Here is a 1015688-nt window from a genome sequence, read left to right as displayed (position 1 = left end):
TCACTGAGGAGGACCCTGGTTCAATCCCTGGTCAAGGAACTAAGATCCCACAAGGCATGCAGACAAAAGAGTGGGGGAAAAGGTAACATGGGAAACAGGGAGAGAGGGAGAAGCCCTGTTTGGAAGAAAGGGAATAGAAGGGTTTTGGTTTCTGAATCCCATGGAGAGAGGACCCTTGCAGGCTACAGTCCATGGGGTTGCAAAGTCAGATGCAGCTGAACATCTAACACTACACTACACCCCTCCCAGCCTCCTTTGTCTGCCTTCTGGTCCTCCTGGCCTTCCTGTCCCATCCCGAATCCCCCCTGTAATCTAAGTTATGACCTTACCCATCCTTGGCAACGCCCCCACCCCTGGGGCTCCCATCTCACTCCCTCCCTTCCTTGGGGTCACATTTCCCAGGAGTCGCTCTTGGAGATAACCCAGTACTGTAGGGTTGGGGGTGTGTGCTCGTGGATCCTGAGCCATTGGGACTGGCTTGGACAGTGGCCCTGCCTAATCTCACCTCCCCAGAGCCTGGGTATTGTCTGACGGGCAGCCAAGAGCCATTCATTGGCTTTATGGGCAGGCGGCTCTGACAGGCCCCTTGTCTCCATAGACAAAGCCCAGAGGCTGTGGGTGAGTGATAGCCATGGGGCCCTTGGGCTCATTGTCTGAGTAGATGGAGGGTGGTGAGGACAGCCAGGGTCCTCCTTCCGGGGCCTGGCCCTGGGCCAGTCCCTCAGCCAAACTGTTCCTGGTCCGGGGCTAAGAGTTTTAGAAGGAGCCCAGCAGCTGGAGTGTTTTTACTTTGGGGTTACAACAAGCCCCCCAGAATGGGAATTTGGCCATCAACCAACTTTTATGTGACCTGGGCAAGTATCTCTGCTTCGTGTCTTCTTGCACCAAAGGTGGAGAATCGCTCCTTCCTGTCAGGGACGTAGAAGGTGGCTGTGAGAAGAGCTATGTGAGTATTGGTGTTGGAGGAGCCCCACAACCTGGACCTATTGTCCAGGATGGGCTTCTGCTCTACAGACCGGCTCCCTTGCCGTTCCCACACCTCCACATACTCAGGGTCCTGAGAAACCCAGACAAGCCTGGAACCTGCCTCCCCTCTTACCTGCTCCAGTCCTTTCTCCCCTGGGCAGTCAGAGCAGTTTCTCTAAAGTTCCCATCCACTGCTTAAAACCCTTCTGTGGCTCCCTGGTGCTCCAGGAGAAAATCCAGCCCTGGGCACCTGGCTGACTTGACCCATCTCTGCCCTCCTTCCTCCCCACTGGGCCTCTTCCCCTTTACTCGGTAGCCCAGCCTGTGGTCAGGCTGAACAGCTCCCCTTTCTCACCCCTGGGCCTTTGCACATGCTAGTCCCTCTGCCCGGGACTAGGCAGGAGCACCCCACTTCCAAGTCCTTTCTGGCTTGTTTCTACTCATCCTTCAGGTGTCTGCTTAGACCTTCCAGGATGCTTTCCCTGCATCCTAAGCTGCTTCATGGGCTCCTGAATCTCTTCAAAAGCCAGGGAACTGTCTGCCTTCCCTCCACGTCCCCAGCCCCTGGCAAAAGCTTGACAGAGGCAGCACTTTGTTGAAGCACTAAAGAAACGATCCCACAGATCTCGACACACCTGGACACACACTTTGTGACTCTGAGGTTTGCGTGTGAGCCCATGCTCTGATTGGCATGAGTCACAGGGCAGTGGGAAGAGGACTCGGCTTAATGGGCTCCCAGGGCCTGCAATCGCACCACCAGCTGTGGCCGGTGCACAGACACTCCCATCCTTCCTCTCCCCCTACCTGTCCCCACCTGTCACTGGGGCAGCTCCAGAAGTGGGGAGCTGGAGGCTGCTGATGTAGTGGCCTTGAGCTGGAAGTCAGACCCCCTCCCTTCCCCCACCCCCACTCCAGGCCCCTCTGCCACCAGCCAGCCTAGAGACACAAAAGACTCCAAGTCTCCTCTCTGGGTCTCGGCTTCCCTGCTGTGTAAAATGGGGCCCTTCACCACACTTTAGAGAGAGTGATCAGGAACATCTGTGAGATGCCTAGAGCCTGGACACATCGGGTGCTCAGTAACTACCTGTTAGTATTAGGAGGGAACCAAGAACCAAAGGGAAGAGACGTGTGGTCACAGAGCAAGTTCCTGGCACCACCTGTCTGCTTCACTTTCCACTTTCCTCAATGGGAGCCTGTCCCTTCCATCTCTTTTCTCCAAGCTTAAACATGTTTTTACCTCCACCCGATGTGACAGTGAATAGGTGGTGGGTTCAGGGTTTCTCCTGGGAGCAATGACATGTTCTAAAATTGGTTATGGTGATGATTACACAATTCCCCGGTGGCTCAGATGGTAAAGTGTCTGCCTACAATGCCGGAGACCTGGGTTTGATCCCTGGGTCGGGAAGATCCCCTGGAGAAGGAAATGGCAACCCCCTCTAGTACTCTTGCCTGGAAAGTCCCATGAACGGAGGAGCCTGGTGGGCTGCAGTCCATGGGGTCGTGAAGAGTTGGACACAACTGAGCCACTTCACTTTCAATTTCACACAATTCCAATGAATGTACTAAAAACGAGTTGGGTGCTTTAAATGAATGAATGTATGCTATGTGAATTATATTTCGATAAAGCCGTTATTGTTATTTTTTTAAAAGAGCAATACTTGGGATTTCCCTGGCAGACCCGTGGTTAAGATTCTGAACTTCCAAAGCAGAGCATATGGATTCAGTCCCTGGTCAGGGCACTAAGGTCCCACGTGCTGCCCAGTGTGACAAAAAACAAAAATAAAGCAAAGCAACCCCCTTCCCCCAATTAAAAAAGCAATGCTGTACAAGAAAAGTGCTGGTTTAGAGATGGAGGCTCTGCCTGTTAGTAGAAGCACAAACTCCTTGAGCCCAGTTCCCTCATCTGTGATTTGGATCCTATTCCCTACCTTGCCTTCCTAGCAGGAACTTGCAGGATCTGGTGGGAAAGTTGAGTTGTAATATGACCAGTACCAGTATGGTTTTTATAAAACTAGTTTTCTTACTCCAGATGTTGACTGGAGAAAGAAATGAACAAATACTTCACCACAGAGGAAATACAAAGTGAAACATATAAGGGGAAAAATAGTCCTCAGTTTATTCCTTTTATTCAATAAAAACAGAAACAATATTAAGGTATCATTTTAGGATACCAATTTCATAAAAACCTTTAAAAAGTGATAATATACTCTGTATGGGCTCACAGAAGTAAAATCAATACATCCAGATATTGTGACATAATATAAAATAGCATAATCCTTTTGGAAATCAATAGAGTCTTAAGAGGAGAAATAAGGAGTAATATTTGTTATTGTTCAGTTGTTCAGTCATGTCCAGCTTTTTGCAGCCCCATGGACTGCAGCACACCAGGCTTCCCTGTCCTTCACTGTCTCCTGGAGTGAGATATGCTCAGACTCATGTCTGTTCAGTTGATGATGCCATCCAACCATCTCATCCTCTGTCACCCTCTTCTTCTCCCACCCTCAATCTATCCCAGCATCAGTGAAAGTGAAAGTGGCTCAGTCGTGTCTGACTCTTTGCAACCCCATGGACTATACAGTCATGAAATTCTCCAGGCCAGAATACTGGAGTGGGTAGCTGTTGCCTTCTCCAGGGGATCTTCCCAATCCACAGATGGAACCCAGGTCTTGTGCATTGCAGGCACATTCTTTACCAGGTGAGCCGCCAGGGAAGCCCATCTCAGCATCAGGATCTTAGTCAATTAGTGGGCTCTTCGCATCAGGTGGCCAAAGTATCAGGGCCAAAGGTGGCTTCAGCATCAGCCCTTCCAATGAGTATTCAGGGTTGATTTCCTTTAGGATTGCCTGGTTTGATCTCCTTGCTGTCCAAGAGACTAAAAAATTAACGTTTTTTATTCAAAAAATATTAACATCTTTGATTTAAGTAAGTCTACCGTGTGGGATTTATGTTTGGGAGGCACCCAACTAAATGAACATGAAAATGTTCCTCACAGCATTATATATAGTATTGAAAACATTGGAAGCTTCCTATGCCCAACAAGTACATTATGGCTTATCCCCTTGAAAAATACTATTAAACCGTTAAAAATGAGAATTATGGGACTGTCTTGGTGGTCCAGTGGTTAAGACTCCACCCTTCCACTGCAGGGGGCATGGGTAATATCCGTGGTTGGGGAACAAAGATTCTGCATGCCATGTGGCACAGCCAAAATGTAAAAAAGAGAGAGAGAGACAGAGAATTATAAAAACAACATAGTGATAAAGAAGCTGCAAATGACCTAACGGTAAAAGAAACAAAGCAGGAGGCAAAAAATAGATGTGATGTGGTAACTAAACACCACTCTGTGTAGACTGTGACAGATACTATGGTGACCAACACAGCATTTTCTTCCCACTGTCCTCCTCCTTTATTCTCAGAATATTTACTTTCTCAGCTTTCCTTGAGCTGTGACTAGCCATGTTACCAATAAGATATAAACCAAAGTCTCCTGGACGGATTCAGGGAAGTATCTTTCTTTACTGATAAATGGGATTGTCACAGCTTTCACCATCCCTCTCTTCTGTTCTCATTCTGCATTGAATTTAGACAAGATGCCTGGCACTGCAACAGCCTTCTTGTGGGCCATGAGGCAGCAAGCTTGTTAAAAGGCAACCTATCGAGGATGGTGGAGCATCAAGGTTGAAAGAGCCTGGGTCCATCACATCACTGTGCTGCAGGAACACACCTGCGGCCAGTCTTTTGGTATACAAGGAAAAGAAACCCCCATTTTATTGAAAGCATTGTTACTGTTAGCTGCTGCTGAGAGTGTTCTTAACTGATGAATGAGCAAAGACTCAAAAATATAGTGGATAGTGTACAAGATTTGAAGTTGGACAGACTGGGGTTCCAATCCTATTCCCCACACTATGTTATTGTGTGACTTCAGGCAAGCCTTTTCCCCCTATGGGCCTCAGTTTCCTCTGCTAATGACACCCACCTGTTGGGCTTTTCAAGGATGGAATGACATGACGGATTTGGAAGTGCTTAGTTAACAGGTCTGTGGGGTCGCTGGGAGTCGGACACAACTGAGCAACTTTCCTTTCACTTTTCACTTTCATGCATTGGAGAAGGAAATGGCAACCCACTCCAGTGTTCTTGCCTGGAGAATCCCAGGGATGGGGGAGCCTGGTGGGCTGCCGTCTCTGGGATCTCACAGAGTCGGACACGACTGAAGCGACTTAGCAGCAGCAGCAGCAAACAGGAAAGTGGTATTCAGGTTTAGTCTCAACAAACTGAAAGCTAGAGGTAAAACAAAAGGAAAGGAGCCAGCGTGGCTAGTGTGTTAGAGGAGGGGAACTGGTTATGAAATTTTTTCTCTTTCTTTTTTTTTTTTTTGTACTCGAGTATTCTTCAAGGCTGCTCTGGCTCTCGCTCCTCCGGGCTGTGACCCCAGCTTGGCATGGAAGGACCTGCACCCAAGGCAGAGGGCTGTTTCTTGGTCTTGTGTGGAGGCAACAGCAGATGGAGCTCGTGGCTCACGGCAGAGCAGGCCGGGGTGTGGGACTCCTCACCTGGCCCCGGCAGGCGGACGGGTGCCGGGGAGGCTGGGCATTAGCGGCTGTGACTCGCGGTAAAAATAATCAGGGAAGGACAGCTGCTTCCTTGTCAGCAACCAAGAGGGAAATAAAGCTCACGTCCCCTCCAGCGAAAACCTGCTCTCTGGGTCCCCTGGCTCCTGCCACCAACTGCTCGATGTCTGCGTGCCAATCCAATTTGAACGCCTGCGAGTCACCCCAGAGAGGGCTCATTTTAACTTCATCAAGTGCAGAGAAAAACACCAGGCTGGAGATGCGGGAGGGGAGGCCTCGCTGCCCGGGGGCCTGGTAGGGGATGGGATCCTGGGGCTGCTGCCCCTCTAGTGTGGGACTTGGGGCCCCTGGCTCCTAATATGGTTCAGCCAAGGCTCGCTGAGCGCCCAGTGTGGCTTCCCCGAAGTCGAGAGGATGCCCTTTAGCTCAGCTCAGGAAGTCCTTTCCGATGTCCTCAACCTCTCCTAGCCCCTCTCCTCTCCAAAACCCTCCTTTGGCTGTCCCAGGCTCTCCACGAAGGCCCAGACTCATGTCCTCAACGTCTCTCTGACTCTGCATTTACCCTGCCTTCTTTTTGTTTCTCGGCCTGGTGGATGTCTACAAATTCTAGAAAGTTCCTAGTCATGCTTTAAGACTCAGGGATGCTGGCTGCTTCCCCCCCACCCCCACCCCGCCCCAGGTGGAGTGAGATGCTCTCCCTGGTCCCTGCAGGATTTTGTATGTCCCTCTGTTTTCACAGGGGACTGTGTAGGGGGGTGTCCCTCCCTCCCTTCTCCTCCTATCCCTCTTTCCTTCTGTGTTTCCAACAAGTGCACTGAGCCCTCCTCTCCACCAGGGCCTGTGCGGGGTGCCCAAACAGGTGTGAACCCCAGCCAGTCTCTGTAGCACAAGGACAGGTGAGTCTCTGGCCACAGACTCAGCATAGCAACACAGCTGCCCAGAAACAGCCACCTACAGACGACAAAGTGAGGAATCACATTTGTGTATGTTTCTTTTTCTTTAAAAAACAATTTTTATTATTTTTCGCTGTGCTGCGTCTTTGAAGCTCTACAAGGGCTTTTTCAGTTGCAGTGTGTGGGCTTTCCATTGCGGTGGCTTCTCTTGTTGCAAAGCGCAGGATCTAGAGCCCAGGGTCAGTAGTTGGGGTGCACGGGCTTAGTTGCCCCAGAGCGTGTAGAATCCTCCCAGATCAGGGATTGAACCTGTGTCCCCTGTACCGGCAGGTGGACTCTTAACCACTGGACCACAAGGAAGTCCTATGTATCTTTCCTTTTTTCCTTTTTGGTTTCTTAATCAAGGACTGTTTCTGACACAAGAGACATTTCTGACCCCGACTCTGATTACGAGAGACTTACATTTATAGTTTATTCATTTATTCTTTTTATGAGCATGTAGTGCTTTAATAATCAAGGTGGAAAATAAATGTTTCAATAAAAATGGAATAATAATAACGATAATTTGAAAATGAATGTTGACCTTTTTGCGGGGCTTCGTCTCTAAGGCCTGCCTCCCCAGGAGGTCATTAGTTTGCCTGCACCCTTAGGAGACAGCACGGTGTCCTGGGCAACCAGAGCCAGGGACAAAGAACCAGGACTTTAGGACATTACCACCTGCTCATCCCCCACCAGGGAACTGGGGTGGTTGTTGTTGAGCCCCCAGCCCATCTGTGATGCCAACTTCTGTCCCTGGCTTTCAGGGGCAGGACTCTGGGATGGTGGTGGTTGTTTATTTTGCATGTTTGGTAATTTGGACAAATCCGACAGTTGAATTGTTCCTTAGGCCACAGTAGACTATCCTGGCATCAAGGAGGCTGTGCCAGCATGTCCGGGCTAAGGCTCTGGCTGGGTGTGCTGGGAGCTGTTGTGGTGGGCCTTTTGGAGGAAGGTGGGTGGATGAGGTGAGAGGAAGAAGATGGAAGTCTAGGTGTGTATAGGGCTGGGAAGGAGGGAGTGAAGACAGGCCTGGAGATGGAAACTGGGAAGTTACCATGAGGCTCAGAGAGGTGAAGGGACTCTCTGGAGGACACACAGCAGGAGTGGCTGAGGTGGGCTTTGACCTTGATTCTGACTAACAGTCACACTCGTCCCCCACAAGTAAGTGGCAGTGCTAACCTGAGACATGCTCTCCGGGTTGACCTTGGAGCGCTCTACACTTGTGTCTTCTCAACCCCACACACTGGCCTCTAGATGAACTTTCTTGAGAGAGGTCAGGCCAACCCCAGTGGGCTCCTGTACGGTCCTGTACCCGAGAGGACAGATAGGGAAGCCTCTTCTGTTAATTCTGAACTACTGAGAGTAGGGTGGAGAGTGTCCTGCTTGGGAGTCAGGCAGACTAGGGTTCACCATACACTAGCTGTGGTGGACACTTGTCACATCCTAGGGGTCCCGCACACCCACTTCTTTTGGGGAATGCCCCTCTGCCCACCATTCCTCTGATTCCACTCCAGCTGCCTCTCCTCAAAAGCAAATAAGCAACATAAGCACACCAAGAATGGGCCTGGGACATGGTTTGGCCATTCCTCTAGTCGTGTGTGGCCCTCGCTGTGCCATTCAGAGCTCACGAGGTGCCTGGTGAGTGAGAAGAGCAGGAGTCCTGACTCTGGAGTTTTGGAGTTGGAAAGATGTGAACCTGGAGCTGCTTGTGGTCACATATCATGGGTTTAAGTTTGGCTGCATATAAGAAAAAATTCCAAATAAAAGTGGCTTAAACATGCAATTATTTGGGATTTTTTGCATGTAAAAGAAGACTTATGGTGGTCAGTTCAGGGCTCATATGACAAGCACTGACATCCAGCCTCACCCCATGGCCCAAAATAGCTGCCAGAGCTCCAGCCATTACACCCATATTTTAGGCAACAGGAAGGCAGAAAGGGGAGAAGAGCAAAAGAGGTGCTTCTTCCAGCTGAGTCAGCTTGCCTTCCCTTAGGCAGCCTTTCCAGGATTACTATAGAATATTTCTATTTGTGTATCACTTGTTGCAAGGGAGTTTGAAAAAGCTCATTTATCACCTGGATGCTTTGCTGCTTCAAGTATTTAAAACTGGGCTTCTGTCTCTGTCACAGGCCACTTTTCTGTTCTATCCATATGAAGTGGGAGGAAATAAAGTCAGTTGAGAGCAAAGCACTCATGAGATAGGAGATAGAGTGAGGGAGAATGGGGTGGGGGGTGGAAGGAGAGAGAAAAAGAGTGGGAGACAGGAAGAGATGCAAGGACAGAGAGGCAGGGGGAGATGAGGACCTCACCAAATCCCCCAGGCAGAAGGGTGGCTGAAGCCAGCCTCATCCTTCAACCTCCCGGTTGCGTGGATCAGCAAGCACTTCCTTTTCTCCAGCCAGGATGAATTCGGTTTCTGTCACTTGTAACTGGAAGAGGGTGATGAACTTGGACATGGATTTGCCTTCTTTGAGCCTTGATTTTTCCTTCCAAGAAGTGAAGATCCTATTGCCCACCAGGTGGCGCTGTGACAAGGATTCATTGTGATGATACCTGCCCGGCTCCAGGTAGGGAGCTCAGCCCGGTGGCCTGAAAGCCCTGATCTTCATCCAGTTATTTCCACCTGTCCAGCTCCAGGGGTTGTGCTCCACGATTGCTGGGGGTTTACATGGAACCGACTCCACGTCTGACCCGGGAGGCTGGCTAGACTCAGGGCAGTTTTCCAAACACCTGAGTGTGTGTGTGTGTGTTAGTTGCTTAGTCATGTCACAACTCTTTGACACCATGGACTGTAGCCTGTCAGGCTCCTCTGTCCATGGAATTCTCCAGGAAAGAATCCTGGAATGGGTTGCCATTTCCTTCTCCAGAGGATCTTCCTGACCCAGGGATCGAACCTGGGTCTCCTGCATTACAGGCAGATTCTTTACCATCTGAGCTATAAAAGTCACCTGAGTAGTGGGATGGAAACTGAAGAAGCCCCCAAATGAAGAGATGAATGGAGGGAGGGCTGGAGAAATTCCTGGAACAGAAACAACAGCTGCCACCTTGTCATAAGGGGCTGTGTCCATGGGTACAAGCAGAGGAGCTTAGACCCCTGACCTAAGTGGGCCTGAAACCTGGGGTGGGAATTCCTTCTTGCTCTGGGGAGATCAGTCTTTTGTTCTATTAAAGTCTTCACCTGGTTGTATGAGATCCACCCATATGACAGAGGATAATTAGATTTTTTTTTCCCTCCTTCCCTTTTGGGTGGCATACAGGATCTTAGTTCCTCAACTGGGGATTGATCCTGTGCCCTCTGCAGTGGAAGGGTGAAGTCTTAATCAGTGGACCACCAGGGAAGTTCATGCCTTACTCAAAGTCCACCAATTTAAATGTTAATCTCATCCAAAAACATCTTTACACAGAATAATGTTTAACCAAACATCTGGGCACGGTGGCTCAGCCAAGGTGACACATAAAATCAATATCATATAGTGCTTAGGTTAGTATTTTGGTGAATAATCAAGAATGAAAATCAGGAGAGGGGACAGCTTTATAATTCTCCCTACCACACGTGGGCCTGTAGCCCAGGTTACCAGGATACCCCAGTCAGGGTATCCATGCTCCTGGCCAAGGCTAGTCACCCTAGGATGGGCACACGAGACAGGTGGCCCATTGGGTCTTCTACTAGAATTTCTGGGAAACTTTCCTGTGCTCGTCTAACTGGGAGAGCCAAACCAGAGGAGTGGTGGTCCTCTCTGCCACATTTTAGAGAAAAATCAAGCGAAAGCAAAGCCAGCCCAGAAGAGAGCAAATCCAAGATCAGGACAGAGTTCTGGAGACCATCTTTAGGGCATCTTTTATGTGGTGGCTCAGATAGTAGAGAAAAAAAAAAGTGCAAATGTTAGTCGCTCAGTCATGTCCGACTCTTTGCGACCCCATGGATGGTAGCCTGCCAGGCTCCTCTGTCCAAGGAATCTCCAGGAAGAATACTGGAATGGGTTGTCATTCCCTTCTCCAGGGCATCTTCATGTACTGGAATCCAGCCAGCCCTGAACAATTTTGCTAAAAACCAGTTCTCCAAAAGCCAGTTCCATTTAAAATTATTAAGTCTCTTAAAAAGTAAGCAATTTGCCAAATGAATCAAAGTATCTATTAAAAATTATTTCTTTTAACTAGGCAAGCCCATGACCTCTGTTGCCAAGAGCTACTCGCCCTTCGAAAATCAGCACCTGGTAACCTGTTGGACCCTAGAAGAGACTGATGACCATGCCACATCGAGTAGCCTGAGATTTAAGCTGTCCCTTGTGAACTGGTGTTTTCTGATCCTCCAAGTCATCAGGACAGTGGGCCCAGCAGCACTTCATCCTATGGTAAAAACACTACATTGGAGTTTGAGCCCAACGAGGCCTAGAGGACAGAATTTACGTGATTCTGCAGCCTCGATGTTATCGAGGTCCACTGCAGATGTCGCTCCCTCAACTCGCACCTCAGGCCTCAACTCTGAGCCTGATGAAAGCGAAAGTGAAAATGTTAGTCGCTCAGTCCTGTCCGACTCTTTGCGACCCCATGGACTCTAGTCCGCCAGGCTCTTCTGTCCATGGAGTTCTCCAGGCAAGAATACTGGAGTGGGTTGCCATTTTCTTCTCCAGGGGATCTTCCCAACCCAGGGATCAAGCCTGGGTTTCGCGCGTTGCGGGCAGATGCTTTACTGTGTGAGCCACCAGGGAAGCGTCTGAGCCTGCTGCCTCACTCTTATAAGGGCCCCTGTGATCACTCTGGGCCCCCCTGGATAATCCAGGATAATCTTCTCATTTCAAGATCCTTAATTTAAATGGTATCTGCAAAGTCCCTTTTACTATGTAAGGTAACATCTTCACAGGTTGCAGGGACTTGGCCATCAGCATGTTTGGGGGTGGGCATTATTCAGCCTACGGCACCTACCAGTGACGTGGACATTCACCCATTGATTCCTTTCCTCCATGCAATGACTTGATGATCGATCAGCTGGAACCTTGCTGGAGGTGATAAAAGCTCTGATCCTCCAGCTGTCCTCCCCCTCCCCCTAGACCCTCCAGCTGCACGTGACCCACTCCACATGATCTCCTGGTTTAGCCCCTGCCTTACTTAGGACGGGGGCAGACACATGTGGGTCACTCTGGGCTTATTTCTCTCTGGCTACAGAATGCAATAAATCAGTCTGCTTCTGAGCCAGCAGCACTGACAGAGAATAGCATTTGCCATGTGCCTGGCACTTCACCAGCTTTTTGCTGACACACAGGGTGGGCTTTTCTCTCCTTTATGGGTGTGGAAGGCTCAGAGAGGCCATGTGGCTTGCTCAAGGTCACATAGCGTGGAAGTGGCAGATTGGATCTGAGGTCCAGGGTACTCCAGATCCCGACCCTTACCCCCCAGTAAAGCCATAGACGGGCCTCACGGATGGCACCTTCTCCTCATGTCTGCATTCTTTTCCCTTGGCCCAAGTTCAGCAGGAGTCGGCCAGTGGCTCTTGGGAACAGAAGATATTAGGCTTCCTGTGCGGGGGGCCCCCGGCCCCCGAACTGCTGTCACCTTTTAATAGATTTCTTGGGGAACGAGTAATTTGTTGCTGGTTCAGGCTCGGTGTTCAACAGGAAGTCCCTGCAGGCCTGGAAGGTCAGTATGAAGCGACTCAAAGGCGACGCTGGAGGAGGATGCGGGTCAGTGCCGGCCGCCGAGCTCAGCCGCACTGCCAATTACCGCCTGGCCTGCTTCCTGCCGCAGACGCGCCCAGGGCCAGGGCTTTGAACCCTGGTAGGGAGGCCAGCTTCCAGTAAACAACCCAGGGCAGTGGGCAGATTGACAGCAGAAATGCAGGGGCCGGCTGGCCACTGGTGCTGCTTACCGCTCCTGCGGGCAGATGGACAGGACCGCAGTCCCCTGGGGGGTCCCCACAGTCGGGGGGCTGGGGGCCATCAGCATGTCTGAGCCTCACTCTGAGTACAGAGCCTTCTGCCACGTCCAGTGGGGTTTCTCAGCCATCATTTCTGGGCCATGGAAGATGCTTCTTTTCTGGGTGAGGGGATGAGCCTGGTCTGGGTCCCTTTCTCGGTCACCAGCCTGGGAGCAGGGGTTTGGGGAAAGAGCCCACAGAGGGTCACCAGTGTCCTGATTTTTTTCTCTCTCCGAAAGCCTTGGAAATATTTGGGGGCAATGGTAGCGCTGCCAGGCTTTCCACCACCATTTTATTTGGCAGTTAAAGGACATGTGCTCGGTGCATGATTTCATTTGTGTGAAGCTGTGGAATTTTGAGATATTAGTAAGTGATTGCCTTTATGAGGGACTGACTGGAGGAAGCATGAGGGATCTTTCTGGGGTTGGTGGGAATGTTGTGTATCTTGGTTGGGTGCTGATTACACGTTTGTCAAAACCCATCCAACTGTGTCTTTCAAAGCTGTCCATTTTACTGTATGCAAACTCTACCTCAACGAGAGAAGATAAAGGGTAAGAAAGGGGATGCAGAGGCCTGGAGAACTGGGGACAGATAGACAGACAGACAGACACACTTTTCCCTTCTTGGATTTGGGTAGAAATCATCAATGAGTGCCATTTCCATTGGGTCAAAGACCATTGGGAATAGGCTATGCACTCAGTCTTAAAGCATTACCCGCAAATTACTTTTTAATTATAAAGAGGAAAATTAGCCTTACACATGGAGAAACCTGGCGGACCCCACCTTACCCAATTGATTAAACTTACCGCCAATTTTGGGACAAGCCAATATCAATGCCCCCTAATGTAGTGCCCGGAGAAAAGACACATCACTTATGAGGACCTCCTGTCAAAAATGCTTACCTGCCAAAATCACTGGACAAGTCCACGTTGAAGAAAATTCTTTTGAACTAGCCTGGCCTTTTCATGAACAACAAAAAGCAAGCCTGGAGACTATTCCAGATTGAAGGTTAAAGAGTCACAGAGACTGAATTCAGTGCAGCTCCCTGATTGGATCCTGATCACAAAAATCATGATATCAGAGAAACTGCCTGTAGACAGGATATTAGGGTATAATCCTGAACACATACCGCATTTCTGGAATGTGACAATGGTGTCATGGTTTTGTAGGGAATGCCCTGCTTATTAGGAGGCTGGGCTGGGACAACTGATGGGATCCTGGATCATAAAAATCATAGAGGTTTTATTGGGATAACTGCGGGTGTTTGAAAGTGAACTGAATATTAGATAGTAATACTAAATCCTTATAGTGGTATTGTGTTTGTGTAGGAGAATGTCCTTGTTTTCAGTAGATGTGTCCTGTAGCATTTAGGATAGAGCATTGTGTGATTTTCAATTTGATTCAGCAGGGAGAGAAAGTTGAGAGAGAATGGTTCATTGTACTACTCTTGCAACTTTCTGAAGGCTTGAAAAACTTCAAAATAAAAAAGTTGAGAATAAGTAATGCATAGGGAGAGAGAAGTGGAGGGAAAAAAGGCAGAGGCTCAAAGAGGAAAATAAGAATGACTGGAGGACTTCCCTGGTGGTCCAGTGGTGAAGTTTCTGTGCTTCCACTGAAGGAGTCACGGGTTTGATCCCTAGTCAGGGAAGTTCTGTGTACTTCAGCCAAAGATAAATAAATAAGTAAAATAGTATTCTCTAAAAAAATAAAAAAAGAATGACCATCAGCAACGTATTATGACTGTTTATAATACAATTTTTTACAAACACAATGTACATCTATATACATTATAAAGTTGGAGCCGTATATATTCTGCCCCATTTCTCATTCTTTCCCCTGTGTCATTAAACATACATTGAAAACATAATTTTTAATGGCTTTGTATATTCCATCATAAATTATTTAGCCATTCACCTGTTGTTTGACATTAAAGTGGTTTCTAGATTTTTATTATGATAATCTATTATAATATCCAATGTATGTAATCCATTAGTCAACATATAGCCAATGTATATAATACATTATCCAATATAGATCTGATATATAATCCACTATAACATCCAATATGGACTATCATAAATAATGTCACAACGCACAGTTTCACACCCCTATCTTTGTCTGAGGAGAGAGTCATAGAGGGAAGTTCTGAGTTAAATGTTCCGAACTTTTTTAAGGATCTTGAGCTATTTTTTTTAAGGTAGACAGGATATTAGATAATAATCCTGAGCCCATATCACATTTCCGGAATGTGACAATGGTATTGTGGTTTTGTAGGAGAAAGCCCTGGTTATTAGGAGACTTTGCAGGAGTATTTATCTGACAACTGAATTCAGTGTGAGAACTTGATGGGATCCTGGATCATAAAAATCATTGAGGTTTTAGTGGGATAACTGGGGGAATTTTAAAGTGGATTGAATATTAAATAGAAATACTGAATCCTTAAGTAAAACTAAATCTGTGTAGTGGTATTGTGTTTATATAAAAGAATGTCCTTTGTTTTTGCGAGATTTGTCCTCTAGAATTTAGGGTGGAGTGTTGCATGATTTTTCAGTTGATTCAGTGGGGAGAGAGGGAGAGAGAAAGGGAACTATTTTATTGCAGTATAGTTGATATACAAAAAACTGCACTGCTTAGCATGAGAGCTGCCCTCTTAACAAAATTTGAAGGGCACAATAGGATGTTGCTAATTCAGGTACTTGTTGTATGGGATCTTGAATTATTTTGGCCAGTGGCTTTCCAGAAAGGTTGTACTCATGAGCAGATGGCAAAAGTGCTCATTTTGTCACATCATCGCTAACACTGAGGATTATTACCAGGAAAAATTCTTTGATCGATTTGATGACAGTAGCTTATTAATTGATGAGAATGTTCCCACAAATGCATTTTCATCCTTCTCTCACTGGACTGTTGGGACTTGGCCATTCTCCCTGTCTCCAGCCCCTTCCCCCGACTTGGTGGCTATGACGTCATTCTCCCTTGGGCCCTGCCTGCCTCCTTGCCTGCTTCTTCTCTCCACCCTTTGCCCGCTCCTCATCCTTACCTGCATGACAAGCAATACCATCCCTGGCCTCTGTCCTTGGCTCCCTTCTCTGCCTCTGCCCACTCTCTTGAAGCATCTCATTCACACTCAAGACTTGCATGGCCTTCTCCCTGCTGTCTTGCACCTCCCTCCCCAACCAGACCTCCAATGCAATATATCCCAAAGGGACCCACGTGACCTTCCTGCCACCACCCATCCTGCCACCCAAGTCAGACCCCTGGAGAACATCAACTCTTCCGTTTCTGCTGTTCCTCCCATCTCACTTCTGACCACCTCCCGTTTGACCTTCTGTAATATTTCTTGAGACTGTTCCCTTCTTACCATCATCACTGCTCCCACCCTTATTCAGATCATCTTCACCTCCTCCCTGGCCCATGAGTGTAGTTTCCTCCCGCATGGCCTATTTCCAGAGTCTCCCTGTCTACCCCACCCTTTGACCAGCTGCCAAGTTGATTTGCAGGATACACGGACATGAGGTCCTGCCTGCCTTGGTCCCTGCTGAGTTTCCGGCTTCTCACTCCCTTTCACTGAATGCCTTCCAACATGCCTCCAAGTGTCTGCTCAGACTCTCCACCTCCTAAAGCTCCCATTCTCTTTCCTGCAACCCCAGCTAGCTGACTCCTACTCATCTTTTCAGTTTTGTTTACAATCCCATGTTCTCTGTGATGCACTTACTGTTGCTTTTCCTCCTCCGGGGGAGCCGTCCTCTCTCTTTTGAACCTCTTTGTACCCTGTGAAATTTCTATCAGAACTTTCTGGCCCTCTAAGCTTCTTATATTGATTCTTGTATCCATTTCCCTTGAGGGCAGAGTCTTTGTGTTCCCGAGCCCAGCACAGTGCCAGACACAGAACTGGAGTTTGTTTAAGGGATGTCTAAATGAATGAATGAATGAGGTAGCATTTGCCTTGCTGTGGGAGGGCATGGCATGTCCAGACCATGGTGAAGATAGGGAACTAGATCGAGGCACACAGTCAGAGGCTTGGTTTGAGGAAGCAGCTGTCACTGTGGTCCAGCGACCTTCAGGATACCCTGTCTCTGGGTGACACTCTGCTCAAACTTTCTTCGTCAAGTGGGAATCCCATTCTTCCAAGAGAAGTTGCAGTGCTTCTCCGCTTGCACACCTCCCGTGGCTCCCCAGTGCCCTCGGGACAGGCCCAGCTTCTGAGTCAGCCGATGAAGCCCTTCAAAATGGGATGTATTCTCATGACTTCCTTGTGACTTGTGCAGACCCTTGATGGGAAGAAGGGAGGATACCCATTCCTGCTCACCATCAGCTGGGTGGGCAAACTCATGGCTCTTCTCATCTGCTGAGGCTAAGTAGTTAAATAAACTCTCATCTCAGGTCCCACTTGCAATGATTGGGATTGTCTTGGCGGGGCCCCAGAATCTGCTGAGCGCCCCAGTAGAGTCTGGAGAGGGTGGGGGGAATTCACACCCGAAGCTGCCCTGTGTTTGCCGTGTGCTCCCACTGGAGCTGTGTTTCTGTGGCCTTTGCAGCAAGGCTTGGCACTTGGATGCTGTGCCAGGACCCTGGAGCCGGGAGCAGCTGCTCTAATTCATGCAAAGGAAGGCGCCCAGGTTTGCCCTGTCTATTTATAGCTTATTTATAAAGAAGGAAAAACAAGGGCCCAGTTGCCTTAGCAACCGGGAGCATCATGGGCTGCTTTCCCTGCAATGGGAAGATGGCCAAGTCTCCTTGTGGGGGGCACCCCCGGATGTGTGTGTATCCTGATAGAGGATGGGGGTGAGCCTTCCAGGGCCCATCCCACGCTGGGCTCCTAGCAGCCTGCAGGCTGGCGGAGGGTGCTTGCCAGGCCCTTGGAAAATCTGGGCAGGCGCAGGGGCCGTACACAGCTGAACCCTCCTCTGGTCTCCTGGCCTCCATGCTTACTCCTGTCCTCTGGGTGCCCACCCTGCTGCCTCATGCCCTCTTGGGAGCCGTTTCCTGGCCATGCTCTGGCACTCAGGGTGCATAGCTCGGTGAACCAGAGGTGCAGTTCCCAGACCAGTGCCCTTTGAGGCTGTGATGTAGCACAGAGCCAGGCACTAAGGAAGGGTTTAACAAATAGTGAATGAATGACTGAATGAATGAATGAGGTGCTTTACAGTTCACACTCCATGTTCTTACTTGGTATGCACAAGGCAAGAGAAACATTGCAATGCGTTCTCATTTTATATACGTGAAAACAGATGAGCAATGAAGAGACCAGCCTCCAACCACGCAGCTGGGAATGAGCTGAGCTTGGCTTGCTTTTGTTCTAGCAAAGCCCTGAGGGACTCGGGAGCTTGGGTTCCAGCTGGACCGTAATTGCCAGGGTTGGGGAAGTGGTGTTATGCCTGGTCTGGGGCTGGGAGGCATGTGGTTCAAACTGTGGCTCTGTTACTTAGCTGTGTGCCACTTATCATCTTGAGCCCACGACTTCACTTCTCTGGGCCTCAGTTTGCTCACCTGTAAAGTGGGACGGTGATGCCTGACCCTTAGGGACTGCCAGCTCCCAGAAGGCAGGCACTGTGTCTGTCTCTGGATCATCTGTTTTCTGTGTTGGCGTATTCTAGGATGACCATGAGACCTGGTACACAAAGTGGTTAGAACAGGTTGTGGGGGGCACACAGGGAATGTTGGTTGTTACTATATTATTAGGAAACAGGCACAGAGAGCCTGATGGCTTCCCTGAGGTCACACAGCCAAATCCAGAGCAGAAGTGAGCTCTACTAGTCAGTCAGGTTTGGTGGCACTGCCAGGGATTAAGATGGGACTGTGTCCAGGCCCAGGTTCAGGACTGGGCTGTGTCCCAGGGCACAGCGGTCATGCTGGACAGGGAGGCTGAAGCAGGGTCTCTGGGTGCCAGGGACCTGTCTAGAGCTGCCCTCCCTACGGCTCTGCCCGAGGCAGAGTGGAGTTTTTCAGGGCCTTGGGCTGGCTGTCTCAGGGGCCGGTCCAGGCTGCCTGGAGGCTCTCTGTCGCCCTCTGCTGGGTTCTGGCTGCCTCTGCTGAGCCACCTCCAGAAGATGGAAGACAACGCCACCTCTTCAGCTTGTCTGGGTGTGAAGACCATACCAAAGAGACCCAGTTAGGAAGAGAAATGCCCCAGGACAAACTGAGATCACAGATCATTTCCACATCCTTCCCAGTTTCCTCCAGCTCCCGCCCAGACCCCAGGGCTGGACACAGATGCCCCACCACCATTCTCGCGGGAGGGGGTGGGAGGCGGGCTCTGCTTCTTTTTGCTGTAGTCGCATCCACCTCATCACTGTTTCCTGAAAACCAAGCGTGCCAGGGCATTTTGTTTGGTTTTGTGTGTCCCATACCCCAGACCTTTGCTCGTGTGTCTGTCCTTCCTGCCTTCCCACCCCACGAGCTCCCGCTCTGTCCTTCTGAGCCTCTTGGCTTCTGCAGCATCCATCCTCCACCCAACCCTTAGCACACCGGGCTGTGAGTCTTTCTGGCCCTTCTCTCCTCCCTCTGACAGTGAACTCATGAGGTGCGTTTGTTTCATAGGGCTGCTGTAACAGTGCCACTAACTGGATGGCTTAAATAACAGATAGAAAAGTATTGTCAGGAATTCCCCAGTGGTCCAGCAGTAAGGACCCAGACTCTCACTGCTGAGGACCGGGGTTCAAGCCCTGGTTGGGGAGCTAAGATCCTGCAAGCTGCAGGTGTAGCCGAAAAGAAAAGAAGAGAAACTTATCGTCTCACAGTTTTGAAGGCTAGAAGTCTGAGTCTGAAAGCAAGGTATTGGCAAGGTATGGTCCTTCTGAGGGCCATTCCAGACCTCTTACATAGCTTCCAGTGGTTTTCATGCTCACAGGGTGTTCTCCATGTTTGAAGGTCGGTCTCTAAATTTCCCCTTTGAAAAGGACCTCAGTCCTACTAGATTAAGATCTACTCCAATGACCTCATTTTTATTTGATTACCTCCTCTCTCCAAATAAGATCACATTCTGATGTACTGGGAATTTGAGACGTCAGTGTATCAATTTTGGGGAGAGGGAACAATTCAATCCATAACAAGAAGGAGAGGAACTCCACTGGATTCACCTTTGTGTTCATTCTCTCAGGGCTGAGCCCAGAGCAGGTGTGAGAGAGTGTGATGAATGTTGTGAAAGTGGTCTTAAATTCAATTACTATTTCTACTTACTGACCCTGTGGCATCTGGGGCATGTTGAATTATGACCTGTCCTATCCAGGTCTTACGGAGTTGAGCCTCTCTCATCAGGAGGGGGACATTTCTAGAACAAAGCCTGTCCTTTTACTTTTCACATTCAACAAAGCAGAAACTTGGTGAGCCAGGAGATACTCATGCTTTTTCATCAGTAGATTCCTGTGGAGGCAGGTGAGTGAGACTTCATTTTCCTTTGTTTTGTTTAGTCACTAAGTCGTGTTTGACTCTTTGTGACCCCATGGACTGTAGCACACACGCCAGGCTTCCCTGTCCTTCACTGTCTCCTGGAGTTTGCTCAAACTCCTGTCCACTGAGTCGGTGATGCCATCCAACCATCTCATCCTCTCTTGTCCCTTTCTCCTCCTGCCTTCAATCTTTCCCAGCATCAAGGTCTTTTTCACTGAGTTGGCTCTTTGCATCAGGGGGCCAAAGTATTGGAGCTTTAGCTTCAGCATCAGTACTTCCAGTGAATATTCAGGTTTGATTTCCTTTAGGATTGACTGGTTTGATCTCCTTGCAGTCCAAGAGACTCTTAAAAGTCTTCTCCAGCACCACAGTTTGAAAGCACTCAGCCTTCTTTATGGTCCACCTCTCATACCCATACATGACTACTGGAAAAACCACAACTTTGACTATACAGACCTTGTTGGCAAAGTGATGTCTGTGCTTTTCAATATGCTGTCTAGGTTTGTCATTTTCCTAATGTCACACAAAAGAGCCAGAGAAGTAATGAAAAGGAACTTAACCTTTGACAAATATTTATTGAACACATAGTTGTGATAGGCATGGTTCTGGGTGACTGAGATGCCATTCATTCATTTATTCATTCCTAGAAACAAGCTTGACACATAGTAGGTGCTGAGTGAATAACTTAATTATAGTTGAATCATTTAAATATTTGCTGAATGAACAACTTAATTCATCTCACAATTATTGGGGCTATGATCTATTTCTATGTAAATTTGAACAAGTTACTTTAATGAATCTTAATTTCCATCAATAGAATGAGTTGAATTATATAGCTACCTTTGAGGCTTGTTGGCAGGATGAAATGAGTGTATTAACAATAATAGCTATTTATGGAGAAGTTGCTACATGCCAAGATAAATGCTCTTTATGTACAGTTTTCAATTTTCACAGGAGCTTTTTAAAAACTGAAATAAAATCAATACAACAAAAGTGTCACCATTTAAAAATGTGCAGCACAGTGGCTTTCAGTACATTCACAATGTTGTGTGACCGTTACAAGTGTCTGATTTCAGAACATTGTCATCATCCCAAAAAGAGACTCAGTATCCATCAGACAGTCACTCCCCATTTTCTCCTCCTGCACCGTCTCCTTGTGCTCAGTTGTGTCCAACTCTGCGATCCCGTGGACCGCAGCCCGCCAGGCTCCTCTGTCCGTGGGGTTTTTCAGGCAAGAATACTGGAGTGGGTTGCCATTTCCTTCTCCAGGGGATCTCCTCCACCCAGGGACGGAACCTGAGTCTCCTGTGTCTCCTGAATAGGCAGATTCCTTACCACTGAGCCACCTGGGGAGCCCCGCCCCATCTCCCAGTGACCACTAATCTACTATCTGGCTGTATGAATTTGTCTAGTGAGGACATGTCATAACAATGGAACCATACTATATGTGCTTTTTGTGCCCGGCTTCTTTCATTTAGTACCATGTTTTCTAAGTTCATCTCGGTTGTAGCATGTGTCAATGCTTCATTTCTTTTAATGGATGAATAATATTCTGTAGCACTGATGTACCACATTTTGCTTATCCACTCATCAAGTTGATGGACATTTGGATTGTTTCCATTATTTGGCTATTATGAATAATGCTGCTATAAACATTTGTGTACAAGTTTTTGTGGACATCTGTTTCCAGTTCTTTTGGATATATACGTAAGAGACAATTGCTATGTCTATGTTTAATTCCGTGTGTGTGTTGCGGGGGGGAAACTGCCAAATTGTTTTCTGGACAACTGCACCAGGCACATACGAGGGTTCCAGTTTTCCCTCATCCCTGTCAACACTTGTTATTTTCTGTCTTTTTGATTATCAACATCTTAGTGGGTGTGCAATGGTATCGCACTGTGATTTCTAATGACTAATGATGTTAAGCAGTTTTTTTTTTTTCAGGCTTCTTTTTTATTTCACAGTAACCTTTTTAGGCAGCTGTTTTCCCCACCTGACAGCGGAGGAAACAAATTCAGATTTGCAAGGAAGCGGTGGGGCTGTGGAAATTTGTCTAGTGAGAAATTGGAAACTGGGTGTGCTTGTCTCTGAATCCCCATGATCGAATTTGCCGTAGACACCGCAGGATGCCGGGTCTGTGGCGTGTCCACCTTAGATAAAAAGTCCTTTCCCCCTACTCCGGGCGTCAGTTTCTCCTCCACTCTACTTGAGGCGCTCTACTCCAAACATCTTCAGGCTCCTCTAGGAGCCCGTACCTCTAAGATCAATCGCCCAAGCACAGAATTTGCTCCGCCCGTTCAGCCCTAGCTCGCCGGTGGCGCCGGAAGTGATTTGTTCATTTTGTTGGCTCCCGCCCCCGGCCTGGAAGTACTTCTTCGGGAAGATGGCGGCTGTGTCAGTGTATGAGCGACCAGTTGGAGGTTTCTCTTTCGATAACTGCCGAAGGTGTGGCCTTGCCCGGGGCCGGGTTCAGGGCGGGAGTAGGAGTGTGGTGTCGGGGTCGCAGTTGGGCTGCGGTCTGGGCCAGGAAGTCCGAACGAAGGGTGGACAGAAGGGGCCCGCGGCCCGCGGCCCCTGTGACTCAGGGGAATCTGGGCCTGAGCGTGGCTTTCTCCTGAGGCCGGGTCCGCTCGTCCACTTTCCCAGCGCACCGGGACACCCTCCATCTCCGTCTCCTTAGGCGTGGTGCAGGTCCTCTCAGACACTCTATTCGCAGTAAATCGGGACAGCCCTCTTTTGGGGTGGGGGGGTGGGGAACCAGTCAACATATGGGCGGGAAAGCAAATGCTAGTCGTTTTTCCTTCTCCTGAGTTCCCTATTAGATACTCTTCCTGCCGGTGCGGCACAATGTGGTCCTGGCCTTCAACGCTTTATTCTCTCATTTGCTCTTAGAAATGCTGTCTTGGAAGCCGATTTTGCAAAAAAAGGGTACAAGCTTCCAACGGCCCGGAAAACTGGGACGACCATCGCAGGTGTGGTCTATAAGGTAAGCCGGAGCTGGCTGAGAGCAGCAGGAACCAGGCCGCCTGGTCTCTCTTCTCTGGGCTGTGTGAGAAAGGGCACATCTTACAGCCTGCTACATCAGGAAGAGGTCTTTTAGGAGAGAGTGTCAGTTTTTTGTGCACTTATCGACAATTTATATTCTTATCTCGCTTTGCAGTTTTCGATAGGAAGCCAGTTTTCTGTCTTAACGTTACTATTTGAGGAAACAGAATGATGTAGTGGGAGAAACGAGATTTAACTGTTTAGCCTTTTTTTGTTGCTTCTAACTTTGTGCAGGTCACTTTCGTTCTCGCAACCACACTTTCCCGTCCAGGTGGACATAATAACTCCTGATCTAAATTGTTGTAAGGGTCAAAAGAGATAACTGGTTGTTGTTGTTAGAGATTAAGAGCGACCTCTTTAAAAAAGAAATGGACAGACCTGGCTAATTTAATGGAAGGATTTCTGCATCTTAATCCAGACTTTTCTCATATTGGCTCTGTGATTTGTAAGGAATTTACTGAATCTCTGAGCCTCATTTAAACACAGGAATGATAGTTCTACTGTCTACTGAGGGTTCAACCAGTAATGCTTATTAATAAGCCTTTTCTTGAATGCTGAAAGTATAGCACAATATTTCAGTGGGTGGGGGAGTGGTTCAGGGAGCAGGGTGTGGTCAGTATTGTTTTTCCTGAACTAGAGGACTGTTTGTATATGTGAAGTTGTTTAAAAGTATATATTTTTAAAAAACAGGATGGCATAGTTCTTGGAGCAGATACAAGGGCAACTGAAGGGATGGTTGTTGCAGACAAGAACTGTTCAAAAATACACTTCATATCTCCTAACATTTAGTAAGTATTGATTAGTTCGAATAACTCATTTGTAAACATATCAGGGGTAAAATTGCATTTACTGTTTCTTAATAAAACCTGTTGTTCAGTCTGTATTTTCTTTCTGTCTCCCTTAAATGGCATTTCCGTCGACATAAACTAGTTATCTTCTAGCTCTCTTTTTGCTTTAGTTCAGTTTTGACCCAGTTCTGCCTTTTGTGTGCATTTTGAATCCACTCCCTCCTATCCTTCTACTGAGGCCTTGGTTTGAATTCTTTTTTCTCAGCTGGACTATTGCAGTTGTCATTTAAATGGTCCCTCTGCTTTTGGTCTTTTCTCTATTGTTCACTTTTCTGCCATATTGGGTTTTGTAAAACACAGATCTCATAGATCTCCCTTTCCTCTTTAAAATTTTTTCAAGAGATTTTTCACATTTCACACCGCTTTCAGGATAAAATTGAAACTCTAGTATGATATTAAAAGTCATGTACGATTTCACAAAAAGATTATCTTTTCATCCTATTTAGCTGCTATCACCCTGTGTTCCAGTTATACCTGGACTGTCTCTATCTCCTTCGTGTCCCTGTTCTTCTCATGTTCAAGCTGTTTTACCCGTGCTTTTGGAGCCCCTCTGCTTAGACATACTCTTTCTTCTCTGCTTGTATAGTGTTTTTATTCTCTCCTTCCAAATCCAGCTCAAATGAAACCTCGAAGATCAGAATTGCTCTTTCCTCCAATTTCCTATGGCATTTTCTACCTGTGCTACTATATTGTAGTATATGTCTCTTATACTCAACTTTGAAATCAAGTGCTGTTACTGTGTCATATTTTCTTTATCCTCAACACTTTGGAATGACTGGTACCTAGTAGTAGATATTTGGTAGATGTAAACTGTAAGACTTTTAACATTCCTTACTCTTTTGTACAACTTGAGTGTTTTCTTAGATCCATAAAATGCACACTGTTAACATAGAAACTAATGATTTGAAAGGTTCCGTTGCGCTACAGAAAATATATTTACATGTAATTAGATGTGCACTTTTAATTTTATGTTTATTTAAGATTGGTTAGCGTAGTAACAGTGCATGTTTACTCAAAAACATCTGTCTATGTTCCTCACCTTTGTGGATGTTGTCCAAGAAGCTCCACTTCTAATTGAGCCCTTTGGTAATTAAATTTCAGCCACACTTCTTCTAATTGTATTTTTTAGTTGTTGTGGTGCTGGGACAGCAGCGGACACAGACATGACAACCCAGCTTATTTCTTCCAACTTGGAGCTCCATTCCCTTTCCACTGGCCGCCTTCCCAGAGTTGTGACGGCCAACCGGATGCTGAAGCAGATGCTTTTCAGGTAAGGTTTCAGGATGGGGATTTCTATAGCATATTTTTCTCATGTCTTAGATTTTCAGCCAAGGGAGCCCTGGAAGCTAGAGAAAAAGCATTCAGAAATACACATTTAATCCAGAAATCAGTTGTTACTGAAAAGCCACTTTAATTTCATAAGGCTTTTGATAATGTATTTGAATTTATGGGGTCTGGTTTTTTTTTTTTTTTTTGATAAATGAATCACATGTGACCAATGGAATAATTTCCTGAGGCTTAGGGTATTGCTGGATACAAAAACCTTTTTTGTTCTTAGAAAGGTAGAGCTGGAAGGAACCTTTAAGTTCCTCTTGTGAACATGCACAAATGATTATTTCCTCTCCCTCTTTTAGGGGCAAGGTAACAGTGAAATGAAAAGTGACAATTTGTAGTTAGCTGTGAGTGGGTATAATAGTGTGAATATCAACCAACATTTAGTTGTTTGTGCCAGGCTGTGTGCTAAGTGCTTTATGCATGAGCTCACTTTATCCTTTTAGCTCCGCGATTGGGCTGTTAACATCTCTAATTACAAGTGAACGAACTGAGACTTTAAAGAGGTGCAGTCATTTGCCTGCCCTTACCTTCCCTCCCTACTGACTCCCATAGAGAGTCCCTCTTAGTAGTTTTGTTTCTCTTTAGTCCTTAATAGTCACACCATCACTTTGTGTTTGTATAGGTCTAGACACTTTTCACATTTTAAGTCCATTTTTCATTTGCTCTCATAAAGAGAAGAGAGGCAGTGTGGTATGTAATAATGCTTAGGAAATAGCCGAGGCATTTAGTCCTGAGTTGTAACACTGGTTTCTCATTTTGTGCCTGCCTTACCTTTAACAAATTCTCTCCTCTTCCTTCTTCATAGAAGGGACACCTTGATGCCTTTTAAAAATTTTTTGAAAAGTTGATCAGAGGCCTTTATTCTGGCCCTCATCATTCATGAAGCAACCTACATAAGACTTTTTAAAGGGGGGCAGGAACAGAGAGCAGAGATTGTAAGCTGGCAGCTCACAGGCCATATTCAGCTTGTAGAGAAATTTCATTTGGGTCACATAGTGTATTTAAAAAGTAGTGGCAAATAATTATAAATTGGGAGCTTTGAATTTAAAATATGGATTTCCAGCTTTTTTTTTTTTTCCCTGATAAAATCTCACATAAAGTGGGCTGTAATCTGGGACTGATTGGCTATTGTTGCCTTTAGAAGTGAGAGCGTGTGTTCTGGTATGTCAGTCCTTGTGGTTCATTTCCCTGTTTCTTATCTGCCTGTGCCTTCCCGTGAATTTGCAGGTCTTCGTCTTCATGGCCCTGGGCCCTCAGTAAGTGGACATGAGGTTTAATGTAGCTGTGCAGCAAGGCCAGTGGAATAATTCCCGCTTTATGCAGTGGAAGACACCAGGGTTTATGAGTCATGGCAGGAAGCCTAGTCATACTTATCCAGTTCCTACCCTGACTGTACTGAGTCTTTATGTCAGCAATTTCCATTTGTTTATGTATGTAATCATCATCCTAATACTAGAGAATTATCACCTATCAGATTCTTCCAGGACAGTGTGAAAACTTGTTAAAGTACATCTGTTGTTAGGATAACTGGACGCTTGTGATTTTGATTTTAAATGCAAAGCTCCCTCTTGTGGTTTGTGTGGTGCATTACATTTAAAACAATTTTTAAGCTTGTAAAATTACAGTAAATAGCCTATTTCAAGATTGCTTGCAATGTCATTTAAAGCATTTAGCTAAATCTAGCTAGATGTTTCTGTTGATCTCTTTAGAGTGTTTCAGAAATTCTAAAATCTCTTGTTTCAGTGTTTGATCTTTTGGTTAACATACTGTGTAAAAGTTGAATTTTATCAGAGTTTTGAGAAGAAAACTTAAAAGTTTATGCCAGGATCATTATGGTTCTGTCTTTTGACATTTTTGCTAGTTACATACAGTGAGTCACTAGTACGGGGGGGAAAAGCATAGATTTTGACTTGAGAACGTCGCTTCAGATCTTGTTACAGTGCTTACATTGTGTGACATTAGCCTGTTCACTTCACTCTTCTTAGCCTCAGTTTCTACCTCAATAAAATGTGGATAATAGTTCTGTTTCTCTAACTTTGGGGGAGGAAATGAATAAAGAACCAAGCTTATGCAGTGCCTTGTACAGGGCCTGATACACAGATCCTCATTCAGAGGCTGAAATAGAGTACAGGGTGTACTCTTATTGCTATTTTTTTCCTCCTAAATAATCCATTTTCTTGTATGTGAATCAGTGAGAAAAGAGGGTTTGATAAACAGAAGTGAGCATCTTTTTCCTTACTTAAACAGTAGTTTTATTTTTCTTCGTTGACTAGATGTAGAAGATGTAAATGATACTTGTTCCTTCTGAATATGGAACCTTCTTATTGAGTCTATCAGAAATGTTTGATATACTAGTCTATATTCTGGAAACTATTTGAATATGCAGAGGCTTTAAAAACTTATTGTACTTTTTGCCCCCACTTAACAGAAGATATGTATATCCATTGTAGAAAATTTTGAAAATACTGAAAAGCCCAAAGAAAAAATTAAAACTTTGCCATTTAGGGAGAATCACATTTTGGCTTTGTATATACATTAATGCTTCTAATCTTTTTGTTTGTTTGTCCATTCATTTGATCATTCCTTCTGTCTTTCTTTCCGTAAGTGCATGTTCACAGTAAAAAAGCTAATATATGTTTAGATAGATAAGCAAAAAAAAAAAAAAAACAGAAATTATCTGAATTTCTACCACGCATAAGCAGTTGGTGCTAACAGGTTAATGTACACTCTTCAGGGTTTTTCCATGTTTAATAATACAAATTTTGTTCTACCAGAATGGGATCCCAGTTGTGCTTTCTGTCTGTAGGTTATGTTGGTAATATAACCTGATCTTTTCACCTACGAGTGCATCTTGAGTAATTTCCATGTTGGAATATTTCAAAAAGAAAATAATCTTTTTTTCATAAGTTATTATAAAAGTAATGTATGATCATTGTAAAAAATTCAGACACTGAACAAATGTGACAGGAAGGAAATAGATTTCAACTGACATTCTGCCACTGAAGCACATGTACTATGAAACTTTGAGATCTGCTTTTTGAGACCTTTTCAATAGCACCCACTCCAGTACTCTTGCCTGGAAGACCCCATGGATGGAGAAGTCTGGTGGGCTACAGTCCATGGGGTCGCTAAGAGTCGGACACGACTGAGCGACTTTCCCTTTCACTTTTCACTTTCATGCATTGGAGAAGGAAATGGCAATCCACTCCAGTGTTCTTGCCTGGAGAATCCCAGGGACGGGGGAGCCTGGTGGGCTGCCGTCTATGGGGTCGCACAGAGTCGGACACGACTGAAGCGACTTAGCAGCAGCAGTAGCAGCAGCATACTCTGCATATACACATGCTCATATATGTGTTTGCAAAAGTGGAATACTGCTCTGTGTTATTTTGTAACTGGCCTTGTTCACATAATAGTGTATTATGGTATTGTTCCCATCAGTAGATGAGCTAGCTCAGCATCTAGGGATTTTACTTTGAGCCTGTGGAGGAGTCTATAGACCTGTAACTCTCCTGAAAGAGTGAAAAACATCTGTGTACACTTGTTGTGGGTGAGGATTCCACAGTTTTAATCACTCTTTTAGAGGGGTCTATGCCCCATAAAAATTTAAGAGCCATTGAGCAACATCTTAATTTTTGTTGGATCACAGTAATCTATATTATTAACCAATTTTTAAAGAGTAACAATATTGCCTGTTTTAAGATGTTTAATTATAAGGTATTCTGTGGATCCTTTGGAGTGTAGAATCTTTAGGTGCTTGTGTTATTAATTCTTTAGGCTATATTCTAAAATAAATTCCTAGAAATGGAATTGCTGGGTCAAAGATAGGAACATTTAACATTTTAATGCATATTGCCAAAATTGTAGCCGAGAGATTGTTCTAAGTTATACTACCATCAGTTGTGTGTGAAAAACGGGTCCTGATTTTTAATGATTATGTAGTGTTCTGTTGTATAGCTAGCTGTATTAGTTTAGGTAGTTCTGACTGTTTCCACTTTTCTAGCATCATAAACAGTTACTGCAGTAAACATTCTTATGAATTCATTTCTGCATATTTGTCCTTTTATATCTTTAGAATTAGATTCCTGGAAATAGAATTTCTGGATCAATTTTTAAGGATTTCATTGACTTGCCAAAATAGCTTAGACTCTTTTAAAGGCATCAAGCAGATTATGTTTTAGCTTGGAAGGGAACTAGCTGGTTTTTATTGACTTTAACTAAACAGTCTGTTTGGCAGGATAGATATATATATATATATGTATAAATATATATATATATATATATGTATATGGATCAAGCACTGGGCTGGGGTGGGAGTGGTGGGTCTGGTGATTCTCTGACTTCTTATCCCAGAGTTCCGAGATCTACTCTTGAACCTGCTGCCAGCTCATGTGGCTTAGGACCAATTTCTTCCCCTGTCTGGGCCTGTCTTCCCTCTTGAGACTGCTTCTAAAATCCTTCCCTGCTTTTTATTTTTTCACTTATAAATGGAAGATTTGAAGTAATGTATTGGTAATCAAGGGACACAGGAAGTATTGGACTTGACCTAGAACACTTCCTGATGGGTAACTGTGTCTCAGACAATCTAAAATTAGGACTTTGGTTTTTGTGTTAATTTATTTGTATCAATTTTAATGATTGTATCATCAGGCAAATTCAGCATATTTTAGTTTCATTTTTCTTCCCAAAGAGCTAAAGGCTTAAACTGCTGCTGCTGCTGCTAAGTCGCTTCAGTCGTGTCCAACTTGGTGTGACCCCATAGAGAGCAGCCCACCAGGCTCCCCCATCCCTGGGATTCTCCTGGCAAGAACACTGGAGTGGGTTGCCATTTCCCTCTCCAATGCATGAAAGTGAAAAGTGAAAGTGAAGTCGCTCAGTCGTGTCCGACTCTTTGCAACCCCATGGACTGCAGCCTACCAGGCTCTTCCACCCATGGGATTTTCCAGGCAAGAGTGCTGGAGTGGGGTGCCATTGCCTTCTCCAAAAGGCTTACACTGGAGAACTTTAAATCCAGCATGTTTATCCAGTATAGCAGTTCTAATGGAAAAAAAATTGATCCATATATAGGGAAAGAAATCTATAGAAGTGTAAAACCAACCGAGTAGAGGGTCCAAAGGAGCAAATATGTGCAGAATTAAACAGATGGGGTCTGGTGGAAAATGTCTCTCCCATGTTCCTGAGAGAGATGACTTTAAACTGTGGACAGTAGCAATGGGTTTATAAACTGTCATGGAGTTATTTCATGGTTCACTTCCCTGCATAATGAAATACTTATTTCTTTTACTCAGTATGAGCTCTTATCTGCCATAATTTTGTGGATTTATTCAAGGGAAAGGTATTTTGACATAAGTGATTTTCCTTGTGGTGAGGTTGATAATTTGAACAGTTTTAGTTTAGCGACAATTCAGTATTGACTTGGAAGGGACCTTATTTGCGAATCACAGAGGTCTGATGGGAGGGGTGTTCGTGGTCTTCGGAGTAAGCCACGCTTGGCTCTGAGACTTCCTAATGTCTTTGGGTTGGTTTCTCCTTCTCTACAATAAGAACTATAGTGTCTTCTTTTGAAGGGGGTTGTGAGGCAGAGATGATGTACAGCACATGGGTGCTTCATACAATTTACAGTTTTTTTGACTGATAGATGTTCAGGTATGTTTGCTCCATTCCGTATTTTTTCCTCATCAGAACAGTAGCTATTTAATGAAGCAATAGTAGTGAAAGAAAAACTTTTTGTTGTCTGACTTCTCATGCAGCTTTTGAATAACTTATAGTGAAGCAATGTAAACTCATTTTTTTTTTTTTTTTTTTTCTTATGCATGCTCTGATCATCAGGTATCAAGGTTACATTGGTGCAGCCCTAGTTTTGGGGGGAGTAGATGTTACTGGACCTCACCTCTACAGCATCTATCCTCATGGATCAACTGATAAGTTGCCTTATGTCACCATGGGTGAGTGTAATGTTTCCCTGATGTTTCAGAATCCTCTTATTTACCAAAGTAGTTTCTAAAAGAGCTGGTTTATTTCCTGATAGAAGAGGCAGCACAATGTGCTTTGATTCCTTCTGCAAACATCTGTTGATTTCCTCCTGGGCATTAGGCCTGTTTCGTGTGCTTGAGATACAGCAGTGAACAAAATTTAGACTAAATGTCTTGTCTACAAGGAGTTTATATTTTAGTGGGTGTGGACAGACAGTAACAACAGCTTTATGTTAGACAGCAATAAATACTAGGAGAAAAAAACATAATATAAGTGATATTATATCATGGTTATGCGAGATACTACCTTTGGGGGAAACTGAGTTAACTGTGTACAAAAACTTGGTTTATTATTTCTTACATCTGCCTGTGAATTGACAGTTATCTCAAAACAGAAAGTTAAAAAAAAAATTAATGCAGTGTAAGGGGACTTGAGAATGTTGGGGTGGAAGCCAGATAATACTGTTAAACTGGAAGGTTACAGTAGGTTCGTGAAGAAGGTGAGGTTTGAGTGAAAGGGGCTCCCAGGCAGAAGGAAGGCTAGACTGGAGGCCTGCCTTGGGGGAACAGGCCTGGTACGTGCAGAGAGTTTTTAAGTGACAGAGTCTCTGTTTGCCATTTAATCTCTGAGGCATCCTGGACATTTAAGGTTCCTCTCTGAACCATGATTTCCTCACTCTGAAATGGTGTCAATAATACCCACCATGTGTACAGGTTACGATGATTAAAAATAATGTATGTAAACCATCTGGCCCAGTGCCTGTTCTACAAATAGTAGCTACACTTTTTAGGTCATTACACATTTTAGGTACATTTGTATTTTAGCTCTAAATGCTAGATGAGTATTTGTTTCTTAATAACTAAAAAAAAAAGTGATTAAAATTACATTAGAAGAGTTGGGATTTTTGAATGTAACTCTCATGCTCAATTTCTGAGTGAAATTGCATGTATCTAATTTGAACAGGCCATGTGTAACCGGCGCTTTTCTAGATGTTGTTAAACTCTCACATTTTTTGTCTTGGTATCTTGGCTCTGCAGAGCCGGGGATAACTGCTGCCTTGAATAGTCTGAAAATTGTTAGTGTGAGACTTTGCTATTTCATTGCGTTTAATACTTAAGCCTCTTATGAGGTTTGTATACAACAGATGTTCCCTGTTTGTGAGAAGAATGATTTGCCCCCAGATACCATATGGAATAGTTATTTTAAAATGAAGATACAGTAATTTTAGAATTGTTTTGAATTCTTTGTTCCATTTTATTTGTTATCCCCATCAAGACACTGTTTTTATTTCTCCCCATCTGGTGCCTTTAAATGGTAGTAAAGGTGGAATAGTCTTTTCTATTAAGTAGTTTCATTTCTTCTTTTTTTAATTAAAAGAATTTTCACACTTGCAAGAAGGTAACAAGAATGTACAGTGAATAGTCATATATACCCTTTACTCATTTTTGTCACCTAACATTTTACCACATTCTTGTTCGCTCTCTGGTGGATTTTTACTATTTTTGTGTGTGTGTGTGTGTAACCATTTGAGAATAAATTGTGGACAGTATAACCCTCTACCTCAAAATTCTTTAGAATGTTTCCTCACATCACCTTGATGACATCATCAAAATCAGAAAATTTAACATTGATACAAGGCCTTTTCATTTTTACGATGGGAAAATTGAGTTGGTTTCTGTTGCTTTTGAACTGTAGTAATTTGTCTTATGAGCATCATCCCAAACTTAGGAAAGGTTGTTGAAAGTGAGTAAAGCAGATTTGTGTCTGCTCATTTCATTCCTGCAAGTCCACTTAGTGCTCTGTCCTGGCCAACAGTGATCTTGCTTCCCTCCAAGTCCAGTGTGAGTCCACGGTGACGGCTCCACACTTCTGCTTAGAAATCATTACTCTCCATAGTCTGGCTTTGCTTTCATAGAAGATTAAGAAGAGCAAGATACCAGTAACATCCGATTTTAGAGACACAAGTAAGTTGTTACTTTTAAGGTTTAGTTTGTTTGTTCCCATCTGTTCATTTATTTATCAACTATTTCTTGAGTGCCTTCTGTGTAACAGCACTGTAGCAGGCTTCACAGAGCAGTGGATGTCTGGATCCTTGCCCTCAACATACTCGCAGTGTAAGGGGGGAGATAGATGTATAAACTGACAAGGGCAGTAGGTACAAAGGCCCGTGGAGGCCCAAGGGGGAAACTGGAAGAGAAAGCTTCACTTCACTTGAGCTGAATCTTAAAAGAAGGATAAGTTACTTTCACTCATTTATTAGAAATTTATTTAGCCTCTACTATGTGCTCGGGGGGCTTCCCAGGTGGCGAAGTGGTTGAGAATCTGTCCGCCCTTGCAGGAGATGCAGGAGACATGGGTTTGGTCCCTGGGTCAGAAAGATCCCCTGGAGAGGGAAATGGCAAGCCGCTCCAGTATTCTTCTTGGGAAATCTCCTGGGCAGAGGAGCCTGGTGGGCTACAATCCTTGGGGTCTCTGAGAGTTGGATACGATTGAGCCACTGAGCATGCATGTGCTAGGTACTGGGAAAGTAGTGGTCAGGACAGCACTTATCCTCAGGGCGTATAGTCTTGTGTGTGAGACAGGAATTAGACAGGAATCTAGTACACATTAATAAATACACATTAATCTGAAAGAATGCGCTGTGCTAAGTGCCCTGGAGGAAAAGAACAAATTATAAGGGAGAATTTCTAACAGGAAGGAGTATGTGGATAATGGGTATTTGGAAAATCCTTATTGGACAAGTGACAGGAAAACATTTTCAAATGAAAAGTACTTTATGAACATGACAAACATTCAAGTGCAGGAAAATATGTGAAAGATAAGTCCCTATTTCATAGTAACCAGTGTTAAGAGTTTACTGTGTTTTTTCTCAGGAGGCATTTTATGATCCACCTTTATAGATCCCTATTATCTGTTATCTGTGTATTCCTATTAAAAATACACTGCTGAAGTTATGCTGTAAATATTGTTCCATTCCTATTAACTTGTTTCAAAGAAAATTTTGTATCAGTGCCTATAGATCAATATCAAATCTATAATAACACTGTCCTAGAATTGTACTGTATGTCTGTACCAGGACTTAAGTGACCATTTGTCCTGTTGATGAGTGTGTGTCTTGGTGAGCTTGTATAAATACATCTGATAAATTCCTGGTAGTGGAGTTTCTGGATTAGGGTGGGCATGCATGTTGCTCAGAATTCTCTGTTGAAAGCATTAGAATCACTGGATGATTTAGGAAAGGAGGAATTTTTTTTTTAAGGATAGTAGATGACTCACAGAATAGCTGGGAGGGCAAGACCTGGGTGTGGGGCTGAGAACAGTATCAGAAAGCATGCTGCCGCATGGGCCCGTTGCAGGCAAAGGTAGAATCTGCAGACAGCACTGCTGGCCTGGCTGGCGTAGGCCTGCTCTCTCCTCACTCTGCTGCCCCGGCTGCCTCATCCAGAGCTGAGGCTTCCTGCCATCTCACTCACAGTCAGAGAGTTCCTTCAGGAAAGGGTGGGCGCTAGATTGCTGATGGTGGGTAAAGTTCAGTCATCTGTTCTTAGAGTGGTGGGGTTCCCCAGACACAGGAAATACAGCTTCTGGGCAGCCCCTAAAAGTGACAGGTGAGTGCATCTTACCTTTTGAGAGCTGTTGCCAAACTGCCCTCCAAAAAGATAGCACTAATTTATATTCCTGGAGAAGGCAATGGCACCCCACTCCAGTACTCTCGCCTGGAAAATCCCATGGACGGAGGGGCCTGGTAGGCTGCAGTCCATGGGGTCGAGAAGAGTCGGACACGACTGAGCGACTTCACTTTCACTTTTCACTTTCATACATTGGAGAAGGAAATGGCAGCCCTCTCCAGTGTTCTTGCCTTGAGAATCCCAGGGACCGGGGAGCCTGGTGGGCTGCTGTCTCTGGGGTCGCACAGAGTCGGACACGACTGAAGCAACTTAGCAGCAGCAGCAGTAATTTATATTCCACCAGGAGAATGTGATAATGCCTTTCTCTTATAAGTTCTCCTACTTTGGGTATTCTTGCCAGTCTGGTAGGTGAAAGATGGGAAAAAGTAGCTCTTAAACTGAGACCTGAATGGTAAGTAGGAATTAGCCAGGAATTTGCCACCCTGCTCCCTACCAGCCAGAGAAAGATTTTTCAGGCCCTGCGGTGCGTAAGGGACCAGGATGGTCAAAGGCCAGAGTTTAGCTGGATGGGTGAAGGGAGTGCTCCATGTGGGGGGCACAGCAGAAGCAAAGACAGGGAGGGATGAGGATGTCTGGGCTTTCAGGAGGGTGGAGGAGAGGCAAGGCTGGAGAGCAAGTCCGGAGAGTCCCATCGTACAGGCTGAGTTGTCTGTGTTGTGGACGTAGGAGATGATAGGATAAGATTCGTTGTTGGGGCAGGCTTAGGAAGGAGGATTGGCATGGGGAAGTCTGGAGGCTGAGTGAGGTAACATCTGGCCGGAAATGTTGAGAGTGTGGATGGGTCCAGGGGTGACCACGGTTGTCCTGGAGACCACTCAGAGACCGCTCAGAAACCAGCCACTTGGCCCCATTGCAGTCTCTGACCATCCTCTCCCGCGCTCCTCAGTGCCAGTTCCTTCCCAGCTCTCGACCTCAGTGCTCCTCTGCTGGCGTCACCTCCCTTCCAGCCTGGCTCTGGACCCTTTTTCCTGTTTCATTTCCTCTTCCTCCTCCCCTTGTACCTCAGGCATTTGTGGCAACAGGCCCCGCGCCCTCCTGTGAGCTGCTCCTCCCCACTGCTGCCGTGCTGCCTCCTTTCAGAAATGCCTTTTCTGAATGTTCATACTCCTCATCCAGGGCCTCACCCAGAAGCCTTTCCCTCGCGACTGCCTCAGGCTGTTAGCAAGTCCGTCTCCAGGCACTTGGTGTGAAACTTGATTCCAGGATTCAACCTTGTCCGTCCTCTGCTGTCCCAGCCCTTGTCCTTCCTGCCCCTGCAAGAGTCGGAGATCTCTGTCAGTAGAATCTGTCTTACTCCCAGAGTCTGTGATTCAGTGACTATAAGATGTTGAGTTAATGTTCTGATTCTCTAACGTGGTTGTGTATGTATGAATCCTAGTGTTAGAAGCCTTAACTGCTGTTTGTTGTTTGTGAACAGGTTATGGAGCCCCAGGGGAGGGTTGGTTTAGATTGTGTTCCGTTGGCGTGGCCCCAGTTGGGCCGTAAGAGAACAGTACAAAGCATTGCATATATGATAGGTCTTTTTTTTTTTTTTTTAGCTTTGTATTATTTTAATTTAAAGCTTATTTGGGGGTGTCCCTGTGCCAGTGTCTGCTGGTGCTGTCACATTATTTTCAGTTATAATTCCCTGCAAGGGATGCTGTCATTGTCTTCTTACTGATGAGAAACCTGAAACTTGGATTCACTGGCCTGCCCGTCACCACCCTGCCTGGGAGCAGCAAAGCTGAGATTTGAACCCTTGTCCTTCAGCCCAGGCAGCCTGAGCTTACCACAGCTGCTTTGATTTTTATCATCTTACAGATGTTACTTCATTAAGCTATTAAGCCTTGCTTCTGAATACTAAAAATATTTACACAAATTCCCAGGGGCATTTATTTGTTTGGCATATTTTTGACTGCCCTTTGTGAAGATTTTCTGTCCTGCATATTAAAAACAGTATTTACTGAAACAGCTTTATAGTATCAAAGGAAACTTTTCAAAATTATACACAATTCTACCATCCGAAGACAACATGAATTTTATATTTTGTTTCTCTCTAATCCAAGTCCATTGTGAAGAGCAGCCTTTTATCAGAGAATGTGAAATAAAATAACAGTTTTTGTGCTGTCCTGGTTTTGTCTTTGTCATTCTCTTCGTTTCTTTCAGCCATTGTTCACTTTTGAGCAGGGCTTGACGCCTCTTTCCCTGTGGTGGGAGCTGTGCTGGGCTGCCTTTCTTCCTGATGAAGGAGTTGTTCTGGCTTCCCGTGGAGGTGTTTGTTGTTTTTCTTTCTTCTCTTTTTTTTTTTTTTGAGGAGATAGGAAGTTCGATATTGAGAGAGAACCCCAGAAATGCCAAAATGTGGTGGTTTTTGTCTTAATTCATGTGACTTACTTTGGGTGAGCTACAAAGCAAACCTCCAGCCACAGATGAAATAGAAGGCCCTCCTAACTGAAATGTGCCCACTGAGTGTTAACATTCCCTGAGCGACTGAAGCTTTCCCTAAGCTTGCTGTAAGTGAGAAAATGAGTATTTCGTGTAAATTCTCATGTTTTAGTGAAAGTACCGAGTTTTTTATTATGAAAAATAAAAAGAGATGGATTTTTTTTTTTCCTGAGTTATTTGACAGTAAGAGCTGGAAGCTACAAATTACCCATAAGACAGGGGTGTCTAAATTTTGTCTACCCACGGGCCTGTATTGGTGACTAGCCAGGCGCCTGAAGGCTACTCTTAATTTACATGGAACAGAAGACACCTGTCTCGTCTTGCGCATCTCTTAACCTTCTGGCACAGCTCCTTGAGCATCGGGTCCAGGAGCCTCCTCGCTGAGGGCTCGCCTTCCTGAGGGTTTGCTTAAGAGAAGAAGACATCAAACGCCTCATGGTGTGGCCCTCGGACAGCTTCTGTCCTAAAACCTATCTTGTGAGGAGGATGCCGTCTGTAATGATAGCTGTGTTCATCCGGTAGCTTTCCCGCTTGCGGTGCCGGCAGCTGTGAGAGATCCTTTACTGATAGAGTCTTTGCACTGCTCTGAGGTGGTTGCCATCATCCTTGTCTTATGAATGAGGATACTGAGGCTCAGAGAGGTGTGCCGAGGTCACACAGCCTGGAGGTGCGTGGTCTGGCTTGGGAACCCCGGGTCTCTGTGGCTTTTCCCCCTTGGCTTGGTTGTTGCTGAGTGGTGTGTGGCAAGTGGTTCAGGCCAAATGTGATGTGATCCATTCTCAAAAAAATAAAAATGCACCCCTTAGGTTTCATTTAATTATTTTCTTCTTTAAGAACATAATTTGCGGGAGACTGCAGGTGATCGATGAGTGGAATTGTGGAAAACTGGGCAAGATTTTTTTACTTTTCTTTATTAAGAAAGGGAAAAGGGTTTTGGTGTTCTTTTTTTTAAATAGACAAAATGTGGGTTCTTTTAATTCTCAGATTAATTAGCTTATTCTTTTAACTTGCCAGCTTTTCTTTATTAAACAAACTGAAGTACTGTCAGGAGAAGCTTGGGGACCATCTTTTGCTATTAGTTTGGCAGTGCTCCTTGTAGCTGCATTGGCAGCGTATATAAAATTTTTATTTTGCCCACTTATTCACATAGAGAATTAATATGAATGAAATTTAAAGCACGACATTCCTGGAAATGAGGCCCTTGGACAATTTAAGAATACTAACTTAAGGAATAAACATTGATATGCACCATTAGGGAAGGCTTTGGGTCACTGCCAGGGCCGTCCAGGTAAAATTCTCTCTCCAGATGAACTGGCTATACAATTTCCTAATTACTGGAATGTACCTCTTAAGTCCCAGTTTACAGAGCCCCCTAGCAATTAAAAAGATTCGTGACAGAGTAAACATACCAGATGTCTCACCTTGTGGGCAAAGAAGAGTCTTAGAATTAAGTTGGAACTTAGGAACATCAGTAGGGAATTCAGACCTACCGTTTTTCTCCATATTTTTACTCTAAAGTGCAACCTTCGCGCAGGCATTTTATTACCTCCACATGACTCGATTTTAAAAAATTTCCTGTGCTATGTATATCAGACCAGTGCACTACAAGATGGCAAATATTTCTTCCACATTAATTTTCAACTCTGAAATCAGATGTGAACTCTGATTTAGCACTGTATTTAGTTCAGTGGCCTGTGTAAAAGCCTTCTCAGAGGGCACATACTTGACCAGAGCTAGTCATCTAACCTCTCTGAACTTCAAACCCCTCGTTTCTAAAAAGAAGCTGACTGACTTTTTTTTACTTGATATCACTGGATCATTGGGACGCTGCAGTATCACATGTGTGAACATGCTCTGTAAAGCACTACATGCTTTCCCCTGCACATGTGCTGTGGCATCATTTTTCATTTTTCAAGGTAGGGTGGGGTTGTGAAAAGAGCTGATCTTTGTAGTCAGACTGGGTTCAGATCCAAGTGCAACGTTGATTAGCTATTTGAGCATTGATTTCTCCTTCAGGAAAATGGAGGTTCTAAGGTCTGTTCATGGGAAATGTGAGGATTAAGCAAGGTACCACATGTAAAAATCTTTGTGTGTGAAACATCATTGGTGTTTGGTGCATGGTGTTTTGATAATTTTTGTGCTAACACATTCTCTGTGTGCAGTTCTGTGTACTAAGATTTTCCTGGCAGTTTTTCTTGCTTTGATTAAATAAGATGAATTTCAGAAGATTTAAAATGTGTGATGCATGGATTTTATGTCTTAAAGTTTATACCACTATGGGATGCCAGGAATTAAGTAACTGAGAACCAAAAGCCCATGAAAGTTGGATTATGCATCTTGATTTCCTGGTTGTTGCAAAGGTGGTACTAAGCCAATAGATGGTGCCGTTATGTTAGGAAATGAGAAAATATTTACTTCTACAATTCATCATGTTTCAGGGAGTGTAACAGAGCCAGTCCTTGCTGGTTCTTCATCTGTTCTGATTAGTGTGGACTTTGTTCTTGCTTCTGTGTAAAAAATATTAAATGTTCCTTTTTTTACGTCAAGTAGTGAGGTATTGAATTAATATTAGGGTGCTCTTCCTCTTGTTTTTTCTACTCTTGACATTTTACCATGAAATCTTTTGTAGTTTGAATTTAGTCCTTAGTTTACAGCCAAAAAAAAGCCCTTGCCAGGGGTACATTTCAGAAGTTAAATGCATTGCGCACAGTTTTGAGTCCTTTGCTTTAAACCCTATTTCAGAGAGACTGAGGTTAATTATTAATTAGTTCATCTTTACCTGCTCTTGTTTCAAAGTTGGCCCTACTACAAAATGTACTCTCTTATTCTTGCTAATATAACCTAGTGCTTGGTCATCTTTACTTCTTTATTGGACAGACCAAGAGGAAAGTCATTTTATATATCAGAAGACTTTTCATGTGGAGGTCATATAGTTAGGGATTTGCTGGCAACCAGATCTACCATTACTAGCTGTGTGGTTTTGGTTAGGTTCCTTTACCTCTGTGATCTTAATTTTTTGTTTGTTTTTCATCTATAAAATGGAGATAATACAGGTGAATAAAATGAAAAAATATGCAACAGTGCTTTTGCACATTTTCCCTAGTATATAGGCTTTATTATTCACCCGAGGCTCTGTGGACAAGATAAACCTTTACCTACACTTAAGATTAAGTGTGTTTTTATAAATTGTTAAACTCTGTGGTCCTTTGTCCTTGAGGGTTCTGAAGGACAGGGAAACTTGGGAAAAGCCTGCAAAGGGATTAACTTGCAATTTGGGAAGCTGTTTTGAAATGTGGACCGGCGTAAAGGTGCCTTTGAAGGCCTGTCAGCTCCGACTGCCTCAAGCTCCCGTAGCGGGAGAGGGAAGTGTGCGCCCTGCGGTCGGCGGTGCTGAGGGGCAGCTTGATTCCTGGCAGGGCCTGATGAGGGTGGGAGCCTGATTAGGAAAGGCAGTATAATTTTAAGGTAATTTTCATCCTCCGTCTTATCCTTTCAACATAGAGTTAGTTGACTACTCTGAGTTTTCTGGCCTTAACACATTGTGGTATTTCATTGAAATACATTAATAAAACACAACCTTCACTTTTTAGGCCTGAATGCCCCAAATGCTAGTCTTTTCTTAAGAATAAGTGTTTATAGCCTGTCAGGTCAGTGAGACGTTGGCAGTTACAGTTATAAGAAAAATCCCCGTTCCCTTTAAGTGGTGTTTAAAATGATTTACTTAGAATAAAATTTAACTCCTTTTTTACTACATTACATTTAGAAAAGGAACTGCATTTCTTGAGAAATTACTTTCTGAGTGAAAATGTTGTTGGATGCTTTAAAATCTCTTTCCTAGCATATTAAATGCAATATATATATTTTTTATTCATTGGGGATAAAAGATTGACTCTGACATTGAGGTACATTTGCTGATGAAAAGGAAGCATTCTTTCCCCTCACGAGGGGTTTAAATGTAATACTCAGTGCTTACTCAGGAGTGAAAACATCAAATTAAACTGTTTATGCTGACAAAGGACGATTATGGATTTCCGCAACCCATGCAAGATTGTCTGATTGCTTGGCCTGCCTCTCCACGAAGCTTTTGGCCAAGATAAGTCTTGAAATGGTTTAATTATAAGTAATGAAATGCATGCATACAATTAAACCATTTCAAGTCAGTGTCTGAGTTTTCCCAGGCGCTGAGAGGAGTCCCACTGCTCTCTAGTGGCTGAATGTGTTCCCCTAGCACCATCATTGTTTTATTTTCACAAGTCAGCTCTTCACACTTTGTCGGTGTTGGCCTGCAGAGCAGGCACCAACACCAGGAGACCAGGCCTTGTAGACCAGAACAGGGTGAAAAATGATCCCAGTCCATGGGTCTGTGAAAGCACCAAATTTTGTCCAGGATGAGCAGCCAGTTGACTAACAATGAGCAGGTGTGAGTAAGCGCTCTGTCAGGGAGAGCTGACACTGATGGATGAGAACGTTCTCTGCCTTGCTCCTTTATTGCTGCATACATCTTACACCCTGGCAGGCCACAGTGGCAAACAGGTCTTTGGGTGCTTAAAATGGACTGCTTCTTACCAAAAGGAGCAGCTTTCTTCCTGAAAAGATCTGGTTAAATTGATTTGGGGGGAAAGCAGTAGAAATCCATTTCCTGCTCCTCTCAGAACTTCATGGGAAGAAATTTTAAGGACCTTCATTTCTATTAAAGCTGCCAACCCTGAGACTTGTTGAGTATGATTGTCTAAAAGAGCCCCTAGAGAATAGGAACCTTGTCCTAGAGTATTTGTAATAGTTTGCTCTTACTGAGCTTTTTACTGTGTGCCAGGCATCCTATCCTGTCTTACACGTGCCATCTCGTTCAGATCTCAGCCAGCCTATGAGGAAGACATGTTCTGTCATCCTCCCCTTTGTGTTGGGGAGGCAGCCAGGGCAATAGGGCTGCTGTCTTGTCGTTTCTGGGGCATCATTCACCTTGTCTTGATGAGGTGGTGCCTCCTGGAGCAGTTTGGCAGCCCTGCAGGGCTTCGAGGGCCTCAGTGAGGTGCTGGGGGAAAGCAGGGAGGAAGCGCAGAGCTGTGCACGTCCTGTGCATCTGTGTGTCCCGGAGCCTGCCACCCAGTGGGCACCTGGGATGGTTGGTTTGAGACAATGAGTGGGGAGTTTCACCTTCTGAAAAGTGGATGGGCTAGAGCCACCAGTGAAAGTTGCTCAGTCGTGTCTGACTCTTTGCAACCCCATGGAATTCTCCAGGCCAGAATACTGGAGTGGGTAGCCTTTCCCTTCTCCAGGGGATCTTCCCAATCCAGGGGTCTAACCCAGATCTCCTTCATTGCAGGTGGATTCTTTACCAGGTGAGCCACAAGGGAGAGCCACCAGACCTAGGTTTGAATCTCGGCTACCCTTGCTGACTTTAAATTAGCTGAGCCTCACTTTCCTTGTCTGTAAAATGAGGAATTACCTGTACCACAGGAGTTTAGAGTCAGGGACAGAAAAACCCTTGGTAATTTTTTCCCCTTCCCCAATGTGAGAATTTATGAGCCTAGACATGATTAGAAAAAGCAGATTTCTACCTGATGACTTTTTGAGAGTTTGACTTGAGAGAGCAGCAGGTTTTAGAAAATTATTTGTCTTTTATAGTTTCTTCAGCATGTCTAATAAAATAGATTCTACAATTGCTGGGTTTAATTTCGTACTTTTAGTTAACCCTGACATGTTTAAAAGTATAATCTCATGTTTTGTGTTTTTTTTTTAATCCCACTGTCCTTAAGCCATATTAGTGTGGATGTTTTTTAAATATATAGAACAGGTAAAAGCAGTATCTCAGTAGAATTTTCTCGATGCATTTTGAGTTTTGTCCTGAGATGGATTGTTCTCTTAGAAACAGGTTCAAATTGAACTACTAAAGTAATGCTGATAAATTAAGATCAGAAACACCCTTAGAGGGTTTACAAAATGGAGAGTAACTTCACTGTTTTATTTAATTTTTTTGAATGGGGCTATTTAAAAATAAATACTTTGGTACTTGAGTAGTATTGGTAAATAGTGAATGGCATCTGTTTAATCATTTAAAACATTTAACTAAAATCCCAGTCTCATTTGAATTTCCAAGTAAAACACAAATTAACTGTATCCAGATGTGTGTTAATTGTTCTGCTGAAATCTAAGCAAAAAGTTAGAAAGCATGATTTTGGGGCTAAGGGAGTTAAGAAAACTAGAGCTGTTTTCATGCTTACTTGCTAATCTTAATTTCAGGCATTTGGGTTTGCAGTCTGAGAGACAGCATGATGAACAGAAGCCGTGTTGGACACTTTAGATTCAGACGATTGGGCTCATGTTCCCAGATTTGCTAATCGTCTGCTGTGTGATCTGGGCAAGTTCCTTGTCTCCAGGATTCAGTTTTCCTTTCTGTGAAACGGGGCTGCACTTACCTGCCATGTCTGAGGAGCATAAAAAACTCTTGTGACTGTGCTTTGAAGTTTAATAAACACCAGGTCCACTGTGTCTGTTGGGGTCTGTTTAGTAAGTTGGTTGTCACGTGGCAGACTTCTGGATAAGTGAGATCTGGCTTGGTGCTGGTATCCTCAGAGGACTTCATTGTTAAGATGATTTTACCTCTTTTTAAAAGATGTTGGTGCCTGTCCTGAGGAAGCCCTGCTAAGGACTGGTAGAGAGACATTGTGTATTTATCCATCTGTGACAGTTGATTGCTGTTGTTCATTGGGACTGTTGATTCCTGCATGGGTTGACCTGCAGGCCCCTCTCTGCAGATTTCAGGACCAAGCTGCCTGCTGCTGCTGCTACTACACAGCAGGACTGTGACAGCCGGCAAGGTCTTGGTCTTCTGGGATGTATTTTTTCATCCCTTCATGATGTCGAATTCTTCAAGTGTGTATCTTAAAAAATTGTAAGTGATACCTTGTCATTGAAGGAAAATAAGAAAACACAAGTAAGCAAAAAGAATACAGTGCAACTCAGAAATAAACATAATTTTAAAAACTTTTCTTCCACGTGTGTATAATATGTATTGTATAAGCATATCTGTTAATTTTGCTTCAGAACATGTTTTTCCCTCAGTAATATTGTATTATGGACATTGCCAAAAATTATTGTTGTGTTTAATCACCATGTATATGAATTTGTTTGTTTTCCCTATCTCATGATTGTTGGTGCTGGACCTTTACATTTACCTCCAGTCTCTGTTGTTATTTTTTTTGTTTTTTATCGTCTAAACTGTGATCAAAGTGTCATTTGGGTTGTTACTATTTATTTCTTTTGGATTTATCTCTAGCAGTAGAATTGCTGGTTTGGTGGGTACCTGTAGCTCTGTGCTTTCTGATTGATGCTTCTAAATTGTGGGTTAAAAAAGTTCTATTTGTGCTTCTACAAGAATATATTAGATTGCCCTTTCTACTACATCTTTGTCAGCACTGGGTATTATTCTTTCTAATGTTTGCTAATCTAGAAGTCAAAAAAAAAGACTATTTAGTTTCTATTTGTATTTATTTCTTTGATGACTAGTGAACTTGAGCAGTGTCTCTAAATGTGTATAGACCTCTTGTTTTCTTCTTTGTAAACTGCTGTGTCATTTGCTTTGTTGGTGTATGAGAGTATTATCTGTGAAGTCTTTAATTTTTAATGCCCTATGTGTCCCACATATCTCTGAGTTTCAGGACTCACATTTTACATTGTTTACAGATGCTAGTCTTTTTTAAAGCCAGTGGCCTAAATGTTATAAGACAGATACTTCATTTTGAAAGAATGGCTGGAGATGTGACCCTTGTGGCATTTGTGCCTGAGCCCCCTTTTCCTGGAGGTCTGCGTCTGGGTGCCCCATGGAGTCATCCTGAATGTCTGTGGGTGAGTCAGGCCTTGGCAGAGGTGGGGAGCAGACTGTGCTTTCCAGCGCGTCTCTTGAATCTTTCTGATGAACACCAAACCCGGACAGCCAGGTGGCCGCAGTGGATGTTGCAGTGCAGAGCCGTCTTGTCCCCCGTGGACGATAGGGTGGCGTTGTGTACCCTGACCTCCATCCCGGTCTCTCCCTACGGCTGGCTGCCGACTGGTTTGGGAGGTGGTGGTTGAGCAGGTGGGTGTGTGTGGATGACATGGAAGAGCTTGGGAAAGAACAGTGGATGCAGAGGTAAGTCGGTAACTAGGTGGCCATCTCAGCATTGTGCACACCCTCTCTAAATGCCAGTCCCTGACTTGTACCTGGTTTTTCTGATTTTTTAAAGAGCTCTGTTCTGGAAACAACACTGGCCACTCAGTAACTGTGGGTGGGCTGACAAAGGCAGACTTGGTGGAGGTTGCTAAGGAGCACCTACCTGGAAACTACTGAGGAGACAGAGCTCTGGTGGAAGAAGGCAGAAATCCAGGGAGGGCATTTCTCTCCTGAGAATATCACAGAGCTCAGACCTGACTGGGATGTATAATAGGACATGGTTTTGTGGGTTTAAAGCGTTTTTTTCCTTTTGAAAATTGACTTGCTTTAGATTTGATTTTGTCTTATATTCGTTTTAGTATGGTAAATTAGGTAACAAATGTTCCGTTTCACTTTATCAAGATATTTACAGCTGTAGTCACTCTTTCAGGGCCCACTATTTCCCCAGCTCCTCCATTTGAACAGTTGTACTGAAATCAGCCCAGTCTAATTCAGCAATTTTTTTTTTTAGTGCTGACTGTGTGCCAGGGACTGCTAGGTCTGGGGGATGCAGCTGTGAAGGGATGGACAAGTTGGCAGAGATGAAAGTGATCCACTCTCATCTCTTAAGATGTGGTGTGGTGCTTAACAAAGGCTTCTGGGAAAAAGTCATCTCTCAGCTGACGTTGGACGGGTGTCTCCGAGTTCTATGGCTTGTGAGGGGCAGAGGGAGGAGCATGTGTCAAACATAGACTTGAAGTGGTCTGGACATTTAAGAAATTATTGTCAGCTTAGTGTTGGTGGGGTGTCAAGTGTGTATGGATATTGGGGAGGTGGGGGTGGCCGAGGGAGCCAGAGACCTGATCATGGAAGGTCATGCGTGTCTGCTTTGAGCTGTATTGTGGCCTGTAGAACTTTCTGTTTGAGAGAATGACATGGGGTCACACCTGAGACAGAAATCCTGGCCTGTGCCTGTTAGTCCTGTAATCCTATACAGGAAGCTTTATCACTTCACTGGGTTGTTATGAGGATGACAAAATGATAACATCAGATGTGTGGCCCTTGGTGGGTGCTCACGCAGAGGCTCTTGTTTCCTGTCCTCGGCTGCCTCCTCTCTCCTGTTAGAGGAGTTGAGGGCAGGCCTCTCGTCCCTTGCTCCTAGACCCCTTCCTGCACTTGTGGGCAGCGTAGGCCCTCTGACATCGGTTTCCTTCACCTGACAGTGCCTGCTGTCTAAAGCAGCGCCCCTGTGCCTGGCCCACTGCCCCCTGACTTTTCTGTTTATTTATTCCTTGATGGGAAACCAGGCCGTTCTGACTAATTGTCTAAGGTGGCCTTGCTTTTGGAGTAAAAAAATGAGAGGGTTTTTCCTTCCGAGGAATTTTTGCCTTGATTTTGGGTATGAGAGTAAGAGGTTAGTAGGTTTGATGCTGAAATAATTGGAATGTCTACAGACGTTATAATGGTTTATAGGAAAAATGGGATAAAATATTTAAACATTTTGTGAGTCAGATGGCTGCCTTATTAACATGAAATTTGTCTTGATGGTTTATTGTATATAGTTTTAAGTGGCATTGAAATAAAATCTGGAAAACTTGAATGAAAATTATATTTAAAAAGACAAGTCTCACTGAGTTTACCATCTTTTTTCTTTTTAATGGCTAGCTGCTTCCAGTTCCTTCCCCTGGATGCATTGCCTTGAAATTATATGAGGATTTGCATGTTGTTCTCTTGCCATTTTGTGTGATTGCAGTCGTATTTGAAGTTCTGTCTTCTTTCTTCTGCATAGCAGACACACAGAGTTTCCTAGAAACCTGTTGACCACGTCAGTGCACTACATTTCCTGACATTTCTGTGTATTTCTGAAAAGGGGGCGCCAAAGTCCTCCTTTCCTAAAATGCTAGGAGCAGGAGCTAATTTGCAAGTGATTTAGAAATTGTTTTTAGTGTTGAATTTCCCTTTCTTTTCAGATATATTTGGAGTCTGCTTATCTTTGATCTCAGAGGAAACAGCATCAGGCAGTTTATCAAGCTCTTGTTTTCCTGAAAGCGTCTCAACTCTGTGCACACGTGTGTGACACCTGTGTGTGTGTGTGTGTTGGGGAGTGTGTGTGTTGGGAGTATGCTATAAGTGGAGAAGCAGAGGTACAGCGCAATAAGGGTCCCTGTGTCCCTTCTGTGTGTGCCTCTCCTACGCCTTCCAGCTCTGAACATCACGGTCAGATGAGAACGTGAGAAGTATCCCCTCCATTGATAGACTTTCTTTTCTGCGAGTTTAGGTTTAGCATGCACTTTCACTTAGAGAGAGTTTGTCTTCAGTACTGTTTCTCATGGAGAAAAAAAGCTTTTGATAAAGGAAGAATTACTATATTGGGAGGGAAATATTTTTCATGTCTTAAAATTTTAGATGAAGCTAAGCAGAAGGAAATATATGTGCTCAGGAAAAGTAAGAGTAAAATTAATTTACTGTGAAACTGTCAAAGAGAGGGTGGCCCAGGAGAAAATACAGAGCTTGTATCCTTTAGGGAAAGATGCCTTTAAGGTCAGTTGAGTTTTTCCTTTTACAGTAACTGATTACAGTTTTCCACAAATGTGTTAGTTCTTAGTAAATAGCCATCTTTCCCCTGTCTTTTTCCAGCGTGTATTTCTGGCCTCTGGTGCGTGTATCCTTGGGCTCTTTGCAGAGATATTCTTGGACCAGGCTGGGAAAGAAGTATTTTTTTCCCTGTGGTTTCCTTATTTGCAGTTTTCTTGTTTCTTCGTGATAGTTGTCCTTTGTTTTCCACACGAAACCAGCTTGTTTTTTACTGTGGAGTTCGAGATTGGTTCTCACTCATGCCTTAAAACAGAAACTTAGGTTACTTTTCCCCCCGATCCTTGAAACTCAGAGTAAATGTGTACGTCTTAAAGCGCTGGTGGACTTTGACTCTGTTTTCCAGGTTTTCCGGGACACATAGACTATGAAATTCCAAGGCTGGGTTTTGGTAAATTTGGGTAGATATATCTAGTTTTATTTGGGCACACTAGTTTTATATCTGTTTAATTTCTGTTTCCTTTCCAAAGGGCTTTTAATATCTCTTCAGGTTCCTTTTTTTTTTTCTTCTTTAAAAGAGGAGAAAAAAATTGTGAGAGGGGAAATGGGGTTGCCTTTTGCTCCCAAAGCCTAAATGAATAGTCATTGCCTGTAATGCCGTCTACACTCGTCGCTTCCCACTGCTTCAGATGTGATGTATCCGGTGCTGTGAAGGTAATGATCCTCAACCGCAGCAGTATTCCCTAACAGGAGCATCTGTCATATTCATCGGGATTACCATGTTCATTGATTTGTGTCTGTAAATCTGCTGTTTCTACCCTTTAAATTTGATCTATAATTGGACCTCCTTAAATGGTTCAGATAAGCTAGTCTGTATTTTCTCAATGCAGCAATGCTGTCAGCTTCTTCTTTTTCATTATACATTCAGCAGACTTGATAAAATCAGCAGGACACCTCATTTGAAACTGTTTAATCGCTGCCTTTTTCCTTTGCTAAACCATTGAGGTGGTCAAGCGGTGTACACAAATCATTTTAAATAGAAAATATGGTTTTCTCTGTGACCCAGCTAAATAGATAGTGTTATGCAAAACAAGTTAAAAAGTAATAAATGCCAAAAAAATCTTCTAATTGGAGTAAAAAATTGTGGGCAACTCTATCCTCTCTCCAAAAGTAGAGTATCCTGAAATATTGCCAGAACCCTGTAAAGACAAGATGATGGTTTTCTAAAGATTCTCTGGTTTCTGAACAAAGCAAGTTTAAATTTTCCACTGGTGCTGAGCTGCCTTTTGCATCCCTTCAAAGGGAGCCCATCCTTATTTGTAATGCCTTTACATCCTGCTTTTGTAGGGAGAAATTTGCTATCTGTTAATATCTATGCAGCATAACCTTTCAGCCATTTGCTATTGTGATAATAAATTTTTGTTTCTTTGTCTGTCATTTTGTCTACTCAGCTGTTACTCTTCAAAGTACAAACTAAAAATAATAGCTCTAAATAAATGCCACATAATAAAGTGTTTTACAGATGTAGCTGGAATAACCTGGTGGCTGCAACGTGCAGTCCTATTACCATTGCTGGTGCTGAGTTTCTTCCCCGTGTGTCAGGGCGACTCTACCAGGGCCAGCTCATTAAAACAATCTCTTCTTTCTAACTGGCCCGGTATTTAGCGCTATACCCAGCAGCCTGCCAAGGACAGTTGTGAAGCAGAGAGTCGCAGCACAGGATATATGAAATTAAGTGGCATTCACTTTTTTGAACAAATACAAATTATCCATAACTTCATTTTCTTGCTTCAGGACTTCACTGTGAATAATGTACAGTACTCCTGTGAGTAGGTTAGAAGTGGGGCCAGTTGCAGGTTCACCTGAGATAGTGGTGAGTGAGACCCCAGGCTTCTGAAGAGCAGTGTTTGCCTGAGTGTTGTGGCCCTGTCATATTACTGTTTATACTGTGCTTGACTGTGACATTGGGTGTGTGTTGCCATTTTCGCTGCCCCACAGTAAGCTTGAGAGGGAGAAGCTGAGAGTTGTAAATATGCTAAGTAAACACGCATCTTCTCTTCCCTATAGGTTCGGGCTCCTTGGCAGCGATGGCTGTGTTTGAAGATAAATTCAGGCCAGACATGGAGGTATGTAAGTCCCTACAGTTTTATTCTCTTTCAGATGATCTTTCTCGTATGTTGGACATTTGCGAATTGATCACTGATTCCTCCAAAGTTTGAAGAGTACTGCTGCTGTTAGTTGGAATGCTCTTTGGCACAGGTAGTGTGTTTGCTGGGAAGACTGGTTACTCGGGAAAGCTTCACTTTGGAGTGGCCCTGCCGGGCTCTCCCTCAGCCTTGGGGAGGCTGCACTGTTGACTTTTTCCCACTGGCCTTTGGGCTGTCTGGTCGTCGTCTTGACTGTAAATGTGTGACAGTGTAGGATGTTTTCTTATGCACTATCACAGTGTCTCAAAACAGCAGGTTTTCTCACTAAGAATAGAGTGTGTATGTCTGTACATCCTGTCCCACACACCTGGCCTGAAAATGAGGGCAGTTTGAAAAACCCCTTAGAGCGTTCTGCATCTGGCAGAGGATGGGGACAGTACCCTGTATGTAGGGTCTATTCTCAGAGTATGGTATGTCTCATGTCTCACATACAAAGAGATCCTTTTATTTTCTTGGGTAATGGGGAGGGTGGTATCTTCTGAATGACATTCCACCTGTGCCTGCTTTAATGGTAGATGTGCCCCCCACTCAGCAGACCCCCCAGATCTCCAGGAGCAAGGCGGCCTTTGACTGTCAGTTTTGAGGCGGTGTTGCACGTGCTCGGTTACTCTGTGGTCCCACATTACCCCTCTGCAGTGCTTTATCCTCGCTGCTGAACCAGCTCGCAGCCACGTTACGTTCTGAAGGCAACCCTCATTATCTGCCCTTGTTTTTTTGATAGCTGTTAAATTTTTTCATGGAGAGTATCAACTTGTTTTCAACAATTATTAGGCTGTTTTATGAGTGGTTTACCCTGTTTCTTAATGTGTAGGTTTCTGCTGTTCCTGCTTTTGTAGTAGTATTGTGTAGACACCAGAGGGTGTTTCTGGGAATTACTTTTTGATACTGCTTTTTGCCTAATCATCTTTGGAGAAGGTTGCATGTTTAAAAAGTTTTGTCCTTCTGTAGAGCTCATTGTCAGCAGTCTCGAGTGTCCTTGGAGCCCTCATCTCAGGTTTGGGCCACGTGCCAGGAGAGCGGAGGATGTAGGGCCATGGATGCTGCCCAGCCAGGACAGGGTCTCCTGCCAGAAGCCACTAAGCAAACCCTTGGTGTGTTGAGGAGAGCACACATAAGTGATGTGGTCACTGATGGCTGCTTTTCCTTCCTTCCTTGGATATCTGCAGGAATTAAAGCATGTGATTAAAGATAGAATTCAGCTAGGTATTTTGTTCTAGAAACAATAGTCTTGCTCCAATTAAGAATAGTAAAAAGGTCTAGGTATCAACTCTAAATGAGATTAGAATTCCTTTCTCATTTCTCAATGTGAACATTTATTCCCATATCAGCATTATTTTCTGTTTGGGTTCTTAAGTATAGAGGAAAAATAAGGTATACTCGGTCACTTAAAAAGAAAAAATGATCTCCTAGGCTTCAAACTAAAGGAGAGGAATTCCTGAGTCTCCACAAATCCGTTAGAATTAGCACAGGTACAGGGAGAAAGACTCTGATGATTTTCATTTAGAAAGTCACCTCAGTAATGTCAAGCCCTCCTTTAAACCACATTAATCTTTTCAAATGTTCTTGAAAGCTATGTCTTTTTCCAATTGATTGGGACTTCCATGTGTTAAAGAAAAATGAGAATTGCAGAAAAAGTTGAAAGCATGAAGTATATTAAAAGTGACTTTAACACTCTGCTAAAGTAATTTTATATAATTTATTTAGAGTTTGGAGTTGAAGTGATTCAAAGGCCATGAATATAATATTTCTGTGAAGGGAAATGTGAATCATCCCTTCAATAAAATTTCTGATATTATCAATCTGAAGAGTGTTTCTTAGATCAATTTTATCTGTAGTTCAGACCACTTCTGTATTAGCTGTGAGACTTTGAAACAGGTTGACCAAGTTCCCATTTCATATTGTTAATTAAATTTACTATTTCAAGTGAGTGGTTTTTATTCTGTGAAGTTGTTGGAACTTGACACAGACCAACAGTCAACAAAAACCACTTTTATTAAGGAGAAGTTAGTAATGCCTGCTTCTCCAGTGAAGTGAATTTAAAAGTAAATAGAAGGCAGAGACAGTAATGTACTTTACAAATCTAAAAGGATGTTAATAGAAACTGAAATTATTGTGAAGACCAAGCAACTAACTCTGGTCACTCTGCTTTCTTTTGGTGAAGATTAAGTGATGTGGTTTCATTGGAAGCGGAGAGTGCTTACAGAGGTTGAGAGGACCCTGTTTTAGTGACTTTGTTGTGAAAGAGAGCTCGGCCAGGGTGTCATTCCTGGCTCTGTACTTGCATAGAACTCGTGGAAACGTTTGGTTTCAAATTTCCAAACTTTTTATTTTCCTTCTTTCCAGGGAGGCTTTCTTTCTGTGGCAAGAAGCCCTCCATAACTTTTCTTTCTTGCCTATTTTGAGACTACAGGATTGGATGACTAAGTCTGCTTATTTCCCTTCAGTAGGGGAAAGGATTCTGGACGTGTCTCAAACAGAAACCCAGGAGAGTGTTTCTGCCTCTCAAGTCTTGCATGGATTGCCAGGACAGTAACTGCAGTTCACTTCATAGAGAATTGCATTGGGAGGGGTCAGTTTTAGGCTATCATAATAACCAGTTGTTTGCCAAACAGTGATTTTTAGGCCAGACTCATGAAACAAACTCTTGGCTTTATTGTTAAATTAGAAAAAGCCCATAGTCTTTTTTTTTTTTTTTTAATTTAAACTACAGACCTGTGCCTTAGACAGTGCTGGATCTAGACTATAATATTTATGGACTGGAAGTTCCTCTTTCCTTAACAACTTTTAATATTTTCTCATTGTCTTCAGCTGCACGGTCTGGTACGGTAGCCACCAACCACACGAGTCTGTTGAACACTTGAGGGTAGCTCGTCTGGACTAAGAGGTGCTGCAAGTAGAAAACACATCCTAGATTTCAGAGACTTGGAACAAAAAATTTTTAAATATATCTTGTTAGTAATATGGTTACATGTTGAAACCATACTATTTTAAGTATATTGGGTTAAGTAAAAATATCAATTTTTTTCACCTATTTTTACTTTTTAAAATGTAGCTACTAGAAAATTTTAAACTACATATATAATTCACATATTTTCATTGTACAGGGCTGGTCTTGAACTTGTCATTTGCACATTGCATTTAAGAGTTCTGCCATGTCTGGGTGCCACCTGTACTGTTAACTTCTCTTGAAAATTTTCTTTTTCATCAGCTCACTGTTCTATAAATTGAGTTATCATTTACACATAAGAAAACGCACAGAGATGAAGTATGCAGTACGATAGATGTTGGCGTTTGTAATTACCCAAGTAACCATCAGTCAGATCAAGACAGAGCATTTCCTTCGCTGCAGAAGTGCTCCTTTCCTGTCAGTTCCCTTTACTCACTTCCCTCCAGCCACTCTAGTTCACCTTTTTAATTTAAATTTATTTTTAAAATACAGTTTATATCCATGAAATCCTGGGTTTGATGTGCTGGTTATTTTTCCCCCTAAGACACATGAAAATGAGTGCATACTATTAATACAAATAAAAAATGTATTCACGTATCACCATCATGAGTAAGCCCAGGGGTATGAATATTAAACTTGAGGAAACATAGGTCTCCGTTCCTGCTCCGCTTCAGCCCTTCTCGCCTGCTTGCTCGGCTTTGAATACAGCGTGGACTTGCTTGCGGACGAATCCTCGCGGCTTGTCTGCCAGCCGTGCTCGCACCTGTTTCCTCATTTGTTTGTGTTCCTGGGCTGCATGGTACACACCCGTCCCATTGTTTTATGGCTGTTTTCAGGGCCATCTCCCCTACTCACTGACAAAGGGAGACCCTTGAGGGCAGGGTCATTAAATCATCTCTCTTCTTCAGCTCCTAATGTTCAGTACACGTTTGTAGAATCGAGACAGGATAACCTGGAGCTAAGGCAAAGTCTGAGTCATCAGAAACCACCTGGAAAATGGAGGGGACTTTTTCTTCTTCCCATCTGGAAAGTGCTGAACCTGTGTGTGTGTGTGTGTGTGTGTGTGTGTGTGTTTTGAGATAACAGAAGAAGATAACTAGTATATTTTTCAAGTAACACATAGTATTGAGGGCAGAGTCAACAAAGCAGACACCCTGTTAAGTACACAGGCGAGGTGAAGATGGGGCAAAGGGCAGATGCTCATTGGGAAATTCCAGGCCCAAAACCAGAACAGTGAAGCCCAGCTGAGATTCATAAATGCCTAGGATGGCCTCTGCTGTTTGAAGTAGTCTGAACCAATGACTTTTCGCAGGCAAAAGCCCTAACTCAAGGTTTTAGAGAAACTTCTGCTAACTGTGCATTTAAGGCCCACGAAAAACCTTTTAAGATTCTTGTCCAATTGTGGCCCTGACACTGCCTCTCCTGGTCTTGGGATGCTCGTCTTCTTAGTTTTCTCCTTGCTGTTAGCCTGGAAGCTCTCTGAGGGCAGGAGCTGTTCTTCCTGTTGGCTGTTTGCTCACGCTTAGTATGGTAACTGATGTGTAGTAGGTAGTCTGCCAGTATTTGTCGAATGAGTGGGTAAAAAGGCATCAGAAGCAACTTTACTTAGGTGGTCCCAGATTTACCTTCCTTTGAAGCAATTTGATAACTTCACCTTCAGTGTTACCAGACTGATAAAAATGAAGGCATTAAAAAATTATATTACTGCTGGTAAATCTCATGCTTTGTTTTTACCAGCAAAGGTGCTTATTCAGACATAGTACCTATGTATTAGCAGAGGAGTGGGTCGGTTGTATTATTTTTTTTTAGGTGATGATGCATTCCCTGGAGCCATTGCCATAGGATTTTTTTTTCCATATTGTTAAGGCTGGCATAAGAACTGAGCCCCTTATCCTGGTTATTATCCACAGGCTGGCTAGACAGGAAATTAGTGATAAACACTGGCCTTCTGAGTCCACTTGCCAGTTAAGTGTAAGGAATTTGATCACTGTACCTGGAAATATGAAATTGGCTTCTTGTGAATCTGTAACTTGAAAATTGCTGAAATAAAAAATTTTATTTTAGGGTGGGGAAAGAATTAAGGAAATGAATCTGATAACTTAGGTTCATTTTCCTTCCATCCTGTTTCTTTGTAAGAAGGGATGTTTTCATTTGGCCCAGTGAGAAATTTAAAATCTTGAAGATTATAATTCATTAAAATGGGTAGAAGATGAATATTTAGTCTGTCAAGATCAATACTGTCCCCTCTTTGCGCTAATTGTCAGAAAGCGAGCAAGGGCCGCTGAAGGGTAGTGGTGGTGCGGCAGGACCCTCACATCACAGGGAGATGATTCAAAGGCAAACTGTCCTGCACCCTCTGGTATCGACTTGCAAATTAGCATCTGGAATCTAATTAAACAAGCTTAATGAAAGTAGCAGCTGAATGCTGCTGGAAAAGACAATCAGCTTTTTTCCCCCTCTCTGATACATATTCTGTACTATTGAAGTTGGTCACCAAACACATCATGTGAGCACAGTTAAAAAAAATTAGCATTTATTTGAAGAATAGAAACTGTTTTTCATTCTGTTATGCATTTGGCATGCTCCGGCGTCCCGTGAGAGCCGTGCCACAGCAGATAGTGCACAATATTTATAAATCCGTGACAGGCAATAATAGCAACTTGAAAAATTCTTTTGCTAGAATCTCAAGTTGAGAGCTGCCAAAAGCTGAGAGGATCAGATCTGCAGTGGCAGCTGCTGTGCCCTACAGTTAGAATTCTAGACTTTGAAGATGCTCAACTTAAAGAAATGAAGACTGCAGGCTTAGCCAATTTTTGCAGGTTTCTAGAGCTCTGGCTCTCTGCCTTTTGAAGATGAGTTGCTGAAGCTTCTACCACTGCCTGAGGCGTGCTAACACCAGCAGGATCTTTTTTTTTTTCCTCCAGTCTTAGTGTGTCTTCAGTTTTAAGTAGCACATGCTTAGTCAGTGCCAACTGTGATGGTGCTTTCTCTGGTCGCAATACCGAGGGATAAGCTCTTACCCTGTACCCTTCAGAGGGAGGCTGCGAAGATAGATGGTGACGTATACAAGTGCCACTTCAGCCGTCTGATTTATGGAGTCATATTTCATCACTCAGCAAGCGCTGGCCTCTGGAGAAGCCCTTATAGATTGCTAAAGATGTGGGCTGCTATCGCCCTAAAGGCTTGTGGTTACCTCACAAACGTGATGCCAAACACCTAGCTATGGAGGAAACAGAATTAATCTGTCATTGCAGGCAGCTATAGATCCACTTTAATGAAAGAGTTGATACCAATATGGTATTCTGATAGCAAATTATAGAAGTAAATGCTTTTTTTGTGTGTTTAAGTCTAATAGTAGAAAGACACCGAAGTTTCGGATTTATTTGTATTTTGCAGATGGACAGTGATGTAAGAGAGCCACATTATTTTGATTAAAAAAAAATCTGTTCAGTTTGACACATAGACTGGTCCTGAAGGGAAACACAGAGCATGAGTTCAGTGTGGTCACATGGAAGGGGTCACGGGAGCTTAGGAGCTGGAGAGTTGGGCTGTGAGTGTTTCCACTGTACTCACTGCATGACTCTGGGCAAGCCACGGCCGGCACGCTTCATCTAGACGTTGGGGACCCAGAGACCTGTCTGTGGGTTGCTGTCAGGATTGGGTGTGGTCTGTAAAACACTTCAGATGATGGCTCACACAAAATTGGCTCTGAAATATGGCAGCTGCTTCTGTTTTTTCTTTTTTTTTTAGTAATTCAGTGGTAGGATACAAACATCACATAGCAACGACTAACATGATTATTTGTACTCGAGTCAGGCTTGATGATTTATAACATGGTGTAGATAGATCTGATTCTTCTTTTTCATCTGAAAGCTTAAAATCGGAGCCAGGCCTAGCTAGTGGTCATAATGGCAGTAGAAGAAGCCTCTTTAACACACAACACAGGCTGTGGAAGTGTTCACCTTTTTGCTATAGAGAGAAGGTATTGAAAACACAGCAGTCATAATAGCTGATGCTTTTTGAGTGCTTATGCTATGCCATGCTCTTTCTAACAGCTTTCTCTGCATTGTCTCATTTACTTTTCAGCAGTTGGGTGGGGTCTGTACTTTGTTATCCCTGTTTTGTTGAGAAGAAAAATAGGGTGTAGGGAGGTGAAATATCTCACCTGAAGTCCCACAGCCGGGCAGGTAGAATCACGGTTTGAACCCTGGTCAGTCTGGCCCCAATGCGATCGGTCACCGTGCTCTTCTGTGCTTTGTAGGCCTGTAATTCTTTGACAACAGAGTGGGGAAGACATCTTATTCTAGGTGAGCAGAGGTGTGGGCCACTTGGGCTATTCCTTTTCTCTGATGAGGTCTTGTGAAGATGGCAGGAAGCCAGATGAGTGTCAGAGGAGGTGTATTAACCTCTTTGGTGAGCCCAGCAAGTGGAAGGACCCCAGGGATAGAAAGAGACAAAGTTAGAAATATAGAGATACTATGAAATATAAGTAAGTCATTTGGCTGTGGAAGATTTTTTTCTCTTTGACTTTATCAAAATTTATTTTCACCTTTTAATTGTCCTCTCCTGGAAATATCCTGAGATTGTTTTTTTCCCCAAAGTTTTCAAGTATTTACAGAGGAGCTGTTTTTCTCTATATAGCTAATGTTCAGATGGCGTAGCCTTCTTCAGATTTAGTAATGAGACCAAAAAGCCTTTAAATATTGGTGAATGACATTTGTCCATTTGAGGCAAATCATGAGTAGCTTGAACCAAAAATATAAAAAATAAGCAAGACTATCATATTTGAATAATGAGGTGTTCTTTTTACCCCAACTGCCAAAACTTTTTAATCTTTGTCAACAATTGTTCTGTCCTCCGTCTTATTTAGGTTGCATCTGTGCGACTCTGAGCTCAGGAGCCCTGACAAGCGGCATATGAATTCTGTATTCATTAGTGATCTTGATCCAAATGCCTCTGTCCCTGCCACAGGGGCTCAGGTGTGGAAGCTGCTGGCTAATCCCACCAGCTGACAGTCAGAGGTTTAATGACTCCATAGGAAGGTGACCACTCGCTGGGAGGTTTGCTGGCGGAACCCACACAGCAGACAATGGAGATCAAGGAAAACGATCAGTGTTTAGCCGAAGCACCTTCCTGTGTGACTTGAACCCTGCTAGCATCAAACGGAGTTTTAAGTAAATGCAGAATTAAAAAAAAAATACACTGACCCTTGATAGCCATCATAAACAATGATTTGGGGGGGTGGTCTGTATTGATATTGATGGTGTTTAAGACTGTTTTGCTTTTAGCAGTTTAATAGATGTCAGCTCGATAAGCTGTACTTGACTCACTTTTCTAGGTTTTTAGATTTTAAGGTTTTGTTTGTCTGGGTACTACACTATCTGTTTAGGTGTCTTCTGTATCTGGGGGAAAAAAATACTTAAAGCCAGAATTCTTTCTTACAAGATGTTCCTAAGAATCTGTGCTGACATTTTTGTCTCTTGTGATCTCTGTAAAAAAAAAATTACTATCAGAATGTGAGTTCTTTGACTGATGGGTGACGTGTCATTAGAGTTTTGACTTTTTGTTTTTAGGTTCTCTAGTCTAAAAATGTTGGATGCCTTATTATTTTAATAACAGCTTAATTGAGATAATATTTACATGCATACAATTCACCTACCATAAGTGTACAGTTTAGTGGTGTTTATGTTCACAGAGTTGTACAGCTATCAGCATAATCAATTTTAGAACAATTTCATCACCCTCAAAAGAAATGCCATATTCATTAGCAGCCACTCCCTATTTCCCCTCAGCCTTCCCAGCCCTAGGTAACAGCTAACCTACTTTCTGTCTCTACAGACATGCATATTCTGGACATTTTCTATAATAGGAGTCATTCAGTATGTCTTGTGACTGGCTTCTTTAACTTAAAGTATTTTTGTAGTATTTCATCTTTGTAGCATGGATTCATACTTTATTCTTTTTTGTGGTTGAATAGTATTCCATTATATGGATATATCACATTTTATTTACCCATTCATTAATTAATGGATATTTGGATTGTTTTCACTTTCTGGCCATTAAGAACAGTGCTGGTATGAACATTTGTGTACAAGGTCTTATGTGGACATATATTGTCATTTCTCTTGGCTGTATGCCTAAGAGTAGCATTGCTGAGTCATGTGGTAACTCTCTGTGTTTAACCTTTTGAACCAGACTGATTTACAATGTGGCTGGGTTAGCAGTGTGTAGAGTTTCTGGACATCCTTGCCAACATTTATTATTTGGCTTTTTGATTACAGCCATCCATCCCGGTGGGTGTGAGTTGGTGTCTCATTGTTTTGATGGATTCGTTATTGGTTAACAACTAATGCAGCTATGGAAATGTTGAAATGTAACTATTGAAACACTTGATACACTTCTTTATGCACTGGATTTGGGCAGTAATTCGGATGTGTGTATATTTGTTTAACTATTGAAAGTTCCGTTTTAGAGGCTTTCTTTCCCTGAGACTGTTTCTGTCATTTGCTTTTGGTCATAATTCCTGCTTATTGGCTTTCCTTAAGACCTGAAGCATTAGACATAGTAAATTGTGTCTTTGTTGTTAGATCAAAAATATATTAATTTTCCCCAGTGGTTTTCTCATTGTATTTAATGTGAAAGAAAAAAAGTTTTAAGAGATGTTAGAACCTGAAGATACAGTCCCTGGGGCCCTTATAGAATTACTTGTAGTAGAGTTAAAGACTTAATTTTAGAAATTAATAAATTTAAAGTTGGCCTTACGGTTCAGTGAGTGATTTGGAGAATTACTGTTCAAACCTTTGGACTAAATAATGAGGAGGCACTGTTGATAGTTTAAGCTTCTCACCAGAATCAGGTGTTTTGAGTTGATCCCTTTCTAAAAAGTGAGTTTGTTTTCCTGAATTTGAGCCCACTGATGGGCCAGCTTTGGAGAGGCAAAAGAGGGCTTCTTGAGTTAAGGCTCCTCCTTTGACTCTTCTTGCTCATATTTTCATTGTATGGTGTTTTGCAAGGCACGTGGAACTTTTCTTTGGTCTTTCACATGATGACTCAAGAGCAGGGCTTTGCTCCTCACCATGCAAGAGTTTGGGGGAAGGGAATGGGAACCCACTGCAGTATTCTTGCCTGGAGAATTCCATGGACAGAGAAATCTGGCAGGCTACAGTCCATGGGGTCGCAAAAGAGTCGGACACTACTGAGCGACTTTCATACACACACAGACATGCAGAGTGTTGCTGGTGCATATGGCTTCTCTCCCTTTGATTCTCTAGGATTCCTAGTCTTCCTTGATTTAGAAATTGCCACTTGGCTATGAGTCCTGCTTAATAAAGCATCAGTAAAGTCTAAAATTCTTTCAGTCCTTTCAGTTTAATCTCTTTCTTAAAATAATATATAGGTTCATAAAATTCTTGAAATGAGAATAGGATGCAGTAAAACAGAAAATTAGAGAGAGAAATGGCCACGTGGGGCAAGGCCTCAGGAATTCAAGAATCAACAAGTCTCAGGGAAGTGACCCTGTGTAAAATTTGAAGGTCTCCATTTCTAATTCTTTGAAGAGTAATGAAAACACTGCATATGGTATACTTCCATAGTTATTGACTTTCAGAATTCATTGTTGATTTTTCCACCAAAAATATTTCTGTGTAAAAATTTTTCCATGTCTTCTGCTCTTCTGTATATGCACTGAATTTCATTTTCTTAAATAATCAATAATATGTAATCAATCAGCAGGTGCTAATTGGGTACCAGCTGAATGCATACATTTGGTGGTATAATCCAGAGGTTGTGTTGAAAGAGGCCGTTCTGTATGATAGTGGGAATTCTTGAAACAGCTATTGGCAAAGTAGATTGAAAACAAGGGATTTGTTTACTTGGTAGTAGATCAGTAATTATTTATGATGCATTTCTTTGGAGCAGGTGTTCCATTTGAGATGTTTTCACTTTACGTATTTCCTGTAACTGTGAAAGGTGGGGGAAGATATACTATATAGGAGAAATATTTCACAAAGTGTGTTGCTTGCTACACCTGTGGCAAAGATCCAGCAGACAGAATGTAATTTCTCTGTGACCAGTCTCTTGATTCAGAGAGGCAAGAACTAAGGGAATGTTGAACAGAAATTAATGTTTGGTGATTTTCAACTACACGGGTGGAATTAAAAGGAAGATGTTATTGCTTATATATTTGGTATCATGGTATCAAAGAGAAACTTGACTTCTTTATCCATCTCTTTATCAAATTGAATTGCCTTTGCTGACTTGGGTCTCAGGGATATAATTTACGGTACTAAAAATGCTCGCTTTATGTGGGTTGTCTCTTTCTGTTACTTAAGCCAAGCCAGGATTTGGAATGTCACAGCTCCTTGGGAAAAGACATAAAAGAAGCTCTTTTATTTCTTACTGATTTCATTCCATTCTGGAAATCTTACTTTGTAAAACTTTTGAATCATAAAGGAGAAAATGCGGACACACACCTTGCACTTCTCCTGGTTGTATTTCACTGTCAGAAGTGAAGCTCTGTGTCACAAATCTAAGAGGTCATCTGTGGTGGAGGCTTGCAAGCTCTTGAACAATGGATTTCTACTTTTCTTGTGTACAGGTTAGAGAAATATAAGAAATGAAATATAGGACTGAGTGTTACTAGATGGTAGCTTAGAATCTTATAAGTTTTGCCTTGGCAGGTAATTTGGCATAAATTGTTAATGTAAATCTGGGTTAGTGGTGAAGACGTTATTTTAGTAAAAAGATAAACTGCTGATTAATTCAGCATAGAACTCAATTACAAATTGAAAGTGTCTCTGCGGGACTCCTGGACCCTAAAGACAGCAGATGTTGAATTGATACTCCAGCATATTTCACGGTGGTATGAAATATTAACATGGTTTATTATACTTGTGTGGTGTGCGGTATCAGACAGGGGGAGGCGGTGGGCATGTGGGCGTGCAAAGCAGCCACACATTACATGTTCGTTAATGTACACTGAAGTGTGATTAAGAATTTGGGGGAAGTTTCATCTTCTTGTTTTTAAAAAATCAAATAGCTCTGTGGAAAAATTAAGTTTAAAATAACATTTGGAGCTAAATATTGAAATGTGGTACCGATGTGTGTTTACTTTGTACACATAAATGAACACAAAAATGGTATACTTACTGACTCAGGATATTTAAATGTTAAATGGGACCACTACCTACAAGAGTAAGGGAACTTGAGGGCTTGAGCTGTATTTTAAAGAGTTAATTGTAAGCTTTCTTGGGCTGGAAAGTTTTCATGGGCTGCTGTCCTGTTTTTACCTTCTGATCTAAAACATATGGTAATTTTAAAATGCCCCTATAATTTGCACAGGCAGAGTTTCGTTTCTAGCCAAAGAAGAAAAAAGCTTTATGGTTTTCGTATATCTGCATCAACTTAAGGGGGGAAAAGTCAGCAAATTTTATGTATCGGAAGATCTGAATAAATGGAACTGCCAATATTTGAAGGGATTGGCACTTCTTAAGAGGCATGAGAAAGTTGGCTTAGATGAGATATTTCAAAGCCATTACTATTCCTATGACAGTTATTTTTCTTGCATCACAGCCTAGATCAAGTCTAGATTTTGCTAGCTGAAGTAAAGACAGTTCCAAAAATAGCCAAATGATTACGCTAAGAACAATGTACCTTGGATACCTCTGCTATTTTGAAGGCTTTTTTTTTTTTTTTTTTTTTAAGTGCTTTCTCAAAAACTTCTCAGACACATAAAAGTTGGCAAAGGCAGAAGAGCAGTGGGCAAAGAAAGCAGAAGTTTCTTGGTACCTGCACCGCCAGCACATCTCTGTCCCCATTAGAGTTGCCATTAGGCTTCTGTAAACTCTTGAGGGTGATGGTCATTCTGAGATGTGAAGGGTGGACTTGAGTTGCATTCACCTGAGTCTTACTTCTCTCCAACCAGGCGCCAAGTTCTGTGCCTGCTTATGAGGCAGAGTCCCTTTCTTAGAGACATCTACAGCGTACTGGGGTGAACAGGCCCACAAACAGTACTGAAAGTACGAGAATGGTGCTTATAAGGGCAGAAGAGGAATTGGTGAGGTCTGTCTGGGGGCCTTTAAGGTGGCCTCAAAGAGCATGTGTTTCGTCACTTGAAATTGTTTTTGTCTTGGGGATTAGGGAAGGGGTGGGGTGGGGAGTCTGAAGAGGAGAAGAAGCTATTCTAGAAGGCCATCACGATGTACAGAGGTGTGCGGACTCCTGCTGTGACTTTCTCTCGGTGGTGTAACTCTGGAAGTTCAGGCAGCTGAACATGTTTGGAAACAGGAAAACAAAACTCCAGACAGTGTCTCAAGTTGTCTGAGCGGTCATTTCCCGAGTCAGTGTGGCCTTTTAATTAGCATCCGTTTTTCAGTGTGGGAGAGGGCCGAGCTTAAGCAGCCCTGTCCCTGCATGTGAATATTTAGTTGAGAAAGCTGCCACGTTCCATTAGGGATGGCTGTGTTTCGGCAGTGGGTGCAGGAGCTGTGTAGACTTTTCAAATGTCCTTTGAGATTTACGTTGCAGTGTAATTGGGAGATGCTGGTACTTAGTGTGTTGTGCATGGCAGAATGTGAGATTACCTGCTGTAATGAGACCCCAGCAGCATACCTCAGGAAGGTAGTTAAAGTTTTAACCTTAGCAGATAATGTTACTTGTGGGTTTCTGTGAGGTAATTTATACCACTCTCCCCTAACCCTGAAATTGTGCAGAAACAAAAAATTTTAAAAATACGAAATTGTGCTAAATAGATATTTTAAAATTCAACCTAGTAGTCCAGGTTTTTGAAAATATTTGCAATGAACATTGTGTCTGTAGACCACAGTCACACTCACAGTTGTTGTCACCCTGTCATAAATATTGGAATGTAGTTTTTTTCTAAATATCAGAACTGTGGTGATACTGGAATGCTGAAAAGACTTAAGGACTCGTTAACTTTGATTCCTTGACAAATAGGTTGGTGTCTCTTAATGAAGATAAATTCGATTGACAGGAGTAAGAATAGGGCATGATGGGAAGTGTATGCATGAACTTTGAATAGTTCTAGGTTTAAGATTGGTTTTTGCCTCTTCTGTAACCCCTGTGGCCCCAGTTTGTAAAAGATAAAACTCATTTGTAAAATGGGCTTAAGTCAGCACCGGAAGGGATTATTATTATTAGGAGGATCATATTTGTAAATTACAGTCAGGCTTAACAAAAGTTTGCTCTCATCCTCTGGCTACTTCATGTCCCAGAACGTTAAAAGAGAATTAAAGTGCCTTTTCTCAGTCTGTTTTAGTTAAGATTGAGGTATAATTGACATGCCTACTCTGTTTTTATTTTAAAGATTTTTTTTTTAAATGTGGACCATTTTAAAGTCTTTATTGAATTTGTTACAGTATTGCTTCTGTTTTATGTTTTTTTTGTTTTTGTTTTTTTTACCATGAGGCATGTGGGATCTTAGTTCCTTGACCAGGGATCAAACTTGCACCCCTGCATTGGAGGGTGAGGTCTTAACTACTAGACCACCAGGGAAGTCCCTGTTTTAATTAAGATTTACAATCAACAAATGGCCTGATGGGAAAATGAACTTAAATGGTTATCTTTTTTTATTGACGTACAAGGTGGTTTAAAGAGCAGTTTGACTCATTCTGTTTGCTGAGAAGTTTTTATACGTGTATTTTAGGGAGATATCAACCTTTAAATGAGGTGCTGGATTCAGTGAATTTGATAGGCTTTTGCTTTAGAATTTGATGAATGTATGAATTTTTTGGAAAAATTCATCAGGATGTTCTTAACAAGCCAGATGAATAATGGAATGATAGAGTAGCATTATTTAAGCAATATGTTTGCAACTTTGAAGAATTTCAGAGGTAAAGTACTTTAAAAAGATAAATCCACGAGTGAGTAATCAGTTATATCTAAGGACGAAACGAGTGTCATTGCTGTTTTTGGATGCTAATTGTTGGAGGTTCTACTGTCTTGAGTCAAAAATCCATGGGCTCTGAAGTTAGACAAAACTGTGTTGAATCTCAGACCTTCCAGTTGGCTGTGTGTTTTGGGGTTCATCATTTTCCCTCCCTGAGCCTTGGTTTCCTGGGTTTGTAAAATGGCAAAAGGGTAGTAGCTATCTTAAAGGGTTATTTGGAAGAATAAGTGGAAGAATGTACTTGGCACAGTGCCTGCAAACAGTGAATGTAAAGTTCTCTTTTCTCCTTTTAGAAGAGAATTTCTAGTGCCATGTAACAAGTGAAAATGTGTTGTTTAGTACACTTCTTATTGACATGGCAGTAAGTCTGTGGAAGATGTGCGTGTGAGCACAGTCTTAGGGTATCATTTTGATTTACATTTGCGGTATAATTGCTTCTTTCATAATTGATTTGCTTTGAACTAGAAGTTATAAAAGTACTAAGTTATTTTTGGTAATAAGTACTAAGTTATTTTCGGTTGCCCACTGCATTGGTAGTTCTGAAAGGGTTAGGGTTAATTTGATAACCGCATGTGTGTATTAAGAGAGAGGGGTAGAATCGAACCAGGTTAGCTATCATCATGGGTTTCCTGCATACCAGGCACCATGCTTGCAGCTTCTGTGCATGGAGTCTTTGAATCCTCACAGCCACCCTGCTGCTGGTGGTTTTAGGCCTTTTTACAGATGAGGAAATTGGGACTTAAAATGTTGAGTGACTTTACGTAGCTCGTAAGTAAGAAGACTAGATTCATAGCTGAATCTCCTGAATCTTCATTCTCAGATTCTTTGCCTCTGCCTCGTCCCTCCCCCTCCTCCCATCTCCCATCACCATGATCAATATAGCAGATATATGCAATGGCTCCAGAAGTTTCCTTATGCCCTTTAGGAAGGCTTTCCTACCCCAAGATGCTTAAGTAACTGCAGTGTATCTGCAGACTGTGTGTGCCTGGGGTCCCAGGAGAAGGTGATGGGCAGGGGCCTTGATCCAACTCACCTGCCCTGTCTGTTCTCTGCCTGTCCGTTTCTGCTTCTTTAGAGCTGCTCCTCGAACATAGCCAAACCCTTGTGACCATACATCTCCCTTAGAGCTTCGTTCTTTACAGTCTTTCTGCTCTTGCCCCCATTGTCAACCAATCCCTTCTACTCTTTCTACTACATTCCAGGGGCCAGACAGGAGTATTTTGGGAGCCCCTACCACCAAGATCCGCTGGAGAAGGAAATGGCAACCCACTCCAGTATTCATGCCTGGAAACTCCCATGGACTGAGGAGCCTTGTAGGCTACAGTCCATGGGGTCACAAAGAGTTGGACACTGAGCGACTTCACTTCACTACCACCAATGAAGTGGCATTTACAGGTTGGTTCCAGCCCAGGCCATTTTTTTCCAGAACAACCTCAGGATACTTTCACTGGCTCTGCCTTGTCCCTTTATGGTGACACCCTTTAGAATTCCTGCCACAGGATATGTATTAACTTGACCATTGTCTCCCATCAACCCATCAGAAAAATAGCTGCCAGGAAGTTACAGAGGCCTTTCTGTGAAGACCGAGTTTGTTTAGAGTTTGGTCAGTGTCCGTGACTGATGCTGAAAGTCCGAGTGGCACTCTCTGCTTCTCCCTCTCCTGTGCTCCTTCTTCCTCCCCCTCATCTGCCTCCCTCTCCTGCTGTTGATCCTCCCTGGTGTCTGCTTAGGCCCTCCAATCACTTGCTTTCCTGTTGCTTGCCTTTGGCCTCTCCTCCCCCACTGCTTCCAGGCTGCAGTTTCAAAAAGCACAAATCTAACTACATCATTTGCCAGTTTAAAATTTTCCTCGTCTCCCACTGGAATGAAGGATCAGCTCTCTCTGTGGCCCATGAGGCTCTCTGGGATTCAGCCATGTGGAATTAGCTACCTGCCTACACCTATGTCCTTCTCATTTTCATGGCTTTACCCCTGCCATCACTTCTACACCTTGGCTTGGCTGCCATTTACATGTGTGTCAAGCCTCAACCCAGTCTTTATCACCTGTGCCCTACGAGACCTCTCATAGTTCCATTGTCAGCCTTGTCTCTTAAAAACTCTTCATGTTGTACTTGTTTCCTCTCTGGACTCTGTAATCTTCGTGGGCAGGGTCTGATCTGTTCAGGCCTTATACCCAGTGTTTGGCACACTGTCCCTGGACTGTATTAGTATCAGAGCAGAGCATTAGTAAATGCGTGCTGAACTAAGCTAACTTGTACCTTTCTTTGAGGGGTTTTGCATCATTTGAAATCTGCTTCATTTGTGGTCATCTTTAAATGCCCTCAACAAGAGTGTCTGAGCTTGCTTGGACCTCCTTCTAGTCCCTCCTAATCCCTGTGAGGCTGTAGAAGCAGCATCTGGTAGTGTAACAGTGCCCATAGCCTTCCCACACACTTTACATTCTGCACTGGTTTCCCACCCTCCAGACTTTGGAGGTAGATAGGCTCGATGTGAGCATGGCTCCTTTGTACCTTTGTTGAGACCCAAGAAACAAACCCACTCCGTTCAGTGCCTCCCCTCTGTTCTGGTGATAGCCCTTGCAGTATCTGCAGGAATTTATTGGCAGAGTTATCACTGACCGCATTGTTTTATGGAGAGAGAGAGAGAGGTATTACTAAGATCTTATTACTACCTGGGGCAACTTGGTTTTCATTTGAAGGATTGTTGAACATATTTCTCACTTTTTCTTTAAACCTAGTCTTCCCCCAACTCCTCTGATTATATTTGATTCAGTGCAGCCTTGGAAATGTATATTTGTATACACATATGCTGTGAATGCTGATTTCCTCTCCTTGTGGAAAGCAGTATGTTCCCATCTCTCTTGGTCCTTTTCCCTCTGGAAGCCTAGGTGTTTTTCCTTCCATTCGCTTGTCTCAGAATCCAGCAGAGCCTCTTGCCCACCGTCTTTTTTCCTGTGGTGGGATAGGAAGACATAGGCTTTGGTGATGCCAGACACTTAAACTTGGCACGGATCCCTGAATCCCACTTATACAGAGCTGTGTGCCTTCAGTGGCCATCCAGGTGGCTCAGTAGTAAAGAATCTACCTGCAGTGCAGGAGATGCAGGAGACGTGGGTTTGATCCCTGGGTCAGGAAGATCCCCTAGAGAAGGAAATAGCAACCCACTCCAGCATTCTTGCCTGGAGAAATCCCATGGACAGAAGAGCCTAGTGGGCTGCAGTCCATGGGGCCTAAGAGAGTTGGACACAACTAAGCATGCATGTGTACTCTGAATGCACCAGCTACCCTTCCTTGTGCCTCCATTTCCTCTGCAGTACAGGCGGAAATGATGAGGATTAAATAAGGTAACATAAGTGTTTGGCTAAGACCCAGGGATGTGGTGGGTGCCCATGTTAGTTCTCTCACAGCCTCGTCTTTTTCCTTCTGCCCTTGAACTTGGCACCAATTCTGTTTATAAAGTCTGTTTGTTAGGGCATTCCCGTCCCTTTATTCCTCCCAGCAGCCCTTGGGCAGAGGCATTGTCCCTATTCTTCCGACTGGCCCTTGTGGCTCAGAGAGAGTTGAGCCCTGTCTTCATTAGTAACCCAGTTCTCCCAGGCTTCTCTCGTCTTCTTTTGGCCCACTGTAGTTGTGCAGCCTTGCACATCTCTCCTAGCCTGAGCCATGCTCAGACTTCTGCGCCATTCAGTGATCTGGGGCAGACCAAGTTGGCAGGGACTTGGTTGGCAGGTCCTTGAATATGAACTCCCCTTCCCATCTTGGGCAAAATCCTTTTAAATCACTCATGAATGCCCAGCAGGCTTGCCCTTCATTATTTGCATCACACAGTTCTTGGATGCCACAAGGAGAGAAATGGCAGCACCATCTAGGCCTTAAAGACACAGTCACTAAATCAGTCCCCACTCTGGGCACCCTCAGTACCAGCTGCAACTCAGTTACGCCAGACAGTTCAGATGTTTACACAGGCAGACCGTGTTTACCCAAACAGCTCAAGCTGAAAACAAAAACTCAGACACTTTTGCTTTTATCACACAGTCCAGTCTGAAAAAAATTAACCTTTTCCACTATAAAGTATGTGGCTATACAGGGGGATACATCAGGCCTATTACAGGTACAGGAAGCACACTGCTTTTGGGGGACCGGTTTTAAACACTTTTTTGAGCTCTTTAAATTTTATTCAACCGTCAGCCATGAATGACTCCTTCAGGCCACATCAGTGGCATAGTCAGAACCTCAGCTTCTCAGTAGGCCACTGCAGAATGTCCTGCCCAAACCTCTTCCTCTTGTTTGTTTGACTGTTTTTGAATGCTCTTGCTCCCTGGTCCCCAGTTTGGACTTATGAAGTTAGGAAATTCCCCCATTTTGTATTGATTTTTTTTTTTGATCTTTGTTTCATAATCAGTTTCATGTTTTAGTTTTGGCAGAGCTGTGAATGCATTTGAAATCAGTGTTTCATTTTTTCATTTGTTGATATTCACACCAAGCGTTGTGCTAGCTGCTGGGATTGAAACAGCATGCTTTTGGTCCTCTTTTTAGAGTCCAGAGTCTTGTCACACCCAGAGTTTTATCTGTTCTGCTGCGATCATCAGAGAAATAGCGTTTTTTACTGTTTCAAGTCAAAGCAACAAAAGATTATGCAGATTTTCCAAGATGGAGTTTGGACTGCTTCAGTTCTTACTGAGTAAAATCGTTACTTTTTAGTAAAGGAGCAAACTGTTATGAACTAAATGGTCCTTGTAGATTTAATAGCAAATAGGAAAATTGATGAAAATTGTGGGAGAGTTCAGCTGTGATGCCACCCACATCCTTGTTCCCCTCAGGCAAAGGCAGGAGAGCCACTGCCCCCGGCTTTTGGTGTGCCAGTGGCACAGAAAGCAAGGGGCACCTCTGAAATGCTCTGGAAAACAAGAGTGCCAGGGAGTGCCATTCGTTATGAAAAAGGCTGAGTGTTTCTCTTTTGTTCAACCTGCTTAACATTTGCACCTCAGCCACATAAATGGAATGTATTTTCCAGGAAATAACCAGTTTTATTTTAACTTGTTAAAAATATTTAGTTACAAATCTGTTGTTTCAAATGACTTGCCATATATGTGTGTTTTCAGATTCTGCAGCTGTATCTAAAATAGTAGGTTGGGTTTTCACTCAGGTGCATATTTAGTACTTTGCCTGCCCCCAACATAAGTAAAGCACTGTTCATACTGCACAACAGTAGCATGTCGAGGGTTTATTTAAAGAGTATTAATTTGATGCTGAACTGTCCAGGGTGCCCATTGGGCTAGATCCCCTACATTTCACTCTGGTGATATTCCCAATCTAAAAGTCACTTAAGTGAGAAGAGAGGTCTGACTGTTGCTGTAGACAAGAATGTGGATAAGTTTCTTTGCAGTACTATTTTGGACCTGTACCACTGTGGATGCCGAGGTAATCTATCAGTTTGTGAGTGTCTACAAAACGCAACTCTCTAGATAACAGGTTTAAAGTAAAGATTTAATACAGTCTCCATCTCCTCTGATGTTGCAGTGACAGTTTAAAACTCATTCTCTAAATCTCAGCAGACTTTATAGCTAGCAGTGGGCCAATATAAAGTTTAATAGCATTACAACCCATAAATCATCTTTTAAAGATGCTACTAGTAGCTCCAATATTAAATGCAGACAATCGCCTGTGTTATAAATAATTTATCAAACACCATTTCAGATTAGCCTTCCATGCTGAGTTATTTATTTTAGCCTTTTCTGTACGATTCCTAAGGCACTTTTCGAAAGATGCATTACTGGTCAGTTTAATGAACTTGGGGGTCTGTTTTGTCCCCTCAAGCACTCGGGTACAGCTGTGGTGACCATTACATGGCCGATGCGGACCTCTTTGTGCCTTTTACAAGTGCTGCCCATTTGTCATGTAGCGGTAAATGGAGCTGCACATTGGAGTCCAGGGACACATTGTGTGATGCAGTGATGGAGACAAACAGATAGCTCTATAAAGTGCTGCTTGTCACAGCTGACTCGTAGTACAGTACATCACTCTTATTGTAATCTCATTTAAGAAGCAGGGGTGGCCCGGGGGACTGATATTCCCAGTTAGTTTGGTCTTTGTAGCCATAAAGCAGGAAGTGCCCCTTTTATATTCTCTGAACTTTTAGGGAGTGTGCTTTTTGCTTGGATTAATTATTATAGGAACTTCTCCACTGCACTGTGTGAAGGGTTGCCAGCAGGTTTGTTTGGACCTCCTTCTCCTGGCCTGGTGTTTGGTACAGGCAGTCACTCCTTGGAGATAAATTATGTCCCTTGGAGCCCTCTGGCTTGCTGGATTAAATAAGTCACCAGTTTTTAAGCAATAGCCATGTGCCAGACCCATGATTGTTTCAGTAATCATGTGATAAATCTTAAGTTATCATCTATATTTCAGAGGAGGAGAGTGAACTCAGAGAGGTGAAATGACTTGCTCAAGGGTGCACAGCAATAAGTAAGTAGGAGGCTGGAGACTGAAACACATTCTGTCTGCCTCCAACCCCGCCTGATGACCTTGAACCTGGGTTGCTCAACTAACTTTTGAGCACTGGGATCATGATGGTGATCTTTTGGCTGAGCAGCTCAAAGTAAAAGGAAGCTGCCATTGGCCTGCAGAGCCTTTTTTGTGGGGGAGGGTTAGTGGGGGAAGGTAGCCTGGATGAGTCCGGCTGCTCTGCGAATACATTGAATCCAAGTTCCCCTGTGATTAGCGATGTAAATCCACAAGCAGCTGGCCAGGGGAGGCTGCTGGCCCGGCAGTGGGAGAGCGCCTCACACTGGGTCTTACCAGCTGGGGTCACATCCCATGTGTAGCAGCTGTCCCCAAGTGGATGCTCCCTAGAACTCTGGTCCCTTCACTGCTTCCAGAAAAGTGAGGTGGTTTCCTCATGAAGAATGAATCCTAAGGGAAGAAACAATGCTTCTGCACTTACTGTGATCCAGAGACAGATAAAAATGTGTTTTCCCTACCTCTTGCTTTTAGTCTGTGGTTTTTCTCAATAGCTTCCCTAAATATTTGGTAGCACGTGTTAAAGACAAGACTTGTTTAATTGTGAAAATCCACTATAAAGAAAACACAGTATGAATATGCCCAGTAGCATATTTGCATATGTGTCTAGAATTCTGGGTATGGAGATACTATGGTAAAGGACCATATTTGTCATAAGATACAGTTCCTGGAACATAGTAGGTGTCTGCAAATATTTGTTGAAGGCATTAACTATGTAAATAATGGGCAGACAGAAAAGCCTTGGTAATTTTCACCCTGTTTGTCTTTTGAGGGTTTTTGGTGGAGGTGAGGAATATATGAAATAAGACTTTGGATCTTAATGTTCATCTCTGCCGTATCACCTTGTAGAAATGTTTAGGTGGTGGTCTGTGGGCAGTGCTTTCCCCACCATGGAAGTGACCATCAGAGGGTCTGCGAGTTGGCTCAGTGAGAAATTGGCAACCACCATCTTTCTCTTGGGCTTCCCTGGTAGCTCAGCTGGTAAAGAATCCGCCAGCAATGCAGGAGACCCTGGTTTGATTCCTGGGTTGGGAAGATCCCCTGGAGAAGGGAACGGCTACCCACTCCAGTATTCTGGCCTAGAGAATTCCATGTATATAGTCCATGGGTTTGCGAAAAGTCGGACACAACTGAGCAACTTTTACTTTTCATCTTTCTCTTATACTTGCTCAGGTTCTGAAGATCTTTGCTGATGAGGAATGACACCCTGAATCAAGGGGCTGCTGTCCGTTCCCAACTCGCTCAGGAGCCACAGCTCACAGCTGAGACAGGTTACCTATGAGCTGGTGGTGGTATGGCCTTCTGGCACTAGAGCCCAGGGTCCTGTTTTAATTATTTGTGTGACCTTGGGCAGGTCATTGGCTCTCTCTCTGCCTTGGTTTCTGACAATACCAACCTCAGAAGATAGTTAAGGGTAGGGGTAGAAATGATGACGATCATCAAAGTCTACCTCAGTACTTGACACACTATAGTAGGTGCTTTAACATTTTCAGTCCTGTGTATATGAGAGGTGGGTAGGACTACAGAAAGGAAAAAAAATCAGAGACTTGAGGTATTTCCTTTTTTAATGAATTGTCTTTCCTAGAATTTGAAGGGGTGGTAGTGGGAGGAATTTAAAAGGTTTATTTCCCCAATTTTTAAAAGCAACTACTTTTATGAGTAACTCAGGTTGTATGTAATATATTTTGTATTAATTTTTAAGTTTTGTAAGTTCATGTGCTCACATTAAAGAATATTTGTAAACTAGAGGAAGTCACACCTGCAGTCTCAGCACTTTTGGCATCTTGGCATCAGTGGATTGTAATGGATTGATGTTAGCAGTACATGCCTCGGAGAAGGCGATGGCACTCCACTCCAGTACTCTTGCCTGGAAAATCCCATGGACAGAGAATCCTGGCAGGCTGCAATCCAGGGGGTCGCTTAGAGTCGGACACGACTGAGCGACGTCACTTTCACTTTTCACTTTCCTGCATTGGAGGAGGAAATGGCAACCCACTCCGGTGTTCTTGCCTAGAGAATCCCAGGGACGGGGGAGCCTGGTGGGCTGCTGTCTCTGGGGTCGCACAGAGTCGGACACGACTGAAGCGACTTAGCAGCAGCAGCAGTACATGTATATTTCAGGTTCTGTAAGTCTTCTCCATCCCCATCCTCGAGTATTAAATAATTTGGGAAATTTAAATCTGCAGGCCTGAGTGGTACCAGCAGTGTTTGTGACAACCATTGGGTACTGTTGGCTGGCTCAGGGCACCAGCATCAGTGATGAGAACAGCAGTGAAATGAAACAGCGGAGAGGAGAGGAGAGGAGGTGGTAGGTCAGGAGCAGAGGTATAAGCAAGGTGCTTTGATACACGGACCCCCCCCCCCCACCGGGTCCCCCAAAACAAGTTGGAATGGTTTTGCATTTGTTAACTTAGTGGTTGGTTTTTGCTGTTTCTATGGTAGCAGCTTGCTGGTTTTAGAAAAGGCAGAGGAACCAGAGATCAAATTGCCAACATCGCTGGATCATTGAAAAAGTAAGAGAGTTCCAGAAAAACATCTATTTCTGCTTTATTGACTATGCCAAAGCCTTTGACTGTGTGGATCACAATAAACTAGAAAATTCTGAAAGAGATGGGAATACCAGACCACCTGACCTGCCTCTTGAGAAACCTGTATGCAGGTCAGGAAGGAAGGGTTAGAACTGGACATGGAACAACAGACTGGTTCCAAATAGGAAAAGGAGTACGTCAAGGCTGTATATTGTCACCCTGTTTATTTAACTTCTATGCAGAGTACATCATGAGAAACGCTGGGCTGGAGGAAGCACAAGCTGGAATCAAGATTGCCGGGAGAAATATCAATCACCTCAGATAAGCAGATGACACCACCCTTATGGCAGAAAGTGAAGAGGAATTAAAAAGTCTCTTGATGAAAGTGAAAGAGGAGAGTGAAAAAGTTGGCTTAAAGCTCAACATTCAGAAAACAAAGATCATGGCATCCGGTCCCATCACTTCATGGCAAATAGATGGGGAAACAGTGTCAGACTTTATTTTTTGGGGCTCCAAAATCACTGCAGATGGTGATTGCAGCCATGAAATTAAAAGACGCTTACTCCTTGGAAGGAAAGTTATGACCAACGTAGATAGCATGTTCAAAAACAGAGACGTTACTTTGCCAACAAAGGTCCGTCTAGTCAAGGCTATGGTTTTCCCAGTGGCCATGTATGGATGTGAGAGTTGGACTGTGAAGTAGGCTGAGCGCCGAAGAATTGATGCTTTTGAGCTGTGGTTTTGGAGAAGACTCTTGAGAGTCCTTTGGACTGCAAGGAGATCCAACCAGTCCATCCTAAAGGAGATTAGTCCTGGGTGTTCATTGGAAGGACTGATGCTAAAGCTGAAACTCCAATACTTTGGCCACCTCATGCAAAGAGTTGACTCATTGGAAAAGACCCTGATGGTGGGAGGGATTGGGGGCAGGAGGAGAAGGGGATGACAGAGGATGAGATGGCTGGATGGCATCACCGACTCGATGGACTTGAGTTTGAGTAAACTCTAGGAGTTGGTGATGGACAGGGAGGCCTGGTGTGCTGCGGTTCATCGGGTCGCAAAGAGTCCGATACGACTGAGCGACTGAACTGAACTGAACTGAATGGTAGCAGCAGCCACCTCCCCCTCTAAGATGCTTTCTTTGCTCCCACCTTCACTGATTTCCAGTAAGGCTTTTGACCTCCATAGACTTGGGAATCCCAGGAGAGAACTTCTAATGAGAGGATCCTGTTTGAATGAATTCTGTGGGGCTGAATATGCACAAGAGAATAACTCATTTTACTGAGCCCACATAGGTGCCACTCAGGAAGTGGGAAACCTGGCGGAATAAAGATCAGAATAACGCCCAGCCCCTGCTGCTGGGTTGCTGAGGATCCCACTTGCAGCAGGGCCTTCTCTGAGTCTGTAGAGGGCGCTCATGTCACTGGAATCCTACTTACTGGCTTTGGGCAGGTTGAGCAGCAGAAGCCCTCTTCTCAGGACTTGAAGACAGTGAACTCGCTCTCTTTGATCTCAGGCTGGAATTTGGGCCAGGCATCCGAGTTTCTCCAAGGATGTTGCTTGGATGAGCTCTGTATTTCAGCTTGCCAGGTTGGACTCCATGCCCTCATGTATGGGGAAGGGGGCTGAAGCTCAGGTTGAAGTCTCTTCTCTGCAAGATTGGTTCATTTTTTGGTCCTTATGTAAAGTGATTGAATCTGGTGTTCCCCCGGTCCTGCCCTGCTGCCTGTGGCGCCTGCCTTCTGCTTTCTGAGTGCCTGGTGTGCAGGCCCTCCCTGAAGTTTTGCTGACCCGGCCAGTGTTCTCACAGCTCCTTCTCAGTTACCCGTTAGCCCTTAATATTCTGTGTTGTAGTGACTTCAATCTGGTGCTTCATGAATAAGAAATAAATTAATCTGCATTGTCTTACCAGTAATTGTTGGAGACTTAAGACTTGCTCTTAAAGGAAAAGTAACAGAGTGATTCCCAGAAAGGAATCACTTCAGCGAACATGCAGACTTACTAGTGGGAGGGGACAGGTTCTCTAGTGCAGGAGGTCTCCGCCTTGGCTCTGCTAGCATTTCCCCAGAATTGTGTTTTGGTGTTCATCTTTTTTACCATGATATTGACTTTACTATGTTACCAGGAGGCAGATTCCGACCATTTTTGACATTTTTGATCAGGGGTCTGCAGACTACAGCACGTGGGCCAAATCTGGCCCAGCACCCGTTTTTGTTTGATGAAGGTATAGTATTGGCACATAGCCACACCCACTTGTTTACATATTCTGTGGCTGTTTTATGCTACTGTGACTGAGTAGTTATGACGGAGACTCTATCCACAAACCCAGAATATTTACTACCTCGCCCTTTGTTAGAGAAGTTTACAGACCCCTGTTTTAGATGAAAAAGCTGCTGTCAGCCCACAGTCCTATTATATGGTGGGTGTCTGAAGTGAAAGTTTGTTGAAGAGGGCGTGTGTGCGTAAAGGATTTGAAAGGCCTGGTTCTCTTGCTTACCAGCTGCAGAACCTTGGGCAGATCATTGAAGTACTTTTGAGACCTTTTCTTCATTAATAAAATGGGCACTAAAAATAATGCCTGCCTCACAGGTTGGCCTTTTCCCCTCCCCTTTTCTCTTACTGTTTCTGACAGCACTCTGGACATCAGAGCAGGCCCTCCATTCGACTGGGAACACTCTTGTTGCTATTTTCTTTCTTAGGAGGAGGAAGCTAAGAAGCTAGTAAGTGAAGCCATAGCAGCCGGGATCTTCAACGACCTGGGGTCTGGAAGTAACATTGACCTGTGTGTCATCAGCAAGAGCAAGCTGGATTTTCTCCGTCCGTACTCTGTGCCCAATAAGAAGGGGACCAGGTAAGTGAAGGCTTCCCCTTGTGGCCACCCTGACTATATTCATGGCATCCGAACAGGACTTCCTTTTATGTGTACCCATGTGAAGCCAGTGTACCCAGGCCAGCTTTACTCAGCAGACCTTTGAATCCGTATTTATGACCGTGAACTGCTTTCAAGTGTAGGAAAGTGATGTAATCTGTAAAATGTTGATGGGAGTTGTTGAGTGGACAGATTCCTAGACTGCGGATTATGGGGAGAGGTTTGAATTCAGCACGTGCCAGCCTTTCTCTGCTTTCTTAAAGATGCCTCTGAATTCTGTATGAAGTTCTGTGAGAAGGTACATGTTCCAGGGCAGCCAGCCCATAGCTTTTTCTCAGAGTGGTCCAAGAGTCTGAAATGGTTATCAGCCATTGGTTAAATAGTCTCCAGAAGTTAGCCTTTGAGAGCTAACTGGTGCTTCTTCCGGTTGTGGAGGGAGCCGTGCCACTTCCTTAGCATGTGGCATGTGCTGAGCTGGCGCTGCAGCCCAGCTCAGAATGGGTGAGGGGGGCGAGGGGCGCATCGATTTGCTTATGTAACTGGAAAGTGGCCAGCCCTGGTGGCAGGTGAGCGGCTCAGCAGCAGTTTCGAACGGCTGTGCAGCTGCCTAACCTCTTCCTGGAGGCTGAGCCACTCAAAACGTGGCTCCTGAGCTCTGCTCCAGCGGCCTTCATCTGAATGTAGGCAGGAGCAGTTAGAAACTCAGCCCCAAGTTTGGCCAGAGGAGAGCAAGCACACCCCCTTCCTCAGTGCTGCTTCAACTCCCACCACATGTACTCAACTCCAAGTCAGGTAATTCACAAGGAAAGGAAAGAACATTGAGAAGTAGCAGGTATTCAGTGCAGTGTGTGCTCAGCATTGTGGACCTGCGGGGTGTTTGAGACGGGTGGGACAGCACAGCAGAGAAGAGCTCTGGCTTGGGGTGGGGACTCTGGGCACCTGTCTTGGATCACCTTGGGGCTGGACAGGGTGATCTCTGCTGAGCCTGTGGGATTCCTCAGGCCCTAGGTGGGAAGGGAAGCAACCTTTCGGGCCTGGGCTGTGTTGGACCTGGCCTTGCATGTTCGCACTGGCTCCTCTGTAGCTTGGTATTGCAGCCCACTGTTGGTTCAGGTAGACGTGCTCCTTTTGTGCTGCTGAAACCAGGTGCCATAACCCAGGGTGGGAAGAGGCTCTCCACTCCTCCCACAGACTTTGTGGTTCAGGAGTCCAGCACACAGGAGTCCCGGGGGCTCTGGCTCCAAGGCCACAAGCCGCCAAGGGTCCATCCAGTCGGGGGAAGGAGCACTATCTCCACACCAGAGCCGGGGGCGGGGCACACCTGAAGGAGGTGCCGCTGCCTGGGCCCTTCTAGAGCAGAGTGGGGACTGTGGGAAGGTTTCGTAGAACTAAAGGCCCACTGTACTTGGCTGCGCAAACTCCTGTTTTTGTTCAGAGCTCTGTTATATCACCCTTTTTTCTGTCTCCTGCCCTCTTTGAGCACAAGCTCCCAGGTGAGAGGATGCATTTTCAAGGAGCACATGGTCACGGCACAGCCAACAGCCTCCTCTTAGTCCACGTCAGGTGGACAGAAAGTGTCTCAGCTGCGGACAGGCGAGAGGAACAGTTGGACTTGCGCTGCTTCGACAGTGTCCCACTGTGAAATTAGCAATTCAGATTTTATCTTATAGGCTGCCATGCTCAGAGAAACCTTTCATTCACCTAAGCAGAGTGGTGTTGGGTGGGCGTTAGTGGTATCTACTGTGGCCCTCTGCTGCTGCTGCTGCTGCTAAGTCACTTCAGTCGTGTCCGACTCTGTGCATCCCCAGAGACAGCGCCCACCAGGCTCCCACGTCCCTGGGATTCTCCAGGCAAGAACACTCGAGTGGGTTGCCATTTCCTTCTCCAAATGTGTCCCTTCTACTGTGTCCCTTTAGGGACAGTTAGCTCTCCCTTCTTGAGTCTCGAGTGTGGTCAACAGTGACAAGCCCAGAGTCTGGCTGCGGGTCATTTTTGTACTGTTAATGCTTCCAGATATTTTTACCATGTTTAAGGTTACGGTTACGTCATCTGGGGCAGTGGCACCTTAATGAAAGGATTGGCTTCCTGCTGTTTACCGAAGGGTATTAATGCTTTAGGGAGGTTGAAGCTTGAAGGCAGAGGAACAAATGCATCTCCTGGGGATGGGGAGGTGGGGAAGGAAATCCGAGGGTCCACTTAGTGCCAGGTGCTCGATCTTACCTCTTTCCATGTGCATCCTGTCTTCCTGTAGCCCCATTTTGTAGCACTTGAGAGCCGAGGAAAGTGACCTTTGGGGGAGCCGAATCCCCCCGCTTCAAAGAACTGGCAATCAGGAAAGCCAGGACTCCAGTGTAGGCCGGCTTTCCCCCAAGTACTTGTCCCTCTCTCCAGCCCTCCGTCAGGCCCCTAGGGGATCCTAACTCTCTGCTTTTGTATTTCTCTCACTAGGTTTGGCCGGTACAGGTGTGAGAAAGGGACCACTGCCGTCCTCACTGAAAAAGTCACGACCCTGGAAATTGAGGTGCTGGAAGAAACAGTCCAAACAATGGACACGTCCTGAATGGGGTCGGTGGATGGCGGGCTACAGCTCTGGAGGACGGGCAGTGGAGGCTCCCCCTGTAAGACATTCGGCCAGTGCTTGCTGAATGAACCCAATAAAAAATGAAAACAAAATTAAGTGGCTGAAGTCGGAGCTAGTGGTTTCCCACCCCTTTGCTAACTTACTTTTCTCTTTGTTCAGGGTAGTCCCAGGCTTCTTCTTTTTCTTTGCTGCTTAGGATGAGTGCAGCACAGCCAAGTAGGAAAGAACCACTCATCAGTTCTGAGCACCAAGAACAAGCAGGTAGGTGGACAGTGTTGCTTTGCTCTAGCTGCGTGACCCTGGGTGGGCTCCACTTTGCCCAGTTTCACAGACAACCCAAGAATGCTTGGGACTTACTATCCATAAGTTAGGAAATGACTGTTTCCCCAATACTCAGGCCTGCTGAATGGTTGAAATTGTATACCTCCAGAGGGTCCTTGTACTAAGCAGAATTGTTCTCAAGGGGTCGAAAGTTGATGGCATGCAGAAAGCTAGTTCATCTGTGTCCAAAGCTGATACTGCCAAGGGAGACAGACACAGTAGGGATTCTGAGAGCCATAAGCAGAATATTTGCAAAAAGTCTGCCTGGAATCAGAAAAACTTTCAGTGCTAAGTGCCAGCCAGACAGAGTCTGACTGTCCCCCAGGGCATGCTCATCTGGGGGACACGAGAAGGAGGCCCAGTGCCATGGTCTCCCAGAGTGAACCCACTCTTGGGCAAGCTGCCCCGGTTAAACTGCCAGGAGTGGGGTGGGGAGAACAATGCAATTATTTAGGATAGCAACTTGGCTGATGATTTATCAAACTTATCTGGGGAGCTTAAAAAAATTCCCAGATTACTCAGTGTCTGGGGCCTGAGAAACTGTGTTTTTAAAAGCAGCTTTAGAGATTGTGCTGCAGTGTGAAGCTGTTTTAAAAGAACTCACGAATCATAACGCATTCACAGAAGGATCCCTCTTACCCATTTTATTTCAACCATGGAGGATGAGTACAAAGCAGAGGCTGCATCTGAAGAAAATCTCTCAAACGCGACAGTATTACAGTAGAACAGAGTTCACACAAGAAATCGGCACACTGGCCAGACCCAAATCCTTTGCCCCCATAGAGGCCTGACCAGGACACCAGTGGGGCGGACACATGCGCTGTCTTGTCTGGAGGGCTGAACTGTCACCAAGTTAGTGAGTGACGATTAGACCATTTGAGGATTAACTTGAGTGTAAAAACAAAATTCAAACTACTTCCTTCAGAGCTTCAGTTTCCCTTAAGTTCACATTTATAAATTAATCTTCACAGTTAATCCTATTTGGGAGTAAGAAATAAATGAACACACTTCTGGTTTTCTACAAATAATACAGTTGTACGTTTAACTCTTGACTTGCATGGTCCGTGGATTTCAGCTTTGTGAAGGGGTGAGTAGCTACCATTTTTGGATCATCTGCCATGAGCTAGATAAATTTACATATTTTATCTCAAATTCTGTCAGCAACCCTGAAGATAGATGCTATTAAGTCCATTTTGTAGATGAGGCAACAGTCTCAGAGAGGTTAAGAAGCTTGCCCAGGGTCATGCCAGGAAGGTGCAGAACCAGTGCAAAGCCCGTATATTTTTATTTCCTATGCTTCCTTCTCAGGGAGGAAAACACTTCACACTGATCATTAAACGAACCGCCAGCATTCAAGCCGGTGATGAGGGCCTGGTGCTGGCGGGTGTTCAGAAGAGGGCTGAGCCGACTGCACAGAGAACACTCATGGCTTTCAAATACTGTTTGCCTCTATGTCAGATGCTGGGTTCACCTCGTCGTCATTTATCAAGTTATAAACATAGAGAAAAATATTAGGAAAATCTCCACTCTACTTAAAAAAAAATATTTCCACTTTCTTCCCTTACAAGAGAGTAAATTAAGCACACAGCTTGATTGTTTGAAAAGATTCTAAGAGCTAAACTTGCCACTATCCATTTAAAAAGGCTCACTACAAATCAGAGTCTCCTGTATTCTCCTGTTATTACAAACCTTGACAGGTCACTGAAGGAATTATCCGAAAGATTCACATTACAGTCCAGATATAAGGGGTGTGTCAGTGGCTCACTGAACCATCCACCCCTGGCAACCCAGCTGAGAGTGTTCACAACAGTTTAAAGAAAGGAGTTTCAAATGTGACCACCAGTAACACATGACCAGTGCCCCTCCCCCCAGCAGCCCTGTATTCAGCATCTGCTATGAAGCCTGGGCCCCTCTTTGGGGAACGTGCTGAACCCTCTAGTCTTAGTTGGTCCCAGCTACCAGGTGGCCACTTTGGAGAAGACTCAGGTAAGGCAGGTAAGGTGTGGCTTCTGAGAAGGCACGCTGCATCCACGCTCAGGTGCTTGAAGTCCACACGTGCATCTGTTTGGCAATCTGGTGCACATAGGTGATGTCGGGTCTCTGGTTGGGGTCAGGGTGGATACACATGCTGACCAGTTCTCGTAACTGCAAAAGACAGATGATGCCTATTACTCCCAAGCAGCCTTGTTGAGGTTCTGCATTAACTCATTAACCCTCACGGTACCTACACGATGAGCAAAGACATTCAAGACGGGTGAGTGGTGGCCGAGCAGGGCCAGTGTTTGGCCTGTCTGGTCCCAAGGGCCAGGTCTTGGAGACCCTGAGAGTGTTGCCTCCAAAGAACTTTGAACTTCTGCTGTCTCCACTGCTGGGTAATGTGTGCGCTGTGTGTGTGTCTGCTGTCAGTCATGCAGACGCCCAAAGCAGAGGACAAAACTCAAGGCAAGGGCTTATTGATCATAATAAATGCATTAACATGCAGCGGAGCTGCAGTCTGCCCACCCCCTGGCCTCTTTATTGTGCTCATGAAAGACGGAGCTTTTAATTATACAGACACTGAAGGCTGCTCCTGCCTCCGGGTGGGGGAGGGGTACCTTGAGCCTCTGATCACCTCCATTCTTCTGATAGCCAGAGTGCCAATTATTTTAATGGTAATTAAAATAATGACCTTAGAAAGCCTACATCTTAACTTGCATCACTGGGCTCACTGCAGTTTTTTCTTTTTCATTTAAATACCTGCTGCTGGAAGGGCTGGCCAGGCACAGCAGGGAGAAGGGAGATCCTGACTTAGGGGGCTCACACAGACTCTGGGCTTGGCCCAGTGGGTCTGGTGGTGTGCATCCTGCTTCACTCCTGAGCTGTTCCAGGCTGAGGGATCTGGGGTTCCTCCCCCTGGGAGAGGTTTCAGCCTGTGTGCTGCCTTACTGGGAATTTCACTGCTTTATAAACACTGGGAAGCTCCTGGCCAGATGCAGCCAAGCCTGCAAGACCGAACTCCAGAACCTCAGTGTTTGGGGGCAGTGGCTGGGGCTGGCCTGTGACGTGTGAAAGTGCCCAGGAAAACCACATTAAGGTAGTCTGCGAGTAGACCACACAGTTGGGAACAAGTGTGTGCCTGAAAATTTTGAAGAGAAACAGTGTCTTATTCCTAAAAGGAGACAGAACTTCAAAAGTGAGGTGTGCAGAAGGGCTCCAGTGCTAAGATTTAACACCTCCAGGAGCTGCACACAGCTGGTGAAAGCCAGGTGCTCTGGGGTGGAAGCACTCTGGGTGGTGAAAGGACCGACTTGGGAGGGAAGAGGGCCAAAGGCTGTATGAGAATTCCTTCATTCCAGCTTCTAACCATGAGACAGAGCTGACAGTTCCCATTGACAAACTGGCAAACTGGCCCAGAGAAGTTGTCATGTGCTCCAGGTAGTATGACTCCAACCTTCTTAACAAATTCCAACCAAATTCCAAATTCAGGGCTTCCCTGGTGGCTCAAGGGAAAAGAATCTGCCTGGCAACACAGGAGACATGTTCGATCCCTGATCTAGGAAGATTCCCACATGCTGTAGAGCAGTTAAGCCCCTGCACCACAAGCACTGATCCTGTGCTCTGGAGCTGCGACTACTGAGCCTGCGTGTCCAGCATGCCCTAGAGCCTGCGCTCTGCACCAAGAGGAGCCACTGCAAGGGGAAGCCCGTGCGCCGCAACTGGAGAGCAGCCCCCGCTCACAACTAGAGGAAAGCCCTCTCAGTAACAAAGACCCAGCACAACCAAAAATACCTGTAGATAAAAAAAAGTCCAAACAAGGGGAAGAAAAACCAGTGCAACTGTTAAGTTGGTGAACAACTCAACTAGTTTCTCCATTCCTACCAACTTCCACCCCAGAGCATAAGTACTTCCTCCAAAGGTCGCAGGAGAACTCTGCAAGCCACTGAAGCAACAGCCACAAGAGAGAGTGCAGTGAGCAGCTCTAGGGTGTGCACTCCTGCCCGCCCTCTGGCTGCTGCGGGGAGTCCACAGAGCCAGCAGGCGTGGGAACAAAGGCTGCCAGAAGGGTGGCCGAGGCCCCTCTAGTCAGCCTGCTTGGATGCAGGGTTAGCACACTGGGACACCTGGTCGCTACGGCCTGGTGGGCAAGGACTGCTCCTTCCAGAACCTTCACAGTGGTGAAGTGAGCAGTCCAGACGCTGCCTCGCCTTGGCTGGATGACTGGCTATGGAAGAGGGCTACACCCTCAGGAAATAGGATGGCATGGCAGCTAGGTGCAGGGTCATCTGGGTCAAATGCTTTCATCACAAGCAAGTTACTTAACCCTTCTGAGTCATTTAACCTTCCTGGTAAACTGGCATTAGGGGCAGGGGGATTCATCAGTCCTAAATGTGAGCTGCTGTTATTGTGAGGTGATGGCCTGTGGTCCTGCAGGGTGAGCCCAGGGAGACTCACACTCTCTGTCACACCCCCTAGTACTGACCCTGAACACGACCTGTGGAACGTTTCCTTTGAACCAGGCTCTGCTACAGCCAGTGGCTACTCTGGCTGATGGTGGTGGTAGACGTTAGCCTGGTGCTGGACTGAGCACGTCCCCCTGCATAACCTCAATCCTCTGTGGGAGATTCCAGGGTTACCGCTATTTTACATGAGGAAACAGACTCAGTTCAGTGACTCACCCAAGAAGCGTGAGGGTGAGTATGTTACACTGTTAACCACTCTGGGCTGTAAACCTGTCCTCTCCTCTCCTCACCTTTTATCCATGAAGGCAAAACATCAGCCCTGCTTTTAAGAAGAGGGACCTGAGGCAGAAGACGCTCTCCCACAGCTTTAGCCATCACAGCCTGACTGCCAGACTTGTCAGAGTCTGTATCCAGAGCCCCTGTCCTCAGTGTAGAATGTTGAAAATAAGCCCACCAAAGGGTCTGACGCAGGTCTGCTTGCTGTGGTTTCCTCTCATGGGAGCGACGTGGCTGCCCATCATAGCGTGGGGCCAGCGAGGCCCTGCCGCCCCTTGTGTACCTCCTGTTGTCTGAGCCCGTCTCGGGGTCCCAGAGCAGCGAGCCTCACTCTAGCCCTGGGCTGGGAGCCAAATGGTCAGAAGGGGGCACGTGGGGCAGCTCCTGCTGGTTCCTATCCAGTGGGTGGGCTGCAGCCCTGCTGTCGGGGGCCACACCAAGTCCCCGAGATCTGCCTCTTAATCTGCCCCCCACCCTGAGTTCCTCACTCCAGGAAGTGGAGAAGTCACTTCCTTCTGCACCCTGTTAAGTGAACCCAAGCTCAGCCCCTCCTGGAGCCTTGCTGGTCGTCGGAGCTCACCAGGCCCAGCCCTGGCGGCTGCAGACCCACCTTCTCAGAGTAATGTTCCCCGGGGAGAGGCGGGTAGTCACACTGCTCGATCTTCTGGCAGAGGGAGAAGAGATTCATTTTGTCTCCATAGAAGGGGCTCTGAAGAGCTGCCATCTGCAAGGAGAGGGGTGAGAGAGGAGTTTTTGGCCCTGAGGTCCAGGGGAGAAGGGGCTGCTCCTCCGGGGCAGGGTGCTTCCAGGTCCTCACTGCAGCGGCTGTCCATTGAGGCTCCCCCCCATCCTGAGAAAGCTGGGGTGCAACAGCAAGAGGCCGTTTTAACACGATCCTTGTTACATAAGCACATTAAAAGGGACAAAGGTTTCAGTGACAAAACTAAGGGCAACGAAGAAGGTGCATCTGTGTCCTGAGGGCCAGGCGTGTGCAGGCGCCTGCCTGCCCACACCTCAGCTCCCAGGGGCTGATTTTGGTCGTAAGTACACAGGGCATGGGGAGACAGGCCCTGCTCAGGAGGAGCTGTGCTTGGGACTGGTGGGTTCCTCTTGTCACATGGTCTTATATTTCTAAAGAGCAATTCTGAAGACACTCATGGGAGGATGTCTATTTGAGAAATAAATTTAGGAAACTGCCTACCTAGATATGCAGGTAACACCACCCTTATGGCAGAAAGTAAAGAACTAAGAGCCTCTTGATGAAAGTGAAAGAGTGAAAAAGTTGGCTTAAAGCTCAACATTGAGAAAACTGAAGATCTGGTCCCATCACTTCATGGCAAATAGATGGGGAAACTGTGGAAACAGTGGCTGACTTTATTTTTTGGGGCTCTCCAAAATCACTGCAGATGGTGACTGCAGCCATGAAATTAAAAGGCGCTTACTCCTTGGAAGAAAAGTTATGACCAACCTAGACAGCATATTAAAAAGCAGAGACATTACTTTGTCAATAAAGGTCTGTCTAGTCAAGGCTGTGGTTTTTCCGGTAGTCATGTATGGATGTGAGAGTTGGACTATAAAGAAAGCTGAGTGCCGAAGAATTGATGCTTTTGAACGATGGTGTTGGAGAAGAGAGTCCCTTGGACTGCAAGATCCAACCAGTCCATCTTAAAGGAGATCAGTCCTGAATATTCATTGGAAGGACTGATGCTGAGGCTGAAACTCCAATACTTTGGCCACCTGATGCAAAGAGCTGACTCATTTGAAAAGACCCTGATGCTGGGAAAGATTGAGGGCAGAAGGGGACGACAGAGGATGAGATGGTTGAATGGCATCACCAACTCAATGGACATGAGTTTGGGTAAACTCTGGGAGTTGGTGATGGACAGGGAGGCCTGGCGTGTGGCGGTTCATGGGATTGCAAAGAGTCAGACATGACTGAGCAACTGAACTGAACCTAAGGGCTAACATTTGATGTGTGGGGTGGAGGGGGTGGGGAGGCATTTTTTGCTTTCATTCTGGCCGTGCTCCAGCCCATCACAGAGCTGCTGTGGAAGCCCAGGGTTCTGGGCAGTGGCTGCTGCTGCCTGAAAGCTGCACATCCAGACATTAGCAGAGGGCGCAGGGCTGTTTGGCTGCCCATGAATGCAGGGCCGGGGACCCTGGGCTTAACAGACATTGCAGACAGAAGCTTCGTGAATCCCACCCAGCTCCACACACACACACTGTGGGCCTGGCCCCCCATTTCCTCATCTGAGATTGACACAGTTCCCCCTGCAGGGTGGCGGTGAGCCTTGGCCAGCACAGGAGGAGGGTCCTAACCCGAGCTGTCATCCTCCGGCTCCACTCTGGAAGCAGGCCCTCTCCTAGGGGCTGTGGAGGCCCTGGCGGGTTCTTGCCCCATCAGGGAACTAGCTGAGTTTCCCACCTCACCACTCAGCACCCTTGGGGGTGTCTTCAAAGGGGACACAGGAACCGAGGAGTGGCCGTGTTAGGCGGCCCAGTGAGGTGCCCACTGGCCCCATCTGCTGATGAAGCTGTAATGGGATTGGCAGCCCAACTCCTCTTGCTACTCAAGCACCGTCAGGTACCTGTGCCCATCTGGCCGTTCGGCCCTGGTTCCCCTCGAGGAGCCGGTGCCAGGGCCACTCTGTATGTGGACCGCAGCCAGAGTCTCCGGGACACCTGAGGAATCCTTGCTCCCTGTCAGGCTCCGGAGGGTGGGCCGGTGAACCCCATCTCAGGGCAGAACGTGGTAGGTAGCCCGGAAGCTTTAGTTCCCTGGCCTGCCCCCGTGTTCTGTTCAGCCTGTGAATAGGTCAGCTGACCCTGAGAGCATAGCCTGCCTCCTTCAGGAGGCACAGGGGGCTTCAGACCCCACACAGTGTCCTTGGGCTTCCAAATGGCCTTTGGAGAGGCGGTGTGGACTGGAGACCTGGGGTTTCCTCTGACCCAGGTCAGGAGTCTCCCCAGAGCAGCACCTGTGGGCCCAGGGCCCTGGCTGAGTGATTTCAGAGGGGTGCTGAGCCTTACCGCTCTCTTCCGCCTGACCAGGGGCTTGGGCCCCTCTAAGGAGGGCTGCAGACCACCTGGACTGTGAAACCTCCCATGGGAAGGCTGCAGGGAGTGGCCATGGCACTTGGCAAAGCAGGAGGGGTGTGCAGAAATGGGGAACTGTCTTTTCCAACTAGCGTGCAAAATGGCATCGCTTGGGTGATTTATTTCCAATAATTAAAACGAGAACCTCAGGTGCAAAGGGTTAATTGGGCAGTTTCAAAGGGACATCTGTTGCCACGGCAGAGAGCAGCTGAGGCTCCAGGGCGGTCACTCAGGGTGATCTGGTGCCCTTCAAGTCAAGGCAGGTGGATTAAGGCGGATTTTCCTGGAAAGTGTTTCTGTCCAAAGTAGAAAGGATGTTTAAAGTTGGCCTCACTAACACGGGCTCTGGTTTTTCATGTGTCTGACCTGGGACAGGGACTGGGTGATCCTTTCAACCAGCCAGCCTGATCTGATTTGCACAAAAGGGCCCCAGAATGGCGAGGCCTGAGCCCTGTACATGCCGTTCCCTGCAGATAACCTCTCCATCCCCTCCAGCGCCTTCCCCAGTTTCAGAAACGCTTTCTGAACAGGGTCAGCAGTGAGCTCTGCCAGAGGAGCCCTCTCAGCCTCCCCGGCTCACAGTGGCTTCTACATCCATACACGCAGATTCTAGTGGAAGCAGCATCCCCCTGCTCCCCCTCCCCAGGCCGCTCCCCTTCCAGCTGCTGGCCACGGGCCTTCCACTCGGATCAGAGCATCATGCTGTGAAGGAACCTCTGGGGTTGCTGGGGACACTGGGATTAGAACGATTAGCCCGGATGTCGAGATCTTCTTGTACCGGCGACCACCCACCTCTGATTGGTCGAAGCAGAGGAGGAATGGCTGTTCGGGGCTGACACTGCTTGCCTCGTTAGGACTGCCAATGCTACGGCTCTCAGCACTGCTCCTCAGATGCAGAACTTTTCCTCCCTGGTGTCATTGGGATGACACATGGCCAGAGAGATGGGCGAGTATGGGCGCTTGCCCCCGCCGGGAGGGCTCAGGGAAACTGGTGTGTGATTTGAGATGTCAGAAGGAGAAGTGGTCTCTGACTCAGAGGGGACAGAAACTGCCTTTGACTCCGGCCCTGTCAGGGCCTCAGACATCCGTCTCATCACCAGTTTCTCCCAATCTTGTCCAAGAGTGAAGGCTGACCCCAGGGGCTAGCTGCCAAGCAGTCTGTTGCCCTGCTTCCCCAGCTTCTCCAGACCCTTCTCTGGCTCAAGCTAGAATAAAGCAGGATTCCACACAAGGCACAGCTCCACCCTAGTCTTCCCTCGCTCCCCCTCCGGCCCACTTTTCTGCTGGTCTCAGCCTTGAGGCTGCTGTGAGAAGGCCCCCCACTGAGGACCCTGATTCCTTCAGCTCCACGCTCAGAGCTGAGCTCCCATGTAAATAAGTAAATTCTGCAGAGCCCAGGCGGCCTGCTGAGCGCCTCCACAGGCGTGCCAGGTAATGAAAACAAAGCACCAGGCCTTCCAACAGGCCAAGCTCAGGCATCCCTGCTGGGAGCTCCTGGAGGGGCCACTGCAGTTGCTGGGGGCTCCTCACAACCAGTCCTTCCCCGAAAAAGGGGCTCTGAGCCGAGGCCCCGCATCTCTTTCTCCACTGTCATGCCTCCCCTGCTGGCTGGGGAGAAGGGATGAGGCCCTGGCTCCACAAGGACCACTTCCCCGGCTCCTGTTCACAGAAGGGTGGGTATCTATGCCTGGGTACCACTGCTCATGTAGGCCACTTCTTGCTGTGTGACCCTAGACAGTCTCTCCATGCCTCTCAGCCCGCTTCCTCCCTTACAGCAAAGCTGGGACTGGCCTGGTGTCATTCTTGGGATCCACTCCAATGTCCAGGGCAGTGCGGCGCCCAGCTGCTGAGCTGTTTGGCCTGTTTGTCCCATGCTGACCTCTTCAGGACAGATCCTACTTGGCACCCACCAGAGGGGTGCAGGCCAGGTGTATTGCTTTGTGGCGGCTCCTCACTAGCCATGGGGCGACATCAGCATCTTCAAGTGACCTCAGGAGGTTTTCAGTGGACATATGGATGCCCAGGTGGAAGGTGATGTGGTGGGCTGAATAAAGGTCCCCAAAGATGTTCACATCCTAATCCCAGGAGTCGGCAAATGTGTTGCCTATATGGCAAAATAAATTTGGCAGATGTTATGAAATTAAGGATCCCAGATAGGGGGAGAGTCCTACGTGATCCAGGTGGGCCCTACTACATGTAAACACAGTATCTTTATAAGAAGGAGCAGAGAGACTGGAGTACAGAAGAGGTCAGTTGACTTAAGTGATACGATGAAGAGATCACAAGCCAAGGAATGTAGGTGGCCTTTTCCTTTTCTTGCCTTGAGTCAGGGAAATTGTGGATTTCTGGCTTCCAAAGGGGAAGATAATAATTTTATGTTGTATCAGGCCAACTGGTAATCTGTCACGGGGACTCCTGATACTCCCAGTCCACTCTGGGGATCGGAGGGAAGGGTGAGCCTGTCTCTGTCGTGTGCAGGTTTCCTCTGGCTCTGTGCTGCCGCCTGCCGCCCTGGCCCAGGGGTGCTCCCTTGGGTCCGCTCAGAAGCCTTGGAAGTGATTTGCGGGTGGTGGGGGCCATGGGGGTGGGAGAGCCTGTTGCAGCTCTACAGGCTGGCGCCCTCAGGGTGCCCCACAGGCTGTGCAGTGGGGGCTCCAGCCGTGTCTGGGGGACGCTTCCTTCCAATTACCATGGCCCTGGGCTCAGGTGCGTCTCCCTCCCTGTCTGCTGGGAAAACATCCAGTTCTGTTTTCCCACAGGGCTTGGGGGTGGTAGCCTGGGGAAGAGCCCCCACTGCCTTCCGCCCTCAGAGGCGCCAGCACGCCAACCACACCAGCCCTCTTCTGTCGGAGATCCAGAGCCACTGGGTTTAGGTCAGCTGTCCCCTCGCACGCAGGACTCGTCTGATTTCATTGACTTCCCATGCCTGGCTGCGAGTCACACAGCTCCACACAGTGCCAGCAAATCAATACTGAAATAAACCAGCCCCTCCAGGCTGGGGAGCCACTATGGATGCTCCCTCTTTACACATGTGTTCAGGTGCCCATGGCAGGGACTCGAGGACAGTGTCTGCCTCTAGGGAGAGGGCACCAGTGTGGACGGCTTGGCACCAGCTCGGGAGCCCCGAGGACAGGAGCAGGGCCGTTATATCCCGGCCACCTGCGTGCCTGTTTGTTTCCATCTGGAGACTTGCGTGGTTCAGAGGCAGGAAGTGACTTACAGAAATCCCGAACACGGCACAGAGAAGTAGAGCACCACCTGGACTAGGTGAGTGTCATGAGGGCAGGAGGACAAAGCCACATCTCCGTGGGGATGGGTGACAGTTGGACTTTGGCTCCCCGCTGGCCGAAGCGAAAAGGGAAATATGGCCAGCTGCTCACATGCACTGGCTCAGGGGCTCAGGGGCAGCAAGAGGGGCAGGAAGAGCGATTCCTTGACCTGCCCCCCGACCGCCCAGGGCCTTCCGAGCCGGGTGCCGTCCTCACCTCATGAGCCAGGTGTGAGCCCGTTACACCTGCACCTGCAGCTCCTGGGCCCTCACGGGCGAAGACTGAGGTCAGGGCCCACACCAGGCCCTTCATCTCTCACCCAGTCACCACCACAGCTCCCCACACAGGAAGCAGTCCAGCTCAGCCCTCTTCATCCCTGGGGCGGGGGAAGCCCCTGAGCCCTGATGCCCTGCAGCTCCTGGGGGGCACCACCTCCATGGGCTACTCCTGTTTGGTGCTTACAAAAAATTCCACCTACAACAGATGCCCCTGTGAGGCCCAGGAAACACGGTCTGCTCCCCACCTCTGATCACCAGGGCCTGGCTCACCCACAGACCGTCAGGAGGACTCAGTGGGACACGCACACGGCACACCTCCAGAAGAAGGGGACTCAGGCTCAAACGCCACCAGGGCCACACTTCCACATGGCCTCATCTTCAACCACAAGGCTGCTCTTTAAAATGAAATGTGTGCTATTAACAGCAGGCCACTGGCTTAAAAAGAAAGACGCTGTGAAGTTTAAACCTTGTAAAGGGATCAGCGTTTGGATCTCATAGCCTTAATCTGTAATGCAGTGAGCAGGTATCTCAGCACCAAGAGACTCTGATGGATAGCCACCCCAGTCCTGGTGCTTCAGCAGTGGGCAGCTGACTCCTGAAGTCTATACCCACGGGCCACGAGGTCAATTCCCAGGGCCAGAACTCCCAAGGAAACAAAGAAGTCTCTGCAACTCCAAAACACTCCTGGTGGCCCCTTGATGCTACCCCAACATGTCGCTGCCCTGGGAGATTCTTCAGCGTATTGGTTCTAAGCCAGATTTCAGGGATGCTCAAATCCACCCCAGGAAAGCAGAAAAATAATCAAGGTTCCAACTCTAAACCCAAAGCATGTTTGGTGTCTCTCAGCCCTGGAGGGTCTTCAAAGCCCTTCAAAGCCTGAAATAAAATGAAATGTTATTTCATTTACCTGGCCTGTGACAATGCAGGATGCTACCACTGCCATTTTACAGACAGGAGACCTGCCCAGCAGGGGGTGGGCCATGGCAGCAGGAGGGTGTGACTGCCAACTTGGAGATACTAAAGTACTCCGCCGCCTCCAGCAGCTGCAAAAGCTCATGTTGTCTCATGTCTGAGCCTAATAAGACTCAGAAACATTCCTGTCCCTCCATCCAGGTTGGCCACCAGATCTGGAAATGGCCATCTGGTGGCTCCGTCTCACAGCTCAGGAGAGAGGCTGGTGGTCTCTAGGGTGACCCACGGTCTGAACCTAGAAGATCGTGGCCACCCCTTGGTGGGGAGCATTTCAGAGGCATAGGCCCGAGCTGACAGGGGCCCTGCGTGGGGTCTGGTCCACGGGTAAAGGACAGGCTGAACAGAATCACCCCGGTTACCAGGGAAACCAGGGCAACCAGATCCCCCTGCCTGTGCTCCTTCCATCAACAAGCAGACACTGGACACTCTGTCTGGTTCCAGTCTGTCTCCCTTCCCAGATCTGAGCAGCCCAGGGGCGAGATGGCACCCAGCCTGCCACTGGCCATCCCTCTAACCCCTTCCCGCCCGACAGTGCTAATCAGGCTGACGTTGGGCAGAGCGGACTGGTGAAGGACCAGACCCAGATGGTACCAATGCCACAGGCAGACGTGCATCCCGGATTTCCACCGAGCTGGTGAGGTGAGCCCTGCCCCAGCTGGGTGCCCATCACGCTCACCCTTCTAAATGCCACTGGGCCGCGGGCCGTACACTCACCTCGTACAGCAAACAGCCCAGAGACCAGATGTCAGACTTGAAGTTATAGCCGTTCTCATGGATCCTCTCTGGTGACATGTAGTACGGCGTCCCCACTGAAACACAGCAAAGGGACAGGCAGGTGCTCATGCTCTGAGCAGCGGGGAGGCGGGGGGGAGGGGGGGGTGTGGGGAGGGGCCTGACCTCAGCCTCACTGGGATCCTGGGCAGCCCCCTTGCCCTCTCTTCCTGCCCCCTTCTCTGACAAGTGAGAGGGCTGGGTCAGACTGCAGGGCCCCATGCTCGTGGGGCCCTAAAAGTTCCTGGAAACAGGGACCCACTCAGACCTGAGAATCCATCTTGGGGTTGGGTGGTGGAGGACTGCTGTTCTTTCTAATTGCCCAGGGTAGGGGGACACAGAGGCCAGGCTCTGGGAAGCAATTGACCAAGTATCCTCTAAAAGTGACTGCTTAAATCCCAAAAGAGTTCAGATAAGGTTCTCAGCAGTGAAAGCCACCATGGTGACTGCTGACCAACCATGGCATGGGAGCCCATTTAACAGATGGAGAAACTGAGGCTCAGAAAAATGACAGGAATGAGGTTCAAACCCAGATCTTCAGGCTCCAGAAACTGAACTCTTGGCCACCACCCTTGGCTACTAGCACCAATCAACATGTCCTGCCTGAGATTTCTTAACTAGGACAGAAAAGATACTAACCATAAAAGACTGATTAACTGGACTTCATTAAAATTAGGAACTTCAGCTCATGAAAGATCACTGAGAGTTAAAAGGCAAGCCACAGACAGGAAGAAAATTGTCCCAACGATGATCTCATAGACAGAATATAGTTTTAAACTTCTATAAATCAACATATAAAAGACAAACATCCACCCTCCCTCAAATTAGCAAAATATTTGAAGAGTCATTTCAAGAGGAGACTATCCAAGTCACCAATAAGCATGTGAAATGAAGCTATATTTCTCATTACTGATTAGGGCAATGCAAATTAAAAGTACAATGAGGTACCACCTACCCACCTGAATGGTTTAAGCTAAAAGCCTTAGATAACTAAGGTGGCGGTATGCAGAGCAACCGGAACCCTCACGCATTGCTGACGGGGCCATAAAAAGACACACTCACCCTGGGACACCATGTGGCAGTGTCTACTGTACTACAGTTGCACACTGCCGCCATTAAAACCCAGCAATTCTTCTCCTAGGTGTGTGCCCGAGAGAAGAGTACTCTGTCCATCAAGAGACATGATCAAGAATTCACAGAATGGCTTTATTTGTAATAGCCCCAAACTGGAAACAAGTGGTAATCAACAGTAGAAAGGATAGATTGATAATGTGGTCTATTCACACAAGGGAACGCTAAACAGCAATGAACAAGAGCAAATCTCAGGTACATACCACAAAAGGGACCGTTTTCACAGACACAATGTTGAGGGAAAGAAGCCAGGAACAAAAGAATACCACTATTTGATTTCATTTTTATCCAAAACAGGAAAAATTACTTTATGGGGGTAATGTTCAGGAAAGGGCTTGAGAGAGCTTTGCTGTGTGCATATCATGTCTCAGTTAAAAAGCAGAGGCGGCACATTTAAAGACGAGCCGGGCAAGCATGGAAGGAGTTCCTGGTGGGTAGTGAGCTCCTCATCACCAGAGGCATGCAAGTTGCAGCAGAGCAGCTGATTTGGCAGGGCTGAGCAGGGGGCGTAGGAACCTGGATTTGCAACCACAGATTTATGTAAGAATCTGAAATTCTTACATCAGTCCATCTGAAGGACAGCTGTTCAGGAGGCCAGATTTTAAAGACTGTTACACAGAGGACATTTACACTGGCCATAAGAATCTGACGGTGGCTGGGGCTGTTCTGGTCAGAGTCTATGAAGGCAGCCACAGTCCAGTGTGGCAGAGGCTGAGACTGAGATGTAGACTGATGACCCTAGGAAGGAGGGATGTGGGAACACAGGGGACCCTGGGGGGAGAAGAGGCCTGTTGATGAGCTGGACTGGGAAAGTGATGGCTGCCCCAAGGCAGGGGCCTAGACTTCAGGCTGTCATGGGCCAAAGGCGTTTCAAGACAACTTATTTTTACCAATAAAGGTGTTTACGTTTTCATTCCAATCCCAAAGAAAGGCAATGCCAAAGAATGCCCAAACTACCGAACAATTGCACTCATCTCACATGCTAGTAAAGTAATGCTCAAAATTCTCCAAGCCAGGCTTCAGCAATATGTGAACCGTGAACTTCCTGATGTTCAAGCTGGTTTTAGAAAAGGCAGAGGAACCAGAGATCAAATTGCCAACATCCGCTGGATCATAGAAAAAGCAAGAGAGTTCCAGAAAAACATCTATTTCTGCTTTATTGACTATGCCAAAGCCTTTGACTGTGTGAATCACAATAAACTGTGGAAAATTCTGAAAGAGATGGGAATACCAGACCACCTGATCTGCCTCTTGAGAAATTTGTATGCAGGTCAGGAAGCAACAGTTAGAACTGGACATGGAACAACAGACTGGTTCCAAATAGGAAAAGGAGTTCGTCAAGGCTGTATATTGTCACCCTGTTTATTTAACTTATATGCAGAGTACATCATGAGAAATGCTGGACTGGAAGAAACACAAGCTGGAATCAAGATTGCTGGGAGAAATATCAACAACCTCAGATATGCAGATGACACCACCCTTAGGCAGAAAGTGAAGAGGAACTCAAAAGCCTCTTGATGAAAGTGAAAGTGGAGAGTGAAAAAGTTGGCTTAAAGCTCAACATTCAGAAAACAAAGATCATGGCATCCGGTCCCACCACTTCATGGGAAATAGATGGGGAAACAGTGGAAACTGTGTCAGACTTTATTTTTCTGGGCTCCTTCCTTACTCCTTGGAAGGAAAGTTATGACCAACCTAGACAGCATATTCAAAAGCAGAGACATTACTTTGCCAACAAAGGTTCGTCTGGTCAAGGCTATTGTTTTTCCTGTGGTCATGTATGGATGTGAGAGTTGGACTGTGAAGAAGGCTGAGCGCCGAAGAATTGATGCTTTTGAACTGTGGTGTTGGAGAAGACTCTTGAGAGTCCCTTGGACTGCAAGGAGATCCAACCAGTCCATTCTGAAGGAGATCAGCCCTGGGATTTCTTTGGAAGGAATGATGCTAAAGCTGAAACTCCAGTACTCTGGCCACCTCATGCGAAGAGTTGATTCATTGGAAAAAACCCTGATGCTGGGAGGGATTGGGGGCAGGAGGAGAAGGGGACGACAGAGGATGAGATGGCTGGATGGCATCACTGACTCGATGGACATGAGTCTCAGTGAACTCCAGGAGTTGGTGATGGACAGGGAGGCCTGGCGTGCTACGATTCATGGGGTCGCAAAGAGTCGGACACGACTGAGAGACTGATCTGATCTGAAATACAAAATCCCAACTACCACTTCATGTCACTACTTCTCAGTTTAACACTGAAACAATGAGATCAAGGACAGTGTCTTACACTGAGAAAGTTTAGCTATTTGAAACTTATCGTCTTGCTTTTCCCCTCTCTTTGGAGATGGGTGAGAAATTCTATTGTGCCCGTCTTGTAGAGGCCATGAACAGTGTTGGAAACTCCTGCTCCCGGCCTGAGCACCCTGGGAGCAGGATCTCATTACCAAAGCGTCCCAGTGCCCTCCCTGGGACCAGGCCACAGCGGGTGCCCTCTAAGCATCTAGTCACCAAGTCAATGAATCCATCTGCATGGTATCAGATTGTATGTATCAGCATAAACACTTTTAAACGCAGCCTAATGCACTATTTACTTATGTCTGTCCAAGAGGGACTAGCTGATTATTGCTTTACTGGGTTACCAAGCACTGTTTGATGGCAATAATCTTTAAACCAGGACAGCAGCCATCACTTAAATAGTTTTAAGAACTGTGTCATCCTATATGCATACTTTATGGCTGAAATCAGGGGGCTAATTGCTACTTAGCAGAAAGAGCTGTCAGCAAATGAACCCATGTGGGATTCTATAAGCAAACTGCACTTCTAGTAGCAACCCCTTGTACATTTTGGTCACAAGGGAGCAAAATGAAAATGAATGGGCAAGTGTGAAACGGATGACTTGTCATATCCAAACCACAGGATGAAATCCAAACAGTTCTCACATAACAGTGGGAACCTCAGACCAAATGGCAAGCGATCCAGCACTCGGGGTGGGTGGACATGCTTACCAGGTGAGGACTGTCTCCCACACAGAACCACCACACAGGGCTGATGGGGTGCACACAGAGATGGCGCAGGTCACAGGCCCTGTCCTCAGTGAGGGACAGCAGGTCCACTGTCTGGCTGCACTGCACCAAGACCCCTGGCCAACCACCCCCCACCCCACTCCCTAGCCAGAAGTGTCGGCTGGCCCTGACACCTCTTCCCACCCTGTCTCACCCTTCGCTTATTCTCGATCCTCCTGGGTCCCCACAGGAGGGACTTGGGGGAGAGAAGACCTGCTGAGTGATCAGGCTTTGGCCTGGCAGGGCTGCCTTGCCAGGCCCATCTGAAAGTGAAGACTCTGAGTAGCTGGTCCCCCTGCTCGAGTTCCCCTGCTGGCCACCCCCGCCTGCCCTCCAGTTCAGCTGTGCCTCCGCTTCTGGGTGGGCTTCTCAAGGTCAGTCAAAGCGCCCCCTCCCCTGGCTAGGGAGGGCCAGCTGCTCAGTGGATCGGGGCCTTTCCTTTATGTCCCTGTCCCTCTGCTGAGGTTCCAGATGCCTGCCTCGGCCCTGCTTGGGGTGAAAGCCTGGAGGCACCGGGGAGAGAAAGCTGGGGGCATCATCTTCCCCTCTCCTCTCAACCTACCTTTTTATTGCTCCTTCAGCTTTTACTCATTTCCACCGGATATGAGGGGGAAAAGGCAAATATATCCTAATGAGATCTGTACTTTCTTCTAAAATGCCAGGGCTACATACTCCATCCATTCATCTCTCTGTCCATCCATCCATCCATCAGCATCCAATGTTAACTGAGCCCCAACGCTCTGCTGGACCCTCCCAGGTGTGGGTCTATCAGTAGGTAGTGAGTTGCCTGTCCCAGCAAGTGTCCAGGAGGAGGCAGCAGAACAAGGAAAGAGTTGACTGACCAATGGCTGTAACCAGATCACCTGAAAGAGGTTGTTAAAAATCTGGACCCCTGGCCCCTGCATCTCCCACAACCTCCTGGAGCATATCATACAACTGAGAGGAGCTCTGCAGCGTCCCACACTGGCCCTCCTTTCAGCTGCTCAGAAACGTTGTGGAGCCATGAATCCACCAAGTGCTAACCGAGGGAAGTGTGGCCTCTTCCCTGACCCAGGGGAGGGGCCTCTGCATCTTACAGTTGGGGTGCTCTGCCTCACTGGAGGGCTCTTCAAACTACAAAGCTGCAAGGGGTGAACACAGCACCTCTTCCTGTTGTGTCAGCTTTTCCAGGGAATGAAGTCTGTAAAACTCTACTTTTATGCCCACAGTAAGTGCCCAGACATTATGAAAGATAACATTAAAGATAAAATGAGAGACTTCAAAGAAGTTCCAAGCTTGCAGCAGGCCCTGGAGAAGTGACCCCGACTCCCAGGGGTGCTGGGGGAGAGAGGGAGAAGCTGGCAGGGGGAGGAGCCTCCGCAGACAGTGGCCCTAAACGCCAGGCAGGGACCTCCGTGGGCACGTCCAGCGGCAGAGCAGCGACAAAGCCTTCGCAGAGACGCTCAGATGCAGAAAGCGCACAGCCAGGGTCTCAAATCCCCTGCCAGCAATCTCCCCATCAGCCCCGCAGCCCCCAGCCCTGCCCCCACCCTCCCCTCCAGGGACGGAGCTCTGCATATGAAAGAGGAGCCCAACAAACCCTGACCTTCCCCGCGTCTTCACCTAGAACTCCCAGATTTCAAACCCGGCAGATATCAGAGGAGAACGTGGGACCTCAAAGCGGAGGCTGATTAAAGCGCCCCGCTTCCCGAGATGCGCCACTCCTGTCAAAACAAACTTTGCCGTGTTTTGAAATGCTCACAGTGTTTGAAACATGTTCATTAGATATGAAAAAGGCAAAGATATCACATGAAGGGGAGGCTGGCATCTGTGGGCTGCACTTCTTCCCCAGATGGTGGTTTTGAAAACGGCTGGGAAAGGGGGTGGGGGCGCGGACACGCACCCCCAGAGCAGCACCCCAGCCAGGCCTGGACCCGTTGCAGCAGAGAACCGGACCCTCTCTCTCTAACTCCAGTGGAACACGGGGTGAACTCAGTGGTCCGTGGGGGTCCTCCCTGCCACATTCTGGAGCCCTGGTATCTATCTCAGAAAAATGGGGATAGTCTGAACTCCTGGCACATGGATAGGAGGAAGCAACAGCTCTGGGAAGGCTCTGCTCCCTACAGACCCCAGGGGCTGGGCAATGGAGGGGGGTGGTCCTAGGAAAGGAGGGCTGGGGGTGCCCAAGAGGGCAGGGGAGCCGGTGAGGACCAGACTCCTCTGTGCTGCAGGAGGCCCTGACCCATGAAACTCCCTCCCTGCCCCCGACAACATCAGGCCTCACTTCCTGAGGGGGCTCCCCTCCTCCCTGGTCCCCTGGCCACTGTCCTAACTGCTGCACCTCACCTGGACAACGGTTTGGCTTAGCCCCCCTGCCCCACTGTCCTGCCCATTCTCACCGCCCCCGCCCCGCATCCTGCACCCCAAGGCAGGCGCCACGTCTCTGCCTTAGGCCGAGGGCTTCTCATCCCCCAAGAGAGAAAAGCCAAGTCCTCAGCTTCCGGGCCCTCTCCAGACTCTCCCCGCTCCGCCCAACACTGGGACCACAACACACGAACACCCTGTCCATGTGCCACCGTTTGTCACCAAGTCCTCCTAAGTTACCAGCCGACCCGAGGTCAGGCCACACAGCCCTCCCGAGAAGCAGCCATGTTGATGAAACACTGTACTTCTACCAGCGTCGACTTGATTCCAGATTGTTTACATCCCTATAAATATCTGCCTACTGGTAGTTCCCCCATGGAGGATCGCTAACAGATCTAAGAGTCAGGGAGCACGACTCTGCCAGGCTACACGGCACCCCACATTCCCAGGTTTCAGGGGCTCACCCCAAGATGGCGCAGGAAGCCTTGGATGGAAACTCTCGCGTGGCCGCACCTCACCCGCCACGTGGCACCACCCCGCCCACCACGTGGCCACGCCCCCGCCTGCCACGTGCACCACCCCGCCCACCACATGGCCACGCCCCCACCTGCCACGTGGCTCTGCTTGGAGCGCCACCTGCTAACGCGAAGGTGCTCGCCTCACTGCACCTGTGCTTCCTCCCCTATTAACGAGTTCTGAGGATTCCCACCTCCCTGGGCGGCTGGAGCACTAAGCAAGGTACCACCTGGGACATGAAGATGCTTTGGCTGGTGGTGAAGATGCTAAACACATTTTCCAGCCCCAAAAGGACTCTCCAGCCCCTGCTTGCCTGGGGACCACAGGGATATGGCAGTGCTGCTCTGTGCCCCCGTTTCCTCATCTGTCAAAAGATTTTAAGCCTCACTGGTCCACATTTTTAAGATGCAACATGTTTTTCAAACATCCTTTAAACCATGTCTTCTTTGTTAACACACCTCCTTGGTCAGTTTAGTGACTTCAGAAGATGAAAATAAAGCCCCTGGGAGGGGCCAAGGCAGCTCCAGGTCCCAGTGGACCCTTGCTCCTCGGGCACAGCTGAATCAGCCAGCCAGCACTGTGCCTTCACACAGTGGGCCCGCCGCATACCATTCTGCTTGCCCCCCCACACAGTGCCACCCTGGGTCTGTCTGGGAACCCCCTGAGAGCAGGGAAGGCTGTATCACCTCATGTTCCCGTAACCTCCCATCCTGCACCCAGCCCAGGACCAGGGCACTCGGCCTGCGGAAAGGCGAAGGAAGGATTTATGTATGCCCCACAGCCAGGCCAGGGGTCAGTGACATGGAAAACGGCCTTACCGTGGGTACCTGACAAGGGTTGCCCCCAACCGGACCTGTCTTCTCCAGCCCCCCTGAAAGAAGGGTGGGGAGCGGTAATGGCCTGAATGTGAGCCTGCCTCACCTCCCACCCCGATCCCAGCCCGAGGCCGTCGGGTCTCATGGCAGAGCGGGCAGAGCCTGCTCTCCCAGCCCCACAATTTGTCTTGCAGCTGCTGCCGTTGCTCGGAGCGAGACACTTGCTTGTAGCTTGTGAGCTGTGTGTAGGCAAATCTTTCATTTTTCTTTCATTATGCCGGCGTGTACTGTCACTTAATTTTTATGTATGCAATCCTTCCTGACAAATATGATCTGCTGCCTGGTAATTCGTCTGACGCTCATTCTGTTCCGCGCTCTAATTACGGCTCCTATTCCTGACACCGAGGCAGCCGCTCTGCCACCGCTGGGTACCGCACCTGTCAGCCCGGCCATGGCATGACTAATGCCCTTTCATGCCAGCCTCGTGTTAGCAAATATGGAGGCAGGGAGGGGGCTGGGGGAGGAGGCGGCAGGAGGAGATGGGATTTGCATAAGCCCTACCCTGGGTCAGCAGCCTCTGGAGACAAGGTGGTTGCTGGGGCAACGTGGCTGCCTCGGAACATCCCCCACGTAGTAGGTGCACAGAGAGGCAATGGATGCATAATTCACACCCACACATGGGGTGTGCGGGAGGCTCTGCCCCCCAAGTCCCTCCTGAGTCACGAGGCACCTGCAGTTCGTGCAGCCTGCTGCCCCGCCGAATGTGTGTATGGGACAGCTGTGTGTGGTGGAACCTCGCCACGGAAGGGGGTCTTTTCTCCTGGTCTCCGAGACTTCAGACCTGGGCTCTGGCTTGGCACTGTCGCCTTCGTGGGGCCTGGCCCCCGGTTCTGGCCACAGGGCCTTGCTGAGCCCGTGCGGGCCTCTCAGCTCGATGGGCACACGGCCCCAGGAGGGCTCCTTCCACCTACCATGAGGCCCGATAGCCACTCAGAGGCTGTGGGAAGAGCCTGGCTTACCCGGGCAGCCTTTTCTCAAGTTCCAATTCCTTCTCATTAATATAATAAGTGCACCAGTCCAAGTCGATAAACTCACACTGTTGGACGAGCCCGCATTTCTGCCCGCTCCTCACGATGTGATCTTAACCAGCTCTGACTTGTGCCAGTCTTTTCCCCGGCGGGACAGAGGAGGGTTGGGACCTGACTGACAGGGGACAGGAGGCAGTGGCTTTAACTCTGCTCTTTGACGGTTTCCCTTGAATTTCTGGCCTTTCTGAAGCCCTTGCACCAGAGAGGTAAACAGTCCCAAGCTGACAAGACACAATGATTTTCCCAAAGAGAAGGATATGGGGAAGCGAGAAAGAGACGGCTTCCTCCCAGGTACAGGAGTCAGTGGCCGAGCTCCGGAGGCAGATCCTTCCAGGGCCCCCAACCCTGGGCTCCTGGAAGAACCAGGTGCTGCACCGGGAGGGCCGTATCACGGCCCGGCTCTGCCATCACAGAACTCAGAAGAGTCCCTCAAGCTCCCTGGGTCTCAGATTCCTCATCAGCGCAGAGGAAGGAGCCTATGGACCCTGACATCTACTTGAGGCATGACCGAAGCATCGCCAACTCAAGGGTTGGCGGGTTCTTAAACATCCTTTCATTCTGACCTAACGGAAGAGCCACAGCACACCAGCTGCTAAGGAGGCCGGGCCAGAGGTCCTCTGAGGTCAGACAGGGATGACGATTTCAAAACAACCACATACACACACGCATTTACACAGTCACACACACTCACAGTCTCTCCGGTTCCCAGCTGGGAGCTGTTGATCTCTGAGTTAGCCTGTTTCTCCAGACTGTGTGCTATATCCTGAGAGCCTCGAGCCATCAGGACCTGTATGAACAGTGACAGTTTCCACCAGGAAAGCGTGTCTTCCAGAAGGCTGCTGTGTGTCTCTTGGCACGCCGCAGGCTCTCAGGGGTGTAGCGCACAGGAAGACCGGAGATGCACTGGCTGGGCCACGGAGTGCGGGGGATGCGAGTGGACAACAGAGCAGTGTTCGAGGGGCTTGGCCTGTGCACAGGACCAGCTCCCTCCTGTGGATGCGGCACCGAATGGGGGAGATGAGTCTCAGGCACCGTCCCCTGCAGACGCCACGGCCAAGAGCCAGGAACTGCTGGGGGTCGGGGAAATGCCCCTGCACCCTGCCCTGGCCTGAAATGTTCCCATGCAGCCCTGGTCACAGCACCCAGGGGACCCTACTTCTGTGTTCCACACACACTGGGGACTTCGCTGGTTTCTAATCAAGTGTAAAATTCTCCAGCCGTCCAAGTTTCGCATTTGCTCACATATCTGGAGAAGGAAATGGGAACCCACTCCATATGCTTGCCTGGAAAATGCCATGGACAGAGGAGCCTGGTAGGCTACAGTCCATGGGGTCGCAAAGAGTCAGACACGACTGAGTGACTTCACTTACTCGCTCACATATCTGGATTCTGAAGCTGGACAGTGCTTAACATGACCCGAAACACACATGTGACCTCCCAGTCTCCTCCGGCGTCTGGCCCTCAGTGCCCCCATGCTCCCGGGATGGTGTTCCCACTGAGCTCAGCCTCCTAGGCCCCGCCTGCCTTCCTTGCCACCCACGGGCCCTCGACCCTCCCCATGCCATCCTTTCCTCCGTACCTCGTGGGCTCCTGGTCACTTCCCACACTTCAGCTACAAAGTCACCTCCACCATGAAAGCACTGGGCTCCTACAGCTTTGAAACTGCCGGTTTAAAAGCCAAAAGCTGTAAACAGCCCAAACATCCCCAGCAGGAGGAACGGGCTGAATGTACATGAATGAATGAAGTGTCACGATCTCACGTGTTGGCAGGTCCTTGAACATCCTTTTGTTCTGACCTAACAGAAGAGTCACGGTGCACCAGCTGCTAGGGAGGCCGGGCCAGGGGTCCTCCAGGGTCAGATGGGGACGAGAGCTTCAAAACCACCACACCCACACACGATGGGACACCGTGCAGCAGCGAGAAAAATGGCATGGTGGTCTCTGCGACCATGGAGCCACACCTCCCTATCCCTAAAACATGAGCTCGTGAGGACACGGTGGTCGCGTCCTGGGCTCCTCCAGTCCTTGGTTTACTCCCCTCTGGCCACTGTTCTGAAGCAGAACATCGGAGGTTCTAACCAAAGGCACCCCAGGGACAGGGTTCGCACTCCCCACATCATCCAGGACCTTAGGGGTTGCTGGGGTGTGAACGGCCTGTCCTTACCTAGGGAGTGGGCCGCGGTGGTCTCTGAGCTGAAGAAGCGGCCCAGGCCGAGGTCGCCCAGCTTCACGATGCCCGTGGCCGTGATGAACACGTTGGCAGGCTTGATGTCTGCAGGGGAAGGAGACGGGGGTTGGTGTGGGGTCTGCAGTGAGGTTGCCTGGTGGCAAGGGGAAGGAGGAGGAGGCCTGGGGGTGGCCAGAGAGTGGGGCCCTTCAGGTGATGGGGGTTTAGTCCTCAGTCCTGCTCTCTCAGGGCAAGACCCTGGCCCTGTCTCTGCCCAGCTGTGGGACTTTGAGAAATGTAACCTCAGTTTCCTCATCTGTAAGATGGGTCTAACTTCACTACAGCTCAGGGCTGCTGTGAGGTCTAGGAGTGCAGGGATTTTTGTTCTCGTTTCTTCTTTTACAGCAGAGTGGGTACTCTATGCAGGTCTGTATAACAGATGAAGGAGGTGCTCAGGGAGGTAACCTGTGCTGTTCCCCAGTCACCAGGGCAGTGCCTCACACACAGCAGACACTGATAAATGCAGGCAAAATGAACAAATGGAGGAATCAGTAAAGTCATCTAGCTAAAGCACACAGCACTCTGCTGGGCACTCAACAGGCTCTTTGCTCACAGTTTAGGATGATGTCAGCTCTCAGAAACACTCATCTCCTCTGTCCAGCCAACTCCTACTAAGACTTCAAAGCCCAGATGAAAAGTTCCCTTTTCTGGGATGATTTCCCTGCCCTCCCAGGCAGAGCTGGCGGCAGTACCGGAACTAGCCATGACTTCCCTGCCAGTCTCTGCACCCACCCTACCCTCGCTGCAGCCCCCTCTTGCTGGCTCCGGGCTGGTTTCGGGGATTGGAGATTATGTGTTGAGCATGGCCCCTGTTCCTGAGGTCCCTGTGACTACATGGCACTTGGTGCTGTCACCTTGGGGAGGCCCCTGACAGGGGCACAAGGTCCAGGGTGCCGTCAAGCCTGAGGCCTCCCGCTCCCATTCTCTGACACTGTAAGGACAGGCAAGATGCTGGCCACCCACCGGCTGGGGATACAAGGCGGTTGCCCTCCTCAGGCTGTCCCGAGCAGCCGGGAGGAGCCGAGGGGAAGGCTGTGTCCCGCGGCCCCCGGCACGTACCGCGGTGCATGACCCGGCGGGAGTGCATGTGCTCCACGGCACTGCAGAGCTGCACGAAGTACTTCCACACGGTCCTCTCCGGGATGAGCCGCTTCTGCTTCTTGAAGTACTGCGGAGGGGTAGACAGACACACGGACAGGCTTGGGTGACGAGCCTGGGAGTGCCGCTGTAGGGTCCCGGCTCCAGGGGTCACGTGTCCACCCCCAGCACCAGCATGGGGCTCCCTGAAGGCGGGGCTGGCCTGGACACAGGGGATGTTCTGATGGCTTCGCTGAAGGGATGCTGGGACCACATCTTGAAGGCTGCTCTCTATGACCCTCTACCTGGAGTCTCCTGGACACACGTCCATCTCCTCCCACACTGCCCGACAGGGATTAGTTCCTTGCAGAAGTGACTGGGGTGGGCTCTCTGCCCTGGGCCTGGCCCAGCCCAGGATGGGGGCACCCAAGACCTGCTTGGTGCTTAAATCCCAGCTCCTTTCCTGGGAGCCAGCACATGTAACCATGAACAAGCATGGCAAGGACCTCCAGGAAGCGGGCCTGACAGTCTCAAATGGACCTTCCAGTTTCAACAGGCACAACCTACTTTGTTGCCTGGGAAATCATACTTAACACTGCAGAAAAAAAAAAGCAAAAAACAAAAGCCTAAAACTCAAAACCTACCCAGGCTGCACTGAGTGATCTGTAAGTAACCAAGGGTCCTGAAAGAGCTCAATCAACCAGGAACATGTCCTCGTCCACTGTTCAGATCAGCATCCCTCCAGGGAGATCTCCTGTGGGCCAGGCCCGTAGGGGTCGGGGACATAATTCACACACCCGTCATTTGGAACCTAGTTTCTGTTCACTTAGAGCAACCATCTTTTCCCAAAGCAGCCAGAGGTGAAGACTTGGCAGCCAGACCGGCACAGGGAAGACCCAGGACACTCGCAGCCTGAGGCAGGAGGTGGGACCCGAGCTAACCTCTGCTAAGCACCTGCCATGTGCAGCCTCTGTGCTGAGCCCCACAGTGATGGCTGCACCCATCTCACAGATGGGGAAACTGAGGGCCGCACGGGAGCAGTAAGGGGCAGAGTTACAACAGCTCAACCTGGGAAGCCCAAGCTCTTTACCCACTTCTAATGGTACCAGTAACCACCTGATGAAGGCCCAAGGTCAGAGAGGTTCAGGAACTTGCCCAGGGTCATCCAGCAGGGGCGGCAGAGCTGGAACCGGACGTGGACACCTCCAACCTTGGGACAGTCATAGTGGGAAGCCCCTGGACTGGCTCTAAAGCCCCATGAGGCTCTTCTAAGGCTCCATTCTGGGAGGGGACCTCATGAGTCAGCTGCCCCTGGCTCCCGGCACAGAGCTCCCCCAGGACCACCTCAGGCCTCCACAGTGGGCCGCACTGCGGTGTAATTTGTACCCTAATGTTAGCTAATCCTCATTATAGCATTTAAATGGGGACGTGCGCGGCTGTGCGTGGTGATTTTCTAAATGTCACGTCCTATTGGTACGGGTGACATTTAGCGGGAAGGCGCGGAGTCTCTGGTGGGTTCTGGGGTGGCAGCAGCTCCGGCTTCACCATCCATCGTAAATAACGCCGGCACGTGGCCCTTGGCGGTGCTGCTTGGGTCTGGAGGCTGGGGGCCTTTGGGACAGAGGGTCTGCTGGCCAGCCGCCTCCCTGTCAGGCCAGGACTCAGTGTGGCCCCAGGCTGAGCCCTGCCTAGGCCCCTGTTCCCTCCAAAAGCCAGAGGCAGCTAGAGAGAAGGAAAGGCCAGAGAAACAGCTGCTCCCAGGCCCTGAGCACTATGCTGGGTCCATTACAGATGGGAAACTGAGGTACAGGGAGCTGCTCAGGTCATCCCGCAGGTGTGTCTGACCCTGGGCCCAGGGTCTTCCTACTGCCCTGCCTTGCCTGTCTGAGCTGCTCTGCCTGCAGGGCCACAAACTCAGCAGGGGAAGGGGAGGGTGAGGGGCCCTTGACAGAGGGAGGGAGGTGCCAGGCCATGTGAGGAGGAGGGCTCCTGAGACAGAAGGGCCTGAAGCACCTGGAAGCTGGGCCACCGCCCCAGAAACCAAGGGTGTGAATAACCGACTTGAACCCTGAGTCAGGGTTGGCCCAGGGGAAGCCGGGATGAGGGGAGGCACCACCCCAGGCCAGGTACAAAGGATGCTGGATGCCACCATGCCTCCCTCCTGTCTCTTCTGGCTGGAAGGAGCTTGCATCCAGGCCCTGCAGCTCCCACGCAGCCCTCCCCGATGAGGCCCCCACAACAGCGGTGGAAACTGAGGTTCAGGAAGGGGAGGGATCTATAATTTCCCCAGCACCCCCAACTCCCCACTGTCTGACTCCAGCCCCCTCCATGAGCTGAGAGGCTGTGAGGGGGTCTGAGGGCCACAGGGGCTGACAGGGTGCAGCACCCTGACCAGACAAAAGTGCTTTGTGGACCCTGGGCTTCCATCCCTCTGGGCTCTGGCACAAGCTGCTCTGCCTCTAGGCTGCAGGTCTCCCCTCAGGTATCTGCTAACGTGCCACCTCCTCCAGGAAGCCTTCCCTGCTAACGTGTCACTTCCTCCAGGAAGCCTTCCCTGGCTCCCACAGACCCTGAACTTGGCTTGTTCACTGCTGCTCGTGACTGCTCGTTCACAGCTCTGCTCTCCCATCAGAAGGCGAGCTCCCTGAGGGCCGCGCCTAGGCCAGCAGCATGGGGGTGGGCACAGAGCAGGTCTGGATGCATGGTGTTCAGGGAAAGAATGACACAGGAAGGAGAAAAAGAGTGGGGGGAGTGGGGAAGAAGTGAGATGTGATACAGCACATCTGTTTCCACCAGGGATCTGCGTGGAGATTAACATCCCTGCAAACCCATTAATATGTCAATGAAAGTATAAAAGCAGGTGATAACAGCTCAAGTAATGCTGCTTCCCAGAGATGCCCCTATTCCTAGGAGCCAAATTTCAGAAGAGCAGGCACCGAGCAATCATTCAATCCCCAGTGCCTGGTGGGAAAGACAGAGCAGGGTGGGGGCTCGGGCATGGCCCAGCCCGGCTTAGGGACAGACTGGGCTCGGGGGAGGAGCGATGCAGGCCCACCAACATGGTCTGTGGATGAGGGTCCAGCCAGCCGGGGAGCGACGACCTTGAAGGAGGCGGGGTGAGTGGAGCTGAGCGCGCTGGCCCAGGGATCCCACTTAGAGACTGTGCTACCGCACGCAGGTGACAAAACCTCTCTGAGCCTCACTATTTAAGGGTAGTGTGGACTCAGTGAGTGAGGCATACACGCAGCACGGCTGTGGCCTGCAGTGGGTGCCCCATCAGTGGAGCTGTGAAGGTCCCCGTGTCCAGGCTCAGGCGGACCCAGTTCTGGGCTCAAGGCGGGGCAGGGGGGAGGTGAACGGGCAGTCTGGGGGCTGCCTGTGGGACTTGGCAGGTTGCTCAAAATCTCTGAGATCCCTGACCTCGGCCATTATATGGGAAGGAAGATGTCTCGCAAGGGCTAAGGGGCTCAGGAAGGTCCCCTGGGGATGATGCCACCGGAGGGCCACTGGAAGCAGAGACCTGGGTCACTGGCACGGGTCTGTGCCCATGCTGCTGGGGATCCTCAGGTAACTCTTCCAACCTCTCTGGGCTTAGTTTTCCCGTCTATAAAATGAGGCAGAAGACACTTTCCCAGATTCTGAGACCTGGGGTCTGACCTACAGGGGGTTATGCCCCATCCCTTCTGCGAGGCAAAAGTGGCCATGAGCCCATGGGTGGGCTGGGGTGGTGAGGGACCCCAGATGGGTCTTTTCTGCCCGTGGCTGACCCTCTCCCAGCAAGTGTGGATGGGACCATAACTGAGGCCTCTGGGCATCAGCAAGGGGGGACGGGGGGCGAGTGTCCTTGAGCAGCTGCCTCTACCTGAGACCAGAGCACTGGGGGATCTGGGCTGAGGTGGGGGGGCACCTGACCTGGGCAGCACCCCGAGACCCAGCTCTCCCGCCAGGCACCCTCACCTTGATCATCTGTGATAGGTCGCCCGCGTCCGCCAGCTCCAGCACAATGTTCAGTTCATTGTCCTCGATGAATGAATCCAAATACTTGATGATGTTTGGATGGTTCAGTTGCTGCCCAAACAGAGAAAAAGAGGGAGATGGAGCCAGTGAGAGATGATACAGTTGGAGAGGCGAGTATCTGGGGGGAATGGCCTGCAGACCTGGGTGACACGGGGAAAGCCATTTTGCATCCCTGAGCCTCAGTGTCCCCTCTGTAAAATGGGCATAATCTTTTGCAGAGAAGCTGTGAAAATTACACAGGCTGATACCCCTGAAATATCTACATGGTGACCACTCGCAGCTAAGACTCAACAGACACTGTGGAAATGACCCTTTTCTCCCTCCTCTTCATCATCACATCCACCCAGGCCCCTCCAGGGTAGGGCCAGACCCCCACCACTCCACCTCTGTACTCAGTGGTCCTGGAATACTTGGAAGTGTCCACCTCCTTCCTTCTTCCTTCCCACTTTCTCAGTTTCTGACCCACCCTTTGTGAAATCTTGAGAAAACATCATTCCTGGTGTGAGAGCTGCCCTGAGCACGGTGCTCAGTAATGAAGCCCTGATTCTGGCCTGATCACCGTGGCCTGTGTGATTGCTGGACAGGACCGCACGCCCACTGGCCGGAAGTCAGCCCCTGCTTGGCTGACAGGAGACCCTGGCATTCCTTATAACTGAAACTATACTGAAATGACTCCAGGATCTAGGGAAGGCAGAGGGACTCAAATATTCCGCCACAGTAAGGTCAGCCGGTCCAGCGGGGGTCCCACCCAGAGGCCACTTGAAAGCACATTTTCCCAAAGGCCCAGAAGGTGCGGCGTGAGGGGCACGTATCTATGCTGTGCGTCACTGTCCTGCCCCGCCTGGCAGCCTCTCACTGGTCCTGGCGCGAACAGCATGAACGATGCCGCGCAGTGGCCCCTCTGAGGACCGCGCTTCTTTCTGTATTGTAGGAAACATCCCGTGCCCTGGCACCTCCTGTTGACTTCCCACAGGCAGGCTGGAGAGGTGGGTCACGTTCTGCAAAGGGGCTGGCCTGGTGGCAGAGGTTATAACCATGGCAACGGGGGCTGCCTCTGACCAGATGCTACACTGAGTCCTTCCAATGCATCTTCTCACTAATTCCATGACAACACCTCTGAAGACAGCATTCTCGTCATCAACCCCTTAGACAGATGAGAAAACCAAGGCCCCAAGTGGTCAGCAGCTTACCCACGGCCCCAGAGCTAGTGAGCAAGGGATGTATCTGCCTGCGAAGCCCGCAGCTGACCACGCTCAGTGGCAATGCAGCCTGGGGGAGGGTCAGAGACCCCACACCAGGCAGGCCCAGGTCATGCCACCTGGGGCAGCCTCACCGAAGAGGCTGTGGTCACTCAGTTCTGAGCCCAAGAACCAAACAGGCTGGCTTGGTGTGCACACGTGTACAATCCCTTACTCATGTGAGCAGCACACATGTGTTCCTGGCCACGAGTAGGGCGACAGGGGTGTGTGATCCAGACAGCCACTCCCCAGGGCTGGGGAATCAGTTTCAGGGATCACAACTGGGTCCAAAGTTAATCATTTAGTAAAACTTTCAAAATGTTATCTGAAGAGTATTTTAGGACCTGTGATGGCTGGAGTTAAGGATACCTCCCTACAAGCCTCTAGCCTCCCCCTTGGGACCCATCACAGCCAAGGGCCACCCCTGCGAGCATCCACAACTCCCATATGGCCACGACACCTCGCGCTCAGCCACTGCTGAGCCCCCTTCTTGTCCCCACGTTCAAGTCTCACATCCTGAATGTGGCATTCAAGTCCACCATGATCTGCACGCCCATCCATGCTGTCAGGGCTCCTGCAGCAGGCTTGTCTCAGCCTTCCAGATTCTGAGACCAGGCCCTGGGCCCTGCACGATTTCCCCGGCGCCCTTGGGTCTGCCAGCATCACCTGAAGGTCACCATCTGCCGCCTGTCTGTTCTCCCTCCTGCCTGGGAATCCCTGGGCAGTGGGGTGGCGGGGGAGGGTGCCATGGTTGACTGTACCAGTAGCCCACTTTACAGGAAGCTGCCAAGCAAGCTCTCTCTCTATGTGGGGACAGAGGACACCAAGTCAGTGCTGACTGTGTGCTCTCCTGTGCCAGGCCCTCTTCAGACACTACTTTATTTTTAAAAATTTTTCATTGATTTATTTTTTGGCCATGCCACGCTGCTTGCAGGATCTCAGTTCCTTAACCAGAGACTGAATCCAGGCCATGGAAATGAAATCCTGGAATCCTAACCACTAGGCCAGCAGGGAACTCCCCCGATACTATTTTATTTAATTCTCTCTATCTGCCCATATCCTGTAAGGCCGGCATTCTCACCATTGGGCTGATGGGCAAACTGAGGCTCAGGGAGGTTAAGTCATACGCTTAAGGCCGCACAGCTTGTAAACGAAGACATCAGCATTTGAATCCAGGATCCCGGGCCTCCAAAGCCCATCCCTTTTTTTCTCCTCCATCACCTCCTAATTCTCAGGTGGAATCCTGAACCTGAGATTCAGGGGAGGAGGGCAGAGCCCAGGGAGAGCCACCCCTAGACCAGGGAAATAGGTCTAGTCCAGAAAGTTCTGTCATCTCTGACTCTCAGGAGACCAGAGGGGAATCCAGCAGGAAGGGGGAAAGGATGACCATAGACACCATCCACCACCACCACCCCTCGCCCTGGACGGGCCCTGCAGGTCTGTCCTTCCCACAACCCTGTGCAGCTCCGGTGGAACCAAGGACTTCTGCTCACAGAGGGGCAGGCACATCAGCTACTCCCGGGGGACCCATCCCCAGTTGTGCATCCTGCCTCCTCCCTGTTGGAGGCCTGGCTAGAGTCCAACAGGTGGACACCTCAGGGGCCCCGAGCTCCTCTAGCTCCCAGAACCCGGGGCCCCGTGCTCGGCTGTTAATTCTGCCCAGTGCCCCAGACTGGCTCGGCTCTGTCTCCCTGGCACAGAGCATCTCCTGGAGGGAGCACGAGAACGGGAGAGAAGAAGAGAACGCACCTGGCTGAATATTCAGACGTGCGTGCCACCGCATAAATACAAGGGCACGAGGCTGAGCGCAAAGATGGGATGAGACCGACAGGGAGACAGAGACAGACAAACCGCAGTCGGACCCAACACCCACCTCCGCTCCTTCCCCAACAGCCTGGTCCACGGCCGCCACATCCAGATCCGCAAGGGTCAAGGACAGCCAGTCTGGGGGCGCCGCGAGGACTGGGCAGAGGCGAGGCGGGTCCCCACTCAGCCACAGGAGGACAAACCAGCCGCTGCCCTCCTCCAAAGAACGTCGTTTCTGAATTTAAAGGGCTAAGGGGCTGTGATGGTCACGACATGGCCCAGCCTGGCCTAAGGAAGCGTGGGGCTCCTGCTCGGCCCAGGGCACTCACCTTCAGGAGGCCAATCTCCTTGACACAGTCCTGCCTGGCCTTGGCGTCCATCATCTCAAATATCTTGAGTGAGAGAAGACAGAGAAAGAGTGGTTAAAACAAGCACCCAGAGCCCCAGAGGGAGCACAAGGCCCGGGACCCCAGTCTGGGTTCTCACGCCTCCTTGCAGCGGGAACCCTGTAAGAACAATGGTTCAGATAACTGGGTGCCCATCACATGCCAGGCACTGTGCTGACCAATTCCCACTCAATCATCTCAGCAGCTCCTATGAGGTGGGGGTTAATGCTGGCCAACTTACAGAGGAGGAGACTGAGGTCCAGAGAAGTCCTGTGACTTGCTAAGTTCATGCACCAGTAAGGGGTAGGACAGGAAACACCCTTGGAGCCTGAGTCTTCGCGTCTATAAATGGGGCCAACAGCCTGACCTCACTGGGCAGTCATGTGGACCAAGTTTGAAGAAGGGGTATAGCATGCACCCCCTGATGCCCCCCAGGCCGTGTTCACTCCATGTGGGTCCTCCCAGCACATCCTAACTTATAGGAACAAACCGGAAGGCGACACTACAGCCGCCCGCCCGCAGAACCCATCCCAGCACTAAAAACCAACACAGAGAGAACCCATGTGAGCCCATCCCTGGCAGACAAAGCGCAGAACACGGGCCTTTTCTGAACCGAGGAGCCTGTGTCCCCTCCGACCATCCCAGGCCACGTGTGCAGCACCCAGATCCACAAGGACAGAATCACACTGTCCGGCTTCAGGCGGGGCTTCCTCGCCCATCTCTCCACCTCGTCACTGTGTCTGAACTGCCTTCCCTCTCCTGAGCGTCCTCTGCCCAGCCAGTTAATCTCATTCTTTAAGGTAAATGAGCAAGTCGAGGGGCTGTGGAAGCCCTGCTGGAGGACTCAAGGCCATTTCCTGCAGAAAAGAGCCATTCAGAGGGGCCCAAAGGCTCTCACGAGCAGCTTCCTCCTTGGGCTTTGCTGCATAGAACGCATCTGCCTGACCCCACTCCTTCGATTAGAAGGGACTCAGAGGTCGGGCAGTAGCCCAGAGCTACCAGAGAGGGTCAGTTGGCTGCAGATCTGAGCCTCAGCTCCCACTTAGCTTCCCCCACCAGCCCTGGTAAGTTATTCACGTGTCTGCAGTTTTCCTCCTCCGAAAAATGGGGTGATAAATCCCCAATCCACAGAGCTGCTGTCAAGATTCTGTGAGCTCCAGCATAACGCAGTATACAGCAGGCACTCAGCATGTGCTCATCCTTGTTTTCCTTTATGGTTCACAGAGAGTTTTCGCAAAGACAAGGCCGCCTGATTCTCCCACAGCCCCATGAGTGAGGAGAGTGCCAGTTTCCCGGGTTTTTTGCAGGGGAGAGGCAGGACTAGCCCAGGGCCACAGTGTTCAGACACCAGCCGGCTCCTGCCGTGTGGTTCTGACCCCACGGCGCTGTTGGCTCACCTGCACCTTCTTCAGAGCCACTGTCTTCCTGTCCAGCAAGCAGGTGGCCTTGTACACCTCACTGAACTGCCCTCGGCCAATCTTCTTCTCAATCTGGAAGTCGGCCAGTGAGCAGCGAAAAGACAGGGCGTTGGGGTGCCTCTGGAGGGGAAGGACAGAGGGCATCAGTGACCAGCCAGGCAGAGTGGACAGCTGAGACCTGGGGCGGGGTTTGGGGGTGGGTGCTACCCCTTCCCCAGCCCTGGCAACAGCCTTTCAGGGGGGAGGGACCCTGATCGCCCCCTTACTATCAAAGCGCCCTTCGCCCCTTGGCGCTCTCCACACCAGCTCCCTTTGATCCCGACGATGCCCCTCTGCAGATCTGGGCTCCTTCACACACTTGTCTCCATCCCTCAGTATCGGATCACTTGTTCTTTGTTCGTTTCTGTCTCCACTCTCGAGGACCAGGGCCTCATCTGCCTTGGTCACTCCTGAATGCTTTCTGTCCCTGCTGGAGCTGGCCAGCAGAGCAGGTGCAATAAACATCTAAGGCAGCAACTAGTAAAGCCACACCGCCAAGGGGAGGGAGGTTCTGCGGGGTCCTGTCGGCCCCAGGGCTCCAGGACACACCCCCAACCCTTACCCTTCAAGTCACCCCACGAAGCAGCAACCTCCCCTCCCGGGGTAGCTTTCCCACCACAGAGATGGGAACACGCAGGTTAAACCCGCAGCCTGACACTCGGAGCCCATTCTTTGGATAAACTGTCCCCTTTATGGCAACATGAAGAATCTGGGCACCGTGATGACCCTCCAGGGGTCAGTGCTGAAGGCAATGATTAAGCTGCAGGACCTGCCCAGGATGGAGCCAAACAGGTGAGGCACAGTGGCCAGGTCCGCCCTCTGCCCAAAACACACCTGCAAAGGTGGTCTCAGGAAGAGGAGAGGAGGGGGAGCCACTGCTGGGCCCTGGAAGCGGGCGGGGGGAAGGGCAGAGGAGGCCCCACGACAGCCTGGCAGGGTGGGCCCTCCCTCCTGCTACACCCCCACTCTCAGGTGGAGGATCACCCCCACTGAGGACCCTCCCCACTGGGTGGTGACATGAAGATGGGGTCTCTGTTGCTGCTGGATGAGTTGCACACAGTAGGTGTGCAGAAAGGTGTGCAGAGTTCCTTCAGGGGAACAGGGGTGGGGCAAGAAAGCCTGAGGGTCCACCCCCCACCCACAGCAGGGCAAGCCGCTGTATTTTCAGAAGTGGAAATGCCTCCTCCAGAGTTTGGCTAGAGCCTCTGAGAGGCCGAAGGTCAGGAGTTCCCCTGTGCTGTGTTCTGGAACTCTCCCCACCAGGAATGCCAAGAGCAGACCAGTCATTCCTGGAGGAGCCCTGGGAACCCCCGTGTGACTGGCTGTGGAGCCCATCAGCCTGGGTCACTGGTTGGTGACCTTGGTGGTTACACAAGCCACCCTGAGCCTCGGTTTCCTGTCCGTAGGGTAAAAGAAGTAGGGTGGCTACAAGAATTCGGCAAGATTGCTAAGCCATGCACACAGTAAGTGCTTAGCGGTTGCAGCCATGTTACGGACAGGCTTGGGCGGGGCAGGAATGAGGAGGTTGGGGTTGGAGCCTGAGCGGCTACTCCCCACCTCTGCACCTGCCATGGCCCAGCTCTGCACCAAGGAAACCCTAACGGGCATCTTGTTGCCAGGACTGAGAGATGGAACTCAGCTTTGCAGCTTGCAATCGGTGGGCCCACCCTGACTCAAGTCTCCAGGCATAATTACCTCCCCTGATGGGAGATTTTAAGACATTCTGCCTGGGGACCTGAGCAGGGGGGTAGGCTGGTGGAGGAGGAAGATGGTGCTCTCGCCCACCACCTGCTAGACTCTGCCAGGTAAGTTCTTTAGTCTCAGCAATGGACCTACCTGCACACCCAGTGTCCACCTAAGAGGAGCAGCATGCGTTTACTAAGCATGTACTATGTGCCAGGCACTGTGCGTGTAGCTTCCCGGGACCCTGTGAGCAGACGTCACTGCGACTCCATTCAGGAAACAGGCTCAGAGGGGAGGCTCCAGACCCTACCGCGAGTAACACCGGGGATTTGAACCAGGACAGGATACTCCCTTCACCCTGTACATGTTACCACCCAACTCTGCTTTCCTGTCAAGACCCTGTGACTAGTCAGGCCTCCCAGCTTCAGCCTCCTGAGCCCCACCTGTGCCCCCACCATGGGCCTCCACCTTAGTCCCCTCTGTGCCCCCTGAACTGGGGCTCTGACCTGCCAAGCAGGTGCCTGGGCATGTGTGTCAAAGGACACAACGAAATGCGCTCAAAACAGCTGGGAGCAGGAGGGACTCTGTGACCCAGCCACTGTCACTTCTGTGGGCACAGCTGAAACCACGCCCCCCAGAAGGCAACGCTCTGGGCCCCTGGAGGAACCACACGTGGTCAGGACAATAGCGCCACGCCATCTCGTGTGTTCGGCACCGACCATGCATCTGCTGGTGTCCTAGGTGATGAGACAGGTTTAACGACTGAAGTCCCCTAACAGCTTGTAAAACAAGGCTTATCGGTCCCACTTTATGATTAAGGACACTGAGGCACAGCCAGGCAATGGGAGCTGGGACTTGAACTCCCAGATGACGGAAAGCCAGGCACGCTGCCCGGCGACATGGGGCAGGGTCTCTCTGCCCCACCTGTTTCCCTAGGGACAGTGAGGGTCTGGAGGGCGTGCTCTCTAAGGGTCCTACTTCTACCAACGCAGAGTGATGAGTGGCCAGAGTCCCTGGCACTTTCTACCCACCTTAAGGACGTTCCCCAGAGGCCATGTGGTCCAGCTCCACGGCTGGAAGCTCCCGAAGGATAGGGACCTCCCAGCCAGCCTGGCTGACGGCCCTGCACTTCTGAATATGCGATGACCCAGATTTGCATTTCCTATCACAACCCATCCAACCTAATTAGAGGAAGGCTCCAGGAGGGGGCAGGTTACCCAGGGGGCAGTGCAGCATGAGGGGGCTTGGGGGCTGCTGCCACCCCCACTGGGGTCAGGACAGGGCCTTGTCCCTGAGGGGACCCCTGCTCAGGCAGGGGTCACTACGGGACGCAGGGCTTCTGGGGGTGCAGCTGCCTGAGTCAGCAGAGTCCTGACCCCAATTTAACTCAGGGACTCAGAGCAGAAAAGGAACAGCTGAACTGAGTTCTTGCCCCCAAAGGCCAGGCCTCTTCCTGCTGCCACCTACCTCCTGGGTGGGCCCCCGGCAAGTTCCTGCAGGGGAGAGAGGTGGGCCATGATGGGGATGTTAGAAACCCAGCCCCAGGACCTCCAGGAGAAGAGGGTCTGGGAGCTCTAAGCTGCTGGGCAAAGACAGGGCTGGCCCCAAACAGCCCACACGACGGCGGGGCCGACAGTCACCCCTCCTGACGGCCTTTCTGAAAATGGCTGATCTAATACTGTCCCATTACATCGGGGACCCCACTCTGCCTCCTAGGGAAAATACACACAACCCCAGGGCCCAGGGTAGCAGAGAGGTGACTGCCACTCTGGCCCAGTCCGCCGAAATGCTGACACTGGGGCCTGGAGGCCTGGGTTCAAGTCCTGGCTCTGCTACTTCCTAGCAAGCCCTCTGGGCCTCAGTTTCCTCATCTGTCCAGCTGGGATCTGTTGGACAACCATCATCTGTCCAACCGTCATCTAGTTCTTTGTCCTTGGCAAACAGCCCTGGGTGACTGATGGAAGGACAGTCAACTCAGAGGCTGCAGGTATGTCCACCTCACCCCTTTGCTGTAGCCAGAGGATGTCAGGTAAATGACCTCTCTGAGCCTCAGTTTCTTCATCTGTGAAATGGGGCTATCAAGACTTATTTAAGTGAGATGAGGGTTGTCCAACAACCCTCCGGAGGGCTGTTGGGGGTTAAATAATTAATGAGTGAACACTTAGAAGAGGGCCCGATACTAAGGAAATGCTGCATATTTGGTGTTATTATCATGTTTGTTGCTATTATTACTGTTGGTTTGGCACTGCAGAATGTCTGGAGGAATGCAGACTTCCCAGGGGCTGGGGAGAAACAAAGGCAGGGTGTGCACAGTGCCCAGCCAGGTGGGAGCCTGGCCCAGGGAATAAACAGGGAACTGTCAGCTGGCGTTATCAATACCACTTGCATTCCCATTCCACTGAGGGTCTGCGCTAAGCATATTCCTAGCTCCGGATTCTCTTGCTATAAAAAGTAAAATGTATTTTAAAATGCAAGACTAAGATCAATGACATCCTGTTTCCTTAGCACCCATGGTGCTGGGTGTTTAAAGTACACCATCTCACTTAAATAGGTCTTCATAGCCCCATTTCACATATGAGGAAACTGAGGCTCAGAGAGGTCATTTACCCGACATCCTCTGGCTACAGTAAAGGGGTGAGATGGATGTACCTGCAGCCTCTGACTTGACTGTCCTTCCATCAGTCACTCAGAGCTGTTTGCCAAGGACAAAGAACTAGATGACAGGCTTGCCCCCCTTTCTAGGCTGTGCTGTGGGCACCAGAGGCCATTTCTGACTATTCATCCCCCTTCCCCATGGTGGGAGCCCCTTAGTTCTCCCCCAAAGGTAGAAGAGATGGGGTGGAGGGACAGGGAGGTGGCAGTGGGCCTGAGAGGGGGCACTAATGATCTCAGAGAGGAGGAACCCCTGGGAACAACTCCTTGGGCAGCAGGAGGAATCTGGTGGGGTCACGAGTCAAGGACATGGCCAAGGTCCTGAGTCACTTCTAGCCCGGACCGCAGTCTCCCAAGAGATGGGAGGACAACATCAGACAAACAGCAGGGGGACCTGGTGTCTTGGGCCACTCCAGGATACCGCCACCCCAGAAAGCTTGGTAAAACCTAGCTCTCTTTCCCAAGTCAGATCAAATTAGGCCACAAACACCCTTCACTCTGTGTTAATTTGAGTTTAAAATGTTTGAACCACGGTAAGCCTCAGCCATCGACAAATCCTTTAAAAAAAAACAGGAGCATAAAATCACATATTAAAAGAATAAAAATGCATCCGCCCAATTAATTTTCTGAAATCTCATTAAAAAATTTAGCCTGACTAAGTCAGACTTCTGACCTGAATTTTAATCATCTTTACACTGGATGGGTCTTTTTTCCCTGATATTTGCAATGCATCATTAATTTTAAGGCAACCGCTTCTACGATTTTAAAAAGCACACTTCATCAGAATGACATTTCCTGTAAACGAACTTCACCTTTAAAGACATCTGACATTGTGTGCCGGGAACTTCTAATGGATTCAGTGTATGTGTATACAGCGATGTGTTTTAAATCTGCCTGGCACAAAAGAAGGGCGCGATTTACAGAGAGTCCATATTGTCAGACTCTTTATGAGGCCAGACCCACTCAGCTCTTCATGGTCTGGCTAATTTCGTACCTGAAGCCAGCCTCCCCTCCTGCAGCCCGAGTGGCGAGAAGGGCTCTGTGTGGCCACCAGACTTGGAGTCACTGCTGGCTTTCCCTTCGGTAGCAAGACGGACAACTTACCACACATCTCGATTTCCTCCCCTGCAGAGAGGAGTTTTAAATAAGATCTCCTCCTCTGGCTTGGTAGGAGGATGGAATGAGGTAAGTGCCAGGCATTGCAATGTAGGTACAAGCACCACCAAGACTGTCTCAACTTGGAAGTCTGTCTACACTCAGCTCTGTGCCATCGGCTCATGGGAACGGTGAGCAAGAAGCCTGAACATCTAGACGCCTGATGACAAAACCTAACATCATCTCGGCTGTGGCGGCGCCCCCAGGACGAGCCTCACAAACCAAACTCCGGGAAGGCTGAGCTTAAACACACGGATGAGAGAATTTGGAACCGGCTCCAACAACTAACAAGCAAAGACTTGAAGGGAAACAAACCATGAAAAGCATCAGCTCCCACGCCAGCAGGCTGGCCACGTCCTCGACCTCCTTCTCCCCCTCATCCCTTCAGTTACTGCTGGAAGTCTCTGGAATCTTCCCTCCTCGTGTCCAGCCCATTTAAGGTCAAAGCATCATGTGACCTCCTATTTTCACCTGACTCATGACCAGCTACCAGGGACCTAAAACCCCAACCCCTTAAAAAATAAAAAAAAATTAAAAAAACCCCAACCCCTTGTCAATTTAAATCCATAACAGGCTTCCTGTTTGCTGCAGGTACAGTGCCAAATGACAGCGTGGATTCCAGACCTTTCATAAGCATCTGCTGTGCTACTTTACCTAAGCACAGGTATTTAAATGCTTATCTAACCCGATTGATCCTGCACCTTCAGCTTGGGTTCTTTCTTCTTCCTGAACATGGCCTCTCCCTGTCATACCCCAAACTCCTGATCAACATCAGCCCACATGTCATCTCCTTTCTAGAGCTTTCCTTATCAACCCTGATCCCTGGGGCAAAACAAGCCACCCCATTCTCCAGGCTCCCTCTGCATCAGTTCATCCCTCCCTGGGAGCCTTTCCTCTACACGGTCTTTATCTACTTATGTGAAGGGCTCCCCAGCAGACCCAAGGCAGAAAGGAGACAAGCACTCGCTGAATTTATAACACTTGGCAAACACTTCTTGAATTTTAATGGCCATTAATATTTGATCATTAAATCTTATCTACCACTATTGCTTTAGGAAGATTTTCATGAAGATTGTGGTGCCATGCGGAACTAGTGACAGCTGTCCCCATCCCCTGAACATACGCACATTCCTCTCTCCGAACAGTGACGAATATAACTGAACTTGGCATGTCCCAAGCAGGTTTGCAAAGACTTTCCAGAATGGAAGACACATTAACTGAGGCTTTCTCAGACAAGAACACCTTTCTCCTTCTTGGAAATTCATATGGTTCTTAATGGGTCAGCTCAGCCTTGCATTTCTTTCCTGATGAAAATGCTCTGAAGCAAACAGGTAAAAATCATAAACCAAAGGGGCATTTTAAGCTGTTTCTCAACTCCATTCATTCATTCATTTGAAACCTCCATAAAAGCAAGCATGTTCAGCTTCTCCAAGTCTATATGAATTTCACATAAAATTCTACCCGGTTCAGCAAACTTATTTTCATAGGCTGACAGCACCCAGAGCTAGAAAGCTCCTTCAGATGAACAAACCACTAGCCTTGGACACAGAAGGTTAACAAAAGTCAGAGTTTGCATGCTAACTAAATTGTTTTTTCTACACTGGGGATATTTCCAGCCCTGGGCTGTTGAGCTGTGAAAACTAAAATGATTTTTAGAATATAAGAGTAAGATCAATCACATACCATTTCCTTAACACCCACAATGCTGAATACCATGTTGGGTGTTTAAAACATATCATCTCACTCTGTGGCCCCATTTTACAGAAGAAGAAACTGAGGCTCAGAGAGGTCATTTACCCAATGTCACCTGGCTAGTGAGGGAATAGAGTGAGGAACCACATCCTGCCTGGTCCAGAGCACAGCATTCTTGCCATCATGCAGTCTGGCTCTTTTCTCTAAGGTGACTTCAGGGAAACAGCAGTGCCTCCTGCCATAAAGGAAAATGCCTGTGCCATCAATTTGAGGTGTTTCTATGTCCTGAAACAGACAAGATTCAAGCCATGATCTCTCCCCAGACAGTGTTTAAAGACCAGTGCTCTATGAGATGAGGGGAGACAGAGTGCTTGACTTTTTTCATTCCAGCCCCACCCTGCAGCAGCCCCAGCATCAATGTGGCTGCGCCCCAGTTCCGCAGACCTGGCCAGATACTGGTGGACCGGGGGCACCTTTCCCGCCAGCCGCTTGCCAATGCTGAGTAATCATATCTAATTACACTTAACTACGTCATTACCCACTCCAACATGTGCAAAGAGACACCCGGACGGCGCTGCCACCGCAGCCCACCACCTCCTCGCCTTGTTCATGAAATAATTACAGGCCTCTCTGCTCTGCCAAATGAGGCTGTAATTAACCCTAATTGCTCAAAATGCAACTGGCTAATTCTGGGAGATTAATCAAGGGGGACTCAATTGTTAGTGAATGACTTAATGTGACAAATTGCTACATTACCCGAGGAGGCCCGCTGCCCCCAGCCATTGGGGAAGTGTCCTGGTGGACCCTGGACCAGCAGTGTCTATGGGCTTCCCAGCTTTCTGGGACCTGCCTCCTCACATTTCACTGAGAAAATGGGCCCCTACATCCCAGCCGGTGCCTGGGATGGGAGGATGAGCAGCACGGTTGCCTGTGGACCTCCTGTGTGCACACACATGCAGTTTGTACTTCACACGTCACCTCTGTGAATCTACAGAGGTGCACCTTTCCTTGGGCTGATTAGTCTCACACCAGGAAGCACAGCGGAATAAGAGCTCAGGTACAGGAGAAGGACTTCAGACTCACCTTGCTGCCTTGGCCAGGCACCTTTGGGCAGTGCAGAACCTGTACAACTGTACATGGCAACCCTGCCCAAGAAGGTCAAACACCAGTCCACCTGAAGTCTTCCAACAAAACTAGGCAGTTAGAAGCTGTGACAATCCTAACAAGACTCAGGAAGGTGGCTCTCTCTGAATCTCCTCCTGATTTAGGTCTCATAGGCCTGGGACAAAAGCCAACCCTCAACAATTACTTTTCATCACTCCAGGCTGCCCACAGCACCCAACAGCATCTGGCACTGGCCAGTCTGTCCAGCCAAGCTCTTTGTCCCCCTTTTAGGTCTCTGCAAGCCACTTCCTCCAGGAGGCCTCTCTGGTTCCCTAGTTTAGACCACATGCCTTGTTGGAGTTCCATGGCCCCCAGTTTCTTCTGCTTTCTTTCTTGTCTTTCTCTCCCGTGAGGCTGTGTGCTCCCTAAAAGCAGACCTGGCTCTGTTAGCACACGACCGTGTCCTGGGTGGATGCATGCAGCTCACGAACTTGGCAGGTGAAGCCCCACCCAGGAGATTCTGTCTACGAAGGGAGGCAGACCTGAGAGGCAGTGTTCCAGTACATGCGATCGTGGCCCTGACCCAGCGCCTGTGCACAGGTCTGGGCGCAGCACAGAGCAGGGAGGGGAACAGGAAGGCTCCTCAGGGGCAGCGGCATTTGGACTGAGGCCTGGAGGAGTCGAGGAGGGCACCCTAGGGAAAGGTGCAACGTGAAAGGTGTGGGGTGTGCGGGCAGCCCAGAATCCCAGAAGCCACTTTCTGAAAAGCTGCGAAAGGCTGCCTGGCTCTCCAAAGTTCTACACAGAGGGTAGGTGGGGCAGGTGGAAGGGAACCAGTGTCCCTGAAACTCTGCTGCCTCCAGACAAAGAGGCTCCCCTCCCCGTAGGGAGGGCCAGAGCACAGCTGAGACCAGAAAGGAGGAGCCCGGCTCAGTCAGGAAGCACATTCTGATCCCAGGTGTGCCCCGCCTGTTCCCCTGCGCCCCTCACTCTGCCCAGGCCTCCAGGACTCCCTCTACGTCTGTCCTTCTAACCAGCGTTGATCCCTCTGAAATAAAGCCCTTCCGTTCACATGGAAACCCCAGGGGCAGGTCCAATGCCAGGCGTCCCAGCCCAGAGGGCATCTGTGAGTGTGGCTGACAGGTGGAGGACCGAACAATCAGGCAGTGACTCTGCCTCCATAACGGGAAGCCTTCAAGGTGTCTGGGGGCTGCTGAGGGGCTTCCTCCTGCGGCCGGGATGAAGCAGCCTCAGGGATCAGTGATCCTCCCAGACTCTCCGATGCACTGCAAATGATGGAGAAGGGCTTACCTGTGGGTCAGGAGGGTGCGCGGGCCCCAGGGTGTGGCAGAGGTTGTTTGGGTTCCCTCCATGGGGCATGTGGCTGGGCTGTCCTGCCATCCTGCATGCCAGCCTCGCGAGGGCACGGGCTGCAACAGAAAATGAGGGCTTTCTTACACACAGGCCTGTGCACCTTCACTTGCCCCCTTTTACAGATGTGCAGGCTGAGGGGCCGAGCTGTCGGGTAACTTGCCCATGGTGATGTGGCTCGGAAGTGGCAGCGCTGGGGCGTGACAGCCTGCGTGACACACCTCCCTCCATTACGCTGTCCCGACCAGGCTGCTAGGATCAGCCCCGCTGGATAGAGGTGGAAGCAGGCTCTGAGCCGGGAAAAGCCCAAAGGTGGCCTGCCAGCCAGCAAGAGAGGCACCATATTCAACACCACATGGGCCAGACTCCATAGCCTGTTCTTTCCACATCACTGTCCCCCAGGCCTGACCTCCATCCTCACCCCATACAATCCCCGTTGGCAACTTAGTGGCCAAGAGAGACCGACCCTGAGTCAGACTGCAAGTCTCAAATCAAGAAGGACCGCCCGTCCCCATCCTTGCTGGGCCCTGGCACTCCAGACACCGGGAAGGCCGAGGGTCCCACTCACAGTCCTGTACAAACCTCCAGGCAGGGGCAGAGCCCTCGGCACAAGGGAGCAGCTCCCTCAACCTCCAGGGCTGGTGTAGCCACATCAGAGGCCCTCTCAGAGAGGAGAGGCAAGGATGCCAGCCACCAGTTGCCATAGTAACCGCAGTAGCTGTCCGTGATGAAGCACCTGTCATGTGCCCAGGCCTGAGCTGAAGGCCATCTCAGTATCACTCCCAGCAGACAGGCATGGCCTGGGTAGGACCCAGGCCCAGGCACACAGAAGAGGCTGTACAGCCCCTTTTCCTCCTCAGGAGGAAAGCCCTCCACGCAAGCACCAGCATTTCTGCAGCACCTAACACAGTGTCCAGGGCCAGGCCGGGGCTCCCACAGGACACCTGGAAGATGGGGTGCAGAGCAGGCAAGTGACGAGCACCCCCAACTAGGCTGCTGCTCCTTCCACCAGGCATGGCCCTGGCATTCCCACGGGCACCTCTCCCTTGACCCACTCCAAACAGAACCCAGAAGGACTGGCCAGGCTACTGGAGCAGCACTGTTTACACCCTCTAAAGTGCTGGAGTCCCCATCCCCAGGAATCAGTGGCCAAGGGGCGAGTGTGCAAGCCCCTGGTCAGGACAACTCTGAGCTGTAGACACCCAAGCGGGGTGAGCTGGTCTAAAATAACACCCCCTGCTTGTCTGCTCCCCTACTCCCTCATGATTTCGCCCACATGGCCTCGTCTCAGCATCCGCTTCTGGAGAACCCGAACCCGGACACCATCTTTCTCTCTGAACGGACCTTGCCTATCGCCACCTATGTGTAACTTGGTCATCCCTGGCCATCCCCACCAGCCGAAGTCCAAGCTGACAGGCTTCTGGCCCAGGGGGTCGGCAAGCCTGGCTGCACGTGTCTCCTGAGTGCACACATGCCCCACGTGAAGGGGGTGGTCTGGGCAGCGGGAAGGAACCCACACCGAACCCACCCCCCTCACAACTGGGGTTGGCACAGTCAGAGCCCTGCAGACCTGGTCACATGTTGCTCTTCCTTTCCCCCCACTGTAGTTTTTTCTGGCAGTCAACAGGCCAGCCCTCCCAGGTTCCGAGATGACTATGACACCTGTCAAAGTGTGGCCACCAAGCCCTGAATCACCCTCTGACCTTGACTCTTGGCCTCCCTGGCTCTGCCCTCCAAGAGCCTCCCTAGAATGTGCACAGTGCTGTCCAGTGCCCAACCTTCCTGTGTCCCCAGGACAGGCCCAGCTCCTCCCTCGCACCCCTCTCTTAGTAGATGGCAGGAAGCGAGGCCACGTGGGGCAGGGCACTGTCCATAGGTGGTGCCCACCTCAGCCAAGCAGCAAGTCTCGGGTGCTGAGACCCCCTGCCCAGTATGGCCTGGCCCGATGCTCTCCTCCTTGTGAAGTCACCAGTTTTGACCCCCACACATGGTAATTTGGGGCTTCCCTGGTGGCTCAGATGGTAAAGATTCTGCCTGCAATGAGGTAGACCTAGGCTTAATCTCTGGCTTGGGAAGATTCCCCTGGAGGAGGGAATGGCAACCCACTCCAGTATTCTTGCCTGGAGAATTCCAAGGACAGAGAAGCCTGGCGGGCTAGAGTCCATGGGGTCACAAAGAGTTGGACATGACTGAGCGACAAACATTATCAGTTTTCATTTTCATGGCATTTTATGATCTTCATCCTAATGTGTATGTGTAGACAAAGAGGTGGATCTCTCGATATCGCTCTCTGCTCATTTCTCTAATGAGAGTCCCTCAGAGGGTATTACAGGGTGTGCCTGTACTTCTGAAGTCTCTCCCACCCCATTCCCCCTGCCTCTGGCCCAGCCCAGGCTTCTCTCCGCCTGGACCTCTGGGTCTCCTCCTCCACAAGGGCCTCTGAGGAGGATTCCTGAAGTGCAGATGGGCCCCCAGCCTCTCAGCACCTCCCAACCATCTGTGTCTGGGCTTCTGCACTGGAGTGCACACCCCCCCACCCCCTTGCCCTGGGTGACACAGTGAGGACCTGGGTACGAAAAGCCCCGGGATAAACAGATAAACACGAGCAGCTTCCCCAGGCAGTGCTGTTACTCAGGAGGGAAATGAGTGCGACAATAAGCCGGATACAGAGGGAACAAAATGTAAAATGCGCATGAATTTTAAGATAAAACCGGAGACTCCTGCAGGCTCTGCAGCTGCTTCAGGCTGCACCCTTAGACCCCTCGGGGTGACATGTTCACCGTCCTCCGCCCTTAGGGAGACCTCCGAGGGGAGGCTGGAGGAGAACTGTCTTCAGCAAGAAGGTTCTGTCTTTATCTCGGAAGGCACCAGGTGCGGCCCACAGGCCAGGTCCGCGCGTGACTCGCTCACCTGCCTACCTGCTCAGAGACCACGTGGGTTAGAAACCACAACGCAGCCATCTCTAGTTCCCATGTCCTGCCCCACTCAGCCTCCTGGGGCCAGCGGGCCTAGGTTTATAGCTTGGCTCTGTCACTCCCCAGCTGGGACTTTGGGCAAGTCACATTGGGCAGAGACCTAGGAGGTATTTGTCAACGTCACCTCCCACGTCCCCATGTAGCGATCATCTAATACCTGTATCCAGAGGTGGTCTGCAGGCTCTCAGGAGTTCACCCCCTTTCTCACACAGGCCCCAAAAGTAAGGGGCCCTGGGCTCATCAGAAGTAACAGTAATAGGAATTCCCTGGTGGTCCAGTGGTTAAGAATCCGCCTGCCAGTGCAGGGGGCACGTGTTCGATCTCTGGTCCAGGAAGATTCCACATGCTGCGGGGCAACTAAGCCCACGTGCCACATCTACTGAGCCTGTGCCCCTGCTCCCACAACGAGAAGCCACTGCAATGAGAAGCTTGCTCACCACAGCTAGAGAGTAGCCCCCACGTGCCACAACTAGAGAAAGCCCATGTGCAGCAACAGGTAAAAATATAAACAAAAAGAGTAAAAATAAAGCTGAGCACCGAAGAATTGATGCTTTTGAACTGTGGTATTGGAGAAGACTCTTGAGAGTCCCTTGGACTGCAAGGAGATCCAACCAGTCAATCCTAAAGGAAATCAGTCCTGAATATTCATTAGAAGGACTGATGGTGAAACTGAAACTCCAATACTTCGGCCACCTGATGTGAAGAACCAACTCATTGGAAAAGACCCTGATGCTGGGAAAGACCGAAGGCAGGAAGAGAAGGTGGAGACAGAGGATGAGGTGGTTGGATGGCATCACTTACGCGATGGACATGAGTTTGAGTGAAGTCCGGGAGTTGGTGATGGACAGGGAAGCCTGGTGTGCTGCGGTCCATGGGATCGCAAAGAGTCAGACATGACCGAGCAACTGAACTGAACTGAGTGTCCTTATCACGCTGGGGCCCACATACCCTTCACCTCCATTAGCCCATCATCTCTTAACATCACCTCCACGAGACAGATTCTGTTACTGTTCCACTTAACAGACAAGGACACTGAGGCCCAGGGTGGTTAAGAGATTTGCCCAGATCACATGTAGCGGAGCCAGGGTGCAGACCTGTGACAGCATCTTTGCCCCAAACCCCTGGTTCTGCACCCCCAAGGCCTTTACCAGCAGAACATCATCTTCCTTTCCAGCAGTCCCCACAGAACAACTCCCGCCCCCCAATTCACAAACGGGGCGGTGCTGAGTGGGCAGGGGTGATCCCGGGGGTGGTGGGCCATGAGGGGCCATTCCCCCACACGGACCCCAGAGCTCTCTCTCTTCGGGATGGCACCGAGCGGATGCAGTACTGCCATCTGCATGCCTGGTCTGCCAACCCCCTGGGGTAACTTCCTGTTCCTAAGAATGGTTCTGCCCAGAACCTAATAGAACTGGCTGCAGCTCATGCCCCTGTGAGGAGGAAGGGCCTTTGTTCCAGGAAAGGAGTCTGCAAGTCACAGCACCCCCAAGTGCCAGAGAGAACCACACAGAGAGGACGGAGACAGAGGGGGAGGGATGGGGAGGAAGCAAGGAAGTGAAGGTTCTCTCCAAGGCATCCAGTGCCAGATCTCTTCCACTTAGCCTGGGCTGTCGAAAGACCCATTTTACAGGCGGAGACTCAGGCTCAGAGAGCGAACACAAAATATCATGTTGGGAATAAGCTACAGAAGAACGCTCTGAACCCTACTCTGCCTCCAAAGCGCCACCCAGGCTCAAGACAGCCTCTGCCTCTTAGGGTTTTCCAGGGTGATGGATTTCAGTGGATCTGCATCCTGTTTGGCTATATCTCAGGGCTTCCCTGGTGGCTCAGACAGTAAAGAGTCCGCCTGCAATGCAGGAGAGCGGGGTTCAATCCCTGGGTCGGGAAGATCCCCCGGAGAAGGGATGGAGGCCCACTCCAGTGTTCTTGTCTGGAGCATTCCATGGACAGAGAAGCCTGGCGGGCTACAGTCTATGGGGTCGCAGAGTTGGACACGACTGAGCGACTAACACTTTCACTTTTTTTCATACCCCTGGAAATTCCTGCCAGAAACCCCTTGTTAGGGGGTTCAGCTGCAGAAAGATCAAGGCAAAGGGATGAGACTCAAAGAGCAGGGTAAGGACTCTGCACACAGGGCACCTCCAGGAGCTGCCTGTCTCATGGCTCCTGCCAAGTCGCAGAACAATGGGGCCCAGGCTGCCAAGCCCAAGTCAGGGGCCAAAAATCTGTGGAATGTGAGACCCGGAGCCGCAGGCCACACTGAGCGCCACCTCACAGAGGGCCTTTCTTCTGCAGGGAGTGAGAGCCCTGCACTTCCAGGGCTCTCCAGCCTGGGTTCACACATATGCCTGTCCCCCAGGTGCCCGGGGACTGGATGGGGATGAGCTCTGTGGGGAAGGCCCAGGGCCTGTTTGGGAGCCCAACCGCCTTGGGTTCAAATCTTGGCTTGGCTGCCTTTAATCCTTCATTTGGAAAATGGGGCTAAGATCTACCTTTGAGGGTCACTGAGAATTAACTGCGCTAACAGACGTAAACGCCTCAGGACAGAGGAGGGTCCACTGAGGCTTCAGCTGCTACCAGCATCGTTTCCACTAACCACCTCCGGACAGTGGAGGAGGGCCTGACTCCATGCGACAGACATGGGAACTGGGGCTCAGAGAGGGGCAGGGACTTGCCCAGGGTCACACAGCCAGTAAAAGACAGAGCTGGGATGCTAGACCCCAGATCATGATCTCTTTACTCCACTGCATGGCTTCTTTGGGGTGACTCTGGAGCAAACACCCTCCTCAGCGTTTATAAGACCTGGAGCTGCTTTTGCAAATCCCCTGACAAGCTCTCCTGGCCCTGGCCTTTGGCAGGGCTCTTACTAATGTGGGGTGTGACCCTAAGGAGGTGGGTGAGTGGGTTTAGTCTGGGCACTTCCTGGAAGGGATTGGCTTCCAGGCTGGGCTCCTAGGCTCCCCAAGAGGACTTTCTGACCACCACTGTCGCCTGGCGCTTGTCTCCCAATTTCTAAAACTTCCTCTAGGGCAAAGTCATGTCCCTCCATCGCCTCCTGCCAAATACCACACTTTGTGGACGATGGTGGCTCACTGAGGCTTTATTCTCCCAGGAAAAACAACCCAGGACACCAGGAAGGCTCAGACCAAAGACCCAGCTTGGGCCAGGATTGGAGGCCTGAGTGTGCCAGGGTCGTGGGGGTGCCAGTATCTGTCTACACCTCATCATGCTCCTCAGCCCTGAAGTGGGAACAGCGAGTGTCCACTTGTCCTTCTCTGCACGTGTGCGTGCATGTGCACACGTGTATGCAATCAGGTCACAGGCTTTATGCAGAGCCACGTTCTTGGTGTGTCCACAGGGGCAGGGTCGTCACTACCCCAGGTTTGGGGGTGGAGCTGGTGAAGACCTGTGTGGCTCCCAGGCTGAGAGGCTGCCACACCCTTAGAAGAACCTCACTGACTACCCCAGAGGCCCGGTCTCAGCTGGACGCCATACCCTCTGCCCATTCTCTGGGGAAGGCCCCTCTCTATTCCTGCCAGCTGAGTGAAAAGCTTCACAAGTCATTTTTCCAAAGCAAGAAGCCAACCTGGTGACTCCCCACCCTCCTACATACACAGAAGGAGTGGCCTGACCCCAGAATGGGCACAAGGGGCTAGCTCTGCTGGTCCAGCAAGCTCCATGCTGGCCATGCAAGCTTAGGAAAGGTGCCCACTGCTGGGGTGGCAGAGGGAGGAGAGGCACCACAGGCCCGCATGGCCCAACACACCCCTACACAGACGGACTCTGAAGCCCAGCAGGAGGCCAAGCAGTTCACAGGCTGGCCACTGGGGAGGTCAAGGCCAGACCAGCTTCAGCGTCAGCCAGCACCCACAGCAATGCCTCCGCAGGCCACGTAATTTGACATCTTCCAGGAATCCCAAGTGGTGCCACCAGGTCCATTTTGCAGATGAGGAAACCAAGGCTCCAAGGGAAAACGTGATTTGCCAAAGCAAACACCCTCCTCAGTGTTTCCGAGAACTGGGGCTGCCTTTGCAAAGCCCCTGGACACATGCCTCCCGCCCTGGCCTTCAGCAGGGCTCTTACTAAAGTGGGGCGTGACCCTAAGGAGATGGGTGTTTGGATTTAGTCTGCCGTTTGTTCCTCAGACCAGGGAGGCTACGAGTAAAAGGGAAAGGGACACCACTGATGACCCGGTGTCCTCGCGTGAGGCCTGGGCAGTAAGGATCGCCCCCCACACAGGGACCGGTCCTAATGACAGCCCACGCTAGTGGAGCCCTCACTGTGTGCGCACCAGGGACATGCCAAGAGCTGTACACGCCTGGTTCCACCCCACAGCCACTCCGCGCGGGGGCTGCTACAACTCACGTAGGAGGAAACGAAAGTTCAGACTGGTTACGTGACGGGCCCAGGGTCACTCAGCAGGCAGCAGGCAGCACTGACATTTGAAACCAAAGTGTGCCTGCCTCCTCTGGTCCATACTTCCTTGGACAGTGAGGGAGGGAATGAATGAATTCCGGCTCAGGGGTGTGGTTCTGGCTGCTGCTTCCCCCATCCCAGTCCCCCTTCTCTTCTGGGGTTGAGATAAGGAGACGTTGCCCATTCATCACTTGACAGGAAGCAGCTCAATCTCAGGCCAGAGTTACAGGGGCCGGGGAGCTGCAGGGGAAGAGCCACAGACGGTGTCTGGCTTCCCGACTGGTCCTGGGTCCCCTCATCCCACCCCCAAAGTCACACTCACTACTCAGATTCCATGGCTCCACGACCAGCAGGAGGCTGGCTTCTGTGAGACCTGGGGCCACATGCAGCCCCTGGAAGGGCAGTGTGGCCTGTGCAGAGAGGTCCCTAAGCCCCCTCCTCAGGGGAGCGGGGTCTCCCCACAGGGTGGGCCTGCAGAACCTGGAGGCCAGTGGCTGAAGGGACAATGCAGTGCCCACCCAGCAATGGGGCCTTTCTGCCCACTCAGCTCACCTTCCTTCTGGCACCCCCACCCCGTCGTTCTCTTCTGGCTTGCATCTCCTCACCCACCACTCACCCCCATTTCTCTCCAGCCCAGGGCCTCTCTCCAGAGCTCCCAACCCCGACTACCAAAAGTCCCAGGCACTGAGGACTCACCTGCCCTTCCCTGGGTCCCCATGTCAGCAATGGGGTCTCCTGTCTGCCCAGGAAGCCAGTGGGAATGCAGGCTCATCCCAGGGATGCCTCGCCCTCTCTCACAACCCATACCTGGGCTTCATCTAGGCTGCTGGTCCTTTCCCCAGACAAGTCTGCACTCACCCAGAGACCCTGCCCTCTGCTGGCCTGGGCCCTTCTCAGTGGGGTCCCTGGAGTCGGCTCTGCCTGATGACCCAATCTCCCATCAAGAGAGGTTCCCTCCCTCAACATGACACAAATCGCAACCTGCTGCTCCCCACCCAAAAAAAAAAAAAACCAACTCCCCAGAAAGAGGCCCACACTCCTGAGCGAGGCATCCCAAACTCTGTCCAGCTGGCGCTGGCCTGCTGTCCTGCAAGTCTACCCCGCCCCAGGCCCCTGCACGTAAGGACCTTCCCATCCCAACCACACAGCAACCTGAACCTTCCACGTCCTTCCACACTGCAGCTTCTGCCTGGAACCTAGGACCTCCCATGAGGCAAAGGTCGTCTCCTGTATCAGGACTGGGTTCTGGGCCCTAATCAGGTTCAGACTTCTCGTGGGACCCTGGGAAAGCTCCACCCCCTCCCGCATCCATAAAGTGGACACAGTTGGATCCCTTGGGGTAGGCACCCAGGGGCAGTCAGCTGTACCAGGCCCCCCTCCCCATCTGACGGCTTTCACACAGGCTTCTCCCCTAAAGTCCAGTTGTTTGGGTACAAACTGCTCCCTCTGTCACTCTGCCCTCCTCCTCTGCTGGCCTTTCAAGGCAGGGACTGAGCTCAGCAGTCATCTCTAAACCGTCAAGGCCTCGCCCAGGACCAGGCACAAAACGGGTGTCCAGTGGGAGCTGATTGAGTAAAATTCTGACCAGTCAGTGGAGGCAGGGCTCCTTGCATCCTCCTGATGCCCCAAGCAAGAAACACCTGCCTCCATGCTCAGATTTCCCCGAGGTCTCAGATCAGGCAGAGGTCACCAGGCAATTGAAAACACACCATGCCTGCACTGCGGGGCTTTCCTGAGCCTTTTTAAAATCAAGGAGGCTCCCGATCACCTTTTACTTTTTCCTCCTTCGGTAATAAAACTCAATTCTGTGAGCAAAAGAAAATGTAGGAACCGTCAGCATCTCTCAGAGCAATGAGGCATTTGGTTTCTTCCCCGGGAAGGCCTTTGGCGCCAGGACGTGGTGAAGGAAGATCTGCCCAGCCGTGCTCTGCACCGGGGAGTGACTGGAGCACTCCAGCATGCTCCCCCATGAGTCTGCACCACCCTCCTACAGATGAGGAAACCGAGGAGTGGAAAAGCCAAGTGACCTGCCAAGCTGGTGATGCTGGGAAACAGCGTGCACCTGTGTCAGAAGGTGCTCCGACTCTCTCAAGTCTGGGTTTTAATCTCATTTGCCCAGTGCCATCCTTGGAGACCGTGGAGCTGGGGGTCTCCCTTGGGCAGGCCCACCATCCCAAGGACCCCAATCCGCCATGGAAACGAACTTGCTCTCTCCTCAAGGCCTTGGTAGGTTCTGCTTCCCCTGGCCTGGAATAAACTGCCTCCTGGCAAACCTGGATCCTCCTTCTGGGCACAAACTAGGGTACCTCCTCCAGGCAGCCTTCCTGGACTCCCTCAGACAGTGAGTGAGTGACTCCCAGTCTCCACTGGCCTGGTCTCTATGCCATCACTGCCTGTTCCCACGTTTTCCTCTCCCTCAAATGGAGAATTTCTTCAAAGGCAGAGACGAAATCACTCTCCTTGTGGCCCCAGCGGGGGGTGATCTAGTACATAAACACAGAGGTGGGGGGCAGGAGGGAGAAGCCTGGAAGAGCAGAAGTTCCTCTGGCCCTGTGTCCTGTCTCAGACCACGGATACTGCCCTGCCAACCAACAGCTGAGGGGGAAGCCCAACAGAGCCACCCTTGGGGAGATGGAGGCTCAGTGCTTGTAAAAAGCCCGCCCTGGGCCCCAGGAGGACATCCATAATCCCACAGGGGAAGTTCTTCAACCCCTGGCCTCCCCTAATTTTCTCTCCTGCTCTCATTTTAAGGTTTGAAAAGATGGCTATTCCCAGCAGAAGAAACTTCCATGGAGTCCTCACTGCTCAGACATCAGGAAGGGCCCAGGAAGCCAAAACCCACACCAGAGAGGGAAGAGTTATCAGTACTTTTTCCACTTCCCTCGTAACCTTGGGAGTTCTGGAAAGTCCGGAATCACCCAGTGTGAACCCCTCCAACCTGGGCAGTGACAGAGGCCATGCCAGGCTGATGGCCCTGGCCCACTGGCAGTCCCCACCAGGTGTGTGGTCAAGGGGACAGCGGTGGCAGAGAGGCAGCCAAGGTCAAGTGCTCTGTGAGCCCAGGCCCCAGAGGTCTCTAGGGCCTCCCTGTCACTCGCTAGGCACACCCTCAAGGGCAAAGAGAGCAGCCCCAGGGGGCTGGAGAGGGTGAGGGGCTCCCGACAGTGGGAGGCAGGGCAAAGGCCAGTACCTTGCAAAGTGGCTCCTGAGGAGCTCCGGGAAGGTGTCGGCTCGGGGTTGAAAGGTAGATGCTCACACGGTCCCAGGACCTCTGGAGATCTGGGTGGCTTCTCCGTGCCAGGGCTGGTGGAGGAAGAGGGGCCAGCCTGGTCTCTGCACGGGACTTCCCCTGCCCAAGACTCCCATCCCCAGCCACTGCCAAAAGGAAACTCCCCCACCACGAGCTGCTCCAAAAATAGCTCCGGCTGCCACCTCTGTGGTGAAAGGAACTTGTCACTGCCACCAGGGAGCCCGCTGCTCACCAGGGACAGGAATCTGACGGCAGCGGCTACCAGTCAGTCTTAAGAGAGAGCACCTGTGTACCCGAAGCTGAGGGACTTGGAATGCAACCAGAGTCCACTCTGGGATCGCTCGGTCCTATTCCCCCATTTTACTCTCCAGGAAATTGGGACCAGAGGGCAAGAGACTGGCCCAGGGCCACAGACACAGCTGTGGCAGCGCCTGGCCAGGACCTGCCTCCTAAACCCACTCCACACCCACACGGTCAGGCAGCAGAATCTGCCCTGCAGGCTCCACCACCCCCTCACTCCCAACCCAGAACCCAGAACCCAGAACCGGGACCGCAGACACAGAGATTACACCAGCCTCGGAGGGAAGAGGGGTCCTGCCCTCAGCTCCGGTGCTCCATCCTCACCCACTCCCACTGGGGCCCAGCAAACACGAAGAACCATAAATATTCTTGCTGTCTCTTTAAAAGTGTAACCCTTTCTAGAAGCTTCCCTGGTGGTTCAGTGGTTAAGACTCCACGCTCCCTAGGCAGGGGTCTGGGTGGATCCCTGGTCAGGGAACTAGACCCGTGTGTCATAACGAAGACCTGGCGCAGCCAAACAAATTAAAAAAATAAAAGCTGAACACTTTCTAATCTCTCTTTTGTGAGCTAAGCCAAAAAGACTTGTTGCCTAAGAGATGAGAGCCTTGGTAGGCAGCAGCACCAAGTTCAAGTCCTGGCTCTGGCCGCGCCCCAGCTGCGTGGGCCCCGGGCCCTCACGGGTAAAACGGGGACACGCCAAGAGTACACAGCGCCCCAGACTGTGGAGGGCTACATTACAGGACTCGGAAATGCTCAGCCCCGGGCCTGACACATGACAGAGCCCCAGTCAATGGAGTCAGTGTCATTACATCCTTACGTTCTGGCCCCACGTTCTCCCAAACCAGGCTGCGTGCGTCCAGAAACTGAGAGCTCAGAGTTCCCACCTTCCCTTCCTTCCACACGTCCTTCCAGCTGCCGTCTCTGCTCAGGGCCAGTGCTGACCACTGGTGACCCCAAGACCAGACAGATGGAAACCCCCTTGCTCTTATGGGATTGCAGGAGAGCACCCAGCAACCCGGGGACAGATAACCACAAGCCAGAACAGAGCAGTAAGACAGCCCCCAAGGAAAGGCCGGATAGACCCTCACTTTGTGAACCAGGCAAGGTCATGGCCAGCTCCTTAAGTGAGGTGGAGTCCGGGGGGGCCTGGAAGGATGACCAGGGTTGGCACCAGAGGGGAGGGGAGTTCCGGCAGAGAACACAGTGGGATCAAAGGCATGGAGGCTGGCGGACCTGCAGGCACGTGAGAGAAGGCAGGGACGCCTCCAGGCCCGCTCCAGCCCTCTGTCTCCGAAAAGAACTCCCGTGGCCGGCACCTGCCTCCTTCTCCAGAATGAGAGCCAGCTCCACCCTGGGCCCCATCTGCAGCTCCACCGCTGGGACTGACACGGGCATATGGCAGCTGAGGCCCCGGAGGACACAGGGAGCCGGATCCTGGCACCGGGGCTCGGCCACCTGCCAGCGCACCTTCCCCATCAGCTGGGTCCAACTGTCGGGCATATGCCAGGTGTCGGCCCCCTGGATGGCTGTGGCTGGGCCCTTGGCCAGCTGTCCACAGGTCTGCGGGTGTGCGGAGCCCCGGTACATGGGGCACCCCTTCGAGGACTGTCCTTCATGACCCGGCGAGCTGGGAGGCATCCGCCTGCACCCATTGTAGAGGCTCCAGACAGGCCAGTCAGGCCCTCGGGTTGGGCACTTTCTGCCTAACCATTGTTTCTCTTCTGCTTCTGGCCTGCTGTTTGCTGGAGAGGAATGCCCTCCAGGATGCTCATCTAGGACATACTAGCACCCTGGAGAAACACAGATTGTGGGAGTCTTTCTCTTCCTCCTGACTGGAGTAGCCAGAACCTTCCAGAAGTCCACCTTGGCTCTGATCAGTTTCCATGCCTGTGGGCACATATGCCCTGCCAGTCACCCCCCACCTGTCCACCTGGGACTCGTAAGAGGGGGCGGAGCTGTGCTGAGGGGCATAGTCCCAGTGGTCCCCAGACTCTCAGAGCCTCCCGGGTCACCATGAACCTCCAACATGACCTCCGTGTGGCTCAGTGTGGCTCAGTCTGTGGGCAACAGTGTCTCCTCCCTCTAGTCCTGCCACCCCTTGAGGAGTTCTGGGCCAGCACATAATCTCTGGTGTGGCCCTGGACCTTCCTGTGTCGCATTTCCACCCCCAGGACCCCAGCGGTCCCTGAGTTGGCCTGGGAAGTTAGGCGGCCATTTTTAACTCCTCGAGGGTGAATCCCACTCTGAGCCCCCGGGTGTGGTGTGGTGGCTCAGGACTCACTTGGGAATCTCAAAGGGCCACATGGCCTTGGGAAAGTCATGGCCTATCTCCTGGCCTCAGTTTCCCCACCTACAACATGGTGGGTCAGGCTCTGCAGTCTTAGGAGGGCTCTTCATGGGCCAACAATTTTTATGAGGCTGACGGAGGATTTGCGACTCACTGGCGCGGACTGTATCTGAGCTCTGGGAGCCTCTATCTAATCCCAGGCTCAGGTCTGGGAGGAAAACCAGACCATCTGGGTCTGGTATTGCCAAGGGACTCTCTCTCTGGCCTTGGACGGCTTTGTCAGCACCCCCAGGCCCTGCACACTGCCCTCCCCACAAGTCACGCTCCCTCGTGACAAGTCACAGCCATGTGGGGAGACGGCTCAGAGGCCTCCTGGCTCTCAGACACACAACCATGGAGGTGGAATGTGTACACGGGGCATCCACACACAGAGCACCTGTTAGATGAGAGATGCAGGCCAGATCCTTGAGGGGCGTTGGGTGCATGTGTGCTTACAAAGCCACCCTACAAGGCAGACAGTGCATCCATTTGACAGATGAGGAAACTGAGGCTAGTGAGGTCACATGACTCACCGGACACGTCCCAGTTGGAGAGAGACAGAGCCTGGATGGAAAGGTAGGCCTGAGTCCTTGTGGTCGTGGGGGAACCAGACCAAAGTGCTTAACTACACTGCAGAATCAAAGCAGGGGCCACTGATTCCAACTTGGGCCAATCAAGGGGGCTGCAGGGATCTGCAGGTGGCATTTGATCTGGGACCCGAGGGCCCAGAAGTGAGGTGAGACAGCCCAGCACAGACTCTGGATTCTGACAGCCCCAAGTTCAAATCCTGCACTTGCCTCTGTCCAGCCACAGGAATTTGGGCTACCTCTGTGCAGTTCCCTCCTCTGTAAACAGGGGCCGGGTAGGACCCATCTCATGGGGTTGTTATGAGGACAAAGTGGAGGATACGCAGGTGGAACACCAGCAGCTCAGGACTAGCAGGACAAGGCATACACAAGAGTTCAACAAATGTGGCTGTTACTACTATTATGATTACCGTTATCGCCATAAAGAACCAGCGCTCATTCAACAGCAATGTTCCCACAATTACTTCCGGCAACTCACTCTGTGAACCGACTGTCACAACAAGGCTGGTCCTCATTCCTCAGGGGTCCCTGATCTCATGACCTGTGAATGAGGCAGGAGGTGACCTCGCCTCTAGGGATTCTCCCCCCTTGGGGGAAAATGGGAGAGATCACACTGGCTCCTGCTGTATTCTCCAGGAAGCTGGAAATGATGGCAAAGCATTTTACAAAGTTACCAGGACGATGAACCTGAGCCGCCTCCCTCCCCGCACTGTCTCAATAAAATAAATCTTGGCCCATGGCTGGCGAGAGACCCTATATATTTACATGACGATCGTGCCTCATGATCACAGGGCTCGTGGTTGCAACAAGCAGCGTGTGGCAGGGATGACAGTGGTCCTAGGAGACTCACTATTTTCCAGCGACTTTTATTGTCCATTATATCCCAGCGTTTACAGGGCTCTGCTCCGGGCCTGGCAGGAATATTGCACACGGTGGGGCTGGCAGGCCTTAATATTCCAGTCTCGGTGCTACAGATCAGCTTTCGCATCTCATCCATCCCCCTCTCCCCAAGTCTTTGTGTGATACTGAGACCCCAGGGAGCTCTAGGGGTTCTAAAGGGAGAGGGTTGTGGGGAGGGGTCTAGGTATGCCCACCCAAGCCATCTGCTTGGTTCCAGTCTGTCGTCCCACAGAGGGGGCACTGCTAACACGGTGGCCTTCCTTGGACATGGGAGGGGCTGCAAAGTGGAGGGGTGCACGGGTACTGGAGCCATGACTACTGGCTTGTGGGGGGCTGCTTGCTATATTCTCAGGGGTTCTGTGAGACAGTTATCATGTTGGTTGCCTGCAATCAGGCATGGTAGGATATTTATTCCATGGAAATTGGCAAATGCTACAAATCAAGGCTTTGTGCAAATCCCTCTCCCTCCCACCCCACCACCCCTTGGCCTGGGGACCTATTTGTTAAACACCAGCATAGCCCAGGGAGAAGGTGACCTAGCAGGCCACTGTGAGCATCAGGAAGGACACACGGACTTCAGAGTCAGGTGTGAATCCTGACTTCCTCACACTCCACTTGTGCGTGACCTTAGATAAATGACTTTACTTTTTAAGCCTCAGCTTTCTTATCTGTAAAATGGGGACATACCTGCAATCCTAGGTTGTTGTGAGGATTACAGCACCTCACAGCAAGTTCCCTGGGTGATGCTTAGTATATAGCAGGTGCTTAATAAATGATACCTATTGTTCTTCATTGATTCAACACTTAACGAGCACCTACTCTGTACCAGGCACTGAGGGACAGGGATACAGAAAAGCCCCATGAGATGACAATTATCAAATTCTTCACATCTGGACAGTTCTTGATTGGTCTGCAGATGGATTTTTACCCACACCATCTTATGAAGCCTCAGGACAACTTTGAGAGGTGGGCCCAGCAGGATACATGCCTCTTTCTGAAATGAGGAAATAGGGGCTCAGGGCTGGACATGACTTGCCTGAGGGCCCTGCCAGGGCCTATCAAAATAGGGCTCAGTCCCAATTCCACTCCAGGCCCATGATGGCACCCATCTCTAAATTCCCAGGTTCAGCCAGGCTGGCCCCCGATGGTGCCAGGAGAGCCCAGGGCAAAGGGACTCCTGGTCTAGGATCCCGGGTTCTAGTCTAGGCTCCACGGCCTCCCTGCTCTGGGTCCTTCCCCGCCTGGGCCCGTGGTTCCCCACTGGAAGGCTGAGAGGGCTGCACTCAGGCTGCTGTTGGCCCTGATGGGTGAAGGTCTGCCTCCAGACTTCCTGGCCTGGCCGAATGTCCCTCTGTCCCCCACAGTCAGGGAGGACTCGGGCCTATAAACATCTCCAGTGCCCCAGCCGGAGCCCAGAAGAGCCAGGGCCTCTTAAGCAGAAGAGAAGAGAGCATGAGTGGGGTCTCCCGTCCACCTATTTGGGGCTTGCCAGCTCACCCTGCTGGTGGGGCTCACCCACCCATTTCGCAGATAAGGAGACTGAAGCTCAGAGAGGGGTGGCGTCACCAGCCTGGGAACTGGGATTCACCCCCTGGGCTGGCAGCCTCCAGAGCTTGTGGCTGGGGTGCCCGCCAAGCCCCTCGGTCCTGACGTCTGCAGATGGGACAGTCCTGGCCATCGGGCATCAGCCCAGAGGGGCCGAGGAGCATTTCACTGAAACAAGACAGCGAGAAAAGTACAGGCAACTCTGATGACTCAAATAACCTTTGCAACCAGGAGGTGGGCGGAAGTGGGCAGCATTTCTGGTGGGTTTCACCTCACTTCCTAGAAGGATGCGTCACCAGCTTTAGTTTAGTCAGCGCTCACCCGACCGTCAACGCGGATCCGCGCTCTGGGTGGCACGTCTCAGCTCACTTGTCCCCAGAGCAATTACCCGCTGGCAGGTGGGGGCCGTCCAGCCAAGGCGGGGGGTGGGGGGAGGGAACTCTTCTCATTTTACAGATGAGAAAACTGAGGCTCAGAAAGAGGGCAGGGGTTGGTTCAGAGACACAGAGCAGGTACCTAAGTTCAAATTCCTTTGCCAGAAGGTTAATTTTTCTCTTTGGGAAGATAGAAAAGGAAAGCTTCTGCAGCTTTCAAAAGAAAAAAAGGGAAGGAAAAAGAACTAGCAGCTGAATGGAATTGCAACAAGGCCCCTGGCCAGCCCGAAGAGGTTTCCGAAATTCTGTACAGTCTGAATTCTTGTGGGCTGAGGGGGTCACGCGATTTCCTCTGCAGAAGGCGAGTTGAAACAGTCTGACTGAGGGGGCAGAGGGAGGGGGGGGAGTGTCCACGAGATGAGGAATCATGAGTTTCTGCCTGGCTGCTCGATGACTTGCTGGATGACCACGGATGAACCCCTTGCTCTCTCAGGGCCTCAGTTTACTGATACTCATTGGCAAAGACTCTGATGCTGGGAAAGACTGAAGGAAGAAGGAGAAGAGGGCAACAGAGGATGAGATGGTTGCATGGCACCACCAATTCAATGGACATGAACTTGGGCAAACCCTGGGAGAAGGTGAGGGACAGGGAGGCCTGGCATGCTGCAGTCCATGGGCCACAAAGATTTGGACACGACTTGGTGACTGAACAACAGTTTACTACGCCCTGAGCCTTCTTCTAATGCACTTAAGTGAGGTTAATCTCCTGACCCCCTTATAGTACATAATTAGCTCCATTTTACACAAGGGGGAAACGGAGGCACAAAAAGTTAGGTGTGCTGTCCAGCATAAGTGGAAGAACTGGGGTATGAACTCAGGTACTGTGGCTCTAACCACTGAGCACAAAGCCCTCAGCCTGCAGGAGGCATATCACCAGAGTCCCTCCTGCCCTCAGGGGCTTTGCATCTGTGTCTTGGATGCCAGAAGGCAGATTTCTAGAGACCCCGAGCCATCCTTCTTAAATTGCCTGCTGCTCTCAGCTGCTACCTTGTCCACGAACTCTGATTCCTTCACTTTGCTCAGCAGCCTTTATAACCACACCCCGGGAGACCCTCAGGAAACTCCCAGGTCACAGCAGCCATTGACCCACCTCTTTGAGGCTCACTGGGGGCCCAGAGTCCGAGCAGGCATGGATGACCCTGCTCTGATGTCCATTTTGGAGTTTTACACTCAGGTCGGCCTCTGGGACCGCAGGAGGGAGACTGCCATTCAGACATCCAAGAAAGACAGAGAAAAACATCTATTCACAGCCAGACAGAACCTGCTCTTTGGAAATGATGCTACCGACGCGACAAGCAGCCCAGCTGGGCAAGAGATTCCCGAATAAGCCTGACCTGGGAACATCCACGTGGAAGGCTCAAAGGCTTGGGTGGTCACCAAGCTTATAAAATCTGTCTGGATGCTCAACCGTGAAATTCCTGAGGGAATAAGGTTCTGACCCAAAACCTGGGCTTGTCTTCCAAAACAGAATTCTTCAGACAACGGACATTTTTTGGCTTCGACAAACAGACTGCTGATCTCTGTGTCACTCGGATCTCTCCAGGAAGACGCACTCATGATGAGAACGTGCTCCCACTCCGAGCCACGTGCTGTGTCACGTGTTCGGGTCCGCCGGGTCATTCCCAGAGTGGCATTACTATCTCCATTTTGCAGATGGGGAGACTGAGGCTCACAGAGGTGCCGATTCCCACAGCTGGGAAAGGTGGAGGTTGAAATTCCTTGCCTGCCTGGGAGATGGGGATGAACCCGGCGGAGCCTGCCGTCCACATTATGAAGGGGAGCTCCAGCCAGACAAGGACGCACAGGGGGAGTTCTGCGGGGCGGGTGCATACGGAGTCTCAGGCATTGGACAGAGAATGTTTAGAGGAAGCACACACGCTTCCCTCTAAAAGTGGGGAGAACCCCTGCGGAGGGATAGGTGGAGAAGGTTGACGCAACGGCAGTCAGGACCATGCCGTCTAGGCTGCCGCAATCTAGGCTTTCCCAAGACACTGGAATCCACTAAGCGGGAATGTTGCACGGAGAATCCAGAACATCTCCCACACAGTGTTCTACCACTGCACCAACAGCAGGCAGTCATTCATCAAACACACTCACAGCCACTGCCAAGGCACTGCTCTATTCCTGGGAGCAGGAAAAACCCTGAATCCACTCATCTGAGGTCTCATGTCTCACCAGAGAACTAAGAATAACCCCCCAAAGAATCTACCAGCCCACTTCCTGTGCTTGAAAGCAGAAGGACAGGAAACTGAGGCTTGGAGCAGAGAAGTAACGGGCCCAAGGACCTTCAATCATTTGTTCAATCAACCAGCAGGTACTGGAACCAGTGTCCATCCTCAGTGGGGCTCCCCATTTAGAGAGAGAGAGAGGAGTCTCACAAGCCAACACAGCTACAAGCCAGTGTGACTGCTGCTTTGCACACCCAGAGTGTGGAAACACAAGGAAGCGTCTTGCAGTCTGCCCGAAGAATGGGGGGTTGTTTCTTCAGAAGAGGAAGCTGCTCTGAGCGGAGGAGCAGTGGGAGGGCACTCCAGGCAAGATGGCACAGCCTGTGCAAAGGCCTGGAAGCTGGATGGGCCCAGCATTAGGTGTGGGACAGAGGCCCTAACGACAGCCGTGGCCTCAGCTCTGCAAATGGGCGGGGAGGTGGGGGGAGCGACCCTGAGCGCAGAGAGCCGGTAAGGCGTGCAAAGCCAGCACCAGAACTCGGGTCTCCAGGCTCCTCTTCCAGGCTCTTTTGCACACTCTGTCACCCATGGTACCAAGTTGAGGTATGATTTTACTCAATGAGTTATGTGATGAATGAAAGCCCCCATCACAGTTCAGCAGCATCAAGCCTCCGTACGCTAACCTCCCCACCCCTGCCTTGGTCATCTCCGGTGACCGTCACAGACAGGAGGAAGGAAATGCCTACAGAATCTCCCTCTCGAGAGACCCTTCTGGGGCTGTAACTCAGGAGGGCCACGGAGTGTACATTCTGGGCTCCGAGACATGCTCTCCTATTTGCTGAGTATTCACTGAGCACCGACTGTGTGCCAGGCTCCGTGCTAGGAACCAGAAAGATTCACAAAAGATTGTTACAAACTCTCATGCAGTGTTCCCTAATTCAGAAACGGGCCCGGCTGGAAACTCTACTATTGCCCGGGAGAGGCCAAGAGAGATGAAGAGAGGCCCAGGACTTGCTTGCTCAAGATCACTTGGCCAGGAGGTGTCAGGCTGGGACGTGTCTCCGGAAACGACTGGTCACAGGGCTTTTGCCAAAAGAGATAAGAGTCCCTGGGGAAACAAAAGAGCCTGGGATCCCTCCTTCATGCCCTGCGGGCTGCCCTTTACCCACATAGCAGGCGGAGGCCACACTGGCATGCACCACCCAGAGTGGTGGGGCCCTGTCATACTGGGAGGGGCCCCTCTCCCTGACGGGGGAGCCCGGCCACGGCTGGCGGCTCGTGCAGGAAGAGGAGCGGCTCTTGGCTCTAAGCTACCTGGGCTGGTGCCACCGAAGGACTAAATGCTTGTGGGCAGCAAGTCCAGGATGCAGAGCACTGGGGTCAGCGAGCCCCTGCCCGGGTCACCTCCAGGGTTTCTCAGTCTTTACAGTTGGGGGTTATGACTCTCCTTCCTGAACTGGGGTCCTTGTGCACATCTGTCTCCTCCATGGGAATGCTGGCGGGACCCCTGGGTACCCTGGTTAACCCAATGCAAATGGCCACAGACAGTCCAGAGGACTATGGCTCAGCTATGCCCTACCCTCAGCCCTGTGCCAGGTCAGACAGCATCCCTACAAAACTCACACAGGGTCTTTGCAGACGCAACTGAATTAAGATGAGGTCACACAGGACTAGGGTGGCCCTAAATCCAATGGCTGGCATCTTTATAAGCAGAGGGAAACCTGAACTCAGAGACACACAGGGAAACGGCCACATGACGACAGAGTCAGAGATAGGAGAGGTGTGTGTATTCACCAGGGAACGCCAAGGACTGCTGGTAACCAGCAGAAGCCGGGAGCAAGGCACCCAGCAGACTCACCCTCAGAGCCTCGATAAGGAACCAACGCTGCCAACACCTTGATTTTGGACCTCTGGCCTCCAGGACTGTGAGAGAATCAGTTTTTATTGTTTCAGTCCACCCCACTGGCAGGGATTTGTCATAGCAGCTCAAGGAAACCAACACGCTCCCCGCCACCCCCACCGCCCCACAAGCACAGCTGGCCTTCCACTTGCAGCTGAGGTTCCCCGGCTTCTCCAGGCGTCGAAGACTCCTTCAGACTCTACTTCTGTTTCGGGTGCTTCAGAGGAAGTTAATTAGTGATGGGTTTCCCCCGTGGCTCAGCAGTAAAGATCTGCCCCAAGGCAGGAGATGCAGGAGACACAGGTTCCATCCTTGGGTCAGGAAGATTCCTCTGGAGGAGGAAATGGCAAACCACTCCAGTATTCTTGCCTGGGAAATCCCATGCACAGAGGAGTCTGGTGGGCTACAGAGTCATAAAGAGTCGGACACGACTGAGTGACTGAGCATGGGCCTAGGGCTTTCACAGGCCTGTAAAGATCCTCCCAAATTCTGAAGATGGACATAAGGTTGCCAGTGCTGTCTGACATCTAGAATATAATTTCTATCTGTCGTTACCATCCTGCATAAAAGGACACCCAACACAAGAAAGCAGCTGAGGCCAGGCCTGTCCTTAAGTTTCTCACGTCACCAAGGATCAGTGAGACAGCTGCACAGCCCCAGACCTGGCCTGGGTCTGGGGTTTGGGAACCAAATTCCAGCCGCTGTGCCCCTCCTGGGTGACTTTTTTAAATCCTCGCTGAGGAAAAGGGAGGCTGGCCTCCTCCACTCTCTGCTGAGTACAAAAAGGAGGTTTCTCCATCTCAGAGACTTGACAAGTATATTCCAGTTAACCTGTGGGTAATTCCAGTTAATCTCCTCTGAGGACTCGGTGATCTCCCAGCCAGAGGGCGGAGGCATTCCGGGCCAGTCAATGAGGGAGGATCAAGAGGGAAAGAAAATAAAAGAGGAAAAAGGAGGAGGGAGAAGGAGAGAGAAGCACTGACCCTTCTTGTGAAAAGAAAACCGAATTGTGAAATTATGCAACGAGCAGACATCACGGGCCGGATGACTCCAGCCTTCCTCAAAGACACCTCGTAAACCCGCGCCCAGCCTTGGAGGGAGAGGCCAGATGCCTGGCGCTGCGGGGAGTGGCTTTCGAAACATCTGGCCCCAGGGGGCGGCCCAATGACCCAGTGGAGGCCAGTCACCCTGAGCTCTGTGACCACTGCACCCACGACTACCGCGTGGTGACCAGTGAGGTGGCCAGCAGAGCCGCTGGGGATCACAAGCTGTCTGAGTTCAAGGAATGTTTCTTTTCCAGTAACTCGAGAGTGCTAATCTCATCTTAGAGATGCCCCCAACGCTGGGGAAACTTTCTGCCCCACCGTGCTGGGGTGGCCTTGCCTGGACAGTCTCAGGAGCTTTAGATGATAAGGCCAGACGTCCTCGCCTTTCCAGGGCTGGTGTCCATCTCTCCCTCCCTCCCCTTCTACACGCCCAGGCCAGGGGCAGGGTGGGCCCCAGCTCTCAGGAAGCCAGGAAACACACTCTTTTCTGGGCTAAATGCCCAGATTCCTTGAGCAGTCACAGGACACGCTTTTTCTGAGCCGATCCAAAGCCACAGGCGCAGTCTGAAAGTTTCTTTGGGCGGCGTGAACCTGCGGGCATCCAGGCACACCTGGAATTCCAGGCTGAAGGCTGGTCAGCAAGAGAGGCCCCAGCTGGCCCCCGATGGGCAGGGGGTCCACGTTGCCCCGGCGGGTGACCAAGGGCACAGAGTTGTGCTCTGCGGGCCAAGAAAACGAGGTTCCTTCATTCCGTCATCATTTGCCAGGCTTTTCTTGAGAAGCTCACAGAGCCAAGGGCTGTCTGAGGCACAAAGCAGAGAGCCTTGTCCCTCTAGAGGTGTGTGGTCAAGAGGTGGATCCAGACACAGCAGCAAACAGACGCGGCCATTTCAGACTCAATAAGTGCTATGAGGGAAACGCAGCTGAGAAGCGGGCTGGAGTGGAACAAATAAGGCTTCATGGGGTTGCTGGGACAATTAAATCAGATCGTGCAGCAAACTGCTTAGCAAATAATCAGTAGGGCAACTGAAGCCAGAAAGGGAAACGCTGGAGCAGGTGGTTGAGACTGGTGTGGTTTGGGGGCCTTACTGCCCCGGGAGCCCCCGGTCACCCTGCTTGACCCGAGCGGACTCCCTGCTCTTTCTTGGTGAGAAAGCCTCTGACGTCATCACGCCCCCAGGTTAGACCGCTGAAAAAGTCAAGCCTTCTAAATCACCACGCCCCTGGTCAGCCCACAAAAAACCACCCGTTCTCCACCAGCAGGTCTGTTTCAGCAGGCGATTGTCCTCCCTGAATCTAAAGCTGGGGTCCTTCACCTATCAGCTGGGAAATCTTGACCAAGTTTCATAGCCTCTCTGAGCTTCGCTTTTCATGATGTGAAAATGGGGAGGGAGCCCTCCTTAAGAAGCTCACTTGCCGTGTTTAATGAGACCGTGGAGGCAGTGTTCAGGGTGTGCGTGGCACATAGGAGGCCCACCTGCCCCGGCTACTGCCTTCCCCTGCGAAAACACAGCTCAGGGAAAGGAAGAGGGAGGAGGGAGCATGGACCTGGTCTGGGCAGCCAGGTCCAGCCCTTGGGGAGCTTGGCATCAAGAGGGTAAGGCTATGGGACTGCCCTGGTGGTCCGGTGGCTAAGACTGCACTCCCAGTGCAGGGGGCCTGGGTTCGATCCCTGGTCATGGAACTAGATCCCATGTGCCACAGCTAAGACTCGGCACAGCCCAAATAAATAATAAATAAATAGTTTTTAAAGAAAGAGGGACAGGCTAACAAGTAGAGGGGCTGGTGCTCTAACCAGAGTGGAGGGCCAGACACATCTCATGAACAGCAGGCCGAGGCTTCTCTGCTGGGTGTCTTAGGCACGATCCTCACCTCTCTGAATCTTAGTCTCCTCGGCTGAAAAATGGGTTCTGGTGATGATGAAATGAGACCCCACCCGGGCACATGAAGTCACCCAGACAGTAACTAACGCGTCAGTCCAGTCACCCTCATTCATCCCTTTAAGACAAAAATATTTAGATTGCATCCCAAGTGAGTGCTGGGCCCTGTGAGGGACCAGGGTGGGAGGGGTGCGCCCAGCCCCTTGGGACAGACTCATCTCCTCTGGAACCACCCTGGCATTACCTGGCTCTGAGAGGGGGCGTGCAAGGGCTCCTGGGCTAAGCTAGGCTCATGCTCTGTGGAAACGATGCCCAGACAGCTCCAGGGAGCAGCCAGCTCACCCTCCGGGCACCACCGACCCTTCAACGCAGCCTCACACCAAAACTGAGGCTGGCTCCTCGCTGCGTGCCACAGGGCACCTGCAAGCCAGGCCAATGACCGGGTGGGTCAGGGGGACCTCGCACCCCGGCCCACTCCCCCCACAACCCTACAACAACGTGCCACAGACAAACATTAAAGCTCAGAGCTGCTCATACGAACAGCTTTGCCTCCTCCAGACTAATCAATCAATCAATAAGGAGAGAGTCGGAATTCGATCACAGTGACGATACCACGGGCTCCCAGGAAGCGCATTAGAAAACTGGGTCTCTAGCAGATTAATGAGACCGCCTGAAAATCGGGGGAAATAAATGTATTCCCGGGCGGACACACTCCCATTAACTCCAGCTTCTCATGCCCGGAAAGGAAAAAAAAAATGCAGAAATCCGGATTTAGGGGAAATAACACATCCGTGGCACTTTTTCTCCCCTTCCCAAAGCAGCTGCTGTGAGCTTTACATATTTTATCATTTATTCGCACGTTGTCCCCAGCAAGTTGATAGGCGTCGGCCTTGTTTTTCACAAGAAAGCTGTGAAAGAGGCTGAGAGTGTGGAGATGAGGGGGCCTCCCACCCCGACACCCAGCAGAGGGGCTGGGGCGGTGGGTGGGAGAGAGCCAAAGGTTCTTTTTGGGAGGAATTTCAGCAGCAGGCAGGTGAGAGGCTCTGGGAGAGCCCACACGGACAACCACACCAGCCTCCCAGTCTCCTGGCCTGAACACCCTCCATAACACCAGACCACTTGCCACACACACCACCAGAAACACTGTCCTGACTGTATCTCCCTCCTTTATCAACCTTCAAAGCTTCCAGATCAAGTCTTCATTCCAGAGCGTAGCATCCAAGGCCTCCTGACCTCTGATCCTAATCCCAGCCGACACATCGACTCCATGGAGCCTCTTATCGTTTCCTGGCACCTGGAGGTTTCACACCTCCGGCCCCTGCATATCTGGTGTCCTCCATCTAGCTCTCCCATCCCCAAACTGGTTAACCCCTATGGATCCCCAGGTGCTTCCAGGGGAGATGATCTGGGTTCAGATCCTTGCTGGGTGACTTTGGCTAAGTCACTTTACCTCTCTGAGCCTTGAGTCCACTTATAAAATGAAGCCATTTACAAGGTGAGGACTGCAAGATGACAGCACGTGTAAAGCCCTGATGCACGCTCTGTTAAAAAGAAACAGTAGCAGTAGGGGGAGAAGTTGTTTTTTTTTTCCAAAAAGATAGCTGATAAATCTATGTAAATAATTCCACACCGTTAAGAGGAAAGAACTGGCATTTGCAGAGGAGGCACCAGGCACGTGGCATGCAGCCTCCACCTAAGCCAGGCCTTTCCCTCCCAACACGCCCCAGCCACACGCAGGGCCCCTGCTCACAGCGAAGCCACTGGGGCATCAAGAGCCCCTTCAGTCTCTGGCAGGAATTCACTACTGCTCCCTGATTCTCCTCCCTCACTCTTAAGTCTTACCCCCTACAGGCCCTGGTCTCCCCCCAGCCCCACCCCAAATCCAGGTATAGGGTCAAAGGGCAGCTCATTACCCCTTCTTCACTGAGGAGGACACTGAGGCCGGACCCATGAGGAATCACTCCCAAGACCTGGGAATCATTCCCAAGGCCCTGAAGCAGTTCAAGCCACGACAGACCATTCTTTTGAACCGGCATCCTTGGCTTTGTTGCCAAGACACAGGGGTCTCTGGGTAGGAGCCCAGAGTGCTGACACCAGGCCCCTCTTCACCTCGGCTCCAGGCTGCCCACCTCTCCCTTGCTCCCCAGGCCAGCCCCCATCCCCTCTCTGCAGCACCGTCCCACATGGGCTTCAGGGAGCCAGTCCCCAACTCAAGACCCTTCCAACACCCATGGCCCATAGGATCAAACTCTGGGTCATCACAGGACCACAGGGTCATCACCCACAGGATCAAACCCTTCTTTAAGGAATCACCTGTAGCAGGCCCACAGGGTGTAGGAGTCACAAAATTTCACCCCACAGGACAGGTTCCATCCCTCCAGCCAACCCATCTGCCCCCAACAGAGGCCTGGATTCTAGACGCAGTCTCCAAGTTTCAGCTGTCTCCATGGTAGCAGGGCCTGAGGAGCAAATTAAGGGTGTACCACTTCTTCCCCCTCTCTCTGTCACCCAGACCTTCGCTGGGCCGGGCCTTGGGTTGGGCACTGGGACCACAGAGGAAAGGGGACTTTCAGCTCTGGAGAGGCTTCGAGTCAAGGGACTGACCAGTCAGTGGGCCTGAAGGGGATAGGGGACATGCCTAGGAGGGAAGCACAGCGGGGCCTGGGGCCCAAAGCGAAACCCTAAGCAGTGTCCTGACGTCAGAGGAGCCTCCAGAAGGTGGTGAAGTTTGAGAAGCGAGAAGCAAGGCATTACAGGCCAAAAGAGCCTTGAGTTCAGCACAGCAGAGGGAGGGGGCCTGGCAAGCGGGGGGCGGCGGGGAGGGTGGGCAACTGGCATGGACAGTTCTGAACACCAATCCGCTCTGGGCTCCGTGACTGTTACCTCCTCGGCCACCCCTCACCACAGTCCCACGAGGGACTTGATTTCACAAAGATGAAGAGACAGGTTCAGCTTCATTGTGTAACAGCAAAGTCCCCCGAGATGCTGGCTCGGCCGTGTGGAATTGCGGGTGTTGGGGGGTGAAGCAGAGGCGTCTGGACTTGGAGTCCTCACTCTGCTACTTCGTCACCTTTTGAGGGGCGCTCCTGTTCTCCAGGGGGCGGCCCAGGAAAACGAACGAACCCAGGGCCACCACATGTGAAATAATCTGAAGCGAGTTCCTGGATTCTCTGAGCTTCTTCTGTTTCATCTGTATACGGAGCCAGTGACACCCGTTTCCCATGACGCGCCCAAAGCAGCCGGTGCAGGGTCAGGCATATGCAAAGACCCCCCAAATGCTGGGTCCCGCTCCTTCCCTTCCTCTGAACTCAAGGGGTGAGTTCAGGATGACCAGCCCTTCCTTATGTGTTGGGGACAGGGGCCATCCAGCTTGCCCACTTTCCTCCGGGTGGTGTCCCGGTGCAGCCTGTTGCCCCTTTCCACCTCAGCCCGGGCTCTCAGGACCCAAGGAACCATCAATCTGTGCAGAAGATTGGTTTTTTCTCTCTGTCTCTTTTTTTTCTTTCCTTTCCCCTCTAAGCAAAACTGCTTGGCGGCTGCTCCTGCCTCTGTCCCCAAGGCAGTTCCAAAGGGCCTATCTTGTCCCGCAGAAGTGATGGCGGTAATTCCGTTAATGGGAGGCAAGACGGATGGTACCCAGTGCCCAAAGTGTACAAAGAGAGCTGGAATCAGCCGCCCCCGGAGGGGAGGAAAGTGTTGCCGGAACACACCCTCCTTTGGGGCCTTATTAGGTCTTGAAAGAGCTGCCGCGCTCGCTAAAACCTGCTTTTGCCAGCAGAAGCCTCATTTTACAAATATACAACAACACAAAAACCCGTAAATGGGAAGAAAACCCTGAAGATTACGCTCCCCTGCTGCAAGAGAGGCGGCGAGCTGCCACTCAGAGCTGAAGTCTTTAGCCTCGTCGACTCTGGGTTTAAATAAATGGGCCTGAACGCCAGCTCAACCATTTTGTGAACACGGAACACAGCTCTTCCTTTGCCGTTTAAGGACTGCTTGCCTTCGGTGGGATGGGACAGCTTTGGGAACATTTTCTTTTAAAAGGCTTGATGTCCCAGATACCATAAAGCCCTATGGCCCTCGCATCAGTCCCCAGGGGAATTCACACCCATAGGCCATCATAACCACCATCAATCTCTCCCGGCTTTTCCTGCCCTGAGAATCAGTGGGATCTCAAATGCAACTTCACTGTGGACGGGGTGTCCATTTCCACAATGACCCAAACGGCTCACACTCTCCCTAGTTTGGGATCACACTGCTGAATTATCTTGGGGGCTTTGTAAATGCATACCAAGCACTTCAGTTGTGTCCACCCTATGGACCACAGCTCGCCAGGCCCCTCTGTCCATGGGATTCTCCAGGCAAGAAGACTGGAGCGGGTTGCCATGCCCTCCTCCAGGGGATCTCCCCGACCCAGGAATGCAACTGACATCTTTTATATCTCCTGCATTGGCAGGAAGTTTCTTTACCACTGGCACCACCTGGGAAGCCCAGGGGGCTTTAGTTTGTCCAAATGCAAAATGTGTATGTAGGTCAAAGCTGGGATGGACATAGCCAAGGTGAACGAGAGGCACAGCAAGTGATCTTGCAGTCAGGCTGCCTGGGGCTGAGTGACCTTGACAAGCCATGAACCTCTCTGGGCCCCCGCTTCCTCATCCCTAACACAAGGATCCCCGGCACCCACCCCACAGCCTGGGAGCCAGGAGTAAGTGCAAACCCAGCTCCCTGGGAAATGGTCACTTCTCAGTCCACTTAGAGCACTGATGCCCTTTCTAATCTCAGCACCGCTCAGACACATAGTAGGCCATTCCTACTAGAGCTGAGTGGTTTAGGGTGTGTGCTCTGTGAGTCAAAGGCCTGGGTTCAAATCCCAGCTCAGGCACAGACCTACTATGAAGCCCTTAGGCAAATGACTCAGTCTCCTTTTCCTCGTCTGTAAAATGGGACCAAAAGAACCTGCATCACGGGGTCACCAAGGGAGTCAGTGCGGTAATACCTAGTCAGGGCCTTCCTGGCGTGGCCCCAGGGACCAGTAGCCCTGAGAGGGAGCCGGTGAGAGTCCTGGGGGAGCCCGAGAGACGCTCCCACCTCCCAACTGGGAAAACCACATTCTCAAAGACACCTGAGGTAAAGTGACCCCAAGAGGCCAACCCAGGCCCCCTGGGAGAGCAAGGACATTGAACAACAAGCAGCATGTTAAATCCCCAGCAACTGCCTTCTCTGGGAGACTTCGGGGACCATCACTCCACCAGGCAGCCCAGGGACTCTGAGTCCCCAAGCCCACAGCCCCCGGTCATCTGTCTCCAACCCCTGGGCCAGTGACCTACTTCCCCCATTTCTTGTTTTCTGGTTGTTCTCCCCACAGAAGTGCCAGCTCCATCTTGTCTCTTGATCGTTATACATCTTAGGTCAGTGTCCAGATCTGTGGAATCGATGAATAACCAAGCAAAGCAAGAAAGGGATGAACTCCCTGGGGAGGGTGGCTCTGGGCTGAGGGACTTCCAAAGTGTCCCAACATGGAGAGGTGCTCCCAAGGGTCACAGGTGCCACCAAGATGCAGTCCTTGCCCCACAGTGCCATGAATTACCAATACAAAAACAGCCACCTACTGCTGAATGCCCATTTTGTATATGGGGTCACAAAAACCCCTCCAAGACAGGAACTAAAATTACCCCTTGATTTGCAGTGAGAAAACCGAGGCCCCCGTGGGAAGCGACAAGCCAAGGAGACACGGTGAGCAAGAGGCAGAGGTGTGACTTGCATCCCAGTGTGTTTAACCCACCTTCTCCCGCCTTCATCTCCGATCCTAAGAGTAGCCCCAGGGCTGGCTGGATCCTGGAGGAAAAGAGATGGAGCTGCAGCTTCAGGACGGCTCCCTGCCAAGAAGGGTGACTTCCCAGAGGCAGGAGCCTGCAGACAGCAGCCGCTGGGGTCCAGCTCCCTGCCCGTCCCATGCACACACAGCGGTGGGGGCAGTGTCCCAGCCAGGCAGTGACCCAGCCACCCAGCCGTGGCTGGGACTGTGTGCAGAGCAGTGGTTTGAGGGGTCATCTGGGCTTGGGTTCAAATCTATTTTCAAACCAAGTGGCTTACAGCTTTGTACTGATGGCTTCGTTCTCTGAATCTTTCAGTTATCCTCATCAGGAAAATCGGGGGAGCCTACAATTGTTGCAAAGGTTAACTAAGGCATCACAGATAAAGCAGGTGGTCAGATCACCAGTCCACAGTAGGTACTGAATACTAAGTATTAGTTAACTTTCCTGAGCCTCCCTCATTCATGTTTTTGGGAGTGGCCAGACAGACGTCCTGAAGCTGCATGCCCCCACCTCACCGTGATTCCAGGGCTGGGAACAGCGTGGGTGGCCAGTGGACTCGAGTGCCCAGCCCCCTCTGATCTCCGGGGCACCACCTGCTTGGCGTTGTTCCCGAGGAAGCAGGTCAGCAACCTTATCATTTGATTTCTGACCCTTGTCACTCAGGAAGTTAGAGGGGATGGGTCTGTCAATGCAGGAACATCCGGCAACGACAGAAGGGATTACAGCAGGGAGGGGGGCATTTCCGAGGGGGCCCATGATCACAAAGTGTCCTTCTTGAGAGGCCCAGGGTGAGGAGGGAGGCCAGCAGGCCACCGGACAGCAGTCACATCCGGGGCCAGCGGTCTGCAGAAGGTACCTGCAGCAGAACTTTCCCTTCCAGTAAGACTAGTCTCAGTCCTGGGCCGAGACCCGACACAGGGACCTTGTTCTTTCTGAAAGGTTACAGTCCTCCCATCAGCGCCAGATTCATGGGCAAGTGGCCACATCGTCGCATCTGGCCCTGTCCTCAGCAGGAAGCCCCTTGCTTGGGGTTTCATGCTCTGTGTTCACTCTCTTGAAAGCCCACTTTATCTTTGAACTTGCATTTTCTAAGTGAAGCCTGTGGAACAATGCTGCACGTGCTGGGGGTGTGGAGCTTCAGCTTGGAGAGTTGGAGTGGTCCTGCCTTGCCCAGGATCACAGCTGCCTGCTCCCATCCTCCCGCCCCCCAACTCCCAGTAACTTCTGACATTCTCCACTCTTGACAGGGGTCTGGGTGCAGGCATGGCAAGGGGTGCGGTCAGGTGCATCTGCCTGCCGAGCCATAGGGTAGGGCCAGTGGCATCTGCTAGGATCCATATTCGCCCTGTGAGGGTCCCTGTGCCAAGGTATCATGGCATTAAACAGCAAATTAAAAACATCACAGCAGGTGGGGAGAGAGACTGAAAAGGGAAGGAAAAAGCTTTCTTCCTGCTTTCTGAACAAGGAGACCTACATTTTCATTTTGTACGGGGCCCCCAAATTACATAGCTGGCCCTGCCTTCCATTTGCTTACTGCCTCTTGGGGACATCCCTGGGCCTTGGCAGAGCTAGAAGACACCGCTGCCAGGTCTAAGGCCATCACTGCCTAAGGAGCTTCTTAGAACAAGGTCCCCACCCCTTACCCACCCTGCCTCCCGGTCTTGTCCTTTGAAGTCCCATCCTTAGTCACTTATGGTTGTCTTGTGGACCAGGGTGGGGAGGTGACGATCAACTAGATCACAGGGCAGGACCGCTGGCAGCACCGTCAGGTGGGGAGGGCCAGTCCAGCAAAGGGGCAGGGAGGGTGTGGAGGGAAGAGCTGGCATAGGCAGGATGCCTCCCAAAGGCAGGGGCATGGGGTTGGCTCTGGGAGGTGGGCAGGGGCCCCTCCTCTGTAAGGCAAGGACCCCCTCACTCACCTCCTGGGGCTACTGGAGACTGAAGGGGCTCCCTTGCTGGAGGGGTGTCCTTGGCCAGTCGGTGAGGACAGTGCAGGGAGTGGGAACAGCAGAGGCAAAGACACTAAAGCAGGACAGTCAGCGGGGACCTCCCCAAATGACTGCAAAGCCAACAGAGAACAAAAACAAGGTGGAGGCCGTAGCCTGAGCCCCTAGCGCACGCCAGCTCCAGGCTGCAGGGGCCTCATCCTGGGGTAGATATTTACTCCTGGGGTTTCTATTCCCACTTGACCTCTTACAGACATCCCCTTCCTTTCTACAGTTTGTAAAGTCCAGTTGGTACCGAGCCTGGGGTCAACCAGGCTTTTCTGACACGACTCGTCACCGAGAGAGCGGAATTCACAGAAGCAAAGAGCTCAGACTACACCATTGAGGTACCCCCAGCTGTGTGCCCTGGGGCAGATCTGACCTACCCTGGGTCTCAGTTTCTCATTTGTAACTTGGGGTTAATAAAAGTCCCATCCTGGAGGGGGTTGCTGTGAGGGGTAAGTGAGGTGATGTGCGTGCAGGACGCAGCACACAGCCAGCACCATGGCCGTGAAACCCCAGATCACTCAATGAGAAATCTGAGCATCGCACACGCTTCTCGGGACCGGGCAAGTCTGCTCCCTCCTTCCTAGCATCTGCCACGACTCTGCTCCGAGACTGCTCTCTCCCCCCATTGTCATGTCACATCAGTCCATAAATATTTAAACAACATGTCATCAGATTATTATAACATATGATCTATAGCACTGATGTGCTGCAGTTCTGCGCATTTGGGCTTCATTTTCAGAATATCGAGACATAAAATATTTATGTATTTAGCCAACCACGAGATCTCACATTCTGTCTCAGAACGCTGGGTGGTGGCAAGACGTTGAACTGAGACGTCACGTGTGAAGGGGATGCCTTGTTCTCACGCTGGTTCCTGGGGCCTCTGGATTGTTTCTGGTTCATTCCGGGGATGTCACTGTGTGGCCTGTGAATGGTGGCTGGCCAGGTTTATCACAGCAAGCGGAGGGCCGGGACTGAAGAAAGGCCTCATGAGATGGGCCTAGAGTTCAAACCCCTTGAATGCTGTCATGTCCCTTTCTGGATCTTCACAGGTCTGCGCATAGTAGGTGCTCTACAAATGTCCACTGGGATGTAAGTTAATTCACCTGCTGCCCACAGAACCGCCCGATGGGCTGGCACCCAGCAGGGATTCAGTTATAACTGCTCCCCTGTTTCATTCCCCGCCCCCTGCAAGTGCCCAGCATCAGGCTCAGCCTGCAGTAGGATCCACTGAATGTTGCTGGATCAACAGCAATTGAAGGAATAAATGCGTAACCAGATAAATCACTTAATTAGCTAATAAATGAATGAGGGATAATGACTCCCTGTCTGCTGGTCCGAATTATACTGTGTAAGACCCACCTCCTGAGAAATAAAAGCTCTCCAGTAACACGTAGTGGGTAGGCAAAGGGGTTTTTCTGGGTAATTAAATATCTCGATTGCTAACATTAGCACATCACAGTGACCATATGTCCCGGAATTTTCAGCGCTGTGCAGTTTCAAAGATGCCACCCCCTAAGCCATGCTAGCATCCAGGAACTTCTCACACACCATCAACCAAACACCTTCTTCCAAACTGCCTCTTCTGTCCCCAAATGTCACTAAAATGCTTTCACAGACCACTGCCATCTTGGGTGTTTGGAAACAGTGGTCATGTGTCCAACCTATAGACGATTGACGCCTGATGTCCCAGGAGATCATAAAAATATTCGCAAATGAAAGTTGTTGGCTTAGAGTACAAGTATTTTCTTTGTGTGTTTTCCAAATGTCGTTCTGTCACCATCGAGAACGGGCAGGCCCCACCTTTGTCCCCAGCCTCTGGCACAAAAACCCAGTCCTCATTTCCTCTTGGGTTGGCTGAGGAGGTTGGCATTTAAAACAAACACAAAAGGCCACTAAAATTCCTGGGGGAGACGAACAAAGGAAATGCACACATACTGAGTCAGGCACTCCAAGTCCACGCTTGAGATCGTGGTGTAACTAAATCCAGCTAGACTTGGCTGGACCCGCCAAACACATGGGGTGGGCTTCCAGTCTGTCTGTCATGTGGTGCCCAGTGGTCCTGCCATCGGGGCACCCACCCTGGTGGCTCACCAAGGCCACACCAAGCTAGGGAACTGTCTCCTTTTTCAACCAAGGGTTCTTTGCTTTCTGGACGGGGGCAGAATCGGGGCTCCTGTTCATTCGCTGCATAGCAAATGTCTGTGCCCAAGGTGCTTGGGAGAGTTAATCTCTACCCCTTTCCCAAGAAGCCCCCAAAAGGTATGTCCTCTAAAAAAATAAGTGTGCCTGACAGAAAACACAGCTTTAAGACATGGTGCCCACCCAATCCTACCCAAAGCCCCTCCTCTACAGACTATCTGCAGAATTGGAGCCACCTCTGCAGAAAAGGGGCAGAGGAAGGAGAACAGGCCCCCCAGCAACTCTGGGCAGGAACCTCTGTGTTTAGCTTTCTCCTTCTTGGAATAATCCAAGGATGAGTCTTTCTGTAAGAAACCTCTGCACAGGGAGGCTCTGTCACACACAACTCAGCCCTTTGCTGCCCACTGGGAGGAATGAAGAGGGGTCCCTAAAGCCAGTCAACTTTGCCACCAGCTCGGTAACTCTATATAAACATTCTTTTTTTTTTTTTTTGGCTGTGTGGGCTCTTCCTTGTGGTACACAAGCTCTCAAGTTGTGGGCTCTCGAGTAGGGGTGTGGGGGCTTAGCTGCCCCATGGCATAAGATCCCACAGAGCCAGGGATTGAACCCACGCCCCCTGCATTGGAAGGCAGATTCTTAAGCTCTGCACCACCAGGGAAGTCCCTAAACATTCTTCAAGGATTCTGCCACTCACACACTTAAAACTCTCCATGCATTAACAAAAGTTAATTGAGCATCTGCTACTGCTAGGCGCAGTGCTGGATACTGAGGTGCAGCTGCGGCCCACAGACCAAGTCGTATCCACACGGAGTCACGGTCCATTCTGGGAGGCAGGTAACAAACACGGTGCCCGGGGCGGGTAGGGGCCTTGAAATAAAGCCAGTCCAGGGAATGGAGAGCCATGGACATGGGATTCATCCTGACAGGGTGGGGACGGTGGGTCTCCTTGGAGAAGTGACTTTTTCAGTGTCCTGCTGAAGACTAGGAGCAAGTCATGGGAATATTAGGAGGAAAAGGGTTTCATGAAGCCAGGACAGCAAGTGCAAAGGCCCTGAGGTAGGAGTTCGCTTGGCATGTTTGAGGAAGAGTAGGGAGGCTGTGTGGCTGGGGCAGAGTGAATGAGGGGGACATTGGTGAAGAGTAAGGCTGCAGAAGTAGCAGGGACCCCCCTGCTCTTGCATTGAAGACCAAACCTCACAGATGCCGGGGGACTTGGCTCCGGGGGACTTCCTCTCCTACTATTTGCCTCTTGGTTCATACTCTTCCTTCCTGCTGCCCAGAGGCCCTCTCCAATGCCCTGGGCCTAGCCACTAACTCACAGCCCAAACAACGGGCACTTCCAGACGGCAGCCTTCAGACCAGGCCACACATACACAGGCTTCTCACAACACGAAGGCTGATGGTGATTAGAACCACGTAGCCTGGATTCTGTTTCTTTGTCCATCAGATGGGCATAACGGTACCCGAGTCACAGAACCGCAGGAGGATGAAGTGAGTTAATCCACATAAAGGGTTACAGCAGAATGTAACATGTAGTGAGTGTCTGGGACAAAGGCTCTATTGAAGGACTCACAGGCTGAGGAAGTGGCAGGAAGTTCCTGGCTTTGCACAGCCTGGGGTCTGCCCACAAGCCTGGACCCCAGTCAGCTCCCAGCTCCCCGTCCCACGGCCCCACCCACCCACCCACCCTCAGTTTTACCCGCCCTTTATCTCAGCCTCCTCAGGCCTCCAGGCCTCGACATCCTGCTGGCAAACCTCATGTCTCCCTCAAGGCTGGGGAGCCCCTCCCTCCTGGAAGCTCCCCTCCGCCCATTTCCCCAGATAGTGAGTCCCAAAGGGTGCCTGCTGCAAACTGTTCACAAGCACCCACAGTGGGGTCATGACGCAACTTCTGTCCCTACCAGGTGGCGAGAAGCCCAGGGGCGGGGCCATTCGAGGGTCTCGATGCCAGCTCCCAGGGTTAACACTTGACCCAGAATGTCAGGACGTATTTCTTCAGTGAATGAGTGGACAGATGACCACACAGCAGCCAGCAAGGGCGTATCTGGTTAACAAAATGGAGTCCACTCAACCCACACAACAGTGAGCGGTCTGTTTCCATATCGAACTTTTCACCCTAGCCTGGGCCCAGGTGCGATGACCATAGCCGTGGCCTGAAAGCTTAGAGAGTGATCTGATTTCAGCCACAGAACCACCACAGCCTGTGTGGGAGACCTTAGGCTGGTCGTAGCCTCTCTCTGAGCCTCATTCTCCCCATCTGTAAAATGAGAGGCTTTTAAGCTTTTACTTTTAAGCATCAGAAACTTTCCTTATAAAAATGTTTTTCCACATAAAGTTAACCATTTGAAAATTAAAACTTAAGGGGCATTTAATACATTCCTAATGTTGTGTAACCACAATCTCTCCCTAACTCCAAAATACCTTCATCACCCCAAAAGGAAATCCGGTATCCATTAAGCAGTTTCTCCCCATTCTTCCTGGCCCCCCATACCACCAATCTGCTTTCTGTCTCTAAGGATTTATAGATTCTGAATATTTCATATAAGAACCTTCTCTTATTAAAATGATGCCTGAGCAAAACCTCCTTATATCAAACAGGTAAGACGAGTTGGGTTGCCCCCTCCCCCTTCAGGGAGGCGATGTCCCTCATCCTTAGTGGCCTCTCAGGGGAAGCTCTGATCCCAGGACCTTCCTTTTCAGAATTCTAATCCTAAACTTGGATTTCTAAGGCAAATCACCCCAAACAGTGCCCCAGAATCAAGAGCCTGGCTCCTGGTGTTACTGGCCTATTTGCCAGATGAGAAAGTAGAGGCTGGGCCCATGTGAAGCCCTAGCCTGAGGCGACTGCTGGGGAGGTATGGGATTCAGAGATCTCCAGAGCCCGCTGAGGCCCTTCCCTCACCACAAACACCATGGCAGGGTCTCGGATGTGAAGAGCTGGACAAAGGAACACAGAAGCCACCTCAGGAAGGTGGCCAGTCCCGAGGGACAAAATCTCTCCTCTCAGAGAAGACAATCCAGCTTGAGGGAACTCCAGGGGCTTAAATGAAGTGAAGTGAAAATCACTCAGTCATGTCGACTCTTTGTGACCCCATGGACTGTAGAGTCCATGGAATTCTCCAGGCCAGAATACTGGAGTGGGTAGCCTTTCCCTTCTCCAGGGGATCTTCCCAACCCAGGGTTCGAACCCAGGTCTCCTGCATTGCGGGCGGATTCTTTATCAGCTGAACCACAAGGGAAGCTTAAGAGAGGGCGCCAAACATGCAGACTCCCTCAGCCCTCGCTGCGCAGACCCTCTGTGAGGACCCTGCTGGCAGAGAGGGCCACCTGCTCACTTCCAACCGAGAACAACCTGTCCCGGCCCAGGTCTATGACAGCTGCTCTGTCCGCACAGACCTCTGACGGGGCTGACACTGTGTAAATAATTAACAAAACATATGCCTCGCTTAATAACACACCGAGGCTGACACAGCTCTCCGGGCCTCCCAAGACCCTCCAACTCCAAGAGGACACACCAAAAACTTATAAGGTTCACTTTCCTCGCCATGGTGGGACAGAGGAGGGGCGGTAGGTAGACAAGAAAGCCAAATACCGATTTCAAAACATTTCCCTGAGATGCCCAGGGCCACCCTGACATTTAAATCCTGTGTCTTTCCAAATTGTCACTGTCTCCCCCACAATCTATTTTGAGGGTCATGGTCAGAGAAAAGTGCTTCATCGGCACCTGGAGGGGCCCCCCTGACAACCTCCCTTTCAGCCTTGTTTCAAGTCTCAAGATATAGGGGCACTGAAAATGTTTCTGACAAAGAGATGACCTTCCCTCCCCTGTGACCCTGGGCAGGTCCTTGGTAATTAAACAGTTCCTAGTCTCTCATTAAACACTTACGAGATGTTACCCACATGCCGTGCATATTGTACACATTATTTTAGTTCTTCCCTCACATTTTATGAGGTCATAACACCATCCCTGTTTTCTGGATGAGGAAACTGAGGCCCCCCAGAGGTGACTGACTTCACAAGTGGCAGGTCTGAGCCTCCCACCTCACTCATTGGGTGCCAAAGCTCATATTTGTAATGTGATTGTGAGTGAGTGCCCTCCTCTCCCTGGGCCTCAGTTTCTGTTCTGTAAAATGGGCACACAGGTCTTCTCTGGATGGCAAGCCTACTGAATTCCTCATGTGCAGCCTAAACTGATCAGAGCCAAAGTTCGTTTATAAAGTAACAGTGTCCCCTGGCAGGGCTTCCCTTGTGGCTCAGCTGGTAAAGAATCTGCCTGCAATGCGGGAGACCTGGGTTCAATCCCTGGGTTGGGACGATCCCCTGGAGAAGGGAAAGGCTACCCACTCCAGTATTCTGGCCTGGAGAATTCCATGGACTCTACAGTCCATGGGGTCACAAAGAGTCAGACACAACTGAGGCAGGTCTCTTCCCGACAATCCCCAGTATCCAAGACTTTGAGGACAACCAGGAACCAGAGAGGGACTAAACACTAGTGGCCTCAACTTCAACTCAGGGGCCTCGAGAAGTTCTCCTTAAATAAGCACTGTCCCTTCCCCCAGCCCAGTTCTGAAGTGTGAGGGTTAAACAACTCCAAGGAAACACAGAGTCTGCAGGCTCTCAATGGCCGCCTCCCTCCCCCTTCCCTTGTCGAATTCCTTCACACTCTATGGAATTCCTACATAAAGCCCCTTTTTCTTTTCTGTGAGGTCACCATCACGCAGATGTCTAAGAAAGAGAAAGACCGGCTCCACGCGGATCAAGGCCGTTGGAACTGAATGCCTTTCAGATCCCAGCTGGCCACCTTTCAATTCGTCAGGCGCGTCACTCGCCCCCCACCGCACCCCCCACACAGAGCCAGCTACAGCGCCAAGTCGGTTTGGGGTGCAGTGATCCTGCAGTAGACGCCAAGAAGGCGTGGCTCGGAGACCTGGCCTTTGCCACCAGACCACCAGAGAAGCGGTCTGTGGAAAAATCCAGAACTGGAGACAACAGCAGAGGTTGTGTATGAGGGTCTGTTTCCACACAAGCAAGTCTTGTTAGAGGGACAGATGTCAAAACGCTAGATCACTCTGCAAGTCAAAGTTCCCAAACTGAACGTCACAGGAAATTACACCACCAACCGATTTGCCCCAGTGTCTGCTTCTGTCTGGATGTCAAGTCAGAGGAGGCCATCGGCTTAATTCAGTTTGGGCCAAAGGAAGGGATTGTATGGATGTCACCCAGATCAGGCAGGGATGGATGAAGCCATTGGCCTGATTTTTTCCTCTTTAAACTAACATTTTCCCAAAGACTATCTTGTCACTACCCAAGAGTCAGAAGTGAGAAAATGGCCAAGTACCAAAAAGCCACTGAGGGTCTTTGGCCAAGGTGGGCCATGAATCGCCCCACTCATTTCAAACCAATTTCACAAACACTCAGACAACTCCTCATTCCACGAGCACCCTCTCCCCAGAGCTCCAAGTTCTGACCACCATCCGAAGAGATGGCCAAGGCAAGGCCCGTGGCATGGGCAAAACCGCTTCCTAAGAATGACATCAGAAAAAAAAAAAAAGAGAGAGAGAGAGATAAAAATGTAGAAAGAAGGACTATTTTTACCTCCCTAAATCACAGGCCAGACGGGAGAGAAATCCACCATGCCAGAAATGTGGCTGGGCCTTCGCACAAGATCTATTATTTCACACCTTAAATTAACGCATCTCAAGGCAATTTGCAAATGTTCATCAATTTGCAGAACACACTCAGAAGGGAGAGAGATACCTTTTCTTTTCAATACCAAAGGACATGCACGGGGGCACCCTACACCCCAAACCACACAGATCTTCGCACACAGCATTCCATTCTAGTACAGTGTCATATAAACCGTGATGTAAATTGGAAATGAACTGGGAAAAGAGACAGGCATGGGACTGAAAGGGCAAGTGACAAGAAGCCTACGTAGAAATGATGCTGTTGTAGGATGTTCAGAATTGAGAGTCAGGCCCCACAGAGGTAACTCGCCATCACCAGGGGTCAGCATGCCAGGCTCTTCCTGAGGGCAGTGTCCTAGCTTGCTTCCTCCCCACACAAGACTGGAGGTGCCAACCCATATTTAATCTCGGATGACTCACCAGGGCCCTCCACTCTCCACCCTCCAGCTTGCTGGCTTGGTCCGACCCGAGAAGGGGAAGGGAATACTCTTCTCTTTTTGACAATTGTTTTGACACTTCCCTTCTGAAACCAATTTTTGGCACTTCCAGAGGAAAGAAGAAATGTGAACTGTGGCCCTTCCTATCTGATAGCACTGGCCCTGGGCGTTGGTCACCTGCACCAGAGGGGCCGGAGGGGAGGAGCAAGGATGGCAGTGGCCTCAGGAAGACCTCTCCCAGGAGTCTGGAGCCCAGCAAGCAACCACAGAAGGACAAAGGCAGACAGACCTGGTTTAAAGTTAAGAACCTCAACTCTGCAATCAGAGATGTGGGTTTGGATCCTGACTTTGCCATTTGCCAGTCGATGACTTTGCCCAAGTTACTTATCTTCCTCTCTGAAGGATCAGAATAACAACCCCAAACCTTTACACTGCGCCAGACACGTGGTACACAGCCACTGTGACTTTCTAGGTTCAGTGAGAAGATGAAGGGCTCTGCTCAGTCAAGCTTGGGTTCAAATTCAAGGTCAACAGCATATCAGCATGGAATCTTCTGTAAGCTGTTTAATCTCTCTGTGCCCTAGTGCCCTCATCTGTAAAACAAGCATCATTGATTGTTCCCATTTCATGGTGTTGGTGAGTGGACTGAATGAAATAAGGCACTTAAAGCTTTTAGGCCCATGCTCAGCACATAGAATACCCTTAATAAACGGTGGCCATTAGCCACGGTGCGTAACTTTCATAAAATTATGCACATCATTTCATCACTGAGCCTCAGTTTTCTCATCTGTAAAATGGAGATAATAACCCCTACCTCACAGTGAATACTAAGCGTATGTACGTTAAAGCACTCAGCACCTGGTCCAGTGGAAACAGGATGGGCTTGAAGTCAGGCAGGGGACAGGATTCTGCCTCTACCTCCTCTCTGTGGTCCCAGGACATGGCTTGAGCTCTCAGAGCCTTAATTTCCTTGTGCATTAAAGCCAGAATTGTGCTCCACAGCCTAATTTTTGGAAGGATTATGGTGCCCAGAACAGTGTCCAGCACACACTTCATAAATGTGACTCCCCTTCCCATGCTTTCTTGTTTGAAACGTCCAGAAGTGCCATTTGGCAAAGCCAGGAGGAGCTCCATTTCTTCAAACCTGAGCGGCCCTCTACCCATACCAACCTGGGCTGCTGCTTAAGTCTGAGACTTTATTTTGTGGAGGTAGAAACTACTTTTTAGTCATTTCCGAAGTAGACGGGACGGCAGAGGCTGACAAACCACAGGGACCATTTTAAATCCTGGGCCTTTCTTCTGGGAAGTTAGGCAAGAACCTTCCCAAATGTTTGCCCGTGGGGCTCTCTGCCAGCGAGTGACTCATCCACAGCTCCCCACAGGCATATTTTATTTGGGGGTGGGGGATCGGGGGAGGGCCTGGCCTTGCTGGGGGAAGGGGAGGCCGCTTTTCCAGCACACCCAGAGGTGGGTTTTGTTTTTCATTTTTTAGAACAAAAAAGAAAAAGAATGTGGGTCGTTTTTGTTTCCTTCCAGGTTTTGTTTGCTAAAAGAAGACGTCCAAAGTTCACTCGGTAAGCTGCAGCGTGGGGAACAGGCGCTTTCGGCAGGCTCTGCATCCCTTTCAATGAAATTCTTCTTCCATTAACGCCACGGCTTTTAAATGTGCCTCCAAGGTTCGCCTGCGCACACACTGAGCTCCTAAGACGACATGTTCCCCTCAGAAAGGCAAGCCGAATTTTGACACTCCAGAGGAACTAGGGAGCTCCAGTTTTTAAAGTTTGCCTTAAAGCAGTTAAGACTTTCGACTGCAGAGATTTTCAACATTTATAAAGCACACACAGAAAACCTGTCAATCAAAACTTCAAGGACAGACCTCAGAAGACTGTGTCCCAAGCCTGCTATGATCAATTTGTCACCATCTGAGGGGCTACCTCCTGGAGCCCAGGCTCCATACAAATAAATTAGATGAAGATCTATCTACTTAGCAAGGCAGGCAGAGAGAGACCCCCACATACACAGACAAGTATCCCGGGACCCCTGGTCTCCCCACTGGTCTCCCCAGGGTCAGCTGCACCCCAGGCCTGAGGAAAGGGTTAAAATGCACCAGGGCCAGAGAGGGGAGAGAAGCCAGGGGACCCAGAAGAGTATTTAGGAAAATTGAACACAAGTCCTCCAGTGCCAGGCCAAGAGGCTCCAGCTCCGTCTGGAGCCCCAGGGAAGGTCCTGCCAGTGGCCCTGCCCAGGCCGGGCTGGGCTGTGACATCTGACCCCTTCCTCTCATTCACCAGAGATGGCCCAGCACCCACTGGGTGCCCAGGCCAGGCATACTTCTCTCCATGCGTTCCCTGGCATGGGAGCCAGAGGCAGGCACATCAGGGCACTAGGCCTGGTGGGCGCAAAGGGGGCCCTCGGCCTCTACAGTAAACATACACACTCCTGTACACAAGTTACACCCTCACATCCACATATGTACGCTATTGTCCTCAAAGGCTCATAAACACGCACACAAATCACTTGCGAACACTCACACGTGTGCGCGCACGCACATACCCCCCAGAATCCACACATTCTCGGTCACAAAAATGAGATCTCACATGAAGCGCCTGGCACATAGTAAACACTCAATAAATGGGTTAAGTGGGAGCCGGGCCCACTTCCCACGCACTCACTCACACCAAACCCCACGACCCCGACGCTCCGTGGTGCACACGCACCAACTCGGCCACAGGCACGCGCACACTCCCGCGAGCACACCCAGAGTGGCACAGGGACACGCCGCCCACGCGCGCTCGGACGCACGGCCTGGGACACACTCAAGACTCGCACGCTCACGCTCGCCCCGACCTCCCGCGTGCACACCCGCTCGCTCTCCCCCGCGGAGCCTCGGGCGCGCGTGCGGGCACGCGCACCTCCCTCGGCCCGTGTGGGTGACGGCCCCGCGGCCCGGCCCCCGCCCCTTCCCCGGCCCGATCCGGCTGGGCCCCGGGCCCCAGGCCACTCACCGGCTCGCGGGCGGGCTCGGCTGCCGGCGGGAGGACCGGCGCGCGGACCGGCGGGCGGCCGGCGGGAGCGGTGGGTCCCACACGAGTTGGTAGCGCCGCGGCCGCACGCTCGTCCGTTGGGTTCCGCCGCCTCCTGCGCGGGCCCGCGCGCGCGCTCCCGCCCCTCCCCGCCGCGGGACCGCGCCACCCCCTGTGCTCGTGCGCGCTGCCGCCACGCAGGCTTGGGGGCGCGCCGGGCGGCGCCCTCTCCACGGCCGGGGTAGCCTAGGAACCCCTCCCCATTTCAAAGCTGGGGAAACTGAGGCCCAGACTCTCACTGTGAGTCGGGCCCAGCGTCTCCCCTTCTTCTCAGACTCTAGACACTTAGGGTTAGGGTTCGTAGTCAGTCAGCCCCGTGGACCCTCCCATGCATCTTTGGGTACCCACCACTTAACATTGCTCAGTCACAGCCCTGGTCCTATTGAAACTGGCTAATCAACAAGCACTTATTTCACGCCTGCTGAACGCGGGCACTAAAGGAGGCTCCAAGGGTGTCTCCATGTGGTGAAGATGCTGCTCTCTGCCCTCAGAGGGCCAAGGTCTCCTCATCTGTAGCTCCCCACTTCCATGGACCCCCCAAACCAGTAAAGGTCAGTGTGCAAAGTTTTCTGGAAGAAGTGAGATGCTATTAATGAATGCCTAACACCCACTCTGAGGAGACAGGAGTCCGCATGGGGGCCCAAGGGCAGCAGCTCAGTTCCCTGCTTCGCTTCCTTGGAGGACCCCACCCCACAAAGTTGGCCCGAACAGTTCCTGTTTCCACACTCTGGGCTTTTCCTCCACATGCAAAACTGTGCTGTGTCCCCCAGGAGGGCAGGAACCAAGGCCTGATACTGGCTGCCTGCCAGCTGCCCAGCTTGGTCGCTGTGCTGGGCACCAGAGGATGACCACTGGGCCTGTTTGCCCAGTGAGTGAGCAGGTTTCATCCGGCTGGAATCTCTGACAACAACTAAACACCCACTGTGCGCTGGACTGAGGGCTGCACACTTCGCCAGCCTGGTGCTGTTCAATCCCACAGCCATTATTTGAAGGAGGCTTGGTGCTGCTTTCGTGCCCATTTTACAGATGGGGTAAATGAGGCCTGGAACTGAAGTTTACGTGTGTGTCTAGTTGTGTCCGACTCTGTGACCCCATGGCCTGTAGCCCACCAGGCTCTTCTATCCATGGGATTCTCCAAGCAAGAATACTGGTGTGGGTTGCCTCTTCCTACCCTAGGAGATCTTCCTCACCCAGGGATCAAACCTATGCTTCTTGTGTCTTCTGCATTGGCTTCTCCGGCACTGAGCCACCTGGGAAATCAGAACTGAAGCTGAGAGAAGCAAATTCCCTTTTCCATAGTCACCCAGCTGATAAGTGGTTGAGCTGGAAACTGGACTGTAGACGGTCTGAGTCCAGTGTCTGCAGGCCCAATCTAGCAGCATACCTCGGTGCTGCTGATACTAGAAGGGACAGCAGTCAGTCGGTCCAGAGGAACCAGCCCTTCCACAAGCCGACAGCAATAAGTGGATCATTCTACAGATTGGTTAGCTGTTAGCTGGGGATCTGTCTACAGCCTTACCTCACATGATATACTTCACAGTAAGTGTCAGGTAGATTAAAGAGTTAAATATAAAAAATAAATGTTGCATAAAACAGTAGAAAGTATTAGAAGTTCTGAGACAATATGCTATGCTATGCTATGCTAAGTCACTTCAGTCGTGTCCGACTCTGTGTGACCCCATAGACGGTAGCCCATCAGGCTCCCCCATCCCTGGGATTCTCCAGGCAAGAACACTGGAGCGGGTCTGAGACAATATAGGGCAGTCTTACTAGTAGGTGGGTGATTTTGGCTATATTTGTGCAGCAAATATTCATTCATTCACAACACATATCGCCCAATGCCTTCTATGGGTCAGATGCTATTCTAGGCACTGGGATACTGTGATAAAGAAAATATAACCCAGACTGTCATGGGGCTTCAGTCTAGGGGTGAAGGGTAGGGAAGAAAGGAAAGTGTCTGGCATGGGAAGAAAAATAGGTTTGGTGGAAAAAATAAAGCAGGGAAGGGGGAGGAGAGCCCCCCAGGGGTGCTTTCTCATAGAGAGTACTGGGAGAAGGCCTCTTTGATGAGGTGACATTTGAATGGAGGTTTGCATGAGGGAGTGAGGAAAACGGTCCTCTGTGTAGGACAGGCCCCATGTTCCAAGGACCATGCTAGTCAGCTACAGAGCAAGACCCTGAAATTCCTCTTTGAAGGAAACTGAGAGTAGCACCAGACCTCTGAGAAAAGAAGCTCTGAGGGGACTTCCCTGGTGGTCCAGTGGTCAAGAATCCACCTTTCAATGCTGGGGACACAGATTTGATCTCTGGTCAGGGAACTGAGATCCTGCATGCAGCTGAGTCCAGGCACAGAAACTACGGAGCCTACACAACACAAGTGAGGATCCCACGGGCTGCAGCCAAGACCAGATGCAGCCAAAAAAAAAGTCTTATTAAAGAGAAAAAGAAGCACCCCACACATATATGTGTAAGAATCTACCATTTGTAAAGTCTGTTCCCATCCTCACAGAGCCCCTGTAACAGATACTCCCAATGTCCTCATTTGCCAGTTAGGAAGCTGAGGCTCAGAGAGGTAAAGACATGGGCTGTAGGTCACACAGCCAGCCGCCAGCAGCAGAGACAGGTCTGGCTGCAGCCAGCTGTTGGCTGCTGCTGAGTGTTAGGGGACTGAAGAAGTCCTTCACTGTCTTCCCTCCCTCTGGGCATATCTTTCAGGAAAAGGAGGGGCTGGGGCCTCGATGTAGGCTTCCAGAGATAGGAGGGTGCAGCAGCAGGACTTGGGGGCGTGGAGGGGAGTCATCTCCACCCGGTTTTCCTGGCCTTCCTCTTCCTCACCTCCTACTTCCTTCCCTCTGGCCTGGACCCAGCCCCTGGTGACATGCTGGGGGAAAATCAGGTTAAACTCTGCGCAGAGACCCTGCAAATGCCCTGCCTCAGCCTCACTACCCCAGACACAGCAGAGATTGGTAGAGAGAAAGGGTACAGTGCAACCGGAGCCCCACTCGACTTTTGTTTTTAACGCAAAGGATTTTTCTGCGAGTCCCCAGATGAGTCACCGTGAAGAGGTGCTTTGCAAAACGACTCCCAGAATTAGAATCAACGTCTCCCCACACACGGTGCCTGACACTTCCTCCCACAGCATTTGTGAATCCGGCTCTCTGTTCACCCTCAAGGGTTTCAGGATTAAGCCCGTGTCGTTTCATTATCTCTTGGCGTTAGGGGAATAGAAACTACTCTTGCTGGGCACCTTCTCCATCCTTCTCTGCATCCTCCCTGTATCCCTTGAGGCAAGCGGGGGTGGTGTGGCGGGGGTCAGGATTTGTGTTTTACAGATAAAGAAGCTGAAGCTCAGAGAAGAAAGTCTAAGGTGGTTTGGATCCAGCCCAGATGGATTCTGGGCTTATCCAAAGCTTATACTGTTGTCATTATTTTGGATGAGTGGTAGTCGGGGAAGAGGGAGCCATAATGTACTGGATCAGACCGCCTTCTTTGAAGGCCCTTTGTCCAAAATGTTCTGTTGCCAACTTCCCAGGGGTGGACATTTGTTGGGGATGGTCTGGGTTTACCCAGAAACTCTTTATACTTGTCGTCCTCTGAGATTGTGAGACCTTTTCACTTCAAAAGTGTCTTGGTTTAGATGATAAACTTCAGGGTCACCGTGGTTACTTGCAAAGGTCACCACATTGCGGGGGTTCAGACTGTACCTTATGAAATTGGGGCCGCTTCTCTGCCGGGTTTCTCCTCACCTCCTGACGTCTGTGTGTCTGACCAAGACGTTTCACAAGCGTTTACGGGGATTTTCAAGAGCAGCAAACCCAGCTAACTAGCTGGCGAGGCAGTCAGAACTGGACTCAAGGCTCCGTCCTACCCCAGCCCCGCCCTTCACTCCCTGTGTGACCCAATGTCAGTTTCTTGACTGGCCAAATGCGACCTTGACCTTCTAGGATTTCCCGTTGCTCAGCGCAAGCTGGGAAACCAATCGAACCTTTTGGTAAGGACCGGAATGCAGGAAGCATCACACCCCTCCATGACATTGTATGCCTCATTTTTGAAAATAGCAAACCTTTACAACAATGTTTTGTTGCACCAGTTTTATAAACGTTTACAGTGCAATACACGTTATTTTTCAGAGACAGAGGTTAATTTCTAAGGTTCTTGTTTGCTTTAGCAGCATTTGATGGGGGATCTTTTACATACATTTCTAATAGATGAAAAACAAACCAGATTGCAAGTCGTGTTTTCTTTCTTTCTTTTTTTTTTAAGCAAATCACGTACCAGGTTTTTGGTCTAAATTGTGTAGAATAAGTTAAACTTGAATTGCTTTTTATTAACTCATATTAGTGTATTCCTATAAGCATCACTTTCTGGAAAATAGATGGGGAAACAGGGGAAACAGTGTCAGACTTTATTTTTTTGGGCTCCAAAATCACTGCAGATGGTGACTGCAGCCATAAAATTAAAAGATGCTTACTCCTTGAAAGAAAAGTTATGACCAACCTAGATAGCATATTGAAAAGCAGAGACATTACTTTGCCAACAAAGGTCCGTCTAGTCAAGGCTATGGTTTTTCCTGTGTTCATGTATGGATGTGAGAGTTGGACTGTGAAGAACGCTGAGCGCCGAAGAACTGATGCATTTGAACTGTGGTGTTGGAGAAGACTCTTGAGAGTCCCTTGGACTGCAAGGAGATCCAACCAGTCCATTCTGAAGGAGATCAGCCCTGGGATTTCTTTGGAAGGAATGATGCTGAAGTTGAAACTCCTGGCCACCTCATGTGAAGAGTTGACTCATTGGAAAAGACTCTGATGCTGGCAGGGATTGGGGGCAGGAAGAAAAGGGGACAACAGAGGATGATATGGCTGGATGGCATCACCGACTCGATGGACGTGAGTTTGAGTGAACTCTGGGAGATGGTGATGGACAGGGACGCCTGGCGTGCTGCGATTCATGGGGTCACAAGAAGTCGGACATGACTGAGCGACTGAACTGAACTGAACTGATAAGCATAGTTATGTTGAAATAAAGTTTTAAAAAGCAAAAAAATAATGAAAAAACAAACTTTATTTTTAGATTGTTTAATTTTTAAATATTTATTTATTTAGTTTAATATGTAATACTTGCCCACAGTTCAAAGTTCAGAGGTACAGAAAAAAATGGTGGAAAGTCTGCAGCCTAGTCCCCAGTTATCTCCTTTTCCCTGGAGGGAACAAGTGTTGCCAAACACACTCTGTTCCCAGACGCTGTGTTTTGTGTGGGTGTGTATGTATACATGTGTGTCTGTATTTTTTTCTTCTCTTCGTTTTCACACAAGTGATGGCATCTGATCTACAGTGCTGTACCCCTTGTGTTTCCTTCAGTTTTTGGAGGCTAACTTCCTATCACTCCACAAAGAACTATTTCCTTTTTTATGACTGCGTAGTATTTTAAAATATTTTCATTTAATCCAAATTTAGCAAGCAGCTGCTCTGTGTACTGTTCTAAACACGGTGGGAGATGACAGACGTTTCAGCCATGGGCCCTGCCCTCATGAATTTACAGTCTGATTTGGGAACAAGAAAAACCGAAAACATCTGGAGGGACTTAGAAAGGCCATTTCTCCAGTGGACCCAAGTTCATTTGTGAGGCTTGGCTTTGGGGGCTAATTTTTTCCGTTGTTATTATTCTCAACTCCAGGGATATGTTGGGTCAATGAAAGAGCCCAGACATGGGTTCTTCTGAAAGTTAAAAACTCAGTTGTGCAAGTTCAGCCAATCCATGTCTTCATTCTAGGCCTCAGTTTGCTCATCTGTAAAATGGGGACAGTTAGCTTCTGTCACGGGATGACAGTGGTCACATGAAATTGTATTTCTGAAAATGCTTTTTGTAGAATTGAGTGCTGTTCCCCCTCAGCTGGAGGATCTTGGGAGGCTAAGATGAATTTCTAAGAAACCAAACAGTAAGTGTAGGGTGTCAGGGCTCTTCTGCCTTTTGCCGTCTTATAAGCTTTTCCTGCTTTGCTGATCCTGTGATAGGACCTGCTAAACGTTCTCTCCCCCAGCCTTTGACAGCCTTAGTCGCCAAGTTTGTGTCTGCTAGAGGCTTAACATGGTACACCCTACACTCAGGAGGCCCCGGGCTGTGGGAACAATACAAGTTAACTGTCATCCTTAAGATGGGTGGGGGTAGGGGGTGTCCTTTGGATAACCCTAACCCTGTCACTTCAACTCTCACTTTACAGATGGGACTGGTTCAAGGCCACGCAGCCAATAAGAGGCAGAGATGCACTCGATGATGTTACTACACCCCTGTACCTCCCTGCAGCTCCCGCCACCGACCTCCAGTGATTGGCATTTCAATGAACAGATTAAAATCCTGACGGAATGATCACCAAGAACTGTGCCTTTTGTGTGTGTTCTCTTAATTGACCTCGCCAACTACGCTTTGAGCTAGTGATGCCCATCTGCCCACTTTGCAGATAAGGAAACAGACTCAGAAACTGTTGATATTAATTTAACCAGGGAGTGGGTGTTCTGTCAGTCCCTGCCACTGAGCACCTATTTAAAAGGTTTGGCATTTATGGCTGCTTTAGAGGCATCAGACATGGAGATGGGGAACCATGGAAATGTCATTTTGGCCTCTGGAGGGCTTTCATAAACTCACAAAACACTGGGACTTCGCCTTCTGGTTGCCTGTTCCTCCTGATATTGAGCTGAGCGATTCTCTGGCTGTGACTTATTTTTTCTCTTCCCTGGGGGAGCGGTGGTGATGGATTTGCCTGCAGGTGCCCAGAGCCTGGCACAAGAAAGCCTTAAGGTTCGTGGTGTGACCGGAAGTCCCTGCATGCCCAGGATGGTTCTGGGCTCTGCCTACTATCCTGGCATCAATGGTAGTGTCCCCTTTCACTCTCAGAAGTGTCCCGGATTGGACAATAAATTATATGGTCACCCTGTTGTTCAGCTGAAATAAAACAATAACTTGCCAGGTAAATAAATAACTGATCATCTCAGTTGGGCACTGAGCCACACCCTTGAGTAGTTCAAGCATTGGCTCTGTGATATTGGTGTCGATGTCCCAGATGAGAAAATTAACATGGGGAGGTTAACCAATTTGTCTAAAACACAGTTTAAGGGGCCATCTAATGGGTCCAGAGTTCTGCTTTGAACTGAGTCAGCAGGGTCTCATGCTGGCTATATTTCTCCCTGAAGCATCCAAGTGTCCACTTGACTTTGGGGGCCAAGAGAGGGGCCTAGTTGCCCCTCTCTGAAACTCCTGGGATATGGGGCTAAGGTAAGTCTCCTCTGGGCCTGAGGGCTCCCCTGACCCACTCAGGACTGGTTGTTCTCAGAACAGATGGAAGCAAGGGCACCTCTGGATTTAGGGCTGATGACACCATCTATCCATTGACCCCAGATCCTCCCTGTGAGGGAAGCTTTGAGGGAGGACATGGGCATTTGGTTGCTGGGTTTCCCAGCCCTGCCCCTGGCTTGCTGGGAATGGGTGTAATTTTTCCAGGCATCGGGACCTGCCAGGATTGTCTCGGGGGGCATGGAGAGGAGGGACCAGATGAAGACTGGAGGCTGGCAGAACAGGAGTGGGAGTGAAGAGGCAGAGGGGAGGGGCGGGAATCAGAAAAGGCTGGTTTAAGTTTCTCTGGGGAGCGGCTTACACTGCCACTCCCTACCCCCAGCCCCAAAGCAGCCCTCTGAGCCAGGAGTCGGGGCAGAAAAGCTCTAACCCATCCTTAGGAAAGAAAATCCATTTTTCTTCATTCGGGGATTTTCTGAGGAACTTGGTCTGGGGTGGTCATTGCTCTTTTAGGGTGATTTCCCCCGTGCCAGGATGTATGGTTCGAGAGGTGCACCACAGATGAGGCAGTAAGTTCTGGGGGGCTCCAGAGTCCCTGAAGAAGGAGGCATGTTTGGGCTCTGCTCGGCTCAAAGCTGTGGACTTTGGGTTCTGAGCCAGAGTTGCTCAGGCCGACCTGAGCTAGGCAGCCATTTTGACCTCACACATTCTGCCTACAGCCAGTTGCCAAATACCACAACCCAACTGTGCAATCAGCCCCCCAGAACTGGGCTGGGGCCAAGACCCTTGGCAGAAACCCAGCCTTGGAGCCAATCAGACCAGGTTTCAGAGTCTAGTTTGCCGCCTCCAAGCAGCGCAGCCCTGAACAAGCCACCTCACCAACCAGAGCCTCAGTTTCCTCATTGAGAAAGTTTCTCACCAGCTTATGATGAGATGAAGAAACCAAGCCAGCTCCTGGCTGAAAAGAATATTAGTATCAGCTGTTTGTCACACTCAGAAACTAGCACTTTACCTTTTACAATTGTCATTTCTTTTACTAATTCCAACAAACCTGCAAGGTGGGTGCCAGGGTTACTTTTCTTTGAAAGTGAGTCGCTCAGTCGTATCCGACTCTTTGCGACCCCATGGACTATACAGTCCATGGAATTCTCCAGGCCAGAATACTGGAGTGGGTAACCTTTCCCTTCTCCAGGGGATCTTCCCAACCCGGTGATCGAACCCAGGTCTCCAGAATTGTAGGCGGATTCTTTACCAGCTCAGCCACAAGGGAAGCCCAAGAATACTGGAGTATGTTGCCTATCCCTTCTCCAGCAGATCTTCCCGACTCAGGAATCAAACTGGGGTCTCCTGCATTGCAGGTGGATTCTTTACCAACTAAGCTACCAGGGAAGCCCATATAAGCCAGTTATTTGCTTTGGTTTCTCTGTCTGACAAAACAGGCTCAGAGAGGTCATTGACTTGCTCAAGGTCACACAGTGGGGAAATAGTGAGACTGTAATTTATAAGTGATAGGCAGAAACATTTTGCTGGCACAGCTATTAATAGCTCCAGGGTCTCATCTGTAACATAAGCATAATGATACCATGAGTCACTTCCTACTTCCGGCAAATCCCATACTTATATGCTTTTACTAGGAAAAAAAAAAATCCGTAATGTTGCATTTGCCAATGTCAATGGTGTAAAGCACTCCCGGCACGGCTAATTTAAACCTATCAACAACTGCCCTGCAATTCCCAAATATTTAACAACCTGCTCTCATTTAACAGTTAGCTTTCACCAGCCTATGCAAACTGGCTCTCATACATCACTGGGTTCCATTGTCCTGCACTTAGGGCCCGTAACGGAGAAGGCAATGGCACCCCACTCCAGTACTTTTGCCTGGAGAATCCCATGGACGGAGGAGCCTGGTGGGCTGCAGTTCATGGGGTCGCTAGAGTTGGACACGACTGAGCAACTTCACTTTCACTTTTCACTTTCATGCATTGGAGAAGGAAATGGCACCCCACTCCAGTGTTCTTGCCTGGAGAATCCCAGGGATGGGAAGCCTGGCTGGCTGCCGCCTATGGGGTCACACAGAGTCGGACACAACTGAAGCGATGCAGCAGCAGCAGCAGCAGGGCCCGTAAGGGGTAGCCCTAGTCTCAGTGCTTTAAGGTTCCCTTTTGCTTCTCTGGGAAAGAAGGGCAGCCACTGGTCTGTACTGAGTGCCTACTGTGTGCCAGGAACTTTGCCACTGCGTCTGAACCTAGAACCCCCTTTAATCTTTACAACAACCTTTCAATGAAGGTATTATGATACCCACTTTATAGGTGAGAAAACTGAGGCTCAAAAAGGTAACATCCACTGGCCAAGGTCACCCAGAGAATAAACGGCAGAGTCAGGATTCAAAGTCAGTCTGCCTGACAAGACTCCACCTAAGCAGACTGTGTCTTGGGAGCTCTGGGTCTGGCATGAGCAAGTCCTGGCCCTTTCTGGGCCTCAGTTTCCCCATCTGTAAGAAGGAGTTGGACAAATCAATTTCTAACCATCCTTTCTGGACTGAGTCGTCATTTTGAGAGCCCAAGACTATAGTGGGATGGAGGTGGGAACTTACATCATTGGAATGAATAAATACCTAAAGGGAAGAGTTTTGCTGGTTGATGGGGGATGGTGTACAGGAAGGGCGTATTTCCAGCTGTGCCTGAAGCACGCGCACTTGGAGTCGCACTTGGAGTCGGGGCAGTGCTACAGAAGCAGCCTGGTTTTGAACTCCAGCACCTCCACTTCCTGGCTGTGTGACCACGGACTAGTAGCTCCACCTCTCTGGTTGGTCCCACAAGTAGTCTTCCCCGTTGTTCTGGAAGCCTAAGGGACAATGAAGGGTCCCTGATGCGGAAACCTTTGCACCAGGTAGATGTGGCAAAGTCCCTGTACCTTAACAAACTCTCACAACTTCCTTCCTTTTCTGGCCCTCATCTCCCGAAGTGGACTGAGCAAAAGCCAACCCTCTTTTCTCCCTGGCCTGGAAGCCCAGAGCAGCTGAAAGGGGATGGGAAGGCCTGAGGTTTCTCTTTGCAGTGAAGGCAGAAGCCAAGACCACCACCCCCGCCCCTCCACAACCCGTCTGGGCCCACCTCCCTCTGGCTTGCACCGGCTGGTTGCTCTTCTCAGATTTCTGAAAGCCTGTGCTCCCAGAGGAGGCATTAAGGATGGTGGAATGCAGACCCGGGTGTGCAGAGAAGCAGTCTGGGGGAGAGCCCCCCTCCCTCAACCCCGCCAGCTGCGTCCCAGCCCAGCCCCCAACAGAGAGGAAGAGAAAGGAAGCGGAAAGGACAGCAATCCAGCCGGCTCTCAGAGTTCAGGATTCTTGTGTGGGGAAAGGTGGGGGAGTCAGGAGGACTCAGACCGCTTGCAGGGCAGGCAGGCATGGGTGAGTCTGGGGGTTTGCAAAGACCGTGGCCAGGGTCCCAGTGCCAGGGCGCTGTTGCTGAAGAGGGAAGGAGAAGGATATGCTTTGAGCAATGAGTGTTTTCTGAGCACCGTAAAGCTCTTTACCTGCAGAGCCCAGCTGTAACCGGGCAACCCTAGAGCAAGCTCAGCAGGGAGTCATGTCCAAGAAGAAAACGAAGCAATCAACCAGCAAGCAAATGCATAAGATTAAAAAAAAAAAAACAAATCATCCAGCCCAAATCCACCAATTCCCAAACGGCTGCAAAGTGGAGCAGCTCTTTATTGAAGTTCTTCTAGAACACTGGCGAGGGGAGTTAAACATAGGCTAGTCAGCACAGCCTGCAGAAAAATGTCCTAAAGCCAGCTTGAGACCTCACTCCCTCTTCTCACAGTGCCTGTTCCCGCCTCGCCTCCCCTCCTCTCTGTAGCTAGCTCTTTCTTGATTTCTGTATCTCGTCTCACCGCCCGGGTCATAGATTCCCACTTCCTCTGGACAGACTTGGCTTATATCTATTTAGTACTAATAGTGCCCCCTTCCGTACTCAGACGTGTCCTGGGAGAACAGTGAACGGTGCAGCCCTCCTCTCCAGTCCCCAATGGCCTCCAGCCTCAGCAGACTTGTAAGCAAAGGATACCCATAGAAGTTGCGGGAGGGAGCAAGACTTTAACACTTTCACTATCCTGCCCAGCCATCCCAAGTGTTCTCATTTATTCTATACAATACTGACCTTGCCAATCAAGTCCACATTCTAGGGAGGAGGAAATGAAGACCCAGAGCTTAACACTTGCTCAAAATCAAAGATTCAGGACATCCCCAAATTGAGACCCACTCTTGGCTCTGCCTGAGTCTGAATCCCTTATGTTTCCCACCAGGCCAGGCAGTGTGGCTGGTTGGAGAGGATCAGCTTGGCACCCCCTTAATTTCCAAGGGAGAAATCAACAGGCTTCCTCATGCTGTCTATGGAGACCCCAAGGCCCAGAGAGGGTTTGTGCCTTACTCAAGATCACAGTACGTAAACAGCAGAGCTTATGCTAGAATGAGGCCCCTTATTCCCCAAGCATCCTTGCGTTTTTCCTGAGCAGATAGGGGGCCTTGTTGATACTCTGGGGCCCTTTGCTGAGCCTTTCTTCCCGGCCCACCCTTGTTGGGCCCTCTTCCAGGAGGATGGAGCCAGAAACCCAAGCAACTCCACTGCCTCAGGTAGATGCCATGGGCCTAGGATGCGAGGAGTGTCCAGACCCTGGAAACTCCCACTGCTGTTCCTGTTCATCAGGGTCACTGGGGTGGAATGCCACATCAGGAGTGTCCTAACTGTGCCGCCCAAACTTAGTGTGGTATTCAGGACACTCTCTTCTTCTTCCCATTCCCCATTTGCGTTTTATGCTGCAGCCATATGGTTCTAGATATTCCCTGCCTTTTCTGGTCACCAAGCCTTAGCACATGCTGTTTCCTCTGCCTGAAGTGCCCTTTTTCCTGTCTGAAGAACTCCTATTCATCCATCAGGACCCAAATCAAATACCCCTTCCCAGGGCATTCATAATCACACTGATGGGTCTTATGTGTTTACAGTCAGTGTCCTTTCTGACTGGTCAGTGACCATGACAAATGGGTTGTTAAATATTTAGACTCTCCCTCTGTGAAGTCTTCCCTGACCCCATACAGTCTCTCCTTCCCACCTCCTGGGCTGTCTTCTGCATCCCTCTGCCTCCTCCCTAGACCATGAGCTCCGGAAGGGCCGGGACTGTGACTGGGCCATCAGGGTATCTCCCTAGGGCCACAGCAGTACTCCGGCAGGCGTGCTAGCACTCTGGGCATAGGTTCGGCTCCTTGGTGGTGATGGCCAGGATCTGGAAGAGCACCAGGAAACCTCAAATGGCTCCCATTCCTTGATGGGAAGTGCTTATTCTACAGGCTCACAAACTGCACGTGCTCTCATGATGGCTCACCCCTTCCATCTGATCTTTACAGATGGAGAAACCAAGGCACAGAGAGGTGAGGAAACTTAGTCAATTTAGTGATGAAACTGGGATTTGAACCCAGGTCACAACCTATAGTCCCTGCTGTCTCCATGGAGTCTCTGAATCCCAGGCAGCCCTGTGTGGGGAAGGGCAGCCTTAGCGTGGGGACTCTGTCCTACCCTGCCAGACACCTGCTCGGGACAGTGAGGGGGTTGCTGACGAATATAGACTTACTCCACCCACCTGCGGGGCCCTGACGAGGACGGCCATGTGAGACGGACTGACTTTTGTCCTGGGCCTCCCTTGTCAGGCCTCCAAGGCAAGCCTGGTCTTTGGCTGCCCTTGACATCCATTCCAGATAAGGTTACTAGGAAGTAGTTCTGCAAAAGATGTGGGACTTTCCAGGACAAACCAAGAAGAGAAGACAGAAATGATCCTCCCACAGGGTCACATTAACCCTGCCCATGTAGGTCCTCTCTGCCCCAGATGTCACCCCATGTCCGACTCTTTGCAGCTCTCAAGGGGACTTGAAGGTGACTTGATGGAACCAGCCCCAAGCCTTGAGCCCTGAGATCTGGGTTCAAATCTTGGCTCCAGTGCTGAGCTTGGCAAGCCACTTGACCTTTTTGACCCTTGCTGGCTTTGTAAATGAAGGGATTATTGGAAAAATTAGATGGAGTAATAAGTACCGAATGCCTAGCATGGGGCTGACGTTCTCTTTCTATGTGGGGATTGAATTGGAGTCTAAAATATCCCTGTCCCTCCAGAGAAAGTCCTTTGTTTCCTTCCCTGCCAGTCTTGGTGATCTACAAATTCCCCAGGTAAGATCAGCTCTCCCCCTGCCTTAATATAATCTGGTTTGAGCTTCGTGCACCGGGGGTGGGGAAAGCACAGCACCCCCTTTCCTCTTCTGCCCAGAGCCCTCTCCTCTCAAGCTCACGTGGGAGGCCTGGGCCTCCTTTAGATGAGATTATTGCTCTGGAGAAAGTCCCTGTGCTCTGAAAACCATAGACATCCAAGTCCTTCCACCTCCACCTCTGTGTGGTTTGAACTAATTTTTCAGAATTTGGCTGAGCTCAAACCCAATATATGAAAATCCCAATTTGTTGAACACAAACGTCATGCCTGAGGATTCACTCTTGGGTTCCTTTGAGTTGTCAGCTCCCCCCTGTATGTTGTAAATGAGTCTCCCTTGATAGAATTTCAATCTACACATTTCTCAGGTGTTTCTGTGGAGCCAAATAAAGTAGGGTTTAACTGTTCCATGTTCTAGAAGTCACCTGGGCAGGCATTTTGAGTGGAAGCTTCTACCCTGTGCTGCACAGATCATGAAGGCAGCTCACATCCTGACTCTACCTGGAATCAACAGCAGAAGCTTACTGCGTCCATTTCCCAGTCTTCAAAACTGAGACCCAAGGAGTGGAAGGGGCTCACCTCAACTCCCGAATGGAGTTAGGGCAGATCAGTACTAGAATGACCTCCCTTGATGTTTCTGGAAGGTCTTGAATCTTAAGGCAGACTTTGTAGCCTTTCCTCCCCTGATGGCTTCTCTCCTCCTGGCTTCCTGCGGCCAACGATTTGAAGTCGCAGCTTCTGAGGGTGACAGCCTGGTGATCTGGCATCCGGTGACTTCTCCAGCCCCACTGCCATGTTCCATTTGTGTTCTAGCTTCACAGAACATCCTTCTGGCCTCTGCATGTGACTTAGATTTGTTGCCCATGTCAGTCCCTCTGACTCGTAACTGCTTTTGTGGACGGGGATGGTGGGGACAAGGGGATGAAAGTCATAAATGGGCAAGTGTGTAGGAGGGCTAGACTAGGTTGAAGCAAGCTGGATGCCCAAGGTACACAATGTAAGGAGGTGGTGATGATGGTTTAGTTACTAAGTTGTGTCCAACTCTTGTGACCCCATGGACTGTAGCCTGCCAGACTCCTCTCTCCATGGAATTCTCCAAGCAAGAATACTGGTGTGGGTTGCTATTTCCTTCTCTAAGAAATCTTCCCGACCCAGGGAACCCAGGTATCCTGAGCTGCTGGCGGATTCTTTACTGACTGAGCTACCAGGGAAACCCAATGTAAGGAGATGGTTCCTTAAAAAGTTAAACATAGATGAGCACTTGTGTGTGTGTGTACTCAATCACTCAGTCGTGTCCGACTCTTTGTACTCCTATGGACTGTAGCCCTCCAGGCTCCTCTGTCCATGGGACTTTCTCAGCAAGAGTGCTAGAGTAGGTTGTCATTTCCTCCTCCAGGGGATCTTCCTGACCCAGGGATCTTCTGCGTCTCCTGCATTGGCAGTCGGATTCTTTACCACTGAGGCACCTGGGAAGCCTTCGGCCCAGCAATTCCACTTCTAAACTTAAACCCGAAAGAACTGAAAACAGGGGTTCAAATAAAAACTTGCATGTGAATGTTTACAGCAGCATTATTCACAATAGCAAAAAGATGGAAACAAAATGTTCATCATCAGATGAGGGGGGAGGCAAAATGTGATCCATCCATGTAATGGAATACTATGTGGCTACTGAAAGGCATCGGGTCCCATCACTTCATGGCAAATAGATGGGGAAACAATGGAAATAGTGAGAGACTTTATTTTGGGAGGCTCCAAAATCACTGCAGATGGTGACTGCAGCCATGAAATTAAAAGATGCTTGCTCCTTGGAAGAAGAGCTATGACCAACTTGACAGCATATTAAAAAGCAAAGACATTACTCTGCCAAGGTCCATCCAGTCAAGGCTATGGTTTTTCCAGTGGTCATATATGGATGTGAGAGCTGGACCATAAAGAAAGCTGAGTGCTGAAGAATTGATTTTTTAAACTGTGGTGTTGGAGTAGACTCTTGAGAGCCCCTTGAGCTGCAAAGAGATCCAACCAGTCCATCCTAAAGGAGATCAGTCCTGAATATTCATTGGAAGGACTGATGCTGAAGCTGAAACTCCAATACTTTGGCCACCTGATGCAAAGAATTGACTCCTTGGGAAAGACCCTGATGCTGGGAAAGATTGAAGGCAGGAGGAGAAGGGGACACAAGAGGATGAGATGGTTGGATGGCATCACCGACTCGATGGACATGAGTTTGAGCAAGCTCCGGGAGTTGGTGATGGACAGGGAGGCCTGGCGTGCTGCAGTCCATGGGGTCGCAAAGAGTCGGACACGACTGAGTGACTGAACTGACTGCCTGACTGACTGAAATGAATGGAGTACTGGTGTATGCTACAGTGCGCTTGAACCTTGAAAACATTATGCTAAATAAGAGAAGCCAGGGGCCACATATTGTATGGCTCCATTTACGTAAAATGTCCAGAATAGGCAAATTCGTAGAGACAAAAAACAAATTAATGGTTGCCAGGGACTGCACAAGGGGAAAACGGGGAAGGAGTGCTAACGGATATGGGGCTCCCTTCTGGAGTGATGAGACTGTTCTGGAACTAGATAGTGGCGATGATTCTACAACACTGTGAAGGCACTGAAACCCCCTGGATTTATGCTTTAAAATGGTTTCAGTGGTAAATCGTATGTAAGGAAGCATCAGCGTCAAGTGCCAACCTGTACTTGCGTGCCTTGAGGGTGACTGTCTTCTCACGTATTGTGCCCTGGTTGCCTCACTCTAACCCTGGTCCTGGTGTCCACAGCCTCCCCGTGGATGAGAGAATTTTGTGTTTGCTTGTAACTTCTCCTCTGCCCACCACCTCCCAGTACCATCCTTTCTTTTGGCAGTTTAGTTCATGGGCTGATCGTAATAAGGACATTTGGTAAAAAAGAGGCAGAGATAGAGAATTAAGAACAAGAATTGCTTGGGAATAGTCCAGAAATATTACTGAAGAAAAAAAAAATAGAGAGAAAGGAAGTGGAGAGGGAAAACACACCAGGCTCAATTTTTTTTTCAATTTTTAAATTTAATTTAATCTCAAATTTATTGAGACATAATTCTCAGACCATACAACTCATCCATTCAAAGGGTACAAGCCAGTGGTTTTGAGTGTTCAAAGGGTACACACTTCCAGTTTTAAGATAAGTAAGTTCTGTGCAACTAAAGTACAGCATGGTGGCTATAGTTAATAATTGTTGTTGTTGAGTTGTGTCCAACTCTTTTGCAACCCCATGGACTGTAGCCCTTCAGGATCCTCTGTCCATGGGATTTCCCAGGCAAGGATTCTAGAGTGGATTGCCATTTGTCTTCTTCAGGAGATCTTCCTCACCCAGGGATACAACCAGAATCTCTTGCATTGGCAGACAAATTCTTTTCCACTGAGCCACCAGGGAAGCCCATAGTTAATAATACTGTGTTGCATACTTGAGGGTTATGATAGATCTTAAAAGTGTTCACCACAAACACACACAAATGGTAATGGGTGAGGTGGTGGATGTGTTAACTAACCTAATTATGGTAATCATTTCATGACATATACATACATCAAGTCATCTCTTTGTACTTTATACTTAAACGGTGTTATATAGTTCATAAGGTTTTTCCAATGGTCATGTATGGATGTAAGAGTGAGACTATAAAGAAAGCTGAGAGCCAAAGAATTGATGCTTTTGAACTGTGGTGTTGGATAAGACTCTTGAGAGTCCCTTGGACTGCAAGGAGATCCAACCAGTCCATCCTAAAGGAGATCAGTCCTGGGTGTTCGTTGGAAGGACTGATGTTGAAGCTGAAACTCCAATACTTTGGCCACCTAATGTAAAGAGCTGACTCATTTGAAAAGACCCTGATGCTGGGAAAGATTGAGGGCAGGAAGAGAAGGGGACCACAGAGGATGAGATGGTTGGATGGCATCACCAACTCAATGGACATGGGTTTGGGTGGACTCTGGGAGTTGGTGATGGACAGAGAGGCCTGGCATGCTGTGGTTCATGGGGTTGCAAAGAGTCGGACACGACTGAGCAACTGAACTGAACTGAAAGGAAATCAACCCTAATATTCATTGGAAGGACTGATACCGGAGCTGAAGCTCCAATACTTTGGCCACCTGATGTGAATGAGCCAACTCATTGGAAAAGACCCTGATGCTGGGAAAGATTGAAGGCAAACGAAGAAGGGGCAGCCAGAGATGAGATGGTTAGATAGCATCACCAACTCAATGGAAGCGAATTTGAGCAAAGTCTGGGAGATAGTGGATGACAGGGGAGCCAAAAGGACTGCAGTCTGTAGGGTCGCAAAGAGTCGGACACAGTTTGTCTACTGAACAACAAGTATGTCAATACTATTTCAGTAAAGCTGGAAAGGAAACACATTTAAAAATCTAGTTTTTAGTATAGTCACAGATATGTAATGATAAGCACAGTCAATTTTAGCACATTTTTATCACCAAAAGAGAAACCATGAAGCCTCAGTGTTTATGTCTACGGGGATGAAGAATCCCTGCAAGGAAGGGATGAGCCTAAACCACGATGAAGTATGGCAGCCAAAGGCCCTGTGCGGTCCCAGGTGGAGGGTTGTCTGGTTGGCTCGCTGAAGACAGCAACCTCACATTCCCTAGTAAAGGTAAAAATTCACATGTCTAATGACCCAGCAATTCCACTCCCGGTTTAAACCCTTGAGAGACTTTTGCATCTGTGCACAACAAATCTAAGTAAGGGAGGTGGCTACAGCAGTTTGTAATAGAGGAGAAAAGGACGTAACCTAAGTGTCCCTCAACAGGGAAAAGATTAACTACAGTGTGAAACACACACAGTGGGCTATCCTGTGACTGTGAAAATGATGACTACATGTATATGTATCAACACCAATACGTTTCAAAACCATAATGTGATATGAAAAAGATCAAGTTGTAAAAGCATGGATGTTGCCTAGTGCCATATATGCACATTTTTATCATGCAAAAACAATCATATATAACTTAAAATTTTAATTTACTTTGGTCTTTGCTGCAGCATGTGAATTCTTAGTTGCAGCATGTGGGATCTAGTGCCCTGACCAAGGATCGAACCCATGCACCCTGCACGGGGAGTGTGGAGTCTTAGCCACTGGACCGCCAGGGAAGTCTCAAAGATAATTTTTAATGTTTTATTTTGAAATAATTCCAGACTAGAGAGAATTGCAAAATGGAGCAAAGAATTTCTGTATACTTTCAGATTCCCCAAATGTTAGCATTTTACCACATCTGCTTTATCATTCTCTACCACATATAAATATATATATATGTATTTATATATAAGTATATATATTTATATGTATGTTTGCTTTATCATTCTTCCCCTCTAATCTCACTAAAACCAGATGTTCAAGCTGGTTTTAGAAAAGGCAGAGGAACCAGAGATCAAATTGCCAACATTTGCTGGATCATGGAAAAAGCAAGAGAGTTCCAGAAAAACATCTATTTCTGCTTTATTGACTATGCCAGAGCCTTTGACTGTGTGGATCACAATAAACTGTGGAAAATTCTGAAAGAGATGGAAATACCAGACCACCTGACCTGACTCTTGAGAAACTTGTATGAAGGTCAGGAAGCAACAGTTAGAACTGGACATGGAACAACAGACTGGTTCCAAATAGGAAAAGGAGTACGTCAAGGCTGCATATTGTCACCCTGCTTATTTAACTTCTATGCAGAGTTCATCAGGAGAAACGCTGGGCTGGAAGAAGCACAAGCTGGAATCAAGATTGCTGGGAGAAATCTCAATAACCTCAGATATGCAGATGACACCACCCTTATGGCAGAAAGTGAAGAAGAACTAAAGAGCTTCTTGATGAAATTGGAAGAGGAGAGTGAAAAAGTTGGCTTAAAGTTCAACATTCAGAAAACTAAGATCATGGCATCTGGTCCCATCACTTCATGGTAAATAGATGGGGAAACAGTGGAAACAGTGTCAGAATTTATTTTTTGGGGCTCCAAAATCACAGCTGATGGTGACTGCAGCCATGAAATTAAAAGGCACTTACTCCTTGGAAGGAAAGTTATGACCAACCTAGACAGCATATTAAAAAGCAGAGACATTGCTTTACCAACAAAGGTCCGTCTAGTCAAGGCTATGGTTTTTCCAGTGGTCATGTATGGATGTGAGAGTTGGACTGTGAAGAAGGCTGAGTGCCGAAGAATTGATGCTTTTGAACTGTGGTGTTGGAGAAGACTCTTGAGAGTCCCTTGGACTGCAAGGAGATCCAACCAGTCCATCCTAAAGGAGATCAGTCCTGGGTGTTCATTGGAAGGACTGATGTTGAAGCTGAAACTCCAGTACTTTGGCCACCTGATGCAAAGAGCTGACTTATCTGAAAAGACCCTGATGCTGGGAAAGATTGAGGGCAGAAGGAGAAGGGGACAACAGAGGATGAGATGGCTGGATGGCATCACCGACTCGATGGACATGAGTTTGGGTGAACTCCAGGAGTTGGTGATGGACAGGGAGGCCTGGAATGCTGCTGGGGTCACAAAGAGTCAGACAGGACTGAGCGACTGAACTGAACTGAGAAATTGAATACAGTCTTGTAGCCACCACTGCAATTGAGATATGGAACATTTCCAATACCCCAGAAGTTCTTCATGCTCCCTTGTAGTCAATCCTCACCCAAACTCCAAGTTACTGGAAACCACAGATCTGGTTTCAGTTCCTATAGTTTTGTGTTTTCCAGAATGTTATATAAATAGAACCATACAGTGTGAGACTTCAGTGTCTGACTTGTTTAATCATTACAATGCTTTTGAGATTTATCCATGTTGAGTCTGTTCCACGTTTCAGTAGTTTATTGTATTTAATTGCTGAGTACGACTGAAGTGACTTAGCAGCAGCAGTATTCCAATGTGGAAATGGCCTAATTTTGCTTATCTGTCCACCAGTTGTTGAGCATTTGGGTTCTTTCCAAGTTTTGACTATTGCAATTAAAGTTGCTATAAATATTCATTTACAAGTTCTTGTATGGGCATGTGTTTTTGTTGCCTGCATGCTAAAGTCACTTCAGTCATGTCCAGCTCTTTTCGACCCTTTGGACTGTAATCCACCAGGAACCTCTGTCCCTGGGATTCTCCAGGCAAGAATACTGGAGTGAGTCACCATGCCCTCCTCCAGCGGATCTTTCTGACCCAGGGATCAAACCTGCATTTCTTAAGTCTCTTGCATTGGCAGGCAATTTCTTTACCACTAGCGCTTCTCTTGAGTAATACCCAAGAGTAGGATTATTGAGTCATATAGCTAACTAAATAAGAAACCACAAAACTCTTTTCCAGAGTGACTGTACAATTTTGCATTCCTGCCAGCAGTGTATCTTTTTAGTTGCTCCACATCCTACCAGAAGTTGATGTTGTCAGGATTTAAAATTTTAGCCATTCTATATATGTGTAGTGCTGACTTACCGTGGCTTTAATTTGCATTGACTACTGAATAATGGCGTTGAGTATTTCATGCACTATTTGCCATCCATCCATGTGTCTTCTTTGAAGTGTCTCTTCAAAGCTGTTGCTCATTTTATTATTGGGTCATTTGTTAACTTAAATGAACTTGAAGGGAATTCTTTGGTGGTCCTTGGTTAGGACTCTGCACTCACTGCGCAGGGGCTGGGTTCAATCCCTGGTCAGGGAACTAAGATCCTACAAGCTAGGCTGTGCTGCCAAAAAGTATAAATAAATATATAACTTAAAAGATTTTAAATTCTGGATCTTAGTTCTTTATCAGACATTTTCTCGCAGTCTTTGGCTTTTCTCTTTGTTTTCTTAACAGTGACTTTCATAAAGCAGAAGTTTTTCATTTTGAGGAAGTGCGGTTTATCAATTTTTTTGTTTTTTACAGTTTATACTATTTGCCTCCTGACAAATCTTTTTCCAACAAGGTCACAGATATATTTTCCTATATTATTGTCTATAATTTTTGTAGGATTACATTTTACACTAAGTTTATGGTCCATTTTGAGTTAATTTTTACATATCGTGAAAGGCAAAGTTTTAAGTTCTTTTTAAAAAAATAAATATATGATTGTTTCAGCATCATTTCTTGAAAAACAAAAAGACTATTATTTCTCCATTTCATTACCTGGATCCCTTTGCCAGAAGTCAACTGACCACATGAGTAGGGGTCTATTTCAGGACTTTCTATTCTGTTGCACTAATCCATAGATCTAAACCTAGGCCACTACTACACTGTCATGCTTACTGTTACTTTACACGAAGTAGTGTGAATCCCCCAACTTCACCTTCTTTTTCAAAATTGTTTTGGCAACTCCAAGTCCTTTGTATTTCCATATGTAATTTAGAATCAATTTGTCAGCATGCACCAAAAAAAGCCCACTGGGATTTTGATTGGAATTGTGTTTATTCATAATTGTGGAACAACTGATATCTTAAAGTATTGAGTCTTCTGATCCATGAACATGGTATATTTATCCATTTATTTATGTCCCCTTTGATTTCTCTTGACAATGGTTTTCAGTGTACAAATTTCATTTCATTTGGTTTATCCCTTTGTTTTTTCATGTTTTTGGTGCCATTATTGTAAGTGATACTGATTTTTAATTTTCATTTCAAAAATTGCATAGAAATGCAATTGAATTTTGTATATCAGTCCTGTAGCCTGCAATCTTGCTAAATATTCTTATTATGTCTATTAGATTTTAAGTTAATTTGGGGGGGTTTCTACATGGGTGATCATGTTGTCAATGGATAGGTTGAGTTTTAGTTATTCTTTTCCAATCTGTTTGCTATTTATTTATTTTTTGCTCTTTTACTGGATGGGCTAAGATATACAATACAATGCTGAATAGAAGTGGTGGCAGTGGATACCCTTGCATTGTTCCCAGTCTCAGGAGGAACGCATTCAATCTTTCACCGTTAGGTATGGTGTTAGCTGTAGGTCTTAATAGATTGTGGAAGTTCCCTTCTGTTCCGAGTTTGCTGAGAATTTCTTTTTTCTATCATGAGTGTGTTTCAAATTTTGTCAAATGCCTTTCATGCATCTATTAAGATGATATATTTTTTTCTATCTAAATCTGTTGATATAGTGAATTACCTTGATTATTTAATGTTAAACCAACCTTACATTCCTGAGATAAACCCCACTTAGTTTTAATGCATTATTCTTTTTAGATATTGCTGGATTTTATTTTCTAATATTTTGTTAAAGATTTTTGTACCTAGGTTCACGAGGGATGTAAGTCTATAGTTATCTTTCTTATACTGTCTTTGTCATGTTTCGATATTAGTAATTCTGAACTCAGAGAATTAGTTGAGGAAGGAAATGGCAACCCACTCCAGTGTTCTTGCCTGGAGAATCCCTGGTAGGCTGCCGTCTCTGGGGTCGCACAGAGTCGGACACGACTGAAGCGACTTAGCAGCAGCAGCAGCAGCACCCTCCCTTTCTATTTTCTGAAAGAGTTTATGTATAATGACATTTTTAAAAGTGAATTTAACTTGGATAATTTACCAGTGAAGCCATCTGGCCCTGGAAATATTTTCATGGGAAACCTTTTATTAGCCATTAGTTCCTGCTCCTTCATAGATATACAATTCTTTGGGTTGTCTATTTTTTCCTGAGTGAGCTTTGATAGTTTGTGTCCTTCAATGAGTTCACCTGTTTCATTTTTTTTTTCTTTTTCTTTTATTGCCTCACTGCATAGTCTGTGGGATCTTAGTTCCTTTAAGTGTAAGTGAAAATTGCTCAGTCATGTCCAACTCTTTGCAACCCATGGACTATACAGTCCATGGAATTCTCCAGGCCAGAATACTGGAGTGGGTAGCCTTTCCCTTCTCCAGGGGATCTTTCCAACCTAGGGATTGAACTCAGGTCTCCCACATTGCAGGCGGACTCTTTATCAGCTGAGTCATGAGGGACGACCAAAAATACTGGAGTGGGTAGCCTATCCCTTCTCCAGGGAATTCTCCCAACCCAGGAATCAAACTGAGCTATCAGGGGAGCCCTTGACCACACCGAGGCCTAGCCAATGGATCAACAGGGAATTCCCTTGCTTGTTTCACTTAGGTTGTCAAATTTATGGTCATAAAGTTGGTCATAAACATTTTCTTACAGCTTTTTAAAGCTCCTAGGATCTGCAGGGATGTTCCTTTTTTGTGGGGGGCGGGGCACACCCTCTGGCGTGTGAAACTTCCCTAACCAGGGATTGAACCGGCACCGCTTGCAGTGGAAGTGTGGAATCTTAACCACTGGACCACCAGTGAACTCCCCTTTTCACTTTTGTATCTCTCTCTCTCTTTTTTTTTTTTTTCTGTTCAGTCTAGCTAGAGATTTATCAAGTTGATATTTCCAAAGAGCTAGCTTATGGTTTCATTTATTTTCTCTTTTGTTTTTCTGTCTTCTATTCACTGGTTTCTACTCTTATCTATATTATTTTCAAATTTCTGCTTGCTTTGGGTTTAATTTGCTCTCCTTTGTTTAGTTTCTTAAGCTAAAAGCTTAGATACTTGGTTTTGGTACATTCATCTTTTTTTAAGATATCCATTTAATGCTATAACTTTTCCTCTGTTATACTGTTTTAGCTGCATCACACAGACTTTGATATGTTTTCATTGTCATTCAGTTAAAACTATCTTCTAATTTTCTTTGTGATTTCTTCCCATGTATTATTTACTGATGAGGCTTCCCAGATGGCTCAAATGGTAAAGACTCCATCTGCCAGTGCAGGAGACAGGCAGGAGACAAGAGTTCGATCCCTGGGTTGGGAAGATCCCCTGGAGAAGGAAATGGCAGCCCCCTCCAGTATTCTTGCCTGGACAGAGGGGCCTGACTCGGTATAGTCCATGAGGTGGCAAAGAACTGGACATGACTAAGCGACTGAGCACACACACACATTGTTGACTGATACATACAGGTATATTAGGGCTTCTCAGGTGGCACTATGGTAAAGAACCTGACACGGCTTCCATCCCTGGGTCGGGAAGATTCCCTGGAGGAAGGCGTGGCAACCCACTCTGGTACACTTGCCTGGAGAATCCCATGGATGGAGGAATCTTGTGGGCTATTGAGTTGGACACAACTAAAGCAACTTAGTATGCATACACAGGTGTATCGGAAGTTAAACAAAAGCTCATAAATAAAAATTATACACAACAACTTCCAGATGGGGCTTATACTTGGGAATGAGGGATAGATGGAAATTGGATGGGGAAGGTGGTAGATATTAACAATGCTCACCAATGTGTCAGCTCTTGTCTTCTTCAAAGCACATAAGTGGATTATGTTTGACTGCTCTTTTGAAGTTGGGCATAGACACATGACTTGCTTTAGCCAGGGAAACATGAGCAGAAGCGACATATGCCCCTGCCAATTGTAAGCATTCACGGGCAAACGTGTGGGTCTTCATACTTCCTTTTCTACATAGTGAATCCTGAAGTCTTCTACTGATATCACAGCACCATAAAATGGAGACCATTCATCAGTCTGGGCTCCTGAATGAATACAGCTCTCTCCGGTCAACTATCTTTGGATACAGAGGATGAGACAGAAATAGATCTTTATTATTTAAAACTTCTGTGATTTTGGGGATTGTTTGTTATTACCACATACCTAGCTTTTCCTGACTAATATAGGGAGCTTTGATTGCCTTTGTAAGTTTGGTTTTGGTTTTTCACAAATCTAAAGTTTCATTTTTCAAACATGAGTAATTGTCATAAATTTTTCCATAATTTATGTATATTTAAAATATTTAATTTTCTGAAGAAAAGAAATATTAGAGGAAGAGGCCGAAGAGGAAGAGGCAGCGGCAGTGATGAGCTCCTTAGTTCTACCACCCACGTTTTTCTCCATGTATCCTTTGGGTTTGGCTGGGCAAACCAGGGGAGAGTGCCTTGACTGTTTCTCCAACCAAATCATCATCTATGAATATGTGCTCCTCACTCTCACCCTACTTCTGTATACCGCTTGTCACCATCTGGTACTTTACACGTTTATTTGTATGCTTATTGTCTCTTATTCCTTAGAAGTAAACCCCTTAAAATCAGGAACTTTACCTCACAACAACAGTACTTAGAACAATGCCTGACCCACAGAAGCAACTCAATACCTGTTTATTCGTGGGACATATGCAAAAGGTTGCTTCCACCAGGCACCTCTGCCCAGAGAGGACAAAACCCCATCTTCCTGTTCGACATTCCTTCTCACTTGGCCTTCCCCCAGAGCAAGCACCCAAGGCCGTTGATAAATGTGTAACCAGCTCTTTACCCAAAGGTTCAGATAAAAGTTGCAAAACCATGTTTTGATGTAGTGTGTGTGTGTGTGTGTGTGTGTGTGTATGTGCGTGTGAACCTGTATCTGTCTGGGGACAGGATGAGGGGACCTGGGGACTGTTCCCTTTGTGTAGCTCTCTCCTTCTACTCCATTGCCTGCCCAGGTGGGAGTCTGGATAAAAACATCCAGAGAGGCATGAAGGACAGCACCTTCCCACCAAGACCCTCCCCGTAGCTTCAGAAAGAAGGCTTTCTCCAGCAGACGCAGGAAACACGGGCCTTGCTCCCAGGGCTGTAGTAAGGACCTCTAGCAGCCCCTGCCCCAGTACTTGGCTACAGAAATTCCCTGGTCACCTGGGCACAGAGACGCTCTGGCTCCACCAGCCCACGCAGAAGCCTCAACTCATGTAATTAAACATAATGACACATGGTGTGAGCTCCCAGCATCTCATGCTCTAATGACACATCTGCCTCCCAGCCCATCTTGGGGGCCAGCAAGGCTCTAATTAGGTCTGGCGCCAGCAGGTGGGAGAGCCAGGGGCCAGGGAGCAAGAGAAGCCTGGCCTTAGAGTTCATGGACCAATATGACAAGTCCAGTTAAGCTACTTTTTGATTATGAGGCTTCAGGCAAGTCAATTCATTTCTCCAAGCTTTCCTTTTCTCATCTGTAAAATAGGGTTGTAAGTTTACACTACACAGAGTTGTAGTGTAGAAGAAGAAGGTTGTAGTGTAGAAGAGTATGCACCTTCTCCTCCAGGGAGACAGACTGCTGATGAGATTGGTGCTGGACCTGGGTGAGAATGGACTGGGTCTTGGGAAAGGTCTCTGGATGCAGGGTTACCCGCCAAACCTCTGAAGGCCAATCTGACCAATATTAGTTCTCCAAAGTCTCACTGAAGGACCACTAGCCCATATTACTAAATTGACTGATTTTCCAAAAACCTGTTTAAGTAATACTCTTTTTATGTTCAATGTACGTTTTTCTAACGGACATATTTCCTTCCTGGTAGCATTTCAAGGTCTATTCAATGTGGCCAAAGCTAAGGGTCATAAAATATTTACTCTTCTAGTTCATTTATTCTTCTTAAATAATCCCCTATGAATATTTTTTCCATAGTATCACATGGGAAATTTTCATTATTGACTGATTTTTTTTTTTAATCTCTTAAAAAGTAGCTTTATGTTTCATCAGCACTTTAGCATTTGGGGAATTCTTTTGCAGATTTTGCTAAACAGTCAGCTTCACCAGTTGTCCAAATTTACTGCTTTGCTCAAAATGTATTTCTTTTCATTATATTTTTCTATTTTGATTTCAACTTTTATTAAACTTATACATGTACTTTGTTCTGGATGCAGTCTCCTGTCTAATCTGTCTTTGCCCCCAATTCCCAGCCACCAGGGGCAACTGCTTTCAGCAAGACACACCAGTTTCTTTTTCCTTCCTTTATACTTCTAAATAGCAGACTCATATGGTTCTTATATAAATTTATTTTGACATTTTCTTCATTGAGTTATATATATATAAATACATATATATACACACACACAGAAGGAATTAATGCATAATATACACAATTATCATTAAACAAGGTACAAGTTATAAGAAAAAGTTCTTTTCTATCCCAAATATATTGTTATTTCTTGATTTTCAGCTTTAAATATAATCTATCATCTTCCTACTTTGGACGATAAGAATTTCCTTCTTGTAGAATCTCCTTCCCTGCTTCTCCTGGTCTATCTTTCTTATATCATAAGTTTTGGTTAGATAAAAATTCTGGGTTTATTTTGTGACAATGTAAATACAGTTGAGAGCCCAGCCATGTACAGTACTATGATTACAACTGTTTTCTTTTCTTTTTTTTGCTTCCCTGATATCTCAGTTGGTAAAGAATCTGCCTGCAATGCAGGAGATCTGGGTTCAATCCCTAGGTTGGGAAGATCCCCTGGAGAAGGGAAAGGCTACCCACTTCAGTATTCTGGCCTGGAGAATTCCATGGACTGTATAGTCTATGGGGTTGCAAAGAGTCGGACATGACTAAGTGTTTTCTTTTTTATAATGACTATTTTATTATTTTTCTTTCTGAAAAATATTTCTTTGACTGCATCAGGTCTTAGTGGTGACGTGCAGCTGGTCATTATATTACGTGGGATCTTTCCTTGCAGCACATGGACTCTCTAGTTGAGGCTTGTGGGCTCATTGTCTCCAAGGCATGTGGGATTTTAGTTCCCTGACCAGGGATCAAACCCACATCCCCCTGCATCAGAAGATAGATTCTTAACCACTGGACCACCAGGGAATCCCTACAACTATTTCTTGAAAGTCTTTCTCTTTCTCCCAGCATTGTTCATTTTCCTGTTTTCTGCTTGCCTGCTTTCTGGGTGCTCATTCCAGTTCATCCTAAATCCTCCCTTAGGAGATGAGGTCATCAGGCAACACTTCCACTTCCTCTTTTTCTTGGAGACATCCATCCAGGAGCCTCCTTTAACACTTTCATAAAGTTATGCTATATGGGATTAAAAATAATTTTAAGATATTTCACATTGTGGAAAACATGCAAGAATAGTACAAAGAATGGCATGTGCCTTTCACCCAGACACCTCATTCAAGCTTCACCAGTTGCCCCCGTGATGCCAGGGGTAGAGGGTGACCCAACCTAACATCCCGTCTATGTGCCTCCAGTCTCCCTCCATTCTTGCCTTGAGTTTCACACTCTTGGTGTTTAAAGATAACAAGGCAATTGTTTTGGAGAATGTTGCTCACTTTGTGTTTGTTTCCTCCTGATTACATGTTATGACTATCCCAGGAATAAGCTATGCTTTCTCATTGCCCCCTGTCAAGTGCTGCACAACCTTGATCTGTTGACACTGGTGATGTTAACTGATTAATTCATCATTTTATTCAGTTTCCCCATTGTAAAGATATTTTGTTACTTTTGTAAGTAATAAGTATCTAGCAAGATGTAAAAATCCCATTCTTCAGTCCATTTACTTCTATTGTTTTAGTAGTCTTTGATGTTTCTGACCTAAAATAACAATCATAATAGTTGCCAAAAGGTGAGTTTCCTTTTTCATTTATTGTTTGGCACTCTGCTATAGGGAAAAGCATTCTCTTCTGTCCGTGTACTCATTTATTTGTTTGTTTAGAAATGTGGATTCATGGATTTCTGTTTCATTCGATGGGCTGTGATCCAGCACTATCATTTATTTTGATGTTCAATTTACACCAGATTTGGCCAGAAAAAGCCCCTTCCATCTGGCTCTTGTATCTTTTTGACACATCCCCTTATTCTTTACCTTCTGACACAACAACATGTCCAGACTCAACTAGTACTTTCTCTAAATCAGTCTGGTAATCAACTCTTCCTCCAAAGAGCTGAATTCCTTTTTAGGGGAGAATGGTATTCTGAAAATACGATCTTGGTGGTAAGTGTGCTCATTGCTACTGAAACATTGCTACTCTCAGACCTTCTCCGTGAACAGAGCCAAGTAAACACAAGCACAAACACCTTAAAGCAGGTCTTTCACTGATAGCAGCAGCAGCTCACTGATAGTTCCAACTTCAATCCAACACCACGGGGTTCTTCAGGGTCCTCCTTTCCATATTTGTACCTCCCTCGTCCATGTCCTTGCCCCTTGGACTTCAAGGAGGTCAAACTAGTCAATCCTAAAGGAAATCAGTCCTGAATATTCATTGGAAGCACTGATATTGAAGCCGAAGCTCCAATACTTTGGCCACCTGATGCGAAGAACTGACTCATTGGAAAAGATTCTGATGCTGGGAAGGATTGAAGGCAGGAAGAGAAGGGGCCGACAGAGGATGAGATGGCTGGATGGCATCACAGACTCAATGACATGAGTTTGTGTAAGCTCCGGGAATTGGTGATGGACAGGGAAGCCTGGCACGCTGCAGTCCATGGGGTCATAAAGAGTCAGACATGACTGAGTGACTGAACTGAACTGTCCCTGAGAAAACTGGCTCCTTTAATCCATGGTGGATTGTTCATCTGCTCCATCCCCTATATAGACCTATGCTCTGACCCACTGGGCTGCTGCCCCACCCAACTTTAACTCTGCCCATAAGGGCTATCATACCAGCCTACTAGGACCTGCCTTGTGAGTTTCAACTAGATGAGATGAGAAAAATCAAAGGCAGAAGGAAAAATGGATAGAGGGAGTGGAAGTGGGAGGAAGGGAAGGAAGGAGAGAAAATAGGGCAGGCATGGGATGGTTTTGAATAGCTGTAAATTTCTGGGATTTTCAGATTGTTTCTCTCTAAGCCACCTCCATGTTGCTGAGGAAACTGGAAATAAAGACCGAGGGACAGGGGGTTGCACCCTAGCCTGAGCTGTAGCTCCCAGAGGTGAAGAGGGGTCTGGCTTTCCATGGCCCTTGAGGGCCTTCCTGATTCATCTCATATGCATTGTTAGAAACTTTACAAATCAAAAAGAGTATTTTAAAGTAGGGGTAAATTTGGTTAGCTCAATGAGTTGGTGATACAGCAAACTGATCTTCTGATGAACTAACTTAGCCATGGTGGGGATTGAGGGTGAAGGGTGGTTCCTACTCACAGACTCTGGGGTCCCCTCCATCTAAATCCAGATGCTCATCTGCACGAGAACTATTGAGCTTCTGCATGATCATTCTTAAACTTAGAGAGAAAATTGAGCCTGGGTGCAAGCCCTGTTGTGCCTCCAGCTTGCTGTGTCACCCTGGGCCAACCTCCTGCCTGTCCTACGTTTTAGCTCCCCAACTGGTAGAGGAGAGGTCAGGTTCTAAGTTCTGTGCATCTCCACCTCCAGTGAGCGGCATATATGGCTGAGGGCCAGTGGAGTGTCCTTTGGCCACTAGTTCCCAAGGCAGGGGAAAGAGGAGCCACCATCCCCATCCTCCCCAGAGAAACAGGTTGGCCGGCTGGGCCTGGGCCTGCGGCCAAGGGGAAGCTGGAGACAATGAGCTGGGTTGCCGGCCGCAGGGGCAGGTTGTGCAACTTCCGTCCTGTGCCTGCAAACAAGACTTTGGCCCCAGACTTTGAGCTGGGCAGGCCTCCCCGTCTCCCCCAGGACCCAGGCCACCCAGCTTAGGGTACAGAGCTGGGGAGGGAGCAGGGTGTTTTCTTAGTCCCAAGGGCAGCCAGATGGCTGCTGATTCCTTGAGAAGGGTTTACCAAGAAGGGTCCGTTCCATGAAGGCGGAGGAGGCTCTGTGTGGCCAGGTGTGTGCACACAGGCGGCATCACTGTACCTGCACCTGCGGTCATCCCCAGGGTCACCAGCATGGGAGCCATCCTGGAGGGGTGTCTATCTGCTCACGTGGGTGCACAAGCATAAGTTCACCAGCCTGCAGAGTGTGAAGTGTGTCCAGATGTTTGAGGGCACCTTGGCGAGCTAATGAGTGTGTGTGTGTGTGTGTGTGTGTGTGAGTTGTTTGCATGCGCTCATGTTATGGGATGTGTAGCAGATTGCATACATGTGATATTGTGCATGGGGGTGTGATTCCCTAGTGACATGTGTACATGAGTGTGGGCTGAGGAGTATGCATATAGATATAAACCCACGGATGGGTACACATCAGGGGTGCGTATGTCTACCCATTGGAGTGCACATGTTTGCTTGTGTTTATGCAAGTGTGAGCCCCTAAATTGCCGAGCCTGTGGTCTCTGTGGGCATATGATGGTTTGTAGATGTGTGTGTCCTCTGGTACTTGTGAGTGACGTGAAGTATGGGTGCTTGTCCAAATGCCGATGCGGGATGGGGTGTCCCTGGGGCCTTGGTCCAGTTCATCACCTGCTTCACCACCATGGCTCCCCACAACCTGCCAGTGACTGCAGGCTTCCAGCAGGTCTCTATTCTGAGCCCTCATTTCCCACTTACCACAGAGGGTAAGGCTGGACAGGAGCAGTTTTGGGGCTCCTCTTACCTTTGTGGGGGCCTTGCATGTGCCCCAAAGAATATGCAGATAGGGAGACTTTGAGAGCCCAGAAATCCTCGGATTTGCTTTGGTCCCTGGGTGAGGGGAACGAGGCTTCAAAGTGATGGATGAAGCCAGGAACCCCGAGCCTGAGATAGAAGACACCTGGAAGGATCTGAGAGACCCGCCAGAGTCTCCCAGCTGATTGGCTTCTGCTGTGGGCTAAAGTCAGAGGGCTGACTGAAGTGATCTTTACCCAGTGCTCTGGAAGGGAAGGGAAGGACCTCTGTGAGCAGCCCTCAATGGGAGCCCCAGAGGTACTGGCTGGGAGGCAGGACCACACCCTCAATTCACTCATTAGAGTCTGTGCCTTGGTCCTTTGCTCTTGGTGGAGTGGGCCCCTGGGGCAGCTACCCTGGCTTGAAGAAAACCTCCATTCCCCTTGTGCTAAGTTGCTTCAGTGTGTCTGACTCTTTGCGACCTCATAGACTGTAGCCTGCCAGGCTCCTTTGTCCATGGGATTCTCCAGGTAAGAATACTGGAGTGGGTTGCCATGCCCTCCTTCAGGGGATCTTCCTGACCCAGAGATCGAACGCACGTCTCTTAAGTCTCCTGCATTGGCAGGTAGGTTCTTTACCACTAGCGTCACCTGGGAAGCCTTCTCCATAGGGCTGGTTTTAAAATTCAAGGCTTTGGCTTGAGTCCCAGGGACGACTCTGAAGGGGGAAGACTCTGAAGGGGGAAGACAAGACAGGCTTGCTGAATACCTGCTCCATCCAAGTCCTCTGCTAGTGTGGCCCGATGTGGCATTCTTTGCCTCCTTCACTGTTTTCTCCTCTCCCCTGACTTGGTGCTGGAGAACCTCTGGGAAAAGACAGTAAGGAGACAGCCTCGCTCACATGACACACACCATTTATGCTGCAGGAGACAGCGTTAGTATCGGAAAGCTTTGTCCCCTCAGAGCAGGTTCACTGCAAAGAGCTAGAAGGAGCTAGAACCCTGTCCACTTCCCCGTCGCATGCCCTCAGGGATCTGACTCCAACCCTCCAGGATAAAGACTCCAGGCTTGGAGAAGTGGAGGATATTCTAGGGGACGGAAAATCCTAGATGCCTGCTGTGAGTCGAGCCAGACAGAAAGACAGATGCCAGTCTTGGTATTTCAAACAGAGGAAGTTTAATACAGGGAATTGATTACGTGGGAGAGGGAAGAGTCAAATAGTAAATGGTGAGGCAATCCAATTCGGGCAGGGGCAGAAGTGACAAGTGGAGAAAGTGATGATACTTTCTGTACTATACTTAGATGCTCGGTTATGTCCGACTCTTTGCAACCCCATGGACTGTAGCCCACCAGGTTCCTCTGTCCATGGGGATTCTCCAGGCAAGAATACTGGAGTGGGTTGCCATGCCGTCTTCCAGGGGATCTTCCCAACCCAGGGACTGAACTCAGGTCTCCCGCATTGCAGGCAGATTCTTCCCTGGTCTGAGCCACCAGGGAAGCCGAATGGTACTGCCTAGCAGTGGTTTGTATCACGGCAGGAACCAAAGGTTCTTTAGGAGATAAAGACACAAAAGACGGCAGCCAGTGCTGGAAAAACGACGAGCTCCACCACCCCTCCTCCATTTAAGCAGAGAACGCGGGGGTGGAGGCAGTGGGGTGGATATCCTGGCTTCTCCCACCCTCTAATCTCCTCCCAGAACTTCCCATTAGCTCAACCTGGCAAAGGAGCCCAGGAAAAGCAGTTTGCAGGAGATGAGCAGTTGCACTTGAAAGCAAACGAGCAATGCCTAACATGTTTTCCCATGATGCACCTGCAGAGGACTTGTTGGGAAAAGCAAAGAAATACTTGGCCTCGTCCCCAGGACTGCGGATATGATTAACTTCTGATAAGAGTTTGATGGACCGCACCTCCTTCCCGGTGCCCCAGGTGTCCTGAGCGTGGCTTCATGATGTCCCCACCACAGCCCAGCAAACTCAGGACAAAGCTCCCTGGGCCAGAGACAAGGAAACCAAGGCTTTTAGAAGGGAAGTGGCTTCTTCCAGGCTCCCTAGAGGGAAAATGGCAGAGCCAGGGCTCATACCCACATCAGTGGGACTCCAGGGGCCCAAGCCTGGGAGGAAAGTGATAAGTCAGATGTTGGGAGCAGATGCTGGTTATCAATCTGAGTTGGGGGTTGTGGTAAAATTCTGAGATGGAGAGAGGCATTGAGTCGGATGAGACCAGCTGGGAGGAGAGCCAGTGATGGTAAAATTGTGAACCGCGGCTAGTGGTTAAGAGTAGGACACAGACTGGGTCACATCTACTCTGCCACTTCCCAGCTGTGTGACGGGATTTCTCTGTGCCTCATTCCCTCATCTGTGAAATGGGTATAATAGTGATATTGATAGTTGTACCTGCTACTCAGGACTGTTGTGAGAACTGAAGTTCATATAAGTGGTTGGTACTATTACATGCTATTTTATTTCTGTTTTATCAGTGAGGAAATTAAGGCTCTGAGAAGTAAAATTAAGGCTCTGAATGAAGGTGGTACTACGAGGAAGTAGAACAGGACTGAAGTCTATCTGCATCTGTAGCACTCTCTTGTATCCCTTTGTTCTTGGCCTGTCCCGCCTCCAGATTCTTTCCTCACCCTCTTTGGCCCATAACCCTTCTCTGCTGTCGTGTCTGTTGTCTCTACTCGCTCATGCTCCACTTTGATAAGTCACCTCCTCCTGCTGGCCTCCAGGCTTCCTACCATCTCTGGTCTCTGGCGGCAGCGTCTCTCAGATAGTGTCTCGGCTCTTTGATGCTTGAGTCACCACCCCCTGTATTCAGTTCAGTTCAGTTCATTCGCTCAGTCATGTCCGACTCTTTGCGACCCCATGAATCATAGCATGCCAGGCCTCCCTGTCCATCACCAACTCCCGGAGTTCACTCAGACTCACGTCCATTGAGTCAGTGATGCCATCCAACCATCTCATCTTCTGTTATCCCCTTCTCCTCCTGCCCCCAATCCCTCCCAGCATCAGAGTCTTTTCCAATGAGTCAACTCTTTGCATGAGATGGCCAAAGTACTGGAGTTTCAGTTTCATCATCATTCCCTCCAAAGAAATCCCAGGGCTGATCTTCTTCAGAATGGACTGGTTGGATCTCCTTGCAGTCCAAGGGACTCTCAAGAGTCTTCTCCAACACCACAGTTCAAAAGCATCAATTCTTCGGCACTCAGCCTTCTTCACAATCCAACTCTCACGTCCATACATGACCACTGGAAAACCCATAGCCTTGACTAGACGGACCTTTGTTGGCAAAGTAATGTCTCTGCTTTTCAATATGCTATCTAGGTTGGTCATAACTTTTCTTCCAAGGAGTTAGCGTCTTTTAATTTCATGGCTGTAGTCACCATCTGCAGTGATCTTCCCTCTATTCAAAACTGAGAGTGTTTCAGTTTTCCTGAGGAGATTGTGCCTGATACAACTGTCGCTGTTGACTGTGAGTTTCCTTGGCCCTCTCTGTGCACTTTCCATGTGTTAATGTATTTAATCATGTCACTCTAGGTTAGGGACCATGACCCCACTGTACAGAGGACGAAGTTGAGGGTATGGAAAGAAGCTGTGTGGCTCATTGAGGGCAGAGCTGGGACTCCAGGTCGGGAGGTCCAAACCCGGAGCCCACGCCTTGACCACTGCCCAGTACCACCGCCAGGGTTGTCAGCCATTGTGTCTGCCGGGAGACTGCTTGGCACCAGAGTGTGGCCCTCGGGGTGGGAATGGCCTCTGTGACTTCCCTGTCTGGCCCCAAATGCCCCCCAACAGCTCTCAGACATGCAACGGGATGGTGTCTCCTGCACATTCTCTTTTCCAAGCTGAAGATCCTGGTGTCTGGTGGGGAGGGAGGCAGGGGGTGATTTCAGGCCCCTCCCCTTGGGGCACCCTCAAAGGTCTTCCTCCAGGGCCCTGGGAAGGCTTCCCATTCTGACGTCTCTTCCAGCCCAGCCTTTCCCTCCACGCTGACCCTGGGCCCTCCCAGGACCCCCCGATGACTCACCCGCACAGCACTTTCACTTCCTCCTTCTCTCAAGGAGGCTTCGGACCTGCTGCAGCCGCAGCAAGGAGGCCTTCTCTTTGGAGGCTGGAAAGGCCATGAGGGGCAGCCGTGGACCCGGGCCTGAGGGGCTAGAGTGCAGCCCTGGCTGACGGCAAGCTCGTGGAAGTCTTCCTGGACCTCCTGGCCAGACACTGACCTGAGCTGGACTCTGTCCAAATGGTCAGCCACCCCTGGCACCTATACAGGCTGGCATGCAGGGAGGTCAACCTAGCATTTTTAAGCTGGAATGATGCCATTCCTATTAATTGATGGCATTGGAGGGACCCATCTTCATTCACTCATTTATTCCCTCATTTAACAAGTCTGTCCTAGCCTCCTGGGTACCAAGCAACCTCCAGTGGACAAATAAACCAAGGCTTGGTCTCTGCCCACAAGGAGCTCACAGTTGACAGGGTGGTGGGTGGGGTTGAGGGGGGCAGATCTATCAACAGAAAACGCAACTCGACAGAGAAGCCTTGGACCTGTTTCTCAGATCTCTTCACAGTTTACCAGAAATGTTTATACCGAAATGCTTCCTGATTACAACCTGGCCTTCTCTCTCCCCTTAGAACAATGAGAGGTCCCAGCTACTCCAGGGAGCAGGCAAAGGCGGGGCTGAAACTTATGCTTTCTTAGTATTTCAGCCCAGACTCCCGCGTGCAGGTGTGTCGCACTACTCTGGGGGCAACCACTCACATCCTAGTCTAAGAGGACGGCGCCTGGTGAAATGACCGAGCTGTGGACTCAGACCTGGGTTACACTCTCGGCTCGGCCATCATCTGACTGTGTGGCCTCAAGGAAGTCGCTCATCTTCTCTGACCTTCACTTTACTCATCTGTAAAATGAAGCTATTGATAGAAACGTAGCATCATGTTTTTTGAGAATTCAGTAGATCATCCAGGCAGAGCACCTGGCGCTCAGTAAACATGAAGCGCTCAGTAAATGCCCGCTGTCACGGTGAATACACTATTTACAGTGAAGGTCTGTGGGTACCTGTTCCTGTGTGTGTGTCTATGGGGCAATCAGGGAAGGCTTCCTAAAAGAGGTGACATTCATGTTGGGTCTTACAGCAAAAGGTGAGGAAGAGCATTCCAGGTAGAGAAAAGGCCAGAGATGGTCAGGGATTGGGGAGGCTTTGGGGGAGGCCAAGATTCGCCCGAGGGCTTCTCTAGTCTGGGCTGTGTTAAGGCTGGGCCTGAGCTCCTCAGGCTCCAAGGCTGCAGCCTGGCCCAGGCCCCCTGTGGTATCTGGGTGGGTGGGGGCTGCCCTAGCTTGGTCGCTGAGGTGCTGGCAAGCAGCTTCAGGCCTCTCACCTCTCTGCCTCCTCCTGTTTCCGGGCCTCCACTTCCTTCCCCTGCACAGACCGCAGAGGCGTTTCAGAGGAAGCTGCTACTTATTTTAGCAGCCATCCCTGGACACCCCCACCCACAGCTGCCCCTGTGCCTGGGCCCCTACAGAGGCACCCAGTCACTCTCTGAGCCACAGCTCAGAGCACTCAGGGGTGAGGAACAGCCCACATGCTTCCCCCCAGCTGCACCAGCCTGATTCTGGAGCTGCGAGACAGGGGTTCAAGCCCAGCCTGGAGCCTTACTTACTGTACGATCTCCAGGTTCCTCCTCCAAGGCCACGTGCCCATTTGTGCTACAGGACCGACACTGGGCAGGAACTGACTTCTGGGGAGAATGGGGTGGGGTGGGGTGGGGTGGATGCACTGCCAGCCTTGCTGACATCCAGCTGGAAAGCCCTGAGAGAGTGTCTTGGGGAAGACAGGTTCAGGCTGGGGGCGTTGCTGAGGCTTGTCCTTTGAAAGTCCATCTTTAAGAACAAAAGAATCACAAATACAAATTTACCTATGAAAGTGAGTTTTTATGTAGAAAGAGCCTGTGCAACTGAGGAGCCATGAAGCTTCAGCTTTTCCAGCGTCGTGGCAAACTTGACCTTGGAGAGGGCCCCCAAAGTCCCCAAGAGATGATGGGGAAACTGAGGAAAAGGGAGGGGGCACCACCAGCACGACAGGGTCACACAGCTGGTGATCCCAGGTTTGCTAATGAATCAGTGCCCATGTTTTACTCACACCCCTCGACAGACCCTTGTAGCCCACTGGGATGAGGAGGACACTGGGGAGGAGGGAGAGACCAAGAGGATGAAAGACAGGGACACAAGGAGACAGGGCTCTCCAGGGTGAGGAGGACACGGGCTCGGCCTCTTTCTAGCTGTGCGGCTCTTCCTGAGCCTCGGTGTCCTCATCTGTATAATGGGGTGATGGAAGGCAGTTGTGAGCACTGGCCATTCTGTTTCCCCTTCCATTCAGGCCTTGTAAATTCATTCCAAAGCACATTGATGATAGCAACACTTACCTAGTGCTTACCTCATGCCAGGGACTGTTCTAAGCACAGCGTTTTAAAATTTCAGTCATCTAATCTTCACAATAATATGATCAGGTAAGTGTGATTATCACCCCATTATCACCATGATAATATCACCATTATCACCCTCAATTCCAGATGAGGCAACTGAGGCCCCGGAGGCCAGCCAGGCTCCGGGTTGGGTCCCAGGAATGCAGCTGTAACACATACATGGTTTTTGATCTTGAGGAGCCCAAAGCTGGTGGGGACAGGGGTGCCAGCAAGTACATTATTAGAACCCCAGAGGGATCCTGGTTTGGGGACCAAGGAAAGTCCTCAGAGAGCAGAGGGGAGGGAGGGCTTCTTTGGGCCAGATGGCTTAGTGCAGAAGATGGCATTTGAAGAGAGCCCTGATGGATTCCTAGAGGAATTTTCCAGGGTGACCACGGGAGAAAGGCATTCCAGGCAGAGGGAAGAGCATATGCGAAGTCAAGGAGGCAGAAGAGTGTTTGCGGGGAAGCGAAAGCAGCCAGGAGGTTGCAGATCTGGTGGGTGTGGCCAGGAATAGCACAGATGAGGCTGTAGAATTAGCTTTCTGATTCCTGCTTTTCTTCTTGGGTTCCAATCCTGAGCAGGGGCTTCAGTCCTGCAGGAGAAGTGTCTGTGAGGGGCAGGCCTGCTGTGTGACAGTCAAGAGTGGACCAGGAACATCTGCCAGAGGCAGTCTCTGACACCAGCCTCTTGGCTGCCTCCCCTCCTGAGTTTCTAGCTTTGACAATTTGGGAGCCTTCATCTGTCCTGGAGGGGAGGATGTGGGCCTCAAGGTCACCCCACCAACCAGCTTCTCTCCTCCTTGTTCAGAGAAAGCTTGCCAACCTTCACATGGGCATTCACGTCTGTCCACCCTCACATCCATCTGTGAGTCTGTACATGCAATGCTGACCCAGACCAGAAGCTCTGCATGCACTGCCTGTATCCCTCTGATCCATTTCTGAAGTCCCTGCCAAGCAGGGCCCATCCTAACCGCAGAAGGCATCTTCCCACCCCAGCTCCCACATCTCCACTTCCCCATCTGAAACTTTCTCTGGTACCACAGGAGCTGGATAGCTTTTCACAGGGCACCCAGAAGTGCCAGGGCTGGAAGTGTCCCCAGGAGAGCCCTTACCCAGGGAGGAATGGAAGACAAAGTGCCCCAGCTTGCCAGTCACCAGGTGGACAACTCCAGGCACATTTCATACAGCCACTTGGGTACTGAGTCCTAAGTTCCCGCTGAGTCATCAGTTCATTTGCACACTCCTACTTCCCAAGATCACTGCCTCCCAAATAAACTGCCTACACCCATCCCTCACCCAGTTCATCCATTCATGCGTTTGCCCACACAACACATGCTCACGGGGCCTGCTCCACTGGACTCTTCTTGAGATGAAATGGGCACAGCCTTGTCCTTTGGGACCCACAAGCTTATGGAGATAGGCACAGGCTCCCAAGGGACACTCCTGAGGCCCTACTCCTACCAGGCGAACTGGAGCAAGGGCTGAGCTAAGCCACTCCCTCATCAACTCTTGGTTTCCATCCTTGGCTTTCTTCTGGAGGTAACTTTCCAAGGATGGTTCCAGCAGCCTGTGCCATGGCCGTCAGGAAGAACGACAGTTACTGCTTGCGCTCCCTGCACATGAGCTGCTTGGCACATATTAGATGCATTCATCTTCCCAGCGGTCCTAGGAGGTAGGTACTCTTAATCCAAGCTCCATTTTACAGACGGGGCAAGTGAGGTACTGAGAGTTTCGCCCACAGTGCCGCAGTTAGTAAGGACCGTTTCAATCCAGGCAGTCTGACCTCAGAGCCCATGGCTTGGTGTCTGTGCTTTACAGTTTGAGGAAGGAGGGCAACTGATTTGATGCAGAAGAAATGATTCAAATGCACAAGAAGGTCTGGGAGGAGAAGGCAGGGCAGCTTAGAATAACACACCTGAACCCACACTTCCACACCAGCGTGCTGTGTATACACAAAGAAAAGTACACAAACGTGTGCGTTTAGCCAACGCAGACATGTCCACATAAGTGTGCCAATACACACATGGCTTATGCCCTCAGAGCTGTGTCTATACACTGGTATGTGCACCAGGGCACCCAGCTGCCGCCACACACACGTTTGCAGGTGTGAAAACAGGCATCAGCACATGTGCATATTCACAGACAGATGCACACGTATGCCCCACACACATTTATTTTCACCCATGCATGCCTCACTACCCATGGGCACACACCCAGGAACCCGCATCGGTGTGCCCCTCTGCACAAGGACACACACAAATACAAATGAGTGGGCAGTTTGAATTCTTTGCTTAAAGAAAAGTTGTGACTGTATTAAAAATGTAGGACACATCGGCCAAATAATTAAAGTGTGAAGCGAGGCAGTGGGACATCCCACCACTCTCCCGGGGCTACCCATGCTGGGCTGTGCTCAGCGTGGCTGCGTCCTATATATTTGAGGAAGAGGCACTTTATTACAGTAATTTATCACCCCCATAAATGTGGCTCCTCTGTAACGTGGAATAATTTGGAAAGAAATATGTTTTAAAAATTAAAAATGCAGTCGGCATGCGCCCCGTCAGGTCTGCAGGGAGACATGGAGGCAACTCCAGTAACTGCCCGTGTAGCTCTAATACCTACAACTTCCATTATTTAAAGTGTGATTATATTTTTCCTGCTTGGAGCTTTGTCAGCTATAAATAAAATATAAGGGTGAATTGTTGTGAGGCCTAGTAAGCACTTCCATTATTGGTACTTAAGGGGGCTTGGGGATGGCGTGAATAAGCAGGGTGTGGGGAAGAGAAGGAAGGCCACTTGGGGGTTACCGACCGGGCCCAGGGGCCGAGCTGTGGGTGTGGATTGGTACAGTCCTTTTGATGGTTGAGAATCCTTTGAATCCAGAGTGACATGACCCCATGAATTTCAGCTCTGTTGAGGAGTCCACCACTGACCATAGGGAAAACCACCCACAATAGTTGATGCCTGCAACATCTCCCTACAGGCCTGCCCCTCTTGGTCTTCCCAGGGAGTCCATAGTCACAGGACACCAAGGGGAGAAGAGATCTGTAAGAGAAAGGGATTCATCAACTTGAAGATGTTTTTGGTTCTAAGTGAGTCCAGAGCTGAGCTGGGCGAGGAAGGGGGATTTGCAGTGAAGTGTGTAGGTGGATGGGGATGTGGGTTGTTGGCTTTGAGTCAGCAAGCTATCCCCATGACAGAGTGACTGGGAAGGGAAGGACTCTCCTCCAAGAATGATTAGGTCAGAAAACAAATGTATTTGTTTCGTCAAAAAGAAAAAAGGAGCAAATCAGAGTGGGATGAAAACCTGGACATCATCTCTTTGCCCTCCCCCTGCATCTTGCGTGTTTCTCAAAACCTGAAAGCTTGGCTTGGTGTCCTGGCTCTGCCAGTTCACAGAGTCATGACCACAGCAAGGGTTCTTTTTTCACTTCATTGAGCCTCAGTTTGCTCATCTGTAAACTGGGGATAGGGCTTCCCCAGTGGCTCAGTGCTAAAGAACCTGCCTGCCAATACAGGAGATGCAAGGGACGTGGGTTCCATCCCTGGGTCAGGAAGATCCCCTGGAGAAGGAAAATGGCAATCCACTCCAGTATTCTGGCCTGGGAAATCCCATGGATGGAGGAGCCTGGCAGGCTACAGTCCATGGCATCACAAAAGAGTTGACATGATTTAACTACTAAACCCCAACAACAAATGGGGTGTGTGTGTGCTCAGTCGCTCAGTCGTGTGCAGCTCTTGGCACATGAACTGTAGCCTGCCAGGCTTCTCTGTCCATGGAATTCTCCCAGGCAAGAATACTGGAGCGGGTTGCCATTTCCTATCCCAGGGGATCTTCCTGACCCAGGGATCATACCTGTGTCTCTTGCGTCTCCTGAATTGGCAGGAAGATTCTATACCACTGTGCCACCTGGGAAATCCCCAATGCAAATGTGTACTGTCACTTTATTCATCATTGTCAAAACTTGGTAGCCATCAAGATGTCTTTCAATAAGTAAATGGATAAATAAACTGAAATGAACTAGGAACGGGGAGTTATTGTTTATGGCGAGTGGAATTTCAGTTTGGGAAAAGGAAAAAAGTTCTGGAGAGGGTTAGTTCTGGTGATGGCTATACATCATTATGAATGTACTAAAGGTCATGGAACTATACACTTGAAAGTGGTTAAAATGGAAAATTTTATGTTATGTATATTTTACTACCAAAAAAAAAAAGAGTTATTAAGCCATGACAAGACATGGAGGAACATTAAATGTATATTGCTAAATGAAAGAAGCCAGTCTGAAAAGGCTACATACTGTATTATTCCAACTGTATGACCTTCTATGACCTTCTGGAAAAGGCAAAACTATGGAGACAGTAACTGCAGCCATGAAATTAAAAGAGGCTTTCTCCTTGGAAAGAAAGCTATGACAACCCTAAACAGCATATTAAAAAGCAGACATCACTTTGCCGACAAAAGTCTGTATAGTCAAAGCTAGAAAGCTGAGTGCCGAAGAATAGATGCTTTTGAACTGTGGTGTTGGAGAAGACTCTTGAGAGTCCCTTGGGCTGCAAGGAGATCCAACCAGTCCATTCTTAAGATCAGCCCTGGGATTTCTTTGGAGGGAATGATGCTAAAGCTGAAACTCCAGTACTTTGGCCACCTGATGCAAAGAGTTGACTCATTGGAAAAGACTCTGATGCTAGGAGGGATTGGGGGCAGGAGGAGAAGGGGATGACAGAGGATGAGATGGCTGGATGGCATCACCGACTCGATGGACGTGAGTTTGAGTGAACTCCGGGAGACGGTGATGGACAGGGAGGCCTGGAGTGCTGCGATTCATGGGGTCGCAAAGAGTCGGACATGACTGAGCGACTGAACTGAACTGAACTGATGGTTTTTCCAGTAGTCATGTATAGATGCGAGAGTTGGACCATAAAGAAGGCTGAGTGCTGAAGAACTGATGCTTTCGAATTGTGGTACTGAAGAAGACTCTTAACCTTGGGCTGCAAGGAGATCAAACCAGTCAACCCTAAAGGAAATCAACCCTGAATATCTATTGGAGGGACTGGTGCTAAAGCTGAAGCTCCAATATGTTGGCCACTTGATGTGAAGAGCTGACTCACTGGAAGACTCTCGTGCTGGGAAAGACTGAAAGCAGGCGAAGAGGGCGACAGTGGGTGATAGGGTTATATTGCCTCACCAACTCAATGGACATGAGTTTGAGCAAATTCTAGGAGATGGTGAAGGACAGAGAAGCCTGGTGTGCTGTGGGGTTGGAAAGAATTGGACATGACTTAGTGACTGAAGAACACAAATGGAGACAGTAAACAGATCAGTGGGTGGGAGGAGGGATAAGTAGATAAAATACAGATGATTTTTAGGGCAGTGAAATTATTCCACGTGGTACTATAATGGTGGCTACGTGTCATATCATGTTTTCAGAGCCCACAGAATGCACAACACACAGAGTGAACCCTAATGTGAACTATGGACTTTAGTTGTTAATAATAACGAACTGATATTGGTTCATCAGTTGTAATAAACATACCATAGAAATACAAGATGTCAATAATAGGGACAGTGGGTGATTATATAAGAATTCTGTGTATTTTCCGTTTTGTTTTAAACCTAAAACTGCTCCAAAAATCAAAGGCTCTAAAAATAAGAAATTAAAACAAAATATTTAAAAAGAAAACAGCCTAGGCAGAAGTCAGTACTGGCCTTTTCCTTAGCACTTGATGCCATTAAGAGCAGAGCTAAAAAAGAGTGGATACATGTATGTGTATAACGCATTCCCTTTGCTGTACACCTGAATCTAACACAGCATTGTAAATCAACTATACTCCAATAAAAATTATTTTTTAAAAAAGAACAGTGCTGGAAGGCATCTTAAGCAATCGTTCCCCTGGTGGTTTCCAAATGCTTTTTTTTTTTTTTCAAGCAAAATTGTGTGGGGCCCCAATCCTCTTAAAAAGCTCACTATGACCAGAGCAAACTGGATGGGATCAGCAAACAGGTTTGGACTGGCTCAAGCTACATGCTGTGGGCTGGGGCTCCATGACCCTACCTGTCCACAGCTCCCTGGGTTGGCCTGTTTTAGCCCTGCTGGATCAGCAGAATTTTTCTGAGCTACAGAAACCGGTGCAGTTGATTTAAATCTTTTGGAATTGGTCCTAGCTGAATGCATTCATCTTGAACCAGCTCAAACCTCTCTGAACTGGCTGAAATTGGGCCCAGATCTAGAGTCGAGGGGTGTGTCCCTGAACGGAGCCCCAAATGGAAGAGAAGCTGAGATTCCATTTGGGTGATCAAACAGGGAGTTTCGGTGGCTCAAGCTGGATCAGACCAGGGCAGACAGATAAGCACATTGCCACAGAGGCTGGAGAGAGAGCGGTGGATGCAGGCTCCCCGCCTCCTGCCTCTCCCCCTGGAGCACGTCCCTGGAGGCCATTTGGGTTGGGTGACAGAGAGGATGATGGGAGGTGGGGGAGGAGGGGAGGAGGAGGAGACTCTCTTGAGAAGATGGGAGGAGGGAGGGATGGCACCTAGAGCACCATGGGATAGTCTCCTAGGGCATGACTAGGAGACTGTCATGGCTCCTGGCACCTGCTCTTTGAACTGATGTCTGGGGTGAGGTCATCTACTGAGAGCCAGAGGGGTGACCAGGGGCTGATAAGTGTGACAGAGAGAAGAAAGGGGAAAAGCCAGAAGCAGTCACTCCAAAGAAGAGAAACAGAGGGCTCCATGGGGCAACTTGAAGTGCCCATTTGAGGCCTGTGGTCATGAATTTAGAATGGAACCTGGTAATGTTGTTGTGTGGTTTTCTCCAGCCATATTCAGTGGTGTGAGATGGCATTAGTGTCCAGTGTCACCAGGCGAATATGATGATATGATGGCGGGGCTGATCAAGATGAGAAATGAAGCCAGGATGGGGTCATTGGAGGAGAGCAGTGAGAAGGCTAATGGAGTGTTAGGCTCCACGAGAATCCAGAAACTTCTGTAAGGATGGCTCTGGAGCAAGGGGCTGGATGGCTAGGAGGCAAGGGTTAGTGTGGGGTGTTTATAGAGTGGGAAACTGAGGCCACACAAGGAAGGAGACTTATCCAAAATCACACAGTTATCAGTAGCTGAGGAAGAAACTGCTAGTTCTTGATCTCTTCTTGAGTCATTCACTCATTTACTCAATAAGTTCCTGTCGAATGCCAGCTAGGGGCTGCTGCTGCTGCAGCTAAATCACTTCAGTCGTGTCCGACTCTGTGTGACCCCATAGACGGCAGCCCACCAGGCTCCCCCGTCCCTGGGATTCTTCAGGCAAGAACACTGGAGTGGGTTGCCATTTCCTTCTCCAATGCATGCAAGTGAAAAGTGAAAGTGAAGTCGTTCAGTCGTGTCTGACTCTTCGCGACCCCATGGACTGCAGCCTACCAGGCTCCTCCATCCATGTGATTTTCCAGGCAAGAGTACTGGAGTGGGGTGCCATTGCCTTCTCCCAGCTAGGGGCTAGGTACTCTGAATACTGAAGCCAAAAAATCTTATTCCTGCCCTCAGAGAATTTACTGCACACAGATATGAAATTAATTTATCATTCATGTAGTATATTAAGTATGTATTCATATGCATTATTAAAGAAAACCAGACACAGTTAGAGCCTGGGTGGAGCTTGAAGTACAGTAATCTACAGCTCTGCCATCTGGGGCCACTGGCTCAATATCTGTGTCTCGGTTCCTCATCTGTAAAATGGGGATCCTAATAACAGTCATTTAGCAGTGCTATTGAGATGAGTAACACCGTGCCCAGGGCTTAAGTATAGTACGCTGTCAGTAATTCAGCTCTTTGTATGCTGACTCTGGCAGTTGGTGATGGACAGGGAGGCCTGGCGTGCTGCGGTTCATGGGGTCGCAAAGAGTCGGACATGACTGAGAGACTGAACTGAACTGAACTGAATCATTTCAATGCCTGTGGTGTACATTGATTCTCAACGGATAGGTGTCAGCAGCCTTTGTGGGTGCCCCACCTGTATCCCTTCTGCACTTGCTGATGGTGTCAGATGCAGGCACCTGTGCTCATCCGCTCTGGTGCTTCCTCCTCACCTTGTTGCAGAGTTGGTTATCAGAGGCCAGAAGCACTGGGCTGTTAACACCCCCAGGGGCAACACTCAGCCATGGGTACACAGCAGCAGGAGGATACATACCCCAGCTTCCTTGTCCTTCGGGCAGGATAATCTAGGGCATGTTCTGCTTTGTCAGCGTCCCAGGGAGCCTGAGCCTCGGCTGCTCACAGCGGGAACCTGCTTTTTAATACACGTGTTATTGCCTTTCCTTCTATGGGAGGAACTGTAAAATAAACTAGCTGCTTATACTCCATCCTTGCCTCAGGATCTGCTTCTGGGGGCACCCAACCAAAGACAGTTGGTAATGCAAATGGTCGTAGGAATAGACTCTCAGGGTGGGCTTCTGGAATGGAATCCATCACTAGCCAGACGGCAGCCAGTACCACACTGCTGGTGTTGAGTGCAGTGGGATGAAACCTTTAGCAAGTACCTGGGATGCTGTAGCCTCATCTTTGCTGAGACTCTCATCTTACTGGATTAGAGGTGCAGGTGGAAGGGAAAGCACTGGTTTATCCAGTAGCTGTAGCCCTTGAGAGATGGGGCACAATGGTAACTTGAAGGATTGCAGACTTGTTTGGCTGAGGTCAACTGCCATGACAGCCCTGAAGGAAGAAAATGACAGGCTCAGGTCAGCCCACTATCATCGTAGGGTTCAGCTGGAAAGCCAGAAGGTTGCCAGGGCAGTGCTTTGATCACCCCTTAATTCCTGAAGCTGGAGGGGGCAGACTGTACTGAAAATCAGACCCAAGAGTTAACTGAAAGAGTAGTGGAGGAACAGGGGCTGAATTCACAGCCCCTGTGGATCTTCCAGGCTGATAGAAGAGCTGCCAGAGAAAGCTGGGGCCCTGAGAACTGGGATGGGAACATCTGTATGGATTTGCTTGATAAACCTGAGCCTCAAAGTCCCCTGAACCTCTGGAAAGTAGAAATGGTCTCTCTTTTTTGCTAGAGTCTCCTGATGGTGGGAGACAATGCAAAGGTCTGCCCTGGGGTGCCTGCCTCTCCGAATGATGTGGATTCCTCCATGGCATCCCCCACTTCTCCTACTGCTCTGCAGAAAATTTTAACTTTAGTTGCTAAGTCATGTCTGACTCTTTGTGACTGTAACTTGGCAGGCTCCTCTGTCTATAGGATTTCCCAGGCAAGAGTACTGGAGTGGGTTGCCATTTCCTTCTCCAGAGGATCTTCCTGACCCAGAGATAGAGCCTGCGTCTCCTGCATTGCAGGCAGATTCTTTACCACTGAGCCACCTGGGAAGCCCCTTGTTATGCAGACCAGTAACTAAAATCAGTTCTCAAAGTGGTCTGAGGGAGTTCACATTTCCTCTTTAATAGGAAGAAACAAATTATCTACTGAAAGAGCTGAAGGAGCCAGAACACCCCTGGGAGGAAGTCTTAAAGGTCTTCTATCGGGGCAGGGAGAATAGAGGGCTAGATTGACAAGGAGCACTGTCCAATGTCCAATCCTAAAGGAAATCAACCCTGAATATTCATTGGAAGGACTGATGCTGAAGCTCCAATACTTTGGCTACCCGATTCAAAGAGCTGATTCATGGAAAAGACCCTGATGCTGGGGAAGATTGAGGGCAGGAGGAGAAGGGGATGACAGAGGATGAGATGGTTGGATGGCATCACCAACTCAATGAACGCGAGTTTGAGCAAACTCCGGGAGATAGTGAAGGACAGGGAAGCCTGGTGTGCTGCAGCTCGTGGGGTCGCAAAAAGTAGGACATGACTGAGCGACTGAACAACTCTCCAATGACTCAGGAGCCCTGAGACACTCCGAACACTGCTGGGACATGTAGACATGAGGCACAGTTGGTCTACAGGGAGCTGGAGATAACAAAACTGCCTTGGCTGAGTGCAGAGAAGGGATCAAAAGGTTCAGAGGGTGAACATATGAGAATGGATGCATCATGTAAGACCAGAGAACCACCCGCGTGCCATCGTGGGGTGGACGGAGGCCACAGATGAGCGCTGGCTTTTGTCCATCTCGCAGTGGGTCTGTTGGGTCATAGACTCACCCATGGTCATCTCTCCAGTCCCTGCGTGTGTGACTGGGATGGATATACTTAATAGCTGGCAGAATTCTCATTGGTTCCCTGCCCTATGGTATAAAAGACTTTATAATAGGAGAGGAGGGCTCTAAATTGCACCTCCCTTTTCTAGACAAAATAGTAAACCAGAGGTAGGCCACATGCTGGGAGAAATGGCAGAGATAAGTACTACCCTCAAAGACGGGAAGGATACAGGAGTGGTGGCTTCTGTTATATCCCCATTCGGTTCAGCAGTGGAGCCCCTGTAAGAACCCAGTAGATCAGAGATGATGGGGAACCACCATAGACTCAAGTACGTGGTAGCCCCCATCACCAATACTGCATCAGAACGCCATAGATGCTGGCACCTAGTGTGACTATCGATCTGTAGAATGATCTTTTCCATCCTCCTCAGAAGAGTCAGAGCAGTTCACACTCACCTGGGCAGAGGGCCAGACACTTTCACTGATGTACCCCAGATGACCTCACTCTCCTGTTCTCTGTCACAGTGTCACCCCAAGGGATCTTGAGCATCTGGAGGGGGGTGGTTTTGCTTTGTGTCAACTTAACGAAACTATGTTTCCCAGAATTTCACTGTGTAATTCAGGGGTGGTATGTCCTTCTCAGGACTTGGAGAAGGAGATTTGGAAGGTGGAAGTGAACAGCAGCCATGGAAGGTGGGTGCGGGGGATGAGACGTGGTGGCAGCCCCTGAACATTGCTGCGGCTCCTCTGCCTCCCACCTCTCTTGGCGCCACTCCAGGTGCTGAGATGTGACAAGAAAGGCCAAGTTCCTGCTTCTGGTCGTGCCTGTGATTCTCTTGGAGGTTGGTGAGGGAGACAGAAAACGCTCCCCAAAGCAGGTCTTCATAGCATGCGCATATCCTCGCCGCTTCCTTGTCCAGTGTGATCCCATTGTTGTGGTTACAATGGTCAAGGCCACTCTAATCTTCTCATCTCTATTTCCATCTTTCCCTCTCTCCCTCTCCTGGCTTTGTATCTGCAAAGAGAAGAGTCCAGAAGAACACATTCTGAGCCATTAGCCTTGGTTATCTCTGAGAAGTAAAGCTGGGAAGGAGAGTCGTCCTGTTTATTTTACACACAACTGAGGCAGAGAAATGACAAACTGCATCTGAGGGCACACAGCTGGTGAGTGCAGTCTTGTGTCCCCTCCTGCTTACACATCCTATTTCCTCCCCAGCGAGGATGGTTCTCGGCCTCTCTCACCCCTTCCAGCATGGCCTGACCTCTAAATTTCCAACCCAGACTTTCCCCTGAAAGCCCCTTACACTGTCACCGCCTGCGTCCTGGCTCTGTGGTGAAGGGACAGAATTAGAGCTCGCCTCGTGGGGGAGGAGGTGGCGCTGGTAGCGGCAGAGGAGAAGTGACTTTCAACTTCTAGGAATCGACTTTGACAATCAGATAGAGCAAGGGACTGAGTCACCGGCAGGCCCCACCGGCTGGGTTTTAATCAGGTCAGATGGTGGCAGCGTGTGGGGGCGGGTGGAGGTGCAGAGGTTCCAGATCCACTTCCTCTCTAAGGGGCCCAAGCCCTTCAAGGCTGCTTCTGCCTCCTCGGCAGGGAGGACTCGCCTAGCACATGTCAATTCAGGCTAGCGGAGGTGGCCTCAATGTAGGTCCTGGGGCATCAGAGTATGAGAACCCAATATGTCATGGTGCAGATAAGGGTACAGAGACCAACAGAGGTTAAGAGGCTTGCTCGAGGACACACGGCAAGTCAAAGTCATAGCTGGAACTCGAACCCAGGCCTCCCGAAAGCCACCACTGGCTTCCAGAATGAATGTTCTTCCCAAACACGTCACTGCCAGCTTGGGGCATGGTCCTGAGGCCAGTTCCCTTTGGAGGGAGGGAATGGAGCCCTGCATAAAGGATTATGTCAGATTAAAGGTGCAAATGTATGCACAATTGCCTAGAACATGGTAACTACTCAATAAATGGGGCTTTTGTTTTTGCTATACAACGATTTCCTAACTGACTTAGGCAGAATCCTAGGTTCTCTGGCAATACCTCAGTGGTCCTGGGTGGGAGGGGCTGAAGAGGGAAGCCAAGCAAATGTGGGTCAGGTCTCCCTTCATCCTTCTCCCTGGCCCCTGTCACACACGCATATCGTCTACAAACCAGAGTGTTCTGTCCTTATCTGTCTTATGTTTTGGAGGTCTGCCTAATGTTTTATTTAACGGTTCTGCAAAAAATCTGGCAGTCCACCTCTGCCTAAGCAAATGGAGAGAGGACCTGCTGGAAACACAGAGAAATAAGGATCAGGGTGCTGTTTTAACACATGCATTTGTGCATTAGGTGTTTGACATATGCATTAAGAAATAGTACTCTTGATTGTCGGTTTCCTGGGGCCACAAGAGTCTGTGGCCGCATCTGTGGGTTCCCACTCACTTGCCGAGGCCCACTTCCTTCCTGGCTAATGGAACCCGCTCAGTCTGGTTGACCGCCAGGCATCACTATGATTTATGGAGTCCCTTGCCCCACCACAAGGTAAGAGGAGATGTTCCCTAACGTGACCCAATCTCGGTGAGACCATTTTTCTTGTCAGTGATGGATCAGAACACAGGTGACAGGCACTAGACATGAGTGTGTCTGCCCATTAGACAGAAGGAGATGTCGAGGGGGGAGGAGGCTTCTGGGGAATGTGTCCCTTTCGATGAAAACCAAGAGACACATGCAGAAAAGCTCCCTTCTCCTGCCTCTCCACGTGGCTGTCTGAGAACGTAACTGCTTGCCCTGCAGCAGCCATCTGAGACCTGTGGGGACAGGCCTGTAGGAAGTGACCCCCAACCCAGAGTGCCCGAGCTGTTGCTGGATAATGCCACAAGACAAACATCCCCAAAACTCAGCAAGTGACACCGGGCTTTCTTGAGAGTGCTTGAGGTCACAGGTCAGCAGGTTCACTGTGGTTCAGCTACTCCAGACAGGGCTGGGCACCACACTGCAGGCTGTGGGTTGGGTTCCGGTCTGTTCCACACGTATTTATTCTGGGGCCAGGGCTGAAGGAGCCGCAGTGAGTGGAAGAGAGCTCCTCTCCTGGGAGATCATGGGGGCTTGAAGACAGTCTAACTCACACAAGCACTTTAGGGACTTGGCTCACATTCCAAAGGCCAAAGAAAGCCCCACGGCCATGGCCAGCGTGGCAGGTTGGGATGTACACCCACCCCCCAGGGGAGGGGGTGGCCAGTGAATACCTGCTGAGCAACACACCCGACCCAGCACAGAGCTGTGGACCTGGGAGGAGCCCTGCTTCTCGGGTCCTCTGCCTCCTCTGTGAGACGGCATGTGGGGTTGGGGTTTCTGCTGCTTGCAGCTGAGGATGGCCAAAGGAAGCCAGGGCACAGGGAGAGGCTGCAGGGCCTTGAAGGGAGAATTAATCTTTAGAAAACATGGATTCTGGAGTATGCAACAGGGTCTGAGCAAAAAGGAGCATTCCAGATTTGAAGCCCCCCTACTGCTACTATCCCAGTGAGGTTGGTGCCACACCCAAGGGAGAGAGCTGTTGTGCGGTTTAAACTGAAAAAGCAGTTTCTAATGAAGCTGCATCACTGTGGGGCCCCTCTGCTGTAGGGGCCTCCTGACTAAGCATAAAGCGATTTGTCACAGACCCAGGAGCTGCCTGGACCTCGGGCATGGAAATCTTCAAGAGGGCTGAGGCTGGGCTGAGGCCAAGGCAGGGTCTGGGTGGAGCAGAGCCTGGTGCTACAGACTGAATGTCTCAAGGGCCAGCCTAAGTGCCCACAGGGCCAGAGAGGACCACGGCCCAGTGAGAGAGGCAGAGGAAACAGAGAGCAACACAACCCAGTCGGGTTCGTGGGCTCATGCAAGACTCCACTGGGGACAACCAGAACTATCTCATGGGGGTGGCAGATGGGGGGTTTGAGGTAGACTGGAGTTCTGGGGCAAGGAGCTGGGCTGGGGGACTGGGTATGTATCTGCAGGTGATTTTTTTTTTGCATCCATAGGCTGGTGAGACCTGGCCAGCCTTAGATCATGGGCTGAGGTTCCCAAGCTCAGCACCTGTTCGACTGCATCTCCGAGTCTGCAGTGACCAGCCCCCTACCCAAATGATGATGGGGAACATTTGCTCAATGGATGAGAAAATAATACCAACAACAAGAAACATAAAGCAATGGGCCCTCAGAGGCACCTGGAATGTTTGATGTCCTATAGACACTGGGGTTTCCTGCCTCCCTTATTCACCATCTGGTAGCCCCCACCTGATTTCAGGTAGGAGGGCTGGGTGGCAATGGCTGGTCTGCAAGGAGCCCAGCCAGGCTAGCCATGAGGCTCAGTTGACTGAAAAGATGATCGGAGCTTGTGGTTTCAATAGCTAAGTGAGGACACCCTGGTCTGTGTTCCAAATTAGTGATACATAATGTGGTGAGGAGGGTGGTGTGTCTCACCGACTGTGACCACAAGGCATCCGGGGACCACACTGGAAGTGGGGGAGCATGGTGATGGCAGGAGAGGAAGAAGGAGGAGGGGGTGGGCAGGTGAAGACCAGGGGAACTTCTGGGACTTTAGGGAACTTGAATGTGTCATGGTACCTTGACCAACAGGGCCCTGGGCACTCTGCCCACATGATGGCATGTAGGATCTTGCAACTGCCTTGCTGGGAGGGGCTGTTGTCACCATTTCATAGATGAGGAAGCTGAGGCTCCAAGACTAGAAGAAGCCTGTGCTGGAATGAAGACAGTGGGTACCCACCGGAAGTTCAGATAACAGTGGCCAAAGGGATGGGCAAGTCAAGCTTGATTCAAGTCAAAACTAATCACCAAGAGGGTCCACCTGGTCAGGCAGGTGTGGTGAGCATCCTTTGTGCTCCTCCAGCCCCCCACCTCCCTCCTTGGAGACCAGCCCCTCTCCCAGAGCAGAGTTCCACAGACCCTGTTAGTACCCCCATCTCTCTGCTCCCCTCATCACAGCTGGCTGGACCAGGGCTGGATGCTGACTCAAGTGGAGCCAATCAGCTCCTCTCTTGTGACTTTGGTATTGAGATTCAGAAATGCTGGGCTGCCTTTTTGGCTGCTTGTTTGAAACGAGTCATAAAACTGGGTCAGGGGGCCATATTTGGCTGCCTATTCATAAAGTAGCAGAAAAAAGACTGGATAGAGAGACTGAAATGTGCTTATGGGAGAGGCAAGAAAGATGAGAGAGAGAGACAGTCATACAGAAGGAGGGACAGTGAGACAAGGAAAGTGACAGAGGAGAGACAATGAGACAGAGACAGTGAGAGGAAGAGCAAGGCAGACAGAGATGTGTTTGTGAGGGAAAAGATGAGAAGCCAAAAATGTGGAAAACCAGAGGTGTGTGGTATGATAGAAGATGATGGGGGAGAGGGGTTTTCGAGACGGAATATCAGAGCTTCCCTGGTGGCTCAGAGTGGTGGAGAGTCTGCCTGCCGATGCAGAAGATATGGATTCGATCCCTGATTCAGGAAGATCCCATTCGGCATGAAGCAACTAAGCCCATGCACCACAGCTACTGAGCCAGCGCTCTAGAGCCCACACAGTGCGACTACTGAAGACTGTGCCCCTGGAACCCGGCTCCACAAGAAGCGAAGCCACCAGAAGAAGACGCCCGTGCCCTGCAATGAAGAGTGGTCCCCACTCACTGCAACTAGAGAAAAGCCCGCTCAGCAGTGAAGATCCAGCACGACCAAAAACGAATAAATTAATTAAATTAAAAATTTTAAAGATGGAACATCAGCCTTGAATGTTACCGAGAGGATGAAGGATGCAACCACTGGGCCAGAGGTGGGGCAGGGGGTGGGGAATGAGGTCCTTGGAGACAGCGCTTCTCAAATTTTGCAAGTGCAAAATCACCTAGGAGTCTTGTCAAACTTTGAATTCTGATTCTTCAGGTTCAAAGTGGTGCCTGAGATTCCACATTTCTAACAAGCTCCCAGGGGATGCTGATGCTGCTGGTCCTTGGACCACACTTTGAGTAGCAAGACCCTAGGGCAGTGGTTTTCATATTTGGCTGCATAGTAGCAACACCTGGGGGGCTTGACCAGCGTGGAGCACCCCTGGGACTAATAAAATCATAATCTCCAGGGATAAGGTCAAGGCACTGGGATGTTTTAAAGTTCGCAGGTGATTCGAATGTGTAGCTGGGGTCAAGGACTGTTACCAAAAAGTTCAGAGCAAAAGCCAATGGTTGTAGATAGCTCTTCCTGTTGAATTCTTACCTGTACATTATTATTATATTTATATTATTATATTTATTATTAGCATTATCATTTTTAATACTATTGTTCTTGGAGTTACTATTTATTGCAATGTATTGATTATCATCATTATTATTGTTATTTTTTAAATAGGAAATGCTAATGTTTACTGAAGGATTGCCCTGTACCACACTGTGCTGTATGGTTTGCACATGTTATCACAAATGAAGAGGTTCAGAGGTTAAGAATCTTTCCCATGATGACGCAGCTAATACGTGGTGGAGACAATTTGCAATCTCAGATCTCTCTGAATCAAAGTTTTTATCCATTATTCCATAAATCTATGTTTCTCAAATGTTCTTCATGATAAAGATGATCTGAGATACATTAAAATACATATTCCTAGGACCTTCCTCCAGAGAATTTGATTTAGTAGCTCTGAATTGGGACTCAGGTCTCTCTATTTTGATCCCAAGGAGATTTTTATTGCAAGGCAAACTTGAGAAACACTGCTATAATCACTAGTGATAGGATTGTGGCATATTATTTTATTGTTGACAATTATTCATTCCTTTCCTGTAGGAAGATTATAAACCCCGCCCTTGCCCTGCCTCCTGGTAAGTGGGTAGTGTTCTCAGCACAAGGGCCACGCTCAAATGAGTGAATTTCTCTGACCGTTGGAAAGTAAGTGACGTGACACCCAAATGTGTAGCACAAGCCTTGAACACAGGTGCATAGTTCAGCTTGCTCTCTTGCCCTTTGCCCTCTGCCATGAGAATGACATATCCCAGGGAGGGGCTGATCCTTCTGCCTGGGTTGCAGAACAAGAAGACACAAGGGGCAGGGCTAACCTGCAGTCCTTCTTTTGAGAGATAAAGATTTGTTGTTGTAAGCCTTTGAGATTGGAGGGGGGAGGTTGTTTGTTACTCAGCACGGCTGACTAATACAGTATTTATTTATAATGTTATATAATAGTAACATTTATTGAGTACTTTTTTCTGTGTGAAGCACTATATATATATATGATCTCTATTCCAGTCAAAAATAAACTGAAAGCTTAGGAATTATTATCTCCTTTTTAAATATGAGGAAACTGAAGCTCAAAGAGATAAGGTGGCTGCCTAAAGTCACAATGCCAGTAGCTTCGCCACTGTCTGATTCCAAACTCTTCTCCCCACAACTGAACTTTCTTGCCCCTTCTCATCCTCTCTCTTTCACATCTCTCCCCTCAGTTTTCTGCCAGCATTGGTTCCAAGTGCAACCTGTTGGTAGAAGCAGACATATGCAATATCTAATTCACTTTAATTAAAATATATTTTAGTGGATTTTTTTCTTGGGACATAACTCATTTTGATGGGAACCCATTGGATTTTAATGGGAAACGTATTAGAGGAACATATTGTGATCCTTAATGAAGCTGGGCTGTGTGGAGAAGCACCTACAGGTAATTAGACGCCCTCCAGGCCTTTGGGGAATAAGGTGAAATGAACTTCGGTTTGTTTAAGACAATTAGTGCAGACAATGATCTGGGAACGAATTAAATGGTCCTTGATTAGGAGCAGCTGTGCAGGTGGCGTCTTCAGGAAAATGGGACATGCAAGTGGGGCTTTTAAGAAAGAGTGATTATTAGTGCTTATCTGTTTATATTGGCAGCCGGCACTTCCGCCAGGCTGTCGGTTTGATCAAGTGGCTCCCTCTCCCCACCCTGCCTTTCCAGCTGCCCTCCCTTGCTGATACACACTCCTTCAGTGTCTGCCAGGTGCCTGCCTCCAGTGGCAGAGGAGTGTCTCCACATTGGCAGCTCTGGGAGCCTCTACACTCCCACCGGGAGATGCTTCCATACCGATGGGCACTTTTGCCCAGATAGGATTGGGAACCTCTGTGTTCTCAATAATCACTATTTCTATACTAGTTAGAATGTGTACTGCTACGCTTACACGCAGCCTTCTCAAGTGGCGCTAATGGTAAGAAGCCGGACTGCCGATGGAGGAGACATAAGAGACATGGGTTGGATCCCTGGGTTAGAAAGATCCCTGAGGGAGGGCAGGGCCACCCACTCCAGTATTCTTGCCTGGAGAATCCCATGGACAGAGGAGCCTGGCAGGCTATAGTCCATAGGGTTGCAAAGAGTTGGACATGACTAAAGTGACTTAGCACACATGCGTGCTTAATTTTATATTTGAAACTCTAAGACCACTGTACTCTTAAAAGGAGGATTTGACACTGATGAACCTATCTGCAGGAATAGAGACACAGACAGAGTGGACTTGTGGACACAGAGTGGAGAAGGAGAGGGTGGGATGAAGTGAGAGAACAGCATTGACATATATGCGCTGCTGCTGCTGCTGCATCGCTTCAGTCGTGTCCGACCCTGTGCGACCCCATAGATGGCAGCCCACCAGGCTCCCTCGTCCCTGGGATTCTCCAGGCAAGAACACTGGAGTGGGTTGCCATTTCCTTCTCCAATGCATGCAAGTGAAAAGTGAAAGTGAAGTCGCTCAGTCGTGTCTGACTCTTCGCCACCCCATGGACTGCAGCCTACCAGGCTCCTCCATCCATGGGATTTTCCAGGCAAGAATACTGCAGTGGGGTGCCATTGCCTTCTCCGCATATGTGTGCTATCATGTGTAAACCCGACAGCTAGTGGGGTGCTGCTGCATAGCACAGGAAGCTCAGTTTGGTGCTCTGTGATGACCTAGAGGACTGGGATGGCAGGGAGGCTCAAGAGAAAAGGGATATTGCATACAGATAGCTGATTCACATTGTTGTACAGCAGCAACTGACCCAACATTGTAAAGGAACTATGTGTGTCATGTCCAGCTCTTTGCAATCCTATGGACGGTAGCCCACCAGGCTCCTCTGTCCATGAGATTCTCCAGGCGAGAATACTGGAGTGGGTTGCCATGCCCTGTTTCAGGGGACCTTCCCAACCCAGGGATCCAACCCATGTCTCTTATGTCTCCTGGCATTGGCAGGCCAGTTCTTTACCACTAGCGCCACCTGTGAAGTCCAAAGCAACTACACTCCAATTTTGCAAATGATAGTGAAAAATAAATAAAAGGCATCATGCCTGAGTCTGGAATGGGCTCATCCCTGCTGGAACACTGGACTAAGTCACATTAGGAGGAATAATAAATAGTGCACTGACTGTGCCAGGAACTTCTACATTGTAGAAATGAGCATGTTTCTCCCTTGCCCTGACTGAGAGCTTCTGCACATGCAGGAAAGAATGAGAAGGCTGCCTGGAAGAAGAGACATGTAAATTGAGTTCTGGCAGGAGTCAGCAAGAGGGTGCTTCTGTATTGGCAAGGATAGCGTGCACAGCTGTGGATGTTTCTACACCGATCAGAACAGAAGCATCTGAAGTGGTTGAACTGGGAATGATTCTCATGAAAGAAAGAACGGGTGAGTCTATACTAGAGGGGAAGGGTGCGTCTCACAAGCAGAGAGATGTGCTTCTACACTGATATGAATAGGAATCCTTATGTTTGCTAGAATCGATGGGCATGTCTGTACCAGCAAGGATGGGCACTTCTAGGCTGGCAGGGGTACACTTCTAGAAAAGAAAAAACTTTTGCACTGAGAGGGAAGGGAATGTCTTCATTGGTGAGAATGAATGCTTCTTCAGTGGTAAGAACAAAATGTTAGGAAATGCTGACATTTCCTAACTCTTGACCAGTAAAACCAGAGTGATTCCACTGACTTCCTCAGTTCCAGACCATTCCCTGAGCTCACAGTGTCTCAGTTCACAGCACAGAGCTACTCTGCCCAGAGATGGAGGAGGTGACCACACTGTGGATGGCACAGGACAGGAGAGAAAGCAGGATCACGAGGTGTCTACCTGCCCAGGTGAGAACTAAGCCCAAGAAGAGCCCCCATCCTGGGAGACACTCAAAGTACATTCCAAGCAAACTTACTGATATTCAGTGTGAGTGAGATGGGAGAGAGTGGCAGCCAGGACCCCCCATCAACACTGAGCAGCCCCAAGCCCCTTCCCCAGTCCCCTCACAGCTCTAACTTCTGGCAGGGCCTGCGGTGAGATCCCCCATGCAACCCTGACACGGGGCTGTAGCTAAAACATTGGTCTGGCAGTTTTCCCTCTTTAAGTTGAAGTGTGATGTTGGCAGGCAGTGAGCTGTGGTGGCAGGCTGCCAGAGGGAGCATGTGTTGGAAATCCTTGTTCCACGTTGCAGCAATCTGGGGCTCCCCCACCCACAAACTGCTCCAGAGCCAGCCAGCCGTGGGGGCCAGAGCCTCCCACTGATGCAGACCAGCCACTGAGATTAGGGGATGGTGAGGCAGAAAGGCTTAGAAAAGCCAAGGAGAAAGATGTAAATAGAATCAGAACTGGAGTCAGAGAAAGACAAAGAAACGGAACCACTGCCAGAGACAGAGACACAAAGAGAGACAGAGAGACCCAAGGAGCAAGAGTTTCAAGGAAGACAGAGAAGGTGGAACTTAAAGAAAAGAAGCATGAGAGACTGGATTAAAATGACAGACTGTTACAATCTCTAGTTATAACAGAAAAAAAAAATGTATTAATGTAAATGTATTCTATTGTAACAGTTGTATAAATCAAGAAAGAAAGTCCTCAGTGGACCAGAAACTTTGTGGAATTCCCGAAAGATGGAAAGTAGGTAGGCTTGGATTGACAGAGGAGCCCATAGCCCAAAACACATAAGGAGAGCATCACTGTGCAAGGAGTCGGGGTGGCTCCAGGAATGCTCCCAACTCAGAGTCAACAGGATCAGGGGGTATCCAGAGCAGCACGGGGGACCTGGGGCAATCATGAGACTGAGCAATCGAGAAGCTGCGTTTAGAGCAGCCAGGCTGACCCATCTCTGCCCAGCTGCCCTCCACCACTCCCCTTGTGCTGAGGAGCTGACGTCAAGGGAATCTACACACAAACCAGCATAGGGAGTGAACACATTTGGGTCTGAGAGTGAGGAATGTGCTCTGAGGAATCCAGTGATACCCTAGGAAATAGGAAGAAGACCAACTTCTATCACACACCATTCATAGGCAGAACTCCTTCACAATGATGATCAGAGGCAAGATCTTGTGGTTGAAATCATCCTTCAGAAACAGGCAAAAAAAAAGGATTCTTAAAGCAAAGGTGAGCAGAAAACCAAGAACACTCAAGCATTTGAGGAAAATCAACACTGTGCAAGACAGACATAAAACTTAACAAAGAGAAGACATAAGACTAAAGAGAATACAACTTAAGAGAGACCGCACACAAAAAAGAAGTCTTTAAAGTAGTGTGATTACCATCCCTAGGGAGACTGGAGACGCTAACACATCCATAAATTGAGAACAGGCTGTTACTAAAATGAGTCACTAAGAGATCTTGAAATTTTTAAATAATTGTTCAAATTTAAAACTCAGTAGGTTGGCTGAACAGTAGAATGAATATAGCCAAAGAGAAATTTGAATAAATTTAAAGATATGCAGCTCCCATGCCACTTCTAGGTATGTGCTCAGAGAAACTCTTCTGTTTGTGTGTAAGGAAACATGTATAAGAGCGTTCATTGCGAAACTGTTTGTAATAGCAAAAAATTGGAAACAGCCTATAATCCAACAGATTGGATAAACACATTGTGCTTTGGTCACATTATAGAATCCTATACAACAGACAAAATGAATCATCTAGAGCTACACGTATCCAAAGGGATAAATTTCAAAAATATAATGCCGAGTGAAACAAAAAAAGGCTATGCAGAATGATAAATTGGTATAATGCCTACTATATATATTTAAAACATGAAAATAATAGATATACTTTTGATGCATTCACTGTAACATGGATGATTATACTCCAATAAAATTTACATGAAAAACATACATAAAAAGTGCATATTCAAAATATATAAAGAACTCTTGTGATGTGATAAACAACACAGAACAAATGGGCAAAAGATTTGAACAGAAATTCCATGAAAGCACATATATGAACAGAAATAGTTACATGAAAAAATGCTCAGCTTCACTAGTCATTAGAGAAATACAAATTAAAATAATTATGAGGTACCATTACATACTAAAGTTAAAAAGACTGGCAATACCAAGTGTTGGCAAGGATATAGAGCAACTGGAATTCTCATAGATTTCTGGCAGGAGTGCAAAATGGCAGAGTCACTTCGGAGAACAGTACGTTACGTTAGAATCATAAAGTTAAACACACACAACGCATAACACAGCAATTCAACTTCCAGTTATTTACTCGAAAGAAATTAAAGCATATGTCCACACAAAGATCTATACATAAATGTTCATAGTTTTATTACACAGAAGAGACTCAAACTGGAAGTAATCTAAATGTTTATCAACTGGGGAACAGATAAATGAATTGTTGTATAGCCACACTTGGAAATACTATCCAGCTATAAAAAGTACTAAACCATGAAGTAATGCATGCAAAAACATGACCGAATCTCAAAAATATTATGGTAAGTAAAATAGATCAAACTTAAAAGACCATACATGATACAATTACACTTATTTGAAGTTATTGAAAAGGCAGAGCTATGATGACAGAAAGCAATTGTCTAGGGCCAGGATCAGAGCAGAGGATCAACTGCAAAGGGGCACGAGGATACCTTTCTGAGTGATGGAATTATTTTATGTATTGATTGCGATGTGGTTACACAATTTTACACAAATGCTAAAATTTATGAAATAGTGCCCTTAAATGAACTATATAGTATAGAAACACTTTTGTAAAAGGTATTTTTAAGGTTATAAAGACCAAATTTGATATAACTGTTATCCCTGAAGTGAGAAGGAAGGGAATGGAATTGGTAAGAGAATAAAAAGAGCTTCAATTATATTGGTAATGTTTTATTTCTTAAAAATAAAAATATGAAGAAAATAAGGAAAATGGTAGTAGTTGACAAAATTTGGTGATGTGTGCCAGCATGTTTTTGTATTAATTCTTTATACTTTTGTGTATCATTGAAATATTTCAAAATTTATTTTGAAAGAACAAATTAGTGGGAATTTCCTGGTGGTCTAGTGGTTAGGATTCACATTTTTACTGCCAAGATCCAGGTTCAATCCTTTGTTGGGGAACTGAGATCCTGGAAAATGTGCAGTGTGGCCAAAAAAAAAGAATAGAGAAAGAAAGAACAAATTAGTGAGTTAAAAATAAGCTAAAGGATTATCTCAACTGTTGGGTAAAATGACTGAGATGAAGAGAATGGAAAAAAAAAAAAAAACAGTTAAATAACAAAGAGGCTAGATATGGAAGTTTCAACATTCATCTAGTGTTTAGTAGGTGTTCCAAAGCAGAAAGACAGAGGAAAGAAGATAATTAATCAGTGAGAACATTTCCATTGAAGAAAGGCAAGAGTCTTCAGATTCAAAGGATCAATCAAGTGCTAAACATATAAATGGAAGGAGGGAGATTCACCCCTTGGACACATAGTGGTAAAATATCAGGGAGAAAGGTCTTAAAAGATAAAGTTAGAGAAAGAGAGAGAGAGAGAACTGCTTATCCTCAGAGGAGTAAGAATCAGGTTGGCAAATAATTTCTCTTTGAAAGACAATGGAATTCTCCAGATTTCTGGAGAAAATTGTTTTGATCCCAAGATCCTATACCCAACCCAACTAGCCTTCAAGAGAGCAAAATGAAAACTTTGGGACAGACTCTCTGAAAAAATTATTATTCACAGACTCTCTGAAGAAACTACTCAAGAATTACTGTCATCAAAGAAAACAAAAATTAACACAAGGCTAAAAAAGACATGGGATACAGGAAACACTTATGAAAAAAATAGTAAAATGTTGTGGCTAAGTCTAACAGCAGTTGCAGCAATGACAACCACCACCCAGGAACTAAACCCCAGATGACCTCAATGTGGGATGTATTCAGAGGTGGGAAAGGGGAGTGAAAGTGTCCTTAACATGTTCAAAGAAAGAATATAGATGCTGAGAAATTCTAGACATATAAAGAAAAATGTAAGTTTAAATATGCCTTGAACATTTAAGGGAAGGAGAATTTTCTCTCTGAGTAGGATGTAGTAGGCTGTGGCAGGCCAGATTACATTAAATAGGAATAAAAGAGATAAATTGTAAAATCATATTATTAAAAATGTCACAGAGCTGTAGTAATGAGGTCTAGATGAAATAAAATGCAGAGGAGGAAGAGCCGTTCCCAGATGAATTGACAATCAGCCTTGAGAGCATTTTCCAATTCTAGGCTGAGTGTGAGGATCTTGCTTGGCTTAGGCTGAGGATCTATATCAAGAAGACAGCGAAGCTTTTGGTGACCTTGTAGAGCCAGTGAGGAGGTTGGAATCTATAGCCGTACACAATGCAATGTGCCCACAGAACATTTTTCGAGTTCTGGGTCTATGTGGTAGACTGAGTGGCTGGTCCAAAAACTTCCAAAAAGTGAAGTGAAATCTGCTTTAACAGTACTTTATCAAGCTAGAGGGAGGAGATTGCCACAAACATTGGTGCTCTCATCATCAAGAGGCTCAAAACTGCAAAGAGAAAAACTGAATTTCTCATAATTACTTAGAGCTGAGGAGTCAAAGACTTTCCAGTCTCTCAACCAAAAGCTTGGGGGTGGAGGGAAGGGAGAGCATGTCCGAAGAACAAGAACAAATCAGAAATAGGCTGAGACTTACTAAAAGTGCAAGTCAGCCCTGACCCAGCTCAGTCCCTCATTGTATTGAAGTGATCAGTTCCTTCATTCAATGTATGTAACAAAGAGTCAGAAAAAACCTTCATCTGCAGCTTCGGTAATTCTTTTGTATACAATGTGTGGCATATTTTTTTTTAATTACTAAACATGTATAAGGGCAGGCAAGTGTGACCAATAACCAATTTAAAAGTGGAAGCAAACAAGCAGATGAATGAAATACTAGAATTACCAGACAAGAACTTAATAGCTATGAGTAATATGTTAAATTGAATCACAGAAAAGATGGACAAGATGAATGAAAAGATAGAGAATTTCAAGTTATTTTAAATTTATAAAAACACAATCAAATAAGCATCCTAAAACAAAATCATGAAAACTAAAATTAAAATCCATTAAATTGGTTTAACAGCAGTTTAGACACAGCTTAAGAGGTAATTAGTGAAATAGAGGACACGACTAGGTGACTTCACTTTCACTTTTCCCTTCACGCATTGGAGAAGGACATGGCAACCCACTCCAGTGTTCTTGCCTGGAGAATCCCAGGGACGGGGGAGCCTGGTAGGCTACCGTCTATGGGGTCACACAGAGTCGGACACAACTGAAGTGACTTAGCATAGCACAGCATAGCGTAGTGAAGTAGAGTGAACTCCGGGAGATGGTGATGGACAGGGAGGCCTGGCATGCTGCAATTCATGGGGTCGCAAAAAGTTGGACACGACTGAGCGACTGAACTCAACTGAACTGAACTGAGTGAAGTAGAAAATATGTCAGAAGAAAATGTCCAGATAGGTCAGCAGCATAGAAAGAGGTAAAGACTGCAATATATAGAACAGAGACAAAGACATGTGAGATACAATGAAAATAAGGAGTCTTCCTCTCTTTATTAAAATTGTGTAATTGTAGTTCAAGAAGGGGAGAAGAGAGGAAATGGGGTAGTTCTGATATTTGGAGAGAAAATACCTGAGAATTTTTCAAAGTTAGAAGGGTAGTAACCCCAAAATACAAGGAGTTCAGCATACTGCAAGCAGATAGAACCAAAGAAAACCACATGAGACGGCTTTATAGGCAAAGTGCTAAAAACAAAAGACATCATCTTAAAAGGGAAAAGAGACATAGAAGAGGAAGAGACACATTACCACATTATCTTCAAAGAATTACAATAAAACTTACAGCTGACTTTTCAATGGAAACCATAGAAGCCAGAAGACAATGGAACGAAATCCATAAAGTGTAGAAAGAAAAAATGTGGCAAAACAGAATGCTAAAAATAGCCTTCAAAAATGAAAGTGAGATCATGACATTTCATATAAAAATAGGTTAAAAATTCATTGCCAGCACATTTGTGCTATAAGAAATACTAAAGAAAAAAATTTCAAACCACAGAAAGCCTTTTCAGATTAGGAAAATGAGCTGATTACATGGAACTGAAGAAAAGAAAGGAAAATGAAGAAAAATGGATAAATATAAGGATAAAAGCTGTTTATAACAGCAATAATGCAAATGTGTTATTGAGCTTACAAAATATGTTAAAGTAAAATATATGGCATCAATATTACAAAGGTCTAGAAGTGATATATGCATGCTAAGTAGCTTCAGTCTCATCTGACTCTTTGTGACCCTATGGATTTGTGACCCTATGGACTATAGCCCGCCAGGCTCCTCGGTCCGTAGGATTCTCCAGGCAAGAGTGCTGGAGTGGGTTGCTAGGTTCTCCTCCAGGGGATCTTCCCAACCCAGGGATTGAACCCACGTCTTTTCCATGTCCTGCATTGGCAGGTGGATCCTTTACCACTAGCATCACCTGGGAAGACCCTAGAAGTGACAAATAGGGTTAAAATTCTATAAGATGCTTGCATCTTTTAGAAAATGGTAAAAGGACTGATTTAAGACTTGCAGCTGTGGGACAATATCAAATGGCCTAATACACATGTAACTGGAATATTTCATGCAAGGACGGGCACAATTAAAGACAGAAACAATAAGGACCTAACAGAAGCAGAAGAAATTAAGAAGAGGTGGCAAAAATACACAGAAGAGCTGTACAAAAAAAATCTTAATGACCCATATAATCACGGGGGTGTGGTCACTCACCTAGAGCCAAACATTGTGGAGTCTGAAGTCAAGTGAGCCTTAGGAAGCATTACTACAAACAAAGCTTATGGGAGTGATGGAATTCCAGCTGAGCTATTTCAAATCCTAAAAGGTGATGCTGTTAAAGAGCTGCACTCAATATGTCAGCAAATTTGGAAAACTTAGCAATGACCACAGGACTGGAAAATGTCACTTTTCATTCCAATCCCAAAGAAGGGCAATGCCAAAGAATGTTCAAACTACCATACAACTATGCTCATTTTACATGTTACCCTCTTTCAACAACACAAGAGAAGACTCTATACATGGACATCACCAGATGGTCAACACCGAAATCAGATTGATTATATTCTTTGCAGCCAAAGATGGAGAAGCTCTATACAGTCAGCAAAAACAAGACCAGGAGCTGACTGTGGCTCAGACCATGAACTCCTTATTGCCAAATTCAGACTGAAATTGAAGAAAGTAGGGAAAACCACTAGACCATTCAGGTATGACCTAAATCAAATCCCTTATGATTATACAGTGGAAGTGAGAAATAGATTTAAGGGCCTAGATCTGATAGAGTGCCTGATGAACTATGGAATGAGGTTCATGACATTGTACAGGAGACAGGGATCAAGACCATCCCCATGGAAAAGAAATGCAAAAAAGCAAAATGGCTGTCTGGGGAGGCCTTACAAATAGCTGTGAAAAGAAGAGAAGTGAAAAGCAAAGGAGAAAAGGAAAGATATAAACATCTGAATGCAGAGTTCCAAAGAATAGCAAGAAGAGATAAGAAAGCCTTCTTCAGCGATCAATGCAAAGAAATAGAGGAAAACAACAGAATGGGAAAGACTAAAGATCTCTTCAAGAAAATCAGAGATACCAAAGGAACATTTCATGCAAAGATGAGCTCGATAAAGGACAGAAATGGTATGGACCTAACAGAAGCAGAAGATATTAAGAAGAGGTGGCAAGAATACACAGAAGAACTGTACAAAAAAGATCTTCATGACCCAGATAATCACGATGGTGTGATCACTGACCTAGAGCCAGACATCCTGGAATGTGAAGTCAAGTGGGCCTTAGAAAGCATCATTACGAACAAAGCTAGTGGAGGTAATGAAATTCCAGTTGAGCTATTCCAAATCCTGAAAGATGATGCTGTGAAAGTGCCGCACTCAACATGCCAGCAAATTTGGAAAACTCAGCAGTGGCCACAGGACTGGAAAAGGTCGGTTTTCATTCCAATCCCAAAGAAAGGCAATGCCAAAGAATGCTCAAACTACCACACAATTGCACTCATCTCACACGCTAGTAAAGTAATGCTCAAAATTCTCCAAGCCAGGCTTCAGCAATATGTGAACCATGAACTTCCTGATGTTCAAGCTGGTTTTAGAAAAGGCAGAGGTACCAGAGATCAAATTGCCAACATCTGCTGGATCATAGAAAAAGCAAGAGAGTTCCAGAAAAGCATCTATTTCTGTTTTATTGACTATGCCAAAGCCTTTGACTGTGTGGATCACAATAAACTGTGGAAAATTCTGAAAGAGATGGGAATACCAGACAACCTGATCTGCCTCATGAGAAAGCTATATGCAGGTCAGGAAGCAACAGTTAGAACTGGACATGGAACAACCGACTGGTTCCAAATAGGAAAAGGAGTTCATCAAGGCTGTATACTGTCACCCTGTTTATTTAACTTATATGCAGAGTACATCATGAGAAATGCTGGACTGGAAGAAACACAAGCTGGAATCAAGATTGCCGGGAGAAATATCAATAACCTCAGATATGCAGATGACACCACCCTTATGGCAGAAGTGAAGAGGAACTAAAAAGCCTCTTGATGAAAGTGAAAGCGGAGAGTGAAAAAGTTGGCTTAAAGCTCAACATTCAGAAAACGAAGATCATGGCATCCGGTCCCATCACTTCATGGGAAATAGATGGGGAAACAGTGGGAAGTGTCAGACTTTTTTTTCTGGGCTCCAAAATCACTGCAGATGGTGACTGCAGCCATGATATTAAAAGACGCTTACTCCTTGGAAGGAAAGTTATGACCAACCTAGATAGCATATTCAAAAGCAGAGACATTGCCAACAAAGGTTCGTCTAGTCAAGGCTATGGTTTTTCCTGTGTTCATGTATGGATGTGAGAGTTGGACTGTGAAGAAGGCTGAGCGCTGAAGAATTGATGCTTTTGAACTGTAGTGTTGGAGAAGACTCTTGAGAGTCCCTTGGACTGCAAGGAGATCCAACCAGTCCATTCTGAAGGAGATCAGCCCTGGGATTTCTTTGGAGGGAATGATGCTAAAGCTGAAACTCCAGTACTTTGGCCCCCTCATGCGAAGAGTTGACTCATTGGAAAAGACTCTGATGCTGGGAGGGATTGGGGGCAAGAGGAGAAGGGGATGACAGAGGATGAGATGGCTGGATGGCATCACTGACTCGATGGATGTGAGTCTCAGTGAACTCCGGGAGTTGGTAATGGACAGGGAGGCCTGGCATGCTGCAATTCATGGGGTCAAAAAGAGTTGGACATGACTGAGCGACTGATCTGATCTGATCTGATGGTTATGCTCAAAGTCCTTCAAGCTAGGCTTCAGCAGTATGTGAACCAAGAACTTCCAGATTTTAAAGCTAGATTTAGAAAAGGCAGAGGACCAGAGATCAAATTGCCAACATTTGCTGGATCATGGAGAAAGCAAGGGACTTCCAGAAAAACATCTGCTTCTGCTTCATTGACTGTGCTAAAGAATTTGACTGTGTGGATCACAACAAACTGTGGAAAATTCTTCAAGGGATGGGAATACCAGATCATCTTACCTGTCTATTGAGAAACTTGTATGCAGGACAAGAAGCAACAGTTAGAAGCAGACATGGAACATGGACTGGCTCAAAATTGGGAAAGGAGTACAACAAGGCTGTATATTGTAACCCTGCTTATTAAACTTATATTCAGAGTACATCATGCAAAATGCTGGGCTGGATGAATCAAAAGCTGGAATCAAGATGGCATGGAGAAATATCAACAACCTCAGATATGCAGATGACACCACTCTAATGGCAGAAAGTGAAGAGAAACTAGAGACTCTTGATGAGGGTAAGAGAGGAGAGTGGAAAAACAGGTTTCAAACTCAACATTCAAAAAAAAAACTAAGAGCATGGCATTGAGTCCCATCACTTCATGACAAATAGAAGGGGGAAAAGTGGAAGCAGTGATAGATTTTATTTTCTTGAGTTCCAAAATCACTGCTGATGGTGATTGCAGCCAGGAAGTTAAAAGACGCTTGCTCCTTGGAGGGAAAGCTATGATAAATCTAGACTATCTATTAAAAAGCAAAGATGTCATTTGCAGACAAAGGTCCATATAGTCAAAGCCTTGGTTTTTCCAGTAGTCATGTATGGATGTGAGAGTTGGACTGTAAACAATGCTTACCACCAAAAAATTGATGCTTTTTAATTGTGGTGCTGGAGAAGACTTTTGAGAGCCCCTTGGACTGTCAGGAGATCAAATCAGTCAATCCTGAAGGAAATCAACCCTGAATATTCATTGGAAGGACTGATGCTGAGTCTCTAATACTTTGGCCACCTGATGCAAAGAACCAACTCACTGGAAAAGACCCTGATGCTGGGAAAGATGGAAGGCAAAAGGAGACTAGAGCAGCAGAGGATGAAATGGTTAGATAGCATCACTGACTTAGTGGACACGAATCTGAGCCAAGTCTGGGAGATAGTAAAGGACAGGGAAGCCTGGTGTACTTTGGTCCATGGGGTTGCAAAGAGTTGGACATAATTTAGTGACTGAATAACAATAAAAACGTGTAACTGGAATTCCAAAAGTTGAAAAGAGGAAAAATCAGGTCAGAAGAAATATTTGAATAAACAACTACTGAGAATTTCCCGAAATTAATGAAAGACAACAAATCACAGATCCAATAAGCTCAGGGCACACCAAGGAGGATACTTAAAAAAAAAACAAAAAAAGAGTTACAACATACTCAAACAGCTAAAAATTAAAGAAAAAAATCTTAAATCTTATAGTTGCCAGAGACAAAAGACACAAGAAGAACCAAGATAGGAATTATAGCAGACTTGTCACAGAAACCACATAAGCAAAAGCCCTTATAGTAACATCATTAAGGTTTTAAAAGAAAAAAAAAAAAACAAAACATCAACTAAGAATAATCTACCTAATGAGAATACCCTTCAAAAATTTAGAAGAAAACTTTTTAGACAAATAAAAACTGAGAAAATTCATAATCAGCCAATCTACACTAAAAACATTAGAAGATTTTTTTAAGTAGAAGGAATAAAATACCAGACAACAACTTGGACCTACACTCATATATGAAAAAAAAAAAGAAAATAGCATAAATCAAATATAAAATTTAATGTATTTTATGTTTGTAACATATAAAAAGTAAAATGTATGACTAATACCACAATGGATGGGGGAGAAAAATTAGAAATATGCTGTTGTATGATCTTCTATGCATGAAGCAGTATAAATTCAAGAGAAAAAAAAGAATCATAAACAAGTATTGAATACTAATTAAAAATATGCATGCTAAAGTGCTTAAGGATGAGGTGTACTGATGCCTGAAACTTACCTTTAAAGGCATAAAATATAAGATATATTGATGATTTAGTATTAGTATTGAAAAACAAAGAGAAACTATCACTGTTTGAAGGGAATAGGTGCAGAAAATCCAAAAAGAAAATAATGAAAAGCTGTTATAAACTAGTAGGAGAATTTAGTAAAGAGTTTGGATATAAGAACAACATACAAAATTCAGTAGCTTTCTGAACCTTTGCTGCTGTGCTCAGTTGCTCAGTTGTGTCCGACGCTTTGCCACCCCATGGACTGTAGCCCGCCCAGCTCCTCTGTCCATGGGGATTCTCCAGGCAAGAATACTGGAGTGGGTTGCCATGCCCCCCTCCAGGGAATCCTCCCAACCCAGGGATCGAACCCAGATCTCCCACATTGTGGGCAGATTCTTTACCATCTGAACCACCAGGAAAGCCCAAGAATACTGGAGTAGGTAGCCTATCCCTTCTCCAGTGGATCTTCCTGACCCAGGAATTGAACCAAGGTCTCTTTCACTGAAGGTAGATTTTTTACCAGTTGAGCTACCAGGGAAGCCCTTCTAAATCACTAGTACTAACCAGTTATAACATTTTACATGGAAAATGCCACTCACAATAGTATCAAAAAGTGTAAAGTATTCAGGAATAGACTTAACAAGAAATGAATACAGCCTCTATAAAGAAAAGTACACAATATTTTTGATATATGTAAAGAAAGACTTAAAAAAAGATGTACAGTGTTCCTGAAGAAGATTTTAAATCACAAAAATTCTGTTCTCCTTAAATTAATTTATAAATTCAATGCAATCATAATTAAAATTCTAATGGAAAATTTCAAACTGATTCTAAAGTTCATTGAAGGAGACAATATACATAAGGATAGCCAAGAAACCTTAAAAAAGACATCTTAAAGAGATTTCCACTTCACTATAAGCTATCCAAATGCAAAGTTATAGTTATTAAAACTTTATGTTATAGATAAGGAAGATATGAGTGGACCAACAAAATGTATGAGATTTAAAATATAAATATGAAAACTTTAGAAAAAAATAAAAGAATATTTTTATAATCTCATGGCAAGAAAGGCTTCATTAAAAACAAACAAAAAACAGCACACAGTACCTAAAAGGAAAATATAGACAGATACAGCAAAACGTACATAAAATTTCTATATGTACCTTAAGAGCTAGACTAGATTTGGCAAACAAATAAGAAACAGTCCATGACTTACTAATTTTCCACCTGTGGCAGACATCATTAATCAATCTCAGAACAATTTCCTATTAAACGCAAACAAGGTTTTAAATTTCTCTCCAGTAGAGCACTTTGGGTAACCACTATCAGTCCATTATACTTAGCATAATAAGTGAAATGTTTTGTTACCCCAGGGACAAACAATTATTTCCAGTGGGTGTGACCTATAGGGGTATTCATGAGCTTCCTAGGATAAAAAGCTTTTGTCAGTATGAGATCATCCGGCTCCCTCAGAGCTCTCCTTGGTGCTGAAACGTGGTCTGCATTTTCCTACAGTGCATCCTGCCACTTCCCACACTGCTGCCACAGTTCATGAGGACCAAATTTCCTGAAGCTACCAGAGATGCATCTTATAAATAAACAGGACCCAGACTATGCTAAGAGGTGAGAAAAGGACTATTTGAGAGTAAACAATTCTGAAAGGGAAGTGTTAGAATTTGTTATTACGTAGGATCTAACAAGAGAGACAACTGCGGGAGTCAGATCAAAGAAGCTGTGGTCAAATCACGAATGAAAGTGTATATAGGGGATGAGAATCCAATGTTATCAAGCTAAAACACAGCTGGACAGAGTGCAGATGGGGCAGGTCTCAGAGACAGGAAATCAGACCCAAATTCAAGCAATGGGAAAAGGGAGTGAGATATAATTATATGGACACTGATTGAGTTCAAGTGAACAGACTCTTGCTGGCTAACTGATACTTATTTCTTCATGAATACTTGCTTTATCATGTTGCTCAAAGCCTTAACCCTCTAATCACACGGCCGTACTTTCTGATATGGTCATCTTCCATCCTGAGTCATCTCATTAGCATCAACTTTCTAAGAGCCTACCACAAGTCACCTTAAAAGCATAAACTATCCTATGTGGCCTGAGGAGCCCATCATGAATAACAAAGACACTCCTATCACTCAGGAAATACCAAGGATGTGGTGGTTACCTCCCAGGAACCAGAGACAAAAGCCCATTCCTTCATAAATTGTCCCTATAATTAGCTCTCCCCAGTTTAGCCAATTTGAGGATGCTGTCTCTTCCCTGCTAGAACACTGACTAGTACAACAGTTCAGTTCAGTTCATTTCAGTCGCTCAGTTGTGTCTGACTCTTTGTGACCCCAGGGAATGCAACATGCCAGGCCTCCCTGTCCACCACCAACACCCAAAGTTTACTCAAACTCATGTCCATTGAGCCGGTGATGCCATCCAGCCATCTCATCCTCTGTCGTTCCCTTCTCCTCCCGCCCCCAATCCCTCCCAGCATCAGAGTCTTTTCCAAGTTGACTTTTTCAGAGTCAACTCTTCACATGAGGTGGCCAAAGTACTGGAGTTTGAACTTTAGCATCATTCCTTCCAAAGAACACCCAGGACTGATCTCCTTTAGAATGGACTGGTTGGATCTCCTTGCAGTCCAAGGGACTCTCAAGAATCTTCTCCAACACCACAGCTCAAAAGCATCAATTCTTCGGTGCTCAGCTTTCTTCACAGTCCAACTCTCACATCCATACATGACTACTGGAAAAACCATAGCTTTGAGTAGACAGACCTTTGTTGGCAAAGTAATGTCTCTGCTTTTTAACATGCTGTCTAGGTTGGTCATAACTTTTCTTCCAAGGAGTAAGCGCCTTTTAATATCATGGCTGCAGTCACCATCTGCAGTGATTTTGGAGCCCAGAAAAATAAAATCTGCCACTGTTTCCACTGTTTCCCCATCTATTTGCCATTAAGTGATGGGACCAGATGTCATGATCTTAGTTTTCTGAATATTGAGCTTTAAGCCAACTTTTTCATTCTCCATTTTCACTTTTATCAAGAGGCTCTTTAGTTCTTCTTCGCTTTCTGCCATAAGGGTGGTGTCATCTGCATATCTGAGGTTATTGATATTTCTCCCAGCAATCTTGATTCCAGCTTGTGCTTCATCCAGCCCACTGTTTCTCATGATGTACTCTGCTTATAAGTTAAATAAGCAGGGTGACAATATACAGCCTTGACGTACTCCTTTTCCTATTTGGATCCAGTCTGTTGTTCCATGTCCAGTTCTAACTGTTGCTTCCTGACCTGCATACAGATTTCTCAAGAGGCAGGTCTAGTGGTCTGGTATTCCCATCTCTTTCAGAATTTCCCACAGTTTGTGGTGATCCACACAGTCAAAGGCCTTGGCATAGTCAACAAAGCAGAAATAGATGTTTTTCTGGAACTCTCTTGCTTTTTCTATGATGCAATGGATGTTGGCAATTTGATCTCTGGTTCCTCTGTCTTTTCTAAAACCAGCTTGAATATCTGGAAGTTCACATTTCACGTATTGCTGAAGCCTGGCTTGGAGAATTTTGAGCATTACTCTACTAGCCTGTGAGATAAGTGCAACTGTGTGGCAGTTTGAGCATTCTTTGGCATTGCCTTTCTTAGAGATTGGAATGAAAATTGACCTTTTTGTGTCCTGTGGCCACTTCTGCATTTTCCAAATTTGCTGGCATATTGAGTGCAGCACTTTCACAGCATCATCTTTTAGGATTTGAAATAGCTCAACTGGAATTCCACTACCTCCACTAACTTTGTTCATAGTGATGCTTCCTAAGGCTCACTTGACTTCACATTCCACAAGTGAAACTAAAATTAAAAACATCACTTATAGCACTTCTGTTGACAAGAATTTATTCACATGGTCATACGTAGCCGCAAAGGAGCCTGGGAATATAGTTTCTAGCTGGGTGTATTGCAGAAAAGAGGACTCTTTCCAGGGCCCAAAAGGGGGGCTTATCTAGCACTTGGAAATTAATTGTCCAAGGAGACACACATGCTCACAAAGCAAGAGACTTTATTGGGAAGGGGCACCAGGGCAGAGAGCAGGAAGGTAAGAGAACCCAGGAGGACTGCTCTGCCATGTGGCTTGCAGTCTTGAGTTTTATGGTGATGGGATTAGTTTCCAGGTTTTCACTGGCCAATCACTCTGACTCAGGGTCCTTCCTAGTGGTACACCCATTGCTCAGCCAAGGTGGATGCCAGAGAGAATAATTCTGGGAAGTGGTAGGACACGTACCTTTTCCGAACTCTTCCAGCTGGTGGTGGCTTATCAGTTCCATGTTCCTCACTAGGACCTCCTGCTGTAAAATAATTCATGCAAATGAGTGCCTGGCCAGGGTGGGCAGTTTCAGTTCATGTGTTTCGCCTAACAGGGGTTCATATGCCCACCTATGACTCGGCTGTAGTAGAAGAGAGGTTGTGTTTGGGGGAATAAATGGCAGCCTGTCACACTGTCTAGGCATTTTAAACATCTTAAAATCATTGCCAGCTTGATAGACAAAAGAGGGCATCTTGCCACTTTAATTTGCATTTATTTTGCTCACTAGAATAGATGGTCATGTTTTTACTTTTTACTGGCCATTTGTCTTTTTTGTGTGATTTATTTTTATTTTAGTGTGTCTTTGGCCTTCTTGTCCACTGACTTTTTAGAGAGTCTTATTGATCAAATGAGCTCTTCCAACTTTAAAAATAATAATTCTTTTTTGTCAAAGGGACTTAAAAAAACAATGAACCTAATTTAAAACTGAAATGAAGAAAGTAATCATAAAAACCACAAAATAGACAAACTTCACTGAACCTCATGGTGGTCATGTCTGGTCCCTTACTCCTGATGACTCACAAGCACTTCGCCTTTGTCTCTCTCCTCTAGTTCAGGTCTCCACATGGCAATTTTATGTGCCATTACTTGGAAACAGGCAAATGAAACATACTGCTATGCTCTCAGAGAAATGACAAGGGCTTTTTGCCATGAGGTTCAAATCTCCTATTCAGGCAGGCAGAAGGTGGGCACCTAGTTTGCAGCCTGTTTCTCAAGCACAGGAGACAGCATCACTGTAGAGATCAGTGAGTGTCAGCCCCCTTGGTGTGGATTCTCAAGCTGCCTACTTCTGGAGAACTCTGGTTAGCCCAGTCACCAGGCTATGATTCACAAAATACTACTCCAATGTCTTAACTAGAGTTCCCCTCAAAACAGAGCCTGAGACAAGGACTTGGGGGACTGAAAGTTTAATTGTGAGGTCATACCACGAGACTGAAGCAAGAAAAGGAGGAATGATACGGGGGAGGAGAGAACACCAGAAAAGGGTTCACATTGGAATGGGCAAGTGATGGTCGGTCTGCCATGGAATTCCTAAGAAAGGGTGTAGAATACATTTGAAAATTGTCTCTCTGAAGGACAGAAAACAGGGGCATTTGTTCACTGGCTCCCCAAACATATCCACTGATTGAAAGTTGACAACAAGGGCTTTTCTGGTGGTCTAGTGGTTAAGAATTCGCCTGCCAATGCAAGGGACACAGGTTCAATCCCTGATCCGGGAAGATCCCATATGCTGAAGAGCAACTAAACGCATGAGCCACAACTACAGAGCCTATGCTCTAGAGCCTGTGAGCCACAACTGCTGAAGCTTGCACACCTAGAGCCTGCGTTCCGCTACAAGAGAAGCCACCGCAATAAGAAGCTGGAGCACCGCAACGAAGAGTAGCCCCCGTTCACTGCAACTAGAGAAAGTCCGTGTGCAGCAACAAAGACCCGGTGCAGCCAAAAATAAATAAACAATCTTAAAACAAAAAGAAAGAAAGAAAACTGACAGAAAGACTGTCAGCTCCCCTAGATGACTTTCCAGCTGTCTTGGAAAAACCCTAAGTGGCCACCGCAGCTGCAGGTGATATTAGAGGTGGCCCCAGCGGATATGGTGTGGGCCACAAATAGCATAGGCTGGGGTGCATTTTTTTCAATATGTAAATACTTCAACCACATACAAAGGAAAAAAAAAAATACAAGCTGTATTTTGGGTGGGATCATTCCCAACGCTACTGGGACCTCAGAAATATGGGTTGTGGGGAAGGACTAGAGACTGGACCAAGTGGGAAGGGGTCTTTGAGTGGGAAAGTGAACCAAACTCAGATGGGGGGATGGGGTGGGGTGGGACCCAGAGTGTCATGGGGCTCTGGGAAGCAGCTTGATGGGCTGCAGCCCTGCCTGCAGGTGGGCTGAGGCTGCTGGTCAGGCTGACCCAAAGGTGAGACCACATTGTTCCCGACTGAGGGGAGGAGAGGGTGGCTAGAGGAGGGGAGGGTGACAGGCCCCAGCAGAACAAGGTAGCCACAAGTACACAAAGGTGCATAGATGAGCATGTTCATCTTAGTGGTGTTTGTTATAGCAATTCAAAAAAATGAGCTGGGCAATCCAAAGGCATTGGTTACAAATCATGGCAGGACCATTAAAAATGAGAGTTTGCAAGAAGTACAACGGATAGGCTTCCCTGGTGGCACAGTGGTAAAGAATTATCCTGCAATGCAGGAGACACAGAGATGTGGGTTCTATCCCTGGGTCAGGAAGATCCCCTGGAGAAGGAAATGGCAAGCCACTCCAGTAATCTTGCCTGGAGAATCCCATGGACAGAGGAGCCTAGTGGGCTATATAGTCCTTGGGTTTGCAAAAGAGTTGGACACGGCTGACTGACTAAACAACAGCAGCAGCAGACAGAGGACACAATGAATTGCCCTGGATAGAATTCAGACTGTGGAACTCCTACAGGCTAAATGGGCAGCTTTCCTCAAGATACAGATTTTAAGGAAAAGAACAGAATGAAGGGGGAATCTGTAGATTAAAAGAACTTAAAAGGCATATTGAATTTTTTTAAATGTCCAACTAAACTATAGTCTCTAAGTATATCCACTAGAGTGATGAAACTACAAAGAAATGCAAAAGAGTAACATACATAAAAACCAGGGTGCTGGTTCTTTTAGAGAGAAGGAAGCAATTGTGACTGGGCCAAGCATCAAGAGGCATTTGGGCAGCTGGCTGAATTCTCTTTCTTGAACCAGGTAGTGGTCACAAGAGTGTCTGTTTATTACAATTCATTAAGGTATATACTGTGTTTTGAGACTTCTATCTCTCTATTTTATAATAAAAAGTTTAAAAAAAAGAAGCCATATTTCCCTAAAATAGGGAATGGTATCATAGGAGAATGTTAAATAACATAGAAATGCTCACACATAACATGTAAAGACAGACTGAAAATCATCAAGAATATTATGACACCATTTTGTAGATAGATGGGTGATGGATGGATGGATAAATGATAGATGGATAGATAGGTAGGTTGGTAGATAAGACAGATAGATGCTAGATCAGTTCAGTCAGTTCAGTCGCTCAGTCGTGTCCGACTCTTTTCGACCCCATGAATCGCAGCACACCAGGCCTCCCTGTCCATTACCAACTCCCAGAGTTCACTCAAACTCACATCCATCAAGTTGGTGATGCCATCCAGCCATCTCATCCTCTGTCGTCCCCTTCTCCTCCTGCCCCCAGTCCCTCCCAGCATCAGAGTCTTTTCCAATGAGTCAACTCTTCACATGAGGTGGCCAAAGTAGTGGAATTTCAGCTTTAGCATCATTCCTTCCAAAGAACACCCAGGACCAATCTCCTTTAGATGGACTGGTTGGGTCTCCTTGCAGTCCAAGGGACTCTCAAGAGTCTTCTCCAACACCACAGTTCAAAAGCATCAATTCTTCGGCGCTCAGCTTTCTTCACAGTCCAACTCACATCCATACATGACCACTGGAAAAACCATATCCTTGACTAGATGGACCTTTGTTGGCAAAGTAATGTCTCTGCTTTTGAATATGCTATCTAGGTTGGTCATAACTTTCCTTCCAAGGAGTAAGCGTCTTTTAATTTCATGGCTGCAATCACCATCTGCAGTGATTTTGGAGCCCCCCAAAAATAAAGTCTGACACTGTTTCCAATGTTTCCCCATTTATTTCCCATGAAGTGATGGGACCAGATGCCATGATCTTCATTTTCTGAATGTTGAGCTAATGGATAAATAGATGGATGGCTGGATGGATAGATACAGTAAAAGAAATGATTATGGGGAAAAAAAGAAATGACTATGGGAGGAAAATAAACCAAATAATTTTATTAGTTAATGTTTGGACATGGACTTCTTCTGACTTTTGTTTTCTTTCACCTTTCTATACAGATCCAGTGAATCTGTTTCCAAGGGATCTTTAAATAAATACTGCGAGTGTGTGTGCTCAGTCACTTCATTTGCGTCTGACTCTTTTCGACTCTATGTAGCCCGCTAGGCTCCTGTGTCCATGGGACTCTCCAGGCAAGGATATTGGAGTGAATTGCCATGCCCTCCTCCAGTACCACTTTTATTTAAAGACAGTTTAAAGAAGAGAAGAAGCCACATACAGGTCACCAGGCCAGCCCCCTGCCACCTGGCCCCGGCCAGCCCTGTTGTCCTGCCCTTCCCTCTACTGACCTGTGGCTCCTGCAGGTGCATCCCACCCGCAGCATTTCACAGTGGCTCAGGTTCCTCAAACCCTCAGTCTGGCTCACCCTCTGGTGTTGGCTTCTTTACTCCTCTTGTCTACACTGTCAGGAGTGTCAAGGTATTGAGAGGTGGCATACCTGGAGAAGGAATGGAAACTCTGGGCCTATGCATCGCTTCCATTTAGCTGGTATGGAGTTACAGCCTTTATGATAAACCAGCAAATGCAAGTCTTCTCCCTTGAGTTCTGGGAGCTGTTCTAGCAAATTATTGAACTTGAAGTAGGGGTCCTGGGATCCCAATTTACAGTCAGTTGGTCAGATGCAACTGGCATCTGAGGTGGGGGCTATCTTGTCAGACCTGCAACTTGTGGGATACGATGCTAATTCTAGGTAGGTAGTGTCAGCATTGCTTTGAGTTATTGGATGCCAGTGGGTGTCTGGAGAACTGGCTGTTAGAGTCAGAAAATACTGCAGAAATTCCATGCCCATTTAGAAGATGAACAAACTGAGACCCCAACGGATGAAAATAACTTGTCTGCTGTTCAAGATGTGGAAGGACCGAAGAGGAATTCATACGTGGGGCTGTCTGAACTCAAAAGCAGTCCTTCATCCCTAATTTGGAGAAGGCAATGGCACCCCACTGCAGTACTCTTGCCTGGAAAATCTCATGGACGGAGGAGCCTGGTAGGCTGCAGTCCATGGGGTCGAGAAGAGTCGGACACGACTGAAGCAACTTAGCACCAGCAGCAGCATCCCTAATTTACACAGTCCTCCCACAGGGACTGCAGTTTGGTACATTTTGCCTTATTTTTTTCCTTTAATTTTTTTTAAATGGCATTTATAATAGAGGGCTCAGAAGAAAGAATATGTACGGCCAGTATTTTTCACAAATACATCCATTCTTTCTAAAACACTGAAAAGGCCTTGGCATCCTAAATAGTCCCCAAATGACATATTAGGAGAAAATCCTACATTTTTAAAGAAGCTTTTACTTTCCTGGCAGTGGTATCATGTTGACTCACACGAGAAAATCGCACAAGGAAAAGATCCCATTTCTCTCGGTACACCTGCCCTGCAGAGGCTCCAGGTCCGCTCAGCAGGGACTGCTGCCAGGAGTCCAGCAGGGGCCTGGGAGTGTCTCCAAGGCTGGATGGGGGTCCCAGATCTGGTGAGGAGACGGCCTCTGGCTGGCCTTGGTGAACCCTGGTCCATCCCTAGACTCTGCCAAGGTCATAAGGCTTCCCTGGGAGAGTCAGCTGAGCACAGGTCTTTGTCTGAGTGAGGGTCAGGGCTGAGAGGCAGCTCACAGTTCTTCTCCAGACTGCAGAGGCAGCTGGGGACTGGCTGATGCTCACAGAAGCTGGAGACACAGTATCCCTCAGTAACCCCATCCCCTGAACCTGCTCAGCCTCCAGTCCCCCAGAGAAGTGAAGAGCCCTGCCAACCCCCAGAGCCGCCCAGAACAGCCAGTGACTTTCCCAAGGTCACACAGCTTGCAAGCCAAACCGTCTGATGCCACAGTCCTCCGTCTCCAAGCCTGGGGTGAAGTACATAAGGTCTGGGTCCAGGCTGCCTGGGCTCGAGTCTTCACCTGAGGATCCTCCCTCCTTGTCCTCCCACCATATCCTTCCCATCCCACTCCTTACATCTTTCAAGTCCTCCCCCTTCTCCCAGCCCAGAGCTGCTTTCCCTGCATTTTCAGGCTGAATGGTTCATGGCTGTGGCTCCGTGATGGCAGCACGTGACAGCGGGCAATCACTGCCTGCCAGGTGGTGTGCACAGATCGACTCACTTGATTCTCGCGCCCCCATGAGGTGGATGCTCTTATTAACCCCACTGTACAGATGAGGAGACTGAGGCCCAGAGCCCTGTGTCAGTCACCAACACGATGTCAGAGTCACACGTTCCACTGAAGACTCGAACCCAGACCCCATGCACTTCACCCCAGACTCATGACTCAGAGACTGAGGGCTGTGGCATCAGATTGGTCCTGTTTGCAACCTTAGGAAATCCACTTCATCTCTCAAGTCCGTTTCTTCATCTGTAAAACCAGAATGCCGATCTTGCCTTGAGTTGTGGAAAAGATAAGATGAAATAACACACATAAAGCTCCGTGTGTTTGCCATTATTTCATACTGACTGCCTTCCTGCCTCCCCTCTCCTCTCCTGGGTCCCACCTGGCAGGCTGAGTAATCTCTCTCAAATGCCATTTCGATCCCGTCACTCCCTGATTAAAACCTTCCACATCTCTAAAGCTCCTCATTGCTTCAAGATACAATCCTCTCCCTTTACTCCGAAATTCAAGTGCTCCCTGACATGGTCTCTGAAGTTCCTTCCCCCATTCATCTCCTCCCCCTACCCCTCCTGCTCTGGATTCTCCCTCTCACGGCCCACGCCTCATCCTCCCGGTTTTTCCCTTACATACCAGGCTTCTCATAGCCTCCCTCTGCACAGGCTATTCCTGCCTCCCTGGAACACATTCCCTCCATGACCTCTTGGCTGTCTCTGGCTCAGACCTCAAGACTCAAGTTGAAGGTCACCACCTCCGTGGCTCCCTTTCTCTGCATGGGTGAACTGGCCAACACTTTCCCCTACGCTCTGCCTTGTAATGCCTTTATTGTTACTCTTGTCATGTCCTATGGAAATATGGTTTCTGTCTCTTCTTCTAGAATACAAGCTCTTTGGGGCAGAGAGTATATACAGATGATCCAGCCCTGGATGGAGGTTGGGAGTCCCAAGCTGCCCTAACCCCAGGACCCTGAGGTCCTCTCCAGCCTTTCCACCTTTTGCCTGGTTGGGACAGAGAAGCACCTGCCCGGGGAGGATGCTCTGGCACCAAGGATCAGAAGTGCCCTTCGTTGGAAGAGGCCTTTGGAGGGATCTGCCTAGCTCACCATCATCTCCTTCTCCCCAGACTGCTGTCCCACCCAGAGGCAGACCAGTTTCCTTAGACAAAGCTGATTAGTGAAAGTCGATCAGTCGTGTCAGACTCTTTGCAACCCCGTGGACTATACAGTCCCTGGAGTTCTCCAGGCCAGAATACTGGAGTGAGTGGCCTTTCCCTTTCTCCAGGGGATCTTCCCAACCCAGGGATTGAACCTGGGTGTCCTGCATTACATACAGATTCTTTACCAGCTGAGCCACCAGGGAAGCCAAAGAATACTGAAGTGGGTAGGCTAAACCATCTCCAGCGGATCTTCCCAACCCAGGAATTGAACCAGGGTCTCCTTCATTGCAGGTGGATTCTTTACCATCTGAGCTACCGGGGTAGCTGATTAGACTATAGACCATTTGGTGGTCCTAAATGGTCCAGTCTCAGCCCAGAATCACGTTTGAAGTCACAAGATACAGCCATCCAATAGGATATTAAGAATTTCAGCCTGTACATGGATTTCAAGAACATTAAAGGGATCCAGGTCAGAACTCACAGCTTCTCCCCAGCCCCTCTGTGCTCCCCAGTCTCACACCTGCACCTGCTCTACGGCCTTTCACACATCCAGTCCCCACGATCCCCTCTCTGTTTTCCTTTCCTTCTTCTCCTCCCTTCCTCCCAGTTCTTTATCATTTGCATCATCTCAGCCTCTCCTTCCATCTCTCTGTTCCTATCTCCTATATCCATTCTTCTGACTCTTTAGGACTCAAAATCAGGGAACAGGCTGGCAAACAGTGGATGGAGGGTGGGGGAGGGGTGGGAATGCACTGACATTGGCACATGGATAAATATTGTCCCCAGCATGCGCACTTCCCCCTATTAGGGCCTGACACTTCCTTCTATTGCTCTCTTATTCCCGCTACAATTCTCACACGTGATTTGCATAGTATTACTGTTTCTCCTCGGGACTCACCAAAAGCCATATTACCCATCTTTTCCCACCCCTTGTCAGCCTTTTACAGTTCACAGATCCCTTTTACATTCACTGTCTCCCTCGAACTTCATGATAACCCTATGAGGGTGTCGCTAGTATTGTCCCCGTTTTACAGAGGGAAAACTAAAATTCACAGGTGCCAAATCACCTGCCCAAGGTGCCACAGCAGGCTTTGAACTCAGATCTTCCTGAGTCCAGGGTAGAGCTCTTCAACACTGCTCTCCACTGTCTTTAAACTAAATTCTCTGATGGCTGCTGTTAAGGCCACTTTTATTTTGATACACATGTGCACAATCACATCCATCCCCATGGAAACACATCCAGGTTTACACACATATACTCCAACATGCAGAATGACCTGCAGATACCCATCAGTGGATATATACACAGCACCCCACCAGGGTGAGGACACACTCAGGTACACGTGCTCACATGCAGACGTATAGTCTCCAAAACACATGTGCCTGGTGGAGCTAGTGGTAAAGAACCTGCCTGCCAGTGCAGAAGGCATGAGACGCGGGTTCAATCCCTGGGTCGGGAAGATCCCCTGGAGAAGGAAATGGCAACCCACTCCAATATTCTCGCCTAGAGAATCCCATTGACAGAGGAACCTGGTGGGCTACAGTCCACAGGGTTGCAAAAAATAGGACATGACTGAAGTGTCTTTGCACACACACTTGCACTGCTAGAAAGCTTCATTAACATGGACAAGAGCGGGGCCAATCCCACAGCTCCTCCCGTGGTCCTGCACAGCCCTTGGTCACCCGCAGGCCCCCCAGTGCCACGGCCTTCTCTGCCTGAGTTCCTCTCCCCTCAGCTCCTCCTGCACATTCTTCGTGCCCCTTCCTGAACTCAGCTCTGCCACCAGGCTCTGCTGGGACCTTGTTATTTTTACAGCTGCAGGGAGCGAATTCTTTGAGAGAAGGGAAGGCTTTGCTAAGAGAGTGGGTGCCTAAGGCTCTGAGTCACTGCTGGTCCAGCCCCGGGGGGCAAAAGCCCCTCCCTCTGCCCACCCCCGGCTCAGCTAGAAGGTGTCTGTGGTCAGCCTGGGCCAGCTCCAGTGTCTTCCAGAGGGACCTTCCCTGGTGAGCTGGCTCAGTGCCACTACCAACTCTCCCCTCGGGGCGGGGGGGCACCCTGGATTGGCTCTGGGCCTGGAAAGGTCCCTAGACTAGCAGTCAGGGGAAGGGGACTCCGTGTTGGTAGGGATGGAACAGATCCCTGGGAGTCTTCCCCAATTCACTTCCCCTCGCAGGGCAGAGAGCTTTGGGGCTATGCCCATTGGTGTGCATCAAGGAAACTTCAGGATGGTTCTAGAACCAAGGGGCCGGCTCAGGACCCTGGAGAGGGGACAAGCTATTTCTGGGTGGGGATCTTTACAAGAGGGAAGGAGAGAGTGGGGGAGGAGAGGGAGAGATTTGGGGTTTGGGGACAGGAGAAGGAAAGTAGAGCATGTCTGATTACAGGGGAAGTCTCCTGCTAGATGCAGAGACCAAGGAAGACCATCTCCTGAAGACACTTGCATCTGGCACCTGCCTCCATGATTCCTCATCCATCCACCTGCCGAGACAGTGGGACTCTTTGGATTCCTATTGCTGAATTCCATTCCCCTCAGGGCAGTCGGTTCAGCCAAAGTGATATCCTTCCTGCCTGCCTGACATCTGGCTGCAAAGACCCTTCCAGGGTCCCTCCCTTGCTTCCCCACCTCTGAGACCCACACCCAGCCTCCTGGGCCCCAGGGCCTCTGCCAAGAGTTGTCTACAAAGTTGGGCACCTCTGAGTCCCTGGCTGTCAAGGAGCGGCTGCCAGGACAGCCCAGGGGCACCTTTTCTGGCCCAGGGCCTGGAGAGGTCTCTGAGGACTGCCCCAACATACTCACCCTCTTTCCGCTGAAGAGAAGGAATGTTGTTGATTTCAGTGTAAAGACCTCATTATTTCGCTTTCCAGACCAGAAAGCCCCACACGTGGAGTTAATTCCCCATTCTGACATAGGGCTAGTGCCAGCCAGAATTGGGAATTTTGCTGAATACCCACTGGGCACCACTGTTTCCATCACAGGGTTAATTAGTCCCCATGAGCGTCAGCCAAGGGAGGCTGCTTGGGCTGGGAGTCCAGAGCTCCAGATGCTGAATGTACATCTGCCAGTGACTATCTGGGTGAGCTTCGTTAGGCAAGCCCCTTTTCCTCTCTGGGCTTCAGTTTTCCCATCTGCAAAACGAGCAGGTAAACCTGGAACCCAGAGTCTTTTCCAACTGACTGGAACTTTCCATGACATTCTGTGATGCCGACATTCTGTAACAGCCTACAACGGTCTAGGAGATCTAGGATGACGTTCTAAGTCATTCCATGACATTTACAGCCATCTACAGCATTCTATGATGACATTGGAAGGTGGTCCTTGACATCCAATGACATTTACAACCATCTACAGCATTCTGTGACATCTTTTGACATTTACAACAATTTATGACATTTACAAGAATTCACGATATCCTGTGACATTCTTTGACATTCCAGAGCATTTTACGACATTCCTTGACATTCAACAGCACTCTATGGCATTCTTGCCACGATATTCTGTGGCATTATGTGACATCCTAAATTTATATCATGTAGGTTTGTCTCTCTTCCAAGGGGCCTCCCTGACATAGCCAGAGAGGCCACATCTTCCCTCAAGACCCCCCTCCAGTTCTCCTCCTGCCCAAGATGCAGGACCCCTCTGTGGTCAGAAGTTCATGAACTGGAGCCTCTAGAGCCAACAGCCATTTCAGGAATCTTATCTGTGCTTTGCGGGGCAGGGAAGAATCTCTCCCGCAATAGTCATCTCCTCAGGGTGTTTTACTCTTAAAGAAATCTTCCCCTCACTTTCCCACCCCTGCTGCCACCAGAATATTCCAATTAATGGCCCCTTCCTCTAGGATAAGACAGTCCCTTTGGCATAGTATTAAACTTAAGCATATAACACCAAGTATTTTAAAAACTTTGACCTCTGGGAATGGCAATTTTATACAGTTCAACCTAACGGAACAGAAAGTATGTGGATTTGGGAATCAGACAGCTCCAGGGACAAATATGATTGCTGCTATTTCTTAGCTGTGAAACTTCAGGCAACCCCACCAGACCTCACTTTCCGCATTCATAAGTGGAGATAACTCCTTATTCAAAGCGTTGGCAGAGGATTCAACCAAATAATGCAGGTACAGATCTAGGCAAAGATCTAGAACAGAATATAAGAAGTCCTTGAAAATGTTCTTTCCCCTTTTATCCTTCCCCTAGAACAACAGTGGGACTTCCCAGGTGGCTCGGTGGTAAAGAATCCACCTGCCAATGCAGGACACGAGGGTTTGATCCCTAGGTTGAGAAGATTCCCTGGAGAAGGAAATGGCAGCCCATTCCAGTATTCTTGTCTGGAAAATTCCATGGACAGAGGAGCCTGGCAGGTTATATAGTCCACAGAGTCATAAGAGAGTTGGACACGACTTAGCAATTAAAGAACAACAGAACAACAGTGAAACAGCTCATGCATGAGACAGCACAAGTTGAAAAAGAGAACCCAGGTTTGGGTCTCGGTCCAGTTACCTCCTCACTGTGTATTCCTGAGGTCTGTTCTATGGACCTTAGTTTTCCCGTCTGTAAAATGGGGCAGGAGACACTCAAATCAACTTGAGGACCTTCTGGCTCTGATGGTCTGGGCTTCTCTGGCTGTGGAGGGGAGGGTACAGAATAGGGAATCCTGAAGTCTGGTGGGGTAAGCCTGGGGCAGCAATGGGTCACCATAATCTGTGAGGGCAGGACATTGCAATGCGGGAGAAGCAGGTCAGACCTGAACAGTGCTTCTTTCTAACCATTGCAAGATGACAGTCTTGGTTGTAATGCTGCTCCTCCACAGCGTTTTAGGAGCATGGCCCCAAGATCTCTGGCTGAGTAGGTGGACAGATACCCGCTTCGGTGAGGGGTACCATCTCCAGCGCTCCAGGCTGAGTGGTGATGGGAAGGACTCAAGCTGGTGTGGAAACGTTAAGAGACTGCGCCCCCTGGTGGCCAGGCGCTGTCATTGCAATATAGGGCTCCCAGCCCCGGGAGGTGACACCGCTGACTGGGACTTGGTCTTAGAGGGCAAATTTCTTTCCAAGAGGAAGGACCCTGCGGGCAAGTCTTGGAAAGAGGGTGACCCAAGTTGGGGCAAGCCTGTAGGGCGGAAGGCTATTAAGGACCCTTCAGTAACCTCTTCAACAAAGTTTGCTGATCACCTACTGTGTGTCAGGTAGTGTCTTGGGCTCTCCAGCCGTGTTGTAGATGAGGCCCTTGCTCTGCGAGGAGCTCACAGCTCAGCCTGCTGAGGACCCACTTATGCGTCCTGGACTCCTCATAACACTCCTGGGAGGTGAGAATGATCGTTCCCATTTTACAGGTGAGGAAATTGAGGCCCAAATCCACACAGCTCTAAGGGTTCGGAGCGGGGATTCTTTCTTAGCTGGATGAGCCCAAAACTGCCCATCACATGACGTCTGTGTAGTAGCACGAGCCCAGGAGCTGTCAGGCACAAGACCCCCTCGTCCCAGGTAGCCTCCTCAGGGAAACGGGGCCTGTGAGGTGCCCCGTGCGTTCAACCAGGGAAGGAGCGCCCCCATGCCCACGCGCTGTGCCCAATGGGACCTCCTCGCACAAGTAGGGGGGTGCTCCCCGACAGGCAGGCACCCGGGAGCCCGGGCATTGTTCTCATTGTCTCGGGCCTCCCTTTGTCTCAGGAACATCCGGGGCTGGCTCCTCCCCTGGCGGAGATGGGGGCCAGCTGCCTGGAGAGTCGGCCCCGTACTGCTGCTGCCGCTCATTAGAGCCCTCACAAATGCCTCTCTCACGGGACTCCCCACCCCAGGGTCTGAGGGAGTTTGACACGAATCTAAAAATAGCTGCTGTTTTGTTCCTTTGTGGGAGGGGAGGGGCTGGCAGAGGGGCTCCAGCTCCCCTTAATGACCTGCCCACAAAGAACAAAGCCTTTTCTCTGCATTCGCTCTCGCTTCCGCAGCGGCCCGGGCCTCCTCAGCTCACTGAGATGGAGCCCCTGAATGGTGGTCCTGCTGGTAGAGGCAGGGCCTGGGTCCAGGCCTCCAAGCCCGGCGATCCAGGCCCCAGGCTGGCCGGCAGCCGCGCCCAGGGTGTAGTGAGTCCTGTGGGCGGGGCTCCGCGGGGGGCGGGGCCCGCCCGTGTCCTGTGACATTGTGTGTGATGTCATACCACATGGCGCAGTGGATGGAGTGTGGTAGTCGCTCGGTCCTGTCCGACTGTTGGCGACCTCGTGGACTGTGGCCCGCCAGGCTCCTCTGTCCATGGAATGCTCCAGCAAGAATGCTGGAGTGGGTTGCCATTCCCTTCTCCAGTGCATCTTCTCCATCCAGAGATTGAACCCAGGTCTCCCGCATTGCAGGCAGATTCTTAACCGCCTGAGCTACCAGGGAAGCCCCAATGGATGGAGTCTGGGACGGCAAATGGCTGTTTGTGGCTGATTGTGGGCAAGTGACTCTGGGCTTATGCGTCACTGAGCCTGGCTGTGCACAGATGACATCATAAATGAGTGAACCTCGCTACACACAGGTGACACACAGTTGGTGTGTGTTGGTTTGACATGGGGCGATGGGGCAGACTCTGCAGGTGACGCTGGAGGTGGGGCTAACTGTGCAGTGACATCATTAAGTGGCATTGGGAGAAAAACGGCCATCAGAGGTAACAGAGCACACTCCTGCTGTATCCAGGGGAGAGAGGGAAGAGTGGGACTTGGGGAGTGGTCAAGAGGGTCCCAGCTTCATCCTAATATTTGGGTCAGTTGCTCAAAGGGAGAACATATTTATATATTGCTGTCAAATTTTAAAAAGATTTCAAGCCCTGGTGGTCCAGTGGCTAAGACTCCAGAGTCCCATAGCAGGGGGTCTGGGTTCAATCCCTGGTCAGGGAATTAGATCCCACAGGCTAAAGATCCCACATGCCGCAACCAAGACCCGGCACAGCCAAATAAATAAATAAAAATTTTAAAAAAGATTTATCCAAATGCGACAAAAAGCTATTTGTTGTTAATCTAGGCTGTGTGATTATGAGTGATTATTGTACTACTCTTTGGGTTTTTCTGAATTTTTAACCTCAGAAAAATCATTAAAAGCAGTGCATGCTCGTGATGGAGTTTGTTATATGCCAAAGTTAACAGTAACTTCACGTCTCCATGTACACTGTGCTACATGCTTTACATGGATACCACAACCCTAGGAAGGGAGAACTCTCAGCATCCTCCCATTATACAGATGGGAAAAGTGAGGCTCAGAAGCCCTCAGGCAGGTCTGCAGTTCTCACCTCATCTTCCATACCACGTGGGATTTCAGGAAAACTCAAAATCTCCCTCTGCTGGATAACCCTGCCACTAAAAGGATGGAACCTGTGTCCCATGTATTAGTTACCTGTGCTGCGTTAAAACACCATCCCCAGATGCAATGACTTAAAATAACAGTCATCATTTAATATTTTCATTGATTTCTCTGAGTGAGGAATTTAGGGGTGGCTTTGATGGGGCAGTTCTGGCTGAATGACTCCTGAGATTCCAGTAAGATGCTGGAGGGCTGCAGAATGTTGACTGGGACTGAGGATCCACTTCCAGGTTGGCTTGGTCACATTTCTAACAAGCCAGTGAGGGCTGTGTTGTCTGCGTGGGCAGCTGGGGTTTCCTCAGCACATGGTGCCTGGGATCCAAGGGTGAGCTTCCCAGGAGAGCCAGGCAGAAGCTGTATCAGCTCCTGTGACCTGGTCTTGAAGTCCAGGCATCACACAGCATCACTTCCACAGTATTCTATTGGCCATGGGGGTCAGGTCTGATTCAGTGTCAGGGTGAATTGTCAGGGACTATGAGGGGCTGCCATTTTTACCCTACTTACAAGCTAAGAAGTTAGGCTTCTTAGATGCCCTCGCTTCTTGGATGCTAACAGAAGACATGTGGCTCCAGGGTCAGACACAGAGGACAGTTCACTACTCACAACCATAGCAACAGCCAGAGAATCAGCATTTTTTTTTTCACCCAGTGCCCAGTTCCCACAGATCAGCATAAAGAGAGCTAGAAGTCATCTGCTCACTCAGTGGGCTGTATTAGAGGAGAGAGCTCTGAGCTGAGGGAAACCACAGCTTCTATAATGGGCAGGAGCATGCCTGCCCTTCGCCACAGAGGGAGACATTTCTTTCTCTGTCTGTCTTCTGAGGGTTTGCCACACATACATCCTTGATGAGAGCCCAGAACAAACGACAGTCATGCCTTGCTCACAAGTCCTACCAAAATTCGAGAGCTCTGTCTTAGTCAGCTTGGACCGCCAGAACACAGTTCCATGGACTGAGAGGCTTGAACAACAGAAGTTTGGTTTTCACAGTTGCAGAAACCAGAGAGTCCACAGTCAAGATGCCGGCCAATTTGGTTCCTTGTGAGAGATCTCTTCTTGGTTTGTAGATGGCCGCTTCTTACTGTGTCCTCACATGGCAGAGAGACAGAGACTGAGAAACTCTCTTAGGAGAGAGCTCTATAATTCCACCCTGTGGGATTAGGATCCCACCCTTATGACTTTATTTAACCTTAATCACCTCCCCAAGGGCTTACCTGGTGGCTCAGAGGTAAAGAACCCTCCTACCAGTGCAGGAGACACGAGTTCAATCCCTGGCCTGGGAAGATCCCCTGGAGAAGGGAATGGCTACCCGCTCCAGTATTCCTGCCTGGGAAAATCCCATGGACAGAGTCTACAGTCCACAGGGTCACAAAGAGTTGGACATGACTTAGCTACTAAACAACAAAGACACCTCCAAAGTCCTGTCTCCAAATACAGTCACATTGAGGGTTAGGGTGCTAACATATGGATTTTGAAGACACACAATTCAGTCCATAGCAAACTCCAGCAGAACTGGTCCCAATAGGGACTAGCCGAGAAGGTGACCATGAGGGTCATCTAGGAAGCCGGGCACCACAGCCCAGGTTTTGCGGTGGTGTCCTCAGACGATCTCTTCCTAAGGTGAAAATGGAGAGTGGAGGCCATGGCCTCTTTGTCATTAATGATAACATCCCTTCACTATGGGCTTCCCTGGTGGCGCAGATGGTGAAGAATCCGCCTGCAATATGGGAGCCCTGGGTGCGATCCCTGGGTAGGGAAGATACTCTGGGGAAGGGAATGGCTACCCACTCCAGTATTCTAACCTGGAGAATTCCATGGGCAGAGGAGCCTAGTGGGTACCCACAGGGATGCAAATAGTTGGACATGACTGAGTAACTAACACTTTCCCTTTCCCTTCACTAACGCCCTTAACCAGCTGCCATCCCTAAGTCAAGGCTCAAAGGGTAGGAACTGGGGCCCTCCTGTCCCCCTCCCTCACTGCCTTCCCCGCCCTTCTCTCCCCACTCTGTCTTTGGGGTAGGCTTTCCCCAAGGTCACATCTTTCCTTCCAAGGCTAACCACATGGCCAAATTTTTAATTGATAAATAGGAACTCTACGAAGTTGACTGTTGTCGAGCTACAAAATCCTATTTTTGAATGTCTGAAGCTGAATTTGTTCTTCTCTTTTTCCTTCTTCTAGATGTTCCCAATTCCCCCCAGATTGATGGACGCTCCCTGACCAACTACTGCAAAGATCAAAAACTTTTTTAAAGCACATTAACAATTTTCACACTATTAAGTCTTTTTACACACCAAATTGTTCAGAAGCACAAGGTGAACTGTCTAACATGCATTGTTGTAAATTTTGCTTTTCATAATAAAAAACATATTCAAGGGACTTTCCTGGTACTCCAGTGGTTGCCAATGCAAGGGATTCGGGTTTGATCTGGGGTCAGGGAATTAAGATGCCACATGCCTTGGGGCAAGTAAGCCCATGTGCCACAACTACTGAGTCTGTGCTCTAGAGCCTACGCTCGGCAGCTAGAGAGAAGCCCACGTGCCGTAACAAAGAGCCTGCAAGCTACAACAAAAGACTCCATGTGCCACACAGCCAAACAAATGAATATTTTGAAAAAACATGTAGGAATAAACCAGTTTTTAAAAAATATTCGAGGACCTCCCTGGTGGTACAGTGGCTAAGAATCTCCTGCCTACGCTGGGGACACGGGTTCGATCCCTGGTCTGGAAAGATTCCACAAGTTTCAGGGCAGCTAAAGCCCATGAGCTGAAACTACTGAAGCCCATACACCTAGAGCCTGTGCTCTGCAACGAGAGCAACCACTGCAATAAGAGGCCCGTGCACCGCAATGAAGAGTTGTTCCCACTCACCACAGTAACAACAGAGCCAGCGCAGAGCAACGAAGACCCAGCACAACCAAAAATCAACAAAATGAAATTGTAAATACATAAATAAATATGCGAGATTCTGTCAGTAATATAGATATACTTCATTCTTTTTTGATCAGATCAGATCAGATCAGTCGCTCAGTCGTGTCCGACTCTTTGTGACCCCATGAATCGTAGCACGCCAGGCCTCCCTGTCCATCACCAACTCCCGGAGTTCACTCAGACTCACGTCCATCGAGTCAGTGATGCCATCCAGCCATCTCATCCTCTATCGTCCCCTTCTCCTCCTGCCCCCAATCCCTCCCAGCATCAGAGTCTTTTCCAATGAGTCAAGTCTTCGCATGAGGTGGCAAAGTACTGGAGTTTCAGCTTCAGCATCATTCCCTCCAAAGAACTCCCATAATGCTATAGTATTCCAGAGTCATAGATATACCACAATGTATTCAATCCTGACTCTCCTGAAGGACGTTTAAGTTGTCTCTAATATTTTTGCATTACTGGCAATGCTGCAGGGAGTAACCTTATTTTTGCATGCATATGCTAGTAATTTTGTAGGATAAATTTTTACAGGGGAATTGCTGGCACCTAGAATACACGCTTCCATCATTTCATGACAAAATAGGGGAAAAGTGGAAACAGTGACAGATTTTATTTTCTCAGGCTCCCAAATCACTGTGAATGGTGATTGCAGCCATGAAATTAAGAAACGCTTGCTCCTTGGGAGAAAATCTATGACAAACCTAGACAGAGACATCACTTTGCCAACAAAGATTTGTATAGTCAAAGCTATGTTTTTTCCAGTAGTCATGTATGGATATGAGAGTTGGACCATAAAGAAGGCTGAGCGCCAGACAATTGATACCTTTGAATTGTGGTACTGGAGTAGACTCTTGAGAATCCCTTGGGCAGCAAGGAGATCAAACCAGTCAATGTCAATCCTAAAGGAAATCAGTCTGGAATATTCACTGGAAGGGATGATGCTGAAGCTGAAGCTCCAGTACTTTGGCCACCTGATGTGAAGAGCTGACTCATTTGAAAAGACCCTGATGCTGGGAAAGATTGAAGGCAAAAGAAGAAGGGGGAAGCTGAGGATGAGATGGTTAGATAGCATCACTGACTCAATGGACATGAATCTGAGCAAACTCTGGGAGACAGTAAAGTATAGGGAAGCCTGGCATGCTGCAGTCCATGGAGTCACTGAGAATCAAATGTGACTTAGCAACAGAACAACAACAGAATACACATACTTTATTTTTTGATAAATATTACTAAATTTCTCCCTAAATTAATTAGAATTAATGGTGTGATCACTCACCTAGAACCAGACATCCTGGAACGTGAAGTCAAGTGGGCCTTAGGAAGCATCACTACAAACAAAGCTAGTGGAGGTGACGAAATTCCAGTTGAGCTATTTCAAGTCCTAAAAGATGATGCTATGAAAGTGCTGCACTCAATATGCCAGCAAATTTGGAAAACACAGCAGTGGCCACAGGACTGGAAAAGGTCAGTTTTCATTCCAATCCCAAAGAAAGGCAATGCCAAAGAATGCTCAAACTGCCACACAATTGCACTCACCTCACATGCTAGTAAAGTAATGCTCAAAATTCTCCAAGCCAGGCTTCAGCAATACGTGAACCATGAACTTCCAGATATTAAGGTGGTTTTAGAAAAGGCAGAGGAACAAGACTTCAAATTGCCAACATCTGTTGGATCATTGAAAAAGCAAGAGAGTTCCAGAAAAACATCTATTTCTGCTTTATTGACTATGCCAAAGCCTTTGACTGTGTGGATCACCACAAACTGTGGAAAATTCTGAAAGAGATGGGAATACCAGACCACTTGACCTGCCTCTTGAGAAATCTGTATGCAGGTCAGGAAGCAACAGTTAGAACTGGACATGGAACAACAGACTGGTTCCAAATAGGAAAAGGAGTACGTCAAGGCTGTATATTGTCACCCTGTTTATTTAACTTATATGAAGAGTACATCATGAGAAATGCTGGGCTGGATGAAGCACAAGCTGGAATCAAGATTGCCAGGAGAAATATCAATAACCTCAGATATGCAGATGACATCACTCTTATGGCAGAAAGCAAAGAACAAAAGAGCCTCTTGATGAAAGTGAGAGAGGAGAGTGAAAAAGTTGGCTTAAAGCTCAACATTCAGAAAACTAAGATCATGGCATCCGGTCCCATCACTTCATGGCAAATGGGGAAACAGTAGAAACAGTGGCAGACTATCTTTTTGGGCTCCAAAAATCACTGCAGATGGTGACTGCAGCCATGAAATTAAAAGACGCTTACTCTTTGGAAGAAAATTATGACCAACCTAGACAGCATATTAAAAAGCAGAGACATCACTTTGCCAACAAAGGTTCATCTAGTTAAGGCTATGGTCTTTCCAGTAGTCATGTATGGATGTGAGAGTTGGACTATAAAGAAAGCTGAGCACCAAAGAATTAATGCTTTTGAACTGTGGTGTTGGAGAAGACTCTTGGGAGTCCCTTGGATTGCAAGGAGATCCAACTAGTCCATCCTAAAGGAAATCAGTCCTGAATATTCATTGGAAGGACTGATGTTGAAGCTGAAACTCCAATACTTTGGCCACCTGATGCGAAGAGCTGATTCATTTGAAAAGACCCTGATGCTGGGAAAGATTGAAGGCAGGAGGAGAAGGGGATGACAGAGGATGAGATGGTTGGATGGCATCACCAACTCAATGGACATGAGTTTGAGTAAACTCTGGGAGTTGGTGATGGACAGGGAGGCCTGGCATGCTGCAGTCTATGGGGTTGTAAAGAGTTGGATACAACTGAGCAACTGAAGTGAACTGAATTATAAAATTAATTTATATTTTCTCTAACAGCATGGGGCTTCCCAGGTGGCACAGTGGTAAAGGATCTGCCTACCAATGCAGGAGACATGGGAGACATGGGTTTGATCCCTGGGCGGGGAAGATCCCCTGGAGAAGGAAACAACAACCCATTCCAGTATTCTTGCCTGGAAAACTCCATGGACAGAGGAGCCTGGTGGGCTACAGTCCATGGAGTCAGACATGACTGAGCACACACACACACTAACAGCATATGAGTGTGCTCATTTCCCCGTACCCACTTCATCATTGAATATCACCAATGTTTTAGTTTAGTAAGTCTGTTGGGCAAAAAGTGGTTTCCTCACATGTTTTAATTTTCATTGTTACTAATGAGCTCAAGTTTTCTTCATCTACTTACTAACCATTTGTAATATTTCTTTCTGAAATACTTCGCCTCATATCTAGCCCACTTTACTATTGGATAACTGTTATTTTCTTATTTGTTTGTGGGAACTCTTTATATATTGTAGATGTTACTCTTTTCCACAATATAAATTACAGATACTTATTCCCAGTTTGTCTTTTAAATTTCTTTGATTCTTTTTACTGCATAAAATGTTTTATTTTTGGGGAATTCTTTATAACTCCTGGGTTTCCTGTCTTTCTTGCATAAGCCTTTTATGGAGTAAAGATATTAACCCTAAAAAAAAAAAAAAAAAGATATTAACCCTTTCAGTAAGAATGGGTTTTGCTCTCTGAACATTGTCTGATGTTGCACCTGATTTGAGATCCTAAAACTGCCATTAAAGGAAGTTACCTTCCCCTAGCCTGGAACAGGGGAGGGGGCATCCCAGAGGGTAGTTAGAGAGGCAGTGAGGGTTCCCAGTGATCTTTGTTGAACAAAACAAGCTGAACTCCTGGGATCAGGTCCTTTTGGAAGGGCATGGCTTCTTAAGAGGCCCCAAGGGGGAGCCTGGGCGGAGCCACTCTGATCCTCAGCTGCCTGGGAGCCTGTAGGAGGAGACTGCGGCTGCCACTATCAGGCCTCCTTCCCATTGTGACTCTGCCAGCCCACATTCATAGCCACTCACAATCATCCTACTCCAAAACACCAAACACAGCTGACATACACACCCATGGACATACAGAAACACAATTTAAAAAAATGCACATGTGCATACCCACATAGGTATCTGTGCCATTTGCCCCAACTCACAAATGGTCACATGGGCACACAGAAGGATGCCCACGTGTACAAAGCCCATGCATATTTGTACATGTGCACAATACGCACTGGGGCTTCCCTGGTGGCTCAGAAAGTAAAGAATCTGCCTGCAGTGTGGGAGACCCGGGTTTGAACCCTGGGTCAGGATGATGCCCTGGAGAAGGAAATGGCAACCCACTCCAGTATTCTTGCCTGGAGAATTCCGTGGACGGAGGAGCCTGGTGGGCTACAGTCCACGGGGTTGCAAAGAGTCAGGCTGCTCTGCAGCCTCATTCATACCTCCTATTGTCAGTTTGTGTATTTCCTTCTTTCTCCTCTATTTCACTTGCCTTCCTTGCTCCCTCTCTCCCCTTTCCTTCCTTCCTTCCTTTTTTACCTCCCTTCTCTTTTTAAGCCATTTAATAGCTGCGTAGTGATAACGTTTGGTGCGTTGAATTTCCATTTCTGGTGTGCTGCAGTCCGTGGAGTCACAAAGAGTCAGACACAACTGAGCAACTGAGCAACAGCAGCAACAATATACACTGATGTGCATGCAGGTCTCTCCAGGCACAGCCCTGCCAAGAGAGGTACTATCCACACGTGGTCACTCACTCAACGTCTGCACCTGCTGTCTCAGTCAGGAGCCTAGCAAGAAACATGCAAACCAGGTGAGATAAATTTAACAAAGAGGCTATTTATAAGAGTGAGGAAAGGGTGAAGGGCAAATGAAAAGCCACAGTGGGGAACCAGGTCACCATCCCTGGGCCTGAAGGGTCAGGAAAGGGAGGGACTGCGGGAGTTGGCGAGAGCTGAAGCTTGTCAGGGGACCACCCAACAGAAACTGTGGTGGTCAAACGGGACCACAGCCACTGTCGATCCACAGCCTGATGGGGAAGGAGCCAACCTGTCCAGCCCCCTGCCCTTCTATCTGCTGGCTGGGCCTGCTGTTGGCCGAAAGTGAAAAATGAAAGTAAAAGTCATTTGGTGGTGTCCAAGTCTTTGCGACCCCATGGACTATACAGTCCACGGAATTCTCCAGGCCAGAATACTGGAGTGGGTAGCCTTTCCCCTTCTCCAGGGGATCTTCCCAACCCAGGGATTGAACCCAGGTCTGCACTGCAGGCGGTTTCTTCACCAGCTGAGCCACAGTTGGCTGAACTCAACTATTAATAGGAGCCCGCGGGAGTCTGGTTGATGTGTGCCTGGGTCGGGCCCCTTAGGGGACACAGAGCAGAGTGGAGAGAGGATCTGAAGGATCAGACAGCGAATATCACACAGAGCTCTAGATACACACACACAGATGCAAGACGCAGATATTCACGTGTGCACTTCTGCGCCTCCACACAGTGTAGGACTATGTGCACAGAGGCTCCAACACCCACAGACTCACAAGTGCCTGCGGAGAAGGCTAAAAGCCACACCTTCCTTCCGCCTTGCCTGGTCCTGAGGTGAGCCCCGCCCCTTCCCCCTCCCCCTCCTCCTGCACCAAGCCCAGAGCCAGCTCTTTGCTGAGTTCTTTGTTGCTCTTGGCAAAGACCGAATCCCAGTGGGATAATGGGCTGGCCAGGCCCTCGCAAATCACTCGCTCTCTGGGGGCCTTTCAGAGGCCTGGCCTGCTGAGTGACAGCTGAATTGGGTCCAGATTGGGCTGGGGAGGCGCTCCTGGAGGCAGTACTGGGAGGTCTCCAAGCCCCTGTCTGACTGCCACCCTCCACAAGCATCTGCCCATTGACGCCCCTGCAGGGGCACCTGGCCCAAGGGAGGGAAGTTGGGGGCCCCCCAACCCCCTTAAAGCCTTACTCCCCACTGACATCTAGCTCACCCCCATATCCAAATCACACTATGCCCCGCTGCTCCAACACCCTAGGTCTCCTTATCTTTGGCCTGGGAGCTGCCAGAGGAACTTTTTTGAAATGTAAATCAAATCATTTTCCTCTTCTGTTTAAGATCCTTCAATGGTTCTCCTCACCCACTCCAGATAAAGTCTCAATTCAGTCCTATCCTGCACCAGCTGGTCGCTGACCCCATTCTTAGTCCCAGGGCTCACCAGCTGCCCCTAACCCTCCCAGGCTCCCAGTTCTCTAGGTGTGCCAAGCCCTCTCCTTCCCCTGGGCCTTAGCACCTGCTATTCTCTCTGCTGAAAAGTCTTCACCTCAGTACTTCATCTATTGACCCCTTCCAAACTAGAGCTTCTCAAACTAACACTGGGATAGAATCAAGCCAGAGTTTTCCCCCACTTCCATCATGGAGAGATGTTTTTGTAAAAACACGATGAAATAAGCTACTAGAAAAAAAAATAAAAACAAAGAGAGGTATAACTATCTTGGAAAATAGTAGTTTCACATAAAGTTAAATATTCATTTACTGTATGACTCAGCAATCTCACTCCTGGGTATGTGCCCAAAAGAAGTGAAAACATTCATCCACGTAAAACCTATTTGAGAATGTTCACAGCATTTTTATTTATAATCATCCTAAACTGGAAATAACTTGATGGTGAATGGATAAACTTTGGTACATCTATGCACTGGAGTACTACTCAGCAATAGAAAGGAAAGAACTGTCAAGACCCACAGTATGGGGAATTTCAGATGCATTATGCTAAGTGACAGAAGCTAGACTCAAAAGACTGCATTCTGTATGATTCCATCCATATGACGTTAAAGAAAAGCAAAGCTACAGTGACAGAAAAGAGATCATTGTTTGCCACGGGCTAGGTTTGGGCTGGGAGTTGGGGGTCGCTGATGACAGAGGAACGTGAAGGAACATTTGAACGATGGAAATGTTCCATATATTGATTGTGGCACTGTTTGTCAAAATTTGTAGAACTACACATTCAAAAGGGTGAATTTTACTGTGTAAATTTTACCCCAATAAATCTGACTTTTAAAAATGTAAATACAAATTCCATTTTTTGTTGTGGTAAAATCTACATAATGTAAAATCTATCATCTGAACCCCATCACGTAGCATTGAGTATGTTCACATGTACAGCCATGTTGCACAACTGTCATCACCCTCTATCTCTAGAATGTTTGTTAATTTATTTTTAATTGAAGGATAATTGCTTTACAATATTGTGTTGGTTTCTGCTGTACTCTAGAACATTTTCCATCTTGCAAAACTGAAACTCTGTACCCATTAAACAACAACTCCCCCTTCCTCCTCCCTCCATTTCCCAGTGAGTACCATTCTACTACTTTCTATAAAGTGAAAGTTGTTCAGTCATGTTTGACTCTTTGCAACCCCATTGACTCTACAGTCCATGGAATTCTCCAGGCCAGAATACTGGAGTGGGTAGCCTTTCCCTTCTCCAGGGGATCTTCCCAACCCAGGGATGGAACCCAGGTCTCCTGCATTGCAGGTAGATTCTTTACTAGCTGAGCCACCAGAGAAGTCCAAGAATACTGGAGTGGGTAAGCCTATCTCTTCTCCAGGGGATCTTCCCAACCCAGGAATCAAACCAGGGTCTCCTGCATTGCAGGTGGATGCTTTACCAACTGAGCTATCAGGGAAGCCCAATTTTAATTATTCTAGGTACCTCACATAAGCAGAATCAGGCCATGTTGTCCTTTTGTGTCTGGTTTATTTCATTTAACATAACATCCTCAAGGTTCATTCATGTTGTAGCCTGTGTCAGAATTTCCTTCCTTGTAGGGCTGAATGATATTTCATGCCTGCAAAATGATCACATTTTGTTTACCCATTCATCCACTAATGGATGTTTGGGTGCTTTCCACCTTTTGGCTATTGTGAATAGTCAAAATGTTAAAAACAACAACAACTGGGGTATGAATATAACCTCCATTTTAGAATGTATTAGATTCAACAGACCTGAAATTACTCTGTACATTTGCTAAGCACTTACTCTCAATTTCATTATCCATTTCCCTAGTCTGCCTTTCAAGTAGCAAAGCTGCCTGGTCCCTGGACTGACTGGACACTACCTTCCATGAGCACCCAGTCATCCCCCACAATTCCTTGGGTGTGTCACACCTGCTGGGGTGGTCTGCTGGGGAACGGAACTTCCTGAGGAAAGACGAGGTCTGAGTCTCCTTAATCTGCAGCAACCACGGTTGGGGTTGGGTCCAGGCAAAGGGCTCAGAGAAATTGCAGCCAAGTGAATCCTCCTGTTTCTTGGGCCATTGTGGGAGCAGGGCTTGAACCCACATCTGACTTCAGATCTGTGCTCTTTGTTGTAAGGTACATGCGGTGACAATGGCCCTGAATTGGAGGCAGGGTTCAAGGCCCACCCTTCTCTAGCTGTCATGCTCAGGACTCTTTCTGCTTGCAAGAACTTCTGCTCCCTTCCAAGGTCAAGATGGAATCACTCTGTTAAGAAGCACTAGTTGTTGCCTGCTAGCTGTGTTGGCTCCTGAGCTGTGGATGGGGCTACACAGGTGAGCCACGGACAATCACGGACATTAATATGTATGTACGGGGCTTCCCTGGTGACTCAGTGGTAAAGAATCCTCCTGCCGGTGCAGGAGATGCAGGTTTGACCCCTGGGCTGGGAAGATCCCCTGGAGAAGGAAATGGCAACCCACTCCAGGATTCTTGCCTGGAGAATCCCATGAACAGAGGAGCCTGGCAGGCTGGAGGCCATGGGATCACAAAAGAGTCGGACACTACACAGCGACTAAACAACAACACAGTAATATGTATGTACACATGTGTGCATACATGTTACCTAGGTATGGGGGCTTGATATGTGTGTGAGTTCCAGAGAACTCAGATTTTTATTTTTTGAAATAACAATCATCTCTTTTCAAAGACTAAGGGTCAGGGAAGGAGGTTTTAAGATGTGTTAGGAACGTAAATCTCAGGACTTTCAAGGTGGCTCAGTGGTAAAGAACCTGCCTGCATTGCGGCAGACACAGAAGACGCAGGCTCGATCCCTAGGTTGGGAAGATCCCCTAGTGAAAAAAATGACAACCCACTCCAGTATTCTTGTTGGGAAAATCCCATGGACAGAGGAGCCTAGTGGGCTCCAATCCATAGGGTCACAAAGAGTCGGACACAACCGAATCGACAGAGAACACAGGCACAAGAGCATAAATCTCATTCCTAGTGACTGCCCTGGCACCTGAGCTTCCAGGGAATCATAGAAAGTTTTATTTAAAAGGTGAAATATAGGCACATACCCACACATACATATGTGTTTCAACATAAACACAGGATAATGTATGCCTAATCCCAGACTGACCCATAAACACATGCATAAATTCATAGACACATAAGAGATATACACATAAATTTATAGACAACCACATATAATACAAATGTTAATTGCCAATATTTATTAAGTGTTTCCAGTTAACAAAGCACTGTGCTAAGTAATTAACATATACTGCTTTACTGAATCCCTTTGCAAAAATCAGGATGCACGCGGTAATTTTCGCCCCCATTTTACAGATGAGGAAAACAAGGCTCAGAAAAGCGAAGTGACTTGCTTGAGGTCACAGAGCTCAGAAGTGGTTGAACTGGGATTTGAGTCTCAGTGGGTAAAAGTCCGAAGCCACGTGCCTGATCACTAGACTGTTTGCTAACACACAGCTGCATATGTCACATACCCATGAGTTCACACACAGACTACAGGTGTTGACACACTGGTGCACACCTCCAGGCACACATATGTGCATGGGCCCGCACATACAGCACGCTTGTGTACAAAGATACATACAGACACATAAACACATAGTCGGTTCCCAGCAGACTTACAGTCACACATTTTAATGTTGGCCATGTCCAGGGTCACACACCAAGTGTATTGACTTGAGTTTGTGCAGAGCTGAGTCTAGACTTAGATCTGGGTCCTGGCATAGACTTCCTCCCTGACTGCCCTGGCCCCTCTTGGCAGGTAAGAGCTTGGGGGTTGGGCATACTGCACCAAGTCCTGCCAGCTGGTGGCCTGGATCCTCTGAGGACCGGCTGCTACCTCCCACTCCAACCCGCCTAGTAAGCAGAGCCACCCTCGGGGCCAGCTTCACAAAGCGCCACACCTGGGCCCCTCCCAGGAGAGGCTGAGCTCAGGAAACCTTCCAGGTGGCTGCCACAGTGGTGTGCCGCAGCCCCAGCCCACACCTCCTGCTGCTTGCTGCTCCCTCTCCAGCAATAGGTGTCGATTATGGAGGCAGTGACCCTCGCCTCTCCTGCCTCATTTTCCATTCAGCCCCCAAGTCACCCCACAGCCCAGTGCACATGCACCCTGGGAACAGAGCAGTGATACCTGCCCAGGCAGGGAGTCAAGGAAAGCTCCCTCAGGGAAGCCGTGTCTAAGCTGAGGTCTTTACCTGAAGGTGTAGCAGGAACTAGCTGGTGAATCAGAGTGGAGGAGAGCTTCAGCCAGAGGGCGGTGTTGGCAATGTCCCAGAAGTGAGAGAAAATCACACCTTTGGGGACTTACAATTGATTCATCATGACTGAAGGGGAACAAAAAGGAATGCAGAGTGATCAAAAGCCTGGGTTAGGGGGTGCTTTGGGGGTGAGCTCAGAATTGCAAAGGCCTTGGACAGCTTCCAGAGTGGCCATTAACTTAAGCCTCCCTTCTGTGGCTGCCAGACCACTGATGCTCTCAGACCCAGAGTACAGGCTCACTGTCCTGGGATCACCTGGTGGCCCAGGGCTTGCCCAGGCAACCCAGTGACCATGTCTCATCCTCACAACTAGTGATACTTCTGTGTGGATATTACTATTCCCTCTTTACAAGTGAGGAAAACTTGTCTTGCAGAGGCATCTTTTTAGAATGAGAATGATCTGTCTAGAGGTGACCATGAGGAGAAGGATTCCTCTGGGTGTGGCCTGGGAGAACTGTGCTTGGATCTGGGAGGAAGGGGAGAGAATCTGTGGGGCTGGGAGGCCTGGGAACAGAGACTCAAAGATTGAGGCTGGATTGCCTCTGGTGGGAGTGGCTTTCTGGTCTTTGGAGTAACCTCTAAGGCACTCCTTTAGCATGAGCCACTCCTAGCTTCAGCCCCCTTCTTGACAGTCCAGAGACCACCACCCCCATGCCCATGTAGACAGCCCCAAATAAATCTTTCTTCCTAGAAAGTACCATTAATTTGTATGGTTCCCATGTAATCTCCCTATAAGATGGGTTAATGGTTGCAACAGTGGTGACTCCACCCCTAATGAGACAGATCCTTAAGCCCTCTCAGCCCCAGCCTCCATCTCAGGCCTTCCCCTGAGCCCTAGGTCCTTGGCCTTCAGGGGGCCAATGTTCCCTGGCCTCATAAGAGTGAGTGCAGAACTAGGAGATACACAGGCCAGAGTTTTCATCCTGATTCTGCCCCCAGAATCAGCTCTGTGACATCAGACAAGTCCCCCCGCCACCAGACCTCAGTTTCATCACCTGTAAAAATGGGATGATTGTAACTATCTCATGGTAGTCTATTACAAGATTGTGGTGGTGGTTTAGTCACCAAGTTGTGTCCAACTCTTGTGACCCCATGACTTTAGCCCACCAGGCTCCCCTTTCCATGGAATTCACCAGGCAGGAATACTGGAGTGGGTTGCCATTTCCTTCTCCAGGGGATCTTTCTGACTCAGGGATCAAATTCCCATCTCCTGCATTGCAGGCAGATTCTTTACTGACTGAGCCACCAAGGATATAAGATTGTAGTGAAGATTTTATGATAAAATGTATGGGAATGGCCAAGTACAATGCCCAGGTCTTCATATAGATTTTTTTTTTAATGGATGGTGATTTTTTGGGGGGCTCCATATTTTCTGTGTCAAAGAATCTAAATTCTGTAGCTCAGAATTCAAAGTTCTTCTAAATAGCTCAGCCCAGCCCTTCAGCCTTATCTTTCCCATGGAAAGCAGTAGGGCTCAGACTGGGGCTCAGGGAGCAGGAGGTGCTGGATGTCAGCTGGGCAGCACCCCCTGGGGAGAGGGGCTGAGACTGCTGATGCAGTGTTATAGCCTCTGCTAATCTGAAAGGGCTCTGAAATGGGAAACCTGAGCCTGTGGTGAAGATCTCTGTGCCTTCCTCTCAGGTGGCCTACATGACACCTTGTCCCCTTTATCAGCCAGGGCTGCCACTGTCTTCCCCTGATCAAAGTTTTGAGCATGGTTGAAAGACAGGTGGATGGCTAGGAGTGAATAAGACACTCCACTTCCCAGGGGTTCTGCTCCCAGTACCAAAAGACTCACAAATCAGGCCCTCCCTAGCCTGGGCCCAAGATCACTTGTTTTTGATGATTGCCCTAGAGAGATATGTGGTAGAGTCCCCACTCTGGTGAGAATGGGGGTTGGGGGTATTAAGGGTGGGAGATAGCAGGGAAGAGGGGCTAGATCAATAGCCAGATATTTATAGGTTCATATCCCAGCTCTATTATTTACTGTGAGTATGTGGACAAGATGCTCTCTTTCACTGATCTTCAATATTTGCATCTGTAAAATGGGAGAAATGACATCTACATTGAAGGCCCATTGGATATATTACATGAGATGCTATTTGTACAGCATTGGAATGGTGCCTGGCACATAGCCGACTTGATAAAGGCCCCCTCTCCCAGCTGTTAGCACTAGTACCCAGGACAGCTCCCCATCCTTGCCTGCTTGGCTGCTGTCCATGGTGCTGATAAAAGATTGCCGTCTCTTCCATTCTCTCCCCCTTGCTCCTCATTCGTTGACCTCTAACATTCTCACAGGTCTTCAAGATCAAAGGGAGTGTTTTCAGGACTTTCTCTCCAACCATTATCACCATGTTCAAAATACAGTTGTAGAATGAAAGCTATCTTTCCCACGGTGAGCAGATGTGTATGTTCTTCCTCCTGTACATTCCACTGAATGTCTGTTGGGTTGGTTCCAAGAGCTCCAGCTTAATAAGTGAAATAAAAACAAGAACAAAGCACAATAATGTTTGTTGACCACTGATTGTTAGCCAAGACTTCTCATTACTCCAATCTCTTAAACCACTGTCCAGAAATTCAAACATTTTCAAGAACACCTAATAATTCTTGCCTCCTCTTCTTCCTTTCCAATTCCAGTAATCTGTAGGGAAAAGTGACAAGACTCCAGAATCTCTGTTAATACCCATTTCTCCATTCAGGGATGTGGTCAAAGCCACCATGATTCTTAGCACATCTTCCAGCAAGACGAGTCAGGTACAGGCAATGAAAGAAAAGAGCATGGGATTTGGAGTAAGCCAGACCTGGGTTTGAATCCCAGCTCTGTTACTCACTAGCTCCCTGCTTTGGTAACTTCTCTGAGCCTGTTTTCTCACCTATAAAGCGAAGTTAGTAATTGCACCTCTTTTGTAGGATTATTGAGTGAATCAAAGGATATGTTGTTTCTAAAGGGTTTAGCAGTTTCTCCATAAATGCTCCATAGACTACAATTACTTCAGGTATCTGACTCTGAGACTCTCAGTGCAGAGACACAAATCACCATGTGTCCTTTCCAATGAAGTCAGCTTCAGATTCCTTAATGTTGGAGGTTGTCCCAGGGGCTTGGCTTTCCTCCTACTCCCATAGGCTGTTGTATCTCCCGAGCAACAGTTCCTCTCTCCTTCTTCCCCCATTCAGTGTAAACCCCTGAACACACATGCACACACTGTCTTGTCAGTTTTTATTTGGTTGAGTCCATCTGTTCTGAATTTCAGACAGAGTTTGGGTAATATCTATTGGAGATAGGCAAACCTGGGTTTGACTCTTGGCTCAGCACATGCTAACTATGGTACTTTAGACAAGTCACTTAGCCTCTTTAGCCTCAGTTTACTCATCTGTAAAATGGTGATGATAATATTCCCTTCCTCATGAGGTTCTCACAAGAAGCAGGGGAGAAATGCATTAAAATTCTTAGCACAGATGCATATGGCAAGTGCCCAATATCTTTTCACCATTATTGTTGTTCTTCTTAGTTTCCTGATTTTGGTTCTGACATTCTTTTCTAGGGATGCTCTGCTTTCTCCCTGACAAGCTGGAGAATAAAGAGTCCTACCTCATGCTTTTTGGAAGCAGAGTGAGCCCATCTTGTGTACTATCATCTCTGGAAGAAAGACATGCATGGAGTCCCCTGAGACCCTTTTTCTCTTACCCAGGATTGGGATCCTAAGTGGCATGCTCAACCTTTGTGATTGTCTTTGTTGTGTTGTGTGTGTACACATAAGATTGGGTGTGTGCATATCTGTGAGTGTAGGAATAGCTGTGTTATGTGATTGTGTGTGACTTTTATATAAGTGCACATGTAATTAGGTATGCAAGAACACACACAAATGAGAAATGGCTGTGTGTGTAAGGTCACGTGCATGTGTGTGATGGGGGTGTAGCTTTTGGATGTATTGCCAGCTCTTCAGCCATCTGCAGGCCTGAGGGGTCCTGGGCAATTCACAAGGTTGCTGGTTGCCAGCACCTGCCACTCTGAGCACCATCCCCAGCCTGTCATTTGGGGAATAGCCACGCTTCAGTGACTCACCATCCTGCTTACTCAGAATTTTTCACAATCTGACCTAAGTGGGGTATCATGAAAATATTTGCCAAGTACACCAAGGGTACTTGGAGGATGGTTAGCTTTCATAAGAAAAAGTTTCCCAGTGCTTTAAAAATTACTCAGTTTGCACCCTCTTATTTATAGTGAATGCTTAATTACCCATGATGCTTATCTGTTCATTAAAGGAATGCTCCCAAGGGATCATGTCTTGACAATAAAGGGTTAGTCATTAATTCGCATTAATTTGAAAGTAATAAAAATTTTGCAGTGTCCCATAATTCAGACATATCTCTAATTCACAAACACCCTCTCCCCCCAATTATTCCAAATCAGTAAAGTTCTATTATTTAACAGAAATACATACAATACTCAAGGGAAATAATTTCTATGTCACCATTTAGGATTCAATAACATAACATCTTCATCTGAACAAAGCTGAATTTTTTCAAAGCACTCAGCCTCCTATTGTTTTCTCTGATGCTCATAACAGGTCAGGGGTGGTGATGCCCATTTGTCAGAGGGAAACTGTTGCTCACAGTGGTTAAGTGAACTGCAAACCAAGCTCGCAGAGTCAACTAGTGAAAGCAGTCAGAATTAAATGCAAGGAGTCTCAGTGGCCTCAGTTTCTCAAAACACAGTGAGTTGACCCCAGAAAAAGTCAGAAGGAATTCTTACTCTTGACCGTGGGAGTAGGAAAGATGTTGTTCTTGTTGTTCAGTCACCAAGTCATGTCTGACTCTTTGCGACCCCATGAACTGCAGCTTCCCTGTCCTTCACTATCTCCCGGGGTTTGCTATAGTTCTTGGCAGTTTGTTATTTCGTCTGCTCCAGGGCATTGTTTCAGGAGATAGTAAGCAGCAAGACATTTTAACAACAGGAACCTGTCCATTCTGTGCCTCCTGCCATTTGTGTCTGCCTGTGCTCAGTCATCTCCAAAACACCTACTGTGTGTGTGCCTTGTGCTGAGGCCAAAAGCAGGCTCCCAAGTGAGTCTTTCAGATGGCCTCAAGGACTTCATAGTTGAATGAAGGGAGGAAAATACATAAAAAGCAGTTATTCCAATCTAGCATGCCCTGTGGAGGTAGGGCAGGCAGTTCAAGGGAGTGCAGAAAAAGAAAGAAGATGCCCCCTTTGGGGTGTGGAGTCAGAGAAGGGGAGGGCTAGGGAATCGAGTTAGCCCGGCCAGATGTTAGGGGCAGGAATTCATATTTAAGTCCTACCCCCAGCACCTCACAGTGTGACTGTATTTGGAGACAGGGCCTTTGAAGAGGTAATGAAGGTCGAATGAGGTTGTATGGAAGGACCCTAGTCCAATATGACTGGTGTCCTTATAGGAAGAAGAAATCAGGACACAGGTACGTACAGAGGGATGACAACGTGAAGCCACAGGGGAAGACAGCTGCTCACAGCCAAGGAGAGAGGCCTGGAGCAGATCCTCCCAAGCCCTCCCATACTCTACCCCGGACTTCTTGCTGCTGGAACCATGAGAAAACGCATCTCGATTGACTAAGTCACCCAGTCTGTGGCACTGTGTCATGGCAGCAAATGAACACACAGGACAGAATCTGGGGTGGATGGGAGCTGCAAGTGCTCAGCTGGCTGTGGGGCACCTCTGCCAGGCTCAGGAGGGCAGACTAGAGAAGGATGTCAGGATCAGGAGATGGGGAGGCTGTGTATGCCAGGCTCAGGATTTTAGATTTTTCCTAAAGGCCATGTGGTACCACGAAAAATTAAGCTAGAAGTGGGTCTCTAACTACGGTGCCCAAAATGGGGGAAAACCAACAAGACCACGACAGAACAAACAAATCTTAGGAGTGAGAAGTAGCTCCTGGGGGCTTTTAGCTCATAGAAATAACTCCAAAGAAGGCTGGGTGGCAGAGAGGAAAGCCTACAGGCTTTGAAGTCAAACAGACCTGGATCTGAATTTTAGTTCCACTATTTTGTCCGTGCATTCATTAATCTACTTGGCTCACAAATATTTTTATTGAGCACCTGCTATGTGTTCTAAGAGCTGGGAATACATCAGCGACCAAAACAGGAAGCCCTTGCTTTCAGAGAGCTTATATTCTGCCATTCACAATGAGCAAATTCATCAATAAATATGTAACAGGTCAAGTGATGATGAGAGCTGTGGGGAGAATAAAGCAGGGAAATGGACACAGAGGGGAAGACGGACACTTTTTTCAACCAGGTGGTCAGGGAAACAACACTGAAGCAGAAACCTGGAGGAAGTGAGGGATTGCATCACATAGAAATCTGGGGCAAGAGTATTCCAGGTGGGGGGAATGGCAGGAACAAAAGTTGCAACAGGTGTGGCAGAGAGACTCGTAGCTGCTGCCAACCCCTCCAGAACGCAGAGGCCAAAGAGCCAAAGACCACAGCACTTACACTGCAGGGACTTGACCAGAGCATCCTCAGGAGTGATAGGGATGAAGGCCAAACCAGGTAGGCTGAGGAGTGAATGGAAGAGGAAGGGGTGGAGATGGCAGCTCCAGATGCTCTTGCAAGACTTTTGCTCCAAAGGAGATCAGCCAGATGGGGCGGTGCCTGGAGGAGGATGTAGAGTCATGGGAAGCTTTTCTTCCAGGAGACATCACAATGTGCTTGTGTGATGATAGATGGATCGAATGCAGCAGGAAATGGCTGCCTCAGGAGGGAGAGGCAGTATTTGCAAGGGTCCAATCCTTGCTGGCGGAGAAGGCAATGGCAGCCCACTCCAGCACTCTTGCCTGGAAAATCCCATGGACAGAGGAGCCTGGTAGGCTGCAGTCCAAGGGGTCGCTGAGAGTCAGACACGACCAAGTGACTTCCTACTTTCACTTTTCACTTTCGTGCATTGGAGAAGGAAATGGCAACCCACTCCAGTGTTCTTGCCTGGAGAATCCCAGGGACGGGGGAGCCTGGTGGGCTGCCGTCTATGGGGTCGTACAGAGTCGGACACGACTGAAGCGACTTAGCAGCAGCAGCAATCCTTGCTGGGTGATAGGGGAGGGTTCTGGGGCATTCCCCTGCAGGCACCAGCCTCATGAAGAGGCAGGGGCAGTAGGGAGCACTTTGTGAGAGCAGGGAAAGTGGAAAAGGAGCAAATACACTGGTGCAAGAGGACCTGGGGCAGGTGGATTCAGCCTGGTAGCGCCCCTGGGGTTGGCTCAGAAGAACTGATGGTTAAATTTACAGGAACCTTTGGTGAATCGGTTAGTAAACCATTGGCAGCTTGAAATAGGCTACAGTGGGAAGATTTAAATCATGGAAATTGGCAAGTGCTACAGATCAATATCTTCTTTTTTAAACTTTTTTGTGGCCGCGTTGGGTCTTCGTTGCTGTGTGCGGGCTTTCTCTAGTTGCCACCAGCAGCGGCTACTCTCTAGTTGCGGACCATGGGCTTCTCATTGCAGTGGCTTCTCTTGTCGGGGCACACAGGCTTAGTTTCTCTGTGGAAAGTGGAATCTTCCTGGACCTGGGATCGAATCCGTGTCACCTACATTGGCAGGCAGATTCTTAACCCCTGGACCACCAGGGAAGACCAATGCCTTCTTAACCAGAGAACCAATATTTAATATTTCCCAACATCTCCAATCCAAAGAGATAGTTCTCTTCAGATTGCTTCACATCCTCAGGGAGACAGGAAGGCAAAGTGATGAACTGAGCATGAGGAGGCGGGAAGAGCATTAGAGAAATGAGGAGAAAGGCAAAGATATGTGACAGTCATCTTGGAGTCATGAAATTGTCCTCTTGACCAGAAACTCTCTTGCTTGCACAGCAGTGCTGGGCTTGCTCATTCTCCTGGGCAATTTTCTTGGCCACTTTGAGTCTCACTTTGCACATCTGTTAAACTGGAGTCCTGATTCCAAGGTTATCGGGAGCATGAAGTGAGGTCAGGCACGTAAAGAATCTAGTCAGAGAAGGGGGCAGCGGCTGCATGGGCTGTGCTCTGGATCTTGGGTTTGCAGAGGAAGGAAAAGCTGAAGACAAGTCTTGCTTTCAGGTGTTCAAGGAGAGTGCCTGGTGCCCCTTCCGTCCACTGACCTCCTCCATGGATTGGGATGGATGGAGTCCAGCTGCAGGCTCAGAATATATTGCCCCAACTCCCCCCGATCTACATATTTATCACAATATTGCAACTGCATAATTTAAAGTGGGTGTTAAAAAATATTCCAATGTGTTATGTGATTTTTGCATTCCTGGGTGAAGAAAAATTGCTGCAAGAAGGTGGTTAATTATTTCAAAAGATGAATTCCATGAAATAAAATAAAAATAGACTCCCTGTCCAGAGGGAAAGTGAGAAAAAAAGGGGGAGACATGAGGAATGGTCCCCTCTAAAAAGGATGTGGATGTTTCAAGTAGTGAGTGAGGACATGGGATGGAGGCAGACGCTGGGCACCTGTCACATGGCCAGGAGAGAAAAAGACAGCAGGTAGGGAGGGTGCCAGCAGGGAGGCCAGTGAGGGAGCTGTGATTGCTCGGGACACGGTGGCACCTTGGACAAGGGAGGAGGTTGGTAATCGAGTGACGTGATTGAGTCTGAAAGTGTCTAGTAAGCATTGCATTGACAAGCGTTAGTTCAACTTGAGGCATGGAGATGAGGGAAGAGGCAAGGTGGGATTTTTATTTAAGGGACAGCTGGACTGGGGTGCCTTTTGCTGAAGTTCTTGATGAAGTTCAATAAAGAACCACTTTCTTCCCCATCTGAGTTCTGATCAATTTAAGAAATAAGGCCAAGGCTGACGAAGGCCAGATGCCTCCTTGCTTCCTGATGAAAGCCAGGTGAGGGAGTATATTTATGGGTGAGAGTCAAACAGATCTGTAAGCCAAACCCCAGAAGAAGGTCCATGCGCCCCTGGGAAGTGCTGACATGGGCAGCTGGCCCAGGAAGCAGGGCAGAGAAGAGCATCAGAGAAGTCCTACTCTCTGTTGGCAGCTTGCTCACAGAGGATTAAAGGGCAGACTGAGCCCAGTTGATTCTTCCCCAAACTATCAGTCAGAAAAGTCACTCTGCCTCCTCTCGGGTAGGAGAGGGAAGGAAGGGAGGGAGCCAGGAGGTAGACTCACTAAAGCATGAGGAAGGCAGCATTTGGCATCACCCCAAAACACCTTGCACAGAAATATGGCAGCCAGGGCAACAAGCAGGCTTTGGGGAGGGCGACAGACTCAGTGTTGGCTGCGGGAGACCCAGGTGGGTGCAGAAGTTTGCTTTGCCATAGGATACCGGAGTGCCTGAATTGAAGCTTCCCTCTCACTTGCTTCTAAATGGTTTCTTGAGCAAAAGAGAAAGAAGCAGGACTTCTCTGATGGTCCAGTAGTTAGGACCTGGCACTTACACTGCAGGGGGCCCAGGTTTGACCGCTGGTCCAGGTACTAAGATCCTGCAGACCACACAGTGGGACCAAAAGGAGGAGGTGTGGGGAGGAAAGAGGGGGAGGGAGGGAGGGGGAGGAGAGGCTTTAGGAAAATTTTGTGGCAGGAACTTTGCATAAAGCCTCTTTGCTCATCTCTCTCCCTCACTGCACTGTGTTGCTAACTCACCATTTCCCTGCTTCTGATTCTTCTCTACCCTCTTCTTCCAGTCCAGAGGAGCCTCTGGGAGGTCTGCTGAATGAATCAATCACTGATGGAGAGGAGGAAGCTAGTCCTTCCCTTCTCAGCAGTGGGAATTACCCTCCGGAATTAGATGAGTCTCTCACTGAACACAGAGCTGCTTGCCCCACCACAGATAGGGGCGTGGGTTCACACCTCCATTTCTTCTCCAACTCAGGCATGGCCTCAGCCAGGGGAGTTAGATCAGCATTGTTGTGTGGCGGGTGGCAAGTCCTGTGTCCTGGTGTGGTGAAATGGTAGAAACTGTTTTCATGAAGGTGGCAGGAGCTGTGAGCCAGCTGGCCTGGGAGGGTGCAGGTGTCCTTCTTAGGGAACTCTGCTCCTTTGTTAAGGCAGCATCCTATGGGCCAGTTTGGTCAAGGAAGGCCTCTGGGCAGGGCCCTGGGGGAAGGAGGTCAGACAGTGAAGTGCCTCAGAAGGAATTCAGAATGGCTCAGGGGTGCTGATAAGGAGGGGCTAGAAGAGAAGAGTCTAGAGAGGGGTCCCCCTGTGATGGAGAAGATGGCATAGAACGGCGGGAGGGCCAGCAGGGACCACAACCAACTTTCATGAGAAACTGCTTCCTGTGCACTCAATGGCCTTGTGTGGGCCATTCTTCGGGGAATGAAGGAAGAAGGTTGGCAGTGCCAGGGCACGTTGCTGTGCCCAGCAGCCTGGGGAGCCGTGGCCTATGAGGGAGCTGGGCACGAAGACATGGAGCCATTGGAGAAACAGGCTGCAGTATGGGCTTGAGACAAGCCACATCGCCAAACAGAGTGAAAGAAAGTGACAAGGTGGCTGTGACCGGGCAGAGGCAGGAGGGGAACTCGGTCCTGCTCTTCATGGAGTGGGGGTGGTCGTTTTGTTTAGATATTAAAGTTAAAGCTGACCCCAGGGCCCTAAAGGCCTCAGAGGCCAACAGATGGCACTAATCATGAGTCACGTGCCTGACTGTTTAGGGTCATGGCTATGATGACATCATTTCCCCTCGCTGGCCTCCTTGACTTCTTGAGTGCGAGTGGAAGGGTGGGCATTTCAACCAGTGCCTGCAAGTGCCAGGGTAGGAGCGAGTGGCTCACGCAAATGTCACACATCATGTTTGTGACAGTGGAGAAAAGGTTGTGTCTCACTGGCGTGGACAATAGACAAGGAGCCAGGTTGGTGGTGAAGTGGGCAGGTTTGCCCGTCTCAGAGGCCCTGAGAGGCACCGCCTCCTCCAGTCCCTGCAGACGGGCAGTTGTGAGAACCCATGAGTTCACCAGCCCCACCGCAGGCCCACAAAGAAGCCATCCCAGCCCTGCCCTCAGGGAGTGGGTTGGGGGTTCAGCTCTGCAAGGAACGTGACTGGCCTGCGTTAACAATTGGAGGAGCCTGGGAGGAGTTCTGAGGCTGAGATCACGTTCAAGCATGCTTGAGGTCAGTGCGAGTGGCTGTTTAAGGGGGGAGGTGGTATATCTGCATCCGAGGGAGAAGACATGTAGGTGGTGAACACACCTGTGTGTGTGAGGGTCCGCATTTGCATGTGTGATCACATGTGTGTGCGTGTGACTGTCAGCTGAGAAGGCAGGCAAGTATTTGGATGTCTTCATCAAATGTGTGTGAGTATCAGTAAGTGTGAGCATGTGGGATGAAATTGGAGGGGGCAGGCGTGTGGACGTGTGTGTGTGTGTGTGTGTGTGCTTGTGTGCGGGTCAGTGCAGTGGTGACCATGCATTACTCATGAACCCGCTGTGCCTTAGTCTCCTGGTGGGTGAAATGGGATGGTGAGTAACCCCTCCCAGTTTGTTTCAAGGACCTAACGTATGTAGAGGTGTAGCAGAGGGCCTGGCACATGGTGGGGGCTCTACCAGCCCTCGCCACTGTCACTGCAAGTGTGGCTTGCATTCGCAGATGAGCATTTGTCTACGGGAGCGGGTGTGTGGATGCGAAGGGGCGGGGGTGCCCAGGTCTCAGGTGGTGGTTCCTGGCACAGGGAAACAGGAGACAGACGGATAGGAGCCCTGAGACCTGGGTGAGGCACCAGCGAGACCAAGGCTCAGCCCACGTCCCCAAAGCACTGAGCCCTTATCCACTGCCTCCTGGAGGACTGAGAGTCTGGCCAGACAAGGGTTCCAGGGGCCCTCTTGCCCTCCTGCTTCTGTATCTACCCAAAGATCTGACAGGAGATGGGGGCTGGGGACAGACCGTCCAAGGGACCTATCCCTCCCCTTGCAACCTGACAGCTGTGGCCCAATTAAAATCAACAGTTCACAGGTGTTCCTGGTAATGACTCATGCACGGAAAGCTCCACTCCCTTTAGGGCTCTTCTAAAAAATTTTAGAGCTCTTTAAATTTTATTCACCCCCAACATCAAACCCAGGGAGGAAGTAATAAAAAGAGTCTGGGGGGAGGAGGCACAGCACACATATGTGTGCATGCACACACTTGCTCACTCATAGACACATACATATACTAGCACACACACACATCCCTTTGCCACTCCCACACACAGACCCAAACATTCACACACCTAGATGCACACTCAAATACCACAAACACACATTCCAACACATGCCATCTGAATCCACACCCACTGTCACAAACGCCCGGAGTGGCCCACAGCTTGCACCACTCAGATACACACAACCATACTGGTGTTCTCTCCCTGTATAACAAATGCCCACACACACGGCCTAAAACTGCACATATTCATTATCTTGCAGTTTCTGTGGGTCAGGAGTCCGGCGTGCCTTAGCTGGGTCCTCTGCTCCAAACCTCCGAAGGCAGCAGAGAAGGTGGCCACTGGGCTGCATTCTCATCTGGAGGCTCAAGTGGGGGGAAGTCCTTCTCCGAACTCATTCAGGTTGTTGGCAGAATGTGTTTCTTTGCAGCCCATGACAGAGGGCCCTGGCTGTTTGCTGGACATTGGCTGAAGGCTGCTTGTAGCTCCTTGTCTCAAGGGACTTACTTCAACCCACGAGCATGGAGGATTTCTCTAGCTCATGCTAGCAAGATGGAGCTCTCTACACGTGTGTATGTGTGTGTGTGTGGTGTGTGTGTTGGTGTATGTACCTAATCACAGGAGTGACAGCCCATTGCCTTGGCCATGTTCTATTGGTTAGGAGAAAGTCAGAAGTCCCACCTCACCTGCTCAAACACTTACTCACCCTGGATGTACGCCCTCAGGGATCACATACCACATAAGACCATCCATCAGCCCCCTTACCAACCCCTGTGCACACTCGGCCATCTCCAGGCCACCCTGGAAGCTTCCACTTTGCCTGGTCAGACAGATGAACACTTGACACTAAAGCCACCCTAGTAGCCAAACACCCTCAGAAACTAGAAGCAAACCCACTGCCCAGCACCTGCTCCCCATGTTGCTGCCTCTTGTGGCCTTTTCTGGCTTCCTGGCTTCTGGTCCCACCTCTTCTCCGCCTTCTGTTTACACTCTCAGCATCCATACAGACCTGGTCCCTGAACTCCACCTCTGGGTAGATATTCATGACTCCTCCCCCCAGCCTTAGTCTTGCCACAACCTGAGTGACTGGCAACTCCTTTACAAGTAAAACCAAAGACACTTTTTAAAGTCCCAGCACTTGCACTATCCCTTCCGGCTTCACATAAGCACAGATCCATTTTGGGGGGCATCTTTGACAAGTCTTTTCAACTGTCTGAAAATGATGATTTAAATGCAGAGCCAGGGCTTCCCTAGTGGCCTAGTGGTTAATACTCCACACTTCCAAAGCAGGGGCACGGGTTTGATCCCTGGCTGGGGAACTAAGATCCCACATGCCATACAGCCAAAAACAAAAAACAGAAACACCCAAAAAACAAAAACAAACCACTCCCTCCCCCAAAACACAATGCAAGCCCTATAGCCCATCACCAGGGACCTCTCCAAAGGCTGATGCTTTGGGAGGAAATGGCAGAGATTTTAGACCCTAGGAACCTGGACATCTTAGGGAGAATCACTTCTCACTGAGCCTTAGCCCCCTTGTTTATAAAATGTGAATAAGAATTTTTCCTAATCAGTATCAGCTAAAACTAAATCTACATCTATTCCATGTCCAGAAACTCCACTTCTAAGTATATCCCACAGAAATGTGTGCATGTTTCCATCAAAGCATGATTACAGGCTGTCCACAGCAGAGCTATTCATAACAGTCCACACTGGAAAGCACACAAATGTCCATCAGAATAGAACGAGTTCCCTCTCTCTCCCCCTTTCCTCCTTCTCTTTCTCGACACACACACACACACTTTTCTGAACTAATATAAGGATACTATTTTTCATACCTTTTTCTTATGTAAAAAAACTCAATCCTGATTGAACGTGGACTGTAGAATAGAGGGAGATAAAGACTAGAATGGATACACACACCATGCTGCATTCATACGATATAGCAATGGAAAAGAACCATCTAGAACTGCAGGCACTGGTGTGTGTGAGTCTCATAATACCGAGTGAAAGAAGCCTAACACAAAAGTGAACATACTTTATAATTCCATTTACAGGAAGTTCAAAAAGGAGCAGAACCAATCTAGGGCATCAGAGGTCAGGGCAGTGACCACCCTTGGAGGAGACAGTGGCTGGACAGGAGATAGGGGGTGGGAGGTCACATGGGTGTGTTCAATTTGTGACAAGCTGCTGAGCGGTACACTTATTATTTGTGCAGTTTTCTGTATGGATGTGTTACAGCCACAAAAAAAACCCCTAAAATAACAATAGACTGAGGCTGGATGCCTGGTGCATAAGAGCCACTCCTGTTAGGACTAGCTCTTCCTTCTCCTTGAATACCATTCTCCTTCATGAGGGGCAGGAAGAAACCAAAATGTTCTGTCTCCCTTAGCATTGTATGAGCACTGAACAGTGTCTCTATCTCGACTCTCTCCCCCCAGACCACCCTAAGTACCTTTGGTTTTGTGTTAAACATTTTTCACAAGCTCAGACTCCCCCCAGCCCAACCTTCAAACCTGGAAACCCTCATTCTTACCCTGTCGAGCGCCTCCAGTTCCTTCTTAATTACCCTCCTCCTTCCATCCTGGCTGGGCTGGGGAGCGCACCCGGGGTGTTCGCACTGATGTCTCTGGCTGCCCCTCCCCGCCTCACCCGGCCCTCACAGTCGGATTGTCAGGATTTCCTCTCTGCTGTTTCATTCCACAGCTTCATAATCAGCCTCAGCCTTCCTGCAAATGCTTTGACATCCACTCTCCAGGGGAAGAGAAGGCCCAGGGAGCAGTCTGATCCAGGTGCTGCCAGGATGCTGGCACAGCTGGGGACACCCAGGCATTCTATTTGCGTAAGGACTCACCAGGCCTCCAGGGATACAACCTGGTAATGACTTCAGAACTGACAGGTAGGCCCTGGTAAACCAGGACTCACACTTTTGAATTAAAAACAGAGATTTTAATCTGTGCATCCCAGAGGCTGTCTGGGTCTTACTCTGCGGAAGAAGAGACTTGTGGTCCTTGGTCTCTGGAGCTGGGTGACAGTTGCAATGAGGGATAGCTGGGGCAACTGAGATGGAATAGGAGTCAGGCAACTTTCAATGTAACAGGCAGATAGTAAACATTTGGGGCTTTGCAGGCAAAATAACCTGTAAATCAATGAGTGGGGCTGTGTTCAAACAAAAGTGTATTTTCAAGACAAGTGTAGTTTGTTGACTCTTGATAAGGATGTTCAACCTTTGAGAAATTCCTTGAGCCTCCTAGCTGTGAAAATGCGAGGCCCATATTCCCATATTCCTATATTTGCAAGATTAACAAGATCATAGCAATCTCTTTCTCCTGGTATTGAGGATTAATCTCAGCTCTCCTCTCTTCAGCCACCCTGGGAAGGTATTCAGGTGGATTCCAAGCGTGAAATGTTGGCCTTCTCCAGGGTTCTGACCCATCACCCTCCACAGGAATGACTCCCAAATTACGATTGGGGCCCTAAGTCACCAAGACCACAGCTGGGATTCACCCTGACCCTTCCCTGTCACGTTCCCCTGTTGATTTCCTGCATCCCCACCCCTCTTCTGCCTGCTTTGTAACCCTTAATACATCCTCATCACTTCTGTCCTGGAAATAATAATAATAGCATCCTCGTCAGTTCTGTCCTAGAAAACTATAGTGACCTCCACTGGTCCCTGTCTATTCCTTCATCTTCTTCTACACACCTACTGGAATAATCTTTCCTCATTCAGATCGGCCTATGCCTCCAAAACCTCCCCTGGCTTCCCACAGCCTGTTTACAAAGCCCACATTCCTCAGCTTAGGCTAGTGGATGCTTATGATTTGGCTGCCCAGCCTCTTCTCATTTCTGGGACTTTTGTCCTATTTTGGAAACTACCTCTTAATCTCCGACTCCTAACACAAGCACATTTCTCCCGCAGCATTAGGGTACTGGCAACCTTACTGGGGGGAGAAGGCAACGGCACCCCACTCCAGTTCTCTTGCCTGGAAAATCCCATGGACGGAGGAGCCTGGGTGGGCTGCAGTCCATGGGGTCGCTAAGAGTCGGGCACGACTGAGCGATTTCACTTTCACTTTTCACTTTCATGCATTGGAGAAGGAAATGGCAACCCACTCCAGTGTTCTTGCCTGGAGAGTCCCAGGGACGGGGGGGAGCCTGGTGGGCTGCCGTCTACAGGGTTGCACGGAGTCGGAAGTGACTTAGCAACAGCAACCTTATTGGGAAGCATGACCCCGCCCCAAGCTGCAGTTGATTGGTCCAGCCTGGGCACGTGACTCAAGCTGGCTCAATCAGAGGCTGTCCCTGGATCAATCAGACCTGAAAACTGATGAGAGGTCAGGCTCTTTGGATGGCTAAACCGTAGGACACCTAAATTTAGGAGATCTTATTGGCCATGCCCTGCCTTGAGGACCCAGGAGAAGGAAGTCAGGTGCCAGAGAGGGAGAGGAGCAGACAGGCAGTGCAGAGAGAAACACGGCATGAGACAAATCTCGTTTCCTGGGCTAGATACTAAGGGTTTCACGCCCTGGTTTTGTCTGCATCCAACCCCTGCCTCAGGGAGCCGGCCTGGTCCTCCAGCTCACCTGCATTTGGACTTGAGTCTCCCAGAGGTGCCTTTGGTTCCTAGCAGCCAAAAGTGACATTCCAAATCCTTAACAACTGGACCATGTGGCCCTAACTATCAGTGACAGTAGCCCTGGAGCAGGGTCCCTAAGGTCACCTGGTAGTCAGGACATTAACTCTTCAGTTGCTTGAGGATGAAATGATCCAGCAGTTTGAGGGAGAGCCAGGATGGCCTGGCATCAGGGCTGGATGGCCTGGTATCAGGGGTGGCAGTGGTTGCTGTCCAGGGATTTGGGCCAGCAACTGTTTACCAACCAAGCAGAAGCGTTACAGTATCTGAAGAATTTGGCAGCAGAACCAATGGAATCAATGCAGCCAGACCCTTCACACTCAGACTGCACCAGTCTTAGTCAGCTTGGGGGCCCATAACAAAAGACCATAAATCATTTTCTCACTCCTCCGGAGGCTGGGAAGCCTAAGATCAAGGTGTCATTTGATTTGGGTCCTTGTGAAAATTCTCTCCTGGCTTACAGATGGCCTTCTCACTGTGCCCTTGCAGACCCAAGGGAGAGAGAGAGACATGGGAGGGTGGGGGTGGGTGGCGGGGAGAGGGACAGCGAGCCCTCTGGTGTCTCTTCTTATAAAGACACTAATCCCTTCATGAGAGCCCCACCCTCATGACCTGGTGTATGCATGCTGCTTGCTAAGTCGCTTTAGTAGTGGCCGACTATGCGACCTATGGACTGTAGCCTGCCACATTCCTCTGTCCATGGGGTTCTCCAGCAAGAATACTGGAGTGGGTTGCCATTTCCTTCTCCAGGGGATCTTCCCGACTCAGAGATCAAACCCACATCTTTTATGTCTCTTGCATTGGCAGGTGGGTTCTTTTGCCTCTAGCGCCACCTGGGAAACCCTCATGACCTCAACTAACTCCAATTGCCTCCCAAAAGCCCCATCTTCAAATACACTGGGGTCAGTATTTCAACATGTGAATATTGGGGAGACACAAATATTCAGTCCATAACCCCACACTACCTTCAATATTCACTCAACAAACATTTATTGAGTGCCAGGTGTTGGGAATCATTAGCTGGGCCCTGGCCCCTTACTCCTTATTGAGGCTCTGCTGGTCTGGTCAGCATGTCCCATGGCAGTCCCTCCAGAATGCCCTCTCCTTTCTTCCCTGACCTTGTATCAGCCTCCAAAAGTCCTCCTCCTCTCAGAAGCCTTCTCAGAACCCCTCTCTGCCCCTTTCATTCCCATCACACATCACACTCCTCTCCCCAGATCTACTGGACTCCATCTCCTATTCATGTTCTCTGGGTGTCTGTCTCCCGCCACCCCTCACTCCAAACACACACAGGTCAAGAACTTTTAGAGGATGGGGACAAGGTCAATGTTATCTCCACCTCGCCCAGCAGCAGCTAGCTCTGAGCTCTGAGCATGGTTGGGACTTGATTGACCTCCTCATTGATTGCTGGTATTGAATTTTATTCTGCAGAGATGCTTTGCTGATGGGGTTTGGTGAGAAGATGGAGCAAGAGGGATGACTGATAATTTTATCAGGCAAACCTGATTGCTCTCTCTCCACTGTAAGCTTTTCACTGCTTTCCCTACCCTTTCTTTTTGGATAAATGTCAGTCCCTTGAACCTTAAGGACCAGTAAGCTGCTTTGTAATCTAGGTCCTGCTTACAGATCCAGCTTCACTTGGAAACTCCAGTCACCCTGAACTCCTCGCCCTTGCTTCCCTCTCTTGCCTCTGACCCTTTGCACATGCTATTCCGTCTGCCAGCATCAGTCTCCCCAGCATCTCTCCTCTTTCTTCTGGCCAAAACTTAGCTTGCTCCAGGAAGTTATTGCTGACACCCTCCCACCACCGCTCCCAAAGCCTGATTTGATGGTACCCTATGCACTCCCGTAGGGCACTGTTCTTCTCTTGTTGTTAACCTTTATCATGGTCATCGCCTGTTTAATTGTAAGATCTTTGTAGGCAGTAACTACCTCTGCCCAGCCTAACTTGGTACCCATGGGAACCAACAGTGCCTAGAACCTTGCCTTTCAAGTTGGCAGCATCAACATCACCCATGCGCTCCTTGGAGAAGCAGCTCTCACTGGCCCTTCCCCAACCTCTAACCTACTCTACCACCATCTGTACTTTAACAAATCCTGGGGAACTTGTGTGCACATGAAAGTCTGGGAAGCACTTATCTAGGTCAGTGATTCTCAAACACTAGGGAATTTTAAGAGCTGATGCCTGGGTCTCCCTGGCCCTGAGAGTCTGACATACATGTTTGATCTGAGGGGAGGGCTTACATTTCTGCAGTGTTTAAAGCTTTTCACATGATCTAATATAGCACAGGGCTTAATAACCCTGGTCTACTCAGTAAATACCCCTCAAATGAATGAACTAACATCTATTCAGCATTTCATAGAATCGTCACAACAACTCTGTGGATAGGAGATTATACTGTCCCCATTTCATGGATGAGAAAGGTAAGGTCAGGCAGGGGGGAAGAACTGCCCCAAGTAGTGGCTGAATCTGAAGCCCATGATCTTTGCTTTGCTCCGAGCTGCCTCCCAGGACAAAGATGAGGACAGTCCTCAGGAAGGAGACTCAGCTCCATCCTGCCTTGTTCTCCCCATACAGGCAGCAGCCCCTGTAGGCACATGGGAAAACAAGCCCCTGGGGGCACCAGGAGGCAAAAACACACATAAATAAAACTTGAACCCCAGTGCCTGCCGTGAAGATTAGGCACATATTTATAAAAACCACCAGAGCCACTGTTCCTCGGTTTCGTGTTTCATTTACGGCGAACACAAATAGCTTCAGCACGAATATCTGGGATCAAAACAGAGCTGAGGTTCCGGAGCATCTGTGCTATAGGAGGTGCAGTATGCACTGAGATAATTTTAGCCGAATGTGTTATAAACAAGATCTGCAGAACCGCGCGGCGGGCTGAGTTTTGAAAACTTAGGATTCTAAATGTATAAATTGTTTGGAACATTTAACATCTAGTCATTAAGCAGTCACCCCCTTGCCCTTCGTTTTCAGCAAGAAGCTTGCAGCACGGCAGCCTCCAGCTGACACCGCCTTCCCAAGTATTAAATAGGGACCACTAGGCTGTGATACACACACACACACACACACACACACACACACACACACGCACATGCACATGCCAGCTGGTCCAGACCATTCCTTGGAAGGCAGAAACAGCACCAAGGCAAAACATCCGTTCACCGCTGTGCAGCAAAGACTGTTTCTTAGGGACTGAGGCCTTTTTTTTTTTTTTTCGATTGAATTTTTAAAACAGTCTTACACCTCAGGTTCCAAAAAGCCTCCCTAGGATGTCAGGGGGAAAGCAGGGAGCTGGGGAGGGAAGAAGAAGGGCACTGGGATGTTTATACATCATGATGTAGTCTATACTGCCTGACTAGGCAAGGATATTGTTCCCTTTTTACAGGAAAGAAAGCTGAGGCTGGGAGAAGTGTCATGCCCAAATCAAAGACCTGTCAGGAAGCAAAGCTGGGATTTAAACAGGAGGGGAAATTATTTAAATGGCAGCCAGATGGCAGACAGGGAGTCTTGTACCCACTTGAGTTGTTCCTTTTAGAATGCCTGGAACCCTTCTTTTTGTCTATTAAACAATCCCTTTTGAATCACAGTACTATGCCTACATAGTAACAAATGGTACAGAAGAGGTTGTGATAAAAAAACAAGTCTTCTACCCTTTTCCATCCCACCCGCAACCACCCGCCTCACCTGGGAAAAGCAACTTTCGGGGGGAAAAAAAAAAAGTTTGTCTTTCTGACTCTCTAGTGGGTAACTCAGTATCTCTAGCTAACTTGCTTTTTTCCCCCTATTTCTTGGTTTATCATCTTTATACCATGATCAACCCCATGATCTAAAAGATGGGAATTTAGCTGTCTTAGTCTGCCTCGTTTCTTCTTGTTCTTCCAGTGTTTGAAACTTAAGTAATTATTTTAAGTCTTCTAGTTGTTACCTTTGACACTTTCAATGGTATGTAAATAATTTACTTTAAACCATTTCTTGCTTACTGCTCTTAAACCAGATTTTAAATGAGTATTTCTTGACTCCCCACTTTGAAAGTGAGAACTTTGCACCCCTACTTTGTCCCTCCTTTCTGCCAGCTACACCCTTATTTTCACCTTGTCAAGGTTGCTAGTACTTATATTCTTCACATGTAGTACTTATATCCTTCAACCACAGCCTGCTGCTGCTGCTAAGTCACTTCAGTCGTGTCCAACTCTGTGTGACCCCATAGACGGCAGCCCACCAGGCTCCCCCGTCCCTGGGATTCTCCAGGCAAGAATACTGGAGTGGGTTGCCATTTCCTTCTCCAATGCATGAAAGTGAAAAGTGAAAGTGAAGTCTCTCAGTCGTGTCCGACTCTTAGCGACTCCATGGACTGTGGCCCACCAGGCTCCTCAGTCCATGGGATTTTCCAGGCAAGAGTGCTGGAGTGGGGTGCCATTGCCTTCTCCATCAACCACAGCCTATACCTCTGTATGTCATCCACAGTTTTACTCTAAATACTGAAATTCAAGAAAGAGCATTTATATTATTGTGAGTATGTAAACATTATTCACTGATGAGTCAAGTAATATCTTAGGATTCCACTTCTTGTCTTAAAACCCAGTGTCAGGACCCCAGGTCACTGGTAGGAGACTTGTCTTAATATCACAGTCAAACTGATTCTTTTTCCTAAGCTCTCTCAAACACTCAAAATACTGCCATATTTTAGTTTGCTTTGTATTTGGAACATGACTTTCTTACAAATATTTGCTTTTCCTGGAGTTTTTAATTGCTTTTCCCCCCTTTTTTATACTGTATTATATCTTCCTTTAAAAAAATTTTTTTTTTCTATTACTCTACCAGTCTATCAAATTCCCCATTTCCTCTTCCTGACCCAACCAATCTCCTCTCCCTTCTGTTCAAGTGTTTTCTAACCTTGCAACCTCATGGTCATCCTTCCACCTTGGGTTGGCCCACTGTTCCTGAACCCCATGTCTCTCTCTTCCTGGGTTTGTTTCCTTTTTATTGCTAGTGAAAGTTATAGTCAATCAGTCGTGTCTGACTCTTTGTGACCCCATGGACATGGGATTTCCCAGGCAAGAATACTGGAGTGGGTAGCCATTTCCTTCTCAAGAGGATCCTCCCAACCCAGAGATTGAACCCAGGTCTCCTGCATTGCAGGCAGATTCTTTACCATCTAAGCCACCAGGGAAGACTTTTATCTCTAGAATACTTCCCAAAAGGGGGTACATGGAACTATGAGTCATTGCTTGTCTAAAAAAATTCTCTCCCTCATGTTTGACTGATAATAAGGAGGGGTTTAGATCTAAAGTTGAAAATAATTTTCTTTCAGAATGTTAAAAGTATTTCTCCTTTGTCTTAGAACCCAGTGTTGCTGATGGAATGGCTAGTGGTAGTCTGATTCCATTCTTACATTGGTGGACTGCTTTTTCTCTCTGAAATTTTTTAGGATTTCTTCTTTACCTTAATAATTCACGAAGATGTGCATTAGATATGGGAATTTTCTCATTCACCATGCTGGGTACCTTTTAGGTCCTTTCATTGTAAAGATTCTCTCTGGGGAATTTTCTGCTATTTCTTATTTTATTTTAATTATCTTTTATTTGGGTACTAGTTGTGGCACACAGGCTTAATTGCCCTGTGGCACGTGGGATCTTAGTTCCCCAAACAAGGATCAAACTCACGTCCTCTGCGTTGGAAGGCAGATTCTGAACCACTGGACCACCCGGGAGGTTCCTCTGCTGCTATTTCCTTGGCTATTTCCTCTCCTCTGTTTTCTGTGGTCCATACAGCACTTGTATTTGTAATATATACATTAAACTCTGACTTTTTGCTCTATAGTCTGGAATGTGTCTTCAGCCTTACGTCCCAGGCTTTTTGATGAAGTTTTCTCTGCAATTGTAATTTTAATCCTTCAGTTATTTCTTGTCACCTGATTGCTCATTTTTTCACGACAACCTGACTTTGTTTTATGGCTATATTTTCTAACTGAATATATGAATTAAGGGATCTTGTAAAGTTCTCTCCATTCTCTGAATTAGTTTTGTTTCCTCCAGGTCAATTTCACTGTTCAGCTTCATCTTTCTCTTTCACAATGCTGGTTCTCTTCACATGCTTGCTGCTCCTTGGGTGTCTGTTCATATTTATAAATGGAATGGGTGGCTCGTGTGGGTTTCCTCTGCTATTTTGTAAAGAGATTAGTTTTCTCTGAGGCCTCTCACCAACGGAAGATTTTGACTGTGTGGTCTGGTGGGGAGAGGTGGGTTATGTGACTGGTGGGCTTGGTTTTAAGGCCAGTATGTTGAGAGCCAACTGGAGGCCCCCCCTGCAAATGTCAGAAAGGGGCGACGTTCACTGTAGGTCACCAAAATGCATAGGAGGAGCTTCAGCTTTCCCAGACAGTATGCTTACTCTCTTTAAAAAAGAGCTTTCTGCTTTTCAGCCTGGGGTAGATGCTGCAGACTGCTTTCTACAGAAGATAAAATGCAGGGCTGGAGAGGCCATCAGAAGTGATCCCACATGCAGACCCGCAGGTAAGGTGTTGCCTTCAGCCCCCTCTCCTGCCTTGACCCGAGGGCAGAATCTCTGCCTGGCCCTCCACTGCCACCTCCTCCGGGACCCTCTTGGAGTGTATTCTAGGCTGTGCCCATTCCATCCGTCGGCCCACTCCCATCTGTTTTCTACCTTTCACACATTTGTTGAAATTCCTGGTTTCCAGAGAAAGATGGTGAACCCTCCCCCTCTCAACAGTTGCTCTTGTGGACTTATTCTCTGTTTAACTTAACTTTTCTCCTTCTATTTTTATTTTGTCAGGAAAGAAGTTGGGAGACAAAGGCTTGGACCCAGTACATCTTGGACTGGAAGAGCTGAATGCCTGGATTCTACCAGGAGTGACTGATGAGTGCTACATTTTACAGGTTCTAAATAGTAATAACTTTATATTAAATAATTTTATATAGCAACTTTGTATAATTTAATATCATACAATTTAAGTAAATGACTCTCCCTCAAATGATGATGCCTTTAGGCATCTGAAGTAGATTTCAGGTAGATTCCAGTTGTAAGGGCTGTGGGAACTACATTTACCATGTGGCTTTTATTTCCTCACCACGTTGTTTGTCACAGTGACCCTGTGAAGCAGGCATCATGGCCCACTCTCTGCAGATGAGGGAACTGAAGCTCAGAGAGGTTACTTGCTCATGGTCACACAGTCAGCAAGCAGCATTCCCCAGGGAAGTTTCCAGGATTTAGCAAAGCTGAGATCAGATGGCCTCTGGAAGGAGAGACTCCAACTTAAGAGAGAATGAACTCACAAATGGGAGAAAATATTTGCAAATCATATATCGGATAAGGGATTTATATTCAGAAGATATAAAAAATGCTTACAACTCAATAATTAAAAAAGACAAAAAATTACAAACTGAGCATAGACTTTTCTTCAAAGAAGATATACAGTGACTGATATGTGAATGGTATCTCAATAGAGCTGTTTTTAAAAAGAGAAAAAACAGATGGGAAAAAAGAGGGAATGAAACCAGAATATCATCATTTCATTTGCGGTGCAGTGCCAGGACGGAGCAGGCAGGATCTCGGCCAGCTGAGGAGGAGGGGACAGCGGGACCTTATTATGAGTGGGGAGGTAAGTAGAACAGGAGGAAACTAGATAAACAGGTCAGGTCAGTGAATTCTTTTAACAGTTACTCCTGACCCTTTGGGTGGCTGCACCTGTTTTCAGGTGACAGTAATCCTGTGTTATAGGGTGTAGCCCCATCCTAGGAAAGCCCCCCTACCCACTCCCACCCTACCCCTCCTCTTATATTAACAGTTAACATTAGTGGCAGGCACTGAGACAAACTCTTTCAAAACCTTTTTATGATAGAAAATTTCAAGCATACACAAAAATAGAATGAACTCCCACATATTCATGTACTCACTTCAACAGCTATTGATGTTTTGCTATTCTCACTCCATTTAGGCACCTCTCCCCAGCATGTTCTAAACTCTATACTTACACATATAGTATTTACCCTGTTGAATTCTCACAACAAACCCATGAGGTAGGTATTCTGATCATCCCCATTTTTTAGATGAGGAAACTGAGGCTCAGAGAGGTGCCGTCACTTGCCTAGGGAAGTGGCAATGCTAGAATTTGAATCCAGGACCATCTGATTTCAGATGCTGTGTTTTACATTAGCCGCAGCTGTGTGTAAAATAAGGGTAGAGAAGGATGTCTCCATCCCCCAACAAGCAACTGCCAATCTCAATACTGCTTCCTGCCATCTTGCACCCATCTTGGAATGAGTGTTGACTCAGGGAAGCTAAGTGCTGTCAGTGCCAGGGTGGAAATAGCAGCGTCAAGAGCAGGAGATATGCTAAAACTGACTCTGTGACCTTGGGTAAGTCACTGTCCCTCTCTTGACCTCAAGTTTCTCATGTGTCAAATGGGAATAAGACTCCCTACTTCACAGAATTGTCAGATTTCAAAGACACAAATAATTAAAGTGCCCGGCACATAGCGGGTGTTCTACAGTTGGTAGCTGTTCAGTTTTTCTGTTTTTATTTATTTATTTTTTAGCAACAGGAAAGTCATATGGAAAGGAGGGTAGGCAATAGAATCGACAAGTTAATCTAATCCAGGGGCTGTGGTGTTGGTTAAGCAAAGGAAGCAGGGACAAAATCTGTGGGGAGCCCTTTATAGTTGGAGTGGAGCTTCTGTAGAAATCAAGGAGCTTTTTCTCTATGTTTTCTTCTTGGAGTTTGATGGTTTCAGGTCTTAAATGTATTTTGAGTTAATTTTGTGATTGGTGGAAGGTAGGGGTATAGTTTCTTTCTTTTAAAAAAAAATTTTTTTTTTAAATTTATTTGTGACTTTACTGAGTCTTTATGCTTCCCTGATAGCTCAGTTGTAAAGAATCCACCTGCAATGCGGGAGACCTGGGTTCAATCCCTGGGTTGGGAAGATCCTCTGGAGAAGAGAAAGGCTACCCACTCCAGTGTTCTGGCCTGGAGAATTGCATGGACTGTATAGTCCATGGGGTCGCAAAGAGTCAGACAAGACCGAGTGACTTTCACTTTCACTTTATTGGGTCTTTGGCTGCAGCAAGCAGGGGCTACTCTTCATTGCGGTGTGCAGACTTCTTGTTGCCGTGGCTCCCCTTGTTGTAGAGCATGGGCTCTAGGGTGCACAGGCTCAGTAGTCGCAGCACATGGGCCCTGGAGCATTCCGGCTTCAGCAGTTGCAGCTCATAGGCTTAGTTGCCCTGAGGCATGTGGAATCTCCCAGACCAGGGATCAAACCCATGGCCCCTGCATTTGCAGGTGAATTCTTAACCATTGGAACACCAGGGAAGTCCCTAGTTTCGATCTTTTGCATGTGAATATCCCCAACATCTTTTATGGAAGAGACTATCTTTTCCCCATTGAAAAGTATTATTCTTGGCTCCTTTGTCAAATATTAGCTGACCATATATGAGTGGGTGTGTTTCTGGGCTTTTGATTCTGTTACATTGGCCAATGTGCCTGTTTTTGTGTCAGTACCATACTGTTTTGATTATAGCTTTGTAATATAGTTTGAAATCAGGAAGAATAATGCCTCTAGCTTTGTTCTTCTTTCTCAGGATTGCTTTTGGCTATTTGGGATCTTTTATGGTTCCATACAAATTTTAAGATTTTTTTTTTCTATTTTTATGAAAAATACCATTGGAATCTTGATAGAGATTGCATTGCATCTCTAAATTGTCTTGGACAGTATGGACATTTTAACGATATTTATTCTTCCAGTTGATGAACATAGGCTATCTTTCCATTGGTGTTTTCCATTTCTTTCATCAACATCTTATAGCTTTTATTTTCACCTTCTTGGTTAAATTTATTCCTAAGTATTTTAAAGTATTTTATTGTTTTTAATGTTATTGTGACCGGGATTGTTTTCTTTATTTTTCTGATAGCTCATTGTTAGTGTGTTGATATTTTGATTTTGTATCCTGAAACTTTACTGAATTTGTTTATTCTATATTTTTGGTGGCATCTTTAGGGCTTTCTACACATCCTGATTATTTTAAACATCCCATTTTAATGATGTATAAGCTGAGGTTCAGAGTGATTAAAGATCATGCCCAGTGTCATAGTTAGAACTGATGTTGTTGTTGCTCAGTTGCTAACTCGTGTCCGACTCTTTGCAATCCCATGAACTGCAACACACCAGGCTTCACTGTCCTTCACTATCTTTTGGAGTTTGTGCAAACTCAAGTCTACTGAGTTGGTGATGCTATCTAATCATCTCATCCTCTGCCGCCCCCTTCTCCTTTTGCCTTCAATCTTTCCCATCATCAGGGTCTTTTCCAATGAGTCAGCTCTTCTCATCAGGTAGCTGAAGTACTAGAGCTTCAGCTTCAGCATCAGAACTCATGGTCCCAACTAAATTCAAAGTCTGCCTAACTCCAAAGTCTTCTTGGCACAAGATATTGCCTCTGCTGTTCAGTCCTTGAAATAGTATGAAGGACTAAATGGTACCCATTGTCGAGAAGCAACAGAGAAGCAAGTTCAGATTATACACTCTAGCACCTGTGGCTTCTTCTCCGTCCCAGCTGCCCTGCCCCTACCTGAATGTATGTGTGAGGAGTGGTTGTCTGCATCGAGATTGGGAATGACCATGTGCGTTTGTGTATGCTTCTGGGTGTGTGTGTATCCGTGAACACATGGTACATATGTGTGTGCTGCCACTGTGGCGTGTGTTGATATGTGTCTGGGTGATGTGTGAGGGGGAAGCGTGCGTGGTGGGTGTTTTTGTGTCGGGATGTGTGGCATGTATGGAGATGTGTTTGTGTGGGGTGGTGTGGGTCTGCAGGGCACGGGGTACAGTGCCTGTGCGAGGCAAGGCGGGGGTGGGGGGAGTGTAGTGCCGGGTGTGCTCCAGGAGAAGAGATCCAGTGACTGGTCTCGGGCATGTTTTCCATCCTCGAGCGTCCCGGCATCTTGCTGACACTGATCTGGGTCTGGGAACATCTTTCCTGAATAAACATGATGTCATTTCCATTCCATTCAGCCTGCGCTGGGACAGCTGCTGTCAGCATCACTGAGGGAAATGCCACCTCGGCCCTGACAGCTGCCACTTGGCACACTTTGTAGAGAGCTTCTCTGAGAAGAAAAAAAACCAGCCAGTCATGCAGATGCTATTTAAAGTATGTTGCATCTTGATGAGAAATGTAGAGAAAGCTAAAGTGTGCTGGAGGGATGGCTCAGGACCCTGGGCTGGGAGAAGGGGGAGACTTGGGTGTCCTTTGCCCTGGATCTGTGTATCTTGAGCTAAGTCTAGGCCTGCCTCCCATTTTACAGATGAGGAAATTGAGGCCTAGAAAGGGGAAAGGGCTTACCCAAGATCAGAGAGCAAGTCAGAGTCACAGAATGGAAGAGCTAGAAGTCATGGCCAGAATTCTCAAATCTAAGTCCCACATCAGACCATTGGGGAAACTTTGGCCCAGAAAGGAGAAGCAGTTTGCCCAAGTTCATTCAGCAAATCAATGGCAGAGCTGAGGTTGGAACCAAGCTCTCAGGCATGGGTATTTGACCTTAGGCTTGATGCTGATCAGGCTTCCCCAGTGGCTCAGACAGTAAAGAATCTGCTGCAATGTAGGACACTCGGATTCAATCCCTGGATTGGGAGGATCCCCTGGAGGAGGAAATGGCTACCCACACTAGTATTCTTGCCTGGAGAATTCCAGGGACAGAGGAGACTGGCAGGGTACAGTCCATGGGGTCGCAAAGAATCAGACACGACTGAATAACTAACACCCTTTTTTGATGCTGATCATCTCATACAGCATACATATGCATCTCATTGCATACAGTAGGAGTTAAAACAAATACATGTTAATGAGATTTACATTGCTTTCAATGGCTCAGAAATACACTGAATGATTCTTTTCTCATCCCTGCCTTTCACAGCCAGGAATATCGTATGCCTGCCTTATCTAGCTTCCTTGGAGCCTCTGACATCCTGGAATTAGTTTCTACTGCAGCAGGAAGTAGATAATATCCTCCTGGTCAGGCTGGGAACTTCTCAGTCCTCTAAGTTGGTGCTTGAGTGTTCAGCAAGCCCAGGCTTGAGTCTGACACTTCCCTGATTCTCCTCCCTGTCTAAACTCCTAACAGTGACTTTCAAGGTATTTCACGAACTGACCTGTTTCCACCTTCCCATGTTCATCGCCATCTCTTCCCACTAACCAGTGATACTGTAGTTTCTCATTCTCCCTGAGAAAGCCATGTTCTTTCACACCCCTGTATGTTTTTGCACATGCTTTTGTATAGAAAGACGTTTCTCCGCCCGTCAAACTTCTACTCATCCTTCGGGACCCTACTCTAATACCATGGAATAGGCGGAGTAGCTAATCTTGGACTCACTGCCTCTTGGAAATCCCTTGGTCATAAATCTTACCACAATGAGTTGAATGTGGTGGTCTGACTCCCCTACAAGATCAAGAGCAATCAAGGACAGGAACAGAGGCTGAGCAATGTCTAACACCAACATCCAACTCAGAGCCTGAAATTAAAAGTGTTCTGAGGAAACGTTTATTGAATGAATGCCCCACACAGTGACTTGCTGATGGGCCATGGCAGAAACCCTGGTCCAGAAGGCTAGGGAGAAGTAAAAGAATGGCACCATCATGGCATTGAATTCCAGGCCAGATGAAGAAGTTATCCATGAGCAGTTCATACAGTTCAGCCAAATGTATCTTTAAGATTTTACCTCTACCCTTTCTGGGCCACCCCTCCCACTGTCTGACAACTCCACTCACACCCAGTCCTGCTACCTCACTGATACCTGAAGTGTCCACCAGGCTTGCTCTTTCTTGGTGCCCCCAAGGTTCTTAAATAACTTATTTCTCCCTTAACCTCCAGAAAAATGCCATTATTCTCATTGGGATGGATTGTCTTGGATGCTGGGAAAGCAACCTGACTCATAATGATATGTGAAGAAGTAGGACTTTGTCCATCCTTCTTAGAAATCTTCTGCAAAGAAAAAGGAGTGAGAAATATTAGTAATAAAGGGATTTAACAATAAAACAGAATTGGAAGTGAACTCAGACAAGGAGGACTTTCCTGTTTATAAATGCTTTGAATGGCCAGAAATTTACACAATAGATTCTCTATAGTTCCTTTGCTCTTTCTATCATCTCATCTGACTGCTTTAAAATATCACTGACATTGGTATCTTTCTGACAGAAACCAGTCTCTTTGATATGTAAAGTTCATATAATCCTTGGAATCTTCAACAGTGCTTACTTTTAACTTATGGAAAACTTATTATCTTACTAATTTTTCTTTTAACTTATTGAGAGTATAGCATAGGCAATACCCTTGGACAAGATAGGAAAAGAAAGCTCTCCTCCTGCCTCTTTTGAGTTTTCTCTCTCTCCCTTTTTAATTTTCATTTTTAAAGCATGTGAAATCCCAATTCCTCAACCAGAGATCAAACCCACAACCCCTGAGAAATCTTAACCACTGGACCACCAGAGAATCTTAACCACTGGACCACCAGAGAAGTTCCTCCTTTTGCTTCTTTTGAAGTAGATTATCATGGTCATAAAAAGGCAGAATTGGGAGAAGACTAAAGAATATAAGACTGAGACTTACAAAATATTTGTCAAAGTATTAGGTTAGGACTCAGAATCAGGTTAGGACTCGGACATTGACCAGCTCCAATTACATGGATCACTATGTGATCGATGAATTCTCTGTATATCTGTGAGTCAAACAGTCTCAGACTTAGGTCTTCCCAGGTTTCCCTGGGTCTCACAAATGTGGGAGAGTGAATGACAGAGAGGACTGATCTCATTATTTCTAAGTAACAGAGTAAAGGAAAGCGTTGATGAACAGCCTTCTTAAAGAAGGGGTCATTGGGCCATAGCTGGAGAAGAAGAGGAAACAGTTTGAGTTGAGAACCTATATGATGCCATTTATATATATATATATATATATATATATATATATATTCACAGTTATTACAACATCTCACTAAATAGGGTCAGCAATTTTCAAGGTATGATTTGCAGATCCCAGACATCCCCAGGACTGTTTCAGAGATTTTGCAAGTCAAATATTTTAACAGCAGTACTTAGAAGTTATTTGCCTTTCTTTCCCACAGTTTGATGTTAGCACTGACATTGAACAAGCAAAGGTAAATCAAGGTCGTGTCAAAAACTGTACTAATGATCATTGTATTCTTTATTACCAAATACCACAGTTTAAAAAATGAACGTGATGAATCAGTAAAAGTTACTAATATTATTAAGTTTCAACCCTGGAGTTCAGTTCAGTTCAGTTCAGTCGCTCAGTCGTGTCCGACTCTTTGCGACCCCATGAATCGCAGCACGCCAGGCTTCCCTGTCCATCACCAACTCCCGGAGTTCACTCAGACTGACGTCCATCGAGTCAGTGATGCCATCCAGCCATCTCATCCTCTGTTGTCCCCTTCTACTCCTGCCCCCAATCCCTCCCAGCATCAGAGTCTAATATCTTTTTAATATGCTGTGTAGAAAATGGGATGGTCTTCCCTGGTGGCTCAGTCGGTAAAAAATCTTTGCCTGCAATGCAGGAGACCTGGGTTCGATCCCTTGGTTGGGAAGATCCCCTGGAGAAGGGCATGGCAACACACTCCAGTACTCTTGCCTAGAGAATCCCTATGGACAGAGAAGCCCGACGGGCTACAGTCTGTGGGGTCGCAAAGAGTCGGACACTACTGAGCGACTAAGCACTAAAAATGGGGAGTACACAGGAAACCCTTCTGCTACATGTTTCTTTTTTTTAATATTTATTTATTATGCCAGGTCTTAGTTGCAGCATGCAGGATCTTTTAGTCCAGCATACAAACTCTTAGTTGTGGCATGGGGGTGTCTAGTTCCCTGACCAGGGATTGAACCTGGGCCCCCTGCATTGGGAGTGTGGAGTTTTAGCCACTGGACCACCAGGGAATTCCCTCTGCTACATGCTTCAGTACAAGGAAAAGGAATGTATGACTCTTTGAGTTGCAAGCTCAACTACCCACTTTTTTCACAGAATACCATTTTCACTTGAAAGTTCTTTCACATGATATATAAATTTTAGTTAATCAGACTTGGGCATTTGACGGACATTTCTTCAAAAATGAAAGAAATGAGCCTGTCACTTCCAGGACAACAATTCTTGGCATTTGTCGCCAATGATAAAATTGAGCTTTCAACAGAAAACTGAGTTTGATAGCTTCCTTACAATTGTAGACTAATGAGGTGTTGTCAAGTATAACTTTTTGATATTGTATATTGAGCTATGTCACTATTTGGAAGATATGCCTAATACAGTCAACCAATATTTTCCAAGTGATGATGCATGATACTACAAAGTCACGTGTAGGTAATCAGATCAGATCAGATCAGTCGCTCAGTCGTGTCTGACTCTTTGCGAACCCATGAATTGCAGCACGCCAGGCCACCCTGTCCATCACCAACTCCCGGAGTTCACTCAGACTCACATCCATCGAGTCAGTGACGCCATCCAGCCATCTCATCCTCTGTCGTCCCCTTCTCCTCTTGCTCCCAAACCCTCCCAGCATCAGAGTCTTTTCCAATGAGTCAACTCTTTGCATGAGGGGGCCAAAGTACTGGAGTTTCAGCCTCAGTATCATTCCTTCCAAAGAAATCCCAGGGCTGATCTCCTTCAGAATGGACTGGTTGGATCTCCCTGCAGTCCAAGGGACTCTCAAGAGTCTTCTCCAACACCACAGTTCAAAAGCATTAATTCTTCAGCGCTCAGTCTTCTTCACAGTCCATAGATCCATTTAAAATGCAAGACCAGCCAACAGATTTTTATAAAACAGAATATAAAATGTTTATCAATATGATTCAGAGTTTACATTGCAACTAACCTTTTGAAAATGACTGCTTGTCAAGTTTTGGTGTAGTAACAAAGAAGAATATCCATAATTATCTGAAAAAGCTATTAAAATACTCCTCTCTTCAACTATGTATTTGCATGAGGTCAGATTTTTGTATATAATTCAACTAAAACAGCATATCACAACACATTGACTACCAAAGCAAATATGAATCTAGTTTTTTCCTATTAAGCCAAACATTAAAGTGATTTGCAAAATGTAAAAGAATGCCATATTTTCAACATATTTTTGTTTTGGAAAACATATTTTTCATCAAAATTATGCTATTTATGTTAATAGATAATGGATTTAGTGCTGTTCTTTTTCAATAAATCAATATTCTTAAATTTTTACTTTTAATGTTATTAATAATATAGTAAATATCAATACATATAACTAACATGGCTTCTCTGGTGGCTCAGCAGTAAAGAATGCACCCTGCAAAGTAGGAGAAATAAGTTCAGTCCCTGGCTTGGGAAGATGCCCTGGAGAAGGAAATGGCAACCCATTCTAGTGTTTTTCCACGGGAAATCCCATGGGCAGAGATGCCTGGCAGGCTACAGTCCATGGGGTCGAAAAAGAGTCAGACACGACTTAGAGACTGAACAGCAACAACAAATAACTAACATAAATTAAAACTCTTTTTGTTTGTGAAACAATAATTTTAATATAACAATAGAAGATGATCAATAAATATTTGTTAATTGAATGAAAGTGTTAGAAACAGTCAGCTGTGAAATTTCCAAATCTTGGGAAGAACAGTAATTTTTAAGAGTGTAAAGGAATCCAAAGACCAAAATGAGATCCACTGTATAGAGTTATTATCTCCACTTTACAGAAGAGGAAACTGAGGTTTAGGAAGGCAGAGGGACTTTTCATCAGTCATCCAACTACTCGGTGATAAACCAAGATTTCCACTCATCTGATTCAAAGCCCACATTCTTCACCGTTGCTCTCTACATTATTGTCTTCACATTCAACAAACATAGAACCCTCTTTTGTAGCTTTCAAAGAGTATTTACTGGGACTTCTCTGGCTGCCCAGTGATTAAGACCCTATGCTTCTACCGCAGGGGGCACAGATTCGAACCCTGGTTGGGAAACTTAAGATCCCACACGCTGTGCAGTGCAGCCAATTAGTTAATTAATTAAAAGACAGGCTAAAACACCATAACTATTTTTGTTCTCCAGAATAATGAGTTGATTCATAACTACTCAAATAAATTAGCTTTCCTACACTGAATGATTCATGTGCTGAAAGACAAAATTTTCATATCATTTGTCTTAGTTTGGATTCCTCAAGACAATGAGTTGGGCACAAATAGTTTATCTGGGACACGATCCCAGGAAAGATGGTGGGGGAGTAGGGAAGTGACATAGGGAAAATAAAAAGCTGATAAATTGTCTGTCAATGCAAGGGTGATCCGGAGAAGGCAATGGCACCCCACTCCAGTACTCTTGCCTGGAGAATCCCATGGACGGAAGAGCCTGGTAGGCTATACTCCATGGGGTCGCTAAGAGTCGGACACGACTGAGAGACTTCACTTCCACTTTTCACTTTCATGCATTGGAGAGGGAAATGGCAACCCACTCCACAGTGTTCTTGCCTGGAGAATCCCAGGGACAGAGGAGCCTGTTGGGCTGCCGTCTATGGGGTTGCACAGAGTTGGACAGGACTGACGCGACTTAGCAGCAGCAGCAGCAGGGGTGATGACTATGGGCAACTGGAGCTTAATCCCATTGAGGATCCTCAAGAGGATATGCCTTAAAAGTTTCCAGCTGATGGGGCTCTAGTTCCCTGCCCTCCTTGTTGAGGATTTCTGCTAGGGCACTTTTGACTGCCCACAGGTGGGCTGAGCATGACCAGAGGACACCCTCAGGTAGAGAGAGTAGGCCCTCAGCTTATAGGGAGTTGTCTGCAGGTGACCTTGGCTAAAGGGACATGGGTAAGGCACTGGCAACATGTGCCCAACAGCCACACCGTTCATTCCCTTATTCAACAAATCCTTATAGGAGCTTCCTCTGTGGCAGGTCCTGTCCTGCGCACCTGAGCTACAGAGATGAATGACTGACTCAAGCCCCAGCCTCGTGAAGTTACACTTGGGCAGGCTCTCATGACTGTACTTCACGTAGAAGAGTAGATCACTGGTTGAGTGAATGGATAACAAACACTTAGAAGCAGACTTTATTTAATCAATTCACTTATTTAAATGATACCTCTGTGAGCCTGTGCCTGGGTATTTTATTTAAAAGACACAGCTGTGAAAGATTAAAGGCTCAATTTACAAAAAAGAGCTCCAGGTAAAGGGTAGAAAGAATGCAATAGATGGATGTTTAGTGTGTCATGGTATATAAATGGCAGGTCTTTTTTTTTGGTGGTGTTGGTAGTCGGTGGTTTAGTTGCTAAGTCATGTCCGACTCCTCTGACCCCCATGGACTGTAGCCTGCCAGGCTCTTCTGTCAATGGGATTCTCTAGGCAAGAATGCTGGAGTGGGTTGCCATTTCCTTCTCCAGGGGATCTTCCCAACCTAGGAATGGAACCCGGGTCTCCAGTGTGATATTTTTATACATATAAGAGAAGCTGATGATGATCATATTGATAAAAGCAATGACTACCATTTTACTGTCCCTGTTATGGGATACTCTGCACACATTATGTCATTTAATTCACACAACCCTGATGGTTGGGAACTGTTAGCTCCATTTTACAGATGGGAAAACAGGCTCAGAAAGGTGCAATAACTCAATCAAAAATATAGCAGCTTAAAACCAAAGTTGATCTAGATTCCCAGTCCTGGCTCTTTTCCCCAGCCACGTGGTAGAAGGAAAGAGTGAAGAAGGGAGAATAAATGAGTGGGAGTTGGGGGGAGATGGAGGAGGGAGAAGAGCAAGAAGAAAGGAAGAGAAATAAGACAGAAGAGTGAGAACCACTGGGGAGACAGAGCCACCTGTTACCTAACAGTTGTCTTCATCTAAATGAGGAAAAGACACCCCTCTGAGCCATCACAGCCCTTCAAACTTGGCTGGGAGAAACACATTGTGTGTAAAGAAAATGCCTCTTCTTACTGATGGATGAAGCTCTTATCAAGGCATGCAACTTGGCAGGCAGAATGAAGGCTGGATTTCAGGCATTCCTTGCCCCTTGCTTGACGACTTTGAGGGAAGTGAATCAGAAGAGAAAAAAGGCCCAGGTGAATGGGTTCAGGAGAAATAAGAGAGCTCCCAAGGGGGCTTGTCTTTGGAGGTCTCTGGAGTAGAGTCATGAAAATGCTCAGTGTCTAGAAGTGACAGGAAAGCATTTGACAGAGAGAAATCCAACATCCTTCTCTCACCCACACTTCCATCTCCCGGTCGTGTAACTCATCTACCCACCATCCACACACTCACTCGTGCTTCCGTCTCCTTCCCATCATCCACACACCCATCCATTCATTGTTCAGTCACTCCCAAATCCCTGTGAATCTGCTCTGTGAACACGTCCCAGTTCTGGGAGCCCAGAGGTGGCTCAGTCAAGGTCCCTGCGCGCCCTACAGGAGCGGGAGACAGAGGTAGTCAAGAGTGCAAGACCTCAGGGCCTTCCAAGAGATGCAAACCACAGACATTAAGAGTCAAAGGAGGAAAACAGAGAGAAGGGATGGGGAGGAAGGGAGGGAGAAAAAGAGGGAGGGGCAGAGCGAGAGTGGAGATACAACAGTCCAGAGCTGTGTGGGGACAGGGAGGTGCGGGAAAAATGACACAGAGGAGGTGACATCGGGTCTAAACGCTGAAGAATGGGTAGGATATACTAGGGCAATGTATCTCAAAACCACAGTGAGGTGCCACCTCACACCTATTATGATAGCTACTACTAAAAAAAGCTTAAAATAACAAGTGCTGGAGGTGATGTGGAGAAATTGGAACTCCTGTGCATTGTTCGTGAAGATGTAAAATGGCACAGTTGCTGTGGAAAACAGTAGGAGGAACCTCAAAATATTAAAAATAGAGTTACCACATGATCCAGAAATTTCACGCACATTCATTGAAAGCAGGGTTTCAGAAAGATATTTTTTACACTCATGTTTATAGCAGAATTATTGACAAAAGCCAAAAGGTGGAAGCAACCCAAGTGTCCACTGATGGATGAATGAATTTTTAAAATACAACATATACATAAAATGAAATATTATTAAGGGCTTCCCTGACAGCTCAGTTGGTAAAGAATCCACCTGCAATGCAGGAGACCCTGGTTCAATTCCTGGGTCGAGAAGATCCTCTGGAGAAGGGATAGGCTACCCACTCCAGTATTCTTGGGCTTCCTTTGAGGCTCAGCTGGTAAAGAATCTGCCTGCGATGAGGGAGACCTGGATTAGATGCCTGGATTGGGACGACCCCCTGGAGAAGGGAAAGGCTACCCACTCCAGTATTCTGGCCTGGAGAATTCCATGGACTGTATAGTCCATGAGGTCACAAAGAAATATTATTTAGCCTTAGAAAGAAAGAAAATTCTGATGCATGCTACATGAGAGAATCTTAAAGACTAAGTGAAATAAGCCAGCTACTAAAGGGCAAATGCTGTATGATTTCACTTATCTGAAGTACCTAGAGCAGTTAAATTCTTAGAGACAGAAAGTAGAATGATGGTTGCCAGAGTCTGGGTGGGGGAGACGGGAACAGTGAGTTGTTGCTTAATGGGTGTAGAGTTTCAGATGTACAAGATGAAAAGAATTCTGGAAGTTGTTTGTATAGCAATGTGAATGCATGTAACACTATTGGGCTGTAGACTTTAAACAGTAAGGCGGTGAATTTTATGGAGAAGGAAATGGCAACCCGCTCCAGTGTTCTTGCCTGGAGAATCCCAGGGACGGGGGAGCCTGGTGCGCTGCCGTCTACGGGGTCGCACAGAGTCGGACACGACTGAAGCAACTTAGCAGCAGCAGCAGTGAATTTTACGTTATGAATATTTAACCACAGTGTGTAGGATTCAGACATATGGAGATGGGGGAAGAAGGAAATTCTAGGTGGAGGCAATGTTGATAAAGTCCTGAAGGTGCAAGATGTAACCTGAAGGCAGAGATACTCACTTTGGCCTTCAGCATAGACAAGAAGAAAGAGGCATGACGCAGACACAAGCTTCCTCCAGGACCTGGGCAGGTGGCAGGAAGAGGGCTTAGATGGAACTGACAAGGATGCGGGCGCAGGACCATATGTGGATAGAGAGGGCACAGGAACCATCGGTCCCCAGAGACCTCACGAGGCCTGGGAACCTTGACCAAGTCATCTCAGTTCTTTCCTGTAAGATGGGGGTGGGGACACCTGTTTCACGAGTCTGTTTGTGACTATCGATAAGACCAGGACTAGGAAAGGGTTTTTTATGCCAGAAATTCCAGAAGAAGAATAACTATTGCTATTATTATATAGCAGATAAGCCCAAGCCAGGAATGAGTCTGATTGGTTATGGAACTTCTAAACTAGCCATCCTTAGCATGGGTTGACATTATGGGAGTTTTAGTATTGTGGTTGTTGAATAAGAATAAATTATTTGGGGACTTCTTTGGTGGTGTCGTAGATGACAATCCCCCTGCCAATGCAGGGAACATAGGTTCTATCCCTGGTCCAGGAAAATTTCACATGTCAAGGAGCAACTTAGCCCGTGTGCCATAGCTACTAAGTCCGCAAACCACAACTACTGAAACCCTGCACCTAGAGCCTGTGCTCTGCAACAAGAGAAGCCGCTGCAGTGAGAGCCAGCGCACTGCAGTGAGAGTAGCCCCCGCTCTCTGCAACTGGAGAAAGCCCGAGTGCAGTAACAAAGACCCAGTGCAATATTTTATTTATAAATAAATAAATAAGAAGCAGTATGTACATGTCAAATTATTTTGGATGCAGAAGATCCTAGAAAAGAAAGTGGATGTTCTAAAGACCTTGTAGCAAAGGGTTGTTTTTCAGTCCTGTATTAGTTATTGTTATAAAGCTGCATAACAAACAGCCCCCAAACTAGAAAGTAACAATAAGCATTTACTTTTTACTCATGAGTCAGTGACTGTGCTAGCCCTGCTGGGCTCTCCTGATGTAGGCTGGGCTTAGCTGCAGGCTGTAGGTCAAGTTTAAGTCTGCTCTGTGTGTCTCTTATTCTGGGAGAAGCGGCCAGCTACCCAGGGTGTGCTCCTCTCATGATGGATGGCTAAGCCCGAACAACAGAGGTACTTTTAAAGCTCTGCTGGCATCATGACTGCTAACTCTTCATTGGCTGAAACCAATTGGTTTCCAGGAAGAAACCAAACTCATTGGTTACCAGGAGGCCCAACCTCACAGCAAGCTAGAATATGCACCACTTGCTCTCCTGGGAGGTACTGCAAAGTTGGGTGGCAAAGGATGTGCCTGGGTATTTCACAGAAACAGTGAAGAGCTAGGAACAGTAATCCAGTCTTCTCTAGGCCTTTGTGCCGAAAGGATCAGCCCAAGAGACTGAAGGAACTGGGTGTGGGATAGATCCAATGAGGCCCTGGCCAGGTAGTGCTGCTTCTGGGCCCAGCAGACAAAAAGTGACCCAGAGGTAGAGAAAGGGGAATCCTGCTCCCCTGCCCACAGCCCCATTTGTCCTCCATAACCAGAGTGCAACTTGGCTACCTTGAGGGGTCCTGGCAGCAGTGGACATCAGAACACATCTTGCTGCTGTGTCTGGCAAGTAAGGGATGATCCTCCCATCACTGGGGATGAACCAAACAGCTGGAGAGTCCAGTGGCATGGCTGAAGCCTTGCAGGCGACTAGGCAAAGACCAGGACCACTGGGACTTGGGGGCTAATGTCAGTGGGACAGCATGTTTATGTACAGGCCGGTGAAGTCTGGGATGGCCAGGCTGCCACTACAGTTCTCCTCCTAAAACAGCTACTTAAGTGAAAAAATGCATATGTTCTTTGACCCAGCAGTGCCACTTTTCAATTTAACCTACAGAAATACAACAAGGGAGAAGGAAGTGGCAACCCACTCCAGTATTCTTGCCAGGAAAATTCCATGGACAGAGGAGCCTGGCGGGCTATAGTCCATGGGGTCACAAAGAGTTGGACACAACTGAGCTTTGAGCTTTATTTTTAATACAACAAAGACTAAAAATATGTGTAAATAAGGATGTTCATTGCACTATGGCTTGTAACTTGATAAGGCTAGAGACAACTTAAACATCCCTCATCAGGAGGTTAAATTCATTCTGGGAATTTATCTAGTGACTTCGAAGGTCACAGTAAGGTCACAAACCCTAGGGACTGCTGTGGGGTACCCAGATGGAGTGTTTATCCCAACTGCTTCCTTTCTTCTGCTCAGGGCCTGGGACCATGGCTCCAAACAGGAGGTCAGCTGCAGGACCCTCCATGGGGCACACTCACAAGGGACCTGGAAACTGGTTGTTAAAGGCAGAGTCTTTTTCTGGTTTCTAGAAGGATGTTTGGCAACTGGCAGTGCTGCTGTGCCTGCAGTACTTAGGCGTGTGTATTCAGTGATTAAGAGCACAATATGATATGGTGTCTGGTCTGTGGAACCAGACACCATATCAAACCCTGGCACTGCGCTCTGAAGAGCCAGAGAAGGGGACCATGCCCTCAAGAAGCCTCACAGTGCAGGCAGTCAGACATGGACCCTCACAAGTCAGGGTGACAAGTGCTATGATGAGCTATAGAAGGGTAGCAGCCAGAGCCACAGGTCTGAGGGCCCCCGTGGGCTGGACCAGAGGCCTAAATTGTTTCTCATGCTCCCAACAGTCCTGACACGTGTTCCAGAGACGTTATCTTAACTGATCTGCATTTAACCAACATACCGGGTTATTGGCGGCCCTCCAGTCCCTGGTCAGAAGTCACTGATGCTCCCTACCAGTGCTGATGGCTCAGACTTCTACAGCATTCTTCACCCTACCCAAGCTCTGTTCCCACCAGCTGAATCAGGAGGGTTTGTTCCCCAAAGTTTGGGGTTATTTTGGGGGGGGTTTTTGGTGTGTGTATGGCATGTGGGATCTTAGATCCCCAACCAGGGATCAAACCCATGCTTCCTGAGGTGGAAGGGCAGAGTCTTAACCACTTGACAGCTAGGAAAGTGCCTGTTCCCCAAAAGTTTGGACCAATTTGTATTTATTGTTGTAATCATACAATTTATCTGAATAAAACAAAACTCATGAAATCTAATTGCAAGAAAGAGAAAGTAATGTTTTGAGAAAAACTAAGTCCAGTGCTTCGGAAATATGCAATAAAGATGAATTGCTAAAAATAAATCTGCTGATTTCCTTATGGCAGAAATTCTGAGTGGGAGGGGATAATAACAAGGTGGAATTCCAAGTTCAAATTGCTTCACAAGTGTCCTTGCATTCCACTTAAAAACAAGAAAAAACAGAACTGGAAATCTTCAGCAATGTTCTGTGTATACAGGCGAAACAAAGCAGAACTCCAGCCAGAGGACTTGAACTCAAAGCAGCAGCTTTGGCCCCGACTGACTTTTTTATGTTAGAACATATTTAAGGTATTTATGAATTCACTTTTAACAACTGCTTTTCTTAGCCAACCTTCTGATTACCTAAACAACTGCTTGAACCAATCAGGTTAGCCACGAGGTTTCTACTGGACTGTCGTGCCCATTTTACAGATGAGGAAAGTAAGCCTGGGAGAGGCAAGTGTCTTGTTCAAGGCCATACAACAAAGAGGTCCTAAGTGGCTGGTGAACCAGGATCCTCCCTCTTCACTCATGACCTCCAGTGGGTGGGTCTATTGAGTGTGAACTGGAGATTGTATGTGAGAGTATGAGTGGGACAATGAGTGTGTGTGTGTGTGTGTGTGTGTGTGTGTGTGCACATGCACATGTTTCTGACATGGGCTCAGTGCCAGCTTGGCCCACCCCCTCAAGTTTCCTCTAACAATGATGCTCAGACACCAGCTTCGGTCCCACCAGTATGGCTTCCATGCAGAGACAGGTCTAAATAACCTGGAGGAAGAGCCTAAGGAATCTGGGCTCCAAGAAGCAATCTTGTACATAAACCATCACGACACAGCCTAGAAAGGCCCTGGCTCCCGTGTCCTCCTGGCCCGAAGAGGGTGGTCAGCCCTGCTGAGTCCTACACCCTAAGGAGGGCCCAACCACAATGGCAATCCCAAACTCTGCCCCCTCCTCAGCCTCAATGAGGCTGCCCACAAAGGCCCACAGCACCTTCCCACGTGGCAGTCTCGCCCTTTCCTGAGGGCAGCGGCATACCTTCTGTATGGACTTCCTGCAGGCTCAAAGGTCCCCACTTTGGAGCCCCTACGCTCTGCTATTCTTCCTGAGAGCATGCAGGTCCCAGGGCAAACTAGGATGGTACAGGAAAAAAGCCAGACAAACAGGGTTAAACTCTCATCTGTCCACTCAGGGAGGCCTGGGCAACTTGGGCACTTGTCTTCTCCAAGGCTCAGTCTCCTCATCTGTTAAATGGTGGCAGCCCGCACCTTACAAATGGCAGGAAAACCTCACACTTGGGATTCCCCGGGTCCAAATTCTTGTTCTGACACTTGCCAGCTGGGTAAGCTTGGGCAGGTGACTCAACCAGCCTGTGCTGCAGTTTTTCTCATCTGTAAAGTAGGGATGATAACAGTACCCATTTACTGGGCAGCTGTGAACATGAATTAACTAATTATGTGAAATGAATTAATATGTGTAAAAAACTTAGAATAAGCAGACAAGACACATAAAGCTATATCTATTTGCTACTATCATCATTATAATAATTATGTTTAACCTTATGAGTAAGAAGGAAATGAAATGGATCCAATACAATGCCCACGTGAGCCCAGGACATCTTGGCTGCTCCTCACAGCCAAGGCAGAAGTGGGGAAGACGGTGACGATAGACCTGGGAACTAATTGCCTCCTCCTGAATCAGCCTCTACTGTACTTTCTACATGTCCTTCCCGTGCTCAGTGTAAATGTCCTTCCTGTGCTCGGTACTGTCTGCTGTGAGCTCATTCCATGTCTTCTCCAACAATCAGTCTAATAGCAGACCTCAGAGGGATTCTCGTCCCATTTTCCGGACTAGGTAACTGAGAAAGTTCCCAGGGTGTTTTACCGCCACCCAGAGGTTGGGATCTCAGAACATCTGAGTCAGAAAGACCCTGAAGGCTCGTCCACACCAAGGGTGGTTTCATCTCCCATGCAACTGGGGCAGACTGGTCTCAGAGGTTTGTTTGAGAAGAATTTGGAAGCTAGGTGGGACCTAAGACAGAAAATTTGCTGATTGATTACTGATGTCTTCCACAGATGCAGACATGTGACGTGGAGATGGCATCATTGGAAATCCTGTTCTCAACCATCCCCTTGACTTAGTGTCTGGCTGAGAGACGGAAGCCACTTTCCTGTGGTCTCAAGGAAGACAGTGCACAGAGGAGACAGACCCTGCCCAGCCAAGGCTCCATCCCGCATCTGGCGCTGGGTCATTTCTTCTTTCTTGGGGAGGCGTTCATTCAGTACTTCTATTGTCTGTGATTCTGGCTTCCAGGAATCAAGGCATTCAGAGTGGACTGAGGAGCCTGTGGGAGGCAGCCCCTGCCTCTGCCATTGCTCCTGCTAAGTCCAGAGGAATCGTATGCATCTCCGTGGGCTCCCACCCTGGAGGCGTTTGTTATCCAGAAGATTCAGGAGCTGCCTCCAGGAAGATGTATGAAGAAAGCAGGTTTCTGACACACCATCCAGCTGTACTCATCACTCAGGGTCACTGGGTGCCCCAACAGGGCTGCTCCTCCCATGTTACAGGCCAGAGTGAGCAGAAGATGCTGGCAAGGCAGCCAGAACAAGCAGGAACACGGGAAATACACATAAATGCACACACCCTTAAGTGAAGGCTTGAAATTCACTTATGTACACAGATACATATATAGTCACAGATGTACACTCAATATGCCAAAGCCTTTGACTGTGTGGATCACAATAAACTGTGGAAAATTCTGAAAGAGATGGGAATACCAGACCACCTGACCTGCCTCTTGAGAAACCTATATGGAGGTCAGGAGGCAACAGTTAGAACTGGACATGGAACAACAGACTGGTTCCAAATAGGAAAAGGAGTACGTCAAGGCTGTATATTGTCACTCTGCTTATTTAACTTATATGCAGAGACGGAAAATCCCATAGACAGAGGAGCCTGGTGGGCTGCAGTCCACGGGGTTGCTAGGAGTCGGACACGACTGAGCAACTTCACTTTCACTTTTCACTTTCCTGCATTGGAGAACGAAATGGCAACCCACTCCAGTGTTCTTGCCTGGAGAATCCCAGGGACAGGGGAGCCTGGTGGGCTGCTGCCTATGGGGTCGCACAGAGTCAGACATGACTGAAGCGACTTAACAGAGTACATCGTGAGAAACGCTGGGCTGGAAGAAGCACAAGCTGGAATCAAGATTGCCAGGAGAAATATTAATAACCTCAGATATGCAGATGACACCACCCTTATGGCAGAAAATGAAGAGGAACTGAAGAGCCTCTTGAAAGTGAAAGGGGAGAGTGAGAGAGTTGGCTTAAAGCTCAACATTCAGAAAACGAAGATCATGGCATCTGGTCCCATCACTTCATGGGAAATAGATGGGGAAACAGTGGAAACAGTGTCAGACTTTATTTTTGGGGGGCTCCAAAATCACTGCAGATGGTGACTGCAGTCATGAAATTAAAAGACGCGTACTCTTTGGAAGGAAAGTTATGACCAACCTAGATAGCATATTCAAAAGCAGAGATATTACTTTACCAACAAAGGTCCATCTAGTCAAGGCTATGGTTTTTCCCGTGGTCATGTATGGATGTGAGAGTTGGACTGTGAAGAAGGCTGAGCGCTGAAGAATTGATGCTTTTGAGCTGTGGTGTTGGAGAAGACTCTTGAGAGTCCCTTGGACTGCAAGGAGATCCAACCAGTCCATTCTGAAGGAGATCAGCCCTGGGATTTCTTTGGAAGGAATGATGCTAAAGCTGAAACTCCAGTACTTTGGCCACCTCATGCGAAGAATTGACTCATTGGAAAAGACTCTGATGCTGGGAGGGATTGGGGGCAGGAGGAGAAGGGGACAACAGAGGATGAGATGGCTGGATGGCATCACCAACTCGATGGACGTGAGTTTGAGTGAATCCGGGAGTTGGTGATGGACAGGGAGGCCTGGCGTGCTGTGATTCATGGGGTCTCAAACAGTCGGACACGACTGAGTGACTGAACTGAACTGACACACTGAATAACTAGAACCCAGTGAATATAAAGTAACAAATACCCACACACACCTCCCACCCTGAGTTAATAAATGTAGATGATTCATCATTTTTGCTTTAGACATTTTTAATAAAAGAACCAGTGTTAAAGATTTTCATATTGAAGTCCTTTTTTATACTCCTTCCCAGTACCATCCCCTTCCTTACACAGAAGCAAACTACCATCAGGAATTTGGTATGCACCCACCCAGTCCATTTTTTAAATCCCCCAATAATACATAATATTATTGTGCTTTAAATTTTATATAAATGATGTCATGTGTATTAGTAATTTATTAATTCATCTCATTTATTTGTCTGTATGGTGTGAGACAGGGTTTAATTTAATTTTTTTTTCCACTTGGAAAGCTTCTCCAAACCCTAATTTTGAATAGTCCCTCCGTTCCCTCAATGCTTTTTGATCATACACCAAGGTTCCATATAACTTGGGTCTGTTTCTGTGTTCTCTTCTCAGTTTCATAGATTTATTTGTCTACCACAGTGCTAGTAACCAGGATGTGTTCATTATCAAAGCTTCATAATAAATCAGGACTTTTAAAGATTGATCATTATTGAAGAAACATTGGTTTATAAATCAGGATTTTTAAAGACTTTTTTTTACTGAAGTAACATTGGTTTATAGTGTTTTATGTTTCATGTGTATAATGTCATTAATTTATTGCATATCTGTTTCTGTGGGCTTCCCAGGTGGCTCAGTGGTAAAGAATTTGCCTGCAGTGCAGGAGATCCAGGTTCGATCCCCAGGTCAGGAAGATCCCCTGAAGAAGGAAATGGCAACCCATTCCAGTACTCTTGCCTGGTAAATCCTATGGACAGAGGAGCCTGGTGGGCTATAGTTCACAGTGTCACAAAGAGCTGGACACAACTGAGTGACTGAGCACATATGCGTATCTGTTTCTATATATCCAAGACTGTGCTCACCCCCCAAAATTTAGTTTTCATCATCACAGTTGATCCCCTTTACTCATTTTATCCTCCCCCAACACCTCTTCCCCTCTAACAAGTACTACTCTGCTCTCTAAATCCCTATGTTTGTTTTTGTTTGGTTAGGCTTGTTCATTTATCTTTGGTTTTTGCTTCGTTGTTTTATTCCACATAAGAGTGAAATCATATGGTATTTGTCTTTCTCCAACTAACTTATTTCACTTAGTATAATACCCTAAAGGGCCATCCATTTTGTCACAAATGACAAGATATCATCCTTTTTATGACTGAGTAGTATTCCATTATATAGACATGCCACAACTACTTTCTCCATTCACCCATTGATGGAAACTTGGCTCGCTTCCATATCTTGACTATTGTAAATACTAGCATAGTGAAATATAGGGTGCATATATCTTTTCATATTAGTGTTTTCTTATTCTTTAGATAAATACCCAGCAGTAAGAAAGCTCAGTCATATGGTAGTTCTGCTGTTAATTTTTTGAGGCACACTCATACAATGTTCCATAGTGGCTGTACTAATTCACATTTCCACCAACAGTTTGTGAGGGTTCTCGTTTCTCCACATCCTTGGCAACTCTTCTTGCTTCTTGTCTTTTTTATAATAGCCATTCTGACAGGCATGAGGTGATGCCTCACTGTAGCTTTGACTTGCATTTCCTTAATAACTTGTGATGCTGAGCACATTTTCATGTGCCTATTGGCCATCTCTGTGTCTTTGGGAAAATGTCTATCCAGTTCCCTCTGCCTGTTTTTTAATTGGATTGTTAATTTGTTGTTGAGTTGTGTAAGTTCTTAATATATTTTGGATACTAACGCCTGGTCAAATATATCATTTGCAAATATTTTCTTTCATTCAGTAAGTTGTCTTTTCTTTACTGATAGATCCCTTTGCTGTGCAGAAGCTTTTTAGTTTATGTGAAGACTCATTTGTTTATTTTTGTTTTGGTTTCCTTTGCCTGAGGAGACATATCTAGAGAGATATTGATAAGACTGATGTCAAAGAGCATACTGTCTATGTTTTCTTCTAGGAGTCTTATGGTTTTAGGTCTTACATTCAAGTCTTTATCCATTTTGAGTTTATTTTTGTATGTGGAATGAGGTAGTGGTCAAGTTTCATTTTTTTGCATGTGGCTGTCCAGTTTTCCCTATACCACTCATTGAAGAGACTGTCCTTTCTTCACTGTGTGCTTTTTGCTCCTTTGTCATGAACTAATTGGCCATATATGCATGGGCTTGTCTCAGGGTTCTTGATTCTGTTCCACTGACCTATGTATCTGTTCTTCTGCCAATACCATGCTGTTTTGTCAGTTAGGATATTTGTTACTCTATCTCAGATTTGTCTTAGCTATCTGTGCACCTTTCTGTGTGAATTTTAGGATCAGTTTAACAAGTTTAATGAGAAATCTTATTAAAATTTTAATTGAAATTACATAGACCTTATCAATTCATTTGAAAATTAAAGTATTTATGATAGTGAGTCTTCCTTTTCATGAACATGATTGCTGTTCAGTTGCTCAGTCGTGTTCTACTCTTTGCAAGTCCATGGACTGCAGCACACCAGGCTTCCCTGTCTTTCACTATCTCCTGGAGTTTGCTCAAACTCATGTCCATTGAGTTGATGATGCCATCCAACTATCTCATCCTCTGTTGCCCCCTTCTCCTCCTGTCCTCAATCTTTCCCAGCATCAGGGTCTTTCCCAATGAGTCTTCTCATCAGGTGGCCAAAGTATTGGAGCTTCAGCTTTAGCATCAGTTCTTCCAATGAGTATCCAGAATTGATTTCCTTTAGGATTGACTGGCTTGCTCTTCTTGCTGTCCAAGGGACTCTCAAGCGTCTTCTCCAGCACCACAGTTCAAAAGGATCAGTTCTTTGGTGCTCAATCTTCTACATGGTCCAAATCTCACATCCATACACGACTACTGGAAAAACCATAGCTTTGACTAGGCTGATCTTTGTTAGCAAAGTGATGTCTCTGCTTTTTAATATGCTGTCTAGGTTTGTCATAGCTTTTCTTCCAAGGAGCAAGCATCTTTTAATTTCATGGCTGCAGTCACCATCCACAGTGATTTTGGATTCCAAGAAAATAAAGTCTGTCACTATTTCCATTTTTCCCCTCATCTATTTGCGATGAAGTGATGAGACTGGATATAATGATCTTAGTTTTCTGAATTATTCTTATGTGCATGTGTGTATTCTTCAATAATACTTTTTTATTTCTTCATTGAGAAACATCTTTAGTTGATTACTAGAGTTTATAGTTTAAAACCTATCCTTTTCCTGTTACATTTACATTTTCTAATTGGTTATTTCTGATAGATAGCACACTATGGATTTTCTATGTTGATCTCATATCCAGCAACATCAATTCCTTTGCAGTTCCAGCCAGAAAGACCAGGAGCTTTGGACTTGGTAAAATGCAGGTCCCAAGGCAGGATGCAGTATAGGCTCAGTTCAGTTCAGTTGCTCAGTCTTGTCTGACTCTATGACCCCAGGGACTGCAGCACACCAGGCTTCCCTGTCCATCACCAATTCCCAGAGCTTGCTCAAACTCATGTACATCAAGATGGTGATGACATCCAACCATCTCATCCTCTGTCATCCCCTTCTCCTCCTGCCTTCAATCTTTCCTAGCGTCAGGGCCTTTTCCAATGAGTCAGTGCTTCACATCAGGTGGCCAAAGTATCAGTTTCAGCTTCAGCATCAGTCCTTCAAATGAATATTCAGGACTGATTTCCTTTAAGATTGACCTGATAGCTCAGTTGGTAAAGAATACACCTGCAGTTCAGGAGATCCTTGTTTGATTCCTGGGTTAGGAAGATCCCCTGGAGAAGGGAAGTGCTACCCACTCCAGTATTCTGACCTGGAGAATTCCATGGACTAGATAGTCCTTGGAGTCACAAAGAGTCAGACAAGACTGAACAACTTTCACTTTCACTTTCATGGCAGTATAGGCTAGATGTTTAGAATATGGCCTTGGCCATCAGACAGGTGAACCTGGGTTTGAATCCTAGATCTGCCACTCACTACCTGGGTAAGTTATTTAATCTCTCTGGGCTAATGATCACATCCATTCCCTGAGTTATTTCAAGTAATAAGGCAGATAAAATGCATAAACGTACCTAGCACAGAGAAAGAACGGATACCAGTTCTTGTTATTATTATTAAGTGGCTTCTCCTGTGTAACCAGGGAGATAATTACCCACAGTAAAATAAATCAATTCCTGCTTCTACTAATCATGGAGAAGCTACACAGAGATGCCAGTGTTTGAAGCAACTTGATCACAAATTAACTCCCATGTTCAATGACTGATTTGGAGCTCATATTTGAAGCCCATTCCTTTTCTCTGTCTGTGCCATTTTAATACAAGGCCCCCCCAGCCAGACAGCAAATGGCCCACCATTGACCATCAGTCTGAGAAACTTGGAGGACACCTGCCCATCTTTCTGACCCTGCCCCATGCCCCTATACCCTGAGCCACTCTGAGTAATGTGGTGAACATCAAGTGCTATGGACTGAATGTGTTCCTCCCAAATCCATATGCTGAAATCCTAACCCCAATGTGATGGTATTCGGAAGTGGGACCTTTGGGAGGTGATTAGATCAAGAGGGGCTTCCATGATAGCTCAGTTGGTAAAGAATCTGCCTGCAATGCAGGAGACCCAGGTTCAGTTCTTGGGTCGGGAAGATCTGCTAGAGAAGGGATAGGCTACCCACTCCAATATTCTTGGGCTTCCTTTGTGGCTCAGCTGGTAAAGAATCCACCTGCAATGTGGGAGACCTGGGTGTGATCCCTGGGTTAGAAAGACCCCTGGAGAAGGAAATGGCTCCAGTATTCTGGCCTAGAGAATTCCATGGGCTGTATTGTCCGTGGGGTTGCAAAGAGTCGGACACAACTGAGTGACTTTCACTTCACTTCATTTCACTTCACTGGATCAAGAGGGCAAAGCCTTCATGAATGGGGTTAGTGCCCTTATAAAAGAGCTTTCCCGAGAGCACCTTACACTTCTGCCACGTGATGACAGATGGCTGTCTTTGACTCAGGAAGAGGTCTTCACCCAACACCAATCTTATAGATCTTTGATCTTGGACTTACAAACTGTGAGAAATAAATTTCTGCTGTTTATTAGCCTAGTATGTATTATTTTTGTTATGACAGCTTGAGCGAACTAACAGAACAAGTCTGACCGTCCTAAATATACCCTTCAAACGATTCATGTGGCTATTTCTTCATAATGCGGATACAAATATCCAGACATGCAATAATATCAATTGTATTGCTATTATTGTTTTGTTTTCTTTTTAGTTGCTAAATCGTGTCCGACTGTTTTGTAACCCCATGGACTGTAGCCCGCCAGACTCCTCTGTCCCTAGGCAAGAATACTGGAGTAGGTTGTCATTTCCTTCTCCAGAGAATCTTCCCAACCCAGGGACCAAATGGGTTTTTTACCACTGAGTCACCAGGGAAGCCCCTTTGTTATGATACTATTGTTATTATTAGTAGTATCAATACTACTCCTGATACACTCTAATCAGCTGTTTACACAGGGCTCAGGTCCAACAGTTCTGAAACCCAGTGCCCAGAAGAACTGGACAGTGGGTGTGGTTGACAAAGGAAAGCCCTGTGAGGCAGGACTTTGTAAACACATTCAAAGGAGAGCCGGAGAACATACCTAAAAAGGACTCTGAAGGGTCCCATATGCTTTCAAGCTGTAGATAACACTCACGTGCCTTGTGTATAGAAGCCCTCCCTGGTCAAAGCCCCGGCTCCCAGGACTGCCTCCCAAGGGCTACGTGATCCTACCGCAACAATACAATCTGGTGTATCACTGCTGATGGCACAGAGAGAAGCACTTTGTAGACATCATCTCATTTAATCCTCCCAGCAAACCACCAAGGGAGTGAATACCCCCACAGAAGAACCGTAGTTCAAGGAGGGGCAGGGAGAGGATGTTGATCCAGAGCCATTCTGAGATTTTTAGTTAAGTTTTCATTTTTTTTCCAAACGAGTGAATGCTACCATGGACTGCTAAGCATTATTCCCGGGTTAGTGTGTGTCTTCGGCTGGCACCTGTGGGTGGTGGTGCTGGGCTGTGGAGTCACTTGAATGCCCTGCTGACAGTTTTCACCAGACCAAAGAATATCTGATTGGGCTGGTGAGGACTTCTGTTCAGCCGCTAGGTATGGGGGCAAGTCCTGAGCTCATCTGGGGGTGATCTGATCGCCCAGATGTGGCCAGGGCCCTGCTTCTGGCATCTCCCTTGGGGTGCCCCCCTGGCAGAACAACAACTTCCCAGACTCTGCACAGCAGCTGTTCTGACTTCGTGGAAATAGCTGAGGCTGGCACGCCTCATCCCTTCTTCCCTTGGATACTCAGGGAGCCTGAGGCCTGTGTAGAGCGGGAGGAGGTCTCTGGGGCCCTGATCACAGAGTTCACCCTGGCAGAAGCTGTAGGGCTCAGAGACCTTCCCCTACCCCTTTAAAACCTGCCAGAGTCAATACTGCCTCAGACAGCAGCCTGGGGGCGCAGAGGAAAGGGGCTGAAAGAAAAAACTGTCAGGCAGATGCTCAAAGACCCCAAAGCCTCAGAAATGCACTGAGTCGACTCCCCAGCCCATTGCACAGGTGGGGAGACTAAGGCCCCAAAGCAGACTCTTTACAGGAACCTCATAGTTCTGCCCACTGCCCATAGTGTCAGCACACTGCCATAGAGACAGTGTGTTGGGCCACCTTGTCCTCTCCTCCCTGGGAGGGGCCTGAAAGCCGACACAGCTCTTGTCCTCCATGCCTCATCCTCCATGCCTGTCTTGACTTTCCCCTCTGGAATCCAACCACACAGCCTGGACACTAGAACTGAGGGGCCAGAGAGCTCTGAATTCACCTCCCATACAACACTCTCTACATACTCCTTTTAAAGCGACAACAAATCATTTGTCAATCTTTCCAAACCTGTTTTATAACAAAGGTAACATCAATATGTGCTTTTCCACTCCTGGGTGTATGCTCAAGACTTGAGTGCATACGTCGACCAGAATACCTGATATGTGTGTTCATAGCTGCTGGGTTCATAACGGACCCAGACCTGGAAAGGACTAAGTGCCATCAACAGGAAACTGGATCGCCGAGCTGTCGTGTATTTCTGTGACAGGGCACGACACGGCCATAAGGGAATGAACCGCCGGCAGCTGCAACGTGGATGAATCACATCTTTACTGTGTTGTACCGAGGAAGCCAGACGCAAGAGAGTCCTTACCGTATTACACCATGGATATGGAGTTCAAGAACAGACAAAACTATCTGAGATGATAGAAGGCAGTGGTTACATTTGTCACAGACTAAGTTCCCCTAGGCATTTGGCTACGATATCAGTTTCCCAAGGGCTGCTATAGCAAATTAGCACAAACTGGGTAACTTTAAGTAGCAGAAAGTTTTTCTCTCCAAGTTCTGGGGCCTAGAAGTCTGCAATCAAGATGTCAGCTGGGCCAGGCTCCCTCTGGTGACTCTGGTGGAACAAATCACCCAGTTAGCCTGTCGTACCTTCTGGTAGCTGCCTTGGCATTCCTAGGGTTATGGCAGCAGAATGCCAATTTCTGCCTTGGCCTACATGACCTCTCCTCCAAATTTCCCTCTTCTTATCAGGACACCAGCTACTGGGTTAAAACCTAATCCAAAATGACCCTAATTCAGTATGATCTCATTTTAACTTGATTACATCTGCAAAGACTCTATTTCCAATAAGATCATACTTTTGAGTCCTAGGGCTTAGGACTTGAACATATCTTTGGGGGAGATACAGTTTTACCCACTACAAATATGGTTTCACATTTCCTGTTCTGTTCTATTGATCCATCTGTCTAAAATGCACCAGTGGCAGATTGTTGAAAATATTGTAAGCTTGTTGTATTGTTTAGTTGCTCAGTCATGTCCATCTCTTTTGAGATCCCATGAACCGTAGCACACCAGGCCCCTCTGTCCATGGGGTTTCCCAGGCAAGAATAATGGAGTGGGTTGCCATTTCCTTCTCCAGGGGATCTTCCTGACTCAGGGATCAAACCCAGGACTCCTGCATTGGCAGGTGGATTCTTTACCACTGAGCCACCAGGGATGCCCATTGTAGATTTATGCCATGCTCTGATATCTGTCAAAACCAGTACCCTCCATTACTCTTCTTTTTCAGGTTCTCAGAATTCCCTTACTTATTTTGCCATAAGGACTTTAGAGTCAGCTTGCTTCTTTTAAAATTCCTATTGATATTTTGCCAAAATTCATACAGATATATGTAACATTACTCACCAATAACAAAAAGGTGAATTATTCAGTAAATAGCAGTGGGTCAGCAAAACAGACATCCGAAGAAACAGCTGAACCCCTACCTCACACTGCATACCAAAGCAAATTCTAGAATAAAACAGGGGAATAATTGCAAAAAGATTCTCAGAGTAAGGAAGGCCTTTAAAAGTATAATTAAAAAAATAAATAAATCTAGGGACTTCCCTGGTGGTTTAGTGGTGAAGACCCAGTGCTTCCACCACAGGGGGACACAGGATCAATCCCTGGTAGGGGAATTAAGATCCCATATGCCATGAAGTATGGCAAAAAAAAAGAAAAAAAGAACCCATAAATGAAAAGATTGATAAATTTGGCCACAAAAAATTATTTTAATTCTTCATGAAAAGTAACATAAACAAAGTCAAAAGGCATATATATTATAGACATATCAGATGTTATTGAGAAAGGGCTAATATTCGTGCTATTTTCAGAACTCTTACATATCAGGAAGGGAAAAAAACCAACCTAATTAAAAGATAGGCAAAGTATATAAACAAACAGTTCCCAGGAAAGGAAATGTAAATGATTCTTAGTCATATGAAAACACGGTCAACCTCCCTTGTAGCAGGAGAAATGAAATTACAGCTATGAGATATCATTTTATATCTAACAGATTGACAAAGATCAAAAAGTTTGATAACATGCTGTGTTGGCAAGGGTGTGGGAAACAGGCATTCTCATTCATTGCAAGTGGGACGGCAAATTGGTGCAACCTCCCTGAAGAAAGACTTGGCAATGTCTAAGCAAATTAAAAACCTACATACCCTTTAGCCCAGTCAGTCTATTTCTAGGAATCTGCCATACAAATACACTTGTACACATGCAACTTGATGTATAGATGTGGCTACTTGTTGCAGCTTTGCTTATAATAACAATAGATTAGAAACAGCCTAACTTGCCATCAGCAGAGCAACAGTGAAATGAATTGTGGAACATCTATTTGGTGTAATACTATGGACTGTTTTTTATGGGGGTTTTGTTGTTGTTTGCTTTTTTCTATGGCCGTACAGAGGCTTACAGGGTCTTAGTCCTCCAAACGGGGATTGAACCCAGGACCTGGCAGTGAAAGTACCAGGTCTTTACCACTGGACTGCCAGGGGATTGCCTGGACTGTTTTAAAAGAATGGAACAGTTTTATATTTACAGTGTGGAAAAATCTATGTAGCTAAGGGCAAGGAGGAAGCAAGGAGCAGAACAACATGAACAAAACACCACCATTTGTGGGGAAACTAGGCCATCAGTGCAGTTCAGTTCAGTTCAGCAGCTCAGTCGTGTCTGACTCTTTGCGACCCCATGAATCACAGCACACCAGGCCTCCCTGTCCATCACCATCTCCCGGAGTTCATTCAGACTCACGTCCATCGAGTTGGTGATGCCATCCAGCCATCTCATCCTCTGTCATCCCCTTCTCCTCCTGCCCCCAATCACTCCCAGCATCAGAGTCTTTTCCAATGAGTCAGCTCTTCTCATGAGGGGGCCAAAGTACTGGAGTTTCAGCCTCAGCATCATTCCCTCCAAAGAACACCCAGGGCTGATCTCCTTTAGGATGGACTGGTTGGATCTCCTTGCAGTCGAAGGGACTCTCAAGAGTCTTCTCCAACACCACAGCTCAAAAGCATCAATTCTTTGGCGCTCAGCCTTCTTCACAGTCCAACTCTCACATCCATACATGACCACTGGAAAAACCATAGCCTTGACTAGACGAACCTTTGTTGGCAAAGTAATGTCTCTGCTTTTCAATATGCTATCTAGGTTGGTCATAATTTTTCTTCCAAGGAGTGTCTTTTAATTTCATGACTGCAGTCACCATCTGCAGTGATTTTGGAGCCCAAAAAAATAAAGTCTGACACTGTTTCCACTGTTTCCCCATCTATTTCCCATGAAGTGATGGAACCAGATGCCATGATCTTCGTTTTCTGAATGTTGAGCTTTACACCAACTCTCTCACTCTCCTCTTTCACTTTCATCAAGAGGCTTTTGAGTTCCTCTTCACTTTCTGCCATAAGGGTGGTGTCATCTGCATATCTGAGGTTATTGATATTTCTCCCGGCAATCTTGATTCCAGCTTGTGCTTCTTCCAGCCCAGCATTTCTCATGATGTACTCTGCATAGAAGTTAAATAAGCAGGGTGACAATATACAGCCTTGACGTACTCCTTTTCCTATTTGGATCCAGTCTGTTGTTCCATGTCCAGTTTTAACTGTTGCTTCCTGACCTGCATACAGATTTCTCAAGAGGCAGGTCAGGTGGTCTGGTATTCCTATCTCTTTCAGAATTTTCCACAGTTTATTGTGATCCACACAGTCAAAGGCTTTGGCATAGTCAATAAAGCAGAAATAGATGTTTTTCTGGAACTCTCTTGTTTTTTCCATGATCCAGTGGATGTTGGCAATTTGGTTTCTGGTTCCTCTGCCTTTTCTAAAACCAGCTTGAACATCTGGAAGTTCACGGTTCACGTATTGCTGAAGCCTGGCTTGGAGAATTTTGAGCATTACTTTACTAGCGTGTGAGATGAGTGCAATCATGTGGTAGTTTGAGCATTCTTTGGCATTGCCTTTCTTTGGGATTGGAATGAAAACTGACCTTTTCCAGTCCTGTGGCCACTGTTGAGTTTTCCAAATTTGCTGGCATATTGAGTGAAGCACTTTCACAGCATCATCTTTCAGGATTTGAAATAGCTCAACTGGAATTCCATCACCTCCACTAGCTTTGTTCGTATTAGAGTATTTCTGAACAGATACACATGAAACTGGTAACAAACCCTGCCTTTAAGTAAGGAGCTAAGATACTAAAGTGAGGAGACAGCATACGTAATACCTTCCAATACTATGTGCAAGTGTGAATAACGCCAAAAAATCCAAAGTATTAAACACAAGAAAATCATAAAGAAGGAAAAATGGTGAAAGTTTGCATCTGAGATCTGCGTTTACATGTCAGCTCCACCACTTTCTTGGACAAGTTATTTCAGCTCTTAAACCTTAGTTTTCCCCATCTGTAAAGTGGGAATAATACATAATATCCATGTCAAGAATTGGAAGGGGAGAGTATGGAGAGCGAGACAGTGAAAGCAAAAGTGGCAAAAGGCTAACAATTGTGACTCTACAGGGAATTCCTCGGAGGTCCAGTGGTTAAGGCTTCAAGCTTCCGTGGCAGGGGCCACAAGTTCCACCCCTGGTCAGGGGACCCCACGTGCCACACAGTGTGGCCAAAAATAAATAAACAAACCAACAACTACACACACACAACAATTGGTAACTCTAAGAATGTTGTATGGGAATTTGCTGTATTAAAATTCCTACTTTTCCTGTAATTTTGAAGTGTTTTCTAACTAAAAAGTTTTTATTTTTTTTGTTGATAGCGTGTCCCACCCCAGACCTATTAAATCAGAAATCTCTAAAGGTAAGGCTTGTGAACCAACCTCTTCTCCCAAGCAAGCTGTATTCTGAGAACCACTGGGTCAGCACAAACCTGGGGTGACTGGGCAACCCTAACACCTCACTGCAGCCCACTTGCTTCCCTTCGTGGGGCATAGGTACAGCGGGTACTGTACCTGATGGGCATATGCAGGACTGGAAACATGGAACTGGAGTCTGGGGCAGAGATTGGCTCCCCCTGGTAATCTTGGGGGACAAACGGGCCCGGTGCCAAGCCCCGCCCCCCCACCCACTGTGGGGCTCTCTCCATGGGGCCTGTGCTGGGACACGCAGGGAACCCCGGCCCTGGCAGAGCCCCCATCAGATAAGGCCGCCTCCCCAGTGCTGGCAGCCTTCAGAGCCGGCGAGGAGTTTACGTAAGCCTGTTGTTGATGGAAAAACAAATGCACCAGCAGGCATTTCCTGGCCTGCTCAGAGCCGTGGGCCCCAGACGCTGGCTCACCCCGGAGAGGCTCTGTCCTGACAGCTCCCCTGGGGGCTCCAGCGAAACTCTGGGGCTCCCATGTGCTAGAAGCCCAGCTCTTCGGAGGCCACCCAGAGCCCCTACCCTCAAGCCCAAGCCACCCTGCACGTGAGCCCAGCATGCAGGAGGCATTTAATTAATGCTCATTCTTAACCACTCTCCCATGGCCCTAGCACCAGCCTGGGCCTCCAACTCTGGCCCTGTCCTCGCCCAAGCCTGGAGCCCAGGAGGGGCTGGTCCAGGCATCCATCAGCACCACTCCATTGAGTGCTTGGTGCATGCCTGGCCCTGCTCTGGGGCAACACGGTGATGGAGGTATGGGAACCAGGGAAGAACTGAAGATGGGCAGAAAGAAAGTGAAATCATTCAGTTGTGTCCGATTCTTTGCAGCCCCATGGACTATAGCCCACCAGACTCCTCCATCCATGGAATTTTCCAGGCAAGAGTACTGGAGTGGATTGCCATTTCCTTCTCCAGGGGATCTTCCTGACCCAGGGATTGAACCTGGGTCTCCCGCAATGCAGGCAGACGCTTTACCATCTGAGCCACCAGGGAAGCAGAGCTAGCAAGAAATTAGGGGGGAAACCTCATCTTCACATGGCACCTCCTTTCTTGCTTCTAAAACTAAGGAGCGCTAAGGCACCTTCACAGAGGTGTTGGATGGAAAGAAATGAGACAGCTGAGGGTTTTCTTACCCACTCCCTATCCCCTTTCCATCTTTGCCTGGAGGGAGGGAGACGACCAAGGTTGCAATTCCAGCTCCAGCAGCTCCAGAACCTCATCAGCTTATGCCCAAGTATCTTTATAAAATAGGGCTATTTTATTTTTTATTATTATTTTTTCTGGCCCCACTGCATGGCATGTAGGATCTTAGTCCCCCAACCAGGGATCAAACCCAGGTCCCCTGCATTGGAAGGGCAGAATCTTAACCACTGGATCACTAGGGAAGTCCCTAAGATAGGGCTAATTCTTGTAGCAACCTCAAGTACTGAGAATTAAATGAGACATTTTGAGGATTAAATGTGATAATGACTATAAAACTTTTTTTTTTTAATTGCACCATGCAGCTTGTAAGTATCTCAGTTCCCCGACCAGGGATTAAACCTGTGTCGCAACAGTGGAAGCCCAGAATCCTAACCACTAGGCCACCAGGGAACTCCCTAAAACTTTTAAATCACACTTATCATTGTTATGTCAGGCACACAGCATCACACAGAAACAAGTCACCACAGATGTAAATATATTATGCCTGCCTGCCCTTTCCATCTTGACACAAATATCTGCTTTTCGAGGTACCCTTTCCTGACCCCCAGGGAGGGCTAGGTAGGTGCCCCACTTACATTCCCTCCCAAGTCCCCCTTCATCCGCTCCTTCTAGCAGCCCTCTTCACCCATGTTACCACCCCAGACTATGCACTCCCTGCGGGCCAGGCTCCACGCTGGCCTTGGGCACCCAGAGATAAATCACATTCTGGCTCTGTCCTCTAAGGGGACCCAGCCTAGAGGATAGAGATAGAGGATTACAGAGAGCAAGGAATCACTAACCAACACAGCACTGTAATTATCCCCCAATTAAAAATAAATAAATTTTTAAAAAGAGAATATTATATGAATCACAAAAGCTAAAGTGGGCACACTGCTAACATGACACCTGGCACACAGTAGGAACACCCTGAAACCCTAATTACATAAAATGATGCTATTTAGGGCTTCCCTGGTGGCTCAGGTGGTAAAGAATCTGCCTGCACTGCAGAAGACCTGGGTTTGATCCCTGGGTCTGGAAGATCCCCTGGAGAAGGAATTGGCTACCTACTCCAGTACTCTTGCCTGGAGAATTCCATGGACAGAGGAGCCTGGCAGGTTACAGTCCATGGGGTTGCAAAGAGTCAGACATGACTGAGCGACTAACACATACTATGCTATTTAACAGTGGAAAGACCTGGAGTCAAGTGCTGGCTCTGCCACTCGCTTGCTGTGCAACCTTGGGCCAGGCACTTTCTGTGGACTGCAATTTCTCCATTCATCCGGGGAGATGCTAACATTAAATACCATCTTCAGGCTCTGGTAAGATTCTAACAAGCTGATGCACCTTCTGGACTCTCAGAGAACTGAGCTTATCAGCTACGGACTATCACGTCAAGGCCTGTGTGGGGAACACAGCCTCGGACACAGCCTTTGGTATCAGGCCTGCTCCCGGGACCCAGCCTGGATGCCCCCTTGTTTTGCAATGTATGGCTAATGGCTCAGCCTCAGTTTCCTCATCTGTAAAGTGAGGATAATAGTATGTACTTCCTAGGATGCCGTGAGGCACCAAGGAGATCACAGTGGTGAGAGGTAGTATTTGTTGCACACTTAGTCATTGCCAGACAGGATTCTTAAGTGATTTTTGTATGTTAACCCATCTCCGGTCACTTTACAGCTGGAAAAATTGAGGCAGGGAGATTGTAAGACCTTGCCCAAGGGAACTGTTGGCAAGGGAATCATCCTAGCAGTCTGGTTGGCGCCAGAACCCAAGGTCCTAACCACCCTGCACCACTGCCACCCTTGAACCTGTTTCAAACCTTAGACATGGCACATAGTGAGGCCTCGGCAAACAGTAGCCACTATTATGATTCTATTAATATATGTGTTGGTATCATCATGATCCTAATTACTCATCAATCCCTCCTCTAAGCAGGGCAAGCTGAAGCACTTTGGGCCTGAGTGGGTGCCAGCTGAGAGCTGGCACGATGAGCCCCGAATGTGGGCAAAGTGTTAGTTCCTGGTCACACCCAGTGAGAGTCAGCACACGGGGCGGTGGGGCAGGTGGGTCCAGCACTGGGGCCAGGTCCAGGTGAGCATGGATGTCACAGGTGGCCCTCTTCGCCCAGCCTGGCGCTGGACACCCACCCGGCTCCCGGAACAGGGCAGGGCCAGGCTGGAGAGGCCAGGGCAGACACTGGGCCTTTGTGCCCTACTCCCCACGCAGCCCAGCCCAGAAACCCATCTCCACCCCCGCCCCAGGCTGGGCGCAAGGTATGCAGTGCCCTCCTGGAGAAGAAAGAATTCAGGCTGGAGCTGGCAGTCTGGCCAGGACCCTGGCTCCACTGCCCTCTGGCTGAGAGTCCTGGGCCAGTCTCTCCCTGCTCGAGGCCTGGTTTCTTCATCTCCAAGATGAACATAGAGAGCTAGACTCAATATGGGTAGGGCTTAGGGAAGAGGGAGGAAAGGAAAGCACTGGTCCTGATGGGCTGCAGTGAGGGGACAGGGTAGGGGCCTGGCCACTCCTCTGTTGGGTACAAACATGGTTAGGGCTTTTCACCCCCTCCTCAGGCAGGCCCAGATCACCCTTAGCCCCATAACACAAACCCCCAAACTGCAGCATTCCTACCCCCCACCTGCAGTACACAGACACCCCCTTGAACACCTGTGTTCATCTGAACTCTTATCCCTGTGTGAACACACAGATTCAAACACACCCTTGAACAAAGACACACATGCCTAATCACAAACACACACACTCTGGATCACAGACACAGACACACACTCCTAGTCATAGACGCACATGGACAAACATCCCTGAACAAAGATGCACACACTTGATCACAGACACACACATCTCAACAAAGACATGTGTGCACGCATACATGGTCAGTCATGTCTGACTCTTTGCGATCCCACAGACTACTCCACCAGGTTCCTCTGTCAATGGAATTTTCCAGGTAAGAATACTGGAGTGGGCTATCACTTCCTACTCCAGGAGATATTCCCCACCCAAGGATCAAACCTGAGTGTCTTGCATCTCCTGCATTGGCTGGTGGGTTCTTTACCACTGCGCCTCCTGGGAAACTCCCAACAAAGACATGCTGCTGCTGCTGCTGCTAAGTCACTTCAGTCGTGTCCGACTCTGTGCGACCCCATAGACAGCAGCCCATCAGGCTCTCCCATCCCTGGGATTCTCCAGGCAAGAACACTGGAGAGGGTTGCCATTTCCTTCTCCAATGCATGAAAGTGAAAAGTGAAAGTGAAGTCGCTCAGTCGTGTCCGACTCTTAGCAACCCCGTGGACTGCAGCCTACCAGGCTCCTCCATCCATGGGATTTTCCAGGCAAGAGTACTGGAGTGGGGTGCCATTGCCTTTAGACACCCCCAAATTAACATACGCACCAACATGACACAAACAGAAACTGACATCAAAACACACCTCCCCCCAATCTATACCCAGCACACCCCACACCTGCCCACCCATCACACACCAGGCAGATGGGCTTCAGTCCTCATTCATGGAGGCCACTGGGAAGGGAGGTGCAGAGTGAGCCCCCAGAGGAGCCCAGGATGGGTGCCTGGAATTGGAATCGCACTTCCTCTTCCCTTTCCATACTTGGGGAACACCTCAGGCTTAAGCCCAACATCTCTGCCCAGAGGCTTGCAGGACTGAGCCTAAAGGAAAGGAGGACATTTGGTGGGACCTCCTGGGTGCCAATCCCTGAGCTGTGTGAGTCCATGCCGTCACAGCCCTGGACACTGCCTAATGCAGTACCTGGCACACCTTAGGGACTCCAAAGCAGAAGCGGAGGAAAGCGTCCAGAGCCCCAAATAGAATAGCTCTCAGGTCTCTCAGCTGAGGCTCCCCAGGTGGCTCAGTGGTACAGAAAATGCCTGCCAATGCAGGAGATGAGGGTTCAAGCCCTGAGTCGGGAGGATCCCTGGAAGAGGAAATGGCAACCCACTCCAGTATTCTTGCCTGGGAAATTCCATGGCCTGAGAAGCCTTGCGGGCTACAGTCTATGGGGTCGAAAGACTTAGCGACTAAAACAACAGATATCTGACCTCCCTGAAGGGTATTTCAACAGTGCGGACCCCACCAGAGCAATGCCGCGGTGCACCGCCAGGGGGAGCCCTTCGCCCGGTCGCTGCGGGGGCTCTGTTGCCCCACCCCTGGCGTCCCTCTTCCAGTCCCCACGGTGCCGGCGCGGCTCCCCCCGGAGCTTCGGTTAGGTCTCCGCGGGCGCCCCCGCAGGATGTCTCGACTCCTCACCCTGCCGGATCCGACCTCAGCTCCGGCTTCCGCCCCCTCCCCAGTCCCCAGAGGCCTCCCCGAGCAGCTCCAGGCTCCGCAGCCACCCCCTCTGCCCGGAACCGCCTCGAAGCTCACCCCCACCCCAGCCTCTGGCTGAGAAATTCTGAGGCCGTCCCACAGTGGAGCCCCCTCCCCTGCCTCTTCTGTTGGAGCAAAGACTCATAAAGGTGCCTGAAGTGAAAGACTGAATTGAATTCAATAAATAGCAACACTTCCCCCCGTCCCCCCACCCCCACCCCAGCAGAGCATCCTACTTGCCAGGCACTCTGAATTATATCCTTCAGTGTTCACGAAACTCTGTGAGGTAGGTGTTAAGCACTACCTCCGTTTTACAGATTTAAGATGCTAGAAGTTCAGAGAGGTTAAGTAATTCGCCCAGGATCTCAGAAGTAGGTAGCAGCACAGCGTCTAGGGCCAAAGGTGTAAGGGCCAGATTCTGATCCGCAGGAAGGCCATGCTGACACTTAATCTCTCCGGGATCTAGGAGGTGTTTTTTTTTAAGGACCCACCACCTGCCAGGCACCGGGCTGGGTGTGATATAAAGAACACAGGGACACTGAGTCATAGAGCTTACAGTGGTGAGAGAGTAAAATAGTCCTTAAGCATGCACCTACATATTCATCATGACTTTGCTCACTTGCTCTAGATATGTTACTAGGAACCCCCGTGTCCAGCGGTGTGCTGGCTGTGCTGACCTAGGCAGGAAGGGGCCAGCCCCAGGGAGCCTGTGGCAGGGTGTGAATGGGGACAGACACACATCACTGCTTGTGTGGTAAGTTAACTCTGAGGGCCCGAGTTACAGCAGGGTCAGGAGGGAAGAAGGCTAAGCAAGCAAGCGTCCATAAAGGAGGGAGCAACTGAGCAGGAGTTTTTGAAGGGAGAAGGGGGAAGGACCCCCAGGCAGAGGGCTCACCCAGCGTATAAAGCATGGGTGAATTTGGTGTGTACTTGGCTGGCTTTAAACCCAGAGATGGACAGGGCCCGAGTCCTGCACCAGAGAGGTGGGCAGAGGCCAGCTCGTGACTTAAGTCTCACACACCAGCTTAAGGACCCACTTGCTCAGGAGGGATGGGAAACTCAAAGAAGAGAAGCAATGTAAATGTCCCAAGTGCCTTTCACACCTCCCTCCCGCAACTCAGGGCCCCTTGATGGGAAGGACGGGTCAGCACTTCAATGTCTTAAAGGCATCATAAACTCCAAATCCCTGGTCATTTCCCCTGCCCCCCGACCTCTTCCCAACAGATTTTCCCATTGCCTCGAAAGGCACCACCATCCACCCAGTTGTGGCTCTGTCCCCTTTTTCCCTCCCATAGCCAGCCCATCTCCTCTGCCTCCATGCAGTCGGGTGCCCCATCATCTGACTGCACCTTTATCTTTGTTCCCAACTGCCCGGACATCTTTTCCAGTTTCCTGGTGCTCTTGGAATAAAGATACAGGCAAGTTGCCTGGAAAGCAAATGGCCATGTCTCCAGCCCCAAATTCCCACCACTCAGACTTACTCTGAAAGCTCCAGGCATTCTAGCTACCTCTGAGTGCCTCGGACCTGCTCGACTCAGGACCTTTGTACATGCTGCTACTCCTTTTTCTCCACCTTCCCCTCCCACTTGCTGAGTTAATTCCCACTCATGAATCTGGTCTCTGTGACACCTTCCTCCAGGAAGCTGCTCTTTCCCTCACCTGTGTGTATGGTCTCACATACACCTTGTCACAGACATCCATAGTCACTTTGAGGTTATTTGACATTGGTATCCTTCACAAGACTCTGAGTGCTACAAGGGCAGGGGCTGTCTTATCACTGGTATCCTCAGTGACCAGCACAGGACATGCCTGAAGAAACTATGACCAACCTAGACAGCGTATTAAAAAGCAGAGACATTACTTTGCCAACAAAGGTCCATCTAGTCAAAGCTATGGTTTTTCCAGTAGTCATGTATGGATGTGAGAGCTGGACAATAAAAAAGGGTGAGCACCGAAGAACTGATGCCTTCAAACTGTGGTGCTGGAGAAGACTCTTGAGAGTCCCTTGGACAACAAGGAGATGAAACCAGTCAATCCTAAAGGAAATCAACCCTGAATATTCATTGGAAGAACTGATGCTGAAGCTGAAACTCCAATACTTGGGCCACCTGATGCGAAGAGCTGACTCATTGGAAAAGACCCTGATGCTGGGAAAGATTGAAGGCAGGAAGAGAAGGGGATGACAGAGGATGAGATGGTTGGTTGGGGTCATCAACTCAATGGACATGAGTTTGAGCAAACTCCGGGAGACAGTGAAGGATGGGAAAGCCTGGTGTGCTGCAGTCCATGGGGTCTCAAACAGTAGGACACGACTGGGCAACTGAAAAACAACAACAAATGTCCTTTAGCAAGATGAACCTAGTTCTGATGCTCACTGGCTGGGTACCTTTAGGCTACAGTCCATCAGGTCATAGAGTCAGACATGACTGAGCCATTGGGCACTGCAGACCTCAATGCCCAGCACCGGGCCATGGAGAAGGGAGGAAGAGAGGAAGGGAAAGGTGGAAAGGATGGTACGAAGGACCTGCTGGCACTCCTAGAGTTTCCAGGGGCTGGAGGATCCAGGATAGCCCCTCCCTGGGGCTTCAGCTGGCAGATGAAGCCTGGAGGTGTCCACTCTTGCCAGCAGGACCCACCAGCCACAGTGGCCAACTCTTCCTCTCCAGGAAGCTGGTTCTGCCACGTGGGACTCCGACCTGAGTACAGGGTGGGGAAGGCGGTTTGCTCAGGAAAGAGCACGGCGATCAGAGGTATCTCCCCAAGCCCCCAGGGCCAAGCCCCAGCTGGTATCCAAGGTGTCTATGAGCTGAAGCTGACCCACCTCCCAGAGCACCCGCAGCCATCAAATTACTCCCCACTCCCGAGGGTGCTCTGAATCCCCTTGCCTGTACGGCTGTGTTCTCACCAGGAATGCTCACCTTCTCCCCTTCTCCACCAGGTCACTTTTGGTTTGTCCAAGATCCCAACTCACACAACACCTTCTTGGAGTCTCTCCCAACTTCTTCAAACAATTTCTCACCTCTCCCCTGTAGCTCCCTTAATATTTAGTCAGACCACGAATATAGCATTGTGTACACTCATTTATGGAATCCTAACAATACCTCTATATAAGGTGGATACTATTGGTCCCATTTTACAGATTAAGATACTGAGGTCTAGAGTGACTAAGTACCTTGCCAGAATTCTTGCAAGGCAAAGAAGACTGTGGAAGGTCTTTTCCATCTGCCCCCTATGTCCCTGCTCCAGGGGAAAGGAGACTTCATAGGATGGGACAGAACGGAGCACATTCATAGTCAAGACGTCAGCCCCTGCAAATTGCCTAATTTGCAGTTTGGAAATGGAAATGCCTGTTCCTGGGTGTAGGTCTCAGGAACCAGGAGGCTCTCTGTGTTCACAGCAGGTTGGAGCCCAAAAGGCTTTGGTGATGGTCCCTTGGTCCCCTCTGGAGGAGCATATAGGGAGGTGGGAACCTGCCTCAGAGTCTCATGTGGCAATGATGACAACATCTCCTCCCTCCCATCACCAGGGGACAGAGCTGGGCTGGCAGCCTGAGCCCAGACTCCGCCCCTGCCCCACCAAGTGCCTGCCCTCCAACCTGAGCCTCTATTTCTGCTGTCCTTCCGGTGCCACCTTCTCCATCTGTCACTTTTCACCAGCCTCAAAGCGACCATACCTGTTTACCTGGCTCTGTCTCAGTCTCTGTTGGCTCTCCCTTTATCTCTCAGGACCTCCCTTTATCTCTGATTCTTCTCAGCCTCCATCTCCTTTGTCTCCATCACGCCGTCCGTCCACCTGTGACTCTGTCTCTTAACCTGGGTCCCTGTCTGTGTCTCTCTGCCTCTTCACTACTCTGTGGCTGTTCCCTCTCTTTCCATCTCGCTCGCTACTCTGTGGCTGTTCTCTCTTTCCGTCTCCCTTTCCCTGTCTGTTAGGGATCTGTCCTTCTGCCTCTCTGCCCTTATCTTTGTCCCTATTGTCCTCTCCGTCTCTGCCTGTGTGTCTTCATCACCGTCCCTTTCTCTTTGTGTCCCACTCTTTGCCTCCCTCCCCACCTCCCGGTCCCTGTACTCTCTGAGTGTCGCACTCCGTGTATGTTATTCTCAGTCTGGACTCTGGGGAGAGCAGAGCCTCCTCTGCAGCGCCCCCTTCCCTGGCCCAACAGCGGGCGCTGCTACAGAAGTTGCTCCCAAGTAGGGGGCGGGGGACCCCCGGGCATCATTCCAGGGCCTGCTCTGTCTGGGTGGCAGTGCTGACAGAGATACGGATCAGACTCGGCTCTGTCCGGGCCTGAGCAGGGGGCACAGCCTGGCTCTGCGGGGGCGTCTGGGTGCCTGCAAATGTTTGCATATGTACACATCTGGGTTTGTGTGCGGGTCTCCCTGTGTGGGGTGGTCTGTGAGCGTCTGGGCCTGTTTATGTCTGTCTGCAAGATATGTGCGGCTGTCTGGGAGTGAGCATCTTAGCCTGTGGGTCTATCCATCCTTTTAATGCCTCAAGAGCATACGTGTGCATGTCTGTGGAGTCAGGGTATATATGTGTGGCTGTCCATGGGCCAGGTCCTCTGCTTGCATTCTCTTACCCAGTCATCAATGAGGTGTAGATTCTATTATTCTATTTGACAGGCAGAAAAGTTGAGGCTCTTAACCTCCATGCTTGGGTGTGTGAGTATGAATGTATCTGTTTGAGGTTGAGAGCTTGGCATCTGGAGACAGATCTGGTTCAAATCCTGGCTCCTCTACCACTAGCTGCCTGACCCCAGGCAAGTTGGTTAGTCTTGGGCAATCCTGAATTCATTCAACAAAAATGTATCGATCAAAACCAGATAAAACTAATCCCTGGTGCTACAAGTCAGAATAGGAGCCACCTTGGGAGGGGCTGACAGGGAGGGGGCCCAAGGGAGACTTCTGGGTGCTGTCAATGTCCTGTGTCTTGATCTGGGTGGTAGTTACATGGGTGTGTCCATTTGGAAACAGCAATCAAGCTGTTCATTTTCAGAAATGCACCCTTTATGCACATTATACATCAGTATAAAAGTTTTCAAAAAATTGATTGATCTCTATTTAACAGGCATTAAATAGCAACAATAGTGTTTTATGAGTGTGGGTGTGTTTAACATTTCAGAAAGTGAGGCACTTCAGGCTTTACATTTCTTCCCTATTCCCTTCTCCAGCCAGCTCCCCATCATGATGGCAGGAGGCGGAAGGGAGACAGATCACCGTCCTGGGCTGGACTGCTCCCCTGCCCAATCTTGCCTGGCTGTTGTCTCTTCAAAGCAGCCATGATTTTCCCTCCGGATTTTCAAGTTGGTGGGCCACTGCGGGGCTTTGTGCTAGAGGATGGCTGGCATTCGATCGAGCTGGTAACAAAAACAGTGCACTGTGGCACAGCTTGGGGCAAAACACGGTGGGATGTAAGATGCCCAGTGGACCGCTGCCACACCTGCTTGATCCATCTAGCAAGGCAATGCCTGGATACACACATTCCTGCTCTCCACCTGCAAGGTGGTCCTAAGATGTCACTTGTCATTCCATGAAATACACTGAGCTCCTGCGGATGCCAGGTCCTCTGCTGGGCCCTTCAACACATCTCCCTTCACCCCCACTACAGCTGTCACATAAGGGTCATGATTGACCCCTCGCTGAGGAAACTAGGACCAGGAGAGATGAAACGACTTCCTTCAGCTCACACTGCTCAACAGTAGAGTCCAGCGTCATTCGGCCTGCTCTCGTCGTCCGTCCTCTCTGGATGCATCTTTGCTCTGGATTTCTGTGATTACCTGACGCTTTGTTAGTAAAGGAACTGAATTCATTTGGTTTTGCCCCGGTGGAAGATTCTGAAATTCTGTGTCTTTCATTAGGAAAGCTTGAGCTTAAGCTGCCCTTTGGTGACGGCATTCATTCCGTATGCGAACAGGCCTCCCTCCTTGCGTGACATACCCTTCCAGCCCAGAGAAGAGCAGAAAAGGCAGGTGTGATGGCCTCTGACCTTTGTCACATGTATCCAGCATGGCACACTTATTTAATCTTTGAAAGACCAAATGCATACATAAATGAATGGCATTCTGCTTACACACTCCTCACTTGGTACATAACACACATGCTAAGATGATCTCTTGTCTGTCGCTGCCTCCACTCTAAATTCCTTAAGGGCAGGATTGTGTCTACTTCATCTCTGGATCCCAACAAGCAGCCCAAAGTCTGGCACAAAGAGGGACCCCACAAATATTATAAATAAATATTTATAAATCATTATAATTAAATATCATAGATAAAGAGGGGAAGACTTTGGAATTTATCTCTGGGTTTCGGTAAGACTTTTATAAGTCCTGTGAATTTCACACCTCACTCAACAGCAGCAGCACCAACTAGTTTCAATAAGTGGTTTTATTACTTGTTAGATTTTACAAATTCTGATATTCGAACAGACTTCCACCTTAAAATTCTAAAACAACAAAGCGACCGTTGGAGGGGGTTTGATTTTTTTCCTTTTTTTTTTTTTCTTTTCTGTTTAGGACTATTCAAAGTAACAAACTTTTTTTTTCCTTTTTTTTTTTTTACATTTTTGCTCTGGTCATAAATATACAGAGAAAAAGAGGGAGAGAAAAAATGAACAAGTCATCCAAAGTATGGAGATAAAACAGTATTCCTAAGGCACGTGGCAGTCTTTGAAAATACAGAAGCTCTAGCCAACTTAAATTATTTGTTGTTTTTCCTCGCTCAGTCCACAAAACTGTACAGTGACACAAATGTTGTGTTGCAGATAGATCTTCCAAGTAATTCCAGTCCACAGAGCTGTGTCAGCCGGGGGTGGGGGGGCGCAATTATTTTCTTCCTCAGTTTCCAGGCGAGATCCTAAAATGTGGTTAGTTAGTTGCTCAAAGCCTCTATTTTAAAATACACTTGGAATTCAACTAAAGATAATTTCTTTTTTAAAGAAATTGTGGGGCGGGGGCAGAGGTGGGGGTGGGGCCGAGAGTCATTAGAAAAGGTTGGTAAGAGTCGTTTGCGAGGGGCTGTGAGGCTCGTGGCCCTCCAGGTTGCCAGGCACAGAAGTTAAGACGGACGTCACAGTCGGCAGGGTGGGGCTAGTCAAGTCTGTGAGGGTGGTGGGCGTGCTGGAGGGGCTGAGCGAGGCGTTGGACAGCTCCGAGGCCGGCCCCGACGGAGTCCCTGTCTGCAGCGCCGCCTCCGTCGACTTGTCCACGCCCGTGTTTTCCTGCCGTAAGAGGTTGCGCCTGAACTTGGCCCGGGCGTTCTGAAACCAGACCTGCGTGGGGGAGAGGGAAGGGGTGATCAGAGGAAGGCGGGGCGGGCAGGAACAGGAGATGAGCAAAGATCGCTCCAACTGTTTAAGCCCAGAGATGCTAATGGGGGTTCTGCCCGAATGGGGGTGGGGGTAGGGATTTATTTAAAAGTCTGGCTAGGGACTTCCCTGGGGGTATCAGCCTTCCAATGCAGGGGACACATGTTTGATCCCTGGTTGGGGTGTCAGGGTCCCTTATACCTCGGGGCATTAATTGACCCCCAGTACTGCAATTAAGACACAACACAGCCAAATAAATTTTAAAAAAAAAAATTTTTTTTAAAAAAGGTCTGGCTGGCAATTCTTTGTTCTTAATACAATAAAAACATCCTTTCCTCAAACTGCCTGTAATGGGGGTCTCCCCTTGTTAGAAGATTCCAGAACTCAGCCCCAGTCTCTAATATCGTAGCCACTAGCCACATGTGGCTACCCAGCACTTGAAATGAGCCTAGCCCCTAAACAGCTGGTCTGTAGCTGAGAACCATATATCAGAATGGTAGAACCATATCAGAAGGAGGTAGAATATCTCAATGGTCACTTTTATTTTCATGAATATATTTTCTATTGGACAAATTGGGCCAAACAAGATATAGCCTTACAATTAATTTTACAAGTTTCTTTTTGTTTTAACGAAGGTACTGGGAAATTTTCCATGTAAAATTATGTATGTGGCTCAGGTTGCATTTCTCTTCTCTTCTAGAAGATTCGCACAAACCAAATTTCCATCATTTTTGACCATGGTTCACAGGTTTTTCTCAGCAGTCGACTTTAAACAGGCAAAGATCCCACAAGTCCTTGTTGGTACCAATTTTCAAGTTTTTCATGGTAAGTCTGGGAAATACCAGAATGGTGTAAAGAACACAGAGGACTCAAGTCGGTAAACGATACTGCTCCTAATCCCCGCCACCATCACTCAGAGAAGGCACCCTGGACCACTGGGTTTCAGGTCTCCAGGCAGAGTGGGAACAACTGCCCAATTAAAGATCCCCCTCTCCCAACCTGCCCTCGTCCCAGCGTCCTTCATGGGGGAGGAAAGGGCAGTTACTGAGCTTGGTATGAAAAGAATGCCCGAGAGAGAGAATATGGGTTTGCTTTCATTTTTCCCTTGGCGCAGACACAGGCACACATCCACGCCCACACCATTGCACACGAGCCTGTACACACAAAGCATCAAAACTTGTCCACACAGCAGCACCCCCCACCACTAGCAAACTGCATAGAGAGATCCCACTGTACCCTGAGGTCCTCAAAATACTTCGGGAGAAGCCTAGACAATCTAGGGGGGTGGGAGGTCCTAGTTTGCAAAGAAAAAAAGGCCAAAGGGCTGGGCGCCTTCACTTCCCTTTGCGTGAGGAAAACACCCGCCAGAAACCTCCCCATAAAAGAAAGGGGCTTAGGGAATTTTACAGATTCTGGGGTGTCCAGTTGCATATTTCCAGATGTGCCTGCATTTGCCTGTCTTCCCTGTGTCTCAGACAGGGATGGGAAGGACCAACTCCTGGCCCCACCCTACCCTGGGGACCACCCCAGAGAGGGGGGCTTGTGGCCTCCAACTTGTCTTTTTGGTGGCCTGATACCACTTGGGCTCAATTTAAAAGCACAGCCTCAAGAATCCTGGGGTAAGGAGAGAGATGGCCACTGTGAAGTTGGGAAACAAAGCTCTCTCCCATGCATGCTGGCTCCTTCCAGGAAGAAAGCACATTTTCCCCTGGCCTTCTGCCCAAAGCAAGCCCATCACCTCTTCTGGGGGCTCACAAATAAGGACAGTGCTTCTAAGACCAGCCTCCAGAGGCACTGGTTGGGGTCGGGGCTTCTTCCCTGCTCAACCCACAGAAATCTGCAGGGGTGAGACTGTGTGTCTGTCTGGGCCAGAGAATGACCGACAGAGAAAATGATGGAGGTGTCCCCAGACACCCTCAGAGAGAGAAGATGACTCCCCCAAAGTGTCATTGCAGACGGGGGAGACAAAGAAGGCTGGAGCCTTGATGCTCTTGCCACCATCCTATCCTAAGAGTGTGTGGCCCCGTGAATACCCTGTGAGTCTGACTCTCCGAGCAGGAGCAGGAAGCCTGGGGGTGGGGTGGGGGGGCAGTGCATCGCCCATTGGTCTGGGGCTCCAAGCCCTTGGGAAGGGCTGGAACCAGTTAGTTGCTGGCTGTTTGCTATTGCTCCGGCGTTGCCCCTAACAGTGGTTTGTAAACAATGACACCATCTTTCACAACGGCCTTCTCTGCTTTACTGGATCTGAGGCACTGGGAATCTGGTGGATGAAAGTCAACAACTCAAGCAAAAGCCAGTTGCCGTGGGGGTTTATGTGGAGTTTGTTTCTCACCCTAAGCCAGGCGTCACCAGAATTCTCCAGGGTATTTTTTTTTAAATCCCCTCCCAAGAGGATATTAGAACAGGGACCCTGTCTGAGCCATCTTCATGTCCCTGGGGATATCACACAGGGACTGGCAAAGATGAAGAGTCAAGTCACACACACTGAGTTAATAGCAATACTAACAGATAACATTTACAGAGCTCTTTGTGCCAGGCACCAGTCCCTCCTCTAACACGCACCATCACAACTTATCTCCATGACAGGCCAAGTAGGGGGGTACTGTCATTATCCCCATTTTATAGACTGAAAACCAGAGAGGAGGCTCAGAGAGGCAAAGTCACTTGCCCAAGGTCACACGAAGGCCAAGCGGAGGTTAGGATTCAGGACGATCTGCCGTTAAAAAGTCCATGCTCTCCCTGCCACATGATCCTGAGTGAGTCAGCAAGTGAATGAATAAATGAATGAATGCGTGAGTGAATAAACAGAAGCAACTGTAGTGTAGTGGAAAAAAGAGCGCAGGTTGTAACTTCATAACTCCAGTTGTGCTTCTGCCACTGCCCAAGTGACCTGTGCAAGTCTTCTACCTCGGGGTCTGCCTCAGTTTCCCTGTCTATACAGGAAGGGGACTGGCCCGCACCACACCATCTCTATGGCCTCTTGGGGGTGCTCACAGGCTGTGACTCCAGGGCAACCGCAGCAAGGAAGATGACCTGCTCTACCCACTCAGCCCTCCCTATTCATCTCCCAGGGCGGGGGCGTGGTGCCTCAGTTGGGGCTTAAGTCCCAGGTGAATGAGGTAGCCCACATGGCTGCATGCCCCCTCCTCAGATACCCACTGGCCCTGCAGGCTGCACCTTGCCTCACAAATCCCCTTCTTCAGGATTCTTTCATCAAGGAGGCCAGGAGGGCCAGTGGGAAACCCTTTTTGCCCACAAATCCCCTTCAAAACCACCGCTAAGGAAACCAGCAGGAAGACCAAAGCTTCAAGCCCCAAAATGTCCACTGGCATTTTTTCATGACATGAAAATTAATGGCTGCACCCAAAGCATCTGACCAAAGATGGGACAAGTGGAAGTCAGGACCCAGCCACGCCACGCAGTCGCAGAGCAAACGTCTTATAACGAATGTTGTGCTACGTGTGCTTAGTCGCTCGTCATGTCCGACTGCGACCCCATGGGCTGTAGCCTGCCAGGCTCCTCTGTCCATGGAATTCTCCAGGCAAGAATACTGGAGCGGGTAGCCATGCCCTCCTCCAGGGGATCTTCCCAAACCAGGGATTGAACCCAGGTCTCCTGTACTGCAGGCAGATTCTCTACCATCTGAGCCACCAGGGAAGCGATGAATGTTACGTGAGGGAAAAAAGAATAATGAATCATATCCTCTGGTATAACTTCATAAAGCAAGTAATAACGATCAGTATTATCCACTCTCAAGGCAACGGCCAAGCAATGTTCTAAGCATTTTACACATGTGAACTCCAGTTAGTGCCATATAAGGCTGACACTAATATTATGGTCAGGTGAGAAGAATGAGGCCTACAGTCCAGCCAAAGAGGTAGAGCTGAGAGGTGAGTCCCTGCAGGCTGGGCCCATACCCCCATCCACTACTTGACCTCCAAACTGTACACCTGGATTATTGGTTTCCTGTGTCCTCATAAGGGTAATTTTCCCCTCTATTTTTCTAACCTTCTGTATGGTGGGGCTATTTATAAACTTTAAAGAAAGTTTTCTTGAAAGAATAAAAAATGTGAGCAGTGGCCTGGACATCATGACCCCTTGATTCCAGCTCCAGGGCTACAACTACTTTGCTGTGGAGCCTTGGACAAGTTAGTCTACATCTATGGGTTGCAGTTTCCTTTCTTCTAAAATGGGAGATTTGGACCAAATCATCTATAAAATTCCCTCCAACTTCAGCTGTCCGTTTCCAGATCAAACAGTCTCTATAGTCCTGCACAAACGGCAGGAGAACAATGTTCATTGTCCCCATTTCACAGGTGGGGAAGCTGAGGCTCAGTGAACTGAAGGCCTAGTTTAAACCTCACCTTCTCAGTGAAGCCACCCCGACCACCACCCTCCCCAGGTCAGGGCCTCACGTTTCTGCTCTCGTTGCGCCCCTATATTTTTCCATCCTAGCACTTCTTCTATTTTATTTTTGTCAAGAGTTAAATAAGAGCTCTGTGGCCAAAAGCATTTGGGAAATGTTGGATTAGACAACACTGAATCTGCTCAAGAGTTCTCAATACCTGTGCTAGCCCCAGTGTACTCTGATCACCAAGAGAAGAACACGGTCAGTCTGTAGCCTACTGCAAACTTAAATGGTCCTGGAGTCACTTAAAAGATATTATAACTATGAGATATTTCAAATATACGGAAAAATATAGAGCTCAATCTTATAACCATTTTAATTATTTATACACTACCTTGCTGGACATTGTCTCCCCCTGGACCATACAGTTCCAGCCAGGCCTGTTCACTGCTGGGGTCACCACTGAATACTCAGTACTTCATGCCCCACCCAGAAGATGGCAGCTCCAGGTACGTGTTGAAGTGAGTGAACAGAGGAAAGCTCGTATCCTCGGGTCTTGAGCTCTCACATAGGTTAGTGATGACTAATGGCATCTGAAGAATGTTTTTAAACTGTTGATTGTTAAAATGTATTCTCCTTCAAAGTCACACCCAGAACCCCTAGGGAGACCTCCACCCATCCAAATCCATCAGCTCATCAGCCCCTTCCCCAAGTCTATGGCACCTTAATATTCTGTCTTCCTGACACCTCTCCAGGAGAAAAGAGAGGCAACACGGAGGTGCATGGATGTGCTGAGGAGTGGTCTCCAAGAATTGGTAAAGCTTAACGTCTTAATGGACCACTGTCCAAGGGGCCATTCTGTCTCCCAGTCACTTTGCTGACTGGTGACAAGTATTAAGGCTGTCCTGCTGTTGGTAGTGAAAGTTCTGAGCATGTTTTATGCCCCTAGGGCTTTACAACAGAATTCCCACTTGCATACCAAGACGTAGCATCTACGACTCACTCCTTCCCTAGTCTCCCTTCTGTACTGCTGCATTCAGGGCTTCCCTAATAGCTTAGACAGTAAAACATCTGCCTGCAATGCAGGAGATCCAGGTTCAATCCCTGGGTGCGGAAGATCCCCTGGAGGAGGAAATGGCAACCCGCTCCAGTATTCTTGCCTGGAGAATTCCATGGACAGAGGAGCCTGGCAGGCGACAGTCCACGGGGTCAAAAAAAGTTGGACACGACTGAGTGACTAACACATACACACTGCTGCATTCAGCAACCAGATCCAAGGGGAGGGGGCGCTGAGAATCTCAATCCCTATACTATGCTATACTGGAAAAGCTCCGGAATCAGACCAATCCTGGCTTGACTCCTCTCATTACTGATTAGCTGTGAGACTCAGTGCAAGGATTTTAGCCTCTCTGAACCTCAGTTTTCTCATCTGCAAAATGAAGATAATTAAACTTTTAAATGTGTGCAAAAGGGAATGGTAGACTGAACCGTGCTAGGTAAATGTGTATGAAATATAGTATGTATTGAGTCCCTAATATGTACTTTATAAATTACCCATCATGTCATCTTATTTACTCCCTGCAACCACCTAGGAAAGCATTATCATCCTCATTTTATAGCTGAAGCTCAGAGAGGTTAAGTCACTTGCTCATAACCATTCAGGGAGTCAGTGGGAGGACTGAGTCTGGACGTCATATCAGCTTCAAATTCCGGCAGGGATACTGCACCCCAGGCACGCCATGTTGATGGTGCTTATGTATCACAGATTTGGTAACAGCCCAGAACCCCTAGATACACACACACACACACACACACACACTTCTGGGAACACAGCCTCAACCTCAACCTGCCCCACCATGCAGACCACAACCTGCAGGGGGCACCCAAGGCCTAGCACCATTAAGCTGGTGTAGCCAGTGATGAGAAACCATTTCATGGGCACCTACTTTGTAGCGGCAGTATCATGCTTCCCATTCACTGTCTCAATCCTCAGGAATTCTCAGGGTGCGAACTATTATTATCTCCACTTCAAAGACAAGGATGTGGGCTCTGAGAGGAGACGTTGAAGTGTCCAAATCACATTGCTGGTATGTCAGAAAGGTGTTACCTTTCAAAGCCCCACCGGCTGCTTGGCCCCAAACTGCCCCCAGCTGGCCCATCAGTAGTCAGAACACCTGGGAGAGGGCCCCACCCTGCCAATACCGGTTCCTGTATCCTCAAGTAAATCACTTCATCTCACTAGTTCTTAAGCTGCTCATCTGCAAATGAGCAGGTAAATATTAAGGTAAGGGAGACAGATGACTGACTGGAAAGACAATGCTTCGCAAACTGCTGCATAATCATGACCCGTTGTGCCATTAGGGAATGTTAAGGATTTGTACAGGAGATTGGGAGAAAGGGGAGGAGGGAGAACAGTGGTCCAGTGTGCCTTTCAGGTACAACTGACCTCACCCCAGCGACGTTCAGGCTCTAAACGATACTCAGAGGCAGTCTCTGCTGGACTGGCTTAGGGAGAAGGAGCAATGCCCATTTATCAGATGGGCCTGGATTTGGATCCAGCTCTGCTACTTAACAGCAAAGTGTGACCTGGGGCAAGTGAAAATCATTTGGGCCTCAATGTTCTCATCTATACAGTCGAGGAGTATCACTATCATGATGCCTGATAGTGAGGACTTGATGAGTAAATGTATGTCATAAGCCTTTTAACACATAGTAGACACAGGAGACCACTCAAGCATATACTGATTAGTAGACATACCATAACTGTCAGTGGTTCTCTCTCTGTCAACTAGTCCTATGTCCTGGCTCTTACAAGTCCCCATGTGGAGAGGGCATGCAGGTGCTAAGAGCCCTGGCTCAGGATTCTAGGGGAGGAGGGGCAAGCCTAGACCCAGGTCACCGAGGTGAACCTTTCCTCATGCACAGGGTAGGTAACTGGTCTCTCCCCTGGTCTTCCACAGAATCCCTCCCCTCCCAATTGATCACACTATGGGGAAACTGATCGTGGGTCAGTCTTGACACCTAATAGTTGAAATTCTTCAGGGCCAGGGCTGTGGCTCATCCATCTCTGGGTCCCCAGGGCCTGATGTCAATAGGTACTTGGTTAGATGAAAGATAACTATGCTGGAAATGGCAAAGCACTCCTAAATCAAGCCACCTGCCTTACTAAGGCTGAAAGAGACTGGCTCCTCACTCCACATTCAGACCCAACTACAGGTGCTTACTCTTTATTTCATTTAATCTGGATTAAGTGTGGAGGTGTGTGTGCCATAATGGTGCCCATTTTACAGATAAGAGAGTTATGGCTCAGAGAGGGAGTAATTAGTTCATCCAAAACACACATCCAACTGAGTACAGGGACAGAAGGGAACCAGCTCTGCCTGACTTCAAGCCCCTGTTCCTGACCCTGCCTGCTCCAAGGGCTTGATTCACGTATCCTTTCCATGGAAAGGTGAGAATCACCAATTCACCATAAGGGCATCTTAGAAAGAAAGGACTACTAACCAGAGAGAAGTTGGCGGCTGCAGATCCAAATTCCCCCCAGGAATTCCCTACAGTCCAAATTCCCCAGGGCTGAGGAACAGAGGGGGCGCCAAGGAGGGTCCTCTGATCTAACCCCCAAAAGGACAAGTCCGAGGGAAATGGACCAGCGGGACCCGAGACCCCAACGGAGCGGGGACGCGGCAGGATCCCCGCCTCTTCTCGAGCCCCAGCCAGAGAAACCCTTGGGCAAGGCGGACCCAAACGCAACCGCGGGGCTAGCGGAGCTCTGCGGGGAGGGGGGAGAGGGGCGGGCCCAAGAGGCGCAACGGCGTCCCATTGGCGGGCCCTCAGTTCCCTCCGCTACGTCACCGAACCGGCAAGACCAAGCTGCCCCTGACCCCACTCCTGGTGCGCCGCACTGGGCATCCGGACTCCACGGTCTCCGGAGACCTGCGGATCCTCACCCGCGCCACAATCCCCTCTGCTACTTCTGTCACCCCCAAAATGTTTTTTTTTTTTAAGTCCTAACAGACTCGCGGGAAAACTTAGAGTGGCTTCACAGCCTTCAGGGTCATCATCACCCGTCACCTACCGGTGTTGCCAGCCACCCCCGGGCCCTCAGTCCTCAAAGACTTGGGGGCTGGAAGTTGGGACGGACTAGCCTGCACTCAAATCCCAGCACCACTCCTCCTATTATGAGACCACAGACAGATCACTACTTCTCTCGATTTTCTTACCTCAAAATGTGCGTTGTTATCCCTACAATCACATGGTCTGAGGAATAAACTGGTTAAACTGGCTATAAAGGGAGATATTCTCCCACCTTATTATACAGATGGGGAAACTGAAGTCCAGCCACCAGAATAATCGTTTATACTATTTAATATGTTAACTGATGAATCTAGTTAATGTTACTCTCACCCACCATCCACTGAGTGGTTAAGTGCCAGCTACCGTGATGGGGACTTACATTATCTCAATAGCTCCTGTAATGTAGATAATTTTTGTGCCCATTTCATATATAAGGAAACTGAGGCTCAGAGGGGTTAAGTGATTTAAGGCCACGGATCAAGGAAATGAGTAAGAGGAGGAGCTGAAGATTTAAAAATTGGTGATCCAGGACACTGTCGTGAATTTGGGTCACCCTGGACTCCCCAAAGGAGGTTCTTAACATCTTTGAGGGGATGGAGGGACCCTTAGGAAATCTGGTGAAAACGCTGGATCCTCTCTATCGAGAGAGCACACTCCATACAAGCGCAAGGCTGCTCAGTTTCAGAGGCACCCATCTACTTCCACCCAGGGGATCTGCCCTAACCCCTCTCCCTTACCAAACCTTGCTTCTGGGAGAGTCTAAGAAACAACAAAGAAACAGAAGGAAAATCCAGAGAGAGAGACAGAAAGAAAGAAACTAGAGAGAGCAAGCGAGGAGCAAGCAGCAGAAGGAGCAAAGGGCTAACAGCAGTTGCCTTGGACTGGCATTGTGGTATAAGGGGCCAGGGTGGAGGGGAGCTCTAGAGTTATCTGAAATGCTTGAACCTTTTACAACATGAACATATTTGTGTGTCACTTGAGTAATAAATAGCAACTAAGAATTGCTTACAAGAAAGAAAAGAAATTGTGTAGACAAAGAGGACAGAGGGACCCACAGACACAAAACAGAAACACCGAGGGACAAAAACTTGAGGAGAGAGAACACCTCAGAGTAAGGGCGGGGGTAGGGGTGGGGGACTTGAAATACAGCCAGAGATAGACTGAAAAGATGGAGAAAGAGAACAGGGAAAGATAAAGAGATAGGCGGACATAGAACAGGAGGTCCTTCCGCAGCCCACAGCCGCTGTGGGGTTCCACCTCACAGGTTCCTCAGGTCCTGACGCCACCGAGGCCCCCACCCGTAGCCCCGGCCCAGCTGACCTGTAGGACCCGCTTGGTGAGGCCTGTCTTTTGCGCGAGCTGCTTCAAGTCCTTGGCGTCGGGGTTGTGGTTAATGGCAAAATAAGACTTCATGGTCCGAAGCTGGTGGTGCTTGAAGGAGGTGCGCATGCGCTTCGTCTTCTGGCTGCTCGGGTACGGCTGGTCTCGGTCCAGGTGCTCCGCGTCGTTCTCGTTGCAGCTCAGGGCTGGGGAGGGAAGGCAGAGGCCGAAGGTGAACCTCCTGGCCCGGCTCCCCACCCCCTACACTGCCAAGTCCACACCCACCTCACGATCCGCCAAATGTTTCTAGCCTCAGGACCACACTGCGGGTGCCGCACCCCGCTGAGATGGAGATATTATCCCATTTTATAGATTTATAGGGGAATTTGAGGTTGAGCCATATACCCGGGGTCTCTCAACTTGGAAATGCTGGATTCAAATCCAGCTCTAGGAAATTCCAAAAAACATTCTGAGCCACCATGTTACAATAAAAATAGTAATGACAACTTGTCAATGACATTCAACTCCACAAGATGTGCTAATGGGCTTTACATGCACATTTTCATCCTCAAAACCTTTTGAGCCAAGCATTATTTCCCCCCTTTTTACAGATGTTGAAACTGAGGCTCCTAAAGGGAAATCACTTGACCTCGGACACAGCAGGCCCATTACCTTCCCGCTTCTCCCTGAACTCCTAAGGAGAAATGCAGTCTGCAGCCTTCCCTGCCCCTTGCTCCCACACAGGGTCAGGGGCAGGCACCTAGAAGTCATAGACTTCCACTCACGTTCCAAACCCTCCACCCACTTTCATCTCTCCGTTCCCACACCCAAAGTACTGCAGGACCCCTTAGCCCTGGGCCGGAAATGCTGGGCTGGAGGTTGGAAATTGTATTTTGTAGCTTCATCCTCACCACTCCTGTGAGGCAGCCGCTTTTCAGTTTTACAAACGAGATCAATGAGGCAGAGAGGTTAAGCGATCTTTGGAAATTTCGAGGAGTGGCACAGTACTTAGCCAGAAAGGGAAGGAAGTTGGAGGAAGAAATTAACATGTATTCCACATCCAGGGTATGCCTTTGGCCCTACATACAAGGGGGGGTGGGGCTAGGGAGGGCTTCACTACTGCTCCAATTGCTATTCACCCCATTTTAAAGATGAGGAAACTAACACGAAGGGAAATGAAGCCACACCATTGGTTAAGGCTGAGCCCAGATTCAACACTGCAGTTCTTGCCTCCTTGCTGTTTCTTTCCCCTACACCACAAAGGCTGGCAAAGATGAAGCATGACTCTTTGGGGAGCGTGTCCCTATCCAGAAGGGGCCCAGCTGGGGCTGCCAATGCCTGGAAGGCACTGGGGGTGGGGGACAGGGATGGAAAACTCGGGCTTCAGAAAGTTGCTTAGCAACCTGGTGGCTGATGGGGACATGCGGGACCCTTCTCCAAGATCCCCTCAATACATCCTGAGCCATCTTACTTTGGGGAGTGCCTCATAGGAGATTAATTCAGTCCCCCCTAAAGTGGGCAGCTGGGAATATATCTCCTGTTTCATCACATGCCCATAACAGAGCTGCAGATTTAGCAAATAAAAATACAGATTGTCTAGTTAAATTTGAATCGCACATAAACAATGAACAAGTTCTTAGAATGATATCTGAAATACTGCATGGGACATACCTATACTGAAAATTAATCTGTTGTTTGCCCAAAACTCAAATATTGCACTGTATACACTTATACTAAAAAAAAAATTATTCATTGAATTAAAATTCAAATGTTGTGTGGGATACACGTACACTAAAAAATTGTATTTTTCCTTTATTTAAAATTCAAATGTTGTAAGGGATACACTTACAGTAAAAAAAAAAAAATTGTCGCTTACCCAAAATTAAAATTTAACTGGGAGTCCTGCATTTTATCTGGCAATACTACCTCAGAAGCACTCCTGCTCCCCTGGTGGCCTACTCCTCCCCTGCCCAACTGAGGAGTAATCCCCTGCAGAAAAAGTGTGCAAGATGCAGGTCTTATCCCTAACCTTGAAGTTGTCAGCAAGTAGCTACACCTCCTAAAGTCCCCTTCCCACAGGCAACCAGGCACCCAAGTTCTCCAGCTGGGCTTTACTCTCACTGAGAGCACCCAGAGTAAAGAATGGGGATCCAGCAATTTAAAGGGGATCAGAGAATGACTCCAAATGTGATCCATGGAAACTGCCCTGCCCCCCTGCTGTGGGGAAAGACCCTCTTCTTGCCCCTAGTCCCCAGCTCCACAGGAGGTGGGGGGGGGGGTTGGGGAGTAGGGCAGGCCTCCCCACAGGGGATCTCTGGGCCCATTCCTCCGCCCAGCCCCCACCTGGGCCTTGCTGCTGTTAATGAGCTCCATGGGGACCCTGGCGCCCCACGCACCCAAGGGACGTGCCCTGAGCTCGGCCTATATTGGGGGGGGGCGCGGATGGTGGTTGGGGGAGGGAGAAGGAAAGGGCAGAGAAAGGAGAAAAAGAGACAGATGTAGAAAAAAGAGAGAATGGACAGAAAAGGAGAGGTGGGGGCAGGGGGATGGGGGAAGATGGACAGAGCCAGGAAAAAAGAGGAGAGGGAGAGAAAAAGAAAGCAGTGGATATGGAAGAACCAGAGAGAGACAGCTACAAAGACAGAAAAAAATCAGGAGACCCACAGAGAGCCAGAGGGGTCACCAAGGCCCAGAAATAGTAGGGATGCGGTGTGGTGAAGGGTCCAGGTTAAGGAACTAAATCCCGGTCTTGGGCAGGCCCGGTCCCTTTGGCGTGGCTTTTTCAAAGCCGTTACAGGCCGGGTAGGGAGGAAAAGGGGAAGGATGAAAAAGGAGGGGAGGGCAGAAAAGAATTCGGCCCAAGGTAGGGAGGCCCAGGAAGGCCAGCAGCAAGGGCAGGGGACCGCACTAGGGGCAAAGGAGCGGCTGTTGGGCCCAGATTCGGTTGCTGCCCCAGGTCCCCTCACTCTGGCCCCCAGCTTCCCAGCCGGGTGAGATTCCCCAGGATCGGATCCGGGGAGGAGCAAGGGGACGAGGGGAGGGGGAGAACCAAGCTTTCTCTCTCTCTTTTTTTTTTTTTCCTCTCAATTAGGCCGATTCAATGGAGCTAAAGAGCTCGTAAAATCATGAATAATTTACTCGTGATCTGTTATTAACCCATCGGGTTTCGAGCTCTTGTCGCTGGGACTGAACCTGTAATCAAATCTGACTTCGCCTCATTTTACTAAAGACGAGATTGTAGGTTCAATTGTCTAAATAATGGATTGGAATCAAATCAGTAATTACGCCGCCAGGCGCGCGCGCACACACGCACACACGCACACACACACACACACACACACACACAAAGCTGGGGCTGGGGGAACTGGGCATCCGGCCGGTCCGCGCGGGACTCCCGTGGCCGCGGCGCGAAAACTCGGACGCGAGGCGCAGAGCCCGGGCCCCTGACCGGCTCCGGCCGCCTTGCCGCGCCCGAGGCCGGGGTCGGGTAGGTTTCAGTTCTGCCTCCGGGACCTGAGCTAAGATCTCGGACCAGAGGGGCTTCCAGAGGAGGGCCAGCCGCGGCGGCCACCGCCCCGGAAGGACTTTCCGATCCTGCGGGCCCCGCCGCTCTAACTGTCCTTCCCTAAGCGAGGGCCGGGCGCACCGACGGCGCCACCTCCCCACTCTGCCCGAGCTCACTGCCCCGTAGTAAGGTGCCGCTGCTCCTCCACCGACTGTCCCCCACAGCGATGAGCTTTGCAGGGGGTTCGTGTGGCTGGGCCCCTGGGTGTGGGACATTCACACCAACAAGCTCGAGTCCTCACAATCGGAATCACGCGCGCACACACACACACACACACACTTGCCCGGACATAACCACCGAAATCGCACCCTCCACGGGGCCCTCTTTCCAGTCCCAACAGCCCGCGGCCCACACTGTGGCCCTTTCTCTTCAGCGGGAGCAGGCAGGGGAGAAGGAGGCCTGGTCGGGGAGGCGCCCCCATTTCTCAATCTAGTCCGGGAGCCCGGAGTAAGCAATCCGCACAGCCACGGGCAGCGCGCCTTGCTCGGGTTCCACCAGCTTAGAAAGCCCGGGCCAAGGCCAGAGACAGGAACACCGGAATGGAGAAAGAGACAGGAACTTAGAAACCTGGAGACACACGCAGAGAGAGAAACGGGGGCCTAGAGACCCAAAAGGAGAAAAAAAGAGAAAGGGACCAAAGAGAAAAGGAGGAGAAGGCATGCGTGGGGCAGACTTGTAGAGGTGCCAGCTTCTCTGAAACTCAGCCTCCAGCCACATCTTGCTCTGAGTGGCGCGGCCTCCTCAGGGAAGGTGGAGGAGCAGCAAAAAGCACAAATAAATCGCTGTACCGTCTACCTTTCCATTGCAAACCTGTCTGCCCAGGGAAAACATAGTCCCGCTCCCCACCCATCAGGAGCCCTGTGGCCCAGCCCGCCCGCTGCTTTCTACTGGAGGCCGACCGCACTTGATAAATAGACCCGCTTTGTTTTGGGGAACCGGATCTGGACTCAGGGTAGTCTGTTCAGGGTTGGGGGTGACCGAGGGATGCAAGTTTTGGAAAGCCACATCTCTTACAGAGCTTTCAACAAATCTTAAATCTGCCTTGCAGACCTCGCTGCAGCCACCTTACCATTTACCAGACTGGGGGCTGTATTTTCCTCCCAGCTCCACACACCAAGACATATGCCCCATGATCACCCAACAAACAACTTCGTTGGAGCGAACAGGGGACCCCCACCCACCTATCATTCTCCACCCCCTGCCCATGCCAGCTCAGATTTTTAAAGATGAAAATAATCCTGACTTCTTCCCCACCACAGCCCTCTCCGCACAGTTCAGGGGTTTGGTTTTGTTTTGTTTCCACTTGCGCATTAGACTAAGGGGAAAAGGAGGAAGAAAACAAAGTCTCTGAATCCGATTCTGCCCCAAACGAAAGAAAGAAAGTAATTGCAAATAAACTCTATCAAGTTCAGAAGCCCAGGGAGTCATAAACCTTCCCAGCCGTGCAGACTTCGGGCAGATGTTGACGGGCCTCAGAACCGCTGCAGCTGTCCTGAGCTAGGAGGGACGCAGGAGGGGGCAGAGCCTCTCCCAGAACAACACAGGGTTCAAAGACGCCGGAAATTCGAAACAAGCCCTCCACCCCAACCCCAGCGCAAAGCCAGGCCTTCTCAGTCTCATCCTGGGGCGCCGGCTTTGGAGGGTCGCAGCTCTCATCTCGGCGCCCCGCTGTCACCCAGAACTCGGAAGAAGAACCAGGGGGGGAACCCGAGACCTGGTGGAACAGGAGGATCGGGCAGGACACTACAACCCGCTTTTGCTCAAGAGGCTCCTGGGCCCAAGTTTCCCGAGCCTGCCGCCCACAGCACAACTTTACATGACCTGGCCGCAAGCCAGGCCAAACTCGGTGGCCCCGGGCCACCGCCAGTCCTTTCTCTTGGGACCCCCGCCGCTCGGCCTCGCTCAACCATCGCCCCAGATCCTCTCCCTCAGCCATGCCAGCCTACAGCCTGTGTGGTGTCGGCTCTGCCATGCTTTCTCGATACTTGCACTTTCTGCTCAGCCAAGTGGGTAAAAGGCCCAAGACAAAAACCCTCTAAAAGATTTCTCGGCTTCGAGGTACTGCACCGGGAGCATCAAGACCACTCCAGCCGAGGGCGCAAAGGCTGGAGCCCAGAGAGCTAATGGCGCTTTCTGCCAGGTCATCTGGTGGGCATGGGGAAGCCAAGAGTGACAGTAAACATGTACAGCACACTGAAATTCACTTTGCCCTCAGCCTCTGACTCTGTGCACCTTCCCTCAACCCGTCGGGGCCCGCTCGCGGCTCCTCGCACTCACCAGCGTTGTAGGCGGCCAGATCCGCCCCAGGCCCGGGGCTCTTGCGCTTCCTCGGCCGCCCCTTCTGCACTGTGCCCACGCCATTGTAGTAGGGAAGACCCAGAGGGTTGGCCCCAGCTGCACCCAGCCCGGCGCTCTTGGCCGCGGCGGCTGCCGCTGCTGCAGCCGCCACGTCGGCGTGGTTGAAGTGCGCGGGGTACTCGCCCTGCAGCAGCGCCTCGAAGTGCAAGCGGCAGTAGACCAGGCTGTCCTTCATGCCGAAGTGGTCACCCGTGGTCAGCATCTTGTTACACGTGGTGCACGTGAAGCAGTTGAGGTGATAAACCAAGTCCCGAGCTCGCATCACCATCTCCGAGGCCGAGATGCCCAGGTGGCAGCGGGCGCAGCGCTGCACAGAGAAGCGCCTGTAGGGACCATCGAGGGAGGGACTGTGGGGACACACGGTTGGGTACCCCCCGTATCCCTCCTCCAGGTACCGCTGCTACCACTGGTGGGAATCCACTCAAGACGGGCAACCGGGTCTTAACTTGGAGGATGGGGCAAGAGGGAACTAGATTTTGGCCCATATCTGGTCCAACCCTGAAACATAGTTTCCCTTAACCATTTTCGTGTCTACAAAGGCTTTACTTTACCCAGAGTCTGAGCAAGCCCTAGGAAAGCCTCGCTGGGGAGTAAGGGAAACTTCCCATTCATCCCTTCCTCAATCTCTACCCCTGCCCTCCACACCAGTGCCTGGGCATCCTACAGACCTTTGTAATTCCTAAGAAACAGAGACAGGGAGAGAGACAGAGGCAGGGGAAGGGGAGGTGCGGTTGAAATAAGCAGACCTAACCCTAAACCAGGAGAAGAGAACCAAGGAGCCTGGAGCCTGCCTGTTAGTGATTCCGGTTCTTCAATCCTGACCAGCTTTCACTCCCATCTCCAGGAAAGACCCGGAAATGCACCCAATCTGATCCCCGTCTCTGTCTCCAACTTTGTTCCACACCAGTCCAGACTGCCTGGGTCTGGGGGTGCCTGTTTCAGTTCCCCCCAGTTGACCCAAGAAACTTCAGAGGGAGAAGGGTGCCCAACTCAAGCTTATTTTTGGTCTAAGCTAAAAAGAGGGCAGCTTCTGCTTTTCTCTGGCTCTCCACCGACACTTCACAGATCTTTCCAAGAGTTCCCTCAGATTATTGCTTAAAAAGGATGTCAGTCAATTTGTACTGGCTTGGAGAAGGGGGGGGACTACATAGGGAACCCTCCCTTGGGACAAGACTGGATCTGAGACCAGGGGTCCTGGCTGCCCCGGGGGCGGTGGGTCCCGAGGTGGGGGCTACCTGTAGTAGTCTTCCTTGCAGTAGATGCTTCCATCCTTGCTGAAGCAGGTGAGCTCCGACTCCAGGTTGAGCTTGCACTCGCAGCACTTGAGGCAGCGCATGTGCCACTGCTTGTCCACCGCCAGCAGGTAGTAGCGGTCGGAGATCTTGCCCCCGCAGCCGGCGCACAGCGCAGCGCGGTCACTGCTGATGGACGGCATGGTCTGCGGAGGGAGGGAGGCGCGAGACCGCAGCGCCTGCGTCAGCCTGCGACCCCACCGCCGCCACGCCGCGGGGAAACAGGCACGCACCCGCAGCTCCCTCGGTGGCTCGAGCTAGCCCTAAACGCAGCGGGGTGGCTGCCAGGGTGTGTGGTACGCCTCCTCTACGCCAAAAGGCCCATATCCAAGGGGCTCAGAACCCAGGTCCGCCCATGCAGCCCAAGTCGGTCGCAGGCCCGGACCGGCTGCTGGCCTGGACAGACCTTCCTCCTTACTTTACCCCCTTCCTGTCCCCTCTGCTCTTTTCCCGAAGGGCTCATGCTTCGTTGGGGGACTGGGGGCAGTCGTGGCTACTTCAGCCAAGCCCTCCAAAAGCTGTCCCCAAACTGTTTCTTAAAGGAGCCACTCTGCTGGGCCCCAAGAAAAGGGATAAGATGACCATTATAAAAGTCACCCTCCACCCAGACTCCTCTCCAGAGACTCGGTCGAGTTCTTGGCCCCTAACCCCAGTGATCTCTGAATTCTTAAGCCGGAGGTTTAGGCCAGGGCAAATAGCGCGCGGCTACCACCTCTGCCACATTGGCTGGGGCCCTCTTAGGTCCTGAGAGAGGCTGAGTGTGGTGCATGGGCACCCTCAAAGTCTCCCAACGCAGGATAGGCCCAATCCAAATCCTCTCCTAACCTGACAGGCTGAGTGGGTACAACTCCGGAAGAAGAGCTTGGAAACAAGAGGCACTGGGGCTGCTGTTCTCGCTTTCCAAGCAGAGAAGCTTCGCTGCTGCTCCCCACCTCCTTGGCCTCTAAAGGGCACTGCGGGGCCTGGCTTGGGCAGTGTCTGTTTGTCTGGCCCCCAGGAAGGTCGGAGGCAAGGAACTGGCTATTTGGGGCTGGGCTGGTGGAGCCAGGTGTGGAGATCCGAATGGACTCTCCTTCCACAAGAACCAGGCCAGAGCCTGAACGGCCAGCCCTAACCGGGCCGAGTGAGGCCAGCCAGGAGGCCCGAGATGCGAACAACGAAGAGCGCTGGCCTGGAAGACTTCGACCTCTGAAACTGTGCTGGGACGGGAACCCCGATTGCCAGGAGGCGGAGAGTAGCTCCAGTCGGCTGGAGACCCCGGTGCTGCCGGGTTGGTTCGTCCTTCCCCGCGCCGAAGGCGGCCAGAGCCGAGGAGAGCGCGGGGTTGGCGACCAAAGAGCCCCTTGAAGTGAGAAGAGAGCCATCCGGCCGCGGGTAGGACTTCGCTCCCACTTCGGGAGAAATGCTCTCTTCCACCTTTAGGGTCTGAAATTTCGGTCTCAACCTTGTTTCCCTCCTCCGCCCCAGCAGCCGGGTTTCCCGTGAGCCGGGAGCTACGGGCCTTGCATCCTGTCCGCAGATCCCCAGCGTCCAGTCCCGCGCGGCACGAAGGACACTCCCCAAAGTGCCCCCAAACTTAGGAGAGCAAAGGCGCAGACCGATCCGGCCGCGTCCCAGCTTCTGGCCCGGACCCCGCAGCCGTGCGCCTACCGTCTCCGTGTCGCCGCGGTCGATGGCGGAGCTGATGGCGGGAGCCTCGCTCTTGGCCCTGCGGTCCATCTCGTCGATGACCCCGTGCACCTCGGGGCCCGACAGGCTGTGGAACAGCATCGCGGCGGGACCGGCGGGGCCGGGGGCGCGGCTCCTCCGCGGGAGGGCTTGCCCCCCGCCTCAGCTGCCTGGCGCTCCCCGCACTAACGGGCCCGGTGCATCGCCACCGCGGCCCCGGCCCCGCCCGAGCTCGGCTGTGCCCCCAGGCCGGGCTCTGGGCCCCGGGCGCCCGCGGGCCAGGACGCCTCCCGCCGAGGCGCGGGGGCAGCTACATCGCGGGGCGCCTGGGCGGCGGCGCCAAAGCCAGGGTCACAAGGGCACGGGGCGGGTGGGGGAGGAGGTGGGGTGCGGGAGGGGGCAGGAGACCAGGGCAGAGGTCGGCCCCCGCCGCGGGCGCTTTCACGCCGCGGGCATTGCCCGCCCGGCTTCGGCGCCCCGGGCGCAAAGCAGGAGCGCAAACTCTGCCCGAGGCGGCGACGGCTGCGGTCGGGGCTCACTAGGGAGCGACTAGGTGCCCGCGGCGGCCCAGCTGCCTGGACCTCTCCCCTCCCCGGGGTGTGCCCCCAGCCCAAGGCGACCCGCTTAGGCGCTGGGTCGGCTATGGGAGTAGGGGTTTCTCCGGAGCCAGCTAGCCGAGCGGAGACACCAGGAGAATTGAAGAGGAGGAGGAGGAAGAGGAGGAGGCGGAGGTGGAGGAGGAGGAGAAAAAGGAGGAGGAGCAGAGTGGGAGGAGGAGCCGCCGGCCGCGGGCCCCGCCGCGCGCAACGCTCTCCAAGAGCGCGCCGAGCCCAGCCCCGGCTCTGCAGTCCGCGCCAGCCAAGCGTCCGCGCCTTTTCTACAGCCGCGCCTGACATCACGTCCTGCCGCCGCGCCATTGGCCGCCCGGCACCCCGGGCCCCGGCAGCGCGTGCTCTGGGAAGGCGGGAGACCCGAGAGGGAGGGGAACCGCAAGAGGAGGAGAGGAGCGACGAGATGGTGGGAGCTGGTGGGCGAGGCTGGGGGGCGGGGGCGGGAGCCAGCGAGGGAGGAGGGGGAGCGCGGGGTTTGGAGTTTTAAGCTACAAACAGTTTGCTGCGATTTTCTTCGGGAAGGAAAACTAAACCTTCTCTCCCCGCCGTCTCCATCCTAAGAAGGCGCAGCCGCCAGAAGATGCTTGAGGAAGGGCTCCCTCGGGTAATCCCTCGGCCCGGAGCCGCCCCTCGGGCACCGGCTGGGGAAGCCTGGGAAGGCCGGCCTGAAGCAGAGCTCGGGGAGCCTTCGGCCGCTTCCCGCCGAGTCCTGTCTTCCGCCTGGGCTTCGCGCTGCGAGGCTGCGGGCTGCCGTGCAGGCCTCCTGCGGACCCGGCTGAGCCAGAGCGGCAGGAACCGGCGGGAGCTGTGGCTCCCGGGGAGGGCGGCCAGTCAGCTTACCCTGGCTCCAAGCGAGCTACGGCCCAATTAATGGCCCGGCGTGTAGTTCCCACTCTCTCTTCCCGGTCTCTCTCCAACCTGGAAGGGTGAGTGTGAGCGTGGCTTTACGAACGAGAAAGGCATGGGTTCGGATCCTAGTTCTGCCATTGACTTGCAGTGTAAACTTCGGCAAGTGACTTAACTTCCCTACGCCCGTTTCTGATCTTTTAAGTGAGGGACAAGAAAGCCCTCTCCACATGGATGTGATGAGCGAAAGAGATCACGAATGTAAAATGCCTGGAACATAGTAGGCACTAAGGAAATTCTTTCATCACTTCCTTTCCTCTCTTCTTCCCTTTAAAAACTTTCCCACTCCGAGCTACATTAGGTATCACTGAGGTTCTTAAAAACCACAGGCCCATTGCGCTGTCCGCTGGGTGCCTCATGCCACAGACCAGTTACTGAAGGGCATCCTTCCTGCAGCTTGGCTGCACCACTTCTCCAACAACCTGGCCTGCCGCATGAGTCCCAACTACCACCCCAACCCCCAGACTTCAAGCTCCACCAAGAGACTCTTGGGAGTGACGGGGTGGGTGATGAAGAGGGATTTAGGGAATAAAAAGTGATTGTGGAGAAAAACTGAATGAGCTAGTTACAGAACCTCAGTCTCCTGGCTCTGCCTTGGAGGCGGGTTCGTGTGCAGTGACTTGATTGCCAATAAGAGGTAAGGGGCTAGCCAGGATCTGTGTAGTTTACCTTACAGGGCATAGAACTGAGGCTGTACAAAACATACTTTTACACAAGTCTTACATGAATTTCAGACAACTACATGTGAGCTTGTAATGCCCAAGCACAGACATGCTTTGTGTGCAAATGCACATGTTCATCTTCATTGGCAAACACTTCGAGTGTAAGTATATAATGCCAGGCAGGAGGATGCATCTATACACTGGAAAATTGCAGTTATAGGTAAAGTTGCACTCTCAGACAACTCTATGGAGATGCCTGTGTAGGGTTCTCTGAGACCATGTTTTGCATATTTGCAAAACTTTCGAAGTTGCAAGAATGTGTGTACATGCTGCACACGCACAGATGCCCTCAAATGAGGAACGGACCATCAACCCAAAGACGCGCGTGCGCGAGTGTTCACACAGACGTGTGTGTGCTCTAGCGCCTGCACAAGGCCAGCGCCCAGGCACACTGACGCCCGCACGCGTACACATAAGCATGTTTTACTGACGCATCTGGGGCACTTTCTTTCAAAGAAAGGAGGGAATGAAGATCTAATCTGGGAGTCACCGGGGTTCATCGGGAGGTTGCCCAACGGGTAGGGAAAAAAAATGTAACAGCACTTGAGCGTTTGTCCGTGGTACATCTCTGTGCCCAAGCTGGAAGGATGCAATGCGTTTCCTAGAACTCGAGGGGCTGGCTCCCTTCGGAGCTGCGGGGCGGGGGAGGAGCACTCGGTTACTCTTTGCCGCGGGCTTCCCCAGAAAGGTGGAAACACACCCTGCGGCTCTTCACTTCCCCCATGTCTGTAAGCACACGCTTTCTTCGCCACCTCTCTGACCAACAGCCCACACCCACCGCCGACCGACCCCGAATTCCCTGACAGGATTGCCGCCGGGTGCGCCCGCGTATGTATCCCTCCGTGTCTGGCTGGGACGCGCTCGGGTCGGCAAAGGGCTCAAACTTCATTTCCCGCCACGGGATCTGGGCACCCCTCCCGCCCCCGACACCACACACACCCCAGCCCTGAGTTCAGAGGCCGGTAACTTTGCTAATCTCCCCCAGCGGCGAGGGGAACATCGCACAACCGCTGAGCCCTGTCCACGGAGACTAAACAAGGAGAGGAACAGGCTGTAAACACACATCTTGACACGTGAGTGACATTTACACGGTGCAAGAAGCCGCAGCCGCGAGGATGGCGGCGGGTGGGGGGAGCAGGCATCCGCAGGTAAATGGAACCTTCGGAAGCGCCGGAAACAGAGGCCCCTCGACGCCCCTCCCCCAGGTACGGGAAAGGACTCCCCAGGTCGCTTGAACCTGCCTTCTGTGGGAGGTGACAGGTGAACGGAATTCAGGTCTGGCTACTCTCGCCGCTGCCTACCTCCCCACCATCTGCTTCCTCGCAGACAGGCAGACCCGGCGCATAATGAGGTAGCAGCCTCCAGCCGGCCACCGTGACTAACTCAGAACAAAAGCTCTCCCTCCACGCCTCTTCCAACAAAGGGGCCACCAGCCCTGGCGCTCCCCGAAGGCTGCGGGGCTCCGGGCTGCCGGCTGCGGAGCTGCCGCTCGGAAACTTCCCGGGGCTGCCGGCGCCACGGAGCCGGGGCCGGGAGGGAGGAAGCACATGCCGCCCAGAGAAAGTGAGGCCGGGCCTGGCGGGGGAAGAGGGGGCGGGAGCCGGGTAGCCGCGGAAGGAGGGTGATTGATCAGTGCGCCGTTCCCGGCGCTCTGTCCCGTTATTAGAGGCGGCCAAAGCAGGGCCACGCAATAACCTCCGAATCGCCAACTAATTGACGCTGCAGGCAACTACTTCATTGTGCGCGCTGGTTTTATGTCTTCATAGCCGGTGATTGACAAGGTGTAATTAGTCATCTCACTCGGTGATAAACATGGGCACCCTCCTCCCGCGGCATCAGGCCGTGTGTACCAGCAGAGGAAGCGATAGTTGACGCTGATATACCATTAAATCAAAATGAAGACGTTCAGAAGTGTGTGTTTGCTGTGACGCTCTGATGGTTTATTTCTCAAATACGGCACCAACAGATTTACTTGATTTGCAAGTTAACTACAACATTAACTGGTTTTATTTATTTTGCCTCTTCTTTCCTTTTCCTAGGCAGGGATGTTGCTCTTGGAGAATGTGAAGACAGTTTGCTTCTTGACAAGCGAGCGAACGGGCGCCCAGATTTTTGCAGCCTCTCGAGTCTCTCCCGAGGGAAAGGCAGGCAGAGAAAACGCCTGATTTGGGAGCCACCAGGGAAGGATTCCGCGCAGGGGGAGCCGCCCTCTTTGGCCCCAGACCGGCCTGCCGGGGACCCCCTTTGGGCACAGCCAACGGATGACCTGAAACACTGAGGATGGTGCTGGGGGTTGGGGTGGGGAAAGCCTTTTGGATAATAACTGCAAAGAAGAAAGAGGTGAAGACAACTGTTTCTTCTCTGCCTTGCAGCAGGAGGAACTGTGTTCTTAGAGCTGTTGGCTGCAGTCACAGGGCCAGTTGCCTGCCTCGGTTCCCTGAGTAAAGTGTAATGTCTCCTGTTCTCAGGGTTGCACCCTTCAGCAAATTATATACCTTGCTCAGCTGTGAAGTAGGTCTTGCTTAGGGAAGTGTGTGTGTGTGCGTGCGTGTGTGTGTATGTGTGTGTTTATGGGGGTGTGTCTCTCTACAGTGAGGCTGCTACTAGAGGTGCTAGTTATTCATTTCAAAAATCTGGTGGTTAAAAACTTTAAAAAGGGGAGGGAGCATTGCTGGTTGGGCTCCCTGGGATTGCTGGGGTCTGTCTTGACTCTAATTCTGGTTAGAGAATGGCGAGGACTGAACAAAACTACCAACTGAAAGCCCACTTCCAGTGTATCACACAGCCCCCAGGAACCCCCCAGTGGGGAAAGCTCCCTGCACTTTCCCCTTCTCTCTAACCTCTGTCTTGAGTTTGTTTAGCAGAGGAATGGTGATTCCTTGCCACCATGCAGGAATGTGGGGTTGTGGACATCTCCAAGAAGAGATAGGGTGAAGCCGAGTCACAAGGATGACAGAAAAGTCTCATATTTTCAAAAATGACCCCCTTCTACCCAGGCCTGGGCAGGAGAGGCAAAGAGGGGAGTGTTTTATACTGATGTGAGAGGCTGTCAGTCAGCAGCAAATCAGCTCAGGCATGGCCACTTTATGAAATCAACTCTTTTTGCCTTGGTCAAACCTTACCGAAAATCTGCTGGTTACTCATACTGACAATATAAATTAGCTGCTTCTTAGGTTTTTTTGAGGAAGAATACCACGTCTGTTGATAGATAAATGGCTTGGCCCGACTCAGGCAGAGAAGAACCCAATTCCTCCTCCTCTTATCCCTGCAGCGATCTGAACAGTTCCGAAACCGCCTCCCAGGGCGTCAGCTGAGCAGGTTGGGGAACTAACCAGGGCCCTCTCTCTAGGGCCCTGTTAAATGCACTGAACTTAAAATGAAACACGAAGTGTGAATTTCAGGTTTGAACATGATGCATCAGGAAACGTGGAGGTTGGCAGCCCTTTTCTCCCTCCTGCCTTTCGGTAGCAGGTATTAATATTGTATTAAATGTTATGAGAAAGTAAAGGCTGCGGAGAGGAATGTGCTCAGATGCAATTTTGTCAAGGTTTTTATCTGTGATTATGATTCCAGATGTAGAAACTCCCGGAGGAGGGAAATGAGGGGCTGCTGGCGTGTGACATGTGTTTTAAGGTGTTTGGCAGTGTTTCTCAAAGTGGTGACAAAATGTTCAATTTTATTACAGGGAATCGGCAAAAAAAATATGAATATACTAGGCTGGAGAGTGTTCATCTCAGCAGAGGATTTACCATTATTGATTAGGGTGGGGAAAGTTTGTATCTGGGTCCGCTTAAATCACATTGTCAACAATGTAAATCTGTCAGATCAGATTATTCCGAAAGCACTATTGTAACAAATACACAAAGCTAATTGCATCTCTCTACCTTCTAATTTCCATGCAAGATGTAAACTGCCCTGGAAGCACACAAAAAAAGTAAATATTGCAACGTGTCATTTTTTAAAACTGGTGTACCTACCACTATTGCTTGAGAGTGATTTTTCTTAACCTAACCCAGAATACTACTCAGTCCTAGAAGGGACCCTAGTCCTAGAATTTTGCTCATTCTGTTAATCTGGTTACTTTTTAGGTAGGAGCACAACTAAAAGCAATGAATTTCCTCACACAGGGAACCACATTTTGCTAAAAGGAAAATCAGGAAGATTGTATGGGGAAAAAAAGTGGGGTTGGGGGAGGAGGCAGCTGAACTCTTGACTGACAACTCTTGTATCTACATGCGCTTGAATCTGGAAAAATTCCTACCACAGTCTTTTCTCCATTCAGAGACATCTCTGCCACCCCTCTCTAACAGCAGTATACCCCTAAACTCTATTTCCAACCAAAGGTTCCCTCATAAACCTTTTATAAGCTTCACATACACTAATCGACGCAGGTACGCAGCTAGCGCTGACTAGACTGGAGGAGGATTTGGTAAACATTTCCATAGAACAAAAAGAGGGGGTTTTGGCTAAAGATGCTGGACTTGGCTCTCCCACAAGTCCTCAACCAGAGACTCTCAGCACACACAGGACACATTACTGCATGTGGATTGCCCCACATCTAGCACACGCAGTCTGGTCCGTCAGCCCATTTCCTGAAGCTCACAAGTATTCAGCCCCAGCCCTTCCTTAATCCCGACTAAGGAATGTTGATTTTGGCTTCCCAGCCACTGGCACTATTTTACCATCACAAAACATACTGGTTCCTAGCACAAATCGCACCTTCCTGGGAAGGAAGAAGGTTCCTCTCCTGTGAAGTGGTTGGTACATTTCTGAGGGGAACAGTGAGGTTGCACGGAAGGGAAAATGCTCAGCGTGGTCACCGTCTCTCCCTGCGCTTTCAGCAGAGCCCTTTCTCTACCCCAGCCCAACTTTCCACTGGCTTGATTAGCAAACCTCTACTGCTGTTTGGGCAGCCGGCATTGTCTCCTTAGGTGAGGAACGAGTCATTTCCCACATAAGCTTCAACCGAAGCCCAACCTCTTGCCCCCTCCCCCATTTTTATTCTTCCATTAATTAAAACAACTAATGTTCCATCGATTATCTTTGCATGAATGAAAATCATTACGGGCCCTTGCAGGTATATGGGAAATTCTGTTTGCTCAAGTATTCACACTTTGATTTCCAATAGACTCATTTTCCCAGGCATAAAGAAATTCAAACAAAACAAAACAAAAACAAAAACAGAATCTCCTGACACTTTGCAGTAAAGCATGAAGACTGGTAGTAATGAGCTTGTGCCGATCTCTTGCAGGAAGGAATGCTCAGATGGCCCTGTTTTAGAGCTGAATTGTACTATCTGGTAAAGGCTTCTAGACAGTTAACGCAAATGTGGATAGGTCATCAGACCTAGATTTTGAATTTGTGCTTGTGTTGAAGCAGATGAGCTCATCCAAATTTACTTTTAAGCTACCATCAGTCCTCAAAAGTAAAAAGGCAAGGGACAATCATCTCTGGAATTTCCCGGGTAGTTGGCCATTTCAGCTTGCATCTCCATTTCTGGGGGCTGCCATAATTAGAGCGATCTATTTTGCATTTACTTCTCTTTCCAAGCACTACATTATTCACTCTTTCCTGTGCTTATTAAACAGTGCCACCTGCACCAAATTCAACAAAGCTCTTCCATCAGTCAGCCCAGTAAGGATCCCAGACCATATATTATCATTAATTGAAGCTCAATTGAATAGTTGACGATAGAGGCATGAGTAAAAGCAACACATTTCCTAGGACCTGCTTATAAGAATGTTTGAGGCAAAAAAAAAAAAAAAAAAATTCCCCAAATTGTCATTTTTTACAAACTCATTTCATTCTCTCTGTATAGTAATTCAAGCAGCAATTAGCAAGTCTTTTAATTAATGAACTACTCCCTGTATGTCACCAAGGTGCCTGCAGCACAAATGTCCTTCATAAGGCACTAGAAGATGCAGTCAATATTTTGTCACCCAAAGCCTTCGAAGCTGACCACCTCGATAGCCCTAATACTATCAAAAGCATCTGAAGAGGCAGGGACAAGGCTGGGAGGCAGAGGACAATCTTGAGAAAACTAGCCGTGGATAGCCTGAATCCAGAGAGAGGGAGTGGCAGGAAGAAGGGATCCAGAGACAGAAAAGAGAGGTAGAAAATGAGTGTAGATAGATACCAGCAGTTAAAGAAAAGCCTAGAAAGTTTCTAGCAAAGATGGGACCATCTCTGAGTCTCAGCTGTAACAAACTCCATCTAAATGCTGATGGTTTACAAATTTTTAAGAGCATCAAACCTCCCTGTGCCTTGTGCTTTAAAAAGCTCTCTGCTTTGTTCAAAATACTGCTTATCTTTGGCATTGTCAACAGCTCTGCATCTGGGAGAGATTAATTAAGTGATAGGTCAGGCACAATGAGGTGAAAGGGCATGTCCACCCAATCAGGACTGATTCATCCATTTCTAGGTGAATCAACTTTGTTGAGGGATGCCAATTTCAGTTCCATTTTCAGGGAGGATTTATCAATAGGAATGCCTGAGCTCCCCCAGTGAGGGGCTCTTAGATGGAAAAGCTATTTCCAGACAGAAAAATCTAAAATCCACACTCTCTGTCTTTTACAGATGTAAAACCAAAACGTAACTATAAATTGTCTGTATGCTTAAGTTTCACTGATCTAGGTGAAGGCTGATTTTCTTGAACATGACCTTTTACAAAACCACTAATTGGATGATTACAAATAAGACTGCCATGCAACACAATTTTAAAAAATAAAGACTTTGCTTTCTTTTCTCCCCTTCTCAACTGTTCCTCATTGCCTCTTCCTTTCAAAGTCCACTTTTAATTTCTAGAGGCAAAGTGAAAGAGACAGGAGGAAAGAGAGAGAGAGAATGTAAAAGAAATAGAGAGGTTGTCTAAGTGTTCGCTGAATTTTTCCAGACCAATTAGAGGTTATCTTTAAATCTTCACTCCTCCATGTCCCCCACACTTTTCTAAAAAATCTTTAGTGAGAAATCAGCTAATTGGAAAGGCCATGTGGCCAGTTCACCCTGTTCCTAACCAGAAGGGTTTTAAGGACCTTGGATCCTACTCCCCAAAATGACACTCTCCCCATCTCTTCAGCAGCACGTCAGTCTGGGTCAAAATTGAGGTTGCCTCTGTGTGTGTGTGTGTGGGGGGGTGGTGGATGGGTGGGTGAGAGAGAGACAGAGAGAGACAGAGAGGGAAGTAGACTCCCAGCCTGTGTAATGCTCAAGTAAAGTGACTGTTTTGAGTAGACCCCAAACAAAACACTTGGAATATTTTTACTCAGTTCGTGAATACCCCTGGCAAAAGAAGTTCTCCTTTTACAAGGTGTGGTGGGGGTGGGGTGGGGGGAGGAGTAAACAATGGTTTGTGTTTTTTGTAACTGACCAACCATTTCCCTTTCTCCAAAGAAATGTAGAATGCCAGTTTCTTAACTATCCAATTCTTTAAATCATTTGGGATCCATCTATATTTATAAAACTGAGCAGAAACACTTAACAGCCTGATCAATAGCCATTGACCATCAGTGCACCTCACACCCTAACATGCACAGCTTGATCATGTATATTTGATCATCGAAAAATTCAAAGCATCTTGCAGCAGTGTATCAAGCTTCCTATAAAACAGTCTATCTTTTTCTGTGGTCTTAAAAACAGTGTTGGTTTCTCTCTCTCCTGATTTCATCTATCTATGTACACACACACACACACACACACACACACACCCCCTTCCCTTCCTGGAGAGTTTATTGCTCATATATTTGATGAAGAACAAGGTAATTAACTGTGAGGCTGTACATCTGGGCGGTACTTCATATCCACTGTAATAATAAAACATTTTTTCCCCCATTTTAGCAGAAGAAAGGCTAGTCCTGCCCACAGATTCAGAGGACCCCAGAGTCTCCATCTGCAAAGCCTCCTTGTTATAAATCCTGCCTCCCTCTTAAGTGATGGCATGCACAATTGCACCAAGGGGCACTAAGTGTATCTGTAAAAAAAAAAAAAAAAGCATCATTGGAAAAGCTTGTCCCTTCTTTGAGATTCAGCATCAGATACTAGGGGTTTGGAACAGACACGGCTGGCTCCTCTGTCCCTAGTCTCTTTGGCAGGAAACGGGAACAAGAGTGCAAAGGGCTTGTTCTAGGAAGAGACACAAGTAGAAGGGGTGTATGTTGGGATCTCAAGGGCTGATCTCATGTCCTAAGCACATGCCACTAAGCTCCAATATCCCCAAAAAGGACTCAGCCCTGCAGACTTTTCTGATATTCCGAGGTCAAAATACCAGAAACTGGTTCTAAGTTTCTCCAATCTGTCGAAACCGCTCCAATCATTGGGTCAGAGGAATACCAGCTGGCAAGCCTGCTCCAAGTCTGCAGCACAGTCTTTCTAACCCCAACCCCAGAGACCACCTCCCACCCCCACCCCCAGCCAGCAAAACAAATTACCTGCAGAACCTCCCATTTCTGGAGTCCCCTGCTCTGTATTCCGAATCGTGCCCAGAACAAATTTCTCGGGGCCCTTCCTTCTAAAAGCAGCAGCATCTGGGCAGAGGCTCCCTCCTTTATATGCGGGGGTAGGGGGGCAGACTTCATATGATAATACATGTAATATGATATGGAATGACAGAATGCATGACAGTTGCCCATAATACGGAGAAGTCAGTCAAAGGACAGAGGGGACATTTGGATAATTACCATCCATTGGCTAGTCAATCACGCGAACAGAGAGAAACTGCACAAAACCCACAATGGAGTTGGGAAACAAAAGAGACCCGAGCCAGACTCAGGATTAACCGGTCTAAAGCGATCTAAATGCTTTTGTATCTGAAGAACTGAGGCTCCTAGGTTGCCCCCCCTTCCCACTCCCAGGGAACTAATTGCGGGGATCAGAGTTAAAGCCCTCTCCCTCCTTTACCCTTTCTCTTTGTAGACTGCTCACCACGCAGAAAAAAAAAAAAAAATGATTTCTCTCTCTGTGTTCATTAAACTATTTTAAAGTTAAAGGGGTGGGGGAGGGAGCCTCCATGTGGGCCCTCAGCCCAGAAGCTGGGGTTCTTCAGTCTTGGAAGAGGCTGGGACAGTCTCAGTTGGTCTCAATTCTTTGTTTCTGGGTGAAGTCTTCCCTCCTCGCCCCTGGAAACAGATGCCCCATTCACCTGGGCAGCTGCCCTTTGCCTGGAGGCTAATGGGGATGGCTGGTACCTGTTTTGGGTGAGGAGTGCCCATAACTGGCTCCTGCACCAGAAAGACAGAGAGGTCCATCCCCTCGTTGAAAACTCAAATGGAGTCAGCATCCTCAGAATTAAACGGTGTGAAAGGGTGACAGAGAAGGAACTCTAGCCTTCATAATGGGTAAGAGAGAAGACGACGGTGGTAAATTGTGAGAAGAGAAAATCTGCTTCTCAACTGGGGAGTGAAAAAGACGAAGAAAATCCTTCTCAATGAGGCAGGGAGAGACTATGCTTACTTGGGGAACGGGATGAGAAGAGATTCTTGCCTGAAAAAAGAGAGAGGCAAAGAGGTGATTCCTCAAAAGAGAGGAAAACGGTCCCATAAATTTTTAGAGACTCTGAGATGAAGGTGAGAGAGGAGGAGAATTCCTCAAAAGATAAAAGATACGGGCAGAGATCTCTGTCTGAGAGTGAGACCCCCGAGTTCCAGGGCGGAAAGACGGGCAACTGTCTCACCCATAAATTCCCACCGGGTCCTCCGATGCGATTCTAACTCGCCCAGCGCCCTCCCGGCCCGCGGAGCTCGCGTGTCCCCGCTCGGTGGCAGCGGCGTCTCCCAGTCCGGCACGCGGGTGCCCGCCGTGCCCCCGTCCGCAGCCCCCTGCCCCTCGGGGCGGCCGGGGAGCCCTCTTACCTTTCCGAGTCCTCCGCCGCGGGTGTGGCCGGCTCGGCGGGCGGCCCCGGGCCAGGGCCGAGGGGCGAGGGGCGGGGGCGCGGGGCTGGGGGGGGAGCAGCAGGGTGAGGGCTGGGGGTGCTGGCACGGTGCCCAGGGGGGGCGAGGGGGCAGCGGGCAGCCCCAGGGCCCGCGGGCGAACACGGCCGAGCCGGAGGAGGGGCGCGGAGAGCGGGGCCGAGGAGGGGCGCCGGGGCCCGGGGCGGGGGGCGGGGAGCTCCAGCCTGCGGGACCGGCCCGGGAGCCGGGCGAGGCGCGGAAGGGAGGCCTCGCGCTTGGGGAAGCCGAGGACCCGTCGCGCGGATCCCTTCGGCTGACAAATCAATCAGGGCCAGCCGAGCCGGGGCACTGCCGCCGTCGCTGCGGGGCTCGGGACTCCCCGGCCCGGCCCGCGCCGCCAGCTGCCGGCCGCCTCGGGTCCGCACGGGCCGGCGTCGCGGGCGGGGCGGCGGTCATCCGGCTGCGGGCGCGTGCGGCCCGGGCGGGGGCGGGGGCGGGGGCCCGCGCGGCGCCGCATCCTGGCCTCTCCTCCCCCGCCCGCCGCCCGCCCGCGCCCGCCGCGCGCTCCCCCCGCACTGTCACTAGCTCGGGCAGTTCCGTCGGTCCGTCTCTGCCCGCCTCCCCGTGTGTCTCTCCATCTCCCGGTCTCTGTCGCGTTTCTCTGTCTACCTTCCTCTCCCAGTCCCTCCCGCTGTCCCCAGCTCTCTTGCTCGCGGCGCCTGTTTTCTCTGCCTCCGTGGTGCTGATTCTCTTACCCTCTCTCCTCGGTCGTTCTCACCATTATCACCCACACTCTCTTCTTTCTTTCTGCCTCCCCTCACTCTCCACCCCTCCTTGCTCCCGATGCTCAGGAGGACTATGTATCTCTCCCGCCTTGAAGCAGCAGCCCCAGCCTCGGAATCAGAACTTAGTCCATTTCTCTACTCTGAGACCTCGGACCAGTCACTTCCTCCCTCCCAGCTGCAGTTTCCGTGTCTGAAAGGAGTTAATAAGTGGCTCGCTCTCGGTGATGTGGTTGGGAGGGGCGCCGCCGCGGGGAGGGCAGGCGGGAAGTGTTCCTGGACTCTGGTTGTCCCTCTTGGAGTTCGTACTTACCCAAGAGCAGCAGTCACTGTGGCAGCTGCCTGGCGGCTAGGGCTCACCAGGTGTCAAGTGTGCCCCGCAAAACCAGTCTCCCAGCCTCCTGGGCCAGACAGCCACCAAAAGGCCAGTTCAGCTGGGAAGGTCAAGCGTGGGGTCTCAAAAGCCAAAGGTGGGTTCTTCTGGGGTCTGGAAAGCCTCTAGCGAGAAACATCTGTGGTCCCCAGGGCAGATCTCAGAGATGGATTCAACATCTCATGCCCTGGCACTTGCTGGTTCCTCCTTCACTGACACCAAGCAGGAGGGCAACACTCTCTCCTGTCCTTAAACCCAAGCAGGAAAAAGCCCATTCCTCCCCGACTTAACACACACACACACACACACACACACATACACTGAATGACTTTTAAGCTTCAAAGATGTTTCCTGGATGGAATGTGGCTTCAGAGACAACCTGTCTTGTGAATAGCTGTATCCTCAGTGTAATCCTCATTATGAATTTTTTGAGTAAAAGCTAGACAGAATAAATAACCTTCTATAGACACATGAGGCATACCGTGAATGATCCCAACCACAATCCTAAAAGAGAGGTAGTTACCGTTCCCGTTTCACAGGTGACGAAACTGAAACTTAGAGGGATGTGACTTGCCCAAGATCACACACTAAGAGGCCTTGAACCCACATCTGTCTGTCTTCATGCAATTTGCAGGCTATCCCGAGAGAGAGACTCTGGATACCAGTTCCATGATTATTTCATGCCAGTTGTACAAGTGCCATGAAGGAGTAGAGAGTACAGTTGAAACCAAACATCCAGGGAAACTGACCTGGGCTGGGGGCTCAGGAAGGGTTTTCTCAAGGTGAGACCTGAAGTCAGCTGTGGGGCTTGCAATTTGTAGGAACTGGGAATGTGCTGTTAAAGAGAGAGTTCTTAAAAGAGTGATCAGCAAGTTCAGGGGTGGGGTGGGGGTGGGGGGTTGTTTGGAAAGGCAGAAGGGAATATCCCTAGAAAGGCCAGTGTAGCTGAAGCAGAAGGAATGAAAGGGATGAGGCTGGAGAGGTAGGCGGGACCAGGTAGAGAGAGGGAGGAGCTTATAGATGGAGGAGGAGCCTAGCCAGGCCTCATTGTTTCCCTATGAGCCCTGATTTCCCTTTTCTTGACTGGAAGCCAGGTGAAGCCAGATTCAGTCCCCATAAGTGTCCTCTGCCTGTGGTCTGTCTCAGGGAGTTGTCATCTCTTGTCCTTTCCTCTGCCATGTCCCAGCACTGTCCACCTGCTTGCCTTGGCATCTGTGCCGCCCCAGGAGCATGACCTCCCCCAGACCATGTATTGGAATGGTTCCTTCCTCTCTGTGCCCTTTACAGTCAGTTTCAAAGGAGTGTCCTCAGCTGGCATTTGTTGCTGGAACGGTCAGGAGCTGTTGAGAGCCTGCTGTGTGCCAAGTTCTGTGCTGGACATTGCCCTTGTCTTCCCAAAGTGCTCGTTTCATGGGGGAGACACGTTTTTTTCTTTGTTTGGCTGTGCCAAGTTTTCTTTGTGGCACGTGGGCTTCTCTGGTTGTGGTTCATGGGCTGGGTTGCCCTGTGGCATGTGGGATCTTAGTTCTCTAACCAGGGATCAAACCCTTGTCCCCTGCATTGGAAAGCGGATTCTCAACCACTGGACTACCAGGGAAGTCCCAGGGAAGACACTTGTGGACACACAGAACCATAATGACCATAATGAAGGGGCCCTGAGGCGTGGGACTGGAAGCTGTTTAAGGCCAGGCCTGTTCCGGTCTGCTCACCTTGTACAGTCTTCAGGATGTCACACAGGGCTTGGCACAAGGTGGGCACTCAGTAACATGCATTGAGAGGATGGATGAAAAGGAAAAGCGAAGTTTAAATGCAGAAGGACTAAGGATAAACAGGAGGTAAGTGAGGCAGGAGAAAGGATGAGGAGACTTGTCTGTGAAGGTCTAGCTAAGAGCAATACACACACAGGAGGAAACAGGAGGATCTGTACAGAGGGAGGGAGCTAATGCTTATTGAGCTCCTCCTCTGGGCCAGGCAGGACCTGCGCATTTTTGTGCAGTTATCTTGACTAACCTTCATAGCACCACTGTCTCAGAGGCAGCATTGCTCTCCCTTTTCTGAGTAAGCATTGGAGTCCAGAGAGGTTAAGTCACCAATCTGAGGTCACACAGCTAGTAAAAGCCTGCATCCAGATGTGAACCCAGGTCTGCCTGCTTCTCGCCACTAAAAAGTGGAAGCAAAAGAGGAGGCAAAGGAGGAGGAAGGAGATGACTGAGAACAAAAGAAGGGTGGTGGTAAAGGAGTGAGCTCTACGAGTAATTTTTCAGCTTAAAAACAATTCCCATTTCCCAGCCCTGCCGAGGCTGCTGCGGCGGATCTGAGACGCGCCGGCCCTCTGACTCGCAGGAGCCTGCCGAGGGGCCCCAGCGAGCTGCTTCAAAGCCGGCCTCTTCAGTACAGGCGCTTTTAAACTTCACACGGGAAACTTTCCAGGGCTGACTTTTTGCACTTTGTTTCCAAATCAAGAGATGGGGAAGTCCCTGTCAGTCCAGCAGGGAGGAGATCTCACTGAGAGACTGACTCTGGGTTTCTGGGCTTGGCATTAGGCTCTCCACCTCCCAAGGGAACCTGGAGGGTGGGGCAAGGGGCAACCTGTCCCCTGCCCTCAGTGGGTTCCCAGAGAGAATTCAGGGTGTGGGCTTGGCAGCCGATCCCTCCTGGGGATGAGGCTTCTTTCCCTGTGTTCTTCCGAGTCTGGTTTCTCACTGGGTTCCTGGTGGTGTTGGCTGACAAGGTGTGACCAGCTTACAAGGGTCATGTGTATGCCTTGCTCTTCTCTGCCCAGCAGCCTCCAAACCAAAACATGCCGTCTGTCATCTTCTGATCACTGTTGTGAGAAGCAGCGAGGGTCTTCTTAACCCTCAGCTCTCTCTGATTTTTGGAATTCAGACTTGGATTTTGGATGTACATCAAGAGGCTGGCTCCATGCATTTTAATTAAGCTGTCTTTTTTCATTTATTACTAATACACTCCTCTTAACTATGATTTATTTGTTAAACAAAGCACCATAAGCCGTCACTTATTCATCTTAATTTCAACAAAATTAAAGTAGTCGCTGTTAGATTGCACCTAATTGCACTTGCAATGAAGAAAACGGAGATGTTAATCAAAATAAATTGAAGATAAACAATAAAATCATTACATCTTTGTGGCGGTAAGTGTAACTAATCAGTTTTGACTCGAAGCGACCGAACAGGAATAATGAATGTGTCACTGAAGGCACGCTCATTAAGGAGAGCCACAGCAGCCTGGGTCCTCAGGGCAGCAAACAGCCACCCTGTCCAGGTGGCCCTGAGGGTTCCTGCCACCCTGGGCAGGGCAGAGAGGCCCTGCCGAGAAAGGGAGCCGGGAGGAGGCTCACAGAATAGGAGGGAGTCCTGGCTGAGAAGCCCAAAGGCTGCCCTGCCTTCGAGGGGTTCTCTCAGTCTGATGAAAAAGCTAGAGGTTCCAGGCACATTTCTGGACTTTGCAAATAACTAAGGATCGGGGAAGAGGCCAGGAAGGAAATAGACATCCAGGAGACATGGTCAGACACATGCCAGAGGACACAGGAGAAAGGAGTCCAGCAGAAAGAGATAAGGAGAAAGAGAGACAGGCAGATGGAAAGAGAACAGGACGAGAGACAAGGGCATAGAGGCATAGCCAGGCTAGGAATGGACAGTTGGATAGGATGACAGAGTAAAGAGCCTGGAGTTGTCAAGCAAATTGGAATTGAGGTGAGGCTGGAGACCAGAGATTGAGATCTTGACGTGTCTTGGCAGAACCAGTGAAGAGCATCCGAGTGGACATTTACTCTTCTTCACTGGTGTTTGCTTTTTGGGGGGAGTTTTTGTTGTTTGTTTTGTTTTGGCTTCTCAGCATTCATTTGCTATACTTGAGGTGGGACTTGTCTTTTGGGATTGCATCTTCCCCTTTATATCCCTTCTTCCCTCCCAGTCAGTCCATGTGGTTCTAATAGAGGCAACTCCACCTTGAGGCCAGAGGAAGGAACATGTGACCTAGACCTAAGCCAATCAGCACATTCTATTCCTGTGGCCACAGTGATTGGTTGAAGGATGGCTAAGCAGGCCCAATGAGAGCCAATCCAGTACTTGGGCCTGAGGACTTGACAGAGGTCTTTGAACCTTTCTGCTGGTCTCTAATTTAACAGGATGCAGGGTTTGGGGCTGCTGCCACCATCTCACTGCCATGCAGAGCTTGAAACCAAAGCCAACAGAGCAGAAGGCAGCATGACAGAGCAAAATGAGTCCCAGCGACATTGTTTGAGCCCCAAATCCAGCCAAGATGAAGCTAGCCCTAGCTCCTGGCCTTTTTTAGTTTCATAAGCCAATAAATTTCCTTTTTGTGTAAGCCAGTTTGGGTTGGGTTTTCTGTCACTTGGAACAGACAGTTCTAGCTGATAGGCTTCAAACAGGAATGCAATGCTGTGATGTATTTTAGTAACATCCCTCTGGCAGTCACAGTGCAGCAGAGGGACTGAAGGGAGTGAGCTTGGCGGCAAGGAGGCCAGAGGGGAGGCTGGAGTGGTCGTGCCAAAGAGGGCTTATGTTGAAGAGCAGGCCATGCTAGGGGGTCCTGTCACCACCAGTGCGTTAGGTTCTTACTGCTGCCATAACAAATCAATGCAAACTGGGTGACTTAACAGAAAATTCTTCTCTCACAGTTTTGGAGGTTAGAAGTCTCAAGTTAAGGTGTCAGCAGGGCCAAACTCCCTCTGAAGCCTGTAGGGGAGAATTCTTGCCTGCCTCTTGCAGCTGCTGCTGGCTCAAGGCATTCCACCTTCTCCTCCTCTGTGTCTTCTCGTCTTCTGCCTCTTTTAAGGACACTTACCATTGGGTTTAAGGTCCACCTGTGTTATTCAAGAGGACTTCAGCTCAAGATCTTTAACTTAATTACATCTGCAGACCCATTTCTTCCCCTCAAATAAGGTCATATTTATTGGTTCCTGGACGTGAACGTATCCTTTTGGAAGTCACCATTCAACCCATTATGTCATCCCATAATGGCAATCCATTAAAACCGAAAGAGCTATTTCCAACTCCAGTCCTCTGTGGGGCCCATTTCACACCTCAGAGCCTCAGTGTCACCATCTGTAAAGTGGGTCAAGGTGACCCACGCAGCATGTGACAGAATCATGTGAACACTAATGTCCTGTTCAAATACAGTGATTTAAAGAGAGATGAGGAGGCAACTTCCATATCGCTGCCTCCTGTACATGCCCATTTTGATGACATTTTTCTCATAAATGCCAATTTTCTCACAAAAATTCTTCTATTCAATCAAAGAATGATAAAGTTGTAAGGATGACACTTTTTCCATGAGACACAATAAGGCACAATAGTGATATTCCATAAATGCACACTCCCTTCCCCAACTTCAACTCATAATAAGGAAAGGGAATTTAAATTAAGATAGGCCCCTGGGGGCTTCGCTAGTGACTCTGTGGTAAAGAATCCACCTGCCAATGCAGAAGACACAGGTTGGATCCCTGGTCCGGGAAGATCCCACATGCCACGGAGCAACTAAGCCTGTGCACCACAACTATCGAGCCTGTGCTATAGAGTCTGGGAGCTGCAATTAGTGAGCCCACGTTCCCTAGAGACTGTGCTCTATAACAAGAGAAGCCACCGCAGGGAGAAGCCCACACACCACGAAGTAGCTACGAAGTAGCCCCCTACTCACCATAACGAAAGAAAAGCCTAAGCAGCAACGGAGACCCAGAACAGCCGAAAATAAAATTAAAAAAAGAGAAAGAAAAGATAGACCCATGGGGAGGAAAGGAGTTGGGCTTCACCAACCTGGAGTCTCCTCGCAAGTGTCCTCAGCTGGGACCTTGAGGCCCGCTCAGAGGTGCTTTGTCATCCCAACCCTGCCCCCTCCATCTGGAAGCTCTGCCTCCTTTGGTCTCCTGCCTGACCAGGTGAAGATTACGGCCATGACAGCTCCATTTACCGACCATTTGCTCTGTGCCAGGCAGAAGGCTCAGGGATTTCCATGCCTTAGCTCAATTTCCCTATTCACAGAGTCTATTACTGCCCCCATTTTATAGATGAGGAGATTGAGGCTCGGAAGGGAGAAGTGGCTTTCTCAAAGTCATAGAACCAGCAACTGCTAGAGTCAGGTCTCCAGCCCAGATCTGTCTGGTCCCAAAATTCATATCTGCGACCAGGGCATCAACCTGCTGAGGCGCAGACCCTGAAAGCCAGTGGCGCTGTGGAGACACCGATGCCCTGGGGTGGGGGTCCCCTGGGCTGTCAGCAGGAAGAGGTAATCCGCCTAATGGTGCTGAGCCAAGGCGGCAGTGCTTTAGCTTCATCTAGGGAGCTCTATCAAACAGGAGGGGGCCCCTAAATTCCTCTTTGAAGTGGAAGCCAGAGGCAAGAGCTGCCCTATAAGGGATGGCTGGATGCCATGTGTCAATGGAGGGCCAGAAACACACCAGTTTCTATACCCAGCACAATACAAGTCAGCATAACTCAGAGGAGGCTTGAGTTGGGCACCAAAGCCAGATGGTGGGCAGAGGGAGGAGGGGTGGAGAAGGAGCCCCTCTCTGGCCATGGTGCCTCCATTTAAGTTCAAGAAATGGAGGCCTTAAAACACACTCTATAAAAATTAAACATAGAATTACCATATAAATCTGGCAATTCCACTCCTAGGTACACATCCAAGAGAACTGAAAGCAGAGATTCAAACAGATACCTCTGTACACTCCTGTTCATAGCAGGATTTTCACAGTGGCCAAAACATAGAAGCAGCCCGTGTCCACCGACAGATGAATGGATAAGCAAAACACGGTATATACATAGAGTGGGATATTATTCCGTCTTTAAAAGGAAGGAAATTCTGACACGTGCTGCAACATGGGTGAATGCTGAGGACATTATGCTGAATGAAGTCTGTAAGCCACTGCCAGAGGGACAAATACTGTGTGGTTCCACTTGTATGAGGTACCTGGAGCAGGTGCCTAAAATGCCGCCTGGTACCCAGGACAGAAACTAGAACGGTGGCTGCCAGGGGCTGGGGGAGGCGGAATGGGAGTTACTGTTTAGTGAGTGCAGAGTTTCAGTTTGGGAAGATGAGAGAGTGGAGAAGGATGGCAGGGATGGTTGTGCGACAATATGGATGTATTTAATGCCATTGAATTGTACAGGTAAAACAGTTAAAATGATCACTTTTATATTACGCGTATTCAGCCCAGTGAAAACAACCAAAGCTGACATTTCCCTTACTTCTTTTTTATGTTATTTTATTTATGTATATTTTGGCTGAGCTGGGTCTTCATTGCTGTACGTTGCTTTCTGTAGTTGTGGCGCGCAGGGGGCTACTCTTTGTCGTGGTGGACACGCTTCACTGTGGTGGCTTCTCTTATTGCGGAGCACGGGCTCTAGGGCGCCCGGCTTTCAGCAGCTGTGGGTGGCAGGCACTGGAGTGCACGCTCAGTAGTTGGGACACACTGGCTTAGTTGCTCTGCGGCATGTGGGGTCTTCCTGGACCAGGGACTGAACTCCTGTCCCTTGCATTGGCAAGCAGATTCTTAACTGCTGGACCACCAGAGAAGTCCCTCCTTTACTTCTAATAAAAACCTTTCCTAGCTAAAAGGCAAAGGCAACCGCCCTCTGTTATTGAGTGCTGTGTGCCAGGCTTTAGGCAAATGTATTCCATTCATCATCTATTTTGTCCTTTGCAAAAATCACATTGGTAATTATTTCTCCCGTTTTCCACATAAGGAGGTGGAGTCTCACAAGAAACTTACCCCAGGCCTTACAGCTAGGAAGGAACTTGAACCCACCTCCTTAACCACTATTCTCAGAGAGGGAAATCCACTTACCCAGGAACACACAGCCGGAAAGTGGCAGCTCCAGGCTTGTCAGACTCTCCTTGGTCCAGGGGCAGAGTGAAAAGATGGGAAAAAACAGACTTTGGCTTATTTGACCTCTGGGCAGAGTGGAGAGGCAGCCCGGAGGCTAGCAGCGAAGGCCCATAAGAGGCTGGTAGGGAGCCCAGCCTTACAGTGGATGCCTTTCATCTTTGAGAGTCCCTGGGACAGCTTTTCCGCCCTGGGTTTTACTGCCTGCTGGGAGTTGCAAGGAATCAGAGCATGTCCAATAAATGTTTTATTCCATCCTGAGTTGGCCCTCTTGGGCAAAATAAGCGCCTTTCTCTAGGAGGAAATGAAGGGCTGAGCATTTCTAGGGCACCTACATAGGGAATGGTCTCTTTATTTCACATGGAATGACCAGCTCAGAGAGATAAAGCAGCTTGCCCAGGGCTACACAGCCAGTCAGCCCCCAGGGTTCCCAGCTTCTGGCCCTGGAGTCCACATTGCTCCACTCCACTCCAGAGCTGTCTGAGAGCTGGGCTGTCTCCCTCTCAGCCTCTGGGTCTCCCTTCTCTGTTCTAACAGAGGAACGCTCAGCAGGCTGTGGGCACTGAATTGCTAAGTCATCAAAAATCTCTGAAGGTGACTTTTCTTAGAAAGGCCCTCTGTGATGGGACTCCCTGCCTGCTTCTCCAGCCTCATCTCCCACCAGCCTCTGCCCTCCTCCTCCCCCAGTTCCTCTGAGCCACTGTATTCTTCCTCACTCCAGGCCTTGACCTCTGCTGCTCCCTCTCCTAGTGGCTCCCTGACCCCCCACCTTTGCCAACTTAACAGTGGTTCACTCTTAGATCTCAGCTTGCATGCCACTTCTTCTGGGAAGCCTTCCCTAATCCTCACCCTGGTCAGCACCTGCACCCTCTACCATGCGTGTGCATGTACACACGCGTACACACCCCTACACACTTGCACATACACACTCATTCTCACACACATAGACACTCACACACTCATACTCAAACACAAACACATCTTATCTAGTGTCCACTGTTGCGTCCCCAGTGCCTAAAACACCGCCTGCTACAGAGCAGAGCCTCAGTAAATTCTGACAGATTGAAAAAACATATGAAAAGAATGGCATCAGATTCAGTTAACAATCCTGGATTTGTCGCTAAGTAGATGAAGAAGCCTTGGGCAAGATGTTTAAACTCTTTGGGACTCAGTTTTCTCATGGGTGAAATGGGTATAAAAAAAGAACCTTCCTCACAAGGTGCGTGGAGTCAATAAGCGATTCTATGTAAAGTGCTTGGGGGTGTCCCCGGTGGCTCAGTAAAAAAAGAATCTGCTTGCCAAGGCAGGAGACCTCCTGATCCAGGAGGATTCCAATGCCGCAGACCAACTAAGCCTGTGTGCCACGAGTACTGAGCCTGTGCTCTGCAACAAGAGAAGCCACTGCAATGAGAAGCTCGTGAACTGCAACTAGAGTAGCCTCCACTAGATGCGACTAGAGAGAAGCCTGTGCAACAACAAAGACCCAATACAGCCCCCCCCCCAAAATTAATTAATTAAAAATAAATAAATAAACTGCTTGGCTGTGACCTAGGTCATAGCAGGGCTTTAGTGAACCTTTGGCATTGCTGTGCCTTGAGTCATAGCCCTCAAGTATCCTCTGTTGAGGAGGAAGATCACATGTGCAGAGATCAATATTCACTTCCAAAATCTGTGAGCTGCTGAATTGGAAGTCTGAGGCATACAAGCACCTTGGCTTTCAAGGACTTTGTGATTCAGTGGTGGAGAAAGACCCTAAATAGACAACAGTGCCTTAGCAGACTATGTAGAGGGAGTTCTCATAGGAGCCCCAAGGATGGTCTCTCAGATGATGTGAGGCTGGAGCTTTGCCGGGAAGGAAAAGTTAAGTTTTCCACGCAGAGATTTGGGTGCAGGGAAGTCCTGTGGGCAGAGGGAAGAACATGGGCAAAGGCCAGAGTTATTATTAGGAGCAGTGAATCGATCGAAGGACTGGTGCCTGCTGGGGGCTAGAAAAGACTCAGGGGAAGGTGAGGGACAGCCAGTAGGCCAAGGTGGGCCATGGCAAGGTTCCAAGCACATTGAGGGTGAGTATTAGAGGGTGAGATCCTCAGATTTACTGTCTAGAAAGAGTGTGAACAGGGCTTAGCCTGGCAGAAGAGATTCTTTAGAACATGTTCCCCCTAAGTTCATAGAAATTAAAGTCTTTGGTTTAGGGGATCAGGTATAGCTTGCTTCCTCTGGCTCTGCTCCTTAGAACTGGGTGGCAAGTGGCTTCTTGAGTCTGGAGACCCCATCTGTAAGTCAGATAAGAAGGGTGACTTGCAAGGGTGCTGAGAGGACTTGATGAGATTCTGAGTGTGCAAGTGCCCGCATGTAGCAGTCACGCCACAGAGGCTGGCTCCTTCCTCCTTGGGCCTAAGGAAAAATTTACCCCAATTATCCCAAGGACTCGGGTATGACCAAAGCTCCAGGTCTGTTTTGTACCCATTGTGTGTGTGTGTGCTAAATCATTCCAGTCATGTCTGACTCTTTAGCGACCCCATGGACTGTAGCATGCCAGGCTCCTTTTTCCATGGGATTCTCCAAACAAGAATACTGGAGGGGGTTGCCATGCCCTTCTCCTTTTTTTTTTTTTTTTTTGGTTTCTGCAAGATGAAAGCACAGTCACTGGTGTGCAAATATAGTGTGAGGTTAGACTGTATTTTTAGGAGCTGGTATGTGGTGGTGATTAAGTCGATAAGTCATTTTCAACTCTTGCAACCCCCATGGACTGTAGCCCACCAAGCTCCTCTGTCCATGGGATTTCCCAGGCAAGAATACTGGAATGGGTTGAAATTTCCTCCTCCAGGGGATCTTACCAACTCAGGGATCAAATCTGTGTCTCATGCACTGCAGGCAGATTCTTTACCAATTGAGCCACCAGGGAAGCCCTTTGTGCTTGTAACTTAACCAGGCTCATTTCAGAAGAAGCCTTTGGGATTTTCCAGTGCATACCACTTACTAAAGGCACCTTCCAAAGTGGGTGGGGCATCATCACGTGTGCAGACCTGGCCATCTCAGGCAGAGGCAGGTGGACCTTCGTAGCTGCACATCACAGCTGCCCATCCCTGGTCCCAGGGTTTAGAGACAGAGAAACACAGACCCCTGTGCTTAGGGAGACGTCCCTGGTACAAACCTTCCATCCACCTGGCTAGTCCACCCTCCAGGACACAGGTAGATCAGGGCCTTCAAGGAGATTCAAGGCATATTGGGTGCAAGCTATGAGTCCAAAGAGCTTACAGAGTAGCTGGAGATATGTAACGTTCCCTCCTTCTCAGTGCTGTACACACATTAAACACCACTCTTGTCCCCTACAAGGTAGTGCTTTGTTAATAATAATCACATTGATCATTTACTGAACCTTACTATGTGCCAGGTGCCTTGCTCAGTTCTATCCTTGGGCTGTTTCTCTTTCAACATTATCAAGTATATACACTTGTCAGTCCCATTTCACCAATGAAGAAACTGAGATTCACTTGCCAAATCATCCAGCTGGAAACTGGTGGACTGGGACTTGAATCCAGGTTGTGGGCATGAAAGCCTTCACTCGTAGCTGTTTGTTTAAAAAGTCCCTGTCTAGATAAGAAGATGGAGGAAACAACGCTATTGGCTGGGCAAAGGCTGGGCTTGGTTGGGATCTGGGAGGCAGGTAGGGGTTCTGCAGGAGGTTGCTAAGCAACAGGATGGAGACACTGGAAATACAGAGCAAGGACTAGTCCCACTGGGACTGCACTTCCAGAGAGCAAGGTGGGAAGGTGGGGACTGGGGGACCCCTGCCTGATACTTCTCACAGCCCAAACTCAGCTCTCACCAGACCCATCTTCTTTTGCCCAAAGACCTTAGCTGACTCTATTGATGTAAGGACAGAAGTCCACATCCCTTGGTGTGCCACTCAAAGCCCTTCACAAGCTCTCCACGCCTAAGCCTCTGGCTCCACCACTGCCATTCAGTCCATCTGAGAGCCTCACTTGTCTTTCATAACCCTATGCCTTTGCACATGTTGACTGTTCTGCCTCAGTTCCTCTTCCTGCCTTTTCCATTTGATGAACTCTGGCCCATTCTTCCATACCTTGCTCACACATCAGGGAAGCCAACTCAATCTCTCCTACTGGGGACATCTTTCTCTCTCTTCCTCTTTTTCTCTATCTCTACCTTTATCTCTGTCAGAGACTAGGTCACAGGAAAGGTTTGGGAAACAATCAATGAACCAATCGATGGACCAAGGCTACAGCTATGCTCATGCTATGCTATGCTAAATCACTTCAGTCGTGTCTGACTCTGTGCGACCCCATAGACGGCAGCCCACCAGGCTCCCCCGTCCCTGGGATTCTCCAGGCAAGAACACTGGAGTGGGTTGCCATTTCCTTCTCCAATGCATGAAAGTGAAAAGTGAAAGTGAAGTCACTCAGTCGTGTCTGACTCTTAGCGACCCCATGGACTGTAGCCCACCAGGCTCCTCTGTCCAGGGGATTTTCCAAGCAAGAGTACTGGAGGAAGCTCAAATGCTGTTCCTGGGAAAGAAGAGAACTGAAAGTCACTGGGAGAGGTCAGGGTGGCTGACAGGATAGTCTAGTTCCCTTTGACTGGCTAAATTAACAGACTTCACAGTTTTTGTCTCAAGAAATATTTTTAATGGGCTTCAGATGATTAATTCCTTGACAGCCTCTCCACACCCATAACTTCCAAAGGGGTCGCATACCCCTGCCTTAATTCAGAAATCTCCCTCAGCTCTGCTCACTCACTCATTCGTTCTGTGAATCAGGAGAGGTTCAGTTCTGCTGCAGTAACAACCCCACCCCACCCTACCCCCACCCCGTATCTCAGTGGTTTATCCTGTCTGCACGCTTCAGGTTGACTGGAGACAGGACCTTTGCTCTATCTATATTATTCCCCTCAAGGACCCGAGCTGCGCAAAGCTCTTTCTCCAGGCTTCTGTGATTGCTGAGGCAGGGAAAAGTGAGCACCACAAATCACTTGCCAGCTCTTAAAGCTTCTGTTCGGAGGTGATTCATGTCATTTCAGCTCATATTGTACTGGCCAAGACAAGTCAAATAACCACACCTAATTCTACATATGGCAGAGAGGTACAATTCCAGCATGTGCCTTGAAGTCAAGAGGCTGAAATATTCAGCAAGTTACATTAAATACCACCCCACCCATCACCTTTTACTGTGCGTCTACTATGTGGCATGCATGGCAGGAGTTCCTGAACTGGAGGGGGCAAGTGTTCTGCTCACTTCTTACCTGGGACATCACCTATGACCCCTTTCCACACTGTCTCATGTCGCCAAAACTCTGCACACGTACTTCTTTCTGCTTCAGATGCTCTTTTTCTTTTTAGCACTTGGAAAATTCTCATCCTTCTTCCTTCTCGTCCTCCCTCCCTTCCTTCTTTCCCTCCCCGCCTTCCTTCTTTCCCTTAATAAATATATATCGAGCACGGCAGTGGTTCATCGCAGTGCTTGGTGTTTCAAGATCCAGCTCAAATGTGTCGTGTGTTCTTGGAGGTCTTCCCCGATCCTCCCACTTCAGAAACAAGTGCTCTGGGGTCATAGCACCTTGAATATTCCTCTGCGTGTCCCTTTAGGTTGTAAGTATCTGCATCCACACTGTCTACTCACTAGGTTATGAGATTTGCAAGGTCAAGGGCTGTCTCTCATTCATCTGTCTCCCCAGTCTCTGTGCTTTGGCTCAGAGAAGGATTGTCAACTGACTGGCCAACTGGCTGATTGAATGAATGAGTGATGAATGAATGGATGTTCAACAGTAACTTGCATACAAAGTAGGAAATGACTTCCCACTGCATGCAAAACAAGATCCAAATGCTTTTCATGCCTACCAGGTCCTGCTTGACTTGACCTGGCCTACCATGTTCCAGTTCTGATCATCTTTCAGACCATCAAACACCAAGTTCGTTCTTGGATCAGGGCCCCTGCACTTTTCATGCCTTCCCCCAGGAACACTCTGTTTCCAGGTCATTACTGGGCTGGCTCCCTCTCCCAGCCCAAATGCTACCTCCTTGGAGTGCTACCTTCCACCACCGCAGTCTAAAAGTAGTCCCAACTGTTCTCTTGGGCACATCACCTGTGTTTTGATTTTGGCTGGACTGGGTCTTCATTGCCGTGCATGGGCTTTCTCTAATTGGGGCAAGTGGGAGCTACTCTCTAGTTGCGATGTGGGGGCTTCATATTACAGTGGCTACTCTTATTGCGGGGGGCTTCCCTGGCGACTCAGTGGTAAAGAATGCAGCTATGCAGGAGCCGCAGGAGATGTGGGTTCCTTCCCTGAGTTGGGAAGATCCTCTGGAGGAGGGCATGGCAACCCATTCAAGTGTTCTTGCCTGGAGAAGCCCATGAACAGAGGAGCCTGGCGGGCTATGGTCCATAGGATTGCAAAGAGTCGGACGTGACTGAGCAACTGAGCACAGATGCACTCTCGTTTGCAGAGCGGGCTGTAGGCACACTGGCTTCAGTAGTTGTGGCTCATGGGGCTTCGTTGCCCCGTGTCCTGTGGGATCTTCATGGACCAGGGATGGAGCCTACACCCCTTGCATTGGCAGGTGGATTCTTAACCACTGGACCACAAGGGAGGTCCCAACACCCATGCGCACATACAGCTGAAACCCCACATGGCGATCCCTTAGATGAGACAAAGTTCTTGGCCTGAGTCAGAGAGGTCCTGCAGGCTGTCCCTTTACTTCTCTAACTCCTGGCCCCAGGCTCTGCTGCTGCCCCCACTGCCTGAGGTCTCAGCCCCACGCAGCTGTGGCATAATCCCTGGTTTTAAAGTCAGATATTGGGTGTTGGTCCTGTTCTGACTTTGAGGAGAGGGCACGGGGTGGCCATACCAAAGCTGGCAGGGCAGACAGAGGCTTCAAAGGCTGCATCTTTAACTGCTGGTTGCCAGGTAGCAGGGAGACCAAGGGGCTGGAGGCCGGGTGGGGGGTAGCTAGAAGCAGGCAGTGCCCACACGTGCTGGGGTTGGGGAGGGGGCTGTCTCCCCTGCTGAGGCAAAGCAACTTCGTATTTCCTTTCTTCTCTGGGTAGCAGGCGACAGGTGAGAGCTCCTTAATGGCAGTCTGGGGAAGTGTCATCACTGGGTTCCCTGCAACCGACATGGGACATAATGGACTACAACTATACCCTCATGTTCTCCCAAAGCCTGTCTTCCTTGCAGTGTGGGGAAACCAGCCCTCTCCTAACCTCCTAACTTCATTAGTTCTTTTTTTTTCCCCCCAGAAGCAACTTTGCAGCCTGTAAACATGCTTCAAAGAAGCACACCCTGGGCCTGACATTTCTCCTTTTAGTGATGTGCCCTGCAGACACAAACGCAAGTATGCACAGATCCACTCAGTAATGTGTTCCTTTAGGTGTTCACACAAAATAATTTATTGACAGTCTACTGTGTACCAGACCCTGAACTAAGCACCACCGAGATAATCTCATGAACACACAGACAAGATCCCTTTAGGTTCGCTTAAAAACTCTCAGAGCTTAGTAAGGGAGAGAAATATTGAATAAGCCATTCACAGAAGTGCTCAGTTGAGATTATAAATACTTCAACTAAGGAGTGTAGGGCACAACAGGACAGAGTTCAAGAATCCTTCCAGCAAAGTTTTTTTGTAAATGATAAAAGGCAACAGGCAAAGTATGCATCGACAGGGGAGTGGTGAGAAAAATTATGGATCTGTACTTTGAATTATCATGCACCTACGTCTTTGTCAGTTTGGTTTGCTGTAACAAAAACACCATAGACTGTGTGACTTTAAAACAACAGCAGAAATTTGATGTTTTAAAGTCACAACTTGTCACACAGTTTTGGAAGCTGAGAAGTCCAAGATCAAGATGCTGGCAGATTTGGTGTCTTGTGAAGGCCCATTTTCTGGTTCACAGATGGACATCTTCTCACTATAACCTCACATGGCAGAAGGAAGGCAGGGGAGGGAGATCTCTGGAGTCTCTTTTATAAGGGCACTAATCCCATTCATTAGGGCTCCACCCTCATGACCTAATCACCTCCCAAAGGCCCACCTCCAAATACCCTCACAATGGAGATTATGTTTCAACATATTAATTTTAGGGGGACACATTCAGTCTAAAGCCACCTGTTAGAAAGAACGAGGCAGATTTTATGAATTGACAGTGAACGATGTTCTTAATATAGTGTTAAATTTTTGTAAAGGTGTGTGGTATGCTTTATTTCTGTAATGCTAACAATTATTATGATACTTGTGTGTGTTATTAATATTTGCATGGGGAAAGACTGGAAGAATATGTTCCATATTGTTAACAGCTGTTATTTCGGGGGAGGGGAATACCTGTGACTCACACATTGTAAATGTTCCTATGATGTTCAAATTGTTAAAAATAGGCATGAATTACCTTCATAACAAGAAAAAAGAAAGGTTTGGGGGGGAAAAACTGGTGCTATTCAACCAACCATAATCAAGGAATTCAGAATGGGATCTTCCTTCTTGAAGACAAACTTTCTTCACCGAGGACTTAATCTCAAAAAAGAATCACAGTAAATGGGGTATTGAGGGGGCCTTGTAGGTCAGCATCATGCAGAGAATGGAATGTGAACTTCAAAGTTGGGAAGAACTGAGTTCTAATCCTGGCTGTTCCATTCTTTAGCTGGTAGATCTGTGTAAATCACTGGGTCTCTTGGCTTCCTCTCCTACAGGAAGGATATAATAACTTCTTCACAGGGTTGTTTGTAGATTAAATGAAATGCTACATTAGAATTTTCTTGGAAAGCTAAGACTCGGTGATTCTAAATAGAGGGAATGTCTTTGCCAGACCTGGAAACATCATATGGAATTGTTGGAAGAGAAGAAATAATTTTACTCTTGGCTCTTCTTGCAGGGAATTGGAGTTTGCTTACATCATCCACCTAGGAAATTTCAGTAACATGTCTGCTCGTTGATAAGAAGCAGTGATTTCAGTGTGCTTCCCTCGGCATCCCTCTCTGGCACAGAGAAAGTATCAGAGTTTATTGACAATAAATGAATGACCTACTCCAACCTAGAAGTGACTTACAGCTCACCCAATGTGACACTCAGCTAAACAATTCACTGAACAAAACCCACACCTCACTCTCCAATTAGTCTTGGTAACATTGTCTGTGAAATGTCTCAGGCATCATTCCACCAGGCACATTTCCACAGTGAGTACTGTCTTGTATTATATGGAATCTGGGGGATACTTGGATGTAAGCTGCATCTTAGGGCTCTGTTCAAGGGGTCTGGCTTCTGTGAGTGTGTACTCAGTTGCTTCAGTCGTGTCCAACTCTTTGTGACCCTATGGACTGTAGCTCGCCAGGTTCCTCTGCGCATGAGATTTCCCAGGCAAGAATTGATGGAGCAGGTTGCCATTTCCTCCTCCAGGAGGCTTTCCTGACCCTGGGGTGGACCCTTTGTCTCCTGCATTGCAGGCAGATTCTATACCCACCCTGGCTTCAGTGGTATCTTCAAATCACAAGAAAAAAATAGACTTGTCATGAGAAACTCAGAGAAGATATTATTGCATGTTTACTACATACAAGGCATTGTTGTAGGCCCTTTTTCTGGATTAACTCACAATTCCCTACAGTATATACTGCTATTATTCCCATTTTACAGGTGAGAAAACAGAGTCCTGCTGAGAGTAAATTTCCCAAGGTCACATAATTAGTAAGGACTCCAACTAGAGCCATCAGACAACACAAAGGTGACAATCACTGTCCCATTCATTGAATGCCCACACGTGTCTGACTTTGGGTATAACGCTTCCAACCTATCTTGCAAATCTCCCAAGTCCCCAAGGGTAAAGAGCAGAATCTCACTTTGCAAGTGAGGAAAGTTGCCCAGAGGCTCAGTGGCTTGCCCAGGCACACAAAGCCAAAATGTGACAGCAGTACAGGACAGGACCCCAGGTCCTTCTGGCAGTCTGAGTCTAGATTTTGAGGTTTTCCTACCATGTGGACTCAGCCAGCAGGTAGGTGGTTAAAAACTGAAACTAGGGGGCACCTGGGCCTCAGAGCTTCGCTTAGACATGTGAGAACCAGGTGGGTAGTGGTCACACTGAGCCTGGGCCCTACCTGCCTGGGGCATTGGGCTTCTTTGTCCCTCCCTTCCCCTGAAGTCAGGGTAAGTCCAGAAGTCTGGCAGCCTGAGGCTATGGCTGGACCCAGGAAAGTCCGGCTTGGGGGTTGCCTGTCCTGGCCCAGCCCGGATGGCCTTCTTGGTGAAGTGAATGAAGCTACCCAGGAACAAGCCCAAAGTGGAGATAAAGGCTGATGGAAGGGGGGCTGTGGTCCCCACTGGAGGGGCAGAGGCATCACAGAGAGGCAGGGACTCCTCTTCAGTCCCCCTGTCTCTTGCCACCCTCTTCCCATTCCTCTTCTACCCTGAAGCCACGGGAATCTTACGGAAACACAAATGTAACTCTGTCACTCTCTGTTAATGGCCTTTGGAATAAGGTCCTAGCTCTTCAGCCAGGCTTTCAGGGTCCTCAGAGTATGACCTGGACTTCGCCTTCCTCTCTAGCTTCAATTTCTACATGTTGTTCACCCCCACTACACACACACATGACCATTCTGAACAGTGTCCTGGGTGTACCAGGCTCTCTTAAGTTTCTGTGTCTTTCTGCCTGTTGTTTCTTTTGTGTAGAATGTTCAGTCCTCCTTTCTTGCCTGGCTAGCACCCACCTGACCTTGATATTGACCTCCACAAGTCAGCTCCTCCAGTAGGCCCTCCTCCAGTAGGCCTCATTGACCCCAAAGCTGGGTTAGGTGCCCTCCTTGATGCTCCAGCATCCCCTCCTCCTCTGTCACTGTGTGTATTGGGCTAAATATGAACAGTTTTGCCATGTCTCTCCCTCCTTAGCTTATGAAATCCTCTTAGGCTGGTCCATGCTTCCCTAGTATCTCAGCTGGTAAAGAAATCTGCCTGCAAAGCAAGAGACCCAATAAAATTGGGCTTCCCTGATAGCTCAGTTGGTAAAGCATCCACCTGCAATGCAGGAGACCCCAGTTCGATTCCTGGGTCAAGAAGATCCAGTGGAGAAGGGATAAACTACCCACTCCAGGATTCTTGGGCTTCCTTGATGGCTCAGCTGGTAAAGAATCCTCCTGCAATGTGGGAGACCTGGGTCTGATCCCTGGGTTGGGAAGATCCCCTGGAAAACGGAATGGCAATCCACTCCAGTATTCTGGCCTGGAGAATTCCATGGACAGAGGAGCCTGGCAGGCTACATACAGTCCGTGGGGTCTCAAAGAGTCAGATATAACTGAGCGACTTTCACTTCCCTTCAGGCTGGACCAAGCCCGCTTGCTTTACCTCTACTTCCCCGGACCCCAGCCAGGCCCCACAGAGGGCAGTTTAGGGCTCGACCAATGGTTACTGGGTGAATGAATAAACAAACGAGGGAACTTCAAAGCTCTCTCATACTCTTTGCTTTTCTGTCTCTTCCTTCAAGACAGCAACCAGCCACAAGAGGGTTAAAGCATGGAGATGCTTCAACATATTAGCAGGGTGAGGACTGTGAAAACAAATGGTTACCAGGCTGCCACGCCACATCCGCCAAGCTCCTGCTTTTTCCTGGCACCACATATGGTTTGCATGCCTGCCTGGGAGAAGGGTTGAGCCCAGAGAAGTCTGGGGGCTGCAGGGCTCAAATTGTGTGTGTGTTTGGTAGGGGAAGAGAAAGAGGAGAAGTAGAGGGATAAATGAGGAGAGAAAGAAGGGAGGAAAAGAGAGAGTGATGCAGAATTAAAGAAACAGAGAAGGCAGAGAAAGTTAGATGGAGATGAGAATGGGGGAGGAGTTGAGTATGTATCATTTACCCAAAGGAGAAATGAAAATAAGGCTGTGACTTCTTATGAGCTTGAGAGCCAGTAGACCAAGAATTCAGCCAGACAATGGGACTTCCAGGAAACACAGGACCCAAAGAAGGAGAAGACAGGAAACCGGACTGTGAAGATTTGACCAGGGAAGATCGCCCAGGACCCCCAGACCACACTCTGGTATGACATAGCCAGATTATTCTTAGACCTTCTTCCACATCAGCTTCTCAGTGGATCCTCCTTCTTCAAGTGCCTTGGAATTTTCTAAGCCCCCTCTGGTGACTGGCACTGGCTGAGCTGGTTGTGCCATCTTAAGATTAACATCTCCCCTTAATCAGATGCTTGAAGAGCTTCAAGCCTTGTGCCCATGTGTACCAGACAGACTCCAGTTCTAAGAAGATGGTCCAGTGAGCAGATCTTTTATTCCTGGTGGTTCATGTGGAATTTTGCAGAAGCTTATGATACTGGGCCATCAGAATGGTGCTGACTTGCAGATTTTGAGTGACTCAAATGGTTTGCATAAACAAGAGCCCAGCAAAATATACTTTTCCAGCGCCCTACACACTCTAGGAAGAGCCCTGACTATGTTTTCAGATCAGCCAGGTTGGAGTGGAGAAGTGGTGTCTCTTTGAGGAAGAACAGCCTTCGTCCCTCTGCTGAGAAGTCCCCAGCTGGAAATGGACTGTGGATACAACCACAATGGTTGTCAGTCCAGCCAATATCTCCCCACTCCTCTCCCACCAACCTGAGTCTTCAGTTGCTTTGCTGGCTCTTAGAGGAGGCTGAGTCTTCTACCTCATTTGCCAGAACACGGTGAGGAGGGGAGGTGATGGGGTACACCGGAGGGGAAGAGTAGGGAGCCAGATACGGGGGTGTCATGAAATTCACAGGGGAAATTAGCTTTTAGTCAGATCCAAGTGTGAAAGATAAAACAATGAAGCTTTTAGAAGCAAACAAAGGAGACTATCTCTATGACCTTCAGTAAGCAAAGATTTCAGTACACAAAAACTTTTTTAAATAATTTTTTTTAATTTAAATTTTACATTGGACTGTAGTTAATTAACAATGTTGTGTTAGTTTCAGGTGTACAGAAAAATGATAGGGCACAAAAACTGTAACCAAACAAACTTCAACCAGTATTTAAAAATACCGATACATTGAGCGTCATCAAAATTAAGAACTGTTCATCAAAGAGATCATGAAGAGAGAAAAAAATTAGGAAGCCACAAACTGAGTGTATTTGCAGTGCATTTATCTATCAAAGGACTCATATCTGGTATGTACAAAGAATTCTACAAATCAATTTGAAAAAGACAGACAATCCAATAGAAAACTGAATTGAACCCTTGACTGGGTACTTGACGAAATCAGCAATCCAAATGGCCAATAAGCATATGACAAAGTACTCAGTGTCACTAGAAATCACAGAGATAGGGATCATAGTCTCGGTGAGAGACTGCCTCACCCCCCTCTGAATGGCTGAGATTTAAAAATCTGACCATACCAAGTCATGGTGAGAGTGTGGAGCAATGAAACTCTTGTATTCTGCTGGTAGGAGTGTGAATTTGTACACCCATGTTAGAAAATGGTTTGATGTTATTTTCAAAAGCTGATCATATGCTTACCTGATACAGTCATTATTATTTACCTAACAGAAATATGGGAATATATGCACCAACATACATATTCAAAAGTGTTCATAGTGTCACAGACGAAAAGTAGAAGAGTGGTTACTAAGGGGTGAGGGGTGAGAGAGGGCATTTCATTGAATGAGTACAGAGTTTCAGTTTGGGAAGATGAAAAACTCTGGAGATGAAGCGTGGTGACGGTTGCATAACAATGTGAATGCACTTAATGCCCGTGGACTGTGTGCTTAAAAATGGTCAAAATGGTAAATGTTATGTTACATACCTTTTACTACAATAAAAGCAAGTAATGTTCTTAACAACTTTTGTGTTTTGTTTTCTGCTTGATTTCTTGTACTTTGCAGCCTTGGACCTGAATGCTTATTGTTGTTTAGTCACTAAGTCCAATTCTTTTGCAACTCCATGGACTGTAGCCCGCCACAGGCTCCTCTGTCCATAGGATTTCCCAGACTAGAATACTGAAGTGGGTTGCATTTCCTTCTCCATTAACAACTTTTAAAGTATTTGCCCAACTGGAAATGAGACATATGTCTATTAACAATAGAATGAATCACTAACACATGATAAAGTTATATAATGGACTATTATACAGCAGCAAGAAAGAATAAATCATTGCCATAAGTGACAACATAAGTAAATCTTATGAACTCAAACATAATGTCGAGTGAAAGAAGCCAGATAAAAATGGTATTTGATTCCATTTATATAGAGTGCAAAACCAAGCAAAATGAATCTACAGGGCTAGAGGTCAGAAAAGTACTTGTTTTGGGGGATGAGGCAGTGAGCAGGGAGGGTTTGGTGGGTGGTAATGTCTGATTATCTTAATAGGGGTGATGGTTACACAGACATGCTCACTTTGAGAAAATTCATCAAGCTTATGATTCATGATTCATGCATTTTTCTGTACCTGTTATACTTCAACGAAAAGTTCAGTTAAAAAAGAAAAGAAAAGGGACTTCCCTGGCGGTCCAGTGGTTAAGATTCCATGCTTCCAGTGCAGGGGGCACAGGTTCAACCCCTAGTGGGGAACTAAGATCCCGCATGCCACACAGTGAAGCCCCCAAAAAGAAAAACCTAACCTCACTGCTTGAGGGAGAAGAGGGCATAACAACTCTTATGCCATCAGGAGTCTATTCTGTGCTTGACACGTTCTGTATTAGTCAGGGCTGTCCAGAGAAACAGAATCAATGGGAGATACATTTTTATTATAAGGAATGGGGTCACACAACTGTGGAGGCTGACAAGTTCCAAGATCTGCAGTTGGCAAGCTAGAGATCCAGGCGAGCTGATGGCGTTGGTCCAGTCTGAAGGCCGGCAGGCTCAAGACCCAGGAAGGGCCAAGATGTCAGTTCGGGTCTGAAGGCAGGAAAAGACCAAAGTTTCAGCTGAAAAGCAGTCAGGTACAGGAATTTCCTTTTGCTCAGTTTTATTGTTCTTTTCAGGCCTTCAGCTGATTTGATGTGGCCCACCCACATTGGGAGAGCAATCTGCTTTAGTCAGACTACTGATTCAAATTTAATATCATCCAGAAACACCCTCACAGACATGCCCAGAGCAGTGTTCAGCTGAATATCTGCCCCCCGCCCCGCCGTGGCTTAGTCAAGTTGACCTAAAATGAACCTTCTCTGCCTCAGTTTAGTTAGCCCTCCCAGCTGACCTGTGAGATAGGAATTTAGGCTTCAAGGTACCCTACATACTTCCTCAATTCCTACTGCCCCTTCCCTCATTTCTGTCACGTGAATAAGCTTAGCCTGGGCTTTTGGAGGAGAAGAAATCACACATGGAGAACTGCTGAGTAGTTCAGCCAAGGTCATCTGAGATCAACCAGCCCCAGTTCATCCACCAGCTGACCTCAGATACATGAGTGAGCCTAGCACAGGTCGGCTAAGGCAGGCTCAGATCAGTGGAACTGCCTAACTTACCCACAGACTCATGAGCTAAAGAAACAATTGCTTTAAGCCATTGAGTTTTGAGATGGTTTTTAAATTTTTATTATTTTTGGCTGCACTGGGTCTTTGTTGCTGCGAGCAAGCATTCTCTACTTGTGGTGCATGGGCTTCTCATTGCAGTGGCTTCTTTTGTTGCAAATCACCAGCTCTAGGCACTCAGGTTTCAGTAGTTGTAGCATGTGGGATCTTTGCAGGTCAGGGATCAAACCCATGTTCTCTGTATTGGCAGGTGGATTCTTAACCACTGGACCACTGGGGAAGTGCCGGGGATGGTTTTTAATGCAAAAAATAGCTAAGGGATATATCCACAAGGCCCTGTATGAACCTTAGGGGGATAGCCTCTCCTCCCTCAAGCTCCTAAGCGCTATGTAGACATCTGTCATATCCTGACTTCATGTTACAGTGGCAGGGAGATACATCCTGTCTCTCCTCCTAGACTGTGAACCTCTTGAGGGCAGGGAAGCTGACTTGATGTTTTTGCCTGACTCTGGGGCCCTTAGCAGGCAGATAGGCAACCATGTTGGTGTGTGAATATATGGGTGGCATCAATCCACTCATTAACATGTGACACAGCCAATCACGACAGTTTCATCAGGCTCACAACAATCACCGTCCTATGTATGTGGGTTTCATTCATTCATTAGTGGACAGGGATGGGGCAGCTCCAAGTCCCCACAGCAGAGCTGCTTGGGGCTAAAGTTAGAGAGATAAACTCATAGAGAATAAATTGCAGCAAAAGGAGATAAGTGCCATGATGTGTAAAGAGCAGCAAGGAACTGCACTAGGGGGTGGTGGCTGAGAGTGTGCTTTGGTGTTAGAAGAGCTGTACATTCAAGTCCCAACTCTGTCATTTACCTGGGCAAATTACTGAACTTCTTTGTACCTCATGGTGGCCTAAGGATGAGATTATTTATGTCAATTGTTTTGCATAATTCTTGGTGAATATTAAGTGCTTGTATTTGTCCTAAGGATTGTTGTTATGATGGTAGAACAAAAAATGGAATAATAATAATAATGATATAGGTCCACAATTTCAAAATCCTAGATGCTCTGAAAAACAATATCAACATTTTTTTTCAGAAGTTTAGTGACAAAATCTTGCCTGGCCTGACATGAAACTATTTACAATCCTCATTTAGTATGTGAATATTCATGCATTTCCTGCAGAAACAGTACGGGGTTTTAACAGTGGTCTGCTCCATATTCTGCTCAAGCTTTTTAAAATAAAATATGCTATATGAAATTCAGCTATTTTATAAAATCTGAAAAATCCTAAATTTTGAGGCACATCTAGCCCTAAGGCTTACTGTCCTCTGCAGTAAGAGGACAGTAAGTGTCCTCTTCACACAGAGTAAGTGAAGTAGTTGATATGTCAAGTGGTTCCTGATTGAGTGGAGCAGGAGAAGGGGAAAGGTCTGGGAAGTTCTGTGGGGAGGTAACATTTCAGTTGAGTCTCAAAACTGGATACAGATCAACCTTGGGAACAAGGCAGGAAAAGGCTCGCAGGGATAGGGGGAGGGGAAGCACCAGGATGGGAGTTTGGCAGAGATAAGATCACTCAAGTCCTCCTGCGTATATCCAAGGAGTTCCCAGCATATTGTTTCAACAGTGGAGGGGCCAGGTCAGATTTGCATTTTAAGAAGATCCAGGTGGGCAAAATATTCCTTCAAGTGCCTTACTGGAATTCAGAATCACTCTGAATCTACAGCCTCCCCCATCCACCAAGACCACGCATGGAAATGAAGCTGCTTTGGCATGGTTTGCCTGGCACCACTCAACTTTTAGAAAATGTTATCTGTAAGAATCGATCATGCCATGGCAGGAAACCAACATGGAAGCAGGCAAGTGTGGCTCTGGGAGGCAATATTCTGCGGGCAGTCCCCACACCTGCTTCCCCTGCTGCCCCACGGCTTCTGTGGCGTTGTGGCTGACCTGGCCCACGGGACAGGCCTGGTCCCAGAAGGGCTCACAGCTCTGCTGCTTCTGGTCTCTGCTCCATGACGGCTGTCACACACGCTCGACAGCACCCATTTGCAGCCCAAACAGACACTGTTCACTTCTCAAGTTGGTTTCAAATTTTGCTCTTTTTGTTCCTGTTTTTCATTTAGATTTTTTGGCTGGTTCGAATTCGACAGGCAATTTCGACACGGAGATTGAGGGGAGAGAATATAGCCTGGAAAAGAGCAGATGATGTGTGTGTCTTGTGATGTTATTAGTCTTAGAGGGGCCCTGGAAGGGCCTTTACATGAACTGAGTCTGTCAGCTGGGTCTCTTGATTTGTGGCACCCCACTCTTTTCATCTAGCATCACCCTCACCCCTGATTTTTCAGTCTTGCATGTGCACGCTGTGTGATCCCACGGACTTTAGCCTGCCGGGCTCCTCCATCCATGAGGTTTTTCAGGCAAGAATACTGGAGTGGGTTGGCATTGCCTCCTCCAGGGGATTTTCCTGAATCAGGGATCCGACCCACGTCTGCTGTGTCTCAGTCCCCTATCTTTAACTCATAACCCCCTTGAGACTTAAAGGTAGGGGGCTGAGACAAGGAGATATCCATGCTTGTGTATCTAATGTGGCCTTTCGGTCCATCCATGATTATGTATCTAATGTGGCCTGTCAATCCATCTTCTATACCTTTATTCACAAATATATAAATATATCACATTGCTTTGAGTATGCTTTGAATTTTTGTGGAAGTGATCTGTTATACATCTGTTTCTTACATTTTCCTTTTGACTTTATCTGTAAGTAGCTGGAAATCATTCCCTTTGACTGCTGTAGTATTTCATTTCATGGATTTCCCACATTTTATTTATCCATTTCCTAAACAGTGGACATACAGGTTGTTTCCAATTCTTTGCCATTTTCAGCACCACTGCCACGAACATCTTTGTACATGGCTGGAAGACAAGCTTCACAATCAGCCAAACCTGGATTGAGTTCTGCTTCCATCACCCCTTCGTTGTGTGACCCTAAGCCTCAGTTCCATCATCTGTTGAAAACAGGGGAGGAAGAATAATAATTCTCACACCAGGCCACATGTCCAATAAGAGCAGGCCCTTACCTGCCTTCTTTACTGCTCCATCCCCAGGCCTCTCAGAGCCTGGCATTAAGTAAGTGCTCAATAAATATGCCTTGAATGAAATTACACTTGACCTACTGCATATGAAGATACCTTAAAATGGTAAATACATCAACACAAATGTGAGTTATTGCTATTACTAGTTCTGTAAATAGAATTAACAATCCATGTATAATTCCAATAAAATGAAACATATTTAAACAACACCACATTTAATGGGTTTACATTCTGCAGGTGTTCCAAGTTCTTATGCTTCTTCTTCCTACCCAGCTTCCTTCACATCAGGAAACATTTTCTGAGGATTAATTGAATGGACCTGGTTTGGGATTGGGAAACCCTAGACTGGCTTGCCAGACTATCCAAAGGCCTCCCTTGGGCCACCTTGGCCTATAAAGCCCAGATAATGCCATGCACTCACCTCACTAAGGTGTTCTGAAGATTAATTATGGCTTGTAAAGGGCTTTGAAGATGAAACGTGCTTGTTATGGAAATAAATGGCTTCAGACGCAAAGCCTTCTTCAAGTCTTCCTTCGTGCCTTCTCTCTTGCTCTTCTTGCCTTTAAAGAGCCCCATTGAGTTCAGAGGTGAGGGTGACCTCCCCATGGCTCCCGTGGGAAGCCAACTTTGAGTACAGACTTCTCTGAACAACATAGAGATGTGACCCCTCGCTGCTAGTTTCAAAATTTCAACTCCTGCTCCATTTCGTAAGTAGTCGAACTAAGCTGGTTCAAAATACATTAAACAGATTCAGCAATGGAGTGGTGAAAAAAGCGTTTCTGATACTGAGCTTTTTGCTGCCAAATTTAATTATTCAAATTGGTTTTAAAAATGAGTTTCTTTTCCCCATGTCTTCCCAGATTTAAAGAAATTTGAAGTGGAAGAAATGGGAGCCAAATGTCTTCCAGTCAGGAAGTGGAGAAAGCATTGCTGTCAGTGTCAGACGGACCTGAGTTCAGGTCCAGCTTGCTATGGGCAACTTTTGTAACCGCTTAGTCTTTTTGTGTGTACGGCTCTGCTGGGTCTTCATCAGAGCACTGCTTTAGTTGTGGCCTGTGGGCCTGGTTGCCCTGAGGCATGTGGGATCTTAGTTCCTCAATCAGGGATTGAATTTGCATCCCCTGCATTGGAAGGCGAATTCTTAACCACTGGACCACCAGAGAAGTCCCAAGTTTTGTAACCTCTCTAAACTTCAGTTTCCTAATCTACTAAATGGAGATAGTAATAACCCGTATTAGGATTATTGTCAGTGTTGAGTGGACACAGGAAATGCACATAAAGTCCACTCAATAAATGTGAGTGAGAAAGGTGGTATAATCCCCACTTGATGGATACAGGATCCAAGTTCAGAGCGGGGCATGGGCCTCTCCATGATCTTGCAGAGGGAGAGTGGAGTACTGGGATTCAAACCTGGGTCTGCCTGACCCCAAAGCCCTGGTCATCCACCTGTGGCCTCAGCCCTGGATGTAAATTTGTTTGCTGAAACCGGAGCTGGCGGTATCTGCCAAACCACGCAGAGAAAGAAAGGGAGCCCAGTGGAGCCGCTGGAGCCTGGAGGGTGGCTGCTCCATGCCACTGAGTTGTTTAGTCCCAGCTTTCTGCATTAGAATGGCATTCCATATGTTCCCTCCTCATTTCTCACTATCCTGTTAACACTTGCTTGCCCAAGTGGGAGTGCTGGCTAGAAGAATGTTTTCTCACATGCCACGGAGGCTATAATGTGCTCATGGCTTTGATGGCTCCTGATGCTGAGGGTCCCCGGATGTCAAGCCTTCTAGTCAGTGTAGTCCCAGGGGCCTTCACTTAGATCAGATCAAGGTCAACTTGGCCAGATCCCTCATGGAAGCTCACATTCATTTGTGTCCATGCATTACTCTCTTCCTTCTTTTTTTCAACAGACATTTATAGAGCTCCTATATGAGTGTGCTTTGTCGTTTAATTGTGTCTGTCTCTTCACGACACCATGGACTGGAGCCTGCCAGGCTTCTCTGTCCGTGGAATTCCCAAGGCAAGAATACTGGCTGCTGAGTCACTTCAGTCGTGTCCGACTCTGCGCGACCCCATAGACGGCAGCCCACCAGGCTCCCCCCGTCCCTGGGACTCTCCAGGCAAGAACACTGGAGTGGGTTGCCATTTCCTTCTCCAGTGCATGAAAATGAAAAGTGAAACCGAAGTCGCTCAGTCATGTCTGACTCTTTAGCGATCCCATGGACTGCAGCCCACCAGGCTCCTCCATCCATGGGATTTTCCAGGCAAGAGTACTGGAGTGGCTCGCCATTGCCTTCTCCGAAGAATACTGGAGCGGTTGCCATTTCCTTCTCCAGGGGATCTTCCCGACCCAGGGATCTCCGCACTAGCAGGCAGATTCTTTACCACTGTGACACTTGGGAGCTCTAATGACGTTCCCAAACACCGCTCGGTCACCCTATTCAGTGTTTCCCACCTGTTTCTTAGGTGCACTGTTTAGGCATCATCTCTTTTCAACCTTACAACTGTGCTTTGAAGTAAATGTTAATATCATCACCATTTTGCAGTTGAAGAAAAAAAAAGCTTAAGGGCACAAGTGAGTGTCAGAATAAGGAATGGACTCCTGTCTGACTTCACTACGTGTGCTCTTAACCATGACAACATACTGCCTCCTTGAGGGCAAGCCCAGCGTCTCATTCATTTCTTATCTCTAGGCTCTCAGTGCCGTATAGAGTAGAAGCTCAATAAATGCTTACTGTTGAATATATAAGTTAAGTGCTGGGTGACCACCAACTCTTGTATGGTGCTCTACAGAGTTTGAAAACTGCTTTTCACAGGGAAGGAAGGTTTCATGAATCAACTTTATGGATGCAGTTCGCAGGGTAAGTAACTCATTCAGGTCCATGGAACGATAAGAGGCTGGAGCTTGGATAAGATTCTAAAATGAACTCACAGTAAAGGCACAGCATGCAATGGAGTTGCAGAGCAGGGAAGTATCTGTCTGGTTGAAAAATACAGAAATTACAAAGCACTAGAGCTTAGGCTGAAATCATATGCCCAGCACATGTTTTCTGAAAACATTTGCATCACTGACACGGTTGGTGTGAGGTTTCAGATATTAAAACTATGAAAGAGCAAAGCAAGATGTGAGAGGCAGAGATGGAAAGAGAACAAAGTAAAGTTCAACCTTGTCACCACCTCTGAGAAACCTCTCAGGGATCTGAGTTTTGGATCCAAACTCTTGAATGGCATAGCTTGTGGCTGGTAATCATACTATAAATAGGCAGATTTGGAAATTTGAAACCATGTTCAAGTCCGGACTCAGCTACTTTCCAGCTATGTGATCTTGGACAAGCATCCTTGACCTCTATGTCCACGTCTGTAAAATGGAGATAAATTATGGTTTGCTGGGATACTGAGTGTGCTTTGTAAATGAACATGGCATATATATGTGTGTGTGTGTTTTTATAAATGTATACTTTTTTATTATAAGTTATTTAATATAACTACTATATAGGTTAAACTACATTTTGCTACAATAGTAAGAAAACCTAAAACTTCAGTGGCTTAACACAATAAATGAGTATTTCTCATTCATGCTCCGTGTCCATCATGGGTCAAAATGAGGATGCTGTTCATCTGGTCACAAAGGGACTTACACCGATGAGCAGCCATCTTCTTGTTTATGATCATTGTCTCTAAGGGTAAAAGGGGATTTGGAGTTTCTCCCACGGACAATCAGGTGTCCTGGCCTGGAAATGATACATGTCACTTTTTTACTCAAAATTCATTGCCAAGGACATGTCACCCCCCCATCACAGGGGGTCAAGAGGTGCCACTCTATCGTGTGCCTATAAGGGGAGAGAATCAAATACTTGTTAAATGGTATCTACCATTCACTGAGCACTCATCTTGTGCCAGGCATTGTGCTGAGGGTTTTTCAGATACATCTCTTAATTCCCTCACTGATCCTCCAAAGCAGGGACATATATCGTCAGTTAATACTTGAGCAACCTGGCACTCAGAGACGTGAAGCAGCTTGTTCAAAGCTTCACAGTGAGTAACTGGCAGCATCAGAGTTGACAGCCAGGTAAGAATCCCTGCTCGATCCCCTGAGCGAGAGGCGGTTGTCCGACCAGGAGGTCAGACTTGTTGCTGGAGCAAGAATTAGTATTCATTGAGCTTCTGCTATGTATTAGTCCCTTTACTGTCATCTCAGATGCCTGAGAGTTCATTTATTTCCACGTTAATGACAAAGGACCTGAGGCTCAGAGAGGTTAAACAACTTGCCCTGGGTTCATAGCAGAGGTAGCTCTTGAACCCAATACTTTCTGGGTCTAAAATCTGGGCTTGTTTCACACCCATCTGCCTCACTCCTTATTACTTATCATAAGTAGTGATAATTACTTATTTATTATAGAAATGATCACTCTATGGAGCAGAGTGGGTAAGAGCGTGGATGGCAGAGCTAGACTGAACTTGTGTTCTGCCACTTCCTAGCTGTGTGACTTTGGGTAAGACTGTCACGTCTCTGGGTCTCAGTTTTCAAGTCTGTAACATGGGGCTGATAACTGCACCTATTTCATAGAGTTGCAAGGAATCAATGAGATTGTCGTCATGATGATGATAACTAACTTTTTTCAAGAATCTCCTGGATCTGGATACTGTGCCCAGTGCTTTATAGGCATTCCTTTTTAAGTTTTTATTTGGGAATAATTTTAGATTTACAGAAAAGTTGTAAAGATACTGCAAAGTGCTCCTGTATCCTTTCCATCCAGCTTTCTCCTAATGTTAACATCTTACATGACCAACGTACTTATCAGAGGTAAGAAACTAATATCCATATGACACTATTGGGCTTTCCAGGTGATGCTAGTGGTAAAAAACCTGCCTGCCAATGCAGGAGACATAAGAGGCATGGGTTTGATCCCTGGGTTGGGAAGATCCCCTGGAGGAGGGTATGGCAACCCACTCCAATATTTTTGCCTGGAAAATCCCATGGACAGAGGAGCCTAGAGGGCTACAGTCAATGGGTTCGAAAAGAGTTGGACACGACTGAAGCAACTTAGCGCATGACACTATTAACTAAACTGCAGGCTTTATTCAGATTTCATCAGTTGTCCCATTGTTGTCCTTTTTCTGTCTCATGATTCAGTCTGGCACACAACATTGCATTTAGTCATGTCTCCTCCATCTCTGCTGATCTTTACACTCATTCTTTCATCCTCATTATCTGTTGAGGAAACTGAGGCTCAGGTGATAAAGTCACTGGCCAAGGGCACGGAGCCCCTAGGTGGTGGGATTAGAGTTCAACCTCAGGCCTGTCTGATTCAAAGCCCAAGTCTTTACCATTCATAAAAAATTATCAGAAAGAAAGCCAATGTTCTGAGTCAGATCAGCACACAGAGAATACGAAGCTCAGAGAGAGAAAAAAAGACTAAAGCAGAAGAGAACTGGCTTTACAGCTTTAGAATACTAACTCAGCGTGATTTCCTCAAACCATGGCCAAAGTCCGGGCAATCTGTTCAGTGAGGAAGAGCCTCAGGCTGGTGAGTGTGCACCTTGGGAGTGATGCAAAGGAATCAAGCTAAGCTCTGGCTAAGCCACTAGCAGAGGGGGTTCCCCAAAGGGCCAGCCTGCCCACTCCCTGGCAGCAAAGCCTGCTGCAGAGCATCCTGAGAGAGGCAGGAAGTCAGCAGGATGGGGGCCAAAGAAGGACCATAGAATTCGTTTAACAGGTGTTACCTGGCAACTCTCACTGCCCAGAGCACGGGAAGGAGTGACTGCAACCAAACCAGTCACCACAAATTTGGCCTTATTAATACCTTCCATAAATCGTCTTTGCTTGCCTGGTATTTTATGTGTTTAAGTTGCAGCAAGGAAGAAACGAGAAGGGAGTCTTGGTCTTTTGTTTCTTTAGGGGAAAAGAAGGGATCCAGATGGAACAGTCAGTAAAACCAAGGGAGGGCCCCCTGATTGTCCCTGGACCTCCAAGTCCTGAGTGTCAGGCCCAGCTTTGGCTGCTCCAGCGCAGGGTTGGGCAAAGAGGAGGTGCCAGTGACTACATGTTGAGCATACGAGCAAGTGAATTAACTAATTTGCATGTACTCCAGTACCTGGTAAAAAAAAAAAAAAGGTCCCTCCTAGTAGGGACTACTACTATTTGGAGGGAATGATGCTAAAGCTGAAACTCCAGTACTTTGGCCACCTCATGCGAAGAATTGACTCATTGGAAAAGAGTCTGATGCTGGGAGGGATTGGGGGCAGGAGGAGAAGGGGACAACAGAGGATGAGATGGCTGGATAGCATCACTGACTTGATGGACGTGAGTCTCAGTGAACTCCGGGAGTTGGTGATGGACAGGGAGGCCTGGCGTGCTGTGATTCATGGGGTCGCAAAGAGTCGGACATGACTGAGCGACTGATGTGATCTGAGTAGGGACTTGTGGAAAAACAAAATGAAGCAATTGATTTAGGTCTGTGCCAATGTACAGGATTCTGACTGGCACTTGAAATCCTTTCAATGTTTGTTGATCCAAAGGATGGACCATGATTAGGGTCTCCAGGGATAGTGTCTATTGCAATCCATTAGCACAGAGATGCAGTGGGTCAGAGTGGCTGTGATTACAGAATCTGGGGCTAGGGTTCTTAGGTTTGAGTCCCATCTGCCACCTGCTGATTATCTGACCTTGGGCAGGTTACAACCTTATCTGTAAAATGGCAGATGAATATGTTGATAATATCGTCTACCTCAGAGAGCTGGTATGAGGATTAAATGAATCAAAATACACACACACATATACACACTCACACACACAAGTGTGTGTGTGTTTTAACCTGTTCATCTGAAACTTTGCTCAATTTTATAACTGTGACTGATGCATTGTCAGCACTTCATAGGGTTAGCTATGATAAAAAACCTTCCCTGCCTCCTCTCTCCCCAGCCCATTTCTGATTTAAACGCCCCTCTAAACCTGAGTCAGATGCACCCTGTGTGTAATCTATTACAGCATCTATTTAAGTTAGTTAATATTAATGATTGTGCAATGAATGTTTTTAACGCTCAATAAAACTGAAAATCTTAGAGTGCATCACACAGCAGGGAGAAGCCCTGTTTTGTGCTTCCGTTGTGACACATATGCACATGTGTGTTCAGGGTGGTGATGTAAAATGCATTTCTTCTCTTAGGTCACAGTAAAAAGTTAGAAAGCCATTGCCTCAGGGGGAAAATGCTAAACGGTCTTTCTCAGCAGAGAGGGCTGGCCGGCCCACAGATGAGCTTTGCTGGTTCACTTCCTCCTTCTGGCCTCTGTGGTCAAACAACCTCCAGGAAGACTTCTCTCCTCTTCACCCCTTTGTGCTTTCCCAGGGCTGTGCATGCAGGTCTACGGTTTAGGCTGCGCATGCAGGTCTACGGTTTAGGCTGCGCATGCAGGTCTACGGTTTAGGCTGTGCATGCAGGTCTACGGTTTAGGCTGTGCATGCAGGTCTACGGTTTAGGCTGTGCATGCAGGTCTACGGTTTAGGCTGTGCATGAAGTTCTATGGTTTAGGCTGTGCATGCAGGGCTATGGTTTAGGCTGCGTATGCAGGTCTACGGTTTAGGCTGTGTATGCAGGTATATGGTTTATACAGAGAACCACTGAGCAAAGCTCAGACCTGCCCTGCACTGGGTCTTTCACACATCTTTTAGCTCATGTAATCTGCCCCACTGGGCATGAAAGTGGCTCTCAAAGTGTGATCCCTCTCTGGCAGTTTGTTAGAAATGCAAATTTTCAGGCCCCTCCTCCCCAGATTGAGGCTTAGCAACCCGTGTTTAACAAAGACCTCCAGGTGAGTCCAGTGTAATCTAAAGTAGGCAAGTCATTGCCCAGTGAGGGAACTGTTTCACCTTTAGGGAAACTGAGGCTCAGAAAGAGGCAGTGATGCCCCCTGGATCACCCAGGGGGGAAACAACCAAATCAAACCAAGACTCCAACAGAGTCACCATAAGCTAGGACAACTGTTTATGTGTCCATCCAGGGACCAACATGGACGCATTTCTATTTTCCAGCCTTTACTTGCAAATAATCCTGATCTCCCAATAAAATTACACACATCCATTAAAAATCAGCCTAGATAGATGCTCTCATTGGGTTCAAATGGGCATAACCACCCCAGGCTGGAATAGGAGATACACACGGGGCCAGGGAGGACCCACTTCTTGACCAGCAAGCCTCGAGAGCCTCTCATGCAAGTTGTAGCCCGGAGCTGAGTCGTGCTCAACCTTGACTCCACTCTGGAAAGGTATCAGTTCCAAGAGGCGGTGTGTGTCAGGGGTGGAGTAGGGGTAGGAGCTAGGAAATGGTTAACAGTTTGATAAAGTAAAAAAAAAAAAAAATTCTCTACTGGTCGTGAGATTTTCCAATAATGAGAAGTCAACACAATTAGACAAGGCACTAAATTTGTGTGCGGAATGCCAGCTGTCACTCTTCTTGACTAGCTCAGATCAAAGAAATGTATTTTATCTCCTAAGTTATCAGACATGATAAGGCTATTAAGCGGAGATATTGTCACAAGAAATATAAGAACATAAGAAATATGTTGCTTGCTTTGAAAATAAACATCTCACCTTTGCTTCTTTTACTCTGTGAAAAGCTGAGAAAAATCAAACTATTAACTTGGGCCTTTCCACACGCTTGCATCCTGTCATCTTTTCCCCCAATCAGATCCCAGACTTTAGCTGCAGTCCTTCTCTGTCTCATTCCAGAATGTCTGTCTATGTTGGAACTACAGGGCTGAGAAGCCGGGAAGAGATGCCTGTAGCTGTAGTCCATCCCTGCTTCCACCAGTCATAACAAAACTCGCCACTGTTCCAAAGCTCTGTTTGCTTTGAAAGGAGCTCACCCTCAGATGTCTTTCCAAGTGCTTATCCTTAGCCTTTCTTCATCTCCAACTTGGATCTGGAAGAGCTCACCCCGTATTGCTATAAGAAACAAGGCTGCTTGTCTGGACTGACAAGGGGGCTTGAGTTGATGATGTTCTTTGCTTACACTCACTGATTGTGTAGGAGCTGAGAGGCTCCCCTGGGGGGGAAAGGCTTTCCTGGCATCACTCTGGGTCTGAGATGGAGATGGGGGGACATGTTCAAGAGGGGACACGTAAAAGGAGTTCAATAAAGAGATCTGCATGGGTGGGTAGGGCTACGGGATGGTGAAGCATCCCCGATTAGCAAGAATAGGGGAGTCATTACTGTCCTTGGTGTAAGAGGCTGGGCGAGGGGGAGCTTCCTGAATTTGATGTGTGTTGCAGCTGCAGACAGGTGTCACCAGTGTGGAGTCCGTGGCCAAGGAGAGAAGAAGCAGCCTCTACAAACTGCAGTGTAGTGGGAAGTAGGGCCCCATGGCCCTCCCCTCCTCCCTCCAGTCTTCTGCTGTTGTTTCCCACTGGCGGAACCCAACCGGGAGCCAGAGGGAAGGTGAACCTGGCTGATGCAGTCACGTCACTTGGAGTCTTGGGGCACAGAGCAGAGTGGTGGAGAGCAGAGAGTGGATCTGGGGAGCACACGGGAGTATCCAGCACACACTGAGCCCCACCCCCCACAGAGGTTTGGATTTACCCAGACAAGAGTTGGGGTGGCGGAGTTGGGGTGGTGGAGAGTTGGGGTGGTGGAGACCCTGCTACACTGGTGGCCCTGAGAGTACTTCCCATCAAGCTGTTGGGTATAACCAGAGAGACTTTAAAAGGAAGGTCAGCCCAGGAGCCAATGAAAGTCCTCCTGCTGTGTGCCCCAGGGAGCGAAGGACCACATCCTTGAATTGAAAGAATCGAAACACCTCTCTGAATTCTGTATCACTTGGGGCTCAAATAGGCTTGCTGTGGGGACCCACCCTCACTAACTGAGCACACAGCGGGAGTGTTCTCACTTCACAGAATGATGATGGTCCCTAGGTGGTGGCTTGAGCTGCAGGCCCAGAGGACCGGAAATGCCCTCTGTACAAGGGCAGGGCTCTGCCTGGTCCTGGTTTGTCCAGGTGAGACAGTGTGCGATGTCCAGGTCTGGGATGTGGACACTTGTTAAGATCCCCTGAGAACCTCAGACCTGCTTGGAACTGTGAAAGTCTGGTCTTCTAGAATCCAGAAAGAGAAGACTTTGTATTGATGCACTTGTTCTCACCGGCCTGTGAAGCTTGGGACCTTTTCCCATCCTTGTGTCTGAAATTCAAGGTAGGGATTCTGGCCCACTTTTAGAAATGAGGATTTGGTTCAGAGAGGGCAGCCCAGGCAGGCCATGGGCTGCCTCCTTCCAGACACTCCCTTGTTCCCTCTGCTTCCATCACACCAGCTTCCTTGCTGGACTACAACTAGCCAAGCTCAACTTTGCTCCAGCACCTCCCCTTCCCTCTGTTTGGAACATCCTTTCCCCACCCCCAACCCCCTCCACCAGATATCCACATCATTTACTCCTTCACTTCATTTGGCTCTTGTTCAATGTCACCTCTTCAGAGAGTCTTCCAGACCTGAAAAACCCCACTTCCCACACAGTTTTTCCTACCTCCATCCCCTGCTTTAGATTTAACACAACCTGTGATCATTCTTTTTGTTTTGTTTACTGATTTGTTGACCGCCTACCCCAAGCTCCATGGAGACAGGAATTTTGTCTCATTCCCAGAATAAGTATCTAATTCCCTAAAAATCACATAAGGATTATTTTTCAGGTGAAATTCACATAACATAAAATTAACCATTCAAAAATGTACCATTCAGTGGCATTTGGTTCACAATGTTGTGTAATCATTACCTTCATCTAATTCTAAAACATTTTCATTATCCCCAAAGTGTTCCCTGTACCCATTAAGCAGTTGCTCCTCATTTCTGCCTCTCTTCACTCCCTGTCAATCAACAATCTACTTTTTGTCTCCATGGATTTGCCTGTTCTGGACATTTCATATCAGTGGACTCACATGATACATGACATTTTGTGCCTGGCTTCTTTCTTTTCACATAATGCTTTCAAGGATCATCCATGTTGCAATGTGTATCACTGATTCATTCCCTTTTGTGGCTGAATAATATTCCATTGTATGAATATACCACATTTTATTCTTCCCTTTGTTGGTTGATGGACATTTGGGTTGTTTATACCTTTGTCTATTATGAATAATACTGCTAAGAACATTAAAGTACAAGTATTTGCATGAATACCTGTTTTCAGTTATTTTGGTTGAATATCTAGGATTAGAATTGCTAGGTCATATGGTAATTCTGTGTTCACATAGAAGGGTTTTAAACAAATATTTGTAGGAAGAAGCAGCAAGTGAGTGAATCAAAGAAAGAATGAATAAAATATCCAGGTCTTTCCAACTCCCAGGATCCCTCTATTCTGTCACATTACCTCCCTAGGGAATGAAGGGGACTTAATGGCCCTGGGTAATCTGAAGTCTAATCTACCATCAGACAGTGCCATATACTGCCTGGAACGTAAGAGACACTCAATTTAAAAAATAAACCATATGTAAGTAATGCTGTAGTGACCCTTTTATGCATTTATTCTGTCTCCATCGTTGATTATTGATGTCAGATTCTGAGAAAGGAAATGATTATATCAAAGTATGATTTTTTTTTTTTTTCAGTCACACTATGTGGCTTATGGTTTCTTAGTTCCCCAGCCAGGTATTGAACCTGAGCCTACCAGTAGTGGAAACAGAATCCTAATCACTGGATCACCTTGGAATTCCTCAAAAATCATGGACTTTTAAAAGTCTTTTGTCACATACACCAAATTGCTTTCTGAAAAGGCTCAGATTTTTTCATTACCAGTCTGGAAAGTCTTTGACCTCATTCAGGTTGTTCTAACTGGTGGCTGATTGCTTCCTGTTGGAGGAGACTTTCTTCTGGAACAGTCTCTACCATTATCTCTAGCTTGGTAAATGCTAGCTGGGATGATTATTAGGTTACTTTGTTTTTATCCCATCTCTGGGTGTCTGTTTCCCCACCTGCAGGATGCACGCCAGCCAGTGCATGCTGCTTGGTGCTGAAGGTCTTCTTGCTCTTGAGCAATGGCCCCCACTTGAGCCCAGGATATACCCCAGCCAGTTGAAACCTCTGTACTTAAAGGACTCAGGAATGCAGCCTGCTAGAAATGAAGCTAAATTAGTTCTTCCAAGGAAAATGCCCACTTGGAAAATGACTTCCCATGTTTGTGCAGCCATGGGCTTGCCTTTCTAGAGGGACATGTCAGAATGCGTTGTGCTTGGCGGTAAATGAAAGCTGAGTGGTTTATTACTGCTATTAGTGATTATTTGTATGAGGCCGTAGGTGTACACAGCACCTTACAATGCCCAGAGGAAACTGGAACAGAGGTCAACTCTTCTACCCTCAAGGAACATCTTGCCTTGGCTGATGGTGAGTATGGGCACCCATTGGGACTGGATGGACTCAGGCAAACCAAGACAGTTTGAATGACTGGGAAGAGAGAGTTGGGAGAAGGGAGCTAAGGAGGATTTCTCAAGTGCATCTGTGTTCCCAGTAGTTAATAGACACAATATCATTTAATCTGCTAAATCATTCTAGGATTTAGGGATTTTTATCTCCATTTTCAAGTGAGAAGATTGAAGTCTAGGCTGGATGCTCTTCCTCTCAACTGTGTCTGGTGTGATGGTGTCACTGTGGATACATTTCCTGGGTGAGGAATGCGGGAGACAGTATAATGCACTAGAATCCTGCTGGCTTGGAAGTTGAGTACATGCACTTTGGACTCAAACAGACCGGGATTTAAGATCTTCTCCAACCCAGGAATCTGGGATGAGTTACTTCTCTTTCTGAACTTCAGTTTTCTTCTCTGTAAAATGAGGGTTAAAAACCAATTCTACCTGGTGGTTCATGTAAGGATTAAATGAAACCATGTACACATGGTGTGTGGTGCATAGAAGGGATCAACAATTGTTGATCCACCACCAGAAAGAGTTGAAGAGGGATAAGGGATTGGGAAGTATGATGGGTGCTATTATCCACAACTCATTAACTTGATGCCTCAGTTTCCACATCTGTTAAATGGGAATGATCAAGAGTCTTCCTCATAGGGTGAGTAGAATTAAATCTGTTAATACAAGTAATGCACTTAGTTAGTGCCTGGTATGGGGGCAATCTCTCAACACGTCTCTGCTATTATTATCTCACTCCTTTTGACTTTGGGTTGGACCAGGAAGCCCTACAGAATAAATAATTTTTTAGAAGAGGGTGGGGAAAGTAAAAGCCACAATGAGGAATGTTTGATCCCCTAGCAAGGAGAGGAACGATGGTCTGGCTCTTTGGCCCCAGTGTTTTCTGTCCTACTTCTGGGCATGGGGGTCTTGTTGGATAATTGATATCACCTATTCTTGAGGTAAGAGCTGTTTTAAGAACAGAGTCTGTCAGGGTGAGGAGCGGGCATGAGCAAGTTGTGAGTTAACATCATGGAAGAGCAGAAGAACCCTGAATTGGGGATTTCCCTAACTGCGAGCTTGATGACTTAATCTCATTGAGATGCTATGAAGTTCAACTCTGATGATATAGAGAGAGTCACTGCAGATACAATAGTATTGTTTATTTATTTATTATTAACATTCATATGGGGGGCACATATTAAGACAGCTTTGCATATGCTGTCTCTTGTATGAAATTCCTAACTGCACTCTTTGCTATGTTCTTTTTCCATTAACAAATACGTGTGTATATGTACTACCTGCCAGACCATGGTCTTGGCTATGCCTTCTACAGCTCATCTCAAATAGTCAGGCAGGTACCATTTACTTCCCAGGTTTCATACAAGCCTTCCCTCAGACAGAGGAGGAACCCAAAGACTTTCTTTGGTGTCTTGATGAAATCTGAAACCAAACACATAGGCCCGTTGTTCCTTGCCACTCTTCAGTTAGATAACTTCTCTTAATTGGGGTTAGCTTCAATCTCACTTTTTTGAGAAGATGCCCCCGATGGCCCCTGCCAGAGGTCAAGTTCTCCTGTTACATGTTTCCGTAACATCCCGGACTTCTTTTATCCAACTCATCATGATTTGAAATTATCTGATACACAATTTAATATCACTCCCTCCACTAGACTACCAACTACAAAAAGGCAGGGCCATGTTTTTTTCTCACCTCCTTACCCCTCAGCAACAATTGTATGGTGATCGGTAAACCATCACGGCTCTGAGTGCCATCGTTTAAAATAAATGAACACACATTAAAAACCTTGTCTTTCTTCCTGCTTGAGCAACAGAGGTGAGAGAGCAGTGCTTTGGCAAACCAGGTTGAGCTCAGCCTTGTGGGGCTAAACCAAGAAGAGAGATAATTATTTCTTATTTTTCTCATCTGCTTCTTGTTGCCAGAGGTGCTGAAGACAGTTGAATGTAGGCTCTGCTGGGTCCATGAGGGAAGCCCTTCAGGGTCTCCCTGCTGGAGGCTGGGCCTCCCCCTGCCAGGTCTGTATCTCTGTCTGGAGTTTCATCTGCTCTTTCATGTCTGGCTCCTTTCCCCCACCCACCTCCTTCCTGCTTGAAAATCTTCTGTCTACCTTTGCTTTCTGGAAAGCGCCTCATCTCTCCCAGGAGGGCCCAGGGCCCTGTCTCCACTCAGGGTCTGGAGATTTTGGGTGGGACTAGACAGCAGGCCCTAGCCAGGCTCCCTGCCCCCCACCTCACACCCCTGCATGGACTGGATTTCTTTCCTCAGAAGCCACACTGGCTGGGCTGGGTGGAATCCGGCAACAGTTCCCACCAAACTCCCAAGCTGACTGCAGACATTTGTGCTGTCAACAGAATTGCAGAAAATGCAATTCGTGTTGTTAATGAGCAGCTTGTTTGGGTAAACAAACCAGGTGAGGTGAAAAAAGTGATGCTCTCCAGTAGGAAACACAAGTGAACATTAGCCAGATGGAGAGCCGCGCGCTTCCACACACTCCCTTTTCGGCAAGTCTCTTGGTGGCTGGAGAGGACTCTGCTTGCGCTGCACGGGAGCCCGGACTCTGCCGGGATGCCTCCTGCCTGGCCCAGATTTCCCCCCGGGGGGGAGGAGCAAGGCCCCCCTGCACCCGGCACGACCCTGAGCCTGGCGCTGGGCCTCCCGTCCTGCTCGGTCTTTACCTGCCTTGTCATTAGTTCTCATAGCACCGCGCCAGGAGGTGTTAGGAAACTCACTATACAGCTGAGGAAGCTGAGGTTTCGAGAAGAGGAAGAGGAGATGGTGATCTGAACTCAGGTCAATCTGACTCTTCAAGTCTGTGGTCTCCCTGCCCTTGCGCACAGTTCTCTTTGCCCTCATTCCTGCCTCCCTGACCCCTCTCAATCTGATGGAGGTGTCTGTGGCTGCCACTACCTCCCTCCTCTCTCAGACTGTGAGGAAGAGGAAAATGTTAACTTCCCACAGTGGGGGTTTCCTACCTGACTGGTCAGAATGGTGTGGCTTTTTGAAAGTCATCCAGGTGCATCTTTGACCAGCTTCTCCATAACAACAGTGTGCATCTGTGTGTGTGTGTGTGCGCGCATGCACATGAGTGTGTACATTTGCCCATTCATTCCAGAAAAACTGGTTTGTCTCTGGAAAAAAATCAATAATTTAGGAACATTCACATCCTCTCATCATAAACTGTGTCCTGCATCCAGGTCATTCAAGGAAACACACACATGGATATGATTATATTTTACAAACATGAATGATTTGGTTAATTGCAATGGCTAAATCTGTCCCCCACACAGACAGGGCCAGGAAGAGGGAGACTGAGATTGCTGGCTCAAGTCTACATGTGCTTCTGACTGTCTCTCTCCAATGCTCAAGAAGAAAAAAAATCCACTTTACATTCATATGTTATAATGCCATGAGTTATCTTTCCCTTAGCATTCAAGGGTAAAGAGTCCATTAAGCTGTCATCAGCCGCATTACCAGCAGGAGATTTCGGGGCAGACAGTTTGGCTTTAGCTGCCCGGAGCACACACACTCTGCCCCAGGATGAACACACTGTGGTGTCCATGTGTGCGCTGCCCTGGAAGCAGAAATCAATTACTCCCACTGCTATTAGAGAGATGATCTAGTTGGGGAGGCTTGCTGTGAATGCAGCCACTGTTCATTACTGAGCTCTTTATATAGATTATATCTCTTTTACTACAGGAAGACTGAGGCTTGGGGAGAGAGAGAAACTGTGTCACAGAACCAGAGCCTGGGACATGCTGGGGGTTTGAGCCATCATCCCCTTGGCTCCAGACCCTGAGCATTTCATCACTAGGCGATCCTGTTTCTCCTGCAGGTGTTGGATGTTTATTCTGCACAGGATGCCTGTGTCATAGAAGCTCCCAGATTTTGAGGGACTGCATACTGGATATTAGTCCCCACAGGGTAGCTCATTTGATCTTTACCATGACTCTTTAACGCAAGTGCTTCTAGAAGCCCCATTTAACAGCTGAGGATACTGACTCTTGGGAAGTGGGAAGGGACTTACCCAAAGTCACTCAGCTCCAGTGTGGCAGGAGTGCATGAATGGAAGGTTTGTTTCCCACTCTGCCTCCCTGCCATCCAGCTAGGGACACCAGTTTGGAAGCACAGAGGCTTCCACAGGGAGCTGACTTCTGGATTCAGATGAGTTTTCGCAGAGCAGCTCAGCTCCTTCCTTCATGTAGGTGGAAGCCTTCCCTTTGAATGAACCAATTATGTTCAGAAAGCAAAAAATAATGTATGCATATTAGCTAATGAGGATGCTGCTCAGGATATTTTTAGCTGAGCTGAGAGAGACAGAGAAGAGAATGAGAATTGGTAGAAGTTGTTTTGGAAGAAGAGGCAGCTTGGGGATCAGACAGCCCTTTAGCACAGTGCTCAGCTCTTAAACTGCTTTTGGCTGGGTGACTGTGGCAAATCACCTGTCCTCTCTTAAAGTGTGTCTGAGTACCCGCCTTTCAGGGGTGATGCAAAGATTGAAGATAATGGGAGTAAAGCATGTGGTCAGTGGTCACCAATTGTACCTATGATAATTCTTCATTTATCAAATACTTAACTATTGTTGAGTCCTCAGTGTCTATAGATATAATAACTTTTTTCTCATTATCTCCCCATGAAGCAAGTGCTAATAATATCTCCATTTTCCAGATGAGAAGACAAAGTTAAGGTTAAGCAATTTGCTCTAGGAGGGCCAGGATTCAACCCTAAGCGGCCTGTGCCCTAACCACCACACAATATTGCTTCTATTGTTCCTAAAGCAATTTGACTTTCACCACTGGAAGCAGAGGTCACTGAAGGTCTGGTCATTATTTTCAGGAGGCAGAGTCCCCTTTGAGGACCTCAGTAAGTTACCTATAAATTAAAAATACTCTGTCATTGAATTGAATCAGAGGATCTTCTCCCCAGTGTCATGGCTACTCTGACTGACCAGCAAAAACTCTGCCCAGGCCAAGAGGTCAGAGAACTGTGGTATTAATCTCCACTCAGATGCTAAGGCAAGTATGTCACTGTCACTCACTTTTTTTGCCTTGATTTGTGAAGTGGGAGATATACTAGGATTGAAACTTAAGAATTTTATCAATTATACTTTCTGCTCACAAGCAAAATACTAGTTATGTGAGGCTTAGGAAAAGTGGTAGTTAAAATAAGTAGGGAAAATATTGATAACTTACAATATACATGTTAATAATACATAAAATGCATGTGGGGAAAATTATAAAGTAAAGGAAAACTGGCAAGAGCGTCCAAGAGTACAATGGGGCAAAGTCCAACAAACTTTTCAGCTCACTTCCTAAAGGGTGGAGGTACATGGTGACCATCTTCAATGTGGAAGAGGAGAACAGGACCTCTGGAGTTTATGCCTGAGTCTTGCTCAAAATATTCATGTTGGGTGGAAGTGGGAGGAGCTCTAGGGCAGGGGGTCCTAGAAGCCCCAATAAGCAGAATGAACACACAAGGTGGTTTGGAGAAGAGCCAAGGTCAGGGCTGGGCAGACAGAGCATGTACAAAATTTAAAATAGAGGTAAAAATAGAGGTGTAGAGAGGAGGAATGTGGAAGAACAAATTGCAAGGTAATGAGCTGGAAAGCCGAGGGTTAGAAGCAAGTTCGGAAACACAGAGATCCTTTGACAGGGTGTCCACTCAGTATTGTATTCAATCCACAGACCCTCTAATCTATAGCAGTATCCCCGACAATAAGCATTAGCCACCAAGCACAGTAAGACCATGTTACACCAAGGGGCTGCGGAGAGGAATGAGCCTCAGCAGGAAGTAAAAAAGTTCTAAGCACAGGACCTGGCACATAGGAGGGATTCGGTACATGAGTGAATGGATTGCTGATGACACCTGCCTTGGGCCTCCAAGTACTAACAATGTTCCGCCAGATGCACTGACTGCTTTAGGAAGACAGAGTGGGGAATGCAGGACCCAGAGCTGGAAGCTAATGATATTTGGAAGAGGAGCAGGTGGCCTGTTGAGGCCCTGAAGGTACTAGTGGGAATTCAGTTCATGCTGGCATCTAGGTAAAGCTTAAATCAGTGGTTCCCTACCTAATTGTGGATCTGTATCCCCTGAAGAGCTTCTTTAGAAACAAGAGTTTCTGATCATGCTTCTGAATTAGAATATCCAGGATAAGAACTCTGGATTCCATAGCATGAACAAGCATCACAGGCACTGCTGATCAATACACATGGCTAATTTTGGGACCCAAGGTCTTAAATCATCAATTTTCACTGGCCTTTCTTAGAATTTGGCTTTTACTGGTTGTTTATTGTTAAGACAACTGTGTAATAGTTCACATTGAGCCATTACCAAATGCAAGGTCAATCTGTGTGCTTCGTGTGTATTAACACATTAAATTCTCATAATGGCCCTGCGGGAAAGGTACTATTATCCTCATTTGACAAATGCAGACACTGAATCTGAGAGAGGTTACTAACTTGCCCCTGGTTACACACACAGAGGGCATGCCTCTAGCTTCTGCAAGGAAAGACAAGTACATCATTTTCCATCCAAGTATGGCCAGGAGAGGACTACAAAGGAATTACATGTGCTATTTATTCTTGTTTTTTAATTTTTTAACAATATGAAGTTACTCCATCACAAAGAAAAATATTTGATGAATTAATGAATAAATCAGTGAAGGAAAATTGTACTAAAATAAACCATTATATCTCAGGAAACTAACAAACCCACAAAAGGAGTTAGGCCATCTGGGCTGAGTCCTGGCTCCAGTACTTTCTGGCTGTTTCATCTCAGGTAAGTCACTTACACCTGCTATGTATCAGCACCTTCACTTTTAAAGCAAGGATAATAGCACTCTCTGATTATTGAGCAGTTGGGAAAATACAAACCATTAAGTATTTGCAAGGTAGTATTGTTAACAATAATGGAATAATGAAGCATACAATTAGCAGGTGAGCACTCTGGCTGGATTATTAACCACATAAGAGGAAGGGATCAAGGCCTTTTAGCTTCTAAAAAAAAAAAAAAAAAGCCAAAGACCTTTCCCTTACACCCAATAGAAAAATTAACTCAAATTAGATCAAAGTCCTAGATGTAAGAGCTAAAATTATACAAATTCTTAGAAGAAAACATAAGGGAAAAGTTTTATGCTCAGTCATGTCTGACTCTTTGCGACCCTATGGACTATAGCCTACCAGGCTCCTCTGTCCATGGAATTTTCCTCTGAAGTGGGTTGCCATTCCCTTCTCTAAGAGATCTTCCCAACCCAGGGATCAAACCCAGCTCTCATGTCTTGCAGGTAGATTCTTTACCTTCTAAGCCACCAGGGAAGCCCCTTATGACATTAGATTTAGCAATGATTTCTTGGATATGAAATCAAATGCACAGATTACAAAAGAAAAAAAGATAAACTGGACTACATCAAAATTTTAAACTTTATGTTAAAGAACACTTCAACAGAGTGGAAAAGGAACCCATAGAATGGGGGAATGCATTTGGAAATTATTTAACTGATGAGGTTAATATCTAGCATACATAAAAAACTCCTACAAATCAACAACAACCTGATTAAAAAATGAGTAAAGGACTTTGAAAGTGAAAGAAAGAAAGTGAAGTCGCTCAGTCATGCCTCTTTGCAGCCCCATGGACTGTAGCCCACCAGACTCCTCCATCCATGGAATTTTCCAGGCAAGAGTACTGGAGTGGGTTGCCATTTCCTTCTCCAGGGGATCTTCCTGACCCAGGGATCAAATCCGGCTCTCCTGAATTGTAGGCATACACTTTACCATCTGAGCCACCAGGGAAGCCCACAAAGGACTTAGACATTTCTCCAAATAAGGTATCCAAATGGCCAATAAGCACATTAATTAGCATCACTAATTAGGGAAATACAAATTGCAACCACCTCACATCTATTAGGATGGCTAATATGGAAAAGACACACACACAATAACAGGTGTTGGTGAGGATATGGAGAAGTTGGAATCTTAATGCCTGCTGGTGGGAATGTATGGTAAGACAGTATGGTGGCTTCCCTCCCCACCCCAACCGCCAAAATAGAATTACCACATGATTCAGCAATTTCACTTCTGAGTATATACTCAAAAGAACTGAAAGCATGGACACAAACAGTTATCTGTATACCCATGTTCATAACAGCATTGTTCACAACAGCCAAAAGGTGGAAGCCACCCAGTGACATTTGAAAATATAAACAATAGAAATTTATTGATGAATTAATAAATTAATGACAGAGATTTCTGTCATATGTTTCAACATAAACTAACCTTGAAGACAGTACGCTAAGTGAGATAAACAATCACAAAAGGACAAATACTGTATGATCCCACTTACATGGGGCTTCCCAGGTGGCTCAGTGTTAGAGAATCCCCCTGGCAATGCAGGAGACACAGGAGATGCAGGTTTGATCCCTGGGTTGGGAAGATCCCTTGAAGCAGGAAATGGCAACCTGTTCCAGTATTCTTGCCTAGAAAATTCCATGGACAGAGAAGCCTGGAAGGCTATAGTCCATGGGGTCACAAAAGAGTCGGACACTACTGAGGGACTAAATAACAACATGCATCGACAACATTCCCCTCTTAGGTGATCCATAATGTACGTGGCTAACCTGAACGTTCACAAGAAATTCAGTAAAGAAACCCATTTAACTTGATGTGATTCTGGATATCTCAAATTTACCTTATTACTAACCTTCGCTTTTTGAGTGAGTGGAGCAGCACTCCTATTAATTAAGTAGTGGATCTTCCTGCAGAGTAGAACCACAAAACCCAAGAGAATTAGAAACATGCCCACACAAAAAATTATATACCAATGGTCACAGCAGTGTTATGCATAATAGCTAGAAAAGTGGAAACAACCCTAGTCTCCATCAATAACAATTGTGGAGAAACAAAATATGGCCTCTCCATACAATTGAATATTATTACACAATAGAAGATAATGAAGTACTGATAGATGGTACATGGACGAACTTTGAAAATATTATGTGAAATGCAAGAAGTCACACAGAAAGGTCAGTCGTATCATTAAATAATTGCACTTGTATGAATACACAAATCTATAGAGACAGAAAGTAGATTCCTGGTTGCCAGGGGCTCGGAGCAGGGCAGCAAAAGTGAGTGACTATTAATGGGTGTGGGGTTTCTTTCTGGAATGAAATGTTCTAGAATTAGACTGGTGATAGTTGTACAACTCTGTGACTATGCTAACAAACACTGAATTGTACATATTAAAACAGTGAATTTTATGGCATGTAAATTATATCTCTTGAGGGTCCCTTGGACAGCAAGGAGATTAAACCAGTCAATCCTAAAGGAAATAAACCCTGAATATTCATTGGAAGGACTGATGCTGAAGTTGAAGCTCCAATACTTTGGCCACCTGATGCAAAGAGCTGACTCACTGATAAAGACCCTGAGGCTGGGAGAGATTGAAGGCAGGAGGAGAGGGGACGACAGAGGATGAGATAGTTGGGTGGCATCACCGACTTGATGGACATGAGTTTGAGCAAACTCCAGGAGATGGTGAAGGAAGGGAAGCCTGGTGTGCTGCAGTTCATGGGGTCGCAAAGAGTTGAACACAACTGAGCGACTGAACGACAAAAACAAGTATGTATATAACCACAACAAAGTGTACTGGGAACAACAGATGACTGGCCCATCAGTCCTGCCATTTCATACTGTATTATTAGAGGGTATTAGTGCTCCTTGGGGTTGCTGTTCTTCCCTCAGTAGACATAGTCCTTTAAATTCTAAGCAGAAAAAACAAACACGTACAGAGGAGTGAGGGCCAACTTAGAAACTCAGGAGCATCAGCGTCTGCACGGGTGGTATCACACACACCGTTGGACTTCTTATCTGCTAGATATGTTCAGTTAGCCTATTTTGACAACAGTCCCGAAGGTAAAGTTCCTAAGCCACTTCTCATCACTGGAAGGCTTTAATTCCAACAGTTGATTATGTTATGCATCTGGCAGAGAGGTCTCCTTTTATTTGAATGACATCAGATTCACCTAGCTTTACACTATAAAACAATAAGCTACTGATTAGAGAACTTTAGAACTCAAAAGGACTTTGGAAAGAGGTCAGCTAGCCTGAATTTCTTACTCTGGATAGGGAAACTGAGGGCCAGAGAAAGTCAGGAGCTTGACCAGGGTCACATAGCCAAGCATGACTTGGCTGAGATTGCAATGTCTGACCTCTCCTTCTTCCCTGGAAATGTGCCCCTACCCTGGCTTCAGCTGTGCACACAGTTTCTTTCTCTCATTTCTTATATAAAGGTTATATTTCCTAGAGATGTGATTGTACAACTAAGTTCTGACCAGTGGAAGGTAAATGGAGAAGTAGGAGCAACTCCAGGAAAATGCACTTAAAGATTAGGACTTGGCGTGGGGCATGGCCTTCTTTTCTGTTGTCCTGGTTGCAGATTAGATGTCTGGATTGTTCAAGCAGTCATCTTGGACCATGTGGTGGAAGCTGCACCTAGAGGATAGGGAAGCAATAAGGTAGAATTGTGGGTCACCAGCCTCAAAGAGGTCACAGTCTGAGGCACAAAGACAAGTTTACAATCTAATGCAGAATAACCACCATCCCAAGACTAAATCAACTGTCCTGTCCTATCGCTATGCCTTCAAATGAGTATGATTTATGGGATTTTCATACCAGCTCTGGAATGCTTATCTCTAGACTTTAGGTGAAAGAGAAATAAACTTCTATTTTTTTCAACCACTGCTATTTCAGTCTTCTATCATTTACAGTTGAACTGACTTCTAATTGCCAACATCCATTGGATCATAGAAAAAGCAAGAGAGTTCTACTTCTGTTTTATTGATTACACCAAAGCCTTTGATTCTGTGGATCACAACAAACTGGGGGAAATTCTTCAACAGATTGGACCACCTCACCTGCCTCCTGAGAAAACTACCTGCAAGTCAAGAAGCAATAGCTAGAACCTGACATGGAACAATGGACCGGTTCCAAATTGGGAAAGGAGCACATCAAGGTTGTATATTGTCACCCTGCTTATTTAACTCATATGCAGAGTACATCATGTGAAATGTCGTGCTGAATGAAGCACAAGTTGGAATCAAGATTGCCGGGAGAAATATCAATAACCTCAGATATGCAGATGACACCACCCTTATGGCAGAAAGTAAAGAAGAACTAAAGAGTCTCTTGATGAAAGTAAAAGGGGAGAGTGAAAAAGCTGGCTTAAAACTCAACATTCACAAAAGGAAGATCACGGCATCCAATCCCATCACTTTGTGGCAAATAGATGGGGAAACAATGAAAACAGTGACAGATTTTCTTTTCTTGGGCTTCAAAATCACTGCAGATGGTGACTGCAGCCATGAGATTAAAAGATGTTTGCTCCTTGGAAGAAAAGCTATGACCAATCTAGACAGCATATTAAAAAGCAGAGACATTACATTGCCAACAAAGGTCCGTCTAGTCAAAGCTATAGTTTTTCCAGTAGTCATGTATGGATGTGAGAGTTGGACCATAATGCAAGCTGAGTGCTGAAGAATTGATGCTTTTGAACTGTGGTGTTGGAAAAGACTCTTGAGAGTCCTATGGACTGCAAGGAAATCAAACCAGTCAGTTGTATAGGAAATCAATCCTGAATAGTCATTGGAAGGACTGATGCTGAAGCTGAAGCTCCAATACTTTGGCCAACTGATGAAGAACTGACTCATTGGAAAAGACCCTGATTCTGGGAAAGATTGAAGGCAGGAAGGAGAAGGGGATGACAGAGGATGAGATGGTTGGATGGCATCACCAACTCGATGGACATGAGTTTGAGCAAGTTCTGGGAGTTGGTGATGGACAGGGAAGCCTGGCGTGCTGCAGTCAATGGGGTCGCAAAGAGTCAAACATGAGTGAGCAACTGACCTGAACTTACGTCTAATTGATTTAGAATGCAAACAATTACATCCTGGGCTGGGAACTCAGGTGTCCTGAATCCAAGTACAGGACTATTTATTATGAAGATTAATACTATTAATAATAACTTTTGAGTGCTTATTATATGCTAGTCACTGTTATGTACTTTATGAGCATCATTAACTCATTTAATTCCCATGCCACCTCAGTAAGATAGATCTATTACCATAATTTCCATTTTACAGACAGGGAACCTGAAGCACAGAGACAGGGAATACTGTACCCAAAGGCACAAATTTAGCAAGAGACAGAGCTGAGATTTGAACCCAGGCAATCTGGCTCCAGAGCCTGACCTCTTAATTCCTCCATCACACTCTCTCTTATGATGTGAGCTTTTCCTTGAGCTCTCTACCCACTCTACTGAGGAGGAAACTAAAGCAGACAATTGTCTAATCACTTGCTTAAAATCTCGCTTGTCACAGCAATGCAGCTAGCATTAGAAGCCAGACTTCTAACTCCCAGTTCAATGCTTTCTCCCCAGACCACCCTGCAGTCTCAGAGGCCACCTGGACAGATATGTAGCCCTTCCCTTCTAGTCTCCCTCCCTCCAACATACACACATCACTTCCACCATCACCGCTACCACCACCACCACCACCACCCAACAGGCACTCAGACATTTTTGTGGCCAGGATGGCTACAACCTCCTTTGAAAAGCAGCCAGCTTTGCCCTCCACCAAATAACTCTGTTTTATTTACAGTCTCCTGCTCAGAGCCTTTGAACTGGTCGCTCATTCCAGGGGAGATCTTGATAACAACTATTCCTTGGAGAAGGTTCATAGGAAACAAGGTGAATAAACACCACAGAGGCCCTCCCTGTCTAGCAGAGCTTTGGTCCTGAGGGTGTTTATAAGGCAGTGTTGGTGTCTGGATGGAAAAGACTTTGAATTCAAAAGGGCAGTTGGGACATTTTCAATTTTTGTGTTAATTCAAAAAAGTTCATCCTATGCCTTCCTTCAACCTTAGGGCACAGGCAAAAGACAGAGATTATCTTTATTCAGAATGTAATTCCAAATGGAGCTCTTCTTGTTTTCTTTCCTCCCTCCCTGGCTGGGGCTAGTTATTGTAGTGACTGAGGGCTGGGGAGACACTTAATGAATTTATGAGCTAAAATGGCAGAAGAGATGAATGGCATTTCAGAACAGAAAAGTGTAAAAAAAGAGAAGAAAAGCCTAATTCAGCAGTGAACCATGAACCTATAGTGTCTTCTGACTTGTGGCCAAAGGTGCGTAACTGTGTCACATGTCTGGAATTATTCAGTCTAGATGCTAATCTCCATTCCACCAGCTACTAGAAATGTAACGTTGAGCACATGCCGCAGTTTGCTCTGCGAAAAGAGGGGATAAACTCACAAGGTTACTGTCAGGGTTGGTGCAAACCATGTAGGGGAAATATGGTGCCTGCTTCAGACAGGGTACTTATTCACCCATGCATGAAACAGTAGCTAAAGGCAGTGATCATTATAGCTGTCTTTGTTATTCTTCCGGCTTCCCTTGTGGCTCAGCTAGTAAAGAATCCACCCCCTCCTCGCCCCTGCTCGCCCCCGCCCCCCCCCCATTTCCCCTGCAATGAGGGAGACCTAGGTTCGATCCCTGGGTTGGGACGATGCCCTGGAGAAGGGAAAGGCTACCCACTCCAGTATTCTGGCCTGGAGAATTCCATGGACTGTATAGTCCATGGGGTTGCAAAGAGACACGACTGAGCAATTTTCACTTAGGATTCTTCCAGGCCTAGAGGGGATGATATTGGGGTGTTCATGGAAGTGAGCCCTAAGGGGGCGGAGGTTGGTCATTTTGGCTCTCAGGTATCTTCATTTGCCTTGACTGAGTCTCTATCAGATACTGTTATGGTGTCATGAGATTTCTGTATTGGAGCCCGCCCCCCTCCCCCCAAAAAAGGGCTAATAAAGGGAGGCAGAGGTCCTCAAGAGTAGGGCAGAGCAGAGCCACTAAATGGGTCCCATGAAACCCCCAGGTGGCTTTCCTGTGGGGATGTGAGGTCTTCTTAAAGATCTAAGGGGAGAGGAAGGGCCTCCACCAAGAACCATGTTGGGGAAGTGGCTGGTGTGACAGAGGGTCTATGGCTCCCTTAAAGAACTTATTGGAAGGTGTGGGGTTTTCAAAGGAAAAACCTGTCTTTTCATGGAGGCCTGAGTGGGAGACAGTTTATCTCTAAGCCAGAGCCACTGGGTGGGAGGACTCCGCAAGACAGGAATGGTAGCTTGAGGGTCTTTATCTATGGGATAAACATCATTTTTGGGGGGGTTCAGGTGTTGGTTTCTACAGGAGAACAGTGGGAGGGAAGGTCTTTAGGGGCCATCACCCGGAAGACACCATGCACCGAGTTCCCGGAGTCCAACCTGCTGATGCGCGGTTCCCCTCCAACCCCTCCAATCCCTCCAACCCCTCCGCCCTCACGCGCCCCGCCTCCCATGAGCCAACTACAGTTCCCGGCAGCCCCCGCGGGCGGCGGCGGCGGCGGCGGCGGCGCGGGCGGGAGGGGGTGGCGGTGTGAGAGGCGGAGGGGGAGGCGCGCGCCGGGCACGCGCGCCGGCGACCATGGCGTTCGCCCGGCTGAAGCGAGTGCATTAACCCCGGGAGGCGGCGGCGGCGGCTGCGGCTGGGGAGCGAGACTCGAGCGGGCGGGCTCAGCCTGAGGGAAGGGAGGAAGGGGCGGGGAGAGCGCCGGAGGGAGGCCGGTCGGCCGGTCGGCCGCAGGCGGGCGGGCAGCGCAGCGCAGCGCCGAGCGGGGCCCGCGGGCCCATGAGGAGGCCGGGGGACCATGGGCTCCAGGATCAAGTGAGTGTGGTCGGCCTGGGCGGAGCCGGGCCGGGCGAGGGGCGGCGAGGCCGGGCAAGCGCTGCAGGCCTCGGGCCGCGCGGGGGACTTGTTGCCGGGACCCCAGGGGCGCCCCGCGTGCTGGCGTCATGCGGGGAGGGGGACTGTTGCCATGACGATCCAGGGAGGCGCGGGGGCGGGGTGCGCGCGGGGTGGAAGGGCGCCAGTGGTCAGGTGTCCCCTCCTCACCTGAGGGCGGGAACAGCTGATTATAAGGTGGCCTCCTCCCCGGGGTTACAGAGAGCCTCTGAAAATGGTCACACAACTGTTGGGGGTAGGGCGAGAAATCTCCAGAAGCAACTCCCCAAATGGGTGTTCGGAGCGCCCCTGAGAGTTGGGCAGTCCTGAGGTGGCAGCTTGGCTGCTTAAGGCCTATGGTGGGAGGGGGGGCCATAAAAGTCGTGAGAGGTTTTCAGAGGGAGGGGCCACTCAAGGACTTAAGGTCTGGATGTCCTGGGGAGGAAGAAGGCCCTTTTCTCTCTCCTCCTGTCTCCCCTTCCTATCTATGCAAGTCTCCCCACAGCAAGGCCAGAGGCTGTGAGGGAAGATACCCCTGTGCTGTAACCGAGCACCTGATCTTGATAATTGTTGGAAAGGTTTTGTAATCCAATCTGGCAAATTCCCTCACTCATTCATTCATCTGGAGTCCCTGGTGAGGGGTTAGATTTCTGGGGAAAATGTTGATACATCTGACTTCAGAACCCATTGAAACATTGTTGCCTTCTTTCTAGACGTAGAAGTTGACTTTGGAAAGTGCAACTTTTATGCAGTCTCTCTTGGGTGTGTTGCTACTGACTGTATCTCCGCTCCCAGCCAGGTCTTCTCGGCCTCTCCCTTCCTCAGTTCCAGAACACGAGATGCCTTATCTCTAATCACTAACAAATGTTCACTTTTTCTCTATGAGTAATAGAATTGTTTAAGGGCACTTAAAAACAAAGTTAACAGTGCAGGCTTTTCCTTAAAACAGTTTTCAAAGGATACTTTAAACTTGCTTAGAAGAAAGTCTGAAGAATGTGTTTACTTCAGCATTTTGAGAATTATGCTAGGGAAGTTTGAAAGGGGAAGGGCCTTATGGGCGAAATCTAGTAATTATTCAAGTATTGCATGTCTTGTTCAGTTGGTGTCCATGCAGTGTGACCTTTGGCCAGCCTTGTAGTCCTCTGACTCGCTTAGGTCTCCATTCACCAGACGCATCTAACAGGCTGCAGCAGCCCTGAGACTAGAAAAGTTTGCTTATTATGATAAAGAAAATGGAAGAGTTGGATGAGTACACTGTTAATTCTTGATTTTTGTGGAAATGAGGGGGGTGGGGGAGGGGGGAGAAGCATGCTCCAAATAGGCTTAAGAAGCTTGGGAGGTAAAAAGAAGTAGTGAAGCATTGGGATTGAAGAGGCACTCCAAGTTTAGCTCCTGCTTCCAAGCAAGAGTTGTAAACTTGGATTTCAATAGCACTTAGAAACACTTTACAAAAGCCACCTTAGAGTTGCAGGGTATCCTTGTGAGGATGCTTGCCCTTCTTGTTACAAAGTAGTTCAGAAACTTGCCAGATATGAGGCATGTCCATGTCAGACTCAGCATGAAAATCCAAGTGGAAGTTCAGATGACTGGGCATCAGATCTGTGTCTTGCTCTTGAACGTTGCAGGTTGACAAAAACATTTCTCCACAGTGTTTTGTGGAACCCATCTCTATTTATCTTGAGTGCTTGGGCAAGAGAATTTATGTGTGAAATTCTGTTAGGTGTGAAATTAGTATAAAGAATAACCTTGATCTTGAAACTAGATTGCTGCTGCTAAGTTGCTTCAGTTGTGTCCGACTCTGTGTAACCCCATAGATGGCAGCCCACCGGGCTCCCCCGTCCCTGGGATTCTCCAGGCAAGAACACTGGAGTGGGTTGCCATTTCCTTCTCCAATGCATGAAAGTGAAAAGTGAAAGTGAAGTCGCTCAGTCATGTCCGACCTGCAGCGACCCTGTGGACTGCAGCCTTCCGGGCTCCTCCATCCATGGGATTTTCCAGGCAAGAGTACTGGAGTGGGGTGCCATTGCCTTCTCTGTGATTGCTTGGTGGTAAAAACTTAGACATGGGAAATATGTTAGTTTCACCTGTGAGGTAGGCTGAAAGAGAATATGAAGAGAGAAATTATGAAAAGTAGTTGTGATTTACAGTGACTGTCGATTAGGAAGCTTTTGCCTACAGGTAAGGAACAAGGACGGACAAGTGGTGAGGAAATGGTTTTCTTAGGTGCCTCCCTGATTTTTGGAGGAAACAGGGCTTTGGTCACTATTGACCATCAGTTCCATCTGGACAGGAAATCACAGACTGAGCTCAAGATATTCAGCTGGCTGAGGTGAAGTCTGAGTGTGCAGGCTGCATTGTGTAGGACAGTCTTAGGGGTGGAGGAAGAGAGCTTGGGGGCCCCTCTAAGCAGGCTGCCTGTGCTTTTTCCTCATCTCTGATACTGTGTGGCTGATCTAGTCAGGCTAAAAATATGGAATCAGATTTGGATTTAGATTCCACTTTTGTCTGCTGACTATGAAACTTTGTACAGATAGTTACCCTGAGGGTAAAATGAGGAAGGCTATATATTGCAGGGTCATAATGAGCAATAAATACAGTATCAACATGACTGCTGGACCCATATTAAAAACTCGGTAATTGTTAGTTTCTTTTTATACTTTTTCTATCAAAAGACTAAGGAAATTGCTTTATTTTATTCCAGAAATGTCAGAGAACTGTGTGTTTCAGGTGATGGAGAAGAAGGTTTTGAAGATCTAGGAATTAGATTGTGAACATGCATAACAGGACTCAGCAGTCTCTCATTAAAATAAGAAAGTTGATTGAAAACAATACTGTGTGTAATTATGAAGCTGGTGTCTGTTATATGACTAGTAAAGCAGTTGAGTTGCTCGGCACGGGTGTTGAGGTTTAGTGCTTGATGAAACTTTCCTTTTAAGTTAAGGTGGTTGAATGTAATCTCTGTGTCAGGTATGGTAGTAATGCTCTCTGTGAATCATTTCATCACAACTGCCCAATGATGTAGGTACTATTAGCCATTTTTTAAATGAGAGAATTGGGGTTTGTAGGCCACAGATTGGATGCCAGCCCTGATGCCAGTTCTCTGCGCCTGCCTCTCTAGGCCAGGTGTCCTTCATCTGTGCACACTTTCCCCCACCTAGGCCAGCTGTCCTTCATCTGTTTCTATGACCCCCCCCTCCATATTTATCACTGTCATAGCACTAAATTTAGTTCTTTGTGTGTCTCCTATGCTAAGCCGAACATAAACTTCATTGAGAGCAGGGACGTTCTTACTTGTCTTTGAGTTCCTTGTGTCAGACCCAGTACCTAATACATCAGTTTGTTTAGGAAGAGTTTATGGAATGCATTTATGAAATATGTTGGGATCTGAATTGTAATGCTACCTAAAGGCTCCAAGATGAATGTATAGAGTTAAAAAGTAACAGTTAGCAATTTGAACTCTTGAGGAGGAAGGCTGTTTATAAGTTTTTAAGTTGAATTGCCCTGGTCTAGGCAGCAATTTCTTATTTTTTCTGAAGAATGTTTATAGTTCATCCTCGTTTTAGTAAAGGAACCTTGATTTGCCTCAGATATCTACTTGGGTGACAGGAAAGGTTACCGGTGTACAGGTAGCATTCTGAGAAGCTCCTAACCTTAAACCTGAGCAGATGTTTATTTATCTAGGGAGATAAAAGGAGCAACGGTAACTGGCAACCTTCGACAGGTATCTTTAAATCTTATTTAGTGTTTGAGTGATCCCAGTGGACTGGAATGTGGTTAATATGAAGCAATTTAACTGATAATGTAGACACACAGCAGGAAACTGTGGCAGTTTTAATATTGTTTGTGGTGACATCCTAGAAATTGTTTCCAGGCACCAAGGGCAGGAAGTGGATTGTAAGTAATAGAAGGAAGTACTCTAAGTGAGTTTGAAGAAGCCTGACATTTATGGGCTTGGAGAAAAGCATACTCAAAGATTTGAAGGCATAGGGACAGAACAGGACAGCCGATTTGGCTTTGTGGTGGTGTTTATTCTACATTAGCCTGTATGCCTGTCTTCTGTCCCTGTCAGACCATGACCTTTTTGAGGTTGGTAACCAAGAAATTTATCCATTCATTCATTTACTTACTATCTCACTAAGAAGAGTGTCACACACTTATTATATTCATCATTATTATCATAATTGATGGAAGTACTATGTTATGTGCCTGGTAGCAAACTCCAGGAGTTGGTGATGGACAGGGAAGCCTGGCGATTTGCAGTCCCTGGGGTCGCAAAGAGTCAGACATGAGCAGTTCAGAGCAACTGAACTGAGTGAGGGAGAGGGGTTTCTCCAGTGCCTCAGAGGTAAATAATCTGCCTATGTGCAGGAGATGCAGGAGCCATGGGTTCAATTCCCAGGTCAGGAAGATACCCTGGAGGAGGAAATGGTGACCCACTCCAGTATTCTTGCCTGGAGAATCCCATGGACAGAGGAGCCTGGCTTGCCACATTCCATAGGGTTGCAAAGAGTTGGACACGACTGAAGCACAGTGAGGGAGAGCTTACTGTGGAGATGACATTTCAGTTGAGACCTAAAGGATAAGTCATTAGTCATGTAGAGAGACTCACAAGACTTCATTCCAGGCAGAGTAGAGCATATACGCACCTTGAGGCAAGAAAACCTTAGGCACTATCAGGAGCTGACAGTGGGTTTACGTAGTGACTGGTTGTGGGGAGGCTGGGGTGAGACTGGGGCCCTGAGCAGGGCCTACTGCAGGCTGCGGTAATCTGCAAACAACTTTATTAACATATAGTTCATATACTATAAAGCTTACTCTTTTATAGTATATAATTAAATGGTTTTCAGTATACTTAAAAATACCACTATCCAAGTCCAGAACATTTGCATCACTCCAGAAAGAAACTCCATATACATTAGTGGTCACTACCCATTCCCCCCAAACCCTTTTAGCCCTAGGCAATTACTGATCTACTTACAGTTGCTATGGATTTGTCAATTTTAGGCATTACCATATAAATGGAATCATATATAATTCTTTGTCTTTATTAAACATAATGGTTCCCACATTTATCCATATGATAACATATATGAATATTCCATTACTTTTTGTTGTTGAATAATATTTCATTGTATGGATAAAGCACATTTTATTCACCCATTCATCAGTTGTTAGGTATTTGGATTGTTTCCACTTTTTCACTGTTATGAATAATGTTGCTGTGAACATTTTGTGTGGACATATGTTTTCATTTCTCTTGGGTATATACCTGGGAGTGGAATCGCTAGATCATATTGTAACTCTTTTTAAGGAACTGTTAAACTGTTTTCCAAAGCAGTTGCACCACTTTGTGTAAAGTAGTGTCTCATTGTGGTTATGATTTGGCCCTCAAGAATTGTATAGAAAACGAAAGATTAGAGTAGATCAAAATAGGTTTCTCAGAAGAGGGTGAAACTGGAACCAAAAGAAAAGTGAGATTTAGAGAAGGGAGGAAGGATTTCTGGAGGAAGAAGAGGGGAAGTTATATGACTGGAAAGTGGGGATAAGCCCATCATTGTTTTCTGATACAGAGAAGCAGCCTTGGCTTTTTAAGATTGCTCTGCTCTGGGGTTTATTTGGACAGCCTGTTAAAGGATTCCATTACCAAAATGCACCACAGACTGACTTCTTTGTGTAGCACAGCTGACATATCTTCCTTCTGTGGGATAAGAGTAGGAGTTGAAATGTGACTTCCTCTCCAGGGCCCTCTAATACTCTTCTCTTTCCTCTGCCCACCACGGTGCTCCCCTCTCAGTCTCCATAGGAGAGAGTACAAAGACTTGGGGTGGTGGAACAAAGGTCTTGCTAGAGGGACTTCCTTGGAGGTCCAGTGGTTAAGACGTTGCCTTCCAGTGCAGGGGGTACAGGTTCGATTCCTGGTTGGGGAGCTTTTCCACATGCCTTGTGGCCCAAAACCCCAAACATGAAATAGAAGCAGGATTGTAACAGGTGCAATAAGGACTTTAAAAAATGTTCCACATTAAAAAAAAAAAACACAAAACTTTAAAAAGTCTTGCTAGAGACTGAGTTTTCCATTATTAGCACCCAGAGATAGTCCCTTGAATTTTCATGACTTTTCTGGAAAATGTTTTGCTGCAACTCTATCATTCTAGTCTGAGCCATTGCCATCAACTTGGAGGGGTTTGCACAGCAGACAGGAAGGTTAAAACAGGCAAAGTATTGCTGTAGGAAAAAAAAAAAGTTTTTTTTCTAGACTGTTAAATTTGTGTGTAAGGTCCCAGCTGAATTTCCTTTTGTGGCCAAAAACCCCACAAAAGGGTTTTAAACATTTTTTTTTTACACTTTTTGTTTTGGGGTACAGCCAATTAACAATGTTGTGATACTTTCAGGTGAACAGTGAAGGGACTCAGCCATACATACACATGTATCCATTCTCCCCCAAACTCCCCTCCCATCCAGGCTACCGTGTAACTTTGAGCAGAGTTCCCTGTGCTATACAGTAGGTCCTTGTTGGTTACTCATTTTAAATATAGCAGAGTGTACATGTACGTCCCAAACTCCCTAACTATCCCTTTCCTCCGTCCCTCTCACTGGCAACCATAAGTTTGTTCTCTAAGTCTGTGAGTGTCTTTCTGTTTTGTAAGTTCATCTGTATCATTTCTTTTTCAGTTCAGTTCAGTCGCTCAGTCATGAAGGCAGGTCATATAGTACTTCTCCGGCTGGAATTCTTATTGTGAGTTGCAAAGTTTAGTGTTTTACCTGGCTCTAGCAGGAACTAATCTCTGGATTTGAAACATCCTTTTTGGTTAAAAGGATTTTGTTGAGAAATGGAAAGATAAACAATGAAGAAAAATAAACCAAAGGAAACAAAACAAAGTTGGTCCTACTTTAATTGGAATCCATATCCATTCTTTCCAAGTATTTTGGACTTGAAAAGGAACCAAATAAAGGAAGTAAGAAAACATATGTGTTCCTGTAGAAAAGATAGGTTATATCCCCAAAGTTCAATTGTAATTTGGTTACAGTATTTAGAATGTATTTTTCTCCTAGAGATACTGTTGTATACATTAAGCATAAGGACATTCCAGGTGAATTGTGTCTTTAAAAGACATAGGGAGTTACAGATGTAGCTGAAATGCAGAATATGTGCATAAAGATTATAGGCGATAAAGTTGAAAAAGCAGGTTTGTGCCACTGCAACCTGATGCTATTGAAGGATTGAGTTGGGAATGTAATATGATCAGATTTGGGTGTTTAGGAAGATTACTTTGGCAGCAGTAGTTTAGAACAGTGATATCTCAGGCTTGTGAAGCGTGATCCACTGTGGTGTGAAAAAAACATGTTAGAATCTCTATTTGTTTCTATATCAGCTTTCAAAGGGCTTCTCTGGTAGCTCTGTTGGTAAAGAATCCACCTGCAATGCAGGAGACCTGGGTTCGATTCCTTGGTCCAGAAGATCTGCTGGAGAAGGGATAGGCTATGCGCTCCTGTATTCTTGGGCTTCCCTTGTGGCTTAGCTGGTAAAGAATATGCTCGCAATGTGGGAGACCTGGTTTGATCCCTGGGTTGGGAAGATCCCCTGGAGAAGGGAAAGGTTACCCACTCCAGTATTCTGGCCTGGAGAATTCCACTGTACAGTCCATGGGGTCCCAAAGAGTTGGACACGACTGAGTGACTTTCACTTTCTTTGACTTTCATACCTTTCAAAATTTCTGTTTCTGTGTTTTCTAATAATATACTATAGATTTGTATAGTAAAGCATTCTTATAATTTATAAATAAAAATACATAGATGTATGCTCAAGTTTTTTTTACCCATAGGGAGGAATGCATGGAAAAAATTTGGAGACTGCTGTTTTATAGAACTATGTTTAGTTTATATGGCAGAAGATCAAGGCCTGAAGTGAGGTTTTGGTTTTCAAAAAAGGACAATTTGACAGAGATTTTAGGTAGAATTGACAAGACTTGGTGACAAATTACATGTAAGAGGCGAGAGAAGAATCAAAGATGACTTGCTAAGGTTAGCAAAGTTATAAATGGGTGTTTGGAAGGTGAGGACTGGTTATATAATATGTTTGCTTTTCTGAGGAAAAGTGAAAAGTTATAATTGGGAGAAGGCATTTTAGTCTGTGGTGAGAAAGAGAGAAATCTTTAAGGGCGCCAGAGTGAATGCGTGCGTTCGGTTTAGATGAATAATTCTTCAGGTGGGCTTGCCCGAGTTTCTGAGGGGAAATCTGTCCACCTTAGGTTTTAGGAAGAGAGAAAAAATAAACTTTTGAGTTTACTTTAGCCACAGGAAAGGTTTCAGGGATGTTGCATTGATCTCGCCTAGGCTGTATGAATAAAAAGGAGGAAGGAAACCAATCTTGGTAAAGATACTGTTTCACTCCAAGCAAATAGTTACTGTACTCCAGGGCGTGATAGGAGTGAGGGTGGTGTGGGCCTCGGAGACCCTCAGGTTTGAGTTCCCACAAGCACTCACAATCCCCATCTGAGTTCTAAGTTTTTGAGCCTCAGTTTTTTTAATTTATGAAAGGAAGCTAATAAATCTACCTTTAGAGTTGTTCTGAGGATTAGCTGCCCACTCCAGTATTCTTGCCTGGAGAATTCCCTGGACAGAGCCTGGTGGGCTACAGTCTCCCTGGGGTCACAATGAGTCAAACACGACTGGACAACTCACACTTTCAGCAGAAAAATAGCTGTTTAGTTAGCTGTTCAGTAAATGTTGTGTAGTCACTAAGTCATATCTGTTTCTTGCGACCCCATGGACTGTATGTAGCCCGCTAGACAGCTCTGTCCATGGGATTTCCCAGGTAAGAAAACTGCAGTGGGTTGTCATTTCCTTCTCCAGGGCATCTTCTTGACTGAGGGATTGAACCCGAGTCTCCTGCATTGGCAGGCAGATTCTTTATCACTGAGCCACCTGATGGCAGCTCTCATTAGTATTGTTTGGAGTAAATGGGACATACTTGTCTGAGCAATCTGAAGTTAAAAAAAAGTTCTCAAAAGAAAGCAGGTGTTCCTTTTTATAGCTTTTTTTTTTTTTTAAAGACTATGTATTTGCTTTTTCTTTATGAGTGTGTTAGGATGATGTGTTGTATATTTTACTGAATTTATTTGAAGGTTTGTGATCCTGGTATATGCAAAGTGCTAGTCCTCTTACTGGTTGGGAGAAAAACTTTTAAATTTACTCAGAGACAAGATGAGCATGCAAATAATTAAAATTATAATAACATTTAAGAATATTTTGTGCCTCCTCTCACCAGTAATTGAAAATTTTATTCAGTTTTAGAAAAGATTCTAAATCTTCCCTGGTGGCTCAGAGGTTAAAACATCTGCCTGGAATGCAGGAGACTCGGGTTCGATCCCAGGGTCAGGAAGATCCCCTGGAGAAGGAAATGGCAACCCACTCCAGGAGAATCCCATGGAGGGAGGAGCCTGGTAGGCTACAGCCCATGGGGTCGCAAAGAGTAGGACACGACTGAGTGACTTCACTCACTCACTCATGTTCATCTGTTTGGATGGTGTCACTGTTCACTTCTACTCTTTTTAAATATAGCTTCATTCCTTTTTTCTGAATACTTAAAATTATTTATCTTTTTTTTATTTTGGAAAAATTTAAACATTGTGAAAGCAGAGAGAATAGTGTAATGAGCCCCCAAATACCCATCACTCAGTTTCAGCACTTATTAATTTATGGCTTTCTTAGTTCCATTTATAGATAACTCTTCTCCGCCTTCTAGTCCTTGATTATTTTGAAGCAAATTATGTCTGGTTATCTCTTTTTTGATCCATTAATTTGTTAGAGGCTATAAAATGATTTTACTTCCATCATTTCTTCTTGATATTAACTAGAATACTTCTGTAAAGAAAAACTTCTGCATATCAACTATTTGGTCACCCTGAGGTGCAGTTCATATGGGAAAGGCATAATAAATATTTGATTCATTTTATTCATTTTTCAAACTGTTTTCTAGCATTTTCCCAGGGTGACTGATTTTTTTCTTTCTGATTATCACTTTAAACACATATTAATAGATTTAAACCTGTTTGCTGTATTTCACTTTACTGTAGTTATCCTCATGGATGTTAATTTGCCCTATTTTTGTCTAGTGGAAGCTTCTTCAGGTTAATGTCCAGAGTCCTTTTGACAGAATCCCAGTAGTTTTAATAGCTCCCTTGCCTTTTGGTGTGATGACCTAGATGTTCCAGGTTCATCTTGTATGTTTCCTGCTCCAGACCTGTTTTCTGCTACTTCTCTAAGGAGTCTTGCTTCTTTTTGGTGGGAGGTGGTGTTAGATATTTCAGTCTAGGTTTTAGAACTTTTTTTTTTTTCCTACTAGGTCAGTCATTATTTCTAGGCTCCTCCAGGGATCGAAACTAGGAAGTTGTGTGTGTATATGTGTGTATTTTTAAGGTAAACTATATCACATGTTCATATTGATATATACAATTCAGGACTATCACATTTTAATTTAGCCTCATTATTCTTACATCTGAATCTCTTATCATGCATGTCAAAAGTTCTGATTTCCAATAATGCCAACAGAAGTATTCTTTTTGCTTTATCCCACCATATCCATGGAACTCAGCCAGCATTACCAACAGTATGTAGTGAAGACAGGTGTGTTTTTTCAATTTGGTGATTCTTTTTGTCCTTAAGCGTATATGTGGACTAGGATTGTATAGTCAGTTTACTGTTGTGAAACCACTAGAAATGATTTCTTTCTCAGTGGTTGTGTCACCAACTCAATTCATAATTGTTTTTTTTTTTGCGATCTTTTCTGATTGCTTTTTAAAAATAATTTTGTTTTATAATTACATAAAATACTTCCATGGTTTCAGAGCCAAATCTGCAAAAAAGGTGTATTCAGAAAAGTCTAATGTCTATCCTTCACACATCACCCTGTTTCTTCCCTCTGTAGGTTGCTAGTTTAAAAAAATTTTTTTTACATTTTGTTAGAAAAAAGGTAAATACATCAACATATTCCCTCCCCTCAACAACTCTCAGACAAATTATAGTATTCTATGTACACTTTTTTCTACTTTACTTTTCTCATTTTATTCCCTATAAAGAGTTAACTTTTAATAGTATATAGAGGTCATTCTCATTTCTCGGTAGGGATAGCACAGTACTCTAGTGGATAGGTGGACATGGGTTTTTCAACCTGTCTCATGCTGATGCTCCTTAGGTTGCTCCCAGTGCTATTATAAATGGTGCTGTAATGAATAGTCTTGTGTATGTCCCTTTTTGTATTTCTACCATTATATCATTGGGATAGATTTTTAGAATTGGTATTGCTGGGTCAAGGAGTAAATTTATATGTAATGTTACTTTAGTAAAATTATTAAAAAGGACTTCTCTGGTGGTCGAGTAGCTGAGACTCTCTGCTGCCAGTGCAGGGGGCCTGGGTTTGATCCGTGGTCAAGGAACCAGATCCCACATGCCACAAACTAAGAGTTCACATGCTGCAACTAAAAAGATCCCACATTCTGCACCTAAGACCAAATGCTGCTAAGTCACTTCAGTCGTGTCTGACTCTGTGCGACCCCAGAGACTGCAGCCCACCAGGCTCCCCCGTCCCTGGGATTCTCCAGGCAAGAACACTGGAGTGGGTTGCCATTTCCTTCTCCAATGCATGAAAGTGAAAAGTGAAAGTGAAGTCGCTCATTTATGTCCGACTCCTGGTGATCCCATGGACTGCAGCCGACCAGGCTCCTCCGGAGTCCATGGGACTCTCCAGGCAAGAGTACTGAAGTGGGGTGCCATTGCCTTCTCCTAAGACCAAATAAATAAATATTTAAAAAATTATAAAGTAGTATAATAGACTTTAGTAAAAAGTGTCAAATTCTCCTCCACACAGATTGAGCCATTTCATATTCCCACATATGATAATGCTTTGTTGCCTTACAGCTTCACCAACAGAATGTGTTTGTCAAACTTTAAAAATTATTTTAATCAGAGCTCTTAATGCGTGTGATAACAAATCAAATCGTTTGTAAGAGCTCATGATGAAGAGTAATAATTCTCTACCCTACACTGTACTTCTTCAGAAACAGCCTCTATTAACTGATTTTTAGCTCTTCTATTGGTTAACCCATAACCCTTAGATAAATCTCTATCTCTTAATTAAATTAAGTTTAGATGGTATTTGTTGACACTCTGAAATGGAAGATGATGAGTACCTTTATAATATGTCTCTCTTCCTCTTCTGCTGTTTTATATGTATCTATATTTCTATTTTTTATAATGATTGTATTTTAATGTAATATAGTTTTTATTCCATTAACTTTCAATAGTGTCTTTTGACGCCCACTTTCTAAGGGAAAGATAGGTCATTTTTGTTCTGATCTGCCGGGGTCCTGCCCCGGCTGATCCAGGGTATTCGAAGCGGGGACGGCGTCGGCGACCTATTTATTTATTTAAATATTTTATCAAAGATATAAAGAGTAATAGGATGAGGATAGCTCAGTAGGAAAATTCAGTGGAGAAAAGAGGCTGAGTGGCTTGGTTTACGCGGGAGACCAATAAAACTTCAAGACAAGAAGTTTGCACCACTTACGTAGGCCGCAGGTGTCCTTCCGTTCTCCCAAAGGAGAGGAGACACTGAGGCCTCCCCGGTCGGATCTTAGAAGCCCAGGCATAATTAGTAAGCATGGTGGGTTCCGCGCTCCAGATGGAGACTCAACCAGAGTGAGAGAGAGAGCGACATGGGGAGACCAGTATTTCGAGAAACTGATCCCAATTCTTTATTTTCCAGAGTCTGTTTTTATACACTGAGATGTTATACAAAAGTCACGTGGGGACAGCAGTCCTGACTTTTATTAAAGTCAGGTGCTTCACACAAATGTATACAGAGGTCTTAGGGGTGTTGCATCATCTTCTGGCCAGGGGGGCCTGCTGACAATTTACGACCCTCTCCTTGTGACAGCGGTCAGTCAGTCAGGACACTTATTTCTCCAGGGCTGATTAGTCTCAAAACAGACGCCACCCAAATAAAGTTACATTCCTACAGGGTGAGGGTGTAGTGGGTTTTAGTTAAGGAAAGAATTTACTTAGCCTAAGGTCTAACGTGATTAATATCAAAGGTTAATACTTATTTCTTCTATATATTCATTAATGTGTGTAAGGGCAGGGGATGTGGAGACTTAGCAACAAACATTGGCTCAACAAATGAAAAACCCTTCACCAATACAATTTCTAATCAGCCCATTATACTTATACTAATAGTTTTCTAACTTCTCTAAAGAACCCGTTTTTAGAGGGTTTAAAGCATCTTGTGCCTCTCACGGTTGGGAGGCTGTGAGCAATCACATGTGGCTGGACGAGCCTGTCAGGCAGGCTAGAGAACCTTCAGAGGAGTTTGTAGGTTAAAACAGTCTTATCACGCCCAGGAATTATTATTAACTGGATCTCTAGGTTAACTCCTTCTCCGAAAGAGGTCGTGGGGGACATCCCCCCGTAAAGTCAGAGGTGTAGGTAAAAGCACAAAGTAGTAAAGTAGGCAGGCTCTGGTTATGGGGGTAGACGCTCGAGGATTTCCAGGGGCACTCCTGAGGCTCGATCCCGCCTTTGCGTATGTCGAGCCTCCTTCCTCATGACCTTTGTCACAGGTGGAGTACCTCACTCTGGCCCCCAACACTGATCCATGACCAGGACCAAGTTTTCCATTATTTATCTTTAGGTTAACTCTAAAAATTGTGTTATGAATATTTAAATATTGTTTAGCATAGGCCACGTAGGGTGCTAGAATAACATTTTCTTCTTTTTTGGAGTGTTGTCATGATCTCATTTGACGGAGAATGTTCTTAACATCAAGGTCATATAACCTTTTATAATCCACTCAGAATTTAAAGTTATGCTAAATTTGTTTTGTATCTGGCTATGTGTATATATTTTACATTTACATGTACAAAATAGCACAGAGACAACAGCCTTGTGTAAAGAGCAGCCCAAGACGTCACACGAGTAAGCTTCCATCCTCCTGTTGGCAAACTGAAACCTCTACTTGTAGCCTTTGTGAGGGCTAGGGCACCTCTGGGAGCCTGAGCCTTGGCTTTTGACTTTGACCTTGCGGTAGCCTCAGATCAGCAGAGCAGTGTCACTGCTAAAGCTTGTCTCCCAAGCTTCTAGGACTGATGCCTTTCAGGATCTTGGGCTTGATAAAGGCTTTGATGGCCTTTGTCTTATTGGTGTGCATCTTCTTTACAGCATTCTTGTGTTTCTTGAAAAAGTTCAAGATCCTTAGGAACTTAGGCTTCTCCTCCTTAAAAAAGCCATTGTGATTAGGGTTTATTGATGCCATTTTGGAACTGGTTATGTGTGGTGTGGTTCTTGGACTTGGCCATATGTGCTGCACTGCTGCTGGCAGCCCAGAAAGTAGGACTGGGAAAGAGCCATATTTGGATTTTGATTTAAAAAAATCCCTTTTTTCCCCTCTCTTGTGTTACTTTACCATATCGTTAATTTTTTCCAAACTTAGTTTTATTGGGGCTCTTTTTTTTTTCCCCTGATGGTTTCTTCCTAACTTCCTGTTGATTTGTATAAAGTCAGCTATGTTGTTGTAATCTTGGAATGTCCCTTCACCACTCCCCTACTTCATTATTTCCTGGCCCCTGTGTTATTTTGTTTTCTAGAGGACAGATTTAAGTTTTTATAGGAGGCAGTCACACAAGTGGACTTGCGAAAAGAATGCGTTTGAGTTCTCACAGGTCTTTTCATGTCTGAAAAATGTCTGCTTTTTTGCACTTGATTTATGGTTTGTATGGTCATAGAGTTCTAGGTTGGAAAATTTTCCTGCAGAGCTTTGAAGTTTATTTTCCCACTGTCTTTTAACTGGCTCGTTATGACACTGCCCTGGAAGGGGAAGATGGCACTCTGCCTTCATATTGTCAGATTGGGGTATATGACTAGATTTCATGTTCAGTCTTCATTGACACCTAGGGTGCAGAATTCCCTTTTCCTGCAGGGCTGAGGTGGGAGTTGTGGTTCCCAGGAGACCTCCACCAGTATCTCCCTGGCTGGGTGCAAGTGGTGCCTTGTTGCTGCTCCCTCTATGGCCTCAATTACTGCCATGTGAGTATGGAAGTCCAGGCTTTCCACAGTCTCCACTGAAACCTTGTTGTGAGAGTCCTTGTTACTGTGCAGTGGGTATAAGGAAAGCCCCGGTTCCCTACGTGACTTTCTCTAACACCACACTGGCAGGGGGTAGGTGGATGGGATACTTCGGCACAGCCTGGCAAAGGTAGAAATCTAAGTTGCTTCCCTGTGTTTCCTTTGCTGACTCAAGTGAGGGTGGGACCACACAGGTTTTTCTGTATTGTTTGGTAATTATTTCCTAAAAGTTTTCTGACTTGCTGCTGCTGCTGCTGCTAAGTCGCTTCAGTCATGTCTGACTCTCTGCGACCCCATAGATGGTAGCCCACCAGGCTCCCCCGTCCCTGGGATTCTCCAGGCAAGAACACTGGAGTGGGTTGCCATTTCCTTCTCCAATGCATGAAAGTGAGAAGTGAAAGTGAAGTCGCTCAGTTGTGTCTGACTCTTAGCTACCCCATGGACTGCAGCCTACCAGGCTCTTCCATCCAGGGGATTCTCCAGGCAAGAGTACTGGAGTGGGGTGCCATTGCCTTCTCCATCTGACTTGTTAGGTGGCCCCTTCTCAGGCCCTTCAGTTAGAGCTGACTTTTGTTGGAGGTTTTTTTTTTTTTTTGGTTTTGATCAGTTGGTGTTTTAGGTTGCCAGTTACTATCGTCATGAGTGGCTGTTCAGTTTTATCAAATGCATTTTCTGCATCTACTGAGATGATTTTTTGATCCCTTTCAACCCCCTTTTTTAATGAAGTGAACTACATTTATTTTCAAATGTGTAACTTTGTATTCATGGGATAAACCTGTTTGGTTGGTCTTGATATCCTTTTTATATATATTGCTGGATTCAGTTAACTAGTATTTTATTATTATTTTTTCATGATTTTGACTATAATTCTTCTTTTTTGTAATGTTCTTGTTAGATTTTGGTATCAAGATTATACTGGCTTTATGAGAAAGAGGACTACCTTAAAAAACTGTTGAAGAAATGGTATGATTTTTTTTTTTTAGTGTAAAAAGTTATCAGTGGTTACTGATGTTTGGATTAGCAAGGGAAGTCTCTATTGAATTTAAGAAAATTAAGTATTACTCATGCTGCTGCTGCTAAGTCGCTTCAGTCGTGTCCGACTCTGTGCGACCCCACTGATGGCAGCCCACCGGGCTCCCCTGACTCTCGGATTCTCCAGGCAAGAACACTGGAGTGGGTTGCCATTTCCTTCTCCAATGCATGAAAGTGAAAAGTGAAAGTGAAGACGCTCAGTCGTGTCCGACTCTTCGCAACCCCATGGACTGCAGCCCACCAGGCTCCTCCATCCATGGGATTTTCTAGGCAAGAGTACTGGAGTGGGGTACCATTGCCTTCTCCGAAGTATTACTCATAAGTAATGAGAAATGAGAACAGGAAAATGCTTATTTGTGTTTCCCTATAATATCAGGGGATAGATAATCCCTCCCTTCCACCTTCCACATTCAAACTCACTCCGCCTTCTCTGTTATATACACAGATATTATTTTATTTTATTTTTTTTGACTGACCAATTCAAGTTATGGTCATCATGATGTTTTATCTCTTAGTATTTTAGCCTATATCTCCTAAGAACGAGTATATTCTTTTATATAACCACAATTCTTTTATCACCATGAAAAGATTTTGCATTCACAAAATAATATATTTAACATAAAATTTAATTTAAATTCTCCCAGTTCCAATAATGTCTTTTGCAGCTTTTCGTTTTTGAGTCTGAGTCCAATTAGGGATCATATATTGTATTTAGCTGCCCTGTCTCTAGTGCCCTTTCATCTAAAACAGTTCTGCTTTCTCTTTTTCTTTTTGTCTCTGACATTGACTTTTTAAAGAATCCTGACCATTGTTTTTTTTTAAAGTCCTCCATTTAGGATTTGTTTTAATGTTAAAAGTTCATGTTTAAACATTTTGGCAGGAATACCACATACCATAGGTAATGTGTCTAATACCATGATCTTTTATTCTCCTTTGAGGTCACTCCTTTTCCTTCATCCTTATTTAAAAGGCTCTCATTTGTTGTCTTTTTATCTTCTTTTATTCTCCCTTGTTTCTGTTTTGTTGAAGTCATGTTTCTGCTCTATTTAAATATGCCACTTTCCTGAAATATGTTAATCTTTTTCAGAAGTATATTTGTTCTCCAAGAGATGATGTTCTCTTTCCATTTGTAATATTTATAATAGGTGTTCTATTTTCCATATGCCCTTGAGCAAGGTGGACTCTATCTAGTTTTGCTGTTTGCCCCAGGTGGGATGAATGTGGTACCATGAATACTGTTCTTTATGCCCACAGCTGACCCTGAGATCCCTTTCTCAGGTCTGTGGTTGAAGAAGTGGTTTATGTTCATTGTTCCCAGTTGAATTCCTAGAGACTAGCAGGTGTTTGCACTAGTGAGGTAGAATTTTATTCCCTTACTGCTTGATACTCTCATATTTTCAACTAATAACATGCAAAATAACTAATTCCCAGAGTGTACTCCATTAGAGTTATTTTTGTCTTTGTTCTCACTGTACTTTTTATGTGTAATTATTATAACCAATATAACTACTTTAAAAAGAAAGTCAAGTTATCAGGTAGCTCCCCCTGCCTATTACAGTGTGTTCATGTGTGTGTGTGAGTGATCCATGAGTGTAATAATCAGGATTGAAGGGTAAGGTGGCCGAAGGTGGGAAGAAAAATTAACCTGTTATATTAAAAGAGTGGTAATGAGGGCTGATACTAGGATGTTTCCTTTTATTTTGCATCACATATGCCTTTATTTTTAGTAGTTCAGGTATCAGTGAGAGTTGTCAAGGCATAGTGTCAGATTAGAAAGTCTTCATGACCAGATGGATTATGACTGCAGAATTTGTAGCCTGGGTAACTGAGAGAAAAAGGTGGCAGAGCCAGCATTAAAAATAAGGAAATTGAGATGTTTCTGGGGAAATGAATCATTGGTTTGATCTGAGTTATATTGAGTGAGGTTACTGTCCGTGGGGAGCTCTCCAAGGGCAGTTAAAATTTGGACCTGAAGGTCGTAAGAAACTATATCTTTAGGTATAGTTTGGGAGTCAGTTATAGAGTGACGAGTACTGAGAACTAAAGAAATGTCATGAATCTAGTGGGTGGATGGAGGGTAGGAGGGAAGGAAAGATCAGTAAGATGCTAGGGACATCTCATATTCTAAATCCAAACATCAGCTTGTTGATTCATGCACTCGTCTCTGCACTGCTATCCTCTCTTGATCCCGGTCACCGTTCTCTCTTACCGTAATGACTGTAACGTCTCTTGACCGATGCTTTCTACCACTCTTGTCTCTCTCCAGTTCAATCAGTATCCAAAGTAAGTCTTCCAAAGGGCAAATCTGATTATGTCAGTTCACTGGTTAAAATCCTTCAGTTGCTTCCTGTGTTTTCAGATTAAAATCCACATATCTCACATGACTTAAAAGACCCTTTGAGATCTTGACTCTGTCTATTAATATAAAAATAATGACCAACATTAACTGAATTCTTTTGAACATTAGTACTTACTCTAAGTACTTGACATTTGTTAACTCATTAAATCTTCACACTTAGTCTTTGAATTTATTAATACCTTCATTAACAACCTGGTGGAGTAAGTACTTCTGTGATCCCCATCTTGCAGATGAAAAAGACTTCCAATATCCGAAAGTCACAGAGTTAACAAGTGGGAAGCTAATAACTTTGCATTCAGTATATTATTTATTTTTCACTATAATCTTACCGGATAAGAATTGTTAGTATCCCCTTTTACTAATAAAGTGGGACTTCCTGGGTGGCTCAGACAGTAAAGAATCTGCCTGCAATACAGGAGACCTAGATTTGAACCCCAGGTTGGGAAGATTCTCTGGAGAAGGGAATGGTTACCCACTCCAGTATTCTTGCCTGGAGAACTCCATAGACGGAGGAGCCTGAAGGGCTACAGTCCATGGGGTCGCAAAGAGTTGGACACTGCTGAGTGACTAACACTTTCACTTTCAAAGTCAGAGATGTTGTTTGCCCAGGACACACGGGTTATGAGTGGTAGAGCTAGATTTGGAGTCTGCTGCTGCCGCTGAGTCGCTTCAGTTGTGTCCGACTCTGTGCGATCCCATAGACGGCAGCCCACCAGGCTCCCGCACCCCTGGGATTCTCCAGGCAAGAACACTGGAGTATGTTGCCATTTCCATCTCCAATGCATGAAAGTGAAAAGTCAAAAGTGAAGTCGCTTAGTTGTGTCTGACTCTTAGCGACCCTATGGAATGCAGCCCGCCAGGCTCCTCCGTTCATGGGATTTTCCAGGCAGGAGTACTGGAGGGGGTGCCATTGTCTTCTCCAGATTTGGAGCCTATATATATATATATGTGTGTATATATATATATATATAATGACTCTGAGTGTCCCCTTTCCAATCTTGTCTGACCCCAGCCTCATCCATAGCATTCCTCACTTCCTACCTCTGAGCACACATGCACATACCGTGGGTTAACTTTTAATCATTCTTCAGGTTTTAGCTCAAATAGAACTCTGGAAAAACCTCTGAGCATCCCCATTACTCTTCCTGCTACACTTGGAGGAACTCTGCCCATCAGCCTTGGCTGTGACTCTTCTTTGAATGTCTTCCTGTAGCCTGCAAACTTCATGAAGTCAAGTGCTGGGAGAGTCTTGCTCACTGTTACACCTTGAGTGACTTGTACCATGTGTGGCATATAGTTAATAAATACTAAATAATTAAAGTTTAACCTGACACAGAAGTTTGGTGTTGACTGTACTTCATTCACAAAATAGTAGTCTTTTTATATATTTAACTTTCAACTATTTATGTTTGTGATGGTTCCAAATAACTGATAATCCCTTAACCATGTGGCTTTGGCAAATCCCCTCGGGATTATAAATGTTTACATTTGTTTGTATTTTTCTTAGGCTAAGATTGTTATGCTTTATCCCTAGAGTAAATACTGATTATTACCAGAGAAAGACAATTCAGAATATGCTGATTTAACTGGAGGGTGCAACCTGGGGGGTCTCACTGGCTGTGACTAGTATATAATGTTAGACTTTCTGACACTGATGGATGAAAGTTGTTTCTACTCTGCCTATAAGCTGGTTATTCTCTTTGCTGCTAAGTCGCTTCAGTCGTGTCCGACTCTGTACGACCCCATAGATGGCAGCCCACCAGGCTCCCCCATTCCTGGGATTCTCTAGGCAAGAATACTGAAGTGGGTTGCCATTTCCTTCTCCGATGCATGAAAGTGAAAAGTGAAAGGGAAGTCGCTAAGTCGTGTCCGACTCTTAGCGATCCCGTGGACTGCAGCCTATCAGGCTCCTCCGTCCATGGGATTTTCCAGGCAAGAGTACTGGAGTGGGGTGCCATATTCTCTTTGGTGCTAGAGAATAGGCAGTCATAGGCTAGAATTAAGGAGGAAGAAATTTATAGAGTGTTCTGGTGGCCCATTTATTAATCTCTTCTCAGCCAAATTGGTCTGATGCTTCCCACCTTGTTTTGTCTTCCTCATAGGAAAAGTTCCATATTGCAAAGGAGAGAACAATTAGCGGGGATATGAGTTGCACGTTGTTAGTTCAGTGGTTCTCAAACACATTCAGATGATGGTGTACCTTAAAATCATGGTATTCTGAGGAATACTGTGAAATATTTATATATTAAATTTCAAACTACACTTTTCTTTCCTAAATTAGATACCACTTTATATTATTTTTTAGAATAGACAGGGAATAGGAGGTGAGAGAGGTTTAAGAAAAATATTTAGTAGAAAAACTTAAAATTATATTACTTTAGCTTTTTCATGCATATTGGGAAAAGGCCACATTTGGCACCTTAGTCTATGTTCCAAAACATCAGTGTTTCAGGTAACATAGTTGGAGAATTACTAATGAATTTGGGAAGAGATGATAAGCTAAAGTGAAAGATGGTAATATCAGTGTTTACCAGTTTGGGAGCGTCAACATACTGTAGAAAGGAACTGGTGAGTCAGGAGGGAGAACTGGCACTGAGTGATGAACTGAGTTGGGTGCAAACTACTGATAGGCCGAAGAGAAATATGTGGTAGGCATGCAGAAGCCAGGCTTAGTGCCTGTAACAGAGTAAGGCCCTTGATAAATGTTGGATGCCACTATTACCAAAAGAAAGAGGAGAGATTAGGAAATCATTGGCATGGATAAGAAAGGTGAAGCTATGAGAGTTGTTTTCAAACTGAATATATTAAAACAAGGTTCAAGGTTTGAACTTAGGGGAAAGAAGAGACATAGGTAAGCAATGTAGAATGCTGTTGGGAGGTCAGTGGAAAATAGGAGTCCAGCAAAGATGATTTGAATTAATGGTGGGTTATGAATGTCCTTTGAGAAGATACTCTCAATTTGGTGTTGCATTTATTTATTCATCCAAGGCAGAAATCTGGGAGTTTTTTCCATTCCTCACATATCACTTGTCCCTCCAATCTGTTGATAAAGTGCTGTCAAACTTCTGGAGTAGGACAGAAAAGCAAACTATATATGAATAATTGAGAAATTGGACTTTATCAAATTTAAAATCTTTCACTTATCAAAAGACACTCTTTAAGCAAATGAAAAGACAAGCCAGACTTCTCAAAAACTCACACATTTGATCAGTTCTTCCTATTTCCACTGCTGCCTTCATATAAAATATTTGTCTAACATATTTATATATAAACTCAATATATAGACTCTTACAACTCGGTATGACACAATCCAGTAGAGAAAAATGAGCAAAAGATTTGAACAGACATGTTCTCAAAGAAGGTTATCGAAGAAGATATACAGATGAATAAACTTATGAAAAATGCTTAGCATTAATCACTAGGAAAATGCAAATTAAAACAATATTGGGAAAGCCCCAAAACAGTCAATAGAATGGCTGACAGTATCAAGTGTTGATGGAAATTTGGGCCAATTGGAGCCCTCATACATTGTAGATGGACTCAGAGGTGAGTCTTGAAGTTCAAAGCCAACTTTATCCGTCTTTTTTCTGAGCTTTCCTCTCCTGTCTCTCCAGTTCTGTAGGGCTCCCTTTTTGTTCTGCTGGTCAAAAAGGTGGGGCTTTATTAACTCTGTTCTGCTGTGCTCTTCCTATAAATGCACCTGTAGTCTAGACCTCGTAGTGGGAGGACTGAGAGATTTAATTGCATTAATTGGGGTTAGTGAATGTGTGTCTGTCTATTGTCTGTTCTATTGTCTATTGTGTCAATTTTCAGCTATTTTCTGACCCAGTACTAAGCAAAGAGGAGAACCTGAGAAGGTAGAGTATTAAAACCAGTTTTCTAAAACCTGCTATTTGTTATAACCCATTCTTTTCCCCTCTTGAATACTGACTAGTTCTATATTTTCGGTGTTTATCTTCTGTGTCTTTTGCTTTCTTGTAAAGTATTTTTTCTCTGAATACTATTCTATATAATTTTGTATATTCACAAATTCTCTTTGGTTGTATCTTTTCTGCTTCTAAGCCGTCCATTGTGTTATTCTTTTATTTTGAGAATTTTTTTGTTCTTTTTCAATTTTGCTTGATCATGTCATAGTTTCTTACTGTTTATTAATTTCAGTCACTTTTATTTCTTTAAGCTTGTCATTTAAGCTTATCCAGACTTATCATTGGGAGAAGGCAATGGTAACCCACTCCAGTACTCTTGCCTGGAAAATCCCATGGATGGAGGAGCCTGGTAGGCTGCAGTACATGGGATTGCTAGGAGTTGGACACAACTGAGTAACTGCACTTTCAATTTACACTTTCATGCATTGGCGAAGGAAATGGCAACCCACTCCTGTATTCTTGCCTGGAGAATCCCGGTGACTGGGGAGCCTGGTGGGCTGCCATCTATGGGGTCGCACAGAGTCAGACACGACTGAAGCGACTTAGCAGCAGCAGCAGCAGCAGCAGCAGCAGCAGCAGCAGCAGACTTATCATTCAAGTATCTGAAGTCTCTGAACATCTGATTCTGCCGTCTTTTATTTCTGAAGTTCTTACGGGCTTGTTTTCCTGAGGGTTTTCTAATTTTTGCCCATGAGTTCATAATTCCTGGACCTTTTTGTGAAAATTATTTTGAGGCCAAGGTTGAAGTGAATTTTTCCAGAGAAGATTATGTAATTCTTTCTGTTAGTGTCCTGTGGCCACTTTTAGTTTGTGACCATTTTAACTTAAATTCCAGGGTTGAGGGTTTTTTGACCATTCCATAGCAATCCCTGTGAGAGCCAGCTTGTGGTTGAACTTGCAGAAAGATTTTCCTTTCTTTCTCAATGCCAAGTTTTGAGACTAGTGGTTTTCACTATAGTTCCTGAATGGGTACATGTATGGATGGGTATCTTATCTTGATCACCTTTGTAGTTCTACTTTAAATTATTAGGGAAGGGTATCTATTACACTTTCTGCCTTAGGTTAGATCTTAGTTTTGTATTGCATTCCTTGAGACCCGTTAGACTGGGAGAATGAAGCTTGCATTGGTCTATGTGAATGCCTTCAAGGAGGAAGCTAGATTATGTGTTTTGATTGCCTTCTTCGGTTTCAGTCTTCACTTGGTTTTTCATCTGAATCTTCCTTATTTTCTTGTAAGCTCATCACTGTGTTTATTTGAGAAGATGAAAAAAGTCCATTATTTATACTTGTTTTCAGTGGAAGTTCAGAAAGGTACTTATCTTGTCATATTGCCAGAAATGAAATTTGCAGCTGCAGTTTTCCCAAGTTTTAACCAGATTTAGTTGCTATTTTTCAAATTTTACATGAACATTCATACCTCTGTACTTTGTGTAGCCTCTTCCCCTTGATTAAAATCTCTTTCCTCCCCAACTAGCCAAATCCTATTCATTCTGCAGTGTTCACTTCAAATTCTACCTCTTTATCATGCTTCTCTTGAATGCTCTAACTCAGCAGTTCCCAAATATTTGAAATGTTTTTACCAATAAAAATTTAAAAACCAGTTTTGTGGAACTATGTAAAAATGATCCTCTCACCGTTATTTTTGAAAAGAAATTATATTTTTACATCAAGAAAGCAGGAAGAACATGACGTTAAATTAGGGACAGTTTTAAAAATTGAATTAAGTACCTTTCTATGGAAAATACATTGCACTGTCTTCCTGCCAACTGTCCACAGATAATTGGACCCACAGCCTTAGCCCAGAATGATGTCTTCAACTTGCAAACTTGTAAACGCATTTTGTTTTACCTTTTCTGTGACACCTAGTCATGTATTTCCTCATGGGAGCTCATATTTGACTGTTTACCTTTATATTAGATTTTGTCTCCTTGACTAGTTTGTAAGCTCCTTAGAGGAAGGAAATGGCAACCCACTCCAGTGTTCTTGCCTAGAGAATCTCAGGAACGGGGGAGCCTGGTGGGCTGCCGTCTATGGGGTCGCACAGAGTCGGCCACCACTGAAATGACTTAGCAGCAGCAGTAAGAGCCGTTATAGTATGTGTTTATGTTACTCATAAATACATGTTGGATAAGTTAAATTTAAATGCCTGAGATGCTAGTTGAAACCTGGAAATATTTATAGAGCACACATTTAAGTATATCATAGCTCTGAATGTTGTTTCCCGAGAAAAAAGAAGTTTTAATATGAATCATCAATCTCTTATTCATCTCTCTTTTCCTCCTCAGGGAAATTCATTCAGTTAACAAACTTAGTGCTTGTTAAAAGCGAAGCCTTTACTAGGGGGCTGAGAGTAGAGATGAAGTGAAACAAGGTTCCCAGTCTAGTGGATAATATGCACGTATAAGTAGAAAGTACAGACTACCTTCTGGGAATCCTTATGCCAGAGCTCTGAAGCAAGCCTTGTGACAGTGTGGAGAGAGCAACTGAGTTTTGTAAGGGAGTCAGAGGAGCCTCCAAAGAGGAGGCTTTCATTCATTAGCACATATCTCTTAAATGCCAACTACTTGCTAATCACTGTTCTAGATGCAGCTTGAATGAATTGCACGTTGTTTGGACATACAGAAAATTTAGGCAGGCAAACTGGCATCTAAAACATGTCCTCTGAAGTAAGAACAGACCTGGGTTTGAGTTCATATACTCAAGATATTTGTCCTTAGGGAAGCTATTTAATTTCTCTAAGATACTTTTGTGAAATTCAGAAATATTTCCTACCTCACAGTATTGTCATGTGGATAAAAATGAGGTGTGCTGTATAAAGAGCTTTTGTTCAGTGCCCAGCCCTTCTGAGATAGTTCAATAAATGGTAAGTATACATACATGGCATGCAGGGTGATTAAAGTTTGATAAGTGCAGTGTGACTGTAATACTGTGTGTGTGTGTGTGTGTGTGTGTGTGTGTGTGTGTGTGTTGGTGTGGAGGGTGGTGGCAGATGAAGCTGAAAGGTCTAGCCAAGACTGAATTGTAAACAGCCTTGCATGCATGCTAATGAGTATCTTTATTTCTGATTGCATTTGGGAGCCTTGGAGCTTATATTGTATTTTTTGTCTTTATTTTCTAAATTGTGTTGTGGCATTCTGGGCTGTAACTTAATAGTTAGGAGCATGGACTTGAGTGAAAATGTGTGGGTCCTAGTCCCAGCTTCCTCATTTCCTACATACCTGACCTCAGGCAAGTACTTTAACTTATTTGTACCATAGGCTCGTTACTGGTAAACTGGATAATAAACATTTTGTTGTTGTTCAGTCATGTCCAGCTCTTTGTGACCCCATGTACTGCAGTACGCCAGGCTTTCCTGTCCTTCGTCATCTCCCAGAGCTTGCTCAAACTCATGTCCATTGAGTCGGTGATGCCATCCAACCATTTCATCCTCTGTCGTCCTCTTCTTGTCCTGCTTTCAATCTTTCCCAGCTCAGGGTCCTTTCTAATGAGTCAGCTCTTCCTATGAGGTGGCCAAAGTATCGGAACTTCAGCTTCAGCATCAGTCCTTCCAATGAATATTCAGGACTGATTTCCTTTAGGATGGACTGGTTGGATCTCCTTGCAGTCCAAGGGACTCTCAAGAGTCTTCTCCAACACCACAGTTCAGAGGCATCAGTTCTTCAGTGGTCAGCCTTCTTTATAGTCCAACTCTCACATGACATACATGACAACCAGAAAAGCCATAGCTTTGACTAGACGGACCTGACCTTTGTCGGCAAAGTAACATCTCTACTTTTTAATACGCTGTCTAGCTTTGTCATGGCTTTTCTTCCAGGAGCAAGCGTCTTTTAATTTCATGGCTGCAGTCACTACTTTCAGTGATTTTGGAGCCCAAGAAAAGAAAGTCTGTCACTGTTCCCATCTTTATTCCCCATCTATTTGGCATGCAGTGATGGGATTAGATACCATGATCTTCCTTTTGTGAATGTTGAGTTTTAAGTCAACTTTTTCACTCTCCTTTTTGACTTTCATCAAGAGGCTCTTTAGTTCTTCTTCGCTTTCTGCCATAAGGGTGGTGTCATCTGCGTATCTGAGGTTATTGATATTTTTTCTGGCAATCTTGATTCCAGCTTGTGCTTCTTCCAGCCCAGAGTTTCTCATGATGTACTCTGCATATAAGTTAAATAAGCAGGGGGACAATATACAGCCTTGACGTACTCCTTTGCCAATTTTGAACCAGTCAATTGTTCCATGTCCAGTTCTAACTGTTGCTTCTTGACCTGCATACAGATTTCTCAGGAGGCAGGTGAGGTGGTCTGATATTCCCACCTCTTGGAGAATTTTCCACAGTTTGTTGTGATTCACACAGTCAAAGGCTTTAGCATAATCCGTGAAGCAGATTTTTTTTTTGGAATTCTCTTGCTTTCTCTATGATTCAATGGATGTTGACCATTTGATCTCTGGTTTCTCTGCCTTTTCTAAATCCAGCTTGAACATCTGGGAGTTCTCAGTTTACTTACTGTTGAAGCCCAGCTTGGAGACTTTTGAGCATTATTTTTCTAGTGTGTGAAATGAGTGTAATTGTGCAGTAGTTTAAACATTCTTTGGCATTGCCTTTCTTTGGGACTGGAAGGAAAACTGACCTTTCCAGTCCTGTGGTCACTGCTGAGTTTTCCAAATTTGCTGGCATATTGAGAGCGGCACTTTCACAGCATCATCTTTCAGGATTTGAAATAGCTTAGCTGGAATTCCATCACCTCTGTTAGCTTTGTACTGAGGTTTTCAAAGGCCCACTTGACTTCACACTCCAAGATATCTGGCTCTAGGTGAATGATCATACCATTGTGTTTATCTGATTCATGTAGATCTTTTTTGTATAGTTCTTCTGTGTATTCTTGCCACCTCTTCTTAATATCTTCTGCTTCTGTTAGGTCCATCCCGTTTTTGCCTTTATTGTGCCCATCTTTGCATGAAATGTTCCCTTGGTATCTCAGACTTTCTTGAAGATATCTCTAGTCTTTGCCATTCTGTTGTTTTCCTCTATTTCTTTGCATTGTTCACTTAGGAAGGCTTTCTTATCTTTCCTTGTTATTCTTTGGAACTCTGTATTCAGATGGGTATATCTTTCCTTTTTTCTTTAGCCTTTTGCTTCTCTTCTTTTCTCAGCTATTTGTAAGTCCTCCTTAGGCAACCATTTTGCCTTTTTGCATTTCTTTTTCTTGAGGATGGTTTTGATCACCTCCTGTACAGCATTACAAACCTCCATCTGTAGTTCTTCAGGCACTCTGTCTATCAGATCTAATCCCTAGAATTTGTCACTTCCACTGTATAATAGTAAGGGGTTTGATTTAAGTCATACCTGAATGACCTAGTTGTTTCCCCTACTTTCTTCAATTTAAGTCTGAATTTTGCAGTAAGGAGTTCATGATCTGAGCCACAGTCAGCTCCCAGTCTTGTTTTTGTTGACTGTATAGAGCTTCTCCATCTTTGGTTGCAAAGAATATAATCATTTGATTTCGGTATTGACCATCTGGTGATACCCACGTGTAATGTTGTCTCTTGTGTTGTTGGAAGAGGGTGTTTCCTATATGTTTGTTCCAGATGTTCAAGCTGGTTTTAGAAAAGGCAGAGGAACCAGAGATCAAATTGCCAACATCTACTGGATCATGGAAAAAGCAAGAGAGTTCCAGAAAAACATCTATTTCTGCTTTATTGACTATGCCGAAGCCTTTGACTGTGTGGATCACAATAAACTGTGGAAAATTCTGAAAGAGATGGGAATACCAGACTACCTGACCTGCCTCTTGAGAAACCTATATGCAGGTCAGGAAGCAACAGTTAGAACTGGAGATGGAACAATGGACTGGTTCCAAATAGGAAAAGAGTACGTCAAGGCTGTATATTGTCACCCTGCTTATTTAACTTCTATGCAGAGTACATCATGAGAAACGCTGGGCTGGAAGAAGCACAAGCTGGAATCAAGATTGCCAGGAGAAATATCAATAACCTCAGATATGCAGATGACACCACCCTTATGGCAGAAAGCAAAGAAGAACTAAAGAGCCTCTTGATGAAAGTGAAAGAGGAGAGTGAAAAAGTTGGCTTAAAACTCAACATTCAGAAAACTAAGATCATGGCATCTGGTCCCATCACTTCATGGAAAATGGATGGGGAAGCAATGGAAACAGTGTCAGACTTTATTTTTTTGGGCTCCAAAATCACTGCAGATGGTGACTGCAGCCATGAGATTAAAAGATGCTTACTCCGTGGAAGAAAAGCTATGACCAACTTACGCAGCGTATTAAAAAAGCAGAGACATTACTTTGCCAACAGAGGTCCATCTAGTCAAAGCTGTGGTTTTTCCAGTTGTCATGTGTAGATGTGAGAGTTGGACTATAAAGAAAGCTGAGCACTGAAGAATTGATGCTTTTGAACTGTGGTGTTGGAGAAGACTCTTGAGAGTCCCTTGGACTACAGGGAGATCCAACTAGTCCATCCTAAAGGAAATAAGTCCTGAATATTTGTTGGAAGGTCTGATGTTGAAGCTGAAACTCCAATGCTTTGGCCACGTGATGTGAAGAGCTCACTCATTTGAGAAGATCTGGATGCTGGGAAAGATTGAAGGCGGGAGGAGAAGGGGATGACAGAGGATGAGATGGCTGGATGGCATCATTGACTCAGTGGACATGAGTTGAGTAAATTCTGGGAGTTCGTGATGGACAAGGAGGCCTGGCCTGCTGCAGCCCATGGTGGCACCAAGATTTGGACACGGCTGAGTAACTGAACTGAACTAAACTTGCTCCAAAGGTGGTCTGTGGATTATTTTTTCTTCCAGTTGGTCTTGAAGTTTTCTGAAGGGCCTTGAACTTAGGCTCCTTAGGTATTCCAAGATGCCTTTCCTTATGTTGGTGACTTTATATCTGTGATTAAGTGCCATCTGTCAATAAATCTAGAGTAAATCTATAATAAACTGTGAAAGGTAAAGATGTTCTATTATAAATTAAAAATCATCATTTTATTATTTATCTGTGTGAGTGAGCATATCAACTGTAGCTGAAAATCTTATGGAAATTTAGTTTTCCTGTCTGTCAATGATATTTATATTAAGGGAATATCAAACACTTGAATAGGTGTCGGTGGTAGGTCACATGGAACTTGGTCCTAAACACTTGGAGCTGAGGTTTCCCAGTCAGTATCTCAGGTAATCCCACATTCTCCAGGTCCTTCTAGGGTCAAACAAACTCTGTAATTGAATTTTCTGTCTCCCTCCTCTCTATGGGCTCTTCCTACTTGTGGTCGATGTTGGTACTATTAATTAACTAAGTAGGCCGTAAACTTGACTGATTATGTAGTAGACTCACTTGGGGAACTTAACATTTTTTACTAGGACCCCACCCTGGATACTCTGAATTAGAATCTCTGGGACCTGGGAATCTGTGTCTTCAAAAAGATTCCTCAGGTGAGTTTTGTCAGTTAATAGACCTAAGTTCTAGAAAAAGTCATATAACTGATTGTAGCTCTGTGACTCAGTTCTGAATTCTTAGGGGAGAGAATTTGATTGACTCAACTTATTAGATATCAAGTTGAGGTCCCCCCACTTTTTTAAAAGGAGAGGTATGTGTGTATGTCTCATAGTGTTACAGCATGCATATATCTACTTCTTAGTGATGGATGAATAAGTAGCAATTTTGAAGGTTGTTATTAAAATTGAATGTGGCTGGATGTATTTCCCCAGGTCACAGAAAAAATAAATGTTACTTTTAAACAAAATTCAGTTTTAAGCAAAATTTTCCTATGTTGAAAAGAAATTCTTAATTTGATGTAATCAAATCTATCATATTTTCACATTATGGTTTGTGCTTTTGAAGTCTTAAATCTTTAGCTGTCCAAATCTATGATTTTTGCTTTGGACGCCATTAGAGAAGGATTACAAAGAGAAATTTTTAGAAGGAGGTCATCTGGAAATGGAAGAATTGTAGATAGGAAAGAGAAAATGAGTCTATCTCAATTTAAATTCCAGATTCTTTTCTATGTAGATAGTTGTGTTGTCTTCAAATGGAACAATTTTTTTTTTCCCTTCCATTTCTTATGATATTTCTTTTTCTTGCCTTATTGCCCTGCTTAGACTCTCTAGTGTGATAGAGAAGTGGTGAGGGTGGATATATTTGCCTTGTTCCCAATCCTATAGTCAGTCTTTCACCATTAAGTATTACATTAACTATAGGATTTTTGTTGAGTTCCTTTATTAGGTTGAGGAGGCTAATTTTCTGAGCTTTTTAAAAAAATTATGTTGAATTTTATTAAGTGCTTTTTCTGCATGAATTGATGTAATTATGATTTTTCTTCTTTAGCCTAGAGAAAGAAGATTTTTCTTCTTTAATATGATGTCGACTTCATTGATTTTTCCATATTGAGCCAGTCTTGGATCAGAGGAATAAACTCTACTTGGTCATATTGTATATTATTGAATTTACTAAAATTTTGTTAAGGATTTGTGTGTCTATATTTGAGAAGGGTATTGGTCTATAGTGTGTATGTGTAGAATTTATTTTTTTGGTACTATCTTTGTCTGGTTTTGTTATCAGAGTAGTACAGGCCTTGTAAAGTGAGTTGGAAAGTGTTTCTTCCTCTCGTTTTCTGGAAGATATTGTATAGAATTGGTATTAATTCTTTAAAAGCTTAGAATTCTCCAGTGAAATTGCATCTACTGAGATGATCATTTTCCTTTAGTTCATGTTGTTACCATTTCTGATGTTCTTTATTCCTTGGTATGGATTTATATTTCCATCTAGCATCATTTCTTTCTGCTTGAAGGACTTCTAACATTTATTACAGTGCAGGTTTGCTGGTGATGAATTCTTTCAGCGTTTGTAATGTCTGAAAAATCTTTATTTTGCCTTCACTTTTGAAATATTCTCTGGGAATAGAATTCTAGGTTGTCAGTTTTTTCTTTCAGTACTTAAAAGATGTTACTCTGCTTCTCTTTTGCCTTGCTTCTGACAAGAAATCTGCTGTCATTCTTTTCTTTGTTCCTGTGAATGAAACGTGTGTTTTGTTCTGCCTTTAAGATTTCTCTTTATTACTGGGTTTGAGCAACTTACTTATCATTTGTCTTAGATTTCTTCATGTTTCTTGTGCTTGGGTTTGTTGAACTTTTTGGATTTGTACATTTATAGTGTTCATCAGATTTAGAAAGTTTTGACCATTATTTTTTTCAAATATCTTTTCTGCCCCTCCCCGTTCTGGGAATTCCAATTCCTGATATTTGAGGCTGCTTTAAGTTGTCCCACAGGTCATGATCCTCTGTTTTGTTTTTGAGATCTTTTTTCTCTATTTGATCTTGGATAAGTTTTAAAATAATGTCTTCAAGTTTACTAATCTTCCACAGAGTTAACTCTGTTGTTAGGCCTATTTAGTGCATTTTTCACCTCCTATGTTGTAGCTTTTGTCTGTAGAAATTCATTTGATTCTTTTTATAATCTCCCATGTCTCTAACTTTTTGAATGCGCAGAGTACAGTTATAACAACTTGGAATGTCCCAACTGCTAATTCTAGTATTTATTTCAGTTCTAGGTTACTGTTTTGTCTTCGTTATTGGTTATTTTTTCTTGATTCTTTGCATGTCTGGTAATTTTTTATTGACTGCCGGGCATTGTGTATTGTACCTTGTAAGGTACTGGGTATATTTGTATTCTTGTAAGTATTCTTGGGCTTAGTTTAGTAGTGTGAGGCAATCATGGGCTCATCTCATTTGTTTTCCATATCTCAAGGGATTGCTGTGGTATGTTGCCTGATGTTTTGAAAACTGTTGTTTCATATATTTTTTCAGTTATTGACACTTTGAAAGAGTTTGATCCTTCTGGGTCATGCTTTTAAGGTTTGTTAGCTAAAACTGAAATAGTACTTGGTCTGGGGATAATTATTACCCATTGCTAAGGTAACACCCTACTGTGTTCTCTGCCTCATGCACTATGAGTCATGAGGGTTTGTTTGTTTCGTTTTGTTTTTTAACCTTGGTTGGTGGAAACAGGCATTATTTTTGTCCCTTTGTGAGTACCAGGCTATCTCTAAGATTTATTCCTCTAGCACAAGTAATTTACACACACACACACACACACACACACTAATCAATACTGAAGCTGTATACTCAAGGAGGGCCCTTTGCAGGTCTCTGGAGTTCTCTTTCTATGTAGCTCTCTTCTCTAGTACTCTGTGCTGAGAAAAAGCAGATCTAATAAATAAATAATAAATAAAAAGCAGTTTATAATTCCTGAATATCCTTGAACTTGGATAATCAGCTCTCAGGGAGGCCCAAACTGCCCATGGAATGCTCAGTACCATGAGCTCAGTGTTCTGAAGACATTTTCAGTTGCCCTTAGGTGTTAGCAGTGTGGCTAGATTGCTTTTTGAAGGGAGGACGGGGGAGTCTGGTGGGCTGCCATCTATGGGGTCGCACAGAGTTGGACACGACTGAAGCGACTTAGCAGCAGCAGAGGAGGAAAAGACAGAGAAATATTAAATAAATATTACTAAATGAAAGAAACCCATATGAAAAGACTATACTGTATAATTACAACTACATAAGAGTTTGGAAAAGGCAAAATTACGGAAACAATAGAAAAAAGAAAAATCAGTGCTTGCTAGGTGTTGGGGCATGGAGCATGGAGGGATGAATAGGTGGAGCACAGGATTTTTAGGGCAGTGAAAATTCTCTATGCTATAAAGCTGGATACATGTCATGATACATGTCTAAACACATAGAATACACAATACCTGAAGTGAACTGTAATGTAAACAATGAACTTTGGTTGACAATGATACATCAATGTAGGTTCATCAACTGTTATGAATGTACCACTCTGATGGGAGATGTTGATAATGGAAGATAAGGCATGTGTGAAGGCAGTATGTATGTAGGAAATTTTCTAATCTTCCTTTTAACTTTACTGTGAACCTAAAACTTCTCTTTTAAGAAAAGTCTTAAAAAAAACCAATGAAGTAGAAATTGTATAAATGTATTCAGTTGCAGAAGTCCTATAACTTTATAGTTGGGTGCATTTTTAGTGTGTATTTATTAAATATAGTTAAAATTGTGATTTCAGATCCTAGCTTTGTCTCTTACAAGCTGTTGATCTTGGGAAATTAAGCTTTTATTTTTATTTCAGTTTCTTCATCTGTAAAATAGGAATGATAATAGTAGCTCTTTCACAGGTTGTTGGGAAGATTAGATGAGGTAATACATAAAAACTGCTTAGAACAGTATATGACACATAGCTGCTGCTGCTGTTGCTAAGTTGCTTTAGTCATGTCTGACTCTGTGTGACCCCATATACGGCAGCCCACCAGGCTCCCCCGTCCCTGGGATTCTCCAGGCAAGAACGCTGGATTGGGTTGCCATTTCCTTCTCCAATGCATGAGAGTGAAAAGTGAAAGTGAAGTCTCTCAGTCGTGGTCAACTCTTGGTGACCCCATGGACTGCAGCCTACCTGGCTCCTTCGTCCATGGGATTTTCCAGGCAAGAGTACTGGATTGGGTTGCCATTGCCTTCTCCAAGTGGTGGTAAATATTAACAAAGTTTAGAAATTGTTTGCTCTTGTGCAGAGTATCTGCTCTTTTTAAATGGGGTAATTAACCTTCCTCTCATAGGCTTGTCTTGAGGATTAAATGAGAAAGAACATAAAAGCAAGTCATCAGTGAAATAAGCTATTTCCATGAGTAGCCTTATGAGCTGCTTGAAAATTACATGTTAAAAAAATTAAATTTAGTCTTTTTTTCCTGGGAAGGTAGTAAAGCTTTTCATGAGCAATAAAGCTTTTCATGAGCTTTTTGGGATGGTCTGTGCCTCCACTGTAGTCTAAGATTAAGAGTTGCTACTTTAGAAAACGGAATAGTTTTTGAACGGGCAGTAGTTTTTGAAAAGGTGGCATGGAAAAGTCATGGGCTTAGGAATCTGGCAATCAGGAATCAGCTGGAATGTCACCACTCCTAGCCTCGGATTTTTTTTTTTTTTTTTTCTGTTAATCAGGGAAAATAATACTGTCCCACAATCTTGGCAAGGTTTTGACAGTCAGGTGCAGAAACTTAGGTAGGAATTCCACTGTAGCTACAAAAGTGTACAAATAGTCACAGTATTTATTACCCATTGAGAGATAAAGTTGTATATCTGGAGACCCTTTTGATTTTCATACATTGCATTTGTTCAGTGTTTATTTTTTCCTGGAGTGGAGATTTTTTTTATTCTTCACTTTTTGTTAAATTTGAACTCCCATTCCTTGTTCTTAAAATTCATTTATTCCATAGGCTATTGCTACTATTTGGGTAGTTCCTAATTTTCTGGATTGCTTTTCGTAACAGTATTTGAAAGCATGAGTATCAGATCACGATACTGTCTGGATTACTCACAAAGCCTGTAATTTGTAAGGTGAAGCAATTCTATTTTTTTTATAATAAATAATACTCTTTACCTTGGTTTAGTATCTTTTAGTTCACAAAGCACTTTCTCGTTTTTCTTTCGTTTGATCCCTGAGATGGGCAGGGCAGATGTTATCTCTTGATGGGGGAGAAAGTTGATGTGTGAAAGGGTAAATGGTTTATTCTAATTCCACAGAGAGTAAAGGATTTAGCTGGGTTGGAACCCAGGCTCTCTGATATTTAGTCTGGGGCTCTTTCCATAGAACCACATATCATTTTTGTGAGAAAGTCTTGGTTAAAAAACAAAAAAACAGGCCAGGGAAATTACTATTAATGAATGGTTGTTTTTGTTTTACTAAAACATTTTTAAAAAACAACCATAATCTAACAGAAATGTCAGCAATATAGAAAACTTAAAAAAAACCCAGATACCCCATCACCCATGCATGCTTCAGTGTGCTTTTCCTACAAACAAGGGTATTCTCCTTTATAACCACAATACAACCATCAAAATCAGGAAATTAACATCGAATCATTACTATATCTAGTCGATAGACCTTGTTCATATTTCAGTCATTGTCTCAGTAACATTCTTTACACCAAAACGATCCAGTTCAGAGTCACACGTTGCCTTTATTTGTCCTGTCTCTTAAGTTTCCTTCAGTCTGGAAGAGATCTTCAGTCTTGCCTTGATTTTTCATGACCCTGACACTTTTGAAGATTACAGGTCAAATATTTTTCAGATGGTCCCTCAATTGGTTTGTCTGATGTCTCCTCAAGATTAGCTTCAGGTTACACATCTTGGACAGGAATATCATGGGTGTGTTAGTGTGCTCTTCTCTTTGCATTCTAGCCATTTGTCCATTCCTGATGGCGATCACTTTAATGACTTGATTAGGTAGTCTTTGCTGAAGTTCTACACTGAAAAGTTACTCTTTGTCATTGCAGTTAGTAAAGATTTTGTGGGAAGATACTTTAAAACTACGTAAATGCTCCATTTCTCATTAAATTGTCAATTTATTCATTTCCATCAATGGGGTGTTGTGGTTTCTGTTTATTTGATTGTTTAATAATCTGTCAATATCATTATTGATTTTGATGCTCACCTTACCCAGACTGGCAGTAGGAGCCTTACAAAGCTGTCTCTTGTCTCCTTTAGACATCTCCCCATCATTCTTTGAGTGCTTCTTTTTCTAGTACAATAAGATGTTGCAGTCTCATCTTGTACTTTCTCTGCCCCAGCCCTGGAATCCGATATTTCTCCAAGGACCCCTGGTTCCTTTTAGAGGATGGTTGTATTTAGAAGCCAAGGTCTGGTTACTGGATATGTTCATTGCTATTGGGTGTTGTTCCTGACAAGGGAACAAGGGCCAAGGCCCTTTCAGTAGACAGACCCTGGAAGTATGTGTGTATTAGTCAGGTTATATTTACGGTTCTCTACTATACATTTATTGAAAACCTTGAGTTCACACTAATATCTCCAATTCAAATCCAACTCCATAGAGTTCATTCTGGTTTTCTGGTAGTTGCATCTGTGAGAAACTTGGCCTATCTTACTGGTCATGGACTTGCATTGAGTGTGCATCTCCATCACCTTCTGTCCTATGTGGGTGCTCTCCTCATTCACCTTGCTTTCCTGGGGTCACAGTGCCTAGGTTGATGGTTTGGCATGACCCTGCTCTCCCACTGGGGTTTCCCTGGTGACTCAGAAAGTAAAGAATCTGGCTGTAATGCAGGAAACCCAGGTTCAGTCCCCCTAGGTTGGGAATATCCCCTGGAGAAGGAAATGGCAATCCACTCCAGTATTCTTGCCTGGAGAATCCCATGGACAAAGGAGCCTGGCATTGGGCTACAGTCCATGGGGTCACAAAGAGTCGGGAATGACTGAGCGACTAACACTTTCACTTTTGCTGTCCCACTGCCCTGTGGATGCCCCAAATGCCCTCTGAATCCCCAATATGCTGGGCAAGTCTTCTCTGACCCCACATAGTCAGTCTCCTCATCCCTGCTCTGGCTCACCACCTGTCTCTTAGGGTCCCTCTGCTTGGACATGCTCCTCACTCTCTTGGGCTCTGACCCTCATGCTGGACTGTCCCTCCATGGCGCACTGTTCACGCTCTACTTGTGTTTTAACATCCTGGTTGTTTCAGCCCTTGAGCACTGATGGTCTTTTCACTTCCACTCAGGTTCTGGCTTCTCATCCCAGGGTGCTTCTCCTTAGTAGATGCCTTCCTCATTCACTCTGATTTGACATTGTATTGGCCAGGCCACCTCCCAGTGTGGGCCTTGCTCATGATCTGATGTCACTTGTCTGGTCACCCCTCTGTAGAGACATTTTCCTCACCCTGCTCAGGCTTTAACATCTCATGCTGAGCCATTGCCAACACGGGCATCTGCCCTGCTCTGCCCACATGATAGTTTTAGGAGTAAATTGTTCAGAAAGAGCAGAAGAAAACTTAGGGGAGGCTTTTAAAAAAGTTAAGGGCAAAGGTACTTATTGGTAAGGAAATGGATGTCATCTTTGCTGATGCTATTAATATAATTGGAGAGTCTAGATTTTGCACTGTTGCTCAGCACAGGAAAGAACTTATTAAAAGTGCATGGAGTACTGTACATTGTGGAGGGGCACGTGGGCTCTATCTGCTTGGGATCCAGCTTCTTCGAGTTAACTTACTTTGCACATCGTGGCGTAAGAGTCTTTCCATAGGACTCAGTGGGTGAGGTAAAACTTTGTAACTCCTCTCACAGCAATATCTGTGTATCTTTATTAATCTGATCCTGAGAACATTATTAGAAATGAAAAGTTAAGTGCAAAATCTTGAAATGACATGTTTATATAATTACACAACTAAGTTAATCATTTTCTGACAAGTCTCGACAATGACAGCGTTCTTCCATGGAGGTGTTAACTTGTTATGGGTTAGAAAGCACCCTTTGATACAGCATTTTCAGCCTGGAAAAGCAGCTTTAATTTCAGAGGCTATTGAAACAAATGGAGACTTGTTGGAAATATTAACACTACCTTTTTGTGTGTTTGTCTAGCTTAAAGGAATCAATGTTTATTAGGTGATGTTTGCTAGCACATTCTGAAGTGTATACAGTTTCTTTTGACCGTGTTGTCAACTTTAAGACAGTTCAGTTGGTATGAATTTTGAAATGCCTCAGCCCCCTCAGCATATCAGTTTGTAACTAAGGAGACAGTGTGCTGAAGTTTTACCCTAGTCCATAGAGAATAGGCTGCTGTTTTGCTTTAGAATACTAACTGGTGTGAAGATCTGATAGCTGTGAAATAAGGGGTCCCAGTACCGTGTGTGTCTCATTTAGTACTTCTAAATAACACGTAAAGGTATGAGGGCCTAGCATTATGGCATGGTTATGTTACGCAGCAAAGATTCATCTTGTGAGGAGTTAGTGTTACATTTTTCTCCTAATCTCATAATACGTTGTAATCGAAGAAAAGTAGGTCCTAATTGAAAGCTGATGATCCAGCAGAGTGATCAATAACATGATGCTTTTTAAAGAAAAAAAATTAGCTTTCCTGCTGCCTGAATATTGTCAGAGTTTTTGTCTGTTTCATGACTTCAAGCTGAGTGTACTTAATCACGTTGATGACATGGCCCTGAGCACTGAGCATGGCCCTTCCAGGGCATCGCCGAGAGTGTTCAGAAGAGGGTGGTATTGAATAGAAATCTCTCTTGGCTTACTCTCAGTCTTCATTCTCCCAGAGGCAAGAACTGAGCAGACCTCCCTTCCTTCAAACACATTTTAACTGCTTGTGTGTCATTTTTTCGTATTTAAGAGCAGAGACTGTTGTCAGCAGGTGTGACTTATTGATACCTTTGACTCCAGAGGAAAACATCTTTAAAGAATAACAGTCAGGGATAAGCAGGGCATTTTCAGTAGCATACTTCTTGTTAGAGAAAGAGAAACAGTTATTGGGAACTAGAAACTCTGTGTCAGATGTCAGAGGAAAACTCATTCATCAGACTTTTATTGTGCCAGGTTTATGACTAGGAATATGAGAAGACAGTTGGTGCCCTCAAGGAGCTCCCAGTCTAGTAGGGAAGACAGATACTTAATTAGAGACCCAGGGGTGGTTCTCCTGGTTACACATTGGGATAAGTTGGGGAGGTTTAAAAAAAACAAACAATGCCTGGAGATTCTGATTTAATTGTTCTGGGGTGTGGTCTGAGCCTCAGGACTTTTAAAAGCTCCCCAGGTAATTGTAATTGCATCAGAGTCAAATGTGTTAGAGCTGCAAAAATGTGGAAGTGCAATAACATTTGCACAGAGATGGGAGCACAGTGGAGAGGCACTTAACTCAGTCTAGGATGTGAGGGTGAGGGGTTGAGAAGGCTTCCCAGAGAGGAGGAAATGCCTAAGTTAAGGCTTGATGAATGAATTTGTGAAGGGGAAAAGACTAGAAAGACAGTTCTTTGCACAAGAGCAGCTGAATAAGGTAGAATTGTAAAGTGGTTAGTGCTTTTGGGTGATCAATGCTTATTCTGTCATTTCCTTGCTTTGACTTTGGCTAGTTTATCTTCTGAGTTTCAGGGTCCTTATCTCTAAACTGGGGGTAATAACACTTATAGGGTTGTTGAAGGTTAACTGAGATAATGCATGTAAAGTGCTTAATCATGTAATCGTGCTTTGCACATACGAAACAGGTACAAGTAGTGGTATGGTTATGATATTGTCACTAGAGAATTGGAGCATGGTTTGTTCAGAGAGCTACAAGTAGTTCCCTATGGCTGGATCTTAGGGTGCAAGACCACTCAAGGAAAGGGTGGATGGCAAAAAAAAAAAAAAAAGCTTGGCTGATGGTTAGAATTCCAGATCATGGAGGTATAGGAGTGTGAGGCAATTGATGATGGGATATCATGGCAGAAGCAGGACATTTCCATGGTAATATGTTAAGATACGATGTGCTCTGGGAAATCTTGGGTCTGTATTGGAAAGTGGCTCAGAACATGGTATTCTTAGCATCATTCAGTTCAGTTCAGTCGCTCAGTGGTGTCCGACTCTTTGCGACCCCATGAATTGCAGCATGCCAGGCCTCCCTGTCTATCACCAATTCCAATTCAAACTCACGTCCATCGAGTCGGTGATGCCATCCAGCCATCTTATCCTCTTTCGTCCCCTTCTCCTCCTGCCCCCAATCCCTCCCAGCATTAGAGTCTTTTCCAATGAGTCAACTCTTCGCATGAGGTGGCCAAAGTACTGGAGTTTCAGCTTTAGCATCATTCCTTCCAAAGAACACCCAGCACCGATCTCCTTTAGAATGGACTGGTTGGATCTCCTTGCAGTCCAAGGGACTGTCAAGAGTCTTCTCCAACACCACAGTTCAAAAGCATCAATTCTTCGGCGCTCGGCTTTCTTCACAGTCCAACTCTCACATCCATACATGACCACTGGATCATTACATGTACTGAATTGGCAGGAGTGTTACTAGGACAGAAATTGGATTTTCAGTTACAAGTAGTTGAAAATATTAAGCATCTTAAAGAGTAATGGAGGAAGTAAGTAGTCTCAAGGTAGTTCCACAGAGTTTCTGGAAATTGTTGTTGTATTAATGGTTTAATGAAAATATGAAGTCACTTGGTCATTTGCATTTAGAGGAGAAACTTAAAAACTTATTTTTTGATTTGCAGAGAAGTAGAAAATGCTTCTATCTTCATTGACTTCAGTGGCCCTTATGTATATTGCTTGGTATGTTATTTAACTTGTCACAACATTAATCACTACTTCTTCTATAAGACAACATGTAAATGATCATGGATAAGTATGACAATAACATATATAGTCTGGTTTGTTTTTAGTGTGGTAGTCAGCATTTCCCCCCCTCCCCCTGAAGAAACTGTCATAATCTTTGGTTCCATGTAATAGAACTCTGGCAGCTATTTGAACTGAGTAAGAAAGTTAGGTAGGTTTATAATTGATTAGAATGAAACAATGACTATGTGTAACAGTAGAAGAGAAGTTAGCGTCATTGTTTCCACAAATACTTTTATCCTTTGAAATCTTTTATTGCAAAAGCACTGTTGATATGGATTATTGAGGTACACCTTATGTTTATTTTATATTGTATGTACTAATTATTTAGATGAAGAGTTCCATTTAACTAGATCAGTGGTTCTTAAACTGTGATCACTAGTTCAGTAGCATCACTATTATCTGGGTACTTATTGGAAATGTCAAGTCTTGGGTCCTGCCCCAGGTACCCTGGAGGTGGGGCTTGAAATCTCATCTTTTAATGTGCTGAAGTTTGAGTCACAGAAGTGTATAATCACTCCTATCATTTATTGAAATTTTTTAGACTCCGGGAAGGCTAGTCTGTACTTCCTTTATTCCTTTTCAATATTTGATTCTGGCTGTGTGCCAGGGACTGTTTAGGCACCTGGGAAACACTCGTGGGTGTGACAGACAAAAATGCCTGCTCTCCTGCAGTTTACATTTAGAGGAGAGAAACAAGATTGTGATTGCTGTGATGTGTAGAATTAAAATTCAGTGGTAGAGAGTGTGTTGGGGAAGACTTTTGGAGGAGGTCAGGTATAAGTTGTATTTTGAATGACAGGAAGAGCCATCTATATGATGATTAGTGTAAAAGGCCACAAGATAGAAATGAATTAGGTGTGTTGAGGGGCAGACAGAAGGCCAGTGTGGCTAGAATGCCGAGGGCAAGAGGAGAGAATTCTGAAATGCAATTGGAGAGATAGGCAGAGGCCAGATCATGTAGGACCTTGTAAGGACTTTTTTCCTCATTTTTTTTTTTTTAATTGTATTAAATTGCATATAACATAAAATTTACCAGACTGGAAAAGGTCAGTTTTCATTTCAATCCCAAAGAAAAGCAATGCCAAAGAATGCTCAAACTACTGCACAATTGCACTCATCTCATGCTAGTAAAGTAATGCTCAAAATTCTCCAAGCCAGGCTTCAGCAGTACGTGAACCGTGAACTTCCAGATGTTCAAGCTGGTTTTAGAAAAGGCAGAGGAACCAGACATCAAATTGCCCACATCCGCTGGATCATGGAAAAAGCAAGAGAGTTCCAGAAAAACATCTATTTCTGCTTTATTGACTATGCCAAAGCCTTTGACTGTGTGGATCACAATAAACTGTGGAAAATTCTAAAAGAGATGGGAATACCAGACCACCTGACCTGCCTCTTGATAAACCTATATGTAGGTCAGGAAGCAACAGTTAGAACTGGACATGGAACAACAGACTGGTTCCAAATAGGAAAAGGAGTACATCAAGGCTGTATATTGTCATCCTACTTATTTAACTTATATGCAGAGTACATCATGAGAAACGCTGGGCTGGAAGAAGCACAAGCTGGAATCAAGGTTGCTGGGAGAAATATCGATAACCTCAGATATGCAGATGACACCACCCTTATGGCAGAAAGTGAAGAGGAACTAAAAAGCCTCTTGATGAAAGTGAAAGAGGAGAGTGAAAAAGTTGGCTTAAAGCTCAACATTCAGAAAACGAAGATCATGGCATCCGGTCCCATCACTTCATGGCAAATAGATGGGGAAACAGTGTCAGACTTTATTTTTTTGGGCTCCAAAATCACTGCAGATGGTGATTGTAGCCATGAAATTAAAAGACGCTTACTCCTTGGTAAGAAAGTTATGACCAACCTAGATAGCATATTCAAAAGCAGAGACATTACTTTGCTAACAAAGGTCCATCTAGTCAAGGCTATGGTTTTTCCTGTGGTCGTGTATGGATGTGAGAGTTGGACTGTGAAGAAGGCTGAGCGCTGAAGAATTGATGTTTTTGAACTGTGGTGTTGGAGAAGACTCTTGAGAGTCCCTTGGACTGCCAGGAGATCCAACCAGTCCATTCTAAAGGAGATCAGTCTTGGGTGTTCGTTGGAAGGATTGGTGTTGAAGCTGAAACTCCAGTACTTTGGCCACCTCATGTGAAGTGTTGACTCACTGGAAAAGACCCTGATGCTGGGAGGGATTGGGGGCAGGAGGAGAAGGGGACGACAGAGGATGAGATGGCTGGATGGCATCACTGACTCGATGGACATGAGTCTGAGTGAACTCTGGGAGTTGGTGATGGACAGGGAGGCTTGGCATGCTGTGATTCATGGGGTCGCAAAGAGTCCCCATGAGGTGAAATGTTGATGATATATCAAGGACGGTTGGTTGGGGATGCTGAGAATCATTGAGATTCTGGATATATTTTGATGATTAAATCAACATAATTTGTTTGATTGATTTGGCATATAAAACAGGACTGAAGGGTGATACTAGATTTGGTGTCTTTTGTTTGTTGTTTTGTTTTTTTTTGCCTGCATAACTGGATATCAGGAAGTGCAGGTTTGAGGAAGAAAAGTGCCATTTGTTAAGTCAAAAATTCTTAAAGATCCAGATGGGGATGTTGAGGAGGCAGTTGGATGAGGGAATCTAGGATCAGGGAAGAAGTCGGGTTGGAGACAGGACTTTGGAGCTCATCAGGATTTGCCTGGTAATTAATACCATGAGACTGAATGAGATCATTTAGATAATGAGTGTAGGCAGGAAGAGGTCTAGCACTAAGTTCGAAGGTAGGAGAGTTTTGTCTGAGAAGGAATCAGCAAAGGAGCAGCCAGTAAGGCAGGAAGAATACCACTAGAGAGTGGTGTCCTGCAGGCACATGAAGAAAGTGTTTGGAGAAGGAGGGCAAATCGATCAGCTGTGTCAAATGCTGCTGAGAGGTTAAGACAAGCATTTGAGATTGACCATTTTGGCACATTTTAGCAATGGGGAGGACACTGGTGATCATGACAAGTTGTTTTGGTGGTGTGGTGAGTTCAGAAGCCTGGCCGAAGTGTTGAAGAGAAAGGGAGAAGAAGCAGAGATAGAGTTTAGACAGCATTAGAATGTTCTTCAGTTAGACAGCAGAGCTGTACAAAACGCCTTAAGTCAGTGGCACAAATTAATGCTCCACTGTTAAAAAAACAAATTTGGTATGTGACACCTTTGCATGCTCATGTTTGTTCCTTTCAGTTTTTTAAATAGAGAAAAATAAACTTAAAAGTGGACATTTGGGTTAAAAAAAAATGCATGGAATCTTTGAGGAATCTCCATGGAGTCCTAGGGTCCCACAGAACACACTTTGAAAGCCATTCTCTTAATCCAGAGGAATGAAATTCTGAGATGAAATTCAGCCAGTTGCAGAATAGGCTTAAATATATTTCTAGGTTTTAGAGGGAATCTTCTTGGTGCTCTTTAGATGAACTTAGAATATGCCTTTCTCTCAACAAACCCTCTACTTTTAGATCATTTGAATCAAGGGATGTTCCATATGGTGTTTTCCGCAAATGTTTTGGTGACCAGAGGATGCTGACCTTGTCAGTCTTTTTGTACCCTCTTGCAGGGGGAAAAAAAGTACAAAAGCATTTTGAAATAGCTTTCTTGAAACTTGAGTTTACTTTTAGTTAAGATACTCTGCTTTATTGTCTAATTTAAAAATTATATTTGACAAAGGTATATTTAAATCCCTTGAATTTTAGAGCAGGCAACTCTTTTCACTGTAGGTACTTATTTAAAGCACATTCGAAATTTCTCTTCAGTAAGGAAATGATGGTTCTTCACAAGGGAAATAGTAGATCCCTGACTTGCAACTACTCCTGAGAAATTGGAGTATTACAATATTGAGTCTAAGATGCCATTATTTATAAGATGCACTGTTATTATATGTACTACCAAGAAAGAAAAATTGCCATTTAGACTTGTAAGATGCAATAGACTGTAAAACATGGGAAAATGTGGGAGAAAATTTTCATCTTAGAATCAATGAAACCCAGAATTTGAGTGCCTGGAGGTCTAAGTTGCAGTTCTGGTTGTGTTTCTAACCAGTTGTGAGATTACTAAGTCATTTAGACTCTCTCTGCTTTAGATTCCTCACCTGTATGGTGAGGGTGATGTCTGATCACCTACCTCATAAGGTTATAATGAAGATGAAAAGAGGTAAATGAAATAGTTTTGGAAAGTGGAATCTGCTGGGCAAATTCAAGGTATTTAGTTGATTGCAATTCCCTTAGATCTGATTAGGCAACTCAAAGTTTCTTCTCTGAGCTTTGTTGTCAGGTTTAAAATAGAATTCAGTCATAGACATTTGAATGTGTAACATTTTCTTCTGCTAAATGATTTTCTTGCAATCTGGAAATAATCTTTTTATTGTAGTTTTAGAATCAAAGAGAAAAGAGAAAATACAAAGATAATATAACCCCGATGTTCTTGTCACTCAGAATGAACAACTGTTAACATTTTGTTAGTGCTGTGATCTTTTTAAAACTTAATATGAAATATTCATGACATAAAAAGGTAAAAGGATATAGTAATGAACATTCATATACTTGCCATTGCCAATGCAGGGGAAGCCTCCCCCCGCCCCCCACCTCTCCCCACCCCCTGCTGTGAGGAAACAGTATCTTAAATTTTAGATTAGCATCCTGTCTTCATAATAGCCTAATGAGATAGGATACTGTTTCTCTTGAGTCTTGAACACCTGTAAGTAAGCAAGTTAATGTCATCACCTGAATATTTTATCCTGGAGTATGAGGGAGCATGTTACATTGTGCTAGTGTTGCCTTGGTTTGAATTTCCTCAAAGTTTTTCTTTTGGTTTTGGAGATCCATCTGTATAAATGGGAAATATATCATCTGTAAAATCATAACAACGGCTAACCTGTTATGTGCTAGACATTGTATTTAGGCAATTTTTGTTGTTTTCTTTACATTTCACAATAATACTTCTGCTTAGGTATTTTCATTTTATAGATTAGGAAGGCTATGGCTCAGAGAAGTTGAGTAACTTGTCCAAAGTTCCACGGCCATTAAGTTGGAGAGCTAATGATTTTAATCAAGGTTTGCCCTGTTTCACAGCCTGCATATTCTGTTCATGCTGCCTTAGTCCTTGTCAGTAATCACGGTCTGTTTCTTTTGTAGGCAAAACCCAGAGACCACCTTTGAAGTGTATGTTGAAGTGGCCTGTCCTAGGACAGGTGGCACTCTTTCAGGTATGCATGTTTCATTATGATATGCCATGTTTGTTTATTGTATGACATAGCCATGCACATTGGATGATATGTGAATATTCTAAACTGTTATTTATCTTTAAGTGTGTTTAAGTGTCTTTCCCTTTTATCTGTGCACACATCATCCTAGGGAACAATTTAAGAGTCATTGCTTTAACAGCTTTGAATTATGGCTTTATTCATTGTAACCATTGGATTTTAGTTTGTATCTTTCAGAGATACCTGGAAGTCAACATTTTAGTATGAAATATTGTCACCTTGCTAATAAAGAGGGTTTAGAATTAGGTTATAAAATAATATAAAGGGAAATCTCTGCCACTAAACTGGGAGGAGATGTTTGAAATAGATTTAATTCAGTAAATTTTATGTCAGCTGGTTAAAAAAGAGGTTGAAAATTAGTTGAAGGAAACACCTCCTCTGGTTTAGCTTTTGGACTAATTTGGACATGTATTCCTGGACAACAGGGTCTTGGATAAGATTAGAGTATCTTGTTCAGGCTGAATAAATCACTTTTTGACCTAAAATCCTTCCTGGTTAATGAGCAAAAATCACCTTCTGGCCTAGTGTTCTTTTTCTTGGTGCCTAAGACAGTGATGTGTTTGCCAAAGATATATTAGGGAGCATCTCTTGGTCTACACAACAGCAGTTGTGTATATTTATTTGGTGTTTATGGAGAATGAATTTATTTGGATTAGAAACTTGGAGTAATCAGGATTCCAGTGGTAGTTACGCCTATCATTGGCTGTACAACCTTGGGCATATTTTCTACTTCATTATTTTACTTAGATTGTAGTGCTCATAACATAGTTACCTTTTTGTTGAGTATCTATTGTTCTGTTGTCCTACATGCTTGATGTACCTAGTAAGTTCTTACAGTACAACTCTTAAAGATAGTTGGATGGCATCTCCATTATGCCTATGAGAAAACAGCATCTGAGAGCTCAGATAACTTACCGAGATCTTATAGCTACTGTGTGGAATAGCAAGGGCTTTTGGTTCAAGTCCTCTTCACTCTAAGTTGCCTTCTTGAGGACAGTGACCATGTTATACACATCTCTCCATGGCATCTCCAGGGCTTTGTACAATGTCACTAGCATTTCTTAAATGCATTTCTCAATATCAAAAGTGAAAACTGTGTGAGCTTCACTTTCTGAATTAATGAGACATGTTATAAACTTATTAGGGCTTTCCTGATAGCTCAGCTTGTACAAACTCTGGCCGCAATGCAGGAGACCCCTGTTTGATTCCTGAGTCAGGAAGATCCCCTGGAGAAGGGATAGGCTACCCACTCCAGTATTCCTGGGTTTCTCTGGTGTCTCAGACAGTAAAGAATCCGCCTGCAGTGTGGGAGACCTGGGTTCGATCCCTGGGTGCTTCACTTTCTGAATTAATGGACATGTTATAAACTTATGGTCGTTCTGGAACTAGAATGTTAATATTCATCTTAAGTTGTGCCTCTAACTGTGCAAACTACTGGATTGAGAAGGGAGGTAGCTGATACTAGGGGTGTTCGAGCTGTGGTACCTCTGTGAGCCCACTTGACAGAGTAACTAGCTGGTGATAGCTGTGATTTGATAGATTTAGGGACAAAAATTTTTCTTATTTCTGCAGTTGCTAATGCTCCCCCTTTCAGTGCTATAGTTATTTCCTCCCAAAGTTAAAATGAATTTTTTTTTGGGAATATGAACAAAGTTTAAGTACAAATAAGATGGAAGAGTGTACAAAATGAGACGTCTTTACCGTATCCTCTTCTCTCAGTTATCTAATTCCTCTTCCTGTAGGCAACTCTTGTCTCATTTAACCCCTTTAGTTTACTTTTTAAAAACTTAAAAATTTGAAAATATTTTAAAAGATAAGTTATAGGAGTAGTTAAGTGTATACTCGCTTTCCTTAGAGTCATCAGTTGTTACTGTTTTGCCTTATTTGCTTGATCACTGTATTTTTTTGCTAAACATTTTGAGAATAAGTTGCAGACATTGTGACCCTTCACCCTTAAATACTTTAGGATATATCTCCTAAGAATAAGGGCATTTTCTTAAATAACTGTAGTCCAATTACTGAAGTAAGAAAGTTAATGTCTTTTGTCCAAATTTAATCAGTTGTCCCAATAATATCCTTTATAGCACTTCCCCCCTCTGATCCAGAATTCAGGATCATGTAATCCATTTAGTTTTCACAGCTGTTTAGTTTCTTTCAGTCTGGAATAGTTTTGCAATCCCTTCCTCCCTTTTTTAATCTTTATGTCATGTTTCTGAAGAACCTAAGTCTCTTGTTTTGTAGAAAGTCCCTAGGTTTGATTCTACCCTCATGATTAGATTCAGGTTATGGATTTTGGATAGGAGTATTTCAAATATCATATGTGTCCTTCTCAATATGTATCACATCAGCAGAGATGTGATGTTCATTCCATTATTTGTGGAAAAAAATACGTTAAACCTTTGTGTACAGTTTAATAGTTACAGAGTGAGTATCCTTGTTACTGTTACCCGGGTGAAGACATAATATTGCTTGGTTCTAAGGAAATTCTGGTCCTGGCAAGAGAACTCCTGCCCTTGCCCTATGCTTTGGCCCTCTTCTGAAGTGCCCTTTTCAGGCAAGTCCATAGGGTCTGTGGGGCATGCTTAGATCGTGAATCCTTCCATCCTAGACAAACTGTGAGTACCTCACATCTAAGAATTTCTTGACCCAGTGGCCCCAGAGTCTTATTTCCAGAGTCTGAGTCTTCCTTGGGGTCTGTCCTTCTGAGGGTCAACTGGCTGCTGGTATACACACCCCTAGACCCAAAGGGTGGCCTCAGGGTATCTGTTTGTGGGGAGTAGGGGATGGCATGGAGCTTGGACTTGGGAGTGTAGGTGATTGCATCCCTGTGTGTGAGGTTCCTGGCACTGTGGGATGGAAAAGGGAGAGATGGCCAATGGCCAATTTTCTGTGAACCATGTTCCTACATAGAACTCTCAGGAATTCAAGAATTCTCAGTGTGAATCTGGCCTTCCAAGTACTTGTGATAATGGAACATATTTAATAGTTTGTTAGCTTATTTCACATCTTTGAAATGTTTAGACATATGATTTGTGGACCTCAGTTTGTACTCTTGCCTAGGCCTAGGCCCTGTAAATATTATAGGTGGGGCTGGCCAGCGCCCCAGAAGTCCCTGCCTCCCTTTTTCCAGAGGTAACTACTATCCTGACTTTTATGATACTCATTTCTTTGTTTTTCTTTGTAGTTTTACCATATAAGTTTACCTCTTTGAAAAATTTAATTTAGTAATAATGCCTGTTTCTGAGTTTTATAGAATTATTCTGTATGTAGTTTTGCTGCTTTTTTACTCAAGTCTGTAAGGGTTTTCTGTGTTGCTGTGTGTATGGTGGTCATTTATTTTCATTGCAGTGTAGAACACTTTAAGATTATATCACAGTTTATCCTACTGTTGAAAGGACTTGAGGTTGTTTGCAATTTTTGGCTATTACAAGCAATGTGGTGGTGACCTTTATATCAATACCTAAATCCTGGTGCATGTAAACATATACATAGGATGTATACCATACTTGATCACTGGATCATGCTAGCCTGTTTTTCAAAGTGGATCTTGCTTATATACTCTACTTCCAGCGGTGTTTGGTCTTTGTTGTTCAACATCTTTACAGTCCTTAATACAATTAGATTTGGTGTTATCTTCCAACCTGATAGTTGTAGTATCTCCTCATTGTTGGTATTTGTATACTTGTCCGGTGACTAATGAGATTGAGCACCTTTTCATACACTATTGACCTCTCAAAATATCTTCTTTTTTAAAGTGCCTGTTCAAGGCTTAATCATTTTTAAATTTTTTCTATCTTTTCTGTGTTGTTTTATAAGAAACTGTGCATTATGTAGGTTATCTGATCAGGTGGGTTGTAGATATTGTCTCCTACTCTATAGTTTGTCTTTCACTGTCTGGTATCTTTGATCAAAACTTCTTGATTTTCATACCTACAGTTTATTGGTATTTTCCTACTCTACAGATATGAAGCTATTGTCCTATATTTTCTTCCAAGAAACTTGTAGTTTTGTCTTTCACATTCTTTAATATGTCAAGTATTTTAATTTTCTATTAAATGATTAATATCCAGAAAAGCTAAACTTAAATTTGATTCCTTATCCAAAATTTTTAAAAATTGGGAAACTAAATAAAGCCGAATTACTAAAATATGCTGTTCTTCTACATAAAACATGTTTTTATAAAATGGTCAGGTACTTCTAAGTAACACCTAAAAAATTATCTCACAATAAAAGGATGACAAATGTGAGAAAGACCAGTAAGAAATATTACTAGATGTTAAAGACAGTTCTTTTCCCCATTGATTATTTTTTGTGTATGAACTCGTGAAGATGTTAACTGTCATGTGTTCTGTGCTCTGAAGAGCGTTCCATAACATCCATGGAAGAGACATGTAATTTGTCCAATCTACTTAGATACTGCATTCAGACCTATGACACTGAGTGGTACCTTCTCCCAAAGTTTGTGCAAATAAAATTTGGGTACGCACACTGAACTCACGGTACCGCTTACTTTGTTTGGGAATTCGTAGGATTTCCCAGTTGCTAATACCAGTGAATAAGCTGTCAAATATTTGATTTTAGATAACTTTTGTCTACTTCTACAACCTTTCTTTTTTCTAATACAACTTATATTTGCCTTTTTCAGATACTATTTAATGCATTATTTTTGCCATTTAGATGACTGTAAAGAATCTGTCTTAAAATTAGTCTTTGTTTCTTGGATCTGCATCTCTGATCTTTGCCAAAATACCTGAATAAACTTAGGTATAAACCTTACGCTATGTACAGTACTAGTGTCTGGGCATAATCTTCTCTTTGAAGTTTGTTTGCATCCCCCAGAGGGATTAATTCCCTGCTGTGAGAAGGTGGGTTAGCGAGCACTGAAACTACTTTATGGGTCTTTAATTGGAGGAGTCAGTATAGGTTTTGTTCTATAAATTTCTGTGAGTTTCATTCTTATGATTTTTCTTGTACTGTGATATATTATGTTCTCATAGTAAAAAAAAAAAAATACACAAAATTTTCCACTTGAGTATGTATTAGCAGATTATCATAGTGTATATTTTTTCTATTTATCTGTAAAAGTTTAGTAGCTGGTTTTCATACTAGTTTTTGACCACGTGTAAATTTTTGAAAAATTATAAAGAAGAGAAAAATTATCACTCAGTAATAACTAATGTTTTGATTTATTTTCTTATAGCCTTGTGTGTGTGTAAATATATAAACTCCCCCCTAAACTTATGTTACATGTATGTGTTTTCCTTGTTCTCCCCTGAATCATTAAACTTTTCCTAAAATTATTAATATAGCTTTGTAAAAATCAATTTAGTTGCTACAAATTATGACATCATATCTATGTGCCATATTTACTGATAATTACATCTTTAGATTGGTTCCAGGGTTCTCCTGTTGTAAATAATGCCAGTGAATATCTTTTGTGTATAATCTTGTTATTTAGGTATGTGGTTTTACTGTTTAGAAAAAGAAGTTAGATCATTTTGAGTGGATCTTTGATCTATTTTGTTCTTATTTTTTTAGTGCCTTTTTCTGCCAGTTTCATTTTGTGTTCTCTAGTTTGTCTATTTGTTCAAGAACCCACCTTACATAGGGATCCCAGAATAGGAATACAGTCACCTCCGGTTGTGAAAATTCCCAGAGCTGAGTTCAGTCTATCTGACTGAAAGTCTAGAAAAAGGGTGCTCTTGCAAGAGAGATGAGCCTGCCCAGTCCCTTGATCAGATGGCACTGACCATGCTTACACTCTGGAATGCATTTCAGACACAAGTGTTTCGTTACAGCTGGCATCTCTGAACCTGCTGTAAGCACTCTTCTTGGGCAGTTGCTTCACACTGCGAGTGACAGCATGAGTTTCTCAAGGCTGTTCCCAGACCAGCCTCTCTCTGTTTGCTCTCCTCCCAGTGTTTAGGTCTTATTTTAATATCATTTAGTAACATTTATGGAGAAGGCAGTGGCACCCCACTCCAGTACTCTTGCCTGGAAAATCCCATGGACGGAGGAGCCTGGTAGGCTGCAGTCCTTGGTGTCGCTAAGAATCGGGGACGACGGAATGACTTCATTTTCACTTTTCACTTTCATGCATTGGAGAAGGAAGTGGCAACCCACTCCAGTATTCTTGCCTGGAGAATCCCAGGGACAGAGGAGCCTAGTGGGCTGCTGTCTATGGGGTCGCACAGAGTCGGACACGACTGAAGTGACTTAGCAGCAAAAAGACGTAGATAGTCAAGTTGAGAAACTGTTGAGAGAATTCTGTGAAAAGAAGGCTTAAGATGTGATGCTTTGGTTGACTGAGTTTTTCAGCTACCTTGGAGTTGAGCAGTAATCTTAAAAAACAAAACAAAACATCTGGCTTTCAAATCTCTAAGTATCTGTTCACATTTCTGTATTAGCAGTTTCATGAAGAAAACTGAGTGTTGGCTCACTTAAAATAATTGAGAACCAGATTTGTTCTTAAGCTTTCATTTATAGGACTCTGATTCTGGGATCTTCACCTGTGATCAGTGTATGATCATCATTAGCTATTTTTTAAAAAATTGACTTGAAAAATAAACAATTTATCCTGTCTCTTTAAAAGATGAAGAGGAGGAAAAAGCCTTTTTTGAGAGTTGTTTTCCCTCAGATTAAAATATTCTTAGAGGTATTAACAAAATTTATCATCTTCTTATTTTCAATAATAATTGGATAATAAATCACTGCAAACTTTTAAAGAATGGTGATAAAATAGCTAACATTCATTGAGTCCTTATTATATCCCAGTCATTTGTAGTATTCCTTTTTAAACCTTGAATAACCCTCTAAGATGAGTCTTACTTTTGAGGAAACTGAGGCTCGAAGAGTTTAATGTATTTGTCCAAGTTGGACAGCCACAAGTGGTAGAATCAGGACTTTAATTTCATTCCTGTGACATCTTCCCCAGAAAAGCTGTCTAATATGACCTGCACATGCAGTAAGGAATTCAGATATATAGGAAAAGAAAAATCAGGCTTATAGAGAAAATAAGGGGAGAGACAGTTTTCATTCATAAAAGTTGCAAATTTCTTCTTTTTTTTTTTTAATTGAAACTTAGTTGATTTATAATAATGTTATTTTTAGGGGTATAGCAAAGTGATTCAGTACACATATATACAACTGAATCACTTTGCTATACCCCTATATACATATATATATATACATATATACATGTATATATATGTATACATATATACACACATACATACAACTGAATCACTTTGCTATACCCCTAAAAATAACAATATTATAAATCAACTAAGTTTCAATTAAAAAAAAAGAAATTTGCAACTTTCATGAATGAAAACTGTCTCTCCCCTTATTTTCTCTATAAGCCTGATTTTCCTTTTCCTATATATCTGAATTCCTTACTGCATGTGCAGGTCATATTAGACAGCTATTCTGGGGAAGATGTCACAGGAATGAAGTTAAAGTCCTGATTCTACCACTTGTGGCTGTGTGTATGTGTTTTCAGATTATTTTCCATTATAGATTATTACAAGGTATTGAAAATAGGTCCTTGTGCCATATAGTAGATCTTTATTGTTTATCTGTTTTACATATAGTAGCTTGTATCTGTTAATTGCATATTCCTCATTTATCCCTCCCTTTTCCCCCTTTGTTAACCATAAGTTTGTTTTCTATATCCAAGTCTGTTTTTGTTTTGTGTATAGATTTCTTTGTTTTTAGATTCCATGTATAAGTGATATTGTATAATAATTGTCTTTTTTGAGTTACAGCACTTACTGTGATATTCTCTAGGTCTCTCCATGTTGTCGCAAATGGCAGTATTCTTTTTTAATAGCTGAGTAGTAGTCTACTGTGTATATACACCACGTCTTCTTAAACCAATTGTCTGTTGATGGGAACTTGGGTCATTTTCATATCTTGGCTATTGTAAGTAGTGCTGCTATGGACATTGGGATGCATGTATCTCTTTGACTTAGAGTTTTTGTTTTTTCCGATGTTTTTTGTTTTTGATTCAGCATAATTCAGTTCAGTTCAGTCGCTCAGTCATGTTTGACTCTTTGCGACACCATGAAGCCTGCCACATGCCAGGCTTTCTTGTCCATCACCAACTCCTGGAACTGGCTCAAACTCATGTCCATTGAGTTGGTGATGCCATCCAACCATCTTATCCTCTGTTATCCCCTTCTCCTCCTGCCTTTACTTTAGCTTTTATTTTGCTTTATTACTTTATTTTTAAATTAAAAAAATTTTTTGTTACTTTTATTACTTGATTACTTTAGCTTTTATTTTGCTTCTTCTGAATTTTCCAGTAAAATTAAATGCACTTTACAGAGTGTTAAGATATGGATCCTGATTTGTAGCAGTGTAATAGGGCCAAATTAAAAGACGCTTACTCCTTGGAAGGAAAGTTATGACCAACCTAGATAGCATATTCAAAAGCAGAGACATGACTTTGCCAACAAAGGTCCGTCTAGTCAAGGATATGGTTTTTCCAGTAGTCATGTATGGATGTGAGAGTTGGACTGTGAAGAAGGTTGAGTGCCGAAGAATTGATGCTTTTAAACTGTGGTGTTGGAGAAGACTCTTGACAGTCCCTTGGACTGCAAGGAGATCCAACCAGTCCATTCTAAAGGAAATCAGTCCTGGGTGTTCTTTGGAAGGACTGATGCTAAAGCTGAAACTCCAATACTTTGGCCACCTCATGCGAAGAGTTGACTCATTGGAAAAGACTCTAATGCTGGGAGGGATTGGGGGCAGGAGGAGAAGGGGATGACAGAGGATGAGATGGCTAGATGGCATCACCGACTTGATGGATGTGAGTTTGAGTGAACTCCGGGAGTTGGTGATGGACAGGGAGGCCTGGCGTGCTGCGATTAATGGGGTCACAAAGAGTCAGACACGACTGAGCGACTGAACTGAACTGAATAGGGCTAAGTTACTACTCACTCAAAAGACATGGATTACTTAATCTTTGTAATTTCTCTTAACTCTAAGTACCTGATACTCCGGTTAGAAAACATCTTGTTGGGATAGAGGCATGGAACCTTACCTCACTGTACTCTTCAAGCTGACTTTAAAAAATCAGGGATAGTTTTGAGAATTACAGTGTGTTTTGTATTTTAAGATTGTTACAATGATTGTTTCTTTAAACTAGAGGTGAGTCTGGTGAGACCTCAGTGCAGTTAAGCTTTTGCCCACCACCTAATGAAATAAGTATCATCTCAATTGCATAGATAAGAAAAGCAGGGTTCAGTAAAAGTGGAAATTGTTTCTTAAACTTGTTATTCTAACATCTAGAGTAGTGCTTTGCATATAGTAGTATGCCTTGCATACTTATCAATAAGTATTAAATGATTAAAGCTTACAGATAGGAAATGACTTGTTCAAAGTTCTGAGTTGGGATCTGAACTCTAGTGTGACTGTATTCTTTAAACAAGTTTATAAAAACTATGACACAACTTATATATATGTATGTATATGTGTAGTTTAAAGAATAAAGATAAATCCATGTGCCTAACACTCAAGAAATAGAACATTTAATTTCTCTGAAGCCCTCCTCTATGCCTTTTTCAAATTGCTTTTTTTCTCCATTGAAATCACATTTTTAATTTTACCTTAATTGTATATCCTTGCTTAAAGCCATGTTTTTTTATTACACAGTGTTGATGCTCTAAATTGGTATGTAGAATGACTTTGAATCGCTGTTCTTACAAAGTAACAGAAAGTGAGCAATGTATTTTCTTAATGTTTGGTTATTTGGAACTGATTCCAGATTTCTTCCTGTTTCTAAAGTGTGTGATTTAAGGGCCATATGGGTATAAATTACGAAATAGGGAAGTCTCACAATTTTTGATTTATTCACAGCAGTGTGTTTCTTCTTGCTGTTTCTGTGGTTCATTGTATTAGGCCTATGGCCTTCTAGGTGGACTAGGAATTCATTGATCCACTAAACAATAAAATCCACGTGAGCAGCGAGTTTGTTTATTTTTATTGTCACAAAATGCCAATCTCAGAGCCTCATTTTCTCAGCTATAAAATGGAGGTCCTAATAGTACCTACTTCATTCAGTTGAAAGGATTAAAGTAAAATGCTTAGTGCTTGGGATAAGAAAGTTCTCAAATAATAGGGGTTGTTATTGTTTTGAAAGGTTTAATTTTTTTAAAGAGAAGATTTAGGTTCACAGCAAAATTGAGAGGATGATACAGAAATTTCCTGGATATGCCTACCTCATACCTTCACAAGCTCTCCTATTATCAACATTTCCCATGAATGTGGTATGTTTGTTGCAATTGATGAACCTACATTAACTTGTCATAATCACCCACAGTCCATTGTTTATGTCATGGTTCACTCTTGGTGTTGTATATTCTGTGAATTTAGATAAATGTATAATGACATATATCCATCATTATAGTATACAGAGTATTTTCACTGCTCTAAAAATTTCGTGCTCTACCTGTTTAGCCCTCCCTGTTGTCCACTCGATGATCCCCACCACTGATCCTTTTACTCTTTCCACTTTTGCCTTTTCCAGATTGTCATATATTGATATTTGGAATCATATTGGTATGTAGCCTTTTCAGATGAGTTTCTTTCACTTAGTCATATTGTTTAATGTCTTTCCATGTCTTTCCATGGCTTGATGCCTCATTTCTTTTTAATGCTGAATAATATTCCATGGCCTGGATGTGTCATGGTTTATGTATCCATTGACTTACTAAAGGACATCTTGGTTGCTTCCAGGTATTGACAGTTATGAATAACATTTCTAATAAACATTCACATGTTGGTGTTCATGTGGAGATAAGTTTGCAGCTCCTTTGGGTGAATATCAAGGAGCCTGATTGCTGGATTTTATGGCAAGAGACTGTTTAGTTTTGTAAGAAATCACCAAGCTGTCTTCCAAGTTAGCTGGACCACTTTGCACTCCCACCACCCACGAATGAGAGCTCCTGCTGCTCCGTATCCTCACCAGCATTTGGTGGTGGTGGTGTTCTGAATTTTGGCCATTCTAAAGGTGTACAGCGGTGTGTGGTGTATCATTGTTTTAATTTGCATCTTCCTGATTACATATTATGTGGAGCATCTTTTCGTATGTTTATTTGCCATCTGTGTATCTTCTTTGGTGAGGTTTCTGTTAAGATCTTCTGCCCATTTGTTAAATTGGGTTGTTTGTTTTCTTATGTTTGAGCTTTAAGAATTCATTGTATATTTTGGATTACAGTCCTTTATTGAATGTGTATTTTGTAAACATTTTCTTCCAGTCTATAGCTTGTTTTTCTTGTTTTCCTGATATTGTCTTCGGCAGAGCATAAGTTTTTAATTTTGATGAAGTTTGGCTTATCAATTATTTCTTTCATAGGTCCTGTTTGTGGTCATCAAGATGCCCAAGATCATGATCTATAGTTTTGTATTTTACATTTAGGTCATAATCTATTTTGAGTTAATTTTTGTGAGCCCTGAAGGAAAGATTCAGTATGTGTCTAGATTCAGTATTTTGCGTGTGGATGTCCAGTTGTTCCAGCTCTGTTGGTTAAAAGAGACCATTTTTGCTCCATTGCATTGCCTTCGCTGCTTTAGCAAAGATCAGTTGACTAATTTTTGTGGGTCTGTTTCTGGGCTGTCTGTTGATTCATTGATCCATTTGTCTGTTCTTTCATCAATGTCATCCTTTGTTGGTTTCTATAACTTATGATCAGTCTTGAAGTCAGTTAATGTTAGTCTTCAGATTTTGTTTTTTTTCTTCATATTGTGTTGGCTATTCTGGGCCTTTTGCCTCTCTGTGTAAATGTTAGAATCAGTTTGTTGATATGCACAAAGTAACTTGCTGGTATGTTTTGTGTTATTGTGTTGAATCTTTAAATCAAGTTAGGAAGACCTGACATCCTGACAATATTGAGACTTCTGATTTGTGAACATGGAATATATCTTCATTTATTTAATTCTTTGATTTTGTTCATCAGAGTTTTGTAGTTCTCCTCATGTAGTTCTTGTATTTATTTTGGTTAGATTTATTCCAGAGTATGTTTAATTATTAATAAAATGATATTTTATTAATAATTTAATTAATATTTATTGGAGAAGGCAATGGCACCCCACTCCAGTACTCTTGCCTGGAAAATCCCATGGATGGAGGAGCCTGGTAGGCTGTAGTCCACGGGGTTGCTAAGAGTTGGGCACAACTGAGCGACTTCCCTTTCACTTTTCACTTTCATGCATTGGAGAAGGAAATGGCAACCCACTCCAGTGTTCTTGCCTGGAGAATCCCAGGGACGGGGGAGCCTGGTGGGCTTCCGTCTATGGGGTTGTACAGAGTCGGACACGACTGAAGTGACTTAGCAGCAATTTATTATACTGTTATTTTAAATTACTATGTTATTTTTATTTAACACAAGATTTCCTATCTGTGTAGAACTCTAATGTCCAACAGTTGTTATCAGTCTAATGCAGCTGAAAAATGGGAAGTACAACAAACTAGCCAAAGTAGATTTCTCAGAATCCATGCATTCAAACTTAAATATTTTATTCGTGGGAAAGCTCTTAGCTTATACCCTATGTGCTTTGGTTTGCCCTGAAGATTTTTCTGTATTATATTGATCAGCACAGTTGATTATGTTGATAACTTCAAATCATTGCATTAGATTCTTTTTGCCGAGAATGGCAGAAGCCCATTGAAATGTGGCTTGAGCAAAATAGGGAATTTATTGGTTCTCAGTATTGAGAATTGGCACTGGTAAAACTGGCTTTGGATTTTGCTGGATCTAGGTGTTCTGCATATAGTTTCATAGATTTGTCATATCTTTAGTTCTTGGTTTTCTGTCTTCTGTGTTCATTTCTGGGCAGGTGGTCCCTATATGATGGCAAAGATGGCTACTAGCAAATCCAAAATTTGTATCTACTAGTTTAGTCACCCAAGTGGAAAAAGAGTATCTTATATTATTTTGAGCCATTAACCCAAGGACCATTGTAATAGGCCTCGTTTGGGTCATAGACTGCTCTGTGAACCGATCATGGTGGTTTTGAGTGGGTGACCTTGAGATGCCGATTGAGGAGTGAAGGAGTGTGTATGTGGGAGGCCTGTTCAGTGCCGTATGGGTTCTGTAGCTGAGAATGGGGCAGGGTTGTTCCCCAGAGGAAAATCTGGTGCTATTACCAGTGGAAGGGAGAATGGATGGATGCTAGGCAGCCAAAATAAATGTTCACTGCAGTCATCAGAAAAATGTTTTATTAAAATATACTTTTCAAAAAAGCAGTGAGATATAATATAGTTTAGAATTACAACCAAAATGATGAAGTTTCAGTGCTGAAAAAAATGTGTATCTTCAGCTTTCTCAAAAACTGTCATATAAGTCTTATTTCCCCAGGAATCTACATGACTGAGTTCTTACACATTTAATTTTTGGTTACAGTTTTAATCACTTATTCTTTGAGCTCTTACTTTAGGTTCAGTGCTGTGCTAGACTCTAGAAAGTGGAATATGAGCTCTGTAAGACAGGAACTGGACCTCATGTTTTAACTGCTTAGGAAACTTTATTTAACCTTTAGGAAATTATATTCTAGCCTTGGAACTTATTTTGGTGTTATTTCACAACACATTTTGCATTTCCTTCTTTATGTTACATTGATAACATGCAATCTCCCTAAAGGCTTTTATTAGAAAAATAAATCTTCAGGAAAGCTATCACTGTAAGCTTGCTTTGCCCAGCAGGAAACTTTAAGAAATTGCTTGATTTAAGACTTTTTTTTTTAACCTTTAGTGTTTCTTAGGCATTAGAATTTTATGTTATCACAAAGCCTTATTTGAAGACAAAATAGATGCAGATGAATTACTGTCTAGGTTATAACAATGTCTATTGGGTTGGCCCAAAAATTCATTCAGGCTTTTCTGTAAGATGTTGCAGAAAAACCTGAGCAAACTTTTGGGCCAACTCATATCTTCATGAATAATTTGTAATAAAAGACAATGTAGTGGAGAGACTGTAGTCTTTGAAGTCAGATTTCTTGTGCCACCAACTAATTGTTTGACCATGGGAAAATTATTTAAACTGATTCTAGTTTGCTTATTGTTTAAAGGAACCTTATATCTATTTGTTGGTGAATTACAGACAGTATTGTCTACTTAAAAAAAAAAAAAGCACAATGTGAGAGTTGTGAGTTAAGTTTTATTTGGGTCAGTGAGGACTGCAGCCTGGGAGGCAGCACGTCAGATAGTTTTGAGAATCTGTTGCAAAGAGGTAAGGGGGGGACAGTATATATGTGATTTTGGTAAAGGGGAAGTACATGCAATCAAGCATGTTTATTTTTTATAAAGTTTATGCTGGTCTCATGAAGTTTTTGCAAGTCACGAGAAACCGTTGTCACCATGAAGTATTTTAGTATTTTTCTAGATATGAGGAGATACAAGAATCGGGCTCATAAAATCAGCTCCTGAGAACATCTGACTATCTGAAGATCTATCCTGCCGGTTTTCCTGGAGCACAGAGTGCCTCATTCCTGCTTTCTACCCTAAACTCCTTCAGCGGGCTGTTGGAGGTCAGCAGCTGTGGCAGCATGTGATTTAATCCCTGTAGAGGTAGATGGCAAGTGCCAGTTTCTGGTTGACATTATGTATTAAAATGCGTAACGCAGAAACAAGTACAAATTAGGCTTTCTTGTGATGACTTAATTCAACATCATCCTTAAAACAGAAACAAAAACCCAAACTTCAAACCACAATAAACTCCAAATAATGAAACCTCCTGCAATTGTGATTTTAAGAGGTTAAATCTCCCTTCTGATATAATTAAATTCCTTTTGAAAGGGTTCAAAATACTAGAACAATAGTGAAGATACTGAACTCGATGAAAAGGAAAACTATCTGGATGACCAGTTTTCTCTTTCAGAAAATGTGGGATTAATTCTGAGTTCTTTCCAGAAAAGTACACTTTGGACACATGGATAATTTCCAATGCGTAACCTATATATTTTTTTCCTACACTTATGTCACAGTTGTCCTCAACTACCAGAGGTTTTTGTTCTTTGGTCTGTCTAGTTGTGAGAAGAGACACATGCCAAGAAAGTAAATTGGTATCAGAGATTTATTAAAAGAGCTCATTTCTGGAATATGGTCAATAGTTAGTGTATATTTAGCTCAGTTTTCTGTCCTCAGTGGTAATCACCACTGATACTCAGAATGTTGAAATTGACTTGTAGAACATCACAGGAAGAGAGTGCCATTAGGTTTGTTAGGTTGTACTTGCTATGAATGGAAAATTATTGGGGAATTATTTGGGGAAGATTTTCTACAAAGGCTGAAATGAAAAATATTTTCATCATGACTCTCAATGAAATAGAAAATCAGCTCAGCATAACATTTAGTTTATTCCTCTTCCTGATAAATTTTTTAGTTAATAGAAGTTCTTATCTCTCTTCCCCGTAAAACTTCAAAAATTTTATTAGCAAAAATCTGGTTAAGAGCTTGGTTTCTAGGATTAGATCATCTGGGTTCAAATTCCAACTCCACTTATGACTTATTCTCTGTGTGATTTTGGGCAAATTACTTAGTCTCTATCCTTGTCTTAGTTTCTTTTCTAAATTGTAAAATGGGGATGAAATTGATAGTACTTGATAGTGTTATTGCAAAGGTTAAGTGATAAAATATTAAAGAATTAAGCACAGGATACTGCACAGAGCACCTCTCAGTCTGAACTGTGTTTTATAAGTTGGATTCATTTGTTTTGATCCTTTGAACTAGAAGTTGAGGGTCATTGCGGGTCTGAACTGAGGAAATGTCACCTCTACCTATTGAAGGCTCGTTCCTTCTATACTGTGATAACAGGGCATTGAGACCAGATCTAAGGCAGTTCTAGGCCCAGGGCATTTGGAAGGCTTGACTAGGTCCTTTCTTACGTCCAGCAATCTTAGCAAGTCCGGATTAGGTTTTGAAAAAGTTCTTAATCCTAGAGGTTGGACCCTGGAACAAGCCGACCTAATTTTTCTTGGGTTTGCTGAATGGAGATTGAATTTACTCAGGTTTTATTTGAGCTGCTCTGGGTCTGCTGTAGGATTAAAGTTCGGGCCTAGACCCAATGTAAGTTGAGATTTAGGGCTGTTCACTACTACATTTTCTCCATTTTGTTTAGAAAGATTTTTTTTTAATCATATTTTACCCATTCAGCAATTTTTATTAAAGTTTGCTGTGTGATAGGTGCTGGGGAAGGGTCCCAGGAGGCATTTCAGACAGAAGGCAAAGCATTTGCGGACCCATGGAGGAATAGTTTATTTCTTTTTACTAGTTAAAAAAATATGACTCTTAGGCAGATTCTGATTAGCCTGAGAGACCCTGTGCTACCACACTGTCAGTTCTGAAAGGGCAGAGGTCTTTGTTTATTCAGTTCATTGATGTGTGCCCAGCACCTAGACAGTGAGTGGGACATGGTAAGCATTCAGTACCTATTTGTTGGGCAAATGAATGAAATGACACAATTGCAGCTGTTTATAGCAAACCTTGATATTTTGATTAGTCTCTGCAGTTTTATTGTTGATAAATATCTCATTTCCAGTAGGTTGAATGGCTGCTCAATTCGCTGTATTCTGTTTTTTAATGGAAATCCTTAGGTCGAACTAGAGGGAGGGGATTTATATTAGAAGCAAGTTATATTGCAGTTTTCTCTCTAGTGGTTTTTCTGGAAGATGTTATTCTGCCTTTTCTATGAACAGAGATGCTCAGGATAAGTTTAGAGGAAGGCGCACTTACACTTGTCTCACTGGGTGAGGAATGCCTTTTCCTCTTCATTTAGTACGTGTCCATCAGACTTCCCAGAGTACAATGAAGCATTTACTTCAAGCCTCGGCAACAGCCCATACTTTTTGCATTTTAGGCTTTTTCTGCTGCCCCTGGGAAACTGCCTGGTGGTCTGGCATCATGAGAATTTGTCTCAGTAAAAGCTGCCCACTCTATCTTCTGGCTGGAGCAGTGGGCGTAGTGGAAGGAGCTGTGGAGCTGGGTCTGAATTATGGCTCCACAGCTAATAACCTTGGGGAAGTTTTTTTTGTTTGTTTTTTTACTTGCAAATATGTTTGTTAATGTTTATCTTTTAGAGTTGCTGTGAAGAGTAAATAAAATACTAACTATAAAATAACAGCATCTCATTTGTTTTCTTTAGTTCTGTCCAGTCATTGTTCTCTGCTCTTTCAGCCTCCTGACATGAAAGAACACCTATATTATTTTTCATAGCTTGGAGGACTGTGGAGTCTTTGAATTGCTTGATAATGATTTTCTGTATTTTTAAAATTTATTTTGATGAGCAATGTGGAGTTTTATTATCTCCTAAGACATGGAAAAGCTGTGTAACAAAAAGATGTACATACTTGATTTAAAAAAGAGAAAACTTCTGTGCATAATTTAAAAGTTTTCCAGATATGAACTTAAACTAAGAGTTTTCCAAAACAGTGCCTTTGCCTGTGGAGGGCATAGCATGTTTTTGTGTTTACATGTTAGTGAGTGTGAGAGACAAGAGAGTGGGGAGGAAGAGACAGAGAGGGAGCGAATGAGAATGAAAATATATGTGTGGTGAAAGAGATATTTTAGCCTGCTTTTGTAACTTTAGCTTTGCTATGCAATGTGCCAAAAGTTATTTCTCCCTAGAGAGTGTCTCTTTCAACAGTTTGTGCAGGCAGCATAAATTCTCACTTGGAGTTCAGGGAAGATGGTAATACAATTTAGTACAACCACAGTATTTTTTTTTTTTTTTTTAACTTGTTAGAAACCAAAATGTGATTGCAGTGGCAAAGTTGTCAGCGCACTCAAGTTTAACAAGTGTTCGAAGGATTAGTAAAGGAAATGTAGTTTACTCTACAGCTTTTATGACAAAGAATTTAAAAGGTTTTGCTCTAAGCCCCACCATGTGTTTCTTCCTTTTCTCCAAAACATACCTCTAAATTGAAAAGAGAGATGAATCTCTTAGGGAGAAACTATTAACTCTGAGGGAGTTTATCATTGTTAGAGAGGAAGCGGAGCATTTACATTTGAATCGACTCTGAGTGTAGTTTGTGCCTTAATCTTGTTCCTCCTAGAAGTTCGTGAGGAGTTTAAGTACTTCCTACTTGTGTTCTGGTCCTTGTAGTGCCATCCTTATTTTCTTGGGGATCGTAAATTTCCTAATTCAAAGTAAGCAAACTTCTAAGACTCTTGTGCTTTGGCTTTGCACGGAAGTACTTTCTGTGGTGGTCATAGTCATCTAAGTAGGACCATTGGCCAGAATTGTCTCATTTTCATAGCACTGATGATCAAACTAAAAGTACTATCAAAAAGACAAAATTTTATAGGAAGTTTAGAATAAAATCGCCTCTATTGCAATCCCACTCTCAGGTTTTGAATACTCCCGTTTGATAACCTTGCAGGTATGCATTTTTATTTTTTTTAATTTTTATTATTCTTTTTTGGTGTACATTTTTAATGAAAAAAAGTAAGACCTTAAGATGATTATCATAGGGACTTCCTGGCAGCCTAGTGGTTAAGACTCCATGCTTCCACTGTAGTAGGGTACGGGTTTGATCCCTGATTGGGGAGAACTAAGATCCCACATGCCCTGCGATGTAGACCTCCCAAAAAAGTTGGTTATCTTAAACATTTTGATTTTTGAAGGTTCCATCAGAGCCTTAGAGTTTGATTAACCAGTTCCCTGTTGTTATACATATATTAATAAATTCAGCCCCCTTTTAAAGAAGACAAATTCTATTACTCTCAAGTTATAAATTGTGGCTAAATTTTTGGTCATTGTTCAGTTGCTCAGCCGTGTCCGACTCTTTGCAACCCTCTGGACTGCAGCATGCCAGGCTTCCCTGTCCTTTGCCATCTCTTGGAGTTTGCTCAAACTCATGTTTATTGAATTGGTGATGCCATCCGACCATCTCATCCTCTGTTGGATGGATCACTGACTCAATGGATACAGCGGTGACTGGACATTTTTGGTATTGCCTTTTTTTTTTTTTTTGGCAGGAACGGCTTAGGGCAATGGAGAGGCAGATAGAGGAATAGAGGACTGAGAAGGGCTGTGTCAAAGAAAACTGTTACAGATGGAAATTGTTAACAATAAAGTATTATTTTAGTATTTTGCTCTGTGATGAATTAAAGTACCATTTGTTTAAAAAAATTAGTTATATTTTAGGGATTCTTAGGTATGCATTTAATGCTCGTTTCTACTAGTGTTTATTTCACTTTCTTATTTTACTTGAATGGTGTTCTGCTGGTGGTGGATTTAGGTCATTTTAGCCTAAAGAAAATAGAAATCATCTATCTGAAAGACATGTTGATGAGAGAAATTTTTTGTATTTGCTCTCATGTCTTGTTAGACAGCTGTGTCCTAGACTGGAGTTAGCTTTTGTAGCAGCTGTGAAGTCCTCACCTTACATAAAATGTTCCCAGTGAAAATTTGTTTCTGTGACTTGAGAACTGTCATTCAAACCCATCCCAAAGAAACAGGGTATGTATAATACTTCATGGGTGTCAGATGAGGAAATCTTATTGGAGCTATGGTTTAATTAAATCCAATGCCTTCTCCACCCCCTGCCCCCACCCCCCCTTCTTTTTTCAAAGGAGTTAGTAAGTTATAGGTTGGGGAAGTAGCCTATGTTTGTTCCTTAGAGATTGGGACAGGAATTTTGCCTTTGCTGAGAGAGCTTGTGTAGTAAGGGACTAGCTTAAAAATGATTTGCCTGGCATTTGCACTGGGCATATTTGGAAAGGAAAGCCTCTTTGCATTGTGCATTTAAAAGAGTGTCTGTAAGCGTGCTTAGAAAATGGCAGCTTTTTGCTGGTCTTGGCTGTCAATGTCTTGCTGCTACTGACTGTGTTTAACCAGAAAGGGAAACTCAGACTAGAAAAAGTCTCACTCCCAAGACTTTACAAGAAAACCCCTCTTTGTTGATTTATATATATATATTTTAAAGGAGCTTGACATCTTCATCAAGTTCACAGTGGGCTTGCTTTGTTTGCTTTCTCTTGAATGCTTGATAAGATTTTTCTTCTATTGTTTTGTGCAGCAAGAACAGATCTTTCCATGGCTGGGGTGGGTTTTTTGTAAATCCACAATATGGTCATTGTCTGGTGGTGAATAATTGTGGCTGCTTTTTGTACAACCAGAACTAAGGCTTTGGCTGTGAACAGATTCCTTCTTAGCGTGAAAAGGGACTAATCCATGTAAATACAGCCCCAAAATAAAGCTTTACAGAAAAAGGGGAAGGCCGCTAAGCAGGAGGGCACAGGTCAGCAATTTAACCTTTAACCTAACAAATAAGAAGCATGAAAGTTCCAGAATTGGTTTACAAAAGAAAGCTCCTGTGATCTGTCAGTTTTTCTTTTCAGGAGGGAACTGGGTGAGAGATCTGACTGACAGCTAGTGCCTTTTAACTGCAGACTGAAATTAACTGCCAAATTGAAACTTGAATATTTGAAGGAGAATTTTTCTAAATAAATTGAGATGTCAGAATAGGCTGTGTAAGCACTGGTCAGGATCTTACATGTGTTTTTTACCCTTGAAGTGGGGGCATAGGCATTGGACTAGACTACCTTTAAGATCCCTTCCAAGTTTAATAGTCTGTAGTCTGACTCTTACCAGTCAAATTAGACATGAACTTTGCAGTTTAATGGCCAGATGAAACTCTTTCTTTTTTCTAGTATTATCACTGATACCCTTTGTATACTTTTCATGGCTCCATAAATTAATTGCAGCCTTTACTAAAGATTTGTTAAGAACTTTTTGTACATATAATTAATGTTTTCCACAAAATAGCCGTCTTGAGATTCCATAATATGGACAACTTTTACGACCTGATGCACTGTTAGAAACTCTATTATGCCATGTGGAGCACTGTAAAGCAGAGGACACAGGCTTTCTTTCAGGGGCTGCTGTTTTGTTCAACATGCTTAGGCATTATTAGCAGATACAATTGAGGAAGTTAAAGCAGCGGAAAGTGAAGCATAGGTGTTTATTAGGCAATGCAGAGAGGAAGTGGGAAACTGAAAAATGAGAGATTGCTATTTCCTGCATGGACTTGAAGAGTTAAGAAAATAAGGTTTGTGGTTAGTGGTAAGCTTTACTTTTATGCTGTTATACTCATTTACAAACTTTGCAAACAGTTTGTATTTATTTAATCACAAGAGGTAATCTTGTTAATGAGTGTTAGTTTTTGCTTAAAGCATAATGCATCTGAAGTCAGCTCTTCTATTTTGCTATAGAGAATTCTGTAACTGATAAAAACTTTAATTACTGAGAATCATTCAGATTAAAAAGAAACAATGAACTAATGACTTTAAAGTAGGCTCCCTGTAGATTAATAAGAATAGTAATTATACTGTGTAACTCCATTGCAGAAACAAAGTCCCAGGGATGAGTCTGTTTTATTTTTTCAGTTGTCCATAGTATGACTTGCAGCTTGTTCAACACTTGTTCTTTCTAAGGGCCTATTGGCCTGTCTGTTTCCCTTAGGTCTTTAGAGACCAGAGACAACACAATGTTGCAGATTAAAATTAGCTTAAAGTTAAGCGGCTACCTTCAATTAGCTCAGGCGTGCACCCTCTTTTCCCAAGCTTATTAGTATAGCCTCCTAACTGTCCTTTATGTTTTCCTTCACATCCATATTTAATGTTGTCATCTGAGGGATCTTTCAAAAGCACAGCTGAGACCACATTACTCCCGTTCTTACACTTTTCTGTGTCTTCTTTTCACCATAAGCTACAGTCAAGCTCATTAGCAGAGCAAATGAGATCTTCCGTGATCTATCCCCTACCTATCCCAGCTTCATCCTAGCCCACTCCTCTACTTATGCATTTTCCAATATATTCCAACCCAATTTTATGCGTGTTTTCTATTTCCATATCATATTTAGTTTCCCCAAAATGTATGAAGGGCTGATATCTTTAAAGGATGATCTAATGATGATACTTTATCATTTTTTAGGCTTTACACTTTGTAAACAGCCCCATGTTCTTCTATTTGATCTTCGTAGCAACAGTACCTAATGGACAGTGTTCTTTGAGAGGTGTTCCATAAATAATTGGATGAATGAGTGAATGAACGTGTAAACCATGGAGTCAGAAAACTGGAATTATGGTCCAAATTCACCTACTTATTAGCCTTGTAATTTTGGATACATAATTTGACCTCTCTGAACGTATTTATTAACCTGCGAAATTAAGTCTGTGCCAGTCTTGATTGTTATTGTGGATGGTATGAGGACTGAGTGAAATAATGTACAGTAAATACAAATGCTTTTCAAACTGTAAGCCCCATGCAAATGTTTGTTACTGTTGTTAATTTTCTTAATTTATTCTATAAATGAAGAGAAAGCATTCATGGTTGTAGATAGATTTGTGTTTTAATGATTTTAAAAACATAAGAACTTTTATTATTTATACTGTGTTAAAATATAAGCTCATTTTGATAGCAAACAGAAAATGATATACCCGTGTTTTCTTTCAAAAGGAAAACGTCAGATTTATACTACTGGTCAGTGCTAACGAAGGAAGCTCAGACTGTATGGTAGACGGGCGTCCGTGCAGTGTTCACAGGCTCCTCTTTGCTGTATGTTCTCTGTGGCCCTCAGGAACCTTAGGGCTATATGCCTTCTAGCTCTGTGTGCTATATGCAGCTTTGTTAGTAAGCTAGTATCTTCATATGCATTTTTTATTATGCATTTTTACATAATATTGTTTCCCCTGACTTTATTCCCCCCCCTTTTAATCTTCCCTTTGTCTTTAGTCCCTCAGTTTACACATGTGTTTTTTATTTTTATTTATTTTTTGGCTGCACTGGGCTTTCTCTAGTTGCAGTAAGTGGGAGCTACTCTTTTGCTGTGTGGCATGGGCTTCTCATCACGGTGGCTTCTCTTGTTGTGAAGCACCAGGCACGTGGACTTCACTAGTTGCAGCTCGCAGGCTCAAGAGTGTGGGCTCAGTATTTGAGGCACACTGGCTTTGCTACTCCATGATGTGTGGAATCTTTCTGGACCCGGGATCAAAGCCATGTTCCCTGCATTGACAGGTAGATTCCTATCCACCAGGGAAATCCTTCATGTGTACTTTTTAAAATCATTTTAACTATATGTATGCTTTCAAAAGTCATCTCAGATTGTTTCTGGAATGTGAAGGAGTATAAACTCTCCTAGTGTGATCTCAGTCATACCTTGGTTTCTGCTATCACTTAGAGACCAACAGTTTCTCAGTCTATCTCTCTGGCCCAGACTCCTGGGTGCCAGACTTGGCTTCTCTGCCAGCGGCTGCTTCTCAATGTCCCAGAGGTTCTTTGAATTGAATTAGCACCCCTTTCGCCCAATCTTCTACCCCAACTCCTGGCCAGAGTGAAGTGGCCACACCTAGCAAAACAAAACTGAAGAGCCAATCCTAAAAGCTGTTAGTTCTTTCCTAAGGTTTTGTTGAATGGCATTGATACTCATTCATTTGCTTACACTTCCAGAAACCTGAAAGTCAAGATTCTCCCTACATTCACTTAAACCACAGTATCTTTCCCCATGTTTTTAAAAAGCTTTAAAAATATTTTAAGCAATTTCAAAGTTATAGAAAAGTTGTAATTACATTTCAAGCAAGTCTATGCCTCCCCCTAATCCAAACCACTTGAGAATAAGTTGCAGATCTTCCCCTCAAAAATTCAATATTTGATGGAAACAGGGCAATTCTCCTGTATATAACCACAATATACTCATGAAAACGAGGAAATTAACATTGATATAGTACTGCCATCTAATTCCCAGTTTTGCCAGTTCCCCCAGTTTTGGTTGTTCAGTCACTCAGTTGTGTCTGATTCTTTGTGATCCCATGGACTACCTCACGCCAGCCTTCCTTGTCCTTCATCATCTCCTTAAACTCATGTCCATTGAGTTGGTGATGGCTTCCAACCATCTCATCCTCTCACCTTCCCTTCTCCTCCTGCCTTCAATCTTTCCCAGCATCAGGATCTTTTGCAGTGAGTTGGCTGTTCGCGTCAGGTGGCCAAAGTATTGGAGCTTCAACTTAAGCATCAGTCCTTCCAGTGAATATTCAGGGTTAATTTCCTTTAGGATTGACCGGTTTGATCTCCTGGCAGTCCAAGGGACTCTAAAGAATCTTCTCCAACACCACAGTTCAAAGGCATCAATTCTTTGGCACTCAGCCTTCTTTATGGTCCAACTCTCACATCCATACATGACCACTGGAAAAAACATAGTTCTGACTAGACAGACGTTTGTTGGCAAAGTAATGTCTCTGCTTTTGAATATGCTATTAAGGTTCCATTAGGTTTTCTTCCAAGGAGCAAGCATCTTTTAATCTCATGGCTGCAGTCACCATCTGCAGTGATTTTGGAGCCCAAGAAAAGAAAGTCTGTCAGTGTTTTCATTGTTCCCCCATCTGTTTGCCAGGAAGTGATGGGATTGGATGCTATGATCTTCGTTTTGTGAATGTTGAGTTTTAAGCCAGCTTTTGCACTCTGCTCTTTGACCTTCCTCAATAGGCTCTTTAGTTTGTCTTTTCTTTCTGCTATAAGGGTGGTGTCATCCGCATATTTGAGGTTATTAATATTTCTCCCAGCATTCTTGATTCCAGCTTGTGAGTCATTCAGCCTGGCATTTCACTTGATGTAATCTGCGTATAAGTGAAATAAGCAGGGTGACAGTATACAGCCTTGATGTACTCCTTTCTCAATTTTGAACCAGGCTGTTGTTCCATGTCCGATTTTAACTGTTGCTTCTTGACCTGCATGCAGGTTTCTCAGGAGGCAGGTGAGGTGATCTGGTATTCCCATCTCAAAGAATTTTTCACAGTTTATTTTCCCAAAAATGGTCTTTAAAGCAATAGGATTCAATTTAGAATCACAAGCTGCATTTAGTTTTATGTCTCTTTAAGTCTTCCTTAGTTGACAACAGTTCTCAGTCTTGACTTGCATTATCTCGACATGTGAAGATTGCAGGCCTCAGTCAGTGTTTGTCTTATGTTTCCTTGTGGTTAGATTGAAGTTAAGTATTTAAGTGAAGGACAGGGAAGCCTGGCATGCTGCAGTCCATGGAGTTGCAGAGTCAGACACGAGTTAGCAACTGAACAACAACAACAATGAGCATCTTTGGCAGGAAAATCACAGAAGTGATACTTTGCTCTTCTCGTGTCAGATAGTGCATGATTTTGACTTGTCCCATTGCTAAGGATGATCACTTGATTAAGACAGTGATTAAGATAGTTTGCCAGGCGTCTCTATTGAAAAGTTTCTCTTTACATCTTTATAAATGTTTTGGGGGAAAGTACTTTGAAATGATATCAATATTCCTTTCCTCTTTACACTTTCAGATTATTTGTATGTTTGACTTCAGACTCAGAATTTCCTTTTTTATTCAAGGTTATTATTGAATTTCCTAGAGTATTTTTTTTTTTTTAATTTCCTAGACTATTTTAATGAATTGCATTATGCAGTTTGTTCCAACTTTGATCAGTAGGAACCAGCTTGAGAGGGCACTTTACTCTTTTGACACATCCTCACCACTCCTTGAGTACCTCTTTGCTTTCTGGCACAAGGTGTTCCATGCTCATCTTTTATTTATTTATTTTTTTCTTAGCTCTGAAATCTGCCATATTTCCAAGGAGCTTTGGTTCTTTTAGTGGAGAATGCTAACCCAGATAACTATAATAGTGTGGTCACTCACCTAGAGCCAGACATCCTGAATGCGAAGTCAAGTGGGCCTTAGGAAACATCACTATGAACAAAACTAGTGGAGGTGATGGAATTCCAGTTGAGCTATTTCAAATCCTAAAAGATGATGCTGTGAAAGTGCTGTACTCAATATGTCAGCAAATTTGAAAAACTCAGCAGGTCTGTTTTCATTCCAGTCCCAAAGAAAGGCAATGCCAAAGAATGCTCAAACTACTGCACAATTGCACTCATCTTGCTCAATAGCAAAGTAATGCTCAAAATTCTCCAAGCCAGGCTTCAACAATACATGAACTGTGAACATCCAGATGTTCAAGCTGGATTTAAAAAAGGCAGAGGAACCAGAGACCAAATGGCCAACATCTGTTAGATCTTCGAAAAAGCAAGAGAGTTCCATAAAAACATCTACTTCTGCTTTATTGACTATGCCAAAGCCTTTGACTGTGTGGATCACAACAAACTGCGGAAAATTCTCCAAGAGATGGGCATACCAGACTACCTGACCTGCCTCCTGAGAAATCTTATGCAGGTCAAGAAGCAACAGTTATTACTGGACATGGAACAATGGACTGGTTCCAAATCAGGAAAGGAGTATGTCAAGGCTGTATATTGTCACCCTGCTTATTTAACTTATACGCAGAGTACATCATATGAAATGCTGGGCTGGCTGAAGCGTAAGCTGGAATTGAGATTGTCAGGAGAAATATCAATAACTTCAGATATGCAGATGACACCACCCTTATGGCAGAAAGTGAAGAGGAACTAAAGAGCCTCTTGATGAAAGTGAAAGAGAAGAGTGAAAAAGTTAGCTTAAAACTCAACATTCACAAAAGGAAGATCATGATTCAGTCCCATCACTTCATGGCAAATAAATAGATGGGGAAACAATGGAAATAGCGAGAGACTTTATTTCCTTGGGCTCCAAAATCACTGCAGATGGTGACTGCAGCCATGAAATTAAAAGACACTTGCCCCTTGGAAGAAAACCTATGACAAACCTAGACCGTATATTAAAAAGCAGAGACATTACTTTGCCAGCAAAGGTCCATCTAGTCCAAGCTATGGTTTTTCCAGTAGTCATGTATGGATGTGAGAGTTAGACTATAAAGAAAAATGAGTGCTGAAGAATTGATGCTTTTGAACTGTGGTGTTGGAGAAGACTCTTGAGAGTCCCTTGGACTGCCAGGAGATCAAACCAGTCCATCCTAAAGGAAATCAGTCCTCCTGTATATTCATTGGAAGGACTGATGCTGAAGCTGAAACTCCAATACTTTGTCCACCTGATGTGAAGAACTGACTCATTTGAAAAGACCCTGATGCTGGGCAAGGTTGAAGGTGGAAGGAGAAGGGGATGAAGAGGATGAGATGGTTGGATGGCATCACTGACTCTATGGACATGAATTTGAGTAAACTCCGGGAGTTGGTGACGGACAGGGAAAATTGGTATGCTGCAGTCCCTGGGGTCACAAAGAGTTGGACATGACTCAGGGACTGAACTGAACTGAGTGGAGAATGCTATTAAAAAAGCAATATTTGGGGCTTCCCTTGGTGGTCCACTGGTTAAACTCTGTGCTTCCACTGCAGAGGACACAGGTTTGATTCATGGTTGGGGAACTAAGATTGCATATGCCTCGAGGTGCAGCCAAAAAGTTAAAAAAATAGCAAAAATCTGGGTGCTGGGTGTGTTCATTGCTATTGAGCTCTTGCTGCTCCTAGGCCTTCCTGGTGGATGGAACTAGAAGAGTATGTGATATATATGTGAACACACATTTACATCTAAGTGTATTTCTGTATCCATCTGTGTATATTGATGTATTTTCAGTACTTCCAATTTCAGTCTAACACCACAAGATTCATTCTGGCTTTCTCCCTTTCCCCTATTATTAACTTCTTTTTTTTGGCAGCAAGCACCCGGCTTCCCATTATCCTTAACACACTAACTTACTTTATCATTCTCTAGTACATGACCAGTCTCTCATCATGGCTACCACTACCTCCTTCCCAGCATGGATGCCCTCTTTACCCTACCAGGGTTTGACACCGTTTGCCACGCTGCCTCTGCCATACCTCATCCAGCTTGGGCTTTGATAATTCATGACAGGCTGGTTTCTTCATTGTGGATGCCTTATTCACTTTGGGTTTCGATACTCCATACCTGACTGCCACCTCCTTCTGTGTTGTTGCCCTCCTCCTCCTGCTTAGGATCTGATACCCTGTATTAGGCGCAGAAGTCCCTTTACCCTGTTTAAATGCACTGATCCTCCTCAGTTCCCCATTTGACATGGGCACTCTTCTCAAACTGTTTAGGCTCTGATAACCCATACCAGCCAGCTGCTCCCTGTGATTCCTTTTTCTCCCTGCCTGGGCTCTGACTTCTAGTGCTGGGCAACTCCCCTGTGTGTATGCCCTCATTATTTTTCTTGGATTCTGACACCTATACTAGATTGCCCCTTACAGCAGGGACACTCCTCATATTGCTTGGACTCTCTTTCCCTGTGTTGGGAGCTATGTAGACACTGCTCTGAACCACTGTGTTACCAAGTATGGATGTTTACCTTGGCTTTAGGATTGAATTGTTGATTAGGACAACAGGGAGAGAAAAAGGAAGTCTAATTTCTTGGTCTCTTTCCTGTCTCTCTTCTCATCATCCAGCTTTTCCTCTGTTGTAGTTCTGGCTCTCCTTATTCTTCTTGAATTATTGCCACTTAATTGGTTTCCTAACTGGAGTCTTCCCCTTTCCAGCCCATCTTCTGTCCTGCTGTCAGTAAGATGTGTAGATATAATCGTTGCCATCTCTTGAGTAAACTGTGTAATGCCTTCCCATTATCTATATGGTAATACTCAAATCCTTAGCATCATACAAAGTCCTTCATGACTTAGTACTCCTTCTTCCCTGTTACTTCATCAGCCCATCGTTGACCTTGTGCTGTAGCTATATCACTTAAATCTCTTCTGCTTCTTCCTTTTTCTTTACCATCTTCTTTCTCCTTTCTGCCTTGTTTACTTTCATTTAAGACTCAGATCAGGTGCCCCCTCTTCCAGATCTTTTTTAACCATCCCTTCTGTCTACCCTTACCTCCTCCTCTTCCCCAGCCCCATTCAGACTTGCTTAGATGATTTTCCTTTTGATACCCTGCATATTGTATTATAGTTCTTTTCTTTTATTCTTTAGGTCAAGAACAATGTTGCTTAAATTCTTTTCCAATGGATAACCCTATTTAGTAGGTAGCTACCTAAATGAAGAGATATTTAAAAATATTTGTTACGGAGAATTTCTCATTCTGTGGAATTTATTTTGTCCAAATAAGCAAGATAACATTAGTATCAGTAGTTTGTGAGGCTTTTGAAATGGCCCCATTTACTCTGAGCCAGACACTGTAATTGTGTTTTTTAGAGTGGGATTTTTACCTGCAGTTACATTTACTTCTAGAATATCTCCAGGGACTTAGCCTTGTTTTTCCTAGCAGGGTGGAAAAGAGATTTAGTGTGTATCAAAGATTGGTTCATTATCTTCTATTTCCCATCCACTGCATTTATTACCACTATGTATGCAGTAGGCTATGCAGTATCTGATACTATCTAGGTAACTGATAAAGATATGTTTGACCAAGAGACAGAAGAGGAGAGACTTCATTTGGATTGTTAATCATTTGCCTAAAGTGGTTAAATCACTCAGTTTATTTGGGTTCTGGATTGCTTTCTGGGTCAGTTTGAATTTTATTTTTTTGATCTGAGACAAAGTATTAAGCCTCAAGGGTCTCAGTAGTTCTTTAGGAAAGCTATAATTGGGGTCAAGCAACAGTCTCAGATTCCTGGGCAGAAGAGTTAGCTGGGAGCTGGAATGAATGTTCACTGATGGCCATTTGTTTAAGAGACCAGGAGGGTTGATTTGCCAGAAGAAAAGTACTAAGAATGATCAGGCTTAAAATAAGGTACTTTAACAAATTCAAAACTGATTTGTAAGTACTTTTGTCTGACTCAGTTATTGCTGCCCAATGTTTGTTTTACCCAAAGTTTCCCTTTTCTTGGAAATTACATGCTCAGACAATAGAGGTGACTTTTTAAAGATAAGGATATATACTTATTTTTTTCCAGGAAGATATCTTAGAAGTTGCTCTTTTGGGTATGTTGCAATAATTATCTAAAAGAGGTACTACTGTGTCTGAGAAACTTTCTAGCCCAGTTAAAACAACAGTAGTCTTATTGAGAAGCTGGCATCTCAAGAGGGAAAGATGTCTCTACGTGCTGCCCTGGAGTGATGCTGAATGGAGCCCTTATTGTGTCAAAAAAGAAATCTCCTAAAAACCCTCATGGAAGGATTTGTTCCCTAAAGCCCAAGTGTTAGCAGAGTAAACATGCTGGAGCTGATAATTTCCTTGTCTTCCATTCAGGGGCCTTTAAAGAAAATGTTTTAAGTGAAATATTTCCTTCCCCCTTCCCTCCTTCCTTTTTTCCCCTCCCTTCTCTTTTATGCAACAGCTGAGGAGTCCACTTTATTCTGCCCTGTTGATAACCTATCACTTATTATTTACAGTAAAGCTTAAAATGAAAAAAAAATCACCTTTGGAAGGTTTTTCTTTAGTTGTACTCTGATCAGATAATGTTTTTGAGCTATGTCACTCTAGTAAAATACATGTAGGGTGATGTTTTCAGGATGTTCTTGAGAATCAGTTCTAATTTTCAGTATTCCATACATTGCTAGGACAAACCTAGACAGCATGTTACAAAGCAGACACATCACTTTGCCAACATTGGTCCGTACAGTCAAAGCTATGGTTTTCCCGATAGTCATGTATAGACGTGAGCAGTGGACCATAAAGAAAGAAGACTGAGCACCAAGGAATTGATGCTTTTGAATTGTGGTGTTGGAGAAGATTCTTGAGTCTCTTGGACAGCAAGGAGATCAAGCCAGTCAATCATAAAGGAAATCAACCCTGAATATTCACTGGAAGGACTGATGCTGAAGCTGAAGTTCCAATACTTGGGCCACCTAATGGGAAGAACTGGCTCCTTAGAAAAGACCCTGATGCTGGGAAAGACTGAAGGCAAAAGGAGAAGGGGATGGCAGAGGATGAGATGGTCAGATAGCATCACCAATTCAATGGACGTGAGTTTGAGCCAACCCCAGGAAATAATGAAGGACTGGGAAGCCTGGTATTCTGTAGTCCACGGGATTGCAAAGAGTCGAACACGACTTAGTGACTGAACAGCAGCAACAACAATATACTGCTATGATCTATATAGTGATTATTCTTGTTTTTAATTGCTTAGTGTTCCTGACTGTTTCACTGAGGGCTGTCTCACAAGTGCCTTGGGAACCTGGCCTTGTCTCTGTCAGCATGAATTTGCATGACCTGGATCCTTGACATCCTGGGCTTGCTTCATATACTGATTCATACACTGGAACAAGTAGTTTAAGGGACTATTCAGTGCTTTGGGTATAAACAAACACTTTGTTTCTTAAGGAGTTTAAATCTGGTGAGGAAAATGAATTGTAAACCAGCAACTATAAATATTTGGTATAAATATATTAAAGATAGACACAAGGTGCTGTGGAAACTCAGACTAGCAGGGGCAACGTTGTACCCTATTGCTATGGAAATATATGTACATTCAGTCTCCTCCAAGGCCCCCTAAAAGTTTAATCCCATTATAGTGTCAGCTCATACCCCTCAATGTCCTGAACTATATCAGGCCTAGATGAGAATGAAGTGCCTTAGATATAATTCCTTAAGTACAACTTCTCAGACACAGGTCCTCTTAGTTTGTGAACTAAAGAGATAAGTTATTTGTCGCTATCACCCACCTGCCCTTCCTCCTCCATTCCTTCCCCAACATATAATGGTGGGACAGGCATAAGACAGTTACCAGAGACACTCATATTCTTAAAGGAGGCAGTGGGAGGTACATAGGAGCACACAGGCTGTGCTCCATAGCAGTCCTGAAGTATAGCTGGGCAAATGTTGAAGTTTCTTGATGGAGACTCAGTCCAGTCCTTGCCTGAAAATGATTCTCTGTGGTTCTTAGTTCTATCTTCTAGGCATCTGGGTTTTGAGTCGTCTTTCTTTTTCAAGAAAAGGGAACCTGTGCCAGCAACTCAGTAGTTTCCTCAGCCTGCTTCAGGCCTGTAGAGTTTGGTGATTCAGATGTCTTTTTCTTTTTTTTGTATTTTCTCTGTTCCTTTCAGTCCAAGCTGGTAGTTTTTCTCCCGGTACAGTTCTTTTTAAAAATCCTTAGTTCTCTTGCAAAACCATTGGAATTACTCCTAAGCATAATATTCATATCTACATATGAATTGTATCTACAAATGAGATGAACTGTTTCTGCTTTGGGTTTCTAAAAGACCACTGAGGAACCATAGTCTTAAATTTCCTAAAAGCCCTGTTGTTTGACTGAATGATTCTCTACTGTACCACATTGGATCTTTTGGAGGTCTTATAGAGAATTTTAAAATTATGCCCTCAGCATCATCTTGAGACAGGGTATCTTAAGAGGGCCATGGATTTGACCTTTACCCAGGAGTCATTTCTTAATTTTTAACATCATTTGCTGTTGGGACAAGCTGGGAATGGATAAACAAATTGAATTATATACATACAATAGAATCCCAGTAAAAGGATCAAGTTGTTGAGCAACTTGGATGAGTCTCAGCATGATTATGCTGAGCAAAAGAAGCCAGACTACAAAAGAGTACATACTTTCTGATTCCATTTATATAAAATACTAGAAAGTGAAAACCAATCTATAGTTTGTGACAGAAAGCATTTCTGCTTCCATTTCTGTAAAACCCTAGAAAGTGAGAACTAATCTATAGTTTATGACAGAAGGCCCATCAGGGATTTCCTAGAGATGGGTGGTGGTGTGTGGAGAGGGAGGAATAGATTTCAAAGAAGCAGGGGAAAACTTTTAGGGGTGACTGATAGTTTTCATAGTTTCATGTGTTAATGCATATGTCAAAAGTCATCAAATTATATATTTTCATTGTTTTATTTGCTTTTTCAGTTTTATTTTGAAGTATGTCTTGTAAGCAACATATAACTGGATCTTTTAAAGTGTAGTTTGATATCTCTGTCTTTCATTGGGAATGCTTTTAAAGTTTTCTTTTATTCCCCTTTTTGGGTTAATCAAGCATTTTTCTAATTCTTGTTTTCCCTCTTATAATTGGATTTTAGATGCTTTTTCTATACTTTTAATAGTTACACTAAAAATCATGGTGGCTGTGACCTACATAGAACTTAACTATTTAACCAGCTGTTGTTCTATATACTTTACCTGTAACTCATTTAATCCTCACAAAAACCCCAGGAGATACTTATTTTTGTCTCAATTTTACAGATGGAAAAACTGTGGCATGCAGACATTATATAATCTGCCCAAGGTCACATGACTACCAGGTAGTAGAGGCACTACTCGAATACTTCTCATGTTGTTCATGGGGTTCTCAAGGCAAGAATGCTGAAGTTGAACAGTTCTATGAAGACCTACAAGACCTTGTAGAGCTAACACCAAAAAGATGTCCTTTTCATCAAAGGGGACTGGAATGCAAAAATAGGAAGTCAAGAGATACCTGGAGTAACAGGCAAGTTTGGCCTTGGAGTACAAAATGAAGCAGGGAGTACAAGAGCAGGAGTACAGAAAAAGCAGACTTTTGCCAAGAGAATGACTGTTCATAGCAAACACCCTCTGCCAACAACAAAAGAGATGATTCTACACATGGACATCACCAGATGGTCAATACTGAAATCAGATTGATTATACTCTTTGCAGTCAAAGATGGAGAAATTCTATACAGTCAGCAAAAACAAGACTGGGAGCTGACTGTGGCACAGACCATGAAGTCCTTATAGCCAAATTCAGACTTAAATTGAAGAAAGTAGAGAAAGCTACTAGACCATTCAGGTATGACCTAAATCAAATCCCTTACGATTATACAATGAAAGTGACAAATAGATTCAAGGGATTAGATCTGATAGACAGAGTGCCTGAAGAACTATGGATGGAGGTTTGTAACACCGTACAGGAGGCAGTGATCAAGACCATCCCCAAGAAAAAGAAATGCAAAAAGGCAAAATGGTTGTCTGAGGAGGCCTTACGAATAGCTGAGAAAAAAAGAGAAGTGGAAGGCAAAAGAGAAAAGCAAAGATATACTCATCTGAATGCAGAGTTCCAGAGAATAACAGGGAGAGATTAGATAGCCTTTGTAAGTGATCAATGCAAAGAAATAGAGAAAAACAATAGAATGGCTAGACAAAAAAGATAAGGAAAGGAAAGGCTAGAGATCTCTTCAAGAAAATGAGAAGTACCAAGGGAACATATCATGCAAAGATGGGCACAATAAAGGACAGAAATGGTATGGACCTAATAGAGGCAGAAAATATTAAGAAGAGGTGGGAAGAATACACAGAAGAATTATACAAAAAAGATCTTAATGACCCAGAAAACCACAATGATGTGCTCACTCACCCAGAGCCAGACAACCTGGAATGCGAAGTCAAGTGGGCCTTCGGAAGCATCACTATGATCAAAGCTAGTGGAGGTGATGGGATTCCAGCTGAGCTATTTCAAATCCTAAAAGATGATGCTGTGAAAGTGCTGCACTCATTATGCCAGCACATTTGGAAAACTCAGCAGTGGCCACAGGTCTGGAAAAGTTCAGTTTTCTTTCCAATCCCAAAGAAAGGCCAATGCCAAAGAATGTTCAAACTACTGTACAATTACACTCATCTCACACGCTAGCAAAATAATGCTCAAAAGTCTCCAAGCTAGGCTTCAACAGTAATTGAACCGAGAACTCCCAGATGTGCAAGCTGGTTTTAGAAAAGGCAGAGGAACCAGAGATCAAATTGCCAACATCTGTTGGATCATCGAAAAAGCAAGAGAGTTCCAGAAAAACATTTACTTCTGCTTCATTGACTATGCTAAAACCTTTGACTGTGTGGATCATAGCAATGTGTGGAACATTCTTCAAGAGATAGAAATACCAGACCACCTTACCTGCCTCCTGAGAAATCTTATGCAGGTAAAGAAGCAACAGTTAGAACCAGACATGAAACAACAGACTGGTTCCAAATCAGGAAAGGAGTACATCAAGGCTGTATACTGTCACCCTGCTTATTTAACTTATATGTAGAGTATATCATGTGAAATGCCAGGCTGGATGACACACAGCTGGAATCAAGATTGCTGGGAGAAATATCAATAACCTCAGATACGCAGATGACATCACCCTTATGGCAGAGAGCAGAGACGAACTAAAGAGCCTCTTGATGAGGTTGAAAGAGGAGACTGCAAAACTGGCTTAAAGCTCAACATTCACAAAACGAAGATCATGGCATCCATTCCCATCACTTCATGGCAGTAGATGGGAAAACAAAGGAAACAGTGACAGACTTGATTTTCTTAGGCTCCAAGATCACTGCAGATGGTGACTGCAGCCATGAAATTAAAAGACGCTTGCTCCTTGGAAGAAAACCTATGACAAACCTAGACAGCATAAAAAGCAGAGACGTTACTTTGCCAACAAAGGTCCATCTAGTCAAGGCTATGGTTTTTCCAGTGGTCATGTATGGATGTGAGAGTTGGCGTATAAAGAAATTTGAACACCAAAGAACTGATTCTTTTGAACTGTGGTGTTGGGGAAGACTCTTGAGAGTCCCTTGGACTTCAAGGAGATCCAACCAGTCAATCCTAAAGGAAATCAGTCCTGAATATTCATTGGAAGGACTGATGCTGAAGCTGAAGCTCCAATACATTGGCCACCTGATGTGAAGAACTGACTCATTGGAAAAGGCCCTGATGCTGGGAAAGATTGAAGGCAGGAGGAGAAGGGGACGCCAGAGGATGAGATGGTTGGATAGCATCCCCGACTCAATGAACATGAGTTTGAGCAAGCTCCAGGAGTTGGTGATGGACAGGGAAGCCTGGTGTGTTGCAGTCCATGGGGTCACACAGAGTCAGACATGACTGTGCAACTGAACTGATGATTTATTATATTTATCTATTTTTGAATATTAGGCCTACCTTGCATCTTCGGAATAAATTTCAGTCACTCCAGTACTCTTGCTTAGAAAATCCCATGGATGGAGGAGCCTGGTAGGCTGCAGTCCATGGGGTCGCTAAGAGTCGGACATGACTGAGCGACTTCACTTTCACTTTTCACTTTCATGCATTGGAGAAGGAAATGGCAACCCACTCCAGTGTATCCCAGGGACGGGGGAGCCTGGTGGGCTGCCGTCTCTGGGGTCACACAGAGTCAGACACGACTGAAGTGACTTAGCAGTAGCATGGTGTATATCCTTTTTACTTTTAACTGAAATGTAATTGACATACAATATTATGTTTCAGTTTCACTACATAGTGATTTGATTTAGGGTTACCATGATAGGTCTAGTAACCATTTGTCTGGATACAAAGTTATTACAGTGTTATTAACCATATTCTTTATGCTGTATATTACATATCCACCTCTTGTTTATTTTATAACTGGAGGCTTGTACCTCTTAATTTCTTTCACTTATTCGGCTCACCCTGGGTATAATTCTTTTTTTTTTTTTAAATGAGCAGCTCGGCTCTGCCCACCCACCTTCCAGATCCAGTGGTCCTGCTGTATCACTAAGTCCACGGGCCCTGCACCAGAGGTGGAGCTGGAACTGCTCAACCCAACTTAATTCTTTTTTTATGTGTTACTTGATATGGTTTGCTGATGCCTTGTTGATGATTTTTGCATATGTGTACTTTTCTTGTGATGTATATTTTGGTTCTGCTATCAGTATTAATACTTCCTTCATAAAAGAGTTGGAAAGTTTTTCTTCTGTTGTATTTTTTGAAAGACTTTGTGAAGAATTGGTCTTCATTATTCTTAAAATGTATGGTAGCATTCACCAGTGCAGTCATGTGGATTTGCACTTTTGTTGTTTGGTGGACATTTTAAAATTAGTAATTTATTGTCTTTACTTGTTATAGGTCTGTTTTGATAATCGGCTTCTTCCAGAGTCAGTTTTGGTAGTTTGTGGTTTTCTAGGAGTTTGTCCATTTTATCTAAATTGTGTAATTTGTTCACATTGTTTGGAAGAAAGAACATAGGATTCTCTTATAAGCCTTTCTATTTCTGCAGATTTGGTCCTTATGCTCTTTTGCAGTTTTATTTCATTTTCGCCTGGGCTGGGTCTTCATTGCTGCACGTGGGCTTTTCTCTGGTTGTGGCACAAGGTGTCTACTCTCTAGCTGTTGTCTAGTTGTGTGCGTGGGCTTCTCGTTGCAGAGCATGGGCTCCAGGCACTTGGCTTTGGTAGTTGCAGCACGTGGGCTCATTAGTTGTGGCTCCTGGGCTCTAGAGCACAGGCTCAGAAGCTGTGGCACATGGGGTTAGTTGCTCTGTGGCACGTGGGATCTTCCTGGGCCAGGGATCGAACTCCTGTCTCCTGCATTGGCAGGTGGATTCTTTACCACTGAGCCACCAGGGACCCCTGGTCCTTTTGTTTTTTCCTTTTACTACTCATATTTGTACTTGCAGCTATTGCAAACTAATTACCATTTTCAGATGCTTTTCCTTTGTCTAAAATGCCTTTCCCTTTGTCCATTTAGGGATTGCTGTTTATCTTTAAAGAATTTTCTTCGTCTTGTCTTCCCTGATTGTCCAGGCAGTCTTTGTTTCTCCTTCCTTTGAACGTCAGTGCACTTCTGCACCTCTGTTACTGTGTTTGTTTATTTCAAAGAGCAGCTCAGCATCTTGTTCATCTCCTTTGAGCTTGGGGACTGACACATAATTGTTTCTTAGGAATTGCATGTTGAATAAATGAATGAGGTAGGAAATTCCTCCTCTAAGCTCCTAGTACATTTGGATGCCTCAGAGGCATCTGAAATTCAAAATATCGAAATCCTAACTCGATTTCCCCATTAACCTAGATGAAGATCTGTTCCCTTTTTAGTCAGCAAGACTTTAAAAAATTTTAATCCAGTTCTGAATGCTAGAAACCTACTGTATTTATCCTGGTCACCTACCATCCCACTCAGCCTATTCAGTGCATTATAAATACTTGATTGATTTACCCAAATGTCTTTTAGTCATTTCTTTCCATCTCAGCTACCAGTATCCTAAACCTTCCTTACCCCTCCTCTGCCCCTTTTTGTTAACTAGGTTAATTCCCATTCCTTCACTCTTGTCTCAGACATTGCTTCCTCAGGGAAACTTTTTGAGATCACCAAAGTAAACTTGTTCTGTAACAATACTGTATTCTCTTTTAGCTCTTGACATGGCTATTTGTTTGTTTGAGCTTCTCCACTGGACCTAAAACTCTGAGAGAATAGTTATTATCTGCTGTTTTCTTTATCACTGTATGACCAGTACTCAATACTAAGAAGATTTAATAAATACTTATGGAATGAATGAGTCAGTGACAATGAGATAATTTATGTGGAAATGCTTTTAAGATGAAATTTGCTTGGGAAACATTATTTTGATCTTTTAATGTTTAGAAAAACTGATTATTGAATTTACAATTTTTTTGTTTGGGTGTAGAGAATTTCTGGATTCTAGTGTTATATAGTGGTGGATCATCTTTAATAGATCCACTTATTGCTGATTGGGCTTTGTATACTGGGGTTATGAGACTGATAATAACAGTTATTCATACAAAGTATATGGTAAGCTGTCTTGAAATCACTATAATACTTCCTAAATGACACCTTCTTGGTAATTGTCACATTTGGTTTAAGATTTAAGCTTAAATTTTGTATTTCACTTAACACAAAATGGATTACAGAAAGCCAAATACTTGTATATATTTAAGTAAAGGTGATGACTTTCTTCACAATAGAGCGGAGATGAAATAGCTCCCACATTTGTTATTCTGAATGGAGCCTTGGGATAAAATTCCAAGCAACAGAATGCCACTTAACATTCTGCATGCTATTTTGCTGTTTAGTAGTATAATTGTAAAATGAGGCAATAAAACCGGAGAGGATATAATATTTATACCTGTGCAGGCACTTCACATGATGAAAGGTCACGTGGGACTGTTTACTCCACACTGGTTATTTGGATAATGCCCCACCTGCCTAGTGACAGGAGGTGCTGAGTCTTGCATAAATCTTGAAAAGAAGGTTAGGATTAATATAGCAGGAAAAGGGAATACATCATGTTAATATAACAGGAAAAAGGAATGCATCATGTGTGATAATAATAATGGCTGTCCTTTGAGCACTGCTTTTGTGCTAGCACTCTACTGGGCCTTTGGAGACCAGAGGGACAAAAGGGGAGAGAATTAGTATCAGTGAGTACCTTCCATGCATCAGTTACTGGGCTACACACTTTACTTACAATATCTCAAAACCTTGCAACAATTCTGCCAAGTAGGTGGTGTTATCCCGATCTTTACATGACTAACTCTTGTTTATCTCACACAAAAAAATTCTAATGACCTCATTGGAGTTCTGTTATAATTATTGTGTTTAAACTTTGGTATGCATGTGTATACATATAAAAATTTTTTTTTGGTTTAAATAGTCTTGTCTCTTTCTTTTTTTGAGACCAAAAAAACATTAATGAGAAGAGACAAAGAAACATCAAAGAGCTTTTTCCTCTGATTGCTGTGTTAGAACTTTTGCCTGAAAATAGGTTACATTCCGTCTGTTTTCAGCTGAATCCTCATTAACTTTACATTTTAATGATGTCCAGGGCAAATTACACCATTTATGGTCAGTGCCTTAAAGGAGTGCTTAAAGGGGACTTAGAAAAAAAAATTTTTTTGAATGGTGGTTGTATTTACCTCAGAAATATAAATTGATGCAGAATTCTTAAAAAAAAAAAATAGAAAAAATTCTTGAATTGTGAGATTCGTTTTCCATTTCAAACTATTATAGCAACTTAATTCAGAAGATATTATTTGCAGCTTAAAGTGAGTTAATCATTGAAAAGCGTGTTTATTCTATTTGGGAGCATATATACTGAATCAGTGTCTTACATTTACTTTCGAAATAGTTTCAGTTTCTCATTTATTTGAATTTAAATTCAATTTTACTGCCTAGCTTTAGAAATAATTCATAGATGGTATATGCTCAATAGGAATAAATGAAGACAGCTTCTCCCAGTTATGAAAAAAGCAAAGGTGATTGAAATGCTAATATGTTGATAGACAGATTGTATTTGCACAAGAATGAGGTAATGAGCTGAAAGGTGGGACTCTTCACAAGATTCCAAATTATTTAATTTAAAAGAAAATATGAATTGCAATATGAACTTCACTGTAAGCTTTGAATGCTTTTAATTATTATTGGATGATAAATTAGAATAAATTGTCATGTGTCAAATACTGTATTTCCTCAGCAATTTTTTGGTAAGTGGATTAAGGGAAGTTGGTCTGTCTGTCTGTATTTATGTTCGATGTCTGCCCATCGAACATCAGTTTCATAAGGTTTATACTCCTGTTTTAAAATGTCTAATTGAATCCTTTTTGTGTATCAGGCTTTGGGCTAATGTCCTTGTTAAGGCTTTTTTGAATGCAAGGAGTAGAATTTCACTAAAACTATCTCAAGAAGGCAGGGATGGAAGTGAAGGGATCTGTTGTACAGGGAAGAATAGGAAGTAAAATGTAGCTGTGCTTCATGAGGACAAGCTGTAGCTGAAAGTCACGGACTGGGGTGATTGTATCAGGTCCATCATGAGGTGGCTTATTCTCTTTTTTTTCCCTGTTGGCTTCCTTGGTTCCCTGCTTGCCTTGATTATGGTTCATGTTGGCATCGTCAGGCTATATGATCTTTCAAATTTGGCTTTCCAAGGCTATCAGACATTTTCTTTGTCTGTTCCCAGCAGAGAGTATGTGGCTCAACTGAAGGATGGTCCCTGTGGTCACCCAGGTGTGTTGTGCTACATTGCCTTTTTTGGGGGCCGTGGGTGAGCATGGGTGAATGTAGCTAGGTAAGACATGAGCCTTGCCCATGTGTGCCTTTGTGGAGATGATATACACATAAAGATAATTTCTACCTAATGTGCTGAGAACTTGCCTGTAAATAAGTATATGAACTCTCTCAGTCATCTGTAGTATTTGGAAACTGAGGAAATGTTTGGAGATTTTGGAGTTTACCATCGAGAGCAGGTGATGTGATTTTCTTTTGGAATTAGATTTCTAAAGTAGGACTCCCCGAGGGTCCAAATCTGTAGTTGGATTTTGCTTACCACTATGCAAGGAAATTGAATTTAGAAGGAAAAATTTTCTTAGTTGGGTTTTCTTTCCAGGTGCCACATTGAATGATTGGTAGAAATATCTGATGCAATTTAAGCAAGTTTTTGGGGTGTTTGGGTTTGGTTCATTGTGACTGATGACTCTTGATATGGCTATTTCTTTGAGTGAAAGTCACTCAGTCATGTCCAACACTTTGCAACCCCATGGACTATAGACCAGGCTCCTCTGTCCATGAAATTCTTCAGGCAAGAATATGAGAGAGGGTTGCCATTTTCTTCTTCAGTTTCTTGTCAGCATTTCAATTTTCTGGTGACCTGGGTAGTTTCTGCATTTGCTTTTTAAGAATCATCATTATCATTTTTCTTCTGAGTATTGAGATAAAGCAAACTCAAGAGGTAGATAATAGGGTGGATATGACAGCATTTGTTGCCCTTTTGTTTGTTTTACACACATACACACACACACGTGTGCATACATGCAACTTCCAGATGGCACTAGTGGTAAAGAATTCACCTGCCAATGCAGGAGACATAAGAGCTGTGGGTTTGATCCCTGGGTCAGGAACATTCCCTGGAGAAGGAAAGGGCAACCCACTCCAGTACTTGCCTGGAGAATCCCATGGACAGAGGAGCCTGGCAGGCTACAGTCCATAGGGTTGCACAGGGTCAGACACAACTGAAGCGACTTAGTGCACACACACACACGGGTGCACATATACATGTATATGTATACATGTGTGCATATTTTTTCTTATTCTTCTTGGAACCCATAAAATGTGAATGGTTGTTTTTATTTTTATAGTTGTTGCAAACCAAGACACAGAGAAATTAGCTTACAGTTAGTAAGTAGTAGATTGGTGATTTGATTCTAGGCCTGCATCTTTCCACTATACTGTGTTACTTCAAAAAGAATATGCCTATGTCTGTGATATCTCTGTTTAAGAAAATGTTTCAGGTGTGTTCTGGAGGGTTCAACTTCACTGTGGGAACAAGATTTTGCTTCATTTATGGTTCAGTTAAAAGCGTAAATTCTAGTTCAGTTGCTGCCATTTATAAGCTGTGTGATGATAGACTATATTAGTTAACTTTATTTTTTAATATGTAAAATGGAGTTATTAATGGGGCTCATCCTCGAGGCTTGCTGTGAGGAATGAAGGAGCTGGTACAGTTTTTTGTTATCAAATGTGTTTCTGTAATGCAGATTCACTCGTCAGCAGCTGATGAAGAGGAGTGTGTGAACGTCAGAATGATGTGGAATTTGCATTGGTTTGTCTTATGCCTTCAACTTACATTAGCTGAATTCAAAGTAGACTAACATTTTTCTTGGTTTTTACATTTGAGCACATTTTCCACTTTCTTAATTTTTGCCTAAGATTTGTTGGAACTCTTTAGGAAGAGAGGTTCTAACCTTGAGGTTTGGAGTGAGATTGGCAACACTAGGGTCAAGGACTCCTTAATTGTGCTTGCAACCTTTCCTTATAGAAATTGTATAGCTTTGGAAAATAATTTAAAAATAGTTTTTCAATTTTCAGAAGAGCTGTATACGTCTGAATGTTGTATTTGTATTTTTAACTCTGGATAAGGGAATCTGGTTGCTTCTGGGTTGTGCTAATGCAACAAGACTGTTTTAAAGTTGTGTTTTCTTCTTTAACTTGACCTGGTTTGTTGAAAGATGCTCAGTCCTTTTGGGAGCAGGCAGAGGGGGCTAATTGTGCAGAATCTTCGCTGAGTGATGAGACACTGGTGTCTGTGAAGGCAGTGTGATGGGGTATCCCTTTGAATATTTTAATTACAAAGAATGCAGGGATATGGGAACGCAACCTGCATAGTCTAAGATGCACGGGTTTTATGCTCAGTGTAGAGTTTAAATCCTGATCCTTCAATGATCAGTACGCTAATATGGGCAAGGCACTTAATCTTTCTGGATCTCAGTTTTCTCATCAGTGATGCAGAATTATTGCCATTTGCCTCCTAAGGTTGTTTTGAGAATTAAAGGATAAGACATTTAGTGATACAAGTTATTCAGAGTACCTCACTTACTGTAGGTATGCAATAAATGTTTAGTGAGGGAACTAAAGAAGATAACAGATATAGTTGTAGCCTGTTTTGTTCAATAAGTATCCCCTAATGTTTTTTGTTGTTAGTGTTTTATGTAAACTAGCCACTGCTAAATGAAACAGAACTTCTGTGAAGAAGTAGTGAATTTTGTAACGTGAATAAGCAACTAGTTTAAGACAGCATTAAATATTTTTAAAAAGCTACGTATACCTGTGTGGAAAATTATTATAATGCAATAGTTCTTTAGTATTTCCTCAGATTTGAATAGTGTATGATATTGTCACTTAAAAAATTTTCAATCATATGAAATATTAAAAAACTTAAACCCAAAGTGTAATACATTTTTGTCTACCCTTTTGGGCCACTTTTCTTTTGGAAATTTTATGATATATCCTCTCATTTTTTTTGGAAAACAGGCTTCCCTGATAGCTCAGTTGGTAAAGAATCTGCCTGCAATGCAGGAAACACTGGTTTGATTCTTGGGTCAGGAAGATCTGCTGGAGAAGGGATAGGCTACCCACTCCAGTATTCTTGGAATTCCCTTGTGGCTCAGCTAGTAAAGACTCTGACTGCAATGCGGGAGATCTGGGCTCAATCCCTGAGTTGGGAAGATCCCCTGGAGAAGGGAAAGGCTACTACCCACTCCAGTATTCTTACCTGGAGAATTCCATGGACTGTGTAGTCCATGGGGTCACAAAGAGTCGGACACGACTGAGCGACTTCCACTCACTCACTTGCTTCATTATAATTTTATTTGAAAAAAATTAATTTGTGTGTTTTTTTCTTTTACAAGCAGCCAAGCTTAGTGAATAAAACACCTGTAGTCAGGAAATTTATATGAGCTTGGCTGCCCTGTTTAACTCTCTGATTTCCTCTGTCTTGTTAGTTCATATGTAAACTCAGGGGTATTATTGCCCATTAGCTTTTCCTCAGTTATTTTGTGAAAGTGCACAATTGATGTGAGAGTGCTGTGAACTCTTTGAGGACATAGTGCCTTGGACATACTGGAATAAATTTTGTTCATGAGCAGCATATAGCAACCCACCATAATCTGCCAGAACCTTGTTTATGAAATTGTCAATAAAATTTCTCATTCAGCAAAGAATTCGTATTGTCCTTGAAGCTTTACATACCGTATACCAAGAAGTAATAGTAACTGGTGAACACCTACTTTGATCAGATACGCTACTTCATGGTGCAGATGTATCTTTTATCCTTGCAGTGCTCCAAGATGGAGCATATTCATCATTTAATTGATGGAGGCTAAGAAAACCGTCCTCAGCCATTACTGCTTTCACCAAGCTTTGTAGCTGAAGCTCTTCCCACTTTTGTACTTATGTCTGTTGAAACCTAAGGGTATATAAGAGAAATCTGAATGTATTTTGATAGAAAGTTAGTGATTTCTTTCTTATTTTTCCACCCACTGGAATAAATGAATAGTGTTGTAGTGAATTTTGAGTTTTTGCTGTAGAAAGGTACTTAGATTTTCCTCTAACCCTTTAGGAAAATTAAGAGATAGTCAAGATAGACTGAGGGAAATTAGTAGTTTGTGGCCAGATTCTAGATTAACCAGACTTTTGGAAGAACCCTTTGATTTTTGAGTTTATTATTTTGATTGGGCATTTGTGTGTGGTGGAGTTGGGGGAGGGGTTGCGATGTGTGTGCTTGGCCCTCATAAAACTAGATTTTTTTTTTCCCCTCCATGATTGTGTAGTTGAAAGCTTTCTTTTATCATTTTGCTGCCATATGTGTTTGTGAAAATCACTTGCGTTGTAAAAATTCTTACTTCCTGGAAACCAGAAACCCATTCAGTGAGTGTCCCTACCCTGACTTCCTCTTCATTATTTCTAAATGATAGTGCTGTTCTTGTAGCATTCCACGCGTTCATCTAGCTAGGATTCCTTTTTCACATTTACTCTTCCATGCATTTTCTCCTGTTTTATTTTGTTTCTTTGTCCTGATTAGGTCACCAAGTATAATAGAAGAGACATTTGCTTTTTTATTTTTTGCTCTAAAGCAAGTTATTTTAGAGGGAGAGTTTACCAGTGATAAGAGCTGTTTATATCCTAAGCGATTGATTTGTAATTAATGTTGCCTGGGCTCTCGCATGTTGGCAGAATTGGTAACAGCTTGCAGTATTTTTTAAATTCACTTTTCTTTTTGGTATTTTGACAATGTCATTCATATTTCATGAAAAAGTACCTCAGACAGGTTAAATGTGTTAAAACATGGAATGAAAAGGATGGAAGGAGACCCAGTGCTGCCTAGAAACCTTGATCTTTTGCCAAAGTATTTAAACAATTTAGTGTTTTGGTTTCCTAGCTCCAAGCTGCTTCTCAAATCCCTTGCTAATTAATCCAGTTAATGCTTTGTAGACTTACTATATGCAGTGCTTTGGCTTGTTCGTCTATCATTGAGAAGTCCGTTTTGTTTTTTAGAGCAAACCTAAGCTCTGTCAGGCGCAGTGCTGCACAGCGGACTTGCAGATGTGGATTGTTTTTTGTCTTTAAAACCCTTATGAGTATGTGTGTATGTATGTACATATCTGTGCACATTCCCTACTCTACATAATACTTAAGCTCAAAATTTCAAGATAAAAAAAGATACAAAATAGAAAATATAAATAGAAAACTGATTTTTTACACCAAACTGAAAAACTAATTAAATGTCCCCTGTGTTACTTATTGTGTGCAAATTATTTGCTTATATAAGCCTCTATATCCTCATCTATAAAATGGAAAAAAAATCCTGTCTTCCTCATAGTGGTGTTGCTGTGATAAAATAAATATCTTAAATGCTTAGCAAGTGCCTGGCACATAATAAAACTCAGTAAATGATACTGATTTTTGTTTTATCAGTATGCCACGATCCTTTTGTGTTGAATAAATTTTGGTGCTTGCTAAATTTTGGAGGAGGTAAATACCTTTCATCTATTTTTCTTTTGGCAAAGGAATTTCAAATATCTTAATTTGTGTCAAAGAATCATTCTTCTAACAGTAGTAATAATAAGAAACGAGCCACTGTATTCTGCTTAAACTGTGGTTTTGAGACCCACTGTTGTGTATTATAAATGCAGATTATCTTTTTAAAGTTTAAAAAGTGAATTACTCTCATTTTCCCACTTGGAAGCTTATGTGCAGAAAAATACATGGGTATTTTTCCTCCAGTTAAATCAAACACAGAGGCAAATTGAGAAACCTTCATTGCTTGTGAAGCTGAAGATGACGTTCTGCTATCCTATTTCTAAAATCCAAATATTACGCCTTTTAAGCTCAAAGTATATCCTGTTGATTCAGAATTAATAGGGGCTTCATTTAATCATTATAGAAAATTTCACCTCCCCCCACCCCCAAGGATTTTAGAGAAGAAAGAAAATTGGCTGACATTATGTTGCATGCTAACTTTTTTTTTAAGCTAATCATTTTTGTTTTTATGTTTAGAAAAAGTTTAAGTACACAGGAAGGTAAAGAAATTTTAAGTTAAAAACTTAATTAATTATAACAAAGTTAAGCCATGTAACTCCCACCCAGGTAAAGAAATAGAACATTTACCAGCATCTTGTAAGCCATCCTTATGTATACTTCCAAACATCGCCCCCTCCTTTTTCCCAAAAGAGAACCATTATCTCAACTTCTAACAACATTGATTGTTTTTGCCTGTTTTTGAACATATATAAGTGGAATCATATAACTAGTCATGAATGTGTTTATTTCTTCGTTTGGCTTCTTTCGCTCACCATCACATATATGAGATTATCCTTGTTATGTGACTATGGTTTGCTCATTTCATTCCTTGCCATGCAGTGTTCTGTTGTATGAATAGTCCATAATCGATCCATTTTGTTGTCTATAGACATTGACATTTCCCTTTTGTTTTTGGCTATTTCTAATAATGAAGCATATGTCATTATTTTGAATATATTTGGTGCTTATGTTCTCACATTTCTGTTCTGTTGATTTATACTTAGTGAAATTGCTAGGTCATAGAATATGTGCATGTTTAACTTTAGCATAAAATGCCAAGCAGTTCTCCCAATGTGATTAAACTAATTTGCTTCCCATTTAACTATGTGTGAGAGTTTCCATTGCTCCACATCTTTACCAACACTTAAATATAAAAACTCTTTTCAATTTTAGCCATACTAGGTGGTTGTATGTATTTCATTGTGGTTTAATTTGCATTTTCCTATTAGTAATGAAATTGTTCATCTTTTAATATATTTATTGGTTGTTTGGCTATTTTGTTTTTCTTTTAGTTTTAAAAATATGATTATAAGTCCTTTGGTTATATTTGTTACCCTTATCGTCTAGTCTATGGCTTATCTTTCCACTCTTTTTTTAAAACGAGGTAATATTGGTTTATAACTTTTACTTAGGTTTCACGTGTACAGCATTATATTTCTACCTCTGTATACCCTGCAGTGTGCTTACTATCAAAGATTTGTTTTCATTCATTAATGTAGTTGATCTCCTTTACCTATTTCATTCCCCCCAAATCTTCCCCTCTGGCAACCACTACTCTGTTCTTTATATGTACATGTTTTTGTTTGGTTTGGCTTGTTCATTAATTTCATTTCTTTTTAATATTCTGCATATGAGAGGAATCATATGGTTTTTTTAATCATTCATCTGGCTTATTTTACTTAGATTAATATCCTCAAAGTCCATCCATGTTGTCAAAAACAGCAAGATTTTATCTTTTTAAAAAATGACTGAATAGTATTCCATTGTATGTATCTACCACATCTTCTTTATCCATCTATTAATGGACACTGAGGTTTTTTCCATATCTTAGTTATTATAAATAATGCTGTGATGAAAATGGAAGTACATATATCTTTGAATTAGTGTGTTTATAGTCTTTGGATAAATACCCAGAAGTGGAATTGCTGGATTGTATGGTGAGTCTATTTATATTTTTTTTTGAGAAATCTCCATACTAATTTCCATAGGTGGCTACACTAATTTACATTTCTGTCAACAATGCATGAGGGATCCCTTTTCTCCATATCTTTGCCCACACTTGTTATTTCTTGCCTTTTTGATAACAGGCATTCTAGTAGGTATGAGATGATATTTCGTTGTGGTTTTGATTTTCATTTTTCTAATAGTGTTATTGAGCAACTTTTCAAACCTGTTGGCCATCTGTATGTCTTCTTTGAGAAAATGTCTATTCAGTTTCTCTGCTTATTTTTTAAATTGGGTTTTTGTTTTGTTTTTGAGTTATATGAGTTCTTTATATATTTTGTATATTAACCCTTTGTCAAGTATATCATTTGCAAATATCTTTTGCTATTTGGTAGGTTGTCTTTTTGTTTTGTTGATGGTTTCCTTTGCTGTGTAGAAGCTATTTTAGTTTGATGTAGTCCCATTTTTTTATTTTTGTTTTTGTTTCCCTTGCCTGAGGAGACATATTTAGAAAGACATTGCTAAGACTGATGTCAAAGAGCATATTGTCCATGTTTTCTTCTAGGAGTTTTATGGTTTCAGGTCTTACATTTAAGTTTTTAATATTTTTTGAGTTGATTTTTGTGTATAGTGTGAGATGGTCTAGTTTTGCCTTTTTTTTTTTTTTTTGCACATGGCCATCCAGTTTTCCCAGCACCATTTATTGAAGTGATTGCTCTTTCTTTATTGTTTATTTCTTGCTCATTTTTTGTAATTTAATTGTCCATATGTGTTTGGGTTTATTTCTGGGCTTTCACTTCTACTCATTGAGATACGTATCTTTTTTTTTTTTTTTTGCCAATACCATTCTGTTTTGTTTACTGTGGTTTTGTAATTCAGATCAAAATCAGGAAGTGTGATACCTCCAGCTTTGTTCTTTTTTCTCAGAATTGCTTTGACTGTTTGAGGTCTTTTGTGGTTTTATACAAACTTTAGAATTTTTTGTTCTATTTCTCTGAAAAATGTCCTTGGGATTTTGATAGGAATTGCATTGAATCTGAAGATGACTTTAGATAACATGGAAATTTTAACAACGTTAGTTGTTTCAGTCCAGGAGCCCCGAATACCTTTCTTGTTGTGTATCATCTTCAGGTTCTTTCAGTAATGTCTTATAGTTTTCAATGTACAGCTCTTTCATCTTTTTGGTTAAAGTTATTCCCTGGGTATTTTATTCTCTTGACATGATTATAAATGGAATTGTTTTCATAATTCTTTCTCTGCTGGCTCATTATTGGCATATAGAAATGTAAGTATAGATTTTTGTATGTTGATTTTGTGCCCTGCAACTTTACTACATTCATTTATTATTTCTAATATTTTTTGATGAAGACTTTAGGGTTTTCTTTATATAAGGTTATATCATCTGCAGATAGAACAATTTTACTTCTTCCTTTCCAATTTGGATGCCATTTATTTCTTCTTCTTGTCTAACTGCTCTGGCCAGGACTTCCAGTGTTATGTTGAATAAAAATGGCAAGAATGGGGCTGTCTTTCAATTCTTGATGGGGTCTTTTGCTGAGTAGAAATTTTTACTTTTCATATAGTCCATAATTTTTACTTTTCACATACATCCTATGTGCTTTTTGTGTCCTATTTTAAAACTCTTTCCCTATTCCAAGGATTTAAGAGAGTGTCTGCTGTATTTATCCTGGAAGTTTTAACATTTAATTTTGCCTTTCATATGTAGTCTGCAGTGTACCTGGAATTGATTGATTTTTTGTTTTTTCTTTTGGTGGGGGAGGGGAGCATGGTATGAGGCATAGGGCAGCTGTTTGGCTGCCTCTGCCACTTTCCCTCCTCTTCTCCCCTGTGCTAGGCTATGCTATGCTATGCTAAGTCACTTCAGTCGTGTCCAACTCTGTGTGGCCCCATAGACGGCAGCCCACCAGGCTTCCCCGTCCCTGGGATTCTCCAGGCAAGAACACTGGAGTGGGTTGCCATTTCCTTCTCCAATGCATGAAAGTGAAAAGAGAAGGTGAAGTCTCTCAGTCGTGTCCGACTCTCAGCGACCCCATGGACTGCAGCCTACCAGGCTCCTCCATCCATGGGATTTTCCAGGCAAGAGTACTGGAGTGGGGTGCCATTGCCTTCTCCGTCTTCTCCCCTACTTTTCATTAATCAAAAGTCCATATATGGGTGGGTCTCTTCCTGATGTAGTTATCTTTGCTTGTATGAGTATCAACTGAATGAATACTGAAGTTTTAAAATAAGTTGTATTATCTAGTAATGTAAATTCTTCCATTTTATTATTGTTAAACATTTTTTTCGATTATTGTTGGTCTTCGTAGTTTCATATAATTTTTGAATTGACTTGTTAATTTCTTTGAAACATCTTGGTAGAATTTTGATTAGGATTCTATTGAATTGGTAAATATTTGGAACAGGTTGATTATTTAATGGCAACCCACTCCAGTACTCTTGCCTGGAAAATCCCATGGACAGAACGGCCTAGTAGGTTATGGTCCATGGGGTCGCAAAGAGTGAGACACGACTGAGCAACTTCACTAGTCTTCACGTGGAGAATTATGTCATGAACATGACATATTTGTCCATTTAAGTCTTTTGTAATTTCTCGGTTATTACAACTTTCTGTGTAGGAGTTTTGTTCACCTTTCATTAGACCTGTTCCTGGATATTTGGTATTCTCTGCTATTCTAAATTATGTCTTTTAATTAGAATTTTTGACTTCATGGATCATACAATTCTATTATAACTGTTCACCTCTGCTGCTGTAAAAGGGAAGCAGCCATAGATAATATGTAAACAAAGGACAGGTCTGCGTTTCAATAAAACTTTATTTATAACAACAGGTGGTGGGTTGGATTTGATCCTGGAACTATAATTTGCTTATCCTGGCTTACATCATTGATTTTCAGCTTTTCTTACTTTCTGCTAAATCTTTTAAAAAATAAAGGTTACGTTTCCCCCTGTAATCATGATTTTGGTTGTATCACAAAGTTTATTAATGTTTTAATTTTAAAGTTCAGTGTATCTTCTAATTTTTATTTTGACTTTAACCTGAATGTTATTTAGAAGTGTACTTTTCAATTTCCAACCATCTAGAGATTTTTCAGGGCTTCCCAAGTCACACTAGTGGTAAAGAACTCTTCTGCTAATGCAGAAGACATAAGAAATGTGGGTTTGATCCCTGGGTCAGGAAGATCCCCTGGAGGAGGAAATGGCAGCCCGCTCCAATATTCTTGCCTGGAAAATTCCATGGACAGAAGAGCCTGGCAGGCTACAGTATGTGGGACCGCAAAGAGATACGACTGACGACTAAGCACATAGAGATTTTTCAAATTATTATTTATTTTTTGCTGGTGGTTTTTAGCTTAATTTCAATTTGGCCAGAATACATAGTCTTTTGGGGGTTTGCAAACTGTTGCCCAGGGGGTCAGACATCTGTTTTTATAAGTGACATTTTACTGGAACACAGCCATACTCATTTGTTTATGTATTATCTATGACTGCTTTCTTGCTACAACAGCAGAATGAATAGTTATGATATACGCCATTTAGTCCATGAGTTAAAATAATTAACTCTGTGGCCCTTTAAGAAAAATGTTACTGATCTCCTCTTCTTTATGATTTTAATCATGTGAAATTTATTGTGACTTGGTTTATGGCCCAGAATTTGGTCATTTTTTGGTAAATGTTCCATGTATCGTGCAGTTGTTGTTGCAGTGTTCTATGCCAGCTAGGTCAAGATTTTTTCAATTCATCTGTGCCCTTATTAACTTTTTGTTTTCTTGTTTTTTTAGTTGCAGAAGAAATGTGTATAAACCAGATCATAGAATATGATTTTGTTTTTTTCATTTATCCTTGTATGTAGTTCTGTCGGTTTTTGCTTTGTACATTTTAGGTGGTATTATTAGGGGTGCATACTAATTGAGAATTATTTCTTCCTCATAAATTAAACTTTTTATCATCATGAAAGGACCATTTTTATATCTAGTAACGATTTTTGCCTTAAAGTTTACTTCATCTGGTATTTTTAAAATGGAAGTTTTATTCACATACCATGAAATTCACCATTTAAAGCATACTACTGATTGAATTTTTGGGGGGAGGGAGGGTATTCACAAGGTTGTGCAATCATCACTACTGTCTAATTCTAGGACATTTTTATCACCCTTAAGAAGGAGCCGCATGCCCATTAGCAGTCATTCCCCTTTTTCCTCATCCTCTCTGTGTCAGTTGTACAGTCATGTCTGACTCTTTGCAACCCCATGGACTGTAGCCCACCAGACACCTCTGTCCCTCGGATTTTACAGGCAAGAATACTGGAGTGGGTTGCCATTTCCTTCTCCAGGGGATCTTCCCAACCCAAGGATTGAACCCGTGTCTCTTGCATCTTCTGCATTGCAGACAGACTCTTTACCGTGTGAGCCACTGGGGAAGCCTATTCCCCTGGCAACCATAAACTTACTTTTGTCTGAATCGATTTGCCTATTCTGAACATTTCATATAAGAAATCATACAGGATGTGGCTTTTTGTGTCTGGTTTCTTTTACTTAGCATACGGTTTTCAAGGTTCATCAATGTTATGGAACATATCACCACTGCATTCCTTTTTAATTGTTGAAATAATGTTCCACGTGGCCCATCTCAATCTTAACTGTCTCCTCCCTTAAAATAACTGTCCTAACTTTATAGTAATCACTTTCTTGTGTTTCTTCATAATTTTATCACTCAGGTATGCCTTCTTAGGCAGTATAGTTTAGTCTTATACATTAAAATGTTTAAATGGATCCCTTTAAATTACTAGAAAATTGAAAAGTGTTAGTCACTCAATTGTGTCCAGCTTTTTGTGACCTCATGGACTGTAGCCCACCAGGCTCCTCTGTCCATGAAATTCTCCAGGCAAGAATACTGGAGTGGGTAGCCATTCCCTTATCCAGAAAATCTTCCCAATCCAGGGATCCAATCCAAGTCTCCTGCCTTGCAGGCAGATTCTTTCTCATCTGAGCCACAAGGGAAGCTCATCTTATATCCCTTTATTTTTATTAAAATTTGTCTACTGAAGAACATCAGGCATGTGACCTATTAGTTTCCCATAGTCTGTATTTTGCTGATTGCATACTCATGGTGTGTTTTAACTTGTTCCTCTCTCCTTTGTGTTTTCTTCAAATTGGCTCCTGGGCCTGAAGGCTTGATTAGAATCATGTTCGATCTCTTTGTCAAGACATAGGTGTTGGTGATTTTTTTTTTTTTAATGTGGAGGTGCAGAATGTCCAGTTGTCTCCCTTTATGTTAATAGATGTTGTTACTCACTGCCTTGATCCATTAATTTAGTAGTAGGAATACTTGTACAGAGATATACTACTTTGTCATTGTGTTTCTGTTCATAATTAAAGGTAAGATAAATGGTGGCTTCTTAACAATTTTCAGGATAATGAATTACTTTGTATTTTCCTGCTTCTTTGTATACCTGGTAACCTTTGATTGGATGCCAAAGAAAGTGAATTTTACCTTGCTAGATGCTGCATATTTTTGTATTCCTGTGAACTCCAGTACTTTGGCTACCTCATGTGAAGAGTTGACTCATTGGAAAAGACTGACGCTGGGAGGGATTGGGGGAAGGAGGAGAAGGGGATGACAGAGGATGAGATGGCTGGATGGCGTCAACGACTCGATGGACATGAGTTTGAGTGAACTCCAGGAGTTGGTGATGGACAGGGAGGCCTGGCGTGCTGCGATTCATGGGGTCGCAAAGAGTTGGACACGACTGAGTGACTAGACTGAACTGAACTGAAGTATTCTTGAGCTAGTTTTCTGATGCATAGTTGATTTCACTTCAGTTCAGTCACTCAGTCATGTCTGACTCTTTGTGACCCCATGGGCTGCAGCATGCCCAGCTTCCCTGTCCATCACAAACTCTTGGAGCTTGCTCAAACTCATGTCCATTGAATCAGTGATGCCATCCAAGCATCTCATCCTCTGTCCTCCTCTTTTTCTCCTGCCTTCAATCTTTCCCAGCATCATAGTTGATTTACTTGGAAACAATTTGATACTTTGTAGTCTTGCTTTTAAGATTTGTTAGTGCCAAAAGCAACATTTAATCTGGGGCTAATTATTCCCCACTACTGAGGTAAGACCCTTTTTTGTACTCTAGGTAGTATCCAGTGAATCATGAGTGTTTTTTCTGTCTAGCTGGGAGGAACAGTCACTGTTTCTGGTCTTGTATAAGTATGGACATTCTTCCCTTTAAACCTCTAGGATGATTTTCCCCCATCCTTAGATAATTTCCTCACATGCATGTGTAGATCAGCACTATCCTGAATAGTTAAGAGGGGCCCTCTGAGAATTTCCAGAGTGCTCTGTGCATTTCTTCCCTCTTTGGTCCTCTACCCTGCTAACTTTGGCCACCTTGATTTTCCTCGACTTCCTCAGCTGTGTCTCTTCAACTGAAAGAGTCTGGTGGGATTCTCCTGGCTTCACCCTCCTGGAAAATTGACAGCAAGTTGGTACAACTATAGACTTACTTTATTTGTCTCTCATTCTCTGGGACTACTATCCTTTACTTCCTGATGTCTAGTGTCTTGATAACTGTTGTTTTTTTTGGTTTGTTTTTTGTTCTTGGTTCAGGCTTTAAGCAAATTCTGTCATTACATTTATTCCATCTTGGTCCAAAGCCGAGTAATTTTACTAGACTATGTCTTGGTGTTGGATGTTCTAGGTTAATAGTCTGAGATACTTGGTGTATTTATTCAACATATAATTTCAAAGCTTTTATTTTTTTACATTTTAACAAGTTTTCTTGAATTAAGTATTTTTTAGTGTATTTTCTCTTGCTTTTTTCTTTTTATCGTTAATTGTGTATCTGTTTGGGAGCTTCCCTGATGGCTCAGTTGGTAAAGAATCCACCTGCAATGCAGGAGACCCTGGTTCGATTCCTGGGTCATGAAGATGCTCTGGAGAAGGAATAGGCTATCCACTCCAGTATTCTTGGGCTTCTCTTGTGACTCAGCTAGTAAAGAATCTGCCTACAATGTGGGAGACTTGAGTTCGATCCCTGGGTTGGATAGATCCCCTGGAGAAGGGAAAGGCTACCCACTCCAGTATTCTTACCTGGAGAATTCCATGGACTGTATAGTCCATGGGGTCACAAAGAGTTGGACACTACTGAATGACTTCTACTTCATGTTATCTGTTTGATTTTCTTTGCGTCTCTCTTCAAAATTTGGTACTTTATTTTGAATCCTTTCTGTTTCTTCATTTCTTTTGGGCTCCCTCTGCCCCTGCCCTCACTACCCTCACTTATGTTTCTCTTCAGGCTCTATCTGTTATATGTGTTTGTTTTCATATTTCCTCTAATTAGTTTTCATATCTGAAATGATTTTTTTAATTCTGATTCTTTCCTGAGTTCATTGCTTCTTTTGTACACTTATAGTTTTGACTTCTGTTCTTTCATGTCTTGTACAATTTTCTTAATATATTTTAACTATTTTGAAATAGAATATTACAGTTTTGATTATTTTGTGGCTATGTTTTTCTGACATGCTTTTGTTGTCTGTAGGAATATAAGTCTGAATCTTATTCTGGTTTTTGTTGTTGTAACTTCCTATTGGATCTTACCTTAACAAGTTTTTGTTGCTCATTTATATGAAAATTTAATTTTACTTAACTTGTAGTTTTTTCATTCATTTTAATTTCAGCCACATTTCGCTTCCGTGTAGGGCCTTATCCTGGGAGAGGAACTTATTTAGATTATTTAGAGTTTCAAAACCCATGCTGCTGCCCCACCTTCTTCTTCCTAGATTATCACCTTCATCTTAGATATTTTAATTGGGTGTAAGAATCTAGTTTGGCAGTTATTTTTTCCCGGAATCTTAATGGTATTATCTCATTGTCTTCTGGGTTCCATTTCTTCTACTGGAAAGTCAGTTATAAATCTTATTGTTGTTCCTTTGGTAATGTTTCTTTTTTTCTGGCTGGTTTTAAGGTTTTCCTCTTCATCTTCTGTTTTCACCAGTTGTACTGTGTTGTATTTGTCCTGCTTGAAGTTTAGAGTGTTTAGTTTGGGGCAATAACAATCTCCAGTTCTTTCACCCCATCCTTCTTCTCTGCCAGTCAGAGATTTAGATCATTTGAAGATGGGCTTCAGTCTTTGAGGAATCATTATTTCCTTTTCATTTTTATCATTAGTTTTCTGTGATTGTGGTTTTCATTCTGTCTGCCCTCTGATGGATAAGGATAAGAGGCTTATGGAAGATTCCTGATAGGAGAGACTGACTGAGGGGGAAATGGGTCTTGTTCTGATGGGCGGGGCCATGTTCAATTAGTCAGTTCAGTCGCTCATTTGTGTCTGACTCTGTAACCACATGGACTGCAGTACGTCAGGCCTCCCTGTCCATCACCAACTCCTGGAGTTTGCTCAAACTCATGTCCATTGAGTCAGTGATGCCATCCATCCATCTCATCCTCTGTTGTTCCCTTCTCCTACCACCTTCAATCTTTCCCAGCATTAGGGTCTTTTCAAATGAATCAATTCTTTGCATTAGGTGGCCAAAGTATTGGAGTTTCAGCTTCAGCATCAGTCCTTCTAATGAATATTCAGGACTGGTTTCCTTTAGGAGTGACTGGTTGGATCTCCTGGCACTCCAAGGGACTCGCAAGAGACTTCTCCACACCACAGTTCAAAAGCATCAATTCTTCAGCGCTCAGCTTTCTCTATGGTCCAGTTCTCACATCCATACATGACTACTGGAAAAACCACAGCTTTGACTAGACAGAACTTTGTTGGCAAAGTAATGTCTCTGCTTTTTAATACACTGTCGAGGTTGGTCATAGCTTTTCTTCAAAGGAGCACTTGTCTTTTAATTTCATGACTGGAGTCACCATCTGCAGTGATTTTGGAGTACAAAAAAATAAAATCTTTCACCATTTCCATTGTTTCCCCATCTATTTGCCATGAATGGATGGGATCAGATGCCATGATCTTAGTTTTCTGAATGTTGAGTTTTAAGCCAACTTTTTCACTCTCCTCTTTCACTTTCTCCAAGAGACTCTTTAGTTCTTCTTCAGTTTCTGCCACAAGGGTGGTGTCATCTGCATATCTGAGGTTATTGATATTTCTCCCAGCAATCTTGATTCCAGCTTGTGCTTCCTCCAGCCCAGCATTTCTCATGATGTACTCTGCATATAAGTTAAATAAGCAGGGTGACAATATACAGCTTTGACGTACTCCTTTCCTGCTTCATCATCCCTGGTGGCTCAGATGGTAAAGCGTCTGTCTACAATGAGGGAGACCTAGGTTCGATCCCTGGTCAGGAAGATTCCCTGGAGAAGGAAATGACAACCCACTCCAGTAGTCTTGCCTAGAACATCCCATGGACAGAGGAGCCTGGTGCAGGCTACTGTCCATGGGGTCACAAAGAGTCAGACACGACTGAGCGACTTCATTCATTTTCCTGATTTGGAACCAGTCTGTTGTTCCATGTCCAGTTTTAACTGTTGCTTCCTGATCTGCATACAGATTTCTCAGGAGGCAGGTCAAGTGGTCTAGTATTCCCATCTCTTGAAGAATTTTCTACAGTTTATTGTGATCCACACAGTCAAAGGCTCAGTAAATGCTTCAGTTCAGTTCAGTTCAGTTGCTCAGTCATGTCCGACTCTTTGTGACCCCATGAATTGCAGCACGCCAGGCCTCCCTGTCCATCACCAACTCCCGGAGTTCACCCAGACTCACGTCCATCGAGTCATTGATGCCATCCAGCCATCTCATCCTCTGTCGTCCCCTTCTTCTCCTGCCCCCAATCCCACCCAGCATCAGAGTCTTTTCCAATGAGTCAACTCTTTGCATGAGGTGGCCAAAGTACTGGAGTTTCAGCTTTAGCATCATTCCTTCCAAAGAAATCCCAGGGCTGATCTCCTTCAGAATGGACTGGTTGGATCTCCTTGCAGTCCAAGGGACTCTCAAGAGTCTTCTCCAACACCACAGTTCAGAAGCATCAATTCTTCAGCGCTCAGCCTTCTTCATAGAACAACTCTCACATCCATACATGACCACTGGAAAAACCATAGCCTTGACTAGACGGACCTTTGTTGGCAAAGTAACATCTCTGCTTTCGAATATGCTATCTAGGTTGGTCATAACTTTCCTTCCAAGAAGTAAGCGTCTTTTAATTTCATGGCTGCAGTCACCATCTGCAGTGATTTTGGAGCCCCAGAGAATAAAGTCTGACACTGTTTCCACTGTTTCCCCATCTATTTCCCATGAAGTGGTGGGACCGGATGCCATGATCTTCGTTTTCTGAATGTTGAGCTTTAAGCCAACTTTTTCACTCTCCTCTTTCACTTTCATCAAGAGGCTTTTTAGTTCCTCTTCACTTTCTGCCATAAGGGTGGTGTCATCTGCATATCTGAGGTTATTGATATTTCTCCTGGCAATCTTGATTCCAGCTTGTGCTTCCTCCAGCCCAGCGTTTCTCATAATGTACTCTGCATAGAAGTTAAATAAGCAGGGTGACAATATACAGCCTTGACATACTCTTTTTCCTATTTGGAACCATTCTGTTGTTCCATGTCCAGTTCTAACTGTTGCTTCCTGACCTGCATACAAATTCCTCAAGAGGCAGATCAGGTGGTCTGGTATTCCCATCTCTTTCAGAATTTTCCACAGTTTATTGTGATCCACATAGTCAAAGGCTTTGGCATAGTCAATAAAGGAGAAATAGATGTTTTTCTGGAACTCTCTTGCTTTTTTGATGATCCAGCAGATGTTGGCAATTTGATCTCTGGTTCCTCTGCCTTTTCTAAAACCAGCTTGAACATCAGGAAGTTCACGGTTCACATATTGCTGAAGCCTGGCTTGGAGAATTTTGAGCATTACTTTACTAGCGTGTGAAATGAGTGCAATTGTGCAGTAGTTTGAGCATTCTTTGGCATTGCCTTTCTTTGGGATTGGAATGAAAACTGACCTTTTACAGTCCTGTGGCCACTGCTGAGTTTTCCAAATTTGCTGGCGTATTGAGTGCAGCACTTTCACAGTAAATGCTTAATAAATCTTTAATCCAATTTTCTTTTGATGGGCCAGGCTGTGTTCCCTCCCTGTTTGACCTGAGGCCAAACTATAGTGGAGGTAATGAAGATAATGGTGACCTCCTTCAAAAGGTCCTGTGCTCTCACTGCTGCACTCAATGCCCCAGACCCTATAACAGGCCACTGCTGACTCACATCTCTGCCTGAGACTCCTGGACACTCACAGGCAAGTCTGGGTTAGTGTCTTGTGGGGTCACTACTCCTTTCTCCTGGTTCTGATGCACACAGGTTTTGTTTGTGCCCCCCAAGAGTCTGTTTCCCCAGTTCTGTGTAAGTTCTGGTAGCTCTATGGTGGGGTTAATGGTGACCTCCTCCAAGAGGGCTTATGCCATACCCAGGTCTGCTGTACCCAGGGCCACTCCCACTGTGGCAGGCCACTGCTGACCCTGTACCTCCACAGGAGACACTCAAACACTCAAAGGCAGGTCTGGCTCAGTCTCTGTGGGATCTCCTGGTGCACACAAGTTTTGTTTGAGCTGAGCATCTCTGGTGGGTATGGGGTTTGATACTAAACGTGATTTTGCCCCTCCTACCATCTTGCTGGGGCTTCTACTTTGCCCTTGGATGTGTGGTATCTTTTTTTGGTGGAATCCAACATTCTCCTGTTGACAGTTGTTCAGCAGAAAGTTGTAATTTTCAAGTTCTCGCGGGAGAAGATGAGCGCATGTCCTTCTACTCCACCATCTTGTTTGTATTGGACTTAAATTGAAAAAAGTGGGGAAAATCACTAGACCATTCAGGTATGACCTAAATCAAATCCCTTATGATTATACAGTGGAAGTGACAAATAGATTCAAGGGATTAGATCTGATAGAGTGCCTGAAGAACTATGGATGCAGGTTTGTGGTATTGTACAGGAGGCAGTGATCAAGACCATCCCCAAGAAAAAGAAATGCAAAAAGGCAAAATGGCTGTCTGAGGAGGCCTTAGAAATAGCTGAGAAAAGAAGAGAAGTGAAAGGCAAAGGAGAAAAGGAAAGATATACCCATCTGAATGCAGAGTTCCAAAGAATAGCAAGGAAAGATAAGAAAGCTTTCCTCAGCGATCAATGCAAAGAAATAGAGGAAAACAATAGAATGGGAAGACTAGAGATCTCTTCAAGGAAATTAGAGATACCAAGGGAACACTTCATCCAAAGATGGGCACAATAAAAGACAGAAAAGGTACGGACCTAACAGAAGCAGATGATATTAAGAAGAGGTGGCAAGAATACACAGAACTATACAAAAAAGATCTTCATGAACCAGATAACCATGATGGTGTGATCACTCACCTCGAGCCAGACATCCTGGAATGCGAAGTCAAGTGGGCCTTAGGAAGCATCACTATGAACAAAGCTAGTGGAGGTGATGGAGTTCCACTTGAGCTATTTCAAATCCTAAAAGACGATGCTGTTTAATTGCTGCTCTCAATATGCCAGCAAATCTGGAAAACTCATCAGTGGCCACAAGACTGAAAAAGGTCAGGTTTTCATTCCAGTCCCAAAGAAGGGCAATGCCAAAGAATGTTCAAACTACTGCACAATTGCGCTCATTTCATACACTTGCAAAGTACTGCTCAAAATTCTCCAAGGCAGGCTTCAACAGTACATGAACCGTGAAATTCCACATGTAGAAGCTGGATTTAGAAAAGGCAGAGGAACCAGAGATCAAATTGCCAACATCCATTGGATCACCAAAAAAGCAAGAAAGTTCCAGAAAAACATCTACTTCTGCTTTATTGACTATGTCAAAGCCTTTGACTGTGTGAATCACAACAAACTGTGGAAAATTCTGAAAGAGATGGGAATACCAGACCACTTGACCTACCTCCTGAGAAATCTGTATGCAGGTCAAGAAGCAGCAGTTAGAACTGGACATGGAACAACAGACTGGTTCCAAATGGTGAAAGGAGTATGTCAAGGCTGTATATTGTCACTCTGCTTATTTAACTTATATGCACAGTACATCATACGAAATGCTGGGCTGGCTGAAGCACAAGCTGGAATCAAGATTGCTGGGAGAAATATCAATAACCTCAGATATGCAGATGACACCACCCTTATGGCAGAAGCTGAAGAGGAACTAAAGAGCCTCTTGATGAAATTGAAAGAGGAGAAGTAAAAAAAAAAAAGTTGGCTTAAAAATCAACATTCAGAAAGTAAAGATCATGGCATCTGGTCCCGTCACTTCTTGGCAAATAGATGGGGAAACAGTGGAAACAGTGAGAGACTTTATTTTCTTGGGCTGCAGAATCACTGTAGATGTTGACTGCAGGCATGAAATTAAAATATGCTTGCTCCTTGGAAGAAAAGCTATGACCAACCTTGACAACGTATTAAAAAGTAGGGACATTACTTTGCCAACAAAGGTCCATCTAGTTAAAGCTATGGTTTTTCCAGTTGTTATGCATGGATGTGAGAGTTGGACCGTAAAGAAAGCTGAGCGCCAAAGAATTGATGCTTTTGAACTGTGGTGTTGGAGAAGACTCTTGAAAGTCCCTTGGAGTGCCAGGAGATCCAAACAGTCACTCCTTAAGGAAATCAGTCCTGAATATTCATTGGAAGGACTGAGATTGAAGCTGAAACTCCAATACTTTGGCCACCTGATGTGAATCACTGACTCATTGGCAAAAACCCTGATGCTGGGCAAGATTGAAGGCAGGAGAAGGGGATGACAGAGGATGAGATGGTTGGATGGCATCACTGACTATGGACATGAGTTTGAGCAAGCTCCAGGAGTTGGTGATGGACAGGGAGGCCTGGCGTGCTGCAGTCCATGGGGTTGCAAAGAGCTGGACACGACTGAGCAACTGAGCTGAACTGAATTTTTATCATGAGGCGTAATTATTCAGGGTTCCTGCTGAAAGCCCAAGGTGCTTCCTGAGATGACCTCCCTTTTGTGTGCGTGCCAAGTCACTTCAGTCATGTGTGACTCTTTTGTGACCCTATGGACTCTATGGAGGGTAGCCCACCAGGCTCCCTCTGTCCATGGGATTTCCCAGGCAAGAATACTGGAGTGTGTTGCTCTGCCCTCCTCCAGGGAATCTTTCTGACCCAGGGATTGAACCCATGTCTCTAATGTCTCCTGCATTGGCAGGCGTTTTCCTTAGCACCAGTGACATCTGGGAAGCCTGATCTCCCTTTTATGGGCCCTGAATTTTAGTTTCATCCTGTTAACCTGTTGGTGATGTGAAAACTTTGATCACCTTTTAACCCCTTACCTACCTTTCCTCATATTGGCCCACACCTTTAGGAGAAATGTGGCCCCAGAGGTAGGAAAAAAACTTTTTTTAAAGGATCTCTGGGATCTTGGCACAATGTAATTTGATACCTTTTTGGTAGTTCTTTGATGCCTTTGAGTGGTTGTTCTTTTTTATTTTGTATTCATCTGTTCTGTTTTTTTCTGAATAGAAATATAGATCTAAATTATAGTTCTTCTTTACTGGAATGGAAATTCAGCTAGCTTTTAAAAATGGAGCCGTTTATTCAGGCACTGGTTTAAGTTAGTTATTATGTTTCACTTTCATAGCATTAATTCCTTGAGGAAGATGGTACTCCCTTCATTTTCCTTGTGAGTCAACAGATGTTTGAATACATTAATGAATTTGTTCAAGATCACAACAGAATCTTTCCCTTGAGGCAGTAAATAATCCTGTTCTAGTCCACTTTCTCTTTCAGACTTTGGACTTGAGGGTAACAAGTACTTTGATGTTATATGGCAAGTACACAGGAAATCTAAATGACAGAGAAACAAGTTCAAATAGGATCAGTATTTTGTGGGTATATATATGTACTGTAGAGTGTAGAAACCTATGATTAATTTTGTAAGCATGAATAATTGGATGTGAATCCACCTACACAGTTAGTTGTATTTAGTTATTTTTCAATGGCAAAAACACTTTCCAAGTACAGTATTTGCCATACATTATAAGTTTTGATTTCTTGTTAAATCTCAGTGTATAATTTTCATTCTATACTGTGTGATTAATTACAGATTTGTTAGAATTTTAGAAGTTATTTTCCACCTTTAAGTTAGCTTTAGATGATTAGTTCTAGAGTCATACTTTACATTGTTTTAACTTTTTTTTTCATATTGCTTTGGATCATATTCAGTTTGAAAGAGGATTTTTAAAGTACTTCTTGATAGACCTCCAACTATGAGAATCTAGTTGTGTTTGAAACTCACATCTGATGGAGTGACATGGTTGTCCACAGGATATGTGCCAAAGTTGCTGGGTTCTGGGACACGATAGATGGGATGGCAGGCTATGGCGGAGAACAGGAATAGATTCATTGGGGATTCAGTGGGAAATGGTATCTTGAATCAAGTCTGAGGAGCAAGATGAGAATGCAAAGAGGAGAACTAGTACTGAGAAACTTAAGCCAAAAGAATCAAGAGTAGCATGGAGTGTGATGTGAGGAGTGGTTTGATCCAAGTAGCCTAGAAGTACGTGACAAAGGGTAAGTGTGTGCCACACAGTAGGTTACAGGGGAGAACGTGGTGGCTTAGAGGAGTGTTGGAGGCCCTGCCATTTGGAAGTAGGTTTTTAGAGTTCATATCAGGAATATTCGGTTCTGATAAACTTTCCCTAGGTTATTCTGTCTTAAGTTAACAGAAAGGACCCCAGAAATCTCCGTGGCTGAGAAAAACAAGTTTATTACTTTCCCACAGTGTGTTTTCATTGTAGCTCTGCTCCAGGGTCAGCTCTGTATCTTAATCAGGGACCCAGACTGAAGGAGTAGCACTCAGCTGAGACATGCCTCTCTCATGGTGAAAGGAAAGAGAAACAATGGAGACATAATGGCCTGCACAGCTTTGGCTGTGAATTGGCACAGATCACTCACATTCACGTTTCTTTGGCCACTACTTCCATAGAGAAGGACATACTGCAAGTCATACACCAATAGGCAGGGATGTATAATCTCTCCAGGAAGGAGCAGTGAACAGTTGGGTACAAAATTACAGTCAACCATGTTTTCCTTTCCAGATGAGACTTTCATGTGATAAATGTGCCATCTAGTAGAGTTAGAGCCAGATTACCTTATGGATAACTTCTGGAACACATTTTCTCCCTTAGTTTAATGTCTGAAATCACAATGCATCTTACAATAGATGGGGTCTTATAATCAGTGCAGGCCAGGCAGCTGTCTTGATGTCATTGCTGAAGCATGGAAGAACTGGGCTTTTAGTCCTGGGGTATCAAGATACCATGTGGCACCTGCAACTATTGACATTTCAGAACTGTCTGAGAAAGGAATATGAGTCTAGATTTTCATCTGAAAACTTTCTTTTAGATCCTCCAATAAGGTCAGCATTCATTGTGAAATGAGTGTCAGCAGCTTGGGAAAAAAAATCTTGAAAAAAAAAAAGCTGTATCACCAAGTGTTCCTGGTAGAACAGGGGATGATATTGTTAGAAGCAGCCTGGATTGAGAATTTTGAGTTGAACAGTGATTGAGAAGAGTTGCTCTCTGAATGTGAAGAAGTTTTAGAAATACTTCCATTAAGTTACTGAGTTTGGAAATTGTTCAGTTGTGTCTGACTCTTTGCAACCCCATGGACTATAACCCCCAGGCTCCTCTGTCCTTGGGATTCTCCAGGCAAGAATACTGGAGTGGGTTGCCATTTCCTTCTCCAGGGGATTTTTCCTACCTGGGGATGAAACCTGGGTCTGTTGCTTTGCATGCAGATTCTTTACTGTCTGAGCCACATTACTGTGCTTATATTCTATTTATTAGGTATGTACAGTAATGTTAGATGAAAAAAAATCTGTTCTAAAGAACTGAATAATCTAATTTTACATGAGAAGCCATTATACTGTAATTAAATTAAAATTTTTTTTTTGGGGGGCAGGCATAGTCATAGACTGGTGCATCTTGCTCTCAGTGGCTTCTTAGAGTCTATGAAGTGTGGTAAACATGCCTCCTACACATTTAAAAGCTGTTCACCATTTATTGGGTAAATGGAGCCAAGGTTTCTTTCTTAGAAGGTCTCCTTATAGTACATACCATGAAATCAACTTTGAACTAATTTTAGTCATTCTAGTTGTAAGTAAGATTTATATAAGATGTGTAAGTAATACCAATGTTCTTGAACTGAAATTTCACTCTGCACAGTGAAGTTAACATTTGGAATCACACAGTGAAGTTAACATTTTTCTCCAGAGGCCAAACTTCTGGTTAGTAGAGGAGTTTTGTTTTATTTTCTAATTGTTTACTCTTCTTCTAGAGTAGATGGCTGAAACCTTCACTTTTAAAACAGAATGATAGCTTATTTAGTACTACCTTAGATATAGACTATGAGGTATGCTGGTGTCAGGAAAAATATTGTATAGAATATGTAACCTGTCTGAAGAGCATTATTGCCATTTTGACATCTTTCACTTATTTTGTGACCCTCACAGTTTCAAAAGTTAACTAAGAGTTTTGGGTTTAAATTATATACATTAGAAAAAAAAGTTAATAACGGTAAAGCATCTGCCTACAATGCAGGAGACCCTGGTTTGATCCCTGGTTCAGGAAGGTTCCCTGGAGTAGGAAATGGCAACCCACTCCAGTACTCTTGCCTGGAAAATCCCATGGATGGAGGAACCTGGTAGGTTATAGTCCATGGGGTCGCAAAGAGTCGGACATAACTGAGCGACTTCATCTTTCACCTTTTGGGTTTAAATTATATACATTAGGGGGAAAAAAGTTAATTATATGTAATCTGTTGGTGATTTTCCAAATTTAAAAAAACATTTACTTAACAGTAAGTTGAGTACATACTTCTTCACATTGCATTCAGCAAACCACTAATGAGGCATTGTGGTAGGGTTCACAAAGATGAATCAGCTCTGCTGTGTCTTCAAAGAACTTTCATTCTCTTGGTGGCAGGTGATTGGGAGCTGAAGATATTGGTATCCCAATTTTGGTGAGACACTGTGATTTAGAATTTCAGACCTTTTCTAGATCTGATTTTCAATCTTGGTGTTGCCCCTTTGTCAACTTCTGCAGAACAGTTCATCCCTCTAGGCCTCAGCAGCTTCAGTAGAGTGGTTGTGAGTATGTAGAACAAAGAAGTTCAATAACTGCTAGCTGATGTGTATCATACTCATCATTGTCATCATCATAAATCTCATCTTTATTTTAATGCTGTGAAAGAACTTTGATTTCAGTGTTCAGTAGTCTTGGCAAGATTCCAGTCTGTCTCTGACTTTTATTAGGTATGTGATAACTCTGTCTGCTGCATGCTCTTCTTAAATTTCTCCTTATAGGCATCTCAAGCTGAACTTAGGATCTTCCACCCAAATTTTTTATTCTGCAGCTTGCCCATTTTACAGTTGTTTGTACCAGAAACCTGGGAGTCATTGTCTCCGTGTCTCTCTGTCTTGGTCTCTGTAGTCACTGGCTTACTCTTATCTCTTCAATTCTACCTCTTATCTCAAGTCTCCTAACTTCTCTTCACCTCCATTGCCATGACCTGTGTTGAAGTGAGAAAAGTATGACTCAGACTACTGTTGTGGCCACCTAACTAAACTTAGATTCAGCTTTGCCTAATTCTAGTTCATTCTCCATATCTGATCCTCTTCCCTGCCTTCCACTCTATCTTGTTCAAAAATTGCAATGCCTTCCTTTTTACCCCCGAATAAACTCTAAAGTCCTTACTGTGCCCCGTGAGATCGTGCATGGCTTGACAGCAGACTTTTTCCTTAGCTTCATTTCTCTTGTGCTCAGTGATCCTTACACCGGCCTTCTTTATTTCCTCTTTTAACCCAAATTCCTTCCTGCCTCAGGACTTCTCCAGTCACTGCTGTTGCTTCTGCCCACACCATTTTCCTTTTCCCTACTTTTTTCCAGTTCGTTTGCTTCCTTGAAATCTATGCTCCAGTGGTATTCAGGAAGCCTTTTATAATCTCTCAGTGTAAGTTGGGTCTGTATATTATGTGCTCTCATAGCATGCTCTGGTTTTTCTTTATAATATTTACCTCTCATTTAGTATCTTTCTTTCATGGTCATAGATAGCATGTTTCGCTCACTGCTCAGTTATTTCTAGAGTTTAGCACAGTACCTGACACATAAGTACTGAGTAAATTTGTTGAAGGGATGAATATTTGTTGAAATCAATGAACATTACCTGCCTAATAGGGTTGGTGTGAAAATTAAATTAGGACACAAATGATGTCTTATTGCATATTATGTGGTACATAATGGGTTTCTGGTATTAGTTTCTTTCTTTTTTTTCCCCCCTAAGCATTAAGAAAGGCCTCCCAGTGGTTTTCAAACTATAGGTTATGGCCCACTAGAGGGTAATGAAATCAATTTAGTGGGCCACAAAGTGAATTTTAAAATGTGAAATGGAATAGAATAGCTATTATCAGATAAAATAACATGATAACAAACCTAGACAGCATATTAACAAGCAGAGACATCACTTTGCCAACAAAGGCCTGTGTAGTCGGCTGTGGTTTTTCAAGTAGTTGTGTACAGATGTGAGAGTTGGACCATGTAGCAGGCTGAGCGCCAAAGAATTGATGCTTTCAAAGTGTTGTGCTAGAGACGACGTTTGAGAAGAGTCTTTTGGACTGCAAGGAGATCAAACCAATCAATCCTAAAGGAAGCCAGCCCTGAATATTCATTGGAAGGACTGATGCTGAAGTTGAAGCTCCAATACTTTGGCCACCTGATGTGAAGAGCTGATTCCTTAGAAAAGACCCCGATGCTGGGAAAGATTGAGGGCAGAAGGAGAAGGGGGTGACAGAGGATGAGATGGTTCGATGGCATCACTGACTCAATGGACATGAGTTTGAGCAAACTCCAGGAGATAGTAAAGGACAGGGAAACTTGGTGTGTTCCAGTCCATGGGGTCGCAGAGTCAGACACAAGTTAGCAGCTGAACAAAGCAACAAAGAAAAGTAGTGTTTCCTGGAACTTGTGGTTGTGGGTGTTCTGTATTACCAGTTGGAGATAAAACATATTTCTTATATGGATTATGGGTAAAAGAAAGAAGTCTGAAAGCCGCTATTGTAGTGATAGCACAGTGTAGTGTAACCTATAGGCAATGCTGTGTTTAAGTTAGGGCAGCTAAAAGGGGATATATCCAGTTCTTCAAGAGATGTTACTCTCTATGCCTTTGCTGACTTCTTACACTGTTCAAGGCCCTAGAACCTTCCTTAGGCATCAATACAATCACCAAAACTTCTGGGATTACTAATTTACCCCTTTATGTGGAGCCTATATCTATTTCTAACCTGTGTTTTTTTTAAAGAAATTTTTACTTATGTATACTGTGTACTCTGGCCTTTTCCACTATATTGAAAATGTATCTCCATGTTGTTAATATTTGTTATGGTGACATCTGTCTTATGTATACTATATAATGTTGATGTTAGCATAGTTATATCTGTCATAATGGCATTCTTTAATAGCTCAAATTATTGCTCTTATTAAATTTTATTACTCTAGTGACTTTATAGGCTGTTAATATTAGTTTGATAAAATCAAGTGCTGTACAGATGTATAAAAAACCAGATTCTATGTAGAGTTATAGAAAGACAGACCCAGATAAAAGGAAACCACAGCATTTAAAGGATTAAGATGATAATAGTTATGATTATGGTAGCTTGGTAAGTGATTTCATTTTTCAGTGGATTTTTAAAATATGGGGTTGATAAATGTTCATGTAACTGAATTATGGTTTCCTTCCTTAAAGCCAGTGGTCAGTTCCAACCTTTGATGGTGTTGATGTTCTCAGCATTAATCACTGTTTTATATTCCAGTCTCTAAGGATGCATAAATTATGATAATAAAAGCTAAGGGAGGCTGGAGCTTCTGGTTGTTGCTGCATTATTGTGTCCACTGGGATGGTATTTTGTGTGCTTGTCCTCTGCATATTGTTGGGCTGAGAAACTGGATCCCATCCCCTGCAAAGCTAGAGACACCAATGGATTTTAAAAGGCATGAGGAAGCAGCCCTGTTAAGAGACCTGTTTGGAACTCTTACAGACTTGATGGAACAGAATATCCTGGGGATCTTATAAAATTTTATACAAGCATAGATTGCCCCCTTCCTTAGAGTTAATATGTTTTGAGCTATTAATGGAAAATGCTCAAATAATACAAAATTTTACCTCTAATCCATTGTAAGAAAAGACTATGGTCAAGATGCAGAGTTCAATTTTCATGTTTTCTTATCATGAATTTCTGTCACTTGTTGCAGACTGGTGAGTTAGATGCTGTGCTACTCTTAGAACAGGAGCTATACAGTGATTTCTTGTTTATTCTTTACATTTTTTCATTTTAAAACAGATTTACTTTGGAAAACTCGGGAAATTGCAATATAAAAATTTTCCAATGCTCAGAAATAATTTCTGTTATTATGTATATAGTCAATCTGTTGCATTTATACATGCGAATACTGTTTTTCTATGACTATGTGATGAAATAAATATTTTAGAGGAAAATACGTATTACCAAAGTAGATGAAGAAGAGGTAGAAAACTTACCTGGAACAGTATTCACGGAGGAAATTGATAAAGTTGTCAAAACACTACTCCTAAAAAATTGCCAGTTCCAGATGGTTTTAGCTAGTCAGTATTCACATCTTTGCACAGGATGCCTGTGCTGTTTAAACTGTTCTAAAGTGGTTTTCAATGGCATGCTTCTTTATCTTACCATGTTGTTGTAGCCCAAACAAAAAATACTAGGACAGAAAGATAAGACAAAAGTATAGACTAGTCTTCAGTAGTATGTGAACCAACAACTTGCAGATGTTCACCTGGGTTTAGAAAGGCAGAGGAACCAGAGATCAAATTGCCAACATCCGTTGGATCATCGAGAAAGCAAGAGTTCCACAAAAACATCTACTTCTGCTGTATTGACTATGCCAAAGCCTTTGAATGTGTGGATCACAACAAACTGGAAAATTCTCCAAGAGATGGGAGTACCAGACCACCTGACCTGTCTCCTGAGAAATCTGTATGCAGGTCAAGAAGCAACAGTTAGAACTGGACATGGAGCAACAGACTGGTTCCACATCAGGAAAGGAGTACGTCAAGACTGTATATTGTCACCCTGCTTATTTAACTTATATGCAAGAGTACATCATGTGAAATGCTGGGCTGGATGAAGCACAAGCTGGAATCAAGATTGCCAGGAGAAATTTCAGTTACCTCAGATATGCAGATGACACCACCTTTATGACAAAAAGCGAAGAGGAACTAAAGAGCCTCTTGATGAAAGTGTAAGAGGAGAGTGAAAAAGCTAGCATAAAGCTCAACATTCAAAAACTAAGATCATGTTATCTGGTTCCATCCACTCATGACAAATAGATGGGGAAATAGTGGAAACAGTGAGAGACTTTATTTTTTGGGGCTTCAAAATCACTGCAGATGGTGACTGCAATCACAATATCAAAAGACTCTTGCTTCTTGGAAGAAAAGCTGTGACAAACCTAGACAGCATATTAAAAAGCAGAGACATTACTTTGCCAACAATGGTCCATCTAGTTAAAGCTATGGTTTTTCCAGTAGTCATGTATGGATGTGAAAATTGGACTATAAGGAAAGCTGAGCGCCAAAGAATTGATCTTTTGAACTCCATGCATGTGTCTCATGCTTCACCTAGGTGGCCGGAACAGCTAAGTCCTGGCTGAGCCATTCTCTGTCCCATATGGCCTCTCTTCATTCAGAAGTTCAGCCTGAGGTAACATGGAAGTCATGTCCCAAAAAGATGAAAGCAGAAGCTGCCGAGCTTCTAAAGGCTTAGGCCCCCAGATGGCTCTGCATGATTTTCAATTCACTGCATTCTGTTGTTCAAAGCAAGTCATGAAGTCAGCCCAGTTGAAGGAAAGGGCCAGCAGACTCCATGACTTTGAGAAAGAAGTGCCATGTGCCAAAGGAGTGGTGGGAATTGTGAGGGACATCTTGGAAGGCAAACTATCACGTTCGCTTATATGGAGTATTGCTAGGGCCTGGAAGCCTTCTGTCTACTCCTTCCCTGAATCTGCCCTCCTGTTGTCCCTCATTTCTACCCTCAGGTAACATCCACGGTCCCCTCACCACTCATTTTCCCCTATTTTCTTGCTTTTCATGATTATTTTTACCACATATGTAAGTATCCCTAAATAATGTATTAGTTTGCATGGTTGATATGAATTTATATCTTAAGATAATCTTTTAAATTTTAACTTAGAATAGCTACGTTGGAGATTATTTATAAAACTCAGAAAAGCAAAAAGAAAAAGCTAAAATAGTGTCTAATCTCAATTCCTAGGTATAATTGCTGACATTCTGGTATATGTTAACACACGTGCACACACTCCAATTTATATCAAATATTTCTTATTCTCAGAATCTCTTTTTTCTTGAGTTTGGATGACAAGGCTACTGCATCATTTGAATCTTTAGTATTCGATTCCTAATTTTGGAATGACACATAGCAAGAATTTGGATTTTCGAGACTCATCCAGACATTTATCTGACTGTTAGGATGGTTAGAGTTTGGATAGTGAAGTCCCCTTCAGTACGTGTACATATGTGTATGTGTACATTCTATACGTGTACCTATGTGTGCATGTGTTTAAATCGTATGTAATTTTAAACAAAGGCAGAGGGTCTGATAGTAAAGCTATTCTTTAAAAATTAGTATGGAGAAGTGTTCTCAGATAGCTGTTAAATGCTCTTCTACCACAGTTTTCAAAGTTTCTTCTTCTGTTAGCTTTTTACCATTTCTTAGCCCATCCATGAAATATTCCCTTGATATCTCCCAATTTTCTTGAGATCTTTAGTCTTTCCCATTCTATGTTACTGTTACAACTTACATACGGATGATTAGCATCTTTAAGTATATGTCTTCACATAAAAGGATATGTTCTTCCTCAAGCCTCCCAACATGTGGACCAGTGTGTTGTTTACTATTTATATTCTCCTACAGTGAATACTATTCTGATTCTGGGAGGGATTGGGGGCAGGAGGAGAAGGGGACGACAGAGGATGAGATGGCTGGATGGCATCACTGACTTGATGGACGTGAGTTGGTGATGGACACAGAGGCCTGGCGTGCTGCAATTCATGAGGTCGCAAAGAGTCGGACATGACTGAGCGACTGAACAGTGAAATCTGTGTAACTTTACATCTCCTATTATAATTTGGTATAAAGATGAGTTATCTTTAAAAGCAGTTCTAGGGACAGTAATAATCTCTGATCTTGTAGGCCAAAGATTGGTTCTCAGTCTTATCCCTGACACTTAATTTGTGCCCTCATTAATAGCCTAAGCTCTGAACCTCAACTTTGTCATTTTTCAAATGATGATAGTAGCACCTGGAGTTGTTTATGTAGAGAGTTTGGGCATTTTTAGAACGGGGCAGTATTCTCTTGCTGTGAGAAGGTGTGGAGTTAGTGGGACTGATGAGCACTACTGTCTGCATTTAGAATACCTCTTTGTATTTTCCTCTTTTATGTATCCACTATATTCCTGTAACATTTTACTGGATTGTTTTGAGGACTTTATGAATTCTAAAGTTTGTGAAAACTCTTTGAAAACTGTCCAGTCCTTTGTGAATTCAAAGTAAGATGATATTTGCTTTTATTCAAGGGACTATTGAAATGAATCACTCTGTTGCCCCCAAACCTAGTGTTAGAGAGACAGGTAATTATTTATATTCCTCCAAATTGTTTTGATATTTGTCACAGATTTTTGATTCCCAAATTAACATTCCCAGTTAACAGAGTCATATTGAATAAATTTATAAACTTATTTGAAATTATAAATCTCCTGAGAAACAGCTTCATCCACAGCATTTAACTTCTCAGTTTAACCTATAAAGCCTATTTCACCTTTTTTTAATGGGGAGAGCTTGGTGCAGATGAAAGTTTGGACTTTGAAATCCTATAGATTTGAAATTAAGTCTTGGCTCTGTCACTTAATAGCTTCATAACCTTGGGGAAATCAGTTAACCTCTAAGATATGTTTTTTCCATCTGTAAATTAAGAATAATATTGCTTATCTCATAGGATTGTGAAAATTAAAAAAGGAAATGTTTAGTTAGTTTGGGGTCCATTGCCAAATAGGCCCTCAATAATTGTTTCCATTTTCCTTATCCTCTGAATAGTTGCAGTAAGTTTTCCTATTCCTTCTAATTATTACACCAATTTTTTTGGGGGCGGGGGGAATACAGACTACTAGGTTGTCCTGAAAGACTAAATGATAGATATGTTTTAGCCTATCCATGTACTAGATATTATATAATAAAGGAGAATAAGTCAGTTTGGAAAATTAGATAGAACATAATATTGTGTATCTTTAGGAATTCTCTTAGAAAACATGCTTTTAATAAAACATTTTCCCCCTTTTGGGGTTGTGGTTGGAGGTTATCCCTGATCTGCAGTAAAATCGCTTTTTGAAATAACTGACTTTCTGATCCTTTTTAAGATCCTGTTCAATATGGTGCAGTTGTCTGTAGTCATGTGAATTTATTAAACTAGTTTTATGGTCAAATGTATATTTGAGGGGGGTGTCATACTTTATACAATTGCTGAGTATCTAATTAGAAATAGTGCTTATGCTGGTCAGTGGTTCCTACTGATTTAAAAACAGAAGGTGCATATATAGACAGTGCCTAGATTGTATTAAGTTAGTTGCATTGTCATCTGACCCTGTAGGGGAGCAAATTATATCTTGAATAAATAATTTTGAAGGATAAAGCTATTTGTGATATCTTTGTTAAGAAGGTACTGTTTTATTTCCATCATCTTAGTTTCAGTGACATTGAATGTCTTACCTAACCACAATACTTCTTTTCTAGTGGGGTTTGGTCTTTATATGTTGAATCATTTTCAGTTTTATATTTTTAGTGAAAAAAATTGTCAGTATTAGGTATTCATTTAAGGACTTTGAGTTCATTTGTTTCCAGCTGAAGTTGGAATCATTGGTAGACTCACAAATATATCATTCAGTGAATGTTTAGTTTTTCTTTAAATATTTTTTAGGTAGCATCACTTGGACAGAGGAAACTAGTGTGTATTGTTCTATTAATAAAGAAGTGGTTGTTCACTGATTTGATTGTTTGAATTGTGTGAATTGGAGAGTAATGTTTTTTTAGCATGACACTTTGGGAACTGCTGCTTGGTTAGGATACTTTTGTTTCAAGGTCTCTTTGAGTCAGTTCCTATTAAACATGAAATGTGACAACCTGTATAACAATGAGAATATTTGAACAATACAATACTTGTATTATTATTGTATGGCTTTGAGGAAAACCTCATACTGTGTCTAATTGAGTTTATTATGATTAATGATTTTTTTAAACCAAAGAGTATTTTTTGTTTTCTTGACCATTGAGCTTACATTTGTAAGTGGATTTAAAATATACTATAAAGTATGTAGAATGAGAATTTGCAACCTAAAAGGTAATTATACAGCAGTTTTAGTATAGCATTTGCAAAGAAATACTGTTAAAAATTATATTCTCAATAAGTTAGGCTTTAATAAATGGCAGGAGAAGGAAGGGGTGAAAAATATTAAATTAACATATGCTTTCATTAACAGTTCCTGTGAATTTTTATAAAAGAATTGATCACAGTGAATTTATTCAGTAAATTATCACAGTGAATTTATTCAGTAAATTATCAATGTCCATGTTATATACCTCCTGAAGAATGCCTTGTAGTGTCATATTCGGAAACATATCATTAACTAAAATGGTGTTCTTTCCCTTTTTCATGAGAACAAAGAATTCAAATTTAGCTGCTTGATACTAGCTACATTATGTAAATTATTGTGGTAAATGTTAACATTATGTAAAAATCTCCAGAGTAGTTGCATGAGGATTTATATTGGTGAAATAATTTTTGTTTATGTACTAATGTCACTATGAATGACGCTTAGAGATGATTGCAGCAGTATCAAATGAGGCATTTCTTTTCTCTTAACATTGCAATTATTGAGATAGGCAGTTTCCTTGTGCCTTTTTTCTAAAACTAAGCTTTGGAAAGAAGGAAGCTATGAGATTGTGAAGTTTAGGGCTAGGTAAAAGTTTGGATTTGTGTCCCCATGAAATGCTCCTAAAGCTTAATATTTCACGATTCATAAAAGAAATCTGGTAGAAATATCTGACCACTTTGCTCTTGCTTAGTGTTTGTACTTGGTGGTCTGTTATCTGTTTGGATTCATTGTTTTTGTTGGATAAATGTGAATCAGGTCTTTTTCTTTGGGTCTAAGAAAAATTAACCCAGTGTATTCTGGTATATTCTGTTCTGCCAAAATTACTAGCTATGACTTGTCATATTTCAAGGAATTCATACATATCAAACTATCCAACTCTTTCTCGAGGCATTTTTTTGGATGAGGAAGGCTTTGCCAGCTGCCCTTAGGAGTTAAAGAGCAGAATGGGTGTCACCAGGCAGAGACAATTGGCTGTCCATTTGAAACAAGTTTCCTGCCTGCTCACACCATTCATAAAAATAAATTACAGCTGGATTAAAGAACTGCCTTAAAAACAAAAATTCATAGCTTTTCAAATAAAATGTGAAAATATTTTTAAAGGTATAGATAGGAAAAAGATTTCTTGAAATAAGATATGGAGAAGCACAAATCATGAGGTAAAAGACTTGATTTGACCTTACTAACCTTTAAAATTTTGGTATGGCAAAAAAAAACAAACAAACTATAAACAAAACAAAATGATCAGATTGAAGGAAAAATTTGGCAAGGCTTGAGATCTAGAATAATAAGGAAACTGAAAGAAATAAGTAGAAAAATAGACCAAAATATTAAATAGCAAGTCACAAAAGAACAAGATAAAATAACCACCATGTGAAAAGATTACAGGACTAAAAATCAAGGAAATTCAAATCAAAACCATGAGATGCCATTTAATATGTGAGACTGGCAGAAAAAATTTTAAGGTGAATAATAGCAAGTGTTGGTGAGCGTGTCGGGAAACAAAAGCTCTTAAGTGCTGGTAAAAGTAAGTGGAGGGTATTCATACACTGGGAACCAGCAGTGTCACTTTTACGTAGATAATGTAGAGAAATTATCACATGTGCACAAGGAGACACAATCAAAAATGTTTATAGATTTTTTAATGGTAGAAATATATTGAAAACCTAAATGGTCATCAGTAGGGGGAATAGATAAATTATGACATATTTGTAGTTGGAGAATATTATAGCATTTAAAATGAATGAATCCAATCTACTTGAGACAAAACGAACAAACCTTAAAAATATAATTGTGAGTAAAAAAAGCAAGTTGAAAAATATTACATATTGTAAACCAGATATGGCAATGATAAAAATACAAAACAAATGTATATTTTGTTATGGGTATATTTGTATGTATTAACTGTATAAAAGCAGGAAGGGAAGGGCTGCACACCAACCTCAAGACAATGGTGACCTCTGAAAAGGGGAGGAAAATGGGATGAGGATGATGGGTGATGCTTTAGCTGTATTTGTGGATAGGAATGTTGCAAAAAGTTAGTATTTGTGTCATCACCTGATAAGTCAGATAACATGTGGTATATTCATGTCATAGGAAACTAGTAAACTGTAAAAAGGAACAAACTACTTATACGTGCCACGACATGAACAAACTTGAAAAACATTGTGCTCAGGGAAAGAAAGAAGCAAGATGCAGAGACCCCACAATGTATGATACCGTTTAGATGAATGTCCAGAAAAAGCAAATCTGGGAAGAAAGGGGGCAGATAGATTACTGCTTGTTTGGAACAGGAGTAGGAAAATAGATTAACAGTAAAGGGGCATGAGGGACTTCTTTAGTTTAATGAAAATGTTCTAAAACTGACTTAATGGTGATGATTTACAACTTGGTAAATTTACTAATAATTATTGAATTATACTTTATTTTTTTTGAATTATATACTTTAAATGGGTAAATTATGTGATACATGCAATATACCAAAGACAAGCTATTAAAAAGTTAATATTTTTAAATATCTATGGCACTCAATATAAGAGTATTTCAGAGGTTCAACTAAAAATTATTAAAAAGGACACCTTTCCATATCCTTCATACATAGTTCTAATCAATTCATTATTATTATTATTTTTTTAAGAAGTTGAATATTTTATTATTAAATTGTTTATTCTCCTGCAAGGCTGTTGCTTCACTGTATAAAAATAGCACCAGCAAACACAGTGTATTGCAAAATTAAGATAGTAATATTCTTCACTGGACACTATACAACTAACAAACTTTTCTCCAATGGCAGTTATTTCTAGTGGAAAGATAATTTTGACCCAAATCCAAGGATAGCTGTAAGCAAGTTACAAGTCATATAAGGTTTAAGATAACCATGTTATCCTTGAATTACATAATTTTTGTATTAGTTTTACCAGAGATAATTTCAGGAATTCTGAATATTATAACTGGAGCCTAGCCTAAAAATCACAGGATGCTGTGGAAAAAGATGCAGTGTTTATCTGGTCATTAGAAAGTTAAGGGGTATTTTCTTCAGGAAACATTGTTACAAGTAGTTTCTTTTGCTAAAAGTTGCTTTCTAAATATCTATCTACCACTAATTTAAGGCAACTATGCTAGATTAAGTTGTTTCAAAGTAGTTTATTTAGGGGTTCCAGTTTCACTCCTCAATAGATTTTATTTATTTCTCATATGCTTCTTCACTCATTAGTTCATCTAGTTCTGAAGGGTTACTGAATGTCATCTTGATCAGCCAACCATCTTCGTAACAAGACTTGTTGACAAGTCCTGGATTTTCTGCTAGAGCTTTATTAATTTCAGTTACTTCTCCTGATAGAGGAGAATAGAGTTCACTAGAAGCTTTCACACTTTCCAAAGCACCAAACTCCTCTTGTTTGTTCAACTTTGTCCCAACTTCAGGCAGACTACAGTAAACAACATCTCCCAAAGCTTCCTGTGCAAAATTGCTGATTCCCACTGTTCCGACACCATTTTCTGTTGTTACCCATTCGTGTTTTTCTGTGAATTTCCGCACCGATAGCAGAGCAGGGCCGGTGCGCAGCTCCCGGACTGCACCCGCTCGCAGTCCCCAGGGCCGCGGCGAGCAGGGCGCGCTGGGTGCCGAGATGGCGCGCAGGCCGCCTACCGCGGCCCTCACGCTCCGCACCGCGCGCAGCGCCATGTTCGCACGGGTCTCCGCGCGGCACCTAGAGCACCCCGGCCGGCGGGGGCGGGGCGGGACGGGGCGGCCCCCCAATTCATTATTTTTAAAAAGGTATTGCGGTTTACAAAAATGTAAATCCACAAAGTTAATTGTAGAGGAGCCTGGTGGGTTACAGTCCATGGTGTTGCTCAAGAATCGGATATGACTTGGCAACTAAACAGCAAGAACAAATAGCTTAATGTATGTATATACTTGTGTAACCCCACCAAGATCAAGTTCAGTTATGGTACCACAGTATGACTGTAGTTAACAATACTGAATTGTGTACCTAGTTGAAATTTGCTAAGAGTGTAGATCTTAAGTGTTCTTACCACACACAAGAAAGGTAACTATATATTATATTAGGTAATGGATAGATTATTTAGCTTGATTGATTATTTCACAATGTTTACATATTAATATGTCAAAGCCTCAAGTTATACTTTAAATATACACAGGTTTTATTTGTCAGTTACACCTCAGTACAGCTAGAAGATCCACTTGTGTGTCCTTCTAGTCAGTATCCTCCCTTCTCCTCCTGCCCGCAGAGGCAACTACTGTTTTGATCGTTATAACTGTATATTAGTGTTGGTTTTTGAACTCCATATAAATGGGGTCATCTAGTTTCTTTTGATCAAAATTTATCCATGGTGTTACATGTAATTCGTTCTTCCTAATCGCTATATAGTATTGCACTGTAGGAATATACCACAATTTATATATCCTTCTGTTGACTGATACTTATTTTACTACTAGCAATAAGCCTACCATGAATATTCTTGTGTATGTCTTTTGATACACCTGTACACTTATTTCTCTTGGCTATATGCCTAGGAGTGGAATTGCTGAGTCATAAGGTGGGTGTATGTTTGTTTAGCCTACTTAAATATTGTCAAATAATTTCTAAAGTGGTTGTACCAATTTATTGTTCCTAACAGTAAATGACGGTTCTGGTTGTTCCACATTCTCCTAAATCACTCTGAATTACTCTATAACATTCTATTACATAGATTTACCATAGTTTATTTAACTGCTGCTGCTGCAAGTTGCTTCAGTCGTGTCCGACTCTGTGCGACCCCATAGACGGCAGCCCACCAGGCTCCCCCGTCCCTGGGATTCTCCAAGCAAGAACACTGGAGTGGGTTGCTATTTCCTTCTCCAATGTGTGAAAGTGAAAAGTGAAAGTGAAATTGCTCAGTCGTGTCCGACAATTAGTGACCCCATGGACTGCAGCCTATCAGGCTCCTACATCCATGGGATTTTCCAGGCAAGAGTACTGGAGTGGGGTGCCATTGCCTTCTCTGAGTTTATTTAACTATTACCCCATTAATTATTTAGGTGGCTTCATGTTTTCAGTGTTGCTTTTTTTTTTTTTTCTTCTTGGCCACCCCATGCAGCATGCGGAATCTTAGTTCCCCAATCAGGGTTTAAACCTGTGTCCCCTTCATTGGAAGTGTGGAATCTTAACCACTGACTGAACTGTCAGGAAAGTTCAACACCAGTGTTTTGAACAACACTCTAATGAATTTTTTTGCAGAAGACAGTGATCTCCATGAAATCCATGGATGCTTTCTTAGAAGTAAAATTGGTGATTTAAAAGGCATCAGATCAGATCAGTCGCTCAGTCGTGTCCGACTCTTTGCGACCCCATGAATCACAGCACGCCAGGCCTCCCTGTCCATCACCAACTCCCGGAGTTCACCCAGACTCACATCCATCGAGTCAGTGATGCCATCCAGTCATCTCATCCTCTGTCATCCCCTTCTCCTCTGGCCCCCAATCCCTCCCAGCATCAGAGTCTTTTCCAATCAGTCAACTCTTCGCATGAGGGGGCCAAAGTACTGGAGTTTCAGCTTTAGCATCATTCCTTCCTAGACATTTAAAATTGAGTATTTGTGCTGGTGAAAATTACACTAAATTACTTTCTGTCCAACCACACTCTTAATTAAATATGAGAGCACTTATTTACCCAGATTTTTGACTCCAGATGTTTCCCATACTTTGAACCTTTGCAAATCTGATGGGAGCAGAGGGAAAACAGAAGCATCTCTTTGTAACCCTTTTCTGGCATCTTTCAGGGTGGTGAGCTGTGGTGTATAGTGTCCCATCTTTTTGGGAAATGCCTTCAATTTTGGAAGCTGTGAGAGGAAAGGGAGGCCCAATTGATTGTTTACAAGGTCTGGTCAAGGCTTTAGGCAAGAAGGATAAAAGAACTAAAGTTGAAATGTTGGTTACCTTGGTAACTCTAGACTATGTTGATGTGAAAGAGAGCCAACAGTTCTCTAGCAGAGACTGCTACTTGTCTTACAGGTCACCTACTCACCCTTCCTTTTCAAAGCTTCTTAATTTTCTGTTGTACCTGGGTCATTTTAGGAGACTATTCCTTGTGTTCTATCAAGGAGAAACCATAGGATCTTGTCTCTTTTTTTTTTTTGGATCTTGTCTCTTGATGCCTTCTTAGTACCTGCTGCTGCTGCTAAGTCACTGCAGTCGTGTCCGACTCTGTGTGACCCCATAGACGGCAGCCCACCAGGCTCCCCCATCCCTGGGATTCTCCAGGCAAGAACACTGGAGTGGGTTGCCATTTCCTTCTCCAATGCATCAAAGTGGAAAGTGAAAGTGAAGTCACTCAGTCATGTCTGACTCTTAGCGACCCGATGGACTACAGCCCACCAGGCTCCTCCGTCTATGGGATCTTCCAGGCAAGAGTACTGGAGTGGGCTGCCATTGTCTTCTCCGTCTTAGTGCCTAACACATCACTAATTGTGATGTGTAAAAATAATCTTGCCATGAATGACCAACTAGTTCACTGGACCCCTTTTTTTCACTTGGGAAGGGAAATGTTGTCAGGGTAGTTTTGTTATGGAAATGCAAGTCCCTGTGCTTGATGTGTGGAGAGACCAAACAATAACAAAATGTTAGAGTTTGGGACACAGAAAGGTTTTTTACAGGGCCCAGCAAGGAGGTGGGTGGCTCAAGCCTGAAAAACTGCAAACTCCCCGAAAGCTTTCAGCAAAGCCCTTTTATAGGAAAGGTGAGGGAGGGCATGGTTAGTTGTTGCAAACTTTCTTGGTGTCAGATTCTTTTTTCTTGAGGTCAGGTCATGGTCAGGTAATGATGTTCCCGTAAACCTCTCCCCCAAACAAATGTTATTCTCTGCTCTGACAAGAAAGGGCAAAGTCCTAAGACACAATGTTCATCCTCCAAGGTCCTGCTCCTGGCTAAGAAGAGGCAGATCTCAGTTGGCAGCACTCTCAGGGCCAGGTCTCCAGACACTGGCCAGTTGTCATCGCTGAGAGAGCCAGGCACCTAACCCAGCTGACCCTTAGAGACAGGAGTTGGGGAAGAGGTTCACCACTGCCTCAAGGCCTGGGCCTGGCCAGTGGGTGGCCTTGGCAAGGGCTCTGGAGCCGTGCAGGGGGCTGTGTCCTGCTGGCCTGAGCTGGGTGAGCTGGAGGTCCTCTGGGAGACCAGGGATCTGCCTCTTACCTCACTCTCCACCCGACCACCACCACTCTGCTGACTGTTGGCTGAATAGCCCACTAACTGTCACTCATTGACAGTGGTTGCTTGTGGGAGGGACTCACTGTGGTGCTAACCAGTGGGTGAGCAGGACCACTAATGGTCCCGTGGTAACCGATGCCTGTTAATTGGGTAGGGCTGGGGTAATGGTGCACAGCAAAGGCTGTGTACTATGGTCTGTGTTCAGTCACACTCTGTGACAAATTTATAGGATTCAACAATCACAGATTGGAGAATTCTTTCCCAAGACACTGACCATACCTTCTCTCTACACATCCTAGCCAGTACACACCAACCCTGTATAACAGAGCAGGATGAGCACAGGCCTTAGCAGGCAGCCATTGCTGGGTCTCATTACTCCACACCATGTTCCTAGGCTCAGTTGTTGGTTGGTGCCTCAGTGGGCCCCACCCACAAGCAACCAACTCTCAGTGAGTGATGGTTAGTTGTTCTGCTCAGCTATTGGTCAGCACCACAGTGGGCCCTGCCCACAAGTAACTGTCAATGAGGTCCCAGTAGGGAAGCGATTCAGCCAAGGGTCAGTGGTGTGGTGGTCATCAGGTGGAGAGTGAGGTAAGAGGCATATTCAGGCCTTCTCTTGAAGGCCCTCCAGGTCACCTAGCCTTGGGCCAGCAGGTGAGCTGAAGGGCCCAGGGGACAGACTGGGGACTATGCCCTCCAAGGCTCCAGAGTCCTCACTAAGGCCCTCCACTAGCTTTGGGCCAGGCTTTGAGGCAGTGGTGAATCCCTTCCCCCATCCCTGTTTCTGTGACCTAATGGCAGTGGCCATCTACCTGGGTTGCAGTTTGTGGGACCTGGCCCCTGCCTTTTGGGTGACTTGAGGAGACTGAAGGCTAGTTGGGTTTGGTGCTCAGGGATGACAGCTGAGCAGGGTATGGGAAACTAGCTGTGAAGGAACTGCCAATGGAGATCTGCCTCCTCTTAGCCAGGACTGGGGCCTTGGGTGAAAGTTGTGCCTTGGGACTTTGCCCTTTCTGGTCAAAACAGAGAATGCCATTTCTTTGGTAGAGATTTACAGGAGCAGCATTACCTGACCATGACCTGACTTCAAGAATAAAGGATCTGACACCAAGAAGTTTGTAGCAACTAACCATGCCGCTCCCTCACCTTTTGCCTTTAAAGGGGCTTGCTGAATGCTTTCAGTAACTTTGGGGTTCTTAGCTCATGAGCCACCCATCTCCTTGCATGAACCTGTAATAAACCTTTTTCTCTGTTCCAGACTCAAATGGTTAGCATTGATTGGCCTCACTATGCGTCGGGTACATGGACTTGTGATTCAGTAACACCTGCACCCCACTGCACTACCACAGCCCTCTTCTTTGACCACACAGTCCAGGTAGCATTCCTTCTTCCAGTACCGCACCCTTTGGAAGACAAACCATGTACTGCTGCCACGGTAGCTCAACATACACAACAAAGTTCAGCTATACTTCCTTTCTGGGGTCCCCTGGAACTTACAGGAATTAAGTTTGCTTCATAAACTTTTCAGGATTAAGTACAATAACGGATGTGAAACACTTTGAACATTGACTGGCATCTAGTAGGTGCCTAACACTTTTCCTCCATGCCACCCAGAGGTAGAAAGCATATAAAAACAGTAAACAACTTCTGAGGTAACCAACTATTCTGTTCCTCTGGTGAATCTTCTGCTTATGTAGCAGTATTTTTACCAAAACTGTATGTACTCTCAGGTTGTACCTGAAATCCTGACCTTTCCCAGTCAGCCCTGCTGTATTGTTGGCTCCCATTTCTTTCCAGGTGAATGACTGATCTTTCACATTTGTCCTGTTTTCCTCATTGGGCCAGAGTGTTCCTTACTTATTCAGGCTGGACTCCTAACCTGTCCTTGCCTTCAGTTTCCCATCATTGGCCCTATCCAAGAAGGTCCAATCTTGAGAACCAGTAACTGTCTTGAGAACTGTAACAGAGTGTGGCTGAGTGCAGCTCTTAACACATAGCTCTGGCTGTATACTGTGACCCCCACACTCTCTTACCAAGCAACAGTTACTGCAGGACCCTTTAGTGGTCCTGCTCAGCCATTGGTCAGCACCACAGTGAGCCCCTCCCACAAGCAAGCAACTGTCAATGAGTGACAGTTAGTGGGCTATTCGGCCAACAGTCAGCAGAGTGGTGGTGGTCAGGTGGACAGTGAGGTGAGAGGCAGATCCCTGGTCTCCCAGGGGTCCTCCAGCTCACCCAGCCTCAGGCCAGCAGGAGAGCCGGGGAGCCCAGGAAACAGTTTAGGGGGCTCTGTCCTGCAGGGCTCCAGAACCCTCGCCAAGGCCACCCACTGGGTGGGCCCAGGCCTTGAGGCAGTGGTGAACCGCTTTCCCAACTCCTGTCTCTGTGACCTAATAGCAGTGGCAGCCTGCCTGGGTCACAGTCTGTGAGACCCCTCGCCCTCTGGGCAGCCTAACAGTCAGTTGGTTTAGGTGCCTGGCTCCCTCAGCAATGACAGCTGGCCAGTGTCTGGGGACCTGGCCCTGAAGGTGGCTGCCAACTGAGATCTACATCCTCTTAGCCAGGACCTGGGAGGGTGAACATTGTGTCTTGGGACTTTGCCCTTTCTTGTCAGAACAGAGAATTAACATTTGTTTTGGTGGAGGTTACAGGAACATCATTACCTGACCATGACCTGACCTCAAGAAAAAAGGATTGTCACCAAGAAGTTTGCAACGATAACTACGCCCTCCCTCACTTCTCCTATTAAAGGGCTTTGCTGAAAGCTTTTGGGAATTTGGGGTTTTTCAGGCATGAGCTAATAACCGTCTCCTTGCAGGGCCCTGTAATAAACTTTTCTCTGAATTTATTCTGACGTTTTGTTATTGTTTGGCCCCTCTTTGTCTTGCGCATAGAAACTTGCATTTCAGTAACCCCCAGATTGCAGCTGGGAAGAACCAACCCTGACAAAGCGTCACTCCTATTCTCAGGGATGAGTTGCTTGTTTATTCAAATTCGTCTATGAGGGATTGTGTGAGCAAGTCTTAGGGAAGCAATAAGATGGCAGCTTTGCTGCTGTACCTTTGTTTCAGTGAACCCTGAGCACAAGGAAGTTCTCTGAGAATCCAAGTTTATTCAGGCTTGGAAAAGAGTTACTGAAACTTTGACAACAGTTAACTTTAGTAGGATTGGGATTTTTTTTCTTCCCTCTCCTTTCTCTTGTGTACTAGCTTCTGCTGCCCACCTAACTGTTCGTCTACCTCCATCCCCCCCGCCACCCCAAACGACCCACCTATCCTGTAAGCCCTGTTTCTCAAGCCATCGTTCCTCACGTATCTCCACTGAGCCATACCTCAGAATGGTTGTAGAACCCAGAAGCTATGGGAACCTTGATGAATTAACTCCTAGGAATTGGCTGACAGATTGGATCTGAGTGTGAGGAAAACAGCAGGAGTTCAGTGATGGACATGTTAAATTTGAGATGTCTGTTAGATATCCAACTGGAGATCTTGAGTAGACTGATAAATGAGTCTGGAGTTGGGAGAGGTCAGAGCTGGAGAAATATGCAGTTGACAGTGCATATTTGAAGTGATAAAACTGAAAAAGTGAAGTTGCTCAGTCGTGTCCGACTCTTTGCGACCCCATGGACTGTAGCCTACCAGGTTCCTCCATCCATGGGATTTTCCAGGCAAGAATGCTGGAGTGGGTTGCCATTTCCTTCTCCAGGAGATCTTCCTGACCCAGGGATTGATCCCAGGTCTCCCGCATTGTAGGTAGACGCTTTACCCTCTGAGCCACCAGGGAAGTCGATAAAACTGAAAGAGACTAGCAAAACACACCACCAAGAACAAGTGAAGTCCAAGGACTACACTTTGGGGCTCTTCTTTCAGAAGAGGTCAGTGAGAAGCCCAAGGAGCAGCAGTGGGACAGAGAAGTGAGATGCTCTGGAAGCCACATAAAGTGCTTCAAGGAGGAGGAAGCAGTCATGGTGTCAAATGTTGTTGAAAGTCAGGTAAGATGAGGACTGAGGATTAATTAATGTCAAGAGTAAGAGAGTCATTGGTACATGAGTTGTTTTAGAGAAGTGATGGGGTGAAAGCTTGGTTGGCATGGTTCAGGAGAGTAAGAGGTTAGGAATTGGTGACAGTGAGTATAGATACTCTTTTGAGGAATATAGCTTTAAATAGGATGAGAGGCTGTATATTGTCACCCTGCTTATTTAACTTATATGCAGAGTACATCATGCGAAATGCTGGGCTGGATGAAGCACAAGCTGGAATCAAGATAGCTGGGAGAAATCAATAACCTCAGATATGCAGATTGACACCACCCTTATGGCAGAAAGTGAAGAAGAACTAAAGAGCCTCTTGATGAAAGTGAAAGAGGAGAGTGAAAAAGTTGGCTTAAAACTCAACATTCAGAAAACTAAGATCATGGCAAATAGATGGGGAAACAATGGAAACAGTGAGAGACTTTATTTTGGGGGCTCCAAAATCACTGCAGATGGTGACTGCAGCCGTGAAATTAAAAGTCGCTTGCTCCTTGGAAGAAAAGTTATGACCAACCTAGACAGCTTATTAAAAAGCAGAGACATTACTTTACCAACAAAGTTCTGTTTAGTCAAAGCTAGGGTTTTTCTAGTCTTCATGTATGGATGTGAAAGTTAGACTGTAAAGAAAGCTGAGCACCAAAGAATTGATGCTTTTGAAGTACGATATTGGAGAAGACTCTTGAGAGTCCCTTGGACTGCAAGGAGATCTAACCAGTCCATCCTAAAGAAAATCAGTCCTGGATGTTCATTGGAAGGACTTATGCTGAAGCTGAAACTCTAATACTTTGGCCACCTGATGCAAATAATTGAATCAATGGCAAAGACCCTGATGCTGGGCAAGATTGAAGGCGGGAGGAGAAGGGGACAACAGAGGATGAAATGATTGGATGGCATCACCAACGTGATGGGCATGAGTTTGAGTAGGCTCCAGTAGTTGGTGATGGACAGGAAGGCCTGGCATGCTGCAGTCCATGGTGTCGCAAAGAGTAGACATGACTGAGCTACTGAACTGACTGACTAAGGATGAGAGGAATGGAGAGGTAGCCATGGTGAGGAGGTGGGGTTGACCTTTTAAAAACATTGCAGAAAAAATAGATTTGCATGCTGATGGTGAAGATCCAGCAGAGACATAAAATTAATAGAACAAAGAATTGGCGGAGCAGTTGGTGAGAGGGGATATGATCCTAGTTCACAGGTGGAGGAAGGGTCTTTTCAGACCCTGTGTGCAGTTCTTCATAGTAATGGGATGAAGGCAGAGTCTTTGGGGTCAGAGATAATAAGTGGATAAAAGTGGCAGAGGAGGCTTGTGAGAGTTCTCTTCTGATTGCCCGATTTTCTCACTGGAGGGGCAAGTTAAGATAATTAGTGTTAACTGAGGTTGGGAAAGTTGGAGAAAGTATGACATAGTCATTAAGGAGAGTAAAAGAGTAATGACTTAAGAAAAATGTGGTATAATTACCAAGTCACATTAAAGCTCACTTAACAGTGAGTAATTCAAATTTAAAGTTAGCACAATTGTGCGGATTTCTTTAGCCACAGTCAGGTACAGGGGTGTAGGTAGATAACTAGATTTAACAAGGATTGTGGTTTTGCCAGGGAAGGAGGACAAAAACAAAATAAGAGAGGCATGAAGGAGTCAAGGATGTTGGTGAAGGAATAGTTACAAAATAGAATTTAAGCTAGGTAAGGAAGATAGTGTAGGTTTGAGGTGGATGAAGGGCAGTGAAGAGATTGATAGAGTGTAGGTCATTGTGGAATTGAAGAATGAATTTGGGATGCTTTAGAGAAGAATGAACTGAAGGAAAGGAGGTAGGTCATGGTTGGAGCCTGAGGTACTTGAGATGTGATTATTGAGGGGGTTTCAGTTATTGGAACTGTAGAGTTCAGGTATGACCCTGGAAGTGAGTAGCTGAGATTGCTGGAAGACAAGTTCCTTGGGCAGGGAGGAGGGCAAAGAATCAAGAATTTTGGGATTTAGAAGCATCATCTAAGTGAATATGTAGCAAAATCAGTAAGACTGTGGTGGGAGTAGTGGCAGAGTGAGGGGCAGTGCACCAGGATTCATGAAGGTTAAGGAATGAAAAGCAGTAGATGACAGCAGAGTTAGGAGGAGGAATATACTCCAGTGACTCTACTGAAATCTGGAGTTTTGGAAAATGAAGGAGAAAGTTTCCTAAAGTGACAACAAGGAGCAGAGACCACCTACTCCACCTTCAGGTCAGTGGGAAGAGAAGTGGAGAGGAAACATTCACCGCTTGAGAGGGCTCACGAGGAAGCCAGCTTTTGACCACAGTAAGAATGTGAGAATGTGTTGGGAACGTAGAGGTTGAGAGTTTTGCTGCCAGCTGACCATGAGTGCTAGAAAGACGTAAAGGAGCTTCTTGAGTCGGGGAGCAGTGTAAGTGAATGTGCCAGCTTGCTGTTCATTTACCAGTCATGTGTAAAATTCACTGCACTTTAGACGGTGGACATGGTTCCTTTTTAATTTTTTTAAGTGCCAGGGTGATTGAATATTAATTCATGTAAGAATATATAATTGGCCAAATTTATAAATTCTGATGTCTGATAGCATGGTCTGATTTAGACGTGAGAAGACGTCAGGTTTTGTAGGAAAGTAAATTGATCAGGCGGGCTAGATATGTGAATTTGTTTTTAAGAAGTAGAGATGAAATTGTGTGGGTTTGTCTTTTTTATATATGTAATTTTATTTATTTTTGGCTGTGCTGGGTCTTTCCTACTGCTTGGGCTTTTCTCTAGTTGTGGTGTGCAGGCTTCTCATTGTGATGGCTTCTCTAGTTGCGGAGCCTGGACTCTAGGGTACGTGGGCTTTAGTAGTTGTGGTACACACATGGGGTCAATAGTTGTGGTTCCCGGGCTCTAGAGCATAGGCTCAATAGTTGTGATGCCTGGGCTTGGTTGCTCTGCAGCATGTGGGATCTTCCCAGACTGGTGAGTGAGCCTGTCTCCTGCACTGGCAGGCAGATTCTTTCCCTCTGAGCCACCAGGGAAGTCCTGCGTGGGTTTGTCTTAATGGCCAGGTTAAGGATTCTAGCTTTTTAGAAACATGAAAGTCTTCAGCCATATTAGAAGAACCAAACAGAGCTGTTTATTAAAATAGGAAGTTAATGAAGATGATCTGAATAATTCTTCAGAATGAGTCAAAGTGTGGTGAATAAAGCATGGTCAAGTTTAGTTCTGTACATTTTGGAGACCATCCAGGTTGGAGACCACCAGGGTTTTAGGGAAAGTGACCAAGTTATAACATATAAGACTACTCTCAAGAGTATAGTTTCCACAGTTAGCCAAATGAGTAAGAAATGAGGGAAAGTTACAGGGATGTGTTTATGGGACCTTCAAATGATTTTGCTAACAGGATACTAGTAAAAATTAAAAGAACCATTCTAAAAAAAATGTAGAATTGCCATATGATCCAGCATTTCCTCTTCCAAATAAGTATCCAAAAAAAGCAGGAATTCGAACAAGTATCTGTATTCACACATTCATAGCAACATTATTCACAAAAGCCAGAAGATAGAAGAAACTTGTGTCCATAGATAGATGAATGGAGAAACAAAATGTGGTGTGTACATACAATGGGATATTATTCAGCCTTAAAAAGAAAGGAAATTCTTACACATGCTACAACATGGATGAGCCTTGAAGACATTGCCAGGTGAAATAAGCCAGTCATCAAAGGACAAATATTGTATGACTCCACTAATGTGATGTACCTAGAGTAGTTAAATTCATAGAGGCAGAAAGAAGAATGATGGTTGCCAGGGGCTGGAGGAGGAGGAGGGAACAATGGCCAATTTTTTTAATGGGTTCGGAATTTTAGTTGGCAAAGATGAAAGTTTTGGAAATGGATGATGGTGATGGTTATACAATAATGTGAATAATGTATAATGCTACTGAAGTGTACACTTAATGGTAAAAATGGCAAATTTATGTTATGTATATTTTACCATGCACACACATACAAAAGCGATAAAGGATGTAGGCACTGCTTCTCTAATGATACAGATAACAACTAGCAACAATGACTTGTTTCTCCAGGAAAGAAAGGCAGAATTTTGGTATACGAAAACTGGTTGACAGGCATAGTATGTTTCCCTTGCTGGTGTGTCGGCTTTATCTATACGGTGTGTACTAGTTTGGCCTTAGTTCTCACTGTGGTTTGGTTTAGAGGTACTTGGAAACACATTTTCTTATGTAGGAAGACATTTTTTTTCTGTGTTCTTATTTGTTTAGCCAGTGATTTTTTTCATAGATGATACAAGTATAACCTCTAGCCTTCAAAATTACTGTGAATTTTTAATATGAACTTATCTTTGAAATAGTGTATTTACTATTTGAATTGAGTGTTAGTTACTTTGGAGTCATTTTATTTATATCCTGAACTTGGCAAAAAAATTTAAATAGAGAAATTGGAAAGCTCTCCTTCATAATCTGCTAAAGCATGTTTCATGATCACATGTTTTAGTTATTTGTCCAGCTGTATTCTTATTGTTGAGACACAACAATGACTAGAAGACAGAGCAACAGGAGAACATAGATAAATAAAGGCAAAAATGAAAACCAGTGTTGGATTCTTAGTAGTCTGGTGATTCTAGGCTCAACCCCAGCTCTGTTACTTAACTCTGAATTTGTTCTTAGTGAGTCTCACTTTTCTTATTTATAAAATAAGGCTACATCTACTTACCTGGCAGAGTTGTTGTTAGGATTAAATAAAATAATAAAATAAAACTACCTGTGGCAACAACTGGCATACCTAGGCATTCAGGAAGTGGTAGCTGATAGCATTATAATTATTACTTCAAAAATCTTTAATAAAACTATTTCTGAATCTAGAATGCAAACTTAGAAAGCAAAGGAATTAGCAGAAAGGTCCTTCAGTTTATACAAAGATTCACCTCAGGGTTTCAATAAGTCTGGGAGAGTCCCTGGTGCATTTGATGTTTACAGATCATTAGCAAACAGATGCCAGGAGGCAAATAAACTGTAGCTAAAGGATTTTTGAACCACTGACGATGCAGAGAAAATCAGTTTCTGATAAAGTTGTAATATTTTCTAAGTAGGTAATAGCAGGCAATGGGAAAATTTTAATTGGGTTTATAAAAGTTTATTTCAGGAACACATGAATTTCCAATTTGAGGTACACCTATACATCTGTAGCCATCTAATTTATAGTGCTTGCTTATTTCTCCACTGGGGTTAATAATATAACAACAACTAATATTTATTGTGTGCTTACTATATGCCAGTGTATCTTTAGTAAGCCTGTGGCATTCAAAGGCTTCTTTTCAATTGGATGTTTTGAAATTGGCCTTTTATCCATTTGGAGAGACAGGGTATTTAATGAATTTATTATATTCTATTTATTTTATTATGCCAAAATATCTGTTGGGTATATATAATCTGTAAGACATTTTGTAGGAGACAAAGCTAAGTAAAACATGGGCCCTGGACTCACAAATACTTATTCATTCTCCCCTAGGCTGTTCAGAAGGGGCCTGTGGTGGTATGAGGTGAACCCTGGTGTAGCCCTGGACTCTACACATGACTCTGCCACTTCTTCCCTGAAGTTTTTTCTGTCCTGGCCAGGACTAGGCTCAGTGCCCCTGTGCTAATCACTATGATAGCATTTACCAGGCCTTGCAATGATTGCTGGTTTAATTCTTTGTATTCTGCATTAAACTGTAAACTCAGGGAGAGCAAAGACTATGTCTTATTGATCAATGGGGCCGATCACATTAGAGGATTTGCACCGTGTATAAATACTAATTTTCTAACTTTGAATGAGTGATAACTTACTGCCTTTTTAACTATGATAAAATTGTGATAGTCCCAATATCATGGCTTTGTCATGAGGATAAAATTAGACATTTTATGTAAAATGCCTGTTATAGTGCTTGGAACATGGTGTGAAAGTCGCTCAGTCATGTCCGACTCTTTGTGATCCCATGGATACAGTCCATGGGATTCTCCAGGCCAGAACGCTGGTGTGGGTAGCCTTTTCCTTCTCCAGGGGATCTTCCCAACCCAGGGACCGAACCCAGGTCTCCTGCATTGCACACGCATGTTCTTTACCAGCTGAGCCATAAGTGAAGTCATGTGCAATTCCCCAGTAGAAGTAGAGAGACTGTCTTTCGTATCAAGGTAAACAGTGAGGTGTGAGGGCTCTTGGAACTAACACGCTGTGGTTTTTCTTTAGCTGAGTTTTTGCCAGAAAAGAAGAGGTAACTTTTTTCTTGTTGGATTCAGGGATTGTCCAAGGGCAGGAGAACTCCCCTCCTGTTCACTGGGTTTTATTTAGTTGTACTGGATCTTTCTTCTCCTCTTCCTCATGCTTATTCTAATTCTTTTACACTTTCCACTTTTGATCAAGGGCTTCCGAGGTGGCACTAGTGGTGAAAAAAAAACAAAAACAAAAAACCTGCTAGTGGTAAAGTCTCCTGCCAGTGCAGGGGACTTAGGAGACAAGGGTTTGATCCCGGGGCTGGGCTGAGTGCATAGTGGGTACTCAGTCAGTAGTTGTATTTGAGTAGATAATTAAGTTATCTCTTTTCACCAAATTTGACAAATGTAATGTTTCTATTAATGAAGACCATATGCAGTGATCCCACTTTGGTAGTACATAAAAGGCACAGCTGTCCTTTAGGTTACATCTGAAGTAATTATTCACATTGGAATAAAAATCTGATATTTGTGGTAATCTTTAAAAAGGTGGGGTAAAACTAATCTTAACTCCTAGAGAAATTAAATGGAAGCCTGAGATTATAACCATTAAAAACCTTCTTCAATATTTATCAGTCTGATAGATTTTTACAGATTAGTTCTAAACTTTGAACCGGTGTAAGAAACCCTAAATACTTAAATAATAGTGAAAGTTGAAAACCAGGATATTCAGTAGGGAACAAGGTAAGTGTAAGTGAATGTGTTCTTTTGACTTTTTTCCTTCTTTCCAGCACACCATCTCTTTTCTGTTTTAAATTTCCCTTTGGAATTTGACTTAGGCTTGATTTTTGGGTTTACAACAGCAGAAATTTGGTTAATGATCAGATTTGTATTCCTGTAGTGAAATTGGTTTATGAGAAATATTTCAAATTATCAGTAAGTAGTGGTATTTGCTGGTCAAAATCTATCAGCATTCTCTAGAAAGAGATGAAACTCTCTTATTTTACTGCATAATGTCAATGGACTCATTATTTGTAGGACAGCTGATGCAGTTAGTATTTGTTGATTCACTTAATTGGTAACTGTACTACATTCATAACTCTGACAACTGAAAACAATAGGTCAGTGTCTGTTGTTTATTCATAAATAGTCGCATCGAAGCAGGATATGTCTGAAAGGCAAAATATGGTTAGTTTGAGGAGAAATCTGGCACGTGAATGGTTCCATTGCTTAACATACTGAGGTGGGTTGTGCTCTCCTTTACTGAATAACGCTATTTGGATTTTCATTATAGGTGTAGATGGTGAACCGCTCCTGTTTATTAGGCTGGTTGCTGTGAATTAGTATTTGAATGTATTTTAAATGCTATTGTTGAGGGGAAAGTCTAGAATAGAAATATGGTTAAAAATTGGTGATGACTCAAAGTTTTTATGTCTTAACAGTTTTCATGTTTTGGAGCAAAAAGGTAATACCTAGAATAAATTTAAAGTAAGAAATTCCATTGGTGTATGAAGGCTGAATGTTCATTTAAAGTACTTTGAAATGATTTTTAAAAAAATCAGTGAATTATTCTCCATTGTAATTTCAGAATAAAATCTGCATTTTGGAATCAATGATTTTTAAAATAGGTAGTTTATTTTATTTTTATTATTAATTTTTTTTAATTGTAGTTACAGTTGCCTCACATAGTTGAGTCAGTTTCTGCTATACAGCAAATATCCCCTCTTTTAAGCCACCTCAAAGTACCAAGTTGTCCTATACAGTAATTTTTAATTAATAATTTTTAGAAGAAAAGACAATATAAATCATTTGGTTTCATTATCATGGAAAAGGAAAATGTGTCTTTTTTTAACTGTGAAACTTTTCTTTCAAAAATGTATTTTTTAAATAAGTGAATTTTAAGTCATAAATGAAATAATTTTCTAGAATGATTGCATTTAGTTAAAATGCTAAACTAATGATTCAGTTATTTTATAAAATAAAGTAGGTGAAGCTTTTTGTAGCTAAACCAGATTTAACAGGCAGTGTCCTTGAAGCTCTTTATTAGTTTAGTGCAGTCCAGTTTGCAGTTCTCCTGTCAAGAAACTTTAATTCTACATGATAAGAAAAATTAACTTCTCTTCTTGAAGATTAAAAGACAGTTTAAGTGTGTTGAGGAAGATTGAGTTTGTCCTCAAAATGTACACCTTTGCAGACTATTTTCTGAGGGTCTATATTTTTAGTATATAAAAATGGAAAGTGTCATTAGGGAAGGAGCAGTGTAATGGACTATTATTCACTTGCAGCATATTCTCATCTTCTCATCTGGAAAATTAAATCTGATTACAGCTGGGATTAACATTTATGGTTTTAGGGGAAAGGAAGATAGTATCTTAAACTCCATGAAATTGAACAATGAGATTATATCGTTATAGCTCATTTTAAAGTCTCACTTTAACAGGGCATATTTTTATTGTTGTAAGCTTAAATGTATTCACTATTTGTCTCTTATTGACTGAAATATCCTAGAGATAATGGTTGGAATTTAGTAGATGTTAAATATAACATTTTCTGCCTTGATATCTAGCATGTTAAAAGTGAAAGCAGTGTAGATTTCCATGTTAATGGCTATATTTGCAGTTTCTTTTAAATTTCCTAAAAGAGCTCCAATTGTAGAAGATTGTAACATTTGATTACTGTGCAGTTGCTACACCTTTCACAGAAAATGGAATCAGTGTATTTTTCAATAATCAGTTAAAGTGTCATGCCTTGACCCTTGAAATGGAGTCAGTCATTGGTGTGGCAAAGGAAAACAGGAGAATAATTTGGTAAGCTATGTGTTTGTGTGTATGTACACTTTTTAGTTACCAGTTTACAAATGGACCCTCATACATAAGCACGGTACTTCTATGAATTATTTTGCATTTCTGTCGTAAAAGATCTGTCTGCCACGTTTTCTAGAAACTTTAAGCCTAAGGCAGCACTCAAGGTTTTGGAGCCTGTGTAAAATAATTTATAGTGCCTTTCCAGTAAGTCTTGCCCAAACTCTTATTCTATTAATTAAACATCCTGTGGCAATCTGGTATATCTTAAAGATTTAATAGTACGTTACAGTAAAAAGGCTATTGAGATAGAAGAAAATTAGCTTTTCTTTAAAAAAAAAAAAAAAAAAAAAGGCATTTCTTCTGAGAGCAGTTTTTTTGTTTTTGTTTTGCTGCGAAGACATAGGCTATTAAGCATGGTCATGTCACATCTACTCCTGAATGGGACTATGCTCTTGGGAGTCCTATACTGTAAACTGTCTGCTTTAAATATGGAAATGCTTTTGTGACCTCCAGTGGAAGTGGCATACATGTGTCAGTGTGGGGTCAGTGTCTTGCATGGTCACAGTGCTGAGAAAAGGTGGTGTCTCATCAGATTGACATAATGCAAAATCTTGTTCTAGAGCCAGCTATCTCTTTTTAGCCTTATGTGGTTAAGTCATGTATAGACTCTTCCATACCATACATCTTGTTAGCAAGGTATTTTAAATACTTTTCAACAAAAGGATTGTGTTTTCCTGGGAGATGTTGAAGTTGATTTTTAATTTTTTAAATAATTTGTTAAATCTGGAGAAATTTGCTGAGAAAGAAGGGTGTAGTGCATTACTATATTAAGTTCTTAATTTTCTATCAGAGGGACAATTCTTAAAGAAAGCTTGACATATGCTGATAACTATTCTTACTACCAATGCCTAAACAAATTGTTAATTTTTCCTTTTTTCCTTGGTAGTACTCTCATCTTCAGATTTTTGCGTTGGAAGTTAGCTGTTTGGTGACACTGCATTTGGCAGTGAGGGTATGAATGTGAGAAGAAATTTTGGAGCATTAGCAATTATAGCATGGATGGTGGGTAAAGAAATAGATACATAAATATTAGACTGATGCACAGTTTTCCAGTGTATGTTATTTTCCATATAAAGATATAGAACATGTCATAAAATGTTCCCAGACCATTTAAAACTCAAAGAAATGCAGCTGATGCAATGAAATACATAGAGTACTTGTAAAAGCATACAGACACGCAAGTGGATTGCTGCCAGACAGAAAATTTAAAGGCGGTTTGCTGAACTGCAGGGTGCTAGGTTTTGTACATGTGCCATGCTGAAACTGTTAGTAAGGCGGGTGTTGTGTGGCTTGAGAAAAGCAGATTGTATTTGGACCTTTTTAACTCAGATGTTTCCAATGTCGATATTTTGGTGACATTAAGGCATTGCAATTGACTCAAATGTGAAAAATGATTTCAACCCCCTGTGCAAAATAGACATTTAAAGAAAGTTCATACAATTTTTTTTTTTTTTTAGTTTTTGTGTTAATTTTTATAAAATGGCTTTCATAGTTTTATTAACTGTCAGACTGGATCTTTGAGCTAATTGAATGGAACTTTATAAGTTGGGCTTTAGTTTTAAAAGGCATTGCCTTTTTTTTGTTTTTAATGTTGCTGTTGAGAGTGTTAAAGACCTATGAAGTTTTTTTTGTAAATCTCAGGGTCTTACAGAAAGGGAATCAAAAGCTTTATGCTTGAGTCATTGTAAATAATAATCCATGTATTATGTTGGAACATAATTGTGTTAAAATCTGGGAGTCCCACTCTAGGGTTAGTCTCAGGACAGTTGAAGGAATTCAGTTGATGGAGGTACTTAGTTGATGCTGCCTATCATTGAGGCAGTGTTTAGAATAATCTGGTTTGAATGGCCCCCATCTTGGAGTTCCATGGTCATTTTTACTTTCACTGTATTAAAACAAGTTGATCTTTTTCATCTATTTTCCTTCTCTTTTTACAAGTCTATGTATATATGAATAAAATGCATTTAAAAAATCACAAAATTATTAATGTAGTTTATTGTTAACATGGTTGGCTTAGTTGGTTAAAGAGATTTAAAGACCTTCCTTTTCCTACTTATAAGCAAACATTTTTAAAATTGAAGAATATACTACAAATTTTGGTTTCTGATATTCATCCTCTCAGAAAATGGTGATAAAAAGTAGTTTTTTACTTTATTCCATCTTTATTTCCATTGATATTTTTGTGGTTCCCAAGAAGCAAACTATTGCATAAAAGAGGACTTGATATTAAAGATTTATATGTGAGTCATTTTTGTATGAAGTTTTCTTGTTGAAGAGCTAACTGTTCACCACATGACAACTGGAAGAAAAAGAATAAGCCTTAGATTATTTTGTGGCTTTTCCAGCCTCTGTATTACTGTGTCCATCAGTGACTTAGAGCTGCATTTTCACAGGGAGTGTGGGGGGTGGGTCTCAGTAGCAGATTTTAAATCCTAAAATACCAGTTATTTTTCTGGACAGAGTCATTTATGTATATTTTAGGAATTAGAGCCCTCTTTTTGGATCTTCTACTCCACCCCCACAGCACATTTTAGGGGTTTGCTGGGCTTGTGGCTGTCTCTCTGCATCCTGCTGGCAAGTCCCCATTCCCCCCTCCCCCATCCCCACCCCCGCCCCGTACCTAGTGCTTTTCATGCCACAAGATTGTGCCTTCTGGCCTCCTGTCACAACATCCACAATCCTTGTGTGTTTTCAGCAGCTACTTCCTCTGACTTACCAGAGCAGCCCTGCAAGGTACTGCAATGAGGATTACTCTAGAATTCTACTAGTACTGGTCTAGACATATCATTGGTGTCTTCCTAGTATTTGCAGATGAGGGTAAAGAAATTTGTCCCTAGTTTTAAAGTCAATCAGAAGACACTTTAAGAGCCAAAGTAGTGTACAGGTAGTTTCAACTTTTCTGCACCACCTGTTTTGGGAAGTTATGCTTTTTGTGTGACCTTTTGAATATTCCTTTTGTTATTAGTCTTGAGTGTTGAAAAATGACATCCATTGACTTGAAAACTAGCATTTCTAAGATTTAAATGTAGTTTGTGAATAGGCCCATAATTTCCCCCCCTTTTTGATTTTTTAATTGTAGAACAATTAATTGCATTTTTATCTTGTGACATGGAGGACTTTGACTTTCACATAGATTCACTTTTATGGAGAAGTAAATTGATATTTTAGAAGATAGATATGACAACTGAGTAGTATATACTATGGGGACTGTGGTTGGGGACCTTCAAATATTGTGGTTTTATGAAAGCATTTTGCATTGATACATAATTTCTCAAATAGATACTATTCTGATCACTCTTCTTAATGTGTCTCTGAGGAACCAGATCTCTCTTTTTAGAAAAGACTGAATGTTTCCCTAATCAATAGCAAATGGAGTGCTAATAGCTTTTAATTAGTACACTTCTATATTGATTTAGAGATGATGGCATTGGGTTATCCTGCAATTATGTTGAAGAATCAAGTGACCACTTTCCTGATTCCATTTTAAACAGATTGGTCATGAAAAATATCTTCACCTATGTATTTTTATAGTTTCTGAGCAAGTCTAATCTCATATGATATTTTGTTAATACTGACAAGCTAAAAGTGTATTGTTTTCTTTTGAAAAATTTCATCTATTTTCAAGAGAGCATAAATGTTTTGGGAAGAATTTATTTTATTTTTTAAAACAGGAAATTTTGCATTTCTTCCTTGAAAGAATTCTTATCTGATTCTTGCCTTCACCCTGACTTCTCCCCGACCCCAGCCCCCGACCCCACCCCTACCCGAACATACCAAGCCCACATCTGTAACTGTGAAAGGATACTTCTGATAAGAGAAGAAAAGTCAAGCAGATTTAAGACTCACTTTCTCTGGAAAAATGTATTGAGGGCAGTTTGCAGCTGGCAAGATTTTTGCATTAGGTAATAGTCTAAAGTTAACAGTAGCATGGGGTCTTTACAATTTTTCTTTTTTGTATTTCTGGAGGAGGGTAGTGGGAGTGCCTTGCTGAGTCCTTCCTTGTGCTCATCAGCGTAGCAGCCTCAGCTGCCCCCCTTGGATCCCCTGCCAGGGCTGCTATCATCTTCTGATCAAATATTAATGTGTGATCCTCTGCTTGCTCACTAATCCAAAGCCAATTAATATTATCTGTCAATTATTTACAGATCCTGAGGTGCAGAGGCAATTCCCGGAGGACTACAGTGACCAGGTTCGGAATGCGTAATTAATTTTTTACATGACAAAATTTATTTCAGAGTTGTTCAACATATTATTACTGTTCTTTTACTGAAAGAGATAAATGAATTTTTAGAAGGAAGGGAAACAGTAATTATGAACCTAAGACAAAAAGTAAAACATACTGAAGTAGGATTGAAAATATTGGTGCTAGATTTGGGGTGTTACCTTCAGGGGAAACATGCACAAAAAGTAAGGAAGAAAACCTATCACAAATTTTACTTTTCACTTTGAGGTATGCTACAGCCTGCAGTTCATTAGCAAATCCTTTTTGGATTGCCTGTGAACTTTTTTTTTTTTTTAATTCTATTTAAGCAGTCAGGAACCAGTATAACAAAAAGGTAGGGAGGATGGAAGCTTATAACATTTCCTAAAATTGGAAATGAATAATGAAACTGTGTCATGGTAGTACTTAAAGGACAAGATAGATACACATGCAAGAATGGTCTTTAGGGTGAGGGTGGTTTTAATGATGGTAGTGAAAGTTGTTTGGCGAGTTGGTCTTGTCATTGTGCCATCTTGAATTTCTTGCATTCTGCAAGCATGGAATGGAGTAGAAAGAACTATTTTACTCACAAAATACTGCTAAAGTTCTGAAGCTGCTCTACTCTTTATAATTAAATCCAGGTTATACATTCTGGATTTCAGTTTCTATCTTGAGAAATATTAGAAATGTTTTGTACCTTTTTGGGGTATACCAGCTTTTTGGGGTATATTATGTTAGTATACCAAACATGCATTTTGGTATACTTATTTTTAAAAGGTTTTGAAATAAAAGCATCCTTGATTACATAATAAACTTTAGAAAGCATTTTACATGTGGTATATTGTACAAAATAAAAACATTTTTCTGAAGTGCCTCCATTTAATTTTGTGTATTAAAAAATGTCCTTAGATGAGGATAAGTACGATGGAATATAAGTCTCCAGTACAGTAAGTACTACCACCTTTGCAGTGTGGCCTGTTGTATATAGGGCAAGGCATCTCATACATTTTTAGGAATATAACTGGATAATCAGGATAATAAGATGCTTTGTCATGAGATGGATTGTACAAGAACCTAAGAAAACTGGTATAGTTTGCTTTGCATATGACCTCAAGACTTTAAAATGAAATTTAACAAAAATAGTCATTTTCTCACTCTACCCTGGCTTCATCTTCCAACAGGAAAGTTAAATTTTTATCTTACCTTAAGTTGGTATGGAATTGAACCCTTTGGATTTAATTTACACAATCCAAAGATTATAGGATCTTATAAAGATTTTTTTCTTTAGACGATGTTTAAAGGGTGGAACATCTTAAAGCTTTGTTTAGAATAGACTTGCTGCCATAGTTCTTACCCCTGGAGGAGGAAATGGCAACTCACTCCAGTATTCTTGCCTGGAAAATTCCATGTACAGAGGAGCGTGGCAGGCTGTACTCCATGGGGTCGCAGAGTTGGACATAACTGAGTGACTAAGCACACATGCACGTAGTTCTTAAGAAAATCATTCTTTTAAAATGTTGTGGTCTAGGTAGATTACCTTTTTGGTCCCATGATCTGAATTACCCAATGAGAAAAAATTATGTAGGAGAAAACTTAACATAGTTGACACCTGGGTTTGTTCCTTTCAACATAGTTTCTTGCTGTATCTGAAATTTATGAGCACCATGATCTTTTTTTTGGGAGGGGGGTAACTTAAAAAAAAAAATTGCATGGTAATATGTTCATGAGCAAAAAGCAATTTAGGAAATAAAGCAAAAATAAAAGAATGAAAAGAAAAAAAATACAAGTCATCGAAATTTTACTACTCAAGAGATAACTACTGTGATAATTTGGTGTTTATTTTTTCATGTTCTTTAAATGTATGTATGTGTTTATGTTTGGGTAGAGTATGTATATATACAGGTGCTCCACATACATACACATGAAATGTGAAATAGAAATAAAGAGAAATACAGATTTTCATTGACTTTGTCATTGCGTATAGTGCCCCGTTTACTGATTAAGTATTGTTGTGTTGTTAACTTAGTTCTCTTTGCTTTAGTTAATAAATAGTCTTATAAGTATTTTATGTATTGAAGTTGGAATAATTCAAAATTATAATAGGAATCTAAATAACTTTTAGCTATTTTAAAGTTCTCTTAGGATAGGCATTTGTTTAGATCAGTGACTTAGTTTGGAGATTTGGAGGATGATACTCATAGGCTGGATGTAGACTTATAAATGTATGCATGTCACTACCTTACTTGGTATCTCTTCCAATTTGACACAGTGTTTCCCCAAGAAATTTGAGAGTTGACCTAGTAGCAAAGGAATTGAGACCTGTGTTTTTATTTATGTTTTTATAATTTGGATTCTAATATTAAATGTTTTTTCTTCTTAGCATTTGTTGGATTAAGCCAAATTATCTTTTCCCTTGGTGTGCCATTATAAAGGAATTCTTAGAAATCTATTACATATAAGCCTTAAATGCTGAATATGTACTTAATCTAGACAATATTTCTAGTATTAACACATTTGTGATGTAACCCATAAGGAATATTTGAGATAATTCACCACAAAGTATAGCAGTTATTACTATACACACACACAACCCCCCCGCCGCCCAGTTTTTTCCCCATTCGCTTAAACTACTAGTGCTTGTTTTTACATATAGTGTATTTCCCATGTACCAGCACACTTGATCAGAGACGCTTGCTGCTGCTAGATGTTTTATTCTGTGTGTTCTTTGTACCTTACAGTAAAAGAATCTGTCACAAATTATTGTGGCTCACTGCTTTAGAAACTGAGAAAAAAGGGAGGTTAGATTGACATCTGTGACTGAATAATGATGACCAGCCTTTTGGCTCTCCTTGAGCCACAAAGCTAGCACTGCCTTTAGAGTGGAAAAAGAAGTAAGAAGAAAGGGGAGGGATAAAAGAGAGTTACAAATCTGTGGTCCCGGAGATGTATTACTGTTGGGCCAGTTGTCTGCGTGGTATGATAATCCATTTTGATCTTCTCTGTCTTAATTGTCTGCTAAAGACAAATGGGCAGTAAAAGTTCATCAGTTTCATCTTTTTTGCTTCTCGTTTAGAAGCAGAATAAATGATCCATCACTACAGAAGTAGCCTTTCTTTCTGACACGGAAGTAATGCAGACCCAACACGTTTTATTAAAATGTTTTCCCCTCATTATTTCAGTCCTCTCAGCTCTGATAGATCTTACTGTTTCATAAAAAATGTAATCTGAAATGTAAATAAGGGTCTTGATACAGAAGGAAGTAGTAATGAGCAGCCTGAGCCACATTTTAGGACTCTTGATGGTAATTACTGACAAAGTGATTTCTCTGTGCCCCCCCGCCTTTTTTTTCTTTCTTAAGTTGTCTGTGACACCCTCAGACTGCAATGACATCTATGGTTTAAAACCATTAAATCAGTGTAGCACTCAATATTTCATTTAAAATCTGCTAGACTTACTGTCTTAAAACCTGAAAGTACAGGCTTTGTTAATTCCTGAAAGATATGCAATGCCTATGTATTTTGAAAGAGAAAAACAAACAACAACAAAGGCAAAAGCAGGGTCTTTTCAGAGTTCATATTACTTATTCATCTGCTTTGTTTAATGCTTAGCTAGTTTAAATACTAAAACATCAACATTGGTAGGATCCTGAATTGGAATGGATTCTGCATTAAAAACAAAACAAAACAAAACCAAAAACCTGTTAACAACACACTTGTGAAATTTAAAAAGTTATATCTCTCTTAAGTGTAATCTGAATTAATCTAAATTTTTTTTAAGGTTAAGGTTACTAAATTACAGATACAATTTTTGAGTTACTTTGGTTTTGGGAACTTAAACCAAATTCTTTTCATTCTCTTACTGTAAGTTTAGATAATGTAGCTCTTAGTAAACCTGTCTAATAGAAAATTTTTGTTAAAAAAGAGCATAATCATAATATGTTTCATTTCTAGAAATCGTTTCTCAAAGCTATCAACATGTCAATCTAGCATTAAAAATAAGAAAGAAAACCACGAATATCTTTCCCTGCTAGAACTAGCCTTGTAATTAACTAAGTGGATTTATAATTATTCTATGATGTTTACTGTATTCATTCATAATTATGGAAATAATTGGTAAAACTTTATTCATTGTGTTTAGTGTAGTTTTAATGAATACTAATTGAACTGAAGGAGAAGATAGTTAAATTTACATGTTAGCAAATTATGGTCACCCCTCTCGTCTAAATCCCATCTTTGGCTTTAAAACTTGATTTTTCAGATTAAAAAATGAGCCTTTAGTAATTATAACATGTAGTATGAGATAATTTAGAATAAAGATATAGTAACCTATCACAGAGAAGATTTCCATAAGTAGCTTTGTAATGTGTCAAGTATAATAGGCATTACACCTACAATTTAAAAATGCATTAGTTTTGATGTGATTTACTTCTTGTGCTAAAACATGAAGACTTAATCATTTGTTCTCACAATTGCACTTTTTCATAGCCTGTTTGTTCTGAGAGTGGTGGTTAGAGTTGAATGTGCTGGAAGTTGATTCTCCCCTGCGCTCATCTATATTTTGGTGAAATATAGCAAATGTCTTAGAGCTCTTTAGCTAGAGGTCTGAACATACCTACCCGTCCCTGTATTTGTAGATCGCTTTTCAGAGTTGCAGGTAATTTTTCTTTCCACTGGCACTGAAACAGAGGTTATAATAAAACCAACAATCTTTATGCATTTATAGAATCTATAAAAATTTTATGGAAATCTTTATATAGAAACTAACAGTGTTTCTTGTATAAGCTCCATAAGCAATGTAGAAACATGGTACATTGGGAAAAATAAAAAGGTACCCTTTCTTTTATGGTTTTATATGGTCTGTGTGATTTTAAAATTTCACTATAGGCAGTTAAGCAAATTGTAAAAACATACATCACCTATATACTAAAAAGGAACAAAAATATGTTGCATAACTTAGGCTAATTGTGATGGAAATTGGCATTTCTGAGTTGCATGTAATTGCTTAAATATGGAGTTTTCATCTGTTCATGGTTCTTCAGGTATGCTCTAAAAAAAAAAAAATTAAGCTCAGTTATTCACAGTATATACGTAGATTGAAAGATTCTGATTTGAAAGGCAACAGAGATAATATTTAACCAAGACTCCCTACTTATGTGTTGGCGATTGCCTCCTCCTTTTAGTGACCAGCTGTGTACGGAAACTTCCAAGTTATTTTCTTCAAAATCTTGAGCCAGAGGTTGGACATTTCTATTCAAAACTTGTTCCTACCCTGATTAATTGAAAGAATACTCTCTAATAAAGCTACAGATATAATGCACAGCTCCTACATTTTTTCTTACTGTGAAAGGAAGGCTCATTGCACCAATATTGTATAATATGACACACATATACAATATTTACACAAAACGGAAAACAAGTGATAAAATTTGATTCTCCTATTGTTTAACTGTTGAGCAGAGAAACATAAGCAGCAGTGTACCTGGTTTGTATAAAGTGTGACATTGATTCCACAAAGATTCCACTGGTCTTTCTATAGTGATTTGTCAAAGTCATAGAATCCACCAGTTGGAATTGAGACTTTGGGTTTGTGGTTTTTTGGGCCTTGCATTCACCAAGCTCACAAAGAATGGAATTGGACCTGGGTGTTTCCCATCCTGTTGGAAACTTTTGAGCTTTCTTTCCCTCCTCTTTTTCTCCAAAATTAGGTCTTCCAGCCCACTCATACAGTTCATTCAGATTTGATCCACTTTAAATGGTAAAGTCAAGTTGGTCCTGGAAACTTTCAATGACACTATATGCCATGGAACAGAATTTGTCAATTGATTTGAATATTATCCAAGGGATTTACTTACGTAAAATTTCAAGAGGCCACCCTTTAAAATGATTCCAAAATCTGGCTTTAAAAATGCTAACTTACAAGTAGCTACATTTTCTGGGTTCCCCACCCTCCATGTCTGTTTTTGGTGGCAGAAACTGTGTTGGAGACTAGATTTGATTTTGTGCATTAATTGAGTGAGAGATTAATAAGTACAGTGACTGCAGAATATGATCTGGACACCGTACCAGGTAAAGAGGAAGGAAGAAATAGAAGATTTCATCTCCCCCAAAGATAATACATGTTCAGAGTGTTTTGATAGGTTTAGAACAATGGCATGGCCAGAAATTGGGAATACTACTTTGAAAACTAGAAGCTTTGGGTAGTGATACCACCGTGTAATCATAGTTCTGCAGTTTCCTGTTCTTTGTATTGTGAAGCCATAGAAGTTAGTAAAGTTAATAAGAGTGGTACAGAGAAACTCAAGTGGAAGGTCTTGCAGCTGCCTTTAAAGAAGATCATCTTTTAGGTCTATTTTAGATGTGTGCTTTTCTAAAAGTCACTGTTGATTCATGGATTTTTTTCAAACCCTCTTACTCAAAAAGGTCGATTTCCATATTTCTTAATAGCTTGTCAGTCTGCAATTGTAGGTAGAATTGTAATTTTCTCATCCACAGATAGAAGCTCTTAATTTCTTCAGACCCTAAAACCTAGGAAGTAATTGTTTAGCATAATGGCAACAAAGCACCAGGCTGAAGCAGCTTTCTTCAAGTAGGGCAGTCTTTACTATTATCAAATGTAGCTATTTTGAGGGACACATTACAGATTCAAAAAAAAAAATCTATTGATAAGATTTCAGGTGTATAAATGCATCCCAAATTAAGTGCCTGCTTCTTTGTATATGTTTGAAAGTTTCCCATTCTTATTTAAATATTTTACAAGTTATAGGCTCATGGATGGGGAAAAGTAATCCTAAAAAATAATCTTTCACAGGTTGCCTCTTATTTCTCCCTGTACTGTTACAAGTCACATTTATTACCTTGATTGAAAACTTTTAGTGTTTGCTGAAGAAAAACCACTTTGTATATAATGGGTGCTATTCTTGTCATATGTGTATCTTTTATTCCCCACCCTCCCACCCCATTTCCAGAAAAGGGTGAATTTAAGAATGGGGTGGGGTTGGATTGGCTTATCTTAATGAAGCTGTATTTCAAAACCTTAAACATTTAGCCAAATTCAGTTGAAAAATTGATACATTTTCTGATTTAAGACTCTTTTGAGTTGAAGATTTTGTCCCAATTTGGTCATTCCCCAGCTGTTACAGTTATATAGAAAGAACTCATTAGAAAGACAAATTCTTTTTGAGCTGTTCTTTCTGAAGTCATGCCAGGCTATGTTGTACTATGTTGTACTACCTCTTACTTGAACCTGACCCTAGGAAATGAAATTACATAATGCTTACTTATTCCTATTAGAAGTATTCTCCTGGTTTTATTCTGGCTCCCAAAAAGCTCTGGCATATTTTAGACATTTCTGAATAGTATTAGAGTCTTAATTTCTGGTGAGGTATTCAGTTCTGATAACTAAGTGAATTATGCTTGCTTTTGGGAGCTGTAGTCTGAGTCTTAACTTTAGCCTTACTTAATCAGTCCTTGTTGCTCATTTGGATGTACCTGCAAGCCTGCATCAAGCCCTGTTTATTATCCCTCTAAATTGCTCTCTAGTCTGTCCTGTTCTGCTGTTTCTCTCCTCATTCACACTCATCTTCTTTCCTGTGGAGTCTTTCTGATGACCTACAACCCAATGACCTTGTAATCACTACCTTCTATAAGATGGCCAGAAATATCTTTGTAAAACCTAAATCAAGTCACACCAATTCTCTTAACATCAAAACTCCTGATGGTTCCCTGGTGCCTTCAAGATCTACTTCAAATTTCTTAACTTGGATTTAAGGCCCATCACCTTGCCCCAACCTCCAGCCTGGTTTCCTACCACTTCCCTTTATAACCAGACATAGATAGAATGTTTCACTATTTCCCAGCATGGTTAGCTCTCTCCCACCTCTATATTTTTGTGCAAGATATTTTTATGGTTGAAATGCCTTTCTCACTTCCCTCCCATCCAACATACTTCTTTTCAACATTAAATGCCCAGTTTATTGTCACTTCCTCTGTAAAACTTGCCCTGACTTAGTCTCTCTATCCTCAGCACTTGAGCACTTGGTGCATTGATTCCTTTATTGTATTGTTTGAGTGAGTGAAAGTCATTCAGTTGTGTCCGACTCTTTGCGATCCCTGGACTATAGTCCATGGAATTCTCCAGGCCAGAATACTGGAGTAGGTAGCCTTTCCCTTCTCCAGGGGATCTTCCCAATCAAGGGATCGAACCCAGGTCTCCCACATTGCAGGTGGATTCTTTACCAGCTGAGCCACAATGGAAGCCCAAGAATACTGGAGTGGGTACCCTATACTTTCTCCAGGGGATCTTCCTGACCCAGGAATCAAACCAGGGTCTCCTGCATTGCAGGTGGGTTCTTTAGAAACTGAGCTGTCAGGGAAGCCCAATAAATAATTGTATTATTTATTTACTGTGAACTCTTCAAATATAGGAATGACCATAGTCGATATTACTGGCTCTTCTTAGCAGTTAGGATAAATTAGGGGCCAGTGAATAATTGTGAATATGAAGTATATTAATACACAGACATAATTGCTAAGGAGTTCAGATTCCAGAAAGGATAGCACAAAACTTTTGGAGACAGCTCTGTCATTTACTGGAATTTACATCTTTGGGGTTTCATTTTCTCACCTGTGATCTAGAGATAATTATAGTAAAGGCATCTTGGGATTCTTGTGAGGTTTAAAGTGATTTGAGATGTGTAGAGTGCTCAGAATAATACCTGACATTTAGCAATAGCCAATTATTATAGAGTGCCTACTTTTTCTAGGGAATAGATGCAAGGTAACAGGGTAACCTGGTTTTGGTGCCTTTGTTTTGTCAGGTATTGCCTGGTGGGCTGCAGTCCAGGGGGTGGCGAAGAGTCAGACACGACTGAGCGACTTCACTTTCACTTTTCCCTTTCATGTATTGGAGAAGGAAATGGCAACCCATTCCAGTGTTCTTGCCTGGAGAATCCCAGGGACGGGGGAGCCTGGTGGGTTGCCGTCTATGGGGTCGCACAGAGTCGGACACGACTGAAGCGACTTAACAGCAGCAGCGGGGTTATGTGTCATAACATTGCTTTGAGAATTTCAGACTGATCCTAGGAAGAATTCTGAAAAATCTTTTCTTTCTAAGTACACACTGTTCTAGAGCAAAATTTAGAGAGGTCAGAAAAGTAAGAGAGAGTACTTTGTCAAGTAAAGATGAAGAGATAAGACCTGAAACAAGTCCTGAAATTTAATGTTCATTGGAGGGACTGATATTGAAGCTGAAACTCCAATACTTTGGCCACCTGAGGCAGAGAGCTGACTTATTTGAAAAGACCCTGATGCTGGGAAAGATTGAGGGCGGGAGGAGAAGGGGATGACAGAGAATGAGATGGTTGGATGGCATCACCAACACTTGGTCATGGGTTTGGGTGGGCTCCGGGAGTTGGTGATGGACAGGAAGGCCTGGCATACTGTGGTTCATGGGGTCGCAAAGATTGGGACATGACTGAGCAACTGAACTGAACTGAAGATGTACAGAAAATATGGAAACTCTTTAAATGGTAATAAAAGGATTTTAAATAATTACTTTTATTTATTTCTGCTGTGAAATCTGTATATGGAGACTTTCCGTTTTTAAAACCTCAAATTCAGGTTTTAAAACTGTCGCACTGTCCTTGTAAATTAGCCTTTTTAGTTGCAGGTAGTACTTTGTATTATTTGTGTTTACTTTCATTCAAAAAATACTTCTGTGCAGTGGAGTTAATATTCCTCTGCTGCTAAGTCACGGCAGTCGTGTCCGACTCTCTGCGACCCCATAGACGGCAGCCCAACAGGCTCCTCCGTCCCTGGGATTCTCCAGGCAAGAATACTGGAGTGGGTTGCCATTTCCTTCTTCTACCATAATTTCAGACTTTGGTCAGTTTCAGATTTCAAATGTGATACAACATGAAGCCCAGGCTGTGAACTAGTTTGTGTGTACACATATGTGTTTGTATGTATATCTATATCGACCTATATAGCAGAGTTGGTAGGTAGAAATGGAAAAGATAATTAACATTGTTTTTTTAAAAAAATGAATTTACCAAAAATCATGTACTGTCATATCAACCTTGTGAAATATGTAATACTGTTTCACATTGCCTTTATCCCAGGAATATTTTTCTATAATATTTCATATGTATATTATATTTATATAATATTCTAAGTATTATTAACTATTTGACATTTATATAATATTTTAAATACCTAGTCTGCTTGTTTAGTAAATGCTGACCCACCTCTCAAAAGTCAGCTGAAATATGACCACCTCTGAGGAATCTTTGACTTCCCCTGGGTGGACTTGATAGTGCCTGCCTTCTTCTTGACCATACTTCTGTCAGAAAACTTAAAACAGTTTATTGCACATGCTTGTTTACGTATCCTTCTTCTCTCCCAGGCAGAAAGTCAGGGATACTTGCCTGCTACATGTCTCATCTGTAGGACCTGGTACTGTACATGGATGTTAATAGGCAAATATTTGATTTATAATAATAAACAACCAAATAATGTTCACACTATGATCTTTGGGCTCAGAATTTGAACAAAGTAGGAGCATTGGAGAAGGAAATGGCAACCCACTCCAGTGGTTTTGCCTGGAGAATCCCAGGGACAAGGGGGCCTGGTGGGCTGCCGTCTATGGGGTCGCACAGAGTCAGACATGACTGAAGTGACTTAGCAGCAGCAGCAGGACAAACCAAAACACACACTTATTAAATCTCACCTTGCCTAACAGAGGAATTTAAGATTCTTATATTTGAATATATTTCAAACATGTTGCCTTGTTTTAGAAGTATCAACAGTGGTTGTTAAGAACATTATTTTTATCAGAGAATTCTTCCAACTTGCCAAATGTTTATCATTCCTAGAGATCTAAAATCCTGGTAAATTGAGAAATATTTTGAATTTTAAAAATGTATCTGTTATAACAAATATATATAATGACAGCCAAGATACTTTTCATTATTCACTTACTTTTTAACAAACTTCATCCCCCATAAAAACTTTTAAGTTAGGGTATGTTTGATTCAAAGAAAAGTAAAAGGCAAGTATCCCCATGTTATATGAGATTTGACTTTGGAAATGTTACTTTGAGCAAAGGCTTTACTTTTTCAGCATCATTTTTTTTTTCCATCTGTAAAACAAAATTCTTATTTTGTAGAATTTGTAGGAGAATGAGGCATGATATGTACACAACACTTGAATAAGTCTAGTTTTTTAATAAGAAATGTTTTCTAATGTAGCATGAGGAAAATGAAGTAAAGAGAAGACTGCTGTTTCTGTGTAATTGTTGATGTCTGGTATTGCATTAAGTCCTAGAATGTAGTTAAATCCAATAATATGGATAAAGAGCCTTGAGTCAAGTGATAAAGACTGTTCTAATACCACTCCCCAGCTTCCCATTATAAGGCAGTAGTACCCTTCAGATAAGCCATTGTTTTCCCTTTCTCAAAGGTTAACAACCATAGCATCCAATCCAGGACACTTGTGAGTGCACAAGGGGGCACCATGATAACATAGCGATAATGAGCGTAACTAAAAGAAGTCAGTCCTGAATATTCATTGGAAGGACTGATGTTGAAGCTGAAACTCCAATACTTTGGCCACCTGATGCGAAGAACTGACTCATTAAAAAGACCCTGATGCTGGGAAAGATTGAAGGCAGGAGGAGAAGTGGATGACAGAGGATGAGATGGTTGGATGGCATCACCAACTCGATGGACATGAGTTTGAGTAAACTCTGGGAGTTGGTGATGGACAAGGAGGCGTGGCATGCTGCAGTCCATGGGGTCGCAAAGAGTTGGACACGACTGAGTGACCGACTGAATGAGCATAACCAGGGTAAGCTGGGCGAGCTTGCACATAAAGTTACCATAACCTACGGCTTTTGACACAACAACAAAAGTCTTTTACTCCACTGCTGCAGTTTGAAAATTAGATGGGAGGAGCTTGAGCTCCCAGGAGAGATGTGGTTGGGTTTGAATCTTAGCTTTTCCATCACTGTCTGTTTCCAGGTAGGCAAATTTCTTTGCTATTCTACCAGAAAATAAATTTACCTGACTTTCAAGGCTCAGTTCATGTGTAAGCGGGTAAGTGGTAATGTCAATATCAGATTACTCGTAGGATCACTGTGTATATGTAAAGCTTCTAGCACAAGACACGACACACATCGGCGGCTTTGTCCGTCTCCTTCCACTTGTTGCTTAACCTCCTTCAGAGGGCAGATGACCATTGGTATATGGAAAACAAAATACAGGCTGAAACAGAAGAACTTAGATAAGTCAATTAGGTACTTTAAATTATATACATAGTTCTTAGGTTTAAGTCATCAATGGTAAACCTTTGACAGGAATGACTACTGTTACATTTTATATAGATTTAATAGTTTTCTGTATTCTTTTCATTTTCTGTATTAAGAATAAATATTGATTCTCTGATAAACTCAGTTCTTCTTTGTCCATTTGGTCTCACTGCTTTCCTGTGAAGCTTAAACAAGAAGACATGTAGACTGTTAGGTTCTGAAGGGAGATTTAAGCTGATCCTATTCAAATCTGGTACAGTTGCTATGTTGCTCTCTTCCACCACAACCCCTCTCTCAGCTGCCAGGGTTATTATTGAGGCCCCTCTTCCATCTCAGAGGTCTGACAGGCACCCAGTTGTGTGTCTTTCCCCTCCTGTGGAAATGGAGGGTCTTGAGATTATGGATAGTCTTATGATAGGCATGATGGCAATAGGATTGGCATGGGAACTCAGGAGACTCAGGGAGCTCACTGAGAAGAGCTTCTGAATCCCCTGGGAATCTAGAAGACTTGGGAGTAGACAGAAAGGTTAGGAAGTGACATGCAAGTGGGTTGCAGAAGATTCAAACCTTCCTAGTGACTTCCAGTGCCCAAGAATCAAGTCCAGATTCCCGGACATGCCCTCTAATGCCCTGCATGATTTGGTCTCTGCCACTCTCTCCCTTACCTCCTCTGTTCCATCATGCCATGCTTATTTTATTTTTTTGAATATGGCAAGGGCTCTTACTCGTGCTGTTGTTTATTTTTGTTGTTATTTATTTTCCTCTCCCTGTCCTTCTTGCAGTCTTTGTGTGGTAAACACCTCAGTTTAGTTTAGCTGCTCAGTCGTGTCTGACTCTTTGTGACCCCAAGGACTAAAGCATGCCAGGCTTCCCTGTCCATCACCAAGTCCTAGAGTTTACTCAAACTCATGTCCATTGTGTTGGTAATGCCATCCAACCATCTCATCCTCTGTCATCCCCTTCACCTCCCGCCTTCAATCTTTCCTAGCATCAGGGTCTTTTCCAGTAAGTCGGTTCTTTGCATCAGGTGGCCAAAGTATTGGAGTTTCAGCTTCAGCATCAGTCCTTCCAATGAATATTCAGGACTGATTTCCTTTAGGATTGACAGGTTTGATCTCCTTGCAGTGCAAGGGACTCTCAAGAGTCTTCTCCAGCAGCACAGTTCAAAAGCATTGATTCTTTGGTGCTCAGCTTTCTTTATAGTTCAGCTCTCACATCCATACATGACTACTGGAAAAACCATAACTTTAACTAGATGGACCTTTGTTGGTAATGTCTCTGCTTTTTCATATGCTATCTAGCTTTTCTAAACATCTACTCATTCCTCAAGTCTCAGCTCAAAATGTTGCCTTTTGAGATGTCTTTCTTGACCCTTTCATCTAAATTCAAGCCCCTGTCATTTTGTCTTAGAAGCTGTGAAAGGACTGAAGAGAGTGTGCTGTCACAATTTTAATAGTGTATTAGCATATTCCTTTGCATAACATCTGTCTTTCCAACTAGATTGAAAACTCCATGCAGACAGGATCAGTAGCACGTTGTCTGGTACTAAATTATCTTACTTAGGGAAACATACCAGTTTTCTTATCTAGAGATGACTTTGAAATATTCTTGATTTCTGGGACTCTTGTTCTTTTTCTTGTTAGTTGACACTTGGGAAGGCTTCTTCAGAGTTATTTTGAAATTCAACAACCACAGCAAATATTTGAATCAAAGTCACATGAATGGATCATCTGTACCCCAAGTACTTAAATTCTTTCTTGTTCTCATGGCGTGAAAGGGATTAGCAGACAGCAGTGTACTAGGACCTAGATGATGCACCTGAATTTTCAACATGTTGAGCTTGAAGTACCTATGGTACATGGGGAAGAAGTGTTCAAAAGAAAGCTGGAATGGGCATCTGGAGTGGAGAGGTAGTTTAGAAATGAAGATTTGAGCTTGAGTTATTTACACAGTGATGGTAAAGTAGACTATATTAATGGAGGAGGATACAGAGAGAGAAGGAAGATAAATTCCTAGGAAACCGATATAAGGGGAAAGGAGTTGGAGAGCGGAGTAGAAATTGAGAAGTGAGAGAGTCAAGAAGAGGCTCTTCTGTTTTCTACATCCAGTAGCACGTTGGGTGTACATATAACATGTGTTTGAGTGAGTGGCCTAGAGAGCACCAGAAAAAGCTTTTTTCTCTTTTAATATTGCTTTCTAAAATATTTTAAACTATGGAATCACATTACTGTACTGCAGAAATTGACACTGTAAATCAACTATACTTCAGTAAAATTATTTTTAAAAGTATTATAAACAAAATAACTCTCAAATTGAAGAGCTCTTAAGAATCCAGAGAGCATGAATCCATTTTTCTGTCAAGAAGACTCCTGTACCTTAATTGTAGTGACAAACTGTTAATATAAGAAGAAATTGTTTCTCTGAAGAGTCCATGCCACGAAACAGTTGTAAATTCCTAGTGGTGGAAATATGTTTTCTTTTTAATTCTTTGTACTTCTTTGTATTTTAAATCATTTTTCCAAAAGAGAGCATGTTTGTATGCAGTAGACATTTGGCCATTTAGCAATAATCACATGTGAATTGTTGGATCACCAGACAACTAACATGATTGGGACCATCATTTTACTTTTCAGGAATTTCTACATTTGAGTTTTGGAGTGTTGGTGAGTTTGTTTTGGTAATACTTGACCAATACTTTGGTCAAGACCAGGTTTCTTGACACACTAGATCAGAGGTTAGGGCTTTGTGACTTTTGAGCTAAGATGATTTTTACTTTTTTTGAAGAGTCGGTGAAGAGGGGAACCCAGAAAAATCTGTGACAGGGACTATAAGTGGCCCACAAAGCCTAAAATATTTACTACTAGACCCTTTAGAGAAGAAGTTTGCTGTGCCCTTCTTTAGTTGGTAGTTGTACGTGAAATAACCCAGAACTTTCTTTAGAAAACTTCAAGTGATGACTGCAGTTTCAGAATTTCTTACGTGTCTTAAGTCTTTTAAATAGTGACTTAACTGTAAAGTTATGAAAGCACGTTTTCATTGATGATATGTGAATTTGCTTGAAGATTGCCTTGTGTGACTTGACAGTATGGTCAGAAGCCTTTTGTATTGTATGCTTCATCACATAATAGTTCTGGAAAATGTTTAAACCTATTTCAGTTGTGTTTAGGTTATCCCAGGCAGCCTCAGGTAAACATCAATGTGTTGGAGCAAGATATGTAACATGAAATAAAACATATATGGGAATTGAATTATTTTCTTTATAGTTTTCTGGTGCTCTGAAGAGACATTTTCTAGTTGCAAAAGAGTAAAATCTTTTGAGTGTTAGATTTTAGAAAACTATTTGAATTGTATACTTTTTATATCAATAGTGTTTCATATCACTTGCCTTCTGTCTTTGTAATGAGCTGTCATCGATCTGTTCTGCTCTGAGTATAAATTTCCCCAGTTCTTGAATCCTCCTGATATCATTCCATCAGAATTTGCAAGTTGTGGAAAATAAAAGTTGATTGTGAAACAGTTCTGTAATTGGAGATGATGGTGTACTGAGGCCCTGTCTAATCAATTGCTAAATAATTCTCTCTCAAAAGTGGATATGATGTTTACATTTTGATTTTCATATTCTACTCACAGTGTTGGTTGACAGTGTCTGACATCCCCTGCCACTGGATAAATAAAGCCTATTATTTCCTTTTCAACATTTTAAGTGATTACTCTCATACAAGAGCTAAGAAGCAGAAGGTTAGGTATATTATCAAACTATGATCCTGTCTACTTGAAGGAGCTGGGAACCTTGATTAATATGCCTTGTTAACTGATGATTTCAGTTCCATACTGGTAGTGCTAGAATAATTTGTATAAACCACGCAGTACAGATTCCTTATTTTAGCACTAAAACTTACAAAGGCTTCTTTTAGCAGCCTTTAATTTTGTACTTATGTATGTGACATAGCCTGTGGCTGTGATAGCTACTGTGAATCTCCAGTTGTTTGGGGATGAAAGGAGGAGGCAGCTGGAAACTCGGTAGCTACATCTAGCTGTCTACCTAGAGAAGGCCTTGATTTCAAGTTTATCTAAACAAGCTCGACTAATCCCAACTATCTAGGGGGATCCACTGTCAAAACAAGCAGCGTGGCCCTGAGGCAAACACAGCTATACAGAAATGAAGGCTGGGGCTTCCAATACTCCGATGACTGCATACTGGAGGCTTTTTTCCCCCCTGAAAGAGGGTAGGAGAAGTAGAATTTGCATAATGCCTTTTCATTGGAAACTTTTGGAAAGCTGACAGACCTCCAGCTTATAGATCTGTAGCCACAATACATAGTCTATAGGAGAATCCTTGAATGACCTAACCATATTGAAAGAAAATATAAAAGCGTCCAAGTATAGCCAAGTGAGAGGAAAAGAGGCTGATGCATTGTCTAACATCTGCTGTACTTCTCGTTAGTTTTGTTCTTTGCTATTCTGTGTGGACTTTGGAGAAGCCTAAGACAGCCTAACATGAATCCTATAATCTTCCTTCTGAATATTTATGTAGCGTGCCAGCTTCTAAGCTGTCCTTTGCGTTTTCCTACTTCCCCCTCATTTTCATGCTCTCAAATGAGGCCAACATTTCAAAAGCTAAATAAATGTTTGTGAATGTTTATAAAAGATTTGCATAAATTTGTCCTTGTCTGACAAAGATCACTTTTTTCTTATGCCAGTTCTGAAAAAATTTTTTTAAGGTTTTGGTGCTTGTCTTGACAACAAAGTCCTGCATCCCAGAACAATGATTGCTGATTAAGTGGGTATGCAATTGTGACTGAATAGGCTTTCAAGATACTGGGTAAAAAGGCCTATCATCTGAAGGCTGAATTATAGAATTTAGAAAATGTTATCAGAAGTACACATTTAAATCTATTTTTTTGCTACCATATCATTAGGCTAGACAAAGAGTTCTTACAAGTTAAAAGAAAAGTATAACCACCCATGGTTTTAAAAATTCTCCTGTATAAATTTTAATAATTAGAATGTTTAACTCAGAATATCACTTTTCTTTCCTATGGTTGAATGTATTTAAAAATAACTGTTAGGCCTTTAGGCACTTTTGGGGAACTGTAAGGCTACCAGTTGTATGTGTTAATATGGTCATCAGAATGGTGATCAGAAGAAATATACTAGGCAGTCCTTTAAGATACCTGAATGCACAATCATACCTTGGAAAAACCTAAACTACGTGAAATATGTGCTAGGGCTTAATTATAGGACACACACACACAGAGCCCAGACACTTGTGCCGCCAGTGTGTTTGCTGAATTCATTTATCTTTTAAAATTAGAATGGATTTTATGGGGTGGCAGGGGATGTTGTGGGTAGAGGTGCTAATTTAGTTCAGAGATATTCGAAGATTGGCAGGAGAGAGAGGTAACAGCCAGTTCTGTTAGTCCTTTGGTTGTATTGGTTTAGAGGTTTAAGTTGTCATTAAGGCACAAACTAGAGCCACTTCTCTGACACAGTTTTTATCACATCTGCTAGGCTTGTGTCCCCAGAGGAGACGTGGAGAGCAGTGAATTCAGCATGGGCCCATTATCGACTGCTTTTTCTCGTGTTGTAAAAGGAGTGAGACCTCAGGGAGGCTTGGAGCCTCCTCCCGTGTAATGTCCAAGTCAGATTTGAAGGGCTGGTGGCAGGAAAGCTTTGGCCTTGGGGTGTGAATTCTAAGAAACAGAGGCACAATTAAGTTTAAAAAATTCAAGGACTTTGAGCTTGATAATGAAAGATTTTTTTCCTAGACTAATGTGAATAGAAAAGTTGCCCATCTGTGCACATTTTAGTGAGCATTTAAAATATTTAAAATCCGACAGTTTTTAATATGCTTACAAAATAGTATTTCTATTAGTAGTTTTTTTTTTTTTTTTTTGAGTAGTATCTTCCTGAGGGCAAGTTGCTTCAGTAAAATGATATTTGCACTTTCACTATTGGGACTTTCTTCCTTTGGTACCTTCTGATTTATGTCCCCCACCAAAGTTCCCCCCAACCTTGCCCTTGCATTTTCCCCCAACCTTTCTTTCTTTTAGATAAATTGATAACATAAATGTTCAAACAATAGGATTTGAAAGGTTTAGGGAAATTAACAAAGCAAAATATTGTAGAGTAATACTGTTAAGTGTAAGGAATTGTATTACTGATACCTCTGAATGCTAATTGTGGAGATTCTAACCAAATCATTTGTTTGTTTTGGAAGTATTTGAAACAGTGTAAAAAAGATTATTAAACATTGACCTTGTAAATATAGCTCTCTCATTTTCAAACCTTTTGCTGTAAGGTTTAAAGTTAATAAAATTAAATCTGAGAATATAGGATGTTACATAATATTGTAATTAGGGGACAACTTTGTTTTAAGTAATATTTAAAGAAAGGGAAAGATACAAAAGGATAAAGCGATTGTGTAGAATTTAAAATTTTTTTATAAGAGTCAGTATTTTTACTTTGGACTTAAAAGGTCACAAAGATTTAGATTTAGAATTAGTTCTAGAGGTGGCTCTTCTGTTGTAAGCTTTCCACCGATGTACTTAATGTCCTTGATAATTTAGATATAAAGTGTATATGATACATGATATAGAAAATGGTGAATTTCTATATATTATTATAGTTAAATTACCATATTAACTATGCATATTAGATATTACACAAGTTAGCTTAGTGATAACATATGTATGGCTCAAAATTAACTAAAGTTTATAAAAAGTGAGCTGGGAATAAGTATTGCAGTAACCAAAGAGAAGAAGCAGACTCTGTATGTAGCATTTGAGCAGCGTTGTTAGAAATTTGACCCGGCTTTTATGTTTGGGTGTTGAAAGGCCTTTCTGTAAAATCCCTTATTCAAAGCTTTTTCTCACTGAAAAAAAAAAAATACAAAAATTTGGTTGTAACTGTAGTATGGATCTTGGGTTTAATTTGACATTTCTAGTGAAGGAGAAAAATTTGTATTTCCTGTTTTCATATTTAGGAAATTTCTGATCAACCTCGTTAAACTTAGTGCTAATTAAGCTTCTAAGACCTTACCATTCTGTTTTACTCTTCTTAATCATAAGCATTAAAACCTCTGTTAGCTTTTACTTGTAGTCCCTGGTTTTAACTTGAAATGGCTTAAAGTAGAAATTTTGTTAGCTTTTTTATATGTTTGGATTTTGTGTGTGTTCTGTTTTTAACTTTCAACTTGAGTTTTAAGATCATCAATCAAAGACTTTTCTTTCAAGTCAGTTGCACTGATCTCAATTGCAGGACTTAGAGGGTCAGCATTTCCCTCATGCTATTAAAAAAAAAATTAAACATAGAAACAGAGTATTTTAGAAATAGAGTATTTAGAAACAGTGAAACAGTATTTGGGCTCCACTGATCTACATCTACATTTTGAAATGAACAAATAAATTAGCTTTCTACCGATGTACTTAATGTCCTTGATAATTTAGACATAAAGTGTATATGATACATTATATAGAAAATGGTGAATTTCTATATATTATTATAATTTAATTTTTAATTACTGTATTAACTATGCATATTAGATATTACACAAGTTAGCTCTCTTACTGTCTCCCTGCTTCTTCCTCCTTCACTCTTTTTTTGGACAAAGGTAAATTATTGACCACTACACCAGCAATCTACAAAGAGGCTGATTATAGCTTTACATATTTTAAAATTCAAGCCATCTCTTTGCTCTTTTTAAATCTTTTCCTGCACACATTTTCTTTTTCCTTTTGAGCTGTCGAGAATGTGCCTCATTTCCCAACATTTTGTGACCCCACTGGACGTTATAATCAGCATGGTGGCATTTATTTTTTTGTCTTTCAGGTGGCATTTATGTGTGGAGTGTGTATGTCTGTGTTTGACTGTCAGTTGTTTTAATCTACTAAACACAACTAATTTTTGCTTATGGGTTTCAGTGAAGTAATGAAAACAAAGTATTTGACATCTGAACTGATGGGTGTTGCAGGATCTCATATACCCTCTCACTCCACACCCCAAATCCAGGGGGAATTGGTTTAGCCTTCTCATTATTAATAATCCTTGTTAACTAAATTAAATTTAGTCTTCAAACTTTTTTTTGCCTCCAGATGGAATTCTATTATAGATAATATTATAAATGTCAAATTTTACCAGGTTTTTAAGGTAATATCTCAGTTTCAACAGAACATAATTGACTTTGTCCATATTGGAATAAGTTCCCTTGATGGACCCTCTGACTTTATGCAAATTCAAATTGGGTGAAGTGAATCCAAAGAAGACTGAAATAAATCTTGAGTTCATTTCTGATTTTCATTTGCAAGTAAATCCAGACTTAGGGTTGTTGATTTCATATTTTGATTCACATTCTGAGATTTGGTTTATCTCCTTGCTGGCAGAGCTTGTAGATGTTGCTTTTCTCCTGTACTGTGTGATCTGCTGCTTAATATACACATAACTGAAAGGTTAGTGCAACTACCCACCCTCCACGCTTTCTCCCTGCCCCCTCTGCTGTTACTTCTTCCAGCATGAAGTATTGCATATTGTGTTGGGAAGAAAAGCCCTTTTGGAAATTGCCTATTTCATAAATTGTCTGGTGACACAAAGGGGTTGAATGCTGTATTCTTGTCTCATTTATTTTGAAAACTTTGCTACTGAACTCACCTTAATCAATGAGCTCAGTGTTGTCTCCAATAAGTTATGTGTTGGATATATTGATTGGGAGGGATTTTAGAAAACCCGTCTGGGGTTTATAATGTCAGCAGTGTTTTGATTATGAAAAGAGTTGGAACCTGGGGACATGGAACCAGGTGGCGAATGTCCTAAAGCCAGTGGTGACATGGTGGACTGGTTCCCTCCTGGGATCTAGTTCATGCCCTGCACTTTAACTGTGGTGACTGGCTACTATAGATGCACTTTTTGCTCATTAAAATGTTAAAAAATCAAACTGTACATAAAAAGATTTGTGAAAATATAAACTTGGGAATTGATCTGGAGAGCTGGCACAGTCTTCCCCACCCCCTGCCTTAGCAATGAGGTCATTTACATTTCATCAGCTGGACTGCATCTCGAAGACCGATTTATGTGGCAGTTGAGGTTGTACTGAGGCTAGTTGTCTGAAAGAGCTTGGGTAGGCGAGAGACAGACAGAGATAGAGAGGAGGAAACAAGAAAATTACCTTCCACAAAGAAAGTTCTCTAGCCAGAGACACTAGAGATTCTAACACAGGTTCTAGAGAGAAAAGGGGGTTGGTAACTGGCTAGTGACTGTTTTCCCAGTAAAGTTAATATTGAAAGACTGGGGGATACTGTACTATAAGCATAAGGCTCAAAATATGTTTAAATCAGGGTTTTTAAAGTCCCCTTTCTCCGAGAGTGGTACTTTTCATATCAAACTAATTGTGTTTTTCTTTGGAATGAGAGGATCAGGTAGTTAAATGTTTATAAATAGGGGAGAACATTAGTATTAAGAAAATTGGTTTGTTTCATCAGTTTTTGTTTATAGAAAACATTACTTGTTTTCCCCTTCTTCCTGTCCTCCCCAAACTGAGAAGTTAATTTTTCAGTTCTGATTGAGATAATGTGTGAATATGCCTAACACAGAGTAATGCTCATTTTTGTTTTCTTCTCTGACAGCACACCACCATGTTGTTTGACTTAAATTGGAATATCAAGCTCTTGTAATATCACAAACATGAAGAAACATATTGTAATGCACAAACATGTGCCTACATTTGCCTTTATTCCCTTCCCTCCTCCCCTCCTCCATCCCATTGCTTAATTAGACTTACCACTGCTTTCTGGAGTAAAAAGGAAAACTCTTGGGAGGTGGGTTATACTCGGCCTACGTTGGGTATTTTGATATTTATTCTAATATTATCTGACAGACAAGTTCATGGTTGGTTATTACTCTTGACATTAGAAAGTGGTAACTAGTTTCTATATTGTAGTAAGTAATAAGTTGGTCATATCAGATTTCTCTGACTCTGCTGTAGCCATGGGGGTCTTTTCTTTCAAAAAATCTTGAGGCCTTTTGGCAGCTCAACTCCAGCATAGAGTAGAGGAGTGTTTCTGCACCTCTAACTTTTGAAGGGTAAAGGATAAAATGTCTTTTTAGCTGATGTTGGCAATGAGTGAGCACAGGGGACTGAGTTTTAAAGAATGCTTGGTACATAAACTAGAGTCAAGCAATGCTTTCTGGTATTTGAAACTTGATGTGAAAGGAATTTGTAAGGAATTTCATTTTGCATGTAAATCCTAAGAGCCTAGTTTGGGGGGGGTTATAATATATTTTATAATTAAAACTGCAGACATTAAAATGAATATTTTGTATGATCTCTTTGCCAGTATTGGCCTGATAATAACATTATGCATTGAGAAATTGCCATTGTTTTTCTGTTTCCCTGTTACTTATTGCAATTTATTTTAACATGAATTTTAAAACAATATATACACATACACACATACATATATAGTCTTTGACTGTGCCACGTTATGAAATTAACTAGTGTATTAGTAATGCCCCCAGGATATGCTGAAGTATTCTTACTCACCGTTTTTCACTTTTCTTTTCCTTTTCTGTTTCACCACGTGCCTTAACAGTGCTGTGATATACATCCAGTCCAAAATGATATTAAAAAGTAGGATATGCTCAATTGAATTATGTAGGCAGAACATGCTCTGGCAGAGGAAGTCAATGTGCTTTCTGCTTCATTGAGTGGGTTATTAGATTGATGTGGTTTATTTCTTGAATGATAGAACTGGTTTTAAAAATAAATGAAGCGAGAAGCATCAATTCAGTTAGCATTGATAATTCATTATTATTGGTTAGAAAAGTGCTACATTTGTAAACTGATCTTTAATTTATCACTTGGATTAGGATTTGCAATGGGCAGGTTTGTTTTAATTTGAACCAGCTTCTCAATGACTGAAAAATGTGTTCTTCATTTTGTCTTGAAGTTGGGATTTTAAATTGTTAAAAAGCAAATCAAGTGCATGAAAGGAATACTTTTTCAAAATTTATAACATTGGTCTATGAACTTATGATAAGCACCAACTGTGGTCTGTCCAAGTTTGCTTTTAAAATTAAGTCAAGTTAGAGAAAATTCTACGAAGGAAATAATAATTACTTGAGTTTGTGTGTTGCAGCGTATATATTCTCTATACGTGCAGTGTATCTATTAGGAAAAGTCATATACCACTTTATATTGTGTCTCATATAGTATTCTTAATGTTAGAAGTTTCTCTTTTATGAATAACTCTTTGAAGGGTCTGGTTTTTCTTGTACCCTTTTGCATACTTTCCTGGAATAATGTTTGGTGTTATATACGTACATATTTGTAAAAAGAAATTTAAACTGGTAGTTTGCTTTGGGTTTTTATAAATTGCAAGCAGGTAAGTGTGTACAATTTTGATAATGATATTTAATGATAAAGACTAAAAATACTGCACCCTTAAAATTTTTATATTTTGATTACAAAATAAATTCATGCCAGAAATGGTAACTTCTTTATAATGTAAATAAATAAAGTTTTAAACTCTAAAAAAAAATGTAGTTGATAATGTTTGGGGACAATTATCTTCAAGTTGGTTCTCTATTTTGCTTGTGATTTGGCCTATTGATGTTGAGAAGCGTTGTCTAATCCTGGCCCCCTCTGTTCCTAGGTAACAGGCAAAAATGGTGCCAGCAACAGCGGCCCTGCCAGGCCAAACCCATGTGGCTCAGTGTTATTCACTCTGATCCATATGGTCAGGCTGGAGATGGTCCCTGGAGGGGTGTTAACACTCAGCAACCCACCCGCCTCCCTCCCTTCAGAGCTTTCCTGCACGACTCCTGCTGCTTGCCCATGTGTGATTCTTGATTAATTTTTCATTTTTAATGAAGTTTGATCATGTTTATTATTTCTCATGATTGACTGCCTGGTACTCCTCCCATGTAATTGATAAAGCCCATATTTCTTCATCTGTCTCCTCTTTCTTTAGGGTAAAGTTGCTAGATTGTGTGCCGTGGTTAATGTTAGATTTATTGGTCCCATTAGATGTATAAATTATCTCTCTTTCTCTCCACAGGAAGTTCTACAGACTCTGACCAAGTTTTGTTTCCCCTTCTATGTGGACAGGTAGTATCAGATTTTCAAACTTTACTAGAAAGAAAAAGTGTCAATAAACTTGCTATGGAAAATAAAAACCATACCATTCTTAACATTCTGTCTGTTTAACCATGATTTAAAACACCTATGTTCCAAGGAGAGTTACAGTATTCTCCTTTCCTGGGGATTTTATTGACACCATCAAAAAGTTTAAAGCCTAGAGCTTTGCACTGGTTAGTTTGTATGATGTAGTTTATGTGACATTAATTTTTACATTTTGGTTATCAGACTCAAACCATGATTAAGAATGGTTGGTATTTAATCCAGTTCTATTTAATTTTTATTGAAATATGAATATATTTTACTTAACCAAGTAATATTGCCTTATGAGTATTATATGGACTTTGTTTTAAATTTGTTAGACTTCAACTTTAAATCAACATAGGCCCAACTTGTTCAAAGGTATTCAGCTATTTAAAAGGCATGTTGCCAAATAGTGTCTTGAATTTTGTGTAGCTGGCTAAGAATAGTATCTCTGGGGAAATAAGCATTTTCAATAGATTGCTAAACTAAAAAATAAGTCATCTGAATATTTCCTTAGTATTGCATTATGATTCACTGTCTCTTGAAGCAGTACAAATATGATAACTTGAAGATAATTAAAATAGTCTGAGGGACTACTTTTGTTTTTAAATAAGCCAATAGCTAATTTATAAATAAATGGCTTACTTTTAAAACAATTTTAGAAGTTTTTAAACTAATAAAACTATAATTTACTAACTGTTAATAAAATGACAAAACAATTATCCTATTTTCAAGAAATGTCTATATATTTTTCTTTATAGTTTAAACATTATTTTTGCAGTCATTTATTTTTTCACTTGATTGCTGCCTATTTGTAATGTTCTCTTCATGGAAAATTGAACTATGAAACTGTGTAAATGTTATATATTAAAAATTCTACTTTTAGTGATAGAGGTTTTAGAAAATATCATTATAAATAATAAGTGCCATAATCTGTTCCAAGAAAGTTATACAGTGTGCCCATCTTCAGGAAGGTTCTGTTGTATATTTTAGTATACCCAGACAAGGCAGGCCTGAAAGAATTTAGTGATTTGGAGTGCATATGGGTAGTATTCTGCTTGGATCTTTTCTACACTTTGTATTTGCAGTGTCCTGGTTTATTTGGCATAAACCTAAGAATGGTGTGAGATGGGAATTGGTAGCCAAAGGAGTCTAAAAGAGTACTAAAAAGCAAAGGAGTACTAAAAAGCAGCTCTGGAATGTTGCCAACCACTTATAATCACTGTTTTCTCTGGTTCTAACATGTTATTTTTTAAGCCAGTCAACCACTGTAGTCTTTCCAGACTCAGGCCTTTTAAAATCCTGATACCAGGGCTGTTTTAGTAGCAGGTTGATGCTCAAAACAGAATAGCCTTAATTTTAAGAGGGTCAGTCTCTGTAATGAGAGTCCTCTTGTCTTTTCTTTATCCTATTGCTTCTAAAAAAAAGCAAGGAAATAGGGTTTTGTTTAGAGAGGTTTAATGCAAACTTCACATTTGTATGTATGAATTAGCGATGCATGAAATCTCCTCCAGTCGCTTATAAACTGTATTACAAATTATGGCAGGGACATATTTTTACAGATTAATAAAGCTGAAATGTTTTAAAAATGTGGCGAGATGTTTAACAAAGAAAAATAAGAATATATTTTTATATGACTCCTTGTTAGAGTGTGATCTGTTTTGGATAGGTATTCCTTAATTGACTTTATAAACTAATATTAGAAGAAATGTGCAAGGAGATTAAATCCCTCCAAATACACACACACCCCTTCCCTCTCTCTCTCTCACACCACACACCCATCTTTACTTACCTACCTGTCTGAGTAATTACATTCTAGAATGGAAGAAAAGCAAAGTCCTTAGGTTTTAGTCCTTTAGGACTAAAAGCATAGTCCTAAAATTTGTTCTGTCACTAGTAATGTCTGATGGCTTTACTTTGTTGGAAAAACATCTTTCTTCTAAAATGCTTTTCTCCAAATTAGCCTTCTCTAATTGTGTTCCTCATATATATTTTTTTTTTTCACAAAAACATTTGGAACTGAAATGTCTCTTTATGGATATATTTTAATCTTTACTGTGTGCAATGGTTCTTTCTTAGATTGTATTGTTTTACCCACCCTGTAGGCATTGATAACTCTCATTGATACAAATAAATCACTGTATTTGGGGGACTGCATTTTTTCTTTTCTGTTGCCCCACTTCTACCTGTGGCATACTTCAGTGCAGAGAAGATGATAATAATTAAGTTTAGGAAGGTAGGTTTAGTCGCTAAGTTGTGTCTGACTCTTGTGACTCCATGGACTGTAGCCCACCAGGCTCCTCTGTCCATGGGATTTTCCAGGCAAGAATACTGGAGTGGGTTGCCATTTCCTTCTCCAGGGATCTTCCCAACCCAGGGATCAAACCCAGTCTTCTGCATTGCAGACAGACTCTTTACTGACTGAGCCAATTAAGTTTATTTACCAAAAAAAATAAAACAAAACAAAACTGAAGTTTTAATGTCACTGTTTTTTATTAGCTTGCAGTTAGCACAGTCGAATGGATATGTCCAGATTCCAAGACCCACGAAACCCCAGATGTATTTATGATATTGTTTGACTTAGAAAGTATGTTGGCATGAGAGATAAATAATGCTCCAGGTGATTAGTTTCAAAAAAGAAAGCTTCCTAATCTTTTCAGTATCTGTGCTTTTCTACCTCAAGGAACAGTAATACAACTTTCTGATATTTCTGGTATATATCAAGAGTGGGATTTTCACAGTCATCATCAAATCATCCGTTAACATTGACATCTTGCTGTCTCATCTGTTGTTTTAAGATTTTTCTTTCTGAAGCTAGGAGTTATGAAACATAATAATGCTGGTAGCTCTTCAAAAGAAAGTGTTTTCTCATGTATTATCTCATTTTATCCTCCTGTCATAAAAGATGAGAACAAGTGCTGTTTTCTTCACTGGAAGAAATCTGAGTTGTAGAGAAATTGTGACTTACCAAGGATTGCTTAGGCTGTCAGCACAGTTTAGATGTCCGTCTCCCACAATGAGTGCATTTTTTTAGTAGACCACTTTGTGGGAAGACCAGTCATCAAATAGAGGGAGGGAAAGAAGAGAATTAGTATTTCAGTTCTTAAATGATTCTAGTCAATGTTCTGGACATTTTTACAGTAATACCTCATTTATTCTTCCCAGCAACTCTAGGTGATAGATGGTGGTGGTATCTTTTTTTACAAAAGAACCAAGAAAGGTTCAGGATATGTAGCATTACGTTGGGTGATATGGAAATGGTATCATACTCTTCACATGTTTCTCAGTCTAGTCCAGAAAGTTTTGTAAAGACACAGTAAAGAATATCTATCTAAAAGGGTAGTGAGGTTGGGAAAGACAGAGAAGGTCAAAGAAAACATTGTATAGTGAGTGAGGCTTGTATTGAGACTGCAAGGACAGCAAGAAGAGGGTAAATGGGAGATCCCAACACTGAAGAGCAAAGTAGACAAGAAACTGAATGAGCCTAGAGATCTAGAGATCATTTGACCCGAGCAGGTAGAGCCTCCTGCTGAGGATACTGTGTGTGTCCGGAGAGCTTGGATTCTCGCAAGAAAGGGGGTCTTGAAAATGTGTGGGAATAAGACCACAGGACTTTAAAGCTGAAATTCATCTGACTCAAGCATCCCATTTTACAGAAGGGAAAGTAGGATCTGTAGAGGTGAAATGCCTTGCTTATATCACAACTATGTAATTACAGAGCTGGGGGAATAAAAAGCAGATAATCTTATTCCCAAGCCAAAGTCATGTCTCCCCTACACTATACTTGAGGCTCTTGATGGAAAGGAACAGTGAAGTGACAGTGCTGAGATCCTTGTATCACTCTCAAAAATTTTTATTATTGTTTATGAAAGCAGTCTCTTAAAGATTTGAATACCACTTCATATTGCAGTGCTACTTACTTGCTCTCGATAGCTGGCAACCTGCTTCAGTTGGTCAAAGCACTCAGGAGACTCACTGGATGATGGAAAAGCTATTCTTCTCCATGTTTGTGCTTGTCTTCTTTCAGAAGACATAAAACCATAAAACCAGCTACCATTCAGTTGTCCTATTAATTATACTAGTACACACACGAGTGACATAAGCATGAAGTGAAATGACAGTCTTTTCAAGGGCAGAGGCATCATTTAATGATTTAGGATGTAATCACAGGTGCAAATGTGGTTCTGATGCTATTTACCGTTTTCTTACGTATCTGTTATGTGCCATGAATTGTGTTGTGTTCTTTTCCTTCACTAAAGGCTTACACATCTAAATGTTGTCTTACAACTAAAGGCAACATTGCCATTGTCATAAAGCCACATATGAGAAAACAGAGGCTCAGAGAGGTTCAGTAATGTGCCCAAGGTCCCACCATCGGTAAGTGGTAGAGCTGCTTTTGAAACCCACATTTGTATGACTTCCAGTTCCATCGTACTTGTTCTATATCATACTGCCACCATTAGATCCATCACACCACAAATTAACCAAGCATTCTTAACATTTATTTCAAAAGCAATATGTATTTATTGTGAAAAAGTAGAAAATTCAGATAACTGAAGAAAATTAAACCCATTTTTGTTCAGATAATTGAAAGATGAAACTGAGGCACATGATTAGGGCATTGGCATGTGTCTGCCCAGACCTCTCTTCTTGCTTCCACTTCTATACATTCATCCTGCTGTACTTTTCAAAACGGAATCCATTTGGCCACCTTCATCCCTTGTTTTCCATCCTTGGTTTAATCCCTTGGTTTAATCCCTTGGTTTAGCTTGAACTATTGGTTAATCTATGCCCCGTGACCATTTTGTATAGCATTCGAGAACCATGAAGCAATTGGGCTTTAGTGGACAGGGCATCAAGGGTAGCAACTAGGAGACCTCAGTTATAGTTTTCATTCTGCCGTTGACTTGCTGTGTACTGTTAGACAAGTGACTTCTCCCACAAGTACCTTAGTTTCTTCGTGGATGAAATGAGGGAATTGAACTAGATCCCTGCTGTTCCTTCTACTTTTGATACTTGTTCTGTTTTGATACTTTTTTGATTCTCTAGTTATGATTCATTTTTACTTTGCCAGGCTCATGTAGATGAGGGAGTGGAGGCATCTCTGTTGTTAAGAGTGAGTTTCTCGAGCAGATATTTGGCAGTGTGTTACCTACTCTTAGTCTCCGGGCATTTTGGGTCAATGCCATTTTTGCCAATTGGATCTTTGCGCAGCTAATGTAAAAAACCCGAGTCTTAGGCAGATGAAAGGTGTGTTTATGGAAGGAAGCTTTGAGGTTCATATGACTAAAGGTTGGGAGATGTGGTAGTTTGATAAAACTTGATTCGTGTCTGATGTTTCATATACTCTGAGGGAAAGGAGAAGCAGCTGCAGTGGATGCTTTGGCAGTAGATGGCCCAATAAGTACTTGCTGGGAAGCTGTAATAAACAGGTTTGGTAAAATGTTTCAGTTCCATCTCTCAAATTTTATAAATTCATAACAATAATAATTACTTCCACTGTGTACCTATTAGATGCCAGTTACTTTGTATACATTATTTCTAACTTTTAAAACCACTTTGCAAAGTAAGTATTTTTCCTATTTTAGAGATAAGGCTCAGAAAGGTGCCTATGCTCATCACATCAGTAGTGAGTGGTATATCTGGGATTCTAATCCAAAGTCCAAACCTTAGTGTTTCATCTTCTTTCTCCTGCATCATAAGCCTCTGCCTGTATTCTGTATGGAATTATTCCTAACAGCTTAAAAACATTCTGGTATTCCTCCATCCTAAAAATAATAGCCATTTTTGACTCTTCATGAAGTCTGTTGACTTCTGTGGTAGTTCAGATGGTAAAGCATCTGCCTACAATGTGGGAGACGCAGGTTCAATCCCTGGGTCGGGAAGATCCTCTGGAGAAGGAAATGGCAACCCACTCCAGTATTCTTGCCTACAAAATCCCATGGACAGAGGAGCCTGGTGGGCTACAGTCCATTGGGTCGCAAAGAGTTGGACACGGCTGAGCGAATTCACTTTCACTTTTTTGATTCTTCATGCCCATTCAATTACTGCCTATTTCTCCTCTTTTTGGAAGAGTTACCTGCACTATTTAATTTATTGCTCTGCCTTCTTAAGCTTGTCTTCTGCTCTGACATTCAGCTAGAGCTTTTCTTATCAAGATTGTCTGAAGCCTCCATGTTGCTCAATTCGGTAGGTGTCTTTTATCTTGATGCCTGTGGATACAGTCGACCACTCCTTCCTGCTTGTTCTGCCTGGTGGTTCTTCTTTTCTTCCTTGTTGATCTCTACTCATCCTTTAAATGGGCTTCCCTGCTGGGTCAGATGGCAAAGAATCTGCCTGCAATGCAGGAGACCTGGGTTCCATCCCCGGGTTGGGAAGATCCCCTGAAGTAGGAAATGGCAACCTACTCCAGTATTCTTGCCTGCAGAATCCCCATGGACAGAGGAACCTGGTGGGCTGCAGTCCATGGGGTCGCAAAGAGACATGACTGAGCACAGCACGGCACATCCTTTAAACTGGTGTTTCTCTGACTTAGTCCTGGTTTCTCTTGTATCTCTCTGAACTTTGTTTCTAAGTGACCTTATCCTTTACTGTGGTGTGAAACGCCATCTTTGCGTGGATGCCTTTCTGATTAATAGCTCTAGCCCAAGCCTTGGAGAAGGCAGTGGCACCCCACTCCAGTACTCTTGCCTGGAAAATCCCACGGATGGAGGAGGCTGGTAGGCTGCAGTCCGTGGGGTCACTGAGAGTCAGACACGACTGAGTGACTTCACTTTCACTTTTCATTTTCATGCATTGGAGAAGGAAATGGCAACTCACTCCAGTATTCTTGTCTGGAGAATCCCAGGGATGGGGGAGCCTGGTGGGCTGCCGTCTATGGGGTTGCACAGAGTCGGACATGACTGAAGTGACTTAGCAGCAGCAGCCCAAGCCTTTCCCCAGATTTCCTATGTAGTGTGTTCAGCTATGTACTCGACATTTCTATTTACAAGTTTCTTAGACTTAATATCACAAATAAAACTCTTGGAGCTCTTCCCAAGCATGTTAGTCTTTCCTACCATTAAATGGTAATATACTGCCTTTTTACTCTATCTCAATTCATCTGCTGACTCTATCTATCCACCTGATCCATTTTCACTCTCAGTACAGGAGTTAAGCCACCATCTAGCCTCACCTGGACTTGCTCTAGCCTCCTGATTTCTCTTTTTCTGCTTCTGCCTTCTTCCAAACTTTTCCATCTAAGAGTCAGATAAAAATTATAGAACTGTAGACCAGACTGTTATTCTCTTGATTGAAATCATTGAATACCTTTCCATTGCCCTTACTAATCAATCAGTCAATCTTAATTCTTTACCATGATCTATGGAGTACTCTGCGTGATCTGGTGCTTGCTTTATCTAGCACCTTCTTAAATCACTTCCTTCTGCTCCCCTGTGCCTTAGATGTACTGAAGTCCTTTTTGTACCGTGAGCATGCCCAGCTGTTTCTAACCAAAGAAACAGCTTCTCTGTGAAGCTCTTTCTCTGCCTGAAACACCAAGTCCCCTGTTCTGGAGTGAAGAGACTCCATCCCATCCTTTAGGTCAGTATTGTCATCATTTTTGAGAAGCTGTCTCTGACCATATTATCTCAGTAGGGCTTTTCCCTTTTCTTCCGTTTCCCTCTTTGTTCTTTCTTTGGTTTCATATAACACTATCACGAGCTATACGCTTTGTGTTTGTTTATGCTTCTCCATCGAGACAGGCAGCTCCACAGCGGGATGGATGTTGTATGTTCAGTACTTGTTCCAGTGCGCAGTGTACTTGCTTGGTTTGTAAGATATGTAGCTAAACTTAAAAGTGTTGTTGTTCAGTCGCTAAGTCATGACTGACTCTCTGCGACCCCATGAACTGTGTAGCACACCAGGCTTCCCTGACCTTCACTATCTGCTGGAGTTTGTTCAAACTTATGTTCATTGAGTCAGTGATGCCATCCCACTGTCTCACCTCAAACTTAAAAGTGAGGCTGATATAGGAAATCTGATTTCTGACTGGAAGATTGGAATCAAACTATCCATCCACATGCTTCATACCATTCATACATTGAACCTATAAATAATTTGAAGATTAGGCAAAATGCTGCAGGAGGGGTCTTGAATGGCTGACAGGCATTTAAGAGGCAGCATGAAATTTAAAGTCTGTGGTTGAGATGGTTGTTGTTTTCTATTTTCTGTATTCACCTAGACAGCTAGGTGGAAAGCACAGCTAAGGGTGATACTGGCTCTGGTCGCTTGGGCTTAATTCTGGAAGTACTCAAGTTTGGTTTCTCTTGCTTAGTGGGAAGTATAGTTAGTCTGTTTGATGAGACAACTATCTGAATTCCTCACATACCCGAGTTCCTTAAACTAAATAGTAACTTCTTGGGAGAGTTTTCCTTGTATTTGATGCAGTGTGGCAGAATGGAAAGGATTTTCAACCAGAATTGTGTGTGGGTTTTTCTTTTGGTCTTGGTTATTTTGAAAAGAAAAAAAGCAAACCAAAACCACCATCACCACCACAATAAAACATCCTGAGCCTCAACTTCCCTATCTATGAAACAAGAGAGTTGGATGAGTTGGTTTCTAAGGTTCCCACTGCCTTTAATCATTATGAAATCTGATTTTTATTAAAAAAGTATATGGATTCTGATCCTGGAGGTAATCACAAAAACTGCAGTCTTTAAGAAAGCCAATCCTTTCCCCACAGTCATTTTTATGGAGAAATAGTGAACACTGTTACAGACTACCTCAGCAAGTAGAGAGGGAATGATAAATTCCTTGAAGATTAAGACTCCTTTGAGTTAATCTGAACTCAATTTGAATGTTAATTTGAACTGTCCAAGGAAAAAATATTTTAGGATTTAATGATCTGGGGCTCTTAATGACTTGTACTTCATCCTGCTGGGAATTTAAAAAGTGAATCAACTGAGAATAGTAAGTGCCCACCTTCTAAGTTGTGGCACCCCCAAAAGAATCTTTTTCACTTTAATGTAAGAATGAGCAACTTTCTTGGTCACCCAGAAGACTCCCCCTTGCTGAAAAGATGTGATAGAGAGGGAAGAAAGGCAGCCTTCCTATTTCCACTTTCAAATATTACAAAGCTGAGGCAAGAAGATTCTAAGATGAAATTTAGTTTTCATTGCAAGTATCAACTTGTGTCTCTTCTATTAATTGTTCTTACTGTGGTCTAGCCTTTGTACCAGACACTCACTTATTCCCCAAATATGCTTTGAGTTGGATGATTGTTTTCAGGAGAAGAAACTGAGCTGCTCAGGAGGTTAAGTAACTTGCTAAACTAAGGCTCAGTAGGAAGTGGTTGAGTTGGGATTTGAACCAAGCAAATGAGTAATGAACCTTTCTTTGAGCCTACAGTGTAGCTGAAAGAGTTTTCAGCCTTTTTAAAGGTAGTGAACAGATAATAGAGAAATTAAGGACACTCAGATCACAAACCAAGTTGTGTTCCTTCTGTGTCCTTTTCCTAGAAATCCTGGGTATTTTCTTTTCATCTAGTTGTATCAGTACCTTTCCTTGTAGGATTCTTCTTTTTAAAAATTCTAGAAGTGAAACCAAACCTTAGTTAAGATAATGAACAGTCATCTTTTATATGAATACATAATAGTACTTCATAAAAGCATGACCTTATCTGTAACTTAGAATCATCTTGACCTGTTGCTTTAAATAGTTTAATAACACAGGGTTTCCCCCTCCTCTGATGAGGCCCACTTTTTTCCCCCAATCACTTTAATTATGTGAGCTAGAATTCTGTTTCTCACACATCTTCAGTTCTCAACCTTGTTAAAATTAATCATATAATCCCCCTTTAAAACATAGTATTAAGTCACCATAGTAACACTGTATCCAAGCTTTATAGATAAAACATAACAGCCATAAGAAGGTAGCGTTTTGGTATCCCCTTGACAGCTCTATAACTTTTATAGGAATGTGTTCCTTCTTCTGGCTTACATAAGGTGGAGGGATAGCATTACTTACTTACACCTGTTTTATTACCATCTTGCTTTTAAATTCCTACCTTGTTTTTGTTCACCTTCCTAGTTAAAAAAGAGTTGGAACTCTCTTTGCTTTCTGAATTATTTTCTTGTAATCTCTAACCATTCTTTGAGGGCAGGAATTATTTCCTTAAATATGACCAGGTAGGGTCCACTGACCTTTTGTCCTGGAATACTTTGATAGTCTTTTAAAATTAAAATACTTTAATTTTCTTATGTGGCTAGTATAAGGGAATTTTAGAAAAGAATGCTATCCATATTCAAAGACTTAATTCATATGCTGTCAAAAACTCAATCAGTCGGCCTTTGGAAAAGGCCTGGTGAACCATGATTTTTCATTTCTACTGACAATTTATAGCAAATTATAGGTGAGAGCATTAATTTGAATATTTTATCAATTTGAGTATGTTTTGTAAAATATATATATAAAATACAAGTTAATGAGTTCCTTTGAATAAGTCAGTGTCAAATTATAAAATATTTTGTTTGCATAAATTTGTATACTAGAATTTGTAATATTTAACTATTTAAAAATTTTATTTATTTATTTTTGGCTGTCTAGGTCTCTGTTGCTTTGCATGGGCTTTCTCTAGTTATGGCCAATGGGGGCTGTACTCTTCACTGTGGTGCGTAGGCTTCTCGTTGGGGTGGTTTTGCTTGTTGTGGAGCTCAGGCCTGGTAATTGTAGATCATGGGCTCAGTTGCTCCACAGCATGTGGAATCTTCCCAGATCAAGGATTGAACCTGTATCCCCTGTGTTGGCAGGCAGATTCCTATCCACTGTGCCACCAGGGAAGTATAAGATTTGACTTTTTAAAGAGGAATCCAAAGGCTAACTGGTAAACTGATTTTAAAAAGTGGATTTTAAAACATTTTGTAACTTTAAAAGAGTTTCTAGATTAATCTGACTTGTAATATGCTTCTTAATTTTTTGAAATGTTTTTAGTTTTTTGTGTGGTCTGCTGATTTTTGTGTTGATGCAGGAATTTTTAGTTTTTATCTTTAATGCTTTTCTGTAAAACCTTGTTTCCATTTCTCAGAAAATATCTTGCATTGATAAGACATTTGCTATTTCTGTCCTATAAAATATAAAATATAGTCCTCATAAATTTGGAAATTATGAAAGGTACAGGAATTTAGGAAAGTAATAGCTAACCCTGCCCTCTTTTGAATTCTAGCTCCTCCCCTTAGTGGCTTCGTGAACTTGATTCAGTTATTTACTTATTAAGTTCTATAGTTTCCTTTTCTGTAAAATGGGAACATCCTTGAAGTTCCAGGGTTGTTGTGAGAGTAAATGAGATAGTATAATATCAAATGTCTAACTTTGTGGCTGGCATTTAAATTCTGCTGTTGCAGTCCCTGTTATTTTCTGAACTAGAGGAATAATCAGGTGAGCATCATTACCAGCAAACTGGCAGGGAAGACTTTGGTATCAGATAGGCCTAGGTTTAAAATTCAGCTTTTTGCAATTTACCACCTGACATCTTACGCAGTGGCACTCTAGGCTATTTCTCCATCTGTAAAATGAGGTTAATAGGATGCACCTTTCAAAACTGGATGCAGTGCTCAACAGGGACACCTGCCTGAGTGCAGTAAGTAGGAGGTTTGGTAGCTATGATGAAGTGGTCACTGCTTGCTGTCTTTTTCTTTTTTAAAAAATACTCACTCAGTTTTTTCTCTTGAAGTGTGTAAATGTTAAGTTCATTTATAAAGAATTCCACTGAGAAAGGAAATGTTACAGGTTCAACGACTTGTTGTGATTAGATACTTTATCAGGAAACTTACTGCACATTCATTTTCCCCTTTGTTCTCTTTGGCGCAGCCTCACAGTTAGCCAAGTTGGCCAGAACTTCACATTCGTGCTCACTGACATTGACAGCAAACAGAGATTCGGGTTCTGCCGCTTATCTTCAGGAGCAAAGAGTTGCTTCTGTATCTTAAGGTAAGGAAAATGGCTTTGGCTATTGGCTAGTTCTATGAAACAATGTCAGCTTTTGGGTTGGTCTTCTGTAATTAAATTTTCCAGCTGTTCTTTTTATTTTCCTATCTGCTTCCCATAAGTCACTGCACTTGGGGAGAAGAACTTTACAATGTTGTCCTTGCACTTTAAGTTCTACAGATAATTGTATTTATTTATTTGTATCACATCCCTTGGGTGGAAAAAGGGATCATTGCGTCTGTGGAGTGTGTAGAAGCTGGAGAATCAGTATGGCTTCAGTTCCTCCTTCTGTTATCTGGAGCTGTCAGAAATTAGCCTGTTAGGCTTTCCCTTGGACATTTTGTGTATGTAAGATTATTAATAAAGTATGTGTCTGCAGTTCAGGACGTCTTGCAGACACTGATTGTGTCCTTCTCAAAGTAACACCCCTGCCCCTTTCGGGTCAATAAGTAAGTAACTGTTTCCCAACTTGGCTCCCTCCGTAGAGGTTTTGAAAAAAGTGCAGAATCCTGTGAGAAGGCTTCTTTAGGTCTTCCAAAATTCCCTTCACACACCAGAAGCACACTTACTTAATGCTCTGTTTCCTCCTGCCAGAGGGGTAAGGCATATTCCGGGGTTGCAGGATGTGTGGAAATCTGATTTCAGAGCTGCTGGCTCTGTGGGCTCCTGCTGGGCGCCTCCTGAGGGGGAGGTAAAGGCATCCCACACACTCTCCTCTGCATCTGCCTTGGTTAAGTAGGTGTCAGAGGGGCCTGCCTCCTGTCTCTGCTCATGTGCAGCAGCACAGGGCAGGATAGCAGGGAGGCGCCCCTGACAAAACCCGGGTCTCCCATCTTGGGCTTGAGCCTAGCGAGGCCAGACCCACTATGAATTCCAGAAGGAGTAGTTCTCTGGTGTACTAGTCTCTGCATTTTCTTTTCTTCCTCACTAAGAGCAGACCCCCTTGCCCCCAGACACACACACACCCTAACACCATGGGGGTGGTGAGGGCTAACTTTCAATGTCTTAGCTCTATAACTGTCAGTCAGAAATGCTACTTCTGCATTTCTCTACACAAATCTTATTATTGTGTTTAATCAGCGAAGTCCACTGGCTCCTTCATCAGGCATAGTATATCTAATTTGAGCACTAGAGGACAACTGCTGGAAAGACCTTAAGATGGAGGTACAAACCCGGCTGCTTTGCAAGACTCCTGTTCTCAAACACACCTCTAGCCCAGGCCCAAGGACTACCTGCCCTGAGTATTAGACTCTGATATAAATTATTATTTACTTTTTTATTTAACAATTTTTTTCAAGAAAATTTTCTCTTACATTTTTGTCTGATGTTGTATTTCAGCCTTGGCTTGGACACTGCATATTTATGTAGTCATTCAGGGAGATGAGGGTTTAAACCAAGTTCTTGAAGTTTTGCAAAAAGGTTTTGTCCCATAATGTTTTGGGATGTGATGTTTCTTTCAAAGCTTGGGTGTATGTATTGAGGGAAGGGAGATTCTTGAATTGGTACAATTGCAACCACTCAGCACACTTCAGAGAGTGGAAAACTGTTTATTTAAAAATTTAAGTTTAAAAATTGCTCATATCTGATTCTGGTGTTTGTATCTACATGTAGGGCCATGTTTGTGACAGGCTAGTTGAATAGCCTTTTGCTATTATCATTTAGAATGAAAAATAGCAGCAATTGGTGTGTTTTCAATTGTGTGTACAATTGGTGTGTACTAGCTAGGAGCTATAGGGGAAAATTTGGTGGGTTAATTCATTCACTTGTTTGTCAGTCCTTAATCGAGTGCTTACTATGAACTAGTCCTTGTCCTTGAAGAGTTCCCGAGATGAGCTGGGGAGATGGATGATCTTGCTACAATATGCTATATATAACACATAGAGTGAGCCCGTGGAATAGTGTCTTCTTACTGTTGCTAATCTAGTGCCCCAGAGCATAGTGGCTGTAGTTTAGTCTTCTGTGGATTCTGGGACATGCATTTCATGGGTATTTAACATGAGGCCAGAAGGCTCTGTTTATCTTATTCAGTTGTTGCTTATGTACAGGGCACACAAAATGGCACTTTCCCTGTGCTTGATTTGGAAACATTGCTGGGTTGAGACTAGCATGTGAGTGGAAGAACTTGCTGTTAACCCTGGATAACGGGTTGGTGACATGTCCAGTGGAGAGGTCTTCCAAGAGAACACTGGTGGGACTTGGGTCTGGGTTACATTATTATTTAGCATCATCTTCTTTTGCTGTTTGGTCTTCTTGCTTTGCTTCAGATGCTTTTCCTTTAGTTAATGTGTGTTTTAAACTCCAGTCATGTTCTCAGTGTGCCCAGTATTCTTAAGTCTGCTCAGCTGCCACCTTTACTTTTGCTTTTCCATTTCTTCCCATGAGGGATGTAGTTCCTGGTGATGGCATTTGTGCAGACATAGCCCCCACTGTTCTAGGATTTCGCTTCTTAGGATCACTTTTTCTCTCTCACTTGCTCACTTGCTTCCTAGCTCACTTGCTTCCTAGACCACATGAACGATCAGACCTTTCTGCCTTCATACATTTTTACCCATCCTTCCAGGCTCAGCTTGAGCATTTCTCAGAGTCCCCTTTTCCAGGCAGAGGTAATCATCCCATCTTCTGGATGCACCCAGCATGCTTTGCACTCTTAAGCTATCCACTCATAAGCCTTGATCTTCTTTTGTCTTTCTCCTAGTGAAGAGTTAACTCTTTACTGGTAAAGGTTGTGTCTTAAGCAGCATCTGCATCCCCATCACTTAGTGTAGTGCTTGACGGAGGAGTGCATGACTTTCAGAGACAGGGAGAACCATTCCATTCAGTTGGAAAAGCAGAATACTGGGGGCTCAAGTGGGAGGACAGGCCTCATTGGATACTAATTCAAAGAGAAAATACGAAGTCCTGTTGTTGGCAGAAGCATGGTTCATATTACCGGACAATTCATATTAGTCGTAAGAGGTGCACCTTTGATTCTTACACTTTGGATTCAGTGACACACTGGACAGGCATTGTGTCCATAAAGGATTGGGTCATTAGTATGTTACAAAATTTAGACGTAATTTTACAATGAAAGGTTCTTAGACATCCTTTACTCAATATAACTTATTAGATTCATTGTTAGGGGCATTGTCTGTTCTTCCCCACTAGAATGTAAGCTTCATGAAGCCTGGGAATTCTTAACCTGTTTTGTTCACAGATACATCCAAAGCATATTAAAGAATGTCTCTGTACGTAGTAGACAGTTAGTAATACTTGTTTTATGAAGGATTGAATCCCTAAGTTTATTTTAAAAAATTCTTTTTCAAAGTTTTTTTGAACTCTTGTTACCAGCTAACCTTGACAGAGATGTAGTTGTACTAAAGTAAAAACTCTTATTAACAAAAATACCATGGTATATAAAGTCAAATGCATTATTTCCTTCCACAATTGACTGGTTCTTTATATTAAAGCATTTTACTTTTCTTTGAGAGTCACCGTTATATTATTTAGCTAGTTACTAGATGGTGTGTGCGTGTGTGTGTGTGTTCAGTCGCTTCAGTCATGTCTGACTCTTTGCAACCCTATGGACTGTAGCCTGCCAGGCTCCTGTGTCCATGGGATTTTTTAGGCAAGAATACAGGAGTGGATTGCCATGTCCTCCTCCAGGGAATCTTCCCAACCCAGGGGTCGAACCCACATCTCTCATGTCTCCTGCATTGGCAGGTGGATTCTTTACCACTAGTGCCACCTGGGAAGCCCCAGGTTAAAAGCACCAGCTAGGAGAACATGAGTTATGAGTAAGTTAGTTGTTCTTCTTTATAAACCCAAGAATCCAAGAAAGTATTTTAGCATTCTCAGATAGCACCATCTGAGTCTAATATGTACTAAATATTTACCTCTGAAATCTTAATATTGTAAGACAAAGACAAAGTGACCTAGATCACTTTTTTTGTGGCTTCTTTTGCCCAAAAAACACATGACCCAACAAGGCTAAAACTGTAATAAAATATGCTGTTTATAAACAGCTTCTGGTTTTGGATGATCAGAAGAAATGTAGGAGTTCAAAGTCATAACTGTATTGCTTAGAGTGGGGAGCAGTAGATTATGGAAGATAAGCCATATAGTATTAACTTATTCTTTATAAAGGCACTTTAAAAGTATTTGTGTTCTACAATTTTCTACTTAATATATAGGGATCTTATTTCAGCTTTTGAGAAACCTTGAGTAACAATATTTATATCCAAATAGAGTTGTTCAGAACCTCTTATCCATTTTGGGAAGAAATAACTTGTTTCATCAATATGGCATCTAAATTTTTTTTAGCCTAACATTTAAAGTTTGTATTCACTTAGTAAGTATCTTAGTATCTAGCATATTTCAAGAACAAGCAATGCATAACATGTGGTCTTTGGCCTTTATTTACCTCAAGGTCCCTTAAAATAGAGACACAGATCTAGCCTCAGCTCCCCATATGAGAACCTTTCAGTTGTCCTATTCATCCAAGACTTTGGTAAGCTGCATTTTCTGAACTTGGTATTTCAAACTGTTAACAATATATACTTTTTGCCCTTTACCAAATATGAAGTTGAATTTGCTTCTAGGTGCACTGTTCCAGGCCACCTCTGATTTTGATACCCATCTCCCATTTCACTTCTACTACCCTTACTGTCTTGGGGGCCACTTCATCTTTGGGAAGGAACTAGTAAATAAGTAATTAAAATATATTGTGATAGATGCTTTTTTAAAAAATATGTATCCGTAAGTTTCTTTGGGGTCACAGATTAGGCAGAGCTCATGTTTGACTTGCAGAATCAGAGAAAGTGTTGCTGCTGGGTTCCAGTTAAATTGGACCTTAGAGAATCAGTGGAGGCTTGCCTGGAGGAGAACGGGAGGAAAGCTCTCTGGGCAGTGGGAACTGGTGCACAGAGGTCCAGAGAAATGGAAGGTACAGTAAAAGAATGATGAGAATTCTGATGAAAGATCGATAGCGAGAGACGGTGCCGTAAAAGTCTTGGGACAAGACTGTGAAAGTCTTTGTGGGCCATGCTCAAGATTTTGAATTTATCCCATAGAAAATGTTGTGTCACCTGATGGTCTGGGGCAGGTGTTAGAAATATTGATGTTTGTACATGAAATTGCTATCTACACAAGCTTGGGGTTTTCTGGTTGTTAGAGGGATGCTGTACATCACTTTGGGAATAGCATCTGATTTAGATTGGAATTTTCAAGACTCAACTTTAGTGTTTTTTTTTTTTTTTTTAATAACTTAATAGAATGTGTTCCTTGGATCTTATCGGGGAGTTATTATCCTTCTTTCCATGCAGATTGGCGTGTGGGCTTATGTTTAAACTTTGTGTTAAGTGAGGATCTGGAACATTTTCTGACTTAATGGCAAGAACAACTATTGCATCCTTTTTTCATCTGTATTGTACTCATTTCTACTATAAACAAAAAAGCTCAGTTTTCACAGAAAAAAAGAAGCTAGAAGTAATAGAGTCTGGTTTTGAGAACTTGGGCTTCTCTAACTGCTTCAGTGTTTTTTAAGCAACACATACAGTTTAGGAGAAAAATCAAAGGACTCTTTCCTTAGGCAGGTGGAATGGCAGAAACCCTTTTGGATTGTGTTTTAGCTGCTTCAGTTTTAAATAAGTGTATGGGGATGGGGAAGGGAGTTGAGAAGGAAGGTTGTGGGGACAGCTCCCAGAGTTTTACCTTGAAAGCAGGTGCTGCTGAAATATTCCAGAAACAGATGGAATCTCCTATTCTTGTTTTAAGCTATTTATGGTTGTCTCGCCTGAGGGTACCCTGCTGTACAAAAATGTACAGCCTGATGTTTGAGGGCAGTTTGGTCATCAAAGCTGGGTCCCCTCTGGGAGACATCAGCCTTTCTTCCCAATGCCTTAAATGCCATTTGGGAAACCTGGATCTTTCATACTATTTAACAGAAGATTTTCCTCTGCTTTTCGAGTGTTTCCATCTCTCTGGGGCTGTTTGATTTCTTTTTAATTCCTTCCCTTAAAAGTATGATGGGCCAATGTTGTTTTCTGGATGGTCAGCTGGGAGAAGGCTTGATTGCTGTGGCAGATTATAATTCCACTCATTGTGGATCCTGGCACATGGCTTCTGTCAGAAACTGAACCCATGGGATGGGGCCTGTGGAGGCTCTGGTTTACTAGGCCCAGGGCCTTTTCTGAGAGTATTTTGAAAGGCTTGCATGGGAGGTGTGCTCATCAGAACATCACTTTGTGGGAGGCTTTAACTTTTTTTTTTTCTTAATTAAAAAAATGAAGTGGTTGGGGCATGTTGCATGTTTTATTGCCACACAGATGCCTTCATGCTTAGAAATATATAATCCTCTAGGGAGTCACAATTCGACAATGGTAACAAGCTGTACAGTTTTAACAAAATCACCTTTAAAGAGGAGAAAGGGAAATAAATAAAACTGCTCTTGCTCTCCTAGTAGCCTACCATTTGAGGGCTGGGAAGCTGGGCAGTTGGAAAGACAGGTGTGTCTTCTGCACCAGCAGCCAGCCTCAGGGCCAGCCACTGGAAGAAGAAGCTTTTTTCACTCCTCCTGGTCTTTTACAAAGGAAACCAGCCTGGCTCAGGGTTGGTTTGCCAAAATCCAAGACTTTGGCTAAAAGAAAATTTTCATTTTGGGATTGAATGAGTTGGGCATTGCAATAGACATGGTATGATCTCACTCTATGTTTCGAAGGCAGAACGCTTCCTTTTCTTAATGCTCTTAATGTGTGTTTCTCATCATATATATTTAGATAAAAGAACCATGATGGGTTGTTCACCTTTGCAGAATGATTTCAGAAGTGAATTTAAAGACCTCTTAAGAAAAATGTACTACAGCCCATCCTCATTTTATATCTGATGAAAATGAGACCTGCAGAGGAAAGATTTTTTTTGTCCCAAGTTCTTTAGCTGGATGATAGCAGTTTTCTGACCCCGCAATCCAGAGTCTTATCCAAGATATGACAATGATTTTTCCACTTGGGAGAATAAGCACAAGACCACCTGGGACTAAGGTTTTTCAAGACTCAGTTGCCTCAAGCATCAAAAAGTCATATTTCCTTAGGGCCAGTGTCGTTGCATTCTGTGTGAACAACCCAGGTATATGATTATAGAGTAAAGAAAATGATACAGTTTTCTTTAAATCTGATGTAAGGTATGTTTGAATGGAAAACCAGTAAAACTAAGCCTGCCTTCTGAGAGAAAGAGAATCTTAACAATTCCATACGAGGGACCCTTTTTGGAAGACAGGAAAAGCATTGTATAGGAGAGGCCACTAGTGCTTTTTGATTGAGTTTGAGTGTCATCAATTTTTATTGGACCTCCCTGCAAGCAAACCACTTTCCTACAATAGCAACAATAAGCAGAGTGTATTTATTTGAGCTTTATCATTGCTTTTCACTGGGCAGGAGGTAGAAAGGAAAATAACTCAGTATGCTTCACACCTAAAATTGCCCTTTGGATCTAAGCTACACTCTTATTTTAAGAACAAGATAGATTTGTGAATACAAAGAAGAGTTTGAACTTAAGTTTTCTGGCCCTTCCAGTGATCAGTTTTAGAAGCAGTAGGAAGTCTAACATTTGTCCATCATGGAAAAGCCCTGGAAGACTGAGATAGTGTACCTCTTTACATCATTTCAAGGAGAAAAATCATTATGCCATCTGCACTTTGAAGAGCCCACAATGCTTACAGTCAGTTATGAGTCACTTATTTTTAAGATGTAAAATTTTTTGAGGTTGTGAAGATATACTTCCTCACTAGAGGAATTTAAAAAACTTCAGAAAAGTAAGAAAAGCAGTCTGTCATCTTATGATTCCCATAATGACTAGATGTGTTTCTTTCCTTGAATTGGGATCATGCTGTATTATAGTTTTCTGTCCAGCGTTTTCATTTATCATATTGTAAGTAAGTGTCTTTACATATCATTAAATATTCTTTCCTGAGAATCTTTCTGACTGTAAATTGTGTGAAATTGATTTACAAGACAAGAAGCTCTTAGTTATAAAAAAAAAAATTTTTTTCCTGCTAAGACTTATGTTCTTTTAAAAATGCGTTTGTTCTAGTGAATTTGTCATTCAGCTAATTACATTTTTTAAAAAAACTCAACTACTTTTTATCTTAACATGTGAGCTATTACCCATTTCTTGACAATGAAGAATAGTTGCTAACTTCTGAAAACAATGAACCTAAAAGTATGGCAAAGGCAAAGCACTCGCTCAGCCGTGTCCGACTCTTTGCGACCCCGTGGACTGTAGCTACCAGGCTCCTCCGTCCATGGGATTCTCCAGGCAAGAGTACTGGAGTGGGTTGCCATTTCCCTCTCGAGGAGACTTTCCCAACCCAGGGATCGAACCCAGGTCTCCCGCATTGCAGGCAGATGCTTTACCGTCTGAGCTACCAGGGAAGCTCAAATAAGTGTTAGTTGCTCAGTCGTGCCCGACTCTGCAACCCCAGCCCACCGGGCTCCTCTGTCCATGAGATTTTCCAGGCAAGGATACTGGAGTGGGTTGCCATTTCCCTCACCAGGGGATCTTCCCAACCCAGGGATCGAACCCGGATCTCCTGCACTGCAGGCAGATTCTTTACTGACTGAGCTACAAGGGAAGCCCAAAAAAGTATAGAAATAGTATCAAAAGTCTTAGTTAAATCAAGTGACAAATAATGTATTTAGTTTACTTTTCCTTTCTGTGTTTCACTTTGACATTTATATCTTCAAAGTAATCCTTTACTAGTGTAAGTTATATTATAAATTGCAAAAGTAATGTAGCATAAAGGGACTACTTTTAAAGTTGCACAGCAGTTGATTTTGAGTATATTATATTCTGACTGTAAAGAAACCATACATACCTTAAAACTTCATGTAGAAACTTAGGGACTTTTTAAACATTGTAGATAAAATTAAGTTCTGTACTATAGTATGCAGTAGAAATTGAATAGATTTTTATTTCTCTTTCATGGCAAGTGAAACTACCAGTAACCTTCAGCAAAGCTAAGGGCAATTGTCTCTAACTCAATTCAGAAGTGTTAGAGTACCTCTATGGAGATTTTAAATCCCTTATCTAAAATACAAAGCAATATGTATTACAAAATTAATTCTGAGAATCATCCTTTATGGTTTCTAATCTATTATATTTCAGATGTCTTTGAAGTAAAGTAGGTGGAGCTTTGTATTTGGGGTTAATTGTCTCATTGTTCCGTTATTCAGTCTGGTATTTTAACTAGCTCTTTATGTGTATTAATGAGCCCAAAATGCAGCAAAAAAAATGCTGGGCTCTAAAGAAAAACTTGACATTTTAGAACTTACTTAAACGTGTGGTGGAAAAAGAAATCGGTGTCCTGTAGTTTTTTTGCTTGAACTCATAATGACTGGTTTCCTTTAAAAAATTTTTTAAGTTTTAAAATCCTGCTCCCACAAGAAAACAAGAAGTCTTTGGGGGGATAAAAAACAAAACAAAAAAACCAAAAAGCCACAAAAGCAACTCCAAGCCAGAAGCAAAGTATGTTTGCTAGTGTCCAGTCTTCTGCTGAGCTAGGCATTTGCTGTCATCCGTTTTAAAAGGAATACATATTTGGTAATTTTGGTTATCATTTTAAAGAAATTTTTAATTTGTACCTTTTCTTTATTAGTATATGAAAATATACTAAGTGTTGATTATCCTCATTAAGTAAAGATAGCCTTTGTGCCCTAACCACTGGAAGCAATACTTGTTTTTACCTTAAAAAAAAATTTTTTTTTTTTAATTCCCCAGAGATTATTATCCCTGGTCTTTTTATCTGAAGAGAGAGTTTACCTTCATGCAGTGGGACTCCCTGAATTTGTCTTTCCTCAATATAATACTTACGTTGTAATTGAATGAACATCGGTAATTGGTACTATATTTGATTTTTTAATCTTCTTGAAAATTGGATTAATAATATAAAATGTTTTCATTTACCCAGCATTCATCTTTGTCAGTTATTTCAGTGGTGAATTGAGGATAATACTAATTGAGAATTTCGTTGTGATGACTAATAGAACACACAAAGAACTTAAGTACTGTTTTATCTGCTATGTAAATGTTTAACTACAACCCTGTGCTTTTCTTTTGTAAACTGTGAACTATAATCTGCAAAAGGAAAATGCATTGATTTTAGTGCTATGTACACATGTAAGTATATATATGTGTGTGTACATATATTTATATATTATATATACTCACATAAGTACATACAAAAATTATATAGCAAATACTCATGTAATTACCCAGTTAAGAAATTTCCAACACCTCAGAATAATTTGTTCACCTGTGTGGTGGTGGTTTAGTTGCTAAGTTGTGTCTGACTCTTGTGACCCTATGGATTATAGCCTGCCAGGCTCCTCTGTACATGGGATTCTCCAGGCAAGAATAACTGGAGTGGGTTGTCATTTCCTTCTCCAGGGAATCTTCCTGACCCAGGAATCAAACCCAGGTCTCCTACATTGCAGGCAGATTCTTTACCAACTGAGCTACAAGGGAAGCCCTACATCTGTGTATGTATCCCTAAATAATATGGTATGGTTTTGTCTGGTTTGGAACCTATATAAATTAAATTATACGATATGAAATTATTTTAAGTCTTCTTTTGCTCAGTTTTTGAGATTCATCCATGCTGTTTCTTCTCTTTACTATATGAGTATTACATATTGTATGACCATACTATAATTTGTTTATGCTTTCAACTATAGGTGGCCATTTGGGCTATTTCCAGCTTGTGGCTTTTATGAACGTTCTTGAACAGATATCCTAGTACACAAAGGCACTCGGTTTTGTGGTATATGAGCCTAGGAGTTGAATAGCTGTGTGTTGGGTACATACATCTTCAGCTTTATTGGATAATGCCAAATTGTTTTCTAAAGTGGCTATGCCCTTTTACTGTTCTGCCAACTGTGTGTAAGCCTCCTTCTAGTTCCACACTGCTGCCACTTACTGCTTCTTAAAAGAAGACATGCAACTTGCTATTCTCCTTTCTCAAAGCCTGTGAGATCTGGGTCTTGTCATTCTTTATTTCCCTAAAGATTAATGTGGCCTCATTGTCTGAAGAGGCATTGCTAGAGAAAGAGGCATTGCTGGGGTTGTAAGAAGCAAGTTGATCATCTCTGAGGTGAAATGAGCTGTGAGATGGCATGGCATAAAGAGCATGGTCTGGAATTAGAACAGAATTTGAATCCTCATCCTGCTGATGCAGAAATGTGCTTTTAGGTGCTCCATTTACTCTTTCTGGGCCTTAATTTCCTCATATCTACTTTTTTTTGGGGGGGGGGTGGTGGTGCTGAAGACTAGAGATGATATAGGCAAAAAATCTTGCTAAGGTTGTATCTGGTAGCTTACAACATTATGTGGCTCAGGAGTTTCTAAAAGAAGGATAGACCAATTGTAACATATACATGTCATTGTCATACATGGGATTTGTGTGGGCATGTACATAACCAAGTCTATGTGAGCCTGGTCACATCAACTTGAAGATGATACTGAGTGGCTATAAGGTGGGCATTTATACACTGTAGGTCCAGGTGGAAAATGATCCAACATGCCTGGAAAATAATTGGTGATATGTACTCACAATCTTTATATGAATTGTTCCCATTTTTTAAAAATCTTCTGAGGAAAACTCAAATATATGTACAGATATATGTATGAGGATGTTTATTATAGTATATAGTATGAGAAATTAGTAACAATTAATGGAGGGAGTTTGCTAAATTAATACCATTAAAATTATGCTTTTGGTGATTATTTAATGACATGGAAAACATCTAAGATATAAAAAAAAAGCAAAATACAAATTTTCATATATGATATCTCTATTTCGTAAGAAAATTAGAGGAAAAAAGCCTGGGTGATTGCATACTTTTAAGCATTAACTTTGAGACTAGTTAGGTAATGGGATCACGTGTGTTTTAAATTTTCTTCTTTGTATGTTTTTAATGAAGTAGTTCTTGCAATTTTATCCTGTCAAGTTCAATTCAAATATTCATTGCACCACAGTTTACGTGTTTTTTAATTTGGAAAAATTATAACTACCTTCATATAAAACATGATTCCAAATATAGAATGCTGCAAATGGTAGTACTTTAACTACCAAAATGACCACTGATACTCTAGTATGGTTTTCTCCTCCTAAGTTTCCAGAATGGACTTGAGCTCCAGAATCAGACTTGTCTTCACACTTCAGTTCGACTGTGTACTAGCCATAGGAATGGAAGCAAGTCACTTCACATTTCTCAGCCTTAGTTTCCTTATCCGTAAAACAGAAAATACTTCCTATGGTAGCCGTGAGGATTAGATGAGATTTTTGGTGCTCAATTCAAAGTAATTATTCCCATGTTGCCTTGCAAAATTTAAAAATACTGTCAGTTATAAAATGTACCACAGAGGTTAAAAACAGCTTTTCAAGGGGAAAATAGGAGTTGTATTGAGTTTTCAGATTGATTTCAAGAAGCATCTTGAATTTAGAAACAATGAAAGTAAGAGTTCATCTTAACTGAGAAATGATTATATTAATTTCACAGTGGGATATTTAACATCTATTCTATAGATTACCACTGTTTTACACTCTTCTTATTGATCTTTTAATTTTCTCAGAAATTTCTATCCTATTTGTGTGAAAAGACTAGGAACCTATTCCCAATTCATGCCTCAAACCTGCTTTTTATGGCCTCAGGATCTCTGTCATAACCCGTTTTATGCTTTCACAAACTGAGCCCCTGGGGAGCTGTCTGCACTTTTCAGTGTGATCCAGCTGAATTCCTCCCCTTCCCCACTCGAGCCCTTTGATTTGCCAGGTTTTTGTTCATCTACCCTAAGGATGGACTGAGATTGCTGAGCATGGCCTCTCTTGTGGTGCAAAGTGAGAATTGTTTTTAATTGAGCAGAAACATGTGGAAGGATCAGGAATATCTCAAGGGATTACAGAAAAATTCCAAATTTGTACTACTTACAGCTTGTGTTTAGAGCAGGGTCTGCTGGGAATAAATGTTAGTTAGTGTGGCCTGTGACCTTAAAAACTGTTGACATGGACTTCAGCCAGAAACTAGCCACAGACCTCCTTTGTTAAACTCATTCATAGCTCCTTGAAAACTCTAGTCAGTGAAAGTTGCCAGCTCCAATCTAAGCAGATTCCCCCCCCTTTTTTTCCCATGCTTTGGAAACAGAGGACGCCCCTTAACCAGCAAGGCTTCTTTAATAGGACTACATGGCCTTAAACGCAATTGGAATTGACAACTTCCTGGCTTGGGTTTGCCAACTGGCAGGGCTGTGAAGCCAAGGGGACAAACAGCATTGGGGCGCTGTGCACTTGTGTTTGTGTATGTGCGGAGGAAACTGAACTCCAGAGCACTGCGATACCCCTTCACTCCAAAAGCAACACTCTGGCCTGGATTGAACACATCTTCCTAGTGTTCTGGCTGGGATAGACGATTCAGAATTCTGTCTCAACATAAGGAAAAGAGAAACTGACTGCCCTTTCTTTCTGATGGTGATGATTCTGGCCTTTCCCTTCTCTCCTCAAAACCCTTGATTTAATTTTTTCATTGGTGTTGCATTGCCCAAATGTAGAACAACACATTTTTGGATGGTACTCAGCATCCACTCTGGGGGTTTACTTAACAAATTTCAGTTTTTATCAAGCTGAAGGGGTAGCCAGGATATCCCTTCATTTTATTGGTTGAGGAAATGAGGCATGAGAATGTTAAGCAGTTTCTTGTGCCTTGTTCTCTGTCAAAAAAAGTTATAAGAAAGGGCCTTAGATGGCCCTGCAAACCAGCATAGTAATTGAGACTAGAAACTAGTATTTTCTCTAGTTCTTATCTTTAAAGACTACATTATCTGAATTTAAAGACATGGAGGCAAATGGAATGTTTTGAAAAAATGAATGAGTTAATTAGACTAAAAAGAGGAAACAGTTATTCTGCTTACAAAGTTTCTTTATTTTAATACTATACCATGTTGATGGTGGTTAGGAAAGCTATCTTGATTATCATTTATCATCCTGAGATATACAATCATATCAGTCCATATCTCTCTCTACTTGATTACTTGTTAAATTTTGGTTGTTGGAATGCAATATTTATCTCCAGTTATGCCATTGAAGTTGTTATTTTTAACATAAATACTCCAGCAAACTTACCACTTGTAAAAGCTGCTGATGTTTGGTGTGATTTTAATCAGTCACGTGTAAGGAGAAAAAGGATTCTTGGCCTAAGAATCAATGGCACATAGGCTAGAAATATGGAAACTCTGAGAGAAATTATTTAATTTCCTAGAGACTTTATAAGAATTCAGATGTGTGTGAGAACATATGAGAATACCTGATCTATCATAGGTGTACCCTAAGTTCTTGTTGAATGAATAAAATTGGTAAAAAACAAACAAGCACCTTATTTCCCAGCCCCAGTATTTGCTTGTTCACATACACGTAAATAATACCCCTTCCTCATACCTTTACCTTTAGACCATTTGTTACTTCCACAGAAGGTAGATGATGTCCTAATGTTTTAATGACCTAAAATTCTAATGCAAAGCTTTTAGATTTAGAACTAGATTCAAATTCTGACTTATTAGCCATGTGACAAATCAAGTCACTTAAGTTTTTCTAATTCTCATTTCCCACATCGATAAAATAATGAGACCTACTTTGTAAAGTTGTTAACATATAGGTTAAAATGTTATATGAAACACCTGATATAGATGTTAAAAACAATTTTTTTCAGAAAGGAATTAATTATTTTCATCATATATTTCTCTCCTCTCTGTCAAAGGGTGTCATAGAAAAAGTCTCAAATACTTTGCTGACTCTAAGACTCACCCTGCTCAATCAGGGAATTTAGTCACTCTGAAGATCAGCTAAGAGTGATCTAAATATCCCAAATTCTAAATAGAAAATCTTTGTTTATTTGTTTGTTTAGTCTTTCAGTTGTGTCCGACTCATTGCGACCCCACGTAGCCCTCCAGGGTCCTCTGTCCATGGGATTTCCCAAGCAGAAATACTGGAACGGATTGCCATTTCCTTCTCCGGAAGATCTTCCTGACCAGAGATTGAACTTGTGTCTCCTGCATTGGCAGGTGGACTCTTTACCAGTGAGACACCAGGGAAGCCAGAAAATCTTTACTAGGCTATGGGCTATGGAAATGATGGTTGTTTTCTGTGCCTATGCACTATACTAAGAGTGGATAAGATTGTTAGAGAATATATTTAGATAGATAAATGACTGACAAAGTCAGATTCTATTTTTTCTTGCCTTTTGTCCATTAAGATGCTAGTAATCTCAGAACATTACACAGTACAGAGAATTACATGGAATTCTTTGAACTTGTGTTCAGTTCCCTTTCTCACAGGATTTCACTGTAAGTGCTCCTATTCTTAAGCACGTGTAAATGTTGTTTTACAAGAATTAATTCTAAAGCTCTCCTGTATTTGAGCTGATGAATCCATTGGGTTTCATAACCTCTGTATTTATTATGTGAGTTTCAACCTTGGTGTTTTGTGTGAATAGCAAATTATATGAAGCGCCCCCCTCCCCCCTTTTTGTCTCCTACATACCAGGGCACTAAAAAATGTACTCTGAACAAGGTGGAGGGTGAGCAACTCTCATGTGTAGAAAAGGGGAGATTATTTGTCAGATTTTATTTTGAGGGAATATTTTCCCCTAAGAGTTCATAAACTGAGAGTATGTCATCTTTTCTTCTAAAGATTTCCCCCTAATGTTACCTCATTTTCTAAACTTTCATTAATAGCTCTTTGCAGCTGAAGCAAATATTTTAGATCTTTCTTGTACTTTCCTCCAGCTGGGAGTGTCTTTCACACATCAAAGGCAGATATGAACCTCTCATTAAAAGATAGTATGAGTTCATCATCTCAAAAGTGGGACCTAAAAATCTGAGATAACTTTCAGTTACAAGTCATATCTAAGCTGGACTGAGATTTTTCCGTGGGCTACTACGTTTCTTAATTTGTAGCTCCCAGATGCTTTAAAGTCTGGCCTTCTCCCTTTGTTTTATTATATCAGAAGATTATCCTTACTCTGAGTAGGAACTTAGTTGTAGGGCTTAGGAAAGATAAATGCTTTAAAATTTGCATTCAATAAGAAAATAAGGATCCTGAAGCTTAGGAAGAAAACCCAAAGTTTGCTTGGTACTTTCTCTCCCTTCTCTCCTACATGAATTTTGTGCTAGGCCTTCTTACACCTTTACTGCACTGCCTGCTCTAGTGTCTATAAGGGAATTATTTGAAACTTAAGTCAATTCTGAAAACTCTACAAATCCCTCTTTTCCCACCTATTGCTATTGAAAAGCAACACTGAAATCAGAGTGATTCAACACCTTTCTTGAGAGTATGGCAGATAACTGGTTAAAATCCTCAGATTTTATTTTTCAAAGCATTTCTAGATTAGGGTGAAGGCTGGAATGTTATGCTGTAGCTGAAAGACATACTAATATGTTTTTAGCTTTTAAAATTTGTATATGTGCACAAACATACATGTGAACACGTTACAACAAAATATTGCAAGCTCCATCATTTGAGTAATAGCCACAGCAAATCAGTTTATGTCTTTTCCATAGTATTTACTTTCCTCACTTTGGTCAATTTCAAGCTCTGTGTTAGTATTTTTTAGCCAAAGGTGAAAGTTGTCCTCAGATAAATATTAGGATGGCCTGCCAGCCAAATCCTAGGCAACCTAGTGAATTGCACTCTTTGATAGTAGAAGGGTCTAGTTCAAGTTGCTCTGAATGTCATTTAACTATAAAACAATAGCCTTAACAAAAGTTGCTAGTGTCCTTCAAATGGTTTCTGTACCAGTAGCCAATTCTTTTGGCACTTTAGGATATGAGGTTTGTTCCATTAATAATTTGGAATGCAAGTTTTCAGAGCATTACAAAGCCCATGAATGGTGGGGGCAGTCACAGACAGAAAAGTATGTAGATAGAGTGAAGATGCATGAAGTAAAAACTGAAAAGCAAGCAAACAAAAACATCGCCTCCCCACCCCCCAAAACATATACACAAGCAAGCGTAGACCCAGAAGGTGTTGACTCGGCGGTTTTTCATTCTTTACAGCTCTAGGGACAAGTTTAAATTGGGAAAAAATTGTTTTATTCTCTTGTGCTGTGTTGAACCGGAAGGCACTGTTTGATGTGATCTGGCCCGGGTGTCAGCACTGTGCAGCTTCGTGGTGATTGTTTCTCTTCAGGTTTTCACTTTGTAAAAGGAGAATCAGCAAACAGTTGTTTAGGGTTGTTAAGTTACATTTAGTGACTGTTTTTGTGTGTGTAACAAGCAAACATAGATTAGTTTAAATATTTTAAATTTAATTTCATTTTAACTATAATCCTAAATCCTCTTTAACAAATGCTGGTTGTGACTCCCTGGATAAATGTTAATCTGTTTAGCACTTTACATTCTGGATATTGTTCCTCTATTTAAATTTGTCATTCTTCTAGGAAGTTTTCTCAGCTTAAGGCCAGTAAACTTGTTATTTTACTGGTCTTTTAAATGGTCTTGAAAGAATTTTCTGAGATTATAAATTCCCAGAAGGATATTTATATTTTTGGTTACGTAATAGCTTAGAATGTAAATGTCAAAACTTTAATAACAGTTACCAAATAACAGTCCAGTTACTCACTTGGAATTCAGGTACATTTGTTTTAAGAGTATTGTTTTCAAAATATTTCCAGAGGATGGGAGTTGCTCACGATACATATCAATCCACTGTTTGCTCCCTTTGAAGTGCTGTGATGGCTGCTAAGTCCCCTGCAGAAAAGTTTGAAATCTTTTCCTGGTACTTCCTGTTATCATATAATACTATTTTAAAGATCAAGGGATGCACATGAAAGTCTTTGCTTCTGTTCCCCCCCGCCCCCCGCCCCGCCAAACATAACTAGATTTTCTTAGTAAATTTAATTCAAACTGCACAATTACGTAGTGACTTAGTTCAATTCAAGGTTAAGAGTTTAAAATTTTAAATGTCTTCCCTGTTGATACCAACAGTAATTCTAAGTAAGTAAGCGAAAGTTGCTCAGTTGTGTCTGACTCTTTGTGACCCCCGGGACTATACAGTCCATGGAATTCTCCAGGCTAGAATACTGGAATGGATAGCCTTTCCTTTCTCCAAGAGATCGTCCCAACCCAGGGATCGAACCCGGGTCTCCCTCATTGCAAGCAAATTCTTTACCAGCTGAGCCACCAGGGAAGCCCAACAGTAATTCTAACTTAGTATAATAACAATTCTAACTCAGACAGGATTAACTACTGTACTCCTTTAGCTTACCTCACTGACTTTAATGAAACTTAGTCTTAAAAATACCAGTAAGTTACACTGACATTCTATAACTTTAAGGTCAATAGCCTTACAGCATTGGTAGTTAATTAAGACAGTCTTCATTGGCAGCAGTGTAGTACATAGGAAATACTAGTTTTAGGACTTGGTTTCAAGTTCTGTATATACTTCTGATAGGCCAGGTGACATTGGGCAAGATGTCTGACCTGTACCAACCTCATCTGTAAAATAAGACAATTAGATTAGATAGTTGTCAATGTCACTGGATAAGTTCATATTAGTTTTTAATATTATATAGTGAAGGCAATGGCACCCCACTCCAGTACTCTTGCCTGGAAAATCCCATGGACGGAGGAGCCTGGTGGGCTGCAGTCCATGGGGCTGCTAAGAGTCGGACACGACTGAGCGACTTCACTTTCACTTTTCACTCTCATGCATTGGAGAAGGAAGTGGCAACCCCCTCCAGTGTTCTTGCCTGGAGAATCCCAGGAATGGTGGAGCCTGGTGGGCTGCCGTCTATGGGGTCGCACAGAGTCAGACACGACTGAAGCGACTTAGCAGCAGCAGCAGCAGCAGCAGTCAGTATTTGAACTTATCTCATCTGATGCTAAAATTCATTTTCCTCCCACTCTTATGTGCTGCCTCCATCACATACTTTCTGCTTATCTGACTTAGGTTCAGGAGACATTTACTGGTTATCTGTAGGTGCTGGGTATTCCAGTATAGGCACTAGAGATGGAGTATTATATAAGACATGCACATTCCCCATCTTCACATGACCCTGGGTTTGAAGGCAGACATATAATTAAACAATAAGTTGTAATATTCAACCCTGCTAAGGAAAGCAGAGGCTATTAGATGCCTGTGTAAATGGTTAGTCATCTGTGTATCTTAAACAGTTTTCTCTGAATAGCTAACTTTACTTGGTTTCATAGTGCAGTCTTGTGCTGTGTGTACTTAATTGCTCAGTTGTGTCCTACTCTTTGTGATCACATGGACTGTAGCCTGCCAGGCTCCTCTGTCCGTGGGATTCTCCAGGCAAGAATACTGAAATGGGTTGCCATGCCTGTCTCCAGAGGATCTTCCCAACCCAGGGATCAAACCCGGGTCTCCTGCACTGCAGGCGGATTCTTTAAGGTCTCAGTCACCAGGGAAAATCTAAAAGTAGTTCTGGTTTGGGGGTGAGTGTAACATTGTAACAGCTCATATTTATTAAATGCTTACAGTTTGCTGAGTGCTTTCCATGCATTCTCTCTTTTAATCCTCAAAATAACCTTGGAGAGGGCACTATGGACCACATTACACAGACAAAACTGAGATTTGCAGAGATTAAGTTGCTTGCCTGAAGCAAAATAACTAAAAAGTGGCAGAATTCTTCTAATTCCAGAGGCTACATTCCTAAACAAATTTGATCAAGTAAGTGGACACATTAGAAAAGTTTAAATCTATTTTTTGTCAAACTTGAGATAGTATGACTTTTAATCCTATTTTGTCATTTTTAGTTTATTTTAAATTCACTTTTTGAAATGTATGGTTTTATGAGTTTTGACAAATGCAGGGTCAAAACATATCTACTACTGCAATTAAACTAGAGTTCCATAAGTCCATAAGCAAATTCCCTTTGTAAAAAGTTAAACCCTTTCTGTTGCCAACGGGGCTTCCCAGGTGGCTCAGTGGTAAAGAATCCACTGCCAGTGCAGGAGATGCAGGATTTGTGGATTCAGTCCCTGGTCGGGAAGATCCCCTGGAGGAGAAAATGGCAACCCCTCTCCAGTATTCTTGCCTGGAAAATCCCATGGACAGAGGAGCCTGACAGGTTATAGTCCATGGGGTCACAGAGGGTCGGATACAACTGAATGAATGAGCACACACATACATACCTGTTACCAGCCATAGACAACGACTGATCTTTTCTTCATCCCTAAACTTTTGTCTTCTATAAAATGCTGCAAAATCTAATCATGTGTTCTATATCTTTGGGGGACTGCTGTTTCACATAGCAAAATGTCTTTAAGTTTCACCCATGTTTGTGAAAACCACAATCACAGAAAGCTAACCAAATGATCACATGGATCACAGCCTTGTGTAACTCAAGGAAGCTATGAACCATGCTGTGCAGGGCCACATCCAAGACAGGTCATGGTGGAGAGTTCTGACAAAACGTTGTCCACTGGAGAGGGAATGGCAAAGAACTTCAGTATTCTTGCCTGAAGAACCCCATGAACAGTATGAAAAGGCAAAAAGATATGACAACGGAAGATGAACCCCCAGGTTGGTAGGTGTCCAATATGCTACTGGGGAAGAGCAGAGAAATAGCCCCAGAAAGAATTAAGAGGCTGGGCCCAAGCAGAAATGGTGCTCAGTGTGGATGTATCTGGTGGTGAAAATAAGGTCAGATGCTTAAAGAGCAATATTGCATAGGAACCTGGACTGTTAGGTCCATGAATCAGGATAAATTGTATGTGGTCAAGGAGGAGATGGCAAGAGTGAACATCAACATTTTAGGGATCACAGAACTAAAATGGACTGGAATGTGTGAATTTAATTCAGATGGCCATTATATCTACTACTGTGGGCAAGAATCCCTTAGAAGAAATGGACTAGCCCTTGTAGTCAACAGAAGAATCCAAAATGCAGTATTTGGGTGCAGTCTCAAACATGAGAGAATGATCTTGGTTCATTTCCAAGGCAAACCATTCAATATCAGTAATCCAAGTCTATGCCCCAACCACTAATGCCAAAGAAGCTGAAGTTAAATGGTTCTATGCAGACCTACAGGACCTTCTAGAACTAACACCAAAAAAAGATGTCCTTTTTATCATAGGGGATTGAATATAAAAGTAGAAAGTTAAGAGATGCCTGGAGTAACAGACATGTTTGGCCTTGGAGTACAAAATGAAGCAGGGCAAAGGCTAACAAGAGTTTTGCCAAGAGAATATACTAGTCATAGCAAACACCCTCTTCCAACAACACAAGAGATGACTCTGCATGTGGACATCTCCAGATGGCCAATACCAAAATCAGATTGATTATATTCTTTGCAACTGAAAATGGAGAAGCTCTATACAGTCAGCAAAACAGGACCTGAAGCTGACTGGGTCAGATCATAAGCTCCTTACTGCAAAATTCAGAGCTTTTGCAATAAGGAGATTGCAAAATTGAAGAAAGTACAGAAGACCACCAGGCCATTGAGGTATGACCTAAATCAAATGCCTTATTATTATACAGTGGAGGTGATGAATAGATTCAAGAGATTAGATCTGGTAGACAGTGCCTGAGGAACTATAGATGGAGGTTTGTAACACTGTACAGGAGGTGTGACTGAAACCATCCCCGAGAAAGAGAAATGCAAAATGATTGTCTGAGGAGGCCTCACAAATAGCTGAGAAAAGAAGAGAAGCAAAAGTCAAAAGAGAAAGGGAAAGTTATACCCAACTGAATGCAGAGTTCCAGAGAATAGCAAGGAGAGAAAGAAAGCTTTCTTAAGTGAACAATGCAAATAAATAGAGGAAAGCAATGGAAAGACTAGAGATCTCTTTAAGAAAATTGGAGATACCACGGGAACATTTCATGCAAAGATGGGCACAATAAAGGACAGAAACGGTGAGGACCTAACAGAATCGGAGAGATCAAGAAGAGGTGGTAAGAATACACAGAAGAACTACACAAAAAAGATCTTAAGGAGCTGGATAACCACGATGATGTGGTCACTCACCTAGAGCCAGATATCCTGGAGTGTGAAGTCAAGTGGGCCTTAGGAAGCATTACTATGAACAAAGCTAATGCAGGTGATGGAATTCCAGCTGAGCTATTTCAAATCCCGAAAGATGATGCTGTTAAAGTCCTGCACTCAATATGCGAGCAAATTTGGAAAACTCAGCAGTGGCCACAAGACTAGAAAAGGTCAGTTTCCGTTCCAACCCCAAAGAAAGGCAATGCTAAAGAGTGTTCAAACTACTCTACAATTGCACTCATTTCACATGCTAGCAGGGTAATGTTCAAAATCCTTCGAGCTTGGCTTCAACAATATGTAAACTGAGAACTTCAGATGTAAAAAGGATTTAGAAAAGGCAGAGGAACCAGAGATCAAATTGCCGACATCCTTTGGACCATAGATAAAGCAAGGGAATTTTGAAAAAATGATCTACTTCTGCTTCATTGACTACACTAAAGCCTTTGTGTGGATTGCTACAAACTGGAAGATTCTTAAAGAGATGGAAATACCAGACCACCTTACCTGCATCCTGAGAAACCTCAATGCAGGACAGGAAGCAACAGTTAGAACTGGACATGGAACAATGGACTGGTGCAAAATTGAGAAAGGAAAGGAGTACATCAAGGATGAATATTGTCACCTGGCTTATGTAACTTACATGTAGAGTGAAAAGTGAAGTTGCTCAGTCGTGTCCGACTCTTTGCGGCCCCATGGACTGTAGCCTACCAGGCTCCTCCATCCATGGATTTTCCAGGCAAGAGTACTGGAGTGGGTTGCCATTTCCTACTCCAGGGGATCTTCCTGACCCAGGGATTGAACCCAGGTCTCCCGCATTGTAGGCAAACGGCTTTACCATCTGAGCCACCAGGGAAGTCATGTACTTGTAGAGTACATCATGTAAAATGCTGGGCTGGATGACTCCTTAGAATCAAGATTGCTGGGAGAACTATCAACAATCTCAGATATGCAGATGGTACCACCCTAAGGGCAGAAAGTGAAGAGAAACTGAAGAGCCTCTTTGATGAAGGTAAAAGAGGCAAGTTAAAAAAGCTAGCTTGACCATGGTACATGCACACAATGGAGTATTACTCAGCCATTAAAAAGAATTCATTTGAATCAGTTCTTATGAGGTGGATGAAACTGAAGCCTATTATACAGAGTGAAGTAAGCTAGAAAGAAAAACACCAATACAGTACACTAATGCGTATATGTGGAATTTAGAAAGATGGTAACGATAACCCTGTATGCAAGACGGCAAAAGAGACACAGATGTATAGAACACTCTTTTGAATTCTGTGGGAGAGGGGAAGGTGGGATGATTTGGGAGAATGGCATTGAAACATGTATAATATCATATGAAACAAATCGCCAGTCCAGGTTCAATGCATGATATAGGATGCTTGGGGCTGGTGCACTAGGATGACCCAGAGGGATGGTACGGGGAGGGAGGTGGGAGGGGGGCTCAGGATGGGGAACACGTGTACACCCATGGTGGATTCATGTTGATGTATGGCAAAACCAATACAATATTGTAAAGTAATTAGCCTCCAATTAAAATAAACAAATATATATATATATATATATATATATATATATAGTTTTTTTTTTTTTTAAAGCTAGCTTGAAACTCAACATTCAAAAAACAGACCATGGCATCTAGTCCCATCACTTTATGGCAAATAGATGGGGAAAAAGTGCAAACTGACAGACTTTATTTTCTTGGGCTCCAAAATCAGTGTGGACGGTGAGTGCAGCCATAAAATTAAAAGACACTTGCTCCTTGGAAGGAAAGCTATGACAAACCTAGACAGTGCATTAAAAAGCAGAGATATCACTTTGCTGGAAAAGCTATAGTACAGTCAAAGCTACGGTTTTTCCAGTAGTCATGTATGGATGTGAGAGTGGGACCACAAAGAAGCCTGAGTGCTGAAGAATTGATGCTTTTGAATTGTGGTGCTGGAGAGGAAGCCTCTTGAGAGTCCCTTGGACAGCATGGAGATCAAACCAGTCAATCCTAAAGGAAATCATCCCTGAATATTCATTAGAAGGACTGTTACTGAAGCTGAAGCTCCAATACTTTGGCAGAGATCCTGATGCTGGGAAAGACTGAGGGCAAGAGGAGCACAGGGCAACAGAGGAGGAGGTGGTTGGATGTCATAACTGATTCAATGGGCATGAATTTGAGCACGCTCCAGGAAATAGTGAAGGACAGGGGAGCCTGGCGTGCTGTGGTTCATGGAGTCGCAAAGAGTTGGACATGACTTAGTGATTGAACAACAACATGTTGTGTGTATCAGTGACTCATTCTTTTTATTGTAAAGTAGGTATTCAATTCTCTTGTATGACTATAACCACAGTTTATTTATCCATTCACCACTGAAGGATGTTTGGGTTGTTTCAGTTTTTATGATGATGAGTAAAGTTATTGTAAATATTTGCATAAAGGTTTTTGTGTGAACACAAGTTTTTGTTTCTGTCAGGTAAAAATCTAGGAGTAGAATTGCTAGATCATATGCTGAGTATATATTCAATTTTACCAGAAACTGCCAAACTGGTTCGCAGAAGGGCTGTATCATTTTTGCATGTCTGCCAAGAGGCGGACACAACTGAGTGACTGAACAACAACAGCTAGCAGTGTATGAAGCTCCAGATGCTTATCATCCTCACTATGTATTTGGTATTATCACTGTTTCTAAATTTTAGCTATTCTGTTAAATAGATGTTAGTGGTATCCGTTCTGGTTTTAATTGGCATTTCCCTAATGAGTGGTGTATTTTAAGCATCTGTTCATGTCCTTATTTGCCATGTGTGTATCATATTTTGTAAAGTATCTGTTCAAATCTTTTGTCCATTTAAAATGTTGATTTATTGTTCAATTTTAAGAGTTTTTTAAGTATTCTTGATAAATCTTTTGTTAGATATGTGAGTTGCAGACTTTTTTTCTCTGACTTGTCTGTAAAAACTCACTTTTCTATGACTTTATGTAAATTTTTAAATTTTTATTAATTCTTCACACATCAGTCTTTTATGGACCATGATTTAAATGTCATATGTAGGCACCATTGCCTAACTTAAGACTACAAGATGTTCTCCTATTTTTCTTTTTGAAAGTTTTATATTTTACATTTAGGTCTATGATCCATTTTGAGTTAGTTTTTTCTAGGTATAAGATTGAGGTTTTTTTTTTTTCTTTTTTCTTTTGCATGCAGACATCTAGTCGTTCCTGGCAACATTTGCTGAAATTCCATCTTTTCTCCACTGAAGTGCCTTTGTATCCTTGTCAAAAATTGACTGTTTTTGTGAGATCTCTTCCTGAACTCAGTCCTATCTATGTGTCTGTCAATACCATACTATATTGATTATTATAGCTTTGTAGTAACTCAAAATCAGCATGAGTCTTCCAGCTGTGTTCTTTTCAAACTTGTATTTGCTACTCTAATTCCTCTAGTTCTAGTTTTGCTCTTCTAGCTCCTTGCCTTTTGATATCTACAGAAAGTCCTACTGGGGTTTAGATTAATATTGGGTTGAATATGTAAATCAGTTTGAGGAAAGTTAACATTTTAACAAAATTTTTAGTTCCTTTGGTTCATGAACACTGTACATCTTTCTCTTCAGGACTTCTTTAATTTCTTTCTTCCATGTTTTGTAGTTTTCAGTGTAGCAGTCCCACAATATTTTGTTAGATTTATACCTAAATGTCTCCCCCCACTTTTTTTTGTTGTTGTTGCTGCTAATGTAAATGATATAGTGAAAAAAATAAAAGTAATTTTTCATGAGCTTCACACTAATTTATAGTATTTGTTTTCTGATGGTATTTTCCTATCATTTAAGGTATGTAGCAAGTAAAAGATTGTTTCTTAATGTTTCTTCTTTGAGTCCTCATCTGCTTGTTATCTCTTAGCCCTTGTACCATTTTGTAATTATGATGTCAAAGAAGGCAGCTTCAAAGGATATACCTGGGAGGATCTGAAAAAGAGGATCTCTGTACAGGTGAATGAATTTTGAGACAGAATCCATGTTTCCTTCTTTAAGTAGATGTCATAGGCATTTTAGAATTCCTTTTGTTTTGCTTTGCATATGAGAATACAATTTACCTTCTTCTACTTCAGAAAATCCAGTTTAAGGTATGGATATTAACTTTTAGCTTGATAAAAATGAGGACATTTCCTTGGTTTTTATTCTGACAACTAAATAGTTTCAGGGAAGAAAGAGCAACTGTTAGTTTCACTATGTTCCCTTCAGTGGTTCTGTACCATCTCCTGCTCATGTGTTATTGTTGTGTATTATAAATACTTGGAGTGCAGCCAGGTAGAGAGAGACAGTATCATGGCTGGTACTTTTAACATCCATTATCCCCCTTAATTCTTGTGATAACTGTGTAAATTACAGATGACAGCACTCAGCTTCAGAGTGACGGTGATCTGGTCAGAGTTCAGTGTCTACTCAGAGTGCATGTCTTGAACACAGGCCCTTGACCACCAGAGGCCTTGGTCTTCCCCACTCTGTTATCCAACAGAGTCTTCTCCAACTTTATTACCTCACTGGACTAACTTTTTTGAATGCTGGGAATCCTTTGAAAATATGCTGAAAGCTCCAGAAATTGTCTTCAAAAAAATGTTTTTGGATGTCCTTATAAAGTTTGATAGACTTTAAAGGTTTTCACAGAACCCCTCTATGGTCTCTAGAGCCCAGGTTAAAAACCCATATACAAGACCTCTTCTTTATGCACTAATTTTTCCCACAGTTATCAGAACCATCCAGTACTGTACCCTCTCCTGTGACACTTGTAGTCTGTGAACACTGCCTATCTTGGGTGCTTGCATGTGGTTGTTGTTGTGTAGTTACTAAGTCATGCTGGAGACCCCATGGACTGTAGCCTGCCAGGCTCCTCTGTCCTTGGGATTTTCCAGGCAAGAATACTGGAGTGGGTTGCCATTTCCTTCTTCAGGGCATCTTCCTGACCCAGGGATCAAACCCACATCTCCTGCATTGGCAGGCGGATTCTTTACCACTGAGCCACCAGGGAAGTCTGCCTGCATGTGGGCAACTGGTATAAAGCCTGGGGCTCTTCCTTCTATTACTCTTCGTTCATTCTTTTCATCCTTTCATGCTGGATACTGGGGATTCAGCTATGAATAAAGCCGTATCCCTGTCCTCAGGGGCTTCATGGTCCACTGCATTTCGGAAATAGCCATGCTTGCAGTGGCTAAAGTTTGTTCAAATGCTTTGGAGACGTGGCATGGAGTAGTGAAAGAATCTGGATTCATAGTCAGACTTAGAGTAAATCTTAGACAAGTTATTACTGAATTATCCTAGGCCTTTGTGTAAAGGGAATAATGATATTAACAGTTGTCTTATATCATGTACTTCCTTACATCTAAATGAGAGTTTTTCTTGGTAAAATGATTTTTTCCAGAAATTTAATACACATAAAGGCTTCAGAAGAATGCCTGTTGAAATCTATGCCTTTAATAAAGTTTAGTTGTTATTAGCAATTAAAACATTTTATTAAAACAAATATTTGAGGGTGAGTCAGTACTTTGAGTTGGGAGCTGTTAATGGAGACAGACACATACAGAAATGTCACAGTCGACCCAAACTTTTAAAAATTTAAGATCTGTTAAAAATATCCAGCAAGATTTTACTGAAAATGGGTTTAAATAGTGAGTAAAAATTATATTTGGCCATGCAATTTTTCTTCCTTGCTAAAAGCTATTCCTGTTTTTCTTTTGTTGTTTGCTGTTTACCTGTTAGAATCTAGTTTATAAGCGACCACCACTTAGGTATTTATTTCCTCAGGAAGAAAACGGCCTCAGGATTTCCATGGCATAATTTGTGACAGGATTAAGTTATGCCACCTTTGAAGTCAGTCACAGCCTGAAAGCACAAGAAGTTGTTTACAAAGGAGCCCATCGATTCTCCCCCTTTCTCTGGAAGCATCGGAGCAGTGAGACTCGCACAGTCTGTTTGGCACAGTGGCTGCTCTCAGCTGGCCTGGGGCCCTCCTGCTGCTGGGCAGAGAGAGGATGCGCCAGAGTTCTGCTCATAGCTGAGCAGAGCCCGCCTGCAGGTCTGCTTGTGGTTAACTGGGGCTTGCAACTGTGTTCCACAGCCTCTGGTTTCGTTGCAATATCTTTTTCTTAATATTTTCCATCTGGCCAACAACGACCCTTAAAGACAGACACTAACCAGGGTTTGAATTATGAGGAGTATTGCTAAAATGCTTCCAAATCACACTCTAGAACCTGTAGTCATGGGCAGCTGCCTTTGCATACTGGAGAAAAGGAAATTTTTCTCAAGTTGGTTTGCAAAGCATTCAGTCACATCAAAGACCTGAGCCATTCAGCTTTTAAGTGTCTTAAAAGACTTTGTAAATGACGTCTCTGAATGTCACTGAAGTTTAGCATTTAACTCACAATCATGCTACTAATATTGCAACTTTTTGAATAAAAATATAATGAGGGTCATGAGAGAGTTTTATATTCAACTTCTAAATTTTTAGCCATATCAAACTCTAACAATTACTGAGGTTTGAGGCATACTTAATTGGTATCATTGCTCTCTGAATGGCATTACAGATGCAGGGATGTTTTACTGTAAACTTAGATAGAACTCATTGAAACGGAGATTTCAAAAATGACTAAAAGTTGCTTTTGAATTTCTCTTTGATAAGAATCTTCCTGTAGATGGATTTGCTAATGGCTTTTGAGCCAGATTGAAATGGCATACAGTAAAGCCAGTTTCATGTTTTTGAGTCATTAGAAACCAATTTAGAATATTAGTCAAAATTAGAATGCAAGCTCAGATTTTGACTATTTTGTATCAGCTATGAAAGCATTGGGAGATAATTTACATTTTTCCAGCTTGATTCTTATAGGAATTGCTTACTATCTTTAGTCTTTTTGTTCTTAGACTATCCTTTAGACTATGACAAGTGAGTTGCTCCTTTTATAAAGGACAGGCCTGTGCTCAGAGAGGTTATGGTCTAGCCTCAGTGGCACAGCCTTGAAGAAAAGGCTAGGGAGGCCTGGCCAGGCATTTTGATGCTCAGACCTCAAGTCCATGCTGCCACCTCCTGTCTGCATCCTAGTTTTCATTTTAAATCAACCAGGCGTTTCTTCTCAAGTGTGCTCATTGGATATTTTTGCAATTTTATGGTCCTCTGCTTCTCTTCCCGTTCTCTCCTCTTCTCCTCACTTCAGGTGGTGAACTCTCAGTGCCAAAGTTGAGGACAGATTTGGCCTGGAGCCAGCACTGAGAATGCAGTGTTTCAGTAAAAGAATGAAATTCATACTAAAGTCTCATTATGAAAGTTTAGGTATGTGTGAATTTAGAAGTTGATTAGATGTCCCGCATGTGTGATCTCTGGAATCCTCCCTCTTCTGAGGAATGCTGCATGTTTTATATAGTGGCTCTCAATTTCCAACTCTAGGGTAAGGATGAGAAATGCAGGTTAATTGGAGCATCTCAACTGACTTGAAAGATGGGAGTAAGCACTAATTGCTAAGACTACAAAGGCTGAACTAGTGAGCTAGTTCAAGGAAGGAAGAAAAATGAAAGAAGGAAGGAAAATTTGGAATTTTCTTTTTTTTTTTTTAACAATCTGGGTAGCAAGCAAAGATCAAGCTTGAGTAGTTTTTTCTTGCTATATAAAATTGGTAGTATGTTATAGTTATATATGCTGTAGTTATAGTCCATCCATTCAATAAATATCAGTTCAGTAAATATTTATTGCATTCTACTATGAACTAGGCAATGCAGAGGTTAGGTATTTTTGTAAGAGAAGACGGTAACGTTTGAGTGTCATAAATATATAAAACAAGAAAGCTTTGGGGAAGGTTGCTCACTTAATAAATTCAGAAGTGAGATGACACTTAAAGGGCAGATGAGTGTGTTACCCACATAGGTGGGGATTGGGATAGGGGCAAAGAGCAGCAGTCACTCAGTGTGCCTGCAGCAGAGTGGGCCTGTGTGGGGAGGATCAGAGAGCAAGGACACCACATGCCATGTGTGGCTTTTGGACTTGAGCCCGACTTCAGTAAAGAGTGACCTGGAGAATCTTGGGGTGGCGGGGGGTGGCAAAATCAGATGTGTGTGTTGGAAATTATTTTCCATTTTAGATGAATTAGTTAATAGGACAGAAGGGAAACTCTGAGGCCTGTGTTGGGGGAGATAGGGAAGGGGAGAGTTGAGGTATTAGAGTAAGTGAGCGAGTGAGTGAGCTTTGCAGACTGAGGCAGAAGATAGTTCTCACTTAATTATACACTTGGAAGAACTATTAATATCATTTACATTCTAAATCTTGAAGGCTTATAATCTAAAAGGCCTGTTTGTTATACTTAAATACTAGCATGTTGCCTTTAAATGCTTATGGCATATTTGTTGACTGAATGAATAAATGCCATTTCTTTTGGGCAAAGGCAGATAATTTAGTTTTCTGATTCCATTTTGCTTTATCTAGTATTGTTTGTCTTCCCTGCGTGTACGCTCACAAACAGCAGAACTGAGGCAGCCCACACATGAGTGGCAGCAGGAAATCAGTCTAGGATTTTAAAGCTTGCCATTGATAAAAGTGATGTGAAGGCGTTAATTGCTCAGTCATGTCTGACTCTTTGCGACTCCATAGACTCTAGCCTGCTGGGCTCCTCTGTCCATGGGATTCTTCAGGCAAGAATACTGGAGTGAGTTGCCATGCCCTCCTCCAGGGAATCTTCCCAATCCAAGGGCTAAACCCAGGTCTCATACATTGCAGGGTTCTCCTACATGGCAGGCAGATTCTTTACCATCTGAGCCACCAGGGAAGCTCCTGCCATAGATAAGCAAGAGTCAATTGTAAATAATCCTGGGCCCAACCATTAAAAAAAAAGGATGAAATTGACTCTGCCATGATTAGTCCAAAAAGGTTGGAATGTATTTTAAATAGTAAGAAAAGTGAACATTTGTCTGTGCTAGTGAAAAGACTGTATTTTGGCGATTGAAAGGATTGGAGGGGCAGTTCTTCTGATCTTTTGCTAGACTGACCTGGTCCTCTACTTTGATGACATTTGAAGTTGCGGGCCCACTAATGAGAGTAACCGGTCCCAGTCTTTCTTCCGCTTTTTTCACCTTTGTTCATCTGGGGCCCCATTGTGGCCCTTCAGCATGCACAGGCCTTCCTCCCTTAAAGAGTAAGAACTTTCCCTTAGGATCTCGGGCCCTCTGAGACTGCTGCCTCTTCTGTGCCCCTAGCCCCTCTTGTTTTCTCTGTTTTCTTCAAGACTTAGCTAAGGGTTGGGGGGTGAAAAACCTTTATTCCTGTCTCACCAATCCATTACACCTGCTTTCAGGGACCTAACCCTGTTTGAATAGGTGGGGACTTTTGAGCTACATTCTGGTGTAGAAGGTACACTGTCCAAAGAAAAGTTCACATATTTAATTGATGCCTGTGGCATGGAGAAAATAGAATAATTGAGTGTAATGTCCATTTTCAGGATGGAAATTAGAGCCAGTCCTAGTTTAAGAGCGGAGGTAGTGTGGCACAGTGAGAGAACAGCGGGTTTGAACTGAGGATTTGAGTTCAAGTGTTTCCCCATTTACCAGATTTCTGATTGGGCCAGATATCTGAATTTCATTTTCCTTCTCTTTAAAAAGGAGATTAATAATTCCAACAAAATCTGCATTGTTATAAGGATGAAGATCAAATAAAATAATAGATGTTAAGTGTTAGCTCTGGTTTGACACCAAGTGAGTACTCTCAGGAGGGCAGTTGTCTTCACGATGTCATCCCCAGCATAGCATGCTGTGGAGAGAATGGGCTGGGGAGTCAGGACAGGATTTGAATCGTGGCTCAGCCACATTCCAGCAATGGGTGTGATGCTGAACAAGATACTTATTAACGGTATCTCAGAGCCTTAGCTCATAAAGTGAGAGCAGTATTTCCTACCTTAGAGAGCTGTGGAAAGGTAGAGATAATGAACGTAAGACATCAGTACAGACACTTGGCAAGTTGTGGACACTCCCACTGTAGTCCTTCATTACTGTCATCTGTCCTTTACTTTGTAAAGAACATTTTCCCAACAAATCCTCTAATTCCAATGGCATTCAGATTTGACTGTAAATTTTGATTATTCTTAATGTTACTGCAGCAGAAGAGTGCTCAGAAAATAACCATCCCACTGTTCCTCTGGACCCGGACGTATGAGGATTCAAGTGCAAGCATATAATCCCTGATACGAATCTTTGTAGGAGACTCTTGTTTCAACTGATTTGAGAAATTGCACTGAGTATGGAATAGATGTCAGAACTTAGCCAGAGCTGCAACTATAATCACATTATTTTGCTGCTGCTCAGTGGAGCTAAGAAAGCTTAAGAGTATTACCATCTGGGCAAAGCCAACCAATGGTGAACTGTGAACTGCTTACCAAGTTAACAGAAACTCTTGCTACCTCATTCATTAATTAGGCCTTTATGGCACACCTTCTCTTGGTTGCCTGGCAACCATAATAGCAGTCATTAAATTCTGTCATTTTGTATTAACCCTTTGGCCCTGGGTGGATTGGGAGCCCCCACCTTAACACTAATGCATTTTACATTAGTACATCTACCTGGGAAATCCCAATCCCTTGACACACAAGCTGTAAAGAGCAAATAACCAGATTCCAAAAACAGAAAAATGTCCTTTTTCTTCACATTAGTGTGTGTGCTTTTAAGGCTTTGCAAAATGTATCTGTCAGGATGGAGGCCATTTCCCAATTTGCTGACAGACAGACATAACATACACCCAGCAAGATGAAAAGACAGCTAGTTTCCCAGAAAACAGGAGCTGCCTGTGACTTCTGCAGGCTTATGGAGGAAGGAGCCGGTGTGAAAACCAGATGGGAGAGTTGTTAAGAGTTGTATGTTTCCAAAATTGCTTTTGTAGCTGCTTTGCAGAAATTTGGAGCGTTCATGCTAGAGCGATAGGGCCATTCCAACAACACACTGGCGTTGTAGCAGTGAGTGAATTAGAATGATCGGAAATAAACTATGCACTCTGGCAAAAGCTGGAGGAAATTAAGTGGCCAAAGGGCAACCTTTGGGAGACTGTGAAAGGCTCTTGCAATGCTCTGTCCACTGGGTTACTCACAATTCCTTAAATGTAAGCGAAGTGTTTTTAAAAAAAAAAAAAAAACAACCCTAACTAAAATAGGGTTTAGGAGTTAAAAATGGTGTATATCCTATTTTTTTGGGTGGATGAAAAGTCATTTGGGATGTGTGGTATAGGTAAAATAATTAAATTTCACAGAAACACTTATTTTTCTCTTAGTGGAAATAAATATGAAGTTAGGTTTTAGTGTTAGGCAAACCTAGGTTCAAATCCCCACTCCACCCAGTAGCTGTGGATCTTGCACAGTTGGGTTTCTTTTTAAACTTCATTTCCTTGTCTGTGAAATAGAGATAATCATTTCCTTTCATGTTGGTGTTGTAGGGAAGAGAGAAGTTGTCCTATATACCTCTTGTGAGAATTTGGCCCATTGTATGGACTCTATTCATTTTTTCAACAAATAAGTGTTGGGACTCCAGTGGTAATCAAGAAAATCTCCACTCTCGTGAAATTTATAGCCACACTTATTAGCAGAGTCATTTTGCTTCTCAATTTCCCAAAGAGATCCAGAGAAGGTGTTACTTCTCCAAGGTTACTTGATCAGAACTGTGTCACCTGACTAATCTGATGTTCTCAATTAAATTTTATGTCAAATGCCACCAAACACTGCAGAGTTTCTTGGGCTATAATGTAACCATATTTATTCTTTCTCTGTGTATTTTACATAGTAACTTTAGCAGGTGAAAGGAATAGTAAAATAGGAAGTAGCCACATTCACTCACCAAGACAGTTATTTGTATCAGACTTAAAAACTAGATTATGTACTTGTATTTATGATTCATATGATTATGGTAAAGTGGTCCCAACTTTAAAATGTTGGCATAGTTTATGGAGAACAAAAATTTATTCCTTCGCTTCTGTCCTGCCAAGAAGGTATGGGACACTAATAACATCTGGGATTTTAAGTGGCTACTGTTTGTTAACAAAGCAGTAACTTCCCTGAAGGAGTGTTGTGAGTTGGGAGAACTCACAAAGGCAATTAATTTTGTTCTTCAGAGCAGTGCCTCCATTGCATTAGTTTGCACTTCATGCAAGCTTAAATTATAACCCAGGAGCCAGCCGTACCATGATCCGATTTGATATTTAGTTTTTATTTTATTAGTAGTTGTCTTTAATAGATGTCTTGTCTTGTAGGTTTTCTGATTATTAGTAATTTAAATTGACTCTGAGAATGAAAGGAAACCACAGGCATGAAACTGATGGACTGTGACTACAGCGGTCTTGCAGCTTTCAAGACAGCTGTGATGCCTCGGCAGGCTCCCTTCCTTTCCCCTCTTCTCCCTTTTAAGGCTTTGAATACTCTTTTAGCTAATGCTGAAAATGAGAGCTTAATACTGTTACTGTTTGGGAACCTTTAAAGACAAATGGGCATCACAAGTGTTCTTTCCTCTTTGAAGGTAAGTGTCATCCATGGGTCTACTCTCTACTTGATCAGATCTAATTTGACCCAGGAGTAGAGATCTGTGAAGATGCCAACTGAGAAACAATGATTTCAGGAGAGGTAATTTCCCTTGTTCTTATGCTGTGCTTTCCTGCCACTCTCTAGAATTTCTTACAGTGTCTTTGTTAAGTGAGTACATGAAAACAGTCTTTGCTGTGCTTTTGGTAGTAACCCAGATCACATATATTCTGAAAGAGGCTTCTCCCTAGAGTGGTCCAGGGCAGCACAAGTTAGGCCCTTAAGGGGCAATTGTTGTGGCTTTAAAATCTAATTTTGGAGCGTAAATTTCCCTGAGCTCCAGTCCTACAGTTGATGATCCTAAAATCTGGGTACCTTGGGGTAGAATCAGCAGAGTTCAAATCCAGGGAAATGCTGGTTAACCGCTGAACACCAACCCTAGGTAGTTTGCTGAAGAATTCTCCTCACCCACTAACCATGGATGTATTGAACACCTCTTTTGTTCATGAGTGAGTTTCAGAACCTGATACCCTGCCATCCCAGGGTCTCTAAGCCTCAGGGTTAACTTTTTGCAACAATGTATTCTCATTTTTCTTGCTAATCCGGAGCAGTTAACTTGTATAGGAAACACATATTGGAAGTTGGTGAAAAAATAATTTCTAAGAAGTTAGTGAAATCTGTTACTGAGAAATGTTTGTTCCTGGCAACCAACCTGGGGACTCCAATTATGAAGAGAGAGCCTAGAATGGAATCCATTTTCAATTTATTTGTTCTCTGCAATTTCTCCATTGTTTTATAGTTATAGTAATGCACAGGCTTATGGAAGTATGTAAAGTTATGCTACTTTTCTCATGTCAGAGCAGTACGGCATTCTGTGACGATCGTTCTGGGCCTTCCCAGGTGACACTGGTGGTAAAGAAGCCATTTGCCAATGCAGGAGACATAGGAAACGCAGCTTTCGATCCCTGGGTCAGGAAGATCCCCTGCAGGAGGGCATGGCAATCCATTCCAGTATTCTTGCCTGGAGAACCCCATGGACGAGGAGCCTGGCGTGCTACAGTCCATGGGGTTGCAAAGAGTCGGGCACTACTGAAGCGACTTAGCACGTGTGATGACAGTGCTGACTCTGAGGGCTTTTGTCCCTCCGACCTGGTAGTTAACAAGGTGGCCTGGAGGGAGCTACCTGCATGCTTTCTCAACCTCCCCAACTACTGGGGTTGATGTCTGTGACCAAAGCATTGCATGGAAAAGAACACCAGTCCCAGCCCACCAGAATGACTTCCGGGAGCATTCCAAAGCAGTGCTGAGGGTGAGGGGTTCTCACCACCCAGGCTGATCCAGCCAGCTGTACATTCTCCAGCAGAAAATGCCACTGCTTTGTCTGCGTTATTTGATCATTTCTAACATGCCTGCTGGGCAAAAATGCTTCTAATTAAGCACATTGTTTTTTAAGTAACTTGTAAATTCCAGTGTTTTTAGATGACTTTTGTCTGTAAGCCATTGGTCTAGTTTTGTGAAGGGACATCATTTTGTGATTTTTTTCACCCTGCTCTCCCTATATGAAAAGGTATAGTGGCAAAATCAGATAGAGAGTTGAATCTCAGTACGAACTGTATGTCCCTGAGCAAGGTAGTTTACTTCTAAACATCAGGTTAGAGATGATAATTCTATTAATCAGTCAAATATATAATTATACTCTCATGAGAATTAAATATACTGTATATAAGAATTCCTGGCATATTGTGATATTTAGGATAGTCTAACTTTTTTAATATTCTCACTGTCTTAATTTTATAATTTATCTATTGTATTTATCCTGATTTGTAGGAGAACTATATAGTTTTAAGTGCCATGATAAGGAATCCATGTAAAGCTGTGATGAAAAGCTCAAAGTCCCGTAGCCCTACCTGTATGAACAGTTGGGCAGAGAAATGGAAATGCTATTCTGAATTGACCTAAACCAGTGGTCTTGCACTCTAATCTCTGATTCCCAGATGATAACAGATGTCTCTTAAGTGATTCCAGGTGTTCTGAACATAGTGAAATCTCTTATCTGCCACCTCCACAGTTACTCCTTAAAGTTCTTTTATATTACCTCTTTAATAGTATTTGAAGGATCAGGATTCCTTGACAGCTGTTGGAACTCTAACTCCCTACTTGAAGGGCCGCTGCTTTTAGTCCTCAGGTGATCTCCAGACTTTCATGCTGTACCGTTTGATTTGGGCCCACATGCCAAATAGTTTTAATATGTTCTCCTTTTTTATTAAACAGATTTTGTCATGTCCAGGAGATTTCCTGCTGGTAGCAGCTCTAACTTTTTCTCACTGTCAAGGCTTTCCCTGCCCCTTGTTAACCCTCAGCCAGGGATTTTCTGCATACTTCTGTTCACAGTATTCCTGTTGGCATCCTGTAGACTGTGAAGCCTTTTCTGACCACCTTCAGAATTCGGTACTCCTTCTTCCGTAATTTAGAGTGTTTTATGCATGTTTGTAGTTTCAGGCCTTTAAAAGTCTGTATTTACTTTGGGGGAAATTCTCATTTGTCAAACCTGAGCTTTACTTCTGTAACAGGAGCTGAAGTATTTAGGGAGAACTTTCTGTCAAATCTGAAGGAAATGTAGAAGGCAGAATGATGTAGTTATAGAGGCTGACTTGATTTCTTAACCCAGCTCTACATTTTAATAGCCTTATGACCTTGGGCTAGTTATGTTTGCCTTCCGGGTCTTCTCACATTAGGCTGTATTTATTTCTGTTTTATCCTATTCTAAACCCAGGTGAAAGAAAGAGAGGAGGTATTGGCCTTGGAGGAGGCACAGACTTCTCTTATGTTATACCAGAAGGGGAGGAGGAAAGATTGCATATAGATTTGTATACATCTGGTGCCTGGCCCATGTAGTTGTCATGATGGTGGTGAAAGTGAAAGTCACTTGGTTGCGTCCAGCTCTTTGCAACCCTATGGACTATATAGTCCATGAAATTCCCCAGGCCAGAATACTGGAGTGGGTAACCTTTCCCTTCTCCAGGGGATCTTCCCAACCCAGGGATCGAACCCAGGTCTCAGGCATTGCAGGCAGATTCTTTACCAGCTGAGCCACAAAGTGAAAGTGAAAGTGAAGTCGCTCAGTCGTGTCCGACTCTTTGCGACCCCATGGACTGTAGCGCACCAAGCTCCTCCGTCCGTGGGATTCTCCAGGCAAGAATACTGGAGTGGGTTGCCATTTCCTTCTCCAGAGGATCTTCCCAACCCAGGGATCAAACCCAGGTCTCCCGCATTGCTGGTAGACGCTTTAACCTCTAAACCACCAGGGAAGCCCACGCTGAGCCACAAGGGAAACCCAAGAATACTGGAGTAGGTAGCCTATCCCTTCTCCAGTGGATCTTCCCGACCCAGGAGTCGAGGCCTCCTGCATTGCAGGCAGATTCTGTAGCAACTGAGCTATCAGGCAAGCCCATATGATGGTGGTGGGTAGTGGCTAAAATTTTTGGCATGCTTACTTTGTGCCAGGCACCATTCTAAATGCTCCAAATATGCTTCTTGTTAACTCTCACAACTACCCTGCAAAGCTGGTACTACTCAGATCTCCAATTGAGAAATGAATAAACCAAAGCACAAAGAAGTTAAGTGACTTATCCAAAGGGTAAAACTAGAATAAGAATGTAGGTGATCTGGTTCCAGACCCCAGATATCCAGTGGTGTTTCATACATAGAGAATAAATGAATGTTGCTGGAAAGTTGAGGCAATTCTTGTTTATTAGTTTCTATTGTCTTGATGAAATGAATGGTGAGATAAGATATTGAGAATAAAAAGGAGAGTGTATGGAGAGTAGATGTTTGAGTGGATGTTAGAGAAGATTTAAAATAGTTGCCTAGGCTGACTAGTGAGAAAACAATTGCTGGGTGATATTGAAGGCTTAATTGATGCTGTAGACTTTTTATACAGGTAGAATTTTTAGAGGGATAACATTGGTGAGGAATTTTTCCCCAGTTGTGCACATCAGCTTCAGTGCAGGCACAGAGAAAGTAAATAGTTAGATTCATTCAGGGATAAAAGATTTCCACGCAAAGGTGATGAAAGGATAAGAGATGTGGGCCATTAGGGTCTTGATATGATGGACCTTCTGGTAAAGGCATGAGTGAAGAATATCAGGTCTGATAAAGGGAGAGAATGAAGAGACTATTGGTATGAGGGTTCAGAACAAGTATGTAGGAGTTGTAAAGTGAGCAAACACCAAGGATAGGAAAGTGGGTTTAGAGTAGTTTAGAACTGGGGAGTCTTAATTTGGCACTGGGAAGGTCAAGAGGAGACCAAGGGAAGAGATAGCTGAAGTGCAATAAAGAAAGTCATCAGAAAGATGACAGGTCACTTAAATACCTGAAAGGCCAGGGTGTTGGATGACTGCTTCTGTCCCACGTACCAATGATGTTTCTGGTTTTTGATGGTATTTCACAGTAGCAGTGAAGTTTGAAGAGAAAAGCTATTGAATTCATATGTAAACACTGATATATATTTATTTCTTTTTGTATAAACATTCTTAAATACCTGTTACTCATCCAAGGTAGATGGGAGAGAGAAATTGAAATGGTCTCTTTCAAGACTTTTTAGTTAATATTTAAGGGAATGTGAGGTCCCTAACAAATTTTAAACATCGGAATTTCTTAAAAGTGCAAACCTAATTTTCTTTAGATAAATCACCTTTACATGACTTGACAATTAAACTGCACTTGGGTTTTCTTTCCTTGCTGGTGAATAGTCAGAAGGGATACCCTAGAGTAATAGTTTTGTTGGACTCAGCCTTCAGAATTGGCCATTCAGACTCTGAGAGTGATTTCCCAGTTGCTTGTTGCCTATAATCAAACAAAAGGCCAGTTAAAACTCTTAATACATGGTGCCTTGTTACGCAGTCTGCTTAGTGGTATAAAAAACAAAACAGAGCAATATCTTACATCATATTGCTCAGTAGTTACCTTTTCCTCATTTTTATAATTTCAGATTATTGCTTTTAGCAAAAATAAATGTACAAATCTGAGTATTATTTATATAGCTAGGTAAGGAGTTTGGACTTTGAAATCAGAAAGACCTGAGTTCAAAACGTTGTCTACCAATTGCTGTCTACTTTTAGAAAGTTACTACACCTTTCTGAGTGTTGGATTCTTTATCTGTGCTGGTAATTCTTTATCCATTGAGTTGTGGCAAGGATTAGATAGCATGTATAGGTAAATGTCTGGCACAGAGTAGTTGCTGAACAAATGTTAATTTTTCCTTTCGAATACCTCTCTCGCCATATTCCCTTGAATTTTAGATCATTTGGCCTGAGGAAACCTTGGTTTCAGATTCCTTAGAGATTTTAGGTGGAAAATTTGCCATGCATTTTCCACCTCTTAATGAGTATGGCCAAGTTTTAGGAGCAACTTTAGTAGGTACTTGGGCTTCCCTGGTGGCTCAGATGGTAAAGAATCTGCCTGCAGTGCAGGAGACCTGAGTAGGATCCCTGAGTCAGGAAGATCCCCTGGAGAAGGGAGTGGCTACCCACTCCAGTGTTCTTGCTGGAGAATCCCATGGACAGAGAAGCCTGGCAGGCTACAGGGCTACAGTCCATGGGGTCACAAAAAGTTGAACATGACTGAGCAACTAACACAGTTTAATAGGTACCATCAGAAATACAGTTCACAAGGTAGATGGTATACATTATATCTGCCAGAATTGGCTCCTACAGAGATGGTGGGAGGACAGTAGCTATTGTTGAGGTACATGTCCGTGGTCACGTACCAAGGACATAGTAATCTTTGATGCTAGTGGAAGGCAAGCCTTTGCAGAAAACTTAACTGGATATGGGAAAGTACCTGGAAGAAGGGGGAGGACAGTAAGAGGCTGCTGGCTCTCTGAGGTCAAATTCAGAAGTGAGCAAAGAATAATCAGTGCCAATCCCAAAGAGGGACAATGCCAAAGAATGTTCAGACTACTGCACAATTGCACTCGTCTCGCATGCTAGCAAAGTAATGCTCAAAATTCTCCAAGCCAGGCTTCAACAATACGTGAACCGTGAACTTCCAGATGTTCAAGCTGGATTTAGAAAAGGCAGAGGAACCAGAGCTCAAATTACCAACATCCATTGGATTGTAGGAAAAGCAAGAAAATTCCAGAAAAACATCTACTTCTGCTTTATTGATTACACCAAAGCCTTACACTGTGTGGGTCACAACAAACTGGGAAAATTCTTCAAGAGATGGGAATACCAGACCACCTTCCCTGCATCCTGAGAAATCTGAATACAGATAAAGAAGCAACAGTTAGAACCGGTCATGGAACAACAGACTGGTTCCAAATTGGGAAAGGAGTACGTCAAAGCTGTATATTGTCACCTTGCTTATTTAACTTATATGCAGAGTACATCATGTGAAATGCTGGGTTGGATGAAGCACAAGCTGGAATCAAGATAGCCAGAAGAAATATCAATAACCTCAGATATGCAGATGACACCACCCTTATGGCAGAAATCAAAGAGGAACCAAAGAACCTCTTGATGTAAGTGAAAGAGCAGAGTGAAAAAGCTGGCTTAAAACTCAGCACTCAAAAAAAATAAGATCATGGCATTCAGTCCCATCACTTCATGGCAAATAGATGGGGAAACAATGCAAACAGTGGCAGACTTTCTTTTCTTGGGCTCCAAAATCACTGCAGATGGTGACTGCAGGCATGAAATTAAAAGATGCTTGCTCCTTGGAAGGAAAGCTATAGCCAACCTAGCATATTAAAAAGCAGAGATATTACTTTGCCAACAAAGGTCTGTGTAGTCAAAGCCATGTTTTTTCCAGTCATCATGTATGGATGTGAGAGTTGGACTATGAAAGCTGAGCACTGAAGAATTGATGCTTTTGAACTGTGGTGTTGAAGAAGACTCTTGAGAGTCCCTTGGACTTCAAGGAGATCAAGCTAGTCAATCCTAAAGGAAATCAGTCGTGAATATTCATTGGAAGGACTGATGCTGAAGCTGAAACTCTTTGGCCACCAAATGTGAAGAACTGACTCATTGGAAAAGACCCTGATGCTGGGAAAGATTGAAGATGGGAGAAGAAGGGGCTGACAAAGGATGAGATGGCTGGATGGCATCACTGACTCGATGGACATGAGTCTGAGCAAGCTCCGGGGAGTTGGTGATGGACAAGGAAGCCTGGCGTGCTGCAGTCCATGGGGTCGCAGAGTCAAACAGACTGAGCAACTGAGCTGAACTGAGGAGCGATTATCTTTGTCTTGTTCTCAGTGCTTAAGGGAGAACAGTGTTTTACCATAAAGTTTGAGCTGTAGATTTTTTTAGAGCTGCCCTTAAATTGAGGTTTCCTTATATTCCTAGTTTTCTGAGAGTTTTTATTTTGAATAGATGTTGAGTTTTGTTGTTTATTCTGCATATATTGCTATAAACATCTCTCTTCTTTATTCTTTTGAAATGGTAAATTAGAGTTTTAAAATATTCTACCAATCCATTTAATAATATATTTCATTCTTGTTAGTATATTACTGGTCTTGGTTGGCTAATATTTGGTTTAGAATTTTTGAGTCTGTGTTCATGAGAGATACTAAGATATGTACTTTTATAAGGTCTTTGTTCTAAGTTGTTATCAGAGTTATTTCTCTTCCAAAAGTTTGACATTTCTGTCTTTCACATTTAAAGCTTTAATCCACCTGGAAAAGCTTTTTATGGCTACTATACAATTGGGATCCATTCCCCTCACCCCCCAATTTGGATGTTCAATTGCCCTTATAACATCTTGAGTATCTAGTCTTTCCCCTAGGAATTTACAGTGCCAACCCTGTCATAGAGCATTTTCCTATATGCATGGTCTTATTTTTGGCTTTTCATTTTGTTCTGTTAGCTAATTTGTCTATCCTTGTGCTAATCGGTTGCTGTGTTGATTATGATAGTCTTAATACCTGTCAGGAAAGTTTCCTTACTTTTCTCAAAAATATCCTGCTTTGCTTGGTCCTTCCTTTTCATGTAAATTTTAAACTCATCAAATTTCATAAAAGCCATGGTGATATTTTGATTGGACTTTTCACTGAATACATAGAAAAGTCTAGGGTGAATTGACATCTCTGTTAATTGAGTCTTCCTACCCAATTTTTCAACATAAGACTCTTTAGGTCTTATTTTAATATCATTTAGTAACATTTATGGAGAAGGCAGTGGCACCCCACTCCAGTACTCTTGCCTGGAAAATCCCATGGATGGAGGAGCCTGGTAGGCTGCAGTCCATGGGGTAGCTGAGGGTCGGACACGACTGAGCGACTTCACTTTCACTTTTCACTTTCATGCATTGGCGAAGGAAATGGCAACCCACTCCAGTGTTCTTGCCTGGAGAATCCCAGGGATGGGGGAGCCTGGTGGGCTGCCGTCTATGGGGTCTCACAGAGTCGGACACAACTGAAATGACTTAGCAGTAACATTTAAAAGTTTCTTGGGCTCTTTGAGGAAGACGCGGTCTCGGCTGCTGCGGACTTTTGTGCCGCCCGCTCCTGCTCCTGACTCATCGCTGTTCGCTCTCGCCGAGGAACAAGTCGGTCAGGAAGCCACACCGCAGCCATGGCCTTTAAAGACACCGGCAAGACTCCAGTGGAGCCAGAGGTGGCCATTCACCGGATTAGGATCACCCTCACCAGCCCCAACGTGAAGTCTCTGGAGAAGGTGTGGGCTGACTTGATCAGAGGAGCGAAGGAAAAGAATCTCAAAGTGAAAGGACCAGTTCGGATGCCTACCAAGACTCTGAGAATAACTACGAGGAAAACTCCTTGTGGTGAAGGTTCTAAGACTTGGGATCGATTCCAAATGAGGATCCACAAGCGACTCATTGACCTGCACAGTCCTTCTGAAATTGTCAAGCAGATCACTTCCATCAGTATTGAGCTGGGAGTCGAGGTGGAAGTCACCATTGCCGATGCCTAAATCAACCTTTTTAATAAATCGATAATCAGTTGTTTAAAAAAAAAAAAAAAAAGTTTCTTGGGAATTCCCTGGTGGTCCAGTAGTTAGGACTTGGTGCTTTCACTACCATGGGGTTCAATCCCTGGTTGGTGAACTAAGATCCTACAAGCTGTGTGGTATGCCCTCCCTCTAAATATTTTTCTTCCATAATGATCCTGCATGTCTTTGGATCAATTTCCCCCTGAGAACTTTTAAAATATCTTTTGTAAATGGCAAATACCTTTTGCATTTTGTTTTTGCATTTTCTGTTTTTCTATTCTTTAGAAACTAAAATGATTTTTGAATATTGATTTTTTTTGCCCAGCTCCTTAATTAATTCTACTAATTTTAATTTCTTTTGGGTTTCTGATAGAAAAGTATTTAACTTATAAGTGAGTGTTTGGTCTTGTCTTCTTTCAGTTATTTATACCTTTTATTTTCTTCTTTGGTTGTGGTGCCCTGTGTCTGCAGTACAGTGTTGTGTAGAGACAGATAGTGAATACCCTTTTATTATTCCCGATTTTAAAGTATTTTAATATTTCTCTAATAAGATCTTATGTATTAATTCTTTATTAGTTTAAGGAGGTCCTTTGGTGTTTCTAATTTGCTTTTACTTGTGTATTTACTTGCCCCAAATGAGTTAAGTCTAATAGTTGTTCTTACATGAAATCACTTCTTCTCTCATGCTGTTTTATTTGGAGTTCTGCATTTTCATAGTGCTTTGTCTCTGACATGGATTTCACTTACCTTGCTTGGGATTTGTGGATCAGCAAAATTCTGGAATAGCAATTCTGGAATGTTCTCAGCCATTACTTCTCTGACTACTGTTTCTTCTCCATTGTTTTTATTATATCCTTCTGGAAATCTGATTAGGATGTGTTTAACTTTTTCACTCTCTTTCATGTTGCTTATCTTTTTCATATTTTTTTTCTTTTTGTCTATTTAAACCATGTTATGAGTAATGTCACCCACTCTTTTCTGGCTGTTAGCCAGGAGTCCTAATGATTGTGGTGCTCTCTATATTATCCATTGATCATTTTATCCAGATTTGTAGGTAAAATTTTGAATTGCAGATCTATGTGAGAACACACTTTTAGTTAGAAATTGTCAGTATCAGTAGAGATGTTTGCCTTCCACCCTGTGAGAACATCAAGAATGGAAAATTCTCTACTGGCAGAATGTTTTCAATTCTTTTTATCGTTCTACTAGAGATGTAGTCTTCAAGCTTTAAGTTGTAGTATCTTTAGAGGTTTCTAGGCTTTATCTCCTTTCATTTCTGCCTTCTATCTCTATTATTTGGGAGCTGAAAGAGCCCATCGTTTGGCAAAGAGCTTCAGGGTAAAAGCCAACTTTGATGCTAATTTTCCATTCTGAGTTTGAGTTTCCATTTCATTTTTTGCTCTCTGGAGCCTATGCTTTTTGCCAGGTTAGCATTACGTTTAAAGATTGTGTGTGTTTATGTGTGTGTGTAACTATATCATTTTAATTGTATTGATTGGGAGAGTTTCTCAAAATATCTCCATATGCCAATAAGGAAGATCTAAAAAATGTAAACACACATACACATTCTCTCTCTCACTTAAAATTGGTATGAAAGTTTGACAAATATATACAGATGTGTAACCACTACTGTAGTCAAGATATATAGAGTTTTTTGTTTCACTCAGAAGTTTCTTGTTCTTCCTTGGTGGCTCAGATGGTAAAGAATCCACCTGCAGTGCAGAAGACCCAGGTTCGACCCCTGGGCCAAGAAGATCCCCTGGAGAAGGGAATGGATACCCATTCCAGTATTCTTGCCTTGAGAATACTGTGGACAGAGGAGCCTGGTGGGCCACAGTCCATGGGGTCGCAAAGAGTTGGACACGACTGAGTGACTGATCTGATCTGATGATTTATAGTGTTGAAAGTCTTTTCATGTACTTATATACTAGAAGATATTGCACGTCATCTTGTGTAAAGCATCTTTTCAAACCTATTGATCATTTTTAAGAATGGGTTCTTTGTCTTATGATTACTGAGCTAGTAATCATAAGGTTTTGTTTTTTTTAATATGTTCTGACTATAAGTCTCTTATTAGATAATGTGCCTTGCAAATATTTCTTCAGTCTGTGGCTTGGCTTTTCATTTTCTTAAAAGTATCTTTCACGTACCATAAGGTTTTAATTTCAAAATCCAGTTTATTGATTTTTTTCTTTTATGGTTCATGGTTTTTGTATCTTATGAAGTCTTTGCATAATACAAGAGCACAAAGATTTTCTCCTATATTTTCTTCTAGACACTTTATAGATTTATCTCATATTTAGGTCCTTGACCCATTTCTGGTGATTTTGTGTATGATGTGAGTTAAGGAAATTGGTATTAATATTATAAACTGCAATCATTAAAACATTGCTTTTGTAATATGAAAATATGAAGTACTTATGGGTAAACTCAACAATATATTTGCATGACCTGACCCCAAAAAGTATAAAACATTGCTGAGATATGTTAAAAGAAGAACTAAATAAGTAACGAGAGAAAGCACGCTCTTGGATTCAAAGACTCACTCTCGTCAGGATGTTGTGATGCGTAATTTGGCTAAGCTCTGATGCCCAGTTGTTTGGTCTAACACTAGTCTAGATGATGCTGTGATTAACATTTATAATCAGTTAACTTTAAATAAAGGAAGAAACCCTCCATAATGTGGGTGGGCTTCATCCAATCAGTTGAAGGCTTTAAGAGCAAAACAACAGGTTTCCCAAAAAAAGAGGGAATTCCGCCTCACAGTTGTAAGAGAAATCCTGCCTGAGTTTCTAGTCTGCTGACCTGCCATACATATTTTTGACTTGCTTGTACCAATTCCTTAAAATAAATCTCTTTATTTATATATGTCCTATTGATTCTGTTTCTTTGGAGGACCTTTACTGGTACAGATGTCAGTTCCCCCAAGTTGATCTCCCTGTAGGGTCAGTGCGATACCACTAGGCTTTTTAAATAGAACTCGACGAGCTAGATTCTAAAATTTGTATGGAAATTCATATGGCAAAGGGCTTAGCCAAACAGAGTTTGAAAAAAGAAGAATAAAGTTGGAAGAAATACATTATCTGATTTCAATTCTTGTTGTAAAGCTATAGTAATCAGTAGTATACATTGTGGTATTGACACAAGAATAGGCATATAGGTCAGTGGAAAAGAATAGAGAATCAGTTAATTATTTTTTAAATAAAGGTGCCAAGATGATTAAAGGGAGTGGGGAGAGGATGGTCTATCAAGAAAAAGTGTTGATGGAACACTGTTGTTGGAACACTTGAATGAATATATGTTTTTCAATAAAGAAGAAAATAGCTCTAATTCCACCATCCAAAAGTAAAAATTGTGGTGCATTTTCTTTTAGTATTTTATTTAAAAAATATATAATATGCATATAATACATATGCACATATTAATTTTCTCACTTTCTTTAATATGGCTACTAATAAATTTTAATTAATGTATAGTTGAGTTATATTTGTAGAACACAGTGATTTAGTATTTTACAGATTATAATTTAAATTTATTAAAAGATATTGGCTATTATATTCCTGTGTTGTATAATACATCCTTGTGTATTATTTATTTTAAACGTGGTAGTTTTCACCTCTTAATCTCCTATCCCCACCTTGCCCCTTCCCCCACATATTTTTAAATTTACATGTTTGAGATCATATACAGTTTCTATTTGACATTCATTTTATATAGTTCTGTAATGTTAAACTTTTCTCTCTGAAAGACATTTTAATGGCCACATAGTACTAAATCACATAGGAGATTCATACTTAATCTAATGATCTTTACTGTTGAAATTTATAATAGTAATAGTTGCTGCCACTTATTAATTACTTTCCACATGGAAACTGTGCTAAGCATGTCACATGAATTATACTGTTGAATCCTTGCAAGAGCTCTTTCCATTTTAAAGAAAAGGAAAACATGAGTTTTCAGTAGGTCACCTATCGCTAGTGTGTGAAGCTTGGGTTTATAATTAAATAGCTTTTATTCCAGCCCTTAAGAAAAACATGCTGCTAATTTTTTTTTAAGATTTATTTGTTTATTTAATTTTTTGACTGAGATGGGTCTTTGTTGCTGCATGTGGGCTTTCTCTAGTTGCTTTGAGTGGGGGCTACTTTTCATTGAGGTGCACAGGCTTATCGGTGTGGTAGCTTTTATTGTTGCAGAGCACAGACTCTTAAGAGCGCACAGGCTTCAGTAGTTGTGGCACAGGGGCTTAGTTGCTCTGCGGCACATGGGATCTTCCTGCACCAGGCACTGAAGCTGTGTCCCTTGCATTGCAAGGCACATTCTTACCACTGGACCACCACCTGCTAATTTTTAAGCTGTTTGCAAGCTCTTTGCATTTTTTTGCTGTCATAAGCAGCTCTGAAGCACATATCATTGTGTAGAAATCATTGTCTACATTTTAGATATCAAACTTCTTTTCCCCTGCCAGTCCTTCATGTATTTTGTCCATTCTCATCCAATAAAATACTTCCAAAGCTGGTGTGCTTGTCCAGTGTAGCGCATGGGGTGAAACAATGTACAACTGCAGAGCCGTCTTTTTCGGTTGATGAAGGCCTGGGCCACATACGCACCAGGCCAGGACAGGCGTTCCTCTTGGAATACAGATTTGCAGGGGAATTCTGTGGAAATATTTGCTGGCTACTTGTTTTGGAAAACAAAGGAGCACTAATTTTTAGTAGTCTATCCCCTAGGACATTTAGTCCCACTTTAAAACAAAATTAGGTAACATTGGTCAAGTCACTCAATCCCTTTCTGTCTTCCTTGTTTTCTTCAGCTGAGAGAAGGACACGTTTAACATTTATCAACTGATCTCAGACTCATTTCCTGAGCCTTTTTGAGCCCCACTATTCTAATTACTCAGAATGTAGAACACACACACACACACACACACACACACAGACCTTTAAACAAAGGGATCTTTCCTCAAGACTCCTTAGTGTGTTCCCTGGATTCACCTGTATTAGGGCTTTGATTTTATAGAATCAAAGTAGTCTACCACTCCTACTCACATGGTGCAAGTTTCCTTACCTCGGAGGGTACACTGTTCGGCCTTTTCTGTATGACATGGTAATGGGGGAGTTAAAGCATCTTGGTCCTTGGCTTCTGTTTTCTGCAGGTCTGCCTATCATCCTTGTGTTCCCTTACCCTGTTGTTGAGAGCACAAGTGACCCAAGTGAGATAGGAAGTCATGTCTTAGTTTGTGTAAAGGGTTGTTTTTAAGCAGCTTAAAGATGATGTTTATGTTTAGGATATCCTTTCATTTTCATTTCCAAGTTTAAGACTTAAGTATCATTGGTGTTAAGGGAGAAAGATGAGACAGCTTTACAGTCTCTCTGTTATTCCTTATGTCACTCTACAACTCTTTCTGGGGTTCCTGGTGTTTGAATTGAGTACTAAGGGTCCAAGAATCCTGGAACCCCACCATAGAAGAAGAGGAGAAGGACTGATAGATTAAAAGTTGAAGAAAACTGATAGGTAGAATAATGCCCATCCAGTTTCTCTTACCTCTGCTAATGGGAAGACGTCCCTTTAAATTTTCGGTCTTTGTTAATAGGAGCACAGTGATTTTTACTTGGAGAAACCTTTGTTAAAATGGCAGTTTTAAATGCAAGAAAAGAAAAAGTAATATGGAACCTAGGTGGAGATGAAATAAATATGCCTGTGTGCATATTTATAAATATGCATTTTTTTTTCCTTTTTTTCTTCTTAAAATGGCAAGAGGGATATCTGGGGAACAGGATATAGTCTGCAAGCAGCTCTTCACCATGGTGGAATTTGGGGATTCCTTTTAATGAATGCAAAAGACATGCCTTTTTCATTGTTTATATAGCTCTGATTTCATTTTAAACTTAACTGGATCTTGTTAGAGTAGTAGCAGGTATTTTGTAAGATGTCACTGTTAACATAGCATCTTACAAAGTTTGCTTGAAGTGAGTTGCAAAGGATACTGATCTGTAAAAATCATTTTAGCTTTGTGTTTTTTATTTTTTGTTTTCCTGTGCCCCACCTAACTAACCTTGGGAAGACTTGATATGGATAAGATCTCTGTCATAATTTAGAAAGGAACATACTCAATCCTTGCCTCTTCTCTGTCTAATGAGTTCATGTAAAAAATATATCAAAAGAAATTCTCATAGCGGAATCCTCACATTTCAAAGGGGAGTGTATTTATTATAAGAACTGCTGATTCATTAGGAATGCTTCCTAATTCGAACAGCAACAGCTGCTTCTGGTTAGAATAAACTCCATCTCTTTTGTGTCCTCTCTCTCCAAGGAGATGTTAAATTTTGTTTAAGATTTTTCTTCTGCTTTAGGTTTTTTCTCCTGTTTTTCCACTTTTCCTCAGTTATGGCACTTTATCCTTCTTAGTGTTCACAACCCGCTATACTTGCCCCCCACCTTTAGAAATGACTTTCATTAAGATTATAAATGCTAATAAAACTCTTCTGATAATGTGTTTTGTTTGCATTCACAGTGGCAATGGAGTGTATTGTGCAGCAGTAAAGAAAAAAGTCGAGACACGTTGTAGTCATGAATTCTAAGTGTAATAATTTAAAGTACCGGGAGCATTTGAGCAACTGCCATTGTCCATTAAATGAAACCACTGTATTAATGTATCATAGCATGCTGTTCTAATCACCTTTCTCCAAATACCAGCTTTTGAAAGAAACATGGCTGTATTTTTTATACAAAATCTGAAATCATGTAATTGAATGGCTTGGCAGAATAGGTAAATGAATGTAGCAACATGCATTCAAATATGTCCCTTTGGTTTGTAATGAGCTGATTGAAGTTCGCAGTTGTAAGACTTGCCATTTTATTTCCTGATTTTATATTCTGGACCCAGACAAAGATGCCAGTTTTTCTGTATTAAGAGTAAAAGAAAGAAGAAAATTGTTCATAAAAATCAAGAAGCCCTTTTGGGGGATCACGATTGGATCCTGAGCTCCAGTAGCCTTTGTTCAATCGTCCTCTGTAAATAAAGGTTCTTCTAATATGACCATTTCTACTTAATTCTAGAATTAAGCCCTGTTAAGATTCAAAGAAATTCTGCCACATATGATGGAGCTGGTCATCTGCCCCATGAGTGTATGTGTGTGTGCAAGCTCATGTGAGAGATAATTGGTGACTGTGCACACTTTTCTCAATTTAGTTATCTCAGTAATTACCCTTGTTGATTTATGTGTCTGGTTCCCCCTCTGGACACTGAGCTTCTTAAAACTAGAAACTGCATCTTATTCACTTGCTAGCCCAGGACGCAGCAAAGGGCCTCACAGTCAATACATCTTTGATGTCTAAATGAGCCATAGAATACTAAAGCCAGATTGTTGTCAGAACAGATATCAAAATGTGCAGGAGACAGAAAGATCCTCAAATTTGGAGCTAAACAAACATTATTTCACATCCTGGTTAGTAAGAGACTGTGGGAATTTCCTGTAGAATCCAACTGAAATTTTGATGTTTCAGGACAGTTCTAGATATTGAAGACAGCAACTACTCTACATTCTCTCACACAAGAGAAGCCATGTTCTTTTGCATCCTAGTTGGTAGGAAATATAGCAGAAAAAGAAAGGCGAGAATAATACTGAGGGATTGCTAATCCATTCACTGGGGACAACATTCTGGGTTTGTTGAGATACCCTTTTGATTCTGAAAAATGCATGGCTCTAAGTGAGTCTCTTCCATTCTCTGAACTTCCCTTTCTTCTGCTATAAAATGAAAAGGTTGAACAGTTTAGAGCAACTGGCTGCTCTCACACCACCTTTGACTCATCTGGTTGGGCAGGTGACAGGGAGCTTGGGTTCTGCTTTTTCTGGTTTTGGAGCAAACCCTTGGCACTACCCATAGTGTTATGGTCAGACCTCTGGGCTGGCCTCATAGCTAGAAGAAAGCAAGGCAATACGGAGATAGGATATCCTACGACCCCAGTGTAGACAGATGGTTTCTTTCATTCACGTGTAAGATGTATCTTAGGTAATTTATTGGTATTAAATAACACCTGTTTTGTTCAGTCACTAAATCACGTCTGATTCTTAGTGACCCCCACAGACTGCAGCACACCAGGCTTCCCTGTCCTTCACTATCTCCCTGAGTTTGCTCTAAGTGTCTGTTGAGTTGGTGATGCTACCTAACCATCTCATCCTCTGCCACCCCCTTCTTTTGCCTTCAGTCTTTCCCAGCACTAGGGTCTTTTCCATGAGTTGGCTCTTCACATCAGGTGGCCAAAGTATTGCAGCTTCAGCTTTAGCATCAGTCATTCCAATGAATATTAAGGGTTGATTTCCTTTAGGATTGATTGGTATGATCTCCTTGCAGTCCAAGGGAATCTCAAGAGTTCTCTCCAGCACCACAATTGAAAAGCATCAGTTCTTAAGCACTCAGCCTTCCTTATAGTCCAACTCTCACATCCATTCATGACTACTGGAAAAACCATAGCTTTGCCTATAGGGACCTTTGTCGGCAGAGTGGTGTCTCTGCTTTTTAATACTCTTGTCTAAGTTGGTCATAGCTTTCCTCCCAAGGAACAAGTATCTTTTAATTTCATGGCTGCAGTCTCCATCCACAGTGATTTTGGAGCCCAACAAAATAAAGTTTGTCACTGTTTCCACCTTTTCCCCATCTATTTGCCATGAAGTGATTCGACTGTATGCCATGATGTTAGCTTTTTTGAATGTTGGGTTTTAAGCCAGCTTTTTCACTTTCTTCTTTCACCCTCATCAAGAGGCTCTTTAGTTCCTCTTCAATTTCTGCCATTAGGTTGGTATCACCTGCATATCTGAGGTTATTGATATTTCTCCTGCCAGTCTTCATTCCAGCTTGTGATTCATCCAGCCTGGCATTTCACATTGATGTACTCTGCATATAAGGTAAATTAGCAAGGTGACAGTATACAGCATTGTCATACTGCTTTCCCAATTTTGAACCAGCCTCTTGTTCCATGTCCGGTTCTAATTGTTGCTTCTTGACCTGCATACTTCAAGCTGGTTTTAGAAAAGGCAGAGGAACCAGAGATCAAATTGCCAACATCTGCTGGATCATCGTAAAAGCAAGAGAGATCCAGAAAAACTTCTGCTTTATTGACTACGCCAAAATCTTTGACTGTGTGGATCACAACAAACTGTGGAAAATTCTGAAAGAGATGGGAATACCAGACCACCTGACCTGCCTCTTGAGAAACCTGTATGCAGGTCAGGAAGGAAGAGTTAGAACTGGACATGGAACAACAGACTGGTTCCAAATAGGAAAAGCAGTACGTCAAGGCTGTATATTGTCACTCTGCTTATTTAACTGACTCATTGGAAAAGACCCTGATGCTGGGAAAGATTGAGGGCAGGAGGAGAAGGGGACAACAGAGGATGAGATGGTTGGATGGCATCACCAACTCGATGGAGATGGGTTTGGGTGGACTCCAGGAGTTGGTGATGGACAGGGAGGCCTGGCGTGCTGCAGTTCATGGAGTCACAAAGAGTCGGACACGACTCAGCGACTGAACTGAACTGATCTGCATACAGGTTTCTCAAGAGACAGGTAAGGTGGCCTGGTATTCCCATCTCTTGAATAATTTTCCACAGTTTGTTGTGATCCACACAAAGCCTTTAGCATAATCAATGAAGCAGAAGTAGATGTTTTTCTGGAATTCCCTTGCGTTTCCTGTGATCCAGCAGATGTTGGCAATTTGATCTCTGGTTCTTCTGCCTTTTCGAAACCCAGCTTATACATATTGAAGTTCTCAGTTCACGTACTACTGAAACCTAGCTTGAAGGATTTTGAGCATAACCTTGCTAGCATCTGAAATGAATGCAATCATTAGTAGTTCGAATATTCTTTGACATTACACTTCTCTGGGATTGTAATGAAAACTGGCCTTTTCCAATCTTGTGGCTATTGCTGAGTTTTCCAAATTTGCTGGCATGTTGAGTGCAGCATTTCAACAGCATCATCTTTTAGGATTTGATATAGCTCAGCTAGAATTCCATCACCTCCACTAGTTTTTTTTGTAGTAATGCTTCCTAAGGCCCACTTGACTTCACACTGCAGGATGTCTGGCTGTAGGTGAGTGACCACACCATCATGATTTATGCAGGTCATTATCACTTTTCTTGTATAGTTCTTCTGTGTAATCTTGCCACTTCTTCTTAATCTCTTCTGCTTCTGTTAGGTCCTTGCTGTTTCTATCCTTTATCAAGCCCATCCTTGCACAAAATGTTCCCTTGATATCTCCAATATTCTTGAAGAAATTTCTAGTCTTTCTCATTCTGTTGTTTTCCTCTATTTCTTTACATTGTTCACTTAAAGAAGATTTTCTTCTCTCTGCTTGCTGTTCTCTCGAACTCTGCCTTAAATAACATAACAAGGAAGTTTGCAAATGGTATACTGTTTTAATGCATTAAGTGAACTGAAGGTATTCCTGTAACATTTCCTCACCTGGGATAGAGCAACAGCTAGTGCCTTGGTGTTGTGAGACATTGGAATGACTGTGGGAATATGTCACTATTAAAACTTGTCTTAATCTAAGTGTGGAAATGGCAAAGTCCTCTAGGAAAAATAAAGAAAAGGCTAAAATATACAGTGTGGCTTAAAAGTTTTAATAAAAGCCTTGATAGATTATGACAGTGACTACATACTATGTTATTTCATTTGACATATCTGAAAAAGGCAAAATTATAGGAATTGGAAACTGATCAGGTGCTGGGAGTGGGGGAACTGTTGACTACAAAAGCACAGCATAAGTAAATTGAGTGATATGGGGTAGAAGTGTTCTTTGTCTTAATTGTCTGTGGCTGTTAAACCACAGTGTACGTTTGTCAAAACTCATAGAACTATACACCCAAGTGAAATAATTTTAATTTGAGGTGAAAAAAAAGTAAATTTTGAATGACAGAGGATGAGATGGTTGGATGGCATTATCGACTCAATGGACATGAGTTTGAGTAAGCTCCAGGAGTTGGTGATGGACAGGGAGGCCTGGCGCGCTGCAGTCCGTGGAGTCGCAAAGAGTCAGACACAACTGAGCAACTGAACTGAACTGAATGGTGGGAAGAACAGGTGGTAAAGAGATGATCTCAGTATAGTGTGGTAGACACTCTACAAAGGATGAGGGGGATCAATTGGGGTGGTGGTGGTGGTGGTTCAGTCGCTAAGTCCCATCAGACTCTTTGCAACCCCATGGACTGCAGCACGCCAGTCTCCTCTGTCCTCCACTAGCTCCCAGAGTTTGCTCAAATACATGTCCATTGAGTCAGTGATACTACAGGGGTCCTGGAAATGTTGTACATACTGATTGTGGTGGTGGTTACACAGATGTATATAGTTATCAAAACTCCTCTTCGTGTATACATAGAATGGTTGGGCTTCATTATGTGTAAATGGACTTCCCTGGTGGGTCAGAGGTTAAAGCATCTGCCTGCAATGCGGGAGACCTGGGTTCAGTCCCTGGGTTGGGAGGATCCACTGGAGAAGGAAATGGCAACCCACTCCAGTATTCTTGCCTGGAGAATCCCATGGACGGAGGAGCCTGGTGGGCTACAGTCCACAGGGTTGCAAAGAGTTGGACAGGACTGAGCGACTTCACTTTCACTTTTTATAATTTGAAATTGATTTATAAAAAAGAAAAAGTACCATGAGTTCTGGAACCAAAAGACCTTACGTCAAATCTTGACTGCAGCTTTAGTAGCTTGGTGATCTTGAGCAAGTCACTGAACACCTTTGAGCCTCCGTTTCTCTTTCTGTTAGTTATAGCTGACGATACCCATGTCTTGTAGCTCTGGCAAGGAGTAGAGAAGGGGAGTAGAGATAATGCCCTTGAACTGCTTGGTTCCTGCCTGACATAGCTTAGGGACTAGATATTTTCATTCCCATCCTGTGAATGGCTCAGTATGGAGAATGGATCTTTGAATTAACTGAAGCTGCTATATTTTAAAATAGAAGTTAAGTTCAAACATTTGTGAAAGGTAAAAACTGTTAACATCCATATGTTTGTTTAATGATAGCTTGTAGAGTCTTATTACTGTTGCTATCTTTTATATCATTATAACATAAATCTTCTAGGCTTAAGTCTTATTTAATTAGTCAAGAACAATATGTAATATTCCTTCAGTCAGGAAAGCCTAAGTAATTATTTGCAGTGTTATCTTGTAAAGAGTCATTAACTGAGAAATCATTCAAACAATACTAGTAACACATTTATGATTCCTATCTTTTTTCTTTGTTTTTATTCAGTCTTTGAAATGAAATCTTTTGTATCAAGTGGATAAATATTTTTTCCCTCTTTTGAGGGGAGGTATAGTGTATTTATTTACTTTTATTGAAGTGTAGTATAATATTATAATTTATAATTTATAAGTATACAATATAGTGATTCAGAATTTTAAATTTATACTCTGTTTATAGTTACATTCCCCATATTGTATAATGTGTCCTTATAGTTTATTTTATACCTAATAGTTTGTGCCTCTTAATATCCTATCTGTTTATTGCCCTCCCTTTCCTCTTCCCACTGGTATGTTTACTGTTCTGTATATCTATGAGTCTATTTCTTTTTTGTTATATTTACTAGTTTGTTGTATTTTTTAGATTTTATATGTGATATCATACAGTATTTGTCTTGCTGTGTCTGACTTATTTCACTTTTAGCATAATGCCCTCCAACTCCATCCGTGTTGCTGCAAATGGCAAAATTACATTCTTTTTCACGGGTGATTAGTATTTCAAGTTCATAAGTATTAATAAGATTTCTTTGACCCTAGTTCCCCCTTTTATGACAAATGTTAAAAGTAATTATAAAGAATACACCCATGTTTGTGTTGCAGGAAAGGGGACCCCTTCCAGGGCCCCAGAGTGGGCTTTTGTCTAACACTTGGAAAACAATTGTCCAAGGAGACACACATGCTGGCAAAACAAGAGATGCTATTGGAAAGGGCACCTGGGCAGAGAGCAGTAGGTAAGGGAACCCAGGAGAACTGCTCTGCCACGTGACTCTCAGTCTTGGGTTTCATGGTGATGGCATTAGTTTCTGGGTTGTCTTTGGCCAATCATTCTTACTCAGAGTCCTTCCTGGGGGAGCCCTTATCACTCAGCCAAGATGGATGCCAATGAGAAGGATTCTGGGAGGTGGTCAGACATGTGCTGTCTTCTTTTGACCTTTCTCAAACTCTTCTGGTTGGTGGTGGCTTATTAGTTCCATATTCTTTACTAGGACCTCCTGTCGTAAAACAATTCATGCAAATGGTTACTGTGGTACCTGGCCAGGGTGAGCGGTTTCAGTCAGTGTGCTTCCCCTAACACTTGTGGTGCTCAGCATTTTAAAGGCATTTGAAATAATCCAAAATGTGGCTTAGAACCACTCCTTCTCCTGAAAGAGCAGGTAACCATCTCCTACCTAATAATCACAATAGAAGCCACCTGGTTTTGAGTGCTTGGTGTGGTCTGTGGACTCTGATGGGCACTCTGTATTATTTGCATTAGAAGGTTATAATTAAATTTGTATTAAGTTGCTTAATTCATTCTATATGATGACCTTGTTAGATAAATAGAAAGCATAAATAGAAAGTATTATCCTTTGGCAAAGGAAAGTGGGCTTGGAGAGATGAAGTTATAGCTCAGGGGGAGCCCTCTAATAGGTGGGGGAAACAAGCCTGTTGTTCTGGGCTATCCTCCTCTCCTAAGACTCACACAGTAGATGTTTATTCTGTAGGAGGTTCAATCTTCAGGCCAGCCTTTGCCTAATAAGAACTCAGTTTTCAGTTCTCCTGGAGCCAAAGCTTTTTAATTGCATTCAGTAATTTCTTTAAGTGATTAAAAGAGCGTTCACTATTAGAACCTTCTTTTTAGAGGGCTGCCAGCTACCTGGTTCTTAGAACCTTTGAGTTTATCTGCTTCCATACTTCCCCTTTCAGTTCAGTGTCCACTCTGTCTTTAAAGTGCACTTCTGAAAAAACAAAACTGATCAAATCCCTCTTAAAACTCTGCTTTCAGGAAAAGAGGAAAACTCCCTAGTCTTGTACATAAAACTCCTCACAAGCTGGTCTTTTTGGATTTCTCTATTCTCATTTTCTTCTACTGCCAAGAATCCCATCTGCACCCCCCAACCCAACCTCCCAACTGATTCCCCCCAAAAATCACACAGATAAACATCTTGCCCTTATCTTTAAGTGGAAAACAACCACCTCAAGTCATTTGTAGTCCATTGTCTCTATGCCTCTGGTGTATTTTGTCCTTTCATTTGGAAGTACAATTTTCTTTCATCTAACTTCTCTTCTTTGTTTAGCTAACACCCAAGTCTGGTTGAGATGCTCTTCCTCAGCATTTCCACAGCTCTCAGTGCCCCGTTGTATCACAGCAGCCTCACAGTACATCAAGATTAACCATTTACATGTCTGTCTTACCCTGAGAGACCTAGGTTCCTTGAGGACAGACAGTGCTGTGTCTTGCTCATGTATTTATCTTGCTGTCTAGCACAGGCTGGCATGTATTGATGCTTCAGTTCAGTTCAGTTCAGTCACTCAGTTGTGTCTGACTCTTTGCGACCCCATGAATCGCAGCACGCCAGGCCTCCCTGTCCATCACCAACTCCCGAGTACACCCAAACTCATGTGCGTAGAGTCGGTGATGCCATCCAGTCATCTCATCCTCTGTTGTCCCCTTCTCCTCCTGCCCCCAATCCCTCCCAGCATCAGGGTCTTTTCCAATGAGTCAGCTCTTTGCATAAGGTGGCCAAAGTATTGGAGTTCCAGCTTCAACATCAGTCCTTCCAATGAACACCTAGGACTGATCTCCTTTAGAATGGACTGGTTGGATCTCCTGGCAGTCCAAGGGACTCGCAAGAGTGTTCTCCAGCGCCACAGTTCAAAAGCATCAATTCTTCGGTGCTCAGCTTTTTTCACAGTCCAACTCTCACATCCATACATGACCACTGGAAAAACCATAGCCTTGACTAGACGGACCTTTGTTGGCAAAGCTATGTCTCTGCTTTTTAATATGCTGTCTAGGTTGGTCATAACTTTCCTTCCAAGGAGTAAGCGTCTTTTAATTTCATGGCTGCAGTCACCATCTGCAGTGATTTGGGAGCCCAAAAAAATAAAGTCTGATGCTGTTTCCACTGTTTCCCCATCTATTTGCCATGAAGTGATGGGACCGGATGCCATAATGTTCGTTTTCTGAATGTTGAGCTTTAAGCCAACTTTTTCACTCTCCACTTTCACTTTCATCAAGAGGCTTTTTAGTTCCTTTTCACTTTCTGCCATAAGGGTGGTGTCATCTGCATATCTGAGGTTATTGATATTTCTCCCAGCAATCTTGATTCCAGCTTGTGCTTCCTCCAGCCCAGCGTTTCTCATGATGTACTCTGCATAGAAGTTAAATAAGCAGGGTGACAATATACAGCCTTGACATACTCCTTTTCCTATTTGGAACCAGTCTGTTGTTCCATGTCCAGTTCTCAACTGTTGATTCCTGACCTGCATATAGATTTCTCAAGAGGCATGTCAGGTGGTCTGGTATTCCCATCTCTTTCAGAATTTTCCACAGTTTACTGTGATACTAAATGTTTATATGAACTATCCAGCCTTGGGGATTTGGCCTCAAAATCTAATGGAAAAAAAAAGATTCTGACCCTTTTTTCTTTCCCCTCTCAACTTAACATGGCCTTGCATAACTGAGTGTCTCCTTTCTGAGACCCACCAAGCTTTATGGAGGCTGATTGCTCCCACAGTAAGGAAGATCACTGAAAACCCTGTTAACCCACCATTCTTCCCTGAAATTGAGATCTGTAGTAAGCATGGTCTGGTTTCATCCACAGAACCTCTTTGAGAACTGGGTGGTCACAGTTAATCAAACACACTTAAGGAAACAAGAGGATAGGCTTTAGATTCTGCTGTCCCTAACCAATCCACTTCCCTACAGTCAAACAAAATCACTTGGAAGTTGGTAGGCAGAGAGGAATCAAACATGTGGCTTTAAAAAAATTTTTAAAGTAAGTAAAAGTAATACATATGTATTGTAGAAAGCTTGGGAAATACAGGAAAACACACAAAATGAAAAATCATTTGTACATATTATAGAGCCTACTTTTATATATAAATATATTGTTAATGTTTTTCTATGTTGAAATATTTTCCTGTAGTCTGTTTTTAATGAATATATAATATTCCAAGGGGGAAGGGGCAGTATAGGGCTAGGAGGTAAAGGTGCATACTATTATGTATAAAATAAACTGCAAGGATGTATTTGTACAACATAGGGAATATAGCCAACCTTTCATTGTAACTATAAATGGAGCATAACCTCAAAAAAATGTGAATCACTATATCGTACACCTGGAATTTATATTGTACTTTAATTATACTTCAATAAAAAATAAGCAAAAATAAAAAATAAAATTTTATGCTTATAAGTTTGTGACTCTAAAATAATTTTTTTCTAATAACATCAAACTTAAAAAAAAAATCCTACACTTGAAAGTTTTAAAAGGTATTCCATTATTTTGATAGTCCATAATTTGTGAATTACTGTACATTAGCCTGGTTCCAAGTATTTCTAATTATGAATAAGATAAAGTACTTAAAACACACAAAAAAACCTTTATCAAATTTTTAAGGTACTGCATACTCAGTAGATAAGTCATAGAAAATGCAGAGAAGGATGATGAATGAAACAAAGTTATCTGTAATCCCACTACCTAGAAATAACCATTAATTTTTTATCTTCTAGTCTTTCTATGAGTGTATGTGATTGCATATGATATGTAGTTTGTAAATATTACTTTTTTTCAATCTAAAGTTGACCCTTGAAAACATGGAGTTAGAGGTGCAGCCCCCATCACAAGGTGAAGATGCACATACTGCTATCCCTGCCTCAAAAGCAGAAGAGTCCATAAATGACTGCCCTAAGGGCAGGAAGTTGAAACAGCTTGCATAGAAGCAGAATTCAGACCTTAGTTCTTTTGATTCAATCTTTTGATATTGTAATCGAACACAAACTTTTCCCCACAGTTACTTCAGTTCAGTTCAGTTTCAGTTCAGTCACTCAGTCGTGTCCGACTCTTTGTGACCCCATGAACTGCAGCACGCCAGGCCTCCCTGCCCATCACCAACTCCCGGAGTCCACCCAAACCCATGTCCATTGAGTCGGTGATGCCATCTAACCATCTCATCCTCTGTTGTCCCCTTCTCCTCCTGCCCCCAATCCCTCCCAGCATCAGAGTCTTTTCCAATGAGTCAACTCGTTGTATGAGGTAGCCAAAGTATTGGAGTTTCAGCCTCAGCATCAGTCCTTCCAGTGAACACCCAGGACTCGTCTCCTTTAGGATGGACTGGTTGGATCTCCTTGCAGTCCAAGGGACTCCCAAGAGTGTTCTCCAGCGCCACAGTTCAAAAGCATCAATTCTTCGGCGCTCAGCTTTCTTCACAGTCCAACTCTCACATCCATACATGACCATTGGAAAAACCATAGCCTTGACTAGATGGACCTTCGTTGGCAAAGTAAAATCATGGTTTTTAATATGCTGTCTAGGTTGGTCATAACTTTCCTTACAAGGAGTAAGTGTCTTAAATTTAATGGCTGCAGTCACCATCTGCAGTGATTTTGGAGCCCCAAAAAATAAAGTCTGACGCTGTTTCCACTGTTTTCCCATCTATTTCCCATGAAGTGATGGGACCAGATGCCACAGTTACTTAAAGATCTGTAAAATGAAAATGCAGGTATTGCATTTAGTGAAAAAAATTCACGTATAAATGGACCTGCACAATTGAATCAACTGTCTATTATTTCGTGGGCATTTTCCTACAGTATTTCTAAAAATATTTAAACCCTAATTTTCTATTGCCTGGATATATCATAATTTATTTAACCATTCTTTTAGCACATATTTAGATGTATGTACATATGTTTTGCTATTATAGACGTGTAGAACTTCCATTTAAAATAAAGCACCAAAAATGGTTACATAATTTAATGCTGGTGGAAATAAAGTAAAAATAATTCATGGATACATTTTCTAACCTTCATATTCTGCTTTTAACAGTTACTCCCTGAAAGACAGTTTTCCTGCTCTCTTTCATACTTTATGAGTTTTAGAATTTACGTCAAAGAAACCGGTTTCTGCCAGGATTGCTGGCTGAGCTTCCTGTCTCTAAAGATTAGTATTTAGGGTTTCTTTTGAGGGAGACACACAACTGGTGGTGCTGCTGGGGGCTGATGACTTATGACTTGTTTAACCAAATACTTGACCTTCCTCTAAGCTGTCACACTTTAAGAGAGTTTAATGACTCCAGTTTTAAGCTTTTGTAGCATTTGGATTTCTTCCCCTGGATTATAATAAAGCAATAAGCCATAAGCACAAAAATTGTTTTAAAAATAAGTAGGATATTCTGTCAGGGAAACAGCAGAGAGTGACTAATGGCATTTTATATTTCAACTCTGATCACTTTGTAGTGGATGCCTACTTTCTCAGGTTGCTCAGCATTGGGTTCCTCCGTCCTGTTGAAGGACTCTGCTGAGGAAACTGTCTGCTCCAGGCTCTGGCTGTGTTCTGTGATTTTAGTGCAGAGAAAACATGTGCCTTAGCTCCTTGCGGGGTGACTTACCACTGCTTCCCACATTTTCCAACCTTTGTTATGTTGCGCCTATCAGATCATTCTTAATTCCATAATGGTTTCACATACAAATTTAAATCAATGACTTGCTTTAGTGGAAGCTATGCCTTAGTCAACTCTTAATCCAGTGCATGGCTTATATTAGGCAATGAATAAAGGAAGGAAGGGATGAAGAGACGAATGAATAAATGAGAGCTAGCCATAAAACAGATGAGCATAAATTGGTATTCCAGAATAAATGATGGTCTCTGCTATTACTATTTTGATCTGTTTGGTGCATGATGAATGGCACACCAGTAGGTACTTGGAACAAGATGGGTCTTTCAGTTGGACAGATTATATCCTGTTCAGCAGGATGGCTGTGCCTCTGTGTGTACAAGAAATCTGCTTCTCTGATGCTAGCCTAGGTCTGCAAAAACAAAAACAAACAAACAAAAAACGATGAGCTAGCCGTGGAGGTTTTCTTTGGAGTAGGAGACTCTGACAAAGGGAGGAGAAGAGCTCTTTGGCTTTTACAAATTCTGTTTTACCTTCACTTAAAGCCTCAGTCTCATTTCCAAAAATATTTTGGGAGAAACCTCTTGGTAAGAGAGTTGCTCTGTCACAAAAGGTAACTTGAGAGCAGTTTCCTGTCTGCCTTTTTTGCCAGCTCTCTAGTTGCAAGATCCTGCCTTGTACCCAAAGGAGGCTTTGAACATCAGCTGTCTTGAACAATCTCTAGTCTTATCACTTATTTTAATGCTCCTTGCACAGGTCACTCTTGGATGTGGTGCTCTGGGCAGTCTCACCCCAGAATGCTTCCCTTCCTTTATTTAACCTCTGACCTGTGAAAACAAGAGTTAATCAAGAGTTCTAAGGTAGCTAAGAGGAAGGGGAAGTGTTTGGTTACAAATTAAATATGAACAAGTCATAAGTCATAAATCCCCAATAGTGCTACCAGTTGTGTGTCTCAGGTTGCATATGGTACAGGGTATTTGGGTTATAAATTCAAGTTCAGGGCTCTCTGATTGCTTGGGGGTAGGTGGTTGGTTAGTTTTCTTTTGGTCTAAAACTCTCTGCCTTCTAAAACATTATGTTTCTTGGACCAGCTACATCTATATCCTGCTTTCTCTCTGTGTGCCCGTCTCCTTTCCTTTCTTTACCTGCCTGCTTGCTTGTGTTGATTGGTTTGCTGTCCTGTGAATTGAGACAGAACTGCTTTCCTGAAAGAAGTTAAGCATATGGAAAAAGTTGCCAAGGAAAGGCACTGAAGCATAGAGCATAAATGGTTTTAAGAGACAGTCAGACACTTTTATAGAGAGATTTGTGACTGAATGATACAACATTCAAGCAGAGATCTGGGGTGGAAATGAACTTAAATTTAAGTGCTATTTGTGGAAAACTGATGCCCTGTCTAATCTAGCATTTCCTTAATTGTCACCATAAGCATACATTTAAAGCTTTATGTTTTAAAAGGCAACAGTCTAAGAATCTATGACACAGGCCATTGTTTCTCGAGGTAATTTCCTAAAAAACACACCTCTAAGGTGTGTTTTTGACTCAAAGGCGTTGGTTTTTGACACGAAGCCCTGGAAGCTTAAAATATATCTTTTGTCATGCTTGATTAAAACATTTTAAATCAAGCTATTTATATTTGTGTTTCTGAATGTAGTGTGTACACTAATTCCTAAAGCAGTGAAGAGCTGACACATGACTAGTGTCCCTGGAGCTGGCAAAGTAAGAAAACACGCTGAATTGTTGGGAGGCAGCCAGAGTTGGATTGCTCAGAATGCTTCGAGCCGAGGGGCCTTTGGAGGCAAGCTTTCATTTTATCAAGGTACTACAGTAAGAATTACACGCTAAGGATTTTAAATCCTCACCTCAGGATTGACTGTTGCACTTGATCAGGTTGTACAATTAACACTGTGTTGTATGGAGTGAGTAGAATAGAAATCACATTGGACTAATTTTATGTCTGAGCTGTGCTTTTAGTAGCTGTACTGTCCCAGGTAAATCACTTTGCTTCCCTGAGACTCGGTTTTCTCCTCTGTGAAATGGAATGATAATTTATCTCATAGAGTTGTTGTAAAGAGTAATATGTCAAAGCACCTAACACTTGATAAATTGCCCCCTTTCCTCATTAGCTTCTTCTTCCAAGCTCTAAAATGTGAATAATATCAAATGTTGTCTCAGTGGGATAATTAATTTTGTTGTTTACTACTGAAAGTAGGACAAGATTTCTTGTGTAGCCATTTCTTCCTTTTGTTGTGTGTGTTTTTTTTTTTTCCCAACAGAGACAATGTGTTTCTCCTTTAGTCTATGAAAGCTTCTGTAAGGTGGGCCATGGTTAGACCCTCACTAACCCATTACATTATATTACAGTAGTAATTTAAACCATAAAATAAGATGCTCTGAATGGGAAAAAAAACTTGCAGGTGTGTGAATGCAGGAGTGGGCTGCATCATAAACTCTCTTAGGAAAATGATGAAAGGCCTCTGTGCTCGCCCTCTCTGGGCTCAATGGAAAATATCTGAGAATTACAGTGAATTGTCAGTGCAGGTGTCATTACTCTACAGATCTTCTGTTACCAACACTTCACCGGTGATAACAGAAAAGTGTCTCCTTGCTTTCCTCCTGAGCAATCTCCCTCAATCATAGTAATGCTGTCATAGAAAAGAAGATGACAGATCCGCTCTCTAAAAGCAACAATTATTGAATACCCATCAAGAGAGAAGAGAGTCTTTTTTCCAAAATCAAATCCAAGTGTATGTTTGGGTAGCTTTATGTAAGCACAGATGTTTTATGGCAGCTTGTTTTTTTTTTTTAAGGCAAATTAATATTTCTGCTCATTCAGTACATACATTTTCCTGCATAGATATAATAGATATCACAATGGGATGTTAATTATGGGCATAAATCAGAGATTCTGGAGCTTAACTGGAAACCATACTAAATTTACAATTTGAGATTAGCAACTGTGAGCAAAGTAGAATATTTGCTCAGATTGAGTGAAACTATCTCTGATCTCCCAAAGGGGATTGAGTTTGTTTGTTTTTTCTTATTTAGGTTATTCCACCTTTTGATCTTAATGGCGAAAGAGTATGATTTCATCAGGGAAAAACACTGTTCAGTCTGTTTCAGGCTCAGTGGTGGATGTGTATGTTTTCCTCTCACAATCGCCGTGTAAGTTAAATATCCCCATTTCACATGTTGGGGAGGAGAAATGGTCCAGGCCACAGCTAGTGACAGAATACGTGGATCTCCTGGCTTAGCAGTCTGTGTAAAATTGATCAGCAAACTGTCTTTTTCCATGGGAAAACTTTCTAGAACACCAGTGTGTCTGCTTCCTTCATGAAATAGTGAGCTCCCCGAATGCTGGGTCCTGGATCTCATTACTCATGCACCTTGCAGAGTGCCAGCCATACATCAGATGGCTCTTAATAAATACAGAGGAATATGTGGTTTCATGGATGATTGACCACAACATTTGAAAAGTGAATGATCTGGAAATGTGTGATGTTTGAACTGTAAATGTCACCTCCATTTTAAATTCCAGAAAATGTTCAGTGAAGCTTGTGCGGTTAGCTCAGGAAGATGTGGATATTTTTCTCATAGGGAGGAACATGTGTTCACCTCGATGCTAAAGCTGTAGTTTGAGAACTGTATGTGTGAAAACTGCACACATGGATGGTTTTGTTGGGCTTAAAGATGGGAATCCTTGTTGACTGAGTGTAACGAGGGAGAAGATAGGTCTTACAGAAGGCAGTGTGGTTGAAGTCTAGAGTCTTCCCACTTTCTGCCTCCAGTTGGGAGGGTAAGGGGAGGGCATGAGAGGTGTAGGAATGGGAGGGAGGAAAGCTCATGTTAGAGCTTTTTTCTTCAGTAAGGTTTGAGAGAAGAGTATCTTTTGAAGAGCAGGAGAGATGGATTTTAGAGATGGGAGAAAGAGCAAGTTTAGAGCAAACTCAGAGAAACTTGGGGCCTGATACACTAACAGATCAGTGGATACCTGGGCAGTTTTAGAGGTTCACCTGTGCTTGAAAAATTAGGTTATCAAACTGCAATAATCAGTTTAGTTTGTGACATTTTCCCGTAGTACTTAAAGTGGGAAAAGAAAAAGTGGATAGTGGGATTTACTGATGCTGAAGGACAAGGAGTAAGAAATCTTAAGTTTGTGGGTACTTCTTGGTCTGCTTGGAATGTGTGCTCACTCTATTTTAATTATTTGTCACAGACTCCAGCAGTCCACTGATAGCAATTGTTTTTGTTTCTGGAGCATTTTTCTGCACAAAACCCCACTTCCTAAGTCTGAAGCCCCACTTTCCAATAAGAGTTGGTTAACTGTTCCTCTCTGGCTCTGGTGGTAATGGCCTCAGTAGAAACTGTAGGGATGAGTTACATCTGCCAAGGGAAGTTCTGACCTAGTGGATGTTTAACACATATTAGAGATTAAACACTAAGCAGACTTGATCTTTGTTCTCATGGAGTTGACACTAATCAAGAACTAAGGTGAGTCTTCATGTGGATAAGCCCAGGAGCTGGGACTAAAATGCACCTATTTAAGTGGAACCAAAATTTTATAGTAAAAATGAAGGGAGATTTATTTTAAAATTTTATCTAGGAAAAAAAAAGAAATAAACTTTAAAAATAAATTCATTTGGACAAAATCTAGCTTTTATTCTAGCAACACATTAAATCTTAGAATAATGAGTCAAGTGGGGTTTGGGGGGAGGTTTTTTGATTTTTCAGACATAATAATATATCATATTTAACTTTCATAGCATAATCATAAAAGCAGTCATTTTTCCAAAAGTATTTGAAGATGTCATCAATTTTCCCAAAGCTTCTCTTAACCCTTTGATACTGAATTCATATTCTTTTGACTTGACTTTGGTGCCAGCATCCTTGTTTTTCTTGATTTTTCTCTCATCCCTTGTTGGTCTAATGCTGCCAGGTCTTCGTTGGTTAGTCACTTTGCCTTGACTCTGAGCAGGTGTCCAGCATCTTAACAAGGGCTTCATGAAATTCTGCATCGTTTGCAGAGGCTGTAGTTTTATTTGCATTTTCTTGTAGATGTTGGGCCATCCAAGACACTAGCAGTGGGGTAGATAGAGATGCTAGTCAAACTTGAAGGGCTGAGTGGGGACCTACTGGTTTAAGCGGTCATATCATGTGTGAGTATTTTCCTCTTAATAACAGCTTGTACTCTGCTATCCACTCTGGTGACTGCAGGGCATGGGGTATACAGAGTCCTGGAGGAGCCTCTGAAGCAGACACTAAGAATGTTAGGCGGAGAGAGACAGAAGAGTATTCCAGGCCCTAGGTTGGATGTCTCTTGTATACATCAGTTACATTCATTAGAGGGTATATATCTTTTTATAGAAGAGGAAATTGAGTCTGTGAGAGATCACTTCCCTGAGGTGCCACAGTTGCTACCGAGATTCATGCAGAGTCGACTCAAGTCTGTGTTTTCCCATGTGCTGTGCTGCTCTGCGTCTTTAAATTTTGAGGGTGGGGGTGGTTAATATGAAAGCTTTAACAACTGAATGGCAAATAGCCTTAGTCAAGGGATGTTTTGTCATCCAGTAAATCCTGGGTGACAAAAATCTGCTGATGGGAAGTAAGAAAAGAAGGGATACCTCCCTTAGAGTACCCATGATGGAGTTTTAAGAGCTTCTCAGGCAAGTGGAAATCACCAAGAAAAACTGAAAAACCATATTGCATGTCAGTCTTCTTAGCCTGAAACTCATCATTCTCAACACAAGTAGATGCACATCTGCCACAAGCCCCTTGAGGAGGTACTGTTTCATTTTATCTCCTAATAAAATGGTGCCTGAGTGTTTAAATATTAAACTGTTTATTATAAAGTAGTTTTCATTTTTTTGTTCATACTAGAGCCCGAGCATTTATATTGATCTTTTTCAAATTATGGGTATTACCAGATCGTATTATCTAAGGTTTTCTCTTTAGGGTAGCAAAGTGGACACTGGCTCTGGCAGGGCTGAGATGATCCACTGGGTTGTGCTGAGTGGGAAATAAGCACTTTCTGCCTGGCTGTAAATACTCATCTTCAAAATGTTTCTTCTCTTTAACTGGCCCTATGGTTCCCCACGGATTACAGAATAAAAGGGAGGCCCGTGGGTTTGGCATGAGAGCCCCTCCAGAGCCTGACCCTTCTGCACACTGCCTCATCTTTCAGCCTGCACACCCTACTCTCTGGCTATTCCAGCTGCACACAGTTCTCAAGTCATGCCCAGGTTTGTGCTGGCAAGCCATTGCGTGTGTGTTTTTCCTGTGCTCTTTATCTCCACCCCTTCCAACCTTCTTCCCATACACTAAGAACAGCCTCTTTCAAGACTTAGCTGAAGCCCAGCCTTTCTGTGTGATGCATATTGACTCCTACCAATAGATGCAACTAGCTATTCTCTCCATTGTGTGCCCTCCCCTAAAACCATGGTTTAAATTTTTTACTTTCTCAACTCATGTCATTATTCTATATACTCGGTCTACTTATGGGGTCACAAAGAGTCAGACATGACTGAGACTGTTTTTTTCTTTGTTTGTTTATTTGTTTTCATGTTCCCTTGTAATTTAATAATTAGATCCAAAAGCCTAGGCTAAATAAAGCACTTGGGAAAGAGATCCAGCACCCCCACCTAAACTATTACTCTTTGTTATATTATCTCTTTTTCCCACAAAGGACCATGGCCTTCTTCAATGCAGGGACTCTTTGGGATTTGGGGCCCCAGCCTTGAACTGAGCCCAACACGTGGTGATGCTCTGCATTGCAAACTTGAGCAGTTGCATGAAGGGAGCAAGTTGAGCAAGCCCTGAGATGTTTGGAAGTCCGTTAGCTATCCAGGGAGGAGCGAGCAGCACAATGGAGCGTTTGTTTCCTGCCTTTGGATTGGGAAGTAGTGTTTACTTCGTGCTGACAGACGAGCACAAAATGGAGCCGAGGGTCTCCATATCCTCACCTGCACCCTTGCCAGCAGCTCGAAGCTGTTGTGTCGGCACTAATGAAGCAGTACAGGAAACACCACTGGATAAAGTTCAGCTGTGAACCCTGGCCTCCCAACAGGGGAAAAGAGGGATCCTTTGAAGAAGAAGACAGCTGGGTTTTGGTTTCAAGACCTTAACACTGCCATCGCTAGATACTCATCTGTCAGTGCACAGGGGACAACATGTGGGGAGCAGTTGTGTCCGGTCAGGCTGGAGAGAGAGATGGCTGATTTCCAGGGCAACTGCAAAGCCTCCCATGGCTGAGGGTTCTGTTTAGTGTAGCCAAAAAGAATCGATTTGGTGGGGTCGAGGTTGAGTGTGAGATCCTGGGCACAGTCGGCTGTGGGCCAGGCGACTGTAGCCTGTCACCCTCCTGCATCCTCACAAACTGTGTTGGTCAGTTGGACCTAGTGGCCAGAACTGCTTCCTGTGCACTGCAGTCCTAAATTGTCAGAGAAGCAGCCTGTCCCATGTCCCTTCAAGTCTTCCTAAAATGACTGCAACTTTGCTCTCATTTACTTGAAACCATGGTTTCCTTACAAGAAAATATTTTCTCTTGCTTCCCCCCCACCGACCCCTTCCCGCTGGATTTAACTAGTGGTATTTTTTTCTTTCAGGGAAAAGAAGAAAGATATTTGTAATCCTTGGTTAAGTTTGTTTACTGAGAGTCCTCTAATCTGGGCAGGAGTTTTTTTCTGAGGGGATTTATTGTTCATTCTATAATGGCTTTTAACTCAGCAGAGGTTTATTTAACAGAATAGGAAGAGGGAAACTTATCTCCTCCCTAATCCCTCTTGAATGTTTACATTACTCTGCCAAAGTAAATGCTGTGTAAAGTGGCAGCAGTCATTTGCTCTATAATAATCAATATGCAGTTGCCAGAGCTGATTGAAGCATATTAACATAAGTGATAATACTGTCAGAGAAGTGAAAAGTTAAGTTGCTTATCAGTATATTTTGATAAGCTACTTAAATTTTACAGTAGCATGTGCTGGCTTCAGACAGACATTAATGACAGAGAGCTGTGCACTTTATCTATCCTCTCTGTTCCCTCTCACTTCATTTATTACCCTCAGCAGTACAGCTGGTAATCTGTCCAGGGCGCTGATTTCCTTCTGCCTGGTGGGATGGAGTCAGTCCTCCACTCTATTGGTAATGGACACTATGAGCGCAGCAGGGCAGATGTGAGCATGACGGCAAGCAGTTGATAGGATACTCTTCCCACATGACTGTTTGATGTCATTTTGGAAAAGTTTTCTATGGAGAACAAAGCTATTGATGTTATAAGTGAAAAAACTTCTTGGGAGTAGGAATATGTTTCAGCAATAATTCTGTAGCACTAATACGCCTCTGTTGTTTTTGTTTGTTATCAACACTGAGCACTGAGGGTCTGCCAGGCTCCGTGCTTGGCCCTGGGAAGACAGAGTAAGAAGGATGTGATTCCTTCCTTATTGTCATGTTTAATCTGTTGGGAAGGCATGTGACAGGGCAGTACAGAAAAAGGGGAATTAGGGCTTGAGAGTCGGGGCAGGGCAGTGGTGGGGAACTATTAGGAGAATGAGCAGAAGTCAGCTAGAGAAGATCATGAAGGTCAGAGGGAGAATAGTGCCAAGTGTATGCAGCGCAGACTCGGGCAGTCTTGAGAACGCCTAGACGTTCCTCAGAGTATGACTGCAGTGAGAGGAATGTGTATATGGGGTGCAAAGTGAGGGCGACTGGAAGGACGGTCAAGGACCTGACAGAAGAGCCTCGAATGCTGTCCTGAGCAGTCCTGCAGTGATGGGGCACCGCTGCAGGAATGTAATCCAGTGGGCCATTTACACTCACATCTTAGAGCACTCTGTGAGCCACACAGAGGATGGACTAAGGTCAGGACCAGGCTCTCATCAGAATTAAGGGACATGATGCTCAGGACCTGCTGGAGGACAGTGGGGGCAGAGAGTCAGAGCTCTTGCTGCAATAAGCACAGAGAAGGCTGTATTATAATAGAAAGTTTGATGAATGGTTTCAAGCTCTTGGGGCCTTTGGGACACTTGCACACAGCAACGGTGAAAGTGCCGTGTATGTGTGTCTATGCGAGTGTCTGTGTGGCCATGTGTGTCCAATCATGAGAAACTTGAATAGAAGCTTTCCTGGAAGGGGTGGGTGTGGTGGGAGGAGCCTGGGGGCCTCTTCAGAGATGGTTCCTGATTGCAGAGTCTGCTTTGAATTTCTTCTTTATGAACCTGTTCTAGCTCTGAGGCATGGGAATAATTTATAATGGACATTCAATCCTCTGCCTTACACAGGCAATTTTTTTTAAATCTCAGAAATAATTAGCATTTTACCAGTCTGCATTTCTAGCACAGCCTACAACAGGAAAGCCCTTCAGGATATAAAGAGAAACTGAAATGTACTGTCTTGAATTAGCTCCTGATTAAAGTTTTTGACCTGTATACTAATAGTTCGTGTGTTTCCTCTTCTTCCCTCAGCTATCTCCCCTGGTTCGAAGTATTTTATAAGCTACTTAACATCTTGGCAGATTACACGACAAAAGGACAGGTATTTACCTTCTATTTTACTCTGTTTAATAAGTAAACTTTAACTTTTATAATTATAAAAATAATAGTGCTGTGTATTTCACTAAAATGTTTACTGAAAAAGTAACACATTCCCATTATAGAAAGTTTGGGAAATTCAGAAAGCAGTAAGAAGGAAACGAAAGTCACTCCTAATATGTCTCCCTACCTTCCCCCCAACCTCAAATAAATATCGCTAGCATTTTGGGATGTTTTCTTCCTTTACTTTTTGAATTACATACATAATAAATAGGCCCTTAGCATTCAGAGTTAATATTCACCATCTTATATTCCCAAACAGCTCTGAAAGTTCATGATATGTATTAAATAATAATTTTGCTGAGGCACAAATTTGAATTGTTAGGGTTTGTCAATAAAACACTTAACTGGCAAGTGACTAACCCAGTGTCCCAGTCCCATTTCAGTAGGGCTTTCTTGTGCTTTTACAGTAATTTTTTTAAGGGTCTGAAAAACACTTTAAAAGTTCAGCTGTACCTCACTGTACTTTGGGAAGAAGTGACACGCTGAAGTATCTTCCGTGGGTGTCAAGAGGCAACTGGAACTGTATTTAGACTTTTGAGACCCACAATTTTAGGTACCATAGTAATGGAAGTGTTTATTCCATAATAATAAAAACATTGTAAATCTTTACCATGGTTGCATATCATGTATCATGTACCTTGGTTTACTGAGACATTTCTCTGTTATTAGGAATTTTCATTATTTGGGATTTTTTTCCATTATTGTATAGCCATTAACATCTTTGAACATAAAACATTTTCTTCATTTTGGAGTGTTTCCTTAAAAGGAGAATCTCAGATGGGCCATTTGAAGGTTAGTAGACATAAATATTTTAAAACATTTGCCAAGCTTCTTTCCAGAAGAATTGTACTCCTGTATTTTGCCAGTAAAGGGTAAAAGACACCCTTTACTGGCAAAGTACAGGGATATCTGGATTACCACAGTCACATCATTAGCTTTTGATGACTTCATTGTGTCCTTGACAAGTGAACAGTTCTCATTGTTTTAATTTCATTTCTTTGATTATTAGTTAGTTGAATATTTGTCTATAAAACTAACTTATTATAGTTTCATTTCTTGTAAATGGTCTAAGATTTTTAATTAAAGAGATGCATTCTTATTAAATGTTAGAGAGTTTCCCCCATCATATTGTCTACAGAACATTAGTTCTAAAAAATGCTCCATTCAAAAAGAGTACCATAGGTGAGTAATACTGGGGTCAGGGAAAGGGAAAGCTGTGCCTCATTTTTGTCTCCTTAAAATTCCTGTAACATAGACTCTGAAAAGTCCTACAGTGGAGAAATCTATGTTACCTAGAAATTCACAACAGCCCCATACCTTTTAATTCCATGACAAATATTGACAGCATTCTGAGATACCAATGTTTCCTGGAACACATTTTGGGAAATGCTATTTTTGAAGAAAAGGTAGAAATTGTGTCAATAATGGATAAATCTTTAAGTTAGATTTACTCATTGGCAAGTGTATTCCAGAGGCCACAGTAAACGGAAGAAATAACTAATAGAAATGGCTCCCCAGATCACTACACTCATTCCGAAAGGATGCTTTAGGTATCAGGGAATTCTGTCATAAAAGAAGTGGTTTACGCTTTGATGAATGAGTTGTAGCCACCTTGGATCTGCTCATTGATTTCCGATTCATGGTTCACTTTTGTCAAACATTTGGTTTTTCGTTTAAAAGTGAAAGACGTCTTTAGTAAATAGAATTGTATAACATGTAGGCTGTTAACAGTCTTACAATTGGAACTTAACTCACATTTTTTCCCCACCATATATAAGCTCCAGTCATTTAAAAAAAGACTTACTAGACTTTTAAAAACATGTCTTGGGGTACAGGAAATATTAGGTGGGTAACAAACTATGCACAGGGCAGATAGGATTATTACTCTGTAAAACTGGTGTACCAATCCTCTGGGCCTTTGCCCCAGTTAAGGACCCTGCCTCTTGGAATGTTGGAAACTGAGTTCAGTGATCTGTTCTAGTGGAGTCTGTTTCCCTTATACGAAAGACTCTTGTTTATTGAATTTCTTCTGGTCAAAGAAATTATGACACAGAAGATAGGTAGTCTGCTTGCAACTGGCTTGATTATTTGCAAGATGTGGGTTATCAGATTAGACCAGGTAGAAAGAGATTTAATTAAAAACAAAACAAAACAAACTCTTCCCCAAGTCCAGAAGTCATTGAGAAAGTTGTACAGGGTAGGTGAGCTTCAATTAAGGGCATGGGGAGTGACCGTGATGGCTCAGCATGGAGGACAGAGTCTAAGCTACATCATGAGGGTGTCTCTTTGAGTCACTGATGCACAGTGATTATCAGGCCCTGAATAAAGCAATGATGACATCTCTGCAGAAGGGATGGCAGAGGGTGAGGAGGGCGTCTGATCCAGAGAGAAAGTGAGCAGTCTGTTTGAGGGTGTTGGAGGCTAAGCAATGACGCATTTATGTGGGACAGTGGTGACAGTGGTGACAGTGGAGAAGGCAATGGCACCCCACTCCAGTACCCTTGCCTGGAGAATCCCATGGACAGAGGAGCCTGGTAGGCTGCAGTCTATGGGGTCGCTAAGAGTCGGACTCGACTGAACGACTTCACTTTCACTTTTCACTTTCATGCATTGGAGAAGGAAATGGCAACCCACTCCAGTGTTCTTGCCTGGAGAATCCCAGGGACGGGGGAGCCTGGTGGGCTGCCATCTATGGGGTCGCACAGAGTTGGACATGACTGAAGTGACTTAGCAACAGCATCAGCAGTGGTGACAGTGTCTTGGCTTTATTTGGGCACCAGATGTCAGAACTTCAGTGGGATCTACAGGAGGCACGTGGAAAGAGGACAGCAGCAATGGCTGAGCACTAGGGTGATGAACCCTGGGGTAAGGAGGGCATTTTTGTTGGTGGGAGATCCAGGGGAGGGGGGCAGATATTGGTGGCCTAGCACTGGATGTCAGTATTTGAGCAGAGTAAGGACATCTAGATGGAGAGGATTGCTTACATACAAGCAAGTCGATATATTAAGGAAATAAAGGCAACATTTTTCACTTTGGCTAGAATATAGTTAAAATATGTAAAGAGAAGAAACTAGGATTATTCCTGTGTTGGATTGAAATGAGTCGTTGGTGTGAACCCCATGGCTTTCAGTATATGTGACAGATATACAGAAAATGGAGATGTAACTGTGTACTGTGGGTTGTGCGTGTGAGAGAGATGTCCCCTGGCCCTATCCACTGGAAGGGCCTGGGGTCCACAGTACACAAGTAGCAGTGAGCACCCTGTTTTCCACTGTACACAAGTAGCAGTGAGCACACCCAAGTATCCACTGTACACAAGTAGCAGGGAGCACATACCCGGGTACCCAAATCTTGGTTCCTAAATCCATTTTCTGGTCAAAGCTATGGTTTCTCCAATAGTTATGTATGGATGTGAGAGCTGCACCATAAAGAAAACTGAACATTGAAGAATTGATGCTTTTGAACTATGGTGTTGGAGAAGACTCTTGAGAGTCCCTTGGACTGCAAGGAGATCCAACCAGTCCATCCTTAAGGTCCTGAATATTCATTGGAAGGACTGATGCTGAAGCTCCAATACTTTGGCCACCTGACGTGAAGAACTGACTCATTGGAAAAGACCCTGATGCTGGAAAACAGTCCATGGGGTCGCAAAGATTCAGACACAACTGAGCAACTGAACTGAAATCCATTTTCTACTGAAAGGAGCAGGGACTCCTTGAAGAAATGTCTAATTCTTTTTATACTAGTGAAAAGATGAGTCTGGAATATCTTTTTGTGCCAAAAGTGAGGAGGTGCTCAAAACATTTTGGGGTGGAGGGGTCAAGATGGCAGAATAGGAGGATGTGGAATTCACCTATCCTCACAAATACATCAAGAATATATCTGCAAATGGAACTGTTCTCTGTTCTCACAGAGCACCTACTGAACACTAGCAGAACTCTCTGGACACCTAAAAGCACAAGAAAAATCCCCACACAACCAGATAGGATGAAAGAAAGAAAAGAGGAAATAAATAGGAAGGGAACAGCACCCCTGGCAGGGAGCTGAAGGATGAGGAGGGATTCCTACACTCAGAGAAACCCCTTCACTCTGCGGAAGTCAGCTGGGACAAAGAAGGAACTTCAGAGGATCGGAGGGGAACCAGCAACCAGTCTGTGAGAGGTAGACCAGAATAAGATTTGTGCAGCCTGCATACCCCAGCCTGAGTTGTGTGTCTGCTGGTGTGGAGGGAGGCTGGGTGCTGAAAAGTGGGATTTGGAGAGCAGACCTAGGGAAGGGACAGCTGTTAGCTTAGATACCAAGACTTAGCTCCACTCAACTTTTTGCAGACTCCAGTGCTGGGAGCCTCAGGCCAAACAACCATCGAGATAGGAACACAATCCCACCCATTAACAAACAGGCTGCTTAAAGTCATAGTAAGCTCACAGACACCCCAAAACACCCCCCCCCCCAATGTAACCCTTCCCATCAGAGTGACAGGACTCAGTCCTGCCCACTGGAGCACAGGCACTGGTCCCTCCCACCAGGAAGCCTACACAAGCTCCTGGACCAACCTGATCCACTGGAGGACAGAAACCAGAAGCAAGAGAAACTGTGACCCTACAGCCATCAGAAAGGAGATTGCAAGTATAGTAAGTTAGACAAGTTGAGAAGATGGAAAAAATATTGCAGATGAAGGAGCTAGGTAAAAACCAAGAGGACCAAGTAAATGAAGGGAGGAAATAGACAATCTACCTGGAAAAGAATTCAGAGTATTATAATAAAGATGATCCAAGATCTCAGAAATAGAATAGAGATATAGATCAAGAAGATAACAAGGACCTAAAAGAACACGGATAAAGAATAATCATGGTTGAACAACGCAATAACTGAAATGAAAAATACACTGGAAGAAATCAATAGCAGACTAACTGAGCAGAAGAATGGATAAATGAGCTGAAAGATGGAATGGTGGAAATACTGCTGCAGAGCAGAATGAAGAAAAAAGAATGAAAAGAAATGAGGACAGTCTCAGAGTCCTCTGTGACAACATTAACTGCAACAGCAGTTGATTTATAGGGATTCCAGAAGAAGAGAAAGGGTCTGAGAAAATATTTGAAAATTAGAGTCAAAAACTTCCCTAACATGGGAAAGGACATAGTCACTCAAGTCCAGGAAGTGCAGAGAGTCTTATACAGGATAAATCCATGGAGAAACATGCTAGCAAAAATTAAATACAATGAAAATATATTAAAAGCAGAAAATAACATACAAGGTGATTCCCCATAAGATTTTTTAGCAGAAACTATGCAGGGCAGAAGGGAGTGGAAGGCCATATTTAAAATGATGAAAGGAAAAATCTACTACCAAGATTTCCCTGGTAGCTCAGCTGGTAAAGAATATACCTGCAATGCAGGAGACCCTGGTTTGATTCCTGGGTTGAAAGATCCTCTGGAGAAGGAATAGGCTACCCACTCCAGCATTCTTAGGCTTCTCCGGTGGCTCAGTCAGTAAAGAATCCACCTGCAGTGCGGCCTGGGTTCAATCCCTGAGATGGGAAGACCCTCTGGAGGAGGGCATAGCAACCCACTCCAGCATCCTTGCGTGGAGGATCCCCATGGACAAAGGAGCCTGGCAGATTGCAGTCCATGGAGTCGCAGAAAGTCAGACATGACTGAGTGACTAAACACAGCAAGATTACTCTACCCAGTAAGGATCTCATTCAGATTTGATGGAGAAATGAAAAACTGTATAGACAAGCAAAAGCTGAGAGAATTCAGCATACCAAACCAGCTTTACAATACGTGCTAAAGAAACTTCTTTAAGAGGGAAATAGAGAGAAAAAAACCCGACAAAACACAACCCAAAACAATTAAGAAAATGGCAGTAGGAACATATGTATAGATAATTACCTTAAATTTAAATGCTCCAGCCAAAAGACATAGTCTGGCTGAATGGATCAAAGGACATGAACTATATATATGCAGTCTACAAGAGACCTACTTCAGAACTAGGGACACATGGAGAGTGAAAGCAGGGGATGGAAAAAAGATACCATATGCAAATGGAAGTCAAAGCTGGAGTAGCAATACCCATATCAGACAAAATAGAATTTAAAGACTCTTACAAGAGACAAGGAAGGACATTACATAATGATCAAGGAATCAATCCAAAAAGAAGATATAACCATTTTAAATATTTGTGCACCCAACATAGGAAGACCTCAATACATAAGACAAACACTAACAGACGTAAAAGGGGAAATTGACTGTAACAATAACAGTGGTGGAGTTTAACACCTTACCTACAGCAATGGACAAATCATCCAGACAGAAAATTAATAAGAAAGCAGAAGCTTTTAATGATACATTAGGCCAGATAAACTTCACTGATATTTATAGACATTCCATCCAAAGCTGCAGAATATAGTTTCTTCTCAAGTGTGCACAGAACATTCTCCAGGATAGATAACATCTTAGGTCGCAAACTAAGCCTTGGAAAAAAAATTTTTTTTAATTTATTTTATTGTAAAGCCTCAGTAAATTTAAGAAAATTGAAATCGTATCAAGCATGACCACAACCCTGTGAGATTAGAAATCAGGTTTAGGGCTTCCCTTGCAGCTCAGCTGGTAAAGAACCGGCCTGCAATATGGGAGACCTGGGTTCGATCCCTGGGTTGGGAAGATCTCCTGGAGAAGGGAACGGCTACCCACTCCAGTATTCTGACCTGGAGAATTCCATGGACGTATAGTTCATGGGGTCGGAAAGCAGACACGACCGAGTGACTGTCACACTTGCATAGGAAAAAAAAGAGCTGTGAAAAAAAAAACACATGGAGCCTAAACAATATGCTACTAAATAACCAACGGATCACTGAAGAAATCAAAGAGGAAATTTTTTAAAAGACTTAGAAACAAATGGTAATGAAAACACCACCCAAAACCTATGGGATGCAGCAAAAGAGGGAAGTGTATAGCAGTACAGTTCCACCAAAACAAAAAAACAAGAAAAATCTTGAACAACCTAAGGTTACACTTAAAGCAGCTGGAGAAAGAACAACAAAAAGCCCTCAAAGTTAATAGAAGGAAAGAAATCATAAAGATCAGAGCAGAAATAAATGAAATGGAAAAGAAGAAAACGGTAGCAACAGTGAAACTAAACACTGTTTCTTTGAGAAGATAAATAAAATTAATAAACCTTTAGCCAGAATCATCAAGAATAAAAGGCAAAGGACTCAAATCAGTAAAACTAGATATGAAAAAGAAATTACAATTGAACTGTAGAAATACAAAGGATCGTAAGAGACTACTACAAGCAACTATATGCCAATAAAATGGACTACCTGGAAGAAAGGGACAAACCTTCCAAGACTAAATCAGGAAGAAATAGAAAATATGAGTAGTCTAATCATGAAATTGAAACGGATTAAAAATCTTCCAACAAACAGAAGTCCAGGACCTGATGGCTGATAGGTAAATCCTATCAAACATTTAGAGAAGAGCTAATAACTTCTCTAACTCTTCCAGAAAATTACAGAAGGAGGGACACTCCCAAGCTTACTCTACAAGGCCACCATCAATCACCCTGATACCAAAACCAGACAAAGATATCACAAAGAAAATTATAGGTCAATATCACCAAGAAACATAGATGCAAAAATCCTCCACAAAATATTAGCAAACCACCAATGCACCATGATCAAGTGGAATTTATCCCAGAGATGCAAGAATTCTTCAATACATGCAGATCAGTTAAGTGATACACCATAATAACAGACTGAAAATAAAAACCATATGACCATCTCAATAGATGCAGAAAAAACTTTTTACAAAATTCAACACACGTTTATGATAAAAACTCTCCAGAAAGAGGGCATAAAGGGAATGTACCTTAAAGGCCATATAAGACAAACCCACAGCAACCATCATTCTCATTGGGGAAAAGCTGAAAGCATTTCTTCTTAAGATCAGGAACAAGACAAGGATATCCACTCTCATCACTCTTACTAAAAACAGTTTTGGAAGTCCTACCATGGCAATCAGAGAAGAAAAAGTAGTCTTAAAAAGGAACCCAACTGGAAAAGAAGTAGTAAAACTGTCACTGTTTGCAGATGACATGGTACTATACGTAGAGAATCCTAAAGATGCCACCAGAAAACTACTAGAGCTAATCAATTAATTTGGTAAAGATGCAGGATACAAAATTAATACACAGAAATCTCTTGCATTCCTATACACTGACAAGATCAGAAAGAGAAATTAAGGTGACAACCCCATTTACCATTGCAACAAAAAGAATAAAATACCTAGGAATAAACCTACCTAAGGAGGCAAAAGACCATACTTAGAAAACTTAAGACACTGATGAAAGAAATCAAAGATGACACAAATGAAGAGATATACCATGTTCTTGGATTGGAAGACTCAATATTATGAAAAAGACTCTTCTACCCAAAGCAATCTATAGATTCAGTGCAATCCCTATCAAATGACCAGTGGCATTTTCCACAAAATAAGAACAACATTTTTTACAATTTGTATGGAAACAAAAGAGACTCCAAATAGCCAAAACAATCTTGAGAAAGGAAAATGGAGCTGGAGGAATCAGGCTCCCTGACTTCAGACCTTACTTCAAAGCTATAGTAATCAAGGCAGCATGATTCTGGAACAAAAGCAGAATTATAGATCAATGGAGCAGGATAGAAAGCTCAGAGGTAAACCCACACTCCTGTAGTCACCTAGTCTATGACATTGGGACAAGAATATACAGGGGGTAAAAGACAGTATTTCGAATAAGTGGTGCTGGGAAAACTGGACAGCTGCATGTTAAAGAATGTGTTAAAACACTGCCTAACACCATACGCAAAAATAAACTCAAAATGGATTAAAGACCTAAATATAATGCTGGACACTCAGAGGAAAACATAGGGCACTCTTAGGCACTCTTTGACATAAATCACAGCAAGATCTTTTTTTGACCCACCTCCTGCTGCTGCTAAGTCACTTCAGTCGTGTCTGACTCTGTGTGACCCCATAGATGGCAGCCCACCAGGCTCCCCCGTCCCTGGAATTCTCCAGGCAAGAACACTGGAGTGGGTTGCCATTTCCTTCTCCAATGCGTGAAAGTGAAGTCGCTCAGTCATGTCCGACTCTTCGCGACCCCATGGACTGCAGCCTACCAGGCTCCTCCATCCGTGGGATTTTCCAAGTAACCTCCTAGAATAATGTAAATGAAAATAAAAATAAACAAATGGGACCTAATTAAACTTAAAAGCTTTTGCACAGCAAAGTAAATCATAAACAAGATGAAAAGGCCACCCTTAGAATGGGGGGAAATGTTTGCAAATAAAGCAGCTGATAAGGGATTTATCTTCAAAATATACAGTTTATGCAGCTAAGTATTAAAAAACCAAACAACCCAATAGAAAAAAAATAGGCTGAAGACCTAAATAGACATTTCTCCAAAGAAGACATTAAGATGGCCAACAAACGCATGAAAAGATGCTCAGCATCACCAATTATTAGAGAAATGAATGCCAGTCAAATCAAATGAATGCCAATGAGGTATCACCTCATACTGGTCAGAATAACCATCTTCTGAAAATCTACAGGGATTTCCCTGATGGTCCAGTGGCTAAGACTCCTTGTTCCCAGTGCAGGGGACCTCGGTTTGATCCCTGGTCAGGGAACTAGATCCTGCTTGCTGCAACTAAGACCCAGTACAGCTGAATAAATGAATTTTTTTTTTAATCTATAAGCAATAGATGCTGGAGAGGTTGTGGAGAAAAGGAAATTCTCCTATACTGTTTTTGGGAACGTGAATTGGTATGGCCACCACGGAGAGCAGTATGTGCACAGTCGAGTTCAACTCTTTGCGGCCCCATGGACTGTGGCCCACCAGGTGCTTCTGGAATTTTCCAGGCAAGAATACTGGAGCGGGTTGCCATTTCCTGCTCCAGGGTATAGTCCTGACCCAGGGATTGAACCTACGCCTCTTGCAGCTTCTGCATTGGCAGGTAGATTCTTTACCACTAGTGCCACCTGGGAAACCCATGAGAACAGTATGGAGTTTCATTAAAATACTAAAAATAGAACTACCATATGACCCAGCAATTCCGTTCTTGGGCATATACCCAGAGGAAGCTATACTTGAAAAAGATACATGCATCCCAGTGTTCATTGCAGCACTATTTACAATAGCCAGGACATGGAAACAACCCAGATGTCCATCAGCAGAGGTATAGACGAAGATGTCATTCATGTATACAGTGGAATATTGCTCAGCCACAAAAAGGAGTGAAATTGTGTCATTTGCAGAGATGTGAATGGATCTAGAGACTTATTTCATACAAAGTGAAATAAGTCAGAAAGAAAAACAAATGTGTAATATTGCTTATATGTTAAATCTAGAAAATGGTACAGATGAACTTATTTGTAAAGCAGAAATAGAGACACAGTTGTAGAGAACAAACATGGATACCAATGCAGGGAAGGGAGGGTGAGATGAATTGGGTGATTGGGATTGATAAATATACACTACTATGCAAAAGGTAGATAACTAATGAGAACCTACTGTATAGCACAGGGAACTATCCTCAGTGCTCTGTGTGATGACCTAAACAGGAAGGAAAATAAAAAAATAGGGGATATATGTATACATATAACGGATTCATTTGCTAACTAACACAACACTGTAAAGCAACTATACTCCAATAAAAATTAATTTAAAAATACAAATAAAAAGCTTTGTATACTATTTTCCAGAAGTAAATAAATAAAGCTGAGCCAGAAGAATAATTGGTTAAAGACATAGAGTGAAATTGCAGTTCAAAATTTGCTAATCATGTGGGTCATAGAGATCTCACTGAATAAAGTTCTTTTTTTTTTTTTTTTCTTGCTTTGTGGAAATTATTTCTCTTCTCTACTCTGCAGTCCTGCTTCCTTATTTAATTGTTCATGATGTTAGAGTCACTACTTTGTTTCAAGCAGTAATAAAGCAAAAAATTATAAGAAATTAAAATCTAAAAAAATGATGTAAAAATGCCAGAAAGACACAAAAGTGAGTTTGAAGGAGCAAAGGATTTTCACTGGTCATATCTGGGACAATTTGAGCATCAGAACAAATAATGATACAAAAGGATTATAACCCCTTAAATAAAACAGAAGACCATGTGTGCATACTAATATAAATAAGTAAATAGATAAATTAAAAGGGGAATGTGATATTTACACAAAGTCAGTTCAGTTTAGTTCAGTCGCTCAGTCGTGTCCCGACTCTTTGCAACCCCGTGAACCGCAGCACGCCATGCCTCTCTGTCTATCACCAACTCCTGGAGTTTACCCAGACTCACGTCCATCGAGTCGGTGATGCCATCCAGCCATCTCATCCTCTGTTGTCCCCTTCTCCTCCTGCCCCCAATCCTTTCCAGCATCAGGGTCTTTTCCAATGAGTCAACTCTTCATATGAGGTGGCCAAAGTATTGGAGTTTCAGCTTCAACATCAGTCCTTCCAATGAACACCCAGGACTGATCTCCTTTAGGATGGACTGGTTGGATCTCCTTGCAGTCCAAAGGACTCTCAAAAGTCTTCTCCAACACCATAGTTCAAAAGCATTAATTCTTCAGCGCTCAGCTTTCTTCACAGTCCCACTCTCACATCCGTACATGACCACTGGAAAAACCATAGCCTTGACTAGACAGACCTTTGTTGGCAAAGTTATGTCTCTGCTTTTTAATATGCTATCTAGGTTGGTCATAACTTTCCTTCCAAGGAGTAAGCATCTTTTAATTTCATGGCTTCAGTCACCATCTACAGTGATTTTGGAGCCCCCAAAAATAAAGTCTGACACTGTTTCCCCTGTTTCCCCATCTATTTCCCATGAAGTGATGGGACCAGATGCCATGATCTTCATTTTCTGAATGTTGAGCTTTAAGCCAACTTTTTCACTCTCCTTTTTCACTTTCATGATGGTGTGATCACTCACCTAGAGCCAGACATCCTGGAATGTGAAGTCGAGTGGGCCTTAGAAAGCATCACTACAAACAAAGCTAGTGGAGGTGATGGAACTCCAGTTGAGCTATTTCAAATCCTGGAAGATGATGCTGTGAAAGTGCTGTACTCAACATGCCAGCAAATTTGGAAAACTCAGCAGTGGCCACAGGACTGGAAAAGGTCAGTTTTCATTCCAATCCCAAAGAAAGGCAATGCCAAAGAATGCTCAAACTACCGCACAATTGCACTCATCTCACACGCTAGTGAAGTAATGCTCAAAATTGTCCAAGCCAGGCTTCAGCAATATGTGAACTGTGAACTTCCAGATGTTCAAGCTGGTTTTAGAAAAGGCAGAGGAACCAGAGATCAAATTGCCAACATCTGCTGGATCATCGAAAAACCAAGAGAGTTCCAGAAAAACATCTATTTCTGCTTTACTGACTATGCCAAAGCCTTTGACTGTGTGGATCACTATAAACTGGAAAATTCTGAAAGAGATTGGAATACCAGACCACCTGACCTGTCTCTTGAGAAACCTGTATGCAGGTCAGTTAGAACTGGACATGGAACAACAGACTGGTTCCAAATAGGAAAAGGAATACGTCAATGCTGTATATTGTCACCCTGCTTATTTAACTTATATGCATAGTACATCATGAGAAACTCTGGGCTGGAAGAAGCACAAGCTGGAATCAAGATTGCCGGGAGAAATATCAATATCCTCAGATATGCAGGTGACCCCACCCTTATGGTGGAAAGTGAAGGGAAACTAAAAAGCTATTGATTTACATAAAGTATTGCTTCACAAAATGCTTACTCAACACAGAGGGAGAATGATTGATCTTACAGTAGAGACATCAGATGAATTAATCAAATGATTAAAGTGAGCGTCAGCAGAAATGGGATGAATTGAAATCGGAATCAGTAGAAAACATCAGACAAGTGAGCATTATTCTACAAAGTGATTGGTTTCACTGTCAAGTTCTTACAAATGTAGGAACTGTTCCTGACTGATAGAAACTAGAGTCATAGCAACTGAAGGCAGCACTTGTTCCTGAACTGGATTGTTTTGCTATCAAGGACATTATTGGCATAATTGACAACATTTGGTAGGATCTGAGGATTAGATGATGATGATGTTTCAGTGTTAATTTCCTGATTGTGGTTATGTAGGAGAACATCCTTGGTGTTCATGGATGACAGGGCATAATACTGGTAATCCACCCTCAAATGGAAAATAAAGGGTTTTTTTGTTGTTGTTGTTTTTGTAATGTCCTAAAATTCTTCTGTAAGTTTGAGATTGTTTCAAAGCAAAATTAAACTTGTGTGCCTGCACATGTTCATTTCTACCCTCTGAGAAATTTGAGTAAGTTATGAATTCAGATTGAAAACATGATTTTAATCTGGACTTATCCTCTTTTCCCTCTCCTTTAAATTCACTAACAAAGACAGTTGTGAACAGCAGAGAGGGCTCTGGGTTTGAACACAGAAAACCTGTGGTTAGCTTCTGGCTGTGCAGTTCCCAGCTGGCTGATTTGAGTCAAGTTGCTTTACCCTTCGGAGCCTTAGTTTTCAGTCTGTAAAGTGAGGTAGTTGTGAGGCTGAAAACAGCTACCAAATGGGTACAAATGTAAGCTTATTACTATTTTATCAGCACAGAGAATTCCACAGGGTGGGAGAAATAGCTTTTGGATGATTCTGTAAGCAGTGTTCTTTTGAGCATTTTAAAGGTGAATCTGTTTTCAATCGAATAATTTGTACTGCTTTATGTTTCATCCTGTGGCTCGATTTCTCTAATTAAAATGCACAGCCACCAGCCTCTATTGCATGCTGTTGTAGTAGTTCATTTTTAACTTTCCATAATTGGAGGCTGCTGTGTGTATCTGGTGAACACTCAATAAAATTAATTGAGAGTAATGATGATAAAGACAAGATCTATAGTGTCATCGTTATTTCTCCCTACCACCCCCGCCCTGTAAGCTGGGATTGTTTGCATTTAAAAGTTGTTGCTATGGAGTTGAGAGGATAGATTTGCTGAGAGCTTATGGTATATGATCCATAAAAGGCGGTCATGGTAGGTGTCTCACTGAGTAGAAAATGTCAAACTTGGTGTGGGAGGATCTATTTGGTTCTTTTATTGAGCCATAAGCACTGTCTTTTGTCCAACTCTACTTGAATATCAAACCTGTTTCTGTTGTGGGGCCAGCACCTCCCCAGCCCCCTCCGTCATGAGGGCCCATAGTTCACTGTGTGCCCAGACCTCCCTGCAGGTCTCTGACTAAGGGCTCAGTCTTGCCTTTGTTACTTAAGCCTTTTATTTCTTTCAGGAGAGTCAGTGGAATGAGCTTCTTGAAACTCTGTACAAACTTCCTATCCCTGACCCAGGAGTGTCTGTTCATCTCAGTGTGGTAAGTGGGGGTAGAATATTAGCAATCACTGAGAAACCATTCCATTGTTAACAATAAGAAAGAGCCAAATGAGATTGTCTTTTTGTCATATGTACCTTCCCCACCCCCAAATACTTAGAGATCTCAAGACAGGCCAGGGAGTTGTATTTCTTTCTTTCTCTATGATTTCATGAGAGAGGGCTCCCAAATGCCCCCATGCTCCTCTCTTCCTGTCTATCATTCCATCACTAGCATCTCCTGATGGCAGGTGTTGGGCTTGGAATGGGACAGCCAACCCTTGCCTCCTCAACCCCTGTCCTGGGGCTCCCTGCCTCATGCTTCGCCTCCTCCACCCAGTGACCCCACACAACCCTGCTGTGTCTGTGCCTTTGCTGAAGCCCATCCTGCTTCCCCAAACCTTCAATACCACCTTTCCCCTGTTTACCAGGGTAACCCATACTCATCCTTCAGAACTCAACTCAAATTTTTATTCCAGCAAAATCCTCCCCTCACACCCCCGAAGGCTTAGGTAAGGTTTTCTTTTTTTGTCCCAAGCATCTTGTACACTTTGCAGTACTTAGTCACAACACTTTGGAACAACCTGTTTTCCTATCTCCCCCACTGGACTGCACACCCTCTCTTGAGGACGAGAATGGAGACTGCCTAGCACAGTTCCTGGCCAGATTGTTTCCTTGAACTCTCTTACATACATGCTATGTGGTCTGGGTAGAAAAGCTTTTGAATTATAAACTGGGAGATTTCAATCCCCAAGTCATAGTTTTGTCAATGACATGAGTGATCTTAATCAAAACCTTTAACCTCATGGGCCTCGATTTCCTCATCTATCAGATAAGGTGTTGGATAAGAAGGGGTTTTTTTTTTTTTTTTTTTTTTCATATTTTAGTTACTGTAATTCTCTGGGTCAAATGCTAGTCATGACCTTCTTCAGAATTCTCAGATGGACACTCTTTGGCCAGCTATTGATTATCCAGGGGCTGTTTTCCCCAATGTTGTAGGGTCTGAATGTTCTAAAAAGTTTTGTCTTTCATCTTCACTAGAAGCAGGTACAGTGTTGATAGTCAATGGTAATTATCTCAGTATTTGCCCTCTTAAAGAAAATGAACATGGAAAGGTTTTTTATGATGATCACATTAAAAGCAGTATTACTGCCAATAACTAATAATACATCTACTATATACCAAGTTCCTAATTTATGCCAAGTATATATCTCTAATGTTTAAAACAACTCTAAAAATAGATATTGGCATTCTTATGTCATAGTTAAGACTTAGAGAGGAAAAGATACTTGCCCATCCAAGGTCGTATGGTTAATCAGTGAGATTGGGGCTTTTAAACCCAAGCCTATGTTTTTTTCCACTAGGCCATGAATGTTGAAAGAAAGGAAGGAAAGAAGGAATTGGTAGAGGCTTTTGCTTATTGCAGTGGAGCAGAGGAGGGAAAGAAGCCTTTTCCAAGAAATATTGTGTAAGGAAGAATGTCTGAAAAAGATGAAGAAATGAGCTTTAAACCTGCCCCTACTCCCTGCTGCAGAGCTAAGCAACCTTGCCTTTGTCTCTGTCCCTTTTCCTAAGCAGCTTGATCTCCCTGCTTCAGTCTGTAATGACATCCGACAGGTAGCTGGGGAGTAGCCGGGCTGGGTCACCAGCTGCTGGGGAGGAAGGGCCTTATCCTTCCCCTGAGTGGCTGCCAGGCCTCAAGGACAAGCCATTGCCGGGGCAGGAAGAACTGTTGGAAGGTGCAGCTGTTTCATGCCAGTGGTTTCTAGGAATGTTTCTGACCTCCTCTGGTCCCAGCATTTCATGGGCGATGGAGCAAGACAGAATCTCAAAGGACAGCCTGGGGACTACTTGGTTTGGGGATTGCATAGGCTCACTATTTACAATCTGTTGCATTTGTAAAGGCAGATATTTTCTTTTTTTCCTGTTCACAAGGAATTCCTCTCTGTGTGTTTCATTTCTGAAAAGTTAGTCTCATCTAGATTATAAAGCCTGAAAAGATGATAAAATGACAGTCTTGGACTTTTTGTCTTTAGTCACAAGAGTGTTTCTGTGTGTCTGCTGTAGGTGATTGAGAAAAATCGGAATACAAACCTACAGTTGAGAATAGTGATAATAATTTTCTATTAAAATACCATTGATGGAATGCTAGACACTTCACATATAAAACATTTATTCTTCAGAACAGTTGTTCTGAACAGTTCCCATTTACAGGTTAAAAAAAAATAGCTTCTGAGCTATTAATTGGAATTGCCTACGATCACATAACTATTAAGTGGCTGACTCTGCAGTTCCAGTCCTTTCTCCCTCACTGTGCTTATCCTTATTCAGTGACTTCATCACCATGTAGACTGCCGTTACTGAACAGTTCCTGGGACTGCCTTCTAGCCATTTGGTATAAAATTTGGTATCTTATGGCATCGAATTTAACCGTGTATTTTACTTTTACTATTTTAATCTTTGTTCTTGAGTTGACTTAATTAGTTTCCCATAACGAATATGCTACATGATCTCTACTACAATACTTTTATTATTTTTTTTTAATTGAAGGATAATTTCTTTATTGTGTTGGTTTTTACCAAATATCAACATGAATCAGACATAGGTTTACCTATGTCCCCTCTATTGTAATTCTTAATATATAATGTTTTGGCACAAAGACACAGATTTTGGAATAATGCATTACAAAGGGTGTTTTCTTAAGTTATCTTTTAATATTTGTTGCTTTTTACTTTTTAGTTTATTTAATTCAAATAGCTTTAGCTATAATTTGCTCATAAAAAGCACAGGTATAACAGTGTGTTATCATGGAAAGAACAAAGCTCTGGTTATGCAAACCTGGTTTCAATCCTAGTTCTGTCACCAACTAGCTGTATGACCTTAAGTCACTTTACTTCTCTAAGCCTTAATTTACCCATTTGTAATATGGAGATAATTTCTTAAATTTTCCTGTGGAAATCAGAGATACTGTTTATAAAGTATCTGGTGGTACTTTATACTTGGAAGGTAAAGCCTTCCATGTAGCAGATGTTCGTAAATATCTGCCGAATATTAGAAAAATAGCTTATAATGTTATTGTTGGCCTTTTTGTTATTGGAAGCCTTTCATTTTAGGAAGCCTGTGCAACTCATTTTTCCAGAGACTTACTTATTTTGTAGTTATCCAAGAATGGGGGGTGGGAACTTCCTGAAATGTCACTTGGGGGTCTAGGTTTGAACTTAGGCCATGGCTAAGCTGACATTCTCTGTATGTGACCTTTCCTGGCCTTTGCACAATCCCTTCTTTAATTGGCCAGCACCAAGCTCTTTCCATTCCTGCTTGCCATTGTTCTCTGCGTCTTTAGGAGCACAGAGGAGGTGTCATCAGTTCATCCTATTTTCATTTAACTCAGAGACACATGCTTGTTACATGCATGGAGATGTCTCCTTAAAAGTTCTCTGAACAGGTCAGGGTTTCTACTCCACTGATTCAGCTCCCTTCACTGGAATTTGCACTGGAAGTCAGGAGGCTTACTTGGAGAGCACGCGTAGTTGAGAGACATTCTCCACTGTTAGCCGTCTACAGTGTCTCAGTGCCGCAGTCCCTCGGCTGGAGCTATCCTTACCATCCCTTGGGCCTTTGGGACAGATTTGGCCCACAGTTTATAGATGAGTATAATCTCAGATGCTGAAATTAAATTGCAGGTTTGGTTGGTAAAGACCATTCATGAGTAAACCTAGTGATATTTGGTCCCTGGAGTCCACATGCCTCAGTGAACAATAAATTATGAAGTCTGCAGCTTTCATGTGTTCAGTAGCCTGAAAATGTCATATGAGAAATTAGCCTTTAACTTCTTTGAACTGTTCTTTTGTATTTCCTAAAGATGTTCCTCTCTCATGGAAAAGAACTCCATCTACTAAACGGTGATTTAATGTATCTGGCTTTAATCCAATATTATCCAAAGAAAATATTCCTTAGACTATTCTCTATGAGTGAAATGCTTATTTCTTTAGTTGAGTGAGGAATTATCTTCATATCATTTACCTGGTTTCTGAATGATGTGCTTGTTGCATACTTTTTCAGGAATAAATATTTTTTATCTTCCTTTACAGCATTCTTATTTTACTGTGCCTGATACCAGAGAACTTCCCAGCATCCCTGAGAATGTAAGTACTTGGGCAGATGTGAATTAAATTTTTATTCTTCATTTTTACTAATTTTGAAAGAAAATAAAGGGGTATATTTTCCTACTATAAAAACAATACATTATAAAAGCAAAACCATATAGAGAATATTTGAAAAATAAAGAAGTATAAAGACAAGAAATAATCATTATTCATACTTTGCAAATTACTCACCTATTAACATATTGGTGTCTCATTGTAGTCTTTTTAGAATGTATTATTTACATAGTTAGAATTACCTCTTATATAAGCATTTTGCCATTTCATTCATAATCTTTTTTTTGACTGCATAATATTCAATTTGCTGTGTTGTTTACTTAGCTATTTCTTTGCTGTTGTGAATCGAGTTGGTTTTACTTTTTCTTGTAAATAAAATGCTTTTGTATAAAGAACTTCTCGTACGAAGATCTCTTTATTAGGGTCAGTTCAGTTCAGTCGCTCAGTCATGTCCAACTCTTTGCGACCCCATGAACTGCAGCACTCCAGGCCTCCCTGTCCATCACCAACTCCCGGAGTTCACCCAAACTCATGTCCATCGAGTCAGTGATGCCATCCAGCCATCTCATCCTCTGTTGTCCCCTTCTCCTCCTGCCCCCAATCCCTCCCAGCAACGGAGTCTTTTCCAATGAGTCAACTCTTCGCATGAGGTGGCCAAAGTATTGGAGTTTCAGCTTCAGCATCATTCCTTCCAAAGAAACCCAGGACTGATCTCCTTTAGAATGGACTGGTTGGATCTCCTTGCAGTCCAAGGGACTCTCAAGAGTCTTCTCTAACACCACAGTTCAAAAGCATCAATTCTTCCACGCTCGGCTTTCTTCACAGTCCAACTCTCACATCCGTACATGACCACTGGAAAAACCATAGCCTTGACTAGATGGACCTTTGTTGGCAAAGTTATGTCTCTGCTTTTTAATATGCCGTCTAGGTTGGTCATAACTTTCCTTCCAAGGAGTAAACGTCTTTTAATTTCATGGCTGCAATCACCATCTGCAGTGATTTTGGAGCCCCCCAATATAAAGTCTGACGCTGTTTCCACTGTTTCCCCATCTATTTGCCATGAAGTGATGGGACCAGATGCCATGATCTTAGTTTTCTGAATGTTGAGCTTTAAGCCAACTTTTTCACTCTCCACTTTCACTTTCATCAAGAGGCTTTTGAGTTCCTCTTCACTTTCTGCCATAAGGGTGGTGTCACCTGCATATCTGAGGTTATTGATATTTCTCCCAGCAACCTTGATTGCAGCTTGTGCTTCTTCCAGCCCAGCGTTTCTCATGATGTACTCTGCATAGAAGTTAAATAAGCAGGGTGACAATATACAGCCTTGATGTACTCCTTTTCCTATTTGGAACCAGTCTTTTGTTCCATGTCCAATTCTAACTGTTGCTTCTGACCTGCATACAGATTTCTCAAGAGGCAAGTCAGGTGGTCTGGTATTCCCATCTCTTGAAGAATTTTCCACAGTTTATTGTGATCCACACAGTCAAAGGCTTCGGTATAGTCAATAAAGCAGAAATAGGTGTTTTTCTGGAACTTTCTTGCTTTTTCCATGAACCAGCGGATGTTGGCAATTTGATCTCTGGTTCCTCTACCTTTTCTAAAACCAGCTTGAACATCTGGAAGTTCACGGTTCACATATTGCTGAAGCCTGGCTTGGACAATTTTGAGCATTACTTTACTAGCATGTGAGATGAGTGCAATTGTGCGGTAGTTTGAGCATTCTTTGGCATTGCCTTTCTTTGGGATTGGAATGAAAACTGACCTTTTCCAGTCCTGTGGCCTCTGTTGAGTTTTCCAAATTTGCTGGCATATTGAGTACAGCACTTTCACAGCATCATCTTCCAGGATTTGAAATAGCTCAACTGGAGTTCCATCACTTCCACTAGCTTTGTTCGTAGTGATGCTTTCTAAGGCCCACTTGACTTCACATTCCAGGATATCTGGCTCTAGGTGAGTGATCACACCATCGTGATTATCTTGGTCGTGAAGATCTTTTTTTTTAATTAGGGTAGATATACTCAAGTAGAATTGTGCTCCTACTACATTTTTTAATTCACTTTTAAGAAAGTAAAGGATTTGTGGATAAAAGTGTAAGGACCCCCACCCCTGTCTCTTAAAAACATAGCAATGAACTTGAGTCTGAGACAGCAGAGGGTAATATTTGCCCCCTGAACAAGCTGAATCACATAGCTAGTCTAGTCTTAAGACATATTTCAAAATATTTTACTTGAACTGTACATAGTACTATGTAGAGTTAAATACAGAATCACTACCACTAAGGCACTCAATTATTTTTTTAACTTGTGGCAAAATATACATAACATAAAATTTACTGTTTTAACCCTCTTTTAAATATATAATTTCATTGGTGAACACATTTACATTATTGTGCAAGTGTCACCAACATCCATCTCCAGAATTTTTTCATCTTTCCCAGCTGAAACCAACTCTTTAAACAACTCATTTCCCTTTTCCTCCCATCACCTGGCAACCACTATTCTGACTGTATGAATTTGACTACTCTAGGCACTTCATTTAAGGAGAATCATATAATACTTGTCCTTTTGTGTTTGGTTTATTTCACTTAGCATAATGCATTTGTGGCTCATCCATGCTGTAGCATATCAGAATTTCCTTCTTTTTTAAGGCTGAATAATATTTCAAGAAGTGGTAGAATTGGAATTTAAACATTAATCTTTTTGATACTAGAAAATGAATTCTCATATACTTTGCTACCCTGTGAGCCCATAATTTAACCTTTTATCTCCCTCAAAATTCCATTGAAATGACAAAAGATCTATAAAATTAAGGAGAAAAATGTCCACTTAATGGCAGAAGGAGCCACCATGAACTAGAAAATTTGAGGAATTTCTGCAATTTAAAGGAGATGATTATTGAGCAGTCAATAAGGTATAGACAGTGAAGAAACCCCCCTCAAACTGGAAAAGTCCTATAGAAAGAGCAGAAACCAGGGATGTGACCTGGAACATTTATGAAAATTGATTATGTGCTAGATTGCACTGAAGAATTCAAAATAGGAAAACTCAGATTTTCACAGGCCACTGTCTTTTATTACAATGAAATAAAACTAGAAATTAAATATTCATCTACTTGATGGAATAGTTGGGTCACAGAGGGGAAGACATTGAAATTGGCTATTATTTAGATATTAATGATCATATCAAAATCTTTCCTTTTGGACCAGTCGGTTTTCTCTTGCCAATAGTGTAAGCTTTATTACAGGTGTTCTGGAAGCCAAGTAGGGTGGTAGCTTATAGAATATGAACATTTAGCATGTATACTTTAAGCACCTCTCCTATTTTTATTTAATTATTTATCCCCTGTGCTCAGCTGTACCTAGTGTTCCCAAGTCTTTCTGGTTACCAGAAAGTAAACATTTATCGCTCAGGAAGGGTGCCAAAAGGCTAGTTGACTAGCTGAGTGAGCTGGGAGAGGAGTATCTTGGGATTGAATACTCTTATTTTTATTGGCACTCTTCCCTTAGCCTTTAGAGGTCCTGGATGTCTCCAATTCCTGAACTTTTCTAGAGTTCTGTGATGTGAGTTGGGCTGGATACTTGCTGCCCTCTGCCCTGGTCCCAGACTTTTCTGGGCTGCCAACTCAGTCTTCTCTAGTTTCTCAACCTTGATTGATACTCTTGATACCCTGGACCAGATCATTCTTTGTTGTTTAGGGTTGTCTTGTATGTTGCAGGGTGTTCAACAGCATCCCTGAGCTCTATCCATTGTAAGATGGTACCAACATCTCCACCTGTGATGACTGTGTCTCCAGACATTGCTAAAAGTTCACTGGGGCTGAATGACCCAGGTTAAGAACCATTTCTTTAATAACATCTGGCTTCCAAAAATTTTGACATCTCTCTTCCATTACTCTCTTTTCTCCTGTTCTTTGAGGTTTATGCCTCTCAAAATTATATCATTGTGACTTTTCCTGGCTGAGGGCTGATAGTTGCATGGTATCAGGAGAGAGAAAAGCAAATACATGTGTTAAATCCATGGAAATGCCCTCATGTTTTAACTATGCTTCACCTATTAATAGACATTTAGATTGTTTCTAATGTTCTGCTATTATAAATAATGTTATAATAGCAGTCATCGCCTAAGTTAAATTCATCTTTTAATTTTTTAATTTTAAGGACTGCGAATTCCTTAAGAACTGTAAGGTACCTGAAAGTCCTGGTAATTTCTCAATTTTCAAAACCACAATTGCTAAGATTAAAAATAGTGTAGGAAGAAAAACTTCATCTTTTTCTTAGCCCCACCTCCAATTCCTTTCCGCACTGTATGCCACCTCCCCTGCCCCCACCATTAAAAAAAAAAAATTTGCATTCCCTCTGCTGATTTTGCCACTAATGAACCAATTCCCTGCGTATGACCCATTGTCCTCTAAATCCTCCTTTGCAAACCAGTAAAAGGCTGGCCTTGTTTGTTTCTAAGCAGGAATAATAAAAACAATCTGCCAGCCTCCTAACATACATGGTTCCATTTAAATCCTTACAGCTACTCTGTGAGAGGTAGACGTGAGCCTCATTTTACATGTGGGGACCCAGGACTCACAGGCCTGAGGTTAGAGCCCAAGGTCTGCTTCCAAATGGGGTGTAGTGACCCGGGTTTGTAAGGAACCAAAGCATTTTGTTTCCATTATACCCCCCTGCCTCCGTATGGTTGACTTTTGATATTTATGAGGAAAAAGGAAAAGAAATGGTTTTTCCTATTTCAAGTATGAAATGAAGCAGGAAAGCTTTTCCTCTAAGGAGAATCTGAACTTATGTAGGACCAATTTGTGTGATTTTTGACATAGACTCACTGCTGAGCTCTAGCCATGTTGAAATTTGCATTTTACTCTCTTGGTGAGTTTTCAAGGATTAATTTAAAATGACTAAATTGCTGCATTGCAAATTGAAACAAGCAATAACGAAGGAGTTGTTAATATGATGTAGTCTGCTGGTGGAAAGAACATGAGTTTTGGAGACAGCCAAACACTGGGCTGTACCACTCTGGGGATTTTGAGATACTTATATTCTCTAGCGTCCTCATCTAATAAAGCAAAATGGGAGGAACAAATGAAGTATTACATGTAAAGTTCCAAGTTCAATGCCTGGTGCAACAGAGATACTGCTTTTGATGATCCTTTCTTTCCCTTCATCCTTTGGCTCTCTTTTAATTCTAGCCTTAACCTCTCTTGAGTTGCTGTGGAGGGCTAGGTGCATTACTTCTTGGAGCTTGTCTTGTCTCGGTTTTTGCTGACATTACTGGCTGTGAAGATCAACACTTCTCATGGAGTGTATGTTTGGCTACGAAAGCCTCTTAGCACCCACTGTTGACTGGAAATGGTACAAGGAATGGAGTCCAGGACACTCGTGCCTGTCATGTGGAAGGTGTTGTGTATACTATATGTTTGTCTCCTCTTACGAACATACTGAACTAAGAGAACAAGAAACGGGTAAAAGGATGGGGGTATGAAACTTGATTCTGTCACCAGATAATCCTATTCTTTGGACGATTTCAGGGAAGGATTAACATGAGAGACAAAGGAGGTAGTACTGGTTGAACACCCACCATGGATCAGATCAGGTACTATTAATATTTGTTATATCATGACATCTTCACAGCCACCTTACAGTGTGGTTGTTATCCCTATTCTGCAGAGGAAACGAAGCCCAGAGATGTAAAGTAACTTGCCCCTAGCCACCCAGCCAGTCACATTTGGGTCAGTCTGATTCTAGCACCGAGATGCTGCTGGGTCCTGGCCCTCCACTCCATGGCTCCCAGTACCTTCCTAAGAAATCATTCATCCTAAGTGTAAATTATATAATTAATCGTGTGACTATGTGTTTAGTTTCTGCTTCCATATGGACAGGGGTCAGTATTTTTTCAGCAGTGAATCTCCGTTACTAACACTGTACCTAAAACAGAGTAGATATTCAGTGTACATTTATGAAATGATTGAATGAATGAGCAATGCAGTCACTCTCAGGAGAAGGAAAAATAACAGTTCCTTTCACTTGGCTTTTGGGCCAGTGAGTCTGCAAGATGTTAATGAAAAGCAAATGTAGAAAATTAATTCTTTCCATTTTCAGATCCCTGTTGAAGTTAATTCTCATTATTTCTTCAGTTTCTGTGTAAAAATATTTTCTTCCTTTTCACTGAAAAACTATCACCATGTAATTGCTCTTCAGGGTTTTTTCTGTCTATCAAGCTAACACATGTAGGAGTGAATTTTATACAGGCAGTAATTAAATGAGCATAAATTTTTATAAATTTTAAACAGTTGACCTGCATTTTTTAAAAAGTCACAGATCACAAACAAATACGTATTAATAATTACTTTTTAAACTGGCTGTATAAGGGATTTTTTTAGTGGCCAGGTTTTGAAGTTTACTTTTGATTAATGGATAATCATATAGACCTTGTTTTAGAATATTAAACAAACCTGTCTTAATTATCTGGCCTGTGTCATTCCAAGTGGTTAATGATGCGAGGAAAGCATTTAAAATGGACAGTTACATATAACATTGGCCAGACTCCGCTTTGTCAAAAGATGCACCATGATATAGAAAAGATTTATGAACTCGTTGTGACTTTCAAAAATAAACAAAGTTGAGGTGGTAGTAGGAGACCTATTATCAAGTCCTGAGATTATAGAGAATTCCATTGTTGCTATTAAGAGTTGTCAGGTAATTGTTTATTCTAATGGTTTTTCCATTCACACAGAGGGATAAAGTTGACCTCTGGGTAAACTCTGCTTTCTTTCCTATAATATACTTCTCTGACTTGATTGCTTATGTGAGTGTGTGGGATTCTTTCTCAAACTGATTATTTTAGAATCCAAATTTATAATTCCTTTTTAAGAATCCTACACAACTAAAGTAACCTAAATTCTTTTTTAAAAATTGAGGATTTTAAAGATTTACATTATGGTAAAATAATCTGAGCAGGAGCTGTTTCAGGAAATAAGTTCCCTGGGCAAAACCAGCTTCTTGAACTGTCTCTTCCAGACATAGTACAGTAAGTCTTTATCATCTATACTGTGTATGAAGCTGAGAGTGACAAAGACTAATAAAATGACAGACCGTGGGGCGGACTAGCATCTGTTTCAAAGGCTCCAAGGAGTACCCAGCTTAGAGTCTGTTCTTTGGTTTGGGGATTATCTCATTTCCCTAAGGTACTGAACCTAAGACGCTTTTTCTCTAAGCTCCACTGTATCCCCTTCCATCCTGAGGCTCATTGCACCCACCCCCCATTCCCCACCCCTGATCACCACACCCATCTCCACCTGCTTCCTCACCCGGGGCGTGGATCACAGTGAGCCTGAAGTCCCCAGCCACCTGGATTGGTACTGCAACCAGCAGGGACAGCTAGCAGGCAGCAGCCATTATGGGGCTTCTCCTGGGGGAAATGGTGTTCTGCCAGGTGTCTTCCTCTCTTCTTTGTCTGGATTTAGAGCCACAGAGAGTTAGAGCTGGAAGGGTTCTTCGCCGCTGTTGCTTTGTGGAGATGAAAAGCCTGGAGAGTCTAAGGAACTTGTGCAGCACATGCCTCTTTTGAAGCTTAACTTCCAGGCTGCTCTGTCTCTGTTAACCAGAGACCTTCCTCAGAACTGAGCCCCATTCAGCCTGGGAAGTGGTCAACTTCGTGTCCCTGCTTCTTAACCCTATATATTGGGCCCATTTAATAAACGCTAGACATAAAGGAGGATGCTCAGAGGCACATAACTATATGCAACTGAAATAATGCTTAAACTCCATGAATATAAAAGGACTGTTCTTCCTTAAGCCTAAAAAACATACTGGCACTGAGAAGACTCAGCCCTTTTGAGCATAGACACTGGGAAGCAGTCCCTCTAAGCAAGGTTTTCCTTTTCTAGAAGATGAGTCACATGGAAGAGTAATTATCAGGGAATAAAGGAGGTGGTTATTCCCTGATAATTGATAATTGGCTTAGCCATGATGATATTATAACCCAGGACACTAGGCCCAAGACTAGGGGTACACTTTGTTTGACAGCATTGGTGGTTCTTTAGAAGGACAGTTGATGCTTCATCAAGACTGGACTTTCCCTTAAAAAAAAACTTGTCAGGCAAGTGGACAGATGTGGAGCACAGGAACCTGGAATTCAGGGGCTTGTCCCAGATCCTTCCAACCCCCTCTCAAGTCTAACCATTATCAAGTCCTGGATTCCAGTTTACAGAGATCTGTGACATCCATATGCAAAGTTTTTATTTGAATAACTTGTTTTATTCATTCTCTCCCTGAATATGGCAGTAGCACCTGTTAGCTGCTTGCCCCCTCCTGTACATCCTCCACAGGACCTCTAGGGAGATTCTTCTGCAGCACAGATGTGCTTATGTCCTAATCCTTCCACAGCTCCCTGTTAGCTGTGAGGAAAGTCTAGGCTCCCATAGGCTCTGAACCCAGCTTCTCTACCCCAGCACATTCCCTGCCCTGCATCCTGCCCTTCACTCCACTGACCTGCGTAGAGCCGCTCTCTCCCTCTTGCCTCTGGCTGGAACATGCTTCTCCCGCGTGCCCTGAGTGAACCCCTTGTTGGAGGCCTAGAGCAAGTGTCTTCTCCTATGTCAAGTCTTCCCCAGCCTTCACCTCATATCCATCTGGCAGAGCTGAATCTTCCCTTCTCAGCCAGCTGTGGAGCATGTTTAGCCAGCATCAGAGTTCTAAGCCTGGCATGCTGCAGTCCATGAGGTTGCAAAGAGTCGGACATGACTGAGCGACTGAACTGACAGTTCTTGGCATACCAGGTTTCTGGGTCCAGTGCCACTTGTGGAAAGTGGGGATCATGTTTAGTTAATCTCTGTGGGCACAGCTCCCAGGGTTTACTAAGCACTTAGTAGGAGTCATCAGTATTTGTTGACTAGCTGATTATAGGAGACAGAAGTGGAAGACTGAAGACTTAATTCCACTGAAGCCAAGTGCTGGGAGAAAGTGGCATACCTGTGTATTTTATAAATACAAGCTCACAATATGTTCTGGCTGCAGTCCTGACACAGGACTACTTGCCACGGAAGCCTTCTTTTCTTATTCCACACTCCCTATACTGTGTTCTTACCTATCCGAGAAATATGGTTGATCTAGCTGTGACATGTGCACCTGCCTCTGTGTACAGTTCTCCTTACCCCCTGGCCTAGTTACTTGATGAACAAACTGCCTATTTCTTTACATTTTAAATAATGTAGCTTCAGATGGCTTTTAAAGCTACCTTGCCTGGTTTTGTGAGTCTCCAATGTCAATTCTTTTCCTGTGGGCCCTTCATCATGACTAAGTAATTGATCACTTCATCCAATTCAGACCGAGGTTTTCTGAAGTCAAGTGCTGCATTCTTCCTAACACACCATCCAAGCCCTCGTGTTTCTCTTACACCTCCCTGCTCACACCTGAGCTAATGAGCCGTAGTCTTCAGTCAGTGGCTTTCTCCACTCATTGATTCCCTCTTTCATCAAACTGCTAGATTATGGGATATGTCATTTCACCCAAAGGGATGTCAGTCTGGTGGCAAAAACATACTTGTAACTGAGTGATTATATGATAGAGACAGATTGTCATGGAAGCACAAAGGGCAGCTTGAAAAATGAGGAGTTGAGGAAACCTTTCAGGAGGAGGTGACATTTGAGCTGGGTCTTGAAAAGTAAATGGGTGTCCTTAAGGAAGGGAAAAGCATTCTAGGTGGAGGAAGCAATGGAAGTAAAGGCCTAGGGGTGTGAAAAGCATGACAGGTTTGAGAAATTGAGGGTTGCTGTAGCTTAAGCCACCAGATGCTTAAAGGCAGGGGGAAGGAGGCCCCTCTCTCTGAGGGGTTTTCTTCTGAGATGAGGCTTGGTGGGAACCGCAAGGGCTCCCTCCAGGTGTTCCCAAGGTCTGCTCTGCCCCACAGGTGCTCCCAGGGCTGAGCGAGGTTCCCAGGGCTGTGGCCAATCCCACCCACTCCCCACTGCTGAGGCGGGTGGTGTCCCAGAAGGAAAGAGGCAGGGAGGAAGCAGATAAGAAAGACAGCTTCTGTTTAGACACAAATATCTTGGTAATCAGCACAGATGGGATGAGAAATACCAAAAAAAGTACATGACAGTTTAGAGAGAATTTGGTTAAATGTTACATATTTTTAACATACCTGTGTAGAGTTTTTGGAACAAGCACCTGAATCCTTCAGAACCTGATTGGGTTGGGGGTTATGCCTCAACCAAGTGGTGTTTTTATTTCAGAAATGTTCCCTTCCCCATCCACAAAAGTATCCTTGTGATTTTTTTTTCTCCCACCAAAATAAGGCACAGGATTTGTCTCTGACGCTGTGTCTCCCTATTTGGACGGCAAGCTGTGTAACATATTTCTACCCAGCGTGAAGCTTCTTGGCAGACTCTTGAGGCCACGTTTTGGTGGCTTCAGAGTTATCTTTGGATCTGTCAAAAGTGCTAATGGGCTTTCTGGCCTTCTTTAAGCTCCTCATTTCTATTTTCTTTTTACTTCCATCCTCTCCTAAAAGAAAAATGCATGTAATTCATCAGCAGTTAAGCTTTTGACTGAAATGCTCAGCTGAGGGCCTTGTATTTTGTTTGCGAGAATAGCTCTGCCGTGTCACTCTTCAGAACAAACCCTACCCTGGCTTCATTAGCTCAGCACTCCTCAGTCCACTGGGCAAGAGATACACTTGTTGACCAATTCCAACTGGCTTTCTTGCTTATTTTGTTTTTCAAGTTTGTTAAGAGGCAAATTGCTATGGTGCTTAGAGCCAGAGTTTGGGGTTCAGGAAACTTGGTTTGGAAGCTTGGCCCTTTCTAGCTGGGTGACCTTTGGAAGACTGTTTAACCTTCCTGAGCCTCAGTTTTCCCATCTATAAAATGGAGATGATAATGCCTTTCTCAGGGTTGTTGAGAAGATTAGAGAGAAAATAGGTAAAGTACCTATTGTCTGGCACATAAAGATTACTCAGTAAATAGAATAACAGTTTTTAACAAAAACACTTTTTCTTTGGCCATACTTTGATCCTGCATTGTTCTGTCCAAATATAGATTTTTATCCACTATTTTTAGTGGTGTATAAAGAAAAAAAAAAACAATGTAATTTGAGGAAATTCAGGGAGATAGTGATGGACAAAGAAGCCTGGTGTGCTGCAGTTTATGGGGTCACAAAGAGTTGGACACAACTTAGTGACTGAACAACAGCAACAGTAAAGAAAAAAAGCACAGATTTAGAGACAAACCTACCCAAGACTGAACAATGCCTTATCCACTTACTGTATGACCTTGGTCAAGTTACTCCTCTGTACCTCTGTTTTCTTATCTGTATGTAGAGATGATAATAAAACTTCCCAGGTGGCTCAGTGGTAATGAATCTGCCTCCCAGTGCAGGGGCCGCACAATATGTGGGTTTGATCCCTGGATCAGAAAGATCTCCTGGAAGAGGAAATGGCAACCCACTCCAGTATTCTTGCCTGGGAAATCCCATGGACAGAGGAGCCTGGCAGGCTAGAGCCCGTAGGGTCGCAAAGAGTCAGACATGTCTGGATACACACACGCAGAAGAGATATTTGTCCAAGGAGTGGCTTCAAGATGAGTGAAATAATATATGTAAAGCATTGTATGTTGTGGATGTTTAAAAGTATTTAAGAGGGACAGTGTAATATAAGAGGAAGTATATGGGCTATGGTGTTGCATTGGGGTCCAGTAGTAACTTGACCAGTTACTACTCTCTCCCAGACTTAATTTATCTATATGTTGGAAAGAATAATATCTCATTGGATTTTTGTGAAGAGTGCTTAAAATTACACCGCCAAGAGTACCTGGTCCAGTGCCTGGTATTTGGTAGGTAGTCAGTATGGGGACCTGTTAATTCACGCATGCTATATTTACAAAGGTCAATAGTTAAACTGGTACTCAAATCAAACAATCATAAATCATAAGATAAGTGCCCATTCTTATTCCCAACCCATAATATTGTTGAAAAGCACTTTATGCTATTTTGCATATAAAATCCACCTGGTTTACTTGAATTTATGGGTTATGGATCTTTCATCATTATAAACTGCAACCCCTGGCAATAGTGTTCCTTCCCTCTCCAACCCCCTTCATTTTCAGAGGATTATATTGTATGGCATTGAAAACCCGTAACACTAAAGAAATTAGCATATTCATGTGTATTATTAAAGTCAGGTGGGTATAGAAAGGGTTGCAGAAATGAAACACATTACTTTTTTTTCTGAATTCTGCAGAGTACCAATCTATAGTACTAATTAAAGGAATGAAGCCCAGGCTACAGACAAAAGCTAGTTTAAAACACTGCGTTGTCACAACTTGCTGCTGCTTGTTTTCAATGGTTTTTCCCGTCTTTTGAGTGAAATACCTGGAAATTGTAGATCTTGAAAATTGCTTTACTTCCAGCTGAGCCGTTTTAGAGAATGTAAACTGTGGAGAAGGGGGACCCCAGCAGCGATGACTGGAGAGGAGCATGCCCGGCCTTTGCGGGGGGAGCCTGTTGGACAAAAACAGGCTGTATGCCAGAAGCATTTTGGTCCCTGGGTACTTTCTTTTGCTTATACATATGGCATGGTGCATTGGGAAAGTTCTAGGACCTTGCATTAGAGCTGTGAAGTGAAGTCGCTCAGTCGTGTCCGACTCTTTGCGACCCCATGGGCTGTAGCCTACCATGCTCCTCTGTCCATGGGATTTTCCAGGCCATAGTCCTGGAGTGGATTGCCATTTCCTTCCTGTCTTTACCAGTCATTAGGTTTTTTGATCTCGGTACCTCTCTCTTGCCTTGATTTCCTCATTTGTGAGATTGCAGACTTCTTGTCCTGCTCACCTTTCAGAACTGAAAGTGTTGCCTGTGACCTCACGTTGTAGACTGTAATCACCATTCAGAGGTGTGGTTGCTCAGACTACTTCATCTCTAAATTCTGTTCCAACTTCACGTTTCATGATTTACATGTGACTGAGATCTGGTCTTCCAGGGAGAAAGACTAGGACAGGGGAAGAGGGAAGTATACTTTCTGATTATTAGATTCTGTTAGATACTGTTTCTAATAAGAACAAAGAAAATAAGCCACAAACCTCCCCTTCTTCTTTCTCCTAGAGAAATCTGACAGAATATTTTGTGGCTGTGGATGTAAACAACATGTTACATCTGTATGCCAGTATGCTCTACGAACGCCGGATACTCATCATTTGCAGCAAACTCAGCACTGTGAGTAGACAGTCTTGAAACGGGCTGTTTCATTTCATTTTAATTGAAAGATGTATCAGAAAGATTAAACAAAACTTTAGAAATCATCCACAATCCTCTCAGATAATAACATGTCATTTTTATTAATTATTCATGTCCCTTTACAGTGTCAATGCACATTTGATTTATTCTTGTAGCTTAACAATCAGTTATAGTTTCCTGTTTGATTGTGTGTGATGAACACTTTAAGTATTTCCATATAAGCTTTTGTTATTGTCATTTTTGAGATGTCTCTGTCATATTCCATTATACTGATGTGTCATCGTTTGCTAAATCTTTCTTCTCTTGAGGGCCATTTAGGTTGTTCATAGTTTAATCCTTTCATAGGTAACACTGCAGTGAACATCTTTTGGCTTCATTTGACTAATACAATTCATATTCTAAAAATTGGGACCACCAAGTCAAAGGACAGATAGGTGCTGTGCCTTATGGATGCCAAATTGCTTCCCAAACAGGCTTTTTTATGGTGGAGGTTGCCAGTTGTGGATGAGTGTACCATTTGCACTGCATCCTTGCCAGAGTTGTATGTGTGCTTGTGGACATGTGCTTTAATTTTCCTAACAAAATAGCATAAAATGGTATTGCAGGTTTGATTTATTTTTAATTTTTTTAGTTAGAAGTAACTGAATATTTTTCATGCATTTTTTTTCCTATTTTCATTTTGTTAATATCTTTTTCCATTTATCTTATAGGGTTCTTGAGTTAAAAATTGGGATGAACTCTTTTTTTATTATAATAACTTTCACTATATAATACAAATTTTTTCATATTCTTTTTATGTTAGTTTTTTAATTTGCTAAGTATAAGAGTTTGTATTTTTCCCAGTACCTGTTATGAAAATTCTCCAACATAGAAAAATTGAAATCAGTTTGCAGTGAACACCTGCATAATTTCATCTAGATTCTGCCATTTAACAGATTACTATGCTTCCTTTGGCACATATTTATCCATTCCTCATACCATTCTTCAAGCCATCTTATTTTTTGATGTATTTCAAAGTAAATCACAAACATCATTATGCTTCCCCCAAATGAGTATGTTTGTTAACTAAAATTTATTGTGTTTACAGTATTTTTTTTTTGAGGTAAAATTTATATAAAGAAATCGACTGTTAGAAAGGGTAGAAAGACCTTGTTGTGGAAATTTCCCTATTGAAGGACCTATGGAAAGAATCATAGGCCTCTGATTTACCTATGTGTTTAGCTATGAATTCAAGGCACCTAATAAATGCAAACTAGTGAGACCATTAGAATTTTCCTTATGGCTTTCATTGTAATTTTATTATTTTATTTTTTTGGTATTGTTTGCTTGTCAGGTATGCACAATTTTTTAATTGCCTGTTGGGTGCTAGGCTTATAGCACTAGTAGGTGATAGAAGCATGGCCCTTGCCCTCAAGGGAAAACAGCCCATAAGAGACCTCTTCCTTTGTTTTGCACTTTATTTTGGACTGTAAATGTAGTTCATAATCTCAGGGCCTGAACACCAGACTGAGTTTCAGAATGAGAATATTGCCAATCATTACCTCCTGATGAGACTGAATAGATTGAGTACATTTGAAAGAGTCTAGTCCATAACCAGTTACCGTTGCTTTGAACTATTAAACTTGAAAGAGTCTAGTCCATAACCAGTTGCTATTGCTTTAAACTATTAAACTTAAGTGGAACAAAAATAGGACATCATAACAGTGGAATTGAATTCTCTATGATATTACCATAGTATTTTTGATCCCTTAGTATGTGCCAGGCACTGTGCTAAGCCCTTTCCATCTATTAACTCATTTAATTGTCATACAACAGTTTGTAGTATGTTCTGTTATTTCTCAGTCTTAGAGATAAGTAAGAATGTACCTTTTGTGTGATACTGTTTAGATAAATGTAGTGGATTAAACACGCAGTTATTTCTGCTCCTTCCCAAAACTAAAATGAAATAAAGAAGTAAATTAGCAAGCAAAATGAGCAAATGCAGCAGAAGTTTTAGGTATTAAGAAAATTCTTTACTCATTTTATGCCAATATTCAAAAACTAAGGTGAAATGAACAGAAAAATATAATTTACCAAAATTGAATTAAGAATAAATATAAAAATTGAATTTCCTATTTCTTCTTAATAAAAATTGAATAGGTCATTCAATTTATAGAAATTTAATCTATACATAAAAAATTTTTTTCCAAAACACTCAGCCCAGATGGTTTTACAAGTATGTTTTATCACAGGTAATTTCAATCTTAGACAAACTTCTTAAGAGTCAAGAAAAAAGAAAGAACACATCCCAGCTTTTCTTGTGACACTTGTATAATTTTGACATTCAGCTGCATGAAAAGACACACACAAAAGAGAACTTATCAGCCAATCTTACTCATTAACATAACTGTAGAAATCTCAATCTAAACAGTAGCAAATACATAACAAATATAATTCATAGTAACTGACTTGATTTTATTCCAGAAATGTAAGCCTGGTAATACTAGAAAATCTATTATTATAACTCACAATGTTAACTTATTGCAAGGGGAAATTCATATGTTGATAAATGAATTTTCAGTAGAGAAAAAGCATGACCATGTTCATGAATAGCAAGACTCATTATATTGAAGGCATCATTTCACTCCAAAATGATGTATATTGTAGATTGCATACATTTCTATTCAAAATCCCAGTAGGATTTTACATAGTACTTGGCAAACTGATTATGAAACTAATGTGGAAAGCCAAAGGAAGAGCCAAGACATATTTGAAGAAAAAGAATTGTTGGTAAAGCTTGCTTTGTGCTTAGTCGCTCAGTCATGTCCAACTCTTTGGGACCCCATAGACTGTAGCTCACCAGGCTCCTCTGTCCATGGGGATTCTCTAGACAAGAGAGTCTCAACCCACTTGAGTGGGTTGCCATGCCCTCCTCCAGGGGATCTTCCCAACTCAGGGATTGAACCCAGGTTTCCCTCATTGCAGGCAGATTCTTTACCGTCTGAGCCACCAGGGAAGCCCAAAGCTTGCTTTACCAGACATCAAGACTTTATATGGAGCTATGGTAATTAAGATACTACTAATGGCATGTGCCTGTGTGCATGCTCAATCTTGTCCAACTCTTTGTGACCCCATGGACTGTAGCCCAACAGGCTCCTCTGTCCATGGGATTTGTAGGCAAGAGTACTGGAGTGAGTTGTCATTCCCTTCCCCAGGGGATCGTCCCAATCCAGGGACTGAACCCCAGTCTCTCGCATCTCCTGCACTGGCAGGTGGATTTTTTACCACTAGCTGTCACCTGGGGAGTAATGGTGTAAGGATACACAAATAGACTGGTAGAATGGAATAGAAATTGCAGAAACAGATCACATGGTGTGGGTTCTTCATATACTGCAGAGGTAGCATTGTAAAATCTGGGGGAAAGGATGGACTTTTCAATAACTGATTATCCACACAGGAAAGGTAATTTATGTCTTATACGACATGCAAAACTGAATTCCAAATAGATCAAGGCAAAATTTTAAAACTGTTAGAAGACAAAATAGGAGTAGATCTGTGATCTTGGAATAGAAATGGATTCAGTTAAATAATTCAAATTATGCATTGTATAAAGAGAAAGATTAAAATTGTGAATTTTTGTCATTAAAAAATACCATTCAAAGAATGGAAAGACAAGTCACAAGCTGAGGTGAGATATTTGCTATATATAAAAGTGACAAAAGATTAATATCTGGAATATATGAAAAACTACACTAAAAAAAGCAGAAGACAAATCTATCAATAGAAACATTGGCTAAAAGCACAAATGGACATTTCACAGAAAAAACACAAATGGCTAATAAATATATGGAAAGATGCTCAACCACATTAATCGCAGAAAAGCAAATTAAAACTACAGTGATTAAAACACTAGGTTTGCAAAAATTAGGTGTCTGATAAAGCCAAGTGTTATGTTGCAGATGTACTAGAGAATTTCATGTACTACGCTTTGAAGAGTATGTGGTACAGAAGTATTTGCATATGCCCCAAACTGAGCAGTTCCACTCTTGGGCAGAATTGGTGGGGGCGGGGGGGACTGTATGCACATACCTACACACTGTTTTTGATCATGTAATAGTGGGATACATGTGCAGCCATGTTCATAGCATAGTGTTTTGTTTTATAAATCCGGCCCCCATAACCATCAACAGAGAACTCATAAATTGTTGCATAGTGGTACAGTAGAAGACTGTGTAAGTGAAGGTGAACTCCACTGTCAATATGATTGGGCCTCTCATGCAGAATTCTGCGGAAAAGAAACAAGCTACAGAAGAATATCAAATATGATTTCATTAATATAAAGTTCAAGTAAGAAAAACTAAATGTCATATTATTTAAGGATGCATATACAAGGAGGGGGAATTATTAATACAAAATATAGGTAGTAGTTTCCTCAGAGAGAGTGAAAGGAGTACAGTTGGGAGGAGGCGTACATGTGACATCAGAAATATTGTTTTCTGTCTTGAGCTAGGTTAGGGATCAGCAAACATTTTTAAAGGGGCCAGTAGTAAATATGGTCTTTGATGCAATTACTGGACTCAAGGGCTTCACAGGTGGCGCTAGTGGTAAAGAACCCGCCTGCCAGTTCAGGAGACATAAGAGACGTGGGTTCAATCCCTGAGTTGGGAAGATCCCCTGGAGGAGGAAATGGCAACCCACTCCAGTATCTTTGCCTGGAGAAGCCCATGGACAGAGAAGCCTAGTGGGCTCCAGTCCATGGGGTCGCAAAGAGTCAGACACAGCTGAAGGGACTTAACATGCGCACAGCACGACATCGTCGTTTACAGTCAGTAAACTAGTGAGAGTGACTCTTCTAAGAAGCTGTATTTACAAAAGTAGAAAGCACACCAAACTTAGCCTTTGGGCTGTAGTTGGCCAACTCTAAACAGGTGCTGGGTTTTGGAGTCTTAATTTTTTCTCTTTTAAATGTTGCTTATATGGTATATGTGCTTTTATATGTATATATATTTCAGAATTCTTTAAAAGTTTAAAAAGCAATATTATCCCCATTTTACAGAATGACCCATTCACTCAGAGACAGGGGTTAACTTGCCTAAGGCCACATGGTAGTCATAGAAGAAACAGGCACATAGGTCATTATGATGTAGCGTCAGGGGAAGGGAGGTTTTGGCTTCAGGAATTCTTTGAAAGTTAAAAAGTCCTTTTTATCATGAAATTTTACAATACAGAGATAGAGACAAAGTAGTCATTGTATAAACATTAAGAATCAGACTTGCACAAGATTTCACAGTGGCAGTTCTAGAAATGAGAAGATAGTGAAGCAGTGCCTAAACTTCTAAGGGAAAAATATTTCTTACCTAAAATTCCATCTTTATCTAATGAAAGTGCTCAGGAGAGAGTGGTGCCAGCCCCTACCACACCTGTCAACCTGTGGTAGCTAGTCCTCCACTCACCTTCTCTGTTGTGGATGAACTGTCCGTTCTCTCTAGGCCAACCATTCCACGTGTCCACCTGACTTCATTCAGCAAATAGCTTTTGTGGCACTGCCATAGGTACTGGTAATACAGCAGTGAACAAAATAGGCAAAAGTCCCTGTCCTCATATGAAGCTTATGTTCTAGTAGAGTAGATCAGTAAATGAGGTGGGTTAAAAATACAGAATAGTAGCTAGTTCTAAGTACAAGGAGTACAATAAAGCAGAGGAGGAGAGTGGATGGCGACTGGTGTGGCAGGGATTGCAGTTTAGATAGATGACCAAGGAGGGCCTCATAGGAAAGCTAATACTGCAGCATCCTTCTTGTCACCTTACGGAATTCCTCCAGCATTGAGCTTTCTCAATCCTGCATCTTTTTTTTTTTTTTTTTTTCTTTACTGGTACAGTCTTAAGTACTTACTAGCACAGTATAGTGTCTCCCAAACTTCAAAACAAAACATCCTTAAACACATCCCTTTTATCCCATTTCTTTTCTTCCTTTTAGAATAAAATTCCTCAAGAGAGTTACTTCTGTTTACTGTCTAATTCCTCTCCTCTCATTCTCTCCTCTGTCTTGTGTTGTGATTTAGCCCCTACCTCCACTGAAATAGCTTCTGTTTGGTCACCAGTGACCTCATGTCAAATAAAATGAGTTGCAAAACTCCTAGAACAGTTTGGCATAAGATGTATGTATATGTTTTTGATAAATTATTAATATCTATAATGGTAAGTCAAAGATTAATGTTTAAAATTTTAAATTAAATACTTTTTAAAAATAAGGAGATAAATATTGTGTTGAATGTGATTACTTTTGATTAAGGGTAAGGGATATCATGAGACGGGCTGCTATTTGTCAGTAGTATAAGCCTTTAACACTTTTTGTTTCGTTTTTCAGGCTATAAACACATTACTTTGGCTTAAAAACTTTTAAACAGACAGTTGATTCTTAACTGAGTTCTAAGTTTTACTAATGGATGGTGGATATCTCTTTAGGGAAGGAGAAGGTCTTCTTTTACCTCATAGGGGATCAGCAACATCCTGATCTGTTTTGTGTTGTTTCTCTGGGGATAAGTAACTGAGTAGACATCCCTTTTATCCAAGCCTTTGCTGCTGCTGCTGCTGCTGCTAAGTCGCTTCAGTCATGTCCGACTCTGTGCGACTCCATAGACGGCAGCCCACCAGGCTCCTCCGTCCCTGGGAGTTTCCAGGCAAGAGTACTGGAGTGGTTCGCCAATGCCTTCTCCGAGCCTTTGGACCTCTTCAATTTTAGAGTTTAAAAGCTTTCTAATTGTTGCCTTTTACTTACTCAATACTGACTTTTTATTATCTTTTTGATGAAGGAAAATGCAAAGAATACTGTAGCCTGAAGTTTTTGATGACCCTCTCTTGACAGATCCAGATGTGGCCTGCCATACCTTGACAAACCACATTTTTCTCAATTTTGTTTCATACAGATGTAGGCTTGATGCTTCTCAGAGCCATCAAGCATCTGAAAGATAAAAGCTGTTGAACATCCCAGAGGGCCATGTTTCATAAAACTGACTGTGTGTCAATAGAGACAAACCCAGCCATGTTTAGTTCAGAGTCAGGTAATATTCATTTCAGGCTTTCTCTGTCAATAATGTTGTGATATTCTGTGTAAGAAAAATGTTAACTTTTTGTTCTTTTTGTGCAGTGTGTATTGATTGTTTTCCTTTATAAATGATAAATAGGGAAGATTTAACTACATCTTGTTCTCTAATGTAAATGCTTCAGTGAGATTTCTTCTAGCACAAAGGCCCCATTTTTCTTCCAGATTTTCATATCTGAGTTTAACTCAAGATTGTTTTTTGGTAACTCTTGTGGATAGCAAGTAAGTCTAAAATAAGACCTTTATAGAAATAATATCATCTAATTGCAACAGAAGTCCTAGAAGAGCAGTATTATCCCCATTTTACAGAATGATCTGTCCACTCAGAGAGATGGGTTCTCTTGCCCAAGGTTATGCCCTAGTCATAGAAGAAAAGGACATGCTGGTGGGTCATTATGTGCTGTGTCTGGGGAAGGGAGGCTTTGGCTTCAGAAAAGGGAGAAACAATCAGGAATTACACAGATCAATCTTGGCCCCTTCAGAGTGCTTGCTGTGGGGACCAGGTTATATTTATTGGGTGTCACCTCTCAAACAAACATCAGAATCCTTGTGTGGGAACTGTCACAAGAACCAGAGGCATGTCTGTCACACTTAAGAGATGCTTTTTAAAACAAGTTCTTAGGAAGGAAGCACAATTTGGTGGCAAGGCTGTTACCTAATTAATTGAGCCTCCACACCTAATTATTTGTGTGATACCCACAACTATGAAAATAATTACTATTTTTCTAATAGTATGTTATGTCGTTTAATCACTCAGTCGTATCTGACTCTATGACCCCATGGACTATAGCCCACCAGGCTCCCTGTCCATGAAATTTTCTAGGCAAGCATACTGGAGTGGGTTGCTGTTTCCTTCTCCAAGTATACCATGTACAGAAGGAAAAAAAAAAAAAGCCCAATATCTCTCCCTGTCAATTTCTTCCTATTATCCCAGAAAATGTGTCTTGGCAGGACTTGATGGCCTGGAGAGTGGTGGGTGATATTTCTTTTTTCCCCCAGCACCCTCAGTTGTGGCCTTAGTAGACACTTCAGTGTTGGTGTGAAGGGATAGGGAACTTCCCAACCTTGTTCCAGTCCTGTCCTATCCACTTCCATTCACAGCATCCACTGTTTTAGCACCACCTGGTCTTGTGACCTAAGAAGAGTCAGTTTGTGGACTAGGGAATTTTTCAGATCTTGGCTTCATCTTTACTTCTTTCCTGATCAGATCTACCTGGTCATGACTACCCTGACTTGTAGAGTGGGCTATGTCCCTAAATGATGTGTATAAAGCTTTTCTAGCTCTTCTGGGCTAGAAATAACTAATCCCGTTTGCTTATCTGGAGCCCTTGAAGCCTAGATGAGAGTGGCAGCCTAAGAAGGTTTGAAATACTGGACCAGAGCCAGAGCCTCTTTGCCTGCACACTCCACTCTGCATGTTCCAGCCATCGGAACAAACTGCATTATTTTGTTTCAAACTGTGCTCAAGGGAAGCCAAGACCTTGTAACTGGAAACTTACCAAACAGAGAATTCTAAGACTAAATTTAGTGTTCCATTTAAAAAAATAAAATAAGTTGAACATTTTGTTTGTTCATCTTTTATATGTTAAAAGAGAGATTAACCTAGTTCACACTAACAACCTAAGAAGAGTATTCAAAGAAGTGAGAAGAAAACTAATCCCTTTTGGTGAAGAGGGAAATCCTTAACAAAATGTAACGAAGTAGCATGAAATACAGACTCTGCAGCCAAACTTTCAAATAGCATAGCCTCTCTAATCTCCATCACATAAAATTTTATTGTGGCTCAGAGAATATTAAAAACTGTTAGAAATAAATGAAAGGAACTTCCATTGGCAGGAAATAGAAAAGATTGGTATGTTTTATTTATGTGGTTTTTCTCTGGTCTTTAAATGTAAATACACTTAGCTGCTTTTTGAACTAGGTTCTTCATTTATTATGTGCGAGTTCCTTTTCTCTTGTTCATGTTAGACTATAAGAATGAAGAACATTGATGTTATAGAGGATGTATAAGCTATATAATATATAGAGTAACAACAGTTTAATTTGCAGTACTTTAAATATTGCTGTGACTTCAACCCGTCATGGTCTCCCTACTAGTTCTTACCTTCCTCTCCTGCCCTTCTTGCTTCAACACATTCAAACATGAGCACATGTTTTGGACTAGACAGAGGGTTCAGATTGTTAGTGATTCCCAAATGCTGATCCCTGAGTTAGTTGTGTTAGAAATCACTCAGCTTATTAAAAATTTAAGTTCTCAGCTACAAAAAGGAATGCATTTGAGTCAGTTCTAATGAGGTGGATGAACCTGGAGCCTATTATACAGAGTGAAATAAGTTGAAAAGAAAGACAAATACTATATATTAACGCATATATATGGAATTTAGAAAGACGATACCAGTGATCCTACATGCAGGGCAGCAAAGGACACACAGATGTAAAGAACAAACTTTTGGACTCAGAGGGAGAAGGAGAGCAGGGGATGATTTGAGACAATAGCATTGAAACATGTACATTACCATATGTAAAATAGATGACCAGTGCAAGTTTGATGCATGAAGCAAGGCACTCAAAGCCGGTGCTCTGGGACAACCGCAGAGGAATAGGGTAAGGAGGGAGGTGGGAGGGGGATTCAGGATGGGGTGGGACAAATGTATACCTGTGGCTGATTCATGTTGATTATGGCTAAAATCATCACAATGTTGTAAACTAATTATTCTCCAATTTAAATAAATTAAAAATAATAATAAAAATTTAAGTTCTTGGGTACCACCTCTAGACATTCTAATTCAAAAGGTCTAAGATGGGACTGTGGAATGTCTATTTTTTTAAAGTTTCCCAAATTACTGATACATAACCAGATTCAGGACCAGTTCTCTAAGACAGTATTTATTCTTTGATTATTTTGCATCAGTAGAGTCCTTTTCATCTTGAGACTATATAATAAGGGCTGATTAAGTTTGTTTAGAAAGCATTTCTGAGTACTGCTACTGCTGCTAAGTTGCTTCAGTCGTGTCCTACTCTGTGCAACCCCATAGACAGTAGTGCACCAGGCTCCGCCATCCCTGGGATTCTCCAGGCAAGAATACTGGAGTTGGCTGCCATTTCCTTCTCCAATGCATGCATGCATGCTAAGTCGCTTCAGTCGTGTCCGACTGTGCTACCCTATGGACAGCAGCCCACCAGGCTCCTCCATCCACAGGATTCTCTAAGCAAGAATACTGGAGTGGGTTGCCATTTCCTTCTCCATTTGTGAGTACAGATTAGCACTAAAAAATTATTTCCATATTTCTGAAAGAGCTCTGAGTCTGTGGGGTCGCACAGAGTCAGACACGACTGAAGCAACTTAGCAGCAGCAGTCTAGAACAGGAAAGAGCTAAGAGTAATTTAATCTCTCAGTACTGTTGGGTGCTGATGTAGTCTACTAGGGTAGTTGTAGATACATCTGTATAAACGGATCTAGAGAGGTGATGTTTCTTTTCAGCCATTGCATTGAGAACATTGGCAGAGTATCTTGTGTATTATTTTAGTGGTGTAGTCAGTTTGTGAAATAAATTGTATGTTCCTTAATGGCAATCCACTCCAGCACTCTTGCCTGGAAAATCCCATGGACGGAGGAGCCTGATAGGCTACAGTCCGTGGGGTTGCAAAGAGTCGGACACGACTGAGCGACTTCACTTCACTTTCACTAGATTATAGGATTAATAACTTTTTTATATGACTCTTTTAAGAATCAGATCTCTACCATAAAGCACTAAGAGGTGATATTCAAGGCAGTTCAGTTCAGTTCAGTCGCTCAGTCATGTCCGACTCTTTGCAACCCCATGAATCGCAACACGCCAGGCCTCCCTGTCCATCACCATCTCCCAGAGTTCACACAAACTCATGTACATCGAGTCAGTGATGCCATCCAGCCATCTCATCCTCTGTCGTCCCCTTTTCCTCCTGCCCCCAATCCCTCCTAGCGTCAGAGTCTTTTCCAACGAGTCAGTGCTTCACATGAGGTGGCCAAAGTACTGGAGTTTCAGCTTTAGCATCATTCCTTCCAAAGAACACCCAGGACTGATCTTCAGAATGGACTGGTTGGATGTCCTTGCAGTCCAAGGGACTCTCAAGAGTCTCCAACACCACAGTTCAAAAGCATCAATTTTTCGGCGCTCAGCTTTCTTCACAGTCCAACTCTCACATCCATACACGACCACTGGAAAAACCATAGCCTTGACTAGACGGACCTTTGTTGGCAAAGTAATGTCTCTGCTTTTTAATATGCTATCTAGGTTGGTCATAACTTTCCTTCCAAGTCACTGACATCTTAATATACTTGAAAAAGCCCTAATGGCACTCACATTGGCAGACATCTGTGTGGAGTTTGTTAACACAATTGGAGCACCTACTGTGTGGTCAGAAGTCAAGAACTCAATTTTTTTTTTTATTTCTGCAAGCTGAAAGCATGGTCACTGATGAGCAAATGAAGTATGATGTGAGGTTAGACTATATCATTAGGAGTTCATATAGACCTTGTAAAAATTCATGTATTTTCTTTTGTGCTGTCTTGCTATCTATGTGTTTTCCCTGCTAGATGATTCAGACAGCCCTGCTTCTGCTAGCTTTTCCCAAGAAAAAGGACAAGAGGAGGAGAGAGCACCAGGCTTCAAGTCAAGATGGTTTTGTTGAAGTTCTTCCTGTGTAACCTGATCCTCCCTAGCCATGTTGCCCCGGGAAACTTAATCTTTTCAGTAAAAAGAAGGTAGTGTTAATATTCCCCTCAGAGTTTTTCAGAGATATGAAAGCCAGTAGCCCATTGCTGGACACATACTACTCATTTAGTAAATGTTGACTCTGAATCCTAGTTTTTTGGGGCAATAAACTGATTGACTTTCTGAAGCAAAGAAGGCGATAGAGATCCTGGAAGAGCTCTGAAGATTTAATTAGTACAACTGGTGAGAGTAGATGGTGAATGAATCCAAGCAACAGAATAGTCATGGCAACTCGTATGAGATTTTCCATATCCACCCACTTCTCACTAGTCACATAGTCATTGACTAAATTGTCATTTCCTGTTCAAATCTCCACAGGCATTACTGCGTAGAGCTGGAGTGGCCTAAGAAACTGCTGTGTTCATTTGACCCAGCATTACCACCAGAGCAGATTCCCAGGGAGGAAGACTAACTGCTTCCTGTCTTCATCCTTCCAGGTTCTGCCCTCCTGCCTCTCTCTCTCTTTTTCTGGCAGGCAGGCCTGATTCTTGCCCCAGGCAGAATTAAAGATTCCTTCTTTATATGCTAGCACACTTGAACCTATGTTATAGCACCTCTTTCATAATGCTTTTGTGTTGAAGTTGATTGTGTGCATTTTGATCTTTTTCTATTTTGAATTGCTTGAGGGCATGGTGTGTACACATAGTGTATACTCGGTAATTGTCTATTTAATTCAGATCATATCACAGAAGCAGTTTCCTGTGAGCTAAGAGCACAAACTCTGGAGCTCATCTCCCTAAGTTTATAGCCTACTTCTGCCACTACTGTGACTTTACACAAGATCACACAATATCCAAGACCTTGACATCTAGGAATCTTAATATCCTCATCTATAAATGAGAACAACAATGCTACCTACTTTATAGGGCTACTGCTGCTGCTGCTAAGTTGCTTCAGTTGTGTCTGACTCTGTGCGACCCCATAGACGGCAGCCCACCAGGCTCCCCCGTCCCTGGGATCCTCCAGGCAAGAACACTGGAGTGGGTTGCCATTTCCTTCTCCAATGCATGAAAGTGAAAAGTGAAAGTGAAGTCGCTCAGTCATGTCCTACTCTGTGCGACCCCATGGACTGCAGCCTACCAGGCCCTCCGTCCATGGGATTTTCCAGGCAAGAGTACTGGAGTGAGGTGCCATTGCCTTCTCCTTATAGGGCTACAGTGAAGATTAAATGAGTTACATTGTATATGTGAAGCACTTAGAACAGTGCTTGGCAGATAGTAAATGCTTAGTAAGTGGTCACTGTGATATCTGGTCATAGCTTCAATCTTTCTGAATTCAGTGTTACTTTCTGAGATTGAATTTATCTGACAAAACTATACAGGGGGAGTTTTGTTTTTTTTTTCCCCTGTGCCTTCAAATCTAGTAACTCCTACTACCTCAAGTTTTCTTAGTTTCTTTTTCACATATGAGATTACTGATAGCTAGGTATTCATGATTCTGTGTTCAATTATGCTTCCTTTCTTTTAAAAAATGTGATTCTTTATTAAAGCAGTAAATTAGCTAAATACAAATTATGACCTTGGAAATATTTTCAAAGAAATATAATATTCACTTATGCTAGACTTGAGGTGGAAAATAGATTTTTTTTCTTGAGTGCCAGCTGGAACTCACTGACAATGGTTGCACCTTTTCAGGGATCTGCAGGGCACGTCCTGACTCCAGGATCAATTAGACTGTCACAGGCACAGAATGGAGAAGTGGCTGTCCATGAATTAAAATGAATTGTTATCAATCCCAATGTAATTTTATCTTTTGTCTCTATTATCTTACAAAAAAGTCCGCAGTTTCCCACGTGTGATGCTGCAGGCTTATTTACACATAGTTTGTAATACCACAGAGTCTGCCTCTGCTTTGGTAGCTAAAACTTTTCTCTGATGGTTTTAATTGCTTTGATGTTTTGACGTGTCAGATCTTGGCGTGAAACTTGTTGCTCTGGTTAATAACTTACTCTGATCACTCTAGTTAGTAAGTAGCTTTAAGAACAAAGAGGGGAGGGCGGGAAGAGACGCGATTGAGTAGGCAAGTGATTGCCTGGGAAAACTTCCTCCTGGTCTGGATGATCTTTCTCTTAGTGGAAGGCACTCAACTTGACTCCATGGTGCTATGTTGGTTTTTGTGGAAGTTTTCCCCTTCCCTTTCCCCAGAGAATAGTGGAGAAGCAAGCGGTAAGATGGGTTCCACCCAACTGAAAGAAAAACTATTTGAAGAAAGATTGACCTTCCAACCCCACAAAAAAAAAAAAAATACTGAAGCATTGAATTTGACTTCTAAGAAAAGCAGAGCATTCTTTACTCTTTTCCTTCTTTCTGCTCGCATGCCCAGTTTCTGTCTAGAATAGCTGAAGGCCTTTAATTTCTTAGGTTTTCTAAATTCTCTTTCCCCTAAAGCATCTTGGATAGTTTCTTGAAAAGTCAACTCTTCCCTCACTAACTATAGTAAATACAATTGAGCCATTTATAATTAAAGGTTTTTCTGATACTCTTCGAAGGTTTGAGTACATTAACTTTCAGAGTCCCTGAAGGTTTTACTGAAGACTTTTTGCTGATCTTATAGTGGGTTTTACATGTGAGAGTAAAATAAAAATCAAAACACTCTTTGAATCACATTGTCTGAATCACTGCACCATTTACTTCCTTATGACTTGAAAGGTGCCTTATAATTAAATAGAAGAATCTAGTTCTCAAATTGAGAAAGCTAACAACTTTTGTAAGATTCATACAGTTTTGTACAGTTGTTCTACATAAGATTATTCTTGGCTGAAATAAGTAGACTGAAAAATGACCCATCTTTAAGGCTAATAATCTGATATTCTTTCTATATTCGTTTTATCAGTTTCCTGATGTTAGGGTTCAGAGGAGAAATCCAGATGCCTCTAACCCTGTGATGAAGCCGGTGTCAGTTTAATCTTTTAACATTCTGAGTTCTTGTATTTGAAGAATGACTCTGACCATCTGATGATCTGATTTTTTTTTCCTTTTTTTCAACTTTTGAAACTTGCAATCTCAATGTCTTTTCAGAATTTAGCTTCTAGTTATGATATATTAGGCAGTTTCTTAAATGTGTGATAATCTTGTCTACCATTCCTCATGATGTTAAGGTGAAGGCATTCTAACATTCCCCAAACACTTACTCAGCGCCTGCTCTGTATTAAGCATAGTTAGAGATAAAGAGAGGATCAAATGTGGTCTCTGTCCTTGAGGAACTCACATCTTTAGTCTCATGCCCCTGGTCTCCTAAGATTATCTACCTCTGAGACCTTCAGAGTGTCAAGGGCCAAGCATGGAGGAAGGCTGTACCCTCCACAGTCAGGTGATGGAGATGAGATGATTGAAAGGTGGTGCTTCCCGGAGACCACATGAATCTCAGGTGTGCCCGTGATTGCAGAGATGAGAGAGCAAGACCAACTTTGAGACAGTCTGTTGTCCTTGTACTTAGTATGGTTGAGGAAAGTGAACTGGGGCAGAGGAGAAACATTCTTTATGTCAAAGGGTAAGCAGTTCCTCTAGATCAAAGTTGTCAAAACTGAACGTGGGGACAGGGATCATGTAATCTAACCTCTTGTTTTCTATATTGAGACCCAGGAGTGGAAATGACTTGCTCAGATCAAAAAGAGATTTAGTGGATGCTCCATGAAAATGTGTGAAAGCCAGACTTTCCAGCAGGACTTTCCAGTGCCCAAATGGGAATGTAAACCTTTCCCTTTAACACTTGTTACTTCATTGTCTAGAATTTCCTATGGATTAAAGATACTACACTACCTTACTTAAATGTAACTTATCCTCAGGAAATGATCAGCTGTGTTTGTTTTTAAAATCATTTTCTGTTGATTGGTATTGTGCTTTTAGATATTTGATCATCTAACAGCATGGCAAATTCTACATAATTTGGCCATGCCAACAGGGACAATATGTCACCTAGTTCAGAATCCTGAGCCTGGTGTATTGGCACAGTATAGACACTCAAAACATTTGTAGTTAACTTTTGTGTTGTGGAGGTGCCTATTATAGTCTGACAGACCTGGAAATGTCTCTTACTACAGAGTCCCGTCTGTCACTTACAAGCTGTGTGGCCTTGGGCAAGTCATTTCACCTGTGAAACTGTTTTCTTATCTGTGAAGTGTGGTGTTGAATACATATGTGTACACACAGACACACACAAACTCCTACCTCTAAAACAGTATTTTGCAAGATCCTAAACACCCAGGGGCTTCCCTGGTGGCTCAGTGGTAAAGAATCTGCCTGCCAGTGCCTGCAATGCAGGAGACGTGGGTTCGATCCCTGGGTCAGGAAGATCCCCTGGAGAAGGGCATGGCAACCCACTCCAGTATTCTTGCCTGGGAAATCCCATGGACAGAGGAGCCTGGTGGGCTACAGTCCATGGGATCGTGAAGAGTCAGACACGACTTAGTGACTGAACAACAACAACTAACCCCCAGGTGGCGCTAGTGGTAAAGAACCCGCCTGCCAATGCAGGAGCTGTAAGAGAGGAGGGTTTGATGCCTGGGTCAGGAAGATACCCTGGTGTAGGAAATGCCAACCCGCTGCAGTAATATGCCTGAAATATCCCATGGACAGAGGATCCTGGTGGGCTATAATCCATAGGGTCGCAAAGAGTTGGACACAACTGAAGTACTAAAGTGACTTAACACGTAAACCCCTGGCAGGGTGCCTGGCACATACACTGTTGAGATTCCTTTTTTTCCTTAATGAAGGTCTCTTTACTTTTATTCCATGTTAAATTGCAGGATTCTCTTAGGAGTCAGTTGGATTGGTATCTAAGATTGTGACAATCTGGGTATTATCCCTAAGAAATACCTCAAATTAAAAAAAAAAAGTGTCTCTGATCTTTCAAACCCTATCCTTGATTGCTCTTCATTTGCATCCTACCTCCACTGCCTCTCCTTTCTCTCCCTCTGCCTCAAAGGAAACTATGCAGCCAAAAAGAAAGCTCCAAAATCAGACTGACCTTGTGCACCTTTAATTGAGGACAGAATTTGCTAAAAGTGCGTCCAATAACCCACCAGTGGTTTACTTTACAATTTGTGTCCTGGCTAGACTAGCTGTTGGCTGTGTAATTTGTCTAGTTTTGTCTGGAGTCTTAGACTATTCAGCTGCTTTAGGGCAAAATCTTTTGGGGTGTCATTAAATGGGATTGATAATTGGCTTCTGATGAATATTCATTGTGACTAATGACTTTGGGCAAATTTTACACATACTATCTTTCTATTCTCCCACTGAGTGAGATTTTGATAGGATCATTTTCCTCAACTTGCACTTCAATTAAATATTCACAATACCCCCTTGTTGATGACAATCCAAATTATATACTTTCATTACTTTTAAATTTTGTATTCTGTAAGGAATGAGCGTAGTCCTTTAGGACTCTTATTTTTTTTTAATAGGGTTGGTTTTAGAGGTTTGTTTTTTTAAAGTAAGTGGCTAATGTTAATGTATGGAATATATATTATTTCTGATTAAGCAAAGATGTATCATAATGCTTTTCTGTGGTCCACGTAGCCAGTATTTCTAAGAAATGATACACATTGTGTGTGTCATTTAGTATTTTGGAAAAGAGCCAAGGAACTCTTTGTTTGTTTGTTTTTTAACCAAATGGGTAAGAGCATTTTATCATAGCTGCAGAGATTTGGCACTGAGAAAATCTCCCAATGAAAATGATGATCAGACATCTTAAGTTTGATTTTTAGGAAGGATAAGTAATTTTAAAACCTTGTAATTTAGCTTGCTAGGTTTTTTTGGGTTTTTTTAGGCTAAAGAGACATGAAAAGGACATTGTCAGAAGATAAGATCCGTGCCGCTGTGTTGCTTGAAATAGGATTTAGACTCAAACCAATTTAAACTAAAAAGAGGCCGGTATTCAAGTTCTGTCTTAACCAGGAACATTCTATTAAAAGACTTTTTCAAAGAGAATTACTGGTGAATACATATGATGATACCACCTTGTATCTGGGTGGCACCATACAGATTTTTAAGTGCTTTTATTTATTTGGTGTGTTGTAGAGTTACAGAGTAGGCATATTATTAAATAAATGGATGGATGAATCCATTGACTTGATTTTCCAAAAGTAGTATATTTGTATGTCTAAGCTTACTGTTATTATTTTGGAATTTGAGTCTTAAACCCTATTCTCCGAGACTCATGAAAATGGTGGTCAAGGAGCATGAAAAACCAAGCCACTAGCTGTCTTTATGAGTATATTCTAAGTGGGAATTGTTTTTTATTTATTCAATAAATATTGCATTACCTAGCACATAAACGTGTATATATGTGTATATTTATTGTGCCACTGAGCATAAGAGAGACAGGGTCCTTCTGCCCTTTACAGTGAGAGGACAAACCCACACAGTTATAATCCCATCAATAAAGGAGACACATGCCCAGCGGAGCCATGCAAAGCTTTGCAGAAGAAGATAGTGAACAGACTCTAGGGTCATGGATCTGGGCCTGTGGGAATACAGAGGGCAGGAAAAGGAGTACATATCTACTCGTAAATCTGCAAACAGTTTATTCCAAGGATAAACCTGGAGAAGATCGCAGGGACTGTGGCTGGAGATGCTTCTCTATAGGTAGATGGGGAGCTGCAGACACGAAGACATGCCTGTTCCAGGTATGCCCCCAAGCACATTCAAAGCAGGATGTTACATGACTGGACCTGCACTTTAGAATGAGTACTTTGGCACTTGGTTAAAGGATGGAGAAGAAGAGAGCTGGGATTGAAGGCTGATGTAAACCCTCCAGCCTGACTTCAGGGTGGAGTTGGAGTAAAGTTGGTTCATTTTCCACTCACTCAACACCAGCAAAGATTTTTTATCTCTTCTGAGCCCGAAGATATTAGTCATGTATAATATGACAGACAGCCTTTTTTATGTGGAAACCTACCAAAATGGGTTGAGAAAAGATGGATTAAACCTACAAGCCTTGTCAGAGTCACTGGGACTTGCTTTTGAGCGCTTGTTGGATGAGCTCCTGTTCATGGCATGTACCTGATTTAAAGAACAGGGTCTGGAGGGAAAAGGAGGGGAAAAAAGTAGCAGCCTTGGGTTTAATACACAGCTCTCACAACTGTGAACCATCAGCAGAATATCCAATTTAAAGCTGTTCATGTTACACTAACCTCTGGGATTCTTTTAACTGGGCCTTGCTGCGTCACTCTTTTGCCACGTAAATGTCCTTCTGTCAGCAAAGGCTGGTTAACAGCTTCCAAAAGAAGAAAAGTCCTCATGGGAACAGGCTTCCCAGAAACCGAAGAAACATTAAAGAAAAAAGACAGAAAGAAACATGTGTTGTTGGCTTTTGTCACTTCATAGCCCTATCTCCAAAGGTGTTGGTTTTTTCCTTCTTTCACTGTATTGAATTTTGTAGCAGTTTTATTCCATTGTATCTTCATTTCCTAATTTTTCTGTTATATCAAATACTGATTGTGTCATATATGTAACTCTTAAGAAAAAAAAAGAAATATGAAATAGAGACAGGCCAAAAAAGGAGGGAGTGGAAGGATGTTAGTAAACAGTGTTGGAGCCATTGATTAACTCTGTGGAAAAAATAAATTCTCACCTTAGCCCTTAAACCAAAATTAATTCCAGATGGATTAAAGAGTTAAATGCTGAGGAAGAATTTGAAGGACTTAGTATAAAAACAGTGGAAACCATCATGAAGGGAAATATTTGCCCATGTAATTATTTAAGCTTTCTCTTTACCCAAAACTTCAAAGAAAGTTAAATAAGCATAAATTATTTTCAAAAACCCTTACAAAAGATTACTGTCCTTTGCATATCCAGAATTTCTTCTAAATCAATTAAAATATACTAAATTCTCTTTAGAAAAAGTGGACTAAGAATATGAACAGATCATTTACTTAAGAAATATAGTTTAGAACATATAATAAGATGTTCAACTTCAGTCATGATCAGAGAAGTAAAAATAAAATGAAGATAGGTACAGTGAGGTACAGAGAGGCCAAGCAGTCCAGTACATGGCTGGGGGAGTATAAAGAGCCTCAACCCTTTATCTATTTATTATATGAATACATTTATTGTATTTGTATTACTATATTTGTTAAGTGCCTTAAAATATTTATAACCTTTGTCTTTAAATTCTGCATGTAGGGACCATATATAAAAGTTATTGAGTTGATCCAAGTATATAACTTAATGATGGAAGAGTGCTTAAATATAATATGAGAAATTCATTGGGTGGCATTAAAAGATATTTTCTAAGAATACTTAAAGATATGGGAAAACGCCAGCAAATAATATTAACTTAAAGGGAAAGTTAACACTGTGTTTACAGTAATCCTGATTTTATTAGAAAAGTCCATATATAGGTAATGGGTTTCCCAGGCGGTACAGTAGTAAAGAATCTGCCTGCCAATGCAAGAGAGGCAGGTTCGATCCCTGGGTCAGGAAGATTCCCTGGAATAGGAAATAACAACCCACTCCAGTATTCTTACCTGGAAAATTCCATGGACAGAAAAGCCTGGCAGGCCACAGTCCATGGGGTCTCAAAGAGTCGGACATGACTGAGCACACACATACACATGTATGGATAATATACCAAAATGTTAAGTTATCTTCAGATGGTGAAGACTTTAATCTTTTTCTCCAGTTTCTAAATTTTCTACTGTCATTGTATATTAGCTTCATAATCATGAAAAAAAATACATTTTTTGGAAAATGAAGCTCTTATTAAGTTTGATTTAGGGTTATTGAGTTAACTTATTCTAAATATGTTGATAAGTATATATTTAATTTTATTGTTGAACTCAAATGAGTGTTTCCCAACTTCAACTGTTTAGCTCTGAATCTTTAATCTCTGTTGCAGTTGACTGCCTGCATCCACGGGTCTGCTGCGATGCTCTACCCCATGTTCTGGCAGCACGTGTACATCCCTGTCCTGCCTCCACATCTGCTGGACTACTGCTGGTAAGGCCACTGCCCACCCTGTCCTCTGCTGTTCCTTCTCCAGAGAATGATCAGGCATCTCAGGTCAATAACTTGTAATGCGGTTGATGACTATAAATTAAAAATATTAACTTCAAAGTGATCTGAATTTTAGATCACCAGATTGCACTGGCCTGTTTGTTTCCAAACAGCTTTGATATACATCATGGCATTCTAGAGAGTTCAAGTGGGTAGATAATACCTTCCCCATTCCTTGGTGTAGGGAAACCAAAGCACCAAATAGTTGTGTGATTTTTTTTTTTTCCTTAAGACAAATTGGAAACTGGTGTCAGGAACAATCGAGATCCCCAAGGTCTTCAAGTTTCAGCTATGCCCTGGCACGTTCTCTAAGACTTGCCCTCAGCTGTGGTTTGGGAGTACAAGCCAGGCTTCAAAACACTCTTTTGAGGGGAAGTCTTTTGAAGGAAATTTCACTATTGAGTGAAATGTGTTTTAGTTGAAGAAGGGAGGGAGGCTGACTTGGAATTCTTCCTGGAAGAGGCTTAGCTGTGTCTTGATGCTTCAGGTAGGAACTCCAAGGGGCTTGGGTGTGCAGGGATTGGTGGAGCTGAGAAAGTCATTGTAGTCCCTCTGCCTCTCTCATGGTACAGCTTTCACTTTCCATTACTTGGAAAGTTTTGATTGCTAAATTGTTATCTAGTCTAAAACCAGCAGCTCAGAGTCCCAAAACTGAAGACGAAAATGCTCCATCACTCACATCAGTGATAACAATGGTTGCCACATTTGAATCTCTGCTGTGCCTCCCTCCTGTCCCCTCATCACTTATTGGACCATCTCTTTACATCTGTGATCTCATTTTATTCTTCCAGCAACCCTGTAAGGCAAGTATTATTAGCTCCATTTCACAGGTCGATAAACCAAGGCCGCAAAAGATTTAGTAACTTTCCCTAAAATAGATGTTGTTGTTGTTCAGTCACTAAATTGTGTCCAGCTCTTTGTAACCCCACAGACTGCAGCACACCAGGCTCCTTGTCCTTCTCTGTCTCCTGGAGTTTGCTCAGATTCATGTTCATAGAGTCAGTGATGCTGTCTAACCATCTCATCCTCTGCTGCCCCCTTCTCCTTCTGCCCTCAGTCTTTCCCAACATCAGGGTCTTTACCGATCAGCTGGCTGTTTGCATCAGGTGGCCAAAGTATTGGAACTTCAGCATCAGTCCTTCTAATGAATATTCAGAGTTGATTTCTTTTAAGATTGGTTGGGACTCTCAAGAGTCTTCTCTAGCACCACAATTCAAAAGCGTCAGTTCTTCAGTACTCAACTTTCTTTATGGTTTAACTCTCACATCTATACATGACTACTGGAAAAACCATAGCTTTGACTGTAGGGACCTTTGTCGACAGAGTGATGTCTCTGCTTTTTAATACTCTGTCTAGGTTTGTCATAGCTTTCCTTCCAAGGAGCAAGTGTCTTTTAATTTTATAGCTACAGTCACCACTATTCCATTTTTATAAAAACAAACAAAAATTATGTGTGTATATATATATATATAAAACACAAAAATTAGATACACACAAACAAACATATAGAGAGGCAGAAATCTGGAAGGAAAGACACCAAAATGTTAACAGTGATTTGTGTTGTGGGGGAGAGAGAAGAATTCTGCATGATCTCTATAGTATTTTCCATACTTTCACATATTTCTAACAATGAAAAAGTATAGTTCTGTAATTGAAAAGTTTCATTAAAAAAAAAAATCAATGTTTATTCTGGCCAGTTGTTACTTCCAGCCACCATCTCAGGTCACAGCTCTCCTTTCTTGTTTGTTTGGAGGATTTATTAGCTGTTTCACTTTTTCCTGTGGAAGCTGACCCACAATCCTCTTTTCAGCTTCCTCTCAATCTCTAACCCTCTCAAGGACTGTTACCAGCCTGACCGAGAGCAGTGGTGCAGCAGCTCTAACCAAGAAGGGAAGACTTGGCAAGGACGGTTGCCAAGCCCTTGTCACCCCAAACTTTCACTCTAAAAGCTCATAGTTGAGGCTTGTTAATTTTTAGAGCCTGAGTGGGTTTGGATTAGACTCTGTATTGGAAGTTTCTGTTTGTGTGATCGTAGTCTCTCTGCTGGTCTCTTGTTTTCATGAAAGAACTTTTTGACATTTGACCATAGGATGATTACAGGCCTTTGGGGATTGGTATCTGTTTATTAACTGCAAGATGTAAGAATGATGAAATAAAAGACCCCAAGAGAAAAAAACAGATCCTCTATTTAAGGCTTGATTTGATCACCTTCAGCCTGCTACCACTGCTTTGGTCAGAAACTACAAATGTCATGAAATTTGAGTCAATGCTAATAACTTTATTCTGTTGTGCTTGGTGACTTTCACCACTGTTGAGTTTAATCCTTGGTGGTAAGAGCCAGCAGGGATAACCAGCATTTTAAGTAAAGTGCTAGGAGCCTGAAACATGTAAATTTGAAGGAGGTTTGTTCCTCTGCAGATGATTTAAATGTTAAGTATATCCCCATGCAGGGGATACACGAAATGGAATCTGAAAACTATTATCTCCTGTAGAAATGAACTCTCAATTTACTCACTGCACAGGAAGGGCAGATTCTAGTCATTTTCACTGCCAGCAGGTGCCCTTTCTATGCATAATAGACTTCGCAAGTGTAATTAACACATGAGGACCACTGCTGCCAGTTTTTCTTCAGGTACATGCTGCTAGGAGTTTTCAGGACAACAGTGTAGGCTGTAAGAGCTTTTTACATTACACTTGAAGATAAGGTGTTCATTGACTTCTGGACAAAGACATGCTAAAATAGGGTTGAACCCAGACGCTACTATTGGTTTCATAGATCATAGTCCTTGGACCCAGAAACCCTAAGAGCTGTAATGTGGGCCTTTGGTAACACAGAAGCCAGTGTAGCAAAGCTGTGGGATGCAGTGAGTACATGGAAAGTATGATGCTGAAACCCAGCAATTATGTGGAAGACTAATTGCACATTCACAAATACAACAACCAATTATCTAAGTTAACTTTAATTAGAGCTATAATCACAGATTTTAATTATCTGAAGAAAATCCATTTAATACAAATAGTCTGCCTTAAATATTTCCCAAATTAATTTTTTTCATGTTCCTTCCCATTTTTGGAGAGAGTGGTAGAAAAAGTGTCTGAGCTTTATATTCAGAGAGGCCCAAGTTCAAATCTGTTTCATCTCTTAATAGCTGTATAACCATTAAAAGTCTATCTTACCTCTCTGATTTGGCATTTTGTTTTCTGTAAAATGGGTTTGATTTACTTACTTTGAAGAATGGCTTTAGAAATTAGAGATACTGATATCAAGTGGCACATAGGGGCCGTTTAGTAAATGGTGGTTGCTCTTATTATGGTTATTATAAACATGGGACATGGGTTTTGGTTTCCAGAAGGTTTTACTCACATCAAACGTTTTTCTTGTTTCTGCTGCCTTGTGAGCTCAGGGAAAAACTTTATAATTCATCTTCTCTTTTTACCCATCAGATTGTTTTTATTTTGATTTTTTTTATTTAACTTGGGTTATTGTATGGTTGTTTTCATTTGCAGCTGTGGCATAAGAATGAAAAGAAAAGAAACAAAAGCAGATGGCAGAGAAAACGAAAGGAGTAAGACATTTCCAGCCCTTATGAATATTTAAAAACATGTGCTGCTGGTTCCTTTCTACTTTAGAGCTGTGCCATTCTCTTGATTTTGAAAGTGAAAATGAGAATGTTCCCTACCTTGGCTGATGGCAGTCCTGACCTCGGCCAGTATTGGAAAAGCCTTCCTATTGTGGGGACAAAGGGATACACTTGCTGATGAAAATCATCATTCCCTTTCATAATAATAATCACCATAGATGGAGTACAGTGTGCAAGTCAAGCTCTTTATAAACATTACTGCAGATCTTTAAAATCAAACTGTAAGGTAAATATTGGGGCTTCCCAGGTGGTGCTAGTGGTAAAGAACTTGTCTGCCAATGCAGGAGACGTAAGAGACGCGGGTTTGACCCCTGGGTCAGGAAGATGCCCTGGAGTAGGAAATGGCAACCCGTTCCAGTATTCTTGCCTGGAGAATCCCATGGACAGAGGAGTCTGGTGGGCTATAGCCCATAGGCTGCAAGGAGTTGGACATGACTGAAGTGACTTAGCATGGCATGGCACAAGGTTAGCTCTATTGTATAGATTAGGAAACTGAAGCGCAAAGAAGTTTAGCGACTTACCCACCATGACACAACTAGGAAATGGTAGAGCCTGCACTTGAAATCCAAGGCCATTTCATATTAAAGCTTTCCTTACTAATGTCCTTTAAAGAATTAGAGAATAAGCTGTGCCTGTCACCAAGATTTTGTGGAAAAAATTCTTTACATAGGCTTTTTGATGACTGGCTAATAATTGTGGACTAATGTTATCATTCATTATTATTCATTCAACAAATATTTATAGAGCACTTATTCTGTACCAGGCACTATGCTAATTAAATGTTGCTGATAAAAGGTCCCAATAGAAGCCATATGGTATTTTCCACGTAAATTCCCTTTTTTCCCTTAGTCCTTCAGAAGCAGTCCTAAATAAGGACCAAATCAGTTCTCAAATTGAATTGTACATTTGGGTTATTCTGGATACCTGTTAATGTATTTCTAAATATGTGATAAAATATTTCCAAACAGATCAGGACAAGTTCATATTTCCCCCAAAGGGCAGCCAGGCCAAGAGCCAAGTTAGTAGCTAACGCCTGATTTTCTTTGAGGGCATGACTGAACTAAAAAGTTAAATGTGCACAGTTAAGGTTTGGATTTTGTATCCAACTTTGTAAAATTCATTGTATTATCTGGCATTTCTAGATGTCTCTGGGATTCATTCTTCCACTCAGAGTGGGCATGCTTAGATTCTCTGTGAGACATACTAGTTCTAGGCTCTTTATCTGTACTATATGTGGGGTTCTGAATAACCCCCCTCCATGCTACATCATGTATTCCATCTAGGATTTTTAGCACAGTCTTAATATGCCTTTTTACAGGGTGCATGGTCCATGTTGGTGAAAGGGTAGCAGTCTAGACACAGCTGTGAAACGACAAATGGATGACTAGAGCTGGGTATTGGGAATAAATTGATGCTAAAGTGAAATTATTGATATCCTTGGTGTCAGTGATAGAAATCAACAAAGTGTGGTATAGTAGAAACAGAAAACTCCAGCTTTGGTTCTGGTTTCCCCATTTACTGTTTTGAGGTTGCTGAACACCTCTAAGCCAGTTTTCTGTTAAATGTGAATAGTATTTAGTGGTAAAGAACCCACCTGCCAATGCAGGAGATATGAGACGCAAGTTTGATCCCTGGGTTGGAAAGATCCTCTGGAGGAGGAAATGACTACCCACTCCAGTATTCTTGCCTGGAGAATCCCGTGACAGAGGAGCCTGGATGGCTACAGTCCATGGGGTCACAAAGAGTCAGACACAACTGAAGTGGCAGCACCCACACACTGATAAACAGCAGGTGACCATAAAGAGTAGGTACTATTTTTGTTATTACTGACTATATATATGTGTGTGTGTGTGTGTGTGTGTATGTTGTTCAGTTGCCAAGTCATGTCCAGCTCTGCAACCCCATGGACTGTAGCACGCCAGACCTCCCTGTCCCTATCTCCCGGAGCTTGTCCAAGTTCATGTCCATTGAATTGGTGATGTTGTCCAACCATCTCATCCTTTGCCACCCTCTTCTCCTTTTGCCTTTGATCTTTCCCAGCATTAGAGTCTTTTCCAATGAGTCTGCTTTTCACATCAGGTGGCCGAAGTATTGGAGCTTCAGCTTCAGCATCAGTCCTTCCAATGAGTGTTCAGGGTTGATTTCTGTTAAGATTGATATGTATTTATAGTCAATATATATTAATATGTACATGTGCATACACACACACACATATATATGATTCAACAATCCAGTGCAAGTTTGCAAATCCAGATAGGATGAAAGTGGATTAGGTAGACAAGTATCACTAAAATTCTTTAATATATAATCAATCAAAATTGGATTCTAACACCTAAGCAAAAACTGTGTCTTTTCCATTTTGGAGCAAGTAAATATGAGTGCCTTTATGTCTCTAGCACTGGGCATAGAGAGGCAGAGGCTTATAGATGGTTCTGGACCTGAGGAAATACTACTTCACAAAAGAACTCAGGTGTCCAGGTAAAAGTTGGGACAGTTTGTTCTTGTTTCTTTTTTTAAGCTAGTAAGCATCAAGGGGCCATAATAGGTCCATTGCTCAGAGCGAGCAACCACTGCAGCAAGAACTTGTCTGGAAGCCTAAGAGGGGATAAGGACCAGGATTTCAGTTTCAGACAAAACAAGGAGGGAAGTTAGGTCTTTCCTGGACCTAATGGTTAGAAAGTTCACAAACGATGTGTGTTGGTTGAACAAAGTAAAATTATAGATTCCTGGGTAAATCCCGTATTAAAATTTGGCTGAACTTGACCTTGAGGTTCCAGCAGAGAGGCTGAGTAGTAGAAGATAATTCACGCTTGGAAGTCAAACCTCTGGGTCCAAATCCTGGCTCTGGTCCTACTGAATATGTCTTTAGTTGAATCACATAGTCTCTCTGAACTTCTCTTTTCTCATCCACAGGAATATATCAAAAATACAGTTCTACATAAAGAGCCTAGCATCAAGTAGGTACCTAAACAGAAATTGTTAGATGATGACAGTCACTGAGGCCTGTATTGAGATGCACCCTCATTTCCTTCAGCAGCACCCCAAACTGAAAGTGCCAGGAGCCTTTGGAGGAAGCTTTGGACAATTTCTGAGTAAACTGTCTTCCTGGTGGAAAAAATGAGAGAGAGGAAAGATGGCTGTTTGCATTATTGATGCCATGGATTTGTAAGAATCTATACCTATACTCTGGAGAAGGCACTGGCAACCCACTCCAGTATTCTTGCCTGGAAACTCCCATGGACGGAAGAGCCTGGTGGGTTGCAGTCCATGGGGTCGCTAAGAGTCGGACACAACTGAGCAACTTCCCTTTCACTTTCCACTTTAATGCATTGGAGAAGGAAATGGCAACCCCCTCCAGTGTTCTTGCCTTGAGAATCCCAGGGACAGAGGAGCCTGATGGGCCGCCGTCTATGGGGTCGCACAGAGTCGGACATGACTGAAGCGACTTAGCAGCAGCAGCATACCTATACTCTCTAAGTTCTATAGCAAAACTGCCTTTTCAGGTTCTCCATTTGATTTTTAAAAATTGAAGCATAATTCATATACCATAAAATTAATCATTTTAAAAGTGTACAGTTCAGTGGTTTTTCATGTATTCACAAGGTTGTGTAGTCATCACCACTGTTTCATTCCAGATCCATTAAGTTTTTAATACATTTTTTATTGTTGTTAGTAAGACTGTGTGGATCACAATAAACTGTGGAAAATTCTGAAAGAGATGGGAATACCAGACCACCTGACCTGCCTCTTGAGAAACCTGTATGCAGGTCAGAAAGCAACGGTTAGAGCTAGACATGGAACAACAGACTGGTTCCAAACCAGGAAAGGAGTACGTCAAGGCTGTATATTGTCACCCTGCTTATTTAACTTATATGCAGAGCACATCATGAGAAACGCTGGGCTGGAAGAAGCACAAGCTGGAATCAAGATTGCCGGGAGAAATATCAATCACCTCAGATATGCAGATGACACCACCCTTATGGCAGAAAGTGAAGAACTAAACAGCCTCTTGATGAAAGTGAAAGAGGAGAGTGAAAAAGTTGGCTTAAAACTCAACATTCAGAAAACTAAGATCATGGCATCTGGTCCCATCACTTCATGGGAAATAGATGGGGAAACAGTGGAAACAGTGTCAGACTTTATTTTTTTAGGCTCCAAAATCACTGCAGATGGTGATTGCAGCCATGAAATTAAAAGACGCTTACTCCTTGGAAGGAAAGTTATGACCAACCCAGACAGCATATTAAAAAGCAGAGACATTACTTTGTCAACAAAGGTCCGTCTAGTCAAGGCTATAGTTTTTCCAGTAGTCGTGTATGGATGTGAGAGTTGGACTATAAAGAAAGCCAAGCACCGAAGAATTGATGCTTTTGAACTGTGGTGTTGGAGAAGACTCTTGAGAGTCCCTTGGACTGCAAGGGGATCCAACCAGTCACTCATAAAGGAAATCAGTCCTGAATATTCATTGGAAGCACTGATGCTGAAGCTGAAACTCCAGTACTTTGGCCACCTGATGGGAAGAACTGACTCATTTGAAAAGACCCTGATGTTGGGAAAGACTGAAGGTGGGAGGAGAAGGGAAAGACAGAGGATGAGGTGGTTGGATGGCATCACCGACTTGATGGGCATTAGTTTGAGTAGACTCTGGGAGTTGGTGATGGACAGGGAGGACTGGCATGCTGCAGTCCATAGAGTCGCAAAGAGTCAGACACGACTGAGCAACTGAACTGACCCTCTCTTTGGGACACACTCATGATTGCAGCCCACTGCCCCATGGCCCTCCACCTCCTTTGCTGCTACATCTGCATCTGAGTATCTGGACCCACCCTGATAGTCCCACTTCCCAGTCCTCTTTCTGCTGCCTGATGTGATGAGGGGCAACAGCCTGCTTCCTTTGCCCCAGTTTCTGCCTGATCTCCATGGGACACAGCTGGCTCTGACCTGTGCTTATCTTGGTCTGGTTTTCGATTTCTTGTGACACATCTGATAGGTAATTCTTCACTCTTCTGACCTGGAGACTATCTTGAATCCAACACTTAGAAAACTCTGAAACTTGTAAGACAGTGCAGTGGCCTCTACAGCAAAGATATTCTACATATATTTGTGGTCACCAGTAGAGCAGGAGCCACAGGCCATGTAACATCATCTTCAGAGAAGCTTCAGTTCTGGAGGAGGTTCCCTCATGGTGGGGATTTGGGGATGTGTTCCTGCCTCTTTCACGAGAAGAAGACACAAAGCAGCAGTTCAGTGCTCAGCTCAGAGTAACCTCACAACAAACGGGGGTTTGTCTTCCATGTGAATATTTGAAAGACTGAGAGGCTATGCTGAGAATGTAATTGGACGCTATGCATCTTGACATGTGACGTATCTTAGTCCTAGAAAAACAGAGATTTTCTTTCCCTCATTACCTCTTGCATTTTCAACTTTTACACTATTTTGGGTGGTTAATTTCTCTTGGTTTATTTATCCAAAACCTCTTTTTCTCTTCTCGTTTTTTCTGTGCATCATTCATTCCTGCATTTCTATGAGGGTTTCATGGGTCTCTGGTGGCTCAAACCGGAGACTTCTTTTGTGACCTGGCTCTGGCTCTTATGGTTCTCATTGAACTCTCTGGGGGCAATAGAGAGCCCCGTTTCCTGACCTTTCCTCTGTGATTAACTTCTCCTGCCGCAGTGGTCTTAGCCATGGAGCCCTTCCTGATTTCCCTAGTCTGTCTCCTTCCGGTAGACTGAGGAGGCATAAAAGGGGAAACTACTCTAGGCTTTGATGTTGACCTTTCTGGGTTTCCATCCAGTCGTTATCTTTGTAACTCTTGTGTCTGTTTCAGTTGGGTTTGGTGGCTTGCGGCTCTTTTGCCAGGCCCCAGGGTTACCCCAGGAAGCCACAGGGCCACTCTCAGGAGGACATTGTCCTCCCTCCCCCGCTTCACGGTCAGCTTCGATACGCACGTGTCTCGCATTAGCAGACCATCCCCAGTGCCCAGCACTGTGCACCCAGCTCCTCCATTGCTGTGAGCCCCATGCTCTGGCCATTGAAACGCGGATGGCAGCTCGGCAGTCTGTACTGCCTCCTAATCTAAGATTGCTCCTATCCTCACATGGACCTTCATCCTGTGCTACTGCTCATAAATCAGGGAGGGCCTGTTGGAAGCCACGCAAGAAGTTAAATCCTTTTTTCCCTAAGAAAATCTCGATTAACTAATGGCATTTTGCACCCCTTCCACCTTTCAAGTCATATTTTCTGCCTCTCACCAGCTGTGACCTTTGTCAAGTCACTTAACCTCTTGGAGCCATAGGCTCCTCTGTGAATTATGGAGATCAGACTTTCAAGATTGCTGTGGGGATGAGATGAGGTCATCTCGGTCTACCCCCAGGCACCTTGTAACTCTCCTCACAGCGGCGTACGCACCTACAAGAATATGCTTATTTGCTGTCTGCTGTTGAATGTAAGCTATAAATAGGTAGGGTTCAGAACTATTTGTTCTCTTGTCTATCCCCTGTCCAGTGTGGCGCCTGATGCATAGTAATATTGACTGACCAGGATATGGGAAACACTGAACACTTAGTAAATGCACCACAAGATGTTGGTTTTCTCTCTTACCCCTCCTCAGTTGCCTTTTTAAAGTTGAAGCTCCTAGGTGACTAGTTTATTTTTCTCTGTGGACACTGCAAATCGTGTGACAATCCTATTTCCCTCTTTGGGTTGGCAGTTGGAGGACTCAGAGCCAGATGTGTGGCCATCCCAGCAGGCATGCAGAACCTTACAGCACACATTGAAGTACCCACCTCACCCCAGCTTATGTTCTTTCCCTTTGCCTCTATTTTTTTTTCATATGTTTCTGTTGTACTAAACATATTCCTATAAGTTACCTGAAATTCCGTTTAGAACAAGAAAGCGTATCAGCTCATTTAAGCTATTTGCAAATGTATTTTTATCCTGGCTACAAAGTGTCCACTTGCTATTTTATTTTTCAGCTATAACTGTCAAATACCCATTTTTTTCTTAAGTGTAACATAATGGTATAAAAAAAAGTAAATCATAAGAAACTTTAAAGTAGGAGGATTTGGGCTGGAATCACCATTAACTGTGACCATGGGCAAGTTTCTGAGGGTCCCTTTTTTAATCTATAAAATGGATGGTATATGTTGGATTATTTGAGGATTAAATGAGATAAGGGCCCCCGCACAGCCCTTGGTATTTGGTGAGCACTCAGCACATCCCGCCTCTTTATTTCTCCTGCTCTTCTCATGGCCCCACCATGGACTCTGGGGAATGGGAAACACAGTTTGGCTCTCCATGCCCGACAGTCTGGAATAACCATATAAATTAGCATGTGCTTCATGCCAAATGGGCAACCCAGACAAAATCCTCTGAATAGGGAGGTTTTAGCAACCTTGGGGTGATCTGAGAAGGGATGTTTGGCAGACCGCAGGGTTCAGTAGGACTTGGAGGACACAGGGAAGGGCCCACAGAGACACGTGTGGCTCAGCCCAGAGGCAGGTTAGGGTTCCTGTGGTGAGGGGGCTGGCCAGGGTCTTGAACAGAATGTGGAAGGGCCCGAGACTTTGCACAGCTGCTGGCAGGCCCCCAGGGAACAGGTTAGGAAAAAACCTCCAAACCTCTTTCTGCTCTTCTTCCACAGCTAGGCGCATGCTGAGCTCCTAGGGGAACAGTGGGCTTGCTCTGACTCAGTAAGACAGGTTTGCGTTCTAGTCTCAGGGCTGCCATTTACTAGCTGTGTGACCTCACTGAATTGTTTAGCTTCCCAGCCTTTGTTTCTTCATCTGTATAGTTGGTGGTGATGACAGTACCCACCTTGTACCGTGGTCCTGAGGATCCAGTGAGAAAATGCCATCGTGCCCTCAGCCTAGCGCTGACTGAGGCGAGTGCACCGTAGACACCACGTGCTCTTCTCGGCTCCCTGTGCAACTCTGCCGTTGTATTAGCCTGTGGCCCATCTCGCTGGTCACTCTTAGGAAGACGAAAACTAGAATTATTTGTGTTCTCCAATAAGGTGTGTTGTATGGTTTTTGTTCGCTTTCCTTTCCCCATTCTGTTGTCCTTTAATCTCTCCAACAATGCTGGGCCTCGTTATTTCAGAGCAGAATTTTGAACTAAGACAAACTGTGTTTACACTTTGGTTTCTTTTCGAGTGGGAGGGAGGAAGGAAGGAAGAAAAGCTCAAATGTATAAGACCAGATTTTCCTTTCTTTAAAGACAGTGAACTGAGGAAAGACTGGTGGGATCCCTTTGCAGATTTGGGTATTGGCTAAAAGGTGGTATGCCTCTGAGAGGCAAGGCAGGGGCTGTGATATGTACATTGTAGAGCTCACTGTGCATTAATATGCGAAAAGAAAGAGTGGCCCTTCCAAACCCCTGGGAGCTCTAAGCTATATCCTTACCGAGGTCAAAGAGATGTTGCTCACATGGGGGTGGAGGTCCCCATACCTCCCTCCACATCTCATCTCTCCTCCCCTCCATCTTTGTCTCAGGAAGCTGCATTTTATGTATTTGGGCAGCCAGTGTTCCTTTATCTCACCTGACTCTTTTCCAATTAGTAGCCAGTCTCCTCAGGGGAACATAATTAAGAGGGCCCTGGTTATCTGGGGGAAAGGAATTAGCAAATGGAGAAAGTGCAGTAATGATGAACGGGGACTACAGGATCATTAATGAGTCTGCAGTATCCATGTCCATGCCTGTCCATTGCTGGGAAGGAGCTCATGCTAACAGGATCTACCTCAAAGCTGTGTGGCCTGCATCTCAGGCCTGGAGTCAGTGAGAGGATTGGGTGAACAGCCCTCTCAGTTTGCCAGCACTCCCCTTCTTTTGGCTTTAGTACTGAGTATGTGACAGTTTAGGCTTTCAGTCCAACAGCCCTGACTTTGAATTTCAGCTTCACTGCTTACTAGCTCTGTGACCCTGGGGGCAAGTTACTTCACCTTTCTGAACCTGTTTCTCCATCTGAAAATGTGGATAGTAGTGATACCTTGCAGAGTTGCCTTGAAAATTGTATAGAAGTGATGCATAAAGGCAGCTGATTTATAGTAACTCAATTGATATTAGTTCCTTTTTCCCTTAAGAGGATTCAGAGTAAACACCTTTCAGGTAAAGGTCATTACGTTGTCCTTGCCTTTGACACTAGCAATATAACTCCTCTGCTTTGCAGGGGAGAAGGAAGAAAGAATAGCTTTTATTCTTCCAGGGTGACACTGATGAAGTCAGGCAGTGCCATAATTCCCAGAGAACAAAGGCCTAGGGCAGATACACCCTGTCCCAAAACTCAGAGATGTACAGTGCGTCCCACAATTGCTGTCGTCCATCAGACAGTTGTGACATGGTTGTGATAGCCTGTCTATGCATGAACTTGGTCATAGCTGTTAATATTGTTGTTATTGCTGACGCACTAAGTCATGTCCGACTCTTTGCGACCCCATAGACTATAGCCCTCTAGGTCCTCTGTCCATGGGTTTCCCAGGCAAGAACAATGGGATGGGTTACCATTTCCTTCTCCAGGAGATCCTCCCTACCCAGGGATTGAACCTGCATCTCCTGCATTGACAAGCAGTTTCTTTACCACTGAACCACCAGGGAAACCCAGGTCTTATTATTATCACCCCTTTAATTATGTGCATTGTTGGTTCTGCATGTGTGGTGTCAAATTTTCCATTTAAAATGTCTTCCAAATCTCAGTCAGATTCAACATGGAAATGTAAAGTCACTGTGAATACTGAAAGGCACCAGAGCATAGAAGCATGGTGTTCATTTGCTATTGGTGAAACAGCTATTTGCATTGATATTTTCTTGATAGTCAACAGGCAAGTTCTTTCTGGGAGCCAACAAAAGAAGATAGATAGCATCTAGAAAAAGTATTACATTTTGTTTCTGAGATACCCTTGAAGAAAGCATGGGCATTAATGACTCTGAATCAGAAGATGATCCAGATGAGTCAGGTTCTGAATATGAAATTTTTTAGAACTAGCTTAACCAAGTTTTTTGCTATATTTTCTTTTAAAGAAATAGTAATGAGTGGTTTTAAAAATTTGTCACTGTGTGTGATAAGCAAGTAATGAATCATAGATTACTTGGTGGTTTTTGCATTTTTGGTGGTACATAAAATCAAGGTTAAAGGTTGCCCTCCAAAGAAAGTGATAAGCAACGTGACTGAACTTAGTAAGTAGACAAGTGACAAGAGATCATGTTGGAATCAGAAACTCATGAGTAGAGGTGATGCGTGTCAAGCACCGCATGCTCCTCATGGAGTCTCAGCTGTCCTCACCAGGATTTTGTCAGGTGCCCTTCAGAACAAGGGTAGGAACAGGAAACCCTGGGCTCTAGGAGAATGAGTCCAGTGGTATCAGCCATGTCCACCCAGGCTGTGACGAGAGACCGCTGGGACACGATGACTTACCAAGTCTACCATGTGGTGTTCCTGGGCGAGGCGTTTCAAGGGTTCTCTCTAATCATTGCAACAATCCTGAAAGATTTCCACTGAGGTTGGTACTGCCCTTTTAAAGACACTTTTGCCAAAATATAACAAAAGATGTTAAAAACAGTTCTGCCCTTTGACTTGGTAATTCCATGTTTGAAAATTCGTGCACATGAGATTGTTCATTTTCGTTATGATGTCATTCATAGTGAAAAGATGGAAGTGACTTAATGTCTAACTCTAGCAATACAGTTCAGTAAATTAAGGGACATCCATACTTGGTGGAATATTATATAGTCTTTAAAACAATCACAAAGGTTGCGGTATAATATGGGAAATGTTAATGCAGCCAATGAGAAAGCAATAAAATATATGCACTCTGTAATTTCAAAGGTATTTTAAAATGTTAGTGTTAATATTGGAGGAGAATAATGTAAAAATAAAAGTAGTTGTGATAACTTGATCGTGAGTGTTTCCATTCTCTTTACAACAACAACAACAAAAAAGAGAGAGCGAGAGAGAAGTCAGTAACTGCCGTAACTATTGAGGTATTATTGAGAATAAAAGTTGTTTTCAGAATGTAGGTAGAATTACCCAGTTACATACTTGCTACTTTAAGATCTTAAGAAGTCTCTGGTTTTCTTTTTTTTCCCTCTCTCCCTCTCCCCATTTGAAATTTGTAACCAGTATATTTGCAGAGCAAAAGTGCGGTAGATTCAGGGATGCATTTGAGGCTATGTAAGCAAACGATGACAATGTAAAAGGTTATTTGTCCAAATTTGCATTCATAAAAAACATGGCGTGCTGTGATTTCAGAATAAATGTGTTTTAAAATATTTGCTAAATACCGAGCTATTTCAGCCCTAAGTTGGCTAAGAAACTACATTTCTATGATAAGCCATAATTACTCTTTGGAAAATTATTGGGCTTAAAAAAAATACCTACCTAATGGTACCTGAAGAGTGAGTCTCACTTTGTCCCTTTCTACGTCTGCCTTCACTTCTAAGACTCCTTTTTCCTCTCTTTCATTGGTTTTTACTGCAAGACAAAGAGACAAGGCATTAACACCTATTTAAAATTCTAGAAAAAAAATTTTTTTAAGGTAAAAGCCTATAGTCAAATTATATAAATTTCTGTGGATATTTATTTTTACATTTCTCTGAGTTGTTTGAGTGTCTTTTTCTATACATTAGCTCATTTGTTTGGAATTTCAGTTCTGAAATTCTAATTAAAACTCAGGGTCATTTGTCACTTGCATGACAGTGCTGGTGGGAGCTGGGGAAGTTTATGAGATTTGGTTAAATATTATGGATTTGAGTTTTTCTCCCTTCTATGTGTTTGGCTGTGCTTCTGGACACATTAATAAGTGGCCATTTTTTCTGGAATTCTGTACTCTTCCTGCTTCCTTTCATTACATTAGGCAAGGTTCCACTAGATGAGACATTTGCAGTCTTAAGACTTCCTGCCAGGGTTCAGACTTTGTATTTTTGACATTGAAGCTGTCGTGTTCCTGAAGCTACTTAATTAGAAACACATTCATTTCAGTGTACACTAGAGAAAGCTTGGACAGCAGAGCCAGGCACACTGGGAAGTTTGAGCATTTGTGTAGCTGGCAGCTAAACTAATGGTTTACAGTTTAAGGGAAAAAAATATCATAGGGCATTTCTTTGCCCCTAGAAGCGAAGGGAAGCTGAATGTGCACAGCGGATACTTTTTTTTTTTTTTTAAAGGAGAGAAGAAGAAAAAAGGAAAGAAAAGACAACTCCACTTTCACTGCAGTTGCGTGTCCAGTTCTTTCTTTGGCTATTATCAAATACAAAAGTCTTCTAAAAGAATATTTCCCAAACTGTGCTGCTAATATTCAAGTCTGTTTTACAGGCTCCCAAGATATATTACTGCTGAGATCTGTAGTAAGGAGAACATTTTATATTCTGGAGAAGGATTTTTGCTTGAAGAATTTTATTTGTTGAATGGTAATGAGGGAATTGTGCTCTTTCTTATTTTTAAATGTTTGAGCAATTTTAAAATGCACATCTGATGTTTCAAAAACCTTCATTGCCTATCCATTGCTTTCAGGATAAAGTCTAAACTCTTTAGCATTCAGTGGAAAGAAAACCTCCCCTTTTTTCATTTCTTACCACTCACTCCTTGTTTCCCTACCCTATCCCCAAGAAAGCCACCTTCCTAGGTCTACTTCCATGCCACCAGCTGCCCTGCAGGGAAGGTACCTGGTCACCTCAGACTGAGGCAGATGTCTTTCCACTGGTCTCATAAAATATCCTTTGTACCTTTCCCAGGATGTATCACACATTGGAGAGACAGATGGAAAAGTTGTCAATCTCTCCCTTCATCTCTATTCCCTCCACTACTCCCAGGAAAAACGCTGTGTGGGAGGTGGGATTGGGAATGTTCAGTCCAGTATTACAAGGCAAAGTGCCGTAGAGGAAGAAGCTCTGGAGTCAAATCCTAGGGTTGCTGCTTGTTTTGTGGCATTGTTGTTGCTCAGTCGCTCAGTCTTGTCTGACTCTTTGAAACCGCATGAACTGCACCACCCCAAGCTTCCCTGTCCTTCACTATCTCCCTGAGTTTGCTCAAACTCATGTCCATTGAGTCAGTGACACCATCCAACCGTCTCATCCTCTGTCGCTCCCTCCTCCTCCTGCCTTCAATCTTTCCCAGCATCAGGGTCTTTTCCAATGAGTCGATTCTTCGCATCAGGTGGCCAGAGAATTGGAGCTTCAGCTTTAGCACCAGTCCTTCCAATGAATATTCAGGTTTGATTTCCTTTCGTATTGACTGGTTTGATCTCCTTGCTGTCCAGCACCACAGTTCGAAAGCATCAAGTGATTTACGTGCCCTGGGCCTACTCCCTCCTCTGTGAAGTGGGCGTAATACCTACCTTGTGAGGTTGTTGTGTGAATTAAGGAAGTTGAATTTGAAGTTCCTTGTATAATGTTTATCCCATTTATCATTGGTAAGTAGCAACATAATGATAATGTGTATGTGTGTGCACCTGAAATCAAGGGAAATGAATCCGTGATGCCCAGGTTTTAAAGCCCTTGGAGCTGGATTCTCACCTCCTGCTCAGTCACTAACTAAGGGAATCCATTGCTCTGGAAATGAAGCACTTTGAAAAGGTTTTTTGAATTACAGTATCATCAGATGGCATGTGTGCAATTGGGTTGAAGATGCTTACTGTCTGTGATATTCTCTGTCCAGTTAGAATAGACAGATCACATCTTTTGATGGCAGAAGGAAATAGCAAATAAAAAAAAAATCATTCCTCTTTGAAGCACATTATGCCCTCCATCTGACATTGCTAATTGCTTTATCTGTTGTAATCATGGCCACAGTGGTTCCCATTTGTACCAGGAACCATACTGGTCACTCAGTGTGTATTTTCTCATTCTGGTAGCAAGCTGGCAGTTAGATTCCAAAATGCCATTTTAAAGATAAGGCAACTGAGGCTATGCAATCAGGTGCCTACTATTTAGGGACTAACGCCAAGGTCAGCACTCTTCCCGCCCCTCATACTGCTTCCAAGGCTGCCTGCCTTTTGAAATCCTTCCTAAGTTTCTAGGCTTGGGAACAAAATGTCATATTAGGATTTTTGTTGTGAAAGGAAATGTAACTGTGCATACGTTTATTAAAACAGTTTTTCTCCAAATAGTGAACCATCTGTAATTTTCTGTCAGAAGCAACAGACATTAAAGCAGCTGTGTGTCTCTGTTTCTCTTCACAGTGCTCCCATGCCCTACCTCATAGGAATCCATTTAAGTTTAATGGAGGTAAGTTGACTTCTCTCCTCCCCGGATCTCTCTACTTGTGGTTTTGTTTGCTTCATGGCAGTGGAAGAGATGCAGTCTCTGGATTCACAGCGCTACACATGGGAGTGTGTCAGAGCAACACCTCGTGCACAGAGCTGGGCGTTCAGCTTAGACCCTTTCCACTGGGCTCTTGTTTCCAGTGTTTTTCCACTTTGTTTGGAGATTGTCAGTTTTCATGGGTGAGGGAGTGAAGTTCAAAGAGGCAGGAGGAAAGGGTTCTTCAAGAGTTTGAATGAGGGAAGGAAAATGATTCACTTTTCAAAATGATGTTTATTATAAATCACTGCCACTATATTACATTTTTCTCTGTAGAAAATGTGGTATAGAAAATATATAGAAGTATAAAGAGGAAAATTAAAATTATCCACAGTATCATTATTCCAGATTCATCTGTTAGCATTTTATTATTCTTCGTCCTTGTCTTTATTCTGTGAATATATATTTTCTATAAATGTATTTAGCTGATATGGTATAAAATTTTATGTCTTTATTTTATTTAATATTATGGCATGGGGATTTCTGCATTTTTGTCTACTGTCAGTAATAATTTTTAATTTGCTACCTGTCCTTCCAACTGTTTGAATATGCCACAGCATAACCATTTTCCCTTACTGTTGGACACTTATGCTGTTTATAATTTTTCACTATTATAAATAGCATTTCAGTGAACATCTTTATGCATAAGGCTTAATCTGCATCTTGACTTACTTCCTTAGCATAGAACCCCTAAAGTAGAAATGCTTGGTCAAAGCTATGAATCTAAGGACAGATTGCTTTCTGCATGGCTGTACTGAGTAGATAGCAATTCTTTTAAAGGACTTTTCTGTGCTTTTGTCAGTGTTGCTGGTTTGTCGACATGAACCCTAAGCTTTTCCCTCCTCGGGAGAGAGCTGAATTTGCACTGGAGCAAAATAGGACAGGAGGCAGGGGACTTGGCTGTTTTGCACAGGAGACAAGCTCTCAGAGGGAAAAGCTGAAGCCATGTCCGTCTGCGATGATGCTTTGCATGGCTTAAAGGAAGTGCCGCTTCTCTTCTTCTGTTCCCTTCATTTCACGTCGACGAGGACCACCTGCTTCTTCACTGTTGCACACTGTGCTATTGTGCTTACGAAAATGAAACAAGTTGGTTATCGAAAAACCTGTTTGTTTGACATTGAGAATCTTGATCAAAATAGACCACAGAAATCTGCTCAAATTTCTAATTTGACAGGACGGCCATGTGGCTCCTACATTCTGTTAACAGTTCCTCCTTGTCATCACCCAGCCCTGAACACATACAGTACACAGTTTATGGACTATCTTGGATGGTGTATTTAGATCAGATTGAAGAGATTTCTTCTGTGTTTTACCTTTGTTTGTCAAGTTTGGGGGTGTATTCAAAGCTCCTGTGTGAAAAATTGAAAGTGAATACTTGCTAATAGACCTTTCGTGCCAATTGTTGTACAGTTGGAAACACTAATCTAAAGACCATTTGGTCTATCAGCATCCACAGCTCTTTCCTGCCTCTTCTGCCTTCCGGACTGTTCCAGCACGGATTTTTTCCGACTGCTTTTCATGGTCCTTTACCTTAAGCATTATCAGGTTTCCAGTCTTGGCTTGCTTTTCTTCTCTATATACCCTCTGGCCATCTTTTTAAAGGTTTTTTGCTTTTGCTACCAAGGTGATGTCCATGACTCCCAGCTGTGATTCTAACACTGACATGCCTCTCTCTGAACTCACAGCCCAGAGTTGCAAGTCCCAATTGAAGGTCACCGAGATGTACTATCGATGTCTCAAATTCAGTCTTCCCCAAACCCTGTATTATCTGTACATACACACCCATTGAGCTCCTTCAGTCCCCTTCCGCTGTCCCTGGTCCCTGTGAGTGGCACCACTGGCTGAAAAGCCACAAGGGAACACTGAGCGTGGCTGAGCGTCTGCTTCCTTATTCTTTCTACTCAGTCACAAAGTCTCTGACATGTCTCTCCCTCGGTTCCTTTCTCACTGCCTTTATAGATGTTTTACTTTGCTTTTTTAGATTTTTGCAAAGCCTTGTTTTTCATTCAAAAATCTAAATCAAGGCCTCTGTGTTCCACACATTTTGCTAGGTCATAGATGTATGCAGATGAGTATGAAATTCAACCCCTGTCAAACATGTAGGGGCTGCCCTCTACCTGGTCGCTCTGAGCTCAGTAGCCCGCCTTCCAGCCGCCTCTGCCACACCCCTGGGTCTGCTCATCTCCCTGCTGCTGTCAAGCCTTCTGTCTGCTCACTGTCTCCTGATAGCCAGGGTTCTGGCTGGTCCCTAACACCCCCACATCCCTGTGCCCCCCCTGCACGCTAAGCTTCTTCTTCGCCAGCTGTTTGAGAGGCCTCCCATTTGACTGTTGCCTTTGCTTACTCTGCCTCTTGCCCAGGATGACAGCTATTGGCTTCCCTGTCCTCTCCATCAGCCCTAGGAGCAGGGGCTCTTTGGGAACAAGGACAATGCTTTGTTCACTGTGGTGTCCTCAGTACCCAGCAGGATGCCCAACAGGTGCCTTCTGAAAAGAAGGATGGAGTAAGTGCATGGAAACCTGGAATTCAGAACACACTTAGAGCCCTCCAAAAGGTGTTGCTGTTTTCAGGGCACTGCTGCTAAGTCGCTTCAGTTGTGTCCGACTCGGTGCGACCCCACAGACGGCAGCCCACCAGGCTCCCCCATCCCTGGGATTCTCCAGGCAAGAACACTGGAGTGGGTTGCCATTTCCTTCTCCAATGCATGAAAGTGCAAAGGGAAAGTGAAGTCATTCAGTCGTGTCCGACTCTTCACAACCCCATGGACTGCAGCCTACCGGGCTCCTCCGTCCATGGGATTTTCCAGGCAAGGGTACAGGAGTGCGGTGCCATTGCCTTCTCCTTTCAGGGAACCCAGCACTGTAATTTTACTTAAAGATGGAAGGAGTCAAATTTTTTTTTTTTTTTTTTTTACTTTTCATATGATTGTAGTAATTGAAAACAAGGGGGGGGGGGTTGGTAATAAAACATGCAGTGCACAACATGCATAATTTTGGAGCTAAAACTTGAGACAGAGTTTTGCACTTAGGTGAATGGTTCCAAGTTCACTCTCCTCAGCTTTTGAAGGGTTTTAAATGAGAAGGTTTGGGAAGCACTGGCCAAGATAAATCTTAGCCCTGTTGATTTAAATTAGGGAGGAGTTTGCCATGCTGTACTGATACGTGGTCAGAACTGAAAGAAAAACCAAAATAGTAGTTGACCCACTCTTGAAGCCAGCTGAGACACTGTCAAACAAAACAGCGTTGCCCACATGTGTGAGGCAGCTGTGAACTCCCAAGTCAAGAGATGTAGTCTCCTGATCTCCCCTGGATTTCAGTTCAGACTCGGAGTGCTCTAGTCGTGCTTTTTGATCGCACTGATCTGGTTCTATTATACCTTCAAATGAGAGAGATGCTTCCCTGAGACTTCTTCCAAGAACTGTGGGCTATAATGCTTGGGGTGGAGCATGTACCTGGGCCCAAAGGAAAGCTCTTTCAGGAAGGAGCTAGGCAGGGCCCATCTCCTCTTGCACACTAGTTTTCTTACTGGCAATTCAGCAAAAGGCTTATTTTTTACTGTCTTGTTATTTTTTCTTGAAAGCTATAGGCACCTTATTATGCCTTTGCATATGTGCCAGAATTTTTTAAACTTCAAATGAATGTGGCAGATGTTCATAAAAGTTTAGAAAAAGCTACCATAGGAAGACTTTTTAACCATTTTTATGACACTCAAATTTGTTGCACAAAAAGAAATATAAATTATAACCTAGTGTTCTCATTTGAAAAAAGGTTATTTGGGGAGAAGATTTAATTCCAGCCTTCATGCTCTTACAGGGTAAGAGCTGGTAACATAGTCACCTAGAAGAGTCTGCCTTCCTTCTAAAGTGACAAGTTTCTAGCTGATCCTCATTCTTATCCCTCCACTGCCTTTTTATATCCTTTCTCTCGTTTAAGCAAACACTAATTTGAGGCTGGTGGTAAGTTAGCGGGATAGCCAAGGGTATTGGCATAGACCTAGTTTCTTCTTGGAGAGAATGATCCTGTTAGCTGGCTAGGAAATACCAAAACGTGGCCAGATTACACAGTAACTATTTCCCTTCATTCCCTCGACCTCAGTTGAGTGCAGGAGATGCTCTGCGGCTCCTGCTCTGTGCCAGGTCTGGTAATGGGGTGCCAGATCAGGTCTGGTAGGTGTGTTCCTTCTCCTTTTGTGATAAGTGAAGATCTTCCTTTCCAAGCCTCACCAACAGTGCTCTGTATGCAGGCCTCAGAGCGTGAGGAATGCATGCAGAAGGTGGTTTGTTTTATTTTTGTGTTTTTAATTCCTGGTGGTGGAATGGTCAAGAAGCAGGAAAGAAAAGTGATAGCAGTGACGCAGTGCAGACAGAGGCTCAGGTTAGCCTGAAGGTGAAGCTCCCCTTTGCACAGAGGCAGAAAAACGTGTCAGTGGGAATGGGCCGTGGGTTCTGGCTTTCCTGCTCCCTCCTTGTTTGATCTTGGGCAAGGCGATGGACCTCTGCACCTGTTTTCTCGCCTGTAAAATAGGGGCAGTGGCATGAGTTCAATGAAGGTTAGCAGCCATTGCTGTTTTTATTTCCTTAGTGGCCTTAAAGCCATTTATGTTGAGTTGATGGCTTTGAAATTGTGTTTTAGGGACTCATGGGTTCCAGGGATTATCATTTTCATTCCCTAGGGAAAGAATTTCAGTAGAATTGGCTTGTACCCGCCCTATTTTCTCCTGGTCAACAGTGCTGGAGACACTGCTGGGGGTGGGAGTGGTACTTCATAAGAACTTGATAAATGGACTTCTAATTCCCTGCTTGACCATTCCCCTCAGTAGTAATGTCAGTGTTATTTTGTGTCTGTGTTTACTTTCTTCATCTATAGGGGTGGTTCAGTTCAGTTCAGTTCAGTCACTCAGTTGTGTCCAACTATTTGCAACCCCATGAATTGCAGCACACCAGGCCTCCCTGTCCATCACCAACTCCCGGAGTTTACCCAAACTCATGTCCATCGAGTCGGTGATGCCATCCAGCCATCTCACCCTCTGTCGTCCCCTTCTCCTCCTGCCCTCAATCCCTCCCAGCATCAGAGTGTTTTCCAATGAGTCAACTCTTCGCCTGAGGGGGCCAAAGTATTGGAGTTTCAGCTTTAGCGTCAGTCCTTCCAAAGAACACCCAGGACTGGTCTCCTTTAAAATGGACAGGTTGGATCTCCTTGCAGTCCAAGGGACTCTCAAGAGTCTTCTCCAACACCGCAGTTCAAAAGCATCAATTCTTTGGCGCTCAGCTTTCTTCACAGTCCAACTCTCACATCCATACATGACCACAGGAAAAACCATAGCCTTGACTAGACAGACCTTTGTTGACAAAGTAATATCTCTGCTTTTTAATATGCTATCTAGGTTGGTCATAACTTTCTTTCCAAGGAGTCAGCATCTTTTAATTTCATGGCTGCAGTCACCATCTGCAGTGATTGTGGAGCCCAGAAGAATAAAGTCTGACACTGTTTCCACTGTTTCCCCATCTATTTCCCATGAAGTGATGGGACCAGATGCCATGATCTTCGTTTTCTGAACGTTGAGCTTTAAGCCAACTTTTCCACTCTCCTCTTTTACTTTCATCAAGAGGCTCTTTAGTTCTTCTTCACTTTCTGCCATAAGGGTGGTGTCATCTGCATATCTGAGGTGACTGATATTTCTCCCGGCAATCTTGATTCCAGCTTGTGCTTCTTCCAGCCCAGCATTTCTCATGATGTACTCTGCATATAAGTTAAATAAGCAGGGTGACAATATACAGCTTTGACATACTCCTTTTCCTATTTGGAACCAGTCTGTTGTTCCATATCCAGTTTTAACTGTTGCTTCCTGACCTTAGGGCCCATCTTTTAAGAGTGTGGTAAAGATTAAAGAAATGAGTTCCATGTATGTCCAGCGTATCCCAGTGTATGGCCTGTGGTCGGTACACGGTACGCAGCCCCTTCTATAGAAATGTTTGGAGAGCCTGATGTGTACTAGGCATTGTATTGCACTAGGGGTTCTATATAAAATGGTGAGTGTGACACACTCTGTGCCTGCAGAGTTTTGTCTGGAACAGAAGCAGACAAGGAGAAAGTAAATGGAGGGAGTTTGAGAAGCTGATGGCTCTGCTAGAGAAGACAGCAAACTGAGCCTTGAGGGCTCTGCTTCTCCGAGGAAAGGAATGCCTGAATGGAAACTGAGCAGATAAATTTGTCTTCCACCAAGGGGACAGGGAGCATCATATACAAAGATTTACAGTGTAGATCATGGCATTTCCCAGGAGGTCTGAACAGTCCATTGTCTGGCAGGAGCATGGAGCTGAAGTAGGGAGAGGATTGCTGAGGGAGGCAGGCCAGGGCCAGGCCATCCAGGGCCTTGTAAGCCGTGTTAAAGAGTCTCAACTTTATAGGGCAGTGGGGAGCCATTGAAGGGTGTAAATAGGGGAGGGACATGGTCAGGCCGCCTCCTCCTGGGCTCTTAGAAACACGGTCCTTCCATATAAAATGTTTGGAAATGGCTTAACCAAGTTAATAAAGTAGAGTGATATTTGTAAAGATCAAGGTAATTCTTAAGTATATTACACACAACAACCATATATATAAAATTCAGATGTTATTGTCCCAAACCCAAGCTTCTGAACCATGATAGAGATGTTTATAGCGAAGACTTTCTTTGCAGTTTTAAGCACATTTTTTACTAGATTTTTGTTTCCTCTCTGTTTCCAACTACTTTCTATGAATTAGATAATTTTTCTACAGCTCAAATTTGAGAGGATAAATTTAGGATATATACTAAGTACTAGTTCCAGGTGGTAGGAACAGGGGGAGTGACACCCGGGTACCAAGTTCATAAGGCCTCTTCCTACCTCTCCCACTAATGCAATTTCAAGACACATGTGATGTGGGCACAAGGAGACAGGCCCAGCCCACAGCTTACCTCTCTTCCTCACCATCTTTTATGTGCGAAGGTTTCTCTGGAGCACATGGAAGCCTGGTTTTGCAAATGCACTGAATGCTTGGGACAGCACTGAGACACCACTCCATGGACAGCATCCCAGTCCACATTTGAAATGCCTCTTCTTGATTGCTAGGACCCAGATCTGGTATTTGTCTATGTCTGTAGTGGTTTGACTGTGAAGCTTTCACACAAAATAACAGGATTTACTTATTTACAGACAAGGAAAAATAACTTTTATGCCCCTTTACCTCGCAGAGAACTTGAATATCTGTCAACTGAATTGGCACCATTTTAACTAGTTTTTTTCTTTTCATTTTTCTCTGGCATAGGAAGTCTTTAATCCTTTGTTCATTTTTTTAATGTTTATTTTTTAAAAGTTTCATGGTGAGTGTTAGAAGAATATTTCTTGTTTACCATTGTACCGTTTTGCTTCGTCATAGGACGCCACAGGTAGACAGTAGTCAGATATAGTTTTCCCTTGTTAATATTGTGATTCATGCAGAAACTCTGAGCCATAACTATATGCAGGTATAGGTGGTGGTTGTGCATCTGTCCTCACAAGAATTGAGACACTGTATGTGAGATCTGTTTGTTAGTGATGAGTAATCATAGCCCTGCTTTATAAAAAGGTGATATTTGCCTGAAAAATTCCACCTGGTAATTCCAGTCATAGGCTCATGGAAAGAGCTTTAGCAAGAAAGGGAGAGGCCCTCCCATTGGGAAGGAGCTACCGTCTTTTGTGTCTTTCTCGACACCACACACAGCGCTGGGTGCTCCACCTGTTCTCACTTCTGCACATCCTAAGAATCTCTCTGCCAAGGAGGAGATATCCGTATTTGCAAACGGGGAAGCTGAGGCTCAGAGAGAGAAAATAATTTGCATCCAGTTTCCCTGCTTTGATGGACTTGTCAAACCCCAGAGCCCCTGGGTGAGGCTGTATAGATTACCCCAGCCCTGGGCATACAGGCTCTCACCTTTGCCTGAGCTTCTCCCTCTCAGGGAGGCTTCCAGGCCACGTGCTGGAGATTGCGGCAAGGGGAAAGGAGGGGTGACGTTTGCCAGCCTCATATTTCTCCAGAAGAAAGCTCTGAGTACACTTGTGACTAGAGCTGGTTACTTAGCCTCTCCAATCTCCATTCTCTCATCAGTGAAATTAAGATCATATTATCCATCTCAGAGAGTTGTGAGAACTAATTGATATAATGGATGTGAAGAGCTTTTTCTAAAAATTCTACCAAACATTATTCCTCATAGTGAGTACTATAAAAATAAGAGGCAAAGTTTAGATCAATGAATCCCTAATGCTTGCTTAATTATATAAAAAGAAAAAGAATTGGCCAGTAGCTTGGTCTTGCTAGAATTTCCTTAGCATGCTGTTATCAAGCAAAATCATCACATGTGAATCTGTCACATCCAGAGCATTCAGAGCAAAATTAGAGCCTGAAGAATGTTCTGGATTTCACCTGATGAATTTCCTCTAGAAGCTCTCTCCTCCTCATGGCATCTGCTTTTAAAATGAGTGTGGTTCTTAAATGTCACTTATCTTAATGTTGGAATTAGTTAATATAAAGCAACTTAAATCTAGTAGTAATTTATGTAATCAAAGGGAACAAGTACTTCTGGCTGATTTAAGTATCTCTTGCAGTCAGTACATTTTCAGTCTAATTTGTTGTGACTGAAATGTTCTCTTGTGAGATGACATAGCCCTCTGTTATAGATCAGAAAAACTGAGTAATTTATTAGGGAGGATCCCAGTAGAAAATGCAAAACCATCATTGATGCTTTTGTTTTCCAACTTTCCTGTCATCCCTTAGCCAGTCAATTTAGCAATGTTGAAACTGACTTCAAAGAAAACCTAAGTTTCTAAATTGTTACTAAAAGAACTTTTCCAAATTTCTATCAGATTAAGATAAAGAGCAGCATGCAGGAAACTATGGAACAGAGGAGAAAGAATTCTTGGCCTCCAGAGTTATGGAGACCTGGCTTCAAATTCTAGCTCCACCGCTACTAGGCGACTTGAAACATGCTCCTTTGTTTAAAGGGGAAGTCAGGTTAGCAGAAGGAAACACAGTTTGAGTTTGACCACTTTGTACAAAACTACTATTATGGTATCCTCTGAAGAGATGCCTGTTGAAAATATTTAATAATAATATCACCCATTGAATGATGTTCTACTAATATGCATGGCACTTGAGCCATGTAATTTTTAATTGTCACACCTTTGAGAGGGATGCTCCTATTTTGCAGATGGGGATTAAAGGTGCCTCTTTGAGCTTCAGACTCCTTGCTTGTAAAATGGGTAGATTCTCCACTTCATAGGAACTTTTTAATGAGGAGTAAATTAGAAAATTGGTACCTGACGCGTTGTAGGCGCCAAATAAATGGAAGTGATTATCAGTATATGTGTAGAACTGGTAAATGTTCTTTAAAATAAGCTGAGACGTCTACCTAAGGTTAGCTCTGCCCTCTTTTTCAGCCTCATTTTGTACTTTTTACTGGGTGACTTTTTCTAAATTTCATTAGCTTAAAGGCACTCTCAACCAAACACAGCCACGTGGGACTGGTGCCTTCTTTTCATAAACTCCTTGCAAGTGATTAGGGGCAGGGCCATCATGGGTGCTTAGAGACCAGCATATGATGATTGAAGAGCAGTACCCTTGGTCAGCCCAGTCAAATCCCGCTTGGAATCAGAGCACATGTGGTTTTGTTTAACACCATGCTCAGCAGACTCACGGTACAGGTTTGTGACCATCAGACATTTGTTGCTGATATGTGAGGTCACCACAGTAGGGGTGTTTGTCAACCAAATTAAACTTCCCCTTAATGACCTAAAATAATTGATTCAGAAGGCCTTTAAATGGACCATGGAAATGTGTAAGCAAGCTGAAATCTGGCATTTTATGCAAGAATTATTGCATATTGTTTTGTTTGTCTTTGTTTTGCTTTTGTTGGAAAAAATGTGGGTGGACCAAGGGTTTTAGGAGACAGGCAGTGACCAGTGACAGGAGTTTGAATCCCAGCTCCACTATTTGTCCTGCTTGGGCAACTCACTGAGCATCTGTGCATGTATGCCATAACATCTTCATCTGCAAAACGGGGTCACCTGCCTTAAAATGATGACAGTTAGAAATAATACGGCTGAAGTTCTATGCACATCAGTAGGCCCTCACTCAAAGGTACTGCTATTATTAATAAAGCATTTCCAGTGGGCATCTCTGAAGAAGAGGGCTTAATAATAATTTTGTACAGAGTGGTCACACTCTAATATAATAACTCTACCCTCTTTTCCCCCTACTAAACCAATTTCTCCATTAAACTGCTTTCTCTCCTAAACTTAAAACTTATCTATAGAGGAAAGTATGACTAAAATTGAAGCCTATAAACCTCTGTCTACATATAGTCTGATTCTTAGCTGATTTCAAAATGAATTTAAAGTTGAGCATTTAAAATACAGGCCTGTTAGACTACAAAAGAAGTGGGGCTTTTTTTTTTTTTTGCTTATTGGGTTCAGACATTCAGGACCTGAGCTCATGCCTTTGCAGGTAACGAATGAGGCCACTGGATTATGTCTGTTTAGAAACAGAGGCATGGGCTCAGAGCTTTTCCTAAATAGAATCAACAGTGGCTCTTAAGTTGGACATTATCAACATCCCACAGCATGTTTTTTCTGTCCTGCCTAAAACCCTTTCTTCCATAAACCCAAATATCTGACAAAAACGAAAACCTGCAGACTGGGCCTGCCTAGACTCCTAGACACGTTCTTAACCAAACAGAATATCTATTAAATCCTGGTGCCTAGGAGTCAATTGTTTTAAAGGATGCAGTCATAATAAATTTATATCCTGCCTCTTCAGCATTTCATTGAAAGTATTTTGTACTGACCGAATGGGTTAAATTATGAAGCTTGATAAGTACATATGCACATTACCCATCCTTAGCTTTAGAAGGGAAAAAAAAGGAAGAAAAAGATAGCTATGATTTTGGAAGTCATCCCAATTTTTAAAAATAAGAGAATTTGGACATTTTGGCATATGGGGTTTTTTAAATGAAATTTCATGGAACTGAAAACAGTCAATTTTAGGTTTCCAAAAATTGTTTTGATTTTCATTGGTATAAATTTGCTGCACATGGTTTTAGGGAAGTTCTGAGAGATGCATTTGGGACTTCGGGGTTGATTTTTTTTTTTTTTTGAGATTTGTGATTTATTTTTAAAAGGTGATTTTTTTTTTTTTAACTCAAAGTATGGATTGAAGGAGATCAGAGTTTCATTTCTAGGACAGTTTTTGGTAATGACATCGTTAAGCGTTTCCGAGCAACTGGACTTGGGGCTGAACTATCGGGCATCATTTCAGCACCGTTTGGACGCAGCACAGCAGATCCCTCTCCCAGCTTCTCGAAGTTAGAGTCTCGAGGCCAAGTGGTTCGGGCTGTTCCATTAGCAGCAGCTGCTGGTGATAAGCACTGTGAGAGTCACCTGTGTAGGGTCAGACTTATTGTACATCAAGGTTCAGCAGTGTCGGAAGAGCGGGAAGATGCCCAGGAGGGGGCTCCAGGCCACCTGCTGTGTGAGGATCAAAGGGTTGAAAGGTCAGAGGGCACAGCTCCCTTAACCATATCTGTCTGTGCAATAGCTATTTCAGATTGTAAATCTTGGCGATTTCATTAAGTCCTCCTGGCTGCTACTGGGGCATTGAAATAATAAAATTTTATATCTGTTGCCTTTCCTGCCTCTGGCAGCCAGGCTGATACATTCTGTGCAAAATGGGGCATCTTTATGAAAACCTTTTCCGGAATGATCAGAGCAGTCTTGAGCCTCAAATGAGGAAGCTGGGGTTCACAGGACCTCATCCTCTGAAAATGTTTTTTAAAAAGAAAAAAATCACACAAACCATTTAGCAGCCTTTGGGATTTTTGTAGCACCTCTCTTGTGATAAGCTGGTCCCAAAATATTGCCTATTGCTAAATGGTTAATCTTACACACAGGAGGAAAGGTGAGCTTTCTCAGTGCTTCTGTTTATTAAATAGCCCCTGTTCTAATGACGACAGGGTCCTTTCTTTTGGCAACCCCAAGCAACTCTACAGATACTTCCCACTCGGCAGACCTTTCGGGTGTTTTTAGAGACATGTCTCCTAAATATGATTTTCCAAATATTTTTCCTAGATCTTAAAGTTGTTATGGACCTTTAGGGCTCCTTGGCTCTTGGGCAAGACAAATCACAGTAATGGCTGCCCCTTTACTGCCCATATGTTTAAGACCCCCTGTCGTTTGTTTGAAAAGTTAAGAGATTTTCACAGTGAAGGTGCCATTTCTGAAATTTAAAGTGTTCCTTTTCACCGGGAGATAAGTTCACTCTGATTAAGTCCGTAATTCTCACTAAGCCATGTTTATGGGGGCAATAAACAATGTTTCAGCATGCTTGTTAAATTGGGTTTCCAACCTCTCCACTCTTTAAAAATTGACATTTCAAATAAAAGGCAGGTGGAGATGGGAGTCCAGGTTTGCTGTGGTTAGTGATGAATGAATGATGGCAAGTGGCAGTTGTGTGGGAGGAAGGAGGCCCTCTTCTCTGAAAGGGCGACCCCAAACCATTCTGGGGCTAGGGAATCATCATCCCCTTAAACCCCAAGTGAAACTCTTAAATTTAAGTTACATCATTTCAAATTGGATGGATACTATTTTGAAATACTGCTGGATGCATTAAGCTCATTATTTAATTTTCACAAGTCTGTTCTTTAGAGGTAATGGCTTTGCTTTACAGATGATGAAATTTGGGCACAGAAAGGTTAAGTAACTCATCCAGAGTCATACAGCTAATGATTAGTAGGACAAGAATTCAAACCAAATTATTTTGTTGTGTGAAGTGTTTTAGTGTGTACAAAGAAAAATGATACTGGCCCTGCTTTTCGGTTCTGTTTTTTATTATATATCTAGCCTCTGATAAATATATCCATGGAGGTTACAAAAGAAATATGTGACCTATGTGAATGTCCTCAGTATTTGGTAAACTAGAGAAGGAGAGGAGGCCCCACAGAGAGGACAAGAGGACCAAGCTTTGGGGATTGGCAGTCCAGAGCTCAAATCCTGGCTCTGCTATTTCTCAGGACCTGGGACAAGAGCTTCATTTTCTCTTCTGTGAGATGCGAATAATAATACCTATTCCATGAGGTTGCTTTGAGGATCAAATGAAATCATGTGTTTTTTTTAAATGTAGTGTTTTCGAACTCTACAATATTTTATAGATGACAGTGGTGGTATTACCTTGTATGTAAATATAGTATAGTTAAAAGAGTTACTTTAAGGGAAAAGTGACAGGTACACATGAATTAATTAGAAACATCACTAATCAAGTGTTAATTGGGGAGCCAAATCTGTGTTGCCCACTATACTTGCTTAGGACCAGAGAAGGCCACTTGCTGTGGGAACAGAAATAGGAAGGTTTTGTAGAAGAGCAGAGTGTTGCAGGATGAAGATAATCCATGGTGATCCATGTCTTGGCCATCTTCATGTCTTTCCAGGTGCTCTTCCACCTCATCTCTTGTTTGCATTTTGCAGTGGAGGTGAACGGTGTTGATACCTTCCTCGTCCTCTTTTTACAAATGAGGAAACTGAGTTTCTAGCAGTAGGAAGGGTGTTTCAGTTTGGGGTAAAACCTCAGCTGTGTCATAGATGTACATGGACTCACGCCTCCATTCTGGTGGAACAGAGGAAAGGCCAGGGGGGATGGTGGTGCTGTGTTCGGTGGACTTCTAAAGTGAGCTGCAGAGCTGGCAAAACCAAAGTCTTAGAAGGAGGCGGGTCAGCACTGACTGAGCTTCTGCTATGTGGCTGGCCCTCTATGAAGCTCATGCCCTACCATGACTTCTTTTAACAATCCTGAAGGTGAGCATCAAGTCCCAGTTTCACAGATAAGGAAATTGTTGCTGGAGGAGGAAAAGGGCCTTGCCTAAAAAAGCTGCCTGGCTGGTGAGTGAGTGAGCCAGGATACCAACCTTGAGAGTCTGCAGCTGTAGCCCATGACCATCCTGAGGAGGCAGCTGGGCAGGCTCTGTGTGAATGGAGATATTTCACCAAAGTGAGGTCTTTTCTACCTCCTATGACTGTGCCTTTTCTTAGGCTTATTGATTATAGTTTACTCCCTCTCCCCACACCCCAACACAAGTAGGCTGGGAACCTCTTGAGTTTAGAGATCACCTTTTAGTCATGCATTGAGTTGACATGACTAACAAAATGTATGAATGAATGGGTGAATGAATGAATGTCCAATGGATGGGTGGTCAGAAAAGGAGGAGAAGCCCATTGGAGAAATAGCCCCTTTGCTGACCTGGGTTGAAAAATCTCTTGAATTTTTTTTAATGAGAATCAGTGCTTATTACCTTGTGAGGAGAGGATTTGGCCTGAGCTGTGAGGTGCTTCCACACTTCCCTCCCCTGCCAAGTTTCTGTTTCTGTTTAAAGCACCCTGGGAAATTCCAGCAGTGTTTTCAGGGGTCCTCTGAACTGCCGGACTCAGATTTTTAATTTTGTGGAGCAGGAAGGAGCAAATCAGTGACTCCTGGCTCCAAAGGAAAAACCACTACGTTTATCAACGGCTTGGCAGCTCAGTGACCTTTGGGGCCAGAGGAAGGGAAGGAAAATGTCGCTCTTCCCTCCACGTGTATCTGAGATTTCAGGAGGGAATAGAGAATTTAGAATACCTGAATATTTGCCTTTCTTCTTCCTGTCCTTTCCACTTTCCCTCTAATTTCTCTTTCCCTTCCTCCTAGGAGGCCAGCAGCTCCCCATGCTGTTCTTTGTTATGTTCTCATATACATGCGCATGTATTTGAGTACATTTGATATGGGCTGTATAGTGGAAGGAATACTGGCATGGAGAACCCAAATTCAGATCCTTTCTCTGACAAACGCTATTTGGGAGAACATGAGCAAACTATTAATCTCTTTAGCCTCAGTGTCCTCATCCATCCAAATGGGTACAGCATTCCATAGCAAACCCTTTCCCTTGAAAATTTTAATGGTGTCTGGACCAGCCATCAAGCTGCTTGATTCCTCTTGTGTGTCCCTGACAAACATCTGTTAAATTACAATTGCTCAATATGTTTGTGATGGAAGCAGTGTCAGAGCAGTTAGCAAGATACACTGGGTAATACAGAGTTTTTGATGTTCATCTGAGTTCAGTGTTATCTCCACTGCTGCTAAGCCGTGGACTTTGGACAAATTATTTTGCCTCTCTGACCCTGCATTTCCTCATTTCTGCACAAGCGTGTCATGAGGCAGCGTGCACGCTCAGTCGTTTCTGACTCTTTGTGACCCCTTGGACAGTAGCCCGCCAGTCTCCTCTGCCCATGGAATTTTCCAGCAAGAATACTGGAGTGGGTTGCCATTTTCTACTCCAGAGATCTTCCTGATCCAGGGATTGAACCGCGTCCCGTGTGTCTCCTGCACTGGTGGGCAAATTCTTTACCACTGTGCCTCCTCCACAGGGTGTCATGAGGATTGCATTAAATGGTACATGTAAGGGTTGGGCCACAGGAGGAACACATCACCTAGGAGCTCTTTTTGTTGTTCTGGGAGTCAGTCATCCCATCCATCCATCTGATGGATGCAGAGTTAACACAGTCCCTGTTCCTGTGCAGGCCCCTGTAAAGTTAGCTCTGCCTCAGCCCACACGTAACCAGCCTTTAAGAGGTGATGGTGTGAAGTCCAGCAGTAGTTGTTTAGGATAAAGTTTAGATTGGTGAACTATTAATATGCAGATTTTGGTTTAGTTTTAACCATATTCCGTACCTTTCAAAACTTAAAAAAGGAAAGAAAGCTGCCGAGAAGTTATACCTAAGTGAGACATAAACTGCAATGCCAGGAGCCATATCAGCTGTGCCTTTCTCAAACAGAAACGAATACTGGATTTTCCACATAGTGCCAAAGCAAAGTACTTTGTGGGCTTGATAATGCTTTGATTTAAGAGGATGGATGCATCCTCTTGAAGCAAAGTGTCTTTGCAGGAAGTCGGTCTAGACCTGTCCCCTTTGCTTGGTGGTCTAGATGCTGGTGTCAGAGGTGCTGTCTCAGTCGCTGGTCAGCCATCAGAGAGGAGACTGCTTACAAGCCTCAGGGGTCCCTCCAGCAGGGAGAAGGCCTGCCTGTAGCCAAGACCAGCATCCTAGGCAGATGGGAACTTGGTCACATAGGTATAAAATAAATGTTTCTTTTTTTTTTTCCTTTTTACTTAATCCTGTCACAATCCTGTGTAGCACATGGTCAGGGCCCCATTTTATAGAGAAAGAAACTGAGGTTCAACTATGTTTAAATAACCTGCTGTAGGTCCTGTAAGTAGGAATTAAAGAAGGTTAAACCCAAAGTCCAATCTGACCCCTACTCAGTCCTGTTACTCTCCCAAAGCAGGCTGACTCAGGACTGCACAGGTCTCTTGGGAGGTACCCAATAGTATTGTTGCTTTTCTCCTCACTGGAGAAGGGGCCAGGGCTGACTGAAAAAGCCATAGGTGTCTAGGAGGGGTCTACCTTTGCAAACAAATTTTCTGACAGTGAGATGTAGTCTACATTGCATCCTTTTTATTTGTAGAATTATTACTGTACTGCTTTCATAGTAACAATAGGCAATACCCAGTGCTTATTATATGCCAGACACTATTATAGGTACTATACGTATATTAACGCATTTAACCACCACCACAATCCAGTGAAGTCTATATTATTTGCTTTTTGTAAACATTTTGCTGAAGTATGAGATTTATAGGAGGTGTACACTCATCTGAAGTGTAGAGCAAGATGAGTTATTTTAAAGCAGCTATTTTAAAGTTATTTTAGAGCACCACCAGATCAACTACAAGCCCCCGAAGCCCCTCTTGTACCCCCTTGTCATTCTCCCTCTAACCCAAGGGTAATGATTGTCCTGGGTGTCAGGACTATTTTAATCTCATCAGACATATGAGGAAACTGAGGCACAGAGAGGTTAAAGGGTTTGCCCAAGAACTGGTGGAGCTGGGACTTGGACTTGGGCAATTCAGGCTCCAGAGAATACGCTCATGTCCTCAGGGAAAGAAGACATAGCCAGGAAAAGAACAATAGGTTGGAGTAGTTTTTAATGGCATAAAATCATAATAGTGGAGTCATTGGCCTTTTCCTTTGGTCTGAAAATCAGTTGTTCACAGTCATACAGTCTTGGAATTCTAGTCTTACTTTCAAATTGCAAGGATAGAAACTTGCTTTTGAGAGCCTTCCATTTATTACACTTATTGCAACCAGATGCTGTGTTAAATTCTTTACATGTATTATCCCACAAGGGGCTTTCCTAGTGATTCAGATGGTAAAGAATCCACCTACAATGCAGGAGATGTGGGTTCAGTCCCTGGGTTGGGAACATGCCCTGGAGGAGGGCATGGCAACCCACTCCAGTATTCCTACCTGGAGAATCCCCATGGACAGAGGAGCCTGGCGGACTACAGTCCATGGGGTTGCACAGAGTCAGACACGACTGAGCAACTAAGCACAGCACAGCACATTATCCCCCTTAAACCACCACACACTGCTGGAGAGTAGGTAGTATTATCCCCATTTTATAGATGAGAAAACAGACTCAGTAAAGAACTGAAGGTACGCAGTTGCAGAGGCAAGACTTGAAGCTGGCTGTCTCATTCTAGAACCCACATCTTAGCTACCATGGTAATGCCTATCTTACTTTCTTTGTCAACTGTGAATTAATTCTACATGAATTAGTCGTGATAATTTTACACGTTTATTGTTGTTGTCATTATTGTTGCTATTCCCATCACACTTCCTGTGCAGACTCATACTGAGCTTACATTGTCCACTGGGGCTCACACTGACATCTGTACCAGGCCTGCCTCCCGGTAGAGTGGGCCCGGCAACAGTATTTCACTCATTCTTCGGTTAATCAGCAATTGCCCTGTGTCAGGCACCATCCTGGGCACTGGAGTTGAAAAGATAAGGAAGACGTAGCTCTGCCCTGATGATGGTCCTGGTGGAAGGACAGCAGAAAAGATTCACCATGCCCTGGCTCATGGATTCCATACATGCCACCTCACCGACCCACCCTCCCCACAGCCTCCATCCAAGTTAAGGACCCTAGTGCTCAGCTGAGGCAGCAGAGATGGACCTGGGCCCCTGCTCATCAAGGTCTAGAACCAGCTTCTTTGCTCCACCTCCAGCCCCCAGCTTCATCACCAGGGAAGCAGCACATGCTCTTGACCATTCTTTGGATGCTCTGCATTACCTGACCAGTGCAAATCCTTGCTCTTCATTTTATGACCTGATTCTAAGTCCTGCCTTTTGTCCCTCGCTGCCCAATGCCCTCCCTAGATAAACAGGGTCATCCCTATCTGTGTGAAAGATTGCTGTGGTTTGAACAGGTTCAGCTGATACTTTATATTTTAGCCGGCCTTGGGGAGGACCCATTGTTTTCACACAATCAACTTTAGAAAGTAAGGTTCAGTGAAATCTCGACTAGAGAAGATCCACTGAAGGTAGAGTGGTTCTCAAGTGGACCCCACTTTTGTGTCGGGAAGAATATCAGGGGCATTGGACTCTATATTTATCCTAGGAGGGTATGAGTAGAAAAAAAGTTTTAAAAATCCTAGGCTAGACAAAAAAAGGAAGGAGACTGGGAGCCAAACACAGCTGCAAATCAGAATGTACATTGTTGGTAGCTCAGGGCAGAATTACCTTTCCATGTGGCGTTTGGTCACCATCATTCATACGTTGTTATTTTTCATGGTCTACTGTGGTTTTCAGAGAAGGCGATGGCACCCCACTCCAGTACTTTTGCCTGGAAAATCCCATGGATGGAGGAGCCTGGTAGGCTGCAGTCCATGGGGTCGCTGAGAGTCAGACTCGACTGAGCGACTTCACTTTCCCTTTTCACTTTCATGCATTGGAGAAGGAAATGGCAACCCACTCCAGTGTTCTTGCCTGGAGAATCCCAGGGACGGTGGAGCCTGGTGGGTTTCCGTCTATGGGGTCGCACAGAGTCAGACACGACTGAAGTGACTTAACAGCAGCAGCAGCAGCATTGTGGTTTTATTCTGTATTCTGGACATAGCATTAATGTGTTTATCAACTCATTGTGTTATAACTTATGCACAACAAATGACCCATTTAAAGTGTACAATTCAATGAATTCTGAATTTTATATACTACCAATAAAGATATAGAATATTTTCATCACCCTCAAAAGACCATTTAATTTACATTTCGTCTTGAGCTTCTCATGTGCCTGTCATTAGTCTAAGTGCTTTGGAAATGTTAGCCCATTTGATCCTCATCACAAGTGTGAGATGTAGGCACTGTTTATAGAGGAGAAAACTGAGGTGCAGAGAGGTGAAGTGAAACGTGCAAGTTTACACAGCTGGCGAGTGGTGGCGCTGAGTGAGAGCTCAGACACACTGGCTTCGGACCCCGTGCTCCTCATGTCTAGGCTCTGTTGCCTCTCCTTCATTCATGTGTTCATTCAGAAACTGCCTGCTGTGGGCCAGATACTGGGGTAGGAGCCGAAAGTTCAGAGATCTGTTTTGGTGGCCCCAAGAAGCCCACACACCAGAGAAGGGATCAAATGCCTGGATTAATACTCTAGATGGATGTATTATTCTGGTTGTGGGAGTAAACCACAGGCTCACATGAGGAAAGGCAAACTGCTCCCTCAAGCCCTCTGGGGTAAGGTTAGCCAGGCTTCGCTGAGGCTCTGAGAGGAAGAGGTGACAGGCAGGAGAGCCACTGTTGGCTGAATTCCTCTGTGGACGTCCTGGGAATCTTGCTAACTCTGTGTACATTTGCTTATCTAATCCTCACGAGAACTCTGTGAGGTGGGTACTACCATGATCCCCATCTAAAACCTGGAGAATTTATGAGGCTGAATCTGTGTCTGCTCAGGTTCCCCTGACCACCTCGCATGCTGTGATTTTTTTTCCCCTTTCTTGTCCTGAAAAACAGAGGTCATATTTCTATCACAAAACATAAAGGGAAAGACATTTTTGATTAACAGTATTTATGGGAAGATGCCATTTTTGTGTGTTTCTCTGTGCAAGAAATGCCATTTGGAAAGCCGGTGTGCATGTCAGTATCTTTTTTTTTTTTTTTCATTCTGAGAAAAAGCCTATAGAGTCTGGTGGGGGGAGGGTTTGCAGCTGGCAGGAGCTTTGGCATATGTTGTAACTAAAAAGAGAGGGAATGTGTTGGTGGGACGAGCTACCGGAGAGCTGTCTCGGTGTGCTGTGGTACTAGTAAGTGTTTTAATTGGGTAGGGTTTTTGGAGGACTATTTTGACATCTGCTCGTGTCTTTGCTGATTTTTCTTCACTTAGAGTAGGAAACACAAGCTGTGGATAAAATGACTTTAAAATAATTGGAAGTAAAGATATCTCTCTCAAAGTTGAATTTGAGAGGGACACTCTTTAAGAAGTGGAAAGGAAATTCCACTTCGAGGAATCCATCCTAAAGCATAGGCTTCATGCCTACAGATTTCTCAACAATATTTATAATATTTTCTTAAAAACTGGAAATAGTCAATAAAAGGGGCTTGATTGGGTTTGTTTCTAGGAAGTGGAACATTTTGTAGCAATTAGCAATGATCTTCACAAAGCTTTTAATGAAGTGAAATGTTGCTTATATTGTAATAAATGAGAAAATCAGAAAGAAACATTATGAATTGCTTCAACTGTGGTTTTAAAAGGAGGTATTGGGACAGAGAGTTATGGAAGGAAATACACCAAAATGTTATCTCCAAGAGGAGGATTAGGGTAACCACAGTTTTCTTCTTTGAACTTCTTTGTCTTTCCAATTTTTTTTAAACATATGTATTTTGTTCACTTTTTATTTTGTATTGGGGTGTAGGTGCTTAACAGTGCTGTGATAGTTTCAAGTGAATAGCAAAGGGACTCAGCCATATATATACATTTTACATACGTAATTTTTATGATACAAAAGACAGGGGTCCTTTTGCATAAGAGGAAGCAAGCCCTGAGAGTGCTGGTGTAGCTGCATGCCCTATGTAGATACTTGTTCTGAAGTCTGAGCAGCTGATTTGAGGACGTCTTCAGAAAGAGTCATTCTGAGTTTAAAAGTCAGCTCTGTCACTCCTTATCTGTGTGATTTGGACCAGTTTCTTTGACCCCTCTGAGCCTCCTCCTTTGATATTGCCCTCATAGCATAGTCAGGGTTAAAGGCAGGCATACAGTAATGGCCCAGTTTCCTTCTCCATCAGCACTACCCACCCCACCCCCCAGCTTAAGAGGTTTTGTGGGTTTTGTTTTGTTTTTTGCCTTTTTTCCTCTTGTTTCCTTGAGCCTTTCAAGGATAGGGCACCATCCGGCCAAGCTGGCCTCCGATTCTTTCCTTGGGAACATGAGCTTCAGGAAGGCCCTTGAGTCCATGCCAGCCCCTTTGGAAGAGGCCTTGCCACCAGGAGGGCAGCATTGTCCTATGAGAGGAAACTGTGCCGACCCAGCTCCTCCTGGAGCCTGGTGCACAAGCATTTTGGTTACTAAGGGGACCCTGGCCTGCTAAGTCAGAAAAAAGGGCCAGGTTTTTTCCTCTTCTTCAGCCTACTGCCATTGTTCAAAAAGTAAACACTCCACACAGCTTAAGCAGCAAGTCCTCCAGCCAGGAGTGGGAAGAAATCAAAAGCCTGCTCCAGCCCAGCCATGGAGAGCCTACAAGGGCTGGTCTGTGCTGCGGGGCCCCACTGGGAACGCAGAAACAACACCCGATCCTGGTCCAGTATCAACAGCCTTGTCGCTGGGCCTTTCAGCCCAGGCTTCTCTCCAGTGGCCAGGCCTCTTGCCCCCATCTGTTTGGGGCTCTCTGGAGCTCTTTGGAGGTCAGATGAGGCAAAATTAGTGATTGTGGGGTGCAGCAGCCTGGAGTCCCTGGCTAAGTTCTGGAGCCCCCCATGACCCCTTCTCCCTTTCTGTGTCCAGTGCCAGGGTCTCTGCCTTTGAAGTGAGAGCCCAGCAGTTACCAGAAGGGACCAGAGGATTTTTGCCCTTAGGTCATTGCCACTATAGTTTCCAAACTGGGGTCGTGGCTGATGTGTATATTATAATAGCAATAATAAAAGCTACTATAAGGCTACTGTGTGCCCAGTGCTATGCGCACACCACCTCCAGTCCTCACAGCAGTCCACAAGGAAGAGGGCTAAGAGGGATAGTCACAGTTACCTTCTTGATTTTACAGATGAAGGGGCCAATTAGTAACCATATAACCTTGAGCAAGCCCCTTCACCTCTCTAAGGCTCAGTTTCTCATCTATAAAATGGTGACCGCTCATCTCCAGCTACTGCTGAGAATGAAAGAATCTGTGTGCAAGTGCTTTGTGAGCTCTAAAATGTGATGTAAGTGAAAAAGGTTCTGACTGAGGCTGTTTTTGTCACTCCCTGCTTGTGCACTGCTAACTATTTAACCTGTTAGATTGCAAAGTAAGGCAGCTAAGGAGCTCCGGACAGTTCCTCATGAGTCTTAATGTTCTCAACTGTAAAACGGGATTGTGCTTTGTAAAATAATAGTTATCAATGTTGCTTGCTGCTAGCTTTTTACCCTGTGAATAAAGCAGTCAGTTAATATGAGCTTTGGGGTTTGGAAGAAAAAATAAACCTCCAAGTAGGCAATCTTGTCCCTCCCCTGTGGCTCTCCGCCCACAGGAAGCATTTAGTAAATGTATGAAATGATTGATAGGTTTGTGGACTAGCCCCTGAAGAAGTCAACAGCAGCCGAAATTTGAGGCTGCTGGTCTTGTTGAGTGGAAGAGTTCCAGGACCCTGCCCTCTGGGAGTATTGTTTCAACTCTAGGAGGCTTCTGACCAGCATGGCTCCATCCTCCTGCTGAGAAAAATCTCAAAATGTTTACTTAGGTACCAAAGTCTGTCCTCGAGGCTGGGATTTGAGGCAACAAACATCAACCAATATTAACGAGCGCTTACCAGGTGCCAATCATTTTGTTGAGTGCTGGTTATTATGCAGTGCTGAACCAAACTGATGAGCCCCTGAGGGAACTCACACCCCAACAGGGGGAGGCAGGCAGGCCAAGGGGTGCTAGGGCTCAGAGCAACAAGCATGGCAGAATTTGGTTTCTCTGGGGGTGTCTGAGAACAAGGAGGCTAAAGTGCCGTGCAAGAGCACAGGCTGTGTAGGTGGCCACTGCTGCGTTACCTCTGCCACTCACCTCACCTCTCTGAACCTCATTTTCCTCAAGTTACCTAACATGAAGATAATAGGGTACACTTTGCAAGGATTGATAAAAAATTAGTAAGTAAAGCATAGAACATGTGCTAGTGAGCATCTATTACACTGTAATTGTTGTCCTTTTCCAGGGCATTAGCAAACAGGCTTTAGCAGCCGTTGGGACATCCAGCTCCATCACTAACCCATACAGTGCTCTGGGATGAATTAGGAAAGGGCATCTCCTCTCTCCCTCCACCAGCACCTACCCACGCCTTCAACTGATGCCTGTCAGCCAGCTCGTGGGTTGGCAGATCTCATCCTCAGCTTGGCTAGCAGGGCGTGCTGGGCAGTGCATACCTGCACAGTCATACCCGGTAGCACAGAGGTTGGCTGATGATGAAACTGACCCCTTCTACATAGGGTGACCACATAGCTCATCTTACGCTGCTGCCCTGGTATAATATATTCTTTCATATCCACAAGTGTCCCAGTTTGGACCACAAATTACAGGGTCTTTCTGCTTAATCAGGACAAAATGAAAGTTCCAGACTCTAAAGAAATGAGCTTTGATATATAATGGGGTAAGAAGATTGAAGGAGATTGGCAGTAGGAAGTAGGTGAGGGGAAGTAGAGGTGGATTCTAGCAGTGGGTAAATAATGTGATTGAAAACTAGCTTACTCATAGGCTTACACTTCTACAAACCATGGAGAGTTACTGCCGGCTGGTAGGCTCTTCGTTTCAGCAGACAGTCCCTTCATCCTCTCACCAAATATGAACACCTGGTAGGCACAAGCCTCCCTTACCCTTCCTGTTGTTATACCAGTAGAAGAATGGGTTATGGCCAGAACCTGAGAGCCATGATTCACTGGATTTTTGTGGAAAATGGAACCAAATTGAAAGTATGACCTTTCTACTTAATGTTTAAGAGAAATGTTAATATGTTAACACTAGGTTGTACAACGTATTCCATACCCAAGAATGCCAAGATCTGAGAGAGATGGCCAAGTAATCTTTGGTAAATGAGAAGAGATGGATGGAATGAGACTATAGTAAGAGCTAACTGTATATCTGAGTTCCTGGAGCCAGAGCTTTAGACTTCAGCTTCTTTTTTATTTTAACTTGAAAATATAGGGGAAAAAAGTAATGTTGGGGTGTAAAGATCTGTCCCCCTAGCTGTGTGACCCAGGGCATTTAACTTAGTCTCTGAAACCCTTTTCACTCCTGGGGGTTGGGGATAACCATAGAAACTCACAGAGTTTTTGTGATAGTTAGATGGTCTCACATGTTAACTGCTTGGCATTGCACCTGCCACAGAGTACACTTTGTCAGATGTCACTTTTCCTCCTCACTCCCCTTTCCCTGAGGAAGCCAGGGAAATGTCTGTGTCTTCGTGGCAGTTCGATGATTTTCTCTTCTGGATTTTTTCTTTTACTTGCAGAAAGTCAGAAGCATGGCCCTGGATGATGTCGTGATCCTGAATGTGGACACCAACACCCTGGAAACCCCCTTTGATGACCTCCAGAGCCTCCCAAATGATGTGGTGGGTAATGAGCTCTCGAGTTCTGACTCCTGGGAGCTCCTGCAGTGGCCGTGAACATGCCTTTGGGGAGGAGAAGAGGTAGAGACCGCTGTGGTTTTCCTGTGGCCTAGGAAGCACAGTTGGTTTCTGTTATGGCCTCTGGAACCTTTGTCTCAGTGAAGGAAGTTGGGAGGTGGTTCACTTTTTTAGTTTTGTATTGCTCTCATAACCCTCACCTGAAGTGACTCTAGGGTCTAGACAGCCTCTCTTCCTGGGGAGTTAGGGGGTCTTGCCATCCCCATTGCCACTGCCATGTCTAGAGAACAGAACAACCTCCCCAGGTAACCCCACCAAAGGCAGGCAGAAGGGCTTCAGTGTGAGCAATTTGGGGCACTTCAAGCCTACATTTTTTTCTTGTGCCATCGTCAAACCCAGCCATTTCCCATGTGGCAGAGTATCTGCTGCCGGTGTTCTGTATGTGGCTCCACGTGCCCTAAATCTATTTTTTTCTTAGTTACCTCAGGACTAGACAGAAGGTGTGCCTATTTAGGGGAAAGCAACTGGCTGCCACATTTGCCACACTGACACCTGACCATATACCTGAGAGCTGCCTTATGTGTGGCTTTTCGAAGTAGACCCAGTCTGCCCCATCATTCATACAAATGAGGAGGATTGGGGTCCCCTCAGAAGTACAGTTCTAATGTTTGTGGTTTAGTGTCCATGACTCTGCTTGAGAGAAAGTGTATAAAGTCATGCTGGCTTCCAGACTGGAAGGGGTGGGTGCTCCTAACCATGTGCACTATGCAGGTCTGGGTTTGCGTGGTGGCCAGTGGGCACTGCCCTGCATCACTGCCAGGAGTCCCAGTGGCCCTTGGGGGTTAGCTGCCTGGGAGAGGTTGCTGCTTGTTGATGAATGGTTGGCAGCAGGGTTTCAGACTCTGCTCTTAACTCGCTGCAAGGTTTTGGGGGGTCATTTGTAAGGATGAGTTACTTGTACCATAGTTGAACAGTGGTACAATTCACTGACTTTTACATGCTAAACACTCATCACTGACCTTCCATTTACGCTTCACACCTCTTGGAAGGTATTTGTCTCATCCTCACTTCACCCACAGAGCTAAAAAGAAGGGGAGCCATAGAAGTGAACCCAGCTCTGTCACTCCAGAGCCACCGGCCCCAGTGCCCCTCTAGGTGCCTCTGCATCTGGGGTCTCATTCAGTTGGCGTCCTAGCTCCATGGAGTAGGTGCGGGAGAAAAGATGCTCGAGGGGTGCATGTCTTGCCACCAACCATAAGGCTGGTGAGGGCAGAGCCATGGTCGGAGCCTAGTATGGATGATGCCCCACCCATGCTGCCTCCACTTTGTGTGCATGGCCCCCCTCTGAGGCAGAGAGAGATGACAGCGTAGGAAAGATGAAAATGCCAGCCCTGTGAGGTCTGCAGTTGATCAGGACGGGGTATGTGGTTGGTGTCTTTGGACCTCTTGGCTGTAATTTGAGTTCTTTTGATCCAAGGAATTTGAGGTTTCTATTCCGCTTCCCTTTCAATGGAAAAGTTCTCTCTTTAAGTTATGGATGTCTTAGGTATGGACCTTGTAGTTGCTGAGCAAATGTAGAATGTAAACCTGGGGTATTTGAGGTCCAAGGAATGGCTGAGAGCCCCAGGCAGCTGGGGATGAGTGACTGATGGCTCAGAAACCATGGAGGGGACCAACTGTCCCACAGGCAGTGCTCTGACCCGGTGCTGTACTTTGAATAGCAAAGACAAAGCAGATCTAGTCCTTCCCTTCAAAGAGCATATTCCACTAGGGGAAACAAACATGTAAATTACATATATCTCAAGGTATAGCATATTAGAGACCAAAAGAAAATAAGAATCAGACACAGAATTGCCCAGGGGGAGGGTAACGGAAGCCTCCTGAAGATGCCACATTCCAAGATGCCTTTTAAATGATCAGGGAACCAAATCTTTGGTTCCTGATCAAAACAACAACTATGAGCAAGTCGTTTTCTCTTGCTGAGCTTCAGGTTCCCATCCTTGAAAGAGGAGTACTAGGCCTGTCGTTAGATTATCGTGGCAAGTGAGTGAGATGTGGTGTTCACCAGATGCTTGGCGCCAAGTTCACATGCTGTCAGTGTGTGATAAATGGTGCCCGCATTTGTCTTTAATAGGATCACTGTCAATAAGTACAGGCGGAGTTAGAAGACAGGTGGTTCCCTCCTTATCCTAACACTTCTCAGCCTGCATGAAAAGGACCTCCCATTTACAAGGTGGATTCTGAAGGGTCCTACAGCAGTGGTTTCCAGAATGGGGCTCTAGACTCATCCAAGATTCCTATATAGTCGTGAGTGATCCTTACAGTAGTTACTGTGATTCAGTGGGATTCATAGATCTGACTCAAAGATTTGATTTTTTTTTTTTTAATGAGAAAATGAGTTTTATTGTTTTTAAAGCTCTTTGTAGTGGGTGTTGATGGTCACCTGCCATACTTGTTCCAGATTGTCTGCTGCAGCCAACAGAGTTTGGCCATCAGCATACAAAGCCAGCATACAACACTATTGGGGTGACTGTGCTTTGCCACTGGTACTGATAACTTCTTGTTTCAGTTCACCTGCAATGACCTTGCCCTCCAAGTCTCAGATCTGGATGCTGGGCCTGTGGCAGCAGAGCCAGTAGCAGTTGGGACTGAAGCACTGGGCACTCGTGATGTCCCCACCATCTAGTGCTGAAAGGTGCTTGCCTTCCTTGAGGCTGTGTGAGCTGTCAAGTCCTTGAGAGGGAGAAATCTCATCCAGCACACCTTTGTCCTCTGCGTGTGCTACAGAACTGTGTCCTTTCAATGATTCAGTACATCCAGTTGACCTAACCATCTCCCCTTTTGTCAAAGCTGCTTGTTTACTGCATCTTGCAGATTGTGCTTCTTAAAGTTTCTCAAATTGTCTTCGCCATCCATCCTAAACACCACCTAATCCAAGCTCTTATTCCTCTCCCGCACTGTTTGGAGCAGCCTCGGAACTGGTTCTTCAGATGCCAGCCTTTGTTACTCTTGTACCAGAGAGCCCTTTCTAAAACATAAATTTAACTTTATTTCCTCCAACTGAAAACCATTTCATCAATGAACACAATTTTAAGAACAAAAAACAACTTCTGAAAACAAAAATAATCCTTCTATAACTTCCCAGTTCCTATAGATTTAAAAGGCAAGTTTCTTTTGTTGGTTTTGGAATAAGATAGACCTTTGTTTAGATTCTGTCTTCTTCACTTACTTATCATATGATCTTGGACAAAATTATGTAAGCTCTCTGAGGCTTAATTTCCTTATAAGGTGGTTGTGAGAATTAAATGTAATGAACATAATATGTATAAAGTTCTGTAGGTGGAGTCAGTGATGATGAATTATGGATGTGAATAATGGTCAGCGTGGTATGCAAGGCCCCCCTTTTTGATAGGATCCTCCCATTTTTTTCCCCATAACTTTAGCTCTTTCCTCTCCCTGCTTCAAACTCTATGTTATAGGTGTTTGGAATTAATAAGTCTCCCAATTTTACATGTTGTTTCATTACTTTATATTTTGCATACAGTTTCTTTTGTCCCGAATGTTCTGTTCCATCTGTCAATCTCTATTCATTTTATAAGACTTAGGCTAAATGTAAGACTGTAAAAACCTTCTCTGACCTCTCTAAGTAGATTTGACTGTACCTTTCTCTTTGTTCTCAGAAGCCCCTGTATTACTTATAAAATTACACTTACCAGCCAGCAATATACATTTCTGGCTTTCCCTTTTAATTGTGAGTTCTTTGAGGGCAGGAATCAAGTTTTATTCATCTTTGTTTCTGAGGGATGTAGCAGCCACTGAATAGATAGATGGAAGGATGGAAGGGACATATGGATTGGGTTATTTTGGTAGATGAAATCTTGCAAAACATGGCATCCATGCTGGAAATTTTATTAAAAGAGGCCTTTGTTCTGCTTCTAGCCACGATGGAATAATTGGAACTGAATTTCTCCTCCCTCCATTTACAAATAAAACTCTGGGCAAATATGAAAACAACTGTTTTCACATATTGGACAACAGGCAGTGCAGGAATATAATCCCTGAGAGAAAGGAAGCAATTGAGATGAAGACTCTGGTCCTCGTGGCTTTCTGCCTTGAAGCATTTTCTAGACTCTGTTGCTAGAGGGGACTCCCCAGTGAAGCACAACAGTCTTGTTGAATCAAGGGGTTAGACATCTGAGTTTGAGGGGGAGGTGGTTTAAATTTGTGGGTCGGAGTACCAGATACAAGGGAGCTACTCAGCAAAAAAATCTAAACTGAGTCCTCTTGGCTCATCTGCTGTAGACAGATCTGCCCATGTGTAGAGGGGAGCTTCCACAGAGTAGGAGTTATTCAGGCTCTAGCCAGTCAAAGTAAGGAGAGCTTGTTGATCACTCAGGCAATCATTAGAAACCCCAGAGGCCATGCCCTGGTGGAGTAGTCTAAATTAGCTCTAGAATAAAGGTAATTTTAGCCCTGCCCTCATGTAGCTTAAAAATCAAGCCTTGAGGAGCATAAGAGAGGGCTTGAGTGATGCTGGTAATGTGCTGGGTTTTGATCTGAATGCCAGGTACATGACCAAGAATTTATTAAGCAGGACATGAGTGATGTGTGTACTTTTGTCTATATGTATGTTAAACTTCAGTAAAAAGTTTTAAATAAAACCGTTTCTTTTTAAAACTTATCAGGATCAACCTGATATACAGGAAAATGAACCTGTCAAAACAAGGTGATGGCACCCCACTCCAGTACTCTTGCCTGGAAAATCCCATGGATGGAGGAGCCTGGCAGGCTGCAGTCCATGGGATCACGAAGAGTCGGAAACGACTGAGAGACTTCACTTTCACTTTTCGCTTTCATGCGTTGGAGAAGGCAATGGCAACCCACTCCAGTGTTCTTGCCTGGAGAATCCCAGGGACGGGGGAGCCTGGTGGGCTGCCTATCTATGGGGTGGCACAGAGTCGGACACGACTGAAGCAACTTAGCAACCCACTTTTAAAAGAGACTAAAAATTTAACACCCAACAATGTAACATTCACAGTATCTAGCATCCTATCAAAAAATACTAGACATATTGAGAATCAGAAATGATGTAATCTATAACCAAGACAGAATATAGTTAATAGAAACAAACTTAAAAAATGACAGGTACGATGGAATTAGCAGATGAGAACCTTAAGGCAGACATTATAAAAGTTATAAGTATGCTCATGAATTTAAAGAGAGGCTTGAACTGAATTAGGAGAGAAATGGAAGATATAAAAAGAATGAAAGGGAATATCTAGAGGTGAAAAATATAATAACCTGAAATAAAATTTTCACTGATAGGATTAAAAGGATATTAGACACTCAAGCATAAGTGATCAATGAACTTGAAGACATAGCAATAAAAACTGTCCATTATGAAGCATAGAAAGGAAAAGACTGAAAAAGCATAGAAAGTAAAAAGAACCTCGAGGAGCCATTAGTGTAATATCAAGAGGACTAACATGTGTAATTAGAGAACTAGAAGGAGAGGAAGGAGGAGAGGGACAGAAAAAAATATCTAATGAGATTATGGCCATTTTTTTTTCCTACTTTAATGAAAACAGTAAACTCAGAGTTTCAGGAAGCTCAATGAATCTTGAGCCTAATAGACTCAAACAAAACCACACAAAAGTGTATCATGATAACAAGTGATACAAAGAAAAGTTTAACATTAGCTAAAGAAAAAAGATACATTATATAAAAGAAAGAATTGATGACAGAAGACTTCTTGTAAGAAACAACATGAACCAGAAGAGAATGGAATGACATTTTTGAAGTAACGAAGAAAATGCTTGTCAACCTCAAAATCTATATCCAGTGAAAATATCCGTCTAAAATAAAGGTAAAATGTAAAGCTTCTTCAGACAAATAAAAGTGAGAGAAGTCGTCAGCAGACCTGCACTGTAAGAAACGTTAAAGGAGGTTCTTCACATGGGAGAGTGATGATACCATAGAGAAACTGGGACAGTGAGGAGTGAAGAGTGCCAGAAGTAGTAAATACGTGAGTAAATGCAAGAGGCTCTTTTCTCACTTTTAATTTCTAAAAAAGATAATTGAATATTTAAAGTAAATAATATCTGTGTATTATGTGCTATACATGAAAGTAAAATATATGAACTCAGTAGCATAAAGGACAGGTAGAGAATGGAAGTATACTGTGCTAAGGTTCTTAAATTCTATATAAAGTGGTATAATATTATTTGAAAGTATACTCTTAAAAATGTGTATTGTAAACCTTAGAGGAGCCACTAAGGAAAAAAAATGAAACAGTGAAATATAGCTAATAAGCCAATAAAATGAAGACCCAAAAGATTTGGCGAGGGTTGGGGGTAAATAAAGGAACCAAACACAGATGGAGCAAATAGAAAAGTTAGCAAGATGATAGACTTATCCAACCTTACTGATTATTACATTAAATGTGCATGGTCTAAATAATCCACTTATTGGAAGATATTAAATTACTCTTTAAAAGACTCAATTATATGCTATCTATGAGAATTCCACTGTAAATATAGAGTCAGATGAAAAGTAAAAGGATAGAGAAGATATACCATACAAACACTAATGAGGAGAATTGGTAGGGGAGAAGAAACAAATCTCCCTTATAGAATATTTCTAAATAATATCTGTAGATACTATCCTGTTTAGAAGAAAGAGTTTAATCTCCATCTCCCCACCCCACCCCCGCCCACACGCACACACTTACACATTTAAGTGTGGGCTGGACTTAATGACTCTCTTTCAAAAACTAAAGTATGTGAAGGGAAAAAGAGAACTTTAGTGGAGAAATGGCAGAAACTACCTTAACCAAGTGATGTCATGTGAATATTGTGTAACTTTGATATGATGTGATGAAGAGGATACATCACCTTTGTGATATTCTTTCTAAAAACCCAGTCAAATCATGACAAAACCTTCAGATAAACTCAAATTGAGGGACCTTCTATCAGGTACTTCTCAAAACTATCAAGGCCAGGGACTTGCCTGGCAGTCTACTGGTTAAGACTCTGTACTTCTACTGCAGGTGGAACTAAAATCCCACATGCTGCACAGTTCAGAACAAAGTAAGTAAATAAACTCTCAAGGTCATAAAAACATAGGAAAGACTGGGGAACTGTCACAGACCGGAGGAGACTAAAGGGACATGACAATAAAATATAGTGTGGAATTCTGAATTGGATCCTAGGTTAGAAAAGACACACTCATGGAAAACCTGGTGAAATCACAATATAGTGTGGCGTTCAGTTAATAATAATATACCAGTGTCAGTTTCTTAGTTTCGACATGGGCCATGGTAATGTGAGATATGGGAAACAGAAATTGGGTGAGGAGTACATGGGCAATCTCTCTACTACCACTGCAACTTTACTGTGAGAGAAAAAAAGGAATTAAGGCCGTATTAGGAACAACTTGACGCCTATAATTTTGACGAATTGGATGAAATGAACAAATACTTTGAAATACATGTTATATAAAGTGACTGAAGAAGGAATAGAAAATAGAAAAATATTACTGTTCCTATTAAAGAAATTTGTAGTTAAAACTTTTCCCACAAAGAAAACTCCAGGCCCAGATAGCTTCACTGATTAATTCTATGGTATCTTTAAGGATACATCTTACACTAACATTTTCAGAAAATAGGAAAGGAACACCTTACACCTTATTGTTTGAGGTCAGCATCACCCTGACATGAAAATCAAAGAAAAGAAAGCTATTGACCAATATACCTAATAAATATAGATGTAAAAATCTTTAACAAAATATTAGCAAATTGAATCTAACAGTATATAAAAAGGACAGTATATCATGATCAAATGTGTACAGACTGGTTAAATATTTGAAAATAAATCAGTGTAATTTATCATATCAACAGACTGAAAAAGGAAAGCAGTATCAAAACATAAACCCCCCAAAAAAAGGATTTTAGGAAAAATTAAATATCTGTCTTTGATAAAAGCTCTTAGCAAACTTAAGTATCCTCATTGTGATAAAGAGCATGTAGGAAGAACTTACCACTAACATCATACTTAGTGGTGAAAGACAGTGCTTTACACCTGAGAATGAGAACAAAAAAAGGGTGTTTGCCCATTTCTACTCAACATTGTACTGAGTTTCTAACCATTCACTAAGAAAAGTAAAAGAAATAAAAGCACTAAAGATTAGAAAGAAAGGAAAAATTGTCTTTACTCAGACAACATGATCGTGTATATGGAAGATCCTGAAGGGGGGCATCTCGTAAATTTAGCAAAGGTACAGGATAAGGTTAGTGTACAAAACCAACTGTATTTCTCTATAGTAGCAATGAGCAATTGAAAATGAAATATTTTAAAGTACCATTTAAAATAGCACACAAAACACAAAATACTTAGGAATAAATTTAACAAAATATGTGCAAGATTTGTATACTGAAAGCTATAAAACATTTCTGAGAAAATAATTTAAAAGACCTAAACAAATGGAAAGATATTCCACTTTTTGGACTGGAAGACTCAATATTTTTAAGATGTTAATTTTTCCTAAATTGATCTATAGATTCAATGTAATCCCAGCCCAAATTCCAGATGGCTTAAAAAAGAAAAAACAGCTAAAGCTGATTCTAAAATGTACATGAATATGCGAAAGATCTAGAATAGCCAAAACAATGTTGAAAAAGAACAAAGTTGTAGGACTTGAATTACCTACTTTTAAGACTTACAATAAAGTTATAGTGAATGTAGATCAGCATTGTAGGTAAAAAGAGTTCAATAGAACAGAATAAACAGTTCAGAATTAGACCCAAACATAAATGGTTTAATGATCTTCAATAAATATGCCAAAGTAATTCAACTGAGAAAGGATAGTTTTCTTCAACAAATGCTACTGGAAGAACTGGATATCTATGTGGGAAAAAATGAACATTGACTTTTACCTCATGCAAATATTAGCCCAAAATGGATTATAGACCTAACCTTAGAGGCAAAAACTGTAAAATGAATAGAGGAAAATATAGGGGAAAATCTTCATGAACTTGAGGTAGGCAAAGTTTCCTTAGTCAAGACATAAAACACACTTCATAAAAGAAGTCATAATTGAACCTCATAAAAGGTAAAATTTGATTCTATTCAAAAGTCACCATTTTAAGAACAAAGGGGCAAGCCACAGACTGAGAGAAAATACTCTTGATACTTATATCTGCAAGAGGACTTTTTCCCCAGAATAAAGAACGCTAAACTGAATAAGACAACAGTGCAGTTAAAAAGTAAGCAAAAAACTTGAAGAGATGCTTAACAATAAAAGATATTCAAATAGCCAGTAAGCACAGGGAAAGATGCTCTGTGAGGGTGTTAATTAATATCACAAGGAAGGTGCTGGTATGGCTAAAATAAAAAGACCATGCATTTCTTCAAAATGAGTATCTGAAATGTTTACCATGAGACCAAGTAATTCCAATCTCAGGTATTCACCCAAGAAAATGACAACTTATGTGCACACTAACACATGTATGTGAATGTATTTAACCAGTCTATTCATAATCACCAGAAACTGGAAGCATTCCAAATGTCCTTTAACTGGTAGGGGACAGTGGTATGCCCGTAAAATGGCATGCTACTTGGCAATCAAAAGAAACTGAGTACCATCCAACAGAATGGGTGACTCTCACATTATGCCAAGTGAAATAATCCTTTTATTTAACATTTAGGAATAGGCAAAACTATCAAGAGAGAAATCAAACTAGTGGTTGTCAGGAGCAGAGGGTGGGAGGAGGAGCTGACTATAAAGGGCTACAAGGGAAATTTGGGGGATGATGGAACTGTTCTATGTCTTGATTGTGTGGATGGTCATATGGCTATATGTATCTTTGAAAATTCATAAAACTAGCCATTGAAAGTGGTAAATTTTACTGTAAGCAAGTCATGCCTGACTTTAAAAAAAAATGTTTTAAAGACTGACAATAACAGCTCTTAGCAAGGATGTAGAAAAAACTGATCTGAAGCTTTCATCACTGGTGGTGGGAGCATAAAATGGTACAATCCTTGGAAAGCAGTTTGGCAATTTTCTCTGAAGTCAAATGTATACCAACAATATAACCCAATCATTCCATTCCTAGGTATTTATCCATTATTTTATAAATGAACATATATAATTCAAATAGATTTGTACATGAGTGTTTCAGTTCAGTTCAGTCGCTCAGTCGTGTCCCACTCTTTGCAACCCCATGAATCACAGCACGCCAGGCCTCCCTGTCCATCACCAACTCCCCGAGTTCACTCAGACTCATGTCCATCGAGTCAGTGATGCCATCCAGCCATCTGATCCTCTGTCGTCCCCTTCTCCTCCTGCCCCCAATCCCTCCCAGCATCAGAGTCTTTTCCAATGAGTCAATTCTTTGCATGAGGTGGCCAAAGTACTGGAGTTTCAGCCTTAGCATCATTCCTTCCAAAGAAATCCCAGGGCTGATCTCCTTCAGAATGGACTGGTTGGATCTCCTTGCAGTCCAAGGGACTCTCAAGAGTCTTCTCCAACACCACAGTTCAAAAGCATCAATTCTTCGGCACTCAGCTTTCTTCACAGTCCAATTTATAGCAACTTTATTCATGGTAAACAGTACCTGGTAATATCCTTAATGTCCATCAGCTATTAGATGGACAAACAATATTTTATCCCTATTTTTTACTGCATGAGTCATTATTCATTATAACATACTTGTGATACACAAAGCAGTATGGATGAATCTTGAGTATATTACACTGAGGAAAAAAAGCCATACATATGAGAATATACTATATGATTTCCTGTGTATAAAATCTGAAAGAGATAAAACTAGTCTATAGTAGGTGAAAGCAGGCCAGCAGTTACCCTGGCCTGGGATGGAGAATGCAGGAACTGACTGAAAAGGGCACCAAAGACCATTTTGAGGTGAAGGAAATGTTCTGTTTTTTGATTGTGGTAATGGTTACACAGATGTATATATTTGTCAAAACTCATTGAATTGTGCTTTTTAAATGTTTACATTCTACTGTATATTAATTATGACTTGATACAGTAAATTTTAAAAAGGAAGAGGACTTAGAAATTAATTTTTAAAAGAAGTTCTAACACAGTAGCTTTCAGAACAGCTCTGTTGATTTTCACATGATTTATGAATGTGGGTCATGGGATAACTTTGGAGACAGAGTGGCTTTGGCTTTCTGCTAGTTGCCTAGACAATTTAGTCTTGAATTTTGTAATCTTTATCTCGGTTAGTTTTTTGTACCTTTTGAAAAAAAAAAAAAGTTGGCAAGGCTAACACTGTTGTACTGTGCTGGGATCATGACACTTGCAGATGTATTGCCTTCACTGACAAGATTGTGTTGTTCCCTAGCCGTGGATTTGGGGGAAGGAATATGACAAGAATAGTCCATCTTTTATTGATGTCAAGGCCTGTGTATAGACTTCATGTTCATCTCAAGCCCATGTGGATGCTGAGAACAGAAACATCATGTCCTTCCCTCTACAGCCATTTGACTAAGCACTCTTCACGTTTCCCTCTTAAAATTTAAAGAGCATCTCTTGTTCCTTCAAGAGTGTTAATTGTATGCTGTTTAGCCAATGGATAGTTTGTAAGGCTTTTAAAAAGCTTGGTAAAAGAGAGCTCAAACTCTTCCAGGCTTCCAGTGATGTGGACATACCGCACTTTATCACTGATTTCCCAGAGCTCAGTCGGGGCCATTTCTTATATTCTTTGGCCTGAAACTCACAGGCCAAAGGCACTCATGTGTATGCATGAGTATATGAAGACCCTTACCATCTGTTTACACTTTCTTTTACTTCATACTTTCTATAACCTGATTGATGCTCTTCTAAATCAGGCTTTCGTGTGTGGTGATATATGTAATAGGACATTAAAGTACGTATTCCCTTTTGACTGTATGTATTCTACTTTCAAGATTTTTTTCTGACCAATACTTCTAAATGGAGAAAGCCACCTTACCAAATAGTATTATGTTAACTCAAATTGGAAACAATCTTAATATCCAAAATTAAGGGGAGTATTTAAGGTGATTTATTCCACTGGTGTTGCATACAGTCACTAAAAAATGATGGGGATAAAGAATGTGGACAACACAGGAAATGCTAAGGATACAATTCAGTGAAAAAAAAAGCAGAATATTGAATGATATCTCTACTATAACTATAGTGGAAAAAAACACCCAGATACTCAGAAGTAAAAGATTTTTAAAAGAACTTTCAACTTATCAACAGTAGTATATTAAGATAGTAAAGTTATGAGTTAACATTTTCTAAATTTTCCGTGATACCATTATTACTAGTTTTATGATGGAAAAATCATCTTTCCTCCTGTCTCCTGAAACACTTGAATCTTGGCTTTTGACTTTATGGTTTGTATGTCTTCAGGACTGTAGTTTCTCTTTCTTTTCCATATTCTTTGGATTAAAAAAATCACAAATGATTTAATGTTGCATATTAAATCACTTAAACTTCTTGTTTCTTAGTGGAATTTTGGAGGGATATCCAAGAGGTTTCTAAGTCTGTGAAGAGACAGAGAAACCACCTTGAGCAGTCTTCATTGATGTGAGAAAGGGAAGAAGGCAAGAGAAGAAAGATACTGTTCACAGAGCATCCACAGTGCCCCAGGCCAGAGTAGTTTCCAGTCCTTCTATGCAGCATCCATTTCTTCACGAGCTGGACGCTGACCCCAGGCAACCTCTCAGCCTCATCTTGTGTGTCTTCCCTATTCACACCCCATTTCCTAGCCACACGCAGAGTGATCCCGTTCCCCAAGGCCTCATGCTCTTCCACATCTCTGTGTTTCTTTCCATGCTCTTCCCTCTGGTTAGGACGCCCTTGCTTCTCCGCATGGCTGAACCTGTTTGTTCTATAAGGCACCCCTCAAATGTCGCTTCTGTCAATATGATGCTCCCACAGTTTGGCACTGCCTTCTCTGGGATTTCATAACGTTTGTTTCCATACCTCTTTTATACCACTTGCTACATCATAACTCATTCCCCTCCTAAGCATTTAGGCTCTGCATGGTTGTGAACACAGCCCTGGCACAGTGCATGGCTCACAGGGGCACTCGGTGAATGTTTGTGGAGTGAGTGAGTGAATGAAAGACAGAGCAAAATATGCAGTCTGGTTTGAACTCTAGATCTTGGAAAACTCATTTATTCAACATTTAACTCCACTTCGTACAGGTATCTGGAAAAGCAAAGATCTCTGAAGAGCAGAGTTCCTTTTTCAAAAGAGGAGAAATTCAGTGTACAGTACAACTATAATTCACTGGGTATATTGAGTGCCAAGCATTTTGACTCTTTGGTCATGATTACTAAATGCCATTGGGATTTTACTTTACAACCTAAAAGTGGTTTTCTTTAAATGCAAGTAGTCACCCATTAGTGAAGCCATAAAATCAACTTAATGGGTCACAGCAAGCATTTTTTAAATGGAGTTGAATAAGAAATATCAGAGTATATCACAGATAATATGGGTAAGCATCAATTCATGAAACTTTTTAATTAAATGTATTGTATATAATATACATATAATACTAGTTTACCAAGTATAATGCATTAATTACATCATAGTAAAAAAAAAAGAAAGCCATTGATATTGTGTGACCATTTTAATCATCAGAACTCATACCTTTTAAAGTGTGAACTACCATTTCATTGTATGAATCTATACCATAATATATGAAAGTAAAAGTGTTAGTCACTCAGTCATGTCTGACTCTTTGTGACCCAATGGACTATAACCTGCCAGGCTCCTCTGTCCATGAAACTCTCCAGGCAAGAGTATTGGAGTGGGTAGCCATTCCCTTTTCCAGGGGATCTTCCTGACCCAGGGATTGAATCTGGGTCTCCTGCATCACAGATAGATTCTTTACTGTCTGAGCCATAATATATTTGACCTGATAATTTCAACTTTTGCTTTATTTTAAGGGCTTCCCTGGTGGCTCAGACAGCAAAGAATCTGCCTGGAATGTGGGAGACCCAGGTCCAGTCCCTGGATTGGGGAGATCCCCTGGAGAAGAGAATGGCTCCCTACCCACTTAGGTACTCTTGCCTGGAGAATTCCATGGACAGAGGAACCCGGCGGGCTACAGTCCATGTGGTTGCAAAGAGTTGAACTAACTAACACACACATTATTTTAAACTATATGATGGACATTGTTGTTGTTTAGCTGCTAAGTTGTGTCCGATTGTTTGCCACCCCATGGACTGTAGGCTGCCAGGGTCCTCTGTCCATGGGATTTTCCAGCCAAGAATACTGGAGCAGGTTGCCATTTCCTTTTCCAGGAGATCCCAAGGGATCTTCCCGACCCAGGGATCAAACTCACGTCTCCTGAATTGGCAGGAGGACTGAACCACCAGGGAATCCCAATGATCTGTAGCTAAATCTCTGTCTCATTTACTCAAATTCCATGAATTTCTTGGAGAAGAAAATGGCAACCCACTCCAGTGTTCTTGCCTGGAGAATCCCAGGGACGGGGGAGCCTGGTGGGCTGTGGTCTATGGGGTCACACAGAGTCAGACACGACTGAAGTGACTTAGCAGCAGCAGCAGCATGAATTGCTAGAGGTAGAATTTCTGAGTCATGAATATATAAAAATTTAAGGCTTTTGATGCATACTTTTAAATACCACCATCTCCCCTGAAAGACTATTAGTTTTCACTTTTATCACTAACATGAAAGTTAGCACCTACTTTTGAAAAATTGTTTAAAATCCGTATAATTTTTAGTGAAGATCATATGCATGTATATGTACCCCTGTCACCTGTGTGAGGCTGGTAGTTGTTTGGACCCTGTACTTCTCTTCTGTGAAACTGGAAAATTGGCCATGGCTTCCTCATTACAGTCCTGTCTTCAGTCTCTTCCAACTCCAGTCAGCTTTCTGGTCTTTCTAGAATCGAGTTTTTCTTGACTGTCCCTCAGTAGTTGACTGCTGTATTCTTTGTATTCTCAAAGCGTGTGGCTCATCCTTCTCTTGCAGCACTCGTCATGTTATATGGGAGTTATTTTTGTCTTTTAGTGTCCTCTCTTCAATCCCCTCCAGGGTAGGGACTAAAAACTCTTCCTTCTTCACGTTTGTTTCTGCCCCAGAGTTCAATATATAGCACATACTGAGTAACTTTTCACTGAATGAATGACAGCGTCTTGTTTAATTGTGGCCTCAGGACTGGTTCGGATTACATTACAAATGGGCTGTACCATGCAACTGACTGTCTATGGGAGTCCAAAGGCAAAGCTGGTTCAGAAAGGTCCAGATTCAAATCAGCCTGGAATCTGCTTGCTGCCTCGCCTCTGGAGACCTCTGCTTAGTATGCTACTTGGATAGAGAGCAGCCCCTGCTCAGAGATGGCCTTGATTTGTTAGGCCATTGCTAACAGCTTGTTGGCTGGAGCTTCTCTATGCCATGTTTCTCCACAGGCCCAGAACCCTCAGCCTCTATAGAGGCTGCTGCAGGGCCTCCTTGATGTTGGTGTGCCAGCCTACGAGACAACAGTGCATTTAATCCCAGAAGCAAGGGAGCAGACATCATAGGCTATCCGGCTTAGCAGTCTGTCCTTCTGGGAAATGTCTGAACTAATAGTAAACATCGGGAAAAACCATTCTTAAAATCCCAATAGGAAGAAAAATGCTGAGTGGGGAGATGGACAGGCTCTGATTGTGTTGAGTATCTTATGTGTTATGTGTAGAGGCATTGTGGACTTTTACCCTCATGGATTTGATCCTTCTAACACATTAAAACATACTGTTAGTATCCTCTAATAGAAGATTTCATCATTCAACAGGTATTTCCTGTGAGGAAACGTTGGTCAGAGGTTACAAACTTCAATTATAACATAAATAAGTTCCAAAGATCTGAGGTACAGCATGGTGACTATAGTTAGTAATCCGTTTCATACTTGGAATTTGCTAAGAGAATAGATCTTAACACTGTGTGTGGTGTGTTCTTACCACACACAGTGAAAAAGTAACCCTGTGAAATTATGAATATGTTAATTAATTGTGACTACTTCATAATACATACATTTATCAAATTGTCACCTTGTGCACTTCAAATGTACACAATTTTGTCAATTAGACCTCAGTAAAGCCAGAAAAAAACCAAAACAGGCATTTCCTGAGCACCTACTATGTGTCACACTTTGTATTGGATATAACAGATGCAGAGAAGATTTAAGACCCAGTGAGGTCAGTGGCTAGTTAGTAAAACAGCTATAGAAAACTGGACTTCCAGCCTTGTCCCCACTTATCCAATCCCAGACCATTCTCTACTGCTGTAAATAAAGGCATAGTCTGGAACGTGAATATCACTCTTCAACTTAAAACCCTTTAATGGTTCCTCATTTTCCTCTGGGTAAAATTCAGGCTCCATAATATGTCCCTTTATAGTCTCTGCCTGCTCTCCTGGCACATCTTGTACCAGCAGCTTTGTTTCCATCCATAGGAGCCTCCAGATGCTTCTGGTTCAGTGTGTCCCAAAAGGGCAGGTCGATAGCCAGTTTACGAATGGAGATTGTTTATCCAGCCAAAGTTTTTTGGATGTGTGCTCAAGTGTGTTGGACCATAGGAACATGGAGATGTACAAGAAACAGTCACTGTTCCTGGAAAAGGAGAGACGAGCATACTGGGAGGCGGGAATGGAATGCATTGAAGCTGGAGGTGTGAACAAAAGGGTAATGTGTTTGGGCAGGGAATAATAGTTTAGTCCAGCTGGAGCACAGGGTGTGTGTTTGGGAAGGACAAAAGATGAAACTAAAGAAGTAGATGGAAAAGATCATATGGGAACTGGTCTTCTGTCATAAAAACAAGTTTGGACTTCATATTTTGGGCAGTGGGAATCTACTAAGGTAGTTAGGTCAGGAATGATACGATAGATAGTAGATAGAATCTACTGCACTGCAGACTAAGGGGTTGGACCCAACCTCTTCTTGCTTCTCTGGTTCTTAGAATCTGGCCAAGTTCTCTCCACCCCAAATCTGACATTGGACTTGGGTCAGGGGACAGTTTGCTGAATAGAACTCTTATCAGCATCACCATTATCCAGTCATTCATTGCTTGTGCTTTAGGGGATTATCTATAGGTGTCTGCTCTGTGCTCGACCACTCTCCATGACAGTGTCCACTCCATGACTTGTAAATTTCATGAAAGAAGGGAAGGTATGTCGTGATCCAGAGGGCCTTTCCCTGAGTGTGTGTGTCTATGATTTGTCAACAATTGAGTATTTTATGGGAGTTTATGGGGCTTCATTAAAGATGCTGGAGCAGGAGCTCTGTGGGACATCAGAAGAGACCTTGGCAATAAACCACAACTCCACACTCTGGAATGCAGTAAATGTTTAAGAGACTTCCTTCCTTTCATTACTGAATTTTACTTTACTTTTATACCAGTAAAGAGTTGTGTTTTATTGGTTGAAATTTCTTGATTCCGTTTTCCCCAGGTCTGTTTAAAAGCTACATTTTATCTTTGAGGATGTTTGGCTCGTGGTAGAGGAAGTGCTGCCAGCGAATTCAATTAACTGGCAGAGCTCACAGATATTGTACACGGATTTCTTTTTTTTCCTTCTTTTTCACAACTGCTACATAAACACAGCTGGGTTTAATATTTGTCGTAACAAAGATTTAACTTGAATCATCTTACTCTGGGTAATTAATGCTTGGAATCTCGGCTACTTCTTCGTTCATTTGTGATCTCCTGCATTTCTTGACTCCGGCTATCTAGATAATGAAGTTTGCTCCTCTAGGTCTTTGCCCTGCCTTAAAACTGCTTAATATTTGGCCGTTCCTACTAGAGAGCAGATGCTTTTCTTTGCAAGAATTGAATTTCTGTCAGCTCTTTTATGCATCATGTGTTTGGAACTGTAAGTGGATCAAGTTGTTCATCACAGCAGGGACACTGTGAAACACATCTATTATATATACTTCCCACCCTCCCTTCTTGTTTTTTTTGTTTTTTTTTTTTTCTCCCCTGAGGAGGTGGAGATGCCCAGATCCCCTTGGGAGATATCTCAGTCTGTGTGGATATATCCATGTGATCCACCAGGGATCCAGCCTGGCTGCATTCCTAAGCATGGAAATCTGTATCCATTCAGCCCAGGATTGTTGCAGAGACAAATCCTACTTTTTCCTTTGTAAACACCAAGCACTTCATTAACTCTTAAGCAAAGACTCTGATGCTGGGAAGGATTGAGGGCAGAAAGAGAAGGGGGCGGCAGAGGATGAGATGGTTGGATGGCATCACCGACTCAATGGACATGAGTGTGAGCAAACTCCCAGAGATAGTGAATGACAGAGGAACCTGGTGTGCTGCAGTCCATGGGGTCACATAGAGTCAGACACGATGAAGCAACTGAAAAACAACAGCAGCAGCAGCGACACATATGTTTGGGTCAATAAGCTTAGCATAATGAGTGACATTTCAGTCGTTGATGCCCTAGAAAAATGTTAATTGTGAGCCCATTATTTTTTATGCTAAAATAATGGCTTGGGTAGTTTTTTGGCTTTGGAGTTGGGTTAGTATGGAAGAGTAGTCACCACCTGTTAGGCTCCTACTGTGTGCCAGGCACTGTGGTAGAGGCTTTGAAAAATTTGACATTTAATCTACATAACAATCCTGAGGGCAGGGGGGAGGTACTTTACCCCTTTTTTGATAAATGAAGGGAAGAAGTAAAGAAGATGCCTTGCAGCTGAGTCAGAATTTGAACTCAGGGTTTGCCAGACATACATTCTTTGGTTGATCAATCAAGGCCTGGATTTATTACACGTTTATTACATGCAGCCATTTCTCCATTTGGATTGTCCCATTCCACATCAGTCTCAGGCCAGACATTTGGCTTTTATGAACACCTTTGTATACATCTAAATATGAGCTATTGGTGATGATTGGAATCATTTGTTTAGTTTTCCTTTTTCCATCAGAGCTCAATGCAAATACAAGCCAACTTCCCTAAGCAATCTTCCATGTCTTGTAGTTTTCATTTTGTGAATTTCAATCCCTAGATTCAACTTTGAGCAGATAGCTGAGAATTCCAAATCTACATAATTTAGTGTGTCTATGGGCTGCCGTCTATGGGGTCGCACAGAGTCGGACACAACTGAAGCGACTTAGCAGCAGCAGCACACAGCTTTGAAAAGCAGGAATCTTGATGTTTCTACTGTGGTATGCTGATCTTTTCGGTCTCTGATAATGCTGGGGGCAAAAGTGTATTTTTGTGCATTTTTAATCACTATCATTCAATTTGAGGGAGTTGTTATGGGACATTCACATGTCTGGCTGAAAAACTGCTGATCTGTAGAATTAATTATAGTTAAATGGAAAGGTGACTTTTGCTCATGAAGAAAGTCAGTCTCTTAGTAAACATTTTTAGTTATGATTAACTTTAGTCTTCCTCCAAATACTTTTCATTAGAACCAGGCATGTGTCCTGATTCATTAGAAATAGAGTAACCACTTTATTTCTAATCTTCAGTCAATTTTGTTGTTGGAAGATGTTGGTTTGTATTTTTTTTTAATTGGTGAAGGATATGTTGTAAAAAAAACATGTATTATAACTTTCCTTTTACAAGTGTGTATCTGTCTTTTCAAAGGTAACTTGCATTTGTATTTTGTGCCTTGTGTTTGCAAGAGAATGGTTCTTGGTTTATTCATGTTGACAACTGAAAAGCCTTAGACCTAATTAAAAGAATTTCCACGAGCACCTTTACTGAACCATTTCATTACGCAGCACTGCACAGATTGCGTTGTGAAACATGGTGATAGTTTAAATCTGACCTTTAAACCTAAACTGCCAGAAGTATGGGGGAGAAAACCCTTCTTTGAAAATACTCCATGGATACATACATACATAGGCATACATGCAGGCACACATTTGGATAGAGATAATCTTTTTATTGAATGACCACCTAATACTATAAATACACATTTACTTTGAGCTCAAATCTTATACCCTCTTTCAGTGTTCAGCTGCATTCATTGTGTGTGTATGTGTGTGTGGTGTGTTAAAACTAAATTGTTTTTTAAGGAAAACAAGGACAATTTCTTCTGCTTCAGGCAAAAAAAAAAAAAAAAGGTGTTTGGAGGAAGATGAATATTACAAATAGACAAATGCAGAAATTTTTGCTGCTGGTGTTTCCATTTACAATGCTGAGGTATTAGGATTAACTGTGCAGGGAGGGGGCTGGAGTGCACTGTGAGCACATGACTGCTCCTGTGCTTTATTTGGCAGATAGTAGAAATGGGCCTTTTCGTTTTAAAATTGTACTTTTTTACTCCAAGAATGTCATCCTGAGGACTTGATAGTTTCTTCTCAGGCTGCTCAACAAAGCCATTATAGCTTGTAGTGAAGTAGCCACTCACATAATGAAAATTGATCTTTTTGTCTGTCAAAAAGCTGCTTAGAATTGTAATGCTTGCCTCTAACTTTCTGACTTAATACTTGGCCCATGAGATGTCAGGAGAGACAGAGGGAGCAGAAACCTGGGCCCCTGGGGTCATAGCCAGCCCCAGCTTGGAGCTCCACATAACTAGCACAGTCCCCACTCCCCCATGGAGAACCAGGCTCTTTGAGGGGAAAATGGGATGCAGAAGAAGCAATTAAAGCCAACCGAGGTCAAGGTACAACCATGTTCTCAAGCAAGAAACAGAAAAGCAAGGAATGAAAGGAAGCAATAATGGAGATATATTCAGCTGTGGAAAAAATAAACCAGTATTGTGGACAAATCTTATTTGCTTGTCTAAAAAATCCTGGCAGCAGTGAGAATTAATGGAATAGCACAGACTTTGGAGTAAGACACATTTGTACTTGACTTTGGCCTCTGCCCCTGGCTCTGTTGTCTGTGTGACTTGGAGCTAAGGTTCACTTTTCTCATCTGTATAGTGGGGATAACCATCCCCCTGGCCTTCTTGTTCTGAAATTTTAATGCAGTGCTGGGTATGAAAACACCTACCATGGCTTTTGGTACCTAGTAGAGTGCTTGATAAATACTAATTCTTATTCCTTTTTCCTGGTTTTCCCAGAAACTATTACTCAGAAAAAGGGGAGTGAGATTGCCTTTACACATCAAAACTTTTTACTTCAAACTTGCGACAAAAACTAAGGCACTAACAGATGTACCGTACCATTTTCAATGTCCACATGAAGGCAGCAGAGGAGCCAATGTATGTGTGCCCCTGAGGATGGGAAAACAAGGAAATAATTCCCTCTCCCCTCTCCAGACCCACATGTTCCCCAGGAGATCTTATAACAAAGCCTTGATGTCTAGTTTATTCAGGAAAGGAAGAATCCATTTGCCTTAATCCTTAAGGGCTATTTTTTAAAGGGGAAGAGAAAGTAATTCTGTTGCCCCTCTTACAGCTGATGATAGGTATCTGATTTATCACAAAAAAAAAAAACACAAAAAACTTTAAACTCTAGTTCTGACACTGAGTGGTTAATGCAAGAAGTGGGGCCCCCTGCACAGGCTAACTTGAGTCAGACTTTGAGAAGAGCTGTATCTCTGCTTGCAGTGTTATGCCAGCACTGAGGGTGGCCATGGTCCTTGCCTCCCTAGAACCTCAGTCTTATGGAAGAGACAGACATTGATGGACTGTCACACAATGCATCGTTACATTGCTGTTTGTCTCTAAAGGAAAGGATACTTTTAGAGTATTTGACAAGGGAACCTTGATTTAATCTGAGAGAGTCAGACTGAGGCTGTGTTATTGAGCTAAGACTGGAAGGATGAGCAGGAGTTAATCTAGGCCCTGGGATGTCCAGTATGGTAGCTAATATTCACATGTGGCTATTTAAATTTAAATAGATTGAAATGAAATAAAATGCAGTTCCTCACGGAGCAGCTACATTTCAAGTGCTCCTTAGCAGCTATTATATTGGACAACACAGGTGGTGGATTATTTGTGGAAAGGCCTATTGCATGGTGCTGAATGCTAGGCCAGGGTGATGTTGGTGAGAACACTCCAGATAGAGGAGTTAGCTTATCCAAACATCCTGAGGTGTGAGAGGGGCCTGGGCGACTGGAGCCCAGTGGGGTGGCTGAAGCCATGGAGGGGGTGCAGGAGCCGCAGTTCTGAAAAAGGCTGGAGTCTTGCAGGCTCGACTTCAGTCTTTATCCTCAGAGCAGTGGGGAAGCTGCTGAAAGATCTGAAGTTGCCAGCACTGACAGAAAGAGGTGAATAGGAGTGTTTTAGAGGTGACAGGTGACTAGCATACCATCCTTATTGCCTCTAGCCCAACAAGTTGCAACCTAGTGATGAAGAAAGACACCTGTATTTGTTGAATGCTGATATGAATTGTAAGCATTGTCTTCATCACAGTGGGAAGGAAGATATGTCAGCTGCTGGTTATACAAAAAAGCCAAAGATGACTATACAGTCAGCAAAAACAAGACCAGGAGCTGACTGTAGCTCAAATCACGAACTCCTTCAGATCATGTGGTTCAGATCATGAACTCCTAATTGCCAAATCCAGACTTAAATTGAAGAAAGTAGGGAAAACCACTAGGCCATTCAAGTATGACCTAAATCGAATCCTTTATGATTATTCAATGGAAGTGACAAATAGATTCAAGGGATTAGATCTGATAGATTGCCTGAAGAACTATGGGTGGAGGTTTGTGACATTGTACCGGAGGCAGTGATCAAGACCATTCCCAAGAAAAAGAAATGCAAAAAGGCAAAATGGTTGTCTGAAGAGGCCTTACAAATAGCTGAGAAAAGAAGAGAAGCTAAAGGCAAAGGAGAAAAGGAAAACTATACCCATCTGAGTGCAGAGTTCCAAAGACTAGCAAGGAGAGATAAGAAAGCCTTCCTAAGCAATCAATGCAAAGAAATAGAGGAAAACAATAGAATGGGAAAGACTAGAGATCTCTTCAAGAAAATTAGATACCAAGGGAACATTTCATGCAAAGATGGGCACAATAAAGGACAAAAACAGTATGGACCTAACAGAAGCAGAGGATTTTAAGAAGAGGTGGCAAGAATACACAGAAGAACTATACCAAAAAGATCTTCATGACCCAGATAACCACGATGATGTGATCACTCACCTAGAGCCAGACATCCTGGAATTCGAAGTCAAATGGGCCTTAGGAAGCATCACTATGAACAAAGCTAGTGGAGGTGATAGAATTCCAACTGTGCTATTTCAGTTCCAAAAAGATGATGCTATTAAAGTGCTGTACTCAATATGCCAGCAAATAATGGAAAACTCAGCAGTGGGCTTTCTGCTGAGGACTGGAAAAAGGAACTGGAAAAGGTCAGTTTTCGTTCCAATCCCAAAGAAGGGCAATGCCAAAGAATATTCAAACTACCACACAATTGCATTCACTTCACATGCTAGCAAAGTAAAGCTCAAAATTCTCCAAGCCAGGTTTAAACAGTGCATGAACTGAGAACTCCCAGATGTTCAAGCTGGATTTAGAAAAGGCAGAGGCACCAGAGATCAAATTGCCAACATCCGTTGGATCATAGAAAAGGCAAGAGAATTCCAGAAAAATATCTGCTTCATTGACTATGCTAAAACCTTTGACTGTGTGGATCACAACAAACTGTGGAAAATTCTTCAAGGCATGGAAATCACCTTACCTGCCTCCTGAGAAACCTGCATGCAGGTCAAGAAGAAACAGTTAGAAATGGACATGAAACAACAGCTTGGTTCAAAATTGGGAAAGGAGTACATCAAGGCCATATATTGTCACCCTGCTTATTTAACTTATATGCAGAGTACATCATGCAAAATGCCAGCTGGATGAAGCACAAGCTGGAATCAAGATTGCCAGGAGAAATATGAATAACCTCAGATATGCAGATGACACCACCCTTATGGCAGAAAGCAAAGAGGAACTAAAGAGCCTCTTATTGAAAGTGAAAGAGGAGAATGAAAAAGCTGGCTTAAAACTCAACATTCCAAAAACTGAGATCATGGCATCCGGTCTACTCAATTAATGGCGAATAGATGGGGAAACAATGGAAACAGTAACAGACTTTATTTTTTATGACTCCAAAATCACTGCAGATGGTGACTGCAGCCATGAAATTAAAAGATGCTTGCTCCTTGAAAGAAAAGCTATGACCAACCCAGACAGTGTATTAAAAATCAAAGACATTGTTTTGCCTACAAATGTCTGTATAGTCAAAGCTATGGTTTTTCCAGTAGTCATGTATGGTTGTGAGAGTTGGACCATAAAGAAGGCTGAACACCAAAGAACTGATGCTTTTGAAGTGCGGTGTTGGAGAAGTCTCTTGAGAATCCCTTGGACTGCAAGGAGATCAAACCTGTCAATCCTAAAGGAAATCAGTCCTGAATATTCATTAGAAGGACTGATGCTAAAGCTGAAGCTCCAATACTTTGGCCATCTGATGCGAAGAACCAACTCATTAGAAAAGACCCTGATGCTGGGAAAGATTGAAGGCAGGAGAAGAGGATGACAGAAGATGCGATGGTTGGATGGCATCACTGACACAATGGACATGAGTTTGAATAGGCTCCGGGAGTTGATGATAGACAGGGAAGCCTGGCGTGCTGCAGTCCTTGGGGTCCCAAAAAGTCGGACATGACTGAGCAACTGAACAGCAACAACAAATGATGATGATGATGATGATGATGAATTCAATGGGAGAACCCCCTCTGGAGTAGTATTAAGCTAACTTATGGCTGGCCTGGGGGTGCTTGACTACAATCTCATAGGAGCTGGGCCCTGGTCATGTGTAACTCTGTTCCCAACACGAGATGTGCAAGCATCTTTTAATTTCTCCAGCATGGGGCCTGCAAAGATTAGGCATCAACCAAAGTAACAGACTAATGTGCCCTGAGAAAGAGCTATTTGGTCTGACAGAATTACAGAAAGTCAGCGGCTTTTTAATTTTTTTCTAATAGAAAAGTTTTGTTAGAGAATGACATAAAGTGTATCCAGGCTTAGGGACAGTTCTGAGGCCCCTGAAACTGAGCAAAAGATAATGTTGGAAACAGAGCTGGAGCCAGACCCATAGAAGGCTTTGAATATTGTGCTAAGGAATTTGGACTTTATATGTTAACACCATGGAGTCACTGAAAATTTTAGAGGAAGGGAGTGATATGTTCAGCTTCTCATTTTAGGTAATTCATAGCAAAGGATGGATTAGACCAGGAAGAAAACAGGGGAAGCGCCACCAGTTGAAAAGATTGATGCAGTAGTCCAGGTACTAACCAACCAAAGCACAAAGCCAGGCAGCTTGCTGTGTCTGTTTTCCATTTGCATCTATCATATTTTAATCCTCACAATGTATGTGTTACAAATACCTCAATTTACAGCAAACACACTGAAGCTCAGAAAGATTAAGAAAGTAAGGAAAGCTAATTTCTAATCTTAGGCATTTGTGACTCAAGCTCTACATCTACTGCCTGAGGAGCGCGTTAGGGATAGAGGACCAATGAAGCCAAGAGGCCCAGAGGTAGAGCCTGCAGTGACCAGAGCAAACAAGGAGAGGGTGCAGGATGGGGTGGTCTGTGTTGCATATGTTCCTGGACGTGTGGCATGTGCAGTGCTGAGTATGACTGGTGCAGGTGTCCACTTTAATTGACTTAGTCACCAGAGCTTCATTTTCCTTGCAGTTTTGGTTGCAGTCTTAGTGATGGTCTTCTGCTAAAGGGAAGTGGATGAGTATCCACTTCTCCCCCAATCCTTCTCAGTCCAGACCAGTTCTTCCAATGATCAGTCACTGAAGAACGTAATCCTAGACTTTCCTCCAAGCAAGGAGGCTCAACCACTGGAAATGCCTTTCAAAATGTCGAAACACTCGTTCATCTGTTCTTTTATTTAGCAAAAAGTGCTGGATGATAACCCTGGGCCAAGTACTGCAGGAACACTGCTGGCCCTTTTAGGAACTCTAGTAGGAAAGGTGGTAGACACTGCAGTTCACGGACACATCACCTACCAGTCCAGGGGGCCCAGACAGGACGTCGTTAAGCCTGTCTTAGTGGTCAGGGAGGGCTTCACAAAGGAGGGGACATCTGGATTCCCGCTTTCCCTTAACCCAAGGCAATGTTTAATTTGACTGTTAAAGAGAAACACTTCATTTGAATTCTTCATTATAAAAGTAACATGCTTTTTTATAAAGGATAATCAAAGCAATCAAAAGTGCATCAAGTAGAAAGTGAAAGTATCTCCACATGGTTAGTTTGATCCTTGGCATTTTATATTCTTACTACCTGTATATAAACAGCCATATATAAAAATGACTTTATGTCTTTATATATATTTCTGAATGATTCATAGTATATGTATTGCTCTGTAACTTGTATTTTCCCCTCATTTGAGAGTAGTTTGTGAACATCTTTTCATGTTACTTCATAAAGTACTGCTACACTTCTTTTAGCAGCTATGTGGTATTTCGAGGATGTGGTATAATTTATTTAATAGGTCCCATACTCCGGAGAAGGCAATGGCACCCCACTCCAGTACTCTTGCTTGGAAAATCCCATGGACGGAGGAGCCTGTTAGGCTGCAATCCATGGGGTCGCTAAGAGTTGGACACGACTGAGTGACTTTACTTTCACTTTTCACTTTCATGCATTGGAGAAGGAAATGGCAACCCAGTCCAGTGTTCTTGCCTGGAGAATCCCAGGGACGGGGGAACCTGGTGGGCTTCTTTCTATGGGGTCGCACAGAGTCGGACACGACTGAAGTGACTTAGCATAGCATAGCATAGGCCCCTACTCATGGGTACTTACATGGTCTTTCAAAGAGTAAATAGATGTTCATGAGTGGGACAGAAAGGGACCAGGGACAGTTCCATCTGAGTTGTCAGCATGTGTTTGGGCTGGAGAGTAGTATATGCTTCTAGATAGCAATTCAGTGTAAGTCAAGTATCCGTTAAGTGGGGCCAAAGGAAGCAAGGCCATTTGAAGAAAGCGTCACAGACTGCTCTGAGGAGTCGGAATGTTTTTCTGCAAGTGGTGATGGCCAAGAGTGGGGGCACTGAAGGACTTTGACAGAAATCAGATTCATATGTTTCTGAGAATACTAGAACAGCTATGGATAGATGGCACCGAGGGAAAACTGAAGCCAGCCCATCTAGGAAACAACTCCACTGATCAGAGAGGATGGGCCGAGTGGAGCAGCGCAGGGCCAAGGTCATGGACACTGAGAGATTCTGAGTATATTGGGGGAGGAGGAGATAACATGTGGAGAATGGTTCTGGGAAAAGAAGGAGAAGAAAGGGATCTAACGTCTGAATCTAGCCTGGGAGACTGGTTGGAGGATGCTGTGCTACCCAAGATGGGAGAAGAGGAGGAATGGGAGAGCTAAGAAGCTTACCAGTTCAATTCTGTACTCTCTGCCCTTTGTTTTCTGTCTCCCTCCTGATACCTCATTACCCCCACTGGCTTTTCTGTCCACCCCCCCAGATTATGCCAGATGATCCCTGATGTTAATGATTTGACCGGCATCTGCAGGAGCACTCGGAGCAAGTTGGGTTTTAGACAACTGTGGGTTATTTAAGCTTCAGATTTTCCTTCCTCGCTTTTATTTAAAGGACAGAATGTTATCACCAGTTATCAGATGCGCATATACTTGAAGTTTCAAATTTTGAAGTGCTGACAAAAGCTTCTCCTTGTTTCAGGGTGAGGAGAGGTCTTCAGAAGTCTTGGCCTAAGTGGTCACAGGGGCACCGGGAACCCAGGACTGCTTGGCTGGTTTCAGAGCAGCTGGGGCTAGCGGGAAGGCACACACTCCTATTTGCTCAGTTACAATCAGCAACGACTTCTTTGTGCAAAATGGTAATGAGGCCATTAGGAGAGGCTCACCTGAAGTGCAGCCCTGTGAGTCCAAGGTAATTAAACACCTCCCGAATGAAAGGGAAAGGCCAGGGAAGGTTAAGTGAGGAATAATCTGCAGCACAGGTGGCCCAAGGGCTTTGGGGAGCCAAAAGAGTGACACCAGCTTGCACTATTTCAAAGGATGGAAATGTCACCCTCGTCCCTTAGAAAGGCAGAATTTTTATTATTTGGAGGGTGGGAAGTGGGCAATATTTTTAACATGTTAATAAAACATGTTTTTTTCTTATATTGCTATTTCAAGTTGGAGGCCCATGGCAGTCCACCGGGCACCAGGTGGCCAGTGCTGCTTCTTGTGGGCTCTCACCACATGAATGGGCTCTGGGACTCATGAGTCCCAGAATAGGGGTGGAAGGGGTGGGGGCGAGTCACGATAAACAGAATATTTACAACCAGGTGTGGAGATAGGCTCCAAGCTGCTTCCAGAGGAAAACTGATTTCCTTGGCCCACCTCTGCATGGAGATGCAGTGGCTACCTCATCAACACATGTTCCCATCCCTTTTGGCTTAGCCAAGAAGGAGATCACCCTGCCTACACACACTGGATTTTCGAAGCATGTGGTTTGCCCCTGTAGCAGCGGCACAGGGTTTCTTCCCCCAAGTACAGTAACACAGATTGTTTTTATCTTAAAAGATCTAGCAGTGTATTTTTGCCATTTGGTTTCTGGCCTCAAAATCTCTGCTGTCTGCACATAAAAGCTTATACATGAATGTTCACAGCAGCATTAATAATAGCCAAAAAATAGAAATGACCCAGATGCCCTTCAATTGATGGAGATGCATAAAATGTGCTCTTTCCATATGATGAAATATTATTCACCTGTGAAAAAGAATGAAGTACTAATAAGTGCCACAGTGTGGATGAAATATGTTTATAATGAGCACTAGGCTAAGTATGGAAAGAACACATTTTATGTTTCTCCATCAGCTGATCGGCATCTGCGTCATTTCTGTATATGCTTTTATGTGGAGACAGCAGAGATTTTGAGAAACAAACGTGGACAATGGACAATGGACTGGTTCAAAATTGGGAAAGGAGTACATCAAGGTTGTATGTTGTCACCCTGCTTATTTAACTTACATGTGGAGTACATCATGCAAAATGCTGGGCTGGATGAATCACAAGCTGGAATCAAGATTGCCAGGAAAAATATCAACAACCTCAGATATGCAGATAATACCACTTTAATGGCAGAAAATGAAGAGGAACCAAAGAGCCTGTTGATGAAGGTGAAAGAAGAGAATGAGAAAGCTGGATTAAAACTCAGCATTCACAAAACTAAGATCATAGCATCTGGTCCTATCACTTCATGGCAAATAGCTGGGGAAAATGTGGAAATAGTGACAGACTTTATATTTTATGGCTCCAAAATCACTGCAGATGGTGATTGCAGCCACGAAATTAAAAGACACTTGCTCCTTGGAAGGAAAGCTATGACAAACATAGACAGTGTATTACAAAGCAGAGACATCACTCTGCTGACAAAGGTCCATATAGTCAAAGCTATGGTTTTTCCAGTAGTCATGTATGGATGTGAGAGTTGGACCATAAAGAAGGCTGAGTGCCAAATAACTGACGCTTTCGAACTGTAGTGTTGGAGAAGACTCTTGAGAGTCCCCTGGACTGCAAGGAGATCAAACCAGTCAATCCTAAAGGAAATTAAACCTGAAAATTCATTGGACGGTCTGATGCTAAAGCTCCAATACTGTGGCCACCTGTTGCAAAGAGCTGACTCATTGGCAAAACCCTGATGGTAGAAACGATTGAGGGCAAGAGGAGAGGAGGGCAACGAGATGAGATGATTGGATGCCATCACTGACTCAATGGACATGAGTTTGAGCAAATGAGTATGAGAGATAGTGAAGGACAGGGAAGCCTGATATGCTGCAGTTCATGGGGTAGCAAAGAGTCAGACACGACTTAGTGACTGACCAACAGCAACAACACTGCTAAGTGAAAGAAGCCAGTCACAAGAAGGACCGCATAGTATACGGTTGCATTTATATGGAATGTCCAAAAGAGGCAGATTCATGGAGACGAGATGTGGATCAGGGGTTATCTAGGACTGGGGTAAGGGAGAAGGGGACAAGAGGAGTGGGGAGTAAGAAGTGCCTACCAATAAGCTGGATTCTCTTTTTTGGGGTGATGAAAGTATTCTAGAATTTAGTAATGATAGTTGTACAACATTGTCACTGTACTTAAACTTCTGAATTATACATTTTCAATGAATGAATTTTATAATATGTAAAATATATCTTAATAAGCTATTACAAACCCCTTGTCAGAAGCCTGGGGCTTCTGACAAGAAATAATGTCCATGGAATGTTTCAAAAGTGAGTATAATCCATCCCAGATTCTTAATATTTTTATGTTCACAGGCACCTTTAGAAACCTGAATATAGCTATACAGCCTACACCCAGAAAAAAAATCATTACTCATTCATGTTAAAAAAAATTTTGTTGATAATTCATGGACCACCTGCATCTAATTTCCTATTTGACCTTAAAATTTTACCCTAGATCTTATCCATCAATAATGTCAGGCCGTTAGGTAGTCCTATATCTAAGTCCCATACAGATTCCTAAATTGCGCTCTTGATATATCACCTGCACACTTAAAAACAGTTGTTAGCTTTACATTTATCTCAAAGTCAGGGGAAAATTCCTTAATGTATTCAATTCTTAACCCCAGCCCTTCCATCTATTCTCATTTTAAGCTATCTTCTCCACCTTCTCTCAACTGAAGCCACAGTTCTCCCTAGTCTCTGAACTCCTCTGCACTATAGTGTCTTTACAGATGCTGATCCCCAAGTTTGGTACACTGTTTCTTCCATTCTTTGTGAATTAACTGCTTCAGCTCATCCTTCAGATCTCAGTATAAGCCTGTTTCTCTCCACAAAGGCTTCCTTGACCTCCTTGGTGAGCTCTAGCACAGGCTCATCATGGTAGTAATATCACATGTATTGGTATTTTCCTCACAAGAGTATAAGTTTAAGTTTTTGCTGTCTGGTTTTGCTCACCATTGTATCACCATTGTTTCAAGGCTACCAAGTTGCCTGATTCCAGGGGCAATTTTCACATGGAACACAGTGTGAGTGGTGTGCCCAGAAGCTGTGCAGTATGGCATCCTGAGATGAATGGCTTATTGGAAACAGCCTGGGAGGGTTGATCTTGTCTCTGACTTTGAGGGTAACAACTGTCAGCTCACACAATCTTTCCTACATTGAGGATTCAGGAAAAATCTCTTTCAGTTCTCATCTTCAGTAAATTTTGTGTTTATTTGTACAACTGTTTTGACCCAAAGAATTCCACAGCTTCTCATGTTTTCCTTTTTGCTTTCACGGCTAGGAGGCTCAACTCAAATTTGAAGTCTACTTCTAGCTATTATGTAAGACCTGATGTTCAGTTCAGTTCGGTCACTCAGTTGTGTCCAACGCTTTGGAACCCCATGGACTGCAGCACGCCAGACCTCCCTGTCCATCACCAACTCCCAGAGTTTGCTCAAACTCATGTCCATCGAGTCAGGGATGCCATCCAACCATCTCATCCTCTGTCGTCCCCTTCTCCTCCTGCCTTCAATCTTTCCTAGCATCAGGGTCTTTTCACATGAGTCAGTTCTTCACATCAGGTGGCAAAGTATTAGAGTTTCAGCTTTATCATCAGTCCTTCCAATGAATATTGAGGACTGATTTCCTTTAGGCTTGACTGGTTGGATCTCCTTGCAGTCCAAGGGACTCTCAAGAGTCTTCTCCAACATCACAATTCAAAAGCATCAATTCTTTGGCGCTCAGCTTTCTTTATGGTCCAACTCTCACATCCATACATAATTACTGGAAAAACCATAGCTTTGACTAGATGGACCTTTGTTGGTAAAGTAATGTCTCTCCTTTTTAATATGTTGTCTAGGATGGTCATAATTTTTCTTCCAAGGAGCAAGCATCTTTTAATTTTGTGGCTGTAGTCATCATCTGCAGTGATTTTGGAGCCATAAAAAATAAAGTCTGTCACTGTTTGCATTGTCTCCCCATCTATTTGCCATGAATTTATGGGCCAATGCTATGATCTTAGTTTTTTGAATGTTGAGTTTTAATCCAGTTTTTTCACTCTCCTCTTTCACTTTCATCAAGAGGCTCTTTAGTTCCTCTTTGCTTTCTGCCATAAAGGTGATGTCATCTGCATATCTGGGGTTATTGATATTTCTCCTGGAAATCTTAATTCCAACTTGTGATCATCCAGCCTGGCATTTTGCATGATGTACTCTGCATATAAGTTAAATAAGCAGGATGACAATGTACAGCCTTGACGTACTCCTTTCACAATTTGGAACCAGCCCATTGTTCCATGTCCAGTTCTGTTGCTTCTTGATCTGCATACAGATTTCTCAGGAGCAGGTTATGTGGTCTGGTATTTCCATCTGTTTAAGAATTTTCCACAGTTTGAAAACAAGACCTGATGGCTTATGTTTATATACTAAATCTATACCTGACTTATTCTTTTTCCATTGCCATGACTTTGTCTTTTTTATGTTAATCTGTTGCATGCATATCTATAAGATGTATAAGTGTGTTTCTGTACATCTATATAATGACTGTTCCTTTAGAGTATGAGTTTTATAATAATATATATTATATATACTTTATGGGGGCTTCCCTGGTGGCTTGGTTGGTAAAGAATCCACCTGCGATGTGGGAGACATGGATTTGACCCCTAGGTTGAGAAGATCCCCTAGAGGAGGGAATGGCAACTCACTCCAGTATTCTTGCCTGCAGAACTCCCATGGGCAAAGGAGGCCGGTGGGCTGTAGTCCATAGGGTTGCAAAGAGTCAGACACAACTGAGCACCTAAGCACACATCTTTATGGAGTGGGTTGTCATACCCTCCTCAAAGGAATCTTCCCAGCCCAGGGATCGAACCCAGGTCTACCACATTGCAGACAGATTCTTTACCGACTGAGCCACCAGGAAGCCCAGGAATACTTCTTGAATACTACTGGAGTGTGTAGCCTGTCCTTCTCCAGGGGATCTTCCCGACCCAGGAATAGAACTGGGGTCTCCTGCATTGCAGGCAAATATAATTTATAATACATTTGATAAATATTTGGGGTATGAGGTATATAATAATATATACTGTATTATGTGTTATAAATAAGCCATTTATTTCTAATATTTGTAAGTAATCTAAAGAGGAAATAGAATTGGAACTAAAAAAATTTGTATAGTTTGGCCTCAGATTATAAGATTTCAATTCATAATTCCAACTTGACCACTTCTTTGGTTTGTTACTAGGCATGTAATCTAATCTCTCTGAGACTGTTAATACCCTTGTAAGATAGGAACAGAATCCCTTTTCTATAGGATTGTTGAAAGAATTAAGTACAGAAATTTATGTGAAAGCAATTACCTGACACATTAAAACTGCTTAGAAAGTGATTTTGTTTTTGTTTTTCTTAGATATGCACTAATAAGAGCAACATTTATTTACATTTCAAAAACCTGCCCTAATCCTGAATGTGTGTATGCTCTCCCAGCAGCAGAGGTGTCAGATCCACCCCCTCCCCAGGGTTTTCTAAAGCTCTGTGCGAGTGAGGGATAGCCATCGTCCTCCCACCCTGCCCTCAGCCTGTATCTCCTTTCTGTCATCAGATCTCTTCCTTGAAGAGCCGGCTGAAGAAGGTGTCCACGACAACTGGTGATGGTGTGGCCAGAGCCTTCCTCAAGGCCCAGGCCGCTTTCTTCGGCAGCTACCGAAACGCTCTGAAAATCGAGCCGGTGAGTAGCTTCTTGGCATGTCACAAGTCCATGTTTGGTCAGGGCCACAAGAAACTTGCTAGTCATCTTGCTGTTGAATTCACCAAAGGAGGTTGTGTGTGTGTGTTTGGTGGAGACGGAAAAGAGTGCTCCCCTCATGCTACCTCTTAGCACAAGGAAGCTGCGCTGCCCCGAGTGGAGGACTGTCTGCTCCTGTGGATGTTAGGACCCCTCCCTTCCCTGGACAGCAGCACCCTCTGCGGGTCACAGTGCTTAGCAGTGTACACATCTGCTCTAACTGAGAAGTCCTGGTAAGCCTGTGGGGTAGCAGTGATCATCTTCACTTGACAAATGGGGAAAGTGAGGCTCACAGAAACAATGACTTGCTAACCAGTGGAAGAGCCAGGTAGGTTGTCCCAAAGCCCATGCTTCCCTCTGTGCCTCACTGCCCTTTTCCTGCAAAGGAACCTCTTCTCCACACTTGAGAGAGCAGAGTATCCAGAGGCTCACTTCTTAGAGGTTCCCAGAGTGGTCTTGGTATACTGACTACTAAGTGTGCTGAGGACTGGGGAATGATGTCATCTGCCTCCAGAGCCTGTCAGCGTTTCAGAGCCTCTCTCTGTTGCCTCATCCGTGAGGTGATTAGTTATTGTGAGGATGGAAGACACCAGGTCAACCCTAAAACCAAAGAAACTATCAGCTCTCCCAACTTCAGTGAGAAGCTTTCATCAGATGCTTGATTATTCATAGCCTCTCGGCCAAGGAGAATGGAGAAATTGGCCCAGGGGCCTGCCTCACTGCATAGGAAAGGATGCTGGAGGGGACCTTGCTGATAGCCCTTTCCTCTCAGGACATGGGACTCCATCCTGAGCAGGAGGAGATGGCAACCACACCCAACCTAGTCAGAGTGGTTCTGAGGGACCTAGACAGACATTTTGTTAGATTAAATGACAAAAGATGAGTAGGTATCAGACAGTGCATTTCATGTGCAAACTCTGACGGTGAACCTTGACCATGATCCTCATAAGCCATAGTTATACCTGGATAAGTACTTTTTGACTGTTATGAATCCATCATGTGTGTAAGTGAAGCACAGAGTGATAGCAAGCACCCTTTAGCCAGGGTGCACACTCTGTGAAGTGGTTGGGGCAGTGGGTGCCCACGGAACAGCAGCCTCGAGCCACCTTGTTCTCGTCTTCCATCCAGCACTAGGGCCCGACTTGCTCGGCTGTGTCACTGGACAGAAGAAATGCACTGCCTTTGCTTCTTAAGAGATACTTCCCTTAGGTCCTGAAAAGCCCTTCAGCTTAAAGCAAGTTTCTCATGTCCTGCTGTCTCCAAGACAGGTGGCTCGGATTCTTTGTCCTGACCTTGGGCCCAGCCAAACCAGTCAGGTTCAGTGCTGTTTCGAAAGCTGATAGAATTCAAGGAAAGTTCTGTTTTCTTCCCATCTTTAAAGTAAGAATGGGACAACTGGCCTGTCCTTATCTTAGGCTCCTGGGACTGATATTGACATGAAGTATTTACAGTCTTACAAAGATGTCATTGTTGTCATGAATACGTCTAGAGTCCAGAGACTGTTGATTCTGGTACATATTGCTGGGTATATAATCTGGGCACAAATTGCTCCTCCAGAGGAGTTTATGGTTGTATTTGTACTTACGTCTCTCAAATGGTAAAGCATCTCCTGCAATGCAGGAGACCTGGGTTCAATCCCTGGGTTGGGGAACTCCCCTGGAGAAGGAAATGGCAACCCACTCCAGTATTCTTGCCTGGAGAATTCCAAGTACAGAGGAGCCTGGCAGGCTATAGTCCATGGGGTCACAAAGATTCAGACACGACTGAGCGAGTAAAACATCCTGCTATACATCCTTGAAGGCCTCAGGTTTAAAGATGGAAGTCCAAGAGTTTACAGCCTGGCTCTGTACTTCTAGGCTGTACAACCTTGAGTAGGGCACTTAATCTCCCTAAACTGCAGTTTCTTTACTGTGAAATGAGAAAAAGAAGACTTAGTCTACATTTTCAGATGGTTATAAGGAACAAGTGAGCCATAATACAGTTCAGAGGAAAGGTAAAACTTGGAAAAAGAAGGATAGCAGCAACTCTTCCTGTGGTGGGCATGGAATTATCTGAGTGAGTGAAGACTTGGAGACAGGACCCCTCATAGCCTCTTTGTCTGGGGTCATGGGTTTGGGTAGAGAGAGAGGGCTGGCTGCAGGAGAGGCTAGAGCCAAATTTGACAGAGCCTTAGATCCTAGACTGGGGATGTGAGCAGAGACATGATGTGACTGAAGTCATGTTTGACTAGTAATGCAGGACAGGACTGAAAAGGAGACCAGAAGCAGAGACCAGGGGACTGCTGGAGAACTCAGAAGATAGCCCTTCAGTGGCTACACCAGGAAAAGGTACTATGAAGAAGAAATGACCAGATGAGTCTAGAAATAGATAAGATATGAGAGATGAGGGGCAAGAAATATCAAAATGTCTCCTAAGATATGGATCTGGGAGAGGATGATGATGGCCATAGTAGAAACAGGGACAGCTTGATGTGAAAGTGTCCTGAGTAACAGATTATAATGGTCAAAATGTGGAACAGACTAAGTGTCCATAATGATAAATAACTGGTTAAGTAAATTAAAGTATATCCATGTGATAGAATATTATGAAGTCATTAAAAATAGCATTGATTATAAACATCGTACCTTTCATTGAATTTTACGTGTCATTCCATCATAAGGTGTACCACTGTTTCACGTATCATTAAGAAAGGGTGCTGCCAATTATAATTGAAGGATGCCATCAATTGTAAGACATCCAGATTTCAGAGATGTTAACATGTGAAGAAATTTGCATCTTATAAATCAATGAAATAAGGCAGACTTGTCATGCTATTGGTCTGATTTATGTGCACCAGAATAGCTCTTTTTTGTAAGGCCAAGAGAGAAGCCAAAGGCCTGAAAGTTTCTGACCAAGCCTCATCATGTTATCTAGATGGTTTTTAAACCGTAGATTTAATTCTAGCCAATTCCCCTCATCTAAAAAAAAAAAAAAAGGAATAACAACACTTCCAATACCAGATTGTTTGTGAGATTAATTAAAATAATGATTGCAAAATGCATGTGAGCTCAAGAAGGGGTCAGGGGTTTTAGAGTCAGGCCGTATGGGAGGCGTGGAGAACAGTGCCTGGACGAGCCCGCTTGGGCGGCAAGCAGCACAGTGCTGAGGAGGGGGTGTCCTTCATGGGGCCACTTGTCTTTTCTGTGTTTCTCTGATTATTTAAAAAAAAAAAACAAAACAAAACTGCTCTTGGTTTTTTGTTGGTTTTTCTTTTTTGAGAAAGGTTTAAAGTAATGGGAATAGAAATGAGAAAATACCCATAATCCTTTCATCTGGAGCTGAGATAATATGTTAGCATGTTTCCACCAAGGTTCTAGGTTTTGGAGTTTGTATGTTTATTTTGGGCTTTTCTTTTTTTCTTTCTTTTTTTTTTTTTTTCTGGTTTTTTGTTTTTTGTTTCACTTTTTTTTTTTTTCTGTTTTGGGTTTTCCTCATCTTTAAAAAAAATGTATTGAGGAATAACTGATTTATAATGTGTTAGTTTCTGCTGTACAGCAAAGTGAATCAGTTATACATATATGTATATCCAGTCTTTTTAGATTCTTCTCTATATAGGTCATTACAGAGTATTGAATTGAGTTCCCTGTACTATGCAGTAGGTCCTTATCAGTTGTCTATTCTGTATATAAGAGGGGGAGGGATAAGTTGGAAGATTGGGGTTGTTTTTATTTTTACTTTGAGGTTTTGATTTTTTACTTTTAGAGAGTTGAGACATTCCTGGCAAAGCAATCTAGTTCCCTGTTATTTAGTTTCGCCTTTTAGAGTGTAGTAAGCACTTTTTCCATATCATATAAAAACTCTTTAAAAATTGGCTGCACATCTCTCATCAGGTGACTCCAGGGGGTCTCATCTCTGGCTGTAGATCAGAATTGCCTGTGGGGCTCTTAAAAAGGTAAATGTCTGGGCCCCACTCACAGAGATTTTTATCAGGTCCTTGCCATCTGAAACCAGTGCAGAGGCCCACCACATTATCCCATCGCTGGTTCATTTGCTTGCTGGTAACTTTCACCATCTTAAACCACACTGTGGTGAATATCTCTATATAAATCTTCATCCCATGGTGTGAATTATTTCCCTAGGCGGCATCCTCAACTTGGTTTTATTGAGTTGAAGGTACCCGAGTGCATTTAAGGCCTTCAGTTCATAAATTGGAGGAGAAGGCTGGTGGCCAGAAGTGGTTGGTAGCCTGGAGGGGAGACTCTGGGGCAGGTCGAGTGGGAAACGGCCCAAGGCTGAGGACAGAGATGGCCTGCAGGAGCGTGTGAGGCACGGAGGATACAGTGTAGGAGCTTCCCACCTGGGCCAGCAGCTGTGGCCATGGGACTCAGGTCACTGCCAAGTCACAGGGCTTGGGTTTTTTAAAAGATGCAACATCACAGGCTTGGTGTGCTTTTCTGCTCGGCTCCAGTGGGGCCCCTCTGGAGGGGCCCAGCCCAGCCCAAGAGGCAGAGATGGGCAGCAGTTCCTCCACGGCCCAGAGCTTGCTTGAGATTTTCAACTCCTTGGCCTTTTTTCTTTCTCTCCTACTGAAAAAAAAAAAAAAAATTCAAAATGCAGCTGGCTGGGGAGTCTCAAGCTTCATTTTCTTTCCCCTGCCTGGAAGGGAAGAGGAAGGCAGCCTCCTTGCTGAGGCCCAGCCAGGTGCCAGGCTGCCCCCTCCATCTGTGCCTTCTGCCATGTGCCCATCTCAGGGCCAGAGGGCCCCTGTGGGATCCCCAGTGAGGTCTCTCTTTAGGGCCAGGTGACTTATTCCTCCCGAGGATCAGAAAGTGAGACCCCAGGGTATCCAGCTATAGCCGAGTCTTCTACCTGCTCGACAGCTTCCAACAGGCTTCATCCCTGAGTTGCTTTGCATCTGTGGTCATAGTAATTCCCCACGACTACCCCTCGCTGCCCACATCACAGATGGGAGAGGGGCAGCAGTTGTCCGTTACTTCCTGGCAGTTATGAGCCTGGGGTCAGACTCAAATCGGCCTGACTCGAAAACCCAGGTTTCTTCCACCCGACCCCCTCTCTTGCCTTTGTTCTGATTTCCTCGTGTTCCACATTAACAACTCTTTCTCTGCATTTCCATCACGGGGCATAGGTCGTGGCATAGCAGAGGCATCAATGCTTGTGTTTTGGAACAGTGGTCAGAAGGATGGGTGAAAGAAATGAAAGAACAGAGAAGTGTGTGGGGCCGGGGTTGGCCCTTGACCTCTGTTCAGTGCATGCACATTGCTTCTTCCCTGGCTTGAGGCTTTGGAGGTTGGTGCTGCCAGGCAGAGGGGAGAGAGTCGGTGAATCACAAGGGCATGTGAGCCATTTTTCCATCACTCAGAGAATATCAGGTGCAAAGCCCAAGGTATTTAACAATATCGGGCAAGCCAACTTGTTCTTCTCCACTTTAATGACAGAACCACAAGCAGCCAGGCAGCTCCATTTGGAAAAACCTCCTTTATCCGTGTCAAGCGGCAGCCCAGGCTTCAGCTCATTTATTTAGGCCTTTCTTGCTCTCTGACACGCCTCCTAGCAGTTGCCAGGCAACTCTGGGAGTAGCAGTATGTGTTAGGGATTAACTAGTTAGGGCTGGGGTCCTTTTTGGCAAGAAGGGGATAAAAGACAAATGATTTTAATTGCTAGGCCAAGGATCCTTTCTCTGCTGGGTAGAAGATTGCAACTTTTGGAATATGTGTATAGCAGTGTGGGTCTTGAATTTGCCTCGAGTCCCCTTTCTCCCTCCTCAGGAAAACGAATGAATTTTAAAAAGAATCTTACTTTACCTCACTCCTTTGTTTAAAATTATATCATCTTGAAATCGGAATAAGACTACACCACCACCCTCTCTTTGGAAGACATTTCTTAGCACAGTGGCCTCAGTTTTAAAGAACTTTCAAAAATAGAATTGTGTGCTTTAATTGCATCCTTTTTTCTGGCCATAGTTTCTTAGTTCCTAGCTCATGGCTCTGTGGAGTCATCTTAAGGCAATGTGTATGAAGGTGCTTTTCCCATGTTTGATCCATTGCAGGTCCCTGGTAAATGTGATATCAAACAGCAAAACTGGTGGGGATTGGAACTTTAAGATGCGTTCGGTTCCATGCCGGTAGCAGTGCCAAGGCCAGTATAGATGGAGCACAGTGAGAGTTGTTTATTCAACAGGCTCATGTGGCTCTCTCTGGGCCAGCGTGCTAGCTGGGCCTCCCCAGGATGAATGGAGCTCAGCCCCTACCCACAGGGCACGATGGCTGAAGTGGGGACGGTAAACCGACAGTCAACATCAGTGCCGCAAAGAAGCGGCACTGCCTGTGTAGGCAGGAGCCAGTTCCTCCAGTCCTGCCTGCTTAGTCCTTCCCAAGAGGCCCGGCTCCAGATTCAGCTATGGGAATGCTACCATCATCCACCTTTCAGCCTCTGATTTCGGACATAATTCTGCTGAGTCATATTTATCCACCTAAAACACCTTGAAGACAGAGACATTAAGATAAAAGCAGATTGATAACCTGGCTTTCAAGCATGAACGGACGAGGTTATGTTGGAGCAGGTCAGAAAAATACCATATATATCTGTCTCCTGGTTGGGTAACACCATTGATCTCATGGTTTAAAAAACAAAACAAAACCCAAACTCTACTTATGTGATTTAGTGTAACAGAAAATTAAAAAGAAAAAAAAGAAAGAAATTTACAAACTAGGAAAATTAAAATATCCCTGTAGTTCCACAAAACTAATACAACTACTCAACTACCTTTTGTACATTCTTATTGTTTTTCATTATGCAAAGTGTTTACATTGCTTTCAGATCTTAAGTTAAAATTTTATTGCTCCTCCATTTTACATTACATCCTAGGCTCTTTTACACGGCTGCAGAATATTCTATCAAGCACAGCTGCCTTAATTTCTGTGACCATCTCACATTGAACGTTTAGATTGTTTCCAGTTTTTTGAGATTATCATTAATATTCCACCAACCATCTTTGTAAATAAAGCTTTGGTATGCCTTATTTCAAAGTCTTCTGACTCGGAGAAATACAAGTCTGCAAGAGCCTGACTCTGGGTGCCAACTTGTCACAACGTGGTAAGGAAGCAGATTTCTGTTGACTCAGCCTAGGAGCAACTCAAAATGGAAAGAATTGAGAATGCTTCCTGGTGTGTGCTCCCTGCCCTCCACAGAGGCAAGCAGAGTGTACCCAGAACATACATAAATGATGTTACTAATTTGTCTGTGCCTCTGTTTTATGCTAACACACACACACACACACACACACACACACACACAGAAAACAAAAAAGCCTGTGGAACCTTAAAGCGAGATGAGATAAGGAAATAAGGGAACCAAGGGAAAGGAGAAATGAGATGAAGCATGGAAGGGACTGGTATGTGTGCCTCAAGGCTGACTCCGAGAGTCTCCATACAGCTTGGCAATGGTAGAGCAGGGAGTCAAACACATGTTTGTCTCCAGAGCCTTTGCTTTTTACTTTTTTTAAATTGTGGTAAAACATAAATAACATAAAAATTCCAATTTCAACCATTGTTAAGTTACAATTCAATGGCATTAATTACATTCACAATGTTGTATAACCACTATCACTATGTATTTTCAGAATTTTTCATCACCCCAAACAGAAATGCTGAACTCATTAAGCAATAACTCTCAGTTCCCCCAACCTACTAGCGCCTGGTGACTTCTACTTTCTGTCTCTAGGAATTTGCCTATTCCGGGTATTTCGTATAAATGAAATCATATATTGTTCTTCTGTGTCTGGCTTATTTCACTTAACATATCCACATTGTAGCATGTGTCAGAGCGTCATCCCTTTTTGGCTAAATAATATTCCACTGAATGTGTATATATACCCATGCATTTTATGTTCCCATTCATCTGTTAATGTTTGGTTATTGAGAATAATGCCACTATGAATATATCTGTACAAGTATTTGTTTGAGTGCTTGTTTTCAGTTCTTCAGGAAGTATACTTAGGAGTGGAATTGTTAGGTAATATAGTAATTTTATGTTTACCTTTTTTAGGAGCCACCAAACTGTTTCCCACATACAGGCCATGCTAATGTTACATTTGTCTGTGAAGTATGGATGGGTACCTATGAATGTTCTATAGGAAAAGTTGGTAAAAGATTTTCTTATTTTCCAGTTTGTTCCAGGTAAGTAGGTAGGGAATTATAGCCAAAGTCTATAGGCCTGAGCTAAATAGATGCATTGACACAGGAGTCTGTGGTGGCCTAGGGAGGGACTGGTAAGTGGTTATGTTTTTATCGTTTTTGTGTTTATCCAAAGTCCAGATCATGTCCTGGGAATGCAGTAGGAAAAGGGGAGAGGCTTCCAACACCAGGGCTCCAGGACCAGCCCTGTAGCTCTGTGGCTCCAAGTGGCTCAGGAGGCTCCTGAGTATGATGGAAAGCTATGGTCGTTAGAGTCACCTAGGTTTTAATCCTGGCTGTGGCATCTGCCAGAAGATGACCTGAGTCTCAATTGTCTCATCTTTAAAATGGAGATAATCACAGAAAACTAGCCAATCTGATCACACGGACCACAGCCTTATCTAACTCAGTGAAACTAAGCCATGCCGTGTGGGGCCACCCAAGACGGACGGGTCATGGTGGAGAGGTCTGACGGAATGTGGTCCACTGGAGAAGGGAATGGCAAACCACTTCAGTATTCTTGCCTTGAGAACCCCATGAACAGTATAAACAGTATGGAGATAATACCTACTCTGTAAGACTATTGAGAAAAATAGTGATAATGTAGCTTTTTGCTAATAGTGGATTTTAACTGAGAATGACCTTTTCTGGATAACAAGAAGGTAAAGAAGGAAGAGGAGGAAATGAGACTGTCCCGTTCTAGAACACTAATGGCCATACTTATTCAGTAGGTGTCAGGCTATCTGAAACCAGGCAAAACCCAAGATTCTGGCCCATTTATTTCTGTCTTTTGAAGTAACCATAAAAGTTCAGTTTTTATCTCAAATAATGGCATAAAGGATTTGTAAGAAATCACATTTGTTTCCTTCATTTGTATTTATTTAATATTTATTTATTCATGTTACTGCACTTCCAGACAAGTAGGAGTGGTAGTACCAAGGATTTAAAATTCCAAAATGCATTACTTTCTAACAGGCATAAGAGAAAATAGAACTAAGAATCTTTTTACCTATTTCATCAAAACAATGTTTGCCTGTTGGGGGGAGATGACCCTTGTTTGATATTGGCACCACATATCCACTGTCCACCTCCCAGAGACATGGTTGTTGCTCAGGAAGAGACTTTGGGAGTCCTGGCACCTTGAGTCACACCACAGTGAATACTCACTGAACTAAGAGTCGTTGTTCTAGAAGTAGACTGCTCAAGTGAAAAGTCAGTCCTTAAGTGAGAGAAGATGAGAACTGGCAGGAAATCCTCTTAAACACAATGATCAAGCTTTACTTGTATGATTTCAAAGAGCATCACTGAATATGATCAAAATGAAATCCCCATATGTTCTAAAATACTTGAAAAATAAAACACAGCTAGTGTATCTTAGACTATCCAGGAGGAATTCCAGGCTTTCACTTGATCTCATTTAATAATCCTGGCTCCTTTCTTACTTTGTTCCTGCTGGATGGGACCACGTTTGGTAATCCTTGGTGTCCTAAACATAGTCTAATATTTAGTAGGTGCTCATTAAATGTTTGTTGAATGAATGACTGAACAAATGAATGAATTATACCATTTTCCCCATAGTATGCATTAGAAAGACTGGTGGTAAATGTTTCAGTGTTGCACAATATAGATGCTTAGTTTAAAAAAAAAAATTATCCACAGCTTCATCTTAGAGCATGAGAGGAAGAACCTGACACAAACACCACACCATGAACGTGTGAATGTGAGACAAAGACTCTATGCAGCATCCGAGTGCTAGCCAACGCCAGGCCATTAGGATCTGGAGGGGCTCACCCTCTGTGAAAATCACCACACCCAGTAAATATTCAGTTCTAGCTAAGAAAATGCACCAGGCAGCATATTAATTCAGCAAGTAAGCTGAATCCACGGTGGCAGTGTTGAAATACTGTGTCTTTGCAGAAGCAGTAGCAAAGAGGCATGGTTACTGTCACCAATGTCTTAAGTCAGATCATCTCACTTTAGGGTCATTTACTTTTTCAGTGAGACTCTGAAAAAGAGACTGATCCATTTTCAAGCAGAGATAACATTTGACAATTTAGAGCCTGAAACAGTGCAGACTTCATGTACCTAGCCAGACTGTGAGCTTCTTGAAAAGAAGATTTTGTCTTACTCCTTCTTGTACCCCCAGCACACAGTGGAGGTTCAGTAATGTAAGGTGGAGTAATGGTGGGTTTGTTGAGGGGGGTGGCACATAATGATGCTTAGAGGATGAAATTGTAGATATCCTTGCCCCACCCCCACCCTCAATCCCTCAGACATGCATCCACACTGATTTTCTGTGGGGAATGGGTATATTCTCAGAAATAGACAGTCACATTCAACCTTATGCTATCCTTTCACCAAGAGATGGAAGCTTCGGTAGTATGTCGTGGGCAGCCATGTATCCCTGGCACAGAGCCTAGTACATAGACAGTGCCTAATAATTCTCTGTGGACGGAAAGAAATGACAATAGTACCTAGTTACAGTGTCCTTAGCAGTTTGGGAGTTGACACACAGTTTTGTTAAATAAGTCATTAAGACTCAAAGTCTTAAGAAAAAGAAAATAATACAAAGGATTTATTTTATGCCACACTCTTTATATATATATTCCCTTGTTTGATTTTTACAGTCCTCATATGGAAGAAGTCACGTGGCCCCATTTTGTTGATGAGAAATTGAGGCTAGGAAAAGTTGTGTCACTTTTTTTAAGAAGTGGCAGAGCCAGGATTCGGACTTTCCATCTGTCTGATTCTCACAACCATGCTCTTTCCTCTGACCGCTCGCCCCAGTGATGATTAGCATATGATCTGTGTTATGTACAATTTGAGGCCATTTCAGAAGAATAGTGATCTGGTGTCCTCTTAGGAGTCAGCGTCTCCAATCTATGCAAATGTTTCTTGAAAAATACAGGTTAAACTAACACCATTTATGAACTATTTATGAATTGCAAAGGGGAAATTTCAAAATTTTAGATATATTCTTAAAAACATCCCATTAATAGATAATTCTAATGGCCTAATATTTTATTGTTTGAATAGTTGATATTGACAGTGATAATTGGATGAAAAAGTAAACCATTTCTGAAGTGCGGTCCTTCCTCCCCTTTTCCTTGGCTGACACCTAGTGGCGAGCTTTCTGGTAGCAGTGTTAATCCAGGTGCTAAATATTCTTAATATTAGTCATTTTTCAGTTGATACTAGGGTTTCGTTGTTGTTGTTTTAAGAAAATCACTTATTTTCATCATAATAAAAGCTACATTAATATAGGGTTAATTTATCATGGATCATCATAACAATGGAACTTTGACTTAACATGTTTTTAAGTCGAGTATAATCAAACCTTAGCAGGAAGTGAATATAAGGCCTAAAATCTTAGTATACTTGTTCCCCTCGACAAACCTGACCTGGTGACCACCCAGCCTAGGGCACTGGCTTGCACACACTGACAAGAAAGATTCAGTCCTGTTCTTAAGAGCCATGCAGGGCAGAGAGAAGGTAAACAGGGAGTTGCACTAAGTTTGGTAACTGCAATAGTGAAATGTTGTACAAGGTGGTGGACATCCAAAGGCACTGGCAGTCACTTCTTTCTGGACGCCGAGGGAAAGCTCACCGGGGAAGAATGCCCTGGGATGGTGCCATGCAGAAGCAGTAGCAGTGCCCCAGGAGCAAGGGCAGAAAGTAGCCCTTGCAGAGGTGAGGGACATTGAAACTACATGGCATGGTCAGGTACTGTGAGCAGTTGTGTGTCTGGAGCATAGACAGGAAGGAGTATGGCTGAGGACGAAGTGAAGAAAGCATGAGCTCCAGTCCATGAAAGACCTAAGTGAAGTCTCTCGGTCATGTCCGACTTTTATGACCCCATGGTCACAAAGAGCCTGCCAGACTCCTCCTTCCATGGGATTCTCCAGGCAAGAATACTGGAGTGGGTTGCTATTTCCTTCTCCAGGGGATCTTCCCGACCCGGGGATCTTCCCGACCCAGGGATCAAACCGAGGTCTCCCGCATTGCAAGCAGACTCTTTACCTTGGGGTTTAGCGCTAATACCATAAACCAGCATTTCTAGAACAATGGTCCTTGAAATGTTAGATCCACAAGATATTGATATGTTTCCTAAGCACATAAGATTTGTGACTGTTGCATGTTGCATACTGTAATACTTTTTAAAAAAAAATATTTACAATGTACCTTACTACAGTCCTGTTATAAAGAAACCTGATTAACTTTGTTAACATTTTTCAAATGCTTTTCCCCACAAACTACCTATTAACATTCCAGGCATCAACTACTTCTCACCACAGTTTGGGAAACACTGCTGTAGCTAAAGATTGATTATGAATGTTTCTTGCTGTAAGGCCGTGGAGTTGGGATACCAACTGTGTTCATTTCACTCCAGTCTCACTGCTATGAGCCTCAGGTTAAAAAAAGCATGTTCCTTTTCCAGAGCATTGCTTTTCTAGTCAGACAGAAGATTGTGGCTAACAAGTAAGACACGGAGCCCAGCCATCACTTAGGCTTTCTCAGTGCAGGGCCACAGGCCACCGGTCCCCATCCCCTCCGGCCAGCAGTTTGATCCATATATCAGTCAGGATCTAACCAGGATGACAGGAACCACTTCATATGTTTACAGGAGGGAAAACAATTCAGTAAATGGTTATCCAGCTGACAGAGGAGCAAAGATAATCCAGAGATTAGCAAGAGCAGAGGTGATGTGCCTGAGTCCGAGGCGAGGGTCACCTGACAGAAGCTGGAACCTGTGGGTCTGTGCTGTGGATGCTTGGGTCAGATGGAGGTGAACCACTGCTGGACAGCCCACCCCAGCAGGGGAGAGGGAAAACACTCAGCCTCTCCCTCCCTCTCCTCCTCATCTCCCACCAGCACCTTGCATGTGCCAAACCAAGCAGGAAGCCAGCTGACTCAGGATACCAGGGAACTCAGCCTGCCCACTGTACAGAATAGAGCAGAGTGGAGAGAGGGTCTGAGGTCAGACAGTCTCAGAACCAACACTCCCAGATTCCAGATATTAAGGCTATTTACTGACACACACCCCCCTGGCAAATAATAAACAACATGGTGAAGTTTAAAAAAAAAAAAAAAAACACCTGATTTATAGTTAAACCTGGTGCCAACCTGGACTCTGCCTCTTCCCAGCCATGTGACTCTAGGCAAGTTATTATACTTCCCTAAACCTTAGTTCCTGAATTGTAAGGAAGGAGAATAAGTAAGTGATACCTTCACAAGGTGTCTTTGACATGTCTGGCTGATTCCTATCTTAAACTGAAACAAGAATAAGATATTTAAAACTTTGGGGGCTTAGCCTGGAGCCAACAGGAGTGTTAAAGATCCGCATATGTTGATTGACTACTCCAGACTTCAGTGAATTGGCTGAAGTTCTTCCCTTTTTCCTCAGCTGGTGAAGAATCCACCTGCAATGCAGGGGACCTGGGTTCGATCCCTGGCCTTGGGAAGATCCGCTGGAGAAGGCAAAGGCTACCCACTCCAGTATTCTGGCCTAGAGAATTCCATGGACTATACAGTCTGTGGGGGTCACAAAGAGTTGGACACAACTGAGCCACTTTCACTTCACTTTATTAGCTAGCATTTGTTATCTAGTAATGTCTAATTTCTTAATATATTCACTTCCTGGGGGCATTGGAGTAGGGGCAGCTTGAATGTGCAATGGAATATTCCAGTGTTGGAGAGGTACCCCTCCATGTATTGTAGTTATCAGTTCAGTACAGGCTAAAGAAAGATGAGATTCCAGGAAAGCCACCACTTACAAGAGGTGAAACCTCCAAAGCCCTTTCCCACTGAACCACAGGTTTCTAATTTGTTTTATGGGGATAAAAATACCACCCTCCTAAAAATTATTTTCAGAATTAAATGAGATGGTGGATATAAAGCACTTGCTCTCTGTTAATTGCCTCTGCTCACCACAACAGACTGTAGGGGCAGCTTCCCTTTTATCCAGTGAATGCCTAATTCACCAGCAGTCACATTCCATGGAGGTGTGGCAGGAATTTTGGAAAGCCTTTAACTGGAGATTATTCATGTTTGGTTTGCTGGTCCCTGTTAGTGATGTGACCTGGCAGGTCTCCACTCACCCTGTTCTCCTCAGTCACAGCTCACTGGCATTATTCATAAACCATTTCCTTGAGATTTTCTCTGCCCATATTCCTACTGTGATACACTTTTACTCTCATGTTCACAGCTTTAAAAATGGTCTCTAGGTTTGAGGGTATGCTGAGCAAGTTAGTTGCCAGCTCAAAAAGTCATTATCCCTTGAAGGGGAGCTTTTATCCTGAGTTGATTAATTTTATCCTCTGTTGAGGAATGTTATGCAAAAGATATACAAGGAGAACCCATTATTTATTGAATGCCTACTTCTTGCCCTTTACTTATATTTTCATGGTTAAATGTGCATTGTATGTATCCCTGGTTTGATAAGGAACTTAAAGAGAGTTGAAATAATTTAAACCAATAACTTTGAACAAACATTTAACAAGACCCTACTATGTCAGACTCTGTTCTAAGTGCTTAGAGATGCAGCAGTGAACAAAATTAAGCCCCAGCCCTTACATCTCGTATTCTAGGGAGACACAGACAGGAAACAAAGATGGAAGTCCATTTATACTGTGTCACGTGGTGATAAATGTCATTTGAAAAAAGAAAACCAAGGAAGGGGATAAAGAGGGCCCCTGGGTGAGGTAGGTGCTGGTAGGAGAGAGCCAGGATGGAGGGCCGGGGCCATCTGGGTCTAGAACTCACCTTTTTACCCACTGGTTCCATGCTGCTTCTGATTCTCTTTGGTGATGGTTTCCAGCATCGAGTGAAGAAATGTGAACTCTAACATCTTGCTTCTTAGTCCAGAGTTGATAATTCAATGTGTCAGGGTGGTGACTTTGCATTCCTAGGGTACAGAAAACATTTTTGCTGCACTCCCTGCTGTCAGCAGCATGGAGCTGTTTCTTCTCTCTGATTTCCCAAACCATTTAATCTTGATGCAGGAAAGCATCTTGCCAGCTTAGATTCAAGCCCTAGTGCTGGAGAGATCACTCTGTCCTAGAGGAGGGTCTCTGTGACAAGTGGGCTCAAAGGAACTCATGCCTCTTTTCTCTCTGTTTCCAAGAAGTGGTGCTGTATGTGGTAGCTTCTGTAACCTTAATGTATGTTTCCTGATCTTTACTTTTCAGTAAATCAGTTGAATTCCAAAAGTAGAGACTGGGCATTAAGAGATGGATCAAGTATGGAAATGCCCACAGAAGTCAAATAGACCTAGGTTCTACTTTTCTATTGATATAATTTTGAGCAAGTTAATTAACTGCTCTGTGATTTGGTTTCCTCATCTGTAAAAGGAGAACAAATGTAGTCTGCCTCATAGGATTGTTGTGAGGATTAGATGAGATAATTTAGCATGGTGCCCTCCTAAAGGAGATCAGTCCTGGGTGTTCATTGGAAGGACTGATGCTGAAGCTGAAATGATAATACTTTGGCCTCCTCATGCGAAGAGTTGACTCATTGGAAAAGACTCTGATGCTAGGAGGGATTGGGGGCAGGAGGAGAAGGGGACGACAGAGGATAAGCTGGCTGGATGGCATCACCGACTCAATGGACATGAGTTTGAGTGAACTCTGGGAGTTGATGATGGACAGGGAGGCCTGGCGTGCTGTGATTCATGGGGTCACAAAGAGTCAGACACGACTGAGAGACTGAACTGAACTGAGCATGGTGCCTGATACGTGGAATGAACTTAATATTAGGTAGGGATTTTTTTTTTTAATAAACTTCATATTTTAGAGGAGTTTTAGGTTCACAGAAAAATTTAGTGGAAGATAGAGTTTCCCATATACCTCCTGTCCCCACTTATGCACAACTTCCTCCATTATCAACAATATTAATTTTGAAGATGATTAAAAATGACTTAATTTATAGCAGAGTTTTCTCTACATTCTATCCTATGAGGACACAATAGAGTTAGTATGAAGGTTTCTTTTTCAAAGTCAAGACAACATAATTTAAGGAAAAGATAGTAAGACTTCTCATCGTAATGACACTTTACAAAGAAATGTTGACATTCAGTCATTACAATATTTCCCACTGGATAGGTATCATTATACATTTTAAAAAATCTCTCCATTGTAAAACAGATAAAGAAAACTGCCTTAATCAAATAAACGGCTGAAGACCAACACTACTCAGAACAAGAAATAGAACTTTACTGTGGCTGGTAAAGAATCTACCTGTAATGTGGGAGACCTGGGTTCGATTCCTGGGTTGAGAAGATCCCCTGGAGAAGGGAATGGCTACCCACTCCAGTATTCTGGCCTGGGGAATTCCATGGACTGTCTAGTCCATGGGGTTGCAAAGAGTTGGACATAACTGAGCAACTTTCACTTTCTTTCTTCTCTACCCTCTCCAGAAACCCCTTTCATCAAAATTCTTTTCCTCCTACCAAAAGTAACCATCATACTGACTTTAATACTTTTTAAAAATAGTTTTATTACCCAAATGTATGTCCCTAGATGCTGTAGTTTAGTCTTGTCCATTAAAAAAAAAAAGTTATATGGCTTTTAAAATTCTCTTTAAAATTATAGGTTCCTCCTCCACCCCTTTCATGCCAATTGCGTGATCATGGTGCTGTTCACTGTGTTCCTCTGTCCTCTATGCTGCTGCTGCTAAGTCGCTTCAGTCGTGTCCGACTCTGTGCGACCCCATAGACGGCAGCCCACCAGGCTCTGTCCTCTATATTTCCTGATAACTGGTGACTGAGTTTTGAAATCGGATGGACTAAGGTTCAGTCTTCTGGTGAGACTGCAGGTGGTGTTTGACAAGGCTACGAGAGGCATATCAAGTTTGGTTGCATCGTAATTAGTGATTTTTAGTAGCCAGTGACGCTTAATATCTACATATGTTTATTCATTGGGAGTTGCAAAATGAGGATATTCTCAGTTTATTGTTTATTTTTGATTTATTAGTTGGAATGTTTTTATAAAGAGGCACTTTGCTTCATTTACTATATTGTTATCCAGTGTCATAGTTGCTATGGCAAAGACAAGGTAAATGCTGATTCTTTCCTATATTTACCAGTGTTTAGTATAAAGAATTCACTCCCTAACACCCTCAAAGCATGACAGTTCTTTTGTATATGTATTACTACAACTTGATAGATTTAAACATATTTGATAGGTTTGGGCCCATTGAAGTTATCATTGTTATTGAAACTCAAACTATCTCATGTTGGCCATTGAGAATTTGTTCAGGTTGGCCCTGAGTATTTTTTGTTGTTGTTCGTGACCCTAGCTCCCTTGTTATCTGAAATTACAAGATGCCCCAGACTCATCTTATACCTTTCCTGCCCCAAACCTAGAATCAGACATTTCTTCAGGAAGCACTGGTTTCCTTTAGTGAGAAGTAATATCTCAAAACCAACATCCGAGTTCTTAGGATATTCACTACTACTGGATTGGTCACTGTTTCCAGGCCTTTTCAGTGGACAAAGGAGGGAGACACACACACTCGAATACATGTGTACATGTGCATATAGATAGATACATCCCACCCAAATTCAAGACTACAAACCTTTTGCTTAACTTCTTCTCTATCACATTAATATTTCCTTTCTTCTATACTGAGAATTCTGGTTCTGAAGGGCATGGGGGATAACAGAATTACAATATCCCATAATTACTCATTTATTTTCATAGGGCTTTCCTGGTGGCTCAGATGGTAAAGCGTCTGCCTACAATGCGGGAGACCCGGGTTCGATCCCTGGGTCGGAAAGATCCCCTGGAGAAGGAAATGGCAACCCACTCCAGTATTCTTGCCTGGAAAATCCCATGGACCAAGGAGCCTGGTAGGCTACAGTCCATGGAGTCACAAAGAGTTGGACACGACTAAGCAACTTCACTTTCACGGAACCTCAGAAAGCACTACAGATGTTACTACCAACACGATTAGAGTATCTTTTAACTTTGCTTTGTGTATTCTTTCCCTATTCTCCCTGCAGATTTTGTCTGTAAAACTGTATTTGGTTTGCTAGAACACACAGCCATAACACACTAGCCTTTCTCCCTATCAGCCCTTGTTAGCCTCAGGCTTTAGGTTACTATAACCAGTTCTAATGGTGATAGCTTTTTGGCCATTCTGGTTGTCTGAAGCTGGCTCCCTAGTAGATTCCTCAGGAAGACTCATGAGAACAATATTCCCTCTGTTGTTAAAGGTGGATAATAATCTTTCTATGTCCTTTCTAGATGAGTCGGTTTTCCTGGATGTAAAATCCTTGGCTCATACTTTCTTTTCTTGAATGTCTTAAACATATTGCTATGTTTTCTTTTGGCAAAAAGTGTTGCTCTTATCAAAGTCTGATGATTATCTTAATTTTCTTTTTTAATAAATTGCATGTTCTTTTTTATTAGATGCTAAGGAGTTTTTTCTCTCCTAAAGTCCAGTAATCTTATTAGACAGTCCTGGATGGTCATTTTGGTTCTGTCATCTCAGGTATGTAATATGGCTCAGAATCAGCCTGCAATACAGGAGACACTGGTTCTCTCCTTAGATCAGGAAGATCCTCTGGACAAGGAAATGACAACCCACACCAGTATTCTTGCCTGGGAAATCCCATGGACAGAGGAGCCTGGTGGGCTAAGGGGTCCATGGGGTCGCAATGAGTTGGACGTAACTGAGCAACTAACACATTCAACATATGTGAAACATACAATTTTGAGTCTTTTTTTAGTTTCAAAAAAATTTTCTTGAATGATAGGTTTTAGCATTGGTTCTGTTCTTCGTATTCATTTTTCTTCTTCAGGGGCTCCAATTATTTGTATATTTAATCTTCTTTGCCTGTCTTCAGTACTTTTCACTTTCTTTAAAATCTTTTTTATCTCAATTGCTTTTTTAACTTTATATTACTGTTAAGATAGAATTTCTCCTTTTTTTTTTATTTTTAAAGACTTTCTCTTTTTCTTTTGTTTTTCTTAAAGCATTATCTGTTGAGTTGATATTGATATGCTCTTATAGTCCCTTTAGTTTAGCCTTCATTTCAGAAAAGATTTTTCTTTTATTTCTAATTCTTATTCAAGTTCTGTACCCTCATTTCTGAGTTTTTACAGTTCATGTATATGTTATTCTTGCATACTTTGTATAATTTTCTTAATGTCTTTAGCTTATTTTCAAATAGTAGATTGCAGTTTTAATCTATTTGTGGGCATATCTTTCAGGATATTTTTTGTGGATATATCTCACTCTTTTATTTCTTACAACTTTGTGGGGGATTTTACCTCAGTGCTTTTGTATTGTCCCTTTTTATGTGAAATTAGTTTTCCTGACTTAAGGATGAGATGGAGTTCAAGAAAGCTTTTCTGACTTCACAGAACTCCCTCTTTGCCATTTTCAGTAGTATTCAAAAGTTTGACAGATGCTTTGTGAACCTTTCTTTCTGTGTTCCCATCTCCCAGTTTGATCTAGACATTCATCTTCCTTGTCATTATGCTGCTCTGTCTTGTTTCCACTCCCAGCAGCTTCTGTCCAGAGTGTATATCCCTGCCGTGGAAGAGAGTCCAGACACATTCTCTCAAGTTCATAGAGGCTTGCAGGGGCTAGGCTGCTCCAGCCCCTACACTTCTTATTGTAGGTCTCTGCACTCAGCTGTTGCAGAGGTCAGCAGGTCCCAGTTTCAACTGCTGTTCTTAAATTGGCCTACTGAGCTTTTTGCAAATCCCTATTGGTTGTTTGGAGGTTCACTTGTTCTCACGTCTCCAGACACTGACACCAAGCAGGTCTGTTGGTGATTTGCAATATTGATGGTTTGTACTCATCTGCTTGTATTTTGGGGTTCATTGTTCACCAGTTTTTGTTGTAAATGTTGCATGTGTGTTTGAAGTTTTGCTTTCTAGTTTTTCTGCCTTTTTTAAGTGAGGATTTGATACTGAAAAAAGTGAGGATTTGATACTTAAAAAACTATGCTACTACTGTTACCATGACCAGCAAATTCCCAGAATCCTTCTTTTCTGTTTTTCCACTTCTTCCTGAGAAAACCACAAATGTAATAACTCCTCTCGTGGAGCTTCTACTGGAAGGAAGACAGGTGATACACATGAACAAAAAATGAAAGATGACTTCAGATGGTGACAAGTACCACAAAGAGGAGAAAACATGGAAGGGACAGTGAGTAATAGGTTTGAGGGGAATGTGGAGGTGCTTTTTGGTGTTCTTCAAGGAGGTGGTATCTGACAAGAGAGCTAAATGATGAGAAATAACAGGTGTACAGTTACCTGGGGTAAAAGCATTCCAGGTAAAACACACAGCAGATACAGATACCCGAGGAAGGAAAGAGTTTGGCCCATTTGAGAGAGGGAAAGTAAGGCAGCGTGTCTGAGGCAGAGTCCTAGGAGACAGGTCAGAGAAGTAGGCAAAGGATTGTGAAGGACCTTGTGGGCTCAGGAAGTGTTTGGATTTTAACGTTGGTGCAGTGGAAACCATTGGAGGAACTTTAACAGAAGAGTAGCATGTTTGAATGAAGTTTTAAGAAGCCTGTTTTGGCTGCTATGTGGGGGAAGGACTTGAGAGGCTCCAGAGGAGAAGTCAAGGAACTGGAGGAGAGACCAGTGTGGCCTAGAGGGTGTGGAAAACAGTGGTCAGATTTGGGGTATAACCTGATGACAGGACTTGCTAATGTGCCAGATGAGGGAAAGAGAAGACTCAAAGATGTCTTCTGGGATCTTGGTCTACCTCCAGTTTCTTAGCTTTTTGAATCTTATTTCTCAGAGAAAGTCACCTAGAGCTTTACTCCTAAACAAATAGATACTATAAAGGCAAGTGGTGTGTGTGGGGGTGGGGGCGGGGGGAGGGTTGAAAAACAAGCCACAGACTGAAGGAAGATACTTGCAACTTTAATAGATGGAGACTTGGTTTCTGGTTTTATAAAGAATTTCTTTAAATTAATAATAATTAAAACAGAGGAAAGATATGAACAGATATTTCAGATATTCTGAAAATATACTCAACTTCACTAATAAATCAAAGAAGCTGAAATTAAGACCAAAGCATCATTACATTTTGCACCCATTAAATTGTGAAAAATTAGGAAGCCAGTACTTGTATTGGTGACTGTATAAAGCAATAGGTGTCCTTATTTTGCTGGCTTAAAATATAAATTGGCCCCTCAATTTTAGAAAGCAATTCAACATTATTTTATAAAGTTGAAGCTCTTGTCCATTTAGGCTAGGAGATATGTACAAAAAATTTCATAGCAGCAAAAAACTGGAAATAATTCAAATATATACTGAAGAATAATTGATGAATTGTAGTATATTTATGTGGTATTACATAACCATAAAACTTAGTGAGTTAGTGAAACAACAACAGGAATGAATCTTAGCAGCAGCAGTACTAATTTTTTAAAGGCTCACTAATAAGCCAAGCTAAATATTATTTAGGCCACAGAGATGTGTGATAAACCCATTTAAAAAAAAAAAAAACACTTTAGGGAATGAGAAACAGAATTGAGAGTAGTAGTTAGTGGGGTCTAGGGAAAGGGATAGGAAGAGACAGGGTAGGATACCAAGACAATGCAGTGATAATGTCGGTTTCTTAAGTTAGGGAAAGCTTCACAGATGGTCATTTTATTATTGTGCTACATAACTTAATGTGGGTTACATATAGTCTTTCATGTGTAAATATAAATTACATTGTGAATTAAAGGCAGCTCAGTGGAATTATAAAGTAGATAAGGTGTTAATAATTTTATAATTTCAGAATATTACATTTAAAATCCAGCCTAGAGATTGCAAGGTCTGAACCCTTCTTAGGGTAACACATTCCCAACTTCCTAAGGATCATGAAGTGTGGCTTCACCCAATATGTTGAGGTTCTGGATTTCTTTGGAAGAGATAGGGTGTCTCAATTTAAGTAAACATTCTTTCCCAGGTTTTTGGTAACTAAACACAGGTAATTCAATTTACACCCTTTACCTTTGTTGGCCTTTCTAGGAAGAAAGACTTCAGAAACTTTGTTGGACAGGTGAATTGCCTCCTGCAGCTGTGAACCACGAGTGTCAGAATGATCTAATGTGTCACATTTAGTAGCAGCAGCATCACATACCCTATTCTAAAACCTACCTGACTAGTTAGAAGGTGTTTTCTCTCCAATTTCCAGCCCTCCAGATATCCCACAGGAAGGGTATACACAAAGAAATCACAGTCACCAACCCCCAAATTCCAAGAGGATACCCTTTCTGAACTCCAGCTATGGCACAGGGAATGGCAAGTTTTAGAATCTGAGAAAGTCACGCTTCAGTGTGGTACTTCTAGAAGAATTATGAGGAACTCTCTATGGTTTAGAGAGATAAGTGGTGTTTCTTCTCATCTGTTATTTAGAACTTTCCTGTTCTAAACCTTAGGATACAAAGGATACTAGAATGTTCTTGTAGATTCCTTAGACTTGTTTTTTGTGTGCTCAGAAGAGTGAATGAATGAATGACTAGATTGTGCCATTTTCTTTTTAGTCAATGTAAGAATCCAGTTGGGGAAAAAAGCCCACCACTAAACTGATTAAAAGCATTTTCAAAATGTTTTATTGAATCATATATTGAGCACCTTCCATTTGCTTGACACAGAGCTTGGTGTTCAACTACCACATGGCAAATGTTGAATCAGATACACAGCTTGGCTCTGTAGAAAATGTGCTTTTCCTTTTTCAGGAGAAACATTTAAATAGCAGAAACTGAGGAAGCCCCACATGAGATAATTCATCCAAATATTAACTTGTAACCCTGCAGTTTCTACATACCCTGTCCTAGATATGCTTGTGCATGACAGCGTTATTTGTGAGTGCTAGCTCTGGGTAAAGCAGTGACAACCACTATCTGCATTGTTTATCCATGTCTGAAATTCAGCTTCTTTGATTCATGTTCTGCCTTGAACTGCAGCCTTGCTGGTTTGTCTTTTTGTTGATTAATACACATGAGAACCCTGGCAGTTCTTAGAAGATACAGTGAGATATGGGAGAAAGAGTATACGATTTAGAGCAATCTAGGCAGGAGTTCATATTCCTTATCTGTAAAATTGGAACATTAACGCCAACTTTACAGAGCTGTTTCGAGGATTAAATGCATATTACCATAATGTGTATAATTACCATATTGTAGATGCTTTAAAAATGTTAGTTCCCAACCTTCCTCCTCCAGTCACAATAGCCTTCCTAAAATATTAATCTGAATGTCAGACTTCTAAAAATGACTGTTTAGTGAGTGACATGTACTTCTGTACTTTGGAGTATGGTAAGCCAATTACCTTCTGTGGTAGATGGGCTTTCTGTGTGTGTTTTAGTTTTTAATTTTCTTAAAAGAAGGGACTTTTATTTTAAGGGCAGTTAGGTAACTGCCATTTTCTAGGTTTCCCAATGCAAATTTCACTTAGTTTTTCAAAGGAAGTCATGATAAAAGATACAGACCCTACCTCCGCACTTGAATCACATTCAGGAAGATTTCAGGCATTAATAGTGCCTTAGCCAACAGTAATAGATTGAGCTAAGAGTACAGGGTTTGACCTGGGTTGAGGCACGTTCTATTAAATAGCAGGCTTTTACTCTTCAAAAATGTTAATGTCTTACAAAAAGAAAGACCCCAAGAACTATTCTCAATTGAAGAAGACTAACAGGACAACTAGGAGAAGGCGATGGCACCCCACTCCAGTACTCTTGCCTGGAAAATCCCACGGACGGAGGAGCCTGGTAGGCTGCAATCCATGGGGTCACTGAGGGTCAGACACGACTGAGCGACTTCACTTTCACTTTTTACTTTCATGCATTAGCGAAGGAAATGGCAACCCACTCCAGTGTTCTTGCCTGGAGAATCCCAGGGACAGGGGAGCCTGGTGGGCTGCCGTCTATGGGGTCGCACAGAGTCGGACACGACTGAGGTGACTTAGCAGCAGCAGCAACAGGACAACTGCATGCAATATATGAGCCAGGATTTTCTTTTACTGTACAAAGTCATCATTGGGACAGTTGGTGAATTCTGAGTAAAGCCTGTAGATTAGATTTTTACTGTACCAATGTTAATTTCCTGATTTTGATCATCATACCATGGTTATGTAAAATGCCGTTCTTGATTTTAGGAACTACAGTTTGCTATAGTGCCTGTTTTAACAACACAAGATTGCTCTAATACAATTGATACATTTGGGAACAGTTTGAGCATAATATATTCAGTCATGTTTGATTATGTGTGATATCATCCATGAGAAATACTAGGCGAATGTAGATAACTGCACCTAAACTAACCAAGATTTCAAATTAACCAAGATGTGTCAGAATACACAGAATGCACACGTGAACAAAGTGACGAGCCACATATTTCTGTCCACAAGTCTTTCAGTTCTCCATCCTTCTTCCACCACTTCAGAATCTACCCACATGTTGCAGTCCTTCTGACACCCATCTCCACAGCGAACTTCAAGTCTTTTTCAAGGTAAAAATGACATATAGTATTTATATATTTCTTACCCACTGAACATGTGTAAAATGGCATACTGTTTTTAGGAGGTTTCTATTTTATTTCTAACATATCACTGATAAAGTTTTTGAGCACTGTGCCCAAGTATGGTGAATTTTAGGAAGATATATGTCACATTATAGCAGAACTGACTAAAGTATGTAGGGGTAAAGGGACATCATGTCTTAAACTTATTCCCATATGGTTCAGAGAAACCCTGTATACAGATAAAACATACATGTAATATAGTAATATGTGTGTGGGGAGAGAGGATAAAGCCATTGTGTTAAAATGTTGACATTTTGGGAATCTGGGTGGTGGGTAAATAGGAATTCTTTATATTATACTATTCTTGCAATTTTTCTGTAAATCTGAAATTATGTCAAAAGAAAAAGAAAGAGTAGAGAATTGGAAAAGCTTTTTTTTTTTAATTGAAGTTCAAATATGAAAAATGAAAGAAATTCACAGGGAATGGAAATGATTCAGCTGAGAAAAAGACCAAAGCAGAACAGGGAAGAGCGCCTAAACAAGCTTTCTACAGAGTAGCTTGAAACTTGAGCTTAGTGTAAGGCAGGCTTTTTAGGAAATATAATAGGAAAACTACGTCTACAGAATGGAAAAGGGAGACATTTTGCTATTCCAGGAAGATCTTTTTGGGAGTCTAGCCCAAATAACAATTAATTAACACATAAATTAACAATTTAATCACATACATCAACAATTCTAAATTATTTAGCATCTTTATTCTCTTCCTAAAAAATACGAGGATTTTAATATACTTTACTCATTGTGCACCCCCATGTACAAATCTTATCATTATTAGAATATTAACTGTTTTGAAAAATAAATAAAAGACTGGTTTTATAACTTACCAACATCTGTGTTTACTGTCATTTCCCTGTGTACAGTTTTCTTCTTGCTGAATGATGTTTTTCATATTTTGTTCAATGAGAATCTACCAATCCCTTTTATCTTTATATGTCTGAAATATTTTTATTTCACTGTGACTCTTGAAGGATAGTTTATCTGGGTATAAAACTGTACATTAACAGTTTTCCTTCTTCCTTTGAAAATGTGTCTTTTCTCATCTGTTTTCACTGGTGAAAAGTCCATGATCAACCCACTTATCTTTCTTTTGTAAAAAAAAAAAAAAAATCCATCTTTTTTCTTTAGGAAGTTCTTTCACCTTTTATTCTGCAATTTTACTATAATGTATCTAGCTATCTCTTTATTTTTATTCATGCTGCTTGGTACTTGTAGTGTCTCTTCAGTCTGAGGGCTCCTCTTTCCTCAACTCTGGAATTTTCTCAACCTTTATCTTTTTAAGTATTATTTCTCTGCCAAACCTAGGGTTTCCTTTGTTTGATATTTTTTTATTCTGGAATCTCCTATATAAATACGTTGGTACCTCCAAGCTATTATCCAGCTACTCTTTTATCTTCTTTTAATCTGTCTCTGCTTTGTTCTGCTGAACTCTTAAGTACTGTCTCCAAAATAGGTGATATTCTTCTAATTTTATGATTTTTAAAAAAAATTGGATTTTGCCCTATATAAAATAGCTAGTAAGAAGTAGGAGCCTGAATTTGAATCCATATCTTCCTGACTTCTGATCTGGGTTCTATTTAATGAGTTCATCCCTGAAGTTAAAACCCCAGAACAGTAAAATAGCTTCAGATCACTGCATTATCCTGTCGTGTGGGTGGATGTAACTGGGAGGATGAACATGACTTCAGCTTCAGCCTGTGTGAAGTACCACATGCTAGAAGACCTGAGAAGTGTCAGGAGTTATATTTGGCTTCTTTTCCGTTTTCGTCCTACGTTGTTTCTGAGAAATGGAACTTTAGTTCCTTTTTATCTTTCATGGTACACAAAATTTCCATCTTTCCCATTCTTTCAGCTGTCTAAATAGACTGTTCACCAAGGTTTGTTTGTGTCCCACTTACCTTTTCTCAGTAGCAGAATTTTGGTTTTGTTTTATTGGGCAGATGTTGTTAAACTTAGAATTTTTTAGCCACAGGGAAGTGACGAAATGTTTACAATGTTATTCTAGAAATAAAAAGTCTACTGTTATTATTCAACATTTGTTAAGTGCCCACAGAATGCTGGGTGTTGAGTATCACTATAGCAGGGGGAGGAAGGGTCCAAACACACACAGACTTTTTCTGTGCAGATCACACCCCTTGTAATTTCTTTGTGACATTATGCATGCTTAGTCACTCAATAGTGTCAGACTCTGTGACCCCGTGGACTGCAGCCCGCCAGGTTCCTCTGTCCATGGGGATTCTCCAGGCAAGAATCCTGGAGTGGGTTGCCATGCCCTCCTCCAGGGGATCTTCCCAACCCAGGGATTGAACACAGGTCTCCCGCATTGCAGGTAGATTCTTTTACGGTCTGAGCCACCCCAGAAGTCTCTGTTGTTTATCTCAAGTAGCTCAGTAACATTTTGGTAAGAGCTCACACCACCCAGCTTGGGCATAACAACCAAAGATGAGAGTTACACATACATTATTTTATCATTCATTCATTAATTTAAAAATACTATATTGATCATATTTTTTGACAGGGGGGCTCACAGGCCCATGAGGAAAACAAACATGAAAAACAGTTATAATGCAGTAAAATGAAGGAAGGTGCTAGATAAGTGAACGGCACAAAAAAAGATATGTTTAAATCTGCCAGGATAGGTTGAATGGCTCTCAGAGGAGTAGATATTCACTTGAAATGGGCTTGAAAGAGTTTTCCAGAAAACAAAAGATTTTAAGTAGAGGGGACAGTAAGAGTAATAACCCTTTAGAAAAGACATATTCATTCCACCTGAGGCATGGCTGGATTAGAGAGAATGATTTTGAATAACACTGGGAGGCAGGGGCCAGTTTGTGGAATCCTTTAACTGCCTCACTTGAGCTTTGGGTGTACTGCAGTTACTTGGGGATTTGAAGCAGGGAACACTTGCTTTCTAATGCCATCCAGAAAGTTGGTTGGAAGGAAATGAGACCAAAGCAAAGACCAGTGAGAAGGCTGTTAGTAGTTCATAGAAGAAAAACTGAACTTAAAACTCTGAGTAGTGGAAATGGAGCAAAGAGAACAAATCTGAGAGAGATTTAAGAGATAGGATCAGTCAGTCAAAATATGTAGGGCTGGCTAGAAAGGGACTGGTCTTGGGTGACTTCTAGGATTCCAGCTTGGGGGCCTGTATGGAGAGTTTTTTCCACACCATCAGGCTCCAGCAATAAATATGGCAAATGTTTCTCTTCATCTTGATTTCTGTTTAAGCAACCCCCAGTCCTTGAGGAAATCAGCAATGTTGGTTTTCTTGTAAGAACAGTGTACTAGAGAAGCCGCCCAAGAAAAATGACTTCACTTTCTCAGCAACTTTCTAGGAAGGTAATGAGAACAACGTGTGGAAACTTAGTTCTTCTAATTTAGCATCTTTGGAGGAATCCTCTCCTTTGCACAGAATAGCTTTGATACTGAGTTCGTGACTCCTGACTTTAGCTTTCTTTCATCATTGCAGATGGAGTGCTGGTCATGTGTCTTACCAGTCAGCTCTATTCTCATGCACCTCAAAATATTCTTTTTGAATAATTAGACTTTTTCACTTAATTAAAAACACACACACACATTTCTGAGGCCTGTTATGCACCCTGCATGATGGCAGGTCCTTTTTACATGTCATCTCATTTAATACAGCAACCTGAGAGAAAGGTGGTAACATCAGTTTTACAGATGAGGAACTGAGATTCCAAGACGTTAAATAATCAATCCAGGTCACAAAGCAAGTCACTTGCAGAATCAAGGTTAGGAACTGATTCATACTAAAAATCTGGTGTTATTTTCCTATCGTCTTATGCCATCCACTCTTGTGGCATGAACTTAAAAAACAAACAAAAAAAAGTGTACCTTTCTTTGAGCTCTCTTTTCACTCATCTGTTTGTTGTAACCACAAATAGCTCCTCTTTTGTCTCAGTAATCACACTGGGCACTAGGTTAGCAACTGAAAATGAGACAGACCAGTGGTGAGAATGACAAGCAAATAATCAATATAATACAATTTAAGGAATGCTCCAGAGAGGAAGTAGAGGATGAGGATGGATCCTAGTAGGGGCACCCAACCAGGAACTGGGGCTCAGTGAAGGTGCCCCACAAGAGGTGATACCCAAGCTGAAATTTGAGAAGTACAAGTTAGCCAGGGAACAGGGAGGGGGAAGCATCCTCTGAGGGTAACAGACATTGGCATAGGAAGAGGCGTGGCAAGAAGTGAAATTTAAAGGTAGGTGTGGCCAGATCAGGGAGGACCTTTTAAGCCAAGTCAGGAAGCTGAAGATGAATTCTGATATCACTGGGACCACTATGGAAGAGTTGTTAAAGCAAGGAAATTACATGAATATGCAGGCAATTTTTAAAGATGACTGTGGTAGTAGTGTGACGAGAACTGATTAATAGGGAGACAAACTTGGAGGCAGAACCTACCCTGGAGGCTGTTACCGTAGCCCAGGGGAAAGACGATGGCCACCTGGCTGAAAAGACAGAGAGAAGTGGATGGGCTTGAGAAACACAATGAGGTAAAATCCCCAGGTCTTGGTAACTGAGTGAATGGAGAGAAGAAAAGTCAGACTGAGCCAGGTGACTGGGTAGGGCTATTCCTGTCCCCTCAGATGAAGGAAGAAGAACCACTTTGAATATGAATCTGGAGAGAGGAGTGGGATGGAGATAGAGATTTGAGAGATGTCAATATATGGATGGTAAATATTTAACTAGGGGAAATAAGAGCATAAGAGGTAAAGAGAGCATAAGAGAAAGAACATCTGTATGTAAGAGGCTGTCAAAAAATTGGGGGAGCCAGTGAAGGAGCCAGAGAAGATACATCCAGAGAGGTGGGAATAAAACCAGGCTAACACAGCAAAGCCTGGGATAAGAGTGCTTAGTAAACAGTGTCCAACCACTGAAGAGAGGTTAATTAGATAAAGACATAGATTCTCCTGTGGGTTTTAGCCACAAGAAGGTCTTCAGCATCTTGGGTGAAACTGGACAACTCCTCTGGACAATTTGGCTGGTAGGAAGTAGAAAGAGGGAATCATGATAGCCAGGTGGCTTTATAGGAAGGAAGAAAAATGGAGTGGGGGAGCAGGGATGAGAGTGTGTTGTTTTAACATTGGAAGAAACATGAGCACATTAAAATGCTGATGAGAAGGAAAGGGGAGGTAAGGATATTTGACAGAACTGAGGCCCTGAGAAGGAGGGAGTTTGGCAAAGCAGGGTGGTTACACTGGCCTTGGAACACAGAACAGGCCCTCTGCCCCTCTGTCTGAGTTTCAGTGGGGAAGGAAGCCTGAAGTTGGGGAGGGATTCTGGTGAAAAAAAGAGGTTGGAGCAGGGGTCCATCTAATGGTTTTAGTTTTCTCTGCAACATCCAGGCAGATGTGTGTGTATGTCTGTGTGTGTGGCTGGGGACAAAAGGGACAGGTGAGCAGCTAGGGAAAGGGGAGAAGGTTTGAATAGAGAATGGTGGCGAGCACTCACTAGATGGACCTGGAAGATGTATGGTTTTCTTTGACCTAATGCTGGGAATTTGCCCATCAGTGAGAAGGAAGTGGACTCTGCACAGTCCGCCTGTTTTTTCCTATGTTCGGAGCATGTTCTTAAATTCTTTTCCCCTGTGACTTTTATGGAGCAGGGTCATGATGCCAGCTGACAATTGTTCAGTGAGTTATCGATCAGAAAGAGAAGGATCCAGCTAAAGCAGTCTTCTCTCTGCCCCCTGGCTTGTGGCATTTGTCTGCCACCCACCTACGTACACAGGTGATTGAGGGAAACTCTCAAACAGTGTCTTCTCTCATAGAATTTAGGTGGGTAGCACATATTTCAGGGAAGGCCTCAGAAAAAGGAAGCTGGAATTCTTGCTATGCTCCTTCCTTTAGTCACCTTCCCACTTCCCAGCAGGGTAGATTGTGCCTAATAACAGCCCTGAAAGCAGGGGAGAGAACTCTTTTCTACATAGAGTCTCTCTAAAGAGGCCACTCCACTGGTCTGGGTTCCAGCCCCAACCTCTGCTATTCCACGAACAGGCTGTGAATGATGTCTCCCACTAGTGACCTGTCAGTCTGTTTCTATTCAGCACACCAAGTAAACAAGACAGATTTTTTAATCAGGATGAGTCTCTAACTCGAACTTACTAGCCATATGGTCCTAAAAGCAAGTCACAGCTAGCTGAACTCTGGTTCCACATCTTACTGTACACATGAAATAGGAATTACTGCTTCCCATGGTTCTTGTAGGATGAAGAACATCTCAGCCACAGGATGAGGAAGAGCACGTGGCATGAAGTTGGAGATCAGCCTGTTAACACATCAGGGGGTTGTCATTACTGTCCATGCATAACATAGCTAAGGGCCCTAGGCCATCGGCTGACAGGAAGCAGCGCTCCCTAAATGTTCGCCCTTCCCCATACACCCCTCCCAAAATCTGTTTTATTTTGTCAAGTAAATTACTCAATGTGCTCTCCTAACTCCATAGGTTAGCAGTTAGATATGGCCTCACATAAATGCTTTACCTCCATGTTTCTCCTATACATTAGACTGAGAGTTTTTTGAACAAAAAGGGAGTTTCTTATTCATCTGTAGATCCCTAACACATAATGGGTGCCCACTGAGTGTTCATTCAAGACTTGGCTCAGATGCCACCCCATCTCATAAGCAGATTTGTGTGGCTCCCTCTCACTTGAAGGTAGAGACAATGTCCAGGACAGCTCACATCCCCAGTTGCAGATATAGTATGTACTTAGTAAATACCAGTTGCTAGAATTATTAGGTGAAGTTTCCATCAGCCCAGGGCCCAGGACATAGTAGGAGATCATTAAAAGGCAGCTGCTGTTATTAACAGAAAAAAAAAAAAAAGAAGAAAGATGGGCATCTAGTCATCCACTTTGGCATGAAGTGTGGACATTGATTGGAAGACTATTTTAGAGGGAAAAAATGACCCTTTATTCATTTTGGGGAGGGGAGGAGGGTTAACAAGAGAGAGTCTTTTTCAAGTGTTTGCTCCATCTTGCTGCCACTTTACTATGTGTGGCTGCTGTTGCTATGGCAATTCTTTAAGCAATTGAATAGAACAGCACTGAGTTGTTGCAAACCTGCTCTAATTGCTCCCATGCACCAGGCCTGCCCACACGACCACTCTCTGCACAGCATTCCCTTTTTCAGATGCTTATTTTCATAAATCTCTGGGCATTGTGCAGCTCCCTTGCTCTTGTGACATTACCATCCTCGGGCAGAGGGCACAAGAAGCAACTCTGGATAGAGGGAAGGGGTCTGCCAATTTTCTCTGTGTGAGTGAGCTGTAGAGACCCCCATGTTCAAGAGGGTAGCGGGATGCAGCTCAGCAAGGCGTTAAAACCAAATAAAACATTTGTGGGATAGATTTATTATATGTATTTGCCATTGTTGAGCAATTTAGTCGTCTTTTTCAAATCAGCTTTACCATTCCTGCACCCTCCTGCCATGGGGGCCCAGTTCATTGTGTAGTCAGAACTTCTGGTTTCAACCTGAGTATGATTAAGAAGAGCTGATATTGAAAAAATGGGGGTTAGTGTGTATTGTATCCCTCCTGTGCACCAGGCACAGTGCTCGACACTATCCGTGTGCTCTGTCACTCAGTCCACAGAGATGCTGGGCAGAGGGTGGGGACGTACGTAGTAGGACCCCTGTTACAGGCGAGGACACTGAAAAGCAGAGATTTCGTGCCAGACCTAAGGTCACAGTCTTTGAGTACATGGCTGGGACTGGAGTCCAGTTCTGACTGATTCCAAGGCCTCTGCTCTTTTCACTGCCCTCGCTGTCTCCCAGGAAGGAGGCTGGCTTTTGGCAATACTGGGAAGCCAGATCTCAATTAACACATGGCATTTAGCCAACTCTAGTGTCCTTCAACTGGCTCTCCTGATGGTTCAGACCATAAAGAATCTGCCTGCAATGCAGGAGACCCGGGTTCAGTCCCTGGGTTGGAAAGATCCCCTGGAGAAGGGGATGGCTACCCACTCCAGTATTCTTGCCTGGAAAATTCCATGGGCAGAGGAGCTTGGCAGGCTACAGTCCATGGGGTTGCAAAGAGTCAGACATTATTGAGCGACTAACACTTTTCACTGTGTCCTTCAACATGTAAGGCCCTTCTTTAAGAAATCGTGAAACTTAAGGATTATTTTAGGAACAATTTCATCCTAATAATAGCATCTTTTGAGTTTTACCAGTATACTAAGCTCCAAGCTAAGGGCCATATGAGTAGCACACTTAAAAATAAACTATAAATTAGGTATTATTCTCATTTTACAGATGGGGAAGTTGAGGCTCAGAGAAGGTAAATGACTTGCACAAGGTCACACAGCGAGGGGGTTGCAGAGCCAGCATTCAAATCCAGGTCTGATTCTAAACCTCTTTACCACTAGGCTGCTTTTTTGGAAGTGGATGTTCCATATACATGAAAAGCTTTTTCTGTGACTATTCCAGGAAGCTTAATGGCCAATGGAAAATTTTTCTTCCTATTCCTGAGATATTTGTAAAATAATTTAAACCCACACTTTAGTGCATAAAGGAACTGGGGAACTGCATCTCTGCGAGCTGCCTTGGTACACAGAGTCTATGTTTATAGTGAGAACTTTTACTGTAACAGCCCAGTCCTGCACTACATTAGGATGGTAGAACTGCACTTAAAATTTCTTCTTTCTCTTTTTTCCACTCTTTTTTTTTTCTTTCACTCAGAGAAAGTGGGAGTAAACTACTTTTACTGTAGTTGGTTTAATAAAAAAGTAGAAGAGGGGAGAAACAAAAACTGAACACTTTCTCATAGAAGTGGCATGAATCTTACTCTAAAATCAAGGCTTTATTTTATGTTTTTTTGTAATACTTTACAATTAACACTCTGATTCATTCATTCAAATAAGTTTTATGGAAGACGTACTATGTGCTAGACACTGTGCTGGATTGCAGGCAGAAGAGAACAGAATAATATACAGGGAAACTTACAGCCAACAATCTATCTGAAATAATGACTTTATTATCGATCATAGGTCAGAGGTAGGCAGTTCTGTGTCTAGCTAATTGAGCCAACTCATTGATGTCAAGAACCCCATTCTTTGATTCATGAATCTGCTGACCTCAGCTTCCTACCCATGCCACTAGGACGGCTTTCCTCATGGTCTCAAGATGACTGTGTCACTTCCAGGCATTACATCCTCACAACAGTCTCAAAAGGCAGAAAAAAGGACCTTCTCTTCCTGATCTCTCTTAAGATTCAGAAAACCTTTGCCAGAACCTCTCCTGGTGACTTCTGCTCATGCGTCATTCACCAGAATTGAGTCGCATGCATATGCCCTAAGCAGTCACTGGCAAGGAAATTGAGACCACTAGGCTTGGCTTCAGTGTGAGGACCCACCCCCTGCCTCTGGGATGGGGCCTGAAACACTTGTCCTCACGGAGGAGGGTGAGGGCATGAACAAATCGTGGTTGTGTTAAGAAAGAAAGGAGGAAATGAGGCAGCCCATAGTAGCACCTAGAGACAGATGTCCTCAAGGAGCTTACAGTCTAGTGAAACAGACACAGTAAACAGGGAAGTGGACAGCTAGATCATTTTAAGTGTTTCATCTGAGTTGTACGTCAGTGCTTCTACTTCAGATGGAGTGACTGAGGAAGTCTTCTTGGAGCTGACATTTTACCTGAGAGATGAAGAGTGAGAATCAGCCAACCAGGGTGAGTTGAGGCAAGATGTATGAGACAGAGTGAAGGGATGACACCACAACTTGGAGGAGCCAAACCAGGGAGCCCAGGACGTAGCAGGAGAGAAAGCATGTGGCCTGAGCTGAAGTTAGACATTTAAGTAAGGCCAGATCACACAGTCTTGAAGGTCATGGAAGGGAGTTTGGATTTTACTCAAAGTCAGTGGAAATCCAGTGAAGGTTTTTAAGACAGGTGTGATGCAGTCAGTTTGGGGTTTTTTTGTTATTGTTTGTTTGTTTCATCACGCTGGCTGCTGGGAGAGAGGCCTTAGGGGAAGCACAGAGAGCAGATAGAAAATCACTGTGATCACCCAGGCAGGAGATGGAGGTGACTTGAACTTGCGTGTGGCAGTGGAGACAGAGGGGAATGAGTTCCTTTGAGATGGGATCGACAGGACTTACCCGGCACTGTGCTAAGTGTGTCCCCGTGCCTCTTGTCCAGTCTTCTCTGTACTCCTATACAATAGTGTTTTGTAAAGTAAATTATTATGCTCACTTTATAAATAAGAACATTCCAAGAAGTGGCCTGCACTGGGTCATAGTATTCAGACCAAGCCAGAGCAGGGAGGGAGGAGGAAGAGTGTGCCAGATTCTGAGACAAGTAGGCAGGACCAAATCAATTAGTTTTGTGCTAGGATTGTTTTCCTAGACGAAGCTTTTGTTTTTGAGGGTGATATTTTGAGAACTGCTGTCTCCGTGGGAATATCTTAGTTGTGTACAGCAGAGCCATCTCTGCATCTAACATTTTCTTGTTTAACACATGGCTGTCTTTATAATGAGTGCCTTCTTTATGTGGGGTTATCAGAGTAACTCTGAATCTATTTTGCAACTAAATTAATGATATCCAGGAAACATTTATTTGGCTCCTTTTCTATTTATAATATTGTTACCAACTAATTGCCTTTGAATGTTCCTACTTATAGGGTCCTTTGTGCTAGATAAAAATCCGACCTACGTAGGTAAACGCCTAATGCTACTCGGGGCTGCCTAGTCACTTACCATGTTTCTCTTCTTGGTGTAATGACAGGAGCAGTCATAAAAACATACACCAGGGCAAAGGTCCAGGTTGAAACAACATCCAAAAAATAACAGTGTGTAATGTTTTTTCTGATTGTGAACATAATGTATTTTCATTGTAGAAAATTTGGAAAAGACAAGCAAACATGAGGGGAAAGTGTCTCTTAACATTCCCACCACCCTAAGGCAACCAGCATTCACCATTGGTTTATTTCTTTGCAAATGTTTTTATGCCTTTTTACATAATTGAATGTATGTACATTTGTTTCTTCTTTTGCGTATGGTCTTCATCATAGAGATTTTCCTCAGGTCGTGAGATAGTGTATAGTGTCTTTGTAAATGGCTATTAATTCCTTTGCCTAGATTTGCCACAATTTACTTAACTGTGCCCCCCTGGAGGGAAATTTAAATTTTTGGTAGTAGTGGTTTGATATGAACAGCTTTGCAAAGAGAAATTCATTGACATTTGAGTTTTTCCTTAAACTAAGTTCCCAGTAATTTCAGTGCCAGGTTAAAGGATATGCACATCTTTAAGATTCTTGATATGCTTGTCATTAAAGAATCAGACTTTCATCCCCAATCCTTCTACCCTTATACTTCCCTCTCCCATAACCTCTCTTTGTTACTTAAAAAAGTAAGCTTCTACATACATTTTTTTTGCATCCTACTTTTTTTTGCACACAATCTTTTCTGGAGATCAGTCCATCACAGTGTATAGAGATCTTCATTCTTTTCCACAGCTCTCTCTTGCTCCACAGAGTGGTTGTGTGTCACAGGTGTTTTCCAGCCAGTACCACGTTGATGTTCTTTGGATGTTGCTGTTAGAGGTCACAATGAGTAACCTGTACATATGTCGGTTTGTGTTTTTCTAAATATATCTTTGGGATAGATCCTAAAAGCGAGGTTGTCAGGTCAGATGGTAATTGCATATATCATTTTGCTAGATAGTGCCAAATTCCCCTCCATAGGGGTTTCATTTTTTCACATTCCTATCCTGTTACCCCATAGCTTCACCAGTAGACTATCTTGCTAACTTATGGATTGTTTCCAGTCTAATGGGTAAGAAGTGATAGCTCAATTAAATTTTATATACATCCATATTATTACAAGTGAGGTTGAATATCTTTTCTTACATTTAAGAGTAATTTGTGGAGTTTTTTTTCCTATAAACTATATGATTTTGTCTATTTTATATTAGTTAATTATTCTTTTTCTTCTTTATTTTTAGGAACTTTTTATATATTGGGTTGAATAAGCCTTTTGTTCATGATATAGATTACAAGTATTTTTTTCAGTCTGGGAATTTTCTAGATGGCTGTTGACTTCAATTTCTTGAATATCATGTATATAGCAGCTCTTTGTCTCTAGATGATGCCTTCTTACCTTTTTTATCCTAGAGAATAGAGGCTTTGGGAACAGATGTTGGGCAAAGCTGCAATGAGATGAGCAGTTTTGCCTTTTCATCTAAGGTGTATCTCAAGCAGACACCCTGGTGGGCAGTATAGGCCATTATCAGCAAGGGTGTGTCCCTCTATTCTGTAGTCGTTTGCCTTCCAGGCAGCAGCAAGCGCAGTTGTACTGACCGATCCATCCTGTCCGTGAAGCAGCCAGCTAGTCCCTTCCTACCAGTGGTCAAGAGCAGTGCTCTGTGTGTTAACTCTGGAGCCAACTCAGGGCAGCAGCAGCAGAAAGCAGTACTTCTAGTTCCTTGTGTAACATGGGTGCACATTGTCTAACCCCTTTGGGCCTCCATTTCTCCAGCAGTAAAAGGAAGAGATGGGCTGGATTAAGTCTAGTGAATCTTCCAGCTCGGATGTCCTCAGACCCTAGGCCTTAGTTGGCACCTGGCAAGCAGATAAAGAGGTGGAAATCTTGATAAAAAATTACAGTGTATACCAAGGTATGTAGAAAATCTTCCATTTGTAGCAGTTCTGTTGGATCTCACGTGTCCCGCTGGGAGCGACTCTGAAAAAAAGGTATTTCCTTCTTGAAATTTCCAGTAGCTCATGCATACATGGTATATAGAGAACTTAGAAACACTTTACCACTGAGTCAGTAGTAGATGTGGTTTTCCCACCTGAGTCTCTGACCCCAAAGCCTGAGCTGTTTCCCCTGTGCCAGGCTGATTCTGGGTATGGAGTAAACAAGAAGGCCTGGGCTGCCCTGAGAATCAGAGTCAGCAGAGAAGCAAGGCCTGAGTTCTTCCATCCAGAGTTCGGGCCGGGCCATCGCAGAGGTCACCAGAGAAGAAAGGCCAAAGGTGACAGGCCTCAGAGTGACTTTCAATGGAAATAAACTTGAGTGGCCCAAATTCCTGTAGCTCATTCAGAGAAGAGCCACAAGTTATATGGAGCTCATTCTCTAGTTTCCAAAATACCAGAAATGTTTTAAAATATGGCAGCATATCTTCTTCAAATCACCTAAACTGCACAGCAGTGAGACAGACACACTTCCAGGCATCTTCACGTCTCATTTAATTTAATCCTCCCAGTATTCCTTAAGGTATGAATCATTATCCCCATTTTCCAGCTTAAGAAACCGAGTCTCAGAGAGATGAGGTAATTTGGCCAAGATCACATAACTGTTAATGGCAAAGCTAGTATTAGAACCAACGTCTGCTGGCTCCAAATCTGCTGCTCCTTCCACCGTTCCAAGCTGCCTACAGTTCTTTATTGTTGCCAACCAAACTTACATATACCCTTTCTAGGGCCACCCCACACATTTGGGCGTCTTCCAGTCACATCATTTGTTTCTGGCTCCTGCTTTATTGAGATCCGCAGAGCTCTGTCATTCCCGGCTGCAGGAGTAACTGCTAGGCCTATGCAGCAAGGAAGGAGTGCCGAACAGAGAAGCGAAGGAACTCTAGTCCCCATGGTGCTGAGAAGGACACTCACCTTTCCTCATTTGAATCTATAAGTCCACATCCCAGGATGCTGTTCTTGCCCGAGATCTGCGTCTGTATAGGCCTTCAAGCTTTCAAGTGAAGTGAGCCGAGTGCCGGCCCATTCACTCGCACCCCACTCCCGTGGCCAGGGGCCATGCTCCCCCTCGAAGCCAGCACAAGGCAAGGTCCTCATGGGGCCAGGCCCTCTGCGTTCACAGAGGAAAAATGAAAGTTGCTTTATTCCCCGGTTTCTTCATAGCTCCCATTATGCCGAGAGGGCTCCACAGTGAGGAGCCAGGGCTGTGATATTTCTGCTTCAGTGTGAGAGATTCATATGTTTGACTAATCAATTCTTCGGCACTGACTTCCCGGCCTGCATTTTGTTCTCTTGCTTTTGATCGTCTGTTTGCCTTTTTGCCATTCTGCTGGCTCTTGTTTGGCGCTTTTATTTTCCAGGAACACTTTGCCCTACTCGATCCTCTGTGTTCCTCTCTCTCCCTTTGTCATCTTCCTCTCTGATTTTTGGTTTCCCTTGTGATTGACCGCACACAGCTTCCACACGCGAGCAAAGTGGAGACCCTCAAGTCACAAGGCCCCGACAGCTGCTGGGTTTTGTTGTGAGAGCCAAATGACCCCAGACCACAGCCAACCTCCAGACCCCTAGCCCAGCCACGCTACAGCCCTCTGCCTCTCCTGTCCACGTCCCAGCCTCACCCTGCAGCATCCATCGCTGGCATTGGCTTGAGCTCTGCGGTTCACAAAGCCCTCCTAACACACACAGCCAACTGTCAGGGAAGAGGTGCAAGTACCAGTTTTGGTTACATTCCTCAACTGAAGAGACAGGGAATTGAATGTAAGAGGTGACTTTCCCGGTGTCCAAAGCTTGTCAGCAACCAAGCAGGGACCAGAGCTGGGTCTGTGCTGAAGCTGAGCCTCTTTCTACTGCTCTGCTGCTACAGCTGCAGTTGTCAGTTGCAGCTGGGGGCACTCTCCTCTGAATTCCTCTGGTTCCAGTGTTTTTTCAAGTTTGAGAATGTGCTAAGAATAAGACAACATTATGATAACTGGAAATTCAGTATATCTGTCTTTTTTTCTCTATTATTTTAAACTTTTTAAAGATAATTTCGGGCTTCCCTGGTAGCTCAGATGGTAAAGCGTCTGCCTGCAATGCAGGAGACCCAGATTCAATCCCTGGGTCGGGAAGATCCCCTGGAGAAGGAAATGGCAACCCACTCCAGTACCCTTGCCTAGAAAATTCCATGGACGGAGGAGCCTGGTAGGCTACAGTCCATGGGGTCACAAAGAGTCAGACATGACTGAGCTACTTCAGTTTCTTTCTTTTCAAGATAATTTCACACTTCGTACTTCACCTGATTCCACTTTTGTTACCTTTGACCCTTCCTTGGTATTTATTCAGATATTCATGGTACCTTAGCTTTGATCTCTGGTTAAGAGAATCAATAACTTTTAAAATAATCGTTTTACCTCACTGAAGATATACAGTTAGTGAATTACATGTATGTGGGTGTCCACTTTTTTATGTGTCAAAAGACTGTGGCACAATTATATGAAAATAGTAAAGGGAAGTGATTTACCATCATATCAAATTACCCGCTGTGAAGTTGCAGAAATAGCTCATTTTATGACATTTTCCAGAACAGAACATTTCGCAGAAGATGGGAAAATGTAGAGAGAACTATATGGATGTTGTCTTAGAATTTATGAACCATGAATGATACATTTAATTTGAAATGGCTGTATTTTCTGTAAGCATGTGTGAATGCAAATTTCAAAGACAGTGCTGGAATCTGACTCGCCCCTCTCAGGTGCAGACGTTGTCAGCGCTGAAAATGAAAGCACACTGTGCCTTCTGACGAAACTTTGCCACTTTCCCAGTTTCTTTATAGGAGCCATGTCGAGTGTAACGCTGGCTCTGGACTTGCCAAATCTAGCTAAGAGAGTAATTTCTTCATTAGCTTCATCCCTCTTAGCCTGTGTTATTTGGGAGCTGTCAGATAATGTCATCATTAACCCATTGCCGATGTGCTTCAAAAAAATGCAGAAACTCTAGATGAATTTCGATGCTAGAACTTGAAAGACGAAAAGCGAGTTGTTTTCTGAGTAAATACGTTTTATGGAGAAAGCAAATAAAGCCAAATGAAACTTCACAGTGGACATGGAAACTGTTTTTTGACTCTCTGACACTTATTTTAAGTTCCAATATTTTTGAGAAAAGAAATAGTTATACTATATTTATATTTTCCTGCCTTTATCCATTTGGGGGAGAAAAATCATAACCTCACATAATCAACTTAAATGGCTCTCAGCCTAGAACCTTGCATGTAAACACATAATGAGTTAATAATACACTTAATCGTGACTAATGTTATCCTCAGTTATAATAAAGATGCCAGTTTTTAAATTTGGTAGGCCAGATAGGTAGGCCATCTTTCTGTACTAATAGATAATAAGATCTATTTTAGAATTCCCTTAGGGACACAGTGTAGTAGTGTCGTTTGAGTCACTCAGTCGTGTCCAACTCTTTGCAACCCCACAGACTGTATAGCCTGCCAGGGTCCTCTATCCATGGGATTCTCCAGGTAAGAATACTGGAGCGGGTCACCATTCCCTTTTCCAGAGCATCTTCCTGACCCAGGGGTCAAACCTGGGTCTTCTACATTGCAGGCAGATTCTTTACTGTCTGGGCTACAGGAAGTCCTTGGGATACAAGTTATAGGAAAAAATGGTAGTGGTTACAGATTTATAATCCACCTCTTGGTCACCCATACCAAAATGTTATGTGTTTCTTTTTTAAAGAGTATATAGAAATTTTGAACCATTTGTGGGTTCTAAAGTTTAAATGTGTGTTTATTTTGTTTGTCCTGAAAGGAACATCTCTTTGTGAACTTAAGCCTGGATTGAAGGCTATGTGACCCTGGACAAATAACTTACCCTCTCTGAGCCTGTTTCGTCCTTTATGAAAGGGCTTTGCTTATCCTTACCTCAGTTGTTATGAGGACAGAGATGGAAAAATTTATTAACAGTAATCATAATAATAGCCCTTACTCTGTCAGGCATTCTGAAAGCACTTGACACATATTATTCATTTATCTTCACACCCTGTGAGGTGAGGCTATTCAGTATTATTTTTCCTGTTGAACAGATGAGGGAACTAAAATGACTTGCCCAGAGTCCTTGCTCTTAATCACCATACTGTGCTGTCACTCAGAACCTGGCTTGCAGTAAGTGCTTGTTGATAAGTCTGGAACCTGTCAGCTCAGGTGTCTGAAGGGCATACACTCGTGCTCACTGAGGGGCAGTGGCATGATTATGGCTCCCTGCCTGCTCTTCTCCAACACAGGGCCTTGTCTAAGGGAAGCCATGCTTGCTGCTGGCTAGAAGAACTAGCACCTCTGACCCAAGGCCATCTGGGATCATCATGTCACTGGGGAATCTTTAAGTAGTCTATTTCTAAATTTCAAAGCAAGCTTGGGCTATATTTACAGCGTTTAACATATGAAAAATCACTGGGAAAGTGGGCTTTTAAGTGGAACGGTTGTGTAATGGAATATTTCACATTCTGGTTCAGCCATAAAGCTCAGGGCTGATAAACAAAGCATCTGAAGCCAAATGGCTCCTCATCTGACCCCAATTAAAATAAAGATTTCATTCCATTCTGTCCTGACAAAGAGGAACATATTGTTGCCTTTAAGGGAGTTTGGTTTAGTTAATGAAAGAATTTTATTTCATTTTTCCCCCCAAATACAATATCTAATTAAATAAGATTCAATTTGTTAAGACTTCTGGTAGAGACATGTTAACTCTTTTAAAGCTGTGTGCCTACATGCCTCAAGATGTGGAGGGTACTTACAAATCCTACTTCACACTCCATTGTCTAAAGAGATAAACCCAAGTCACTGTGAAGGCAAACATTATCTTCTCCAACAATTATCTGTTTACACATTTATTACAGCAACCTGTGTATGTAGGTAGCATGGATTCTGTATAAAATAGCACATATTTACATAAAGTTCTGTTTCCTTAAAGGCATTTGTACTTGTACATATTGTAATTTACCAATCACCATAGATCTGTCCATATAGAATATCTCATGCGGGAGTCGTAGCCGTTAAAATATGTTAGGTAACATAAGTTGCGTATTGATGCCAAATTATCACGGAGTTCCTTCAGAGTTATATTGAAGAAATATGTGACTGCCATCATTTAACACTGAGTGTGAACACCAGCCAGCTCTTTGGAGGTGCGGGGTGGGGGTGGGCGTGGCTTTCCTTGTGTCCTGCTGTCACTGCTTTTCTGTAGCCTTTTCTGTATGCGCCACAGCTCGTGACTGTTGAGTCCATGATTACCAGGCGGCACATTTTGGCGCCAATGCAGAGAAGTTCTCTTCAGCTTAGCTAGGCATGAGGAGGCAGTTGGCTCTCAAGACGGTGGTCAGTCATGTCTGTACCCCTGGGGATAGCCTGTATAGCCCACAGTGCTTCAGGGAAGGAGGGCTGGCCTGGGCATCAGGACAGCTGCCCTTGGAAGAGCCCCTCTCTCCTCTGGGCTCTGGTTTCTTCATCTTTAAAATGATGAGCAGGGTCAGCAGATCTTTGAAGGCCCGTTCCGTTGGCCCTGCTTTTCTCAGATTCTGTAGTCAGTAGAGCAGAAAGTACATGATGCTTTTAAATCCACTAAGAATTTATAGTCAGATGCTAAGGATTTATGTTCTGAGAAATAAAAAGTCTTTAAGTCTATAAAACCTAAGGCATTTAGACCACATTTTTAAAAAATCCTGTTACTTTGCATGCAATGGCTCTTTCTTACTGAATGGTAAGCATTTACTCAGCATAACTGAGCACCTAACCTGTGACGGCCTGGTGCCAGGTGTACAAAGGTCGGTCATTCATGGCCCTGCCCTGTAGGGGCTTGTCTCCTGTGGTGGGGGCTGGAGTATATGTGAAAAGCAAGCCGAGGTCATCCCTTTGTTAAAATGGATCCTTACAGCGTACTCTTTGGAGAGAGGTGGAGGATAAATGAGATGGGATGAGGGGCAGTTGTCACAGAAGAAGAGATATTTGGGCTGGACCTTGAAAGGCAAGCACAGTTTCACCAAATGGAGAAGGCAGGAAGAGAGGGTGCAACATACTGGAGCAAAGCCACGAGTTCTACACTATTAAAACATGGCAATAGGCTGAGGAGGGGCCAGAGGGAGGGACAAAACTAGAACGAAAGTCTTGTGAAAAGTCTCAGGCTCTTGGTTCCATTCTAAGGAGCATGCCCAGTGTTTTTCAAACTGGTAATGGGTGTTCTTCTAATAAAGGGGGTTCTGTGGCCAAGAGACACTGGGAATATAGTTGACTCGATTCACTTCTTGGAAATACACTGTGTACAATAAAGACTCCACATGCTCAGCAATTACTCATACTGAACTTGGTTTAACCCAGTGTTTCTCAGATTTCTTTAACCATCAAACCCTTCTGAGGCAGAAGTCCTTCTGATGCTGTGGATCCAACTTTAGGATGTAGAGCTTGAGGTGGGGAGTCCCACTACAGAGCTGCAGTCAGTAGAAACATAAGATCTGGTCAGCATTTTAGAAAGATTTGTCTGGCCTGGAGAAGGAACTAGAGCTGGGGGAGAGTGAAAGGGAGCATCACCAGTATCTGAAAAGTGTTCAAGGTGCGTTTTAAGGAGAGCCCCGCTCTGGGACTTCCCTGAGGACCCAGTGGTTCTGTGCTTCCAATGCAGGAACCACAAGTTCAATCCCTGGCTGGGGAACTAGGATCCTACATGCCGTGTGGCATGGCCAAATTTTTTTAAAAAAGGAGAACCCTCTCTTATTACAGTCCACATCTCCATGCATTTGGGGCTTCCAGGAGTCCTTCAAACAGGAAACCAGCCGATGCCAATAGTCAAAGTCATCCACCTGGCAGCCTTGCCAGGGTCCACAGATAGAGTTGGTGATGACACAGGATGGGCTGGGGGTTAGGAGGTTGAAGGCAGAAGATGAAGACTGATGCTAAAGGTTTCCCTGGTTCTCTGAAGCCATTTGTTGGGGACCTACTATGTGCCAGTCCTTGAAACCATCTGACAGGTATTGGAATTGTTCCACTTTGATGAGTAAGGAGAAAGAAGCATGGAGAGAGTGGTTGACTGTCCCAAAGTCACATGGCTGATGGCCCTCAAACCCATCCAACTGGCTTCTAAGTCCATTATCTTCACACTGAACTATACTGCCTGCCCCAGAAAGCCTCCGTTTAAGAGCACTGACTGTCTGCCAGGCACTGTACAAGTCACCTTACATGCATTACTTAACTCAAGGTAAGTGGTGTTGTCCCTGTTTAGTCGATGAGCAAACTAAGACTTTGCTTAGTAGCCAGGGTCACAACTAGATATTGCAAAGTCAGGAACTGAACTTCAGTCCGTCTTCTCACTACTCCCTGTTAAGAATTCTAAGGAAGTTGTTTAAAAAATTGCTCAGAAGTATTTCTCTATAGACCTTTTAGAAATTTTGTGGGCTTTATTTTTGGTGTAACAATACTCTGGCTCTGACCTAAGTTGAGCCTAATGGTTAGGTCCTGGCCTTGCTATTGAAAATGAGAAACCCACATTTGAGTGAAGATGTTTTTTCTTTAATTCAGCACATGTTGCTGCTACTGCTGCTGCTGCTGCTGCTAAGTCGCTTCAGTCGTCTCCGACTCTGTGCGACCCCATAGACAGCAGCCCACCAGGCTCCCCCGTCCCTGGGAGTCTCCAGGCAAGAACACTGGAGTGGGTTGCCATGTCCTTCTCCCAACGCATGAAAGTGAAAAGTGAAAGTGAAATTGCTCAGTTGTGTCGGACTCTTTGCAACCCCATGGACTGCAGCCTACCAGGCTCCTCTGTTCATGGGACTCTCCAGGCAAGAGTATTGGAGTGGGGTGCCATTACCTTCTCGCAGCATGTGTTATCAAGCCCTTATTCTAGTCCTGCTACTGAGCTCAGAACTGGAGGCTTGAGCATGAGTTGAAACCCTGCCTTTGTTCTTACATGTGGGAGAGACATGTGGGGAACTCTCAGCACAACGTGTTAAGCGCAGTTACTGAAGCCTGTTCAGGGAACCCAGAAGAGGAGTTAGGGCAGGCTTCACAGGAAGTGTGACTGTAGTGGGTTTTAAAGGGTGTATAGGAGTCTGCCAGACTCTGAAGGGAAAACATGTCTGAGTTTATTTTTCTTTCTTGGCTTGAATGTTGATGATCCAGTTAAGAACAATAGCAGGATTCATGTAGAGCTTGAAATTGGTGCTCTTGGTGCTTTGATTTGCTTTTAAGAAAATCTAATCCCACCCTATCTGCCAACTTGACACTACTGGAACCATGAGACCTGGAGACCTGTAGAGGCCTTCCACACCCATCCTTTCTGAGTGTCATTTACAAATATTTGTTCATTCAGACGCCATGGTGTATTCAGGTGATCTGCTTCATTTAAAATCATACAGATGATGAAACCTAGGGGGAAAAATAAGTAAATGTTTAGGCTTCCCGCTTTTTTTATAATTAAATTTATTTGTTTTTAATTGAAAGATAATTGCTCTACAGTGTTGTATTAGTTTCTGCCGTATATCAAAATGAATTCAGCCATAGGTATACCTATATCCCCTCCCTCCTGAACCTCCTTCCCTAGCCCACCCTTCTAGGTCGTCACAGTGCCCCGGTTTGAGTTCCCTGAGTCACACAGCAGATTCCCGTGGGCTGTCTAATTTACATATGGTGATGTGTCTGGTTCCACGTTACTCTTTCATACATCCCACCCTCTCCTTCCTCCCGTGCCCCGTGTCCATAAGTCTGCTCTCTATGTCTGTGTCTCCACTGCTGCTCTGTATATAGGTTCATCACTAGTCTTTCTAGATTCCATATGTATGCATTAATACACTATGTTGTTTTTCTCTTTCTGACTTACTTCACTCTGTATAATAGGCTCTAGGTTCATTGACTTCATTAGAACTGACTCAAATGCATTCCTTTTTATGGCTGAGTAATATTCCATGTATATATGTACCACAGCTTCTTTATCCATTCATCTGTCAGTGGACACCTAGGTTGCTTCCATGTCCTAGTTATTATAAATAGTGCTGCAGTTGAACTTTGGAGTACTTGTGTCTTTTTCAATTTTGGCTTCCCAGGTTTTATGCTTTTTAATTAAACTTTCCCCTGCCGTGTAGGCAGACTGACTGGAATAAGTGTAGGACTTTTGCTTGCCCAAGTGTGAATGGAGGATGCTTGCTCTGTGCTGGAGTCCGAGGGCGCAGAGAGGGGAGGACCCGCATCCTGCTTGGCCTGGTACTCAGAGTTGAGTAGAGGAGTCAGATGTGTTTACTGTCAACAAGAAGTACCCTGAGGCACTCTGTTGAGGAGGTGACTGAGCTGAGGCTTGAGGGATGAATTACCACCATCCTTCAACCTGTAAGCAGGAGAAAATGGTTAGATAAAATTAGAGGATCCTCTTATGGTTTGTGGTTTTATCCTCATAATTCAGATGAGGAAACCAAGTATTAGAAATGGCTAAGTGATTTGCCTAAAACCACACATCTAGTAAATGAATGAGCCAGGAGTTAAACACCAGCCTGTTGGACCACAAAGCCCTGGCCCACTTCATTTATACCTTCTGCTCACATCTTTACTGAATACCTTTCCGTGTCCAAGCTCCTGGATATTTTGAATAGAGTCTTTGCTTTAACGGTAGTTAAAACTCTTTTCACAAAAGAAAAATTGTTGACCTTTGGTAAGACACGGCATGGAGAGAAAAGATGGACAAAACAAAGGAGGACAAGGGAAACCTGGACTCAAACTCCAGCTTTGCTCCTGGCTAGCGCACTGATGATCTTAAACAGGTTACTGGTGGCTCAGATGGCAAAGAATCTGCCTGCAGTGCAGAAGACCCTGCACTGATCCCTAGGTCGGGAAAATCCCTTAGAGAAGGAAATGGCAGCCCATTTCAATATTCTTACCTGGACAATTCTATGAACAGAGGAGCCCGGCAGGCTACAGTCCATGGAGTCACGAAAAGTTGGACATGACTGAGCAACTAACACTTGTTTCCCTGAGCCTCCTTAGTAAGACAGGGGTAATCATTCCTGCCTTACAGGGATGGTGGTAGAGACTGAATGTGAGATCCATGTAAAGTGAGCCTGTGCAAGTCACATAGTAGGTGCACTGTCAATGGTGTGTCCTCCTTCCCCACCCTCCTGTGTTGTGCAGAACTCTTTTTTATAATAGGAACTTCAAGCAGTTATTGCAGTCAACGCTTTGCATGTTTAATCCATCTCTTAGTTGTCAGCATCTAAATTCTTCTATTAAAAGTTTCTTTCTGACATGAACCCTAAAATTGCACACATCATGTTTCATGCCCTGTACATCTCTCTGTCCACTGAAGCCTCCTTGCACAGTAATTACAACCTCTCCCTCTCTCAGCATGAGGTCCGGGTTGATGAGGCAACTGCTACTTTTGTGGTATTGCATATAAAATAAATGTCCCATTTCCCAAGGCTTGGGCGGGACTTAACTTGAGAAGTGGAATTGTTGGTTTTTTTGTTTTGGTTTGGTTTTTGTTGTTTTAGGTGGAAGGGAGATGGGTCTATGTAAATAAAACTAGAAACAGCCATATTTGTATGTGAGCCATGGAAGTCAGCATCGGCACACTTCATTTTTACAACTGGAATAATGCCCACGAAGCACTCTCCTATGCTGCTGAGAGAGTATGGAAGCAGCGTGGCAGTTCACATCAAGAGCCATAAAGATATTCAGGCTCTGTTGGATTCAGCAAGCTTTTCTTGAGTCACTCTGCCTGCTGGGCCCTACGTGAGGTGGCCGTGCACATGCTCAGGTGAAGAAAGTCAGCCTGGGAGTCCTGTTGCAGCACAGCGTTTCCATCGCAGTATTGGTGGGTACCGTGCTAGAGGGAAGCGTGGGGGTTGTGGAGCCACACAGGAAGCTTACCAGCCCTGGCTCAGGAAAGGGATGTTGGGACTCCGTGTTGAAGGTGTCACTCAGGAATCAAGGAATATTTGTCAAGGGACCCACCATGGAAGTGTGCATTGCTGTGTGGCTGGAACATACCAGAGGAGGCAGGGGAGCGGTAGGGGATGCACATTACGGTCCTCCACCCAAAAATGAGTTTGATTTCAGCACAGTGCAGCCAGCCCCACCAAGACAGTTCTCACCAAGGGCACGGACAATACATGGCTGCAGCTTTATCTCCATGTGCTCCAGCGCATCAATAATGGTGTCCTAATAGCAGCTTCTAATTAAATTTTATCGCAGTCCTGAATGTACCGCTGACCTGCACACTCTTCCAAGTGGGTCTGACTCATAGGACATTTGTGCATTTCTGCAGATTTGAAGAGGTATTTATTCTCATTTTTGCCTTCCCGGGCTGGCAGAAGTTCTAATTTGTGTTAGGCAGCTTTGGTAATTAACAAAATGTGTTCTATGGAGTAAAGCGGGAAAACTCAGGACTGGGCCATCTCGCACTGTATACTTTTGTGCTTAAGCTGTGAATACTAGTGAAATCCTTAAAATGAAGTCCCGTTTGTGTTAAAAATCAAAAGAACCCATGCTGAATGTGTCTTGTTCAAAATCACTTGATGAAGCTGAGCTTTTTGAACTCTGACTAGTACTTAATTTTAGCTACTTTTTTGTTTAAAACACCAGGGAAAGCAGTGAAGCTTTCAGATCTTTAAATTTCTTTTTTTGGGGAGGAGAGATGACAGTGCTTCTCTAAAGTTTGTTTCTTACCTTTCCACCTTTGAACAATTGATTTTGATTAGAAGCATTACACCCAGCATTTACTTTGACATCCCTGAGTACAAACAGTCATTTTAATGATTTTTTTAAAAAACAAAACCATGACAGGGACATCAATCCTTTGCCTGGTGTATGAAGGCCTGGTATATTAATTGGCTGTCAGATTCTGAAGAAATAATGGATTAATGTGCTTGATCGTAACGCTGTGTTCAGAGACTGAAGTTTGATCCTGATGTCCCCAGTCTCTCTGCTTAATGCAATTACAGATATGCATCCAGGACATTTGAGTGGATTGCATTTCATTAATATGATTTGAGCGGACAACATTAGGCTGCTGTCGGGTCTTCTCTGACAGCTAATTACTAGAATGAAGCGTGTATACCGCTAAGGAACAATGGTGCCCTTAGTGGGGCCATTAAAACAATAGAAAAATAGTGCTTAGAAACTCTCGGAAAATTACTCTCCATACTTGTCACGGGCCAAGAAGATGGCTCAGAGGGGGACTTTAGAAGGTAAGAAATGGACAGGAACTGGAGAGGCCTCTGATAGCAGGACTCTGGCTTGGCTTAGAAAGAATCCAAGTCTAACCTCTTGTCTTTCTGTTGGGACATTACTTGCTTATTACTGGTCAGGAGTTCTTAGGGGTATGTAAGTGTCATGATCTCTGACCATGTACATCTGATATTTTGTCCCTCTCCTTTGCCTCCTCCCCAGCTTCCCCCACCTCAGGGTGTTTTTCATAGTGGAGAAAGTGGCAATTTCGAACACCCATGGTTTATTAAATAATTTCTTTGAGAAGAAAAAGGGGCTTTGTCTTTGAGGTTGTGCTTGGGCAATGGGCCATTCGAATGTCTGCCCATGGAAAGAAGAGATGCAGAGTATTCATGAAAGTGTATCCTCCGAGGGCTATTCCCAGCTCCCAGAATGCCCAGCTTACCTAAGACCATCCATTTGAGAAGCACTCATCTGACTCCCACTGTGTGCCCAGCACTGCTGCCTGTTGGTGATAAGAAGATGAATAAGGTACAGCCCCTTGTGCCCAAGCTCAAGTCCTGTGAAGTAGTTAGACATTAAAAATAAATATATATATGCTAATGAAACAGTGATGGGTTGGGATAGATGGATGTATAGAAGTATTAAAAAAAGTCTGAAGACTTCTCAGAAGACAAGGTAACATATGAGATGGATCTTAAAAGATAAGTAGAAGTTTGCTAACAAGTTAGGAGGTGAGGTGGAGCTTCTAGAGAGAGAGCAGCTGTTCAGAGGCGAGGAAATGAGGTTGTCAAACTGTGTATCCTTCGTAGAGAGGATCTGGCTTGATGACCTGTTGAGGACAAATTCTTAGCTGTAATTGTCTGTCCAGGCTCCGCCAGCTGCCGGGGAGCATCACAACGAGGAGCCACCCTCACAGGAGGCCAGCTTCCAGGCCCTGTGTCCACCACGCAGCTTCAGCTTCCTTTGCAGCAGCAGTAAAAAAAAGCTGGTATTACTGGCTAAGTAGGAAGCTCTGGGGATCCAGCCTCATCTTTGGCACCTCTTCCCACAGTACAAGGTGACATGAAAATTCCTGGCATTGAAGCAGCTGTCAGCTGAGAGACCCTCAGGCCTGGCCCACTCAAATGCGCTCTGCCACCCCACCAGGAGAGGTGAAGAGCCCCTGGCTGCCTGCCCAGATCCCCTGTTTCCCAGGAGGTAGCACCCCTATTGGAGGGGATTTCCCTAGAAACCTTTGCAGAACACGTTTAGAGACAGTTTATCCCAGCTCCTCACCACACCCAGGATGTCTCCTTCTCTTTTAAACTGCCATCAGGAGAGAGAACCAGAAGCTGTTCATGAAGTGATGGTGGTACAAGCAGTCATCCTCCCATCCCCCAGCCTCCACTCTCCCGCCTCAAGCCGTTTTCCACACCCTGTCCTCCTCCCACCTGTAACCCTTCAGCAGTTCCTCATCACCCAGCAGTGCTTCTCAGGTACCCCTAAGGCAGAGTGCCCAACTTTAACCCCTGGAAATCAGATCTCTGGTCCCAGCCGAATTCCTTCAGGGATTCCTGTTGGAAGCACCAGACTGGACTACAGCATAGAGACTCTCCTCGGGCTCCCGGCTTGTACCAGGCGCTCCATGAAATCTCGGGTGAAGGGATATCTGAAACCTAAGAGAATTAGGAAGGGGAGAGAGTTATTACTGTGATGACGCCACCCTCTGGGTCACCCCTCTTTGCCATAATGGCAGTTCCAACGCTCAGACCAGGGAGTCACCTCACCTTTTTTTACGCTTTCTGTATTCTGAGTGATCACTTCGACAGGAGGAACATGGGGCTAAGCAGAGTGCCTAGGAACAGATGCATGAATAACCCGAGTCCCTCCCTCCCCTGCTGCCCACAGTTGTGGAATATGGCTGACAGCCCCGCCCTGCCTCCCTCAAGGCTCCAATGCCGTCAGTTCAGGGAGGTGGGCTTCCTGGGTCCTCACACCATCCCTGGTGCATCACCCAGTGACTGGGAGAGCGGTGTGGGGGTGAAGGGCAGCCCTTGCGAGGAGCCTGGGGATGAAGGTCCCACCTGGGAAGGCTGCTGCTGCCCACCTGAAGCCTGCTGTGGGGCGCTGAGCAAGTCTGTGGCCTCATCATAAGTTTCTCAGGTGGCTGCCTGTGTGCTGTTACTGCCTGAGAAACTCCATGGGCAAGCACAGAGGCCCCTACCTTCTCTGAATTTTATTTGCTAATTTCTCTATGGGTAACACAGCCCTGCCAAGACCTGTTTCCCTCCTATTACCTGGCTGGCGTTTTCCTAATGGCTCCTTTCCTAATGATGCTCAAACAAAGAGACGATGGTGGAGGGTAATGCACCACTCCTGCCTCTCACTCCCCGGTCATTCTTACTAACAGGCTCAGCCTCGCTTCACAGTCATTATCACATGTCGCACTGTCTTTGGGATGCAGAGATGATTTGCCAGCTCCATAATGCTTCATTTTTACTAAAATGAAGGCAGGGACCAAAAAAAAAAATTCTTGTATTAAAAAATGTACACTTACTCCTGGCAGATCTGATCTTAAAACCCTTCTGTGCCCCCCAAGTCTTAGAGGATAGTGTCTCAACTCCTTGTCCTAGCATCTAAGACCTTCATGATCTGGCCAGTGATTGCCTCCTTTCACTCCCCTTCACATTCTCCTCTGTTCTCCAGTCCCCTTGTGGAGGGCTGAAGGGCCTCGCTTGAGGGCCTCTGGCCCCAGGCTGCTCTGCTCATGCTTTGGCTCATGCTCTCTCTTTGCCTGCAACACCCTCCAGGCTCCACCCAACCAGGTTCAAGGCACAGCAGGAACATCCCGCCCTCTGTTCCTCTGCCTGGCTTTTCCACGACAGCCCAGGTGGCATCCACCCCTTCTTCTCTCAGACCTTCTTTATTCCCAGGCAAGCTTCTGTCCTCTCCCTTAAGCCCTTTATCTCCATTATTCGTGTGCCTGTCTCTCCCAGAAGACTGCAGGCACCCCAAGGACCAAAACCCCATCAGAGTCCTTGGCAGTCGTCAGTGCACGGCACACAGCTGACACATGTTCCCCAATGAACATCAGGGGGAGAGGGGAGGGGGCCCTTCTCTGAAAGGTCTTCCCAGGCTCCCCCAGGCGCCGGGGAAGCCCTCTGTCCCAGCCAGTCTGCTTTACATCGGTCACATGTGCTCCTCCCACCAGGTTGTGAGAGCCAGTACCCAGCTCAGAGACGGCCTCCTGGCTCAACAGAGAACTCTGCCAGACCCGAGGTCACAGAGGAACAGGGTGGGGTAGGAGATAAAGAGTTGAGTTGGGGACATGTTGATATCGGGGTGTCTGTGACACATTCAAACAGAGCTCTGGGCTTCCCAGCAACTCTTAGGGGCCAGAGGCCTCTCAGTCTTTGGAATCTGTGGAGCAACTAGAAATGTCCTTTTCCCATGAGATGGCAGAAGGAACATTCACACAGAGACCCTTCTAATGGCACTTCTGTTCACCATAGTCAGCTGGGAGCCAGCAAGTTGACAGCATTAGCAAGAAATGTTCTCTGCATACCTTCACTTGTAAACTCCTTGACAGTAGACATCATGCAAATTCAGGCCCCACAGTGCCTTTGTCTGAACCAGAACCACACAGGCAGCCTGTGAGGGACAGCCAGAATAAACCTATCCCCCAAAAAGACTGCCTGATGGAGAAAATGTCTTTTGAAGTACATGTTCTGATTGTCAGCTAGACAGCCAGCCATTTTACCTGGTGGTCACACTTAGACCTTGGAAGTGACAGGGATCTTAGATGGCATCCGTCTTCCTGTCTACATACATCCTTTTCTTCTGTAGGTTAGTTGGCCTGTGCTTACACACTCTTGGTGTCAGGAAAACCTGTTGTTAAAGAGCCAAATCTTGTCACAGTTTTCATCCTCTAGTTCTAATTTTATGCTCTGTAGCCACGTAACACTAGTATCTCTTGCTTACGATCTTACTCTCAGTCCTAGAAGTCCTTTTGCACTCAGCCTTCACGTCCGAGTTCTTCAGCTAGTCTCTGGAGGGCTCTGGTCTATCACTGTCCTTCCTAAATAAATCCACATGTAGTCTGATGTGAGTAAAACTTGGAGGACCTGTCCCCACTCTTACTCAAGGCATGTGATGTCCAGTACAGTAGCCACTTGCTAGATGTGGCTGTAGGACACTTGAAACGTGGCTAGTCCAAATGGAGATGGGTTGAAAGGGCAAAATATAACAAGATTTCTAAGACTCGGTATGGGAAAAGAATGTAAAACTCATTAATAATTTTCCATATTGATTACATATTGAAATTATAATTACTGTATTTATTGGGTAAAATATAACACATTATTAGAATTAATTTCCCCTGTTTCTGTTTTTACTTTTTAAACGTGATGCTAGAGAATTTTAAATTGCATGTGTGACTGGCATTAAATCTCTATTGGACTTTATTGGACTTGAGTACAGCTCTAGATTTTTTACTTCTGTGAATGTAGCAGGTTGCATTATCTTTTTTTGCACCGTATCACACTGTTGACCATTGCTGAACATGTACTGAACATAAAATTCTATCACTTTTACACCTGCCATATAAATTGCTTTTAAAACAGGTCAGCCTTGACTAGTACCTGTAAGTTGATTTTTTTTAACTTAAGTGTAGGAATTTACATTTGTCCCAAATACATCTCAGCTTGTTAGCTTCAGCCCATTGTTCCTGTCTCCTGAGAATTTTTTTTTTTTTAATTCTTGCTGTCACCATCTCCTTTACAGATTTGATCAGCATTTTCTGTGCTTCTATCTAAGCCACTATTGGTGATGTTGGTTAGATCAGAACAAAGTAGAAAGCACACAAAGCACTTTGGTCAACAGTTTGACAACAGCTGCAAACCCATCATTTAGCTATGGTTGTTCGGCCAATGTTTCTCTGTTTTGCCCACATGGAGACTGAGTTTTTCCAGGTGTCTCACTAATACTAGCCTGTATTGTACCTATAGTAGCCACTTCCCCCTCCCGCCCCAACCCTACCCTCAAGCTGCTGCTGCTAAGTCGCTTCAGTCGTGTCCAACTCTGTGCGACCCCATAGACGGCAGCCCACCAGGCTTCCCCGTCCCTGGGATTCTCCAGGCAAGAACACTGGAGTGGGTTGCCATTTCCTTCTCCAATGCATGAAGGTGAAAAGTGAAAGTGAAGTCTCTCAGTCGTGTCCGACTCTAGCGACCCCATAGACTGCAGCCCACCAGGCTCCTCCGTCCATGGGATTTTCCAGGCAAAAGTACTGGAGTGGGGTGCCATTGCCTTCTCAAGCTACCTTAACACAAAATCTGATGTGACTTGTTCTTCTGCTTTTAGACACCAAGTGTATTAGTTAGTTTTCAGTAAAGTGTTAGTGATTAATAGGGCTGAACTTGACTTTTATCTTTTAAAAGAGATCATGCAACATTTAACTGGGACCTTCAGTACCACAGCAGAGAGAGAACTTTATTTGGAGCTTTACCACTGAGGCAAAGGCAATAGAAAAGAAGTTTGGGGCCTTCAGTGGGGAGGAATAGGGCTTTGTCCAGTGCCCTTCAAGACTTTGATCATTAGTTTTTACTGAAGAACAGTCTTTCCTATGGTTGGTAATGAAGACCCCATCAATACCATCTAGTGAGTGCCAGAATCTGTAGATGTGTGTGCCCACTGTTGTGTAACAGCTCACGTGGAGTGCCTCTTCCCACACCCTCTCCTAATCTCCTTTAGTCCTCATAAGTTTCAGAAATAGGAATTGAACCTCTCACTTCAGATCATGTGCTTTTGGCATGACCTTCATCTATGGTCTCAAACACAATCCCCTCCTTTCTTGCTAAGGTGTATAGTTTTGGTTCTCTCCTGTAGCTCTGTGTGTGTGTGTGTGTGTGGCAGAGGGAACAGAAGGATATTCTCTTGGCTGGCATAGGGCAGAGGGGAAATCTTTTTTCCCCTTTCTACCTTTGAAGCCCTCACTACAGGAAATGTTTCGAGTGTGGGAGGCTAGAGGGGAGCATTTGCAGACCTCCTGCCTGCCTGAATTGTAAGCATTAGCTGTCTTTCTTGGGTGGCTCGCCAGGCCCTTTCTCCCTTTCTTTGGGCTGACAGATGAAGGCAGGCACCACACGAACGTGCCTGTTTTCAAGTGCACTGCATGAGGAATATTCACTTTATTTCTGGTTGGTGGAGCATTTCCCCCTCAGAGGACACAGTTTACTTTGTGTAATGTTAACATCTTGCTGTAACACTGTCTCTTTAAGAGAGCTACATTCTCAAAAAAAAAAGAGAGAGAGAACTATATCCTCTGCTTCTCAGATTTTGAGATTCCTGACCAGAGAGTCTCTAGTTTAGAGCCATCAAGTGGTGAGATCTCTCAGGGACCAAAAGAAGGATCTTTTAAAGGATTAAAACCGAGACTGGGTGGGAGATGATCCCTTGGGCACAAAGTTAGTAGAGGATGGAGAGCCTTGTGGATACCTTGCCCATCAAGAAGAGAATCATTTAAGTCAGACCAAACAATTCTGGTCCGCTCTTCTAGCCGCAAACCAGACTCCTTCGTTGGGATATGTCTCAGAGGATGTGGTGTCTTTTGCATTTGGAATTAGCTTGATGTAATGAATTCTGGGTTTTACATATTTATTACCATTGTCCGTGCTCCTTCTGGTCTTGTAACCACTTCTACCCAGCCTGCCTCCCTCCAGGGAGAACCAGAGGCAGTCATGGAGGCAGCTGGGGGAGGGGAAGCTCTCCCTGGCTTACAGTTGAGCAGGTGGGGTTCAAATCATGACTCCCTCAGCCACTTATTTACTCCAATGAAGATTTACTGTAGCCAGGGCCAGGCCCTGTGCTGATGGACAGGATGTGGAGATGAATGAAAAAGTCTCTCTCTTGAGATCTTGCCTGCTATGGTGGCCCACCTGTAACCATCAGCAAGACCCTGCTTGGTAACTGGGGGGCTCTGCTGGAGATGCCAGGAAGGCAGCTCAGGTCACAGGGAAGACAGCACTCAAGCTGGGCCTTAAACAGGGAGGAATAGGCATTTGCCAAGCTCTGTGATGGAAAGTAGCTTACTTCACCCCCTCTTGAGTCTCAGTTTCTTCATCTGTGAGATGGGGATTATAATATGTACATGAAGCATCACAGCTCCAGACATATCAGCACCCCTTTCAGAGTGCTTCGTACTGTTATTGAGAGCAGGTCTTGGGCTCCCCTGCTTCCATTTTTAATTCCAATTATTTTAAAACTATTGATTTTATAGGACATGGAGTATATTGATATTTTCATGATTTTGTTGTTGTTGTTCAGATCAAGGAAATGATAGAAAACATTCTAAGGGATCTCAGAAGAAAACTTAGAGAAACAAACATGGTTTTTATAAGGAGCATGTGGGGTCAGAAAATGTCCACAGGACAGCTACAAGCAGAAAAGCAATTTGGGGACCACAGGCATCGGTCTGAGAGCAGCCTTGGGTCCTGCAATGTCTTTGCTTGTCTCTGGTCAAGAACTGTGACCTTGGCTCATAATTAAAAAGCAAGGGGGGCAGGCGATAAATATGGAGACTGTTCTAGTTAGGATGGTAGCAACGATAATATTGGGGAGGAAAAAAACCTGCAAGTTGACTAAAACGGCCTTAGACCTGGTTAAACCCCTGGCTTGGCCTCTCTTAGCTGTAGATGGTAGAACTTTAACTTGGGTAAAAAAAAGGCATGAGGGAGAATTTCTTGGCTCACATAGCTGAGAACCCTGAGGCATCTCTTGCTACAGCCATGGCTGGATTCAGGAGCTCAAATGATGTCTCATCTCTCACTGATCACTGTTAGGCTTGGCTTGGCTTGCCTGTTAGTTTTTATTTCAAACATTCTCTTGCTTTAGAGGCAAGAGATTCTATTCTCTTGCAGTAGCAGCATAAGGCCTGTGTGGTCTTTAGAGCTTAAAGTGAGTCTCCACCCATGGCGTCTGTGCATCAGCTCTCAGGGGGGACCACTTGGTGCAGTTTGGCTACATCTGGGCCACCCTGAACCCATCACTGTTACCAGACAATGGGGCCTTCAGTTGGCCAGACATAGGTCACATGCCCACCCCGTGGTTGGATGGGGGTTGGCAAGATCAGCTTCGTTGAGAAGAAGGATTTTCACTTCCCATTCGCAATGGGGTGGAAAAGACAAACATGAAAACAAGTGGTCAGTGGTGGGTTGGAGGGTGCCAAGAAGATGAAAGGACTACAGAAGATTGGTAAGGGGAGGGGAGAAGCTGGGTATCAGGGAAGGCTTCACCTCAGTGCTCACGGCAGAGCTGAGGCTATAAAGGCAAGGAGGGTGTCCCCAGCAAACTGCCCCTCAGGGTGTGTTGGCTCCTATCAGACATGGCTCTGGGTATAGAAGGTCAGAGGGGGCTGTGTGGTCTCACGGGGGAGATATGGAGCCGAGCTGCTTCCTTCCCTGCCTCCCAGGAGTCTCTGAGGCATGTCCCCGAGATGGAGAGCATCCCAAGCAGCAGGCAGCTAGGCTGAAGCCGATGCGAGCTCTGTATCTTTGGCTCCAGCATCTGAGAGCCCATTTCCAGGTGTGAGTTTCTCTGTCTCCGCAGCCCTGGTCAAGGACATCTGCCCTTGGCGAGCTCAAGCCCTGAGTGAAGACATTATTGGAATTATTTTCCCACTTCCTCAATGATCAGCCTCTTTCTTTTACTGAAATTTTAACGCAAGATAATTATAAGTGAACTACTTCTATAAGTGGTTTATACTTTTGAAAATGCTCTTGCACCCATGATCTTCTTATGCTTCTTTCACAGACGAGGGAATTACGGCTTGGGGTTGTTGTGATTTGACCAAAGCCACAGAGTTGAGAAAAGTGGCCCAGTCGGTCCCTCTGTTCTCTCCCCACCGCCCTCCCTCCTGTCCTTCCTACCATGCATCAGTGTATCCAGGACATCTTGGGATACCAGCCCCCAGTCCACAGGTCCCTGAGCTCACAGGTCAGTGCCAAGTAAATGTTAATGGGGGCTAGACAATCTGGAATTCTAGGCATGGAGTTTCATCTTCCACATGTGGAGGTCAAGAAGTAGATTCTTTGATCCATTCCTTGTATCCAGGAAAGCTTATGAAACCCAAGGCACAACTTCCCAGCACGTTCTCCTCAGGGGTGAGGAAACACTAAGAGAAAATCCTCTTCTTGAATGAGCCGCATCCTTTGCTGGAAGCTGACCCGATGCCACATGGGTGCATGCGCATGCATGCACGCGTGTGTGTGTGTGTGTGTGTGTGTGTATGTGTGTGTGAGAGAGAGAGAGAAGTGTCCTGGTGGAGCATGGCAGGGGGAGGAGGTAAGGCCTTGCAGCCTATCCAAAGCCCATGGTCAGGTACTCAGGTGTGGGAGCCTGCTTCCAGCCCCTGAGCCTGAGCTGCTTGTGTTCCATGGAGGAGATTACAGAGCTTAATGATTAGCTTCTCCAAGCTGCAGCTGATGCCAGCCTCTACCCCCTTTACACCTAATTAGTCTCATTAATGAGCTCCTCTGCTCTCCATAGAGAGACTTTCCTCTTTGGAATAAGAGGCAAAAATACCTTGCCCAGGTAGATTGCTGAAGCCTTTAATTATTGCCCACACCTGCTAAGCCTTGTGACTCACACCCAGTGATAGTGCTGAGCTGAAATGGGGCTTGTTTATAAGCACGAGCAGATTTTAACTCCTTCAGCACCAAAGAGGCTTTTGATTTCAAGAGACACGTCTCCCCAAGACTTGTCACTTGCTCTTTTCAAGTGTACCAGGCTCTGCACCTCCCATGGGGCATCCTGAGAAAGGAAGGAGGCATGGCTCCTGCCCTTAGGGAGTTCCCAGTCTAGTTAGAGGAACAGGCAGGAAACTATGGAGACAATTACAATAGCTGCCATTTTCCACATGCCTGCCATAGTCTCCTGTATTCCTTGAAATGAAACTTTGAGGCAGACATTACCATGTCTGTGTTACAGGAGAGGAAATGGGGGCAGAGCGGTGGTGTCACCTGTCCCAGGTGACAAGGTGGGAAGGTATGGAGCTGGGCAAGACCAAGGCTGCGGGCCACTACAGCCAGTGAAGACCAAGGCTGCGGGCCACTACAGCCATTGAACTCCCTGCTCTTGCCCAGGGCCTCCCTCTTGCACCACACCGTGCACTGCGGGAAGCTCGTGCGTGAGACAGGGAGAGGGCAGGAGGCACCATCAGGCCAGTGGATGATGTGAGCAAGAACCATCCAAGCAGAAGGAACCTGGGCAAAGACTCAGTGGTGAGAGCACGCCCTGTACATTCGCAGACCCGAAGGCCCTTGGCACTGTTGCAGAGTAGGGAGCAGGGGCGGGGGTCAGTGAGGCAAGAAGGGAAGGGAGGGGCCCGAGCAGGAGGCCCTCAAATGCAGGGTGAAGACTTCAGACCTCCTGACCACTGCACCTTCCCCAGGACCTAGAAAGCACCCAGTACATTAGTAGGTTGTCAGTCAGTGTTGGTGAGTCGAGAGACAGCCACCCTGAAGTTAGGACAATCACTGATTAAAGGCAGGGGACGGACAGTGTCAGAGGGCTGGCTGGAGGAACCCTCGGGTGGGGAGCCCTCTTCTCGTGCCCTGGTGGATCACAGGACACTGGGATCCAAACATCAATTCCTCACCACAGCCCTTTGCCTCCACCTGAGCCATTTTGCTATAAGTTGCCCAGGGGCTTGGGAGTCAGGGTGGGATTCAAACCCAGGTCCCTCTGTCTACAGAAACCGAGCTCTCTCCCTTCACGATGTGGCCCACTAGATAGGATTACTAGATGGCCGGGGACACAGAGAGTTTTCTGGCATGGGCTCCTTGGGGACTGGATAGAGAGCTTTTAGGATAGGCACTCAGGCTTCTCAAAGACCAGAGGTGCCAACTCCACAGAACCAAGTCACTATGACCAGATTTAAACAAGTTTTTAAATGAATTAAGTAATAGCTTATGTTGGACAACCACAATTACTGGGAAATAACCAGTTTACTATGTAGTTCAAGGAGATGGAACGAATAGATTGTAATAACAGTTACCAGCCACTGAGTCTTCATCACACGTCTCGCCCTGAGTCAGGCATAAAATCTGTCTGTCCCCCTGACAGCACTGTGAGGTAGGTTATATTATGCCCATTTTGCAAACAACAAACTGAGGCTTGATTAGCTTAAAAACATTCCCACAGTCAAGTGGATAGTGAACAACAGAGCCCAGATCCCCAGCCCAGCCCACTCTGGAGCCCGAGCCACCCAGAACACACCCTCCCTCAGAACCCATCAGAATGGCACATTGGTCAACCCAGGACACTTCCTTCACAACAGGTGGAGCCGAGGAGAGACTCCAGTAAACACCAGTTTTCAAGCATCAGGTTGACTAACGGCTGGGGAACCCACAGAGCCCCAGGGCCTGGGCTGGTAAGCCCTGGCCTTCCAAATAGAAAGAGTCTGCACACAGAAGCAGCAAACAAGGTCCAGCCTTTGCTGTACTTGGAACTAGGTTTCTGAGTTCCTGGAGGCCGCCGGGGGGGTCATCAACAGCGTATGGAGGGGCTAACAAATCCCGTAGCCATCCGCTCACCAGCGACCCTGGAGCACCTTCCGTGTGCCCGGCCCTGCCCTTGGGATTGGGGGTTTAGTAGTGAGCAAAGTACAATCCTGACTCAAGGCCTCTGCTGGACTCTCAGAAGGGTGGGGAGGGGTGGGGCTGGGGTTGGTGTAGGGGGAACTGTGCAGATTTGGGACAGGCTTCTTAAAGGCATCATTTCGTGGGCTGGGTCCTAATGGATGAGTACACAGTTGCCAGGTCAAGGGAATGATCAACAGCATATGCAATGTTTGTGTTAAAGAAAAATAATGTTCATACTGGGTTCCGACCACGTGCTGGTTCTTTCATCCTCACAACATCCCCATGAGGCTGGTAGCATCAGCTCCATTTTCTTGGGGAAGAAATTGGGCTCAGACTGGCCCAAGTTCATTTGGCGTAAAGGTACAAGAGCCAATCTGCACCGTGCCTGCTGGCTGGCTCAGCAGAACACAGAACCTGCCACGAAGGACAGGCACTTCACACTCCCCAGGGAGGGGATCTGCTCAGGAAGCTTTGCTGAGGTCCGGCTCAGCTTCCTAAGCTGACAGGTCTCTTCTGAGCAGGAACACAGAACCTGCCATGAAGGACAGGCACTTCACACTCCCCAGGGAGGAGATCTGCTCAGGAAGCTTTGCTGAAGTCCAGCTCAGCTTCCTAAGCTGACAGTTCTCTTCTGAGCAGGAACAAAGAAGCATAATCAGCTTCAGCTACCGTGTTCCCCCTCCAGGAAGCCCTCCCTGATCACCCTCCTCTGGCAAATAGCAGGGTCAGTGATGCCTGCCGCAAACTTGTTTTAGTCCTAAGCTGGTGGGAGGGTGGCTGGTAGACACTGACGCCCACACCCCACTTCCTTACTTGGGTCTCTTCATCTCTCAGAAGCTCAGACTCGTCACTTTTACAACAGGAATAATAATGGGCAAAAGCTGAACCAGTAAGACTGCCTTGCACAGTCCCTGGCACAGATGGGCAGTCAGTAGACGTGTGCTTTCGTCCTGTTGTTTAGATTCCCCGCCCCCCATTTCATTCTCCCACTCCCTTGGCCTTGCTTTCACTTCTTCCTGTGCATCCTCGCTTTTCTGATCGGTTTCTAGGTAGTTGTTATCCTGCCTTCACCATCTCCACCAACTAATAGCGGCTGTTTAGCTCACCCATGCATATTTTAGCCTCATAATTTTTCCTCCTGAATCAGCCTTTGCAGATTCTAATCACCTCGCGTTCTCTTCCCTGAATTCCCTCCAATTTAGAGATTCAAAAGAGGCGCTTCTCTGCATGAACATGCTGTGATTCAATTTGAAAATAAATTTCTCCTGGCAGCAGCCATCTTTCTGAAAAGTGACATTTAAGACTGACAGTGGACAAGATTGTAAACAGGTTTCCAATAAGAAAAAAAAAGTCAGCGTTAAGTACATTCTATGAATTTTTTTAAACAATGTGTGCACGTGTGTGTGTGCGTGTCTATAATTGCAGCCTTGCTGTGCAGCCGTCTGCTCCAGGAAAAATTCTGGGATGGTGTGGGTCTGTTTCAAACTATCTTGGTATTCTTTTACTTTTCAGAAAGCAGCTTCACTTCATGGGACTCACCCCCATACGGGGCTGTAGACAGTTCATTCATTCTCTCATTCATTGATTCAGCACACAGGTGTTCAGTGCCACTTGTGTGCCAGGCTGTGTAAGAGGGAACTGTATGAGGTGATAGAGGTTGGCTTGGGGTGCCATGGGAGCCCACAGAAGTTCCAGAGAGGGGGGCCCCGGGGACAGGGCTGACTCCTACAAGCCATGACACCTCAGCTTGGCCTTGTGGGGTGAGTAGGAGTTAGCCTGATGAGGAAGGGAGGAACGAGAAGAGTGGGGTGGTCTGAAACGGTGTGGTTGGTGCGGGGAGCTGCAGGCAGTTTGTGGTGATCGACACTTCCAGTCTGCAGGGGTAAGCGTTGGAGGTGTGGCTGGAGGAGCCTTTGGGGCGTTCACAGGCCAACAGAGAGGAGCCTCGGAGCCCTCACGGGCAGCAAGAAGGACAGCGCTTTGAGTGGGTGTGATGTGGCTAGATGGTAGAAGTGGCATGTTAGGAAGATCCCTCCGGGTGGCGGTCGGCAGGAGAGGGAACGGAGAGCCTAGAAGCAGGGCCCAGGGAGGCGACAGTAGGGGAAAACCAACCAGCATAGCCTCCCAGGGTCAGAGGGAAGGCTCGGGGGATTGGATGTTTAGAAGTCAAGTCACCCTGCAGCAGGAAATCTGTTACCTTGTGTTTCTCTTAAAACAACTTTGTTCCTAAGTGACTCAGATTACCAGCTCTCTTTTTCTATCTGTCCTGACACAGGGAATGTGTTGCTAGTAAAACAATTCAGGTGACACTTGCTTTCCCCATTCATCATTACTAAATAAAAGCTCTTTGCAGGGGTTCTTGGGTTGGTCTTTTAACAGTCCCCCTGCCTGGAACCTCAAATTACCCTGCAGTTATCTTCTAAAGGAAGCAAGAAGTGAGAGGTTCCCAGTGTACCACCAGAACAAGAGGGAGAATCTTTTGGTCCCTGTGGAGAGGTTATTGGCAAAAGGCCTTTGGGGTCCTGAAGGGGCAGACAGCCCAATAGGCAGACAGCCTGGAACTGTCCGGTCAAAACTCTGTCAAACTTGTGCTTTCTTTAGGCAGCTTCTCCTGTCCTTCTGCCATACTCACCAGCCCCCACTAGCTCTGGGGCAGAGGGAAGGGAGGACTCAGCAGACAGCCTGTCACAGGGCAGATGAAATCCCAGAGTCACCTTACAGGGCAACACAAGCATTACATAAGGTAGTGATTGGGGAGCCACCTTCAAAGCTGAAAGATTTCCCAAGTGAAGACAATTAAGTTGGCTGCTAGTAATCTATGAATCAGTCTGATGAGGGGCAGGGTTGAAAAGAATGGCTGGAATGAAATTTGGAAATAATCTTGGGATTTCAGTTTTCTGTGTAGTTCCTCTCCTCCAGAGCAAGTGAGCTTTGACGGTGTTGGTGACCTTTTGCAAGGTGGCAGAAGAAGGAACCCAGCCTTTGCACTTAAGACATGCACAGGTGGGAACCCCCTCCCACCACCTACCTGTGAGACGGTCTTGGGTGAGTTGCTTGACCTTTCAGAGATTTATTTTCAGATCTGTCAAAAGAGCGTAGATGCCTTCACGTTCCCATCACATATATGTAGTGGGGGTAGGGGCAGTGATCTCCCTACACTCTGAGGGGAGAGAGACTGACCAGGTTAGCCATTACTATTCCAGTGCCTGGCTCGGAGTAGATGTGCAATAAATAGATTGTTTTTTTCATTTATAACTCACTTTTACTACTTCCCTATCACTAGATCAGCAATAAATTGGATAACACAGTGTCATGTTCGATGTCTCCTCAAAACTAGTTGATTGTAGAATAACACATCCTGCCTGCCACCACCCTTGCCCCATGAAGCCTAATATTTTGTGTTCCTCTGTGGGTTTTCCCCCCAATATTTTGTTTAAAATGTTTCAATACAAATTGAAAGAATTTTGCAGTGAACACACACATACCTACCAGCTGCTGCTGCTGCTGCTAAGTCACTTCAGTCGTGTCCGACTCTGTGCGACCCCATAGACAGCAGCCCATCAGGCTCCCCCGTCCCTGGGATTCTCCAGGCAAGAACACTGGAGTGGGTTGCCATTTCCTTCTCCAATGCATGAAAGTGAAAAAGTGTGAAGTGAAGTGACACACTTCAGTCGTGTCTGACTCTTAGCGACGCCATGGACTGCAGCCTACCAGGCTCCTCCATCCATGGGGTTTGCCAGGCAAGAGTACTGGAGTGGGGTGCCATTGCCTTCTCCACCTACCAGCTAGATTGTGCCATTAACATCTTACCATGTCTGCTGCATCAGGCATCTTTCCGTCTCTCACTGCACCTATTTTTGATGCATTTTCAGAGAAAGTTGCAGATACCAGTATGTTCTGAGTGGCTTCAGTCGTGTCCAACTCTTTGTGACCCCATGGCTCTAGCCCGCCAGGCTCCTCTGTCCATGGGATTCTCCAGGCAAGAATACTGGAGTGGGTTGCCATGCCCTCCTCCAGGGGATCTTCCCAACCCAGGGACTGAGCCCACGTCTCTTACGTCTCCCTTATTAGCAGGTGGGTTCTTTGCTACTTGCACCACCTGGGAAGCCCAGATATCAGTACAGTTTCCTCTAAGTAACTCAGCACGCTAACTGCTAACTGGAACACCGTTTGTGAAAGGCAGACACTCAGTAAGTGTTTACTGCTATTACTACTACTACTATTATTATTAAGGAAAGAAGGACAGTCATGGTGATCTGATATTCCGGAAAAAGAGACACCTGCCTGCCCCTGTTGGAAGGGGCCTGCCATTTCCTGGGAACTGAACTGCCCTTAGTTTGTGGACTAGGAAATGGCTGAAGTCACAGCCACCATAGTGCCCTGGCACAGACTGCAGCCCATCCCCTTGATGCCTATCCCGTTGACAGACTCCAGAAGCCTTTGGAAGACTTAATAACTCAACTGTGACAGTGGAGGTTGAGACTTTCACAAGGAATTTCTACAGAGAGAGGACAGCTTTGGTTATCTGGGCTGAGTCCCTCCCAAGTCCTGCTGGGTCAGATGCGGTCCCACCCCCTTCCCTCAGCTTTGTCTATTACAGTAGGGACTTGGGACACCAGAGCTTCCCCAGGGGCGCAATGGTAAAGAATCCACCTGCAGTGCAGGAAATGCAGGTTTGATCCCAGGGTCAGAAAGATCCCCTGGAAAAGGAAATGGCAATCCACTCCAGTATTCTTGCCTGGGAAATCCCATGGACAGGGAACATTGGCAGGCTACAGTCCACGGGGTCACAAAAGAGTTGGACAGGACTTTGGGACTTAACAACACCCCAGGGACATAGAGATCAGGAGCTGGAAGATCATGAATCCAGGTTCTAGAAAGTCAGAGTCTGGGGGCCCTGACCATTGAATGTCTTAGCCTTACATAGAACTGTTATTGTCCACACGTCCCAGCAAAAGAGCTCAGGTATAAAGACCCCTCTGAGGACCTTCTCTTCCAAAAACTGTGTGGGGTCATAGCAACAGGTACTTTCAAGTAAACAACTAGGGAGAAATAGAAGTAGTCTACTAGGAGCATTTGGAAAGCAGTTTAGTATATGAGGTGTTTTACATCCATTTAATCCTTGCATCCATCTTGTGGAGCAGGAATTTGCCATTGTGTGCTGCCTGGCTACATAGCAGGAGATACAGGAGCAAGCCAAGCTTGGCCTCCAATCTCATCCCACCCGTCACTCAGAAATGGCCTCAAGTTGGTTATCACCCTGTCCTGCCCTCGATTTCTTTGTCTGAAAATGGAGGGTGTGATGATCGCATCTTCCTTGGGATGTTGTGAGATATGCTATCTAAAAGCACTTGGACATTGGATGAATGCGTCCATCACCTGCTCCAGAAGGTTCTGCCCTGAGCACTGAGGACGCAGTGGTAGAGAAGAGGAGCAGAGCCACCGTCCCCCTGCTGCTTACAGTCTAGGTCTGGCACAGACCTGAGCCAGGCCACCTGGGTGTCAGATCCTGCCTGTTTGAACCTAGAAAAGTTAACTCATTTCTGTGCCTCCGTTGCCCACCTCATGGGGCTGTTACAAGGATTAAATGAGGAAAAATAAATAAATGAGGACATACACATAAAACGCTTAAAAAGGTGTCTGTGCTTACATGTGGTAAGCACATGTAAGTGTCTGCTACTCTTGTAGTAGTGGGAACCCCACCCAGGTTCCCAAATGTGTTAGAATCATCTGAGCAGCTTTGTAAAGGTCTGAGCCACAGCTTAGGAATCTGCATTTAAAAGGCCATCCCTAGGTGATTCTCCTTGCGATACTAGATGTAGGAACCACTATCAAAATGATCACCCAATGTTAGCTTCCCATACGAGTGAGGAAACCGAGACTTAGAGCCGGGGGGAGCATGCCCAAGGGGACACAAGTAGCAAAGCACTGGAAGCAGAAGAGACCTGTGGTCCCCACCTCCAGGCTCCTGGGCAGATACTTGCCCCCCGCGATCGGCTGGCCAGCGTGCTGGACCCTGAACCAAATCAGGGTTCTGCGCACCACTGTGATCATTTTTCATTGTAAAGGGCCCAGTCGAATCAACTATTTGGTCTGGTGAAGATCATCTGTCTCAGATAGGAAAATCCCTGTATCTCACATATTAAAACACTTCCCAACTCTTTTAACCAGGAATTGGCCCAAGTATTTAGAGTCCTCCAGTCATTAAATAACTCCCTGGAGGAGGTATGTAAGAAGTTGTCTCCCCACATAGGCTCTTCGCCTGCGTATGTAGGTGCAGGAATATTCATGCCACTCTATCCAGGCGACTCTTATAATTAATATTTACTTAAAACAATCATTAGTCTCTGCTGGGCGACATTAAACCCACGTTAGCAGTATTTTTAGCCAGGCCTTCCCCACACCTGCGACGGCAGGCGTGTGTGGCAGCGGGAAGCCCTGCGGTGCTTTATAAATAAGCCTCTGCGCACCTGGACAAGCCCGCCGCACACGCCACTCAGGCAGCAGGCTGGGCCAGGATGCCACGCTGGTGGGAGCCCAAAGCAGCCCACACCTCTGGTCCCGGTCCTCACTGCACTTTGTCACTTTATGCCCTGTCCATCAAAAAGGAAACTCATTTCTTTTGAGACAGTGTGGCATATGTACCCCAGGCTAGACCCACATAAAAGGTGTAATTTTTGCCAAAAGAGTTGAGGATTTCTCCAGTAAGAGAGGGGAGAATCATGATGGCCTTTATTAACTGCTTTATGTTCACTGTTCCCTGTAGACCACACAGCAGCATGACAGGTAGGTCCTATTCTCCTTTTCCAGAAGAGGAAACTGAGGCTCAGAAAAGATGAGTGCTTTCCCAAGGCCACACAGCCAGGAAGGGTGACTCCAGTCCACTCTAACTGAACCCACACTTTCTACTGCTCTTCCTTATCCTCACTCTTACTTGATTCTGTTAAATGATCAGGCAGGAAGAAGGGAAACCTTTACTGAGTACCTATATATGTTGTCATTATACTGAATTAGGTCATTAGTGGTAAAAATGATTATTCCCATTTAATGGATAAAGAACCTGCAGCTCTACAGAACTCTTAAGTTGCTTCCTAAAAATCACACTGCCGGTAAGCATCAGAGCCAGAATTCAAACCCAACCTGACTCTCCAACACTAGATATTTTCCCCCCTCACCAAAGATATAAGAAATTTGCCACATACCTGGGTAATCAAGCTTCATGTAGAACCTAAGATTTTTTTTGGTCACTTTTCTGTCATCCTTTGTCCTTTTTTTTTAATGAGCTTTCTACCTAAAATTTTTGAGGTTTATAAAGAACTTTTATCCTGGTGAAAAAATTTTTATAGGATTTTGTTATTTTCAGGGATCTTCTATAATTATTTACGTTGATCCTGAAATAACCCCATGAAAATAGATATTACAAAGCCCATTTTGCAGAGAAGTAAATCGAGCTGAGAAAGGCCCAGGGCACGCCCAGGTGAGTACCTGGCCTGGCAGGAGCTCAGCCACAAAGCCTCTTTTCTCCCCACACTTGCTCAACATTGCCCTTGATCCAGGATCTGTTTAGTGGGACCTAAAGACTGAGGAATTTAGACACTTTAACGTTGAAGAAAGAGATTGGAAGGGGGAGGAGCCTTGCAGCAGCGGAGCCCAGCGGAGAGGACCCCTTCATTAAAGGTGGTGACATTTCCTCGCCCACAGGAGCAGGCCGGAAGTTGTGATGGTCGGAGAACTACAGAAATAGCAGCTTTCACACTGATTCCTACACGGGAGGAACTGGTGGTTCCAGGGCAGATAAGAATGACTTTACAAGATGAAAATGATCAGTGAGGGCACGCAGGTCTGGAGGGGAGCGAAGTTGGCATTTTTTGGCCCTGCAAATAGCTGCCCATCTGCTCTCTGTCAGAATATGTTAGGAGTGCATCTGGATTGCTGCCCCTGAGTCTCGGCTCCAGGCTGGTCATGTGGTTGTCTCCACGACAACTCCAGGAGCGGTGTAAACTGCTGCGCTTTGAGCCAGATGCTGCTCTGCACATGTGGTCTAATTAGACAGTGTTCCCAGCCTCCCGCCTCCCTTCGCTACCCCTCCCAGCACACACACCACGTTCTCTCCTCCTTTCCTCTCGCTCACCCTCACGCTCGCATCCTCAGTCTGTCTGTCTTGCTCTCCACCCCATTGGCCTCTTTCTCGGAAGTGTTCCTGTAGCCTTATCTTCCATGAATAATTCATTCAACAAGCATCGGAGTGCCTGTGCTGACCTAGGCAGTGTGCTAGGAACAGGAGAGGCAGAGCCACGTAAGACTCCACCTGGGCCCACGAGGAGTCCGCATCTAGTGAGGGACGCCTGGGCGGCCAGGAGCACAGAAACGGCAGGAAGGGCTGCAGTGGGAGGGCGCAGGGGCTGCGGAACCCGGAGCAGGGACGCCTCACCCAGCCAAGGCAGGAAGAAGGAAGGCGGGGGTGTCCCAGGGCAGCTGTCCCCAGTTAATCCATGAAGGAAGGGCGAGGAGGGGGGACTTCCGCCCGCAGCCTGGCCCATAGCGGGTGGATTTGAAGATGAGGCTCTGAGAAAATGAAGCCCTTCTTTCCCTGTGAATGAAGTCTGCTCCTCGGACAGGGGAGGCTCAGCTCAGGGCTGGGTGGGTTGCTCAGGGGCAAGCTGCTAGCGCGTGCTGAGTAAATTATTTTCTGCACCTTTCTTGGCAGTTGTGTATTATAGGGGTCCAGCATTCACCACTCCTCAGATCTCTGGCTCTCAAGAAGACAGGTGACATCTCTGTCTCACTCACTCTTTCTGTGGCGTGCCCCTCGAGCCCCAGGGACAGCACTTCCTCACCGCGCACTCCTTGTCGCCGCCCCGCTGCTCCTGGCCCCCTCTGCTTTGCGATCTAGTGAACGCCTGCCCTTCCTTGGAGCTGGGTTTCTGTATCAGTGCTGCTGTTCCCCCACCCTCCCCACCACGTGGCCTTTCTCGGAGCTCCCCCCGCTGTGCCCTGCATAGTCACCCTGTCTGTGCTCTCACAGTCCACACCCCGCCCAGCCCCCATCACAGGTATTTGTTGAGGGAAAGATGCAGAAGGCCCCACACAAGATGAAGCACCCAGCTCTCAAAGGGCATCTGAAAAGAGCTGTTAGGACCTGAACTGCCTTTGTGCAACTGCTCTGTGCCCCTCAGAATTGGCATCTAGGCAAATATGGTATCATCTCAAACCTCTCGATATGAAGTAGGTAATATCCCCAGTTTATAGGTGAGGAAACAGGCTCACAGAGGCTCACTGGCTTTCCCACTCACGGGGCTCTGGGCTGCTCTGAGCCTCTCTCGAGTCCCCAGACAGTACGTAATCCCCATATAGAGACTCCAGTCTCCTTAGGCTGGGACTCCAGCACATGAGAAAGGGCTCATGTGTGAGAAATCATCTTCTTTGTCTCAAGTTCCCCCAGAAACCCAGAGTGGGAAAGAGTTTGGGCAACTAAGCATGCTCTGAGTGCCCTGGTGTGTTGCAGGAAGAGCCTGTCTGGGCTTTAGGGACAGACAGAAAGGGCTTCAAATACGGCCCTGGCTCTTTGGAGCGCTGTGGCCTAGGGCAAGTCGTGTCCCTCTGCAAGGTGAGGATAAAGAGCCTCTCTTGATAGGGTTATTGTGCAGATCCAGCCTTCAAGCGTGGTTCCACGTGCCTGCCATGCCCAGCCCAGGCAGGGGCTCCGCAGAGGTGTCTGTGGGCGTTATACTTTTCTTGTCGCTCCACATCATGGTCCTGACCCCAATGACCCGATGTGTGTCCTGGACAGGGAGTGCACATCACAGGCCCTGAAGTAAGTCACAGGAAGCACACTCTGGCAGAGAACGACCATTATTTGGGGGTAGAAAACCAATATTTTTTAGCCCCTCTAGGAGTCAAGGCCTGAGTTTGATTTTATGTGAATCACTTGTTGATCCCCCGCATAGTCCCATGAGGTAAGAAATGTATCTTCCATTTGGGGAATAAGAAGACTGTCTCCAAGAGCTCAGGGCCTTCCACCGTGCAGAAAGCGGCACGGTGTTCTCCCTGTTCCCAGCTCTGCATGGAGAGCTGTGCACAGAAACACATTCACTGTGGGGAGCGTGGGTGACCTTGTAGAGAAAGGTCTTTTATAGAGTGACCTGGATGGGTGTCTAGAAACGGTACATGTTAACATTTGAAAGTACCTTGAAGATTTTCTAGCCCAGTCCCTTTCCATTTCATAGATGAAGAAATTGAAGGCCAGGAGAAGGAGTCAAAGCCAAGCTGAGCATCTCGGCTCCTCTCCTTGTCCCCTTTCCCCTTCACAATGCTTCCATTTGCTCAAGACTAAAAACTTGCTGCCAGAGCCTCCTGGGCAGCACACCCCATCCAGACACCAGAGGTTGGCCCTGAATAAATGACATTTGGGAGAGGGCTGGTCATGTGTCTGTGACCCTGTGAGTGAGCCCGATAATCCAGCATGTGGACAGTACCGTGAATGAGCTCCCTGGAGGCTGTGTCACTAAGGACTGGTGTATCTTGGGTGAGGTCTGTCTGTCTCCCCCTCACTTAACTCAGAGAGTTGGGATTTCTCCTCTCTACAGAATTATTTTGTGCTGCTCCAGTTTTATTTTTGTGCACTTTAAAAGCCTTTTGATCTGTGAGTCCCGTATTCCCATGGCCATAGCAAACGTTGGTTCTCCTCCTGGTCACTCTTCAGGTTGGTTTGCTTTTTGCCCAGGGGACCACCAGGGCCTCCACACCCACCCCCCTCCAGTATGTGCTCCTGAACTGTCTTGTCCTCATTCTCAGGAAACAAAATCCTCGTCTCTAGTCAGTTCGGCACATCCTTTCCTGGGACTTTGGAATGTAAGGGTCACTGTGTTAAAACCAAGAATGTGGCGCTCAGTGACAGCGAGGCCCACCGGTGGCTGAGCAGAAGGTGTTTGACACTGAGATCTTGGCGTGTCCCTGTGTGGTTCCCTACTGGGGACAGCGTGACAGTTCACTCAATGAGGGGTGGTCACCAGCTCTCACTAACCCAGCCGCTGCTCCTGGGATCTGCCGATGTCATGGTGTGAGTGCTCAGAGGATGAGGGTGGGGGTTGTCACCGGCATGTTTGGTAAGAAAACAGGGGCTCCACAGCTGGATGGCTCCTGCCAGCCCAGGGTGGAGCCCAGACTCACTCATCTCTCCAGAGCCCACCCTTCCTCACTGCCTCTACTCCATCACCCCGAATTGCCAGAGGAGCCCCAGTGGCAGTTGCTACACCAAATACTATCTCTGTATTTGAGAGAGAGATACAAATACTGTGTTATATTTTAAATAATATTGTGTCACATGAGGCCAGGGCCAGACAGACTTGGCTTCAGACTCCGGCTCTGTCTGTGACCAGCTCTATGGCCAGAGGCCAGTGACTTCACCCCTCTGAGCCTCAGTAGCTGTATCTGTCAAATGGAGATCTCGGCGACACCTGCCTCACAGGTGGCCTTGGAGAGTGAGACGATGCACAGGAGAGCGCCCAGGGCAGGCGGCACTCAGTGAGCGGCCTCTGTTTAATCACGGCACCTGCTCTCCCATCGAGCTGCCGCCATCTGCATTTCTTATGGGAAGGAAATCTTAAGCTGGTATGCACGCGGACCCCCTTCGTCGTGTCTCCTCGGCTTCCGCAGCCTCCCGGCTCATCTGCTAATCAGAATTTCCTGACTTCCCCCTGTTTGTCTCGGTTAATGCAGAAGGCAGGAGCTGCTGGCACAGAGGAGCTGGGTGTGGGCCGCGCGCCTGTGATTTGAATGTCTTTACTGTAATCTAGCAAGAGTGTGTGGGGTCTCCTGTCAATACCAAGCGGCTGGCCCGCCCGAATGGGCAAATACTGTCAGCCCGGCTGTCTCTGGCCCTGCAAATCATCTGAGGAGCTCTCGTCGGGCACCCACATTTCCCTGACTGAAATCATCCCAACAGCGAGCCGCCTTCACAGTGACACATTGATTCTTTGTTTAGGGCTTGTTATAGTCACAGGGGCCCAGCCTGGGAGGCTGTCCCTGGCGCGCCTGAGCTACCAGATGCGTGGTTCGAAAGACTGTCTTGGTCCTCTCATCCCCCAACATGGCTCGGCCCAGCCCCGCCAGAGCCATGACTGTGGCTGTGGTTCGACCACCTTCCCACCACCCTCCACCCCTGGTGGCACTCAGGCATGTACCACCACGTGCCTCTGAGGGTGCGGGGAGAGCTGCTTGCACTTGGGAGTCATTCAGACCCACCAGCTCTGGAACCTTGAGCAAAGCATTTCATTGGCCGGGGCACCCTTTCCTCATCTGTACAGTGGGGGTCATTCATGGGTGCCCACGATTCTGGTGAGGATTCCGGGAGGGGAAGGTATTAACACATGTTGGTCCAGAGCAAGTGCTCAGCCGACCTCAGCCTCCTCACCCTATACTCATGCCTGCTTCTGGCTAACCTGAATCAGCTGGAGTCTAATCCTTCTGTCCCAACTCTCCCTCCCTCCTTCCCTGCCTCCCAGGAGTAAGTATTTGGCATATACTAGGCTGGACACCCAGAGAAGGCAATGGCACTCCACTCCAGTACTCTTGCCTGGAAAATCCCATGGACGGAGGAGCCTGGTAGGCTGCAGTCCATGGGGTCGCTAAGAGTCGGACACGACTGAGCGACTTCACTTTCACTTTTCACTTTCATACATTGGAGAAGGAAATGGCAACCCACTCCAGTATTCTTGCCTGGAGAATCCCAGGGACGGGGGAGCCTGGTGGGCTGCCGTCTATGGGGTCTCACAGAGTTGGACACGACTGAAGCGACTTAGCAGCAGTAGCAGCAGCAGCACGCTGGACACCATCCTCAGCCTTTTCCATGTCTGCTGGGAACTCACCGAGGGTCCTTGCCCAACCCCGTGAGGAGCAGCTGTTGCGACCCAGCTGAGAGTGGTGCTGAGACCCGGAGCAAACAGTACTGGCTGCTCAGGGGAGGCTTTAAAAGGACCCTTCAAACCTCAGAGCAAGATATGGCTCTCCTGCACTTTGGCCAGTGATTTGGGTATTTTACTAGGAAATTGGAGGTACTTCAACAAAATGCAGTTGATTTGGGACTACTGGTGATAAACAGGGCCAGGTTCTCTGGCTTTCTCTATAATATTTCTTTACTCTTAAATTTCAAAACATGAACGTTGATTGGTGTGGGTGCTGTGCTGGTCACTTTCACTTGCGCGTGGTTCTCAACCTTGGCCATATTCGAGTCACGTGGGGAGTTTTAGGAACTACTAAGAAAGTGCCCTGGGTGATTCTAATGCATGGCCATGGTCAAGCATTACTAAACACACTATCACACTCACCCCTGTTTAACCCCCGAGCGATCCCCTGTGGCAGGTGGTGAGAATGGGGATCCAAGGGTGCAGCCGTGTGCGCAGGGGCAGAGCTGGGGCTGGAGCCGAGCTCTGCGTCCCGCTGCCACATCTGCCTCTTCCTGCAGTGACTCAGCTAATGTTTATTGCATGCCAGGTCCTAGCCCACCTCTAGGAGTCTGCCCTGGGCTGGGAAGAGGCCGGTGGGCATAGGTGTAGGGGCTTGGAGGAGGAATGGAGGCTCTCTTTACCTGAGGGCATCAGGTAAGGTTCTCACAAGGAAGTAACATGAAGAAGGAAGCCAGAAGAGTGAGAGTGTGTAAAGCAGTGGGTGGTCGACAGTCCAGACTTTCTGGAAGGGAATGAGCTATGGACAAGGTAGATGGGTCATAAGCAAGAAGCATTAGCTGGGGAAGGTCACATAGAGATTTGCGTGTCATGCTCAGGAGTTTAGAAACCCCACCTCCGTCAACCTACACACTTGCCTGAAGCTGTTCTACGCTGGCCAGCCAGATGGCAAACAGAGTCAACAACCAGAGCCGCTATTTAGTATTAGTATTAGTATTTAGCCTATGAAGGGAGAGGGGGATAAGAGAAGTGTGAAGCCTGGAGGCCTCACTGGTGTGTGTTGTGCGGTATGCAGCCGCAGCCCTGTGCACAGATTGCCTGTGTGTGGTTTATGCTCTTCTGTCACCATCTCAAACTTCCTTACCAATTTTACCCTCGAACTTGTGCTCTGTGGATGGAGGCTGAGGGGCAGTGGGGTGTGCGCGGGAGCAGAGGTCTGCACAGCATGCTCCAGCTCATCCAGCATGCGTGGAGCTCACTGGCAGGGTAAACGTGTCAGTGTCTGCGGCTGCAACAGGGGGCACTGACAGGCCCCAGAGTCCACACTCTGTGTCAGAACCAGAAGTTCTTCAACATTGAGAGAAGGCAGGGGTGTTCTAGGAAGACCAATAACGACCGCAGAAACCTGTCACGTTCCTAACTCATCCTTGTGTTAGCCAACCACCTCTTCCCTCGATGACAAGGAAGGAGAGAAAAAGATGGAGCAACCATCGTCCCTTTTCTTTTCTCGTCAGTAAGCCAAAGACAGAGAATGTTAATAAAATGTGTGTGTATCAAGAATTGAAATAAAAAACAGTTGAGTTAGTTTTGTGCAGCATTTCCACTGTCTGGTAAGAACAAAACACGAATGCATATATGATTTACAAAATACGATTCCACATATGTTAGCATTTAGAACTGGCATTGCATAATACAAAGCTGAACAATTAAAGCCATGCTAATAATTTAAATTCTTATTTTTTTCTTTACATGGAATGACATTAAATAGCAAACTTTAAAAGCACCGTAAAGAGATCATGAAGAAAAAAAAGCTTTATATTTTAGTACTCAACAGCACTTTTTTCCTGCTTATTTCTTTTACACTGGCTTCCACAAATTATGTTATCAGTCTTAGTAAAACCCAGTCTCTGCCCTCAAGAATAGTTATTTGTGCAAAATGTATTTGTTGTCATCTGTCTGAATCTTAGAAGCAACCCTAAGAGATGGGCCTTCCTTGAGTCATTGTTGCAGATGAGAGAAGACAAGTTACTTGAGACCACGTGGCCAGTATCTTCAGAGTCCAGATTCAAGTCCAGGACTTTCTGACCCCAGGACATATTCTCTCTCCACCATGTTGTGTTACCTCAAATGAATCAGATTTCTTCTTTAATTTTTTTAAGTTTTGTTTTTTTTTTTAAAGATGGCTTTACCCAGAAAAACCAGAACCAGCCCTCTGATGTGCCCGTCATCACGCTGTACTGTGCTTATTTGTTCCCTCAAGTAGCCAGACTCCTTGGTAACAGGAGGTTTTTTGTTTTTATTATGGAAAACTTCAAATATGTACAAAATACACCAACTCCTATGTACCTATTGCACTGCTTCTACAACTATAGGTATTGTATCATTTTTAAAAATTTAATTATGGTGAAATATATATTACATAAATTTTACCAGTTCAACCATTTTTAGGTGGACAGCCCAGGAACATGAAATATATTCACGCTTCACCTTGCCGTACAGCATCACCACTGGCCATCCCTAGAACTTTTTTTCATCCTGCAAAACGAAGCCTATGTCCTTTAGAGAACAGCTCCCCTTCCTTCCCCCTTCAGCCCCTGACAGCCACCATTCTACTTCTGTCCCTGTGAAGATGACAACTCCAGAGAGAGGAGAGTTGTCCTTTTGTTACTGGCTATTTCACTTAGCGTGATACTTTCAAGTTTCATTCATACTGTAGCCTGTGCCCAAAAGCCCTTCTTCCTGAAGGCTGAATAATATTTCATTGTATGTATATTTTGTTTATTCGCCTGTAGACACTTGGATTGCTTCCATCTTTTGACTTTTGTGAATGATGCTGCTATAAACATAACATTCTGCCATTCTTGTATCATCCATACATACCTCATCCTCTCCCTACCCCTCATTTGATTATTAGTGTTACTTGTAGGAACTGTATTTTATTCATCTTTGTATTTCTCTAACTCAGAACCAGGCACACAGTAGGTGTTTCAAAATTTTTGGATGGATGAATCTTCCAGAATTATCACTTTTTTAATTTAAGGAAGGTCCATAAAGAATGGGCACCTCATTTTCCCCCTAAAATTTCAGGATAAATATGCACATAAGATTTTGGTAAAAATTAAATTTATGAAGAAAAATAAGAATTTGATGCTTTCAGTATACATCAGCAGAACAAGGAAAGATGCTGAAGAATCTGATGGGAGATTTTATTTTTATGCCAGTACGCTCAGTGCTGTGGATAAAAGCCATTTATTTCTGGAATTAAACCTTTGGAATCACCAACTTCACCTGTTAACAAAGATGGACTCATCAATAATGGAATTTTTTATCGACTCCATGTGTCAAGAAGATAATCCAGGAGTAAAACTTGTCTTTTCATAACCAAGTCCTTGATAGGGTTAAGCAGTTTTGTTTATCTGTCCTTCGGGTCAGGGACGGAAAACTCCACTAATGTGATCTGAGCTTGAATGCTCACGGCCTGACTTGCCTGAATTAAAATCGCTCTCAGTCAGTAACCCCAGCGCCTAGAGTGTCGCCCAAGAAGACAAAAGGTTTAATCAGCCTAACAGGAGAACTAAATCAGCACTTCCTACAAAGGAGGGAATTAACGAGACAGCTTACCTACTCCCCTCCACCGCTGCAGAGAGCAGAATGGGGGCGGCCATTTCAACTGCAGGAGGGGGTGGACAAGCGGGTGCAAATGGGTAGGCATTGAGTTGGGCCTGTGGCAGAAAGGACCTTCACCATAGCTTACCTCCTCCCTCCTGGGAGCAGTTCATCTCTGAGGGGCTCGGAGAACGTGAGGGGCTCCCCCTTTGAAGAGAAGGCTTGTGCTCCCCAGCAGGTGTCCAAGGGCAGACAGAATTGAGGCCTTCGAGAAAGGCCCGAGTCTACAGCAGACCATACACGAGAGGGCTGGGCTTCGGAAGCCACCTTGTGTAAAACTCAGACTCTGCCCTGTGCGGGGCATGTGACCTGCTCCTCCGTAAGGATCAGGTGAACCGTGAGTATGCTCACTTCCTTAGAAGATGAGTCCTGCAAGGGAAAGCACCCTCTGTGCCTGCTGCCGGTCAGACCTCACACGTGCCTCTAGTAATAGCACCAGGTTAGGGCAGGACGGTCGCCCGTTGGGTGGGAACGGCTCACCTGACTCTTACCCTCCCAGGCTCCACTGAACGTGTCCACTTCTACCAAGTTCACACCTGCTGCCCCGAAAGGATTAGCCTTTTCCTCTCTGACTCCGGTGGTATTTTACCACCCAGCCCAGCAGCCCGGCACCATAGGCAGTACTTGTTTCCATTCTCAGCTGACACGGCTAATGTTCTCTGAGCTCTCTGCATGAAAGGCCCCCTCTGTCACATTTCCCCTAAGTCCTTCCCATCCGTGCCCATGTCCTTCAGTTTGTTTCTATGACACAGACATCTGACCAGGGGGCTGTCATCTCCAGTAAATAGACAACAGCCCCAACATGTTCATATCTCCCCAAAGATGAGATTCTTTCTGCTCTCCTACAGCTAAAGCCTGTCTCAGGCTACTCTTGCATACAAATCTGATTGCAAACTTGAATTTTTTGATCCCTCAGCAGACTTCTTCCTGGCAATGCTGGGCCAAATCTCCAAGACTGAATGCTCACAGCTCCAATGAGCATTTCCTCTGAGCAGCTCTAAGCTCCCTGGACACAAGTGTCACTCATCAGGCCCCGTGCTCTGAGACCTCCTTACCATCAGGCTAAGCGGTATCTCAACCACACAGAGACTGCAGGGCTCCTATGACAAGAACCAGGGCCACGCACACTCTGTGGTTCTTTAACCAGTATCCCTGAGTTTCTACTTAGGGGCTGAGAGTATAGTAGTGAGGCCAGCAGGGCCTCTGCCCTCTCGAGCTCCTGGTCATGGGGACACCAGTGAAGATTACCCTGCACGCAGGGTGTACCAGGCACTGTGGGAGCACTGAGTAGGGGTGTGTGACTGCCACACACAGGCCTGTGTTTAAAGGATGATAGCCCAGGTAGAAGGAGCAGAACTGGCAAAAGCACAGGAGGAAGTGGGAAAGGACCTGGCCTGTGACTAGGAGATGCATTTGAAGCATCAGGTGTACAGGAGAACATAGGAAAGTGACACAGAAGGACTCTGGGAAAGAAAGCTGGGGACTGCGTCTGCCCGCATGAAGCTTATAGTCTAGTGCAAGAACTAGATAAGCACCCAAATGTAACATCTCCACAGTCCTTGAGTAGGATAGTGACGTGATCCAATTTGCATTTTAGAAATCTCTCTGGCCAGAAGAATTAAAGTGGTTGGGGAGGAACAAAAGAGGAGAGCCACATGAAGCTGAACGCCTACCATGGCAGTCAGGCCTGTGCCAAGGGATGGAGAGCAGGGGACAGGCTGATGAGACGTTGCCCTGGGGAAAGGGGACAGACTCAGAAGTCTGATAGGTCTACTGTGAGCAGCCATGGATGATGATAACTCCAGAAAGAAAAGCAGATTTAGAGTGCAGTCCAGATGGGATAGTAATTGGCAGTTTTTGGGCCCTTCTGAATTTGAGGTTCCATCCAGGTGGGGATTGAGACATGAGTTTGGAATGAGAGAAGTCTGAACTGACAGTGTTTATTAGCAGTGATCAGTGTATGAGTGACATTGTGCTCATGGTTGAGACCTCCTGGAGAGAGAATTAATTGCCCTACTGTGGTTCCAAGGGTGAGAAACTTCCAGACCACAGGAATGGAATTCCAGGTGGGCTTCTGTTGGCTCTCACTGGCTGATCTTTCCACTTTGCAGCAAGGAAGGTATAAATTCATGCCAAAGTAATAAATGTCATGAAAACTCTTTCCCCTGAGGAACTGATGTGTGTTTTTCTCCTCATAGACAGTGTAATATTTGCATTCTTCTTCCCTTCTTGCCTTGGCAGCTGGGAAGCTCAGAGCTAATTTTGTAACTTTATTTTATTTCATTTTAAGAATGTTTGTTTATTTGGCTGTGTCAGGTCTTAACTGTGGCATGTGGGATCTTTAGTTGAAGCATACAGTGACACGTGGGATCTAGTTCCCTGACCAGAGATTGAACCCGGGCACCCTGCACTGGGACTACTGAGTCTTAGCCCCTGGGCCACAGGAAAGTCCCTGTAACTTGATTTTAGAAACCACACAGGACCTGCATATCCAGATGCTCTTTTCACAAATAAATACATTTTATATGTTAATGTATTTTCCAGCACCAATTTTTTTTTCTTTGTTTTAGGGGCCTCAGTTCCTTTGTAAAATTAGGTGGGGTACAACTGTATACAAATAAATATCCCCCTTACTCTATTACTTTAGTATCATCCTTGTGCAGTAAGTCTGCCCAGTTGCTGAGCTAATATTGACTGGATTTAAGCAGGAGGGACTCTTGGAATTTACAGCACCTACACAGTAAATTTAACACTCACCTAACTCATTAAAGCAGGATAAAAGTGGAGCTTCAAACGTCTGTGTTTGCCACCAAGTCTGTGAGAGGAGGGGTACCTTTAATTCAGTTCAAGATGTAGAAGTCTGATCTTTCAGAATTGAGAATACACTGTTGAAATTAAAGCCTTGTCTGTGTAGATGAGTACTCCAAATACCTTCAAAGAAGGATTGAGGTGTTGACTACAAAGATGGGTGGTTTTTTAAGCTTAGGGTGTCGTTTTCTTGACTCATAAAATGTGGTTCGGTAAAAGCAAACTTCCTTATCAAACAGCATAAGCACAAAGTTACCTGGGTGATAAAATCTTATTTTTGATCATCCCTGTTTATTATTTTAAAACTATAACTTGCTACTGGTTAAGATCACTCTATAAATGGTTTTCAAACTGTGTTCACTGCCTTAGGGACTGCAAAGGTATGGGATGGGGAGAGGGGCACAGGGTGGAGAGAAGACCAGCCAGCATCCCCACCCCCAGCACCCCCAGAGCATCTGGGCTGTTGAAGGTAGCAGGGCTCCTTATGTATAAAGTGCTATCCAAAGAGCAGGTTCCTCTTCTACAAGTGCAAAGAAAAGTTTGGGAATCATCCCACTGAAGGACATATCTCATAACTTGCTGTTGGGGTATGACTGTGGCTAATATGGAAGCGGCCGGGGTTTGGAATCGGGCCCTTCATTCCCACCCTGCCTCCTACCAGCTCTGTGACCTTGGGAGATGTCTCCTCCTCTCTGAACTAGCTTCCTCATCCGTAGAGTAGAATGCCACCAGGATAACAGCCACTTCACAGGTCTGTGAGAGTGAGGTACGTCAGCGGATGTAGGAGTGCCACCTGCCAGAGTTCAAGCACTGATGGCCTCGTTCCTTCCCTCTAACCCTCCTCTCTCCATCTTATCTCTGTCTCCCAGGAGGAGCCAATCACCTTCTGCGAGGAAGCCTTCGTGTCGCACTATCGCTCAGGAGCCATGAGGCAGTTCCTGCAGAATGCCACCCAGCTGCAGCTCTTTAAACAGGTGCCCAGCCTCCCTTGCCTGGTCTGCGTCTGGGGCCCCAGTGGGGTTTCTGCAGCCGCCTCCACTCTAAGCACTGAGGCTGAAGACATGGGTGGGACTCAGGCCTCAGTGCAAAGAGGCCCAGGGTCTGGGGAGGGAGACTGGGCAAGGAGGGTGCTTAGCCACCAGACAGTGCCTTTGCAAATATGCCATGCAGTTTAACAAGTTATCATAAACACACAACCAGTTTTTTAAACTCACAATTCCAAAGGCCTTTTCCTGTCTTGGTTCTTTGGTCGTATACTAAGGAGCCCAGCTGAATGGCCTTCCCCTGTTTCTTTGAACAAGCTGATATGCTTTTGTTCTTTCTTTGTATAGTTTATCGATGGTAGATTAGACCTTCTCAATTCTGGCGAGGGCTTCAGTGATGTTTTTGAAGAGGAGATCAACATGAGCGAGTATGCTGGTAAGGGCAGTTCATTTTTCTTTATGAGCTGTGGTCTGTGTGTGGGATTGGGGTGTGTTCACAAGGAGTGGCCATGACTTCTTTTTTCCTTCACTGGGGATGAAAGAGAGACTGATTTCCAACTTGGCCTTGAAACGTTGGAGGAATTCCCTTCCCTTTTTGATGACATGTGCACTGGTGCAACTGAAGTCCTGCATCTTGGGGTCACTTGCTTCCCCCCAGGTGGGTGAAGTATAGATAACGTGGTGGCCCCCACAATGCAGTGGAAAGCACAAAAGGTACTGAATTAGGAGACCTGGATTCACTGCCTAGCAGTGAGGACTTGGTTGAGTCATTCACCTCTTTTAACTGAAGTGTTATCTGTGCACGGACTGTAACAGTGCCTACCTCATAGGAGTCCTGTTGAGATGAAATCAGAGACCCTGAGGAAAGGTGTGTGCAGACACCCAGGACAGACCCTGGCACAGGATCGCTAAATGTTTCTTTAAGATGTAAAGATCATCGCAGGGGCCGTGTCTCTGTAGACTTTTAGAACCAGAGGAATCAGGCTCTCATTTTTTCAGAGGAGGCATCTGAGGCCCAGAGAAGTGTTAGAGGCTGACCCTGCCTCCTGAATCCCAATCTGTCCACCTTTCCAAATCTCAGCGCCTCAGTCTTTGTTGGCAAAGTAAAGCTAAATGCAAAACAATGGTAGTCAGCTACAGGCCCCCTCTTATTGCTGGGCATGTGTCTGGTCTGTACTGTGCTGGATAATCTAACTGGCAGGGCATAAATTCTTAGAGCCAGGCATTATCTCACCTACGAACCCCTTTGTCAGGCCCGACTAACCTGTGCTGCATGGAGAGCACAGTAATCAAAAACAATAAAACCAGTGTGGAAATCACTGAGGAGCATTTCCTGAGTGCCTTCTTCTGTGACCACAACTCTGTACAGTAAGAATGAGAGGGGGCCAGTTCTGCCCTCAGGGAACTTTTAGACTACCAGGAGAAAACTCACAACCAAAAACAATACAGACTAAACCATTGCAGGCAAAGGAGCAGACACAGGTCTTTGTGCAAGTAGCACAGGGCTCTATTAACGCTCACTCTGTAACATGAGAGCTTTATAACGGAGGCGGGTTTGAGAAGTGTCCTAACAGTTGAATTTATGGGTTCTGGGGAGGAGACAGGCTTCAGGTGTTGATAAACTAAGTCAAGTCATTCAGTCTTCTAGAAAAGCTGTCTGCTGTTAAGACCTCCATATCCCACCAGATAAAATGAATCTGTTCCCCACAGCACCCCCCTTTCCTTTTCCTGGTACTACTTTAGCATAAGGCAGGCCGAACGTGTGCTTACACTGGACACACGGCCCTGTGGTTCCTGCCCTGGCGTGACTCTCAGGATTTTAGAGAGCACAGACCTATAGATGTTACCTATTCTAGAGGTAACAAGAATAGGTAACTCCTTCCCTCCAGTTCAAGGCAAGGAGTGGGAGAAGCCTACAGAGGAAATGACTGAGCTGGTCACTGAGTGTGTGCAGCAGAGAGAGCAGGGAATGTTAGCCAGGCAAGGGAAACAGCATTTGTGAGGGCATGGACGGCTTGGAGGATGCATGATCAGGGAGCCTGAGGTTGTACAGAATGGTAGTACAGCACGGAGAGGCAGATGGTGGGCAGTGCCAAGACAAGACGGAGGAAGAGAAGCAGGGTTGTTAGGGGGTCTGACCTCTATCCAGTAGGCAAGAAGGAGGATTTGGGTTTGTACTCAGGACACTGATAGGATCAGATAGCACTCTGAGAAAGAAACCTGTGGCAGCAGCTCCTTCAGGGAGGGGGCGTGGGAGCCTCCGTGTGGTTCTCCAGATTTTGAGCTTTCCAAGTCCTGCATGCTGAAAGCAACTTGAGGAACTCCTGAGGGTAGATGTATGACTTCTCTAAATACCAGCTTCTCTGCCTCCTCTTTCCCCAGGGAGTGATAAGCTATACCACCAGTGGCTCTCCACAGTCCGGGTAAGTGCCACCCCCGCAGAGCTACCTGGGCTCCTCCTTGGCTGCTGGCCGCCCTCCTCCTGCCCTGCCACCCACAGTGCTGTCATTCGGCCCAGGGCACTGTGTGTGCCCAGCTGAAGATACTTTTGTTTGTAAAGCCAGGCCATTCTGGTGCCAGGTGGAGACTAGCAGGAAGAGACTGTCCAAAGTCCGCCCTCAGTGAGGGTGATGAGAGGCAGGAGAAGCTTCCTTGCCTCAGGAAGCAGGCCAAGGCGTGTTGAAAGGATATTGCCTCCTCAGAGGATTTCCAGGGGTCTCTTTCTAGGGTCAGACCAGTTGGGAACTTTTCATGAGAAACCCAAAAATCGGTCCCACTTCCTGCTCTGAAATACGTTTCACAGCACAAGGCTCCTGGGAGGATGGAAAATGCATCACTGAGGGTTTTCGTCCCCTCACTCTTGTTGTAAGCAGTTTTTGATTGTGTTAGAAGCCAGGTGCTAGGGCTTCAAAAGCCACTAAAGAATTCAGATGTTGCCTTTCCTTAAATGGGTTCGTCAGTGAGTACGTACCAAAGGCTTTCTGTGTGCCGGGCGCCGCACTGGGTACTGGGATCCAGTGGGAAGCAGGACACAGGCCCTGCCCTGGGGGAGATCCTGCTCTTGCTGGGGAGGCAGGCGCATAAACAGGAGCCCCAGCGCGGTGTGGTAAGTGTGCGCTCCTGCTCATGGGCCAAGCATACTGCTGCCAAGGCGGGTCCCTTGGAAGTGGCTGCAGTTGGCCGAGAGTAAGCAATTCCTCAATGAAAGGTTTCTTTTGTTCTTCTCGAATGGCCAAACATGGCACTTGGCAAATCACAGACAAGCAATAAGGACTCGTTGATTGATTGATAAAGGGAGTTTTAATACTCTAAAGGACCATTGAAATAGGATACAGAGTAATTTTGGAAAGCAGTATGGAACAAATGAGTGGGTGAAAATTTCCTATTATCCTACAACAGAGAATGCTTTCTAGGTCAAATTTTGAAGTTTTTAATTAAAGCTCAAGGTTTCTAATACAGGCGGTTACCAAAAATTGTGCTAAAAGTTAATCCCAATAATTATATAGTATGTCTGACTCTTTTGTATATGCCCTGAATCCAATTTCTCTTTCCATTCAAATCTATTGGGATTGTTGCAGAAAAACCCGAATGAACTTTTGGGCCAACCCAATATCTTTCCAAACCACCACAAATCTGATTATGTGATGCACTTGGTTAAAAATCCTCTGGGGTATGGACTGCTCATGCTGGCCCTCTGTGGTTGACCCCATCTGGCTCTCGGTTCCACTCGCCAGTCCTCCTATGATGCGCTGACTGTTGTTACTCACAGAACATGCCATGGCTTTACAGCTTCTGCGCTTGTTTATGAGCTGCTTCCTGTCCCTGGAATGTCCTTATCCGCGCTGTCCCCAACACAAGCGCCTACTCTTCCTTCATGGGCCAAATATTTCATCCTCTGTTGCCTTCCCCATCCTGCTACACAATGAGCTGCTGCCACCTGCCTTGTGCGCACGGCCAGTGTGGTTCTTGCCACCTTGGGTGGCACTTGTTTCCCCCCAGACTAGGGGTCTTTGAAGGCAGAGACCTGCCCTCTAGTGGCTTGGTACCCTCAGAACCTAAACCGGGGCATCCCCACCGTGAGTCCTTACAAACAACACAGAAAACCAGGGGGAAGAAAGGAGGCTGCGTGACTTAAGGTAGTCACAGTAGCCAGATAACCTTGCCTAATCGGCCCTCAGTTTTCTGCCCCAGCTCAGTGTTAGCATCCATTGTTATTAAACTTATCTTAGTGTTGTCCGTGGTAACTAGAATTTCTTGAGAAGAAATTCTTGTAGATTTCTTGTAGAATTCCTTGTAGATCACTCCAAAGAAAGCTTTGCCTCAGAGACCCTGTGATGAGCTTTCCTCCCAGCCAGCAGACAGGTGCCAAGCACAATACTGAGCCTGGGGTCCCACCTCAGCTATTCTGTCACCACCCACCATCCCCCCTCTGCCCCCACACCCACCCATAGGGATTCTGCTGTGGTCGGAATTTAATTGCCCAGGACCAGTCACCATCTAAGCCTGTTCCTCTAATTAAGTTACACACTTTTGAAATGTTGCTTAACTTGATTAAAGAGAAGAGGTCTTTGTTGCTGTTGGCCTACTATATCTTCAGTCCAAATTGCTAACTGACATTTTTATTATAGAAAGGAAGTGGAGCAATTTTGAATACTGTAAAAACGAAAGCAAACCCGGCCATGAAGACTGTCTATAAGTTCGTAAGTACTGGTCTTGGTCTCGGGATCCACACAGATCTGTTCCTGAGCATGACGACAAAACTCTTAGACTGAACCCTATGTTGCAGAGCTGATTTGGGGGCTGCTGTGTTATTTCCTAAAGCTCTCAAAACTCTCAGAATTGTTTAGCATTGATGTTTTATGACCAGGTCAGTGACGTTTTTTCATTTAAAATGTTTCTGCACACAGTGGCTGCAATAGAGAAATGGGCGGCTACTTGTTTTAGCTTTTCAGATGTAGATGGGGTGGCTAAAATTCCAGTGCTCCATCCAGAAGACCCAGAGGCTGTGGTCTGTCGGGTGTTCTGGTAGACCTTTCCTGTGTTTATCCTCGCTATTATGTCAGAATAAAGCAGCTGCTCTGCAGGTTACTGAAGAATGCTCGTGGTGGGACACATGCCCATTTTTTTGTCCCAAATTCTTCATCATCTCTCTCATCACTGCCCTATAGGAAATGCATTGTTTGTGAAACTTGTGCCCACAGCAGAGTGAAAATAAGAGAACACGCCGGTTCCCGATGCTCCATCTTTTATGAGCCTCAAGTATTTTTTCTCATGGTTTCTCCTGCTTCCTAATTTGACTCCGAGACACTTACCTGGGGTGGTTTTGTTTTATTTCCATTTTTAATTTTGTTAGTCCTTTCTGTGCTTAAATAGTAATTATTTTAATAGGGTGGGTAGCTGCCAAGAGAACCGCACAGGTCGTAGAATGACAGAAAGTCAAAGCCAGGGTGTCTGCTGAAATGAAATTTAAGAAATGGCATCAGAGAAACCCAGCAATGTGTCTGTTTGGCCTGGGCAGAAAATTGGTCCTGAAGCCCTGCCCTGGTTAAGCGTAGTGGATATTCTGAACCTTGCAGCTGGAGAAGCTGCTGCTCTCCTCTTACTGGTAGCTGTCGCCAGGCTGCAGAGATAAATAATTACAGAGAGCAGAAGAAGAGCTTCAGAGGTGGGGAAAAATCAGTGCCATCAAAATGCAGAAAACAAAATCTGTGTAGCCTCTTTAAGGGCTTTTTTTTAACCTTTCAACATTGTATTTGTTTTCATAGCCATTATATTTTCAACTTGATGATCCCATTTTCCTTCCTTTTTCTAGTAATCAGAGAAGGTGATTCACGATGGACTGAAATCAAGCACAGTCCCTGCTGGAAACAGAAGGGGAATCTTAACTTAAATTAATTTTTCATGCAGGCAAAAGATCATGCAAAAATGGGAATAAAAGAGGTGAAAAACCGCTTGAAGCAAAAGGTACTTGAAGTTCTTATTCAAAATGTATAAGCACCGTGTATGAAATGCATGGCCACAAAAAAGTACGATGTGATCAATAGAGGCTGTTTGATACAGTGTTGTTAGCACACTTCAAAATGCATTACCAGCTGTCCGGGAGTTTTCACACTGTTATAAATATTCACAGACAAAAAACTGTCTTCAAATAACATTAAGACTGGCTTAAACCCACAAAGGCAAGCAAGTTCAGAGTTACTACTGTTAGTCTGTCCCCTGCTCACCCCCCTGGGCCCGCACTTCACTAGGGTCCATACAGATTGGCTCGGCCTCCCCACCCCAGCACTACCAGCTCCTACAGCTGACCTCTGCCCTGGGGCTGGTTGTAACCAAAATCCAGAAGCACCTCCAGGGAAATGACTGCCGTGGTTCCAGCCTGCACGTGGGTTTGAGGAGGATACTGCAGGCTCTGCTCGCAGTTCATATGTGAGACCCAAGGGGCAGGGAAAGACTCTGATTGTCTTCATGGACCATCAGTAAAGTCATATAAAATCATACAGACTGCATCCTGACTAAGACTGCCCCTACCTGATTCTCTAGATTTGTGCAGGGAAGTTGCTATAACAGAGAGGGCATCTTTATATCATTATGAATATCAGCATCAGTATTAGCATTGCTACCCTTCATTAAGCACTTTCTAAGGATGGTCCAGCCCAGGAGCTTTCTCATTTAATCCATAGAGCCACTCTGGGGGGTATTATTCTCATATCCTGTGTAAGGAGACCCCCAGTTAAAAGGTGAAATAATTTGTTCAAGGTCACACTGGTGGAGCCTGGCAGAGCCAGGATTCAATTCCAGATTCATCTGCTTCAGTGTCTGTGCTCTTATCACTGTAGTATTTCATACTGCCTTCTTGAAACAAGTGTTTTGTTTTCCAAAAGATGTTTGGGATCACTTACTTCATTATCTCCACACCCCCAAAATGTGCCAGGTAATAAGGATCTTTGTCTATCTCGGCAGTTTTTTTAAAAATTGAAAGCAGTTTTAATTTTAGAAGTCAGAAAGGACCTCTCATTAATTTGAAATGGCCAATGGAATTGATCCTCTAATTGCAAAATAATTTGCTCTGACTAAGCATTCACATTCTTAGTTTCAGCTGGGAGTGAATTTTTAGCAGCTGATATTCAAGTCCTGGAAATAAAAATCCTGCTAATGTAAATTCAGATAGACCTTAACTGTGGTCTGTTGCACTCTGCCAGAGACTGGCAGGTGGAATCCTTTACTTGGATGTTATTTAAGTCCCTAAATACACCTTTTTATCTCCTATCCCAGTCATGCGTAACTGAATTGGATTGCAGATGTAAAATGGAGGGGCAGGGAGGGTGGAGCTGTCACCAGGCTCTCCTTCCTTGATAACCGCATCAGGCTGGTATTAGAAGGTTACTTGGAGTAAGCAGAGAAAGGTTGCCTCCTCAGGCAGAGGACACATGTTGCCTCCTTGGTCAGATCTGTTCTCTGCAGGCCATCGCCTCCTTCCTCGTACACATAAGCATCAGGCCTTAAGAAAATCCCCTTTTTATGATGGGTAAAATTTGTGCAAATAACCAGTTAAACTGAGGGCTTTTGATGTTGTTCAAAGGTTCACTTAGACAATCTAGATCACTCTCCTCCCTACCATCTCCCTTTCCTCTCCTTGATGGCATTTGAGGCAGAGTCTTCCCTCCCCTGTTCCTCTTCCCCCTGCCAGTCTTTTCAAGAATAGCTTCAGGAGATAATGTTCTATAGAGAGTGTCAGTACATTTCAGGTGACACAAACGGTGAAGGCATTTCATAGAAATGTGGCTTGTCACCACCGGACTGTTGACAGATCTATTAGTGCACCCTTTTCAATTTTCACTTTTCCCCCTTCGGTCTTACAGATTTCTGCAGACTTGATATTTTGCAGTTGTTCTTGGAAGAGCCATTTTGTAATTGAGACTCTAGCATTGTTCGGGACAGACAGGACCAGGTCTTCCACAGGGCTCCAGCTCCCTTTCCTGAGCTAATTTAGGATCTGGCTTTGTCTGACCTCTCTCACCGCAGTAGAAAATATTTCCTTGGCTTTTTTACCCCTCCACCTTCCCTTTACATGGCAACATATATGTGTGGCTCCCCAGATGCATCCCATGTAGACATCTCAAGTTTGGTTTCTGCTACAAAATCGAGGCTGTTCCCAACAAAGACCTAATTTTCAAATGTACTGGGTTGCCACCTGGCCTCCTCTAACTCTGCATAGCAATGGTGACCCCACAGATATAATCAAGAACCCAACCTTGCCCTCTTTGCTCTTGCCTTGGGTTTGAATTGCAAATAGAAAATGTGGGGCCGACCTGTGGAGAGGTCAACATGGTGTGTGGAGGTCCATCTCTAATATGACTGAGCAGGGCCCTTCTCCATCCCTCATTCATTTGTGCTGCAGACTTTCAAAGCCTCTGAAAGAAGAGCTTTCAAAGTATCCCTGTGACCACTGGCAAATAATTGTTAATAGAGACTGTAGTGTAGCTTCTATTCCATACCTGCTCTGCTTTAGCCCAACAACAAAAAAGGATGGATAACACATTTCTCTGGATAAATGGAGCAAGGTGGTCAAATTCTTCTATAGCTTAGCCTTCTTTGAAGTTTAACTTGCTCAAAATTAGGAAGAAGAAATGGCAAGGAATGCTACCCAGCCATCACTTTCTAAAGGGAAAATCAGTTCTTTCATCCAGAGCCCCTCCCCACCAGACCTGGCCTGTTGGGAGGATGCTGCATGGCTGGGCTGTGGCTCTCAACAAACCTCCTTCTATTGCAGTGTTGTACACCGCTGCACCAAATGCCCTCTTTTAAAAACAGTAGCTATTCCCACACTCCTTCTTTCCTATGAGGAACATTAAAATATTTATGTAAGGATGTCCCTTTTTTTTTTTCTTTTTTTTGCCTATTGGAGAACCCCTGAAAAATAATAATATTTTCTTCAGTATAAAATTAAAATGACTGAGTCAAATGGGCCCGTTTCACAGCCTTTTTTTGGGTTTTTTTGGCCATACCATACAGCTTGAGGGATCTTAGTTCCCTGACCAGGGATTGAACCCAGCCCAGGCTGCAGCTGTGAAAGGGCCAAGTCCAAACCAGTGGACTTCCAGGGAATTCCCTCACAGCCCTTTTTAAATATTTGATCTTTTAAAGATACCTTGAGCTTGTCGATTCAGAGTCTGTGTGACTGAAAGGAGCAGGTTCACAGTTGAGTCAGTGAAGACTTGAGTTTCTGGCAAAGCATTTCCTAGTGTATCGAAGGGAGTGAGGCAGCACCTTTGGGGCTGGGAGACCCAGGTAGACTCTTGTGGGACAGACATTTTCACACTGTATCACACAACTGTCAGCTCCCTGTCTCCACTGCAGCCTCAAATCACAGAAATTCCAACTCTGGATACTATTTTGCTATCAATATTCATCCCGTAGTTTGCATTTGCTGTAGCGTGAAGTAGACTGGAAAAGGACACTGCACAAATCCGAACATGGAGACCAGGAAGCTAAGTCAGAGATGGGAGGCCCCAGCCTCACACCCACGAGAGCCTTCAAACCCCTCACTCTGCGGTGTGGAATTGGGGCCTCTGAAGCAGACAGATAAGCCGGATTCAGTCCTGCCAGTTTTTCTCATTTATAAAGTATGGGAAATAGAGATTTTTACTGGACTGTTGTAAGGACTAGAAGAAATAATGGGTTTAAACAGCAACACATAGTAGCCGTTTGGCAAATGGGAGATTCCAACCTGTCTGTCTTCTTCTATCCCGCATCTGGAGCGGCTGGTCTGCCCACGCACCCGTGTGCGTGTACCCGGAGAGCATGGCCGGGCTGGGAGCCTCTCCCTTTTGGTCCTCCACACTGCCACCAGAGTAGTCTTCCAGGCACCCTGCTCCCTGCCTCCCATGGGCCAGGAATGTTCTGGAATCTCTGCCTCATGAAGTCATATAGCCTCAGCTCCCTCACCCCAGTTCCCACCCAAGGCCACGCCAAGCTCCCTTCTTCCTCTGGGTTCCCATCTCCGGACTCCTCCTAGGGACTCAGTCCCTGCCTTCTCCAGAGGCAAATGGAGATTAGATCCCAGGCATGATCTCTGATTCCAGCCTGGGGAAGGTGATAGAAATTGTATTCTTTTCTGACTCCTTTGTTGACCAAGGGATGGGAACTAACAATCTCCCAGCTCTGAACAGAGCCATGGGAGAAATCTACCAACCTTCAGCGGCCTCTTACCCGCAGCTCCATCTAGTGTCTTCCTCCTGTGTGACTCTTCAGGAAGGAACAGATTTACCCTGCCTGTTACCTTCTTGATTTTTTTTTTTTTTAAGGACATTTTGAGCATTTACCAAAAAAAAAAAAAAAATTGTGGAGAAAATTCAACAAATCAACAAGGAAAAAAGGGAATTTTATAACCTGTATTTTCACTCACTGTATCCTGACCGTTTCTCAAAACACTAAATATTTCCTGCACATGTTGTTTTAAATGGCCACATACAGTTTTATCTGATAGATGTACATACATTCATTAATCCCATTGCTAGACGCTTTAGTTAGTTCCAGTATTTCTTAGGCAAACATCCTCATAGGTAAACCTTGTAGGAATTCTTAATTATTCCATCTGGATAAATTTCTGAAAGTAGACTTAGTGGGCCAGAGGCTCTTTCCTCTTTTAGGGTTTTGATAGGAATTGCAGTTTGTGTTCCCACCAGAAGAGTATGAGAGTTTTACCATTCTCTTTGCTGATGGCATCTCAGTTAATTCTTAAAGGACAATTTCTTTAATCACAGGTACCAAGTATTGTGTTTTTGGATCCATGGAGTATGTAAGATCTCTGCTGGTACCTGCAGGAGAGGGTGTGAGTCCCTGTTTCTTTCCTGACGGACTTCTCCCTCTCTGTTCTCTAGGATCCTGGGAGGAAGCAGTTTTCCTACCCCAGGTGAAAGAAATAGTGAAGAAGTTAACAGATTAGTGGGGCGAGCCCCAGGACTTTGTAAGAAATCTTGGGCACCTTTGGGTCTTCTAACTAAAGAAAATTAACATGTATATTGATGCACAAGCACATGTGTATACTGGACACATTTGGCTTCCAAATGTCCTATTCAACTTTACAATGATTTGTTGTGATAGGGTTTCTGAGGACAAGGCCACATCTGATGAGTTTTTGAGCACCTCCTTGACTCAGAATACCTTCTCTTGTGCTGTTGTCATGGGTCCATATGGTATAAATCACATCGCCCTGGGCTCCTCCGCTTTCTCGCAGTGTGGTCTTGGGTAACTTGCCCTCTCTGAGCCCTGTTTCCTCACCTATAAAAGAGTGATAATCCCATTTACTTTGTGGTTCTTGTGGAAGCTAAGTGTGATAGTGAAGGTCAAGGGCCTGGAGAAGTGACTGCAAGTAGTAGGCACTCAGCACAGGGACAGGGAAGCTCTTCCTTTCAGATGGTGCTTTTTCCATTTTGCAGGGAATAAGTCTCATGTTCAATTTGCACAGGACTTAGACATTTTTCAAAGCTTCCTCACATCTCATCTCATTTAACCCATTCTCTTAGCAGCTTTGAAGTTTGCCAAGCAGATGGTGGTCTCCCTGTTGTAAAAATAAATAGGTACAGAGAGGTTGAGTGAATTGGAAAGATCAGATAGCTAGTTAATGGTAAAAACAAAACCTAGGACATTTTTACTTGAAATTTTAACTTAAAAATTTAAGCTAAGATGCTTTGCCCAAAACTACAACAGACATTTTAAAAAATAGTTATCATCTTATAGTTTTCATTACTCTCAATATTTTCTTACTAGCTTACCTTACTGCTTCATGTCTTTATTTTTCTCCCCAACCAGTCACATACAGTGCAATACTTTTCCTGAACTAAAAGTGAACTGTTTTGTTTGGCTTTATTTAACCTCTTATGTATGTCCTCTCAGTAACCCCACTGGATCTATAATGCCCCTTGTGCCCTTTGTTACTTTCTGGCACTGAAGGAGTCCCTCCCTCTCTTTGTTCCACTTGACCTGAGCACCTTTGGGCAGCCCCTTTCCAAGAGAGCTGTTTCTAATTGGCTGGCGGCAACTTCTCTCATTACTGAGCCTCGGCCCGGCTGAGACTCAGGGGCCACTTGGTGCAAGCCCTGCCTAGCAAAACCAAGAGGTCACCATCTCCATGTGTTGTTACCAAGCAGCACAGAGACTCAGCTGGGTGTATGGAGTTGAATATATAGAGAGGAGGAGTGGGGGAGCAGTCCCTATTGTTTATTTATTTTTATTAAAGTATAGTTGATTTGGGGCTTCCCTTGTAACTGAGTCAGTAAAGAATCTGCCTGCAGTGCAGGAGACCTGGGTTTGATTCCTGGGTTGGGAAGATTCCCTGGAGAAGGAAATGGCAACCCACTCCAGTATTCTTGCCTGCAGAGTCCCATGGACAGAGGAGCCTGGCAGGCTACAGTCCATGTGGTTGCAAGAGTCGGACACAGCTTAGTGACTACACCACCACGGTTTATTTACTCCCTATAGTTTATTGAGTGCCTCTTTAGTAGGTACTCAGTTATTATTATTGAGTACCATACATAGGACACTGCTGAGGAAAAATGTTCTAGACATTTATGTGGCTTAATCATCTTTATTCCTCATAGCTACCATAGCTCCATTTTACAGGTGAGGAGACTGAGGCTCAAAGATGTTCTGTGTTTCTTCTTTAATGCATTATTATTTAGTAAGGGATCACTTTCCTCCACGTGCCACCATTCTCTGTATTTAACTCAGTGAGAACAATCAATTGTCAAGTCTTTTATGTGCAGAATTTAATGAGTACTAAGGGTATGTGTCTTGTTGACCAAAATGTGTATTTGTTTTTGCAATGAAAATAGTTCAGTACAGTTGCTCAGTCGCCTCTTTGCAACTCCATGAACTGCAGCATGTCAGGCTTCCCTGTCCATCACCAACTCCCAGAGCTTGCTCAAATTCATGTGTATCGAGTCAGTGATGCCATCCAACCATCTCATCCTCTGTCTGTATTTATTATTTTATTCTAGCTGTGAGTTATTTTTACTTAGTAAAAAAAAAAAAAAAAAAACGATTTAAATGTTTTTTACTTGTACATTTATTCTCTGCCTTGCTTAAATGAAGATTTAAGCAACTTTCCTGACTTGAATAAAGCCATATGATCCTCACTGCACAAGTCGGCACTATCCACGTCCTGAAGAACCCACGGGGATGGTCAGCTGCCAGCGTTAGGGAAAGGAGCGTCACTGCTTTTTGCACATTGTGGTTTTTCTTTACCTTAAAATTTGACTTTATTTATCACAAGCACAAATTAAATGTGAATTTCTAAATTAAAAAAAAAGATGACACTGGCTCCCTAAATTTTCTCCAGGTCATAGAATCCTAACTCAGCCTTAAGTGTCTTTCTTCATTCTCTGCTGAAAAGACTAAGGCTAAGGAGGGAGCAGGAACACACAGTTTTCACAAACAGTAACGTCATCAGTGAACAAATGCGGAGAAAATGTCCACACTCACAAATCATCAAAGCATGCAAATTAAAACAACAACAAGGTCTAGCTTTTCACCTCTTAAATTAGCAATACATTTTTAAAACGGTATGGCTAACACGCATGGTGAAACTGATAATACATCCATTGCTGGTAGTTGGTGTAAATTGGAAAGCAGTTTGGTAGAATGAATAAAAAGCCTTAATAATGTGTATATCTTTTGATCAAGCAGTTGCATTCCTATGGATTTCTGTTAAAGAATTAATCTAAAAGAAAGAAAGATGGCAGTGTTTATCCCTGTGATGTTTAAAAAAAAAGTTTAAAAAAAAAATTAGGAGCAATCTAAATGCCCAGTAGTAGTAAAAATGGTTTATTAAATTATTGAGTATCTGCTCAATGAAATATTATGCATCCATTAAAATGATCATTCTAATGACTGTATTGTACCATGGAAATGTTTATAGTAGAAGAAACAGAATGTAAAATTATGCACGAGTTGTGATTGCAAGTAATTTTTAAATGCCTGCATGCAGACAGAGTGAATATATAAAAATTAAAATAACTGTGTGAGGTAGCAGGAGGAAAGGTCTTCCCCACTATTGTGAATTATTATGTTGTCTTTATAATATAATGTGCATGATTTTGGTTTCCCTAAGTGAAAGGGCCAAGTTAGCCTTCCATTTCCTCCATCTCTAGCAGGAGTGTCCGAGAGGGGGTTCTCTGGCAGGTGTCTTAGCAGTGGGGTGGGAAAGAGCCCCTGTGCTCATGGCAGGGGCCATAACCCAGACACCAACCCCGCCATGGGACTTCTCCTTGCAGGACATCACTGAGAATGGCTGTGCCCCCACCACAGAAGAGCAGCTGCCAAAGACTGTGCCGTCCCCACTGGTAGAGGCCAAGGACCCCAAGTTCCGAGAGGACCGGCGGCCAATCACAGTCCACTTTGGACAGGTATGTACCTGGCCCCTTGCCTGGCCTGGGCTTTCTGTTGTTTTAGCGGACGATATAGCACATGTAAACAGTTTTTCATTTCAGCTCTCTCTGACAAAACAAAAAACTCCATGGAGTTCTGCACATTGTCAAAGGTTCACTTGGTAGAAACATGTTTCCAAAAAGGTGAATTTTCAGAAATTTTGAGAAGACAGTGTGGCTCTGGTCATAAACCAGCTCAACTGTTAAGTGAAGTCATTAAATGCAGCTGCTGCCTCCCCATTCCAAGGCACTCGGTTTAAGGTGCCTCTGTTAGCTAAGCATCTCATTAGAACGCTTCAGCATCCCAGGCCCTTCTTTGCACCTTCAAATAAAAGACAACAAGTGAAGTCTTAAAAAATCAATTAGGAGTTCTTTATTAATATACTTCCTGAAAATCAATATTGGGGGTCGTGCTTCTCAGAGTAAACACCCGCACTATAATTCTCATGATCCGATTCTGTAACCAACTTTTTTCAACCTGAGCATTTAAAACATTGTTCAGTTGTTTGATTTTTTTTTTTCCTCTTAAGTAAAACATAGAAACTGAAATTTTTCTTATCCATGTCCTATCAGTGGTTATATTTTTGGTTAAAAAACATTGTATACCCTCCTCTTCTTCTCTTGAATTGACTCTCTTGATGAGCCAAAGTCATAATTTCTTGATTTGTGAGAAATGGCTCTGTTAGCAAGCTATGACTATAATAAGAATTTGCACGGTTATTCATTCTTAAGTCACTTGATTCTTAACCATTAATTAGATGAAGCGTGATTAAAATAATCTTCATGATTTTATCTTTAATATGATGCTATGTTATCACCTAAAAGATCTAGAAGCGTGCATTTAAAATGTTCCTGCTTTTAACAGACATTTATCAAGTGCCTGCTATGTACCAGACTTTGAGCTATTTAGAAATGAAGGGAACTAATGAAACTGTTGTGGTGGGTTATTATGGTGAGGGATGAGTTTGTTGAAACACAAGAATCTTCTTCTGTGATCAATATTTTTAGATAATACATTCATACATCTTAAACTTGGAGATATCCATCCCCCTTTTCTGATTTTACACTTTAAAGGGACGTTATAAAAATTGAAGTGTAGTATAGGAAAGAGGCATCCACAGGGCAGTGCTCACTTGATTAATGAGTATCTTCAAATTTCATCAGTGTTTGCACCCCAAGGAGCTGCCCCTTCCTGGGGTTCAAGCCCTGTTGGAGGAATCTGCACCCTAGTTCTCTGACTGTGTTTGCTGAAAGCGCAGCCCCCGGTCGGTTGCTTGTCGCCAGCATGGCACTCCAGAGCCAGCTTCCTGCTTTCCTTTGTCCTCATTCCTGCACACACTAACCTTCCCATGAAAAGAGCCCCTCTCTGGAGTTTGGAGCCCATTACAGAGAAAGAGGGGGCGGGGGAGAGGGATTTCATGGTGTTAAACATTCCATTTTCGAAACACAAAAAAGGAGGCCCTATTTGAAATGGAGAAAGACCTTCTTTCCATTTCAGCGAGAAGTAGAGATGCTTTAATGTCATTCCCAGCTAAATGCAGAATAAGAGTGTGTGCACGCATGGGTGGGGGATAAACAATTAAAAAAGCCACCCCAAACTCTGTTGAAATAAGAGCTGTCTGTGCCTTCACAGGTCTGTAAACTGGAGAGGATGAAAGTGGCTTTTTTTCCCCGTTTGTCACTTCCCTCACGTGGCTGCCAGCATTATGCAAGTGTACAGGAAGGCAGGGTTTTTTTTTTTTTTAATGCATGCATGCGGATTAAGGTCAAGCCCCAAGTATCAGCCATGCAGCGGGCTCTCCCTTCCAGCTGCAGCCACAGAGCCTACCCACAGCCGCGAGATGCCTTAATTGAGACGTGCTGTCAAAGTGACAAACACATTTGCATACAGTCTACACTCTATTTATTTTCTCTGGAAAGGTCTACAGTCTGCTGTTGGTTGAACATTCTTAATCAGTTTGCTGTAAGTGAACTGCCAGCCAGCTCACTTGTGCCACAGCTTCTTCATTAAGTGACAGATTAGCGGCAGGGGGGATGGGCCAGGGAAACCCAAGACCCCTTTCTTTTAACTCTTTCCAGCTTTGCCCTGGTGCTAGCTTGGCCTTCAGTCCTTCCCTGGGTACCTGCTTTGATGAACCATTGACCAGAATAGGCAGTGTTTCTAGAGCACCTTCTACCGGCAGGCATGTGTTTCAGGGGCCGTACATTCTCAAAGAAGCCTTTTGAGTTCCATTTCAGAGTTTTTTGCCACACCCTCCTCTGTGTTCTATCTGTACTATTTTTTTTTTTTTTCATTTCATATTTTTCTTTAAACAGACTCCAACCTGACATTTATACTAATCTGACATTTTACTTTCTTAAGCAGTGATGTTGATAAACCCACAGATTATCAATACTGGCCCAATATTTTCATAAGGTCTATCTAAAAAAATAAGGTCCATCCATGTGTTACCTAAACTACTCATATAGCCCTAATAGTACATATTCTCCTTTTGGAAAACTTGTGTCATTTCTGCCATACCCTCTGAGGAAGAGGTCCTTAGCTGTATTTCGAGCCAGAGTCAGAGCTCAGGGACCTTCCCAGGACCATATTGCCAGCACAGGACGGTTCACCCCCAGAGCCCACTTCAGTTCCCTCACCAAGCAGAGACATCAGCTTCTGTTTGAAATGTCCAGTAAAGCTAATGTGTTCCAGAAAAATAATTTAAGCTAGTCAGACAGTCCACGCCAACCTCAGAAAGACCCTTGCCTTGAGTCTGTGTTCCTGTGGATTTCATTCTTTAAGAACAGTTAGCTTTCCACTGGGGGCAGAGACTAGTGAGGTCTTGATTACATTCATCCCTCCACCTTGCAAAGTTAGTGAAGCCAGCCAGGGGACTCCATGGAGACCTGTGGCCAGTTGCAGCAGGGTAGGGGGTGGCCTTTGCAGAGCCCTCAGGGGAGAAAAGGTACTTTCTTGCTTCTGCTTCACTGGAGCTTCTTCTTTCAAGATTATGACCGTTTCTCCCTTTGATTCTGCATCTGTTCATCCATGTGTAAAATAAATAGATAGATAAGTCCTTGTGGGATATAATAAGGGTGACAGACCAGCAAATGGACGCCCAACCCAGAGTGACGAGAACACTGAGAGAGGTGAGCTCAGGGCTCTCTGAGGGCCCCCACAGGGACATCCTCTTCCCCTGCAGGCCCATTGTCTGTGGACCTAAGCTGGGCCCTGTAACTAAAAGACAACAAACTGAACTCTCTAGCCTTTCATTTCTTTTCTAAAGCAGACATAATGTAACACCACTCACAGTTCATCATGAGCCATGTCGATGGTTCCAAACAAGGTCAAGTAAATGGATTTTTAGTTAGCCTCTGCATCCTTATCTAATTTCTTTAAAGAGTTCAAAAGTCTCTGACTTGAGAATATCTTTTCCTACCTTGGAAAATGTTTAGGTCTAAGGAGGCTGTAAATAACTTTTTTTCTCTCAAGTTCAGAATCAAATGAGAAAGAAAGCCCGGGAGACAGTCAAATGAGATAAGGATGCCAGTTTTTTGTTTTTTTACCAAGAAGCTAAAAAGAGAATATGGCTTTAGACCTGAAGCCAAATGGGCTTGCTCAAACCTCATCTCTGAATTGAAAAGACTGAGCTATGCCCCACAGGAAATGTGGGCAATTTCAGGTGGTGCCCAGGGTGCCTGTGCACTGGCATCTGTGTGTGTGTAGCAGGGCGGGGGGCGGGGGAGTGAGCACCAGGAGCACAGAGCATGCTCAGTTCCATCTCCCAGACTCAATGGAGACGCTCTCCCCTCCTGGCAGCTGAGAGCCAGAGGGCCCAGAGAGAACCTGAGGTGTCCCCATGCTTTTCTCTCCTGTATGAAGTAGGCCTGCTCTCCTCTCTGTGGCTGGGGAAGGAGTGAGGAAGCCCTGCCCTCCCCAGCAGGGTCTTGGTGCCCCTCAGCCAGACACCTTGCCTTAACTCTTCCCCCTCTGAGGAATTAGCAGAGGGAGCACCCCTTGGAAACTGCTGTGCTCCCTGTATTTAATTAGGTAGACAGGCTACTTGGTACTCATTCACTTCTGTACTCATCTAATTTTTTTTTTTTTAACTTAGAAGACATTTACATTTATTTTTACTTTCCCACATCACCAATTATGGGTGTGAGTGGCTTGTATCCCTATCGGGAAAATATGGCACTATCGAGTGACTATTGTATCCAATGGAGAACTCAGTCTTTGGTCACATCATTCAGGGCTCCTGGCTTTGGTCCCATCCACCCCTCTTTGAAAAGACCTATGTACTAATTTAGTTGAATCTTTTGTTTTCTTTGGCTGCACTGGGTCTTAGTTGTGGCACGGAATCTTCCTTGCAGCGTGTGGGAGCTAGTTCCCTGATAAGGGATCAAACCTTGGTCCCCTGCATTGGGAACACAAAGTCTGGACCACCAGGCAAGTCCTTAATTGAATCTTTGATGTCAAGTGGTAAGGAAGATGGTCCCATAAATATAGTACAGATGGGGAAACAAGCCCAGAAGACATTTGCTTGAATTAGGAGCTAATTCTTATTCCACCACCAGCAGCAGCCCTCTTCTCTCAACTGAGTTGAGCTCTCCCTCGCTGGCTTTGGGGACCGCACTGACAGTGGCACCCAGGGACACTGGGTTCTGGTCCTGGGCACGTGCTGCTGTGGGCCGTGGGCCTCGGCCAGAGACTGGGCCTTCTCAGGAGCTGGGAGGACAGGGCAGACCCACTCTGGGACCCGCTGCATTGTGTTACCCCTGGTTGATCCTACAAACAAAGTAATTGCCTGCTTTCCAATCTGATAGAATCCAAAAAAATGTGCACTGAAACGTGTCTGTTCTCCCAGTTGAGCAAAGCTTTCTAAACCTCTTTAACATAAAGTTTGAAAAGCCAGTTAAACCAAAGCTCAAACTAAGCGCTACCATGGCTTCTGGAGGCCTGGGATGGAGTGGTTTGGATACACCCTTAGGATCTGCTCCTGGAATGCGGTTGCCTGTTGTCTGTGCATGCGGAGAGTTCTGACTTTACAAGCGTGAGCCAGGCTGTTTAGTGCCAGGCTCACGCTGGGCTGGAGAAGCTGCCCTGCCAATGAATACCTTCCTGGCACCCTCAGCTCTGAGGAACCCCTCCACCCCATTGGGCTTAGAAGTCACACAACAATTCCCTTCAACTCCACCGTTGCCTCCCACACACCTCCAACCGAGGTTCTCATCCTTCCCGACACCTTACCCCACAGGCTGAGGGTACACTCCCACCCACACGGGCCCCTCCTCCTCCACCTCCCACCGCAGTGAGGTCCATCCAGGAACCCGGGTCTGCTCCCCACCACCCTGCCAAGCCTCTCCCTTCTGCCCCCTGACACTGCCCAGTCCCTCGCCTTCCACACCTCTGACACAGCAGTGGGTCAGGCTGTTACCACTCACTTGGACTGAGCCACAGCCTCCTAACTGACCTTCAGACTCAGCTGCGCTGCATCCCCATACAGCCTCACTTGACCCACACACCAGTGGCCGTGCCACCTCCCTGCCCTTCGCCTCCCCTGAAGGTTCCCCGTCACCCTTGACGTAGACCATGAGGCCCGTGATGATCTATCTGCCTGTCTGCCCTCAGAGCCGGTCCCTTGTGTAAATCCTCCCGACTGAGTTGGCTGCTCCTGTCTTTGTCCTACCTCAGAACTTGGCACATGCAGTGCATCTCACACAGCTTTGTAATCATATCTTTAATGCCTTCCTGTCTCCCCCAATGAGAATGTGAGCCTGGAATGTCCACCACAGGGCTTGGCACTGACCTGGCCTTCAGTAAACGTCTTAGGGTTTTATTATTTATGTGGATTTTTAAACTGATTAATAACTGATTATTGTTTAAGTACTTTCTGTGTATCCAGGTTATTTGGTTTTACTTCAGTTGCTATGCTTATAATTCCATTCATTTGGAAAAAAGAAAATGAATATTCCATTAGTGGTCAAAAGCAAATTCCAAATCATTTTCCATAAATAAGGGTTTTGTTTCCAAGTAGAGACAGATTTGTATTATAGGAATTTAGATCCTGTCTCATTCCGTTTTGTGTTTTTATGAGCTCCTAAGGGCTAGTCCTAAATGCCCCAGGAAAAGAGGGGAGGTGAGGGGGCTCTGGGACACCCCAGACTCCCAAAATGAGTGGACCTGGAGAGGAGGAGAGCTGGGGAGAGAGCAGGCAAGGGAAGGGAAGGTCCAGTGCCCCTTGAATTCTTCCCAGAAAGCAAAGATTTCATCTGTAAAAGAGACTAAGCTGTATAAACAAATGCAAAATATGAACTTGGATTTGTTTTTTTAAGCATCAAAGATATTCTTTGAAAAGTTCAGAGATCTGAAGATGGACTGGGATGTTAGGTGACATGATAGAGCTATTGTTGATGTCATGGTTTTTAGGGGCTTATCTTTATGCCTCAGGGGTGCACACTTCAGTATTTAGGTGACGTCTGAAACTTGCTTTCAGAATGGTATGGCCAAAAAATTACACACACACACATATGTAACAGCCATTCACAGAAAGAGAGAGAAAGTAAATATGGCACCACCACCCCAATGCCCCCAGGAGTTTAGCTGCTGAAAGGCAAAGGCTGATCAGCTGATGGAAGCAGTGTGGTTGAACATAAAGCATCAGGCAGCTCTGGGCTTAAATTTTCAGTTCTGGCACTAACAAGCTGGTAACCTGCCCTCAGTAACTTAACCTCGGTGAGATCAGTTTTCTCAGCTTGAAGGTGGGGATAATAATATTCACATCACAGGCCCTTATAGGGATTAAGTGAGGCGCTGTCTGCCTGGTTCTGTGCTGCACACGGGTGCTCAGTAAACATCGGTCGCTTCCTCCAGTGGAGCAGAAGCAGAGCCAGATGTCAGTCACCCACGGACAGGGCCTCCCAGCCAGCCTGTCTTCCCAGCACCCGTCACCCGGCGTCTCTCAGAACATACACCCCTCAGTGGCAGCCACCCCAGCTCACGCACACGTGTAACTGACCCACGTGCCTACGCTCTTGTGGAAAGTCAGCACTAAACCGAGGAGGGCTGGCATCGTGGGGCAGAGGGAGAGGCGCTGGGGACACAGCCAGGAGACGGTGCCCAAGTCTGACTCAGACACACGAGCGGCAGGGGCCAGGGCGCAGGCTGGGGCACCAGGCGTGAGTGAGAAGTGAACGCTGTGGTCTGCCGGTCAGAGTGCCTTCTTGGCCTGACTTACCAGCCGCGCCTGCACAGACCACAAGGCAGAGCCCTCTGCAGGCTGCCCCTTCAATCCCTGTTGTTTCCAAATCATATTTCCCCCTTTTCCATCACTCCTTTTTCCACTCTTTCAGCCATGACTTTGTGTGAAAAAGCAGGCACGTCTGGGGTGGTCTCCAGCTCCATTCCCTCCAGCTCCCGCTTGCCGGCGGCAGGGTGACTGGAGGGCAGCTGTGCCCTCAGCGCCGGCAGGCGGCTGCAGAGCTCTTTTGACTCACTCTCTGCCATCACCCACAGCGGTGTGGTCCCTTGTGGGTTTGTCACGTCTGTCTGGAGAGGGCAACTGGTGGGACACATGTGGCCTCACTTTCCCAAAAAGTCCAGGTAGCCCAGAGACAGCTTTCTGATGCAGAATTAACAAGGCCAGGCTTTGCTCCCATGAGCAGCCATGTTCGACTTCAAGAGGAAAAACTTGCCAATCAAAAAAGGGAGGTCAGATTCTGGAAATTCATAAGGATTGAGTTGAAAATCCAAGCAATTTCTTATTAAACATATGATGTTGCCTTCTCAGATAGTATTCCTCTTGCCACAAGGAGTTCAAGGGCTCCTGGCATGCCATGGAAAAGCTGAGCAATATCAGCAGCCAAATGAAAATCCAGGTTCAAAATTGCAATTTGCTTTCTTAACTCCACCACCTGACTTCAATTCAGCACAAGTTAGGGGGACTGCAGAGGGCTAGGGGGTAGTATCCACCCCGCTTCTGCTAGGTCTTGGGCACTTTCACAGCAGTTGGAGCTCCTCTTATGGTTGAAGAACAGTGAGGGAGTGGAGGGCGTCCGTGATGTTGAATTGCTCACCATGTGCCAGGCACCTCGCTGAGACCTGGAGAAGTGGGTCTGTGTCCCAGTTCAGGTGCCAGGCTGGACAGTTCCCACAGGCTAGCCCACTTAGTCCTTTCAGCCACGGCCGGGTCTCAGGTATTGTCTCCTCTGCAAGGCCCAGAGAGGTTAGGGGATTAGCCAAGGTTTACAACTCAGAAGCACAGTCAAGATTCAAAGCCATTTGTCTATTAATAGACCTCAAGTTCAAACCCCAGCTCTGTGCCAAAAACCCGGCAGTTTCCTGCTGGTTTTGTCGTGATGGGGTCTGTGCCACAGCCTAGGTGACCCAGGATCCCAGGATGTTGAACCACAGGTAATCCTTGTTCCTAGTTTCCTTCCAGACCCCAGGCCTTCTTTAATGTTTCTGGGCCTCAGTTGACACCAACACAAGAAAGCCGGTATCCTGCACCTGGTGTACACTGCACACCAAACCCATCACTAGACACGAAAGGCAACTGGGTACTTTCTTGGGGTTTGCATGCAAGGTAGAAACTGGACATGTGTAGGGCTTAGTACTTAGGGGTGGCAGGAGCTAGTCCAGTCCCCAGGACCAGGGAATCTATGTCAGTTAGGTTACTTTGTTTGCAAGGGACATGAACCCCAAAAGAGAAATTGTTTCCTCATACCAGCTTCAAGTATGGCTTGATCCAGACATTAAATCTCATCAATCAGACCCGTATTTGGCTGCATTTGGCTTGGCCTCCTCTGCTGGTGCCGTTCTCGGGGGACTTTCCCTTCCTTGTGGCCAGGTAGCTGCAGCAGCTCCTGGCCATAACCTGCCAGGAGCAAGACAGTGGGAGAGAGTCACTTCCTAGTGACTGCCGCAGAAAGCATGGGGTCACATGCTGGTCTTAGAGTCCGTCATCGTGGCCAAGGGTTCCCTGGGTGCCAGGGGTAGGGCTCTTCCTGAAACACACACTAAGACATGAAGGAAGGGTGGTTCCTGGAAAGGAAATCAGGGGGCCTGTTATCCAAAGGGCAAACAGATTAAACCGATAAGTGTGCACAGAGGCCAAACAGGAGCCATCGTCCCAGGCCCTTGTCCTCCTGTCTGATGACAGAAAAGTTCATACACAGAGCAGTGAGCAATCTTGAAATCAAGAGCATACATGGTAGAGAATCAAGGTCAGAAGTCAACCAGGCACCAGATAGAGAGGGGACAAGTGAGCGCATGGCAGGGAGGCATGTACAGGGGTACACTCAGGGCTCACAGGTTACAGAGATGGACACGGTTGCCTGTGACAGCTTCCAGGGAGTGGGGTGTGCCAGGCAACCAGGGCCCAGGAGCGGAGAAGGAGCCAAGGTCACTTGTTCAGCAGATAATCATGGATACCCATTCTGTTCCACACCTGTGAAAACGCTGATGATCACACGGCCATACCCTGCCTTCAGGGGGCCCACAGTGTCACAGTGAGTGATTTAGCGTCATCCTGTGGTCAGAATCCATCTGGTGTGTGATCATGTCATGGGCCGTCTCAAAATTCCTTTTTGTTTGTTTTAAACATCAACCAGTTTGGTTTGAGGGGGGGTGACTCCCCGCCAACATGCTCAGGAGGCGCCCATCACCTCATCACTGCTGACTTGCTGGAGATTCCTGTAGAGTAGATGCAATGTTTAATGAACACCCTTGCTCTTCATCAGCTTCAAGGACTGGGCAGAGAGCTCGTTGTCCTAGTTTATGTGGAGCAGCTTTCTTCAGGCCATGTCTCAGATACTTGGTGAAGGTTCTGAACCTGAGAGACCAAACACAGCTGCCGTTGTAGCCTGTTCTAGAATGGGGTAGCAACTGACTTCAGTTAAGCCCTGGAATTCCCTATGCCTTGTCCACGCACTCCCCATGGCTTTCTCTGGCCAGTTGCAGTAGAGGATTCTTGCCTTCTAAACCGTTCCTTTGGCCCAAGGTAGAGCCTCCAGAAAGGTCCAACTGAAACACACCAAGGAATGGAAATCAGGCCACCTGGCAGGAAACTGGTGGTTGGATGAAGTTCGAGTCCAACAAGGCAGGAGTTCTGAACTGGGCTTCCCACCAAGGGAGCTGTCTGTTGTCCTCCTTCCCTTGGACCGAGCTCTTCCCCAGCTCTGGCCTGTCCCCTGACTCCCCACTCTACGGGGAACCCAGCTACCCCTGTGGTTTCCATCATTTTCTTTGCTCTGGCAGCTCCAGTGTCTGCTTTTCATCCACTCCTGTCTCACAAGCTCCATTCACTGCACTGTCTTAGGCTGTCCTTGGCCTTCCCCAGACCTGCCCCACCTTGGTTCCACTTGGGCATCAGTCCCACTATGCCCATGCATCCGTCATATCCCAGGGGTTGCCCGTCACTCTCGTCTGCTGATCTGGGAGGCACAAGGGGCATCAGAAACATCAGCAAGTAGTGAGATAGGCGAGCCCTTGAGCCCTCTGGAATGGGGGTCCCTCTCCAGGAGTCCCTCCCCAGGCACGGACATGCTGGATGATCAGGAGGACGTACCCAGTCCCCCAGACCCCTCCCCGAACCCTGCCCACAGCCGGGCCTGCTGGGCTGGAGGCACCTGTGTCCATGATGTCAGGCCAGTTCCTTCTCACCCACAAGACTCTGCTAAGTGTCCCCACCCGGGGCAGGGTCCCTGCCTCTCCTGAAGTGCCCAACACAATTCCATATTCATGCCTTCACCCGCTGTTTGTGGGTATCTGCTCCAGTCCAGGCCCCGATCTGGTGCTAGGGGACCCAGAGACAAATCTGCTCCTACTGTCTCCAGTGCAGCAATGTCCTTCCTCTTCTGTCCAACTAACAAAATGCCATCAACCTCTCAGGGCCCACAAGGCTCCCTGACTCCTCCCAGGAGAGCCAGCCCCTCCCGGCTCTGGACCAGCACTTTCCCTGTGCCAGGCACACTGTCCCCAGACACGAATAGTGGCCACCTCCTCCCCGTGACCTTAGCAGCCTCCTAGGGCCTGTGCAGATGAGTTGCCCAGGGAGTCTAGGGAGCGACTGAGTGGTGAACACTGACTACACAGAAGGCCCTGAGTCATGCAGAGGGGAAGGCAGCTCTGTGCACTCCCCATGCCCTTGAACCGCCAGTCAGTTCAGAGAACAGGAGAGACCAAAGAGGGGAGGGCTAGCTGTTGTTCCGCAGGCCTGTGTTCACTTGAGGACCCCTGCGTGTAGTGCCGTGCGAGTGCAACAGGCCTCCTGCGTCCCCCAAGTCTGTCTGTGTTCAGCAGTGTGACAGCGGGGCCTCTTTGCCAGAGGACTGACCAGAGCCCAAAAGCAGCATTTCTTTTAAGGTCTGTGCTGGAGCAGCTCCCTGCCAGGGAGAGACTGAGCCCAGCAGGACAGGAGCAGGAAATCTGATTCAGCGAGACCAGAGGAGGCATTTTCTCAGATTAGAATTCTCTGTGCCAAAGGTGGAGAGTTTATCCCAGCAGGGAAGGGGAAATAAAACATAATATATTGGAAATAAATTCTATCCCACAAGCATGATCCTCCAGGAGAGTCAGCTCAGTGTCGCTGGCGGTCCCTACCCCGCGGCCATGGGAGCGCTGTGCCAAGAGCTCCCTGTCGCCTTGTCCCCCATCAATCCCTGAGCCCTTTTGGGGATGAAGTGAATGATTAACCTGGCCGTGCTGGAGGGGGTGGGATGGGAGGTGGTGTGACAAGGGCTGCCTGGGAGGTGACAGGATGAGGAGGGGTCAGATGGGTCACGTTGGTTTTCATGCTCATGCAGACCTACTCGTGGAAGCCAGGCCCCTCAACAGGTGTCACCTCCCTGAGTCTTCTCAACATCCTATGACATCAGTACAGTTGTTATTATCCCCAGAAAGCTGATGCTCAGAGAGGTCAAGCAACTTGCCCGAGATCACACTGTACGTGGCAGAGCGAGACTTCCAAACCAGGCCTCCCTGACGCTGGAGCCCAGGCCCTCCCTCACTGTACCTCTCTCATCGAGGCTTCTGCCTCAGATCTCTCTGGTTCCTGGGGTAACTGGCTGTGGCTGCCAGTGGTTTGGGACATGCTTAGAATCCAGCAGTGCGGCTTAGGGTGGCTAAGGAGGTCAAGGTCACTGTTCTGTTTCTCCCCAGAATAAACCTAACAGAGCCCCGAATTTCTTCACACAGGGGTAAGAACACCAGCGGTGCTGCCCTTCTGAGTGCCTGCTGGGTGCCGGGCAGTGTGATCGGTGGGTGTTTGCATTTTCTCACATCATCTTCCCCAGACTGATGCAGGAAGGACCATGACTGCCCCAGTTCTCACTGGGGTCCGGGACCTTACCCTAATCCCCTGGTTGGCAGGATGGATTCAGATTCAGGACCCCGCCTTCTTCCACCACACCGCTCAGCTCGCTGGACCTGGGTCAGCTTGGTGGCAACAGCAGCAAAGGCGGCCTTGCCAGCCTCCTGCCCACTCGACCTGAGATGGCACTGACTGTGTCCCTAACTCCGGCCATTGTTTTTGCCGGCTTAGTTTTATTGTCGGTCTGCTTAATTCCATGTCTTCTGGAATATCAAATCATTTTGTTTATACTATAAAGAATTTTAAAATATAATAAAAGTACTAGAAGAGAATATGTAAAAGGGACTTCTCCTAAAGGATCGCTGATTATATCTCACTTAACATGCGAAGTGTTGGGGGATTAACATTGCCTTGAAGCAATGTAAACTGTATTTTTGAGACCTTACTGCCCATCAGCCATATGGTTCCATGGTCACAGCCACCTGGTCGCCCTCCTTGGGATGTCCTGGTCCCTCACCCCTTCTCGGTGGATCCCTGTTTTCACTCTCTGGAGAGGTTGATAGCGAACGTTTCCAGAGGGGCAGTAAGTTGACCTTTGGCAAGATGGTGCCTGAGGAGGCAGCTGGGTAAAGCGATTAGCAGAAGGCAGGAGACGGTGGTGCTCCAGGACAGAGGGGCACCTGCACCCCTGAGCTGTCTACCAAACACCTTCCATTGCCCAAGCCGTGATGACCAGCTAAGAATTCTCCCCCTGCTGCCCTCCTGTCTCTGTGGTTAAAAAAGCTGATGCCGGGCAGAACCCTGAGTTACTTTTTTATGCCCTCAGCGCCTTCTTTCACTTATCCAGTGTACTATGAGGCATGTTGGATTCCAAGCCCTGTCCAAGTCCCCAGGGTCACAAAGGCATGAGATGTGTGTCCTGCCTTCTTGGCACTCTTTGTCTGGGAGACACAGTGAACAAGCCATATGCAAAGAGAAAAGCTAGTGGATATAGGTGTTCTGACTGGAGAGAAGTCCTGAGAATGTCTGGGGAGACCAGGGGTGCCTTCTCAGTGACTTTTCTGCTGAATCTTGAAAGATAAGTTGTACATCAGGTGGAGCCAGAGGAGGAGGGCATCCCAGGTAAAGAGAATGACATAGCAAAGAGGAGGAGAGTCCCAACTCTTCAGAGAAGCAGGGGCTAGTGTGGGGCAGGGAGAGGCCAGGAGGTAGCTGGGGAGGGCCAGGAGTCAGACTGCAGAGGTAGTTGGTGACCAAGCCTTGGGGCAGCTTGAATGGTATCTCTTGGGTGTCAGGAGCCAGTGCGGGCTTATATTCGAGGGAATGGCCCCTGGAGGATCCACTCTGAGCTGCTGCAGGAAGGGGAGGAAGCAGGTGAGACAACTAATGGCACTGCCAGCATTCTGGCAAGAGCTCATGGATGTGAAGGTGAGGGGACGATGGGAAAGAGGTCCAGGAGACCAGACAGACAGACACCGCAGTCCACTGGATGCCCTCCCTGGGAGCTGTTGTCTTCACCGTGGAATGGCACAAGGCTGGCTGCTGGCTGCATTTCTCTCCTCCAGCCAGCATGCTCTAAAGGGAGGTTTGAGGTGCAGCCTGCAGTGAAAGCTGCGTGTGTTAGGATGAACGGGATCACTGGAAAGGCTCTGTGGAGAGACAGAGTGGCCAGCTGGGCAGAGACAAGGTACCTCCAGCCTCACTGTCCTGCTTTTTCTGCGGGACTGTCTTCCATCCGCCTTCCTTTCCCCCCTCACTCTGGGGCCTGTAACCAGGGTACCCATGGCTTACTCTCACCCCATGCCCCATCCCATAGCGAGGAAGGTTAGAGCTCCTTCTTGCTGGGTTGCCAGCTCTTCAGCATCCCAGGGCATTTCTGCCAAGGATGATGTACAATATTATGCTAAACCAGCTTTATGGGCAGCCTCTTAAAATGCAAGCCTCTGCCCGTGATGGATGGAGAACATCCAGTTGTTTAGCCAACCACTTACAGTTTGTTGCAAACCCGTAAGAACCACACAGGGGTGTCTTGTTAGGCTTGTTACGCCAAGGACCCCATAAATAAATAGCAGAGTGTGTCTTGGTACATCAGGGCTGGAGTATGGAAATAGAGGCACTGCATAAATAATACATACTTACAAAATAAATACATCAGTACGTTAGCGTGAACAGCCATAACCAAACCACCCTGCGTAACAACCAGGAGAAGCTCCGGGGCCCGCCATGTGATTGGCTGCCATCCATCAGTGTGCATCAGCACTTGAAATGACCACCGAAGGGAGGAGGTCCTCCTGCGTGCTGACCTCGAGGTCTTGGAGTCGAGGCAGGTGGTGAGATTGCAGGTGGGCGCCCTGACGCGCAGCTCTGCCGCCAAGGTGTGCAGCCTACCACGGCCGTGTGTTCCTGCAGCTGGCTTAGGGTCTGCCGCCAGCAGAAGGCTGCTGAGCACCGAGGAGCGGGATGTGAGGGGCTGTACCTCCAGGAAGACAGTCGGCTTGCGGGGGAATCGGATTTTCTCATTATGCACATTCACTCAGGCTTAGGAGTTGGTGGGTCGACTTTTCAAGGGACTCTCACCAGAGCCCTGAAACTTTCAGGTTGGGCTGCGTTTTCAGAAGGTTGGTTTCCCATCTCCCACTGCCCCCTTCTCGAGTCGTGAACCCCACTGGGCATCCGGCTCCAGCATCCGGAGCTCCAAAGAGGCAGCTGACAGAATGGCCACGGGAGTGGGTGCCCCTCCCCTTGGTTGTAATGGCACAAGACTGGATTTCAGTATTTTAAATGAAAAATATATGCAGTTAGCTGTGCGCTGACAATGTCCTTGAGGATTTGACAGTGAGATTTTCCAGCAGTTGGTCTTCGTTAGGATCCTGGCGGTGTTTAATAAGGCAGTCGAACTGCTGGCACCTTGGGCTCCTGTTTGTTCTCCGAGGGCTCTGGGGCTGCTGCGGTAAGCACATCGACCAGAGCTGATCATTACAAGGGCGTACGCCACCATGAATAAAAATGTCACACGTTTTCCCATCTCACAGCGGTACAAAATGTCAGTCCTGTCAAACACACGTTGCAGGGAGCTGTGTGCAGTCCGTACAAATTGGAGAGCTGCATATCCCCCCAGCCTTCTGATATTCTTCATTTGAAGCTGAAGAAAAACAGTTGTTAACCTATTAGCTAGGATTTTAAACTCTGCTGAGGCGGTGGAGGGCTAGACTTTGACACAGATAGAAATGTATTCCAGGGTCCAGGAATTTTAAAACCAGGATCTCCATCCATTTGTTCTGAGGGAAGAGAGGGGGAAAAAAAAACCCATCTCTGTCTGGCAAACCTGACTGTCTTTAACAGACATGGGGGAAATTTGACATGAAATATATGGGGGGTATTTCACATCTAAGCTTCCCACCTGTGCATTCTCCTCAGAAAGTCTTGCTCTTTGGGGTGGCCTTGGGCTCAACCCGTTAGACCGGGATGCCTGTAGGTTGGGAGTTTTTGCTGATCAGAAGCAGGCCGTTCCTGATCAGAAACATCGCCAGCTTAGTGGACAGCAGCATTCAGTGACAGGATGACAGCCAGTTGGTCCACATCGGTCAAATGCTGGGCGACGGTCTTGCTGACCATTTGAGGCTAGTCCCGCGGTCTTGGGCAAGCATCTACTTTGCACTGACCATGCACAGGCCTTGCACCTAGAGCCCAGGATCCTGACGTGACCAAGATAACCATGGCACTTGTGAAGAGCCCCTTGTCTTTAGCAGAGGGACAGAAGAAAGAAGCCTAGCTGCATCCAGTCAGAAAGAGAGGGACAGCGTCTGGGAAGGGGACAGAGGCTTGAGGGAAGAGCTGAGCCCACCAGGTCGGCAGGTGTGGGGAGGGCACACAGAGCGAGCATGTGCCTTGGGAAGGGCTGTGGCACAGAAGCACAGGGCAGCCCCTTGTGGGGCTGGACAGGGGGGCTGCCTTTGGTATGATGGGACACGGAGCTGGTGGGCCAGGGACCGGATCTTGAATAGCCTGTCGAGGACTGCCTACAGGATGTGACCAGTCCCCCAAGCTGTGGGTGGGCTGGGACGGGGGCTGCCGGTGGCAGGGTGAGCCATGTGGAAGCTGTCATAATCACCGGACTCCCTTTCTGGAGAATCACAGGATTCTGTGCAATTCTGTCTGTACAACTGCAGAATCAGGAGAAGATGTTTATTTTAATTTCCTAGCAGTGTACTGCTTGGGGTAGACATCATTCCTGAGATGATAAATTAGCCTTGGTTTTGCTGAGTGGGCCCTGGCCCTTAAACGTACTGAGCAAACCCTCCCCAAGTCAGGATGCAGGCCTGGGGACATGTAGGTGGCTGCAAAGACGAACATGTCTGTGTGGTCAGAACAGACCTAGCAAGGCAAAAAGCTCAAGGATACAAGGGGTAGGGGGAAGAACTCCACCAGGAGCAGGGAGCACCCTCATCCTCAAGGGGTAAATTTCAGCATCTTCCTCTGCCATTTGTGCATCAGGTCTGATGGAAGGAGTGTGGGCTTCTTTGGGGTCAGACTTAACCTGAGTCTGGAGCCCGGCTCTGCCACCTGTTAGTGGTGGGGCCTGGGCAAGTCACTGAGCAGTGCAGCCTCAGTTTCTTCATCTGCCAAATGGGGAGTTTTACCTTCTCTGCAGGGTTGTTGAGATCACTAGAGACCTTCCAGGTAGAACTTCTAAAACAGAACCTGGAACACAGCAAGTGCCTCAAAACAGCCACCCACCCCCCCACCCGCCACTGCTATCAGAGGGGGATTCTCCCTCCCAACATCTGGAAGCCCCTCCTCGCATCGCCCCCTCCTGGGACTGTCACCCAGGCACCCTTGATGGCATCCCAGATGGCTGCCCCGCTGTGGGTAGCAGTGGAGCCCCCGCCCCTTGCTCCTGTCTGGGCAGAGAATGGCACGCGTCAGCAAGGCTCCTGGCCCCTGCCCAGCCACGGCCACATCTGCTGCCCGACCTCAGGCCGCCAAGGGATGCCACCGATTGAGGCCGAGCAGCTGCACCTGACTAAAGACAAAAGGCCCCCCCTTCCCCTGCCCCACTGCTGGCCCTCCTCCCTCCCCCGCCTCTGTCCCCCAAGCGGCCGGGGTCACCCGGCCCCCTCGCTGCCTTCCCTCCCAGCTGCCTCGCCGCTTTTGTTCAGCATGTGAACTTCCCCGTCAGCCGAGCTCCTTGCACGGGAAGTAATCAGGGATCTTGACAAGGCTTCAAACCACAAATGCCACTACAAATTAACCAGCACCACTACAAAATACTACTCCTGTCAACATCGGGGAAGAATGCTTCGCTCTCAGGACCAGGCGAAACCGTCTCTCAGCTCAGCTCTCACTCACGGGCCCGGTGGAGAGAATGGCCTCGCAAGGTGACTTGTTGAGGTGGCTGAGTCCCTGGCGGCCTCTCTCCAGGGACACCGGCTTCCAGACCCAACGGCAGGCGCTTCGGCTTTTCTTCGAGGGCCACATTCAGTCCCCAGCCCCCCATCGAGGCTGCCTGAGGAAGGTTAGCCATGGGCACATGGGACCTGTCTCCAGAGTCTGACAACCAGCGCTCGAAGGCCAGCCCCACCAGCTTCCTAGTGCAGTGTGCCGACTCAGGCAGGAGAGGTCACGGCCGCACCTCTGTCTGGAGCTTTAGAACTGACTGGGATATACTGGGTAACCCCTGGCCTGTCGAGGGTGCTCCAGGGTGCGGCCCCGCCCCGCCTCCCGCTTCCACGAAGAAGCACCTTCCCTCACTGTGTGTGCAACAGGATGGAGACTTCTCACTCAGCTCTGACGGGGAAGTCCATCCCACACAGCATCTTTCAGTGAGCACCCTCCCAGATTAGAGCCTGGAGCTGAGGGTTACTTCTACAGATTCCGCAGGGCCCGAGGACCCTGGGATCCCCCCGAAGGGCCCAGGGCCTGGCCAGCACTGTCGGTACAGAGCACGTGCTGTAGGACACCAGCGCAGTCTTCTCCGGCACCCTCGCTGGCACTCTGAAGTGGAGGCAAGCATTTGATCCTCCCCAACAAGCAGGATCAGCTCTATCAAGTGTGGACGAGAGGATTCAAGATAATGACAGGAGTTGGGGGACAGGCGAGAGCTGTGCCTGAGAGAGCTGGTTGGGCATTTCAAAGGAGACACTCCACACAAATATAGCTTCAATACACTCCTTTCTGGAGGACTATCAAAAGAAGCCCTCTTTTATTTCCATACCTTGCATAATAGTGGCTCTCCCTTCCCGAGGAGTAGAGGAGCCTTGCTCTCAGCCCAGAGGCCCTTTGTAAAGCCACAGAAAGCTTTGTCTTCCTCTCCCAGCCGGGGCCGTTTCATGCACAGGTCAGAGCATTGATGTAGCTACTAGCCAGGAAAATTAACCAGGTGAACTCTTGCCTCGTTAAACAGTGACGGGGTTTAATTGTGAATTTTCTGTTTCACCCTGTCCATTGCTGGCAGCGGATGTGGTTGGGGCATGTCCCCGGGACAGAGAAGTCCCCAGCATCTCCCCTGCCTCCCCACTGATGCCAGGGCCTCCTCTGGGTGGGTAGAGGAAAATCTGACAGAAATGGGACAATTCAGGACACCATTCAGACCCAGAGGATCTGAGACCCCCTTTAAGGCTGACCTTGGAGGCCACCATTCTTATGCCTCCAGCCACCGTTGCATGCACCCCACCTTCTCTGGCCCCTGGAACAGGAAGTGTGGAGGCCCTAGTTGCCGCCCTACCCCAAGCTTTGCGTGCATATCCCTCAGCCTTCAGTGAAGCTGCTCGGCATCTCTGGTCATCCTTCCCCAGACCTCTGGTCCCTGCTTGCAGTCTAGCCTGTTGCCTCACTGACTTTGACATTTCACCTTTGCGTGGCCTTAGGTAGTACGTGTCTCCCCTCTCTGAGCCTGCTTTCCCAGCAATGAATTGGGGAGACTGATTCTGACCTTGAAGGAATGTTGAAGGGATGGTCCAAGGTGTGTCCTCCTTAGGGACTGGGAAAATCCATGCATTGGTTCTGGAACAGCCGACCCCTCCCACGTCCATCACAGGACCAGTGCGTGATTAACGTGAGATGAGCTCTTTGACCCTCATCCACTGCTCGGTGTGACCCTGGGCAAGTCTTGCCTCCCCTCGTCTGTGAGATGGAGTCATGACCCTCGTTCCTGGCATGAGGCTTCCTGGGCTGGCAAGTAGTACACTGCCGAGGCGTCAGTTCACAGCAGGCCACAACAGCTTTGGGCTCTGCGCCCCCTCGCAGGCTGCCCCCGCCTCCTGCTTTACTATCTGCCCAGGTCTGCGCCCAGCAGTGAAGCGTTCTCCACCCTGCAGCCCCATGCTGGGTGCCCGCTCGTCCATGCCACCCAGGTAATTAAGTTGATATTCCAACACAGCTTCCCCTCCTGACCTTTTGGAAACAATGTGTTTTGCTGCATCAACAAATTAGCTGCAAATCAGATGCTGTTCTCATCAATGTGGGTTTCATAGCCAATGAACATACTCACCTGGTCCCCACAGCTGACAGATATAAACGCCGAGGGCCAGGCAGAGACTGGCAGAGGTCAAAGAGTCCCTCTCTTCTCTGGGACTTCGTGTCAGTCACACTTTGGGGCTTACCGGCTCATGTCCACGTCTCCCAGCAGTCACGTGGCCAGCTGGTGAGTTGACAACATGGAGGCCTAGACAGGCCACAGCTGGAAGAGAGTATCTGTCCTTAGGAGCCTACCCAACCTCCTCCCATCCATCTTCTACGGCAAGAACACCAAAGGCCTCTGATATGTCCCTTCCTACCTGAATTCTTCCCACTGCACTCAGGAGAAAACCCATACTCCTTAAGCTGGCATTTAAGGCCTTAAATTACGTGACCTCCACAGGCCATTCCTCCCAACCTACCCCATCCTCATATTCACCCTCAGTCTTGCTGGATCGCTGTGGTTCCCGTCTCGTGCACTTAAATTCTGTACTCCCCCGCCATCAGATAGAAGAGCCCCTCCGGTGCTTCCACACACCTCAGCACCCCTCTCTCCTCTGTTATAACCCCTCCATCAGAGTGGGAACCCTCTGAGGGCAGGACTGGGTCTTATTCAGGACTGTGCCCTTCACCTGTACAAAATATACTCCATTGTTTGTTGAATGAATCGAGACAAGAATCTTCTTTGGAAAGCACTGGAAAGAGATGCTAAAATAAGGAAGGAAGGCGAGGATGTCAGTCACTCTCTCACCAGCCTGCTTTCTAAGGCACAGATCTCCTAACAGCAGAGTAGAAAGGATATGGAGTAGAAAAACCAAATCAGAAAGGATTCCAGATGACTTTGGAAGTTTCGGTTGACAAGGATAGTACAATGAACTAAGAAAACCTGCTTGTTTTAGTTCCTGCTAATAGCTCGGTGACCTCATGTTAGTCACTTAACCTCTCTGGGCCGCCTCTTCTGCAGGGAAATAACCTTCCTCTAACTTGCCTCACCAGGGAATGTGAGGCTCAAAGGAAAGAAGAGAAGTAGAAATGCTTTGAAAGGAAAATACATCATGTAAATAGAAGAGATTAGTAAAACCCAGTCCCTTTCAACAGTGCCCTGCTCAAAGCACGCTTCCTTCGAAAGCCAACATCCTGGCGTTCACAAGACTCTTCTGGGAAGACTTGTGGATTTAAGGGAGGGACAGAGGATCGGATGTTCTCATTTCATCAGCAGGTTGCCGGACCAGAGCCTCCCACAGCCGGGATGCCCTCCTATAGCATCCTCATGCCAGTGCTGGTGACTCTGGAGTTATTTCCATTTTACAGAAGACTTAACTGAGGCTTAGATTGAATAACATGCCAAATGGCAAAGCCAGGATTGAATTCAACTAGAAAATTACAGAGCCAAGTCATGAACATGAGTCTTTCCAAAGTCTATTTCTTGGGGTTTTAGCAATGCTTTTTGTACTCTAAGAAAGGTATTTTTCTGAGAAGTAGGTCAAATTCCATTGAATCATACACCCCTTAAGGACAGACTCTATCCTGTTCTCCTGAATCCCCAGGCCCTGGCCCCAGACAATTGTTCCATCACTGCTCACGGAAGGGATCTTTGCACTCTGGGAGAGTGAATCTGCATCTGGACTCCACGTGACTTTCAGAAAGGCGGGTGCTTATGTTGGCCACTGAAACCTCCAGTGCCCCCACTGGAGTGCCAGATCAACTGCTGAACAGAACTCTTCTTAGCCAAAGATTGCCAAAGGCCCAGCCTTTTTAAACTCACTTAAGAACCAGCCGTCCATGTAGCCAGGGAATTGAGGATCGCACGTGACGTGATTTCTCTGTAAAAGTGCCTGGACCTCTCAATTCTCTGCTCCAAGGCTCTTCTGGTTTGGTCTCCTCTTGTGCAGCTGTGGGAGGGGCCCTGGATTTACAGTCAAGAGGCCTGAGAGCAGGCCACTCTCCCTCCCTCCAGTCTGTGTCCCTATCCATGGAAGGATAAGCTCCTGGCACTAGAGCCATGGAAGAAGCAGACAAGGCCACCTGAACCTGGGACTTAGAGCGTGGGTGGGGTTGGTGTGGGGGTTCCAGTTTACTGAAATGACTTTCACGGAGTCTGGCCAGCAATGTGCAGTCCTCCCGGGCCTTACCTCAACCTATTGTAGCCCCACATTCAGTCACTCCCTGATTCAGCTTCCCGAGCACTGGAGCCATGTTCTAGAAAACAGTGTGTTAAGTTGATTTTTTTCCTAGCTTCCCTCTGCACCCTCTCCTCCCCACTAAGTCACCACCACTCCATGCTATGGCCTGTTCTAATTGTCCCCAGAGGACTCATCTCTCCTCAGCCTGTGTCCCCCGCTGTCATGCCCCCCAGCATATTTGGGGAACAGCAACCACTACAGCTCAGCAGCGCTCTCACCCTCTCCCCTCCAAGAGGCAGAAGCTTCTTAGCAGTGCCTTGCCCTCGGGAAGCTGCTGTGATCCACCCCGTGTCTCACTCAGAACATGTGTACCTACCGCATTACCCTCTCTCAGTGTCTATAAATCCCCCTGGTTTACTCTCCTGGTTTCTAGGTTGGGTGTGGTCAAGAGGCAGCTTTTCCCACCATTTATAAATTCGGTTGCGAAAGAGCTAATACTTCCTGATGACAATCAAAGCAAAATAATTACAGAATCTGGAGAACTGACATCCGTTGTGTTTCTTCTACATGTGCCAGGAAGCTTCAGTCAGAAATCTTGCTGAGCACCTATTTATCCAGTACCACACTAGACCCCAGGATAAGCAGAGAAGTTAGATGAGTGAGCTGATAATTACAACCTTTGTACCAAGAATACATGGCAGGCAGAGCATCTGACCCTCGCCGGTCAGGGTAGGGCAGGGCCGGCCCCCTGGGGGAGGTGGTGCTTGAGACAGATAGCAAAGGATGAACGGAGGCACCAAGAGTGAGACAAAAGGAAATGGAAGGTGTTTCAGGAGCAGCTTCAAGAACACCTGAGCTTTCAGGGAGAGCAAGGGGGTGAGTGGGGCAGGGTTGGAGGAAGAGAGGAGTTTGCAGAGGCTTACGTGTGGGGCCCAGACTCTGGAGGGCTTTGAACACTTCAGTCAGCATTTTCCAGGGAATATTTAACAGGTGTTATAGGGGATGTGAGTCTGTTCAAATAAATATGGGAAGCAGGACTTTTATGGGGCAGGGTGGGGGGAGGGAAGAGTTAATACTGTTTTGCCTGTTGAGGGTAGAGTTTTTATCAGAAGGGTTGACAGGCTTTGCTGTGCTAACCAGCATCGTAAATCTCCAAACAGAGCAAGACTCAACACTTCTCATGTCTGCCAGGGGAACCCCCTTTTCTTCTTTCATACAATGCATCTCCCAGGATGGTATTTCTCAGAAGATAGCTCAGGAGATGCCAGCCTTCCACTGGGATGATTTAGGCTGACAAAGAACATAATTGGGCATGTTTGTTTGTTTGTTTTAAAGTCCACTCTGAAATAAGATGGAAGATGGTTGGAGGGGGAAGAAGCTGGAGGGTGGGAAAGCTGCTAATGGTGATAGTTGCTGGTGTCTACTGGCCAAAGATCTTGGCAAACATCATCTCATTGAAACTTTCTAACAGTCCCCTCGGGTGGGTAGTGCCATTACCTGCATTTACAGATGAGGAAAGTCAAGCTTGGATGGTTAAATAGCAGGCTTGGGTTCAGTGTGAGACTGTCTGACCCCAGAGGTCATCTCCTAAGCCCCCAGCCCCACTGCCACCCCTGCCGGCCAGGTCAGAGGTGACTAGTGGTGAGGGCTCTGGGGCTCGAGAAGGAGGCCACCCAGAAGCAGAGGGACCAAGAGCAAGGGGAGCAGAGGGTGATTGGGGGAGCAGAGGGTGTTTGTGAGAGTTGAGGGGTTGGACGAGGACCATAGCCTATGTGCCTGCGGGCAGCCATGCTCGTCTTTCTGGGCGGCATCCCAACCCTCGACAGCCTCCAGCTGAAGAAGGGTCTCCGAGTGAGGGTTTGCCCACACTCCAAACAGCACAGGATCCAGGAAGCCAGGCTGATTTCCATCCAGATGTGCTCTTAGTGTGCCATGAGGGACCCCAGTTCTCCACTAAGTTCGTCAGCCCACTTTCTCCATAGGCCATTCCGACTGGCCCTGTGCTGGGCACCAGGGATCCAGGGACTCTGAGACACAGCCTCTCCCCGCAGGAGTCGGGTGTGGAGAAGGAATTGTAAGGCAGGTTTGCTGTCTGGAGGACCACTCCAACCAAGTGAAGCTCTGAAGTGCTGTCCAAGAGAAATGTAACAGGAGCCACACATGCGAACCACATATGGAATTCTAAATATTTTGGTAACTGTATTAAAAATTAAAAAGAAACAGACGAGATTAATTTTAATAATATATTTAACCAAAATATCCAAAACATTTTCATTTCAACATATAATCAGTATAAAAAGTTATTGAGATATCTTGCATTCTTTTTCAAACTAAGTCTCCAAAACCCAGTGTACATTTTACACTTAACAGCACATCTGAATTTGGATTCACCCTGTGTGGCCATTGGCCCCTGTCGTGGGAAGTGCAGGTCTGGACTTTGCGGCGTAATGACGGACCTCTGTGAACCACGAGGCTGATGGGAAGAACCAACCAGAAGCCTCCCAGGGCTTGCCAAGTGTCCGTGACCTTGGTCTAGTGTGGACTTTACTCTCCTTCCACTGTGTTCATCTGCCCCACTGTCCAGGGCATCTAGATATCTGGGCAGGCTATTGAGAGAACAAAGCTTGACTTTCGACACAGAGGGTTCAAGCTAAGAGATCTGTGCTCCACTGATTTTTATTCAAAAGCCAAGCATTTTGTGCAAATTGTATTTATTCATCAGACATTTATTAAGAAGATACATTTTCCCCATGGTACAGGGATGAGTCCCTCAAGGAAATGAACGTTTGAAGGAGTAGGAGGGCAGAGGGGCAGACACGGGGCGACACTGGGTGATGAGTGGGAGCACTGGGGAACAGCACCCCACCTTGGCAGAGTCTCGAAGGACAAGCAAAGTTTGCCAGGCAGATCAGGGTGGGGCGGGTCATTCCACCTGCTGGGCAGGCATGAAGCAGGCCTGAGAGCCTCGGGCCATGCAAGGGTCTTCGAGTGAGCACGGGGGGAAGTTTGGGAGGGGTCTGGGTAGGGCACAGCAGAGGCCAGGTCTTAGAGGATTTAGAACGCCAGCCCAGGGCCTTGGTGAACTGTCACCCCAGGACAGGAGAGGACAGCAGAGTCTCCAAGCTGGGGGTGGCAAGGTCACACTGCATTTAAGAAAACTCCTCTCGGCCAGAGTGGAGAATGGCTGAGGAGCTCCAGGCAGGGGCCCAGCTGATAATAGTGATCCAGGCCGGAGGTGGAGGAGAGGGCCTCAGACATGGGGTGTGCAGGAGCCGGCAGCCAGCCATGGGAGTGGGAGGCATCAAAGATGGCCCTTGGGCTCAGGCTTGGGTGGCTGGATGCCTGGAGCTGTGTGTGAAAATGCGTCAAACCACCTCTGTGTGTACTGATTCCTTAAGTTTCCACTTTAATGCAGCCACAGAGACTCCGTCCCACTCGCCCACTGCCTCCCAAGATACAGCGCTCGAGGCCCGTGAGTAGCCAGTGGTTCTGTCCTCTCACCTAACACTGCCTGAGCCGTCTCCCCGCCTGACTAAACCTCGGGGGTCTGAACTCAGCTGCCTTGCCAAGGAAAACCAGGAAGTGGGTTTTTCAGCTTCCCTCTGTGTGGCATGTACCCGGACTTGCATTTCCTGAGCTTCTGTCTCTTTCTTCTGAACCAGTTTGGCAACTTGCAGGTCTGAGCTGTAGGTAGCGGGGCTGCTGTGTGCTGTGTCTGCCGTGCGTGCCTGGTTTGAGCGCGTCTCCTAGGTTGAGCCACGTTGCGAGCCAGTGAGCTTTAAAGGCTGCAGCCGCCTCTTCCTCACAAAGGAAACGGAAGTCTGGCAGCAGGGGTCTCGTTGTGCCAGATCTTGGTTTGGAAATGCACTTGATGTGCCTTCCCAGGGGCGGACGCTACGCCCAGAGAATATCGAGCCGGCTCAGATGGAGACCAGTCTCCTCCTCTCCCGGGCCGCACATGGGGCTCCACCTTCCCAAGCAAAGCTCCGAGGATGGGCAGAAAAGCAGGACGAGATGTGATAAACCCACCAACACCTGGGAATGGGCAGGCAAGGGAGAGGGACCCATCCATGTCTTCTCAAGAGAAACGCCTTGGGAAAATACTGGGCGCAGATCCGGTGTTCAGCATCAGTGAAGTCCTTTTCTTGTGAGCTAAGGCTTCAGTCATGCTGAGGCCTGATAACTTTAGCAGCTTCCTTTCAAGTGGGAAGGAAACTGGCTGGGACCATTGAGTGAGGGCTGTTGACCAAGAGAAGAGTTTCTCTGTTTCTTGTTCAAAGCAGCCACCACTCTTGCAGTCAAGCAAAAGGGGTCTGGTTCCAGCCCAGTGGCCATCATGTTTCCCCACAAACCCGAGTCCCAGCCCCTCCTGCCCTCCCTGCTGTGGTGTCCACATCCATCTTGAAAAGTGTGGCAGCTGAGGGGTGCAGGTGACTGGGCTGAGCTGTGTCTGGCTTTTTTTTTTTTTTTTTAAGAGTTTATTAGAGTGAAGATCTATTTGAATCAGATGGCACCAAACCAGAAGTGGTTAGGAGTGCTCTCAAACTGTGTCTTTTGAATCCTTGTTGCACGTACCTAATGTCGGATGGGTGGCCTTCTCTGCATGGATGTTGGAACATTCTGTGGCACTGTCTTCCTTCCCTTCCCTTCCCTCCCGTGTACGGGAGCTGCAGGGCTGGGGTGGAGGCAGCCATGACACTGAGGTTCCACACGTGACAGAGCCATCCCGTACCCCAGTCACACCATGGTCAGCACAGCTGTCGAGGGGCTGAAATGTTTCTGCTTATTGTCATTGGGTGGGAGGCACAAACAGCAAAGAGAAACTGCTCTGGGGGACAGGAAGCCAATGTCTGGGTCAAGTATTGTGTGATTTAGTGAGAATTTCAGTGCAGTCAATAGCAACGTGGATCTGGGGAATAGACAGAGCCAGGCTTGATACCCGGATTGTGTGACTCTAGGCAAGTCCTGAAGCTCTCTCTGAGCCTCGCCCCTCTCTCTCTCTAATACACCCTTGTTCATGGAGGTTTTTTGTGAGCATGAGTATAGACATCATTTGTAAGGCTCCTTGCACAGGGCCTGGGACACAGTAGTGGTTCTTATTCTTCTTAATAGATTTTTCAGTCTTAAAACTTCTAAGGAATGACCCAGTTTCTTAATCATTCACCTAGGATTTTCATAGTCAGCGAATCATTCTTAGTCATATCATCCCAGCTGAGCCTCACAGAATCTGTATGAAGTAGGCATCTCCTCCACCCGTTTTAAATGAGAAAACTGACGCTCAGTAACTTAACCCAAGTCCCTCAACTACACAAAGGGGTCACCAGACTCTAGAACCTGTGGTCTTTCATGCATACCAAGTTCCCTGGGCCCTCCATCTCTACAGAGTCCATCTTAGTACAAAGGATGGGGGGAGAACCTTCAGGTGAGAAAAATTTAATCAATGGTAGCTTGTGTTTCCTATGGAATCACTACTGCAGTGTTAGGCCCTGGCACGGATGCAGAGGTGAGAAGAAATGACATTTAGTGAGCACCTTTAATGTGCCTCAGACTCTGCTCCTCTGTCCTTACAACAACCCAGAGGAGGCAGATGCTATGTCCCCAGCTGGCAGCTGAAACCACAGAGATAATCAGAGGCCATGCTGGCCTTTGAGCCCAGGCCTGCTTCTGCCCTGCCTCTCCTCACTCCTCACCAAGCAGCCTCTCTCAAGTCAGAGTCATCCAGTGGCTAGCACTAAGAAGTGCCTGGAGGGACCTAGGATCAAAGATGGCAGGGAATCTCTTAGTAGGATCCGGGGCAGGACTGCTCCCCTTGGAAGAACTCAGAATCTGGAGACAGCTACTTTTGACTACTTTTGACTGGTTGTGTAGCCAGTGTGAGGACCCGGACAGCCTGGGGGGTAGGGGTGAGGAGGGCTGGAATCCAGCCACATCCACCAGTGACTGAGGACTTGGGAAGGCAAATACTGCCCTGAACACTGAGTAGCAGCTGCTGCTGCCACTGCCCTAGTGTGGGAGGTGACTGGCCTGGCATTCGGGGGTCTAGGATTATGAGACACTGAAGAGGCAGGTGGCCGAACAGAACTGATCCTCCTGGGCCTGGAAGCCAGAGAGGCCTGTCTTAGTTTGAATCACAGTTTGGACACTTCTTCGCTGTGTGACGTGGAGCCATATGCATACCTTCTCTGAGCCTTAGTTTCATCATTTATAAAATGGGTTGCCCTACCTACCTGGTGGGGTTATGAGGTCGTATATTTGTAGTACCTAGCACAGTCCCTGGCAAGAGGTGGACACACGTAGCCCAGTTCTGCCCACCCAAATACCTTCATCCAAAGCAGGGTCACTGTGGGGCTAATGTGGGAGCCCTAGAAGTTCTGTGCTTTCGGGGCCTTGCATTCGCCGGTACCCCAGGTCTGTTCATTCTGAGTGCCCTCACGCAAGCATTCCCATGGGCACCCCTGCACACTAGGGGTGAACCTGGAAGACGTGGAGTATGAGCCCCGTGGCTTCAAGGGCCTCAGAGATGACGGCCCGCCAAGCTCCCATGTCAGGAGCCTCTGGCCCCTGACCGGGCTTTGCTGGGTCACTTAGCCGCAGGCATTCTCGGCAGAAGTATGGCTGTCAGCCCAGGGCAGTGGGAGCGTGGGGGCCAGCATCCAGCCTTTTTGGAAGGAGCTTTGTAGCCTGGCACCTGTCGCTGGAGTTCAGATGTGACCAGAGGATTTAGATTTTCTTTGTAAAAAGCAGAGAAAGAAAAGAGCAGAAGAAAGCCTTGCCAGTGTCTGTGGACTCAGGGGAGTGGGCTGGGGCGTGCAGGGGAGAGGCAGGCTGTGGTCGGCCGCATGTGAAGCGCTTTATAAGCTCTGTATTTATTATTTCTTGCTCACCATTAAAATCAAATGTACTCGGTGCTTTTGTATTCAATACACATTTAACCCTGCCGACTTAGATTTCTCAGGTTTTAAATCCAGTGGGGAATTGGCTGGTTTCCCAACTTTCCCCTCAAGTCCCCCTTGAACAGAGCTCTAAATCCCTGTTTAGCATTTTCTCCCCAGCGCGGCTGGGACCGGAGTGCTGGTGCGCCAGTCGCGTTGTGTGTTCGCCTGGTTTCTTCCCTCATCCCCAGCCCCCACCCTTCCTAAGCACCCCGGAAAGATGCATCTGATCACTGAAATATGACGGGCCAGTTGTCTGCATCGTCTTGTGATTCGGGCTTAATTAAACCATTTTGTCTGTGTGTGTCTGTGTCTGGTGTGGCTCTAGCTGTACGTCCACGGCCGTGTGTGTGTGTGTGCGTGTGTGTGTGTGTGTGTGTGAGAGAGAGAGAGAAAGAGAGATCCGTGCGTGGGCCTTCTCCTCCTGTGCGTGCCTCTGTGAGTATTTGCGAGACTGTGGGTCTGTTGGCATCTCCATGCCTCCATGCATGTCTCTGGGTGGTTGTCTGTCCGTGAGTATAATTTTGCGTCTGCTTTGTCCACACCAGTCAGACGTGCGTGTGACTCTGGGTGTGCCTGCAGCCGTGCGGGTGACTGTCTCTGGGTCTGCCGAGCCTTTTTCTCCCTCCCCCGCCTCTGCTGCCGCCCTCCCCCTCCCACCCCTCCCTCTCCCGCTCTGTCTGGTTTATCATCCCTAATGAAGCAGTCTTCTCCATCGATCCTGCTGATTGCCAACCCATTCCTTTTGTTTGTTGGCGCTGAGCCATTCAGCGGCACTCTGACAGCTCAGCTCGTCTAATTAGCTCTGTTGTTCTTTTCCCCCATGTTTCACCACGTTGCAAGTTCAGTTGAAGTTGCCACAAACTTAATCCCCCCATTTCAGCCACAAGTTCACATTCCTAACCCACCTCTATTGTACGAGGAGCAGCTGTGGGCAGGGACAGGCGAACGGGCCTTACTGTCTGACCTTCCTGAAGCCCCCACCCCAGGACCCCGGGGCAAGGCAGCAGTTGCCCCCAACTGCATGCCCTCTTTGTGGTGCAAAGTCAGGTGCAAACCAGGTGATCCTGCTTACCAGCTGCCAGAGGAGGCAGGCTCTGGGCCAGAAACCAGTTCAGGGTTAGCGTGGGTGTGGGGTGGATCCACTCGTGTGCTCAGCAGCCAGTGACTGGACGTCCGTCTGCACCGTGGAAGGCACTGTTCTAATAGCAGTGATAATAACAGCAACATTATTACGTGCTTCTTAGATTCCAAGCAGCAACATTCATTTCAAAAAACCCAGCTGAGGGGGTCACTAATACAGGCATGGAGCGGAGTGCTAGGCAAGGATGAGACCATCATAAATCCATCTTCTAATTCAGAGATGCCCCCTGTCTTCCGTCTGCTATTGATAAGGTCACAGGGAAGCACGATGAGCTTGTATTGAGCCCCTACTGTGTGCCAGGCCCCATGCCAGCGCTTCTCCTCCATGAGCTCATTGGAGCGTCACAGTAACCCCATAGCAGACAGCAAGTTCAGTGGAATGCACTTGGCTTTTACCACATCTCTGATTTGCCAAACCAGGCTGAGATCAGACTGGCTGTTCCACAGGAAAAACTCTGGTTAGATCAGATGTGAGGAGGCCTGAGGGCCTGATGAAACTCAGTAAAGACTTGTCTCTTATGCAGCCAGCTTCTGTAACCTGTATTCCGGGCCATCGTGTTGGGTCGCCCAGCAGCGCGGGGTTTGGGGCTGGGGAAGGTTCCAGGAGAGGGCGCGGGGTTTGGAGCGTGCCTGTGCTCTCCTTCTCGGTCTTGTCCACTAACCTCGGCAAGTGTGGCGTTGCCTGCAGTGGCCCCTCGTCTGCAGAACAGGAGCAGCCCGCACTGGGCTGCTCGGTGCTTCTTACTGGCAACAAAATTCATAGATAGGCTCTCTCCAGTCCTCCTCTGGCATTGTACAGAGATGGTGGTGCCAAATTTAAAGCCAGTTAGTGTTGACTGGCCCAAACGAGCGTTCTTCTAAGGACACCTAGAAATTCTTAGCCTAACTGTCATCACCGGCTCTAGTAGGAAAAGGAAGTGTCTTTTTATACAATCCCTCATCTTAGCCTTCAGAGGCCGTAGGTAGTAAAAAAAACCACCGTGTCTCTGCAGTCTGGCCGTGGACCAGGAGACTGTGCACTTCACCGTCAATACCCCCGGCTCCGGCCCTTGAGCTTGTCTGTGTGGTGAGTGCAGTGGCCACACGGACTGTGTGAGGGTCCAGACCGAGCCTTGCACAGGGCTGCCCAGGGGAGCAGAAGGAGGACTTTAATTGGTGCCCTAATGCTGTTAGTATTTGCTTCTCCACCCTCCCACTTAGAGAGTAAAACAAGCATCCTATAATTCAGCTGTTAAAAAGAACAAAATAGGCATGTGTGCCCTAAACACAAAGTCTGAGTGAAACCTCCTTGTTCTAACAAACTGGTTTCCAGGTTCCAGGAGAAGGCAAGCGGGACTTACTATTAGGGCCTCTTTGTTCCGGGTCATGCCCAGACAGTGTCTCGCTGAGCCCTCAGGGCAGCCCCACAAGGAAGCAGGTGGAACCACCCGCTGGGTGCAAATCAGGACACCCAGCCCTTCAGAAGAGCCTTTCTCCTTTGAGTAGGCCACAGATTCCAGTTCACAGATCCGCCACCACTTCAAAAGTCTCCATCATAAGCACAGCCTTTAAGTCTGTGCTCTGAAAATCCCTTAACGTTTGTTTTAGGGCTGCTTACCTACATCTTGAAAATGTCCTTGAATGGCTTTTCCAACTCAGCCCTTCTTGGGGATTTTCCCCATGCCCATTCTAGGTGCGCCCTCCCCGTCCACACGTCGTTAAAAGACCGAAGAGCAACATCACAGTGGAAGCCCGAAGGACGTCCGTCTCGAGCCCCGACCAGTGAGTACCCCGTCCTCCCCTCCCCTCTGCAGGAGCCCAGGGGGGCCAGTGCTTTGTGGAGCCCACGCGGCAGCCCTGGCCTTTGAAGGGCTTCCCCGGAGCCCTGAGCGGGTGTTTCACAAAGAGGTCAGTCGGGGAGCAGGGCTTGATCTTCAGTGTCGGTTCCGCTGGCAGTTGTCACACCAGCAGGAGGCCCCAGAGGCCAGGATGCCGGGCACCAGGCTGGGTTTTGAGTAGTGACACCCACGGGGTACTCAGACAAGCTCAGAAAGTGGTTCTCGGCTTTTTCTTACGCTAAAAATAGAGGGTCAGCAGGAGAGAGTTAGGAACCCAGTTGAGGAGGCTGCCTATTTAATGAGGGCCAAGACCCATGGAATCTGGTGGGCTACAGTCCTTGGGACTGCAAAGAGTCAGACACGACTGAGCGACTCACACACGCGCCACCTTCCTAGGCCTGGGCTGCTCGAGGGAGGTACACCCAGGGCTATCCTCATCCACCGCCCCCCGCACCAGCACCTCTGCTCACCTGTGCCATAGCGTTTAGCTCATCATGAGTCTGCTTTTCTAGCTCTCGGGCCCAGAGCTCCTCAGGACAGGTGCTGGGTTTCATGCCCCATAGCAAGCAGAGGACCTGGCTTAGAGTCATTCTCTGGGCGGACGTTGGGTAGGTGAGGGGAACGCCAGGGCCAGAGGTGAGCGGTGTGAATGTGAGAGGCTTCCTGGCTTCAGCGCTGTCTGGAGAAGGTAGCACTGCTTCCATCAGAGGATGCTGTCTGCCCTTGGTCCCCAAGGTGCACAGCCCCTGGTCTCTGCCCAGACAACTCAGCAGCTACACGCCGGCTTCCCATGACGCCCTGAAAAGTACATGAATCCACCTCGGGTTTTTGCGAGCCAAAATCATTGCCCCTGGGACCCTGATGTCCCTTGGGTGAAGAGGGCAGTGCTTCTCCTGGCTGCCCTGTTTTCAGAAAAGTTCTCAGAGAAGGAAGTTAAGAGAGATGGCAGGTCCTAGCAAGAATAGAAGCCAAAAGAAAGCAGAAATTCTCAGATGCCGGGCTGTGGCCTAGCCTGCCTGTCATCCAGGATTCTCTGGTATATAGTTCAGTATCACGGGAGACTGCGGTGTGGTTACAGAACCAGCCTGCCTAGGAGGCCCTCAAACCTGTGTGTCTGTGTGTCTTGGGAGATGCGTGGTGATGGAGAATTTGGAAGAGAGGACTCCAGAAGTCGGGTGTAGGTTTCACTTGAGCTGTGCACAAAGGGAATGCGGATTGTTTCCCTGCCGTGGATTATGATTGCCCCCTTGTGGAGAGAATGCAGTGTGGCTTCAGAGTGCCTCAGAGCCCAAAGATTTCTCTTTAGGGGGAAGAAGTGCGTCACTTTTCTTGAGAGTCATCTCTTTAAAACTGGACTAAATATTTTATTATCCAGTACATAATATTTATGTACTGGATAGAGGGTCATGGGCCTGGAGATACTGAAAGGCAAATCCAGAATATCCTTGCATTGTACCAGAAACACACCAACACTTGCCAGTCTACCGAAAAGCATTGCCCATTTGTGGCCAAGTCCCCGATTAGAGCTTGGACCTCCCCACCACACGTGTTTATGCTGTTGCTTTTCCAGCCCCGTGATAGGAGATTGCTGCGTCAGTGTATGCAAAGAGCCAGGGTCTGGCACCCCCATCATTCTGGTGGTTACCAGAGCTGGGTCGGTACCACTTTGTGCGGGTTTTGTTTTGTTTTATTGCATTATGCCTTGTTATGGATTTCTTTGGGGGAAACATTTGAGGTTGAAATGAACCGGTGGGAGCAGGGTTGGCTAGTTTAGTGGGCTGGCACACTGGCAGTTATAGAAGACAAATGACAGGTTCTCTGTGATCACGCATAACAGTGCTCCACCGTACAGTGGCCCACCAGGAGATAGGGAGGTACATTTTAGAACATCATTCCAAGAGTTTCTGTTCACTTCTTTTTTTTTTTATGGGGTGAGGGAAGGCAGGGCTGTATTCCTATAACGCCAGTGACATTTCTGGTGTAACCCGGGTGTTTCCCTGCGTCTCTTCCCATGCTGCCTTCTCCCTGCCCCCACCCCCTGTTGTGCTCCACTTCCAAATGCCATGTCACAACAGCACTTGGATGTGTTTTTCTCAACTGTCATCAGCTCCAGCTGGCAAGACCAACTTCTTGAAACACAGGAAGCATCCAGCGGAAAATATTTTAATAAAACAGACTCCTCATAAAATGTTGTTTTGGGGGGAAGAACCCGCCCCTCCCCAGTCTGTCAGCATTGTGTCGGGAGACACGAGAAGACAAGCCGGCGGGCAGGAGCCACATCCTAATGGGGCTTTGTTGCGGGTGGTTCAGTGCTGGGCACGCGGACTCGGTGCCTGGCCCTTTAATCTGGCCTGGATTCTCTTGAATCACAATCTTTGTCTCCGCTGGGAATATCAGAGTGCATCAGAAACTTGGAGGATTTTTGGTGGCAGAAGGAGACACAGGATCTTTGAAGTGGAGGGCGGGATTCGGTCCTCCTGACTTCTTGCCCCAACTTTCACTTCCAAAAAGCACATTAAATAATTAACTGTGTGGACCACAAGATGGAGCTGATTCAGAATAAGTCGGTCTCCACAGCCTCCTGCGGCAGCAGCATCTGGAATTCATCGAGGCCGCTGGCACTGCCGCAGCACTGCTGGCCACTGCCTTCACTGAAGTCCATTTTTTTGCTTTCCAACTTATGTCCATTCTTGCCTCCATTCATTCCACAAACATCTTCAAAAACCTACCAGGTGTGAGCTTCTTAAGATTTTAAAGGGTGCCCTAAGGGGAATCCCACAGCTAAATTTTATTGACTTGCAATTTCCCAAAGCAAAATGTTTCCTATGTTAAATTTTCTTCCCCAGTGAAAAGTAGGTGTCCTAGCCCCTCAAAACCATTTGATGGCGATTGGAAGACTCCTTTAGGAAGTCTTCTGGGGATAACATTTCCCTCTGTTTTTCAGTTAACATTAGCTCATTAATATTCAGTGATGACTTCTCCAGAAGTATTAGCTACTTACATTATTATTCACAGCAGGACTGATGGTATGCCCCAAGGATCCCCTAGGGTAAGAGTTAGGATTAGGAGGGATCGGACGGAATGGGCCGTGGGTCAGAGGCCAGTTGGCAGCGAGTACAGTGAGCTCCTGATGTGTTCTGGGCCCTCTTAGGCATCCTTCCCACAGAATGGGAACTCAGGCTCAGGAAGGAATGAACCAGGGTTCCAGGCCATCCAGTTAGAAAGCGGCAGGGCCAGGACTCCCGGTGCTGCTCAGCTTCGTTCTCTCGGTTGTACTGTGCTGCCCAAGGGGGTCCATTGTTCTCCTGGCTTTGCCCAGAGAGCTCCATGTCCTGAGGTGTCTTATCCTGCACGCTACCTTCCTTTCTGCTTCCCTGGGGTTGGGAACCAGAGCTGTTCAGTCCTCTTCTAGCCCAGGAGGCAGTGTTCTCTGGTGGCTGAGTGTTTCTATCTGGGGAAGGAAAGAGAAGTGACATATACTGAACATCCCTGAAGATGGTGAAGGGTGGGTAGTGGCTTTCCCATTGAACAGATGGGGAAACTGAGGCTCGGAGAGAGGCTTTCCATAACTTGCCCAAGGTCTGGGGGCTGGAAAATGGAGAGATCATCTTTTTGATGACAGGCCTGGTCCTTTCTTCTGCAGCATCCAGCCCTTTTTGTTAAGAACCTAATTATGACTATGAGGATGATGGTGGCTGCAGTAGGCACACTGAGGTCACAGCTCCCCACCCCATTAAAGGTAGGCTTTTCAACGGGAGCGTGCATGGCTCCCAGGCCCCACCTTATCTTCCCTCCGGCTTGCTAGATATGGGGCAATTTCGCATCCAACCTAAGGCTTAGAAAGAGTCGATAGCAAGCTGTAAAAGGCAGCACTGCTCAGTACTGCCCGCCCCTCAGGACCACACACAGCAAGCAGAGGCCAAAGGAAAGGGATGACCTACTGGTCCCCAGGTGCCTCTCTTTCATTCGCGAAATTTCATTCTGCTGTGAGAGTTGGGAGGGAGACAGTTAGGAGCAGTCCCCACCTTTTCTTAAATCTGCATAATTACCTGGAAGGATAGGGCTGTCTTCTGAGTCCTAATGGTGACAGAGCTTGTGCTCATTGTAGATCTGAGGTGTGCCCAGTCCTGCCAGCAGCAGAGACTGAGCTCCTTCAGTGCATACCTTGTCCGCTAAAGGTGACACAGAGCACCCTCCAGCCACCTGAGTCTTGACCCGCTGTAGGCTGGTTATTTGGAGTTCGAAATAAGTAAGTGAGAATAGTCTATGTTCAGCCACCAGGGGCCTGTAAGCCATTGCCCTGTCATTTCTCTGGCCAGATCCATGTAAAAAAACTGCTCTTTACCAGTAATTTTCTTTGTTTGTAAAAATAACCCAGTAGCCTTACAGGTGAGCTGGAAGTTAAGGAAAAGAGACAAGTTCATTCTGAATCCCACTACTTCAGTTCCACCACTTACTAGCATTTCTGCAGATTTTCTAGATGGATCTTGCAGAGCTGCCAGCTTCCTTGCAATATCCCATTGTACACTGGACTTCCAGGAAAGTCTGTCCTTAGCCACTCTTACAGGCCGCTATCCCCACGTCCTTGTTAGCCCCGTGGTGACCATGGAATGGAAGATCCCACTGTGTGTATCTGTGTGGTCTGCCTGACCACACCCCTTATATGGGATTTGTAAACTGTTCCAGTTTTTCACAAATGTGAAAAATGCCAAAGTGAATGTCCTTGTCCTCCAAGTTTTTATATCATTATAAGAACAACTACCATTAACTGAATACGGCATGCTAAGCATTTTACATACTTTGTTTCATTAAATCCTCATGGAAATCTGGGGGCAGGGGTAGGTGTCATTAGCTCTGTTGTATAGAAGTAGTAGCTGTGACTCCAAGAAGTGCTGGCTGCACATGGTCACAAAGCTAGGTAGTGGCAGAGCTGTCCGTAACACCAAAGACCAACCCTTAACCAGTCTTTTTTTTTTTTTAAGATGTTTTGATGTGGACCATTTTTTAAGTCTTTACTGAATTTGTTACTACTGCTTCTTATTTTGCTTTGATTTTTGGCCTCAAGGCATGTGAGATTCAAGGCACATGGAATCTCAGCTCCCCCACCAGGGATGGAACCCACACCCCCAGGTCTCCACCACTGGACTGCCAGGAAAGTCTGTCCTCAACCAGTCTTTTAGACAGATTTCTGTTCTGTGTTGCTAAATAACTTTCTGAAAGAATCACACCACTTTACACTCCCATCAGAACTGTGGAATCCCCGGGAATCTGGGTCCCAGAGACCCATCGGGACATGCGGCTGGCCTTAGAAATCCTTCTGGACGAGGAGTACTTCTGCAGGTGGTGCTGGCTGGGCAGGCAGTGTGTGCACCAAACGGCCAGCCCCCACTGCTCAGGAATTGGAGAGTCTGCTCATCTGAATTGCACTGCATGACCCCAGTACCCAAAGCCCCCAAAGATTAAAGTAAGATCAGAAGAAGCTGCCAGAAGCATTTAGTGAGAGCTCTGCCCAAAGACCAGGTCTCAGAACACTTTGCAGTCGTATCTCTTCAGGCTGGTTGCACACATGCTCTGGCAGGAGATGACGTCTGCTTCACCCCCACTTCCCCTGCCCCCATGCTGAGTCTCCTTGGGCTCAGCACGGCCTCTGGCTCAGGATCACAACCGGAGCCCCTCTGCCTCCTGTCCAGACCCAGAGCTGCCCAAGAGTGAGGGCCTGGTGTACATGCCTGGCTTGGCATCCGCAGACTTGGGCAGCATCCTGGCCCACCAGCTGCCAGTCCGAGACATTGCACAACTCTCTTTGCCGTCTTTTTTTTTTTTTTGCAATACCTGTTAACATCCCAAAGAACACAATCTGGGAAGCTGCCCATAGGAGCCACACAAGCATCCTCAGTTAGCAGCCGTGACTGCTGCAGCCTGCCTCCTCCCAAGCCCACAACACCCAGGACTTCCCCTGACGAAGCCATGACCTACCGTGTCGTGTATCACCACGTGCCACACGCACACTCACAGACCCCCATAGTCTGTAAGTAGGGCAGGGCTGTGTGACCATCAGCTTTGACTCTTCAACTTCAAGACCAGAGCCTGGCCCAGCTCTGCTCAGGGATATTTACTGAATGAGTGAACGGAGGAATCCCCGCGGGCAGCTTACAGCCCAGCGTCCTGGAGATGAGGGCTGGTGTCAGTTAACAACCACAGATGTGTAAAGAGCACCTGCTATGAGCCAGGTGTGATTAGGAGGCTTAGCAGCACCTGCCTGGCCTGGCCCTCTAAGAGCTAGAAGCTGCAATCAGCCCCGGGAGCAATCTCCAGGGTGCCAGCTGGGCCCTAGGACCCAGGGGGTAGGGGCAGCTTCCTGGGCACTACGGCCTGGCAAGCTGCCAGGAGATCAAGCAGGTGGGTGCAGACTCAATTAGCGAGGCAAGAGGCTTCTGACCCGACTTGGCCCCTGCCCGCTCTCCACCGGTGAGTTTTAGGCCCCAGAGACAAAGCCAAGACAGAAGCCAGGCATGAAGCCTGAGCCCAGACTAGAAAAGCAGGAGCTGCCACAGGGCCCCCGGCATACACAGTAGCCCAGGAAGACACAGGAACCCCTCATGTCGACCACTTCCACCTACCACCTGGAAGGAGGGACTCTCCCAGGAGCAGTCACAGTAGGGGATTAGATGCAACTGAAAAGCCAAGCCTTTATGATGCCTTCAGACACAGCACCCCCTCCTTAAGATGTCACTGAGCTCAGTCTCCTCTGAAAGGCTCTGCCACACCAACAAGCACCCTCCCCAGTCCAAATTCCATGTCACCATTTCCCAAGCGCCTGTTCTGGGCCCAGTACTTTGACATGTGTCATCTTGGTTAGCCTCCCCTACTCCCCCAAAGCCTTCACAGTGACGGCATTGTCAGCCCACCCAGCCACGGGGGAACCAAGACTCTGTCAGGTGGAATGACCTGCCCTGGCTCCAGCACGTATACCCAGGCCCACTGGGTCCCACATCCACATCCACTGCTTCCACACCAGACACCTTCCCACAACTGCTGCCTCAGTCCCTAGAAAAGACTTGCGCTCTTGGCAGGCAGAGACTGTCCTCAGGATGAGGGATGGGTGTTTCTCAGCATCTACATAATTTCTCTTCCGGGTAAGGAGAGCGCCCCCAAGGTGTCCCCTTCCCCGTCTTCCCTCCAGCAGAGAACATGAAGGGTGGGAGAGTGGAGCCAGGCCTTTCCGCCTGCGTGAGTGTCCACCCGGCACCAGGGAAGGTCTCCTCAGCCTGCTGGGTGTGGGTGTGGACATGGGGAGTCCACACTAGTGATCTTTGTGGGAGGAAGGCAGACAGACAGACACAGGTTGATGAATAAGTGGACAATTAGCAAGATACTAAAGAAAGGTAAAAGGCACAACGAACCCAGGAGATGGAGATGAGGGCAGTGGAGCCAGTAAGTGCCCCGTGCCGGCTCCCCAGGCCACCACCGCCCCACCCCGACCTCACACCACCTGGTCCCTGCCAACCCCACCTGCCACCCTCAAGCCCCCGTGCCCACTCCTCCACAGAGACACCTCCAGGCCACTGTACAGCCTCTGTTGGACTCACGATTAAAGCCCAGCCCCCATGTCACCTCCCAGGTGGCGCCTTGTCCAGGGGCCCCTGAGCTGGGCACACGCACCACTGCACTCTGGCAGGGCAAGTCCCCAACAGGAAGGAAAGGCCCTGGCCTCACACTCACCATCCACCCTCGACCAGTCCACGAGACAGGAAGACACCTTCTCATCACAGCAGCGAGTCTCTCATCGCTGTTCTTAAGTGGATATTCACCTACCACTGAGAACAAAGACCGCGTGTCCAGCAGGTTCCCATATCTGTCTTTAGTTCTTCTTCCTGTTTAGCAGTCCTAGCCTTGCCCCAGGCACATGGAATAGCTCCAGTGGACGTTCCAGAGCTTCCCTTATGGGTCCTCCACCACACTCGTCCCTTCCATAGAAGAGACTTGCTTCAGAGCCTTTTTCTCTGTTTTTTAACCCACGCCTGTGCTAAGGTGCCCTCCAGAGTATCAGCCCTGTGTGGCAGTGCTGGCAAGGAGGCATGGCAGCGCCTCCAGGTGGGGGAGCTCTCAGGTGACTCTGATGTGCTGAGACGTGCCCAGCTGGGGACCAGCAACCTTGACTGGGGAGATCTTTGAAGGCAGGACCACTCTATTCGTCCTTGAACACCCAGGGGAGACTCTGAACAGGGTGGAGAGGTGCAAAATCTGTGGACAGGTGAGCGTAGCATCTGGGCAGGAGCTGAGTGTGCACTGGGCACCGTGTGAAGCCCTTCACGAGTGTCCTCACTCAGCTCTTGTGATAAGACTAACAAGAGGGCTGTAGAATCTCCATTTTGCAGATAAGAAACTGAGGTTCAGGGAGGTACAATGACTGTCCCGAGGTCGGTCTGGCTGGCACTTTGGGGGAGGGTGGACAGACGGGCCTTGTCTTGGGGCCTGTCCCTGCCCAGCGGCCCAACAGGAGCCTTGTAATCAGTGGATGCCAGAGCGGCGTCCAGTAAAGTAAAGATCCTTTGTGCTGGAATGAAATGATCCTTTAAAACGTGTTCACCAGCTCCCCTCATTCGTTACCTCTGGAGACCAAGTCCTTGCTGATTTTTTCCCCTTCTTTATCTCAAGTATATTTAAATGTCAATTAAATTTGAAATATCTACATTTGTCAGCATTTCATTGTGGGCCAGCGTGACGTGCTGCTGATTTGTCCACGCGATGTGACACATGAAAAAAACTCTCGAGATGCAGATCTTCCTCATTAAAAACTAAGCCCGTGCGATCCCGGCACGGCAGAGAGCCACAGAGCACGTCCCCGCTTCCTGACGCCGTGTCTCTGACATGGTATTTAAAAAGGAACAGCCGCGCCTGTCACCACTGTCACACGCGCGTGCTAGCCAGCGACACGTTACACCAAACATTAGAGAGGGTTCGGGGAGTCATCTGCATGGGAACTCCGTGCTGAGATGAGGTGGGCAGAGGTGGGAGCAGCCGTGGGAGACGCTGGGCTCTGAATGTGATGGACAGCGGGCCTTTCTTTCTCGCCAAGACCCCGGCAGCCCTCACTGGGTAGCCAAGTTTGCCACGACCTGCCTTTTCAGAGACAGCTCTTTGTGTGTAATAAAATCCAGGCAAGTGGTGGGTGGCAGACTGCAGGGTAGTAGCTGAATTGGGTTAATGAGGGAAGAGGTATGCTTTTTTTTTTCATATTCTGCCTTAAGCTAATAAAAAATTTAAACCTGGACATATTCGACGGTTTATCCTTTATCTCTGACAAATATCTGACTGTATGTTTCATGGGCGAACATGAGCAGCTGAATTTAAATCAGTTTATTTTGAAATCTCACCTTTTATCAAAAGTGGAAGGAGAAACACACAACCCCTTATTTCATTGTTTCAGATCCACAGAACTAAAGAGGCAGGATCACAAAGTGCTTTAGAGTCAGGCGGATCCAAATTCCATGCTCTGCCCTTAGCTGCTGTGTGACACTGGGCAAGTGACTCTGCCTCTCTGAGCCTTGGCTGCTTTATCTGCAGAATAAGGATGATGTGATGAGTAATTAATCAGAAACCGTACGGACAGCATTTAGCCCAACACTTGTAAATACTGCTAGTGTCAGCATCGTCATCCGTGTGGCCCAAAGCCTGGACCTGAAGAAACTCTCATCAAACCACATGGCAGAGTTCTTGTCTGGGTATTTCCATCACTCTTGAGAGACAGATAGTGTGTCCAGGAGACACCCTGGACCTCATGTTGAAGCCCTGCCCGACCAGCCTGGCCTGGTCAAAAGAGCCAGCTGGAGAGGAAAATGTTGAGCTGGACAGTGAGGCTCCCTGTCCCCCACCTCGCCCCCAAGTACCTGTGATCTGCCCTCGGGAGTCACTGGATTCTGACAGTGATGGGACGTGCAGCAGCCTGACAAGAAAACCAAGGCAGAGTCCAGCACAAAGGCTCTTGGCTCTCCTATGAATCCAGATATTGCTGGCAGCTTTAGTGGCATGCAGCTGATGTGCCAAGCTGTGCTCTCTGCTTGCTTGTCAAAGCCAGAGGAGGGGACTGTGCTTGGACAGGTTCTGGAATGCATTCAAGATGGATTTGAGCGTCACCAAAGCCTCATTCAGTTTGACTCAAGCAGAGATACGAGGCCCACATGTACACAGTCTTCCACCAGCCCAGAGGACTGGAAGGAGAGGGCTCTGAACTGGAGTCCCTGCTCATCACCTCCCGGTTGGGTGGCCTGATCACACCTTTCTTCTTCACCATGACCCCCAGTGCTCATCTAGCACTGGGTCTTCTCAGTCGGCACTCAGGCTGTGCTTTTCGATTGGGTGCATGGGTGACCGGACGAGACAGGTGGATGAATGGACTTATGACAGTCTTGTCCTCTCTAAAATCTGTGCAGTGACACCTTCCTGCTGGGGGGTGGGGGCAGGGTGGTAGAAATAACCTATGTAAAGACACTGGCACAGTACCTCCTTGTGGATACTATTGTAAGCATTTTTCTGAGATTCCCACCTGCCCCCGTATATATATAACACTTTCATCCATAAACGTGGTCCTATTCATTCTTAAATTAATATTCTTTTTCATATTCTTTCCCATTATGGTTTATTGTAAGATATTATAGTTTCCTGTGCTCTACAGTAGGACCTTGATATTTATGTATTTTATATATAGTAGTTTGTATCTGCTATTTCCAAACTCCTAATTTATCACCCTCCTTCCCCTTTGGTAACCGTAAGTTTTTCTTTGTCTGTGAGTCTGTTTCTGTTTTGTAAATAAGTTCATTTAAATCACATTTTAGATTCCACATAAAAATGATGTCCTATGGTATTCGTCTTTTTCTGTCTTATTTCACTTAGTACAGCAATCTGTAGGTCCAATCCATGTTGCTGCAAATGGCATTATTTCATCCCTTCTTATGGCTGAGTAATATTCCATTGTGTATGCATGTCCCACATCTTCTTTATCCGTCCATTTATCGATGGGCATTTAGGTTGCTTCCATGTCTCGGCTATTGTGCATAGTGCTGCTATGAATATTGGGTGCGTGTATGCCTTCAAATTAGAGTTTTCTCTGGATGTATGCCCAGGAGTGGGATTGTAGGATCACACGGCAACTCTGTTTTTAGTTTTTTAAGGCACCTCCATACGACTCTCCATAGTAGCTATACCAATGTACATTCCCACCAACAGTGTCGGAGGGTTCCCTTTTCTCCACATCAGAGAGGGGACCTTCCTACACTGCATCCTCAAGCTGAGGAAAGGATCATGTGCCTGGTGGGTGTCCAGAAAGAGGGATAAAATGGGCGCGTGCGAGGCCTCGTCTCCCCAGCACGCTGGCTTCTGCTCAGTCCCTCAGCAGACTTCCTCTGCCCTAACACTGTGCCAGGGGTGTGAGGATAGAGAGAATGCACCAGGCTGCTGCCCTTGAGGACCTCATCACAAACAGAACTGCAAGAGGTTCAGCTCTATTGATGATTCTGGAGGAGGGCATGGCAACCCACTCTAGTATTCTTGCCTGGAGACTCCCCACGGACAGAGGAGCCTGGCAGGCTACAGTCCATGGGGTCGCAAAGAGTCAGACACAGCTGAGCAACTAAACACAGCACACACAGCTGTACTGATGAAGCGCTAAACCACTCAGCCCAAGGAGAAGCCCACTCCATCTAGGGAGAAATTTCCACTGGGAGCTCCAGGAAGGCATCTAGGAGAGCGGTTTGAGCTGAGTGTTGCAGGCCAGGGCAGTCAGTGCAGCAGGCAAAGGCAAAGGCAGGTGGCGGGGGCAGCAGGAAAGCAGCACAGAGATGGGCGGGCTAGGCCCAAAGCAGCGCCCGCCCTGCTCAGAGCCTCCCGCCTGCCCAGCACCTTCCACGAGTTCTCTGAGTGCAGCCTAAGGCAGAGTGCCTGCCCCGCTGCGCCCCACCCCACTCGGGACAACAGTCCAGTGCTGGCAAGTAAGAAGGGGTCCTCCTAACCTTTAGACAGATAAATAAGTCATTCCAGACACATCTGAACATCAGTACTGCTGATGCTTTAGACACTGCATGACCAGCTGAGGTGAAATCACCATCAAGAGATTGGCAAGGCCAGGACTGTGATTCAGAGCAACATTCCAGGCGCCATGTGGAAAGTGGCCCTTCTGCTGAGCTGTATTTTATGTCCCAGTCTGGCCCCTGTGCTGGCCAGGGCACATTCCTGCGGGTCAGACCTTCCTGCCCTCTCTCCTGAGCAGAGACAAATGCACGTTCTAGGCCATGCTGCCACCAGTCCTGGTGGGCTGACATGCATCTTGTCCCTGACACCCGGGAAGGCGGCCTGGGAATGGAGAGGAGAGTGGTGACCTCCCTGTGCAGCCCTGGGCAAGTGAATTCCCCTCTCTGAGCCTCAACCTCCCCTTCAGTACGAGGACAAAACTCTCTGCCTGGCTAACTTTCAGGGACAGTGCAAGGCAATGAAGGGTCAAGTGTGATCGTGCTGGGCCCTCAGCCCTGGGCGCCAGCTTTGATTCCACATTTGAAAGAACAAGATATCCTTGGGTAACAACTGTCTTAGCACCGGGGATGGTGGGTCACAGCCCAGTCGCCCAGTCCCCCCAGGGACAGCTGCTGTCTCTCACTTACCCTCCAGCCCTGGTACCCATGCACTTTTTTGGACATGTTTCCTCTTCCTGAAATGAAGTCAGAAGGGAATTGCATCATATGAGGCAAAGAAAGGAGACTGCTCTGGCTGGGGTCTGGGGAGAGAGGAGACAGTCCCGATCAGGTATCCCTGTGTCTCCTGTGTTTGAGGTACCTCTCCAAATTTCACCAGTGCCCAGGAGACCCTCGGTGTGCGTCCAGCCCTCTGCACTGGGTAGAGGCGTGGGCTGCCGGCTCCCCAGTTGTATGTTGGGGCAGCAGCCGTGGGGCCAGGATTTGAACCAAGAGCTGTGGGGTCCAGCCTCTCTCTCCTGAGCACACGCCTCTCACGCGCCCTGGTCAGTGTATAATTCATAGGAGCCGGCGTGGAGTTTCTCTGGGCTGTGTATGTGTTTGTGTTTATAGAGGTAGAGCTCACAGGTGGCTGACAAGGGAGATGTATTTTTTATAACAATGAATATTTAATTTCCACATCACAGATGAAAAAGACTCTCTGAAGAGGCATCTGAGGGAGACTCCAGAGAGCGGCCGCTAATCAGAAAAGGGCCTTCTTGCGAGTGCTCTTCCACGTGGCTCACTTTCTTCTTTAACTTTTTCATTTTTTATTTTTTCCTGATTATTGAAGTAGATATGCACATTGGAGAAAATGTAGAAGACACGAAAATAAAAAATGGGAGAAGGGAAAAAAAATTACCCAAAATCCCCTAGCTTTTGTTGACATTTAGACACCTGCCTTTCCAGTCTTTTTTCTATGCATTTTTCCATTAGCAAATGAGACAGAAGGTTTTTATAAACATAGTTTAATGAGAAGATAATACTCAGCCAACTGTACCATAATTCACTTCACCAGATTCCTACTGCAGAAATTTAGATTGTCTCGTATTTTATAAACAGAGCGGTAATGGACATCTTTGTGCATAATCTGTTGCTACAGTTTGGGGTATCTAAATGAAAGTGAAATCATGAGGTCATAGATGCATTTAAGGCTCTTGACACAGGTGGCAAACCCACAGTTTCTTTTCTGTTCGGGACCAGCTTCCTCACCGTGGGGGCCTGTCGGGCCTTCTCTGGACAGCTTCCTCCCTGGCCGGCAGAGGGAGGCCAGGGTCAGGCACCGGCCTGCAGGCCTCCTTCCCTCCCCACCACGCGGGGTCCTGAGGTGCCTCCTAACGGTCTTCTCTCTTGTCTCCCTCTGCCCCAGCCTCGTAAGGCCCTTGCGACACTATGCTGTCTTCCTCTCCGAAGACTCCTCTGACGATGAGTGCCAGCGGGAAGAGGGCCCGAGCTCTGGCTTCACCGAAAGCTTTTTCTTCTCCACTCCCTTTGAATGGTCTCTCCTTCCTTCTTCCGTTTTCCTGAGCTCGGCTTGGTGACTCTCCGGGACCACTTGAAGGGGCGGGGGTGGCCAGCTTGTGCTTGCGTGTGGGGAGGGTGCCTGGGGCTGCTGCCGTCCGGCGCCTGCGTGCAGGGCGGCGCACCTCCCCCGGCCCGCCGTGTGCCTCCTCCCAGGGCGTTCATTCCGCCAGCCCCACAGGGCCTGTGGCGATGGGGTGAGGTAACAAGGGTGACTGGGCTGTGAAGGTGTGAGACGGGAACATCGGTCTCCTTCCTCACAGGGAGAATGCACTGGACTGTTACTGGGGTTGCCGACTGCAGCGTCGGCTGCGGATAGGCTGGTTGTTGCTGCCCAGTCTTCCTTTATCTCAGCACACCTTGGGAAGCCATGGAGATGGAGCGTCAGATTTAAAGTTTAAAAAAAAAACAAAAAAAAGTTACTGGTATGGAATATATATATATTAATGATGGCATGGCCAAAGATCTTACCGATTTGTCTGACTTTAAGATAACTTTTCTCATTATTATTTATAGCCTAAGCCTCCTTCTAATTACAAATTGCAACAAAGAAAGAGAAAAAGAAGGTTCACCACAACACAGCCACCCCGGGAACTGGGCTTTGGTGGCTGCCTGTTTTTTTCGCCACTTCTTGCCTCTCCACCCACAGGCTTTTCCCAGCTGGGACTGAGCAGAGGGCCAGCTCTGGTCTGTGTTTATCTGTTTGCATGGTGTTTCTAATGGGAGCCTTCAGGGGAAGGGAACTGCCCTTTGCTGAACACCCACAGCAGACCTTGGGGAGTGAACCATTCCAGCCCGATTACAGAAGAGGGGCTCTCCCCTTGCTCCCCCCTTGTCAGCCCCCTTCACTATCTCCCTGCACCCACTCTCTCCTCCAAGGCTGGGCCTGTGGGTTCCTTGGGGCACCCGACAAGCCCAAAAGCTCTCTTCCTGCCACTGCCCCCACAGGCAAGGAGCTTCTGGCCCTTTGTGCCACCAGCTCCCCTGTGACTGCAGGCAAGTCAGCCCCCTCCTGAGGTCCTCACTTAGAGAGCAGTGCCCTAAGCCAGTGTTGCCCAAGTTTTGCGTGCTGCCTGGTCTGTACAGTGAATCTCCTTCATTAAAACTAGGAGAAAAGCCTTGTCCTAAGCAATAGTATCTATAATATCATAGACTTAATGTATCAGTTATTATTTCTATTATTAATTAAAATAAAGATTGCATCATTGGAATAAGAAATGTCCAGCCATGTATCAACTTACAATTGCCTTGCTGGTAAAAGGATCCCACACAGATAACAGCCAAGGACCCCCACCGTGGGATCTGGCTGGCCACGTTCTTTTTAAATTAATTGATGCCTTAATTATTTAAAATAATGCTCACTCCCTGAACCATGATCTATGAAAAGCATAGGGTTTTGTGTGTGTTTAAAGGGAAACGGCCATCTTAAAATGAATTCCTTCTAAACAAACTGTTTCCTTAACTACAAAGCACACTGACTTTTCTTTGTCTCCTTCACTGTGTTCAAACTTGGTTAAAGGAGCTTGGTCAGATGGCTTAGTTAGAGCAAGTGAGGGACTTTAGAAGTTTCTCATACTTGGCTTCCACTTCTGCCTCTTGCCAGGTGCTGTGTGACTTAGGTTCCGTTACTTGCCTCTCTGAGCTTCAGCTTCCTCATCTATAAAGTGGAGGGTGTGAGTCCTACTTCATGGGCTGCTTGTATGGCTTCAGGGAGATAGTACAGTCTGACGCAGTCCTTGCCAGAGTCAAGACTGTTGGTTGAGCCCCTTTTCCTCTACTGACTGTCCCCCTGCCCAGGTTCATGCAAGTGGGCCTTCAGACCACCAGGTGGCGACCTTCCCCACTTTACCAGAGCCATGAGCAGTTTCCACCTGACCCAGGGGGCAGAGCCTTGTGATTGGAGGTAGGATGCTACTCCGACCTTGTTTCACAAGAGGTCTGGGGAGCATTCTCCACGTACCCTGGGGCTCAGGCTTGTGAGAGAGGATAGCGAGAGGCACCCAGTGTCCCCAGCACCTGGGTTGGCTATAAGATTTTGGTGCATGAATGCACAGGATGTGTTAACAGCCTCAGCATGCCTGCTGTACAGCCGGCACCACGTCTGCTCGTGTCATCTCCACCACCAGTTGCAAGGACGTGCACTCTGGAACGGGGGAGCAGCTGAGGCTCAGAGAGGTTAAGTGACTTGCCCAAGGTCCCACAGCAAGAGGTGGCACCAGGGCTGGAACCGAGATCAGCACAGGCTGAGGCCTAGGTAGTTCGTGGCTGAGGATCCTGGGGTGCACTGTGCAGCCCCCTGGGGGAGAGTTCCCCCCGCTCAGTTCCGCACAGGCTGGGCCCAGGACCCGACTACTGCAGGGGTGAGGGTACGGACAACGGGCTCAGGAGTGAGTCCTCCTGCCGGTTCCCTCTCCAGCCGTGCCCCATTCCTCATGCCTTGTGTGAATGGTGTGGGAGCCTGCTGACCAGTTCTATGGTAGGTCTTGTGGTCTGGAGGAAACTAAGTGGGCTCCCTGGTGCAAGCTAGAGCCAGAGCAACTTGCCCAAGGCCCCTCAGTGAGCGGAACCCGAGATCAGCCCAGGTCTGTCTGCCTGTCTGACAGGCACTGTTCAGACACCTGCACTCGCAGGGACCCAGAACACTCTCCTCTCCCAAGGCTCCCAGCTGTGCTCCTTGAGGCCTGGAAGTTCTCCGGGGTGGGGGCTGCTTGCTCCTTCCGGGACGGCTCTGGGTGGGAGAATCCAGCCTGCTCTGCCTCCCCCCAGGCCACAGCCATATCGGACACTCAAGGAGTCAGACAGTGCAGGGGACGAGGCCGAAAGCCCGGAGCAGCGAGCGCGGGAGCCTGTGGGCCCCACCCCAGCTCCACACGACCGGGCCGCCAGCATCAACCTCCTGGAGGATGTCTTCAGCAACCTCGACATGGAAGTCCCGCTGCAGCAGCTGGGCCAGGCCAAAAGCTTGGAAGACCTTCGGACCCCCAAAGACCTGAGGGAGCAGCCGGGGACCTTTGACTATCAGGTATGGTGGTTGGAGGTGGGCACGGGCTGGGGGCACTTTCTGCACGTGAGGCAGGTTTTCCCACATGACAGTGAGACACCAAGGGAGAAAGAGCCACTTTTCCAAGTCCCTCAGCCAGTGCTCAGAGTCACTCTGACTGCAAACTCTGCCGGGCGGGCCAGTGACCAGAGCCCCGCACACAGTGATCGCTGGAGAACAGCTACAGCCTGATGAAAATCTGCCCGCTGCTTCATGGGCGGCGCCATGACCCCTGATGGAGCTGGGATTGTCCCCACCTCACCAGGCTCCTTGAAGAGCCTGTGGATCAGAGCTCTGGGGCTCTGGATACTCACCTGTGACCCCTGATCTTCCTTGAGACTTTCAGTCTGTCACCACCTGTGCCTGTCTCTTCACTTGTGCCAGGCGGCTGCTGACTCTGCAGTCCCTGGGTCACAGTGTGGAATTCACAAAGCTCCCACGTATCCAGGGGGCGCTAGTGGTAAAGAACACACCTGCCAGTGCAGGAGATGTTAAGAGACAAGGGTTCGATCCCTGGGTCAGGAAGATCCCCTGGAGGAGGGCATGGCAACCCACTCCAGTATTCTTGCCTGGAGAATCCCCATGGACAGAGGAGCCTGGGGGGCTACAGTCCATGGGGTTTCAAAGAGTTGGACACGACTGAAGCAACTTAGCACACATATCCGATGATTCACACAAGCCCATCTGTAGGGAATTGCTATTTCCAGGCTGCAAATGAGGGAGCTCAGGCCAAGAGAAGGGACATGACACCCAGGTCGTGGCCCAGCAGGTGGCAGAGCTGGACAGAGCCCAGTCCTATTTCAGCCCCAGCCAGTGTGCCCTCACCCAGCCCCCGAGCCTCACTTGCCCTCTTGGGCTCAGGGGTGGCTGAAAGTGCCCACACGCTTTGAAAAGTAAAATGGGTCAGGCCAGTAGAGGGTCAGCAGATGGAGTCCTTTTCCTAAAACTAATTAGCAGCGCTGGCTTGAAAAGACAGGGCTTTTTCTGGAGACCCTTTGTGCCACCCTAGTGAGAGAAGCCTGGCCTGGAGTCCAGACAGACCTGGGCTTGCTTTCTACTGCTGATCTGGGCCGAGCCCCCAACTTCCCTGAGCCCCAGAGACCTAGCTGGCCACAGTCCCAGGACCACAGCCCCAGTGTCCCCCTGGCGCACAGGAGGGGGTGGGGAGAGCCCATCTGTCCCCGGTCAGCTGCAGTCATTGCCTCCCTCGCTCTCTCCGGCAGAGGCTGGACCTGGGCAGAAGTGACAGGAGCCGTGGGACACCAGGGGCCTTGAAGCTCGCCCACCCGCACAGCAGGCTCTGGAGCCTAGGCCAGGATGACATGGCCATCCCCAGCAAGCCGCCCGCCGCCTGCCCCGAGAAGCCCTCAGCCCTGCTCGGGAACTCCCTGGCCTCACCCTGCAGGCCCCAGAACCAGAATGGCCTCCTGAACCCCAGCGACAAGGAGGAGGTGCCCACACCCACCCTGGGCAGCATCACTATCCCCCGGCCCCAGGGCAGGAAGACCCCAGAGCTGGGCATCGTGCCCCCGCCTCCTACTGCCCGCCCAGCCAAGCTCCAGGCCCCCGGCATCGCCCTTGGCGACTTCTTGGAACAACTGCCGGCTGAGCGGGAAAGGCGGGCTGCCCTCAGCTCAACCCCATTCCCTGGGCTCCTCTCCAGTGCTGCACCCCAAGACCCCACTGAACTGCTCCAGCCACTCAGCCTGGCCCCAGGGGCTGCCGGCAGCAGCAGTGATGCCCTGCTGGCCCTGCTGGATCCACTTAACACAACCTGGTCGGGCAGCTCCCTTCCACCAGGCCCTACAGCCCCAAATGTAGCCACCCCATTTACTCCCCAATTTAGTTTTCCCCCCATGGGGACCCCCACCCCATTTCCACAGCCATCACTCAACCCCTTTGTCCCACCTCTGCCAGCGACACTGCCCACCATGCCCCTGGTCTCTGCACCAGCTGGGCCTTTTGGGGCCCCTCCTGCTTCCCTGGGGCCAGCCTTTGCCCCCAGCCTCCTGCTGTCCAATTCTGGCTTCTGTGCCCCACATCGATCTCAGCCCAACCTGTCTGCCCTCTCCATGCCCAACCTCTTTGGCCAAGTGCCCATGGGTACCCACTCCCTGCAGCCTCTGGGTCCCCCAGCAGTCGCCCCCTCAAGGATCCGAACATTGCCCCTGGCCCGCTCAAGTGCCAGGGCCGCCGAGGCCAAGCAAGGGCTGGCCCTGAGGCCTGGAGAACCCCCACTCCTCCCAGCCAGGCCCCCCCAGGGCCTGGAGCCAGCACTGCAGCCCTCTGCTCCACGAGAGGCCAGAGACCCCTTTGAGGATTTGTTACGGAAAACCAAGCAAGATGTGAGCTCGGCCCCAGCCCCCGGCTCCGTGGAGCAGCTCAGGAAGCAATGGGAGACCTTCGAGTGAGCAGCGCTGAGGGTGGGGCGAGCCAAGGCCGGCCGGCCCTGCTTCCCCTGCTGCTGTTTCTACCCAGGTTCTACTGGTGGGAAGGGATGGGAACCCTCTCTGCCGCCCCTCCTCCTTTCCACACTGCCCATCTCTGGAGAATGGCGCCAGTTCCAGCCTGGGAATCGACCCAGCTCCTGGGTGCCTGTCCTGTCCCGACCCTTCCCCTGCCCCCCTAGTTGGGTTTTGCACTAAAGAGGTCAGCTGGGCCAGCGATTGCCCCAGGCCACATCTTACCCACCTTCCCTCTGGAAACTGCCCACCAGGAGCCCCGCGCGTCCTCAGGATGTCTCCTCCTGAGCCCCGTTCTCTTGCCCCAGCTGCAGCCCAGCCCGCACACCCCACCTTGATGGGCACGAGTGTTGGCGGTACACCAGCTCGTCTGCACGAGAGGCACGTGGTTTGGAGTTTGAAGTAAGGAACCCCCCTCCCCCACCCCTCCCCAGCTGGAGGATCTACCTGGCGAGGCATTTCCAAACCCTGTCTAGCAATATGCACACTCTTTCTTTACTGAGTCTTCACCCCAACCCCTCCACCTCCGTTTTTCTGACTTGGTTGGGATCTGGGGGCTGAGGGATCCACGGGATCCCTTGTGGTAACCAAACCAAGCCCCAGCCAGCCCTGCATGAGGGCCGGGAGCACCAGCAACTTTGATTATAGAAGACAAGACGGCAACAGGCAAACCCAAGAGCATTGGGACGGGTCCGGCCGCTGTCCACACTCTCCCTTGGGTCCCTAGAGGTTCTCCTGGTCTCCAGTTATGATCACATGAGGCTCAGACTCTTGTCGAGTGGGTCTCAGGGGGCAGAGCTGAGAAGCAGACACCCAGACCCCCACTGGAAGGCCAAGCTTACCACCACAGAGATGCAAGGGTCCCAGTGCCTGGCTCCTTGGGGCAGGAGGGGGCAGGGCACTAAGCCCCTCTCCAGGCCCCTGGTGAGTGAGCAGGCTTGGCTTCTGGCAGCCTGGAGGCAGGAGGGCTTGGAGTCACCCCCTCCCTGCCCACCTTGTGATTCCTGCCAGCATAGAAGTTCCTGAGGCCAACATCACCAAAGCTGAATTGAAATGTTTTGTTATTATTTCTTTTATCTTTCTTTTCCTTTTTACTTTTATTGATTTGATGGAATCTTGAAATTGACTAGTTTCAATAAACCAAGTTAAAATATGGCCCAACCATTTAAGAAAACAACCATCTGAGACATGCAGGAAATTGTGAACATTTTGACCTGATTTCTCATTTCCTATTTGTGAATGGTCAGACACACAGTCTCAGGGGTGTCTGAGGGGGCAAGGGGGTTTCTAGAGGCCCCTATAACCCCAGGGAGCCTTGTCATCATCTGAGGGACTGGGAGATCACCCCCACCCGTGAGTGAGCGAGGCCCGACCCTGAGGTTTGCTCCAACAGCATGGGGTGTGAAGGGCTGCTGGCCCCACACGAGCACCTTCGTCAGTCCCGGCCCCTGGGGCAAGTCCTCTCTTTCAGTCTCGCAATGTCCTCTGGCCACCGGAAGCAGGGCGCTGTGTCACGCCTGGGCCACACGGGTGCCTCTAGGACACTCAGGTGTTTCAGCAGAGATTGCAGATCCATCCTGGGCAGACCCCCGAGCCCTGTCCTGACGGGGGGCAGAGTCTTAAGGCAAGAGGTGCTCGGTGGCCTCAGGGAAGCCGAGCCCACCCCATGGTCTCCCTGGCTGGGGCCAGTGGCAAGAGCACCATGTTCACAAGAGCACTGCTGTCTCTTCCCTTGCTGGACTGAGTCTGCAAATCCAAGGATGAATTTTGTGTGTGCGTTCAATAAAATCTTCTTGGAGAGAAACTGGTATCCCTGTGTCCTGAGGAAGCTCTGCAGGGAGGGGACTCCACCTCGGGGAACCTTCAGCATCTGCGTTTGTAGAGGTAGAGGCAGGACCCATGTAGTCGTCAGGAAGGCTTTGACCCTGGCCCGCCCCCAAGCCTGTTCCCATTCAGGCCTCTGAGGGATAGGCTGGTCACAGTTGGGCACAGGGCTGCCGGGCCCCACACAGCAGGGCTCCAGGTCACCAATGACGTCAAAGGCACCTTGGCTCCAGGAAAAGTAAAGCTCAAGGGGATACCTGGAACCACCTCTTATTAGCAAGGGCAGAGCCTGGGAAACTGCACCTCTTGGCTGGGTTGGAGAGGATACCTGAACCAAGCACCCAAAGTGGATGTTAAGGGTGTCCCCACCCTTAACTGTCCCCACCCCTCACCCCCACCTGCCCATCATTCTGTCTGTGTCTCCCTCCCTGGTCTGTGCTTGAAAATTACAAGTTCTCAGAACTCTCAAGAACAAGAGCAGGACAAAAAAGAACCACCCAGCTTTTATACACTGGGGTTCCACCCAGAATGTCTTGTCTTAGGAATCTGCAAAAACACAGGTTTGCCAAATCTCTGACTTGATGAACTAATCAAGGCAGCAGCTTGGCTAAGCTCATGGTACCAGATGTTTTCTCCCTGCCTTTCCCAGGAGCCCCAGGGAAAGTTGGTCCCACCTCCTACAGGCTAAGGACCAAGCAAGCCCCTGGAGCCTAGCGTCCAGCCTCAGCCCTCCCACCCCATCCCGTGGCCCCATCACCACATGGCTCCACCTCCCACTGATTCCTGTGCCTCTGGAAGTTGGATGAGACCCCTGCGGGGGCTGGGTAAGGTCACCTACAATCGAGAAGTGGAAAGGGGTCTCCTGGTCTTGGCACAGGGGGCGCTGGCCTGGGAAACAGGAAGGACCAAAGGGCACATCTCCAGGTCAGGGACAAAGGGACTCTGAAGCTCAGAGGCCAGGCCCTCAGACAGATGCCTGTCAGAGATCCTAGTGTGGCGGCATCACCAGGGAAGGGGCCGGAAGCAAAGCGGCCAGCTCTTCCCCTCATCTGTGTCTGTCCACAGGACCAGCCCGGACACAGAGGTGGTGCCAGTGTTTGCTGAGCACCTGCCTCAGGGAACAACCCTGAGGGCTTCCTACGCATCCTCTCCTCAAATCCTCCCAGCGACCGTTAGGGAGGCGACTGGTCTGCAGGTGAAGGAGCAGCCTCGCTGGTGCGGGAGGAACTGGAGAAGCACAAGGTGGGCAGGGAGGGTGGCTCCTCCATCCTCATCGCCCCCTCGGGGAGGCCCCTTCCCCGTGCTCTCCCTCTCCCTTCCAAACACCTAACAGGACGACCCAGGTAGCCCCACAGCAGGCTGGACTGTAACGAATCCCAGAGCCCCATCCTTCCCATAGTCACCCACCATCTTCACAACAGCCCTGTGAGGTAGGCCAGGGCTGCTTTCCGCGTTCTCCGAGCAACAGGCCCGCAGGAGGCAGACTGTGCGGGCCCAGACACTACCCCCCCAACTCCACCCCCGGCTCCTGCCGGTCGGCCCTGCAGTCCACATCCCAGACAGCGCCTGGCTCCAGCGCAGGGGAGTCAAATCTCCCTCCAGGAGCATCTGTTTGGAGAACCGGGAGCTCATACATTAACCTCTGGCTCCTGCCCCCCATCCCGCTGATTTCCAGCTGCCTCCAGGCCTCCGGAGACGGGAGGTGGGAGAAGCTGCCAGAGCTGGGGCTCTGGTCCTTGGGCCAGCCCTGGCCTGGCCTCCAGGAGCACTCGTGGCCCCGGGCTGCCCCTGTCCCAGGACAGAGAAGGTGGTCTCCTCCGCCCAGCTGCTCCTCCGTGGGGCCAGCTGCACCCACTACACGATCACACGCACAAACAAGGACAACATGCCCACGACCCCATCCCTAACACTCACACGGGTATCTGCAGATCAACAGTCCCGGGTACACACACACTTACACACATGTACGTATACACACACACCCCAAAACACATCGTGTGCACCCACAGGTGCTTCTCCCAGCACAGCCGTGCATCTGCCAAGGCGAGACCTGGCGGCTGGACAGTGAATGTCCACAACGTTACAGGCGCCTCTGTTTCCCTGAGCGTGCCCCTTCCCCTCAGCCCAGCACGGGGCAGGGGCAGGGGCTCCTGGCAAAGGGGACACTTGCCCAGCAGGTATCCTGAGCCCCGCAGCAGCTCTCCAAGGCTAAGAAGTGGCCAGCCATTTCCCTGCAGGCTCCCAGAAGTGGCCTCCTTGGGTCTCCAGGTAGAAATCGAGGCCCTCACAGGGGCTGGAGCTGCAGCCAGGTGGGCCTAGATGAGTCTCTCCTCGGGCGGCACCTTGAGGACGCTGTCCATCTCCAGCCGGGCTCCGGCCACCTCCTGCTGGCTCGGACTGTAGGTGCCCTCTGACTGGCGGCGCTTTCTGGCCGCCAGGATCCCTGAGAGGAGGCCCAAGAGGAGGAGGAGGAGGCAGGCGCAGGCCGCGGGCACTGCTACCTCCAGCAGCGGGAACGGCAGCGGCAGTGGTAGGCCTTTCTGCAAGAGACGCAGTAAGAGGCCTGAGACAGTGGAGCTGGGGAGACCCCACCCCAACCCCAGGCCCTGCAGAGGAGAGGAAAAAAGCATCATGGGGCGGAAGCTTCCCTGAGAGCGAGTGAGAGACCTGGCCCCAGGGGTATGCGAGCAAAGGAGCCACCTATCATAGCCACTGCAAGGGGATTCCTGTACAACCAAGGACTTCCAGTAGAAGAGAAACACATTTACTGAATGCCTAGTAGGAGCTCAACCCCAAGCGTGGGGTTTCACGTAAACCTCACAGTGATCTGATGAAGTGAGAGCGAGGCCGCCCCTGAGGACAGGAATCTTTGGTTTATTTTGTCCACCCATGTATCCCCAAAACACTGAGAGGACAGCCTGCTCAGTAGACACTCGGTAAGTATGAGAGGAGAACATGGAGGCTCTGCCCAGATTCCCCCAGACACACGACTAGGGGCTGATGAACCAGGACTGGCACTGCCCTCTGTCCACCCCCAACACCATGCCATGCCATGCCCAGCTCACACTACCATCCTGCAGTCTCGAATTCCAGCCAAAGGTCCTTCCTTCAGCTGGCCAAGGTGGGCCTCAGCGCCCAGCCCTGCCACCCCACCTCTCTCAAGAGACACCCAAACAAGTGATGGGACTTGATCCTTCCCAACCCCAAAGGGCGCTCTGGTTTTTTGAAGGTCTGCAGAGACCATGCCTAAGCCCCAAGTGGGAGGCATCTCAGGGCCAGGGGGCCCATGCAGGGCATGAGGTGGAGCAGGCTGACCTGGTTGATGGTGAGCTCAGAGTCCCCCAGCCGGCCCCCACCCCCAGGAGATACACAGACCAGGCTGTGGGGGGCCCAGACAGACACCTGGATGCCCCATCAAAAGATTCTACAGACCTGGAGCTCTAGAGCCCCAGAATCACAGATTTCTGGGGAGGGGGCAGAGGCCCAGGGTCTCAAGATTCATCGGCCCTCCCTCCATCCCATGAGACCTCTCAGCCCATTGCAGCCTGGGTCCCAGTCTCAGCCCCCAGCTCTGAAGAAGGTGCCCAAGGCTGTAGAGAAAAATTCACCCCAGCCCCGAAGCAACCAGGGCAGGCCATCCTCCAGCCTAGGGGAGCTGTAAAGCCATTTCCTCCCTAGGAGGAGGGCGGGAGGGGGAGCCAGAGGCTGTAAAGTTCAACTTGAAAGGAAGCATTTCCCCAGAAGCAGAGGGGATTGGGGTTTATGACCCGGCCCGCCAGAAGCCTGTGGAGATCAAGGCGCCTCCCCAGGCTTCGTGCCCACCCCCCTTGCCAGGCCCACTCTGGCTCACTTCTGCCTGGGCCTGCAGAGTCCGCTCTGCCTCTTGGAGGGGAGGGGGCCAGAGGGAGGTCCATGCTCAGGCTGCCTGCTGGCCCCCATCTATTCCCCCCCTTCCACCGCCCCCTTCAGCTGAGCCTGGCTTCACGGCAGCCAAGCCTTCTCTGGCTTAGAGTCCTGGGCTCCCCAAATCTTCCTACTTTCCAAACCTGGCTCAGAAACCACCAGAGATTACAGGCTCCTATAGCCACCAATGTAAATCCCAGAATTCACTGCGGTCCCCAGAGGAATGGTCGGTGGGGGAGGAGGGGGCGGTCCCCAGGCTCCCCCAGAATGAACAGACCTCCTGTGCAGGGGTGTGGAAGGGCCCTGTCTCCTTGGCCTGCTACTCCCCACCCTGTGACAGGCCCAGGAATAGCTCCACAGGCCCTGTACACACGCCCCCCGCCCCCCACAACATCATCTCACAAAGTCCAAAACAGGCCACCCTCCCCGTCGGCCATCACTCACCACCACTTCGCAGAACTGGCCTGAGAACCTGGCATTGCAGACACATTCGTACACCCCATCAGCTGCCCGGCAGGTGCCCCCATTCAAGCAGGGGTTGGCTTCACAGGGGATCTGACATCTGGGAGGCAGGGAAGAGGGCGGGGCTGAGGAAGCTGCTCCCTCCCAGGCTGCCTCTAGCTCCCCCAGCTCCTTTACCTCCTCAAACCCGCCCCACACCCTCCACGCCGCTCACCCGCTGCCCGCAGCACGGTCCCAACCCGGTTGGGCCCTGCCAGGGGGACCTAAGTTGAATACGACCCTCATTATGCAGCAGACCCCTTCACCCCAACACTCGTGACCAAGAACGACCCTCTCACTCCATTGAAAGCACAGGGGAGCCTGTGTAAAGGCGCCTGCCCAGGGATGCTGACTCCGATAGGAGGACCCAGAGCCTCTATTTGCATAGTATCCCCACGTGGTCCTGATGCTGAATGTGGTGCTCTAAGAAACACCGCTAGGCAACTACTCTCCAGCAGGTGTCTGGTAACAGAGGATGATGGTCTTGGAAGCCCCAGAAGGAAAGATCTCAGGTGACAGAGGTGGAGTGTCTAGCGCAGTGATGACAGTAAGGGCTGAGTAGGTGAGCAAGATTCCATACCCCACTTCACCCACCCTGGTTGGAGGGGATCCGGACGTCCACTCCCTGCCTTTGGATCTGTACTCTCCACACTCCCCAGCGCACCTCCCAGGCTTACGGAGCCCAGACCCACCTCTGCCCAGCAAAGCTCTCCTGGCAGCTGCAGTTGGCCCCCTGGGGCCCCTCCTCACACTGGCCACCGTTGAGACAGGTGATGTTCAGGCTGCACCCCTCTGGTGGGACAGGCAACCTGAGAGAAAGCAGGGACAGGACAGGACTTGGGACAGGACACAGGGGACCTGGCCCACCCCCACGCCCTGTGGGTCACTCAGGCAACCTGAGCCTTCTGCATCATCATCCAAGGAATTCAGGGCCACCTCCGACAGACCCTGCTGGAAGTCATGGAAGTAGTGTCTGGGGTGGGAGGGGTGGGACACCGGGCTGCCACTCTACTGCTCCAGCCCCACCCCCAACAAGGTGTACCATAGCTAGACCCTGGCAGAACCCTTGGCGGCTCAGAGACCTTGGAGGAGCTGATGAAAGGTAAGGACCCTCCCGGGGTAAGAGCAGGCTCCTGGACATAAAGCCTGACCTTCTTTGCAGGGAGAAGGGGAGTCAGACCTCTGCCAGACACCCTTCCATAAGCTTGGCTCCGAAAGAGCTAGAAGTCATAGCCAAACTGAATATGGGAAGCGGCCAAGACTCCGAGCATCTTTCTCTGCCCCTGTCCCACGGGACTCAGGGAGGGGGGAGATGTCCGTGATGGGCAGCTCTGCAGGAGAGCCTCTTAAGTTTTCTTCCAACACTAGCTCTGGTTCCCCCACCCCCACTCCCAGAGGACAGCTTTGTTTATCTCAACTTTAAATTCACCCGGGTGTCCTGTATTTTATCTGGCAACGCTAGGGGGCTGTTGTTCCCAAGTTACAGATCACAGCGAAGTGGCTCAGAGAAGGGACGGGGCTGGCCGATGGAACCAGCGCTTCCCCAGTCGGGCTTCCAGTGTAGTCTGTCCCATCCACCGCCCCCGGGGGCCTACCCTCAACTCCTCACCCCTCGGACCCAGGCCACCCCGGCCGGCCGAGCGCACCTGCAGCGCGGGCCTGCGAAGCCAGGCGGGCAGCGGCACTCGAAGTGACCGTCTGGGTGTGCGTGGCAGCGGCCGCGGGCGCAGGGCGCCGAGCGACACGGGTCGGCGCGGTCCTCGCAGCGCGGGCCCTCCCAGCCCGGGCCGCAGGCGCAGGCGAAGGCGTCGAAGAGGTCGCGGCAGGCGCCGCCGTGCAGGCAGGGCGAGGGGACACACACGGGAGCGCCGCTGCAGCCGAGGTGCGGGGCGGGCGCTCCGGGCCGGGCCGAGAAGGGCTCGCGGGAGCCGGGGGCCGCGCCGGGCCGCGGGCGCGCCAGGGGTAGCGGGTGGCCGCCGAGCGCCACGCGGCCCAGGCAGCCCGTGAAGTTCTCGGCCAGCAGGACTCGCGCGGCGCCCGGGCCGCGCAGGAAGTCCAGGTCGCCGGCCAGGCCACGCAGCGACACCGGCGTCGCCGCGCCGTCCAGCCAGAGCAGCCAGCGCGAAGCGACGGCCGCGGGCTGCTCCATGGCCAGGCGCACGCGGTGCCAGGCGCCGTCGGCCACACGCGGCCCGGGCGCTGGCAGCACCGCGCGGGGCAAACCGGCGCCGCTGCGCACGCCGGCCGCCAGCGAGCCGTTGCGCACCGCCAGCCACACGGCGGCCGGGCCGTCCTCAGCGCGCAACAGCCCTGCCTCGGGGTCGCGAGTGCGGAAGACCAGCGAGAGGCCGCTGAGAGCGCTGCCCGATGACGCGTTGTGCCCGCTGAATTCCGCCGGGGGTCCCTCGCGGAACGTGGCCTCCGCCACACCTGCGAGGGGAGAGAGCGTCGGAGGACGGCCTCTCGGCCCCCACCCCAACCCAAGCACACCTGGGTGATGTGGGGACCATTCGCCGCCTCCACTCCCCCAACCCCCGCCGTTTGGGCCTGGGGGCACACACACCCACCTAGGATCTAATCCCAGGAAGTGTTCCCCGTACCTCATAGAACTCTCTTACCTCCAGAGAACCAACTCTGGGCAGCCACGCTGCCCCCCAGGTCACAAACCAGGCAGTAACACCCCTTCAGAAAATCCACCCACTCGCTCTTCACTGCAATCCTTTGAACTGTCTTCTTTTTAAAATGCTGAGCATGGGCTTCTCCTGCTGGCTCCCCCATGGCTCCCCCAGAAAGTCCCAAGTTCTTATAAACCTCACAGGCCTTTGCACGTGCTTTGCCCCTTTGCTGATATGTCTCTCCCTCTGCCCAAGGTCTTATTCGCCCTTGAAAACCTAGCAAGTGCTCTCCTCCTCCAGGCTGCAACCATCCTGTCTACTGTCCCTGAGCCCTGAGGCAGGTGACGGATCTAAGCCAGCTTGGGTGTCCAGCATGTGGGCTGCCCAGGGCAGGCACTCACAGACAAAGCCATCAGGGACCTCCTCACAGGTGGCAGGCGGGAGACAGGGCTGGCCAGGACACCACAGCTGCTGGGCACACGTGGGCCCAGTGAAGTTGGCAGGGCAGGTGCAGTGGAAGTCATTCCAGGTGACGAGGCAAGTCCCACCATTGAGACAGGGCTCAGGCTGCAGGAGAATCGGGACAGGGACTGGCTCAGGCCTGGGGCTGGCATCTCCCCACCGTAAACATCCCTACAGTGGCTCTTCACTGGGCACCTACTGCAGATACATCACCTCCTCACAAACAGATAGGAAAGTACCTAGCATTCCCATTTTTCAGATGAGGAAACTGAGGCTCAGGAGAACCCAACTGCCTGAGTCACCAAGGCAGTAAACAGAGCAGCCCAAGCTCACACCCAGGCTATTCCAATTCTAGGGCTGGTGCTTTGTTCATGACCCTGGGTGTCTCTGTCCACCAAACAACTCCTGCAGAAAGTCTTGGGCAGCCCTCTGCCCAGGCCAGGGTGTCTGTCTCAGACCACAACTGAGAGGGGAGGTATGGGGACTACCAGAGGGCAAGATCAGCTTGCCAGAAAAGAAATGGAAGCGAACCCTGCTCTGTCTTCAGCCTTGGAACCATGGGCAGACGCCCCACCTCCTGGTGCTACCCTGACCAGTAGAAGGGCATGCTGACTCCCAGAGATGCAGGGAAGATCCTGGAAAAAGGACCCACCCCTTCCTCTTGGCACTCACATTGCATGTGTCCTCAGAGATGCAGCCCATGGTGAGGTTCCAGGACTGCCCGCGGCCGGGCACGCTGGGCAGGCTGGAGTTCCCCAGCAGTGGTGGAAAGAAGGGGAGGTGGAGGTCATTGAGTCGCACGTCCTGCATGCAGCCTCGGAAGGGCCCACCCCAGGGCTCGGCGTCACCGGGGAGGAGCCTGCCGCCCACGTGCACCTGCTGCCCCACACCCCACAGCTGATCAGGCCCGAAGCTGAGTGTCACCAGGTGGCGGAGCCCGTCATCCCAGCGCCCCGGGAGCACCAGAGCAGGACTGCCCAGTGCCTCGGCCCAGATCTGGCCCTCGCTCAGGAACACTGTCAGGCCAGCGGCCGAACCGTTGGTGAGCTGGAGCAGAAGGCCAGCAGGTTCCCGGGTGCGGAGGAGGAAGGACACGGTGAGGTTGGGGCCTGGCGGCTGGTCGAGTAGGAAGGAGGCAGAGCTCAGGGTGCCCCCCAAGCCAAAGGTGGCAGCAGGAACCTCTGCAGGGAGAGAGGGTGCCAGGCGTGAGGCCTGCGGGCCACGGCAGGCACAGCCGCTGCCCTGGGGCCCACCTGGCCTGTGCCTCACCATCAGCACACGTGGGACCTCTGTAGGGCCGGGGGCAGTCACAATGGAAGTGAGTCCACAGGTCCACGCAGACCCCTCCGTGGGCACAAGGCGGAGGTTGGCAGTGCTCCTGGTGCCAGCAGCCCAGGAGGACATTCTCACCAAGGTCCTCGGGCAGCAGGAGATGCCCATCCACCTGCACATCCTGGAGGCAGCCCGCAAAGGCCACGCCGCCCAGCTGGGTGAAGCGGGACCCAGCAGGCGTGGGGGCCGGGGCAGCCGTGGCCATGGGACTGGAGGCCACACAGAGGTGGGCGGGACAGTCTTCATGCCAGAGCCGCAACTCCAGGACCCCCAGGCGGAGCGTCACCTCCACTCGGTGCCAGTGGCCATCATTGAGGGGTGGTTCCAGCAGCCTCAGGACGAGCACATTCTTGCCGTGGCTCCAGAGTGTGGCCTGAAGCCTGGCCTCCACCAGCGCCAGCTCCACGCTGCCTTGAGTGTCCGAGCACGTGGCCAAGGCACCCACACGTATCGTGGTACGAAACCTCAGGGCAAGACCTAGGGAGCTGCCAGCTGGCACCGAAGCCCGTAAGGGGTTCCCAGCCACCATGGAGAATGTAGTATTCTGGCCACAGAAAGGTCCATGGGTACCAGGTGGGCAGCGGCAGGTGTAACTGTGAACCCCTGACTCGAAGGTAGGGACGCAGGTGGCAGTCGGTGGGCAAGTGTGGCCCTGGCAGCCGGTGAGTGGCACAGAACAATCCAATCCACCCCAGGCCTCGGGGCACCCACAGATGTAGCCTGCCACGGTGTCTTCACAGGTCCCACCATGGAGGCAAGGCTCCGACAGGCATTCGTCCATGTCTTCCTGACACGTTGGGCCTTCGGGAGAGACCAGGCCAAGGCTCAGCACCAAGGCCAGAACCACAGTCTTGACCCAGAGCCTACCTGCCTCTTGGGACAAGGAGCTCAGTATCCATCAACTGAACCCATTCCCAGTTCTCAAAGGACTTCTTGAGGTCCTCAGAAGTCCCCAGAGGCTGGAATCCAGGATGCTCCCTTTGTTCCCACGTCTGGTGAGTCTTCGGGCCCTGTGAGGTCCATCCCCTACACGCTCGCCAGTGCCTGCTTTCCTCCCACCTTGCCTTCCCGGACTCACGAACTCTCTGGGCCACAGTCTAGCGTCCTCTAGTTCACCAGTCTTCAGAACCCCCTCCATCATCCGCCTCTACGAGCAGCCAGAGATCTAACGCATGACCTGGCCCAGCTCCTCTGCTGCGTAATGTCCCATCACTCCCCCCGGCACTCCTGATCCCTCATGGCCTGGGCACTATCAAGCATTCAGATGTCAACCCGCCTTCCTACAGACCTCGAGCTGCCTGTTCCTCCAAGCATTTCCTGGAAGTCCTGCCTCTGGGCTTTCGCTCATACTGCTCCCTCTGCTCGGCATGCCTCATTTTCCTAACCCTGCCTTTCAAACTCCTACTCATCCAGCAAAGCCCAAATTCAAATGGCCAGTCCTCTAGGAGGCCTTCCCTGGCCCTCAACCGCAAGCTACTGTGTCCCTCCCAATTCCTTGCCTACTCCCAGGCACAGTTCCCCAGAACCCTGGATTGAAAATATCTGTTTACACAGTTGAGATCTTCTCCAGGGGCCTGGGTACGTCCTTGGTGCCCAGCAAAGGACATGACATGGCCCTTGTGAACAGAGCAATGAAATGGAATAGGGAGCGGAGGTGGGTGTATGCATCTGTGGCACTGGAGCAGGCCCTGGCTCTAATGCCACCCCCATCCCTCTGCCCTAGGACCCTCGCTCTGGCAGTGGGGTCACCCTCCCTTCCAGGAGCCCCCAGGTCAGGTACTCTGGCCCCAGAATGGATCTAGAAGCCACAGCCCCACCCCTGCTCAGTCACAACCTCCACACAACCACTGAGGCCAGACCTGCCTGCGTAACCCAGCCAGGGGGGACCCAAACTTGGAGAAGCCAGCAGGATTTGAGTCCTGGCCCCAGTCAGCCCACAAACCACCGCCACCTTCCGGGGACGGCCAGCCCCAGCACTCCACCTCCGCCTGCCTGAGGGCCCCACCCTGCCTACCTGCCAGGAGCCACAACACCCGCAGGAAGGTCCCCAGAGCCCGCAGCCCCATTGCATGTCCCCACGGACGGGCTGAGAATGGCGAGCAGGCACCGAGGCTGGGGAGCCGTGCTCCCCGCCTGGCCGGCCGCCTCCTCCTTCAGCACGGACTCTGGAATGCCAGGCACTGGCCTCCCCCACGCCCAGCACAACCCAAAGGGAGGATGGCAAGGAGCCCAGCCCCACAGCCGGGGTTCCCTCTCCCGGGCCCTTACCTCAGAGGGCTGACCTCCCTGTCACCCGTCAGCTGAGCTCAGCGTGGGGAGGAGCTGGGCTTCCGCTGACCCTACTGAACCTGGGGGATGACACACCCACGAGAGAGCCCCTCCGGCTTCCTCTGTAAGGCCGGGGGGTCAGAGCCCGAGCTCAGGGGCCCTGCTGAGGAGAAGCACAGTGCAGAGAGTGCTCTGCAGAGCAGGGCGTGCTGCCGTGGGCCCACTGTGTGCCAGGCACCCACGAGGCCACTGCCTCTGGGGCAGGACTCAGGGAACCCCAGCTCTGGGGCGTGGCGGGGAGGAGATGGGCCTGCAGGGTGCCCAGGGGTGTTGGCCACCCGGGAGTGGGAGGCTGAACCCCAGCATCTGTGTGTGGGTGAGGGTGGAAGGGATGGCAGTTATCGCCCCCTCCTTCCCCTGGGCTGGGGAGCCAGTGCCCAGGAACCGTGCCAGGGAGAGGAGGCCCTGCATTCTGAGCAGGAATGCGGGCGGGCAGGGGGAGGTGCCACAGGCATTCCAGAAGAGCAGGGACGCTCCTCAGGCTCATCAGTGTCCGCAGGGAAGGATGTCTGTGTGTCTGTGTGTCCGCCGTACCCGAGGCAGGGAGAGGCCTCTGCAGACCCAGCTCCCGCCCACCCTTCTCCAGACACTGTCCCTCAGCTTTCCGTAACACGCCCCCCACCCTCCACCCACACACCACCCTGCCGCTTCCACCTCCTCTGTCCCCTTCCCCGCAGGCCCCAGCCTCTGCCCAGCCCTTCGATGTCAGGTGTCTAGAGTTCTCTCTGCCCATCATCCCACACTTCCTCCCGGACAACCTCGGCTGCCTCTGACCCCAACTGCCAGGATGACACTCCTGACCCCCAGTCTCAACCCCCCACCCAGACTCCTTCCCGTGGGTGCTCCACAAACAGACTCAGGGTGGATGACTGAACCCACCATCCTCTCTACCCAGTGCCACCCAGGGCAGAAACTCAGCCCTCATCTCTGACACATCCTCCTCATGCCTGGAATAACCCTCAGGACCTGGAGCATGCCCCTAGTAAGTATTTCTCAACCTCTACTCCAAAACATTTTCCCTCCACTCCCACCCCCTAAGCCCAGGTCACAGCTCAGCCCTCTCTCCTGTTGCCTGGGCCACTGCCCCTACCTCCTCCCTAATGTCCTTAACCCCATCAACCCAGCCTCCACACATCAGCCAGAAGGGCTCTTCTTGCCCCAGGCCCACCAACTCTGACCTGGCCCTGCCCCAGTGCCCACCCGACCCCGGGCACCTGTGTAGCCGTCTGGACAGTGGCAGTGGAAGCCATTGGGCAGGTCCTGGCAGAGGCCTCCACTGAGGCACGGCCGAGAGGCACACTCATCTACATCCTCGCCGCAGTCATCCCCTGCAAGAGGCCCAGTTGTGGTTCCCTCGGCCTCCTTAGAGCCCAGCTGGACTGGAAAGGGCCCATTTTTACGGCTAGGGAGACTGAGACCAGAGAGAAATGCTTGAACCCAACTCCAGCATCCCTCCCCTGCACTTGGACACTACAGACCTGCTTCCCTAGAAGGGGGGCAGGGGGCTCACCCTCAAAGCCCGGAGGGCAGCGGCACACGAAGCCAGCAGCCTGGCGAAAGCTGAAGTCATCTGGGAAAGTGGCCTGGATGCCCCCATAGAGGGTTGGATCCGAGCGCTGCAGGCACTGGCCCCCATGCTGGCAGGGGCCCACCGCACATTCGTCCTCATCCACCTCACACCGCTCGCCACTGTAGCCTAGGGACACACACATGGGCATCAGGTCACACGGGGCCACCAGGCAGCACTCCTCCACTGCTGCCCAGCCCACCAGGGCCAGGCTGGGACAGCAACTCAGAACACCAATCCAGATACTCTGAGGCAGGGGCACACGGGACAGGAGTGACCGGGACCGCCTTCACCAGCAACATGTGACTAATATCATTACTATTTCTAGTATCACTGAGCACTCTGCTCCTGCAGGGCCCTGTGCCAAGGCTTCGTGGGCTTTACGCATTTACTCTCCTCACAACGGGCTTCCCAGGTGGTTCAGTGGTAAAGAATCCACCTGCCAAGCCAGCCGGAGACCTGGGTTGGATCCGGAGAAAGTTTCCCTGGAGAAGGAAATGGCAACGGACGCCAGTATTCTGATAATCCCACGGACAGAGGAGCCTGGCAGGCTACAGTCTGTGGGATCGCAAAGAGTCTGACAGGACTGCGCGAGCAGGCAGCAGCAGCGGCTCCCAACAGCCCAGGGGTAAGTGCTATGATCAGCCCTGCTTCGCAGATCGGGGAAGCTGCAGAGAAGCTGCAGTCACGTGCGCGCACTCTGCACCAGCGCACACCCGCACTGGCATCCCAGGCCGGGCCGCCGCACCCTGTGCCCCCGCCCCCCTGGGAGCGCGCGCGCGCATGCCCACACACCTGGCCAGCAGAGGCAGCGGAAGCTCCCGAGGCCCTCGAGGCAGGACGCGTTGTTCGCGCAGGGCGCCGACGCGCACTCCAGAACCTCCAGCTCGCAGCGCTCGCCCTCGTAGCCCGTGTCCGCGCAGTCGCACCGGAACCTGAAGGGGGCGCGCGGCCCGAGCTGAGGACGTGCCCGAGCCCCCAGCCCCCTGCCTCCACCGTACCCTGCCTCGCGCCCCTCCCCGTACCCCCGCGCCGGCACACCGCGCAGCCTCCCCGCCCAGCCTCCCCGCCCGGGGGCACGGCCTCCCGCTCACCCGTTGACCAGGTCGCGGCACACGCCCCCGTGTGCGCACGGCTGGCTCTGGCACTCGTCCAGGTCCAGCTGGCAGCTGGCGCCCCCGTAGCCCGGCGCGCACACGCAGCGGTATGAGCCCACGCCGTCCAGGCACGAGCCCCCGTGCAGGCAGGGCGCCGAGGCGCACTCGTCCACCTCCGTCTCGCAGGTCACGCCTGGACAGGGCCCGAGACAGACGGACAGCTGCACGCCCAGAGGGAGAGCGGAAGAAGCCGAGCCAGGCTGACCCCAGACCCACTCCAGACAGTGTGACCAGCAGCGGAATGTCAGGATCCGGAGAGGATCCCTTGGTGCGTCTTTCCAGAGCAGGTGTTTCTTGAGCCAGCAATGGCAGTGAGAGGGAAACAACACAGACCTCCCTGCCCCCTAGAGCTCACCGCAGTCTAGCCCGGGACACGGGGGATTAGTCAATATTACGTAAATGAGGATTGATTTTTCTATTTTGATAAGCGCTACTGTGGGTACGTGCTAGATCCTGTGACGGCGAGAGTCAGGGTCTTAGCCTGGGGAATCGAGAAAGATGAGAAGGCACTGGCTAGACTAAGATAAGGGCTTGTGCGGGTAGTTGGATTCCAGGGAGACTGTTGGTGAAGACAAGGGGAGAGTGGAGAAGGTGGGGCAAGAAAGCGGGTGGTGACAGGCCTTGGGGCCAAGTAACACGATCCGACCTTATCCTAAAAGTTTTAGGCGGCTGACTTATACGGTCTTTTCTACATTTTAGAAGGCTCACTCTGTCGGCTTTTTGTGGAGGGTGTAAGGAGGGACCCCAGCAAGGAGAGGCACTCCCCAGTGAAAGATGCTGGATCAAGGTAACCAGCTCCTTCGGGTTTTCCCTTGTACCGTCTTGCTTTTTTTTTTTTTTTAATTGAAGGATAATTGCTTTACAGAAATGTGTTGGTTTCTGCCAAACTACCGTCTTGCTTTTAAAACTGAAAGTCCTGTGTCCTGGGAACCCTGTCAGTCCTGGACAAAATTAAATCAGTTGGGAGACTCTTGCGGGAGGGGCTGTGTCGATGAAGGGAGATAGAGGAGCTCAGAGGTTGGAAACGAGCTGCCAGAGTTCATCGTGGAGCCCACTTGCCTTCGAACACTCCAGTGGCCCTGCCTCTGCTCCCTCAGTGGGATTGGTCATGGGGGGCCAGGGACCCAGCTGGCTCCAGCTGGAACCTTCCCCCATTCCCGGCTCAGTGAGCACAAAACAGAGCCCCTCCTTCCTGTGACCCAGCCCCACTCCCACCCTCTGTGCCAGGGGGAGCCAGGCCCAGGCCGCCTGGAATCCCAACCTCCCCCGCCTGGCTCAGAGCGGAAGGAGGAGGAAATGAATCACAGCAGATGCTGCCCCCACTCACGTCCACAGCTCACCCAGAAAGCATTACCCAAGGCGTCAGCACCACACATCCGGGCACGCACACACCTGCTGGCGCCCCCCACCCAGACGGTTCCCACAAATGCATTCAGGGAGCCCAGACACCCGTGGATGCTGGCAGAGACAGAGGCCTTTTGCATGACCTCCTCACACGTCCACAACTAATCTGTCCAGACACCTGCACTCTCACGTGATGAGAAAGGTACACAGAACCCACTTCCGAAGTTTCGTTTTCATCTGTGTGCCGAGATGTCTCTCCATGATACAGCTCCTCTCCTGGAGCCAGCCCCCCAGTCTGTATGCCTAACTCTGAGTGACCTCAAACTGCCCTCTGCAGTCAGAGGGAGTCATCTGAATTCAGGAACCCAGAGTGTCCACAGTGCAGGCTCCCAGCTGCCCTAAACCCAGCCTCACCCCCAGACCTGTCCCAGCTGTGCCCTCCTTCCTGATGTGCATGCAGTTGCTCCAGGTTGCTCTCAACTTGGAGCCTGAATGGGACTGGGACGGGGACTTTGGAGGAAGGAACTGTCCCCCTCAAGACAGCAGAGATCCCTGGGGGTACATCTACATTACAGTTTGCGCAAGACCACCAGTGTCTCTGCAGGAGCTGTGGGGGGGCTGCCCACAGGGGTGGGGGTTCTGCATGACAACCTGAACCATACCAGGGGTGTTCATGCTCTCGAAGCATCAGATGAGCCACCAATGACAGGTCTGGAATGAATTGATACTGGAAATACTGTCTAGACGTGTCCTCATTAAAGCCAAAGCAGGCCTATCTGTACTCTAGTCCCAGAGATGCCCGAAGGGTGTCTCCACCCCCAGCATCACCTGAACCCCACAAGGGACTGAAATAACATTGTCCAGTGCCTGTTCTGTGCCAGGCACCGTGCTAGTTCTCACTCACCCACATTCTCATCCAGAGCTGCCAGCTGCCTGAGAAGCATCAGTTCCGCAGCATGACCAAGAGTGGGTACACCCCAGAACTGCCAGGGTGCCTAGAGCGGGTCTCTATGCTAAGGCCAAAGCCAAATTCACGATCTGACCTCTGAGTCGCTGACAGGACCGACATTACACGCCTCCGGGGCAGCTGGGCGTTACCTTCATAGCCGAGCGGGCAGTGGCACTCGTAACGATCCGCCAGGTTGCGGCAGGTGGCCCCATGGTGGCAGGGCCGGGACGCACACTCATCGATGTCCAGCTCACAGTGTGGACCCTGGAATCCCGGCACACAGTAGCAGCGGAAGTCATCGGGCCCTGGGCCCTGGGGCACACACAGAGCGCCGTGGTGGCATGGCTGACTGGCACAGCCCCGGGGCTCCAGGGGCACGCAGCTGTAGCCAGCGTTCTCTGTAGCCTGGCACTTGGTCCCTGGAGCGCATGGGTCTGAGGCGCAGGCACCCGGGGTCTCTGAAGGCACCGTCCCTGCAGAGAAAGGAGACTGGCTGGGCAGGGTGGACAGGGGCTGCTGGGATACCTCTCTCCCCACACTCAGGCCCATCCCCAGATCCCAGAGTTGGTGAGCAGTGGAGGTCGTCGGGACTCAGGAGAGAGGGCCAAGGGGTCTACAGACAAGGTCCCAACAGGCACCCAGATCTGGGAATGGTTTGGGGAGTGTCTCCTCTGTAAAGGAGGACCCAGGCTGCCTGACTCCCCAGGCAGGATTAGTGAGCAGACGCCCCCTGACCCTGTGAGCTCCGTGCTCCAGTGCCCGCACATCCCCACAGCACCCCTTGCAGGCAGGCGCTATTGGGCCCACTTTACAGGAGAGCGGGTCCAGGCTCAAGTGTGAAAGTGAGGTCTCTGGCCTGAGTCCTGGCTCAGCCTTCAACGTCCGTCCGAATGCTCCAGCCCCACCTAGGGAGGGGTCCCTGGCCTCCCACTGCCCACTCCGCCACTCCCACTGGGGGTCTGGTAATTCCATCCCTACGTGAAACTGGAGATGGAGGACTTCAAAGGCCCCTCTCCCCGCTCCACCCTGCTTCCCCTCCCTGAACTTCTCACCGGATCTGCCATCAGTAAATGTGAGCGACCGCACTGGCCGCGGTCACAGGGTAGAGGGCAGGTAGTGAGACATGCTGACCAAACTCCCAGCTCCAGCCACTGGACACGTCTCCACGAGGCAGAGCTCCCTCTGTTAGAGGGTCACCTCCTGATCTGCGGCCCGCCTCCCTCCCGCCCTCCTTTGCTAAGGGCCTGTCAGTGTCAAGCTGGTGTAAGACCGTCTGAGCCACCAGGGAAGCCCAAAGTGAAAGCGACCCCATGGACTGTGGCCTACCAGGCTCCTCCGTCCATGGGATTTTCCAGGCAAGAGTGCTGGAGTGGATTGCCATTTCCTTCTCCAGGGTTATCTTCCCAACCCAGGGATCGAACCGGGGTCTCCCACACTACAGACAGACGCTTTACTGTCTGAGCCACCAGGGAAGCCCCTGTAAGAACTTAGAAGCTGTGAAGGCAGAGAGTCCTGGGTTCAAACCCTAGTTCAAAACAAGCTGTGAGACCTCGGGCAAGTCGTTTCTCCTACTGAGGGATGATAACGTACATGCCTGATAGGATGAGGGCAGATTGCAAGCCTTGGGACGGCAGTCAAGTGCCCACACGTTCAAAGAACTCCGTATGTGATTGGGGAAGGGAGCGGCCCCCAAGAAGGAGGCACACCCCCACCCCCCTCCACCCCCCACCCCCGCACCTGGTGCTCCAAGGTGCCCCACCCCCACCCAGGTTGTCATCCAGACACTAACCAGGCCCCAGCACAGCTTCGAGCCCTGTGCCTCCCCTCCCCTCCCCAGCAAAGACCCCCAGATAAGGCTCGACAGCCTCTCAGGCGTCATCCACATTCCAGCAGGCAGGGCGGTCCACCGGCAGGGAGACAGAGGTACCAGCCAATGATCCAGGGAGAGACCTGCTGTCAGCCCCACCCCCGGCTCCCAAAGCACGTGGTACAACTCAGCCCGGGCTCACTCCCGGAGATTCTCACTAAGAGGGGGTTGGGGCAAGCACCCACCCAGGGCCGGGCCTGTGCCAAGGAGGACAGAGGGTCTGAAACACTGTCCAGCCAAGACGACCTGGAGCGCTGAGGTTCACAGACCCTCTCTGCCCACAGCCCCACTCCCCCAAGCCTGGTTGCATGGGTGAGGACAGGGGGCTTCTGGGCCTCTGGGAGGGGCTTATGGGCAGCTTGTTTTTTTCCCGCCCTGAACCATGATGGCTGGTCAGCCTTGTCCCCCAGGGCTAAACAGTCTGAAGGAGAGGGGAGGATGCTGTGATGGGCATCAGACCAGCTTGTGTGAACAGTGGGGTGTGAGCAGTGCCCACCTTGTGGGTGTTGTGAGGAGCCACTGAGGGGACGTGAGTGAAGCCCTGCTGGGCACCAGTGAGCCTTCAGTGAGAACTCTGGCCATTTTGACCTGGGTCCCTGGACCCAGCGCCCTCAGGAGGATCAGCACAGCACCCGCAGCTCCCACTGTGAGGAACCCTGTCTCCTGGGTCCTGTGCCAGCAGGCCCTTCATTTGATCCCGACAAGGTGTCACTCTTCGTGTGTGTGACCCAAGGGTTCTTGTTGGTGTTGTTGTTTAGTCACTCAGTCGTGCCCGACTCTCGCGACCCCATGGACTGTATCCTGCCAGGCTCCTCTCTCCATGGGATTTCCCAGGCAAGACTACTGGAGTGGGTAACCATTTCCTTCTCCAGGGGATCTTCCCGACCCAGGGATCGAATACCCTACATTGGCAGGAGGATTCTTTACCGCTGAGCCACTAGGAAAGCATGACCATCCTAAGGGATCCCACCCCAATCTGGAGCTTTGCCCCCCGATTCAGAACCCTCTATTTCAGAGCAGACTGGAGAGACAACGCCTGGGGGGACAGGGAAAGTGCTTTGTCCCCGAAGGAGCAGGTGGCCCCAGGAGACAGAGCCCGGCCCCACTGAGGAAGGAGTTTTCCTGCAGGCAGAGAGGGAGGGAGCCCTCTGTCCCAGGAGGCATGCAGTGGAGCGGCGGTCTGCACCAGAGGGACAGCCATCTCTCTTGTGTAATCTCTGTTTTCACATTTACCTTAGGGGGTAGACAGTGCTACCATTCCTTTTTCACAGTTGAGGAAAGTGACGCTCAGAGATAAGCGACTTCACAGTTTCCCAAGAGGGCCTGGAATCCAAACCCAGGTCTCACTGCTCCAGAGCCTCCACCCTGGGGGGTTCCAGCATCACCCCAGGGCCTGTATTAAGAATACAGATGCTAGGGCCCCACTCCAGACCCAGAGATGCAGAACTGTTGGGTTCCGGGGCCCAAGAATCTTCACTGCAGCATGCTCCCTGGGGAGTTCTTTGCACACTGAGGCTTGGGAACGAGCACTGACCTTAGGCTCTCTGCCTTCAGGGAGCCAGCCCAGGAGGCCAGGCTCGCCCAGGGCTGAGCGGAGGAGAGGTGAGGATGGCGGGTCAGAGGCGGGGCCTTCCTGGTCTGGCTGGAGGGGCGTGGCCTGTTGCCAGGGTGACGAGGGGCCTGTGCTTATCTTTACAAATCCTTCCTGACCTCTCAGGCTGCCTGGGACGACCTGGCCAGGGAGGGATTAACGGACACTCGCCCCTCCCCTCGGACCTGCTGCCCTGCCCTGGAAGGCCCAGAACCCACCTCCCGGAAAGGAATCTTCTTCGCGCAAAGGACAGGATTATAGTAACAGGAACCGTTCGTGAGTGCATGTGTAGCTCTGCTACGTGTCTTACATCTATTATCACATTATTGAGTTTGAGTTAAACTGGAAAGGATGGGGGCCATTAAGAAAACTTCTGTTTAACTTGCCCAGGATCACCCCTCGAAAAACTAAGCAGCAGATCATTTCCAGCCTTGTGAGAAGTCCACATCTCCCAGTGCTTCTGAAACTCCCATCCTGCAAACTCTAAATTGCCACCCACGTATTGTCACTTTAGAGCATTCTAGCCCGCCCTCCCCCAGGCACTGAAAGAGACTGGAGACTCAGAAGGTTTGCCTAAGAGTGCAGTTTCCAATATCAGCCTGGGCGGAGAGGGCAGTCTTCCCTGTCCACCCTGAACCCAGCTGCTAGCAATCCCAGGGTGTTCCAGGCCTTGCTGGTGCCTAGTAATGCCTACATTATGTGCACTTGTAACAGGCCTAGGAGAACTGCCAACTCATGAGAAGTGTTTGCTGAAGGTGGGTTTTGTGAAGCTTCTCATCTTGACAACGCAAAAAAGAGAATATATCTAAGAAGCCACCCAAGATCCCTTAAGACATGCTTCTAGGGAAAAAACTATCCATCTAGCAGCATGAGGCCCCAAGGGCAGGGCTGAAACAGTGCAGCGCAACTGAGACAGAGCATCCGGAAAGGGCTAAAGGACTCTAACAAGGGAGGAGAGTTCGGGACAGTCTTTTACAAGAATGTTTATCTCCTGAGGTTAAAAGGCAGCATTTTGATAATCCCAACAATAGCCGTCATGGATCCACTGCCTGTCCTTTGTCCTCATTGGCAAATCCCAGTGTTTCCAAACCACGATCTCAGAGGGCTGGGGCCATGGAGGCAGGCAGTTTCTGGAAGGAGGGTGAGGCGAAGCAGATGGGTTTCCAGACCTGCCACCCCAACAGGCCACTTTTAACTGTTAGTGGCCTCTGGCTTCTGTCTAAAATTTCCTTTGAAATGGGGTTTCACGCCAAACCTAAGTTACAGAACCACTGCATTTTCTTGCTGAATTCTTGTAGCAGCTCTCAGCATGAGCTGGTTTGCTGCCTTTAGACAGAAGCACAGAGAAGAGAGGTGACTGTCCATAGACTTGTCCCATAGGCGGCTGTGAAATCCTGGCCCTGCCACACATCAGGTGTGATTCTGGGCAAGTTACTGACCCTCTCAGGGTCTCGCTTTCCTCCTATGTAAACTGGGGGTATCAGAGTTGACCTCACAGAGCTGTTGTGAGAATTATATTCCATCATGCTAGTCCAGTAGCTTTCGACTGCAAGGAGATCAAACCAGTCCATCCTAAAGGAAATCAACTGAATATTCACTGGAAGGACTGATGCTAAAGCCAAAGTTCCAATACTTTGGCCACCTGACTCAAAGAGCTGACTCACTGGAAAAGACCCTGATACTGGGAAAGATTGATGGCAAGAAGAGAAGGGGGCAGCAGAGGATGAGATGGTTGGATGGCATCACTGACTCAATGGACATGAAAAATTGAGCAAATTCGGGGAGAAGGACAGAGGAGCCTGGCATGCTGCAGTCCAGGGGGCCACAGAGAGTTGGCCATGACTTAGCAACTGAACAACAAAAATCCAGCAGCACAGTGCCTGCCACATAAAGGCTGGTGTATTATTTATTCAGTATCTTTACATGGGGCAAGCAGTGACTATCCAACAAATCCTGACGTTGGGGTGCTAGCATGTGGCTCCTTCTCCCCGCCTCTGTCTTCCAGGTCCCCTCGCAGCTCGGGCTGGAGGAGGAGCTGGGTTTAAGGGCTGGACTCGCCACCCCTTTGTCAGCCGGGCTCCCCGGGTGAGCAGGCGGCAGGGAGGGAGGGATGTGAGAGCCCGACATGCCCCACTGTGCTCCAAGATGCTTGGTGCTCTCCTAGCAACCAGCCAGGCTTTTGTGGCCGAGCGGGCCCAGACGGAGGGGCCCCGCTCAGGGCCTGGTAGGGGTGGGCGGCAGAGCCAGAGGCCCAGGGCATCCAGAACCCCATCCCCTCTGGAATGGAAATTACTTTTCAAATGACGTCATCTCCTGCCCTTGCCCTCCTGGCAGTCAGACCCTGGGGTCCTGGTCTCCAGAAATATTCATGCCCGTAGCACCCCCACCCAGGCTTTCTGGGGATCCCCAGGGAGGGGGCTCCCTGTGCTGAAATCGAAGGGGGAAAGGCTGGCCCTGGGGATCCCAGCAGGGCTAGGTGGGGGTGAGTGTGTGGATCAGTGTCCGTGCCCTTCTGCAGCGCCCGTCTACTCAGTGTTCACTCTGCCACAAGGTTCACGGGAAGGCACACTAGCGAACGAATGCACACGCGTGTGTGTCACACACAGGTGGGTGTGTGTGCTCAAGTGCATGTGTGCTGGCTCTACATGTGCCTGTGGACACCTGTTCATGTGGTGGTGTGTGCCCTGGTGCACGCTACCTGACTGTGCTGCTGTGGGGGTGGGGGTGCATGTGCACACACACGTGTGGCTTATGTGTGCACATGTGTGTGCAGGTGCGTGTGTGCATGTGTGTGATCTATATGTGTGCACTGTCGGGTTGGGGACAGACACCAGATCCCCAGACCAGGGCTCCGTGCCCCTCGTGCAGAGAGCAGAGAGCAGGCCCCAGCTCCTTTTTGATTTGCCTCAGGGCCCAGCTTATAAGCCCCCATCCCTCCCTTCACCTCAGTTTCCTTGCTGCACACGGTGGGGGCTGGGGGGCCTCATCCTCCCCAAGGACCCGGCAGAGGGGAGCGGAGACAAAGGTTTTGTGAGCTGGGCCCTGTTAGAGGCTGAAGAAGGTCACAGGTAGGGGCCTCGGGGGGGACTCTGAGGAGGTGGGGGCTCCCCCAGTGGCTGGGCTGCAGAGGCCAGGCCACCCTCCTGCGCAAGGCTTCCCAGGCCTGGCCCCGTAGCTATAGTGACCAAGACAAAGCGTCCCCAGACCCCCCAGGAAGAATTCCAGCCCGCGCACACGTGAATCCACTTGGACAAAAGCAAAAACCTCTTGGTGAACAGTCTGGCTTCACAAAGCCCTTTCAGCTTGATCTGGAAATGCCAGGAGTGTGGGGGGCAACAGTACCCAGCCACCCCCCAGGGACCCCAGAGCATCCCCAGCCCTGTCCCTCACACACACACACACACACACACACACACATGAAAGCGAGGCAGGCAGAAACCCTGCGTCTCTTTCCCTCTTCTCCACCGCAATCCACTGAGCTGGGGTCTGCGGCCCCCACCCCACGTCCTTATGTCAAGAGCAGAGATGGTTCATCCCACTCGATAACTTATGCCCCACAACTCACACTGGGATATAGCCCATCACACCCACAGAGCCTCAGACACAACTGCTGGCTCGTGCAGGACAGCTGTCCCACCTCACAACTTAAATGCACCCACAACCCACCGTCCACAACCTGCACACAGCTCACATCAGACTCCCCAGACTCAGGCCTCACAGGCAGAACACCCCAGCCCAACACCCCCCACCCCCCGCCTTACAGGGTACAACAGCCCACCCGTTACCCAGACCACAGGGACCACAGCTGGCCCTTTTCTGGACCCCAGAAAGTCCCCCTGGACGGAATGAGCTCCAGCGCCCCACAGCAGCACACCCTGTGCACCCCACCGTCGGGCCTGGCGCCCACATGGACAGCCCCACAGCCTGGGCTGTCTGCTTTGTGGATAGACCTAGCCCCAGGCCCCCCAAGCCTGGGACCCCAACTCACCAGCCGGTAGAGCGAGGACTGGGGCCCTGTGCAGCAGCAGCAGCAGCAGCAGGAGATGGGCCGAGGGCCTGGGGTCCCGGGTCCCAGGCCAGGCCAGCGCCATGGCAGCACTCTGCTCCGCGGCTGTGGGAACAGGCGGCCAGGCTGGCTCCACACCCCCCTCTCCCTCCAACCAGCACTAATGCTGTGGACAGAGGCCCGGCCCCGCCCGCCCGCCCCTCCTCCCCCCCCTCCCCCTCCCCCTCCTCCCTTCCCTGCCCTCCCTGGCAGCTCCACCTTGAGCAGCGTTCTAGAGGAGGGGTCTGAGCCACCCCTCTCCCCCAGGCCCGGGGCCCCAGACTCCAGATGAGGCCTCAGGAGCCCCGTGGGTCTGACCTCATCTCAGGGCCCACCCCTCTCTCCCTCCTGAACCGCACCCCCCCACCCACCGCCTTGTCCTCCCACCTCTCAGGTCCTGCTGCCTCAGCCTCCCAGAGACATTTCTGTTCTGGGGACTGTTCTCACCAGAGGATCCAGCTACTCCCAAATCCTCCCAGCAATCCCACCCTGCCCTCCTCCCCATCGTCTCTCAGCTCCCTCCCCAGCCTGGCCAAGCTCCCCTCCCAGACCTCCCCTCTGCTGGAAGCCACAGCCCCTACCACTCAGCCTGGTCCTCCCATCCTGCTCCCTCCCAGGGCTCCCTCCCACCCACAAAGGCACCCACCCCCTCCCCATCACCCTTCCCCCTGCCGCTGAAGCCCCCCTCCCCACATTCAGTCCACCACCAACTCCTGGCAGCTCTTCCTTCTCAGAGTCCCTTGGTCCCCCCACCCCTTCTCTGCACTCCCACACTGCCACACACAGCCCCTCTCACCTCAGCCCCCAGGCTAAGGCCCCCATTCTCACCACCCCCTCACCAGACAAACTGAGTCTCTTCTATTTCTCCCCTTTGCCTAGATCTTCACCTTTGCTGTTTATGACTCCAGAAGCTTCCTTACAGTCCAAGGCAGCCCATTACAGCAGCTCTGAACGGCAAGCTTTCCCTGCGCTACTGCTGGGAAGTCCTTCTTGTTGTCTAACCTTACAGTCTCCTGCTGCACTTGATGTTTGCTTGCTCCAGGCTGGAGAGGGGAATAGTATCTATTTGCGTGAAGAAGGAGGAGTTCTTTCGAGGACCTGGACCCAGGAATCTAGGTCATCTCAAAGGCACTACAATATCAAAACGCAGCCCATTCTTCCACTGCCCTCAGCTGCAGTGAAAGGAGAATCCCCTCACTGAAAGGACTTCCTGAAATGAGCAGCTGGCCCCTGCCAACTCACCCCTCATGCCCCAATTCAGTGACCATGGACTCGGGCCTCCCAGGCCCTCTGCTGGGCTCTGTATGTGTCCCTGACACCCCGAGGGCACTGTCTGGAGAGACAGACCTGAGTAATTGATGGAGCTCCAGGCTGCGTGGGAGGGATGGGCAATGGTCCGTAGCGGTTCTGGGAAAGGAGCGGTGGGTGTCACGAAGGTCATGGGCAGCAGTGGCTCTGCTGTCCTTCAGCGCCAGGAAGTGCTCAGAGAGGGAACTGAAGGCCTGGGCGGGCCCTTGTCCAATCCCTGCCCCATCTCCACCCTCCCGGCTTGGTCCTTATGGGGTGGGGGTTGCTTCTTGGTTTTTACAAGTGAAGTGTTAGTTGCTCAGTCCTGTCCGACTCTTTGTGACTCCATACATTGTAGCTCGCCAGGCTTCCCTGTCCATGGGATTCTCCAGGCAAGAGTACTAGAGTGGGTTGCCATTTCCTCCTCCAGGGGGATCTTCCCGACCCAGGGATCAAACTGGGTCTCCTGCATTGCAGGCCGATTCTTTACCATCTGAGCCACCAGGGAAACCCCAGTTTCTAGAGCTCCCCACCAAAATCATCTTTAATTCTCTCACCTCTCCCTGCTCCACATGGAAGCCCTTCTCCACCTGTTGGGAAAAGTACAGTCTCATCAGCTGAACAGATCCAGGTTTGAGCCCAGCTCTACTACTGACTAGAGAGTGACCCCAGCTCGTGAATGCCTTTCCTGGGCCTCAGTTTCCTCACCTATAAAATGGCGGTGATAATGAGCTGAAGCAAGTACTCTTTATTCTGCTTCTCAGAGATCCAGGCAGCCCCAAGCAGAGAACAGGAGGACCCCAAGGTTCCCACAGCCCCCTGGGTCTCTGGATACACAGACACAAACACCCACATTTTTACAGTGAGCTCAGGGGTCAGAAGGGTGCCTTTCTGAGCTCCCATTCTAAGCCCTACTTCTGCCTCATTGACTACACTAAAGCCTTTGACTGTGTGTGGATTCTTAAAGAGATGGGAGTACCAGACCACCTTACCTGCCTCCTGAGAAACCTGTATGCAGATCAAGAAGCAACAGTTAGAACTGGACATGGAACAACAGAATGGTTCAAAATTGGGAAAGGAGTATGTCAAGGCTGTATATTGTCACCCTGCTTATTTAACTTACATGCAGAGTATATCACGGGAAATGCCAGGCTGGATGAATCACAAACTAGAATAAAGATTGCCGGCATAAATATTAACAACCTCAGATAATGCAGGTGATACCATTCTAATGGGAGAAAGCAAAGAGGAACTAAAGAGCCTGTTGATGAGGGTAAAAGAAGAGAGTGAAAAAACTTAAAATTCAACATTCAAAAAACTAAGATCATGGCATCAGGTCCCATCAATTCATGTCAAATAGATAGGGAAAAAGTAGAAACAGTGGCAGATTTTATTTTCTTGGGCTACAAAATCACTGTAGACAGTGACTGCAGACATAAAATCACAAGACACTTGCTCCTTGGAAGAAAAGCTATGACCAACCTAGACAGCATGTTAAAAAGCAGAGACATTACTTTGCTGACAAAGGTCCGTCTAGTCAAAGCGATGATTTTCCAATAGTCATGTATGAATATGAGAGTTGGACTATAAAGAAAGCTGAGTGAGCACTGATGAATTGGTGCTTTTGAACTGTGGTGTTGGAGAAGACTCTTGAGAGTCCCTTGGACTGCAAGGAGATCGAACCAGTCAATCCTAAAGGAAATCAGTCCTGAATATTCATTGGTAGGACTGATGCTGAAACTGAAGCTCCAATATTTCGTCCACCTGATGCGAAGAGCCAACTCACTGGAAAAGACCCAGATGCTGGGAAAGATTGAGGGCAGGATGAGAAGGGGGTGACAGAGGATGAGATGGTTAGATGGCATCACCGACTCAATGGACATGAGTTTGAGCAAACTCTCGGAGATACTGAAAGACTGGGAAGCCTGGCGTGCTGCAGTCCATGGGGTCGCATAGTCGTACACAACTTAGCGACTGAACAATTCCAACCCCGCCCTTGCCCCACGCCCGGGTCCTGTGGCCGCCCCGCGCCACCTTGTGGTCAGAATGGGGTGTGTCCTGCGAGGTCTGGAGGTCACCGAGGCGGGCGAGGAGGACGCTGAGGGAGGGATGCGAGAACTCAACGCACCGGCAGGGGGAGCCCGAGTAAGCAGGAAGCAAGGGCCTGGGAGTGGGCGGCCGGCGGTAGGCCGACCGAGGTTACCCGCGGGCGACCGTCGTGACGCAGTCCCCGGCCCGGATCCGGAGAAGATCCGGTAGGAGTAGGCCAGCCCCTCTGAGAGGATGGTCCCTCGGGAGAGTCCACTTCCTCCATCCTCCCAACTTGGGGGTGGGACTGAGGAAGGGAGAAGGAAGCCAACATGACCTAATTTTATCCCGTCAAGGACACTGCAAGGTCAGCATTGACCCCATTTTACGGATGAGACAACTGAGACTCCGAGAGGTGAGACTGGCCGCCCCGGGTCCCACGGCTAATCAGTCTGCGGGTTTCGAAGTGAGGACACCCTGTCATCGACCCTTTCCCCTCCCATACCTCTGACTGGAGGGTGACTACTTGCACTCTACTCAGCTCAAAGAGTTGTTGGCTGCCTGCTCCCTGCTCCCTGCTCAGAGAGCGTCCCTTGTAGCTCAGTCAGTAAAGAATCTGCCTGCAGTTCAGGAGACCCAGGTTCGATCCCTGAGTCGGGAAGATCCCCTGGAGAAGGAAATGGCAATCCACTCCCGCATTCTTGCCTGAAGAAATCCCATGGACAGAGGAGCCTGGTGGGCTGCAGTCCATGGGGTTGCAGAGTCGGGCACGACTGAGCAATTAACACTTACACTTACTTACCCTGGTCAGAGGCACCCAGTCTTGGGGTGGGTGCCCACCAAGAGTAGGGAGATGTAGCCATAAAACTTAGTGGTCGGTACTTCCTACTTTAGTGTCTTCTTTAGTGGCTCTGTGGTAAAGAATCTGCCTGCCCTCAGATACAGGTTCGGAGATACGGGTTCGATCTCTGGGTCAGGAAGGTTCCCCTGGAATAGGAAATGGCAACCCGGTCCGGTATTCTTTTCTGGGAAATCCCATGGACAGAGCAGCCTGGTGGCCTGCAGCCCATGGGGGTCGCAAAGAGTTGGACATAACTGAGCTCCCACTTTGTCATCAGGCCCCATTCATTTGAATCCTGACTTTGCCCCGTGCCCCTAGGCAAAACTTTGTAGGTCTGTCTTTACTTTTGTGAACCTTAGTTTCCCCATCTGTAAACTGGAGCAATACTAGTGTCTACCTCCGAGCTCCGCGAAGAGAGGGCTACTGCCCCCAGGGCAGGCGGGGGAGGGGTGGTGGCCTCTTCCAAGGTGACCTCTGCCCTGGTCGCCCCCAGCAGGGCACTACATCTCCCCTCCCCCGGGCTGCGTGGTTACTGTCTGCCCCCCACTGCCTCGCTGATGCCGGCGGCCCTCGGAACGGCTCCGTCCCCGCCCCCACGCTGGGAGGCAGCGGGAGGCGGAGGGCTTCCGGCTCCTTCCTCCAGCCCTGGGTGCACTTCCGACCGCAGCTCCGCTGGAGGCGCTCTCTGCTCAGGTAACCCAGGTCTCTTTGGGGCCAAGTGTGGGGCCGCCTTCAGCCCTGGCCTTACTGGGTCTCTCCAAAGCCTTCCTCGCTGTCACCCGCTCCCTCCATCTTGGAACTCTCTCCCCTGCTTCCCTCCTGCCTGCCTGGCTGTTCCTTGCTCCCTTTCCCCCCACAGAATGTTGCGGTGTGTCTGGGTCTGCTCCCAGCCCCCTGCCTATCTCACACAACCCTCCTCGGGTGAGCATCCTGAGCAGCCCACTTCTCTCCCAAGCTCTCTACCTGTGGTTCTTAACTTTGTTTCAACTCCCCCTTGATAACAAATGTCTTGTAATACCCCTTATTACCCTGAAATGAAATGACGTGCATGTGCGTGCAGTTCCTCAGCAGAAAACAATCCCAGTGCCCTTACTGAAATATCGGAGGGAGCCCTTGTAGGCTGGCGGTGAAGTGTAGACACTGGTTCAAATCCTGGCTTCTCCACTTCCCAGCTGTGTGACCTTAGGTAAGTTACTTAAAACTTCTCTGTGCTCAGTTAGCTCCCCAGTCAAAAAAGTTTTTTTTTTTTTTTTTCCTTTATGCAGCACTTGACTGCATAGAGTTGTTATCAGAATTAAATAAGTAATTATTCATGAAGCATTTAGAACAGTGCTTGGCACATGTTAAGAACAGAATGAGCGTCGGTTAAATTTAAGATGATAGATCTTTCTAGTTGTAAATACTCTTAATTGATTTACACTGGAAGACGTGATAAAATAATGAGAAGCTTGCGCCTACATGCAGAACCCCCCTGCGTGCAACAGCCCCAACTTGCAGACCTATGTAGTATGATGTATTAGCAACTCAAATACCACAAGTACTGTTGACATTAAGTAGGTAACTTTCCCAAATGGTGACAACTCTGGGTAAGGTTCTGAACAAAATAAAGAGCAGTCTTTCTTCAATTTACATGAAAGTTGTGTTTCTAGCAAATTCAGTATATGTTAAAACTCTGAGCATTCCTGCAAAAGTGCTCTTATTTCAGTGCAAGCTATACCTGGGTCCTGGGCTCAGACACTTACAAACAGATATTTTTCCTCCACGTGAATGTCTGGCCAGACACTCGAAAGTCACAGTCTTGCGGGACATCCTCCAAGATGGGGACAGTCCTGCACATCACAGGGTGGCTGGCATCCAGGGCCCACCCACCAAATGCTAGTGGGGCCCCCAGTCATCACGACAACGGAACGTATCCCCACAAATTCCCAGAACGGCACCCAGAAGGTTCCTGGGTTCTCCACCAGCCACCAGCGGGACTTTTCCAAATCCCAAGTCCTTGGCTCCATTTACCCCCTGGCCAAGTTTAAATTCCTGGACAGGATGCCCGAATCCTTGACAGGCAGCTGCCTGCTTCCCTCCCCAGAGGAGGACCTTCACCACCAGCTCCACCTGCCCCCTTCCCTGACCCCCAGCTGAACACATATAGACACTCACTCACACTCCCCAGCTGGTTTTTGGCTGATTAGTCTTTGCTCCCGGGATCTGCTCCCTGGAAAGCCCACCCTGGTTGAATGGTGTGCTGACGCCTGGCTGATTCTTTTAAGACCCAGTTCTGACATCACCGCCTCAGAGCAGCCTCGGTCTCCCCCCAGGTCTGGTCAGGCGCACCCCACAGCTTCACTCAGAGCCCCAGCGTTGAGCGGCCATGCCCTGCTCCAAGATGTCTATGCCCTCCTGAGGAAGAGCGTGTAGTAGGTGGTAAATACACAAGTGAGAGCCAGTCGGCCTTTGCCCTTGGGGAACTCACCTGTAGTAGAAAGACAGATGCCCAGAGAGTGCTGGGAGGCAGTAGCTCAGAGCCTGGTGGGAGCCCCGGGACATAGAGGCCAGCTGTTGGAGGGCAGCTTGCTAGAGGAGGTGGGAGATTTCTGGTGAGAGAGGAGGCAGAAAGCATATCTGGGGGGAGACCCAGCGTGGGCAGAGGTCAGGTGTGGGAGAAGGCATCGTGCCGTTGTACCTGCGTACCTGCGGGACGGCAGACAGCTGAAACACTGCCTGAACGGCTGTGATCAGAAGCTGTCTCATCAGCAGAGGATGGCTCATGCAGAACTTGAAAGGTGCCAAGGAAGCTGGGCTTTGTCCTGGGGGCACTGGGGAGCCACAGAAGGGGTTAAAGCAGAGGGGTGACGCGATCAGGTTTGTATGTGGCAGAGTGCCCTCTGGGAGGCGTGAGGAAGGTGCCCTGCAGAAGGGCAGGAGCAGAGGTATTCCAGGGGAAGGCCAGGGGGTCTGAATTAGGAGAGAGGAAGGTAGAGGACAGAGATGGGGGTGGGCATTTGAGCAGCAGGAACAACAGAATGTGATATTTGCTGGGGCTGAGAAAGAGGGAGGAGGTGCCCGAACCCCAGCCTAGTGAACCCCTAGTGATGAATGGATGAGGGTGGAGACAGAGGCTGGCAAGATGCCTCAGGGAAGGTGGTCCAGACAAACCCAGTCCTCTCTCCGCCCTGAATGATGGGCTGCAGGCCCCCCTGCAGACACTAGAGGGCGCTCCAAGATAGGCCAGACTTCCCTCGCCCACCACCTGCCAGCTGCCACCCCCTTCTCAAAGGGGGACTGGACCCACCCCACTGCTCAGAGGCAGGCTCTGGGGATACTGCCAGGGCCTGGCCCAAGTCCAGTGGCTCACTGTCTCAGGGCTGTCTCATCCTCCAGCCGCCGGTTTGTAAGGATGGGGGAGCATTTGGGGGGATAGGCAGGTGAGGACAGAGGTTAAGGGACTGTGGGTGAGCAGTACTGCGAGCACATCCTGTCTCATTCTGTGCGCATCGCCTGCTCCCACGGGGAGAAGGGGAGCTGCCAAGGTCACACCACTATCAGAGGCAACACCAATCCAGGCCAGCGCTGCAGCCCCACCTAGGGGAGGGGAACGGAGCAGAGCTCCCCAAGTCAGAGGAGCTCTCAAACTAGAGGAGTACCGGCCAGTGTCCACCCCACCCTTCCTGCGGAAACCTGGTGTGGGGGAGGTTTCTGAGCACCACCTCCCACATCTCCTGGCACCCTGGGGGGAGAGGGGGTCCATGGGCAGAGGCCTGGAGGCTGGCAGGTTTCAGGAGGGGCCAGCGAGCAGTGTGGCAGGAGTGCAGAGAGCAAGGGTGGCCCAGAGGTGGCCGGGAGGATGGGGCACATTCGGAGGGCTGGAGGCCACCAGGGAGCGATCCCAGGACAGCTGGGCATTTGGATGGGTCGAAGGATGGCTCCGGCTGCAGGGAAGGGAGTGGCAGAATCACACTTTTTGGAAAAGTGATTGGTCTCTCGAGTTGAGTCTAAATAGTGCAATCTTTTAAATTTTTATGAAAACAAAGAATGAATAACAAATAGAGACACAGAAACAGGAAATCCATTTCCTTTTCAGTCGGATGGAAAGAGCATATCCAAGCCCAAAATAATGCTAACAGGATTTTAATAACCTGTAACAAAACCTGCCCACAACACCATTAGAGCGCACTTCCAGCTGCCTCTTCTGGGCCAGGAGCCCCAAGTCGAGGCCTCATAAATAACCAAGCTCCGGTCGCCAGCAATTTAGATGGGGTGCGGTCTAGCTGAGGTCACAGGGCAGAGTTGGACCTGCAACAAAGACTCCCCACTCCAAAGCTTGGGGCTCTCTCTGTATACTCCTGTGTGTCTGCACACATCACACACCAAATACACATATACACACACACACATCCCACAGATATGCAAATACCTGGACACATTCAAGATTCCACAGGCTCACAGATTCACTCACATAGACCTACACCTGCCTGGATAGACGTATGCAGACGTCCCCACAATGCCACCCAGAGCACCCCAATACATACACGAACATGCTCAAGCTCATACACGGGTGCTCACACACATACATCTGATCCTTCCAGATCTGAAGCTCAAATATGTACAGACAGCTGCATGGAACATACACACCCCCTGCAAATAACTACAGATGGACACAAGATTCGGAAATATCCTCAATGCACACCTATTATACAAACATGCCACTCACACATAACAGACACACGCACTCCCATTCATTCACACACACACACAGAGCCCTGTGGCCACAGGCTGACACTCTGGGCTGAACAGCTACATCCCCTTGCTCACATCCAGGCGGTGCTGACATCCAGGTCAGTGTGGAGAGGGCACATGCCCTCTCCCCACATGCCTTGGCAAGGACCCGGGAATCTGAGATAGGTGAAGTGCTGCCCCTTGTGGGAGGCCAAGGACCACACCCTTCGGAAGAGCCAGGGTGGTTCATAGCAAGTGGGCAGGTAGCTCGGGGAGCCGCGATGTCCCCCAGCCCCAGCTACACCCCCCACCCCCTCCTTACCCCATGGGAGTGCATGAGTGGGGGTGTTCCAGTGTGTCTTACGGGGGCAGGGCAAGGCAATGCAAGGATGGAAGGAAAAAGCTCATCTACTGCCTGGGGTTTATATGTATATATATAAATCATTGCTTTATTTTTTAATATTTTATTTATTTATTTGGCTGTGCTGGATCTTAGCTGTGGCATATGGAATCTTCCCAGACCAGGGATCAAACCGGGGAGCCCCGCGTTGGGACCACAGAGTCTTAGCCATCGGACCACCAGGGAAGTCCCCTTTGTCTCATATTTAATGAGGACCTTCTGTGAATCAAGCGAAACCAAGACATAGGCTCTGCCCCCAGAATTGCTGCCCAGGGGCGAGCGGGCACACCCGCAGCTGAACGGTTACATCACAGTTGTGACAGCGGCTGCAAGGTCTGGAGAGACCTGGGTTCCATCTGGGACTGTGGGGCCCTGAGAAAGATTCACCTCTCTCTCTGAGCCTCAGCCGTCTCATCTGAGAAACGGGGACCATGATCTTCCTGACCACCTGTTAGATTGGTTATTAGAATCAAATTTAATAGCAGGTGAGGGGAGAAAGGACAAGTTTCAGTAAAATAAGAGTTGGTCATTCACTGGACACCAGCTGTGTGCCAGGTCCTCGATATGGGAATGTGGTTAAGTGTGAAGGCCCTGTGGGTTCAAATCCCTGCTTTTCCAGGACTAGCTGTGTGAGCTTGAGCAGGTTACTTAACCTATCTGAGCTCCTACTTTCTCATCTGTAATGTAGGAATAGTGCCTGTAATGTTTTGGGCATAAGGCTCAGCATAGAGCAGATGGTCAATTGAGTTCCTGTTATGTATAAGCTTTCCTTTATTCAGTCACCTACTAGCACCTACTATGAGCCAGACATGATTTGACGCATTCTCCAAATTCTGCCTCATTTTATCCTTCTAACAACTCTATTATCCCTGTTTTACAACTGAGGAAACTGAAGCACGTAGAGGTGAAGTCACAGCTGGCAGGAGGCAGAACTAGAACTGGAACCCGGTCTACATGGGCATGTGCTAAGCTGCTTCAGTCGTGTCTGACTCTTTGTGACCGCATGGACTGTAGGCCTCCAGGCTCCTCTGTCCATGGGCTTCTCCAGGCAAGAATACCGGAGTGGGTTGCCATGCCACCCTCCAGGGGATTGACCTACGGGTCAAACCTGTGTCTCTTATGTCTCCTGCTTTGGCAGGTGGGTTCTTTACCACTACTACCACCTGGGAAGCCCCATCCAGGTCTATCGGCCTCTCTAAATCCATCCACAAGGCACCACTTTCCTCTTGTAGTTCAAAGTCGTCCTCCCCTCTCCCCGGCAGCAGCCCCTGTTAAATAAATCATCCAGTGTTCCCAGACTTGGTTTCAAATAAATTATTCACGTTGTAAGGCCTGTAAACCGCTGGCTGGGCCTCATTACCCAAGAAGGGCCACCGGCCCGCAAGATGCCACTCCCTCCCCTGGGCATGGGTACTGGTGGGCCAGCCAGAGGCAGCAGAGTTGGCAGACTAAGAATGGGGTGGAGAACCTCTCCTCCTCCCATCCCCAGCCTTTGCTTTCTAACAGGCTCACAGTCTGGTGTTGTCAAGAGAACATAAGCTCTGGTCTCAGAAGCTCTGGGCCCCAGGCCTGGCTCTGCTCTGGGCGGCTGTGTGACCTCAGGCAGGTGACCGACCCTCTCTGGGCCTCTGGGGGAGGCTGACCAGATGGTTCTGCTTACTTTCTCTTCCTCCTCCACGTGTGAGCTGAGGCCTGTGCTGCCCAGCCCAGGCCCTGTCCTGGAAGCCAGGCACAGAGAGCCTGTCTGTGGGGACGTCCAGCCTCCATGTGTCTTCTATTCTCAGGATCTGGCTGAGACCCTGGTCTGAGCCAGAGCCCCGAAGCTGGTTGTAAGGGGTCCTGGGGGCTCCAGAGTCCCCCTCAGGTCAACTACCCACCCCAGCTGCTGGGACCATTGGCAGCTGTTGGTTCACTGAGTTAATGCCCCCTGCCCGGGGCAGCTGGAGTCCAGTGTCTGACTGTTGGGGAGCTGCAAAGGCCCAGCTCCCTCGCCCCAACTGGGACGACGCAGAAGGACCGTCACAGCCCCAGGGAACCCTGCAGGGGCCTCTCTTGCAAGCTTCTCCCTCTGCCCAGTCCTGCCTTCCCACTTCTTTCCAGGTGGACACACTCCAGTAAACCTGCAGCTCAGAGTCGCTTTCCAGGACTGCAGTCTGCAGTTCTCGTCACAGTCAGAGCCCAACCTTGGCACTCACTGAGATCCAGTCCAGGTCACCAACTGGACTCAATACTGCTTACGGGCAGAGCCTACGTTCAGCTCCGGTGCGTGCTCTGATCCTAGTCCCAGACTGAGCCCCGGTGTCAGCCACAGGCTGAGCCCTGACTCTAAGCACAGACTGAGCCCCAGTCCTGGTCCCAGACTGAGGCCTGAGCCTGGCCGCAGGCTGAGCCCAAGTAGCTCATGGAAGTCAGAGGACACTTAAGACAGAACTAAGGGAGAATAAGTGGAAGGGATGGGAGTCTGACTGAGACCGAGGGTAGGAGCAGAGTAAACCTCACTGGAGGAGGCTGGCTGACGACCCCATCAGCCATGCCCGCAGTCGCAGAATCTCACCTCTCAGGGAGGTGTTTTCAAAAACGACTAACTGGGACCTACTTCTTCTTTTTACTATTTGTTTTCTTGGCTGGATCCTGAGGCGGCTGAGTTGCGGCACTCAGGATCTTCGATCTTCATTGCAGCATGTGCAATTTTTAGTTGCGGCGTGCGGGATCTAGTTCTCTGACCAGGGATCGAACCCGGGACGCCTGCAGTGGGAACACGGAGTCTTAGCCACTGGACCACCAGAGAGCTTCTTTATGGAACATCAATACGAACTGGGAACGAGAAGCATCATCGTAGCTGCCGTTTCTCAAGCAGGGAGGGTCCTGGGCTCCACAGAATGACCCTACTGTCTCCTGGGAGCCGCCCTGGGGGCCTCTCTTGTCACCCATTTGGCAGAGGAGGAAGCCTCACCCGTGGCAGAACCATTCAGACCCTGGACCGGTCTGTGCCTCTGTGGTATCTAGGCTCAAGCAGAGGCTGGTCTCCCAAAGAAACGCCACCCAGGGGCTTCCCCGCCCCCACCGTGGGTCACCTGAACCAGCTGCTGACCAAGTCCCCACGCCTGCAGGGCAGCAAGGGAGTGAGGAACAGGGGTGGGCAGTCCTTGAGTAAGTAACTGCAGTCAGCCCCTGCTTCAGGCAGCACACTGCTCCTCTCAGGGCCCTCCAATTCATATGCTCTGATTCCCACACCATCTCCTTGAGGTTGGCACTATGGTGGTGGGCACGGCACAGGTGAGGAAACAGCCCAGGCAGGGGACAAAGCTTGCCCAGACCTGCAGAGCTGGGATTCACCTTGAGAGTTCCTGACACTTGTTCTCCTGTCCTCTCTCCATCTGTATGAAAGAGTGAAGGCCGTAGCTAACAGAATGTTTGGATCCCCCAAAATTGATGTGCTGAAACCTAACCCCCCAGTGTGAGGGTATTTAGAGGTGGGGCCTTTGGGAGGTGATGAGGTCTTCCAGCGTGAAGCCCTCAAGAATGGGATACTGCCCTTTAAAAGAGGCCCCCGGGAGATCCCTCCCTTGTCTCTTCTACCTTGTATTGTGGTTCAGTGTCCGACTCTCTGTGACCCCATGGACTGCAGCACACCAGGCTTCCCTGTCCTTCACCATCTCCCGGAGGGTGCTCAAGCTCATGTCCGTTGTGTTGATGATACCATCCACCTTGTGAGGTTATACCAAAAAGATGGCCGAACCAGGAAGTGGGCTCTTACCAGACACTGAATCTGGCAGCACCTTGATCCTGGACTTTTCAACCTCCAGAACTGTGAGAAAAAGGTCTTTTGTTCAAAGCCACCCCACCCCCTCCACCAGCCTGCGATATTCTGTTATAGCAGCATGAATTGGACTAAGTGGCTAAGGCAGCCACTTTCCCTATGTGCTTATACTGTTGATCCTTCCATCTGTCTATCCACTCATCCATCCATGCATCCATGTACCCACCTAACCATCTATGCATCCATCTATCCATCCACAGCTGTGCAGTGAGTATCCTCTACGTACCAGGTGTGGCCTGGGTACTGGGACGGGGGGCAGGGCCCACCCTATGTGGCATGTACAGGCTGGCAAAGGAGCCACGTATTGAAAAACACATCCACCAAAAAACAAATGCATCACCATTGTGCTTAGCGCTGGGAAGAAGCAATCCAGGATGCTGTAAGTGGGTGTAACAGGACCATCTCTCTAGGGAGTGTTCTCTGGGCCTTGGGAGCTGGTGGGCGGGAGACGCTGAGATGGCCCTACGGGCTTAGCCTCAGGGCACAGGAGCTCAATAATGCCCCAACCGCCAGCTAGTTTGGTGAGGCTGCAGCCAGCCCAACCGGCCCCTCCAGTAGGTGGGCTCCTGGAGGCGTGGCTGCAGCAGGAAGTAAGTCTGGAGGTGAATGGAGGGTGTGGATCTTCCCCCAGATTTGCTTTGCAAGCCATGCTACATGGGGCCGGAAGCCGCGAAGAACTGCAATCAGAGCTCTAGGAGACAGGAGAGAGGATATTTCAGGAGGGAGGAACTGCATGAACATCCGAGTGGAGGTGAGAGACAGTAGGTGGACCCAGGGTGGGGGAGCAAGAGGAGGAAAGGGGAAGAAACTGGGTCTCAGCCCCCAGGGATTCCACAGCACCCTGGGGAGCCTCGAGTCCCACCAGACACCAGAAACAGTACTTGCTGCCATTGTTGGAAGCGGACTGCTGTGAGCCCCAGGAGGGTCACACATGAGCTCATTTCCTCCTCCCCAGATTCTTACTGCTGGGTCTCTTTACAGATAGAAAAACTGAGGTCACGGGGAATTCCCTGGCAACTCAGTGGTTAAGACTCGGTGCTTCTAATGTGGGGGAACTAAGATACCACATGCCTCGTGGCACAGCCAAAAAATAAAAATTAATTAATTAAAAAAGAATTAGGTCAGAAGGGGTTCAATCTGCCACCCAAGAGCACAGAGTTAGCAAATAGGGGGTCGGCTTGTGCTCTTCCTGCTCCCCTGATGTGCCAGGGAACTAAGGCAAGACATCCAGACACAAGATAGGCAAGGCCATGTGGGCGTCCCCCTTGGTCTTGTCTGCCTCTCCCTCTAAACAGAGCTTCTTAACCTTGGTCACCATGTGACATGAGGCACAGAATTGGTGCTTAGAAAATGCTGTCAATGAAAAATCATCCTAAGAGCAGATACTTGTAAAGTGCCTGCTAGACACCGGCTGCTATGTCAGCACGATCCTTTGAGGTGGGTATTATTATTACCCCCATTTCACAGATGGGGAAACTGAGACACAGCTGGTAGGCAGGGAAGCCGTGATTCACCAGGCAGTAAGCAAGTGCATGAGTTAGCTAAGTAATTGATGAATAAATGATTTAGGATGGGTGAATGCAGGAGAGAAAAGGTGAGTAAGTTTGTGAAGTTTATTTTGTTTTTCTTGCGGCATGTGAGATCTATTAATAATAGTTCCCTGACCAGGGATGGTCAGGCCTCCTGCATTGGGAGCTCTGAGTTGTAGCCACTGGACCGCCAGGGAAGTCCCAAGTAAGGAGGTTTTGAAGGAGAGAAACAGCAGCAAAGCTGAGAGGTTGGTCTTGCAGAGTGGAGAGGTGGAGGCCATCGCCACTGTTCCACCTCTGGCTCCCAGGAAAAGGCCCCTTCCCCTCTCTCAGAAAGGTCTGAATCCTTTCCAGGCTGCTGCCCAGCAATGGTGCTCTCCTTCCCCACCACCACCCCACCCCACTTCAGAGCTGGAGGTGAGGCCTGGCGGCGGGGGGGGGTCCCTTGTTGGAGGGGAAGAAGCTCAGAGGTTGGAAAGTTGGCCCTGATGGGCTCCTAGACTGGGAGAAGAGCCCCAAGTCCTGTACAAAAGGGGCTGTTTGGACCAACCTTTATTCTGAGGGCACCTGCCCGCCACAGGGCAGGAGCAGATGCCCATGACTGCTCATGGCAATGACTGTGAGGCCCTGAGTTGGAAGTCCTGATTGGAGGAGATCTTGGATGACTCACTTTCCTTCCTGAACCCACTTCCTTATCGGCAGCATGGTGACGCGGTGCCCAATCCCCGGGGGATGGTGCAAAGACAGGATGGAACCATGAGAAAGCTTTGCACTGGGTGGGTGCAGGCTGTTTTTATAAGCAAGGAATGTGTAAACTATCTTCAGAGGAGAAAGAATACTGGGGCAAAGAACTCTCAGAGTTGCTCCAAGAGAGAATGGGATGCTCTGCGGGGCGCCTGGAGGAGGACTGGAAGAGGTGGACCCTGAAGGACTTCTCCAAGTGGAGGTGCGGGTTGGGAGGAGGAGAGAATTCCTGGCCGGGGACGGGGACAGGGGTCGGGGGAACAGCCCAAGCAAAGGCCTGGGGGCACAAGATGAGCGCATCCAGTCGGTAACAGCTACTGCGCATTCAGGTTTGCCGTTAGTCCTCACAGCAGCTCCAGAGGGTGCAATCACTGCTGCGGTTTCACAGGACAGGAAATTTGTCTCAGAGAGGGACAGGCACTTGCTCCCGGTGGCGCAGCTGGTGAGTGGCAGGGCTGAGTCCAGCGTGCTTTCTCCTGCTTTGTGCTTGTCCAAGGAAGCAGGCCGCTCGCGGGGTGGAGCAGAGAGGGCAAAGGGAGAGAAATGCCCTGAAGCCTGGGGGCTCCTCCCGCCACAGGAGGAGCAACCAGTGATGGTTGCTGAGCTGGAGAGCACTGACCCCTGCTGGTCCTCAGGTGCCCAGGTGCTGTCCGGGCCATCTGGCTCCACCTCCTCCATCTCCACCCTCTGCATCCACCCACCCGCACTGTTTCTCAGCCACTGAGAAGCCATGTGTGACGGAGGAGAATGTAAAAATATATATGCAACCGAAAAACAACAACGAGCTGACAGAACACAGCTATAAATACTCTGGCGGGCTCGGAGACGTTCCCCCATCCTGCTTCCTGCTGCCTGAGGCGCGGGGGCACGGATGTGGCAGGTGGGATGGGAACTTGGGAACGCGAAAGGGGACAGCCGTGTGTGGACCTACTCTGTGCCAAGCACCTCGCAGGCAGCACATCTCTGGATCTTTGCAAAAACGCTCCCAGAGAATCACCACTGTCATCCCGGCTCCCCTGGGAGCCAAAGCACAGAGAAGTCAGTCTGGTCAAGGTCACACAGCAGGGGACCTTGGGAAGCAGTAGAGCTAGCATTCCAGCAGGGCCAGCTTTCAGAAGAAGAGAGCCAGCTTCAGGCTCTGCCTCCTGAGATCCTCGCCCCGGGGCAGGGAAAGCATCAGGCTTCCAGGAACAACTCTGCTTACACACCTTCCAGGGCTCCCCAGTGCCCTCTAGATAAAGACCTAATTCAAGGCTGTCACGGCCCTGTGATGTAGCCTCTGCCCACTCCCAGAGCCCACCTCCCGCCACGGCCCTGGATTTCTGAGTCCCAGCCAGGCAACGCTGGCCTGCTCTCAGGACCCCTTGAGAGCCCAGCACAGCCAGTCTTGTCACCTCCTGTCCCCTGAAGTCACATCTGCCTGCAGCCGGGCCTCAGCTCAAATGCTGCCTCCTCCTGGCCTCCCCCACGGTCAGATCCTCCTGTGCTCTCCCTGCGCAATCAGGTGAGTCACTACTGGTGATGGGCCGCAGCTGTGAGGGCCGGGAGGGGGACAGTCAGGACCTGCCGCATGTGCGCCTCTCTGCCAGCCTTGCAGCTGCAGGTGGTGGCGTGAAATGGGATTGAAGGGGAGCTGGCCTTGGATTCTGGGAGGAGAAGGAAAGAAAACGAAGGAAAAAGAACGACAAAAGGGATTTCTGGGGCCTTCAGGAGGAGAAGAGCCGAGAACTGGAGATAAGTTGGCTCCAGCTCTTGGACCTTCGTTGTGTCTTGGATCAGCTTTCCACGAGGTGTCCGAGCCTATCTGCACCTCTGGCTGGTATCAGCATAAAGGTAAGGCTGCCAATGGGGTTATTTGTTCCTTTTCAGACTTTCCCTATAGACCAGCGCTGCACAAGAGGAACATAATACAAGCCACTTGAGTAATTTTTAATTTTAATTTTCTAGTAGTTACTTAAAAAAATAAGAGAAGCAGCTGAAGTTAATTTTAATGTTTTATTTCACCCATGTGTGTTAGTTTCTCCGTTGTGTCTGACTCCTTGCAACCCCAGGGACCGTAGCCCGCCAGGCTCTGTCCGTGGGATTTTCTAGGCAAGGATACTGGAGTGAGTTGCCCCTCCCTCCTTTAGAAGGTCTTCCTAAACCAGGGATTGAACCTGGGTCTCCTGCATTGCAGGCAGATTCTTTACCATCTGAGCCACCAGGAAGCCCATTTCACCCAACATATTCCAAATATTTCTATACGTAATCAATATAACAACTGAGTTTTTTTTAGAACTTTTTTTTCCCTACTAGATCTTCAAAAACCAGTGTGTCTTTTACACTTACAGTTTGGACAGGCTGCATTTCAAGTGCATAATAGAACACATGTGGCTACTGTGTTGGACAGCTCGGCTCTAGACTGTGAACTCCATGAGAATGGGGGCCATGACTGTACCCACCACTGTTGTTTCCAGGGTCTGGCATGTAATGGAGACGGAGAACGTTTGTCGAATGACTAGCTGACTGAGTAGCTGAATGAATGAATGAACAAATGTCTGAGGCCTTGTTATATCAAAAGCCAGTTGCCCTCTTGGGCCATGGAAGAGTGTAGAAATAAATCCTAGTCCCACCTCTGCATCCTGTGCTCTGCATGACCACAAATGAGTCTCTCACCTGTTGGGCCTTAGTTTTCCCATCTGTACAGTGGGTTGGGATTGGACTATGTGATTTTCCCCCCGCCAGGCTCTCAGTAAAGATTCTCCAGGGGAGCCTACTCTCTTCTCTGCAGCTCCCTTCCTGGAGTCAGGCCCCCAGAGAAGTTCCCTGTGCTTCACACCCCACACTTTGCCCTCCCTCCTCGTATCTGTGAGGCAGGAGGTCTCTGGGTTCTGTTCAGAGTAGAGCAGAACCCTAGAGGGAGAGACCGAGGCAGGGCTCCTGCCACACGGTGGCCATACAGGGAGCAGGGCTCACATGGCTTCTCAGGCCTGGCCCTTCTCCAGTTGTCGCTGTCACCGCTGTGTCCCACATGTGTTCAGAGCTGGGAGGAGACCAGACCAAGGCAGGCTTATCCCTTGACTCGGCAGAGAAGGAAAAGGGAAGCCAAAAGATGTGCTGAGACACAGTGAGCAGGGCAGAGCTGGGCCTTTGTTTTCCTCGTCTGAAAAATGGATACAAAAGCTGCCTTCATCCCATGAAACTTCAGTGCCTCAAATGCAGGCTCTGCTGTGCTGTGACCTTGGTCAAAGCACTTTACCTCACTGCCCTCAGCATCCTCATTTGTAAACTTGGATGATAGAAATACCAGCTTCACCAGGTTGCTGTGCCCACGAAGCCTATTAACCTACACAAACCTCTCACACAGCTGCCGGGCACACTCTAAGTGCTGTACAAGGAATAGATATTATTAGCCTTCACCATGGAGCTAATTCTGCAGTTCAGATGCGGTGAGGGGTGTGACCAGGGTTTGCAAACTAGAAAGTTCCCTCTGGAGAGGCAAGCATTTTTGGACTGCAGAGGACGGGGCAAACTATAAAACACGTTGTGACTTGCAGAGCGTTTTGTAAATGTTGCCGCATTAAGGAAGCAGTTGTGGATTAGCTTTTTATAATCCGAAAAGCACTTCAGCGTCATAAACCACTTTAGGGGCCATAGAGCTCTTTGCAAGGGCTTTCTAGACTGTCGAGTGCTGTGAAGTCTGAGACAAGTGGCCTTTCAGAGACATGGGCAAGACGCAGGGTGGGAGTGGGTAAAGACAGCAGCTAGAACCAGAGGAGAAAAACAGCAGTTCATTTCCCCTGTCCCTGTTCAGAGAAACCCTAGCATATCTGCAGATTCCTGCAATTCTGTTCTGAGGCCAGGGAGGCCTCTCGGCATCGCTGACTCAGCCAAACGGGAGGAGTTCGGCAGGAGGCAGCCCTGTCTTTGTGATCCTGCCTTGTCTCTTTCCTTTTTTCTATCGCAAAGGCAATGGACCTGACACCCTTTAACGATTTCCCTGGGGGTGACCGGGGAGATGCCTGCTGACCTAGCCCTGAGGCCCAGACTTGTGGGAACCCCGCTTCCTCAGCTGCCCTGCTCTGATCGCCCTGCCCCTGAGCCCAACCCAGCCTCTCTCCCTCCTGCCCCACCTTCTCTTCCTCTCCTTCCTCTTCAGAAGCAAGACATCAGCATGGCCGTCCTGCCTCCTCTAGTAGTGTTAGTCACTCAGTCATGTCCAGCTCTGCGATCCCACGAACGGTAGCCCGCCAAGCTCCTCTGTCCGTGGGATTCTCCAGGCAAGAGTACTGGAGTGGATTGCCATTCCCTTCTGTAGTACGATTCATTTTTCTGAGCAAAGCCAGAAAATCCCCAGCAATTGTGAATGCAGGTTTTCTCGTCCAGTTGCACGCACTGGTCCATGTGCACTCTTCGGTCACTGTTGTGCCCCAGCACTCAGTCCCGTGTTTGGCCCTGTAAACATGTGCTGAGTGAATGAATAAATGAGTGGTGGGCTGCTGAGTCAGGGGGAGGAAAAAAGCTGCCCTGTGTGCTTGTCCAGTGCCCACAGTCCGCGGAGGTCAGTTCTATGACAAGGGAACTCATTCAGGAAGAGGCTGAAGTTGGCGTGTGTCCATTTAAGATGCGGAAACAATCCCCCACCAACACATCCTTGGTATCCTTGAGGGCCATTGGGGTCCTCCATTGGCACTTGGGGACTCCTTTAGGGTCTCACATGTCCCCATTCGCCACTGCCTCTTCCCAGGGGCACCAGGGATAACAAAATAACAGGACTGTGATTCCCAGGACCTGCTGCACTTCAGAATGCCCTGGAAAGCTTTTAACACCAGGGCTACTTGGTCCTTGCTCCTCTTCCACTGAGACGTGATCTGACCTGGGGCCTAATGACTGATTTCTTTTAAATCCTAGTTGATTCAAATAGACATCATTGAGACAGAGAAAGAAGGTGAATTTGGAGAGCAAATGGGTCTGAGTGCCAGTGGGGTTTCCACAAGGATCCCTCCATGAATCAGGTAGTCTGGGGGCTGGGGTCCAGGGCAAGGGCCTGGCTGGATGGTGCAGAGGAAGTTACGTGGGCTTCAGAGTCATTGGAGGCCTGGGTTCGAATTCCCAGTTCTACTTCATTCCTGCTCTGTGGCCTTGGGCAAGTCACCGCACCCTCTAGGCCTGTTTGCCTCCTCCGTTAATTGGCAATCAGAATTCCTCACATGCTGTTGGGATCAATCAGTAAGAAGGTGTCATCTCTAATCACCTGGCACAGGGCCCAGCTTGGAGCCAGTGCTCCACGAATGGTGGTTCTCTTGGCTTCCTGAACTAGCTTTGGGATGGGGGGGAGGACAAGGTGGCCCCCACACTGCCCTAAGTATTTTTACTTTTGTATTTTTACTTTTTACTTATTTCTTATTAATTGAGAGGAGCACTGGACTGTGAGAAAGGATGCGTGGCCTTGTCCTGGTTCTGACCCATCATGGTGTGTGACCCTGGCCAAATCTCTCAACCTCTCTGAGCCTCAGTTTCCTCATCTCTAATCAGGGATCCAGTGGTACGTACATCTCATCGCAGATCTATTCAGTGACATCACACTGGCCCGTCACACAGGTGGGACTGTTGACATCAGGGAAATTGGCAAACATTACAAATCAGGACTCCGCTGCCCCCACCCCCAGCGGTCAGTTTATCAGCAGGACAGTGGAACTCAGACAACAATACCTTCCACCGTAGTTGCTGGGAGATTCTGAGAGCTAGTGTCTGTTAAGCCCTTAGCACAGTACCTGGGACTTAGCACAGCACCTGGGCACTGATACATGTTAGTTAAACGCACTTGACATTTATCAGCCAACCTTTTGTCTCTGCCTAGTATAAGGTAATCACATCTGTCACCTCATTTAGCTTTAACAACCCTAGGAAATTTCTCTGTGTGTGCTAAGTTGCTTCAGTCATCTCTGACTCTTTGCAACACTTTGGACTATAGTCCACCAGGCTCCTCCGTCCGTGGGATTCTCCAGGCAAGAATACTAGAGTGGGTTACCATGCCCTTCTCCAGGAGATCCTTCTGACCCAGGGGTTCAATCCATGTCTCTTACATCTCCTGCATTGGCAAGCGGGTTTATTACCACAAGTGACACCTGGGAAGCCCCAGGAAATTTCTGGAGGAGGAAATTAAGGCTCAGACAGGCTCGCTGACTTTTTCTTTTTTTACTTATTTTTTATTAATTTTTGTTGGGAGTGTAATTGCTTTACACTGTTGTGTTAGCTTCTCTAGCACAGCAAAGTGAACCAGTTATGAAGCCTGCTGACTTTTAAACACAGTTAAATCTTTCCGGCCAACTATGTGCTACGTTTTTTCTTGTATATCCACCTCATTTAAGCCTCACCACCCCCTTTTTCTCATGACAGTGGAGGAATCAAAGGCCCAGGATGGGCAAGTGACCTGCCCAAGGTCACATAGTGAGCCCGAGGCTTGGGTATCTGTCTTGAATCCTCACGTGCTGGCCTCCCTCCCCACCAAACCCAACCACATCCCCTACTGGACGAGGGCGCGCTTTGCTGATACAATCTCTCTGGCTCTTTCCAGCTCCACATCCTCGGTATTTAAATCAGTACGTGAATATTTCATGAGCATCCCCGGCGCAAATAACCCCCTGCCTGGTTATGTCAGGTTGGGGCTGCAACCGTGAGGCCGAGGCGCTTCTGCTCTTTGCGAGACAGGCAATTCCGTGAGGCCTCCGAGCAGCAGCCAAGGAATCGATAGCCTTTAAATAAGTAATTAGAGGCACTGAAGAAGGCCTCATCCAGGAGTGAGCAGGGGAATATAAACTCCTTAAGTCTCCCAGGCTCACTGGGGAGAGCCAGTTCTGGTTCTCTGTCAAGAAACGTGACAGGTCCTGGGGTGGGTGAGGATGGGGAAGGGCAGGGAAGGCTAAGGTGGAGACAAGAGTTGGCATCTATTGAGCACTTCCTATGCATCAGGCTTTGCCTCACTCATACCCTACCCAGTGTTCTCCTAAAGACAGTGAAGCTCAGAGTGGGTGAGCCCGTTGCCCCAGGCCACACAGCTAGGAGATGGCAGAGGTCACAGGCCTGCCTGACCTCAGAGCAGGTTTTCTCAACCTAGCTGCTACTGACATTTGGGGGCTGGATAATTCTTTGTTGGAGGTGGGGGCAGTCCAGGGCCTTGTAGGATGTTTAGCAGCCATGACCTCTATCTTGATGGATAGACGAAAGTAATCCATCCTCCCACTTGTGACAACCAAGAATGTCTCCAGACATTGCCAGATGTCCGGTGGGGGCCGCCACCCAGCAGCGAGTTTCTGTTCACTTTCTTTCTCCTTTTCTCTGCTTCTGGTGGCTTTTGTAATAAGGATCAGCCTCTTTCTCCCAACCTAGAGAGGCGGCCGTGGAGCCAGAACTGGCTAGGTGAGACATCAACTTGTTTACTGGCTGGCTGTGTGACCTTGGACAAGTTCTCCACCTCTCTGTGCCCCAGTGTTCCTATCTGTACATGCCCCCTGCCGAATTATATCAGGAGGTTTAAATGAGTTTGTACAATGTGCACATAAGCACTGCCTGGTAGACAAGTGTGAGCCGTCGTTAGCATCAAGGACCTTTGTGACAAAGTACCGGCGCAAGACCGCAGCCTCACTGGTACCGTTCTCCGTGTGAGAAAGGGGAGAAGCAGGAGCCAGGGGAGAAACCATCCTCCACAGCATCTGCTGTTGTTCCCTTTCTGCTGTACCCCCCACCCCACGCCCTCCCCCAGCCCTGGAGGAGTCAAAAAACAGCCAACAGGGATGGCTGTTTAGTCCCAGAGGATCACAAGGTTATAAGAACAAAAGCTGCCACTTCCTCTCTCCCTGCAGTGCTGTCTGTGCGTGGACACCATCTGACGAGAGTGTAGTTCTTTTTATGACCCTGGAAGGTATAAAAATACAGATAAACAGCGCATTTTATCACTGAAATTGGCCCTCGCATTTTACTGATCTACAGCGTGTGTTTTGTTACATTTATGTCTGTTAGGAACAAGGTTCCAGGTTGCTGTCCTCATTTAGGTCTTGAGAAAAATACTGTCACGAAATCATTCCTGGGCCTCCTTACAGTGCAGGGGGGTGTGTGTGTGTGTGCGCGCGCGTGCGTGCATGCATGCAACTGTGCAGCTAAAATTCTGCCTTGCCCCAGAAGGAAAGGTCCCTCCCTAGAGATTGCCTGGCCTGGGCTCTCATCTAGTCAAGGGATGTTTGTGTGAGTGTGACTTCTTTGCTAATTGGCGTAGAGTTGATTACAGTGTTGTGTTTGTCTCAGGTATACAGCATTATACATATATATATATATACACACACACATATATATATTATACCTGTTATACATGTATAACAGTATACTCAGTTATACATATATATATATATATATATATATATATATATATTCATTCTTTTTCAGATTCGTTTCCCATATAGGTTATTACAGGATATTTATTGGGTAGAGTTCCCTGGGCTGTTTGTTGGTAATCAAGGAATCTGAGGCCCAGGACAGGCCAGTGCTTCATCCATGATCGGGGAGCAGCTTGGCTCAGCGGTCATCTTCTGAGTGTGTCAGTGAAGCCCCACTGCTGCAGAGCCGTGCCCCGGTCTCCGTGGCACAGAGGAGCTGTCTTTCCAGCTCGTGGGGCAGATGTGGTGGTGGGTGATGGGTGGATGGGCCTTCTACGAGGTGATTCAGGGACCCAGGCGCCCTCCTCCTTGTGGCTACACCCTCCTCGAGAGCCTCAGAATCATCTGCTTTCGGCTGACTGGGAGAAGAATTTGGAGGCTTGCACGGTTTTATGGATTTTTATAAAAACTTCGGGGCTTCCCAGGTGGCTCAGTGATAAAGAATCTGCCTGATGTGCAGGAGATGTGGGTTTGATCCCTAAGTCAGGAAGATCCCCTGGAGAAGGAAATGGCAGCCCACTCCAGTATTCTTGCCTGGGAAATCCCATGGACAGAGGAACCTGGCGGGCCACAGTCTATGAGGTCACAAAAGGGTTGGATACAACCTAGCGGCTAAACAACAACATGGGCCTAGAAGTGGATCAGGCCACCTCTGTCCGTGTTGCATCAGTTGATCCAAGGTCACCTTCAATACTTAACTGCAAGGAAGGTTGGGAAGCGTAGCCCGGCTGTGTGCCTCGGAGGAAGAAGAGACAGATGGGTGAACAGCTGGCCCGGTCTAGGCTGAAAGCTGCGTGGGCAGAGAGTACTGAAACGGAGGTGCAGGTCACCCATGCCCCCAGTTTGAGGTTCTCAGTAGGAGTTCATCTTTTTTGTTCTTATTTATTTGGCTGCACTGGGTCTCAGTTGGGGCATGCAGGATCTTCAATCCTCAGTTGCAGAATGTGGGATCTAGTTCTCTGACCAGGGATCAATCCCAGGACCCCTGCATTGGGAACTCAGAGTCTTAACCACTGGACTTGGGTTAGCCCCAAGATCTCATCTTTTTGAGCCCTGTCCATTGATCACTGGATGCCTGGTCTCTTGAGAGACCACCCCCGCCCATGATCAGTCTGAGAATCCCAGGGCCCTGGCTAATCCATTCCAGAAGGAGTCAGCAGCAACCCTTGTCTCTAAAGGGTTGCAGAGAAGAAATGGGGGAAAGGGGTTCATTTCCTGAAAGGCCCTGTTCTCTGGGTCAGGCCAGCAGTGTCTCCTTTTCCAGGGAGGCAACAGCCTCTCTCCCAAGGGCTACATGTCACCTCACACCACCCCAGGCCCAGGCTCTCAACAGAACAGCACTGAGATGACCCAGGGCCTCAGTTCTCATACGTGTGCGCGCGTGTGCACACACACACACTCCTCAGAACTGGGCATAGCAGAAGTTTGTCGCTTTGGTTAGCCAGTATCCATCTGAGGGATCCCCAGATGGTGAGCAGACTCCCGCCACCGCAGACGCTGACCAGGACATGTATTCTGAGGCTGGAATACGGACTGCTGCTGCTGCTTACTTGCTTCAGTTGTGTCCAACTCTGTGCGACGCTATGGACTGTAGCCTGCCAGAGTCCTCTGTCCATGGGATTCTCCAGGCAAGAGTACTAGAGTGAGTTGCCATTCCCTTCTCCAGGGGATCTTCCCAACCCAGGGATTGAACCCGGGTCTCCTGAACTGCAGGCAGATTCTTTACCGCTCAGCCACCAAGGAAGCCCTAAAGTCTGGACACACCCTCCTGGGTCTGGGAATTGCTGGAATGGCACGGAGGCCCAGCGTCAGGTGGACCTTTAAAGGCCACTGCTGCAGAATGGCACCATCTCCAGGTGCCAGCCGGAGCCGTGGCGACCAGCTGGCAAGCGGCACACTCCAGCGTGGCATCCTGGCTGGGCGGGCACTCTCTGGGTTCCCGTCAAACCTGTTTCTCCAGTCTGCCATCAATCGAATGCCGCACCTGACACTTTCCCAAATGCCTCCTTTACATTAACCAGAGTCAGTCTCCAAGAGCCCTGCCTGCTGTACCTGGTCACCGACCCCCTCCCTCCAAGGAGCTCCTTGGTTGCCAGCTTCCTTCAGGGCCATTCCAGGCCCCAGGCAGGTCTAACAGCCTCCACCCTCAAGGGAAAGGCCAGGATTCCCATCTCTCCCCTCCAGGAGATTTCAGAGCAAATTTCCAATGTCTTTTCACACTCCTTCAACAGTTAGGTTCCTAAGAATCAGCATAATTGGTATTCTTTGTAATCCCATGTATTTTCATTTGTGCTTCTAAAACCATTATCCTGAGAAGAGGTCCACACTATTCCCTTGATGCCAGAGGGGTCCAGGACACCAAGAAGGTGAGGACCCTCTGAACTGTAGCCCCCAGACTGCTGGTACCAGTATTCCTTCATCTACAACGTAGGTCTCCTTCGCCTTAGGATCTGGTTGGAGGACCATCCCATCCTCCCTGCATGGTTCTTATTGGAAGAAGGTCCTTAGTTCTTCCAGGGGTGAGCTCCTCTCTCCACTCTGTAGAGCCAGGCAGTCCCTAGAGAGAAGTCATTGTCACATGATTCACTCTCTAGTATCAGCTCATTGATTAAGGAAGCAAGACTCCTGACCCAAACCTGGCCAACCAGTTCCTTCTCCGCAGTTGTCTTTTTAAAACTAGAACTGGGGGAAACTGTTACAGCCTCCCTGGTGGGGACTCATGAGTTAAGAGTAGTTTTGTTTTCCACAAAGTGGGGGAAGGAAATTTGAGTAGGAAAGGAAGCTGAAGAGACAGAGGAAAGGCGTAAAACGGGGTGGGGCGGTGGGGAGGGAGCTGGCAGCATCCTGACCCCTGGCCCAGCTGCGGCCCTGCCCAGTAGCAATCTGGTTATCCATTGTCTGCTTGAGCGTCCCACTTTTTTTGGCCTAAGCTGGTTGGAAACAGAGTTTGTCCCCATTTGTCTTGTTCCCACTGAACCTCCAGGGTCCTCACAGTGCCTGGTGCATAGTAGGTATGCAGTCAACCCCGGTCAATGAATGAATGAACAACCACGCACATGCAAAAGAAGAAAGAAAGTCCAAGGTACAGAGGGGAGAGGGGTTAACTCTACGTGGGCAGACATCAGGAACTGCCTGGGGTGGGAGGAGATATTCTAAGTGGGATTTGAAGGGTGAATAGGAGTTCTCTGGATGACGATTGTAGGGGGAAGAGGTTAGTGAAGACAACAGGGACTAGGCTGAGAAAGAATTAATATCAGATACAAACTTAGGACTTGTACATATAGGGGCTGATCTGGGGCTAAATCCTGTATTCCTGATGATGCCAGAGCTGCAACCGGGTATCACCCATGTAAGTGAGTGTCTGGCTGCCCTTTGGCTCCCCTCATGGCCCTGTGCATCTGGGTATCACCCATGTGAGTGAGTGCCTGGGCACCCTTCAGCTCCACTCATGGCCCTGGTTCTCCTCCCACCCACCCAGCAACACTCCTACAACTGCCCTCACAGGGGGCCCTGATAAGCCCCCCAGATCCGGAAGACAGATCCCTTTCAGTCCTGATCCTCCCTAACCTCTGAGCAGCTTTCCACACTCTGACCTTGCCCCACACTGCTGCTCCTTGGCAGCTCCTTCACTGTCCCCCTGGGTCTCCTCTCCCAGCCCCACCCCCATTCCTTAATTATCCGTGGCCTTCCAGGCCTCTTGCGCCGCCCTCACCCGGGACGCCCTCATCAGCTCCTGTAGCTTTGCGGACCACTTAGTACTGCAGCCTCCCGGAGTTCCAGCTCCATCAGCTCCAGAACCCCCTCTCCTCCAGACTGCAGCAAACCCCTCAGACCCAAATAGGACTCTTCACCCTCCCCCTCCTGCCCATCGTTTGTATCCGTGTTCTGATTGTGGACACTTTCCCCATCTACCTGCCATGAGGAGCAGATTCCTGGCCCCACAGAAGAGAAGAAGCAGACTGGCCGAGGGACGGGGCTGAGCACATAGACGGGTCTGCCTGACTCGGGTCCCACTGCTTGGTTAGGACGCAGGACGTGGCAGTGTTTCTCACCTCTGACCCCCGGGGCCTCCTGGGGCTGGGGCAGTAAATGTTGACCCAGTCAATTTCCACCACGCTTGGAAGTAGCGGTCAGCTGCTGACCACACTGTCAATTATTCAGGCTCCATGGGACTCCTGCAAGAACAACGGTTTAACTAAAACACAGCTCCGTCGTCCTCACATGCCCAACTTGCCCTCAGAGGCCTGAAGAGGGATGGCCAGCCAGCCCAGGGCATCTCCCCAGGCCCTCGCTCCACCCCCCCACCCCACACCCTACACTTACATCCAGGATTTGCCAGGTTCCCTGTGCTCAAATCTCCTGCAGGTTTTCTCAGGCCAAGGCCTGAAGGGCAGAACCAGGACCAGTGGCAGGAAGTGACCTGAGGCACATTTCAGTTCAGTGCCCTGGGACACAGACTTTTCTTGTGACCAGAGGCAGGCACTCTGGGAGGGAGGGAGCCCCAGTGTAGTGGGTTCCTGCTAGTTCACACCAGGCTGTGGTGGGAGGGATGGTTATCCATGGGAGAGACCAGGGCTGCCTAGGAAAAATAACTAACATTTTAAGCTTGCTCTAACATTGCAGAACTCTCAATAGCACGTGTTGTCGCGTGGCCTTAAGTCTTTTTCTTGGAACCAAGTGGTACATTAAAAAAAAAATGTGTTCACTTGATAAACAAGTCAAGGACTTTACTGGGGCTCCAGGGTGAGGCAAGAGTATCAGTTCAGCCCTGCCCTCCAGTAATAGATGTTGTTGTTCAGTCGCTCAGTTGTGTCCAACTCTTTGCAACCCCATGGACTGCAGCACTCCAGGCTTCCCTGTCCTTCACTATCTCTGGGAGTTTGCTCAAATTCATATCCACTGAATCAGTGATACTATCTAACCATCTCATCCTCTGCCACCCCCTTCTCCTTTTGCCCTCAAGCTTTCCCAGCATCAGTGTCTTTTCTAATGAGTTGACTCTTCACAGGAGTAACAGGCAAGTTTGGTCTTGGAGTACAAAATGAAGCAGGGCAAAGGCTAACAGAGTTTTGCCAAGAGAATGCACTGGTCATAGCAAACACCCTCTTCCAACAACACAAGAGATGACTCTACACATGGACATCACCTGATGGTCAATACCAAAATCAGATTGATTATATTGCAGTCGAATATGGAGAAGCTTTATATAGTCAGCAAAAACAAGACCAGGAGCTGACTGTGGCTCAGATCATGAGCTCCTTATTGCAAAATTCAGACTTAATTGAATAAAGTAGGGAAAACCACTAGACCATTCAGGTATGACCTAAATCAAATCCCTTACAATTACATAGTGGAAGTGACAAATAGATTCAGGAGATGAGATCTGATAGACATCGTGCCTGAAGAACTATGGACAGAGGTTCATAACACTGTACAGGAGGCAGTGATCAAGACCATCCCCAAGGAAAAGAAATGCAAAACGGTTGTCTGAGGAAGCCTTACAGATAGCTGAGAAAATAGAGAAGCTTAAGGCAAAGGAGAAAAGGAAGGATACACCCATCTGAATGCAGAGTTCCAAAGAATAGTAGGGAGAGTCAAGAAAACCTTCCCAGGGGTCAATGCAAAGAAATAGAGGAAATAATAGAATGGGAAAGACTAGAGATCTCTTCAAGAAAATTAGAGATACCAAGGGAACATTTCATGCAAAGATGGGCACAATAAAGGACAGAAATGGTATGGACCTAACAGAAGCAGAAGATACTAAGAAGAGGTGGCAAAAATACACAGAAGAACTGTACAAAAAAGATCTTAATGACCCAGATAACCACAATGGAGTGATCACTCACCTACAGCCAGATATCCTGGAATGCAAAGTCAAGTGGGACTACGAACAAAGCTAGTGGAGGTGATGAAATTCCAGTTGAGCTATTTCAAATCCTAATAGATGATGCTGTGAAAGTGCTGCACTCAATATGCCTTCAAATTTGGAAAACTCAGCAGTGGCCATAGGACTGGGAAAGGTCAGTTTTCATTTCCAGCCCAAAGAAAGGCAATGCCAAAGGATGTTCAAACTACCACACATTTGAACTCATCTCACACACTAGCAAAGTAATGCTCAAAATTCTCCAAGCGAGGCTCCAATAGTACCAAGAACTTCCAGATGTTCAAGCTGGGTTTAAAAAGGCAGAGGAACCAGAGATCAAATTACCAACATCCTTTGGATCATCAAAAAAGCAAAGCAACAGAGTTCCAAAAAAACATCTACTTCTGTTTTATTGACTACACCAAAGCCTTTGACTCTGCGGATCACAACAAACTATGGAAATCACAACAAACTTGGAAAATTCTTCAAGAGATGGGAATACCAGACCACCTGACCTGCCTCTTGAGAAATCTATATGCAGGTCAAGAAGCAACAGTTAGAACTGGACATGGGACAATGGACTGGTTCCAAAATGGGAAAGGAGTACATCAAGGCTGTATATTGTCACCCTGCTTATTTAACTTCTGTGCAGAGTACATCATGCAAAATGGTGGCTGGATGAAGCATAAGCTGGAATCAAGATTGCCAAGAGAAATATCAATAACTTCAAATATACAGATGACACCACCCTTATGGCAGAAAGTGAAGAGGAACTGAAGAGCCTCTTGATGAAAGTGAAAGAGGAGAGTGAAAAGGTTGACTTAAAACTCAACATTCAGAAAACTAAGATCATGGCATCTGGTCCCATCACTTCATGGCAAATAGATGGGGAAACAATGGAAATAGTGAGAGACTTTATTTTGGGGGGCTCCAAAATCACTATAGATGGTGACTGCAGCCATGGAATTAAAAGACGCTTGCTCCTTGGAAGAAAAGCTGTGATCAACCTAGACAGCATATTAAAAAGCAGAGACATTACTTTGCCAACAAAGATCCATCTAGTCAAAGCTATGGTTTTTCCAGTAGTCATGTATGGATGTGAGAATTGGACTGTGAAGAAAGCTGGGTGCTGAAGAATTGATGCTTTTGAACTGTGGTGTTGGAGAAGACTCTTGAGAGTCCCCTGGATTTCAAGAAGATCAAACCAGTTAATCCTAAAGGAAATAAGCCCTGAATATTCATTGGAAGGACTGTTGCTGAAGCTCCAGTACTCCAATACCTTGGCCACCTGATGCAAAGAACTGACTCCTTAGAAAAGACCTTGATGCTGGGAAAGATTGAACGGAGAAGGAGAAGGGGACAACAGAAGATGAGATGGTTGGATGGCATCACTGACTCTATGGATGTGAATTTTAGCAAGCTCTGGAAGTTGGTGATGGACAGGGAAGCCTGGCGTGCTGCAGTCCATGGGGTCGCAAAGAGTCAGACACGACTGAGCGACTGAACTGAACTGAACTGAACTGAGCTTCAGCATCAGTCCTTCCAATGAATATTCCACAGTTGATTTCCTTTAGGATTCAAGTAATAGTACTGAATGCTGATAATAAGGTGATTTACAAGGTGTCACGGAAGGTTCTAGACATGTGACGTGCTTCAAAGCACACTACCAACATAACCACCCGGAGGAGGCGGCTGCTGGAACTGTCTCCATTTTACAGGCAAGGAAAGATTTTACAGAGGAGGTGCAGAGCATGCAGCGCAAGGTCACGCCCCGGGAATCTGAGCCCAGGCGCCTGACTTTAAGCCCTCTGACCCAGGTTGTATGAGGGGCTTTGGTCAGGGTTAGGCAGACGATCACAGAAATAATGATCTAAGGACAGAGCCATGGAGGAGAGATCAGAACTAATCTATCCAGATTGAGGGGAGGGGTGACAGATCAGAGACAGCTTTCTTGAAGTGTCCTTGAAGCTGAGAGCTTCCAGAAGGGGAGTTCCACAGGGGAAGAGTCCAGGGAAGGAGGAACCTTCCAAGTAGGGGGCACTACCAGAGCGAAGATCCTGGGGTGCCAGTGCCCCCGCCAGGATACCCTCAGGGCGGCAGGCAGTGCAGACCAAGAGCTGTGTCTTAGCCACCTCCTGGCTGCACCCACTTCCTGTTTGTCTGCAGCTGTATTTTTAGATGTCTTACTTTCAGATGACACTGGTGGGCTAGCAGGATCTGGGCCCCCTCAGTCAGTTTTTTTATAGTCTCCCACCTCGGGTTTCTGCATCTCAGCCCATCCCCCGGGGTCCTGAGCTGAGGGGCCGATGGGAAGTGCCGGCTTCCTGTAATGCAGGTAACTGACTGGTCCACTGGGCATTGGGGCCACTCCAATGCCAGTCAACACCAGCTCTCTCCGCCTCTCCCTTCCAACTGCTTTCTCTCTTTCTTCCAGCCAGTTAAATTCCACTTCAGTCTAAGATATCTCTCTCTGCCAGACACTGGGCTGGGTACTGGCAAGACAGCCCTAAAAATGACAGGAGGCACCTTTAGCATCATATGTGCTAGAGTCAGGGTGAGTGTACATAATTCACAGTGCAGACTGGGACTCGTATGAAAGTAAAGAGGTCTTACTAATAATTATGGTGGCTACTCATCTCACACGCTAGTAAAGTAATGCTCAAAATTCTCCAAGCCAGGCTTCAGCAATATGTGAACTGTGAACTTCCTGTTCAAGCTGGTTTTAGAAAAAGCAGAGGAACCAGAGATTAAATTGCCAACATCCGCTGGATCATGGAAAAAGCAAGAGAGTTCCAGAAAAACATCTATTTCTGCTTTATTGACTATGCCAAAGCCTTTGACTATGTGGATCACAATAAACTGTGGAAAATTCTGAAAGAGATGGGCATACCAGACCACCTGACCTGCCTCTTGAGAAATCTGTATGCAGGTCAGGAAGCAACAGTTAGAACTGGACATGGAACAACAGACTGGTTCCAAATAGGAAAAGGAGTACGTCAAGGCTGTATATTATCACCCTGCTTGTTTAACTTCTATGCAGAGTACATAATGAGAAACGCTGGACTGGAAGAAGCACAAGCTGGAATCAAGATTGCCGGGAGAAATATCAATAACCTCAGATATGCAGATGACACCACCCTTATGGCAGAAAGTGAAGAGGAACTAAAGAGCCTCTTGATGAAAGTGAAAGTGGAGAGTGAAAAAGTTGGCTTAAAGCTCAACATTCAGAAAACGAAGATCATGGCATCCGGTCCCATCACTTCATGGGAAATAGATGGGGAAACAGTGGAAACAGTGTCAGACTTTATTTTGTGGGGCTCCAAAATCACTGTAGATGGTGACTGCAGCCATGAAATTAAAAGACGCTTACTCCTTGGAAGGAAAGTTATGACAACCTAGATAGCACATTCAAAAGCAGAGACATTACTTTGCCAACAAAGGTCCGTCTAGTCAAGGCTATGGTTTTTCCTGTGGTCATGTATGGATGTGAGAGTTGGACTGTGAAGAAGGCTGAGCGCCATAGAACTGATGCTTTTGAACTGTGGTGTTGGAGAAGACTCTTGAGAGTCCCTTGGACTGCAAGGAGATCCAACCAGTCCATTCTGAAGGAGATCAGCCCTGGGATTTCTTTGGAAGGAATGATGCTAAAGCTGAAACTCCAGTATTTTGGCCACCTCATGTGAAGAGTTGACTCATTGGAAAAGACTCTGATGCTGGGAGGGATTGGGGGCAGGAGGAGAAGGGGACGACAGAGGATGAGATGGCCGGATGGCATCACTGACTCGATGGACATGAGTCTGAGTGAACTCCGGGAGTTGGTGATGGACAGGGAGGCCTGGCGTGCTGCGATTATGGGGTCGCAAAGAGTTGGACACAACTGAGTGACTGAACTGACAGTGTAAACCTGGGCAAAAAAGATGCAAGGTTGCCCCAGTTAAGTCTAGAAAGATGGAAAAGTGAGGGGCGACTTGACAATGGAGGACAAGTGGAGGGGAGTCTCGGCAGGGGGGATGGCATGTGTGAAGTCATGGAAGGGTGGGGACAAGTGGAGAGTTTACAGAGGCAGTGTGCTATGGAGAGTCCAGGGTGGCCTCCAGGTAGGAAAAGGTGGACAGTTTGGAACTGGGGCTTCCCTGGTGGCTCAGACAGTAAAGAATCTGCCTTCGATGCCGGAGACCCAGGTTGGATCCCTGGGTAGAACAGGGAGGCAAACACCCAGCAGCTCTGCTAGCCGGGCCCATGGCAGGCATCACTAATCAATCACAGCACTCTCCTTCCTGCTGATTCATCCTCACAGCCCTCGATACAGAGCCAGGGGCCAGTCACGACCAGTGGTCAGGCTGTGTACTATATGAAGCCAGCAGTGGCTAACAAGTGTGGACTTAGCTGGAGAGGAAGCTGGAGCTCAAGTTGAGAGAGGCCTAGAATGTGGGAGCAGGAGCTAGAATATTCCCTAGTATTAGGGAACCAGCAGAGGATGGTAGAGGGAGGGATATAACTAGACTAACATTTGAGGAGTTTCAGGAAGGTCACTGCCATTGGTGGGAGGAACTGGGGCAGAGGAGGCAATGAAGGGCATGTCCAGGTGAGAAGAGATGGGCTCAACTGAACGCTGAACAGGGAGCAGAGAGGTGGATCTGACGGTCTAGGAGAGGTTTGTTGCAGGGGCAGTGAGAAGAGAAAGGTGGTTAGGATGACTCCGTGGTCTCTGGGGTCCCGGCCCAGCGTGGGCAGGTGGAACAGCACAGCGGGAGGTCCTGATAGGAATCTTTGTCCAGAAATCACCCTGAGATTCTGGGCCCCTGTAGGAGAGAGGCCCAACAGGTTTGGTGGGTTTACCACTGAGAGCATCAGAGCCTGGAGAAATTTGCCTTTTGAGGAAACTAACAATCGCAATATGCCTCTGTCCCCCACTCAGAGACCTGCAGGGAGAGGGCAGGAGAGCAGGTGCCTGGTGGTTCTCCCCAGCATGGAGAAATGGGAGCCCACAGGTACTGACTGTAAAGTCTGGGGGTGACTGCAAGAAGGGGAGACTGACATGTCTTTACCCGAATGGTATGGACTTAGCCATGGACTGCCACCTGCCCTAAGACCACCACAGGGGGACGTGACGACACAATGCCAGGATAGAGTCCTTTGGATTCTGGTACCTGGGAGTTAGAGAGGTCAAGCCAAGCACAGGATGTGGGGAATTGGGAGGAGGTGGAGGTGATGGGCTCCCTGGAACCTTCTTAGCCTGGGGCTGGGGTCTCGGCACTGGAGGGATGTGGCTGAGGGGTCACTGGAAGGTGTAGCTTTGTCTGGGAGGGACCAATTGTGCCTGGGGGAGAGGCCTGGGATTGGGTCCCTGGTCAGAGGGGCCTGGGGGCCTCCACTTACTACCTCCAGACCTGCAGACACCACAGCCATGACTCACAGGAGGGGAACCACAGCCTGGCCAGGTGCTGCTAGAGGGATGGCCATTTTCCTGCTTCTGCTCCCCTGACCCCAACCCTGGGGGGTGAGCCCAGAGGAAGGGTGTGTGTGTGTGTGTGTGTGTGTGTGTGTGTGTGTGTGTGAGAGAGAGAGAGAGACAGACCCCACACTCACACAGAAGAAGTGTGTGTTTGTGTGTATGTGTGACAGATCTCACAATCACACGAGGAAGGGTGTGTGTGTGTGTGACTGTGTGACTGTGTTTGACAGACCCCACACTCACACCTCCAGCCCCCAGAGCTCCCAGCTTAGCTTACCTTGTGGAGGAAGAAGAAAGTTTGGGATCAAATTTGAGCCTGAAGTTTTGAAATGACCAGACCTTAACGAGAGAAAGATTGCTTTCATAATCAAAAGCTGTCTGAACGTTTGAAAATGGACCAAATACTATCAAAGGTGCATAACTCCCCACTGGTGGAGGGGTTTGCAGAGCCCAGCTGGTCGCTGTTATTGAAAACATAAAGCTGTGCCATAATTGTAACCCAGGGACCTGAAAGTCCTTAATAAACCGTCTATGAGGGGAACACAGGAAACGGTCTGATTTGAAGGGGAAAGATGGTTAGAAATCAGGACAGAATGAGGCTTTTTTGAATGGATCAAGCAGAGGGACCCAGGAAGCGGGACACCTATCTCTCCACTCACCCCTCTCTGCACGGTCTGGGGGCAGCCTATCTCAGGAAATGCAGGTCACCGTGTTATTGGTTGGTGCCGGTAACACCTTCAGATCAATGGCGAGCCCGCCTCCCAACCCAGGTTGGTTTAAGGACCAAGGAGACCTCTCCTCCAAGGCCGAGGCCAAATCTCAGGATCCCATCACCTTCACTGGGCCAGGTGGGATAGGCCTGACGCAGCGTCACGTGGATGACTTTCCAGAGAGGAAGCACCTAGCAGCAGAGAGCTCAGGCCGCACTTAGCCAACCACCTCTGCAGCCAGGGTGGGAAGATAGCAGAAGGAGAGCGCAGGCACAGGAAGAGCAGAGCTTCAACATAAGAGACACAGGCATGGGCAGGATTGGATTCCCCCAGCGCCCACCCACTGGTAAACAGGGCTAGTTGGGGACCTGACCTCAAGGTCTAGCTCTCTCCTGGGGGTCAGGGGACGTAAGGAGAGAAAGGACTGCGGAAGGGAGTATTGCTCCCCAGGCCTAGGGCTGCAGAGGGGAGTGTGAATCAGGGCCTCTGAGGCTGAGGGGTCTGTGGCAATGCGGGGGCAGGGGTGGGTATGAGGTCGGGGACTCTCGGGAGGTGGACATCTGAGCATCATCAGATAGAAGGGACGCTGCAGCCTCGGAGGGAAAGCAGGATGGGAGAGGACGGGAAGGGAGCCTCGGAGGAGCCAATGGAACGTTCAGGAGAGGGAGGAAAAGCTGCGGGAACTCGCCTGAGAGCCGGGCAGCCACCAGATCCTGGCCGGGCTCTGGCCCCTCTGGCAACTGACAAGACGCATCTCTCAGCTGCTCTGGGAAACCAAACAGCCTTGAGCCTGCCCAGGTGGGCGGCAGGTCAAGTTTACCTCCCTGCTTCCTGCGCCCCTCCTCCGGCTCTGGCTGCCTCTCAGGGCCGCCTCTGAGACAGCCCCCCATACCCCCTCCCCCTCAGGGCCCAGCGTTCCAGGCTTTCCCCTCATCAGAGTTCACCAGGCAGGTCTGAGTCTCTCACCGGAGTCCCTGGCCAAGTTCAGCCTGGCTCGCTGCCCCCCGTCTCCTCGGCTTACAGCAGGAGCCAGTTGAGGCCCATTTGCAGACAGAGCCACATGCCAGGCCTGGGACCCTCCCCACCGAAGGTAGCGAAGCCAGCCCACTCCCCCTAAGTTCATCCGTGTCAGTTCCCGCAAGAGGGCTTATGCTCCGGCTCAGACACTCGGACCCAAGGAACCCAAGTCCCTCCCTGGCCCCTTTCTCACCTAAGTCATTGGCCCACTCCATGCTCTGTGTAAACTGGAGTCGATCTTCAAAACCCAGCCAGCCCAAGGCTTGGGGCATGGGGAGGCGAACGGGGAACTGGGGCGTCTCTCAGCTTCAGTTTCCCCTCTGTACGTAACCCATGTATCAGCTGGGCTACCCACCCCCAATCCTTTATGATTTCAAAAATATCAGTTCAAAGCCATATTCCACACCCTGTGGAAATGCAAAGATACCGCCTATGCTTTGGAGCACTCTGGTTTATGTTTTCTCCCTCCCTTCTGCATCAGAGCAGCAACTTCTGCTAAATTCGTTTAGTGTCTGGATCGGGCCTCTGACCCAGGTCTGCTGTTTTGTTTTCACAGCGCCCTGACTGAGACGTGGAATGTGGCCGTCGCCTTCTGCTATTTCCACCAGAAACCCACCGCAGAGGTATTTGTGTGGAAGGCAGGCAGAGGGAGATTTCGGGAAGTCAGAGGGAAGGTTTCAAGTGCGACAATAAAAACTTCAAACAGACATTGGACAGTCCTGTTCTTTAAAGTTTCACCCCGGAGAAGTTTTCATGGACCCCTTTATCTCACACAGTTCCCCAGCCTGGCTCTTTTCTTTTCCTTTAAAAAAATTTTTTTAATTGAAGCATAGTCAATGTGGGCTTCCCTGGTAGCTCAGCGGTAAAGGATCCGCTTGCCAATGCAGGAGACGTGGGTTTAATCCCTGGGTCGGGAAGATCCCCTGCAGAATGAAATGGCAACCCACTCCAGTATTCTTTCCTGGAGAATCCCATGGATGGAGGAGCCTGGCAGTCTACAGTCCATCAGGTCACAAAAGGCTTTGACATGACTTAGCTGTTAAACAGCAACGACATGGTCAATGTACAATATTATATAAGTTACAGGTGTACAATATAGTGATTCACAATTTTTAAAGGTTATACTTCATTTTTAGTTGTTATAAAATATTGGCTATATTCCCTGTGTTGTACAATAATCCTGGCTCTCTTCCTCATCTTCTTTTTCACACCTCTCTTCCTTGAGACTCAAAATAGTCCAGTGGTTAAATGCAAGAGTTCTGCTCCCATATGGCCTGACTCTGTGAGCCTGGCTTTGCATCTCATCAGCTATGTGATAATATGAGAGTTACCTAACCTCTCTGAAC

At 45.3% G+C, this 1015688-nt stretch overlaps 6 protein-coding genes, 4 long non-coding RNA genes and 1 pseudogene across 19 annotated transcripts in view; 5 read left to right on the top strand and 6 right to left on the bottom strand.

The window, feature by feature from the left end:
* Positions 1 to 22143: 22143 nt before the first annotated feature.
* On the top strand, positions 22144 to 79378 carry PSMB7 (proteasome 20S subunit beta 7). The gene is given in 8 exon segments (NM_001038527.2): positions 22144 to 22211; positions 22659 to 22752; positions 23502 to 23599; positions 24789 to 24929; positions 30821 to 30936; positions 49805 to 49863; positions 76536 to 76687; positions 79154 to 79378. Coding segments are annotated over 8 exon segments (834 nt in total). The 5' UTR covers positions 22144 to 22149; the 3' UTR covers positions 79266 to 79378.
* Positions 79379 to 80236: 858 nt separating this feature from the next.
* NEK6 (NIMA related kinase 6) lies at positions 80237 to 166469 on the bottom strand. Of its 4 annotated transcripts, none has more exon segments than NM_001098988.2 (10): positions 80237 to 81752; positions 84933 to 85046; positions 92652 to 92746; positions 103822 to 103929; positions 104944 to 105052; positions 108919 to 109029; positions 112352 to 112414; positions 113806 to 113946; positions 123463 to 123581; positions 166331 to 166458. In NM_001098988.2, coding segments are annotated over 9 exon segments (942 nt in total). In that variant the 5' UTR covers positions 123553 to 123581; positions 166331 to 166458; the 3' UTR covers positions 80237 to 81641.
* Positions 166470 to 251850: 85381 nt separating this feature from the next.
* Positions 251851 to 253888, bottom strand: LOC132346634 (uncharacterized). Its single transcript, XR_009496551.1, has 2 exons — positions 252858 to 253888; positions 251851 to 252305 (listed from the first exon to the last, which is right to left on the bottom strand). It is a non-coding gene; the product is annotated as an uncharacterized lncRNA (long non-coding RNA).
* Positions 253889 to 336730: 82842 nt separating this feature from the next.
* LHX2 (LIM homeobox 2) lies at positions 336731 to 356471 on the bottom strand. The gene is made up of 5 exons (NM_001191175.1): positions 356274 to 356471; positions 354567 to 354769; positions 353251 to 353654; positions 347409 to 347614; positions 336731 to 337630 (listed from the first exon to the last, which is right to left on the bottom strand). Exons 1-5 carry the CDS (start codon positions 356391 to 356393, stop codon positions 337343 to 337345), a joined length of 1221 nt encoding a protein of 406 aa, NP_001178104.1. The 5' UTR covers positions 356394 to 356471; the 3' UTR covers positions 336731 to 337342.
* LOC132346633 (uncharacterized) lies at positions 337494 to 338664 on the top strand. The gene is made up of 2 exons (XR_009496550.1): positions 337494 to 337584; positions 338367 to 338664. It is a non-coding gene; the product is annotated as an uncharacterized lncRNA (long non-coding RNA).
* Positions 356472 to 380958: 24487 nt separating the features above from the next.
* On the top strand, positions 380959 to 386465 carry LOC112448886 (uncharacterized). Its single transcript, XR_003037354.2, has 3 exons — positions 380959 to 381195; positions 384687 to 384781; positions 386313 to 386465. It is a non-coding gene; the product is annotated as an uncharacterized lncRNA (long non-coding RNA).
* A 36345-nt stretch (positions 386466 to 422810) lies between these two features.
* On the top strand, positions 422811 to 953849 carry DENND1A (DENN domain containing 1A). Of its 7 annotated transcripts, XM_005213126.5 has the most exons (24): positions 422811 to 423070; positions 468896 to 468966; positions 567738 to 567781; positions 592147 to 592196; positions 604095 to 604214; positions 675769 to 675838; positions 690195 to 690275; positions 694363 to 694416; positions 707528 to 707638; positions 728333 to 728433; positions 746300 to 746345; positions 770998 to 771099; positions 804577 to 804702; positions 886217 to 886321; positions 886679 to 886766; positions 888713 to 888753; positions 890959 to 891030; positions 892238 to 892294; positions 900604 to 900735; positions 926043 to 926099; positions 932375 to 932463; positions 946392 to 946520; positions 949310 to 949565; positions 950807 to 953849. In XM_005213126.5, the coding sequence occupies exons 1-24, from the start codon at positions 423054 to 423056 to the stop codon at positions 951992 to 951994; spliced, it is 3207 nt and encodes a 1068-aa protein (XP_005213183.1). In that variant the 5' UTR covers positions 422811 to 423053; the 3' UTR covers positions 951995 to 953849. The 7 variants fall into 7 exon arrangements, with proteins under 7 accessions (XP_005213183.1, XP_059747184.1, XP_015329065.1 ...); XM_059891201.1 differs by lacking the exon at positions 567738 to 567781; XM_015473579.3 differs by lacking the exon at positions 926043 to 926099.
* LOC614208 (glycine cleavage system H protein, mitochondrial-like) lies at positions 545958 to 547040 on the bottom strand. The gene has a single exon (XM_059891848.1). It carries the CDS (start codon positions 546994 to 546996, stop codon positions 546496 to 546498), a length of 501 nt encoding a protein of 166 aa, XP_059747831.1. The 5' UTR covers positions 546997 to 547040; the 3' UTR covers positions 545958 to 546495.
* LOC515141 (ribosomal protein S20 pseudogene) lies at positions 646970 to 647706 on the top strand (annotated as a pseudogene).
* On the bottom strand, positions 953090 to 977674 carry CRB2 (crumbs cell polarity complex component 2). Its single transcript, XM_003586670.6, has 13 exons — positions 977474 to 977674; positions 970177 to 970500; positions 967672 to 967867; positions 967373 to 967512; positions 966521 to 966706; positions 966225 to 966338; positions 962620 to 963483; positions 962023 to 962531; positions 961290 to 961455; positions 959920 to 960703; positions 958966 to 959082; positions 958217 to 958334; positions 953090 to 956409 (listed from the first exon to the last, which is right to left on the bottom strand). Exons 1-13 carry the CDS (start codon positions 977574 to 977576, stop codon positions 956185 to 956187), a joined length of 3846 nt encoding a protein of 1281 aa, XP_003586718.1. The 5' UTR covers positions 977577 to 977674; the 3' UTR covers positions 953090 to 956184.
* A 23630-nt stretch (positions 977675 to 1001304) lies between these two features.
* The window catches only part of LOC132346632 (uncharacterized), a 33122-nt gene continuing 18738 nt past the window's right edge, over positions 1001305 to 1015688 (bottom strand). Inside the window, exons 2-4 of the long non-coding RNA XR_009496549.1 lie at positions 1012893 to 1012954; positions 1005350 to 1005472; positions 1001305 to 1003854 (exon numbers count right to left, since the gene is read on the bottom strand). This is a non-coding gene — a long non-coding RNA (uncharacterized lncRNA). The remainder of the gene's footprint in view (positions 1003855 to 1005349; positions 1005473 to 1012892; positions 1012955 to 1015688) is intronic.

The sequence above is a fragment of the Bos taurus genome, chromosome 11, assembly GCF_002263795.3.
Source record: "Bos taurus isolate L1 Dominette 01449 registration number 42190680 breed Hereford chromosome 11, ARS-UCD2.0, whole genome shotgun sequence".
Taxonomy (NCBI): Eukaryota; Metazoa; Chordata; class Mammalia; order Artiodactyla; family Bovidae; genus Bos; species Bos taurus.
This window is presented reverse-complemented; position numbering and strand designations above follow the sequence as displayed.

Coding starts and splice junctions, on each gene's coding strand:
- NEK6 (XM_015473581.3), bottom strand. CDS start 123,552: ATGGCAGGACAGCCCAGCCACATGCCCCATGGAGGGAACCCAAACAAC. Junction 103,930..104,943: donor CCGCCGGGTCATGCACCGCG/GTACGTGCCGGG, acceptor CTTCCCCTGCAG/ACATCAAGCCTGCCAACGTG. Junction 92,747..103,821: donor CACCGCGGCCCACTCCCTAG/GTAAGGACAGGC, acceptor GCTGTGTTTCAG/TGGGGACGCCGTACTACATG.
- LHX2 (NM_001191175.1), bottom strand. CDS start 356,393: ATGCTGTTCCACAGCCTGTCGGGCCCCGAGGTGCACGGGGTCATCGAC. Junction 354,770..356,273: donor ACCGCGGCGACACGGAGACG/GTAGGCGCACGG, acceptor CTCCCTCCGCAG/ACCATGCCGTCCATCAGCAG. Junction 347,615..353,250: donor TCTGGCCGCCTACAACGCTG/GTGAGTGCGAGG, acceptor TTCCCTCCCCAG/CCCTGAGCTGCAACGAGAAC.
- DENND1A (XM_005213126.5), top strand. Junction 746,346..770,997: donor TCCATTTAAGTTTAATGGAG/GTAAGTTGACTT, acceptor TTTTACTTGCAG/AAAGTCAGAAGCATGGCCCT. Junction 900,736..926,042: donor TCACAGTCCACTTTGGACAG/GTATGTACCTGG, acceptor ACTTTAATGCAG/CCACAGAGACTCCGTCCCAC.
- LOC614208 (XM_059891848.1), bottom strand. CDS start 546,996: ATGGCGCTGCGCGCGGTGCGGAGCGTGAGGGCCGCGGTAGGCGGCCTG.
- CRB2 (XM_003586670.6), bottom strand. CDS start 977,576: ATGGCGCTGGCCTGGCCTGGGACCCGGGACCCCAGGCCCTCGGCCCAT. Junction 967,868..970,176: donor CTGCCCGCTCGGCTATGAAG/GTAACGCCCAGC, acceptor GGCCCTGTCCAG/GCGTGACCTGCGAGACGGAG. Junction 966,339..966,520: donor CTGCCCTCCGGGCTTTGAGG/GTGAGCCCCCTG, acceptor GGCCTCTTGCAG/GGGATGACTGCGGCGAGGAT.